This window comes from Schistocerca piceifrons, chromosome 3 (genome assembly GCF_021461385.2).
Source record: "Schistocerca piceifrons isolate TAMUIC-IGC-003096 chromosome 3, iqSchPice1.1, whole genome shotgun sequence".
Taxonomy (NCBI): Eukaryota; Metazoa; Arthropoda; class Insecta; order Orthoptera; family Acrididae; genus Schistocerca; species Schistocerca piceifrons.
Window position 1 is genome coordinate 371,114,721 of NC_060140.1, and position 1,153,433 is coordinate 372,268,153.

General features: G+C 40.4%; 8 protein-coding genes and 3 non-coding genes across 21 annotated transcripts; 6 read left to right on the forward strand and 5 right to left on the reverse strand.

The window, feature by feature from the left end:
* Positions 1-42,553: 42,553 nt before the first annotated feature.
* LOC124788313 (AP-5 complex subunit zeta-1-like) lies at positions 42,554-201,044 on the forward strand. 4 transcript variants are annotated; one of them, XM_047255549.1, is made up of 13 exons: positions 42,556-42,694; positions 42,792-42,986; positions 43,097-43,453; positions 63,139-63,398; positions 78,513-78,697; positions 104,391-104,565; positions 118,438-118,703; positions 149,057-149,253; positions 153,529-153,738; positions 174,953-175,123; positions 176,782-176,923; positions 191,246-191,400; positions 200,793-201,043. In XM_047255549.1, exons 2-13 carry the CDS (start codon positions 42,982-42,984, stop codon positions 200,878-200,880), a joined length of 2,211 nt encoding a protein of 736 aa, XP_047111505.1. In that variant the 5' UTR covers positions 42,556-42,694; positions 42,792-42,981; the 3' UTR covers positions 200,881-201,043. The 4 variants fall into 4 exon arrangements, with proteins under 4 accessions (XP_047111504.1, XP_047111507.1, XP_047111505.1 ...); XM_047255550.1 differs by having other exon boundaries at positions 42,586-42,694; positions 42,928-42,986; XM_047255548.1 differs by lacking the exon at positions 42,792-42,986 and having other exon boundaries at positions 42,554-42,694; positions 200,793-201,042.
* Trnas-cga lies at positions 102,547-102,621 on the reverse strand. The gene has a single exon. It is a non-coding gene; the product is annotated as a tRNA-Ser (tRNA).
* Positions 105,379-105,453, forward strand: Trnat-ugu. The gene has a single exon. It is a non-coding gene; the product is annotated as a tRNA-Thr (tRNA).
* On the reverse strand, positions 201,025-297,847 carry LOC124788315. Its single transcript, XM_047255552.1, has 4 exons — positions 297,759-297,847; positions 239,345-240,263; positions 213,778-214,078; positions 201,025-201,394 (listed from the first exon to the last, which is right to left on the reverse strand). Exons 1-4 carry the CDS (start codon positions 297,788-297,790, stop codon positions 201,150-201,152), a joined length of 1,497 nt encoding a protein of 498 aa, XP_047111508.1. The 5' UTR covers positions 297,791-297,847; the 3' UTR covers positions 201,025-201,149.
* Positions 297,848-404,537: 106,690 nt separating this feature from the next.
* Positions 404,538-634,842, forward strand: LOC124788665 (meiosis-specific with OB domain-containing protein). The gene is made up of 9 exons (XM_047255941.1): positions 404,538-404,658; positions 404,757-404,891; positions 405,023-405,095; positions 451,130-451,322; positions 513,787-513,940; positions 569,742-569,933; positions 613,116-613,281; positions 619,856-620,039; positions 634,654-634,842. Exons 1-9 carry the CDS (start codon positions 404,538-404,540, stop codon positions 634,840-634,842), a joined length of 1,407 nt encoding a protein of 468 aa, XP_047111897.1.
* Positions 634,843-643,161: 8,319 nt separating this feature from the next.
* LOC124789339 (cAMP-dependent protein kinase type I regulatory subunit) lies at positions 643,162-910,077 on the forward strand. 3 transcript variants are annotated; one of them, XM_047256658.1, is made up of 6 exons: positions 643,162-643,537; positions 863,319-863,474; positions 897,665-897,865; positions 901,176-901,395; positions 902,720-903,011; positions 909,621-910,077. In XM_047256658.1, the coding sequence occupies exons 1-6, from the start codon at positions 643,373-643,375 to the stop codon at positions 909,703-909,705; spliced, it is 1,119 nt and encodes a 372-aa protein (XP_047112614.1). In that variant the 5' UTR covers positions 643,162-643,372; the 3' UTR covers positions 909,706-910,077. The 3 variants fall into 3 exon arrangements, with proteins under 3 accessions (XP_047112614.1, XP_047112615.1, XP_047112616.1); XM_047256659.1 differs by lacking the exon at positions 643,162-643,537 and adding an exon at positions 659,375-659,426 and having other exon boundaries at positions 909,621-910,076; XM_047256660.1 differs by lacking the exon at positions 643,162-643,537 and adding an exon at positions 728,355-728,511.
* Trnat-ugu lies at positions 696,108-696,181 on the reverse strand. Its single transcript has one exon. It is a non-coding gene; the product is annotated as a tRNA-Thr (tRNA).
* Positions 697,995-700,546, reverse strand: LOC124789341. 2 transcript variants are annotated; one of them, XM_047256662.1, is made up of 3 exons: positions 700,245-700,546; positions 699,694-699,942; positions 697,995-699,606 (listed from the first exon to the last, which is right to left on the reverse strand). In XM_047256662.1, exons 1-3 carry the CDS (start codon positions 700,390-700,392, stop codon positions 699,269-699,271), a joined length of 735 nt encoding a protein of 244 aa, XP_047112618.1. In that variant the 5' UTR covers positions 700,393-700,546; the 3' UTR covers positions 697,995-699,268. The 2 variants fall into 2 exon arrangements, with proteins under 2 accessions (XP_047112618.1, XP_047112617.1); XM_047256661.1 differs by having other exon boundaries at positions 697,995-699,618; positions 700,245-700,538.
* A 57,334-nt stretch (positions 910,078-967,411) lies between the features above and the next one.
* LOC124789338 lies at positions 967,412-970,314 on the forward strand. The gene is made up of 3 exons (XM_047256657.1): positions 967,412-967,735; positions 968,427-968,626; positions 968,797-970,314. The coding sequence occupies exons 1-3, from the start codon at positions 967,710-967,712 to the stop codon at positions 970,146-970,148; spliced, it is 1,578 nt and encodes a 525-aa protein (XP_047112613.1). The 5' UTR covers positions 967,412-967,709; the 3' UTR covers positions 970,149-970,314.
* A 26,826-nt stretch (positions 970,315-997,140) lies between these two features.
* Positions 997,141-1,069,549, reverse strand: LOC124790146 (leukocyte receptor cluster member 8). Of its 5 annotated transcripts, XM_047257738.1 has the most exons (15): positions 1,069,386-1,069,549; positions 1,068,211-1,068,311; positions 1,061,921-1,061,978; positions 1,060,121-1,060,190; positions 1,043,650-1,043,853; positions 1,043,405-1,043,494; positions 1,043,038-1,043,293; positions 1,041,523-1,041,666; positions 1,041,044-1,041,358; positions 1,028,260-1,028,409; positions 1,017,165-1,017,459; positions 1,006,605-1,006,739; positions 1,005,287-1,005,485; positions 1,004,365-1,004,572; positions 997,141-998,951 (listed from the first exon to the last, which is right to left on the reverse strand). In XM_047257738.1, the coding sequence occupies exons 2-15, from the start codon at positions 1,068,294-1,068,296 to the stop codon at positions 998,789-998,791; spliced, it is 2,373 nt and encodes a 790-aa protein (XP_047113694.1). In that variant the 5' UTR covers positions 1,068,297-1,068,311; positions 1,069,386-1,069,549; the 3' UTR covers positions 997,141-998,788. The 5 variants fall into 5 exon arrangements, with proteins under 5 accessions (XP_047113694.1, XP_047113690.1, XP_047113692.1 ...); XM_047257734.1 differs by having other exon boundaries at positions 1,043,038-1,043,494; XM_047257736.1 differs by lacking the exon at positions 1,069,386-1,069,549 and adding an exon at positions 1,069,181-1,069,295 and having other exon boundaries at positions 1,043,038-1,043,494.
* A 49,302-nt stretch (positions 1,069,550-1,118,851) lies between these two features.
* On the forward strand, positions 1,118,852-1,150,171 carry LOC124788172 (brain protein I3). Its single transcript, XM_047255326.1, has 4 exons — positions 1,118,852-1,118,950; positions 1,119,063-1,119,207; positions 1,119,281-1,119,459; positions 1,148,311-1,150,171. Exons 2-4 carry the CDS (start codon positions 1,119,156-1,119,158, stop codon positions 1,148,440-1,148,442), a joined length of 363 nt encoding a protein of 120 aa, XP_047111282.1. The 5' UTR covers positions 1,118,852-1,118,950; positions 1,119,063-1,119,155; the 3' UTR covers positions 1,148,443-1,150,171.
* Positions 1,150,172-1,153,433: the final 3,262 nt, after the last annotated feature.

The following is a 1,153,433-nucleotide window of genomic DNA, read 5'->3' on the forward strand; positions in this document are numbered from 1 at the left end:
AAGAAAATTCGGATTCAATTACCTATGCAATACAAGACGTCTCTTGTTCCTGGAGCACTTAGGACTGCCATATGGTGTGTGATTCACGAAGATATGCAAATATTTTAACATGTTATTCTGCAAGTAAAACTAAAGAAAAAAGTTTATATAAACATAGGTCCGCAAATGTTTAGTTTCGAGTTACGGCTAATAAAAGATTTAGCCTGAAATGTAGCAACTTCGCTAATATGAAGCCATCGCAAAACTGTACGTGGTTAAAGTTAAGCAGGATTTCCATTTATTTTGTTGTTATTTATCTGGTGAATCTAATAAAACATGTCCCAGACGTGTATCTGCAGTAGTTTTCCAGAACATCCAGAGAAGCAAAGAAGTAATTTCGTAAAATTTTTAATTTATTAACTGCTTGCCCCATTTTTTTTTTTTTTTTTTTTAGTTTCAGACAATTGCACAAAGTTTTCAACGGAACTTGTAGAGATTTTAATTTTGGAAAAATGATGGTAATAATTAACGTTAACTGAAACTGTGTGAATGTGTCAGTTCATGTGGTTTTATTAATACCACAGCACACGTTAATTCATATTAGACCGGAAAAAACAAAGCTCATTCATACATTTAGGGACCTATGTTTAGATGAACTTTTTTCTTTAGTTTCACTTGCAGAATAACATGTTAAAATATTTAGATATCTTCGTGAATCACCCTGTATATTGGAGAAATTTGATTGTTTGGAAATAAGTAGAGTTTAATAAATCTTTGTTAAACAAGAACTGTAAAAACCCCAGCGCCCTTGGCTCTCCTACACACGTCTTTTCCATACTTCTTTATTGATAACAATAAGAAGCCACTACAATCGACGGTCGCATACACCGCGTCACCGCCCTGTCCGTCAGACAGCCGTGTCGTGTGCACAGGCTATCCATTTGGGCAAGTGTACGTTTCACTTCACACGTCGTTGCCTCAAACATATCTCAAAGTATGCAGTTCGGGTCTGTTCGAGAATATTTCTGTACACAAGCGAGTTTTCATGACTGCGAAGTAGCCTGTACAATTTGTTTAACATCCATTTCGATTGCCAATGATGGTGTTCTAATGTTAATGATAACCTGAACACAAAAAAGCATAAACATAATCCGAAATACGAGCCTAGTGGTTCAAACATCACTACATTCTTTGAAAAGGCTAAATCTGGCTCAGTAAAAAATCTGATTCGTGCAGCTGAAGGTACTTGCTTTAACACACAGTTTTTCCACCACATGTTATTCAAGTCTTTGGACTGACATTTCCCTAAATCGAGTAATGTTCGCAGATTCAAATGCGGCAAAAATGTAGCGTGCAACTGCATGAAACCTACAGCTATTGTGAAGAAAGTGTTGAAACCATGCATCAAAAAATGGTTCAAATGGCTCTAAGCACTATGGGACTTATCATCTGAGGTCATCTGTCCCTTAGACTTAGAACTACTTAAACCCAGCTATCCTAAGGATATCACACACGTCCATGACCGAGGCAGGATTCGAACCAATGCCAGGATGGTTCCTTTGAAGGGGCACGGCCGATTTCCTTCCCCATCCTTGCCTCACCCGAGCTTGCGCTCCGTCTCTAATGACCTCGTTGTCGACGGGACGTTAAACACTAATATCCTCCTCCTCCTCCTCCTCTTCGAACCTTAGACCGTAGCAGCAGCGCGGTTCCGGACTGAAGCGCCTAGAACCGCTCGGTCACATTGGACGGCAAGCCCGGCATCGATTGTCGAAATGAAAAGCGATCTAAAAGATATGCCATTAATAAATCTATCTATCACTACTAGTAATTACGAAAGCACTAAATTATTCCCCTCACATCAAAGCTACGTGAAATCGACAGCCACAAAATGAGATACCCGATATATTAACGGAGCTTATCCTAAACCAACTGCGGAAGCATTATCTTCTCTCAAAACATCGGGAACACAAACTGGCCGAGGGTTTAGAGGTGGAATAAGTTATGTTTTCTATAAGCTGAGAAGGAAACTTGATCCGAGTATCACTAGCATAGGATGTGGACAAAAATAAGGAAACACAAAAACACAACTCATTACAGTGCCTAATACGATGTAGGAAAACCGTTGGCATTCGAAACAGCTTTTAGCCGCCTCGGAATGAATAAATATAGGTCCTGCTTGGTTTTCAAGGGAATATTGTACCAATCTTCATACAAAGTACTGGCAAGGTCAGATAACGAGGATGGAGGTGGTTAGCGACCACACACCCTTTACTCGAAAATACACTACTGGCCATTAAAATTGCTGCACTATGAAGAAATGCAGATGATAAACGGGTGTTCATTGGACAAATATGTCATACTAGACCTAACATGTGATTACATTTTGTCGCTATTTGGGTGCATAGATCCTGAGAAATCAGTACCCAGAACAACCACCTCTGGCCGTAATAACGGCCTTGATACGCCTGGGCATTGACTCAAACAGAGCTTGGATGGCGTGTACAGGTACAGCTGCCCATGGAGCTTCAACACGATACCACATGTCAATAAGAGTAGTGTCTGGCGTATTGTGACGAGCCAGTTGCTCGGCCACCATTGACCAGACGTTTTCAGTTGGTGAGAGATCTGGAGAATGTGTTGGCCAGGTCAGCAGTCGAACATTTTCTGTATCCAGAAAGGCCCGTACAGGACCTGCAACATGCGGTCGTGCATTATCCTGCTGAAATGTAGGGTTTCGCAGGGATCGAATGAAGGGTAGAGCCACGGGTCGTAACACATCTGAAATGTAACGTCCACTGTTCAGAGTGCCGTCAATATGAACAAGAGGTGACCGAGACGTGTAACCAATGGCACCCCATGCCATCAGGCCCGGTGATACGCCAGTATGGCGATGACGAATACACGCTTCCAATATGCGTTCACCGCGATGTCGCCAAACACGGATGTGACCATCGTGATGCTGTAAACAGAACCTGGATTAATCCGAAAAACGACGTTTTGCCATTCGTGCACCCACGTTCGTCGTTGAGTACACCGTCGCAGGCGCTCCTGTCTGTGATGCAGCGTCAAGGGTAACCGCAGCCGTGGTCTCCGAGCTGATAGTCCTTGCTGCTGCAAACGTTGTCGAACTGTTCGTGCAGATGGTTGTTGTCTTGCAAACGTCCCCATCTGTTGACTCAGGGATCAAGACGTGGCTGCACGATCCGTTACAGCCATGGGGATAAGATGCCTGTCAAACCCGACTGCTAGAGATACGAGGGCGTTGGGATCCAGGACGGCGTTCCGTATTACCCTCCTGAACCCACCGATTCCATATTCTGCTAACAGTCATTGGATCTCGACCAACGCGAGCAGCAGTGTCGCGATACGATAAACCACAATCGCGATAGGCTACAATCCGACCTTTATCAAAGTCGGAAACGTGATGGTAGGCATTTCTCCTCCATACACGAGGCATCACAACAACGTTTCACCAGGCAACGCCGGTCAACTGCTGTTTGTGTAAGAGAAATCGGTTGGAAACTTTCCTCATGTCAGCACGTTGTAGGTGTCGCCACCGGCTCCAACCTTGTGTGAATGCTCTGAAAAGCTAATGATTTGCATATCACAGCATCTTCTTCCTGTCGGTTAAATTTCGCGTCTGTAGCACGTCATCTTCGTGGTGTAGCAATTTTAATGCCCAGCAGTGTATACACCAAGGCTCGGTAATAGTGAGATCTATTGACTGTGGCGGCCAGGTAACACGCAACAATCCATCCTCGTTCTCACAAAATTAGTCCCGGATGATGCGAGCTGTGTGAACAGGTGCGCTATCATCTTGGAGCACAGCATCAACTCTGGGGTACAAATATTATACCACGGGTTACGCCTGACAAGCCAAAATAGCCACATAATCTTTGGCAGTAAAGCGACCTTGCAGAGTACCCATGGTACCCATGGAATAAATAGCACGATGTGGCTGCCCAAATCATCACCGAACCCCGCCATGTTTCACTTTTGACAAGAAGGAGTCTGCACCGTAGACACGGAACGACGTATGCCAGACATGAACTCGACCTGATGTTTGAAACACTGTCAAACAATGCTCATCCGCCATCGTTGTTCCCGTGTTTTCCTTCGCAATAATCTTCAATAATCGTCTGTCACGATTACTCATCACAAGTGTTGCAAATTCCCGGTAATTTAAAAGCGAAGAAACATTCCCAAGGAATTAGCCCTAGAATTGCCAAACATCAACATTTACGACTCTTATGTTACCTATAACTGCCAACGTCAAAATAACCAACCTTTAGATAAACCGAGTTTATAATATTGATATGCCATCTAGTGAGTAACTGAAGTTACTAAAATACACAGGGAAGTTTGTTTATTCAATTTGTTAAATTTTCCATCGATTTTAGACGTATTTTATGCTTTAAAGTTTAAAATAAACTTGTGCGAATTTTGTAAACATTAGTCATTGAAAATGGCATTTCAGGGAAAAATTATGCGAATAAACCGGCCGAGATTTATGATTTACTTGAAAATACAAGTGATTTTATTGACACAGAACAGGGTAAAACATTAACTACCAATTCTAAAAGTGAAAGTGATAGCAATATTTCGGAAAAAAAAATTATAAATCATAATTCATCGCAGGAAATGAGAAGTCTTTGATTTCTGAAAGTGAAACACCTCTAATCATTCGTTTGGAAAAATTAAAAAATGTTACAGATAACGGCTGGTTGAGAATTACGCCTCCAGAGAAATATTTTGTAAGTTAAGATTTCGTTCAGAGAAATGTGGGTTTCAACTTGCCTAAAAATAGTAGGCCTAGGAATATTTTAAATTATTTTTTCCGCCAGACTCACGGTAAATGATGTTTTGCCTGGAATTTTCACGGAAATTAATGTACGGAATGATAAATCTGGGATTAAAATGTTTGAATTTACTTAGTTAACCTAGTTTTAAGGTTCATTAACTGTAAATAAGTGTTAAAACAATCAAAATCTATCTCTGCCTCGTGATGACTGGGTGTTGTGTGATGTCCTTAGGTTAGTTAGGTTTAAGTAGTTCTAAGTTCTAGGGGACTGATGACCATAGATGTTAAGTCCCATAGTGCTCAGAGCCATTTGAACCATTTTTTTGAATCAAAATCTAAAAATCTAAAAATTTTCATAAATTCCCAATTTTTGAGAATCTTCCCGGGCCAAAGGAATATTCCCGCCAATATTCCCATTTTATGAGTTCCCTCCCACTGGGAATATACCCAGCCCACATCATCACTCATCACACACTTTCGTCTGCGTTATGACTTACCGGATGCTTTTTTTTCAGATTTCCCTGTATGAGGTGTAAATTATCGGTACAGTGTCTCCTGAAACACCATACACTGCGGCTAGCTTGGTTACGGAAGAACGCACCATTTGACCACCAATAATTAGCCCACATTCGAATCCAATTAGCTGCGACACAGTGCACTCAGAACTATACAGATCTCCGTTCTGACCACTACTGACACTTGCAACGTGTTCAGGATATTGCAAATGCGCCTTTCGTTGCCAAATAGAAGAGCGCCAACTCCAGGCTCGGCTAGATCTGCATTTATGTTGAAGCATGAATTTCTCCGGGTGTTTCCACATTATTGTCTTTTTGTCCAACCTTTGTACATATTCGAACACTGCACGATTGCATTTCCTTTACACCTTCATTAAGCTTTCCATATTTAAAATAAGCTGCCATTGATGACGCCAAATAGAAATTCTGTCCAAGTCAAGGTTCAAGTCATCATCTGGTATCCTCGCCTCCCACAGTCACCGAACGGCGACAGTTTTCCTTAACTACAGCGTCGTCAACCAATAGATTGTTGCTCACCCAACCCATCAGATCGTTTACGTATGCAGAGAACATTAGCAATCCTATCACACTCCCCTGGGGCACAGATTCGTTTCTGATGAACATTCGTCGCCCAGCACAAAAAACTGGGTTTTGTTACTTAAAAAGCCATCGAGTCATTCATATGTTTGAGTGTCTATCTATTCTGTGTGCTCGGATGGTCTCTAACACTCTGCAATGTGGCACAATGCCAAAAGCTTTCCGGAAATTTAGGAATACAGAATCTGCCCTTCATTAATGGTCCATAAAATATCATGTGAGAAAAATGCATTCTGAGTTTCAAGTGATAGATGCTTTCTAAATCCGTGCAAATCTGTGGAAAAAATGTTATCTCTCTCAAGGAAATGTTTAATATTCGAACTCAGAGTATGCTCAAGAATTCTACAGCAAACCGACGTTGGCCTGTAATTTTACGAGTCGGTTCGTCTACCCTTCGTATACGCGGCAATTGCTCTTTTTTCTAGTCGTTTGGGTGTTTGCGCCCGGCAAGAGATTCACCATAAATGCAAGCTAAGTAAGGGGCCAGTAGCGACGAGTTTTCTTTGAAAATAAGTCCTGGCCAGACAGAAAACGGTCTGGCGGTGCGGTTCACGCTGCGACAGTTGGTAGTGTTTTTCAGCGGCGAGGGACGCCACGTAGGAAGCGACTGATAGCGGTAAGCGAAAAAATGACTTCTCCGAATTTCTTGCTTTAAAAAATACGGTATGTAAAAGAAGGAAAACCACGTCAATACTTGTAGTTAGTTTTTCGGATGAGACTCTTCTTTTAAAGCATTAAAAACCACTTCTTTCGGTTTTTTTGTGTTTTCTTCAACATAAATACGTCTCATTCGATTCTGAAAAAGCTAATTGGCACAAAAGTTGATATTTGTATATCTTACAGTTTCCACTTATGGCTTCATGGTGAGTATCTATTTTTTCGATGTTGTGGTCATAGTTACTGTGATACCTATTTTCCAAGTACTACGTAGTATAAATTTTGAAGGGTTTTTGGTGAAACGTGATCGCTGGCTACTTTACGTTTCGTTCTTTTAAGATGATATGTTGCTGCGAACTTAATTTAGCTAATGTATCGAAAGTGTTTTTAAAGTTGGAACGAAAGCCGTATCTCAGTACAGTATGGAGAAAAGACAAGTTGAAGTACAAGAGTTGCACAGAAAGTATTGCACCGTATTTTTTCTCTCAGCCGGAAACAATGCTACGAAGGCGAAACGCGTATGTAGCCTATTATTTGATGTCTCCAGAGCGAGCGCGCCAAGTTTCCGTCACTTCCGACAAAAAGTGTAGCTGCGGAGCAGCTTCAAAATGGCGTCTGTAGGTGATGTATGTTACAAGCAACGTGCCGTCATTGAATTTCTCACTGCAGAGAAAGAAACTGTCTGGAATTTTCCTGGCAGATTAGAACTGTGTGCCGGGCCGAGACTCCAACTCGGGATATTTGCCTTTCGCGGGCAAGTGCTCTACCACTGAGCTACCCAAGCACGACTCACGCCCCGTCCTCACAGCTCTACATCTGCCAGTACCTTTTAATCTGCCAGGAAGTTTCATATCAGCGCACACTCCGCTGCAGAGTGAAAACCTCATTCTGGAACTGTGGGGAATATTCACAGACGCTTGTGCAAAGTCTATGGAGCATCTGCTGTCGACAGAAGTACAGTTAGTTGCTGGGCACGGAGGGTGAGGTCATCAGAAAGAGATTCGACGGAGCTCCACGATTTGCAGCGATTTGGGAGACCGTCCACGGCTGTCACACCTGACTTGTCGTAGCGGGCTGAGGTCATTCGCGAGGACAGACGCATTACGACTCCAAAGTTGGCGCTGCATATGACAATCAGCAAAGGAAGTGTGGATGCAATTATCCGCATTCTTGGACATTCAAAAGTGTGTGCAAGATGGGTCCCGCAGTGTCTAACGATGGATCACAAATCGCACAGAAAAAAACATTTGTCTTAATTTTTTGGAGTGTTTTGAAGATGAGGGGAAGGCCACTCGTAGAAGACATTTTGAGGACGATGAGGGGGTGATTCACACAGTGAAGCACTGGCTCCGCCACCAGGACAAGGATTGGTACCGACAGGGCATACACGCCCTTGTTTCGCGCTGGACGAAAGCTGTAGAACGGGATGGAGATTACATGGAAAAGTAGGGTGTGTGGATAAACACCATTGTTTCGTGTGTGTAATTCTCATTATGTTCAATAAAGAACTGTTGAAGAAAAAAATGCGGTGCATTACTTTCTGGGCAACGCTCGTACTTGTGCACGCTGACGCCGAGCGCGCTGCCTGAGCGCGCCACCACCCAGTACCGTAGCCTGCAGCTCAGCTGTGAGCAGTTCGTGGAAATACACGCACATTTTCAAATTAGTGATCGCGAATTATTATTGTACTTACTGCTGGAAGAAAATGAGGAAAAAGACATTCTACTCCAACAGTTGCATAGTGGATAGTTGAAACATGCACTATCTTTAAGGCCCCTTGCACACTGGAGATTCGGTCGCGCGACTTGCCCGCTAGGCGGAGTCGCGTCCGTCCTTTAACACGCAGTTCGCATAAGGCCTTTCACACTGGCGATTTGGCCGCGCACCCGCTGTGCACCCGCCACGCCCCGCGACTGGCCGCCGCGATTCAGCCGCGTTTGACGCTTTCACACGCGGCGATCTGGCAGCGCAGCTGGGGAGGGAGTAAACAGCTGACGCCTCGTCTCGCTCGCCAGTGTGATTGTTGACTTGCGTGTTATTGTGCTATTTTTGCTACGGAAATGACTTTTGACGTGGAACTTTTCATCATTGAAGTAGAACGACACCCTATAATTTGGGATTCAGGAAATAAGGATTACAGCAATAAGATCGAAACACGTAATGCTTGAGAGATGTGTAGGAAATTTGTTCCTGACTTCGAAAATAGAACAGTATCGGAGAAAAACGAAAGTGGTATGTATTCTTCTGTTTATTTCTCATTAGAATACATCTTATATTTTTGGGAACATTTTGGGTAAACAGTACTTTTTTCCTCTTACAATTTTTATAAGAAACAGTGTAGAGCACAAACTTTGTTACAATTTTCATAAGCAGTAACAGCACCTGGAGACATCTGTAGCACCTGCTCTGCTCTACGCCAACTGTGGTATTGCCTGAAGATGATTCACCTATGGGTTCAAACTAGTTGCTAATAAATTCGAAAGTTTGCGCTCTAGACTCTTTTTTTATAAAATTAGAATAAATTTTATATCTTGCTCATTTGCCGAGTAAGAGCACCTTCACTGCTGACAAAATAATCAGCAAGTTTGTCTCGTACACTCGCGACATAGTGGCTTCTTACAGGCATGGTGCTCTGTACGTCGTCCAGCCCAATTATTTATAAAGTTTCATCCAGTTTGAACCCATCTCTTTTGCGAACATGCGCAACATGCTTCAATTATTACCGCACAGAAGTCCTCATTCGCATTTAAAGGGCGATGAGAAACTCGTCATTTGTTGGATAACGTCGCGCCCCCGATAACCTGTAATTATAAACCTTTCTTTTCTCTGTCAAATTTTTCAAACGTACGGACATTGCATGTTTTCTTCAAGTGCAAATGCTTCATCTCCAACGAAGCAGACTGGAAGAGGCTCACCCGAGTCAGTCACCAAAGGTCGAGGCTCTGGCAAATTTAAATTATTGTCTTTAATTCTTTTGTAAAGCTCACTGTTTTTGTAAATTTGTCGGTCCCCACTTTTGCCATATGAACCTACATCTACAAATGTAAAGTAATAATCAGCATCACAAACTGCTAGTAAGTGTTTGTAGTTATGGTATAAACAGCCACAGAGTTCAGGTTTAACAATTCTTACATGCTTTCCATAAATTGTACCAAGACAGTTCGCAAAATCAGCATACACTTTTAATTTTTCTGCTTATATTAATCCAACCTTCTTCTGATGCAGGTGGCATGCATATGCTTTGTAGATTATCCCATATCTCCTGACAAGTGTCTCACACGATTTTTGATATAGTTGAAATGCCACATTTGAAGGAATAATGTAGCTCTGTAAATGTACAGCCTGTAGCAAGGTACCTGAAATAAGAGTTTTGTTTTTTTGCAGCAACACAGTTACAGAAGATGTGGACGAACATTCATGACTGTCACACAAGAGAACTCAACAAGAGAAAAGCCTCAAAAAGTGGTTCTGCTGCAGAAACCCACAAAAAATATGTATTTTTCGATATGATTAATTTCCTATCACCTGTAACTGCCACTAAACCACCAGAGTTGGAAGAAGCTGATGCACATACTGATGAGACAAATAATTCTGATGTACAGGAAGGCGTTGCCTCCAATTCCTGTAAGAGACAAAAGATGACGAATGAGGAGAAATTATTTCAGGTACTTGCAGCAAACATCAAGAAAAAAACGCGTCAAAGGCCGAAGCAGATGACCCTGGTAAACATTTTCTACTATCATTATTAGATGATTTGAAATCTGTGCCACAACATTTGAAAATGGACGCTAAATTTGAAATAATGTCAGTTTTGAGGAAGTACAGCAGGTCTTACAGTTCACTAGACAACTAGAATTTTCAGTTCACTTCACAAATACCAATGCCTGTATATTCAAATTCACCAATAACTGTACCTGCATCTAATCCAAGCCCATGTACATTAAATCGTGATGCCACACTTTCACCTGTATCATCTGATTTGTCGGTGGTCACTGATTTATTCTCTGGGTAGCGAAATATCACAGTTTTGGCTTACTGTATTTTAATATTACACACTGGATCAAATTACTGTTAAACCTACTTTAAAAATAAAGGTATATGTAAAATAAGCATTTTATTTACCTTAAAGTAATAATTAGTCTTTCCTCTGGTGAAGTACTGTTCCTCATTTGCGTATTTTGCTTTGTGAGATTTGGCCCCAGCATAGCACATAATTCATCAAAAGATGTCACAGACATTCTGAAATAGTTCATGAATTTTGCAGGGTATTCTCTTAATTCGTAATAAATTGTGTAAATGTCCATGTTTCTCTCTAGTATTCAGTAGAGGATGAATCCAGTATTTTCTTGACGTCGGTGGCGTCTGTATTTCCTTTTCAACAACAGAGCGAAAAGCAACACTTCCTCATCGGAATCCATTTCGGAACTGGCTGGCACATCCACACACACAGCTCCCACCACAGAGCTGCTGCCGGGCGGTTGAGTCGCATGCCTGGCGATTCAGTCGCACGGTTCAGCCGCGCGATAGTCGCGCATTGCAGACATTGAATCGCGCGGCGGAATCGCGGCGACGAAATCGCCAGCGTGAAAGCAGCTTATGACAGGACTTGACAAAAATCTGGGAATACAAAAATTTCGGTTACGACACTTATTAGTCGTCGTTGATTAAACGAAGATAAAGTTCTGTGAGTTCTTCAGGTTAAACATATCCCAGTTTAACTATTACCTGGATCTGGTTAAAGAAGCTTTCGGGAAGAATTCATCAAATAACACCTGACGCGAAATTAGACGTGATACTATAACTAGAAACATAAAAATACTTTTCAAACTACAGTGGTTTATTTATCATTTATTCAATTGTAAGTGGTGTTTCTTTTCATATACCTGGCAAATATGAATCAAAGCAGAACAGCCACATTTTCACTTCAGGTAGAACACTCTACAGTTTTCAAGACAATAAAGCAAGTTTCCATTAAAATATGGCACGTTCTGCACAACTACATAACAAATAATCTGAACTTTGTCAATTCTTGCCAAGCTCAGCCTGTTGTAGACACAAAGCCATTCTCTCTCTAATAACTCATAACGCAGTTAACTGAAGAGCTAGCTATGTTGCATTTTCAGTAATGGATAGTTTCGTAGACTACTACAGTATTACATCTGAGTAAATGAATACCTTTAAAGGAAAGAGAAACATGCATCCAAGATTTGTGTGTGTGTGTGTATGTGTGTGTGTGTGTGTGTGTATCTAGACATAATTCTCCATATACATCTATACTCTGCAAACCGCTGTGAAGTGCGTGGCAGTGGATACGTCCTATTGTACCAGTTGTAAGGGCTTCTTCCCGTTCTGTTCACGTATGCAGCGCAGGAAAAAAAGACTGTTTAAATGCTTCTGTGTGTGCTGAAATTAGTTTCACTGTGTCAACACCATCCACATGGGAACGATACATAGAGGGGTGTAGTATATTCCTAGGGTCATCACTTGAAGCAAGTAGGCTTTCAAGGGCTAGTTTACGTGTATCTTCAAGAATCTGCCAGTTAAGTTCTTTCAATATCTCAGTGACTCTCTCCCGCAGGTCAGACAAACCTGTGACTTTTCGCTCTGTCCCCCTCTGTTCAGTATTCCCAGTTAGTCCTGTTTGGTATGGGACCCACACACTTGGGCAATACTCAGGATGGGTCAGATGAGTGACTTTTAAGAAGTCGCCTTTGTAGACCGATTCGCATTTCGCCGGTATTCTACTAATAAAACGAAGTCTGAAGCCTGCCCTGCCCTACCCATGACTGGGTCTATGTGACTGTTCTGTTTCATATCCCCACAAAGTATTGTGTTTCTACAACTTGGCTGGGCTGATTCCAACTATGAATCGTTAATGTTGCGGTGATGAGATACTCCATTTTTTTTTTTTTTTTTTGTGGTGGGTACAGTTTCATATTTCTGAATATTTACAGCATTTTACCAAAGTGTGCACCACAAAGAAATTTTAGGAATACCTCAGTGAATATTTACGCAGCTTCTTTCAAACAGTACTTCACAACAGAGAATTACATGATCTGCAAAAATCTGAGGCTTCTATTAATATTGTTCGTAAAGAACAGCAAAGGTCTCACCATGCTTTACACCAACATTTCTTCATGCGTTTTCATCCAAGATAGGTTGCTGCATCTTTGTTAACAAAGACTCCTCAATCTGGTCACAAATTTCACATGGTACCCCATACGCTCATACTTTTGATAATAAGCATAGATGTGGTACTCAGTCAAATGTTTCCGGAAATCGAGAAATACTTCATTTACCTGACTGCCTTTATTCATGTCTTTCAGTATGTCATGTGAGAAAAGTGTGAATTAGGTTTCACGTGATCAGTATTTGAGAAATCCTTGCTGGTTGGAATGGAGGAGATAATTCTCTCTGAGATACCTCTTTATGTTAGAACTCAGAATGTGTTTCAAGATACAACAAATTTACGTGAAGGATATAGGGAGGTAGTTTTGTGGATTACTTCTGCTACCCTTCTTGTATATGGATGTGGCTTACGCTTCCTTCCAGTTACTGCGCACAGTTTCTTGTTAGAGGGATCTACAACAGATTATAGTTAACAGGGGTGCTAATTCAGGCACAATATAAAATTTGATAGGGATTCCATCGGGCCCTGTGGCTTTGTTCAGTTTCAACGAGTAGGTAAACTGTTCACCGATTCAAAATGTCAAGCATACAATTGCTCGTAAGATAGTAGGTATTGCTTTAAACTGTGTTACAAAAGAAGAGTATGGAATAACATCTTCGGTTGTTAGAAACAAGTGCGAAAATAATTCGTTTTGACATCAGAGGCTAGACAATTAATTTTCGTCTCAATACGGCACATAATTGTCTTACATAAAGTTCGATTTTCTACGTGTTGCTCTCCATTTTGATCAAATAGGTGCTTACATACTTGCTGTAACATCTTTCATATACTTTAAGATGTAATATACACTCACTGATTTCCAGTACTAAACACTGTACTGAACTTCATTTTATGTAACTTACTGCTTGTGTGAAAATTAAATTTTTTCCAAAAATATTTACCATTTTGAAGTATATCCTGCCATGCTTCGGCCTTCTTCATAATGTTCTTATAATCCGCATCGCCTGTACCGTATATGAAGTTGAACTTCCTCACCTGTCCGATAAGTTGTGTTTGCATGATTTCTACTGAGTGCGCTGCACGCTTGCCGATACGGCAGATCTGCCTGCCGCCGCTGCTATGAGAACACGGGAAAAAATGTGATTGCAGGCGCTCACAGCTGCCATCCGCAGCGGCGAATCTGTATTTTGAGACAGACTAGCGCTCGTCGCGGCGGCAAGACCGCCCTGTGTGCGACCTACACGATGCGCCAACATGCGTTTCAATGACGCAGCCTGCCTGCCGTGGCTCAAGGTCGCAGACCGCGTTTTGTGACCCGGCCTTAAAACCGAATTGGGATTCCAGCTGGACATGGCGACTTGCTTGTTTTCACTGTCTGAGTTGCTTCTCAACGCTAGGAATTTAAAACTTTATTTTTCCTTTTCTGTCTCCTATCGCCACACCATACCGTTCGAATAATGACTGAAAATAAGCAATTATGCATGAGAGCAAAGTTTTCTAGGATTCTCGGCAATATCTTTCGCTAACGAATGATAGTGGGAGCTGTTGTGTGCTTTACCTGTTGCATTATTTTGATAGCAGGACTGTAGGCTGTGCTATGCGTTATTTCGACAGTTTAAAAGTTGATTTCGTGTCTGTACATCAGTGTACTGCATTATTTAGGAGTTTGCATGTCTGTAGTGCGTTATTTAGGAGTAGTTTAAAGGTATGTAGGCTGTATGGTCTGAGCCCAAGCACATTAGGGCGACTGTTTTGTAACATTGTGATAAATATACTATCTCAAATTGGTCCCTAAGTAAATTGTTCCAAAATAAATAAAGTACACTCCTACCTTATGCTTCCAGCAGCCCAGTGCAGGCTGAGTCATTTTTCCTTCCGGAGAGCCATCGTGGGTTACATCACAGGAGGGATGACAGCACCCTCTGGTGGCAGTACTGTGTGCCAGGTCAGGTGGACTCTAGATTTCGTGGTGGAGACACTGCCTCCAAAATAAAGACATGTCCTGCTCAGGCAGAGTCCTTTTCCCACCATTTTCCCCCAACCCAGACCGCCATCTTGGGCTACGTCAGGGAACAGACAACAGCACCCTCTGGTGGCGGTACTGTGTACTAGACCAGTTGGACTGCAGACCTCATGGTGAACACACTGTTTCCCACCATTTTACCCCCACCATCTTGGATTACATCACAAAAGGATGACAGCGCCCTCTGGTGGCAGTACTGTGCACTAGGTCAGTTGGACTCAGGACCCAATGGCGACCACACTGCATGGCGGTAGTGCTTCAAATCTTTTAAATAAAGACTGTTGCATGAATTCGAAAGTTGACGATTAGCAAGCATGTTTGCAGAGTCCTTTATGTAGATCATTATTTCGACGATTTAGGAGTTGTTTGGGTCTCTGGACATAAATTTATTTCATTATTTACAAGTAGTTTGCAGGTCTGTAGGGTGTGCAATGTATTATTTTGGCTGTTTACAATTAGCAAGCGCATCTGCAGAGCATTGTACATGGGTCATTTAGGAGAACTTTACAGGTCTGTAGGCTGTGTGGCGTGACCCCTAGCATGTCAGAGCGTGAGTTCAGTATCAGTGTAATAAATATACTATCTCTAAAAATCCATCCTAAATAAATTGTTCCAAAATAAATAAAGTACACTCCTTCCTCTCTCCAGCAGCCCAGTGCAGGCTGGGTTCTTTTCCCACCAATTCCTAGGATGAGGTGCCAGTCGGGTGACTTAGGTTAGTGGAGGTAGTCCAAGTGCCCTTTCTTTCCCGCCATTTTCTTAGGTTCTTAGGTTAGTAGAGATAACCCAATTGACCTATCTTCCATCCAAAATTCAAACTTCCCACCATTGGAGGTGTGGCACTTTCCCGCCATCTTGGATAATGGTACTTGTGTCATCAGCTGATGTCACGGCCGCCATCTTGGATGACGTCATCAGCTGACGTCAGTTGATGACGTCATCAGCTGACTTCAGTTGATGACATCATCAGCTGGTGTCATGGCCACCATCTTGGATAAAGGTACTTTGTGCTGATGTCCCCCTTGTCCCAATACTTTCGTATACCTGTCGGAAGAACGGACGTTCTGTTGCTATCCTACAATACAGGGTCAAAATTTAAACATTATACACTTTCTCCAGTCCATGTAAATCGAGGAAACCGGTTGGTTCTTTTGCATTAGGTGTGGTTTAGGGTGGAACTTAGTCGGATTATAAAATTACCATTTCTTCCTGGATGGTCCCTGAGAAAACCCGATAAACCATGATTTTTGGATATCAAAAGACGAATTGTGCAGATGGCCACTTCTGTAATTTCTACTAATGGCAGATCGTCGAAATTTTTAGCCCATGCATTTAAGATTATGGTCTTGTGAAACTTTTAAACTTCTTTCGATATCATTATCCGTTACCAACTTCTCGAGTTTCTGAGTTGCAACACTTACGCAGAACATCGCAAAAACCTGTTTTAAGCCTTGTTTGCACCATGGGCCACCATTACCACTCTTAAGAGATGTTGTCGAGGAACCTTACAACTTCCGTTACTGAGATCCAGGAGTTCAGAGTTACCGCATGTAAAATATGCTCGTAATATCTGGTGTAAATTTTGTTTTAACTCACGTACTGAACACGTATCAAGATTTCTAGGGTCATAGCAAGAGCTCGGAGGTCAGGAAATTATGTTTCAGTCAACATTGTGTCACCAATAGGACTTTATGACGCGCCGTCTCTATATAATGGGTGCCTCACGCCTACCCAACGTGCCCAATGTGGTATTGCAGTGAAAAAAAAATAGGTTGAAAAAGGTCTTAAGAACTTGAAAAGACTGCCAAAAATTATGTAAATCTGGAAAGATAGAAAATTCTGTAAAACATTTCTAGTAATGTTCTTACACGTATAATACAAATTATAAACCGGGAGTTTCCGGTGAATTGCAGTAGATGAGCACTGTAACCAAAAAATTATGTGAAGCAAATGATTTTGTGAAAACCTTATATTTCCATACTTATTTGTTCTTTATAGGTATTAAATTATGTAAATGTGTCGAAGTATATAAATATACAATCAAAACTTTACTGACCTCAATAATTTAGTTTATATAAGCAGCACACACTGCTGCAGCAGGGAATAGAAGGGAACCAGCGGGAAAATTCTTCTATCTGAGCACAAAAATGCGTATATGATCTTGCTTAATCTCTTCCATCCTGAGATAAAAAAAGATTCGCAGGAAATTTTTCTTTTCATATTTTCCAGCAAACTAATAAACAAGCATGATACAAACGCAAATGAAATATTTTTTTGCTGGTTCAGTAAGGCATAAATGGAGGTCCACACGTGTGGACCTCGAAGTCTCAGTTACCATAAAAATGTATTTGTCTTTGCTTCGTATTTTCTTTCGCCTTTCTTTAATAAAAACGGTATATTCAGCAATATATATAGTTTATCTGAAACAGTAACCTGTATATGCTAATGCACACAGAAAATATGTTTCTTAATCTTAACATTTTTGAAATACATGAATTCCTAAACAGGTTTTTTATGTTATAAAACAAATTCATAAATGGAAGAAAATAATAACCATACAATAATATCTGGCAAGTAATAATTTGCTGCTACCAGTAAATAAATCTTTACGCTTTATGATAAGTTTCAATACAATTATTTTTCACAATACATTCCACATTAGACACACATGTCTCTTATCTTGGAATTGTAGCTATGTATCTTATTTTTTGAGGCATTCTTTGCCTCTACAAATTTCGGTACTTTGTCAACATTTGTAAACCTAAGTTCTGAAATCGGTTTCAACACAGCTCTTTTTGGCTTTTTATTCACATTTTCGACATCACCTATAACTTCACTGTCAGAGGGTTTACTGTACAAGGACATCCTCTTCTCCTGGCTAGTGGCACGGTGTCTTACCGATATTTTTGTTTGCCAGTCAGTTTCATCAAGTTCAGCTGGACAATCTTCGACCAAAAAGGAGAATTCGTTAAGTTCTCAATCACGTAATTCCGCATTGCTGCCATCAAGTAAACTTCCAATTGCTCATCAGTTAATACTTTAGACAATGCTATAGAGCGCAGAAATAACTGTTATTCCAGTATTCCTGTATCATAGACCAAATTTAAATTAGCAAATATGCCTTATCACCTCAGGTCCACATACGACGTTCTTCAGAAAATGTTTAATTTCATAGTGACGAACAAAATTTATGCAAATATGAACTAATTCCAGTCTCTAGAAAGTTAGTGGACGTCAGGTAAAAAAAACACATATTCTCAATCTAATATTTAAGCACAATACTTATTTACATACCTTTTCGATTTGAAGAAGTAACTAATTTCTGCTTACAACCAGCTGTAAACTAGCACACAAATCTTTCTCTGCAAGGCGGTACAAAATGGTTCTAAAACTAAAAAGTAAAAGGTCCATACCCCTCGACCATCGGTCAATACGCAGAAAAATGGGCCTATTTTTCGAAAAAAAAAAATTATGAACGGAGATCCACATGTGTGGACCGAGGGTCCGAAGAGGCTATAAGACTCAGACAGAAAAGTGGGGAATCAGCTGCCTCAACCTTCATTCCATCTTTCTCACCAAAAATTTTGGCATGTGAACACATCTGCATTTTTTGTGCTGGAAGAGAGTAGCAGAGAGACAATGATGGTGGAAGAGAGAGGAGACATTGCCGATGGGAGAGAAAGAGAAAGGAGACAGTGATATTGGGGGAGAGAAAGTGGCAGTGAAAGAGAAAGCGAGATGGACAAAGGACACAGCAGTGAGAGCCAAAGAGGGAGGTGATCACCATGATCAGAGAGACAGTGGCAGTAAAAGAAAAAGAGAGATTGGTGGAGATAGTAGAAATGAGAACACAAGAGATATGGGATGGTGGGGATGAAAAAGAGAGACGAGTGGAGACCATACAGAGGCTTGGGTGTTTCAGCGCCTCCACTCCCCAGGTCGTCGAACTTTAACATGAAAAAATCTGCCCACTTACCCCATCCCCTTTACTCACAAGTTGAAGTTACCCAGTCTAGGGGTCAAACCCCTGAGCAAACCGTCCCCAAGGACACGTATAGGGAGGAGAGAATGGCGGTTGAAAAGTAAGACAACGGACTGTAAGAGAGAAAGTAGGAGACAGTGGCAATTGGAGAGAAAAATAATGGGTCAAGACAAAGTCAGGGAGACAGAGAGACTGTGAAAGTTCCAGAGAAGGAGACAATGGTAAGGAAGAGCCAGAGAAAGGGATGAAGACAGTGACAGTGGGAAAGGTGAACAGGAGAGAGAGAGACATATATAGACAGTGGCAGTGGGAGGAAGATGCTGAGTATGAAGGCTCCACCACAATTACCAGTCCACTAAATCAGCTGTGGCTGACCATTGTATAGAGACTGGCCACACTATGGTCTATGAAAAAACAAAAATACTCTGTCAATCCACCTACTTCTGGGACTGCATTACTAAAGAGGCCATCGAAATCCGACTACAGGACGATCTAATTAATAAAGACAGCGGCTTTCAACTTAGTCAGGCTTGGAACCCTGCTCTCACCCTGGAGAGAAAGATGCGGTCCCAGAGATCGAGGATCGCCCCCGACGGCGGCAGCAGGAAGACTGCAGACCCCAGTTCAGACCCAGGCGCCGCTTCCCCCACCACCTCCAGTAGCCGCCGCGCCGGCCGCACCGAAGACACCAGGAGAGGAACGGTGGAGGGGGTAACGGCTGGTGATATAGGGCACTAGTCAGGAACCACCTGAAGATGGCAACACGCACGTCAGCCGAAATATTGTGGAGAAATTACGACGCTACCCGGTCAGATACCCGAGAACTGTTCAAATTGTAAATACGGCGGGAAATTTGTAAGCCCGCACTCATTGTAAGTTACAATTCGGGCAGGGAGATACGTTCTCCGAACGATGCGTACATGTGGCAGCTGGAGCACCGGGACGTTAAATTATGCCCACCTGCCAACCTCAGCCACCGGCCCACCAGGGCGGAAGTGTCAGATTAGAAGGACTAAAAGTTTTAATTTCTTTACTAGTACTATGGAAAATGCGCTAGTGGTTAAGGTAAATAACTAATTACACATAAGGTATATAGTTTTATGTCGCCCCTTAGTGAACATCCAGGTGCGATACTGGCTGTAAATTCCACCATTTGTCGTCGGTGAACAGCGGTCACCACTGGATGCATGAACCAGGCTCTTGCTGCGGATGATTGAACGCTCATTGAGGAGAAGCTATTGCAAGGGCGCTTAATTAAAAAGGAAATTGACTAGTAATAATGAATAAATGCAGTAATTTTAGTAGCTGTGTGACCGGTTACGAGGTATCGTAACCAGTTGGCCCTGACTAGTATTAGCACGCAATCTGACTGCATAAAATAAAAATAAAGAATGACAAGGAACAATTAAAACTGATATGGGAACAATGGAAACACGGTTAGACTCACGAATAGGGACATGTTTTAAAAACATGAAACATGAATTGAAGAAAGAAATTAGAGAAGAAGTACAACCGATTTTGAATGCTCACAATAACAGATTAAGTTCAATAGAAATTAGACAAACGGAACAGGATAGAGAACAGGAAGAAAGAGATCGCGAGATAGTACAAAAATTTTCAGAGTTAAATTAACAACGTGCACACGATAAGGAAGAAATATTTGAAAGAATCGAGGAATCCGTACCAAATGACAGAATAAATAACCTAACACAACAATATCAACAGTTAACTACTAAATGTGTCAATACTGAAACCCGAGTCGCGACACTTACAGAAGACGTAAATAAACAGAAAGAACAAATAGGTGACTTATCGGAAAGAGCTGAGGAGATTTCAGATAAATTGACAAGTCTTAGTTTAAATGGGGACAGAGATCCAGATGATACAGCTCCATTGCCATATGCAGAAGCAAAAGAGTACCAGAATATAAATAAACATGTTGAAAATCAGGGAAAATTTAATGAACGCGTTAAAAGGGAATTTGAGGCTTTACGAAAGCAAGTGAAACTGAAAGCGAAATCGTAGGAAAAGACAGTAGAAGAAATATAGAATCACCGATAGCAGGGCGTTTTGAAGAAAATAATTTATTTCATTTACGAGATGCGACAAGAGAGCGCCAGGCGCGCGAACTTGACAATAATCGACATTCGGACTGGGACAGACGCGGTATGTCTTTGTCGCCACGAGGCGAAAACTTTGACTATAAACACTTTTTAACTGTTCGGAAATTTAAGATCTTTCGCAATTCTAATAATGACATACATCCATGTTCATGGTTAGATCAATTTACGTACGCACTTCCACCAAATTGGCCACTGAGTCACAAATTGGAATTTATGTGTGGATATTTAGAAAACGAACCGGCGACGTGCATGCTCGCACTTATTAGAGATTGTAATATTTTAAATGATTTTTATCATGCATTTCTATCGGCATATTGGTCCGAAAACACGCAGGACAGAGTCAAACATAGTCTTATTATTCAGCGTAATTTTAAACTGTCTGAGATCCGCACGCCGGCAGAATACTTTGAAGACATGATTCGAAAGAATCAATTTCTTTCCAACCCTTATAGCCCGACTGAATTAATTCGTATGTGTTTAACTAAGCTGCCACAATCGATAAGACACATTGCTTTAGCCGGAAGATGTAAAGACGACTTTTAAGACTTTGCTACAATAACTTGAGTATGACAACGACGACGGAACTTCTTGTAATTTTTTCAGTAACGGTAATCACAATAGATATTCAGAGAAAAGGTATGATGATCGGAACGGACGTTATAGCGGTAATTTTGAAAATGACAGACGAAACAGACAGGTTAATACACTCCTGGAAATTGAAATAAGAACACCGTGAATTCATTGTCCCAGGAAGGGGAAACTTTATTGACACATTCCTGGGGTCAGATACATCACATGATCACACTGACAGAACCACAGGCACATAGACACAGGCAACAGAGCATGCACAATGTCGGCACTAGTACAGTGTATATCCACCTTTCGCAGCAATGCAGGCTGCTATTCTCCCATGGAGACGATCGTAGAGATGCTGGATGTAGTCCTGTGGAACGGCTTGCCATGCCATTTCCACCTGGCGCCTCAGTTGGACCAGCGTTCGTGCTGGACGTGCAGACCGCGTGAGACGACGCTTCATCCAGTCCCAAACATGCTCAATGGGGGACAGATTCGGAGATCTTGCTGGCCAGGGTAGTTGACTTACATCTTCTAGAGCACGTTGGGTGGCACGGGATACATGCGGACGTGCATTGTCCTGTTGGAACAGCAAGTTCCCTTGCCGGTCTAGGAATGGTAGAACGATGGGTTCGATGACGGTTTGGATGTACCGTGCACTATTCAGCGTCCCCTCGACGATCACCAGTGGTGTACGGCCAGTGTAGGAGATCGCTCCCCACACCATGATGCCGGGTGTTGGCCCTGTGTGCCTCGGTCGTATGCAGTCCTGATTGTGGCGCTCACCTGCACGGCGCCAAACACGCAGACGACCATCATTGGCACCAAGGCAGAAGCGACTCTCATCGCTGAAGCCGACACGTCTCCATTCGTCCCTCCATTCACGCCTGTCGCGACACCACTGGAGGCGGGCTGCACGATGTTGGGGCGTGAGCGGAAGACGGCCTAACGGTGTGCGGGACCGTAGCCCAGCTTCATGGAGACGGTTGCGAATGGTCCTCGCCGATACCCCAGGAGCAACAGTGTCCCTAATTTGCTGGGAAGTGGCGGTGCGGTCCCCTACGGCACTGCGTAGGATCCTACGGTCTTGGCGTGCATCCGTGCGTCGCTGCGGTCCGGTCCCAGGTCGACGGGCACGTGCACCTTCCGCCGACCACTGGCGACAACATCGATGTACTGTGGAGACCTCACGCCCCACGTGTTGAGCATTTCGGCGGTACGTCCACCTGGCCTCCCGCATGCCCACTATACGCCCTCGCTCAAAGTCCGTCAACTGCACATACGGCTCACGTCCACGCTGTCGCGGCATGCTACCAGTGTTAAAGACTGCGATGGAGCTCCGTATGCCACGGCAAACTGGCTGACACTGACGGCGGCGGTGCACAAATGCTGCGCAGCTAGCGCCATTCGACGGCCAACACCGCGGTTCCTGGTGTGTCCGCTGTGCCGTGCGTGTGATCATTGCTTGTACAGCCCTCTCGCAGTGTCTGGAGCAAGTATGGTGGGTCTGACACACCGGTGTCAATGTGTTCTTTTTTCAATTTCCAGGAGTGTAGATACCAACCTTATGACAATAACAGACGTTCTAACAAAAATTACACAGACAGTTGTAATAACAGAAATTCTTACCGGAATGATCAATCATATGGAAACAGTAATTGGTATGATCAAGACCGAAATTATTCGTACTATAATAGAAATTCTTACTACAGAAATTACCAGGATGGTATACCTAACAATAATTTCGGAGGTGACAGTCGAAATTACACAAGACGTAGTCATGCAGATAGCCATGAAAATAGAAATTTTAATAACAGACACAACCAAGAATTTACATATAACAGACAGGAGGGACCTAATTGGCATCCTCCACGTGACAGAAATTCAGAGAGACATGTGCAAATCGTAGAAATTGATCCGCAAAGTGAGGCGAATAATCAAAGACGTGACGCAAATAATCGACAATGACTTGTAGCTTCGGCTTCTGGCAGCAATAGAGACGGTTCAGAAAGTAATGACACTACGACTTTACATACGCTTGGAAGACATGAGAGATATTTTGCTAGACGAAAAGGAAAATAATGTAGACGCATTTTTACATCCTGCTATTGAAGTATGTCTGAGTAAGAATAAGCTCACTGCGGTTTTAGATTCTGGGAGCCCATTGAATGTTATTAGTGAATCAGTTTTTCATATACGTGTAAGAACTATTGCTTGTCCTGTGTGACCTGTTTCTAAAACAATTCGAGGAGCTATTTCTGGAAAAAGTGTGAAAGTCAAACAACAGACCAACTTAAATTTCATTTGTCAAGGATATGAATTTCCTGCTAATTCTATTATTGTTCTATTACTCAGTACACAAATTATATTATGTATGGAGTTTCTTAACACATATAAAGCAATTTTAAACTTTAAGGAAGGAAGTGTGAACTTCACTGTTGCCGGAATGCCGAGATGTTTAAATTTATCGAGTGTGTAACGAAATCTGAATCAGATAGAAATTGTTTAAGGTTTCTTACTTCTGATGTTTTCGCTGAGTATTATGACGACAATGTGTTCATTCATGACAACGACAATTGATACAGAGACGCGATGGATGATATGATTAATAGTGAAGAATTACCAGAATGAGATTTTCACTCTGCAGTGGAGTGTGCGCTGATATGAAACTTCCTGGCCGATTAAAACGGTGTGCCGGGCCGAAACTCGAACTCGGGACCTTTGCCTTTCGCGAACAAGTGCTCTACCAACTGAGCTACCCAAGCACGACTCACGGCCCGTCCTCACAGCTTTACTTCTGTCAGTACCTCGTCTCCTACCTTCCTGCAAGGTTCGCAGGAGAGCTTCTGTAAAGTTTGGAAGGTAGGAGACGAGGTACTGGCAGAAGTAAAGCTGTGAGGACGGGGCGTGAGTCGTGCTTGGGTAGCTCAGTTGGTAGAGCACTTGTTCGCGAAAAGCAAAGGTTCCGAGTTCGAGTCTCGGCCCGGCACACCGTTTTAATCTGCCAGGAAGTTTCAGTGAAGAATTAATTAATGAAAAGGTTAACAAAACTGAAGTGACACATGACGTTTAATAAATTGATTTTGGTATACACATTTCAGCTATGCACACTTTGGTCCCAGAAAATGCTTTCATAAATTACGAGAAAATTGCTACTTCAGTAGTATGGAAAAACGTATTCGATTTGTTCTTGCTAAATGCAAATTATGTCAAAAGGCTAAGCCGCCAACTATTTCTCACAGAGCACCGTTGTTTCGTATCATTCCAGCGAGATTAAAGGGGATGGCTGCAGTCGATTTGTTCGGTCCAGTGGTTCATTCTACTAATGGTTTTGCGTACATTATGGTAGTGTAATTTTTCCTCTCCTACCTACGTAATTCTGTAGCTCTCAATTCGTTCGAGCAATCAATCATTCATGATAGGAAACACAGTCATAGCTCAGTCACTCAAAATGATTCTGAAATTTTACTTGTTAGAATGAAATCAGGCGATGATTCTTCTTCTCTGCAGGCTCATGCTTTGCGGCAGTCTGCTAATCTGTACAAATAAAATGCCTCGTAATTTTGGGAGCGTTGTATAATCAGTCGGGAAACCTCATATCAAGCGGATATTTGGCTTCGATGAAGTTTAACCTTCCGAAGAAGTAATGGAGCTCTTGGATTATTAAATGCAGGTTCGTATCCAGTCTTTCGGAAGTTCCCTTCTTATTAACAACTACGCAATATATCGATAAATATCATTAATTCTCAAATTTCCAATACACACCTTTTATTTGAAGGAGCAATCTATATACACTCCTGGAAATTGAAATAAGAACACCGTGAATTCATTGTCCCAGGAAGGGGAAACTTTATTGACACATTCCTGGGGTCAGATACATCACATGATCACACTGACAAAACCACAGGCACATAGACACAGGCAACAGAGCATGCACAATGTCGGTACTAGTACAGTGTATATCCACCTTTCGCAGCAATGCAGGCTGCTATTCTCCCATGGAGACGATCGTAGAGATGCTGGATGTAGTCCTGTGGAACGGCTTGCCATGCCATTTCCACCTGGCGCCTCAGTTGGACCAGCGTTCGTGCTGGACGTGCAGACCGCGTGAGACGACGCTTCATCCAGTCCCAAACATGCTCAATGGGGGACAGATCCGGAGATCTTGCTGGCCAGGGTAGTTGACTTACACCTTCTAGAGCACATTGGGTGGCACGGGATACATGCGGACGTGCATTGTCCTGTTGGAACAGCAAGTTCCCTTGCCGGTCTAGGAATGGTAGAACGATGGGTTCGATGACGGTTTGGATGTACCGTGCACTATTCAGTGTCCCCTCGACGATCACCAGTGGTGTACGGCCAGTGTAGGAGATCGCTCCCCACACCATGATGCCGGGTGTTGGCCCTGTGTGCCTCGGTCGTATGCAGTCCTGATTGTGGCGCTCACCTGCACGGCTCCAAACACGCATACGACCATCATTGGCACCAAGGCAGAAGCGACTCTCATCGCTGAAGACGACACGTCTCCATTCGTCCCTCCATTCACGCCTGTCGCGACACCACTGGAGGCGGGCTGCACGATGTTGGGGCGTGAGCGGAAGACGGCCTAACGGTTTGCGGGACCGTAGCCCAGCTTCATGGAGACGGTTGCGAATGGTCCTCGCCGATACCCCAGGAGCAACAGTGTCCCTAATTTGCTGGGAAGTGGCGGTGCGGTCCTCTACGGCACTGCGTAGGATCCTACGGTCTTGGCGTGCATCCGTGCGTCGCTGCGGTCCGGTCCCAGGTCGACAGGCACGTGCACCTTCCGCCGACCACTGGCGACAACATCGATGTGCTGTGGAGACCTCACGCCCCACGTGTTGAGCAATTCGGCGGTACGTCCACCTGGCCTCCCGCATGCCCACTATACGCCCTCGCTCAAAGTCCGTCAACTGCACATACGGTTCACGTCCACGCTGTCGCGGCATGCTACCAGTGTTAAAGACTGCGATGGAGCTCCATATGCCACGGCAAACTGGCTGACACTGACGGCGGCGGTGCACAAATGCTGCGCAGCTAGCGCCATTCGACGGCCAACACAGCGGTTCCTGGTGTGTCTGCTGTGCCGTGCGTGTGATCATTGCTTGTACAGCCCTCTCGCAGTGTCCGGAGCAAGTATGGTGGGTCTGACACACCGGTGTCAATGTGTTCTTTTTTCCATTTCCAGGAGTGTATATTTCCTTTTCAATCGTACAGTTTCGTCTCAGTTATCTTCTGTGATAAATCTCAATAATCAGATTGCAGTTCATCCAAACCAAGCTCAGGCTAATCGGCACGAAGACAATCTCAGAAGCTTTTTTTCCTCTTTTTTTTTCTAACAACCACCAGAGAGAGTACTACAAAGAATACTTATGCGCTCATGGCATAGCTATTGTATGAACTACTTTTCGCATGGATTCTGCGAGTATGAAGATAGAAAATTAGTAAACGTCATTCAAGGGTAGAGTTGTATCTGAATAGTTCATCGAATATAAAGAGATATTACAATTGCCCCTCGCAGCGAGCAAAGTTAATGATAATACACTTTGCGAGCTAACAGAAAAAATGTGTTGGGTTGTTTATTCAAAAGAGGAATATTTTAAATTAGTAGAATTTTACTATAGAGAGTATGGGTAACATGTTAAGACAATAAGCTACGAGAATACCTAAAGCAACAGCTCGTTCAGTATCTAAGGCTTTCATTAAACATTTTCTTAAAGAAGTGGGTCATGTTGGTATTTATCAGATAATGGATCACAGTTTGCTCTAAAATTTGCCTTCATACTCTACGGCGTCGTAAGATTAAACCAATTTTCATTTCACTTTTTCACCCTCAATCTAATGTGTCAGAGAGATGGATGAAGGAAATTAATAAATTGTGTCGTCTTTATTGTCATAATCACAGAACGTGGGATCAGTATCTTCATATTTTTCAAAACAGTCTGAACGAATTCCCTAATGATTCAACTTCTTTACTGCCTATATTGATATTAAAAAATAAAGCACCAACAAGTCGTATTTCTGAAATCGTTCCTTTTCCACCTACACGGAAACTGTGGCATTCTGAAATTGTCAACCTGGCTCTACAAAATATGGCATCTGTGGCTGCTAGAAGAGAGAAATCAGCTAAACGTCCTGGTCGTTTAAAAACTTTGTCAGTTGGTCAAAAGGTGTTAATTAAGTCTCATCGTTTGTCTTACAAAGGAAAAAGCTTGTGTCGCAAATTTTTTCTGCTTCATAACGGTCCATATAGGGTTCGCAAAATTATTCATGATAACACTGTTGAAGTAGAAACTCTTAAATCACTACAATTACTAAACTACAAATTACTACAATAATACTACTGTCTACTGTTTTTACTATCAAAAGAATTCCAAGGTATGATCCGAAGCAGCGATCGCCATGTGCATGGGGGCTTAATTAAAAAGGAAAGGGACTAGTATTAATGAATAAATGCCATAATTTTAGTAGCTGTGTGACTGGTTACGAAGTCTCATAACCAGTTGGCCCTGACTAGTATTAGCACGCAATCTGACTGCATAAAATAAAAATAAAGAATGACAAGGAATTTCCATTAACACAACTGATTAATTAAGTCCCCCGCAACTATAAAAGCTACGAAACAACAAAACACAAGTGTAACTGTTCTGTGTGTGGTAGTGTGACTCAACGTACATGTATCTGGCTTGGTTCTTTCTCAATACGACAAAATATTTTAGACACCATTTGCAATGAACTAATTGAAAAACTAGAAATACTATAATTGCACATACAAAACAGAATTACAAGTCTAATAAATGAACACAAGCCAGATGCTTTGTTGACTGTACCTATGAGCAAGAGGGATTGTCATTAAAGAAAACTGTAATACCTTTTTACCTCATTATATATTGACAAAAATATTCCATTACACCAGCATCATAAATCAAAAGCGAATGTCTTTTCTCAAATGTATTGTGACAACTGCAACTTCTTCCATCTATACATTACACCAACCGAACAGCGTCTACTCTGTCTCCCAACAGAACAACAACTGCCCTCAACATCCTCTGGACTACTACTGCACCAGTGGAGACGGCGGAATAATAATCTTTGCGCAATCTCTGGAGCTGTGACTCAATGTAGCCACCTTTCATATGCCCCTCCTCCACGGGATAGAATTTGGTGGTATATTTGCCAGCATTGGTGGTGAAAATACCACCAAATCTGTCCCAAAAAGCACAGACGAAAATAAAAGATGATATTAATAAGTAAATATCACATAACTAAATAAATTCTGGCTTTGCACTAGCCCTTCAATAACCCAATATATAAAAATACGGTAAGGAATACAAATGCTTGCATACATGTGATTTTATATAATAGTTTACGCAAGTATCGCTTCTCAGAGTAGTTAAACAGTTCAATCAATGGCACCAGCAATGACGAATAGGTACAGGTAAGAGTTTCATAACATTTCATAAACAGTAAATACACAATAAATCAGTTTACACATATATTCACATAAAATCTTTTCAATAGTTCAATAAACAAGTAGCACTCCTCAGAGTAGTTGACAGTTCCAACAGTAGCACCCAGCAATGGTCAACAGATGCAAATAGCAGTCCCATAACATTTCATAAGCAGCATTTGAACAGCTCCAACTGTGGCACCCAGCAATGGCGAGCAGGTGCAGGCAGGAATGAGTGACATCACATCAATAGTTGCAGTTCCAACAGTGGCACCCAGCAATGGCGAGCAGGTGCAGACAGCAACAAGTGACATCTCATCAGTGGTTGAGTAGCGACAGTGGCACCCAATAATGCTGAACAGGTGCAGACAGCAACAGTTACATCGTCTCAGTAGCAGCAGTTCAACAGTGGCACCCAGCAATGGCGAGCAGGTGCAGGCAGGAATGAGTGACATCACATCAGTAGTAGCAGTTCCAACAGTGGCACTGGCACCCAGCAATGGCGAGCAGGTGCAGACAGCAGTCCCATAAAATTCACCAGTAGTAATTAAACAGTTCCAACAGTGGCACCCATCAATGTTGAACAGGTGCACACAGCAACAAGTTACATCATCTCAGTAGCAGCAGTTCCAACAGTGGCACCCAGCAATGGCGAGAAGGTGCAGTCAGGAATGAGTGGCATCACATCAATAGTAGCAGTTCCAACAGTGGCACCCATCAATGTTGAGCAAGTGCAGGTCACAGTCCATAATATTCACCAGCAATAGTTAAACAGTTCATCAGATTTCATTAGCAGAAATTAAACAGTTCATCACATTTCGTCAGCAGAAATGAAACAGTTCATCACATTTCATCAGTAGAAATTAAACAGTTCATCACGTTTCATCAGAAGAAATTGAACAGTTCATCACATTTCATCAGCAGAAATTAAACAGTCCGTCACATTTCATCAACAGACATTGAACAGTTCATCACATATTGTCAGCAGAAATTAAACAGTCCATCACATTTCATCAGCAGAAATTAAACAGTCCATTACATTTCATCAGCAGAAATTAAACATTTCCAAGTGGCACTCAGCAATGATAATAGGTGTAAGCACAAACCACAGTTTGAATGCACACACAATTACTTTTACAAAATTATTATCAATGCTCTTACACAAAACATACAAATTATAATAAACATACAAATGATATCAGATAATTATCATATTAATTATTACAAATACACAAATATCAGTAAACCTATAATATTTATGGGTGTCAGTGCAAGCCACAAAAATAAGTAAAATAATATTTAGGAGGTAGGTTGGTACTAATTATTTGGGATTAGGAAAGGAAAACACTCTCACTCATCTTTCATCCACATACTAAGTATTATTGTGTAATTGAATAGTGTTAACTGTGTAAATGCAATTTTGTCAAAATTTGGTGTTTAACATGTGTATCAATTAGTAGTGGCAGCAGTGTTTGCCTAGCCACATCAAAATATACGGTTGCTGAACAGCTGTCAGTATGCCAACATACGCAAGTGCTTCTTTCCCAAAAATAAAAAGTATATACTGATTATTGATTTAATAATGTGTGTGTGTAGACAATCTTCCTTCCACTGGAATGTTCTAGTCTGCTATCTTTATCCTTCTTGTTCTATATAAACCAACAAAAAAAATGTGCTCCTCACTTACCATACCTCTTATCCACCAAAACTCCAATAATCATCAGCATCACACAATCTCAATACTTCAATAATACCGCTTCAATACGTTGATACATATAAACCTCATCACAAATATCATTTCACTTCCATATCAATTCTTTCCTCTAGTCAGTCTCCTCCAACAAGTACAGATAAACTCCTAGTGCAAACTTCAATTCATCATCCCATACAATCTGAAGACACCATGTCCACACACAACCTCTGTGTAATCCACCTGAGACAAATCTTCTACTCATTATGAATTATAAAATACATTTTGGTTACCTTGTCCATCATAAAATAAAAGAAATGCATACACAACTTCTAATGGCCTTCAGTTTGAATAAGTTTCAGTAAGTAGATGCGAGTATACAGTGTTAATGATCACATAAGAATTTTAATGAATAAATCGTAATATTTCACAGTGTGTACACCACTTCCAGAATCATGGCAAAACAGAAGCAAACATGTGGAGTATTTCTTTGTGTCAAGTGTCACTTGTTGTTTCAATTGCTCACGAAGAATGCAGTGTAATATATGTCAATGGTCTAAAGCTAGTGTTGGTATTTCATGTCGGCAACTTCCTTTCTGTAATAATGAATTTATACAGCCTCTATAAAACCTCCAGTTCATGTGACTTCAATGAAGTTTCTTGTACCCATGTAGTTTGTAGAATTATAGCAGTTCATATTCTTATTTTAAAATGTAAAGCACTGAGCATAAGCAAAACATGCAATAGCGAGTAAATGTACCAGTAGAGAACAGAATGTCAACAAGTGGATACAGCACAATCCCTACAACGAGGCTCTGCCAAGCGAACAATCTATAATTAATACCATAGCGTAACCTAAACTCTATGTTCGTACACAGTATATAAACATTTCTATATACTACATTAAAGAGTAGTTATGACAACAAAACAGTAATGTGTAAATATGCAATCCATACACAAAGCAGAAAAATATATATGTTACATAATAAATAAGTCATTTGCATCATATCAGCATAAGCAAATAAATGTTCATATGTAATCATGAAGGCGCAAGCAGATATATCGCAAAGTGTAACTTACATACAAAGCCATATCAGCACAACTAATCAGGTGACAAATATAATTTAAATAAATAGGAACAGCAGGCACATAATGAAATATATGACATCAGTGAAAAAGCATAACAGCCAAGCGATGCATAATATTCACAAGTAATAACCCTGTTCATTAATAAAACATTGTCAAAATCATCAAATGTACACAAGAATGTCGTTTAACAAGTAAATTAATAGAGCATAAAATTTAACACAAAGTATAAATCACGTAATCGCAAGCAGCAAAATACCTATAAAGTACATACCTAAGTAAAAATATGTTACCTGGAAAATAAACACAATGAATAGGTACCTTTTTTAGTTTATTACTTTCTTCCTCGAAATTACATTCTTCCCGAAATTTTCTCGATAGTAAGTCTTCCTTAATGTCGGACACGCAGAGAATTTACCTGTAGTTCTTAAAGATTTATACAACTGTATCCTGGAGAAACTGAACGTTAATAACATAAGTTATCAAGGCGCTGTATCTTTATACTGAATTTAACGGGACAAATTAGACTGTGTATTTGTCTACGGCTGTCAGTGCATTTGCACTGAGCGCTCGATCAGCTGTAGGTAAACGTGACGTAGGAAGTAATTGTTTGTCGTCAACGGCTCCCTTGTGCGGCGCACGGACTGACTGTCACTTTGTGTATGTACTGCTGCTGGGACACAGTGCGGTATCCCTGTGATCTCTGTGTGTTTACGTGTAACTGTTAATTTTCTCAAAACTATGTCATTCCACAAAAATTTTAATGTTCGATATATGATGTATTCCCTTAGAGTTTGTAAACACAAAAGCTTAAAGACAGTGAGAGAAAACATCAAAACAGTCCATGTTTAAAACCAAAGTACTATTTCAACTAAAACATTTACCTATAGCAAGTAACAGCAGACTTTCTTCTTCAGTTTGTGCTTCTGTAGATAACATGGTTCTCATTTTGACCCAAGTTTATGTTTGTATTTCGATGAATAACAATACAATACACACATGCTACTCACAGTGTATTGGTCTCCACATTATGGCAGACTGCCAAATCATTGTCTTCAAATTCATGGCATTGAATAGTCTGAACACTTTCAGTATTTATCATCAACACTAGTGTGTCAAACCTTCCACCTATTGAAGCAATCCTCATAACATCAATAATGCTGTCACAAGAGTAAGATGTTGAACACCCAAAATAAAGCATATGTCACAGTTATATTGTCTATAGCTGGCAAGAAACAACAAAATGACAAAATGAATGTGAAAATGGGTGAAAAAAAGGAGCGACTTGTCACATGTTAATTCACTGTCTCAAATCAGAACCCTGGATCCAAAAGACTTCATAAAGTTTTTTTCGCATGTTGCAACATACGATAAATTAGTAGTGTTGATATGATATAAGGAAGAGAAATCAGCTACATGAATGAGAGAGGCAATTGCAGCCAGTGAGAAATTAGGAGTAACTTAGAGATTTAGAACACAGGTATGTCATTAGAGTGTTTGAAATTTAGTGCTGTAGGCTAATATCAGGGAACACAAGAAACTAAATTGTTATGGGAACTTGTGAAGGAAGGATATTTTCAGATACTTAAAGAAAACCTGTTTTTTTACAATTTGTTATAATTTGTTGAGAGTGATATGCAGTTTACAGATGTCTTATTAGTCATTTTCTTACAGTTTGTGATTATTTGTTGAGACTGACATGCACGTTAGAGATATTGTCTTAGTCATGGCTTACGTATCAGGTACTTTCAGAAACAGAAACATTTTCACTTGCACATCCTCTAGCCCTGCACTGACCGCGTTACATATCCCTCTCCCCCTGACGTTATGTCACCAACTCTATTTGTTCATGGCCGCATTAACCAGTATCAATTAAAATTAAGAACTGGCTCTGTACATACTCTTGTTTTTTACTGAGCTCTTAATGTTAAGTGACATTTTGGATTCAGCAATGCATTGCTACATGCATGTTATTATAAAATACAACTGAAAACTACAAGCCACATGAATACATGGTTTGGTCTGTATATGTACTGCAGGCTGCAGTTTGACAATCACTGATTTAGAGAGTAGAACAGTGAACTGTCAACATTTAGCAAAAGCAACAAACGAATAGAAAACAGTGCACAATGTGACGACATGTAGCTGATTCATGAAGCTCTGTTAACGTCTGAATACCAAATATTGTCAAATCGTCAATATTCGATCTCAGATATTCAGTAGCCTACATATTGAAAATACTGGGAATATTTTGGGGGACATCAATAATGCTTGTCAGTATTATTTCTACAATTGACAGTATGTCAATACATACCTTCAGATGGTCAACATACATTGTTGGTTTGGCAATATTATTGAACATGTGAGAGCCCCATTAGGAACATAGTAATAGATTCCAATGTTCCTCATTAGTCTAAGCTCGTTGGTAACTAGGTACTTCTGCAAGTAACTTCTGTTACCACTTGCTGAAATTTTTACAGTAGAGCAAAAATTTGTATAAGTTTACTTCTGCAAGTTGTTTCTTCAGGAACTTATTACATGTACTTGCAGAAGTGTTTCCACTCGAGACATGTCATGAAATAGGCAAGTGGAGATCTACATTGTCATGTTTAAAAACCAGAGTAGCCACCACTGTTGTGGCATTATTATTATTTAAGAGAAATCTTGATAAAAACTGCCAAGTTAAGAAAAGTGATATGTTTGGACAAAGAAATGGTTACAGAGAAATGAATACTGGATTCTTCAGCTTCTTCCCAAGTCATGATCAAACAGGTAATGCATGAATGACTGAATGTCAGTATCCAACAGCTACAATAATTCAGTAAGCGACCACATTCATCATCACATCTAATGATGGCCAGTCTGTTGTTAGAGTGTAATAAAGATCTTAGATGCAAGTACATAAAGTCCTTAAACAAGAATTTTTTACAAATTCCATTTAAGATCTTATAAATATGTTGTGCTGGCCTCTGTATATATGCACACCCATACTTTTTTTTTAAACTCTGATACTACTTTGTTACGTATGTGTGTAATTTGTTTTTACAGGGTAAATGCTAAAACTTACAAATACCTGAAACATTGTGAGCATCTATTTTTAACATAAAAATGAAATAGTTTGTATCAATCCATGTATATTCTTATGTATCTAATATAATTACAGAAATTGATCAAAGGATGAAAAATAAACAAATGGCAATGTGATCACTTCCTGGAATATGCCAATTGGACACTGACAGCTGGCTGTTCACTTGCAGTTTATTTTGTCAGAGACGTACATATTAAAGCTATCAAGAAACAGTTCTGAATGAACTAAAATCTGGGGATTTTGCTCAGATTAAAATCATGCTGAGGGTGCCATATGGAACTTCCAAACAACTCTTATATACTGGAGAATCAAGTATTCGAAAGCAGGATACAAAATTGATATGAACCATATCACAAACTTATCACCTTTTAATTACTCTTCGATTTTTGCAAACAGTATTTATTACTTTTATTACACATGTAATACATTTACATGTTCGCTACCATTAAAAAATAGCTAAAATTCAAAGAAATCTGTGCTGACTTTCAATTTTCCCATCTGGTGAAACAAAGTAATCGGTAAATTCATTGCCCAAATTATATATTTTAGGGGTTCCAGTAATTCATTTGCCTTTTGAATCATTCTCCTTTTCGAAACTGACATTTTCATGATGGTTCTGAACACACAAAGCTTCTGCCAGTTTGAGAAGAACTTCCAGTCACTAGTAAGTTCAGATACTTAGAGCAAGACCCAAAACCTGTTTTCACCTGCGGAAGCTAATTGTGAAAGTTCACAAAACTTGTGGAACTCGACTTGCTGAGGAGTCTTCCCATGTCAAAGAATTTTCAGAAGTAGCTTGGTAGTGGACACATCGGTCGTCATGCATATAGCATCAATATAAATTCCAGCTGTCATGTGTACATGCCAACGAGCTTCTCGTTGGTACATGTCTTTATTTACATAAACATTAAGGGAGGTACTGCGGCTGTGCCCCTTTCAAAGATGTACTTTGGCTGAAGCACCTGGGTTAGGCCATATCGCATTTTGTCAAGTTCGTGTTCAATGTGTTTTACATTATAACACATTATAACTTATGACCTATAAATAAATGGTGTTACAAAACACTAGCACATCGAGGGACCCTCGAAAAAGGTACAATTTATTGATATTAAATGTCAGACAATGAGTTACCGGCGTTTAAAGCATTCAAAAAGCTTATGAGGCAGGATAAAGGCCGAATTTGTGCATTGTCGTTGTGGTGCAGTGGATGACGTTCACAGTAGTGGATGAAGAAATGGAATTGCGAATACGGTGATTCTGGTTTGCATCCTGCCATTGCCAAAAAATTTATCATTCTCCTTCACATTTTGGAGAGCTTCTGGAACTTCTCATCGTCAGTAATTTACAAATGAAGGATGAATGACGGAAATGCGAGTGGATATTCAAAACACATTGATTATATGGTAAAAACAAACTACCACTTGTTGCCAGAAAAAAAAAGACTGATGTATGAGAAAGAATCAAAAGCCTATAAGTTATAGAAGAAAATTTACAAGCTAGTTCCTTTAGGAGGCTTCCATTCCAAAGAAGAACGTCTTCAAACAAAGCACGTATGCATACAAAATATATTCTAGTACTGGCACAGTCATATTCCTACTGGTGTTTTTTTCTCATTGTTTCACTTACTTTCAAAAGCAAAGGAATAAGTATATTTTCCTGGCAGTAAATTGTAATTTTTCACAATAATTAGAACATATTTCACACAAGCAACACATTTATTTAGCACTGGAGGAACTTCTTAAGTACAGTCCATGTTCCACAGCGCTATGTAAATAACGAGTGTGAAGTTGGTAGGTTCTCCCTTTCAAAGAAACAAAAGACAGTAATACTTTCCAAATTTGCAAAGAATAATCAGTTGAACATACAAAGACCTTCTGCTCTTATTCGTCTGCTAGAATAGCTGCTGCACTCATGACGCCACCACAGTCTAAAGCTGGGTACAGGCACCCAACAAATGTGTCTCCACAGATAGTGGCATACTGCAGTTGCAATTAAGTTGCGTGTGTGACCTCAAAGTTTTTAGTGGTGCAACTTAAGAGACGCTACTACTGTCGTGCCACAAAAGGTTCAACTTGGTTGTACTTTGATACATCACTTCCCTTCCACCATTGCTCCCTGGTGGAAGTGTTTCAAAACACGAGCATTCTGTTGCAGTTATCATGGAGTAATTGCTGCTGTACTCCATTCGATGGTTTTCATTCTATTATTGGAAAAGTGTAAACAGTGGTCAGTTACACTAATGCAGCTTCTGGAACTACAAGAGCAGCAACCTGTGCAGCAGTATGCGTGTGTGTGTGGGGGGGGGGGGGGGGGGGGGGGGGGCAAGGGAGCAATATTTGTAAACCAAATCCTACAGTCTTAAAAGATTTTTTGATCAATAAATAGATAAACATAATATACATAACCAAGACAGTGAAACGATAATCTTCGTGATTTGTGAGACCATGCATTACACAAATTGTGGATTATTTACAGGAAATAGCTCCCGAGTGTGATGTGGCAGTTGTTAAACTAAAAAATGGGTTATCTGAAATGTCTATATTAGAGAATATAGTACGATTCTAAAACCTTGGAAGTGTGGCTTGTCTGAAGACGATATTTACAGGGCATCTGTTGGTTAGTTTGCCATTGCAGACAACATTCTCGTCTTCGAGTGTTATTTCTTTTAGAATTGTGTTTGTGGCCCCTGATTTATTCCTGCACGAAATCTATTTTCGGATCCACTTGGGGGTCGTCATGCTTGTATTTAATTCATGTCATAACTCTAGTGCCATAACCTCCCATATGATTTCAATTGACGCCATATTGAAAGCTGTGCAACTATGTAGAATTTGTGGCATCCCATGTGAACGCCAGCTCACGATGCAACTACACCAAGCCACAATCTATGGCGCCAGTTAGTTACTTGTGTGATCACGGATTAACAAATGTATTAGACTGTGGCGATACATTGACAACTGTGACATCTGTCCAACTTATGTCTAGGGGCAGCAAATCTTGGTGCCGATCGGGTAGCCAGCCGATCGGCTGGCCTCGAATCTGCAGCTCGTAGCTTTCTCTGGTGCCAGACAGTGAAGCCTTACACTAGTCTTCTGTGTACTGTTTGCATTTTTTCGATATTGTGCGTTTCTGGAAGCCGGATTCACACGCACATGTAATGTGGCACCGCAACTTGTGGCTTCCTCTGGTGGCATCGTGGGCTACCGTTCACACAGGACGCCATAAATTCTACATAGTTGCACAGTTTTTAATATGGCGTCAATTGAAATGATATGGGCGGGTATGAATGTTGTAGTGCAGGTTACTGCATTAGAGCAGTGACAAGAGTTGAATACAAGGAAGACAAGACCCAAATTTTGTATCCGAAACTAGATTAAGTGCAGGGATAAATTGGGGGCCACAAACACATTTGTAAAAATGACAACACTCGGAGACGAAAATGCTATCTGCTATGGAAAACTAACCAACAGCTAGCATGTAAATATCATCTGCACACACATCACTGTAGCAAGACTTTTGAATATTATTGCATTCGTTGATATAGGCATTTCGAATAACTAATTTTTAGTTTAACAGCTACCACATCATACTCTGGAGCTATGTCCTACATGTAATTCATAACTGTCTCTCAAATCACGAAGTTTATATAACTCGCTTTTTTGGTGTATATATAAGTTAGTTTATTTATGTATTCATTCAAAATAAGGTTGTGGAATACATCATTAGTCTCCACTCCCCCCCCCCCCCCCCACACACACACACACATACACACACTGTTGCTGCTGCTGCAGAAAATCAAACATAAGTTGCACCTCTTGTAGTTCCAGAAGCTGCGAAAGTGTACCTGCCGACCACTGTTTTCACTTTCTTCAGAAATAATATGAAAACACACTGATATTGTATGGAGTACAGCTTCAATTACTGCACGATAACTGCAACAGAACGCTCGTGTTTCGAAATACTGCCACACGGGAGCAGTGGTAGAAGGAAGGCGATGCATCAAAGTACAACAAGGGTAAAGTTTTTGTGGCATGACAAAAGTTGCGTTTTTTAAGTTGAACCACTAAAAGCTGGGAGTTCACACATGCAACTGCAGTATATCACTTGCTGTGGAGACACTTTTGTTGCATGTGTGGCTCTGCCTTTTTGTTAGTAGAGCTACCATCTGAAAAATGGAAAAATATAGTTGCAATTGATGTATGGTAAGATATGGCAGTAATAAAAGATTATATTGCAAAACTGTCCAAGACAGAGGCACGGAATCAAAATTTTCATAAAAATTAACATTACTTACCTATAGCTGTAACATTTTTCTTTACTGTAGGAGAGGAAAATTAGCTCAGAAGCTAAGGAATACAGCATTCTATTTAACCTGCAAGTCCATATAACAGGTTACAAAAAATGGTTCAAATGGCTCTGAGCACTATGGGACTTAACATCTACGGTCATCAGTCCCCTAGAACTTAGAACTACTTAAACCTAACTAACCTAAGGACATCACACAACACCCAGTCATCACGAGGTAGAGAAAATCCCTGACCCCGCCGGGAATCGAACCCGGGAACCCGGTATAACAGGTTACACTCCAAATTAATTTGCCTTGACTTTTGATCTTGAATATTGTAAACCTTGCTATCCCTGAAAATTACGGAAAGAACTGTGTTGCCACAATGTTCTTCTACTCTCATAGTAAATATTAGGCTTCTCATATGTGTAATTTATACCAAATAACGTCAAAATCGAAACTGATGAACTAAAAAATTTATTTATTTGATTTGTGTGACACATATTGAATCACTTGCTGTATTTGCAACTTAAATAGCCCATTTCTCAGGCACTGTTAAGTTTGCAACTCCAACCAAAGAAATCTACTATCACCTACTTTGTCATAAAAAATGTGCTTTGACAATTTGCTCTACTTTTTTAACTCACTGTCGCTAGCAATGACAATTTTAATTTGCTTTTTATTTATCATCAGAATCACTAATGACAGTCAAACAGCATGGGCAGTATTTAGTTTAAAATTAAAACAAGTGCAAAATTCCCAAGATTGGCGATATTTTACAGAAGCTCGAAATTTAGCGCGGACTTCAGTGCGAGATGCCTATAACAGTTTCCACAACGAAACTTTGTCTCGAAACATGGCAGAAAATCCAAAGCGATTTTGGTCGTATGTGAAGTATGTTGGCGGCAAGAAACAATCAATGCCTTCTCTGCGCGATAGCAATGGAGATATTATCGAAGACAGTGCTGCCAAAGCAGAGTTACTAAACACAACCTTCCGAAATGCCTTTACAAAAGGAGACGAAGTAAATATTTCAGAATTCGAATCGAGAACAGCTGCCAACATGAGTAACGTAGAAGTAAATATCCTGAGAGTAGTGAAGAACCTTAATCACTTAATAAAAGCAAGTCTTCTGGTCCAGACTGTATACCAATTAGGTTCCTCTCAGAGAATGCTGATGCATTAGCTCCATACTTAACAATCATATAAAACCGTTCGCTCGACGAAAGACCCGTACCCAAAGACTGGAAAGTTGCACAGGTCACGCCAATATTCAAGAAATGCAGTGGGAGTAATCCACTAAATTACAGTCCCATATCGTCAACGTCGATATGCAGCAGGATTTTAGAACATATATTGTGTTCGAACGTAATAAATTACCTCGAAGAAAACGGTCTATTGACACACAGTCAACATGGGTTTAGAAAACATCGTTCTTGTGAAACGCAACTAGCTCTTTATTCACTTGAAGTGTTGAGTGCTATTGACAAGGGATTTCAGGTCGATTCCGTATTTCTGAAATTCTGGAAGGCTTTTGACACTGTATTACACAAGCGGCTCGTAGTGAAATTGCGTGCTTATGGAATATCGTCTCAGTTATGTGACTGGATCTGTGATTTCCTGTCAGAGAGGTCACAGTCGTAGTAATTGACGGAAAGTCATCGAGTAAAACAGAAGTGATTTCTGGCGTTCCCCACGGTAGTGTTATAGGCCCTTTGATGTTCCTTATCTATAGAAACGATTTGGGAGACAATCTGAGCAGCCGTCTTCAGTTGTTTGCAGATGACGCTGTCGTTTATCGATTAATAAAGTCATTAGAAGATCAAAACAAACTGCAAAACGATTTAGAAGAAATATCGAAATGGTGTGAAAAGTGGCAGTTGACCTTAAATAACGAAAAGTGTGAGGTCATCCACATGAGTGCTAAAAAGAACGCGCTAAACTTCGGTTACACGATAAATCAGTCTAATCTAAAAGCCGTAAATTCAACTAAATATCTAGGAATTACAATTACGAACAATTTAAATTGGAAGGAACACATAGAAAATATTGTGGGGAAGGCTAACCGAAGACTGCATTTCATTGGCAGGACACTTAGAAAATGTAACAGACGTACTACGGAGACTACCTACACTACACTTGTCTGTCCTCTTTTAGAATACTGTTGCGCCGTGTGGGATCCTTAGGAGATAGGACCTACTGAGTACATCGAAAAAGTTCAAAGAAAGGCAGCATGTTTTGTATTATAGCGAAATATGGGAGAGAGTGTCACAGAAATGATACAGGATTTAGATGGACATCATTAAAAGAAAGGTGTTTTTCGTTGTGATGGAACCTTCTCATGAAATTCCACTCACCAACTTTCTCCTCTGAATGCGAAAATATTTTGTTGGCACCGACTTACATAAAGAGGAACGATCACAAAGATAAAATAAGGGAAATCAGAGCTCGTACGGAAAGATATAGATGTTCATTCTTTCCGCGCGCTATAGGAGATTGGAATAATAGAGAATTGTGAAGGTGGTTCGATGAACCCTCTGCCAGGCACTTAAATGTGATTGGCAGAGTATCCATGTAGATGTAGATGTAAACTCATACCATTTATATGACACTAAAGCAATCTTAATTATAAATAATCCTGAATTATTGTAACACACCTTGAACCTTACTAGCGATTTCTACATGCGAAAGATCTTTAGCAAGAAAATTTCCTAGGTTACTGCTACCGAGGCTATACACTATAAAACAGTTATCCAAATTTTCGAAATACCGAAGTTCGTACACTAACAAAGTACATAAACAATGGTATTGTTTATATATTGCTCTAATAATATTCATTAAGTAGCTCATGTCACAAACCCTGTCAAAACTATTTCGGATTCTCCACTTCAGTGCTATACATTAATAAATGCTTCCGCATCTCCTGGATTGTGAAACATAATTACAAGTCTTCGTGTTACAGGCAGATTCAGTAATGTTAAATAAAAATACAAATCTTCTCGTAAACTGCTGTAGTTGGATCCGAACTTTTCGAGAGAACTACGTAAAGTTGCTAGTTAAAAATCAAATTCGGCTCCAGGTTAATGAAGGAAAGCGTCCCTGACGTCTGTGCAGCCATTGCCGATAAACACGGGATATACAATGCATATACAAATGTATATGCATTGTCCTCTGCAGTCATTTAATATAACAAGTGCTGGAACACTCTTCCCGCGAAGAAATATCCATGGCTTGAGGAGAATTTACTTATGTTTTTATTTGTGAGATATATTTTCGAGGTTTTTTTTAGGAAATTCCTTCATTACCTTAAACTGTAGATCCTAAAAACTGAAAAGCCGCCCAGGCACTTCGACGCATTGCGATGTGGAGATTGTGACTACGCACATGAAATTAAAAAGTTCAGTAATCAACATACAGTTTTGAATTTCACATGGAAAGCTGCAGACCAGTAGGTGAGCCGATCGGCACGAAGGTTTGCTGTCCGCAGAGACAAGTCTGCTATCGATGCCTTCGAGAGCGTCAAAGTATAACTTTGACAGGAGCGCAGCAACAGTACCTGTCATTACGACATATGTAAATAAAGGCATGTGCCATGTGACAGCTGTGTTTGTTTATTGTTTTGAAGTTTTGCTACGCTTGGTAGTGTGGCAGGAGAAATGACTGACTGTAACCAACTAGTGTCTTATTACAGGTTGTAATTTTCTCCAGTAGAAATTAATTCTTTGTACCGTGTACGTGCGCGTAATTCAATAAACTATAATTATACAATGATGACATTCACTTTACAGAAAGAAACATCGAATTGATATTTACTCGTGGTGATGGCCAGATTGCTTCTTCTAAATGACATTGCCCTGTTTTACAGATTTATTTCTCTTTCTCTTGTAAATTAAACGAGTTCAGTTGATTTGTATTTCTTTGTAGTTGAAAAGCCATAAATGCGAACATATTTCCTCAGGAGCCAAATACTACAATCACATGATGTGTGTATTACTTTCCTTATTTACATTGTAGATAGTAATTTTTTCCAATTTTTTAATAATATAATAAATATCCATTATAACTACACAGGTACTTCTGTATTTATTTACAGGAAATTCCCCGGTCATCATGTAGAAGAATTGTGGAATAAATTAATGAAGAAAGGAGCCAAATCTGACCAATTACGAGATATTCTGTTGTTTTATATGTACAACTATTTGTATCCAACACCTCAGCAGAAGTATTTCGACTCATTATTACTGATATTTGCTAGTAAAGGAACGTCAAAGAAAACAAAAATTGTAGTCTTCCAAATAATAGAAGAGACATGTATGTTTCTGGAAAGCAGTATTGCAGAAACGGTGTGCTTTTCATCCAATTTTTCATCGATAATCGAGTTACTAAACTGCATACTTATCGGTGGTATGATACCACTTCTTGACGAAACCGCAGTAGAGAAATTACTAAGGTAAGGATAATATTTTTTTTTTTTTTAACCAATTTTAATGCCTCGCCAACTCACTAATTATAGCCTTGGTTGTGATAGACAACATTAAGAACTTCTTGGGTAATGTACTCTACTCTAGAGCACATTTTTCTTTGATCAGTATGAAACAGTTGAATTACCTTTTCTGTCTGTATATAGGTTCAATGTATTGAGGTACCTCAATAGTAGTCGCATTAAAATAACGAAAGGACGTGAATTTCTTGAGGATAGTAAACATGTATGCATTTAGGCCCTTGAGTAGCACTTGCTTGCACTGGGTATCTAGTCTCTGCATTTGATATGGACAAAGACATTTCAAGAGTTAAACAAAAAGAATAGCCCAATGTTGACAGCTGTCACCTGTTCAACACCAAAAGTTTTCACAGGCAAACAGTGTCCTGCCAAGTATCCAGAATCAGTTTTTCTTGCACTTTGTCTTTCATGACCACAACTAACCTGTTGCATCTGTGAACTGGCAGTCAACCTGTACTCCCCGTATCACCCAATCCTTTAAGCAACCACATCCTTCGCCAGAGCTTTGACTATAGGGAGTTTCCCTTTTAATACATTCTACATCTGCATCTATATTTCACAAGCCCCATATGGTGTGTAGTGGAGGGTACCTCTGACACCACTGTTGTTTTCCCTTGTGTAAATGGTGCATGGGAAGGACAACTGTCTGTTAACTTCCACATGAGCTCTTATTTCTATGATTTTCTGGTCATGGTCATGTACATGGGGAAAAAGTAATATGTTGCCCAACCCTCTGGGCATACACTCGTGATATTTCAACAGTAAGCCTCTCTGGGATACACAGTGCTGCTTTTTTTAGCAACTCCCCATGGAGTTTGTTGAGCATCTCCACAACTCTATCACACTGTATGAAACATGCTGATTTTTGTTGCATCTTCTCTCTCTGTTCTAACTAATCCCACTTGGTAAGGACCCCAGACTGACGAACAGTACTCAAGAATTGTCAAACAAGTGTTTTGTTAGCCACTTCCTTAAGATTCTTCCTGTTTTATCTCAACCTGACATCTGCATTTCCTGTAGTTATTTTTGTGTGTTCATTTCACTTTAGTTCACATCTTCTAGATATTTTAAAGTTGTTACAATTCCCAGTAAGTTTTCATCAATAGTGTGGATCTCACTACCGGGTCAATCCATACAAGTGGTCCAACACTGCAGAAAAATTTTGTATTTGCTGGGTGAATTCCCCACTGTTTAGTAGTCACAAATATATGTATATATATATTTTAAATCTATTGTTTATTATTTTGAAAAGGCGGCTATAATTGTTCCAGGCTGCATGCGTTTTTTCGTATTTGCAAGCATCTACATTTCTTCACAATTATTCGGTAGTGGATTGTCCTAAGCCTTTCAGATAAAATGCATTTAGTTCAACATACTCTGGGCTACAAATTAACATCATTATCACTTAGATGAATGTATTCCTTAATATATTTTTAATAGTTCAAAGTTATCAGTCACAAATTTAAAAAAAACTGAATTTTTGAGCAGTAGTTTTCCAAAGAAAGAAAGAGTATCAATGGTGAGCAGCTTACACCAAAAAAATTACACTATTTTAAAAAATGGTTTTTGTAAAATTTTTCCATTTTTTTGGCCTGCAATATCTTTGTTCGGGGACCAGATAAAAATCTGAAAATTTCACAGTTAATAGATCTGTATGATATCAAACTTAAGTATAAATTTCAACTTTGAGATTCAATTGGAAGTTATGGAAAAAAGATTACAAACACGAGTCAAAAATACGTTTTTTAACATCTGCGATATCTGGTGGGCTAATCAAATAAAGTATACCAATTGCATAATGTAATACAACACATTACACTAGGTAATGATTGTTTGTGGAAACAATGCTTTGGTAATTGTTTCAGCAGGCTAACAATTGCATCTGCAAGCCTATACAAGTCTGATTGTTGTCTTCCCCCTTACACCGACAATTGTTTACTCACACTTATTTAGCTAGAAGTTCTTGAAGTGTGCAGTTGAAAAATGGTGTCTCAGTGCTCTGTAGGTGTTATTATAAATGAAGCATGTCATAAAAGTGTGTATGGAGTGTATCCTAAAGACATTCCGTTAATCGAAGACTACAGTGAAGAAGAAAAAGTGTTGTGTAACTTACGAGTCGACCCAGAGGTCAAATCAACATGCAAGTACCCTGAAATGAAATACTTAAAAAATTTTCATCACTTTTTTGGTCAGTCTTGCATGGACCCTTTTGAGAAACAGAATAACATAAGGTTTGCGAGAAATAACATTTGATCATTATTCTAAAAATAAAGCCCTTTTGTCAATCTCGTACCAGGAAAATCATTGTGTCCAACATGTTGTCTAAGATATTTGCAATTTACAAGAGAAAGGATAGTGAAACCTCAGATACAGAATCTTGTGATTTATCAGCAACGATTAAAATAGTGGATACAGCTTGTGAAATCCTGGTTATATTGCCTGCTAGTAAAATTAGAAAACTAAGTCAAGATAAAAGACCAAGTGCCTTGAATACAAAATTGAGAAAGTGGCAGCTACAGTCAAAAATAATTTGGAACTTTCATTTCAAAATACAATTTGTACTAAAACAGATGGAAGTTCTAATACTTCACCAACCGAATACGATGATTGATAGAAAAACTAAAAACTAAATGCAGTACTTCAAACAAAGTGGATAAAATTAAGATTATCAATTTACTGCCGAATTCTTGGCATCGAGCAAAAGTTAGTGATGAATTTAATGTGTCAGAACGTCTTGTTAACTTAACAAGGCAATTAGGAAAAGGACAGGGAACTTTACCAGCATTACAAAAGAAAAGTGCATTTAATTTGCTAGATGAAAACACAATGGCAAAAAAGACTGTGTTTCCGTGAAAGAAAATGGCTCTAAGATTCAAAGACAAAAAAGGAGAATATCGTGTAATTTAAATGAACTATTCACTGAATTTAAAAAAGAAGATCCTGACATTAAAATTGGAAGTTCACAGTTTTGCAAGTTGAGACCAAGATGATGTATTGTTGCAGGGGCATCTGGCACCCGTAATGTTTGTGTTTGTTTGTATCAGAATGTAAAGTTGATGATAGATGGGGCCAATCTTTTTGAGTTGACTATAAAGACCTTTTGGAACTTATGGTATCCAACATTGACAGTTACAATTGTATGATCAAGGGAAAATGTGGAGATTGTCCAGGCAAACAAGCATTACTTGACATATTTGAAGAATCTGAAGATGATGATTTGATGCCTGACAATATAAAATACAAACAATGGGTGACTCAAGACAGAACTGAAATGGTAACAGTCATAAAATCACGAGAAGAGTTTTTTGAAGTGTTGGTGGCTAATCTTGAAAATCTTAAAATGCATCATTTTATTGCAAAAGGTCAAAGTAAATTTTTGAAAGACAACAAGCAAACCTTGGTGGCTGATGAATGCTTAGTTCTTGCTGACTTTTCGGAAAATTATTCCTTTGTTGTTCAAGATGAAGTACAAGGGCACCACTGGGTAAACAAACAGGCCACAGTTCATCCATTTGTATTCTATTATAAAGATGAAGATAAACTAATGAGCCGCAGCTTTTATGTCATAATTGACTACCTTGAACACAACACTACAGAGGTGCGCATTTTTCAACTAGAATTAACAAACTACATTAAACAGCACCACCCTTCCATAAAAAAAACTGATTTGCTTTTTGGATGGGTCAGCAAGTCTATATAAAAACAAAACAAAATTATTAACATCTTTCATAAAGAAGATTTTGGGTTTGATGTAGAATGATACTTTTTTGCTTCATGCCATGGGAAAAATGGTTGTGATTGTGATGGGGGTACAACAAAGCGAGCTGTCACAAAAGCAAACCTGCAGCAGACTGATGACAATCATACCATAACACCTCAAGAAATGTTTGAATTCTGTAAAAAACATATCAAAGGAATTACCTATGTTTTTGTACAATGTGAGGAAATACAAGAAGTCTATGACAGTGTCTTGAAGGAAAGGTACAACACTTAGAAGATTAAAGGCACTCGATCTTTTCAATGTTTTGTACCCCATTCGCACAACTTACTGAGGTGTAAGATCACACCAACTCCACCTGATACTGAGCTTCATCAGTGTGGAAAACTTTTACAACTGGTTCTTCAAAATAAAGACATAGTGGCTTGTGTTTACGATCAACAGTGGTGGATTGGCGAAGTTGACTGTCAAAACCAAGATGTAAGTGTTGTATTTTATCGCCCTCCAGAACCAAGGATATCTTTTTAAAAAATTCAGATGGATCAAGTTTGGATGCCACTTAAAAATATACTAAGGAAGCTGTCTCCCATGGAATTTACAACTGTGACTGGGCGAACTTATCTAACACCCAAACTGAGTGAACACATTTCTCAAATGTTCAATGATCGATGTACTGAAAACAAATAACAAGAGAACAATATGATGTAATTAGTAGGCTTCTTTTCAATTAAAAATGTAAGTAATCATAGATATGATTAAATTATATACTGTAACTGATATATTTTATTCCATTAGCCTAGATATCGCGGATGTTAAAAAATGACTTGTTTTTGTAATTTTTTTTCTGTAACTTCCAATTGAATCTCAAAGTTGATATTTATACTGAAGTTTAATATCATAAAGATCCAATAACTGTAAAATTTTCAGATTTTTATCTGGTCCCCCAATAAAGATATTGCAGGCCAAATAATGGAAAAATTTTAAAAAATCCATTTTTTAAAATAGTGTATGTTTTTAGTGTAAGCTGCTCACAATTGATACTCTATAAAAAGTAGCTATACTATACAGTGTAATAGCAGAATAAATATTAAAGCTGAGAAATTAATCTTTCTTTGGAAAACTACTGTTCAAAAATTGAGTTTTTTTAATATGTGGCTGATAAATTTGAACTATTAACAATATATTAAAGAATTCATTCAGCTAAGTGATAATGACGTTAATTTGTAGCCCAGAGTATGTTGAACTAAATGCATTTTATCTGAAAGGCTTAGGACAATCCACTACCGAATAATTGTGAAGAAATGTAGATACTTTCAAATACGAAAAAAATGCATGTGGTGTGGAACAAATATGGCCACCATTTCAAAAGAATAAACAATATTTTTGTTAAAAAATATTTTTGTGACTACTAAACATTGGGGAATTCACCCAGCAAATATAAAATTTTTCTGAGATGGTCAAGCAACCAATTATTTTTTTCTTGGACCACTTGGTATGGATTGACCCTGCCTTTATTTATGCACAATATGTTACATTTATTTACGTTAAAGGTCAACTGGCAGTCGTTGCACGAGTCATTAATCCTCCACAGGTCTTCCTTCATTTCACTACAGTCTTCTGGCATTACCACTTTCATGTAGACAACAGTGTTCTTTTCTAAAAGCCTCATTGAGCTTTTGACATTATCTGATAGAGCATTTATAAATATTAGAAACAGTAGTGGCCCCATAATATTGACTCAGGGCACTTCAGAAATTGCCTGTGCCTGTGATAATTTCATCTCATAAAGAATAAATAACTGAGTTTTCTCTCTTAGAATCTCCTGAAGCTAGTCACAAATCTGGTCCAATCTTGGTAAGCTCATATTTTGTGTACCAAATAACAATGCATACCGTATTGAATGCTTCACAGAAGTCAAGGCATTCGACCTGGGTGCCTTTGGGTATGGCACTCTGGGTTTCATGGTTGAACAGTGCGAGCTCTCTCTCTCTCTCTTTATGGAATCCATAATTTTTGTAGTGGAGATATTTGTTACACAGAAACACGATAATGTGTAAGTAAAAATGTATTTCATAATTCAAGGGATTGACATTCTGTACTATTGCAGTCTCCCAAGGTTAAGTAGTAGTGGTGGTGGTGGTGGTAGTAGTAGTAGTAGTTTATTCATCCAGAGACAGTATACATTGAATGTATTTTGTCAGAAAATACATGGCATAAAAAATACAAGGGTATACAGTACCCTACATACGACAAGTTGCATGGTATTCTACACTATTCTACATCATATCACAATCAGAATTGCATATAAAACTGTGATTAATTACAAAAATGTAAAGAATTATTTTATATGGAATACATAACTGATATTAACATAAAACTAAAAACTGAGCCATAACACTTTTGTTCAGCATATAAATCTAAATTGCTGCTCTCTCTACTCCCTTTTCTTTCGCTCTTGCCATCCCCAAACCCAGATCTTGCAGTTAAGAATTATTTAGCAATGTTCACTGAAAACCACTTGTTTTCCACCTCTCCTGATACCCAAAATAGCAGAACTCGTAAACCACTTTTGGTGCATCATTACATAATCTAGTTTCCTCGGCATTGTCTGATTTAATTTGAATGCATTCCAATACCCTTATTTTACTTTTGTTGTTGTTTGTTTTATAACCTCTTTTCAAGACTCTACCAATTCCACTCAACTTGTTTTCCAAGTACTTTCCTGTCTCTGACATAATTATACTTTCATTGGCAAGCCATGAAGTTTTATTTTCTTCTGTCTGAACTGTAATTCCCTTGTTGAATTTTTCCTTGGTTTCCTTCACAGCTTGCTCAGTGTACAGAAGAATAACACTGTGGTTAGGCTACAACTCACTCTCATCACTTCTCAACTACAACTTTCCTTTCATGCTTATTTAATCATTATTAGAGGCTTGATCACAGACACTAGGAAAAATATAGACACTAAAACAGTACTGGACCTTGTGCTTACTTGCAACCTAAAAATAAAGATAGATAAACCCACCAGAGTAACAGAGCCTAGTGAAACTACTATTGGTCACATAATAACAAATATTACCTCATTCTACTGTGACACACAGGTAATAAACTCCACATTAGCATAGACAGACATAGACATTAACATAGAGACTGATGGAAGTAATCAGAAGATATGGGAGCAAACCAGGCGGATTAACTCACAAACCTTGAGAAACAAAGGCATTATTCATTAAGATAGCTATAAGTAATGGAGAAAATAACTGAAAAGACTTATGGTCCTTATAAATGTAGAGAGAGGAAAAGTGACAAATTGAGCGGAGGACGCACACATTGAAATGTGCCAGAAGTTTGTAGATCCTCTAGAAATAGCAAACACCTTTAATTGATATTATGTAACTGTAGCACATGAATTGATAACATAAAATAAAACAGTTGAATTAAGTACAACACCAAGAATTCATTTATAAACCATACCATTGCATTCCTCACAGCAACTGATAGAAGTTTCAAACCTAATAAAGTAACGAAAAGTCGAACATTCATCTGGCTTAGATGGTGTTACAGTACATCTCATAAAGGAATGTAAAGAAAGTATATCAAAACCCTTAACACATGTGCTGAATGAATGCTGTAGTAGAGGAAGATATTATTTCCAGATTCACTAAAAGCGAGTGAGGTGAAACCAGTGTACAAACCGAGTGAGGTGGTGCAGTGGTTAGCACACTGGACTCGCATTTGCAAGGATGATGGTTCAATCCTGCGTCCGGCCATCCTGATTTAGGTTTTCCGTGATTTCCTTAAATCACTCCAGGCAAATGCCGGGATGGTTCCTTTGAAAGGGCACGGCCGATTTCCTTCCCCGTCCTTTCCTAGTCTGGTGGGACCGATGACCTCGCTGTTTGGTCTCTTCCCCCAAACAATCCAATCCAATCTACAAGGAAGGAAATAGGTGAATTAGAAAACTACGTGCCAATATCATGTATCTTCACCTTTGCAAAAATGTATGTAATGGTAATAAAGAATTGAATTGCACAACAGTAACAGCACATTCCGAGTTCACTTGATAGGCAGCAGAAGACCTGCAGGAACTTCATGGACCTGTCTAAAGCATTTGACAGTATGTTCCTGGAGGGAAATGCTATGATGTAATCAGATCATACATTATGATGGTGTGGAAAGTGCTTACAGCCTTCACATAAGTGATGTAAGTGGGGAGAGAGCGAAGTGAGGAATTTGGCAGATGATCCAAATCCCACCCTGCCACTTCCTGTCAGCACACAGGTTGCTACAAGTCTTGTGCAAATAGAGGTACTGTACGTTGTCTCTGCCTGACTGTCTATGAACCGTTTGACCAAGAGACTCTTGCTAACTCCTCTTTCATTGTCACGTCCTTGGCAATTGTAATACACACCATTTGCTTTGGGCTCTGCTACTTTCTGCCCATTGGGATGTGTTGTTGAGATTCTTGTTAACAAAAGATGAGTGACTGAGCATGGGACGTAGCATACCCTCAGCACTGCCACACTGTTGTTTCCTGCAATCGATCTTGAAGTTGATCCGCTTCCTGATCTGGATATAAATGTCAGTCAAAACAGAGTCCATAAGATTGTTGGTAATGACGGTGCTGAGCAAGGTTAACTGGATGTTGTACAGTTAGTTGGCTAGCAGGTGGATTATGTTACCAGCATAATACACCGCACTGCAAATGCATGCATGCCAAATTCTTGAGTACAACTTAAAAGACAGACTGGTCCCTGGTGGAAGAAAAGAGTGACACTCCACTCAGAGAGACAGATATAATGTGTTGGAAAGGGTCAAATGCAGACCATTAGTTGAAGACCTGAGAAAATGTGTTCTCGAGACCAAAAAGGAGACATTGCCCAGTCTATGGTGCAGCATTGGACTTGCATAACCACATCTGGCAGCCAAGATCCAGTCTTCCATCAGCATCAACTGATAGCTGAAAGGGGTTCTTTTCACTTTAGTTATGTTGATGATGACCTACACAACTGCCCTTTCTCAATTTAAGAACTAGAGTCAACATTGTAATGAGTGATACATTATCATGTTAGACCAGCATTCATTAGAGCATATTGCAGCACCTCAGCGAAAATACTGAAAAAATTCTGCTTGGTGTGTTTAATTTCATTTTTGGAACAGGACAATTCACTGACAGGTAGAAAGAAGGTGTCTCAATTCCTGACCTCAAATCTGGGAATAATCATGCATGTCTGAATAATTATTGTAGTGGTGTCCTCACTAGCTGTGTGGAAAAGACCTTGGAGTACATGATGTGAACCCCCATATCGTATGGATGGTAGAATCTGGACAGCTCTTTAGTCACTTTCTTGCTGGGCTCAGAATGTATCACTCTACCATTAATAACTTGACCCAGCTAGGGATACCTGTACAGCAGGCTTTCCTACACCTGCACACATAACATGAAGGCTTGTAATACTACTTGGGGGGACACAAATACTAAGTTAACTTTACATATGGGACTTTCAGGTACATCTCCCAAATTTGCTTTGGCCCTCCATTCCTCCAGATTATTTTAGACATAAAATAGGTGGTTTGCTATCAGATTTTCTTATGCAAGAGAATGTTGCGTGTCTACTTTCTTGCATTGTAGAATTGTATGCTTTCAGATTTCTTTCTGCCTTCTTTGCTCATTGCTTCTTCCCCCCTGCAGGTCTGGAGGTTAGAATAGGCCCGAGGTATTCCTGTCTGTCGTAAGAGGTGACTAAAAGGAGTCTCACACTTTTCGGCCCTATGAGTTCAGGTCCCATTCTATGGTTTGACGTGCCACTTTCAAAATTCTACAGAAGTGCAGGCCATATGGGGAAGGATGCCTTACGTGGTGCACATGTGCCCTTAGATTCGATCTCCTGAATCTCTTGTTATAGCTTTGCATCTCCACTTGCGACTCAACTATTTGGGTGAGGACACTTTCCAGGGTATGTCATCTTCTTCCGTTATCTCCTGTCATCTTTCTCCCCCATGACAGTACTGGATTTCTCTGCACCCAATATCCAGGATGGTAGCCAGTCCATTGTGGTGGCGCCGTAATGTACCCATTTGGTGGTAGCCCCCTGACAACACAGGGATCGCATTGCTGATGCCTGAGCTGTGAACTCCCCATGTATGCCAAGGAGTAGATGGCTGTCTTCAGGGGGCATCAGGACTCCTGGCGACGGCAATCATGCCAGTTGGCCTTTGCTGTGGCTGAGTGGCACTCGTGGGGGGAGAGCCCCTGATCGGAGTGGGTGACATCAGGGCAGATGACACACAATGAAGCAGACTAAGTCGTCTCTTGCTGGTGACTATGGCACCAGCAGTCTCTAAGAAGGGCAAGATAGAATACAATGCCGACAGGTATGACCGTAAATCATTTCCTTCCCTCGCTACACCATGGGAGGAACGTAGAGCTACAGAATGGAGAGAGCCCTATTCGCCTCGGGTTTTAGCCTGTAGCAGATCAGAACTGATGGCAACTCTTTTCTACCTATGAAGCCTCAGTTTTTCATTGAACACCATGCGGATAAGTTTAGAGAAGTGACAGACTATCCAAGATGCAAAACAGCACAGTCTTGATTCAGGCAGCATCCCCATACCAATCCCGAGTGTTACTCACCTGTGACAAGCTGGGTGATATTTCTGTTTCCGTCACTCCCCATAAAAGCCTCAACATGGTCCGGAGGATTATTTTCCATCGTGACCTCCTCTTGCAGTCTGGCGGCGATCTCCGCGCCAATTTAGACCGGCAAGGCGTTCATTCCATCTGGTACATTTACAGGGGACCCAAATACAACAGGGTTGCCACCATTGCCTTCAACTTGACCTTTGAGGGTGATTCATTGCCTGAAAAGGTCAAGGTGACGGTTTACCGCTGTGATGTTGAACCATATGTCCCTCCCCCTGTGTGGTGCTTTAAGTGCCGGAAGTTTGGGCACATGTCTTCCCGCTGCACTTCCAGTGCCATATGTCAAGACTGCGGACATTCTCTGCACCCAGATACTCCATGTGCGCCACCTCCCACTTGCATCAACTGTGGAGAGCACCACACCCCCTGCTCGCGAGACTGCCTAGTACTCCAAAAGGAGTGGAAAATCATGGAGTACAAGACCCTGGACCGGTTGACATAAACAGAGGCTAAACGTAAATTCAAAAGATTACACCCCATTTGGTTGACATTGACATACACTGCAGATACATCACTATCGCCATCCCAAGTGCCAGTTGTTCCTCACTCTGTGCCACGAACAGTGGGCCGTCCGGGCCACCAGAATACATCTGCCCCCTTGGTGGTAGGGTGCAAATCTTCCTCCGTTGCTCCCAAAACATCTACTTCAGGAGCAAGCGCCCCTCCCCCCAAATGCAGGGGACATCGGTCCCCTCCCCCCTGCCGAAGAAGCAACAGCCTACTCTGCTTTGCAGAAATCTTCCCAGCAAGCCCCTAAAGTGAAGTGAGAGAGCAAGCAAACTAAGAAGTAGTCTGCTAAGAAACAGGACCCTCTGGTGACCCCACCACCACCACTCCCTATCAGTTCTTCATCTGAGGATGCAGTGGAGATCTTAGCGTCCCCTGCAGACCTGGATCTCACTGATGCCTCATCCACCATAGAAATGGCTACAAATACTCAGTCAGAGGCAGCAGGTGACCCTCAGGCATAACATGCCTCCTTGTGCGCTTCATGCCTTCCCAGCATCATGATAACGTCATCCTCCAGTGGTATTGCGGATTTTTTTTCCCACCATATGGCTGAGCTATGGCAACTGTTAAGCTTTACACCTGCTTTCTGCATTACCCTCCAGAAAACCTGGTTCCCGGTAATTCGGACCCCTGCCCTTCATGGCTAGAAGGGATATTACAGGAACCATAGCAACTCTAATAGAGTGTCAGGTGGAGTTTGCGTCTATGTCCTGAACTCAGTATGCAGTGAATCTGTGCCCCTTCAAACCCTTCTTGAAGTTGTGGCTGCCAGGATAAGGACGACACAGGAAATAACTGTCTGCAACATATATCTTCTTCCAGATGGTGTAGTACCCCTGAACGTATTGGCTGCACTGATTGAACAACTTCCTAAACCTTTCCTACTTTTGGGAAATTTTAACACTCATAACCCCTTGTGGGGTGACACAGTTCTTACCGGCCAAGGCAGAGATGTCGAAAATTTACTTTCACAACCTGATCTCTGCCTCTTAAATATTGCGGCCACCACACATTTCAGTGTGGCGTATTGCACATATTCGGCCATTGATCTCTCGGTTTCCTGTCCTAGACTTCTCCAATCTATCCACTGGAGAGCACATGTCGACCTGTGTGGTAGTGACCACTTCCTCATTTTCCCGTCAATGCCCCGGCATCAGGCCCACGGACGCCTCTCCAAATTGGCTTTAAACAATGCAGACTGGGAAGCCTTCACCTCTGTTGTCACCGTTGAATCTCCCTACATGGTAACATCGATGTTGTGGTTGAGCAGGTAACTACAACTGTCGTTTCTGCAGCAGAAAATGCTATCCCTCGTTCTTTAGGGTGTCCCCGGTGGTCGCCAGAAGTCTCTGAGGCTTATCAAAAGGTGGGAACTGGAGTGTTGGGAGAGGTACATGTCGTCCATTGGGTGCCATACATCACCTTCCCCAGTCTGGGAAAAGATCATAAGAGTTTTTGGGTACCAGACCCCAACAGGTGTTCGCAGAGTTAACATAAATGGCGTGTTATCTACCGACGCAAACACAATTGCCGAACACTTCGCTGAGCACTATGCTCGCACCTCTGCATAGGAGAATTACTTCCCAGCCTTTCACACTCTCAGTATTCATTCTTACTGCTGTGCTTGGTGCCATCTTTTTTGATTTACGAAAAGCGTATGACACCACCTGGTGACATCATATCCTTGGCACATTATACAAGTGGGGTATCCGAGGCCCACTCCTGATTTTTATCCAGAATTTCCTGTCGCTTCATATATTCCGTGTCCAAGTTGGTGCCTCCCATAGTTCCCCCCATATCCAGGAGAATGGGGTCCCGCAGTGCTCTGTATTGAGTGTATCTCTATTTGTAGTAGCCATTAACAGTCTAGCAGCAGCTGTAGGGCTGTCTGTCTCACCCTCTCTGTATGCAGACGGCTTCTGCATTTCGTACTGCTCCATCAGTACTGATGTTGCTGAGTGGTGCTTACAGGAAGCCATCCACAAGGTGCAATCATGGGCTGTAGCCCACTGCTTTCAGTTTTTGGCTGCAAAGTCATGTGTTATGCACTTCTGCCAGTGTCGTACCATTCATCTGGAACCAGAACTTTACCTTACTGATGATCCCCTCACTGTAGTAGAGATGTATCAATTTTTAGAACTGGTTTTCTACGCCTGATTGACTTGGCTTCCTTACCTGCATCAGCTTAAGCGGAAGTGCAGCACCTCAGTGCCCTCCACTGCCTAAGCAACACCAACTGGAGTGCAGATCGCTCTACCCTGCTGCAGCTATACAGAGCTCTTGTTCAATCCCATCTTGACTGTGGGAGTCTGGTTTATGGTTCGGCGGCACCCTCAGCATTGCGTTTACTCGACCCAGTGTTTCACTGTGGTGTTCGACTACCAGTGGGAGCTTTTAGGACAAGTCCGGTGACCAGTGTCCTTGCAGAGCCTGGAGTCCCTCCATTGCAGGTCAGGCATGCACAACTGCTCGCCAGTTATGTTGCACACATACGTAGTTCTTCTGCACATCTGAATTACCGTCTCAGCGGTTCATCTCCTGCATGGGCGGCCCAGGTCAGCGCTTACAATTGCAGTTCGCGTCCGATCCCTTCTATCTGAACTGGAGTCCTTGCCTTCATCACCTATAATTGAGGTCCAATCGCTTACACCTCCATGCTGTACACCTTGGCCGCGGCTTTGTCTGGACCTTTCACATGGCCCTAAGGACTCAGTTCACCCTGCAGCTCTCCGCTGTCACTTCATCTCAATTCTTGACTTGTACCGAGGCCATGAAGTGGTTTACATCAACGACTCGTTGGCTGATGGTCACGTCGGCTTCGCGTATGTCCATGGAGGACATATTGAACAGCATTCCTTGCCCGATGCCTGCAGTGTTTTCACTGCAGAGCTGGTGGCTATATCTCGTGCTCTTGAGCACATCCGTTCATGCCCTGGGGAGTCATTTCTTCTGTGTACTGACTCCTTGAGCAGTCTACAAGCTATCAACCAGTGCTACCCTCTTTATCCTTTGGTTTCGATCATCCAGGAGTCCATCTACACCCTGTAACGGTCCAGTTGTTCAGCGGTATTTGTGTGGATCCCAGGACACATTGGAATCCCAGGCAATGAACTTCCTGACAGGCTGGACAAACAGGATACACGGGAACCGCTTGTGGAGATCAGCATTCCAATAACAGATCTATGTTTAATTTTACGTCACCAGGTTTTTTGGCTTTGGGTGATGGAATGGTATAGTCTCAGTATCCACAACAAACTGTGTGCTACTAAGGAGACTATGAATGTGTGGCAGTCCTCCATGCGGGCTTCTCACAGGGACTCTGTGGTTCCCTGCAGCTCTGCATTGGACACACTTAGGTGACCTACGCCTACCTTCTGCACCGTGAAGACCCGCCCCAGTGTCGATGTGGCGTCCAGTTGACAGTGCCCCATATTCTGGTGCAATGTCCCATTTTGACTGCCCTGCGACGAAATCTTTGGTTACTGGACTCGTTTCCATTAATTTTACCTGACAATGCCTTATTGACTGATTTAGTTTTACGTTTTATTCGTGAGGGTGAATTTTATCATTTGATCTAAATTTTAGCACATGTCCTTTGTCCCTCTGTGTCCTCCACCCTAGTGCTTTTAGGTTGGAGGTTTTAATGTGTCACAGAGGGCTGGCTTCACCTTTTTATTCTCATGGTCTGCCAGCCATTGTAATCTGTTTTGTCATTTTAATCTCTTCTACCTGTTTTTTGTGTTTCTGTGGTTTTGTTCTCCCCTTTTTTTCATTTAAGTGTTTGTTGCCCTTCTGTTGTTCTTGTCGTTTTTCCTTTCTCTCCATTTTGAGTTGTCAGTATTGCTTGTTTTATTCTCGCCCCTGTGGCATTGTTTTATTCGGAACAAGGGACCGATGACGTGGCAGTTTGGTCCCTTCCCCCCTCTTTTAAACCAACCACCAACCAACCTCATTGCTTCTTAAGCACACAGTTTAAAAAGAAGAAATTTTTATTCCTCTTTCCTTCATTTACAGCGCGATGTAGTCTGTGTTACCAGGCTTGCACAGGTAGGTGATGGAGTGTATTTCAGCATTTGGCTTCTCTATCTCTTCAGGTATTTCACACTGAATGTTTTTATTGTACCAACTAATAAATTTTCTTTTCTTTGAGCTTTTTAGCAAGTTTGAATGATGTGAAGACGTTGTCAGTCATCTGTTACTTCCTTCGTTTAGCAATGTCTCCATAAGCTGCGGAACAAAATAGTCTCAGAGTGATTGTTCCTCTCCATGTGTATCCTCTTTTCCGGGGTTTGGGGGAGTACTGCATACATACATTCTTGCTGCATTAGCAAAATTCCAAAATTTGAGATCAGGTTTGTAGGGTTTGCAGGGCATAAACTGGTCTTTTTTGGTGATACAGGGTGTCTCAAAAGAAAATTTATATTTGATGTGTCAAAATAAAATAGAGGTTGAAGTCTATCACAAAATCTTTATTTCTTATTGAAATATACAGTTTAGGAGTTTACTTCTTAAAAATAATGTTACTTAAATGCAATCCAGCATGCCTACAGCACTCATTTAAATGATAAACAGAATTTTGCGTGACAGCTTGGCACTGGGGTGGCTGCCACTTCATTATGGATGTTTTCTTTCATTTGCTCGAAAGAAGCTGGATTATTGACATAAACTACATATTTGACACATCCCCATGGGGGCTCATATCTGGACTGCAAGGGTGCCAATTTGTGTCACCTCTCCAAGATCATTTTGCGAGGGAAAATTTCATGAACACACAGTATAGGCACATTGGACCTGTGTGCTGTGGCTCATCTTGCTGATACCACGTTTTCTGGCTATAAAAAGTATGGCACAATTATTCCTCGAGCTGACATCGCAACCGTACAGTAACTTTTAGCAAATGACAGGGTTTCTCATGCTTCCCTTTAGGATTCTTTGCAATCCAGTAGTGGCAATTTTGCTTATTGATGTAAATGTTCAGGTCAAAATGAGCCTCATCAGAAAAAAGATTGAAGGGCAGTCAGCCACTCCATTAACGACCTACAGCCTGTGTTTGGTATCCTGAGGCTTTAATTCTTGCACCAACTGGATTTTGTAAGCGTGCAGTTTAAGGTATCTTTGTAGAATTGAGCACAGTGCTGATCTGTGCACATTTAAAGAACTTGCACGCTTATGAATGGAGAGGTTAGGATCATCACTAACTGACCAATTTCCACTCTCCACTGATTTGCCTGTTCTCAATGACCTCGGTTGCCTGCATTTTGATTTGGCCACTGTTGAACCAGTCTTCTCAATCGTTTTGATCCATTTCCAGATGAGAGGAACAGTTGGAACATCATTTACATTATGCAGTCCAGAATCACTGCAAAATTTCCTCCATGCTACAGTTGCCGAATCACCTTTTCTCTAAAATTCTGGTACACAGAACATGCGATCCACACCTGAGAAGCCCTCCCTGAATTCTCAGAGGTCAAGCAAGTGAGAAATGTATCCCTCACTCACCTCTGATTTGTTGCACACATGCAGAGGGTGCTTCAAATGTAAACTTTCTTTTGAGACACCCCGTACTTGCTCACTCTACCACTGATAATCTTGTGTCCCTCGAGTCTGCCATCCGAACAGCCTTTTCTAGACACCAAGAAGCAAGAGTGAATTTGTTGGCGGGCAGGCACTCAGCTCGGGTTGATTTTTCATCAAAATGGAGAAACCTGAGAAACTACTGAAAACTGTCCCTTGGTATAATATCCTTGATGAAAGTAAGCCCACAGGAATGTGACCAAATATCATTTGCAGATGTACCTTTTATACAGATGACACCCTGAGAAAAAGTGATGGCCATCAATTTTTCCAGTTCCTCAAGTGATACATTCCACTCAATGTTTTTTTAGCACTTTTTATCATTTGATTCGGTGTATTTCTTAATGAGATGTAGCATTGTTTCATCAAAAGTAAGATGGTAAGATGGACAGCAATGGTGACAGAATTGTCTAGACATTCACAAACGTAAACAGTAGGACCTCCTTCCTGCTGGAGAACTTCACAGCCGTCCTCCTTCTAGAAGATGAAAAATTGGCAGGTTCTGTCCCTAGCGACCATCTTTTTAGAGGCATTCAACTGGATTTGCTGTGATGGATGAGGTGAGGAGTAATGTAGATCAGCATCCGAATACCCCTCCACTAATCCTTCCTCATTCACAATATCTTCGTCTTCACTTATCTCTGGTACCAAATCGTCACCTTCATTATCTAAGTCATATTCTGATTCAGGTTCAGAGTACTCTAAGAGAAATAACATTTCTTCATCAGAAAGTCCACATTAATGAGCTGTGTTCAAAAATTTCTTTCAAGGACAAAGTATATTACCTGAATGTCACATTATAAACTGTGGCAGATTGGAATGTGCGTGTGTCAAGATGCAACAATTAACTCTACATGATTACTTATTTTTGGACTTCTTCTGTCCTAGGTATATTGAATGAAATTTCAAAGAAAATATAGGTATTTTGTAAAACCTAATATATCATCATGAAGAGAAGAAGAAAAGTAATGTGATGTCATGAACAAAGTAAAAAAAAAAAAGTTTATAATTTTGAACAAAACAAATGTGACTGGTCATTTTGACCCCTTCACAGCTCTAGTGGTAATACTGGTTTTCTAGCAATAAGGCCTGTTGGGATTTATGCAGAGATTGCCCTGGACCAGGAAAAGGAAGTATATTTTGTGGTTACCATGTCATGTTATAATACGGGAAAATGAGGAAGCTGATTAGCAGCTAAGGAAGCTTGTCATCCCTTTGTGAGCCATTTCATCACTTTTGAATGGGAAGGTCATAAGCCTTTGGAAAGAATAGTGACTAGAAGTGCGACCCCGATCCAGGTCTTTTACCCCCCGCTCCCCCGACCCACGGGATTGTACTCTTGCAGCAATAGAACCCATCAGTGTATGTAGCATTTCAATACTCTCTGTTTTAACTGTTTATATTCTGATGAGAGGTCAGCTGTTAATTTTAAGTGGGGACCTGCACGGGATGAATGCGGTAAGAATTTAAAAATTTTGTGAATTATCCCGATTCCAGCCAGAACTCTCACATTGGAGGTATTAGTGTGTTGCAAAATAGTTGGTTCATTCATTTTTAGTTGATTAATCAGCCAGCCATATATATTATCTGCAGTGGTATTTAAATATCGTCTTCATGAAGCTCTGTATTTTAATAATTATTTTAAATAATTTGTGTGTGTGTGTGTGTGTGTGTGTGTGTGTGTGTGTGTGTGTGTGTGAGAGAGAGAGAGAGAGAGAGAGAGAGAGAGAGAGAGAGAGAGAGCGCGCGCTTTAACAGTCACAGTGGTTTAGGTTTCATGTTGGCCTTTTATTATTATGTTGCTGAGTAAGATAGCTTGTGTAGTTAATCCTCATCAGAAATACTTAAGAAATAGAGGTCATAAGCTGTATGAAAGCACAAATTTGTGGTAGTGAGCATATCTGAGAAAATATGTACCTTCTGCATAAACAAGAGTTTGGAGAGACTAACTAGGAATACTATGGTGGCAATGTAATAAGAAACTTCCTCCTCAGATATCTTTCCATCATCTGGGAATCAGCCATTTAAAACATGAAAGACTGGTGACCTTCCCATTACTGTGAAACTTGAGCTTCTATGAGATGATGGGCACTCGACAACTAATGACACAGTTGGTTTAAAAAAACAGTGTGCATAAGATAATGAAAATCATTAATTCTGCAGGATAAAAGACAGGGGCCTTTATAATTATATTCAATTTGTTGGTTCATCCCAGCTTATAAAGGTTGGATTCATCCACCTTAAATTCTGTCATTTTCAATCCAATGAAGAGTCGTATAAATCAAAAGTATTGAGATACCACACTATGTGAAGAACAGACAGCATTTGTAAATTAAGTTTTGTGGTACCAGCACATAAGCAAGACAAAATAATCCTATGATGTAGATATTGCCTAGTTGTCCTGGGGAGGGACTGTTAATTTATGTTACAAGGGATGAAGGAACACAAATCATATGCCAAGACTAGAAAAACTTGCAAATTAATGCAGCCTACTACTTTTACCACATCTCTAGGTGCAGCCCTGGGGCAACCTACCCCAAAACGTTTACCTCAGATCAGGTTTCAGCATCTGATGGTGGACAGCACTGTCAAAAGGTTAAAATTCCTGTGATAATGGGTGTGGGTGGTGTACATTTCTTAGGTTAAAATGTAAATGAGATTTAGAGGCATCTAGTATCAAATATGAAAGAAAATTGATTGAATAAGGTTATCTTGATACACCAGAATATTAAATAATTAAAAACAAGTTTAAAAAATATATACTTGAGGACTGTGGTTGCCAAAAAGAACATATTTAGCTATTGAAGTTTATCAGACACTACTAGGAAGTATTCAGATCATTCAACATTAAAACTTGGGTAATTATGGCCTTACTTGCCTCACAGCAGAAAACAAATTGTAACCTGTGGAGATTTGAAATTCTGTTTATTAATAAAAATGCAAAGCATGCAGTTCATCTAAACCATGGTCACTTTACTTTGATATCTCTCTCTCTCTCTCTCTCTCTCTCTCTCTCTCTCTCTCTAATGAGATTCCTTTGTTTATTGTAGTTAATGCATATTTGTCTTCTTTTCCATTAATAATGCAGCATTTCACTAATAGCATATTTCTCCTTTCTGATTCAAACAGATTGCTAAAGGAAGAAAGTATAAATGACCAAGAACGAGGGAAGCTTGCATATTTCATTTGTCAAGCTGTGTCAAGTTATCCATCATTACTTTCGGTGAGCCAGGTTGCGAGCTTATGCCAAGATATAAACAAATGGCTTCAGATAGACCATTCAGCATCGGCTGTGTTACCCACACAATCAAATCTTCGGACACAGAACCTGAATGCTTTTGAGGTGGATGGGACACCTGCTGGAGGGCTGCAAACAATACTCACACTAGGTACTGGAAACAGGTGCTGCACCCCTTGTTATACATTTATTGTTTATCTTGTAAAAACAGAAAATTTTCTGCAGGTGATGGTTGAAGTAATCACTGTAGCAAATATATCACATTTGAGGAAGTGGAGAAAATGGTCAATATATTGCAGTGAAATGAAGCGGCTGGGGTGGATGAAATTAAGTCGGAACTCATCAAATACAGTGGAATGTCAGGTCTTAAATGGTTACACAGGATAATTGAAATGGCGTTGGAGTCGGGACAGATTCCATTAGACTGGACGAAAGCAGTAATCACACCAATCTTTAAACATGGAAACAGAAAAGATTGTAACAACTACAGAGGTATCTCTTTAATCAGCGTTGTGGGTAAAATCTTCTCAGGTATTGTTGAAAGAAAAGTGCGAGTATTAGTTGAGGACAAATTGGATGAAAATCAGTGTGGGTTTAGGCCTCTTAGAGGTTGTCAGGACCAGATCTTTAGCTTACGGCAAATAATGGAGAAGTGTTACGAGTGGAACGGGGAGTTGTATCTATGCTTTATAGATCTAGAAAAGGCATATGACCGGGTTCCTAGAAGGAAGTTATTGTCTGTTCTACGAGATTATGGAATAGGAGGCAAACTTTTGCAAGCAATTAAAGGTCTTTACATAGATAGTCAGGCAGCAGTTAGAGTTGACGGTAAATTGAGTTCATGGTTCAGAGTAGTTTCAGGGGTAAGACAAGGCTGCAACCTGTCTCCACTGTTGTTCATATTATTTATGGATCGTGTGTTGAAAACAATAAACTGGCTGGGTGAGATTAAGATATGTGAACACAAAATAAGCAGTCTCGCATTTGCAGATGACTTAGTTGTGATTGAAAGTTTGCAAAGTAATGTTTCAGAGATAGATCAGAAATGTAAGGACTATGGTATGAAGATTAACATCTCCAAAACGAAAGTAATGGCAGTGGGAAAGAGATATAAACGGACTGAGTGCCAAATAGGAGGAACAAAGTTAGAACAGGTGGACGGTTTCAAGTACTTAGGATGCATATTCTCACAGGATGGCAACATAGTGAAAGAACTGGAAGCGAGGTGTAGCAAAGCTAATGCAGTGAGCGCTCAGCTACGATATACTCTCTTCTGCAAGAAGGAAATCAGTACCAAGACTAAGTTATCTGTGTACCATTCAATCTTTCGACCAACTTTGTTGTATGGGAGCGAAAGCTGGGTGGATTCAGGTTACCTTATCAATTAGGTTGAGGTTACAGATATGAAAGTAGCTAGGATTATTGCAGGTACTAGTAGATGGGAACAATGACAGGAGGGTGTCCACAATGAGGAAATCAAAGAAAAACTGGGAATGAACTCTATAGATGTAGCAGTCAGGGCGAACAGGCTTAGATGGTGGGGTCATGTTACACGCATGGGAGAAGCAAGGTTACCCAAGAGACTCATGGGTTCAGCAGTAGAGGGTAGGAGGAGTCGGGGTAGACCAAGGAGAAGATACCTGGATTCGGTTAAGAATGATTTTGAAGTAATAGGCTTAACATCAGAAGAGGCATCAATGTTAGCACCGAATAGGGGATCATGGAGGAATTTTATAAGGGGGACTATGCTCCAGACTGAACGCTGAAAGGCATAATCAGTCTTAAATGATGATGATGATGATACCAGTATTGCTGGCCCTTGTTTTGATCACAACAAATGTAGATTCTTCCTAAACGTTGGTCAGGAGCCTGAAGATAGTGTAATAAAATGCAGAAACTGTTTGCCAAATAAAATAAGGTTGGAAATATTATGGCTGAAAAGTTTTAATTTGACATCCTCTATTGAACAGCCATGTCATGCAACCGTCTCTATAAAGATGGACATACAGAGAAAATTAATCATCTGAATCTCATCTCATGCCCCATGTGGATTCTTCTTAACTGGATTTGTAGCTGAATCCTGCCTGTTCCTCCCAATTTTTTTTCTGTATCACCCATTTCCTTCCTCTGCTCTTGCTCTAAAAAATGAATACTTACTTCACTTTTGTTCCTCTATTGGTTGTACTGATATCAGCTTCTATTGGAGAAAGTAACTGCAACCATATCTTCATAGAAATTTAACTATATGTGTTTGCTTAACAAGAGTCATATGTTTGTGGCAATGCATTATGTATGGTGGTGGGCCTAGAAGATGAGTAAATACACATGAAATGCATTTCTTCAGGTAAATAGTGTAATAGAATAAGTCAGCAGAAAAATTTATGATCATATTCTGCAAAATATATCAGAATAATAGTTAGCAGACTATAAAGTGTTAATGGCTTTGCTAAAGTGGTAACACCAGTTCCAGTCAGGTCACTGAAGTTAAGCACTGTCAGGTATGCCAGGCACTGTTGGTGCACTCAGCCCTTGAGCACTGTTGGCAAGCATGGTACTCTCAGCCCTTGTCAGGCCATTGAGGAAGTATCAGCTGCAGTCATGAAAGCTGACAACAGATGGAAGAGAGGTGTGCTGACCACATGCCCCTTCATGTCCATATCCAGTGTTGCCCATAAGCTAAAAATGGCGTGGTTCGTCAGCACCATTGGGCCTTCTGAGACCTGTTTGGTTGAAGAATTTGAGAGACTGCAAAGTAATGTGGAGAATCACGAACAATATAAACAGTGATGACTTTATACTTGTTTATTCATTCACACATCATATTCCATAAATCTAACCACGAAGGAGAGCCTCTAGAACTTAATAATGAGTCTAGTTATCCTCTTCAGTTCTGCTGGTAGAAAAATATATTGATCCATCTAATATTTCTGTTACATGTAATTGACGACACAGAGCAGTGAAACTTGTTACAGTAGGTAATGACGCCTTGCAAAAGGTGAGCAAAGTATTGGTGCATGTATCTTCATTGTTGCACGAGTTTTGTATGCAAATAAGTGTCACCAGTTCCGTGTGTCGTATACAATACATGGGAAGTGAAGGGGTTATACATTAGGAGACAGAAGCAGTGATTGCAGGCTAGATTACTTCTGTAATCTACACACTCAGGTAATTTTGAGTATTACTAAGAGATTACTTTTTATGTGTTGTTGTTCAAAATGTGGCATATTTTGGCAGAAAAATGGGTACTTTGAAAATAGCTGTTGTTTTCCCTGTTACACTCTGCAGCTGCATTTTTAATCTACAGTTTCATACTAAACATTTATGTGATTTTACTGATTTTAGGAGTGCTATCAGCCTCTTTATCGGAAAAGTTAAAAGCTGTTTCCTATGAAACTTAGTGTTAACAGGAATTTACATAGCTGAGTCCCAGTTTTCTGCAAATTGTAAGGGATGTGGTTACTCGTCTGTATATTTTTTAGTATCTAGTGATTTGCAGTTTATGACCATATGGCTTCTAATACTCTAGTGGTTTCAGTTCACTGAGACTGCAGATGTGTGTGCAAGTTACGTTTGCGTGAGTGTGTGTGTGTGCATGTGTATGTGTGTGTGTGTCTACTGCTGACAAAGGCCTTAATGGCCGAATGCTATAATTGTGTGAATCTTTTTGTTGTGCCTATCGTGACTGAGCATCTCTGCTCTATGGTGAGTAGCAACTTTCCTTCTCTGGTATTGTTACATTCCATCCTGGATTTTCCATTGTTTGATTTTTGCAAGGATTTCAGTTATTGGTGTGATATAATATTGTTCCTGTAGAGCAGAGAAAGACTTAAGTTGAAGCAAGGGACCTGAAGTAGACAACATTACCTCATAACTCTTTAAGATCCTTTGGAGAAAGAACCCTTGAGATGGATGGTCACATGATATTGTTTTTCCTCAGTTTTGTTCACTTGAGTAATGCATTGAAACTTGGTAGTTTGCTTCATGTTTTTTCCTGTCTCATCCTTCCAAAATCTCTTCATGAATTCAGTATGTTTTTTCTTCTGTTCTTGTGACCATTGCTTCTTCATGAATCTGCACTTTATTACATGTGTTCCAAGGACTGGGTGATTTATTGCTTTTTCTCTGGATGTTCATATTCTGTAAATCTTCTCTAGTTTCTTCTAATCAATTGATTTTAACCTCCTTTGAATTAATAATTATGAGGAGCTTTTGGTGAGTCTTTTGTTGTCTGTTATATAAATGTGGCCATAGAATTTCAGATGTTTCTTCCACAGGGTGTTAATGAACTTGTTCATTAGTGTGCAGAGGTCAGATGTTGTCTTCATTAAAATGCCATTTTCTTGTGTGAGGCCATATATTTTCCTAAGAATTTTCTGCTCCTTGTTTACAATTTCTGCAACTTTAGAATACTCTCCAGGAGCTTGGTCCCTGATGTATGTAGTGCTTCCATTAAAAGAACTGTCTTCTAATTTTAAGGAAGGAAAGAAGATTAGAAATTAATGTTCCATGTTGGGTAATGTTGAGATTACTTTTTTTGCTCTCATGGCCCTGTGGGATTCTGAATGCCTTTCAACATTTGGTGGCTCTATCTAAGATTGTACTGCTGTACAACCATATAACCATATGATCTTTCCAGGGTATTTTTAACATTGTACCACATTCCATCTGTAATTGAACTTTTCAGCTGTGTTCATTCAAATTTGCCCTGTAATGGTTTTTCTTGTCAGATATCTGGAGGCTTGCCTTTGATACTATATTTTGTTGTTTTTTCTAAGGCATATTTATTTTCTGATGTAGTCTTGTCAAAACAGTCTGTCTGACAGCAGAGTCATAGGCCTTCCTAAAGCCCACAAACGTGAGAATTGTGCTGGTACATTGGCAGGTCTGTACTATCATCTTCAGGGTCCATTCAGGTGATCTTTCTGTTTAGGAGGTCATTAGATGGAATTTTATATATCAGCAAATAAGATAAGGCTCAGTAATTGTTTGGGTTTGCCAAGTCACATTTCTTATGCTGTTGATGTGTCAGTGCACATTTCCAGCTCTGTGGAATTGTTCTGATTTCTCAGATCTCTTTTAAATGTTCTGTTTTAAATGTTTACCATTACTGTGCAGCTCTCTTTAGTGTTTTTCTCTAAGGTTCCACTTTCTCAGCCAATGGTTTTGCCGCAGTGGTAACACCGGTTCCTGTCAGATCACTAAAGTTAAGCACTGTCGAGCTGGGCTAGCACTTTGATGGGTGATCATCCGGTCTGCCAAGCACTGTTGGCAACTGGGGTGCACTCGTTTGAGGAAGATTTGTTCTATTCCAGTCTGTTTCTGTCATAAGCTCATTCTTCTTTGGGGATTATTTTGGAGTTTATTTTCATTGTTTCAGGAAAGACTCCTATCTTTTAGTACAGATTGTGCCCTACCACCTGTATTTGTGATTTCTTGGAGGTTGTTCTACTTTAACAGCTGATGTTTGTAGTGTGTTGCATTGGCTTGGTGAGTTTTTGGAGCTTGTTAACATATGTCCTGCAACAGAATATTGATATTCTTGAAAACTCTTGCTTTTAGATGTAGATCTCCTGTGCTGGAATTTTACTTTATCCAAATTAAGTAATGGTCTTTGTCAAAAACAACCTTTCTGCACTTTTGACATTTTAAGTTTCAGACATATTTTTTCTGGAGACTGCAACAATAGGGAATTCCACTAGCAAAGGATTTGATGTGACTTCTGTAATTTTCCCGGCGTATTTCTTCTTCCAGTAATTTTCGGGTTTGCAGTCGGATTCCATCAACATTCTGCCATCATGGCATGGGTGCATTTTCCGCCATGCACTATGCAGTGTCACTTTATGCATCGACGATGACAATAGACTTCAAAAGAAGGATTTTACAGGAATCTTAGAGACACTCAATTTTTATCCATCTTCCAGTGTGCTGGCTGTGAAGGCCTACTAGCAATTTGTTTCTTTTCTCTCTGCCCAGTTGCACATAACACTCACCCAATAAGATCTTGATGCAATGTTCTTGGATCTTGGCGGTTATCTCCTCTGAGAGATACCAGGAGGCTTCAATTTTCTAAGGATTTTTCTTGTTATCTTTATTTAAGGGCGCATGAGTGTTGATCACTGCCTATGCTTTGTTGCTTGTTCATTAATTACAGAGATTCTTTCTGTTGAAGAGTTAAAGTGAAGTACTGAATTTCTTATTGCAAGAACTCCCTCTGTACTGTTAAATGGTTGGTGTAAGCTTACATGTCCTGTAGTTTTCTAAATTAAAATTGATTTCGTCCTTGAAATGTATACCCTGTTACAATTTGGAATTTGTGCAAAATATTTGCAAACTGTTGCAGGGTGTATACACCTTCAACAACTGAGAAATCCAGGTGAAAACTGGGAATTTTTTCATCGTGGGAAAAACATGGGAATTTTTAGAATTCCAGGAATTTCCCAGAATTTCAAGAATTTCCTCCTGTGGGTCCGGGGGTAAGAATAGGCCCGAGGTATTCCTGCCTGTTGTAAGGGGGTGACTAAAAGGAGTTTCACACTTTTTGGCCTTTATGTGATGGTCCCTTGTAGGGTTTGACCTCCATTCCTCAAAATTTTCCTTAAGAGTGAGTCAGTTGAGAAAGGGTGCCTTACATGGTGCATTGTGTCCATCGTGCATTGAGATCTTTAGCCACTTTCTCGTTGTCACATTTCAGTCCCGCTCATTCTCCATCTCTTGTGTGAGGACACCTTCCTGGGTGCATTTTCCACCATGCACTATGCAGTGTCACTTTCTGTGTCAACGATGACCATAGACTTCTTTGCACCTGTTATCCAGCACAGTAGCCGGTCCTTTGTGGTGGGGCCACCATATACTCTGTTGGTTATAGCCCCCTGGTGCCTCCGCCATTAACTCCCCACTTATGACAAGGGGTAGATGCCCATCCCCCATGGGCATCAGAACTCTCAGCAATGGCCATCCTGCCAGGTGGCCTTTGCTGCAGCTGGGTGGCACCTGTGAGGAGGGCCCCTGGTCGGAGTGGGTGGCATCAGGGCGGATGACACGCGATGAAGCATAGTCCATCATCTCTTGCTGGTGTTGAAACACCAGCAGTCTCTAATTGTTTATGAGCTCAATTCAACTCACTGAAGTATGACCCCAAATCGTTCCCCTCCCTGGCCACACCATGGGAGGAATGTCAGGCTAAGGATGGCAGTGGATCTTATTCGCCATGGTACCCTGCATGTTTGAGAGCTGATGGGGAATCTTGCATGATGATGAAGCCTCAGTTTTTTGTTGAGCATTTAGAGGACAAGCTTGGGGAGGTGGAGGGTTTGTCCAAAATGAGATCTGGGTCAGTCTTGATCAAAACAGCATCCTCTGCCCAGTCACTGACGTTACTCACTTATGACAAGCTGGGGGATGTTTTTGCAATCATCATGCCCACTAAGGGCTTAAATATGGTCCAGGGTATCATATTTCACAGGGACCTTCTTTTGCAGTCTGACGATGAGCTGCAAGGGCGCTGATGACCTCGATGTTGAGCGCCCATAAGCCCCAAAACACACACACACACACACACACACACACACACACACACACACACGATAAGCTGCACGCCCATTTAGAGCGATGAGGTGTACATTTTGTCCAGCGTGTCCACTGGGGTCCAAGGGATAATCAGTTTGCCACCAGTGCCTTCATCTTGGCCTTCGAGGATGACACATTGCCCAAGAAGGTCAAGGTGATGGTCTACCGCTGTGATGTAAAGCCCTATATCCCTCCCTCGATGCGGTGCTTTAAGTGCTGGAAGTTCGGCCATATGTCTTCTCGCTGTACTTCCAGCATCACATGTCGAGATTGTGGATGCTTATCATATCCCAATACTCCATGTGCCCTGCCTCCCACCTGTGTCAGCTGCAACATTCTCCTTTCTCGCTAGACTGCAGGATTCACCAGAAAGAAAGGAAAATCATGGAGTACAAGACCCTGGACCGACTGACCTACACTGAGGCTAAGAGAAAATTTGAACGTCTGCATCCTGTATGTATGATATTGTCTTACGCCACTGCTACAACAGTTCTGTCACCTTCAGCTCTGCCAACCCTTGTCACTTCTCAGAGCCGGAATACTACACCTCCTCCCTTGATGGTGGAGGGCATTTACCTTCCTGTTGCGCCCGCACCACATACTTCAGGATCAACACTCCCCCTCCCCCCCCCCCCCCCCAACCATCAATGACATCCATCCCCACTTCTAAGCCAGAGAAGCCTTCTTTGGCTTCTCTTGCTAGGAAGGGGTCCCTTGAGTCACTCCCTTCCCAGGTTTCTGCTAGTGGAAAAGATGACACCCACCAGTGGCTGAAGAGCTCAAAAGCAGCTGGCCATAGGGCTTCATGCTCATCCTCAGTCCCAGAGACTGAGCCAGTGAAGTCCTCCCAGCCAGGGAAATCCAAGGAGCAGTGAGAGAAATCCAAAAAGAAGACCCCCAAGACCAAGGAAATTGTGATGGCACACACGCCATCACTACCTACAAGCTCTGCACCTGAGGATGGGGTGGAGATTCTGGCATCCGCTGAGGACCTAGATCTCACCAGACCCTCAGACACAATGGATGTAGACTGCTCAGGCAAAAAGTCGGTGGCAGCAGGTGATACTGAGGCGTAAACTGCCTCATTGAATGTTCCATGCCTTCCCAGCCTCACGATGGCATCATCCTCCAGTGGAATTGCAGCAATTTTTTCCGCTGCCTGGCTGTGCTACGGCACTGTTAAGCTTTACACCTGTTATCTGCATTGCTCTCCAGGAAACCTGGTTCCCGGCAATGCAGACCCATGCCCTCCATGGCTATCAGGGATATTGCAGGAACCGTAGCGACTATGATTGAGTGTCAGGTGGAGTTTGTGTTTATGTTGTAAACTCAGTATGTAGTGACACTGTGCCACTTTAAACCCCTCTTGAAGATGTGGCTGTCAGGATAAGGAAGACACATGAAATAACTGTCTGCAATGTATATATTTTTCCAGATGGTGCAGTGCCCCTGAATGTATTAGCTGCATTGATTGATCAACTCCCTAAACCTTTCCTACTTTTGGGAGATTTTAATGCTCATAACCCCTTGTGGGGTAGCACAGTTCTTACTGGCTGAGGCAGAGATGTCAAAACTTTACTGTCTCAGTTTTACCTCTGCCTCTTAAATACTGAGGCCGCCACACATTTCATTGTGGCTCATGATAGTTACTCGGCCATTGATATATCAATTTGCAGCCCAGGACTTCTCCCATCTATCCACTGGAGAGCACATGAAGACCTGTGCGGTAGTGACCACCTCCCCATCTTCCTGTCACTGCCCTGGCATCAGGCCCATGGATGCCTGCTCAGATGGGTTTTAAACTAGGTGGACTGGGAAACTACCACCTGTGCTGTCACTATTGAATATCCCGCACACGGTAACATTGATGTGTGGTTGAGCAGGTGGCTACAACAATTGTTTCTGCGGCACAAAATGCTATCCCTCACTCTTTAGGGTGCCCCCAGCATAAGGCAGTCCCTTGGTGGTCTCCAGAAGTTGCTGAATAAATTAAGGAGTGTCGGCGAGCTCCACAGCGGCAAAGGCAGCACACTTCCCTGGACTGGAGCACCTCATAGCCTTTCAACGGCTCCATGCCTGCATTCGCCAACTTATCAGATGACGGAAGCAGGAGTGTTGGGAGAGATACGTCTCAACCACTGGGTGCCATACCTCACCTTCCCAAGTCTGGGAAAAGGTCAAACATATTTTTGGGTACCAGACCCCAACAGGTGTTTCCGGTGTTGCCATAAGTGGTTTGTTATCTACCAATGCAAACACGATTGCCGAGCACTTTGCTCGAGTGTCTGCGTCAGAGAATTATCACCCCAGCCTTTCGCACTCTCAGACGGTGGCTGGAAGCAAAAGTCATCTCATTCACTGCACGCCACAGTGAGTCCTATAACGCCCTATTTACAGAGTGGTAACTCCTCAATGCCCTTGCGCATTGCCACAACACAGCTCCTGGGCCTGATTGGATCCAGAGCCAGATGATTAAACATCTCTCATCTGACTACAAGCGGCATATCCTCATCATCTTCAACCAGACCTGGTGTGATAGTGTCTTTCCATCGCAGTGGCGGGAGAGCACCATCATTCTGGTGCTCAAACCCAGTAGAAACCCACTTGATGTGTATAGCTATCAGCCCATCAGCCTCACCAACGTTCTTTGTAAGTTGCTGGAAGGTATGGTGTGTCGGCAGTTGGGATTGGTCCTGGAGTCATGTGGCCTACTGGCTCCATGTCAGGGCGGCTTCCACCAGGGTCACTCTACCACTGATAATCTTGTGTCCCTTGAGTCTGCCATCCAAACAGCCTTTTCCAGATGCCAACACCTGGTTGCTGTCTTTTTATGACTTACGTAAAGCTTACGACACGACCTGGGGACATCATATCCTTGTCACATTGTATGAGTGGGGTCTCTGGGACACGCTCCTGATTTTTATCCAAAACTTCCTGTCACTCCGTACTTTCCATGTCCAAATTAATGCCTCCCATTGTTCTACATCTACATAAATACTCCGCAATCCACCATACGGTGCGTGGTGGAGGGTACCTCGTACCACAACTAGCATCTTCTCTCCCTGTTCCACTCCCAAACAGAACGAGGGAAAAATGACTGCCTATATGCCTCTGTACGAGCCCTTATCTCTCTTATCTTATCCTTGTGGTCTTTCCGCGAAATGTAAGTTGGCGGCAGTAAAATTATACTGCTGTCGGCCTCAAATGCTGGTTCTCTAAATTTCCTCAGTAGTGATTCATGAAAAGAATGCCTCCTTTCCTCTAGAGACTCCCACCCGAGTTCCTGAAGCATTTCCGTAACACTCGTGTGATGATCAAACCTACCAGTAACAAATCTAGCAGCCCGCCTCTGAATTTCTTCTATGTCCTCCCTCAATCCGACCTGATAGGGATCCCAAATGCTCGAGCAGTACTCAAGAATAGGTCGCACCAGTGTTCTATAAGCGGTCTCCTTTACAGATGTGTCAAGCGCTACACTACTAATTGAGTATTCAAACATTACAGGATTCTTTTTCCTATTCATCTGCATTAATTTACATTTATCTATATTTAGAGTTAGCTGCGATTCTTTACACCAATCACAAATCCTGTCCAAGTCATCTTGTATCCTCCTGCAGTCACTCAACGACGACACCTTCCCGTACACCACAGTGTCATTAGCAAACAGCTGCACATTGCTATCCACCCTAACCAAAAGATCATTTATGTAGATAGAAAACAACAACAGACCTACCACACTTCTCCGAGGCACTCCAGATGATACCCTCACCTCCGATGAACACTCACCATCGAGGACAACATCCATCCATATCCAGGAGAATGGAGTCCCATAGGGCTCAGTCTTGAGCGTATCTCTATTTTTAGTGGCCATTAATGGCTTAGCAGCAGCTATAGGGCCATCCATCTCACCCTCTCTGTGTGCAGACGACTTCTGCCTTTCCTTCGTTTTTGTGGATTTTCCTTTCTTTCCGTTTTGTGTTATCTGTCTCGTCTGTTTTATTCTCACACTTGTCGCATTGTTTTATTAGGAACAAGGGACTGATGGCCTCGTAGTTTGGTCCCTTCTCTCCCCTTTTAAACCAACCATCCAACCAGGAATTTTTCATTGTTTTGGTTTTCAGTTAAATTTTTGTAATCTTTGGAGGTAAGAACTAATACACTAACAAAGAATCTTATTTTAGCCTGCTACTGCAGAACAAAACTGCACCAATAATGCACAAATGCGAGAATAACACCAAAATAAAACTTTAGTTGCAAAGAGAATGCATCATTTACAACAACATAACACAGTTCACACACAAGTGCCTGCCAACAGCAAAATGTGTCAAAGGCTTTGGCACAGTTGTTTAAATTAGGCTTGTTTGAACAATTGCCAGTGGGCTCTTGCACACATGCGAAGCAGAAGTCGCATATGAGCAGCACCTTCTCCCGCTTCTCGCTGCAAAGTGTGGCTGTTGCTGTATAAGTAGTAACCGCAAGCAGGCAGATGCTTCTGGGTAAAATTATTCTGGTGCGCCCAAACTCAGATTTGCACATGCACAGAGCAGTCAAGAGTTGCAGTGGGGGGTAGTCTCTACGTGACCCATGTTTACATTTTTGATTTTACTGTTCTGACTTCCTTTACAGCTCTCAAGTCAATTGAAAACAGAATGGATTTCTATCAAATGAATACATTCACGAAATTGCAGAAAAGTAAAATATGTTATTAATTTCTGTTTTCTGATTTTTTTTTTCTATGCATTATTGGCACACCAACATTATTCATCTTACACAACAATGAAGTTATTTTTGTTGGTTTGTGAAAGAAATTTGGCTTTTATTTACCCTTTCCACAGAGGAAGTCAACTGAAATGAAGTGTTTCATTCTAAACTATTGACTATTTTCGACTGTTCACTGAATTTTAATTACATGCTTTCATCTTCTTGTATGTATCACATTACGCCATAATAAAGAACCAACCATGAGATGAGATACAAAAATTTGGCTTCCCAAAAACCACACTGAAAAGCTTAAGCAGAATTTTACATATCTTCCTTCTGCCAAACACAATATTTTTCAATCATAAGATATGTTTCAACATTTGTCTGCTGCTCCTCTAGGCACAAAATTATTTCTTAATTTGTGTTGTTCACATCTTAAGTTTGCAGAATGCCATTCTTCAGTAAGTTATAGAGTGGCAGCACACCATGTTTTATCATTGTAACTGCCCACAAGGCTTTGTATTTTCTTCTGGAATATGATATAAACTGCCAGATGTACAGTTTCTTGGCTTCCCAAATAACTTTGTTAATTTTTTTATACAGTTTGAAAAAGTCATGAAAATTCTTATTCTTCTTAGTTCTGCTGTATACAAACAACGTCCCCCCCCCCCCCCCCTCCCAAAGAAATTTGTATTCCTTCTTACCAGGTTTTTGCAGTGTTGTGTGAATTTAAACTTGATTGGAAATGCTGCATAACAGTATTGCAGTGTACAAATAAAAAAAAGTCACCACATAGAAAAATATTAGAGTCCTTTGAGTTGTAGAATCTAGTTTTGAAATTAATCTTGTTATGTGTGAGAATGTGCAGTGAATTTCTCAAATCACAGAGCATTTGATTTTCATTTAAAACTTAACACTTTGAGGACCAACCACTTAGAAAAATTTGGGCCCAGAAGACCAGACATTTATGTAATTATTTAAAATTTTAGTACCACATTTGTGTTTGATATATCTTAAAGGGCAACACATGCAAAAAAAGAGTAATATTATATGTGAAAACATAGCTTTTCTTGTTGCCAAACTATATGTATATGTATATTAAACTAACATAATGTGGTTGCTCCCCCCCTCTCCCGCTCCCTCCCCTTACACTTTTGTAATACAAAAATATGCAGTGTACATGTTGCTGTGCATCAAAGATCTTTCCAAAATGTGTGTGTGGGTTTTTTTTTTCTCTGAGTTTCGTTTCTTAAAGTGCCGGGAAATTTTACACCGGTGTATAAAATGTGCGTCATTGAAAGGTCTGGTAAGTTTTAGAATTCCGAGGAAATGTATACTGTCATGTAACATGGAGAATATGTATTTTCACATGGAAAATGTGTATATTAATCTGGAAAAATGTATATTTTCACCCAGGAGAAAGTGTATTTTTAACTGTCAAATCCGAGGAAAATCCTGAACCCTTTTTTTTCCTTGTCTGCATATGCCCCCTGTGTTAAAGCTTGCCAGTTTTCAGTAGCTTGTTGATGTTAAGTGCCCCCCAATGTTCTTGTTCTATGGAAGAAAAGATTTTAAGAAGCTCTGATCCTTGTCCGCATGACATTCCTGGCCTGTCAGACTTTGATGATCTGGAGAAACCATACTGCATTTGCCCCAGAGTCAAGGATAGTTCTTGTGCAAGCATGCATTCCATCACACCAGTGGTGCAAGTTGAAAGTTTGTGCAAGGGCGATCATCTGGCATGATGACGTAATTAAAACTAGATTGCTGAAATCAAGCTGGCCAACTACTTTCTTACACTTCCTTTGTGCACCACCTGTTCTCCTTTTTATAGTCTTGGGCTTGACAACAGCTGCTGCTGAGGTACTCAATCTAAAGTGTAACTTCTAAAGACAGTGTAATAATACTCATACTATTATCATCGTTAACATGGGAATAATAAGAAAATTTTAATGGGTTAGCAAAGTAATGTTATGTTTGTCAAATACCAAATAAGCCAATCACTGTGAATGCACAAAATAGAAACAAAATGCAACAATACAGTTTTTGTAGCTGGAAATTACTTTGTGTGTATACCAGTTATCCATTTGAATGTACATTTTTTTGAGTTAGAGAATCCAAAATATATTGTGTGTTAATATATTAAAATGAAAAACATTTAGTGTAAATTACTATGAAATATTTTAAAAATATACTAAATATCAGAATATTAATTACAATTTTTGCTTAAATATTGAAAATGTACCAAAGAATTAAAACTCCAGGTAGGAATATGAACAGTGTAGGAAAATGCAGATTGCTACTTACCATAAAGAAGACTGCCAAGTTGCAGACAGGCACTATTAAAAGACAGTCACATATAGCTTTCGACCACAGCCTTTGTCAGCAAAACACACACACACACACACACACACACACACACACACACACACACACACACACACACACGAAGTATTCATTCTCTGATACAAATGCTTTTTGAACTATCATAAGAAAATGAACTGTACACAATAGAAGTAACATAAGTGTCAGAAATCCGGATCTGTAAAATGCATAGTAAAAACTGATGTAAGTCTGGACTAAGAAAACCGTGGCAAAATATTATCAGAAGAGACATTCTGTCAGATGTGCTCCTATGGATCCAGAGTTCATTATTTTATTTAATTAAGTGTGAGGTAATATAGGCTGGAAGGAGTAGTGTAAAATAAAAGTTGGGTTCAGCAATAAGGAATATTGGCTGTTATGACTGTTTTTAGTACAAGGCAAGAAAAAATGATAGAAGTAAATGAAATCAATAAAAAATTAACGATAAAAATAATTTTCATATTTCATAAATAAAGTATTTCTATCAAATTAAGAATATTTTTTACCAAATTTTTCTCAAGTTTTGAGTTTACACAGTTTTCTGGTTACATCTTTTTTTTTTTTTTTTTAATTTTAACTCACCTAAATAACTATTATACACAGTTATTGAAACTAAATTCATCATTTGTTTCAGATAACAGTGTGGACACAAATCGATCCATGAAGCTGTATGCATTTTCTCTGATAAGAGAACTGGCAGAATGCCACACATTGCTGCATCACCATTTGGCTGAAGCAGTTTTCACTCATTGTGATATACTATCAGAACAGTGCTTTCGAACTGCAGCTAAAGAACATGATGTCTTACTTCAGAAATCAGTGAGTGATTACATTATAATTACTGTTACATTATAATGTCTGTTACTATTAAGATGTGTTCAGTATTAAAATTTTATGCACCATATGGACTGACAGAATCTTGTGAAACAGACCAGGCCCATATTTTCATATATAATATGTTTCTTGTAAACAACTTTTTGGTTTCATATCAAACTGAAGCACTACCATACAGTCATCCGTCCTGAAGCCTTATATGCTTCAGAATGTTTAATACTCAATAGGAAGGGACTTACTTAAAAGCTTGAAATCCAGGAGAGAAAGATAATGAGGGAGATACTGGGGCCAGTCAAGGAAGGTGACAATTATAAAAGGCGACCCAACCGAGAGCTCTAAGAGTGCTGTGAAACAATCACAGATGTAGCTAGGAAAAAATTCTAGCATTTTATGGACAGTTTACAGGATGCATCGTGATAGATTGACCAACCAGCTCCTCTGTTACTGGCAAAAGAGGAAGACCAAGTCACTATAGTTGATGGAAGTGGAGAAAGATCTTCAGGAACTGGGAATAACAGAAGGAAACTTGAAGGATCGGACAATACTCATGAAGAAGCATAGACAAAAGAGGTTCCAGGATAGACTACCAAGAAAGAAGACTGGTGCCCTCTGGACACAGGAGAGGAAGGAACAACACAGCCAGAGGATGCATAACTACTGTGCAAATGTCAAAGCCCACTCCAAATGCAATAGTCGAGTGTCGTGGTCCTTAGTTGGCCTGTATGAAATAATAATAATAAGAAGAAGAAGAATACAAAAGTGTGAGGCTTATTTATAAAGTCAATGTATAGATGCTCCCCAGCAAGACAAATAAGTATAGTAGGAGAAGTTTCTGGACCTCATGATACATGCATTTCATATTTTAAATTTAAGAACATCACTTTAATGACAGTGGTATTGATCTCATTTTCAGCATGATCAAGAATAAGAAAAAAGAGAAAATTGTACTAACAAATCATTTGTTTCCGGATTCCTGTGAAAGACAGTGATGTAGGGAAAGACAATGATGTGGAAGTCAATCCTGTTCAAAATAAGGCTTATTTATTTAACTATTTTTAACGACTCTGTAACTCAGAATTTTATTCTAAATCAGTGGTAGTCAACCTGGTCCCTACTGCCCATTAGTGGGCATTCTAGCTTTCGCGGTAGGCAGTAGGTGTTTTAAAAAAATTTTTACATAAAGATGTTCCATCCCAACTATACTGACATTGACTTTTCTGGCTTTACTAAGCAGTAGAATGTCACATAATAGTCTTTCTCTAAAACTACAACAATAGTTTGGCAAGCAGACTGCTGTGTGTTATAGTATTGTGCCAAATACAATCATATAACAGTCCCACTGTTGTAACTATGTATGTGAGTGGCTCAAAGACTTCTTAAGTTGTAGAACCAAGTATGTTGTCATTGGCAGCGAGTGTTCATCGGGGACTAAGATACGATCAAGAGTGCCCCAGGAAAGTGTGATAGGACCATTATTATTCTGTGTATACATAAATGATCTGGCTGACAGGGTGGCCAGTAATCTGAGTTTGTTTGCTGGTGCTGTGGTGTACGGGATGGTGTCAAAGAGGAGTGACTGTGGGTTGATACAAAATGACTTGGACAAAATTTCTAGTTAGTGTGATGAATGGCAGCATAAACACAGAAAAATGTAAATTAATGCGGATGGGTAGGAAAAACAAACCTGCAATGTTTGTATACAGCATTAGTAGTGTCCTGCTTTACAGTCATGTTGGCTAAATATCTGGTCATAACATTGCAAAACTATGTGATATGGCAAATGTTTGAGGTTTGTGCGAGATAAGTGAATGACTGACTTTGGTTTATTGGCATATCTGTAAAGGGGGCGGCATACGAGACACTAGTGCAACAGATTCTTGAATATTGCTTGAGTGTTTCAGATCTGTACTAGGTCAGATTAAAGGGAGACACGAAAGCACTTCAGATGCAGGATTTTAGGTTTGTTACCATTAGGTTCAAATAACATGCTAGCGTTCAGAAACTTAAATAGAAATTTCTGGAGGGAAGACAACATTCTTTCAAGGAACATTATTGAGAAAATTCAGAGAACTGGCATTTGAGGCTGACTGCAGAATGACCCTACTGCCACCAACATACATTTTGAGCAAGGACCACAATGATAAGATACAAGAAAATAGGGATCATATCGAGGCATGTAGATAGTCATTTTTCCCTTGCTCTGTCTCCAAGTAGAACAAGATACGTAATAACTAATAGCAGTACAGGGTACCCATGCACCATATGGTGGCTTGCACAGTATGTATGTAGATGCAGCTAAAAAGTTATTTATTAGGGGAGTCCTCATGAATGTGAGCATCAAATTATTGGACATTAGTAGCAGTAAAAGGAGTCATTTCACAAAACATGGCATATGCAGAAAGAGGAGGCACAACCTGTGACCCCGGCAACAACATATCTGCCACTGTTTCCTGCATACAGTGATGCAGCAGAAGACTGGGACACTTGCAAAAGATGCCTGCAGCAACGTTTCGAGGCATTTGGGATAACAGACATAAACTTCTGCAAGGCCTTTTGTTTCTCATTTATTTAACCCTTGGATATCAGTTGTGTCAGTTTGCCCCTTATGAGGACCTTCAAGTGTTTCTTTATCAGAAGTGTGAGTTATTTTCTACCCATCACTGTAAACATACTCACATTATTGCTGCTCGTGTAGAGTTTAACTGCTGCCAGAAATGGTCAAAACAGTCTTACAGGACATGGGCAGCTGAACTATATGGTCTTAGCCATTATTGTCATTGGGTGACAAATGTTCATAAGGAATCCTGTGCTGATCAAATTGTTTGTACTGCAATTGCATGTTATGCTCCTGATGGAGAAGTTCGAGAGTGGGCTCTACAGTGTGAAAATCCTATGCTTACAGAAATATTGAACATAGCTCAATCATTTGAAGTTTAATAGGCTGCAGGTAGTCAGAAAGAAGCCTGATCCAAAGTTTCAGAAATCAGTTTCTCTCACCCATCCCAGCCTTCAGTCAGTTCGCTAGGGAATGTTGACACTATTGCAACAGCCCAGCAGACATCTGTATCATATAGATAATAAGTGTTCCCAAAAACAACAGTCCGCGTCACAAACGTGGCAGGCTGCTGCTCCACTGGCTTCATGCCCTTACTGCTTCATGTCCCAAGTGCCAGGCAACATGTAATAGGTGTCATAAGGAAGAACATGTTGCTTCTGTATGTAACCTCTTTCCAAACCTGCGTGAGGATGAAACAGACATGGCTGTGAACAGTGTGTCAGCAGTGATGACGTCTCAAAGCAAATTATGCATTGAAGTGTGTGTGTTAAACAAGTCATTGAAATGGTGCAGCAGCATTGGTGAATTCTCAAACTTACGTGCACTTGGGTTCTTCCCCTCTGACTCCAGTGTTACAGAGGGTGATGAGTTATAATAAACAACAGATTCCCATTGTTAGACAGTTTTCTGCATGTGTGACTTACAAAGCTGTGGTTCGCTCATTAACATTCCTGGTTGTGAACAATATGTACACTGAAAATCTGTTTGGTTTGGATGCTTTTAAACTGTTTCGATCCTCCATTGATGATGAAGTGCATGCGGTTTATAATCAAGTTCTGTATCAATAGTTAGATGCTCTCTGTGTGGAATTTTCCTGTCTATTTTTTCCAGGACTGGGTTGTGCAACAGAATTTCAGGCTGCTCATGTTACAATGAAAGTCTGCCAGCCCGCGTTTCCCCACCCCCCACCTGCCTCCATTTTTCCCTGGCCCACCTGATACTGGTAACTTTACGCAATCAAGTAAAAGCAAAATTAGATCGTCTTCAATCCTCTTCTTCCAGTGAGTAGTCAGCACCATTGGTGATAGGCAAAGTGCCTACCAGTAAATTATGCCTCAGAGGTGACTAAAAAATCTGTTAATCCACAGTCTCTCACTGATACCAGTCCTTTGCCACGCCCTGATGATCTGTTAACAAATCTTATGTGGAGGTGTGAGGGGGGGGGGGGGGGGGGTCATTATGGCATTATTTTTCAAAAATTCACCTAGTAGAGGCATATTCACAGCTACAGCTCAACAAGGAATCTAAACGCCTTCTACTTACAAGTACCCCATTTGTGCTTTATCAGTACTAGCATTTGCCTTAAGGTGTGGAAAGTGCACTGGCTATTTGTCAGTGCTCTTTAGAGCAACTCATTGTATGAGTTCCAGGCTGCATCAACTATTTAGATGGCATAGTAGTGTCTGTTGCCTCTATAGAGGAACACTTGCCGCACCTTCATGCTATGTTATCTGTTTTACAGTATGCTGGTTTAAAGTGCAGTTTGGACAAGACACAGTTTTTTCAACCATCCATTATTTATTTGGGTTTTGAAGTGCTGTATGCTGACATTAAACCATTGCACCAGCATATTGATGCTATTGCTGCATTGCCACGCCTCACATCCATCAAGAAATTACAGGAATTTTTAGGTCAGATTGTGTTGTACCAAAAATTCATACCAGATGCTGCTGCCGTGGCACAACCACTCCATGCATTATTGCATAAAGATGTTCCTTCTCACTGGTCTCTGGTTTATGGCTGGACATTCAAATTGGTGAAATCCCAGCTGCAGTCAACTCCTTGTTTGGTCACTTTTTACCCAGGCCAGCATCTTGTGTTAGTGACAGACCATTTCAGTTTGACCTTGGTGCCGTCCTTGCCCATAAGTATGCAGATGGTTCTGAATGCCCTATTGCATATTCCTCTAAATCCTTAAATTCAGCGCAACAGAATCTTTCTCGGATAGAGAAAGATGCTTTTGTGGTGGTTTATGCTCCAAAGAAATTTCATATTTTTCTGTAGGGTCGAAGTTTCACCTGATCACAGACAGCAAACCACTGGTGTCTCTCTTTAACTGTTCTGCATCCTTGCCGGACAGAGCCGCTCATCACTTACAGCAGTGCTCCCTTTTTCTGTCACAATACAATTATGAGATACATTTTTGTCCTGCAGCACAACATGCAATTGCATTTACCGATTGGTCCAGATCCAGAGTTTGATAAAGAGGAATTACTTTGTTTTCATTTAGACGTGGAAACTCAAAATGTTACGGGTGGTTGTCTTATCGCTAGCAGTAAAATTGCAGCTGCAGTAGGCGTGGGTCCTGTTTTAAGTCAGATTGTTTCTTTTGCGTAACACGGCTGGCCAGACAAACCTCTTGGTCATGCTTCTGATCTTTTAAGAAATTCTAAGTTTCCGTAAGTGGTGCATTATCTGTCTGCTTCTGCGGCAGCAGTTGCAGAAAATGGCCCCCAGTTTGTATCTGAGGAATTTGAAGAAAAGTGCTGTTTGCCATGTTGCAGCTCCTCCTTTCCAACCTCAATAAAACGGGAAAGCAGAATGACTAGTATAAACACTTAAGATGAAAAAATATGTTTCAGATGTGTCACATAAGTAGCTCTTGACTGGTTCCTCAGTTCTTATCAGTTCATCCCTGTTGGCGATAAAAGTCCAGTACAGTTGTTGCACTGTCACCATCCCCATAACCTACTGCATCAGCTTCGGCCGACACAAGGCCATCCACTGGCACTGTTGCCACATTGCTTCTGGCCTGGCACAGCTGTTTGGGCTCACTGGTTTGGCAGCCGGCAGAAATGAGCGCTGGTGGTAATCGGAAGTACCTGTGACCAATTCCTCTGCATCATCTGCACAGCTGAGGGAGGACGTTGCTACACATTGACTAGCTATGACCTGTTGTGGGCAGCTGTGCACTGGGTATGCCTCTACCGCCCCCACATCCTGCCCCTACCTGACCATCTCCTACTTTGTGGTCAGTGCCTTCGCTTCCCCCACCTCCGCTGCCAACATTTTCACAGCTGTCCCCTCTGTTTTGGGAGTCCCCTTTTAACTGTTGGTAGTTACAGTGGGATCCCAGCTCCCACCCTGTCACAGCTGATGCCACTGCCGCTACCAAATCCATCACGGCGTGCTGCCTGTTCCACCACCTTTGCTGCAAACTCCTTCCTGGGGTTGGACTCAGACATGGAAATGGAAGCTGTACCAGAATTGCATGTCCTACCATGTGGTCTACCACATTGTCCGCCCTCTCACTACTTCCAGCCATATTCTCCAGTGGTAGCACGTCACATGAATCAACAACCTATGTTGACCACAGAATAATTGGACGTGAGCACAGAGCTCACTTCTTTACTAAGGAAGAAGAGCGCTGTAACTACCAATTTCGCGTTAGCAAGCCACTTCATAGTTCGTGTGTGAAATTTGTGCTTGATTCAGCCATTGGAGGCCACCCAGCATGCTAATACGACAGCAGTTGCGTGTGCAACCTGCTGGTTGCAACCCCCTGGTGGAACTAATGAATATATAGGCCAGAGTGCAAGACTCTGCTGGCTTATTGTACCCAGCCTTACATGTGTGTATACTGTTCAAGCAATAAATTACAGTGTTCTTGGGGTAGAACAGTAAGGTTACCCAGTTTCTGAACTGGCTTGAAAGTGTCAAGTAGTTTTACAAATCTAATGGTAAAGAGTTCATGTTGTGTGATGATGTAAATTTTGTTAACATCTCATGTACAGCAAGTTGTGTTGCAAGTCTCTTACCAGTTTTCAGTACCCAAAACATAGTAAAGTGTCTAACGAGAATAACACATAATTCAAGCAACTTTATAGACGTATTATTTCTTGACCCAAATTATCTCACATTTATTAATGTCCCGAGCTGTCCAATGGACTCTACCACTAGCATATCCTGTTGTGGCTTAGTTTAAGCAAACAAAGAACAAGTAATCATCTGCTTTCATCTTCATAAAGCACATAAGAGACCTTGGCTGCTTGTACTTGTTTAAAAATGTACTTCGGTTTTAGTCCTGGTGAACATTAAACAGGGAAGATGTTGAGATGAAAACTTCACTATTCCTTAACTTTTCTTGTCATCAGTTCAGTATTACCTTCCCAGCAAAACAAGTCAAGCTACGACATTCAAGCAGTAAAAATCACACTAGCTGGATCACAAAAGGTAAAAAAGTATCATGTAAGACCAAAAGATCATTATGTGCAAAGCGTAATTTACAGATTACCCAAATTTCACAGTTGTTTCAGACTGTACTGGTAGGTCCATTGTAAAGTAATATTTAAGGTAAAACAACTAGCAAATAAAACATACATAAATGATTCAAATAGCAAATGTAAAACCATTGAGTATATTGTCAGAAATACTTTACAATTTGTTATCAAACAGAAAACATCAAAGTCTCTTTGAATGTAATGGCCAACAAAAGTAATACAACCCAAACATGTTTTTGTGATACATGTAATGATTTTTTTCCTTATATATACTAGCAGTCTTTCAGTTGGCTGCTCTCCACCAGGAAAGTCTAAGATCTGACAAATCATTTTTTCTAGAGCCTTCAACTTCGAAGGATGTTCTGATCTCTTAATTATTAGGCATATGAAGTATTCAGTTGTGCCTGGTATTGATGCTTCACTTTGCTATACAAAAAGACCATGAAGAAAAAATTAGAGATGTTCAAGCAATCATTCTTTCTACGACACATCTGCAGCTTGGACAGGAAAAAGTGGGAAATGACAGTGGCACAGAAAATACCCTTCAGCACACCCTGTGAGATGGTGTCTCGAGTATATATGTTGATAACGAAATAGCACCACCACTACGCGATACAATCAACTGCTCGCCGCCCCCCCCCCCCCTCCCCCTCCGTCCCCAGGAGACTCACAACTCTTTCATGAGTTCATGCTTGGCATACACACTGCCCATGCAGTACCCCTTACTTTTCTGTGCCGCATTTCTGTCCTCCTACTATTTCTTCTCCCCTCTCTTGGGGAACATGCCTTGTGCAAAATCTGGAAATCAAAACTTGTGAAAGTATCAGAAGACTTTGGTGCTTTTCGTTTTTGTCTTTCTCACCTTTCTTGTTCTGACTTCTCATGTCCTTCCTCCGTTTTGGCATTTGGGATCTCCCTTTTAGTCTTTCTTCCTCCCTGTGCATGCTTGAAGGCCAGCTTAAGCATTTGATGCATAAAGGGCAATTGGGCAATGCATTAACTCCCAGCACACAGGTCGACAGGTAGGGCTCGTGCATAACCTCTGTTAAGGACAGGCCCAGGAAGGGCGATGGACTGAGCTGTTAACTTCCCAGTTGCGACTGGTCCCTCTGTCTGGAGTTTGTAAGGTGTGACCTGAGGTGTAAAGAGGCATCTATGGTTGGTGTGCTTCCCCCTGTGGGGGTCCTAGAAGGAAGGAGCATGCCATAGATGTTGTCAATCATGAGGGATTCACTCATGATGAGTACATCAGCTTCATTGATGCAACCTCCGTCTCATAAAGAGAAATGGAATGAGGCCAAAGACATGATGAATCTTCCAGTTGCACCTCGCTACTTCAGGGTGTCACTAGCAGAAGGTGGTCGGAACATTTTTACAATGAACCCTTTCATCATTCAGAGAAGTGTGATTACAGTTGCAGGCCCACTAAAGTCCTGCACTCACTTATGAATTTGAGCTTTGCTTCTAGAGACAGACAGTCTTTCATGCCCATTGACTGCTTAAAGCTACACTTGTCCATGGATGCCGTGTTTGTGTACAGACTCGTCAAACACTGAATTCTTCATGTGGTGTCACGTACATTCAACTGCTTGATGGTATGATTGAGGAAGATATACATCATTATCTCTCTGATCAGGGCTTAATCACAGTCAATCAGGTTATAAAAAAGATCTGATCTAGTGGAGCTCCTGTTGAAGATCACGGTGGACCGTGAAGTCATCAACATCAGACCATACATACTGAACCCCGAGTGTTGTTACCAATATCACCATTATAACCATACTCACACGTCCTGTGAAAACGCAGCCAAATGTGTAATTTGTGGCAAGGCTGTTTATGAGGGAGACTGCGCATCTCCTCCTCCCTGCTGCATCAAATGTGCTGGCAGCCATGCTGCTTCATCCTGCGAATGCCCTTTGTACCCGTGATGAGTGAGCCATTCTGGAAGTCCGGGTGAAGGAAAAGGTACACCTCGATATTACTTGCACTGAGTGACGTGGCGCATTCAGGAGGATAATGGTTCAAACCCGCATCTGGCCATCCTGGTTTAGGTTTTCTGTTACTTCCCTAAATTGTTTCAGACAAATGCCAGAAAGGCTCATTTGAAAGGGCATGGCCAGTTTTCTTCCCCATCCTTCTCTAAACTGAGCTTATGCTCCATGTAATGACTTCATTGTCAGCGAGATGCTAAACACTAATCTCCTTACAAACTTGTCACAAAAAGTTAGCTAGCCAAAAGCCTTGTATACCACTATCTGGCAGCTACAGTACTGTTGTTATTGTGTCACGGTCCATGAAAGATATGGCCATGCAGGCCTGTGACCTCCAGTTTACCACTACGATTGTGAAATCATCTTTTGCTAAGAAACACACATTGGTGAAGTCATTTGTGACGACATCAGAACAATGGAAATTAAAAAGGAATCCTCCAGAGATGATTTTTTTGTGCATCTCAAGTCAGCAAGCATCTGGGTCCACATCTGACAAACGCAGAGGTACTAAGAAGTTGAACAAAGAAGAACGTTCTTTCCCTTCTCCAACTCAGAGAACCTCTAAAATAGTGACACCGTGCGACATCTCTGTCCAGCCAACCTCAATTCGCTGGTGTGAGTCACCAACCGATTCTCCACCCTGGGGTCAGCTGATTGACCCAGGGAAGTTACTGGTACCACTGAAGAAATAATGGAACTGTATCCTCGAGCCTGAGAACTCTGTAGTTACACACAGCCAAAATCAGGCACTCAGTAGTCACCAAAATAATTGGTCTTTATATAAGAAATATCTTGTATCATCATTGATCATGCATTCCATCACCTTGCGAGCACGGCTGCTGTTGTGATCAAAATACCCAGTTGTTTTATGACTCCAAGAAATAAAATTACACCCTCAAGACTGCTTTGACCTCTTACGTTTTGCTCCAGTACATTTTGACCTTCTTGCCGAGGAAGTAACTCCAGCTCATTTGGGACTACATCCGTAGCCAAACCATTTCATTGAACACCCAGCTATAAGCTGTTGCTATCCATCTTTCTCTCCCCACATTGGGAATTGAGACAAAATTCATCAACCGACCACGGCATAGCAGCCCGGATAATTATAATGGACATTTCTCTCCCCAATTATATATTTTCTCTTTGTACTATCTACATTACCCTGTCTTCTGATCTCACCAGGGAAGACATACTGCAGTTCACCCCTCAGCTCCTTCTACCCTTTGTGATACTTGGCTTCTTCAGTCCCCCACCATCCCATTTGGAGCTCTCTGACAGCCTGCCAAGAGGCTCTCTCCTGGCAGATATTCTCAACCATCTTACTCACATTTCTCTCAACACTGGTGAATGCACATTTCTTTCAGATTCCACACACACTTTCCCACACTTAGATCTCTCATTCTGTAATGCATAGCTTGCCCGCCAGCTAGGGTGGTCAGTCCTCTCAGACACATAGTTGAGTGGCCATTTGCCATATGTAATTCATCTGCTAACTCATCTCCCATCAGTGTGCAGCAGCAGCTGGCAGCTTTCTAAAGCTGACTGGAGACTCTGCTCTTCACTTGGACGAAGATTTCCCTAGCAGTAATGATCAGAATGCTATCCTTACCACCACAGAATCTTCCATCCCCTGAACCTCTTCCCTAAAGTGATGTGTCTCAGTCCCCTGGTGGACTGAGGAATGCTATGACACAGTTCATGCACAGAGATGTGCACTCCATATCTTTGAATGCCATCTAACTAAGGATAACTGTATTTGTTTTAAAGAGTTGCATGCAACGTGTCATCAGGTTATCAGAGAGAGCAAAAGAGCTAATTGGATCTCCTTTACAAATTCCTTTAACAATTTCACTCTCTCTCCTGTTGTTTAGGGTAACCTATGTTGATTTCTGGAAATAAGGTACATCTCCCGATTCCTGGCCTGACTGTAGTGAACAATGTCATTGTGGACTCTGTAGATATTTCCAACACCTTGGGTCGGTACTGAAGTTCCACCCATTACCATCCCACCTTCCTACATTGAAAAGGAGCTCAGGAGGCAGGAGAGATCTTTGCCCTCACAGAATTGCGAATGCCACAATCTCGTTTTTACTATGAGGGAGCTCAAACATGCTCTCACCTCATCACGATCCTCCACTCCAGGACCAGATGATATTCACATTCAGATCTTGCAGCACCTATCTCTTGGTGGCAAGCACTTTCTACATCATATGTATAATTGGATCTGGAGGGATGGCGCATTGTCCAGACATTGGCTTGAAGCCACTATAATAACCATACCCAAGCCTAGTAAGTAGAAACATCTTCCATCCAGCTACCACCAAATTAATCTCACCAGCCGTGCCCGCAAGGTGATGGAATGCATGATCAGTGATCTGTTGTTATGGTGATTTGAATCTCAGAATTTGCTAACAAATTCACATGTGGGTTTTGTACGCACTGCTCTGGAGTTGATCATCTCGTCACTCTCTCAGCCCACATTATGAACAATTTTCTGCAGAAATTCCAGACTGTAGCTATGTTTTTGATTTGGAGAAAGCTTACAATACCTGCTGGAGGATGGACATCCTCTATACAATGCACAATGCATACATGGAGCTTCCGAGGCCATCTGCCCCATTTTATTCAGGAGTTTTGAAAAGACTGGGTTTTCAAGGTGCTTATGTGTTTGGTACGGGGTGCCTAAGGACCCTACCCCGAACATAGCCCTATTTGCCACAGCAATTAACCCTATTATGATTGTCTCCCTCTGGGCTTCTCAGGCTCTATTTTCTTCAATGGCTTTGTGATCTATTGCATCTCTCACCAGATGTTTTTACCTGAGTGATGACTTAAGTGATGTTTCAATCATGTTTACGCTTGGAGCATTGACAGCGGATTCCACTTTTCCACTGGAAAAACTTTCTGTCTAAACTAATGGCAGCATAAGGAGTTTCTCCCACCCTCCTCACATCTCAGTCCTGCTGATCTTCCGCTTGTCAAAACTATAAAATTGTTGGGGCTCTCACTCAATAGGAAACTCTGTTGGTTGTCCCATGTATATTATGTGGCACACTGTACCTGATCTCTAAATATCTTACATGTTTTAAATGGAATTTCATGGGGACCACATTAGAAAATCCTTCTCTTCTTATACCAGCCCCTTGTCCTCTCAAAAATGGGCTATGGATGTCTCGTTTACTCATCTGCACAACCATCTATTTTATGCCGTCTCAACACAGTCCACCATTGGAGCATACTGTTGGCCCTGAAGCTTTCTACAGTAGCCAAGGTATGAGTCTCTTTGCAGACACTGCCGAACTAGTGCTGTCATGTGGGCATGATGTTCTCCTCAGTAGATACGCAAGACGTCTGTGGTCCCTGTCTAACCATCGTCCTACATGTCCTTTCCTGGTGATTCCCTGGACCACCAATACAGATAAGCGCAACTTCTTCGTTGCCTCCCAGAGTAGGCTTTCATGCACTACTTCAGAAGCTTAACATTACGTTACCTGCCAATTTACTGTAGGATGAGTGCCCTTCACTATCTTGGTTTCTTGCAGAGGTCCATGACTTAGTTCACTTCCTAAGGACACTACTCTAGATTTAACCTACCACTGTAAGTTTCTCAAATTTTGCAAGCAACTCGGGGACAGCACCTTTGACCACACTGATGGCTCTAAGACTGACCGTGGTGTTGGATGTTCCTTTGTCATTGGCAATGAAAATTTAGGTCCGAGCTTCTAGAACAGTGCTCAATTTTTACTGCAGAGCTTTACACCCTCTATCAGGCCAGCCAGTCCATCTGACAACACAAGCTTCTTCTCAAATGTGCATTACGTTCCAATTCACTTAGTGTCCTCCAGAGCCTCTTTGTACTATACACCATCACCCCTTAGTACAACGAATCAACAAATGCCTCCACTTGCTGGCTGATAATGGAGCCAGTGTGATGTTTGTGTGGGTCCCTGGTCACGTGGAAGTGTTGGGTAATGATGCTGCTGCCAAGGCTACAGTCCAGCTACCTAAGCCTTTTAACTATTCTATCTCTTCAGATGAGCCCTGCGTTGCTGCACATAGGAACATTGTGTCCCTCTGGTATGAACACTGGTCTTCTCTTTATGTGAACAAACACCAGGAAATTAAACACCTTCCAACTGTTTGGACAACTTCCTCTCACACCTCTCATCACGAGAAGGTACTTTTAGCTCAGCGATGTATTGGACATTGTTGTTTCAGTCACCATCATTTGTTAAATGGAGACCTCGCATCACTCTGTTCTTACTGGAACCTTCCATTGACAGTGAGCCATTTTCTGACACAACACCAATTTTATAACCATTTACATTTTAATATATTTTTGTTGTCTGAATTATCACGTAGTTTAGCAAGTACAGCATGAGCTGTAGAATGTTTTTTACTTTTTATTCACCATAGTAATAAGGTGAATCATTTTCAGCCATTTGAGTATCATTCCAAAAGCAGAAGTGATCTTTTTTTTGGCTATTCCTCTACCCCAGTTGATTAGGCTCTGAGTATTATCGACTTCAACATCATCCAGTAATTGACCGTTTTAAGTTACGACATGGATGCTTAAGACTTCAGCTGTTTTGCGCCCAAAGGCAACAACAACAACAACAACAACAACAACAACAACAACAACTGCTCCACAAGTATTGTTCCACCAGCCACTCAAAATCTCCAAGATATCTCCATTCCTTGGTGGTAAACAGTACAGCAATCTATTGGTATACAGCTGCCTGTAGTAAGGCAGGGGCCGGGCATGGCCCAGGGAACATATCCATGAACATGGTGGCTGAATATCCAGGGGCCTAGCCCTGCATATATTGATTTGATGCATAAGTTCATAGTGTTTTTCCATTAGTCTAATAAACAAAGCAGATACACATAACAGAGACTTTAGTCGTCCATGATATATTCTCTTTTACTATCAGCAACAGTCTACAAATACTGGGTTAACTATTTCACTTCTGCAACTATAGAAATCACATCTTTTGAGGCAAAGAACTCGTCAAGTCAAGTTTGGAGCACATTTTCCTCAAAGAGAGAGAGAGAGAGAGAGAGAGAGAGAGAGAGAGAGAGAGAGAGAGAGAGGAGGAGTTCCTTGAAGGCTGTTTGATAAAGAGTGGAAAAAATTGAAAATCTGAGAGCACAATATCAGGTGAATAAGGTGGTTGTGGAGTCACTTCCTAACTCATTGCTTATTTAGTGTTTTTTGTCAGTCTAGCAAAATGCGGGCAGGCGTTATTGTGGAACAATATTACTTCATGCAGTCTTCCTGGTCTCTGTTCTCGAATTGCGTCTGCAAGGTGTCTCAGTTGTTGACAGTAAATGTCATCAGTAATGGTTAGACCTTGAGAAAGCAGTTCATAGTGCACCACAACATTGCTGTTCACCAGGTGCATAACTTTATCTTTTGTGGATGTGCGCAGGGCTTTGTACGCTGAGTTGCTGCTACAGAAACGCTACAAACTTATGCACCAACCTAATACTCTACCCGTCATCACCAACTTTAGCATCTAACTTAACTAGAGAATGAAACAGAGTTTTCATTGAACACTTTTATTTTAACATGATAAAACATGAATGTAATTTAGTTTTTGTGGGTGTTTTATTAAGTTGCAAATTAATGAGGCAATGAGACAATCGGTACTACTTATGTCCAACAACCTTTTTTATATTTGCATCATTCTCAGTCAGTGCACATCATAAATTGTGCTCCAAATCTATTCAGTTCCTTGTTTTTATTGTTGCTAGCATAGTCAAACATCTACTTTCACACCTATAAATCTGGAATACCACATTTCTTTTCCATGTATTGTGTTTCGGTAGTGGGACAACAAGAATAACAACACTGTGTATGGAACTGTAGTAACTTTTAGTAGTTACTGTTGTATCACACTGTCAATTAGTTCATTTATTTGTATAATAGAGGGAAACATTCCACGCGGGAAAAATATATTTAAAAACAAAGATGATGTGACTTACCATACGAAAGCGCTGGCAGGTCGATAGAAACACAAACAGACACATACATACACACAAAGTTCAAGCTTTTGCAACAAACTGTTGCCTCATCAGGAAAGAGGGAAGGAAAGGGAAAGACGAAAGGAAGTGGGTTTTAAGGGAGAGGGTAAGGAGTCATTCCAATCCCAGAAGCGGAAAGACTTACCTTAGGGGGGAAAAAGGATGGGTATACACTCGCGCACACACACACATATCCATCCACACATATACAGACACAAGCAGACATATTTAAAGACAAAGAGTTTGGGCAGAGATGTCAGTCGAGGCGGAAGTGCAGAGGCAAAGATGATGTTGAATGACAGGTGAGGTATGAGTGGCGGCAACTTGAAATTAGCGGAGATTGAGGCCTGGTGGGTAACGGGAAGAGAGCATATATTGAAGAGCAAGTTCCCATCTCCGGAGTTCGGATAGGTTGGTGTTGGTGGGAAGTATCCAGATAACCCGGACGGTGTAACACTGTGCCAAGATATGCTGGCCATGCACCAAGGCGTGTTTAGCCACAGGGTGATCCTCATTACCAACAAACACTGTCTGCCTGTGTCCATTCATGCGAATGGACAGTTTGTTGCTGGTCATTCCCACATAGAATGCATCACAGTGTAGGCAGGTCAGTTGGTAAATCACGTGGGTGCCTTCACATGTGGCTCTGCCTTTGATCGTGTACACCTTCCGGATTACAGGACTGGAGTAGGTGGTGGTAGGAGGGTGCATGGGACAGGTTTTACACCGGGGGCGGTTACAAGGATAGGAGCCAGAGGGTAGGGAAGGTGGTTTGGGGATTTCATAGGGATGAACTAACAGGTTACAAAGGTTAGGTGGACGGCGGAAAGACACTCTTGGTGGAGTGGGGAGGATTTCATGAAGGATGGATCTCATTTCAGGGCAGGATTTGAGGAAGTCGTATCCCTGCTGGAGAGCCACATTCAGAGTCTGGTCCAGTCCCGGAAAGTATCCTGTCACAAGTGGGGCACTTTTGTGGTTCTTCTGTGGGGGATTCTGGGTTTGAGGGGATGAGGAAGTGGCTCTGGTTATTTGCTTCTGTACCAGGTCGGGAGGGTAGTTGCGGGATGTGAAAGCTGTTGTCAGGTTGTTGGTGTAATGCTTCAGGGATTCCGGACTGGAGCAGATTCGTTTGCCACGAAGACCTAGGCTGTAGGGAAGGGACCGTTTGATGTGGAATGGGTGGCAGCTGTCATAATGGAGGTACTGTTGCTTGTTGGTAGGTTTGATGTGGACGGACGTGTGAAGCTGGCCATTGGACAGGTGGAGGTCAACGTCAAGGAAAGTCCCATGGGATTTCGAGTAGGACCAGGTGAATCTGATGGAACCAAAGGAGCTGAGGTTGGAGAGGAAATTCTGGAGTTCTTCTTCACTGTGAGTCCAGATCACGAAGATGTCATCAATAAATCTGTACCAAACTTTGGGTTGGCAGGCTTGAGTAACCAAGAAGGCTTCCTCTAAGCGACCCATGAATAGGTTGGCGTACGAGGGGGCCATCCTGGTACCCATGGCTGTTCCCTTTAATTGTTGGTATGGCTGGCCTTCAAAAGTGAAGAAGTTGTGGGTCAGGATGAAGCTGGCTAAGGTGATGAGGAAAGAGGTTTTAGGTAGGGTGGTAGGTGATCGGCGTGAAAGGAAATGCTCCATCGCAGCGAGGCCCTGGACGTGGGGAATATTTGTGTATAAGGAAGTGGCATCAATGGTTACAAGGGTGGTTTCCAGGGGTAACACATTGGGTAAGGATTCCAGGCATTCGAGAAAGTGGTTGGTGTCTTTGATGAAGGATGGGAGACTGCATGTAATGGGTTGAAGGTGTTGATCTATGTAGGCAGAGATACGTTCTGTAGGGGCTTGGTAACCAGCTACAATGGGGCGGTCGGGATGATTGGGTTTGTGGATTTTAGGAAGAAGGTAGAAGGTAGGGGTGCGGGGTGTCGGTGGGGTCAGGAGGTTGATGGAGTCAGGTGATAGGTTTTGCAGGGGGCCTAAGGTTCTGAGGATTCCTTGAAGCTCCACCTGGACAGCGGGAATGGGGTTACCTTGGCAAACTTTGTATGTGGTGTTGTCTGAAAGCTGACGCAGTCCCTCAGCCACATACTCCCGACGATCAAGTACCACGGTCGTGGAATCCTTGTCCGCCGGAAGAATGACGATGGATCGGTCAGCCTTCAGATCACGGTTAGCCTGGGCTTCAGCAGTTGTGATGTTGGGAGTAGGAATAAGGTTTTTTAAGAAGGACTGAGATGCAAGGCTGGAAGTCTGAAATTCCTGGAAGGTTTGGAGAGGGTGATTTTGAGGAAGAGGTGGTGGGTCCCTCCAAAACCTCAAAATTCCAATCAACACAATCTGGAACCACAACACCATAATTCAGTAGGTAACCTTTCCTCCAAACCTCTCTCCCAATCCGAAACCTCTGTCCTATCCAAAGGCCTCACCGTCAGCCCCACTCCCAGATTCAACCAAACAGCCCTCGTCAAACATTTACTGTCCTACACTCGTACTCTCTGCTGGAAATATCACTTTGCCACGAAGAAAAATGATCCTAATCCTACTCCTAATGATCCAACTCCCCAAGACACCATCCAAATTGAACCCTGCCTGGAACAGTTCCGTCCTCCGTCGCAGCGGGACCCACCTCCTCTTCCTCAAAATCACCCTCTCCAAACCTTCCAGGAATTTCTGACTTCCAGCCTTGCATCTCAGTCCTTCTTGAAAAACCTTACTCCTACTCCCAACATCACAACTGCTGAAGCCCAGGCTATCCGTGATCTGAAGGCTGACCGATCCATCGTCATTCTTCCGGCGGACAAGGGTTCCACGACCATGGTACTTGATGGTCGGGAGTATGTGGCTGAGGGACTGCGTCAGCTTTCAGACAACACCACATACAAAGTTTGCCAAGGTAATCCCATTCCCGATGTCCAGGCGGAGCTTCAAGGAATCCTCAGAACCTTAGGCCCCCTGCAAAACCTTTCACCTGACTCCATCAACCTCCTGACCCCACCGACACCCCGCACCCCTACCTTCTACCTTCTTCCTAAAATCCACAAACCCAATCATCCCGGCCGCCCCATTGTAGCTGGTTACCAAGCCCCCACCGAACATATCTCTGCCTACGTAGATCAACACCTTCAATCCATTACATGCAGTCTCCCATCCTTCATCAAAGACACCAACCACTTTCTCGAACGCCTGGAATCCTTACACAATCTGTTACCCCTGGAAACCATCCTTGTAACCATTGATGCCACTTCCTTATACACAAATATTCCGCACGTCCAGGGTCTTGCTGCGATGGAGCATTTCCTTTCACGCCAATCACCTGCCACCCTACCTAAAACCTCTTTCCTCATCACCGTAGCCAGCTTCATCCTGACCCACAACTTCTTCACCTTTGAAGGCCAGACATACCAACAATTAAAGGGAACAGCCATGGGTACCAGGATGGCCCCCTTGTACGCCAACCTATTCATGGGTTGCTTAGAGGAAGCCTTCTTGGTTACCCAGGCCTGCCAACCCAAAGTTTGGTACAGATTTATTGATGAAATCTTCATGATCTGGACTCACAGTGAAGAACAACTCCAGAATTTCCTCTCCAACCTCAACTCCTTTGGTTCCATCAGATTCACCTGGTCCTACTCGAAATCCCATGCGACTTTCCTTGACGTTGACCTCCACCTGTCCAATGGCCAGCTTCACACGTCCGTCCACATCAAACCCACCAACAAGCAACAGTACCACCATTATGACAGCTGCCACCCATTCCACATCAAACGGTCCCTTCCCTACAGCCTAGGTCTTCGTGGCTAACGAATCTGCTCCAGTCCGGAATTCCTGAGCCATTACACCAACAACCTGACAACAGCTTTCGCATCCCGCAACTACCCTCCCGACATGGTACAGAAGCAAATAACCAGAGCCACTTCCTCATCCCCTCAAACCCAGAATAACCCACAGAAGAACCACAAAAGTGTCCCACTTGTGACAGGATACTTTCCGGGACTGGACCAGACTCTGAATGTGGCTCTCCAGCAGGGATCCGACTTCCTCATATCCTGCCCTGAAATGAGATCCATCCTTCATGAAATCCTCCCCACTCCACCAAGAGTGTCTTTCCGCCGTCCACCTAACCTTCGTAACCTCTTAGTTCATCCCTATGAAATCCCCAAACCACCTTCCCTACCCTCTGGCTCCTACCCTTGTAACCGCCCCCGGTGTAAAACCTGTCCCATGCACCCTCCAACCACCACCTACTCCAGTCCTGTAACCCGGAAGGTGTACACGATCAAAGGCAGAGCCACATATGAAAGCACCCACGTGATTTACCAACTGACCTGCCTACACTGTGATGCATTCTATGTGGGAATGACCAGCAACAAACTGTCCATTCGCATGAATGGACACAGGCAGACAGTGTTTGTTGGTAATGAGGATCACCCTGTGGCTAAACATGCCTTGGTGCACGGCCAGCACATCTTGGCACAGTGTTACACCGTCCGGGTTATCTGGATACTTCCCACCAACACCAACCTATCCGAACTCCAGAGATGGGAACTTGCTCTTCAATATATCCTCTCTTCCCGTTACCCACCAGGCCTCAATCTCCGCTAATTTCAAGTTGCTGCCACTCATACCTCACCTGTCATTCAACATCATCTTTGCCTCTGCACTTCTGCCTCGACTGACATCTCTGCCCAAACTCTTTGTCTTTAAATACGTCTGCTTGTGTCTGTATATGTGTGGATGGATATGTGTGTGTGTGCGAGTGTATACTCGTCCTTTTTCCCCCCTAAGGTAAGTCTTTCCGCTTCTGGGATTGGAATGACTCCTTACCCTCTCCCTTAAAACCCACATCCTTTCGTCTTTCCCTCTCCTTCCCTCTTTCCTGATAAGGCAACAGTTTGTTGCGAAAGCTTGAATTTTGTGTGTATGTATGTGTCTGTCTGTGTTTCTATCGACCTGCCAGCGCTTTCGTATGGTAAGTCACATCATATTTGTTTTTAAATATAGTTCGGTTATTTGTTTTGAAGTGAATAATGAAGCAGTTTATGGTCTATTGCCAGAACTATCTACAACATGGAGAAGATATTTTCATGAGATATTTAGTATTTGTTACATACATGTCTCACTTTGACCATAATCTGTGTATGGAGCAAAGCACAAAGGACATGTGTCATCAGTGGACTATGTGAGGAGCCTGTAATCTGCATCACATAGTGTCACAAATTAATGCTTTTAATTGAGAAAAAGTAGTTATTAATAAATTATATATTCAGTATTAGATTCTTACAAAATTGTAGCAGTAGCAGTGGTCTTTGAAAAGTAATTTAGTTTCATGATTGAAACCTCATCAAATCCTTTTTGTTTGTACCCCTCAAAAAATTTTATTTTTCCTGTCAAAGGATAATCACCCACAAGTTGGGAACCACTGATCTACATGGTATTATTTTTTACAGACACAAAAATTCATGTTGATTGTAAAGTCATTTAAGAAATTTGTTTGTTGTCTTCGTTAACCAGCAAAAATAATGTAAAATATTGTTCAACAAGAAACAAACCACAAATAGTGGTCCAAATGAAACAGAGTCACCAGAAAATAGCTCTTGCGGAAATTGTGACACACGTTATGATCACTGGCCACCATATTCAGTGATTCTTGCGGAAATTGTGACACACGTTATGATCACTGGCCACCATATTCAATGATTACCTCTTCACTATGGTAGCATTACAAAATTCATCAGATCACTTAAAAGTTGTAATTCTGCTGGCTGTGATGGTGTTTCCAGCAGCATATTAAAATCTTGTGCATACTTGTGGTCACAGAAATGCAGTCATTTATGCCATTATTTAGAAGTGTTACTGGTGTTTCTCTGTTTGATATATCTTAAAGACCACTACACTCAAAAAGGCTATTTCTTCATCTTTATTTTAGTTCTGTGACTGATTACAAAGCTTAGAATAATGATGACAGGAAGTACAATTACCTCATTGAAAAAAAATAAAAAATGTGATGAGTTTCATAACAAGTTTGCACCGTATTGGCTTTTGTATGGAAAAATATGGAGCATTCTAGCATGCAGAGAGATATGTTGCACTTAGGGCAATACCATCCTATTTCTTTCCTGATTGCATTTCCAACAGATAATTTCATCTTCTCTAAACAAATCTTGCAAACCTGTTTTGGATGCTGCTTCTTCTTTGTTGCACAAACTTGATCAGGAAACTGTCATCTTACAAGTCTATTGCTGATAGCTGCAATAGAAGCAATATCTTGAGCCAGTATTGTGCTTTTCTGGAAAACTCCTTCACTAATTTGGCACAAAAAGGTGGATAATGACAGCCTTTCTTTTCATTTGTATTTCTACTCACACAATGCATAACAAGAGCATTTGTTGCAGCCATTATAAGCACATGGAAGAATAGTTTATTCCACCCTTTCATTTGTGTCCTCTTGTATGGATAGTAAAGACATTATCTGATCACTTCTATTGACTCCTGTTTTTACATATTACTGTCAAGAATAGCATCTGCAATTTGTTTGGTCCTGACACCATCCTTTGTACAAACAGAAAAGTCAGAGGTTGTCAGTTTTTGAAAGGCATAGTATATCCTTAGTAGTGTCTTTCCCCTTCAAACAAAGCCATTGATTTCTCATCATTGACACGGATTCATGGCTTCTGAGTTTCTTTGAAACATTTCCTTTTGACAGTGCCTTCCTATTAGGAATGTATATTCCTACAGCCTTTGTCTTATTTTTTCATAGAAAAGCAAAAACTGTTGGTGATCTGTAACATGTGCTCATGTAAACAGCATGGTCTTCACCCATATAATCAGTAAGCAACCTCTGAAAGACTGGTATTACTGAAGTGTGTTATGATCCCTTACTAGTGTACACTTTGAATCCAAGAACATAATCAACCTCAGAGTCACAAACAACAATCATTTTTATTCCATACTCATCTGTTTGGTTCTTTGTGTAGACATCACCATCATTCATTCACAAAATCGACACATTCCTTCATCAGTGATGAGGATTTTGTATGAGTAAAACTACTTTTTAAACTCTTCTAATAAATGATAAAAAAAGGACTAATTTTTTGCATGGCATTATGCGGAAGATGATCTCTGGAAATGTAGGTAGAATTATCATTCAAATGTAAACTTGAAAGTATGGCCTTTAATTTATTCTGCTCATTACAGACCTTGGAAAAGGGGTCAAGATAAAACTATTGGTACGCCAGTAGTCTGTCATGATTTTGTCGCAAGACACATATAAATAATTATGATGAGAAATGAATACATTTCATGGAGCTTCATGCTTGCTCTCGAATGCCAAACACTGTATGTCTTTTGCTTGGATCCTCTCTTCAGTTTCTGATAAATCAACTTTGGGTACCTTTTTGTTCTGATGTAATATGTTTCACCATAGAGTGGGGAAAGAAAATTGAAGGCACATCTAGTGGAGTGGATTTTTCATGAATTGCTGCTGTTAATCCACTTGTTTCTGATATCTGTGGCACAGCAGGCTGTTACTCATTGAATGTCCAGCCTAATTCGATATGAGCTGACTTCTTTTTGGAAGATCAAAACCTGTTTCTTGACAGTGCAGAAAACTATGTTACAGAGGACGTACTTTTGTTGAGTAGATGTTGTCTTAACAGCAGCAGGTTCATCATCAAACTCCCCTGTAAAAAAAGACAAGTAAAACATGACTAAATTGTAATTACAGGAGCAGTATCTGTAGCAACAATACTAATGAGAAAAAATTGTAGCAGAATGTGACTGTTTGCACTCAGATATTTCTCCCTCCAATTCAGAATCATTCAGTTCTTTCTTCAGAGCTTCCAAAATGTCTTGGTCACTCAACTAACATGATATATTTGCAGCAGAATTACAGCAAATGGCACACACGAAACTCATGACAATAGAAGCGCACAGTGGTTCAGTCAATCACAACAGCAGTTCATATGTTCCCTAATGCTTCTTTCAAAGTAATTCCAGAAATTAACAAAAGAGTGCAGCACCTGTCACAGGACAGGTAGCAAGACATCCGTAGATTGTTTTGAAACCATTCCAGTTTTTGAGCAATCAGTCGCTTGTACATTGTAAAACATCACACCCTGAAATGTTCTCAGGCATAGTACTTTGAATGCGTTGTTGTGGCCAGAGTTGCACTCTGGCTTGGTTACCAAAGCATTAAACTATCTTTGTAATCAGTCAATGAGTAAAAGCGTAATTGCTGACTGACTTAAATATGCTGTTGGAGGACATCTGCAAAACTGGATATAAACAAATCTATTTCACTCCCAGACTTTTAAAAAGTTTTTGTAGGTAGCATGTAATATAATACTGACTTATTTATCCCAGCAGGAATTGTTAACTGCCTGTTGTTTGGCGATGGTGGGGGATTCTCCACGGACAAAGCAATGCAAGGCCTCACATATGAAGTCCTGCAGAGCTAAACAAGAAAAATTACCCATTGTCATATTTTGTGACTTTCCAAAAGCCCTTGATTTTGTGTGGATGATAAAATTCTACTTGTCAAACTAAAGTTCTATGGCTTTAATGAGATCCTCTTGAATGGATGAAATCTTACCTTCATAATAGAAAGCTGTGTGTGGTAGACTGTGTCTGATGCATGAAACTAACATTAGAATGTGGCAACATATCATGTGGCTTCGTACAGTAATCAGTATGAGGTCCCACTCTTGTTCTCAACCTATGTAAATGATGAAACTTCCTGGCAGATTAAAACTGTGTGCCCGACCGAGACTCGAACTCGGGACCTTTGCCTTTCGCGGGCAAGTGCTCTACCAACTGAGCTACCGAACCACGACTCACGCCCGGTACTCACAGCTTTACTTCTGCCAGTACCTCGTCTCCTACCTTCCAAACTTTACAGAAGCTCTCCTGCGAACCTTGCAGAACTAGCACTCCTGAAAGAAAGGATATTGCGGAGACATGGCTTAGCCACAGCCTGGGGTATGTTTCCAGAATGAGATTTTCACTCTGCAGCGGAGTGTGCGCTGATATGAAACTTCCTGGCAGATTAAAACTGTGTGCCCGACCGAGACTCGAACTCGGGACCTTTGCCTTTCGCGGGCAAGTGCTCTACCAACTGAGCTACCGAAGCACGACTCACGCCCGGTACTCACAGCTTTACTTCTGCCAGTACCTCGTCTCCTACCTTCCAAACTTTACAGAAGCTCTCCTGCGAACCTTGCAGAACTAGCACTCCTGAAAGAAAGGATATTGCGGAGACATGGCTTAGCCACAGCCTGGGGGATGTTTCCAGAATGAGATTTTCACTCTGCAGCGGAGTGTGCGCTGATGTAAATGATCTTCCAATACCTTTAAAGGATGGTTCAAGGACTATAATGTTTGTTAGTCCCAATTCAACTCAACCTTACCAGATGCAACTAGGGCAACAGACCAACAAGTGGTGTAAGGTAACAGTGTAAGTTAACTAACAAGTTCAGTTCAGCAAGTTATACTCTTAGAAGCACCTCTCATTGAGTTGACCTAAAGACAGGAATGTTGGCTTATTTTGCTATTTTTCAGTGCCTGTCGTCTTACAGAAGCAGTGCACCCAATCAAAATAAAGTGTTTGTCTAGCAGAAGCAAGCTGTAAAAATATTGTGTACAGTAAATAACCACACATCTTGCAGAGGTGTTTTAAAGGATCTTGAACTTTTTACAGTCATCTCTCAGTACATTTACTCCTTAATGGATTCTGTTGCTGACAAAAAAGATCAGTCTCAGCTGAATTGTAGTTTATGCAACCACAATACAAGGCACAGAAGTAATTTTAATGCAGACTTTGCCTCCTTGTCTAAGGTTCAGAGAAAATTATGTAGTCTGGTGCAAAGGTTTTGAATAAGCCCTCATCTAACACAAAGCAAGAAGTTGGGAATTGCTGCCACTGCAAAAGAAAATTCTAACTTACCTCATTACCCACTCTTCATATGATTTACCTGAATATTTAGTTTCAAGGATTGAAAACTTCTGTTAGCTACAAGGCAAGTAGCAGTGTTCATTGTAAAAATGCATGACAAGTCCTAGGCATAGCGTATTGTAACCAGGACATTGTTTTTGCAGATGTTGGTAATGATTTTGTTTGAAAATACCGATGTAGTTAAGTAAATATTAATCTGCCAATAGGAGATAAACAGGAGCTGCTTAATATGAGCAAAGAAGCAGCAGCTTTCTATCTAATATATTTGGTTAAATTTAGCATGAATACTGTTAAGTAGTGTAGTGAGAGTTTAATGTTTATATAGTGTGCAGATTAAGTTTGATTATTAGCTTGTTTTCCATTTGTGTACAGCTTGACTCTTATACATCCATGAAGGTTCTCCACCTTGATGTGATCTATGGAACACAATGACTGATCCTGGCTTTTTGTTGTGATTTTTGGCTTAATAACTAAGTATACACCATTTGTGCAACTGTTTCCTCTCTTGTGTTAGCTGATAGGAAATCTCTGGTTTTGAAAACTAGCATTTATGTCATCTTTTATTTATTCATATATCTCTTGCCACCTTGAAAGCACAATTTTTTCCAGTATTTCATTTCATTTGAGCTAACTACATTTTTTTCAGGTTCTTTGTGAAGTGCTGGATCTACTCAGTCAACTTGTCCACAGTGATAAACAGTGGGGTCCAAAAGCACTAGTAATTGTGAAAAGAATAAACAGTTATGTTACCGAAAGATTTAAAGGGCAACATTCTGATGTTTCCATCCTTATAAGAGCCCTGAGTTTCCTTTTAAATATAGGTATGTATACAAAGTAAAAAATACTTACTTGATAATATTATTGTAACTTACGCTATTAATGAACAATGATCATGACCAAGTTGACTTTAGGAAAATTAGAACTGATATAAGACTCTTTAATTTCCAGACAATTGAGCTCATTTCAGAACCTTCACAGTGACCAACTGTTGATATTGGCTGCAAAGGATTTATTTTTAAAATTTATTGTACTGGACCGTTATTGGACTGTGTAATCTTACCCTCCCACACATCACTATTAAAATTCTCTTAGTCTCTTCATACTTCGAGAGGTGTAAGATATACAAACGAAAAACTTTTCACATATCTTCATTATCTCGTTGTTGTTGTTGGCTCCACTTTTTGTGTCTAAGGGTACATTCTTGCAGCTGAAATTTCGATTTAACATTGTGGGTTCCTGATGACTAAATAACTGATGAAGATTTGCCTATATTTTTATTCAATTTTATTCTTTCTCACATTGTTAAATATCACAACATCTTTACATTTTCCACATTAAAAAGAAAAAAAAACTATAATTACATTATGAAGATGGTATCTGTTCTTTCAGACATGTCTGAAAGAACAGATACCATCTTCATATAGTTCAGGCTAACCAGCCATTGACCTTCTTCTTCTGTGCGGATGCACATGCATTGCTCGAACTCTTACGGAACTCGTTAAGATTGTCTGCCACAAGTAATGAGTGTAATGTGCAGGGGCACTACGAATGTGGTGTGCGCACATTAAGTTGGGAATGTGCGTCTTACGGGGACCGTGCAAGGGGTAAATACCTACAGTCGCACTACCCTCTGTGCCCTCAGTGGCTCAGATGGATAGAGCGTCTGCCATGTAAGCAGGAGGTCCTGGGTTCTAGTCCCAGTTGGGGCACACGTTTTCAACTGTCCCTGTAGATCTATATCAATGCCGTTGACAGCTTAGGATATTGATTTAATTATCATTTCAATAATTACATTGTTGTTGACAAACTTACATAAATGTCTTCTTCCATCAGAGGCATGCCCACTACTCCTAACATTCTGCCAAACTTACAATATTCTAAAGAGTTTACAAAGCAAAAGAGCTTACAAACTTTGTCGGCGAAAGACGAATCGTCACCAAGTTATGTCATTACTTTATAAACGAGTCCAGAAATAAATTTAATAATTATCGTTAGATTGTGCAATTAGTAATACAAATTTTAAGTATGCCAGAAAAATCACAATTTCAAATGTTTCTAAAACAAGAGCAATTTTAACTGTTAGTGCTTATCGATTGTAGCGCATTAATTTCTTTTTATACATTTTTTCCTGTAATATAATACATCATATACGGAATCATATGAAGTTCTTTTAGTTAAACACCAAGATACAAGAATTGATAGTATAAATGGTATCAGTTATTTCTTTTAAAAAAAGGTTATGTTAGAGGAGGGTGTCCCATTATAATATCCACCTTACAAAATTTGGAAACAGTATGTTTACAATATTTTGTGACAGACTATAAGGTTTGCCAAACAGTGTACAAACTAATGCCCAGGATAGAATATGGATGTATAGAAGTATCTAATACATAACATATTACAGAAAACATAAGAAAAATATCTACTGCAAAAATCATAATCTATACGTGTTTCAGGATATGGCATTCAAATTTTCAGATCTATGGAAAATACTGTCACAAGAAAATACTACAAAATCAAAGCTACACCATTACACCACTAAACTATAGATGTAAATACAGAGACAATGTAAATTACTAGAATAATAAATTGTAAGTTGACATCCATACAATCAAACCTTCAAAATTTTCAAAAGAGAAGAGAAAAATTTCAGGGCCTAAGTGTATGAAAAACTCACGACGACAGGTACAGACCAGAAAAATATACTCAATCAAGAAGTAGGAATCAGTCAGCCGCATAAACCAGAGTATTCAAGGTTATGTTGACTCATGAGAGAACAAAATAATGGAAAAATATTAGGGACTAAGCTTACGATGTGGGGATCGACCCACAAATCCAAACCACACCTGTTACAAAACAGCAAAAAATGTTTTGACACAACAAAATGAATAAAGTTCATAATCATATCAATAATTACAATTATGTGCAAAGAGCAACTGTAAGAAGCATCTAGCCTCACACACACACACACACACACACACACACACACACACACACACAGAGAGAGAGAGAGAGAGAGAGAGAGAGAGAGAGAGAGAGAGAGAGAGAGAGAGAACTGCGATGATCAGGGTACCCAAAACAGACCTAAGCACGAGTCTGTCCACAACTCAAGTTCCAGTCGGATACGATATTGCAATACTCAGGATACATTCAAATAAACTTAGTCATAAATAGCTTTGAATAATGACACAATCCAGTAGCTTGAGAACCAAAATCAGAGTATGAAAGCAGACATGCATACATCTTGCTTTATTATCTACGCTAGTGAATGTGTTCCACACCATTTGCTAACTGCCCATACAAAATAACCTACGTATATAAAAACCTAGAAAATTCACTTACAAATGATAAAAACAAAATGGACGCTAATTTTAAGTCACATAATGTATTGTATTTGAAAACACATGCATTTATGCTGTCTTTCACAGCCTTGGCTAACAATTCACAAATATCAGTCACAACACAGACCCAGTCAACAGATGCTCAAGTACGTTACCCAGCACCCACGATCTCCTTTAAGTTGACTGGTCCAACAGGATACAGCCATACAGCAGTGTGGGGAGTGGACCCGCCCACATCTTCCTGCTTCCTCCTTAGAGTTCTCGTCATGCGCTCCAGTGGATAGGTAACTTCCTGTCTAGCATTCACATCAAATCCTGAAGCATTGTTTTGTGTACTAAATGTGCTGTTCAGTACCTTCTTCAGATCACATGAGATATGTTCTTCCTAATAACTTTTCAAAGTCAGTTATATGGGATTTATGTCAGGTGCAACATTAATAAATGGAGTTAAATGCAATTTTTAAAAAAAGGACTATTAAAATAGATAGGGTCAGATACTATTCCTCATTGTTAGAGCACAAATTATAAACATTATCCCATTTCAAAATTGTAAAAGGATGTACTCATTTAGTCTCATACATGTATCAAATTCTAAAGTACATATCTATTAAAGCACGTATCTATATAGTGTATCATAGATTTTAACTCGGTCAGCAGATAAAACAGGACCTTAAAAATCACAACATCTTACATACTATATTCCATTCAAACAAAACACAGCTATCTAGTCTTCTGCATATACAGATAGATTTAAACTCAGTCAATGGATAAGATAGAGCTCTAGAAACTACATGATCTTGAACACTAAATTCATGACAATGGAAAAAGAATGAACAAACAAAAATCAGAAACTTACAGATCATGTTTATATGCTTTCAGTTCAGTGATATTGCACAATCCAAACAACTTCATATATTTTGGATACACAAGTCTGTATGCATTAGGATGTGGATTTTCATGAACCTCGAATGATCCAATATAAATATCAAAAAATGTCTTTATCTCCGATGTCAACATTTTAGATTTCTCTGTGGCTCTCACCAACACAAGATCCCCTACCTCAAACTTATAAATTCTGCCTTGACCATCCGGTCTGTGTGCTTTCTCCTATCCCCCTGGTTTTTCATCATATCCATAACACATTCCTCCCTCGCTTGTGGTGACAGAATTTTACAAGGTGGAAACTCAACATTTTCAAAAATCAGGTTAGCTGGTCTGCGATTAAACATGATTTGAAATGGTGAAAAACATGTTGAAGAATGTTGTAAGCTGTTCATAATATCCTTAAAATCACTGACTTAATCTTTCCAACTGGTATGATTCTCACTACAATATGTTCTAAACAGTCTTCCAGTCTCTCTCTTATATCTTTGTGCAGGGTTACTCAAAGGATGGGACACCGAGGTTAGAATATGCCTTATTTCTGTGTGATCAACAAAATCTTTCCAAGCTTGTGATCTAAACTGAGAACCATTATTAGTTAAAATTGTTTTAGGAATACCCACCTGATGAAAATACGTGTTTTCAAACCTAGAGTTGATTTGCTTACTGGTAACTTTCTTAAGAGGAAACAGCTTTATGAACTTCAAAAATATGTCAACCACCACAAAATCCACTCTTAGATTTAGGTAAGGGTCCATAAACATCAACAGACACAAGATCAAGGTTACTATTAGGCAGTATGTTTTGCATTTGGCCTCTACTTGTCTTCCTATGTTATAAAACAGATGTTTTCCTGAATCTTTTGTATGCATTTGGTTGATCCACAATGGCAAAAATTCTCATGTGTTTAAGTAATTAAAGTATCAATACACTGTTCCGGGTAAAGTAATTTCCAATCCTCTGAGTCAGTCTTATATGTCCTGAATAAAATACCCTTGTGTACGTTATAATACTGTTCTATTTTTTCTCCTCCTTTCTTACCCAACATGCTCATAACCAATTTCCAGTTTTGATCATGATTTTAATACCTCCAGACGTCTTTGAAAATTTTCAAAATCTCTTTTTCCTCTTTCACACCTCTGAAGTATGTAATTTTAAACTCTTTTTCAGCTTCTCCAAAGTTGTTAGATGATTCACTTCCTAAAGATAGCCTAGACAAAGCATCAGCAACTACATTATCTGTGTCCTTAATGTATCTGATTTCATAATAGAGCTGTTGTAAAAACAAGACCCAATGAGTAGTTCTGTTATGGTACAGCCTATACACCTGAAGATAACATAATGCTTTGTAATCAGCATAGATAATAACTTTGTGACCTAGTAAATAACATTTAAATTTGTTGAACACCCAATGTACAGCCAGAAGTTCTTGCTCAGTTACAGTGCACGTCTTTTCGTGTTTCTGCAACACTCTACTAGCAAATGCACGAGATGTATGTTTAATAACACCATCAACTTCAACCTCCTGAAATAAATGAGCACCCAATCCAATATCACTGCTGTCTGTCATAATACAAAAAGGAAGAGACAAACCTTGGTTGAACAATATGTGACTTTGACACAACTGCCCTTTGACCTCATCGAAAGCATCCTGACACTCCTGATTCCAGTCCCAAATGGTTCTTCTTCCAAAGTTCACACAAGCATGAAGCATTCAAAGCTTGGCTGCTACAAAATTTTCTGTAAAATCCAGTTAATTCAAAAAATGATTTAAGCTATTTTTTATTATGCAAGGAGGAGGAAAGTCAGCAGTGGCATCAAGTTTCTCTTTATCAGGTGCAATTCCTTTTTCAGATATGACATGTCTTAAAAATTTAACTTCTTCCACACCAAATTTGCACTTACCTATTTTCAAAGTCATGCCTCCTAATTCTAATTTTGAAAACACATCTTTTAAGAGATTCAAATGTTGTTCCCAAGTCTTTTCAGCGACCAGAATGTCATCAACATACACAATTAATTTTGAACTCACTTCACTTTCTAAGACAGAATCCAGAGCTCTTAGGAATTCAGTTACAGATACATTTAGCCCAAATGGCACGACACAATATTGAAAACACTTACCTCCATACAAAAATGCTGCATACTTTGTAGAATTAATTTCAAGTGGGATCAGGTGAAATCTGGAGATCAAGTCCAAACTAGTCATATATTTTACATGATCAGATTTGTGTAACAGCTCATCCCTGTTCTCAAGATGCTCATTCTCTCTGATAAGAAATTTATTAAGATGTCAAGAGTCCAAAACAATTCTCACTCCACCATTTCTCTTACTTACGACAACTAAAGGATTATTGTAAGCACTCCTACTCTCTTAATTACTACTCATGTTTCCATTTTCTGAATTTCTTTCTCTACATCTTTCGTTTTTGAAAATGGTATATTATATGGCTTGAGAAAGAAAGGTTGATAATATTTAAGGTAAAGTATGCACTGATAGCCTTTTGCATTTCCTGGTTTTTCGCTAAACATGTTTCTAAACTCCAATAACAAATTCCTAAGTTGTCCCTTTTGTAGGTCACTTCCCTTACTTTAGAATCTACTACATTTTCAAACTCTTGATCCTCAATCTCGTCAAAATCTGTATCATCATCAAACACCTTGTACTCACTGTGGTTCACAGTGTTTTGCAAATAGTTACAACTTTTCCCACAGTTTAAGATACAGAAATTAGTTTTCACATAAATATTACTTTTAGATTGCAAAATAAATAATTCTTTATCATTTTATCCAAAACAAGCCTCAACTTTCACTATCCAATCCATACTGAATATTATATTTTCTTCTGGACTGGGATCACTAAGCATCCATGTTCAAAGGTTTTGCCTTCTATACTAAGCATTAAAAGTACCTGAGATTTTACCAATTTGCTTTGCTTACCTGTAGCTCCTCTTATCTTTACACCTACAATGGACATTTCCACAAAATTCTTACTATGTTTAATCTTGTCTCTAAATTGTTCAGCTATACCACAAATTGGACTACCTGTATCAATCAAATGGTTCCCTTCCCATTGATCAATCTTAATCTTAATGTAAGGACATCCAAAATCTGAATTATCGTCTCTGTTATTAGACACCTCATGTAAGAAATCACTTTCAGTTTCATCAAATGCTACATCTAGACTGATTCTGCAAGGTTTTAACAACTTTACTGGTATCATACCATTACTTTGGTTACTCATGTTCTCAGGTAAAGATTGAACACACTGGATGGATTCCATGGCACAACTAACATCACTTATTACAGGAGGAACACAAAATATATTACTGTCAAAATTACATTTCCTACTTAGATCTTCTTTCACTTCATTCCACAAATTTGTATACAAATTCTGACCAACCGCAGCTAACTTACTCCAGAATGCACATTTATTTACGTTATTGTCAATTTGGTCCCAAACAAATTTCAAGAAGTTTTCACCTTTATTCTCTAAGCTTACAGATAACTCATCTTTACTGTTTGGATCATTACTCTGCATGACATTAATGAAAAACTGCTTTGACTTGTCTGGTATTCCATGACTTTCACTTACATCATTAAATACATCACTTACCTATGAAACTTCATTATTCTTAAACTCCACAAAACCTGATACCCATCATCATCATCATTATCATTATTATTATCATTCTTCCAAAATTGCTTCGTCAATAACATCATTAAGACCACAAGTTTCATCTCCATTAAAGTCACACACCTCACCTACATTCATTTGCAATAAGCTACCAGTCTCAGACTTACCACCCTCAGTCATTTCACAGCTCTCATTCTTATCTACATCAAAAATACCACCTAATTCAGATCCAATACAGTCATCACCTATTTTTCATACATCAATAACATTTTTTTTCTGAGCAAGAGAAGAAATCATTAGTAAACACTACATCCAAATTCTCATTACTCTCACATTCTGGTCTGTGATCAGCACCTACATCATTATAATTATACATAGTATTCCAAAACTTTTGGTCAAAACATAATTGAGAAATCTGATGTTCCTTCTGTTCAACTTCAGGCACCTGTGCCATGTTATTAATACTGTTATTATTGTCTAATTGGAAGTGTAAATTGAGGGTCCTGTACTTGTTGTGTTTCCGCACCCCAAAACTGTGGACCTTCATTGGGTGCCGTTTCCTGAATAGTTGCCTCTATGGTTGTTTCTTCTATTAAGTTGACCATGGTTATCCCCATTATTCCTATTCTGGTGATGTTCAAAATTTCTGTCTCTGTTACCATTTTGACCCTGATGGAAATTACCATGATCTCTGTTTCTATAGTTATTACTATTATGATCTCTATCATTTCGATTGTTATGGTACATGCTTCTTTCTATTGCCAACATATCATAAAAATTGTTCAAGGCAATCGTCAGGTCCATGTACTAAATCCCACTGCAACCTCTCTGGCAAACTCCTTTTTAGTGCATCAGTCAATGTCATTTCATCAAATGGTTTATCTAGATGAGATAATTTCTTAAGTTGATTCTTACAGAACTCTTTCAAGGTACTATTCCTATAATTTCGACAATTCATAAATTCACTTTTAATAACTTTTTTTGAAACTTTGATATGTTTCCCACTGACTTAAATTTAGATTTACCCACGACAGAGCTTTGCCTTCAAGACATGTTTTAACAAATTTAATTTTTTTGGTCGTCACCCATGCCTGACACAAAACTATCTCTACAGTGGTGTAGAAAATCCACTGGACGTAAATTGTCTGATGGAAAACTTCTTATTGGAATGTTGGACCACGCAATACCATTATTTGAATACAGACTGTTGTGAATGCAATTTTCCTGAACTATTGAAATTTTTGATGTAAAAGATTTACGTTAGTTAGCATATTGTTTTAAAATATTTTATCTGAACTGCTAAAGTTCTGTACCATTTTTTCCTCTAAGACCTTCTGTTGAACTCTGACATCATTAACATTCTTCTCCTGTTATGAAGATTGTGCAACTAACTCATTTTTCAAAACAATAAATTTAATTTCTAAGACATCAACTTTTTCGTTCACACTTTTTAATCCATCCAACAACCCATTGGTAGTTCCAAAACCTGATTACTAAGTTGGTCTATTGGGTATTGTACCCTGTCCATTTTACTATTGTTTTCAGACTGTTCTGTTTTCATTTCCTATAATTTTGCTAAAATCAACTGCAAAATATCAGTTTTAAATGTTTCTATGCTGACTATACTTTCACTTGGTTTAAACATGTCTTGGCTGGGTTCTACAGCTTTCACTTCATCACCCCTACCCTTGTCTCTATTCATTATCCTGGCAATCACACGAATCCACCATGAAAAACTAATTTCACAAATAGTTTGTACGTATCTTTTCTGATATCCTTCATCATAGTTGTAAAGTCCTCTTTCAATTCATCCGGTCCATCAATGTTGATATTATCTCATCACTGTTGATACGACTTTGTTGTGCAGCTCTTAGGTCTTTTTTTGTCAAGTGATTGAAGTTCATTTACATAAAAACTGCAAATACAAATAACTGTCCTTTCTTCTTTAGCAACAGAGAAAACTTCGTTATCAGTCAACAGATCCCAGCTGACACACACACTTGTAATCTTACCCTCCCACATATCACTATTAAAATTCTCTTAGTCTCTTCATTATTTTCAAAAGCTTCGAGAGGCATAAGATATGCAAATGAAAAACTCTTTACTTATCTTCATTATCTCACTGTTGTTGTTGTTGTTGTTGTTGAAGTTGTTGGCTCCACTTTTTGTGTCTAGGGCTACATTCTTGCAGCTGAAATTTTGATTTAATGTTGTGGGTTCCTGGTGACTAAATAACTGACGAAGATTTGCCTATATATTTCTTGAATTTTATTCTTTGTCACATTATTTAATATTACACTGTCTTTACATTTTCCACATTTAAAAAAACCAGTAATTACATTGTTGTTGACAAACTTAGAAAAGCCATCAGAGGCATGTCCATTACTCGCAACTTTCTGCCGAGCTCACAATATTCCAGAGAATTTACAAAGCAAAAGAGTTTACAAACTTGGTCAAAAAAAGAAGAATCATCACCAAGTTATATCATTATTATATACATGAGTCCAGAAATAAATTTAATAATTATCATTAGATTTTGCAATTAATACTATTAATTTTAAGTATGCCAGAAAAATCGTAATTTCAAATATTTCTAAAACAAGAATGATTTTAACTGTTAGTGTGTATCGATTGTAACACATTAATTTTTTTTGTACATTTTTGCCTGAAATATAATATGTCATATGCAGAATCATATGAAATTCTTAAAATAGTTAAACAACTGTGATAATGTTCACCTATACAAGAATCGATAGTATAAATGGTATCGGTTATTTCTATAAAAGAAAAACTAATGTCAGAGGAGGGTGTCTCATTACAACTGGCTGCTTACCTTCAGGTGCACAATGAAGATGGACATAAGGCCCGGTATTGGTCTGGCATAATAAATTTAAAAAAATAAAAGCTCTGCATCGATGTGACTTTTAGTGATATTGAAGTTCCTGAGATTCATGCGAGGTGCAGAACAGCGTGTGTGCAACAGGTTTATTTCATTTGGCAGATTTATTTCAGCTGGCAGTTCAAGGACTGTATTTTAATTATGTTCATGAAAATATCCTAACAGATATGGAGATTTTTACTTACTGTTTGAAAGTAATTAAATAAATGAATTTAAAAAATATTATATTTTAACTATGTTTTGTGCTTAGTTGAAAATGTTGGATGTGTTGTGTCAGTTATTATTTCATGCTGTAAAAACAAATGTGGACTTTAGTATCTGATAATTGCACTATAAAACAGACATACAGGGTGATCAGGGAGTGACTAGGCATAACTTCTGTCTTTTCAGAGTTATTTATTTGAAATTAATACAGTGTGTACACTGTTGATGGGAATAAAATTGCATATGTTGGAACTCCATTAAATTTCTACATAGGGACCTGTGGCATTGACCAATCTCCTCAAACTACCTGGAATGGAATCCACATCTTTCTGGAGGAACTTGTGTGGAATGTTGGTAAGAACTCTCCAAATCCGTGCTTCCAGTGTGCGAGGTTTCATCTAGTACGCTTCCTCTTTTGCCCCACCCTACAAAAAAAAGCTCACAGGATGTCAAGACTGGACTTCTTGCAGGCCACTCATGAGGTCCATGTACCCCCAGCCAATGTCCTGGAAACTTCTCATCTAACCAGTTCCGCATGACATTTGCAAAGTGAGGCAGTGCGCCATCTGACATGAAGATGATGTCATCGGCATTTTCTCATCCACATACTGTGGGTCAAACATAATTGTGAAGCATTTGAAGGTAGCTTTCCCCGTTCATTGTGTAATGCAGGAGATATGGGCTGATGACGTTTGTGGCCATTATTCCACACTGTATGGGCACTTTTGAATGAGAATGCATCTTCTCCACCATAACTCCAGGATCATGTGACACCAATTAATGACAGTTCTGCCAATTGACAAAACCTCCCACATGGAATATGGTCTTGTTGCTCCAGATGATGTTCTGAAACAATTGAACCCAATCTGCATGCCAACCCAACATCAACTCCCCTGCTCTATTCTGTGATCAGAGTCTTCTGGTGTCAGCTGCTGCACATAATGGGGTTTCCGTTCTCAAAAGTTTAATTCTTTATACAACACCTGATGCACAGCATGTCTTGTGTGTCTGTTCTCACAAACTGCCTGATGTGTTGATTTCCCCAGGCTGCAATTGAACTTGTTCTGCACAGTCGCCACATTCTCAGGACACTGAGACGTGGATGGACGGCCTGTTTTTGCTGTTCCTTTACCAAACCTGTACTCATTTAGCTTTGTGTGACAATTCTTTATTGTCTCCAGACAAATTTTGGCATTCCTTCCCTTCACCATACACCACCATCTCTGCACAAGAATGATTGAATTACATACCTCATAATGTGAAGCAGTCTGTGTGTATTATCTAACTGTAAGGCCATCAGTCATCTTTGCTGGTGTTGAGTGTCCCATCTCTTGCAGCCATTATTGGTATTACACAACATGAAAAATGACTATCCTGTTTAGTGTTTGGTATGTTTGCACTATTTCCAATATTATTCCTTCAGTATTGAAAACTTAACAGCCGTTTAATGATACCTGGTTACTGTTGTGACTTGGCAAGACAGCCAAGTCACCATGAGAGGAAGCCGAAAGGCACGCGTTAAGCTCACGCAGATTGGCGTGAGGTCTGGAACAGTTAAAGGAATTAATAGTAGCAAATAAAGTACATAGTTGATGTAATACTTAACTTTAATCCACAATTGTAGAACATCTCTCTTGACGGTACATGTTATAACCACAATATAAAATAATATCAAATGTTATGGCGCCTTGCTAGGTCGTAGCAAATGACGTAGCTGAAGGCTATGCTAACTATCGTCTCGACAAATGAGAGCGTAATTGTCAGTGATCCATCTCTGGCTAAGTCGGCTGTACAACTGGGGCGAGTGCTAGTAAGTCTCTCTAGACCTGCCGTGTGGTGGCGCTCGGTCTGCAGTCACTGACAGTGGTGACACGCGGGTCCGACGTATACTAATGGACCGCGGCCGATTTAAAGGCTACCACCTAGCAAGTGTGGTGTCTGGCGGTGACACCACAGTTACTTCCTGCCCGCCCTGTACAATCCTTCAGTTTCAGAATTCATTGAAAAGAAATGAGAGTGAAGAGTGTTTGTCTTTAGTTATTTGCTTGTATTAGCTTATAAAGTAATTATGCAGAATGTACTGATATTGATGATAGTTATTTTGCTTTTCAGAAGATGATTTAAGAAGATGCTGTCTTATGTTTTATTTGTTGATCAATAAAAATTCTTTAAACAGCCTTATTCTTACTATAACGAATGTTGTAATATTTTTTTTTAACAGAAATGTGCTTGTCACTGGCTTACTGAACGTTACGTTGCGCCGGCCGCTGGTGGCCGAGCGGTTCTGGCGCTACGGTCTGGAACCGCGCGACCGCTACGGTCACAGGTTCGAATCCTGCCTCGGGCATGGATGTGTGTGTTGTCCTTAGGTTAGTTAGGTTTGAGTAGTTCTAAGTTCTAGGGGACTTATGACCTCAGCAGTTGAGTCCCATAGTGCTCAGAGCCATTCTCGTTACGTTGCATTCAGGAGTTTGTTATGTTGTATACCCCCCACACACAACCAGTGTATTGGAAAGTGATGAGTACTCTACCCTGTAGTTTCAAGATTGCACACATTTTGCTACTGACTGAAATATTCATTTTCAAAAAAACACTTCAGCTTTGGCTATACCATTTCTGCATGATACTCTTTCTTTCAGGTGTGCTAGTGTAATAAGATTTTCAGGAGAATATACATTAGAGCATTGCCTGCAAACGGCAGAATCTAGGTCTGAGACCTGATTCAGCATATTGTTTTAATTCTTGCCAGAAAGTTTCATCTATGAGTTTGCTGTTCAGTTATCAAAACCCCTACGATATTCCACCCACATGAGGGCTGTATGTCAGGTAGTATTGGCAAAAGTGAAAGCAGTGAGAACAATCTGTGCACTGACTCACATACTAAGTGAGAGATTCTCACTTGGCTGCAGTAACCATTCAAAATGAGTGTTACATTTGAAAAGCTCGTCATTCGTGATATACTTCCTGTAATACAGTTTTTAGAAGTGAAATATCGCAACACCATTAATAATCATCACAAAATTTGTGCTGTATATGAACAAAAATGTGAAGAGTGAAGGTACTTTGCTTCAGTGGTGTCATTTAAGAGTGGAAGAATGAATGAATTAGCCACCTGTCTTATGTTTGTCAATGAACTGTTACTGAAATTGATGAATATTTCATGAAAATGTGTTTTATGAACTCAGCTGTCAGACTATCTTCTGCATTTTTCTTTTTCTCCCTCCCCCCCCCCCCCCCCTCCACCCATGAGATCATGTCTATACAATTAGGGTACAAGTTCTTTGTTCCAAAAGTACTTTCTGGGAATGACAAAAGTGAACATATGACTGATTCTCTGGACTTCTTTTTTATCAGAATGCAGAAGGAGGAGGCTTGTGCGACAGACTCATAAGTTCTGATGAGTTATAAGTTTTTGTACGTTAGTGTAGAGACTGGATAGCAGTTGATAGTGTAGGAGTCACAGCAAGTTGCCCAACAAACCAAATAAAAGCCAGAAAGTATCCTCTTCTTTTTTTGGGGGGGAAAAATGAATCTTGTTTGTGGATCTTAAGAAACGTGGATGGACAATTAATTCTGAAGTTTATTGTAAGACATCAAGAAAATAGAACAACTGTTTGAACTAAGTGACATAATCAGTACTTATATGATGGTTTCATACATTAACAGATGCTGTGTCATAAGAATACTGATCAGGTTCTGTCGTCTTTCCAACAAAATGCTTCTTTTTCAGGTGAGACAATGGGATATAACTCTTATCACATCAGTGAGCAACTGTTTGGAGATGCAGTGTATCACAGCTATTCTTCGGACATAGCTGCTATGGATATCATGCTTTTTATATTGAAGAACCAAAATAAATTAGCTACACTTGAACAAAATATGTTGAAAAAATACTTTCCTAATCTGCTTAAAATTATTGCTTCTCATCCTCATCTTGTCATAGAAGAGTTTTTAGAAATAATCCCCACATTTGTTGCACCTGCGACTGTTGTTGAGGTAAGTCAGAATTGCTATTTTCCAGTAATATGTGTTATTTTGAACTGTAGACTTCATATGTCACTTAAATTTAAATCCTAAATATGAACATGTAGAAAAAATCTAGCCCGAGTGACAGAGGAGAAGCACCTACCTGCTAATCTGGGGATCTGTACAGGTAGGAGAAGAACTGTTTGAAACATGAAAAGCCAAAGATCTTGTTCTTTAGCTTTTCTCTGTCACATATCACTTAATTACTGGTACCATTAAGACTTGTGCATTTCTCAGTTTGAATTTGCTGAATACTTTTATTGTCTGATTTTATACATTGGTACTTTTTGGCACAAACCCACTTGGAAGTTTCACAAATATGAAAATTTCGTAGAGGTGTGTTATCTGTGACAATTTAAAATACAAGACCTGAGAAAGAAAGAAACAAAACTTATAGCTCCACAACAGGCTTGCAGCAGCATCACATTGAGAATGGGGTGACTGTTTGAATCAAGGCCATGTACAATCTTTCATAAGAATAATGTCCACAGGTGTAATGCTTACTGGGTTCATTTCTCACTCTTTTCAAATGAAAATCAAGCAAAATAGATGCATCTTGTGACAAAAAATCTTAATACATACAATGCTGCACCCATAATTTGAACAGCACAGGGTGTCACAACACCAACATGCAGCTCCAAATGAGTACACTCTATAGACATTGTTCATCCATTTAGTTTTATTGCCAGCTGGGGAGCATGGCTGTAAAAGCTTTTGCAGTGGAGTCCTTGCATAAAAAGTTCTCAGTTTACTTGCCATGTCAAGTTCAGATAAAATCCCGAGCTTTTAATAATAGTGAAACTGGCAAGTCTCCCCCTCTTTATTTCCAGGAGAGAGCATCTGATAGGCTGAATTACATCATTGCAACAACACGGAATTAGCAATTACCAAGGTCGTGCCCTCTATGTCCATAGATTGTGTTTGCACTCTTTATCAAGCATTGCTTGCAGTGCTATCCCTGCAAGAAGTCTTCATCTATGCTTTTTCCTTGTCAAGCACACACTTCCTTACATTGCTAAGTGCATAGCTAGGCTCTGAGTTCAATTAGTTCATGCGTGAGCTAGTATTCTCGTTTGTTCAAACAAAACCCTGTATTTATTTCATAGGTTGTGCTCAGCTACCACTGATTTTTCTGAATTCTTGTGTTTAAGATGACACTGATGCCCAGTGTAATGAATGACAACAATCCCTATACACTGGTCCACGTACCTTTTGCCACCCTTGCAAGAAATATGATAAATGCCCAGCACTCTCAGTCCAAGATTATCTTTAATGGATCACAACATTTCTTGAATTTTCCTGTGTGGCTGGGAGACTTGTCCAAGCCCTTGCCTGTTTAGAACTCTACCTATCTTACTAGTTTTTGCAGGGCTTGATGAAAGACATACTTTGTGTTGGTTCTCTTGGCTTGTTTGACGGGCATCATGTCTTGGTTTCCTCAACAACAGTGGCCCCATATCAGGGACCGAACACGTCTACGTCTCCATCTGTATTCTGCAAATGACTATGAGGTGTATGGCAGAGGGTATGTCCCATTGTACCAGTTATCAGTGTTTCTTCCCATTCGTTCACATATGGAGCATGGGGAGATTGAGTGTATGAATGCCTCTGTGCATGCAGTAATTATTGTAATCTTATCCTCACAATCCCTATGTGAGCCATACATAGGTCATTGTAGTATAGTCCTAGAGTCATCATTTAAAACCAGTTCTTGAAAGTTTGTTAATAGGCTTTCTCATGATAGTTTACATCTGTCTTCAAGAGACTTCCAGTTCCTTCAGCATCTCTGTGACACACCTCAAGGATTGAATAAATCTGTGACCATGTGTGCTGTCCTTTGCTGTATGCAGTCAATAGTCCCTCTTAGTCCTATCTGGTGAGGGTCCCACACGCTTGAGCAATATTCTAAAACTGGTCACATGACTGATTTGTAAACACTCTCCAGAATGAAATTTTTACTCTGCAGTGGAGTGTGTGCTGACGTGAAACTGCCTGGCAGATTAAAACTGTGTGCCGGACCAAGAATTGAACTCAGGACCTATGCCTTTCGCAGGCAAATGTCTACCAACTGAGCTCCCCAAGCATGAATCACAATCTATCCTCCCAGTTTTACTTCTGCCAGTTCCTTGTCTCCTACTTTGCAAACTTCACATAAGCTCTCCTGCAAACCTAGCAGAACTAGCACTCCTGGAAGAAAGGATGTTGTGGAGACATGGCCTAGCTACAGCCTGGGTGGTATTTCCAGAAAGAAATTTTCACTTTGCAGCAGAGTGTGTTCTTATATGAAACTTCCTTGCAGATTAAAACTGTGTGCTGGACCGAGACTTGAACTTGGGACCTTTGCCTTTTGCGGGCACCTGCCTGCAAAAGGCAAAGGTCCCAAGTTCGACTCTCAGTCTGGCGCACAGTTTTAATCTGCCTAGAAGTTTCGTGTAACCAATCTCTTTTGTAGACTGATTGCACTTTCCCAGTATTCTACCAATAAACGGAAGTCTACCATTTGCTTTACCCATGGCTAAAACTGTGTGATCTTTCCATTCTTATCTCAACAAAGTGTTACACCCAGATATTTGTATGAGTTGGCCAATCCCAACAGTGACTCAGTGATATTATAGTCATAGGAACCTACATTTTTTCATTTTGTAAAGTGCAAAATTTTATGTAGCAGCAGCCCCTTATCAGCTAGAGTGCCCACACAACAGACAAGCAAATTGGGCTGCCAATCTCCCTTCAAGAACTCATATCAAAACATTGCCAGTGAATGTAAATATCAACAGACCTTCCACATAAACACATCACAACTTTGTGAAAAGCCATGTGACAGAGATCCACTAATTGGAACTAATATGACTAAGTGTAGCACTCCGCAGAATCGGAGTTATAAGCACCCCAGCAGTGTCAGACTGGCATTGTGTACTTACAGCTAGCACAGCACCAGCCATTAGTTACGCTGGCTGTAGCCCAGTAGACTCTTGCTGTAGTCTTCTGTAAAAATTTGTATCTTGTTGGGTGTAACGCCACTTTGGAATTGTGTAGCATAGCATTTTAGTTGTTATTATTTCGTTTCATTGTCTTGTAACTTTTATCTGTTTTTTTCCACCACAAGATTTATTGTGTTTCTTGTTATTCTTGAGTTTGGAAATTAGTGGACACCAAGAAGGCGTTTTAGTTAAATAAAATGTGTTCAAACTTGATCATTAGTTCTTTTCTGCCGACCACAGGACACTACTTTTACATTTCTGAACATTTAGAGCAAGTTGCTGACCTCTGCACCACTTTGAAATCTTTTCAAGATCTGACTGAATATTTATGCAGCTTTTTTCAGGCAGTACTTTGTCATAGATAACTGCATCATTTGCAAAAAAGTCTGAGGTTACTATTAATATTGTCTGCAAAGTCGTTAATATGCAACATGAACAGCAAGAGTCCAAACGCACTTCCCAGGGGCACACCTGAAGTCATTTCTACATCTGACGATGACTCTCCATCCAAGGTAACATGATTCGTCCTCCCCTACCAGAAAGGCCTCAACCCAGTCACAAATTTCACTTGATGCCCCCTTATGATCGTACTTTTGACAGCAGACATATTTGTGGCATTGAGTCAAATGCTTTTCAGAAATCGATAAATACTACTTCTACCTGACCACCTTGATCCCAAGCTTTCAGTATGTCATGTGACAAAAGTGCGAGTTGAGTTTCACATGGTCAGTATTTCAGGAATCCATGCTGGATGGCATTGAGAAGGTCATTCTGTTCAAGATATCTCATTATGTTTGAGCTCAGAATATGTTCTAAGATTCTGCAACAAATCATTGTCAAAGGTGCTGTACGGTAGACTTCTACTACCCTTCTTGTAGCCCGGTGTGCCCTGTGCTTTTTTCCAAGAACAGGCCATGGTTTTTTGTTCAAGGGATCTACAATAGATTATAGTCAGAAGAGGGGCTAACTGAACTACAGATTTGCTATAGAATCTGATATGGATTCGATTTTAATGATTTCAGCTGTTTCTCAACACCACTGGCATTGATACTTATTCATGATTTCAGTGGTACAAGTATTAAATTGGAACAGTTCTGTTGTGTTTTACTTCATAAAGCAACATTTGGAAATGGAGTTAAGCATTTCAGCTTTTGCTTTCAAATAAAGGAAAATCCAGGATAGAATGTAACAATATAATGAAAAGGATAGTTGCTACTCACCATATAGCAGAGATGCTGAGTCGCAGATATGCACAACAAAAAGAATGAAGTATTTGAATGTGTATGTATTTATTTCGGTGTGTGTCCCAGTCTTCTGTACAGACCTAAAAATCCATACTAGGTTAACTGGATTGTAGTTAACAAATGGATGTTTGGCATGATATTGTCCTGTGTGATCAGGGTTAGAGTGCTTGCCAGCTGCCTTGTTTTTTCAGGTCTGGTGATGAACTGTTTGATGTAATTAATCTGAACATTGCGAAGTTGAAATAGAAGCAAAGTATCCTGATATTGGTTTAGAAAAAAGATGAGAAACAGATATTCCCTTGCTTTGCTGTGTTGTATGCAAATGCCATGAGAGGCAGTATGGTATCCTAGCCTCACTGTTCTGCATCAGTGTATACAGAGTGTGTATCTGCAGGTAGTGAACAGTTTTCATCCAGTAGGTGATGTTGTGTTGTGAAATTACCTCTGACACCAGTCTTAATTGAAACACTTTTCCGTGATCAAAGACATACTCAGGGAGCTCCATGCTTCAAAATTATGTCTTCTACAATAAAACTGCCAAAATCCAGAACTTTTGTGGAAGTGTAGTCACTGAGGTAGTCAGTGCTCACTATTACCCACTTATTACCATTTTCTGTCTTGGGAGACCTCCTGAGGAGATCAGTTCCCTTCTGAGCAACTGCATTAGGAATTGGTAGCAGGTGTCCCGGGACTAATTGAAGCACATACATCCATCACTGGCTTACATAATGTCTGACAAATCAGTAGAGACCTGGCAAATGATACCTGCTTCTGGTTCTGTTAAGGGTCTTCACAAATCCCAGATTACCTGATACAAGATTTGTAAAAATACTTCAGTATGACTGGTATAGTGTAATTATCTATCTTTACTATCAGATGACTGATAAAAATGAAATGTAAATAATTGAGTTGTAAGTTGAAATTAAAATAACCTATTGAAAAACCCTCATAAAGATGCAAGTGTGTCAGAGGGACACTCAACTGTTACACTACACTAATACTTGGAGTGTCCATATGAAACAGAGAAAAATATATCCATAGTAGTACTTGACTAAGGTCAATGAAATCATAACAGGGGTAATTCATTTGTCCAATTCATCAACCAAGATGAGTAATTTATTGGTGTAATGTACATTACAGGGTGGCACATGTAGGTGTCAATTGTATATACACCTGTACTCTTTTACCTTAAAAGACTAAATGATGATTTTTCTCAGATAAATTTACTTTTAATAATGCATTGCAAACCACTAGGTGTAGTGCTTTATTTCAAGTACTTGACAGTGTCTTTGGATTATTGTGATCACTCTAGCAGAGTTTGTTACTATCGTGATCTGAAATTTAAGTAGTATTATACTGGCCATAAGTCCATTTATATAGTGTGTCATCTATTTGTCTGGATTCTTCTTTGAGAGCTTCTTTCATCTCTAACATATATGGTCTTCAGTAATGCTAGATCTTATTTTTGTTCAACTGTAGTCTTCAATAGCACAATGATAACTGAGATACCGAGATATCGTTAGTACTGTAATGTTCCTCCAACAGATTCTGTGAAAGGCAGTTGTTATCTTTGTGTTTGCATAAATTTTTGTATTGTTACTGTTGTGACATGACACCCCTGAAGCTTCAGTGCCCATCGAACCATTGTCATGCTGGATATGTTAGGCTTATCATCCTACATGGAGGAGGGTGGTGGTCGGTCACAAAGTGAATGGTCTGCTATATAAATAGGGTCAGAATTTACAAATTCTCGAAATAACTGCAAGAGACTCTTTCTCAGTTGTATAATAATTGCTAGTGGACTTGGAGATTAATCTGTAGGTGTAAGCAGTCACATTTCCATGCCTTCCTAGATTTGAACGAGAACTGCACAAGACCCACAACCACTAACATCAGTGCCCCAAGAAGTGGAAAACTTGTTATGGCTATTACGTTTTCTGGATCCAAGCATATTATGTTAACTAGATGCTTAAAGATTTTTATATTTTTGTTGGTGAAGAGGCATTTTAGGTCTTGGACACATTTCAGTACAATTGTCAAATGACCCAGAAGCTCTTCAAATGTCATTCAAGTGGAAAAGACACAGTTTACATGTAAATTGTTGATGCAGGTTGTTATTCATGGGTTCAGATGTACTTACTCTACTTTCTGTGTCTAGGCGAGAGCATTTAAATTCTCTTCTTCCAAAACTCTGCAGCTTTATTGGTCTTATCATTGCACAGAAATAGATCATCTGCTGTGCAATCAAACTCCATCTGTGGGCACATGAGCAAATGTTCAATCCTCTGTGTTACTTCACATTCACAGTAATCATCTTCTTGGACTAGTGGGTAGCGTTGCTTCCTCCGGATCATGGGGTCCTGGGTTCTGAAGTGGCACTTTGGGAGGAGTATATTTATTTATTTATTTATATTTTTCTCATTTGTTCGGAGCAAAAATTGTTAAACGATTTTTACTTGAAATCTATCATTCAAAGAAATTTAAATATACACTTTCATTTTTTTTACTACTGTGTTATTTAACTATTTTAGAAAATTATTTCAAAATTGGTTTTTCTTTTACGTAACTCGCAACTGAACAGTAAAATCATCAAACATAATGGACTGATTTACCTCCAAGAACATTACTTGAAAATGAAAATATTACAGTATTATAGTTAGCCTCATCGTATTTGTACTTTAAGAGCGTGGGCTCAAATATTGAAATTTATTGTGGACCCACACAACATTCAGAATACTCCGCTTACCGTCATATCCAGGCTATGGTAGTTGAATCCTGGCTCTCACGTAAGCTGAAAACTAAAATCTCGAAACTAATGTTGCTCTCTGCTGCAGCTCATTGCTATGAAAAAATGTTTGTTAAATGTTAAGGTGGGTGATCTTTGCATTTCCGCTATATAGGTCGACGAATAATGGCATCCGTTGAAATATCGGCCTCTAAAATTGTATAAATGAAAGTATAGTCTGTCTCAAAGACATTAGCCTTGTGTTTGTTTTGTGCTAAGGTTTTCATACTTTTAAAGAACACACACACACACACACACACACACACACACACACACACACACAGTTTTTCGTGCACCATATTGTCATCTTCCATGTCTTTTTACTATATAACGTTCAATATCTGCACTTCTAGGCCTACAATAAAAAGTTTAACTTTCACAGTTTCTCTTAGTTTAAGGTTAATTGTCTTGGCTAGCAAATTCAGCACTGACATTTTAAATTCCAGTCAGACTGTTTTTCAGTTCACTCAGGGTTATGCAGTTCTTTCCTTTATAAATTACAGTTCATAATTATGTTTCCATATATACAAAATGTCTCTGTCAGATTTTAGACAATACAATTGTATTTTTGTCCTATCTGTGGTGAGTCCCATGTCATGTCTGCACTTTTTGCCCACTTGTCTCCCAGAGCCAGACTCAACTTTACAGAAACTTTGACCATACTGTTATCTATGAATTTTTCATTTATTTTTGATGTCTTAAGACATTCACATATGCTCAAAGTGCAAGCTCGTATGTTTATGGTTGTGTAACCAAGTGCAAATCAATAATAGTAATTTAAAGAAAAAATCTTAGTATTTTCAGTCAAGATCACATTTTACAAGGGCCTATCTTTAGACAGGTAAGTTAAACGCGTAATTTCCTGCGAACACGACACATGAGGTGTCTTTGGTGTCAATGTGCCCTACTCTCATGTTTGCCTCCCATTTTTTTCAACATGTATGCTAAGGGCATAATATACAACATTTATATCTACATACTTGGTTACTAACAAGAAATAACACTTTTTCTAGACACTAACGGAAAATTCAAATTTAAATTCTTTCAGCATTCTGTGCTGTCATTTATGCTTAGATTAGATTAGATTAGATTTACTTTCATTCCAATTGATCCGTAATGAGGAGGTCCTCCAGGCTGTAGAACATGCCAGAAAAACAATACATGACAAATATTTACAACTCAAACAAATATTTACAACTCAAACAAATAAGCTAATGTACCATTCCACAGGTCCCTAGTGGAATGATCATCATTTTTTAATGAACACTATATGAAAGAATCATTTTACAAATACTAATGCACTGAATTTAAAATGAAAAAAAAGTTTTATTTATTTATTTATAAGGTAATTATATATAGAAGGAAGCATTCCACGTGGGAAAAATTATATATAAAAACAAAGATGAGGTGACTTACCGAACGAAAGCGCTGGCAGGTCGATAGACACACAAACATACACACAAAATTCAAGCTTTCGCAACAAACTGTTGCCTCATCAGGAAAGAGGGAAGGAGAGGGGAAGACGAAAGGAAGTGGGTTTTAAGGGAGAGGGTAAGGAGTCATTCCAATCCCGGGAGCGGAAAGACTTACCTTAGGGGGAAAAAAGGACAGGTATACACTCGCACACACGCACATATCCATCCACACATACAGGCACAAGCAGACATATTTAAAGTCTGCTTGTGTCTGTATGTGTGGATGGATATGTGCGTGTGTGCAAGTGCGAGTGTATACCTGCACAAGCAGACATATTTAAAGTCTGCTTGTGTCTGTATGTGTGGATGGATATGTGCGTGTGTGCAAGTGCGAGTGTATACCTGTCCTTTTTTCCCCCTAAGGTAAGTCTTTCCGCTCCCGGGATTGGAATGACTCCTTACCCTCTCCCTTAAAACCCACTTCCTTTCGTCTTCCCCTCTCCTTCCCTCTTTCCTGATGAGGCAACAGTTTGTTGCGAAAGCTTGAATTTTGTGTGTATGTTTGTGTTTGTTTGTGTGTCTATCGACCTGCCAGCGCTTTCGTTTGGTAAGTCACATCATCTTTGTTTTTTGATAAATTTTTCCCACGTGGATTGTTTCCCTCTATATATATATATATATATGTCCAGGTTCACCTGACTCCATCAACCTCCTGACCCCACCGACACCCCGCACCCCTACCTTCTACCTTCTTCCTAAAATCCACAAACCCAATCATCCCGGCCGCCCCATTGTAGCTGGTTACCAAGCCCCCACAGAACGTATCTCTGCCTACGTAGATCAACACCTTCAACCCATTACATGCAGTCTCCCATCCTTCATCAAAGACACCAACCTCTTCCTTGAACGCCTGGAATCCTTACCCAATGTATTACCCCTGGAAACCATCCATGTAACCATTGATGCCACTTCCTTATACACAAATATTCCGCACGTCCAGGGCCTCGCTGCGATGGAGCATTTCCTTTCACGCCGATCACCTGCCACCCTACCTAAAACCTCTTTCCTCATTACCTTAGCCAGCTTCATCCTGACCCACAACTTCTTCACTTTTGAAGGCCAGACATACCAACAATTAAAGGGAACAGCCATGGGTACCAGGATGGCCCCCTGGTATGCCAACCTATTCATGGGTCGCTTAGAGGAAGCCTTCTTGGTTACCCAGGTCTGCCAACCCAAAGTTTGGTACAGATTTATTGATGACATCTTCATGATCTGGACTCACAGTCAAGAAGAACTCCAGAATTTCCCCTCCAACCTCAACTCCTTTGGTTCCATCAGATTCACCTGGTCCTACTCCAAATCCCATGCCACTTTCCTTGACGTTGACCTCCACCTGTCCAATGGCCAAATTCACACGTCCATCCACATCAAACCCACCAACAAGCAACAGTACCTCCATTATGACAGCTGCCACCCATTCCACATCAAACGGTCCCTTCCCTACAGCCTAGGTCTTCGTGGCAAACGAATCTGCTCCAGTCCGGAATCCCTGAGTCATTACACCAACAACCTGACAACAGCTTTCGCATCCTACAACTACCATCCCGACCTGGTACAGAATCAAATAACCAGAGCCACTTCCTCATCCCCTCAAACCCAGAATCCCCCACAGAAGAACCACAAAAGTGCCCCACTTGTGACAGGATACTTTCCGGGACTGGACCAGACTCTGAATGTGGCTCTCCAGCAGGGATACGACTTCCTCAAATCCTGCCCTGAAATGAGATCCATCCTTCATGAAATCCTCCCCACTCCACCAAGAGTGTCTTTCCGCCGTCCACCTAACCTTCGCAACCTGTTAGTTCATCCCTATGAAATCCCAAACCACCTTCCCTACCCTCTGGCTCCTATCCTTGTAACCGCCCCTGGTGCAAAACCTGTCCCATGCACCCTCTCACCACCACCTACTCCAGTTCTGTAGGCCGGAAGGTGTACACGATCAAAGGCAGAGCCACGTGTGAAAGCACCCACGTGATTTACCAACTGACCTGCCTACACTGTGATGCATTCTATGTGGGAATGACCAGCAACAAACTGTCCATTTGCATGAATGGACACAGGCAGACAGTGTTTGTTGGTAATGAGGATCACCCTGTGGCTAAACATGCCTTGGTGCGCGGCCAGCACATCTTGGCACAGTGTTACACCGTCCGGGTTATCTGGATACTTCCCACCAACACCAACCTATCCGAACTGCGGAGATGGGAACTTGCCCTTCAGTATATCCTCTCTTCTCGTTATCCGCCAGGCCTCAATCTCTGCTAATTTCAAGTTGCCGCCACTCATACCTCACCTGTCTTTCAACAACTTCTTTGCCTCTACACTTCCGCCTCGACTGACATCTCTGCCCAAACTCTTTGTCTTTAAATATGTCTGCTTGTGTCTGTATGTGTGGATGGATATGTGTGTGTGTGCGAGCGTATACCTGTCCTTTTTTCCCCCTAAGGTATGTCTTTCCGCTCCCGGGATTGGAATGACTCCTTACCCTCTCCCTTAAAACCCACTTCCTTTCGTCTTTCCCTCTCCTTCCCTCTTTCCTGATGAGGCAACAGTTTGTTGCGAAAGCTTGAATTTTGTGTGTATGTTTGTGTGTCTATCGACCTGCCAGCGCTTTCGTTCGGTAAGTCACCTCATCTTTGTTTTTATATATAATTTTTCCCACGTGGAATGTTTCCCTCTATTTTTTTATATATATATATGCGCACAAACAAATCAATTGGTTGTACTGAGAAATTCATCAATGGAATAGAAGGAGTTGGCCGCCAATAAATCCTTTAGGCTTCTCTTAAACTGAATTTCATTGGTTGTTAAGCTTTTTATGGCTGCTGCCAAGTTATTGAAAATGTGTGTTCCTGAATAATGCACACCTTTTTGTGCAACACTAAGTGACTTTAAATCCTTGTGAAGATTATTCTTATTTCTAGTATTGATTCCATGAATTGAGCTGTTGGTTTGAAAAAGTGATATATTTTTAGTGAGAAATTTCATTAAAGAATAAATATATTGGGAAGCAGTACTTAGTATCCCTAGTTCCGTAAACAGGCTTTTGCAGGATGTTCTTGAGTTCACGCCACATATAACTCTTACTGCACGTTTTTGTGCCCGGAAAACTTTACCTTGGCTTGATGAATTACCCCAAAAAATAATCCCATATGACATTATGGAATGAAATTAAGCATAGTATTCCAGCTTTTTCATTTTTATATCCCCTATGTCTGACCCAATTCGCATTGCAAACAGAGATTTGTTAAGACACTTCAGCAGTTCTGTGGTGTGCTTTTCCCAGTTGAATTTATTATCAAGCTGTAATCCCAAGAATTTAATACTGTCCACTTCTTCTGTCTGCTTGTCATCATATGTTAGGCATATACTCGTGGGACACCCCTTACAAGTTCTGAACTGCATGTAGTGTGTTTTTTCAAAGTTTAGTGACAAAGAGTTGGCTAGGAACCAGTGATTAATGTCCACAAATATTTTATTAGCTGATCTTTCTAAGACTACACTTGATTTGCTATTTATTGCAATGTTTGTATCATCGGCAAACAAAACAAACTTGGCATCTGGTAATGTTACTGATGAAAGGTCTTTGATATACACAAGAAAAAGTAAGGGCCCTAAAATGGAACCCTGTGGGACCCCAAATGTAATTAGTTCCCAGTTGGATGATGCCTGATAGCTTGATACATGTCACTTTCCTAATAACACCCTTTGTTTGCTGCCAGAGATATAAGATTTGAACCATTTTGCAGCATTTCCTGTTACACTATAATACTCTAATTTGCTTAAAAGGATATTGTGACTTACACAGTCAAATGCGTTTGACAGATCACAAAATATACCAGTTGCCTGCAATTTTTTATCTAATGAATTAAGCACAGTTTCACTGTAAGTGTAGATAGCCTTCTTAATATCAGAACCCTTTAGAAATCCGAACTGTGACTTTGACAGTATGTTATTTGAGATAAGATTGTTATAAAGCCGATTGCACATTACTTTTTCTAAAAATTTTGAGAATGCAGGCAAAAGTGAAATTGGACAGAAATTTGATGCTATTTCTTTATCTCCCTTCTTAAACAGTGGCTTAACTTCAGCATATTTTAACCATTCAGGAAATATTCCACTGATAAATGACTGGTTACACAGATAGCTTAATATGTTACTTAACTCAGAATTAAATTCTTTAATTAGCTTTGTTGATATTTCATCATACCCACTAGATGTTTTTGATTTTAAAGATTTTATGATGGACATTATTTCTGCTGGGGTAGTGAGGGTCAAATTCATATTATGGAAGTTACTTGAAATATCTGGTCTGAGGTATTCCATAGCAGCATCTAAAGAACCTGACAACTCCATCTTTTCAGTAACAGTTATGAAATGTTTGTTAAAAAGTTCTGCAACACTATACACATCTGTCACCAATGTATCAGTTACTCTTAATGCCATTTGTCCCTCTTCATGTCTGGTTCTACCAGTCTCCTCCTTCACTATATCCCATATATTGTCTTTATTTTGTTATCTGATATGACTATCTTTTCCTTGAGTAAGTCTTTAGGATATTCACAAACTTATGGCACACATCATATTTTTCAAGATTTGAATTGATTTCAATAGCAGTAGTGCTCTGCACTTGGTACAGTTACTCACATAAACTAACTTTTAATGCATGGTTTTCTCTAAATACAAGTATTAAAATAATCTGTCTTCACATTAGAGAATATATCACAAACTGCCTCCATTTTGGGCATGGGATGGTGTAGTTAGCATGGCAAAATGTGCTACAAAGTACTACTTATGTGTTGTAGGTATATCCCTTGATAGTACCCAGCCTCTCCGAGAACATATTCTCTTATTGTATTAGCAACTGAGTTAGTTCCTTTTGTTGTGCAGATTCTGATTTATGAGTTCCCTCTTTTCTCCGGTGTTCTCATTTATAAATTCATTGTAATATTCTTTTGTTTATCATAGCATGCATCTGAATGCATAACCTGTAGGCTTTCATAATTTACTCGAAATCTTCGGCAGTATTTTCCATGGTTTGCTTGCGTGCTTGACATTGGCAATACAGTTTGCTTACCCTCGTTTACAAGACTTAGTTCTCTGCACAAGAGGTCACTTATCATGTCACTCTGGCACAGAAACTTTATTTCCAGGATGCAAGCAACCATCAACCCTTTGACTAGTAGGAACGAGCTTTTTATGGCTTCATTTCCTACTCTGAACTCAACTTGTACCTGGTGCCTTATCACTTGAGACTGTGCACTGGTTATGCTTGTCACTCAGCAATTTTTAACCAGTTAGACAGGTATACTGTTATTTCGACTTATGTGTTTATAAAGTTCTAGGGTCGGGGCGTTCGTCGATGCGCTTGTGTCCACTATCGTCTGGGTCAGAACACCATATATTTCTGCTTGTAATATGGCCTGCACAACATCTTTCTCAGTTTGTTGATGCTTCTGAGGTACGTTCATTAATTCTTCCTCAATGTTAACTCCATTATTGTACCTCAGCATTTTTAGATTTATGTGTGGAATGTGCCCTCACTACATCCTCTCACAGCCAGCAGCGGAGAGCAGATTGTGGCAGGTTTTAGTTTGACGCGTTGGTTATAGTGGGTTGACTGTTGTTGGTCACCTCCACTATCCTCACGTTATGATTTTGATTATTATTATGATTGTTGGGTCAGATGGTTTGCCTTCCCTGTCGCATAGTTTGATAAGCTGTATTATTTTGGCATTGTTGGTGGTTGCTATAACCAGCTGTCACATTCGGGAGGCTGGTTGGAATTCTGTATCCATTGTGGCACCATATTTGGTTGCCACTCCGCTGGTTGTTCCTTGTACTCATGCCCTTGGTTACGGTTACTCTGCCACTGCGGGTTACCGTGACCATTGTATTCATTGTTCATGCGCTCGTCGTGACGCCTTTTCCTACTTTGATTCATATACCTATTACCATTATTTCCCCAATTCGGTTGCCTCCATTCGTTATGTTCACCATTACCATGTTTGTATAATACTGTTGCAGTAGTTTTTCAGCTTTTTGCTGACTTCAACCTGCATGATTCAGTTTACCTTCACTTTTCATGTCTTCGATAAGCAAATCTCCATAAGCTGTTCAATGTCATATTCCAGTGCATTATAAAGTACTTTTTTATATCACTGGGTAATTTCATTTTAATTAGCCCTATATGTCCCAGTCAGACAATGGTTCATCCCAGTATCTTGTCTTATTAATATACTTTTCAAAATACTTGGGGAGGGTTCCCAGTCTTGGATTGAACATCTGAGAACTGTACAACTTTTTCCTTAGTCTTTCCTGTATACAAGTGGACCAGAACTTTTGTAAAAATGCGTACTCAAACTGCTGCACAGTATGGCATCTCTCGGATGCGTCCATTGCCCAGAGTGCCGTGTCACTTTGCATTAGTGATACAATGAATTGAATTCTTTGTCTTTCCGTCCATCCCCATGGAAAAATATTACGGAAACTTTTAATGGTATGCTTTTCACTGTTGAACAGTTGTAACTGCCTATGTTTAATAACATTATGCTCTTTATGGTACAGTGACTTACCACTGTCCATTCCCATCCTCATATCAGGTGGTGAACTGTAAGGTAATCCGCACTGTGAATTTCTGTTGTCAACCAGTGGTACATGCGCATTAGTGCTCTGTGCATTGTTTATGTTTTTGCTCATTTCCAACCGAGGAACCTGATTGGCTGCTGGCCCACAACTGTCAGCTTGCTTTCCCAGTTCGGTTAGTCTCCGAGTGACATCTCTTTGTCAAATGGCTAACTCTGCTGGTACACGTGACTCTAGCTGAACTGATTCCGTTTAATTGCGACAGCACCAGCGTCGGTTTTTGCACTCAGATCCACTGTCGCCTGTTCAGCAGCTGATTTTATGTTTACTTTGATCTTTGATGAGATTTCATGATCCTCTACAGATAGCCACTCATCATACTGTTTCAACCTGTAGTGCTTGGGCGTCTAGATATTTGTCTACATTCTGACGTGCCTAAAGCTCTACATTTTTGACACGACTTGTCAAGTTTTGAACTTTGTCTCTAACACTAGTGTGAACTATTTATAAATTTTACATCTCACTAGTTAAGTTTTGGACTAGATCTGGTATTTCTTTGCATTCACCATACATTTCCACAAATTCAGACTGTATGCTATTCAGTTTTTTCTCTAAAATTTGTTCTCTTTGTTCAAGTTTCCTATCGCACTCTTGTTCCCGCTCACTGAGCATTTAAAATAATCTTTGTTCTCTCTCCCACTCTATTTGATCGAGTCGTTGCAAACCTTCTGCGAAGGGGTCAGCAGTAGGTGAACACACGTTGAAATAACTCACTTGTAAACTTTAATGTACTATATTAATAACCACTAACCTTCATGGTAAAGTATACGTGCTTCCTATTACTAGAAACAAGCAAAGAGATAGGGAGAGAAGACAATCTAGGAGCATTCTTCTCCCTTATTAATTGCATAGATGTTATTACATTTAAGTAGTTTACTCCTTGATACTAAGATTAAATTTAATATTTACTATAAAACAGGATAATTTTACGCTGCCTATGTGGTCGGTGAAACACATAAGGTTCGTGTTTTTTTTTATGATACAATTGTCATTGGGGCGGCGCAGTTCGATTCTCAGCCAGGTTGAGGATTTTCTCCACCTGGGGACTGGGTGTTTGTTTGTCCTCATCGTTTCATCAACATTAATGAAAGTGGTGAGATTGGACTGAGTAAAGATTGGGAATTTGTACGGATGCTAATAACCACGCAGTTCGCACCCCACGTACCAAACATCATTATCATCATCACAGCTGTCGCCTTCATGTTCACATCGCATTTTGTGACTCTTGTTCTTAATCTATTCAGTGCTCTCCATGTACTATAGTGTAGTTGCTGCCCTTGTGTGATTTCCTCTTTGGGGTGCAGGTTTGTATATTGCAGAGAGTTCAACAATAAAGATAGGTGGAAAATCACAGCTCAGCTTTCTAGCAAATGGGTTGGAACTCTTTCGTGGTTATACGTTAAGTGCAATGGGGGTCAGTTTGTTGCTTTTTCCTCTTTGTTTCAGTGGCCAATTTGTTTCTGATATCTGCTATGGCCAGAAGTGGGTAAACTTTATGGACAAGTGTAGGCCTCAGGCATCAGGTGATATGATAATTAAATCGAAACCCTTAGCTGCTGACAGGAGTTGTTGAAATACATCAATGGGAGCAGCTGAAAATGTGTGCCCCGACCAGGACTCGAACCCGGAACACTACGAATGTAGGTTGTGGACAGTTGGGAATGTGGGTCTCACGGGAAGTGTGCATGGGATAACTCCCTGCAGTCACACTATCCTCTGTGCCCTTGCTGGCTCAGATGGATAGAGCGTCTGCCATGTAAGCAGGAGATCCCGGGTTTGAGTCCCAGTCAGGGCACACATTTTCAATCATCCCCATTGATGTATTTCAACAACTCCTGTCAGCAGCTAAGGGTTTAGATTAAATTAACATTTGATTCTAGAGAAGCTGCATGGTCATCAATGGTATCTGTTCTTTCGGGAACAAATACCATCTTCATCATGTGATAATCCTGACAGTCTCATTTAAAGCCACGTCTATTTGTTTGGTGTGGCTAGAATCCCTCCTCCATACTAGTTCCACATATTCTCTGGGTGCAAAACAGTCCCATTGCTGATGATCAAAGAACTTCAGGTTGTGCTCCCCATGTTGGACCAGTCACTATACATATAATATTGTTTCTTGCACATAATTTTTTTTCTTTTAGATAATTGCATTGGTTTTTAAATGTCAGTGTACATTCTAGGGTGACTCTCAAGTATTTTTGCTTGGTGCAGTGTTGTAGTCTAACCCCTCTCCATTCAATTTCCAACTGTCTTGAGACTTCTCTGTTACGCAGTTGGAATGAGCATACTTGCATTTTTTCTGGATTAGGTCACGGGTGATTTTCTTCGTAGTAGTTTCCCAAAGTATACAAAGCCATCTTCAATTTTCTTTCCACCTCTTCAAATGTTCTTCCCTGAGCAGTAATGGCAGTGTCATCTGTATAAATGAATCTCTCTCTCTCTTTCTGGCTGGTGTGGCTGATCATTTGTGTACATATTGTACAAAGCAAGGGAAAGAAAACTGCCTTGTGGTAATATAATTGTTGATTTCTGCATCTACTTTTCTTCCTTTTGAGGGTTATGTAGAATTTTCAATTCTGCAACATGCCTCTTAACATGTAAGTCAGTCAAATGTCCTTTATTATTCCATAGACATTTGTGAGGAGTTATTGGTGCTTTAGTGTATCATACGCAGCAGAAAGGTAAATAAAGATAACAGCAGTTATCAATTTCCTTTCAAAACCATCTTCAGTGTGTTGAGTCAGATTTAGTGTTTGACTAAAACATGCTTCCTCTGGTCTAAATCCAGCTTTTTCAGGGATAAGTTTTGTATCGATTTTGGTAGCTATTCTTGACAGAATCATCCTTTCATATAATTTATATGGCTGACAGGTTAAGGAAATAGGACGGAAATTTTCTGGCTCATTTGACTCTTTGCTTGGCTGTAGTAATGTTATTACTTGTGCTTTCGTCAACAGTGCGGGAATCTGAAATGTTTCCAAACATTTGTTCATCATCCTCAGTAGCCATTCATTAGTTTCTGGACCGTACTGCTCGATTTGTGAAGTTTGTATTTCATCAGGCTCTGCTGCTTTATTTTCTTTTAATGCTCACACTGCTCTTACCAGTTCTTCAAGTGAGAATGGGGGTTCTGCAGATTAGCACCCTCCTCCACTGTTTTGCTTGAGATTCAAACTAGTCACTTTCTGTCTGGTCTTACCATTTGGTAGCAGTTGATGAGCAATCTGGTTCAGAGTGACGTTTGTACTTAATTGTGGGCTTGTAAGATCATTGATAAGATTTTTTATCAGCTTCTGCACTCTTCGACTGTTCGGTTTCATGTCCAGATAAGATAGTAGTTTAGCCCATCTCTCCCTTCTTTGTTCAGCGATGTTTCAATGCAGTTTTACTCCCACTTCAGTTGTATTTGCTGAGAAATGGTCTGCATTCTACTTGCTATGATAGTTGCTCAAGAAGTGCTGAACTTGAGTCAAGGTTAGTTATAGGAATATGCCTCCTTGAGATTTATTTACAATTTTGACAAGTGTTTTGTAGTTTCTTGGGTCTGCTTCTATATTTTCAACATCAATATTCAGTTCTCTGAAAGCATTCTAAAGCATTCTTTTGGCTTTCTTGAAATTGAAACAGCATTTGAAGGATACGCTTTCTACTCAGTCAACTTGAGAAACTGTACAAGATATAGGCCAATGTTGCATCCTGGGGAAAGGTTGTTCTGTTGTTTTTGCAACATGATGAGCAATGTTCTCATTGATGAAGATGTTATCAGAATTATACCATTTGTGCCATCTGCCACTGTTAAATGATGGTCTTAGTTTAGGATCAAAAATATGTTTCAGTCCATCACTTTCTTCCCAGCTGCTTAGTTCTTCCCCATTTTTATGAGTTGAATTATATGCCCAGTCAACACTTTGACAGTTAAAATCCCCCAATACAATCTTGATGTTTTTGCCATGAAATTTATTTGAGTTACGGAAGGAAAAGCAGTATTAGGTGTTTTGTACACTGATGTAATAGTACACAACCGTAACTCAATTTTTACTAATATCTTGTTATGAGGGCATTCTAATACCATCTTCATGCCTTCAGTTCTTGGACTTGGTCATTTACTTCTTCATGTGTTTCTTGCAATGCTGAACTGTGCCATGAATGTTGTTTGCTGTTTTCTGATAGACTCCGTTCTCTTTTGACAGTCCTTCAATATTTAATGAAGTTGATACAATTTTTGGTCTCGAAGAGCTCTAATTAAATGTGTTTGCCATTTTTCTCAAGTGTTTTTCAGCAGCAGAAGGATTAGCCATTGACACTAGTTCAGTGTTTTCAGGGTATGTTCACTCTACAGCAATCGTTCATGGGGGCTCCTTCCATGCACCCCAGTTCAGATATGGTGAAGTGTTGCAGATACTAAATGGCATACCTCTGGACTCAGAGGTCACATTTTATGAAAGCAGCCTTTTTCTTGTCAGCCTCATCACCCTGTTTCTGCTAGCTTCCCATGTGCGTGTCCATAGTTCGGATAGTCCAAGATGTCATCAATATGTGGCAGTTTGCATACATCCTTTTTGGTAAGTTTGTTCAGCCACTGGAAATCAATGCAGGAATCCCATATGCTGTCTTCCTTTTTCAAGAGGATCACAGGAAAGAAACAAGAACTCTGTGATGGCCAAACGATGTCGTCTTCCAGCATCTGTTTCCCTTTCTTCTGAATGGTCCATCATTCAGCTGTAACTACTATGTATAAACACTGACTGACGAGAGAATGGGTCCTCGTGCCAATATGGTACTTTATATTGGGTTGTCTGATCTACCTTGTTTCTACTCAGGACATGGATGTATCCAAAAACTCACAGGCACTGAACAACATAGTTCATTCCTCTAGTGGGTAGTTGGTAGTGGAAGTGTAGCGTAATTTCCATCAGTGGCTCCAAACTGCCTTCCTGGAAAACTGCCCACATGCACATAACTTAAGAAATGAGTAGTGGCTGTCCATGGCAGTTGGTGAACCAGAACTCTGCTTGTTCATTTATAATGGTTATGATTATTGCTGGGCATATCAATTTCTTTTGTGCTAAAGTTTCTCAGCTGAAATCAATGTCTGTACAGCTGATTAGAACTTGTCTTGTTAATAACTGTGGGATAAGTGCACCTTAGATTGTTGTTATATGATCCTGTTGGTGTAGCTTTGTCAGTCTAGAGCTCCAATCTTTGAGCTTGTGATGCCTGATAGAAGTTTCATTTCTGGATGACATTATGCCCATCTTCTGGTAAAACAACAGACTCAAAGGGCTGTGTACTATCATTGATTATTATTTTCACAACACACAGATTTTTATCAGGTGGACATTTAGCGTTTGCAACCTTCAGCACAGTGGCCTCTGAGTCTCAGAACAGTCTTCTTCAACTAGTGACCATAAGTATTAAACATCTCAGAAGATGATTGGTTATCAATGACAGCATCAGTGTCATTTCCCAACATCTTGGCAACTGTCATCTGAAATATTTGTATCGATAGTGACCTAACCTTCATAGATGCTTGCCTCATTTATTTTTCGTGCAGGGTAAGGAACCAGACTCTCTGTCCAACTAGTTCAATGGTTAACACACTAGACTCACATTGGAAATGTCAACAGTTCAAATCCCCTCCAGGCGTCCAGAGTTACATGTTATCTGATTACCCTAATCGCTTAAGACAGATATGCCAAGATGGTTCCTTTGAAAGGGCACAGCCAATTCCCATCCCCATCCTTCCTTAATCCAAGCTTGTGCTCCATCTCTGATGACCTCATTGTTAACAGGATGTTAAACACTTATTTTCCTTTTTTTATGTAGAATCTCTGTGTGGTGAAGGGAAATGACTTCAATGCACATTAGAATGACCTTAACAGTGATAGTGTGAGGGCCTTATCCCATAGGTTGGCTGTAGTTGTCTACATTTGCCTGGCTTTGATAGAATTAGCCTGTTGTACAACATCTTACTGTGTAATAGTCTTGGAACACTCTTCTTCTTTCTGTACTGCAGTGTTCGATGTATCCTGGACACCTACAGTGGGAACAAATTGGCATGTTGTGCTCTGTTCCCTAAATGTCTGTTTTTGTGGTGAGAAGTTGGTTGTGTCTGTATTGTCAAGGACCTCGGATGTGCTGTGATGGTTGTGGTATAAATCTGGGGTATCCAACTTCATTATGCAAGGTTGCTTCATTACTTTGCCTTGTAGGGATATGTACTAATGATAGAACTAACCCCTTTTTCCTGATTTTATATTCAGAGATGCTGCTTTGACCCATTTTGGTTCAAGATTAAGATATCATAAACCCTCGTATTTCTTTTTGATATTTTCCATTTTAGCAATATGAGATCCCGGTGGTCTTAATGAATGTCACTGGTACGATACATGAAAGTTGTTGAATATCTTTTGACATACTATTGTCTGCTGCACTGTCTCAATGAGCTGGCACCACTTGATGATCTCCTCTGTTGTGGTAACACCCTTCAACAAAAGGTTCACTTTGTAGACATCCTCTGTGACATATTTTGTTAAGTGTTAAACATTGACAGCTTCCCTCATGTTCGTGTTCACTGTTTGCCGAGGCCAAAACATATAGAAATGACTTTGTCATCTTCCATGGTGTTGGGCTCTGTTTGTCAGTTGTACTTCAGCTATGTGAACATGCCTTTGGTTGTCATTAAATAATTTCTTAATTTCTACTCAAATTTGTGTCAGCAACTTGAACTTTCCTTGTTGACAAGCTGCTGCTAGTCTGTGGCATTCATATGCAGGTGTTGGACAGAAATATGGAAACACCAAAATCACAACAAATTACCATGCCTAATACAGTGTAGAAAACCGCTGGCATTCAAAACAGCTTCCATTCATCTTGGAATGGATAAAAACAGGTCCCGTATGGTTTTCAAGGGAATATTATACCAGTCTTCCTGCAAAATAGTGGCAACTTCAGGTAAAGATGATAAAGATGGATAGTATTCTTCTGTACAAAGTAGACCACAAAGGCTGAATAATATTGAGTGAGATCTAGTGACTTTGGTGACCAGGGGAACTGCAGTAATTCCTCCTCATGCTCGCAAAACCAGTCCTGGACAATGCAAGCAGTGTTAACAGGTGCCCTGTCTTCTTGAAACACGGCATCACCAGTGAACAACAAATATCATACCATGGGATGGACCTAGTCAGCCAATATGATCACATAATCCTTGGCAGAATTGTGACCTTGCAAAGTAGTCATGGGGCCCATGAAATACCATGAAACAGCTGCCCAAATCAACACCAAACTTCTGCCATGTTACACCCTTGGGACAAAAACTTGTCCTAAAGTTGAAAACAGTGCGAAACAAAGCTCACCTGACCAAATGACATTCTTTCATTGCTTCATACTCCATGTTTTATGACTTCAGCATCATGTTTTCCTGTCATGGGTATTTGCATCACTGATGTGTGCTTTTGGAACTCCAGTTTGCCCTGCAGTTCCCAGCTAATGGAGCTACCTTCATGTTGTTTTGTTGCTGACAGGGTTTGCGCAAATGCCGCATTCAATTCTGCAGTGACTTAGTGGATGAGGTTTTTTGCTTTCCCTGTATGTGTTACAGATCTTTGACATAGTGCCTCTTGAAACACCAAACTCTTTAGCTACCTAGGTTACAGAAGCACTCACCATACAATCTCCAATGTAATACACTCACAACAATACAGAACATAGTTCCGATCATGACTGATACTTGCAACATATTGAGGGCACTGTACATGTGCCATTCATGGTCAGATACTGACCACCACCTGCAGGCTGTGCTAGCATCTGCATTTATGTTCAAGCCTGTATTTCTCATAGTGTTTCCAAATTTTTATTCAACCCTGTACAAGTAGACATTGTCAAGATACACCACGTCATCCGACCAAATGTATTTAGTGGCACAATCAAATCTGTGTCACTGTTTCATCAGGTTCTAGCCAGCATCTCCAAAAAACACTACTGGATGCCTGCTATTTCTCTCACTCATTGATACTTTTGTATCCATGAGTACTTTGACAATGAGGGCCATAGGAAGTACTCAGGTTCCTGCCCTTTTAAGCAACAGTTTTTGTGTAATTTTATTGGAGTCACAGCTATGTAATTATCTGAGATACTCTGTCTCTTCACCAAACTATATCACATAACATCTAGGACCAAGTACTAGCTATGAGAGCATCATCATCAACAAGAACGAACAAAGTGAAAGTACATTTATTGAGCTTATAGAAAAAGGGCATATGTAGCTGAGCTGTCTGTCTCAGCAGAGTGTCATCTCATTCAAACATACATAGAAAATTCTTCCAGAGATTTTTAATGTTTCATGATAAATAATTGCATGAGATAGGAAACAAACTGGTGATGCACACATCACTGGCCATTGGCTCTAACCTAAACACCACTGCGGACGATGCACAGCATGCTGTAATATTCTAGAAAATCGTACTATGAATGCATATCACATACGCTAACCTACTCTGAAATCTCAACTGTTCTTTCCCCACTGTGTTGCAACACTCTTACCTAATCAGGCAAATCCTCTTCTGTGTGCCTCTAGCCACATCTGCTTCATTATTATTATTATTCCTGTTGTCAAGCGCCACTTGTGGTCCACACGTGTTTCTCTCTCTCTCTCTCTCTCTCTCTCTCTCTCTCTCTCTCTCTAATCAAAACACCTTCACTTCTCAGTCCCACTCCTCATCCATACTGTTACCAGTTAACCTAGCCTGCTTTTCTTTTTGTACACTCACCTGTTTCATTGTTACTTTCACCGTTGCATCTACACCTGTTTCCTCTGACTTGCAACACTTTGTTTCATCTTTCACATTCTGTTGCCATTTCTCTCCTTCTGTTTATGTGCATTAATCTCATGCCTTGTCAGTTTCCCTTTACAACTCTTCCTTTTCAATTTTTTTATATTCGTTTTTCTATCATATGTATCATTGTCAAGGGAAATGCACTTAAATTTCTTCCGTAATCTTGGTCAGAGTCTTCGCATATAAAATTAACAATAATATTATTATATATTCTTCGTATAGTGATTGTTGTGAATTTTGTCACTGTATCTGATCTGTCTCATTATAATAACTTGTTTAAATCATTGTTTTCGCTACAAAATTCTCCATGTTTGATTATGGTACTCTCATTTCCTCTGAGTGTATTTCTTTTCTTATTTTGAAGACTGTCCATGATCGAGAATGAAAGTGACCTGCTTGCACCCTTCCCTACCTTCCTTTTGTTTGTTCACCAGTGAAAATTAATGACAGTCCCAAAAGCTGAAAAAAGTCCATTGTCTTTTTAATTGGCATTTCTTTCCCTTAATACATATGTTTTGGAGGTGTCAGTTTGGGGTGTTTTATATAATTGTGTTATGGTATTTTACCTTTTCTATTATAATCTGCTGAAATCAATATAATGGAAGGAAACATTCCACGTGGGAAAAATTATATATAAATACAAAGATGAGGTGACTTACCGAACAAAAACGCTGGCAGGTCGATAGACACACAAACAAACACAAACATACACACAAAATTCAAGCTTTCACAACAAATTGTTGCCTCATCAGGAAAGAGGGAAGGAGAGGGGAAGACGAAAGGAAGTGGGTTTTAAAGGAGAGGGTAAGGAGTCATTCCAATCCCGGGAGCGGAAAGACTTACCTTAGGGGGAAAAAAGGACAGGTATACACTCGCACACACGCACATATCCATCCACACATACAGACACAAGCAGACATCTACGTATTATTGAGTATATATATAGGCGGGATAAAATAGTATAGCAGATTACGGTAAAAAGGAGAAGGTGAATTCAAAGTGAAACCAAAGTGAAACTACTGGCAAAAACAGAAAGAGGAAAATAAGACGACAGAAAAGATTTCGAAATGCAACAGTGACAATAACAAACGTAATTGTTGGATTCAAATTAATGATATCAATATAATGGAAGGAAACATTCCACGTGGGAAAAATTATATATAAATACAAAGATGAGGTGACTTACCGAACAAAAACGCTGGCAGGTCGATAGACACACAAACAAACACAAACATACAACGTATTATTGAGTATATATATAGGCGGGATAAAATAGTATAGCAGATTACGGTAAAAAGGAGAAGGTGAATTCAAAGTGAAACCAAAGTGAAACTACTGGCAAAAACAGAAAGAGGAAAATAAGACGACAGAAAAGATTTCGAAATGCAACAGTGACAATAACAAACGTAATTGTTGGATTCAAATTAATGATATCAATATAATGGAAGGAAACATTCCACGTGGGAAAAATTATATATAAATACAAAGATGAGGTGACTTACCGAACAAAAACGCTGGCAGGTCGATAGACACACAAACAAACACAAACATCTGCTTGTGTCTGTATGTGTGGATGGATATGTGCGTGTGTGCGAGTGTATACCTGTCCTTTTTTCCCCCTAAGGTAAGTCTTTCCGCTCCCGGGATTGGAATGACTCCTTACCCTCTCCTTTAAAACCCACTTCCTTTCGTCTTCCCCTCTCCTTCCCTCTTTCCTGATGAGGCAACAATTTGTTGCGAAAGCTTGAATTTTGTGTGTATGTTTGTGTTTGTTTGTGTGTCTATCGACCTGCCAGCGTTTTTGTTCGGTAAGTCACCTCATCTTTGTATTTATATATAATCTGCTGAAAGTATTATATATTTTCTATCTTTGTTCAGTATGGAAAGTAGAAGTATTGAGAAACATCAGCATCAAGAATATCACACTCATTTGTTGTTGGACACTATAGCATTGTTTTATTGCATACTCCTTCAGTACCCAGCATTGCCCAAGCATATATTCCATCTTCTATTAGTCCATCTCCTCGTAACCTAACCCAACCTAACCTAATTTCTGTCCATCTCCTCTTATGTTTCTCCATTTCCTGCTTCCTCCTTCTTTCCCCACGTTATCACCCCTTCTTTCTCCATGTTATCACCCCTTCTTTCTCCATGTTATCACCCCACATCAGTAAAAGGTAGGTGGTTTTACCCCCACAGTATTTCTTTCCAGATTATAACTAACGTATGTACCAAATTTGGTTGAAATTGTTCCAGAGTGTTAGGATGAGCTTTCTAACCATGGCATTGCTTGTGTACACACGTCAAATACATTTCACGTATATTTAAATATTTCACATGTATTTGTACACATATTTCACCTGTATCTCTAGTGAATTTCACCTGCAGTTTCATTTTCACATAGCACAATATTTATGGTGTTGTATCTTCTAAAATACATGTCATTCAATGATATATTTTTGTAGGTTCATTCACCAGCATATGTGGATACTGTCTGCAAATGTGCTGCGAATAGAGATAATAGCAAAGAAGTAACAAATTTAAATGTCATACATGTTGCAGCAGTTTTTCATGCATCTCAGTGTTTATGATGTCATATTTCCTGAACTGCGGTAAAACCCTGTTTCTACATTTTACATTTTCCCACTTTTTATGTTCACTTTTATTGGTCCCAACAGACGTCCTAATCTCTCAATTCACCGCTTGCTTTCCCGTCATTAGTGATTCCATGTCAGAACATTTCCTCTTTTGTAAGTTTTCTTTGACATTATCACAACCTGTAACAGTGATTTTCATAGTGATTTCCCCAAAAAGTGCATCATATTCCTCATCAGTCAGCCTTGGAACAAAGCAGAAAACACAGACTATGCACAAAGATATTGATCTTGGAACATAGCAGTAGTGCAGTAAACGAGATTTTCATTGTCATCATGCTGGGTCGTGGCTGCCTGTAGTACATGTTCGCAGTATTTGGAAGAGTGAGAAATTATGCTGAGTCACTGCCTTAATGATAATCACAGTCTGATGATAGTGACTCTAGAAGCAACCTTCCCTGTGTTCATTGCACAGCTTTAATTTAATTTAATTTCACAGTCATTTACACAGATAAACACTGTTTTTGAAGATGGCCGTGTACAATGGACTTTCATGGATTGTTGTTACTTCCATGTGAAGTACACTAATCTGTACTTGGCACATGCAGTCTTAGGTTGGTATGACCTGATGTCAGACATAAACATTCTTCCCCAGGACACTCTGTCAAATGATAACGATTTCTGCCTTCTTTCTCACGCTGGAAGTCCATGAACAAAGTGACCTCCTTGTCAGCAAGAAGCTATAGATTTTGTGCCCATTGTTATCTGTTTATAGAGGCTGCCATCTTTTGTGTTATTTAACTAATTGTGTATTAAAAGTTTTATTTGCTGTAACTTTATAATGATTATCAATAATAAATATATCTAAAAACAAAGATGATGAGACTTACCAAACAAAAGTGCTGGCAGGTCGATAGACACACAAACATACACACAAAATTCAAGCTTTCGCAACAAACTGTTGCCTCATCAGGAAAGAGGGAAGAAGAGGGAAAGACGAAAGGATGTGGGTTTTAAGGGAGAGGGTAAGGAGTCATTCCAATCCCGGGAGCGGAAAGACTTACCTTAGGGGGAAAAAAGGACAGGTATACACACACACACACACACACACACACACACACACACACACACACACACACACACATGAACACAGGCAGACATTTGTAAAGGCAAAGAGTTTGGGCAGAGATGTCAGTTGAGGCGGAAGTAAAGAGGCAAAGATGTTGTTGAAAGACAGGTGAGGTATGCTGGCCGGTGTGGCCATGCGGTTAAAGGCGCTTCAGTCTGGAACTGCGTGACCGCTACGGTCATAGGTTCGAATCCTGCCTCGGGCACGGATGTGTGTGATGTCTTTAGTTTAGTTAGGTTTAATTAGTTCTAAGTTCTAGGCGACTGATGACCTCAGAAATTAAGTCGCATAGTGCTCAGAGCCATTTGAACCATTTTGAACAGGTGAGGTATGAGCGGCGGCAACTTGAAATTAGCAGAGGTTGAGGCCTGGCAGATAACGAGAAGAGAGGATATACTGAAGGGCAAGTTCCCATCTCCGGAGTTCTGACAGGTTGGTGTTGGTGGGAAGCATCCAGATAATCCGGACAGTGTAAAACTGTGCCAAGACGTGCTGGCCGTGCACCAAGGCATGTTTAGCCACAGGGTGATCCTCATTACCAACAAACACTGTCTGGCTGTGTCCATTCATGCGAATGGACAGTTTGTTGCTGGTAGTTCCCACATAGAAAGCTTCACAGTGTAGGCAGGTCAGTTGGTAAATCACGTGGGTGCTTTCACACGTGGCTCTGCCTTTGATCGTGCACACCTTCCGGGTTACAGGACTGGAGTAGGTGGTGGTGGGAGAGTGCGTGGGACGGGTTTTACACGGGGGGCGGTTACAAAGGTAGGAGCCAGAGGGTAGGGAAGGTGGTTTGGGGATTTCATAGGGATGAACTAAGAGGTTACGAAGGTTAGGTGTACAGCGGAAAGACACTCTTGGTGGAGTGGGGAGGATAACCTGTCCCATGCACCCTCCCACCACCACCTACTCCAGTCCTGTAACCCGGAAGGTGTACACGATCAAAGGCAGAGCCACGTGTGAAAGCACCCACGTGATTTACCAACTGACCTGCCGACACTGTGAAGCTTTCTATGTGGGAACGACCAGCAACAAACTGTCCATTCGCATGAATGGACACAGCCAGACAATGTTTGTTGGTAATGAGAATCACCCTGTGGCTAAACATGCCTTGGTGCATGGCCAGCACATCTTGACACAGTGTTACACCGTCCGGGTTATCTGGATACTTCCCACTAACACCAACCTGTCAGAACTCCGGAGATGGGAACTTGCCCTTCAGTATATCCTCTCTTCTCGTTATCCGCCAGGCCTCAACCTCCGCTAATTTCAAGTTGCTGCCACTCATACCTCACCTGTCTTTCAACAACATCTTTGCCTCTTTACTTCCGCCTCAACTGACATCTCTGCCCAAACTCTTTGCCTTTACAAATGTCTGCTTGTGTCTGTGTATGTGCGGATGGATATGTGTGTGTGCGCGAGTGTATACCTGTCCTTTTTTCCCCCCTAAGGCAAGTCTTTCAGCTCCCGGGATTGGAATCACTCCTTACCCTCTCCCTTAAAACCCATATCCTTTAGTCTTTCCCTCTCCTTCCCTCTTTCCTGATGAAGCAACCGTTTGTTGCGAAAGCTTGAATTTTGTGTGTATGTTTGTGTTTGTTTGTGTGTCTATCGACCTGCCAGCGCTTTTGTTTGGTAAGTCTCATCATCTTTGTTTTTAGATATATTTTTCCCATGTGGAATGTTTCCCTCTATTATATTCTTATCAATAATAAATCTCAATTAGAACATGGATATCTTTTTAATGTGGTTTCATGAAACAGCACAGCTAATTACTGTAAGAAAGAAACAAAAACAATTAATTGTTTCAGATTTATTTAAATAGGCAAAATTTAAATTACTTTAATTTCATATTTTCAACAATATAAAGAGAATGACAGGAAAAGTAAGTTATTCATTTTCACTTGTCGTATTTCCTATGCTTTCCCATGTTTTACATTTTCCTGCATTTTACACTTTTTTGGATCAGTCAGCTGAAAAGTGTAAAAAAGGCATTTTACTGTACGTGTCATACAAAGATGTATTTTTACTGGTACATTCAGTGGTATATGTGAATACTGTCTGCAAAATGTGTCACAAATACAGGTACCAGTGAAGATGTATAAATTAAAACGTTGTGCCTCATGTGGCAGTTTTACTACATGAACTGCTAAAATGTAATAGACTTTCCTTTCCTTTCATTATTTTGTGGGGTGTTGTCAGTGAGGGAAAGTTTCTTAAAGTTTTGAAATTATGTGTAAACTTTGTTTCAAGACATTAAGTGCTCTCATTCTTTAATACTGGATGAATAAACTATGGATATTCATTCATCAGTGGTCTACATTGCTTGTTCACCCCCACCCCTTTGATAGGTAGGTGGTTCTTACCCTCACAGTGATTACCTCCAGACAGTAAGTGATATGTGTACCAAGTTTGGTTGAAATCCCTCCAGTGGTTTAGGAGTAGATGTGGACATTACATACACACACACACACACACACACACACACACACACACACGTTCATATGTACATCCACTTTTATACTATGTATTTATATAATTACCTCAGCTACTCATATTTGGTGCAGACAGTCTAAGCATTGCTTGTATTTCATGACACCTCTGGTTATTATGATACCTAACTGTTACAGCTTCTGCACAGCCTGTTGGATCTGCCAGTTCTTGCTGCAAGCTTGTTACTGCATCAGGTACCTGCTGTATTGCCCACAGAACAGAGCAGTAATAGTTGCTGGGCAAGTCTTGTGGTTGATGTACGATCTGCAGCTTTCCGATCTACCTTTAGTTATCTCTTAAGACAACAGAGCCAGAAAGGTCAACTCCCTGGAAGGTACATTTTCATTTAGCATATCCACTTTAGTTTATTGCAGTACAATACAATTTTACACATAACTTTTAATTTTTGGGCATGTTATGCATGGATTTATATTTTACATTTTTCTTGTTTGTCAAAGATGTGGTTAACGAGGAAACCACTGTGATGTAGAACGTAATTTAGAAACTCTTCTCCATAATTGTACAGAGTATTTCAGAACTGCCTAATCAATCTGCATTTTAAATCCATTCCTGTCATGCTCTCAAGGTGTCATACCATTTCTGTAATTTTTTTACACAAAAATATGTTGTTAAAATGGTTTAAATGCACCAGATGTATCAATGATGAAATGAAATGATATGATATGTTGGCCTTGCAATTCCTCCACCAAATCCATTCTCCCAGTCGTATGACTTCTACATAGTGGTTTTTAGAAATTGTGAATGGGACCATCAGTGACAGTAAAGTGGGATTCAGGCCTTGAGGCACACTCATATAGTCTAATGGTTAAGGCAAGTGCTCATGGTAACCAGGAAACCTAGCTTTGTGTCCAGGTCTGGCACAGATTGACAGTTGTCATGACATGTGTAAATGTTTTGTTAACATCTTTCCTTCCTAACACTAATCTTACTCGTGGTTTTGCCTTTCTATAAATTATTCAAAGATTCCATCCATGTTACGTGGTGAATAATCTGCAAACTTTCAGCTGAAACAATTTCTATCTTTCTCAAGAATGATTATTATGTACATTGCCTGACCAAAAGAAGTGAAGCACCCATAAGAAATTGTCTAATGCCAGTGTTACTTCGTACGTGTACACATTATCGGCAGGTGTGAAAATGATTTAGCGTCTCAGTTCTCCATGACAGGCAGAATGGCCATCAGAGCTACCAGGCCTGGTATGCTATATTAGAGGTGTGGGCAACATTAGATTTTGAAAAGAAAACAGAGATGCCCTGTACTCAGGTGAAACACTGTTATCAGCACCTGACAGAGTCTCAAAAGGGCTTCATTTTAGTTTCCATTTGGCCAGTGGGTTGAATCGTGCAATATCCAGATTTGTGGAGCATTCAGATGTAACAGTGACCTAATGTTGCATTGCAAGAAAACATGAGGGCAGGCATACTCGTCGTAAGCATTCCAGTTGACCCTGTGTGACCACCACAATGGAGAATCGCCATATTGTGCACCAAGAATAGCTCATCACATCTTTATCTCACATCCGAGAACAAGTATGAGAGTCCCTGCAACATTCTGTGTCATCCTACACCATTGGTTGTTGACTGAGAGCGGAATGGCTAGGGAATTACATTCCTATGTGTGGAGTGCCATTAAGACCACAACATAAACAGTTGCATTTGGGGTGGTTTTGTGACAGGGAAGCATGGGCTGCTGATGAATGGTGTCACACTTATGTTTAGCAATGAACCACAGTTCTGCATTACTATGGATTACAATTGCTGACGAGCGTGGTGGCAACCTGGGCAGAAGTCCCATTCTTCCAAAGTTTTGGAGATGCACAGTGGTGGTACTCTTAGTGTCATGATTAGGGACCTGTTGGGTATGTTTTCAGGTCCTGGTTGGTAGTGTTTGAGGAAATTCTGACATCACAATGGTACATCAAGGACATCCTACATCATCATGTGTTAGCTCTCACATGGCAGTGTTGTGGTACCATTTTTCAACAGAACAGTGCTTGTCCACATATGGCACATGTTTCTGTGAACTGTCTGCATGATGTTGGAGTATTCCTGTGACCTGCAAGGTTCCCAGATCTGTCCCATATAGAACATGTGTTCGACCAGTTTCAACATCAACTCATCCCATTGCCAGTATCCAGAATATCAATGACCATTTACAACAGTTGTGGGCCAGCTTGCCTCAGTTTTGTAATAACAGAAATAACTTGACATATTTTTTCAATCTATGAAGTTTCATTTTGTTTCCTCCTCCTTCACTTCTGGGTGCTTCAGTTTTTCTTGTCATGCAATATAATTTATCTGCTGCCCTTAATGTACATGTTGGGTTAGCTATTAGAAAGTCACTATTGGCTAACCTTTATAGTGTTTCTCTTTGCATTCACACTGTAGCATTTAGCTGCCTGCCCCCACCCCTTCCACCTTTTCATATATTGATGTGTTAAATGAATTTTAAACAAAGCTAAGTAGCACATGGCTAATTATCAGCAACCAGTAGAGATGCCCACATTCTTGGCCTGTGACTTGGCCGATGTTGTTACGTTAAGCAAATAAGTGTCATCAAAAATAGTCTATTAAGTCGCAGTGTTAAATACACCAGTATCGGTAAGATAATGAGGTTGTTGCTAGACCTGTCTCTGTAGTACAAGTGTCACTGGAAAGTCCATTTGCAATTTGTACAACAAAACCCCAGATGAAAAACCATACAAAATGTGCAAGATAATTATAAAATTACTTGTTTCCAAAATAAACATAAGGAGCACAGTGGCATTAAAGCACTTCTTTCCTATACAGTTTAATGCAGTTATAAATATGGATCATATTGTCCAAGAAGCAAAAGTTCAGATGCTGGTGAAGAAAGTCACTCATAAAAAATGTTGCAAGACATAACAAGAATAATAATGAGAACATTTTCAGAAATATTCAAAAATCAGTCTCCAGAGGAAAGCTCTGCAAAGACCGCCTATGTGCCGGTTGGTTATTATTAAACTGATAATGTTCCGAGTGCTACAGTGTGCCAAAAAACGAAGGGCAAAGTGATGATGTATCCTATCTTCGAGCTTCGTTGGTGCACATTCTGATTCTTGTAAGGGTACCTATGTAAAATGTGCCATAAAATATTTGAAACTGTTGATCAGGGGACAGACAATTCCCTTGGCATAGCTTGAGCAGTGGCTGCAGAGTTTGAGACGTGCTGCACAGTCAGCTACAGCTACAGAAAGTTTATCATCAGATGCCATGGGAATGGACTGCCTCCCTCTCTCTGCTGCACCACGTAATTCCACCTGTTTCTTCAAACTTCTTTATCATATTCTTTAGCTCGTTTATAGATGTGATGCCTCTTCGCAGCTGTTTCTGTCAGTGATATTCCCACAGTGTAGCACTGCTATTGCTGCCATTCTGATAAAACAGCTTTACTAGCTGTGCATGCTCTTTCTTCTCAATAGCCATCACATTTCATGCAAAAAACTTCAACCTTCTTAACCCCAGACACCAACAGTCCTTACAGAAGAAGTCAATATTCTTTGCCAAGTCACAAACAGCATGCTAATGTCAAAACAGGAAACATTTCACACTGTGACTGCTTACAGCATCATATTTTCACCTAGAGACGGAAAGTGGAACTGTTATTTTTTCAGTATACTCCACAAGCGCACCAATTAATGAACGTACCTACGATGTTTCAGCACCCTGTGATGTATACAGCCCACACTACATCACTAGGAACACCATCAGTTTAATTATAACTACTGTATGCTATGCATGAGATACACCATATTTATGTCATCCCTGTAACGCAGGGTGAATTCAATTGGAATTTCAGAGTTTGCTTTTGATTGTCCTATGAGTTGGAGCATGCATCATATGGCACACTTGTACCATTTGTTCAGTCAGCCAAAGTCTTTATATTTCATTGAAAGTGAATTTTAATTCTGAAATAGTTCGTTCATCCATAAATGTTCCTGTCAAATGATGTAGGTAGTGGTACTGGAAATGATGATGTATTGCTCAGTTTTTGGAATGCAGTTTGTACAATTACATACAGTCAGTTAATAAACAAAATGTGCACTTACAGAATATTGATGTGGTGATGAAGCTTGACTGAGGCAGAAATCTGTGTTTCATCCTCAGTGAAAGACCTAAAAAAATCAAATCACCATTGCACATACCTCAACAAAATATGATAAAACCCTTACGTAATGCTTCATTGTGGCAGATGCTGGTTTTCCTTGGAATGGTAATAGAAGATAAGTTTTCTGTCATGTTCATAATGTTAATATACTATGTTCTTGTTAATAAACAAATCACTCTCCTGACTGATGAGAGTTACATAAGATACACATAACAATACAGAGAATAAAGAGTTCTTACCTCTGATCATTTTTATTTACATCTTGTCTTTATGTTATGTTCAAATTAAGATTTTCACATGGCAGATAAGTAATAAAACTTTATATTTACCTTATTTTTCCATAATGTGATAAGTTAATTATAATGATTAGCCTGTAACATGCAGCATGTAGTCATCCATTATCAAATTAATTACATAATTCTGCCATTATGAAATAAAGTTTTATTTCTGTATCAAAAGGTTAGGTGCATACATCGATCTGCTTGGAGAACTGGCAACACAGTCTCTTGTTATAACCTGCAGTCAGATTGTGCCACTTCTGTTAGACAAGTTTTTCTCGGCCCTCGTGCTTCAAGGTGATGCTGATGCTGCAGCTGATGTTTTATGTGCTCTTCTTACCAGACTAACACTTCTATTCAAAGTTCCTGGATACACCGATTCAGTTCATAAGTAAGTTCAAAGTGCAGTCAGTGAAATATACCTTATAATGTTGTCATGCATTACACACACGAAAAACTTATTAAATTTAAGTATCTTGTAAAATTTCTGTTGTTCCATTATCTACTTTTGTGACACGATTCTACAGCGGTTTTTCTTTAGAGATACAGTTGAAGAATAATTTACCTACATATTAGCAGAATATCTGTAATGTATTTATATATTTTCCGTACAGTAACACAGGATTTGTTTTTTAATGTGGACGTATTTTACACTTTTCATCATATTTTTACCTTTACAAACAATAAAAAAGTTATGTATTTTGATTACTGGTACTTACATATACTATTGGTACAAATGAAAGTCTTTTACTCCTCTGAAGGGAATTCCTTAATACTAGAAAAACATTTATTGGTAAGAAACTCCTGCAGTTCCGTTTCAAAGCAGCTTCTGCTTGAGCTTTTTAAATTCTCTTTATATGTGTTGTAAAATCTGTTTCCCGTGTAATAGGGGCTGTTGTCTCCACATTCTGAGTTGTGTGTTTCCAGATGATAATCGCTTGTCTACAAGTGTTATAAATGTGTAAATCTTTATTTAGACTACTGTACTGCTTTTATTGTTAAATTATTTGAAGACTTGTTCCCAAGAGAGATACCTGTTTAATGTTACTCAAAGGAAGACAGTTGTATCACCCAGTTTCATTTCTATTCCATCATTGACACAACATCATGTTGCACACTGTCACGTTGTTGGTGTATGTGGGAGTCCATTAAGCTTAATCAGTTATATTTAATGCCAAGTAAGAAACCAGAGTAATTCAGGACCAGATTATTATTGCTGGGTGCACAGTTAATAACTGTTGTGTCATCTGCATGGTTAAGTACTTTGTTGTTGGGCACTATGGTATATCATTAACATCTGATATTAAGAATAGAGGCCACAGAACTGACCCTTAATGCACACTACACTTTGTTACAGCTCAACTGAACCTGCCACTCTGTATGTGACTTGTTCAATCTCATATCTGGCTTGTAGGTATGATTGTAACAGTCTTTTAGCTATTCCTCTGATACCACAAGTTTTCATTTTATCAAGCAGCAGGTCGTAAGATACTTTGTCAAATGCACACGATAGATCCAGGAAAAACATGCTGTCCTTTCCCTCTCATCTAATTTCATTAACATTGTATGCTCTGGATTGTATATGGCAGGTGATGCTGAGTAGCTTTTCCTAAAATCATTTTGCATTTCTTACAGCACTTGCTGTTTGAAAAGAAAGTTTTCTAAGATCAGTGCAATAATTTTTTTCTAATACTTTTACTTGAGATGAAAATAATGGGCCATTAGTTTTTGGCTTTGTTGTTACTATCTTTTTTAAGCAGTGTCTTGACTATTGTAAACTTTACTTCAGATTGAAACGCACCTTCACTTAAACTTTCATTGAACAGGTTAACCAGAGCAAAAATTTGTGTGTGTTTGCATCTTCTTAATATAATGGAGGAATTTTATCTCATCCAACAGAGACCTTATTCTGCTTTATTGTCTCTATTTCTGTTGTATATGTTTCATAAATATAAACTGATTTCTGTACCTATAATGGCCTGTTTCCAATAACTAAGAGGAGGAAAATGGAGTGATGTTGGCGGATAAATTATGGCCAATGAGAAATAATGCAGTCACTGACAGGAAGTATAAATACATTCTTATCAACAAAAAGCTGGGGCATTTGATGAGAGATGATTGGCTAACAGAGTGTGATTGCAAACAGCAAATACACAGAGCAAGGAAACTTAATTCCAATTAATTTATCCCCACTCAAAAACAAGAAACAGACATAATAAACAATCAGTAATAGGTGTATGTGTATGATGCAGTACAAAATCAAAGATTCTGTACTATGGCATAATGTGGAACTATTATTCCCTCACTCTACCGCATTTGGGCAACAATCTATAGAAATGTGCTTGATGTCTTGTAATTTTTAAACTTGAATCTGTAACAGACTCATACTTATGTTTACTCCCATTTACAAAAAGGAGCCATACAGAACTGACTGTATTCATAAATTATAAATATTCTACAACTCAAGCTACAAGGTACAGAAATTCTACTTCTGTAGAAGATAATGCTACAGTACTTTGTTTTTCTAGTGCCCATCTTACAATGTTACCAAATAATTTGGTATTATAACCAGAAGTTGATTTTATGATTGACCTATTGGCCCAATCACCATAAGCTACCACAGCTTCATCGTTGCTTTCATTTTTATAATGTACAGGTCTACTATAAATAAAATTATTCTTCATTTTTAAAGTTCTATATTTTCCAAAGTATTACATATACAAATTTGACTGATGCATGAATAGAAATGTGAACTCACCAGATTTGCAATTTACACTATACAGATATTGTATGATTGCTCCTCTGGCCACCACACAATGCCTGTCGAAGCTGTGATCAAGTTTATTCTATACTTTATATAGCAACATCCTACAGTGAGCACAGCAGTATTGATGTGTTCTTTGAACTATTCCAGTGTTCCTGGCAATGGGGGTATGTAAATATGGTCCTTAATGTACCAAAAGTAAAAAGTCACAATGTGTTAGATCAGGCAACCTGGGGCCAAGGAAGCAGTCACACCATCTTCGCCACCATGCCCAACCCAGCATTGGGGAAGTTCGCCATTTAGAGAGTGACAGACATCAATGCTCCAATGAGGGGTGTCTTGGTGGAAGATGAAATTCTCGGCATCAACAGTCAGTTGGGAAGACTGCCACAACTTCAACTCATCAAGGTAGGAGACATTTGTCACAGCCCTCCTGCAGAAGAAAAAAAATTCACCGCCACACCTTCATCTGTGACATTGCACAGAAAACATTAATTTTAAGTGAATATACCACAATTTCATATGTATTTTCAGAGGCCCTTACTCTCACATTGTGATGATTAACCTTTCCAGATAAATGGAAGGTAGCTTCATCACTGAGTATCAGTTTGGGGCGAAACTCTTTCCTTGCTTTGTCATCATTTTGTCAACGCACCTCATTCATAATACCAAGAGGTGTACACAATGCTAAGTTCGTGAGTTTGTAGTTATATTCATAAATCAGTCATATTTGTGTATGTTATACATTGAAAAATATAGAACTTTGAAAATGAATGAATCATCTATAGTAGCCCTGTAATCTATGATATAATGTGTCTTTTGTGCTAATAGTATTCTATTTAAACCTTTCCTATATGCTTCCTTTGAATCACTCTGATAATGACTGAAATAATTAATGGCAAAGTGTAAATCAAGTCATGCTTTAGTCACATAAAGCAAACATCCTACTAGTTCTCTACAATGCACTTTCTCATTCATTTTCATATTCTCAACTTCTTTGTAATTCAGTTACATGTGTGTGTTAGGCTTACATTCATTCATGCTGAAGCTCTGCATCACATTTTCTGACTCATAACTATCCCATTCTCCCTTTTATCTACTTTAACTATCAAAAACAGTCTCCTAAATCTTTCATTTTAAATCTACTTGTTAATGTTAATTTGAATTCTTCACTTTTTGTTCTGTCATTTCCCAAAATGTTGATGTCATCAATGTTCAGCAAAACTGTACAATCACCTATCAGCAATACTTTAAACAAAGCCTAGATCATTAACAAACTTGTCAAATGTGAAATTTTAAGATCTTGAGGCCTGCTTTAGACCATAAAATGCTTTGTTTAGCTTACCTGCACTACCTGGTTCTACATTCACTACTACCTGGAAATTATATAAATTTAATCTTCTACATTTTTTTTAAAGGAAAGCACTTTTTACATTTAGACAGTTTGTAACCAGTTTTTCGCAATTCAACTGCACATAATGTCCTCAGAATTGTCAGTCTTGCTACAGGAGCATATGTTTCATTATACTCGAACCCTTTTCTTTGAGAACAGTCATGAATGAGTAGCCTAGCTTTCTAATGACTACTGTTACTTAAATCATCATGTTTCAATTTAAAAACTCACTAAGTGTCAATAGCCCTCTTTTTTTCAGATAGGTCACAAATGTCCAGGTCTTAATTTCATTAACCTCTTCTACTACTGTGTGAAATCTGTGTCCTTTGTCTGTTCTGATGAAAATGTCACTGAAATTCTCAGGAACATTGTTGATCTAACACTGAATAGTCTTTCCTCCATGGCGGGCATTTTCTCTCTCTTTCCCAAGTCTATGGCCTTCAGGAGATTTAACTCCTTCAGTTATTTTTGGCTGACATGAAATCATCTCGGTAGTCGATTTTGTCTTCATCAATGATAATTACAACATTTCTGTCTCTTTTCAAGAGAAGCGGGTCTCATTATTACGATCAAAATTATTTTAATCATACTTGACATCCCTTCCAAGAATGATGCATCTCTTTTCTGGGCACCAAAGCAATATTGAACCATTAAGCATATCTTTATTCTGGCACCAAATTTTCTTGCAATCAGTTCTCCAAGAAGCTATAAGTATACCACACAACCAAACACTTCCAGTTTCTGCAGTTTCAGCATTTCACCATACCACATAAGGTGCTGGAACTTCCAGTCGATGGTGTTCTGGTTATCAGCTAAACAACAGTCAGTACTGCTTCTGGCTGAAACGATTTTCTGAATTTACTGTTCAAAAGCTTGCAGTGAGCTTGGTTTGTAATGTATTTATCATGTATTCCATTTTGTTGTGTGTATTCCTTAGTAAATTAATATTGAATTCCCTTTTCTTTAAAAAGAGCTATTCATTTCATTGGACAACTATTCACCTTCATCATCATAGTGAAATCTACTTATCCTCTAATTGAAATGAACTGTTGCCATTGCTTCATACTGTTTTAAATATTCTAGCATTGGAGCTTTATTATGTATCTTATAAACAGCTGTAAAATGAATATAATTTTCTATAAATGTAATGACATCTCTCTTTCTCATATAACATATGGGAATAGTAGGACACATGATGTCATTGTATACTAACTCCAGTGGCCATTTTGCTATATCCATTTCTGGCAATGTAGAAGTCTTGTCTGTTACCTTCCATACAGATTATTCTCCATTTTGGTGTCTATCTTCAGTATTCATTCTTTCTCTAATAGCTCTTGCCCATTTTGGTTGAGATTTTTAGCAGATCAGTCAGAAGTTTGTCTGCTACTATTAATCAAATTGAGAGCCAAAGTATCTCCCTCTCACTGAAACTTTGAATTTGATTGACAGTTTTATACAAATGCTGATTTCCAGAAAGGTCAACAGATTCATAACTGTAGCACTTAATGAAATGTTGAAAAGCCTTGTGGAAGATGGTATTATTATAGAAAATGACTTCAACATTTTTGATGACTCTGTGAATTACATAAAAAGTGTATTTTAGGTCAGTATCGAGATAGTCAGAATTGATCTTGGATTCATTGCAACAATCTGCTCACTGGACTGATGTTCAGGATTATAGTTTTTGCCTGTCTGCTTTCAATGAGAATTCACTAATCAGTGAGTTTGGACACATTAAGAACATAATAGAAAAGCATATCAAAGATAGGGTAATGATGGAAGTGCCTCTAGGAGAGAGACGGACTACAATATTTGGAAAATATAGAGAAAATTGTTAATTTTGCATTGTGTGTACCAGGTACAAGTGCTGCAGTAGAAAAGGGTTTTCAGTTTGATTAATATGTATTGGCATGATGAAAAAAGTCATGTTGTCATTACAGTGAAAACTCATTGCAACCACACTCTGCAAGTCCACGGAACATGGATATCATGGGTCAAAGTCAGACCGCGCCATATCACAAGGGTGCACACCTATAGGTGGTCTAAGCTTGATGGAACAGTAAAGAGCTTTCCTGAGTGCCTTTTGTCTTGCTATAGCCACCTTACTCTGCTGAGTGATGCCTGTAGCCATCACAAACTCACTGAACCCACAATGCCCAGTGGGGAGAGCGGAACGCCATTCTGACAATCCAAAGCATGGCCAGGTGTCAATCGTACAGACTTCGGCAGAGGGAGCTGCTGTGTCATTAGTGAGGTGGCCAGGATACCACAAATATAAAACACAAATAATGATGTGTTAATATCCAAGTGCACTAGATCATCAGCACAACATGATTTATGTTTTATATTTGTAGTATTTTATGTTTTACATGCTGATGCGCCTTTCTACCTTTTATTGTAAAATGAAGTGTCACCACTATCTGGACTGCAAGTTTGTGAAGACATGAACTTCTGTTAATATGTTACAAGACACAGTGATGACTACAAAGATCTGTTGAAACTGGTAACCAACAAAAAGATTTACAAGTGATCCTGGAAAACTTAATTATTTGACAAAAGAATTTAATTGAGTATATAAAAAGTCTACTCACCAAGCAGTGGCAGAACACAAACATAAAAGGAGATTGTAATTAGACAAGCTTTCGGAGCCAGTGGCTCCCTCCTCAGGCAGAAAGGTTGAAGGGGAAGGAAGAGGGTGAAATAAAAGGACTGGAGAAGTCTAGGAAAAGGGGTAGATTTTGGGAAAGTCACCCAGAAATGCAGGTCAGGGCAGACTTTCCACATGGGATAAGGAAAGACTGATTGTTGGAGACTGCATTCGACAAGATTTGAAAACCTGAGAGCTTAAAGGTGGAAGAGGGTAATATGTAGGACATAAGTTACTGCTGAAACATCATGCACGAGTGAATAAGAGTGAAGAGTTAAGTGCACTGTACATAACAGAGGTGGGAGGCGGGTGGTGAACAATAAATGGGTAAGACGATGAAAGATTTAGAAAACTAAAATGGAATGAAGGAATGTGTAGTTACTGTGAAAGAAATGCTGAGATGGGAGAAATTAACAGAAATTAAGGCCAGATGGCGGGGGGGGGGGGGGGGGCAGGGCAGAACCAAAGACATGTTGCACTGCTAGTTCCCATCTGCGGAGTTCTGAGAAACTAGTGTTTGAGGGAAGAATCCAGAAGGCGTATGTGGTGAAACAGGCACCGAGGTCACAATTGTCATGTTGTACAGCATGCTCTGCAACAGGATATTGCGTGTTGCCAGGTTACACCATCTGTCCATGCCCTTTCATCCTAATTTATAATTTGGTACTAGTCATGCTGATGTAAAAGGCCAAACAGTGTTTACATAACAGCTGATATATGACGTGTCATTTCATAGGTGGCTCTGCATTTGATAATATATGTGTTGCCAGTTACAGGACTGCTATAGGTGGTGGTAGGAGGATGCATAGGGCAAGTCTTGCAGCAGGAATGGCCACAAGGGTAGGAGCCATAGGTAAGGGAGATGGGTGCAGGAGCATAGAGCCTGACAAGGATTTTGCAGAGATTGGGAGGGCAACGAAAATCTATTCTGTGTGTGGTGGGCAAAATTTCAGACAGAATGGATCTCATTTCAGGGCATGATTTTAGGAAGTCATGGTCCTCTCAAAGTAGCTGATTATACATTCCAGATCAGGACAATACTGGGTCACCATTGGTATGCTCCGAAGTTGTTTTTTGGAGGAATCAGCAGTACCAGGATTGGACATGATGGCCCAGGAAATTTGCTTTTGAACTAGGTTGGTGGGGTAATTATTTGCAGTGTAGGCTGAGGTGAGAATGGTGGTGTATTGCTGGAAAGAGTCTGCATCCAAACAAATATGTTTGCCCCAGATACCAAGGCTGTGTGGTAGGGAATGTTTGATGTGGAACAGATGGCAACTGTCAAAATGTAAGTCATCATCATCAGTTATCTGCTATATTAGCAGGTCCTTTGCCTCTCCATTTTCTGCGATCCATTGCTTCCTTCTTAAGGGACTCCGGAAAGGCTCAAAATCATGAAAAGTTCAATTTTTACTTTTTTGCGTTTTCTGAATCAGCAGACTATTACCTTTTAATAGATATATAATTTATTCAATTCCGACGACTACAACTATTTTTAAATTTTTTTTGAAATGTGTTCTACATGGGCGTGAACCACTGTGGCGCTGTTAAACTGCTGTCAAATGGTGTTATTATTAACGTCCGTGTTCATCAGGTACATTTTAGTGATGTGAGATAAAGTATGTGTTGTGGCTAACCTGTGATGGTTCAATATATATCGCTGGTGTGATTGTCGATTGTTTCATGTTTATTTACTCTGTCGTTATCTCGAAAATATTCGTAATTAATTCTGTTTCTTGAGTCTCTGTTTTGTTGAAGTATAATAATGAGTAAAAGTAAAGTTATTAGAAATCCTCTGAAGGCTTTTAAGAAAAGGAGAAATGTTGGAAAGCCAAAGGTATGTGTTATTACTGTAAACAATAAAGACGATAACCAAGTGAGTGAACCTAACCTCTCAAGTACACCTGCCCATAGCAGTCAAAGTGGGAAAGAAAATACCTCACAGAAGAAGCTTGGTTCAATGAGTGAAAACTATGAATGTTTTATGGGCGAATCGGATGTGAACGAAATATTTGATATGTCGGTTCTCAAAGGAATTTTTTCAAACTGTGTAAGATGTATTCATTGTAGTGAAGTTGGTCTGGAACTCTCCATAATAAAGCACGTAGGACTTGCTAGTGAAATACAACTGAAATGTGATAAGTGTTCATACATGACCACCTTTTGGAGCAGTGTTGCAGTAACTGCAACTGAAGAAAATGGTAGCAAAATCTACGAACACAACAACGAGCGATGCTCGCTTTAGACAAGGAACGCCTTCTGGCTGCAGACAGGGCTGTAAAGAGTCTAGAAATACAAGCAAGAGTAAACAGGGGGAGGAACAAGAGGAAGCTGGAGGAGGAGTTTTCAGAGGATGAAGATAATCCATCCTATGGACCTGGAATGCACTAAAAAGTTAATCCAATCTTTGTCGCTCGATTCCCAAAACTTTTATTTTCTCATACTAATTACATGTTTTCTAAGGATCTTCCAAACATATTTGTTTCAAACTTTCAGTAAATGTTACACAGTACCTTCTGCATAATTTAACACAGCCCTTTTCCAAAAAACTGTATATTTTTGAATATATAAATAAAAAATTGCAAAAAATGTTGTGAATTTTCATTACAATTGAAAAAAAATCATCTTTAATAACTGAACTAAAATTTTGTAAAATCCCTGTGTTAAGTTGTAGCCCATATTCCAATAAATAATCTGTAAAAAGTTCAACTTTCTACCTCAAATACTTTGTGAGGAAAGATGTAATTTATAAGCGTTATTTTAACATTGCAAGTACAGGGCGTTCCGGAGCCCCTTAAGGCTGCTGCATGTTGTACCGTCCATCATGTCATCCAGTATCTGGAATCTCTTCCTTCCTCGCTTCCTTTTCCCTTCTAATGTAAGTACTTCACCGCAATACACCACCACTCTCACTTCAGCCTTCACTGGATTTTATTATCCTAACAGCCTAGTCCAAAAGCAGATTTCCCGGGCCGTCGCATCCAGTCCTGGTACTGCTGATCCCTTAAAAAAAAGAAACTTTGGAGTACACCAGTTGTCACTTTGACAAGGCCATGACTTCCTAAAACCATTCCATGAAATGAGATCCATTCTGTCTGAGATTTTGCCCACCAAACCTAGAATAGCATTTCATCGCCCTTCTAATCTCCGCAATATCCTTGTCAGATCCTATGCTCCTTCTGCGCCCATCTCCCTACCCTATGGCTCCCACCCCTGTGACCTTCCCCAGTGGAAGACTTGCCCTATGCACCCTCCTGCCACCACCTATACCATCCCTGTAACTTGAAAAACACATACTATCAAACGTAGAGCCACCTGTGAAATGACATTTCATATCCCAGCTGTTATGTAAACACTGTTCAGCCTTTTACATCAGCATGACTACCACCCAGTTATCAGGCAGGATGAATGGGCATAGGCAGAGGGTGTATACAGGCAAGATACAATATCCGGTTGCAGATCATGCTGTACAATGTGACAGTCATGACCTCGGCACCTGTTTCACCACATGCGCCATCTGGATTCTTCCCCCAGATACCAGTTTCTCGTAACTCCGCAGGTGGAACTAGCACTTCAACATTTCTTTGGTTCTCACCCCCCACCTGGCCTTATTTATGTTAATTCCTTCCATCTCAGCATTTATTCATAGTAACTACTCCTTTCTTCACTCCAGTTTTTTTATATCTTTCATTTTCTGACTTGTCTATTTTTCACCATCCCATTTCCTGCCTGTGTTACATATAATGCACTTAGCTTTTCACTCTATTGTTTTATTAGTAATCTTTGTGTCACATTTCACCTTGTCTTCCACCTTTAAGCTCCCAGGTTTTCAAATCTTGTCTGGTGCAGTCTCCAACAATCAGTCTTTCCTTCTCATTCCGTCCGATAAGTCTCCTTTACCCAGCATTCTGGGTGACTTTTCTAAGCTGTACCCCATTCCTAAAACCTCTACAGTCCTCTTCCTTCACCCCTCTTCCTTCCTTCCTTCCTTCAACTCTTCCACCAGAAGAAGGAGCCACTGACTCCAAAAGCTTGTGAAAGTTAAATCCTTTTGTGTCAGATGCAGATGCAGTCCACGATTGGGCTCCAGTGGCCCTGTGTGCGCGCGTGTGTGTGTGTGTGTGTGTGTGTGTGTGTGTGTGTGTGTGTGTGTGTGAGAGAGAGAGAGAGAGAGAGAGAGAGAGTTCTATAGTTCTATTTCAGAGGAAGTACCTTTTTTTTTATCTGAAAGCTTACATGTTTAGTAGTCTTTACATTGTGTCTGTTTGCTACTCGGCAAAACTTAAATGTAACAAGTTTTACATTAATGGAAAAAGCCTAACACAGCTTTGTTTTCTTATACAATGTTTTTTTAAAAAATTTGTAAAGTATTGATGTTGAACAATTACATTTGAAGTATGTAAACTGCTGCTAAAGTGCTTAATTATTTTAATTACTACTATTAGCAAAATCAGTGCTAAAGTTACATTATTTTATACAACTAACAATCTTATCTATGTTAATGATTATTACCTGGTGTACTACAGTTTCAGTGGTGAGTCTCAGCATTATGCAGTATTTTTCTAGAATTTTCATATCCTTAATTTTGCATACATTGTACAGTTACTGTATTGCATGAGTGAATTATTATCTTTTTGAATTAGAAATTGTTTTAACAGATTGTGAATGTGTATACATGAAATTCTATAGCTAACTTGTTATTTACAGCACATTCAGTTATTGCAAACAGTGTCAGATAATGAATAATAAATGTGAAAGAAGTAAACAGAAACATTAATATACAATAACATATTAAAAGATGCAATGTATCAAGTAATTCACTAAAGATTGTGTATCGTCTAGTCCTATACAAAGTTTAAGGCTGTTCTTGTGCATGAGATTCTGCAAGAACAGACATGCAACATAGAAGGAAAGATTTTTGTATGCTAGAATTGTCTAGACACTGGCTGAACTGGATCAAAAAAATGGTTCAAATGGCTCTGAGCACTATGGGACTCAACTGCTGAGGTCATTAGTCCCCTAGAACTTAGAACTAGTTAAACCTAACTAACCTAAGGACATCACACACATCCATGCCCGAGGCAGGATTCGAACCTGCGACCGTAGCGGTCTCGCGGTTCCAGACTGCAGCGGCAGAACCGCGCGGCCACTTCGGCCAGCGAACTGGACCAGCATGTGTCTCTGTAACAGGAATAACTAAGTTTTTAAAATAATTGAAAAGCCACGATCGCTTCAATCGTTTATTAGATGACCAGTTTCAGCACTCTGAAGGAGCCATCATCAGATCTGTGAAGGTATAACATAACAGGTTTGAGGGAGGGCTTACATGAGTTAACTATATACATTACAATTATTACAGAACCACATACCTGAAACGTCGATTAACATTTATAAAACCATATGGACATCATGGCATATGAGGAATACCATCTGAGAAAATCATTGTCACAACCAATAAAAAAATAATAAAAATCTGCTCTCGTGGTCGTTCTTTCCATAAAATATAAAACTGAAGTCACCAGATGAAACTACCACTGCTCGCCTAACACCGGTCGGCATCATCACTGCCCTATTCCGCACAGGCTTACCTGCTGTGATTCTAGCGGTTCACAACCGGCCACCAGATAGCGCTGTCCAAGCAGCGCATACACAGTTCTCAAACCTGTTATGTTATACCTTCACAGATTTGATGATGGCACCTTCTGAGTGCTGAAACCGGTCATCTAACAAACGACTGAAGCGATCGTGACTTTTCAATTATTTTAAAAACAGAGTGATCGCCCCATGACACACCATGTGTTCTCTGCTAACTGTAAGTGTTTACACTGTTCTCTCAAACATACCTAATGGTGTAATTAGTTTTTTTTTTTACATACACATTGAAAAAGAACTAAATTTAATTAGTCTTCGTCATATTCTCTCTCTCTCTCTCTCTCTCTCTCTCTCTCTCTCTCTCTCTCTCGTGTGACCAGTCTTTCACCTTCATCTCTTTTGCTTGAATTATTGCTTAAACATCACGTAAGAAGTGCCTTTTCTCCTACAAATCATACAATCAAACCGAGGGCATTAAAGATATAATACGCATAATAAAACCAAATATGTGGGTAGATAAGATACACACTTATTATTAATTGGAAATGTGTTCAAATTGGAATCATATATACATAAGTTAATACACAAATGTAAGTGCAGTGTGAACAGAATGAGCTTAGTGTCATTAGTAAGCAGTTTTTTTTTTTTAAATTCTTTTTCATTAGTACTGGTCTAATGTAATTTGATTACTTAAATCACAAGTTACAAATACATTTATGTCAGCTGTAGATACCATGTGTGTCAAAAGTTGACATTATATTAAAAAAGATTATATTATTCGAGAAAAGTAGCATATTACTGACAAGACATCAGAATGTCGAAATAAATTCATAATTAGTATAAAAATTACAAAGTGCTTTTGTACACAGATAACCCATCTGGATAGTCGTGCACATTAGCGCACCACTTGTGGGAGGTGCACTGGTCCTGGATCAAATCCATTCTGTGGATTAACAACAAGTGTCAGAGCCTGGATGTGGTTTTCAGGAGGTTTCCCACTTCTGAGGTTGGTGCCCATGTCCTGCCTCAATTACTCAATTCACAAAATTTTGAAAATGCTCACACACTTTCACTTGCAATAGCAGTTGACACAGAGATGGGGTACATGTAGTCTGTCCCAGAGAGGAAAGGGGGGGGGGGGGGGGGGGGTGAAAGGTAGGACAGCCAGCCACCCTCTATCATTAACATTACCAGGTCCAGGATAACATGCTGATGCTGTGAAAGACACTGGATAAGGCCCTGAAAAAGAAGACAACCTTCATACACGAATTATCTTATTGAAATAAACAACTGATTAGTATGTTCACTGGTAACAGAGGAATAAAAAAGATCATTATTTTCCTCACTTCTCTTTGTATTAGTTGAGTCCATTTCCTACTGTATAAATTTGTTCTCAGAAATATTCACATATCCATCATCGCACAGACAAGTTAGTCCTTCACCATACTAGTGAACTAAAGTGTTTTAGTGACATATTGAAACAAAGTCTCAAAATCTCTCAGTTTTTCATATGTACGTATTATACTGCGAAAATGAAATGTGCTTAGGCAAGGATGAATGAGCATAGACAGAGCCTATATACTGGCAACACACAATATACTGTTGGACAACAAGGTCTACAACATGAGTCATAACCTTGGTGCCCTTTTCACCGCACATGCAATCTGGATTCTTCCTTCTGAAGCTAGTTTCACAGGTGGGAACTGGCCTTACAACATGTGCTTGGTTCTCACCACCCACTTGGCATAAATTTAAGTTAATTTCTGTGGCATGAGCATTTCTTTTCAGTAACTATCTTTCATTTTTTTATTGTTTATTTTATGACCTGTCCATTTCTACCCACCCCTTCGCCTGTCTACAATGTATAATTCACTTGGATTTCTGCTTTTACAACTCATCTTCCATCTTTAAGTCCTCTGCTTTTCAAATCTCGTTGGTGAAGGTACCAACAATCAATGTTTCCTTCTCATCCCATCCAGTAAGTCTGCACTGATGTCGGTTCTGGATGACTTTTCCATAACTCTTCCCCATTTCCTAAGCCTCACTAGTCTTTTCCTTCAAACCTTCTGCCAAATGAAGGGAACTGCTGACTCTGAAAGTCCTTGTGTTTCCTCCTCTTTTTATGCCTTTTCTTGTACTGCCCCACTTGGTTAGCAGATTTTTTATTCGTCCACATTACTTTATCAAATATTGATTATTTTCATTGCTATATAAATGAAAGTTTGCCAGACTTGAACCTATCTACTAAGGCAAAGCTAGGTAAGGGCACCATAGCTTAGAGTGTTCCTACATTTCTCTGGAAATAAAATTTATTCTTTCCCAAGATTGACTTTTACTGGCTTTTTTACTTTCTTCTCTACAAATTCATGTTACTATTTTGCAACTGTGGTTTACTGAACTGGTGTTTTGGTAATACTAACACCTGTCAACACCTAACTTCTTTAGTACTGGAGTAATTGCATTTTCCTGTATCATAGGCCCTGCATACTATGTGGATCAGTTTTGTCGAGGTTGCTTCTCCTGAGGATCTAGGAATTTTGTCTGCTCTAGGTTTCTTGTTTATATTTGTCTGTCAGTGCTCTGTCAAATTCATATTGTCTTTTCATGTAGCTGCTTCTCTTTTTGTCCAAAGGTTTCTTTAATTTTCCTACAAGTGGCATCTACCTTTGCCATCAACATGCATTCTTCTGCAGCTTTGCATTTCTTCTTTAGCTATTCCTGCTTTGCGACTTTGTGCTTTCTGTCAATTTCATTTCTAGGTGTATTTATTCCCTTTTGCCTGCTTTGTTTTTATATTGTTCCCTTAAATATATAGTGTCAGTTCATTTTTCTTTGTCAAAAAGCCAATGAATCATGCATATCATAACACAGCAGTTTACATACCACAAAACAGATCTGCAATAATCGTTCTCTTGCAGCAGGATTGCACTCTTCCTCTTTGTCACTCAAGAACTTTTTAATTCAAAGTACAACAAATTTTCCAATTACTGGATCAGGAAGGACATAAATTTGTTAAAGGTTTTCATTTCAAGTTTTGTAGAACATCACGTGTGCATGTAAAATGGTTGACATTTATATATTGAGTACATTTCCAATGACAGTGGACATGTTGAAAATACGTCAAGAAGGTAAACAGTCTTGACATTGTTCAGACTAGAATCTGTCTGCATATAGAAATGGACCAAAGGGATAATTTTTTTTCCATTATCCCATTAACTTATCCCCATGTTGTCTTTTCATTTCTTCTTTCCATATAGTTCCCGATTTCTTATTTCTTTTGCATTGAAAGGCTTCTGAACTTAATATTTTATTCTTGAAAATATTTCTGTCTCTTATTTCTGATTATTTGATGATGTTTCTTTCTATACCTTTCCTTACTTCTGTAGTCCATGTTGTTGTCAATTTTTTCTTCCAGAAATACAGGAATATTTGTTGCGTCATGAAACTGTTGTAATTCGTTCGGCAGAGGTGTCAAAAAAAATCTTCTTTTTTTCTCTCTATTTTTGGAGATCTCCTCATCACTTCTCAGTTTCCAGCCATCTGTAGGTTTTATTGCACCCATTATTTTTCTAAATATCCATCTTTCAGGTACCTCTATTCTATTCAGCTTATAATTCATTGTTAGGAATTCATCCCCATATAAACATTTTGGCCATACCACTGTAGTATAGTGTTTTTGTTTTGTTTTTCTAGATGTGCATTTATTTTTGTAAATATTCTTTGTCAAACCATATGCTCTCTCCATATTGTTAACTCTTACATCTGCTGCAAAATTTTCTAGTCGATGCTGTTGTAAAGTTTCTCAAAGATATTTGAATTTACTTACTCGCTCTATTTTACCTATTTGTTTTTCCAAGAATTTTAGTGCATTTTTATGTTTGTCATGAATTTGACTTTTTCATCTGAAATTTTGAGACCAGTTCTATTTCTTACAGATTTATTTGAATAACAGTGTCTATCAGATTTTCTGACAGTATTGCAAAACTGTGTGCAAAAGCCAGGCAGCTTACCTTAAGGGGAGTTATAATGGAAAAAAAAAATTTTCACATTTTCAGATTTTTATCTCATTATAAAATTTACAATTTTCCAAATAAAATGATATCATTTATAAAGTCACGTGAGAAGTATTTTATTTTATTTTTTAAATATAATCTCACCGGTTGAAAATGTTAAAATTTTTACATGCATTACTTCAAGATCAAATAAAATCGGTAATTTTTTTATGTAGAAGGCGGGGGATTGCTGTGTTATAAAGGTTAAATTAGGTGTTTGTATTGGTAGCACTGTCAAAAACAGTATCGTATTGTTTCATCGTATAAACATGCATTGTATGTCAAAGTGCTAACATTTTTCCAAGGAAAAGTGACAAATAGATTGGTAAATCTCTCAAAAAGTAAAGTGTGACACCAAAAAGAAGTGTTTTTAAGAAATGTGGGTTTCATGGTAATAGATTTTCAAGTAAAGGGAAACATTGTGTTCCACCTGTGGCGTGTGTAGTTACAGACAGTGAAATACAGGCAAACTCATCAGCATCTAGAGAAACACCCATTAGTGCTTTGAAGATTAAAATAAAATGTTGTGATACGCAGTTTTCCCGTAACAAAAGTGATGTAAATGGTAGGTTAGGTTATATTCTGGTAGACTGACACATCCTGACAAGGATGTTAGGTGAATGTGTGTGTTGCAAAATATATGGAGGGCCAGTTAGTTTACATGAAGACAGTGAGGTATCAAATGGACTAGCCAGGAAGTCTACTAAGTGTAAAGATAATTATTTTGAAGTAAATGTTAGGTGGTTTTATGGATTGAGAGCTATTGGCAAAAGACACACTGCAGCAGAAACAATGTGTGCCGTGATGAATATGCCATGCCTACCTAGTAAAATTGACAAGTATGCAGGATTTATTGGAGCTGCTGTGGAATTTATGCATGTGAGTCAATGAAGGGCGCTGCAAATAAAGCTGTTGAAATAAATGATGGTAGGACTGACACACCAGTAGCTTTTGATGACATTTGGCAGAAGCGCAGCTACAGTTCTAAGAATTCTGTTGCTACCGCGACCAGAGTAGATACTGGAAAGGTAATAGATTTCCAGATTTTAACCAAACATTGTTATAAGTGTAAATCAGAGAATGAAGAAGGGCATATCTGTGACAGAATTATGAAGGAATAAGTGGGGGTATGGAGGCCTCTGCAGCTATTGAAATTTTTAGTCTATCTGTGAATGAACGGGGAGAGTATTACACTAAGTTATTAGGTGATGGAGACCCTAAAGCATATAATAGTGTAGTAGCCCCTAAGCCTCATGGTCTACATCTACATCTACATTTATACTCCGCAAGCCACCCAACGGTGTGTGGCGGAGGGCACTTTACGTGCCACTGTCATTACCTCCCTTTCCTGTTCCAGTCGCGTAAGGTTCGCGGGAAGAACGACTGTCTGAAAGCCTCCGTGCGCGCTCTAATCTCTCTAATTTTACATTCGTGATCTCCTCGGGAGGTATAAGTAGGAGGAAGCAATATATTCGATACCTCATCCAGAAACGCACCCTCTCGAAACCTGGCGAGCAAGCTACACCGCGATGCAGAGCGCCTCTCTTGCAGAGTCTGCCACTTGAGTTTGTTAAACATCTCCGTAACGCTATCACGGTTACCAAATAACCCTGTGATGAAACGCGCCGCTCTTCTTTGGATCTTCTCTATCTCCTCCGTCAACCCGATCTGGTACGGATCCCACACTGATGAGCAATACTCAAGTATAGGTCGAACGAGTGTTTTGTAAGCCACCTCCTTTGTTGATGGACTACATTTTCTAAGGACTCTCCCAATGAATCTCAACCTGGTACCCGCCTTACCAACAATTAAATTTATATGATCATTCCACTTCAAATCGTTCCGCACGCATACTCCCAGATATTTTACAGAAGTAACTGCTACCAGTGTTTGTTCCGCTATCATATAATCATACAATAAAGGGTCCTTCTTTCTATGTATTCGTAATACATTACATTTGTCTATGTTAAGGGTCAGTTGCCACTCCCTGCACCAAGTGCCTATCTGCTGCAGATCTTCCTGCATTTCGCTACAATTTTCTAATGCTGCAACTTCTCTGTATACTACAGCATCATCCGTGAAAAGCCGCATGGAACTTCCGACACTATCTACTAGGTCATTTACATATATTGTGAAAAGCAATGGTCCCATAACACTCCCCTGTGGCACGCCAGAGGTTACTTTAACGTCTGTAGACGTCTCTCCATTGATAACAACATGCTGTGTTCTATTTGCTAAAAACTTTTCAATCCAGCCACACAGCTGGTCTGATATTCCGTAGGCTCTTACTTTGTTTATCAGGTGACAGTGCGGAACTGTATCGAACGCCTTCTGGAAGTCAAGAAAAATAGCATCTACCTGGGAGCCTGTATCTAATATTTTCTTGGTCTCCTGAACAAATAAAGCGAGTTGGGTATCACACGATCGCTCTTTCCGGAATCCATGTTGATTCCTACATAGTAGATTCTGGGTTTCCAAAAACGACATGATACTCGAGCAAAAAACATGTTCTAAAATTCTACAACAGATCGACGTCAGAGACATAGGTCTATAGTTTTGCGCATCTGCTTGACGACCTTTCTTGAAGACTGGGACTACCTGTGCTCTTTTCCAATCATTTGGAACCTTCCGTTCCTCTAGAGACTTGCGGTACACGGCTGTTAGAAGGGGGGCAAGTTCTTTCGCGTACTCTGTGTAGAATCGAATTGGTATCCCGTCAGGTCCAGTGGACTTTCCTCTGTTGAGTGATTCCAGTTGCTTTTCTATTCCTTGGACACTTATTTCGATGTCAGCCATTTTTTCGTTTGTGCGAGGATTTAGAGAAGGAACTGCAGTGCGGTCTTCCTCTGTGAAACAGCTTTGGAAAAAGGCATTTAGTATTTCAGATTTACGCGTGTGATCCTCTGTTTCAATGCCATCATCATCCCGGAGTGTCTGGATATGCTGTTTCGAGCCACTTACTGATTTAACGTAAGACCAGAACTTCCGAGGATTTTCTGTACATAGAATTTTACTTTCGAATTCACTGAACGCTTCACGCATAGCCCTCCTTGCGCTAACTTTGACATCGTTTAGCTTCTGTTTGTCTGAGAGGTTTTGGCTGCGTTTAAACTTGGAGTGAAGCTCTCTTTGCTTTCGCAGTAGTTTCCTAACTTTGTTGTTGTACCACGGTGGGTTTTTCCCGTCCCTCACAGTTTTACTCGGCACATACCTGTCTAAAACGCATTTTACGATTGCCTTGAACTTTTTCCATAAACACTCAACATTGTCAGTGTCGGAACAGAAATTTTCGTTTTGATCTGTTAGGTAGTCTGAAATCTGCCTTCTATTACTCTTGCTAAACAGATAAACCTTCCTACCTTTTTTTATATTCCTATTAACTTCCATATTCAGGGATGCTGCAACGGCCTTATCATCACTGATTCCCTGTTCTGCACATACAGAGTCGAAAAGATTATCACATAACTGTCCAGAAGAGGATGGGCATCAAGTTGAGGAAGTTGAAAGAAAGTTTGAGGGACAGGAAATTTTATGATGGTAAAACCATAAGAGGCAGGCTGAAAGACAAAATGATTAATGAACTACAGCAGTATTAAGGGATGGCCATTACAACTAATACTGAGGATGTGTTGAAAATTAGGCAGCCAGTATGGGCTACGTTCTTCCACAGATTGTCAACTGATGAAGAACCAGTACACCACCTCTGACCTCCTGGACGTGATTCACAGTGCATCCCATCCCATCCCAACACCACTCACGGATATCATAAAACCTGTTTACAGAGAACTGGCAAATCCTGAATTACTGAAGAAGTGTACGCATGGTCAGACTCAAAATCCCAATGAATCAATCAATAATCTTATATGGACTCGCTTACCAAAAAATGTTTTTGTTGCAATGAAGACACTTAATGTGGAGGGTGAGTGATGCTATTATTGCTTTTAATTATGGCAACATTGGTAGGGTGAAAGTGCTATAGCATAAGGGAATTAATCCTGGAGCAAACTGCATCAGAGAACTTACGCTCTTTTGAAACTTTAGAAGCAGTTCCTGAAAATTTACGTTTTCTGTTGCATTTTCCCCTAAATCTCAGAAAACACTTCAAGTAGAGTATTCAAATTTTCAGGGAGTAATAATGTACATATCCTGAGTCTACTGAATAAAAAGAAGAGCATAATGTTATGTATAATTAAAATTAATTAGGATAACATATAAAAAAAGTACACAAAATTTTAAACGTGCAATTAAAAAATTGTATTTCTGAAAGCAGTGGCTGAAATGCAATTATTGTACTTCAGTAGAACATACAGTTTAATGTCCTGTAAAAGTTTCATGTCAATGGCTGCAGTGGTTCCTGAAGTACAGGGAAGCCAAGTCACTAAATTTAACATTGTCGGGATAGGACGTTCCAACTCTCCTTAATTCCATTTGTGTTCCTTCCTAGAACTTTTTGTTCAATATTGTGATTCTTTAGCTCCAAATTCCAGATCCTATAGTTTTTCTTGAATGCTGTTAAACAGTGAAGGGTGATAAACCATCCTCATGTCTAACAACAATTTAAATTTCAAATGGCTGAGACAGTTCTCCTATAAATTTTACTGTAGACATAGTCTTTGTTAGAGTTTCACAAATTATATTTGTTAATTTTGCTTTAACGCCAAATTCTCCAAGGATTTTATTTTAGTTTTAATATACTCTATGCTTAGGCAACCCACGACATACACGTGACATAAGCCATTGTTCATCTGCATAACGTTTCTGGCCTTCATGCATTTGATTCCAATTTGGACGTTCTCAAGGAGGCCAATCGTAATTCTGAAGGCAAGAAACATTACTATTACTCTGTTAATTTTATACACTAATTACACATAAAACATACCAAAAATATAAATATACATACCTTGTTTGGCATCAGGCTTCTTTGGATATAACACTTTATCCAATGTTTTTTCAACAATATGTTTGATCTTTAAACCATACTTTCCAACAAATGAATGCTAATTGCCTGTTTCTTTCCATTTAGAAGGTAGTTGTTTTGTAAAAGACATATTGTTACAGGAATACCATTTTAGTTTTTAACGATCTATCTGAATGAGACATTAAACTGCTCCATCCACATCCTTCCTCTCTCTCTTTTCAGATGTACTTTATTTTCAGGTGTTTATGGCATCAGGTCAAATACATCTTCAAGGAATTCCCAAAGCTTGTGTTACTGAAACATTCTGAGCTCAGTGATTACGTTTCTATTCTTAATAACAGAAGCATCTGCCCAGAAGTGTATACTCATCTTGTCTGGGCCATTGGAGAGTACACATCAGCAGAACAATGGTCAGTGCCATTATTTTATTCTTTTTCAATTTCTATATCAAGTGTGTATATGAAATAGTGATCAGCTTGAAATATGATCATATTTTCTTAGCCTGTCTTATTATGCTTATCATATGAATAGTTTAGACAAAAAGAGAATAGAAGCTTTCAAAATTTGGTGCTACATAAGGATGCTGAAGATTAGATGGGTAGATCACATAACTAATGAGGAGGTATTGAATAGAACTGGGGAGAAGAGAAATTTGTGGCACAGCTTGACTAGAAGAAGGGATCGGTTGGTAGGGCATATTCTGAGGCATCAAGGGCTCACCAATTTAGTATTGGAGGGCAGCGTGGAGGGTAAAAATCGTAGAGGGAGACCAAGAGATGAATACACTAAACAGATTCAGAAGGATGTAGGTTGTAGTAGGTACTGGGAGATGAAGAAGCTTGCACAGGATAGAGTAGCATGGAGAGCTGCATTAAACCAGTCTCTGGAATAAAGACCACAACAACAACAACAACAACAACAACATGAATATTCAGATTGTAATGTCGTACAATGCTCGTTGTTACCACAACATTTCTCCTATGACTATCACCCAGGTCACTTCTTAAGGAAACAGTAATTTTGAAATCAGATTCCATCACAGAGATGGATTTGGTAAACTTGAATTTCATTTACACAGATGCAACACAGCTCAAACATATTCAGCAATGGCTGCTACTTTGTGACGGTACTGTTTATTGAAAATTCTGGTGGGCAAGGGCTGAAGGAGATAATTATTTATCCAAAAGCTTCCAATTTCTGCCGACTGAAAACTAAGGCAAGAAAGTGTCAGTGGCCACATAGAAAAGGCTACCTTCCTTGGCCTGTCAGCAACCACATTCATTGCTCCTGAATATAGTAAATGAATAGGCTAAAGTTTACTAATGGTGTCCACGGGTCTTGTGTTGCATGCTGATGTTGGCAATTTGTTGATGTTTGTCGCACAGCCAATTGGGTGATAGTAAACAGTAGTCAGTAAAATATAATTGATTACATTTGTTTTCAGTAAAAATGGAAAATATGATAAATGTGCTAACAGACTAACCTGTAGCATAGCCAGAGGTCTAGGTTAGGTTGAAATGTGACAACTTGCTTGTGAGTTGGTGAAGACAACAGGTGTCAGCAAAAATATGATTTCCTGTACTACCATAATAGACTGGTGTGTCATGTAGTCTTTGACATATGTTCATCATTGCAATAATTGACCTGTGCATCTCGCTTCCAATTTTGCCAAAAATTCCAACAATGTGGTTACATTCTAACCTAGTAGAACAAAATACCAGCTAACTTTATTTACAAACCATAGGAAATTATGAATGAGAATGCTTATTGGTTATCAACAACAGACTCCTGATTCGTCATATTCAGTTCCTACCATTCATCATGCAAGTTTTACCAATGTCGGCATGAAAGTGCAATTTTATCGAGGATTACATTATGTACTGCAGGTAAGAAATTACAGTCAACAGGCTTGTTTAAAATCCAAGCATGCAAAGTGAGAAACTTTTTGAAAGGTACAATACTATTTCTCATACTGTTCAGTCAGTTATGCAAATATCGAAATTAATCTCTTTGTGTGACCATTTTTAGCTTCAGTATTGTTTTATATTGATTTCTTAATTTATTTCAGTGGTGACCTATGTAAACTTGATGTCATTCTAAAATACTACGAGACCCTGGAGTGTGTTCTGTACGAGATTCTAATGTCACTGAACTCAGAACCAAATATGGACTTGAAATTATTAAACATCACCTGTTCTTCACTTGCTAAGGTAATTCCAGTGTCATGGTGCAATGTTATCTTTAGTTATAAATGCTGCTGTTTGTAAAAACTACAAAAATAATTGAGGTAGGGAATGAAAGGGCAACTCTCTCATTACAAGTAGCATATAAAACTGCTTAAGAAATGTATAACACTGTCTTTAGATGCCTTTAATTATTCAGCGAATTTGTGGCTGTGTGCAGTGGTTTTTATGTCACTGTTAGATTATGGTTTGTCAAAACTATAACTCCTAGTAAATCACGTTCGCACTAGTCCATGGCAAAGAAATCTCCAAAAGGAGTCTCCTCACACCAATTGGTGATGTTTATGGCATTACTGTTTCAGTCTGATATATTTTAACAATGTCTTGTTTATTTTAAAAACCACACTTAGGAAGGGACAGAAAAAAATTATTTTACTTTACCATCAATTTGGTGTTATTTTCTGATTATTTATTTTTTAAGTTAGAAATTAAGAACAATCTTACCTCATTGTATTTCAGTATTACTCATATATTGAAAATAAATATAAATTTATCAGTTACATCGTCCTTATTAGCTATTACACATCAAATTTATTTACAATATTGGACTGCTCAATTAAAGAAAAAACAATTACACACTTTTAATAATTGTTATAAAGCCTAAAGTTCTATTCTGGGAGATTATGGTGGCAACCTGTCAACTGTTCACTGGACAATGAAAATAGCCACACAGTCTATATTGAAATGTGCCAGCTAAACTGCAATCAGTGCAACAGTAGCAAATTGCAGGTTGTGCAGTTTAGCTGCCTACAGGCATTTGACAGTATCCACATATCCTACTGCAAGTTGTGCCCCTTGAAAATATCTGCAGTGGTATGACCTACCATTCCAAGCACACATTGCAGACTCTTTGCCATGTCAACATCTTAAGTTCTTGGTTAACATCTTAGGCTGAGAGCACTGACTTGCATAGATCTGTAGCCAGGACAGCTGTCAGTCTGTGTGTTTGAATGTTTCCTGAAGTATCCGTGTCTTTACATTTTTCAAAATATTGCTGTTTCTGGACTAAAATTCCACTTCCCACAATAATAAAACCATCTTCGCCCTGCTTTTTAATTTGGAATATAGTTCATAAGAAGTAGGGTATTTTGAAGACTAATTATACACTCATATTCATTAAATCATTTACATGGTCTTTTACAAGTGTGGATGCCATTAGAATTCAGTTTACATCATCAGTAGAAAACTAATTAACATATTCAATTCCTGCTGCATTTTATCATAAATTCAAAACATTCTGCCACGTAAGTGACTGTGGAAAGCAGAAAGTACCAACATGTCAACACTGAAAGAGGAAATATCTCTTCCTCTCCTTTAAATGCTGCATATACAAACGCTTTCTCTTTCTAATGTTAGTTATTGTAGAGTTAAACTAAGAAATTTCCCTTGAAAAAACATTTGCATGACACAAGTGAAGCACCTAGAAGACATTGTAGGATGGATCACACAAGTAATTTTAAGCAATCTCCTTTGTAGACTGACTGCATTTCTCTAGTATTCTACTAATAAACCAAAGTCTGCTATCTGCTACACCCACCGAGTGTTACACACAACTATTTGTATGAGTTTAAAGATCCCCAATTGTAACTCACTGATGTTACAGTCATAACATACTTTTTTGAACATTTGAAGCAAGTTGGCCATCTTTGCACCACTTCAAAATCTTATCAAAATCTGACTGAATATTTATACAGCTTCTCTCAGACAGTACTTCATTAGAGATAACTGCATCATCTGCAAAAAGTCTGAGGTTCCTAGTAATATTGTCTGAAAGACAATTAATATATGAGGTGCGACAATAAAATAATGAGACTGATTTTCTTTGCAAGATGTGGCAACCCTGCAGGCTTGCGTAGGCACAATATCTTTTACCTTGGTCTATAAACTGTTTCTAGTCCAAGTGCACATCGATGCACAACTGCTCAGTTGTGAGTTGTGCTGTAGTAAGTTAACACGTGTTTGTGTCTCTTGTCACGGAAACGGAACCGCATAATGTTGCGCAACAGTATGCCATTTCTTTTTTGCGTTAAATTGGGTGAAAACGCAACAACTTATGGTAAGCTTCAGAAGGCTTTTGGAGAGGAGGTTATGTCAAAAGTTCAAGTTTTTCGTTGGCAAAAAATGTTTAGTGAGGCAGAACGAATGTTGAAGATGGAGACCACAGTGGACGACCATCAACCTCATGGATGGATGTCAACTTGGCCAGGGTGCATGAACTCTTACAATCTGATTGAAGATTATCCATGAAAATGATTCCAGAAGAACCGAACATAAATTGAGAAGTGGTTCGTCTAATAATAACTGGATTCTGGATCACGATAATGCGCCATCCCGTACTGCTCTGTCAGTACAGCAATTTTTAACCTCAAAACAAATTTCAGTACTACCACAGCCACCTTATCCACCAGATATCGCTCCGTGCGACTTTTTTTTTCTAAGAGTCAAAACGGTGGTCAAGGGACACCATTTTCAAACAACACAAGATGTGACGAGGGTCTTGGAGGATATTACAGAAGATGAGTTCCAGAAATGTTACCATCAATGGCAGTAGTGCTGGAAAAAGTGTGTGCAATCAGAAGGGAACTACTTTGAAGGAGACAACATTTAACTCGACTAAAACAGTAAGCAACATTTTTTTTTTTTTTTTCAGTCTCATTACTTTGTCGCATCTTGTACAACATGAATAGCATGGGACTCTCCAGCCAAGATAACTTTCTCCTTCCTTCCTACCAAGAAATCCTCAATCCAGGGTGGTCACCAAATTGAAGGTTTTTATTATTATTATTATTATTATTATTTTAACCTGGAAAACCTAAAAAAAATCATGCATTACTGGTACATGCTCAATAGTGCATTTTAAATGGAAACAGTATTTTGTTGTAATTAATATGCTTCTCTGAAAACCACAGAATTGTGAGTTATGAACAATATGATCAAAAACCAACAAATATATTTAGATGAAAACTACTTTCTCAAATGTTCACTTTCTGCCAACATTTTTGTTTTCTTATATTCTAACATCTTAATTTCAGACTGCATTCTTTTTCTGGCAGATACTTGTTCTTTTTGTTTTTCAGTTTCACTTATTGTTTCTTTTTATTGTCTTTATACAATGAACTTGTATTATTCAGAGACAGAATTAAACTTTTATAGATTTTGAAACTGTCAACACTGCCAACATCATAGATACGGCTTTGAGCAACAAGACTGTTTTCATTCTGATTCTCAATAATACATTCAGAATTTGTTGAAGAACCATATTTCGCAACAGCATTTCCATGTGAAACTATTAAAATGATTTTTTAAAAAATTTACAAAGTTATAACATTCTTTCTGTGACAGTTTAATGACATTCATCCAAATGAGTTTCACTTCTTTTGAACAGTCTCATTTCTTATGGAATGATCATTGCTACAAATTCATGTTTAACATGATCTGCTTTTACACCAGATAACCTTCACCAGAGATGAGAACTTCATGGCACAATGTCAACCTTCCTTCAGCCATTTCTTGATTTAATGCTACTGAAGGGTCCAAACATGAAATAGCATGTATAACTTTATATTTCAATGGTGTATCTTTCAAACAGCTTCTGTATCATGGCAATAACACCAGAATGAATTTTTCTTTACGCCTCAAGATGTCAGTTGGGTCCTTAACTTTCTTTAGGGCATCTTGTATAGTAAAATCCAATACAAAGCATTACAGAGTGGTCAGATTCTTCTTATCCTGCATTTCAGTCTTCATGAGGGATTTTTTACCAAATTGTCAGATCTGACAACTCGCTGCATTAAAGAGGTGGTAAGCGTGAACAATTCGTAGTACAAAAACGGAGCCATAGGTACATCACTTTGGAAATCAACCTTTGAATGCACGTGCAGTCACAGAAAAAAAATAATAAAGTCAATTTTAGACCTAAATATTTGTGTTTAACTGCTACAGATACTGTTTTAAAACTCACTGAATTAGAGGGAGTTGTATTTTGAACCGACTGAGAAACATTTCTCAGACATGGAAGCATTTTTAAAGCTCGTTCTGCCACATCTGCATTTTCGATCAATCTAGTGCATCTGGGGAGGCTATATAACCTGTATATTAACTTCTTTGTGTAGGCAAACCATGAAACAAATTATATAAGGCTCTTAAAAATTGTACAATTCCCCAGTTTGTTTGTGACGTGCCAGTTTTGGAAGCTCCATGAACTACATGGGGACTGCAGCTACAAGGGACATTTGGAAAGTCTGTGCCACTTGTTTGAGTTAAATATTCTTTTTATTTTTCGGCATAGTCTCCTTTTAGACTTATACACATACACTTCATCCAATGCTGTTCTAATTTGTTGATCCCTTCTGAATAACAGAAATTGTCCAAGTCTGAAAAATAGCTATTAGCTGCTGCAATCACCTCCTCGTTTCAATAAAATCTTTGTCCTGCCATCCATTTCTTCAAATTGGGGAACAAATAGTAGTCCGATGGAGCCAAGTCTGGAGAATAGGGGGGATGTGAAATGAGTTGGAATCCTATTTCCATTAATTTTGCGACCACAACTGCTGAGGTGTGTGCTGGTGCATTGTCGTGATGGAAAAGGACATTTTTGCGGTCCAATTGCTGGCATTTTTCTTGCAGCTCAGTTTTCATGCGGTCCGATAACGATGAATAATATACACATGTAATAGTTTTACCCTTTTCCAAATAGTCAGTGAGGATGATCCCGTGTGAATCCCAAATGACAGCCGCCATAACCTTTCCGGCCAAAGGAACGGTCTTCGCCTTTTTTGGTGCAGATTCTCCCTTGGTAACCAACTGTTTACCTCACAAAATTGTTCTTTGTCCATTTTTTGACAATCGCTCGACTTACTTGATTCACACGAATGCCAAACACAAAGAAATAGACCGATATGGCTGAAATTTGGTGTGCATTCTTTCCAAAGATGCTACTATCTAAACATGACCTCGATACACGTGGGTGGTGCCATCTCTCGGACTTTGCATGGACTTTTCAAACCTAACTCTAAGAGTTCCGTGTTTTCAGAAATTTTTTCTAGCTCATTATTCAAGTCCTTCCAAACTTTAAAATTCACGTTTCGTCCATCCAGTGACAATTACAAAATTTTTGGAAGATTCTGTAAACCAAAAGAACCTTCCACAGCATCTAGAAAATCACTGTCCCTTGTTCGTTGAATAAATGCAGTCAAAATATCAGGTTAAAACTTGTGACTTGTTTCAATCCCAAAATCAAACATATATCGATTTGAGGTTTTCGAGAAACAATGTTTAAACTCTTGTCAGATTCAAGAACAACATTGTTTAATCATATCCATAAGTTTACCATGAACATATGGAGCAATACCATAAACAATACTGTGTGCAATTTTTGTTCTGTGCAATTGCAATTTGACTATATGGAAATGATGATATGCAAGTAGTGGAATTCCATATTGACAAATGATTATAAATTGTACATAAGCACCCCAAAATTTCAGCTTTTGTGACATTTTCTGATAACAAAAATGACTTAACTGAGATGTTTTAGATGGCCAGTTTTTTTAAGCTGAAGGTGTCACACCTGGTTCTGTAGTACCAGTTGCCTGGGAAGAAATTCTTCATGTTGTAATTCCTGTAAAATTTTAGTAGTGTTTAACGTATCCTACTTGTTAAATTATGTTCTTTGTGTCAACATGGGGTGGAAAAATCTCAAAAAGAACTTCTCCATGATAAATGATATTATGATGTGCAGTTAAGAGTTTTAGAATAAGTCATATACTGACGCTATTTGACATGCATTTCTGCCAGTTATTTTCTGTAAAAACTGTGCAATACAGCAGAGATCATTCTGGCGGACTGAATGCAATCAACACGAATAATTCAGAGATCAAAAGAGAGAACAGATAAGCATAATTTTTAAAAAATGACTCCAATTACAATTTGCATGGCTGCAAAGAAGATGAAATTTAAAAAAAGGTGATGATAAAATAAATCACTGTACTCTTAAGGAAATTCTGTTATTTCGTAACCACACATGTTTACGGAGGATGACACACTCGAGCATAAAAGTTTTAGTGTGTATCATTTTTAAGGCAAAGATAATTGTAATCAACATCGGCTCAGAGTGTCAAGGAATACAGTTCAACAAAGACACCTATATTTCGATTGTTTATCTAAGATGACATTGTAATAACAACCAAATCTAATAAAAAAGAGGCTTACATTGTTAACTGCTTTGGGATTGAATTTTCATTGTGTCAGGTTCTTGGCATTGCATAAATATATTTATATGAAAAGACTTCCATTTGTTTTGTAGAGTTTTATGTTTTGTGCTGCCCAAAGCACTTTTCCCCATTTTCAAAATATTTATCGTTGTGTTGCACCAAGAACATAATGCATTCATTTGTAATTTGGTGTCGCACATAACCCATGGATAAATTGACTCATATGTACTCTGGTATCAAGTTATACTCTGTTTAGGCATGACTGCAAAACACTGCACTCCGAAAATGTTGTGAACTTGTTCAACAGCGCAGGCAGTTCACACTATCCGTCTCCATTACTGATGGTTTCCGTTGTGACCTTCCACCTCAGAAAGATGTAGATGGTATTAGTCTCAGAAGAGGTGGAACAATGGGTTCATTTAAGCAGCTGCCAGACAGCTACTTTCAAGCACTAAAAAACAGGTGTTAATGAGCATTAACAGCTACGATGACATAGAAACCTGTGTCTGGTCTTGCACTGCTTAAATGCTTCTCGTACCATTTCTGGTTAGATTCCCATGCATAGTGGTGGATAAACATCTGATATGCTTACCTTACTATTAACAATGAAGTGTAAATATGAAATAGCTGAATACATGAACTGAAATAGCATAAAAACGATTGAAAAATGCACCACAAACAAAACATGAGTCACATGAAGTGCATCCCACTAACTCTGTTATGTGCATGCACAAATCTGGCAGCTTGACAGTGCCAGAAAAATTTTTCCCGGTAAATTCTGGCTGCTAGCTCTCACTGCTTATACATCAAACAGCCATACTCCGAGCAGCCAGAAGCTGGAGAAGGTGCTGCTTATATGCAATTTCAGCTCTGTGCATTCGCGACACGCTGTCTGGTCACATTTACTGTTTACAAAAATTGCTGTTGAAGGAATAATTCAGAACTGAACAAAACCCACCTTCTGCTGAATTAGTATATTTTCAAGGTTATTTTGGCTGGCAATCTGCATGTTAAAAAATTGCTAACACGACTACTCAAAATTGTGCCTACAATTAACACTGCCAATGTAAAGTCAATTACAGGAACTACCTATCATTATTACTAGCAAAACATTAACTCCAGCTCATATGAAGTTTTAAATTCGAATTATCAAAATGCTCACAAGCGAGCGTTTCCTGGAAGAGATATTCCAGACTCATGAAGGGAAAAAGAGAAAAACCAACTTACCTATGATGAACAGATCTCATACTTGTGCAGTGTCTAAGATAGGTTTGTGTGTGTCATTTACTGAAATGTGAGCATTTAGTGTAGATAAATAATGACTTTCATTCAAGCTGCAATTTTGCATAAATGGACGTTCCAATAACATCATGTTTCTTGAACAGAGCCACATCAGGACAGAATTTATGTTGAGTCATATGGTTGAAGACATTGAGATAAAGACAGAAATATTCAGATAGTGTCAAAATATGTAGCATATTATTTGTACTCAATCATAAATTGAATTTAAAAAAGTTCTTGTATACAAAAATGAAGTTTCTCATGGAAATTCAGTCTTTTCCAGGTTTTTTCCCCTATTTTTTCTTTTCTTTTTTTACAAATTCAAGGCTGTCTTCCGGTTTTCAAGGTTAGGTGGCCACTCTGACTATCCAGTCATATATTTTGTCTGATACCCCATATGAATATGCTTTTGATAACTGTAGGTGTGGTACCGAGTCAATGGTTTTTGGAAACAGAGAAATACCGCATCTCACCTTCCAGGACATCACGTGAAAAAAAGTGCGAGTCGGGTTTCTCATTATCTTTGAACGCAGAATATATTCTAATATTCTACAACTAATCAATGTCAATGATACTGGACAATAGCTTTCTGGATCACTCCAGCTATCTTTCTTGTAAACAGATGTGACGCTGTTTTGTTCCAGCTATTGGACATGGTTTTCTGTTTGAAGCATATACAATAGATATAATTAATAGAGGATCTCGGTCAGCCACGAAGAGGGTCACTTACCATATTTTCCCGATTATAAGATGGGTATTTTTCTTGAAGCCACCATTCAAAAAATACGGGGTCACCTTATATTCACAGATTAAACTATTGTTGCTGAGATCCCCATTTTTACATTGTTTAATATATTAATATAGGGAGTTATCTTACATTTACAGATGAAGCTTTGGTTATTGAGGTTTCGTACAAATTTATTCAGAACAATCCCGAAGGATAGGACATATCAGACAATAGTTGCATCTGAATAGGCTCAAGATATCCTGATACACCAAAGTGCTCTATACGGTATCAGCCTTGCTCGAACAATCATGTGACATTTGACTCGTGGCACTAATGCAAGGGATACGTGAGAAACTATGAACTAGCCACTAAAACAGCTAACAATATAATGTTCTGCTTAAAAATTAACAAATTTGTGAAACACAGGAGGGCATAACATTAAATTCTGTCAACTTACTAACTATTATAGTGTTTGAACAGGTTTACAATAAAAGTTCTCAAGCAAGAATTAATACCGAGTACGTACACTTACGCTGCTTTTTAAATAAAGGTAACATTCAAAAGCCAAAATATTGTCTTTCAAAAACCATTACTTGATTCTGAACCTGAATCAATATTTTACTTGGTTATGACACTATTATGAAAAGGGTGTTGCTACTCACCATATAGTGGAGATGTTGCGTCGCAGATAGATGCAAGAAAAAGTCTGTCAAACAAGTAAGCTTTCAGTCAAAAAGGCCTCCTTCCAAATTAAATACCACACACACACACGGTCACTGGCCGGCCTCGACAGTCAGACACAGTGGCGGAGTGCACATGGGTGTGCGCGCATGGTCTAATTCAGAAGAAGGCTTTTTTAAATGTTTTTTATTCCTGTCTTTGATCACAATATCAATTCTTTTGATGATGACCTGTTTCAGTCAGTAATGACTGTCCTCAGATCTTTGCTACACCATGTCCTAAAGTGATAAGGCCGTATTTATATGTTTTGGCAATGCCATTACGGCCTATCTAAAGTGATAAGGCTGTAATGGCATCATCAAAACATATAAATACGGCCTTATCACTTTAGGACATGGTGTAGCAAAGATCTGAGGATGGTCATTACTGACTGAAACCGGTCATCGTCAAAAGAATTGATATTGTGATCAAAGACTGGAGTAAAAAACATTTGACAGTATTAGATCACTGTTCATACACGTGACTATGTCGCAGCTGGTGAAGGCTCTTTTTGGTCAAAAGCTTACTTGTTTGACAGCCGTTTTGTTATACCTATCTGTGACTCAACATCATATCTACATGGTGAGTAGCAGTCTAACTTTTTCATAATATTGTCATTATTCCATCCTGGATTTTCCATTACTTGGTTATGAGAAACTAATGATTACCATCTGGGTTGCAAATGAGAAATCCAATCACTGTACACATATTAAAATACCGGAGAAAATTATGAGCAGTTTTTAATCAGCTTTGAAACGAGAAGGAAAATTAATCCAGAAGAAATTTCTAACAAACAAAATAAATCACATTAAACTGACTGTAATTGTTGTTGCAAGAATAAATGACAGCAGAAATACTCTTTGTGAAGGTAGTACTAACAGTGTCACCAGATCATGGGAGGAGCAAAAATTTAGTAATTGGACTGAAAAGTGATTGTGAATCTTTTATTTATGTATTACTTGCTCTTTGTACATACGACCTGCACCCTAGAAGATATTGCTGGCCATGTATCACCGTTGCTCAAGCACAGCACTATGGGAAGTTGGAGGGTGCAACAATGACCCAGCTTGGTTGAGAACTATGGTGATTGCAGGGAGGGGAAGCAGACAGAAATGTCGTTGTGCAGCCAACCATGGGAACGTGTACTGCTAGCTTTGGCTTTTTATGAACATTTACCATGTTTAAACGGCAGTTACCTGAATCCATTTGCACTCGGAATTGAATTTATTTCAAAAGTAGATAAATAATCAATAATAGCAGACATGTCTGTAGGAGATGTTAAAAGTCTAGATGGTGGGCAGTGGTGTACTTAACATGCTTTGTCCAGCGGTGTTGTTGACACTCACCTTGAGGTATCATGGGAACAATTCGAGGTGTGTCAGCTGCTGGTTCTGCACAGGCAAAGTATAGAAGCAGCGAAGTACGTTGTGTTAAAAAAAAAAAAAAAAAAAAAAAAAAAAAAAAAAAAAAAAAACGCTGTTTTCTCAGTTCCCACAACCTCATAAATTGCAACGTATTCGGAAGAAACAGCCAGACATTTGTGACAGTTGAGTTATAAGTTACACATCTGTCCTGTTAAGATGATGGTGATTAAAAATAATGATATCACAGACAGCAGGCTAAGTAAACAAAAAAGGCAGTGGAGATAGAAATTAATGTAAACAATTGCTTTTTGTTTATTTTATTTCTCCTAGTATTATAAAAGTGTAGAGAATCAATAAATGGCATAAATTTACAATAGGTGCAAAGTTAATTTTTAGACAGATACCTCAATAAAAGTTTATGTAATTTTGGTTAGTCAGAATATGCTAAAAAATAAAGTCTTCTGAAAGAGCTGCTTCTGTGTTTTTTGGTGTGTGTGTGTGGGGGGGGGGGGGGGGGGGGGCAGGGGTGTTGGTCATCCTATACTTGGATAAATATGGTATTTTGTGTAGTGTATCACAATGACAAATCTTAACAAATCAAATAAACTTTCTGATGAGATGTTTGGGAAAAAAGAGTTATTTTGAAAGAATTTCAGAGCAACAAAAAGTGCTTTTGTTTAAGAAATGATAAAGAACTGGAGCAGTAAATGTCATTGAATATCAGATTTATCTATTATTTGTAACTGTTTTATTCACACATGACAATTGAATGTTTTTATTGGTGTGAAAGAATAAATATTTTAATTTGTTATTCATGAATAATAATTTTTAATCTCCATTTGTTATGTGAATAAACGTGGCCAAGTGCAGCGCATGCTACACCACAAATTCACAGTCAATGTGCAAGTGAGTGCATGCACTATCTGCTTAGCTGTGTGCAAGCACTCACTCACTTGTGCTATTAGGCCAGGAAGCATCGTTCATATTCAGTAACTTCCACCAATGTTTGCGAAATGTACTCTTGCTCTATGTCACACATTGGAGGCACATACTGTCATGGCTCTACACTAGAGAGAATTAGTATTGTTGATGTTCAGTATTGTTAAGAGGCCTAGTAGATTATATAAGGGATGTGAACAGCATCAGATGTTCAATGCTCAGTGTTCAGGTCACAGAGGTACTTGCGTGAGATAGTGTAAGCAATGACCAGCTTGTCTTAATTGTGCAACATCCAGATTTGTGGGGCATCCAGATGTGACAGTGGCCCAAGGTTGGATTGATGGGAACATGAGGGAAGGCATACTTGTCATCAAGGTTCTCACCACCACACAGGAAGGATCACCATATTGTGCACCAACCACATCATACGCTCCTTCACATCTGTGCCTGCCCTCCAAGAGCAAGTCTTGGACCCTTGCAACAGTCTTTGTCATTCTGCACTGTTGGTCAGAGGCCAACAGCACTCAAATGAGGGAGTTAACAATACCATGTGTAGGTTGCTGTTCACACCACAACACAAATGGCTGTGTGTGGAGTGGTGCCATGATCAGGAAGCACAGACTGCTGATTAACTGCACTGCATTGTTTCAGCAATGAATTGCACTTCTGCATGCCCTGAATGACAAATGTGAACAAGTATGGTGGCCAACCTAGCGAGAGGTCCCATTCTTCCAATGTTCTGAAGAGGTACAGCAGTATTAGTCCAAGCATCACAGTGTAGGGAACCTTTGTGTATGACTTCAGGTCATGACTGGTAGTAACTGACGGAACTCTAACAGCACAATGGTAAGTTACTGACATCCTGCAGCCTCATGAGCTACCTCACATGCATTGCAACGGGACAATGCTCTTCCCCACATGGCACGTCTCTATGAGCTGTTGCCAAGTTGTATTCCCATGGCCAGCAGGACCCCCAGATCTGTCTCTGATAGAGTATGTTGGACCAGCTCGGACATCAGCCCCATCCCAGTGCCAGTATTCAGGCAATCCAGGATCAGTTAAAACAGCTGAAGGCCAGTGTGCCTCAGGAAATGATACCACGGCTTTATGACACCATTGGGAGGGGGGGAGGGGGTTGTAATGTCATACTGATGTGTGGCTTCATTGCAGTAACAGCATATACCCTCCCTTTCTTCCTTCACTTCATGTTTTATGTCAGGCAGTGTTAAAAGACTTTACCATTTTCACACTGAGAGCATATTGTGTTGAGGACCTATACACTTGCAACAAAAAGTTTTTGCTCATTTCAAACTTCAACTTTGTTCAATAACAAAACAAAAACACAAGCTCTTTTGTCAGTACTTATATTGTTGCCATCTAGTTCCTCCACCACCTCAGCCTTTTAGTAATTTTGTATTACAGGAAAAGATTTTATTACAACAGTGGTAACAGTACTTTAATAAATATAAACTGCTAACTGAAAAATCATGCTGGTTATTGTAATCAGTCGCAGCATACCTTCAGTTAATTCATTTATCCACTGCTGAAAATCTTCGTTTTCTAGTTGGTCTAGCATTCCATTGACTTTCAGAAATGTTTATACAGTCCTACAAGCCAGATACTCAGCCGTTTTTCTTCTTCTTATCCACATTAAAGTTGCTGCTAATCAAAGATTTGAAGGTAATGTCCATGCACTTCTGTCACTATTAAATAAATTTTTCATTAGTCGGTATATGGTATAATCCGAGTTCACAATTTGATAGATATGGTGTTCATTGTGGTTTTACATAGGCAATCTATATCTACAACAAATATAGTCCTGTTCTAACTGTTTTATCTTCAGAAGTTTTTATTGATGAGCAAAGGCAATGAATATTATGCTCTCTATGACCATCAAGCTTGTGCTAATGTGGAGGTGGCACATGGAAATAAACAGTAACGAATACTGAAACATTTCAAATTATTGGAATTTAAATTGCTTTACATATTGGTTTGTTCAATAATAGTACTGTGCCAAAACATTATGTACAGGGACAATGATGGAGGTGGATAACAATCAAGCACCCTTCTCTCTAAAGTAGATGACAAAGACAATGATATTGAGATCTGGTGTGGCCAGGGGAGATACTAGCATTCCTTTTGCTCACAAAACTAGTTTACACTGACGGAGAATGTCCATCAGTTTACTATTATCAACAGTCAGGTGAAATTGTTGGCAAGAGTAGAATCCATTTATTTAAGATGCAAATCTGTCACCACCATAAAGTTCAGTAATTACCTCATTGGTCTTTGCATCACATTACCTGCCATGAGACCTGAGATCAGTTGTTTGCATGAGAAATGAAAGGTTGTATATAAACTTAAACCTTGATGAAAAAGTATTTATGACAAAGATTTATGACATTTTTACACGGAAACTTGAAAACACCATCTTTTGTGAAATTAATTTTTATTTGACTAGTTTTCTCCCTAAACTATTCTAGACCGTAAGATTGTGTTAAACTGTCGTACTGGCTGACTCATGCACTTTACATCAGTGACCAGCTAGTACCATTTACATTGTTGATTGTTTCAGAATTAAACATTATTTGTGTGTGTGTGTGTGTGTGTGTGTGTGTGTGTGTGTGTGTGTGTGTGTGTGTGTCAGTCATTGTATGTCATAAACATCATGAGAAATCTTCTGTAACACTGCACTAAGTCCTCCCTCCTTCTTTTTCTCCCAAAATGCTGAAAGTTCCAGTACTATCGAACATAGTAGGCACCTAAATCCTGAGGTATCCCTGAAATGAGGGATGTGTAACTGCTTGCCTTGAATATATGTACAGTCAGAGTTGCAACATTGCTATTGTTCTAAATATTTCCTGCATCATTTAGAATGTACATGATGGATAAAGAGACTCCAACATCTGTTGTTTACATTGAAGAAAAACATGCTGCTATTGTGGCACTTTTTTTTTAATAGCATAAAAATTTAGTTACCACAAACAGTAAACCATAAGCATCTTTCAAATTTGTAAATGAAATTAACAAAACCTCATTTCTGTTGCAGTTATCAAGTAGATCAGAAGATCTTATTCCTCGAGCTCTTCTGTCCCTGAGTAAGGTAAAGACAAACATTGCAGTGAGTTTGTTAAAAAGTAGTAGCGAGAAGCAGATAGTAATACAGCGTGTGGAAGAACTTACTTCTCTTCTAAATCAACCAAGGTCAGTCGTTTGAAACATTTTAACCATTTCTGGTACATCAAACTTATTTGGGAAAGGAGTAGCAAACCTACATCCTTAACATTAGTCTATTGTTTGTGTTATCTTAGTCATGTCATACATTTCAATGAGCACTGCAATAGTCACTTGTGCTGGATATGATGTGAATTGTCTGACACCTGATTCCTTTTTGAACTGGAAATTACTCTGCAACGGATGTTCACATACACCATTTACACTACTCACACCAGCTTTGCAATAAGGTTTTGACTTATTTTCTCCCAGTGCAGATGCTCATCATTGTTCCTTTAGTGTCCATTACAAATGTTATTTAGATGCCACTCTCTGGAGTGTAACATCAGTCATTAATTTCATAGGTGTTGGAAATTATTTTATACAATAAATGTCGTGTTTAGAGTTTAATCATTAATCAACAGCACAATAATTAAGAGAACTGGAGTGAGAAACCATCTCAGCATTTGTCTTGGGCAGTTTAAAAATAACAGGGAAAACCTTAAGCTGCATGGCTGCACAGGGATTTAAATTGTGTTCATTTTCAGTCTGCGAAGAGAAGAAGGGAAAAAAAGGTAATGTTACAGTTTAATACTAGGCTGACCAGATTTCAAAGTGAAAAATCTGGGACACTATTTTCTTCAGAAATAAAAAAAGAAACTGATACATACTTTATTATAATAGTATATACACATATTCTACCATGTGTAGTAGGTTTACTTTTGCTGTATTTGTGAGAAGAATGAATTGATTCTTGCAGTTCCTCGTCAGAAAGAAGATAATCATAAAATTCTGTACAGGATAGATTGCAATGAGTTTTCACAGTAATAACAGCATGACCTTTTTCATCATGCCAATACATATTAATCAAACTGAAAATACTTTCTGCTGCAGCACTTGTATCTGGTTGACACAATGCAAAGTTAATAATTTTCTCTATATTTTCCAAATATTGTAGTCCATCTCTCTCCTAAAGGCACTTCCATCATTACTCTATCTTTGATATGCTTTTCCATTATGTTCTTAATATGTCCAAACTCACTGATTAGTGAATTCTCATTGAAAGCGGACAGGCAAACACTATAATCCTGAACACCAGTCCAGTGAGCAGATTGTTGCAACGAATCCAAGATCATTCTGAATATCTCGATACTGACATAAAATACACTTCTTATGTAATTCAGAGAGTCATCAAAAATGTTGAAGTCTTTTTTTATAGTAATTCCATCTTCCACAACATTTTTCAACATTTCATTAAGGGGGTAGGACGTCAAATGCGCCGACTTGGAGTTTTGAATCTGTTGACCTTTCTGGAAATTAGCACTTGTATAAAACTGTCAGTCAAATTATAAGTTTCAGTGGGAGAGAGATATTTTGACTCTCAATTTGTTTAATGGTAGCAGACAAACTTCTGACTGGTCTGCTAAAAATCTCAACTATGTTGGAGAAGTGCTATTAGAGAAGAAATTAAAATTTGAGGGCAGCTGTCACGGGGCAAAAAATATGACTTAAGTCCTTCATAAATATCCAGGACTCTCTGAAAGGCAGAAAGAAGAGACAGCCAACTTGTTTTGCTGTTATTTAACAGGATCTTAGTATTCAACACCAATTTACTCACAGAATTCTTTTAAGGCACAAAAGTGTATATTTCAAAATATTTGTAAATTTTGAACAGAATCACCTCAGTATCAATCAGCTGACCATCTGCTGCTGATTGGACACTACTGTGCAAAAAGAAAGCACCACAGCTAAAACCAACAAATAATTTATTTAATTTTGCTTGAAATTTCTTTATTGCATTATTGATTGTGATGTGTCAGCCATTTCATTTGGAACATTTCTAATATCTAATATTCTGACTTTTATGTCGAAACTAGGAATGTTATATTGAACCCCTAATAGAACTTGATTTGATGCATCAGTCATTATAGAAATAGTTTTTGCTTTTTGTAATTCATTAGCTGTTGCTGTAGGAGTATGAGTGTGGGCAAACAAATTAACGACAATTGCTTCACTTTTAGTTCTAGCACAACAATAATAATTAGGCCTGTTGAACCGCTTCTGAATCAAAGTAATAGTACAGTACTTTGAGTCGATTGTGAGAGATGGCATTCCTGGACTGTTTCTGTATAAAAAAGATTTCATCTCTAGCTACTTGTAGATGACAATGATGCTGCCTTTGGAGGTGATTGTTTATGTCACTTCCTTTAAGAAACAGGATTTTTTTTTTAACATTTCATTAAATGAACACTCCTCTTGGGCATTTTTGCCAGGCATCACACTTTCCAAGTTTAATATTCACTTTCACTGTCTACTGCAGAACTGACCTTCTATCAACTTTCACTTCTAAGTAGGAACTGTTGCCTGTTGCTCCAAAAATTGGTAGACACGATTTTCTATCACTAAGTAAGTGAAATCTGCCAACAACAGCTCTCTCATTTGACAGCAGACTGTTAGGGCAAGCGTGCATACATGGCAAACAATGAACAGTGTGAACACATACACCACATTGCTCAAATTCTCCACAAAATTGACTTCCATATGGCTGTAGTTTCATTACGAGAAATGGTTGTGATGCTCCTTTGTGTACCACATGTGATTTCGAGTATACTTGGCTATTAAGTGGAAGTTTGGCAAGTTAGGAGCGGTGGTAGATTATACCTGTTTTTTTCTTTTCAACAAATCTGTTCCTCTTTCATTATGTTTAAGTCGATTTAAATCAAATGTGATGTACATTGTAAAAATATATATTTTTGTAACATGCTGCTTTTAAGATTTTTTTCAGAAATATTTAATTAATTGGAAAACTCATACTACTGCACGCATTTTGTTTTTCAATAAAAAACCAGGACAATTATGTGTCCTGAATGATTTTATCAGGAGACTGGGACATTTATGCAAAAACTGCGACTTCCCAGCAAAATTGGGATGTCTGCTCAGCCTATTTGACACTAGTTGAGTGTTGTATATTAATCGCTAAGTGCATTTTAAACTCACTTTTCCAATTTCTTGCCATACCATCAATATTCTACCCCCTCTTACTCTCACAAAGGGAAGGCCTCGGACACAGCCAACTGTAGGAGACTGCCTACACTACACTTGACTGTCCTCTTTTAGAATACTGCTGCACGGTGTGGGATACTTGCCGGATAGGACTGACACAAGTTCAAAGAAAGGCAGCACGTTTTGTATTATCGCGAAATATGGGAGAGTGTGTCGCAGAAATGATACAGGATTTGGGATGGACATCATTAAAAGTAAGGCGTTTTTCGTTGCAACGGAATTTTCTCATGAAATTCCAATCACCAACTTTCACCTCCAAATGTGAAAATATTTTGTTGGCACCGACTTACAGAGGGAGGAACGATCACCAAGATAAAATAAGGGAAATCAGAGCTCGTACGGAAAGCTATAGGTGTTCATTCTTTCCGCGCGCTATGCGAGATTGGAATAATAGAGAATTGTGAAGGTAGTTTGATGAACCCTCTTCCAGGCACTTAAATGTGATTTGCAGTGTATCCATGTAGATGTAAATATACTCAAACGATATATCACTTGCAATCTGCTTCTGGAGGCTCAGCAGAAATTGCACAACTGCGTGCAGCCAATAATGATTCACAGCATAATTCATGAGCTTTCCATCACCAATTTTTCAGGCAGTGTTATTGTGTGCGTGGTATACATCAAAAGTAACACTCAACAAATGAAATTTTTAAAAAACCAAGTCTGTTTTCTCTGAATACTGGAGAATATATAACAGAGTGAGTTAAAGAGACATTGTAAAGTGACCAGGATGAAATTTGTAATTCTTTACTAAGCCAAGAAATTTATTTGCTCACCTTGTTACTGTTTTGTATTGATTTACTTACTTTATTAACCCTGCTATCCCTACCAACTTCAAAACGGGGAAAAATGTGTGAATGTTCTTGGCAATTGAACACAGGTTCTCTGCTCACCATTCAAATGCTTCTGGAGCTACACCAGCAGTACTTTTGCATGTTAGTCTGCAAAACATTTGGGTCGACAGCTCTGTCAGATACTTTTCAGTGGAGTACACAAAAACCTCTTTTACCTGGAAATATTCTAATAAATGCGAAAACTCAACATAATACACAAACTTTTTATAGACACTAACACACTACTTCAGTAAATAGAGTTTAAGTTTTTCATTTCGAACTTGCATGATCATGTAGACATTTCACTAACATCAGTTCATCTCGAGTTATTTCCGGCTGATATTCTATGTGTACCATTAACATTTTCCAGCTGCGCCGTTGCCCCACATGAGGCATTATTTCCTCCCCTTAAATGCCACTTTAATTGTCCACTTCATCATCACAGTCATTCCACAACCAGGCATCCAAGTCACTATCATCTACATCTGAGCAACCAGGAAAGTTTGCTGACATTTCGAGGAATTCAGAAATTTTGACAACTTCACAAATTTAAGCTGTGTAATATATAATATACTAATATCTCTATGAAGAATATCAATACAGCAGTGGTTAATACAACAAAATGTCATGACAGTGTGCCACTTAAGTCTTTATACACACACACACACACACACACACACACACACACACACACACACACCAATGTTTCCCACGGTGTGGGATCCTTGCCAGATAGGACTGATGGAAAGTTAAGCAATAGTGCACTGGCCATATAAATGTGTATATTGGGGGGGTTGTGAAAAGTGAAAGACAGTGAACACAACTATGCATTTGTCAGCTACATTATTTACAGTAGTCAGTGGCCGAACTACAACCCCATATTTCAGCCAGTGCGCCAACACCAAGGACTGGAACAAAGAAATGAAAGGAGGCGGAACCACTACACGTCAGTTATCTGCTATGCAGATGATACAACCTTAATCAGCACAAATCGAGATTTCTCGAAGCTACACAGAAATCACAGGACACTCTCACCTTAACACTAAACTGGTTCCCACGTGGAATGTTTCCCTCTATTATATTCATATCACTAATTATAACCCAACAATTATGTTTGTTATTGTTACTGTTGCATTTCGAAATCTTTTCTGTCATCTTACTTTCTCTTTCTGTTTGTGTTTGTGCAAGTAGTTTCACTTCGTATTCACCTTCTCCTTTTCACCGTAATCTACCATACAATTTTATACTGCCTATATATACACTCAATAATGCGTAACTCACTTCCAAACCATAACCAAAAACATTTTTTCCGCTTTCAACACTACTGCTGCTATAAAATCCACCATTCCCAGTTCACAAACAGTTCCTTTCACCTATTAAACAACCATTTCGGCTAGTTCTAACAACTTTCGCTTTATTTCCATTTCCGTTTTTCCCACATCACTGATCATTTTTAGCCGCTTCCCACAGGTTTTAACATCATTATTTCTTCGTCAGACAATTGTTAGCCTCATTTTCATAATCTGCTACCACAAAACCACTCCTTTCAATACATTTACATGCAGTTTTTTCGAAATTTTCCCAAATTTCTCCACTCTTTAACGTGTTTTGGCGGCAACACAACCACCTAACCCTTGTGCACATTGTTGTTTACCAATCCAAGTTCACCACAGGATCAACATAGCTCAGCTTCAACCAACACTTTTTCGACTTTTTTCACACCAGATCTCCAGTTACTTTCTAGTTCACCTTTATCTCTCCCCATACATTTTTATTTTTATTTTCATTTTAGCCTCATGTTACACTTTCCACCTTCTAACACCACGTCACCCTTACAACATCCCCACAACGACCCCATTAAGTTTTATTTACATTCCCTCCGCAAACATGCCTTCACCCAGATTACGCTCCCATATTCTATTTTCTCAGGCTTGTCTGATAGTTGGCATTACCCCCAAAGGCCTCACACTTAAAGTTCCCATCTCTGGCTGTAACCCTTCTTTCCATCAGTCCCCATACCAGTTCCAAACTGAACAATCCATAGCCCTCACCCACCTAATCCTTGACCTACACATCAACTCAGCCAATGAAAACACCCGCCAACTCCTATCCTTAATAAAAGTCCTCAATCTTTCCTCTCCCATATCCACACCGGCTGTTCAGAGCATCCTGCTACAGGCCAACCGCAAATTAGAACAGCATGCCACCCTCCACCTCAAAAAACTATCCAATCTCCTGGTTTCCCACCTCCGGAAAGGCAACTCACTCACCCTCCACAACCTTTCCAGCAAACCTCAACCTCCTCTCATTGCACACAGACCCAGTCTCTCTCATCTACTCAATCTCCCACTTCCAGCTCCACTACCCCCAAAACCTCAAAATTCTAATCAACACAATCTGGAACCACAACACCCTAATGCAGTAGTTAACCTTTCCTCCAAACCTCTCTCCCAATCCGAAACCTCTGTCCTATCCAAAGGCCTCACCTTCAGCCCTACTCCCAGATTCAACCAAACAGCCCTCGTCAAAGATTTACTGTCCTACACTCGTTCTCTCTGCTGGAAATATCACTTTGCCACGAAGAAAAATGATCCAACTCCCCAAGACACTATCCAAATTGAACCCTGCCTGGAACAGTTCCGTCCTCCATCACAGCAGGACTCACCTCTTCCTCAAAATCACCCTTTCCAAACCTTCCAGGAATTTCTCACTTCCAGCCTTGCCTCTCAATCCTTCTTGAAAAACCTTAATCCTACTCTCAACATCACCACTGCTGAAGCCCTGGCTATCCGTGATCTGAAGGCTGACCGATCCATTGTCATTCTTCCAGCAGACAAGGGTTCCACGATCGTGGTACTTGATCGTCGGGAGTATGTGGCTGAGGGACTGCGTCAGCTTTCAGACAACACTACGTACAAAGTTTGCCAAGGTAATCCCATTCCTGATGTCCAGGCGGAGCTTCAAGGAATCCTCAGAACCTTAGGCCCCCTGCAAAACCTTTCACCTGATTCCATCAACCTCCTGACCCCACCGACACCCCGCACCCCTACCTTCTACCTACTTCCTAAAATTCACAAACCCAATCATCCCGGCCGCCTCTAACATTTTTAAATGTTCGGATAATAAGTTGCCGTCTCTTTGTCTAAGAATAGATGATGAATGCAGCTAGCCTCTATCTCTGTGTATTGTCTTGTCTGTATAGACGTGTATCTGTTGACTTTAAGATCCCTTCACCTTCGCACATAAATCTAAACAGTAAAGTAAGGCTCTCCCCGTTCTTGGCTGATCCGTGATAAGACAGGCGAAAAATTAGACTAATGGAGGATTATTAGTATTATCTCTATTTTCATTCACTCTCTCTCTTTCTCTCCTTTATCTATGTAAAGTTTTTAATATAATTTTTCATTACGTGAAATCAGCCAAATAGAATCTTTGGTGGAGTCCTTCTTCTTGGTAATCAGCGGCTGGTTTGCTGTAAGAGATCTTTAAATTTATTATTACTATTAAACACTGCAGTCAGTTGGGAGAATCAATTGTGTGGACAATTTGTTCCTTTTACGAAAGATTGCGAATTCCAGATGTGTACAAAGCCTTTTTGGACGATTTAACACAGACTCAGTGGTTGCAGGCTCTCTTCGACACAGCTGAAACTTCCCCACTAATTACAGGGCCAGCGTGATCATCAAATGATTCAGAAAAAAACTCATTCATTCATTCACTCCAGAACAAAAAAATCACAAACCTTATTTATGGAGGAAATCGTGTATTAAATCCATCTCCATTACATGTCCAGATCTCCGGTGATTCCACGCCTTAATTATTTTCCTTTTACAGTCTCTTTCTCTTCAAACAAACCGCTAGCAGCACAAATGTTAATTGGCTTGCTTTAGCGAGAAGAAAAGCGGAAATGTATCTCTCAGAAACACGTCAATCCCTCAACAGATACTCCAGAAGCTGTCCTAGTTACCACTCTAACAACCATGGAGAATGCATATATGCATCTTCAAAGAATAAACGCACTAGAAAATACTTTGGCGTCGTCGAGCTGTTGCCGCATATATTACGAGAAAATCAGATCAGATAACTTTTCCAAAGTGAATGAATGTGGATGTTTTGATTGAAAATGATTAATTGGTGCATGGTAGAGGGTATTTTCTGTGGGGACATTACACGCCCCATTGTAGTTGGTTACCAAGCCCCCACAGAACGTATCTCTGCCTTCAAAGATTAACACCTTCAACCGATTACTTGCAGTCTCCCACCCTTCATCAAAGACACCAACCACTTTCTCGAACGCCTGGAATCCTTACCCAATCTGTTACCCCCGGAAACCAACCTTATAACCATTGATGTCACTTCCTTATACACAAATATTCCGCACATCCAGGGCCTCGCTGTGATGGAGCACTTCCTTTCAAGCCAATCACCTGCCACCCTACCTAAAACCTCTTTCTTCATTACCTTAGCCAGCTTCATCGTGACTCACAACTTCTTCACTTTTGAAGGCCAGACATACCAACAATTAAAGGGAACAGCCATGGGTACCAGGATGGCCCCCTCATACGCCAACCTATTTATGGGTCGCTTAGAGGAAGCCTTCTTGGTTACCCAGGCCTCCCAACCCAAAGTTTGGTACAGATTTATTGATGACATCTTCATGATCTGGACTCACAGTGAAGAACTCCAGAATTTCCTTGACGTTGACCTCCACCTGTCCAATGGTCAGCTTCACACGTCCGTCCACATCAAACCCACCAACAAGCAACAGTACCTCCATTATGACAGCTGCCACCCATTCCACATCAAATGGTCCCTTCCCTACAGCCTAGGTCTTTGTGGCAAACGAATCTGCTCCAGTCCGGAATCCCTGAACCATTACACCAACAACCTGAAAACAGCTACCACATGTACACAAAACAGGTGGTGGCCACGAGGAATGACATCATTTTATATACTGTTACTTTCTTGGGGCCTGAGGTGTTTTCCACAGCAAAATGTGTGCTGTCCATTTGCCACAGGTCCACAGCTGCATACGGTGTACCTTAAAGTGGTATTTCAAATGCAAGTGGAGTGTCAGTGCTGTTACACGCTTCTATGCACTTCACATCAATGAGTTACAGATAAGTGGTTACCTATCCAGTCTCTATTGTTTCATAATAAAGAATGTGAGGTGTAACAGCCCGTAGACCACAATATTTTTACTTAAGATTTGTGTGTGTGTTTAGTTTAGCTTTCCGCCTGGAAAATTGCAATTCAACAGTGATCTATCTTTGTACTGCAGCTTACATTAATTTGCTTTTAAATTCTAATGAAACTGCTCATGCCACAAATCTGTAACTGAAAACTGAATTATACTACAGTATTTAACTGCTTGTACACTTATTTATAAAACTATGTTGTAGTGCTTTTTCTTTTATAATTTAAATAACCTTGTCTCCAGATATTCTTTACTGTTCAGCAAAATCTCATCTTAGAAACATGTTACAGCATTGCTCGTGCTGTGTTGTCAGCATCGCACGATGGTAGCCAAGCAATGAGTGCAGCTGTGCGAGTCCTGGCTCAATTCATGGAATAGTGATCTGCATATAGAGACTGATGGCTTCTTATTTTATATTTTACCTGTAGATGTCTGTGTTGTTTCATGTAGGATTAATAGCAGATTCCGTACTTTTGTTTTGTCTATATTCATTAAAATGATTTATTAAAATTAAAAGACAATTAATGGAATTATTGTATTAAATAAAGTTAATGTAAATATTTGTATGTTAATAAATTTTGTAGAATGATTTTAATTGATTATTTAGTGTTAATTACTGCTTAGCTAATTATCACGAGGCTACTGTTTCAAGGAATTATGAATATTGGAACAGGAAGTCTTGTAAAATCTGTCACTGCCCATACAACTTTCAGCATCATTTGAAAATTCTTTGTGTTGGGATCCATCGACAAAATCCGTGGTATCATTTCTGATAAAATCAGATCAAATACATCTATTTGAAATTGTAGCCTCTCTATTAACTGAAGATTTTCTTGAAGTTTCTGCCACTGTTTCTCATCTTTGTAAACCAAGTGTAGTTTTTTATTAAGACCTGCAACACCAAAATACACAACTGTAAGCTACAACAAATTACAAAAGAGCAAGTAACTTGGTGCCTGAAATATATAAATACACATTAGTTCTTTAAGTGAAATAAAGCCACTAATTCAAATACTATTTAGTCAGTGACTAGCAGTCTTTCAATAAGTAGATACATATTGAAACAAGTTTTCCTGGAAACACAGCGATTGGGAGAGAAACACCCGATATAAATCCAGCTACTTGTAGGCAGTATAGATAAAAAAATTACTGCAACTTGCTTTCAAGCAATGGACCACTCCAGACAGCAATATCAGTATTTCAACTAATTCTACATAATAATAAGCTGCTTTTGTGCAGGTTGCCTAGCCAGTCTGGTGTTTGAAATTTTTTATTTTATTTATCATTTTGCATTTTAATATTCTTCTGTAATGTGCAAATACAATTCATTGTGGCCTGCATGCCAAGTTGGACTGTCACTTCAGCAAAGGTTGTTTGTCCTGCAAACAGGCCTACTACACTTCATTGTAGGTAGCTAATTGGGAGCATGGGAAGTAAACCACATTTTAACTGCTGGACGTTCTCTAGCACCAGCTTTCAACTTTTTCAGACTTTGTCCCGACACTTAAATTGATGTTGTGACAGGCTAATGGCATCAACAAACCAACGTAGGTGTATCCCATATACGGAATATAGTGAGTTTACTATCTTTTAACCAACTCTTTCATTTTAAAAAAATCCGTTCAGGTGCCCATATCCTAGCTGACTTTACAAGGCCCCCTGTGCACCTATAATTTCACACCTTTATTTTCATCCGCACACACTGACATAAGAGAAAACAATGTAAACCTTACAGGATTTGTGAAAGGACCACACAGAATCCCACATGTATTCTGTAAAAATCTAGCACATCTTCAAGTACTGTTTTCTTCCAGATTTTGACCAACTGCTTTGCAAGAAGACGCATTATAAAACTGAAGATACAGTGTGCTTAAAATTAGTTGCAACTTTTGACACTTGGCTCACCAGAATGGATGTGACACCAATGGCAAGCCGGCTTTCCCACCACGCAGCCAACAGTTCTGTTGGAAAAGAACCCCTGTTGCCACGCAAAAGATGTGTGAATGTTCAGCAGTTCTCATGTGAAGTGGTATTTTTTGGTGTTGAAATGTTCTGCAATCAGGTGTATTGATTAAGTGTTTTATGTTGGCATTGCATTAATAAAAACAGTGCAGCCTGTCTTTACAAGAGATTCACAACAGAAGAGGTCTCCAAGAAAACATTCACCAGCTGCAAAGGTATTGAGCTTTGGAAGGGGAATTTCAATCTGTCCACAAGGTCATAAATTTGTGTTTTCTGTGCACAGTTATTTTGAAATTGAGTGCAATACTGGCAGTCCAATTTTAGATGTTGCAATAGTGGTGGACAGAACAGCTATTGCACTTAGCATTCATCGATCTATAGTACTAAGAGCTGGGAAGGAGAAGGAAATGATTAAGCAACATTAACTTGTTCTTTAGTAGAAACCCTGGGCAAAAAAAGAAGTTACGACAGGTGGGTAACCAAGATAGATGCATCTGTATGCCTATTATCAATGCAAGGAGTACCCCACTTTAAATAAACTGCTTTTCAACGTACAGAAACAGAGCTGTTCAAGGGGAATTGGTTATCACATCAAAACTGTCTTCAAGAGATTGGTTTATGGCAAAAGATGATTTCCTGTCAGACATTTATCATCGAGAGGAGTTACATACTGGTCTGGAGAGGTTGATATCTGTTTGCCATGAGGAGCGCATTCAAGACATTGTTTGACTTGTGATTAACACATGTGACATGTTGACAAAGGAGTGGACAGACTGCACAGCACAAGGAACAAAAACAGCACTGTGAGGCAGGGGTGGCAGGATAATCATCCTTCACACTGGATCTGCTTGCTGCTTCATTCAAAACTTTTTATTGCTGTTCCATTCCAGGCAGCAAAGCACCTATCATGAATAACTGAAAGCCAGAGTTTTCATGAAGTGGTTTTCGAATACTCTGCTGCAAAATAGTCCTCCAAATTCAACAACAGTAACAGAAAAGTGTCATACCTTCCTATTGTGATGAATAAAACTGTAACAGTGCAGTGGAGGTAAGTGTATATTTTACTTCGGGTACCATATAAAGTTGCATCTAGCATGAATAAGGTGGAGTTAATGGAACTTGTAGCACAGTACAAGCCAAAAACTTTATACTACCATGTGAACAAACTGGCTAATGGCATAGGGCAGTGTGTAACCAGGCTTCCTTCACATCATGCTCATTTAAATCCAATTGAGAATATATGGGTCTGGGTGAATGGCAATGTGGAACAAAACAACAAGAAGTTTACACTCAGTGTTGCGTTTCTGTTCATTGAAGGTGACAAATATTCCAATCCCTTTGAGACATAACATATTCTTCTAGAAATGAAAATGTATATAAGTAAAGTTATTGCTAACAGAATATCAGTGGAATACAAACAGTCTGTATGGATGGTGTAACTCTAAATACTTATCTTGAGATCTGCTTGTTGTCCTAGAGTTCTTGTTGTGAACTGGATTCACATTTCACGTTCAAACAGTGTGTAATGTGAAACAAGGAATAGGTATACCTTAATTCATCTCATTGCAATTTATTGCACACAGTGACACAGATGGTGCAACACAAAACCTCTAGTCAACAATGACTCCCAGTGAGCTGGCTCTCTCACTTATCCCTCTGAACAATGTTTCCTAATTGGTATTGTAAATTTTCAATATTACTGTTAAAAATAATTACATCCAATTGAACTGAATCACTTACATTATAGTTCTAAACACTCATCAGTTTTGTACATTCAATTCAGCCTTATTACAATGTTATTACAGGAATTCACGTCAAATATGTTAAAAAAAGAAAAGATGGTTTCCTAGTTTTCTTAATGACATGAAGATAAGAGTACAGTAAGTTCTTACCATATTTTTGACTTCCATACAATCGGATCCTTTATTTGGTAAGTGCAATAATTCTGTTTGGTAATTTGTTCATGCATTTCAGACAGCATTATTTCGTGAATTATTTTAGTTACTTTGGGAACTAAAGGCTTACATTACGTATATTTGTTTTATCGATTAACAGTAACAATTCAGATGTTATTTCAGCTATTTTGACCAACAGAAGAAAATTAAGTAATACATTTAGTATCATTCACAAGGTATGGATGACTGGTGTGAACACTGTATTTATCTTATAATTTTACCGTTAATTGGAATCTGGGTGATTACATGACCTAAATAAACTAAGAGTTGTTGCATCAACCAATGCAGTAAGCCTCCCAAACTGGTCTGTTATGTATCACCAGTGAGGTTGAAATGCTGGCAAAAGAAGCCATTGCAAATGTTTCCCATAGGAGTCATCTGTCATACCAAGAAGGTAATTCAGGAGTACTGCTGGAGGACAGACTGAAGAGACAGTCATTTCTGTTGGTTCAAGTGCCAGTTCTGGGTTTGAGGATAAGGATAGGGACTTTTCTTCATTTGGGGACCTCTACAGTCATGAGTAGGTATAAAAGATTCATAGATGTAACTGCTCTGTTCAGTACTGCCATTTCTTTACCGCCAAAGAATGTTTGCCTGGCGGCCGGCGAATGGCCATGACCAAACACAGGCATGGCGTTATCACCACTTGCTGGCACACTTCCCTCCACTTGCCCCATATGAAACTGTCAAAAGCCACAACTTATTTCAAATGCACTATAAAATCACATATTGTAAATGATGCACAAAGATGCTACCCATACACCCTGAGCAGTCATGGTCTCACATGGAAGTCACACTTTTGTGTGTCACCTCAAAAAGAGACAACACCCCCAACTACCACACATGAGCAACGATACTTTCATTAATGTGTACGACAATAATAATATTTATCCTTGGTTCTAACTATATTGGTACATATGTTAAGAATAACTGCTCAGACAATATCAGGATTTATCTGCTCACAAGTCCACTCGTGCTCTTCCCGCAATACGTGGTGGCAAGGTGAATTCTTAGCTTGACACTTATTATTCGACAGTTTCCTTTTGAGTCAATACGCAATGGACATTTTTCCCAGTGAGTAGATTCTGTAGTTGATGTAAGTTTCTGTTAGATAAGCAAATTACACTTTTAGTTTTGCCAGCATCTCTTTATTAGCATCAGAAGTTTTCCAGCTGTTTCTTTTATCTATGAATATGGTGGAAATCAGAGGGCCAAGTACAGTGAATATGACATGTACATTGCCAGAGAACCTTTGTGCATATATTTCGAGAATGCTGGTCTAACTCTACTATATTCTTTAGACAGAGCAAGCGGTATTGATCATTCATGTTCCCAAGTGGTTACATGCCATTTTTCAGTTTGGGCACTATGAGTGACAATGTGAGACACCATTAGTTAAGTATTGGCAGAACTTTCTTAGAGTGGGTATGTACTGAAAGTGCAGGCATGGAAGGAATGTGTGGGGCTGCTAAAATAGGGTTATAGAGTTGATGAGGTAGAATTAAGAAGTCAGAGTGCTAAAGAGCAGTTCAAGGCATGAACCCAGGGAATTACGAGGTGAACAGGCACTTAGGTTAAGAAACATAGAACAGTAAAGTGCTGATGTGGTAATTGGTGGTAACCCATGAACTCAAGTTTCTCTCTTACCCTTACTGTTCAACCTATATCTATCTGATCTACCTGACACTTCGTCCAGAAAATACTGCTATGCCGATGACCTGGCTCTAGCCGTAAAACACCAGGAAATGAAGACAACAGAAGAGATTCTAGCCAATGACCTGTCTGCATTAAATAATTACTTCAAAATCTGGAGACTCCAACCCAGTGTGAGTAAAATAGAAGTGTGTTGCTTCCATCTAAATAACCAGTTGGCGAACGTAAAACTGGAAGTAAGTTTCACAGGCAGAATTCTTCGTCATAATTGGAACCCAAAATATCTTGGTGTCATCCTGGATCGTACACTATGCTTCAAACACCACCTTCTTAACTTAGCTCCAAAGCTGAGGACTCTAAACAACATCCCCCATAAGCTATGCGGAACTACCTGGGGATCTTCAGCAACCACTCTGCGATCTTCAGCTCTGGGCTTGGTGTACTCAAGTGCTGAGTATTGTGCACCTGTTTGGATGAACAGTCATCATACAAGGCTTGTTGATACCCAGCTGAAAATGACAATGCGCATAATATCTGGCGCAATCAGATCTACTCCAGTTTATTGGCTTCCACTGTTAACCGGTATAATGCCTCCTGATCTACGCAGATGTACTGCCCTTATGAGAGAATTCCACAAGATCTCCAGGAATTCAAACCTATCCATGCATAGCGACCTGCCTCTTTTAAATCGCAAGAGACTGAAATCACGCCATCCAATTCTGTACGATGCTGCTGACATGGTTGCTAAGAATTTCAAACCTCTTTAAGAATGGAAAGGTCGGTGGGAAGCAGTGACAGATGTGCACCTGCATAACATCTTCTCAGGTGCTAAACTTCCAAGGATTCGACTTACCACGCAAGACCTGGTCTACTCTCAACAGAATCTGTACCGGCCATGGGCGATGCAGGGATGCTCTCTTTAAGTGGAAGAAGCTGCCTGATCCAGCTTGTGACTGCGGGGCTCCATAACAGACTGTTCACCACACTGTCAGTGAATGCAGGATTCGAGCCTATCACGGCGCCAAAGAGGACTTCCTGCTAGCAACTCCAGATGCAGTGCGCTGGATTGAAGGACTGGATATTCAGCTGTAAAGACAAACTTAAGTTTCTTGTGTGTCAATATGTACATATGTATAGGTAATTTAATTTCATGATATGTCTGTATTAGCCATACGCTAAATAATTACTGGAATAAATGTCCCACATAGTAACAATAATGATCTGAATCTTCTATGAAGTATTGAATGTTCTTAGCTTAATCCAAAACGTGGATGCTGAACATGTGATTAGTACTGTGTGTAGGCATTCAATAACAAGTGCCATGCTATTTGGAGTTTAAAATAAACTGACAAAAGAGAAAATTAACTTTCATGAGAATAATAAATGCAGACCATTATGTATGATGAACTTTTAGTTACAGGCTATGGTCAAGAGTATGGTTTTCAGAGTGAAACTAATGGAATTAATATTGCAGATAAAACTACCCACAATTCCAGTGCCAAAGTGAAGAAAGTAATTTTACAAAATGCAGGTCTTGATTTTTGTTTCTTTGCAATCCAGGCTCTCTTTGCGATTGTTTTTCATCGAGCAGAACCTGAAGTCTAGTGAAGTATTCACAATTTGATTTAACTATGCACCAATAACAATCCCTTTATCATATCAGAAAACACTAGTTTTAACATTTCCAACAAATGAAATCCAACTTCATCTTTTTTGGAGCAGTGTCATTATCTTTCACTGTTTTCACTGCTGCTTGATTTCTGGCACGGAGCAAATGATTCACAGCTGACCTGCATCACACATGGTTGATAAAAAAATCTGCGGGATTCTTTTTTAAAAATGGTCTAAACAAAGCGAGAAATTGGTTTTCATATTTGCCTTTTGTCAGTATTCAACAAATGTGCTGACCATATTACACAAAGCTTTCTCATTGTTGATCTTTCATATAAAATGCAATGTGTGAAGATACACTAATTGATGCATTCTTTGTATACCCAGCCGGGCACTGTCTGCAATACATGGCTGTCCCATATGACTGCCAGCAAGAACTTCCTGACCACCGCTGTGGATCACTGCACTGAGATTGTTCACATGGTTCTGCCACAATACTGTTTTCGATTCTAACTAAGACCATGTCTTGCATTGTAATATCGTTAATATCTGTTGACCCTGCTACAAATAAAATTTGACTGTCTTTTTGTTACAGAGTGCTACATCAGCCTAAATTTGCTGTGACAATCTCCTCACTGCTAAGGATTTTCCTTGCTTCTTACATATTGTGCATAGTGTTACAAAAGCTCAGTTGTCCTGGCCACTGGAATGAACGTTACTGTCTCAAAACTTCCACAGTCCTGCTAAATTTTTCTACTAATTGGTGAGCAGTTCTATTCAGCAAATAAGCAGTATGCTGCACAGCTACCTCACATATAATATTAGTTATTTCGCAGCTCTCTAATCACAGATAGTTCAAATATGAACTATGCTTGCTCTTAACATTTTCATATTGGTTGTAGTTTTGGGACATCCTTCATACGACTAACCACCACCAACATTGAAATGCTTTGTGTTAACAATCCAAGAAAAATAGTTTTAATGATGGAGCTGTATTCCGGGTTATCCATTCCAACAAAACACACAATTGTTTAAACAGCTGTTCTGAAGATGAAGTTCATACAAGAAACACAAAATTTAGTGAGTAAAGAATAGAAAATCCAGGGTGGAAATGTAACAATATCGTGAAAAGCATAGTTGCTATTCACCATATAGCGCAGATGCTGAGTCATAGACAGATAAAACAAAAAGACTGTTAGAAAGTGAGCTTTCACAGCCAACAAGGTCTTCTTCAGAAAAACACACACACACACACACACACACACACACACACACACACACACACAGGCTGGCTATGAGTCTGCATGGTTTGTGGAAATGAATTCCCTGAAGGGTGGTCAATTTTACTGAGTAACACTGAACAAGACAAAGGCTTCTCCAGGTGATGATGCAGGATCAGAGTCATGACATTGCTGAGAGAAGACTTGGTAAAATGGTCGACTCCATCTCATGTGAAGAGGGGTAATGTCTTCTGGATCGGTACCCCGATTTTTCCAAGGCCATTGCAAAAGTGGTCATGTGATGAAGATGTTAGAGTTTTCTTTTTCACATCAAAGTATGGTAAATGACCAAAGTGTTTGTTTTCTTGGACTGACTGTTCCTTATTGAAAACGGAGCACTTTGACAAGCGGGTTCATGTAGGTCCAGACTTCTGACACAAGTTTTAGTACGGACACAAGGTGTGATATGCTGGGTACATCCATAATTACCACAGGTGAATTCATTGAACATCAAGATGATGTACAAACCAAATGGAAGCAAACAAAGCATTGCACATATGATGGTACGTAAGGTCTGATCATGACCTCCACCTTTTCTGCATGTGTTGTCCCCTCCAACATTAGACTTCCGTGTCAACTCTGTTATCTTTGGCCCCTTCTGGATACAGCGGGCAAACTGTGCCTCTCACCTGGAGACCGGCATGCAGTTTTTTATTCAATTACCAAGATAATGCTCTGTGATTTGTGTAAACTTATGCGAGAAGTAAAAGACTCTGGATTGTCACCTGTAGAAGTACAGCTCAAGTCTGACAAGCATCTACTGTCCTGATCAGGAGGAACCACACTGTGTCATTTGCAATGCTATTCAAACTTGTATTCAATGTGTAACACCAAGAACTGAGGTTTGGTCATTAAATAGGTCTCTCTCTCTCTCTCTCTCTCTCTCTCTCTCTCTCTATCTATCTATCTATCTATCTCTCCATTCCAATAGAGACTAGCTACTGTGTTGAGTAGAGTTCTCTATACCAATGTCCTTGTCCTTTCTGCCACTGCATAGCAACTGGTGGAAACACTTGGGGGTTGTACTGCCAGGGCCTCACAACTACTAGCTTTAGTAAGTTTGAATCACTTTATGGCACACTGTCTGCTCTGGTGTCACCCAATCCAACTCAGCACATTCTGCCCAAGTGCCACTCAGCCACCTGGTATGGTGAGTGTTACCCTGAGTCCTAGTATTCCAGTGGGAATGGGCACCTACTCCTTAGCATGCTTAGACAGTTTACAGTGCAGAAACCGGAAGTGCAGTCCCCACACTGTCAGTGGTCACATGACAATGTCTCTATTATGCACTGGCTACTATGTTAGGTTTTGGGAGTGGGGAGCAGTTTACCTAGAAATGGCTGTCAGGATGGTCATGCCTGGGAAGATACACACGTACAATGTTTATTAGTTACATGTTCCATAGATCATTTGAATGATTCTTTTATTGATTGTATACACTAGTGTTTTTGATGTTGATGTTGTTTACTGGTCAGTAGTTTTTCAATAGAAATTCATCCATGGAACAGGAGTAGTAGTCCAGGAGAAATGATTTTAGGTTAGACTGAAAATCTGTTTTACTACCTGTCAGACATTTTGTGAGATTGGGCAAATAATCAAAGATTGTTGTTGCTTCGTACTGAACACCTTTCTGAACCACTGATAGGTTTAATAATGGCAAATAAAAGTAACTTTTTTAGATATGGACCTCACTGTTCTGTTCTCTACCTTTCCCTGCGCAATTCACACTTCAGTCAAATTTGGAAAGTATGGACATCAAACCTGGGAAGGGACCAAGTTGAGAATGGTAGGAATTAATTTAAGGGGCCACAAGAATAAGCCAAGCTAAAACCTACGTGAAAGCCAGGTTGTCATCAGGAAAGTGGAATAAACTATAGTGAGTGGGGGAATAAACTAGGGGCTAGCAACTGCAGTACAGAAAAGGTGGAGTACTTCAATGGCTCAGCACCCACACTCACCATGGCCATACCCATAAGAGTCATCATGAACCCCCTGGGGGTTGATCTAGTTGCCAACAGCTGGTTCCCAATATAAATTAATACCCATCTGTTACACTGAATCTTTATACTCAATCCTGCATGCAGCTTTAATTTCTGTCTCAGTAGAGTTCAGTTTCTTGCCTACTGTGACAAATACACCACCTCCCTTTCCCATTAACCTATCCTTTCAATGTACATTTAGGCTTGTCCCAAAAAATCTAAGGAAGGTCAGTTTTCTTTACCTAATATATGTGAGCCCCTTTGCTGTTCAGGAGTGCTTCAAAATCTAGAACTTTGTCACTAATGCTTCAGCAGTTAAATCACTAGATTTTTTATAGTTATATCTACTGGGGTCATTTCTTTGAAATTTACACTAATACTTTAAGGTTTCCTACAGATATTGTTATCTGAACTGGATGGAGAGTTGCTTAACACACAAACAGCCTCTTCTCAGCCTCGGATGTGTGATGCACTTCTGACCCATTAAGGAGGTTGCTACAGTTCTGAAACTGTATGGTGCAGCACAGCTTGTCACAAAAACCTCTTATTAAAGCCTTCCATTCCACGCAGAATAAGGAAAATGGAGTGGGGGTCACAATATGATTCAAGTGTGACCTTTGAGCCCAGACAACAAGAATTGTTCATTCTAACATGTGCTACAATCTGCAACTCATAACATCCTGTTTCCGCAATGGCTGCCAAAATAGCTTCTTTAACATGATAAACGAGGCATCCTGGCATATCTCACCCTTGCCGCTAATTTCCTATGTGGCATCATTATTCATTATACATCTGAACTGCTGACAATGAACAGACCCTTACCCTTCTGCACTTACTTCTCCTGGTGCATGACAAAGCAGGCCTCCCGACAAGTGAAACATGTCTCACTGACTCATTTTCAGTGGGACACAGAACTTTAAATTTGTTCGTTAGTTGGATGGGCATAATACTCTTATTTCTCCTGGCCTCTGCAACTAGACCTACCACTGACTTGCTACGCACAGTTTAATTCTTAAGTAATGATAGGCCCTGTATTTTCTGGAGAAGAGAGAATATGCATGGAAAAGGAGAGTACTTGAAGTACCTTCGATCTGTCTGGTATGTAAAACTTTTTATCTCACATACACAACCATTTGCAGCAGGTTCCAGTTGTTTGACAGCTGTCAGGGCGATTTCCACCCGCTTGCCAACAGCAGACCCAGTGACTGCATTTTAACTGGTGTAATGTTTTTCTCCATAGTAAACAAATGGCTTTAGAAGTGAATCAACAAGCTTAGTTTAGTTTCTGGGTAAGTTACACTACGAGGATAAAAAGCTCTCCTTACAAAGTTAAGCAATTAAGCACCAACAAAAAGATTTTGTGTTATAATAAGAGTAAAAGCCGAGACAAAATTTAACTTCTTGGAACTTAAGTCTCGAATTTTTTGTTTTGATGGGATTATGCTCACTAACAAACTGTAAAACAATGGAAATTTGCAATGAATGGATACATTATAAATTGCTATTGAAAGGGCAAACAAAACTGTGTACAATATGATAGTTACAATAAGTGCAGAACACAATATTACACCACAGCAGTCATCTGAAGTACATTTATGTCACAATCATCATCTTTTAAATATCTCCTCAGAACAAACTGGGCAACAACTGGGAAAAGAAGCAAAATCACACTAATTATGTAACTATCAACATTGCAATTAAGGATAAATTATTTTCCAAATCACAAAGTTACCGAAGTCAGTTGAACACACAACTGTAGCTCACAAATGTCAGTTTTCCACAAAATACATTATGTGCATGCACTCATAATATTCTAAAATTTCTCAAAAATACATTATTATTTACACAAAATACCTTAAAATTAGATGTAATAATTGAATGAGCATACTAACGATGAAATTTGTAAAATGCACAAATGTAGAGTAGCAGTGATGTTATGTTACAAACTAGTGTTCTAAAATACAGAATATATCATGACATTCACACAAGTTTTGATATTAGTGGAGAATAACGTATTAGTGTGTACATTAAATGTTAATATCTATAGATTTGAAGCTACTTCTTTGGCTTACATGTCTCATTTGTACAAAGGAAAAACTGTAAGTCACCTTGTGTATACAAATGTGCAAATTGCACAGACTTTGCACTTGGCTGATTTTCTGACACTTGTTATACTAGCTTGCTGAAGTGTCTGTCTATCCCATTATAACAATGAAAATCATGGAGTCCAAGAAAGCATATCGAAGTGGATGATAACTGTTATCTCAAACAGTTCTCTCTCTCTCTCCCTCCCTCCCTCCCTCACCCCCCCCCCCTTCTTCATCTTCTCCTTCTTCTTCTTCTTCTTCTTCTTCTTCTTCTTCTTCTTCAATAGTGAAACCAATAAAAATGTTTACTTATATAGTTTGTGATTTGAAGAAAATTAGGTGAATATGTTGGACTGGGCTGTGCAAAACTCTGAAAAGAACCCCACTGAACATCTGTATGTGGAACCAGAGCAATGTGTGTCAAGAAGAAATTCCATCTCCATTATACAAGAACACAGTAGAGTGTCTTCCCTGATAATCAAACTGTAGTATTGTAGTAATGAGAGGAAGTCCCAGAACACTATTAGTTATGAGACGACGTTTCAGGAATAAACAGAAATGTGTGTGTGGATGTTTTTGGCCACATACAGAAAATCTTTAAAATATGTGGACAATTATAAATAGCAAGACAAACATAATTTTCCATGAAATGACAAAACATGTAAGAAGTATTATAATTATAATGACATACATGATCTTAATATCTATACAATGAATGACAGGTAAAAAGATGTAGCTATCCTCATACCATCAAAAATAGCAGTCTTCCTCCAGTACCACAGTCCCATGTTCTGACATGGAGTGGTGTGTTTACTCCTTTGAGGTGTTGATCTTGATCTGCTCACAGTATGAACAATATTATCTTGATTTGACAGTCTTAAAAATTGTTTTTCCATTCTTTCATATATATTTCTCAACTCCAACTCTTCCTGTACGTCTGTTCTTGAAATACAACTATGCACATCAAATAGTTTATTCGAGAGACTCATAGTATCTGCAAACAAGCGTCCTAGAGGTTCTGAGAGGTTCTTGAGCCAGATTGTCTTATTCTGCAAAATTGATAAACAAAATTGTCAGAAGTTGTTCTGGCCAAATTAGCTACAAGTCAAGTATTCAAAATGAGACTTACACAGTACACTATTACACAAATAGTCTCCTCCTGTTATCCTTCTCCTCAACTGAATTAATTATTTTCATAACAGATGATGATTCAGCGCCGAAAAATATAACATGATAAAATAAACAACCCCAGAATGTGGTGTCTGCAGCTCATAAATATCTGAAGAATGTCATGTTTACTTCCAAGAGCTGCTGATAAAATTTCTTTACAAACCAGTTTTGCTCCACGAACCATCATTGGGTGTTCATAAAAGCATTTACATCGTATTAGGTGATAGACAACCATAGGTGCCAGATAATAAAATTCATGAATTTGTCACTGTTATCACATAGTAATATAGAATAAATCTATACAAATGATGATGTAGTTTATATTACTATGTGGCAACAGTGACGAATTCATGGATTTTATCATCTGATTCCAATGATTTTATTCTGCCTAATATGATGTTGAAAATGCTTTTATGAACCTGATTATGGTCTCTGGACTGAAACAAGATGTTAATTAAAGAAATTTTATCAGCAGCTCTTGGAGGCAATCATGATGTCTCCATATTCAGTAAGTTACTTAGGCTCATATTTTTCATACTAAAATGCAGTAATATACCATTTACAAATATTTTGATACTTTGTACCCTCAATTCTATAAACACTATTTTATTTCAGGTTGCAGCTGTGTCACTTTTTATCCTTTACCACAAACAGCATGCCTTCATTGCCAACTGTTTTACTTATGGTGGATGCTGAAATACTTTGGGAGCAAGTTGGTTGTGTCAAAAATCTATGCACAGCAGGTATGAATATCTCTTGTTGTTTCTCTTAACTGGCATATTTCTTTTCTTAAATCTCAGACATGCATTCAAACACACACAAATCTACTCACCTGCCCCCTCCCCCCCTTCCCTCCCACCCACTCGATGCCGATTAAGGATAATTGGTTACAGAATGCAGTGTGGCGTTTACACTATTGTTGAAAGAAGAAAGAATTAAACTAACCTAATACAGCTAACTAATGTAAATCCCCTTAAGTAAAATTTGATGCTGAGCTGAACATCTTCGTGCAAAAATACAGATTACTACAACAGCATCACACATACTCCCACTATGAGGCACTAAAAAAAAAAAAAAAGAAAGGTGTTAAATTTAATCCTGGGCACTGGCGCAAAATTTGGTAATCAAGGAACATTATCCCACAACTATCTGTCCTTCCAAGCCATATCTTGAAGGTGAAAATTTCTTCATGTCCTAATTACACCTGTTTGTTTCTGATAAGAGGTTCCTTGCAGAACTAACTTCTAGAAGGATTCAGTGTAACAAGTGCTGTCTGTCCAGTTCCCGAGACTCACAATATTTTCACTAGACCATTTTAGGATAAATTTCTGTGTAATATACAGCTGCCAGATACAGGTGCAACACTCAATCGAGAAACTAGAAACAGCAACTTCGATCGAACACAGTTTAACAATGATAAAATGTTTGGATTTTTCCATAAAAACGTAAGAAGCCTGTTAGACAAGGATTATGAGCTTCTCATATCAGGAAACTGAATAATGCAAAGTATTTCTACAGATATGCTATGCATAATAAATCATCACATGGAATAAATAAGAGACAGAACAGATGTACCAACATGGTCATAATTTATCATTTCATCACTGTAGGCATAAAATGAGAAACGGCTGTACACATATAAAGTGGACTAAAATACCAAGCTATACAGCTAAATGCAAGTATTGCATTAAAAAGCTGTTTGAAAGCCGTGGAATAGTGATACAAGGTGAGCAAAAGTAACTAGGTATTATGAAATGGTTACTAAGTTTTTAATATTGATGGAATAATATTGGTAATAGTGCAAACACACAGAACATTAAATATGATAGTCATTTTTCATGCCACATAGTACGGACAGTGGCCATGAGAGGTGGTACACTCAACAATATAAAGATGGTCGATCGCCTCACACTTAAAGAATGAGCTGTAATGAATCGCATTATTATTATTATTATTATTATTTCTCTCATTCTTTTCTTTTTATAAATATAAGATATATATAAAATAATACGTTATTTAGTACCAGCGATACTACCTGTTTGTCTCTATAAGTGGTAGCAGGAAGATGTATTACAAATTCCTCCGCGTCAATATTGTTCAAAAATGTGTATTCTAACTGGACATTAAAGAAGTGTTATTAGCTAGAGGAAGTTCATTTATAACCTCATCTGTTCATCATTTCACCCCACGTCGAGAATCCTGCACCAAGAGGATCAAAGCAGACAAGAATAATTTGCGCCAGCAGGTGGAAAAAAAGTACATAAACTTAAATGCTGAATATATGTATTGAATATTGAGAGTCTGTTGATACTAGTAAGTGTGTGTTTTCTTTCTGTACACTGTGTTTTCCAGCGTGCTGTCCACGTTTCTTGTGATCACGATATCCCGAAAGGGTAAGCTTCTGTTCTCTTCTATCTCCACGGTAAATTTGATATTTCGATGTATACCATTGAGGTGTTGATGGAACTCTAGCAGTTTGTCCCTCCCATGTGGCCAAACTACAAAAGTATCATCAACATACCTGCAAAAGGCTTTTGGTTTGTGTTTAGCTTTTTGAAGTGCTCCATGTATAGGTCGGCTATGCCTGGTGCTAGGGGGGAGCCCATAGCTACACCATCTGTCTGTTCGTAGAACTTCCCACCACACTTGAAATAGGTGGTGGTTAGCACATGGTGAAAGAGCTTGATGATATCCTCCTCAAAGTGTTCTTCAAGTAAAGCCAGGGAGTCTTCTATTGGTAATCGTCTGAATAAGGATGACATCAAAGCTGACTAGTAGGTATTCATTTTCCAGCCGGATACCCTGTAGTACCTTCACAAATCCAGCCGTGTTTCACATGGTGTGGACCGTAATCCACGAAGGGTTTTAGCATCTGTGATAAAAGCTTAGCAATACCATATGTCGGCGAGTTAATAGTGTTCAAAATAGGTCGTAATGGGATGCCTTCTTTGTGGACCTTCAGAAGGCCATAGGGATGTGGTGGTGCCGGTGCCCTCGGTTACAGCTTCCTGATGATATTCTTCTCTAGTCCCGAGTTGTTGAATATCTCAACGGTCTTGCGAGTTACTGTTGTGGTGGGGTCCTTCCCTAGTCATTTGAAGACAGGATCCTGCAAGAGGGAGTCGATTTTTTGCCAATAGTTTTCTGATTTAAGCAGCACTGTCGTGTTCCCTTGCCAACACCACTGTGTCCTGGTCCTCCCTGAGTGCCCATAGTGCCTTGTGTTCTGCCGCCGAAATTTTATGCAGTACAAATGGATTTTGGGACTCAGTAATCAAAGAGTCCATAGAAATGCGGTTACACGACAACCTAATCAACTGCAACAGTGGCTACCATCTCAGCACAGCCTGGGAGCCTGCTATCAGGAAAATCAGAGAAGACGTTCCGTTCCACCAAGGGCCATGGACGGAGCAGACAAAAACGGACGCCGGGACACGAACCCCGCATACGCGTCGCCCCCCCACCACCAGCCGCTCTACGTGTATCGGGCGAATCTGCGGGCGTGTGATTGGCCGGCACCGGGAAGCGGAGAGCGGTCCAGCAGAGATATCAGCCCACGACCAACGGTATCCCGACACTTCGCCTGAAGATGATAGAGACGCATTCTATCGAAACGTTGCTATGAGACGATGACACTACTCGGTTGACAACCCATGAAGACTTCATATAAGGTTAATTAATGAATATGCACATAAATCTAATTTAATTGAAAAGTACCAATATAAAGAAATTTTCATGTTTGAAAATCTTTTTTTCATAATTTTGTTAAACACTGTTCACAATGGAGTCAAAGGAAATGGCTACTGTTGAGAACTCATTACAAAACGCAGTATGCCAAGATGTCGGAAATCCGAGCTTGGCAACAGTTGAAAGTAACGCACCAACTCATGAACTGGCCGATGACCACCAAAACCACCATGCTGGCGGCCTACTATTAAAAATGATGACACTGGTAATATAACTAATCATGATATCACTTTTATGACGCTTGATGAGAATTTCTCAGGTCTCACCAGGAGAAATTTTTACACAGCAAAAATTCCTTCGATTATTTGCTCACAACATCTCTAACACAAGAACAGAAAGCAGTTCATAAAAGCAATGTAGCGACACACAATTTGACACAGCTCATGCAACTAACAACACAGCAGTTTACAAGACATCAGGAAAATATATGACAACAGTTTGCATAGCAAAATCAAGCTTTTAATGATTTCAAGAATAGTATTAGACAACAGTTCAGTGAGGTGAGCAAAACTATATGCACTGAATTATCCGGGAAATTCACAGAGCTCGATAAACAACTAAAATAAGAAATAATTACCGACATATCCCACAATATAAACACATTACCAGAAAAAGAAACGTCCATAGACTATAAACAGGAACAATTTGCAGGTGAGTTACAAAACCTTAGTGAAGCATATTCTTAAATTCAGGAGACACAATCTCTACTGGATGCATTGGTAAAAAAATGTGATGAACACAGTCAGCAAGCTGCAAGATGTATGCAAAAACCTACTTACGGAAATACACCAGTTGAGCCTAAGAGTAGATCAATTAAGCTTAGAGTCAGAACTTGCCAAACAAACAGAGAGGTAAGTTATGTGCAGATTTAAAGGAAATAACTGAAGAAGCTGAAGCCAAGATGCTGGATATGGCCAGCACCCTTGTCAGAGTGCAAAATTTATGCAGAAACTGTAGAAGAAGCTCTAAAAGAGAAAGAAAGCCATCTTCTAGCTAAAATAGATTCGGGTTTAAAGGAAGCAGAAGAAAGGTTACGAGGCAGCGCTGCTAAAACTACTGACATTCCAAAATAACATATGACAGAAAACAAACCTTTGCTTTTAGAGAAGTTAGATACCTTCACTGGTTACCCACAATATGGTGCTAGCCTGTCGAAGGAAAATAGCAAAGGTTGCAGAATGCAACAACACTTGCCGGCATTTGCACCTGTCGAGCAAGCGCAGTTGCCATCTGCTACCCCACAAGCGAACGTAAACACACCTGTCACTGACAGGGCGGCATGTTTGTCAACGTTACTTGCACATGAAGGATTACTTAGGCATCAACAATTTCCGATATTTACCTGGGAAGGGAAAATAACACATCCTGTAGTCTTTATTAGAGCATTTTGAAATGTTTCACATCATATCTGTACTGAAGCCCAGAAAATTAGATTTGTTGTTGGATACACATAAGGTGATGTTCTGCTATGGGCTATGGACATGGTGGAATGTTGCCTCTATTATGAACAGTTTGAGAGAGCCTTTCTGGATAAGTATTGGTCTGAGGCCGTACAAGAGAGGCTCAGACGTGACGTATTCAATCCAGCTCCATTCTCTAGCAAGTATGGAAGCTTAAGAGGCTATTTTGAAAAATATTTGAATAAAACCAGATACTGGACAAACCCAGTATCTCAAGTAGACGTGCTGAAAATTTTACAGAGCTGTCTTCCTTCCCACATTAGGGAAAAACTCATTACCATACTGGAACACGACACCGAATACTTTCTATCAGTACTGGACTCAATACACTAATATACAAAGAGACCAGTACAACCCAAGCCTGTTAATACACCGATACCACCACAGAGATTTATGGACCAACAAGGAAACAACGGACTCTTAGTACAACATGGATGACAACCTTACCCCGAACAGACCCATGGAAATGGTAACGATAATCACAATGGCGATGGAGAAAGCCATAAATTCAAAGGCGGATATAAAAGAAATAGGCAAAAATTTAGCAAAAACAACTACAATGGGTGAGTAGCATATGGCCATCCTGTACAATATGTACAGATACAAGATACCAGCAACAATCAGCTGATCGCTTCGCAAAATCAAAACAATAACAGACAACCGAATAAACCACAGACAGTGGAATTCGGCTATCAAAGTAACACACATATGCCAAATAACACGCAGAGGCAAAGAGAATTTGAGTTGAGAGCCTCTCAGGACACTAATTGTCATAATCAAACACCAACAGTCCACATAGTTGAAGTTACGCCTAACTCAGAGACCAATGCCACCACGACACCGGGAAACTTGAACCAGTCATGGCGGGCCCCCATTCTGTGCCCTTGGAGGGGAATGGGGGCACAAGCTTGATTTACACTTGCTTTATCAGATACAATCATGGTAGTGATGTGAGAGACGATCTGTATCAAGGTAATGAGGGTACACCGAAAAACTTGACAGAGGACAAGTTACAAACTGCTATTAAAGCCAAAATATTTGACCTTGATGTACCCATTGTGCTTGACACAGTTGCTATGACTAATTTGATGTCACAGTGATTCTTTCAAGAATTGAAGAAACATGGACGTATACCCACACTGCCAATGCAAAATTGCAAGGTACAAACTGCCGCTGGTCAGAAATTGAAAAGAGTCAAGATATAAGCCTTAATTCCCGTACAATTAGGAAACTTATCTGCATGATGCAATTTTTTAATAGTACAGAAATTAATAGTTGATTGTTTAATCAGTATGGATACATTTAGGACACACCAAGTACATATTGATATAGGAAAAGGCCAATGTCATTTCACTGCAAATAACCAATTATTTGTAATAGACCTAATCAGGGGAAGTACTAATAGATGTAAAACTGAAGTTACTCACGACTTTGAAGTTCAGTTGGTAAATCCCACAGTTATGTTTGTCAACACATACGATAACAAACAGTTGTCAGCAAAAGAAGTAAATGTCGACACAATAAGCACAACGGTAAGTCAATCCAAGTGCTTGTCTCAAGAACAGCAAGTGGGACTTGGAGAACTGATACTTGCTTATATACATGTATTTGAATAAAGACCAGGTATTATTGAGGTTTTAGTGTACAAAATGGAAGTGTATCCTCACGAAACCTTTTGTGCTACCTCATACCCTATACCATGGACGAAGAGGGAAGCAGTAAGGAAAGAGATTAACAGGATGCTTGAATGGGGCATAATACAAGCATCATTTTCCCCTTATTGTAGTCCTATCTTGGCCATGAGTAAGTCAGATGGCAAGGTGCACTTGGTCTTTGACACATGTAACATTAATAAGATTATTGTACCAGTCCAAACATGGCCAGGCAATTTAGAGGAACAGCTTATGAAATACTGTGATGCTAAATTTCTTACTATAGTTGACCTCCAGTCTTCATATTGGTAAATAAAACCACATGAAGAAAGTCGGAAGTATACCGCCTTCATATATGGGGCAGAAGCTTTGAATTTCAAGTATTACCATTTGGATTGAACATAAGTGCAGGTGTATTTCTCTCTGCACTTGATAGAGTGCTTGGGCCTGCTTTTGAGTAAGGTAAGGACCAGAGGTTGTACAGAGATTCAGGGAGAGCATAAGGGAGCAATTGACAGGAATGGGGGAAATAAATACAGTAGAAGAAGAATGGGTAGCTTTGAGGGATGAAGTAGTGAAGGCAGCAGAGGATCAAGTAGGTATAAAGACGAGGGCTAGTAGAAATCCTTGGGTAACAGAAGAAATATTGAATTTAATTGATGAAAGGAGAAAATATAAAAATGCAGTAAGTGAAACAGGCAAAAAGGAATACAAACGTCTCAAAAATGAGATCGACAGGAAGTACAAAATGGCTAAGCAGGAATGGCTAGAGGACAAATGTAAGGATGTAGAGGCCTATCTCACTAGGGGTAAGATAGATACCGCCTACAGGAAAATTAAAGAGACCTTTGGAGATAAGAGAACGACTTGTATGAATATCAAGAGTTCAGATGGAAACCCAGTTCTAAGCAAAGAAGGGAAAGCAGAAAGGTGGAAGGAGTATATAGAGGGTCTATACAAGGGCGATGTACTTGAGGACAATATTATGGAAATGGAAAAGGATGTAGATGAAGATGAAATTGGAGATACGATACTGCGTGAAGAGTTTGACAGAGCACTGAAAGACCTGAGTCGAAACAAGGCCCCCGGAGTAGACAATATTCCATTGGAACTACTGACGGCCGTGGGAGAGCCAGTCCTGACAAAACTCTACCATCTGGTGAGCAAGATGTATGAAACAGGCGAAATACCCTCAGACTTCAAGAAGAATATAATAATTCCAATCCCAAAGAAAGCAGGTGTTGACAGATGTGAAAATTACCGAACTATCAGCTTAATAAGTCACAGCTGCAAAATACTAACACGAATTCTTTACAGACGAATGGAAAAAGTAGTAGAAGCCAACCTCGGGGAAGATCAGTTTGGATTCTGTAGAAACACTGGAACACGGGAGGCAATACTGACCTTACGACTTATCTTAGAAGAAAGATTAAGGAAAGGCAAACCTACGTTTCTAGCATTTGTAGACTTAGAGAAAGCTTTTGACAATGTTGACTGGAATACTCTCTTTCAAATTCTAAAGGTGGCAGGGGTAAAATACAGGGAGCGAAAGGCTATTTACAATTTGTACAGAAACCAGATGGCAGTTATAAGAGTCGAAGGACATGAAAGGGAAGCAGTGGTTGGGAAGGGAGTAAGACAGGGTTGTAGCCTGTCCCCGATGTTGTTCAATCTGTATATTGAGCAAGCAGTAAAGGAAACAAAAGAAAAATTCGGAGTAGGTATTAAAATTCATGGAGAAGAAATAAAAACTTTGAGGTTCGCCGATGACATTGTAATTCTGTCAGAGACAGCAAAGGACTTGGAAGAGCAGTTGAATGGAATGGACAGTGTCTTGAAAGGAGGATATAAGATGAACATCAACAAAAGCAAAACAAGGATAATGGAATGTAGTCTAATTAAGTCGGGTGATGCTGAGGGAATTAGATTAGGAAATGAGGCACTTAAAGTAGTAAAGGAGTTTTGCTATTTGGGGAGCAAAATAACTGATGATGGTCGAAGTAGAGAGGATATAAAATGTAGGCTGGCAATGGCAAGGAAAGCGTTTCTGAAGAAGAGAAATTTGTTAACATCCAGTATTGATTTAAGTGTCAGGATGTCATTTTAGCATTGGAGGGCAGCGTGGAGGGTAAAAATCGTAGGGGGAGACCAAGAGATGAATACACTAAGCAGATTCAGAAGGATGTAGGTTGCAGTAGGTATTGGGAGATGAAAAAGCTTGCACAGGATAGAGTAGCATGGAGAGCTGCATCAAACCAGTCTCAGGACTGAAGACCACAACAACAACAAAGAGTATACGTGGACGACCTTTTACTTGTTACACCCACTTGGATAGAACATTTAAGATTAATTGAAAAAGTATTGAGCTGCTTTTCCGAATATGGAGTAAAAGAAAATCTCCAGAAAATTAATTTCGGACAAGGAAAGGTAAATTTTTAGGACACACAATCTCTTTGGAAGGCATACTGCCAGTACTAAAAAACTTGATGCCATTTGGAACTGCCGTGTTCCTCAGAACAAGAGATGATTAAAGGCATACTTAGGCTAGTGTCATTTTTTCAGGAAGTTCATCCCTAACCAACTAGTGAATAGTGATGCTTTACTCAATCTTCTCCAGAAAAACAGATTTCAGTTATGGGACAAGCAATGTCAAACCCATTTCGAAAACATCAAGCAAGCCTTATTAAATGGTAATATTTTATCTCAACCAGACATGAAGAAAGATTTTTGTTTATGCACCGACATGTCTTCCACGGTCTGAGTGCATGCCTTTTTCAAATGATAGAAGAGGAGGGAAATCTCATCCCTTCGCCAGTCGCATCTTATCCAAAGCTGAACGTTCATATTCAGTCATGGAGTAGGAGAGTTTCACTATAATTTGATCCTTCAAAAAGTTTTAATATTTCATTTGTGATAAACATACAAAAGTACACTGTGAACACAGTCAGATAAGAATTATAAGAAGCCAAGCATGACATGTGTTACAGGTCAGAACATGTTAAGTTATTCACAGACTCCCTCAGAAAGATAAACTGGGACTTTGTTTATGAATATGACACAGATCAATCAACTGTTGAAACTCTATTTAATAATTTCCTTAAGACATATACTGACTTATGGTACTCTTGCTCACCAATGAAAAGAACCAGTACTAAACCAAATAGAAAAGGTAAAAAGCTTAAATGGTACACTGATAATGTTGCTAGTATCCGGGATAAGATGCTTTCACTGTACAAAACACATAAAAACAATGGCAAAATTGGGCAGAACAAAATGATACTTACTATAAAGACTATCTGAAATGTAAGCCAACCTTAACATTGCCAAACAAGCTGCCTATAAAAGTTACGTAGAAGAGCCCCAAACAAATGCAAGATCGTTTGGGATATTATAAAACAAGAACATACTTCTTCCCAAACACAAGACATTCTACTTGAGCCGGAAGAGCTCAATAAATATTTTACAACTACAATAAACGAATTAAAATCAAAAATTAAACAGTCAGACATACCAGCAATTGATATACTTGCTGATCAGCTACCTAAAGGGCATGAATGTCACTGGAGCCCTGTCATACCCACAGATATAATAAATATTGTTAGAAAATTTTCAAACTCGAAAAGCATGGACTACTACTGGATATCTAACTACACAATAAAAAGAACAATATACCTCATTTACAATCCACATGTTTTTATTATGAATAAACGCCTAAAAGTTGGAATTTTCCCTGATCAGCTCAAAATTTCCAAAGTTCTACATATACAAAAAGGGGGAAAAACACCTCCCTGAAAATTACAGATCAGTGTCTAATGTATCAATCTTTTCCAAAATATTTTAAGCAATTTTCCACAAACAGCTAAGCAACTGTTTTGAAAGTATGACCTCCTCTGTAATACACAGCACAGTTTTCGACAAGGGAAAAAATACCACCTCTGCAGTCCTTGAAATAGTTAATCAGACATTAAATGCATTTGAAAATAAACAGCCTCACTTGAACTTTGTGATCTGAGAAAGGCATTTGATTGTATCACCTTTGACATCCTACTAGCCAAACTAAAGTATTATGGTATAAATAATACACAGTTGGAAATAGTCAACTCTTATGTAAATAACAGGAGAAAATTTTGTGTCAATTCAAAATAGACACTCTTCCATGAATAGTGTCGCATCTGGCATACCTCAGGGCTCTGTCCTTGGTCCTTTCTTCTTCATTGTTGCAATTAATGATTTGCCATCTTATGTTGGGACTGAGTGTGACGAAGCAAGCTGGGATAATTTTAATTCCCCTCTTGTTTTGCCATCTGCCTTCTTAAATTCGTTTTGTAACTTTTAACTATTTACCATTAGCATGCATGATTATAATCCGCACATTTTCAAAAAAGAGAAAGGTTGGCCCTCAGTTTTAAAGAATATAACACCAGATCTGATTTTGCTTAGTTTTATGAATGTAATTGATTTTCTAATTTATTTTGACTATTCCTAGTTAGTATCTCTTGTTATAGGCTAAAACCAGTAATTGTTTTGTAATTTAAAATCTGTTGTTGACATACAAATAAATATAATTTCTGTAATAATTGTAAACATTTGGAAGACAAAATGCTAGTAATCTTAAAGTATCTATTTGGCTCTCTATTCGAAAACATGTTAGCACAGCCACCCCTTAATTAATTCCAAAGTGATTAACAGTTTTGTCAAAAGTATTGTTTGTGTAATGATATTTGTTAATTTCATGATTTAAACAAATAATTCAGCCTAACTCTTGCAGTAGAAGAAACTGCTTAAAAGACGCAATTTTTCGATTTGTTCTGTTAATTTAATGAGTTAAGTTTTAATTATAATTTCTCTAAATTTAACTTCAAACAATGTGTAGTTTCAGTACCTATTATTGGGAAGTTATATAATAATTTTTTGTCATGAGTCAGTCAGTCCACAGCAGAGTTTCAGACAAGAAACCTGTGTTGGTTAGAACAACAATACTTCAAAGTAACTGTGGAATAAGTGTTAAATAATTAGGCCGTGTGTAAAAACAATGACAGTGTCTGCTCCAAACTTACCTGATGTTCACCTGCAAACTACTATTGAGGCTTATGGAAAGTTAAGCAATAGTGCACTGGCCATATAAATGTGTATATTGGGGGGTTGTGAAAAGTGAAAGTAAAAGACAGTGAACACAACTATGCATTTGTCAGCTACATTATTTACAGTAGTCAGTGGCCAAACTACGACCCCATATTTCAGCCAGTACGCCAACACCGAGGACTGGAACAAAGAAATGAAAGGAGGTGGAACCACTACACGTCAGTTATCTGCTATGCAGATGATACAACCTTAATCAGCACAAATCGAGATTTATCGAAGCTACACAGAAATCACAGGACACTCTCACCTTAACACTAAACTGGTTCTTGGCTAACAAACTTCTATGTTGACCAGAGAAAACTCAGCATCTGCAGTTGGGAATGGCTAAAAAGGTAGAACCAAAATCCGTATAACTGCTTGGGATACACATTGTTTCCAAACTTAACTGGCAACCCCATATCAACCATGTCTGCAAAAAGTTATCAATGGTGTCCTACCTCATCTGAAAACCGTCTGATCTAGTACGTAACAAATCTCAGAACATCTTACTTTGGACATTTTCAGTCTCATATATCTTATGGGCTGTTACTATGAGGCCACTCATGTCATGACAGTGATGTACTACTGGTGCAGAAAAAGGTGCCACAAATCATGTGCAAGGTTGTTCCTAGGGAACACTACCATCCCTTATTCATCAAAATGAAAATAATGACAGTGATACAGAAACAAAGAGAGTATTGACATTCCTAGACATAGGGTGACAAAAACAGGCAACTCTCACAAAGTGAACTGTTTGAAATTACTTAACAAATTACCACATAATGCACTCAATATAACTTTCAATAATTTTAAAAGTAAACTGCACAAATGGTTAATATAAAATTCATACTACAGTCTTACAGAATTCTTGGATACTTGTAACATAGAAATTGAGTTTTAAGTCTATGATTGCAATTCTGTGCAATTCATTAATGTGGCATAAATAATTTGTACTTGTACGGTAAACACTAACTAATATAGTAACTTCTTATGTATCTTGACATCATTATAAAGCCTATTTCACTACATGTGGTCAATGGCAAATAAAGAATCAGAATCTGAATCAGTCCCTATCATTTTTATTAACTTGTAAATTGCTACACCGACGGATAGACAGGTGGTGTATGTATCGTCAAGAATTCGATTTTGAAGTAGTATACATAAAAGGAAATCAAAACATAATAGCTGATGCTCTTTCTCAACTACCACAAGGCTTAGAGGAATTCAACGATCTGGTAGAGCAGCTATGTCATCATATGTAAACACATGGAGCAATTACAGGAGGAAGACACACACTGGAGTAAGGTAAGAGCAAAACTTGCACATAACGGTGATGAAAAATTAAAAAGATTTTTCACTATTTACAAAGGTGTTCTGTTCCACAGGAACCCTCCTGAACTAGAAACGGCGTGTTTGCCAGAGGAATATGTGGATGATTTTATCTTACATATGCACAATACTTGGGGCATTTTATAGCACTGCAAAATTTACTGATAAAATAGCTAAATATTGTTATTTCCCCAATCTTAGACGAAGAGAACTACAGGTGGTAACAAAGTGTATTGTTTGCCAGAAAGCAAAACATTCTAACATCTCCAAACAGATAGAACTTCATCCCATTGTGGCTAAGAAACCTCTAGAAATGGTATCATTAGATGTGACTGGACCCTATCCCAGAGGTAAAGAGGGAGTAAAATATATAGCAGTCCTGCATGATATTTTCATAAAATATGTAAAACTGTAGGCTGTACAAAAAGTTACAGCCAGTTCAATAATAAGATGAATTAAAGAGGATTATTTTGCACGAGTAGGAAAACCAGAAGTCATGTTAACAGATAATGCCTCACATTTTGTTGGACATAAATCGAAAGAGTTTGTAGATTCCAACCAAATCAAAGACATTTTAGTGTTCAAATTTCATCCCGAAGCATCCCCCCACAGAAAGGGTGTTTAAGGAATCCAACAGGTTTGTGAGGACCTATATAACTTGTAAACATACTAAGTGCACTGAATATGTCACGCCTTTCTTACAAGTTGTTAACAACCTTCCAAAAACATCAACTGGATTTACACCAAATGAGCTGATGTTCAATTGCAAGCAAGTAGATGAATGGGAAAAACCTTTGCCCAAGATACTGGTATCGTAATTATCGCTGGATGATAAAATATGACAAGCAGTAATCTACCTTGAAACCTGGGCTAAATGTAGGAAAGGAATTTACATTAGAAAGCTGAAATGTACAACACAGTTTTACATAAGACAAAAGGTATTACTTAGAACACATCCCAAATCCACAAAAATTGGAAAACTGAACTGTAAGTGGCAATTACTATACACCAGACCATACATAATTACTAAAATCTCCTACCCGGGAGCATACAGATCGGCACACACGAACACGGGTAAAGACAAGGGCCTTTACCCACACAAAGACTTGAGAACATTTATATACTGAAGAAGGGCTATATACCCTCTAAGTTGTACATATGTATAGCAATATTAGATTTAAGATGCTGGAAGATCATATTCCAAAATTTATGTTGTTAGTTAGTAAGGAAAATTTTTGTTTGTGTTGTTTTCCTTATATGTCAAACGTTTAAATGATAAGGTGAGTGGATGTAACAAGAAAGAATTTTACTTTTGTGTGTCTAGAGATGACGATACTTTAAACACAACACTTTGGCTTTCGCGTAGCCCAGTTGTAAATTATTAAAAAAACTTGTGAAATTCACGGTAGCGCACAATACAATACATAACTCACCGTGACATTAGTGGTAACAGAGTGATGCAGCACATGCGTATTGGGGAGCAAGCTAGTCAACAGTGCATAGTGGGAATGTCCGTGTTACTGATAAGTCGCATATATGTACAGTATTCAATAATCACTTTCTGAATACAGCAGGTGAACTAAATAGAAACCCAGTCCCAACAGGGAATCATACAGCGCTCTTAGAAAAAAGTGTTCCGAGACTGTTACCTGAAATGCTCCTCCATGATACTGACAAGAGGGAGATTGAGTTAATAATTAAATCACTAAAGACCAAGAACTCTCATGGATACGACGGGGTATCTAGCAGAATACTGAAGTATTGTTCTATGTATGTTAGCCCAGTACTTAGCCATACCTGTAACTTTTCCTTTAGGAGTGGTCAGTTTCCTGATCGATTAAAGTACTCGGTAGTGAAGCCACTTTATAAAAAGGGAGACATTGATAATGTTGACAATTTTAGACCTATTTCTATACCATCGGTGTTTGCTAAAGTTATCGAGAAGGTTGTATAGACAAGGTTACTGGAGCATTTAAATTCATATAATTTGCTGTCAAATGTACAGTTTGGTTTTAGAAATGGTTTAACAACTGAAAATGCTATATTCTCTTCTCTCTGTGAGGTTTTGGACGGATTAAATAAAAGGTTGCGAACGCTAGGTGTTTTCTTTGATTTAACGAAGGCTTTTGACTGTGTTGACCACAAATTATTACTGCAGAAGTTGGACCATTATGGAGTAAGGGGAGTAGCTTACAATTGGTTCGCCTCTTACTTTAAGTACAGAAAGCAGAAGGTAATTCTCCGCAATATTGAGAGTGGTAGTGATATTCAGTCCCAATGGGGCACTGTTAAGTGGGGCGTTCCCCAAGGGTCGGTGCTGGGGCCACTGCTGTTTCTTGTTTATATAAATGATATGCCTTCTAGTATTACAGGTGATCCAAAAATATTTCTGTTTGCTGATGACACCAGCTTGATAGTGAAGGATCTTGTGTGTAATATTGAAACAGTATCAAATAATGTAGTTCATGAAATAAGTTCATGGCTTGTGGAAAATAATTTGATGCTAAATCACAGTAAGACTCAGTTTTTACAGTTTCTAACTCACAATTCAACAAGAACCGATATTTTGATCAGACAGAATGGGCGTATTATAAGCAAGACGGAACAGTTCAAGTTCCTAGGCGTTCGGATAGATAGTAAGCTGTTGTGGAAAGCCCATGTCCAGGATCTTGTTCAGAAACTAAATGCTGCTTTGTTTACCATTAGAACAGTACCTGAAATAAGTGACACTTTCAACACGAAAAGTAGTCTACTTCGCATATTTTCATACGCTTATGTCGCATGGTATTATTTTTTGGGGTAATTCTTCTGATTCAGAAAGGGTATTTTTGGCTCAAAAACGGGCTGTTCGAGCTATATGTGGTGTAAGTTCGAGAACCTCTTGTCGACCCCTATTCAATAGTCTGGGAATTCTGACACTGCCCTCACAGTATATATTTTCTTTAATGTCGTTTGTTGTTAGCAATATTAGCCTATTCCCAAGAGTTAGCAGCTTTCACTCAGTTAATACTAGGCAGAAATCCAATCTGCATGTGGAATGCACTTCCTTGACTCTTGTGCAGAAAGGAGTGCAGTATTTTGCTGCATCCATTTTCAATAAGCTACAACAAGAACTCAAAAATCTTAGCAGCAGCCCAAACTCTTTTAAGTCGAAACTGAAGAGTTTCCTCATGGCTCACTCCTTCTATTCTGTCGAGGAGCTCCTGGAAGAGCTAAAAAATTAAGCAAATTCCAGTGTTACATTGTTGATTTTCTTTATTTAAACTTACGACTTGTCACCTGAATATGTTTGTTTATATTTCATTTTATCTGTTTCTAATATCATGTTATAATTTTATGTATTGACTCGTTCCATGACCATGGAGACTTCTCCTTAATTTGGTCCCACGGAACAATAAATAAACAAATAAAACCGCAAGCGCGTGCGCGCCAGATAGACACAGCTGAAAGTGTTGGAGCACCCAAAACAAACAAACCCTAAGAGCTACAGCCTGCAATAGCATTTTTAAAGCCTCTTGCATGAACAGGGACATAGAAAATTAATGGAGAGTCTATACTACAACTATGTCTCTCTACACAATAAAGACAGAGATAAGCTAAGGGATTATATACATGGAAAGGGATCCTAAACTATGAGATTTTTACTGAATTTATGCTACTATATACATTATATCTAAATACTTTAAAATTTAAGTATTGAAAGTACATGCACTAATTATAATTGAGAGACCAGAAAACTCTTGCTGCAGGTAAACAAGTGGCAAACTGAATAAGAGGTTGCATCACGCTTATGATACACTTTATCTTTCAGATTTATAAGGTAAGTAGAGCCGCACACATGACATTAAATGAGTTTGTGAAAGCACGACTGCACACTGAAGTAAATAATATATGGTTGAATATAAGAAAGAGGTATTAGTGACCATTGGGCCACTTTACACTTATCTATGAAAACTTAGTTTTATGTTAGTATTAAGTTTTTTCTTCCAGGGAACCTTGCATCGACACATCCTAAAGTGCAGAAAGATAAATGCCTGCTGAGTGTTAAGTACCATATAAACATAAGAAAGGACTGCAGCACAAGTAAATATAGTTGTAAGGTTATGTTACGTATGGATGTGATAATGTGAAAATATGTGTAGAAGAAAACAGTTGCAGTACATCACATGTCACGATGCTGAACTAAGATTGAACACTACCAAATAATTAAGGGGTCAAAACCAAACTAATGTGAACGTCGACCGACCGTGAAAGCATCAAACATCTGATGTACTTTGAAATATTTATACATGTTGTTACTCGTATAAACACTGTTTTATGCTCACTGTACATAACATATAGTATTCATGATACAACTCTGTATACCTCAGCATATGAAATTGCTCATCCTTTACACAATGAACATAACAAGTAAAGTATTCGATACGTTTGGTGTCGTCAGGTTCGCGTTGTGTTTATAAACAACAAACTAATTTGTTCTTGGGGACACAGTTGAGACCAGCAACGAGATGGAACTGAGCACATAAATGACTTTCCATGAAACTCCTTCAACCTTGTAGTGTGTAGAACCTTTCTGGAGGATGTTAGACAGGCGAGGCCATGCGTAGTTACTTGAGCTGCGCATAGAATCTATTGTAGCAACAATTGTTTACTTCTTTAATTCTTTGAAATTGATAAATGTGGTCTGACAAGAGGTCACTGTAAACTGAAATGAAAAGTATGTCAGTTTATGCCATAAAAGATAACAGAATCTATTATTGTATGAATGTTATGTAAAGAGTATAAAACCAAATGAGAGTAAAAAGTATACTCATATAATTGGAACTGAACAATGTAATGAAATTATAATTTAACAGAATGTACTAAAACAAAACAACAATCAGATTATAATGTATACAGGGTGGTCCACTGATGGTGACTGGGCCAAATATCTCACGAAATAAGCGTCAAACGAAAAAACTATAAAGAACGAAACTAGTCTAGCTTGAAGGGGGAAACCAGATGGCGCTATGGTTGGCCCGCTAGATGGCACTGCCATAGGTCAAGCGGATATCAACTGCGTTTTTTTAAATAGGAACCCTCATTTTTTATTACACATTCGAGTAGTACGTAAAGAAATATGAATGTTTTAGTTGGTCCACTTTTTTCACTTTATGATAGACGGCGCTGTAATAGTCATAAACATATGGCTCAAAATTTTACATGAACAGTTGGTAACAGGTAGGTTTTTTAAATTAAAATACACAACATTGGTAAGTTTGAACATTTTGTTTTGGTTGTTCCAATGTGATACATGTACCTTTGTGACCTTATCATTTCTGAGAATGCATGCTGTTACAGCGTGATTACCTGTAAATACCACATTAATGCAATAAATGCTCAAAATGATGTCCGTCAACCTCAATGCGTTTGGCAATACATGTAACGACATTCCTCTCAACAGCAAGTAGTTCGCCTTCCGTAATGTTCGCACATGAATTGACAATGCACTGACGCATGTTGTCAGGCATTGTCAGTGGATCACGATAGCAAATATCCTTCAACTTTCCTCACAGAAAGAAATTCAGGGACGTCAGATCCGGTGAACGTGCGGTGCTTCGATGACCAATCCACCTGTCATGAAATACGCTATTCAATACCGCTTCAACCGCTTGCGAGCTATGTGCAAGACATCCATCATGTTTGAAGTACATCGCCATTCTGTCATGCAGTGAAACATCTTGTAGTAACATCAGTAGAACATTACATAGTAAATCATAATACATTGCACCATTTAGATTGCCATAGATAAAATGAGGGCCAATTACCCTTCCTCCCATAATGCCGCTCCATTCATTAACCCGCCAAGGTCGCTGATGTTCCACTTGTCACAGCCATCATGGATTTTCCATTGCCAAATAGTGTACATTATGCCGGTTTACGTTACCGCTGTTGGTGAATGACGCTTCGTCGCTAAATAGAACGCGTGCAAAAAATCTGTCATCGTCCCATAATTTCTCTTCTGCCCAGTGGCAGAACTGTACACGACGTTCAAAGATGTCGCCATGCAATTCCTGGTGCGTAGAAATATGGTACGGGTGCAATCAATGTTAATGTAGCATTCTCAACACCGACGTTTTTGAGATTCCAGATTCTAGCGCAATTTGTCTGCTAATGATGCGCGGATTAGCTGCGGCAGCAGCTAAAACACCTACTTGGCCATCATCATTTGTTGCAGGTCTTGGTTGATGTTTCACATGTGGCTGAACACTTCCTGTTTCCTTAAATAACGTAACTATCTGGCGAACGGTCCGGACATTTGAATGATGTCGTCCAGGATACCGAGCAGCACACATAGCACACACCCGTTGGGCATTTTGATCACAATAGCCATACATCAACACGATATCGACCTTTTCCGCAGTTGGTAAACGGTCCATTTTAACATGGGTAATGTATCACGGGTCAAATACCGTCCGCACTGGCGGAATGTTACGTGATACCACGTACTCATACGTTTGTGACTATTACAGCGCCATCTATCACAAAGCGAAAAAAGCAGTCCAACTAAAACATTCATATTTCTTTATGTACTACACTAATATGTAATTAAAAAATGGGGTGTCCTATTTAAAAAAACGCAAACAGATCTGTTTGACCTATGGCAGCACCATCTAGCGGGGCAACCACAGCGCCATCTGGTTTCCCCCTTCAGGCTAGACGAGTTTCGTCCTTTGTAGTTTTTTCGTTTGATGCTTATTTCGTGAGATATTTGGCCCGGTCACTATCAATGGACCACCCAGTATAAGTAATGATAATGGCATGTCAGCAAATGAATAGAATAAGTTTATTTTTATAGTTGTATTTGTATTTTTTGTTATGAGTATATTATGATTTGAAAAGGACACTACAGAAATTTTGTGTAATGCAACAGTACGAAAGACGCTTAAAAAAAAGTGTGCGTGTGAGATATGTGGGTGTGCACGTGATAACTAAGCATGACAATACTTAGTGTAACATGAATTTTCTATGTTCGACAATGCCGTACAAGCAGTGAGGAACTTACTTTGTCGACAGAGGCCAGATGTATACCTGGTGTCGCCACTGAATAAGTGAGAGCGACAAGGTGAAATAAATTCCTCGGGCTGCTGATATGGAAACCAGTTTTCACCGTATCGAAGATTTCACAAAGGATCATGCCGCTGAGCAAGAGCTTCACGAATTTGTGCAGTGGAGGCTACTGTGAATGCACGACATGGAGACACTGACTTTGTATTAAACATGTGAAAGCGAGCTGGGACGGTAATGGACGTCGAGCTGCGCACACATGCTCCGCAAGCTTAACACTGGGCAGATACTGACTGACAATAATGAGACTACACAGTTACAGCAAGCACTTTGTTATGAAAGAAAACTTATGTATGTATGTATATATGTATGTATGTACGTGTAGGTATGTATGTATGTGTTAAGGAAAGCTGACATGTATGTATAAATTGATAACTATACAGGATAACTCCAATGGCTGAAAAATAAAGGCTATGCCCATACCGGCCAGAGCTATCAACCCATAGAAAAGTGAAAGAAGCCCAGACACTGTGCACCTCCATATGACGTCAGTGCACAATGCGGGCAGGGGGGGTAATTGTAATGCATCATCATCATCATCATCATCATCATCATCATTATTATTATTATTATTATTATTATTATTATTATTACTATTATTAATATTAATATTAATATTATTTATCTCGTTCTTTTCTTTTTATACATATAAGATATATGTAAAATAATAAGTTATTCTGTACCAGGGATACTACTGGGTCACAAACAAAACAAATAGAGATACGTTCTTCAATTGATTAATTTCTATATATTCACCTATATGTCTCTATAAGTGATAGCAGAAGTATTACAAATTCTCCTGCATTAATATTGTTCAAAAATGTGTATGCTAACCAGACATTAAAGAAGTGTTATAAAAGTTATTAGCGAGACAGTTCATTTATAACCGCATCTGTTCATCATTCCGCCCACACCGAGAATCCTGCATCAAGATCGAAGCAAACAAGAAGAATTTGTGTGAGAAGAGAGCAGGCGATCCAGAACCAGTATTGTCATATGAAGTTCCATGCACAATGGCGGTAACAAGAAAAAGAAGTACGTAAATTTAAATGTATTGTATATTGAAAGTCTGTTGATATTACTGCCAGTTAAAGTTCACTCAGGATGTGTGTACTTTCCAATTTCTTTCAATTATTCTTTCCAATTTTTTTACTCATTCAAGCAACAATTATTTAATCAGTTTCATTATATATTATATTTTATCCCCGCATCCCTATTCTTGCCACTAGTCAGAGCAAAGACTGCTCCACACTATGAGGTGTGGAATTCGTTCGTTCTGGAGTAGAGATGGTGGTGTACGGTGAATGCCACAGCTCGTCAGGAGACAATAAAGAATTTACCCATGAACTCAATGACCAAAGGTTCAGTATAGGATGTAGCATAAACAGGTTGGCCATTCACATCTTGGTGTCCTGAGAATGTGATGATTGTGCAATGTTCAGTTATAGCCTGGGGAAATCAACATGCCAGAGCAGCCCTTGAGAGTGGACTCACAAGGTGCGATGTGCATCAGATGTTGCATTAAGAATCAGACTTTTGAGAATTGAAACCCCATTATGTCCAGCAGCTGACACCAGAAGATTGTTATCACAGAATGGAGTATGGGGAGTTGATTTTGGACTGGCACAGAGATTGGCCTCAATTGTTTCACAACATTCTGTGGAGTGATGAGGCCATTTTCTGAATGTGGAGTGATGAGGCCATTTTCTATGTGGGAGGTTTCATGAATCGGGACAACTACCATTAATGAACAGGATCCTGGAGTTAAGGTAAAAAAGATCCATCCTCATCAAAAAGTGCCCGTGTGGTGTGGAATAACAGCTACAAATGTCATCGGCCCATATCTCCTACATGACGCAATGAATGGGGAACACTACCTTCAAATGCTTCAGGGTTATGTTTGACCCACAGTTCTGGATACCAAAGACATTATCTTCAAGCAAGACTTGCAATTTGCAAGTGATGTGCAGAACTAGTTGGATGAGAAGTTTCCAGGACATTGGCTGGGGGGATGTGGACCTCATGAGAGACCTGCAAGAAGCCCAGACCTGACATCCTGTGACCTTTTTTTATGGAGATGGCAGAAGAGGTGGCATACCAGATGAAACCTTGCCCACGGGATGAACTGGAAGCACAGATTCTGGAAGTTCTTACCAACATCCCACACAACTTCCTCAGGAAAGGTGTGGATTCCATTCCAGGTCGTTTGAGGACACTGGTCAACATCACAGGTGGCTACATCAAAATTTAATGGACTCTAAACATATGCAAACATATTCCCATAAAACTGAGTACATACTGTATTAATTTCAAATAAATAACTGTGCAAAGATAAAAGTTATACATAAGTTTCAATACACAGTTATTTCCCGCCCACCTTGTAGAACTGGAACTATACAGGACTAAAGCGCACGCCTGTAGCAGGAAATGGTTTCAACTTAATTAAGCAGTTACAGAAGGTACTAATAAAACTTACTAGAGATGGCTAGGAAGTCATACTGTGTGGAGATTTAAATACTGATTTCATCTCAGATGCTACTGACTGAGGAGACATAGTGTTGCTGGTGCCCAGCCTTTTTGTGTTCCCCATATGAACATTGCCAACAAGAACAGGACAGAGTAACAGTGACTGATTATTTATGTTTAAATTCACCTGTCTTTCCACAAACAAATGTGAGCCACATAGTACATAATTTGCTCGCCCATGGTGATCGAGTGACAGCAATATAACACCACCATCAATCTGGTATTTGCCAACTGCCTTTGCTTTTGAAATAGGAGTATCTTGATCCTATACAACTGATTCAATTAAGACATACTCTTAGTAAGGCATTTTATAAATAGCATCAGCTAGAGGTTTGCTCCAACTTCTACGAACGAGTAAAGAACAACCTTTTCCAAAACTTGTAACCATTGTCTGATAATTATTATGAGTAGATTCAATGGACAGGGATGATTACAAGTGGGTACACTGATTTTTCAAACTTGTGTCATACGAAATCCCTCGATGTATATACCTTCCCTAGTAGTGTAACTAACCTCTTACAGATTTTATTCAATGAAAATAATCAGTGTGTGAAAATATAACGTGGATCGATAACAAATCTAATCTCAAGGCAGCTGCAGATATGGAAATGCGCAATCTTTCTGAGACAGCAGCTCCTTTTTCAAGCAGAAGGGTTAAAGGGAAAGGAAGAGCCTGCCACCACTTGGTGAGTGAATTTTTTATCTATTACAGATTTTGTTATTTTGTTTAGTAGGCTCACGACAGTAGTGAAGAAGACCCTGGATTTGCCTAGACAGAGTCTCTTATACCTCAGCAATGTTGATACAGTTGGATAGATGTGTTGCATAGATGTTCCAGGAGCTTGTGCACAAACAAATGTCACATCAACCGTGCACTAATTCCTTTTATCCTTTGTGTACAGAAAATATACACTTTCACAAAAAAAGAGACATAGAATAAGGGAATTATCCAAATGGAATGCAAATTGGTATATGTGCTGTACATGTACAGACAAACAAATGATTACAGTTTTAGAAAAATTGGATTATTTATTCTGTCCAAGTTGTGAGTTAGATTATCAAAATCTAGAGATGGTTGGAGGGCCCTGCAAATAATGCTCCAAACATTCTCAGTTAGGGAGAAATCTGGCCACCTTGCTGGCCAAGGTAGGGCTTGGCAAGCACGGAGACAAGCAGTAAAAGCTCTCACCATGTGGAAGTGGGTATTATCTTGCCAAATTTAACCCCAGGCTGGCTTGCCATGAAGGGCAACAAAACGGGGTGTAGAATATTGTCAACTTACCACAGTGCTGTAAGTGTGCCACAGAAGACAACCGAACAGGTCCTGCTATGAAAAGAAATGGCACACCCCAGACCATCCTGACTGGTTGTCCGGCCATATGGCAGGAAACAGTCACATTAGTATCCCACTGCAGTCCACGGCGTCTCCAAAAACATCTTTAGCCTGCAATCTCATTGACTGGAGTAAAATCGCCTTTAGTGTTGAGTCCCACTTCAAACTGAGCCATTACGATGAGACTTGTCCAGAGACACCTGAGACAGCAGTGCCTCCATTTAGCCCTGCACACACTGCTAGACAACACTCTTCTCCCCCACCCATACCCTGCCATCCCTTCCCCTTCCCCAGCCCCTCCTCACGTAACGGTTGCACTCTGGTCTGAGCTGCCGGAGGCGACAGTTGTGTATTTGAAGTGTAATTGCTTGTGTGAATGATTCTGCACGCGCGTGTTGTAACAGTTTTTTTGTTATGTCTGTCAGCAGCTCAACGTGTCATCTTTATGGTGAGTGGCAATCCATCCTTTTCCTTACACTGTTGACAGTCCAACCTGGAGTCTCCATTATCAATTGCTAGTGTGGAAAACTATTTTGTGCTTCTAGTAAAATGCTGTATTATGCATCTTATTCAAAATAACTGAATTCTCAAAGCTACATGGCAAAGCTGCCACCACTGTACAGAATTTTAGTGGTCTCCTGAACCTGCAAAGTACCAAACAGCTTGCAGTATGGTGTATTAAATGCTGCATCTGCAATTCTTCAATCGCTACAACAACAACAAAACAAACAAACAAACAAACAAAACTATTTTTCCATTAATCTTGTCTTTTTAAAATTCTTAAACTATAATAATTGAATATAAATACTATTTCAAACACTAAAATGATATATTAAGTTGTTTTACATTACCATAAATGTATAAACTTACCAGCTCTGAAAACAATTTCAGAAATGCCGCTGAAGCAGCAGCATTCTGTGCAGCAGCTGGATGATCCCTCTTCTCTTCTATATTGTGCAAGAAACTATAATGTAACCCGAAGTTACGAACCAGTTCTGAGGAAGTGGAGCAAATGTTCAATTTCTCTACAGCTTCCTCTAAGGTCAAATGCATTGGTTTCACTTTGTTGTTTTCTAGTTTATCACCAACTGTGTTCAATTCTTTCAATTTCCCATTCTCTGTCTGTCTATTTCCATGTTTCTCATTTATATATTTTCTAGTCCTCTCACTTTTCACACCTGTCAAACTTTCACTGATCTTTTCCTTTACTTGAGAATTTCTGGCTGTTATATTAATACTATTTGCATTTTGCAATTGTTTTGAATATGTTGTCGGTTTTAATGTTGAATAATCACTCTGATAAGTTGTCCTTGGTACTAATGGATTTTGTCTGAATTTCACAAGCATTTTCTTTCTTAAAGGATCTTTTGATTCAGATGCTGATGGCGACAAATTTTCAGTCATTCCGTCTTTCTCTTGAATGCCTTTGTGCAATATGTTTGAATTCCCAGTTGATGAAGTAAATTCTTTTGACTGTGAGTGTATTGAAACACTTTTTTTACCTATTGTCTCCCCTTGCGTTGACTTGAGGCAAGCACTGCTTCTACCAACTACATTTTTTGTTTTGTTCTTAGTTTTCTTTGATGAATTACATGTTTCCTCGATTCTCTGGCCTTCTTTGATTCCATCATTCTTATTTGAGCACTCTGAATAAACGGCTGCATCCAATTTAATACTTTGAGGTGGATTCCAGTTGTGCAACAGCTGATTCACTTCTCCACAGCTATAGGAAAGTCTCTGCCTTGCATCAGAGGTCCATGTGACAGCTTCTTCTAGGAAATGTATTAACCTAGATATAGAAATATATTTTATTAGTACATGTCTTTATAGAGATTAACCAAAACCAAAAATATGGAAAATTTCATGAATTATTATTCTGACTTCCTCCTAATGCCAACTGAGAAGAACTATCTAATTCTTTTGATTTCCCATGTTATTGGCTCTGTACAGGTTCGGTTTCATTTATACAGCACAAATTGTACAGTTGATACTGGCCAAATCAAAGAAGATTTGCAATAATACATAGAATTAGCAAATAGTAAGCAAATTAAAATTAGGTACCTATTCTTAAAATTTAATTTTTAAGTAACTTTTTTTGTTGCATATCCAGAAATTCTTTTAGGCCCTACAGCATAGAAACATTGCATTTTGTTTAATTTTCAATACTGGATATGTAGCGATTTTTATTTCTTCTGGTATATTATTCTGTAGCATTACGTCAATGTTAATTACACTCCTCTGATAGGCTGTTGTTCTGTGATATTTTTTATGTATATTTGATTTCCCTCCAGTACAATAGTAGTGTACGTTTTTGTTCTGTAGAGGGTAGCTTGTTTTCAAGAGGTAGCCTCTAGTGAACAAGATAATTTCATAAACTAATAATAATCTTGGAACATTCAGAACACCAAGCTCAGTAAAATAATATTTACAGGGCTCCATCTTTTTAAAATCATAAATTATTCTTAGAGCTTTTTTTTTGCATTCTAAAAACCTTTATACTGTGAGTTGAATGTCCCAAGAAAATGATCCCATGTCAAAGCAGTGAGTGGAACTGCACATAATATGCCAGCAGTAATGTTGTTTTGCTTGTTGTTGACTTTAACATTCTTAGACCATAGCACATTGCACACAGATGAGAGTTTCCTAGACAAGTTATTTTATGTGGGCCTCACTTTAAATCTTGCTGAACCCACAGACCCCAAAATTTTGTGACACATTTTCTAGGCAACAGACATTTGACTAGATGGAGGAAATAAACTAAAGTTGACACACAGCTTTTTTAGTATTTATAATGAGTTTGTTTCTGACGAACCACTCAAAGTCTTTTCATAGAACTTTCTGCTATTGACTGCAAAGTTTCTGGGCTGGATTCAGTAAGCAATATGCTGGTGTCATAAGAAAATAGGATAGTTTTTCTTTGGACTCTTATACTCAACAAAGTCGTCCACATAAATATAGAAGAATAGTGGACCTAAGACTGAGCCCTGTGGTATGCCAAATTTTATTGGTAATTCGCTAGAAAGGAAGAACTTGTTTCCTGTTTTATTCGTAGTGTTGAATTCATAATGAAGCCTTTTGCCTATGCTTTTTATGTACAAAGACAACCAGCTATGTGCTACACCTATTACTCCTTGTCTTTCTAACTTTTCAAGCAGAATATCATGGTCCAGTACATTGAGGGCTTTTGACAGCTCTAGAAAAATACCTGCAGCTAATGTACATTGATCAACACATTCTAACGCTGTCTAAAAATTAAAAAATCACCGTCTGTATGGATTCAGACTTTCAAAAACCATTCTGATGTACAGTAAGAGGAGAGTATTTATTTATGAAACTTAAGTGCCTGTCATAAAAGAGGTTTTCTAGAATTTTTGAGATGGAACTTAACCTTGATACTGGTCAGTAGTTTGATATTTTATCATAAGAACCTTCTTTGGCAATGGTGAAACTTTTGCTACCAATATTTTGAGAATATCTGGAAAGACACCAGTTTGTACAGAGAGGTTGAAAATGTTTGCCAACTGTTTTGCTATGTGGTGAACGCATGCTTTTAATATGGAATCAGGTGCTTCATCAAGGCCGCTTCAAATTTTATTACTTAATATTTAATTTTACTTATAATTTCATCGGGATTTGTTTCATAAAAACACACACAGGCATCCAGAACCACTGATTTGCTAAAGTAGTTTGGGACTGATCCTTTACAGTTTACTTGAATGAGGTCTTCGGCTAGTGAAATGAAGTATTCATTGAATTTTGTCATGACTAATTTTAGGTCTGTGACTTTTGAGCACTCTGGTGTTAATGATACATTCTCTTTTTTTGGTATTGAGCTAGAAGTTTCTTTCTTCATAACACTCTACATGGATCTTATTGTTAGATATTCCACATAATTTTTCCTCTCTGACTACTTTACCATAGATTTTTAGGCTTAGAATAATCTTCAAATTCTTGGGTAACTCTATATTTTTTACAACAATACTGCAGAAATCTGTTTCTTTCACTGGAAATTTTTATGCCTTTAGTTACTCATTGCCTATTGTTGTTAGGTTTTACAGTTTGTACATCTTTTAGGAATGATGCATTAAAATAGTAAAGAAAGACATCCTGAAAACACATGAATATGCTATCAGCATTGTTCTGAATGGAGATGCTTTCCTAATTTTTCTTAGCCAGCAAGGCATTAAAAATTATATCATCATCTTGAGAAGAGTGTGATGCACTTGCCCCAGTGTTCCCAGTCTTCAAATACACACTGGAAACCATTTTTTCAGAGGTCCTTCAAAATCGCTTCCTCAGCCTTCACCACTGCTTCTGATGATTGATAATGCCTCCCACAAAGACATGTCTTCACGTTAGGGAATAGAAAAAAGTCATATGGGGCTAAATCCGGACTGTAGGGAGGGTGAGGGATGCACTTCACATTGATTTTTGCAAGATATTCAGCAACAACATTGATAATATGCAGCCAAGCATTATCGTGGTGCAGCATCCAGCCTGCTTCATGGAAATGTGGTCTTTTGCATCTGATATGGACTTGCGATGTTTTCAGGACATCCCTGTAGTACTGTCCAGTTACTGATGTATGTGCAGGTACAAGAAGCTAATAAACTTATCCACGGACATGTATGGATGGACATCAGGTGCATGTTGAGCTGTCGAGCTGCACAGCAAACAGATTTCTGCAGACACCTTATGAAGTTATGCCAGATGCGTTCGACCCGTCTGTCAGATACTCGGGGATGGCCCGGCGATTTTCCTTTACACAAACAACCTGTTTCTCGGAACTGCTCATGCCATCATCTAACATTCTGTGCTGTAGGGGGATCCACACCCTACCTAGTACGAAAGTCGTGGTGAACAATTATTACTGATCTGCGCTGTGCAAACGTAGTACACAAAATGCTTTCTGTTGCCCCAACACCATTTTTACCAGAACTGAAGAGAGCACACAATGCTGCTACCTAGTGGGAACCACGTGAAACTCTCGAGTTTGCTCTTTCTGACAGTACATTGTTCATGCACATATCTCAACTAACATAACAGTTATGATGTTTTGAAATTGGATGATTCTTTTTGTAGCCTGTTGCCTATAGTTTAATCATAGGTTGTGCTCATTTTAATTTTTAATATAATCAATCAACTTTTTTCCTATAAATTGGCATCTAATGATACAAAACACACCATTAAAACTAAACCAATACTACTTCCCATCACCATAACTTTTTCTACTATTACTGAGATATTGAAGACAAAAGTCTTGAGAAAACAGCATAGGATTAATGTGGCCAGTATGTCTATTATTATTTCTTTCTTTCCTCAGACGTTATGTCTGGTCAAAAATGGAAAGTGACGCGGACCTTGATCAAGCGTGACTTCCTTTTAACTGTACGGTATATGTTATATTGCATTTAGGAACTTTCGGGTAATTGAACATGTATCAATAATTACGGATTTCTGTAGTTGTATATATAAGTTTGGATGTAGCTGTATTGCATTGATGTACTGGTGGATATTGTGTGGTATGACTCCTGTAGTTGATAGTATAATTGGTATAATGTCAACTTTATCCTGATGCCACATGTCCTTGACTTCCTCAGCCAGTTGGATGTATTTTTCACTTTTTTCTCCCGTTTTCTTTTATATATTTGTTGTATTGGGTATGGATATTTTGATTAGTTGTGTTAATTTCTTCTTTTTATTGGTGAGTATGATGCCAGGTTTGTTATGCGGTGGTTTTTTATCTGTTATAATGGTTCTGTTCCAGTATAATTTGTATTCATCATTCTCCAGTACATTTTGTGGTTCATACTTGTATGTGGGAACGTGTTGTTTTATAAGTCTATGTTGTAAGGCAAGCTGTTGATGTATTATTTTTGCTACATTGTCATGTCTTCTGGGGTATTCTGTATTTGCTAGTATTGTACACCCGCTTGTGATGTGATCTACTGTTTCTATTTGTTGTTTGCGAAGTCTGCATTTATCTGTTGTGGTATTGGGTTCTTTAATAATATGCTTACTGTAATATCTGGTGTTTATTGTTTGATCCTGTATTGCAATCATGAATCCTTCCGTCTCACTGTATATATTGCCTTTTCTTAGCCATGTGTTGGATGCGTCTTGATCGATGTGTGGCTGTGTTAGATGATACGGGTGCTTGCCATGTAGTGTTTTCTTTTTCCAATTTACTTTCTTGGTATCTGTTGATGTTATGTGATCTAAAGGGTTGTAGAAGTGGTTATGAAATTGCAGTGGTGTAGCCGATGTATTTATACGAGTGATTGCTTTGTGTATTTTGCTAGTTTCTGATCGTTCTATAAAGAATTTTCTTAAATTGTCTACCTGTCCATAATGTAGGTTTTTTTATGTCGATAAATCCCCTTCCTCCTTCCTTTCTGCTTAATGTGAATCTTTCTGTTGCTGAATGTATGTGATGTATTCTATATTTGTGGCATTGTGATCGTGTAAGTGTATTGAGTGCTTCTAGGTCTGTGTTACTCCATTTCACTACTCCAAATGAGTAGGTCAATATTGGTATAGCATAAGTATTTATAGCTTTTGTCTTGTTTCTTGCTGTCAATTCTGTTTCCAGTATTTTTGTTAGTCTTTGTCTATATTTTTCTTTTAGTTCTTCTTTAATATTTGTATTATCTATTCCTATTTTTTGTCTGTACCCTAGATATTTATAGGCATCTGTTTTTTTTTTCCATCACTTCTATGCAGTCGCTGTGGTTATCCAATATGTAATCTTCTTGTTTAGTGTGTTTTCCCTTGACTATGCTATTTTTCTGACATTTGTCTGTTCCAAAAGCCATATTTATATCATTGCTGAATACTTCTGTTATCTTTAGTAATTGGTTGAGTTGTTGATTTGTTGCTGCCAGTAGTTTTAGATCATCCATGTATAGCAAATGTGTGATTTTGTGTGGGTATGTTCCAGTAATATTGTATCCATAATTTGTATTATTTGGCATGTTGGATAGTGGGTTCAGAGCAAGGCAGAACCAGAAAGGACTTAATGAGTCTCCTTGGTATATTCCACGCTTAATCTGTATTGGCTGTGATGTGATATTATTTGAATTTGTTTGGATATTAAGTGTGGTTTTCCAATTTTTCATTACTATGTTTAGGAACTGCATCAATTTAGGATCTACTTTGTATATTTCCAATATTTGTAGTAACCATGAGTGGGGTACACTATCAAAAGCTTTTTGGTAATCAATGTATGTATAGTGTAGCGACCTTTGTTTAGTTTTAGCTTGATATGTCACCTCTGCATCTATTATCAGTTGCTCTTTACATCCTCGTGCTCCTTTGCAACAGCCTTTTTGTTCTTCATTTATAATTTTGTTCTGTGTTGTATGTGTCATTAATTTCTGTGTAATAACTGAAGTGAATATTTTGTATATTGTTGGTAGGCATGTTATGGGGCGATATTTAGCTGGGTTTGCTGTGTCTGCTTGATCTTTAGGTTTCAGATAAGTTATTCCATGTGTAAGTGTATCAGGGAATGTGTATGGGTCTGCAATGTAACTGTTAAATAATTTAGTTAGATGTGAATGTGTTGAGGTGAATTTCTTTAGCCAGAAATTTGCTATTTTATTTTTTCCAGGGGCTTTCCAATTGCGAGTAGAATTAATTGCTTGGGTGACTTCATGTTGCAAAATTATCACTTCAGGCATTTGTGGTATCATCTTGTATGTATATGTTTCTGCTTGTATCCACCGTGCATGCCTGTTACGTTGTACCGGGTTTGACCATATGTTGCTCCAGAAGTGTTCCATGTCTGTTATGTTTGGTGGATTGTCTTTTTTAATGTGTGTAATCTATTGTCTGGTAAAATTTCTTTTGGTTTGTGTTGAATGTTTGGTTTTGTTTCCTTCTATTTTCACTTTTTTTGTATCTTCTAAGTCGTTTGGCCAATGCTTGTAATTTCTGCTTCTTTTCATCTAATTGCTCTATCACTTCTTGTTGTGAGATTTTACCTAACCTTTTTCGTTTTTTTTTCTGACATTTCATTTCTTATAAATTGTGTTAGCTGTCCGATGTCTTTTCTCAGTTTTTCTATTCTGATCTGTAGCCTGTGTTGCCATGCTGGTTTTGTGGGTTTCTTCTGTGTGTTGGTTGGTTCTGATCTCTGCCTAGTGTGTATATTTAGTGTAGTGAGTGCTCCTATATAAACCAGTAGTTGTAACTCTTCCATAGTTGTGTTTTCATTTATTTTGTTGTGTATGATTGTGTTGATAGTTGTTATTATTGTTTTGACTTGTGGGTTATTTGGCGGTCTATGCAAGAATGGTCTAATGTCTGTATTTGTGTCTTTGTATTCTATATATGTCAGCTGAAATTTTTCTTCTATATCTAACATGTGTGTCACTTCGTGTTCTATTTGTGCTTGTTCTGGTGGCTGCCTTAAGATTTTGTTTTGCTCTGATTGTTTAATTGATGCGAGTTGTTCTTTGTTTGTTTGCTCTGGGATGTTTGAGTCCATTACTGTATTTTCTTCTTCTTCCGATTGCACATTATTTTGTTCCAGTATTTGTTGTACTTCTTGTTTGATGTTTTCTAATTTTGACTGGGGCATCCTGTTATTTTTGATTATTACACGGATCTGATCAGCTAGTCGTTGTTCTGTTAAAAATTTTAATTCTGGGTATCTGGTAATAAATGTTGTGTATACTTGTGATCTGTATCCAGTTGTGTTGGTTCCTAGGTTTGTTGCTTGGTAATAACAGAACATGAGGTGTCGATTAACTTCATCTGACCATCTCATCCTCTGTCTTTGTTTTCCTTCTAGGGTGGTTGCAGGAAGCATATCCTGCAAAACACCTCTATTTGGATTTGAGTCATTTTACAGTTGGCTAGCAGTGTCGTTACCATTGTGGGGGGGCATAGGGTTCAAGCGTCGTCCCCGACCATGACGGCACTTGTCCGAGGCTTCTTTAGTTCTGTCCTGAACCAACTAATCACACTAAAAGGGGGGTTAGCCCTATTAGTGGTTTGTTCTTTTCGTCGCCTTTTACGACTGGCAGAACATACCGGAGGCCTATTCTTTTCCCGGGCCTCCACGGGAATTATTATTATGGTGATGCAATTAACGTCGACTTGCCAATATTTGTATTGCCATAAAGGTACAACTGCTTCTTGTGGGCCGAAAGGCCTTGTTACACCAGCGTACAACACGCCCCGCCCAGCCATTGTAATTGAGATGACACTCGCTCAGAGACCTGACAACCAACCGATTTGCCTGAAAAGAATCGAAATATTTTTCAATAAAACGAATCCTTGACCAATTGTTCACTAAGAAAGGGTCCGTGTAATCAATTATTATCATTATCATTATCTTCACTTTCTCAGACGTGAAGTCCGGTTAAAAATGGAGTGACGCGGACCTTGATCAAGCGTCACTTCCTTTTAACTGTACGGTATGTGTTATATTGCATTTAGGAACTTTCGGGTAATTGAACATGTATCAATAATTACGGATTTCTGTAGTTGTATATATATGTTTGGATGTAGCTGTATTGCATTGATGTACAGGTGGATGTTGTGTGGTATGACTCCTGTAGTTGATAGTGTAATTGGTATGATGTCAACTTTATCCTGATGCCACATGTCTTTGACTCCCTCAGCCAGTTGGATGTATTTTTCAATTTTTTCTCCTGTTTTCTTTTGTATATCTGTTGTATTGGGTATGGATATTTCGATTAGTTGTGTTAATTTCTTCTTTTTATTGGTGAGTATGATGTCAGGATTGTTATGTGGCGTTGTTTTATCTGTTATAATGGTTCTGTTCCAGTATAATTTGTATTCATCATTCTCCAGTATATTTTGTGGTGTATACTTGTATGTAGGAACGTGTTGTTTTAAAAGTTTATGTTGTAAGGCAAGCTGTTGATGTATTATTTTTGCGACATTGTCATGTCTTCTGGGGTATTCTGTATTTGCTAGTATTGTACACCCGCTTGTGATGTGATCTACTGTTTCTATTTGTTGTTTGCGAAGTCTGCATTTATCTGTTGTGGTATTGGGTTCTTTAATAATATGCTTACTGTAATATCTGGTGTTTATTGTTTGATCCTGTATTGCAATCATGAATCCTTCCGTCTCACTGTATATATTGCCTTTTCTTAGCCATGTGTTGGATGCGTCTTGATCGATGTGTGGCTGTGTTAGATGATACGGGTGCTTGCCATGTAGTGTTTTCTTTTTCCAATTTACTTTCTTGGTATCTGTTGATGTTATGTGATCTAAAGGGTTGTAGAAGTGGTTATGAAATTGCAGTGGTGTAGCCGATGTATTTATACGAGTGATTGCTTTGTGTATTTTGCTAGTTTCTGATCGTTCTATAAAGAATTTTCTTAAATTGTCTACCTGTCCATAATGTAGGTTTTTTATGTCGATAAATCCCCTTCCTCCTTCCTTTCTGCTTAATGTGAATCTTTCTGTTGCTGAATGTATGTGATGTATTCTATATTTGTGGCATTGTGATCGTGTAAGTGTATTGAGTGCTTCTAGGTCTGTGTTACTCCATTTCACTACTCCAAATGAGTAGGTCAATATTGGTATAGCATAAGTATTTATAGCTTTTGTCTTGTTTCTTGCTGTCAATTCTGTTTCCAGTATTTTTGTTAGTCTTTGTCTATATTTTTCTTTTAGTTCTTCTTTAATATTTGTATTATCTATTCCTATTTTTTGTCTGTACCCTAGATATTTATAGGCATCTGTTTTTTTTTCCATCACTTCTATGCAGTCGCTGTGGTTATCCAATATGTAATCTTCTTGTTTAGTGTGTTTTCCCTTGACTATGCTATTTTTCTGACATTTGTCTGTTCCAAAAGCCATATTTATATCATTGCTGAATACTTCTGTTATCTTTAGTAATTGGTTGAGTTGTTGATTTGTTGCTGCCAGTAGTTTTAGATCATCCATGTATAGCAAATGTGTGATTTTGTGTGGGTATGTTCCAGTAATATTGTATCCATAATTTGTATTATTTGGCATGTTGGATAGTGGGTTCAGAGCAAGGCAGAACCAGAAAGGACTTAATGAGTCACCTTGGTATATTCCACACTTAATCTGTATTGGCTGTGATGTGATATTATTTGAATTTGTTTGGATATTAAGTGTGGTTTTCCAATTTTTCATTACTATGTTTAGGAACTGCATCAATTTAGGATCTACTTTGTATATTTCCAATATTTGTAGTAACCATGAGTGGGGTACACTATCAAAAGCTTTTTGGTAATCAATGTATGCATAGTGTAGCGACCTTTGTTTAGTTTTAGCTTGATATGTCACCTCTGCATCTATTATCAGTTGCTCTTTACATCCTCGTGCTCCTTTGCAACAGCCTTTTTGTTCTTCATTTATAATTTTGTTCTGTGTTGTATGTGTCATTAATTTCTGTGTAATAACTGAAGTGAATATTTTGTATATTGTTGGTAGGCATGTTATGGGGCGATATTTAGCTGGGTTTGCTGTGTCTGCTTGATCTTTAGGTTTCAGATAAGTTATTCCATGCGTAAGTGTATCAGGGAATGTGTATGGGTCTGCAATGTAACTGTTAAATAATTTAGTTAGATGTGAATGTGTTGAGGTGAATTTCTTTAGCCAGAAATTTGCTATTTTATTTTTTCCAGGGGCTTTCCAATTGCGAGTAGAATTAATTGCTTGGGTGACTTCATGTTGCAAAATTATCACTTCAGGCATTTGTGGTATCATCTTGTATGTATATGTTTCTGCTTGTATCCACCGTGCATGCCTGTTACGTTGTACCGGGTTTGACCATATGTTGCTCCAGAAGTGTTCCATGTCTGTTATGTTTGGTGGATTGTCTTTTTTAATGTGTGTAATCTATTGTCTGGTAAAATTTCTTTTGGTTTGTGTTGAATGTTTGGTTTTGTTTCCTTCTATTTTCACTTTTTTTGTATCTTCTAAGTCGTTTGGCCAATGCTTGTAATTTCTGCTTCTTTTCATCTAATTGCTCTATCACTTCTTGTTGTGAGATTTTACCTAACCTTTTTCGTTTTTTTTTCTGACATTTCATTTCTTATAAATTGTGTTAGCTGTCCGATGTCTTTTCTCAGTTTTTCTATTCTGATCTGTAGCCTGTGTTGCCATGCTGGTTTTGTGGGTTTCTTCTGTGTGTTGGTTGGTTCTGATCTCTGCCTAGTGTGTATATTTAGTGTAGTGAGTGCTCCTATATAAACCAGTAGTTGTAACTCTTCCATAGTTGTGTTTTCATTTATTTTGTTGTGTATGATTGTGTTGATAGTTGTTATTATTGTTTTGACTTGTGGGTTATTTGGCGGTCTATGCAAGAATGGTCTAATGTCTGTATTTGTGTCTTTGTATTCTATATATGTCAGCTGAAATTTTTCTTCTATATCTAACATGTGTGTCACTTCGTGTTCTATTTGTGCTTGTTCTGGTGGCTGCCTTAAGATTTTGTTTTGCTCTGATTGTTTAATTGATGCGAGTTGTTCTTTGTTTGTTTGCTCTGGGATGTTTGAGTCCATTACTGTATTTTCTTCTTCTTCTGATTGCACATTATTTTGTTCCAGTATTTTATTATTATTATTATTATTATTATTATGGTGATGCACAGAAAGTGATCCCTCACTGTGAGGTAATGAAATTCCTTGAGGTTTAACAGATGGTGGGCTGATAGTATCCTTAAAGCCTTCAACTCAGCATGCAGCAGTCGTTCCAGCATTTTTAATTTCCAAAACTCGTTTTGTCTCCTGTCTATCATGTTAGTACTACAGGCTAACAACACACAGAACAATAGCCAGGAATCACTTTCACCCTGTTTCAATGACCACTTAGGTACATTTAAATAATGCTAATCTCAAAACAAATTGAATAGTTTTCCTTGGAATGGTTGTAGAAGCTGATTTCTCCAAGGCATCAATGAACTAGTCCTATGTCCAGTAAGCTGGCAAGGGAAGTTGATCATTTTGCCTTTACTTGTGCTAAATAACACTCCCAGTCAGCCACAACAAGTTATCTTTGTTTCACCCTTCTATTTGGAGCACAGGATCCAAATTTGCCATCACAGTGATCAGGATGAATAATGATCCAACCCCTAGGGGTATCTCAACCCTTCCCACACATATATTACACTAATAGATGGAGAACAGTTACAGATGTACACACCTTAGCTTCCTTGATAAAATGAAAATACCTTTGTGGGCAAAAGCTGTTTAACAGTACAAGGTTTTAGTCTTCTGTTAATGAAAAAACAGCCATATCATTTCAGTCTGTTGCCAGGCAGACTCATGCTGTACCATCAGAATTACAGTTGGCATATGGTTGATTGTGTTTGTGAGAAGACTTCATGCCACACATGAGTTAATATGAATAAATGTTATGGACAGCAGAATGACAGGACTGCAAATGAGGTACCTGGTACTTTCACACGTGAAGCTCGAGCAGGGATGTTCATAGCATGTGCAGTGCCATTTATTGCTGGTATGCCATAGTTTCAACCCTGTCTTCTAGAAATATGTTACATCAGGAGAATCTAATCTGGGGGTTAGGTTTTAACAATATCTCCACCGTCGCCAAAACTGACGGATGATTAATTTGTGTCACATGGGAGCATTTATCGTTAGTCAGATGTCACTGACCAAGCAGACTACTGGGAGATTTTAAAACGCATTGCTAAACCTGAAGATACGGGTGATTACACCTTGAATGTGGCATGGCTTTTGGAACAATGTGGCCTCATGTAGCACGATGTAAGCAAGCTAGACCTAACCTGTGTATGTCATCAGTGATATGAGCTACAATAGTGCCCATAACATGCTCTGAACTAGGCCAACTAGTTGCTGTAGGTTGCACCGTTTCCTACGAGATCAGCAAATACAAATTTTGGACAATCTGTAAAAATGGAAATTGTTATGGCTGGTGTTGAGAATAGGTTTCATAACTGTTGAGTTGTAGAGATAGTTAGCACCTTCTACAGCTCTGCTTTTCTAGTTAATACATAGCACTGACTCATAATGCACCTCCATCATTGCTTGTGGTGTGGGTGAATGCAGGCTATAATGGGAGTATTCGAAGACTGTTGACATGTCCAGCATGACAACTGGGACTTAGCTGCTACTCATGATGGGTGGAAAGGATAAGTAATTTGACCACTTTTAGCTGTGTTAACATATGAATAATAATCTGCCAAAGCCTGGCATTATTGTAATGAAATTTTGTGAATAAGACTTAATTACAGACCCACATTCCTTCTATAATAATAGATACATGATCTGTTTATAGTGAAATGCTCATATTGCAATTGATACATTTAATATATTAAGTATTACTAAACTGAGCTGGATAAGAACCATCACATTTAACCCTAGAGCAGGCGCACTCCTTAATGTTACAGAAGTATGATCATCATGTATGCTTTATCATTTATTGCAGTCATTTACATTACACCATATGGCAATTGCAAGTAACATTTAGAGTTATGCTTAACAATACTTCCATAAATGTTACAGATGCTAATTTGTTACATAGCAATAATTTACTTGCATTGGTTGCTGTTTTATATGCATGTCTTGAACTTTGTAACAATGCAGATACATGCTAACATCAGCTGGTAAATTTGGTATTGCGGCTCTTTCGATAAGATGTGGTTTCACAAGCTGAAAAAAAAAGGTTCTACAGAAAAACTAAATGTGGACATTTCTTGCTCTTTTCATTTTCTTGAAATAACACCTGCACGTCGATATCAGCCACGTTCAACAATGGTGTCGTATAGCCATTGTCCATCATCTTGTCATTCACATTACTCAATATTTATTGTACATTTGGTCAACAGAGTCAGCCCCCACCCTTTGTATAGGCCTAATTATAGTCTAGTGGTAAAGTTTCTTAGTGGCCTCATCTACTATCCCTTAATTGTGCATTGTAGAAATGAGTACAACAGATTTGCTACATTTAGGTAAATATGATACCATAGTAACATCTTTCTGGTATCCAAAAGCCTCCGAACCAAATTCTCAGGCAGTATTTCATTTAGAGCCAGCAGACAGCTAGTATACGAATTATCTGTAGTCATATTTCTATTTGTGCCTTTTATTGGCTTGGTAAGTCTACACACAACATCGAATGGTTTATTAGAAACACAAAACTGTCCTTCAGGCTGTTTGCCACAATACACTTCCAACAAACCAGTGACTTAGCATCATATAGAAAATACTATGATGCCATATTTAGCTCATTTGTTGGGAATATAATTATGAACCTGAAACAACCTCTGAAAGCTTCTAATACCTCTCTTGTTAATACTAAATAATTGTACTAAAAGATTGTAACTATTCGTGTAGTTTTTCACAAATGCATCCAGAAAGCTCCTAACAGCTGCTAACCTATCTGTTTCATATCTCACGTCCCCAGTTTCTTTATCATCAAATCTAATACAGCTGAGAAGAAAAAAAAACTCTTGTAATGCATGCAGGATCTCAAAACAATCATTCCTGTTCTCCCATTTGACCAAAGTTTCAGTACATTTCTGTGGTTTCCGATCAAATAAAGAATACCTAATATTGTACAAATTTCATTACAAACTGTCAACCCTGTCTCTAGAATAATTTTCTTCTTGCCTTTTTCTGTGAATGAATACATTTATAAAATGCACAATCTCATCTAGCATATCAATACTGATGATTTTACGGAATGATTCGATTTCCTCATAATACCTCGTGCTACCATATTCAATTTCAGAGTCACTGTCATGATCACTCAGTAATATTGTTTCATTTTCTCCATCAGAAAAAAAATGCTCGACATCTACCCCATCATCTGCTCCTGCAAGCACCTCTAAAAGAATCTACTCCAATTCCTCCTCCATCAAGTAGTTTTTCCCTACAATCAGAAACACAAACTTTTGTCAGCAGCTAATGAAGAATAATAATGGATGTTTCTGAAACAACCGCCTTTAAAGCACACCACTTTGTGTAAACATAGAAGAGATAATGTTGACAATTTGATATAGTATGTAAAGACCAGGCATGTGGTGAATACAGTTCACCACTGTTGCAGTTCCAGAAGTAACTTTATCATTGTCCTTGATCTGTTGATGCTGCAATCACTCTGACATAGTTAAACATAAGCTAAACAATGACTAGAAAGGAATCCACCATTAGATAGCTATAAAACTTAGCCTTTTACTGATAGAGGGTGAAAGGTGAGTCTGGTGTATAAAATAAACCAGCATGTCCTTCTCAGGATTAACACACCTGGTAGAACTCTTAAATTGTTAAAAAGGAGAGACAATTAAGGCATTGCCTTATACCAGAGATACATGCTGGCACCTGACATCGCAACCCACGAATAACTACACAATTTGATAAATCTTAATAATCAAATATCGTTAATGAAATTTTCACTCTGCAGCGGAGTGTGTGCTGATACGACACTTCCTGGCAGATTAAAACTGTGTGCCAGACCGACACTCAAACTCAGGACCTTTGCCTTTCACAGGCAAGTGCTTTACCAACTGAGCTACTCAACCTGACCTGTCCTCACAGGAAGGTAGGAGGCGAGGTACTGGCGTAATTAAGGGTGTGAGGACGGGTCATAAGTTACGCTTGGGTAGCTCAATTGGTAGAGCACTTGCCTGCCAAAGGCAAAGGTCCTGAGTTCAAGTCTCAGTCTGGCACACAGTTTTAATCTGCCAGGAAGTTTCAAATATCCTTAAGATTTGAAATTGAATAATATGTGTATGCGTTGGGCAGAAGGGGCGGATGGATGGGGGGCGGGGGGAGGGGGGGGGTGTAAAGAAGTTTCTCAATACTCCTAGGGTAAAGTTACCCTGAAGCTTCTGTCCTGTCCTTCCCAAAAAAATCTTAATTAGCACCACACCTGTGATTTTGTACATGTACTTCTAAATACATTTGCAGAGTTAACACTTGAAGATTAGGTTCACTGGTTGTCGTCACGTCCTTGTTATTGGGTGAAGGACTGGTGGAAACAATTTATAAGCCCTCTCATATTTCTGAGTTTCTTGATTTTGTGATGCTCAGTGATATCATTGTTCTATCGTTTTTAGTGCTGGGTCAGTCGTGGCAATGTCTGTAACATCCCATGGTGTGACACATCTGCATCTGCATCTATACACTGTCAACCACTGTGAGATTCATCTATATCTACATATCTACATCTACATAGATACTCTGTAAGCCACAGTACTGCATGTGGCGGACAGTACCCTTTACCACTACTTGTCATTTCCATTGCAGAGCATACATCCCATTGTTCCAGTTATTAGGGTTTCTACCTGTTCCATTCAAGTATGGAGAATGAGAAGGAGGATTGTTTGAATGCATGCAATAATTATTCTAATCTTATCCTCACGATCCCTCTGGGAACAATATGTAGGGGGTTGTAGTATATTCCTAGAGTATCCATCAGTATCTCTGAGTCACTCTCTCATGGATTAAACAAACCTGTGACCATTCGTGTTGTCCTCTTCGGTATACGTTCAATGTCCCCCATTAGGCCTGTCTGAGATGCATCCCACACACTTCAGCAGTATTCTAAACCACTCACATGAGTGATTTGTAAGCAATCTACTTTGTAGACTGATTGCACTTCCTCAGTATTCTACCAATAAACTGATGTCTACCTCCTGCTTTACCCACGACTGAAACTACATGATCATTCCATTTCATACCCCTACAAAGTGTTACACCCAGATATTTGTATGAGTTCGCTGATTCCAACAGTGATTCATTAATATTATAATCATAGGATATTACTTTTTTTGTGAAGCGCAAAATTTTACATTTCCAAACATTTAAAGCAAGTTGCCAATCTCTGCACCACTTTGACATCTTATCAAGATCTGACTGAATATTCACACAACTTCTTTCACATAGTACTTCATTATAGATAACTGCTTTATCCTCAAAAACCCTGATTTTACTATTAATATTGTCCGCAAGGTCATTAATATACAAAATGAACAGCAAGGATCCCAACACACTTCCCTGGGGAACATCTGAAGTTACTTCTACATCTGACGATGACTCTCCACCCAAGATAACATGATGGGTCCTCCCTACCAAAAAGTCCTCAATCCAGTCACAAATTTCACTTGATACCCCATATGACCATACTTTTGATTATTATCATAGATATGGTACAGAGTCAAATGATTTTTGGAAATCAAGAAATACAGCATCTACCTGATTGCCTTGATCCAAAGCTTAGTATGTCATGTGAGAAAAGCGCGAGTTGAGTTTCACGTGATCGATGTTTTCAAAATCCATGTTGGCTGGCATTTAGGTGGTCATCCTGATCAAGATACCTCATTATGTTTGAGCTCAGAATATGTTCTAAGATTCTACAACAAATAGATGTCAAGGATATTGGACAATAGCTTTGTGGATCACTTCTACCACCCTGTTTGCAGACAGGTGTGACCTGTGCCTTCAGTTTTTTGTTCGAGGGATTCCATTGGGCCCTGGATCTTTGTTCAATTTTAACAATTTCCGGTGTTTCTCAACTCCACTGACACAAATACTTTTCAGTGCTACATTTAAGCATTTCAGCTTTTCCTTTGCTACCCTCCATTTCAGTTCCTGTCTCATTCACTGGGGACTGGACATTAACTTTGGTACCATCAACAAGCAGCCTTTACATACGACCAAAATTTCTTTGGGTTGTGTGAAAGATCATTTGACAATATTCTGCTACAGTAGTAATTGAAGGCATCAGACACTGCTCTCGCCAGCCAAATGCATTTCATTCAGTATATCTCTATCTCTAGCCCTACATTTTGTTTTATACCTATTATGCAGTAATCTCAGTTTCTTCAGAAGTTTCTTTACAGTGACTGTATACTATGGAGGTTACCTCTCATTATGAACTGTTCTACCATGTACATATCTATCAAATGCATAGTCAACTATTCTTTTAAACTTGAGTCAGAGTTCCTCTAAATGTTCGTGCCCTGTGTTGATGGTGTTCCTCTTTGAGATATGACACCACTGATTTTTTATCTAGTTTACTGAACATATATGTCTTTCTGCTTGTTTTAGTTGTCCTTTGTACTTCGGTAATCATTGTTGCCTCAACTGCATCACTGTCACTGATACCAGTTTCGATGGTGACATCATCAAATAGGTCTGGCCCATTTGTTGCCATTAGATCCAATATATTTCCATCATGAGTGGGGTTTCCAACTATCTGTTCTACGTAGTCTTCAGAGAAGGTATTTAGTAGTTTCACAGGATGTCTTATGCCCACCACTAACAGAACTGCAATTTTCCCAATTACTTGTTGGATGATTAAAATTTCCACTGATGATTACAGTACGATTGGGAAACTGTATGTATAAATGAACTGAGGTTCTCTCTAAAATTTTCAGTTACACCAGGAGATGAGCCAATTATGATTTTATGCCCATCCCTGAGACTGAGTTTTGCCCAAACAATCTCACATGCAGTTTAAATTTCTATGTCAGTAGACTTGAGTTTCTTGTCTACTGTGACAAATACTCCACCCCCATTTCCCACTTATCTATTCTTTCAATATACACTTAAATTTTCCCCAAAAATCTCACTGCTATCAGTTTCAGATTTCAACCAGCTTTCTGTATCTGGTATTATGTGAGCTTCACTGCTTTTCATGAGCGCTACAAACTCTCACTTTGCTGCAAATGCTTCGGCAGTTTATCATTAGGTTTTTAATACTCTCACCTGTGGGAGGCATTTCTTTTGATATTACACTGACCTTCTGGGTTTCCTACAGCTATGTTGCTTCTTGAAACAAGAGAGAGAATTTCTGTGACTGAAAGTGAGTCAACTAGCAAACTGTGATCAGGAACAAAGTACGTAACACACCTCAAATGACACCAAATAATTCAGATGATTAGAGTAGTAATCATTGAGAGAAACTAATATAGAATGGCCACTGCCTGACAGTCTCTATCTTATCAAGGCTATAAACTTCCACCACTGTGCTTTAAAGTGTAATTTAGGTTCCTCTGATTGACTAGTATTTTAATTAAGGTAAGCTCTCTAAGAAAGCTTCATAAATCTACCCAATAAAGACGTGTATATACTCCATTAACAAGCGAAGAATCTATTATGAAACATTTCAAATATGAGCTAAAAGCATATACTCCTGACATCATCATCCACTCAACAAAAAAAATTCTGGCAGACTAGCATAAACCACTATGTAAAAAACTATGGGTAGCTTAAAATTATTGGGAAAGAAACATGTAAATGATCATCATCTTGCCCTTTTTTCACTGGAAAAATGTGCTATATTTATAAACAAGCTGATCCATTCCACACCTTAGTCACAGTTCACAATTATAATCACGGAACATGTAAATAAAATATGCTGAACTCTTCCAGCATTGTTTGGAAGTCGTCAGAGATATGTAGCTTCAACCATTTTGTCAACTACAGTACCTTTTTGCTAGCGCAGGTAAAAATTGACAACAGACTGGAAAATGGTTGGGTTTACTATGTAATGCTACACTATTTCTTAAAATGTTTATGTGCTCAGTTAAAAAACACACATACACAGCACTAAATACTAAACATAAAAATACATTATTCTGATGACAAGCTCTCATGTTTCCGGCAAGGTGGCATTGTTGAAATAATGCAACATTGATAACAGTCATACCTGTCACTTTCGGCAAAGTGTCAAGATACTGCCACCTATGTATACTCTGAGTGGACTGCAGATGAGGGACAGGCAAAGGTCGCAATCAAATCTCTTGATCCACCATGTGTCATCTACCATTAAGTGCACTAAAATGGTGTATGGTCACAGGTGCAGGTTATCTTTCTACTGCAGGGCCAGATCGATACCATTTTTCCACACAAGTGACTTATCATTTGGTGCCACCAAATCCCCTCATATACTCTCATCCACATTTGTTTTCGCTGCTAATTGTGATAAGTTCTGTATAGAAATCTCACAGCTGTTACAACTCTGGTGCCCCTCTCAGTTTGGCGTGCCAAGAGGTGGCTTGTGTCACTTCTGCCTTAAACCAGCCCTGATATAATAGCTTCCAGGGGCAAAAAAACATTTTCATTTCAACATTTCGTATAAATCCATGCATGACAGTGTACAGTACCCATATGTTCCAAAAAGCCGCATGCAAAAATGCAATTTTTCAGGTGCTCATAACTCCATTATTTTTGGGTATCTTATGTACCAAGTGTGGGGATGGCCACGTCTGTAATTTCTGTTCACAGCAAGTCGTCAAAATTTTTATCATGTGTTCCTAGCGTGATGTTCTCGGGGACCCTTGAAACTTTTTTCTGTATCATTATCTGCTACCAAGATCCAGAACTTCAAAGTTACCATACTTACGTATGTAAAATGTGTGTGTAATACCTGGTCTGAGGTGTAAATATAGCTTTAAGTGACATAGTGAACATATGGAAAGGGTTCTGGGGTCACCGCAAGGGTTGTACGGTCACCAAACTATGCTGTTAATCGCTATTTCTTTCACCAATAAAACTTTATGATGCACTGTCTTTGTATAATGAGCACTTTACAGCTATACATACTTTCTTAACCTGGAAATTACGCAATGGTGCCACCTGGAGGCATAAGTACAATACGAAATTCTTTGTACTGTACTTGCAAATCAGACACTGCATTTTTTGGTATACTGCATGTGTAGCCTAAAAATGTCGTGAATTTTTACGTAAAGTGAGACTATTTTATTGTTGCCATTATATTATGCATACTCATTTACTGTTTGTGTGTGTCAAAGTAAGTAAATATGTCTAAGTGTATAAATAAACTGTGAAAGCTTTACTAACCCACAAAATTCATTTTATATAAGCAGCGCACCCCGCTGTAGCGATGCAAGGGGTACCAAATTTGTTATAAGAGTCAGTAAATTACTCAATAGACAGTATTCTTCAGTACAGGTATTTCGTTCATTCCAAGCAAGTGTCGATTTGTGACATCATTGTCCAGACACGAGTTGACTGCAATATGAATCCGTTTTAGCAAACTAATCATTTCTCTCAGGCGATAAAATTTTATTGATTATGAAATATAAATTCTTGAAGTTTATTCAGAATCAGAAATGTTTAGTTAATAATTACATGCCATAATTTATTTGCATAATATAAAGGTGTTTTGAATTTTGTATGTATAAAACAAAGTGTGAATTTATGTGCAGCTTTTTACTCTGAGACGAGTTATCACTTAGAATGCTAAAAGCGCACGTGTACAGTTCGCTGACCTATGTGGTGAATTTTATTTTGTGATCTTGACCGAAATGGAGAGTAAATCCAGTTTCATTTAAACTTTACGTGAGATACACGCATCACGTTCTAACAAAAGAGTCATTTAGCGCATTAGGGAAAACTGAAACCTGCGCTCTCAATTTGAAATACGTTACACGCCATTGCGTAATTGAGCCATCCAGTAAATCGAGTACAATAGTTGCAAATGCATTTGGACTTATGCTCGAAGTTGGAAATTAATTTTGAGACAAGTGCTGATTTGGACAAAAAATTAACTGAAAGTTTATTCAAAATATCAAGGTCCAGTTTTAATTGAGACACTTATCGCGTTGATGATTACATTGCCTAGCAACACTGTAAAGCAGCTTAATTAGTTCATTAGAATGATTTGCGGCGTAGTAAGGCCCATTACACACACAAAATGTTACACGAAGTTTGCTGACCGCATGAGAGTAAGAGAGTTTTTCTTTCCATAAATGCCAATAAACCTGCAGTTTCAAAGGTTAATAATTTAACTGTTGTGTAACTTCATTGATTGTCCTACACCACTATGGAACTTCTTGTATCTTGTCTCTTTACAAGAGATCACAAGAAGCCGGGATAAACAAGAAGAAGAAAAAGACTAAAGAAATGGCATCGGTATACCGCTGCAACAGGGTAAAGAAGGGAACCAGCTGAAAAGTGACCATGTCAGTGCACAAAAAGATGAATATGCTCCTCTTGAGTAGCAGAGAGACAGTGATGGTGAAAGAGAGGGGGGACAGTGCCAGTGAGAGATAAAGAGAGAGAACAAAGTGATGGGCAGTGAGAGACAGTAGCAGTAAAAGAGAAAGAGAGATGGATGGAGATAGAAGTACGTCTAACAAAATGAGACGGTGGAAATGATAAAGAGAGATGAGTGAAGGCCATACACCCATACATAGGTTTGGGGATGGGGTCAGGAACTGCCGGCCGCCAAACTTTAACATGAAAAAAAAATTGTCCACTTTGCCCCAACTCCTATACCCACATGTTAAAGTTTCCTGCTTTAGGGGGGGAAACGTCGAGCAGACCATCCCCAAGGACATTTGTGGAGGGGAGACAATGGTGGTTGAAGAGAAAGACAGGAGACTGAGAAAAAGTGAAAGCGCGTCAATGGGAGGAAAAAAAGAATGAGGAAAAAAATTGCAATGGAACAGAGAAAGTGGCAAATAAGGAGACAGTGGTAAGGAAGATCAAGAGAAAGGGATGAAGACAGTGACATAGGAGAAAGCGCCAATGGGAAAGAAAGGAGAGGGTGAGTATGTTTTTTACAGCTGCGAGAGGGAGTTTGAGCATGAAGCATCCACTACAAAAAGAGACTGGATAAAAGGATATAGGATTATCTGCGTTAAATGAGTGTGAATATGTTCTCATGCCAAAACTTTTGGTGAGTGGGACGGAGTGAGGATTGAGGTAGCTGGTTCCCCACTCTTCCGTCACAGTCTTTTAAAGAGGAGCATAATTGTGTTTTTGTGCACAGACAGGAGCATTTTTCAGCTGCCAAATACTGACGAAATTTAAAATGCTATCCTAATCTACACATCACTATATATAGTATTATGTCATATGTCTAACACATCAGTCATGGTCACAGTTTGGTCATGGATATTCATGCAGACAGACAGCTTGTTAGTTGTCATGATTATATAGAAAAAGGCACAGTGGCTGCAACTGGTCACCCTCATTAATTGTTTCTTTACTCACAATTACTTCTCCTTTGAACGCATCACATACAATCAAAACCCATGGTACAGCAATGGGAATCTGCACAGTATCATTCTTTGCCAACCTTTTCATGGTTCATCTAAAAGAATCCTTCCTAACCACCCAGAATTCCAAACCCTCACCTGGGTCAGATTCACTAATGACATCTTCGTGATCTGGACATGACATTCTACCCACATTCTACCAGAACCTCAACACTTTCTTCCCAATTTCCTTCACCTGCTCCTCCTCAGCCCAACAAGCCATCACCCTCGATGTTGACCTCCACCTCAAGGATGGCTACTACAGTGCCTACCAACCACCACCAACACGTCCACTAAGACAGCTGCCACCTATTCCATACCTAAAAGTCCATTCTATACAGCCTAGCGACCCATGATTGTTGCACCTTTTGTGACAAGCAGTGCCTCTCCAAATATAACAAGGGTCTCACTGAGGCCTTCACAGACCGAAATTACTTTCCCAATCTTGTACACAAACAGATCTCCCATGCCTTATCCCTCTAGTCGCTTATCATCTCCCACATACCACTGTCTGACCACAAAGTAGCACTCCTCTCATGACTCAGTACCAACCAGGACTGGAGTAACTTAATCACATTCTCTGCCAAAGCGTTGACTACCTGTCACCACATTCCAAAATGAGGAAAATCCTGCACATCCGTCACACAGAGGTTTCCACTGCCCACTGAACCTGCATAACATCCTTATCCTCTCATACTTCACCACTGCTCCCAATCACATCCCTACAACAGACCTACATACAAAACCTGTTCCACACATTCTCCCACTACAGCCTATTCCAATCCTGTCACAGACATCCCCTACCTAACCAAAGGCAGCTGCCATGTGATCTACAAACCAAGCCACAACTCTAGTGTCACTTCGAATGTCAGCATGAGAACTACCAAGCTGTCTGTCTGCATGAGTAGCCACTGCCAAACAATGCAAAGAAACAGCCAGACTGCCCAATGGTGAACATGCTGCCCAATATAATGTGCTTCACTTTAATCACTACTTCACAGCCTGCACCATCCCGATTCTTCCTACCAACACCAGCTTTTCCGAGCTCCACAAGTGTGAACACAAGTGTGAACTCTACCTACAACACATCATTACTTTCTGTTAACCCCATGGCCCCAACCTTCACTAGTTCTTATCCTCTGCCCTTCTTTCCTGCTCCCACTTCAGCACCATACACACCACCTATCCCAACAGTGCTCATCCTAGTCTTTTCTCCTTCTGTATTTCTCACTTCTCCCCACCCAACAGAGCCTCCAAACACTGCACCTATCAGTCCCAGCCTATCCCCCTCACATCCATCCTGCACATTCGTACAGCCAACACAGCAGCTCTCTCCATCCCTACCCTACTATTCCTCCTGCTCTCTACCCCATGCATCCTCCTTATCCCCACCACTCACCCTAGCAGATCGCTGCTCACATCAGACGCAGCCACAGTCAAGCTGCAGTGCTCATAGATAGTTGCCATGAGTGTGCGAGTGGTTTCTGTTTCAGAAGGAGGACTTTATCCAAAAGCTTAATATTTTAGAAGTCTCCTTTACTGCACCTCTCTGTGATTCAATGCCTCCTCTATGTGGTGAGTAGAATCTATCCTTTCCACATTGTTATTCCACTCACGACTTTCTACTGTTTGATTTTGCCAAACAGTTTTCTTTCCTTCCCACAATCCAGCACTGTTTTCCTTCGTTACTTTTCTTTAACACATTACTTCACTCAGTGTCTGTCCCTTCCTTTCTCTTCTTTCCTGTGTTTTATTGTCATCTTCCATATCGCATATGTTCTGACTTCCAAATGACCCAGTCTCAACGGTCTCATCTGCACCCAACACATGGCCACACGACCACATGGACTACAAGTACAGCATCTTGCGTCCCACATTTTTTCCATCGATGTAGTTATTCCTGGAACTTCAAACAGATCACACTCCCTCCCTCTCCCTAGCATATTTTTTCTTTTTCCTGTACCTTCCTGTGACACATGTACTTTGTTGAACCCCATATCTAACATCAACTCTCTGTCCCTCCTCATCTCAGAATGCATATACTGGCCTCACATAATCCAGTTACACGTACTACCCCCTCTCCTCACATGTATTCACCTGCCGACCTGTATCCTACTATTATCATCTTTTTATTTAATTTTCTCTTTGATCTCATTTTGTTTTCACATCACTTTTACATCATTTTCATTTTCACTATAGGCCCTACCCCCTCAAATTTTACCTCTTTCCTTATACTTCATGTTTTGTCCTTTTTGAGATTTTTTTCCCACATTTTGTGTGTTTTTATTCTTCATTATGAATCCTTGCTCCTTCCATCTACTACAAAACAGAGGTTTCCCTATCCTTAGCCTACTACTGTTCCTATGTTGTTTTCTAGTACTTGGAGTCCTCCCAAATGGTCTGACCATCAATTTACCCATCCTTGGCTGCAACCCCTTCTTCCACAATGACCCCTATCTGTTCAGATTCTGTTAGTCTAAAGCCCTCTCAGCCCAGCTCTGTAAAACCATGTAAATAAGGCCCAAAGCTCCTTGCACTATGTACTCTCCATTCATGAAATTCTCCAGCTCTGCAGTCTCAAAATCCTGCACCCCATCTCTCAGCAAACTCTAGCCCTCCAGGAACTAGAGCAGTATGCACAACGTAACTCCAAAAAATTCTCTAACCTCTTCACCTTCTACTCCCAACTTGAACTACCACTGTGTACCACCTTTACAAGAGCCTCCCTCAAACCTCACTCCCATTCCACTTGTCACTGCCAAACCTTGCCTCGCAGATATACTACACTTACGACAGCCTCAGAAACTCACTCCAACCAGCATACAGAATCCACAATCCAGACTCCAAACGGAGTCATGAATCTAACCCCCAAACACTTCAATCCCACAGAAGTCTCAGTCCTTACCAAAAGCCTTACCTCTTACAACACTCCCAAATTCAATCACACTTGGTTTGGTCATGACCTTCTTCTCTTGGTCTCTATAGTGGAAACACTTATTTGCCACCAACCGTATCAATCAGACTTAATCCCAAACAAATATTGGACTCTGCCTGACTTAGTTCACTCCTCCATCCAACTGTGATCCAACCCATTGCCCCAAATTGTCCCCTGTTAACTTACAAGAACTTTGTAACTTCAAACCACACTTCATCATTCCCAAATCTCTCAAATGCAAAGTAGCCTTACACTCACAGACAGAATCATAATCCACCATCTGAAAACTGATCCTGACATTATAACCCAACTCGCCAGCAAAGGCTCCACCAACTCATGTTGTGATCCACGGGATTACTTGGAAGATTAACTCTGCCAGCTGTCACATACACCCACATTCAAACCCTGCCGCTTGTGATCCCATTCCTGAAACTCAGCAGGATCTCCACTCCCTCCTCAAATCCTTATGTCCGCCCCAGGACATCTCCCCTCAGTCAATCTCTCTCCTCACAATCACCACACCCCGCACTCCAACCTTATATGTGCTTCTTAATATCCATAAAGCCCATAAAGCCAAACCACCCAAGACATCCCATTGCGGCCAGTTACTGCGCCCCCAGAGAAAGAATCTCTGCTCTATTGAACTACCTTCCTGAACACCTGATTGACTCCAAACATACAATCCACAAATCCTTCCTGGTCACAATGACCAACTATATCCTCACCCACAATTACTTCTCCTTAGAAGGCATCGCCCACAAACAAATCCATGCTACGGCAAAGGGCATCCACATGGCATCTCCTTGCCAACCTATTTGTGGCCCACCTAGAGGAATCCTTCCCAGCCACCAACAATCCCAAACCTCTCACTTGGTTCACATTCACTGATGACATCTTTGAGAGCTGGACCAAGGGTGAGGACACCCAATCCTGCAGAAACTCTTCTCCCCCATTTGCTTCATCTTGTCCTACTTAACTCAACAAACAAGGTCCCCCAATGTTGACCTCCATGTCACAGATGGCTACATCACTATCTCAGCCCTCATGGTTGATGCTTTGGTGCTCACGTAAACTATAAAGTTTTGCTTTTCATTTAACATTCCGCCTAAATGCCTATTGTGTCTATTCCCTGAACAGTCTCTCATCCGATCCTAATCATATGATCTCCGGTGCTGTCCTATGACCTGCGGCATTTAATTTATTTTCTAAATGCAATTTATACACTATTTCCATTGTAATCTTCACCATGTCTTCTGTCTTCCAAATCTTTCAGTCACAATTTCAAATGGATGATGTGCATAAGAAACACAGCATGCTACTCCTGATATCTTTTTATCATGATCTTCATTATTTTTTAAATAAAAACCTATTTGTAACATGGTAGCTGATAAAAGTACAGGGTGGCGCACCGAAATGTGTTACCATTTTGTTTTTGAATATAAACTTTATTGTCAATACAATCTGAAAGGAACATATACTACAATGAATAGCCGTCCATGGAGATTTGTTCTAACTCAGCATATGCTCAATATGTCCACCATTTCTTTCCTAACTTCATTCAAATGAACACTTAAGTTAGTGATTACCCTACGGCACATGTATTCCGTAATTTCACTGCAAACTTGAATAAGTCTTCTGAGCTCCATTAAATTCCACAGCTTCTTGCTACTGCCTTGTCCTTCAACACGCAGTGGTTCATGCAAGATGGAGCAAGGCCACATGCTGCAAACACTGTGTTGGAGTTTTTACACGAGCATTTCGACATGCGGATCATTTCATTTCACTCAGGTTTCCATGTCGCTTCAATGACGGACAAAATTGGCCCCCCTCAATCCATGTGACTTTTTTCTTTGGAGGTACCTAGAGGAAAAAATTTTCCCGAAACGTCCACGTGATTTAATGGAGCTCAGAAGACATTCTTCAAGCTTGCAGTGAAATTACGGAAGACATGTGCCGTAGGGTAATCACTAACTTCAGTGCTCGTTTGAAGGAAGTTAGGAAATGAAATGGTGGACATATTGAGCAAGTGCTGAGTTAGAACAAATCTCCATGGACGGCTCTTCATTGGAGTATATGTTCCTTTCAGATTGTATTGACAATAAAGTTTAAATCCAAAAACAAAATGGTAACACATTTTGTGCGCCACCCTGTATTTGATTTGAAAATGAAAGTTCCACAGCTACATTTTGTTTTTATTTTGTCTATTATATTTCATTATTTGTGACTAGTTGAGGCTAACCATGACTAATGAAGATGACAGGTTCCAGTTCAAAAGCTTGTTTGTGTACATGCATGGCCACTTGAGAATGGGGTTGAAATCCTGAAATTAGTGGCAAAAAATGGTATAAAATTAATAAAATTAACTATAGCTGTTGAGCAAAAGAAATACTTCTGAAACCACTGTCATTCGTTGTGGCAAGAGCTCTATGCCTACATCCCAAAAAGGAGCCGGGTGAACATACTGTAGTTACTGCTTTTCGCATTACTTCACTTTGGCAAGTAGAGCTGGTCATTAAACTTTTGTATTAAGTAGTAGGGCACTGCATATCACGGAGCTGAGAAAACACAAAAGGCCACAGCGGGTTATTGAATGCTCCTGTGATGTCCACCATTATTCCCAGAGCACAAACATCTGCTGTACCTTTTACAATGATTAGTTAATGACATTTCCTGTTAATTTCTTTTTCTGTATTCCACACCGATTTTCACTGAGTCCCTTCAATTCTCTTGCCTCTACTAGACACTTTAAGGGCAACCTTTCTTGCATGTTTGCCTATTTGTTTATGAGGCATTGGATCAATAGGACTTCGGCAATGTGAGGTCCTTATCACCACCTTTCTAATGACAAACACGTGTCCAAACTTCCATGGACATGGGATTCTCCCTTGCATCACAGACTTGTTAAACAGACTTTTCAGTTAAGGAGCTATTTCGTCCTCCAGTAATTGATGCACTTCAGCCTTTATGCAAGCTATTTCTTCTCATAATAATCTCCAATTTTCATCCTCTTCATTCTCGATATCATCTAACTGCTACGCTTTCATCAGCTGACAAGTTAACTCTTCCCAATCTTCTATTAGATCATTATCTTCTCTTTTCAAATTTGACAAAAGCTTTGATGCTCCAATTTTGGCAATTAATTTAAAAGGCATGGCCCTGGGCCTCAGTGACAGTTAACTTGATACATAATTCATCCACCAATCATTACATGCCTAATTACTGTGTTTTTATGTGGGAGTCTCCATTGTATTTGTTTGCTGCTGACAGTTGACACTGCCTTGTCAGTTCCAAGTTTTACTGTTTTTCCGGACCTAACTGTTCTCTTACCAAGGCTTAGATGACCTTGTTCTTCTCACAAATTAAAGCCTTCACTTACAAGTAATCAGTCATCTTTTTGATACTGCCATGATGGATCTCTCACTTTTGTAAGCCTCTATCCTATTATGATCAACAACTGTATATCTTGTGTTAGCTCACTTACTGTTGACTCATTATCTACCCGCCACTCCAGTCTCAAAGGCTTCTCGAGGCAAATGTTACATTAATATTTGAACAAGCTCCTGCTATTTTCATATGTTGGTGGATTTTTAGACTGGTTTACAGTCAATAAATTGGATTATCCAACTATTCTAGTCCCTTGGCATCAGGGCAGTAATCATTCTGCAATAAGCAGGGCATCCAAGTGTCCATAGTTCAAAATGTTTTCTCCACATGGGCACCAGAATTTCAGTCTTCATGTGGTCTACATGTTCACTTACATCATCCTTACATTGAAATTAAGATTTGTTGTTGCCAGTTAAGTAGAAATGCAAATAACTTCCACACTGAGTATGCGTTTACTGCAAACCTGCTCCACCTGTTAAACACTAATTATCCCTGTATTGCACATGGGTGACAACCCTTGAGTAGTTTAACTTCTCAGAGATTTTGGAGAATCATGAAAGGAGTGATACTGGTCAATGTTATGGACATCTGTAGAACCACCTTTACTATAGAGAGGCCTAAAACAGAATATTTTGTCAGGGAAAATATCTGTGATGTCTAACTAAGAACATTACATATTATAAAGCCACTACTTTTTGGTGTAGAGGGAACACTGCTCCACAAAATAACATTGCTTGGGTCCCATGTAGGAAACACTTTGATTAGCAATCGGTCTGATGACTGTCGTGTTTGGTTGCTTGTACAGTGTATGTGTATATCATCAACAAAAGTGCTATACAGAGTACATGGATCAAGTGATTATTCATCATAATTGTATCCTATACCCTGTGGATTTACAATGGTGACTCCTGACGATCATGATCACATGCAAATTTCAACATTCAGGACTATTGTGCCACAGCAATGCTGTTGGCTTGCTCACATTATGGCGCAGTTTTCACTTATAGACAACATTTCTCATGCCACAGTGTCAGCCATTATGGATAACACCCCACACACAGCCCCTGCAATAAAAAGTGGCAGTGACTCTTTCCTGGACAGTGCTACTTTAATGTGCAATATTGCTGAACAATGGAAGATAACAAACAATGGACTTTACAAACTAGCACAGCACTCAGTTCCCTTTGCAGATCAGGCTACTCTTGCGCCACTGCAAACCAACCAGTCAGATTTGAGCTTCACTGCTTTTGAAGAGAAAACCCAACCACAGGTGAACATGATCGCTTCACAACTCACGAAGCCAGCTGCATCAAGGCCGCACATCATGTCATGCTGCATGTGAATAATTCATGCTCTGCTATTCTTCCACTACAAGCACCAGCCTGGCAATCTTCCGGCCAAAGGACAAACCTCAAACTACCGCCTTTCCAGCCAGATCAGCTTACTTTGTGGTTCGCCATCATGGAAAATATCGTCACACTGAGTGAAGTCTTCGATGCTGACTAAATTCATCACTTCATTAGTATGGGTGAACGTGTGGATACAATAAGTGATATCATCCTCATCCCTGCCTCTGTCTCCAACAGACACCAAATATAAGATAGCGAAAACCACTCTGCTCCGTTGCCTAACCCGTTCCCCAGAGGACCAAAGCCATCCCGTCATTTGCAATGAAGTTTTAAATGACAAGATCCCATAGCAACTATTCTGTCCCCTCCGCACACAGGTTGACACCCACATTATGCCCAACCACACATTATGGACTCTGTGGGTTGTGATACTCATGCAAGTGCAGCTGGCAGTGGTTGCTAGTGAACATGTACCCTTCAACGCATGCCTTAGGCTTGCCAATCGAATATGTTCAATCAACAACACTGACAGTACATCAATGATAATGACAACAATGGTAATGAGTATAACTTGCAACTTCAAAGGCAGTACAAGAGGCAGACCGCTAACTATGAGGCAAGGTGATCCCGTCTGACTTCCAGCAATGATGATATCACAGCATCCAGCTGGAGCAATGAACTTTGTGCAGCATCAACAAACCCCTACCCCTCTGCCTGGGCAAAACATGAACAGCTGTGTCATGTTGCATCCGCAACACGCCACCTATCGTGCAACTCACATCTTTTTGTTGGTATCGTGCAACGTATGTCGATTCCACCTGCAACTGCTATCCTCCATGTAATTTTCCAAACTACATGCATGGTTCAGCAGAGGCACACTGGACCGTGCAAGATTTTTAAATCACCTCACTCTTGTGTGGCCTAATGTACAGAAATACAGTAAACTTTGGGCTCACACTTGTATCCTGTGGCAAAAGAAAGAAGTCTCACATCATGTGCAACCTCCCATGGGCCATTTCCAATTCGCGAAAGGGTGCTTTTAACACAAAACATACTAACCTCATAAGCCCACTCTCTCGACGATTGAACGGCTCACACGATGGACTACATCTGCCTACAATGACAACGATGGAGCACATCTGCCCAGCCACCTCTATGATAAAAGAATTTTTTTTTATGCCAACACTTCAACAGCCAATCACACATGCACAGGCTCAGAGGTCAGGATATCACTCACTGCCACCCTCACCAGGTCAAACATCATTCCATGCATTTGTCCAATTCCATGTAGCAAATAATCCTACTATCACAGTCAATAATGGCTCACAAGCCTTCCAGCTCATAGTGTGTACACACGGACACCCCCCCCCCCCCCCCCAAAAAAAAAAAAAAACAAAGCAAGCAAGCCTCCCAGATTTTTTCCCCAGATAAAAATACTTTTTTCCTGGGTGAAAGTACATTTTTTCCATGTTAAGTGACAATATACTTTCCCTCAGAACTGTGAAACTTATCAATCCTTTGCACGCTAAAGATTTTAACTACCAGCTTACAACTTCTCAGCATTTTAAGAAACGAAACTCAGCAAAAAACAATGCATTTTGAATAGATCTTTGATGCGTGGCAACATGTACACTATATATTTTCATACTATGGAAGTATAAATATGAATTCTACCAAATACAGCATAGTAGCTTCCGAAGCTCTGGAATCCAGATTGCCCTGTGCGATGCTTGTCAGCCAATCATAGCTCACGTAACGTGATCTCACCAACCAATGACTGCAGATATTCCAAGCAAAGGGCACATGATGTCAGCCAACAGCAACATCAGTGTTAAGTAGCACAAACACACAAATAGGAAATGCCAATGGTTTAAATTAATATGTGCACAGTATAGTTACAGGAAAAGCCAAGCTTTCACATATAATACTGGTCTCTTTTATCATGTGTTACCCTTTAAGATATATCAAACACAAATGTACAAGAAAAATGTTAGATAATGGTATAAATGGCTGGTTTATGGGCCCCAAATTTTTATAAGTAGCTGGTTCTCAAAATGTTACGTTTTGAATGAGAGTTAAAATTCGTCACACATTTTCACACGTAACACAATTCATCTTGTGTAAAAGGAAATTTACTTTTAAAAACAAAGATGATGTGACTTACCATACGAAAGCGCTGGCAGGTCGATAGAAACACAAACAAACACATACATACACACAAAATTCTAGCTTTCGCAACCAATGGTTGCTTCGTCAGGAAAGAGGGAAGGAGAGGGAAAGACGAAAGGATGTGGGTTTTAAGGGTCGCACACACACACACATATCCATCCGCACATACGCACTGTGTATGTGCGGATGGATGTGTGTGTGTGTGTGTGTGTGTGTGTGTGTGTGTGTGTGTGTGTGTGTGTGCGCGCACGCGCGAGCGAGTGTATACCTGTCCTTTTTTCCCTCTAAGGTAAGTCTTTCCGCTCCCGGGATTGGAATGACTCCTTACCCTCTCCCTTACAACCCACATCCTTTCGTCTTTCCCTCTCCTTCCCTCTTTCCTGACGAAGCAATCATTGGTTGCGAAAGGTAGAATTTTGTGTGTATGTATGTGTTTGTTTGTGTTTCTATCGATCTGCCAGTGCTTTCGTACGGTAAGTCACATCATCTTTGTTTTTAAATATATTTTTCCTGCGTGGAATGTTTCCCTATTATATTCATATCAGGAAATTTACTTTGTATGAAATGCTTCTTAAACTACCATTCAGAACATTTTCCCGCAATATGTTCTGACATCACACTCATCGAAAGCAGCATGATGTTACGAATTATTGCGTAGTCTTCAGCTTAAAGCCTCTGACACATTTTGCTGTCGATAGATGCTTGTGTGTGCATTGTGTTTCATCATCATGAATGGCCCATTTTCTTTGCAACTTAAGTTTTATTTTGATATTATTCTCTCATTTATGTTTTACTGCTACAGTATTATTCTGCAGTAGTGAGCTAAAGTAAAATTCTTTCTTAGGATATCAGTTTTCATCAGTCAAAATTACAAAAACTTAAATGAAAACTAAAACAATGAAAAATTCCCAGAATTAAAAAATTTCCGGGTTTCTCCCAAACAACAATATTCACGTGTTTTTCCCAGATTTCCGGTTGCCCCGTGGTGTATACACCCCGCACACTAGGTCTTGGCTTCAGTGAGACATTTACCTGGACATTTAGCATCACAGATGCAGCAGAAACAATTGCCAGTGCAGACTTTCTCTGACACTTCCACTTGGTCCCAGACCTGACTAACAGTGTGCTAACACACACAGCCAGCTTTTGCTCTGCTGCAAGTGCTGTCGGACACCCCCTTTGGTGCCTCAACAACATGGCATGGCCTATTTTTCACGTCAGTCCCAGCCACATCAGATGGTCACTGGCTAATAAGGAGTACCTCCACACAATCAACCATTTCCTACCACCATCCATTGAGATTCCTACAGCAATGCTTCTAGATACCCCTACAGAGGTCAGTGCCGCACCGCCCAACTGCTCACCCACTGATGAGTCTTTGTGCACCCTCTCACCAGAACGATTCAGACAGTATGCCATTACGAACAGTGCAGTCCACAAGATCACCACCATCCTAGCTCCCCTTGTGCATCACAGACCACATCAACTACCGCCAGATCTACTGATGGTCACCAAAGCAGCAGTAAACAAGCGCTTACAAACATGGATAGTTCCTGGGCTTCTCCCATTAAATTGATCCCCAAAAAGAATAAATCTCCCACACTGCACGGTGATTGCAGAATCCTCAATACTTGTACATTTCGGACAGCTGCCTGGTACCAAACGTCTGGATTTCACCCTTTATTTAGTGAACACCTCAGTTTTCAGTGTCACTAACTGTAAGATGTTGGTTTGATTGAATTTATGTTCATGTCATACAAACTTGAATAATGCAGTACAAACGTGTCAACACTGAGATTGTTTATTCTTCAAATTCTCATTCTCACATGCCTATCTGAATAACATTTTAATATTCTCACTGGATGAGGAATCTCACAACAAGCATCTCAAACAAGTGTTCGACACCCTCTCTCACACAGGTGTCATAATCAGTGAAGACAAATGTCAAGCTTCGATTCAAAGAAGTCATCTTCCTTGGACATACTTCCAATGCATTGGGCATCTGCCAGACACCACAATGTATAGAGACTATCAAACAAATGGCCCCATCACAATGCAGGGTGTCCCAATCAAACCTCCCCGATTTCAAAGACCCAGGAGAGAAAAACCACAGTAGATACTACAATGAAAAATGCACCACATTGTAGAGAATCTCAAAGAATTTATATTCCCGCGTCAGAAGTGCCAAGTATCATTGCCATAGTGCAGCATGGTCGCATGAAGTGAAAGTGGCGACTCCACAGCAGTGTGCGCAAGCAGAAGTGTGGTTTGCAAAAACAAAATCACCAATTATTGTGCAAAGAAATAATCATCTTATATGTGAATGTGATCCACCTGATGTGAAAACAATTAAAGGATGGTATAGCAAGTTTCTGGAGACAGGAAGTGTTCTGAAACATTCTGGCAGTGCACGTTACGGAGTTTCAGAAGAGACAGTGGAGGACATCAGACAAATGTTTCTCAGAAGCCCACATAAGTCAATTCACCAAGCATCTAGGCAACTTGATGTATCTCGATCAACATTGCATCGTGTAGTTTACCAGCGTCTTTGTATGTATGCTTACAAAGTGCAAATTCTGCAACATCTGATGCCGAACAACAAACCACGCCAACAGCAATTTACCGTGGATATGCTGAAGCATACTGATGTGGATGCCAGCTTCCTGGAAAGATATTTCTTATCAGATGAGGCAACTTTTCATCTATCAGGAAGGGTCAATAGGCACAATGTTCAGCTTTGGGGTTTGCAAATTAGCACACTGTCACTGAACATGTTCGTGACAGCCCTAAACTAAACATCTGGTGCGGGCTAATGCATGACAGGATCATTGGACCGTTCTTCTTTGCGGAACAAACAGTAAATGGTTCAGTGTATCTGGACATGTTGGAGCAGTTTGTGTACCCTCAGATACAAGACTTGCAACCCAACATCATTTTTCAACAAGATAGAGTTCCATTGCATTGGCCAACGACTGTTCACAAGTTCCTGGATAGGAAATTTCCCAATCATTGGATCGGACGTGGAGAACCCATTGCTTGGCCACCACGTTCACCCGACATTCCACCGCTTGATTTCTTCATGTGGGGATTCGCGAAGGACTGCGTGTATGTGACCAAAGGGGACGATATTCCTACATTGCGACATCGTATCACTAATGCGATTGCAACAGTAACAGAGGAAATATTACAAAGAACTTCGCAAGAAATTGAATATAGACTCGATATTCTTCATGCTACAAGTGGTTCACATATAGAGGTGTATTGATAAATAAAAAAATTCTTTGAGATGCTCTACAACATGGTGCATTTTTCGTTGTCGTATCTACTGTGGTTTTTTCCTTTTTTCCTGGGTCTTTGAAATCGAGGTGGTTTGAGTGGGAGACCCTGTATTATCAAGAACTTCATCAGTTCTTAGGCATGATAAATTTCTACAGAAGATGCCTTCAAGAGGCAGCCTACCTGCAAGCACCACTACCACTAGCCCTCACTGACAAGAATACCACCAGCAATCAAAAATTCATGTGGATTAATGACAGGCACTCCACTTTTGAAAACATTAAGGAGTGTCTTGCTCAGGCCATCACCTAGGCACATGTAACCCAGCGGCAACTCACGCTACACTGTGATGTTTCACCAAATCGGATGGTTGAAACCTGCATCCAGCTATCCTGATTTAGGTTTTCCGTGATCTTCCTAAATCACCTCAGGCAAATGCCTGGATGGTTCCTTTGAAAGTGCATGGCTGACTTCCTTTCCTAATACAATAGGACCAATGACATTGCTGTTTGGTCCCCTGCCCCAAACGAAATAACTAACCAAAAAAAAAAATCAGACACGCCTCCTTATACCTCAATGATTCCACCATGTCACATTCAGCCAGCACCACAATTTAGCACATCCAGGCATTTTCCCAACCACTCGACTAGAGACAGATAGGTTTGTGTGGCCTAATGTACAGATATGCAGTAAACTTTGGGCTCACACTTGTACCCTGTGGCAAAAGAAAGAAGTCTCACATCATGTGCAACCTCCCACAGGCCATTTCCAATTCGCGAAAGGGTGCTTTTAACACAAAACATACTAACCTCGTAAGCCCACTTCCTCGGCAATTGAATGGATCACACAATGGGTCAAAGTAACATCACTACAAAGAGAATGACTTAATCTACTGCCAAAGCATTTACTGAAACATGGATCTCATGCTCTGGCTGCCCGATGCCCTTCACATCAGACCAGGGCAGGCATTTCAAATCTGCTCTCCCCCTCGAACTTAGCAACATGACAGACACTAAGGATTTACAACTACAGCATACCACTCTCAACGCAATGGTTTGGTCAAGCAGTAGCAACACACACAAAAAGCAGTCCCCATGAGCCATCAACTATGGACTGATGTTTCAGTAGGGTCTCCTGGGAGTCTGCGCAGCACAAAAACACATCATCAGAGCCTCACTGACCGAAATTCTATACCATGACACGCTCCCTTCCCCCATCTCCAGTAGACTTTCTGCTCCACAAATCACCACCTACAACCTCAGACCTACTGGACTCAGTCGCACATGTTGTGTCACAGCACACCTCCTTATACCATCACACCTTCCACACTTGTCACCTAAAGTCTTTGTTCCCATAACACTCAGACTGTGATTTCGTAATGTTAAGAGATGACAATGTACAACCTGCCTTACATCTCCCCCCCCCCCCCCCCCCCTACTCAGACCTCCACAAGGTGCTTCAAAGAGATGACCAAATATTCCACATCTTAATAAACGGAACAACCATGTCTGTCAACCGACTCAAACCTGTGTTGACACTTTAAAGTGCTCACCGGCAACAACACGAGCCAAGCACTCCACCTCCAACACCTGCCGACTCTCCCACTAGTGACACCGTAGCGTCAACCTTCGTATTACAACTGAACGTCCACAACTTCCTTCCCAATGACCTCCAAATCAAGCTCATAGACTGCAAACCTCTTATCGAAGTTCAGCACACCAACCATCCAACTGCAGACTGCTCCACCACATAGCACTTTTGCAACACCAAATTGGCACGACACATATACCGCAGCCCTCAAATCTTGAGTGTCCAGCAAATTTATCCTCACAATCAGTGTAGCAGGTTTATTTCCAACAAACCCCACACCATTGCCGGAGCCACTCTACCTCTCCCCCTGACGCCACCCCACAGTCGCGCTATGGCTGGCCCCACCACATACCAGACCGCCTCCACGATTACCACTTGGATGCCACCCAACGTGTGTCACTGCCAGATATCCTTGACACTGAAGATGACAATGCACCTGGGAGGCCTACCTGTCTCTGTGCAACCTCTCGACCTTGACACTTGGCCTAGCCTCCCTCGTCCTACTCTACACTGGGGACATTGCTCCAAAAAATAATATCGCTGGTGCTCGACATGAATCCCACACAGGAAATACAGAGACGAGCAGTCAGTCTGGTGACTGTCACATTATGTTGCTTGTACAGTGTATGTTTATATAGCCAAACAAGTCTTATATAGGGAGTATATGGATCCAGTGATTATTCATCATAATTGTCTCCTATGCTCTATAGATCTACAGTGTCTTATTTGAAATATCTTCAACCCCATATTAATAATTTTTTAGAACTGTGGCAATTTCTCCTTATTTTGGACGGAAATATGTGAGAAACTCATTTCTCTAAATTTCTTCTGCATTCCTTCTTTAGTGTACCACACTGCTTACTTCTGCATACATCTTGGTAGTAATTATTTATAAATAGCTGCTACACGTGAACTGCATTTATGAAGTTCCTGTTCCCTTTACCACACTGATTTGATTTTATTAAAGCGAAATAAAATCAGTATAGAGTATTGTCTGCCAATTTCTGGGCACACTGCTAGATCCTTTACAACTATTCTTAATGTGTTACAGTACTGTTCGTAACATGAAAGTACTTCTATACCCTTACTTGTTCCTGACTATCTTGTGCACATCCATTTTTCATTCTGAAGACATAAATAATGATCCAAGGTGTCTTTCCAGAATTTGCTTGGGTAAATTAGTCTCAAAAAAAAAAAAAAAACAGATTCATTAATAAGTATGGTGAATTTAAAGATGGCATTCAGCTCATAGTAAACTTCATTCTAGTCAACATTTTTTTAAGTTTTCTAGGTCATTTTCCATTATTCTGGCAAAATCACCACCAATATAGTTTTCTTTTGGGTGTATTTGGAGTGTACAAGCAGCTAAGTTATTTAATGTGACTGAATGCGACATGATCCATCGAGCCATTTGACACTGCATAGGCATGTGCGTGTTAGCCTTTGCTAATTGTATGAATAAGATATTTCTGAGAAGACTACTTTCTTGAGTTAGTCAAGTAGGAAAATTGATGAAAATATGAAACTGTAAATGGCTACAAGCACCTCTAGATCACTTTTTGTCAGATAACTTCAAAAATTTACTTTAAAATCATCACAGGTCAATAAACTCCTTTATCTAACAAACAGAACACAACAAATCAGAAGTTTTCATGCAAATTTCCTAACTACCCTGAGTGAAATGTATACTGCAAAAAAAAACAAGTTTTACAATGGGCAATATTAACCCACAAGCACATGCTTCTACATCCTGATCTATGAAAAGATTACTTTTACATTGTTGACTTTGTATTAATTTATTTATGATTGTAAGAACTCCTCGTCCATCCACATTAGAATGATATGATTATGTAGCTGCTATATAACCACCTAGTTTAAAATTATGAACCCTGTGGTTGTATTGTGCTCAGGCAGACAAATAACATCAGTTTCATTCCAACTTTTAAGATTCTCTAAAGAAACTATCAGTTATCCCCCTCTTCTTCCCTCGTACTGCGATTAAGCTGGTTGATTTCCTCTAACCCCTAATTTCATGTCATGATGTGTGTGTCACATCTTACTTGATGTTGTGTGTCTGATTCCTGATCGTGGCCTAAAAGAGCTGTTGCACCATATTCTAATAATTACAGATATAACAATGAAAAGTTCAGGATGGAATAACAACAACATTACAAAAAGGATAGACTACTACTCTCCTTATAGATGTGGTGATGAGTTGCAGACAGGTACAATGATAAAGCTGCTATACATATAAGCATTTGGCCAAAAGGCCTTCCTCTGAAATAGAAAACACAAGCATTCCCACAATCAACACACACACACACACACACACACACACACACACAAGCAACCGCTGCTGTAGCTGGTTACGACAGTGATTGCGTGCGTGTGTGTGTTTTCTATTTCAGAAGACAGCCTTTTGGCCAAAGTTTAAATGTATACCAGTCTTTTCATTGGGCCTGTCCATGACTCAGCAAATCTTCTACATGGTGAATAGCAATATTACTTGTCTTTATCCCTTATATTCTGGTGTAAACCATGAAAAATGTATAACCATCTTCCTACAGTGTTCACTGGAACAGCATCCACCTAACATCGTGCAGCCACCCAGATCTTTATTTGCCTGCTTTCCAGCACTTAAATCAAGGATGGCCATGCTACCACAGGACCTTATCAAAATCCCTACTTGCATGTTCAGTATCTGCTTCTATTTTCTCCAATTCACAACTAATACTGTACTTTACATTTTTAGCCAGGATGTTTCCATCTCCCAACTATCGGCACTTAATGGTACTTGCTAAAATTCTTAACATTTTTCTAACTATTGTTACCTGACTGATACAAGCAACAGGATTCACAAAACTTGTGACCTAGTATAATGATAGTAACTTTTCTTGTGAATGTTTGTGAAATTATGAGTCACTGTAATTATATTGTGCTCAGTCAGACAAATAACATCAATTTCTTTCCAACTTCATTTGCCCCAATATGAATCTTAGGTGTGGTGGCAGACTGCTCTGTACTGTAGCCCAAGGATTAGAATAGGGTGGGAAGTTGTGGTAACACAGTGACCTGTAGGATATTTCAGGGTCTAAATTCATTTTTGACAACCTTTGCTCCATTTTGAACATATGTCATCAAAAGCTTCCCTCAAGGGTGGATGAGCAAACTGAGGTTAGGGCACACTTTTATCCTAGGGGTGAGAAATCACCTACAAAGGTGGATAAACCAACATATATTGGTCAACAGCACAGAATGGTAAAGGCAATGACAAACTACTCCATTGAAGAGCTTACGAATATCCTGAGTATGCTGCAATCATGGAAGTCGACATTAATGAGGAATTAACTACTGATCATGGATCGCACAGCCCAACATCTGGCAGGAGAGGGAACAGGGCTTCTCAGGTCATTATCAAGCGAAACCATTTCAATGCAAAGTAAATTAAATGCATTAGTGATTTCCCATATAGGCAATAAGACAGCAGGAAATTTTGGGCTACAGGAAAACAAATGAAGGAGTTCAAAATTTGGTAGATTTCTGCAACCAAAATGATATGGTTATTATAAACACATCATTTGAAGTTCCTCTTAGAAGGACGTACACATAAGAGACAACAGAAAACAGACGGTCCAGTTAGATTATATACTAATGGAGCAAAGGTACAGGAATTGGATAAAATCATGCCACTGCTATACCGGTCCAGACATAAGTAGTGACCATACACTTGTGTTAGCCAAGTGCTAGATTTAAAAGAATCAAGTGGTTTCTCTTTCTATCTCTTTTTTTACAAAAAAGGAATGTATAAGACTGAAAGATGAAGCAACAAAGATGGCTTCCTAGGGAAGTATCATTTAAATAGCAATTGAGGTGATGAGCCAAAAGCAGTGGAATACAATCACGATGGAAATAATTGAACCAAAAATGAGCTTTTTAGAAAAAGAAACTGAAGTCCAGAAAACCCTGGACATTGGACGCATCAGATTCCCCCTACCTGCTTTGACCCATTATGTAATGGTGGTGTGATGTGTGATGTCACTTTGGTGGTGGTGTTTTTTAGTTGGTTCATGTTTGTAGATGTCAACTGCCACCACCCACTGGTTGTGGCTGTTAACATGTTGAGTTTAATGTGTGGTACTGTGTATGTTGAGTCCTGGTTATCACTGCAGTAAGTTGGGTTTATTTGAGTCTGTAATGTGGATTCTGAAGTGTTTGCTTTGTTTTCAGTGAGTTGTTATAGGTTTCTTTCTCCTTTGTTTACATATTTTGTGTTTTTGTTAGATGTGATTAGTTTGGTGTTTGTCATCTTTTTTATGTGGATGGGTGCAGGGGGTTGGGGCAACTTAGGTGATTTTGTCAGATGCTTTGATGGTATGTAACTTTTGTTTTAATCTACAGCAATTGTGATGTTTTGTCTGTTTTATATGTATGGTATTTCGGTTTTGTTTTAGTTGATCTAGTGAATATGGGTTGGTTGGTTTGTGGGATTAAAGGGACCAGACTGCAACAATCATTGGTCCCTTGTTCCAAAACTTAAAAACTACCACACAGAGTAAAAAAACGGATAACAGAGACAACAGACAACACAGGACAAGAAAAACTCAGACAAAGAACAGACATAACAAAATTAAAATCACACGGAGTGTGGCAGTGGTTGGCCGACCATAGAATAAAAAGGGAAAAGCCAACCACCGAGAACACATTAAAAACTCAGTTTAAAACCGTAGGCCAAAGGCCAGAATCAACACAAAACAATAAAATAAAACAAACACTCATATTAAATGATAAAAAAATCCTGTCCGAATAAAACTTAGAACTAAGCCAGCCATAGCAGGGTCATCAGTTAAAAGGGCAGAGAGTGTATCAGGCAGCGCAAATGTCCGCCTGACCACAGCTAAAAGGGGGCAGGCCAACAAAATGTCAGCCACTGTCAAAGCCGCCCCGCAGCGACACAGAGGAGGGTCCTCCCGACGCAGTAAGTAACCGTGTGTCAGCCGGGAGTTGCCAATGCGGAGCCGACAAAGGACGACTGAGTCCCTGCGGTTGGCTCGCATGGATGACTGCCACACAGTCGTTGTCTACTTAATGGCACGGAGTTTATTGGGCATCATCCGATCGCACCATTCAGCGTCCCAAAGCACAAATACTTTTCGGCGGAGGACTGCTCGCAAATCAGTCTCTGGGAGGCCAACATCCAGAGATGGTTGCCTGGTGGCCTCTTTCGCCAGGCGGTCAACATGTTCATTGCCTGGGATACCGACATGACCAGGGGTCCACACAAAGACCACAGAGCGGCCGCAACAGCAAGAGTATGCAAGGACTCCTGCATAGGCATCACCAGACGAGAACGAGGGAAATACTGGTCGAGAGCTCGTAAACCCCTCAGGGAATCGCTACAGATCACGAAGGACTCACCTGAGCAGGAGCGGATATACTCTAGGGCTCGAAAGATGGCGATCAGCTCAGCAGTGTAAACGCTGCAGCCAGCCGGCAAGGAACGTTGTTCGGAATGGTCCCCTGGAGTTAGCGCATAACCGACACTACCAGCAACCATCCAACCGTCAGTGTAAACAACGTCAGAGCCCTGATACGTGACCAGGATGAAATAAAACGGCGGAGGAAGGCCTCTGGAGGGACTGAGTCCTTCAGGCCCTGTGCCAAGTCGAGCCGAAGGCAAGGGCGAGGAACACACCATGGGGGTGTACGCAACGTGGCCCGAAAAGGAGGTGGAACAGTGAAAACCCTAAGCCCGGAGAGAAGCTCTTTGACGCGGACGGCGATCGTACAACCTGACCGGGGCCGACGTTCTGGCAGATGGACGACCGATCGCGGGAACAGGAGACGATAGTTTGGATGCCCGGGCAAGCTAAAAACATGGGCAGCATAAGCAGCCAGTAAATTTTGGCGCCTGAACCGCAATGGAGGGACACCTGCCTCCGCAAGTATGCTGTCCACTGGGCTGGTCCGGAAAGCACTAGTGGCAAGGCGTATTCCGCTGTGTAGGATTGGGTCCAGTACCCGCAGCGCAGATGGGGATGTTGAGCCATAAGCCAGGCTCCCATAATCCAGACGAGATTGGATTAACGCCTGGTAGAGCCGTAACAGGGTAGATTGGTCGGCACCCCAGCGGGTGTGGCTCAAGCATCTCAGAGCATTTAGATGCCGCCAACATGCCTGTTTAAACTGCCGAATATGAGGCAGCCATGTCAGCTGGGCATCGAAAACTACACCCAAAAACCTGTGGGTCTCCACCACAGCAAGGAGTTCGTGGGCAAGATAAAGCCGCGGCTCAGGATGGACTGTTCGGCGCCGGCAGAAATGCATAATGTGGGTCTTGGCAGCCGAAAACTGAAAACCATGCGCTACAGCCCAAGACTGAGCCTTGCGGATAGCGCACTGTAGCTGACGTTCAACAGCTGCAATGCCAGTAGAGCGGTAGAAAAGGCAGAAGTCGTCAGCATACAGGGAAGCGGAGACAGAATTTCCCACCGCCGCAGCGAGCCCATTTTTTGTGATTAAAAACAGGCAGACACTGAGGACAGATCCCTGTGGTACCCCGTTCTCCTGGACTCGGGAGGAACTATGGGAGGCCGCGACTTGCACGCTGAAGGTACGATACGACAGAAAATTTAGGATAAGATCGGCAGAGGGCCCCGAAGACCCCATCCATGAAGCGTAGAAAGTATGTGATGACGCCATGTCGTATCGTACGCCTTCCGCATGTCGATAAAGACAGCGACCAGGTGCTGACGGCGGGCAAAGGCAGTACGAATGGCCAACTCCAGACTCACCAGATTGTCAGTGGCGCAGCGGCCTTTACGGAACCCACCCTGAGACGGAGCCAGAAGGCCCCGAGACTCCAGTACCCAATTCAAGCGCCAGCTCACCATCTGTTCGAGAAGCTTGCAAAGAACGTTGGTGAGGCTAATGGGGCGGTAGCTGTCCACTTCCAAAGGGCTCTTGCCCGGTTTCAAAACGGGGATGACAATGCTTTCCTGCCACTGCGACGGAAACTCACCCTCGACCCAGAGACGGTTGTAAAGGTCGAGGAGGTGTCACTTGCAGTCCACTGAAAGGTGTTTCAGCATCTGACAGTGGATGCGATCTGGCCCAGGAGCGGTATCAGGGCAAGCGGCAAGGGCACTGTGAAATTCCCACTCACTGAATGGAGCATTGTAGGATTCAGAACAGTGGGTGCGAAAAGAAAGGCTACGACGTTCCATCCGCTCTTTAATGAAGCGGAAGGCCAGAGGGTAATTGGAAGAAGCGGAACTCAGAGCAAAATGCTCTGCCAAGCGGTTGGCAATTTCGTCTGAGTCTGTACAAACTGCTCCATTCAGTGAGAGCACAGGGACGCTGACAGGGGGTTTGATAGCCATAGAGGCGTCGGATCTTGGCCCAGACCTGCGATGGAGAGACATGGAGGCCAATGGTGGACACATACCGCTCCCAGCACTCCTGCTTGCTTTGGCGGATAACGCGGCGGGCCCGTGCGTGCAGACGTTTGAAGGTAATAAGGTGTTCAATGCAGGGATGTTGCTTGTGAAGCTGGAGCGCCCGCCGGCGATCTTTAATCGCTTCAGCGATCTCAGGCGACCACCAAGGCACAGTCCGCCGCCGAGGGGACCCAGAAGAACTGGGAATGGTGACCGATTGAACCACCGCATCAATGCCATCATTAGAGAGAGGCTCAATAGTGGCAATGGAGGAAAACAAGTCCCAGTCAGCCTCATTTGTTGCCCACCTGCAAGGGCGCCCAGAAGACTGACGCTGTGGCAGTGACAGAAAGATCGGAAAGTGGTCACTACCACACAGGTCGTCATGCACTCTCCACTGGACAGATGGTAAGAGGCTAGGGCTGCAGATCGAAAGGTCAATGGCAGAGTACGTGCCATGCGCCACACTGAAGTGTGTGAAGGAACCATCATTTAACAGCAAAAGATCGATCTGTGCCAATAAATGCTCAATGGTGGCGCCTCGACCTGTCACCACTGACCCACCCCACAGAGGGTTATGGGCGTTGAAGTCGCCCAGTAATAAGAAAGGTGGCGGCAATTGGGCTATCAGCGCAGCCAGGACATGCTGCGCGACATCACCATCCGGTGGAAGGTAAAGACTGCAGACGGTAACAGCCTGTGGCGTCCACACCCGAACAGCGACAGCCTCTAAAGCTGTTTGTAGAGGGATAGACTCGTCGTGAAGAGAGTTAAGGACATATATGCAGACACCACCAGACACCCTTTCATAAGCTGCCCGGTTCTTATAATAACCCCGATAGCCACGGAGGGCAGGGGTTTGCATTGCTGGAAACCAAGTTTCCTGAAGAGCAATGCAGAAGAAAGGGTGAAGGCTGATAAGCTGTCGGAGCTCAGCTAGATGGTGGAAGAAACCGCTGCAGTTCCACTGGAGGATGGAATTGTCCATGGCTGAGAAAGGCGTGACGGGACTGGGAAGGCAGATTACGCCTCTGGGTCACCTGCTGCCTCCGATGGAGCATCCGTGCAAGTGCTATCCATTGCGTCTGAGGGATCGGCGAGATCAAGGTCCTCAGCGGACGCAAGAATCTCCACCGCATTCTCAGACGCAGAGCTTGTAGGTAGCGGTGGAGTAGGTGCCACTGCAGGTGTCTTTGTCTTACGGGTCTTCAATGTCGTTTTCTCTTGCTGTTCCTTTGGTTGTCGTTGTTGAGAGGGCTTATTGGAGTCAGTCTCCGGGACCGAAGATGATCGCGAAGCTCGACCACCAGCGACCTGTGGCTTCTTCTGCCACTGGGTGATGTCTGCTGTGCCGCTGGTAGGAACCTGGGAAGGGAGTGACCCAAGGGATCCCTTCCGTGCAAGAGAAGCCGAAGAAGACTTACGCTTCTCCGGCTTAGAAGTGGGGACTGGTGTCCCCGGTGGTTTAGTGGGTGCTGCTCCCGAGGTAGATGGTGTGGGAGCAACAGCGAGAGAAGGGGCCCCCATCGTCAAGGGGGCAGGTGAGGTCATCTGACTCTGAGAGCTGACTGTTTGTGGTGCAGCTAAAGGAGCTGGAGCAGGAGTGACAGTTGAGGCATAAGATGCCATCATGCGCACGGAATGTAGCCGTTCAAATTTCCGCTTAGCCTCAGTGTAAGTCAGTCGGTCCAGGGTCTTATATTCCATGATTTTGCGTTCTTTCTGTAAGATCCTGCAGTCTGGCGAGCAAGGTGAATGAGGCTCTCCACAGTTGACACAGATGGGAGGCGGAGCACATGGAGTATCGGGATGAGATGGGCGTCCGCAATCTCGACACGTGAGGCTGGAAGTGCAGCGGGAAGACACGTGGCCGAACTTCCAGCACTTAAAGCACCGCATTGGGGGAGGGATATAGGGCTTGACGTCACAACGGTAGACCATCACCTTGACCTTCTCCGGTAATGTATCACCCTCAAAGGCCAAGATGAAGGCACCGTTAGCAACCTGATTGTCCCACGGACCCCAATGAACGCGCCAGACAAAATGAACACCTCTACGCTCTAAGTTGGCGCGCAGCTCGTCATCAGACCGCAAAAGTAGGTCCCTATGGAAAATAACACCCGGGACCATATTTAAACTCATATGTGGTGTGATGGTAACGTTAACATCCCCCAACTTGTCACAAGCAAGTAACCTGCATGAGTGGGCGGACGATGCCGTTTTTATCAAAACTGACCCAGAGCGCATTTTGGACAAGCCCTCCACCTCCCCAAACTTGTCCTCTAAATGCTCTACAAAGAACTGAGGCTTCACGGAGACAAAGGATTCCCCATCAGCTCTGGTACAGACGAGATATCGGGGCGAATACGTGTCACTGTCATTCATTGCCTTTTGTTCCTCCCATGGTGTGGCCAGGGATGGGAACGATTTGGGGTCATAAACGTTACCTTTAAAATGAGCCCTCGAACGCTTAGAGACTGCTGGTGGCTGGCCATCAGCAAGAGATGATGTGCCACGCTTCATTGCGTGTCATCCACCCTGATGCCACCTACTCCGACCAAGGGGCCTCCCCATGGGCGCCACCCAGCCACAGCAAGGGCCACCTGGCAGGATGGCCATTGCTGGGAGTCCTGATGCCCCAGGGAGATGGGCATCTACTCCGTAGCATACATGGGGAGTAAATGGCGCAGGCATCAGTAGAGCGATCCCTGTGTTGTCAGGGGGCTACAACCAACAGGGTACATGGCGGCCCGACCACAACGGATTGGCTACCGTGCTGGATCTTAGGTGCAAAAATGTATGAGGTCGTTGTCGCAGCGAAAAACAACACTACACAGTGCAGCGTGGAAATCACACCCATGGACGTATCCTCGCCCAAGAGATGGAAAACGAGCTGGACACCATTGCAACGATGAGAAAGCCGGCTAAAGGTCTCAATGCACGACAGATACAGTGCACCATGTAAGGCGCCCTTCACCAATTGGCTCGCTCTTTGGAACAATTTAGAAAGATGGAGGTCAAACCCGAGAAGGGACCATCACAGAAGGCCGAAACATTTGAGACTCCTTTTAGTCGCCTCTTACGACAGGCAGGAATACCGCGGGCCTATTCTAACCCCCGGACCCGCAGGGGGCAGTGAATATGGGAGTTTGAGTTTTCAAGTTGTTAGGGTTTCAGTGATGATGATTTGTGAGCTATGTAGGAGTTTTAAGTTTGTGGTTTTCCAGTAGGTATCAAGAGTTGCGTTTGAGCTATATAGTTCAAGGAAAATGTCTGATTCCACTGTTTGGAGTTGTAGGTGTTGGTCTTTTGGTATCGAGGGCTTCATGTGAGCTATGTAGATCAAGTGAAATGCCCGATTCTGCTTTTCACGTGTTTGTTTTTTGGTATCATGGGCTTTGTTTGAGCTACATAGGTAGAGTCAAGTGTATAATTCCTGTTGGTTTTGTGGCTGTAGCGTTATGTCTTAAGTTTAAAGTTAAGAATTTTTCTTTTTTTTTTTAAATAATATTCAGTTTGGGATGGTGTGATGTTTTGTACTGTTATATACTTAGCTTGTCCCCACCCTAAACCCCATATTTCCCATAGTTTCCCATTAGTTTCGTTTTATTGTTGGAGTGAGGCATTCTTGTGGCGTGACGACATCGTCTCCATTTTGTATACACTGGAAGCAGGCGTTTCCAACATATTGATGACATCGTAGGTCAAAGCAGATGGGTGGAATTGGACACTTCTCTAATGCTCAGAAGATACTAAACCCAATTCAGGGACAGAATATGCTCAGGAAGGAAAACACTGTAGATGACTACAAAAGAATTAAAAATGACATCACAACAAATGTGGAGAAGAAATATAGGTACGGACCAAAGGCATACCTAGAGACAAAGAAGAAGATCAGAACAACAGAAAACAGAAGCAAGTTTATAAGAAAATTAGAGCCCTTCAGTATAAACCTACAATTAAATCTGTACTAGTAAAACATAAAGAGGGAATATTACCAATAGACAATCTTGAGATATTCGTTCACCGGGAAGTGTATGCAATACAACTTTGTGATAAGGACACCAACAACTGAAGTAAGCTAAGTGATGGCATTAATGAGTTAAGAGAAATGCAACGTCCTCCAATCATGTGACATGAATTGTAGCATGCTAGTCAAAAACTCATGGAAGAAAAAGCAGCTAGTGTGGGTACATCCCTGCAGAATTGCTGAAAAATTTAGTTAACAACATGAAACATCAATTATTCAGAATAATAAATTACTGCTATGAAACATGAATCATGCCACAAGACACAACTAAAATGGGAAAGGCAGATGACGATAGAGGACCAATTTGCATTTAGAGAAACTGGAGAACAATGGAAGCAATTTTGGTCCAGCACATGCTATTGGACAGAAGGACGAATATGAATAGGAGAGCTTGTCTTACTTCAGTGACTTAGAAAACCTTTTCGCAATGTGAACTGTCAGCTAGTCTTCAGAACTACGAAAATATAGGACTTAACTGGAAGGAAAGAGGAATGATCAATTGTATCGGAGCCTAAAGCCAAATATAAACATCAGTAACATAGTGGATGAAGCCAATATTAGAAAAGGAGTTAGACAAGGATGTCCCCAATCTCCGTATTTCTTTAATGTGTTCAATGAGGAACATATTCAGATCATGAAGAAGAATGGAAAGGAAATAAAAGCCAATGGACTGTACCAGGTTTGCTGACGACGTATTAATAGCTGGAGACAAACTGAAATGAAAAGTCCTAGCAGGCATTCTTAGCTATGGAAATTTAAAGTGAACAAACAGAAAAATATGGAACAATTTCAAACCAATGTAGAAATTAGATAGGTCAGAACTGTTCAGGAGAAACAACTTTGTTCTCTTGGTAGTATAATCACAGAGGACAGTAGATGTTTAATGGAAGTGAAGGGAAGATTGCATTGGCAAAACAAGCTTTTATGACTAAAAAAACATTTTAACCAGCAAATGTATGCATACAGATCTCAGAAAATCCTCTGCAAAACCACCTGTTTGGAGAACAATGCAGGCTGGATGAAAATAAAAACAAACCTGGAAGTCTTAAGGGTAGTCAAAAACTAGATAAATGGAAAACAGAAAATGAAAATTTATTGGACATGTCACCAGACAACACTATCATTTTTGAAGTAAATGTGCTGGGACAGAAACATAAAAAACAGCCTAGAATGAAGTATTTGGGAGACATCAAGAAGATGTTAGAATGTGACAATTACACAAAAGTGTACCAAACAGCCAGTGACAGAAGAATGGGATTGCATCAAGGCAATTAGCATTTAGAATATATGAGGGTGTGTTGGAATGTAATGCCTCCTAAATTTTTTGTGGAAACTCTTAAATCCTTTTGAATGAAACAAATTTCATTTACATTCTATATCTTTATTCTTCGTGTCCATACATTTGCTTCTCTCTGCCATTAGAGTGCTCCGAACTGTAGCATGTAACATGGCGATGTGTAATGTAACTTTGGTGGTGCATGAGAAACAGCATGCTGTAGCTGAGTTTTGAATTCAAAGAGTCTGTCCACACAGAGCACCCTCTCAGCATGACAATGCCAAGACACACAAGCGCTGCAACACCTGCAAAAATCCGACACCTTGGGTTCATTGTCATCGATCGTCCTCCATACAGCCCCAATTGGTCCCATGTTATTTTCATCTGTCAATGCTCCTGGAAGGACCAGCAGGTGTCCATAGTGTGTGAAGTGATAGTACATAATTTTCATACTACATTATTGTTCAATAGAAACCAACTGAATGAGGCAGGGCAGCATTAAGATATTGATCTCATATCCTGGAGGACAGTTTGCTCTATCTGGTCATCCTGTTTGTCTTTGCAAGAGAATGTTTCTGCTGATAGTTTTGTTTCCTCTGTTTCAGATGCAGTGCAATACAAAACTGAGAAGGGATCTGGTGGTAGCCTAGTTGTTACTGATATAATACCAGCCGGTTTCCATGTGTTCGAGCATTACATTTTTCTGCAGTGCTGTGTATTGTGTTTGTGTGGTTTCATTTTTTCACATGTGTTTTATATCCAAGTTTCATGATTTAACTACATCACTGACTTACTTATTGTGCATGTTGCACTTTCCATCAGTGTTACGTAATGAATTCATGCATTTTCACTTTTTTGGTAGTGCTTTTATTTTCAAAACTTAATGTTCATTGCTTTACTTTGTTGTCCACATCGCAGTCACAAGCTCGATTCTGTATTTGTGATTCCCCTTCCAATCACCTACCAAGCAAGTTGGCTGTGCCAATTGTAAATACTGGATTCGTATTTGGGAGGACTAGGGTTTATTTCCTGTCCAGTCCTCCTGTCTTTAGTTTTCCATGGTTCCTCATGTTGTTAAGGTGAATGCTAGGGTGGTTACTTTGATTAGGCCATGGACGATTTCCCACCCTATCCTCACCTAATCCCGCCCTACTTCATTAACGTTTTATATATGTGTATACTATTTCTGTAATGTAAGACATGGCCAATACTGTTGTACTAAACAGTCTATGGACAAATAAATAATTAATAAATCCTGATTTAGATTTCCCACAGTCTTCTTAAATCATTTCAAACAAATGCTGGGATTGTTCCTTCAGCAAGATCATGTTGAAATATGTGCTCTATCCTCATAAAATATGAGGATGAGTCAACTGAAAACCTTAAATCTGTAATAAATCCAAATTTTGTGCCATTATCCTGTGAGTTGGTAAGCGTGCTACAAACAGTGTGCAGAAAGGCCTGTAGGTGGCAGCATAGTGCAGATGCACACATACCGTCACAGTATCAGTATAAAGATGGCCACCCCACTTGCAACTTGCACCAGGGAAGAACAGCGTTCTGTTATTCAGTTTTTGCATAGCGAAGGCGTGAAACCTATTTAAATTCATCGACGAATGAAGGTTCAGTACGGTGATGCATGTTTGTCACAGCAGCAAGTCTACGAATGGAGTAGGAAGGTCACAAATGGTGTGACTTCAGTGGAAGATGCTCCTCGTCCAGGTCAGGCACAACGAGTTGTGACTCCACAGAACATTGCAGGAGTTGAAGCCATAGTGAAGGAAAACTTCCAAGTGACACTGAATGACATTGCAGCATGTTTACAGATTAGTCATGGGTCAGCACACCACACTGTGCATGATGTGCTCCAGTTTCACAAGTGTCTGCAAGATGGGTGCCATGGTAGCTCACTCCTGAAATGAGAGAACAACATGTTGATGCTTGTGAAGAACTTCTTTACTGGGGACGAAACCTGAGTTCACTTCCACTAACCGGAAACAAAGAGAGCGAGCAAGGAATGGCACCACTCCTCATCACCAAAACCACAGAAGTTTCGAACAGAACCATCAGCAGGGAGGGTTATGCTGACACACTTTTGGGACAAAAAAGGCGTCATTTTGGAGCATTACATGTCTAGAGGGACCACTGTCACCAGTGCATCATACACAGATCTCCTAAAAAATCAGCTGCAACCTGCAATCAAATCAAAGTGACATGGATTGCTGTCAGCAGGTGTCCTTTTGCAACATGACAATGCAAGGCCCCACACCACCCGTACAACAGTTGCAACAATCACAGACCTGCATTTTGAGTGTCTTAGTCATCCACCATGCTCACCAGACCTAGCCCCAAGTGATTTCCATATGTTTGGACCACTCAAAAACACAATGGGAGGAACGAAGTTCCGTTCTGATGAGGTACGCCATGCAGTGCACGAGTGGTTGCACTGACTACCAAAAGAATTTTTTTCTAAAGGAATTCATGCATTTTGTTGATACAGCTTTGTACCACTTCCACACAATAAATAATATTTAAAAAAATATTTAAGGTTTTCATTTGACTCTCCCTCGTAGGTATATTTGAGTTATTCACTTCAACCTATTATCATGACAACTGCGAGAATGCCTGAATAAAGAACTAGGGTGAAGTGGGGTAAGTGTAACCACATTTTGGTGTAGTTCAACTTTGGCGCCAACTTGTTATTGAAGATTTGATTTTGAAATTTCTAAAGCTTAAAGTTTGACTTATTGATTTTTAAACACTATACACTGTTTCTGAAAAAAAAAATATATGGTCAAATAATTGTTTTTAAAATTTTGTGTTGTGAGGTTACACTTGCCCCATGGTTCGAGGCAAGTGTAACCCCGCATTGTTGTACCCATACAAAGCATTGTAAAAGAGACTTGGGGTAAGTGACCTGATTGCCCAATTTTCACTGAATTTGAGGATTTTTATAAATTATTAAAATATCTTAAATTTTGTTCAAGATATGAACTTTTTTGCACACGCCTTTTTGTGTATTATGAAATACACAGAAAATGTTAGCTAAATTAAAAAATAAGTGTTAGCCTAAACCATAAAACACTGAAACAGAATGCTTCATAGATGATTTATTTTTGTTTTAGGCCAGTAATTTAATAGTTTAAATTCTACAAAAGTAATATTTTTTCTTTAGTAGGCAACTTAACAAAAATAATAAAATATCCAGTATCAAGAGAAAAGAAAAATTCACTTTCTATTATCTTTCATGGTAATTGAATTACAGTTGTTGGCCATTTGTGTTTAATGCTAAACTGCCCTAATTCAACTTCTTATATTCACACTTAGGCCCTAACTTTTATTTAGTCACTGAATGTTGTATGAATCAAATATAACACCAAATGTCAGGTCTCCCCTGTGACCCAAAGTAGGCTCACGCAGCACTGAAATGACATCAGAGGATGGAACTTTCGTCTCATCTCTTCTATCAGGCCTGTAGAATGTGGTGCCATGCTGTCTTATTTTTGCATCTGAGGAAAATCACTTCTGGATCTCCTAAATCACAAATTTTGGTAACTTGGCCAATAAAATGAACTTTCTTACATTTTGTTGCAAAAGCTACCAGAACATAGTTTTATCTTTGGCTTCAAAAAAGTGTGCCGCCTCTTCTTCTTCTTCTTCTTCTTCACAGTTTATCATTTCTTTCCTGAGATCGTCCAGTGTTGTTATGGTCCCATTTTCTTCATCACTACTTATTAAAGATAGGCCTCCTTCAGTTTCACTTTCTTCACTAGTTGATTCACCTTCCAGTCTTTTTTTCTTGTTACCCACATGAGCAATCAGGGATTTTTTTTCCACAACATTCCAAGATGCCATTTCGGATAAAGTAACAGCACTCTGTTTGGAAGATTTACTTCTCATTACCAAGCCCTTTTTTATGTCGATAATGCTTTTTTGTTTTGCTTTCTCCTTATTATTCTTGTTTCCTTTAAAATCTTTTTCTTTATAGATGGCATCTTGAAAAGTGATAACTTCAGCTCCTGGTGCAATCATTTTCTTCTTTGTTTCACCAGTGGGACTACACTGTCGGACTGTTTCCAATAATAAGCTTTCAAATGACAAATCAGAAGTTCCAGAACATAATGAAACATTGGTTAGCTCAGGAATGGTTGAGAAAGAACTCTGTCTGATACTGGGAGAACTGCAGGGCTCAGTAAATGTAGGCCAATAAAATTCTGGAGGTTGTTCAGCTGGAAGCTTCCCAAAAATCTGAGTACTTTCTGTTAGAGACGTAGCTTCCACACAATCTATGGCTGCATTATCGTGAGCTGGCAATGGATTTGTTTCTGTCAAAGATTTGGTATGAGCTACATATCTTTTATATGCCTCCGGATCATATTTAGTTTTATCAATTATTTCTCTACTGTAAGGGAATATTCCTGCTTTTTGAAAACCACTTTTCAACGATTCAGGTGGTGTTTCATTCCATACAGCAGTGAGGAGACTGGAAAAGTCACATTTGTTAATTTTTACCACTTCATGATGTATCTGGTGACAAGTTAACTTTTGGTCCCAAGTAGATTTCACACTCTTAAAACACTGCTACATCCATTGGCTGCAGGATGTGACTTGAATGAGGGGGCAGCTTTATTATTGTAATATCATTTTCAATAGAACTTTTAATCACACGGTGATCAATGTGTGTAGTGTGGCCATCATAGATTAGAAGGATACGTCTACATGGACCACAAAATTTCAAAAAAGATCTTTCAAAATAATTTAAAAAGTGTGACTCCATCCATCCATTTAGTGAAGCAGCACAGAAGATTTCAGGAAAAGGAGATTGTGGTGGTGGTGGTGCTGCTGCCATCCAAGTGCCCCAGACATTCTTACCCCTGAACACTATTAAGGCAGGCAGCTTCTCCCTATCTGCATTACCACCAAGCAACACAGTGGTAGTTTCCTTAGCAGGTCCCACTGTGATTCTTGCAGAGGGAAAATTAGTTTTACCAACAACTTTTGTTTAATATTAAATATCTGCTTTGGTTTGTTTTCAACGCCGAAGTCTCCGAGTGTTTGTTTCAGAATATCAAAATACCCCTCAATGATGAAAGGATCAGAGCCAGCTTTTTTTCGTACATATTCAAGGGTCTGTGGCTTTTTTATAGACAGTTTATGCCTTTTCTTGAACCCCAGGAACCAGTCTGCTCCAGGTATACAATTCTTGAACAGGTTTGTATTTTATTTCTTCTTATGTACTTCCCAACCAATTCCAAAACTTCCTTCCTGCTTAGGCCCCACCCCCACTTTTCTAAAGTTGTCAGTCCATTTGCTAAATGCTGCTCTTTTTCATATGGGATTACTGTAAATCGTTCTTGAGAAACACTTAACACCACGAGACCTTTTATGTGTTTCTGAAGTGTTGAGTACGGTATTTGATATTTAGCACTAGTCTGATGTAATTGTACAAATTCCTCTCTCTGTATATCATCAATTGCACTGGAAAACTGTTCTTTTGTGTAGGAAGTAGCACGGTTAGTCTTCCTCTGGTAGTTCCTAACCATTTTGGCACTTTATGTTTCACAGATAAAACTTGGCCTACCACACTAAGTCACAAATCTGAAATATCACAACTTAACAATGGGATAGATAAGTTATGAAAGATTAGGTTTACTCATGTGTAAGCTAATTTTTCTAAGAGAAATACATTCTAACCTTGCTGATGAGCCCTCAGTAGTCCAACCTCTCAATACACCGGCACACGTGAAAAAACACAACACAGAAATGAATTATCATGCTCAACATTGTTGTCGATCAAACAATGCTTCACATACTGTACTGTAATTGAAATTGTGACATTCTTCACAGTTCTCTGTCATATTTTATAAAAGGAAACGTGGTTTAAAAATATAATAGACTTAAATAAAAACTAAAATATATCTCTCACAAACTCAGTAGACCTACACATCCAGGACACCAAGTATTCTGGTATCCATATGTACAGGAAGGCCAGTTGACTTGATCTAGTGTGATAGCAAAAACAAGGTTACGGCTTAAATAAATAAATCTGTTCCGGTAAGTTAGTTTGGGGCAAGTGTAACCGCCCCCCCTGGTTACACTTGCCGCACATGGGAAAAAGTTGGGGTAAGTGTCACCATGCCCGGCATATCAAGAGCTTTATCAGCAGAGTAAAGTGAATCTCATGTTTGAAATTATCATGCAAAAGTTAGTTTGTAACCAAAAAATTGTGCAGTTATCTTTAAAACTGCAAAAATGACAGACCACCAAATTCTGAGCATGTCACTCACTAAGAGTGAAAATGTAGACGTCAATTCAAGTCCAAAAATTAATTACCAATTTATGTAAGAGTTGACAACTTATGTTTAAATATAACAAAGAAAGGAGCAAATTAACATGTGTGATAAGTCAGAGGTAAAAACACAGCTCCTTTTAGGCACCATAAGCCGTGGCTACACTAACCCAACTTCACCCTAGATTAAATTCCCCACTTAAGTGTGTGTTTTATTAATTTTTCTCCAGTGCCATATTTGCAGTTCCTTATAAACAATCGGATCTTCATTAGTTTTGACTCTGCTACAAAAAAGCCAATCTGATGAAGCTTAACATTAATATCTGAAAAATAATATAAATTTTCAATTGCTTTTCATCAGCTGGACACAAGTATCGATGTGTTATTAACTTTACATATATCTGCCAGGTCAGAGTGTTTTTATTAAACTCAGTTCCACCATCACACAACAGTACCATCTGAAATTCCGTTTACTATTGTTACTCCTGTTTTTACTCTACGCAGTCATGAGACTTTTGTTTATTAGCTGTTAAATGTAACAATAATTATCAATGAGATTTTGAAATTAGTGCTTTGTCACAAGTATTTACGACAGCTGCGATCACTTAAATGTAACGAAATTCTCTTGTTACGATATAAGAGGTAGTTTCAAATGTTCACATTCATGTTACATCAAAGGGTTCATATTTCCATACGAATTGCGATTTTGGTGCTTACAAAGTCTGTACAAAGTAAATGATTCTTCCAGTCAATATTGTGAGATACATTCGTTACAAAGACTAACAAGATTGTGCTGAAAATGATTGTCACATCACAGGTAGTTGTTATTAACACAGTTTACATTTACTTGAAAGGCAGTAACATGAAATTCGTGCAGACAACTACAACAGCGTAAAAATGAAAATCGTACCAGAAGAAAAAACCTCTCGATAATTCAATTCAGGCTTCGGAGTTAACGAATTCGTATCGGGAGAACTGCACGATGTCTGTCTAGGATTCAATATGTTTCTCCAAAATTGGGGAGTCGAATCGACAAATCAAATTACTTTTGAAACAGGCATAGAACGACGAGCTGATTCAACACTAAAGAGTTCCACAAACGAGAGAGCTTTGTATTTTATATTCTGCTAATAAGACAAACCGAAATGCAAAACTGTTTCGTCCAATACTCATATCACAATTGGCTCAGTGTCACAAAACGTTTACATTTATTAGAAACTTCTTGAACTGTAGTATACATTCAAAATTTTGACCTCTCAGCTACGTACAGCGGCCGCTGATTATTTACGTTGTTACATCTGTGATATTTGGTAAGCAGCACAAACATAAAAGGCTTTTTTCGAAGTATTGAAACACTTCTTGCAGGACTGTAATAACGAAGTCAAAAACACACAATTAACCATGGACATTCCCTGAAATATACATCCCTCTGGTGGCGCTGGCTACAAAACTGAACACCACTTGCAACGACCTGTGCGAAAGGAATCAGAGACGGCGATTCCGCAGAAGCTTAATATAAACTATAGCTCCTACGTACGTTTTGAAAGTAACTTCGTGGAGACCTGCCATTCGTCTAAACTACATGTGACACAAAACTGAATCTTCCCGCGAAGAAATTAACTTCACTGTACAAAGATGTTTCACATTTGAATTCCAGAATTTTCCACAAGAATGTGTATTCAATATTAGCGCCAGCGAACAGGTCTTCCTTTTCTTTTTAGTCGATATACGCATCCCACATTTGCAGGACTTCATTCGAAGCACCATAAAAATTGACAGTTTAGAGAGCTAGAGGTGGTGTATTTGACGCAGTACAGGAAAAACTCGCAAATAACTGAGTCACAAATGCAAGTTACATGCCGAAACGATTACGATTGTTCTTCAGCCACTGACGTCAATGGAGGAGATTTTAATCATCCAACATCCGGCAGGAATAAGAAGGGTCAATGCACACGCCTCTGAAAGGCAAACACTTGGCGATTTGGATTGGCACATTTTTGTATCCTCTTTTGAAATGCTTGTTTTTTTAAAATGTTTTTAACCTGACCAAGTCCCCTACACTTTAAGTCAATTCACACTGGCCCTGCGTCACGTCACGTCACTGTCACGACAGGGTATTTTCACACTATCTGTCACGTCACGCCACATCAATTCGCTTAGCTGTTTACCGAATGGTAAAACTGATGTGCATTAATTCACCCTATCCACAAAAATAGGTGCAAAAACCGATCCAAATAATTACAGAGGAATTACACTACTCCCTGTAATCTGCAAAATTGTTTAAAAGTCCCTGTTCAACAGTCTAGAAGAACAAGCAGACCAGTTAATAGGGGAGTAACAGGCAGGGCTTCGCAAAGGTCGATCTTGCATCGAACAGATATGGAACTTTAAAAAAATTTTGCAAATAAGAAGATGTAGAAATACTGTGGTAACTTTTGTCGATTTTAAAAAGGCTTACGATTCAATAGATAGGCAAACATTATTCCACACTTTAGAGGAGTTCAGGATTGACAGGAAAACAAGGTCAGTTCTTCAATAGGCATTAACAGATACAACCTCCAAAGTTAAACTCATGGGAGAAACATCAGAAGCATTTCATACTCATACTGGTGTTCGTCAAGGATATGGAATGTCCCCCCTTCAATTTAACATGGTTCTGGAAAAAATTGTGAGTACATGGGAAAATGAAATTAAAGGAATTCAGCTTGGGATTAAAAAAGAGCAGAGAATCAGGGTGAAACGTCTGGCTTTCGCGGACGATCATGCCATTCTAACGAACAATAGAGAGGAAGCCACTCTTGCACTGGAAAAACTAGACGAAATCTCACAGAAAACTGGGCTACAAATCTCCTACGAGAAAACACAGTATATAGAAAACAAACCTGTAGATAATCTCCCCATTACTACCCAGTATGGGAAAGTGGCACAAGTTGCCCCCTTCAAATATCTGGGAGAGATAATCCAGCCATCAGGACTGAACCCAATAGCCAATAACGACAGAATCTCCAGATTACAAAAAGCGTATAAGATCACTTTGAATCACTATAATAAGAAATCTATTTCTGTCAATGCGAAACTAAGGCCTACAACACAGTAGTCCTACCATAAGCACTTTATGCTGCAGAAACTACAGTGATTCATGGTCATACGAAAATCAGAGAGATTGAAAAGCAGGAAAGAAAAATTCTGAGGAAAATAAATGGACCAGTGCTACAAGAAGGAATTTGGATGAAGAGGCCAACTAGAGAGATTTGCAAAGACACAGAATCAATACTAGACACCATTAGAAAGAGAAGGATGAAATTTTATGGACATTTCAGCAGGATGAGTAAAAGCAGGCTCACAAGGCAAATCTTTGAGATACACTCCTGGAAATTGAAATAAGAACACCGTGAATTCATTGTCCCAGGAAGGGGAAACTTTATTGACACATTCCTGGGGTCAGATACATCACATGATCACACTGACAGAACCACAGGCACATAGACACAGGCAACAGAGCATGCACAATGTCGGCACTAGTACAGTGTATATCCACCTTTCGCAGCAATGCAGGCTGCTATTCTCCCATGGAGACGATCGTAGAGATGCTGGATGTAGTCCTGTGGAACGGCTTGCCATGCCATTTCCACCTGGCGCCTCAGTTGGACCAGCGTTCGTGCTGGACGTGCAGACCGCGTGAGACGACGCTTCATCCAGTCCCAAACATGCTCAATGGGGGACAGATTCGGAGATCTTGCTGGCCAGGGTAGTTGACTTACATCTTCTAGAGCACGTTGGGTGGCACGGGATACATGGGGACGTGCATTGTCCTGTTGGAACAGCAAGTTCCCTTGCCGGTCTAGGAATGGTAGAACGATGGGTTCGATGACGGTTTGGATGTACCGTGCACTATTCAGTGTCCCCTCGACGATCACCAGTGGTGTACGGCCAGTGTAGGAGATCGCTCCCCACACCATGATGCCGGGTGTTGGCCCTGTGTGCCTCGGTCGTATGCAGTCCTGATTGTGGCGCTCACCTGCACGGCGCCAAACACGCATACGACCATCATTGGCACCAAGGCAGAAGCGACTCTCATCGCTGAAGACAACACGTCTCCATTCGTCCCTCCATTCACGCCTGTCGCGACACCACTGGAGGCGGGCTGCACGATGTTGGGGCGTGAGCGGAAGACGGCCTAACGGTGTGCGGGACCGTAGCCCAGCTTCATGGAGACGGTTGCGAATGGTCCTCGCCGATACCCCAGGAGCAACAGTGTCCCTAATTTGCTGGGAAGTGTCGGTGCGGTCCCCTACGGCACTGCGTAGAATCCTACGGTCTTGGCGTGCATCCGTGCGTCGCTGCGGTCCGGTCCCAGGTCGACGGGCACGTGCACCTTCCGCCGACCACTGGTGACAACATCGATGTACTGTGGAGACCTCACGCCCCACGTGTTGAGCAATTCGGCGGTACGTCCACCCGGCCTCCCGCATGCCCACTATACGCCCTCGCTCAATGTCCGTCAACTGCACATACGGTTCACGTCCACGCTGTCGCGCCATGCTACCAGTGTTAAAGACTGCGATGGAGCCCCGTATGCCACGGCAAACCGGCTGACACTGACGGCGGCGGTGCACAAATGCTGCGCAGCTAGCGCCATTCGACGGCCAACACCGCGGTTCCTGGTGTGTCCGCTGTGCCGTGCGTGTGATCATTGCTTGTACAGCCCTCTCGCAGTGTCCGGAGCAAGTATGGTGGGTCTGACACACCGGTGTCAATGTGTTCTTTTTTCCATTTCCAGGAGTGTAGTAAACAAAAGCAAAAACGACACAAAGTGGATCACTGAAACAGAACAAGACGTTAAAGAACTGGGGATCACACAAGACAACATAAACAATAGAGAACAGTTTAGAAACATCATAAAGAAACACACACTTAAACAAGAACACATGGAGAACAGAACGGGAAAAAGATGGTTGGCAGAACACAAGAGAGAACACAGTGAACATATGAAGAGAATCTGGGAAGAACGAAGAAAGAAGAAGATCTCATGACTACTCAAGTTCAATCGTTTAAAAGGGAATAATCGAAAATAATAATAATAAAACAACCATTAAAAGAAACAAAAGCACAAAATCCACTATTATAACATGAGTGTGCGGCGAAAATTGGTTACATTTCAACTATAGCAAACGACAACACGATCAAAACTTTCACCCAAGAAACCTTGACTTGACGTGACAGTCTGCTGACGGCCTGTATGAATGATGCCACTTGAAATGCATTGTGGAATGTTTTCAAATAATGTGACGTGACATGATATGATACCCAGTGTGAAATGGCCTTTAGCAGAAAAATTTATAAAATACGAACACATTTTGAAAATTGTTGTGCATTTACATGGGAAAGAAAACCAACTTTGAAAATAGAAAACCGGCTGCTACAGCGACAATCCCAGAATCAGTTTGTGGTGTTTAAATGAGCATATAAAGAGAAGCATACAAAGTGAATCCATAGCCATAATGTAAAGGAACACTACTAAAACTGGCTTAGCTGTTGGAAATTAATAAACGGCTTTAAGGATTGTAAGAAAAACCAACTACTGATCTTACCATACACTATAAAGAGAGTATCGCCAAATGCCAATATCAGATTGCAAACATTTTTAATGAGTACTAATAATAGTATACTAGTAACAGTAAGTAACGCAGCAAAATCGATCTCATGATGTGAATAATTCTCACAACACTCACTACTTATATGTATCGTTTATACCTCTTGTCACAGCGACAACACTCCCACACTGCTCCAGACGATCAATAAATATGTACCACCTGATGATGAATCGCTGGGCGGTTCGAAGCCGGTAATGAAATAACGCAAACTGAAAAACGAAATAAAAGTCGACTTGTTGCAGTAATTTCAGGAACACTTTATTCATCACAGTCGCATAATGGATAAAAGTTTTACTTTTCTTCTGTTCAAAAATTCATCAATGACCATTCCAACAATCTTTAGTGTAGATATAAGGCTATCCCACTCAAATGAAGCATACGTTGGCCCCATCTAACAGCAAAGAAATAAAATATTAGTTCACTAAAAAATATAAAAGCAGCAGGCATGATGGACTGTCTACTAACACATCAAAAAAGTGTACAGACAACATATATGATGCCATGGCAGCAGCAGTAAATGATGTAACTGCATGAGGTAGTTTCTCAGACAGTGTAAAGGTAGCACAAGTAAATCCAATTTGCAAGAGAGGTGTTAAATTTAAAACCGAAAATTACCACTTCATCTTAGCCTTACCTGCACTTTCTAAGGTAGTAGAGAAAGTTAGGCTAATGTCATTCCTGAGTCAACACAATCTGATATTTAAAAATCAGAATGGCTTTATGACAAACAGGTCACCCTCAGTAGCAACATCACAATTAATAATTGAAGTAATATTTGCCATAGAAAATAAAAAGCATGTTACTGGAGTGTTGGCTGTTTAGGTTCTTATGTTGCTAACGCCACGTAGCGCTCTGTACGAAGATCTCTGACTGTGCTATGTGCGGTCTGTGGGTAGTTGGCATTGTTGGAATATTCGATATTATAGTGTTGGGCAGTTGGATATAAACAGCGCGAAGTGATATGCAGTTGGAGGTGAGCCGACAGCAGTGGTGGATGTGGAGAGAGAGATGCCAAAGTTTTGAGAGGTTACTACAAGCGGACGATCTAGACATCTGCCCGACAGAAAATGGAACTTTGTAAGGATGGATGTCATGAATTGATAGATATATATATGATGACTTTTGAATACTATTAAGGTAAATACGTTGTTTGTTCTCTATCAAAATCTTTCATTTGCTAACTATGCAAATCAGTAGTTAGTGCCTTCAGTAGTTAGAATCTTACATTTAGCTGGCAGTATTGGCGCTCGCTGTATTGCAGTAGTTCGAGTAACGAAGATTTTTGTGAGGTAAGTGATACATGAAAGGTAAAGGTTATTGTTAGTCAGAGCCATTCTTTTGTAGGGATTATTGAAAGTCAGACTGTGTTGTGCTAAAAATATTGTGTGTCAGTTTAGTGGTGATCAGAATAAGTATAGAGAAAACTATTTGAGTACGTTGAGTTTTACTCAACTGTTTGAAAATGAAGTAACGTAGAAGTTTACCAGCACAGTCATTCATAATTTTTCTAAGAGTAAGTTTCATATGTCGACCCTTAGCCGAGGATACCTCATCTACATCTACATCTACATTTATACTCCGCAAGCCACCCAAAGATGTGTGACGGAGGGCATTTTACGTGCCACTGTCATTACCTCCCTTTCCTGTTCCAGTCGCGTAGGGTTCGCGGGAAGAACGACTGACTGAAAGCTTCCGTGCGCGCTCTAATCTCTCTAATATTACATTCGTGATCTCCTCGGGAGGTATAAGTAGGGGGAAGCAATATATTCGATACCTCATCCAGAAACGCACCCTCTCGAAACCTGGCGAGCAATCTACACCGCGATGCAGAGCGCCTCTCTTGCAGAGTCTGCCACTTGAGTTTATTAAACATCTCCGTAACGCTATTACGGTTACCAAATAACCCTGTGACGAAACGCGCCGCTCTTCTTTGGATCTTCTCTATCTCCTCCGTCAAACCGATCTGGTACGGATCCCACACTGATGAGCAATACTCAAGTATAGGTCGAACGAGAGTTTTGTAAGCCACCTCCTTTGTTGATGGACTACATTTTCTAAGCACTCTCCCAATGAATCTCAACCTGGTACCCGCCTTACCAACAATTAATTTTATATGATCATTCCACTTCAAATCGTTCCGCACGCATACTCCCAGATATTTTACAGAAGTAACTGCTACCAGTGTTTGTTCCGCTATCATATAATCATACAATAAAGGATCCTTCTTTCTATGTATTCACAATACATTACATTTGTCTATGTTAAGGGACAGTTGCCACTCCCTGCACCAAGTGCCTGTCCGCTGCAGATCTTCCTGCATTTCGCTACAATTTTCTAATGCTGCAACTTCTCTGTATACTACAGCATCATCCGCGAAAAGCCTCATGGAACTTCCGACACTATCTACTAAGTCATTTATATATATTGTGAAAAGCAATGGTCCCACAACACTCCCCTGTGGCACGCCAGAGGTTACTTTCACGTCTGTAGACGTCTCTCCATTGATAACAACATGCTGTGTTCTGTTTGCTAAAAACTCTTCAATCCAGCCACACAGCTGGTCTGATATTCCGTAGGCTCTTACTTTGTTTATCAGGCGACAGTACGGAACTGTATCGAACGCCTTCCGGAAGTCAAGAAAAATAGCATCTACCTGGGAGCCTGTATCTAATATTTTCTGGGTCTCATGAACAAATAAAGCGAGTTGGGTCTCACACGATCGGTGTTTCCGGAATCCATGTTGATTCCTACATAGTAGATTCTGGGTTTCCAAAAACGACATGATACTCGAGCAAAAAACATGTTCTAAAATTCTGCAACAGATCGACGTCAGAGATATAGGTCTATAGTTTTGCGCAACTGCTCGAAGACCCTTCTTGAAGACTGGGACTACCTGTGCTCTTTTCCAATTATTTGGAACCCTCCGTTCCACTAGAGACTTTCCTCTATTGAGTGATTCCAGTTGCTTTTCTATTCCTTGGACACTTATTTCGATGTCAGCCATTTTTTCGTTTGTGCGAGGATTTAGAGAAGGAACTGCAGTGCGGTCTTCCTCTGTGAAACAGCTTTGGAAAAAGGTGTTTAGTATTTCAGCTTTACGTGTGTCATCCTCTGTTTCAATGCCATCATCATCCCGGAGTGTCTGGATATGCTGTTTCGAGCCACTTACTGATTTAACGTAAGACCAGAACTTCCTAGGATTTTCTGTCAAGTCGGTACATAGAATTTTACTTTCGAATTCACTGAACGCTTCACGCATAGCCCTCCTTACGCTAACTTTGACATCGTTTAGCTTCTGTTTGTCTGAGAGGTTTTGGCTGCGTTTAAACTTGGAGTGAAGCTCTCTTTGCTTTCCTAACTTTGTTGTTGTACCACGGTGGGTTTTTCCCGTCCCTCACAGTTTTACTCGGCACGTACCTGTCTAAAACGCATTTTACGATTGCCTTGAACTTTTTCCATAAACACTCAACATTGTCAGTGTCGTAACAGAAATTTTCGTTTTGATCTGTTAGGTAGTCTGAAATCTACTAAACTCTTGCTAAACAGATAAACCTTCCTCCCTTTCTTTATATTCCTATTAACTTCCATATTCAGGGATGCTGCAACGGCCTTATGATCACTGATTCCCTGTTCTGCACTTAAAGAGTCGAAAAGTTCGGGTCTGTTTGTTATCAGTAGGTCCAAGATGTTATCTCCACGAGTCGGTTCTCTGTTTAATTGCTCGAGGTAATTTTCGGATAGTGCACTCAGTATAATGTCACTCGATGCTGTGTCCCTACCACCCATCCTAAACATCTGAGTGTCCCAGTCTATATCTGGTAAATTGAAATCTCCACCTAAGACTATAACATGCTGAGAAAATTTATGTGAAATGTATTCCAAATTTTCTCTCAGTTGTTCTGCCACTAATGCTGCTGAGTCGGGAGGTCGGTAAAAGGAGCCAATTATTAACCTAGCTTGGTTGTTGAGTGTAACCTCCACCCATAATAATTCACAGGAACTATCCACTTCTACTTCACACCTCACTGGAATCTTCCGATATTTTCTTGTAGTTTGAGTGATTAGTGTAGTTATTGTTTATTGCTAGCGCGTAATTGTAGAGAAAATTTCCATTGTAGTTGTAGTTTTTCATTATTGTACTGTAAAATAGTTGTGGCATGCATGTAGATCTGCACAAAGTATTTCGCAGGCGCGCTTGCAATTAATTAGATATTATTTTCAGTGCTATTTTAATGTGTTTTCTTATTTTGCTCTTCAAATTGTACTTTTCTGTGTTATCGTGAGAAATACGTTATAATTATGGCATGTTAAAAATGTAACACTACGCTCCTAAGTAAATTGAGAAATGATAGTGACGACAAGCATAGTTTATCAGCACCACTGTGTAATGTATCAACAGACATTCAAAGTAGTAATTTGGTAATTGTGCATAGGGAAATGGACCAGGCGGCATATAATGGCGTAGCTAGTGAAAAAATTAGTGAACAGGGAAGCATTGTCGATCGATCGGTTGGCAACAGATAGCCTCAGGAATCCGAAATGACAGGACAAAATTTTGCAAATACTGTAGATTCAGGTTTTGCGTCCTCACCTTTTTCTCAATTAAGTCAAGACAAATTTTCTGCTTTCCAAAATACGAATACTCCTGGTGCAAATACACTGCCTATAGGTACAAAGGAACAAGTCCCAGACACTAATAGATTGTTATTGCAGATAATGCAACAGCATCAGAAGTTAGACATAATGGAACAAAATCAAAAACAATCACATCAACAAATGGAACAAAGTCAGGAACGAACACAGCAACAGCTACAAAGGTTAGACACAATGGAACAAAATGTTCAAAAGTTAAACAACGCTTGAACAAACATGTGAAGATTTAATGGCTTGAGTTACTTACAATCGAATCGAAATGTCAAAAAGTCTGTAATGGCGTAAAAGACAAATTTGTGAGCATTTTCAACCTATTTCTTCGCAGCATGAAAATGCATTACAGATTCAAAAAGCAGCCATAAAAGAACTGCAAACCATTGTTCATGAAAATCACAACTTGCGGGCTAAAATTGACTCAGTTGCATCTACTGATTCGGTTACGCAACTTGCAAAAACTCAGGAAAACTTGAAGGACACAGTAGATACTCTGAAACTTGGCTCAGAAAGACACATGGAGAAAACCAGTTCGTTATCAGAGAAAGTAGTCGAACTTTCGCATCAGCGAAGGTAGATGATAATCTGAATGACACAAGACCGGTCGTCTTTAATGACACAAAAGAGTATGAACAAATTAGGAAATTCAAACAAAATCAGAATCAAATTAATACGCAACACAAAAGATAAATACGGGAAGTACAAGATCAGCTGGCACAAGTAATACAAGAATTACATATCGTCGCTAGGCAATGAAAACCTCGTAAATCAAATTGGTCAAATTTTACAGGAGAAACAAAAAACTAATTATAGAAATCACATGAGGACCTGATTAGTCAAATGTAGTGGTTTCTGCTACACAATATGGATCCGGTCATTGGTACATAAGACTTTATTATGCACTTGTAATTGTCTGCCGGTTTTTGGAGTTACGAGGTTTTCACAGTTATTTTTTTTTTTTTTTTTTTGGTGGTGATGGAGATAAGAGGCATGTAACGAGTGCACGGTTAAGAATTGAAATGAATTTGTTTTAAAAAAACGTAATTAAATTTTGCATTATTTGTGTATTATGAAACGTCTGTAACGATACATTGTTACTGATATAAAGTGAAATGAATAATTTCACTTTGATCAAAATATTGGAATCTGGATGTTAATAAATTACAGTGTTTAAAAAACATAGAAACAATGTTGTTAGCTTTAATTAACCTTTTCTTACAGTAAACATTTGTGCAGTTTATTAACATTTATTATTGCTACTATTGATGCTACACTGACAGTCATAGGTGGTTGTAAACAAGTTTAATTTCGGCTGCATTTCTTTATGCACGGACATGTTCTCTCATTACAAATGTGAGGCAGTGTGTCATAAAATGAATGCACATCCTTAGGAAGGACCAGGTTTAGTTGTTGCAAATGCGTAGACTTTTCTGCGCTGATTTTTAGTGGCGAACTTTAGAGAGGGGGCACTGTAAGTGAGCTGGGTATGTTTGACATCCTTCTTGGAAGTGGTTCCCATGTATCGCTGAATTTCAATTTACATTCCATTTTTCCGGAGGAATCGTACTTGAGGCACCGGATATCAGTCACTGTTGGATCCCCAATTTTGGATCCTGGCCGAATAGATGAATACAACGAGAGTTTATCATAGGACTTGAAAAACGTGTGGTCCAAATAATTGACAGCATAAGGTCTAGGACTTTGTCTTGCGGTAGCACAAACTTCTACAAAGCCAGCAGGAGTATAAATGTGTATGTTTTTTAACTTCCTTTCTATGGTGGAGTGCATAGAATCATACTCCATTTGAGTGTGACCTTTCTCCAGAAATTTTTGCACTATTGTAATGCGTTTCTGATTGACGAGATAAGCCAGTGCATTACTCATGACTGAGTTTCGATTCTGGTACGTGCATCCGTCGCTATAGAAAATAGCTCCTGAATCATTTTGGACGTACGTTTCTATAAAATGCACGAGTAGACTGGCAAATTCCGAAGCTGTTAGTCCACTTTCACTCTCGTGCCAAAGGTAACAATAACCATCGTTACTTTTTAAATCATAGATGGTAAAGTTGTGGACCTTCAGTTTGCTTTTATAATACAGTGCAGATGCTTTTAGTCTGTGAGAAAGGAGAAGTGCTTGAAGGTCCATTGTAAACACTCTAGCTGATCCTAATGTATCACTAATTTTCGCTTCCCTTGCCTCAGTTTTTCTGGCCATATGCAAAGAGTATTCATTGTCTGAGAGATTGCCTGTCTGGTGAGAATAACAAAGATCGCACTGGTCCTTTTTAGGCGAAAATAAGTTAAGATTATTTTCATCGAATACCTCGCAGAACTGTTTGTAAGCTGCTGGGATCTGTCCTCTTTTCTTGCAAAATTGTATATATTCCCTATGTAGTTCTGATTTACTCTGCCAGTTAGGTTCCAAGTAGAGGTTTGTGGAAGAACGACGGCAGTAATGCGATTCCAGTTTTGGGCAACTCTGCAAAAAAATCTGATGCTGATTGTCGTCCACCTGAAACTTTTGTTGGTCTCTCCTGCATTTGAGGCCCTTCTGCAAGCGTTCTTCCTGATGCACAAGATGCCCATGTTCTGTAACTCCATTCGCCTAAGCACAAAGTATTCAGAAACATAGTCTTGCAGACAGTTTTTCTCTGTCCTTCTATTACAAAATTGTAATATAGTGTGTTAGAACGGTGAGATTTATTAGATTCTGAATTATTTCTGCATCTTTTAACTGGAACGTAGTAGACATGGCTTCTAACTAAAAATTTTCTTTCACCCCAAGACATATCCTACCAGAAATGATTAAATATTAGCTGTCTCTGCTCTTCTGTAATATCCTTGCAATTCCTGTTCCGATTTAAGGAAGAATGTTTACAAGTACATGGTGGTTTCATTTCCCTCCTACTCCTGTTCATTGTTGGTCTCTTTTTGCCAAACTCATCTTTTTGCATTCCTAAATAATCCTGTCCCCTCATACGTTTTTCTTTCTGCAAACTTTGAAGTGATTGATTGCTTTTCCTTCTACAGCGCTGCTTAGTACTCTTTACTCCCACATCAACTTCGTCATCGCCGTCTTCCTTGCTCTTGTTACTGCTATGGTCATTTTTGTTTTTATCTGGATCGTACGCATCACTACTTCCACTTGAGATATCATCCTCGCTGCTGTGTTTCAAAAAGACTTTCAAACTCAGAAGTGGAGTTCGCCTCTGTATTGGCTTCTTTTTCCGCATTATCTGTAGTGTAAACCATAACGTCATCAATAACATTTAAATAATTTAATTACCTCAACTTCCAAACAAGGATCTTACTTCCAGTTACAACAATATAAACTACGGTTTACGTTCATTTTGTAGGTCTACCCTTTCTTTTGGTGCAGGACAAGGAGGAACCTGACTAGAATCTTCTTCCGGCGATTTTATACGATATGATCTGTTGTCGGCTTGTTTCACTAGGTGAAGAGTGAATTTACTCTTTTTACCCATAGCTGAAAACAAAGTAGTTACTGTAGAATGTATAGGATTCTGTTCAGTTCTAAAATTAGAACCTCCTATGCATCGAGCGCAGTCTGCTTTATGCACGATGAAAAACTCGTAAGTCAACATTGTATTTAACGAGGTCATTATTAATTCTGTATATTAAAATACAATACATAAATACCTAGAAACACTAACATGTACCTGTAGCAATAAAGCAGAGTTGGGTCTGTCAGTCAAAAAAGTTACTATCACGTCAAAAAACGTTTAAATCTCGGAGTATGTGTTCGCCCTGCACACTAACAATGGCGATTATCGGAGATAAGAGGTTTACAGCACAAACTACATATCGCTGGAGATGTGAGGTTTTCATTATTGCCGCTAGATGGCAACACCGTTCAACTCGAAGATGGAAGATTTCAACAGCCTATGTGGCATAATTTTCTACATTTGGTAATGCAGTTTCGTGGATTTCATTGTCAGATGGAGTTACGAGGTTTTCATTGCCTAGCGACGATATTTCAGAGGACACTCGCACTCCAATGTGGGAAGAGGGTCTTAGAAGAACGGAAAAGCTGCAAAATAATAACACAGGACGTTTCGGAAATTATGAAAGAAATTGGGAAGGCGCACCGAATTTTGAGATGGAACCGCCGACACGTTGTAACAATGACCGATATGCGACTCACCGTCATGATGACTTTGACTATAAGCTGTTCATTACTACACGTAAATTCAAAACATTTAAGAATTCCGACAACAACATTCATCCACAAGCATGGTTTCAGTAATTCTCTCATTGTTTTCCTCCAACTGGTAATTAGAGCACAGATTAGAATTTATACGTGGCTACTTAGAGAACGAACCAGCTGTAAGAATGCGATCGGTCATTCAGGATTGTCACAGTGAAGGAGAATTTTATCATGCCTTCCTCTCAGCATAGTGGTCTCAAGCTACTCAAGATCGCGTAAAACATAGCATCATAATGATGAAGCATTTTGAACAGTCTGAATTTTCGAGTCTAGTAAAATATTTGAAGAGATGTTGCACAAAAATCAAACCCATACAGCCCCTCAAAACTCATCCACATTTGCTTAATCAAATTGCCTGAACATTTTAGACATATTATTTTGGTGGGACGTTGCAAAGATGTCATTGAGGTTTTTCAGGGATTTTTACAAGAATTGGAAATTGACACTTACAATGGCGGGACGCAAAACAAGAAAAACAACAATTACAGGTCACATCCGTCACAATTCCGTGACGACAGAAATAATAACTGAACACAACAAGGCTGTTCATACAACGCAAATTGTGACCAAAACAGACACCAACCGTATGACAACCGTTGGCAGAGAATTACAGGGAACGATCACATCTCTGTGGTAATGTCTATGACAGAGGCAATCATAGAAACAGACAGTATGGTAACGAAAATAATTATTATCAAGGGAGACAGAATCACTTCAGATGCAATAGTCCACCATGCAGTTACGATTCAGGGAGAAATTCTCCACCACTTAACCAACAAGAAAGAAACTACAGAAACTACCGACATGACGACAGACGATATAATCATAGCGACAGGCCTGAATTTAAACAAAATTGGCGTGATTCATACAAGGCAGCCCTCTCGGCAAGGTGAATTTGTAGAAGTTAGATATCCAAACCCCAGTAACAACGAGTGACAACAAAGAGACAATAGACAATGACTCCCATCGCATGCAGCCACATGCGCCGGCCGGCCCTGAGAAAAATAACATAGAAGCTAACTTTAAGAAAAACTGCAGTATTCTTCACCAACATATACTACATGATAACTGCATTGAAGATGAAACTCTGCATACTAGGAAGAGTAAAAGTTTACACCACGTTTCACATGTTGCCATAAGGTTTCACTTCACGTTACTAGTACACTTTGTCACACTTAGAAACAGTTAATATGCAACAATGTTTTGAAGCTAACTATCCAGGCAAGAACCTATGGAACTCATTTAGACAGTAATTACGAATGCATTGTTACAGTGAACAGGTGACACAGTGTTATTGTGCATACATCTTGCTTGTTAGTCGTACGATTATGTAACGACTATAAGGCTTACATAATTAGAACACATACTGCTAATGAGACTTTAATGCCAGATTTTGATTTACTTGAAAAGACATTCTTTATTTAAAGCACTTTCTGAGAGATTGCAGATGACTTAGTAATTGGTTTGTTTATCAGCTATACTATTATATCATGACGCTACTAATGAGTGACACAATTTACATTGTTGCTTTTGTGCTGTATCTGTTTTATATCTGTACAGTTTTTCTGTATTCTTCTGGAAAGTAAAATATGTTTTAGTAGTAACTTTTTTGGTATAGCTGCAATGAGATAGATATTTTTCGTAACACAACAATACATTGCAGTACAGTACTTTCTTGGTCATGCTAATGTACGTAATAACTATGATATCTACACACACAGCATTTCACTTTTGTTTATGACAAAGTAAGTACATTGACTCCTGCAGAACTTTGCTTACAGAGGACGATAACTACGAGACTTGGCACATTTTTACCATTAACTAATGACAGAGATACAACAAGATGCACAATTTAGCGCTACAGGAAACGCATTTGAGTGATTAAATTTTTGTACTTGGAACATTTTTAGAAAGGTTGTTGAATTACAAAGAAGGTTTTCAGTGAGACATTTCATTCTGTTGCCATCATCTCTAACAACTCATGATATAATTACATTAATCCTCAGGGGGTACACGTTTACTTTGTGTTCTAAGCGAGTGGCAAGTGCTAGGAACTCTAGCTAATATGACATTTTCTTATACAACTTTACACATCGGTACCATATTTGTCTAACACAGAATCACACAACTGTCTGATTATTTAACAGAGAAAGAAACATTTTTTTTACTATGTTAGTGACAAATACTTACGTAATTAAACAGTTAAATTAATTCACACTTATGAAATTGTAGTTTGTCTGTACTTTGTGAACTGTTCACATTTTTTTGGAACCATTGTGATACTATGAGAGCCCTGAACGATGTATTTTGTATGGGATCATTATCTTTGAAGTATGTACGAGGTAGATTACTCTATTGAAGCGAACAGAGAGAATTTTTAAAGGTTTTGAGATTGCTGGAGGAAGCTATGACGATTCTGAGATGTGATTGATGTGCTATGATGATATTATTACGACGACTACGTGTATTATGCTATTGAGCTATGTTTATGATCAATATGATGATGCTATATGAGGAATTTGATTATGCTATGTATTTATTATGATGAAATATTGATGAAGTGTCGACGAATATGTACACTCCTGGAAATTGAAATAAGAACACCGTGAATTCATTGTCCCAGGAAGGGGAAACTTTATTGACACATTCCTGGGGTCAGATACATCACATGATCACACTGACAGAACCACAGGCACATAGACACAGGCAACAGAGCATGCACAATGTCGGCACTAGTACAGTGTATATCCACCTTTCGCAGCAATGCAGGCTGCTATTCTCCCATGGAGACGATCGTAGAGATGCTGGATGTAGTCCTGTGGAACGGCTTGCCATGCCATTTCCACCTGGCGCCTCAGTTGGACCAGCGTTCGTGCTGGACGTGCAGACCGCGTGAGACGACGCTTCATCCAGTCCCAAACATGCTCAATGGGGGACAGATCCGCAGATCTTGCTGGCCAGGGTAGTTGACTTACACCTTCTAGAGCACGTTGGGTGGCACGGGATACATGCGGACGTGCATTGTCCTGTTGGAACAGCAAGTTCCCTTGCCGGTCTAGGAATGGTAGAACGATGGGTTCGATGACGGTTTGGATGTACCGTGCACTATTCAGTGTCCCCTCGACGATCACCAGTGGTGTACGGCCAGTGTAGGAGATCGCTCCCCACACCATGATGCCGGGTGTTGGCCCTGTGTGCCTCGGTCGTATGCAGTCCTGATTGTGGCGCTCACCTGCACGGCGCCAAACACGCATACGACCATCATTGGCACCAAGGCAGAAGCGACTCTCATCGCTGAAGACGACACGTCTCCATTCGTCCCTCCATTCACGCCTGTCGCGACACCACTGGAGGCGGGCTGCACGATGTTGGGGCGTGAGCGGAAGACGGCCTAACGGTGTGCGGGACCGTAGCCCAGCTTCATGGAGACGGTTGCGAATGGTCCTCGCCGATACCCCAAGAGCAACAGTGTCCCTAATTTGCTGGGAAGTGGCGGTGGGGTCCCCTACGGCACTGCGTAGGATCCTACAGTCTTGGCGTGCATCCGTGCGTCGCTGCGGTCCGGTCCCAGGTCGACGGGCACGTGCACCTCCCGCCGACCACTGGCGACAACATCGATGTACTGTGGAGACCTCACGCCCCACGTGTTGAGCAATTCGGCGGTACGTCCACCCGGCCTCCCGCATGCCCACTATACGCCCTCGCTCAAAGTCCGTCAACTGCACATACGGTTCACGTCCACGCTGTCGCGGCATGCTACCAGTGTTAAAGACTGCGATGGAGCTCCGTATGCCACGGCAAACTGGCTGACACTGACGGCGGCGGTGCACAAATGCTGCGCAGCTAGCGCCATTCGACGGCCAACACCGCGGTTCCTGGTGTGTCCGCTGTGCCGTGCGTGTGATCATTGCTTGTACAGCCCTCTCGCAGTGTCCGGAGCAAGTATGGTGGGTCTGACACACCTGTGTCAATGTGTTCTTTTTTCCATTTCCAGGAGTGTATATGTGTAATAAGGTAAGGAATAATGAGTAGTGATTAGGGACTCAGATTTGTGAATAGGATGTTGGAAACCAAGAATCGTACTTTAAGAGTTATGAAATGTGTGTGCATATGTGAATGTGAGTACCACTATGCCAACAGAAATTTTGGACACTATTATATATGAGATTTTGTTTCTACACACTTCCAACGTAAATTTTCAACCTGTGAAATTGTTTATACGAGGCTTTCACTGTAGCAGAAATTGCTGTCGTATATATTTCGGTAAGGAAGGTAGGTGACCTTGACGTAATGCGCTGTAGGCGCCCAGCTGCACGACAGTCACCTGGAAAAAAGGTATTAGTGTGTGCCTTTCAGAGGTACAGGTGGAGAAAAAAGAGCCATTAACCTCAGTATTGACATTTCGTTGTAGAAAGCGTCGCAAATACGACATGCACATATTTGAATATATATTTTTACAGTTTGGAGCTCATATTTCTGATATTTACTGAAATTCCTAATGAAATGATGTCAGCTATACACCTGATTATGACTGTCTGTCTAGTTGAGAGATTTTTTTACTGCCTTAGGAGATGCCATATGGCTAGGGAATGATGTTTCATGCTTTGATTTATATGTATATTTGCTATTTTGTTTAATATCTAGTTTCTAGTTGCACTGCAAAATTGGTTAAAAGAAAATTTAATAGATGTACTAATATAAATTTTTTCTGTCTACAGATGCATTAAGTAATAATTTTATGATCTACTTTCTTAAAAAAAGGGAGCACACATAGACATTTCCCTTCACAGGAATTGCAGACATATTTTTTTTAAACGATTTGGTAACTTGCTTGGTAGAGTAAGTTATCGTGATGTATCACTCTAGTGTTAAGATGTGACATAGGTATTAGACATTTCCTATCTTTACTGTACTTCATCATGTTTAAGCATAATTTATTGCATTGGCTGCTGCTGTTTGTCAGGCATAGTCTTACTGAATTTTACTTTGTCTTACTCTGTTAAGCCAGTTTTACTACTGCTTTGTTTCTCTTGTTGCTGCACATTGCCTTATATTAGTTGTAATGTTGCATTTGCTTTGCTAATTTAGATATACTGCTGCTTACTTTGCCAATTTGCATTTTTTGTCATTGCTGTTTGTGTTAATTGTTTTGTGCTGCTGCAGTGCCTCGTTCTCTGGTATATATGTCTGAGCTCAATAGATTTAATTTAGCTTAGGAGGGGATAGGCTATATAAGAGAATGATTTGTGATGAATTTGAATAAGTACATTGAAAGCTATAAGAAAAAGGTTTGGCCGAACAAGTAGTGTACAATGAAGAATATTTAATTTGAAAGAGGATATGAACAAAAAAGTAGGGTTTAGGGACAACAGGTTTAGGTAGGATTTTCTTCGAAACAAATCATGAGGTAAGATAATGGAAAATAAATAATGAGGTAAGAAATATGTTAACATGTAAATACAGAAAGCATGCTTAGAAAGGATATTTTTGTGTGAACAAATGTTGAAGTAAGAGGAAACATCTGTGGAATGAAGTTTTGGGTTGGACTGCAGTACCAAATGTTATACTGAAAACAAACCTTGTCTTTCCTTTTGCGTTATTCCGCTACGTGTTTGTGTATCCTTGTATATTTGTGTTCTTCCTGTCTTTATGTGTTTGTCTGATAAGAGTTATGTTGTAGAATTTTTCTGATACTAAGCTACATTCACTATGATGAGAAATACTGTAATCCTCAAATACTTTGGAAAAATGTTTAGATATTATTTACTCTGTCATGTTTCCCTTTAATTGATCATATCTCAAATTAATGTTTGAATGTTCTCATTTATTTACTTATGTTATAATTCCTGTAACACTGATGTAAATGCCGATTTCTATTCTTCTGTAAGGCCTGTATTACTACTAATGTTATCTGTATTATTGTGTTCTTTAATAATGTATTTTGTGCCTTTGTAACTGTATTCTCATGGCAAAAATTTGTAGTTGTACAGACACCAGTTCTTGAAATTAAGTTTCATTCCACTGCACACGTTTCTGTTGGTCATAGTATATGCACAACATGTGAGAAGTTAAAAAAAGGGACTGTTAGTACTTGCAAGTGTGTTGCTGATAGAGCAAGAGACTGGTTAACAGCACTGCTGGTTCTAAGGACATTCCAAAACGTTTGTGAGTGCACAAGTGGTGGTTTATGGACTTGCTATATTATGTGCAGGACTCTTTGATGGTGATTGTGCAGCTGCACAGTCGCAACAGATGGCTGCTGGCCATCACTACAAGGACTACAGTGGGTCTGCACCTGTGGTGACCCACCAATACCATTATCTCTACAAGAAATACTGTGTGGCCAGCTCTGTGATGACCTACCTACCAATATTCTTCAAAACTTCGACTGACTCTGCTGTGGGTTTGCTCTGTTGCGGCCCATTATCTGTCTGAATGTCAAGAGTTAGCACTGTCTTTCTGTTGGGAGGACAATACTACTTCTTCAAGACTGTATGGAAATCCACTACTTCCATGTGCATTTTCTTTTACTGCTCAGACTTTCTGCTACTGTGATGAATGATCAGGACTGTCTTTATGGACTGTGAGAACAATTTTTGCTTTTGACCAACAGTGTAGCAGTAAGTGTGTGCATCTGATATCTTTGTTATTGTAATTACGAAAAATGTTTCAAATCGGTACTGTCCACTGCCCCAAACAATCTCTAAAAAATTTTGTGGGGAGCAGGGAGCGCTATGTAAGTAGGCTGTTTGCTATGTAAGTAGGCTGTTTAGGTTTTTATGTTGGTAACGCTACGTAGTGCTCTGTACGAAAATCACTGACAGTGCTGTGTGCAGTCTGTGGCTGGTTTGCATTGTTGGAATAGTTGCTATTGTAATGTTGGGCAGTTGGATGTGAACAGCACGTCGCGTTGTGCAGTTGGAGGTGAGCTGCCAGCAGTGGTGGATGTGGGGAGAGAGATGGCAGAATTTTGAGAGCGGACGATCTGGACGTGTTTCCACCAGAAAGAGTAAATTTGTAATATTGTATATCACGAACTGATGTATATATGATGAGTTTTGAATATTATTGAGGTAAATACATTGTTTGTTCCCTATCAAAATCTTTCATTTGCTAACTATGCCTATCAGTAATTAGTGCCTTCAGCAGTTAGAATCTTTTACTTAGCTGTCAGTATTGGTGCTCGCTGTATTGCAGTAGTTTGAGTAACGAAGATTTTTGTGAGGTAAGTGATTCATGAAAGGTATAGGTTATTGTTAGTCAGAGCCATTCTTTTGTAGGGATTATTGAAAGTCAGATTGTGTTGCACTAGTTATATTATGATCAGAATAAGTAAAGAGAAAACTGTTTGAGTACGTTGAGGTTTGCTCAGCTGTTTGAAAATCAAATAATGTAGAAGTTTACCACCACGGTCATTCATAATTTTACTAAGGGGAAGTTTCAGTGTTACCTGATCTAGAAAAAACTTTTGTTTGTGTCAACATCACAACATTGCTCGAGAAGCAGTGAAACCTGGGTATTAGAGGGACTGGCTATGAGTTAATAAAATCGTATATGAGCAACGGAAAACAATTTGGTTTTAAAACAAACAGTGGATCTTCTAAATCCAAAATTACTAATATCAGGTATGGAGTGCTTCACGGTTTCATTTTGGAACCCCTTCTTCTATTGATTTACGTTAATGTCATGTAGTGTTGTTGTCCCAATCCTAAAAAAAAAAATGTACACAGATGACACATTAGTCATGTGGAAACAAAAAGCTTATGATAGTTTCGTGGTGCAGTGCAACACTGTAACCAGTGATAAAGTCAAGTATTGCAACGAAAGCCGTCTAAATGTAAATTCTTCAAAGACTGTAATAATGGTATTTGACACCAGGAAACAAATAGAATTTGGTATGAAATTATCCACAGCAAATGACATTGTAACAAAGGAAAAGTAGACAAAATTCTTGGGAATCACAAACCTCAGATGCGAAATTCATAAACGATTCCTTAGCCTGTATGTTATCAAAGACCATATTTACCTTAAACAAGACTAGCAGATATTGTAACGGATACGTGTGACTACAAACTGCTTATCATTCATTGGTTCAAATGGCTCTGAGCAATATGGAACTTAACATCTGAGGTCATCAGTCCCCTAGAACTTAGAACTACTTAAACCTAACTAACCTAAGGACATCACACACATCCATGCCCAAGGCAGGATTCGTACCTGCAACCCTAGCAATCGTACAGTTCTGGACTGAAGGGCCTAGAACCACTTGTCCACCACGACTGGCTATCATTCATTATTCTCAACCAAGTTAAAATATGCGTTACAAATTGGGGTGCAACAACACATAGCAACTTAATCACATTGTTAACAGTATAGAGAAAAGTTATCAGAATTATTTGTGGCTCAAATCCAGAGATTCCTGTCAGAAATTGTTTCCAAAATTTGCTGTACTTAGTACTGTAGGTGTATATACACTAGAAGTAATATAGCTTTGTAAACATAAATCCAAAAATTTAACTGTGACCTACATTAGTATGATACAAGACAAAAATTCATAAAGCCATGTAAATAGCCACAGAACAGTTTTATATGATAAGCTGGGCTGATGCTAGCTAATGTCCTACTTACTATCAAACTAAAAGACGAGCTAAAAAGAATTTTAAATGGAAATTTCATTCCCTAGATGAGTTCTTTATCTTAATAAAAAGCGCTTTGTTTATGTGTGAGGTTCATAGTTATTAGTAATTCACAAGTGCTCTAATGACAATAAAAATATCTGTAACTCTGTCATTTGTGTGCTAAAAAATGTAAAATTCATTAAATCTAAAGATCTGTTGTTATATGCAAATCTTTATTTTGTAATTTGTAAACTGATGAATTCAAAGAAGTAAACTGTACAGTATATCGTGAAACTGTATTATTTCTACAGATTTTAACTGATTATTCAATAGTGAAAAAATATTATTGTTTATTATTATTAAGATCGATAGTTTGTATTTGAAAGCTAGTTTTCGTATTGATTTTTGAATACAAAAACAATATTTAAATATAGCTTAACTGTGTTATGATGTGAAAATGAATGCAAAACACTAATTTGAGTGCAACGAATTGATATTGTGGCGAATGGCAGATACCGACTGCGAGAATAGAACGTTCCATGCTACGAATACATCTCTGTGTCTTACTGAGCCAAAGATTTTGCTTTAGGGACTCTTTATGAAGAAAATGGAAAGACTGGACATGTGAGAGGAGGAGAGATTGTATTGTTGTGAGAACGCCATTATGGTATATAGTAAATGTGCAAATAGCTTCTTGCACAGAATAAAATCCAATAATAAACATCCATACTGAAATTAGTTAACTATCATGGTACAGATATTGCGAGACATAGATCGCTCAGAGGTGAAGTTTGGGATGAACCTGCATTTTCCACAGTCGAAATTTGTCGAATGATTTTCTCCGAATTAATAAACTTTAACTTACTAAATTGTTGGACCTATTATTCAGTCTCATCAAACAACATAGTGCACAGTTGTACCAATCCACCCACAAAGTGAGTAAAGGTTTTGAAGATTTCAGATAGAGCAGATAACGACGAGGAATTTCCACGAGATCGCCCCAGCGGAATAAATGTCTTGCTCTCTTGTGGTATTTTAAACGTATTATTTATATTTTCCAGGTTGTCAGGAGAGATAAGTCAAAAAGAAATAAGGAACTAAGATAAACCAACTAAAGCCAAAAACTAAACCAATAATAAAAATAAAAGCATACATAAAGAATATTTATTTATAATAATAAATAAATAAAGAATATTTTTAATTAACTAAACATCCAATAATAATATATTGAGTGTGAAGTGAATCATAAACTTTCCTCATGTAATATGTCAGTAATAAGTGAAGTGTTCTTTATTGTAATCTATATTGTTATCAAGGAAAAAAGATTTTTCAGATGCCAATCAAATACAATGTCCCAGGATGTGCAAGCAGTTATCACTGTGCAGAGTCGACAAGACAAAACTGATTTCCAGATCCAACAAATTCAGACACATACAGAGCAATTCTGAGGAAAGGCTGGATCAGTTCCAAGCTGTGGTCTATGTGAAGCATTTTTAAGGGGAAGAATTAATTTCATTGGTACTTTTAAAGTTCTGTAATGAAATTAATGGAGGTGCCCACGACCTTCACCAAATTTACTTGTAGTTTCGAGTCCAAGAATTTTCTCCATTCTATCACATTATTTACGTATACTGACGAAATCTGAGTCTGGAAAAGATCCAAACGAAAGAAAGCTGTAGCGAGAAGAAAATATTCATAAGAGAAACGACGAGTGGCTTGCAGAAAAAGGGATTAAGAGCTTCACTGAGGTGTGTGAAAAGTATGATGAAATGCAGGATGTGCCAAGATGTACCATACAGCAACAAACTTATTATTTTCTTAAATATATCAACTGAAAGTTAGTCAAATAAACCTGTACCTAAGTGATCACATAATTTATTCAGGTATCTCTGTTTCTAGTTTTTACTTGTTTTGTCTACTTACAAAAAACCATTGTGATAAAATAGAATTAAGCAAAGTATCTGGAAAACTTTACCATGGACAACGTTATCATACTGTAAAACTTTTAAAAGTGTTGCTTAAAAGGAAGTTGTGTCCACGTTCCACATTTTTCTCTAAGGTCACTAATTTTTGAACTTTCCTTTTTAGGTATTGCTTCCAGTGATACAGCTACTAGGATTGAATCTATCAAAACAGCTCGCCAAAAGTAAATGTTTGTCAGATGAGACGTCTCTTCGTGTATTATTATTTCTTTGAGGAAACTGATATTTAAATTTCTTTGAATTCAGCGACTATACCACAGTATTACAAGCCACTTGGTGCTTATTACATTTAATACATGGCATGATGAAGCCATTATGTTTAACATTGGAAGATTTGGAATAATTGTTTTTTAATATAATATCGCTGACTGGTGCTTATACACATGTTTTAATCATAGCACTGCTCTTGTCTATGTGCATACGAAACAGTCCACCATATATACGACTTTGCACAATATATTTGTATTTGTATTCCTTTTTCTTTATTGATCATGTAAATAGTGATTTAGTACAGTTTGCACTAATGATATACGACAAGTCAGGTTTGGAACAGTAAATTTACTTTATACACCCTAGAAATTTTTAACAACGATTCAATACGTGTTGTATGTGACACAATTATAAAGAAAGATCTTTGAAAACAATAAATGTGGGTACCAACATTGGATAAATTTCATTAATTTTATGGTGTTCCAAACATCAGGAACAGAACAGACAGTGGTCAAGTAATTACTACTTCAGTTTCACTTTAAACTTATCGAAATTTGTTATTTGTTTCAAATATGATGGCACATGGCTACACAGCATAATGCTAGTATGCTTTACTCCTCCTTTACAAGTATTTGCACTTCCTGTATTGATATGTAGGGTATACTTCTTCCTCGTTTCATAAGAGCGAAAAATTGTAGTTATGCTTGAAGATATTTTCTTCTTTTAAGGTGTTTCGTTTTGTGAATCTTGGTGTTTCACCAACATTCAAGGCAGACACAGTAGAAGTATATTAAGACTTTTAAATATTGGTCTATAATAGTATATGTATTTAACTTGTTTTATTGTCCTGACGATATTTTTCTGTAGTCTAAAACATTTGCTACTAACTATGGAGTTCCACCAAAAGATAATGGCATATATCAGATTTGATTGGATACTCCCATGGTCCAATGTGATCACTGATGTGCAGCTTGTATTTTGTGTCAAATCCTTACAACATGTGTGAATGTATTCAGCATTTTATTTTGATTGTTTAGGTGCATGTCCCATTTCACATTTTCCTGAATTTTATGTATAACTAAAAATTTTGTCTCTCTTACTCATGAGACAGATTTTCCACAAATACTGAAAAATGCTGTTGCAAGGTTGAGGATGTGTGCAATGTGGAAACTGACTGTCATGCTTTCTTTTTTCAGAATGTGTTTAAGCCTTTTAGTTTTGAACCACTGACTTAAATTTTGTATTAGAACCCCAATTGTTTCTTGTAGGTTGTCGTCCTTGCACGATCTATTTAGGATATTTGTATCATTCACTAAGTGATTCAGATAAAGAATGAAAAGAATGGACTCTGGAATTGGCTCTTGATGGACTCCACATCTGAAATTTTGTGCACTACTATGACAATTAAAAGTTTTGTCTGTTTTTTCACATTTGCATTTTATTTAAGTTACTTGTTGATGATCATAGAGGCAAGAATGAGTATCCAAATTTGGTGGTCCTCGAATTCCATAATTTTTAATTTCTGCAACAAAATACAATGGTCAGTTACGTCAAAAGCCTCAATAAGGTCAAGAAATACGCCACTGAGACGTTGATTATTAACTACTGCAGTTAGTATTTCATTTGCCAGCTCTGAATCGATATTGTGAATCATTTATTATCATTTCTTTATTTAGGAAGCCTGCTAGCCTCTCAATGAATAGTCATCCAAGAATTTTGACAAAGCCTAAAAAAAACCGATAAGAGACCTACAGTTTGCAACTTCATATTTGTCCCCTTTCTTGTACAGTGCTGCTACTTTTGTAGTTTTCATTTTTCTTTTTGAAATATTCTGCTTATGGATGATGAACTGTAAATATCTGTTAGTGGCTCTTCAATAAATACTATGTTTGCTTTGATGATAATATCGGGTAATTCATCAGCACCCACTGAATATTTAATGTGTAATGTACTTGCAATCATAGACAATTCCTCAGGTATTGTAGGAGACATGAATAGAGTCCTTTTAAAGATTTTGAATCTGGTTGTAGTCTACTGCTATCTGGTTGTATATTGTGACATTTGGCAATCAGGTGTTCTCCTACTTTGGAAAGGTAATGTAGAAGTCACTCACCACTACTGTCAGGACAGCTATTGAAATGTAATTTCCGTATGTTACTATGTTTTAATGACATTGTATCCATTTCTTTTTTGGTATACTTCCAGTATGCTCTGGTTCTGTTCCTTGACTTTTCTATTTGTTTGTCATTTTCTGTCAGATTTGCTTTTGACAGCACTTGTCTGATTATTCTTTTACAGTGCTTACAATAGTTAATAAAAACAGGATTTGTGGTTTGCTTTGAGTGTTCATATAATCTCCTTTCCTTTTGGCATGATATTTTCATTTTTACTTTTATAAACTTGTTTCATTTATGTACACAATTTATTATTGATATCTGTTTTGAGAAAGCAATTTTAAAAACATTTTTTTGCTTGACTATAAATTCATCAAAATTGTCATGTGTATTGTTTCCACTGTATCCGCCAGTCCAAGACTTTTCTTCTCAAGAGGGAAAAAAAGTAAATTACATTTTCATTACAGAACTTCCTGATGTTTGTTCTGCTTTTTGTGGTTTTATGTCCCTTGGAATAGGTATTTTCAAAATTTAGACATACTGATCTCTAAAACAAATGTTTACAGCTTGTGTTTTGCTGACATATTTTTCTCTATTTATAAAAACCTGGTCAATGGTTGTTATATAACTACCAGTTACAGGAGCAGGAATACTTACAGCTGGTTTTAAATTAAAGCACATCAGGAAATCTATGGCATGATTCTTAAATTTATTGAATTTGGATTAATCAAAACTGAAATTTACATATCTGAAACGATTTTTCTTGATGGTTCAAAATAGTTCAAATGACTCTGAGCACTACGGGACTTAACATCTGAGGTCATCAGTCCCCTAGAACTTAGAATTACTTAAACCTAACTAACCTAAGGACATCACACACATCCATGCGTGAGGCAGGATTCGAACCTGTGACCATAGCGGTCGCGCGGTTCCAGAATCAAGCACCTAGAGCTGCTCGGCCACATCAGCTGACCTTTTGATCGTGATGAAATTTTCTAGTGGTCATTCCATACAAATACAAAAATCATTTTACCACCATCTGGTGATGTAAACAAACAGAAGTTCACAGTGTTTTGATTAGACAGTTCTACTGTTAAGTATTATATCGATCTTCCTGTGGCTCAGCTGTCAAAATTGGTCATGTTACTGAATTTTGTAATTTCTTGAATGTTAATCTATATTGTTGACGCCATGCATTAGTATTTATCTACAAAAAGGGCCTCATAATTAATGCTGAGGTAACTATGACACTTCTAATAAGCTTTTATTCGACCAGTGCTCAGTAATACATGAAACATAAATATGAGACACATTGTCTGATAAGATTTCTGTTTCAGTCATCTTGCTGGAGGGAGATCAAACATTCTGGATAACAGTTTAAAATTCAAAGTAGGAAACACATTGTTTCTTGTGTAATGCCACAGTCTGAGTTTTAACGAGAAAGTAATAAGAAGTTGTAAGATAGCCACGAGAAGGACTGCATTAGTCACCATGGGCTGGATGCCACCTGTGTGGTGACATGTAGGGCAGTGTACACAAACAGGCAAGCATGGTGTATTATGAAGGCAGCAGTCTCTGCTATGAATGATGAGACTAGCTGAAACAAATGGTCTGGAGAGAGATACAAATCCTGCTGTATTTTGAGGCAGGTCAGATTAATTATTGATTCGTCATCATGTTCTCTGTACTGCCACTGAGTTCTGCAACTCCACCTCAATTTCGGCGCTGTGCTGAGCTGTGGAAGAACATAGAATCGCTAGCAGCAGCCATGGGTTTGAATCCAGGGGGCACCTGCCACTGGCAGGGCTGACATACTGGTGGGATTTAGCAGCCCAGTGCTGCTAGCCTGCTGCTATTGCCTGCTATAGTCAGTACTGAGTTCCCAGGGTCAGTGTGTAAAGCTCAGAGCAGAGCAGGCTCCACATCTTGCCACAGTGAATACACATAGGCCAGAGGAGTCTTTCATAAGGGGTCACTACCAACACCGAGAGAAGCAGTGCAACACCGACTTCATGACTGTGGCCTAGTAGACTGCCGGCTGTCCACAGGCATTGCATCAGAACAGCAGGTTGCCAATACAGCATTCCATGCAAACGTTGCCGCCTGTCTGTCACTGCCAGCCAGGATCAACAAGGGGAGCCATGTTTGCCTCACTAAGCCACAAAGCAATAAATATGTAGTGAAGTTAATAACAGTCAACAGCCATTGTACTGGGCACACGACCCCATGACTCACCACCTGGATGCTTCAATTGCTCCATTACTTAACTCTTCTTTTTATCTAATGCTGTTAGTGTAAAAAAATCTTCCTTTTTTCCAAAGGAGGTTGATGTCTTCTTATCAGCTGGTTCCCTACATTCTGGACCCTTTCTTTGCTGTGTTGAGGTGCTTCCAATAGTTGGTCGACATTTGTTACATTTCAGCCATTTGTTCTTCACTGCCTTTCAGATTGTTTTTATTTTGGTGAGACACCAATGTCTACAGACAAATTTATTGGTTTAAACATAAAAGCACTCCATTTGTACAGTTACTAATTGTAATTAATGAAGGAAACCTATTGCATACTTGCTCCTTCTATTTTTTGTTCAGCTGAAAACCGATATATGTAAATTTATCACTGTATAGACTTCCAATTTCAAAGTTAATAGATACTCTGCTTGTGTTGCACAATTTTCAACAGTTCACTATTTGCACTAAATGATGTTAATTCACGCCAATTTTTAATTGATGTAGTCTTTGTCAAATCATTTATGAAGTTGGTGTAAAACTACATTTGCGTTATTAATGAGATGAAGAACATTTTCTTAAACATTGTCAATATTTTTAAAAATATTATTATGTGAGTCGATGTGGATAATCGACCCAAGAAGCAACTGTAATGTGTTATCTTCAGTTAAATTTTATCTGTGGATCTACTCTCAGTGTTGATCTGTCATATCTCGTTCACAAACGTGTATTTGTTTAGTTAGACACTAAATGAAATTTTATACACTTCAGCATTGTGTATGTTATTATATGTGGTGTATACCCATGCTGGTGCAGGCTTATACCCATAATTGGGGATCCTGATAACATAGAAGCAGTTATAAGTATGGACAGCTAACTATGGCACATTGGCAGTAGAGGACACTTGTAGCCAGTAACTGCTATTTTTGATGCCGTAACATATTGATATTCTACTCTTTACATCTTGCTGGTTTTTGGAACCAAGTGCATCTTTCCTCTGAGAGAGCGTTGTCTTGATGTATAATGACAGCTATGCCATAGTGCTGGTGGTCTGCAGAAGAATCGATGTTGAACTCCCACTCAGAGTGATCACATGCAGCTACGTTGAGCATAAGCACCACGAAGAATTTGGTAGAAAGTGGGATTGATAGGTGATAGTGTTAAGTCGATTTGTAGAAGAAAAATAATTCAGTAATTCAGCTACTTTGTGGAAAGCTATGAGTGATTAATCATGAGATCTATGGCTGATACTGTGTCACATTTCAGAATCAGTAGTTGCCCTGGAGCAATATGTTGATAGTAGAGTGTAACTGAAAAGGCAATGGTTTCTTCAGTGTCAATGTGAAACAAACATAACTGTTAAATAAGATTGGATGAGCATAGTCATTTTTAGGAAAGTGTGTTATGTGCAAAAGGGACAATAACAGGAAGTAATTTGAGTTGTACTGTTATTATTTCAAAGGGACACTTGTTCATCCTATAACTGAGTACGTTTTATATTTGAAAAGTAAGAGAGACACTTGTTTGTGTTAGGCCCATGGTCAGGTTTCTTTCATAGCAAAGCATGTTCTCCATGTAAAGGTCCCATATGTGACTCCAGTGACCAAAAAATTGATCCAAAATAAACAGGAAAAGGCATTTAATGATGAGAGAGGAGCTTTACTAGTTGTGCACCATCCACGATGAAATTCAAGAATTTAGCCTTGAAATGCAAGTTAGGACCTCTCGCCTCCTGCATGCAGAAAGTGAACAAAGTCCAGTGCAAAGAACTGAACACTAAAACAGTCCAAAGCCCTACATCATTTCAATGAACAGAAACAATAATGCCGACTAAACATTATCGTGCTTTTGATGTTTCTGCAATGCCGCAAGGTAATTTTAAGCCACATTTTAAAACGTTGATTGCTCCAGTGATATCTTCTGCACTGCGACCACTCTAAAAGCAATGAACATTCCATTTGTCAGCTCAAGCAATTCTTCCATGCTACACTTGCACTTATGGGCTCTGCCTTTTATCCCTGACCAATTAAAAATTTTGTTCAGCGTCATAGAAAACACTTATGTGCACCAGCAAGTACCCCATGATCATGAACAATTTACTCTATCAGTCAGCAATTTAAACCCTGAGGTGTCTGCATTGGTGTCAATCATTATTATGCATCGACTGTGTCATCAAGCTTACCGTGCTTTAAAACTGATTGGCCATAAACAGTTGTAAGAGATAGTTGACGTGAAACCGAGTTATTGCATGTAAAAGGTGGTAATGATGTGCTTTATTCAAATTGGTCGATAGTTCCATGATAAACTGAGAAATAGCAGCTCTGTCTCTAATTTTAGATTCTTGCTAATGGCAGTTTTGTCAGGATGTGTTCATGTAAAAAGCGGTAAATGCGAAAAACATCGCTACCAGTAGCAGTAATGTATGTGTTGTTTGTTCCAGAAAAATACTTTCCCATGACGATTTCTACAAATCTGAGAATGATGTTGATAACTATGACTCAGATAAAGGTCCTGAATACTTTCCTGAATGCAGATTTGTATACAAAGTATTTGTTAATCAGGGCAATTAAAACATTTATTTAAGCAAGTAAACAATGTTGAGTGGTCTCCTTTACCATAGCTTATGTGTCTTTATGTGACAGGGTGATGGTAGAAATGTTAAGAACCATCTTAATACTGGTTAGACGCTGTAGTAAGGCCTTACTAAAATTAATTTTATACTTTGCAGAATCATAGATTAGTTTTTGTTATACTTTATTACTGCAAAAAATTGTTATTGTAAATCTTTGTATCAAAAGTTGAAGCAATTAGGACCTTATAATTTTTGGGAGAACCTTACAGTTTTTAGGAGGATTCACAATAATGTTACTTTAATTCGTCCAGCAAGCAAATGGTGATAAGGCAACGCTTACCCACGTTAAGTACACTCATTCGGCAAGTAAGCAGTTGTAAGTACTAATTGACGAATTTTTGAGAATAAAATTTTGGGTAGAAGTACAAATTTCAAAATATCTCGTTACTGTGAATACTTTTGGAAGCAATGACTTACCCAACTAAAAAAGTCATATTGGACATACTTGAAATACATCATCTATGAGATTTCATTGAAACATTAATGTGCAATTTCTTGAAACAATGACTTTGTCCCTTACCACTGCTTACAGAAGAGGTATTCAATTAATTGTTCACACCACTAGTAGCTAAATCAAATGCTCACACATGTTCTTTATCAAGAACTAGGCGACAATACGTTTAGAAATTTTAGTGGCATCTAGGATGTATAATACACACAATTATGGTTTTGGACGATTTATTGTTACATATGTCGAAACGGCAAGTACTGTCACACTTGATAGAGCGTGAAGATCAAACTATAAAGAAGTTGCTAAAAGTTGTTGGCAGAGTATATGCAACACAGGAGTCACCAGCAGTATTGGGACACGGCCGGCGCCATTCCAAAATACCGTCACCAACCCCCACCCCCCTCCCCCCACCAACGTATACGCGCTAGACATTTCAGTATTGGGACACGGCCGGCGCCATTCCAAAATACCGAATGTATCCGGTACGTGTTGCCTCTCTAGTCGTTATTACCGTAGCGGTTTGTGACATAGAGAGAGTCCATTCCAAAACATCGTTAGTAGACAGCAACAAGGTCGCACGCAGTGTATCCGGCAAGTGTTGACTCTCTAGTCGTTATTACTGGCGCGGGGTTGTGACATAGAGAGAGATGGCGGTGGTGGAAATGGCTGTATCCAATACGATCCCTTAATTGAGTCACATGTTCGACTTCTACCAATAGGATTCAACTATCCTATGACCTCATTGTAGGACATATATAGGTTAAGTTCCGGGACCTCAGTCTTGGTCACTCAGTCAGCGAGAGACTAAGAAGAACAATCATGAAGCACCAGTCGACCTCCAGTGCAGTCACTCAGAACAGGATCAAACGGAAAAATAAGTATCATATTTCACATTATTCTATCTCGTTCATTATCCTTATTATTCAATGTTTTCACTTATTCGCTAATATCTAATCATTCATCTTCTTTTTTCAACAGAGTCAAACGCAACCATGCTTAGCTCCGCAGACGCGTCCGAACCTGCATCATCATTAGCTTCGTTAACCATCTCATCCGGACCTACACCAGCGACAGCCGACTCATTTGATCCAGTAGCGACAGCGTGTGATCCTGTAGCTCACATGTTGGAGCAGGACAACGAGTTGCTGCTCTCCGTCCCACTCAGCAACTTGTGTGATGAAGAAGCTCGATCTGCTCACCACACAACGAATTCAACCACTGGTGGTGTTAAAGATCAACTAAATGGTGGTCAGTACTGGATGCCTACATATAAATCATCACAATCGAACACTCCCGTGATAGTGCAATCACCGAGTTTAGATACTGTAAATAAGAAGAATACTTCTAGTGCGGCTACGCTATTCACCACGACATATAATTTAACCTCCAGTGGTTCCAAACGTGTGAACATTGCTATAGATCTGGGATCCAAGCTATAATGGAGATTGAAAATATTTCCAAAAGTGTTAAAGTCCCGATTTCCGAGTTCGACTGGGCAGGGATCTGTAATGCAGAGCGCTACATCAATCAACAAATGACCACCGAATATGACCCAACTCATCCCCCACCAGAAATTCGTCTTGCCGATGTCACACTTTCCATTACTACTGTATATGATGACTGCGCCTTATGCATTAAATCAGGTGTCGACAGCGTCTATCTAAGGCATCCATCAGTTATCAAATTATTCAACCTAGACTCCTCTATACGGTTAGCTCTCGAGAGACTGAATCGTTGGGTTCCTAGCATAGAGGCAGCATATAGTGATGTTAAAAACTCTCTACGTGTTAATAATATACATATTGACGATTTTGAGCAGCATCTTCGTTCGCATATGGCCATTAAAACTACAGACATCCAATTGAAAAGCGTGTGTCAAAAACCAGAGTACTCAGAGTCACCTATCGGATTGCGTGAGATACGTGCAGAATTTATTGCCAACCAAAGAGAATTATTTGGTATATATTGTACAGGTTCTAAGAAGAAACGTGCAGATTATGATAACACCTCAGAAATAGTACATCCAATGTATGATTTTTAAATAAATAATTTATATTTAATCTTATCTCCTGTTTCTCTTTTATTTCAGACCACCACTCCTATTATAATCAAATTGATCCAATAATTTTTTAATTCTACTCAAATTATGACCATCTTACTCTTCATACATGTGTTCCTCGTGTAGGCAGTATAGCTCAATCGGTTAATTGATCGAACTATACTGGCTACACACAAATATTATTATTATCCTCTCAGTTATATTTTCTATATATGTCAAGTACTTGTTTGTACATGGCTCATTTACTATCATGGCTGGCTGGGTGAGCACCCTCACCACAAGGACTTTGTTGTCGGTGACTGGTCATGTGAAGATTCAAGTGAAGAGCAGAAGAAGAACAAGAAAAACGGAATTCTCCTTCCCGATAATATAAGAGCAATTATTGTAGGCCCATCCAACTGCGGCAAGACTAATGTCCTCATGACTCTGCTAACTCATGTGCAAGGTGTCCGATTTGAACATGTCTGTCTATTCTCAAAAACACTCTTTCAACCCAAGTATCAGCTATTGCATGAGATATTTCGAGGTGTAGATGGCGTTACATACACAACATTCAGTGAAAGCTCTGATATCCCCCCACCTGAAGAAACAAAACCAAACACAGTATTCATATTTGACGATGTTGCAGTAGAAAACCAAGACCAAATTCGCAAATATTTCTCTTTCGGTCGCCATATGGGTGCTGATGTATTTTATCTAAGTCAAACATATTCCAGAATCCCCAAACAACTTGTTAGGGATAACGCAAATCTCATTATAGCCTTCAAGCAAGACAATCTTAATTTAAGACACATTTACCAAGCACATGTGGGGACGGATATGTCGTTCAATGATTTCTTAAAGATATGTGCAGACTGTTGGAACCATTCACAGTATGGGTTTCTCGTTATTGATAAAACAAGAAAACTGTATGAGGGTAGATACAGACGAAACTTTCAAGAATTTTTGCATATATAACAAGGTAATAGACGTTAACACATCAGTCTACGTCATACCATGGACAAATTCGCGCGTATGTCCACCTCTCAACCTGAGATGATTGGTGTACACAGACAGAACATTCGCTTGTACATGGATGCGAAAATTCAAGCTATGGCTCTTAAAGTTGCAAGTATGCGCAGGGAACTAGAGACCTATTACCAAACCCTTCTGAGAATGGTGAATCAGTTAAATGAGCTAGTTAATCAAGTCAGTAAGAAAGTAACCGACTTAACTGAAAAGGTCGATCATATTCAGAGAAAAATAGATGTAGACCTGATTGTTGTCGATAAGGGTGATCGTGATCATACTAAGAAGCTGAAGAAAATGAATGCATATATAAAGCCTCATGTCGCAGAGACGTCTGATTAGTATACGTTGAGATGTCGACAACCAAACAGAAAGTCATTCAAGCCCGTAAAGCAGTCCGAGAGAAATTACGGTTGCTTAGGTTAGGGTATATTGATCGTCAGCAAACACTAAGAGAGACCTTTAAGCCCGTTACTGAGTCTCTCCGACAGCTCTCACCAAAAACAAAAACGACCCAAAACGACAGTCAAGCCATTGATGAATTCATTGTTAGTCACGCACCAGGCCAGATAGATAGAACATTCGGCGTTAGCCCAGGAAGACCATACATGTTGGGCACGCATCCCATAACTGTAACAGAAGACAAAATACAAATAGCTGATAGACAGTTTGACCGAACACCAGGCTTAATGAATCTTATTTTCCTAAGACCAACTAAAAAACCTATAAATTATTCAGTTAGTGATAAGGACACGTACCGTCAAATACTACACATGACTGGTGTACACAAGATCACCAAAAGCCTAACCAACAGGGAGTATAAAACCATTATAAAACCAATACTTGAAGACCAAAACAACAACAACGGTGCCAGCAGCGGAGATGGTATTGACATTGGTCTTAAGGCAGTGAACAATCGAGTCCCTCAGTATATATATATTATGACGACCCCAACGAACTAATAGATCGACTACATCTGCTCATGGCATCAGCTGCTGCAGGTAATACAGCTCATTCGAATGAAGTTATCTCCATAATCTCTGAGCTTCGAGAGAGAGGTATCATCAAATAAGTATGGAGACCGTAGTTCGAGAACTACACAAACCAGCACGCAAAACATACCCGCGCAGGCATGTCATAATTAAAGGGATAGATGACTTGTGGCAAGCTGATCTTGTAGATATGCGACAATATTCACATGAGAATAATGGCTTCAAATACATTTTAATTGTTATTGATACATACTCCAAATTTGCATGGGCAGTACCAGTCAAGACAAAAACCGGACCAAATGTCGCTGATGCTTTTGAACGCTTGCTACAGATAGGAACCAATCGATGCCCTGACAATCTCCAAACCGATCATGGTGGTGAGTTCTACAATAGGTACTTCAAGACAGTGATGCAGCGGTATGGAATACATCACTACTCGACATTCACTCACCTGAAGGCAAGTATCGTAGAGCGCTTGAACAGAACAATAAAAGGTAGAATGTGGATGCGGTTTAACCTTCGTGGCTCATACAAATGGACAGATATCCTCCCAGAAATAATTGTTCAATATAATAGAACCAAACATAGCACAATACAAATGCGGCCAATTGATGTTCGTGATAACACACTCATGGATACGGTATACTTTCACATTAAGATACTGGATCACCGCAAACAGAAATTTAATGTAGGTGATTTGGTGCGTATCTCAAAACACAAGACCGCATTTGAGAAATCATACCTACCGAACTGGTCAACTGAGATATTTACAGTTTCAAATGTGAAGCGAACGAATCCTAGAACTTATTTATTGAAAGACAGTAAAGGTGAAGAAATTGCAGGCTCCTTCTACACTGAGGAGATGCAGAAGAGCTCACAACCAGATCTTTTTCTCGTGGAGAGAGTCATAAGACGACTTGGAAATAAAGCCTTAGTCAAATGGCTTGGTTTTCCTGCTACACAAAACAGTTGGATTGATGCCAGGGATTTGCTATATAATGAACATTCATCGTCCACAACCACCACAGTAGCCTGACATGCGCGATCGAGGGCACATTAGAGTAGGCGGTGGTGTTCTGGACAAACTACCTTTGGAATTACACATCCCGGGGTATAACTACTGCGGACCTGGGACAAAGCTTCAGAAACGCTTGGCGCGAGGTGATAAGGGAGTGAATCTGCTTGACGAAGCGTGCATGGAACACGACATTGCATACGAGGCAAATAAAGATCTACCAAGTCGTCACATTGCAGATAGGATTTTAGCTGATAAAGCTAAGGCGATACGGAAAAGAAAAGATATTGGTATAGGTCAACGCATCGCAGCATACACAGTTGATAAAACCATGCGCGGAAAAATCAAGTTAGGATTAGGAGTGATGAATTTCAAGCGCGTTATGAACGCTGCACGTCGCGCACTAAACATGAAGAACAAGAAGGGTTCTTTGAAGAAATGTATCCTGACAGCCATGTATGCAGCTAAAAACGCAATGAAGGACAAAGAATCACCAACGAGAAGATCCGTTAAAGCACCTCGCATTCTACCGATACCCAAGACATCCGGAGGTTTTATTCCTTTTCTCATCCCAGCCCTCTCCGCGCTCTCAGCGGTAGGTTCGCTCACCGGTGGGGCTGCAGCTATCGCTCGAACAGTCAAGAATGCGCAAAACTCGCAAAACCAGTTAGAAGAGGCGAGAAGACATAACCGCATGATGGAAGCAGCAGTCATTGGAAAAGGTCTATACTTGAAACCGTACAAGAAGGGTCTTGGTCTATTCATAAATAAAAAAAAAAAGCCCAATAGCGGTCCTACCAGATCGACCACTCACAAATACAGACCTTCTTAAGTTTGTTAGACATAAATTCAAGATACCAAGATTCCGTGGTGTGTTTATGAGGGATACATTACCTAAGACTATGTGGAAAACTGGTGAATGCGGTATTGTGAATTTAGATGTTGTCGGAGGTCCTGGCACCCACTGGGTGGCGTACGTTATGAAAGACGCTGGGGTAGTCTACTATTTCGACTCCTTTGGTGACCTGCAACCACCCGAAGAATTACAGCAATACTTCACTCACAGAAGACATGTGCTATACAATTATCAACGGTATCTGGACTTTAATACATACCTCTGCGGACATCTTTGCATCATCTTTCTCTTGACGTTCACAAAGAAGAAGAATAAGAACAAGAACTAACGTATATAAGCAGGATGTTTAAACCTTCATTCATCAGTTGACGTTCAGATGCAATGTCGTACACTTTGACGTTGAAAGGACGGTCATCTGTATTGCGTGCAAATTACTTCCCACCAATTGATTTGAGTGCAGGTCAATGGAGTGTTGCATTGATTGGACTGGAGACGTACAACAGCATCCCGAATATCACCAACACTAACAATAAATTGCATCTCGATATTAATGGTGAAAAAGATATTCTTGAAATAGAATCTGGTGCATACGATATTGACGATTTAAACGAACTCTTAAAACAGTCTGGAAAAGGCATTGAACTACGTGCAAACATCAATACACTTAAATCTGAAGTAAGGACTCTAAATGCAACGATTGACTTTAGCCAGAAACATTCAATAGGACCCCTGCTTGGATTCACAAAAGGGCAGATTTTGAAGAAAGATCCAACTAAATTTTACAAGTCCAATCAGTCTGTGGATATACTCCCAGTCAGCACAATACGTGTCGAGTGTAACATTGCTACGAATTCCTATCTCAACGATACTCTCATTCACACTATTTACGGATTCTTCCCCTCAGTTGCAGCGGGGTATAAGATTGTTGAGACACCTGCCAATGCAATATACCTTCCAGTGACTGCTCAGACATTGGGCTATTTGGAGCTGCGTATTGTGGATCAGAATAATAAACTTGTCGACTTTCGCGGTGAGGAAATCATTATACGATTACATCTAAAACAAGATGGGCTTGCGGTATAAAACAAGTGCACGCAATACACAGCGCGCCACTTCGCTACTGAATAGCAAACTGATAACACCTGTGAACTACGAATTTCTTAAATCAGTTGGTCTCAAACCCTGCAATGACGTCATCACTCAATATAACCAATCCAGTAGAGTATGATGACAGAATTATACGTCAAGAATACTTCTCTCATAAATCTTACGCTTCAACCACGTTTAACAAGAATGATGAAATCAGGATTGTCATACAACACCAGGACACACTCACTCTTCCGTGCAAGAGTTTCATATATCTCGAAGGGTCATTCAAGAAAACTGATGGCACCGATACAGTGGGGTCCAAGCTGACACGCAACGCATTGGCATTCCTCTTCCAAGAGATTCGCTATGAACTGAATGGTTCTGAGATTGATCGTACACGCAATGTTGGTCTAACATCGACCCTTAAAACATACGTCTCGGCATCACCAGCAGATCTGCACAGTTTAGAAAATGCTGGATGGTTCATAGACGATGCGGAGGGTAGAACACCCCAGGAGTACAAGCGATTTACTGCATGCATACCTCTAAAAATACTTATGGGATATTTTGAGGATATGTGACAGATTATTATGAACGCTAAACAGGAACTTATTCTCGTGCGGAGTGCGACAGACAATAACTCGTACATTCAAGGAGCTCAAGAAGAGAATAGGATCACAATCAACAAATTAATATGGAAAATGCCTCACATCAGTGTATCCGACGAGGAACGATTGAAGCTTTTGAAAGTGTTGAATTCAGGTACATTTCTGTCACTGACCTTCCGCTCATGGGAGATCTTTGAGTATCCAGTGTTACCGACCGCGAGCAGACAAACATGGGCTATTAAGACCTCCAGTCATATCGAGACACCCAGATTCATTATACTTGCGTTTCAGACTGATAGAAGAGCAAATACATCAAACGATTCCACCGTGTTCGATAACTGCAAGTTAACTAACGCCAAAGTCTACCTCAATTCAGAATTCTACCCATATGACAATCTACATCTGCAATGGAATGAAAATGTATACAGCCTCGCGTATGACATGTATGCAAGGTTTCGTCCTTCTTACTATGAAATTGCTGAAGGAGAGGGAGGGGGGTGTCTACTGAGTCCTCGTAAGTTCAAAGAGCTTTCACCTATCATTGTAATAGACTGCTCTAAACAGAATGAGATAATTAAGTCTGGACCTATAGACGTTCGAATTGAATTTGAATCATCGACAAATTTCCCAGAACACACCGCTGCATATGCATTAGTCCTACATGACAGAATAATCAATTACTCACCGCTCACAGGTGTTGTGCAACGAGCTGTATAAATGAAAATATGCTGTCCTATGCATTGATCATTTGACGATGGCAACTCAGCCTGTGAAGATCATTGCAGATGTTCAAGGATTCCATGATGGAGAGCGAAGACAGTTCGTATTTAAACAAGTTGCTTTTGTGGCCTACACACAAGACGCAGGAATAATTGAAACCTTCTCCGCAAATATTCGATCACCAAGACCGTTCACGCAAGTGAAATCTTGTAAAACACGGACCAGTGCATTGTGGTTAACTAATTTTTATCATGGAATTCACTGGGATGATCCCGGCATACCCTATAAAGATGTGGTGATCGCACTTAAATTATTCGATCACAAGGACACCATCGTTTACGTGAAGGGAAAGGACAAAACCTCCTGGATGCGTCAAATATTTAAATTTGCATCTATTCAAGACCTTGAATGGTACGGTTGTCCATCCATCCATCGACTGAAGAACGATTACCAAAAAAATGCATTTGTATCTGCATATGAGAATGTAAAATTACTTTTCACTTTTATTAGAAATAAATAATAATTTATAAGATTGAGTGTTTTTTTCTTTCTATGACATCCAACGTCCCTAGTATTGTAAGTTTATCCTTTTTATATTGTATATGAAGGGAACTGTCCGAGAGAGACACATACCCCGGCCTTTGACGTGGAATGAGCCTACTGTCATAGTTAGGTGCGGATGCCGATCTCGCGGTCTCCGTCGAAATCGACAGACACGCGCAGCCGCTGACGCTTGGTAGGGGGTTGCACCAGTTGCCGACCTCGCGGCCGCTGTGGAAAGCGATGCGTCAGATTACGCTCTCTAAAGTATCTGTTGACGTAGAACTGTAAGAGATAGCGATGCATTGGGCTGTGTGTGTTCGTGACAACTAGCAGAAGTCCTGCACTTGTGATTAAAAGCAGGAAACCTTATAACTTTATGCATTGCGATGTGGCTGTATGTACGTATTCTGCATACACACATAAATAAATTTATAATATTTTTAATAAAAAGAATAATCATTATTAGGGTATCAAATAATAACAACATTTTTTTTTGAAGGAAATAACTGAGTTTATTATTGAAATCAGAATTTAACATTTTTCACATTATATATAAATATGAGTTTACAGATATAAGATTGGTTTTTAACCAAAAATCTGAAATTCCACATCTTTTTAGACAATTTTTTAACAATTTTAGATAATTAAGAAATATATAAGCATTCTCTTCAGATAAATTATATATAATTTTAAAGCTAATGCAGAGGTACTACCCTATCTTACAAAGTATCTAATATCGCTAATGAAGTTCCACCAGAAAAACAAAGCACTTTTAATTAATACCAAACCTATTTGTTTCAAGTCAATGACTCTAAACATTTTCGAAAAGAACAACAACAAATTGAATATATATTTTTTTCCAAGTAAGTCGATTTAAAGATTTTCAACTACAAGAACAAGGTGAACATATATATTTTTCTTTAAAGAGGACGTCTAGAAACATTTTCCGCTAGAACAAGCAATTGAACACATAGAAAGAATTTAATTAGTGGAACTCATACACTTAAAAACTAGTTCTGACTGGATGGCTAGCGGTAGGTGAAACTTACAAACTAAAATCTAAGCTCTATAATGACTAGAAGTGATGGATATATTAAGTGAGAAAATTTTATTATTTTTTTTTTGTTCATACAGAAGTTAATTGGCTAAATTTATAGCCTTTTCATAAATATATTAATAATGGTCAGCAATATGTAGATATAAAGACTACTTTATTTATTATGATTTTCTTTGAAAAAATAATGATTATATTTACATACACACACACACTTAACACAAGTTCGTGCTCATTCGCACACTCAGACATGCATGGAAGCACGCAAACTGATACACGCAACAAAACACTCCCATCAACTATTTACACTATGATAAAAGAGCCATACTATTTCCACACATAGCTCACATTCATAACATTCACATGCTCATTCCCTCTCTATCACTCAACCAGAGTCCCCCACCCCTACTTTCGTTTCAAGTAAATAGTGTGAGTATGGGAGGGTTCCCACCCCATCCTCACAAATGACTCTTTTATCGTCATGAGGAGACAGTCCGACTTTAGACTGCAGCACAGTGTACACCTCGTGAGCTCGTGATCGAATACTAGTTTGTTGAACCATGTGTGGATGAGCGCCTTCAACGCTACGACCGTACAGGCACTGCAAATAGTCCTCGACCGTAAGCGCACGAGACGCGATCCGTCTAACACCCTTTGCCCGCCTCAGAGTGTTCCCGTCTACTGTGCGATATGCATACATTTTCGATCTCAGTCCCATAAACTCTACAATTGGTAAACCATTCGACTCGTCTTTCATGAGACCGATAACCTTCTTGTTCTGTGGAACAATACCATAAGGATTATTGATCTCATAAGAAGAGGTGTCAAATTCTTTACCATTGCACCTAATTACTTCATATGGATCGCAGTTCTTGATCCAGTAGATAAAGCTGTCTGTATCCATATAAAGTAATTTTGGATCTATGAAATGAGGTTTCGCAAACTCATAGTGGAATCGGTACATGTAGAATTTGGAGATATCGAGTATACACATCCCCAAATAGATGGGTTTCATAAACTCTACAGCAGTCTTCGACATCTCCACAGCAACAAAGTTTTCATTGAAGATGGTGGCACGCTTAAAATTTGGCCTGGCTATACATTTTCTCACGCCGTAACGCCCTTCCCATGCGGTTCTAATAACAATATCGCGTTCATTTCTTACATTTTGCATAGTTTTCCCGAAAATGGAATTATTCATTAATTTATAAAAGTCTTTTTCAAAATCATTACTCGCGACCGCCCTCTTTTCGGTGTTTAGTTCAATATACTCCTTCAACCAGGGGGATTGCTTGAAGGAGATTGCCCGGGTGATTTTAATGAGCTCCATTCCTAATCTGAGACACTGCTGGAGGTTACAATAATGAATAATATACCTCTGCTTATCCCCAACAGTGGCCATCAGTTTAGGGATGGTGCTTCCTCGTGGAATTTGTTGCTCTGGACATAACGGCAAGTCGCTTGTCTCTCCATGCAAATTATTAGGGTACGCGATGTCTGCCTCAAGCACATACCCTACATCAGAATCGGCCGCAAGACCCATTATCTGTCCACCTAATCCCTTCAGTTCGTCTTCAGGCACCCATTGGAACCCGGCAACCGGCAGCGGTTGCTTCATAGCATGCCCATATAAATTGTTAACATCTAAGTACAAAATGTAACTAGAATCAAGGGATGCGTTGTACTCGACACCCATCCGCGGATTATTTGCCTTGGCGTGTCTGTGAACACATTGACAAAGTCCGCCGCGGATCCCTCGCTCAAAAAATAGAAGCATTGAAGCATCAGTCAAAAGTTCAATGTTGCAATCCGTTTTTTTGAGCATAGCGTCCCAGGACAACCCAGGTGCCGTGTAATAAAAGGCAGGGTCCAGAGAGTACGTGGTCATACATACACTCCGGAACGTTTCGAAAACATCTGCAAGCAAACGAACGTCCGTGTCCATGTATAACCTTGCATATTCTCCCAAATTGGGGATGTTGAATTCCTGCCATACATTAACGGCATGCTCATAATCTGTGTTAGTTATGGTATCGCCAGTGAGAGTACTGGTAAAAGAAGTTATGTCGGGAAGCCTGGTTTCATTTAGTTTTGCCATACTATCAAGATACTCGTACGGGAAAACTCCTTTCCTCGTCGCAAGTTGAAACTTTTCCTCATCGGTAAATGCAGATCGAGTGATATGCATATCATTCCGAGGTAAAGTCTCAACAAGTTTCTGGAGCGAAGTTTGCATAAATCGTAGAGAGTCAAGGAAGCGGAGCGTAATTTTCGGCGTCATTCGTTTTGAAAAAGAAATGTACTTTTCAACACTTTCAGGCAGGATATTGACCTGATCCTTCTTCATACCGAACTTAGCCAAGTGCTCAACGAGAAAATGAGCGTCATACCCGCTCAGATTATGAAAAAAGACGGGTATGTGTGTAGGTAACTGATACTTCAAGTTGCATGCTTTGTGGGCTGCACCGCGGAACTTACCCGTAAGATGACAATGGTCTCTACGAGGAGTCTCCGCTTTTCTATCTAAGGCCAGCCCGCAAATATGACAATTAACAGCCTTTTCATACAAGTCATCATTTTCCTTTGATTTGGTCATGGGAATATTGATGCTGTAGAGCTTGTGAATTTGCCATGAAAGTTTTTCAAGCTCAGTGAGAAGCCAAACCGCCGGATCGTCCCCTACATAAGACTGATAGCTATTAAGTTTACAATCATATGCGCATACAACTTGGAACGCAGCCGCATAAGGTACGTGTTTTTGTGTGAAGGTTGTGTGTGAGGCTAAGGGATTCCCTTCACAACGAGTAATAGGAGCCAGCAAGCATTCAAAATCGGCGTACACAACAAAAGGACAACGCTGCTGGTGGTGAGCATTTTTAAATTTAATGAATTTATTTTCCTCAGTGGGCATAACAACACGTACCGGGTCCTTGCATGCACAATCTAATAGATGTGTCGCTAATAACTCTTGAGATGAAAAATAATTCAAACACCTTATACAAATATGTCGTTTATGATCATTTTTACTTAACTGGGAGGAAATGAGTCGGGACATGTCTTTGATCCAGACGTAGTGATAATTATCACGTTCGGAGAAGAGCAGCATGTTGACATGCAACTCTCGTTCACCTGCAAATTTTGAGAAATGGAGGGGGCCTACTACTGTATGCTTGTTCTGCTCATCTGACTTGCTTTTCTTCTCCAGGCCATAAACGTGGACCGATATTGCGGTATTCTGAGCCTCAAACTTAGGTATGTCCTGGATTCTTAAAGGGAACTCTATTCCGTCAAAGTTATACAGTCTCTTAATATCTTTGACTTTGTAACTGCTGGGACGCTCGGGATGATGTTTGTAATTGTAATTTCTCTCGCAAGCCAGGACTGACCATGCAAAACACGCATTATCATAGTTATTTTGAACATTAATGCACGCCTGCTTTTTCTCAATATCTATAGGGAGTTTAATATAACTAGACCCTCCATTCATTGGATCATAGACATGTATATGGATGTCGAGGTGTGGTATACTGCTGAGCGCTTTAGCGGATCCACGTACTTCCATCTCGGAAAATCGGGCCATAATAGCGCTCAAGGTGGATTCTCTATACCACTCAGCAATCGATGTGCTCCGAGAAATAACGCCATTGTCACCCCATATATAATGCAGAGTAGCCGTCTCCGCGCCACCTTGATGTTTAGGGGGGTGACTCAGTTCACAGCATAACACAGCACTGCATTTAAAGGCTTTAAATTCCGGATCTTCTAAGAGTTTGAGGAGCTCGGTCTCCAAGACGGGGAGGCACGCCTCCAAAAACCTTACAGGATCGCGATACCTCCCGCCTGGATTCTCAATTCTGGTGAAAGAGATTCGCCCCTCAAACGCTCTAGCAACTGCTGAGTATTCTAAGGGAGTCATTACGCCGTTATTCTGATCGACTTCGTTATCGATAGGACGGGTGAGAGAACTACCGCTAGCCATAAGGAAATTACTATTATTACTGTTGCTACAGCTAGGAGTCCACCCGATAGATGAATGGGTTGGTGATGGGTGATCGTAATCATCATCATCATTTGCGGGGAGAGGTATACGTCTCGTAACGCGTACCTTGCGTGGGCGGCGGCGGTGAGCTGCTGCTTCTAGAGGAGGAGGGGGTGACAGCCGGTTTGAAGGGCCAGGCTGTGGCGATGGCGGACGGGCTGCGCAGCCAAACGGTTGCGACAGCGCTGGGGGAGGAGCTGGTGCGTGTTCTGCATCCGCTTCCCGCGAAGCCCTTATAGGGGCTACGCAAGGCGCGGCGTGTCTTTGCGGTTCGGTGCGCCCGAGTCCCGCCCCCGCAACCACCGCTCTAGGAACACGGCCTACGCCGTGTGATATACCTGTAAGATAAATAAGGAAAAAAATTAATTTAGTGATTTATATTTAAAAGAGCGATACATAATAACAATAAGAGTAGATAATGGTGGTTATGTGAAGGGATGTTAATGTTCAAAATTATTCACCTTCTCCGCTCTGACTCCATGGTTTGAGCAACTCATTGCCAAAATCAAGTAGATCCTCAAACCACTCAGGTAGGTTGATCTCCTCCTCAAACGGGTCAGGCAGGTTGGTCTCCTCCTCCTCTAAAGACTGAGTGTCCTGTGTGGCGGGCGCCGTTTGAACGCTACCGCCGCCTCCTTGAACGTTTTGGGTGGTTGAACCGAATTCTGAATTAGGCGCATCTACAAAGAAAAGACCGGCTTATGAGGACTAAATGTATACAATCAGGAAACGGGTATATATTAGATGAAATTATTTAAGTTTAAGAAGTGTGATTGTATTATAAATGTACTTACATTCGAGCTGCGCTTGAGCTCTTTCCATCTCGATCTGGTTGTCTAGATTAACCAAGATTTGCTGGAAGAAATCTAGAAAGATGGAGAAGACTGAATATAATATCGCATATGGAAAGGGAAGTGTGCTTTCAGTTAAGTGATAGAGAAATAAGCGGACCAGCAAATTTAAAAAAAGGAACGAAATGAAATATTTACAAAGAGCACTGCACAACGAATATAACAGACACACAACACGTGGAAGCTCTATCTTTATAGCGGATACGGTAAATTAATTATAACACATACAACATGTGGAAAGTCATTCTTTACATTGAGATGTCCAAAACGGTTATAAGACTTAACACATGCACAAACATAGAATTTGTTAAAAGACTTAGTAAACTTTACAGAGAGAGATCGAAAACGGGTATAACATATGTTACATACAACACATGGATGAACAATATTTATAGAGAGCAATACAAAACAAATGTAACAGTTAAAATAAAAGATTCATACACCTAAGTTAGAGGTAAAAAAGGCGTGGATAAACAATTTTTATAGAGAGAGATTCAAAAGGTAAAAAACGTAAGCAGGAACACACACAGACCAAGTGGAGGAGCGATCTTTATAGAGAGCATTATAAAGATATGTAGCACTCATACACAGAGTTAAAGGGTGTAGATATCAGAATTCTGAAAATGTACTTACCAGGGAATGGAACTTCGTCCACATGAGCACGTTTGCTGCTGCTGCTGCTGTCACTGACGGTTCGTGATCGTTTCATTTTTACACGTTTAATTACGAAGACGTGACAAGTATTGGATGAATGAAGTATACGAGCAGTGTGAGAGTGAGGTAGGTCGGGCATTGATTTATATAGGTCCTGCCTAGCGCGTGTATGTAAGCGCGGGGTTGCGACATAGAGAGATGGCGCTAACTCTCTCTCTCTATGTCACAACCCCGCGCCGGTAATAACGACTAGAGAGTCAACACTTGCCGGATACACTGCGTGCGACCTTGTTGCTGTCTACTAACGATGTTTTGGAATGGACTCTCTCTATGTCACAAACCGCTACGGTAATAACGACTAGAGAGGCAACACGTACCGGATACATTCGGTATTTTGGAATGGCGCCGGCCGTGTCCCAATACTGAAATGTCTAGCGCGTATACGTTGGTGGGGGGAGGGGGGTGGGGGTTGGTGACGGTATTTTGGAATGGCGCCGGCCGTGTCCCAATACTACCAGCAACAACTGAACAGTTGCCATGATGTCATCGGCAGACGACAACCCAGCCACCTCCTTCTGATGGACGCAAAACTTGTCTGAACTGATGACACTGGGCTGCGCCACCGTCATCCCTCGTTATCTGCTGAACGTTTCATAAGAGCTATGGAGTTTTCACACCACAGTTGAGATGCTGGCCAGCCAGGTTCAGGTGCAGCAGCAGCGAGGATGTGGTAAATTGCTGTGATCCTGACGCACTACAATGCTGTAGCCACTTACAAACTACCTGGGGACGATTTGATTACTGTTTGCTGCTGTCATAGGCGTTTCAGTCGATAAGCATAGAAATGCACAAGACAATGGCCTACCAAAAAGATGATCTTAACCTGGGTTAGGCAAGACACATAACAAGCTAAACAAAAAGCGCCACAAGTCACAGATACAAAAGAAACAACAGGCGGAAAGTCGTCACACAGCAATAAACAAACAGGACCCAGCTGGTTGGTATGTCCATGAGAGGAACAAAGCGTCTGCACACCCTCCAGAAACATTACTGCTGCCAGCATATCCGCTGTATCACAACTTATGTACAATCACTCACATGGACATGCCCTTTCTAATTGCCAGCAGCTTGGATGTCAGTAAGCTCCCAGTCCAACGGTCAACTGACAATAAGCCAGAGGGACATTCACATGTGAACATTTGTAGCCGCTGATGGCGCCAAACCTACGTTACGTGGCTGTTTCCTTGCTCATTACGCATTAGCGGCGGATCTGAGGAGAGCACGACTACAGAGCACAATCGACAGCAGCACAGTAACTGGTAACCTGAAGGCACTCTTCTTATAGCACTGTACAGAGAATGGACAACGCCAGTGCTTAAGACAATTCACGGTAGACATTGGTTAAGAACAAAAACAAACAAAACATTGTCACCTCAGCTGAGATATTAAAAACAAGTACAGAGAAAGATTGGTGAAGTGAATTCCCTCACCAATTTATGGTTATCAGTACACAACGGCAACATCAAACACAACACTGTGCATCTCATAGCACACCTGGGCAAAGTTTTGCAATGTACCCACAGAGTTTCCCCAGAGCGCCTATAAGAAACAAGAGTCATATTGGAAGAAATTCTCTAAGCTAGGATAATCCCTCGTTCTGCAGCCCATAATCTTCACTATTGCATATTGTTCACAAGAATATAGTTCTCGGCGCCGCTGTGGTGGTTAGTATGCTTTAAACGCCATTACAGTCCCAGGCAGGTAATCTTTACCAGCGTTCAGGATTTTACATAAACCTTAGCTGGCTCAAAAGTTTTCAACGTCATGTTGTTGTTGTTGTTGTTGTGGTCTTCAGTCCTGAGACTGGTTTGATGCAGCTCAACATGCTACTCTATCCTGTGCAAGCTTCTTCATCTCCCAGTACCTACTGCAACCTACATCCTTCTGAATCTGCTTAGTGTATTGATCTCTTGGTCTACCTCTACGATTTTTACCCTCCACGCTGCCCTCCAATGCTAAATTTGTGATCAAATGATGCCTCAAAACATGTCCTACCAACCGAACCCTTCTTCTAGTCAAGTTGTGCCACAAACTTCTTTTCTCCCCAATCCTATTCAATACCTCCTCATTAGTTATGTGATCTACCCACCTTATCTTCAGCATTCTTCTGTAGCACCACATTTCGAAAGCTTCTATTCTCTTCTTGTCCAAACTGGTTATCGTCCATGTTTCACTTCCATACATGGCTACACTCCATACAAATACTTTCAGAAACGACTTCCTGACACTTAAATCTATACTCGATGTTAACAAATTTCTCTTCTTCAGAAACGCTTTCCTTGCCATTGCCAGTCTACATTTTATATCCTCTCTACTTCGACCATCATCAGTTATTTTACTCCCTAAATAGCAAAACTCCTTTACTCCCTTAAGTGTCTCATTTCCTAATCTAATCCCCTCAGCATCACCCGATTTAATTTGACTACATTCCATTATCCTCGTTTTGCTTTTGTTGATGTTTATCTTATATCCTCCTTTCAAGACACTGTCCAATCCGTTCAACTGCTCTTCCAAGTCCTTTGCTGTCTCTGACAGAATTACAATGTCATCGGCGAACCTCAAAGCTTTTACTACTTCTCCATGAATTTTAATACCTACTCCGAATTTTTCTTTTGTTTCCTTTACTGCTTGCTCAATATACAGATTGAATAACATCGGGGAGAGGCTACAACCCTGTCTCACTCCCTTCCCAGCCACTGCTTCCCTTTCATGCCCCTCGACTCTTATAACTGCCCTCTGGTTTCTGTACAAATTGTAAATAGCCTTTCGCTCCTTGTACTTTACCCCTGCCACCTTTAGAATTTGAAAGAGAGTATTCCAGTTAACGTTGTCAAAAGCTTTCTCTAAGTCTACAAATGCTAGAAACGTAGGTTTGCCTTTTCTTAATCTTTCTTCTAAGATAAGTCGTAAGGTTAGTATTGTCTCACGTGTTCCAACATTTCTACGGAATCCAAACTGATCTTCCCCGAGGTCCGCTTCTACCAGTTTTTCCATTCGTCTGTAAAGAATTCGCGTTAGTATTTTGCAGCTGTGACTTATTAAACTGATAGTTCGGTAATTTTCACATCTGTCAACACCTGCTTTCTTTGGGATTGGAATTATTACATTCTTCTTGAAGTCTGTGGGTATTTCGCCTGTCTCATACATCTTGCTCACCAGATGGTAGAGTTTTGTCATGACTGGCTCTTCCAAGGCCATCAGTAGTTCTAATGGAATGTTGTCTACTCCCGGGGCCTTGTTTCGACTCAGGTCTTTCAGTGCTCTGTCAAACTCTTCACGCAGTATCTTATCTCCCATTTCATCTTCATCTACATCCTCTTCCATTTCCATAATATTGTCATCAAGTACATCGCCCTTGTATAAACCCTCTATATACTCCTTCCACCTTTCTGCCTTCCCTTCTTTGCTTAGAACTGGGTTGCCGTCTGAGCTCTTGATATTCATACAAGTGGTTCTCTTCTCTCGAAAGGTCAACGTCATAGACTGCCCAAAGTGTACAACTAAATACTTGTGTCACCTTGTGACAGCTTGAAGACGACTGCAATTACGCCTTTAGGCCACTCTGTATTTATATTTATGCCATTTGATGTCAGAAAAGATATACATCCATGGCAACAATTTGTAGTTGCGGCATTAAACGAGCTCCTGTTTTGCTCTGCGTATGTTGATGACATCCTAGTGTTCTCAGCAAGCGTCCAGCTACACTAAAATGTGCAGAAAGTGTGTCAGCAGTTGCATAGTGTGGTGAGCGTACTGTAAGACCTTCGGTACACACACCATCAGATTATTTGACTTGTCGCTCTAACGAAGTAGGCGAGTGTCAGCAATATGTCTCGTGGTCTTATCGTGGCGTTTTTATCTGCTGCCGATAGGTCAGACGATAGAAATGCCACTTGCACGCTTAGAGTAGCAGATTGACGATGACCAACTTTAAACAGAACTTGATTAATTTTCACACACATTTATTAAAATAATAAAAAGCGTAGACATTACATAACTTGATTCTGGATGCTGTTTATAATTGACAATCTGAAGTTCCTTTGGTCTCGGTAATCTTATTCTCACATATCTCTGATACTTGACAAAGTGTCTATTCATTTATCTTCATGGCTATGTACAGGAATATGGTAATCTTATTAGGCGCAGACTGAAACTTGACTATACACTGGTACAGGCAAATTCAGACTGGTACAGACTGGTGCAGACAAATGCAAACTCGTACAGACTAATGCAGACTGACTAATCGGAGGTCCGTACACTTGTTATAATACCTCGCGCGTTCAGGTATCACTGCACGAGTGTGATGTGCGAGGAGAAAAGGTTCTACGTTAGCAGCAATCTCATTGGCTGCGTTACACATTAATACGCGGATCGGCGGAAGCAGAATTTGGTCCGCCTCTAAGTCAGCGCCATCTCGTAATGCGGAGATGGACGAGCGCTGCGCCTGCACTGTTGTGCTTAGCCGGGCACGCTCTAGTGGGAAAGTTGTGTATGCACTGACTACGTGGAACTATGTACACAACACATAGCCAGTGCATAGTACTGTTTCAAGGGAAGTGCGTCTTTAACGAAACAGAAATGAACTTCCAAGGATGTACATTTTTAGCAGTGGCCGCAGACTACCAAGAACACATACTGAGATGAACAGCAATAAATAAAAGAAAAAAAGGTGGAAAGCATCCATTACTAAACAAGATACCAGCTCTACAATTCCTTTGAAGTTGACGAACTATCAGTAGTTCTAACAGTCGTGGGAATGGTCAAGTTTGATAACTGCCATGTCGTAACAATGGCAGCTATACAAACAACACTCACAGATGCACCAACAGTACATGACACCACAGGTGGGTCATACCTCAAGTGGACCCAGGAGACGCAGAAAGCTTTCTGCAATCTTCAAATGAGCCTAAATAGTGCGGTGCTAGTCGCTCAACCAGTACGTGTGCTCCTGGCAACAGTTATACATGCTAGTCAAAAAGCGATGGGTAGAGTCCTACACCAACAAATCGACTGACACTGGCAGCTATTAATCTTTTTTTGAAATAGTTGCAACCAGCACAGCAGCAGTGGACCGCATATGAGAAAGAACTGCTTGTAATTTATGAAGCACTTAAATATTTCCACATAGAAATTGAAGTTCACCCTTTGGTAATTTACACTGACCACAAACCGTTTGTCTCTGCTTTCCAGCACACCAGTGACAAGTGAGCGCTCCAAACACATAGAGTTTGTCAGCCAGTTTACGATTGATGTGTGCTACATGCAAGAATCAGAAAATACTGTGCAAGTCTGTTGTTTGGTAAATACGATGGACTATAAAGAATCCTCCACGACTAAGACCTTAGATCCACAACTATAACATTTATTGGCTCAAATGGTTCAAATGGCTCTGAACACTATGGGACTTAACATCTGAGGTCATCAGTCCCCTAGACTTAGAACTACTTTAACCTAACGACATCACACACAGCCATACCCGAGGCGAGATTCGAACCTGCGACCATAGCAGTCGCGCAGTTCCAGACTGAAGCACCTAGAACCTCTCGACCATACCGGCCGGCCATTTATTGGCTTCGATAGTGTACACACTCTGTCACACTGAGAAGCAAATGTGATTGTCAAATTACTGACCGACCATTTAGTGTGAGCAGTGATTGAAGAGGATGCTCGTCACGTATTGAGTGCCAGCAGTCCAAAGGGGGATGACACGGACATACCAACATCAGGCAGTTATAAGGCTCTCCAGTGAGATTCGCCCAAGTTCACATCAATCAATAGCTACAGATAACTTTTCACAGCGGTAGACACATGTATTCGATTGGCAGAAGTTACAATCATTGCGGACGTATTCCCTGAGTAATAGGAAAGATCTTTGTTGCTACCTGGATAGCACCATTCAGCTGCCCCATCCACATCATTATAGATTAGAGCTGAATCTGTTTTGTTTCAAGAACTGTCGAAAATGTATGGCTTCTAGTGTCATCGTATGGAACGTTAGCATCCTTCCAGCAATGAGATGGTAGAAAGGTATCATTGGCTCTTAAAAACAGCTCGCATGTGCCACAGCAAAAAACGGATGGATGTCCTTCTGTTAGTCCATTTAGGTATTTTCCCAGAGTTCAAGCAAGACATTGGAGCATCATTAGCAGAAATAGTTAGGGGGAGCTGTTACACATTGTGGAAGGCCATCTCATATCTGTACCATTGCCATTTCTATCATAGCTGCCACATTTCGGGCAACAACTCTGAGACCACAGAGCCAAGATCCAACCTCTACCTGCTTTGTGCCACAGCAAACACGCCACTATCATTCACTAAATTTTCGATGACTGTACTCACATCATGCTCCTCACAGATCTTATCGGATCGCCGCTCCAGCCTCCATACACTGGCCCCTTTCTGGTCTAGTGACGAGATCACACCGTGGAGCTACTGTAAAATGGAAAAATCGATAAAGGTGTCTTTCATGCAAGTCAAGCAAGCATGGGTCCTATCTTCATCCTTACTAGACACCACGCCGACACTGGAAGCCTCACCATGCATCGAGACACCAGGGCAGACCTCATCTGTGGTTATCACTCCCATTCAGTAGCCGGCAGCCATATTGTCGCTACAATCAGAAGCTACCCTGATGCTATGGCCACATTTCGTACAAGAGCTGACTGGTAAATAAAGTTTAAATTTCCTTACATTTCAGGTGTTCCGCACTATAGGTGGGAGTTGGGAACTGAGTAGGATTCATTGCTCCGGCAATCGATTGTAGAGTGTGTTACCTTAGTACAAAATTCATCTCTGAAGCTACTCTCAGTGTCTATAATTATGTCCTATGCTGCTTACAAACATGTATGTGTTTTGTTAGAAATAAATGTATTTTTGCACCGTTCGGTGCTGTGTGTGTTACTTCAGTATCGATTGACCAAACCGTTAATATAACTGTATCATTCATAATCAAGCCCTCTGCTACTTGTCAGTTCTTTTAAAAACTTTGTGGAGAGGAGCATTTAGCTTAATAAAATTTTGAATGTAATAGTTTGCTGCGAGCTTTTTTCTACAAAGTGTCTACAGCACTTGCCCTGACTCTCAATCACCATTTAAGTTAACAGATTCTGTACTGTATTTGTTGTCTTGTAAATTGGTTTCACATGATTTGACGCTTTACATTCTGGAACACTATCTCTAACCAAAGTTTCCTGCGCTGTTTCGTTTTCGCTGCTTGACATGAAACACTGTCTTTGACTGCACTTACGTGTTGTGTTGTATTTTCCTAACTAATATAGAACATTTTCTTTGTCTTTAGTACACTTATATGTTCTGTGACCATTTTTTCTGAATGGCTTTGGCACTGGAGGCCTGTTAATTGTCACGATTTATACAGTTATTTAGTTTTTGCTCTAACTCACTGACTCCATTGGTGTAGCGTCTCTATTCTTTTGCAACACTTAAATTATCTTGTCTTTTGATACTGAGTCTGTTACAAGATTTTGATTGCCTTGTGTCATCAGAATACAGTTCTTCATTCTCTTTCTCATATACGTACCCTCAAAGTTACTTAATTTAACAGCACATGATTAGTAGAGATGGTCTTTATTGTCACCATTTTTCAGACGTTTCACACATAATAAACAAGAATTTATATCAGTTTTCTGAGCTGTGAATACAATATGATTTTATTCTGTGCTATATTTATTTTACTCTGCACAATATTGTTGTGAGGGTTCACATTTCATGTTGTGTGCAAATGCAGGAGGAGTCCAAACGCACCTGGAAGCTTTGTTGGCCACGGTCAACAGGCTCCAGAGTGCCTGGGGCAGCATCTGCTGTACTGGATGTGCAGGGGGGGGGGGGGGGATGTCACAGCTGTCTGTCACTGAGCTGACCTCAGGAGCAACTGAGCCAGCCAGCCCACTCTAACATCTATGTGGGTGGTGGACCGCGTCGAGCTCTCGAACCTCAACGCAAAGGCTGCGTGGGGGACATAGGCTCCTGTCAAATCCCATACCCTTTGCTAATACATTCAGTGTGCTATCTGATGCTGGGGAGGGGTGGGGGGGGGGGGAGGCTGAGCCACATGAAAATGCACCTTCTCCAGGATAGTGGCCACTCCTTCAGCAAGATCCGAACAGGCAGGTGGGGATAGAGGTTTGTTGGTTATTGGGAGCTCAAATGTTAGGCAGGTTATGGAGCATAGCGGCTAGGGTGGGGAAGAAGTCCAATGTTCACTCGGTGTTCTTGCCAGAGTGCCTTGTCTGGGATGTGGAAGAGACTCTTCCAGTGGCTATTGAGCATGCGGGGTGCAGCCAGCTGCAGATTGTTGCACATGTTGGCACCAACAATGCCAGTCGTCGGGGTTCCAAGGAAATCCTTGGGTCCTTTCGACACCTGGTTAAATTGACGAAGGCAGCCTCCATCCCTCTATGAGTGGAAGCCAAGCTGACGATTTGCAGCATCGTACCCAGGGTGGACTGGGGTCCTCTCGTTTGGAGTCGAGTGGAGCATCTAAACCAGAGGCTACGTCGACTCTGTGGCGAAAATATTTGTAGATTCCTAGACCTATGCTATGGGGTGGAAGGTTGTAGGACGCCTCTCAATAGGTCAGGGGTGCACTACACACAGGTAGCACAGTACTTGTGGTGTGTACATGGTTTTTTTTTATATTAGGTTCCTCCAATGGGAAACAAAAAGTTGGCCTGAAAAATTACCAGTTCATGACACTGATGTGAGTGTGCCAACCGTAAAAATTGTCAGTTCACCTAAACAGGTCTTCCAAAGGATTTAAATATGCTAAATCTCATGTTAGTAAATTGTCGAAGTGTCTGCAGGAAGATCCCCAAGTTACTCTCTGAAATAAACGGTAGTAATGTCAATATTGTACTAGGTACCAAAAGCTAGTTGAAACCAGACACAAACAGCAGTGAAATTTTGAACTCGGATTGGACAATGTTTAGGAAGGATAGGACTGATGCTATGGGAGGTGGTGTGTTCATTGCAGTTAAAAGCTGTTTAAACGCAGTTGAGATCATTACTGGGTCAGACTGTGAAATAGTCTGGATAAAGCTGTCAGTCAGACAAGGAGTGACCATTGTATTAGAATGTTTTTATAGACCAACAGCATCCGCAACAAATGTCGCAGAACGTTTCAGAGAAAGTCTTGAGTGTATGGGTAATAAATATCCTAATTATCCATTAGTTATAGGTGGAGACTTTAATCTGGCATCCATTGACTAGGAAAATTACACGTTTATCACAGGAGGCAGAAGCAAAGTCTTGTGTGAAGCTATTCTAGGAGCACTCTCAACGTACAACCTTGAGCAATGGGCTAGAAAACCAACTCGAGTTAGGAACATATTAGATACCTTGGCGACAAACAGACCTGATGTTTTTGAGGAAGTTAATCTAGAAGACGGTATTAGCGACCATAATGTCGTTGTGGCTTCTATATCAGTGGAAGTTGCAGAAAAAAAAAATATTAAAAGTGTCATTAATGAATATCTTCATAGTCAGCACCAAGCATTCATTGCAGGACTCAAAGATATTTAGCATCTTTGGCCGGAATTTAAAGGTATTGTCCACCACCTGCTAGAGAAATATGTGCCTAGCAAAAATATAGAGGAGGGTAAGAATCCTCCTTGCCTCAACAAACATATTAGGAAGTTGCCGAGGAAGCAGAGAATTTTTCACAGTCGTTTTAAACATAGTCACTGCTCGCATGACAAACAGAAATTAGGTAAAATGAAAGCAGCTGTCAAAAGGTCAATGAGAGCTTCTTTTAACGAATTTGAAAGCATTATTTTATCTGCAGATTCTAAAAATTACCCCAAAAAATTATAGTCGTACGTAAAATCTATGAACGCTACAAATAATTCAATACCTTTTCTTGCTGACAGTGTGGGTAATGTAACAGATGATGATAAACAGAAAGCTGAAATTCGAAACCTTACTTTCAAAAACTCGTTTACAGTAGAGGACTGCAGCACCATACCCCCTTTCAATTGTCGAACAAACCCAAGGATGACTGACATAGTGTTTAGTATATCTGGGATTGTAAAACAGTTAAGATCCTTAGACGCCAGGAAGGCATCTGGCCCAGACGGTATCCCTGTAAGATTTTATGTTGACTGTGCTACAAATATATCACCATTCTTATCCATCATCTATCAGAGATCATTGGAACAGTGGAAAGTTCCACGGGACTGGAAGAAAGCCCAGGTCATAGCAATCTACAAAAAGGATAGAAAATCGGATGCACATAATTACATGCCAATTTCACGGACATTGACTTGTTGTATAATCATGGAACATATTTTGTGTTCAGACATAACGACCTTTCTAGATTCTGAGAAGCTCATCTGCAGAAACCAGCACGGTTTTAGGAGACAGCGGTCATGCGAGACACAGCTGGCCCTCTTTGTGCATGATATACAACAGGCTCTAGATACCGGCTCCCAGGTTGACGCCATATTCCTCGACTTTCGAAAGGCGTTCGACTCAGCTCCGCACTGTCGCTTGCTCCAAAAAGTGAGCACTTACGGTCTATCCAATGACATATGCAGTTGGAGAGAAAGTTTCCTAACTGACAGAGAGCAGTAAGTCATCCTCAATGGGGAGACTTCAACAGAAACAAGCGCAACTTCAGATGCGCCCCAGGGCAGCGTAATAGATCCGCTGCTTTTTACGATTTACATAAACGATCTGGTTGATGATATTGAGAGCGGCATTAGACTGTTTTCCGATGATGCTGTAGTCTACAGGAAAGTAGTATCAACAGAAAGTTGTGAACAAATCAATGAGGGCTTGCAGAAAATAAATGAGTGGTGTAATGACTGACAGTTCTCTATCAATACTAGTAAGTGTAACCTACTGCGTATAAGAAAGCGAAACCCCATTAATGTATGACTACAAAATAAATGCCCAGTCTTTGGAAGCGGTAACATCCATCAAGTATCTGGATGTGACTATTCAAAATGATCTCAAATGGAATACGCAGATTACACAAGTAACAGGTGAGGCGAACTCTAGATTGCGGTTTATTGGTAGAATCCTGAAGTGATGCAGTCCTTCAACAAAGGGAGTTGCTTATAATACTTTAGTTCATCCAGTCTTCGAGTATTGTTCGTCTATATGGGACCCTTACAAGTTGTGTCTGATTCAAGAGTTTGAGAAGGCCCAAAGAAGAGCGGCAAGATTCGATTTAGCCATAGCGAGAGCGTTACAAATCTCATAGAAAGTTTGAAGTGGGACACACTTGCAGTTAGACGAAGGGCTAAACGAAAGGGGTTGCTCACTAAATTCCAAAATCCGATCTTCGTCGACAATATAGAGCATATATTTTTACCACCAACTTTCATATCACCCAATGATCACCATTCAAAGATAAGGGAAATTAGAGCTCGTACTGAAGCGTGCTGACAGTCGTTTCTCCCTCACGCGATCCGCGAGTGGAATAGATGGAGGGGGTGGGGGGGGAATATGACTTTGGCACAAATAGTGCCCTCCGCCACACACTGCTTGGTAACTAGCGGAGTGTATGTGTAGATGTAGATGATTTTCAATATCTGTTAAAATTCCAAAATTCCATTTGTAGCATTTTAAATAAGGAGATATCAATGATTTGTTGTAGGATAAACTGCTGAGAAATGGGTCAACAGGAAAAGGATCTTTTAATCATACATCCACTAAAACTCATCAAATAATATTTATAAGGTAATACCTAGAGCCTGTTTAATTTATTCCATGTGATTTTTAAGTACCAAGCACTGTTAAAATAGGTTATATAATGAAAAATGCTTCATCCATTTACGTTAGTCTTCATATATAATGCACACTTTTCCGCTGTCCAGTTATTGTAAAAACTAAACTATGTCTCACTCTCTCTCTCTCTCTTGTGGTGAAAACTCAACTGAAAAAATACTTAAATTGTCATGGAACACTTACAATGTATATAAGGCTAAGAATGTGCAAAAGCTCGACTGTAAAATGAGCAAGCATAACGAATACAGGTTAACTTCTGATGTTAACAGATGACGACATTTGCAACATCGATGTCACTCTTCTTGAGAATCCTTGACCTTGATATCCTGTTCCATTTTGTTGACAGCCTTTCTGAATGCTACCATTTCATGCTCATATTCACACTCATTCGTCAACTATTGCCCATATAAATAATATGGGTTTCGACAAACACATTAATTTAACAAGTAAATACAGTTAGATACATACAAAAGTGTCTAGTGTGCATAATTTACATCTCAATATTCAATATTAATAGCCAGGTAGAGCGATCAATGGAATAAAAATACATGACACAATGTGCTACATGTACTACCACACTAGTCTGTATGAAACGAAAAATGGTTCACAGTACATTTATTTAGCACAATGGTGTTAATGTCTACTTTTGTAACTGTATTACAACTTTTTTTGACCCTTTCCATTTCAGATGTTTCTCAAATGCCATGAGGTAACTTATTATATAGTTTTAATCCCTGCTATTTGATACTGTTTTGAGTTCTCACTTCGTGTTTGTTTTTTTTTTTATTTTTTTCTAGGTGCAGACATTCACTGGTTCTTCTGTTGTGTTTGCATATAGTTGAAATAATGGAATAGTGACATATATTTTTCTGGATACGCATTAAAGTTTGGAAAATGTATTCAGAGAGGTCAGTAAAGATCCCTGCCTCTTTAAATAACTCTAGGTCTACTTGTTCTTTATCATCATTATTTTTAGAGCCCTCTTTTGTAATTTGAAAATTTTTCCTTAGTACCCTCTGTTTAAAATGTATTGTGGAACGTTCTGCATTTTCTGTCCCATTACATTAGGAGTGACTTGACTTTTAGTCTTTATTTTATTGTTTGCTTAGTTTTCATGACTCTTGGGGAAAGTTTCATGCAGCACTGGATATTTTCCCTTGATTGTTCTTCCGCAAAAGGTGTCATATATTAAAGTGAAAGTTACTTAGGTTCTACAAAACATGGAAAAATAAAACGCCTACACTGTCCATGAATAAGAACACAGGTTGATTAAACATATTTCATTAACATTCTTATAACATTCAAAGGATCTGCTCTATTGGAGAAGAAGATATGGGTTTTTAGAACCTTGTTCGCTACTAAGAAACAAAACACAATCTACAAGGTAAAAAGGCTGTATGTACTGTATTCTAAATGTTGTTTGATATGTTCGTATTTACATATTTTCTCTAGAAAATAAAAGCCCATGTTCTGAAATATTTGGATGACACTTTTCCCATTATTTCCGTTTTACGCAGAATACCACACAAACTTTATCAAGAATACCCTTTCTGATGTTTGCATCCACAATTAATAAACTTTGTTATTGCTAGTGCCTTAATTATGATACTATATTCTGACTTTTTATCTCGTGGATGGTATCCCATACCTCACTTTCGCCATTCAATGTGGAGGTAAGGAAAGTGAAGTTGTGTCAATATTCTGCCTAGTGTGAACTCACCACTGTTTGATGGTGACATCGCCTGTTGATATGTGTATTGACTTTCAGTGTGAATTGGCCTGTATAGTTCTGTAAGTGGTACGCGTGACAAGACATACTGGCTGACATAACTGAATGCCATATCTGGAAACTACCCAGTACAGATAGTTCAGAAGCTCACTCATAATGCAAATGCATTAGACCACAAGATTTAGTTGTTCAGTAAGCTAGATAAAGAGACAGTCAAATCATACCAGAAAGAGGAACTAAAATGATTTACTTCTGGGTAGGTGCAGATGGAGGGACTGTAGGTGTAGCTTAAAACATCGGTTGACCATGAAATGTATAGAAACGTACCTGATAGAATAGCTTATGATGAAGTAGAAATGTACCTGATAGAACAATTTATGATGGAATGGACTCTCCTTGTTATACAGTCTGTGTATCAAGAGGAATCTGCAGTACCAACTGTGAGCTTTGTCCTGACGACTACAACCACTCTGCTGTTTGATTAGTGTTGATCTCATACGTGTGATGTTTTTGTAAAATGTGTCGTAATCTCGTTCTTAACGTAAATATGTTTTATAAATCCATTTTAGTATCACGGTTTTAGTAGCATTATTCAGTTTTTTTACTGTGGTAATATTTCTGTAAAATTGACGCAATGTGCACAGCCATGTCGAACAATATTGAATTGGCAACAAGCTGGTAAAATAATAGGAATGGCTGCTATTATTTCACTTTTTAATGCACGCTTGGAATTGCATTTGAATCAGTAATTGTAAAAACAACATTAGTCCAAAAAAGTAAATTTTTCAGGAGAAGCAAAAAACTGTATACAGGCTAAATAATGGACAGTAGGATAAATCCATTAATTTTAATATTGACTGTGTATGTTAGGTAAGCTTTAACAATAAAACAAAATACTTTAAATGTAATAACTTTACATGAACGATTTTTTTTAATTGTACGGACTTATGTTGTTATTGCAGGATGAACATTTTGGGCTGACATTTTAACAGCAACATTTGTTTATGTTATCAAAAATTACTTTATTGTGTAAATGTAATACACAATATTACTTGTACATTGTCTAATATTGTTTTACAGAGAAATTGAAAAATATTGTTAATGTATGCACACACTGTAAGGAAAGACTAAAGATATGACGATGTAAATCATGACATTAGGAATTAGATTTCTTATTTCACCTAACAGGACAATGACGGATTAACACTACACTGTACAGGTTATTTTACACAAAAAATTTATTATAACTCTTCTTCAGGAGTGTCCACAGAAGGTCACTCAGTCAATTCCAAATAAAAGGCTTTGTGGTCATGAGGAATGTATTGCATTAATTGCCCCACATCTTTCAATTTTTTGACATTGATTGCAACTTTGTTATTATATGCAATTTCTGCAGGCAACTTTGGTTTTGTCTGTAATGAATGTCACAATGAAAAGCGGTGTTTTACAAGCCCATCAATATGATAGTAACAGTCAACTTTACCTGGAAATATTTCACTGTGATGGAAGCTCATAAATGAGGACACTGTGAATTTCACTTTACTGCTTTTGTCCACATTCGTCCCATAACTGTCATCAGACAAACAGCATCGCTTATAAAATTTGGGCCACCATTTTTTGTAACCCAAAATCTCTTCTGTGGTAACAAACTTTACATTAATATTTTGTTTTTTGGATGATGTCACCATACATTGAACATACTCATAAAAATAATATAGTCTGTCTTTTCTTCTTATCACCCGCTTTATGGAAGCAAATGTACGATCACATGGTAAAAATGAATGGCCACGCACAGGAAAATGCTGGAATACATCTTTGAATCTACCAGAACTGACAAGGCAGTTCATTACCCTAACCACTGTGTTGTTCTTATTTTGCACAGGGCACCCATCTGAGAACAAGTTTAATTCAGTAACACTATAAGAGATCTCTGTGTTGATGTAATCAACCACAAACTAGAATACTTCGTTAGTTCCTTTGTGGGCAGTACCTTCGTGGTGCAGATATACCCTGGATTTGTTGCTTTTTAGGTCTGTAATGCAGAATGCATTAACGTTAATTTCCTGTAAATAAAAAGCTTCCTGTACTGGGAGCTTAGACAACTGCAGATTTTGCATATAATCGAAACACAGTGCTACCACATGCTCATTTTCTGCACACTTCTCCTTAACAGCATCTATCTTTAAATAGAATTTTTTGCTTCTTCCTTTATGTACCATGAGTTCCGCTATTAAACAGCACAATTCTAGCACATTGGATCACCAATCACAGCTATCAATTATAAATTTTCACCAATCACCAGAAATTTTATCTCCACCAAGTTGTATCTCAGTCCTAGGTAACTGCATTGATGAATTAAAGTCACCCAACCCAGTTGACATAATCTGCCTCTCTGAACACCGTGTGACCACTGGTATAGGAACTAGGCCTAAGCACAATGAAAAACTCAGACAGGAGAGTACTGCAAATGTTAGAATAAGGAAAGGTTCTCAGAAAAGTATAATTAAAAATAATGTAAGTATATTTCATCAAAATATTGGGAGTTTAAAGAATAAAGTAGATGAGCTTCTGGTTTGTTTAGAAGATTTAGAAGCTGAGAATGAAATAGATGTACTATGCCTGTCTGAGCATCACATTGTTACTGATATGGGTAAGGTAAATGTAGGTGGATATAAGCTCTCTGCACATGTAATGAGAGAAAATATGGAGAAAGGAGGAGTTGCCATATATGTCAAAAGTTATCATTGTGCAAAAAGTATAGCAACAAAAAAGTTTTGTGTAGAGAAACATATTGAAGCATGTGCCTGTGAGCTTAAATTAAATAAAGGCACATTTATAATTGTAACTGTATATAGTTCCCCATCAGGAAATTTTCATCTATTTCTGAAAAATTTGGACTCCTTGTTGTGCTATCTGTCAGACAGGGAGAAGCAAATTATTATTTGTGGGGACTTCAATGTAGATTCTCTGAAAGAGGGTAATAGGAAAAATGACCTTGAAGTATTACTCGGTTCTTTCAATTTGACACCCGTTATTGATTTTCCTACTTGGGTGGTAAAGGATAGCAGCTCACTGATAGATAACTTCTTTGTAGACCAAGATAAGTTTAACCAGATAAATGCTCAGCCTGTTGAGAATGGTCTTTCTGATCATGGTGCACAGCTAGTTACAATATATGACATAGCTCCATTCAGCAATACTAAACAGTCCTCCAAAGTAGTACGTTCAGTCAATGATTTAACAATTGCAAATTTCAGGGAAAGCCTACAGCAGATAGACTGGGATGAGGTGTACCATGAACCTGATGCCAATTTAAAATATAATTTATTTCATGACATTTTTGTAAATGCATTTGAAAACTGCTTCCCCAAGAAAATAGTTAAATATACTCATAAGAAACCTTGTAACAAACCATGGCTTACTAAGGGTATAAAAATATCTTGTAACCGGAAAAGGGAAATGTATCTGACAGCAAGAAAGAGTAGTGACCCAGAAACTATCAAAAATTATAAAAACTACTGTGTTATATTAAGAAAAGTTATTAAAAAATCCAGGAGTATGTGTATCATATCTGAAATCAGCAACTCTGATAATAAAATTAAAACAATTTGGAATATTATTAAAAGAGAAACAGGTCAACCAAGAGCAGAGGAAGACAGTATTACCATCAAATTGAATGAAAACTTTACAAACAAAAAGTCAGAGTTGAAAATATTTTTAATAATCATTTTCTAAATGTTGTGGATATAGTAGGATCCAGGTGTTCATTAGAAGATGCTAGGCTGTTAATGGAAGAGGCCATACCTATGCAATTTGATACAATTGAAATCTCACCCACTTCTCCCTCTGAAATTAGGAAAATAATAAACTTGCTTAAAAGCAAAAACTCACATGGAATTGATGGCATTTCCAGCAAAATACTAAAAGCTTGTTCTCAACAGATAAGTAAGATTCTCAGCCACCTGTGTAATAGCTCTCTGGAACAGGGCATTTTCCCTGATAAACTGAAATATGCTATTGTTATACCTTTGCATAAAAAGGGGGATAGATCTGATGTCAACAATTACCATCCAATCTCCCTTCTAACAGCTTTATCCAAAATTTTTGAGAAAGTAATGTATTCAAGAGTAGCTTCACATATCTGTAAAAATGAAGTACTAACAAAATGTCAGTTTGGTTTCCAGAAAGGTTTTTCAACAGAAAATGCCATATATGCTTTCACCAGTCAAATTTTGAATGATCTGAATAACCGAACACCACCCATTGGGATTTTTTGTGATCTCTCAAAGGCTTTTGATTGTGTAAATCATGAACTTCTGCTAGACAAGCTCAAGTATTGTGGCATGAGTGGGACAGTGCACAAATGGTTTAATTCGTACCTAACTGGAAGAGTGCAGAAACTTGAAATAAGTAGTTCTCGTAACATGCAAAGATCAGCACATTCCTCAAATTGGGGAACTATCAAGAATGGGGTTCCACAAGGGTCAGTCTTGGGTCCTTTGTTGTTCTTATTATATATTAATGACTTGCCATTCTATATTCATGAAGAGGCGAAGTTAGTTCTCTTTGCTGATGATACAAGTATAGTAATCACTCCTGACAAACAAGAATTAACTGATGAAATTGTCAATACTGTCTTTCAGAAAATTACTAAGTGGTTCCTTGTCAACGGACTCTCACTGAATTTTGATAAGACACAGTACATACAGTTCCGTACAGTGAATGGTATGACGCCATTAATAAATATAGACCTTAATCAGAAGCATATAGCTAAGGTAGAATATTCCAAATTTTTAGGTGTGTCCATTGATGAGAGATTAAATTGGAAGAAACACATTGATGATCTGCTGAAACGTTTGAGTTCAGCTACTTATGCAATAAGGGTCATTGGAAATTTTGGTGATAAACATCTTAGTAAATTAGCTTACTACGCCTATTTTCACTCATTGCTTTCATATGGCATCATATTTTGGGGTAATTCATCACTGAGGAATAAAGTATTTATTGCACAAAAGCGTGTAATCAGAATAATAGCTGGAGTCTACCCAAGATCATCCTGCAGACATTTATTTAAGGATCTAGGGATATTCACAGTAGCTTCTCAGTATATATATTCTCTTATGAAATTTGTTACTAACAACCAAACCCAATTCAAAAGTAATAGCAGTGTGCATAACTACAATACTAGGAGAAAGGATGATCTTCACTATTCAAGATTAAATCTAACTTTGGCACAGAAAGGGGTGAATTATACTGGCACTAAAGTCTTTGGTCACTTACCAAATAGTGTCAAAAGTCTGACAGATAACCAACAAGTATTTAAGAAGAAATTAAAAGAATTTCTGAATGACAACTCCTTCTACTCCATAGAGGAATTTTTAGATATAAATTAAGGAAAAAAAAGAAAAAAAATATTTAAAAAAAATAAAAAAAAAATTAAAAAAAAATAAAGTTGTTATATTAACTTAAGTATGTTGTTAAATTAACCTAATTATGTCATGTATTGGAAAATTTGACTCGTTCCACATCATTACGAAATATCGTATTCATGATCCATGGAACTAGTATTAATGTAATCTAATCTAATCTGATCTACAGCCACACGCTTTGCAGTATTGTTCAATGATGGACTCTTAATCCTCACTGAAAGTGACTCTTAAGAGCAGCAAGTATCGATTTACGGGCGCCTAAAGCATAAGTTAAAACGCTCATTGAAAACCCTTAAATGAATTCCATATGACACTCTGGTATGAGGATATAACTTCATGAAGAGTTCGTACATACTTTTTACAGATAATTCAGGATTTAAGTAATACATTTCTCTGCTTGAATAATGTGAGATTTTCGTAGGGAATGTTTTAATATGCTCCTCCATTATCGATAGGACTTCCTATGGTGTTGCATTGGTTGAAGCAGTACATCCTCTACTGTCACATGGGTGAACATTATTTTTCACACAGTTACAAATTCGTCGCACACGTTCATTTTTAATGCCAAAAAGGCTACAAAATGCCTTTTTGCACACTTCGACACGCCCAGCATCTCCAGCTACCACGTGATATCGATAATTTAGTGCTCTTGGCTTAGGCTGTCCATCACTTTTCCGGGGTCTTCTGCATACCACGTCTTCTTTTTCGATCAGCCCTGCAAGGTAACCATCTTGTGTGATCTTACTCTCAAAATCATGAAATTTAGTGAATATATCTATCTGTTCATGTTCAGAGATCCTTTTGAAACACAGTTTCTTACATCTGAAACATATTAATACACGAATACCAATGTCAGTAAATGTAAAAGAGTTGCAAAAAAATTATTTACGTAAAATCTATTATTTTTTACTGATAGAGTAAATTATCCATATGATATTTACGTACCATAAAACTTAGAACAGATGGGAACCTCTAAGAAGTAAAAAATACACAGACAAGAGATTAATTCACATAGCCTTTGAAATTACCCACACTCAGGTCCCATTTTTACAGCATTAATTTCTCTTCCACCGTGATTCACGTAACCAATTCCCTTTGTTCTGGCAGCTTTTATGACATTTCTTTTATGTAGGTCCGGTTGCGCACCTCTCTTCTTCGACATTGTGCATAGATAATACAAAGAAACGTGTTCTATAACCAAAACTAAACGACAATGTACACGCAGCTGCTACAAAAATGCACACAGGTAACAAGATCACAGGCGGCAGATGTGCTGCCATCTGGCATGCATTCTATTCACTACATGAAACAAGATCCGAGTATGTTCGTTTGGTGCTGCCATCTGACATTTCTTCCAATAATAACATAAGTCCTGGACTCATGTTGTTACTGCAAAGAACACGAAAAACTTTAAGCTTGTAAAAGCATTAATATGTGCAGGACAAGTGTGGTTTTTGCATAGATGCTGCGTCTAAGTATCCTGAAGGCTTCTCTGCATATATCTAATTTTTGCCATAAAGTGGACATGTGTTGTTTTTGCAATTACCGATTCATTTCTTTATGCTAATTCTCCAGGAGCTGTGGTGCTCAACATTATCATCAGAGGGCCCAAAGTAACAGGCAGCCTCAGCATAGTGTCACATGTATAGTCAATCGCCCCCTAGATGCTGCTCATGTGGTGAACTACCTTATGCTTCTGCTACAAGACATTCAAATAGGTCTGCCAATTGTTACATCTTCCACCAAAGAGAATGCTGGAACCCGGAATTACTTTATGCATCTACCAAACAGGGCACAATTGTGCATTAATCCACTGAGTGTGGGATTTAAGCAACCACATGTCAACACTCGGTCGACTCGTCGAGAATTCAAGGCACCTACAGTTATTCAGATGCCTTGAGTTCTAGACAAGTTGCTATCAGCTGCATGTAGTTACACAACAGCTATCGTCCAGCAGTTGCCAGCAAGTTACCTACAGTTGCTGACAAGTTCCAGGTGTTGGACAGTTAACGCCAAGTGTCGAAAATTAGCTGAAATGATAGTCAAACGTTTACCTATTGAGAAACTGAATTTCTGTACTCCAATACTGCAGTCCAAACTGAACTTCAATTAGATTAGTTAGTCATCATTTATTGTGCTGCCTTAAATTAGGTTCAGAACTTTAGACCATTGTTACATGTTATCAACAAAGCCTGAGCTGAGTATTTTTTGATGCATATTATTTTTATAGATTGTTGTACTTGTTTCTCATGTGAGGTCCTAGCAATTTGGTCAGTGGCATGGATCCAGGCAGGCTAGGTCCAAGCATCCCCCCCCCCCTCCACCCCACCCAAGAACAATAGAAGCATTTTGTTCAGCAGGTGTAAAATCCCATTTTAAAATATGGAAAATATTAGTTGTAATGAATATGAGATTAAATGTTAACTGTTCAAAACTTGGAATCATTATTAAATTGCAAAGTTTTGCATGGACAAGAAGTGGCTGATAGTAAGTTGAGTGTTGGCTCCCTATTTGTTATCAGTGTATGTCAGTACACTTTGTGACTACTTCTACATCATCTTATGTTTATGACTGCTGCCAATTTCAACGATCTAACAGCTGTAGCAAACTCGTTTTGTGTGTCAGCTGAAAAATAAGTAGTGTAATACACTCCTGGAAATTGAAATAAGAACACCGTGAATTCATTGTCCCAGGAAGGGGAAACTTCATTGACACATTCCTGGGGTCAGATACATCACATGATCACACTGACAGAACCACAGGCACATAGACACAGGCAACAGAGCATGCACAATGTCGGCACTAGTACAGTGTATATCCACCTTTCGCAGCAATGCAGGCTGCTATTCTCCCATGGAGACGATCGTAGAGATGCTGGATGTAGTCCTGTGGAACGGCTTGCCATGCCATTTCCACCTGGCGCCTCAGTTGGACCAGCGTTCGTGCTGGACGTGCAGACCGCGTGAGACGACGCTTCATCCAGTCCCAAACATGCTCAATGGGGGACAGATCCGGAGATCTTGCTGGCCAGGGTAGTTGACTTACACCTTCTAGAGCACGTTGGGTGGCACGGGATACATGCGGACGTGCATTGTCCTGTTGGAACAGCAAGTTCCCTTGCCGGTCTAGGAATGGTAGAACGATGGATTGGATGACGGTTTGGATGTACCGTGCACTATTCAGTGTCCCCTCGACGATCACCAGTGGTGTACGGCCAGTGTAGGAGATCGCTCCCCACACCATGATGCTGGGTGTTGGCCCTGTGTGCCTCGGTCGTATGCAGTCCTGATTGTGGCGCTCACCTGCACGGCGCCAAACACGCATACGACCATCATTGGCACCAAGGCAGAAGCGACTCTCATCGCTGAAGACGACACGTCTCCATTCGTCCCTCCATTCACGCCTGTCGCGACACTACTGGAGGCGGGCTGCACGATGTTGGGGCGTGAGCGGAAGACGGCCTAACGGTGTGCGGGACCGTAGCCCAGCTTCATGGAGACGGTTGCGAATGGTCCTCGCCGAGACCCCAAGAGCAACAGTGTCCCTAATTTGCTGGGAAGTGGCGGTGCGGTTCCCTACGGCACTGTGTAGGATCCTACGGTCTTGGCGTGCATCCGTGCGTCGCTGCGGTCCGGTCCCAGGTCGACGGGCACGTGCACCTTCCGCCGACCACTGGCGACAACATCGATGTACTGTGGAGACCTCACGCCCCACGTGTTGAGCAATTCGGCGGTACGTCCACCCGGCCTCCCGCATGGCCACTATACGCCCTCGCTCAAAGTCCGTCAACTGCACATACGGTTCACGTCCACGCTGTCGCGGCATGCTACCAGTGTTAAAGACTGCGATGGAGCTCCGTATGCCACGGCAAACTGGCTGACACTGACGGCGGCGGTGCACAAATGCTGCGCAGCTAGCGCCATTCGACGGCCAACACCGCGGTTCCTGGTGTGTCCGCTGTGCCGTGCGTATGATCATTGCTTGTACAGCCCTCTCGCAGTGTCCGGAGCAAGTATGGTGGGTCTGACACACCGGTGTCAATGTGTTCTTTTTTCCATTTCCAGGAGTGTAAGTGTGTTTGAACATGAATGACTCTATGGTAAGCCTCCACATAAGCTTGTTACTTCCATGTGTGATTTATACCATAGGTGACGATTATTAGCATGCATGCAAGCTTAAAGTTGCATCAGTTTCAAGAAGACAGACAACACCTCCCCCCCCCCCCCTTCCCCCTACATTCTTCCTGAACGTAGTGACAAAGTTCTGCTTCCTGCTTTCTCAGCAACGTACAGTCTCCTGAGGTCAAAGCTTAACTTTACACTGACGACTTACTCCGGCTTCTGTCAATATCTATAGAGTGGAACTATTAGGTCTGAGATCATTAAACATGAAGTAAAATAAAAATACTGGTTACAAAAAAACTTGAAGGCTTTTAATGTGTCATACTGTAGAGTGTATCTAAGTTTCACTTGTATTTATGTAAATACACCTAATAGAACTAATGAAACAACAAATACACAAATTCAAGCTCTTTCAAAATGCATAATTACCCGTGACTGTGTGCTAGTGCCACTACTGTAACCAGTCACTGAGTTTGAGAGCGTTTGCGTGAGGGTTTAACGACGAATAGAATCTGTGGAAGTTTTAAAACGTTTTGTCATACTGGTAGAAAGAAGGGAGTTGCAGTACTTAACATCACATTGATTTTGTTGCTTGTTCGGGTCACCTAAAGTGATATTTCAGGCTAAGTTTCTTTACTTATATTTCAGAAGAGGGAAGTGTTATTAACTAATTGTGCTAATTTAATTGTCCTTACCTTACATGAAAATAAATGCAGTTTTTGAATCATTCATTCAATATTTTTGGGTGTTGCCATTTAAGTAGAGCATAAATAGCATGCTGGAACACCATTAATAATTTGTCTGTAGTGACCTTTAAATGCATAAAAAATAAGGATAATACTGAAAAAAGACCTGTTGGAGGAAGAAACACTTTAAGAGTGCCTTCACAAAATAGCTTTGTGCTTGAAAGAAGCCACAGAAGTAGCCGAAGACTTTACAGGAGAATGGGAGATTCTGCAGTCTGATGCCAAAAAAAAGAGAAGAAAATCTCTGAAGGTTCCAGACCTTCATATGTCATGGAAATACATCAATAATGCAACGAAGACATGTATCCAAATATCAATAGCCTTCTGAAGACAATCACCTCACTTTGTGTAACTACAACATCAGAGACATCATCGCCAATTTAAAGAGATTTAAGACATACCTACGAAATTCAACAGGCTAGCCAAGCTTTAATGTTTATTCTGTCATATGAAGTCATGTAGCAAATATTAGATTATCATTTATTAGTCTTTACAAGATCTAAAAATAAATAAAGTATGCTGTTAAACTATGTGATCAAAAGTATACAGACACCTGGTTGAAAATGACTTACAAGTTCGTGGCGCCCTCCATCGGTAATGCTGGAATTCAATATGGTGTTGGCCCACCCTTAGCCTTTATGACAGCTTCCACTCTCGCATGCATACGTTCAGTCATGTGCTGGAAGGGTTCTTGGGGAATGGCAGCCCATTCTTCACGGAATGCTGCACTGAGGAGAGGTATTGATGTCAGTCAGTGAGGCCTGGCTCGAAGTCGGCGTTGCAAAACATTCCAAAGATGTTCTATAGGATTCAGGTCAGGACTCTGTGCAGGCCAGTCCATTACAGAGATGTTATTGTCGTGTATCCATGCCGCCACAGGCCGTGTATTATTAACAGGTGCTCGATCGTGTTGAAAGATGCAATCGCCATCCCCGAATTGCTCTTCAACGGTGGGATGAAAGAAGGTGCTTAAAACATCGATATAGGCTTGTGTTGTGACAGTGCCAGGCAAAACAACGAAGGGTGCCACCCACTCTACGAAAAACACGACCGCACCATAACACTATCGCCTCCGAATTTTATTGTTGACACTACACGTGCTGGCAGATGACGTTCACTGGGCATTCGCCATACCCACACCCCACCATCGGATCTCCACATTGTGAACCAAGATTCGTCACTCCACATAACGTTTTTCCACTGTTCAATCATCCAATGTTCATGCTCCTTACACCAAGTGAGGCGTCGTTTGGCATTTATCAGCGTGATTTGTGGCTTATGAGCAACTGCTCGACCATGGAATCCAAGTTTCCTAAAAAAAATGTTCAAATGTGTGTGAAATATTGTGGGACTTAACTGCTAAGGTCAGCAGTCACTAAGCTTACACACTACTTAACCTAAATTATCCTAAAGACAAACACACACACCCATGCCCGAGGGAGGACTCGAACCTATGCTGGGACCAGCTGCACAGTCCATGACTGCAGCGCCCAAGACCGCTCGGCTAATCCCGCGCGGCACGTTTTCTCACCTCCCGGCTAACTGTCATAGTACTTGCAGTAGATCCTGATGCAGTTTGGAATTCCTGTGTAATGGTCTGGATAGATGTCTGCCTATTACACATTACGACCCTCTTCAACAGTCGGTGGTCTCTGTCAGTCAACAGACGTGGCCAGCCTGTACACTTTTGTGCTGTACATGTCCCTTCCAGTTTCCACTTCACTATCAAATCGGAAACAGTGGTCCTAGGGATGCTTAGGAGTGTGGGAATCTCTCCTACATACGTATGACACAAGTGACACCCAATCACCTGACCACTTTCGAAGTCTGTGATTTCTGCGGAACACCCCATTCTGCTATCTCACGATGTCTAATGACTACTGAGGTCACTGATATGGAGTACATGGCAGTAGGTGACAGCACAGTGCACCTAATATGAAAAATGTATTTTTTTGGGGGTGTCCGGATACTTTTGATCACATAGTGTATATCAATTGAATTAAGTTGGCAATTGCACTTGATAGTTTCAGGTAAGATTAAATGGATTGCCCTCTTGTCCGTTAAAATAAAAAAATGTCGTGTGACTAGGGCCTCCTGTCAGGTAAACCATTCGCCTGGTGCAAGTCTTTCGATTTGACGCTACTTCGGCGACTTGCGCGTCGATGGGGATGAAATGATGATGGTTAGGACAACACAACACCCAGTCCCTGAGTGGAGAAAATCTCTGGCCCATCCGGGAATCGAATCCGGGCCCTTAGGATTGGCATTCTGTCGTCCTGAACACTCAGCTACTGGGGCAGACTCTTGTCCGTTAATCGTCCAGTATCTATTAGACCATTGGAGATTAATCGTCCAGTATCTATTAGACCATTGGAGGTGATAGGCAACCTCAGTAAGAGAATGAAGAAACTGTATATGTCAGTATCAAGAAGATGCACGTTATTTCATCATACCTTTGTTTTACTTTTAATTATTTCAAGATATAATTATTTATTTATTCATCTTTAGAACAATATTCAAAGTCCAGTCACATTAACGTGACCACAGTCTATGTTCGACATCATCGTGCAATTAATGCTCACAGACGGTGGGTGGCAGGACTGGCAGTGACGAGAATGTAATGTGTGTCCAGAGAATGTGGAAAATGATGTAGCCATTGTTATAACGCAGAAACGGAGCGATTTATTTCGTGTCCAAATTGGCATGGTCACTGGCTCCCGGGCCAAAAGCAGAAACATCTCTGAAACTCATAAGTTTGTAAACTGTTCGTGTGGCACCATGGTTAAAGTATCTCATGTATGGCAAAATGACGCTATCCAAAACCAATGCCCTCATAAATGTGGAGCACCATGGGCCATAGATGACAAGGATGAATGACAGCTGCAGAGATGTGTAGTGGCGAATAGATGTGCAATTGTTGAGCAACTGACTGACCAGATGAACCAAGGGCTACCAACAGTGTCTCCTCAATGACTGTTCAGAAGACTTTGCTGTATGGGCCTCCAGAACAGGCACCTGGTTTATGCACCCATGCTGACTACCGTTCATCGGGGATGAAACTGTAATTTGCAGGTCTATACAGCTACTGGACGCCCACTGAGTGGCTACAGGTGGCCTTTCCAGATAGGCAGCCTTTTCAGATGAATCACGTTTAGTGCTCCATTTGACAGAAAGCAAACACCCTGCAACAATCGTCAGAATCTTCCAGGCAGGAGGATTGAGTGTTGTGCTATTGGAAATATTTTCGTAGCATACCCTGGGTGATCTCATGTTAACCCTAACACAAGTATGCATTTATCCTTAGGGACCATTCCTACGAGCAGTTTGGTTTCACCCAGCATGATGGGTATACCAGTAGGACAATGCACCATGGCATACAGTTTGCAGTGTAAGTGCATGTTTTGCAGAGCACCAGGATGAGTTTACCATTCTCGCCTGGCCACCAAACTCCCTGGATTTATAGAAAAGCTCTGTTTTGCCATCATCTGTATATATATTAAATTTATTATTGACCAGTTTCGGTTATTGGTTGGTTGGTTGATTTGGGGAGGGAAACCAAACAGCAAGGTCATCAGTCCCATTAGATTAGTGAAGGATCAAGAAGGACGGCGGCTGTGCCATTTTGAAGGAACCATCCATGCATTTACCTGTAGCGATTTAGGGAAATCACAGAAAATCTAAATCAGGATGGCCAGACTCAGGTTTGAAGTGTTGTCCTCTCGGATGTGAGTCCAGTGTGCTAACCACTGCTCCACCTCTCTCGGTTTTGGTTAGTTCAACCATCATTAACTTGATGATGGCTGAAACAAAATGTCAAGAATAAATGTTATATATGCAGCTGATGGCAAATAAAACTGCTTTTCTATAAATGTCTCAAAGCTGTAGCCAGTTAATTGGACAAATTTTTAATCCCTAGATTTAAACCTAATTGAGAATCTGTGGGACCACCTAGACTGGGCTGTTCGAGTCATGGATACTCAACTGAGAATCCTAGAGCAGCTGACCACGACACTGCAATCAGCATGTCTCCACATCCCTGTCGATATCTACCAGAACCTCACTGACTCTCTTCCTCCATGTCTCGCAACTGTCTGCACTCCAAAAGTGGTTATTCAAGGTTTTTACAGGTGCTCACATTAATGTGACTGGGCAGTATACTTGGTATGAATGTCATCAATACTTTGCACAAAGCACAATGCACAAAACTTTTCAGAATCACTAATCCTCAGGCTGACTAATGACTTGTTCCCTTATTCAGAAAAGGGCTACGTTTATGTAGTGCTTTCTTTCCAGATCAACTATTCTGAGAAGGAAAGCATTTAGATTACTGCTTAACGTACAGTTTATAGACGCCAGACACTCGTGATTTACACTGAGGTGATGAAAGTCATGGCATACCTCCTAATATCGTGTCGAACCTCCTCACACGGGGTAGCACAGTGGTTAGCACAAAGGACTTACATCTGGAAGGACAATGTTTCAAACCCGCATCTGGGCATCCTGATTTAGGTTTTACATAGCTTCCCTAAATCGCTCCAGGCAAATGCAGGGATGGTTCCTTCGAAAGGGCGTGGCCGCTTTCCTTCCCCATCCTTCCCTAATCCGAGCTTGTGCTCCGTCACTAATGACCTCACTGTCGACGAGATGACCACCCCCCTCGGCACTCCTTTTGCCCAGCATACTACATCAGATCGATGGTGACATGGACTCAACAAATCGTCGGAAGTCCCCTGCAGAACTTTTGAGCCATGTTACCTCTGCAGCCATCCATAATTGCGAAAGTGTCGTCGGAGAAGAATTTTTGTGCACAAACAATCTCAGTTTTCCTCGTGAAATCTGTACCTCCCTTATGACCACACATAGTCTCATCCTTGTCATTTTCTTTTGAAACACTGGCCACAGTAATGTTACGTTCCAATGGCATAACATTTCCGATTATTGTTTATATGTGCGTATAATGTCCGCAAAAATTATGGTGTATCGACACCCACACCTCCTGGGTATTATTTTGAACAGCCCAGTGGCAAACCCCTCCTGCTACGTCGTCGTTATCACGTATTTGACGAGCAATAAAAGATGTCTTTACAATTAAAAAGCCCTCGCGTCTTTTATTTATGTTGTGTACGTTCTTGCACGATAGCCAACGTTCGCCAAACCAGGAAGAAATGATACCCCAACCAAATCACAGACCTCTGGTAATTTTCTTGAAATTCCATCACGTTCTGACATCACTATTCTATAATTAGAAGGCTGTTTAGTCCCCCATCCGTCACTAATTAGGGAGAGAGCTATCACAACGAGCAAAATAGCACAGTAACTTACGGGAGGGAATTCACAACCATGCAGAGCATATGCAGACTGCACAAAGAAATTGAGAAGAGTAGCACCTACAATTCATCGGTACCAAATGACAGTCTATAAATACCTCCTGCACAAGTCCTTATCTCCTTCATCGTATTCATGTGATTACCTTGCTAAAAATAAGACAGTGTATTGGTGTCAGTCTCCGTTGACAGCACAGTCTCTCTGTCTCTCTCTCTCTCTCTCTTCTCGTTGTTTTTGTAACATCCAATGGAGTAAAACTACAAACTAGAAAACTTCACTAACATCACTTGGCAGAGAACACATTAAGATTTTACCACATCTCTCTCCTCTGATGTATCGGGAATATATACAATCTGCATGTTGACATCTACCATGTGTGTGATCCCATTAAATATGTGTGTTGATCCATTGGAGCAAGCGGCGAGTGATCGAAGTCGCTTCCACAGACCTGCATAAGGCTTGGTCGCCTGTACTGGAGGAAGACCATATCCCAGAGACAATCACAATAGAGGGTTCTTGTGTAGCTGTTTCATAAGCAGTTTAGTACATTGTCCTTTGCTGTAACACATTCGAAGCAGTGTATGACTATGGCTGTGTACACAGCAATATGTTTTGTTTTTCTACCATGACTCTGAGGTCTACGTCAGGTACTAAATCAACATTAACGCGTTTTGATCCCTTGACTCTCACAGAAAGCTGAACATCACGTGGTGTAAACTCAACTGCTCCCACAATACACTGAATGTTTGAAATAAAATTCAGAGGCAGTGTCTCTTACAGATAAAAATGTGATAGACATCTCAATATATGGAAACTAGAAGAGTTTGCGGCATTGAGACAAAGAGTATTGATTCCTCATATTGGTGGTGATATTGCACTCAGGTAAGTGATCGCTGTTTGAGTGTCCTAGGCAGTAGTCATCCTGACCTCCAAATGTTTGGTAACTGCGTCTTTCATTTTTATGACTTAGAGTGCATAACAACATGTGGAACGAGGGTGGTATTCTGCAGGACTTAAACCCACAGAGTACAGATAGTATGCACCACCAATGGAGGGTCCGCAGCTCGTGGTCGTGCGGTAGCGTCCTCGCTTCCCGCGCCCTGGTTCCCGGGTTCGATTCCCGGTGGGGTCAGGGATTTTCTCTGCCTCGTGATGACTGGGTGTTGTGTGATGTCCTTAGGTTAGTTAGGTTTAAGTAGTTCTTAGTTCTAGGGGACTGATGACCATAGATGTTAAGTCCCATAGTGCTCAGAGCCATTTGAACCAGTGGAGGAATGGAAGAAGGCGAGAACGTAAGTACCCTCATCCCACAATATTGTTTGTCGTATTTTCACCAATATTTCATATTTTCTATCAAATTTCGTTACTTCCAGATTTTCTTGATTTCAACGCATTTTACTCAATTATTCGAGGCCCAAACCACAACTCATAACGAATTGTCACGTCAACAGAACTTCTCATTGCGTCGATCTCGTATTGCTATCAGCCAATGACATTACAGCACAATTCCCAATTTCTGTATCGCTGCTAAGCCACCCCACCTTTACTTTGCGTGGGTCATATACCTGTACACATATTGCGAACCCTATTATGCTGCTTACATCACATACCAGAAATACTGCTTTGTAGTGTAGGAAATAGCCATCAGCAGAGAGGACGTATAAAAACACTTCATAAATTTGGGAAAACTATAATACGATTTGTCATCTCCCCCTGTGTGGATGGGAGTCACAAAGTATTCTCACATTCGAAGGATAAAGTTAGAATTCAAGGATCTAGCAGTCTGCCCCCTATTTCGAAACGAGCTACCCCTTCGTTGAACAAATCGGCTAAGGACCCTGTGCAAAACTCTAGATGCATCTCGCAACTTTTCCTCTGTCTTTAACCAACCCACCCTGAAACATTGTCTCCGATTTAATTTGGAACTGACGAGACGTAGGAGGGTACTATATCCGCTATATCTGACGCGTTGTGAAAGAATAGAACGAGCTGAGTTCCACATAAACAGTACACTTAGATATTCTGCTTTCACAAAGAGTATAAAACATGTTCCACACTTGTAGTGACCAATGGTAGTGATACAGAAAGGTATTCTCATTCCAATACTGTAAATGCCATTCTGGCAAGACTCTTCCATATCACCCTTATTCACGTCATCCATCCAATTACACATGATCTGTCTAGATGCTTGCATGCTGAGGAATTTCGTACTCCTTATTCGTGTACAGTAGATATGAGCCTGATACATGTGAGAGTACTGTGTACATATAACAGACGATATAATAGACGATTAAGAAGAAGAAGAAACATATGGTTAATGCACATTGGAGCTCCAGATGCAAGCTGGTGAGAGTGTGGATACGCCGTAATTTTTTCGGACGCTATGCACTCATATTAAAGTTAATTGGAAAAGTTATGTTGCTGGAACATAACGTTACTGTGGTCAGTGTTCCGACAGAAAATGACGAGGCATGTGACTATATCTGAACATAATGGAAGTATGGATTTGATGTGGAAAACTGTGATTTCAGTGCATCGATAGCCATAAGAGGTATGAAAGATTTTACATGGAAAATTATTATAAGGAGGATACAGTTTTACGTGGGAAACTGATATTTCCAGAGCCACACTCGTCAGGAGGAGGTATTTCCGATACTTTGCTCATTGTCAAATGTCGCCTGGTTGGTGCCACAGTCGTAATATTTAATTGTAATTAAACTGATAAATATGTGGCTGGTTTCCTAGGAAGACGTGCTTGTTGTGTGCAGTATGTGGCAGAGGTAGCCGATAACTAGAATCAATGGACATTTCTGACTTAAGGCACGAGCCGCCACTGAGACTCCAAACTAACTGGGAAGCAGTTAACTGACTATATCGCCCTCTAGGAGGCTGAATAACTAATACTCAGTATGTGTTGGGCAACCTTCTTGATCATGTGTGGAGGAGGTTATGGGAGGACTGGGGGGTTTCTCAGAAGGACAGATTATCCCCAGAGAGTTATAAACCAACAATCATGGGGTCATAATTCCATTAGTATGATAATAGGTTTGCCCCAGAAGATATGCTTGCCCCTTCTTGTGTGCAAAATGCACTAACAAAATGTGCTCATAATGGTTTTACCCTACTACTCACATCAACATGTGTTGGCACAGGGTGAGGTAGCATTCATAGTAGGATATTAAAAACACACCATCAGGCAGTAACTGTAATTTATTTATTACCTCTTATGTCAATTAATAGTCTAAGGTATGCCATTTACTAATGTGTAAGTCATTGTTATTTACAGGGATTACCTTTTGAATATGACTCCTGTCAAATGATGTCCCCTCTGTATGACACATACATCTAGGTGGTGTTGGAAGCTTTCTGTAACTCGACATAACATATTCCCTGGGACATTACCGATGGCAGTTCTGATACAACCCTTCAGCTCAGGACTGGAAGCGCAACACGTTTGGAACACTTCTTGCTTCAGGTGACCCCAAACGAAAAAATCTGCACATGAAAGGTCAGCTGAGCGAGGCGGCCAGGAAATGTCACCAAAACGGAAATTACTCTACTGGGAAATGTCTGTCCCAAGAAATCCATGCAAATTCTGGCTGTATGCGAGTCTGCTCCGTCTTGTTGAAACCATAATTGTTCCACATCCACATCGACCATACCTAATTGGGGAAGAAAGAAGTCATGCAGCATCTTTAGGTAGCGTTCACTGGTGACAGTTTCAGTCACACCTCTGTCGTCCTGAAAGAAGTAAGGGCCAATAATCCCAAAGAAAGCAACTCCACACCACACTGTGACACCAGAACTATGCATGGGTTTGATGTGCTGGTTTACATCACTCCAATAACACATATTCTGTTTATTCACTGAACCACATAACTCGAAATGAGCTTCATATGACATCAGGATGGTGTGCAACATTTGTGGATCTTTTTGGGCTACGCAGTAGTGCAGCACGAACATGTTCCACGGCTTCTTGTGTCTGCACAGTTCTTTCACTTCTTCTTGGTTTGCCATTGCAAAATGAACCTGTTGTTCGAAATGCATGTATCTCACAATGGTCTGTCCATCTGGAACTTTCCCATGATGTCCCAAGTTGAAATGTTGCCGAAATAGACGCTGGGTTATTATTGAATCGTTATTATTGAAATAACTTTCAACAGCAAAGACATCATGCTGTGCACTCCAACGCTGCGTATCACTGTTACACTCGAAATGGCAGCTCAGTAGTGCATGAGCTGGCACGCATTCCTGCAGTACGTCATTGTAGTACTCAAGTCAAATTACGCTATGAACGCTGCCACAACCTGTATTTTTCTGCTACAGTGCTTTCATCTCCAGTCATTTGTATCTGTGACGGTTTAATTCCGCTTCATCACAAAACTGTTTGAACATCACCCCCCCCCCCCCCGAATGACTCTGGCGTGTCCTCCATGTGTCGCTGCAGAAGTGTACACCACAGTACTGAGGGTACTGAGGGGGCACTCTGAGACTCATTCTGGGGGCATGGCTCTCCAATCGTCATCTTCCCAGTGAAGTGACGAGCAAGAAAATGTCATCTGTCTTCCACCGGCAGCCATAGTTTAAGCATGCATTGTGCCGGTGAATTGGACTACCAACAAGATCTGCCACTGGCATATTACCTTGAGTTGATTTTGATTCAGTGTGGCTTGTATGAAATGGAACTCAAGTACATTGTGTTTTTGCTCACTAGGGACTTGTTGAAAACAGAAGTCCTATGAACTTCACTACTCACAATTTCTAGGTGACTGTGTTCTTTAATTGTATAAATGTTTTTCTGTTCATTACTGATGTTATGACAGTTCCACATTAACTTTCATTGTCATCTGAATGGCAGTAGTTGTTTTTTTCTAAGCCTATCTGTGATAACTAGTGGCCGTACTTATTCCTAATGTTCTGAGAATTGAGTGTTTCGAGTGGCCCTATATTGTCTATACTGTGTTTGTCAAAATCTCTGATGATAACTGTTTCTGGATGGTTTTGTTTTTGGAAGGATGTGACTGGATTTGAAATAATAATGCACGTTAGGTAAATGTTTCAAAAAAGACAAATGTAGATGCTGCCCTAGATCTAAGATTTTAGGATATTTTAATTGTGGTACTGGCAGCTGGGTATTGTGAGAGTTCAGTTTGATAGATTTCTGTGTAAGAACTCTGTTCTATACTTTCTTTTAATGATCGTGTTTGTATAAGTAATTCTGTTCTGTACTTTCTTTTAATGATCATGTTTTGAGGTCACCATAAGCAGTGTATTGTATTGTGTGGTTAACTGTGAGGGGGAAGGTCGAGTAGAGACGAGGGATATCTCATGATTTTAATCTGTCAGTTAAAATTTAATGTGATTAATAAAAATGTTTTCTTAATGCTGTTGCACCCCTCTGAACTCAGAAGCACCAATCCTCACTATCATCTTGGTATCAGAATTTTAATAAATGCAGCCTGTGTTCCTGTTTAACACTGAAACACTATATGAAAATATAGCTGCTGATATTTTTTCAATACTGGCACTAATGTGAATGAACATCTTGTATTTGACAAGAACTGAACTCCCCCAGAAGAAACAATTATCTATACCCCCAAATTCGGTTTTAGACGTATTGGGATTTGAGATCATGGTAAGGGTGCAAGTAGGTCAGTTGCCTATATCCGACAGAACTGTTCAGATGATGGTTGCTTACTGCTACCTTTATGGTAGGCATTAATTTATTGAGACATACGGCAGTTTGTAAAGCTATTTTGTGTCATATATTCATTGGTTTTGAGAGAAATCGCAATTTTGTTCTAATGTGTATCAGAAACAAAACGCCCTCTCTATGCTATCGGGACGAATTACAGTCTACAGTGGTATGTACATCTATGCACCTTGCATCTATTTACTCTGCAACTGTGCTTGTGCCACATGCAAGTAGAGGCACACATGTAGGTGCATGCTTCTTTCTCAACAAGTGCACATAACTTACTCCATTCACACCGAGAGAGAAGTCTTCACACTATTCCAGTGATCATCATGTCCAGTTTGCTAGCGGCAGCTGCGCTCTGAGGCTGGTATTATTTTGACACAACGACGAATTAGTAGAAATAAGCACAAATGCTTTGTTAATGAATACGTTTTAGCATTGTAATGCATGCATGTTTGTTGTGGAGGAGATAAATATGGCATTCAGTATGGTGGAAAAAACTTTACATCTATATCTACAGTAATACTCCGCAAATCACTGTGAAGTGCACGGCAGAGGGTATGTTCCATTGTACCAGTTATTAGGGTGTTTTCCTGCTCCATCTACATATGGAGTACGACAAGAATGATTGTTAAAATGCATCTGTGCATGCTACAATTACTCAATCCTGCCCTCGTGATCCCTATGCGAGTTATACATAGGGGGTTTTAGTCAATTGCTAGAGTCACCATTTAAGACTGTTTCTTGAAACTTTGTAAGTAGGCTTTGTTGGGATAGTTTACATCTGCCTTCAATTATCTGCCAATTCAGTTCCTTCAGCTTCTCTGTTACACTCTCCCACTGGTCAAACAAACCTATGGCCATTTGCACTATGTTTCTCTGTATACATTCAATATGCCTGTTAGTCCTATTTGTTACAGGTCCCACACACACTTGAACAATATTCTAGAATGGGTCCCATGAGTGGTTAGTAAGCAGTCTCCTTTGTAGGAGTATTCTACCAATAAACCAAAGTCTAACATCTGCTTTACCCATGAGTAAGCCAATGTGATTACTCCATTTCATAACCCTCCAAAGTGTTATGCCCAGGTATTTGTATGAGTTGGCCATTTCGAACTGTGGCCCATTGACATTACAGTCAGAACACACTGTTTATTTTTTCGTTTTGTGAAGTGCACAATTTCTGAGCATTTAAGGCTAGTTTCGAATGTTTGCACCACTTTGAAATCTTATCAAGATCTGACTGAATTTTTCTGCAGTTTCTTACAGGCAATACTTCATTGTGCATAACTGCACTATCTGTAAAAAGCCATGGGTTACTATTCATATTGTCCACAAGGTCATTAATATACAACATGAACAGCAAGGGTCCCAACACACTTCCCTGTGGCACACCCAAAGTTATTTCTACATCTGTTGATGAATCTATATCAAAGATAAGATGCTATATTCTAACTACCAAAAAGTTTTCAGTCCAGTCACAAATTTCACTTGATGCCCCATACAGTAGTACTTTTAATAACAAGCACAGACAAGGTACTCAGTTAAACTTTTTTCGGAAATTAGGAAACACTAAATCGATCTGACTGTCTTGATTCAAAGTTTTCAGTATCTGATGTGAGAGACATGCAAGTTGGGTTTCACATGACCGATGTTTTCTGTTCGAGGTACCCTATTATTTTCGAGCTCAGAATATGTTTTAATTTTCTGTAACAAATCGATGTCAGGGATATTGGACGGATGTCTTTTGGATAATTTCTACTATCGATTGTTAATGGGTGTGACCTCTACGTTCTTCCGACTGTTGGGCACATTTATTTGTTAGAGGAATCTGCTATAGACTCTAGTTAAAAGAGTTGCTAACTCAGTGGCACATTCATTGTGGAATCATATAGGAATTCCAGTTCTATTGCACTCTGGGGAGTCTTTCAATATTAAAGATTTCAGCTCCTTTGTATCGCAACTGACACTAATTTCTAATTCACTCATCTTTTCAGTGCTACAAGAATTATACTGGGACAACATTCCTGGGCTTATCCTTTGTAAGAGAACATTCGAAAACAGAGTTAAGCATTCCTGCTTTTCCTTTGCCATCTTCAGTTTCAGTTCATGCCTCAGCTGCTTTTGACTGGATTTTACCTTTGGTGTCACTAACAGCCTTTACATATAAACTATACTTTTTTTGGGTTTTGTGGAAAATTATTTCACAATATTCTGCTATCATAGTCATTGAAGGATTCGCACATTGCCCTTTTCGAAATAAGTGGTTCAAATGACTCTGAGCACTATGGGACTTAATTTCTGAGGTCATCAGTCCCCTAGAAATTAGAAATACTTAAACCTAACTAACCTAAGGACATCACACACATCCATGCCCGAGGCAGCGCCTAGAACCACTCAGCCACCTCAGCTGGCTACTCTTTTCACAGCCATAAACTTTTATTATGCATCTCTCTGTCTATAGCCTTACCAGTATGCTTTGTTTTACACCTCTTATGCAGTAATTTCTATTTCTTTGGAAGTTTCTTTGTAACGACTTTATACTAGGGTGGGACCCTCTCATCATGAACTGTTCGACTGGGTGCGCATCTGTTAAGTGTATGCTCAACTATTCGCCGAAACTTGAGCCTTACTTCCCCTACACGCTACTATCCTGTGTTAAAATTTTCAAGTTCATCATTGAGGTGTGAGGCTCTTGCTATTGTTTAATCTAATTTATTGAATATATATATCGTCCTACTCGCTTCAGTTCGGCCACAACTACCTCGCGCTCACTGACATCAGTTTCGATGTGAACATCCTCAAGGAGGTCAGGTCTATTTGTTGACATTAGATCTTATATATTTCCATCATGATAGGGGTTCTGAACTTTCTGTTCTAAGTAGTTTTCATATGAGGCTTTTAGTAATGTTTTACAGGATGTCTTGCCATGCCCACCTATAACAAAACTGCAATATTCCCAATTGATTGTTGGACGGTTAAAGTCTGCATCGAACAAGTGAATCTAGCATAATAGTTCATCTCGTTGGGCCATTAACAGCAAAAGAGAAAACGAAATACAGGGATGCTAATCAATAGCGACAAGATTGGCTGTGACTCTTAGGGATCTTGGTACTGGGGACAATAACCATAGTATGATATTCTAGTAAAAATATCTAGAATATCGATATCCAACATAATTTCAGAAGTTTGCATGCTCTGGTGAAATAGCTGGAAAGCTATATTCAGGTATATTGATAGCCATTTAATGTTCCTTTCGATGTAAAACGAAACTCCCATTTAATCCTTAGTGAACAGAGCCCCAGGCTATGTGATTATGTGTTAATTTCAGAATATGTGTATGTTTGGTGAGAGGTGTGGGAAGGGTCTTATTTTGTTTGCAGCATTTAAGTAGAGTTTTCGGTTAGGTTGTTTTGTTTATCTTCAGCCTCTAGAGAAGAGCTGTTGTTTGTCATACAAGATTTTGATGTGAGGTGGAATTTCTCACACTGTTTGGGTGAGAAATATATGTATTTGCAGAACCCACACAACAGTGGTAGCAGATATTTCGTGATCACTCGTATTCTTCAACATGTATTCATCTGAAATAAGAAAGAAGCCTTTATATTTTGTTCAGGTATGCATTTGTTGTTTCAAAGTTGTTGTAAGTTTTGAGGTCCTTTAGACCACCATTTCGTTTTATTGTCTTTATAATCCACGGAATTAACCAGACAGTATAAGTAAATTGACGATAATATTCATCAGATTTTATGTTTCTCGCTAGACCACTCAGCCAAAGAGTTAATGAAAAAGCAAATTTGAATGTATGTGAAAAACTAAGTCTTTTAACAGTGAGACATAGTAAAACAAAGTACCAAATGAAGAAAACCATGAACAGATGCATGACTGTTGCACATGTCAGCCCAGCTGGGAGGGGGAGACTCCTGAACCTGTGCATGGAGGCCTGTGCACTGGAGAACAAGTATGAGCTCTGTGCACTCACTTTAAACTTGCCAGCACGTCCAACAACGTCATTTTTGAACTCGCCATCTGTATGCTCAGAGACTCGATTCATAAGTTTTGACAGTGGTACATTTAGCTGAAAGTTCATCAAATGAGTTGGTTGTCGAGAATCGACCCACACAGAAAGGAGAGCGACTACATGAATCTGCAGATACAACTACAGACTTGCAGCATTGCTGCCACATATGAAACACTTGAGCATGATGATTATCGTACACCAATACAATGATTGATTGGTCAGCAGTGATTGTTGCTCTTTTTATACAAACATTTATGTAGATGTATATATTACAAGTATGTATCTGTGTATGTGTTTGTGTGTGTGTGTGTGTGTGTGTGTGTGTGTGTGTGGGTGGGCGTGTCTGTGTGTGTTTATATGTATGTATCTCTGTATATGTATAAAACTTTTTCGAAGGTTTCTGTAAATTAATTTTCAGATGATGTTTGGCAAATTACAGTTACATATAAACACCTTTGAGGGGTTACCAAATCTGTGACGACAGTACATATAAACATTACATGAAGATGAAGTGCATGCTATAAATAGTGATTAATTATTAAAGTAAATTTGAAACACTCTTCGAAAAGGTTACAGAAATGAGTAATAAACTATACAACTTGCTGTTAGCCTTAAACACAGTGACCAAAAGAATGCAGAAATAGCATGTTTTTTGACCATAGAGCCATAAAAGTGATGTTGCTCTGTGTCCAGTTTTCGTTTGAAACAGCACATTTGGTAATACGTTTTCTCATGGTGGAGGAGGGATAAACAAGAATACAACCACGTTATTTGCATTGAATAGGATTTGTGTGTTTTCCATCTGAAGTGTGGTTTATGCCATAGAATTTATTCCATTGCCCCTCCTCTCTTAGAACACATTTGCAATTGTGTATACCACATCTCTTAATTTTCGTCTTACACCCTCTACAGTATCACAAAACACACTTTTGTTAAATGCATTTAACATCAACAATTTGTCATTTCCCCTTCTCAGTGCTACTTTGCATCAGTAAGATTGTATATTCAACTTATGTACTAAGTCACGACTAGTCTTACACTCCTGCATGAGCCGTTAGGTATGAAGCAACAGTGCCACAGTTTTCAGACTCGTCATTCTCGCAGAACTACAGCCGAAGGTAGGAGTGCATGAGTTTGCACCAGTGTATGTGTCTCCTTGCCCCTTTGTGCAAAGGCCACATGCAACTAAGTGAATGCAGTAAGTTGCACAGATGTGAATGCTGGGGTAGTGACAATCCACATGGTGATGCTGTTTATTCCTCCTCTCCCATACTCCTTGGAAGGTGTGTTAAGTTAAATTGCAGTTAATATTGTATAATATATTATTTGTCAATATATAAGTATATTTTCCTCTACGATAAATATTGGTATTGTTTATTGTGTTCGTCACTAAGCTGTAGCGCTATTTTTAAGATACATATGCCATTTTCTATTCGATAAATAGCTAAAGTTCTTCTTGCGATAAACATTTCGATTTGCTACTGATAAATAACTCTGTTTCAGTTGTTTATAGTAATATTTTTTCATCATGTTGATATCACTATATGTGACCTTAATCAAAGCCATCTTTCACCAATATGGGGGAAAATTTGTTGAGCTGTACTCTTCATTATATCTCATTGTATATTTTTGATGGTCAGAACTGATTTTTTAGTTGAGGATGTATCTAGTACACAGTGAAACATTTGTATTGCAGTACGTAATGAAACAGTGTGTACTCATGGATGATGAGAAATTCAAGTCTGCAAAAATGTATAAAGTTGCAGAATGTGCTGGAGAAAGTTGTCTTAAGGCAGTAATACCAACAAAAGTAACTTCTGGGCTTAGACACAGTGGAATTTATTCACTTAATGTCAACATCCCTGATGAGTCAGATTTATATTTCTCTGCAGTTTCTCACCACGCTGTAAATTATGATGATGTGCCTACTCAAGTATAACCCATCCTAACACTTTGGTAGATAACAGGCAAAATGTTGAGGTAGCTAGTTGAAGTCAGTGCACTAATAACAGCATCACCAGCGAGTACTATATCTCGCTAAAAGAGTTTCATGGTGTCACAAAAGCTCCACTAAGAAAAACAACTGGACCAACAAAAAGGAGAAGCATCATATTGACTTCAACACCTGAGAAAGTGTCTACTGAAGAAAAAACTTCAACTTAAAGAATAAAATTAGAAGAGAAGAACAACAAGAAGTTGTTGCATTATATGTTTTTGAGGTTGATGTAGTATATTGCCTTTTATGTTTCTGTTCCACATGGGTGCATACAAGATAAACTAAAGACCAGTGCGAGAAGAGCTGCGGAATGGTGTAGACCCTTTTACATAAGTCTGATTCTGCTTGCCACCAGCCATACGACTTGAGCATAACTTTAGCTTCCCCCTACCTGCACGGGATTATCAAGACAGCACTGTTCATATTCCATCTCGCTACATTGTAACAGAAAAGTACACAACGTTCTGGGGGGGGGGGGGGGGCGCAGAAAGTGTTTATTGATTTCATCCACCCAATCGTCCATTGTTTTCTGAACAGTTGGTGATTGACCGATGTGCTCGATCACTGAGTGGTGTACAGCAGCCTCTGGGAATAGTGCTTGAGCACATCTAATGCACAACTCACTTGGTTGTGAGAGCACAGACTGTGACTATCAAGAAATATTGGTAATTGGCTGTATATCCTTTGACCACAAGTAAATGTATCAGTGTGTGGACACGTTTTCTGTAAATTAGTCACCATGTCCTGCATCCTGAACACAGCATGTGGACACAGCTATGAAAACGGCCCACTGTATCACTAACTTGTTTGCAGCGATCCTACACATTCCTGCTTTGTATAGTTCTTGTTCATCTGTGTAGCATATGATACCATCTTCATATCTGTACCAGTATATTAGTTTATATTTTTTGTTTCTAGTACTTCTTCAAACATTCTGTTTCAAATGTGGTTTATTACTATATTTACTAGTATGTACAAGAATGAGCTCGGCAATGGCAGGGCTTCCTTTTTTAAGTAGAATGCATCATTAAATTGAACGTAGTTTTACCAGGTGATCACCTTTATGATATGTATAACTTCTTCTGTAATGGTTTTTGGAATTTCTGGATGTCCTGTCAGTTGTACCCTTATTGTTTTCACTGTACCACCAAGTGAAGTGTATGTGCCTTTCACACCAAAAGAAATTAGTTTGGGCATTAAGGGATGTATGTATATTTTATTTTTTGAATTAATTCTAAGGAGTGTTTTTATACTTTTTAATCTCTAGTTTGAAATGTTCAGTTACGTATTTTTTGTGAAAATTTTGAAATGTGATATGAGGGAGCACTCTTGAAGTTAATAACAGGCCTCATAGGAATTTCATCTTTATCTACACACCTGGAAATTGAAATAAGAACACCGTGAATTCATTGTCCCAGGAAGGGGAAACTTTATTGACACATTCCTGGGGTCAGATACATCACATGATCACACTGACAGAACCACAGGCACATAGACACAGGCAACAGAGTATGCACAATGTCGGCACTAGTACAGTGTATATCCACCTTTCGCAGCAATGCAGGCTGCTATTCTCCCATGGAGACGATCGTAGAGATGCTGGATGTAGTCCTGTGGAACGGCTTGCCATGCCATTTCCACCTGGCGCCTCAGTTGGACCAGCGTTCGTGCTGAACGTGCAGACCGCGTGAGACGACGCTTCATCCAGTCCCAAACATGCTCAATGGGGGACAGATCCGGAGATCTTGCTGGCCAGGGTAGTTGACTTACACCTTCTAGGGCACGTTGGGTGGCACGGGATACATGCGGACGTGCATTGTCCTGTTGGAACAGCATGTTCCCTTGCCGGTCTAGGAATGGTAGAACGATGGGTTCGATGACGGTTTGGATGTACCGTGCACTATTCAGTGTCCCCTCGACGATCACCAATGGTGTACGGCCAGTGTAGAAGATCGCTCCCCACACCATGATGCCGGGTGTTGGCCCTGTGTGCCTCGGTCGTATGCAGTCCTGATTGTGGCGCTCACCTGCACGGCGCCAAACACGCATACGACCATCATTGGCACCAAGGCAGAAGCGACTCTCATCGCTGAAGACGACACGTCTCCATTCGTCCCTCCATTCACGCCTGTCGCGACACCACTGGAGGCGGGCTGCACGATGTTGGGGCGTGAGCGGAAGACGGCCTAACGGTGTGCGGGACCGTAGCCCAGCTTCATGGAGACGGTTGCGAATGGTCCTCGCCGATACCCCAGGAGCAACAGTGTCCCTAATTTGCTGGGAAGTGGCGGTGCGGTCCCCTACGGCACTGCGTAGGATCCTACGGTCTTGGCGTGCATCCGTACGTCGCTGCGGTCCGGCCCCAGGGCGACGGGCACGTGCACCTTCCGCCGACCACTGGCGACAACATCGATGTACTGTGGAGACCTCACGCCCCACGTATTGAGCAATTCGGCGGTACGTCCACCAGGCCTCCCGCATGGCCACTATACGCCCTCGCTCAAAGTCCGTCAACTGCACATACGGTTCACGTCCACGCTGTCGCGGCATGCTACCAGTGTTAAAGACTGCGATGGAGCTCCGTATGCCACGGCAAACTGGCTGACACTGACGGCGGTGGTGCACAAATGCTGCGCAGCTAGCGCCATTCGACGGCCAACACCGCGGTTCCTGGTGTGTCCGCTGTGCCGTGCGTGTGATCATTGCTTGTACAGCCCTCTTGCAGTGTCCGGAGCAAGTATGGTGGGTCTGACACACCGGTGTCAATGTGTTCTTTTTTCCATTTCCAGGAGTGTATTTCGTGTTGGACTCTGAGCACTCCATTCTTTGTATGAAATTTTGTTTCTGTTTTTTTTCTGTAAGTATGGTTTTGATATCTTTTAGTGTTTCCCAGTTTTTCTGAAATCTATTAGTTGGATCAGATTTTAGTTCTTCAGCAGGTATTAGACCTACTGTCACGGAATTTGTTTATGGTCGTCACCTCCGATTCATGAGATCTTTTAGTAAAAACAAATTTGTCCTCTTTGTTTGCCATATTTTCTCCTATGACAAGTAAATGTTAATGCCATGTGGCTAGGTAGACTGTTCACCTGGTGCAAGTCTTTCGAGTTGTCATCACTTCGGCGACTTGCATGTCGATGGGGATGAAATGATGATGATAAGAACAACACAACACCCAGTCACCGAATGGAGAAAATCTCCGACCCAGCCAGGAATCGAAACCAGGCCCAGGGCATATGACATTCCATCGCGCTAACCACTCAGCTACCAGGGACGGACGCCTTAAAAATATTGTATAGCTAACTTTTGACGTTTGTTGGCGTCTAGACACACATACACAAATGTTTTTATCCATACATATCTTGATATATATTCTCATGTCACTCTATGTATGGACATGGTCAGGTCGTCATCACAGATAGTCTACAGAGGCCCTACCCTTACCTGCAGGCAAAGACCACACTTAGAAGATATTCAAATCCAATGGTTCAAATGGCTCTGAGCACTATGGGACTTAACATCTAAGGTCATCAGCCGCTTAGAACTACTTATACCTAACTAACCTAAGAACATCACACACATCCATGTCTGAGGCAGGATTCGAACCTGCGTCGTAGCGGTCGCGCGGTTCCAGACTGAAGCACCAAGAACCGTTCGGCCACACTGGCTGGCTAGAAGATACTGCTAAATGCTAAATCCTCTATGGTGTGTTTGGAACATGTTAATCCTTCCTACTTGCTACATGGGGACGCAACAGAGGACTACCACTCTATCACTCGCCCAACACCTACACTAGACAATGTGCAAGAAACCACTATTCCACCTTCACCTGAGCTTTCGCCACAGTTCGATGCTTCACCAGTGTTGCCAGAACCATATCCAGCTCGTACCAGAGCTGGTAGAGTGGTACAATACAAATAGCCCTTTATCCAGAGTGTCACTTGTAACACCGAAAATGTAGTTAAATACCCTGTGCACCATTAAAAACCTTTCGCCATTTAATTTCCGTTGATAATTTGTACTGTTTTTCTGATTCTGAATCTGTAAGCTTAATTACAGAAATTATATTGAATTTGTAATCGAAGTAATAGTGTACTTATTTCTGACTGTATATAGCTGATTGTACTTATGATCAAAATACTGTAAATTGGTGGGTAATAGCCGATGGAACTTTATTTACCTCCAACGAACTGGTGTTATGTTTCTGAGGTAACGAAGGCCTTACTCATTGTAAAATTTCACTAAGCATATGCAATCACGGTCAGTTACATCGCAATCCAGTAGGCCAGTTAGGGATGGGGAGGTTACACACTCTACAGGGTAAAAAGGACGGGGATGGGGGGGGGGGGGGGAGAAGGGAGGAAGCTGGCTGTGCGGTGATATGATTAATTGACGATCATCCATGTGGGTGCTGATTTTGTATCGCTCTCTGTTTTGTATGTGAAATAATAAGTCCAAAATTTCCTACATCAGTTTCTGTTTTCATCATAGATAGTGTTCCCACATGTTTAAAATCTTATTTATACTTGCTGTTTGCTGCCAAATGACGTTTGATAGTGTCTGATGGCGTATTTGATTTTTATTGATTTACTTGACAGCAGCTTGTTGATTAAGATTGTCAAAAAACTCACTTCTGTTTTTTATTCATAAATAATAATAAGTAATCGAAAATTGTTTTCAGTTAGATTATATAGCACTTAATAAATTGTTGATGGAATAAATAAACGTTATATCACTTGCATTAATGTTGGTTCTTTTCTGATGAAAATATCATTTATTCATAAATCATAACACATACCTGCAGTTTTTTTAGTATTAATGTAGAGTAAGCTCATAAGTCCAATCTATGGTTGTATTTTTGGCTTGAAGTTATCACAAAATCTTAAGTTACTTTTATTTAGTATACTCACATGTCCTTGCTCACTGATTCTACTAAAGCGCTCACATATGCAGCGACATTGTTTGCATTCTCTTATTAATTGTATTCCATTCGTAACAATATAAGCTTCAATTTCACTGAATGATCTAATGAAATTTTTCTTCAGTCAATATCGCAGTCGAACTGAAATTAATGCTTTTTCTTCTTTATCATCTGCCTTTTTTCTCTTTGTCATCAAATCCAACTTCTTCACAGTAGATACGTATTTTATTACACAGTCACCACATGACACGGTTCCTTTCGGCAAAAAATCGAAAACTAGTCTTGATGTAAATTCACCTTCGTTATATTTCCCCTTAACTATTCCTCTCCACTTTTTGAATACGTTTTAATTACATTGTTACAGCTATGAACATTTATTGCATTAAAATGTAGGTCTTCATATATATTCTTTCAAGCGATCGACCAGTACATCGAAAAATGATACACAGTCAAAAGAAAAGTCTGAATGTATTAATTCTTGCTAACAGTCATGGTCATCACTGTGCTAAAACTACGAACAATTATTAAAATCCGAAACACTAAGCCACTTCTTATATAAAACCTAATGCTCAGTTAAAGGACATTGTTTGTACAATAGATGGTGTGTAGGTACATGATGACAGACTCCCCAGAATATCGTAAAGTTAAAATTTATTAAAACCAAAAAGTGAAATACCGATCGACACTGATTGTTGGCAAAGATGTTAGCTATGTATGCTCACAAATGGAAAAACATCCATTCAATTTTTTGTACATGATTTTGTTTCTCACTCTCTTGTATGTAGAAGTTCTGTTAAGAATCATTGTTCAGAATATGATGGGCTATGAGTGTTTTGTATCATACATGTTTCGATATAAGAAAAAATTTTATAGCAGTATTAAGTATTTTTTATTCAAGAGAAGTGAAACCAAGTAAGGAGGATTTTCTTATGTATGACCTGACTGAGGTACTTGAAATCAGCTCCTGCAACTACAATTGAAATGTAAGAGAAGAAGTCCGATAGCCTAAAATTCGTACAAGCACAGAACATTTCTAATAATTCAATTGTACGTTATCGTCTTTTAAATGTTTTCATACGCATATATATTTAATTTTTTTTAACAACACAACTGTCCACCTGTGTGCCAGGACTTCAGGGCACTGGTTGTGAGTAGGTTTTGTTAGCTATTGTTATAGTAAGAAATTTGTAAGTCATTGTCATTAGTCATAACAAACTAATTGTCTGTATTTTTTGTTTGCATGAATCACAGTGGGGATCATGTAAAGCAGAAAGGCAGAAACTGAGGAAAAAACTTTGGAAAGGAATAAGAATTGGACGCAGGTTACACAAAATTTTCCATAGTAAGCTGTTTTGTTCCGCACAGCAAAGGTAGGACGGCTACACAAGTTCTTTGCATGGTTATACTTGGTAGATAGAAACCTGTTTCTCATTATTCCCTTCCTTGACTCTTATTTGCGAAAACTTTACAGTAAATTTTCAGTGTGATACATACTGTCAGTAGAACATAAAGAATTGCAATACAATCGTTTGCGTACCTTAAAAGATGGAAAACAGGCTTTGAGATCGCGCAAATTACAATCAGCATATGAAATTTTAACGTTTTTGTGAAATTTTTATTTTTGCGTACTCATACAACATGGCAGAAAAATATATGTCCATTGTTGATAGCAATAGCGAAAACGCAGTCTGCCATGATGTCGTAGAATTGTGCGATCAAGCAATTACAGTTCAGGCTCCATGTTTCCCTGTTGCAGAAGGTTCAAGTAGATCAGAGATGAGTGTCACAGGTGTGACAAATGATAGCGACGCTCCACAGCAAAATTAACTTGATGACACAATGTTTACAAGTGATAAGACAATGTCAGGCATCTCCCAAATTGATATACTGCTCATGAAAGAAACATCGGAGAGTGATCCTAATATGAATCTTGACAACACGTTACAAACACCACCTGTCCACAACACAGCCACTAGCTTGGAAAGTACAGTTGACAGTAAGAACAGTAGTACAACTGAAGCACTGCTATGGCAGTTATTATCTAACACAAACGTGAAATTTGACAATATGAACACCAATCCCAGAGATATGAAACACAATATGAACACCAATCTCACTGATTCGAAACATAATATGAACACCAATTTCAGTGATATGAAACAGGATATAAAAACCAAGATTGATAATTTGGCACACAGTCTGAACACCGTCACGTAAGATCTAAATACAATGAAACAAGAACAAAAACAAGTATTCAAGGATTTATAAGACACTGTCTCATAGAAATTCAATGACTTAACCAAAAATTTTCGAACTGAAATCGACGAAAATCTGAATATGGAAAAACAAGTAAAGCATGAAGTACTTTCTGAAGTTAGTAGTAGCATTACAGAGTTAAAACAGAAGATAATTTCTTTTCACGACCATCATGATCGAGTAGAACTACAGATAAGAAAAATCACAGACGCAAACACAAAAATTGAAGCGACACAAAACCAGTTGTGTTACACAGTAAAAAAGCTAACCACTGTCGTTAACAAATTAAATAAAGACTATGAAAGTGTACCTCTGGCTGCAGAAGACCTTACGTTAAGAACAGCAACATTAGATGTTGAATGGCATGTGCTAAGAAGGGGAGAGAGAAGATCAATGAAAATCTCAGTGATATCATTAGTCAAGTTGAAGCAGGTACGTTAGATAAGGGTAATAGTATTGCAGTAGAAGTAGAATCTTTTTTTCGTAAATTCATACCACAGAAACTGATAAACAGTGATGCATTGCTCAATTTGTTACGAAAAAGTAGCCTTGGTTATATAATTATAAGTGTCAGGCGGACCTTAATAACATTAAGTAGGCATTAGTGAATGCAAACAATCTTAGCCACCCTGATATGTCCAAGGATTTTTGTCTATGCGCAGATGCCACATCTCAGGGGCTGGGGGCATGCTTGTTCCAGATGCAAGAAGAAGAATGTAAAGAAGTACCCAAGATCATAAGTTTTGCTAGTCGCACATTATCAGAAGCAGAAAGAGCTTACTTTGTGTCAGAACTGGAAAGTTTGGCTGTAATATGGGTACTTAAAAAGTTTGAATATTTTTTGTGGTGCAAGAATACCAAAGTTTACTGTGACCGTAATTCACTGTCCTTTCTTTTAACATGTGAACTATTGCACTGTAGATTAGCTGGGTGCTTTCTATATTTACAAGAATTTAATTTCGAGATAATTTATAATAAAGGAAGTAAGAATGTTATTGCAGATGCCTTGTCCAGGTTACCACAAGGGTTAGAGCAGTTTGGTGAATTAACAGAGCTAGATGCAGAACTCAGAACGTTGTTAATGCAGGGTACAACACAACAGTCTGATTACTGTACGTTTTGTAAGCAAATGAAAATTATACAACACCAAGATCGCAGATGGAGTAAAGTCATGCAAAGCCTTAAGCAGGATGAAGGTGGAAACGTAAGGAAATGGTACCAGGAGTACAAACTCCTTTGCTTTCATAGGAAACATGAAAAATCTGATCAATGGTGTGTGTGTGTGTGTATTCCTGAAGATTGTGTCGACGAATTGATGAGATGCACACATGAAGTATGGGACATTATGGAGTAGGCAAATGTACTAAAAAAATTGCAACACTCTGTTATTTTCCGAATCTGAGAAGGCAAGTCCTACAGGTATTAACAAAATGAGCAATGTGTTAAAAGTCAAAATGGTCGATGTGTCAAAATATACCGAGCTACACACAATACTCACAAAAATCCTCTAGATATAGTATCCTTGGATATAGATGATCCATATCCAATACGTAAAGTAGTAATAAGATGCATAATAGCACTATATGATATTTTCTACCAGCACTATACGATATTTTCTCGAAACATATCAAAATGTATACCTTTAAAAACGCAACAGCCACAGATATCAGAAAAAGAATTGAGGGAGACTGTTTGAGAAGAGCAGGTAAACCAAAGGTACTACTAACTGATAATGTTTCATATTTCGTTGGGTAAAAGTGGAAACAATTTAAGACCTCACAGGGCATAAAGCACATTTTACAAAGCTTTTTTCATCCAGAAGCAAGTCCGGTAGAACGAGTCTTTAAAGAATTTAACTGGTTTATTAGGACATACACCCCTCACAAACACAGCCATTGGGTAGAATATGTATCTCCTTTCATGCAATTTGTCAATAACCTTCCACATTCTTCAACAGGTTTCACACCTAACAAATTGGTGTTTAGGCAAAACAAACGAATGAATGAGAGTAGCCCATACCAAAGGTACCCACCACGGAAATGATACTACAACACAGAATCAAACAAGCCATGGTTACACCAGAAAACAGGGCTGAGTATAGAAAGAAAATTTATAATAAGAAACTGAAATGCGTTACACAGTTTTTTAAGGTCAACGAGTCCTCCTACAGACACACCCTAAAACGACAAAATTTGGCAAAATGAATAAGAAGTGGCAATTACTCTATTCAAGACTAATTGTAATTTCCAAAATACCATACCCTGGGACATACAGATTAGTCTATGAGAAAACGGGGAGAGACAAGGGTCTCCACCATCACAAAGATATAAAAGCTTTTATAGAATGATGATGCTAGGTAGCATTCTTTTCTTTCTGTCACAAGATAATTATACATAATGTACTTAAGTCTAAGTCTAATTTTTATTCTGGAGTGTATTTTAAGATGAATTTATGTGTATAGGCATAAATATTTCTTTTGATTTGTACACATAGGCATAAAATTGACAGTAGTGAGAAGTAATACGAAGTTTCATGTGAAGCAAAAGGGTAAACAAAATTAGCTTTTGGCTCAGCTGTCCACACTCAACAGTACGCGCTGACGTCAGTAGTAGGAGAGGATGCATTGACCTGTGCGCATGAGCGACAGACTGGCAGAAGGTGCAACAAAATAGGATTGCAATATGCACAAGTACCTAACTTAAATACAAAATAAACAGAAATACTAAGCAATTACGTCTACTGCCTAAAAACTAAGGAACCTATTGATATATGTACACAGGGATTTAATTAAATACTAAGCTATATACGACATATTTACAAGCAAAAGGAAGCATTTTGAAAAAGACGAATAAAGACGTGTAAGCTAAGGACAAACGACAAGATACCATAAGAAATGTCAATCAATTTTCTTTGCAAAGTAAATGATCATAAAGGGTAACAGAATAAACGAATATCTATGAATTTAAACTAAGTATGGAAATATCTGCGGATGTATGCAATGACCAAACGTTTCAGTGGTCACCGAGCTACATAATGAAATTGGTTTCAAGTTAGTCTTAAGTTTTTTTTCTTTCAGCGACAAGTGCAATGTCACGGTACAGAAGAAGGGAATTACGTTGAGAGTAGCAGGTACCAAATGAAGAAACAGGCCGCACCTCGAGTAAACAATTTAGTTATAAGGATATTTATACAAAGTCCATAAGGCAAATGAAAAATGAAATATGCATCGTCAAAGTGTCTCTCTGTGACAATTATCAGTACCTATTCGCTGCAGAGTACACATAAACATTTAAACATGAGATTTTGCAAAAACCAATCAATTTTTATCGTCTCACAAGAAAACTTGAATAATGACATTTCCAGGTATTCGAGAAGGATAAGTCTACGATGGTTAAAACATCATATTTCAGACTTAGCTACACGTGAACTGCAGTAAATAGCATTAGCACACGAAGAAACAACATGATACTACGTGACTGATTAGTCAGTACCCATTATTTCCATGAAATAAAAGGGCCGGCCGAAGTGGCCGTGCGGTTAAAGGCGCTGCAGTCTGGAACCGCAAGACCGCTACGGTCGCAGGTTCGAATCCTGCCTCGGGCATGGATATTTGTGATGTCCTTAGGTTAGTTAGGTTTAACTAGTTCTAAGTTCTAGGGGACTAATGACCTCAGCAGTTGAGTCCCATAGTGCTCAGAGCCAAATAAAAGGTCCGTGTCAACTAGCCCATGTCCATATAAGTAACATTTCCTCATAAATGCTTTAACCAGTAGATGAGTATTTCCTTTCTCCCATCCCAAACAAAGGAGGTGGCGCCAAGCATAGTTAGGGTAGCAATGTGTAATGTTTTAGTCCTATTTCCAATGTTTTTCTCCCTCCTCTACCAATGGAAGAAATGAGCTCCCATAAGTGATAATAGCCTGTCTATAAAATGAAGCATAAATGTATGATATACTTGTATTGCATCATGATAATGTGTATATAATTAATTTGTATATGTGATCTGAATGGAGAGAAGTTGGAGCTAACAAACAAACTGTAGTAACAGAAACCAGTTAATGAAAATTTTATGACGTTTTAAAACTTAAGACATTTATGTTCATAGTATAAGCGAAGGATGGAATGTCAGCCATAGATTTAAGCTATCATGTTGTGCATATTTTGTAACTCAATACTTGTACATATTTTCTTTGGAAACCAAACTCCATATGAAGAAATGAACTTTAAAGGCAAGCAATTTATATTATGTTTTGTATGGCTATATGTGTCTTTCAACAAGTGGATGGTCAAGTGGGGTGACATGAACATGTGTGTGCAACGAAATAATTTCTGAGTGTCATGGCTCACAATGCCTGACACATTAACAAGTGAACTATAGTTTCGAGCCGGTACTTACTTCATCAAAGTATGCTGCTGGTCTGGGTTCTCTCTGCTGAAAATGCGAGTCGACGAGTATTAATGACGCCTGGGCCGTAAAAATGGAGATCTTCTGCCACAGCATAGGATTTTGAACAATAAGCACATACCCTTTGCACCCAGAATGAATACAGACACCACAGCAATTCTTCAATATGTAACACTCGGGTGAAAGTGTGACACTCAATGTGAAATCAACTCTAAGAACATGAGTGCAATCACGTGCAATGGTAGCAGCTGACATGTTGAACATTAGCGATTAGCTCTTTGCCACCAAATCTGCCAGTGTGCAAGCACGTAATCCGGCAGCAAGACTGAAGCAAACTTAACATTATTGTCAGCATGCTAAATTCAAATAGGTAATGGACTATCATATTATGTATATAATTTTTTTATTTCCTGTAAAATCCAAACATACATAGGATAAGCTGACATATCCATTCCATTAAATAAAAGAGAAGCCAACAAATAACCGGCATCGACCCCTATCGCCAAATGTAAACATAAACAAGCAAAAAACATTGTATGTCTCCATACCATGTCAACATACAGTGTGGGTGCAATTGTGTAGGTACATGATGAAAGACTACCAGAATATTGTAAAGTTAAAATTTATTAAAAACAAAAAATTAAACATTGATCGACCATAAGTATTGGGAAAGATGTTAATTATGAATGCGTGGAAAGGTGCAGGCAAATGAAAAATCATTCATTCAATTTTTTGTACATGACTTTGTTTCTCACTCTCTTGTTTGTAGAAGCTGTGTTAAGAAGTGCCGTTCGGAATATGACAGGCTACGAGTGTTTTGTATCATAAATGTTTTGAAATAAGAAAAAAAAATTAATACGAGTATTAAGTATTTTTTATTCAAGTGAAGTGAAACCAAGTAAGGAGGATTTTCTTATTTATGACACATACTGGTGTACCTGAAGTGCATGCATGAGAAGAAATCCAATAGCCTAAAATTCGTACAGGCACAGAATGTTCCTAATAACGAAATTGTATATTATCTTCTTTAAATGTTTTTTGTATGCATATGTACTTAATTTTAATTATTTATTTTTTTAACAACGCAAAGGGGAGACCAAAGAATATACGAAAAAATACAGTGCCATGATTCTAGGTGGAGGAAATGACATCACAAAGAAATTTGAGGATTTCGAATGCATTCTAACTTATTCTCTTCAAAAAAACAGTTCATACAAAAGTAATCTAGTGCACAATTCCACAAAGACATAATGTGTAAAAATTGAACAACAGAATCTATGCTGCAAACAAAATCTCAATGAGCACTGTGAAAAATTACGAGCATGTAACAGTAACGAACGTCAATTCATTTCTCAGCATAAGCTATTATACAAAGCATGGACATGACTTACAAAAGGAAGGCAAAGAGAAATTATGTTCATATTTGCGACTAGCAGTAGAGACCACTCTGCAAATACCAGCTCTAGCAAACATACAATGTGAAGACATTTCAGCAAATATGGAAGAGAAAAAACAAGAAAAATTCAAAGCAAAAATGGATTTATCCTACTCAACACTGATGAAAGAGAAACGAAGTGCCACAGGAAAGAGCCATATGACACATTATCGCTCAAAGATGATGTGGCAAAACAAAACTATCGGAGACCAAACCTAGATGTGAAACCAGCAACAGCATATAGCCCAAAAATAGCAGCTCAACGAAGTTCCACATCTGAAGACGTTCAATACACAAAAACAAGAAATGTGCAGCTACTGTCTGGATCATCATCATTGAAAGCAGTGACAAGATCTTACACATGACAATGCATACTTTCAGCCTGCAACTGGGATTTTCTGTGGGCAGAAACAGCAACAGCTCCCAGCTAGCAGCCCATCAAAATACAACAGGTGCAGAAAATAAACACCATAAACATACATTAGAGGAGAACTTTGTGAGTGGTGACTCAAAACATCATCTACAGTCTAAAGCACATAACAATCCCTGTCCCAACGGAAAACAGACACCAATACCTCGTAAAATATTACACTATAATGAGCAGTCAGTGTTGAGTAAATTGTTAGAAACAGATCCATTCCTGAAAGCTCATTTACAATTAGATGTTCTCTGTAGCACTGCTCATTGGCTAACAAAAGATATAATTGAAAAAACTCCAGTTGGAGAACATAATTTAGCGAATTACTCATGTCAAAATTAAAGTAAGGGAGGTGGTACAGCTATCTATGTTAACAAGAATGCGAACTGCAAATGCCTCATCAAGCAAGCTAATATGGTAATAAAAAAATACTTTGAAGTTTCTTTGTCTTGACAGACTCTGATGTCATGTATAGATCTCCCATGGGAAATATTCAGACTTTCAGTCACTTCCTTGAAGCACACAAAATAAACTGTATGCAGTCAATAAAATTTTGCTAATATATGCAGATTTTATCATCGACTTCCTTAAACCTGGAAAAAGCAAAGATGAATTGTCAGATATTACTATTCAATTCCACTTATCCCTAACTGTTGGAACCCCAACCAGGATCACTGAAAAACCTAAATCGGCTCTTGACCAGATCTTTATCAACATAGATAGACAATACTACTCAACTGAAATCATTAACACAAGTTACAGTGACCATGTAGCCCAGACACTTACAGTGATTTTAAACTGCAAAAACAATGTCCTATAAAAACTACAGTGCAGTTTAATGAAGGAAACATAAGGCTTCCTCATTATCTTCTAAGGACTGAGAGGTGGTCAGAGGAATATGGAAAATATTATATGTTAATAGTGTGTCTAGTTCCTCTCACAAAATTTTTCAACACTGTTTCAATATTGAATTTCCATTAAAGTCGATGAGAACTGGAAACAAATGCGCAAATTAAAAGGTAACAAAAGGGATAAAAATCTCTAACCAAAAAAAGCGCGAACTGCAAGACTTTATGAAACACCATAATGTGGATTATAAGTTTAAAACATACTATAAGTCTTACTGTACTGTCTACAAAAAAGTAATTCAGCAAGCAAAAAAAATATTTTATGATAAATTAATAACAGAATCTAAAAATAAAATGAAAGACATTTGGAAAGATGTGGAAAATGAAACTAACACAAGCACCATACTATAAACAAAACTCTGAAACTGAATCTAAATGATGAGTTGACATCAGAACCAGAAAAAAATCATAAATGCTTTTAATGACTATTTCACTACAACAGCTGTAAATCTGAGAAAGAAGAACTGCATAGAGCCAGTACTCAATACCCAACTGATGAAGCAATCATCAAAGCAATAATGTTTCTCCAAAAAGTCTAAAACACTGAAGCGCTCACAGCTATAAAAAAAATAAAAAAATAAATACTTCACTGGCAGTAACAACATACTAGATTTTATTGTAGGGAATTGTGGGGAATACATTGTAGAATCGTTAACTAGTACAACTAACGCATTCTTTAGTAATGGACTTTTCCCTGGCCTTCTAAAGGGTGCTAAAGCTACCTCACTCTACAAAAAGGGATCAGAAAATAATATAGCTAATTACAGGCCAACAGCACAACTCAGCACATTTTTCAAAGGTATTTGAGAAATTGCTTAACACCAGATTAGAAAGTTTTATTAACAGATACTCTTTAAAATTGGAGCATCAGTATGGATTTAGAAAAGCTAAAACAACAACCACAGAAGTGTATGAATATCTCAATATAAACATAAATCACTAACAATAAAGAAATTACTGGTATTTTTTAGATTTGTAGCAAGTTTTTGGCGATTTTCACCTCACCATACTCCTTAGAAAGTTAGCTAATAAAGGTATAAGAGGTGCCTCAAACCAATGGTTACAATCGTATCTGTCAAACAGAGTGCAAAAAGTTGAAATGAAATTTGGAAAAAAGAATGCTAATGTTCAGCAGTCTACTGTGCACTCTACTAAAAAAATGCCTGTTGGATATGGAGTACCACAAGGCTCAATCTTGGGACCCATGCTGTTTCTGTTATATATTGATGACATAAACAAGAAGCTTACTTCAGGGTGCATTACACTATTTGCAGATGACACAAGTGTTTTGGTAACAGGCACAGACAAAGCTGACCATGATCAGAAGATTAAACCATTCATGTCATTACTGAGAGAATTGTTCAACGAGAACAATCTCATCATAAATGTACTAAAAACAAGCTATGTTAGTTTCAGATATCATCTCAAAAACGAGAAGTCTCTGGTTTGCTAAACAACCAAGAGCTCTCCAGCGCGAGCTCTATTGAGTTTCTTGGTATATGGCTCGAAGAAAATCTTAAATGAAACACATGTCCATTATATTTCAAATAAATTGTCAACTTTGTGTTATATTCTAAGGGTACTCAGCAAATCAGTCACAAAATTTGTCTTTACACAAGTATATTATTCTTACTTTCACTCCATACTACAGTTTGGGATCATATTCTAGGGGAACTCACCCTGCAGCAGAGATATTTTTAAAATGCAAAATAAGGCAACATGTATAATATGCAATTTGAGATTTAATGAATCATGTAGGCAACATATCAAGAAACTTGGCATTATGCCAATGCCATCTTCTTACATCTGGAGTAGTATATCATTTGTTAAAACCTATCTATTAAGCAAAGATGGTCCATTAATACTAAATGAACACATTCATAACTATGAAAGAAGGCAGCAGTCTGACCTTTCAGTCCAGAACAACTTGTTACCAAAAAAGTGTCATGCATGCTGGGATATGGATGCATAATAACCCAATAGTGGAAATTGAAAACCAGAAATCACAAGAATTTTCACATATAAATTTAAAAAAAATTCTTTTGGAACAAAACTTTTACATTGTAAATGATTTTTTTCAAGAAAGTAATAAATGTTAACAAATTTCTTAATAATTCTAAAAAATAGACAGTCAGGTGGCTTAGATGAAGTACCAATGTGTGTAATCAAACAATGCATATGGATTATACAAGGCCCCTTAACAAATATAATAAATGAATCCTTCACATCAGGGATATATCCAGAGTAGTTAAAACAGGCAAGAGTTATACCTTCGTTTAAACCAAGCAAGGTGGCGCAGTGGTTAGCACACTGGACTCGCATTCGGTAGGACAACGGTTCAATACCGTGTCTGATCGTCCTGATTTAGGTTTTCCGTGATTTCCCTAAATCGCTCCAGGCAAATGCTGGAATGGTTCCTTTGAAAGGGCACGGCCGACTTCCTTTCCCGTCCTTCCTTAATCTGATGAGACCGATGACCTCGCTGTTTGGTCTCTTCCCCCAAAACAATCCAATCCAATCCTTAGTTTAAGAAAGGTAATGCAGAAGACAGTCCATTTCCCTGTTGTCAGGACTCTCAGAAATTATAGAAGCAATTATGAAAGACAGAGTAATGAGTTACTGAATAAATACAATCTTTTAAGCAAATCACAGTTTGCTTTCTGAAGTGGCAAAAATACAGAGTCAACCATAGTAGAATTCAAAAAGTTGTACTTGATGCTCATGGTAAAGATCTTTCTAAGGCGTTTGATTCAAGTGACCACAAGATTCTATTAAATGAATTAGAAGTATTAGGAATAAGAGGTATAGCTAATGACTGGTTTCGATCATATCTAGCAGATTGGGTACAAAGAGTAGAGATAACACATACTTCAAATAGATCTAAGCATTTAGTAAAACATTTATCACAACTAATATACATTAATATAGGGGTGACTGATAATGAGGTACGAGTGCTCAGTGTGACATTACATTATTTAATAAGTTATGTGTAAAAAAGTATTGTATACCAGGAGTAAATCTAATGATTGTCTCTAACTAGAAGTCTGTAAATATATGTGTAAACGAATTAGCTTATTTTAAATTGATCTAAACTTATAAATACTTTGACATGTCCTATGTCCTTGTAAAAAGAGATCTTTGGATGAATAAAGCTACTACTACTACTACTTAGACCTGACTGTGGTGTATGCTTCCTTCAAGTATGAAGAAGTGAAAGTACAATATAATGGCTATTACCTTCTTGTAATATAGGACAAAACTTTCAAGAAACAATTAAAATTGTAACAATATAGTTGTAAAAATTACTTGTAAAAATATATGCTGACCTGTCTAATACCATATGTGCAAATTGTACGATATTATTATTATTTGCATCAAAACAATACAATAAAACACAATGGGTAACACTATTAACACTAAAATGATATGCAGATATTTTTTATAATTATTGTTAGATTATATCTTCAATGGTGAAGCTTAGCATTGCCTACTCTGAGGCAGTTAGCGCGGGTTTTGAAGATCCATATCGTACTTGTTGTGTCGTATAGCGTCTCCTAGCGAACTGCAACCACTGCACGCTGCCCAAAGAACACCGAAAACAAAACAAAAATGATACAGCACAAAAAATATTTGTACTAACATATCATATGCATATCATATACGAGACGCAAGTGTGTACTTGTGTACTGCTGAAGGCATACCCTCTAACACAACATGAATTAACATTACATTTACTCATTTATAGACGATAAGTGCACAGTAACCTTGCGTCTATGACTTGGGAAAATCCCGAATTGAATTCCGCAAGTTATATTCTTACACAGTATGAATATTTGCTTTTTAAACTCCAAGGGATATGCTGAAACGGAATTACTTAGTGAAATTCTACGAATTTACGTCGAAGATCTTCGTTACCGTTATTGAAAATTTTGAAACGGTTATGCCAGTTATCAGTTGCATTCTTTCGTATGTTAGGCTACCGTTCGTTATTACTCAAAACATCCTATCGATAACCGTATTAGTCGTTATTGGAAGCGAGAGATCAACGTAGTGCTAAGGTGGCGTAAGCGCTAAATTCAAACTGATGTTCGAAAATAAAATATTTGTAAGGCATTATCGACGGTAGATAAATAGAGTTGTAACTTCGTTGCCAAATTACTCGCAACGGAGTTTAAAAGAAAACGAACCAGAAATATCAAGAACTGTTTTTAGCTGTGGTAAATTGAATATGATACCATCATTTATATTTGTAGCTACTTTCATTTCTTAAAAAACTATATTTACAATTGTTTTGGACCTTCATTGTCAGTTTAAGGCAAGACTCATGCTCGTTTTTCAGTTTTTGTGTGAGATACCTGTAATATGCTGGTACTTGATCAGAAAAATACATAATTTTTGTTGCATAATTATCAGTTTGTATGCAGATAGTTTGCTTGAGTTGCACTGATTCATCCATTTAGAACTCGTTATTCGTTTGACAAAGTAAATGGTCTAACATATAGGCCACTGTAGACGCCAAATTACCATCACGATGACGCTGATCAGTAGTTTAAGGAGGGTGTGAAATCAAGTTTACAGATATTGATATTACATCCTTTAGTAATAGTAATTTATATGCATTGAAAACTTTGTGATGTACAAATAATTGCCAGTCACTGACAATAACTAATTTAAATGATGACTGTTACAGAAACTCCTTTTTATTTACTGTACAGTACGCCTTTACTCGTAATTTTTAAGTTAGCAATAGTGTGGAGTGAATGATGTCTTTTATCTATCTGACTTACTGCAGTGTAACACCAACACCAAATAATGAAAAGATCGCTTATTGCTTTTAAACAGTTATAAGATGGCATCAGGTGCTGGCATTAAAAGATTACCAATTGAAGCCTTAGGACCCGGGACAAGTAATTACTTTGTAGTTGGAATAATAATAGCGAAGCAGAATCCAAGAAAAATACAAAGTCGAGGTAGCCTGTTCATTTTCAGAATATTTATCTGTTGTCATCACTTGTAGTGAAATGGCATGATTAATGTAGTACCTTTTTTGTTTACTTAAATCATACAGTCGGTTCTTCAGAAGAAAGAGGCGTGTGCAGTTTCACAATAAGAGATTCACCATACGATTTTATAAATGTTAACTGTTGGGGGTCATTACATTTCATTGAGACAGAAATGGAGAACTACAACATTGGTGATGTTGGTATGTGATCACTAAGTACTTAACAATTTGTAATTATCCGCTTATTTATGAAAATATTTGTGTAACATACCATAGTTCAACCATTGTGTGTTTTTGTTACTTAACTAGCACCTTTGACTTATTTTCCATAGTTGAAATCAGCAATGCCAGGGTTACACACCGTAAGCCAGATCAAGATGAGAAATTTAGTCCTACTGTGACAAGGTATGATAATTACCAATCATTTTAGTCATTGTTTTCTTAAATTATGTCTAGTTAACTTCAGGCTTAAATAACTGCTCCTACAGATACTCAGTTTTTATTGTGTTACCACAGTAATATAGAATCTGATTCAAAGCATTTGCTTGTCTAATTTGTATATGTGAACCAAACATTGCCAGAGGCTGAGACTGGAGGAATTATTATTTTGTAAATGCAGGTGTTTCCTCAGGTACTGACTACCTCAGAAACTAAAATATGAAAGGGAGATGATGGCTAAATAACTTAGAAAGCAAGATTGAAATGGTATAATTCATGAGGCTGAATTGAGATCTCTTTAAAATGTCTACTTGACATGCAGTTCCACACTTCCTGGAAGATTTGCTAAGGATAGCTTATAATTTCACCTAATTTCAGCATGAGGGAATGGCAGTGCAATTTTGCACATTCGTAGGAACACCTGAAATATACTGTTTGGGTAGTGATGGATTAAACTGTGAAGAACTTAGTTTCCTATACTCTGAGTTTCGCATACTCAAAGTATAGGTCAAGTATTTCATGGAGCTGGTTTTCCATTTGTTACATATGCAAAAGTTGTATACCAGTCTGATTTATTTATGTGTTTATTCATTCATTCAGGGATCATCTCACAGTCCTCAAACAAGAAAAATTCCAATGTATTATATAACCATTCACAATGATATGTTACAATAACAGAAAAGACAACCTTTTATCAAAGTACCATGTACAGACTAACCTTACTTAAAATTACTTAAAATCTACCCAATCCTTGTACTGGTCGTGCCTTCGTACAACTCATACCACACTTCTCAAGCTGACTACCAGAATAACAGGTCCTTTTCGACCAATACAGCAGGTTACTGTTCGTGCCTTATTTCCACCAAACCAAATCAACTTAGCTTCACAACACAGGTCTACAAGGTTCTAGAATAAGATCCTTCATTGGGTAAAACTGAAATCAGTGCCCTCGTTTTCAATGACCAAAAGTTTCAGAAGTTCCAAAAGCGACATACCATCATTCTACACAAGACAGCTACCATTGCGTGCTGTCTTCTTCCTCCGAACTAGCAAAAGTGTGAGCATGTGCCTGCCTTCACACACACATACTCCCCTCCTCCCAGCAGCCACACCAAAGCCACCCACTCGCTAGTTGTTATGCTTCCAACCCTTCTGCATGTAGAGAGCCACTTCTCCTTGCCCGCTTGCGCCCCCTCTCTCTCGCTGGCACCTCATGCTTCATCCATACTATCAAAAACATGCTATGAAGACAAACCTGTCAACTGATCCCAGCAGAAATCTCGAACCATCTAACTTTGTTCAACAAGAAGATTTTTCACGCTTTCCACTACTGTGTCATATCCAACATTCATAACAGGAAAACAATATTATGATACTTCGTTCTCCTGTTACACTAAAAGCTGTTCTTTTTAACGCCTGCACATGTTTCATCGTAATACTGAACATGTTTCATCATAATACAGTGTCATCATAATACAATAGTAATAAACAATTCAAAGATATACATACATAGAATATATAAGGATGTTTTTATAAAGATATTACAGGGGCCAGTTGTGGGTACTGCTGAAGGTATCATACTGGTATCTGCCTGAAATGGTTTAAGAAACCCACAGAAAAACTAAACAGGATGGTTGAACAGAGCAAACTACAGCCTCTTGAATATGAGGTCAGTGTTTTGACACCTGCACTACCTCATTTAGTAGGTCCTTATTGTACAATATGGTTTAGATTATAAACAATTTGTCCAAAATAACTTATAATGTATAAAAAAAATTAAAAAGATAGTTCCACTGTCTGATACCATCTCCCCACACCATCACTGCACACATTATACGCATCCGCTGGTGGCTCCAGGACCACAAATATGTGCTATACCCCATGCAGTCCCTTCATTTCATTCATAAATTTGACTAAAAGTCCATAAACATCCTATTATACCCCAAGCAAATCGCCACATCCTTCCTTCAGACCATCTAGGAAACTAGTAAGCCAACATCCCCTTTATGAATGAAATGCTGATTGCAGGAGAATAAGACATTAGTATCATGCACTACATATCATTAGCACATCATTTTCTTATAAAAGTAGTATATTTTGATTCTGCATTCTAATACAGAGGGTGTTGTAGTTGTCCTATTTTGTTATTAACCAGAATCTGAGTCCTGTAAGTAATCTTTAATTGTGTAGTATGCATTGTTTATGAAGTATGTTTTAGGTGCCTTTTTAAATAGATGTATTTTCATTTTGTCATATTCTTGGGCTGTTCATTAAACAATTTTACTTCCTGATAGAAAATGCCTTTTTGAGTTTGTTGTTTATTTTTCCTTGATAAATACAAGTCTGAATTGGCTCTTGTCCCAGGACTACGAACATGTGATTCCCCTTCCAATCATGTACCGAGCGAGATGGCTACACTGGTCTTAATGTGCTGGACTTGCATTCAGGAGAACCAGCGTTTATTCCCTATATGGCCATCCTGACTTGGGTTTTCTATGGTTTCCCCAAGTTTCTAAGGTGAATGCTGGGATGGTTCCTTTGATTAGGCTGTGGCTGACTTCCTGCCCTGTGCCTATTCTCATCTAATTCTATCCTACTTTGTTAACATATATAGTGAATCATTTAAAACGTGCTCTGCAATTACTGCGGGAATGGAAAGTGCTATTCATGCACAGTTTTTCCACAGTGGGTTGGTAGTCAGGAACCTGTATTGTTAGCCAATCAGCAGATTGTAATAATATTTAGAAAGTGTTTTTTTTTATGTAAACATACACTTTTTAAATTGAACAATTCCTGTGTCCTTGGAGCAATGCCTGTTGGCATTAACAGACTCAAAGTAGTGTAAATTAGAATGTCAGTGGTGTTTGTTGCAGGATTCTATGTGAGTTGTTTATGAGATATTGTATTTTGAAAAGTTCCCATACTGACACCTGTTCAATACCTGTGATAGCACACTAAAGAGCAACACCAGTGGATACACTATTAAAGTGAACTGTGACCAGTAATAAGACAATTGACCATCACAAGTTGTGTTCAAACAACACATGCTTCCAGTATGGTATGGAACGCTGCTGCACATTTACTAGCATTTCAGTGGAAATGTCCAAGCATTTTGCAGTAATACATCATTGTATATCATTGGACGTAGTTGGTATGTCCTTGTGGGTAGAATCTTTTAGCTTTCCCTACAGAAAGTCTACAGGCATCAGTCTGGGGAACAGGTCAGCCAAAGTACAGATTCTCTATGTCCATCCCAACATTTTGGAAACAATTCATGAAGACATGCTGTAGTACTTTGTGCATTATGGACTGGAAAGCCATCATGTAGGTACCACAAGCTTCTCCTAGTCTGCAGAGGAACGTTTTCTAGCATCCTTGAAAGATCATCTGTTAGGGAGGCTGTGAAACTTGTGCACATTCAGTGTTCTGTCTATGAAAAATGGGCCAATGAGCTGATGGTTTGCTATCCCAGACCACTAATTTGAACTCCATGGGCACTGATGTTCCATCCAAAAAAGCCAATAGACCAATAGTGCATGTTTTGGTGGTTTACCTGGCCATGTTTGGTAAATGTGGCTTCATCACTAAACAATATATATGATACATCTGGAATATCCTGTCTTAATACTCATGTACAGAAGTTAACACAATTCTTGTAATCATTTCCATGCAGCTCTTGATGGAGAGAGATGTGATAGCGATGGAACCTATGTGGATGGAGAATGCGTAGGACACTTGCGTGACTCACACCACTTCCTCATGCACTTGCATGGAGCTAACATGCAGATCAACTGCAACAGCAACTAGAACATTAATTTCCCACTCTTCTGTCACATCTGTTTCCTTATGCTACATTGGCTAGGTGTTACACTTCAATTTTCACATAATTGGTTGAAGAGGTTGATAAATAATTGTCAAGATGGTTGACATCTCTTGAGATATATGCCACATGTACCGTACAAGAACAAACTGCAGTCTTCCTACACTCTCCACACACAATGAGCATGTCAGCTTTGTTAAATCCCATCATCCACTCATGACCTACTGCTTCGACAGTCACACAGTAACTGACTAGCAATTCGCATTGTACTTAAGAAATGTACAACCACACTGTAAGCAAACATAACAACATTGTACCTAGCTACTTCGTAAGTTAAATGGCACAAACAAGTGTTGCTATGGAAACTTTTTACAATACGCTATCTCATAAATGACTTGCACTGGAATCCTGCAGCAAACACCACTGACATTCTAATTTACCCAACTTTTAGGTTGTTAATGACAGTAGGCATTGTTCCATTTAAAAATGTTTATGTTTGCACAAAAAAAATACACTTTCGAAGTATTATTTCAATTAAGATTAAGGACTAACACTGCGAGCCTCTGACTACCAACTCATTCTATGAAAACTGGATACAATAGCACTTTCCATTTCCACAATATTTGCAGTGCAACTTTTAGGTGATTCATCCCGTATATATAATTTCTACAGTGTATCTTGCATGTCTGATATTGTTGTGCTAAATGGCCTGTGGATAAATAAATAATAAACGGTCTACAGAGCTGTTTGTGAAATACTGATATGCACAACAGATTGGTACATATGCTGACTTGGTACAGTAAGGATACAAATTTTTAAAATAGTTCTTTACAATGAACCCCAATCACTACTTTCAGTTATTCTTATGGTGCAGTTCTAAAAGTTGAAAATTATGTCCATGATTTGAGCCTCTGCTCTCCAGAAAAGAATTATTTAGTTAAAAATTGAGTGGTAAAAGGAATCATGCATCACCACAAGACATTGGCTGTTACAAATTTGATGGTAGGACTTGAAGAGCATAATGTGCTGATGACATTCTTTTTGCCAGTGTCTTTGTGTGTTCATTCCATATTAACTGACAATCAATATTCATACCAAAAACCTTTTTATTCATTCCAAAAATGTTTTGTAACACAATCTAAGTTTTATTGTCTGTGCTTAATATGACTGAGTTGTTCTTCCTTTTTTACTGAAATGTATGCTATTTAGTTTATTTAGGTTCTTTGTTAATTTATTACATACTGTCCAGTTGGAAAAATCCTGGACAGTTTCATTTACTTTCTCTATTAGGAGTTATCAGTGAGTGTGATGTTGCTGTAATCGGTGCTGATAACTTTTTCTCCATGTCTTATGCTGTGTGTAAAGTCATTTATATACATTAAGTACAGAGTTGCGCCATTCTACCCCAGAAAAACCATTTTTCCAACAATTGTTTTATTAAGATGGTTGACATCTCTTGAGATATATGCCACATGTACCGTACAAGAACAAACTGCAGTCTTCCTACACTCTCCACACACAATGAGCATGTCAGCTTTGTTAAATCCCATCATCCACTCATGACCTACTGCTTCGACAGTCACACAGTAACTGACTAGCAATTCACATTGTACTTACGAAATGCACAACCACACTGTAAGCAAACATAACAACATTGTACCTAGCTACTTCGTAAGTTAAATGGCACAAACAAGTGTTGCTATGGAAACTTTTTACAATACGCTATCTCATAAATGACTTGCACTGGAATCCTGCAACAAACACCACTGACATTCTAATTTACCCAACTTTTAGGTTGTTAATGACAGTAGGCATTGTTCCATTTAAAAATGTTTATGTTTGCACAAAAAAATACACTTTCGAAGTATTATTTCAATTAAGATTAAGGACTAACACTGCGAGCCTCTGACTACCAACTCATTCTATGAAAACTGGATACAATAGCACTTTACATTTCCACAATATTTGCAGTGCAACTTTTAGGTGATTCATCCCGTATATATAATTTCTACAGTGTATCTTGCATGTCTGATATTGTTGTGCTAAATGGCCTGTGGATAAATAAATAATAAACGGTCTACAGAGCTGTTTGTGAAATACTGATATGCACAACAGATTGGTACATATGCTGACTTGGTACAGTAAGGATACAAATTTTTAAAATAGTTCTTTACAATGAACCCCAATCACTACTTTCAGTTATTCTTATGGTGCAGTTCTAAAAGTTGAAAATTATGTCCATGATTTGAGCCTCTGCTCTCCAGAAAAGAATTATTTAGTTAAAAATTGAGTGGTAAAAGGAATCATGCATCACCACAAGACATTGGCTGTTACAAATTTGATGGTAGGACTTGAAGAGCATAATGTGCTGATGACATTCTTTTTGCCAGTGTCTTTGTGTGTTCATTCCATATTAACTGACAATCAATATTCATACCAAAAACCTTTTTATTCATTCCAAAAATGTTTTGTAACACAATCTAAGTTTTATTGTCTGTGCTTAATATGACTGAGTTGTTCTTCCTTTTTTACTGAAATGTATGCTATTTAGTTTATTTAGGTTCTTTGTTAATTTATTACATACTGTCCAGTTGGAAAAATCCTGGACAGTTTCATTTACTTTCTCTATTAGGAGTTATCAGTGAGTGTGATGTTGCTGTAATCGGTGCTGATAACTTTTTCTCCATGTCTTATGCTGTGTGTAAAGTCATTTATATACATTAAGTACAGAGTTGCGCCATTCTACCCCAGAAAAACCATTTTTCCAACAATTGTTTTATTAAAAATTTATCATGAGCATACATGTGAATGTGTTTGACTCTGTTTTCCAGCTAAGACTGGAACCATTCACTTGCTATTCCTCTTACCCCTATTGCTTCTAGTTTTGTTTGGCAGAGTTGTATAGTCAACAGGGTTGAAAGCGTTGGACAAGACACAGTACTTCTGAGTTAACCGAAGAAAACCATTTCAAACATATGTACAACACTGAAAGAAAATTTCATGCTTCCCCCACATCACTTAGCACTCTCCCAACAGACACAAATGTACATGGGAATTTGAAGTCTACAATAAACTCAAGGGTAGAGATGTACTGAGCATGGAGATGAGTTCACTGAAGCAAAAACTACAGGATCTCCTGGTGGAAAAATGCTGTTACTCGAAGCTGAGGAATTCATGAGTGATGAGATGATCGTTTTAACAATGTGAGAATTTGATATCATAATGTTATGTATAATATTGTACCTATGAAATAAGGCCTGGAAAATTTAGATACTATGTATTGGTTGTTGTTGTTGTGGTCTTCAGTCCTGAGACTGGTTTGATGCAGTTCTCCATGCTACTCTATCCTGTGCAAGCTTCTTCATCTCCCAGTACCTACTGCAGCCTACATCCTTCTGAATCTGCATAGTGTATTCATCTCTTGGTCTCCCTCTATGATTTTTACCCTCCACACTGCCCTCCAGTACTAAATTGGTGATCCCTTGATGCCTCAGAACATGTCCTACCAACTGATCCCTTCTTCTAGTCAAGTTGTGCCACAAACTCCTCTTCTCCCCAATCCTATTTAATACCTCCTCATTAGTTATGTGATCTACCCATCTGATCTTCAGCATTCTTCTGTAGCACCACATTTCAATAGCTTCTATTCTCTTCTTGTCTAAACTATTTATCGTCCATATTTCACTTCCATACAAGGCTACACTCCATAAAATACTTCCAGAAAAGACTTCCTTTCTCTTAAATCTATACTCGATGTTAACAAATTTCTCTTCTTCAGAAACGCTTTCCTTGCCATTGCCAGTCTACATTTTATATCCTCTCTACTTCGACCATCATCAGTTATTTTGCTCCCCAAATAGCAAAACTCCTTCACTACTTTAAGTGTCTCATTTCCTAATCTAATTCCCTCAGCATCACCTGACTTAATTCGACTACATTACATTATCCTCGTTTTGCTTTTGTTGATGTTCATCTTATGCCCTCCTTTCAAGACACTGTCCATTCCGTTCAACTGCTCTTCCAATTCCTTTGCTGTCTCTGACAGAATTACAATGTCATCGGCAAATCTCAAAGTTTTTATTTCTTTTCCATGGATTTTAATACCTACTCCGAACTTTTCTTTTGTTTCCTTTACTGCTTGCTCAATATACAGATTGAATAACATCGGGGAGAGGCTACAACCCTGTCTCACTCCCTTCCCAACCACTGCTTCCCTTTCATGTCCCTCGACTCTTATAACTGCCATCTGGTTTCTGTACAAATTGTAAATAGCCTTTCGCTCCCTGTATTTTACCCCTGCCACCTTCAGAATTTGAAAGAGAGTATTCCTGTCAACATTGTCAAAAGCTTTATCTTAGTCTACAAATGCTAGAAACGTAGGTTTGCCTTTCCTTAATCTATTTCCTAAGATAAGTCATAGGGTCAGTATTGCCTCACGTGTTCCAACAATCCTACAGAATCCAAACTGACCTTCCCCGAGGTCAGCTTCTACCAGTTTTTCCATTCGTCTGTACAGAATTTGCATTAGTATTTTGCAGCTGTGACTTATTAAACTGATAGTTCGGTAATTTTCACATCTGTCAACACCTGCTTTCTTTGGGATTGGAATCATTATATTCTTCTTGAAGTCTGAAGGAATTTCGCCTGTCTCATACATCTTGCTCACCAGATGGTAGAGTTTTGTCAGGACTGGCTCTCCCAAGGCTGTCAGTAGTTCTAATGGAATGTTATCTACTCCCGGGGTCTTGTTTCGACTTAGGTCTTTCAGTGCTCAGTCAAACTTTTCACGCAGTATCATATCTCCCATTTTATCTTCATCTACCCCCTCTTCCATTTCCATAATATTGTCCTCAAGAACATCGCCCCTGTATAGACCCTCTATATACTCCTTCCACCTTTCTGCTTTCCATCTTTGCTTAGAACTGGGTTTCCATCTGAGCTTTTGATATTCATGCAAGTGGTTCTCTTTTCTCCAAAGGTCTCTTTAATTTTCCTGTAAGCAGTATCTATCTTACCTCTCGTGAGATAAGCCTCCTTACATTTGTCGTTTAGCCATCCCTGCTTAGCCATTTTGCACTTCCTGTCGATTTCATTTTTGAGACATTTGTAATCCTTTTTGCCTGCTTCACTTACTGCATTTTTGTATTTTCTCCTTTCATCAATTAAATTCAGTATCTCTTCTGTTATCCAAGGATTTCTACTAGCCCTCGTCTTTTTACCAACTTGATCCTCTGCTGCCTTCACTATTTCATTCCTCAGAGCTACCCATTCTTCTTCTACTGTATTTCTTTCCCCCATTCCTGTCAATTGTTCCCTTATGCTCTCCCTGAAACTCTGTACAACCTCTGGTTCTTTCAGTTTATCCAGATCCCATCTCCTTAAATTCCCACCTTTTTGCAGTTTCTTCAGTTTTAATCTACAGTTCATAACCAATAGATTGTGGTCAGAGTCCACATCTGCCCCTGGAAATGTCTTACAATTTAAAATCTGGTTCCTAAATCTCTGTCTTACCATTATATAATCTATCTGAAACCTTCTAGTACCGCCAGGGTTCTTCCATGTATACAACCTTCTTTCATGATTCTTGAACCAAGCTATGATTAAGTTATGCTCTGTGCAAAATTCTACCAGGCGGCTTCCTCTTGCATTTCTTAGCCCCAATCCATATTCACCTACTGCGTTTTATGTATTGGTATATTACGAGAAAAACAATTTAATAATATTATTGTGTTAAACATAAAGATGTGCTGGTAAAATTAGTGTTAGAAAATTGTGTAACTGTGTACACCAAAAGCAAAGAAGTGATATCTCTCTTGTACAATACGATCAGATGATCTGTAAAATGTATGTCATGAGACGAATAAAATACAGATACAAAGACTAAGAATATGCCTGTAACATAGGCATTTTTGTTAAGAACATCAACCACCAATTTTGTGAACTGTGTAATGGCCACTATTATGCTTCTACTTCAGAAACAAACCTTTATTTAATATTTTTTCAGTTGACTCATTAATCTATCTTTCATTATTAATGTAATCATTTTTAGAATACTGACAGTGCTGAGCCTATACTCTTTGCATTACCTTTCTTTAATAAGGTAACAGTTGGTGCATGCCTAGAGAACTAAGAAAAAAATACATGAAGTAAAGGACTCATTTATTACGTTTGTTAATGGGTTTGTACACTGCCTATGCACTCCTTCAGAGCAGAGACTGGAACATTATTTGTTCCTGCTGACTTCTTTATCTTTTTAAATTCTGTATTGTCTTATTGCCTTCAAGCTCATGGTCATTTACAAAACTTGCCACTTCCTGAGGATTTTCTGTTTGGTCTTCCATTTGCATGTTATTATACTTGTTTCCAGTTTCATGTTTTTTTTTTTTTTATTTTCTGCATTATGCATTATTTTGTCATAAACAGTTGATCCCTGATTTGATTTGCCAGTGCCCTAGAAAAAATACGTATTGTGTGTTCCGAGACACTCCTTTTATGGGCCTGTAGTTTTGTGCATTTTACCAGACATATCCTTAGCTTTATTATCTAACAGTAATCATCAGAAAGGCCAAGCTCCTATATAAATACTTTACAATTTTCCCTGTCAATGTTTGTCAATACATGGTCTAAGACTGACAATGAACTTTTTGATAGCCTAGTATCAGTTTTTATAATTTGTGCCAAGCCATATATTTTCACATATTTAGAAAGTTATTACTAAATTCATTTGAGGGCTGAGCTTGTACTTCAGTTAATTAGTTGAAGAAAGTACATAGTACCACTAGGTGAGTGGTACAAGCACAGAATGATTAACTTTTTCGTGGATTTCTAGCTTTGTTAATTCAACAGCTGCCAATTCCAAACCTGTATCTACACTATTTGTGTCTGGACTGTTAACCCTGGAGTTTGGTCCCTTTACTCCCCAACCTAGCCATCACTAATTGTGATCAGATCTTCACTAGCTTTAAAATGTGAGCCATTTGTGACATACATACATAATCCCCCATCCTTTAAGGTACCAGTAGCCCTACAGTAGCAACTTGCACGTACTTGTGATGATAGCACTATATGTTGTACTTCAGTTTCTCTAGAGCTGTGCTCTATAAGGCGTACCACTGTGCTCTTCAAAGACTTCAATTCAACTTCAAACTGGTGTACTTAATTTTTAATAAAATCCTTGTTTGATGAAGAATATAATTCTGAGCAAATTTTGGTTGTGTTTGTCCTTATGATTTCCTTCCCTCTCTGATAATCCTGTAACTGGTGAGTGTGTACTCTGGTATGGTGCAGTCTATCTTCTGTGTACGCAGCGAAGAAATCTCTAAACAGATTGAAACACTTTTAAGGGAAGGGAAACTGTTCTCATGATTAGTCCTAAAAAAGGTGTAGTCCTACACACAAAAGGGTCTGGTCCTTCACACTATGACAGGTATTTGGCCATCTGGCCCCATACCAACCTGCTATACTCACTAATTAGCTCCATTAACCTCTCCATCTCAGTCCTTTTGAGGTGCTGACCGTAGACCCACCTACTGATAGTCCCCACCAGCACCAGTGCAATGTGTACTGAGTCAGCAACCATCTATACCATTCCAGCTCTCCATTAACTCACCATAGGGCATTGCCAAGATGAGGCTGATAACACTGTCAGAACAGCTGAGCTAGGCACACTTTGGTGCTACCAGTACGGGGAACTGTCTTGCTCAGGTCACCACCTATGTTGCACACTCCATTGCTGTCCAAGCTTTTCCCTTCCCCCCACCCTCAACTAACATTATCTGATCATCTTCCATGGATTTTTTACACAAACACCCTAAACCTCAATCACATGATTCAGCCCAGCACTGGGCTTGAAAACATTGGTGACCTGATACTCTTCCTCTGATTTCTCTTGTAACTGAGAGCCTACAATTCTACCATGACTGCTGCCTAGCAGCAGTAGCGTCATCTCCTTAAAATTAGTGGTATTCATAGCTTTCCTAATCGTGGGCAGAGTCTGTTGCACATTTCCCACTCTTACACCATCGTGAGGCTCCTCTCCCGACAATATGATGAAATTATTGGTGTGTATGTGAGACAGTGGATAATGTTTACTGTATAATGTGTCATCTAGCAAATAGCTACCAGACAGTTATGTGAATTAACTGTGCAAGCTACTGAAGGAAGTGAAAGAGGTAAGGTTGTTTGTTGAGCAGTAGGTATTCCATGATCAGTAAGCACTACAGGTCCATGATAAAAGTCTCTAAATACAAATTGTATGGTCTTTCACTTTATTGGAAGTTACCATTCTGAAAAGCCAATTTAAAAATTTTGTATAGTAGGGAACAGATAAACAGTAGTGCATTGACTTTGCCCCAGATCTGTTGCATTAGTAATATAACATATTTTGATCGTCATTCATTCATTCACTCACACATTGTGAAATAGAAGTGTCAGGTATGTGGTACGAGTTGAGTTACACATTGACAACTGTAAATTATATGTATGTAAATTATTTCAACTCATAGTATTGTCATTATGAATTGCTGAGTTCATTGTAAATTCACTGTTGTTATTTACCAGTAGTATATGTTTTGAAAATACATGTAAGAATCCTTAGGTACCTGAAGAGGCTTCTTCAAGAGTTTTGGTTACCAACTTTACATGATATTGCTGTTACACACTTGTGTAGGATAAATACTTTTTTTACTTTAGTTGCAATATTCCAGAAGATTATGGCACAGGATAGAACTGAGTGTAAGTGTAAAAGTATGCAACTGATCCTGTCTGCAGGTCAACATAGAGAGGGAGAGAGGTTTCCGAGTGTAAAACAGACAGAACTGAGCATTTTGCTTGTCTTATTCATTTATTATCCATCTGGATACCCAGAAATTCACACAGGAAACCTCATCCAGTAAAAGCCAATTGATATCTACTTCTGAGGCCTGTAAGTTGTTTTTATTTGTTTGGAATTGGTCAATATGAGTTCTTGCAAGATTAGGGTTAGCTTAAGCACTTGCCTATCAACCAATTCAAAGCCTAGTCATTATTCTCCTGGCAGTGTCTGGTATGAATGTGTTTGGGATCTTTATTGATATATGTGTGTCATCTGTTTCTTTAATTGTGAGATTCCTGCCACCCTTGTTAAATCCTTGTTTTACCCACCTCATCGCTGTTAAGACTCACTGTGGGTGATGCACTCTGTAGTAACTGATGATTCCCAGGCTGAACTTAAGAATGCTTTACTCATGGCATATGTTCACAGTAAAGTTTGGTACAGATTGCAACTAAAAGATTGTTTGTGAGCATTGAGAATAACAGAAACAAAGTTCACTGTCGTAATACCAGTTCTGAGGGAAACCTCATCCTGAGTGGCTGTAGAGCGGCTTCCAGGAGGGCGTGTGGTGTGGACTGCTGCAGAGCAGTGCGGAGGTGGTGTGGTGTAGAGTAGAGCATCCAGGCTGGTCTCAGCCTGGGCTGTGGGCTATGAGTGTAGCTGGCTCCTGGCCCGGGACTGAATAAGCAGTTGAGTGCTGCCACTGCAGGTTGTGCTTCGCCTTAAGTATCTGGCAGGTGGAACTATGTTCATGACTATGTGACATACTTGTTCCCTTGATAACAGTGCTGTCAGCTTTCTGATGGGTGCACTTTTTGGAAGTGTGGGTGATGTCCCCTGGTGGAACCTGTAACAAACAGTGAGTGAACCAACTGTTTGTACACAGTATTGCGTCCACAGTGCATGATACCCTGGTAGTATTTGTAAATAGTCTCTGGCCTTTGGGCGAAGGGTAAGCAACCCACAGAGTGAAGACATTGTGCTGGAAGCAAGGCAGTCAGCATATGGCCCATATACTACAGTCCTAATTTACTGAATGATTCATAGGTTTATTTTTAATTCTAAATTCTAGTTGTAGAATTTCAAAGAGAATATATGTGTAATTCATAGGGAAGCCGTTATAGACTATGAGCTCATGATGTTAGATCACTGAACATCCTGTAAGCTTGTCAGTTGGGTTCATATTAACTCCGTGCATGAGCCCAGAGATGCTGTGTTGCAGAAAGGCACAACAAAAAGACTGTCAGAAGTTAGCATTTGCCCAACAATGCCTTTGTCAAAAATAGACAACATACGCACATGCACACACACACACACACACACGCAAATGCAACTCTCTCTCTCTCTCTCTCTCTCACACACACACACACACACACACACACACACACACACACACACACACACACACACACACACAGTCCAGGCAGCAGGAGCCACACTGTGAGCAGCGGGGCATTATGGGGAAGACAACTGGCTGGGGGTAAGGAGGAGGCTGGGGCAGGGAGAGGGAGGGATAGTAGGATAGGGGTGGGGGGTGAAAGAGTGGGGCAGCAAGGTGCAGTCAGGAGGTTAGACAATGAGGGAGATGGGGGGGGGGAGGGGGTTTGCAGAAAAGGGGAGACTCTGCCCATGATTAGGAAGTCAATGAATACCACTAATTTTAAGGAGATGACAGTACTGCTGCTAGGCGGCAGTATTGGTAGAAGTGTAGGCTCTCAGTTACAAGAGAAATTGCAGGAAGAGTATCAGGACACCAACATTTTCAAGCCCAATGCTCGGCTGAATCATGTGATTCAGATTTAGAGTGTTTGTGTAAGAAATCCATGGAAGATGATCAGATAGTGTTAGTTGGGGGTGGAGGAAAGGGAACAGCTTGGACAGCGATGGACTGTGCAACATAGTTGGTGACATGAGCAAGACAGTTCCCCTTAGTGGTAGCACCAAAGAGTGCCTAGCTGAGTTGTTCTGACAGTGTTATCAGCCTCATCTTGGCAGTGCTGTATGATGAGTCATTGCAGAGCTGGAAGGGGTATAGATGGTTGCTGACTGAGCACACATTGCAGTGGTGCTGGTGGGGACTACTAGTAGATGGGATTACAGTATTATCTGTTTGTTATCAAAATAAACAGTTTATTAAAAATGAAGTACAGCAGCTTGAATTGAATTACAGTCTTTGAGCAGCACTGTGGTGTGCCTTATATAGTATAGCTGTAGAGACATTGAAGTACAAAGCATGTGCAAGTTGCTACTGTAAAACTATTGGTACCTTAACGTTTGGTGGATTGCATGTTTATGTCACAAATGGCACACATTATAAAGCTAGTGAAGATATGATCACAGTTAGTAAAAAGACTGAGTGTGTTGGTGAAATTGAGAGCTGTGTAGTGCTGGAATGGAAACAGGGAAGAAGCTACAGGGGTAAGAACAATGACTAATGAAGGTTGAGGCCACAAAGGTTATGGGAATGTAGGCTGTATTGCAGAGAGAGTTCCCACCTGCATAATTCAGAAATGCTGGTGTTGGTGGGAACACCTATTCCTCCCTCCCCCCCCCCCCCCCCCCCATCAACCTCTCCCCTCCCCTCGCCCTGGCCTCCTCCTTACTACCATCCGGTTGCCTCTGCCCTCATGCCCTGCTGCTTGCAGTCTGACTCCAGCTTCCAGAGACGGTGGTTGTGTTGTCTGTTTTTGACAAAGGCCTTGTTGGCCGAAAGCTAACTTTCTGACAGTCTTTTTGTTGTGCCATTCTGCGGCTCAGCATCACCACTATATGGTGAGTAGCAACTACCCTTTTCATTATATTGTTACATCCCATCCTGGATTTTTGATTGTTTGAATTTTGCCTGATGCCTTTTCTTCCATCCTAAACCAGAGCTGTTTTCCTTTGTTACCATTTTCTAATGCATTGCTACTCAGTGCCTGTCCTCTCTCTTCTTTCCTGTGTTACTCTTATCACCATACAAAACGCATTGCACATTCTAGTTATGAACCACACTGTGTCAACTATCTCAGCCGTGCACAATAAGCAGCTACAATACCAAACTGATTGTTTGTGCATCATCTTATGTCCCATGTTAGACCCACCGATATCATTAATCCTATAGCTTCATATTGATCATTCTCCCTGTGTCATCCTCCCATATTTCAGCGTATTATTTCCCGCACCTTTCCTGTGACACATGAACTTATATCTCATCCTAACAACACCTCCCCACCCCCCCAGTCATTCCTCTCTCTATTCCAGTTCACCTGTACTAATTTCATCTAATCTAGTCACTTCTGCAGTCTCCCTTTTGACACTTATCCACCCAAAGACCTGCAACCCATGTTACAAATGTGTTTATTTGTCATTTGATCTCATTGTGACTTCACGCCAACTTCAGTCTGTTTTCACATTTCACTACCGGCCTACTCCCTCAGATTTCATCATGCTTCCCGCTATTTCACCCGTTTCTTCCTTTTTGTATTTTTTCCCACTTATCTGAGTCCATTTTTACAAATCTTTTTGGACATAAGTCTACATTATTTACATATTTTTATTCATTTTTTCACCATCATGGGTGGTAGCCAGAGCCCAGTCCCACATACTGTTCCTGCTTTGTTGCTTGGGTTATGGAATCCCCGCAAATGGCCTCACTCATCAAATTACCCATCTCTAACTGGCACCCTTCCTTCCACAATGACCTCCATCTGTTCAGATTCCACCAATTCTTAGCTCTCACCAACAAAGTCCCACAAAACCATATCAACCAGTTACAAACCTCCTTGCAGTACCTTCCCTCCAGCTGTAAAATTTTCTTCTTATGCAATCCCAAATTCTTAGATCCCATAACACACTTTGAAACTCTTGCCCTCCAGGAACTAAAGCAATATGCATAATTTCACCTCAAAAAATTGTCCAATCTGCTCACTTCGTACTCTTGCCTTGGACTATCACTGTCCACAACCTCTATAATAACCTCCACTTCCCCCCCCCCCCCCCCCCCCCCTCTACATCCCCTCATAGCTGACAACCTCTGTCTCATGGACCTACTACACTTACCCTACCCTCCAAAACTCCCTCCCACCATCACATAGAACCCAGAAGCTAAACAGACCCAAAACACAGTCATGAATCTTGCCTTCAAAAGTCTTAGCCCCGCAGAAATATCAGTCCTTTCCAAAGGCCTCACCTTTTGCCCCATCCACAAATTCAATCATGTAGGACTTGTTAAAGGCCTTCTCTTCTTCTCTCAGTACCTGCAGTGGAAACACTTCTTCGCCACCTACCCTACCAATCAGACTCAAGCAGAGACCAACATTGGAACCTGCTTGCCTCTGTTCACTCCTCCATCCAAACATGATTCAGCCCCACTGCCCCCAAACCACCCCCTGTTAACTTTTCAGAATTTCTTAACCTCTAACCTTGCCTTGCCACCATTCCCCAACTCCCTCAACATGCAAACTAATCTTACATCTGCAGAACTGTCTGCAATCCACCACCTAAAAACTGATCCCAATCCAGTAACCCTACCTGCTGACAAAGCCTCCACCACTGTTGTTTTGAACCACAAGGATTATCTGGCAGAACGATTCCACCAGCTGCCTGTTTCATCCCTCTACAAACACTGCCACAGTTACCTCATTCCAGAAATGCAGCAGGATCTCTAGTCACCGGCCGGTGTGGCCGGGCGGTTCTAGGCGCTACAGTCTGGAACTGCACGACCACTATGGTCGCAGGTTCGAATCCTGCCTCAGGCATGGATGTGTGTGATGTCCTTAGTTTAGTTAGGTTTAAGTAGTTCTAAGTTCTAGGGGCCTGATGACCTCAGCAGTTAAGTCCCATAGTGCTCAGAGCCATTTGAACCATTTGATCTCTAGTCTCTCCTCAAATCCTTAGGCCCATCCCAGAATCTCTACCCAGAGCGAATCTCTATCCTCACCGCTACCATTCCTTGCACTCCTACCTTCTATATACTTCCTAAAGTCCATAGACCCAACCACACGGGATGCCCCATTGTGGCCTGTTACTATGCCCCCACTGAGGGAATCTCTGCTTTCATAGACCAACACCTTCCGGCTATTACCTGCAACCATCCTCATATATAAAGGATACCAACCATCTCCTCCATTGACTCTCCACAGTTCCTGTTCCCTTACCACATGGTGCCCTGTAGTCACTATTGATGCCAGCTCCCTCTACACTAACATCCCTAATGCCCATGGCTTTACTACCATTGAACACTACCTGCCCCAATGCCCAACGGACTCCAGACCAACCACCTCCTTCCAAGTCGCCATGACCAACTATATCCTCATTCACAATTAGTTCTTCTTTGAAGGCATTATCTACAAACAAATCCGAAGTATAGCTATAGGCATCCATATGGCACCATTCTACGCCAACTTATTCATGGGTCATCTAGTGTTATCCTTCCTAAACACCCAGAATCCCAAACCCCTCACCTGGTTCAGATATAGTTGATGACATCTTCATGATCTGGATCGAGGGTGAGGACACCTATCCACATTCCTCCAGAACCTCAACACCTCCCCCATTCACTTCACCTGGTCCTACTCAACCCATCAAGTCACCTACCTCAATGTTGACCTCCACCTCAAAGGTGGCTATATCAGTACCTCAGTCCATATCAAACCTACCAACCACCAACAATACTTGCACTTTGACAGCTGCAGCTTGTTCCATACCAAGAAGTCCCTTCCATACAGCCTAGCCACCCGTGGCCATGACATCTGTAGTGATGAGCAGTCCCTTTCGAAGGTCTCACTGAGGTCTTTACAGATCGTAATTACCCTCCCAACCTTGTACAAAAACAGATTTCTCATGCCTTATCTTTCCACTCACCCAACACCACCCAAAGCCCCACCATCTGGCCACAGAGGAGCATTTCCCTTGTGACTCAGTACCACGCAGAACTGGATCAATTGAATTACATACACCGCCAGGGTTTCGACCACCTCTCATCATGCCCTGAAATGTGAAATGTCCTACCCACTATCTTTCCCACTTCCACCACAGTGGTATTCCACCACCCACGAAACCTAGACAATATCCATGTTCATCTCTACACAACCTCTGCTCTCAAGCCTTGTCTCATGGCTCATACCCCTGTAGTAGACCTAGATGCAAGACATGTCCCATACATCCATCACCACCTACTCCAGTCCTGTTACAAATATCACCTATCCCATCAAAGGCAGGGCTACCTGTGAAACCAGTTATGTGATTTACAAGGTAAGCTGCAACCAGTGTGCTGCATTCTACATGGGCAAGACAACCTAGAAGCTTTCTATCCACATGAATGGCCACCGACAAACTGCGGTCAAGAAACAACTGGACCACCTTGTTGCTGAGCACACTGCCCAACATTACATCCTTCATCCTTCATTTCAATGTCTGCTTCACAGCCTGTATCATCTGAAGCCTTCCCACCAACACCAGCTTTCATGAACTGCACAGGTGGGAACTTTCACTGCAATACATCCTACATTCCTTTAACCCTCCTGCCTTCAACCTTCACCAGTCATTGTCTTTACTCCTCTAGCCCATTCCCTGTTCCCATTCCAGCACTACACAGCCCTCTATTCCACCAACACACCCAGTCTTTTTACTTTCTCCTTTTCTGCTAATCCCCCTCTTTCCCATGCACTCTGTCTAACTTCCAGACTGCACCTAGCTCCCTATCCTCTCTCCACCTCATCCCTGCATGCTCCCCAACAACACTTTACTATCCCCCACCCCTACCCTGCTATTCCTCCTCCTCCTTGCCCCAGTCCCCCCTTACCCTACCCAGTTTCCTCTCCCATAATGCCCTGTAGCTTTCAGTCTGGATCTAGCTGCCAGAGACAGTGGTCATGAGTGTGTGAGTTGCATCGGTGTGTGTGTGAGTTGTGTCTATTTCTGGCAGAGGCCTTGCTGCCCAAAAGCTAACTTTCTGACTGTCTTTTTATTGTGCCTTTCTGCGACTCAGCAACTATCCTTTTCATTATATTGTTAGATTCCATCCTGAATTTTCCATTTTTGATTTAGCCTTTTCTTTTTCTCTTTTCTGAAGGGATTGTGGCATGATTAATTGCTGCTGCTACCCAGTCTTCCTTCCAACATGCTAATCAAAATATCTGAAAAAACTGGTTCATGGACAGTTTGTTGGCTGGTTTTATAGCAGACTGTGTGTGCTGAACGGGCACTATTTTCTTTTAAGAAACAAAATTTAGAATGTATTAATAAAAGAATACTGTTCATTGGCTTTTTCTTGTGACCTATCTGGGGCATTACACAGTGTCAACTATTATATTCTTTTAAGGAAAGTGTAATTTTATAAATTAAATGAGGCCAATAGTTATGTAAATTAAAACCTACAAAAATAATAGAAATCAAAAGACGTATCCCAACAACACAGCTAAAAGAGCACCTGTAATGCCGAACTAGAGAACCATCAATGGTGGAGTACTACTGGACTGTGTGCCTTGTCTCCTGTTGTTCCTCCTGTTTATCAACGATCTTCTATTTGTACTTTGAGGCTCATTTTACTCTCTTTGCTGATGGAATGAACATTATGGTTAATGAAACTGCCAACAACAATCTTAAAAAAACCGTAGATACCACCCTTGGAGAAATTCTTAATTTGTTCAACTCAAATGAAATGTCACTAAATGCAGAAAGCTCAGTGTGTTCATTTACAATGATCAAGACTTAATGTGCATGGCATCATTTTGCTGCACTGGTAATGATTAATTAAAAGTTACTTATTGTGTTTGTTGTATATTCATAGTCTATGCTAAACTTAGTAATTTATATCCTACAGTAAGTAAGGAGTAAGTGTTGTTTCTCTGTGATTACTTACATCACCTATGCTGTTGGGTTTTTTCTGTTCCTAATAATCTTAAGTCATTTGAATGTAGTCTTTATCTGCAAAAAAAGCCTAAATCAGCCCAATTTGCTGTTTGTGCTATTTCCTCTCTTTGAGATTTTGTGCAGCAAAACCTCATACTACAACTACCTTCGCGTATTTTCATCACATAGCTTTATGTTCTCAGGGAACCAGTTTCAGGCAAGAAAGTATTTTTAGCACCAAAAAGAGAAAAATAGAATAGTGACAATGGTTCATCTCAGTAATTCTAGAGGAACCTCCTTAGTGTGTTGTAAATTCTGACAAACATCAGAATACATTTGCTCACTAATTTGTTTTACTGGCAGTAGTCAGGTTTTATACAAATGAAACAGCTCATATCACAACCACAATACAAGGACAGTGACCTACATGAACTTGAAAACCTCATCACAAAGGAAAAAAGAATGTATTACACCACCACAAATGTGCTCAGTTATCTCCATATTCAGATTAAATTTGCTGTCAGTGAAACACAAGAATTGAAACAGCAACTTGAGTATTACCTAACAAAAAATGATGTTGTTGTGGCGTAACAAGCTAGTTACGCCACACTGAGAAGGGAGCCGAAAGGCACGCGTACACACACGCCGACTGGCGTCAAGTCTGGAACAGGATACGTTATGACTGCTATAAAGAAAATACGTAGCTTTGGAATATACTTAACTTTTAATCACTCCTTGTGATACATCTCTCTTGACTATACAAATGAGACTCGTAAGATACATGCACTGTTACAATTGGCGTCTTGCTAGGTCGTAGCCATGGACTTAGCAGAAGGCTATTCTAACTGTCTCTCGGCAAATGAGAGGAAGGCTTCGTCCGTATTGTCGCTTGCAATGTCGTTTGTACAACTGGGGCGAGTGCTCGTCCGTATCTCGAGACCTGCCTTGTGGTGGCGCTCGGTCTGCGATCACACAGTGGCGACACACGGGTCCGACGTGTACTAAATGGACCGCGGCCGATTTAAGCTACCACCTAGCAAGTGTGGTGTCTGGCGGTGACACCACAGATGTTATGAAGTCTGAATAGTTGGGTGGCAGTGTGTTTTTGATTGCTGCATAATACTATTTGAGACATATAATGACAATAATAAATAAACAGTGTTCCAATGTTTGTTCAAGTGCTTCTTCAGGTATATCTTGCAAAGTTTTTGAAGGCTTATTGAATATTAATAATTTGTGCCCCAAGAGTTTACAACTGTTAACTGATTTTGACAGTCTGTGATATGGTGTATAAATGCATCTGTGGCTTCTTGTGTTGTAATGATGCACATTTTCTGTATGTATTGCTTCTGGTGACTTCTTCTTTGTATATATTAAAACATAGTATATACACCATCATTCAAAAAGTTCTAAGACTGATTTTATTCCTGGCTCAGAAGGAACTACAGCACAGTACTTATGGTCCCAGACTGAACTAACAACAGATGTGCATTTGACTAGTCAGTTGGAAGGAGGCAGTGTGAAGTTAGTGCTATAACCTATACAGTCAGTGCGCATAATAGCATGGCCTTACAATGGCACAGATGGCGCAGAAACTGCTGTGCCATATGTAAACAGCCATAATAAGCAGGTGCACCAGGCCCTCGGCCACTCTAAGCAGGTGCGCCAGGCCCTCGGCCACTCTGATGCTTTCATGACTTTGGAACACTTCACTGTTAGATTGTGCCTTAATGCAATATCTAATTTGTATGTTGCTACTTATTACCACGCCATTCAGTGTGACTGTATTTTCCCTTTTGTGGAACAAATTAAAAGTTGGTTGGTAGGAATTGTAATATTGTGTTTGTGCAATTTAATAATATTTTTGGTAGCAAGTGCAGTATTCAACTCAGTGTGTTTCATTTTGCAGTTCACTATGGCCAATATGTCGATGGAAGAAATTCTTCGATCACTTGTTGACCAGCAGAGAGCTCTCACCAACCAGCAGCAGGGTCTCTCTGTGGCATTAAACAATTTGGCAGCTTCTTTGATGTGCCAGAGTTGACTGTCGTTGACACAATGCCTGCTGATTCCTCCATATGGTGATACTGCGGAAGATTGGGACGCATACAAAAAACGTCTTCGGCAACATTTCCAAGCTTTTGGTATCACCAACGCCAACCTGTGTGAGGCTTTCTTTCTAGCATGGATTTCTCCTTGTACTTATCACCTTTTATGTCAACTTGCTCCTCTGCAGGAACCTGCCTCTTTTAATGAAATGTGTCAGTTGCTCTCTAGTTATCATTGCAAATGTACTCATGTTATTACTGCTCATGTTGAGTGCTACTGCTGTCAAAGGTGGCCACAACAGTCGTACAGAATTAGGGCAGTGAAACTTAATGGACTCAGCCGTCATTGCCAGTTTGTTACTGAAGCTCACTAGGACTCGGATACTGATTTGATGGTTTGTGATGCTATAATCCACTTGAACCATGCTTTACAGTGTGAAAATCTCTCTGACAGAGGTTTGAACATTTCCCAGTCTTTTGAAGTATCTAGGAAAATCAGATAGAAGCTTGATTTGAAGTAGCTGCCATTGTTTCGCTACCTCAGCTGCTGTCTGTTCGCTCTTAGGGGGAAGATGACATTGCGACCTTGCAATCGCGGTCTCCACATTGAATGGGACAGCACTATGCTAAACAGTAATGGCAGTCAGCGTCACAACAGCAGCCAAGTGCTCTTCTCCCATCGTACCCTTATTGCTTGTGGAAAAAATGCAAGTAGACATGAGTGCAGCAGTGACTTTATTAAATTCTCAAGCCTATGTGGATCTTCATTACTGGTGTTGCCCCCTGCCTTTTTGTCAGTTGTGAGATACAACGAACAATAAATACCCATATTGGGACAGTTTTCAACTCCCGTACTATATAGATAAAGCAGTTGTTCAAACTATGACCTTTCTAGTGATAGATGATGCCATCTCTGAAAATTTGTTTGAATTAGATGCATTCAAAATATTTGAATTCTCTGTTTCTGATAAAGTACATCTGGTATTTGATCAAGTTCCGTACTAACAACTGGACTGCACGGAATTTTCCTCATTTTTTTCTACAGTTTAGAGCATGTTATCAATTTCAAGGCTAACATCACAATGAAACTGATGGCGTGCTCCAATCCTAATTGCCTTACAGAAGCCAGTCAAAGCAGAACTCTATCAACTTGCATCCTTGGGTGTTATTTTCCAGAAATTTTTGGAGCAACTCTTGACCTCCATGCCAGGGTGCATTAACTACCTGGATTGTATTGTGGTCTCCAGTTCCTCAACAGATGAACACTTGCTGAATCTCCAGCCTTGTTCATGGTGCTGCAGGCTGCCGGATTAAAATGTATTTTGGACAAATCACAATATTTTCAGCCGTCTATTGTCTGTTTTGATTTTGAAGTTTTGCATGCTAGTGTGAAGCCTTTATGCCAGAATGTAAATGCAATTACAGCTTTGCCGCATCATACCAAGGTCATGGAGTTACAGGCCATTCCTGGAAAGATTGAGTACTACCATAAATTTCTTCCTGATGCCGCCATGGTGGCTCAGTCCCTTCGTGCTCTCTTATGTAAAAGTGATTCTTTTCACTGGTACCCCACCTGCAAGTGTGCTTTTACACTATTGATGTCCAAATTGCACTTGGCATCTTGCTTGGTTACCTTCCAAAGAGGCGAACATCTCTTTTTGGCCACAGAGATCCCCCAGAATGGCCTTGGGGCCGTTCTTGCACACAAATACGCTGACAGTTCCAGTCGCCCTGTTGCATATGCTTCCAGAGCTCTAAATGAGGTGCAACAGCGGTACTCGCAGATAGAAAAAGAAGTTCCTGCTATTATGTATTCACTCAAAAATTTCATGTTTTCCTCTTCGGTTCTAAATTTCATTTGGCTAGTGATCATAAACCTCTAGTTTCTCTTTTCCATCCTTTGGCACCTCTTCCGGACAAAGCAGCCCATGATCTGCAAGGCTGGGTTCTGTTTTTGTCATGCTATAACTATGAGATTTACTTCCACATCACAGGAGAACATCCTAATGCAAATGATCTTCTCCGTTGTTGATCAGCCTTGACCTGCCATTTTATCATGATGAACTGTTTTGCTTCCATTTAGACATCGAAGCCCAAAACATTGTGGATAGTTTTCCCATTTTCAGTTCTTGAATTTTGGCAGCTGTCTTGGCCAATCCTGTCTTACACTTGGTTGTTCAATTTGTCTGCCATGGCTGGCTGGATAAACCACCTGGCTGAGTGTCAGATCCCCTGCCAGGTGGCTCTCCACCACCACCTCTCATTTATTGATGGTGTGGTACTTTCAGCAACTGAAGAGTTGGCGCACAGGATTGTGATCGCATCTGTGTCGCAGCAGTACGTCATGTGTCTTCTCCAACTGGACCATTGGGATGTTTCTCGCATGAAGTTGCTGGCCTGCTGCCATGTGTTTTGGCTGGTTATTGACAATGAGATCACATGTGTTGTGTCAGCCTGCCCACAATGCTCCACATATCAGGCGGCACCACGGGACACTCTTTGCCTGTGGCCTGCCCCCCCCCCCCCCAATCCCCCACCTCCCCCATCCCCGACCCTATCCCTGAGAGCGTTTCATGCTGATTTTGTGGGTCCCTTCCTTAACTCTCTTTGGATTTTGTAGTTGACGCTTTCTCAAAATTTTCTTATGTGGTCCATTGCCCTTTCACATCATTGGCAGCTATGATCTTGGCTCTCACAAAGATGCTTTCCTTGGAAGGAATACCATCTATACTTGTGAAGGACAATGGCCCACAGTAAATGTCTCAGGATTTTGAGGATTTTTGAACTAAGAGGGGCATTTGACATCTGTGGGCCTCTCCATTGCATCTTCAGTTATTTGGTGAGGCAGAGTGGGTGGTTCATACTTTCAAAACTCAGATGAAAAAATACATCACACAATCTTGTCCTGAAGAATCCCTCAATAGATCATTGAGCTTCTTTAGGTTCACTCCCAATGGTGACTGTATCCTGCTGAAGCTGCTTCATAGCTGATACCCCAGTACACTACTTCATCTGCTCTGGCCACCCACTAGTGCTTGCCTTGCAGTTGTTCTGTCTGGGCCTGGAGGTATGGCCAGCACTGTAAGTGGATAATGATGGTTGTCCATGGCTGTTGAGGCTGCCACCTCTGCGTCGTGCATACCTCCAATGGCTTGGTGTCCTGCCACTATGACAAGCTCCACCTCCAAGTGACCAACCACACGCCAGAGACCTCGCCGCCATTGTGGCTGCCTCTGCCATCTGCACCAGCGCCCACGGCAAGGCCAATGTCCCCTTCAGCTCCTGCACTATCTGTATTCTGGGTGCTGCCACTGCCATGTGGAGTAGTTAGATCTGGACCACCTGTTGATGCCATTGCCTCCTTTGTCTTCTCTGCTGCCTCTGTGGCCAAGTGCCTGCCCGGAGGTGGACATGGATATAGTGCTTCCATTGTGCTCCTCTGCAATCTCTTGTGGGGAAGTGCATGCTGTGCCTGTCCACGTCTGTGCCTTTTGTGATCGTATTCTCCTGTGATGGCACAGCTCCAGCTCCAGCAGTTGTCTCATTCTGATGAAGACATGGTCATCTTGCTGGTGAACAGTTTTGCCCAAGGGGGAAGGAGTGTTGTAACCCTATGCAGTGAGTATGGGTAACTGAACAGCATGTTCCTCTATGGCTGGCCAAAGAGGTCACCTCACAGCGGCACAGACATGACAGCAAGTGCGGTGCTATGTGCAGACAGCTGTATGCAAGCCAGCGTGCCGGGCCCTCGGCTGCTCTAATGTTTTCTGACTTTGGAACACTTCACTGTTAGGCTATGCCTTAATGTTAAACTCCGAGTCATGTGTTGGTACATATGACCATGTCATTCAGTGTGTCTGTATTTTCCCTAATGTGGAATGAATTAAAAGTTGGTTGGTTGAAATTCTAATATTGTGTTTGTGCAATGTTACAATAATTAGTTAGTTAGTTTCATATTCCAGGGATAACTGAAACATTTTCAGTTTTTTTTTTTTTTTGTTTTTTTTTTTTCAAATTTTACTCTGCTGTTTGTCAGACATTTTATATCAGTGGGTAAGATATCAAAAAATTTACTTGCAGTGTTATGTGCCCTTTTCTGCTAAAGACAACCTTAATGTGGAGTAATAAATGTCATTTTCCTTCAGGTACTGTAATTATGTACATCATCATTACTTTTGAACTGCAGTGGATTATTTGCAACAAACTTCATGAGGGAACAAATAGGCCGTGGTGCAACAGTCAGAATGCCAAACTCCTTAAACAGATGTCTACAAAATGATCATGGGTGAACACCATATATTACTCATATAGCATGTTTTGAAAAATGAAGACTTTCATTCTTAAAAATGAGTTAACCCAGAAAATTAGTCCATATTATACTGAATGAAAATATGTCAACTTACTGAAATGTCTCTCCCCTGGTTTGCAATGATTCTAGGTGAAAATGTGGCTGAACTAAGCTGTTTTACCGAATCCAGAAATGTGCTTTTACCACTTTAAATTCTCATCACTATGGACTGCTAAGAATGTTCAAGGTCCCACCCTATTTATTATTTCCTCACCATGTATTATGCTTATCATCAGTGTAGTTGTCCTAGATGGTCAGAACTGAATATGTTGTATCTTTTTGAAACAGAGGGTGAGACTTTTTACAGAAAACCAGTCAATGATATGTTTAAGAACATTGTTTACCAATTCTGCTCATTGTATATGAAATTGAAGGTCGTTTACATATATGGGGAACAATAGCGGACCTAAGGTTGAGCCTTAGGGAGTACCATATGTGATTTCTCCCCAGTCCTCAAACTACATTGGTTGTATTACTAACTACAGCTTTCTGCTTTACTTTGGTTAGACCTGACATTATCCATTGGTTTGCTATACTATAAAGCACTTAAAACTTCAGTTTATCTAGGGGAATATTGTGATTCACACAGTTAAATGGCTTAGATAGGTCACAGAAAATACCAACCAGCACTATTTTGTTATTTAATGTTTGTAAAATTTGGTGAACATGTAAATGGCATTTTCAGAAGAGCAGCTCTTCTGAAATCCAAACTATGATTTGCTGAAGATATTATTGTTGTTCAGGTGAGATACTATTCTAGAATAAATCATCATCTTGAAAATTTTGGAAAATGATATCAGTAGTGAAACAGGTCACTGCTTATTTACATATCTTGTATCAATTTTTTAAAGAGGGATTGTGTTTGTGATACATTTAGCCTACATATTTCAGTTAAGACATGGCTTATTAGATGGAAACAAATCTATTGGAAACACCACCAAAACCAGATGAGCTTTTATTTTTCAGAGACTAGATAATTTTCTTAAATTCAGAAGGAGGAGTTGGTGATAGAATTTTACTACTATGTGCAAGAAATGATTATTAAATATATTTACTACCTGTGGCTCATCATTTATAGCCCTTCCATTCAGTTAAGTAGCAATGTTAGCCTATTCTGTGGCTCGTTTTCCTGTCTCTTGTTTCACTACATTCCATTTAGCCATAAGTCTATTGTTAAAACTACTGACATTATGTGCATATTCCTTGATTTTGAAAATTTTTTGTAGTGTGCAACTACTTCAGGATCTCTACTTGTTCTTGCCAACAAGTACAGTTCCCTTTTCCTTTAATAAGATACTTTAATCCCTCTTGTGAGCCATAATTTTTACATGGTTGTTTAATGCAGGGGTTACCAAATTGTATTCTGCAGAGCACTGGTGTCCTGTGGGAAGTGAATAAGTGCATCTCGAAAAACTGTCAATAACACGGTGTTTCTACTTTCCATATTTTGATGATACTAATTATTTAAAAAAAATTGTTATGATCTCTTCGTTATTTATTGTGGTTTAAAATTGAAGTAATCACAGGCTAAAACAAGATTTTCTTATTTTTTAAATTTTATAACCCTTGAAAATAAACAAGGGGTTCCATTGGAGTACTAGGATCCTCAAACTGGTCTGTCAGACGAAAAGTTTGGGAGTTCCTGGTTTACTGCCCTTTCTGATTACCTTATGTGAAAAGCTTTTTTCAGATAAAATGAATTTACCATGGAACAGATTACATTTTATGTCAGGATTTGGTTGAACATTATAAATTTAATCTCAGGTCATCTCATGTAAAATGTTCTTACAAGTATTTGTGCTGGTGTCATTAATTATTCTAACTGATTTCCACTCAGGAGTGTCCATAGTGTATAGCACTATCTTATTTATCCTATGTAACTGTGCAATATGGACAGAAAGAACATTTGTTACTGGGTGGACAGTCATTTTATTGCTTTGAGCTTCACCAAAACAACATTATCAGTTAGGCTCCTACTGTCCTTATCCACCCATATTGAGAAGTTAATCACTGAGATCAAATTTTAGGATTGAAATAAACGTTCCAGATCAGTTTTCCTATCAGAATCCTTTAGAAAATCTGCATTGAAGTCACTAGAGACTTTTAACAGCTTGACGCTGTTTGACAGATAGTTCAGAATTTCCCAGTAGGAATCTGTATACTGTTACAATTAAAAGTGGACTACTTTTCAGTATTAATTCCACACGCACATACTTCTGTATGCTGATCATTACAAAATGCACTTTTCTGGATACCTGGCAGTAGTGTGTCAACATTGTAGTGTCACAAACCACAATGTAACAACTTCTCTAAATCAAGTGTTCAAGACATTCTCCAAAAAGCTTTGAAGAAAAGAAAAGCGTGTGCAAAGTTTGTTCCGCACATCTTGAGTCCTGAACAATAATGACAATGCATAGATGCTTGCTGTGACTTGACTGAACTGCAGGACTAGGGGAATTCTTTGGGGGAGGAGGGGGGGGGGGGGTTGGGAGAAAAAAATTATTACAGGTGACAAGGTTTGGCGTTATCAATATGAACCTACCACAAAATGACAAAGTGCAGAAATTCGCATGAAGGGTCAATGCTTTGATGACATAACCAAGACTGGAGCCATTGTGTTGTGTGAGTTGAACAGCATCCCAATGAAGGACTTTACTGACAGTTTCACATGGCTGTATGAACATAATGTGCATTGTACTCAAGTGGGGCAGACTTTGTTGAATGCCTGAAACATTAAAACCACCATCTTAATTTTCCTCTATTTTTTTATTAATCCAATCTTGAAACTTTCTGGACTGACATGACGTATTTGTACACACACACAGACTCCACACCGCACAGATATGACTTGATACAATCATCATGTGTAAAGCAGGAAATTATTAAGGCCAACAGAGAATTTCTTAAAATATTTAAAGCAAGTGGAAACATGAACTGTGCAGAGATGCAATTCCTGCAAAGGACATGCTTCACAAAGCATCATATGCATTTAAACAGCTCTAATAAGAAGTTACTGAGCTCTAAAATAAATCAAATGGATGGAATTATGTGCAAAAATAGACATTTGTTTGTTATTGTATCAACACAAAAAGGAGTTGCCAGCACATTAGTAATAATAATACAACCAGTAATAGTAGTAGTAGCAGAAGTATGAGTACCACCAACACTAGCAGCATCAAAAGTACCACCATCACCAGCTACAACAGCAGCAACAGCAGCAACCACGGCAGCATGCCACAGATAACAGTAACAACATTAAAAAGAATAGCAGTAGCATTTCCAACAACAGTCTGTACAGATGCATCAGAAAAGGAAACAGCCACACATGCACCATGATCGGGCAGTAAGAATTCAGAAAAGAATTCCTCCTTCTTATCTGAAGGATTTTAAAATGAAGACATGAAGAAAAAGAAGTCACCAAGATAAGTAAATGTCTATCAGTACTCCACCAAAATATCCAGTGTGCAAAAACGTGTAACAACTGCAAGTCGAACTGCAATCTAAAGACAGTTAAGTTATCTGTATCACAGAGGAGTGGTGCAAAAATAAGAAATTGTACACATAAATCTAACCTTATACTCAATGGAAGCTGAAGGGTTACATATTTATGTTAAGAATGGTCTTACATGTCCAGCTCTGTAGCAGAGTGATCCACATGACAGATCCTCATTCAGTGGACCTAGTTTTAATTCCCAGTACTGCCAGGGATTTTTCCTTTGTGGGAGGACTGGACTGTTGTCCACTCAGACTTGTGATGCCAATTGAGGAGGTACCTGATTGAGAGATGGCTTCAAGTTTGAAAATTGACAATGACAGGGAGTGCGGGTTGTTGACCCCATGCCTCCCCATACTGCATCTGATAATGAATCACTGAGGATGGCAATGCAGTTGATTGACTATCGCATGGCTGCCAGGGCCTAGTTGCGGGGTTTCCTTTTTTATGGTCTTATATTTAAAGTATGAAATGATAGAGAAACATTTTGAAGTGGCAGCAAGAGAGAGAGAGAGAGGGAGAGAGAGAGAGAGAGAGAGAGAGAGAGAGAGAGAGAGAGAGAGAGAGAGAGAGAGAGACCACTGTAGATATGTCAGAATAATTAGTTATATCAATCTAGAGATATTATTTGCAAAACTTATGAAGAACTTAGAACAAGCATCAACTCTGAAAGGTAATATCCTCTCTTGTAGGAGACTTAAAATGTTAACACAACTAAACTAGATGATACTAGTAACATATTTCTAGACATTCTATGTAGTTAGGCAAGCACTAAGTAATCAGTTGTGCAACAAGAATAACCACACACTCAACATCTTCTATTAATCAAGTAGATAGAGAAAATGGTGTCATAATTGTTAAAAATGTCAAACAATCTATGTCAAATTATAAAAGTAAAAGCTTCTGTTGAAAAACCACACAAACTGCATGAATATAAAATATCTTACTCTAAACTGGTTTTGCAAAAATTCTCTTACTGTTAGGATGTGCTGGATTGGAAGAAGCCTATGTATAAACAAATGTCAAAAGGGAGTTCTCCAATTTCATGACATTACTTATGCTAAAATTTGAAGAAGCATCCCCCAGAATTAATGTCTACTGAAATGTCCACCAAAAAGTTTACTAAAGGAATTAGATACCTGCACAAACTTGTTCCTATCTCAGCTTTATTAAAAACAAATACAGTGATCCAGCAGTATTGCACAATTACCAAAACTGCAAAAAATCTTTAGAAAGGCACTCTATACTGCAAAAATTCAGCTAATAATGGACTGATACATTCTGAAAATAATAAAAGTAAAGCTACCTGTATTGTATCTGCTAGTGAAGTTAGCAATGGTACCTTAGTTCAAGTAGCCTTCTCATGTTCTTTGCTATGTTGTTATTATCTGTGTTATAGTTGTTGGTGTGTGTGGAAGCATGTAGATAGCGAAATAAAGTGTACACTTTTCATATCTGTGTATTACTGAGCAATCCAATATAAAACCAGGCAACTGACAACGAGAATGTAGTGTGCACAGAAGTGTTATGGCATTGGTATGTGTTCCACTGTGCCAGACCAAGTCTCAGTGTATAAAAGTAGCATCATTAAACAAGTAGATGATGGCTCTGTTCTAGAGTTAGTTGTGGATAGAAAGAAAATTCCTTTTGAGTTGGTTACAGGTGCACATGCCACATGTATGACATATAAGGAATGGTGCAAATATTTCCTGTAAGATATGTTGTGCAAAATCAGTACAAAAATTATCCAGTAAGCTTACACTCATGTAAAGGGCTTTGAACATCTGGTTAATATTGTTGCTGAAGTTGACAAAGTAAGCTATTCTTTGCCATTACATGTTGTAGTCATTGGCTAGCACCACTGTACTGATGAGAAACTGTCTTAGATCCATTCCACTTAACTGGGACAATCTCGCCGCCCAGAAATAGAGTCATTGAAAAAACTTGTGAAGGGATATCCTGAGGTCTTCATAAAAGGCCAAGAATCTTCAATGGTGCCACAGGTATCCTAGTGCTAAAACAAGGGGTTCAGCCAGTTACCCTAGGTACCAGGTCAATTCCTCTGGCTCACCAATTTCTTGTAGAAAATGGAACATGGAATATAGTGTTGAGGAAAAAATCCTTGTCAAGTTGTCAGATGAGAAATTACCCAGAGTTAGACATGCAACACCTATTGTGCCTATCATTCAGTTGGCTAAAGGGCAAATGCCTAAAGTGAGAATTTGTGGGGATTTTAAGCTAACTGTTATTAATCCTAACCTTGTCATTTCTTAATATCCTTTACCAAAGACAGAAGAAATTTATGAAGAGAGAAAGTCACCTATACAGGTCCATTGATCGTGACTGAGCCAAATATCTCACGAAATAAGCGTCAAACGAAAAAACTACAAAGAATGAAACTTATCTAGCTCGAAGGGGGAAAGCAGATGGTGCTATGGTTGGCCCTCTAGATGGTGCTGCCATAGGTCAAATGGATATCAACTGTGTTTTTTTTAAATAGAAACCCCCATTTTTTATTACATATTCGTGTAGTACATAAAGAAATATGAATGTTTTAGATGGTCCACTTTTTTTGCTTTGTGACAGATTGCGCTGTAATAGTCACAAACATATGGCTCACAATTTTAGACGAACAGTTGGTAACAGGTAGGTTTTTTAAATGAAAGTACAGAACGTAATGTTTGATGTGCAACACAACACACCCTCCTGCATGTTGAGAAGTGCATTGAGATGGGTGGGGGTTTTTTGAACACCACTTGTAGGATGGATCAGTTGTCTGTTCCACCACTATTCTGTTCACCACAGCACCTACACAGCATTTCGGTTAGTAATATTCACACTTGTCTTCATAATCATTCACAGATATGTATAGTCTTTGACCCGCTACATTTCTGTAACAATCAAAAGTCAGATGCATGTTCATTGGACTTCCTTGGTTTCACATGTAGAATCAACTCACAAATTATGTGACACTCCTCGTGAATCACCCTGTAGACAATTCATGTATAGGTTTTGATGAGTGAGTTTGCAAGCCTCAAAATATGTGACATACATCACCATATCTTTTGATTGCATTGACTTAAAAGCTTAAATTATGTGTCCTGCTAAGTGTCAGTACTCTTTACTATTTGACATAAATTTCAATTTGAAACCTCTGCCCATTCCTGAGAAAAAGGGGTCTTTACAAAAGACCATATATTTTGATTGCATTGTCTTGAAGCTTAAGTTTTTACACTGCCAAGGGACCATAGACTTTAGTATCTGACATAAATCTCAATTTGATAACTCTATCTGTTCCTGAGGAAAAAGGGTACTGAAAGACAGATGAGCAAAAAAGTGTGATCTAATTCCAAATTAATGTTTTTTTTGTATTTTTGCTTTATTTGTACTGTGAAACATTGCTTATTACCAAGTTTTATGATTCTAGTTCAATTGGAAGCACCTATAATTTTTGATGAGTGAGTTTGCAAGTATCAACATATATGGCATACACTGAGGTGACATAGGTCATGGGACAGTGATATGCACTTATGCAGGTGGTGATGGCATCATGTACACAAGGTATAAAAGAGCAGTGCACTGGCAGAGTTGTCTTGCGTGCTCAGGCATTCATGTGAAAATTTTCCATCGTGAATATGGCTGTATGAAGGTGAATTACCAGACTTTGAACACAGAGTGATAGTTGAAGCCAGACACATGGGAGATTCCATATTGAAAGTCATTTGGGAGTTACATTTTCTAAAATTTCCAGTGTCAAGAGTGTATCGAGAACACCAGATTTTAGGCATTACCATGGACAATACAGTGGCCAACTGATTTGAGAGCAGCGACATTTCTATGTATTTGTCAGAGCTAATAGACAAGCAGCACTGCTTGGTGGAAAGGGGGGAGGGGGGAAGAAGACGACAACAACAAGGAAAGTCACTGCCCTAACGCGTACTATGTTCTGCCTGGATTCTGAGCTAAAGTCCATATCCGTCATCAGATATGAAAATTTGTGTAAGTTCAGTGGTCACCACTGAAAATTGTTCCAAGCCCAAGCAGGACCCACCCCAGAAGTGCAACATTGATGGCGGAGAGCAGCGGACGGGGAAGCAGCAGCAGTGGTGACAACTTAGGAGGTGAACATCAGTCTTCAGTGAATTTATGAACTGCCAGTTGCAGTCAGAGTATGGTCTTAAGACCTGGCTGTGTGGATACCTAAAGATTTCTTATTCGCTTGTTCCCTTGTCGGTGGATGCATAACATAGTCCGATTGGAGTGCGCCACTGGCTGTTGCTGTGTTGATTGCTGGCTCAGTGTGGCCACTAGTATCACCCTCTGCCCGCTAGCTGACTTCTAGTTGCAGACCAATGATCAGCTGCTGGCAGTGCAGAGTTGCGGGAGTTAAAATGCAGTGGCTCACAGATGGTCAGTTGTCAACGCTTTACAGAACATGTGCCACAGCAATCTGTATCTAGGGGACATCACTTTACTGTGATAGTGTATCATAAATCACTCATCTATAATTTCAGTTCCGAAGTTTCACTGTCTTCCATTTGTGACAGGAGAATTTTTATCTGAAACTGATGAAACTAGTAATACTGATTGTTTATCAAGATTGTCATTACTTGGATGATTTGAAACTGATGATAGTGCTGTACATGTAAATTTCCTCATGTTTGATGGTGGCTCTGTTACAGTTAAAGAAATTACCTAAGAGACTGTCAAAGATAAAATACTGTCTGTTATGTTGAAATGTGTCAAAATGGCCAATGGCCAGACAAGGTGCCAGATATTCTTAGAGTATTCAAATCATTGCAATGAGTACTCTATTGATCATAACTGTATTGTTAGAAGGGGGAGAATTGTAATCCCAAATAGTCTAAGACCTCAGATTTCGTAAGAAATATTCTTGGACCTTATGGCAGTCACTAAAACAAAGTCTGTACCTTGAAGCTTTGTATGGGGGCCAGGATTGAATAAAGAAATAGAAACAAATCACAGCCGCCTGCAACAAGTGTTCAAGAGTCAGTAGGGCTCCAGCCAAGGCCCCTCACTACCCACAGGAACTGCCAAGAGAGTCATGGGAGCGAATTCATATTGATTTCACAAAGTTTTCTAAGACCACATATCTAATCATATTGGATGACCCCAGAAAGTGGCCAGAAGTACCATAATCAGAATGTCCTCTACCAATGCTTTTGCTCTAGTGATGCATTAATACTTTTGTTTGTTCAGTTTGGTCTTACTAAAGTGACAGTCAGACAGTGAGCCCAAATTAGTTAGTAAAGCAATTTTGAGGGAAAACTTAACGTTTGTGCCTTACAATCCCAATTTGAATGGCCAAGCTCATTGAGATGTCTAAAGTTTTAACCATGGACTGAAAGCTAGTATGTTTGATGAAACATCGAACCATGATAAATTAAACAATGGAAAATTCAGGATGGAATATAACAATATTATGAAAAGGATAGTTGCCATCCACCACGTAGCAGAGATGCTGAATTCCAGATAGGCACAACAAAAAGACTATTACAAAATAAGCTTTTAGCCAATAAGGCCTTTGTCAAAAATAGACAACATACACGCATGTACAAATTCATGCAAATGCAACTCACACACACATGCCACAGTCTCTGGCAGCTGGAGCCAGACTGCGAGCAGCGGGCTTATGGGGGAGGCAACTCAGTGGGGGTAAGGAGGAGGCTGGGGCAGGGAGGGGGAGGAATAGCAGGGCAGGGGTGGGGGACAGAAAAGTACTGCTGGGAAGCATGCAGAGACAAGATGGAGAGAGGGTAGTGCAGCTGGGTGCAATCGGGAGAGCGTGGGAGTAGCGGAAAAGGAGAGAAGTAAAAAGAATGAGTGCTTTGAGGGAATAGAGGGCTGTGTAGTGCTGGAATGGAACAGTAAAGTGACTAGATGGTTGAGGACAATGACTAACAAAGGTTGAAGCCAGGAGGGTTACAGGAATGTAGGATATTTTGCCGAGAGAGTTCCCATCTGCGCAGTTCAGAAAATCTGGTGTTGGTGGTAAGGATCCATGTGGCACAGGCTGTGAAGCAGTCACTGAAGTGAAGAATGTTGTGTTGAATTGCATGTTCAGCAACAGGGTAGTCCAGTTGTTTCTTGGCCACAGTTTGTTGATGGCTTTTCATGTGGACAGACAGCTTGTTGGTTGTCATGCCCACGCAGAGTGCAGCACAGTGGTTGCAGCTCAACTTGTAGATCACATGACTGGTTTCACAGGTAGCCCTGCCTTTGATGGGATAGGTGGTGGTGTGAGGATGTATGGGATAGGTCTTGCATCTAGGTCTATTACAGAGATATGAGCAAGGGGTTGGGAGCAGGGGTTGTGTAGTGATGGGCAAGGATATTGCGTGGATTCGATGGACAGAGGAAACCACTGTGTGTGTGTGTGTGTGTGTGTGTGTGTGTGTGTGTGTGTATGTGTGTGTGGGTGTGTGTGGGTGGGTGGGTGGGTGGGTGGGAGGGTGGGTGGGTGGGTGTGTGGGGGGTGGGTGGGGGCAGGGGGTGGGGGTAAGGATAGTGGGCAGGACAGTTCTCATTTCAGGAAACACTGTGCAGTGGTTGAAACCCTGGCGAGAATGTAATTCGGATGCTGCAGTCCTGGGTGGTACTGAGTTACAAGGGAAATACTCCTCTGCGGCCCAACAGTGGGACTTTGGGAGGTGGTAGGTGACTGGAAACATAAGGCATGGGAGATTTGTTTTTGTACTAGGTTGGGAGGGTAATTACGGTCTGTAAAGACCTCAACGAGACACTCAGTATATTTTGGAAGGGGCCGCTCTTCACTGCAGACACAACAGCCACAGGTTGCTAGGCTGTATGAAAGGGTCTTCTTGGTATGGAGCGGGTGGTAGCTGTCTTCTCTCCTTCACCAAGAAGAAGTGGATTACTAAATGAATTAGGATACCTGCCGACCTCTGTACTAGCACCAGTCCAGCATATCATTTATGTGTTCATTTTATGAGTTTCTAAATAGAAGCAAGTTACTCATTTAGATTTGTCTTTATGTTTGTGTGGTTTAATTGTAAATTTCTTGCTTGTTTGTGCAGTGCAGTTTTCCACGACCTTCAGTATGTACATGGACAGGAATGCTGCATTTGGATTCAAGCTGAGTTGGCGACCATTTGTGGTGCTGGCCTCAGTCACACATCTTGAAGCTGTAGCCAGAGGGATCACTATGGGGTGCCAGACTTATCCCGTGCATCCCTCAATTGGTCCACTACTGTGGTCAGCCAGGTTATTGCCTGCATTAACACTGACCCCGCATCTGTGACTGAGTGAAGTAATCACTTCAAGATGTGAGAGACAGTGAAAGACTCTCCAGAGGATGGATCAACAGGCCTGCTGGTTTGTCTAACAATCAGGTTTCAGATGCTATATATGGCTAATAAAGATCCTGAGCCAGATGCAGTTGCTTGGCCTGTTACAGAGAAATCCTCTTAGCCTTCAAGATCTGGGCATTCATAGAGGGTGGCGTTACTGGTATTTGGGAGCTCCAGTGTTAGGTACGCAATGGGGCACCATAGGGATATGGCCGCTGAGGAGTGAACTAGTCCAGTGTGCACTCTGTGTGTATGCCATGGGGTTGGGGGAAGTCATCTCAGACATGCAACGGGTCCTTCTGGATTCCATGAGGAGCACAGAGTAGAGCCAACTGCTGATAGTGGCTGATGTCCATACTAATGATGTTTGTCACTTTGGGTTGGAAAAGATTCCCTCTGGTGTCCTGCAGCTGTCTGATGTAGTAAGACAGCCAGCCCTGCTTGTAAGATGAATCGCAGCTCACTACCTGTATTATCATTGACCAGACTGACTGTGGACAGAGCTCAGTGGAGCATCTGAATCAGAGACTCAAACAGTTTGATGACTGTAAGTTGCAGATTCCTTGACTTGTGCCATAGGATGGCCAGGTATTGGTTTCCACACACACAGGAGATGGCTACGTCGATAATGAGTGATGTGGGAAATACGTTTGGGTGGCTTTTTTTTAGGGCAGATGCTTGCTGAAGATTAAAAAGAGGGATTCAGTCTCAAAGGGTTTGGTTAATACACAGGGCAAGGGTACACCTAGGAAACATTGGTATTATAGTTGTAAATTGTTGTAGCTGTGTTGGAAAAAAATCAGAGATCCAAATTCTTATAGAAAGCACTGATGCAGAAATCATTATACATACTGAAAGCTGGAGATAAGTTAAGCCAAAGCTTTTACCAAGGACTTGATGGTGTTCAGAAACAGTAGATTAAATTCAGTTGATGGTGGCATGTTCCTTGTTGTTAAAAGTAGTTTATCTTGTAGTGAAATTGAAGTAGACAGCTGTTGTGAATTGGGTATGAGTGGAGATTATCCTTGACAACTGTAAGAAATTAATAATTGGTTCTTTTTACTGACCTTCTGACACAGATGATGTAGCTGCTGAAAGCTTCAAGGAAAATTTGTGTCATCTCAAACAGGTGCCCAACTCATACAATATTAGTTGGGCGATGACATCAATCTGCCTTCAATATTTTGGTGAAAATACATGTTTAAAGTCAGTGGTAGGCATTAAACCTCATTCAGAATTGTACTAAATACAAAATTAATTTGAGCAGTTAGTTCAGAAGACCATTCAACCTATAAATACCTGTGATAAAATAGTTGACCTCTTAGCGACAAATAATCTTGAGAAAATAGGAAGAATCATGATGGAACAGGGTTTAGTGACCACAAGATCATTGTGGTGAGACTGAATATTGCAACATCCAGATCCACCAAAAGTAAATTAAAAAAATATATTCAAAACAGCAGGTAAAAATTCACTTGATGCCTTACTAAGAGACAGTCTCCACTCCTTCAAAACTAACTACATAATTGTAGACCAGATGTAGTGTAGTATTGATAGAAGTTGAGACATTTGTACCAACACAAGTCACTACCCTGTTGGAGAAGCAACGAAGAAACCATGCCAGATTTAAAAGAATGCAAAATCTCCAAGACTGGCAGTGCTTTACAGAATCTTGAAAGTTAGTGCAGCTCTCAATGCAATATGCTTTTAATAGTCTTCAGAACAAAACTGTCTCAAAATCTGGCAGAAAATCCAAAGAGATGCTGGTCATATGTAAAGTACACCAGAGGCAAGACACAATCAATATGTTCACCTCATGATAGCAATGGTAATGTTACCAACGACAGTGCCGAAAAGTGGTTAATAAATACAGTTTCCCAAAATTCCTCCACCAAAGACAATGAAGTAAGTTTAAGGCAATTTTGTCATATGATGACATGGTTGGAGACCGTGGCTATGAAATGTCACATAAGCCACATCCCAATGCAAATCTATAACGCAACCATCTGTGTGGCATGCTTATAATTATGTATTATTTAGATTTTAGGACAATTAATCAATAAAAAATGCACCATCTTCTAATGAAAGTTGTCTGACAATGAATGGTAATGATTCGAAACCGGTAATGGTACCTTTTGAATAAAGGAGCTTAAGATGAAGCAAGTGTTTCAGAATTTGAATCAAGGACAATTACCAATATGAATAACTTAAAGTAATAACCCTCTGTGTTCAAAGCACTTTAGTCACTTAACCCTTTGCTCTCCATAATGCAGACACAGGGTGTCTCCATGCACTGTTATTTAAATTGCCGCCACCCAGGCAGCGGGCGTGCCACAGAAAGTCACGTGAGTCTCTTTGTGGAAACAATGAAGCCACTGACCAACAATTAGGGTATATATTAAAACAAAATGTGCACTTCCATTCAAATACATTTACATAGGTATTACAATACAAAACTTTTCATTGTGTGATATTTTTTGGAACTCTTCAGGATGGACTGTTTTCATTGCCATTTCATCTGTATTGTTTACCAATAAATCACTGTCATCATCAAAATCATTGTTACTTTTGTATTCACTAAGACTTTCTTCTAAAAGCTCTACAATCTGTTCCTTGGAAAGGACTGTGTATGAAGAACTAGTCATTTCACGTCTATTAACTTGAACTTAATAATTACAACTTTTCTCTCGACACAACTGCTATAGCTAGACACTGAGATAACGCAGGCTTCCCAAGATGTCAGTACCATGCAGCACTGATGCCTTCTATAGTCAGATTCGAGAATGGAGCATGCGAGACAAGAAAAAATTGTCAGCGAGGCTTTACATTGAAGTGGAAAACAAATTTCACAATGTCAAGCACTACTCGTCACTCGAGCAGAAAGAGTTAATAAGGGCAAGTCTTCTGGTCCAGATGTCATACCAGTTAGGTTCTTTTCAGAGTATTTTGGTGTAATAGCTCCATACTTAGCAGCCGTATACAACCACTTGCTTGGCGAAAGTTCTGTACCTAAGGATTGGAAAGTTGTACTGGTTGCACCAATAAACAAGAAAGGAACTAGAAGTAATCTGCTCAATTACAGGTCCCTGTCAGTGATGTTGATTTTTGGAACATTTTCTGTGTTTGTATATTATGAATTACCCCAACAAAAATTATCTATTGACACGTCAGCATGGATTCAGAAAACGTAGTTCTTGTGAAACAAAACTAGCTCTTTATTCACAAGAAGCAATAAGTGCTATCGACAGTATGTCTCAAATTGAGTTCTTATTTCTGTGTTCCCAGAAGGCTTTTGACACCGTTCCTCACAAGTGGCTTCTAACCAAATTGTGTGCCTGTGAAGGATTGTCTCAACTGTGCAACTTGATTTGTGATATCCTGTCAGAAAAGTCACAATTCATAGTAATTAATGGAAAGCCACCAAGTAAAATAGAAGTGATATCTGCTGTTCTACTCTATATAACCAATTTAGGAAACAATCTGTGCAGTCCTCTTTGATTTTTTGCAGATGATGTTGTCATTACCATTTTGGAAAGCTATCAGGAGATCAAAACGAATTTGCAAAATGATTTAGACAAGATATCCATATGGCAGAAAAAGTGGCAATTAACTCTATACAAAAAAGTCTGTGATCACCCATATATCTACCTGTCAGGCAGCAATATCAAGGCTGATGTTATTTGTTTCACAGAGCACTGGTGCAAAAATCAAAATATGTCATTCTTCAGCTTTTGAAATTACACAATTGGTAACTGTTTCTGCAAATCTAATAGCAGGATGGTGTCAGGGGTAGGGGCTGTCTAATACTTGTTAAGGAGGCCACAGTAATCTGCACATGCAACAAAATTGACCACGTAAATATCAAGAAACATTTGGAACATTGTGCTGTAGTTATCATGCAGCCTATTGTAATAATAGTCTGTATTTTCCATTATTCTGTTACCACCATATCGCAGTTTCTAAACAGGCTTGAAAGTGTCATATATTTTCACAAATGCAAAGGTAATAAAACCATATTTTGTGGGATTTTAATGTAAATTTTAGTGACATTTCATGTACAGTGAGTGATGTCATTAATTTCATAGTAACTTTCAATATATAAAATGTACTAAAGAATCCAAAGTACTGAAGAATCCAGCTAGAATAACATGTAATTCAAGCAGTTGTATGGATGGCATATTTCTGGACCCAGAATATCTCCCATTTATTAATGTCCTGACTGATCTAATGGACTCTCGGAACATCAGGGTATCTTGTTATGGCTTAGTTTAGGACAAATAATCAGCTACTTTCATCTACAGAAGACATATCAGAAATTCTAACAATATCAGCACATTTAAAAATCTACTTCAATCTCAGTCTTGGGATGTTATTTACAAGGAAGATAATCTAGATAAGAAAACTTCACAATTCCTTGACATAGTGGGTCATAATTTCAATGTGCCCTTTCAAGTAAAACAAATCAAAATACAACATGTAGCCAGGAAAACTCATAATAGGTGGATCAAAAAGGGTATAAGAATGTCATGTAAGACAAAGAGGTCACACTTTGTGCAATGTATGAAAACAGATGATCCAAATTTCCACAGTTATTTCAAATTGCCCAAGAAGGTACTCTGTAAATTGATATCTAAAGCAAAACAAGTAGCAAATAAAGCCTACATAAACAGGTCTATCAAAAAATGTAAAGCCATGTGGGATACTGCCAGAAAAATTTACAAAGTGATGTCAAACAGAAAACAACAGAATCTCTTCAGTATAATGACCAACAAATAACAGACACCAAACACACTTGTGATGAATTCAGTAAACACTTTTCTGGAATTGCTAGGTATCTTTCAGTTTGTCACTCTCCACCAACATCTTTCCCTCCAAAGTGTAATAATATCTGGAACTCTGGAGGAGGTTCTCACAGTTCTTAGGAGCATGAAAAACTCCATCACATAGCCTTGATGGTTTACCTAGCTGTGTAATAAAACAGGTTGCTGATGAAAACTGCTCAATGGGTACAAGCATTTTCCCTCAACCACTGAAAACTTCCAAGATAGATCCATTATACAAGAAAGGGGAAAAGCAGATGTGTCCAAAATAATGGAAAAAATTGTATATACTTGAGTAATGACCTTTCTTGATAATAACTCCATCCTAATAGCACAACAGTTTGACCTTCATAAAAATAAATCCACCCATGAGGCTCCCTTTTCATTTACTGATCAGATAATACTGCATTTAATGAAAAACACTATGCATTTGGACTTTTCATTGATCTGGCAAAGACATTTGATCTGATCAGTCACACACTGCTCCTATGTGAACTAGATGCTTACAGTATAAGAGGAGTCTCCAATGAATGGTTTCAGTCATATCTGTCAGACATAGCGAAGTTGGTTAAATAATAGCAATTCTCAGGTTGACTTTGTACTTTAAAATAGAGATTGCTGCTTAGAAAGTATTGTAATGTGAATGTATGTATATACTGTCCTTTAAAAGGGATGTGTATTTAGAAATCTATGTAAAAAAAGGTTTATGCTCCTTCAGCTGTGTATTGCTATAAGTTGTATTCCATATCATGAGGATGATTTTATGGATAAATAAATAAGGCATATGTTAAATTTTGGTTACATGATAAATCATACAAATTCAAAGGCTGTCTGCACAACTAAATACCTAGGGATCACATAGATAATGTAGGGGAAGATGAACCAAAAACTGTGTTTCATTGGTAGAATACTTAGAGGGTGCAACTAATCTAAATACGCTTCTTACACTACTCTTCTCTGTCCTCTTCTGGAGTACTGATGCACAGTGTGGGTCCTTACCAGATAGGTGTGACAGATGAGATCGAAAAAGTTCAAAGAAAGGCAGTTCATTTTGTATTGTTGTGAAATAGGCAAGAGGGTGTCATGGGTATGATATGTGAGTTGGGATGACGAACAAGTCATTTTTAATTGACACAATATCACCACTCTTCTCCTCTGAACGCAAAAGTATTTTGTTATGTCCACCTATGAAGGGAAAAATGATCGTAATGATAAAATAAGAGAAATTAGAGCTCCCACAGAGGGATTTATGTTCATTTTTCTGTGTGAATTGCAGTAACCACGTAGATGTACATTCAGTGGTATGCTTCTTACAGTAGAGGATGAAGTATGAAATGTTACAAGGCAAGAAAAAGCAAAAACTCAACAGGCCTAAATGATATCCCTGTGTGTGTGTTTGTGTTTGTCAAAAGAATACATAAACAGCCTCAAAGCCACATTAACAGAAAACCTTAATGAATCTTTCACAACTGGTTGCTTCCATAACTGTCTGAAGCATGCAAAAATATTCTGACTGTTTCTTGGAAGTTCATACTCCAGATCATAGGCTACATAAAAAAGACATAAAAAAATTAATACAAACTGCAACCATAGCACAGGGTCAGGTCACTGACTTCATCAGCACAAGAAAAAAGTAGGAGAAACAAAGCAGTGCATTATATCAATGTGTAAAAGAATATAATAAATTTAGACAGGAAATTGAAGAAATAAATAACATCCACTCTTTCAGAAAAAACTCATAAAGTGTACTTGCAAGAACACTGGCACTATACCACAAGTGAGCATTTTATTAAAAATATATGGAACTATGTAGATCACATAGGTATTGAGATGGCTATTTATATCTGCTTATAAATACTTCAATACTTATATAAAAAGTGTTGTATATATATTGACAATATCTATATATTGTACAATGTCTAAAGATGGCTAAATAAATAAGAAAAATAAAAGTTTATTACCATAATGATTTTTTTGTTCACAAAACAAAGGTTTATAGTGGGCTGTATGTAAAGAACCAGTAATTACAATAGTGGCTCTCTTCTGCAGTATTAAGGTGTCATGCACACAAATAGGGCTGCTCCACAAAATAGTAGCATATGATATACTTCAGAAAAATGAAACCTAGGATGTTGTAATACATATTTCAAGCAGTACATAAGTTGCCATAACACATAAATTATTTTAAACAGATTAATACTAATATATTCTACACGTCGACTCCGAGACAATTTACAATCTAAATATACCCCCAAAAACTTAGTGTAAATTGGGTCATCTAAGGGAAGCTTGTGTTTTAGAGTAAAAACCATCTACTGAATTTTGTTTCCACTCAGCAAGAATCCACTAAACCAATAAGATGCTTGAGTGCTTATCCTTTCAACACACTTACCAAGGCTACTGAGGTCATTACTACTATGAAGGCAAGTTGTGTTGTCTGGATCTAGTACTGTAGGCTACAAGAGCTAATAAATGATGGCAGGTCATTAATCTAGCAGTAACCTGTAAGAACTGTCAACCATCTATAAATCACCAGTATAATATATCTAAAAACAAAGATGCTGTAACTTACCAAACGAAAGCGTTGGTATGTTGATAGGAGACAATAAAAAACACACAAACCCACACACAAATTTCGAGCTTTTGCAACCTAAGGTTGCTTCATCAGGAAAGAGGGAAAGACGAAAGGATGTGGGTTTTAAGGGAGAGGGTAAGGAGTCATCCCAATCCCGGGAGTGGAACGACTTACCTTAGGTCTTTCCACTCCAGGGATTGGGATGACTCTTTACCCTCTCCCTTAAAACCCACATCCTTTCGTCTTTCCCTCTTCTTCCCTCTTTCCTGATGAAGCAACCTTAGGTTACGAAAGCTCGAAATTTGTGTGTGGGTTTGTGTGTTTTTTATTGTCTCCTATCAACATACCAACGCTTTCGTTTGGTAAGTTACAGCATCTTTGTTTTTAGATATATTTTTCCCACGTGGAATGTTTCCCTCTATTATATTCTTACCAGTATAATAGTTACACATTTTAGAACATCCAGATTTTTTAAAAAAAAATATTCATTACCCTGCTTCATCTGATCATGTTGTATTCATTATATTTTAAATCGATATTGTGATAATAATCTTTGCAAGATTATTTGGCAGTACTATTATGACTGAACAGTTTGGTGCTAGTGTGCTTTGGTTGTAGCTCAATATGGTACAAAAACTTATAATCTTTATGTAATCTTTAAAGCATCTATCACTTACCATTGAATTATCAAAATGCATTGTTTATCTCATATTATGTAAAATTTTTAGTTTTTCTTAAATATCTATTAATTTGTTGGTTTGCTTAGGTTTTTTTCACCTTAGACAGTAATAATTTTGTTATAAGTCTTTACTTACATGCCCTAAATCTTAGTTAATTAGTTTCTGATGAGATACAGGGGATTAATAATTAATAAATTACCAGCAGTTCAAGTATTGATTGCAAATTTTATTGCACTTGCAGTCCATGTCAGCTGACAGTTTCTGAAAACCAAAATTCCTTGAAGTTATATGGAGGAGATGACTGCAGTGCATTTGAGCCCCTGCTGAATCTTACAACAAAGCCCCCAACAGATTTCTATACTCTTGCTGACATACACAGCAATGGGTCCAGCATGCGGGGAGAGTCAGTGAACCTACTTGCTGTTGTTCGTGATGTAAGTTATAACTTGCTTCTAAAGTTTTTCAGTTAAATATATTCAATTATTGATTTTGCTCCAATTACCTTTAGTAAAATGTTTGCATAGTCATCAGTTTCTAACACGAATAGAAATTGAGAGAGAAAATATCTGTCAAGTGATATATGTCAGAAACGGTAGACAATGAATCGTAAAGACAGGCTCTTGAGAGATGAATGAGATGTAAACTAGTAAAGACTGCAGTCATTTGAAATTCTCTGTCAGTTGTGTAAACTATCATATGAAAGAGAGTGGAAATTATATAGACAATGTATGAATGTGAAGACAGCAGAAGAGTTAATGTATAGACAGCAAGGAAATAAATCGTGGTACAAGGTCCAAGGCAGTACAGTAACCATGTAAATTATAGTACTAGAAGTAATAGTTGTAAAGCCATTTTAGACTAACTAAATAATGAAAGGGACAGGGGACCAGGGAGTAAACAACAAGCAACATGGGGGAATTAGAAGGCAGAAGAAAAAGGAAGACAAGAATTATTATATCTGTTTGCACCACTCAACTTTACCTAAGCTCTTTGATTGTAGCCCAGGATGAGCATAAGTAGATACATGACACAGGAAGCCTGAAATAGTGGAATTATGATAGGATAAATCACAAACAGGTTCAAGAACATTCCAGGACAATCCAAACCATAACACAAGTTAAATACCGGCTTAACACAAACCTACTGAAAAGAAGGCCAGGCAGGAAGATAGTCAGTAGCATAGATCAGAATTCTGTCTCACCATGAAGATAGGCATAGTATTCAACAGTAAACACAGCAGTTATTGCTAATGAAACTTGTCATGCAATGACTGCAGTCACATGCTAGTGGTGCACTAGTTGGTCAACTGAGTGCAGTCAACTCTTCCATCTTGCAATCCACCAAGTATACTAAATCACTCCCACCAGTAACTGATCCATAAGTACAATAATGGCTGGAATAAAATCTGAACCAGTGATAGGAGCAATAGCTGAAGTGTCTGCAAAGGCTCCTTCGTGGAGCTTGTAAGGGTGTGCCAAATTTGACTTTACTTAGTATCATCAAAGGTGATGTTCAAGGCTGGTATGAGTCCACTGCAGAAAATACCAGAGAGCTGGATGTGTCAGTAAGAGCTGTCCATGTCCATTAGAGCCCATAATTGTTTATGTTATCACTCCTCATGGATGGGAGGCCTGTGCAAAAAAAGTGGTGACAGATAGTTGGGTCATTAGTGGCTATAGAAATTGTTCTGTGTAGTAGTTGGAAAAGGGATTGCATGCCAAGGACATTGTTTGTAGTCATCAAGTTCTGATAGTTGCAGCCCTGGGCTATTATGTTGGCATATGGAGGTCTTTGACTGTGGTGGAGAACGTCTGATGTCCTTGGTAGGTGATGACTGTTTCTGGTATCCATTCTGACATGAATCCAAATGTCCATACCTGGACCTATAATCCAGCATGGAAAAGCTGTCACTTGGCTTGTGGTACTGGATGCTGCAGGTGCAGGAGATACTGCATTAAGTGGTGAAAACAGCTGTGTAAGATATGGACTGGTCTACATTATCAGTAGTCAGTATAATTTGCGAGGAAGCTTGTCTAAGTGTTTTAAGTGCCTTTTTAATTTGTGGCTTGAAGGTCCTCCCTTATCTCTAAAGCCTGGATTTGTGTTCTGGTGAAACTGACTGATTATGAGGTGCTGAATGCTGTTCCCACTGATGGGAGGTAAACTGAAAATCTTTATCAGAAATGTTCATAGTTGGTGCACCATTAATACAACAATTGCCATTGCCTTGATGTCTGCCAGCATTGTGATGGATGGCATGCCGGCCAGATGTGGAACATTGAATAAAGCATCCGCATCAGGAGTCCAAGGGCCAGTGTAACTCATATATATGGGCTCCCAAGAGTGCTGTTGGATTGGCCAAAGCAAGTAGTAGTGGGATGACAAAGACCAGTTTTCTACACAGACTGTACATTCACAGACTGTCATGTTGATCTACGTATTGGTGCTGGGCCAGTTAACATGACCCTGGACTATACACTGTGCTGTAACATGCCTCAACACAACAGATGAAGAAGCTACAGAAATAGCAAGCAGAGGGCCTCCAGAAAGTCCACCGTATAGTCAATTTATTACATGACCTGCAGGAAGATGCTGTGCATCACTTTGGGACAGTGGAAAAGTGTGTCAGATCTGTATTATGAAGAACAGGCATCCATGGGCAGCTGAACTGGCCATGCTGTTTCACTGGATATGAGGATCCACCTACGGGCTGGGTTCTTGATAGTGATAGCAGCCACATCTCTTGATGTGACTGTAGAATCATCCTGTGACTGCTGTAAATGTTGCTTTAGCTGGAAGCAGAGTGCATCTTTCACATTAAATTCAACAACTCCCCTCATTAGGAGGGACAATAAGGTACAGCAGAAAGATAAGAAGCTACTTATATGTAGCGTACAACATGCACTGAAGTTCTTGCTTGAGGCAGAATGTATTACAGAGGAAATACGGAAATCATTCTCAGACAGAGGGAAGGAAAACTGAAGAGAATTGATGCAATACACTAAGACAAAATGGATAAAATTGTTTTGATTAAAGATGAGGAAATAATTGAAAGTGACAAAGCAAATAAAGTTAGAGACTTTATGACCTATTCTTACAGGAAGAGGTGTCTACCTGCGCACATGAAGACAGCCTCAAAGAGCATCTACCACAAACAGACAAAAAGAAGAAAGCATGATACCATTCTCTGCTATGTGAAATTTACGGCCATGGTGGCTACAAAACTGCACCTCAGTTGGATGTGGGAAATGATCTAACAGAAAATTATGTGACAGCTGAGTTCTGACAGTCAGTTTATGGAACAAATGTTACAATAGGATGTTAGTAAGTTGGAAAATTTGAAATTATTTGTGAGTGGGCATACAAGTGCTTTATTAAGGCGTGTGAACTTAAAGAATAAGTTTCCTCGCCAAAGTTGCAACACTGAGCTTTAAAAGATGCTAACCAGTTTATTTCAGACAAATTCCATTTCTTAGCCTCTTTTCAGGGGAGAAATGTTGTAAAGAATTTGACAGTGAACAGTTACCAGGGTAGAGGAGAGAACCATAGAAGGAGAAAGGACTATGCAGTGGGAACAGGGAAGAGCATAGAGGCAGGTGGAGGGCAGAGATCAGCAAAAGTTGAAGCCAGGGTGGGTTACAGGAATGAAGAATAGAATAGAATATTTTTATTAGCCTTTCAGTATTTTTCATACAATTGGCTTCATCAAAATTTACAGAAGGATAAGTTACAGAAAAAGTTCCCACCTGTGCAGTTCAGAAAAGCTGGTGTTGGTGGGAAGAAACAAGGTGGGGGTTCTTGTTGCGGAATGAATGGCAGCTGTTAAAATGGAGGTATTGATGTTGGTTAGTAGGTTTGATATGGGCGGAGGTACTCGTGGAGCGATTCTTGAGGTGGAGGATGACATTGAGGAAGATGTCTTCTTGGGTTGAGGAGAACTGAGTAAGCAAATGGAGGAGAAGGTGTGAGGTTCTGGAGGTATTTAGATAGGGCGTTCTCAGTTTTGGTCCACAGCTTGAAGATGTTATCATTGAATGTGAACCAGGTGAAGGGTTTTGGATTCTGGGTAGCTAGAAAGGTTTCCTGTAGATGGCCCATGAAAAGGTTGGTGTAGGATGGTGCCATGTGGGTGCCCATGGCTATACTGTGATTTTGTTTGTAGGTAATGCTTTCATATGAGATGTACTTGTGGTTGAGGATGTAGTTGGTCATGAACTGCTGCACTGCCTAATTGCCAAGAATGCCATACAACACATTGTGCTTAATTTTAACAATTACTTCATAGCCTGTGCCCTCTGGGTTCTCCCCGCCAACACTAGCTTTTTTAAATTTTGCAGTTAGGAACTCTACCTGCAATGTATCCTTTGTTTCCATAATCATCTTGGCCTCAACCTTCATTAGTTCCTGTCTTCCAGTTGTCCCTATGCTCTTCATTGCTCCCACTCCAGCCTCACACACGCTTTATGCCACTCAGTGCAACTGCCTAGTCCTTTCTCCTCCACTGCTCCCTCCCCCCTTTGCCCTCCCCATCCCCTCCACCCTCAACACAGCCAACTGATGATGCATCTAGCAGCCCACATCTCTACCGACTCCCCCTCAAAACCTACTCTGTAATTCCTTCCCCTTCTTATTTCTTTTATGCTAACCACTATCCACGACAGCCATGATCACTGCTCACTGCAGTAGGGCCCAGCACTCTGTGTGAGTTATGCTTGTATGGATGTGTTTGTGTATTTTTCCAAACATTAAGAAGATATTGTAGTCTATTTAGGTGCCTGCATCTAAATAAATATTCCAGAATGAACTGTTTTTTAGTGAATGGCGGACGGTACCACATTCCACTACTAGTCATTGGCTTTCCTGTTCCACTCGCAAATGGAGAGAGGGAAAAATAACTGTCTATATTCATGCTTATGAGCCCTGATTTTTCTTATCTTGCCTTCTTCGTCCTTATGCAAAATGTTTGTTGACAGCAGAGGAATTGTTCTGTGATCAGCTGCAAAAACCTGTTCCCTAAATTTTCTCAATAGTGTTTCATTCTTTCCAGGGATTCCCATTTGAGTTCGCAAAGTATGTCTCTAACACTTGTGTATTGATTTAGTCTAACAGCACATTACTGAACTGTTTCAATGTCTTCCTTCAATCCAGTGGTTGCTAATACGGGAATAATTACCGCCTAAGGGGTAGAATGAAATTTTGTAAGGGATAAAAATAAAGGGGTTCAACTGTGTTTCAATCATAAAACTAAATCATTTTTAAGAGTTCATTACTATTGTCACTATTTTGCAAGAGTATAATACTGATTATGTAATTTTTTTCAAATACTAATGTTAACACATTACCCAAAATGGTTGAGGTTACTGCTTGTAAAATGAATGTATGAATGTCTCTGTCACACAGTCCACACACTGCACACATGCTTTGTACTTTATACCTTGCATCTACGACAGCAAAGTTGAGACATATAATCATATATACTAATATATCTCCTGAAAAGGCCTCCGAGTTGTAGGTAGTTACCTCAATAGACCAGAAGTTGCTTCATTATTCACTTTGCAACAGTAAATGAACCAACTTACAGCACAACACAGCAGTAACTATGTAATGAGTACTGCACTGCTGCACAGCCTATTATTACAGTGATGTACCTATTCAGTTGCCTTCTGAATAGTATCAGCAGAATAAAAACAGTAATACCTTTAAGCACACAGTCAGAGAAATACCGCAGAAAAGTCCATTTTACTATGTAAATGAATTTACTGATTATTGCAAGGAAAACCCAAAAATATGGTAAGAAGTAACAATCATTCAATTCAAAAAACAATACAATATGAATGTATGTACGTAACTTTAAATGTAGGGGAAATAGTTATATACTGTGAAAAAGAACTGAATGCACTGTACAGTATCATAAATGTATTATACTGTAATTTGTGCTATAAATATGATAAGCTGTAGAAAGCTGTTGTTGTAATGGGTGTCCGGGAAGTAGGGACAAATCTGAATTCTGGGGATTATGTCATACGATGGTTGTCAGCCATGACTTTTTCTTGTTTGTTATCTGAAATCCTCTCCCATTAGTAGCCTGACAGCTTTTGTGTGTTGAGCATTGTTGTATGATGTTTATTTCCGTCATGAAGCAGATGACAACTGAGCAACGTATCCAAGTGGTAAAAATGTATTACAAAAACAGTGAAAGTTCCTTGGCAACCATCCATGAATTGCGTGTGACACTTGGACGTAATGCTATTCCATCCGAATCATCAGTTCAGTAGTTGATCCGGAAGTTTGAGACCACGGTTTCTGTTTCAAACATTAAAAAAAAGCACGACGACTGCATTCCTTTCGAACACAAGAAAACATGGCTGTCGTGTGACAATGTGACTGTAAGTCCCAGACTATTGGTATGCCAATAAGCTCAACAATTGAATTTATCACCAAGTTCACTGCATGAAATGCTTTCTAAAGATCTGAAAATGCGTATATACAAGATTCAACTTACGTCAGAACTGATGTCTGCAGCTCATGGAAAGACACATCAACTTGCGCACTGGATCTTGGCTTGACAAACGGAGAATGAGAACTTCACAAAAAGAATAATTTTCTCAGTTGAGGTGCACTTCCACCTCAGTGGGCACATCAGTAAGCAAAACTGCAGAATTTGGGGTAATGAAAATCTGTGAGTGACTGTGGAAGATAAAATGCATCCACAATGCATGGCTGTGGGGTTGGGCTCTGGGCGGGAGGAGGGATCGGTCCGTATTTTTTTGGAAATTATGAGGGAGCTGTGAATGATGACCATCACCAAACCATGCTTTCTGATTGGTTTTTACCTCTTGTTGAAGAAAATGATGATTTTTTAGTTTCAACAAGATGGTGAGACATGTCATACATCCCTTGAAATGATTGCTCTGCTGATTGAAAAGTTTCTCAAAAAATTATCTCCTTGATTGGCAACCACAAATGGCCTACCAATCATGCGATTATACACCTCACAACTCTTTTTGTGGGTATTTGTGAAATCAAAAGTGTATGTCAACAAACCACAAACAATGCACCAATTGAAGGATATTATAAGGGTTATTAATGGTATCCCACCAGATGTTTGTGAACGTGTCATCTAGAACTTCAACGAATGCATTGGTCATTGCCACTCGGCCTTGGATGGTCAAGTGGAGAATATAATTTTTCATACATAAATGGGAGAACTTACTTAATGTGTTTATTTAAAAAATAAATTACATTTTCAATAAATTTAGCACTTAAATATTTGTCCCTACTTCCCAGACACTCTCTATAACCAAAATGTCAAGGCCTATATGTAATTATACAACACATATCAACTGAAATGCACCAAACGGCTAAACAAATAAATAAATAAATATTATTGTTATTGGTGACAGTGGCAGACACAAAACATTGGCAACTTTAAGTCTTCCTGTTTCTGCAATATCAGAAGTAGGGAATCCTGCAAAAAAGTGATTTATAAACAATATGATGCACACATTAGTTGATTTTGAACTGGGAGAAAGGTGTGGGTGAAGCAAGTGTAGCTAGGAAAAGGAGTGGTACAGAGTAAACACATTTTTAATGAGCATCTGTCCTCAATGCAGATAGTCAGCTTTCTTTTGTGAGAAGCAGCTGCAGGAAGTACTCATGATTCACTGGGAATTACATCATCAGTATGTAAAAAGAAGGTTGTTAGGAAGAAGCAGTACCAATTTTCTCATTAATTTATGGTATAGTAAAATGCTTACAAAAACTAAATATTATTTATCTTTTGTCATTTTAAAAATATAAGTATTCTAAGAAAATTCTTTTCATTCCAAAGTTTAGCTAGGCGCAAAGCGGAGGGGCAGAGGGAAATGATAACTAACATATGATTGCACTCGGACTAATGGTGGGAAGCACTGCTTTAATCCATCCTGCTGGGAATCCCAAATACTTGAGCAGCACTCATGAATGGATTGCAACAAGTGTTCTATACATGATATCCTCTGTAAATGACCTACATTTCCCTAAAACTCTTCCAATAAACCAAAGTTGACCATTCACTTTCGCTACTGCTGTCTTTATCTTCTTGTTCCATTTTATATCACTTTTGCAATGTCATGTCTAGGTATTTAATCAATGTCACTTTATCACACAGCACACTACTAATAGCTTAATCAAACATAATGGGGTTATTTTTCCTACTCAACTGCATTGACTTATGTTTCTCTGTATTCAGAGCAAGCTGTCATTCATCACAGAAAATAGAAATTCTGTCTGACTAATCCTGTACCCTTCTACAGCCAGTTGAAGACAGTGGTTTCCTGTATACAGTTGCAGATTGCTGCTCACCCTGTCTGCCAGATCATTTAGGCATATAGAGAATGAGAGCAGTGTTATCTCACTTCTTGGGGCACTTCTGACAGTATTCTTTGAAGTGTATCATGCGTTTGTAATGGTCAATTTGTGTACATCTTATGTTAGTAGCATATTATAAACTTTACCTTTTGGATCTTGGAAGCAGTTGCAGAAGTTCTGTGGCCCAGGTATCTTGACTTCATACTCCTTTTCCTCCATTGCAATGCCTTTGTCAGTCTGGAAAGTTACTTAAGATACTAGCTATTGCTGAATGATTTTGTACTCTTCTTGTTTGAGGTGGTTTCTTATGTATGTCTGGAAACATGTTGGATCAGATTTCAGTTTTGTGATATTGTTATAGGAGATGAAATCTTAGTTTTTTTTATATATATTGTTCTTTGTTGATAAGTACTGTGCTGTTCCCTTTATCAGCCCTTGTGACTAGGATGTTGTTAGATTGTAGTTTTTCTTTTAATTTCTTAGTGGTGTTGTTTTCTGTTTGAAGTTTACTGTTTTGCTCTATTTTTGACATGGACACTATGTTGTTTATTTCTTTCTTCACTAGTTCTTGTGTTAGCCCGATATTTATAGTGTTATTTTCTTGTTTCTCTTCCTCTGTCAGGATGCTTTCTGTTTCTACTAACAGATTTTTTTCTATTCGGGTGGAATTTGTGCTGGTGGGTGTGTTATACTTCGTGGTACTTTTCTACCTGGTTATTTTTATTTGTGAGGGGTTTTTTTTTTTTTTTTTTTTTTTTTTTTTTTTTTTTTTTTTTTTTTTTTTTTTTTTGGGGGGGGGGGGGGGGGGACATTGCAGTGTTCTTGCTGTCATGTGTTCAATTTTTTTGTATTATGTTGATCACACTGTTGGGTTCTTAATAAATGCTAATAACTCAAGATGTACATCATATAACATTCTATTAAGCATGAATTTCTTGGTATAAAGTGAGTTCATTTCATTCTTTAACCAAGTCATTTTTGCAAAAGATTTCATTCTTTGTGCCACCAAAGAGTTGTTTCTGACATTTACATTAATGTATCTCAGAATTACATTATTTATTTTGCAAGTCTTATTGAATCTAATGTGTTGGATGATCTTATGGAGTTTGAGATGGTTTTTCTTGAAACTGTTGTATAACTTAATGGGAAATGCTGATATGGCTGTATTATCGCCATTTTTTTCTCTTTTCTGTCATTCCTTAGTTGCTTTATAATTCATGGAGCTATGTTTCATCTATCCAACTAAATGAAAAGCAGTTTGTTTGTTTCCATAAGCATTTCACTTCTTCTATTTTTGAAGCATCTTCAGTGGCCCGTTATACACGTTTCTTTTATTTGTAGAATAACAGTATTACATAGTAGTTACAATATGTTACTATGTTACATTTTGTTGTGTTCTTCTCTTATTTTTCAGATTAGAATCAACCTTTGTAGCACAAATTTCATGAGGTGAAATTATTTTCGTTGTTACTTGCGATTTCAAATTCTGTTAGCCCATTTGTGTGGACCTGGAGATGTGTTCATTAGTCCCCATGCTCCAGATGGCCAATTTCTGGGGGGGGGGGGGGGGGTATTCTTTAACCCACATTTGGTACAACACATCACTTCTTCTATCACTTGCACTTTTCATTTTGTGATCAACATATGTGTGTTTACAGTGAGTGGTGTTCGCTGTGTATTTGTCTTTCGTCTTGTTGATGTTGTGCGTGTGGTTTAATATTTTTCCTTTGTTTGTTTGTGCATATGTGTGTGTGTGTGTGTGTGTGTGTGTGTGTGTGTGTGTGTGTGTGTGTGTGAGTGTGTGCGTATTTTGTTATGTATAATGATATCAAGTGTTGTTCTTTGTGAGAGCATGTGTGATTCTTTAAAATGGATATTGTGTGTGTGTGTGTGTGTGTGTGTGTGTGTGTGTGTGTGTGTGTGTGTGTGTGTGTGTGAGAGAGAGAGAGAGAGAGAGAGAGAGAGAGAGAGCAGAAGATTCATTAATTATTTATTCTGGTTGTATTTCAGATGTTTGTTTGTTATTGTTTTAATGGCTAAGATGATCAGAGAATTATTGCTTATGTGGATTTAGTCATTAGGTACTGTATTTTTTGTTGCAAGGGCTCTTTGTATATGAAAGTTTTCTTGTAATGTCAGAAACTTTTTGTTGTGATAGTTCACTCTAATAATTGTCATGTCTTGTTCCATGTTGGATGGTTCATGTCCATGTTTTATCAGGTGTTCGGCAAAGGTAGAATGGCTATTTTCATACTTCCAGCTTCTTATGTGTTCTTTATATGTTGTTATGCAGTTCCTACCTGTCATCCTCAAATATACTGATTCACATTCTTGTCACTCTAACTGGTATTTAACTGCCCCTCGGTATTTATCAGGTTTGTCTGCTGTCTATAAATGTGAGTGGAGTGTTTCACCTGTGCCTTATGTAGACAATAGAGCTCAGGCACACATGTCCTCATTATTTCACTTAGCAGAATATTGAACTTCAAGGAACTGGACTATCCAGCTAAATTCTTCTGCCTTACTATCTTGAAGTAAGCCTTAGAATAACAATAGCACCCTACCATCATGAGACTGTCGAACACACTGCTTAATGCAGAAAAATACTTCCAATATAATCCCAAACTGACATGGTAATAATGTCCCCTTATTTCCTTTTGCTCCCATTGTGATACAGGTCCCCCTTCGAAAGGGTCCACCTGACAACTTTATATTGAGGTGCATTATCTTGTACATGATGGGAGTATCTTTCTACCCTTCGACCACTTTTCTGTTCTCAAAGTAGCTTACTTCCCTTTATAGCTGGAGATTATTTTTGTATTGCGTAGCTTACTTATCTACTGTGGCCCACATGCCTTCCTCTTTCCTGAGCCCACGTTAGAGACTTATGCTGTACCCCGTCCTGTCCTAAGGTGCATAACTAGATGTTAGCTTGTAACTTACTTTCAAGGGTGGACATATATTCTCTTGCCCCTCTCCCCAGTGAACATGATGATGCTTGCATGTAGCACTTGTAACCACAGTAGAATAGGTATTGTTTAACATACTATTTATTATTTTATTTTGTTGTAGGGACTGACTATTATTACATAGGTCTTATACTTTTCTCACATCTGTTTTACTGAAGGGTCGCAATTTAAAAGGGTTCACACTTCATTTAAATTATTCTCACTACTCATTAGTTTGTTACATTCATTATTTCCCCTCAGTGAAACTGTAAAAGAACATGTTATTATTATACTTACTTACTTACTCACTCACTGGTCATACCGGACTCGAGAGTCCATTACCGCAGCAACGTATTATTATTATACAGTGATCAAAATGTGCAATTATCTCTGAATAGATGTTATCCAAAGGCCTCCATTTATACTTACTGTCATTAAAATTTAAAGAACCTAGAACCAATTGCATCCTTTTGTTCTGTGCAATTTTTAAAAAAAATTATTCTAAGGTAGGCTAAGGAAAAAACACTAAAATTAAATGAAACAGGTTCTCCTAGTCATTTAATTTAGTTGCACTGTTATCCTGGAGCACGACTCCTGCCCCAGAATGTCCTATGTTTCCTGACTGTTGATTGGAAAAGAGTTATCTGTAGATACCTGGATCTCTGTTGCTTAAATCACAAGAACTAATTATTTTGGAGCAATTATTTGTTTGGTTAAGGCCCTAGCAATGATCCACTATGCACCTTAGAGAATTTAGTTTCTTTTATCTGTTGATACCTTGGTGGGTAATGAATTTCTTCATTACTTTTGCCGTGAGAGCTTTCACTGGGTGTATAATCTCCAAGTTCCTTGTTAAATCTACCTAATCCATCAATAAATGTTAATAAATCGCTAACTGTGGACCATCCCTGTACCAAATTTCTTTCATGTTATTCTATGTATTTGTTATTACTCCCCCATATATTATTGTAATACTTGGGATTGAGGAGTTCTAGTGTTGGTTTCTCCTGAGCACTTGGAAACCAGGCTCCTACTGCTGTCTCGTACACACCTGGTAAGGACAAATTACATATTTAGCTTCTTCTTAAATTCCGTGTGTGTTTTTGTTTCTGTATTTAAGAGATTTATTCCCACATTTTGTAACTAAGTGTAATTTGAGGCAGTCAGTAAGACAATAGTTAATCATGTTTGTTTTGAAGAGCCAGGGACCATTTGTTTTGAGCCTAGTAAGGATCAAGCAGTTGGCTACTGCTACATGGTACACACCTGGAAAAAGCAAGTTACATATTTAGCTTCTTATGTGTTTTCTTAGGAACATATTTCTTAAATTTTGTGTGTGTTTCTTCTGTATTTAAGTGGTTTACTCGTCTGGTAGACGCCTGGAAGGAGCAAGTCATGTATTTAGTTCCTTCTGTGTCTCTTGGTGGTATATTTCTTAAATTTCTTGCTTGTTATTTCTCTATTTAAGTGGTTTATTCTCTCATTTTTGTAGTTGTAGAGTGTTGTCATGTAGTCCGATAGTGCACTTATCTTTTCTACCGAACAGTCAGCTACACAGCTCAAAGGCATCAGCCACCTTTGGCGACATGTCACGAGATTAGCAGGTTGCATATCTAGGTTTCTGTCTGTGCATTTTTAGTCAACTCTTAAGTTAGTAATACTGGGATGGGTAGGATGTGTTCATGCTGTGTGCAAACGCAGGTGGAGCTGACCGCAGTTCATGAATAGCTGAATGTGCTTTTGGCTACAGTCAATAATCTTCCGGCTGCTGCCTCAGGATGTAGCTGTGGCTGGGAATCTGGCATGTTGCGTGAGACACTTCAGGCATTGCTTGTTTTGCCCACAGCCTCTGCTGCCGAGGCATCTCCCAATTTACCTGATACAGCTGATCCGCCCTCACAAGAAGATAAGTAGCAGGTGGTAACGCATTTTTGTTACTCGAGGCAAACAGCCAGTGTGGAGGCTGGCCATTTGGCCTTGCCCTTCACCCTGTGAGTGGACAAGTGGCCACTCCTTCAACAGGGTCCTAGGAGGCAAATGGGGAGATGGGTTTACTAGTTATGGGGAGCTCCAGTGTTAGGCGTGTTAAGAAGCTCCTTCAGCAGATAGCATTCAGGGCTGGAAAGAAAGCCAATGTGCACTCAGTATGTCTGCGTGGGAGGGGGAGGAGGGGGGGGGGGGGGGGGCTTGCCTGTAGCTATCAAGCTATCAAGGGTCCAGGGTGCAGTAGTCTGCAAGTTGTGGCTCATGTCGGCATCAACAATGCCTGTTGCTTGGATTCTGAGGCCATCCTCAGTTCAGACAGATGGCTGGCAGAGTTGTTGAAGGCTACTGGCCTCGTGCATGGGGTGCAAGCGGAGCTCACAATTTGCTGCATTTTTCCCAGATTCGATTCATTTCCGTTGGTTTGGAACCATGTAGATAGTCTCAATCAAAGGCTTTGTTATCTCTGTGACGGTCTTGGCTGCAAGTTTCTGTACTTGGGTTATTATCTGGGGAACTGTAGGACTCCCCTTGTATAGATCAGGGGTACACAACATAAAGGAAGCAGCTACTCAGGTAGCAGAGTATTTGTGGAGTGCACACAATGTTTTTTTACTTTAGGTGTTAGGTTGAAATTCTCCGACGAACACTTGCCAGATGACTCGCAGATAGTGAAATTAGGGTATGCTCAAAGGAGACACATTTTGACTGTCAAAATTTTATCTGTAAATTGTCAAAGTATTCATAACAAAGTTCCAGAATTTACTGCCCTCCAGAAAACTTTTTGGACTAAAATTATTCTCAGGACTGAGAGCTGGTTGAAACCCAAAGCAGGAAGCTCTGAAATATTGAGTAATTCGTGGAATGTGTATTGAAAAGACAGATTAGATACTGTAGGAGGAGGTGTGGTCATTGCAATTGACAAAAATATTGTCTCTACTGATGTCGAATTTGAGTGTGACAGTGAAGTTATCTAATCATGTATAGCAGGTCTAGGTGAAATCATTTTAATTGTTGGATGCTTTTACCAGCCATCCAATTCTGCTGTAATGGTTTTAGAGTCATTAACAGAAATTCTATGGTCAGTAGTGAGAAAATACCCAGATCATACAACATTAGTTGGAGGTGGCTTTAACCTACCAAGTACAGACTGGGTCATCTATGGATATGGATTCATTGCAGGGAGCACAGACAGACAGTCTTCTGAAGTTCTCTTTAACACATTTTCTGCAAACTGTCTTGAGCAGCTAGTTCAATGGCCCATATGCAGTGGAAATATTTTAGACCTTGTAGCTAAAAACAAGCCTGACCTAACCGATGATGTTCGTATAGAGTCAAGGGTTAATGACCATAATATTATCATGGCAACTTTGGTTACGAATGTTAATAAGCCACTCAAGAAAGCTAGGAGAATATTTCTGCTAGAAAGTGTAGATACACAGTTGTTAGCATCCCACGCAGACAATGAGCTGACATTATTTAGTTCCAGTGCAATGGACATAGATGAATTATAGGCAAAGTTTAACCAGACTGTAAATCACACTCTGGAGACGTATGTGCTGAGTAAGGGGATTAAGGACAGAAAAGCTCTCAGCTCAAGAGAACACACAAATGATGACAAATGGAAGTTAATAGAAATTTGTGTGTCTATAAAAATATCAATGTATAAAGCTTACAACTACTACCACTGTCATACCTTAGGAACACATCTTGTCAAGAATTCGAGGAAATTCTGGTTGCACACAAAACTGCTAAGTGGGTCTAAGGCTTCTATCCAGTAATTTGTTGACTAATCTGGTGTTGCAATAGAAGATAGCAAAGGTAAAGCTGAAGCTGAAGTTTTAAATTTTGTATTTAAGAAATCATTCACGCAGGAGAATCATACAAACAGACCATTGTTTGACCATCACACGTACTCCCATACAGAGGACATAGTAATGAGCATTGCTGGTGTAGAGAAAGAACTGAAAGAGTTCAAATTAAATAAGTTGTCAGGTCCTGATGGAATCCCAATTTGGTTTTACGAAGAATACTCCACAGCAGTGGCCCCTTACTTAGCTTGCATTTACTGCAAATCTCTCACCCAGCACAAACTCCCAAGCTACTTGAAAGAAGCTGTGTATAAGAACAGCAAAAAAATGGACCTACAGAATTATAGACCGGTATCTTTTGAATATATTCTCACCTCAAATACAATACAGGGTTATTACAAATGATTGAAGCGATTTCACAGCTCTACAATAACTTTATTATTTGAGATATTTTCACAATGCTTTGCACACACATACAAAAACTCAAAAAGTTTTTTTAGGCATTCACAAATGTTCGATATGTGCCCCTTTAGTGATTCGGCAGACATCAAGCCAATAATCAAGTTCCTCCCACAGTCGGTGCAGCATGTCCCCATCAATGAGTTTGAAAGCATCGTTGATGCGAGCTCACAGTTCTGGCATGTTTCTTGGTAGAGGAGGTTTAAACACTGAATCTTTCACATAACCCCACAGAAAGAAATCGGATGGGGTTAAGTCGGGAGAGCGTGGAGGCCATGACATGAATTGCTGGTCATGATCTCCACCACGACCGATCCATCGGTTTTCCAATCTCCTGTTTATGAAATGCCGAACATCATGATGGAAGTGCGGTGGAGCACCATCCTGTTGAAAGATGAAGTCGGCGCTGTCGGTCTCCAGTTGTGGCATGAGCCAATTTTCGAGCATGTCCAGATACACATGTCCTGTAACGTTTTTTTCGCAGAAGAAAAAGGGGCCGTAAACTTTAAACCATGAGATTGCACAAAACACGTTAACTTTTGGTGAATTGTGAATTTGCTGCACGAATGCGTGAGGATTCTCTACTGCCCAGATTCGCACATTGTGTCTGTTCACTTCACCATTAAGAAAAAATGTTGCTTCATCACTGAAAACAAGTTTTGCACTGAACGCATCCTCTTCCATGAGCTGTTGCAACCACGCCGAAAATTCAAAGCGTTTGACTTTGTCATTGGGTGTCAGGGCTTGTAGCAATTATAAACAGTAAGGCTTCTGCTTTAGCCTTTTCCATAAGATTTTCCAAACCATCGGCTGTGGTACGTTTAGCTCCCTGCTTGCTTTATTCATCGACTTCCGCGGGCTACGCGTGAAACTTGCCCACACACGTTCAACCGTTTCTTCGCTCACTGCAGGCCGACCCGTTGATTTCCCCTTACAGAGGCATCCAGAAGCTTTAAACTGCGCATACCATCGCCGAATGGATTTAGCAGTTGGTGGATCTTTGTTGAACTTTGTCCTGAAGTGTCGTTGCACTGTTATGACTGACTGATGTGAGTACATTTCAAGCACGACATACGCTTTCTCGGCTCCTGTCATCATTTTGTCTCACTGCGCTCTCGAGCGCTTTGGTGGCAGAAACCTGAAGTGCGGCTTCAGCCGAACAAAACTTTATGGGTTTTTCTACGTATCTGTAGTGTGTCGTGACCATATGTCAATGAATGGAGCTACAGTGAATTTATGAAATCACTTCAATCATTTGTAATAGCCCTGTACATTTCCTTGAAAGGGAAAAGCTTCTGTCCACAAATCAGCATGAGATCATGCGAACTATGGATGAAGGGCAACAGGCAGATCCCATATTTTCCATAGAGCATTTGACATAGTGCCACACTGCCAATTGTTAACAAAGGCACAGGCATACAGAATAGGTTCCTGTGTTCTTGTTGAGTTACTGTAGAAGGATACAAAATGACATACAAAAAATTTCTAGCTGGTGTGACAAATGGCAGCTAGCTCTAAATGTAGAAACATGTAAGTTATTAGAGACTTATGCAAAAAAACAAACCCATAATGTTCGAATACAGTATTAGTAGTGTGCTGTTTGACACTGTCATGCTGATTAAATATCTAGGCGTGATGTTGCGAAGCTGTATGAAATGAAGTGAGCATGTAAGGACTGTAGTAGTGAAGGACAATGGTTGATTTATGTTTATTGGGAGAACTTTAGGAAAGGAGACCACATATAAAACACTAGTGCGACCCATTGTTGAGTACTGTTGGAGAATTTGGGATCTGCCCCAGTTCAGATTACAGGAAGACATCAAAGCGATTCAGAGGCAGGGTGCTAGATTTGTTACTGGTAAGCTCAAACAACAAGCAAGTATAATGGAGATGCTTCAGCAGCTCAAATGCAAATCACTGGAGGGCAGTTGATGTTCTTTTTGATGAGCAATATTGAGAAAATATAGAGAACCAACATGTGGCTGACTGCAGAGTGAGTCTACTGCTGCCAATGTACATTTTGCATAATGGCCATGAAGATCAGAATAGAGATAATAGGGCTCATATGGAGGCATAGAGACAATTACTTTTCCCCCACCCTATTTGTAAGTGGAAAGGAAAAGGAAACGACAATAGTTGGAGTCCCAAATGATGGAGGTTTAGTTTAGACTTGTACTGCTCACATACGTGTGTCCATACTGTAAGTGTCGCTTGGAACCAGCAGCAATTCAATCCCCATCCGTTTCTTGACCTGCATGAACTGCCATCATTCGTAGCTCAGACTGTAATAGTGATACATGGTACTCTCTACACCACACCATGGCATTCTCCTACAGCCAATGAACGTTCAGTAGTGTTCTGAGTGCTCTGCTGTGAATGTCACACTTGATACAAGCATTAAATGAGATTGTAGTGAATTACTTAGAGAATTTCTATTCCATTTGTTGCGAGTTGTCATAGCTGATGACATTTGTAAGCAACAAATTCTGCACAAACAAGTGACAGACATAATGTGCAGAATACATACTCATACCAAGTGCAAAGCACGTGTGTGCACGTACTGTAAGTGTCACTTGGAACCGGCAACAATTCAGTCCCTGTCCATTTCATAACCTGCATGAATTGCCATCATTCGTGGATCGGACTGTAATAGTGATACGGGGCACTCTCTGCCATGCACCACACCATAGCTTGCGGAGTATGTATGTAGTTGTAGTGGAATACTTTGTTTTAATTTTTCTTGGAAATATCCCAAGAAGTAAACTGCTCAGAGTGTGCCCACTCAGGAACCCTACCTTCTAAATAAATGAGTTGAAAAATCTGTCTAAAAATCATCCCACCATTTAGAGAGCAACCTACAGAATACCCTTTGAAACTAAGTGAGTGGCACCTCCCCATCTGGTTTAAAATTTGGGATTCGTTTGGATAAATTTGTCCCATTACCTATTTGTAATTCTTTGAGCAGTTCTGGTGACAATACATTACCGGTGCTAGATTTCTTTTTGTTTACTCTTTGGTCATCATTTCAAGTTCTTCCCAAATTTTTGAAAATTCCCCTTAATGCTTGTCCAAATCTCCTTCACAATGGGCTGTAGTGACAATCAAATCTACTTTCTCTTGTACCTTTTGATCAACTGTCTCATTCACTTTCTCCTCCAAGTTAGTAAAAACAGATCCTGTGATGTCCATTAACTCTAAATCCTTATTTTGTTCTAACATTTCCAGTTTCCCACATGTGTCTGAGATTTATTGAAGAATTGTTTCAAACTCCCATTTGTTAACCTCTTTCAATTGTTTATTTCCCCATTAATTTCTCAAAATTGTTTGTTAACTTTGTTTCTCACCAGGTTGCATTATTTCGTTGCTTCTAATTACAACTCCTCATTTAATCTAATTATTGTTGTTTGTTAGTTAGGAATCAAAGTATGAATTCCTTTTTTGTCTTCTCTCAATTCCTTTGTATGTTTTTCTAATTTCTCATTTGTTGCAGATAATTCTATTCTAATATCTACTACATTTGAATCAAGTTTGGTAGACAATTTTATTCTAAGATTTACTATGTTTGTATTAAATCCTTCAATTGTCTTTTTGAATTTATTAATCACCTTCTCCATAAACACTTTTAGTACCTCTTCTACAGATTGTGACATACTTTGGGTGACTACTGGCATACACCAACCAATAACAAATCTACTGCCAAACCTTCACTGTAGCCAACTGTCTCCTGGACAACTGCACTCCCAATTATCCCACCCATTCACCAAAACACTGCAATTAGACAAAAAAATCAGTTTGAGTCAAAAACAGACAAAAGTCCATGACGATCTTGTCACATACCACTGACTACAAAACACCAATGCAACATGGTGAGTGAACTGCTATGGTGTTGTTGCTGCTGCAGCTGTTGTTTAGTGAACAGCCGACCTGACCATAACCAGCTACTGTACATTGAGGTGGAACCACTGGTATGGAAGCACTAATATTCTTAACCACAGACTAAATACTCTTTTTTGATTCTTGGCTATTGTCATGGGAATTAATCTTTACTCTTCAACCACTTGACTTCTCATGAATTTTCCATTTTAACTGCAACACTAATAATTACTCTAGCGCCAAGCAAGTGGAGTTGTTGAGCAGTTGCTATGGACAACAATTGCAAATTCTGGAGAAAAATTTTCTTCATAAAGCAATAATTTCCTTACAATTTTGTCTTCTTCTCAATCAAAAGTTATTACTTGCTGACATAGACACATCCAATCGTCCTCATTCAGATGCCAGATATGCGATGTACGATGCATTTGTAATGGTCTGTTTGCCTGTGTCTTACAGTTTCCGTATGTTATAAACTTTACCTTCTGGTACTTGGAGCCAGTAGCAGAAGTACAATGGCCCAGCTATTTTGGCTTCAGACTACTTTTCCTCTGTTGCAATGACTGTATCAGTCTGGAAAGTTACTTAAGATACCAGCTATGATGAATGATTTTGAACTCTTCCTCTTTGCTTTATGTGTATTCACTTTCAATTACAAACAAGAACATTGCATTTTTACATTTGCTTACACTCCACATTATATAAAATTGGCCTTGTACAACGTGTTTGTATATTATGGCTGTCAACCAATGACCAGTTTATCTTTTTAGAGAGATCAACAACCAAGTCTCTCACTCCTTGGGGGTTCCTTGGAGTGGAGTATATCTCCTAGGTGGGACATAAGCAACATGGAATAATTGCTCACTGAAGCAAGTACTGCAATATTGCCACCCTGTTTTGCAGGTATGCTGCATCCGCTCCATTATACAGTACATGTACAAATAAAGCAAAATTTCCATTCACAGAAGGTGTGTCGCAATTGCCTTATAGACTTAAAAAAGGAAGTTCCTTTTTAAAAGTTGTGGACATCATTCATTAGATTGAAAGAATAAGGTATAACACATCACTTTAAGCCAGAGTGATCTGTTACACCTCAACTTATCTCTAATGAACACTCACCATTGAGAACAATGTACTGGGTTACATTACGTAAGAAGTCTTTGAGTCACTCAGATACCGTGGAGTCTACTCCATATGCTCAGACTTTGTTAACAGTCTGCAGTGGCGGACCATGCCAAATGCTAGCCAGAAATCTAGGAATATGGAATCAGCCTGTTAACCTTAATCCACAGTTCACAGGATACCATGTGAGAAAACAGCATGCTGAGTTTCAAACAAGCTATGCTTTCTAAATCTACACTGAAGCTTTTTTGTCTCAAAGAAAATATATTATATTCAGATTTAAAATATGTTCAAGAATTCTGCAGCATACTGGTGTTAAGGAAATGGGTCTGTCATTTTGCAGAGCTTTTCTTTTACTCCTGTTATATACAGGAGTCATCTGCACTTTCTTAAAATCACTTAGGACTTTGCCTTATGTGAAAGATTCACGAAAAATGCAAGGTAAGTAAGGAGCTGATGCCATAGAATAATCTTTGTGAAACTGAAATGGGATTCTGCCCAGACTTGGGAAGTTATTCATGTTCAACTCTTTCAGTTGCTCCTCAGTGCAAGGAGCACCTATTTCTGTGCCCTCCACATGGGAGTCTGTGTGGCAGTCAAACAGTGGTATGTCCGTAAATTCCTCCCACATGAATGATTTTCTAAACATGGAAGTTGTGACTTCACTTTTCATTTTGCTGTCTTCTGTTGCCACAGCGGACTGGTCGAGAAGTGACTGGATAGATGCCTTTGACCAGCTTATTGATTTTATATAGAACCATAATTTTCTTGCTACGATATGATGATGGAAGTTGTTGTTTCATGCATCAGTCTTTTTATAGACTCATGAATTTCTGCTAACTGTCTGCCACTCAGTGCCTATTTTTTGTTGTGAGTAGCAGTCTGTTATAATTCATACTGTTCTTACCCCATCCCAGATTTACAACTTGTTACTTAGAACAATGCACAATATGTGCTATGTCATTTTAAACCTTTTAATAGTTATGACTAGAATGAAATGAGTAGTTTTCATATGCCACATTAACTAAATGTGTACACATCATGTATTTCTATATAAATAAATTTGACCTAATTCTGGTGTTTACCCAGTAGTCTCCATGACTTCTTTTTTATTAACTTACAGCCCAGTTTTTTGTTTCCTTCATTATTCAATCACAATCTTTCTCACTCTTACTTGCATTTACTGAAACAATACAGTAACAAGTTTGATTCCATGTGGAAATATAGTGCTGTAACTACCAAATTTGTGTGTGTGTGTCCCTTCATAGTTCGAACATGAAGTCTGTGTTTTATTCGGCTACTTGAGGCCACATGCCCTGCTAGTATGACAGCAGTTGTGTACACAGCCTGCCAGCCCCTTGTTAGAATTAATGACTATACAGGCCAGAGTGCAAGGCTCCACTGGCCACTTGTGTGTTGTCTGTTGTATGTGGTTATGCTTTTTCATGTAATAAAGTTACAGTGTTCTTGGATTATAACACTTTGGCAGTGAGTACTGCATTCAACTCTGCTTGTTCTTCTTCAGTCATTGGTCCTTTGAGTTTAATTTCCATGGAGGCAGTGCTTAAATCTCTTATTGAGCAACAGTAGGTGCTGATAGTTGCTATTTCCAGTGTAACTACTACATTGACACAACATGCAGCATCACCAACAACATATCCCCTGTTGTTCCCTGCATATGACGATGCAGCCAAAGACTGGGACACTTACGAAGAATACCTGTGACAACATTTCCAGGAATCTGGGTAAAAGTCATAAACTTGTGCAAGGCTCTTTTCTTTGTGGATTTCACCTCATGAGTACTAGTTGTTGTGTCAGCTCGCTCTTTTACAATAACCTTCAAGTATTTCTTTTGATCAGATGTGCAAGGTACTTGCTACCTATCAGTGTAAATGTGCTCAAGTTATTGCTGCCTGTATGAAGTTTTATCATTGTAAGAAGCAACCAAAACAGACACACAGGGCATGGGCAGCAGAACTTCATGGACTTAGTCGGTGTCGTAATTTTGTGACAAGTATTCATAACAAATCCTATGAAAATCAAACTGTTCAAGATGCAATCATATGTCTTGCTCCTAATAGGGAAGTTCCAAAGTGAGCTTTACAGTGTTAAAAATCCTACACCTAAGAAGTATTAAACATAGCTCAGTCATTTGAAGTTTCATGGCTGCAGGTAGTCAGATAGAAGCCCATTCTGAAGTTTCACAAATCAGTTTCTCTCACCCCTCCCAGCCTTCAGTCAGTTCACTAGGAAACCGAGAATCTATTGCAGCAGACCAACAGACATCTCAGTGTCATATAGGTAACCATTATTCATTACAACAGTTCGTGTCACAACAGCAACAGCTTCATGCTCCACTGCCTTAATGCCCATACTGTTTTGCACTGCCTTAAGTCAGGTGATGCTGAGGGAATTAGATTAGGAAATGAGACACTTAAAGTAGTAAAGGAGTTTTGCTATTTGGGGAGCAAAATAACTGATGATGGTCAAAGTAGAGAGGATATAAAATGTAGACTGGCAATGGCAAGGAAAGCGTGTCTGAAGAAGAGAAATTTGTTAACATCGAGTATTGATTTAAGTGTCAGGAAGTCGTTTCTGAAAGTATTTGTATGGAGTGTAGCCATGTATGGAAGTGAAACATGGAGAATAAATAGTTTGGACAAGAAGAGAATAGAAGGTTTCGAAATGTGGTGCTACAGAAGAATGCTGAAGATTAGATGGGTAGATCACATAACTAATGAGGAAGTACTGAATAGAATTGGAGAGAAGAGGAGTTTGTGGCACAACTTGACTAGAAGAAGGGATCGGTTGGTAGGACATGTTCTGAGGCATCAAGGGATCACCAATTTAGTACTGGAGGGCAGTGTGGAGGGTAAAAATCGTAGAGGGAGACCAAGAGATGAATACACTAAGCAGGTTCAGAAGGATGTAGGCTGCAGTAGGTACTGTGAGATGAAGAAGCTTGCACAGGATAGAGTAGCATGGAGAGCTGCATCAAACCAGTCTCAGGACTGAAGACCATAACAACAACAACAATGCCCATACTGTTTTGTTCAACATGAATGGACCGCGTGCCCTGAGTGCTGGGCAATGTGTAATAGGTGCCATAAAAAGGGACACATCACTTCTGTGTGTGACTTTCTTCTGAACCTGAGTGAGGTTGAAACAAACATGGATGTGAACTGTGTGTCAGTAATGACAGTGTCCCCAAGCAAGTTATACATTGAAGTGTGGGTGTTTAATAAACCATTGAAAAGCATGTGGTCATTGATGCAGCAGCAATGCTAGTGAATTCTCAACCTTATGTAAGTTTGGGGTCACCTCTTCTGGCTCCAGTGTCACGGAGAGGCTGATAAGTTATAAAAAAACAACAGATTCCCATTCTTGGACAGTTTTCTGCACCTGTGACTTACAAGGCTGTGGTTTGTTCATTAAAATTCCTAGTTATGGACAATGCTTACACTGACAATCTGTGTGGTTTGGACGATTTTAAACTTTTTGGATTCTCCATCAATGACAAAGTGCATTTGGCTTCTGATCAAGTCCCATATAAACAATTAGATGCTCTCTCTGCTGAATTTAACTTGTTATTTTCTCCAGGACTGGGTTGTGCAACAGAATTTTAGGCCCATATTACAATGAAAGAGTCTGCCCGCCCCGTTTTTTCTGTGCCTGCCCAGTACCAGTAACTTTACAGGATGAAGTAAAAGCAGAATCAGATTGTCTTCAATCCCTTGATGTTATTCGATCTATTCCTTCCAGTGAATGATCAGCACCACTGGTGCTAATAAAAAAAAAGCTACAGGTAAATTATGGCTCTAAGGTGACTTTAAAAAAGTGAAGTAATACACAGTCCGTCATTGAAACCTATCCTTTACCGCACTCTGACGAGTTGTTAGCAAAATTATCAGGGGTCCATTATTTTTCAAAGATGAGTATTTGCTGCTGCCACTAGATGATGAATCTAAACACCTTCTAGTTATCAATACACTAGTTGGGCCTTATCAATACCAGCGTTTGCCTTTTGGTGTAGCACACCACCTATTTTTCAATGCTTTTTAGAGCAACTTAGTCCAACAGATCCAGGCTACATCAACTATTTAGATGACATAGCAGTGTCTGGTGCCTTTACAGAGGAATATCTGCAACACCTTCGTGCTGTTTTCTGTTTTACATTCTGCAAGGGTTAAAGTGCAATTTGGACAAGACACAGTTTCTTTGACCATATATTAGTTATTTGGGTTTTAAAGTGTCATGCACTGGCATCAAACCATTGCACCAGCATATTGATGCTGTTGCTATGTTGCCACATCCCAAGTCCATCAAAGAATTTTTAAGCAAAATTGCGTACTACCACATATTCATACCAGATGCTGCTACTGTGGCACAACCACTCCAGGCATTATTATGTAAAGATTTCCTTTCCAATGGTCTGCAGTTTGTGGCTGGGCATTCAAGTTGTTGAAATCTAAGCTGCAGTTGTCCCCTTGTTCGGTCACTTTTCAGCCATGCCAGCACCTTGTGTTAGCCATGGACGCATCTCAGTTTGGCTTGGCACCTCCCTTGCTCATAACTATGGGGACAGATCAGAACGCCCTATTGCGTATGCCTCTAAAACCTTAAATTCAGCATGGCAGCATTATTCTCAGATAGAGAAAGAAGCTTCAGCAATTGTGTTTGCTCTAAAAAAATTCTATGTTTCTCTACAAGGATCTAAGTATCACCTGATATCACCTGATCATAGACCATAAACCACTGGTGTTTTTTACACCCTTCGGTGTCCTCCCAGACAAAGTCGCACATCACTTACATCAGTGGGCTCCTTTCCTGTCACAATACAATTATGAGACAAATTTTCAACCTGTGAGACAATGTGCAAATGCTGACACCTTATCGCTTATCGCGTTTGCCAGTTAGTCTGGATCCAGAGTTTGAGGAAGAGGAATTGCTTTGTTTTCATTTAGATGTGGAAGCTAAAAATGTTATAGATGGTTTTCCTATTACCAGCATTACATTTGCAGTTGCAGTACCCATGGATCCTGTTTTTTAATTTCTTTTGTGCAGCATGACTGGCTAGACAACTACAAAATAGTCTTTCTATTTGGGACAGTGTTATGCTGTTAGCTAAAGAGGACACCACTCCCCTTGTTGTAGTCCCATCTCCCATTTGGTCTGATGTTGTGCATTTACTATATGTGGCCTACTGGGTGTGTCATGTACAAAAGTGTTACACTGCAGATATGTTTTTTGGCCTGGCATTTATGGGGAAATAGTGTGAGCTGTTGCAGTCTACCCACAGTGTACCAACTATCAGATGGCCCCCTTGTGCAACTTTGTTGCCAAGGCCAGCTCCACAGCGGGAAATGATTTCACATAGATTTTGCATGACCGTTTTTGTATTTCTATTGGCTTGTTGTAATTGATGCACATTCTAAGTCTCCGTATGTGGTGCATTGTCTGTCTACTTCTGTGGTGACAACAACTTCATCTCTGGCACAAGTTTTGCAATAGAAGGCCTTCCATGTATGTTGGTTGCGGACAATGGCCCCCAGTTCATATCTGAAGAATTTGAAGATTTTTGTATAAAAAGTAGTGTTCACAGTGTCACATCTCCTCCTTTCCTCCTCCACCGCCCTCATATTCTCTGGCTGAGTCGCCTGTCTCCCACATCATGGCCGGTGCCCTAACCCTCCCCCTGCTGTTGCTGATGCCTTTACAACTGTATCCTCAGCTGTGTGTGACCCCTTCAGCTGTCAGAAGTCACAGCAGGACCACAGCTCCTGCACTGTCACAGCCGATGCCTCCGCCACTGCTGCCTCCATCGCAGCTGGCACTGCCTGTTCAGCTGCCCTCGCTGCCGCCTCCTTCACCAGGATTGGACTCACAAGGGGACCATCAGAAGTGTAAATAACGAATTTTGATGGGTCTTGGTTATGGTGCAGAGGGACATGCCCAGAGTATGAGGCTATCCACTTTTTGTAGCGACGGGCCTTGGTTTTCAAGAAAATTGATTTTGAAGTTCACTGCACACTGTAATATGCACAACAATAGCCATGTTACATCCAAGTGAGTGTAGCGCAGCAGTTTATGTCTACAGCTACCATGCTGTTCAGGTCCTTTCTGTGTTGTTGCTTTTCTTAAATCAGAACAGTCCGACATTTTTCCATTTTATTTTACAGAATATCAACAAACAGTGTACATTGTGTGAAATTATTAAGAAATATTCAATTTTGCTGTAGTAATTTAATTTTCACATCATTATTACAAAATCTTACTATTGCCTGCATTGCTTGCTATGCCACAACAGAAATCCAGATGATATTTGTCATGAAAGCAACCAAAACACAATGCTTTACAGCACCAAGCACATTTCATAAAAGCTACTGTCTTGCAGGCACACGGAGTTTTTAAGAGTGATAACAGAAAACATTGTTCATTTACATTCAAAAAAGTTTGTCTTTCATCTGTTAACTTTTATGTGGATGATACATATTTGATCATATTCGGAAAAGCAGGTGCCCTGAATTGATGCAAAATTAAAGAGTGTAGTTTTATGGAATTGTCCCTGTACGTGATTGCTCTGTTGGTCTTCAACAAATCAGGAGCATTCTGAATTTTCTTTGTGAAAATTTTAACCTGTCAATAAAAATATACATCATGAGGCTGGCAAAGCGGAGTATGCTTTGGTGGGATAACTTTTATGGTGAAGTTGCGTGCTGTCCTCTTATCCATGAGGACATGATTGTATACCATCAGATGAGTCTGCCCTCTCCATGTATCAATGATATAAAGAAACTTTTCCTGTCTCACGTACAGAAGAATTACAGATTTTAAAAAGTCTTTGCACACCAGTTTCGTGAACTTCCCTGATTTCGTGCAGGACACAATTACGTTTTTGAATTTGAGGGTTAATTCATCCACTATTTTCTGAAATTAGGGCCAAATTTTCCTGATGGTTCCTGCGTACATAAGAAAAACATATGGAATCACTTTTCCTGATGCATCTACAGTGTACTGTGCCCTGTACAAATGACTTACCTTGCTTAAATCTTTTCTCTGCATGAGAATGAATCTTGCTCCTTTCTCTGAGAGGGATGTATTGCATGTTGGTTGATATTGACAACCTCTTTCATTGGTGTAGTTGAGGTTAAAATTACCAATAAGTATTTTTGTTTGTGTGCAGAATTCTTCCGCAGCTACTAAATACTTCTTCCTTCATGGCACATTCTTTGGAACTGATGAACTTCATAACTTTCCTTTGCCTGATTTTATGCTTTAATTTAAATTGTTCAACCCAAGCCGAGCTGTACACAAAATTAAAGTTATCCAATAAAAGTGGAACAGCAGCATTCATCGCCCATTGCTGTAAAGTTCTGGTTGTTTCCTGCTCATGAAAGTATATTATTTCCACAAGCCAGTCTCTTTCTTACAATGTATTTGACATATATTTTGATATGATTTACCTGTGCCAAATTCTGTCTCGCTTCGGCGAACCATTCATCCATCTCACAGTCGATAGTGTTCCATTTATCACAAGTTCCATCTATCACAATGACCTTCCACCTCGTTTCACATCGTCTTTCCCTCGATATAGCATTGATTTATGTTTTAATTGAGAGACGCCATGGGGCTGCAAACTCTTTAGGCTCCATTTTGGATGAGCTACTGCAAGAGCGACTGCTCGTTCTTTGTAGGATAGAGGCACATAATCTGCTGGTTCAAGTGCGAATTCATCGGCGACAAAATCGCCATCTCCCTCTACTCCTGTATACTGCAAAGTAAATAGTTTTATATTATGTCGATTTGTCTGCAAGAAAGCGAACATCCACATCGTCTTATTTGTTGTTTATTAATTCATCACCATCGATGATCCATCTCTTGGCCAACGGGTCTTGTATTGCAATACATATCTCATTGCCAATTGCAACTGAATTAGCAGAGATTGTGCTGGGCAGTGTATTTGTTAGAAGATTGAAATCATGAAGAAACTTTTCAGTGTATTTGATGACATTAGTGATTTCGCCTCTCGATTGTTCATTCAACTCCTTTACCACTGATATATCTTCTTCTGCTGCACTTCTGTACACACATTTGGGTCGTCCATTTCATTGTATTCGTTGAACATGCACGGCACTAACAACGCATTGTGAGTAATGGATGTTGAAGACTAGCAATTTAGGAGCTAGGTCACCACCATTTTTTTTACCATGGCGAAACATGTTCACAATACACAAAGGACTCTCCATGCAAACACTGTGTATTATGAGATTATATCACCATAGCCAAATAAAAGGCGGTGACCAGAGCAATACACTGTCTCAATACACAGAGTTCACATGGGATGTCCATGCGGACAGTCCACTGTCTGTTTGACCGAGCCTACACAATTTAAACTTCTTAATAATTTCACACAATTTACACCATTGATATTCTGTGAAATAAAGTTGAAAAATGTTGGACTATTCAAAATCAATTTTCTTGAAAACCAAGGTTCGTCACTAAAAAAGCGGATAGCCTCATACTCAGGGCATGTCCCTTTACAACATGTCCAAGTTCAATCAAAATCCGTTATTTACACCTCTGATGGTCCCCTTGGCAGACATGGTAATGGAAGCCACACCAGCTTCACCTGTCGTACCATAGGGTCTCTCACAGGGGACAAATGCCATGCCTGTTCCTGCTTGCACCACTTCCAACCCTACAGACTGGTGGCAATGGGTTTCATGGCTCAACAACCATCATCAATGACAGAAGAAATGTACGTGAGCACATTGCTCACTTCTTCGCAAAGGAAGAGGAATGATGTAACTACCAATTTTATGTGTGTGCCGCTTCATAGCTTGCGTGTGAAGTTTGTGCTTGATTCAGCCACTAGAGACCACCTCACCTGCTAGTATGACAGCAGTTTTATGCGAAGCCTGCTGGCTGTACCTCCTGTTAGAACTAATAACTGTATAGGCTGAAGCGTTTTGTGTCTACTTTGTGTCTCATGTGTTTATGCTTTTCCATGTAATAAAGTTACAGCGTTCTTGGATTAGAACATACAGAGCCTAGCAGGTTCTTGGACCAGGGTTATAACTCTGTCTGGGAAGAGAGCACTAGAAGTGTTGTAGGAGCCCTAAATCTTGTAGTTTTAAGCATAAAGGAAATGATTGTGAAAAGGGTCAGCACAGTGTGACATAAGTTAGGAAATCATTTAATAAAGTTTCTGGACTGATAGTAAACCCCAGGGAAGGAAGAAAAGAAAAACAGACTGGCGGAAGTACTCCTATATGGACTATTTCGTTTTTAATATTAGCAAAATTTTCTCTCCATATGCTTTTTATTTTATTTTATTGTTTATTTGTTAAAACTTATGGATGGAAACTTGAAGAAACTACGTACAAGCATACAAAATTATAAAATGATAGGATTGATGCATAGGAAACAAAGCAATAAGAAATACTATGATTGCTTCAGGAACTTGTAGAGGCTAGTTACATATTCACAAAGATCATGAGGCACGCAGCTGTATTTCAAAACTCAGGTGTCAGGATTCTGTTAATATGTCCCTTTCTATCTTAAAGTCGCTCATTACTTAACAGTTGATTAAAACATACTCAATACATCTTACAAAACATGTATTCTTCGTTGAAGTGACTGCTTCAGTGGATCAGTTAAATACTTAACAAGGGTTACATCCCACGGCCCACTCAGTTGTTTGTGATTCCGGGAGTTGTGCAATGCATGTTTGAATATTCTCAAATATATTATCAAAGGAATGGTATCTAGAAGATGGTTATCCATATGGCTATTGCTTTTCAAGAAACATTTCTCTCACTATATTGTGGCATTGCAAGTAGGAATTTCATCCACTTTTTCTACACAGCCAGATAATGTTTCATACTATGGTTCACATATAATTTTATTATATACCTCAACCCTTATTTATAGGGATTCAGTCTCTTTTCTCTTAATTCCTATTTTGTCTTTAGTTCTAACATAGTCAATAAATTCTCTTCTGTATCTGTATCATCATAAATTTCTATTCTCAAGTTTTCATTATTATGAGGGCATGCTGAAAAGTAGTGCCTCTGAATTTATATGCAAACTCTTATTACAGATTTTTAAATAAAATAAACATTATTAACATTTGTAGTCTTACCCTCCCACACATCACCTGTAGTTTTTCAGTCTCTTCAAAAAGACTAATTGCTTTGTTTCAAACAATTTGAGGGGAGTTAGATTTATAAATAATTTTGTTACTGATCTTCATTTTCTCTTTGCTGGCTGCAGTTTGTCATGTCTAGGGGTAGATTCTTCAGGTTGAAATTTTTTAACTCTATGGGTTCCATTGGACATGATAACTGATGAAGTAATTTCTGTTTCGAGGAGATTTTTCTTATTTTATCCCATTCTTCTACATAACACTGACTTTACAATCTCCACTTTGGAACACAAATTCACATTATTATTGCCAAACATAAAAACACGACCAATTCCATCAGAGGCATGCCCACTATTCTCAACTCTTTCTGCGGTACTAACAATATTACAAAGAGTTTACAAAACAAAAGTGTTTACAAACTTTCGTGACAAAAGAAGGATCGTCACCAAGTTATATCATTATTCTATCCAGAAATAAATTTAATAATTAGCATCTGATTGCATAAATAATAATACGAATTTTAAGTGTGCTAGATAATTCGTAATTTCAAATTTTTCTAAAAGAAGAGTAATTTTAACCATGCATACAAAGTTAGCATATATTGACTGAAACAAATTAATTTCTTTTTATACAATTTTGATTAAAATATAATATATTGTATACAAAATCATATGAAATTCATTTAGTTAAACAGCTGAGATAATGTTCACCCATACAAGATTCAAAAATATTCCTGGTATCGACAGTTTCTGTAAAACAAAGGTAATGTTAGAGGAGGGTGTCCCATTACAATATCCCCCTCGCAAAATTTGGAAACAGTGTTTTTACAATATTTTGTGATGGCCTATAAGGTTTGCCAAACGGTGTACAAAATGATGCCAAAAGTTAGAATACAGATGATTGAAGTATCTGATACATAACATATTCCAGAAAACATAAGAAAAACATCTACTATACAAGTCATAATCTACACATATATCAGGATACGGCATTCAGATCTTTAGGTCTGTGGAACATACTGTCAAAAGACAAATAATACAAAGTCAAAACTACAACATTACAACACTGAACTATAGAAATAAATACAGAAACAATTTAAAAATGGTGTACTCAACGATGAACCTGGGTGCACGAATGGCAAAACATCATTTTTTCGGATGAATCCAGGTTCTGTTTACAGCGTCATGATGGTCGCATCATCCATGTTTGGCGACATCGCAGTGAACGCACATAGGAAGCGTGTATTCGTCATCGCCATACTGGCGTATCACCCGGCGTGACGGTATGGGGTGCCATTGGTTACACGTCTCGGCCACCTCTTGTTCGCATTGACGGCACTTTGTACAGTGGACGCTACATTTCAGATGTGTTACGACCCATGGCTCCACCCTTCATTTGATCCCTGCGAAACCCTACATTTCAGCAGGATAATGCACGACAGCATGTTGCAGATCATTTCTGGATACAGAAAATGTTTGACTGCTGCCCTGGCCAACACATTCTCCAGATCTCTCACCAATTGAAAACTTCTGGTCAATGGTGGCCGAGCAAGTGGCTTGTCACAATACACCAGTCACTACTCTTGATGAACTGTGGTATCGTGTTGAAGCTGCATGGGCAGCTGTACCCATACACATCATCTGAGCTCTGTTTGACTCAATGCCCAGGAGTGTGAAGGCCGTAATTATGGCCAGAGGTGGTTGTTCTGGGTACTGATTTCTCAGGGTCTATGCACCCAAATTGCGTGAAAATGTAATCACATGTCAGTTCTAGTATAATATATTTGTCCAATGAATACCCATTTATCACCTGCATTTCTTCTTGGTGTAGCAACTTATAAAATGAGTAGACACACAAACTTTCCTTTTTGTCAGTTAACAATGTATTTGACTTTCATGCACAACATAATTCACATTTCAACATACATTTGCAACTTTCTGTAAGTACTTCATACCGTCGAACATTAGAAACAAAATGAGTTATTGTTAAAAGAATGTTGGCTTGACTACCATGACTTTCTCAAAATGAATTGGAAAATACGTCTTGCCCCTACCAAGGCTGAGTCAAGAGTCTGCAAGAGTACTTTTTCAACGGTTCTTGTTTCACATAACAATAGTCAATGACACCATAAGCACAGAGTGGCATAAAACTCCATGGTTCTTCCTTACACATGCACTAAAACCTCCATGGATTGTCCGACTGGTACTTGTCAGTGCCATTTGACCGCCACGTCTACTTTCTTCCCATGACTGATTTTAAATCTGCACACACAAACATGTGACACACAGTAGGTAGGATTCTACCATCCCACACTCTTATCTAGAATATTGTGTGTTTGAGGTGGTAGAAGGCTGAGTGGTTCTAGAATTTACACAGAAATTCTCGAATCACTACATATCCCCCCATCCTCATATCAAACACGCGATATTTTATACATAATCATTATGCAAATAATATCAGTCATAATAACATCTCATATCTTAACAGTATGCATTTTTTACATAGCTTTATATACATATCTCTCCTTTCCATGACAATTCTCTGTCCTCTCTGGAACAAGCTTTCGCTTTTGTTTCTCTATTCTTTTCTTATTTCACTTTGTGATTAAGACATGAGCATTTACTCATGGTTTTCGTGAGCTTTGCTAATATTTAGGAATTGTGAGGACGCTTTTTCTTTCTTTTTTTTATTTCCTTTTTCAATTGAAAACTTCAGGTGTTTTGACACATGAGTAATCTATTTTCTATTCTTACCTTTTTGTACTACCTTTTTCCTAGTATGTACTATTTTCATTAGTTCTAGCTTGGACAAAGCCTACATGAAATGAAAGTGTTCTTTTGACACTCATTTACTTCCATGAAACATAATAATGCTAGTTTTTATAGAATTTACACTTTCCAAAATAATTCCTATAAAATTTGTGACTTTTGTCAGCATACTGTTCACTTCTCCTAGGGTCAGCACCTATTCCTTGCTTGGGGTTGACCTAATGAGGGCACTTCCTCTTTCCATTCTGGTAGGTATGCCCCTTACAAAACATCTCAGTTTTGTAGGCCACAGATCATCCTATCTCCACGTAAGTATGTCTACCTTTTATACTTTGTGAATGCCAGGTACGCCCCCCATATCCTTTCTGAGCAGGCCTCATGGTTCATTACCCAAATATACATTTCTATGTATACCTTAATTAAGTATCTTCTGGTAAGGATATAAATCTATTTTAAACTTCTCATTCATTCTTTAATATATCATTCACTCCCTGCAGTTCTCCTCTACTTATCAACTTTTATACTTACAATAGTTATTATGTCTATATATACTACTTACGTCCCACTATCCTTCAATTCATCAGAGTTTTTATTGCACTGACGTTGCTCACACCTTTTTCTTATTTATCCATTACACATTACTATTTTATAGTTGTTCATTATGTATGGGCACCTCTCCTTAAGTATATTCAAAGTAGAACCGTCATAACTCCTCAGATATGTGCGCATAATTCCCTATGTACACACCTTTTCCCCTACAACACCTGGTGGTTCTCACATCATGACAGTCTTTGTCTTATATAATTTAAGGTTTGCGTAGAAGAGTATATTTGTGTATAAGTGGATGTGTGTTCATGTAGTCTGATTCTTCGGCCTTCTTATCTAAAGACAAGATGCAGGTTATTAGTAACCACGAAAATAAGGAAGGACTTCACCGAGAGAAGTTTATGAATATGGAAAGAAGGAAAAGATAGGCAGGTTCTCAAGATGAGAAGTAAAAAAGGAAAAAATAGATGTGGTTGCTAGGATCAAAGAAGAGAAAGAAGATAGCATCAAAGACAGGAAACGCTTCGCACCCCTCTTCCCCTGGATCCCTACCTCTCAGGTACTAGAGTGAGACGCAGGAGGAGGTTTGGTGTTAAATCATCACCTACAGAATGGACTTGTCCCTCCTTCACCTTCGAGGTCCCTCAAGGAAATCCTAGCGACCCTATGGAAACAGCAAATGATGAAGCATCAGGCACACTTGTTTTTGAGGGTTGTTTGAAAGGTTTTATCTGTTCTTGTAAATCAAGCTTTTAGTTACAATACCCTCTCCTTTCAAAATTTGTACAAACCCTCCCATCTATATCACACGTCATAAAAGGTATAAAATACTTTATACAAAATAGAAAAGCCATACAATTTGGTATAACAATTGTTCAGTTAGTCACATCATATTACATTTTCCACAAATATAATGCTCTTTTCAATTTATTTCATCTAGAAATCACTCTCCCCCCACCCCCACCCCCTCTTGAGTTGTTCTGTATTTTATGGTTATAATCAGTTTTGTTTTTAAGCAATAAGATTATAGGATAGTTTCACAGTTTAAAGAAATTCGGTGCAGGAAACTATTTGGAGAAAACACCAAAAACAACTCAGGATCTGATGGTTGTTACTCCGCCCATTAATTCAGAATGTTAACAACCCTGGGAGATATAAAACTTTACATCCTCTACATTGTATTCCCCCCCTCCCCTCATTGTGTTAAATTCCAATCGAAATATTTCCTTATAGTAGCCCAAGTATTATTATAATATTTTTGGTCCCATAGATCAAATACTAACTTTTCTTGAGTACTGGCAGACCAGTACTTCTCTTTAAATTTCTTTTCAAAGTCTCCCCTAAAGGAAAAATTCTCAATATTTACTGTTCCCCATTGTGAGGCTTCCCCTAGAAGGCACCCCACAGCAAATTGAATCTTCTTGGAGTCTTCTCAATTTTTTTGCAAAGCTTGGTTAAATCTTTTTAAGAAATCGTTCGGATGAACATCTTCGTCCAGCTTAAATTTAGGGAATTGTCTAGATAACCCTGAATTAGCTCCCCATTGCAAATCAGTCACCACTTCTCTAGTTAATACAACATTAGGTGAAGTTACCCTTTTTTCTACTTTGTCTTGGACAAGCTTAATTTCTCTCCACAGGTCATCCATACCCTTCCTGGTATCACTAAGTTCAGAAGAAGGAATAGGCGATACGTTTCCAGATGTTAATCGCTCAGTAACCTTTCAATCTATAATCTCTCCAAATCATTCCTCCAAACTAACTACATTTATAATATCAGAGTTAGCTATTTTCTCTTGGAAATTTCTTTTGACATTATCTACCCGTGCATTGATACCTGTAATTTATGGCTGAATGACTGGCATTAATTCATTCTGCTTATCTACACACTCTTTTATAGTATTCAGCCCCTACCTTACATCATTATACTTAATATTGTACATGTTTTGAAAAGATCCTAACTTTTCGTTTTGAAAAGATCCTAACTTTTCAATAAGTTGGAGTTCTACATTATTACATTTGTTCTCAACGTTAAGTTCTAACCTTTTCGATAAATCTTGAAAAGTGTCATTCTGTTCCTGACTAAGGTCAGTAAACATGTGATTTATATGAGCAGTCAAAGAATTTGTCAATTCGTTCTTTAAATCTACTTTTAAATTCTTATAGTGTTGAACTCAGTCTTGAAACCATCCATATCTTTGCATAGATTACTAAATTCTTTGCTTTGATAGTCGACTTTGGCATTTAACAAACCTAAGTTTGTCATTTGAATATTTAGAGTTTCACTCTGAGAATTTAATTGAGAATTTACTAAGCCTAGTTCCTTACTTAGAGTTGCACTCTGAGCATTTAAAGCTTCACTCTGGGTATTTAATTGAGAACTTAATGAGTTTAACTTAAGACTCTGAGCTTTGAGTAAATTTATCAACACAGCCCCGTCAGGCGCTTCTTTGCTAATTTTCATGGCCATAGCTGGGTCTTGAGTTTCCCCAAACTGTTGTTTATTTTCCATACTTTTATATGCCTCAGCTCTTGTAAGCATTTAAAACTAACTTTAAATATGATAATTACACAGTAAAACTTCGCTCAACAGTATCTTGTACCACTTCATACTGAAGTAATCAAGTTTTGTTTTACACTTACCAGATGTAGAATTCTCATAGCGTAGGTGAGAGGATGCGGAGGCAGGTCAGCACCGGTGAACAGCAGCTGGCGCCGCCGGCGTCGGATGTAGTTCGGTTTCCATGTCTATGCCCCTGCGATGTGTGTGAGATCTGTTTACTCCCCGCACTGCTGGACGTTCTTGGTTGAAGTGTTCTATGCATACTACTTCTTAGACAAATATGTCGAAGTCTTCTTTACTATTTTTATCGTTGTAAGTTTTTCATTTTTCCACAGTGTTTCCCTTCAAATTTTTCTTCATTTGATACTTAAACATATTCCAATGTTTTGGAGTGATTTCCTTGTCTTATTGTGTTTGGTTGCTATGGCAACACACAACAGCTTCTTTCCTCGTTTTGACTCAAAATCCCTATTTTCTCAGTCCTGTCATGGTCGCCTCTTCTTTACAGGATAGTCGGCTGCTGAAAAATCTCTTGACTTCTTCTCCGTTGAATAGAGCTAGGTACAGGAACTTTTAAGCCTCTTTCTACTTATAAAATGAGTAGACATACAAACTTCCCTTTTTGTCAGTTAATGATGTATTTGACTTTCATGCACAACATTTTTTTTTTTTGGGGGGGGGGGGGGGAGGAGGGGGGGAGGAGGGGCGCAAAACTGCTATGGTCATTAGCGCCTGGTCTGTGACTTAGGAAAAGGTAAAAATACGAAACTGAAACCAGAAACCAGCAGCAATGGGATCGAAACTCAAAAAAGTGGGGACACTAAAAACAGAAGGAAAGCTTAAAAAATCACTATAGAAGAGAGGTTGTTTGTCCCCAAAAAGAGCTTCAAATGACTGACATCATCTCACTGGCACTAATAAACTCGAGAACGCGATTGGCTGAGCGCGTGTCATCTGCTAAAATGAAGATATATCAGGCGACAGCTGTAGACGGGCGTGTAATGGAGGAAAATAGAAGTAAAAGGTGTCTCACCGTCTACAGTTGAGAGCAGTGAGGCAAGAGTGGGGGAGGATCGCCACTTAAAAGATGTCGATGGCTAAAAAGACAGTGCCCTATCCGGAGTCTAGTTAAAATTACCTCCTCCCGACGACGAGTTCGAGAGGAAGGGGTCCAACTACAGGGATGAGTTTTCACGTGCTGCAATTTATTATTGGAAAGTGTCGACCAATGTGTGTGCCATAAAAGAGCAACACGACGACATAAAACGCTCCGTAGATCGGCAAAGGGAGTCATGCGAATAGCAGGCTGAAGAAGAGAGACTGCAGCCTTAGCCGCTATGTCGGCTGCCTCATTTCCACAGATACCAACATGTCCTGGGATCCAGAGGAACGCCACAGAGACGCCCCCCAAGTGGAGCAAGTGGAGGCAGTCCTGAATCCGGTGGACCAGAGGGTGGACAGGGTAGAGAGCTTGAACACTGAGGAGAGAGTTGAGCGAATCTGAGCAGATAACATACTGTATCCACTGATGGCAACGGATGTATTGGACAGCCTGTAGAACAGCGTAAATCTCCGCAGTAAAAACTGAACACTGGTCGGGAAGCCGAAATAAATTTTGGGGTTTCACCAACAATATAGGCACTCCCAACACCAAACGATGTTTTTGAGCCATCAGTGTAAATAAATGTGGCATCCTTCATTTGTGTGCATAGAGCAGCAAATCCCCGACAATAAACAAGAGAAAGGGTACCATCCTTGGGAAACTGACAAATGTCACTGAGTAGGCAGGGCCGGGGCCGGGGCCGGAGCCAAGGTGGTGCTGTACCCCAAGTTGTCAAGAAAGTCATAGAAAAGTGGAAGGAAAGAGAATGTAGCAGTTGATGGAAGCGGACTCCCGGTGGTAGTAGAGAGGAAGGGCGGCCTGCATACCCTAAATCCAAGGAGGCGTCGAAAAAAATGTCATGGGCCGGATTAGCTGGCATGGAAGGCAGATGGCTAGCATAACGACTCAAAAGGACAGCTCGCCGATTGGACAGCGGAGGTTCAGCAGTCTCGGCATAAATGCTTTCCAAAGGGCTGGTGTAAAAAGTTCCAGACACTAAACATAATCCACGGTGGTGGACAGAGTCGAGACGCCGAAGAATAGACGGTCGAGCAGAGGAGTAAACTATGCTTCCATAGTCCAATTTCGAGCGCACTAAGGCGCGATAGACGCAGAGAAAGACCTCTCAGTCCGCTCCCCAGGAGGTACCATTCAGGACACGGAGGATGTTGAGGGATCGCAGACAGCGAGCTGAAAGATACGAAATGTGGGAGGACTAGCACAGTTTTCTGTCAAACATAAGACCCAAGAATTTAGCGACATCCGCGAATGGAAGATTGACAGGCCCTAGATGTAAGGAAGGCAGAAGAAACTCCGTATGATGCCAAAAATGAACACCAATGGTCGTACTAGGAGAAAAGCAGAAGCCAGTTTCGATGCTCCAAGAGTGGAGGCGATCGAGACATCCTTGAAGACGTCGTTCAAGAAGGCTGGTCCGTTGAGAGCTGTAGTAGATCGCAAGATCGTCCACAAAGAGGGATCCCAAGACATCAGGAAGGAGACAATCCTTGATTGGATTTATGGCAATGGCGAACAGTACAACACTTAGCACGGAGCCCTGGGGTACCCCGTTTTCTTGGGAGAAAGTACGGGAGAAAGTAGTGTTCCCCCGCACTTTAAATGTGCGCTCTGCCATAAATTCATGACGAAAAAGGGGCAGACGACCTCGAAAGCCCCAAGAGAACAGTGTGCGGAGGATGCCTGTCCTCCAACAGGTATCGTATGCTCTCTCCAGATCAAAAAATATTGCTACTGTTTGGCGTTTCCTGAGAAAATTATTCATGATGTATGTGGAGAGAGCAACAAGATGGTCAACTGCAGAATGATGCTTTCGGAAACCGCATTGGGCAGACTTCGGGACTCCAGCCACCAGGCTAAACGTCAATTCACCATACGCTCCAAAACCTTACATACACTACTCGTGAGAGAAATGGGGTGATAGCTAGAGGGGAGATGTTTGTCCTTTCCAGGTTTCGGAACAGGAATGACGATAGCCTCCCGCCATCTTCTGGGAAAAGTACTGTTGGTCCAAATTCGATTATAAAGGTAAAGGAGGTAATACAGACTATGGTATGATAAATGCAGCAACATTTGGATGTGGATACCATCCAGTCCTGGGGTGGAAGAGCGTGAAGAAGATAGTGTGTGTGTGTTGGAGTTCCCATGGAGAAAACAGTATTATATCTTTTGCGATTTTGAGAGGAGAAAGCAAGAGGTTGCACTTCCGCTGCACGTTTCTTCAGGAGAAAAGCTGGCGGGTAATTTGAAGAGCTCGAAATCTCAGCAAGGTGTTGACCCAATGTGTTAGAAATTGCGACGGGGTCCACTAATGTATCAAGCGCGACAGTGAGCCCAGAGAACAGGGAGAAACTAGACGCGCCAGATAACCGTCGAATCCGACTCCAAACTTCCGAGGAGGGAGTGAAGGTATTAAATGAGCTAGTAAAGAAGTCCCAGCTTGCCTTCTTGCTATCACGGATGACGCGACGGCATCGCGCATGGAACTGCTTATAGCGGATACAGTTGGCCAAAGTAGGATGGTGCCGGAAAACGCGAAGAGCACATCGCCGCTCACGTATTGCGTCAAGGCATGCCTCGTTCCACCAAGGAACTGGGGGGCACCGGGGCAAATCGGAGGTGCGAGGTATTGAACATTCCCCAGCTGTAAGAATAACTTCTGTAATATGAGTGACCTCATCATCGACGCTAGGAAAGTGACGGTCATCGAATGTCGCTAGAGATGAAAAAAGTGTCCAATCAGCTTGGGCAAACTTCCAGCGTCTTGGGCGCATATATGGCAGTTTTGACTGCAATCTAAGGACACATGGAAAGTGCTCAGTCGAGTGTGTATCAGCAAGAGCAAACCATTCGAAGCGTCGAGCTAGCAGAACAGTACCGACCGAAAGGTCCAAATGAGAGAAAGTTGTCATGGAGGCAGACAAAAATGTAGGGTCCCCAGTGTTGAGGCAAACAAGATCCGCTTGGTGGAAGACGTCTATCAATAGAGAGCCGCGCGGACAAGGACATGGAGATCCCCAAAGTGGTGGGCATTGAAGTCCCCAACCAGCAAAAAGGGGGGCCGAAGCTGACTAAGAAGATGAAGGAGATCAGCTCTTGCCATTGGTGTGGACGATGGAATGTATACAGTACAAAGAGAGAAGGTGTATCCAGAAAGGGAAAGACGGACAGCAACAGCTTGGAAGGAACTGTTTAAGGGGATTGTGTGATAATGGAGAGTATCATGGAGAAGATTGGGGTTGGTTGGGTTATTTGAGGAAGGAGACCAGACAGCAAGGTCATCGGTCTCATTGGATTAGGCAAAGAAGGGGAAGGAAGTTGGCCGTGCCCTTTTGAAGGAACCATCCCGACATTTGCCTGGAGTGATTTAGGGAAATCACGGAAAACCTAAATCAGGATGTCCGGACGCGGGATTGAACCGTCGTCCTCCCGAATGTGAGTCCAGTGTCTAACCACCATGGAGAAGAATCAAGAGTCCTCCATGTGCTGGAGTGCCTTCAACAGAGGGGAGATCAAATCGGACTGACTGAAAATGGGGAAAACAAAGCGATCGTGGGGATGCAGCTTTGTTTCCTGAAGACAGAAGATGACCGGCGAGTAGGATGGTAAGAGGATCAAGAATTCATCACGACTGGCTCAAATGCCACGGATATTCCAATGGATAATGGACTTAGGGTGGACAGAAAAGGGAAGAATGTGACCAAGGTTGCCCTCAACTCAACTGCTCAGAGCCGGTGACCGACAGTGTGGAATGGCATTCAGCTGAAGGCAGAAGATCCTGATCCATAGGTTGTTCGGGAGCAGCTCCTGCCATCACCGATCGGCCAGTTGATCGGGACACAGAAGACGGCCGGGGGCAGTTATCATCAGGTGGTGCTGTAGATGAGACACACCATGGAGGAGAAGGAGAGGAACTGGGTTTCTTATTAGCCTTCTTGGAAACAAGGACGTTGAGATGAAGGAGGAATCGATGGTTGTGAAGTCGGGGTACGTAAAAAATCTTCATGAGTAGGCTCTTTTTTGGAAGTCTGGGTATCTGATTTTGGGGCTTGGGATTTAGCAGAACCCGATGAAGGGGGTGAGCCATAGAGTGAGGAGGTGAGAGTGGGGAGGTTGAACAGGCGATCTTTGCGCTGGCCGATCTGACGACCTAGGCACTAAAGGTGAGATCACAAGTCTGCGTGGCTGCCTCCTTAGTTGGCCGAGGAGCGGCAAGGACAGTGCTGTATTTACCTGCGTGAGGCACAGTGGGCTTTTGACTGGCGAATAACTTTCGAGCAGCAAAGGTCGACACCTTTTCCTTCACTCTGATTTCCTGAATGAGCCATTCGTCTTTAAAAATGGGGCAATCTCTAAAGGAAGCAGTGTGGTCACCCATACAGTTGATGCAACGAGGGGATGGAGGTGGACAAGCACCCTCATGGGCATCCTTGCCACAAGTAACACATTTGGCCAGAATGGAACATGACTGGCTGGTATGATTGAACTGCTGACACCGATAGCACCATTAGGGTTTGGGATGTAAGGGCAAATGGAAATTATCTCATAGCCCGCTTTTATGTTCGACGGAAGTTCTTGTCAACCCTTTTCATGACTCGATGAACAGCCGTTACGCCCTGGTCAGACAGGTAGTTTTGAATTTCCTCGTTGAACAATCTGTTGAAGGAACGTGTGTAAACGACCCCATGTGATGAATTTAAAGTGCGGTGTGCTTCCACCTGGACAGGAAAGGTGTGTAGCAGTGAAGTACGCAGCAATTTTTGTGCCTGGAGTGCACTGACTGTTTCTAACAACTAGGTGCCATTTCGTAATCGGGAACAAGACTTTACAGGACCTGCAATTGCGTCAACACCTTTCTGAATAATGAAAGGGTTGACTGTGGAGATGTCTTGACCTTTATCCGACCGAGAAACAACAAGGAACTGTGGCAACGATGGAAGAATTGGCCGTGGCTGAGACTCATTTAACTTTCACTTGTTAGCAGACATAGTAGATGATGAGGAAACCATTGCAGAAGTAGCCCCCATTATTACCGGCGTCTCCGGTGGCGCGCTCCTTCCTTGTGGAGGCCCTATCTGAGGGCACTCCTGCCTTAGGTGATTGTTTACACCTCAGGTCACACCTCCCGAGAAACGGAAAGAGGGACCAATCGGTACTTTTGGAAGGTATCAGCTCGGGTAATCACCCCTCCCTGGGCCTGGCCATTACCAGGGGGTACGTAAGTGTCCTACCTGTCTACTCGGGGCGCGGAATTACGCATTACCCCGTCACCGGCTACGCGTGGCAATGCGTGGGTCGGCCTTCAGACACGCACAGGGAGGAAAAAAAGGGAAAGGGAGGAACAAAGAAAAGGAAAGGAAATGAAAGAAGAGAGGTCTCAAACGCTGCAGCGGAGAAAATGGTAAAGACAAGAGGTAAGGAGAAGATAAGGACAAAGGAAGGACAAAGACTTGCCAGCAGAGAAGGCGAAGAAGAGAGACTGTTTTACAGTTTTGAGCGTCCGTCTCCAGATGTAGGCACTAAACACACTCCCAGAGGAGGAGAAAGGGAAGGGAAGAGGCGGGGGGGGGGATGATGGGCATTGGGAAGGATGTGGAAAAGGAAGGTATGCAGCCTGGAAAGGAAGGAGGGCCACACTAACTTGGGGTCCCATGCTTGCTACGCACGTATCCACAAAAGAGTTGTGGACACCCTGGGGGCCATGCACAACATAATTCACACATTCAACATAAATTTGCAATTTTCTGTAAGTACATCATACCGTCGAACATTAGAAACAAAATGAGTTACATAAAAGAAAGTTGGCTTGATTACCATGACTTTCTTAAAATGAATCAGAAAATACGTCTTGCCTCTACCAAGGCTGAGTCAAGAGTCTACAAGAGTACTTTTTCAACTCTTCTTGTTTCACCTAACAATAGTCAATAAGCACAGAGTGGCATAAAAACTCCATGGTTCTTCCTTACACACACACTGAAATGTCTATATGGATTGCCTGACAGGTACTTGTCGGTGCCGTTCGACCGCCGCGTCTACTTTCTTCCCATGACTGATTTTAAACCTGCACACACAAACATGTGATGCACAGTAGGTAGGAGTCTACCATCCCACACTCATATCTAGAATATCGTGTGTTTGAGATGGTAGAAGACTGAGTGGTTCTAGAATTTACACAGAAATTCTCGAATCACTACAGCGATGACCAGGGGTACCCAAAAGAGAGTTAAGCATGAGTCTGTCCACAACTCGAGATCCATTCAGTTACAATATTGCAAAACTCAGGATAAATACAGGTAAACAGAGACATAGTTATCTTTGAATGATGACATAATCAAGTAGCTTGCGGACCAAAATCGGTGTATGAAAGCAGATGTGTATACACCTTGTTATATTGTCTATACTAGTAAACGTCTTCCACACTATTTGCTAATTGTCCATACAGCTAACCTACATACATGAAGACCTAGAAGATTCATATACAAATGATAAAAGTAATACATACTGATTTAAGGGTACATAATGTATTGGAAAATCAATCTCCCTACTTGAAAAAACACACATTTATGTGAAATAACACTGTCTGTTGCAATCTTGGCTAACAACTCACAAATATCAGTTACAACACTGATGTAGTAGACAGATGCTTGAGTACATTACCCAGCATCTATGATCTCTTGTAAGTTGACTGGTCCAGCAGGGTACAGCCATACAGCAGTCTGGGGAATTGATCCATCCACATCTCTCAGTTTCCTCCCTAGAGTTCTCATCACACGCTTCACCGATAGATAACTTCCTGTCTAGGATTCACATCAAATTCTGAAACATTGTTTTGTGTACTAAATACGTTGTTCAATACCTTCTTCACATCACACAATATATGCTCTCCATATTCATTTTTCAAAGTCAATTATATAAGATTTATGTCAGGTGTGATTTAAAAGTATTCACATATGAAACATTAATAAACAGAGTTAAATGCAGTGAAAAAGAAAAATGAACTAAAAAGCTGATACACACAGATATAGATAATATCCCTAATTATTACATTACAAATTATGAACTTTGTCCCATTTCAAAATTGTAAAAGGATCTACTCATTTAGTCTCATGGCATATATGAGTCAAATTCTAAAGCAAAAATTTATTAGAAAACATAATTATGTAATGTATCATAGATTTTAACTTAGTTAATAGATAAGACAGGACTTTAAAAATCATATCATCTTACATACTAAATTCATGACAATGGAAAAAGAACAAACAAACAAAAATTAAATACTCGTGGATCATGTCTATATGCTGTCAGTTCAGTGATATTGCATAATCCAAAAAAACTTCTTAGATTTAGGATACACAATATTGTATGCATTAGGATATGGATTTTCAAGGATTTCGAATGGTCCAATATAAATATCGAAAAATTTCTTTCTCTCAGTTGTCAACACTTTAGATTTCTCTTTGGCTTTCACCAACACAAGATCTCCCACTTCAAACTTAGAGAATCTGACTTTACCATCATGTCTCTGCTTTCTCCTATCCCCCTCTTTTTTCGTCGTCTCCATAACACATTCTTCCCTCTCTCGTGGTGACAGAATTTTACATGGTGGAAACTCAACATTTTCAGAAATAAGGTTAGCTGGTCTGCAATTAAACATGATTTCAAATGGTGAAAAACCTATTGAAGAATGTTGTAAGCTGTTCATAAGATCTCAAAATAACTGATATAATCCATCCAACTGGTATGATTCTTACTACAATACATACTAAACAATCTTCCAGTCTCTCTCATATTTCTTTCTGCAGGGTTAGTTGAAGGTTAAAAATGCCTTATTTTTTCATGGTCAACAAAATCTTTCCAAGCTTGTGATGTAAACTGATAACCATTATCAGATAAAATTGTTTTAGGAATACCCATCTGATAAAAAATATGTGTTTTCAAACTTAGAGATAATTTGCTCACTGGTAGCTTTCTTAAGAGGAAACAGCTTTATAAACTTCAAAAATACATCAGCCACCACAAAAAAAGAACAAAATCTATTCTTAGACTTAGGTAAAGGTCCATAAATGTCCACGGACACAAGATCAAGGCTACTATTAGGCAGTATGTTTTGCATTTGGTCTCTACTTGTTTGGTTATGTACTTTCACTCTTTGACATCTGTCACAGCTGACGATCTTCTTCTTGACTCTCCTTCCTATGTTATAAAAATAGATGTTTTCCTGAATCTTTCGTGTGCTTTTGGTTGATCCATAATGACCAAACCTCTCATGTGTACAAATAATTAAAGTATCAATACACTGTTCCAGTCAACATAGTTCCAATCCTCTGATTCAGTCTTATATCTCCTGAATAAAATACCCTTGTGTACCTTATAATACCATTCTGTCTTTTCTCCTCCTGTCTTACCCAACATGCTCTTAACCAATTTTGATCATGATTTTGATACCCTGCTGATGTCTTTGCAAATTTTCAAAATATCTTTTTCCTCTTTCACACCTCTGAAGTACATAATTTTAAACTCTTTCACTCCTTCTCCAAAGCTGTTAGATGATTCACTCCCTAAAGGTAGCCTAGACAAAGCATCAGCACTACATTGTCTGTGCCCTTAATGAATCTGATTCCATAATTGAGCTGCTCTAAAAACATGGCCCAATGAGTAATTCTGTTATGGTACAGCTTACACACCTGAGTATAATATGCTTTGTGATTAGTACATATGATGATTTTGTGACCTAGTCAACAATTTTTAAGTTTTTTGAACGCCCAATGTATAGCCAAAAGTTCTTTCTCAGTTACAGTGTATGTCTTTTCACATTTCTGCAATACGCTATTAGCAAATGCAAGAGATCTATGTTTAGTAGCACCATCAGCTTCAACCTCCTGAAATAAATGAGCACCCATACCAACATCACTACTGTCATAATACAAAAAGGAAGAGACAAATGTGGTCTGAACAATATCTGACTTTGACACAATTGCCCTTTGATTTGGAGATCCCACTTGAAATTAATTCTAGAAAGTATACAGCATTTTTGTGTGGAGGTGCCATTCTTCCAAAATTACTTCATCAACAGCATCATTAACAACACAAGTCTCATCTCCATCAACACCTTAATTCATATGCAGTAAGCTACCAGTCTAAGACTTATTAACCTCAGTTATTTCGCAGCTCTCATTCATATCTATCTCAAAAATACCACCTAACTCAGATCCAGTACAGTCATCACCTGCTTTACATACGTCTATAACACTGCCCTCTGACCAAGAGAAGAAATTTAGTGCACACTACATCAGAATTCTCATTACTCTCATATTCTGGTTTGTGATTAGCACCTACATCACTATAATTAAACATAGTATCCCAAAACTTTTGATCAAAACATAATGAGAAATCTGATGTTCCTTCTGTTCAACTTCAGATAGCTGTGCCACATTATTAACACTGTTATTACAGTCTAATTGCAAGTGTAAATTGGACGTCCTATACTAGTTGTGTTTCCACGACCCAAAACTGTGGATCTTCATTGCGGCGGATTGCCATTTCCCGAGTAGTAACTTTTGTGATTGTTTCTCCTATTAAATTGCCCATGATTATCCCCATTCCTGTTCTACTGATGTTCAAAGTTTCAGTCTGTATTATCATTTTAACACAGATAGAAATTACCATTATCTCTGTTTCTGTAGTTACTAACGTTGTGATCTTTATCATTGCAATTGTTATGGTACGTTCTTCTTTCTACTGCCCTATCCAGCCTGTCAACATATTGTAAAAATTGTTCAAAACAATCCCACTGCAACCTTTCTGGAAATATCCTTTTTAGTGAGCCAATCAATGTCATTTCGTCAAATGGTTTGTCAAGGTGTGTTAATTTCTTAAGCTGATTCTTACAAAACTCTTTCAGAATACCGTCTCTATTCATATAATTAGGGCCATTCAAAAATTTACTTTTAACTCTCCCCTGTTCAGCTTCTGACCAAAATTTATTTAAAAAACTTTGGAACTTTGATATATTTCCCATTGACATAAATTTAGACACCCAAGACAGAGCATCACCTACACGACATCTTTTAACAAATTTAATTTTTTGACTGTCACTCATGCCTGACACAAAACTATCTCTACAGTAGTGCATAAAATCCACTAGGTGTAAATTATCTGATGGAAAACTGTTGATTGGAGTGTTGGACCACGCAATACAATTGTTTGAATACACATGTTTGTGAATACAATTTTCCTGAACTGCTGAAATTTTTTTATCTAAGTTTGCATACTGTTTACAACATGAAATTGTTTTTAATCTAAACTAGTAAAGTTCTGTTCCATTTTTTTCCGCAACAGTCTTCTGTTCAACTCTGACGTAATTAACATTCTTCGTCTGTCTTGCAAATGTACTTACTAGCTCATTTTCCTAAACAATAAATTTATTTTCTAAGACATCAGGTTTTTCATTCACACTTTTTAATCCCTCTGACAACCCATTTTTTAGCTCCGAAACCTGATTACAAGTTGGTCTATTTGGTATTGTACCCTGTCCATTTTCCCATTGTTTTCAGTTTTCAGGTCATTTATGTGAAGTAAATTTTTCTGTTAACTGATCATTCACTGCACTAAATATTGTTATCAGTCTTCATTTCCTCTAATTTTACCAAAATCAACAGCAAAATATCAGTTTTAACTGTTTCTTTGCTCACTACACTTTTACTTGGTTCACACATGTCCTGGGTGGGTCCTACAGCTTTCACTTCATCACCACTACCCTCGTCTCTATTCATTTTCCTAGCAGTCACATGAGTCCACAAAAAAAAAAGTTAATTAATTTCACAAATAGTTTGTGTTTTTCTTTTTGATGTCCCTCGTTGTAGTTGTAAAGTCCTCTTTCAATTCATCTGGTGCGTCACTGTTGATAGTATCTCGCCACTGTTGATACGACTTTGTTGGGCAGTTCTCGGGTCTTCCTTCTTCACGTGATCAGGACTTCATTTATATATAAACTGCAAATGACACAAATCACTGTCCTTTCTTCTTCTGCAACAGACAAAACTTCGTTATCAGTCAACTGAACCTGGATGACGCCCACAATTGTAATCTTACCCTCCTACACATCACCTGTAGCTTTCAGTAAAAAGATTAATTGCTTTGTTTCAAATGCTTCAAGAGGAGTAAGATGTAAAAATTTTTTTGTTACTTATCTTCATTTTCTCATTGTTGGCTGCAATTCATCATGTCTAGGGGTAGATTCTTCAGGCTGAAATTTTTTAGCTCTGTGGATTCCAGATGACATGATAACTGATGAAGTAATTTCTGTTTCTAAGACTTTTTTTATTTTATCCCATTCTTCTATACCACAGTGACTTTACAGTGTCCACTTTAGAACACAAATTCACATTGTTATTGCCAAACATAAAAACACGACCGATCCCATCAGAGGCACGCCCACTACTCTCAACTCATCTTGTGGTACTAACAGTATTCCAAGAGTTTACAAAACAAAAGTGTTTACAAACTTTCTTGACAAAAGAAGGAGCGTTACCAAGTTATATTATCATTCTATAAATGAGTCCAGAAATAAATTTAATAATTAGCATCAGATTGCATAAATAATAATAGGGATTTTAAGTGTACTAGATATTTCATTATTTCAAATATTTCTAAAAGAAGAGCAATTTTAACCTTGCATACAGAATCAGTACATATTGAATGAAACAAATTAATTTCTTTTTATACAGTTTAGCCTAAAATATAATATATCGTATACAAAATCACATGAAATTCATTTAGTTAAGCAGCTGACATAATGTTCACCTATACAAAGTTCACAAATATTTCTGGTATCGACTGTTTCTATAAAGCAAAGGTAATGTTAGAGGAGGGTGTCCCATTACATGTTCTACACCTTTATTCTTTATGTGTACATATTTGCAAGTCTCTGCTGCTAGAGAGCTCCAAATTGTAGCATGTAACATGGTAGTCTATAATGTAACTACATCGCTGCATGAAAATCAGCATGCTGCAATAAAGTTTTGATTTTGAAGAATTCATCTACCCATGGAGCACCCTCATCTTTAGCATGACAGTGCCAGACCACAAATGAGTGCTGCAACATATGCAGTAATCTGATACCTTAGGTTCACTATCATCAGTCATCCTTCATACAGTCCCAACTTGGCCCCATCAATTTTCACCTTTTTCCAAAATTTAAAGAGCACCTTCAAGGGCTTCACTTTGATAGTGATGAAGTGGTGCAAGCAGAGGTGAGGTTATGGCTCTGTCGACAAAGTCAAACATTCTATGGTGACAGTGTCAACAAAATGGTCTCTCATTGCGAGAAATGTTTTCATTGCCAGGGTTACTATGTTAATAAATAAATATGTAGACATAAAGAATAAAAATGTAGAATGTTAATAATGTTTGTTTTATTTAAAAAGCTTTAAGGGTTGTGGTATCACAAGGCTTAGGCCTGTCCCACCCCTCATTAAATCGACCAAGACTTATACAAATAATTGTAAGAACAGTTATTATTATTATGTTCTTTAAGTTTGTTTTTGGGTTTTCAGAAATACTGTGGGAAGAAAGTTTATTAATGTTGCAGATTACGTGGAAGACGTTGCCCAACGATCACCACGAAAGTTTGACGTAGCGGCAAGTGGGCAAGGAATAAAACGAATGCTGCAAACTACCGCAAGCCATGGAAGAGCCTGAGCCGCAAGCATCGAACTTCCTAGGTTGTTGTTGGACAACGTCAAAGGAAGAGATATTCTGCTTTCTCTTTGTAAACCGATCGATCGAGTTTTGAAAGGTTCATGTAAAACGTATAGGTGGGTGACACATTAGGTGGGACCCGATGCCTGTAATACTTCCACAGTTATTACAAAGTTGTTAAATGACAAAACCAATAGTTCATCATTTATATAGATAAAAGGTAGTAAAGATATAGGAAAGGAAGAGTTGCAACATCAGAACAAAAAGTGATACATCGCTCAGCAACGAAGAAGGACATAAACAGCAGGCATTACGTGGTGAAAACAAATCAACTGATAAAATAGTAAGTCTGTAATTAAGCATAAAGCCACCTAACACTGCAGGGTTTTTATAAAAAAAAAAACAGAAGCAATACTTTTCACCATGCCCTTGGATAAAAAATGTCTAGAAAAGTTTGCTTCTAATTTAATTAAGTTTCTGTTATTCATTTTAGGTCTCTTTGTAGCTGATCCTTTTTCATTCTCGAGTTAGGTGTTATCTCATATGTTAAGGTCTAATCAGTGCTTTCCACATGACAAAATAAGATGTTTCTTTATTTAACTTCTTGTTACAGTTTTTTAGTTCCTCAATTTTATTTTACATCTCCTTTTAAGTTCTTTATTTCCATTGTTTAAATTTTCAAACAGTCATACTACTTTGACCTCCATTTATGCTTAACAGTTTTTATACTTTTATTTACTGAGCCAAGTTCATTATTGTTAGCATTATTACTGTTAGCGTGATAAGTTCCTAATCCAGCTATTCTGTTCTCCACAATGTAATAATGTAGTTTATCCACACATTACTTAAATTATCATATACCAACAATGATTACAGTGTATCAAACAATGTTTTCTTGTGATACCATTTTGAAAATGAATCATTGTATTTTTTAATCTGGTGTGACATGAATAGTAGAAGTCTAAGGTGTCATCTTGTCCCCTTCTTTTGCATCTTAAAAGCATGTTAAAAACATCCTAATTGTTGACTTTGCCAGTTCTTCCCAGAAGTCCATAGCATTAGGGCATTCCTTTTATACAGTTCTGCCATAAACTATTAAACTCATAGTCTAATTATCTGTCCAGAAGTTTCCTGACACTCTGTTTATTATTCCTCTTTCTCTATTGATTTGCTTCATATAGACCATGTGACGGCAATGGTCAGAGAAGGCATAAGTAGCTATTTCCAAATTAATTGCATTTGTTTTTAATGATACCTGATACACAATTTCTAACCAGTGTGATACCTTCATAATGTAGATGTAAGTCGATACTGAAGCATTTGTTGGTTTCCATGTGTCATGGAAATGAAGGCTTTCATTGAGTGTATTCAGTTCTGTTGAAGTTTGCATGTTGGTCAGTAACATTTAATACATAGTTGAAATCACCACCTAAAGTATTTTTTTGTGGGTTCTTACACAGTAGTTTAGCTCTCTATACCCACAAGGACCATATATATTCAGTATAAGTGTCAAAAGAAGTCCGACCATTTCATGGTCTGAATCCGCCTGTTCTAACTCAGAAAATGAAATTCCTTCTCTCACTAAAATATCTGACCTTCCTCTACATAAACTTCTTGTAGATGAGCTTGTTGCAAGTGAAGCAATAAGGAAAATCATCAAGGAATCATATTTCAAATTTCCTTTTTAGTTTGTTTACCTTTATTGTTGTAAAGTTATAGATTGGCTACATTAAATTGTAGTGTATTTTGTGATAAAAAATATTAAAAACCTCCCAATGAGTATAGAAGTTCATCTGCCCTTGATCTGTATTCATGAATGCCGCTTATCTCATATCCTCATATTCCTGTGTGTGCAGAACTTCGATCGATATACCTAGTTTATCTTTGTTTTCAACCTTATGTTTATTTTAGGTGACACTCAGAATCTCAGTAGTCTTCCTCACTGTTTTTCCTTGTTCTTGTGATGAAGCTCCACATTTTAATCTGTATCTTTCTCTGCAAATGACTGGTGAGGCTAGCCATTTTACTTGTATCACATTGATGTTTTCTTTGTTGCTAGCCACAGAGAACTTCTCCATTTCACAGTCCTCGGACTGAATTACATCCTCATCTCTGTTCGCTCCAATTTCACTGTAACTTATTTGCCTGTCAATAATTTGTTCCTCACTTGTGGTTTCCATCATTTCCTTCTCCTTTTCCATACTTACTGATGTGCTACTTGTTTCATGATCAAGGGTATATGCCATTTCCATTTCATGAAATCCTTTGTGAACTGCTGTAGTTTATTCTATTCTGCAAACTTTCTTTTTTATTTCTGTCTATTCATTTGCATTTCCTTGATTCTGTTGCCCCGTACTAAGAGTATGCATGTTAATTATTGGTATAGCTGTCTCAGATAGCTTGCTATTTTACTTCATTTGTTTATACAGCATTATTTGTTTCTTCTACTCTCTCTACTTGATTTGTCAGTGGCAAAGTGCCTCCAGGAAACCGAGAATGGATGGGATGGAATCCATTTAGACCATGGAAATTTCTAAGTTCCCTTTAATCCAACCTTCACCTTTCAATGACATTGGGAGACACCAAGAATGACACGTTGTTCAGATTCCACATTAAACTGTAGGTCCCTTCACATGGGTATAACTTGGGTATGTTAGGTAGTCAAACATAGTTCTACCAGTATAGATACTCACCTAACTGACATTATTAATACTTCTTTCAGGGTAGGGGTGTTCCCATCAAAACTAAAACTCTCCATAATAAAAGGATAGTACAGCTGACATAAATAATTATAGACCAGTGTCATTATTGTCAGGCTTCTCTAAAGTAATTGAAAGAGTAATGTATGAAAGCCTAGCTGACTTCGTGAATAAAAATAAAATACTAACTAATGCCCAAGATGGGTTTAGAAAGAACAGATCCACAGGAATGGCAGTCTTCCAATTCATGAAAATGGTTATAAATGCCTTGGACAAGAATGGATTAAGCTGTGGAATATTCTTAGATTTATCTAAAGCATTTGATTTAATCAGCCATGACTTATTGCTTATGAAACTAGAATGTTATGGGGTCCAGGGACTTGCCTTCAAATGGTTCAAGTCTTATCTCTCTGATAGACAACAGAAAGTACAAATATGTCATGAAGGCAAACAATATCTTTCAGATTTCAAAAAAAACTAGCTATGGAGTGCCCCAGGGTTCCATGTTAGGCCCTTTGTTGTTCTTGGTGTACATAAACGATTTGCCAAACCATCTGACAGTTGCAGAAACGGTGATGTTCGCTGATGACGCTAGTATTTTTATAAAAGGATACACTGAGGATGATCTACAGCAGAGTGTCTCTAGGACGATAAATGAGACAGGAAAATGGTTCAGTGATAATGCTTTGATCATAAATAAGGATAAAATGGTATTGATGAATTTCAGTAATATTAAAAGTAAAGTAGGAAGAATAGTAAAAGCTGAGTTAGGGAACTATGTTATTGCACAAGCTCCATACACAAAATTCCTCAGTATATGGGTGGATGAGCACTTCAGATGGGAAAAGCATCTAGAAGTTTTAAGTAAAAAACTAAGTAAATGCTGCTACATGCTAAGAATGCTTCGGGAATGCTGCAACACTGAATCATTGCTATGTGCCTATTATGCTTACATGAACAGTTTGCTTCGATATGGTGTGATCTTCTGGGGAAATACAGCAATGGCAAAACAAGCTTTCAAACTTGAAAAAAGGGCTATTAGAATAATGAAAGGGGTTCCCTGCAGAGTGTCATGCAGGGAAATATTTAAAGAATTTAAAATAATTACTCTTCCTAGCTTATACATCTATGAATGTGTATGCTTTCTGAAAACTCACCAGGAATTTTCAACATTAAATAATCAGGTTCATAACCATGAAACAAGGAACAGGGATGATTTTCACAGACACACCCACAAAGGAGCACTCTACCCAAAAAGTGTAAACTATCAGCCCAAAATACTTTTTAGTGCATTGCCTTCTTCAGTAATGAAAATTAAAGAATTCCATAAATTCAAGGTACATCTTAAACAAATTATACTAACACATAGTTTTTATAGCATTGAAGAATATCTTAATTTGGAAAAATAATATTATTTATATATACTGATATAAAATATTTGTATTTATTATCCAAGTTTTTGAAACAAATTAAAGATAAGAAACTATATTGTAACTGACTACATCCATACAATGTATATTGTTAACGGATGAATAAAGAGATTGAATTGAATTGAATATGCAAGTCACCAAAGTCGCATCCAGTTGAAAGACTTGCACTCAGCCCCTGACACACATACAGTTATTGTTATTATTATTATTATTATTATTATTATTGTCATTCATTTGATTGTTTTTAATATATTGCAATGCACTGATTTCATTTCGATTTGACAAAATAGTTGGGTACCTGCTTATCCACTAATATTACATGTCACTAGGAAGTTGTATAGACCTATGATCCCAATAATCCCTTAAACACTCCAACAAAATTGAAAACAGAACAAGTGTAACTGTGATTTGCATATGTTATATATGCTCGATAGCCACAAATAAGCAAATACGATGTGATATGCTTCTGCAAATTCACTCTAGCTAGTTTATTATACATACATTTATATGACTATATATCTGCCTAACCTCGTAGACAGTGCCCTAAATCTTCAGACTGTCTCATATTTCATCAGGTGGAACTTGAAAAGGCAGATCATAAATTCTGACAGGTCATAAAGCTAAACTGACTTAAGTAATTGCAACAGTGCTTACCAAACCATAATCGTGTTTAAATATACAATCACCATCAGTATTTTGTTCTATTTGTGGTGCTGATGAGGTCGACACCATCATCGATATGCATTTGTCTTTGGACTCTGAGCATCGTCTTTGGACTCTGAGCATTGTCTTTGAGCTGTTCTGCCATGTTCAGTTCTTTGTGAGCCTTGCATGTGTTTAGGTGAATAATTGAACTACTAGTAAATGGGTGTTGTTTGGTGTAACCAACCCGAACTTCTCCCTCACTGGTGACCCCGAGTTGTAACGTCTTCCGTTTTCGCCGTTTTACTGTGTCCGCAACCTCCGCGTCGGTTATTTTCACGTTTATTACATCGACACAGCATTCTAACAATGACTTCAGCCCAGCGCCTAACGCCGGATTTTGTGATCGACATGCATCGTGTTGCGGGCGATGTACACCTGCCAGGACTGCAACACGATGCCTCTCACTCGATGATTCCGCTGATTTTGCGGGACATTTTCGAGCCTGCAACGATAAGTGAGGTTAGGAGTGCGCATGACTCCGGCTATCAAACACCTTTGTTCCTGCCACATGTGCCCTCCCTCATCGCCTGTGCAGTTACCTCTTACGTATCTCCATGCAGTGTGGGACCAATGCCGATTTCTGCAAATGCTTCGTCGGACAACCTACTACCGCCACGACGACGATTTGCCACACCGAGATCCATGCAGTACCATGCGGATACCTGCCATGTGGCCGGAACTGCTTCGTCCACAGGTCAACCTCCTCAGCATCCGATCACGCCCACACCTGCCTCTGTTCAGCATCAGCACATGCCTTCCTACTTCGATACCTCGTCCTGCAACAGGAACAATTACTTGTTATCTGTGCCTGACCCCACCTCCGTCCCACTGCTATGCCTCAGTGTTTTGTGCCACGACATTCACCTTATCCGCACACTGTTTTGAGTGCACCCCGTCCCATGTTCGACATCATTTCCCACACTGTGCTTTTGGACAGCCCGCACCTCCGCAGCCTCCCCGCAACACAGGTGGCCCCGGCTCTGGTCATACGTCGAGCTTTCCGGGGACTAACATGCGTTCTCAAACTTTGAAATTTTTCTCACCTGTCGCCCCCGTGCTGGCTCCAGTCGAGCTTCCGCTACTGTTCTTGGCACATCTTGGTGCCTCATCCACGTTGGTCTTCCGCGACATGTCAATCCGAACACACCCACAACGTGTTGAGCTTCCACAACCGCAATCGACACATTACGGTGTCTCACCCACGTCGGCCTTCCACGTCGCGACGGATCGTGCTCAACCACAACGTGTCACCTTCATGGTACTACCCGAACAGCCATTGTTGCCACATCCCCTGGATGCACACTCTCCTGGAATACTATAGCAACAACAGTTCAATTCAGGCAGTGCCACGACGAACTCATCTCAACCTGTTCTTCCGAACATTCTACAACACTTACCGACGCTGCCGCTGTTTAATCTCGACAGAGCTACAACCAGGTTCAAAATTGTGGACGAAGTGTTGGACCATTACAAACTCGATGAGTCAACCAGGTTTCTGTGCCTCATCACGCACCTGCACGACCAGGAGGACTTGAGTGCTGACCTGGTCAATGCCCCGGACTCATCTACCCGGTACACTCTAGCCAAAAAGACAGTTCTACGTCGGCTTGCACACTCAACTGAGGCAGCAATACGGCAAGTGCTCCACGTCAAGCAACTAGGCAATGACAAACCTTCCCAGTGTTGGCGACGGCTACGTGCCCCGCTCCCTGGTCAGCGCGGATCTACTCTCTGACACAGCTCTTCTCGCCATCTGGTCAGATAAACTATCGCCTCACATCCGCTTTGCTCTGGCTCAAAGGTCTCCCGAACCTGTTGAGCAAAGAATGACAATTGCTGACAAGCTACATGATGCATCACTACTCTATTTCACCAGCCACTGCCTACCTGACAAGTCTCAGGTTCAGGCTCATCATCCTGCGGTTGGGGCCGTACTGTGCCGACCGTTCCGCTCGCTCCGGGAAGCAGTAAACGTGCAACTGGGACATCACCGGCTCCGCCCACGGTCACACCCCCTCCTGCAACCGAACCTGATGCGGCCTCCGAACCTCGGCCACCACCACTGGCAAAGAACGTTCCGCAGGAAATGCAACCGCACTACCCGTACTGTTATTTCCACACACGGTTTGGTGAGGCGGCACGGAACTGCAGACCACCCTACTACTTCCCAAATGCCAGTCACAGGTAGGTCCAGGTGCCGCCTCCTGTGCACAACATGACAGGCACCCCCCAGTGCTCCATTCTATCCGGGAATGACAGGTAATTGCGGACGACTTTACATTAAAGACATTTCGTTGGGATACCTTTTCCTAGTGGACACAGGGGCCGATGTTTCGCTACTGCCTACGTCCTTAGCGTCGTTGAACATCCGCCCTCATCATACTTCACTGCAAGCCGTGAATTCAACTAAACTACAATGCTCGGGTTCAACCTCCCATGTCATCTCACTCTCCACAAACTGCAAACTCGAGTGGACTTTTTTAGTGTGCAAAATTGACGAACCTATACTAGGCATTGGCTTCTTGCGACACCACAGACTTTCACTGGACTCACTTCCCCTGTGCTCTGTCGAGCAAACCCCCCCATGACACATCGGCCTGGGCTCATCTCATCCGTACATGCTCGTCTCTGTCGATGACATTACAAGAAACCACGCACAAGTGCCTTGTCGAGCTTGAACACGTCGCTCGCCTACGCAAGGTAAACTTTGAGCTCTCCCTCCGGCTCCATGAAACACAGCTCCATCTCTCCGATGCAGTAAAGGAATGACAGACACTACAGCAAGGTCAGTAAGTGTGACAAATCTGCTTGCAGTCCCAGCAATCAAGCATCCATGTGTTTACCTCCCGCTACCCCTCGCAAATGTGCTATCATGTCTGCCATACCATGTACTGACAGTTCCGCATGGCCACACCCTCCTAACATGGCAGCTTTGGACACTCGGCCGGACACAAGTACGCATGTGTGACGAGCGTCAAGTGTTCCCGAACTGACGGCCCCTACCCCGCCCCTCGCGGCCAGCACCTCAAACTACACAACTTTGGCTCCTGCGCGCCGCAGTGCGACCACCACTGACAACACAAACAGTGCACTCATGCCAAGCATTTCGCCCGCGACCGTGCTGCCGCAGGCTGTGCCCTCGGACAATGGACTCACTAACATCTCACAAGCTCTACCGAGCTCATCCGACCATGGTGCCACTGCTTCAGGCTGGTGGCCATCTGGGATACTTTGCCACCTCGGCTCCTGTCGGATCCGCCGAGTGGCTCCAAACACCACGACCACGGCCTGCCTGTCCCGCCCGCCATACATTGTAAATAAACCACCTCCAGCGCCACCGGCAACATTTCTGTCATCACCAACGGCACGGTTCACAAGCTTCGCCTCATGCCAGGTCCCCCGATCTCCAGTAAACCACGACGACTTTGTCCCGAGCACCTCTCCGCCCTTAAAAATCAGATTTCTGAACTACTAAGCTCTGGCGTCATTGAACCCTCTGCCAATAGCTGGTCTACGCCCATACATATGACACCCAAGAAAGACGGGTCCTGGCACATGTACGGAGACTATCATCAACTAAACGCACGAACAACTATGGACGCCTACCCCATACCCAACATGGCCGACTTTACCAGTTCCCTCGCAGGTATGACCACGTTCTCTGTCATTGATTGCAAACGGGCCTACCATCAGATCCCCATGGCACCTGAAGACATCGAGAAGACAGCAATCACCACCTCGATCGGGTTATTTCAGTTTCAATTCATGCCCTTCGGTCTGAAAAACGCAACCCAGACCTGCCAACACTTCATCAACGAAGTGCTATTCGACCTAAAATTCTGCTTTGCATATCTTGATATCTTGATGACATTCTTGTGTTCAGTTCCTCCGTAGAGGAAAACATTTGAAATGTGCAAACTGTTATGAACACTCTCACGGCAGCAGGCATCAAGACCAACCAGGACAAATTGCAGCTACATCAACCGGCTGTCACTTTTCTTGGTTTTCGGGTCTCTGCCGATGGCATTTCACCGCCCCCTGAGAAAGTACAAGCAATACTAAACCTACCCAGACCCTAATCATTCAAAGAGCTCCGGCGCTTTCTGGGCACGGTTAATTATTATCGTTGACATCTACCTCGGGCTGCGGAGATTCAGGCTCCACTGATGGATGCCTTGGCAGGCCAACATGTCTGGATCTCGGCCCGTTCCATCGACCCCTGCTATGACTGACTCTTTCACTGCCCTCAAAACTCTTCTTGCCGAGGCCTGCACCATCGGGCATCCTCATCTCAATGTACAGCTTTTCATGACCACAGACGCGAGGGATACTGCCATTAGCGCTGTCCTTAGCCAGACAAACGATGGCCAAACTTCGCCTCTGCAGTTCTTCTTGCGCAAGTTCACCAATGCACAATGGAAATATTCCGCATTTGACAGGGAGTTGCTCATGGTGTACAAAGCGATCAAGCATTTTAAGACTGACGTTGAGGGATGTCCTTTCTATGTGTTAACGGACCACAAATCCCTGGCTGCAGCCATTACAAACCCACCAGCTGACCCGTCTCCTCGCCGCTTCAGATACATGGACTTCATATCTCAGTTCACCACCGATGTCAGACACATAAAGGGTGCTGACAATATAGTTGCTGATTTCCTTTCTCGAGGCGACGCCGTCCATTCGCTGTTAGACCTCTCTGATCTGCCTAACCTCCAACGAGCCGACGAGGAAACACAAAACCTGATTTCAGACTCTACTTCTTCACTACACTTCGTCCACAACACCTTCCCTGGCATTTCTGGTGAGATCTGGTGCGACGACAGTACGGGCGCGTTATGCCCCCTCATCCCAACCACGCTCCTTCGAGCTGTCTTCAACGCATTGCATAATTTAGCCCGCCCCGGTGTTCGTGCGTCCGCCCACCTCGTAGCGGAGTGCTTTGTGTGGAGAAATGTCAACAAGGACTGCCAGCAATGGGCATGCTCTTGCGTCGCATGCCAATGCTGCAAAGTACACAAGCACACTTCGACCCCCCTTGGCTCCTTTTCGATCCCTCCTGGGCGTTTCCAGCATATTCATATTGACTTTGTCGGCCCCTCTAACGGCTTTCATTATGTTCTCTCATCTATCGACCGAACAACTCGCTGGGTCGAGGTTGTCCCCCTCCCCAGTATTACGGCAGAAACTGTTGTTTGAGCTTTTGTCGAGTCATGGATATCGCGTTTCGGATGTCCAGCTATCATCACGCCTGGCCAGGGCAGACAATTTGAGTTGGCCCTGTTCAACGGGATTTGTAACATTTGTGGCATCCGGCACATCCATACCACAGCATATCATATGCAAAGTAACGGGCTAGTCAAGTGCTGGCATCGCACTCTGAAGGCGGCTCATCAATGCCACAACTCTCTATGGACAGAGGCCCTTCCCCTTGTGCTACTCGGCATTCGTACGATCCATAAGGAAGACCTCAAAGGCACGATAGCTGAGTTCGTATATGTCCAGAACATTGTTCTACCTGGCGAACATGTGAGCCCTTCCGCTTCTCTCCCTCAGTCTGACTTACCCTTCTTCGCTGACCGTGTGAGACGCCACTTCATTAACCTCCATATCCCTCTGCCCGCGAGCCATTCCCGCCCTAAGGTTCACGTCCAGAAATCTCTGGACAATTGCGAGTACGTCATGCTCCGAGATGACACTGTCCGTTCTCCCCTCCAACCTCCATATATCAGCCCATACCGAGTTCTCCGGCACTCAGCCAACACCTATGACATCCAGATGAAAGATTCAGCTGTTACAGTCTCTATCAACAGACTTAAGCCTGCTCATGTCAAGCCTTCTTCTACCCCCCCTTCAGGCCACGACCACGCCACTCACTGTTGTGGCTCACAACGCTCCGACCACTCCCTCCACGTCGGACTAACACACTCGATCGAGTGACTTCCAGTTCCAATTGTCGAGCTCTCCTCCGACCTCACCCTCTACTCCGGTCTCAAGCACTCTGTCGAGTGCCCACATGCTCCCCACGTCGAGCTTACCTACGATCACGCCCTTGCCGCCGGGCCTTTCGCTGGTCCCTTTGACCTCTCCACCGTGGCCTGCCTCGCCCTGTCGAGGTTTCTCAAGGGCTTCCCCCCCATCTTGAACGTGCCCTCGCTCAAGGTGTTTATGCCTGTCCCCCTGGAAATAATCCACAGAATTTAATAATACTGCACGATTATACACTGTTCATGTCGCTTTGTTCCACCTGCAAACCGCCGGCCTACCTGTCGCTGCACGACCAGCATGACACCTGGTTCACTTCAACGACTTCCAGGTTCGGTGGCTGAACCTTCCTTCACGACATCTACCCACACAGCTCCCTCAGCTCCCTGACGACGCTGTCCAGCTGACCGTGGTCCAGCTCCTGCGGACCACTCCTGCCGACATCTTAGTCACTCCCCTCCCTCCGGCCTCTCAAGAGTACTCCGTACTGCGGGGGGGGGGGGGGGGATATGCGTTCATCTTTGGATTCTGAACATCGTCTTTGGACTCTGAGCATTGTCTTTGGGCTGTTCCGCCATGTTCAGTTCTTTGTGAGCCTTGCATGTGTTTAGATGAATAAACGAACAACTGCTAAATGGGTATTGTTTGTGTAACCAACCCGAACTTCTCCCTCATATTCTTTCATAAACATAGTCATATTCTTTCAGAAACATAGTCATATTCTTTCATAAACTTGTGTCAGTTCTGTTTTCTGTTATATGTTTATGTGTTCCATGTGTCGATCTGCCATAGGTGAGTGATTGTCTTTCCTTAGTTTTATTACTTACCCACTGATAAAAAATTGTGGCAGATAGCAAAGTAAAATTTGAAAACAAATTGAGAAAGTTTCACTTCACATCTCCATCTGTTCCATAGAAGAATCTCTATTACTCTATCACGTAAACAGTGGTGGATAGCAATTACCAACTCATATCTCTATATTTTTTTTCTCCTTGTAATAAAAAAAAACTTAGAAATGTTGAAAATGTAACCATATGTACAAATTAATTTGCGATGTGAATGTAAAATGGGTCATTCCTTATCATTATGATGTATCAAGCAAAATGATCCGTGGAACATGTAAATAACTGATTAAACTTTAATTTTGATGTTTCTGACAAACCTGCCTTTTGGTAACATTGTCCACTTGAACACCTAAAAACTCCTCGTCAACCAGTTATACTTCAGCCACCAGCCAGTTCCTAAAGGAGAACCGAGATGGACATACACTATTCCTCTCAAAGATAAACTTCATCTTTATTATATGTGAAAAGAACATTTTCACTGCACTTAGAATTATGAAGCTACACAACAAGGGTAAGTGACAAGTGTGCACACTGTAAACATAACTGATCCTTCACAATGGTCACAGTGTGTGACTGCACACCAAGAACGGACTCTGAAACCACTGAGCCATTGAGAGACATTTTATGTATACATGTTCTAATAAACTGTAACAGGTAGATATTGGTAATTTTACCAGGTTCTCTTACAATATAGTTTCTAATTAAAGTTGTGGTAACTAATAGAAAAGGGTACTTTACATAATGAAACAAGTTACTGTAGTGTAACATCTTAAGATTATACTGTGAGTTTGTTTCCTATAATGTATACAACTATCAAAACCATGTTTTTTCACTATAAATTTTTAATTTACAGATTGGTCCTATCAGAACAATAAAAACAAAGGATGGAAGAAGCATTATATGCCGGGATATAACAATAATGGATCAAACCAGTTCTGGACTGCCAGTGCAATTATGGAATGCTGCAACTGCACATCGTGCAGACTCTTGGGAGCCTCGCAACACAGGTAGGTGCCTGTTCTTCTGTGTTGAGAACTTGTTTTAATATATCAGGTGTGGGTTGTAAATAACAATACATGTGGAGTCAAATGACACCTATTATTATTTAGACTTACATTACATTATGGGATAGAAATATTTGTTTCCAAAAATTATCAGTCCAAATTACATTAATTTTAATTTTATTGGTGGTTGCTGGTTTTAATTATCTACAAACATCATCAGGCCAGTTTTAAAATTCATAACACAAAACGAGTCAAAACTATAACAGCAGCCAGGCCCTCAAACCGGAATTTTTAGTATTTTTAATATTATGTCACTGTTCACCATCTACTCTGCTTTACAAGAGCTGAAGCCTCATATAATTTCGTGAATCTTCCTCTACTGTTTTTCATCAATTCCTTTACATCTGAAAGTACTTTCACTTGACTTTCAGTCATAATCAAGAATAAAGAATATACACATGACCAAAAGTTTTAAATATCAGACTTGACTACATTGTCTTCTTGTGGTACACACATTGAGGTTTGTACAATACCTTATTCACAAAAGAAACAGAAATCCTTCTGAAAACAAGGATGATTTTGGTTAGGTACAAAAAATTGTTACAAAACAAAGCAGGGGCTGTCTCCTAAGTGTACATCTTGTGACAAAAACAGTGAAAATCTTTATCTCTTGGTGATGATTAGTAGTCTTTAGTAGTATGTCCTCCCCACATGCGGATGAGTGCTTCCACTCTGTGAGACATGCTCTGAATGAGACCATCAAGTTTATTTTGGGTTGTGACGTCCCACTCCTCAATGGCAGCTTCAGTGAGCTCCTGAAAATAGACAGGATACTGAGCCATAGCCATTTTCGACAGGTCCCATTCATGCTCAATTGCATTCATGTCTGGGGCTGTGCTGGCCAATGCATTTGGTTGATGTTGTATCTTTGAAGATACCGAGACACTGCTACAGGTATGGTGTAGTCTTGCATTATCGTCGACTAGGATAAAATTGTCACCAACTTTACATCTATACGGCCTTAATATCATTTGTAGAACCTCTTGGAGGTATCGGCATCCAGTCAAATTGCAGTAGATGGGAATTAGAGGGGTCCACCATCTCATTGTTATTGCTGCCATGAACATTACAATTCCACCTGCAAACGAATGGACTTCCTGAATGTATCTGTGTTACTGGTGTCGTCTAGCACTTCCCCAAATCCTGACACATCTAGTGTCTGGTAACAAACCAAACCAGGTCTTGTCAATGAAGATGACATTACTCCATTCTGCAATGGTCCAATATTGATGTGCAAGAGCCCAGGTCTTTCAATTGCTTCAGTTCCATTGGTGCAGTTCAAAACTTCTCATTGGTCTTCTGGAATGGAGACCATCTTGATGCAATCTTCTATGCACTGTTTGGTTGGAGATATGAATCCCTGTTGCCCAAGAAAAGTCATTTCCAATATTTTTGCCATTTGAAGTTGGGCATCAGCGAGCCGACAATCGGAGGAAACGATCCTGCACTGGTGTTGTCATATAAGGGCGACCACTATCGTTCACATTTCCCATCTCCTTGCACTCTTTCCACACCTTAGACACAGCACTTTGAGTGACATGTAACCGATTGGCAAAATCTTGCTGTATATGGCCTGCTGAAAGTAAAGCCACAAAACTTGACTCTATCAAAGTGTTGTGCACCTCTATGTGGCGTATTATTGCAGTACTGAACACAAACTGAATGGAATTTTTGTTGATACTGGACTGCTCATGGTGTGCCGCTGCAGCAGCGGTATTTTTAAATGACTGGGAAATGGCCACTTAGCATGCCAGTAGTAAACACATGTCCAGTATATGGGCTCTAACTGGATAAAGCATGAAGTGACTAGGTCAATGAGACTTCTGCTACGGTAAACTATATTTTACAATAGTATTTCAAACTTTTGTTGAGAGTGTATTAAGAAAGCATTTTGAGACTAAAAATTTTGATTGTATCTAGTATAATCCCAAACATTTTGGGAGGGGGGATGGACCCCCATCTCCCCCCCCCCCCCCCCCTACCACCACCCCCACCACCCCTTGCAAGCCTGACAGCCGTTTACGTCCTAAATGCAACATGGAATCATAATTCCTCCCACACACCAGGTGACAAAGTCACAGAAAATGAGTCAGGGGACAAGTTTCAGGGCTGTTCTGCAGCATTTCTGTCAACTTCTGCCACTGTCACAATACGGAAGTCACAAGTCTCAAATTCCTCATTGAACCTGTGACAATGTTATGAAACTTATTGTAGTCTGAACGTTTTTCGAGTCAGTTTCTACTTTCCTGCCATAGAGACAACATTGAAAATAATTGAAGATTTTCAAGTCTTACCATATCCTTGGGATGTGAAATCCCATGACTACAAAAACAGAAGAAGAAGCAGCATTTGGCAAAAAATTAAGAAATGTTGTCACATAACATAGGAAAAAAAAAAAAAACACACAGTTGAAAATCACAATTCAGGTGAGAACACAATAAGTTGTGAGAGTCAAAAAGAAAAGTGGTTCTTCTCCAAAAAAGTCGGACTGACTTAGTTACCGTCCATTACAGCTTGTACTACAAGGCATGGAATCCAGGGGAAGCTGGCATACAATACATACTGAGATGAAGGTGATGAATATAGACAGACTTCCAGTGAAGTTGGTACGTTTCATTTTATTTCACAGTTTCTGCATTACGGTACACTGACTTTTAGTTGCACTGTAATGAGATATATTAATTATACAGTGTGATTTTTTTTCGTGGTGCACAAATTCTAGGGATTGACCGATGAGAGGATACAGAACAAAAAGGTCCAATCAACTTATGTCTGGAAATGCATAGTTTCCATGCTAGGGACCATTTATTCAATCATAGTTTGTTACAACGACTGCGGTCTAATACACGCTGTACCATGCAGCTACAGTTACAGTATGCGTAGTTTCCTCTTAGACAGTGGTACTGTTCCTCATACATTATGCTGTAGTAATTGATAATGTTGTGTCCGATTCACTTGTCTTGCTGACTCATCTTGTAATGGATGTGATACAGCATTGTACACAATGGTTCCGTAATTGAATCGAGAGGTTGCTGACATGGTGTTTACTTACGGAAAGGCAAACGGCAATGGGTTGCAGGCAGCAAGGTTGTATCAGGAGACTTATCCCCATCGACAGCACCCACAGCATTCAATGTTCGCAACAGTGTTTCGCCATTTGTTTGACACAGGGTCATTTCAGAAAGCAGTTAAATCATGAAGGACATATCCGAAATGTCCGGACATCAGACTTGGAGGAAAACATGATTAACTCTGTACAGTGGCGGATTCACATATAGGCCTACTAGATATGCGCCTAGAGGTGGCACCTTAAGGGGAGCGGAATTTTTTGCTCTGTACTCATTTTAACCTTTTACGTTTTAAAATAACTGCACTTACAAGTGACAAAATTTTTTAATATTGTTAAACAATTTGCTAGTTTAAGTAAGCCTTAAGAACAAAGTTCGACAATACAAGCTTGAAAATATACATAGTTTACTTGGTGACTGAATGGAAATTTAACATTGGGTTTCTGTCTGGTATCATCTTCATGATTGTTCAAAATATTCTGAAATAAGCTGCCAGGACAGCAATCTATAATACAATAAATAAATGTAAATGTAGTGTGACTGGGGCCTCCTGTCAGGTGGACCATTCACTGGGTGCAAGTCTTTTAATTTGATGCCACTTGGGCGACTTGCGTGTCAATGGGGATGAAATGATGATTATTAGGACAACACGACTCACAGTAATTAATGTGAAAGCTCTGTGATCTTCAGTATCTGAGCTTTGATTTAATGGCACCCGTTTAACAATACATGTTGATACTGGGGGTGTTTTACATTTTTAAACACATGTTTATACAAAAAGAACATAAGCAGAATAGCTAATAATGTGTGAAATACGTTTCACAACAGTTTAAAAATTTTATTTATTTATTTAGTAACTTTTTTTGGTGAAAAAAGAAGAAGAAACCAACTTTTGTCTCTTTCATTTATTGTGCTGCAGCCTGTATGATATCAAAGTTCCCACTCTGTGCAATCGAATAGTACGTGGCATTGAAAATTTTATATTAAACTTCTTAAATCAGCTTTTTTTTCTTCGAGGATAGGTTATTTTTATTCTATATTGGAACAAAAGGTGCATTTGCATGTAAACATAACAGCAGTGTTCACACAAATGACAACACACCACATCAACTGCCAATAAAATTACTTAAACCTTGCAGTCTGTCTTCTCTGCCCACAGAAACCGCTAAAATGTTATAAGAATAAGTGGGATAAGAATCAATCCAGCATACTTCACTGCAAGAAATTTACTGCAAAAATTATTTGCTTTTTAAATTAGAAAGATAGTGTCAAGAATATTCAGAACATAGGCCCTATCTGTGTCCCAGCTAAAGTTCTGGTGACACAGGAAACAGAAACCAAAAAAGGGACTGTCCAATTTTCTTTACGATACGAATTCCAGCCAGCAGGTGTGCTTATAGTGTTCACTGATAACAGAGAAACAGGCGACAATGCAATTGAATTATTCTGCATTGTCATTCTTTCACAGCACAGTTACGTCAAGTAATCCGAGTTGGTCAGTTTATCACTCCGTGTATAAAGGAAAAATCTTTCTGCTCGTGTGCCGTGTTTAAAGTAAAAAGCTTTGTGTTCATGTATGATGTAGTACAATTGGAACTGGATACAGTCTTTCTTTCCTTTTACAAATTTTTTTCTTTTGTTTTGATTGTTGGTTGACTATTTTGTAGGTGCCTTAACATGAATAACAGTGAAAAAAGCAAACGTGCAAAATTAAGTGGGGCGGCATTTCTGAAATTATTGAAGGAAAGGCGAGAACGAGAAGCCAATGTTCTAAAAATGCTTGGCTGGTTCGACTTCGAGTTCAAGGAGTATGTATGGTATTTCTCGCACTGCAGTTGTTGTAAAAGAAGTAAATACAGGTGAAACAAAAATTAAAAATGAAGGAAAGGAAATTGTTTCTGATTTTGAGTGTCACGAATAAATAAGTGTAGAGTCAGATATTACAAAAAGATTTAGCCTCGTTAGTGATGATCCTGTAGAATGGTGTGTCAATGAATCAACAGTCAACATTCTCTTACAACGTGGCATTAATCAAGATTGAACGGTGATTTTTCTAATTCAAGAAGACCAATAGGTGATAAAACCAGATATTTGAACAAAAATATATTTTACCGTAAACTTTTAAGTGGTGAATCAACTTTGTGTGGTTTTTTAGTAGTACTCCTGTAGCACCGGTGCTGTGGTTTGTGCACCACGTGAATTATTCGGAGGTTAGGCCGCGATTGCTACTAATGGTATTGTAGATTGTAAAAATATTTCTAATAATTTATCTCATCATGAGAATTCACTTGCACACAAAAATTCTTAGTTATCACTCTTAACAAGAAAAAAGTCACTTGGAACAATAAATAACCTTTTCGAGTCATAATGTTCTGGCACAGTGTGTTGAAACGGGTTATTAAGTAGCCTAGTGAAGAAGCTGACAAGTCATGGACTTCCCCCACATGGACACGTTGAAAGATTCCAATCATTACATAATGGTAAATTTATGATATATCTTGAACTTTTCTCGCAGAGCACAGTGAACGATATGGACATCCAGGGCAGGGACATACAAGTTATATTTCTTCAACAATCTGTGATGAAATAATAGAGCTTATTTCTGAACGAATAAAAAGAATTATCATAAGTGAAATAAATCAGGCCAAATATTTCTCTATAGTAGTAGATTCTACTGTGGACATTTCACATATTGATCAATTATCTTTCGTATTAAGATATGTGAACAAAAATGGTGAACCTGTTGAATGTTTCCTTCTGTTTTTATGAAACCTGGGACACAAGTCCGAAAACTTAGCTGAGACCATACTAAAAGTCCTGTCTGCAGATTCCATTGATATTACTGATCCTAGAGACCAGTTATATGACAACGCAAGCAATATGTCAGGAACCTACACTGGTTTGCAGACACGCATTAAAGAACAAAAGCTGAAATCGTATTATGTGCCTTGTGCAGCACATTTAGTCTGCACTAGTGCTGCAAGCTGTTGTCAGGAAGATGTTCATTTTTCAATGTAGTGTAAAATCTTCTCTAACAGGGTCTTTTGGACGGCCGAGTAAAATGTTATTGCGTCCATTTCCTGTTAGGATGGGATGCTTGGGTGGTAGTTCCGGGTAGTGCAAAATGTGGAACACGGAAAACTTAGTTTTACCATTTATTAATAAAGGCAGTGCGACAATACATTATGCGCGTCTGGCAATCCGTCATCACTGTGTCAAGAGCGATACATGTTCGCAACTGGTCGGTCTCAGACTGACTGCTCTTCGTAGCTGGTGGCTGTGTACCCGCCATGGCGCGCAACTTAAGATTGCATTTCCCGTTAGCACTCCGCGTGATAAGCGCACAGCACGGCGACTCTGGCGCTGTCCACTATGGCGGTACAATTCTGTTGTGACAGTGCCATGAGATTTAGAAGTGCCACTACGTCAGTACGTGAACACGGCAATAGAGGCGCTCCGCAGCTCGGCTAAGCGCGGGAGTGTCACCTAGCTATGAACGGCGCCGGCCGCATGTCACGGCACGGCAGTCGAGTGACAGATACGGAGTTGGTAGCATGTAACCCACTATTCTTACTACGTTTGTATATCCACGCAATTTATTAGTGATTAAAGGTTATGCCACTTTTTGGCGACGAGGTATTTTTTTTCCTGCGTTGTGGAATTGTGTGTTCGTGTCTGGGCAGACATGGAACAGCTTCTGCAAGCGCTCTTTGAACAACAAACACAGCTGACAGCTGCTATTCAGGCATTGTCAACGTCGCTTACTCATCGTCTGTCTTCCTCTTCTCCGCCTCCGTTCCCTCCTTACGACGAGGCCGCTGAAGACTGGGAGGATTATGAGAAGTGTTTGCGGCAACATTTCTTGGCTTTCAGCGTTGTCGACGCTCCTATGTGTAAGTCGTTATTTCTCTCTTGGATTTCCCCATGGATCTATCAGCTGCTATCTCAGTTAGCCCCTCTGCGGGAACCTGCCTCTCTGTCCTTCCAAGAAATGTGTGACTTATTGTCTAACTATTACCGAAAAAACACCCACGTCATTGCTGCCCGCGTGGCGTTCTACTGGTGTCGTAAACAGCCCCATCAATCTTACCGGGCTTGGGCGGCGGAACTACACGGTCTGAGTAGGAAATGTCAGTTTGTCACGGACACTCATCATGAGTCTTATGCTGATTCAATGGTTAGGGACGCTATTCTATGGCTTGCTCCTGATAAAGAGGTTCGGCAAGGTGCGCTACAACTGCCAAACCCGTCGTTGTCGGAAGTTCTAAGCATCGCTCAATCTTTTGAAATGTCTCACGCTGCTGGTGCGCAAGTAGACGCGTGGTGTGATGTAGGCGCTGTACAGACCACTTTCGACACGGACAATTTGCCTGTTTCACAGGGGAATGACGATGTGGCGGCGGTTCACTCGCGTCAACAACGTCGCGTTGGGCCGCCATGCTCGCAGTGAAAACAGCACGCACAGAAGCAGGTTCGTTCCGCACTTCCTTCTTGTCCACGTTGTTTCGTACAGCAAGACAGGGCCGCGTGTCCAAAACGTTGGGCCACGTGTAATTCATGTAGGAAAAAAGGCCACATTGCTTCTGTGTGTCAGTCTCCTAAAGTGCCTGTCGAAGAGGACGAGGCATTGGACATGGATGTTAACTGTGTGCTTTCTCAAACAAATAAGTTGTTTGTTACTGTTCGTGTTCTGGATAAAGACATTCGCATGCAAGTGGACACTGGCTCTGCAGTAATTCTCATTAATTCTCGCACGTATTTGGAGTTGGGCTCCCCTCTCTTGTCTCCAGTTACGCGAAATCTGAGAACTTATAATAAGCAGACAATTCCTATCGTTGGCCAGTTTGATGCTTCCACTGCCTACAAGTCTGTTGTTAGGCCCCTCACGTTTTATGTGGTGTATCATGTGGGCACTGAAAACCTGTTCGGTTATGATGCTTTCCAGTTGTTCGGGTTCTCCATTAATGATGATGTGCACCTCATATCTGAGGATATTCCGTATCAACAGTTGGATGGATTGTGTTCTGAATTCTCGTCTCGTCCTACAGCTCGCCCTAAGTTTTTCCGGGCACGCCCTATTCCGATGGCATTGCGTGCACCTGTCAAGCCTGAGATAGACAGGTTAACAGCTTCAGGGATTCTCCTTTCTGTTACCTCCAGCGAATGGGCATCGCCAATCGTGGTGGTTTCTAAACCAAACGGGGGTCTGCGATTGTGTGGTGATTTTAAAGCCACTGTCAACGCTCAGAGCCTCATTGACACTTATCCTCTTCTCCGCCCTAAGGAGTTATTCACCAAGCTCGCTGGGGGCCAGTTCTTTTCCAAACTTGACTTATCGGAGGCGTACCATCAGTTGCCGTTGGATGCGTCTTCCAAGGAATTTCTCGTCATCAACACTCCTTGTGGGTTGTATCAGTACCAGCGGTTACCATTTGGCGTCGCTAGCGTGCCGGCCATTTTTCAGCGGTTTTTGGAACAGCTCACGGCTTCCGTTCCTGGCTGCATCAACTACCTGGATGACATTGTTGTCACGGGGGCCTCCACTGAGGAGCACCTTCGCAATTTGCGTTCACTGTTTCGGGTTCTGCATTCAGCTGGGTTGAAGTGCAATCTGGACAAGTCACAGTTCTTCCAACCCTCCATTGTGTATCTTGGTTTCCACTTGTCCCGTGAGGGTATACGTCCTCTACGTCAGCACGTTGCAGCCATTACCGCTCTACCCCGGCCGTCTACGGTCATAGAACTTCAGGCGTTTCTAGGCAAGGTTGCTTATTATCACAAATTCATTCCATCCCCGGCGACGGTAGCTCATCCTCCGCATCAGCTGTTACGCAGAAACGTTCCTTTCTGTTGGTCCGACGAGTGTGAGCAGGCTTTTGTCCGCCTGAAGGCTCATTTGCAGTCGGCGCCTTGTCTTGCCACATTCCGTCTGGGTCAGCACTTGGTTCTGGCGACTGATGCGTCACAGTATGGCCTCGGGGCTGTTCTCGGCCATCGGTATGAGGATGGGTCGGAACGACCCATCGCCTATGCTTCCAAGACCCTCAACGATGCCCAATAGTGTTACTCTCAAATCGAAAAGGAGGCACTCGCTATCATTTATGCTCTAAAAAAGTTCAGCGTTTTTTTGTATGGTTCTAAGTTTCACCTCATCACCGACCGCAAGCCGCTGGTATCTCTGTTCAGCCCCTCGGCGTCGCTTCTGGATAAGGCAGCTCACCGCCTTCAATGTTGGGCCTTATACTTGTCTCGTTTTCACTATGAGATTCACTATCGCCCCACGGCCTAGCATGCCAATGCTGACGCGTTGTCGCGTTTGCCGATGGGCCCCAACCCGGTTTTCGATCGAGATGAACTACGCTGTTTCTACATTGATGAGGAAGAATGTCGTGCGGTCAAGGGTTTTCCACTTACAGGTTCGCAGGTCGTGTCGGCTACTGCGTGGGACCCAGTCCTGCATCAGGTGATCGGTTTTGTTCAACGGGGTTGGCCGGACAGGACCAAGGGCCGGGCATCGGATCCCCTTCGCAACTACCATGCCTTCGCCTTCGTCTGTCTGTTTGTGAGGGTGTTGTTCTTCTGGTCACGGATGGCGCATCTCCACGGGTCATGGTGCCAGCCTCTCTTCGCAAAGATGTTCTCAAATTATTGCATGAAGGCCATTGGGGGATTTCTCTGACTAAGTCCCTGGCCCGCAGGCACGTTTATTGGCCCGGTATTGATTCGGACATCGCCCACATGGTTGCTGCGTGTGGTCAGTGTGCTCAACAACTGGCTGCACCCCGTACAATGCCCTCTCCATGGCCTGATCCGGCGCAGCCATGGGAACGGGTGCACGCTGACTTTGCCGGCCCCTTCCTCGGCACTTACTGGCTACTGTTGATTGACGCCTTCTTGAAGTTTCCGTTTGTTGTTCGATGTCTGTCGCCCACCACTGCGGTGACGACACTGGCTTTGTCCAAAATCTTTGCGCTAGAAGGTCTTCCATCCACGATTGTCACGGACAATGGCCCTCAGTTCTCTTCGCAGGCCTTCCGTGATTTTTGTACTGGACAAGGGATTCATCACGTTACAGCACCGCCCTTCCATCCGCAATCGAATGGGGAGGTCAAGCGCCTTGTCCGCACTTTTAAAAGCCAGATGAAAAAGTTCCTTAGTGATTTTTCCACCGATGACGCTCTGTTGCAATTTCTGAGTTCTTATCGCTTCACGCCTCTGGGTGATCGCAGCCCTGCTGAACTCTTGCATGGCCACCAACCGTGCACTCTACTGCACCTGCTTCACCCTTTCAGGCCTTGTACTGTGTCCCCTAGTGCGGGAAAATACTCGGTGGGCGCCAACATGTGGGCACGGGGGTATGGATCTCGCCCTAAATGGATTCCAGGTGTGGTCAAGGCTCTTCGCGGCCGCCGGCTTTGTGAAATACGTACGGACGACGGCACGGTTGTTCGCCATTACGACCAGATGCGCCCACGAGTGGTGGCCACGCCAGTGCCACCGCCCCTTCTTTTGCCTCCACCAGCCCGAGAAGCCAGTCCTGTCGCTGCTGCCGATCTCCCGTGCGTGTTGCTGCAGCTGACGTCGCTACCGCTTCCGAGTACGCCGAAACCGGCCCCAGTCGCGGCGCCACCTTCTCCGGGACCCATCTCGCTGGAGCACACCCCCAGGTCCACGACACCTATGGATGCTGCTCCAGAGTTTTCACCCATCATCTCGTCCAGGAGGCACGTTCCACGAATCACAAAGAACACAACACTGACAATCAAATATGGATTAGCATTATTGGAAGATTCAATAGACTTAATTTTAGTTTCTACTTCTAATAAATTTGACTCATTATTAGTATTTATAACACTTTCGTGGATATCCGCAATTAAATTGTCATCCTCGGGTAAGCTGGACAGAGAATGATTTGCATAGGTCAGTAAGTAGGATTCATTGTAATAAACAGGTAACATCTTTGTTAAAGGGAATTTTGCATCTGCATGAAAGGTTGTTAGTAATACAGAGGACATTTCAAACAGATCACATGATAAATCACAGTGCATAACATTCAGAATTAATCCACTACCAGTTAATTTGAAAGTGAAAGGTAGTTCATGTGTGTCAAACGTTTTACAGGTAAATGTGATTTCGAGAGTTGAGTTAAACAAATATATTATACCTTCAGAATATCTTTTAAGGAATGGTTGATGAAGATGCATTAAAATCCTAGGGCAATCACCGCGAGGCGGATTGTTCATAAACAAATCTTTCTCACAACTGTACACTCTAGTATCTAAGAATACTGTCATCTCTGGGCAAATTCGCTTGTGGCTACGTTTGCACTTACGAACATCATGTTCATTCAGGGATACAAAATATCTTCTATCTTTACATAATCCTTTAGCTGATACATTGCGTGAATACCTACTTGGCTCCATTTCACAGGGTAATTATGAATTTTATACATTTCAAAATTATGCTTGGATCTGGCAATCGGTATAGAAACAATTACAGTTAATTGATCTTCAATCATTAAAGAATATATGGTAGTTAATCTCTAATAAGCATATAAATTGTAGGAATTGACAAGGTAAATCACTGTAGATGATGTATCTAGCTTACGTTCAATCAACAACAACATTTGTAAAAATTGGTCTGGATGCAATAAAACACTATTCAAGCAATCATTTGAACTACTTTCTAAGGCTATTCTTAAATTGAGAGCATCAAATTTAGCATTTGATAAACTGTCAGTAATTCTTAACAGTAGGGTGTTTAAATCTAAATGTGCACTCACAGCTTGAAGAATTGCATATAATTCACGGATGGTTGCATTCATTTCACCACAAATTGTGTTAAAATGTGTAATGAACTCTTTCACAATTTGTTCAATAAACAATGTGTGGTTAGTAACGGTCTTTTGCATATTTCTTAACACAATTTTTTCCTTAGAAAGGTTAATTGAATTTGTGTTAGACTGCTGATCTAGAGCTAGTATTTTATCCTTAATGTCCAATAGATCTTGGCTAGTTAAGGTACCAAATACAGTACGAAGAACTCTGCCTCCAAAATCAAACCAGGCACCTTTGCGCCTAATCAAGCTCTTATGTGGCAAAAGTTTTAAGTAACAGTTAATCTCTTGCTCATAGCTAGCGAAAGTGGATTCTACTTGCATTTCTGCAGTAATCCAGTGGTTATACCAAGAGGTTCCAGTTTCCAAGACTGTATCATTATTATTAATTGAACAGATCAAATCAGTTTGTTTTTTAACAGAATCAAATTGTTGGTGAATCTCAGACAAATTATATTTAAGCACAACTGTAGCACTGTGTGTTGAGACTGCCATGTCTGATTGTGGTTCAAACAACACACCTACATTCTGTGATACTACGTCTACATCATTAATGGAACACACTAACATAACAAAGAATGGAATTACAGTAAACGTGATTAATAGGTTCTACACACTAGAATTAAACAATGAATATGAAAAAATATGCGTCTTCGGCGACCTGTGGAACAGATGTTATTTACACTTGAGCACCTTGCGCAATAGCTGCAATTTTACGTTGCACAGCACATTCACATATGCACTCGGCTAAACGCAACACACCTTGCATTCACTCACACTACACACGCTTACGGAGGTTGTAAGTGTGCCTTGGGCTGGACCGCTGGGTTGGTGGCGGCAACGCCTTGGGCTCGAAGTCTGGACTGTTAACTCACGGTGCTCGGCTCCTGGATTTTGGAGCAGCTGGTCTGTCCCTCGGTCAGTCCTCATCATCGTCCTGTGTAGCTATAGGGAATCTACCCAGGTAGGGCTTTACACGGTTGACATGGACGACAACCGAATGAAAAGGCTGTTGGAGCTTTAGGGTGACAGGCGACACCACCTCCAATATCGAGTATGGTCCCTTCCAAAACTTCTTAAACTTTTTGACTTGTGACTTCTTTAGCACTACGTTGTTCACGTAGACAAAGTCTCCCACTCGATACCGTGGCACAAATGCTTGGCAATCATGTTGCTTGGCTTGCTGAGGGAAGGACTGATGATTCCGCTGCTTCACTCCCCTCCATACGTCCTTTAGTTTGCGAGCTAACTCCCTTACGTGTTCATTCCTGATTCCAGCTGTCGATCGTGCAAAGTCCAAGGGTGAAGGAATCTTCTGTCCATATACAATTTCATAGGGACTGAGGCCCATGGATGAGTGCATTTTAGCGTTGTAGGCATTTACAGCATATGGAAAACAGATGTCCCAATTATCGTTTTTGCTGCTTACATAGTGGCTAAGCATTTTAATGGTGTTTCTGTGTACTATCTCGACGCGACCATTGCCTTCAGGGTGTGCTGGTGTGGTTCTCAACTGCGTTATTTGCATCAGCTTACATGTTTGTTTAAGTAAATCACTCATAAAATTCGTCCCTTGGTCACTGATAATGCTTAATGGAGATCCAAACTTTAGAATCCATTCCTTCACAAAAACTTTAGCTACAGTTTCATCACTTTGATCAGGTATTGGTACCATCATAAGACATCTGGAGAAATGATATAATATCGTCAATATGTACTTGTTTCCACCCTTAGTCTTCGGCAGGGGACCGACGTCGTCTAACCCAATTCTTTCAAAAGGTTCACTAGTCTCCGGCATTTCTTGTAATGGTGCCTTGGTTCTTCCCAAATTATTCTGTCTGTTGTAGGTATCACATTGTGAAACAAGCTCAAATACGTCAGCCTTATGACTTGGCCACCAATATTTGTCAGCTACTTTGATATTTGTTGCCTTTTTACCACAGTGTCCTGATAGTAAGGAATCATGTTGTTCAGTTAGGATTTGCTCTCTCATGCTTCCTGAAATAACTAGGCGATTCCCTTTGTTAGTAAATTTGTACAGCAATCCATCTACTTCAACAAACTGTTGATCATTTTTCCATATTTCGCATTGTGGATCTTCTTCTTGGGCTGCTTTTAATTCCTCCTCACGGCTTATGGTGACACAAACATGAACCTTAAGACTCATCACATCAGCATTCACATGTTGTTTCCCAGGACGATGGATAACTGTGAATTGGTAAGCGCTCAGTTCTAATACCCATCTTGTTAGTCTCGAACTGGAATCCTATAAGCTCAACAGCCATTTAAGTGCGGCATGGTCTGTGATTACAGTGAATTCTCTTCCTGTTAAGAAACATCTGTTTTGTTTGATACCAAAGACCAGAGCACAAAGTTCCTTTTCAGTGGTAGTGTAGTTACATTCCGCCTTATTTAATTGCCGAATAGCAAATGATACTGGATGTTCTTGACCATCAAATTTTTGGGACAAAATAGCACCAACTGCAAAATTTGAAGCATATGTGGAGAGGATGAAGGGCTTACTGAAATCTGGATAGGCCAAAACTGGAGCTGTGGTTAGAGCAGTTTTCAGTTTTTCCATTGCATTTTTGCATTCTGTTGACCAATTGAATGTGGCTCCTTTTTTAAGTAACTGTGTCATTGGCCTTGCAATATCTGCATAATGGGTTATGAAGTGATGATAGAAATCCAATAAACCCAAAAATGATTGTAGTTCTTTGACTGTTTGTGGTTCAGGAAAAGTTTTGACAGCTTCAATTAATTTTGGATCAGAACACACCTTCACTGGTTACAACATGTTCAAGGTACTTCACTTCACTTTGTGTGAAGTGACATTTATCTATTGATAAGGACTAGTCCACACTTCTGATACACTCAAATACTGCTTGAAGTCTCTCAGTGTGTTGCCTCATGTTTATTATCACATCGTCAAGGTATACAAGAGCTTGTGTTGGGGTGAGCCCACGTAAAGCAGAATCCATTAGGCGTAGGAAGGTAGCTGGTACGTTAAGTAGCCCAAAGGGCATACGGAGGTATTTGTACACTCCTGTTGCAGTTACAAATGAAGATTTTGCTTGACCATCTGGATGCACTGTTAATTGGTGATATCTGCTAGTTAGATCACAGACTGAGAATATGTGACATCTGCCCAAATAGTCCAGGGTTTCTACCAAGTTTGGCAATGGGTAAATGTCTGGTGTGGTGATGGCATTTAAAGCTCGGTAATTAACGCAAAATCGGAACTGTGGTTCTCCTGAAACAGATTTCTTCTTTACTAGGACCTCTAGTTGTTCCTTGACCATATCTTCAACAAATTCTCTTTGACTGAATGGAATTCGGTAAGGCTTCTGCGTGACTGGTGCTGCATTTCCAGTGTGTATGCGATGCTGAACTAAGTGAGTAACAGGTAAATTTGAATGTTCTCTGAAAAGATCTGAATACTCTAACAAAACAGGTGCTAAAATCTTCTGATCATCAGCTGACAAATGTTAAATCTTCTTCCAAATTTTGCTCTTTAATTTGATTTCATTTTCAGCTCCTTGTTTCAATGTTTCAATACCACTACAAGAATCTGTTTCCGTGACTGCTACATCTGCTGCTTCGTTTGGAATCGGTATTACATCATCTTTGCTTATGCTCGACGCTTCAGCAACCTTCGTTCCTCGTGGCAAAACGACATCTGTATTACTCATATTCGTTATTGTTATTGGGACTCTCGCCACGTTCGGCCTCACCATTGTAGCTATGCCTATACTTCGGGCAACATAACAATGCATTGTGTCCAAAAATTCACAATTTTCTGACCGTTCAGTCAACAACAGAGCTCCTTTTCTGATCAGTGGTGACTTTACTTCAACATGGATTGACTTTCCTGTTCCCTGGGGAATTTGCTGTGGGTGAGTTATTTGTGCTTCGACTTGGAGGGTTCCAACTGATGCGTCGATCGGGGTGATTGGTCCCTCGACGCCAGAATTTTGGCTCCTTTGAGTGCGACATGAAGAATGATTTTCCAGGTTGTAATTGTTACGATCTAGTCTGATCCTTCCTTCTGCGACAAATATCTCTTACTACTTACTACTACTTACTACTTACAACATGTACAGCATTTCTTGCTGACTACTTTGCTTCTCCTGCTGGAAGAAGTGCCATTGATGATTCAAAGTGTTATGTGGTGGTACACCATGGTGCTCCAGCCCACTTTGCTGTTAATATCCAGACACATCTCAGCCATGTCTTCTCTGGTCGTTGGATTAGACGAGGGTGTCCAGTTGCATGGCCTGCTTGTTCACCGGATCTCAACTCTGCAATATCTGGTTACGGGGCCTTCTTAAAAGCGTCATGTGGCAGAGCCGATTCCAGATGTGGAGAACTGGAGCAGTGTATTCATGCTGCATCTGACACTGTTCGGATGCAGCCTGGCTGATGTAAACATGTGAGACACCACATGCACGCATGCGTTGAGGCACATGGAAACCATTTTCAGCACTTACTGTTACTGTGGCTGCATAGTACAGCTCATATTAGACCTCAGTCTCTGTGACAGTATATGATTGAATAAATGGCCTCTTAGCATGGAAACCATGCATTTTCGGACATAAGATCATTAGATCTTTTTGTTCCATATCCTCTCATCGCTCAATCCCTAGAGTTAGTACATATATGTATACATATGTAAGTATTATTTCTAATTCCAACTAAAAACTGTATTTATACATACACAATAAATTAAATTAACTCATCCACATATTAACACCACATGTTATAATAGATAATTTTGTACCATCATTGTTGTTGTTGATATGATCTTTGCTCCTTGACCCCAATTACAAGCTGTTTCTTATAACATATGCTGAATTCTGTATTGAGGTGACTCCAGAGGTATGGATGTGTGACTTTGTATAAGGACTGTTGTCAATACAGTGTATTGGGACTGTCATTATACAATGTCTCACTGCTTTATTGCTAGGTGTGTGTGAGACTTAACAACCTTAGTACAGGCATGAAGTAACAAGTCCACATAGTCGGCGTACAAAGCCACTGTTTTATTACCAAGTGGTATACATCAGTAACTGCTGATTAGCTAGCTAAGCCTAGGAGTTAAAAAGGGAAAGCTTTGCCCTGTGTTATCTATACATAAAATGTTTAAATATTTTGGCAGTTAACCTTAAAGATTTTAATACTCTTACCCGTGGGAGGCATTTCTTTGGATCTTATACTAATACTTCATGGTCTCTCACAGCTATTGCTGTCTGGTATGGATGTGGAGTCGCCTAATCTAGCAATCAAGAAACCCCATTTGTGTGCCCCACATACAGTCAGCTATCTGGGTAGCATTCTCTAATATGTAGTGCACATCCGACTAATTTATGGGGTCTCTACAGTTCTCAGCCCTTTGATGGAAGTTGAGGAAGTCACAGAAACTTTGAAGTCTCTGGTTTAAGACTTCCTCTTGATTCAGAACCAGAGGACCATTGCCAGTTTTGGGACAGTTTCACAGATAATGAGCTTTGCTGAAACTCTGTGTGTTCGTCCCCATCATTTTCTGCCATTTCTCTAAGAGTACTATTATTCATTGCACATTTGACCATCCAACAATTAATAGATCCCCACCCTTTTGTCTTTGTGCCCCACTGACTAGGGCACAGCACATTTTCCAACAAGTAGAGTCAGTCTCATTGCCTCAGTTTCATTTTCAGTGGACGGCAGGAGCTCAAAAGTGTTGGTTCTGAGTAAGTGTAACACCGTGAGTTCCCCCCTGATTCCTGTCTTCCCTATACCTATACCTATACCTATACCTATACCTATACCTTATAGCTACCACTGACCCACCACTTACGGTGAAGTGGATGAGTAGTGGTAGATCCCTTACATCCTACAGTGGAGAAAACATCCACAGGAGACTATAGTACTTGTGGTATCTGTGATATCTCCCAACAAACCCTTTCAAAGCAGCTTCCATTGGCTTGACAGTAGTCAGGAAGATTTCCAGCCGCTTATGAACATCAACTAGCTCATTGCGTGCCCGAGAACAGCATATCTGTGGGTTGCATTGTGGCTGATAAAAAAAGTAAACAAATAATGTGAAGCTTGCTGGTTGTCTTTTAATTTATGGGTCTTCTGGCAGATATCAACCACCAAAAAAGCAACTTTGAGTTTCGACTTGCATACTTTCTTGTATGCTCTTTGACATCTTTGTTTTTCTATGGTTTTTCTCTCACGTTCGTACATTGTGTTGTGTTCTACAGTTCTGTACTAAAAGTGGTTCTTCAGTATGTATTGAGTTGCTGATTTCTGTTCTTTCATCATACAGCAAAGGGACAGAATTTACCACATTGGTGACCCTGGACTTGTTTTTGCTTCTTCGCACTTTATTCTGGTGACTGTGTTTTGTGTGCACGTTACGAACTGCAAGCCATTTGCTGTACGACCACTGCACTCCATGTTCTCTCATCACATTTCAAATCTAGATTGTGAACTCAGTTGTACTACATACTTCACACCACTCTCAAATTGGAACAGGAACAAATCCTTCCTCACATGACACAAGTGAATTCTCTAACCTATCCGAGTTCACAGTGACACAAACCAAGTGTGTTGTCTTTGATGTTTACACAAGGTCACACCAATCTCAGCTCTCCACAAGTTTCGCAGACTGGTGAGCACTTGTGTTTCAGATCTGATATTATCGATCAATGGTATAATGTGCTACATACGTTGCCGCCATCAACACTTAGTGGCCAACAAACTGTGAACTACTTCACTCAACATGTCACTCAAGGTAGCGTACATTTTCCGATTCTGCATGTAACGCATTTTCTGCTATCACCTTTCACAGCCACAGATGGATCACCTGTGATGGCCTACCGTACCTCCCCGTCTCCCACATCATGAAATCTTGGGCAACACATCGTATTGTGTTCTCACTATGCACAAAAGCACACCGCTGCTGCATGACAATCACTGCTGACCCAGTCACATTGATATCAACCGCACTCTTGTGTCTACTGCATTGTGTACCATGTGTGGTCACCATCTCGCTCCTCCCTCCCACACCGCCACCCCCACCCTGGCCCTCGCATCCCACTCATAGTGCCTCATCACTCTCAACATCTCAGGGTCCTCTGATTCAACTTTCACCTACACAGCATGTTCTGAAAGTTAGGGTTCGTAAACGCCTCCCCCCCCCCCCCCCCTGTTGATAGGCAATCCCTGGACCTGCTTTGCCTTGGTCAATGAATGACTTCTTTGACCTCCAAAGCATCATGGAGATGACTCATGCTTTATGTAGTTTTCCACCCACCTACTCACTCAAGAAATCTGTAGCCACAGCCACAATAATTGAGCATTTGTCCACCCTCCACCTGAAGTTATTCATCACATCATACATGAACAAAGTTTGGAATCACTGACTCCATCCCAATTCTGGAGCCTGTATAGGTACATGTTGAAAGACCCCCAGGATATCTTAAAGTTAAAATTTATTAAAAACAAAAAAATGAAACACTGATTGACCATAAGTGTTGGCAAAGACATTAATTATGAATGCGTGGTAGGGTGCAGACAAATGAAAAAAATCATCATTCATTTTTCTGTGTACATGATTTTGTTTCTGACTCTCTTGTATGTAGAAGTTTCTGTTAAGATGTGCGGTTCAGAGTATGACGGGGTACAAGTGTTTTGTATCATATATGTTGCAAAATAAGAGAAGATTTGATATCGGCATTAAATATTTTTTATTGAAGTGAAGTGGACCCAAGTAAGGAGGATTTTCTTATTTTTGACATGCACTGGTGTACTTGAAGTCTGCTGCTTGCATCTACAATTGAAATGTAAGAGAGGAAGTCCGATCGGCTAAACATCATACAAGCACAAATATATATATGTATATATTATTTTCTTCTGGCGGACAAGGGTTCCACGACCGTGGTACTTGATCGTCGGGAGTATGTGGCTGAGGGACTGCGTCAGCTTTCAGACAACACCACATACAAAGTTTGCCAAGGTAATCCCATTCCTGATGTCCAGGCGGAGCTTCAAGGAATCCTCAGAACCTTAGGCCCCCTACAAAACCTTTCACCTGACTCCATCAACCTCCTGACCCCACCGACACCCCGCACCCCTACCTTCTACCTTCTTCCTAAAATTCACAAACCCAATCATCCCGGCCGCCCCATTGTAGCTGGTTACCAAGCCCCCACAGAACGTATCTCTGCCTACGTAGATCAACACCTTCAACCCATTACGTGCAGTCTCCCATCCTTCATCAAAGACACCAACCACTTTCTCGAACGCCTGGAATCCTTACCCAATCCGTTACCCCCAGAAACCATCCTTGTAACCATTGATGCCACTTCCTTATACACAAATATCCCGCACGTCCAGGGCCTCGCTGCGATGGAGCACTTCCTTTCACGCCGATCACCTGCCACCCTACCTAAAACCTCTTTCCTCATTACCTTAGCCAGCTTCATCCTGACCCACAACTTCTTCACTTTTGAAGGCCAGACATACCAACAATTAAAGGGAACAGCCATGGGTACCAGGATGGCCCCTTCGTATGCCAACCTATTCATGGGTCGCTTAGAGGAAGCCTTCTTGGTTACCCAGGCCTGCCAAACCAAAGTTTGGTACAGATTTATTGATGACATCTTCATGATCTGGACTCACAGTGAAGAAGAACTCCAGAATTTCCTCTCCAACCTCAACTCCTTTGGTTCCATCAGATTCACCTGGTCCTACTCCAAATCCCATGCCACTTTCCTTGACGTTGACCTCCACCTGTCCAATGGCCAACTTCACACGTCCGTCCACATCAAACCCACCAACAAGCAACAGTACCTCCATTACGACAGCTGCCACCCATTCCACATCAAACGGTCCCTTCCCTACAGCCTAGGTCTTCGTGGCAAACGAATCTGCTCCAGTCCGGAATCCCTGAAGCATTACACCAACAACCTGACAACAGCTTTCACATCCCGCAACTACCCTCCCGACCTGGTACAGAAGCAAATAACCAGAGCCACTTCCTCATCCTCTCAAACCCAGAACCTCCCACAGAAGAACCACAAAAGTGCCCCACTTGTGACAGGATACTTTCCGAGACTGGATCAGATTCTGAATGTGGCTCTCCAGCAGGGATACGACTTCCTCAAATCCTGCCCTGAAATGAGATCCATCCTTCATGAAATCCTCCCCACTCCACCAAGAGTGTCTTTCCGCCATCCACCGAACCTTTGTAACCTCTTAGTTCATCCCTATGAAATCCCCAAACCACCTTCCCTACCCTCTGGCTCCTACCCTTGTAACCGCCCCCGGTGTAAAACCTGTCCCATGCACCCTCCAACCACCACCTACTCCAGTCCTGTAACCCGGAAGGTGTACACGATCAAAGGCAGAGCCACGTGTGAAAGCACCCACGTGATCTACCAACTGACCTGCCTACACTGTGACGCATTCTATGTGGGAATGACCAGCAACAAACTGTCCATTCACATGAATGGATACAGGCAGACAGTGTTTGTTGGTAATGAGGATCACCCTGTGGCTAAACATGCCTTGGTGCACGGCCAGCACATCTTGGCACAGTGTTACACCGTCCGGGTTATCTGGATACTTCCCACTAACACCAACCTATCCGAACTCCGGAGATGGGAACTTGCTCTTCAATATATCCTCTCTTCCCGTTATCCACCAGGCCTCAATCTCCGCTAATTTCAAGTTGCCGCCACTCGTACCTCACCTGTCATTCAACAACATCTTTGCCTCTGCACTTCTGCCTCGACTGACATCTCTGCCCAAACTCTTTGTCTTTAAATAAGTCTGCTTGTGTCTGTATATGTGTGGATGGATATGTGTGTGTGTGCGAGTGTGTACCTGTCCTTTTTTCCCCCCTAAGGTAAGTCTTTCCGCTCCCGGGATTGGAATGACTCCTTACCCTCTCCCTTAAAACCCACGTCATTTCATCTTTCCCTCTCCTTCCCTCTTTCCTGATGAGGCAACAGTTTGTTGCGAAAGCTTGAATTTTGTGTGTATGTTTGTGTTTGTTTGTGTGTCTGTCGACCTGCCAGCACTTTCATTTGGTAAGTCACATCATCTTTGTTTTTTATATATATATATATATATATATATATATATATATATATATATATATATATATATATATATATATATATATATATATATATATATATATATATATATATATATCACATACAGGAACTGGTTGATAAGGAATTTTTGCCTAAAATTACATTATGGACTTTGTGTCTCATTAAGCTCCCATATGAACTGCAACTCATGTTTCAGATTCTTTGGAAACCAAGTCCTGCCTCGCAGATCAGGCCTGCAGCATTCTCTGACACAGTTACCTTCCTGGCAACCCTGACGGTCATTCAGATAAGAGGACAGTACTACTGTCGAGCTCATCCCTGCCCCCACCAATTCACCCAGTTGGCAGAGGCTGCACGAGAACATACACAGTATTTCAAGAGGACACACTGCCACCTAGTGGCAACCTCCACATACTACTTGCACTGGACCCCGACCATTCCCTATCACTGCCAAAGGATCTTCCAATCACACAACAAACTCCACATGGAGCACAGTAGATGTAGTGCAAGTGGCATAGAGTACCCCCCACGCTGTGCACCACCTCTGTTGGTTCCACACTAGATTCAGCAATGCCACCTGGAACTGCCAACCTCCATGTGTATTTCCAAACTTTGCTCATGGACCGGTTTAGGTGCCCTGGTCTGCACTGCTCCCATATTGTGCCTTATGAAACAATCATCGGTGAACACCACCTCTACTTCAGATAGTCATGTCTATGTGGTGGACCATACTTTGGTCTTAGGGTTTCTAGTTGATGCAGGCATGGAGGCCACCATCATACCTTGTGTTAGCCCCCGCTCACACTTCTCTAACCTTAAGTGCCACAAACAACTCTAGTATCAATGTCCTCGGAGTAGCAAATCTTCAGGTGCACCTCACTCTTGATCTAAATTTTCACTGTACCTCCCACATCACAGATGTCAATGAACATGTGTTTGGCATAGACTTTCTTATATATCCAATTATAAGACTCCTTTATACCGGGTTAGTTCAGGTCTTCTCATTTATTACCGACAAAGGACCTGTTCTTTAGCTCTCTCTCTGATCGCTCCACATTAACGGTTCAGCTCATTGCGTCATTGGACAAGCTTATGCTCAAGTGCTCCGCTTCTATCACCCTAAGAGTTCACAATGCTGTGCTCTGCCAGCTGATTGATGCAGCTTTCATGCAACTGGTGCAAGCTCATCAGACCCTATGTCAGCTCACCACTGTGAACTCATCGTGCTCTGATGACACCCTGACAGCAAAGCCCATGCTCACACTGGCACCACCTTATCCACAGGACTGTAAGGTAGTGACACTTTGCTCACCAGTGATTCCTCCTGGTGCACCCACATGTCACAGACCTACAGTTACGATTCTCTCGCAAGTTCAAACAATATGCGCATAGGTGTGATTGCTAATGGTACTTGTCCAGGGTTGACAGAAGTTCTGTAAATTAGGGGATTTCAAATGTATCAGGGAAATTTGGAAAAAAATGCTGGAAAAATCTCGTTTTTATCTCAGAGGATGAAGTGGTTTGTTTATTGAGATGTCATGCATCATCGATGACTGGACACAGCTGAGTACGTGCGCCACTTCCCTACGCCCCCATTCCTAGTGCCTCTCCCCTTCCTACCACTCCCTTCAGCTTGCAGTCAATGCCAACACCACTTCTTGCTGCTAGCCTAGCAGCTGCCGACAAGAGGCAAGGAGACGTGAGGAGTGGTTTGTTTGGATCTGATTCTCAAGGACTGTAGGTGCAGTGGCCAGAGACAGTTGTCTTGCGTGCATGAGTTGTGTCTGAATGTAAGAATGCTCTTATTTTCTGACAAAGGCTGTGATCGAAAATTTAGTTGTAATAGTGTGATTGTCTTTTCTTTGTGCCTGTCTGTGGCTCATCAATCATCATATAATGAGATGCCACCTATCCTCATTACTGTTGATTCTCAGAGTATACACATAACTTATCTGTTGCATGGATTGATCACCCACCATGGTCTCATGTCATCAATATACTGTCTGCAATTCATGAACCGTTGACCACACGAATCGATTGAACGGATCAGAGTTACCAATCTGAAGCCCATCATTTCCCACTAATGTGCAGGCCCAGCCCATCAGATCTGGTCTTGCCAATCTGCCCATAGGTCAGGTCTGTTTGTATGTGGCATAATGCAGCAGATTTTCGTGGCTCATCCATGGACTCCGGGCTGTGGTGCTTCTCTACAGGCCAGCGACCATGGGCAATGGATTTTAGGAACTGCAAATGCCTCGCCACATTTACATTGTACAGTGTGGCATTTTATAGACATTTGATTTATTCTAGTCCATTTTGGCGCTTCAAAAGTAGTTTATATGTTAGAAAGTATGAATGATAAGAAGAAGAAAATTATGGCAGTCACTGGCAGTTTGTACGCTACATACTCATATATTTCTCGAAAGAAAACACACACAATACCTGTAAAATAATAGACATAACACAAAGGGTAATAACTGACAATAATGAACATAGTAGAACCAACATTTTATTGGCGGTCATGTATAGTGTTGGTTTACAAAACTCTTCCCCACCTTATACACTTCTTTCAAGAGGACTAATTTTTTCTGAGGTAATTTCTGAAATCAGTGAAGGTATTTTAAATCTGTCTTACAACTCCAAGAAAATGCGTATTTTTGTTACCAAATGTGTTTCATTTTATTGAAATAAAATAACATCAGTTATTATCTTACTGAAACACATGTCCCATTTGGCTTGCTTTCTCCATCTAAAAACAGATTGTTACAAATGATGGTGACATTTGTACTTAAGATTTTTGCTTGCATCTGTAAACGCCATCCGCTTCCAATTCCTTTTTAGATATTTCCTCATTTGGCACTATTGTTTCTTGCAGTGTAGCTGCTAAGACGAACTTAAAATAGCTTCAGTTATTATAAAGCGGCTATGTGCTATATGGTCGCACAAGTGAAGAATTTTTTTCTGAAACTCTATTTCAAATTTTGTAGCTTAGTTTTTATAACAACTCTGTGGTCTACAGTTGGAATATTGTCTAGAAATTTATCAGCCATCTCTTTGTACCACCCTATTTTTTGCATTCTTGTTTGTGTAATGTTCATTTGTCAATTCTCACAAACAAGGTATTTCATGGTACAATTATATGTTTTTTGAAATGCTCATTGGTCCAGCCCATTCTTTATATTCGTAGCAACTAAAACTTGCTGTCTCTTGAAAACCATTCACTCAGAAGTTGCAAATTTTGAGTAACACCTACATTTCTTTTGTTTCCTTGTTAAAATTTACTTCCATGGCAAATGAAAGCAGATTTGCACAATGTAACCTCACTAACATCCTGAAACAGTGGTTTATTAAACAAGGAAATGTGGTAAATTCAGGTCAAAAGATTATGAAAAACCACATTTTCAGTATCAAAACAAACATGTAATATTTTAAATTATCTTGTGCAAAGCCACATTTCAGCAGCTATCGAAGACTTAAAAAAATGACATCATTCAAATACCTAAGTCTACAGTTACCCATATAACATGGTAGAAAAATTCCACATGCTTATCATGTAGGCAAATACTCAAATATTATCATGCGGCCATTTGCTAAAATCTTGTTTCTATAACTCGGACCTGCATTCTGCAGGTATAGTCTCAAGGTCAGGTGTCCACAAACACACAGGTAGGGGCTGTAGGTATCAAAGAATCCTCCGGAAATGTTTGTGGCTCGTCAGGGAAATCCGTTTTTTGTGTGGCATCCTGCCTTCAAAGGCGCAACAGCTTTTGATTGTTGCAGGACTTTGTCAACAAACAACTTTCTGTCCTCTGTCAAGTGGCATCTCTTGCAGTGTTCTAGTAGTATCTCATGGTGAAAACAAGCAAGGTGAAATTCAGTGCTGAATGGCTGGAGGTTTGATTGCGTCAAGACGCACAAGTCATCAGAATTCCAGGAGTATCGTACAGTATGCAGCGAGTCTTTTGCTCACAGCAGCATGAGGAAGATGGACATAATTAGCCACGTGGAAGGAGCTAAGCACTCCAAAGCAGTCACAGCAGTCAAGAAGACAGTGGACATTCATCTTTTTCATCAGTCCTCAGTAAGTGAAGTGCTACAACTGTTAAGTGATGGCTTCACAACATCTTACTGACCTTAATTAGATTTTATTTTCAATGGCTGCTTTTTTTTCTTCCTGCCTTTTGGTGATGCATTAGGCCATTAAAAAGGTATTCCAATAATGCTTTAAAACAAAAGTAAGGAGAACAGGAATGTTGGGCAAGCTGGGAAACCTTGCCAACAGAGTGGCACTCAAAAGTGACTGACAGACTTTGGCATTTTCGGGATACCCTTGTGCAGGTTGATGTAACCTATCCTTTTCTGTCAAGTTTTGGCATTCATCTTGGAAACGTGCCACTGGTTTTTCAGTGAAGAGGGAGGACTGTTAACGTATGCCTCATCACCACTGCTTTCCTGATGTTTCTGTTCTTCTTGCTTCCTCTTTAGACAAAGGGGTTGATTTCATTAATCTCTTAGTCATTGCATGTGCATCCTGAAACTGGACATACCCATCTATTGATAAGCATTATTCTTCTGCTGATAGTACATACTCTCCTGATGTAGGCGGGAGACTCCCAATTTACAGCTTTTTCTTGTGCCTTCCAATTATTCTATTATTTCTCCAGATTTTTAGCTAATGATCACCAAAGCTAAGATGGCTGTTTTGAAAACCAATCATTTTGGTTTTTGGGAAATTGTGAAAGGTCCTTTTTTTCTTAGTAGCCTTTTTAATCACTCTTCTTCTCAAGGCGTGACATTTTATCATTGTACTTTTTCCTCTTTCCTGTGCATTTTTATTGCTCAGCTTTGTGTTCTGTTTGGACTTGCATTTGTGTGTTGTAACTATGCCAGCACTGCCAAGTTACTGGTTTTCCCACTAAATCTGTTGGTTTTGAGTACTAATCTAGTGACGAGTAGGAATTAGAATGATTTTAAACAAATTAGGGAAGTTTTACAGTAAAATTACTATTAAAGATCACTTGATCCATTCAACATACAGAAAATAGCACTATTTAAATTATTAACATCCACTAGCTCTTGAATTTATATCACTTAACGTGGTATTCTGTCTTCTTTCCTGTATTGTACACATTTTAGTATTAATAAATCTGCAGCTGCATGCATTGTGCATACCTATAGTGCCAGCATTAATGTGGCATTTTTTACATCACTGGTTATTGATTCAGCACTAAAATGAGTAAAGTATAGGCACAGTATGCCCAGGAATGTCATGCTGAATGGCTACACAATAGTAAATTTACAGATTGGTTAGAAAGAATTTTTGGTAGTGACACAAGAATATCTTGCAAATTTTGTCATAGTACTGTGTTAGCACCTTATACCAACATGTGAGCCATAGTGGTACAAAAGACACACAAGACAGCCACAACACTGTAAAAAAAAAAAAATAAATAAAAAAAATTAACTTTCAAAACTGTGAAAGAATCTTTAGAAGTGAATCAAGCTGAGGATTCCCTTGCATTTTTGCCATTGTGCGATCATATCATGTGGTCACTTAAGTGAGTTGTACTTGAGTGAAGTCAATGATGTAGCCAGGAAACTTCAAATACATAGAATGAAGTGTAGTGCAGTCATAAAAAATGTACTAAGGCCCTTTTTTTTTGTGGAAAATGGGCGGCACGATGTCAGTGACAGCATGTATAACATTATAATTGATGAATCAACAGACATTAGCGTGACTAGGAATAACAGCAATATATTACAGTGCAGCAACCAATGCAATCATTTCAACATTTTTGAAATCAACCAACCCCAAACATTTACATTATGTTTTCTCAGAACAATACTGCAACAGTTTCCATGCTTTATTGTGTCAAGGAGAGATTCAGTGTTTGCATTTTGTAATCTTTATCTATATGACTAGCCTGCAATTCACACTTAAGTGCCCGTCAGAGGATTCATTGTACCATTTTCAGATTATTTCTTTGCCATTCTGCCTTGAATAGCAGGCAGGAAAAAGACCAAATTTTTTTTTCCGTTCACCCTCTGATTTATTTTGTTATGATGAAATTTTCTCCATATGTAGGCGGAGGTCAACAAAATATTTCCACATTCTGATGAGAAAGTTGGTGATGGAAATTTCATAAATAATTCTCATCGCAACAAAAGAAGGCCTTTGTTTTAATGATTGCCACCCCCAACTCACGTATCATTTACATGACATTCTCTCTGCTCTATCGCAATAATACAAAACGAGCTGCCCTTCTTTGGACTTTTTCAATGTTCTCTGTGCACAATCTTTGGTTCACCTTTCCCACACATTATCTACATGATCTTTCCAATTAAAGTTTTTCATAATTGTAATTCCTTGGTATTTAGTTGATTTGGCAGCCTTGAGATTCGTGCAATTTATCTTCTAACTGAAATTCGACGGCTTTTTTTAGTACTCATGTTCTAACAGCTTTGGACGACAATTTAAGTGCAAAGTAAATATATTAACTTCCACTTCTTTTACGAGATGACTTACTTGACATGGTCAGGCGACTATCCTTGCTGGTTAGTCTGCTGCTGCAAACTCTCTTTCACTTCTTCTCCGAAATATGCTGCTAGGTACAGGAATCTCTTAAGATTCTTTCTACTTATAAAAATAAGTAGACATACAAAGTTTCATTTGCTTCAACTAACGACGTATATTTGAACTTCAGACGTTTTACAAATTCCCCTCTTCACATAAATATATACTATTTAGTAAGTCTCTCATGTCTCCAAACATCAGAAACAAAATAATTTACATATAAGAGAAAGTTGGCTTAACACCATACCCATTCTCAACATGAATCTTAATACACATCTTCCCTTCAAAAAGGCTAAGACAAGAGTTTTCCTCAAGAGTATTTTCTCAATTGTTCCCGTTATTATAACAATGGCCACTGACACAATTAACACAGAATAACATAAAGGCTCCATGGTTATTCTGTACACTTTCACTAAAACTTCCATGGATTTGACCGACAAGTACTTGTCATTGCCATTCGACCGCTATGTCTACATTCTTCTCGCGACTGAATTTCAAACCTGCATACACAAACATGTGAGGTGCAGTAGGTAGGATTCTATCATCCCACACTCACTTCTAAAATATCGTGTGTTCGAGATGACAGAAGGCTGAGTGGTTCTAGAATTTACGCAGAAATTCTCGAAACACTACATATCCCCCCCCCGCCCCCTCAGATCGGACATGCGATATTTTATACACAATCATTACGTAAACAATATCACTCATAACAACATTTCATACCATAACAATATGCATTTCTTACACATGTTTATACATACATCCTTCACTTCAACAACAATCTTTTTTTTTCATCTAGAACAATCTTTAGCTGAGCACTTCTTTATTCTGTTCTTACTTTACTTTGATATCCAGACATGAGCATTTATTCGGGGTTCAGCCAGCTTCCCTTGTCCCTAGTATGTTGGAATTGTAAGGACTCTTTCCTTATTTTCAGTTGTAAACTTCAGGTGTTCATGACACATGAGTAATCTACTTTCCGTTGTCCTTTTTAAGTATATACTATTTTTTGTAGTTTGGAGGAACTCTGGGCAAAATGAAAGTGTTCTTTTTGACACTTGTAAACTTACATGAAATGTAACAGAGCTAGTTCTGCAGAGAATTCAAAATTTCCAGAATAATCCCTATAAAATTTGTGACTTACTTGTTGACCTTATGAGAGCTTTTCCTCTAGGTACACCCCTTTGTAAAACATTCCTATTTCTTAGGCCACAGGTCATCCTATCTCCATGTAGGTATGCCTGCCCTATACAGGGTGGTCTGTTGATAGTGACCAGGCCAAATATCTCACGAAATAAGCATCAAATGAAAAAACTACAAAGAACGAAACTCATCTAGCTTGAAGGGGGAAACCATGGCGCTATGGTTAGCCCGCTAGATGGTGCTGCCATAGGTCAAACGGATATCAACTGCATTTTTTATCTGGATACTTCCCACTAACACCAACCTGTCAGAACTCCGGAGATGGGAACTTGCCCTTCAGTATATCCTCTCTTCCCGTTACCCACCAGGCCTCAACCTCCACTAATTTCAAGTTGCCACCACTCATACCTCACCTGTCATTCAACAACATCTTTGCCTCTGTACTTCCGCCTCGACTGAAATCTCTGCCCAAACTCTTTGCCTTTACAAATGTCTGCTTGTGTCTGTGTATGTGCGGATGGATATATGTATGTATGCGAGTGTATACCTGTCCTTCTTTCCCCCTAAGGTAAGTCTTTCCGCTCCCGGGATTGGAATGACTCCTTACCCTCTCCCTTAAAACCCACCGTTGGTTGCGAAAGCTTGAATTTTGTGTGTATGTTTGTGTGTCTATCAACCTGCCAGCGCTTTCGTTTGGTAAGTCACATCATCTTTGTTATTTTTCCCACGTGGAATGTTTCCCTCTATATATATATATATATATATATATATATGTGTGTGTGTGTGTGTGTGTGTGTGTGTGTGTGTGTGTGTGTGTGTGCATATTCTTTCCCCTAAAATACCTGGCGATTCTCACATCGTGACAGGCCTTTTAGTCTGTAATTTCAATGTTTGTGTCTAAATATATTTTTGTGTATATGCAGATGTGTGTTCGTGTAGTCTGATTCTTCAGCCTTCTTATCTCAAGATAAGATGTAGGTTATTAGAAACCATGGAAACAAGGAAGGACTTCAGCGATAGAAGTTTGTGAATATGGAAAGAGGGAAAAAATAGATATGTCCTCAAATGAGAAGTAAGAAAGCAAAATATAGATGTGGTTGCTAGGATCGAAGAAGAGAAAGAAGATAGCCCCAAAGACAGGTAACCTTTCCCACCCTGCTTCCCCAGGATCCCTACCCCTCAGGCACTTCAGTGAGACGCCAGAGGAGGTTTGGTGTTAAATTATCTCCTACAGAACGGACATTCCCACCTCCAGCCTTGAGGTCCCCGAAGGAAATAGCAAACCTATGGAAACGGCAAAGGCACTTTTGTTTGTGAGGGTTATCTGAAAGGTTTGATGTGTATTTTGTGTTAGCCATGATTTATTTGCTCTTGTAAACCATGCTTTTATTTACAATACCCACCCCTTTCAAAACCTATACAAATCCTCCCATTTACATCTCATCTCATAAAAGGTATAAAATACTCTATACAAAATAGAAAATTTATACATTATGGTATCACAGTTGTTTAATTATTCACCTCATATTATATTGTCTGTAAATATAATACTCTATTCATTTTATTTTATTTGATATCACTTTCTTTCTTATTCTGTGATTTTCCTAAGTTTTCTTCATCTTGTAGTCATATCCAGTTTTCTAAGCACTATGATTATAGGATAGTTTAAGATGTTAGGAATAGATGACAGAATAGTTTAATATTTTAAAAGAATTCGGTGCAGGAAAACTATTTTGGAAGAAACATCGAAAACAACTCGGGATCCGACAATCGTCACTCCGCCTGTTAACTCAGGATGTGAACGTCCCTGGGGGAATATATAACTCTGCTTGGGTCCCATGGATCTGATATTAACTTTTCTTGAGCACTGGCAGAACAGTATTTCTCTTTAAATACAGTTATAGGCATGGAGAAACATACAAGAAAAACTCTAGAAAAGATAATTAAAATGTGTAAACAGTGACGAAACGGCGAACATTATCGTTGTCCTGTTCATGAAACATCACATGAAGGAGGGAAAGAATGCAGTGAGTTTATAATCAGCTCATGAAATATGATAAGATTCACAGCTAGAATGTGGTTTTGCATGACAGAAGCACACATACCATTTGCAAACAAATGTCCAACTGATGGGAGAAGTGTACATGGCTACATGGCATGCAAGGCATGGAAGAAGATACATGCTTGTGTGATGCCTACAAACTTTAATGGTGCTTCTCTCTAGGAGGATGATGGAGAGGGGATTCTCAGCGGCATAACGCACATCTTGGCATAAGGGGGCAGAGCGGAGAGGTAGACGCAAGAATGGAGGGAGGGCTAGAGGAGTGAGGTGAGAGTAGCACTTTCAGCACTCGGCACAACACATGTGTGACTGTTAAAGCGATATTGAAGAAAACATTTTTTGAAGCATAGCTGGTGGTGTGCACCAGCAGTATAATGGTAAGTATGTGAAAAAACAGAGGAAGACAGTGCTGTCCAACAGACGGACAAACACCAGCAATAATCCGCACATAGTTATGCCAAATTCGTAGATGCAAGTTTCTTAAGTTTTGTAGGACAAAACCAAATGCAAGGCAGCACAATAAACAATGTTTAAGAAGGCTCAGTTCAGAATGTTGGTACAATACTTGATTTAATTTCCAAACGGAAATAGGATGACAGAGTGCATCTCTATGTTGAATTTCAGCAAGCATAAAATGTAGAAAATGCTGGCCAGTCATTTTAGGAATTTGTTGTCTGCATAAAAACTGCAACAGAGTTGTCTCAAGACAACAAAAACTTCGATAAGTAAGGGTCGGAGTGTGGCAGAGTACTGCAGGAGTTAATATACTGAGTAAAACAAATAGGTAAGAAAAAAGTAAATGTTAATTTCACTGGACACAGGACAGGAAAGTTTTATAAAGAGAGACTGAAGGGAAAGGGTAGTTCAGTGGATATCATAAATAAATTTCCAATTATTTTTAACTCATAGTGACACCTTGAAAGAAAACAGAACCGACAATGAAGTTAGCTCATCTGCAATGCAGTGGAACAGTGAAACATTGGTTAAAAAAGTTAGATGAAAACTTGAAGCATCACAAACTATTGAACAAAAAAACAGAATAGACATCACAAAGAGGGGCTGTACATTCTAGGTTTGACAACAAAATGAAACATTCAATGAAGCAGACTTGTAATAAGTAGCATTGTGGAAAAACTTTAGGAAGGTAAACATGATGCATCCTTTTTTGAAAGACAAAATGAAAACCTTGTCAATAAAAGAGATGTACAAGTGAAATATAGTATGACATCAAAATTCTACAACAAAGCTGAATAATGCAAATAGATAATTCATCACATGACAAAGACCTATACAGCAGATGAGAGAGGGTACCTTTAAACACCTCAAAATCTTCAGAAATATTTAAACTCTCCACAAAATATAAACAAATAATAACTTGAGTCATCTTTCTCACAAAACTATTAATGTGTGCTTACAACCGCTTAATATTTATAATCCACATAACACTCTCAGTACATTGTCACTCAAAACCTATGGAATAAATCTTACAAATCATATGAAAATTGTCTTAATTACAGCAGACAAGAGAAAAAGGGGAAAGAAGTGGTAGCATGTGGGGAGTGCGGCTAGCTTATCGCAAGGTGACAGCTGTGCCAGTTCACATGTTTGCACCATGCAGTCTCTGCTTATAGTAAGCGTTCACTGGTAATGTAGCCTACAAAATGTATGACTCCAAAAACATTGCCTCAGCTGGAAACACACTGCTTGGTAAAATGAATCATGGTTAAAAGTTCTGCTTTGACTTCTGGGGATGACAGCATAAAATAGATCTTTTAACATCAGTCAGTCATCTCTCATACAGTTAACAATATAATTAGCATTCACTGTGCCCTCCACAGCTTCCACAACAAAAGAATGGAAACAACATCACTTAAAACAATTGACACAGAAACTCAAGCCTGCACATAATTACCTTCAACTACATTAACCACAGAACTTCTTGCCTGCTCACAAATAACCTAAATAAAACAACTTTATACATATCTTCATACCAACAAAACTTCACTGCCCTCTGGGGGATAACAGCCAGAAGTCATCATATCCTCTTTTATCAAATTACAGGGGTGCAACTGATAAATTCTCTTTCATCACTATAACTCTTCCTATGGTACATCACTTAATACTCTTAGAGTCTTGCATGGAGTTACCAGTTAAGCAACTACCAGTTAAAAAAAAAAGGTACGGACGGAAGAAGAATAAAAGGTCAGGAACGAGAATGTAGAGATATGAGAAAGAGAAGGCATAAACAGTTCATTCCGCAATCCGGTATGCCACACAGCATCCCATTGATTTCAACAACACAAGTGCTAATTATGTAATTATGACTGTGTACACGCTTGGTGCCTCAGATCGCCTAGTACCAGTAGTAAACTATGGACAATACCAGGATCATAAGAAACCAATGGTTTGTCACTTTTCTTAGAACGCTTAGATGCTGATTTCGCACCTGTGCCTGGTCTTGCAATAAAAACAAACTTCCATCATGGTACAAGAATTTAGAGTACCAACGATTACGGAAACCCAGCAGACTTGTTATGGAGGCACAGGGGGGTTCACAGAGCCCTTAAAGTGCTCACTTCCATGGAGTAAGGAGTAGGAACCTACTTTCATCAGAGGGCACGGAAATAATGCTTATAGGAAAGATGAAAGAAAATGGAATGGATCATGACAAGAAAAAGAAATGAAAGAAAATGTCACAAACAGCTGGGAGACTCTGTGATTGGTAAACACACTATGCAAGCTGCACATCCTTGGAGATTAATCAAAAACTCTCAAAGATATATCTTAAAAATTTTGCTTCGCAACATACAGAATGCGGCAGCAACAATGGGGCAATGGCTGAGGGCCTACGCATGCAGTACCTGTGTAGCAGCAACATGGACAGCATGGGTGCTGAACAACAGCAAAAGTATGTGCCCTGAGCGATCATGCCAGGACCCTAACACAGATTGCAACGGGAGCTGTCTGGTGGCAAATGTGGGGCGGTACGGTGGCAGGGACCGCATAGCTAGTCAGCAGCAACATGACATCTCGGCCTGCCACACTGCACTCAGTGAACAAGTGGTGTCAGTGGATGACACAGCTGGTACACGGCATCAGCGGCAGGGAAGCTGTGCCAACAGTGAGTTGTGAGCCCATGCTCTCAGTGAACCACGGGAGCAGTACGAACACAATGTGCATTTTTCTGTTGTGCTTTGGTGCCTGGCTCAGAGTTAGTGGACAGTGACTGAGAAGCTGGGTTGGCTGGGATCATCAAATGGGGCTGCTGCATATGCAGCATGCATGTGCTCTGTGAAGCACAGCTCAGTGTACTCAGTGCTCACAATTTGGTGTGATGCGCTGCGACAGGCAGGCAGTAAACTTTGCCCCTGACTCTGGGATGCGTGAAGACAGTGTCTGGTGCAGTACCATGGCCGACACACTGTATTACTCAGGCTTGGCTCACATTGGTATAACAGTGCCAAATACTGACCGACCACACAACATCAAACATTAACCAAAAGTAAACAGTTGCCTTATGGACCGAATGGCAGGAAAGAATCGCATTTTTGACACCAATGTACAGGAGGTTGAGTGGTCAAAATTTGTGAGTGGGCATACAGGATTGCCATTAAACGACAGAAAAGAAAATTAGGTAAAATAAAATGAATAAATTTCTGTGTGGTATAGAAGGGGCACACCTAGGATCGGAAGTTACCAGGCTGAGGCCAGTCCAGGAGGGTGAACAACTAAACAAGTGAGCAGCGGACGAGGAGGCAGTGACCTGTATCCCATGTTTGCTATTGGCTAAAACACATAACATGAATTCACTAGCAATTTCAGCAGAGGGCTCAAGGTGTCTCTTGTCAGCAGCTTCAACTGAACTGAACTGCCACAGTTCTGAAAGGGAGGCACAAAGGCACAGCAGAAGTTGCTCTGGAAAAAAAAACTTGTAAAGATTTGATTGGGGCCATTGAAATAAAATTTTTTAAACCAATTCCCTAAAATATTCCTTGGCTGGCTCCCACTCTTTACAGCTGTACGATCTGAGCTCAGAAAAGCAAAAGTGGCTGCCAAAGATATTTTAACTTTCAGGACTGAGTGCAGGGACTTTCTGATCAAAATGTGCAGAAACGTCCTTCTAAAGTCGTCATTGAAGTTCAGCATTTGCAGATATATAAGCTTTTGTGATCCAGTTGTGAGAAATAGCAGCCCAAGAAATAGCAAGACTAGAATCTCGAAGGCCTTGCAGAAATTCCCGTCACAGAATTGGATAAGGACTAAGGACTATGAAAAAGTTGAGAAAGAATTCGTGCAACTTCTTGGTAAGGAGGTATTTTTGGATCTCAGTGCAAACTACAGGAGGACTGAGATGAGAATCGATCACTTTTGGAGAGACTTATTGGATGATGAATCCACCTGTCAGCATTTGTATAGCTTTCTTTGAAAGGTTCTCATTCTGAGCTATGGTCAGATCTATGTAGAGCAAGATTTTTCCATTTAAAAAAAGTGTATGATGGTCAACCAAGAAACTGAGTCATCGGTAGCCATATGTCAAGTATATGATGGCCTGAAATCAGCTGGCAGTGTCTTCAAGACTGATGTTAACAAGAGAATGATTCTGGACTATTGCAGTGCTCGAGATCAGTATGGTGAGGCTTTAAACCAGAAGCAATGCGCAGAGGATGAAGAAGCTGAGAGAGCTAGACAGAAGAGGCCCATCACCCACCAACTTAAAGAACTTGAGGCCAAAAAGTCATGGATACTGGCCAAAAGGGCCACTGTACTGAGTGCAATTGATAAAGAGATCATTTGTCTCACAAAGGAGTTTTGACTGGTTTTCACTGATTGTTTTGAATTGTTTGTTTGACAAGATATAGAGTATTATTATTTGGCAGAGAAAAGTCACTAAATGTACCCCAGTGCTGTTCTTATTTTTTAAACTTCAGTGTTAATTTATACAACATTTTCTGTCATGTTTGTCTGGTCTGACGCATTATCTTGCCTGGAAAGTTCATAAATCCTATACGGTAGGATGAAAGTGTCACCAAAGTATGAAACCTAATCAAAAAGATGACTGAAAAGATCCCTGTTTACATTTTCATTTTTAGTTTGCCAGGCTTGTCATGATGTGAATACATGTTTTGTATACTCTAGTTTGTGTCCATTTTTCCAAACCCCCTTGTAATATTTAGTGCCAGAACCTTGAGCAAAGTGGACAGCCCATAACATGCTAATTTGGGGAAATAATGACCAGGCAGTTTATGTGGCCAGATGTAGACTGCACACAAAGAAAGGAAAATTCATAAAGAAATTAATTACAAAATGTGTGACACAAATTGATGCCAAAAAGTATTTCAAGCCATGTATTTTAAAATATTTGCTACTCCATTTCCATCAGTTGTGAAGGAGGCTCTCAACTATTTTTTGGATGAATCTGTTACTTCACAGCCTTTTCAGACACATCTCGTTACCAACATCAGGGCTTCAGTCTGTCAGTGCCTATATCAACCTTCCAAATTCAGTTAGAGATCTGTGCAAGAGTGAGGGTTTGTGTCCTAACCCAGCAGACACTACTAATCTGTCAGGAGGGTGTGTGACAATTCATAATCCCCTGTGGAAAGAATGACGTATTCTGAAGAGTAGTTTTTGATGTCATCACCGCTTCAGTTTTTGCCCTCAGCCTATCATTTGAAAAATGACTTATTTGGTTTGAGGCAGAACTTAAAAATGAGATAGTAGTAAATCAGTACTGTTAACGCACAGGTGAATTGTCGTTTCCACCAACGTATTACAAGGTTGTGTACCATAATTATGATTTGAATTGTTGTTAAAAATTCCTATTTTCTTCCTTAACAACTTTTCAGATAAATTGTGTTTGACATTAGGCAAGTAAACATTCAGTATTTGCTGAAAGGTAACTTCAAGTACAAATTTTAAATTTCCTATGCCTGTATCTAATAAAGTATGTGATAACCGTTGTATACAAAGGCTGAAGAAATGTACTGTTATTATTTTTGTGTGAATATCTTGTCATGCTACTTTAGCACTTAGATAAAGTTGTTCCATTTGCTTAGTCCTCCAATACCAGATGGTAGTTATTGGGGCTGCTGGTAATCATTGCGACTGCAGCTGAATATAATGCCTGAATCCTTTGACTGCTCATTTTGTACATGCAGTGTGTTTTCTCACGGCTTAAAATTTTTTTAAATTTTACATGAAAGAACTGAAAGTGTCACTTGATTTGCTGAAAATTACTGAATTTTTGCATATTTTAAAACTTAGTAAAAAGGCAAAATTTCTGTTTATTTTTCGTTTAATCATAAGATTGTCAGCACTTTAGATATAAAAGCAGTTTTTTCACCAACTTCAAATTTGTTATTGATTTTAACCTGATGAATAGTTTTCTGGTCATATTAAATTCTTGCACTGTGATTCAAAGAGTTTGTATAATGATTTGATGATGCCACAAGGTTTGATTCTATGGAAAATATGTTCTATCTTTAAAAGCATTGGCAGAAGCTATCACATAGTCTTAACATAAACACCTTAAAATTGAAGTATTCAATGTAATGTAAGAGATTTTGGAGTGATAAATTGTAATTAATATTTTGTTCTGCCATAAAAGTTTCTTTTAAATTATGATTTCATAATATGTCACTGTCATATCTATTAGATGAAAAACAGTTTTAGCCAAGTAAAATTTTCTGTACACACCCTAATTCTGTGCTTTGATAAATTTGTGTTTTAAGGATACATCATACACATACAGATGTGTGTCAATATTTGTTCTGCATTTGAAGAGGACTGATTTTTTGTAGCATTTTTACCTGAGTGTTTTAAAATGTAATGTTCATTATGTATGTATTTAAAAATTGAATAAAGCAACTAAAAAAGTAAGCTAACAGTAACAGAAGGAAAGTTCTTCAATAAAATGTTTTTTGTCTCAGGTTTTTCTGATTTAGTGTCAGCAATTAAGAGTTGCTGTTAATTCAAATTTAGAGTTAGCTCGTTAATAAAAGCAGAAACTCTTCATCTAAAAATGGCTTTTGTTTACAAGTTACCTGTTTATTTACCCTTCAGATGATAAATCCTATAAAGGAGACAACTTGCTGTTCATTCAAAACTAGAGGGTTAATAATCCACTTAGAAATTATAGAACTCCTTTACATTTTTTGTCTACTTACATCTTTAATTACCTTTCAGATCTCAAAATTTATGCTAAAACTTGTCTGGAAATCAAGGAAATATAAGGGAATTTCACTTGGGGAAACTTATAGAAACCCTGTTGTCACAGAATCAACACTACAAAGGGATGACTTGTGCGATATAAGGCTTGCCACCTCAATTCCAAAAAATTGTGCCACACTAAAACACCTGTCGGTGAGCTAATTGATACAGGCAATATACAACCTACAGATAGAAATTGATCTCCTCCCATGCATCTTGTCCAGGAAAAAGATGGTTCACTTTGTCTGTGCTGTGGTCACAAAGTTCTGAACTCTCACTCTATTATAGACAATTATCCAATCCCATATATTCAGGACTAGGCTCAACTGCTCATTGGTGCGTGAGTGTTCAGTGTACTTGATTGCTGTAAAGCTTGTTACCAAATTCCCATGTTCAAGCACAACATTCCCAAGACTGCTTTACTCAATTGTTTTGGACTCTTGAGTACTGCTTCATGCCATTAGGCCTCAAAAATGTGACTCAGCGTGGCAGCAGTTTAGTGACTCTTTATTGTTCAACCTACTGTTCGCGTTTGCCTATTTGGATGGCATCCTGATATTTTCCTTGACCCATTAGGAGCACGAACAATATCTGGCTCAAGTCCAGGCTACACTACATAACAATGGTGTTGAAATCAAGTACAAGAAGTTACAACTAACTCATGACAATGTAATGTTCCTAAGCTATACTGTGTTGACTGAGGGCATCTGACAGACATCCAACAGCATTGAGTTTATCCATAACCTCCTTTTGCCCATGGACTACTGTGAATTTCCAAGATTCCTGGACATTATAAATATCTATTGTTGCCATCTGCTTTACACTGCCTCCTCCCAGGCACCATGTGCCAACACATTGATTATAGAAAACGCCTTGGGCATAAGGAAAGTTCTATGGACTGACGACATGATTCAAATGTTCTAGGCCCTCAAGCCTCCTTGTGCACACTGGCACACCCTGTACCTGATGCCTGCATCTCTGTCATTGCTGATGTGAGCGATACTTCTGTAGTCGCAGTTTTGTAACAGCACATGAACAATACCACTGAGCCTCTCAGATTTTCCTCAACAAACTTTTGTCTGCCCATTGCAAGAGGTCTACATTCGGTTGCAAACTTTTCACAGTCAGTGAGGCAGTGAGATCCTTCTGTGATGACATCAAGGAGCATGAGTTCACCATCTTTACCAATCACCTTCCACTTGCAGACACCATCTGCAATCCTGGTAAAGATGTTCCTCCCTGACATCTGCAGCAAATGGGCCTATTCAGCAAGTATTCTACAGATGTACACTATATACATGGCTCTGACAATGTTATTGTTGACTACCTGTCCAGTGAACATCATCATGTCCCCTTTAAGATGGATGAGTTGATCCACCTGCAGACTAATGGCATCAAGCTTGTAGATATGTTAAATGATACAAAATGCACACTGAGTCTCAAGCTGCATCTGCTGTTGGGCTCAGCCACTCCCATTGTCTGTGACACCTCGACAGGTACTCTTCAACCTGTTCTACCTCCCCCTCTCTGAGAAGTGGTGTTCAAATTGCTGTACGATCGCAGTCACCCAAGCATCAATGCCACTATGAAACTGATTACTGAATGATTTGTCTGGCAACGAATTAAGAACAATTGTCGTGACTGAATGTGGGTAGATACATACTGTCAATCAACAACCAAGCCGTGAAGTGGGTCAAAGCCATCCCTCTATTTAAAGTTACAGCTGATTTGGTAGCCCATGCAGTCATTAACTCCTGGACTCCTCACTTCAGTTGGCCTTTATCTCTAACCACTGACCAGGGCTACCAATTTGAATCATTGCTATTCACCAGACTAAGCGAGCTGTAGGGTGTTGACAAGTTCAAAATCACCACCTTCAGAGCAATGGCCTCATGGAGTATTGACACTGCACCATTAAGGAGGCACTTATGTGCCATGGCAGTTCCTGGTCAGAGGCACTATCATATATCTTCTTGGAACACATGCCGCTCACAAAGAGGACTTACAAGCGTCTCTTCCTGGCATCCACTATGGCAAACCGCACAGCCCACCTGCTGAGTTTGTGGAACACTCTCGCCTCCAGAATGATGGTGAGCTTCACACCCTAGTTGATAGAGTACATGAACATATTTCACACATCAGTACTCCTCCACCAAAACTCCATTCAGTACCACGAGTGTTCATTCGCAACAATCTCACTCTCGGCGATTGTGTTATGCTCCATGAAGACTCAGTCTGAGAATCTCTCCAGCCCCCATATTCAGGCTCTCACAGGGTCCACAACCATGGACAGAGCACATTGGACACACAACTAAATGGCAACAGCCATACAGTCTTGATGAATAGGTTAAAGTCAGCCTGTTCATTAACAGATGACCTACAGCTGTCTGTTCCCACAGATTCACAAGCCATAGTTGACGCCACTCCATGAGGCAAAGTGCATGAAATGTGTGATGATTTTGCCCCTCAGCATGACATTCTCCCTCTCAACTCCTTCACTCCTGTGTGATACAGTGTTTACCATCGACCGCTCTGATATCTACCTGGATGATCTCGCCATCAAGATTGGAGACAGCAATGTCTTTGTTTTCTCTGTCCTTCCGCTTACACAAAACAATGCTTCAGCCTCTCACATATAGCTATTGAACTCCTTCAAGCTTCTACTGCAGACACTGAACAGGATCTCATAGCACTCAAAATCTTGGGCGAGAGCATTCTCTCTATTGACAACCCTCTCCATGCACAGCTCATGGACCTACCTTCAGGTGACAAATGTCCCCACTCCTGCATGGGATAGAACCTTCAATCACCTACATGACTTCAAGATTTTGTCGTGGACAACATCTCCACCCCACCTTCCCCGTGCTCCGCACAACTCAGGGGGAGGCTCTGTGGCAACTATTGACCACAGAAACAACATCTCTGAGTGTTGACTTGCAGACTCTTTGTTCTTTTTGCCATCTTTTTTCCTGTGGTTTTTCTCTCATGTTTGTACTTTGTGTGTGTGTGTTCTAAAGTTACTTAATAAAAGTGGTTCTTCAGCATATATTGAGTTGGTGATTTCTATTCCTTCATCATAGAACAGAGGGACAGAATTGACCACAGTCTGATATGCTATAAGTATTACAAGTTCCCTTTAAGAACTGAAGCAATTAATACTCAAAGAGAGATATCTGTTAAGACAAAAGAAAAACTTGAGATAGAATCTGGCTATTCCCTGAAACATTTTTGAGGTTATGATCACTAACGAACTTGAAAATAGCATTAATTTGTGTTAAATAAAGACGATTTATATTCCTATTTAAAGAGAAAATATATGCAAGATGAAATGTTAGTTGAAATACAGGCCCCTACACTACAGTAACTGTAAATCATAAACGCTGATTTACTACGAAATATGTTGTGCTAAACGCTCATAACATAAATAAATTCTCAAAAATAAATATTTATTCATGCAAATATGCACTGAAATATGCAGAAAACAATTCTTCTTCTTCTTTTTATGATGCTGTTACTGCTAAAATTGTGTAAAGCTCAAATACTCACAGGCGTGTGATTGATCAGTTGGTTGGTTTGTGGGATGGGACCAAACAGCAAGGTCATTGGTCCCATCGGATTTGGGAAGGATGGGGAAGGAAGTCTTCCATGTCATTTCAAAGGAACCATCCTGGCATTTGTGTGAAGCGATTTAGGGAAATCACGGGAATCCTAAATCAGGACAGCTGGACTCGAGTTTCAACCATCATTCTCCTGAATGCAAGTCCAGTGTGCTAACCACTGTGCCACCTCGCTCGGTCACAAGTGTCTGAGCATTCTTAGAAATGCACCTAATTTTCCATCTGAATGTACTGTGAAATAGCCAATAATTGTTTTTTAACAGGTGTACTGCTGCCAAAAATTTCATAAAGTTTCTGATTACTATTGATGATAGTACTATGAATCTATTACAGCATTTGCAAATATTGTAAAATACACAATACAAAATGATGGAGACAAGGATACTGGTACCATAGACTGATGTTACATTTCCCATGACTCAAAGACAACAAAATGGTCTAAAAATGATGCAGTTGGAGACTGCTAAAATAGCTTTTACAGACCAGTGTCACATTTCCTGAGATCTTACTACAACATACCATACCAAAAATGACACGTTTTGGAGAGATATTTAATGCAGTGTATCATTGGAATTGAATATTTTTGTACACAAGTATAAATACGAAAATCACTAAATACATCATGTTAGCTTCACAAACATTAAAATTAGCAACCATAACTTTGGTCACTTGTCCTTTGCTGTGATTGGCTGACAGCATCTCATGCCCTGTGCTGTAATGATGTAGTTGGATGACAAAAGCATACAGAATAGCTGCCATGTTGTAGCCACAGGTAAATCTATTGGGTTGTATGGTCATGGTGTGTGAAACTCTGCCATGCTGATTTCAGTGTTTGTGAAATGAACATATTTGGTGGATTTTGTATTTATACTTGTGTATTGCAAAAATATGCAATATGTTGCATCAAAGATCTCTTCGAAATGCATCATATCTGATATAGTTTGTTGTGCTGAAGTGTTGGGACGTGTGTCATAAGTCTATAAAATCTTTAATCATACGAATCTTTACACAATCAAAGGTTGTATGGAAATAACATGAAAAGCAAAATATTGGAATCTACAATTTCAGATTTGATATATCTGGCCCATGTGATCTCAAACAAAGGAATATTTTAAACTTGGCTCATGTGTATAAAAAAGCCTGTGAAATGCCCCAATTTGTTACATCTTCTGCACTGCAAAAAATGAACACTGCGGTGTCAGCTTATCTCAGTCTAAATAAAAAAAATAGTGAAGCACAAACAAAACACATTGCCTGCTGGCGTAAGCTAACAGTGCACTTATTTCTTTCTTTATTTTTTTGTCCAGTTAATCATGATTTAGTAACTTGTTAGTATATATAACACATGTGATATAGAGCAAGTCAGAAATAATATATGTAATTCATTATTGTAACAGATAAATAAGTCCACAAGTTAAGTGTTGTTATTGTAAATATGCAGAAGAATGTAATATAACGGAATAATATATTTGACCATGTTCAATCAGTTACATTTATTTACTACAGTGCTCCAAAAATTCAGAAACACTGTAGGAGTTGTCCAACTAAGCTTTTTAATTTCACTTTCACTATATTTAATGTCAGTATGCATCTCAAGTTAGAAGACACATGGTTGTGTGACACAACTCTGCTAGATATATTCCTATGTTATCTAGAAGCTGATATGAAGATGCTTCTAAACCAGTCCTGCAAGAGTATTCTTAACAATGAAATTGACACGGTGAGGGAAGGTTGTTGTAGTTGTGGTCGTCAGTTTGTAGACTGGTTTGATGCAACTTTCCCCACTACTGTATCATGTGCAAGCCTCTTCTTCTCTGAATAACTTATGCAACCAAAGTTCATTTGAAACTGCTTACTGTAATCATTTCGTGGCCTTCATCTACAATTCCCACCCTCCACCCACTCCCCTCCATTACCAAATTGACAATTTCTTCATGACTCATGATGGGTGTATCAAAACATTCCTCCTTTTAGTCAAGTTGTGCCATAAATTGCTTTTTTTTATCAGTTCAGTTGAGTACATCCTCATTAGTTACTCCATCTGCCTATCTGATATTCAGCGTTCCTCTGTAGCACCACATTTTGAAAGTTTCTATTCTCATCTTGTCTGTAATGGTTATCATCCTCATAATCCAGACTAATATCTTCTGTGGGGACTTAGTAACACTCAAATTTATATTATATGTTAATACAAAACCTTTTTCAGAAATTCTTTTCAAGATATAGCCAGTCTACACTACATGATTTTGCTACTGAAATACCAGTACTCATCTGCAACTTATAGTTTATTATTTTCTAATCTAATTTCCTCAGCATCACCTGACTTAATATAACTAGATTCCAGTACTCTTGTTTCATTTTTGTTTATGTTCATTTTATAATCTCTTTTCAAGGTACTATCCATTCCATTCAACTGCTCTTCGAAGTCCTTTACCATCTCTGACAGAATTACAATGTGAACTTCCTGAACTTTGATTCCGTCCAGAAATTTCTCCTTTAGTTTCCTTTACTGCTTACTCAGTGTTCAGATTTAATAACATTGGAGATAGACAACAATTCTATCTCATGCTCTTTTCAACTACTGCTCCTCTTGCCATCGCTTGCTTTCCCAAAGATCTCAGTAATTCTGTGGGAATGTCATATACTCTAGGGTCGTTGATCTGACTTTGCTCTTTCAATGCGCTGACAAATTCTTCCTGCAGTACCACATCTCTCATCTCATCTTGATTTACTTCCTCTTCCCTTGCCTTCCAGTTCATTACCTTTGTATAGCTCTTCCATATATTCCATCCCTCTTTCAGTTTTTCCTTCTTTGCTTGGTACTGGCTTGCCATCTGATATTCATACAGCTGCGTCTCTTGGCTCCAAAGGTCTCTTTAATTTTCCTACGGGTGGTGTCTGTCTTTCTCATAATAATGCATGCTTCTACAGCCTTGCATTGTCCCTTAGCCATTCCTGCTTAGCCATTTTGCATTTTCTGACAATCTCATTTGCAGCATTTTATATTTTCTCTTTTCATGAGTTAAGTTCAGTATCTATGTGTCTACAGTAAGGACCATTCTGGCAGAATCAAAATAATTTAGGAGTAAAGTAAATCACTCACAGAACAGCAGAGGTGAATAGCAGAGGCACTGATTTGTCGACAGGCACACGCAAAGAAGAATTAAAACTTTGCTAACTTTTGTTTCCAGAATTTGTCGGCATGTACTGGAAACTATTCTGTCAAGTTTCATGGAGTAAGAACACATTATGTCTGTGCCTGTCTATTACTCAATGACTCTGGCATTCAATGCAGGGTCTTCCTAACTCCTAAATTAAATTCAATATATCTTGTACTATTTCTACTTGGTTTTGTTATTCTACATGTCTGATTCTCTGCCGTCATTATTTTTTTCATCTCTGAAAGCTACCTATTCGTCTTTTATTTTTTTCCCCCACTTCAGCCAATCATTACCTTTTGGTCCTACTAAAAATCTCAAAAACCTCTGGTTCCTTTAATTTGTACATGTCCCATCTCCTTAATTTTGCATCTTTTTTCAATTTCTTCAGTTTAATCTGCAGTTCATAATGGTACATTTCATATCTGCCCCTGAAAATGCCCTACAGTTTAAAATCTGCTTTTGATACCTGTATATTACTATTATATAACCTATTTGAAACCTTCCAGTGTCTCTAAGTCTCTTCAATTCATATCAATAGTCCTATTTTCTAATTCATTATCAGACCTACTCCTGCTGTGCCCCTGTTTGATTTTGTGTTTATAACCCTGTACTGGCCTCACCAGAAGTCTTGTTCTTTTTGCCACTCCACTTCCTAATTGCTACTTTATCTAAATTCAACACATCAATTTCCCTTTTTAAATTCTCTAATGTACCTGTCTGGTTAAGGGAACTAACATTCCATGCCACTCTGACCCGCAGAATGCTAGTTTCATTTTTCCTTGTGACGACTTCCTCCTGAGTAGCCCTTCCTAGAGACCCAGTTTGGGAACTATGTTACCCCTGGAATATTTTACCTAGGAGGCTTCCATTATCACATTAGACGACAGTAGATCTGCATGCGCTCAGAAAAAATAACAACCGTACTTTCCCCTTGCGTTTAGCCATTCACAGTACCAGAATAGCGAGGTCATGTTGGTTGATGTTACAAGGCCCAGTCAGCTGATCATCCAGACCGTTCTTCCAGAAACAGCTGTACAGGCTGCTGCCCTTCTTCAGGACATATTGATTTGTCTGGCCTCTCAGTTGCGGTTGCAACTGTCATATTGCTATCTGTGTTATTGAAGCTTGCAAGCTACCCCAATTTCGCAGGGTCCTTGGTTCATGGAGGGAAGATATTAATTAAGAAACAGGACACATTGGCAGCCATACAAAATTCTCACTTTGTGTAATACACCTTGAGCTGTTTGAGGCTTTCCCAACAAAATATCTGCTATCGTAGTTCATGGGTGTTTCATCAGATAGGGTTGAGTGAACTACACATTGTTTTTATGAGGCAGCTATGTATAATCTTCTGGTGCTATTGACACATTGCGTTGTGCTCACCAATTTACACACTGCTTTGCTAGAAAAGCAAAGGCATCAAGGGGCAGAGCTATAATGTAAATGAAGACAAATCCTATGGAACAGGGGTGACCAATAGTTTTGGCTCCTGAGCCAATTTGTGGAAGCATAAGTCAGCAGACAGTTGCCTCTTTTAAAATGACTGCATGCATTAGTTAACTTCTCATTTCAGAAAATATATAAATTGTTACATAAAAATTCTGACAGTCTTGGCAAGCTGCACAAAACCATTAGGAGGACCGCCGGTGGCCGAGTATTTGCCCACACCTGCTATAAGATAACAACTGCCAGAGACCCTGATGAACAAATAGATTGCTGTCTTGGTGTGTACAATGCTGGGGAAGGCAGCTACTGAACAAAAAGGTTGCTGTCTTGGTGTGTGCAATGCAGGGGAAGCGGCTACAAACTGTGGACCCCGCGTACTTGTGCTAGCAAGGTATTGGCACTAACCTTAACCGTCCTGCCATTGATTCCCCATCTATGTTGACTATTTGCAATCATATGCCTGCAATCAGTGATTCCTTAATGCCACCAATGCTGGTTCCCATGCTTTATTGAGTTTGTGTTAATTAAGTCATTACTTACATGTATTGACCACCTCATTAATGATGGAATCTCACTATGTGGTGGGGGACTGATGACCTTCACTGTTTAATCTCCCTTAAACATCCCAACAACCACCACCACCATCACTATGTGGAAGCCATATTCATGTCAAGACATTATTCAGCAACAGCAAATTTTTCTGGCCAATGCAGTCTGGTGTTTTGTTTATGTTCATCACATCTGTCTGTAACTATGCGACACTTTTGGACAAAGTAAGATTTCCCACACTAAAATGGGGTTTTGTACATTTATGGTCTCCTTAGACTGAGGTTTATCTTTCATGTAACCCAGTGTTGTTTACACTTGCACTGGAGAGTGGAAGACAAACTTTATTCAGTGTTTCTTGAATAGCCTGCCAATCTTGAAGGACATGCCACCACCATAAAGTAGATGAACAATCGTCATAGAGTTCTCCATTTCTTCTGGTTGCTTGTGAAGTTTGATGCATGTTGGTTGAAATGTATTGTGAATCTGCTTTTCAGGTTCTACTTACATATTGCTGTTGTGCTCACCAACTTATGACCTGGCTCACTAGGAAAGCACAGACACAAAGTGGTGGGGCTACAGCATCATCGAAGATGATGTGCAATATTCAGAATCCCTGCCAGAGAAACATCCTCTAAGATTCATCTATATTGACGTTTTAGACTCGCCTCTTAGTGCCTGAGCTTTTCTAGTGAGCCAGCACGTTATTGGTGAACACAACTAAAGTCCACTAGTGGCACCTGAAGTTGATGACAAGCTGCCTCGTGGAAATATTGTGCCATTCACTCAATGCTATCCAACATAACCCTGTAAACCATTCAAGCAGATATTATGCCAGGAAAACCTCAAAAAACACAAGTCATTCCTCTACAGGGAGGAGATGGCCAACAAAATATAACAGTTTTATAAACTCAATAACCTGAGAAATAACTTGTTAGACTCTCTCGCATTTCATTAAGATTTTGTGATGAGCAAACTACACTGATTTTTGTGAAGTTTACACTTTATATAAACTCTGCAGCTGCTAAGAGGCTTAAACAGTGAGCTAGCAGGGCACTAGTGAGAAAAAGAATTTGTTATCCAAGGTGAGAATTAGACAGAGCCTCCAGAATCTATCTTTCACTTCATCTGAATACCTTGTCATGTCTGTCAGTGGATTTCTGGGAATGGGTGGACAGTACTACATGGTCTCTTTCGGACTGAACACTGCAGCAGGTCATGACATGTCAAACTTTCATGTTCCATTGCCTTGCTCACCGATTATTGCAAGAAGATAAATTATGCAGATGGGCTGTATTTAATTTCACAGGTAAATCACTGAGTTACAGTGTGATATCAGTGTTGGAAAAGGACCCATTTTACACCCATTCCAGGGACTTCACCCATCAAGATTTTATCAGTGCCACTGAGCAAGCTGTCTTAAAACTTCTTAGTGAGACTGCCAAAGAAATAAGGTGAGGGACTTGCAGGACCATAACTAGGATGCCTGCACCCATAAAGAACATCACCACTGCAGAAAGAAAAGCACTCCATTCGTTAAGAGAAGACACAGAGATATTAATTTTACCTGCTGACAAGGGAAACACTACTGTTCTTCTGCCTGAAACGTTTTGATAATATGACAGATTTACTGCTGGATTCAGCATACTGTCAACCCAGAAAGATCCAATGGATGCAGTACAACAGAAGACAACCACTTTCCTTACTTCCAGCCAGTTTATTGACCACATGAAAAATAGTTTAAGAGTACAAGTGCCAATTTCACTTTGATTGGGCTGCCAAAGGTACACAAAGAAGGAGTTCCAATTCTCCACGTTATGAGTGTTATAGGAGCCCCAACAAACTACCTTGCAAAACATCTGGCATCTCTTTTGAGCCTTTTGGTAGGGAAATGTGAACACCATATTTGAAATTCAGAAGATTTTATATGGTTACTTAAGAACCTGCATCTCAAACTGACCAATGTATTAGACAGTTTCGATTTGGTGTCTTGTTCATACAAATGTGTCGGGTGAACTCACAATTACCCATCTGTATTTTTAAGCTACTATCCTGGGAACCAATACCACTTGCAGGTTGCCTATTTGATGGCTTCCAAGGGCAACAAAAATTTGATTTTCAATATTTTGTGTAATTATTGACTAAATTTAAAATGCTGTCTATGTACACATGGAGAGGTATAATCTTACGTTCAGGGTTTAACTGAATGAGATAAGTATTACATTTAGAAACTGTTCATTTGTCTTTAGGCAGTGTAACTGATGACATGCAAAGACCCAGACTTATTCATCCAGTATTTGAGAATGAGAGAGCACTTAGCCACTTCCAACATAATTACAGACCTTTACAAAACTTTTTCTTGCTGACACGTCTCATAAAAAAGTATTAAAGGAAAAAAGTTTCTTGCTCACGATACGTTTGCCATTCGTGCAATTAAACTTCAGCTTCAGATATGAAGTTTTAATTTATTATTTATTTACTACCAAGTCTATTAGCAACACAGTTTCCAGACAGTATCCACATATATTACTGAATGTACCTGCAAAATTATATCATTGTATGACACATAGCTCAGGAGATATGACTTCAGTAAACTTTTAGAAGCATGAAAATCTATCTTTTGCTTAAAATGTTGTGCAGTAAAACTTCAGTATCAGGTATGACATTTTAATTTTTTACTTCCTAACTATTAACTCTATTCACACCATACTTTGCAGATATTATATAAATATATCACTGAATTTATATGCAAAATTTTATCACTGTACACCGCATATTTCAGGAGATATGACATCTCAAATATTGAGATGCATGAAAAACTTACTTTTGCTTAAAATTGAGCATGAATTACACAGACTATAGTCATGCTGTTTTGCATAATGAGAGAGCACTGAGCAACTTCCAAGAAACTTTAAGCATAATTTCAAACCTTTTCTAAACTTTTCCTCATTTCCATGCTTAACACCAAATACTCATTTGTTAAGTAATCAGATTGTTACAGCACAGAATAGCAAGGGCTAGAAATTAGGAAATTTCATTAAAACTTACTCTCACTGCCACACAGCAAACTTACGTCATGGCAGAGATAGAGGCAGAAACAAGCCAGAATGTTGCAAGACGGTCATGTCATAGACACATTACGACTCTGTCATGTGATGATACACATTCAGCAGAAAAGAGGCAGAAAACCAAAGGAAGTGAAACAAGCATATTCATTAGCTCATAAGTCGTGTTGCAAGAAACTCTATCTCTTTCACAAGAGCACATAGCAAGACACTGACACAACAGTTAACAGCCAGTTAAGTGAATATACCAGAATAAGGAGGAAACATACAATCATTAAAAACGGAGCCTTGCGTCATAGCCTCAGGCTAGTTCCCTTTAAATACCCCAGCTCTCCAGTCCTGAGTTGATAACTGGGATTGATGGCATTCACAGTAATGGCACTCGATTCCATGATTACGATACTGTAGTGAATCTGTCCTAGATGTTACAGCACAATCTATGAACTATCCAAAGATGTACTCTAGGTGATGGCCTTCACTGATGAACTTCATGCTTACCATCTACTGTTGGAGGAACTGACTGTTGTCGGACAACACCATGTTGAAGGATACTACCAGCACTGAACTGCAACATGGAATCCAGCAGCAGGGCCTCTTAGAGTCCCTATTCTTGTTCAACACTCAGGCAACTCCAGGTGCTGAAACCTATGAGACATAGGGAGGAGATCAACCAATCACCTGACAAAAGACACCAGGTACATCACAGATGAGTCATAAAGGGCCATTGTAGAATTTGAAGTGGGACTGAGGACTCTCCAGCAGCCAGCACGAGACCAATTCACACTGGGCGATGGCCACACTTTCTTGCTGGCATCTTGCTGCAGTGCCAGGGTCTCTTAACTTTGCATGGGCATGCAATCGGGGAGCTGACTGGACAGATGTCAGCTAGAATCCAACACCCAGCTGAATGAGCAACAGCCGAGGCTAGTGTGGAAGAATGAGGACTTGTAAACATTCAGAGTATCTGATTGAACTCTAATAATGTGCTACTAGCATCATCGATGCTTTGCAGGTACCCAACAACTATCCTCACTTTGCACAGAGGTGTCTCCGATTGGCCCTCTGTAAGATGTTTGAGGATATTTTATACATGGGAGTTCAATTCTTTAAAGAATTTAGACTTTAGTGGTAGGAGCTAAAATGGAAGAGGAGACCTTGCGTCTTCTTAAACATGTGTCCACCTTGACTTACTTTTTATTTAACAACCAATATTTTGAGCAAATTGACAGACTGATAGTATTGCTATGGGTTGCCCTCTATCTCACATAGTACGTAAACTCTTTTATAGAAGATTTCAAGGATGAAGCACTGGAGTTGACAGTTGTGAAATCTAAATGTTTTTGGAAATATGTTGATGATATCTTTGTGGTACATCCACATGGGACAACAATACTTCCTTCATTTTTAGAACAGCTTAGCTTCCTCCATCCAAGCATTTGCTTCGCCATGGAAGCGCACAAAAATGAAGACCTCTTGTTTCTGGGGGTTTGGTTTGCAGAAAGGTAGATGGCTCCTTGGTTCACAGTGTGTTTTGCAAACCTGCAGATACTGACTGTATCTATGAGCTGTCATCACCTATCCCAATGCAGTGATGCACTGTGGACTCTCTTTCATAAGGCTAGATCCATTTCAGATCCAGAGAGTTTATCAGCACAGCTTAGCCATCTCTGCTCTGTTGTACTCCGATAAACAGATTCGTAATGTGTTTTGACCAAAATGCACTAAATCTCAAGAGGAACCAGAAGAAATGGAGAACTCTATGAGAATGTCTTTCAAGTTCAGTAGGCTATTCAAGAAGCATTGAATAAAGTGTGTCTTCCACCCTCCACTGTAAGTGCAAACAATGTGGCATATATGAAATCCCAAGACAGTGTGGGAAATCTTACATTATCCAGACATGTCACATTGTTGAAAACACCAGATTGGGTTGGCCAGAACAATTTGCTCTTGCTGAACATTATCTTGACACAGGTACAGCACAGACTATCAAGAGATCAAAATTCTCTCATCTGCCTCCACATATTAGGACTCTATAATTAAAGTGGCAGTTAAAATACATATAACTAATGGCTTAATTAACAGAGACCTGATTTCAACTCATCAAAGCATGGGAACTGGCACTGGTGGCACTATAGCATTGTTGGCCATGTACAAACGGTTGCAACAACTCAACGTATAGCAGAATAGAAGCCAGGATGCTTAAGCTGTACACTAACACCTTGGCAGCATGCATATAAGAAGCCCATGGCTTGCAGTTGCTTTTCCATGTGCCATGCACGTGGATGCCGCAGCCCTTTCTCTGGCAGGGAGCTCTGGATGTTAATGTCCACTACGATTAATTGCAATGACATTGTAGCTCCACCTCTTGGTGTCTGCACTTTTCTAGTGAACCTGGGCATAAAATGCTGAGCACAATAGCAATACATCAGTAAGCACCTGGAGATAATCAGCATCTGTCTTGTGGAAATATTGTGCAGTTTACAAGACACTATCTGATGTAATGCCTGTGAAGCATTCAGCATAATACAGCTTGTTAAAAAATTCTTTACATGGTAAAAATTATATATAAAAACAAAGATGAGGTGACTTACCGAACAAAAGCGCTGGCAGGTCGATAGACACACAAACAAACACAAACACACACACAAAATTCAAGCTTTCGCAACAAACTGTTGCCTCATCAGGAAAGAGGTAAGGAGAGGGGAAGACGAAAGGAAGTGGGTTTTAAAGGAGAGGGTAAGGAGTCATTCCAATCCCGGGAGCGGAAAGACTTACCTTAGGGGGAAAAAAGGACAGGTATACACTCGCACACACGCACATATCCATCCACACATACAGACACAAGCAGACATAGTCTGCTTGTGTCTGTATGTGTGGATGGATATGTGCGTGTGTGCGAGTGTATACCTGTCCTTTTTTCCCCCTAAGGTAAGTCTTTCCGCTCCCGGGATTGGAATGACTCCTTACCCTCTCCTTTAAAACCCACTTCCTTTCGTCTTCCCCTCTCCTTACCTCTTTCCTGATGAGGCAACAGTTTGTTGCGAAAGCTTGAATTTTGTGTGTGTGTTTGTGTTTGTTTGTGTGTCTATCGACCTGCCAGCGCTTTTGTTCGGTAAGTCACCTCATCTTTGTTTTTATATATAATTTTTCCCACGTGGAATGTTTCCTTCCATTATATTGATATCTTTACATGGTAAATATGAGTGCAGAGTTCTTCAGTTTATGATACTTCGCTTCTCTTATTATTTGCCATAAATAACAGTACTCAGAAAATGTATTGACATGAAGGTGTGAACACTCAATAATTCTTTGAGAGGACAATACAATATGTTCAGTTAGCAAAATTATTATTTTTTAATTAGACATCATGTGTGTGGGTGGAATCATATCTCCTCACCATAAAACAGAGGGTAGAGGCTGAATAACAGTAGCGAAGATAAATTCAGAATCGGGGAACATCAAATAAAGCTTTCTTACATGGCTTGGTACATTTTCTACTGTTAGCAGAGTTTTTCTGCACAAATGAGCTACCTGAATCATTAAAATGTGTGTCATAAATTTTAATATTCGCTAATGATACTAATAATTAAGTAGAATGTTCAAATCACTTGCAGCCCACTCAACAATAGAATATATTTTTATTGGTCCTCAGCAAGAACTTTTACTCTCAGCCTTAAAATTGTGTCTTACACAGTTTCAAATCATTAGCAATGATTTACAAGGCTAAGAAATAGATGTTAGTTACTACTAACTAGTTATTACTAACTAGATGAAACTTAGTGGAAGCATTGAGCAGCAAACAGGCACACTGAAAGAAGATGCTTAGATATTATAAGCTATCACCCAGAGCTTTTCTTCAGATGGAGAAACACACACACACATCCACTGTCACCTCTGAGCATTTAAGGTCCTATTGCGGTTAGCAGCTATCTATGGTGGAGCAGATAGTGAGGGTACGGAAGAGACGTTTGGCAGGGGGAGAGAAGGATAGCAGGGTAATGGTGCGGGAAGATGCTGTAGTGCTGCCTGTGGTAGTGTGCAGAGGCATGTCAGGGACACTATAACAATATACAATGGTGGGCTGGTAGGTGCAGCATCAGCTGGCTGTGGCTTGGGTTGGGGTTCAGGCTGTGGGGGGACGGGCAGGGAAGAGTTGCTGTGTCACCTGGAGACAAGAATGGTCACGTGTGTATAGTTAATTTTTTCTTCATCTCATAGATTTTGTCTAAAGGCTGAATAATATCCAACAGTCTACTTTTAAATATATCTGTCTGCTACTCAATGTTTCTGCATGTGGTGAGTAGAAATCCATCCAATTCCTGTTGCTTTTGTTACTCCTTTCTGGTTTTCCATTATATGTAAAGTCTGTTGGAATTTACATGCACAAAAGCTTAAAGCTAACCACCATCATATCCCTAAATAATTTCAGGAAAATACTAGGAGTGATTTCTTTGGCAACCCAATGTCTGATTTTTTATGCCGTTCAAACCACTCTATGCTGTGTTTAATGGGGTATTAAACTCAAACTTTTAATTCTTCTCCCTTTTAAAACACGTTTTATCACCATGTATAGCTGTAAACTAAAAGAATAAGGTATTCATTGAGTCTTATAATTAAACTCAAACTTCTAATTCTTCTTCCTTTTAAAACATGTTTTACACCATATATTGCTGTAATCTAAGAGAATAAGGTAAGTATTCACTGAGTCTTATAATTGTTGAGCTTTTTGCATATGATTATCACTGTGTTGGATGACAGCAACATCTACCAGTGCTTGCATCCATTTTTAAAGATTATTCTGATTCTTCAGTATAATGGTTTTGCTTCGATTTCTTACTTGTAATGTATTTTTAATTGCCATAAAAATATATGCTACATATGTTTCATAAATTCATGAACTGTTCACAGTGTTGTTTTTAGTAGACATGAGAGTTGAATGGAATGCTTTTAAACGTGGAATGGTAGCTAGTGATGGACTGCGCACTATAATAACAGAGAATCCTGATACTTCTGAAGCAATGATGCTTCGAGCATTTGCTAGAACAGCCCCTGTTAAACCTAGTGCAATTCTGGAGCAGCTTGCTAGCACAATACCAGATCGTATGTATTCAAAATCTTCAGTTCTCTATTTCCTTCTAACTTTATTCTCTCTAATATATTGAGTAGTAAATATCTATGAAGCAAATCATTTTAATGTTCTGTGTATGACTTCTATAAGAATGTGTAAGGCGTGTTATGGTTTTTTAAGTAATTTTACTTGATGATCATGTGGAAAGCTACCTTCTCTTACCCATTTTTTATTATAATCGTATAAACTGACCTAAAAAACAACTTAAGTATGGTATCTTTAAAAGCTGAAATTTTCTTAGCTTAAAAACTCAGCAGATCACAATATTCAGAAAAAACAGCAGTTATTTTGAATATCCTTAACTTCTAATTGAGATATTTTAGGTTTGGCTTAACTGTAACTATTGTGAATAGCATCTAGAAATACACTGCCATGGTCACATTTATTATATTTTCCACTGATCATGTTGGAGGGCTATATCTCCATAATCAGGTGGAGTTATGTAAATTATTAAGGCATGGATGTATTAAATGTATGACTTTTGGTTAAATTGTTATGCCTTCTTTAGTGGACACGTGTCTCAGGTTACCAAAAAGACATGTCCTATAAATTGAAACAAATCCACCTGACTTTGGAGGTATAGCCCTCCAAAATGATCAGTGGGAAGTATAATATGATAAATGTGATGAATTGTCACAATCTATATGTCCAGTTGATGTTTCAACTGATACTATTAAATGTTGATATCTAAAAAATTTCAACATTATATTGCTTTATTTCAGACTACCAGCTCTTAAATCTATACTGTTTTCTTCTGTATTCTTACAGAATAAAGTTTTCTGTCCCACATATACCCATACTCTTTGATTAAACAGCTAATGTCATGTTGCAAAATGGTACCACAAAACTGGTTACATCAGCTATCACAATATGTGTCATAAAAGTAGAAAGAAATATTGAAAAGTAGAGGGTTGTTATAAATAAACTTTTGCTACTTGAGAGGAACTCCATGAAAGATGAGTGACCCTATGAAAATGGAACTTTGTGGAAACATTTGTAAGAACATGCAGAAGATAAGTAATGAATTAAGTGTGGAAAGAAACGCATTTTAGTGTCCACATGAGAGGATTCAAATCTGGTGATCTTAGTGGGTGCACAGTTTAGGATGATTGAACAATGATTCAGATTTCTTCAGATGTGTTATGGAGTAAGCAATTGACCTCACAACCAGTGTGAGGTAGAGCTCCATTGTGCATCAAAACAGTTGAGTCCAAAGCACCTCTCTGCTTAGAGCAGGTATCACATGTTGGTGAAGCAGATCACTGTAATATGTACCATACACACTGCATTTTCTTGGTACTTGAGGCCTGAGTTCCTCAAATAAGAATGGATCAATCATGAACTTTTCCTTGGAGCCCCACAACACAGTGATGTGTTCACTTTGCAGGAACTTCATGAACTTTCATTGGTGGTGACAGTCCTCAAATGCAACTGCTGTGAGTGTTCACTGCCCAGTGAAAGTAAAGTGTGCTTTATCACTCTACAAAATGTTACAAGGCCATATGTCATCAACTTAAGCCCTTGCAAGAAATGTAAGAGCAAAGTCTATTTGAAAGTTTGCATCATGTGGCAAAACGAATGAGTAACAAGAAATTTTTATGGATACCATTTCGAAATTGTTCACAGCACTTTCAAATGGTGGGCATTGGAATGTTCAGCTGTTGTGACACAGCTCAAGCTGCTTGAAGATTGTGCATTGCAAACAGCTTCTCAGCCATGGCAACAGTAACTTCTTCAACAATTTGTGGTGCAACTGGCTGTTGGCGCCTCCCAGGAGTAAACCAAATCATTGGCCAGCCATTCCAAATTGCATAATCACCAAGATCACTGGATTTTAACCCCCTCATGTGGATATTACAATATGTTTCTTTCAATGGTTTATTCATTTTTTCTTTTCGTATGTCCGTACAAATGTTTTCACAATGTTTTACTGTCGTACGATCACTCGTTTTTCATGGAGGCACTCTCAAGTAGCAAAAGTTTCATTATAACCGACCTGTATTCTAAAGATGCAGGTTTTGAAATCAAATGTTTCTGTTTATTGATCCACAGAAAGAGGAGGAAGTAAAGATATATTGAGATGACTATGTACTACACCAAAGTATGAGTTAGTAATACTCTCCAGTTAGGAAAGGTACTAAAAGAACAGATTATTTTAGAAACAAAACAATAACAAGTGAAGCTGATAGCTAAGTTCCTTCAAGGTTTATTGTGTATTGCTGGAGAGAAGGTAGAACTGGTGTAGATAACTGATTTGGACAAAAAGTGTGTGGAAACTAACTGGAGAGAGTAAGCAGGGGAAAAAGGATTGTTCAGTCTCGGTCATTGTAAATTAATTTATTCACCACACTACATGTTACATAAAGCTGGCTTCCATCATGAGGTGTAGGAGGCTAAATAATTAATCTATGTGCAATGGCAGAGGTTGACATTCCTTTTATTCCTGCTTATTCTCAACTTGCCACCTTTTCGGGATGGGTAAGTTTTGAGTGGGGTGAGTTGGAAATTTATGATGCTGTAGAGCAAGTTAGAGAGAGAGAGAGAGAGAGACAGAGAGACAGAGAGAGAGAGAGAGAGAGAGAAACAGGTGGCTGTGTGGAAGATTGTTGAAGCCCAATGTGTCCTTGAGAGTAGATATCCATAGGTGAAATTCTTAAGTGTAGGCGGTGATAGAAAGCAACCACTCTTGATATTCCTGTTGGTACATTCTTCATTACGAGCCTACGCATTGTGATTATTGTTGTTGTTATTGAAATCTTTTATCTCAAGTCTGCCTTAATGCAGCTCTTCACATTAGTCCTTCCATTGCAAGTGTCTTCATTTCCACATGATTAATGCAACCTGCTTCTTTCTGAACTTCTTTACCATAGTCAGTTCTTGGTCCCTCTCTACAAATTTTACCTTACACATTTCATCGAGTACCAGTTTAACTACTTTTTGATGCCTCAGGATGTACCTATCAGCTTATCCCATCTTTTAGTCAAATTATGGCAGGAAGCCATCTACCTCAAACTCAATTCAGAATAAATCAAACAAAGGAAAATCCAGGATGGAATAATGACAATATCACGAAAAGGATAGTTGCTACTCACCGTATAGCAGAAATGCTGAGTACACAGATAGGCACAACAAAAAGATTGTCAAACAAAGCTTTCTGCCAAACAGGCCTTCATCAGAATTAGAGCACACACACACATATGTGTGCATGAGTTGTGTTTGCATGAGTGTGTATATGTATGATGTCTAATTCTGATGAAGACCTATTTGCTTAAAAACTTCGTTTCACAGTCTTTTTGTTGTGCCTATCTGCGACAGATCATCTTCGACATATTATGAGCAGCAACTATTCTTTTCATAATACTGTTGGTTCATTATATTTTTATTAGTTATCCAACCTATCTAACTTCTGCATTCTTCTGTAACTCTACATTTCAAAAGCTTCTACGGACCGATGGCCTTTGTAATCTGGTCCCTTTAGCCACCGCAAACCAACCAACCAACCAACCAAAAGTTTCTATTTTTATCTTGTCCATGTTACTTATCATCAATGTAACAGTTTCATATGAGACTGCATTCCATATAAATACTGTCAGAAAATACTTTGCAATATTTAAATTTGTCAATTTCAGCATCTATACTTTGGAAAGCACCTAAAATACAATGTGATTTGTAAACCTAAAATTGTAACAATAGTTTGGTACAGTCTACTCATCAGATAGGTTTTTTAGTGTGTTTTTAAGGTTATTATTAAAGTTTTCACTTTTTTTACATATTATTCCAGAAAACTTGAAGAGACCATAAAGTCAGGTTGAAGTCATATTTTTGTTTGTTTTGATGCAATAAACTTATAGAATCCCATTTAATTGCTCTTTTTTTTCAGAAATTAAGTAGAGCATATCCCTTCAGTGTTAAGTTCATATTTCTAGAAAGTAGCACGAATCTTGTTTGATTCAGAAACTTTACTCTAACAGTTTGTTTCTCTACTGTTTCTGTACACTGAATATACATTAAAAATTACATTTTAATGTGAATAAGTTAATTAACAGATACGACAGTTAAGTGAGTGCTGAGTTGCTGTTTTAAGCAGAAATATTTAACCTTTTATGTTATGTTATATACTAACCTGTAGGTATAATTTTTGTGACTCACAAATAACAAAAATTCATATAGTGTAAAGTGTGGTGAGGGATTAAAAAAAAATTGAACTAGCAAGGTTGAAGGCGGATAAAAACAGTGAGAGCTGGGTGAAGGTAATAAGCAACGGGCAGAAAGGGAAAAGCTCTTCAACTTGTTCATCTACATCTGAGGTTGCAGTATCAAATAAATCTGACTTGTTACTGGACATAGGAGGGGAAGAGCCTCATCCAGCTGTTGGTCACAGTAGAGTGCAGTAGACCTCTAGCAAAGAAACTTAAGTGTAGGACAGTACAAAAAGATAGTGGGAAGAAAAGACTCTTGCTGTTTGGTAGTATCCATGGGAGGGGCATGGGCCAGATGGTACAGTATAAATTAGGAACAGGGTACCAGGTCACAAGTATTGTGCAGCGAAGTGCTAGCCTTATCTAGGTGACAGAGAATGTAAGGAATTTGTGCAAAAATTTCGGCAACGAGGATCAGATTATCATAGTATGTGAAGCAGGTAACCGCCTGGCTAAAGGCAGAAATTACAGCATTAGGGGTAACCTGAATGAAATTGGAGTAGCAGCTACACTTACATTGAGCAGGCTCCTACTGACTGAAATGAAATCGCAAATGAGTGCAGTGCCCTTGCTACAGTTCGGAGATGGAGATATACTAGTCACAGCCTACACCTGAATAAGAGAGAGAAAGGTAGGATGGCTGAGCTACTTGCTGAAAATGTACAGGAGGTGACAATCACACAAAGCAAGATTCCCTTGGTTAATGGCGTCAGGTTAGAATCCAGATTCAGGCACCTTGTTAGCAAGGAAGTTAAAGTAACATAAGGACCCTACAAATTACTCAAGAATGCACAGAAATATAAGGTTGGCACATTCGTCAGAATAATAGACAACTGAGTAATAAGGCAGAAGAGCTTCTTGCCTGGAAAATTTAGACAGCTCAGAAAAAATATAAATCCTGAGCCCCTTTGATCACCACATAACCACAGGGTTAAATAAGTCACATATAAAAATGTCTACTCTAGCAGCTTACTCATGTAGAATTAATGTGGGAAAAGGAGAAGTTGTTACATGTACTAAGACAGAACACAAGTTCAAAAACCCTGAGACAAGTAGATAGAAGTGTGTTATTGTGAATTAATAACGGAAACAGTTCACTTGTAATTGCAAGTTAAATAGATCCTCAATGGGAAATTTCGAACTATTCATGGGGAATTTGGATTCCTTACTATGCTGTCCGTCAGACAGCAGCAAGCAGGTAATAAGTTAATAGTCTGTGGCGATTTCAGTGCAGATTTTTATATAGAATTCTGATAGGAAAAATTATCTGGAAACCTTATTTGTTTCCTCAGTAATTAACTTTCCAACATGAGTGGATAAAGATAATAGAACTCTGATTGACAATATTTTGTTTGGTGACATTCAAACCAAAAAAATAACTGTACACCCAGTAATAAATGTCCTTTCTGATCATGGTGCACAGTTAGGATAAATAAGATAGTGCCCTACAGTATTAGTATTCCTCAGTGGGAATCAGTTAGAACAAATGTATTGATTTACAACCTCTTTTATATCTTTTTCATTGTGTAAATGTTTGGCAGAACATTGTATTCTTCACATTTACACACCTCTTTTATATCTTTTTCATTATGTAAATGTTTGTCAGAACATTTTATTCTCCACAGTTACACAGCAAATGAACACAGCTTCAGTGCTTCACATATTGTTATACTTGTCTTTACATGTAATGAACAGTTTACTATTTATCCAGTACCTTTATTTAAATGTTGATTGCAAAGTGCTATTAAAAAGCTGTGCTAATTTAAAAGAGGTCAGTCACACATGTTAGTGGACACCACAACTGAAAAGTGCATCAGAAGAAGCTTCAGTCAAACAGGCATAAATAAGTGTTTAAGCAATTTTAGCAACAATCTGTTGTCATTTAACATAAATACAATTGCGTAAGAACACTGGCTTATTTATTAATGAACAAACCTTTATTTATAAGTATTGTGAGTATGCTGAGTGTAAGCAAATGTTTATGATATTTCTTTATTTAAATATTGTTATAACGTATTAATTTAGTCTTGGAAATGTGTTGAATCAAATCATGTCTGTAGAGCTAGAGAATGATTTATTATTGGTGGGGATGGCCTTCAGCCGATGAGAGTCTCACAGTGGTGGAACACTGCTGGTGTCAAGTGGAGACTGGGACTTTTTGAGTGAAGACCTCAAGGGAATGATTCTGGGCACATTTTCTCAAATGTTGGAAGAGGCAGAGATGCCTATGGTAACGTGCGTGATTCGGTCATATAGGTGCCTGATTCTGGGTGGTGTAGGCCACTACAATACCTAAACTTATGACGGGATTCTGTATTTTGAGAGGTCTGATTGTGCATCCCAGAATAGGACTCCAAACTTTTTCTGCTTGCATTACAGAGCTGAGAATAGACAGACTATGAGTTCCCACTCTTTGCATTATATGTGTTAATTTTTGAATCATCATGAGGAGCTCTGATATGTTTTGAGTCTCTGTCATCTTCATCAACTGAAGACATTAAAACAAAACCCTTTTATGAAATTATTCATTTATCTTTTATTTTATATTTCTGTGTAATTTATTAATTCACAGCACTAGCCAGTGCATTAACTATCTGACTGCAGGATCACAGTCACAGGCTACTATTCGGAGCAAATTAGCTGCAGGACATGAAAGCAGGCATGCATGGCTCAACCCCATGACTATTTCGAGCTATTCTTTTTAAACACAGCCGTGCATAGCCCCGGTGCCTAAAGTATATGTAATCACAGGTAAAGACACAACTGGTTTGGTTATATGGACTGATGTTTGTAAGGGCAACTGCTCAGCAGTACAATTTTGGTAAACATTTTTGGAATACAGTGATCAATTGATTATTATATTTTGACTAAAGTTAGTCAAAATATTATTATATTTTGACTGAAGTTCAGTCTTGATCACACCATTTATGTTTCAATGACATAGGTAACCGGTTTCGGTTACGTAAAAATAACCGAAACCGGTTACCTATGTCATTGAAACATAAATGGTGTGATCAAGACTGAACTTTAGTCAAAATATAATACTCAGCTGTAACTGTCAGGTACAGTCGCACATGGGATGAAATTTGTAATGAACCATATGCTGATATATAATTTAATCTATTCCATGTTAAATTCATATCACTATTTGAAAATATCTTTCCACATAAGCTAATCAGAAAGAAAATTAAAAACCCATGTAATAGCCTCCGGATCACTAAAGGGATTAAAATATCTTGTGAAAGGATAGGGGAAATACAGTTGTTCGCAAGAACAACTCAAAATTACCAAGAAAATTTGTTTTTACCATTAGCATTTGTACCATTTGTCATTGTAATTTTCATCTCATTTTTTCCATACATAGCTTACATCAAACATACATAAGAAGGGCCATAAATGAACCCTACAAAAATTTTCACAATCAGATCATGGTGAAAGATATATCAGAAAATTCTAGGAAGTTCTGGATGTATGTAAAGTCAATGAACAGGTCCAAACCATCCATTCAATATCTGATGGACCTGTCTGGTGTTGAAACTGAAGACAGCATACAGAAATACGAAATATTAAACTTCCTATTCATGCATGAGAATATCACCATACCGATGAGAGATGTCAATATTAGCAACCTGGAATTAGAAAACACTTAGACAAATAAAAGTGAACAAGGCATCAGGCCCCAACATAATTTGAATTACATTTTACATTGAACATGCTGTGGAATTAGCAACGTCCCTAGCAAGTATGTATTGAAAATCTCTTGCAGAATAGATAACCTTGTGTGACTGGAGAAGAGCACATGTCACTCCTGTTTGCAAAAAGAGTGAGAGATTTGATACAACAAATTACCACCCATTATCTCTGACTTTCATCTGTTCCAGGAGTCTACAGCATATTTTAAGGCCCAACATTCCTGGAGGAAAACAAACTTCTCTCAAAGAATCAACATGGATTTAGGAAAAACCACTCATGTGAAACACAGCTTGATTTATTCATGTACATTGTTTAGCAAATGAAAGATAAGATTAACAGATAGCTTCCATCTTCCAGGATATCCAAAAAGTGTTTGATCACGTCATAGACAATCGTACAGAATATCCTTGCAAATATGTGACCGGCTTGAATATTTGACTTGTGGAACTGACATTAGGTGGTGCTGAAAGTAAGTGTAATAAAACGTCTAAGGTTCTCAGTATACATTAACAATTTATCAGATAGGATCAGCAGCAGTACAAGGTTATTTGCTGATGATGATGCAGTCTAAAGTAAAGTACCTTCATTGGAAGATCATAAGGAAATGCAAGAAGGCTTGGGAAAAAGTTCCTCTTTGTGTAATGAATAGTATCTCTCTTTAAATGGGAATAAATCGAAGACAATGTCTATAACAAAAAGAAAGTCCCTTATGGTGTCCAGTAACAAGATTAGTGGTGAACATATTGAGTATGTCACATTGTATAAGTAATTAGAGATAATATGAAGAAACTTGTATAATAAGTAATTAGAGGTAATATGAAGAAACTGTACGTAATGGTACACTCATGTAAATTCAGTATTAGGGAAGGGTAATGGAAGACTTTAAGTTTATTTTACAGGTTCTGTGAAAGTGCACTGCATCTGTCGGAGAACTTGTTTGCATGATGCTAGTGCAACAGATTCTAGAGCATTGCTCCAATATTAGGAATCCTTATCAAGTAGTCATGACAACAGACATCAAACGGATGCAGAGGCATACTGCTAGGTTCGTAACACAGTGGTATAGCCTATAAGAAAGAATAACAAAAATGTTAAGGGAATTTAAATGGGAATCTTTGGGAGAAAGATGCCATAGTTCTTGTGAAAGCTTGTTGGGTGAACTTAGACAATCTGTGGTTGAAGAATGTGACCATTATGCTGACACCATCATATATCCCATGTAGGAACCATGTGAATAAGGTAAGAGAGATTAGGACCTGTACACAGGCATACAGTGTGTCACTTTTCCTTCACTCAGTACGTGAACTGATAGGACAGAAAACTGATGAAAGTGGTATGATGTTCCTTGTGCCATGCACAGTACAGTGTTTTGTGCGAAATATATTTGTTGACTCAGACAAAGCAGAAACTTATAGTGTATCTGAATAGTACAACATTTAATGAAAACTTCGATTCTGATCATAACAAAGAATGCGATACTACAACATGAAGCTTATGTGAAGTATCATACATACATATATATATAATAATATATATTGCATAGTTTGCAATGAAAAAAGTGGGAGTTTCTAGTGAATAATAATCCGAAGATAACTACATAAACATAAAAATATGAGAGATCTCGAGCAAGAAACTGAAGTCGTTAGCACTCAGAACATTTCATTAGGAGTCCCGTACAACTATTAGCAAATTCTAACGACCACTGCAGATGGAGTAACATCTTGCAGCTACATGTACACCTAGCAACGAAGTCCAGAACAGCAGTCGTATGACAAGTTTCAGGGCACTCCATGACATTTTTTTGTGTATTCCACAACTGTCACGACACAAAAGTCACAAATCTCAGGTTCCTCATCAAAATGGAGAACATACAATAACATTGCGTGTCTTGTTGTAGTCAGTACTTCTTTTGAGTCAGTTGCTAATTGCCTGCCATGGAGACAGTATCAAAATTAATTAAAATTTTTGGGCCCTTCTGAGAATTTGGGAGGTGACATCCACAAGACTACAAAAATAAAAAAGCCAAGTGAGGGATCTATGGAGCATTTTGTCAGAAAAAATGAGTCATGTGGAGATAGAAGAATAATACACAATTTAAAATCACAATTCAGGAGAGAACACAAGAAGTTGTGATAGGCAGAAAAAGTGGTTATTCTTCGATAAAGCCAAACTGGTTTGGTTACCACCAATGCATGAGTCCTGGGGAAGACATGGTAGAGACTGCAATGTAGGAGATGAAGATGGACAGATTCTCAGTGAAGTAAAGTATATTTTACTTTATTTCACAGTTCATACACTATGGTACACTCACTTCTACCTGTACTATAATGAGAAATATTAATTCAGAAATTATTAAATATTGGCCGGCCAGAGTGGCCGAGCGGTTCTAGGTGCTACAGTCTCTAACTGCGCGACCACTATGGTCGCAGTTTCGAATCCTGCCTCGGACATGGATGTGTGTGATGTCCTTAAGTTAGTTAGGTTTAAGTAGTTCTAAGTTCTAGGAGACTGATGACCTCAGAAGTTAAGTCCCATAGTGCTCAGAGCCATTTGAGCCAATTATCAACTATTAATGCAGAAGTTTCTAAATAGATTGAAAACCTATTAATGAATGGTGTTGTACACTGTGCAGCTCGTACAGTATCAGCATGCATAATTAAACTCGTCTACTGCAAACAGTCTTTGCAGTCATAACACAATCTTTTCAAAATGCCTACCAATAGCAGTTGGGAGTTGGCACAAAGAAACAATTAAATTTGCCATCAAATTGTGTAGTGTCTCAAAGGAAGTGGTTTCAGATGCCACAGACATCACCAATCGTAGGTCATCCAGTGTGGTGCGATGGTTCCAGTAGACACTGTCTTTCAATGTGCCGCACAAAATGTAGTCATAAGGAGTCAGACCAGGTGAATGTGAAGGCCAGTCCATCACTGCACCTGTAATTTTCATAATTCAACGAAATAACACTATTCCTGAAGTATTCATCAAGAAAGCAAAACACCTGTTCAACATGAGTGGGCCTAGCTCTATCTTGTCCAAACCACTCTGTGCCTGGCTGATCCTCCAACACTAGCTTAGTGACAACAAAATGTTTCAAAATTTCTATGTAATGTTCACTAGTGATCGTTTCTCAAATGAAAAAAGGGCCAACAATGTCTCTGCTGCATAATGCAGACCAAACAATAACTTACAGAGAAAACTGTACTCCCCCTTCACACAAATAGGGATTTTTGGAACCTTAAAATCATCTGTGTTTCCTTTTCACAACTCCATTCAGGTGGAAGAGTTTTTCATCTGCAAACCGGATGCAGCCAACATCAAAACCATCATTATCAATCTTTGTGAGAATCTGTTACACAAAGTCAGCCCTCAGTCGCACAGCTCGTACAGGTGTGGCCTGGTGACTTTGGATTTTGAATGGAAACATGTAGAGGCTCTGTCTCCAGTATTTTCAGGATATATGGATATAAGGATAAGAACTTATGTAAAAGACCTTGTATACGAGATGCTAGCTCAACAAATTCTAGAGTATTGCTCCAATATTTGGAATCCTTATCAAGCAGACATTGCAACAGACATCAAATGGATGCAGAGGCTTACTGCTAGGATCATAACACAGTAGTATAGCCTATATGAAAGAATAACAAAAGTGTTTAGGGAATTTAAATGGGAATCTTTGGGAGAAGGTGCCATAGTTCTTGTTGGGTAAACTTAGACAATCCGTGGTTGAAGAAGACTATGTGACCATTATGCTGACACCATCATATATTCCACGTAGGAACCATGAGAATAAGGTAAGAGATCTTAGGGTCTGTATACAGACATGTAGTATGTCACTTTTCCTTCACTCAGCATGTGAACTGATAAGACAGGAAACTGAAAATAGTAATATGATGTGTTTTGCAGAAAATATATTTGTAGACATAGACAAAGCAGAAATTTATAATGTAGCAGAATAGTGCTACATTTACTGAAACTTCGATTCTGATCATAACGAAGAATGCGATATTACAATGTGAAGCTTATACATAAATGCAAGAGCTTGAATTGTAGCATTATTGGAGTCCTCTGTCAAAGAAAATAAGTCAGCTTAAGATTTGTCTGCGATGTGCAATAACCACTCACAGAGGGCTAGTGGCTGCACTAGCAGTGGAGGGTATATAAAGCGTGTTGGGGAACACAGATAATAGTGCAGTTGTTTTCGTAATGCAGAAACAAAGCAGTTTATCTCATGTGTACAAGGGCAAAGTCACTGACTTTCAGGCCAAGACTGGGAGCATTTTTACAAGGCTAAGTTTGTAAAATGTTGACATGCCAGCGTGGTGAAAGTATACTGTGCTTGGAAATATGTCACAATCTGAAACAGTTGCTGAGGTAACTGTGGTGCAGATGAACCATGGAGAGTACCGACATTGTCTCTTAATGACTGTTCAGTGAATGATGCTGCATGGGGGCGTCCATAGCAGGCACATGGTTCTTTCACCCATGCTGACTGCTGTTCATTAGAAACCAAGGCTGTAATTTGCATGCCAGCACCTTAACTGTCAGGTGAGTGGCAACAGGTGGCCTTTTCTAATGCCAGATGGCCATTGGTGTGCACGGTATGAAACATCTAAAAGCAAAGACCCTGCAACAATCTTTGGAAGGTTCCAAACCAGAGGAGGGAGCATTAATGCATGGGAAATGTTTCTGTGGCGTTCCTTGGGTGATCTCATCATTCTGGAAGGCACTGTGGATCAGCACGAGTATACATCTATCCTTGGGGACCATATCCACCCATACGTACCAGTTTGTTTTCCCTCGGCATGATGGAATCTGCCAGCAGGAAAATGCAATATGTCAAATAGCTCACAATGTAAGTGCATGGTTGAAAGGGCACTCATCTGGCTACAAAACTCCCTGGATTTAAACCCAATCGAGAATCTGTGGGACCACCTTGATCGAGCTGTTCATCACATGGATCCTCAACCAAGAAACCTATTGCAACTGGCCGTGGTACTGGAGTCAACGTGGCTCCACATCCCTGGCAGTATCTTCCAGAACCTCACTGAATCTCTTCCTGCACATCTCACAGCGGTCCTCAGTGCAAAAGTTGGTTATTCAAGCTTCTGATATGCGGTCACATTAATGTGACTGGACAGAGTAAAAATATGTCAAAAATAGTGTAAACAATAGTCCAATTTATCATTCATGTAATTCACATGTAGAAAAGTGACACTAATTATGAAGCAGCCATCTGTAAAGACACAGGATTTATGTTCGGAACTGAAACAAAAGTGTATATGTAAACCAATTAACAATTAAAATTAAGACACTCTTATGGATATACACACTCATATAATTTTGATATGAATTATAATTTTTCTACATAATATCTGTATAGAAGCATGGCAGTGAATTGTAAAGCCAAATTCCATAAACAGTTTTGTAAAAGCATTGAAATCTTAACTGTGAATTCCAATAAGTTTGATTGAAACAATGTATAATGTAACTTTGCAATTCTTGGTATCTATTTAAGAAGCAACAAGAGTAGTTACATCAGTCCTACATCAGGTTCTAGGCGCATAACACACGTCAGATGCAATAAATATATTTTAAATGTATTTTGACTGTTTCAACTACATTTTTTATTTGATTAATTCAACAAAAAACACATGATATGTTTCAGGGAGACTGGTCCCAGATGTTATTTCAGGTGGAGGATATGCAACAAATCTGAGTTACATACCTCAGTCAACATCTTCGATCATCAACAAGTTAGGTATTTGAATTGTAGCCCTGAAACTGAGTTGATTTGTGGATGCAAGCTATTGTTTTGATTGAGTATTGTTTGGGGTCCACAAATTTTCTTCGCTGATACATTAATGTTTCTCGAAATTGCAGCGTGTGGAGAGAATGACCTGGATGAACTCAAACTCAGAGGATGTGTTGAATATTGTACTACCAACAAGTGATTAAGATTGAATAGTTGTAGCATGCAAATAGGCCCTCCAAAGTCCACTCTTGTGTGACTAGAAATGTTGGTGTTATGCCAAGGTCAATGGCCAGATTTTTAAAAAAAGTGTAAATTTGTATGAAAGTACCAATATGCATCATTGATATCAAAGGGTGAAATTCCAGCTATCGAGGGATTTAAAATGGAGCAGAATGATTGCTCTCCGGGAGATAGATGACGTTGTTATGCCATGGTATTTTGGCTAATTCATTGTATGCTAACATACAAGGATTGGATAAAAAGTAGTGGTAACACTGCCATAACATGAAAGATGTGCATCATGTGGCATGCGCACTGTCTGTAGCTGATAGCAGATGGTTAGTTGAGTTGGCTGTGTTTGAGTCAGTTACAGTGTGTACGGTCTGAAAGTGCAAGAGGCCAGCCCAAGCACCCTACCAGTATGTTTAGGAAACATTAACAACATGCATGGATCAAGATTGAAGTGACACACAGGAAGAGCATGTAAAAATGTTTTCAGGGACTGTGTGAGGAATATCGTGATGCAGCATTGCCATATCGTATGGTGGTGAGGACCTTGCCGTTGGTGGGGAGGCTTGCGTGCCTCAGCGATACAAATAGCCATACCGTAGGTGCAACCACAACAGAGGGGTATCTGTTGAGAGGCCAGACAAACGTGTGGTTCCTGATGAGGGGCAGCAGCCTTTTCAGTAGTTGCAGGGGAAACAGTCTGAATGATTGACTGATCTGGCCTTGTAACACTAACCAAAACGGCCTTGCTGTGCTGGTACTGCAAATGGCTGAAAGCAAGGGGAAACTACAGCCATAATTTTTTTTCCTCCGTGCGAGGACTACTCAGGAGGACGTTGTTATCAGGAGAAAGAAAACGCGTTCTACAGATCAGAGTGTGGAATGTCAGATCCCTTGATTGGGCAGGTAGGTTAGAAAATTTAAAAAGGGAAGCGGATAGGTTAAAGTTAGATATAGTGAAAATTAGTGAAGTTCGGTGGCAGGAGGAACAAGACTTCTGGTCAGGTGAATACAGGGTTATAAATACAAAATCAAATAGGGGTAATGCAGGAGTAGGTTTAATAATGAATAGGAAAATAGGAATGCGAGTAAGCTACTACAAATAGTGCAGTGAATGCATTATTCTGGCCAAGATAGATACGAAGCCCACACCTACCACAATAGTACAAGTTTATATGCCAACTAGCTCCGCAGATGACAAAGAGATTGATGAAATGTATGATGAGATAAAAGAAATTATTCAGATAGTGAAGGGAGACGAAAATTTAATAGTCATGGGTGGCTGGAACTTGACAGTAGGAAAAGGAAGAGAAGGAAACATAGTAGGTGAATAGGGAATGGGAGTAAGGAATGAAAGAGGAAGCCGCCTGGTAGAATTTTGCACAGAGCCAACACTTGGTTCAAGAATCATAAAAGAAGGTTGTATACATGGAAGAAGCCTGGAGATACTGGAAGGTATCAGATAGATTATATAATGGTAAGACAGAGATTCAGGAACCAGGTTTTAAATTGTAAGTCATTTCCAGGGGCAGGTGTGGACTCTGACCACAATCTATTGGTTGTGAACTGTAGATTAAAAGTGAAGAAATTGCAAAAAGGTGGGAATTGAGGAGATGGGACCTGGTTAAACTGACTAAACCAGAGGTTGTAGAGACCTTCAGGGAGAGCATTAGGGAACGATTGACAAGAATGGGGGAAAGAAATACAGTAGAAGAAGAATGGGTAGCTTTGAGAGATGAAATAGTGACGGTGGAAGAGGATCAAGTAGGTAAAAAGACGAGGGCTAATAGAAATCCTTGGATAACAGAAGAGATATTGAATTTAATGGATGAAAGGAGAAAAAAGAAAAATGCAGTAAATGAAGCTGGCAAAAAGGAGTACAAACGTCTCGGAAAGGAGATCAACAGGAAGTGCAAAATGGCTAAGCAGGGATGGCTAGAGGACAAATGTAAGGATGTAGAGGCACATATCACTAAGGGTAAGATAGATACTACCTACAGGAAAATTAAAGAGACCTCTGGAGAAAAGAGAACGACTTGCATGAATATCAAGAGCACAGATGGAAACCCAGTACTAAGGAAAGAAGGGAAAGCAGAAAGGTGGAAGGAGTATATAGAGGGTGTATAAAAGGGTGATGTTCTTGAGGACAATATTATAGAAATAGAAGAGAATGTAGATGAAGATGAAATGGGAGATATGATACTGCATGAAGAGTTTGACAGAGCACTGAAAGATCTAAGTTGAAACAAGGCCCAAGGAGTAGACAACATCCCATTAGAACTAATGACAGCCTTGGGAGATCCAGGCCTAACAAAACTCTACCATTTAGTGAGCAAGATGTATGAGACAGGCGAAATACCCTCAGACTTCAAGAAGAATATAATAATTCCAATCCCAAAGAAAGCAGGCATTGACACATGTGAAAATTACTGAACTATCAGTTTAATAAGCCATGGCTGCAAAATACTAACACGAATTCTTTACAGACGAATGGAAAAACTGGTAGAAGCTGACCTCGGGGAAGATCAGTTTGGATTCCGCAGAAATGTTGGAACACGTGAGGCAATACTGACCCTACGACTTATCTTAGAAAATAGATTAAGGAAAGTCAATCCTACGTTTCTAGGATTTGTAGACTTAGAGAAAGCTTTTGACAATGTTGAGTGGAATACTCTCTTTCAAATTCTGAAGGTGGCAGGGGTAAAATACAGGGAGCGAAAGGCTATTTACAATTTGTACAGAAACCGGATGGCAGTTACAAGAGTCAAGGAGCATTAAAGGGAAGCAGTGGTTGGGAAGGGAGTGAGACAGGGTTGTAGCCTATCCCCGATGTCATTCAATCTGTATATTGAGCAAGCATTAAAGGAAACAAAAGAAAAATACGGAGTAGGTATTAAAATCCATGGAGAAGAAATAAAAACTTTGAGGTTCGCCGATGACATTGTAATTCTGTCAGAGACAACAAAGGACCTGGAAGAGCAGTTGAACGGAATGGACAATGTCTTGAAAGGAGGATATAGGATGAACATCAACAAAAGGAAAATGAGGGTAATGGAATGTAGTCGAATTAAATCGGGTGATGCTGCCGGAATTAGATTAGGAAATGAGACACTTAAAGTAGTAAATGAGTTTTGCTGTTTGTGGAGAAAAATAACTGATGATGGTCAAAGCAGAAAGGATATAAAATGTAGACTGGCAATGGCAAGGAAAGCGTTTCTGAAGAAGAGAAATTTGTTAACATCGAGTTTAGATTTAAATGTCAGGAAGTCGTTTCTGAAAGTATTTGTATGGAGCATAGCCATGTATGGAAGTGAAACGTGGACGATAAATAGTTTAGACACAAAGAGAATAGAAGCTTTCGAAATGTGGTGCTACAGAAGAATGCTGAAGACTAGATGGGTAGATCACATAACTAAAGAGGAGGTATTGAATAGAATTGGAGAGAAGAGAAATTTGCGGCACAACTTGACTAGAAGAAGGGATCGGTTGGTGGGACACATTCTGAGGCATCAAGGGATCACCAGTTTAGTATTGGAGGGCAGTGTGGAGGGTAAAAATCATAGAGGGAGACCGAGGGATGACTACACCAAACAGATTCAGAAGGATGTAGGTTGCAGTAGGTACTGGGAGATGAAGAAGCTTGCACAGGATAGAGTAGCATGGAGAAATGCATCAAACCAGTCTCTGGACTGAAGACCACAACAACAACATAGTGGTGGTGAGATGGGTGAAAAGTGTTTTGGTATGGCAGGGATGTCTTTCAAGTCCAGCCCCATACAAGAAGACTCCCGATGCACAACTTGACAATTGAGCCACTTGCCTCTCTGCTAGATGTCAGTCCCGATGGACTGTGCATGAGCTAGCTGCAGAGGTAGGCGTGTGTCATTAGTGCTTCACATTTTACATGATATTCTAGGTTTTCACAAATTTTCAACGTGTTGGGTACTGCACACAATAACTGACGTGCAACTGGGGTCTTGATATGCACTTGCAGAGGAAGTGCTCAATTGCTACCACAGGAAGAGTGAAGTCATCCTTGGAAGGATCATCAGTATGGATGAAACCTGGGCAGGGTCATAGACACCATGATTACAGCAGCAATCCTATGAATGGAAATGTCCTTTTTCTCTTCGCCCAAATGTGGGCAGTGAACCAGTTGGTACCATGATATCCATCAGACAAATGGCAGTCCTTGTGAGACATTGATAGTGATGGACATGCTGACGCTGTACGGCGCCTTCGATCTCTGTGGTGGAAGTGATTGAGATGAAATGAAATGTCGTGTGGCTAGGGCCTCCTGTCAGGTAGATCGGCCACCTGGTGCAAGTTGACGCCACTTCAGCTTGAAGAATGATTACATTGAGGTCATGTTGATACATAACAGCTCATAATATGATTTTGAAGGTAATTTGCATTGCATGATTAACTGTTACATCATTAGGTAGCATCCATATAAGCAATTTCGCATTTTGAGCTCTGTAACATAATTTTCAACAACTTCACATCAAAGTACAAAGTACATCCTTCCATTGGTAGGAACATGTAACATTGATGCATTTAATTACAAGTAGCACTGTTCGTTTGCAACAAATTGGATAACAAAAAAGCACCAAATACACTGCATTTTATAATGTTGGAAACCTGTAACAGCTCCGTTTGTCACACTGTCAACTTGCTACACCATTGTTTAATGTGAATGCACCTAATTACTTCATAATTATTGTAATTCACAATACAAAACTAAATTGAGAATGTAAATGACATGTTTTTTAGGTTGCTGTATTATATGTTGAAATTCTGTCTACACTAAAAAATAATGTGCTCACATTTGAAGCAGGAAACATGGTAGGAATACGTGGGATAATATAATTTCAGTGCATTTAACAAAAATATAATCAGCATTGTTTCTTTGAATCATTTCACTTATTTTTCCATAAAAGTGACAGATGTGTATGTCACCTTGTATCCTATTTAATTAATGTTAATTGCAAGTACTCGATGATAACATTTTATGTAATTTTTAACAACTTCTGAGATTGTAATTAATAAAATTACTGCATTTAACAATGTCCTGATTGTCAGCATATAAGACCCACGAGAAATCACACAAGGGAGGGGAGGAGGGGGGTGTGGGGGTGCAATGTGAGATTTTGAGCTGATCTGTGTGATGTAACATCAAGAAACAAACAATATTCAGAGTTCTAAATCTACATACACCTGGTTCACTTTTTGAATTTACACATTCTTAGAGAACTGTGGTGTTCTCTGGTCAGTCATCACTTAATAAATTTATGGGAATAATCAACTACAGCAGAGCAACAAAAAGAAGTTAAGTTCATGCCAACATTTTCTTTTAACAATCTGATTTACACCCGTTGAACTTCAAGAACTTTTATTTCAGCTGCCTTCTTCAAGATTAATATTACTAAAGACTTTTACTTTGATTTATTCATTTTTCGACAATTATTATCCACAGCAAGGTGGTCACATCACAATATGGTATGAGGAACTGGGATCGTGATTTAATTGGGGTCAAAGTGCTAAAGTCGAATTGTGATTTCAGATGTATCATTCTAACGTTATGCTTAAAAGATGATTTTATTTGGGAAGCAAAATTTTGAGCTGGACGCTGAAACATTCTTGAACTAAAAAAATTATGAAGAAAAGGAAACTGAACTGTGGAATTGTGAGTACCAGTAGCTACAATCAGTTTGGACATCACAACAACTAACATACACCATCTACAATTATTTAATTTTTTTTGTACAGCTGTGGCAACGCTTGCGTGCACAGGTCTGTACCGAGATCCTGCCGAACTTAGCACTCTGGGCATTGTGGTTGGTGAAGCTGCCGCAAGAACTACAGTTACATTTGCTTCCACATACCGCAGCATCACTCGAGGATAAACTACGGATGGCGGACCAGGCATACGCCATTATTCGACACAGCCACCTTCCCCCGCGCAGCACAGTGCCTATCACTGCTGAAGTTGGTAATCCTGTGGGTATACTTCCACCGTCGGGCGGTAGGGGCCGGGCACATGCGTATCGCGGACAGCACACGGAACAGCAGCCATCTAGCGGCCAAGACCGGAAACCGCCAGCGGGTCGGCAACAGCCTCTCCCCACCCCAACCGGGCTAGCGCCTGCCCGCCCCGCCTTCGCCCCGCCTGACGCTTCGGCTGGTGGGATGAGTACAGCTGACTCACGCATATGCTGGTTTCACACCACTTTCAGGGACGCCGCTCGCAACTGCCGTCCGCCCTGCGCATTCCCAAACGCCACAGTAGGCGCCACGGCCCGCGGATACATGCAGGGGCGCCCACAGACATTGCATTCTGTCAGATCCCCCACCTCACGAGGACATCTGTACGCCTTGGATGTAGGTTCGCACTGGTATTTTCTTGTCAATACCGGAGCAGATGTTAGTGTCATACCTCCCACATTTTCTGTGAGGGACACGACAGCAACCAAACTGTCCCTTCAAGCAGCAAATAAGTCGACACTTCGCGTCAAGGGTTTGGCCAAGTTACCTATTGAACTCATACCTGGTAAACAGTTCACTTGGTCCTTCTACGTGGCTGATGTCGAAGATCCAGTATTAGGCATTGACTTCCTTTCCCACTTCGGACTGTCTCCAGATCTTCAGTCAGCTGCATTATTGCACCACGCCTCGTCCACGCACATTGCATGTTCAGTCGCCTCTTCGGCCCCCCCTCCTCCTCAGCTGCCCAACGACCTGGACACCGCTCCCATCAAGTGCTCTTCATTGGCGGACAACCTCACAACTTCCACTGCCCATCTCCAGCCCGAACGCCCTGCAGTCGACGATCTCCATGCTCACAATGCCGAACGGAACCGTGTCAGATCGTCGGCTACGCAAGCCCTCACCGAGGCATGATGCCTCGTACAACGCCTGTCAATGCCACCACCATCGGACACTGGAGATGCACCTCGTGGAACTTTGTTGCCACCGAAGCAGACAGCTTCCCTGGCACATCAGGTTAGTGACTCTTGTGTGCTACCGATTCCCGTTCACGACGGCCCCCGAATGAGTTCACCAACCAAGCTGAATGCTATCATGAATGGCATGACACACAAAATTGTCATGACAGATGGGCCTCCAGTGCGCCATAAAGTGCGCCGACTGCCACCACATAAACTACACCTTGCTAAAGCCGCAGTGGAGGAACTTCTACGGGCAGGTATTGTTCGCCCATCGGACAGTAACTGGTCCTCCCCCATACATTTAGTCCCCAAAAAGGACGGCATTGTGCGCCTCTGCGGCAACTATCGTCACCTCAACGCGCTGACGGTATTAGACAATTACCCGATACCTCACATACAAGACTTTGTGCAAGTACTTAGCAGAGCACGCATATTCAGTGTCTTGGACTGCCGCAAGGCATATTTACAGATACCAATGGAACAGAGTGACATATCAAAGACAGCAGTGATCACATCTTTTGGCCTGTACGAATTTTGTTACATGCCTTATGGTCTCAAAAACGCGGCCCAAACTTGGCAGCGTTTTATAGACTCACTTCTTTTTAACTACACATATTGCTACACATACCTCGATGACATACTAATTTTCTTCCCCTCTGACAGGGAACATGAACGCCACCTGGCCACAATACAGGACTTATTGACACATAACGGAGTCGAGATCAACAATGACAAGTCACAACTCCGCTGCACCGCTGTCACTTTTCTGGGGTACACCGTCTCCTCGGATGGTATATGCCCCCCACAGGAGCGGGTTGACTGCATTCGTGAGCTACCCCTCCCAGTGTCGTTTCGCGAATTATGCCGGTTTTTAGGAACTGTCAATTTCTACCATCGTAACCTGCCGATGGCGGCAGCAATTCAAGCCCCTTTGACTGATGCATTGGCCGAGAAACAAACATCAGGCAGTCGCTGAGTACCGTGGTCTGACAACATGGTGAGAGCTTTTGAAGACCTTAAATCAGCGTTAGCACGTGGTGTCACTCTCGCCCACCCTTTGCCAGATGCCTGCATCTTGATTACAGTGGACGCAAGTGATTTTGCAATCGGTGCAGTCCTTCAACAGCATGTCAATGACACGACTCAACCACTCTGGTTTTTTTTTCCAAAAAATTATCTACAGCTCAATGTAAATGGTCAGCATTCGACAGAGAATTGCTTGCAGTTTATGAAGCTGTATAATATTTCTGCACAGACAATGAAGGAAGGAATACAACAATTTTCACGGACCACCGCCCCCTCGCGGAGGCTATCAGTAACACCGCTACTGACCTTCCCCCACGTACATTCTGGCAAATGGACTTAATTTGCCAATACACAACAGACATCCGTTACATTCGAGGGTCAGAAAATGTGGTGGCTGACTACCTATCACGTATCACTGTAATTTCATCCCCCATTAATTTCAATGAATTGGACCATTTACAGGACAGTGACACCATTCAGATCGTTTCGTGCAACCTACCGGGCTCGGCCAAGCCACTGTGGTGTGATACATCCATGGGCACTGCTCGCCTATTGTTCCCCCTGCGCTGCGTCGCCAAGTGTTCACTATGTTACATAACCTGGCACATCCTGGTGCTAAGGCTACTACGCGCCTGGTTACAGAATGCTTTGTGTGGCCAGGTGTGAAGAGGGATTGTCGTACTTCGGCTCGTGCATGTTTACAGTGCCAGTGCAGCAAAGTCAGCAGGCACACACAACCCAGTCTAGGAAAATTCGACATCCTGAAAGGCCGCTTCCGTCATGTACATGTGAATCTCGTAGGACCATTACCCGTGTCTGATGGTTTCAGGTATATCCTATCCGTCACTGATCGTGTTACATGTTGGGTGGAGGCAATCCCCCTACAGGACATAACAGCAGATTCCGTAGCATGCGCATTTGTATCCTCCTGGATAGCTTGATTTGACTGTCCTACATCCATCACCACCGACCAGGGAAGACAGTTTGAATCCCTGCTGTTTAACAAACTCTGCGTCCTCTGTGGGGTGGATAGATTCCGCACTACGGCTTACCACCCCCAGAGCAATGGACTGGTCAAGCGGTGGCACAGGACACTGAAAGCAGCACTCATGTGCCACGGTGGTGAGTGGTGTGATGCCCTTCCCTGGGTTATGCTAGGAATACGCATGGCTTACAAGACAGACCTCCAGGCTTCACTCGCAGAGCTCCTGTATGGCGAGACCCTAGTCCTCCCCCGCAGAGTTCGTCAACGCCGAAGCAATGACCGACCTATCCGATTTCCCCATGCTAGTTGAATGGGTCCGGACACACATAGCCGCAATCCACATGCCTCCTCCATGACCACATACCCGTCCTCGGGTGTTCAGGCATGCGGCACTGGACTCTTGTGAGTTCGTTATGTTACGGGATGACACAGTCAAACCAGATTTACAGCCACCTTACTCTGGCCCGCATCGAGTAGTGTCTCGCACGGACAATACTATGGACATTCTCATCAGTGGTCGCCGGGAGACAGTTTCCCTCCAACGCGTGAAACCAGCCTGGACGATCGAAGAATCTGTAGCCCCCCCATCCAGTTTTCATATGAATGTGATCAGGGAAGTTGTAACGGACTTAACGCTATGTTAGTTGCTTACGCTACCGAATGTGAAATTAATGTGTTACAAAGTGTGTTGTATGAACTGCAAAGTACTAAAAAAACAATAAAAGTCCTAAAAGCAAACTTCGTGGATGTGAATTGAATGGAGTATCATCACTTAACACAAACTCCGAAATCTACAGCACATCTATTCTTCCTAAAACGAGTGTAAATTTTAAAAAATACGAACTAAAAGCAACTAAAAAGATCACTGTACAAAACAGATACAATGCTCTGGAAATATGTGACGAAATAAAATCTTGTGGCGAGAGAGTGGAAGAAGCAAGTGTCGTGAGAACTGAAAGTAAACAAGCCTCCGAAAAGTTCATTACACGTACCATACAAGCAAAAACCTTGAGCAAAAACTTAACAACTCAGCCCATAATATGCTCAAAACGTTAAAATCTGTTAATAATATAATACAAAGAGACTGTGAAAAGAAAGAAGATCGTATAATAGACTGCAAAACTTCGGAAGACTTGAGCACAACAAATAATGCTTTTACTGTGTATATACTTGCCGACAGTCTCGGAAAAAGACTGGCAGAAACCCTATATAACTCAGGATGCAGTGTTACTAGCGTAATAAAATCTGATGCTCCACTGAAAGAGATTGTCAATAACTGCGAAAATCTGAGTATCAAGATAAAGAAAAATGATTGTGTTCTAATCCTAGGGGGGGGAGTAGACGTCCGCTGCAATGATGTATTATCAGCAAGACGAGCGCTAAGAGAGACGCTTGAAAAGCTGAAAAATGTACATGTGATGGTAACCAGCATTCCATATGATTTTTTTAAGAAATCTCGTGTTAACAAAGAAATAAAAAAAAAACTAACAGACTGCTCCACAAAATAACAAAGTGCTACCCAAATTCAACATTTGTCCAGCTAGATTTCAGAAAACAACATTTCATAAACAGTGGAGATCTCCTAAATAGAGCAGGACAACTGTATGTCTGTGCTCAAATTATGAAAATGACAAATAATCTCAATGATCAACACAAACTGCGTGGTATCCTCACCATAGCAATAACTGAGCAAATGGAAATTTGCAAGGAAATGTCTAAGATGAGAGAGATACCTAACACACTGGTACCAGTATCTGAAGGAGTGGTAGAATATGGGGTACCAGCAGAAATGTCAGGAACATCCAGCAGAGCTGAAGAGGAAACAATTTCTTCAGATGAGAAAGCCCACAAACCTAGTGTAAACTCATGTGCACCTGAAACCTCCAAGGAGGAAGCTGTCAGCACATTCGACACACTTCATGCCTCATGCTCACGTGTAACTAGGACTGCAACCGCACCAACAACCAAGAATCATTCTACTAGATCCAGAAACTCATCAGCTGCTCTGCTGACATCTCAAAGGAAGAGCCTCAGGATAAGAAGAGCTGCTGTGCGTAGTGACTATTTTTTATGGGATCTTCGCAATTCAAAGAAGAAGAAAAGGCAGAATCTTTACAGTGTCAGCAACAAGAAAGTACAAATGTAAATAGTGCAGCAAATCCACTACATGAAACTTTAACAGTTGTATACCAAAATGTGCAGGGACTAGAAAGCAAATTAGCTGAAATAGAAGTTCTATTAACTGACTATCTAAAAGACATTAACATACTATGCATAAGTGAGCACTGGGTAAAAGAAATGCAAGCGTCTAGCATAATTATTCCAAATTTTGAAATGATTAGCAAATTTTGTAGAATCAACCATAAAGGGGGTGGGATATGTATTTATGTTAGGACAGGGGTAGAATCAAAAGAAATTAAATGTAAACTAAAATGCATAGAAAAAAATTTTGAATATAGTATATGTGAGCTAACCAAATTAAAAATTACTATTGTGTGTTTGTACCAATCACCATTGGGCAACATTGCCATTTTTATGGAAAACCTTGAGGGACTACTGAATGAACTTAAACATAATGTAATTGTTCTTGGTGATTTTAATGTTAACTTTAAGAATGATTGCAGTAAACAACAGCAACTGTGCAATATGTTTTTGTGTCATAATATGATGGCAATTGTAAATGAGGCTACCAGATGCGGAAACATGTCTGAAACTATAATAGATCAAGTATTTATAAACAAGGGCAAGTGTGAATATAACACTGAGGTAATTGACACTGGTTTCTCGGATCACAAGGGAATCATATCTTACAAGCACCCTGTTATCAATAACAATTACAAGGAAAGGAGATTTATAAATGATGACAGCATAAGAATTTTTAATTACATTCTGGAAAATAACAACTGGGGTAGTGAATCAAGTGGTGATGTCAACACAAAGTTTGACTCATTCCTTGAAAGCTACAAACACTGCTTCGATGTTGCCTTTCCTATAAAAAGAGTCAAAACTAAACATAAAACCAAAACATGGGTTACACAGGGGATTAGAAAGTCATCAGACACTCTCAGAAAGTTAAATAAATCAGCCAGGAAGACTGTAGCACTGAAAGCACATGTGAAATGTTATAGAAGCCTGTACAATAAAGTAATAATTGCAGCTAAGAATTTTGATAATGATTCATATATTGAGAAAGGTAACAACAAAATGAAATCAACTTGGGAGGTAATAAATAAAAATATAGGTAGACACAAAAGAGAAGATGCTTTGTCATTAAAAGTGGGGGTAAAACTGTTAAGGACCCACTTCACATTGCCAACATATTTAACAAACATTTCACAAATATAGCCATAAATTTAATTAAAACTAAATGCAATTCCAATAGCAAGGTAAAAATCCCCATGAATGACATGACAATGTTCCTTTATCCAGTAACTGAATCAGAGGTACTAAATGCTATAAATAAGTTAAAAAATAAAATGTCATGTGGGTGTGATGGGATTCCTGACAAAGTCATTAAGCAAAGTGCAAGAAACACAGCATCACATCTCACTGAAATTGTAAATGAATCTTTTAAGACAGGAGTGTTTCCATCAAAACTTAAAATGTCAACTATAAAGCCACTTTACAAGAACAGTGATAAATATGATGTTAGTAACTTTAGGCCTTTATCAATGTTATCAGGTTTCTCAAAAATAATAGAAAGGATAATGTATCATAGACTATACAAATTTCTTATTAAGAATAGAATATTGGTTAATGCACAAAATGGTTTCCATAAAAATAAATCAACTGAAACAGCTATCTTCAATTTTTTGCAACTTGTTCTGAATTCCATAAATAGGAAGGAATTAAATTGTGGATTGTTTTAGACTTATCAAAGGCCTTTGATGTCATCAACCATAAGTTACTGCTTAAGAAGTTATATGCCTATGGGATACGTGGAGTTGCCCACAAATGGTTTGAATCATATCTGTCGGACAGGTATCAGAAGGTGGAGACAACCATGCAGATAGGACATATTCATCAAGATTCGAGAGAGTTTTGTACGGAGTACCCCAGGGATCTGTATTAGGGCCATTACTGTTTTTAATATTTATCAATGACCTACCAAGTCAACTATCTGAAGCAGAGGCAGTACTGTTTGCTGAAGATACAAGTTTGTTTGTTGAAGCAAATAGTGAAGCTGACTTACAGGAAAAAGTCACATTAGCAACAGACGAAGCAGACAGATGGTTTAATGAAAACAGACTCATTGTGAATGCCAAAAAAACAACGTGGATCAACTTCAGACATATTACAAATAAAATAAAAACTAACCTTACAGTAGAACTGGGTAAGTGTAAGATTGAGCAAGCATCATACACTAAATTCTTGGGAGTATGGTTTGATGAACACTTAAGATGGGAAAAGCATGTAATATCATTGAACAAAAAATTAAGTCGAACATGTTATATACTTAGAATGCTTAAAAGTTCATGTAATATTAAAACAGTGTTATGTGTTTATTTCTCATTCATGCACTGTTTATTAAGATACGGTGTACAGTTTTGGGGGAGCAACAGTCTAACAAAACATTCATTTAGCCTACAAAAGAAGGCAGTCAGAATAATAAAAGGTATAGGATATAGAGACTCTTGTAGGCATGGTTTCAAAGAATTAAAAATCATGACACTGCCATCCTTATACGTATATGAAAGCATATATTTCTTAAAAGAACACGAGGAATTTTCTACATTAAACAGAGAATTTCACAACTACGAAACAAGGAACAGGAATGATTTCCACAGAGAAATTCATAAAACAGCTATGTATCACAAAAGTGTACTATACCAAACCAAAATCCTCTACAGTGCTCTCCCCAAAGAACTAAAAATTATACCAAAACTGCACATATTTAAAAGAGAATTAAAAAACATGTTATTGAGCAATAGTTTTTACAGTATTGAAGAGTTTATGAATCATTGACAATAAAACCACAGTTAATATTTCCCTGACATAATAAATATGTGTAGTTGCTCACATTTAAATACTTGCTGCTTCTATAAAAGTGTGAAACAGTGTTTTTAATGTAAGAATGGAAATAATCTTTGATGTGAGAATCACTAGCCTTTTTTTTATGTTCATTGACCAGTCCTATGTCATTTTGATGATGTACTACAAGGACACTAATAAATTGAATTGATTTGAATTGAATATTAAGAAAAAATGAAGATAATTTTACATGAATGAAAATACTTTGTAAGTCTACTTTGTACCAGAACTATGTAAAGCACAAAAGGAAATATATAAATTAACTGGTCACAAATATATATGAAGGATTACAAATGTTAAATGTCCATATTTACAGTATATACAATTACATATTTTGTTCAGAGATAAATTCAGAAGATGACCGTTTTCACTTGGCTTGACGTTTATACACATACTCAGGAACATCCCTTATTACAGTACAGCAGTAATTCGTTAAAATACGAGTAGCAGAGCTCCACTTTTCGGCATACCTCTTCCCAAATGTGGCAATATCTTGATGAAATTGCTCCCCATGTTCATCACTTTCTGTACCACAATCTTTGTGGAAGAAGTCAAGATGACTATGTAAGAAATGCATATCAATGACATGTTGCAACCACGTTTTTCATAAGATGGCAACATGTTATATGCAATCTCCTTGTAATTTATTGATCATTTGTTCCCTAAGAACTGGAAACAGACTGTCTTAAAACATCCCCGATCAGTGCATGCTTCTCATCACATTGTATGATTTCATCAATAGTATCATCTTCAAAAGGCTCTCGAATCTGTGGGCCTACAAAGATGCCCTCCTTTACTTTAGCATCTCTTAAGTAAGGGAATTTTTGCCTTAAGTACTTAAACGCATTGCCATCTTTGTTCATTCCCTTAACAAAGTTTTTCATGAGACCTAACTTGATGTGCAAGGTAGGAGCAGAATCTTTTTAGAGTTTACTAGAGGTTCACTCTAAATGTTCTTCATATCTGGTTGAAGAGAGTTTCTGGTGGGCCATTCATGTTTACTGTAGTGAGATGCACAAGCTTGGCTATCCCATTCACAGAGAAAGCAGCAATATTTAGTATACCCTAACAGCATACCTAATAGCAGTGCAACCACTTTCAAGTCACCACAAATCTGCCATTGAGAGTCATTATACTTGATGGCTGCTAGTAAAATATTCCTGTTTTGGTATGACTCTTTCATATGCACACTATGCCCAACTGGAATAGAAGGAAGCTATTACCAATATGTAAAAGCACTGCTTTTAAGCTCAACTTTGACGGATCAATAAAGAGTCTTCACTTATCATGGTTGTAATTAATTCTGAGAGCCTTCATTAGGCCATTTATGTCTACTCATGCCACAAGACTATATTGCATGTTAAAAGAAGGAGTTTATTGTTGCTCTTCTGCAGTAGAATGAAACACATACATTGCTTTCCAGAAAATTGCACTGCTGCTATCTTGATGCTAAAATCTCAGCCTTAGCTTTAGAGAACTCCAAATCTCTAATGAGATCACTTAACTCATTTTGAGACAATTTTTGTGGATCATCAGTTGATGATATATTTGGAAGGAACTCTGGATCTTCTGATGTACACAGTTCAGGACATTAGAATCCCCGTCAGAAGTAATCTCGTACTCTGTCGGTGATTCAGGTATTGGCAATCCTTCCCCATGTAGAACTGGATGTATGGCAGATGGAATGTTAGGACAGATCACTGTCCGCTTCTTCTTCTTCTTAGATATTCGCTTCTTGATAGGAGGAACCATACGAAAGTAGCCGTCACTGACATGGTTAGTTGGCTCACGCCAGATCATGGGCACTGCAAAGGGCATTAAACGCCCTTTTCCTTGCATCCAGTTCCTGAGGTTGGTGGCACAAATGTTACTGGTCACATGTGGAGCACAGGGTTTATCCTGATCACCTATTTTGCATTCAAAATAACAACTGTAAGCTTTTTTAATCAAGGGCGTTATTTACTGTTTTTGTGAAGCAAATGTCACTTCTCCACACACATAGCAAAATATGTCAGCACTGTTAACACAAACCCGTGACATTTTTGTTCATTTCACTAGCACTCAACTTGAACAACTGGTAGTTAATCTGGAAACAAATGTGTAAAAATTATTACATGCATTAATAAAGCCGCTGAAGCTGAAGAGGAGGGAGACAAAAAGATCACTAAAATTGGTATCAAAATGTTTACATCCAAAATATTGCACACAAGGAAGACCGGGGACAATAATATAATCCATTGTTACTAAAGTGCACGTCATTTATGATGGCGGCCGAGTTTAGGTTCGTTCTGCGCATCTGATGTCACAAAACACAGTCAGCCAATGAACAGAGAACGACGTTGCCAGAGCTCGACTGCAGTGCAGAGCACGGATGAGTGTCTTCAGTTTTAGAAACGTTCAGTCATAAAGAAAGTAATTGAACAAAAGCAATGTCTTGATAGCAGACTTTCTTTTATAGAAAGTTTGGAAAAAACATTCTTTATACCAATTGCTTCATATTCTATTAATTAATTAAACCAAACAAGCAATAAGTCTCCTAATTCAGGCGATAGCAAGGAAAGGTGTTTGTATCATTTTCACTAACTGCTTTTTCGCAATAAAGAACAGCGGTAATTGTTTATTTCCTGTTGTACTTCGATAAAACGTGAGTAATTCATAATCATACCAACAGTGTTTGTCGGTATTTTGCGTAATCTTTTAAAGTCCTCCAGGAAATATATCGAACGACGAGATGTGTTAGCGTAATCGTTAAAGTGTATGGCTGCTAAGTGAAAGGTTCTGAGTTCAAACTTTGATCGGTGCTTAATATTTTCTTTATTTAAAAACAATATCGAAGTGTCTTACTTCATGAATTTTATTCGTTTGAATGTAACTTTTTGAAATTTCTAGTGGCAATTAAAATCGACCATACGGAAAGTGTACACTATGGACTTTTACCTCTGCAAACTCTTCAAAATTTCGTGCAATGGTTTACTACATCTAATGCTGCACAATAATTGCGTTGAACATCGAAACATAATTCATTTATGGGGGGAAGGTATCAGTCAAGAAGATGTGTAAAAATCAAATTTTTGGGCCAAATAGTTTTTGTGAAATCGAATGATAAAGTGTGTCAAAGCTGTTGAAACACCATGTGTCTGCACAGGCGAGCATGCAATGATGACAAAATCGCGCACATCGCGAAAAGCAGGGAGCGTGTCTCTGTAGCAGCAAAAGGGTTAATGCGGCCGTGGTGGCTTTACTTCATAAACAGCATGCTCCCCCCTAAACATAAGTTTGCGAACTATACTATGGCGCTGCTTCTCTTGGCGCGTACAACTGGCAATGCAGCAATCTCCCACGTCTGGGCGGCCATGCGCGAACCACCAAGATAAAAGAATTGAACTATAGTTATTATGACTCTGACAAACCATATTGATTTTAAACTTAACTTAAGACTTTGTATATAATTATCTCACCATAATAAAACTGTGTAAAATGAAAACTAGAGCTAATTTTGAATTGTCTTTGTGATATTCATGATCAGCACATTAGAACTGATAGGAACTGGCTATTTTCATTCGATTTACATTTTCATTGTTGCCTCACACATATGTGTGGATGGATATGTGTGTGTGTGTGTGTGTGTGTGTGTGTGTGTCTGTGTGTGTGTGTGCGAGTGTATACCCGTCCTTTTTCCCCCTCAGGTAAGTCTTTCCGCTCCCAGGATTGGAATGACTCCTTACCCTCTCCCTTAAAACCCACATACCCACATCCTTTCGTCCTTCCCTTTCCTTGACTCTTTCCTGATGAAGCAACCTTGGGTTGTATATATATATATATATATATATATATATATATATATATATATATATATAAAAAAATAGAGGGAAACATTCCACGCGGGAAAAATATATTTAAAAACAAAGATGATGTGACTTACCATACGAAAGCGCTGGCAGGTCGATAGAAACACAAACAAACACATACATACACACAAAATTCAAGCTTTCGCTATTTGAAATATGTCTGCTTGTGTCTGTGTATGTGTGGATGGATATGTGTGTGTGTGTGCCCGTCCTTTTTTCCCCAAAGGTAAGTCTTTCCGCTCCCGGGATTGGAATGACTCCTTACCCTCTCCCTTAAAACCCACTGCCTTTTGTCTTTCCCTCTCCTTCCCTCTTTCCTGATGAGGCAACAGTTTGTTGCGAAAGCTTGAATTTTGTGTGTATGTATGTGTCTGTTTGTGTTTCTATCGACCTGCCAGCGCTTTCGTATGGTAAGTCACATCATCTTTGTTTTTTTTAATATATATATATATATATATATATATATATATATATATATATATATATATATATATATATATATATATATAAGCTATCGCAACCCAAGGTATATATATATATATATATATATATATATATATATATATATATATATATATATATATATATATATATATATATATATATATATATAGGGAACCATTCCACATGGGTGGGGAGTCGTTCCGGTCCCGGGAGCGGGGGGACTTGCCTTGGGGGGGGAGGAAGGGACGGGTGTGCGCTCGCGCACGCGCATGCGCACGTGTCCATCCGCACATACACAGAAAATGTCTGCTTGTGTCTGTGTATGTGCGGATGGATATGTGTGTGTGTGCGAGTGTATACCTGTCCTTTTTTCCCCCTAAGGCAAGTCTTTCCGCTCCCGGGACTGGAATGACTCCTTACCCTCTCCCTTAAAACCCATGTCCTTTCGTCTTTCCCTCTCCTTCCCTCTTTCCTGATGAGGCAAGCATTGGTTGCGAAAGCTAGAATTTTGTGTGTATGTTTGTGTGTCTATCGATGTGCCAGCACTTTTGTTTGGTAACTCACATCACATATATATATAGACACACACAGGGTGTTTCAAAAATGACCGGTATATTTGAAACGGCAATAAAAACTAAACGAGCAGCGATAGAAATACACCGTTTGTTGCAATATGCTTGGGACAACAGTACATTTGCAGGCGGACAAACTTTCAAAATTACAGTAGTTACAATTTTCAACAACAGATGGTGCTGCAAGTGATGTGAAAGATACAGAAGACAACGCAGTCTGTGGGTGCGCCATTCTGTACGTCGTCTTTCTGCTGTAAGCGTGTGCTGTTCACAACGTGCAAGTGTGCTGTAGACAACATGGTTTATTCCTTAGAACAGAGGATTTTTCTGCTGTTGGAATTCCACCGCCTAGAACACAGTGTTGTTGCAACAAGACGAAGTTTTCAACGAAAGTTTAATGGAATCAAAGGACCAAAAAGCGATACAATAAAGGATCTGTTTGAAAAATTTCAACGGACTGGGAACGTGACGGATGAACGTGCTGGAAAGGTAGGGCAACCACATACGGCAACCACAGAGGGCAACGCGCAGCTAGTGCAGCAGGTGATCCAACAGCGGCCTCGGGTTTCCGTTTGCCATGTTGCAGCTGCGGTCCAAATGACGCCAACGTCCACGTATCGTCTCATGCGCCAGAGTTTACACCTCTATCCATACAAAATTCAAATGCGGCAACCCCTCAGTGCTGCTACCATTGCTGCACGAGAGACATTCGCTAACGATATAGTGCACAGGATTGATGACGGCGATATGCATGTGGGCAGCATTTGGTTTACTGACGAAGCTTATTTTTACCTGGACGGCTTCGTCAATAAACAGAACTGGCGCATATGGGGAACCGAAAAGCCCCATGTTGCAGTCCCATCGTCCCTGCATCCTCAAAAAGTACTGGTCTGGGCCGCCATTTCTTCCAAAGGAATCATTGGCCCATTTTTCAGATCCGAAACGATTACTGCATCACGCTATCTGGACATTCTTCGTGAATTTGTGGCAGTACAAACTGCCTTAGACGACACTGCGAACACCTCGTGGTTTATGCAAGATGGTGCCCGGCCTCTACGCATGGCCGACATCTTTAATTTCCTGAATGAATATTTCGATGATTGTGTGATTGCTTTGGGCTATCCGAAACATACAGGAGGTGGCGTGGATTGGCCTCCCTATTCGCCAGACATGAACCCCTGTGACTTCTTTCTGTGGGGACACTTGAAAGATCAGGTGTACCGCCAGAATCCAGACACAATTGAACAGCTGAAGCAGCACATCTCATCTGCATGTGAAGCCATTCCACCAGACACGTTGTCAAAGGTTTCAGTTAATTTCATTCAGAGACTACGCCATATTATTGCTACGCATGGTGGATATGTGGAAAATATTGTACTGTAGAGTTTCCCAGACCGCAGCGCCATCTGTTGTTGAAAATTATATATATATATATATATATATATATATATATATATATATATATATATATATATATATATATATATATATATATATATATATATATATTCCCACATGAAAAATGTATGAAAGCACTGAATTGCACATTGCCCACATTTGTAGATTATTTTCCGTGTTAATGAAAATATTTTCTAGTTTCTTCTCTTTGAAATCCTCAAATGAATTGATTACTGCATGGCATCGAATAATTAGTTAACTGCATTTTGTCTTGCTTCCATCCTGCCAACATGCACAAGAACGCTCACAGACAGTCAATTTTGAGGTGCAAAGAAGATTTCCAATACCTTGCTATTCCAATGAAATAAGCTTTAGTTGAAAATTATTAATATTAAGTATTTTATTCCTCACATACTGTATCCTGCATGAGCAAAACTAATATCACCAGCTTTGATATCCCTACATTGTTATTATAAGACACCACACTTACCTGTCTCCTTCCACACCGGAAAGGTTACAAAATGAGGAATTCTGGTTTAATGTAATTTCTGGACTTTAATACATATAGCCTAAAAGTTGAAGTTCAAAAGTATCAGGAGATAACGCAGCATACATCCAAAAACGTGGGCACCTTCCATCTGAGAGCCTGTATAAGACAAGCACATCAAGCATTTTGCTACACAACTGCCTCTAGCACAGCTAAGAACTGGCAACATTGCCGAAAATATTTGGCAATCCTGCGGGAGTGCACATACTTCCACCTTTGTCACTAAGTAGATCTACTAAATTCACTTGACATCCACCTTCCACCTCAATGACTTATGCTGTATAATCTTCGTGTAAGATGATACTTTGAGGAAGATAATTTCATTTTTGGATTCCAGGTTTTCTGTACTTTGCGTAAGAAACAAATGTTTTTGTTTATTGGCACATTGTCAGGGCAAGGACCAATCTTGCGATATGATAGGGCTGCTGCTAGCAACGTGTTTTGTTAGCTCAGTGGTTCTGTATATTGTGTTATGATGTGACGGCAATGTGTGTTGCAAGTTCTGGTAGCAGTGGGTAGCAAAGCACTGAAAGTTCTTTTTACTTCATGGAGCTGAAAATTGCTAGAAGAAATTCTTTAATGAAATCTAAAGAAAACCTTTACACATTGAGTCTTCTCGCATTCTTGACTCATCAAGCTGTTTTAATGACCTTAGGTATCTGACGATCATCAAGCTGCGGTATTATACAAATGTCCCTGAAGAGAACTGAATCACCTGTTAACAATACAAATTTGAAGTTTGACCATCACGTAGAATCTGCATGTCAGGAGAATAGGTATGAAGGGAACATACTGATTAACAAACTTATCTGTGCTTGATTTCTGTAACAGCAATTACGCACTCCACACAGATATTTGCTGACGCTTCCCCTAAGAGTAGCTTTGAATATGGATAGTTCTGTTGGTTTAAATTTAATTGCATACCTCAAAAATCACTTTCTATTAGCATTAAGTTCTCCATGAATCCATACATGGTCCTCAAAACGTGCAGTGTGCCTCCTTGCTGTATATCATGCACTGAAAAGTATTCACACAGTTTATTACATGCATTTACCATATGGAATTAAACAACAACAATGAAACTCACTGCACCACCAATAATTATTGTGGCTTGACATTAACACATGAATTTCTGACGAAATAATTGAGTGAAGAACCACCTATAAAAGGAAGAGAAGTGTTTAATACTATTAAACAACATAGTGAAGTATTTTAATCCAATCACAAACTATAGAGACAGTTTTGTGCCGTATTAGTGTAATAGAAACGTCATCGTTTTAAAAACAGTCATATGCCTTCTTTGCTGTTGAGCATGAAATGCCGGCCGGTGTGGCCGTGCGGTTCTAAGCGCGTCAGTTTGGAACCGCGTGACCGCTACGGTCGCAGGTTCGAATCCTGCCTCGGGCATGGATGTGTGTGATGTCCTTAGGTTAGTTAGGTTTAAGTAGTTCTAAGTTCTAGGGGACTGATGACCTCAGTAGTTAAGTCCCATAGTGCTCAGAGCCATTTGAGCATGAAATGCAAATTGTGGATATTGTAGGAGCGCCGCTCCACAGCATTAAAGCATTTTATACCACCCAAAGCAATTAGCAGTAGCAGGGGCCTTCAACAAGGGAGCACAGCATCAACATGGCAGCCACTGCTGGGAACTAGTAAATGGGCCCGGATACTGTTGCATGTGTGGTGTTCAGAGACAGACAGTCTGCCAACAATCAGTGAAATTCATTTCACTCATGACTTCAACATTCAGATGAAAGGTGCTATCATGAGATTTCACTTTCGGACGTGATGTGTTTTATCGTTAGACCAAGGCCACAGGTGGAACAAACTCACCTGAACTGGTAGCAATACTTCCTTCAGGAAGTGCCGTGGTGTATAGTGTTGCCAGATAGTGCAGATTGTTGGACTTAGAATATTTATCAGTGTGGCCAGGTTATTTGTCCCAACGCGCGTTTGGCACAGATTTAGGCTCTGCGGCAGCCAGGCAGGTTTTATGTCAAGGAGTGTTCATATTTATTTACTGTTTTGACAATTATTTTCCAAAATTTTAACCACAGTTTGTCTACATGCCCAAGCCCAGAGCAAAAGGTTTTGAGTTCTTCCTTCAGAGATGACACTACTACTGCCGCTTTATTTACTTTATTGAAATGGAAATCTTTTTGCTTGTTTTAGTTCATCTTCTTAACTTGCTAATCATTGTTGCTACAACTTCCTAATGACCACTGATGCCAGTTGCAAGGTGAACATCCCCCAATAGTCAGATGTATTTGTTGCCATTAAATCTAATATATATTCATCATTGGTAAGCTTTCAAACTATCTGCTCTAAGCAATTTTCAGTGGAATGATTTAGTTAATTTCACAGGAAGTCTTATCACAACAACACTCCACATTCATCTTAATTGGTTGTTCGATGATAAAGTCTCTTAAAATAATCAGAGAATGATTAGTAAATAAATAATACATACTATTGAGTTATATCTTGGGGGAGAGACTGGTGGTCAGTAGAATTGGCCAAGTTATAAATTATGCCCACAACTGATACTGCGTCCTGCCCAAACAATCTCATATGCAGATTCAATTTCTTCTCAGAGGATCTGAATTTTTTTTTATCTGCTGTGACAAATACATTACTTCCATTCCCAATAGCCTATCCTTCCAATAGTTTGATATAATGCAAACCTCTCACTTCTGTCAATTTCAGGTTTTAGTCAGCTTTCTGTATCTTGCATTATGTGGAGCTTCCACTGCTATTTAGGAGCACATCAAACTATGGAATTTTATTGTAAATGCTGCAGCAGTTGATCATTAGGATTAAAATAGTATTATCTGTGAGGGGCATTTCTTTGTGTCTTTATGCTAATACTCTGGAGTGTTCTTCAGCTATTGTTATCTGAACTGAATGCAGAGTTACGTTAGGTAACACTTTTGTGTGCTCATCACACACAGTCAGCCAACTGAGTAAGAACCTCTGATATTTAGTTCACACCTGACCCATTTCGAGGGACTCTAAAGTACCCAAACCCATGGCACAGGTCAAGAAAGTCACAGCCTAGCTTGTCACAGAACCTTTTATGTCTTGCGCACGCCTTCCACTCAACTCAGAATGAGGGGGCATGATCAGTTTTGTTGATGATGCTGCAGACTGTGGGCTTCATTGAAATTCTGTAAGCAAAGCTAGTCATCTTTGCCAGTCACAGTACGATCTCGGAGCTCAGATGACAGGCAACATTTGTCCCAACATACACCACAATCCTCTGGGGTGTTGCACCCCTGCTCTCTCAGTGGTTGTCAGAACAGCTACTTCACTATGTTTAATGTGGCCCACAGACACTGAAAGCACAACACAAGATTATTCCTTTTATACCTTGCTGTCATTCCCATAAGGGGTACCACTATTAGCTGTATGTTTCAATTTCCAACAATTAACAGATTCTTACTTTTTTGCATTTGCTTCCTCATGACTCAGGATGCAGCAGGCTGCCCTACAGCTGAAGTGTGTTTCATTGGTTTGGTTACCATTTCCATTGGAGACAGCACCTCAGACCTATTAGTAATGGGGATGAGTGTAGTACCTGGAGCTCTCCTTTGTCCCTGTCTACCTGTACTGGACCCTCCTATCATTGACTCACCATTCACTGTTTACTTGTTGGGCAGAGGTACATCCTTTGCTCCATGGAATGAAGGCAATATACACAAGAGAGGATGGTGCTTGGAGAAGAGATAGGTCATCTAATCTGTGAAATGGAGACAGTATCCACAGGAGAGAATAGTGCTTGACATACCTTTGGTATGTGACTCTTGGTAGTTAAACTAGTACATCTACTTACAGCAGTGTCTAATCACATGACAGCAATCTAGGCAGTTTCCAGCTGTGTAGAGTAAGTAACTCTTTCCACGCCTGAGAATAGCATTCATAGTGAGGCTGCATTCTGTCTAGTGCAGTGTGACATTGAACAGTAAACAATTAGGGTCTAACTTGAAAATTAAGCTCATAGATTCCACAAACACAATATTATGCCATGGCTGTCAACTGTGTTTGAGCTGTGTTTACATAATGATTGCAAGATACTGGATTCTTCCTTAGAGCAAACTGGTCACGGAGTCACAAAATGTGGAATATATTGCACTAATGGTGTAAATACCTACTGTGATTGCAGGAAAATTATTTTCCAAGAAAGATACTGCTGTCAAAATAAACAGAATACACAACTGTAGCTCACAAGCCTCAATTTACTTTGAAATATGTTGTATACAGAATTCCTGAACTACCAAAGATCCTCAAAAATATATCTTTAATTATGTAGATATGCACTGAAATTAAGAGGAACAATTGTATAAATGAGGACACTATTGCAAAAATTTGGAGACTAACGTGGTCCTACTCACACACAAAGGGGGAAAAAACCAGGATGTTGGCTTACACACATAAATAAATATACAAAATGCACAGATTTTGTTCTTGGATGATTTTGTGACAACTTCTACACTAGAATGCCAAAGATGAATCCTGCTATATTGAAGGAGAATCTCTGGTTGAAATGGTCAGAAATAATAGCTGGAAACATCAGTGACAATAAAAGTTTATGTTAGTATTGGGGGCTTGCCTCATGATTATGATAACAATCATTGGCTTCAGGGTGCTCAGTAAACACTACCAGCACCGTTACTAGACTTGGACCCATCTGTATACACTACAAATGCATCGTGATACTGAGACAGAAATTCCATTGCTATTGTATTAGTTTCTTCCTGATTTTGAAAAGTTAAATTTGTTCTGGCATCGACCTGCAGAGTAGATGTTTCATGTGGTCTTTTGTAGTGCAGGAAAAACTTTTCCACACCTAGTGCCTTAATGCCTGTATCTCCATGTATTCAGTGGATACAGGTTGTGGTTGTTTATTTATCCAATATCTTCTTCATTCACAATAGAATGTTAATTACCAGATTTTTTGTCAAGGGGCTCATATTTGACAAAATAAAGTCATGAGAGAAATTTCTTGCAGGAGGAGTATTCATTGCAGCTTTAATGGTGGGTCATTCTCTTCAACCAGTAATACGTTGGTTACAAATGCCCGTGTAACTATACGCAAGGCTTTGTACTGCATAACGTCAAGTCTTTGGAGCATGTTGTCTGATGCTGGTCCACAGCACAGGTGTCAAAGAGTGTCCTATGGACCAGTATAAATTCATTGCTGTCTGCCAATCAGAGCCCAACCATACTATAGTTGTTGCTCCAATGAGACTGCAGGCTTTTTGACATCTGGTAATGATGTGTTGGATATGAGGAGCCCATCTTAATTTATCATCAATAATCATCCAAAGAGAGTGAGTTGTTTTCCCCACAACTGGACAAATATGTTGTCACAGTTGCATTGTTTGGGTAAGTGGAATCCTACAGCGAGTAAAGACCATAAGCTAGGCTTGCTGTCAGATATTTTGAAGCCATTTTCTGTACACTACTCATACAGATGTATGAGATGAGCCTGCATTTTCAGATGACAGGACTGAAGAGTACTGTCTTCAGAATATACACATAAGATGTCTGCATATTGTAATATTTGGATGTCACTGGCAAAGAGGTCATGAAGGTCTGCAATGTAGAGAGTAAATAATAAGGGAGTCAAGACTGATCCCAGTGGGAGTCCTCTGCTAGTTTCTCCGGGTTCTAGTGTAGTTCCATATTGCAACTTAATTTTTTCTCATTTCTCAGGAAACTTACAATGTTACACATGGTGGTTTTGGAATCTGGAGTTTCTTCAGCTTTTTTCCCCTAAAATTGACAAGGTAACATTATCCTATGCTATAGTCAAGTCTATGAGTGCAACTATCGTATAATTATTCCAAGAGAAATTTAGGTGTGTCAACAGCTAACCATAAAAGGATTTCAGTCATCCCTTTTCCTTGTTGTTTTTAAGTAATATTTTCTTTTTTTCACTCCACCATTCTAACTGCTGTTTAATAATCCTTTCCATTATCTTCACCAAACACAGTAGAAGGTGACAGGCTGATACAACTCCAGTTTATCACATATTTTACCCGAGTTTTGGATGGGGGCAGCATGACAAGTTTTCAACGAGTCAAATTTTGATCTTTTGTGCCCCTACACTATTGTAAATTTTAAGCATCAGGAGTTTAACTTTGCATGGGGTTAGTCGTAGCATTTTCCCTTGGGAGAGTGCAGTGGTTTACGTACTCTTTTCTCTGTTTTTGATACATAACTCATAAATAAGACAACTAAGAGTTTCCTCTAATCTAAAAACAACCATGTACCCTCATAATGTACTCTGCTACCAAAGTAGTTTCTTTTTGTGTGTAGTAAACTCTTGACACATTGAAGGAAGCCCCATAATTCTTTTCTTGAAAATGGAGGCCAAGAAACCTCCGACCTGTGTGCAAGGTAAGCTATCTTTCTCAATTCAGTCAGGTGATCAAAGTAACGAAGGATGGCCTCAGTCCAGCCAGTGAGTGACATTCATGCTGATATGAGATACAAGTTTCAACAAGTTGCACCTGCTGTGTTCAACAACTCATTTAAATCTCGGAAGAGGCCTCCTGGCAAACATATTGATGGCTTTTGGGTTTTTTTCATGACTTGCCTGGTATTTTCCTAGGGGAATCAACATTCAATTAATGCTGTAGCACAGAAACCCAGCACACACAATCTTTGCATTTGTCTTGACTGTGCAGCAAAATTAGCCATTGGTGCAAAAAACTAGGCATCCCATGCTAGGCTCAGATGCAGTATTACAATGGATAATACCATATATTGGCCGTTAAGGCATAAGAAAACAGCTGTGTGGCCAGTATACACATCTGTCTTGAGCCCAGTTGTTTGTGAACTCAGCACTGTTCACCATTCACCATTGGACAAGGACAGACTGGCCAAACCATATACATTGGAAGGTGATGCAGTATCAGCATTTCCAAAGGTAAGTGAGGTACCACAGCTACAGTACTGAAATGTGGTCTATTAGGAATGAAAACCAGTGAATTACAATGAATCCTGGTGTCTTTTATGTAGCGGTAATGGCAATAAACTACATAGTATAAGCAGTGGCAGTAACACCACTATAGTGCACACACACACCTCTCAAATGTCATTAGCGGTCCTCTTTTCTCTTTTTGAAGATGTGTCTGTTCTGCCAGAGCTGTATCTTCATTTTAACAGAGCAGTTTTTGGGAGTGGGAATCCTTCTGTGCTCTCTTGATGGATGGGGTGTTGATAACTACCAGTGATACGTCCAATCTGCTAAGAGTTTATGCGCTAGTAGAATTTCAATATTTTATTTCATTTCTAAAGTTGGTAGGGAACAAGAGGCCAATTTAGACAAATTCCCAGTTATCTGGAAAAGTTTAATGTAACTTAAGTATGGAAGGCACTGCAGAGTTACCAGTAATCTATTTAACAGCTTTTTCATGTGAACGGATATCGGTCTCATGGTCAAGCAGTTTACATTGATTTCTTTTTATAGAGACTTGTACCATCCATGCAGTCCATGATGTTAAACCAAGATCTCTGCTCTCCAAGACACTATGTCCTGCCAACTGTGCTGTATTGCCCAGGATTTACAATATTGTAGGATGGTAGAATTGAAAAGTAAGCAGCTCATGAACCCTAGGTGTTCCAGGCCTATAGCCAGCTATATGTCAAATTCTATGGGATGCTTACCATTCAGGGTGACTAAGGTCCACATACAGGCTTGAGATGAAAATTCTCCTTCCCTGCTCCCTCTAAAACAAAGAGACATGGCAGAGAGACAGTCAGAAAATATAGCCTGATACATAGCGTTAACCTGTCAGAGATGTTTGAGGCAACATTCTATTTGTAATTACTCACCTATTCACATGACTTTAAAACTGGAGTTGAAAACAAGAGTTATTTTTTCCTTTTCTACTTCTTCCATACTTTTCATACCAACCAAATGTGTGTTGCTGTACTGTAACATACCATTCCCCCTCCCACTTCTCATCTGTTCTCAAGATGCCAGTTATCCTAACTATAATTTACTTTTCACATCACACCATCCACAGAACTTAACTAGATTGCTTTCTATTCATTTTTGTCTGCATGTAGCCAGAACCATTGTCTTCCATTTGACACTTCTGAATTCATTTGTATTCACTGATGTGCATCTCTGACACAAATACATAACAAGTGTGCCCCTAAATACATACTTTTTCATTATTTTTTATGTGCATCATCTTTGTAATAAAGATCTTAAACATTTTAAAAGAGCTGCTCTTATAGTACATTTTTTCCTCTGGTGTAATTGTCACTGAATGTACCTTACAGCATAAATTAATGTTACAATTAGTGTTCAAGGCTACATTGAGACATAAGTAATTTATAGGATAAACACATAATTAGGCCTCATACTTATCAGAACTATACTATTACTTGAAAGAAATTAGTCATTTATTGTGACTGTAATGCACTAGCTTCAAAAATTATAGCAAGCACAATAAATTTTTGCTCTAGCTGGCAGCATCAGGCAAGTAATGACAGTGCAGCAAGTCTTCGATCGTACCTCAGTTAACTATGCAGAAGCGGCCAATACAGAAGATAAACAGTTCACTGCTTTAATTTATTGTCTTGTGACTCATCTTGATCTGGATGGCACCTCACGCATTACTGCCACGAGATGGTAAGATTTGTGCAGAAGCATTGGTAGCATGTCAATCCTTATACAACGTACTGATATGCATTATTTGTGTTATCCACTTTACATGTTCAATATAATACAAAATATTTGAAGGACAAACAAAAGAAGTTCAACATGGCAGAATATAAAATATTAAAGTATATATGTTATAGTGTAATGCACTGTCTGCATGTGCTGAGGGTTTTTTAGTATCAGCTGTGATCTATTTGTCTCTTTACTTGGGTGCTACATATTGTGTAGTGTGTATCATAGTGGGTAATGTATATATACATGCATGCATAAATTAGTGACTTATTGTATAGGAGACTTGTCAATCAATGTAAGTAAAGTAAATGAGATACATACAAAGTGTCAAGAAATACTACATTAAATTTAGTTTACAACCATCATTACAAGTTTACCACACTGTGATAATTTTCCGTTTTAATTTATTATAAATTTTCTTTAATCTATGAGATGATAAAGTAAAATTTTCTGTTTTTTAGTATAACACATATGTTGAAAATGAATTACTTGAAATAACTATGAATTGTTGTTATAAATATAAATACTTTATGAATATAAATAAATGGAATAGATAAAATATTTAGATCCCTAAATAGTGGACAATATGATCCCTAGGCTTTATATTACACACATTTTGAATTATAGTTTTCTGTAATCATCTTTTTTGTGCCACTTTTTTTTATTTATCTACAAATTCCATAGATCCTGTTATGCATATGATGCTAGGATGTAGAACGACTTGAGTAATATATGTTCACAGACGGTATCAATTAGTTTACAAGAGCAGAACTAGACAGAAATTACATAAGACTTGCTAAAATAATAATGAACTAAAATAAAGTCGTAGGAATAATACATTATGCAAAGTTTATCACATTGCAAAAGCCTATTTGTCACAGTAAGTATACGGTTACAAATAGGAACAAAAAGAACATAAACAAACAACAGTAAATATAAATACATACAAAGACTACTTTTCTCTGTTAAAGTATTCATCAAGTGAGTAAAACATTTTCTCGATTAAATATGTCTTTAGATTGTTTTTGAATGATGCACTGTTACTACGTAGACTTTTTATGTAGCTTGGTAAAAAGTCAAATATTTTGACACTGGAGTAATGCACTCCTTTCTGTACCCGAGTTAAACTTTTTAGTTCAAAGTGGAGGTCAGCCTTCTTTCTTGTATTGGGATAATGGAAGCTTTCATTGGTTTCATAGTGGGCAGGATTGTCAACCAAGAAACTCATTAGGGAAAAAATATACTGGCAGGTTGTGAAAAGTATTCCAAGTTTTTTAAAGAGCGTACAGCAGGAGGTTCTCGGGGGTACGCTGCACATTATACGGACTACTATTTTCTGCATGAGGAAGATTTTTTTTAGATGAGGGTGAATTGCCCCAGAAGATGATGCCATAACACATAATGGAGTGGAAGTATGCAAAGTATGTGGACTTCGTGACATTTATGTCTCCAAATTGTGAGATTGTCCTAATGGCAAAAATTGCTGAGGACAGCCTTTTTCCAGTCTCGAGGACATGGTGGTCCCAGTTGAGCCTACTGTCTATGTGGAGGCCTAAGAATTTGGTGCAGTGTACCCTTTCTATCTGATTATTGTTATTTAAAACAGTAATCTCCAGGGGGAGTTTGTGGTCAAGACTGAAATGGATATAATTTGTTTTGCTCAGGTTTACTGTGAGTGAGTTCACTTGGAACCAGGTTAATAGTACTGTAAGTAATTTGTTGGCATCAACCTCTATATCAGTGAGCTGTTTGTTACTAATCAAAATGCTGGTGTCGTCAGCAAACATGGTGAACTTGCATGTATTGCGTGAAAAAGGTAGGTCATTTACGTATATCAGAAACAGCAACGGACCAAGGATGGATCCCTGGGGTAACTCCATGGAGTACAGTGCTCCAGTCTGACTCTACTACCTCTCCCTCTTTATTGCTCCCATTGAGAATTACCTTCTGCTTCCTGTTTTGGAGGTAGGATTTTAGCCAGCTTCCCAGTGCCCCAGTGATCCCATAGTGGCGTGGTTTGTTGAGGAGTATTTTGTGGTCCACACAGTCGAAGGCTTTGGACAGATCACAGTATATTCCAACTGCCTTCATTTTATTATTTAGGGATTCCAGTATATCATTTGTGAAAGAAAATATGGCCTCAGTTGTGGACATACTTTTCCGGAAACCGAACTGTCTATCACTTATGATGCCAAAGTTTTCTAGGTGCCTTACAATTCTGGAGTGCAGTAGTTTCTCAAGGACTTTAGCAAAAGTGGACAGGAGGGAGATTGGACGATAGTTTGAGACTTGCGTTGTGTCTCCCTTTTTGTGGAGAGGCTTCACTATAGCAAGTTTCATGCCCTCTGAGAAAACACCCTGGTACATACAGGCATTAAATATATGGGCTAATACTTTGCTTAATTGATCAGAGCAGGTTTTTAACAGCTTACTGGAGATATTATCTACACCAGATGATCCCTTACATTTTAATGAGGCAATGGTTTTTTTAATCTCATATCTGGTTATGGGGGATGTCCTTATCTCGCTCACTGGAACGGGAAAACTGTGCTTCAGTAGATCCATGGCACTTTCTAAGGATCCATTGCAACCTATTTGCTCTGCAGCACTTATGAAGTAGTCATTGAATGCATTCGCAATAGTCTCTTGGTTGTTTACAGTATTGTCATCAATGTTTAGTACAATGTCTACTGGTTTACTGGTACTGTTTGTACCAGTCTCGCTCCTTATTATGTCCCAGATTGCTTTAATTTTATTACTGGATTGGTTGATTTTGGATCTAAAATATATGCTTTTTGAAAGTTTGATTACCTTACTCAAACTTTTACAATACTTTTTATAATGATTTATTTGACTGGGGTTTCCTGATTCTTTTGCCGTTATGTACAAAATTCTTTTTTGCTTGCAAGATGTCCTAATCTCATTTGTTATCCATGGTTTTTTTGTGTTTTCTTTTGGTACATTCCCATAAACCTTTTTTGGGAAGGAGGTTTCAAATATTGATGCAATTTCTTTACTAAACAGGTTATACTTGGAATTTACATCTGTTTCGGAATATATGTGACTCCAATTTACATTATGGAGGCATGATTTGAATGTTTTGATTGTTAGTACATTTATGGGCCTGAATACCTTCCACGTTGGCTCAGTTTTATTCTGACAAACATTTATATTTTTTATGGTAAGTCTTTGACCATCATGGTCAGAAAGACCATTTATTATTTTACTAACGCTGATACTGCCCAATTTCTCTTGGTCTACAAAAATGTTGTCAATTAGTGTGCTTGAATATGAAGTTACTCTGGTGGGAAAATTGACCACTGGCAGAAGGTTGTAGGTGTACATCAGATTTTCTAGGTCTGTCTTCCCACTACTATGTATAAGAAAGTTGATGTTGAAATCTCCAAGTAGTACAACATCTCTTTTATAGTTGAATAAGTGCAGTAAAAGCAAATCAAGCTGCATTCCCCTAAAAGATTATTCCATATCTTACAATAGAGTCAAAGAAGCTGTGATAAACAATTTTTCTAGAGTCCATGTCACATTCATAGGATGGTGGTATCACTGCAAAAGCAGGATTGTTTAACATGGTTGCCAAGTAGCATATGTGAAATGGCCCTGATACCTTTTCTACTATAAATATCCCTGTGAATTTTACAAAATCTGCTTCCCTAAGTTCTTGTTTTTTTTAGCAGTTTAGAAGCTATTAGATTTTGATTATTTAGTTTTGAATGGTATTACTTGGGTTTTTGACTTGTTTTATTTCAGTCCACTGAGATCACACAAATGTTCTAAGCTATTTAGAGTATCAACAACTCTTTTGGAAATTTTTCCTGTGGTTTCAGTTTCAGTTTGCAGAGATATCTTGTCTGCAAATAAAACTGAGTAGGATGTTACATTAAGAGTTAACTCATTTACACCAAATAAGAATAGGACTGGGCCTAAAGCAGAATTTGTGGGATTACCTGTGAAATAATGTTCCAGTCTGAGAATCAGTGTTCTATGCCTGATGTTACAACTGCTGTTTTCTTTCTCTGTAAATACAATTTGAATTATTTCAAAACACTACCATTAATCCTGCATCTTTCTAGTTTATGGAGCACAGGTTTACACAATCAAAAACCTTCACAAGGTCACAAAACATTCCTGTTATCTTTTGAGACTTGTCAGGAGATAAGGAAACTTTCTCAACAAGAAGTTTTGTCTTTATGGAAGGCAACCTAATTTAATGTGAATGATATTAGATTTTGCTATGAAAGTTTATATCTGTGTTCCAAGATTGCATGAAGACTGGCTGGTTAGTAGTTTCTGACAGCTTTACTATTACATACTTTACAGCATCTGAGAGGCATTCTTCTTCAAATGACTGATTGATTATTATGGTTAGGGGTCCTGATTTATACTGGAAACTGTTTTAGTTAGTGATGTACAGAATCCTCATTTGGGATGGCATTATGTGGGGCCGACATGTGCCGCTGGTTGTTATGGAAGGCACCATAATGGCTGTATGATACATGAATGCCATCCTCTGACAGATAGTGCAGCATATTGGCGAGGCATTCGTCTTCATGGACGACAATTCATGCCCCCATCATGCACGTCTTGTGGATGCCTTCCTTCAGGATAACAACATCGCTCGATTAGAGTGGCCAGCATGTTCTCCAGACAGGAACCCTATCAAACATGCCTGGGATACATTTAAAAGGGCTGTTTATGGATGACGTGACCCACCAACCATTCTGAAGGATCTACATCGAATTGCCATTGAGGAGTGGGACAATCTGGGCCACCATCTCTGAAGGTCTCACTGTATGGTGATACAACATGCAATGTGTGGTTTTCATGAGCAATAAAAAGGCGGAAATGATGTTGATCACTATTTCAATTTTCTGTACAGGTTCTGGAACTCTTGGAAACCGAGGTGATACAAAACTTTTTTTGATATGTGTATATTACAAATATGATTATTAAGCAGAGCAGCACCTCAGTCACGGTTACAGTACTGGGAGATAGCAACTAACATAAAACATCATCTCTCTCTCACACACACACACACACACACACACACACACACATACTTATGCGTGCATGCAAACAACGATCGGTAGGAATGTGGGGAAGACAGCAATTGTGCAGTCGAGACCTGTGATACATGGGTACCAGAACCAGTGAGCTGCAGTGCATGATGAAGATGACAGGGAAGTGTATTGGGAGAGAGTGGTAGGTCAGAGGAAGAAGAAGCTGTTAAGTTGAGGGGAGGGGGACAGTGAATTAGCCGATCCTGAGGACAGGGTGGTCATGAGAGGAAGAACTTGTTAAAATAATAAGTCCTATCTCCATAGATCATGTGATGATTTCCACAGTATTTGAGCAAGCATTCAAAAATTGTTAAATTCAATATTTACAAACTATTCATTAACTGATGAGAAGTGCTATCAGGTCTGACTGGAAATGTAAAACTGGGTAACATAGAGAAATTATGCTATAATTGCCTGAAATGATAGTGGAAACTAAGTTCAATTTCATTCCCTTCATTTCTGAAACTGAGTGTTGGGAAGGGACTTGGTAGCAAATTCAGGAATAAACAAGTGACGATATAGAACAAAATTTTTCTGCATAGACTTTTCTTCCTTTAGTAGTTATAGCTAGACCTAGCAAATTTCACTTATTAGGCACCCTGTTGACACATATAGTGCAGCTAACTTTCTACAGCTCTTCTCAGTTGAGGAACATTATATGTCGCTTCAGGCCAGGCTGTGGTTTTTGAAGATTTCACACTGCAACACAAAGTAATTAGTTTTATGAACAGTTGGAGACGTTATACAATTTTTCATTGGCATAAAAATATGCTGAGCACAGGGGATGAACTTTCTTCCTTTCTGTTTTTTCTTCATTTTTATTCCATTGTTACAATTAAATGAGGAAACAATCCTGGCTAGGTAAAAACGAGGAGGATTATCAAATGCCGTAAGCCAAGTTAACAGGAATCTATCATAATCACTGCCTTTTAACATCCAAAGGAAACCAGAGTAATAATATTAGTCTCATATGACAAACTTTTATTGCAGATGCATATGTGTTGCTCTTATAAACTGAACCAAGAATAAAAACTGTGTTCAGCATTTAACTTGTTTTATATTGGTGCTTTTAAAACTTTTTTTGAATAGCAATCACTAATTACAGCAACAGTACCAGTAAAGATTCCCATGCCTACAGTGAAAACAGTAATAACAATAATAATATCATCTATGCACTATTTATTGTCACCCATCTGTGCAGTTTGCCTTACTGCATATAAACTGTTTTAAATAGTATTAAAGTTTTGCAAACCAAAGGAAATTCTTCTTCATTTTTATTTTTCCTGGTAATGGCCATATGTTTTATGTCAGACAAGTATGTTCATTTTTTGGACATATGAAATTCTTTCTGTCAAGTGTGCCAAACACTTCAGCACATTCAAATGCCTAATAATATTATAATTTGTGGTACTTCATCACAAAAGTGACTATATTAATTATGAAATTTAATGTAGTTCAAGATGCCAGCTGCCAATTGATGGGATCTGTATAAATCTGGAGTGTCCTGTGGGATCAGGAGCTGAAATTGCTGCTCCAGACACTGTATTTGATATAAGAATGAGACTTACGGATCACACTGGATCACTGGAAAACTGTCGTTTAACAGGCACCGCTGCTGAAAGAGTCCTCAATTGCACAGTAAGGATAACTATTCAAACTGGTTTCTGTTTCTGATAATAGTTTGTTTTTGTAAGTTTATGGAAAATACATTTGTCTGAGTTACATAGAAAATTAATTGTGTTTATTATTGTGGAAATCATTTTAAACCTTATTATGTAAATATTTTAGAATTAAAGGAGAACACTCACCGAAATATGCCCTCACATGGTGCCAATGGGACTGACGGTTCCAATGATATTTTGCGGCAGGTGGACTAGATGTGGTGGAGGTAGTGTTGGGTGGAGTGGGTAGAGGGAGAGGGAGGTGGTAGGCAGGAAGCGAAATGGGGCGGAGTGGCTAGCGGCTCAGATGGAAGCAGCCAGTTTGGTGGCTTGGAAAGCAGGATGGAGTGATGGCAGGTATAGGGGCTGCCATGACTGTAGCGGCCATGGGAAGTGGCACATGCTAAAGGCAACTTGGGTATGTGAACTGGTAGGGAGTGACAGGATGGAGGAAGGGGAGACCATTGGGAGAAGGTTGTGGGGACAGTGGGTTACTTGATTACAGGAGGGAGGATGTGGTTTAAGGATAACTCTCCTCTGCAGGATGACTCAGTTTGTGAAGCAGCCATTGAAATTGAGCATGTTATCTCAGCTGCATGTTGTGCCTCCAGGTGGTCAACTTTATTCTTCAAAACAGATTGGCAGTAGCCATTCATTCTAGTGGGCAGCTGGTTGGCAATCATACCAACATAACAGGTTGCACAGTGTTGGTATATGACATGGCTGCTTTCATGGGAGGTCCAGCCTTTGATGGTACATGATAACCCTCTGACAGGGCTGGAGAAGGAGGTGCTGGGTGGGTGGATAAGGCAGGTCTTGCATCTTTGTTTGCCACAGGAATCGACTAGGGTATTGTGTAGGTTGGATGGGTGGTGGAACCCCACTCTAGGAGGGGTGGGAAGGGTCTTGGGTATGATGTCCCTTATTTCAGGGCAGTGTGAGAGATAATCAAAGGCCGGAAGAAGGACATGGTTCAGTTGTTCTACTCCAGGGCAACAATAGGTGATGAGCAGAGTGGTACTTTGTAGTTTAGCTGACTCTTGGGGGTGGTGGGAGGGGGTGGAAGGGGTTGAGGATATGGCACAGGAAATCTTTTTGTGGATTATATTTTGGTGTGTGTGTGTGTGGGGGGGGGGGGGGGGGGGGGGGGTACTGCATGTCTGTGAAGCCCTTTTTGAGGCTTTCAGCATACTGGGCAAGGGAGTTCTCATCACTGCAGATACATTGTCCATGGGTGGCTGGGCTGTATAGGAGGGGATTTTTTGGTGTGGAAGTGATGGAGACTGCCGAAATGCAGGTACTGTTGGTGTTCATTGGTTCATTGGGTTTAATATAGACAGAGGTGTGGATGGAGTCATCTGCAATGTGGAGGTCAACATCCAGGAAGGTACTCTGTAAACTGAAGATAGTGGGGGGAGGGGGGGGGGGATGAAAGCAACTAATGATATTAACTGCATCGAGACTTTATGTGGAATCAGTGGTGACAAGTGAAAATGTTTGCTGGACTCGGACTCGAACTTGGGGTGCGCTAACATGGTGTTACATTAACCACTGCACCACCAAGACACAAAAGTTTTGCACAAATGCACAGACTGTCTTGGCATGCTCCCTGGCCAACCCACACTCCCAACTTGGCACCACGTATCTGCAGTTGAACAATGATGTGCATCCTCACTGAAGATTCAATTATATGAATGTGCAAAATCCACAACTATGACACATATCCTGTAAATTGAAGATACTTTATGCAGAATCGGTGGCGATGAGTGAAAATGTGTTCTGTACTGTGACTCGAGCCTGGGATCTCCTGTTTACTAGGCAGCTGCATTAACCACTGCGCCACCCGAATGCAGCGTTTATCACAAATGCACAAACAATTTTGGCGTGCTTCCTGGTCAACCCATACTCCCACCTAGTGCCGCCTGTCAGCACTTCCTTCCATGTCCTTCATGGTTGTTAATTTTAGATTCCCACCAGAGGTCAAACATTGATGTGCATGTGCACTGAAGATTGTGGATTCATTGCACACTGAGGCGAATCTGTTGTTTCAGACATGTGGATAAGGTGTCTTGGCCCTGAGCCCAGATCATGAAGATACCATCAATGCCTGAACCAGTGTAGGAAATTGTCTAGATGTCCCATAAACAGTTAAGCATAGGAGGATGCTATACAGGTGCCAAAGGCTGTGTTGCAGATTTGTTTGTAAACCTTCATTTCAAAAGAAAAATAGTTGTTGGTCAGGATATAATTGAAAAGGTGTATAAGGAATGAGGTGGTTGGTTTGGAGTCTGAAGGATGTTGGGTGAGGATGAGTTCGATGGTGGCAAGGCCGTGGGCATGATGGTGTTGGCGTAAAAGGTGGTGGCATCAACAGCAACAAGTAGGGATCCACGAGGTAAACGGATGGGGACAGCGGAAAGTCAGTGAAGGAAGTGGTTACTATCTTTGGAGTAGGAGCCTATATAAAGGGCAGTTGGTTTGAGGTATTGGTCAACAAGACTAGAAATTCTTTCAGTGGGAGCACAACAGGCAGCTACAATGGGACGTCCAAGATTGCTGGGTTTGTGGATTTTGGCGAGTATGTAGAAGGTGGATGTGCTGGTTGTTGTTGGGGTGAGGAGGGAGATGGACTCAGCTGAGAGGTTCTGGGAAGGGCCTACTAATTCCATGTAGCAGGTGAAGTCTGAATTGAATTGAATGAAATTTTAATTTTATTTAGCTATTACAGCAATTGACAAAGTCAAGTTACATATATACAAGTTATACAGCATATATACAAGAAGATCAATATGTCACTATTGGTTTTCCATAAAATACAATATTTAAAATCAAATAATATGAAAACATTACATCATAAATTACTCAGTTAAAGAAATTATGCTGTACTCTCCAAACCGGTACCTCGATGACATTTTACAGTCATAAAATTCCTGAAGTGAGTAGCAAGGATTTGCAACTAGCCAACTGAATAATTTGTATTAAATAAATCAAATGGAGCTTCTACCTATTGTAGTGGCAGTTTGTTAAACATATTCATACCTACCACTTCGTAGCTGTTCAGTGACTTGGATAATCTGTAGTAATGTATGTCAAGATGGCTACTATTTCTGGTTCCATGCGAGTGTACATCTCTTCTATGCTGGTATTCTGATAAGTTGCTCTTTATATGCAGTAGGGCAATGTAAATATACAAGTTTATAACAGTTAATATTTTTAAGTTGATAAACAGTGGTTTGCAGTGGGCCAGTTCATCTCTGTTTGTGATAATTCGAATTACTTTCTTCTGAAGTACCAAAATGTCCTGAAGGTGTGAGCTATTGCCCCATATTAAAACCCCATAAGATATAATGCTTTGGAAAAAAAAGCAAAGTAGGCTGATCTTACATAGGCCACAGGTACATGGTTTTTTAAATTCCTTAACAAATACACCACTCTAGACAGCCTTGCACTAACGTATTTAATGTGTGGCTCCCAAGTCAATCTACTGTCTGTAACAATACCTAAGAACTTAACACTATCCAGGAAGTCTGCTACTGGCAGATCTCTTAAACTAAATACAATTTTTTGAGTTTTACTCTCATTAAGCAGGAACCCATTAGCTTGAAACCAGACTGATGCTTGTGATATTGTGTCATTTGCCACAGTTTGGAGCATATCCATGTCTGAGCTGATACTGAAAAAAGTGGTATCATCTGTATAGAGGATGGAGTGAGTATTTATGTAAGATGGTAGATCGTTTGTCATTAGGATAAATATAAGAGGTCCTAATACTGAGCCTTGTGGCACACTGCACTTAACTTCAGCTAGTTGTGACCTCTGTTTACCAATACAAACAATTTGTTTATGGTTGCTGAGGAAAGATTCGAAGATGTTGTCAACTTCACTGTTTGTGATTCCATAATAAACTAGTTTGTTGAGGAATGAAATATGCTCCACACAATTGAAGGCTTTTATAAGATCACAAAAGGTAACCTGAGCAAATTTTTTTCCTTCATAAGCATTAAGCACTTTTTTAATCAGGGAGTCAATGGCATGGACTGTGGATTTGCCCTTCCTAAAGACAAATTGTACTGCAGTAATAATGTTATTACATGTCAGATAATCACACAACTGGGAGTTGATGATAGATTCAAAAACTTTAGATAAAATAGGTGTCAGAGATATTGGGTGATAGCTAGATGGGCAATTTTTGTCTCCTTTCTTGTAAATGGGCACTACCCTGGATAATTTTAATACATCTGGGAATACTCCTTCAGTTAGACATCTGTTTATACATTTAGTAAAAGGATATACTATGTTCCCAATTATCTTTTTTAACATATTACAAGAAATACCATACATATCTTCACTATCAGAGGGCCTAAAATTATTTACAATAGTTAAAACAACATCTGGTGTGACCTCTGTTAAAAGGAATCTGTCTTTCAAGGTGTAGTCTACATTATGATATTTAATGAGTTCAGCTACAGTTTCTTGCTGTCTCCCAATGCTTTCCCTAATTTGGTTAACAGATTTTATACAGTAGTTATTAAATTCATCTGCTGAAATTTCTACCTCAGCTTTCTACTTGCATTTGGCCACTGAATTTATTATAGTCCATGTTTTTTTGCATTTATTTTTTGATGACTCAATGCTGACTAGGTTATGTTGTTTTTTTGGCCTCATTTAAAGCATACTTATATTCCTTTTGTGCTCTTGAGTACCTTTGTTTAGCCATATCAGTTTTCTGAAGTCTGTAAGAATCTCTATACAACAAGCACCTCCTTTTCATATTGGCTAGTTGAGCGGTATACCATGGATTCTTTTTCCTATGTCTATTACTGTTACTTTGATGGTTAACTTTACATTTGTATTGAGGGCAGTTGGTCTCGAATATATTTAACAAAGAATGAAAAAAATCTATCGAACAATGTATTGGCAGAGCCCTGGGCATTATTGTTAAACATATGTGACCAGTCATAATTACAAAGTGAGACCATGCAATTAGACAATTTTTCTTGGTCTTGTGATGACTATTTTAGGCTCTTTAAACTCCTTATAGTCCATATTAGGCCTATCTGTACCTATTTTTGCCCAATTGTTATTGTGTATACTACCAAAATTATAGCAATTTCTTTTCATGCATGTTTGTTCACTGCAGGCCTCTGCTTTAGGTTCCAGGTGACACCAGATAATTTTACTTCTAACATGTCTGTCAATTTGTGTGAATGTTTCCTTGCTGGCTACTAATAGTAAATTTGCAATTAGTGCAGTAATGTCAATACCAGTTTCCTGTTTTGTAGCAATGTCAGTGTTTTGTTCTATTAAGGTATTTTCATGAATAACTGTGAGTTTAACTTTGGCACTAATATTTTCTCCCGGGTTTTTCACAGAAAGGGTTGTTGAAGCTACAGCAGTTTTTATAGTATTTTCAAACCTCTCCATTCTAGATTCAGTATCTTCTAATCATGAGTTTAACTAATCATAATTTCTTTTCATTTCAGTTTTGCTTAGTTGACAGTTGAGCACTATTGGTGGACAAATTACCACTATTTGTTTGCATGTTATTCTGCAGTTCTCCTAACTTTCCTAAGATTGTTCTTAAAATCTCCCACTGGTCAAGTTTCTTATCCATTGGTTTGTAACTTTCACTTTCAAAATTATCTTGACTGCCCCTCTACTACACAATTTTTATGTCAATTTTGTCACTCATTGTAACTTTGTGGGTTAGCACTTACCTCCAAAATATTGTAATATTCAGTATGTATCAGTACTTAGCTTGATTTCTATTCTATTGCCTGGTATAATGACCCTTCAAAATCTTTTCATTTATCTTCATCTAACGAATACTCGTACATCTTTGGGCTTCTGTGGTTATGCTGTGTTGTGAAATTTCTGCTCTTTGAATTAATGGTGATTTCTCTTCTTGACATTGTTAACATTTGTTATAAAATATTAATTTGTGGTTCTTTTATTTAATCTGCAAGTAAAACATGATTAGATTCCAACAATGATTATTCTAGCCACCCCTATGCTGAGCGCCACATATGACAATTCTGTACTGAATATGTCAGTAGTGATTTTACATCTCAATTACCTGGCAAAATACTGCAAAGCACTTTGTTGCTCAGATAAACAGTCAGCTCATAAATCATCTTCACTTATCTTTTCAGTAGGCTGGCCATTGTTTTATTCATTTTATTACATTCATAGTAAATTTGTGGGTTCTTTAAATAACTTGCATGGGCTCAAGTATTGTTTTATAATTTTGCACTTTTATTAAGTTATTTTCTTTAACCACATCATCCATGTAAATTTCATTGTGTGTGATTGCAAGTGTGATTATGTGTTTCTGGAATTTACATACAATTTTTATGTTAGTGGCTGTTTTTCTAGATGCATTACTTATGTACAGCTTTTTGAAGTTAATGACAGTTGAAAATAAATTAAATATTTGTAACAAATTTTGTAAGCAAGTTCTTATGTTATTTTGCTATCAGTTATAACATATAAAGTATAGAATTTATGACTGATGATTTAGAAGTAACTATAATTGTGCATCGTGATTAATAATACACAATTTGATAGTTTTTTTGGTGACTTTGAGAAAATCACTTTTCAGGTAGTTTCTTTATGTTTTTGAAATTACTGATATTTGACTGAAAATAAGAATTACAGAAACGTTTGCATTTAGAAATTAAACATGTTGATTAGAATTTACTTTAATTGTTTGTATAATTTAAAAGTGAAACAGAGGTCAAATCTGGCTGGAAATCTGATGGTATCGTACACTGCAGTAAGGAGAAAGAGGGTTCCACTAGAGCTTCTTTTGAAGGAGAGATCCTTCAGCAGTTGCACACTACAAAAACTACTCAAAATTATTAAGAAAAACTATTAAAATCAAGGGACATGTATATAATGTAAGAAATCAGTAATTCCAACAACAGCCCAAAGTCTATATGGAATGCAGTAAAATGAGATATAGGATAGTCATCCACAGAACAGGATAACATCACAGTCTTTACTGAATGGAAGGCCTATTAGTAATGAATTACAGATATCAAGTATATTTATCAATCATTTCTTAAATATAATGGAATGTAGAGGGGCAAATAGGTTAAGAGAAAAATCAAAGCAGTATGTTAAAAAAGCAGCTCTCATAAAATTCTATCATATAAATGTTTCGGCAATTTCTCCTCCTGAAATTAAGAAGTTTACGTATTCTCTCAAAAATAAAAGCTCATCTAGTTTTAATGGTGTTTCCAAGATTTGTTCCTGTATAATAAGCCCTGTCTTATCTGAAATATGTAATGCATCACCAACTCAATATATTTTTGCCTTTGCCATTGTCAAACTCATCTTTAAGGAATGTGATGGGAGAGATGGCAATAACTACTGACATGTTACACTGCTGACACCATTTTCCCAAATTTCTGAGAAGGTGATGTATTCTAGAATGATATCTCACTAGAGGAACAACAGTATTCTCAGCAAATCACAGTTGGGATTTCGGAAGAGTTGCTCTACCTAGAATGCCATTTACATGTTCATAACAAAATAGCGCTGGTTGGTATTTTCTGTAACCTGTGTAAATCACAATATTCTCCTAGATAAACTGAAGTTTTATAGTACTGATGGTATAGCCAACCAATGTATACTGTTTTGTCTAACCAAAACAATGCAGAAAGTTTCATTAGTTATCCAGGGACATTATCCAAACTGGGGTGAAATCAAGTACAGGGTTCACCAAGACGCAATCTTAGGTTTGCTATTGTTTCAATAAATAAATAAATGATCTTCTGTCTAATATACAACAGGCAGATTTAGTTCTTTTTGCAGATGACACTAGTGTTGTTATCAGTCCAAGCATACATACAGCAAGAGAGGAAATGGCAAACAGAGGTCTTAACAGAATCATTGACTGATTTTCTGTGAATGATCTCACCATAAATTTTAAGAAGATGCAACATATTCAGTTCTGTACATATTTGGGTACTACACCAATGACAAGTAAAACACATGGCAAGGAAATAATAAATATGGCAGAACCTTCAAAATTCTGAGGTGTCCATATTGATGAGGATTTAAACCAGAAAAAGCACATTTTTCAAACTGTTTGAACAGTTTAGTTCAGTCACATTTGCACTTAGAATCATTGTGAATCTTGGGTGGGGGGAGAAAACAGTAAGTTGGTGTATTTTGCATAAATAATGCACCGCAGTTCAAAAGGGACAGTGATGAACACACCTGCAATACAAGAAAAAATGATGTGCTATACACCATATTAAGGTTGTCTTTGCACATAAAGGGGTGCACAATGCTGTGAATAAAATTTTTGATAACTTACCCAGCAATGTAAAATGTCTGACAGATAGCAAAGTAAAATTTGAAAACAAACTAAAAAAAGTTTCTCCTTCACAACTCCTTCTATTCCCTAGAAGAATTTCTATTACTATAATGTGTAAAATGTGATGGATAGGAATTACTAACTCACATCTCTTGATTTAATTTAAAAATTTATAAATCTTCAGCATGTAGCTATATTTACTAATTAATTTGCAGTGTAGATGTAAAAGGACTCATTCCACATTATTATGATTTATTGCACAAATGATTCATGGAACATGAAATTAACTAACTAAATTGCATTCTTGTAACATATCTTGATGAGGGTACATTTATTTTATTTTATTATTATTATTATTATTTATTTATTTATTTTCCAACATAGTGGAGACCATAATTTTTTTCCAGACTTCACCATCTCAACTTCAACAAGATTGGGATGAATGATCTTTCCAATTTTATATGATCCATGACAATAGTGACTGTCTTTACTTCTATGTTGATTCCAGAAGATCTAATATGCATTTTAATTAAGACCCAGTCACCTACTTCATATGCAATCAGGTTCACAATTGGGTCATGCACGTTTTCTTTCTTTTGCCTTCTTTTTCACTGTCTCTGATGCTATTCTGAGTTGTTATTCTTGTATTAGTTCATCCCTCATAAAAAATACTGACTTTTTTTTCACCAAAAAGTACAGTGCCAGCTGAGTTATTACACAAACTATTGATGACTCTTTCAAAGTTGCTTAACTTCTCAATCCAGTTCTTATGCTTTTTCCACAGTGAGCATGGAACAGACTTCCCAACTGATTCATGTTGTTCTGATGGATTTGATAAATTTGATGATAGCCTATAAGAAGATATCAAAATGTGCCAAATTTCTAGTTCCTGTATAAAATTTCTGAAGATTTGAGTGAAATTACAGACCATTATCTGACAAAATGTACTCTGATCTTATTTATGAAGTATTCGGCTTTGGTTTTTAATCATAATTTTGCTATCAGATTTTCTTAATGGATGGGGTGCCATGCAGATTTCAAAAAGACATTCAAAATAATCAATTCGCATGAAGATTTCTTTAGATTGTAGCAATGGGCCATTAAGATCAATTGCTGAAATTTGTCCAAGCTTTTTGGTATAGTTGTTGTTGTTGTGGTCTTCAGTTCAGAGACTGGTTTGATGCAGCTCTCCATGCTACTCTATCCTGTGCAAGCTTCTTCATCTCCCAGTACCTACAGCAACCTACATCCTTTTGAATCTGCTTAGTGTATTCATCTCTTGGTCTCCCTCCAATACTAAATTGGTGATCCCTTGATGCCTCAGAAGGTGACCAACCAATCGATCCCTTCTTCTAGTCAAGTTGTGCCACAAATTTCTCTTCTCCCCAATTCTATTCAATACCTCCTCATTAGTTATGTGATCTATCCATCTAATCTTCAGCATTCTTCTGTAGCACCACATTTCAAAAGCTTCTATTCTCTTCTTGTCCAAACTATTTATTTCACTTCCATACATGGCTACACTCCATACAAATACTTTCAGAAACGGCTTCCTGACACTTAAATCTATACTCGATGTTAACAAATTTCTCTTTTTCAGAAACACTTTCCTTGCCATTTTATATCCTCTCAGCTTCGACCATCATCAGTTATTTTGCTCCCCAAATAGCAAAACTCCTTTACTACTTTAAGTGTCTCATTTCCTAATCTAATTGCCTCAGCATCACCCGACTTCATTCGACTACATTCCATTATCCTCGTTTTGCTTTTGTCGATGTTCATATTATATCGTCCTTTCAAGGCACTGTCGATTCCGTTCAACTGCTCTTCCAGGTCCTTTGCTGTCTCTGACAGAATTACAATGTCATCAGAAAACCTCAAAGGTTTTATTTCTTCTCCATGGATTTTAATTCCTACTCAGAATTTTTCTTTTGTTTCTTTTACTATTTGCTCAATATACAGATTGAATGACATTGGGGAGAGGCTACAACGCTGTCTCACTCCCTTCCCAACCACTGCTTCCCTTTCATGCCCCTCGACTCTTATAACTGCCATCTGGTTTCTGTACAAATTGTAAATAGCCTTTCGCTCCCTGTATTTTGCCCCTGCTACCTTCAGAATTTGAAAGAGAGTATTCCAGTCAACATTGTCAAAAGCTTCCTCTAAGGCTACAAATGCTAGAAACGTAGGTTTGCCTTTCCTTAATCTATCTTCTAAGATAAGTTGTAGGGTTGGTATTGCCTCACGTGTCAACATTTCTACGGAATGAACACTGATATTCCCCGAGGTCAGCTTCTACCAGTTTTTCCATTCGCGTTATTATTTTGCACCCCTGACTTATTGAACTGATGGTTCAGTAATTTTCACATCTGTCAACACCTGCTTTCTTTGGTATTGGAATTATTATATTCTTCTTGATGTCTGAGAGTATTTTGCCTGTCTCATACATCTTGCTCACCAGATGGTGGAGTTTTGTCAGGGCTGGCTCTCCCAAGGCTGTCAGTTGTTCTAATGGAATGTTGTCTACTCCCAGGGCCTTGTTTCAACTTAGGTCTTTCAGTGCTCTGTCAAACTCCTCACACAGTATCATATCACCCATTTCATCTTCATCCTCTTCCATTTCCATAATATTGTCCTCAAGTACATCGCCCTTGTATAGACCCTCTTTATACTCCTTCTAACTTGCTGCTTTCCCTTCTTTGCTTAGAACTGGGTTTTCATCTGAGCTCTTGATATTCATACAAGTGGTTCTTTTTTCTCCAAAGGTCTCTTTAATTTTCCTGTAGGTAGTATCTATCTTACCCCTAGTGAGATATGCCTCTACATCGTTACATTTGTTCTCTAGCCATCCCTGCTTAGCCATTTTGCACTTCCTGTCGATCTCATTTTTGAGACATTTGTGTTCCTTTTTGCCTGATTCATTTGCTGCATTTTTATATTTTCTCCTTTCAGCAATTAAGTTCAATATCTCTTCTGTTATCCAAGGATTTCTACTAGCCCTCGTCTTTTTATCTACTTGATCCTCTGCTGCCTTCACTATTTCATCCCTCAAAGCTACCCATTCTTCTTCTATTGAATTTCTTTCCCCCATTCCTGTCAATCATCCCCTAACGCTCTTCCTGAAACTCTTTACAACCTCTGGTTCTGTCAATTTATCCAGGTCCCATCTCCTTAAATTCCCACCTTTTTGCAGTTTCTTCAGTTTTAATCTACAGTTCATAACCAGTAAACTGTGGTCAGAGTCCACATCTGCCCCTGGAAATGTCTTACAGTTTAAAACCTGCTTCCTAAACCTCTGTCTTACCATTATATAATCTATCTGAAACCTTCCAGTATCTCCAGCCCTCTTCTATGTATACAACCTTCTTTCATAATTTGGTATAGTACTGTGCATAAAACCCATATTTCACAAGAATTTAATATATTTCTTTCTTTCCAGGCCATGTTGTCAAAAACTACACTTCCTTGAAACTTCATCCATTTGTGTGGTCTGAAGTAAGCATAATTAATGTACACATATGTTATGAGTTCATCTACACTGTTTCTGGGTACAAATAGCCTCTAATTACTGAGTAAGTTCTTCTATATGACATGGCATCATGCACTAAATAATATTGATGTAAGCAGGACCAGTTTAAGGCAAAGCAACACAACCTACCACGTGGGGTGCCGAGCTTAGATGGGCACCAAAGGTACCACAACTATGAGACTTCTGTACAGGATGTATCACAATTAGCCCTTGAGCACACATGCCATTTTTTATAAGACAATTAGGCACATGGCATACTTTTACACACGTACAGAATAAATGTCTTTATGTGACCAAAATAAGCATGTATGAGCAAAACCACAGTGTAAGCTCACTCCAATTAAACAATGATAAAATAAACTTACAGTATATGTTCTAAAGCACTCTTCAACTAAACAGTAACAAAATAAACTTTCATTGTCTCATTCTGTTGGTGGTACAAGTGTTACCCCACAGTGATGACCCACTCAAAGCATTACACAGCACAGGTGCATCAGATCCCTGCCAATTGTTTATTTGATTATTAATCATCTTGTAGATGACTGCCTCATTGTGAGATTGTACTGCTAGCTCTTAATCTGTGTCATTTTCTTGCATAGATCATAAATTTTTTCTGACCAAGTCCACCCCTGCTCACTTGGATGTATAAAACCACAATGTATCACTGTGCTAGATGAAACAATAAAGAAAGAATAGGTATGGGCTGACAATTATAAAACAACAATGAAAAAATAAAAGACAATGTTATTTGTGGTTGGCACACTTCATACATAGGTGTGCCCACTCAAGGGTTAATAGCAGCCATTTTGGGCCACCAAGCAGATAGGGGAACCAAGGACACCCAAGTCACAAATAGTTACAAAAATAAACATGAATGAAGGTGTGCAAGGAAGAAATGTGAGAAGGGGTGAGGGCACCAAGTGAGTCACTTGTGTGGAAAAATGTTCTTAAACTGGCCCTAGATGTATGTTGTCTTGGTAGACTCCCATATTTTTCTTTGGCCTCTTTATGAATTTCATCTGTCTCCTGTTCTTGTCTGACACTGCACAGAAATTTTTGTATAAAACATTTACCTTTTACAACTCTCATAAAATGAATTCTCAAAATCAAACAATGAAGACTCCTGGTAGGAACAGGAACAGCCTGAACCACTTCCTTCACCAGGGCTTTGATTATCTATTGTCATGCCCATAAATGAAGGTCATCCTACCCAAGACACTTTCCACCTCTCCTGAAGTGGTGTCCTGTTGCCCACCCAACCTACACACCATCATAGTCCATCCCTATGCCACTCCAAATCCCAACCCCTTGTCACAAGGATCATATCCTTGTGGAAGTCCCAGGTGCAAGACCTGCCCCACACACCCAGCATTTCATATTACAGGCCCGTCACAGGTTTGTCCTACACCATCAGGGGCTGGGCCATCTCTGAAAGCAGCTATGTCGTTTACCAGTTTTGCTGCAAACATTGCATCTTTTTATATTGCTGTGACTGTCTACCAGGATGGATGGCCACCACCAAACTATAGCCATGGGCAAAGTAGACCACCCTGTGGCACAACATGCAGCTGAGCATAACATGCTTGATTTAAACAACTTCTTCACCACTCAAAGCCATCTAGACCCTTCCCTCCACCAACAGCATTTCTGAACTGTGCAGATTGGAGTTTTCCTTACAACACATTATCCCCTTCCATAATTATCCCAGCCTCAACCAATGGTAACATACTGTCCCCACACCCTCCACCCAACAGTTTCTACCTCCTCCTGTGCTGTCATCTCCTCCCCATTCTCATCTTGCACCTTCTTTGTTTGCCACCCTCTGCCAACACACCTGCCCATCTTTCCCAACTCCTCTCTCTTTTTTCACTCCTTTTATTCCCCACCTCACTGCCCCACAACTTCCTGACTTTATGCCTGTTGGCATTCTAGTCACTGCGCACTCCACCAGACAGCATTCCCCTCTCTCTCTCTCTGTCTCTCTCCACCTGTACCCTACTATCTCTTCCCCTTCCCTGCCCCCCCCCCCCCCCCCCCCCAGATATTACTGCTTGTGTCCCATGCAATATTCGCATTCCAGCCTGAGATGCAGGAGATGATAATCATTTGTGCATGAGGTATGCTTACTTTCTTGTATGAATGGTGTGAGTGTGTCCCTTTTGCTGATGAAGGCTGTGGCCAAAAGCTATATGTAAGAGTCTTTTAATTGTACCTGTCTGCAACTTAAAGTGTCTTCTTTACAGAAAATGAATTCTCACATTTTTCCATGTGGGATGAGTGATATTAATGTAATCACTCTCCTTTGAGTCTTGCAAGTTCCAGGACAATGTTTTATCATCTTGCCATATGTCATGAGGTACCAACGGAATAGTTCACCAAAGCTTCTTAGCCACTATGACTGATGAACTCTGTCATACAATTGAAGGCACAATGGAATGAGGTACTCATATGTATCATCTTAGCTCTGTCCCACTCAGCACCTACCAGTGCTGCAATTTTCATGACTGTACATAATATAATGTGTCCTTACTTATCCGGCAAGCCTTTTTTCACTAAAGAGGAAGATACTGTGCATAAATGAATACATAATAGGAAATAAACATTATGATAAATGTTGACTTCAAAAGTAAATAGAATATTGATGTTTACACAGTCTTCAGTTTTACATCCTCTCTTTTGTGTAGTATTACATTATTAGCCTTTTCTATTTTTTTTTTCTCTTTATTTCTATTCAAGGTTAATGAATTTCTGGCCATGAAAGATGATTCAAGAACAGCACTAAAGTGGTGCTTACTTATGGAACGCTGTGCAGCAAGAATTATGGTGTTGCGGCCATCCTCAGAGCAACGACGCCCTCTTGTTTCTGTATTGGCATGTTCAGTTGCAAATCCTGTAGAAGTTGCAGCACATATTCCAATTTTTTAGTCATTCTATAAAGTTTTATGATATAAAATTTAATACTATGCCATGCTGTCTGTTGCTGTCAATGTGTTGTACCAAATAAGATTAAATGTGAATTCTTATTTTTTTTAGCTTTAAGTAGGTTTCACTTAATGAATTATTGGCAATTATTGTCATTGAACTTTAATTTTCTGTAAAGAAATTGTATATATGTATTGCTCAAATGTCAATGAAATGAGTTTTTAGTTGACACATAAGCATGTTCACATGCAAACATCATGGGTTATGCATTCACATTACTATATAAGTAATAAGTCTTGAAAACAAAGTGAAGATCCATCATTACTGACGACCATAGAGTACTTAGAGAATGAAGTATCAAATGATAACTCAGACTAATATAAGAAACACTGTTTAGACAGAATTACGACTCAGTGGAATGGAAATGGTTGCTCAGCATCCCAGCTCATTTATGGCCAGCCATACTGAAGTATTTTCATAATGCACCATAAGATCATTTGACATTTGTGAAGGCCCTTGATAGAAACAGAAGTAGGTATCATTGGCCAGATCTCTGGAAATCTGTAAGACTTTACGCTGGCCACTATAGGGAATGACAACAGCAGCATGTGCTTCAATTACTTGTGGACATCTTGCACTAATTTCTCCTCCATTTGTTTCATTTCAGTGGACTGTAATTAAATTCTTGTTTAACTAGATGGTCAGCTGCCTACCTTACCTGCTATACTGTTACCAAAGCTGTACTGAAGGCTGGAACTCTCAAAATTGCCAGATTTCTTGTTGAGAGCCTGATTTTGAAGCATGGAACACAAAATTATGCTCTGACTGTGAAAAGGTGTTTGAGTCAGTACCGGTGTTAGAAGAAATTTGACAGTGCAGCATTGCTCACAGGATGACAATTTCCTACCACACATAGAAACATGGCTTCTTTAAACATTGTAATAAGATTTTGGCAGATATTTATGTTGGTATGATACAGTGAAACTTCAATTTTATGTTCTGCAATTTTATGTTTTCCACGATTCTACACCATACATTTGTAGCCCCTGTGAAAAGTCCATAAGATCAATGCTAAAAATTGCCTGATTTTAATTTCTTCCTAGTAAAGTTTACGTCAATTCTAAGTTCTTACTCAGTGTCTCACTTGACTTCATCCTGTTTTCATACTCTTGGCCTTTGATGTGACTGAACAACTTATAAGTGGCACAAAAGGCAGATGGTTCGCACCACAGGTAGTGACAGAGTTAAGAGAATATTGTAGGCCATTGTGGAGAGGGGAGACGTGAGAGACGAAATGCTGATGTAGTCCACGATCAGTGTTGCCAGCACAACTTGCAACATTTAGCTCCACCACATACTTGTAATAGAACTACTGCTAGGTTGCATTGGTAATGGAAAAACAAGACAGTTGTTGCAAAGTGTTCAGGACTGAACCAATACGTGACAAAGAGGCCCAGCCACCACCTTTTCTTGTTCCACTTATAACTCAGTCTCATCTTTCTCCATGTATTTCTGATGTCCTGTATTCAGCAACAATATCAACCTTTTAAATTCAAACACTGAGTCTCAATGAATGTGCTCGATCAGAATCAAGGAAATGTTGCTTCTGGCTTTTTTTTTTTTTTTTTGTCATCAGTCTACTGACTGGTTTGATGCGGCCCGCCACGAATTCCTTTCCTGTGCTAACCTCTTCATCTCAGAGTAGCACTTGCAACCTACATCCTCAATTATTTGCTTGACGTATTCCAATCTCTGTCTTCCTCTACAGTTTTTGCCCTCTACAGCTCCCTCTAGTACCATGGAAGCCATTTCCTCATGTCTTAGCAGATGTCCTATCACCCTGTCCCTTCTCCTTATCAGTGTTTTCCACATATTCCTTTCCTCTCCGATTCTGCGTAGAACCTCCTCATTCCTTACCTTATCAGTCCACTTAATTTTCAACATTCGTCTATAGCACCGCATCTCAAATGCTTCGATTCTCTTCTGTTCCGGTTTTCCCACAGTTCATGTTTCACTACCATACAATGCTGTACTCCAGACGTACATTCTCAGAAATTTCTGCCTCAAATTAAGGCCGGTAGTTGATATTAGTAGACTTCTCTTGGCCAGAAATGCCTTTTTTGCCATAGCGAGTCTGCTTTTGATGTCCTCCTTGCTCAGTCCGTCATTGGTTATTTTACTGCCTAGGTAGCAGAATTCCTTAACTTCATTGACTTCGTGACCATCAATCCTGATGTTAAATTTCTCGATGTTCTCATTTCTACTACTTCTCATTACCTTCGTCTTTCTCCGATTTACTCACAAACCATACTGTGTACTCATTAGACTGTTCATTCCATTCAGCAGATCATTTAATTCTTCTTCACTTTCACTCAGGATAGCAATGTCATCAGCGAATCGTATCATTGATATCCTTTCACCTTGTATTTTAATTCCACTCCTGAACCTTTCTTTTATTTCCATCATTGCTTCCTCAATGTACAGATTGAAGAGTAGGGGTGAAAGGCTACAGCCTTGTCTTACACCCTTCTTAATAAGAGCACTTCGTACTTGATCGTCCACTCTTATTATTCCCTCTTGGTTGTTGTACGTATTGTATATGACCCGTCTCTCCCTATAGCTTACCCCTACTTTTTTCAGAATCTCGAACAGCTTGCACCATTTTATATTGTCGAACGCTTTTTCCAGGTCAACAAATCCTATGAAAGTGTCTTGATTTTTCTTTAGCCTTGCTTCCATTATTAGCCGTAACGTCAGAATTGCCTCTCCCTTCCCTTTGCTTTTCTTAAAGCCAAACTGATCTTCACCTAGTGCATTCTCAATTTTCTTTTCCATTCTTCTGTATATTATTCTTGTAAGCAGCTTCGATGCATGAGCTGTTAAGCTGATTGTGCGATAATTCTCGCACTTGTCAGCTCTTGCCGTCTTCGGAATTGTGTGGATGATGCTTTTCCGAAAGTTAGATGGTATATCGCCAGACTCATATATTCTACACACCAATGTGAATAGTCGTTTTGTTGCCACTTCCCCAAATGATTTTAGAAATTCTGATGGAATGTTATCTATCCCTTCTGCCTTATTTGACCGTAAGTCCTCCAAAGCTCTTTTAAATTCCGATTCTAAATCGACTCCTGTTTCTTCTTCTATCACATCAGACAAATCTTCACCCTCATAGAGGCTTTCAATGTATTCTTTCCACCTATCTGCTCTCTCCTCTGCATTTAACAGTGGAATTCCCGTTGCACTCTTAATGTTACCACCGTTGGTTTTAATGTTACCAAAGGTTGTTTTGACTTTCCTGTATGCTGAGTCTGTCCTTCCGACAATCATATCTTTTTCGATGTCTTCACATTTTTCCTGCAGCCATTTCATCTTAGCTTCCCTGCACTTCCTATTTATTTCATTCCTCAGCGACTTGTATTTCTGTATTCCTGATTTTCCCGGAACATGTTTGTACTTCCTCGTTTCATCAATCAACTGAAGTATTTCTTCTGTTACCCATGGTTTCTTCGCAGCTACCTTCTTTGTACCTATGTTTTCCTTCCCAACTTCTGTGATGGCCCTTTTTAGAGATGTCCATTCCTCTTCAACTGTACTGCCTACTGCGCTATTCCTTATTGCTGTATCTATAGTGTTAGAGAACTTCAAATGTATCTCGTCATTCCTTAGTACTTCCATATCCCACTTCTTTGCGTATTGATTCTTCCTGACTAATGTCTTGAACTTCAGCCTACTCTTCATCACTACTATATTGTGATCTGAGTCTATATCTGCTCCTGGGTACGCCTTACAATCCAGTATCTGATTTCGGAATCTCTGTCTGACCATGATGTAATCTAATTGAAATCTTCCCGTATCTCCCGGCCTTTTCCAAGTATACCTCCTCCTCTTGTGATTCTTGAACAGGGTATTCGCTATTACTAGCTGAAACTTGTTACAGAACTCAATTAGTCTTTCTCCTCTTTCATTCCTTGTCCCAAGCCCATATTCTCCTGTAACCTTTTCTTCTACTCCTTCCCCTACAACTGCATTCCAGTCGCCCATGACTTAGATTTTCGTCCCCCTTTACATACTGCATTACCCTTTCAATATCCTCATACACTTTCTCTATCTGTTCATCTTCAGCTTGCGACGTCGGCATGTATACCTGAACTATCGTTGTCGGTGTTGGTCTGCTGTCGATTCTGATTAGAACAACCCAGTCACTGAACTGTTCACAGTAACACACCCTCTGCCCTACCTTCCTATTCATAACGAATCCTACACCTGTTATACCATTTTCTGCTGCTGTTGATATTACCCGATACTCATCTGACTAGAAATCCTTGTCTTCCTTCCACTTCACTTCACTGACCCCTACTATATCTAGATTGAGCCTTTGCATTTTCCTTTTCAGATTTTCTAGTTTCCCTACCACGTTCAAGCTTCTGACATTCCATGCCCCGACTCGTAGAACATTATCCTTTCGTTGATTATTCAATCTTTTTCTCATGGTAACCTCCCCCTTGGCAGTCCCCTCCCGGAGATCCGAATGGGGGACTATTCCGTAATCTTTTGCCAATGGAGAGATCATCATGACACTTCTTCAATTACAGGCCACATGTCCTGTGGATACACGTTACGTGTCTTCAATGCAGTGGTTTCCATTGCCTTCTGCATCCTCATGTCATTGATCATTGCTGATTCTTCCACCTTTAGGGGCAATTTCCCACCCCTAGGACAAGAGAGTGCCCTGAACCTCTTATCCGCTCCTCCGCCCTCTTTGACAAGTCCGTTGGCAGAATGAGGCTGACTTCTTATGCCGGAAGTCTTCGGCCGCCAATGCTGATTATTTATCAAAATTTAGGCAGTGGCGGGGATCGAACCCAGGACCGAAGACGTTTTGATTATGAATCAAAGACGCTACCCCTAGACCACGGGTAGTGAACTCTTATTGCCTGGTAACTTGTTAAGTCACCCAATAGCCAGCACAGCCATCACACCACACTAATACATGTAAAATGAGCTCACCTACTGGATGTGTGGAGAGGGGGAATGGCCCTTCAATGACAGGAGAGCAGGTAGGGGTGAAAGCACTTTGTGATGTGCTGAAAATATACTTTTCATGCAGATGATGTGCTATGACCGAGATGACATAAGGAAGTAGAACAAGGGATTTCTAACAACATATTGTAAAGACTTTTGTGTTCAAATCTGACACAATACAGTGCAACAACTCCATACACTGCTCATGTACATACTTTGCATCACACACACCACACACTGTAGATCGTAAAGACTGGCAGCAGTGATAAGAGGACATGAAGCAAAATTGTACCACCTGAGCTTTCTTTCAAATTTACATTTTACACAGTTCATAGAAATTCACTGAGCCAACTTCTAATAAGCTTTTAATGCCAACTGGGAAAGTAAACTCATTTTTTCATGTCTCTGTTTCTCTCATTGAGCCTAAAATAACACTTTTAAAGCTGGTGACCATAAGACATGCGGCATAAGAAAAGTATTAAACAGTAACAGCAATGGTGACAAAATTTATCATTACGCAGATGTTCACATTTATGCTTATGGTTTAACCACATACCATTGGCAGTGATGACTTTGATTTAATTCAATATGTTCGTAATTTTTTTTTTTTTTTTTTTTTGGGGTGAGCAAAAAGGATAATCTCACATAACGTGTTTTGAATGTATAGATTGTGGTCGTAGCATGTTGGAAAATAGCTTAATTACCTTGTACCCAGACACCGATTCCAATTTTTTGATGAGTTTTTACTTGCTGTTACACACCTGCGACTTTTTAAGAACTGATGAAATTCTTTGCCACAAATTATTCTTTAAGCACTGTTTTGTACATTCAGTTTCCCTCAATTAGACAGATGTTATACAAAGTATTGGAGGGGATTGCAACTTTTAAACAAAAATGCCAATTGTGTGTGTTTTCGCTTGTATTTTGAGGGGGTTTTAACATTTTCCTCAATTTTGCATTTTTTAAATCTGGACTGCACGAAAACAAAAAATAGGGGTTTCACTGTATTGCCTGTTGTGACATTTACACATCACATAGCTAGCAAGACACTACAGGTCTCACACTGTTTTCCTCGATCCCCAGTCAAGAAACTGAAACAACACTGAATACTTTGTTTCCATTTCAGCTTGATGATGCTGAAAGAGATTATACCAAACAGCTCATCATTCAGATGGAAGAAGCAAAGCATTACCATTCAAGAAATAATATTTGCTGGTGATCTTTATGGAAGTAACTCCATTTGAACACTGCAGTGATCATGAGGATACGACAATGTGATCAGAATTCAAAGAGCCGCCATTGCTGTCAAATAAACGACCACTGGCTAGATCCAGATCTAGGTCTGTCCCGTCAAACCAGCAGTTTAGCATTTTCAAAGGAGGGGGTGTAATGCAAAGTACTGAACATTATGCACTGTTGTGTAGAGGTTGCAGTAATTGCTGGCTTGTGATGTGTGGGTTACTGCCTACTTTATTTATCAATTAAGATTTTTAACTTCTGGAAGCTCCTGGAACTTAGTTACTAGACTATTCTTTGTATAAACATGAACACTCTGCTGGGGCAGAGGAATGCCTTCATGGGTGAGAGTATTAAAATTTCAATGATTAACTGCTGAAGCATTTTCAAAGAAGTTACAGCATTTGAAGTACTCCTAAAAACCAGAGGATCTCACATAACTGAAAACTGGTTAAAACTTGCAACTGATAACATTGAGGTCTTTGGTGAAAATTTTTTTTGTATCAAATGAATGGACTGTTGGGAAATGAAGCTGTTGTGTTTCAGTAGACAAGAAACTCAAATCCAACAAGATGAAAATTGCATGCAAGAGTGTTTGAGCAAGTAAGGCTTCTGTAAAGATAGGCATATCCTATTATATTGGTTGTCTTTTATTTTTTTTGTTCAAGTTACAATAAAGCAAATGCCAGGATGGTTCCTTAACCTAGGCCATGGCCAAACACCTGTCCTATTCCCATAGGCTACCAATCCTATCGTCTAAACGCATTTTATGCATGTTGTGTGATATTTTAGCCTCTTGATTGGCACTGTCTTACCTTTGCAAACAAAAAAACAAAAAATACATTTTGATATGGTCCTTGATAAATAAAGGTAAATAAATAAAATATGGTGCAAGTCAGTCAAGGTGCCAGTGGGGGAGAGTACGAGCTGTAACTCTTACAAGCTACAAGAAACTAGCATACAGTGGGGTGAGGTAGATAAGGCTTAACTGCGAAGCTGCCTTTAATTCTTTGAATGAGCTGTTGCACAAAATGGATCCCACAGGGAATTCTGTCTGGAATGTGAAAAGAAGTAAAACATGTACATTCCACACAATCAAATGGTTTTTCAGTGCTAATTCTAATGACAAACTAAAATTTAAAGCATTTCTGAACAGTTACGTGGCAATGAAATGTACATGGTTCTCCAACAGAAAGCTCTTTCCTTCAGTCTTAAACTCCACCGCATTTTTAAATGACATTTAATACGCTCTGGTAGGGCGCTGAATAGATTTATACACATGCAATTGACTTCTTTCTGTACTGTCAGCCCCTTCAGTTAGATCCTACTCAGAAAAAGGTAATCAATGGGAGACGTTTAAAACCTCTCCGCTTTTCTCCACATCTCCCACTCCTTGCCACTACGTTACACAGAATGACAATGAATAGTGATACTGATTAATGTATACACCCATCCAGTCTCGAATTCCTTATATGTTTTCTTGCACGAATATCGAGCCATATTTCGACAGTTTTTTGTACACTAGTTAATTGTTGAAGTAGGAACGTCAAACAAATCACAATATCGATAAGTTACGTTGGTCTGGAGGACGCAAGTGGCACCATAATGAAACATAAATGCCTTCGGAATTGTTGGGAGTGCCGAAAATTTCCCAGACACTTTAAATTTCGAGTGTTACCACTACGTTCTGCCCTGGTACGGAGTTCGTTCTAAAACAAAGCGCTTAATAAATTAGTTGGAATTACACAATGGAATAAATGCGTACGACAATAATACCCGAAATGCGCAACGTTTTTCTATATTAAGCCTTTTTTAAGCCAGACGTTGAACGGCGTTCTTTCTAATCTTCCTCTCTCTTGTCCTCAGGCCCATGTGGTTTTCTTTAATTGATTGGCTGACAAAACAAGCAATTGCTTGCACAACACCTCTAGTGCAAGTGAGAATTGATGAAAATACAAGTTTGTCCTGTATCTGTGAAATTTCGAGCATTTTATTTACACTTCCACTGTCAGTGCTGTTCTAGCATTTATCGCTATTCTTTCGTTTCTACTATCTCTGTGTTAAATCCGTAGTTACATCGGTTGTCAATTGTTTTCTGCTAGGGGAAAGTGTGTGATGTATTTTCTCTGCCTATGTTTGTGTTGAAGTGATTAAGAGCGATTGGATTGTCGCTGAGCAATCGTGTAATAAGTTTTGAACTTATTAGTGCAAGTGTGTATTAGAATACCCCTTAATACCGTCCGTAATACATATAAAGTACCTTCGCGCAAAGATGGCTGCAAACTTGGATGAAGAACAGAGTTTGCGTGAATGTGAGGCTTACGTTCAGAAGCACAACATTCAGCAAGTCCTAAAAGATTGCATTGTACAGCTTTGCGTTTCAAGACCGGAAAACCCTATATCGTTTTTGAGGGAATATTTCCAAAAACTAGAAAGGGTAAGTGGTGTCCACAGCTTTATTTATTTGTATGTTTTACTTGCTACAGCAGTTTCAAAAAGCTGGGCTTAAATTTATTGTTAAGTAGGCCTTCTGAGGAACTTTGCCCACACATATTCTCGTTCTGACTTTGGAAGACAATGAGGTCCAAAAGCACTCAATGTTATAGGTAGTTTTAAATTTCAAAAGTGGTTTGTTTGCACCAGAAATTTGTCATAATTCTTAATAAGTGTCTTACTTCCAAAAATAACGAGTCCTTTGGGCTTATTGTTAACAAGACTTAAAATCGTAGTGACAAGAACAAGTAGGCCTATTGCTTCACTTTTTGCACGTAATTTGCCTGTAGTTGGGGAGTAGTCTCTCTGTAATATTTTTGATTAGTTCGTTTTTGCTTGTAGTCATTTAGAATTGTTCTTCAGCATTACTGAAATTGTGAAAGGCTTATTACTTATTTGCTTCAAGTTTGGTAGTATGCTATTTGGCATAGAATAGCAGTCAGTCGTGAACAGACAGGTGGCTATAAGAATAGGCAGATAAAAAAAAATTATTATTGAAATTTATGATTGTGGTAGTGAATGCCTGCTGTTTATATCTGATTGGAAAAACTCTCCTCATTTGATAAGAATTATCTAAACGTGATGGTCCCATTGCTTGCAGTTTTTAAAAAGGAAGCATGACAACACTACAGTTTCAAAAAACTGCCAATCAAAAACTAAATCTAATGCCAGGTGATTGCCGATATTAATATACAGCTTTCTATTAATTTTAAAATATGGCTTATATCTTGCTTGTGTCCACATGCCTTTTAAGGTTCCTGTGATATTATTAACTGTGATTGATTAGTGTGAAACATTTACTCATTTCCTTATAACTGCACAGCCTTGCTTGAACTAGAATTCCTAAACATCATGAGATAAAGAGGAATGTTTGATAAGAGTTGTCAGTTTTGACCAGTGACATAGGGAACATGCTATAAATGCTGTAAACAACATGGTGACTGTAATGCAATGTTACTGATGATTTTTTTCAAACACATTAAGGTACAGATCAGTCTGACAACATAAAGTTTTTTGCCAACTCACACCCATACTTTTACCTTCCAACCTGACATAGCCTATACTTTGGGCTAAGCCACAGGTCAGTGTGTCAGCACAACCATTTTTATTTATTTATTTGCTTTAAAATTCACTGGCTTCACCAACTAACAACAAAACTGTAAATATATACACCAAAAGTTGATGTGACAGAAGCCATTAACATTATGTCACTGGCCAAAGCTGATGATTCATATCAAACCTTCTTCTTGACCCACCCTCAGGCTACTCTCCAGATCAGTCTGTCATCACAACTAAGGGGCACTCTAGTCTAGAACAGTTCGTCTATCGATCAGTCATGCTACTCCTTAGGTAAGTAGTACACCCTGCGCCATGTACTTCACCGGTAACAGAAACCGGTTTTCTGCTCAAGGAATTATGGGGATAGGAGTGGAGACATTCAACTTGCAGATTTCTTGTAGAATCTGACAGGGACTCCACCATGTGCAAGGGCCTGTTGATTGTTAGTGCATTCAGATTTTTCTCGAGGTACCAGTACTATTTACAAATACAAATGCTTTGTTCACATGTTGGCAGTTTACATACAATAAATGTCATCCAACAAAATAATTAGGTAAATATCAATAAAGACAAGAAAATAATACAGTGTATAATTAGGTAAATGACAATAAATAATTAGATAATTGATTACGTAGGGTTAATGCCCTGCATACTTAGATGAATGACAAAGACAGTAAGGACAAAAAGTACAAGACATTAAAAAAAATAGATAGGGTATGTGGCAGGACTCATGGATATACAATAAAGTCTACTGTTTATTTATTCTGTTGTTTGTTTATAGTTCATTCACATGAGAATTGTAGGCTATTGATCACACACGCCTGGAATTCCTGATGACAGCAAAATTCAGTACTTTTCAACCATTTTGCAATGCTAATTTTAAATTTATTTATTGACATTGTCTATGCACTTTCAGTTAATTTGTTGAAGTAGGCAAGACCAATAAGTTTGTGGTTTTTGTGTGTATTTGTCAGCCTAGCTTAGTGTGTGTAAACTGTACAGGTATTCACCAGGAGCTTAAATGTAACTGTGGAATGCCTAATGTATATTATAAAAAGAGACTTTACTCCATTCACAATCTAATGTAGTCCTTAGACTATACCACAGATCAGTCTGTTACCACAAAGTTTTTTTTTTGTTGCAAAAATGGCTTTTTATTATGGCACATTCATTGTTTTGTCAACTCACAGCCAATCTATCACCTTCCAACCTAACCTGGATCGTGAGCTGTACGCAGTCTGGTCTGTCACCCCGGTGCCATCAAAAACCAATCTTGTAGAGGTATAGTAGACTTATACACAGTACAATCCAAAACATTGTTCTCCTCAGTGGATCACCCTCTCACTAGATCTATGTTGGTCTGGTAAACTCAAGAGATCTGCGCTGTGTGGTCAAAACCACCCACACCCCCAAAAACATATGTTTTTCATATTAGGAGCATTGTGCTGCCAACTGCTGCCAGTACTCCATATGAGCGACCTCAGTAGTCATTAGACATCATGAGAGAACAGAATTGGGCACTCCGTGGAACCCACCGACTTGAACGTGATCAGGTGATTGTCACTTATGTCATATGTCTGTAAACAAGATTTCCACAGCCCTAAACATCCCTAGGTCCACTGTTTCCGATGTGATAGTGAAGTGGAAACGTGAAGGGACATGTACAGCACAAAAGCGTACAGGCCGACATCCTCTGTTGACTGACAGAGACCGCCAACAGTTGAAGGGGGTCATAATGTGTAATAGACACACATCTATCCAGACCATCACACAGGAATTCCAAACTGCATCAGGATCCACTGCAGGTACTACGATAGTTAGGTGGGAGGTGAGAAAACTTAGATTTCATGGTTGAGCAGCTGCTCATAAGCCACACATCATGCTGGTAAATGCCAAACGACACCTCAATTGGTGTAACGAGGGTAAACATTGGATGATTCAACAGTGGAAAAACGTTGTGTGGAGTGAAGAATTACGGTACACAATGTGGCGATCCGATGGCAGGGTGTAGGTATGGTGAATGCCCGGTGAACGTCATCTGCCAACGTGTGTAATGCCAACAGTAAAATTCGGAGGCGGTCGTGTTATGGTGTGATCGTGTTTTTCATGGAGGGGGCTTGCACCCCTTGTTGTTTTGCATGGCACTATCACAACACAGGCCTACATTGATGTTTCAAGCACCTTCTTGCTTCCCAGTGTTAAAGAGCAATTTGGGGATGGTGACTGCATATTTGAATACGATCGAGGCACGGCCTGTGGTGGGACACGACAATAACATCCCTGTAATGGACTGGCCTGCTCAGAGTCCTGACCTGAATTGTATAGAACACCTTTGGGATGTTTTGGAATGCTGACTTTGTGCCAAGCCTCACCAACCGACATCGATACCTCTCCTCAGTGCAGCACTCCATGAAGAGTGGGCTGCCATTCCCCAAGAAACCTTCCAGCACCTGACTGTCTGTGAGAGTGGAAGCTGTCATCAAGTCTAAGGGTGGGCCAACACCATATTGAATTCCAGCATTATTGATGGAGGGCGCCACGAACTTGTAAGTCATTTTCAGACAGGTGTCCGGGTACTTTTGATCACATAGTATAAATTAGAACTGAGTAAAACACAAAACTTTGATTTGAAACTGAAACATACAAATAAGAGCATCCCAGATTCATATGTAACATATGATGACAACCTTCTGATAATACATTGACAGCTAGCATTGTTCACTAAACCTTCACTGTTACAATTTGGCACAGAGGGTACAGCAATATTGAAGGATCACTGCGTCGTTCTCGTCTTGTGCCATCATTCAGTGTAATCAAATGCCCTGCACTCTGTTGGAGTAAGCCGATTGGAGAAACATAATGCTTGTATTAGTGAAGTTTTGTGTATAAAGGGGTGTGACTTGCTGTCATGGTGTGGACTTATGACTCTAGAAGCAGTGAAGGAAGAGGAAGGATTAGAATGTAAGATTTTCATTGAACTTATCCATATTTAGGACATTCACATATTAGCTCCTATATATAAATGTCTCTAGTCTGTCTGCCAGATGATATTGACCACATCTGATTAGAAGTAATTTTTCTATAACATTATACACAGTCATCTAAGGATGAATAAATAATATTATTAGGTTGTTATTTTTGATTGTCAGTGCTGAGTGGCATATCTTTAATGCACCAGTCTCCCAGATAGTGCCTATAGTGTCTACTTTTTCCGGTTCAGAGTTCCTTTTCTACATTAATTAGTAGCTTCACTATTTTCAGGAGGCGGAGTGTCACATTTTGTAGTCCTTCCAGTAAAATATAGTTTCTTCAGTTACGTTAGTGCTGTTGTAGCAGTTGTGGTCTTTGTTCAGAAGACTGGTTTGATGCAGCTTACAAGGCTACCCTCTCCTGTGTAAGTCACTCCATCACATGTAACCTGTGCAACATACATTGTACATTTACATCTATGCTCTGCAAACCACTGTGAAGTGCACAGCAGAGGGTACATCCCATTCTACCATTTATTAGGGTTTCTTCCTGTTCCATTCATGTATGGAGCACAGAAAGAACGAATGTTTGAATGCCCCTGTGTTTGCTGTAGTTATTCTACTTGTATCCTCATTATCCCCATGTGAGCTGTAATATATTCCTAGAGTGATTATTTAAAGCTCGTTCTTGAAACTTTGTTACTAGACTTTCTCAGAATAGTTGACATCTATCTTTAAGATTCTGCCAGTTCAGTATCTCTGTAACACTTTCCCATGGATCAAACAAACCTGTGATCATTTTTGTGCTGACCTTCTCTGTATACTTTTAGTATCCTCTGTTCTATTTGGTACAGGTACCACAAACTTGATTAATAATCTAGAACTGGTCGCACACGTATTTGGAAGCAATCTCCTTTTTAGACTGCCTGCACTTCCCCAGTATTCTACCAATAAACTGAAGTTTACCACATGCTTTATCCACGACTGGGCAGTCATTTCATATCCCTACAAAGTGTTACACCCAGGTATTTCTATGAGTTGGCTGATTCCAACATTGACTCATTAACCCTTTAGCTGCTGTGGATGTGCTAACACACGCGCCTTTGTACCTGTCCCTGTGTGCTCTGAACGTGTTTATGCGCGCCACCAGTCCTTCTACCTGGTAGTCTGAATGTGTCTACTGAATGTGTCTACGCGTAAACGCGTTAACACGACTAGAGCAGTTAAGAGTTGATATGTATGTTATAGTCACAGGATACTATGGTGTTTTTTTGGTGAAGTGCACAATTTTATGTTTTTGAACATTTAATGCAAGTTGCCAATCTTTGCACCACTGTGACATCTTATCAAGAGCTAACTGAATATTTATGCAGCTTGTTTCAGACAATAGTTCTTTATAGATAAATGCATCATCTGCAAGAAGTCTGATGTCAGTATTAATACTGTCTGCAAGGTCATTAATATACAACATGAACAGTAAGTGTCCCAACACCCTTCCCTGTGGCACACCCAAAGTTACTTCTACATTTGACGGATGACTCTCAATCCAAGGTAACATGCTGTGTCTTCCCTATCAGAAAGTCTTCAGTCCAGTCACAAATTTCATTTGATACCCCATGTGATCATACTTTTGTCTGTATGTGTGGTACTGAGTAAAATGCATTTCAGAAATGAAAAAATACTGCATCTGCCTGACTCCATTGATCCATACCTTTCAGTATGTGATGTGAGAAAAATGATAGTTATGTTTCACATGATCAATAATTTCGGAATCCATGCTGCTGGTTGGCATGGAGGAGGTTGTGCTGTTAAAGATACCCCATTACGTCTGAGCTCAGAATGTGTTCTATGATTCTACAACAAATCAACATCAAGGGTACTGGATAGCAGGTTTCTGGATCACTTCCATTACCCTTCTTGTAGACAGGTGTGACCTGTGCTTGCAACTACTGGGCATGGGGTTTTTTTTTTTTTCCTCCCACAGACCTACAACAGATTATGGTTAGAAGAGGGACTAACTCAGCTGGAAATTCAGTATAAAATCTGATAGGGATTCTATTGGGCTCTGGAACTTCGTTCAATTTTAACAATTTCAGCCGTTCCTCGACACCACTGACACTAATACTTCCTTTCGCCCATCTTTTCCATGGTACAAGGATTATGTTAGGGCAATTCTCCTGTGTTTTCTGTTCTAAAGGAATATTTGAAAACAGAGTTAAGCATTTCAGCTTTTGCTCAGTTTCACTTTCTGTCTGATTTGCTAGGGACTGGACACTAACTTTGGTGCTATTAACAGCATTTACATACAACGAGAATTTCTTTAGGTTTTGTGAAAGATCATTTGACAGTATTCTGCTATGGTAGTTATTGCAAGCATCATGCAGTACTCTCTTCATTCATTCAGCATCTCTATCTATAGCCCTATGTTTTGTTTTACAGCTATTATTCATGTGAACCTGCTTACTGTGGTCAAGTTGTGGTTTCATTCTACAATTTTACCCCCCCCCCCCCCCCCCCAAAAAAAAAAAAAAAAAACCAAACCACACACACACCTCCATTACCAACTTGACAATTTTTTCTTGATACCTCAGGATATGTGCTGTAAACTGATGTCACCATTTTAACTCAGTTCATCTGCATTGGTTGTCTGCTGTGTCCATCTAATATTAAATAAGCATTCTTATGTAGAGCCAACTGTTTAACATCCACATTTCACTTCTGTAAAAGTCTACATGTCAGACAAATACCTCCAGAAAAGACCTCCTAGCACTTAGATTTATATTCTGAGTTAACAAATTGCTCGTTTTCAGAAAGCTTTTTCTTCACATTGTAAGCCTGCATTTTATATCCTCTTTTGTAAGTAATTTCACTGCCCACTTTTAGCATATAATTTCCTAATCTGATTCCCTCATAATCACCCAATTTAATGTGACTGCAATCCATTACCTTTCTTTTACTCTTATTGACATTCATCTTATAACCTCGTTTCAAGACACTATAATTTCCATTCAAATGATCTTCCAAATCCCTTGTAATCTCTGAGAATCTTCAATGTATGTTTGTTTAATTGTTTTTCCCTGCCTATTAAGGAACTGAATGGCATTTGGGATGAGGATTTTTCATATGACATACAAACTGAAAGGTGGAAAAATGGACTGGCTTTCATAACCAGCAAATCATTTCATACAACACCTAATCAGATGTCATCAACCATTATGAACTACTATAACAACTATCCTTCATCAAAATATCTTATTTTTAAAACTACGTATAAAATTCTTTGATAAATGCGACATTACTGTAAAACTCCAAAACACTGAGAGATGGCTGAATAACTTAGAGGCTAAAAGTCACAAAAAATAAATAAAATCAAAGATTAGTTCAGAGAAGGGGAATGGAAAACAAAATGAAAGTAATTATACAGATTTTATGTCACTGTTTCAAATAAGTGGAATCATTGGCCGTGGTTTGATTCTCAGCTGGGTTGGGGATTTTCCCTGCCCGGGGACTGGGTACTTGTGTTGTCTTCATCATCATCATTCGTGCCAGTGGCTAGACTGGATTGTCTAAAAAGAGGACTGTGTGAGAATTGGGACTTTGTACAGGCGCTGATGACTGCACATTTGAGCACCTGGCAAACCAATCATCATCAAATAAGTGGAATAAAAATTGCCAATAACTGATATAACCACACTTACGAATTAAAAGAAGTGGAAGAAGCAACAGACTCAAGCAGAAAGTCAGTATAAAAAAAGTGGAGATATACAGTAGTCAACATTCATTAGTCCAAGTGTCTAATGTGCTAGGCTGTAATTGATGAGTGAATAAGGAATAAGGAAGACATGTCAACTAGCTTAACAAAAGAGAAATTTTAATCAGTGAAAGGAGCATGCGTGGAATCAACCATGGATGTAAATTTAAAGAGGTGGTTTCCGCAACTGAAGATTTGCAACACAATACTGCATCTTAGAAAAATGGTAGTTGTGGTAAAATTAGAAAAGAATCTGTGACTGACCTTGTAAATGTATAATTTAAAGACTTTAAAACTAATAAATGCATTATAAGTGAATTGACAAACCTTTAGACAAACATATTATGAAAGATTACAAAAAATCCTCCCAAAGAAAGTTAGAGCTTACTGGCCCATAGATGAAGAGTTTATGTAATCTGGCCATGGAAAGTGTTTAAAAAAGGAACAACATATGAAAAAAATAAAATTGTAAGTTTTGGGTGTGGCAGATATGAGGATATTGACAGAGGTGAGAAATAAATTAAAAACAATATTGAAGTATTGAGACTTGCTAAGAAGTTGTTCTAAAAGAGAAATTACAGTAATTAAATCAGTATTAACTTTATCAAATTATCATGTAAATAATTTACTTACATTGATATGAGACAAATGTGTGGTTCCTCATCCACTCTTTTCAGTTAATTTCATGAGAACCCCTTTAGAGAAGAGACGACTTGACTCAAGATCTTAAATTATGGTAGTGAAATTGTTGTAAATAATTTTATTATTGCATTCATGCACGCACGTGCTATACTCACTTACGACATCATGGAGTATTTTTAAATGATGACTGTGAATTATGTTGGAGATGTTGGACTGTATCTTAAAATCTTTGTACCAGCTAATCTTTGTGTGTACCAAGTACAAATTAAATGGAATATTTTCTGAGCTGTTCACTATTATTTATCAATGAGGTTCTTTTTGGTAATAAGCCAGAAAATTTCGTGTGTGTGTGTGTGTGTGTGTGTGTGTGTGTGTGTGTGTGTGTGTGTGTGTGTAAGGAACTCAGAACAAGAATATTGACGTTGAAGTAAACTCGTACTACTTACGTTGGCAGGAGATATCTTGTGTCTCTTATAACCGTCAAGTTTTCTTCCACCTTTTTAGGTAGATACATAGTGAGGAGTAGGATGCAGTTAGAGTTTTGTTAAGCGCTGGTGTAGTGCCAGGTCCCAGTAACTTACTGTTTCGTTTACTCATCAGAGTCAAAAAATGCTCGGTAAGAAGTGGGAATTTTATACAGCGTTTTGCCACCTCACAGTTTACAGATGTGCGTCAGTTAACATAACGCAAGCAGTGAAGTGAACATCCTGTTGTGAAATTGGCCTCTCTGTCCCGAGTTCCGGTAATGGGCGAGTTTGTAATGTCGTTACCGAAACTAAAATTCGATGACGCGGGGTTAACTAGGTTAGTGTGCTCACTGCTACAGCTCGCCAGGGCGGGAAAATCAGTTCGCTGAGGTCGTCAGTTTCTGTTGTTGCCTGACACATCATTGCAGTATTGCTCCCTCTCTCTGTTCACTTAGTAGCAATCAAGTTCAATTATATTCACATGTTCCGGAAAAGTTAAGTTTGCGAGCGTGACAAATTCCGCTCGCCGGTATGACGACGAGTGATCTGGCACATTGAGCAGCTTCGTGTCCAGTCACAAGATATTTAGAGTGGCAGTTGGTCAGCCCATTGTACGTTTTGTCTTTAGTGGAATTAAACTTCAACATAGGACTGAAGAACATACTGTAGCATGTTTCGAAAGCAGAGCAGAAAATCAGTATACGAAAGTAATGTATAATGAACACACGGAAATGAAAATAATACTAGTAGAAACAGTTCACCAATTTTTGTGTTTGAGGCAGTAGAAGACGACGACTGGATGGACAGTAAGTAAATGAAATGAACTGCAGAGTGAGAACAGCTTATACTATTAGTAAACCAAATAGAATTTTCAGAACGAAGCTCCATTGCGTCTGAAACGAAAAGCTTACAATCCGTTTTGCCATACGGTAGTGAAACAACTTTCAGTGTGAAGACCATTCAAAAACTGGGAGTTGCTCGGCGAGCAATAGGGAGATGCTTGTTGAGAGGTAGCAGTCCGCAAGGATTATCCATGTTCATTATTTTGGCGTCAAAACCAATTTTAGTGAGGAATGCCTTAAAGAGAACGGGAAACAGTGTAGGTAATAATCACATATAGGCGTTAGAAATATGTGTCTGACTATAGTACTCGGCGAAAAGAACTCTGACAAGTGACTGGCAGCGTAAATGTAACAAGGCTCGATGCGAGGAGCTTTGTGCTGGCGAAGAGCATCGAGGCTGCTTAAACTTACCCTTGCTTTTAGGTCCTTAAATTTCGCAGGCAGTATTTCTCATTTGAGTTAAATTGCATACCTGGAGAAAATTTTCCATTCGGTATATATATACGTCTGTTTTACATACCGGGTGATCAAAAAGGCGGTATAAATTTGAAAACTTAATAAACTACGGAATAATGTGGATAGAGAGGCAAAAATTGACACACATGCTTGGAATGACATGGGGTTTTATTAGAACAAAAAAAAAGTGTTGCTAGACGCGTGAAAGATCTCTTATGCGCGTCGTTTGGTGATGATCGTGTGCTCAGCCGCCACTTTCGTCATGCTTGGCCTCCCAGGTCCCCAGACCTCAGTCCGTGCGATTGTTGTCTTTAGGGTTACCTGAAGACGCAAGTGTATCGTGATCGACCGACATCTCTAGGGATGCTGAAAGATAACATCTGACGCCAATGCCTCACCATACCTCCAGTGCTGCTCCCAACATTATTCCTCGCCTACAGCTATTGTTGAGGAATGATGGTGGACATACTGAGCATTTCCTGTAAAGAACATATTTGTTTTGTCTTACTTTGTTATGCTAATTATTGCTATTCTGATCAAATGAAGCACCATCTGTCGGACATTTTTGAACTTTTGTATTTTTTTTGGTCATTCGAAGCATGTGTGTCAATTTGTACCTCTCTATCTACATTATTCCGTGGTTTATTCAGTTTTCAAACTTATACTGGGTTTTTGATCACACACATATATATATATATATATATATATATATATATATATATATATATATTAACGGCTTAAAAAAGATATAACATTGTGTTTGCAAGTCAACATTCTTGTAAGAAGCAGAAGACAATGACAGAAGTAAGGCTACCCGAATTGACCAACGTTCGTTTCCAAATAATAGTTAACACCATAGGTTTGTCACCGTATGCTTGTGGAAACCAGCGCTCCACTTAGCTGCTCGAGTCGTTCGGAAGGTAGAGCAAAAATCTGCAGTTCAAATTCATTCTTATTGCCGTTTTGCCGTTACTTTTCAGAAGACTGCCTTTCCTTCTATGATTATTAAGGTTGTGTTCAATATTAAGCTAGAAGGGAAGCCATCTATAAAATGATTATATGTGTTACTCAGTGGCAGTGCGCAAGTCTTTCAATTGGACGCCACTTAAGCGACTTTGCGTGTTCCTCATCTACCCCCGTTACTCAACCTAGGAAAGGGGACCTACAGTTTAACGTGGAATCCGAACCACATCTCTTTCCTGTCGACTGCGGACATGGTTGGGAAGTGAAGGCTGTATTAAAAGCAGATTAAACATTTCTATGGCTTCACCGAGATTCGATCCCGCGACCTCTCTGTTTCCAGGTACGTGCTTTACCACTAGACCAGCGGATCCGATGTTTAGAAAATAATGTCGTGAATATAGATAAGGTGTTGACGTGGCTTTACTAGTTTAGTGCTGCATGAAATGCCGGTTCTAGATCAGCAGCACCAAGCTGTGACCACCCAGTCAATTGCCATAATTCAAAAAGGCGATTCGGGGTTGTAGTGCGCGGATGTGCAGCTCCAAGTTGACTTATTGTAGAAAGTTTAATCACAAGGGTTATTGTTGAGTACGTAGCGGCATGTAAGGAAATTTAACATGTCGCTAGTGAAAACACTTTATGCAGCAGTACTTCTCAAGAAAACTTTCTTGATCAGAAACTGCAAAAGTTTTGGTTACAAGAAAGAACTTCGACAAATTTTGTCAACAGCGCAAGAGGTAATGCTTCCAGCTCATGTTTCGTGGCCGCATATTATTTTATCATCATTTGGCCTCAGTGAGCAGTGTGGATAACATTCCAAATTCCGCTCACCCGAAAAACGAGATTCTTACCGTCAGCGAAAGGTCCCCGCGAAGGAAAATTTGTTATTCTTACGATAAATCAAATCACATTTGCTAAGATTCACCGAGGTTAAATTCTTTTTCTCGGTGTAAACGAGTGGTGTAGTTGAAGTCGAGACGAACAAATTGCTATAGGATACTTGTAGTCCATACAGCCGTGAAACAGCCTTAAATTGGGCTACGGAAGTACACCGCATGCGCATCGCGACGGATTTAGGAGAAAATCGTTCGTGAAAAATATATTTAAAAAAACTTTGTTCTTGCACTAGAAAAATGTACAATTGATTGCCCTGTGAGGATAACGAAAGAAAGGACCTTTGTAAACGTCGTACAAAAACTAATTACGTTTAAAATTCGGTCTATATTAATTCGTAACAAGCACAGTGGTTTCGTTGTAAGAATACTAGGGAAAAAATATTGTTGATTTTATGTTGTTAAAATTCACAGTATTTCCAGCAAAAATTTACACAAACATTTTTCTGCATTTTGTAAGTGCAAGAACAAGAGGTTTTCAGTAAATGGGCACAGGCTGCAGGAAATGGTCGTCGAGAGGGTAAGGAGAAAAAAAAGTCATGACATTGGCCGGAAACGCGTTATAAGATAGTACTTTCACTTGAATGTGGTGAAGATAAAAGTGTGTCGGCGATTGAAAACATCTATGAGAACACACAACTCAATAGGAATATTTCGTCCATGAGGGTGGCGCGCTCGCACATCTAAAGGGGGCGGGGGGTGAAGCGGATGCGCATGTGGTTGTGTGTGTATGTATCTAGGCCGTGAAAAATATTATGACGCAAAGCCAGACGAAAGCATAGGTGTTACATGCTTAACGTAACTGAGTATTGTAATCGAAGAAATCGATACGAAGAGCGCATGCGCACAATTTCACCGAACCATCTGTCACAGTAGTCTGCGTATCGTTTTGTCAATAGCTGACCCCCTTCATTCTGTGCGGTATGACTTGCGCCTTTGGTACTGCGATTTTTAATCTCTTACATTATTAACAGCGTTGTGTTTGGTCTACTAGGGTGTTCTCTCCAATGGAAAAAATACTCAAAAATCACAGTTGTGGGGGCATTATTAGGATTCTGGCTCATTGTACTCAAGAATTCGAGTTGTTACTTTAAGTATCTACTCTGCCGGGTTTCTGTCAGACATTTAATTTTTCTGTTTGTTTATTCTTAGGTTCCAATAATTTTCTTTTTTACATGGAGGAGTTACTGTATTCCTTAGGCTTATTTGTTCCCTCATTCTTCACAAAAGTTAGGTATACCTACTTGACGTCGTTATTTGCGCGGGAACCTGTCGCGCTTTTTTATTGCAGGAAAAACAAAAAATTAATATTTTCGGCTACTCAGTTTTCGAATGTCAGTAACTATCATTGATCTCCGTTAAGCAAGATTACATCAGTCCATTTAATTAGGCAGCGTTTTTGTGTAGTGGAGTGGGGAGAAGACTGAGGGATTTCGCTTTTGGGAACACTCTTAATCGATGTTTTTGTGTAGTGGAGTGGGGAGGAGACTGAGGGATTTCGCTTTTGGGAACACTCTTAATCGATGCCTTCATTCTAGTTCAAGAATTGTTCAACAAAGGCCACGCATGATTCATTTCCATATCTGGCAGCATATGTTTGACCCCACATTACATCGCAAAGAGAAGCATCGGTGTGAGTTGCCTCATTAATATGTAGAACTTTGATAAAGGCAGCATGTTTCGTGCAGTGATTATGAGAAATGTGACTCCCCAGAGAAGTTTAGTAGACGTGAACTGCGGACATGGAAAGCTGCCAACATATGATGGTTTGTAAACAGGGGGATCAAACAATGGCTCTGAGAACTGTGGGACTTAACTTCTGAGGCCATCAGTCCCCTAGAACTTAGAACTACTTAAACTTAACTAACCTAAAGGCATCACACAGATCCATGCCCGAGGCAGGATTCGAACCTGGGACCGTAGCGGTCGCGCGGTCCCAGACTGAAGCGCCTAGAACCGCTCGGCCACTCCGGCCGGCAAACATGGGGATCAAAGTGGTATTAAAAATACAAGCACCTTTTTCGACTTAACTGTGTGTAAACACAAAATAATGAAGAGAAACGGAATCCATTCCTGATCTTCGCATAATACACTGTATTGTGGATTTTCCTATTTCTCCTTGTTTCATGTGCTGAACAAGTACAGAAAAGCGCACAGTCCTTATCTCGATTGCTTGACTGTCAACAACGCTGTGAAGGAAAATATTAGTAGCGTTACATGAAAAAAGAAGCGTCTCTTTTCGAGACTACTCGTGTCATTTTTGTTTAGACCCTGTATGGCCCTTAGTTAATCTCCGAAGACAAATTAATGCCCAGTTACTATGTGAAGATCGTAGTAAACAAGTAAAAATCACGATACAGATGATTCCATTCAGACATGTACATTACCTTCGTAACCAAGAATTTTTCCTGACCAAAGGAGTGCTCTAACTCAGTATTGTCTGTTTTCTTGTGCCAGATGGGATATAGAACATGAAATATAAATTTGTCAATTCGTAGTACTCCCCTTCAAGGTGACATTCCAAAATGCACCCTTGCCCTCTCGAGCGCAGGATTTATATGGCCGCATTATATCTTGTGAAATGGTGTGCTACTCTTCTAACGGGAAGTAAATATCTTGTTTTCTGAATAAGTCGTCGAATTCACTACGTTTTGTCACAGAACATTCCACTGCCGTGGGGCTCACAGATGCAAGGAAACTTATTTGCTATCGCAGAATCAGTTCTGTGCATCAGACTGTCACCATTCCGCAACGTTGTTAACGTGCTCTGCGGTGAATTGCGGTTAATGTAAGTGATTGTTGCACATTGTTCAATAGTCATGCCGGTTGTGCGAAACAGCGGATGCACTCACGCATCATTTTGTTAGTAACACAAAAAGCAGATAGAAAGGCAGATGTTGCCAAGAAGCTCTTGAGTGCGTTGCAGTATCGTTATTCGGTTAATGAAAATAAAGTCTCATGGGATTCCAGCGCTGCAGCCATTAACCACGATAATCCTCCTCGGATTGTATTTATTGTTACCGTATTTCAATTAGATTGCTGTTATGTCTGCGTAGCTGCCACCATTAGCATCTGTCAGGATTTAAGTCGCTTCTCTTTGTCTGCGAAACATGAGACAAGTCAACGGACTTCAAGCCTTAGACTATCAGATGGCTTGTTCCAACTTCCCATTTCATACTGGTGGGTCAGAGCAAAATCCTTGTCCAGTTCCCAGTGTCTTCCTGTGTGCGAAACTATGCAAATCAGTTTGAGTGGAACTGTATAAATAAGTTTTTGTACATGTATTCCTCGTCTACTAGCGGCTTTTCAAGTGATCGGTAATTTTTCCTCAAAGTAATGATAAATCAATAGCATCACATAGTATTTAGAAGTTCGGCGTAAATTCTAAGTTGCTGTAATGTATCATGTTAGTTATAAAAACTTGTATCATAATGTAGGCGCGTTTCATATGAAGCTAAACGCGTCGATGCGCCGAATGTTGCAAGAACAGTTCGATCGCCCGAGGATTCGTGACGCTGCGTGAAAATAGGCGGACGGGAGCATTTGCTTAAATATTTCAGCGGCGCAGGGCATATGGCGTGATCAGGTACTCTTGCGATGGTTAATCAATGTTTGACAATGGCATAGTTAGTCCTAAAAGCCTTTGTTTTGTTAGTCAAGTTACGTAAACTGGTGTGAGTATGGGGATGTTGGCAGTACTGGCACGGGGCCCCTTATCTCTCGTTAGCGCAGTCAGTCGTACAGCAATGGGCAACAGACTGGGCGCCGTCCTCAAGATATTTAGGAGGCGGGTAAGTTTCACTGCTGCCAACTAGTACCGTCTTCTCCGTCCATGAAGCTTCAGTGTGGCTACACCCACGTGTTAGAAAAAGAGGAAATGGTTAAAGCGCCTTTTCGAGGTCCAGTTAGCCTTTTTCTTTGACAATGAATGGAATGTTTCTTTAACGTCAGGCGGTTATTCATCGCCTACCAAATTGCGGGAATCAAAAATAGTCCAGGCAACTTTGAAGTGAACGGTGGTGTTCGAAAAGGATTGATTCATATTTGTAGTGAAATGCGATACACATGCAGTATGTACTGGTACGCTAATTTCACGTTAAACAATCTTTGTGATGTGACAGTAATAGTGATATTTCTGCGTATAGTGAGGATTTTTCTTTCATCTTCAGTGCAATACACGGCACACCAGTGCACTAAAAGTCAGTCAGTACAAGTACTGCATTTTTAATGTGTGTAGTGGGATAATGTGCGAGAGAATGTCAGAAATTTTTCACATTATTTGCAGTGTTGTGAAATTTATTGTAATCTTATTGTTTTTGTATATGAATGTCATAACAGTTCCATCGCCGGCCGGTGTGGCCGAGTGGTTCTAGGCGCTTCAGTCTGGAACTGCGCGACCGCTACGGTAGCAGGTTCGAATCCTGCCTCGGGCATGAATGTGTGTGATGTCCTTAGGTTAGTTTTAAGTAGTTGTAAGTTCTAGGGGGACTGATGACCTCAGATGTTAAGTCCCATAGTGCTCAGCGCCATTTGAACAGTTCCATCGTGTTGCCCCGAGCGTATTGCTTCACTGTTTGCCGACTACGCCAAGCGGGAATCGTAACAGATGCGGCGTCTGTGTTTACAGAACAGCTGCCGCTAAGCTGCGGCACTGCTGTGCTGGACTAGGTATTCCTCTCCTGATTCCTCAGATCTGTAATTCTGATACAAGCGCATCTGCTGTTTATTGCAGGAGCACTCAACGATTTTCATTAACAGTTTTCCAAAATGTCTCCTCTTCCACGTTTGTGAATCTCTGTTGTTTTGATCTAGTGTTTTTAACTTTTCTCCTATATCAGACATAATTTTCGCCGTCTAACTACACGAATGCATCAAAAACAGATTATTTTGTGATTTATTATAAAATTCTGTCGGTGTGTGTGGGTCTGTCTGTGTAGAAGTTGTTGTTGTTGTACTGGTGGTTGGAGGAGGAGGAGGAGGAGGAGGAGGAGGAGGAGGAGGGGGAGAAAGATAGGGCAAGGGGCTGAGAAAGACGCTGAAGCTTCCATTCGAGCCACCAACGCCATTGGTCAATATTCTACGATTTGCAGAGACTTTATGACCAGTTATGGTTACTAGTACCGGTTACAGTTTTGTTGTATAATTGTAGTAATTTCACTATTCGTACTTTTTCTGAATCTTCAACTCGCAACTTCAAAACTTGACTATATCTGTCAGAATCATGTTTTGAAATAACAGATGTAGTCTAGTAGTGCCAAAGGAGCAATTCATAACGCACAAATGAAGGGGTCAGCTATTGACAAAACGATACGCAGACTACTGTGTATCCATTGCACAAAAAAAGAAACCTTATCAAGACAATAGAAGACTCTTACTCTTTAATTCGCTAACCGTTCATATGAGGTTCATTCTCCAAATTCATTGTCGCTATGCTTCTCCCAGGAAGTGAAACTGGAAGAGTAAGTGAAAAATATGAACAGCACCTAGAAGCTACAAAAATGTTGACATGGAGAGAAGTTACCGGATCTAGCTGGACTCAGAGAAAAAGCAAACCTGGACGGACTGAAAGAAATAAAGGAAGAGAATAAGCTCCTAAAGGAAATAAAAAGTGGAGAGCTATAATTTCTGGGCTTTACACCGAAGCCAATAGATTGACAAGATCTTTCTGAAGGCAAAATAGTGGGTAAAAGTATCAGAGACAGGCTCAGACGAAGGTCTTCGAAAACTAATGAGGATACTGTAATACCAAAAGCAACAAGTAATGAAAAGTAATGTGGGTGACCAAAGAAAGTGTTTGCGTCAGAGCTTAGCCCTTGAAGTATGAGAGCATATTAACGGTGTGGTTTCCTTTGATTTCGTCAGTGACGCAGTGGTTAAGGTACTGGACTCGCATTCGGTGTAGCTACTTCAAACGAACAAGATTTAGAGTTTTTCTTGGGTACCGTAATACAAACAAGCGGAAGTCTGAAGGGTTCCTTTACCAGGGTCATTGCGTTTGAACTAGTGATTACTCTCTGTAATTACGGTGGCGTTTGTGGGACGTAAAACTTTAATATTTCTTGCTTTTTCCATTGTTTGTGTCTTTCAGTATTTTGCAGAAAGACAAATCACATTTCTACATGGTCCTGTGTTAGCTTTAAAAATTCTCAGTTTAATTTGTGGTGGCTTAGAAGATTACGAATTCTTGAACTACGGCATAAAACATGAGATACTTTCAATAAAATAAGTATTTTTAAATCTGTATTCTTTCCGTTATCGAGTGTAGATTAGAAACATACAGAACTTCCGTAGTACTGACGTCCCCGGACGTCTTCAGTTGACTATTCTTGTTTCCCTTTGCAGGCTTTTCTGGCGTAAAACCGATTTCCGATTTTAGCTCCCTGTGACGTCACGCACAGGCACTAATGAATTGAGTTTGGTCCCCAGTTGCTGCCCCGAGCTGAAATTTCGTTGCTACAGTCTCCCATGCTGTCTGCGACGTGGAAACACGATACAGGAGCTGCCACCACGCCCTCCCGTCTCGCCTTACTCGCTTTCTGGAGAATGTGACAAATGCATAGTTGCTGTTCGTCGTTTTCTCGCGGAACTGTGTTACGTGTCCAGTATGTTACAATTTTCCTCGCTGTCAACTATGTTCCACTGCCACTGTGTCCCTGTTTTACACTACCATTGTGTCCTTCGCTCTTTCTATATCACAACCGCTGCCTACTACTTCCAATTTTTGTCACCTTTTCATCTCTTTCCCATTCAAAATTTACTAACTATAGTTACTGTGCATGAGTGAAATACAGTTTATGGGTGATTAAAAACACAAATTAATGCCTTCAGATGTGGTTATTTCAAAACATATTGTAAAAAGAAACCGAGGAAAAATTCCTAATAAAATGTGAAAGACATGATGGCAACGATTATGATAATTACATAACATGCTTGTGACGGATAACTTAAAAGATATGCATGCAGTGGAAGTCCGTATGGAACATTATTCCTGGCTGGAATTGTTGGAAACAATACACTTAAAAAAAAATGAAGGTACTTTGTTAGTGATAAACCAAGCTATGTCGTTCTACTGGATCTTCACCTCAACCCTCAGATTTATGTTCTTTCTTGGTTAGGTATGGAATCAACTGCCCTTAGATAATTGTTTTAAAATGTGCGTAAAACGTAAAGCAAAGCATTTATTCCATCGCACCTAGTGCCCTGAAATTGCTATAGTCCAGAGTTGTGCTTGCCGTTTTCGGAATGATAAATTTCTCACTAGAGCACAATTTATCTAGAAGGTTCAGAGAAATGTGAACTATTTTTTAAAATACAGCACTTGTTTAAATTATCAGTCCTGTTGTCTCACCATATATACTGTTCCATGCAAGATAATCATCATCCACTTCCACGATAGACTCCTGTTTTAATGACGCAACTATTTTCTTCGCCAAATCCTGTCGTGTCTGAGCGTAAGTATTCACTTAAAGACGTCAACGTCTGTAAAAAAAAAAAAAAAAAAAAAAAAAAAAAAAAAAAAAAAGTTGTTTAATAAAGTTTCGTGTATATTGGATGAGCTGCTTCTTTCTTTTCTTTCTGAGCAGCATTTTCAAATCATGTGTTAGGTCTGTGTTATTTATGACTCTTTATTTCACGGTTATTATTGTAATCAAGCCACCTCTCGTGTGTTCTGATCAGTTCATTTTTTATTTATGTTTATTAATTTCATTACTTGTTGCTTTTGGTATTACAGTATCCTCATTAGTTCTTCGAAGAACTTCGTCTGAGCCTATCTCTGATACTTTTACCCACTATTTTGCCTTCAGAAATGTCTTGTCAATCTATTAGCTTCGGCGTAAAGCCCAGAAATTTTAGCTCTCCACTTTTTATTTCCTTGAGGAGCTTATTCTCTTCCTTTATTTCTTTCAGTCCGTCCAGGTTTGCTTTTCCTCTGAATCAAACTGGTTCCGGTAACTTCTCTCCATGTCAACATTTTTGTAGCTTCTAGGTGTTGTTCATCTTTGCAGTCATAAATCACAGAAGGGCCGCTTGCGAACACTAGAGACTGAAGTTTCATATACAGAATGACTATTATTCTGCGTTTGTGTGTGTGTGTGTGTGTGTGTGTGTGTGTGTGTGTGTGTACACCGTGCATGGTGACCTCATAGGTACCAAACCCAGTTTACGGAGGAAAGTTTTAGCCATGATTCGTCAGCACACAGACTGTTCCCAGTCATCAACTGTGTAATAACCATGCTTGTGGCGTGCTGCGACTCGTTTTCGTTGATGAACCCACATTAGGCATGGGTGACGTTGTGGGTGTCTGCTGCAATAGCCACTACGTGCGCGTGTGCTGCGCATCGTGATCAGGGATATGTTTTCAAGCTGACCATTGTTCAGTTAGGCGGTTACCAGAGCTGTTTGTCAACACACCAGATGCATAACCTTACACTGCCCCCCCTCCCTCCTCTCCCGCTACCATATAAATATTTCACTGTCCACTCCTCCTCCGATAGTTGGTCTTTTTCCGGGATTTATACCAATATCTATAGATATCATTTAAGACGATTTCAATCATCACGCAGCTGCAGAAGTTTTCGAGGTCAATATACCGGCGCTATGGCTTCCCTCCGTGATTTTTTAAAATCTTACGTTTATTAAGTCATTTTCTTGCCACTACGCGCTACGAGCTCGCAGGATGTTGCCGCACTACCGAGCTTTACGTACAAGGCGTGTTGATCTTCTATTGCAGGAATAGTCACCCTTTTTCACCCACCGCCCAATTTTGTTCCTCCTTTAGTAGTAAAATTTTGTAACCGCCCAACAGTTCCACAGTATCGGTGAGTTATAAAGTGGAGAAGTAACTTTATAAAGTTTATAAAGTTAGCCGTATGTCAACCAGTTGTTTCTGGGAAAACCGTCCTCCACTGTCAACAAACGAAAAAGAACAAACATCCAGTAAATTTGTATATGAAAAACTATTATTTCTTGTTTATAATTAAAGGATTGAAAAGTTCTGCTCGCAGTCATTCTAAGTAATTCTAACGGCAAGTAGGTGCTTGTTACCATATACCGCGTTTAGTTTTATCACAAGCCGCAAATTTTATGACAAGTTTTAGCTCCGCTCTCTTGCTCGATCACAGTTTAAAACTACTCATCTACATACACAACTACGGGGATAATCGGTACGCGTGCGACAGCATGCGCCATCTAATATGTTCCAAAACGCCGCGCATAAAAACGGAATTCTTCAGGAGCTTATACCTCGAGTTCTGTCGGTGATACAAAGGCGAGTAAAGTGTTTTGAATAGCCCTTGTGCTAGGACCATTTGTATACCCAGCAGAAGTATCGTTCTAAGGTCACTATCCTACAATAAAGGCTCAGACACGAATGTTACACTCTTCATCCTACTTAGGCAAATAGAGCAAATAGTTTGGTTCGTTTTGCATTTAATGTGATGTACGGTGGGCCTTAAGGGCTTGTAGAGGCACCATTAGTTCGTGGGTCGTTCCTTAGAAAGACCCCACAAAAAGTATTTTACCATTTTTTTGTACCAAAGACGAGCCGCAGATTCCAGAACGGCTATACACGGCAAAGGCTGAAATTTGTACAATATATTCCTAAGCTCCTCATCTCGAACAGATTTGAAAATTTTGTTATCCTTGTCCGTTTCCGAGATGGAGAGGTTAATGATACCCTACTTACGCAGTTAAATTCCGGTTGTGATTGGAAAACGTAGTTTATAAATTGACATAGCGCGGAGAAATATTCTGCAAACTGTCCCCATTATCATCAGAATTTTGTTGTGCTGCAGCAAATGCAATATTTTTTTTGCACGTATACTCTAGCCTGAGGTGTAAAATTAATTTTGTATTGTATCAATTTCACGTAAACTACCAAATTTTTACTGACCCATAAAGTTCTTTTCATATGAGTAGGATTCCCTGTTGCGGCAGGGAAAAGAAGGGACCAGCGGAAAAATGTGCTCTATCCGAGCAGAAAAAGCAAATATTCTCATGTTTAAAGGACTCACTGATAAGTTGCACCAGCTGCCTCATTCTACCTTGCTCAGCATCTTTAAAAATATTCCCAAAATTTTGACATGCGAACATATTCGCCCTTTTTCATTCTGAGAGTGAAGGAAAGAAGGGCAGTGGGAAAGAGACGAAAAGGTAATAAAAATTGGAAGATGGTAGGCAGCGGTTGTGGTATAGAAAGAGCAGAGGAGACAATGGTAGTGTGAAAGAGGGACACAGTGGCAGTGGAACTTAGTTGACAGCGACAGAACAGTGCTAGGAAAAGAATGAAGGAAACATTCCCAGTGGAAGAGGAATGGAGAGACGGAGAAAGTGGAAGTGGGCGAGAGCCAGTCATAGTGAGAGCCAGAGTATAGGACAGTGACAACGAGAAAGAGGAGACAGTGAGGAGAGTGAGCAGCAGTGGGAAGGAGTGATATAGGAGCAGTTAAGAGAGAACAAGAGGGAGAGGCAGAGGAGCTGTGCGCCTTGCGGCTAACTGCCGTACTGCTGTGCTTGCCCGCACACGCAAGTATAGTCTCCCTGGCTACGTCCCCGTGTGCACAATTTTGAGGCATGCGCGACTTCGCACCGGCGCTTGCGCCTCCTTGCTTTTTCGTGCATCAGCTGCATGCGCCTCGTGTGCACGGAAAGTCACACTAGTGTAAACGCACGTTTAGGGACACAGAGAGATAATGCCAATGAGTTGGGCTGAATGAGTGAGTGCACACGCCCACTCCCACTTACCCATACAAAGGTGGACTAGTAGGTGTGAGCGAGTTAGTCCGGCGATCTTAAGGGAGTGAGAGGTGAGTTCCATGTTCAAAAAAGTGCGGATGTGTTTGCATGCCAAAATTTTTAAAGGTGCTGTGGAAGGTTTCTGAGGCAGCAGGTACCCTTCCTTTCAGCCAATTCTATTAAACGGGAGAATATCCGCCTTTATGATGGTCTGATAGGAGCATTTTGCACTGGTGACTTATTTATTCGTGACTTTGCATTACTGTGGCATAGAACGTGTAAAACACGCAGTCATAAAAATATTAGTTCTCGTCGTCGACGGGGCGTCAGATCTTAATCTTCCTTCTTTCGTTTTGGGCACATGGCATCTTCTTCTAGGCTGTCTGTAATATTTCACAAGTTTGCAATATTCCGCGAGAGTTATCCATGGAACGTGAAAATGTCAAACGGCAATAAATTAATGGTATGTGGAAGGACCCAAACTTCTGAATTTTGTAAGGCTACGAGCGCACCTAGGATTATTATTATTCTTTCCTTTCTCAGACGTTATGTCTGGTCAAAAAATGGAAAGTGACGCGGACCTTGATCAAGCGTGACTTCCATTTAACTGTACGCTATATGTTACATTGCATTTAGGAACTTTCGGGTAATTGAACATGTATCAATAATTACAGATTTCTGTAGTTGTATATATACGTTTGGATGTAGCTGTATTGCGTTGATGTACTGGTGGATATTGTGTGGTATGACTCCTGTAGCTGATAGTATAATTGGTATAATGTCAACTTTATCTTGATGCCATATGTCCTTGACTTCCTCAGCCAGTTGGATGTATTTTTCAATTTGTTCTCTGTTTTCTTCTGTTGGGTATCAATATTTCGATTAGTTGTGTTAATTTCTTCTTTTTATTGGTGAGTATGAAGTCAGGTTTGTTATGTGGTGGTGTTTTATCTGTTATAATGGTTCTGTTCCAGTATAATTTGTATTCATCATTCTCCAGTACATTTTGTGGTTCATACTTGTATGTGGGAACGTGTTGTTTTATAAGTTTATGTTGTAAGGCAAGCTGTTGTTGTATTATTTTTGCTACATTGTCATGTCTTCTGGGGTATTCTGTATTTGCTAGTATTGTACATCCACTTGTGATGTGATCTACTGTTTCTATTTGTTGTTTGCAAAGTCTGCGTTTATCTGTTGTGGTATTAGGATCTTTAATAATATGCTTGCTGTAATATCTGGTGTTTATTGTTTGATCCTGTATTGCAATCATGAATCCTTCCGTCTCACTGTATATATTGCCTTTTCTAGGCATGTGTTGGATGCGTCTTGATCATGTGTGGCTGTGTTAGATGATACGGGTGCTTGCCATGTAGTCTTTTCTTTTTCCAGTTTACTTTCTTCGTATCTGTTGATGTTATCTGATCTAAAGGGTTGTAGAAGTGGTTATGAATTATTATTATTATTATTATTATTATTATTATTATTTATATTGCTGCTCGATGCTTGCAACGTTAATAATGCACGTTTACATGAAAAAGTATTCTGACTTTATTTTTCCTAGCACGTTTGTTGGTCCATGTTATGTTAGGTTTGTAAATGTAAAGCAAAGGAACTGACAGATTGAAACTTGATCTGGTGAGCTTGATGAGGTGAGCATTTGATAAGTACACCAATGGTCTGGATTCGAATCTTAGTCCGGTACGCGTTTGTAATCTGCATTCATTGCAGCGTACAGTCCTTCCAATATTAGTAAGATATGCTTGAATGAAGACGATAACGTACTTGCTTTAGTAACTACATAAATGAGATATGGCCCGTCTCGCTTTGAGTGCCTTGAAATAATAACCCACGGACGTGCGAGGTTAATACCCTACAGAAGAAGAAGAATGTTGGTTTAATCTACATCTACATCTATACTCCGCGAGCCACCTTACGGTGTGTGGCGGAGGGTACTTATTGTACCACTATCTGATCCCCCCTTCCCTGTTCCATTCACGAATTGTGCGTGGGAAGAACGACTGCTTGTAAGTCTCCGTATTTGCTCTAATTTCTCGGATCTTTTCGTTGTGATCATTACGCGAGATATATGTGGGCGGTAGTAATATGCTGCCCATCTCTTCCCGGAATGTGCTCTCTCGTAATTTCGATAATAAACCTCTCCGTATTGCGTAACGCCTTTCTTGAAGTGTCCGCCACTGGAGCTTGTTCAGCATCTCCGTAACGCTCTCGCGCTGACTAAATGTCCCCATGACGAATCGCGCTGCTTTTCGCTGGATCATGTCTATCTCTTCTATTAATCCAACCTGGTAAGGGTCCCATACTGATGAGCAATACTCAAGAATCGGACGAACAAGCGTTTTGTAAGCTACTTCTTTCGTCGATGAGTCACATTTTCTTAGAATTCTTCCTATGAATCTCAACCTGGCGCCTGCTTTTCCCACTATTTGTTTTATGTGATCATTCCACTTCAGATCGCTCCGGATAGTAACTCCTAAGTATTTTACGGTCGTTACCGCTTCCAATGATTTACCACCTATGGCATAATCGTACTGGAATGGATTTCTGCCCCTATGTATGCGCATTATATTACATTTATCTACGTTTAGGGAAAGCTGCCAGCTGTCGCACCATGCATTAATCCTCTGCAGGTCCTCCTGGAGTACGTACGAGTCTTCTGATGTTGCTACTTTCTTGTAGACAACCGTGTCATCTGCAAATAGCCTCACGGAGCTACCGATGTTGTCAACTAAGTCATTTATGTATATTGTAAACAATAAAGGTCCTATCACGCTTCCCTGCGGTACTCCCGAAATTACCTCTACATCTGCAGATTTTGAACCGTTAAGAATGACATGTTGTGTTCTTTCTTCTAGGAAATCCTGAATCCAATCACAAACCTGGTCCGATATTCCGTAAGCTCGTATTTTTTTCACTAAACGTAAGTGCGGAACCGTATCAAATGCCTTCCTGAAGTCCAGGAATACGGCATCAATCTGCTCGCCAGTGTCTACGGCACTGTGAATTTCTTGGGCAAATAGGGCGAGCTGAGTTTCACATGATCTCTGTTTGCGGAATCCATGTTGGTTATGATGCAGGAGATTTGTATTATCTAAGAACATCATAATACGAGAACACAAAACATGTTCCATTATTCTACAACAGATTGACGTAAGCGAAATAGGCCTATAATTATTCGCATCTGATTTATGACCCTTCTTGAAAATGGGAACGACCTGCGCTTTCTTCCAGTCGCTAGGTACTTTACGTTCTTCCAGCGATCTACGATAAATTGCTGATAGAAAGGGGGCAAGTTCTTTAGCATAATCACTGTAGAATCTTAAGGGTATCTCGTCTGGTCCGGATGCTTTTCCGCTACTAAGTGATAGCAGTTGTTTTTCAATTCCGATATCGTTTATTTCAATATTTTCCATTTTGGCGTCCGTGCGACGGCTGAAGTCAGGGACCGTGTTACGATTTTCCGCAGTGAAACAGTTTCGGAACACTGAATTCAGTATTTCTGCCTTTCTTCAGTCGTCCTCTGTTTCGGTGCCATCGTGGTCAACGAGTGACTGAATAGGGGATTTAGATCCGCTTACCGATTTTACATATGACCAAAACTTTTTAGGGTTCTTGTTTAGATTGTTTGCCAATGTTTTATGTTCGAATTCGTTGAAGGCTTCTCTCATTGCTCTCTTTACGCTCTTTTTCGTTTCGTTCAGCTTTTTCTTATCAGCTATGATTCGACTACTCTTAAACCTATGATGAAGCTTTCTTTGTTTCCGTAGTACCTTTCGTACATGATTGTTATACCACGGTGGATCTTTCCCCTCGCTTTGGACCTTAGTCGGTACGAACTTATCTAAGGCGTACTGGACGATGTTTCTGAATTTTTTCCATTTTTGTTCCACATCCTCTTCCTCAGAAATGAACGTTTGATGGTGGTCACTCAGATATTCTGCGATTTGTGCCCTATCACTCTTGTTAAGCAAATATATTTTCCTTCCTTTCTTGGCATTTCTTATTACACTTGTAGTCATTAATGAGATTAATCTAGCCTAAAACAGAAGGTTTTTTTACAAGCTTAAGCATCGTTGTTTTTGCCATTACCCCGTAACTAACGTCTTCCGCTTTGTGCAAAAGGGAACCATTACTATTAGAGTCTGCAAGAGAAGATCCCCTACAGTTGCAGTGGGGATGACGCGGCTGCTGCTTTGCATGTTTTGTATCAACTGGTCACGTAACACGATTTTGTGTAAGTCTTTATGGCAACGCGTTGTTGTCGCATTAAGACTTCTGTTGTTTCTGCCTGCAGCCACTTGCGCTTCGTAGTTTAAAGCTGGCACCAGTGCTGCCAGCTGTCGGGTATCCTGTCACCGGCTTTACTATAGCAGAATTAAAATACGTCGTAGCGTTGATTCTGATTCATGCTGGGACCACTGCGGCTAAAGGAGAGATTGCGAGTGCGAACATATGGCAGAGTCGGGTTCCCGCAACTGATATTCACGACCACACGAGCGTCTGCCCGCTGCAGCCACACCAAGAGTAGTGACAACTTGTGTTATTCCTGCGTACTAGGAATGTCGTTTTGGAATTCTGTGATTCGATAAAGCCGAAGGTTTTCCATGCCATGAACAACCAGCAAAACTCTGTGTCTTTTGCGTACCCTTTATAGCCCAGAGCTTGCTACATCGTTGTTCGTAAAAAGGTTTTTATAAATTTCTTTACATGACGGTTACGATACATAGGGCGTAAAAGAACTACGTTCACAAAATTTGAGTGTTTTTAGAGGAGATAAACACTATTTTTATGTGATAAAAATGTCACAGGTGCTCCGGTTCCTCGCTGAGAGGTCCATGAGGCTTTTTTGATGCTAGCGATATGCAGAAGGGACGGTGTTAAAACTGCCGTGTGATGGAAATTGTTTTAGAGATAGTGGTCAAAATATATTTATTTTCATTAATACACAACTGGCACCTGTGTGCTAGCGTCTCACACACTCAGAACAACTACTTGTTGTACGAATAATGGCTGCAGCGTAAGCCAAACAGGCAACCAACTCCTCTAGAGTACACAGAAAGCTTCACCTCCCTCCCACAGAAAGAAATCCATAGTGTGTGATCGCGAGAAGGGCCAGGGAACTGCCTCAATACTTCCAATTCCCCCCCCCCCCCCCCACCCAGTGTAGGGGTTTGGTGGGGGGGGGGGGGAGACGAAGCGTTTGGTGAACCAGCCATCGATACACTCAGCAGCAGAACTGTTTGCCCACTTGTCGGAAGCTGCAGTCATTTTTCGTAGAATACTTTTTTTTTTGTCAATCACTAGCATGGAGATGCCAGTTATGCATTAATGTAAACGGATGACATTTTGAGCAACAATCTGTAACAGTATTTGTCGTATCGCCGTAGGGGGCACACGACTCTTTCGTGAATACGTGCGTGGTGAGTACGGGGGCCCCAAGCTATTGCAGCATGTACATCCTTTCTTGCGTTGCAAGCACTCATCTCAGATTATCCTTCCTTCTCTTTCTTTCTCATGATACAGCCTTTGATGCTGACTCCGCTACCTCTAGTGTCTGCTTTCCTTTCTCGGCATTTTCGTTCATTTACAATAGCTTTCGTCTGAAGAAAGTTTTGATACCCTCTGAATTTGACCTACATTCTGAATTTTTTTTCATGGGGTGTGGAACGACTGGAGAAGAACGTCTTAAATAGCGCCTTCTGCATGCAGTATTAAAGGTCATCTGCTCACAATACATGCGCTTAAAAGCAAACGCGCCCGACGTGATGGCGTCGTTATGAAACTTTTGGTGCAGCATTCTGACACCACAGGACTCTCACTACTGATGCCTGATCTGCTGACTCTTCACGCAAGCCAAGCAATTGATGCCCGCCATCCTAGGGCATCAGGAACCCTGTCAACGGACGTTGTGCCAGATGACTTTTGTTTCGACTGGGTGACCCCGTAGGGTGGACCCTTACCGGAGTAGGGGGTATCAGCGTGGACTTTTCGCACACAAACATATCAAATTCAATAAACCAGCCGTTATGATCCCTCCGTCTCATCAGATAAGTACAGAAATCTCAATGAGAATAGTTATAATGCTACTTCTTTCCCCATCCTGGCAACCCCATGAGTCGGATGGAGGTACTTCTACTGCTAAAAAACAATTATTTAGCGTGGACCACAGTGAAGATAAATTTGGAGGAGTTGAGTGATTGGAAAAATGCGCCATGTACTATTACAAATTAAAGCCTCCTCTCCTGTACAATCAATAGCTCTTCAGGCATGTGAGTGTCTGGGTGACATACCAGTGACCTTTGCCCCACATGGTCCAAGGAGTCGTCTTCCACAAAAACCTTACACTCAAGATGGATGAGAAGCAACGGTCTAATTCTGAATGACGAGGCGTACATTTTGTCCGGCATATGCTAGAAGGTACTGAGGATGAAGGAACAGACACAGGAGCATTCGTTTTAGTCTTTGAAGGGAATGTTTTCTCAGAAAAGGTAAGTCATGGTGTACATCTGTGACTTGAAACTTTACGTCCCACCAACCATGAGGTGTTTCCAATGCTTACGTTTTAGTAATCTGCCATCCTGCTGCGTGGCGGACCTAAAATACGGAAGCTGTGGACGATCACTGCATGAACGTAGTTCTTGTGAACAACCGCCTTTGTATGTCAATTGTATGGAACACCATCTTCCTCTTTCACCAATTCGCACTGTCTTTAAGAAAGAAAATACAAGAATGTAAGTCAACTGACTGTCACATATCGAGGCGTGAGAGAAATATGAACACGTACATCCTTGGTCAGTAACGATGCGAAGTCACCGCCATCACATCCCCTCCCCCCCCCCCCCCCCCCTACTGCGGTACCGTCTGTGGGAATCACTTCCCACACCTAACTGGAAAAGCAGATACTTCCTCCTGCGTCTACCGGTTATAGGGCTGCTTCTTGGGGCTCCTCTCCCAAAAATCCGCAGACTAGAAACCTGATGTCAACTAGTGGCTGACGGAGCTGCGCATATTTCATATCCTCGTGCTCATTGCGGATAGGCCCTCGCAAGAAACTCGGCCAGCAGAGGCTTTTAAGTAGGAGGGGGAAAGAGTAGAGGAGGAGGAAGAGGAGAACTGGGACAGGGCTACTTTGGTGACCCTGGAGATGCCATAGATTATCCCCCCCCCCCCCACTCCCACACACACACTTATCAGATTCTGCACCAGTGATCATCGATGTAGTTCCATCCCCAATGGTGACAGGCTGTAATCCTGGGGTGTGACCGGTCCTACTGGCCCCCTCCACGCCTTTCCGGGATATGATTATTCAGTGTGTAACCTCCCTCTTCCTAATCGACCTACTGGATTGCAATATAATTGATCGTAATGGCGTATGCCTAGTGAAATTTTACAGTGAGTAAAGCTATCGTTACCGAAGAAAAGTAATACCGGTTAATGGGAGGAAAGTGTACAACAGACGCTTCTGAAGGAAAAATCAATTCGAAACACAGATAATTTTGAAATGAGTGGACGGACGTTAGTGCAATCGCTCACGAACCACACAGGCGGGGAAAAGTGGTACCACGTAATATTTAATACAAAGGAAATACTGATAATAGAAAAAATACTTATTAGACACGAGGGCAGTGAATCTCCAGAATCTTAAGAAAGGTAATGGCGAAGAAAATTAAGCAGATAATCAATGGCGTGGCAACAGAAGCTTGTCACGCTTTTCTATAACATAACAGTTCACGAAAAAAAATGAATCAGAAAGCACTGAGTTTGCAGTTATTTCTACTAAAATACTAAATTTCGAAAGTAAAGTTAAATGAAGTTACTGGTAATATAAATGAATGGCGTTAACTAAAATTTTGTTGTGTAAAAAATGACTTTCAGTAACCTCAGTGTAATGTGTTGCTAAATTTAGAAAAAGGCAAGCAATTTACTTTTAAAATAAGTTGCTCATTTGCTTAAAGTACATTCACTTCAAACTTTAAATAACCTTATTTTACTTTTGTCTGCGGCTCGTGGTCTCGCGGTAGTGTTCTCGCTTCCCGAGCACGGGGTCCCGGGTTCGATTCCCGGCGGGGTCATGGATTTTTCCTGCCTCGAGATGACTGGGTGTTGTTGTGTCGTCATCATCATCATCATCATCATCATCATCATTCATCCCCATTACGGTCGGAGGAAGGCAATGGCACACCACCTCCACAAGGACCTTGCCTAGTAAGGCGGCGCTGGTCTCGCGCGTCGCTCCCCTACGCTCTGTAAAGAAGTATGGGACTCAACATCATCATTTTACTTTTAATATAACAACGATAAAATATGTACCAAGCCAGCAGAAGTCACTCGCTAAGCTAAATACAGAAAAAAATTGAATTGCTCAGTCTTAACTTGTGTTGTATCTTTAGTTATTAGTTTTGCCAGTGAAATTTTACGTTACTTCAAGTGAATGAAAATTGCAAATTAGTCGAGCCTCTGTTGTGCAATTCAAAAATTAACAGTTACTGGGGCAGAAAATTTATACTGAAACCGGTCATTACCAATCAAACAAGACTGGCAATGAATAGTTAATCAATTTTTTCATATTTTTACGACACTCGGTGATTGCATGGAAAGTAAAGGGACCCTGCTTGATAATAATGCCCGAGGAAAATGACAACACAGGTGCCTTACAAGTTTTAACTGTTTTAACTGTTGCAGGTTATTATTGAGGTTAGTCATACGTTGTCAAAGAGATGCCGCTGGGTAATGCCTCCACAATATTATATTGTGTCACTTAACTGTCCTACTATGATGTAGGTGTGCGGATTTTTTTTGAAACCCTGCTCATCTTGTAATCGAGGCTTATACCGCTATTTGGGTATTATAAACAGTCAGTGCTACAGGGTGACAACTGAGTTTAAGAAAACTGAGATTCGTCCGTTTTCAAAAGCTATAAGGATAAAAGTATATTATGTAGACACAGGCAACAGATAGCTACTTTCTATTTCTATTGTAAACTATGAATGGATTGTTAAGTTTTAATTTTCTCCTTTTATGATGTCTCAAGTTCGTTGTGGCGCCCCCTATCCTTAATCTTTTAAAGCTAAATAGTAACATGTGCATATTTCTCTTTGCAATGCTATACCAAGTCGTATGCCATGTGTTTTTATTCGGTTGTGTCGGGATTGATATTAAAATAATGCTGATGGCTTTAACCCATTTTCCGTAATAAACAGTATTTAAAAGCATTGGAATTCTTACAAATAATTATTACTACCTTTTTTACAAAATGTTTACTAAAAAGCAAAGTATTTTAGCAGTTATTCAGAACTAAAATGCCAATATCGGTTTTGACAGGTCGGCTTTCCCATCCCTACTAGACGGACCGACTTCCATGCTTAGTGCTTCGAAGAGCCAACTAACACCTGTATGCCTCTCCTGTTACCTTCGCCCCCCTGCCTGACAGACTGCATCGACGAGGTTATGCAGTACTTTTCCGACGCGGTCACGTGCGCCGCTGGAACTACTGTTCCCCTTTTCCCAGGTCCCCTCCGTCGCCGGCTATTCAGGCTCGTCTCGGGTGGCATCCTTCACAGGCCACCCTCCTCACTTTTAAGCGATGCTGCACTAATGTTCGTTATCTACGAGTAATTAAGCGTAGTAAGAAGGAATGCTGGGAATGCTGCATCTCCTCCTCGCGAACGTATGCCTCTTCTTACCAGGTTTGGTCCAAGCTCCGTAGGCTTTGAGGGACGCCAGAGATCAAGAACTGTTCAGGTTCTTGTCCTTCAGGGTAGTCTTCGTGCCAACGTGTCGTTTCTTGCAGAGCACCTTGAGACTCACTTTGACAGCATTGGTGTCCTCTTTTTATCCGGCTACCTTTCTGCTGCAAAAATGAAAAGTTGAAGACGGCCGCCGGCCACGGTGGCCGAGCCGTTCTAGGCGCTTCAGTCAGGAACCGCGCAACTGCTACGGTCGGAGGTTCGAATCCTGCCTCGGGCATGGATGTGTGTGATGTCCTTTGGTTAGTTAGGTTTAAGTAGTTCTAGGGGACTGAAGACATAAGATGTTAAGTCCCATAGTGCTCAGAGCCTCTTTTTTTTAATAAAAAAAAAAAAAGAAGAAGACGGCCTCCTATGTTTCGCTCCCCACAAAGCCAAATTATATAATGGACCTTTCACTGACTGGGAACTGCTCTGGGCCCCTGACTTGTCCCATGATATGACTCCAGGTTCTAATTCAGTACATAATCAAATGATCCATTCTCTGGATGTTACTCAGAGGCTACGTCTTCTCAGGGTCTTCAGGTGTATGTAGCTCGAAGGTTTCTTCCCATCGGTAGTACCGGACGAGAAAAATCTTGACCCATCCTCGTCGGCATTATAACGGTCCTAGCAAGCCTAGATTTATTTCTGGGAGAGGTCGAACAGATACAACACACACATATTAGATCACTGTGCTATTATTTGAACAATACAAAATACTTAAGATGAAAACAGCCCGTGTCCACATGGAAGACAATGTGTATTTGTTACTTTTGCTGAATATTATGACTGTTATCACCTGATACAATGCAAAATGATAGTCTCATCTCAGGCGCAGTTGACACTAAACTTTGATTCACAGTTGTGGCTAATAGTTCTGTTAACTGGCAGCCGGATCTGATGAGCTACAATGCCACCATCGTAGGCGACGATTACTGAGAGGGCTTCATCGGCGCAGCGCTCCGACGTTGGCAGCGTATGGAAACACTCTAGGGCATGTCTAAGCCGTGTCCTTCGTTCGTTGCTGCGTCGGGTAGCGACTTTCCTTGCTTGTGATTCGGTGGTGAGGTACCAACTTTGACACGAGTCCTCGTTCTTCGGACGACACCACACCTTCGCAACAGCGTGATTGTATCGTTGTCCCAATGCTGAAGCCAGGCAATAACTTAAGTCTCTCGACAGCTGTTGATCACTTAGCCCCGTCAACGTCCTATGGGCACTGTTTGAAACAATGGGCGCCAGCAAATTACTCTCGGTTGATGAATCTTAGGATCGCTGTATCAGGGTGGCTTCGGGAAGGAATTATCCACAACCTTCCATCTATTCAGTTTGGAAACAGCAATTCAACACGCCTTTCCTAAACGCCAACCCAGCAGTCTTGTTTTGACCTACATAAGGCATAAGGCATGTTACTTACCCTCCGTCGGGTTTCGAGGTTCCCTGCCTGTTTTTATTCGTGGGTTCTCATCCCACCATTTGTGGGTTAGAACTGGTACTGCACTCAGCTCTCCGCGGGCCTAAGAGAACTGCGTCCCAGGGGGCTCCGTATTAAGTGTCAAACTTTTCCTCGTCGTCACCGCTGGGCTAGTGAGCTCTGTCGGATCGGTGGTCACCCCTGCACTGTTTGTCGACATCGACTGCATTTGGTACAGCTCTCATTCAGTAGCCTTGGCTGAACGCCACCTCCAAGGTGGCGTCTGACGGCCCTCAACACTTTTACCATGATTTCCAATTATCTCCTGCGAAAGCGCGCGTCATGCATTTCTGTCGTTGTACCACAGGCTATCGTGCCCCAAAACCGCTTGGATACGCAGTGCCTGGACTCCGTGTCACAGTCTCGTTTTCTGGGCCTCATTTTTTATTCAAATCTGACTTGTGTGCCCCATATGCGTCAACTAAAGACTCGTTACAAGTAGAAGCTTAACCCTCTCTGCTTTCTTACCCACACCTCTTGGAGTGAGGATCGTGACACTCTTCTGTATTTACCAAGTCCTTGGTATCGTCCCGACTGTACTTGCTTCCCAGGTTTATGGCTTGGTGGCACCTTCAACTTTTAAATTGTTAGGCGCAGTCCATCATCGTGAAGTGCGACTGGCCACTGGTGCCTTCCAGACCAGTCCCTAGACAGTCTCCTAGCCGAAGTGGGGATATTCCCCCTTGAGTTCTGATGGTACCAGTTTTTGGTCCCTTATGGGCCATTCCATGCCAAGTGGCCTAATTTCGGAAAAATTCCCGCATGGCCATCACTGGTTTTGCTGAAGTTTTGTGTGACCATTCGCACATGGTCCCAATGAGCATTGGTAGAGTTTTACTTCCGCCAATTATATACTCGCAGAGAGATTGTCATTTGTTTGACCCCATAGCGCAGCTGTCATCAGTGCAGCCGTGAGTTTTCGGCAGCTTTGAGACATATCATCCCTATCAATATTTTTTGGAAAGAAACAAACTAGGCCATCTTGTACAACTTTTTGCGCTCTCTTAATCGAAATAAAAATAAAGATTACCTGAGCGATTTGCATATGGATAACTTGAAGCACAGTCGGCCGAAAAATAGACATTCGAAAAAAATGTTAAGTTTAGCTTTTTATATCTCCGGAAGTAGTTGCGGGTTACAGCTGAAACTTTGCACGTAGCTGCTGTTCCACACCTATCGGGCGTGGCCCCTGTGGCAAAGGTAAAGCTGGTTTTCGCTCTTTAAAAGGAACCGGCAGTGATCAAGCCACAATGCGCATTACGAACACACTTATACAATTTTTCATGCTTACACTAATGTCCCACATTAACTGCAAACTATGCTAACACAGAGTACGCTAGACATTTAAACTAAAATTAAACAAGCACATCAATAGCATTACACAATAAAAAACATACTAATAATTCTCTATAACATGAATCCATTGCAAAGAAATATGGGGTTGACTGCTGTGAACTTCACCAAAATTTACACACTGTGACAGTGGTGTAAAACATTGCAGAACCAAATATAGTTGTAGATGGTTCAGAGCATGGTTTTTCTAATTAAAATGGTTTAAAATAGTTTGCAGAAGACTCTTTTTTTTTTTTGTAGGAGTGGGCAACAAAGGCAGTTTTGGCATTGTTAGAAAAGTCAGGTTTGCTCTCAATTTGGAAATCACTGAAAAGCAGAAGCCGAATGAAATTTTATATTCCAAGACCTTGTATTGGTAAGTTATTACGTGGAAGATCCAGGCGTATCCTATAATTACTTCCGGAGATATAAATACCTTAACTTCACATTTTTTCGAGTGTATTTTTCAGACGATTTTGCTTCAAATTATCCCTGTGCAAATCGCTCAGGAAATAGTATTTTTAATATTTTGCTTAAGAGAGCGAAAAAAGTTGTACATGTTGACCTAGTTCTGTTTGTTTCAAGAAAATGTTACCGGAGATATATCTCGCAAAGTTGCCGAAAATTCACCGGTTGCACTGATAGCTGCGCTATGAGGTCGAATAAATGAGTATATCTCCGGAAGTACTGAATTAATGATCGTGAAACTTTACCAGTGTTCATTGGGAACAAGTGAGAATGCTCATACAAAATCTCGTCAAAATTGTGATGGCCATGCGGGAACCTCTGGATCACTTGGCATGGAATGACCTCTGTGCAATCGCCAGTCGACAATTTCCTGATCATCCAACATATCCCATTGTTTTAACATGTTTGGGTATTGACCCCGTGACATCCGCCCTGAGGTCGAAATATCAGTTGGAATGCGCCTTACAGCCCCCCTACCAGGACCTCCACCTCTCCTTCCTACAATCTACTCCCTGTGTTTCCTCGCGCACTCCTCCTTTGGTTGTACTCATATCACGAATTAGAACTGATCCATTTCACGATCCTAAAATCTCAGTCGCTCCCAACGACCCTCCAACGCCTGTTACGTTTAGTTCATGAGTTTCAGGGTACTACTATCTTTCAGACTGACAGCTCTAAAACCGTGGATAAAACGGAATATACATCTCCTGCTGGTCAGCAACAAAATTCGTTGCGGATGCAAATAAGACATCTGCTGACAGTGGAACGACATTGATGTGCTACTCCCCCCTCTAAGAAATTCAGGATTGTCAAGGAGACTACTGTTGCATGGCGCCCTTCCTTCCGTTCTTCACCATGCTAAGCCGCAGTATTATCTTGTGTAACGGGGCACCACACCATTGTAAAATTGTGCAGCCATACAGACAGTAGATCATATCCTGATACAATGCCCCCTCCTTCAGGCTCTTTGGCGGACAATTCATGGACGGTTTAACGCGTTCTCCGCTTACTCCGAGAAAGTTGTTTTTATTGGGATGTAGAAGGTTTTAAGCTATCTTCGGTGTGGCTGGAGCGCCTTCCGCTGCAAGCAGTTATCAGCTCACTCTTATCCTTCTTTACTAAGTTTTAATTGGTTTTGGATACTGTTTGCGCCCTTTTCTGCCATTCTCTAGTTTCCTTGTTGAATGCAGCCGTGGTGAGTTCCACCTGCTGCCTTACCTGTTTCTCATCTTGTTTTTATTATATAGGGTGATTCACGAAGATATGCAAATATTTTAATATGTTATGCTAAAGGAAAAACTTTACATAAACAACTTCCCTAATACGAAGCCATCGCAAGCTGTACGAGGTTAAAGTAAAGCATGATTTCCATTTATTTTGTTGTTATTGGTTTGGTGAATCTAATAAAACATGTCCCAGACGTGCATCTGCAGTAATTTTTCAGAACATCCAGAGAATCAAAGATTATTAGACAAATGAATTTGTTTACTTTCCATTAAGAATGTATAAACGTTTGTCATTTTTGGCAACCGTTATTGAGTTGTTTCCTAACCTTGAAACGGGTTAGTTTTCTGTATTGTTCAGTGAAAGAATGTAATAACTACAGTATGTACATTGTACAACTTCCTTAACACTGAGCTTTGTTTTTTCGGTTTAACGTGAATACACGTGTACTATGGTATTAAAAAAAACAGATTATCTGACACATTCATACAGTTTCAGTTAACGTTATTACCATTATATATGTGAGGTGAAGATAGTGAAGAATTCTATTGTTGTGCACATATACGCTTTCACAAAAATGCCCTGCACCTGCAGTAATAAACCGTATAACTTTTGATACATTTATGCAGATTTTGCATGCGGTTCAAGAAGGCGACCATTGACTAAACAAGCACATGCCTTGTACTTTGGGTCTCGAGTTGGAGACCAAGATAATTTATGGGCCCTATAGATGAGTTGTAGCTTTTCGGCTACAATGAATGCTTGGATGCAGGGTAAAAGTGTCTCCACGAAGTTTGGTGTGCGTTCTATTTGGCGTGAACCCACAAATGTTGCGTCGGAGTGTTATTAACGTTCGATACCGAGACGACCCATCTGTCATTCGCCCTGTGACTGATGGCATTTCCTGTTCCCCCAGATGTACTACCATCAAGCAGTGTTAGCGATAGTGCTGAACCGACACATACAACCGTTTAAAAGGTGCAATCATCCGCCATGACACTGACCCTACATTTACATCAACATCGATGTCTTGAGAACATAATCACACATTGAGAACTCAGTGATCTGGTTAGGCATTTAGATCTTCCAAAACGTAAAGCCGAGCTCTTGGCCTTACGACAGCAGCAGTGGAATCTCCTCGCTGACACACCAAACAACCTCTAGTGGATCTGAACAGAATTGTTCTCCCACCGTTGGGATTCATGACAGCATTTAATAAGGCTGTGCACAGAAATGAAGCAGCTTTTCAGTATTTGTGTAAGAAGTTTCCACGACTCAGCACAGATCATTACAAAGGGAATTGGCCTACAGATACACCAACTGTTTGGGACACACTTGTTCACTCCAACCCCCTCATCAGCTGCGTGCGTGGCGTTGTTTTCGTAACGTGACAGCATTGTTCTTGGGGAACAGGAGAGCCGATAATTACATGACAACATTGCTCTTGGGGAACAGGAGAGCCGATAATTACAGGGACCTCATTCATGCTATAAGGTCATTGCTGCAACATGACTCAGAAGATGCACTTCCTCTACTGCCACTTCAATGTGTTCCCAGAGAACTATAGAGCATTCAGTGATGACGGTGAACGATTGTACCTTGACATTCCTCTCGTGGAACAGCGGTGCATAGGACGTTGACTACTGTTCGTTGGCTGATTTCTATTGGCTGCTGCAAAGAGATACTCCAGGCACCACTCACAAGAGGAAGGTAAAGAAACGGCTCGAATAAACTAGCTAAGTTCAGTTAATGTACACTGAAGCGCCAGAGATACTGGTATAGGCATGCGTATTCAAATGCAGGGATATGTAAGCCGGCAGAATACCGCGCTGCGGTCAGCAATGCCTATATAAGACAATAAGTGTCTGGCGCAGTTGTTCGATCGGTTACTGCCGCTACAGTGGCAGTTTATCAAGATTTCAGTGAGGATGAACATGGCGTTACAGTCGGCGCACGAGCGATGGGACACAGCATCTCCGAGGTAGCGATGAAGTGGGGATTTTCCCGTACGACCATTTCACGAGTGTACCGTGAATATCAGGAGTCCGGTAAACATCAAATCTCCGACATCACTGCGGCCGGAAAAATATCCTGCAAGAACGGGACCAACGACAACTGAAGAGAATCGTGTAACGTGACAGAAGTGCAACCCTTCCGCAAATTGCTACAGATTTCAATGCTGGGTCATCAACAAGTGTCAGCGTGAACCATTCAACGAAACATCATCGATATGGGCTATCGGTGCCGAAGGCCCACTCGTGTACCCTTGATGACTGCAAGACACAAAGCTTTACGCCTCGCCTGAGCCTGCCAACACCGACGTTGGCTGTTGATGACGGGAAACATGTTGCCTGGTCGGACGAGTCTCATTTCAAATTGTGTCGAGCGGATGGACTTTTTACGGGTATGGAGACAACCTTATGAATCCATGGATCAGCAGGGTACTGTTCAAGCTGGTGGAGGCTCTAATGGTGTGGGGTGTGTGCTGTTGGAGTGATATGGGACCCTGATACGTCTAGATACGACTCTTAACAGGTGAGACGCACGTAAGCATTCTGTCTGATCACCTGCATACATTCATGTCCATTGTGCATTCCGGCGGACTTAGGTAATTCCAGCAGGACAGTACGTCACCCCACAGGTTCAGGATTGCTACAGAGTGGCTCCAGGAACACTCTTCCGACTTTAAATACTTTCGCTGGCACCAAACTCCCTAGACATTAACGTTATTGAGCTTATCTGGGATGCCTTGCAACGTGCTGTTCAGAAGAGATCTCCAGCCCCTCATACTCTTACGGATTTATGGACAGCCCTGTAAGATTCGTGGTGTCAATTCCCTCCAGCACTACTTCAGACATCAGTCGAGTCCATACCACGTCGTGCTGCGGCACCTCTGCGTCCTCGCTGGGGCCCTACACGGTATTAGGCAGGTGTACCAGTTTCTTTGGCTCTTCAGTGTATATATCATATTGATTACGGTAGGAACCTTTGTGAAACTTGAAATCCCAACTTATTTGTAACCCTGACGCATGACAATTTTGTGATATTCGCCTTCATTGCATCGGAATCTATGAAGACCCTTACTTTGGTATCTTAAAAAAATCCACTGTGATCCACTGTAATTAAATAAAATTTGGCGAATCCTGGAAGAGCTAACCCATTAGATGACGATGTAAATGTTAAGGAAAAGCCAAGCCGGCCTGAGTAGCCGAGCGGTTCTAGGCTCTACAGTCTGGAACCGCGCTGCTGCTACGGTCGCAGGTTCGAATCCTGCCTCGGGCATGGATGTGTGTGATGTCCTTAGATTAGGTAGGTTTAAAAAATGGTTCAAATGGCTCTGAGCACTATGGGACTCAACATCTTAGGTCATAAGTCCCCTAGAACTTAGAACTACTTAAACCTAACTAACCTAAGAACATCACACACACCCATGCCCGAGGCAGGATTCGAACCTGCGACCGTAGCAGTCCCACGGTTCCGGACTGCAGCGCCAGAACCGCTAGACCACCGCGGCCGGCTAGGTAGGTTTAAGTAGTTCTAAGTTCTAGGGGACTGATGACCTCAGAAGTTAAGTCCCATAGTGCTCAGAGCCATTTAAACCATTTGAAAAGCAAAGAAGATTGCAGCTCATTATTCCTTAGAAGAAAACTGGCTACTTGACTTAATTCTCCAGAAAAGTAAATAGTATTTGCCATCTTATGTTGTCTTGATATTTATTATCTTTCATAATTTCTATCAAGTTAACTCTCCGTTGAACGAGCGTTAATTGTTAATACACATACCCCATTTTTGCCTTTACCCATATAAATTTCGTGAACATTGACTTTTTAAACAAATCACTGATGTTTGTCAGTAACGCTGTAAATCTTAGTCTCGTTTCGCGTTCCGTGAAATTGGCTATCAGAGTTTTTGGTACCAAATGAAAGTGAAACGAACTGGTGCGGCGCGCATGCGGGGGCGGGCGGCGCTTCTTTCGGCAGAGGGGGCAGCAGCGGCAGTGGCGGCGGCGTATTGAGCCCTGCCGGGCAGGCAGCGATCGTGTCGCTTGCCGGGTCAAGGCCGCAGGGATGATGCTCCAGCTGGTAAGTCGCGCGTCGCGCAAGCCGGCCGACTGCGCCGCTTTTCGTACAGTTGCAGGCACGCCCTGTAGCATTACCAGCCCACGCCCTCTAATGCTGCCATTACTGCACTGCTCTCATCTTGAATGAAAAACGCGCAGTATTGCAACGCTAACGTGGCATATCAGCATTTTTGTTGGCCAGGTAGGATTATCAAGGCTTCCATAAGTGACGTAATGCCAAAGTGATCATACGTTACGTGGTGACCCTGCCACAATTTTGCTTTTTTTATTCTGGATGGTATATTCAGGCCCATAGAAAGTCAACAGTGATTAGTTGTTTGTGTTTCATTGGCCCTATCATATTGCCCCTTCTTGAACACCAATTTAGATCCACAAATTAGCCTTAAATAAATCCCCCACCTCATTATATATACTGTCTACTGTATTACCTTGTTTTCCATCTACTCATAATAATCAGGCAATTGTTTGTTTATTTGTCTGTGTCAGAAATTCTGCATTTGCAGTATTTATTAAGGTATAATTAATTATAACATCAGGTAACACATGGAGCACACAGTTCAGACTAATGCTGCAACTGTAAACTGTAGCCCTGCACATTTCACTACTTGGTTTCAAAAATCGAGTATTTCTTCTCCTCACTCATACTTGTATAAAGATGAATGATACATAAAACCTCATTGCTTCTTGTCAAGAATGATAACTAGGAGTAATATTGCAATATATATTGAGTTGAAACAAGACTGGAAATGGGACTAATAGCTTGGAATAGTGTGTTTTAAAGCAGGTGTTAATAATAGTAATACTAAACAACAATAATAATAATAATAATAATAATCTTTATAATTTCACATACAATGTTGCATAATGTGAGAGCTACTGAAAACTAAGACACAATATTTATAGTTTTTGTCTCCACTTGCCATAAATTTCCTGTTTGTCCTTGTTGTTGCAATCGCCAACCACCAGCATTCCTGAGCAGTGTGAGAGTTTTGAATCTTACAGTTGAAACAGTTATTGGTATATCAGGCAAACAGTATTGTACCCATGTTGACAGCAGAGGTGCTTCTTTTTTAAAAAAAGAAAGATTTATTCCAGATAAACATTTGCAACATCTTGTAACTGTGTGCTGCAATGGTATTTGTCCCAAATTCCTGTCTCTTTCAAGGAATGTGCTACCAGTTGTGCTCTCCATGCAAGCCTCACAGACTAACCCATAGTTTTAAACTGTCGCTTACACTGAGGTGACAAAATTCATGGGATACATCTTAATATCATTATGCTCCTCCTTTTGCCCAACGTAGTGCAGCAACTCAATGTGGCACAGACTCAAAAAGTTGCTGGAACTCTCCTGCAGAAATATTGAGCCGTGCTGCCTTCATAGTTATCCATAATTGCAAAAGTGTTGTCTGTGCAAGATTGTGTGAATGAAGTGACCTCCCAGTTGTGTCCCATAAATGTTCATTGGTATTCATGTCAGGCGATCTTGGTGGCTGAATCATTCACTCAAATTGTCCAGAATGTTCTTCAAACTAATTAGGAACAATTGTGGCCCCTTAATATGACGTCATTGTTTGGAACACGAGGTCCGTGAATGGCTGCAAATGGTCTCCAAGTAGCCGAACATAACCATTTCCAGTCAATAATTGGTTCAGTTAGACAAGAGGACCCATTCCATTCTATGTAAACACAGCTCACACCATTATGGAGCCACCATCAGCTTGCACAGTGCCTTGTTGACAACTTAGGTCCATGACATTGTGGGGTCACACCACACTCGAACCCCACCATCAGCTTTTACCAACTGCAATTGGAACTCATCTGACCAGGCCACAGTTTTCCAGTTGTCTAGGGTCCAACTGATATGGTCATGAGCCCAGGAAAGGTGCTACAGGCTATATCGTGCTTTTAGCAAAGACACTCGCTTTGGTCATCTGCTGCCACAGCCCATTAATGCTAAAATTCACAGACAGTCCTAATAGATATGTTCCCCTTACGTCTCACATTGATTTCTGTGGTTATTTCACACACTTTTTCTTGACTTTCAGCACTCACAGCTCTAAGCAAATGGCAATGTTCCCGGTCATTAAGTGAAGGCCGTTGCCCCAATAGTGAGAGGTAATACCTGAAATTTGGTATTCTTGATCTACTCTTGATGCTCTGGATCTTAAAATATTGAATTCCCTAACAATTTCCATAATGGACTGCCCCACGCATCCAGCTCCAACTACCATTTAGCGTTCAAAGTCTGTTAATTTCTGCCCTGTGGCCATAATCATGTTGGAAACTTTTTCACGTGAATCACATGAGTACAAATGACCGCTCCACCAGTGCACTGCTCTTTTGTACCATGTGTATGCAATACTACCACCATCTGTATATATGCATATCACTACCCCATGACTTCTGTCACCTAATTGTATTTCCCTTGTGTGACAACATGTGCACTTTTAAAGAGTAGAAAATGTTGGTACTTCATATAGTTTCTAGTGACAATCCTTTTTTATCGTGCAACCTGCTGGCACTCTCAACTAGTAGTACAATGCTTCTGTGCCAATTTCTTCTTCATTGACATCTTTAGGAGTCATCATTGCAAGGCTTTCAGATGGCTGGTCTTCTGGGTAAATGGTTTGAGTTTCTTTCTAGCTGAGGAGCATTGGTGCTGTTTCGGCTGTAGGACACATTGTATAGTGCAGTGGTAATGTACTCATCAGCTATTTCTCATCTAAGAATGATTAATATGTTTAATTTGCTAATTCCAATATAATTTTAGCTTTATTGATCAGCATTATCACCTAAAAACTGATTTAATATTTCCAAGGATTTATGCTACTTACTGAAGCACTCATTTACAACTAAAAAAAATAACTTTGTGATTTATTTATTTATTTAGCATACGGAGTGTACCCATTTTACGCTTCTTACAAATGATTAAACGAAGATATGCATAAAAACACAATAAAATATGCTATATGAGAAGTATATAACATACAGGTAATGGGCAATACAATTAAATACAAACACAGATTATGTATAAAGTCTTTTGCAGTGTCTTGCCATCAGAAAATCACTGAACTTGCCATTGTATGCTCTTCTGTCTCACTCTTGGACAATGTGGCAGATGGTCTGTCTGGTGCCTCTGCAGTCACAGTTGGGAGTTGGTGTTTTTCCTCATTTGTAAAGAGTATCTGCACATATTCCTTGATTTGCGCGTATTCTGTTAGGGGTGACCATATTTTACGTGGTGATTGACAGGCTGCAGTGACAAGTGGCCAGTATTGCCAAAGTGCAGCCAGCCACACTTGAAAAAACCCAATGTATCTGCTATAAAACAGGCAACACAGTGAGCATGTGGCACTTGAGGAATAGCTACAGTCGGCTGGTAGCTGGCCCCTGCCATATGACGTGGTGAAATCTAAAAACATGTAATTATTTCAACCAAAATATACTAATACTTGTTTGTTTTCAGGCCTAAATACATCTTTGATCTTCTTAGAAATGGTTTAATGGGCACTCTAGTTTCACTTATTTGCCATATGCAGTTTGTTGTCAACTTTATAAGAAAGATGGCTGATAATGTAAAGGTTTTCATTGCCAGATTGCGTGGCAAACCCCATATTAGTTATGGAGGTTGTTAAACAGCAGTTATGTGCATAATATTAACCAGAGAAAACATAGTGAATTACTGCACCTCTCTATAGGAATCTCATCAATTTCATTATGTTCCATACTTATATGCAACATGATTGTAAAGTTCCAAAATTAAATAACGTGGTCCACCATTCAGAGTTGGAGAATTTACAACAGTCACGACACATGCTTTTGTGTAATATATGGTAGCAGTAAACATATTGTGAGGCTCAGTATGTAAGTACTAGAGCTATTTTCAGAAGGGCCACTTCCTTTGGAACTGAAAACGGGGGGGGGGGGGGGGGGGGGGGGGATACTGAAAGTTTGGAAAGCTGTTGTTCCTGAGCCAATAAGAAAATAAGATCCTGTAACTTACCACCCTGAGAACTTCTTTGAAGAACATACAAATAACATAACTGAAGATCAGAAAGCAACGCCCATGGCACAATATCTTTTCGCACTTGCTGCAAAATATCATTACAGAAAATTTTCCTTTTATTTTAACAAAGGATACATAGCAAGTAAAGGCACTGGAAACATGATCATGTGTCAGTGAACTGCTTGTTTGCATGTCAGATAATTAGTGAATTGTGAATTTCCCTAGGAATGGATTCACTGTGTTACCAATAACTCCAAATGTACTAAAAAAAATGTATAAAAAAAATTGGAGTTTCTTCAGTCAAGGTGCAAACATTTGCCTTAAAATATTACACACCACTTTGGATGTAATTCACAAAATTTTAAGCATTTTAGTTAAGGCTGATTTTTGATTTTATAAGGCAAAAAGCATTTCTTTCAAATTCCTCTACGGCACTTATATTATTTACGAATGTTTTATGTGACTAGTCAAATTGAAAAACAATTTTTCAAAGTTTTTGTTCAAAAACTTCCATAGCATTCTGCCTTAGGTTTCCTGAAAGCTCCTTCACACCTTATTTATGTGTCAAATATTGCTTTCCCGTTTCATACTTCCTTCCAGCTTTTTTGATTCTTCTTTAAATACAACAGTCTTCCCAAGATCACTAATTGTTGCAGTTGTCTTAGTAAGTAAGCTACTCTTTTGTTCTCCCATGGCCATTTTTATCTCGTGAACCAAGTTGTTGAAATTTCAGTGGTGATATCGTAACAGCTGATAAAGCTGTCTTCAGATCTTGAAAAATATTGATCTCACCAGCTTCATCTGGTTGAGGACAATGATGTCTATGGATTTCTATTTTGCATTCAGTGTTAGATAAAGGTCACCTCCAGACTTCTCATGCATTATAGACTTCTGCTGTAAACAATTGTGTTGTTTATCACAAGCCCATCATTAGCTACTTACATGAACTATTTAATGTTGGTGTTGTGATCTTCAGTCAAAAGACCTGGTTCAGCGCTATTCCCCATGTCAGAATATCCCGTTTAAGCTTCTTCATTTCTGAATAACTACTGCAACCTACACCCTTCTGAATCTGCATACTGTTTTCACTCTTTGGCCTCCGTCTACAATTTTTCCCCTTCACCCTTCCCTCCAATAATAAATTTGTGATCCCATGATGTCTCAGAATGTTATATCAACTGATTCCTTCTTTTAGTCAAGCTATGCCACATATTTCTTGCCTCCTCAATTCTATTCAGTAACATCTCATTGGTTACATTATCTACCCATCTAATTTTCAGCATTCTTCTCTAGTACCATATTTCAAAAGCTTGTATTCTCATCTTGACTGAGCTGTTTATCACCCACATTCATTCCACACAAGGCTACACTTCAGCTGCTTCCAGAAAATACTTCCTGGTACTTAAATCTTTATTTGATTTGAACAAATTGCTAGTCTTCAGAAATGATTTTCTTGCGATTGCCAGTCTACATTTTGTATCTTCTCTACTTCAGCCATCATCACTTATTTTGCTGCCCGAATATCAGAACTCATCTACTACTTCTAGTGTCTTGATTTCTAATTGAACTCCTCAGCATCGTCTGGTTTAGTTACACATTTCATTACCATTGTTTTGCTTCTGTTGATTTTCATGTTAGATCCTTTTTCACAGCACTGTCCATTCTGTTCAAGTGCTCTTCCAAGTCCTTTGCTGCCCCAGACAGAATTACAATATCAGTAGCAAACCTCAGAAGTTTTAATCTTCTCCCTGTAATTTAATTCCTTCTCCAAATTTTTCTTTGGTTTTCATTACTGTTTGCTCAATGTATAGATTGAATAACACCAGCAATGGCTTACAATCCTGTCTCATTTCCTTCTTAACTACTGCTCCCCTTCCATGCCCCTCGACTCTTACAACTGCTGTCTGTATTTTACCCTGCTACCTTTAGCACTTCATAGGCTGTATTCCAATTGATATTATCAAAAGCTTACGCCAAATCTACAAAAGGTATAAACTTAGGTTTCCTTTTCCTTTACCTGTTGTCTAATCGTCTAAGATAAGTTGTAGGATCAGTATTGCCTTGTGTGTTCCTACATTTCTCTGGAATCCAAAATGGCCTTTCCCAAGCTCAGCTTCTGCCAGTTTTTCCATTCTCCTGTAAAGAATTTGTAGTTTACAACGATGATTTAAAATGGTAGGTCAGTAATGTTCACTTGTGTCAGCACCCTGCTTTATTTGGAATTGGAAATATTAAATTCTTCTTGAAGTCTGAGGATATTTTGGCTGTGTCTTAAATCTTGCACACCACTTGGAATAGTTTTGTAATAGCTGGCTCTCCCAAGGGTATCAGTAGTTTTGAAGGAATATCATCGACTCCAGGGGCCTTAATTTGACTTAGGTCTTTAAGTGCTCTGTCAAATTCTTCTCACTTTCCCTTCTTTGCTTTGTACTGGTTTTACCTCTGAGCCCTTGATATTCATACAGTTTCTTTTGTTTTCTCCAAACATATCTTTCATTTTCCCCATAAATAATATCTATCCTTTCCCAAGTTATATATGTTACTATATCTTTACATTTGTCCTCTATCCATTCCTGATTAGATATTTTGAACTTCCTGTCAGTCTCATTTTTAGACATTCGTTTTTCCTTTCACATGATTCATTTTTATATTTTCTCCGTTCATCAGTTAAATTCAATATTCCTGTGATAATCTAAACATTTCCATTAGGCCTCGTATTTTTACCTATTTGATCCAATGCTGCTTTCACTATTCATCTCTCAAGGCTATCAATGCATCTTCTACTCTATTCCTTTCTCCTGTTTCATTCAGTTGTTGCCTAATCTCCCTCTGGTTCTTTCAACTTATGCAGAGGCCATCTCCTTAATTTCTTACCTTTTTGCAGTTTCTTTAGTTTTAATCTACAGTTCATAACCAATAAATTATGTTCAGAATGCACATCTACCCCTGCAAATACCTTTCAGTTTAAAATCCAGTTCCAAAATCTCCCTCTTACCATTATAAATAATCAATCTGGAATCTTGTGTCACAAGGTGTCTTTCACGTGTGCAACCTTCTTTAATGACTCTGAAACCAAGTGTTAGCAATGATTAAATAATGCTCTGTCCAAAATTTACCAGGCAGTGTCCTCTCTCATCTCCCCCCCCCCCCCCCCCAGTCCATATTTACCTATTACTTTTCCTTCTGTTCTGCTTCCCATTACTGAATTCCAGTCCTCCATCACTGTTAAATTTTCCTTTCCTTTAACTGTATGAACAATTTCTTTCATCTCATCATACATTTCTTCCATCTCTTCATCACCTGCAGAGCTTGTTTTCATTTGAACTTGTACTGTAGTGATGTGTGTATCATGGCTGTGATAATGTGTTAACTATTTTGTTCATAGTAGCTTACCTGCATTTATGATACAATAGAGTTGAGAAAAATAAATGCTGTAGTATCCCCTTGCTTTCATCTGTCTGCATTACCAGCACAGCTGGACAATATTAGCTTATGTCACAAAGCTAGAGCAGTCAGTCATCTACACCATTTCCCCCTGCAACTACTAACAAGGGTACTACCTCTCTTCAGGAACCACACATTTGTTTGACATCTCAACAGATGTTCGTTCATTTTGGTTGCACCTACAGTATAGCTATCTGTATTGTTGAGGCATGCTAGCCACTCAGCAACAGCCTATGGCTTTGTAATATGTGGGAGGGACAATATTTGTAATATATAAATGAAATAACTGGTACCAGTAGATGTGTAAAGAAATTAACGTAGCTTATCAGTTGTAGTCGTATAAGTTAATTGTTGATTAATATTGTTTGTAAAAAAAAATTATATACACGCAATATCCATACAAACCAGTTTATGTGTCTTAATTTCCTGAACAGCCGAAACAAAAATATCCCTTCTGTCTAGTGTGCCATTGTTTTCCTTCACTGTGACAGCTGAAAATCGAGTGAGCTGCAGAGCAACTGCAACATATCTGCTTCGCTAATCGATAGCAGAAATGTAGTGTATGTTTTCTAATGTTACCTACCCATCTTCAGTGAATCTAGCAATGAACTTTGTTGGGACATCTATCATCCATCCTTTATCTGCTACATAGTTTCTGCTACTTTTAATTTTTGTAAGTCGTAATTAAAATGTTCCACTCCGATCTGTTCTCTGGATCCATTTGTATACTTTCTTATATTTCCAGCAGTTCTCAACCTGCATCTCTCTTCACTGAGCAACCTTGCGTTTTTAACAGTTTTCACAATAAAAGTTCATACCTACTACCACAAGTCAAAACTTATAATGGTTGTAAACTTCTGTTTCAGACATATTGGAAACTTAGTATTGAAAACTGTTTATAAAAAAACTACTATTGGCCATTATGTACACTGTGTTTCGACTCAGTATCCTTTATATGGTAGTCCATAAATGTGCTGAGAGTTCATTGTTAATTTGTGCAATGTTCTTTTCTGTGGATTTCTTGCACATTATTTTCTGTATGTCCTGGAATTAAAACAAATAGGTGTTATGGCTCTGCATTGCACTAATTCATTTAACAACTCATTCCATTGATGGCCCTGTCAGACTCCACATGGAAAAAATAGTTAAGTGTAAATACTTCGGTGAAAAGAAGCTTATAGGTTGTCTTCACAAGTTACCTAATTTGGCATCATCCAATTGAAAACTTCAGAATTTCTGTTTTGAGAACTGGATAGAGGCTCCAATTTATCGTGCTCCACTGCTAATGTATCTTACTCCTTCGTCTTTAGCACTCAGGATACTGATCGCAGAACACTTGAATTCCAAGTTAACAATGTAATTATTAATTATTTTTGAAGCTAACAATATAGGAAAAGACAGATTGCTACTTATTGTAAAGACGACACCTTAAGTTGCAGATGGGCACAATTAAAATAAACTTATACAAAGCTTTCAGCCACAGCCTTCATCAGCAAAAGAGAAACACACACCAGTCATACACATAAGCAAGCACACATGAGCACTAACTCCGGCAGCTCAGGCCAGAAACAAATCATCGTGGATGAGAGGAAAGAAATAGAAATAAAGTATTATTAATGGTTACCTTCACTTAACCACGAAAAGTTCATCTTTTGTATCTATGAAAACTTCCGAATTTTTGTTTACTTCAAATAATGTTAACATGTTTATAGCTGCACTGCCTTATTCAAATGGTACACTTCAATGTGTGTGATTGTATTGCTTAAATAAGTAAAGGTCATATTATAGTCATTTCCATACCAGATGAAATAAAATAAAATAAAGTGGTGATGCTTAATATAATATTTACATTTTTAGATAGACAATACATGATTCAGACATTAGAAAAATTGGCGTTTTACAGTAGGCCTAGTCCATCTCTTGTAATGCCTTTCTACATTTCTTCTCCACTGCATTTATAACTGAGAGCCTTTACCAGGAGTCTTTCTCTATTCATGTTCCTTCCATTTCCTGCAGTTTCCTTTTATTTTTTCATTTATGTTGTATATCTCGAAATCATTTTTATATCCCCATTTCCTTTTATATGAGCTGAGCTGTCTTGTACACCATTCCACTCTTTTTAGAAACCCCATTTCTTGAATGTGAATTCTATTTTCTTGTTGTCTACTGTTGATAAACATATAATTGATGCGTCTGAGTGTTCTTACAAAGCTATATTATCTTTTTATGATTAGTGAACACAAGGAAAGTGCGGTTATAGTAGCCCATTGTGGAGAAGTGACAGGGAGTGTGGTATGGAGAGGGGAGATAGAATAGGGATAAGGTGTGATGTAACATGATGGATGAGAGCAAGATACAGCATAAATAAATAAATAATCATATCTTTTCCATCACTTCCTCCCTCTCCTTCAGTCTGCCACTACTTTGATTTATTGAATGTCTTTGGATGTAAATCAAATCACCATTGCCAGTTATAAAAAGAATGCAAAATTGATTTGCTGATAAAATCTGTCTTATAATTAGACTGTTAGTGGCAAACATCTTCGTTGCTTGCTAATAAATCAGTATATAAGACGATGATGAGGAGGAGGAGCATGCGTGTTTCATATAGTCCAGCAATAAATAAATAAAAGTAAATTCTATTGGGTATTTGAGGTGTACGTGCAAATGAAGGTAACTGTTAATAATGTTTACATTTGTTTTGTTCATTCATACAAGATTTTTTTGCATAAAACTACGCCATTCATTTATGATTAAGTGATAAACTGATGCAGATGTAATGCTGAAAAACATAACTTCCCCTGAAAGTTGAGTTGCAACTCCCAAATGCATTGGTTTAAAACAGGAAAATAAAATACTGTGACTGAACACTGTATATTACAAACAAAAACAGTCTTAATCTAAAGGTTAATTGCTATTTAAATTATTGCTGTGGTCTGATTCATGTGAGCGGAGAGGGGATTAGTAAGTAACAACAATGAGATGGTCTTGTACCTCCTATCCTTGTCATGCTTAATATCTAATGATCTTAATATACTGTTTCCTGGAATTTTATTATAATGGCTTCTACATTACGTGATTATCTCTGTTCACATGTCTGCACCAACTGATGTCATTCAGAGTATCGTTGGGTCAGGTAAAATGTTGTTACTGCTGTTTGCTTTCATGTGATACGTGAGTAGGTGTGAGATTTATGAGGCATAGGTAGAGAATTTGCACAAATTAAGGACCAGTTAAGCATGATAGAAGACAGTAGTCAAATAATAATATGTTGACTGCTGCGCATGCATATCAATTGATGTTTCATATCAGGCCAGGCTATGGCATCTGGCATGAGGCTCTACTGTGGCCGCTGGCAGTCATCGTGTTAAATATTTCTACACTTATTTCTGGTGATAAATTCTTTATAATAACTGCTCACAAAACTAAGACAATAGTGGAGTTGACCAGTATTTTTATTTATTTGAAGTAAATATCTCTTGTTTCTTGTAGAGGAAACATATGGGAATCTGAAATTCAAAACCAGAGAAGAAAATTTATTTGAGGCAGATGGGGGAAGTGGAGTTTCTCTAATTTTGGATCATGAGGCTGACACATTGTGTATCAGTGAAAACGTAAATTGGATTGTGTATCATTACAATAGTTATTGTATAAAAAATGCTATTTGCCTGCCTGTCGCGCGCGCACCCCCCCCCCCCCCCCCCCTCTCTCTCTCTCTCTCTCTCTCTCTCTCTCTCTCTCTCTCTCTCTCACACACACACACACACACACACACACACAACAAATTATTTCCCCTTTCTAAACATGATTAAACAGTTGTCAAATTGTGTTTCCACTATATTAACGTATTTGAAAGGAAGTACATCAATATTAATAACTTCATATCATGCAATTACAATGAAATCCAGACCATTAGCTGCTCACAGGCTTTGATAAATATAAATGGGGACAGTTGGAAATGTGTGCCCCGACTGGGACTCGAACCCAGAATCTCCTGCTTACATGGCAGATGCTCTATCCGGCTGAGCCACCGAGGACACAGAGGATAGTGCAACTGCAGGGACCTATCTCTGGCACGTACCCTGTGAGACCCACATTTCTAACTTACTGTCCACACTCCACATATGTAGTGCTCCATGTCCAAAAGAACAGATACCATCTTCATGTAGGTAGGCTTACTGACCAATGATCATCTTCAGTGCAGATGCACTCACATTGCTCAAACTCTTAAGGGAATCGGTACATTGACTACCACAACTAATGAGTATAGTGGGCAGGAGCACTACAAATGTAGTGTGTGGACAGTAAGTTGGAAATGTGGGTCTCACGGGGAGTGTGCCAGAGATAAGTCCCTGCAGTCGCACGATCCTCTTTGTCCTTGGTGGCTCAGTCAGAGGAGATCCCGGGTTCGAGTCTTGGTCGGAGAGCACATTTTCAACTGTCCCCGTTGATATTTATTAACACCTGTAAGCAGCTAATGGTCTGGATTTCACTGTAATTTCATTCTTAGAGAGCTGCAAGAGCTCCATTCCTGTCATATTTTGAACAAGTGGCGCTCTGCAGCTTGCAAATATTGGAAATATTTGGATGTCTTGCCAATGACAATTACGTAATGACTTTTTATCTGTACTGCACTCAGAAACTTCTTTGCATGTTTCTGCACAAGTGGTGAACTGCAAGAAAATTTTACAACAAAGAAAGCAGAACAATGCAGCACCCACCTCACACATTGAAAACATGAATAAATGGCATAAGACCTGAACAGCACATTTGAAAAAGAGGAATCATTTCCTGAAACATGACATGTACATAATATCCAAAAGAAATAAGCTGGTCAAAAAAATCTTTTGCATATGCCAAGTAACCAATCTATAAGATTCTGCTGATGAGTGGTACGCACCCAATACCAGCCTGGCAATAAATAAATTATCGCAACTGTGTTGCTTATATATATTTTCAATTTCAGTTCAGTACATTTTGTGTGCTGGTCACAGTTCACTACGGATATTTTCAATATCTCACGATGTACCTTCCACTGACCTAACAGTGAAATTGATATGACATTTCATGTATTTTTAATGTTTGGTATTGTTTTCTGGCATTCTTTCCAAAGTACTTTATGAGCAATTGCAAAATTAACTAAACATGGACAAGGCTTTTGCACCTGTAAATGATAAAAAACTGAATGACTTATTACAACAAATGCTTAGCACTGGCATTTATAAGAAGTTTCACATACATGTGAAGAGCTGTTAAATAATATGAAAGAAATATCTAGTAGGAATTCATGGTGTCAGATATTTCTACAGATGGCTGACTTGATTTTTCAAGTGCAGAGGTTCTTGTTAGAGACTCAATAAAGTTCAGGTTTCACTGGAGCCAGAAAAACTTAGAGATTAGTATACACAGAAAATGTAGGTAATGCAACAGTTTTAATTCCATAGTATTTATTTACACAAATTTTATATACAAACAAAATAAATTCATCTGTGCTGAGGTATTATACTTTTGTTGATTCTAGTTGATGAATACTGAAAGATCATCACTGTGAAAGAGCATTAGGTTACCCTGTGCAAGTGTTATAAAAAGGAACACTTTTTTTCAACAACAGTATTTTCAGTCTGAATTGAGTAATAAAGCACACCTCATACCATGTTTAATATAAAACGTCTATATACATATATGCTTACAAAATGTAACAACAAGGAATGTATACACAAAAATAGGCAACAGTTAAAGAATACTGCAGTTATAATCTTAGGATCTGTTTCATGTTACAACTTGTTGAATTGCTGTTCATAATTTAGAAAAATATAAACCCAGTTGTTATTTATATTTGCTTTTAAAAAAAAAAAACACATATTTTTACATTTTATCGTGACTATTCGGTACACAGAAGGTGCGGATAAAACACCTTCAGTCACATTTTTCTCGTGTTTTATTATCAAATTACACAGTGTTTCATGTTCATCCTGACCTCAAAAGGTTAAAAAGGTTCTTCCATGTTTTTTTTAATAAAGTTTTTGACCGGTTTTTTTCCCCACTGTTTCCACACTCGGTCCACGAAATACAAGCTTTCTCATAACAGGAAAATGCATTTCACCTCACTCAAGACCAAATGTAGATGATGTGTTAGACAGTTTGCACCTGACGATGGACCCACAGAGTCAGAAATGCATAATGTAGTTTAATAATAATACATAACGAAAAAATTGTGACTGTAGACATTTTTATTAAGACTTTCTGTGAATTTTTGTTTTGTATATGGACTACTACTGAATGAGAAATTGTCATTACTTTAGAATTTACTTAGATTCCCCAAGTAAATGGCTGCAGGTGACAAAATACAAATTATTGACATAACTCGACTGACTTCAGTCTGTGCATATCAGGCAGTTTATAACCACACATTAAAAGCAACAAACTGCAATTTCTACAAGTCATAATAAACAGAAATTAAGTCTTATGTCTTAGTTCATAAAATACTGAATGTTTAAAATCCTTACATACAAAAATAAATAAATAAATAAAATTTGGCAGATATATCACTGATGCAAATGATTGAGACAGTTTGAGATGGTTTCAGTTCTTGATGTATAAAACATTGGCAAGCCTTTTTATTTTAATCTGATGCTACAAAACTTGTTACACCTAACTATTTTATGAGAAACATGATTGTCCTACATAATTGAGCACTGTTAATGCCATGCATCTGATGCTGTTTAATAGCTTGTAGGTTTTCATTTTTAAAGACTGCAGCATCAATGTAAATTTAATAGAGAGCAGTGCATTCCTGTCATGTAACAAAACCAATGAGGCTGCATGCAATCAGGGACATCTAATAAAATCTTTATCAACACATTTCTTTATATGGTGAGAAACATACAGCATTAAAAATCTACTCATACTATAGTTTTACATACCTAATATTGCACAACAACCTGAGACCATAAGTATTTGTACATTCCTTGCAAATTGTGAGCTTTTGAGGAAAATATTGACAGATAATAAAATATCAAACTCATTGTTTTCCTCTTGTAGAATATCAAAATATTTCCAAAAATATAAGTTGTTCTTTGAAAAGTGAAAAAAATATGTTGGTGTCTGGTTCAGGCACAGAATATTTAAATCGCTGTGTTAATGTACTCTGGCTTCCACAGCTGATTCATAAAAAAATTATCCACTAGGGCAATATCATGCTCTCTGTCCTTGAGTATTGTCACATCAACTTCTGTCGTGTTACGTGGGATAGTCATATCTACAGGTTCGTCAGCAGACTGCAAAGGCAGCTTATTTGTAGTAAAGACATCATGGGGATGCCTTTTGTGTTGCACATGGGGATTTGCTTTTGTGCCCATAACTTCCACAATCAGCTTCTCACGCTGTAGTCTAACTCGTTTCTCAGTGATGACAAATATATTCATAAACGCTTTTTGGCAGACTTCTATTAATCTCGCACCAGCTGGACTTGTTCCTGTAACCCAACAGACTTTGGTGGATACAGGTTTAAAAACAAAGTTTAAGATTTATTATTTGTGTGAGTACTTACCAGGCCCAATATGCATATCGCTCTTCGAAAGTAAAGGAACCCGATATTTGCAGCTTACTCTGCGTTTTGCTCTCTTCAATGGTTTATTGTCAGGTGATCGCTTTTGTACAGCCCGTGCTTTAATGTGAGCTCGTAGAAATTCGTTCTGTCTAATTTGGTCTCCAAGTTTGTAAAACTCCGAAAACAGTTTCATTCGGTCTTCAGTCGATATTTTTTCATTGCAGCGCTGAGGGCAGCTGCAAAGCACATCTGTAAAATGTTAAAAGCAAGCACACGTATTGCAGATACGCCAAAATGAGACTTATTTGCTAAAGAATGAAAAATGTTGTATTGTCACGACCTACAGAGAATTGGTAAAATCATGAATTGCGCAAGGTCAACCGTAAATGTCAAATATGTAATCATGTTAAAATCTATTTTAACATCAACTCGTGTGCATTAAAAAGTTAAGCATAATATATTATGGTGAAGAATATAAAACTCGCAAATAAAACAGAATTAAATTGAGACTGAATATTCCATTCACGGCATTGTGTCAAATAAATAATTACCTGGCTGGATTTTAGCTGGCACGAGTCGACCAGATCGGGATATATATTCTTTACCGAAGTCACGTAGTTTCTTTTGTAGTTCGCGATCTTCTTCTGCAGTTAATTTAGATTCAGCACTGTTTTCCGCAAACATTCCGCCCGTCGCCATCTTTACATTTCCGCTATGACTGTGGGGGAAATGTCCAAAACAATGTCAGCGATATAGAAGTGTGAGCTATCTGACGGGCAATGCGAAAACTTGGAAAGCATCATACGCGATATGGGTAACGGCGTTGGAAGTAGTCTACGAAGTCGCTCAAAGATAGCGCTAGCGGTTCCCACCAACCGAGGAGGTTATTCTAACGCGTCCTTCACACAGTAGGTGGCTCTGGGTTTGCTGCGGTGCAGCAGGCAACTGTTGCTACTGGTCATTGTGATCAGTGGAAGCTTATTATTAAATGCATCTTGATTCTACAAACCTTTGGACGATACAGATTTTGTCGTTGTCTTTCTTGTAATGTATTTTGTGAAGGAAAGATACTTTTTTGCCCCTATGAGCAGAATTTTAAACGATAGAACAGAAATGCTGCGATAAAAGAAGGCGTATCGATACTACAAGTGCACATTTGTTCAGCTCGCGAGTGATAGAGGGAGGATGCTAAGTTCACCGGACTTGGATACGATGTGACGTCTTTATGACGTATACACGCTACATCGAAAACGATAGAAACCGTATATCGACTGTTCGACTTTTGTGAACTTTCGAGAGATTGTGACAGGGTAGCGCTGTGCTCTGCGCCATTCGTTTAAATGTGTTTTGCGTTCCTTGCGTTTAAATCGTGTATTGCACTGTGTTTGTGTCCTGTGCGTTGTTTTTCGTTTGCTTGTCTCTAATTATGTGTTCAGCATTCGAGAGACTACTGAGAGAAAAGCTTACCACCATGGAATGCTTTGACACTGCATTCAATCATTTCATACGTCAATCAGTACTAGACACTAACCTTTGGTTAAGATTACATTGAGAAATCCACTTCCCCTCGTATTTCATCCCCGGTCGACGATTTTTCTTCAACAATGCCTCATATTTTTCTTTTTAAGTTCGAAATTCAATCATTCTACACATCAGTCATTACTGGACACTAAGGTACCGGTCTCTGCGGTCCGAGTGTAAAATTACGTGGAATTATAGTCGATAAAACACTATCTTGGGATGGACATATAAATTACTTACCTAACAAACTTGCACGAGTTCTCTTTCAGCTATATAAATTAAGAAAAAAAAGTCAGCAAGAGTATGCTGCTACAATCTAATATGTACTGACAAGACCAATTGTATGAAACCATGCTAAAATATTGATAATAAACAAATATTATTTTCGGCGTAAGCATTCAATACAACAATCACACAATCTAATCTAGTCGGGACATAAGAAGACTTCACTTTTTTACGTGGTGTTTTCAAGGCCACGGTCAGGAATATTTCTATTAATATCCAGCTCTTTTATTTTGGCGAAAGACATATACGCCGGCCGAAGTGGCCGTGCGGTTAAAGGCGCTGTAGTCTGGAACCGCAAGACCCCTACGGTCGCAGGTTCGAATCCTGCCTCGGGCATGGATGTTTGTGATGTCTTTAGGTTAGTTAGGTTTAATTAGTTCTAAGTTCTAGGGGACTAATGACCTCAGCAGTTGAGTCCCATAGTGCTCAGAGCCATTTGAACCATTTTTGAAAGACATATACGCTGCCACACTGAGCTGTTTTCAGAATCGCACGTGTCAAAACAAACCACTAGCTGACGACAGTTTAGAATCTCGAACGTTCGTAAAAGTCGATAGGTGCGTTAATCGTCTAAAGCGTGTATACGTCATAATGACGTCACATCATATCCAGGTTGGGTGAACTCAGCATCCTCCGTGATAGAGATGTACCAGTACGTCTGTTATCAGTGATGGTTACAAAGAAAAAAAAACACCTAAATTAATAAAATCTTCTGCATTGCCCATCAGTGGAACGCTGTATTTTAGTACGATTTAACAGCACGCATTACGCAATATAGTATTAGCAGACGTAACAGTTAAATGATGCCATACTTAGGACCCTCTTACGAATTATGTCGTTTTCATAGAACACCTGTTGTTTATAATCAGCCACTAGATATTATAATGCACATTCATTGCGCCCTTCGTTGACTGTAAAATGTTTCGTTGAGAGAAGTTTCTTTTTCTTGTGTGCCCATGAAAGGAATCGAGAATTACAAATTTGTTCTTACCTTACCTTTTGATTACGCTAAAATGAGAGGGATCGTATTTTCCTTCAGCAAGAGAATGAAGAGAGACGTTTTAACGACAGCCCTGCATTGTGATAACTGTGATCCCGTTGTAATGTTTGTAGCGCTAGTCTTGTGGGTGATTTTCAGCTTCCTGTCATAACTATAGTAATCGTGAGATCTTTTATTACTGGTCTATCTTTCGTTAAATGTTCCAGGTGGGTGTGTTCCGCAACACTACAGACTTCCTTTAAAAAAATCTGAATATGTAGACTAATAAGCCTTACCAGCTTAGAACTTTTAAGTCGGGTCGTCGTCATTGCACATTCCGGAACAAATGGTCGAGGTCAAAATTCAATAGCTCTTGAAGTAGCTGTAAAATTTCATTTTTTTAATTGGTAAAAAGTTGTCTCCCAGAATTTTTTTCTTAATTCACCCAGTGCTACAAAGATCAATTCAGTGCATCAAAATCACCAATTCCTTTGTTTAAGAAACTTTTGTTCAAGTTTTAATGATGCACATATTTTTCGGAAATCCACGTTTGAAAAATACAGAAACGGCGACAACTTACATTCAATATATATGAGTTTGTTTCATGTTTCGGAAATGTAAACGGTTTTAACATTGTGAAATTAATCTTTTCTTTTCAATAAAGGGGTCTTCCCAGTAGAAGCAGTAAGTTTCCTGATTGAACAAAACTGTATTCTTTCGTTCTCCTTTTTCCAGAACGTGGTTTCGCAAGGGAGCTTTGGCATAGTATGTATTTACATTTACTCGAATGCAACGCTCCAAGAATATAGAATTTGACCGTCGTACTTTCTCCTTTTTTTTCTCGATTGTTTCGTGTCGAGATAGTAATAAATTTACTTTCGAGAGCTACGTTGCAGATGTAGAAAACAAGAAAAGTAGGATTTCAGGTAAAATGCTAAAATCTGTGAAAATGAGAAAACAAGCGCATAATGGCTCACGTGTTCCAATCAAGAGAATGCCCGCTTATTAGTGGACGGTTTTCATATCTAGGCAAAGGGAAACAGCTAGCTCGTGGGGCGCCATTAGACGTAAACATCAGAAGGAAACAATTGAAGCAATCAATTGCGATGGATGTGCTGTAGAAGAAGGCTGTACTAGACACTATGGATTGCTTAAGTTCCCCAGTCGAATGTGGCTATCGTAGTTCATACACTCCTGGAAATGGAAAAAAAGAACACATTGACGCCGGTGTGTCAGACCCACCATACTTGCTCCGGACACTGCGAGAGGGCTGTACAAGCAATGATCACACGCACGGCACAGCGGACACACCAGGAACCGCGGTGTTGGCCGTCGAATGGCGTTAGCTGCGCAGCATTTGTGCACCGCCGCGTGAATGGAGGGACGAATGGAGACGTGTCGTCTTCAGCGATGAGAGTCGCTTCTGCCTTGGTGCCAATGATGGTCGTATGCGTGTTTGGCGCCGTGCAGGTGAGCGCCACAATCAGGACTGCATACGACCGAGGCACACAGGGCCAACACCCGGCATCATGGTGTGGGGAGCGATCTCCTACACTGGCCGTACACCACTGGTGATCGTCGAGGGGACACTGAATAGTGCACGGTACATCCAAACCGTCATCGAACCCATCGTTCTACCATTCCTAGACCGGCAAGGGAACTTGCTGTTCCAACAGGACAATGCACGTCCGCATGTATCCCGTGCCACCCAACGTGCTCTAGAAGGTGTAAGTCAACTACCCTGGCCAGCAAGATCTCCGGATCTGTCCCCCATTGAGCATGTTTGGGACTGGATGAAGCGTCGTCTCACGCGGTCTGCACGTCCAGCACGAACGCTGGTCCAACTGAGGCGCCAGGTGGAAATGGCATGGCAAGCCGTTCCACAGGACTACATCCAGCATCTCTACGATCGTCTCCATGGGAGAATAGCAGCCTGCATTGCTGCGAAAGGTGGATATACACTGTACTAGTGCCGACATTGTGCATGCTCTGTTGCCTGTGTCTATGTGCCTGTGGTTCTGTCAGTGTGATCATGTGATGTATCTGACCCCAGGAATGTGTCAATAAAGTTTCCCCTTCCTGGGACAATGAATTCACGGTGTTCTTATTTCAATTTCCAGGGGTGTAGTATGTCTTGGCTGCCGCCAAAAGTTTAAGAAGTTTCGTGCTGATGGTGACTGTCATTCTCGCAAGATATCTTAAGATTTACTCTTCGCCTGCAGAGGTAGGTTTGTTTTTCATTCATGAGACGTCGAAATTTTCCACTATTTCCTTCGCGGCGTCTTAAGTTTAAAAAAAAAAAAACTGAGGGATCTGAGTCGGTAGGTTATTAATTCATTTTGTGTTATTTTAACAGATAGCATGTTGTCGAAGAAACTATTCTGTTGCGCTAGAATTGCAACTTCCTGCAGCGTCTTATCACGTCAGGGAATTGAGAATTACACGGGATAGCCTGTGTACGACGCGTAACGTAATGCAAGATCACCTATACTGAATTAAGATGATTCTTTCAACACTGGTTCAAATGGCTCTGAGCACTATGGGACTTTACATCTGAGGTCATCAGTCTCAACACTGGTAATGCTTTAGAAAGTTCTACGAAGAACATGTCATATTTAGTGACACTAGAGTTCATTGGTCAACGGATTTTAACGTTTGATACATACTGAAATGGATTACGGTATCACGTATTTATTTTACGGTGGAGGAATCTTTTTGACGCCGGTAATATTCTAGCCAGTGAAATGCTCACGTCACTTGACTGCACAGCTTAATTTTCCCTACCCACAACCTTTGTATTTTACGTTACTTGACAAACTGCACTTTGCGGCGCCAGGTAAATGTGGAGTCTCTTAATATTTTGTTGTTAGTTTTGCCACCTCTGATGATGATGGTTGGAATATTACACTTTCGTAATTTTTATTGCTGTAATATCTCTCTCTCTCTTTTCCTGTTCATACTAGATCTGAACCTGATCTGCAGCGCAACCAGAAGTCGGTAATAAAGTAAATGGTCCAGACGGTATTTGTTTATTTATTAGTTCTGTAGTTCTGAAATAGTCGTGACGCGAGATAGAAGGCTTAAAATAATATATTTCTTGACTCCTAATTTAGCGCTGTAGTACATTAGCAAGTTGCCTTTGTAGAGCAGGCTAATCTCAAACGAATGTACCTCGGGAACACGTTCTTGTAGCACTGTTAGATGCCAAAGACTGACATTGGGTTGCATTCCATCTCTTCACGTTTAAATATTTTTCTTATAAAGTCATGGACAGCATTTTGCTAAAAAGATGAATTTGTTCATCTTAATTTAACATCAAGTAATAATAAAACTACATTTTTACAGAGCATTCAGTATACTGAGAAATTCGTAACACCCATCAGTACTGCTCGACTATTGTTTTCTTAAATTTGTTTTTCAGCATTAAAAGGATCGTCATTTAATCTGAACCTTTGAGAAATCGCCCTAACCTTTAAGCCTGCCGAATGAAATGGTGCTTGAATTGCATTGGTTATATTCTGACATGCGTATTCAGAGCTTACCTTGAAACTTTTGAGGTTATTGCTTATGTGTCAGAAGTAGAGGAGGAAAAACGATATTAGATCACATGCATCATGGAATTGATTCTATGACACGCAGCTACCGTATTATGTTAAGGTCCTTCTTCAGATAAAGTTTTAATTACTTAACGAAAATGTATCGTCCCCATAAGAACGTACGCAATATAAGCATAACTTTAGAACTGATACGTACAGACTTTGAATACAAATTGGAAGGCGGGAGAACAAACTTTCAGTGCGTCACATCAAATAACATGCGATCAGAGATACCGGACGTCGGCTTAGATCCGTGTTGTAATGATGTGGCGTCATAAAGCGCAAACAGAATACTGACATTTATATTCCTTTTATATAATTATTGGAAGGTAATAAGGTGAGAGAAAGCTGTCAACTACGCGTAGCGTGCTCAGACAGTTACCCATCCAAGGACCGGTGCTCTACACCTACAGCAGTACACTGCGAGCCACCCGAAGGTGTGTGGCGGAGTGTATTTCTGGTACCACTGTCTGATTTTCCCCTCCCACTTTCCCTGTTCCATTCGCGAATGCCACGTGGAAAGAATGAATGTCGTTAAACCTCTACTATTTTTTAGTTCTGATTTCTCGAATTTGTTTGACTCTTCCCAAAAAGTACTCTAGAAATTTCAATAATAAACCACTCCGTGATGCGTAACGCTGTCGTGCCGACGAAACGACCCTGTCACGAAACCCAGTTTTATATGGATCTTCTCTCTCTGTTCTATAAAAGCTGTGTGGTAAGGGTCTCAGATTGATGAAGAGTACTAAAAAAATAATAAAACTGGCTCTGAGCACTGTGGGACTTAACTTCTGAGGTCTTCAGTCACTTAGAACTACTTAAACCTAACTAACCTAAGGACATCACACACATCCATGCCCTAGGCAGCATTCGAACCTGCGACCATAGCGGTCACGCGGTTCCAGACTGTAGCGCCTAGAACCGCTCGGCCACTTCGGCCGACGTACAGTACTAGAGGATCGGTCATATAAGTGCCTTGTAAGCCACTTATTTAGTGGATGAATAATTACATTTCCTTAAGATTCTTCCTATGAATGCCACTCCACCAAATGCTTTTACTACTATTTATTTTATGTGGCCATTCCCCTTGAGGTTGCTCGGAATCGGTACACTCCATTTTGCTGTGATTAAGGTTGCCATCAATTTGTCATTAGTGGTGCAGTTGTACAGTAGTGGATTTCGTATCCTATGTATACGTAATACCTGATGATCAGTGGCCTGGCGGGAACAGGTGCATTCAACGACGCAAGGCCGTTGGCTTTTGGAAATTTCTGTTACGTTGGAATATTACAGTTTCATTGTGAATTGGCAAAGGCAATGAATGTGATGTTAAGAGGACAACCATAATTATTGTTAAGTGACGTATTTTGCGTATATAGGATATCTGAGTGTTTTCTGTCCGCCATTTCTGTGTCATGACACAAAGCAGACGGGTAGTATCAGTAGTCAACGTATACCGAGCGACGGAATCATGTATATTCGTTCGCGATCCTCATATTCATTGTTTTATAAAATTTGCAAGTTGGTCTCGTTTCTTTACTTGACTCACTGAACGGTTTTCTCTCATGCAGTTATGTGCACAATAAATACGTTTATAAGAAAGCATTAACCGTATAGTAAGTTGCGAATTAAAAAGTACAAATTATTTTAAATCCAACCAATTAGAGAATATCCGTAGGTAAATGCAAACACATGTATTGTATATCTTGTTTTTAGACTATCACTTCAGTGCGTCGTGGGCTGCGTATACTGTGAATGTTTCTGACACTTCAAAGTATCACTTTCATAGAATCTTCAGAGCAGCTGTCTCTCTGATATTTAAAATACTATGGCATCTTCTCAAAGACAACAAAAGCAGATAAGAGGTACATACTTCATTTTCTACCATAGCCATAGTTTCAGCCCCGTATCTCACAACCTCTCAATATAAATGATTCATCCTGTAGCTTTATGTACTTCACTAACGATCAGAAATAAGTGAAATACTCCCGATTACGATTACTTACAGAGTAGCTATGTTGTATTCACTTTTTTGGCCGTCGCCTTGGAATTATTTTATTGCCCAAGTAAAGTTCTCACCCTCTTGCCCTTGTACCCAGCTGAATCTGTTTCGTGAGGACGTTATAGAGGAAAGAGATACGATCTACTTGTAACCGTGTGGATGTAATGAGCAGATGAAGCGAGGTGCGTGCTCCTTGGTGCGAGCGAGCACTGTTGCTTGAAGTAATGCGTTGCTACGCCAGAGCGCTCAGCGACGCGACAGTATGTCGGCGTGTGCAGAATCGTTGTTTCCCGTCCTTCGATTTGCACTGTAATGGTCTGTTCAGGTAGTTTGTGATTTGTAAGTGTGCTCCGTGTGACGCCACTTTCTTTGTTCTGTGAAGCCCGCTAACTGTTTGCTATATTCAGTGGAAGCACAACTCCACTTGATATACGTTCCATGCAGCCTTCACATTGTTCGTAAGTAATGATTCAAAATATGTAAGCAAATACAGATAACATAGTAGCTGATAAGAGTTCATAACATATCGTGACCACTGACAAAAAATACAATTCTTCTGATCAATACAGAAGTTTGTTAGTACAAGGATGGTTTGATAAGTCTGGTACATTTCCAAGAAAGAATGGAACATTTTTGTTGTACGAATTGGTCAGTGTATTGATGAAGACTGAAAATAGAGCAAACATAGTTTCGTGAAATTTGAAGGGTTGGTCTGCCCTATTTACCAAACAGATTTGGATGAAGTTCACACGGACCCTGCACAATCATTGAAGGCCATTTCCTTTGGATTAATTAATTTAAACGTGGTCGGACAAGTACCAAAAAGAAGCGCGCCCCGTCCTTCCAACTGAGGTCACCACAAAGGAAACCATTGACAGAATCGATGATACGGCAACGCAAGACCGGCGAACAAAAATTCGTGATATTGCTGAGACTGTAGGCATCTCAACTGAGCGATTGCATAATAATCTTGCTCGGTGAATGGGCTAGGAAGAAGCCGAGTGAGAGGTGGACGCTGCGATTGCTCACGTGGACCAAAAGCGCAACGAGCACAACATGGCAGCAAAACGTCTGACGATGTTTAATCGCAATCCGCAAGACTTTTGTGCCGATTTATGACAGTTGATGAAACCTGGATCTGTTATCTATTATTTTATCTATTGTACACTAATGGATAAAATAATAGAACAACGCTCCCAAAGAGGATTAATATAATAATGCTATCCAATATAATAATATTACCACCCAGCATCTATACACTCACTTATCCACGAAGCCCTCCACAGAGTATTGAAACGAAAACACAAAATCATCTGTCACCAAAGCTTTCAACCACTCGCTAACAGCAATTCAAATCACTCCCCACCCACCCACAAAAAACCTCTTCAGCTCTCTCTCTCTCACACACACACACACACACACACACACACACACACACATCTATATATATATATATATATATATATATATATATATATATATATATATATATATATATATATATAGAAGTTAGTCCTGAACATATACTTCGTTAGGTTGGCAACAAGCATGTAAACAGCCCAAAGAGGAGGAAACACATAATGGAGTTGCAATATTTACGTTTTGAAAAGCAGTGTGCAGCGAAATAGTTATATCGAGTGGCAAAAGAACAATAGTGCACCACAAAAAGAAATAGAAACACGGGGAACAGTGTGAAGGAGGTCAGAACGCAAAGTTGTGCTGATATATCACTAATAAAGTGGCAGTGTGACCTCCAGACCAGATGAGAGGAAACGAAGATCAGCAAATCGTAAGTAATTACTTTTTTACATAAATGGCGACGTGACCAGCTAAGTATTCCAAAACCAACAAAACTGTATCGGTATAGATCCCACTGATGATGCCTTAGAACAAGAAAAAGGCGAAACGTGTCTGGGATAAATAAAGTGGCAGTAGGAAAACGCGGTTTTGTTAACAAAATATTTCTATGTTTGCTGCGGAGGATGCCCACGCAAAGAAACTTGCTAATTTTCGTTTTAGCGGTTCTGTTACACTTCCTTGGCGCACTCCAAAGGTTACTTCGCCTCTGGAAAACACACTCTTTCCTACATAGTAATAATTCTACCCACGAAAAATTTGAGACAGTTCTATGTTTGGTTGGATGGCCGTCTTTCGCTTTAGTTGTTGTACTTTCTATTCAATTATAGTTTTTCGTCTTAAGCGTACTGCAGTCTACGAATTTTTTACACCAGACACGTTTCGCCTTTACATACAAAACATCATCAGTGGTTGCTGGTGTTTATTGTTCCTGCTGACAAGTACCGAAGTCGACAGGAATTTCTCTTGTTAGAGGAGATTGAAGTCGAAGAAAATTTGATTGCACTTTTCCCCGTCGTAGGTGTTAGACCTTTTCGAAACTGCATATTCGATCGCGATGTTTGCGATTTTGCGTCATACTTTTGTAAAATACCGCAGGAGTTGTCATAAAGATTTTACTGTGGTTGAAATTTTTTTGCTTTCAACCTTTACTAACAGGAAAAACCTGTCGATTTCTAAACATGTAGAAAGAACAATAAACAGCAACGCATCGGGATGTATTTTGTAAATAAAAGCGAAACGTGTCTGGCATTAAACTTTGTAATTGCAGAACGCTAAAGACGGAAAAAAATAATAGTTTAACGTCAAAATATCCACGGGTGTGCTGCCGGTCTATAGTGTCCAACGGGCACAATATTTCGGCGATCATACATGTCGCCATCATCAGGTGAACTGACGGACTGCCCGTTGGACACTATAGACCGGCAGCACACCCGTGGATATTTTGACTATCAAATACGCCGGGAGAAACTCAAGAATCACAATAGTTTAACGTATTTAAGAAACTAGGCCAGGGTACTGTGTCTTTACCATTCGACTGTAAGAATATCTAGGAAAACGGAATTCATCCGCTCATCTGATTCTACTGTTCGAAAGATATTGTGTCCGAAAATAAGCCATGTTTCATGAGAGCACTGTTTTCTGAGCCCCTGCTGATTCTTTGAAATAAGCTTAATTTCCTAGAGAACCGAGGTACACTTGGTTTATGACTATTTGTGTGTTGGTTGTTCATGGCTATTTGTGTGTACAGCTATTCGAGCGAGCAAGTTGCATTGCACACTTTGAAAGGGATGAAGCGTAGGGTTATAGTTAAATGGTACTTCGTACATGAAGACAAATGTGGGAAGTAGAATAATTGCTGTCCAGATTCGAAACTGCATCCAGGCTTCCTTTCTGAATGCTGGTTGAAAATGCTTTACTCCATGCTATCTTTCATAATACACGAGATCTCAAAGACACGATGTCCTTACTGTGGAACAGTGGTGCGATCGCTGTTTCTGACTAAGGATGATTAATGAGAAAAGATATTCATCGTTGTCGTGTTGCGTGGATGATACACAGCGTAAAGCCATGTTTCGGAAAACGAAGACTTAATTGTGAAAGGCAGTGAAGGGGGAAGTGACCCAAGGTATGATGCGGTTAGTTAAACGTCCATTACCCGTACCTGCAAGACTTAAACTATAATCAAAGACACTTCCTTGTCCTGAAGTCTACGTTGCGGTCTAAGTTTTAGTCAGTTAGGAATGTGTCACAGTGACCGATTTGGCGGGTTCATTGAGTGCTTGGAGTTATTACTTACCGAAATAAAAAATAATAATATTAGCTTTAACAAGCAGTTGATAGCGAGGTCATTAGCGACGAATAAAGAAGTGCAGAACTATTTCGTAGGCAGTACGAATGAAACAGACAAAACACAATTTTCAGGCTTCTGAGGACGCAGTACCAGACATTTATTTTTCCCTCTAAGAGGGCGTACGAAACTTGTTCTTGATGACCGATACTGCAGTTAGCGAATAGAAACAAACGGTAACGTATAGAAGTTGCAAATCCAAGTAGCAGGAAACCTGCAGCTATATTGCTAATATTAAGAGTAAGTCCTCGCATTTGACCCAAATTGTGTGCAACCGAGTCACTCGGAAATGTGTGAAAGAAGCATGCGAAAGAAAAGTAGTAATTAAATTGCAAGTACACCGCGATGTAAAGTCATATGACAAGGAAGTTTCTATAGCGGGCTATCACAGTTAAGGAAAAGTAATTATCTTCAGGAAAGATAAACACTGTTTATAAAACTTGCTATTGGGCATTGAATATATAGGTGCTACAATTCTTATCACAGAGATATGGAGGGAAAACTGAATCTTCGGGAAGCCCTTATCAGCGTCCGCGAAGTATTGTGAAATTCGTTTTATTTAAGAGTGAGGGCGTCATCTATTCAACATCGTTAGGCTGACCTCTGCAAGCTTTAGCGTCATTTTCTATGGATTGATAAAGCAACCGTAGAATGGAATAAAATTAACGTCACTCTAGTTCGTCTAGCCTCGTAAACGCATTATACCTACGGGATTCAATAGAAGTGAAATAACTAGTACAATTTATAAGGACAGCAGTTGCCAATCAAGGATGAAGTAAATCTATTATGCATATTTTAATCAACTGACATCCTACGACCGGGAATAGTTCAAATAAATATGTGAACTGGAGTTTCTGGTTCTCTGACTGAGGACCTCTGCAACCGAAATAACTAAGCTAATAGTTGTTTGCATGAATAGACTACTTATTCTTATCGCAAATATTGGAAAAGCTAAATTGGTTGTTGTTACTGTTGACATCCAGAAGATTGTTTCATTTGATTGCACGTCTTCGTGAACATATGCCGGACAATACACCAGATGTCACATAGCGAAGAAAGCTCGGAGCTCGCTCGAAAAAGCTAAAGTCTGGAGCCACGGTTAATTTCCTTCAACCGTCCCAACCTCTAATTTTTGCAGTGAGGCCAAACGTAATGTGGAAAATCTGACATTTCATCACCACATAAAGACGAGGAAAGAGTTTTTGTAAAGTGATTACGTGTTAAGGGAGAAGACTCGTTTGTTTCTAATATTTGCAACCTTTTACCGGTTTTGCAGCTGAATGGTGATGGAACATTATACGTTTTGTTAGCGGCATTACAGAACACCAGTAAATAAAAGTAGAACGATATAACGCTTGTTAAATCATACATTTATATAGTGTCACATAAAACAGCTGAGAAAGGAGCAAAATATTAAGTCATCTTTAGATATCATTAAGATTCAGAGCCATTAACTATTGTTTATAGTAATTCATATGAAACAACGCTGTATTGCTAAACCTTATCCACTTAGCTTAACGCCTTTTGCGAAAAATTTTCTTTTCAAATATTGACAAATGCTATGTCACTACTCAGGGATAATTAAATTGTTCAGTTTTTAAAAGTACTTGCTTCACTGTGTCGTTACATAAATACAGAGCCGGTGCATGATTTTCTGCATGAACTGACCTCTCGATTATGTCTCATAAATGTTCGATGGGATTCATGTCGGGTGATCTGTGTGGCCAAATCATTCGCTCGAATTGCCCAGAATGTTTTTCAAACCGGTGTGATGCATTGTCAACCATAAAAATTCCATAGTTGTTTGGGAAGATGAAGTCCATGAATGGCTGCAAAAGGTCTCCAGGTAGCCGAACATAAATATTTTCAGTCAATGATCGGCTCAGTTGGATCAGAGGACCTATTGAATTCCATGTAGACGTAACCGAAACCAATGTGGAGCCAACACCAGCTTGCTCAGTGCCTTGTTCACAGTTTGGCTCACAGGCTTCGTGGGGACTGCGACGCACTCGAACCCTACCATTAGCTCATATCAACTGACATCTGGACTCATTCGAGCAGGCCGCGGTTTTCAGTCGTCTAGGATCCACCCGATATGGTCACGAGCCCAGGAGAGGCGCTGCACTCGATGTCGTGCCGTTAGCGAAGGCACTCGCATCGGCCGTCTGCTGCCACTGCCCATTAACGCGAAATTTCGCCACACTGCCCCAACGGATGTGATCGTCGTACTACTACATTCATTTCTGGAGTTATTTCACACGCTGTTGCTTGTATGTTAGCACAACTCTACGCATAGTCGCTGCACCCGGTCGCTAAGTGAAGGCTGTCGGCCACTGCTTTGTCCGTGGTGAGAGGTAATGCCTGAAATTTGGTATGCGTCCACAGTCAGGTCACATGGATCACCTAAATACAAATGACTGCTCCTCCAAAGCATTGCCCTTTTAAACTTCGTCTACGCGATACTACCGCCCTTTGTATATGTGCATATAGTTAAAACTCCAGGCCTCCTGAAATATTATAACGAGCACACTTTAGGTATCAGCTGACACTTTCGAATCCCGAGACTGCTTTTCGTTCTTAGCTACCATACAAATGATGGACGTAAAAACTAAGAGGGGTTACGTGGTAAGCTGGAAGTAAAAACATTTCTGCTGTGAATATGAACATGTAGTGGATAATCTTATTGACTTAAAGTAGTCGCTTATGTGAATTCACAGAGCAATGCTGAGTCGATCTAATACGCTTTTCTTGAGGTAGCTTCAGTTATGGAAGATTTCAAGAATTTCACTTACACATAATTTTGGAGAACGTAAAAAATTTACTTCTAGAACAAACGTTTAATTTGCGAGAGTAGTGTTTAGTCCAATTTACTTATAAATAAGGTCCACGCTTAGTGAAAAAAAAGTGTTTGTGGTCGTTCTGCTGTTTTCTCTGTCTCGCTAGTCGTAGGAGGGATTATTGTGATGATTACCCCCCAGAATAGGGTTAGCAACATTGTGAAGGCTCTGCAGTTGCCTGGTAGTTTCATAACAAGGCTTAGCTAGGGAACTTCCGTCACATAGAGCTTGTCGTGAACTGTTGGCGACACGTTAAGTCTAATGATGTACATGCAGTACGGGCACCACATCAACACTTACGAGCGTTGCCGTTAGCGAAACTATCTTGCTTGGTCATGTTTTTGTCGCTCGTCCAACTGAATCGATTCAAGTTGAACATGATGCAGACATTCGCAGCACGGCGTAGCGTCTACACCGCGGTTCGCGTCGCAAGAAGTCTGCTCTACCTGTACGCACTGTGCAGACATTGACGTGCTTCGCCTGGGAAAGCACTGATGCCCGGAATTTCTTGCTGCGTCGTGGTAGCGGTTTTAAATATAGAGCGTCCGGTGCCTTAATATAGTCCCCGCCGCAGCGCGAACACAGTCAATTCCGAATACCCGAAGTTCATAACTGCTTCTTTCGAGAAACACGCTTTCAGTGGGCAGCGGTAAATTGTTCCGGTAGCGCAATGTCCTATGTTTAATTTATCATGTTATAGTCTTTATTGGTTCTTCTGAGGTAACGAAAACGAACCATTTCTCTAGAAGTAGATTCGGGGTGAGCAATGTAAATTGACCTCGGCAGTAACCACTTCGTTTTCAGCATACCGGATTTTTCACTACTCACCCATGTCTGCCATCCCATCAAATTTCGACAGAAAAGTGGAAGTGTAAATTCATCACTCCGGTAATTGGCACGTAACGCAAGTTCCTAGGCATACAATGCTTTGCTGTAAGTCTTGGAGCAACAACCGAAAATAATTCTCGGTGTCGTCGTGTGTCCGAGGGTGTAAAAGAAGAAACCTCGGATAACATGGCAACGCCGGATTCACTGTTGTTTCGCTCATCAGCCCTGTGGTTTGTTCGATGCAGTCCTCCAGCCTTGTGATATGTCAGCTATCTTCCTCATTTCAGCTGCATCTTTATCGTCAACGATCTGCCTCGTGTGCTCATATCTCGACCTCCCCTTGCGGTTCTTTCCTTCCACCTCACTTCATTTACAGTATTCAGCAATAGATGCACACCCATTCCATCTCTTCTATTTTTGTACTAAAAATATTTTTTCCTCGCCACATCGTTGCATAACTCTTCATTCCTTACGTGATCAGCCCATCTTTTCTCGTCTCCTCTAGCAACCCATTGCAAAGGCATATAATTGTTCCAGTTATACTTTGGCCATTGTCCACCTTTCGCACTCATACAGAGATGTCTTCCAAACATAGCTTTCCATTAATATTTTTCTAATCTCATGATTTATATTTTCGGGTGTTAATATCCGTTTGCATCTGTAGAAGATCCTTTTGAGTAGTGCATTCCTCGGTACTATATGTGTCTTGCTTCTCCCTTCTTTTTTTGTTCTTCTTTAGAGACAGCACAATTCAACCACATTTTGTAGTCTAAGATCAAAATTCAACATTAATCCACCGAGCATGTTCACTCGCTGCGTTTGCTATTACATTGATTATTCATTAAGGTCCCTACTCAATTTCTGTTCACTTTTGGCGATCACTGCAATGTCATCAGATCATCACCACGTACATTTTCTTTCCGTGACAGGCAGTTCTTACATCTAGATAGAGCCTAGTGCTGTACTACTCTCGTTGCTTGTTTGGTTTGGAAATGGTCAGAGGCAACACCCTATACCTTTCCTGTGTGGGCTGTGGTACATTCTGTCACTGTTGATTAGTACAGGAAGTCTAGCACAATTAGTTAATACCACGCTGCCAACTAAGTATATCTTTAAGAAGACAATATCTTAGACACACGGAAAAATTAGGCTTCTAGTAGACCAGCACTTACGATAAACGCCCGTTACCACACTCACCAAACAATTAAATATAGAAATAGCGTGACTCGTAGCAAAATAAGTGGTCAAGGCCATAGAGGTTTCCACTTTACCATCTCTCATTTTGTACAAATTTGGGGCGCAAAAAAAAAACCAAAGGAAGATAAGTATGTTTTAATACTTCGTTAGCCTCGTAAGTAAAGAGTGCCAAAATGCTAGTGTATTTCAGAAATTTTGGACATGTTTTATGTGTTGCAATTCAGTAAATAAATGTAGTAAAGTGTCAGAATAACAGAACTGTGCCTTTAGTGCAGGCATACTGTGTGAAATATGTCGTTAGGTGCACTATTTTTGCCCCAATTGGTACTCTGCAATAAATTTTGCCGTGCAACGAAATTTCTCCCGAATGAAATATATTGATATCTTAAAGTAATTGGTTTGTGACACTAGTTCGTAGTAGCTTGTTTATGAAACATGTAGATTTTATTACTTTTTTTACTTTTTTAATGCGTGACGGTGAAGTTGACGGATTTTTGAGCTCGTCTATTCCAGTAGGTTCACCTGACCCATACTTCTCTTTAGCTACTATTTGAAGTAGCATTTGTTCCTGTACATTATATCAAATTTTTCACTATTGTTTATGGCAATAAATAACAAGTATTTCTGTGACATGCTGGCTCGTTATTTTTTCCTCAAAATGAACTGGAAGAAATTGATTTTCGATTGTTCAGGCAACTTTTGTAGCCGAAAAAAGCCTTTCTTCCTAGAATAACACAATGGATTTTTGTCTGAATTTTCATAGCCGAACGAAGAGTGGGAAATCGACAAATAGTCTAGTTTTTAAAATAAGACTTGATTGCGCGAAAGTAATCAGGATAATAAAGAATCAAACTTGACGATAAAAATTGAAGGAAAAACGACAAAGTGTTTTAATAAAACAGATTAGAGACATTTGACACATCTTTGAATGACGCTCGTAATGACGTACAGCAAATCAGGTGCCAATGGGAATATAAAGTTCAGTGTTTAACTAAAATTTCTAGTAATACTGGAGGACATTTGTATGTTGACGTACTATTGCTGTACATGAATTTGAGCATCATTTAAAGGCGCGTCAAATGTTTCTCAAATCTATTTTACTTCTTACCTTAAGACAAATAATTTCACAAAATTTTTGACTGAATTTTTTCCCAAAATTTATTTTCAAGTTACGCTCACAGAATGTGTACCAAAATATCTGAATGGACTATGGTTTAACATTGCAGCCAGGAAAGTATGCTGCATTCATGTGGTACAACAGCTGGTGGATTGGTAATCTTCGAAAAATTGTTATATGATTCCAAAACGTTAAAAAATTGCAGAGTAACCAGTAGGTTTTAAGTTTTCCTCCTATACAAGATTATTTACCTTCACTTACTTAAACTTTCTAATAAATTGTGTGATCTTAGAACATGACATTCCGAAGTAGTGATTTGCTTCAGAAGCTTCATTCCATAATAATGTACCGTCTGAAGAAGAAAAAAAAAAAACAATCGTCGGATTTTGCAGAGGACAAAAGATATTGTTTCAAATGACAGTTGCCGCAAGTACGGATCAGACGTCCTTTTGAGGTATAGAGGATCAAAAAATTACCTGTACTATTAAGTGTACTTCGTCCTCATCTATTTAAAATACCGTGAAACCAAAAATGACAAATCTTGCCGGTTTTATAAACCTTCTAGTCGAAGAGCACAAGCCACTTCGGCTTGGGAAAAATTTTTTCACTACATAATTTATGGAAGACTGTTCTTCTTGGACAAAATGGTGAACAAAATAACGTTAAACTCACACTTTTATGAACATATCGAAATATTGGATGCGATGTGGCGTCATAAGAGCAAAAAATTAATGTAAAAAGTTAGACAAAATATGTTTAATTTTCAGAGTAACCTTTTTTACTTGTCTATCATATAACAATTAAAAATATTACCTAGCAAATGTAGATAAAACTCACAATTATATGAGACATGTTTTTCTGGGAAATATATTGTGTATTTTCTGATCGGACCTTTTGACAGATTCTAACTTTGCGTTTAATTATTGCTTTGGCTATCACACTCAAAATGCTGATAAGCGCTACCGCTTCGCTGTCGCAAGTTGCAGCCCTCTGCCGCTGGAGGGCTCAGAATTGTGGCATGCAAATGGCGATATGTAACGCAACAATGTCCAAGTACTGCGAGACCGTTAGAAAACCGAAGACACGCATTCGAAGATTTCGCCCACACGTGGAGCAGCCCGGGGCACACTGTTATCAATCATTCTCCTTACCGTCCCGATCCGATTTTCATCACTTTCCAACTCTAATCGCCTTCGAGGACTCACTTTAATAGTGATGAAGCAGCACAAACAGAGGTTTTTTTTTATGTCATGTGGCGAGGGCCTCCCGTCGGGTAGACCGCTCGCCTGGTGCAAGTCTTTCGATTTGACGCCACTTCGGCGACTTGCGCGTCGATGGGGATGAAATGATGATTATGACAACGCACTACCCAGTCCCTAAGCGGAGAAAATCTCCGACCCAGCCAGGAATCGAACCCGGGCCCTTAGGATTGACAGTCTGTCGCGCTGACCACTCAGCTACCGGGGGTGGACACAAACAATGATTTGGTTCAGTCAACGAAGTCAAACATTTTAGTGACCGTATAAACAAACTGGTATCTCGGGAGAAATTTGTACGGCGTCAGGATGACTGCAGTGACAAATGCGTAGACATGAAGAATAAATGTGAAGAATATTAATAGAATTTGTTTTATTTGAAAAGCTTTCCGAGTTTTCACATAAATTCGGAGGCATTACTTTTCAGCACGCTGTCGTAGATATCGGCGAAGGTAAAAAAGGCGCATTTTGCCAGAAAAAAGGGAATAATAGTTCCTCAAAACGCTTATTCAGCAGACGGTTATAAACATTTGGCGAGTGTACGTTCGTGAGCAATTAAGGGACACACAGCTACATACTAGCGTGTAGCTCCCCTTTCGCACTGTTGCGAAGAGAAAACATCCAGTGAAGTGCATAGTTCCTAATTGTTCTGAAAATCAAGTAAAGAGCATAAACTTTCCGCGCAGTTCTGTAAGGGTGAAGTTGAAGGAACTTGTATACAGAAAACCGAAAATGGAAAGAAGGGAAAATGCGTGAAGCATTCGTGCCTAAGGTACCACTAAGCCATTCTCCGCAGTGGACGGAAAAGTCACAATATTGCAATATTGCTACGAGGCAATATCTTGCACCATACTTGACTGACCTACTGAATGTGAAGAGATGGAGGGGTCACATTCTGATGTCGACAGATTATTTGTATATCCGACGCATCAGCCCTGTTAAATTGCTTGCGAAAAGTAGCTGTACAGTTCGCATTACAGAAAGTTCCTCCACAAAACATTCACGTTTTACAAAATGAGTTACTTTCTGAACTATTTAGAGGGATAAATACAACGGTGCATTTTTAAGGACATCAACGATGTTTTGGTTTTCTCTCTCTCTCTCTCTCTCTCTCTCTCTCTCTCTCTCTCTCTCTCTGGTGTTTCGTATAGTCGATTTCACAAAATTCCGTAGATTTCGTGTGGGGAAAAAAATTTTCATAAATTTTCGATGCAACAAACATTATGAAGATAAGGTCGAAGTTGAAAATGAGAAGCAGTGGATCCGTTAAGAGAAAGAGGATTCCAATATTAAACGTTGCGCCAGGCTGGAAATCGATGGACTTACGGGGACTGGCAGGCAGCCGTAGGCCCAGTTATCATACCGAACTGATGCTGCGCTGCGCCAATGGCAGAATTGCTAAATTTACCTCTCCCCCTTTCTCCGTCCACTACGTTCTAAAATTTTCTTTCTTACAATTCTTCCCTCTTCGGAAAACTACCTTCTTCCAAATTTTATAGCTTTGCACCTAGGTTTAAAAATGTATCACTGGAGTAAAATACTACTTTGATGAACAGTAGGTATTAAATACGAATAAAAGTATCACAACGCTGAATAAATTATGGATTATACTTCTTGTGAAAAAAGTAAAAAAATCTTTTTTGGCCGTGCTGTGCTTGCACCCATGGCGGGAACCAATCGCGCCACCTCCTCGTACGACCCTGCGTAGGCGACGTGTCCGTATTACTCAAACAAGAAATAAAATCTTTTTTATTGATAGTGGCTCTTTTTACCAAGATGGTAGAGAAATAGAATGGGACTTTTTTGCACTGAATATTGGAAAAGCACAATTCATACACAATAAGCTAATCTTGTCGATAGTGAATTTAGTTTTAACACCTGTCCATGTTTTCGGTGTTTCGAAATTTTTTTAAATGCCCGCGAATAGGTCGTAACATCAAGAGAACCAAATTGGGGAATAGTTTACATAATGCCGTATGGTGTGACAACTCAGCATGACGTCGACTATGGAAAATGATTGAACCGCGTTGTTTACATCGCGGGCCACAATTAACTGGTATTTGTTTGATGCGTTTGCACGCTAGCGGATCCGGAAAATACTGTGTGTTCCTATCTAACAAACGAGGTCCACCAAACATTTTTTAAATTCTGCAGAATAGCAGTGAGACGAGATTATCATATTCCTTAATCTAAGATTTTTATATTTTCTTCTACGTGGATACACTTCCGGTTTCCGTAAGTGCATGCGAAGTACATACATTCAAGCTTATTCTCTCCTACGTATATGCTACAAATAAATCTGTGGAGGAAGTTCAGTGGCTCTAGTTCATGAATAGAGAATCCATACTTACATATGAAAACATTTATACCCTACACATAGCCTTGATAAAAGTCATTGCACGTGGACTACGCCATACTAAAACATATGGTCGCGAATGCGTGCACTGAAATACCGTGGTTAATCGTCTGTACACCCATACTCCACGGAAACAAGTAATTGACTCATTGCATTATCTGATTGTGTCGCTGCCTCGGCATTCAATTCATTGTCTGTGTGTGTCATTGTGTAGTTTGGATAACTGAAAACTGACCCTGTTAGTCTACATTGCTCATTTATAACTAGACCGGTCCAACAATTTTGGACGTTCGCACAAAGTTTTGTGGCCGTGGGCATGGGGACCAGCCGTTTCTAACTGCAGTAAATTTATCCGTGTTGCTAACGGCGGAACTGAAGTTCGGAGTCTTCAACGATAGTAGCTTGTAACTTACACTGAAAATAGTATTGAGCCCAGTGAACCTAATTTTTATTAGCGTATAGACAGATCAATAAATTTTTAGTGTGCTCTTTCTCAATTCCAGTAAGATATGTTAGTTTATTATTGTTGTCCGCTACGGAATATAGTGCAAAATAAGTTTCCAGGTCATCCGTATAGAGAAACACACACTATAAGTTTCTCGCTAGAGTCTGGGTGGCTTTCTGCAAAAGTAAGAGTTGTCAACTCGTATTGCTGAGTAGTCGAGCCGTGCACGGTGGTTGTACGATGGACGTCCGCTGCCACGCACCGTGCGAATCGAAATCCATAAGCACCATAGTTTTCCTGAGATATTATCACCATTCTTCATTGCTTGCAAACAGATTTTAAGTATAAAAAATGTCGAGCTATTAACGGAGCCGCCCGCAGCTGCATGCGTAATGTTGTAGTTTTGTAATTGCGGAATTCGTGGTTCGATTCTCGCTAGACTAAACGTTTTTATTTTTTAAGTTTTATGTTTATCATCACATGGAAATGTTAATTACAAATATTTATTGATGATTGTCTACAAAATTAACGTATTTTAAATATTAATTGCATGAAAATGAGAAATATCATTTACACACATCAAAAAAGTTTTGCATCACCACGCTTCCCAGAACTCTTGAAAATAGACGTTGACTGTGTATATTGTATCACACACACAGACCTTTTGACTGTTCAGAGATGTCACTTAACCCTTCCATAGATTGTAAACAACCATGCATGAGCAGCACCTATTAGACCTAGGGGGTCTGACAGCCGATCAGTTCCAGTTCTTCCACCAGGCAGGAGGTATATGGCCCGTGTTGTCTCTAGTGCAACCAGGCCTAGACGATCAATACCGCGGTTCGATCGCGTCCGCATTGTTACTTTGTGCCGGGAAAGGCTCTCAACTAGGGAAGTGTCCAGGCGTCTCGGAGTGAATCAAAGCGATGTTGTTCGGACATTGAGGAGATAGAGAGAGAGACAGAAACTGTCGATGATATGCCTCGCTCAGGCCACCCAAGGGCTACTACTGCAGTGGATGACCGCTACCTACGGTTTATGGCTCGGAAGAACCCTGACAGCAACGCCACCATGTTGAATAATGCTTTTCGTGCAACCACAGGACGTCATGTTATGACTTAAACTGTGCACAATACACTGCATGATGCGCAACTTACTCCCTACGTCCACGGCGAGGTCCATCTTTGCAACCACGACACCATGCAGCAAGGCACAGGTGGGCTCAACAACATGCCAAATGGACCGCTCAGGATTGGCATCACGTTCTCTTCATCAATGAGTGTCGCATATGCCATCAACCAGACAACCGTCGGACACGTGTTTGGAGGCAACCGGGTTGGGCTGAATGCCTTTGACACACCGTTCAGCTATTGTGGCAAGGTGGAGGTTCCCTGCTGTTTTGTAATGGCGTTATGTGGGGCCGACGTACGCCGCTGGTGGTCTTGGAAGGCGTCGTAATGGCTGTACAATACGTGAATGCCATCCTCTGACCGATAGTGCAACCATATCGGCAGTATGTTGACGAGGCATTCGTCTTCATGGATAACGGCATCGCTCTACTAGAGTGGCCAGTATGTTCTCCAGACATGAACCCTATGGAACATGACTGGATAGATTGAAAAGTGCTGTTTATAGATGACGTGACCCACCAACCACTCTGAGGGATATACGCCGAATCGGCCCTGAGGAGTGGGCGAATCTGGATCAAGAGTGCCTTGATGAACTTGTGGATAGTATGCCACGACAAATACATGCATGCATCAATGCAAGAGGACGTGCTACCGGGTATTAGAGGTACTGCTGTGTACAGCAATCTGGACCACCACCTCTGAAAGTCTCGCTGTATGGTGGTACAAGAAGCAATGTGTGGTCATCATGAGCAGTAAAAAGGGCAGAAATGATGTTTAAGTTGCTCTCTCTTTCAATTTTCTGTACAGGTTCCGGAACTTTCGGAACCAAGGTGATGCAAAACTTTTTTTGATGTGTGTAATTCATTTAAAAATGTCGGTATTACTTCCTTATATCACGATTATATTATTTAAAAATAAATAATTTTCTTTATTATCCATTCGATGTTTGGCATTTTTGTACCAAATTTCAATTTACGAGGGTCGTCCACAAAGTAAGTTCCGTTTGTATTTCCATCCACTGCAGAGCTACGATCGCAGGTCCGAGCTGCGCGGCAGTTACTCTGACTCAAGGAGAAGACATGAACGCCATTTTCAGATCGCTGCTGCCGACGTGTTCTTTGTAGTGCTTCTTTATAATGTCAGCCGTATTTGAAAATGCCGCCGCGTGTGAAATCAGATCTGTGATTCGTTTTCTAAATGCAAAGAAAGTTAAACCAAATGAAATTCATCGGCAAATCGGCGAGGTTTACGGTCAAAATGCTATGAGAGATTCAGTGGTTAGAAGATGGGGCAGATCAAGTGCACGATGAAGAACAAAGTGGACCCCCGTCTGTGGTTACTGATGAACTGGTTCACCGAATTAAAGAGAAGATTAAGCACAACCCTAAGTTTACACTTACTGCCCTTGCTATGGAAGTTCCGCAAATCTCACGATCACTGAAACTTTCTGGCAGATTAAAACTGTGTGCCGGACCGAGACTCGAACTCTGCACCTTTGCCTTTCGCGGGCAAGTGCTCTTCCAACTGAGCTACCCAAGCACGACTCACGCCCCGTCCTCACAGCTTTACTTCCGCCAGTACCTCGTCTCCTATCTTCCAAACTTTACAGAAGCTCTCCTGCGAAACTTGCAGGACTAGCACTCCTGAAAGAAAGGATATTGCGGAGACATGGCTTAGCCACAGTCTGCTCACGATCACTAATTCATGAAATTGTTACTGAAAAACTGAAATTTCGGAAACTTTGCTCATGTTGGGTACCCAAAATTCTTACTGAACAACACAAAAAATAACGGATGGGCAGTGCACTTCAGTTTATGACACGCTACAGTGAAGAAGGCGATGGTTTTCTTTCTGGGATAGTCACGGGGGATGAAACTTGGGTATCGTACGACTCCCCTGAAACAAAAAGGCAATCAATGGAATGGAGGCACACCTCATCTGCAACAAAGGTTAAGCCTAAGCAAATCTTGACGCCTCGGAAAATCATGTGCACCGTTTTTTGGGACAGAAAAGGCATTTTGCTGATTGGTTTCTTACCACGAGGCCAAACAATCAATGCACATGGTTACTGCGAGACCATCAAGAAATTGCGACGCGCAATACAGAACAAGCACCGAAGGTTATTGTCAAATGTGGTGGGTTTTTTTTTTTTTTTTTTTTTTTTTTTTTTTTTTTTTTTTTTTTTTCACGATAATGCCCGATCTCACGCGGCGAATGTGACCAAACAACTCTTACGGGAATTTCACTGGGACGCGTTTAATCATCCTCCGTAGAGCCCGGACCTCGCTCCTAGCGACTTTCATCTCTTCTTACACCTAAAATCTGTCCTTGGTGGTCAACCCTTCAGCTGAAAGAACATGTTACCACATGGTTGAATACACAGGCGGCAACCTTCTATGAAGAAGGCATACAAAAACTTGTGCCACGCTATGACAAGTGCATACAAAATTTCAGAAGCTATGTAAAAAAAAGTAGTTTAACTGTTGTCGATTTTTGTACAATAAACATTTTTTCTGTGTCTGTATACGTTTGTTTTAGATAACCAAACGGAACTTACTTTGTGGGCATACCTCGTATTTTGAAAATTCACATTTTGATGCGATTAGTAATTAAAATAAGTATTTTCAATAGAAAATGCCTATATACAGTAATACAATATTTTTAGTTGATATTTCAATGACTGTATAAGGGGTAATCAAAAAGTTTCCGTTCGAAGGCCGTACAGTCCAGCATCGTTATGCAAAACCACCGTGAGGATAGAGGCACACCAGACTGAAGATACCCGTTTGTGCTGCTGGGTGAAGCAGCCCCTAACTGCCTGCTGCACATCCTCGTCCGACAGGAATCGTCGACTCTTCAAGACCTTTTCTAAGGTACCGAAGGCGTGATACTCGCATGGGAAAGGGTCAGGAATATAGGACGGGTGCTAGAGTTGGTGTAACTTCTGCCGTCCAGATCAGCCGGCGTCTTGGGTCGAATCGCGACCAGCACGGAACTTAGTGCAACATCCCACAGCGATGGTTTTCGATAAACGTGGTGCCCCATACACATTCTTCATTGTGGGATGGATGTCTACTAGTGTTTGTCCTTCGGCAGCCGAGAAAAGAATAACAGCTCGTTGCTCCTGCTTGAGCCCATTTGGTACTAACGAAACCGAAGTTTACGTTTCCATATTTACCGCACGCACGTCGGTAAGACATGAATACCACACTAATAACCTTGGCTACATGTCTGTGCTTATACACCCGCATCGGAGTCGCGCTGCGTTGTAAATACGCTGCGTCAACGCCTTCAAACGTAAACTTTTTGATCGCATCTGATACACCAGATGTAGAAGTATGAAGTCGGTATTTCCCTATGGATGGTGCTAGCCGTCAGTGCAGGGCCCGTGAGACCGAGTCTACAGCGCCATCTGCTTACTGTAAAGGCTGACGACGAATGTCAAGACACAGTAACCAAAGTTGCATACATCGGTATCTGTTTTAAACCCGTAAACATATCTAGTTTTGCGCTTACGAACTACGATTTGCGGACAGCATTGGTTTTCTGTTATCATTTGAAGAAAACACCTGCATAATTGCATCGAATGCTTGTCGAAGCTTTTGGAGAACTAGCTGCTGGGAAAACGCAGTGTTTCGAGTGGTTCAAAAAATTCAAAAGTGGTGATTTTGACGTGAGAAACGACGAGCGCGGGAAACCACCGCAAAAGTTAGAAGACAACGAATTGCATGAATTGCAATTGATGTATGAATTATTGTATGAAGATGATAACCAAACTCAACAGGAATACGCGGAACAATTGAAGGTGACGCAAAAAGCCGTTTCTTTTCGGTTGAAAGCTATGGGAAAGGCCCAGGAAGTGGACAATGAGTTCCGCATGAACTGAATGAAAGGCAGCAAGCAAATCAAAAGACCACTTGTGAAATGCTGCTCGGCAGATACAAAAGAAAAGCGTTTCTCCATCAAATAGTGGCAGGTGATGAAAAATGGATATATTTTGAAAATCCTAAGCGTGGTTCAAATGGCTCTGAGCACTATGGGACTTAACATCTGATGGGACTTAACATCTGAGGTCGTCAGTCCCCTAGAACTACTTAAACCTAACTAACCTAAGGACATCACACACATCCATGCCGGAGGAAGGATTCGAACCTGCGACCGTAGCAGTCGTGCGGTTGCGGACTGAAGCGCCTAGAACCGCTTGGCCACCGCGGCCGGCCTAAGCGTGGTAAAGCATGGATGAATCTAGGCAAAACATCGACATCCACTGCAAGACCAAATCGCTTTGGAAAGAAGACAGTGCTCTGTGTTTTTGGTGGGATCAGAAGGCCGTAATCTATTTCGAGCTGCTAAAACCAGGTGAAACTGTTAACACCGATCGCTACCAACAGCAAATGATTGATTGAAATCGAGCATTACGTGAAAAGATTATGAAGAAGCCAACACAGTCATATTACTCCATGATAACGCCCCACCACACAAAGCCAAAAGGGTGAGGGAAACGATCGAAGCGTTCAGTTGGGAAATATTAGGGCATGCGGTTTGTTCTTCAGACTTGGCTCCGTCCGATTATCATCGCTGTGCAATGCTTCAATTCGTATGAAAATGTGCGATAGTGGTTCGCAGACTGGTTCGCTGCCGGAGAAGTGGGAGACATGTATAAATAGCAGTGGAGATTATTTTGAATAAAATTTTGTTTATCGGTTTCAAACAACAGACGTGTAATTATTGCAACCAAATTCCGGTTTTATACTTCTGCGCCTGGTAACAGAAATGAAATTTAAAAAAAGAAAAAAAAAGCTTAGCCAGAATAGAATCAGCGACCTCACAGCCGTCCAATCGGCGTTGTTAAATAGCGAGAATTTTTTTATACTTAACAGCGCTCGAAGCTTCAGATTTTTGAAGTAGATTCTCATCCAGTGTTTTTGAGGATTGGAACGTACTCTTCAGGAAACTGATGCCCTGTCACTGACGTTAATATTCTTAAGTATAAACAAAGCCGGCCGGAGTGGCCGTGCGGTTCTAGGCGCTACAGTCTGGAACCGCGTGACCGCTACGGTCGCAGGTTCGAATCCTGCCTCGGGCATGGATGTGTGTGATGTCCTTAGGTTAGTTCGGTTTAAGTCGTTCCAAGTTCTAGGGGACTGGTGACCATAGCAGTTAAGTCCCATAGTGCTCAGAGCCATTTGAACCATTTTTTTTTATAAACAAAGCCGAAGTAGGGCCAGTCCATAAGATCTCCTTGTGAAACAAATCTAGGCGTTTGCTGGCAGTTCTGTTAAATTCAAGTGGAGGTGTCATTTCACTCGACTGTTCCGTAAGTCACTTCAGCGATTCGTTTGGTTCGCGTGGAACAAGAAGACATCAGCCAGTGATGTTTTTTGTCGTATCGTTCACGGAAGAGGCTGCGAGAAAAAGACTGGTGTGTTTATACTGGTTGGCGCCTTCGTCTGCGTCCGGCGGCGGTCGGCGCGTGTCGGGGGGTGCGCGCCGCGACGCCAAGCAGTCGCCGTCCCGCCGTCGTCCGCGCAGCACGACAGAGATGCCCAACAGCCGCGACCAGGTCAGCCGCCACACGTGCAGCCGCAGCGCCCGCGCGCTCGCCCGCTCACACCGGCTCGCGACAGCGTGTGAATCTTACCCCTAGCATAGCCAAACACTCGGTGCGCTGGCCTGCCCCACTGTATGGAAACTATGTTTCACGCTAGGGTAGATTGGATACCCGTTGCGTTTAATATTAAGGTGGAGAACTCGAGTCGAACTGACAAGTGCGGATGAATGCCTTGGTTCTTGCTGCTTCACTTAGGATATCGGTCACAACTCGAATTTCGGTGTTGCTCAGAGATGGGAACATTTGTTGTGTTTTGTCATTAGTGGACTTGATAATTTCAGAGTTCAACGATGATATTGTATTAATATGACGTAATCCTTTAAATCGTGTAACTAGTTTCTCGTCATATTAGGCACGTAATCGGACGATAGGTGAAGTTTCTGTGACGTTTATGTTTAATGAAATTTGTTTAGTGTTTTTTTAACAGCTTGTCTACTACATTGAGAATCTGTCCCACTTTACCTAGTAAAACGGTTTCGCCAGTAATAATTTCGTGCAAGTGCCAGCCATTCCTTTCCTGAAACAGTTTCGTTCGATCGGTGGTAAGTTGCGATTAATTTTGATTATGTTCTGAGCTAGCGTTTTTTTGTGCAAAGTACCAACCAGTAAGCGCCACTATGCAGTGATAATACAGTTTTGAGATTAACACAGTACTAGAAGATACTCCGATAGCAGGTAATACTCTACGCTTTCCTGATTTGTGTTTAATTGTCCATATGACTTGTGTTCAGGTCAATCTGTAGTGTTACATTAACTGAAGAGTGCTCTGAAATGGGTCATAATGGTTTACAGTGATCAAATGAATTCATCATTAATCAGCTACAAGAACTGCACGCTGTTCATTTAGCTGTACAGAGTTGTAGCCGTTGGTCCTTTCGGAATCGTGTGCGTTATATGATTCTCTATCACTACTGATAACATCGGCTTCGGTAAGTGTGTCACATGTAACTCCCGATGAGCCTTGATGATGATGATAATGATGACGATGATGATTATGATGACAATGATGATCATGAACGATGATTTCAATTCGACGTCTGGAGAAACATTAAGTAAGCAACTTCTTTAATAAGAAACATACTGAAAACACAGCTACGGGCAGCTGTCGGGTATAGTCGTCTGTAGGTGATTGAACACCAAACATTATGATCGTACCGCAAAATAAAATTATGTTTTGTAAAAATTGTGAAATTGCTGTGTTATTTGCAACATGTGCAGCTGCCAGCTCTGGTTGGCACGGAATGCCGGGTCGCCCGTGAGAGGACTCCTTAATAATGTCGAGAAATCGCGACGTTGCCCGGTGCGTGCCTGGACAGTTTCTCCTTCCCGGCAAGGCCGGCGCGCGTCTGCACACAGGACTAGCATTTCAATACCCTCCAGATGACCTGCTCCACGCGCTGTTCGTCACATCCGTGGAAACGCGTTTTCGTCGTAGCAGTGCACAGAGCAGTATGGTCATATACTCGATGTTTGTGATAGCGCTCCCGATATGCCATGTGGGCTGCATTTCGCGTAAACGCAAGAGTAGCGGAAGCGTATTAGTTTGGGTCGCGTACACTTCTCTTGAACGTTATCTTACAGAGTGGGTTAAGGCGCTGAATTCTCTTTACTGTGGGGGAGTGAAGTAATCACGCTGCTCTGCAAAACTTAAGGACGCGATGGGTGAAATAACATACTAACTACTCCGTGGAAAAGGTTGGAAGTGCGGGAGCATGTTGCCAGAAGTCTCGCAGTCGTTCGCAAAAAGCTGGACGTCATGTGGCGTGAGGTTAGCGTTTTATAGTGTCAGATGGGGTTGGCTCCGTAACACGAGGCACTTGCAGGAACGGGAAAAGACAGTGTGTGTGTGTGTGTGTCAATGAGCTAGCAGTTACGGTGCGCTGTAGCGGCGTGCCCCATTACAACACGGCCAGGAGACGATATTTGGGTGATAGCACACGGGGAAGAATCATCTTGAAACTGGAAGAAGGGTGAAGTGTGACGTGTGTAGCCAAGGAGTTAGGTGTTCCTCAAAGCATTGTTTCCCGTCTATGGGGAGCGTTCCGAACCACAGCCACTGCTGCAGAGAGGTGGTGATGGACCGCTGTCAAATTACAGCAGCATATGACCGCTACATTGTGCGACAGTCAAGAAGGGGTATTCAGGTACAGCAGCGGGTGCAGTTGCAACCACGTTTAACTAGACTGCAAGGCACGCAATCACTCGGTCCTCAGTGGCATGTCGACTGCATGGGGATGCTGTCCTTGCCCGACGAGCAGTACGTTGTGTTCCGTTGACACCCGCGCCGTTAACGATGGTGCCAAGAATGGGACTGCACCAACGTCGAGTGAGGTCACATGCTCTTCTCTAGCGCATCCAGAAAGGGTATCGAGCCGGCCGCTGTGGCCTAGCGGTTCTAGGCGCCTCAGTCCGGAACCGCGCTGCTGCAACGGTCGCAGGTTCGAATCCTGCCTCGGGCATGGATGTGTGTGATGTCCTTACGTTAGTTAGGTTTAAGTAATTCTAATTTTAGGGGACTGGTGACCTCAGATGTTAAGTCCCTTGGTGCTTAGAGCCATTTGAACTATTTTTTAAGGGTGTCGAACATGATCATTCTGGTGGTTCAGGTGTTAGGTGTGGGGAGGCATAACGTTGCATGGGCGTACTGACTTCTAAATCTCCGAATATAGTACAATCGCAAGTCAACGTTATTGTGACATGTAGTCCTCTTGTCTTTTCAGGCGTGCGTGCGGCCCTGGCTTCATTTTTACGGGTGACAGTGCGCGAGCGCATCGAACTGCGCGTGTGGGGGAGCTCTTGGAACAATAGGATATTCGGTGAATGGACTGACTTGCCCTTTCCCCCGACTTACATCCCATACATCCCACATAGCGACGCGTTTGGGAGACTTATTGCAGCACGTCCCCATGCACTAGTGACCTTCCAGCAATTGTCAACAGGAAGGATGAATAGAACGCATTACCACAAGAACTCCTCACCAACCTTTGGGCCAGCACATGAGCGCGTTTCAGAGCATCGTTCGTCGTCCATGGTAATCCTACACCCTATGCTTTTTGTGATGCTTAGGTGACCACCATAAATCGCGATGACTTCAGCGTAACTATTGGTTGCAACAGAATGTCATTTCTGTTCATCTGCTTGCGTATGTCTTTTAGTTCATCTGCATGCGTATTTCTTTTAGTTCAAATGGCTCTGAGCACTATGAGACTTAACATCTGAGGTCATCAGTCCCATAGAACTACTTAAACCTAGCTAATCTAAGGACATCACACGCATCCATGTGCGAGGCAGGATACGGTCGCGCGGTTCCAGACTGAAGCGCCTAGAACCGCTCGGCCACACGGACCGGCTTTCTTTTAGTTACCTTCCGTATTATACTGTAGCTGTTCGTTCTATGTATGATCTAGGTGTCATCGAGCTATGTACTTGACAGTGATACATAATCCGAAAGCTACTTTCGTCCTTAAGTTTTGCTCACCAGTATAGTTTCCAATTATCATCGAGGGTACAGGAATTTCAGTTTGTATGACAGACCGAGATGAAATCAGTAGAATGTTGCGGGATGTTTCCTTCATCGATTCTTCATCGCTCTTGTGACCGATGACACTGCTCTACCACAATAAATATCGAACTCTACGGGTTCTTTGACCCCTCATGTCCACCGCCAAATAGCCGTATATTAGAATTAACCACGTTGAGAGCTTTCGTTCATCATTATAGAAGTAACAATACTTTCGCATTCCTGTGTGAAGTCTTCCACATGCCACTTACATCGCGTGTTTCTTGAGTACATTGCGGAAGTAGGTCCTGAGGAGCGTCAGTTGGGAAAGTCTTAAGAGCCTTATGGTTTTGATGCATAATTTCTGGCTAAGTAATATTACGAACGTGTGCACAGCGTGCGTGACTGCGAGCAACCTGTCGCCCGGTTCCATCACGCGAGGTTTTAGGGAGGATGCCGCTTCATTCCCTGGGCGCGAACGGAGGAGAGTGTGCGTATATTGAGCGAAGGGGCAGTGGCAGATGAAGCCCCGGAATAGCTACTTCAATTATTCTAGTGCTCTTTTAGTACCCTGGCTAGGTGTGTTAGTAGTGGGGTTTGGTAGCAACTTCCCTGTGAGTCATTATTGGTTGAGATATAAATCAGCATTGGCCTTCATTGGCTTTTCTTTGCGACTCTGTAGCAATGTGTAGCGGAAAACAGGTATATACCCGGTTTTTAAGAACTAAATACGTTTCAGTTCACCAGTATCCAGCGTTCTGCTGGAGTAATCACTATAAACCACTCTCAGCGTAGTGAAGGAATCACCAACGTAAAAGTTAGTTTTGAACATCCTGTTAAAATATCCATCAGTCGTAGATATATTACCTTTCAAATCGAAGGAGTTTCTGTACTTGCTGTGCTAATTAAAATTGCTCTGCAGTAGTGATAACATTTCTACGTTGCCATGTTCAACTCATTTTTACGAGAGCATAGTGTGTGACGTATATGAAGGTAACCATCCATAGTGAATGTACCGTATATCGATTATACGATATGTTGGTGTGTTATTTGTCATAAGGTAGTCACCGTAACACTGGAATACACACTGATGCCGTACCCGCCGCGGAGATCTTTTTCATGGCCATTTGTTGCTAATGATCGACTTCATTCACATTGTCTGGTATCACACAGTTTACGTTAAAAATTTGCAAATAATAACCACACCATTAAAATACTTATTTTGCTATATATATACGCACGCAGCCATTTGTAAATGTGGGCTAGAGCGCATTGTAATGTGCGGAGCGATGTTAGAAGTGTTGATTGGCGTTTATTACTAGAAATGATCCCAGGGATCACCCGAGGATCGAATCCCGAGCCCTACGATTTGTTGTCAAACAGATACCAATGTGCAGCCATGTAGTCGCAGTTTGTTCATATAATTAGGTTACTACACATCACTATTCGCAGACAAGTAGCTGTTTTCACTAGCACAACTCTCCAACCTTTTTTTAAAAAAAAAAAATAGCTGGCGCGGAATGGCTACTGCTACAGTTCCTTGCAACTTTTGATGACTCGATAGCGTATCGCATCGTCAATTGCCGGTAGGCTGCCTGACCTGTTAGAGGCTGGTGTAAGCGGGGTAATATTTGTCGCGCGTTAAAACGTTTTTGAGGCGGTCGACGAGCGGATTTACGCTTTACGGGCGCCATTAATAGCTTGTACCTCGCAACGCGAGAGTAGGCGGGCCCATGCATTCTCTTTAAGCGCCAGTCGTGCCTTCTTTCCCGCATCGCGTGTGCTGCTCTCATCGGTTTCTGTCGCCTCGCGTATTTACAGCGTTGCTGCGGCCCGCCGTTCCTTGGGCAATAACAGTTTACAGCATACCTCCATTAGACATTGCAACTTAGGACAGCGAAGGGTGAGGGGGACATGTTTCCTCATTTTATGTTCGCTATCGACGTCGTGTCGTTCAATATCTTGCATTCGTGAGTGTTCGAACTTTATTATACTTCGTAAGCTAGGGTGACCTGCAATTAATTCCTGCATCCAACTGCTATTTGAAATGGTTCTTGACTTACGTAGCAATTTGAATTTATCCAAGCGTATTTCTTGATGCAGTAATCTTGTTCGTTGGTGGCTACCACATTCATTCCATTTATTGGAAAGTGGAGTGCCTTTCCGTCTATGTTTTTTTTGCCATGTCGCTTGTGATTTAGGGAAGCCACAAGAGTGCTAAGTCGGAAGCCTGTTCTCCGGGTAGTGGCTGTTGGCAAGCAGTCGGCAGCGACGAATTTTTATTTATAATCTGTTTGGCAGACGTCCGTGCCTGAAACTCGTTATGAAATGTTGCTGGAAGTGGGTGAACGTTATTGATGACCTGCATGCCTGAACTTACATATACACAGTAGTGGACATTAGTATAAAGGCAGGGTTCCTACGAAAGTTGTAGTCGAATTTATTATGAAAGTAGTAGATACCTGTAAGACATAAAAAATCACACCAGAATTACGTAGTTTCTTATATAACACGAATAATAAAATGTGTTTGCATTTCCTGGATGGAAGTTGGTATACAGGCACGCACTGTCTTGGTATTGCACTTATAGTGCAATAGTCCAACCTCCTGTCTTCCTAATTACATCAGTTGATTTTGTTGGGGTTTGTAGTTCTTGTAGTAAAATTATCGCCCATTCTTCTCGTATCACCCTTTTCAGCTCACATACGGCCACGAATTGCCTTCCGTATGATAAACACTCCTCGCAAGTATTCTCCAGAGGTTTTCCGCGGTATTCAGATACGGACTATGTGCAGGCCAAGTCAAGAAATTAATACCTTTATCTTCTAACCACTTTTTGGTTGTAGCAGAAAATGCACAGATGCACAATGTTGTTAAAACATTAGACTTTAGTGACCCAGATCCTCATACATTCTAATATAGTCTGTCTAGCATTTCAGTGCACATGTTAAGAGTTCATTCTAGTGTTCAGGCAAGCAATTTCCTTAGCGCAGAAGGCTGTCCAAGTTATAACGCTTCCACCATAAAAAATTCTGCTCATTCTTACTTGCTGCTTTGTTCTTCTATCATGCCAATAATATTGAAATCCCATCTAAATTAAACTTCATCTCATCGCTGAAGATCACATTTATCCTATTCTGAAGTACATGACATACGTCTGTCATGTGACAAAATGTAGTACTCATCGTGCGGTTATTGGCGATTGTAAATTAACAAGAAGTTGAGAAGAATAATCGTTTGTGGCCTTTACTTTGTACAAAAATAAACCGTTTCTATGCCTCAGATAATTTTCTACTTTGCCCGTATTTTCCGTTCTTTCCATACCGTGCGCCCAATCCGACAAAATTATCAATCCCTGTACCTGAAAGGGTCAACTTCCTGCCGATTTGATAATTAGCGTGTCGTGATGCACCGATTTTTACTTATGTATCACGTGCTGTCCTCGTGGCATTGTCACAGTTGTTTTTAATGTACACAACAAGTAGTCACAAATGATGCCGTGTTTGCTATATGCAGTAAAGGCTTGTACCCACACACTAACACGGCACAGAGCCGACTGCCTTTATACCGAGCTCCACACTCTACCACCTGAATCGTTGATGTCTTATTATATACTGTACTACTGAAATCACGAGCGATACTATTGCATATACACTGTGCGTAACTATTCCAAACAACATTGTTAATTTTATACGGATCTCCACGACTGTAGTTTCCGTTTAATGTATTTTTTTTTTTGCACACAATGATTATTACCCCTCGTATAACAGTTCATGTGTAGTACGTTTGGTAAAAACTTTCTATTTATTCGTAAACGAAGAACAGTTACTACATCTTTTCGATTCTTTCAGAGATACTAGCAAGGTATATTTTATATCTTTCACTAACTAAGGAAAAAAATACTATGGATAAGAAACCAAGATTGAAAAAAATGGTTCAAATGGCTCTAAGCACTATGGGACTTAGCATCTGAGGTCATCAGTCCCCTAGACTTAGGTTACTTAGGTTTAAGTAATTCTAAGGCCATCACACACATCTATGCCCGAGGCAGGATTCGAACCTTCGACCGTAGCAGCAGCGCGGTACCGGACTGAAGCGCCTAGAACCGCTCGTCCATAGCGGCCGGCAAAATCGCTTCCCCATATGCCGATACATTTCTTAGCACTTAATTTGCATTACTTTCAGTTCTCAAGTGAAGAGACCGAGCACGGTTGCGCAGTGTTAGCACACTGCTGTTTAAACTGCCTTCCGGCAGTCCAGCTTCAAGTTTTACTTGGTTCCCCGAAATCGATAAAGCAAATGTCTGAATGATTCATTAGAAAAGGGCACGACCAATTTCCTCTCTCCACATTACTCCTTTTCCGAGCTTGTGCTCCATCTACATCTACATCTACATTTATACTCCGCAAGCCACCCAACGGTGTGTGGCGGAGGGCACTTTACGTGCCACTGTCATTACATCCCTTTCCTGTTCCAGTCGCGTATGGTTCGCGGGAAGAACGACTGTCTGAAAGCCTTCGTGCGCGCTCTAATCTCTCTAATTTTACATTCGTGATCTCCTCGGGAGGTATAAGTAGGGGGAAGCAATATATTTGATACCTCATCCAGAAACGCACCCTCTCGAAACCTGGCGAGCAAGCTACACCGCGATGCAGAGCGCCTCTCTTGCAGAGTCTGCCACTTGAGTTTATTAGACATCTCCGTAACGCTATCACGGTTACCAAATAACCCTGTGACGAAACGCGCCGCTCTTCTTTGGATCTTCTCTATCTCCGTCAGACCGATCTGGTACGGATCCCACACTGATGAGCAATACTCAAGTATAGGTCGAACGAGTGTTTTGTAAGCCACCTCCTTTGTTGATGGACTACATTTTCTAAGCACTCTCCCAATGAATCTCAACCTGGTACCCGCCTTACCAACAATTAATTTTATATGATCATTCCACTTCAAATCGTTCCGCACGCATACTCCCAGATATTTTACAGAAGTAACTGCTACCAGTGTTTGTTCCGCTATCATATAATCATACAATAAAGGATCCTTCTTTCTATGTATTCGCAATACATTACATTTGTCTATGTTAAGGGTCAGTTGCCACTCCCTGCACCAAGTGCCTATCCGCTGCAGATCTTCCTGCATTTCGCTACAATTTTCTAATGCTGCAACTTCTCTGTATACTACAGCATCATCCGCGAAAAGCCGCATGGAACTTCCGACACTATCTACTAGGTCACTGAGGATTGAGGACCTCGTCGTCCACGGGACGTTAACCCCGAATCCTCCTTCCTTTTCCAGTGTCTTGGCTTACTAACTGAATATTATGCGTTGCGCTCGCAACAAGACCTCTTTAATGTTCGCACGTACAGTGTTTCAGGGCACTTACTATGCGAACTGTACAAGCGCCCAACGTTGTACCTCTTTGTGCACTTGCATATCTATCCCCACCTTGAGGTTCGCGAGTGAGAAAAAGTAAGTATGATGCTATTATTAAGCTATAAACTGCGTAATTATTAAAGTTTCTTGGGTCTTAGGTGTTGCTGTTCATTCTAGCTGAAAAAGCAGAGACTTAGTTTGGGGTCTTGACGGCGCCAATTAATCCAGTCACAGATATTGTAATATTACAGCAGCAGTTCTTCGTAGTTCGCACAGCACAATTATGTACTCAAACAGTTTGCCAGGTATCTCGAAAAACAGTACGACAGACCGTGCTGACGGACAATCACAATTTCGTATTTGCGGGAGATACTTGTGAAATATCATTCCATATTTAGACCACTTTTAAACCCGCCGATTGCTCCATTGTAGCAAATTTCTGCATATTTTGCAGTTTCGAGTCTCAGTAACAGAATACCATAGAAAGCTCCTACTATATTCATTTTGATAGTTCACTAATAAAGGGACTGCCGTAGCTACCGCTTTACGCGAAGTGGGTCCAAACCCAAGTGCCAAGCACACAGCGTTAACCGTTTGAATTTTGTGAAATAGAGCACAAAACAAGAAAACTTGTTTACAGTTTAGGATTGTTGTTTCTTGAAGGACATTATTTCCGCTGCAGAACCTTTTTCAAGTGGGCACGACTGTATAAAAACCATGAAAGCAAGTCATATGACATGTTGCTGTTTAGTTGCGACGTATTTCGCATTCCACTAATTTTCTGTCTCGCTTTTTGTACATGTAGGAAATCAACATCAGAGTGTTTGTGACACCCACCAGATTTTGCATCCTTCGTGATTTATCTAGGTAAAACTGTCATCAACCCGAAGGTTTGTTTGAACACCGCTGTACTTTAGTAAACATGGTTCGATTCCAGGTGGTACACCACTGCTGTCTGCTTGTGACCTTTGAACTGACCTACCTAGCCAGTTATAGAGGGCCTAGAATTTGACGTGGACTCCGAACCGAGGTGTAACTTGACATGTTTTCACGTTAACAGCTATTGCCAGAGGTACATTTTGCCAAATTACAGATAAAAATTCCCAGTTCGAAAGCCAGAGCTTCTGAATTCGCAGCCACAGTATTCTTCTCTCGTTAGCCGTATGCATTATGTCAGTTTCCATGGATGTCGTTCGGGAGTTGCCCGCCTTAGCGTATCTAGCAACAAGCCACTGTCCCTCATTATCATACAGATAATTTCCATCACACTGCTGTTGCATTTGCCTTTTTCCTGATTAAATTTCAGTTTATTTTAGAGGTGTTTGCACGAATGCAATACCGTTAGAACTTGCTGCTGTATACCCTATATCAGATAGTTTTAGCATATTGTTTATATTCGTCATAAAGCATGCTCAGACAATTTACAGTGTCGTCGATCTTTATTTTCTCATCAGTTCTGAAAGAGTTCATCCAATAAATAAATTGAATTTCTTGTTGGGTTAAGTTCTCTCTGAAAATGTCTCCACTTGCATATGACTTGTATTAAACCAAAACCGATATTCCCAGTTTGCTCAGGAAAGTGTCAGCTAGTAGCAGTGTTTCAACAGTGACGTAACCAATGTCATTTGCCATATCAGCTTCTGTGCTGCCAGAATTTTGGGTAACATGGATAATATTTAGTACCACTTTAGTCCGTGGTTCGAGGGTTTTGACCCGTCCACACTACTGTGCAGTACAGCTTTTTAGAGGTTCTTCTCGCCGTCGGTGAAGTATTTATTTTCTCTCTCCCCTCCTCCCCCCTCACTCTTCCTCCCCCCCCCCCCCCTCCCTCCCTCCCCCCCCCCCCCACCCACACACACACACACACACACACACACACACAGTCACGCGAGGGTAGGTAAAGTTCAGTTTGTGTCTGCTAATGCAGACAATCTTCAGAATTATTGGTGAGAGAGAGCAAAGTAAGACGTTGACCTGAGGGAAATATTTGTAGACCACCGTTTAGTTCCAGAATTTGTTTTATTGAGATAATCAGTACTTGTCACTCAGAATTCTGAAAGACGACATGATACACTGTTCGTGAGGTGTAGATTTCTGTAATGTGACGTAAGGCTACAGTAAATTGGACGAAAGAAATCTGTCAATCAAAACGGACACATTTTACTGCTGTCACATTCGCCCCAGCGAGCTCAGTAATGGGGTTATATTTATCCACACTGGTTTGCAAAACTTAAGAACGAAAGTAAATTTCCCTTTGCATGTCACTGCCAAGTAAACTTGGACCGTACAAGGAAAACGGCTGCAGTATAGTACAGAAGGTAATTGAAAGACATGCCCAATGATAAAACAGAAATTACTCTTTTACGAGTGAAAGGAAAAAGCATTAAAATCATCCAAGCATATGCCCAACAGGTGGGGTGTACAAAAAAGGAGGAGGAGGAATTTGAAGATGACATGCAAAAGCAGCTAAATGGAGGTAATCAGATTGTAATAGGGGACCTCAATGCGCATGTTGGCACAGACAGGAAAGGATTCGAGGAGATAATGGGACCAGAGGGCTGGGGGAACCGAAATAGAGAAGGAAAATTGTTGCTGGAATTCTGCAAGAGGAATGGGCTGGCGATCGCAAATTCCTGGTACAAGAAGAGAAGTAGCCACAATATAATTTGGTACAGTGGAGACTGGTCCCAAACTTCAGTAGTAGACTATGTACTAGTGGATAGGCAGATGATGAGCAGCCTCACAGATGTTAAGGTCATTCCATCTGAGGCCTTAGACAGTGACCATCGGCTGTTGGTAGCCACCTTGAGAGAGAAAAAAGATAGGAGGGCAACAGACATACAGGAGAAAAGGTTGAAGACATGGATGCTGAAAGAGGATGAACGGAGGACCCAGTACCAGACACTGATCAGGAAGAAGCTGCCAAAGGAAGATCAGAGAACAGTGGAAGAAGAATGGGGAGATTTTAAGAGGGCTCTAGTTGAGGCAGCTGAGAATGTGTGCGGAAGAACTAGCACAAAGAGGAGAAGTAAGGAAACCCCATGGTGGAGCAACATATGTAAAGAGGCAGTACTTCGAAAGAACAAAGCCTTCAGAGAATGGTTCCAGACCCGAACAGAGGAAGCTAGGGTAAAATATAAGGAAAGCAAGAAAGCGGCACAGACCATAGTAAGGGCGGAGAAGAAGAAGTGGATGGAAAAATGGACAAGAATGTTAGAAGAGGACAGTGAAGGGAACAAAAAAGTACTTTACACCATGGTAAGAAATAAGAGGAACGACAGAAGCGAGTGCCTGAGGATCATGGATAATAATGGAAGAGTTGTGGAGGAAATGCATGAGCTCAAAAAGATTTGGAAGGAGTACTTTGAAGATCTGTTGAATGCCGCCAAGCGGGTAACTAACAGCGATGGAGAGCCTAAGGCAGCAGACGATTATAATAGTGGGGAAATTGATGATCTAACTTGGAATGAAGTGGAAGAAGCCATAAAGAGGATGAAAGGGGGCAAAGCACCAGGTTGGGACGAAGTAACAGTGGATATGATACGAGCAGCAGGAGAAGTAGGAACTCAGTGGCTATACAGAGTGCTGAGGGTGGTGTGGAAGGAGAACAGAATTCCTGAGGATTGGAAGAAAGGAATTATAGTCCCGATCTTCAAGAAAGGAGATAAAAGGAGATGCGAGAACTAAAGAGGAGTCACCCTGCTATGCCACTGTGGAAAAATCTATGAAAAGATCCTGGAGAAGAGAATAAGAAGCAGTATTGAAAGTAGACTGCAAGAGGAGCAGTATGGTTTCAGACCGGGAAGATCAACAGCGGACCTCATATTTGCGGTAAGGCAACTGCAGGAAAGGCACTATGAGTACGGGAAGGACTTAATCATGGCCTTTTTAGATATTGAGAAGGCGTATGACAGTATCTGTAGGGACAAGCTCTGGGATGTGCTGAACGCAAAAGGGAAAGATGAAGAGATAACACGAAAAGTCAGAAAAATGTATGAGGGAAGTGAGAGTTGTGTGAAAGTGGGGAGGGAACGTACTGCATGGTTCAAGCTGGAAAATGGGCTGCGACAGGGAAGTGCACTTTTGCCTTTATTGTTTATTATTGTTATGGATGAAATCCTACAGCAAGTATCAGATGCAATTGGAGGTCATAAAATGAAAGCAGTGCTTTTTGCCGATGACCTGATGTTATGGGGAAATTGCGAGAAGGAGGTGCAAGAGCAGTTAGATGTATGGGAGGCAACGGCAGCACAATATGGAATGCATTTCTCTGTAAAGAAAAGTGAAATAATTGTCACAACAAGGAAGAAGAATAGGCCAAATGTGGATATAACTTGTGGAGGGGAAAAACTACAAGTGGTAGAGAACTTCAAGTACCTGGGAAGCATGATTGAAAGTAAGGGGGGAAACGCAATGGAAATAAATGAAAGGTGCAGAAAAGCAGGACAGTTCTACAAATGCATTAGGGGGCTTATTTGGAGCAAGGAGGTGCCACAGAAATCCAAGGGAATTATATACCGAACCTACTTTGTCCCCATATTGGCATACGGAAGTGAGACATGGGTAATGCACAAAAGCGACAAAAGTAGAATACAAGCTAGTGAAATGAAGTTCCAGGGGAGCAGGTTGAGTGTAACAAGACGAGACAGATTGCGAAATGTGTATGTGAGGGAAAGACTAAAGGAGGAACCAGTACAGGACAGGATAGAAAAATCAAGACTGCCGTGGTATGGACACATGAAGAGAATGGATGAGGGAAGAATTCCAAAGAGGATGTTTGATCTGCAACTGGAGGGTAAGAGGCCCAGAGGAAGACCAAGAGATAGATGGGTGAAGGGAGTGAAGGAATGTGTGACGAGAAAAGGAGAGAACTGGACGAAGGTGGAAGAGGGGGAATGGTGGAAAGACAGAACACGATGGAGAGGCTTGCGTTCCCGACAGACCCAGCCAGTGGCTGGAAACTGTCCAAGATGATGATAATGACTCTTTTATCCAAAGATATTAATTACAATGAAGTCGTCGGGATTTATTATGGTCCCCAGGACAATACAGATGGCAGGACATGATTCTAAATAGGGTGTGTGATCATCACGTACGCCAGTTCTTGCTCTGCAACGTGCTTCTATGCTAGTCGCAAGGTTGTTAATGATGAGTTCTTGTGGTAGGGCTTTCCATCCATCCACCAGCGAGGTTGACAGCTGCTGGATGGTCGTTGGTGCATGCGTGTGTGTGCTGCAGTACACATCCCCAATGGATCCCACACGTCGTCGTCATCAAGGATTCTCTGGAAAAAAATGTTTTGACAGTGACGAGAGAGTAGCGTCGTCTGCAGTCATCGGAATTTAAGCCTTCTCAATGCTCTCGTTCATGTTGTAGTTTTTATTTTGTGATTTTGCGGCTTCTTAATCTTCATTTTATTGCTAATTTTTGTCTTTGTGATACATACAAAGGTTTCAGGAGGTTTGTATTTGTTTCCTGCTATTATTCCCTCACAGAAGACCTGTTATCCAAAAGCTTGTACGTTACTTGGACTGAGGAATAGCCTACACAGAGCACAAATAAGAACTTACGTTTAATGAATATTGCTCAAGTAGGGAAAAGTCTGCTCTATTGAGCAAGGAAAATGTTCAGTTTCTCTGACGTTTGGTAGACGTTAAAAGCAAGAGGCAAAGGATATAATAAATAGGCGCTGTTTGCTGCCTTCTGAATGTTTTCTGTGTCTTATGTATAGATTTTCTCGGACAAAGAAATGTTTTATTCTTTCAGTCCCCAGCGATATGTAGAATTAACCACACGATCATTGTCAAGAACACGCGTTATGACTTTTTCTTTGGCCATTACTAGTTCGTAATGCTGATGCTATATTCTGACTTTTTGGTAGATGTATTGCCCTTCTTTAGCTAGCTTTCGCCCGGAGGTACTTCGCTGCTCGACGTTACTTATAAGGGGAGGGTCTGACACTTGGGCCACCGATTTGGATCAAGTTTTTCACGGATGTTCTATGTTGAAAATTTCGGCGTTTTGCTAGACACTAACTATTGAAAAAAATCGATGTCGGAGTTGATGAAAGTTCATATTTTTAGTGCTCTATATCTAAAGACCGTCTAAGAGCAAATTATTTTTAGTAAGACAGTAAGTTAATAATTTTAAGAGTTATTAGCGTTTTTCGTTTTCATACTGTAGCTTGGGTACCCCTCATAATATGCATGTAAAAGAATAACGTTGGTGGACGAGCGGCCAAGTCCTTATACTACCAAACTCCTGGTCCGTGTTCGTTTCTTGGTCGTGACATTTTTTCTTTCGATTTTTGTTTCGGTGTTTCTGATAATATTCTGATAATCGAAATACTTTCCCTTGCCTTTATTTAAAGTAAAACATCCGGATGTGTGCTTAAGAATGAAATAAGTATGTATAATGTATTGACACTTACTTTCATCGTGATAAATAGAACAAAAATACATCTAAAGTATATTAATGCGTAATCCTAACTGATCGTCAATTCGTGAGCATACTCACAATCAGCGGTGGTGAAAACGTTTCATAGAAACAGGCAAAAACACAGACATTTCTCGCACTGCGTGCAACACACAAACGAAGTCACGCAGCATTCGCTTATTTTCCGGCAATTGTTCATGGAAAACGTATCAGATTCACTTTGCTAAAAACAGATGTGTCATATTATAACAATTTGGATGTGTTCCAAGCGTATAAAGGCATATCTTGGTAGACAGGCGCGGACAATTGCTTATCCACTGTGAAGTCGCATGATTTTGAAGTCGTGTACGATGAAATTCTTTACCTGTCCATAAAAGTAAACGTCATACGGTTCACATAGATAAGCTACGTTTGGTGGTACCACTTTCAAGGTGCAGTTCGGTTGAGCATCACCGTCTAAGAAAGCCCTGCCGTAGCACGCCATGTACCTCCATGAAAGTAGCTATCAATACTTCATGTATACTCGAGTATTAATCACACCTCTCGATGTTTTACTTCAAAAAAAGGGAAACCACGAGCAAGAATCGAACACAGAACATCAGTTTGGCCGTCGAATGCCTTGACCACTCGACCGCCGAAGTAACTCTGCTAGACATGTAAAGTGGCAGGACACAAGCTAAAGCATGGAAAACAAAAACGTTAATAACTCGAACATTATAAAAACTCATAAAATATAATAAAAATGATTGTTTTTAGACGATCTTTCGATGTAAAGCATTGAAAATATGATTTGTCGTCAACTTTGACTCCGATTCTTTCAGGAACTATAGTTCAATTCTTTTATCTTGGCGGTTCGCGCATGCCCGCCCAGACGCGGGAGATTGCTGCGTTGCCAGAAGCAGCGCCATAGTATAGTTCGCAAACTTACGTTTAGGGGGGAGCGCGCAGTTTATGAAGTAAAACCACCACAGCCGCATTAACCCTTTCGCTGCTACAGAGACGTGCTCCCGCATTACGCTCTGTGCACGATTTTGTCACCACTGCACTGCTCGCCTGTGCTGACACACGGTGTTCCGACTGCTTTGACAGACTTATCATTCGATTTCACAAAAACTATTTGGCCCAAAAATTTGATTTTTACACATCTTCTTGACTGATACCTTCCCCCCATAATGACTTAATTATGTTTCGATGTTCAACGCAGTTATTGTGCAGCATTAAATGTAGTAAACCATTGCACAAAATTTTGAAGAGTTTGTAGAGGTAAATGTCCATAGCGTATACTTCCCGTATGGTCGATTTCAGTTGCCACTAGAAATTTGAAAAAATTACATTCAAACGAATAAAATTCATGAAGTAAAACACTTCGATATTGTTTTGAAAAAAATAAAATATTAAGCACAGAGCAAGGTTAGAATTCGGAACCTTTCGCTTAGCAGCCAAACACTTTAACCATTACCCTAACGCAGCTCATCATTCAATATTGTTCCTGGTGGACTTTAAACTAGGACGCAAAATACCGACAAACACTATTGGTAGGACTATTAATTACTCACGTTTCGTCGAAGTACAATAGGAAATAAACAATTACCGCTGTTCTTTATTGCGAAAAAGCGGTTCGTGAGAATGATATCCGGGTTCCCGGGTTCGATTTCCGGCTGGGTCAGGGATTTTCTCTGCCTCGTGATGACTGGGTGTTGTGTGATGTCCTTAGGTTGGTTAGGTTTAAGTAGTTCTAAGTTCTAGAGGACTGATGACCATAGATTTTAAGTCCCATAGTGCTCAGAGCCATTTGAACCATTGAAGAATGATACAAACACCTTTCCTTGCTATCGCCTGATTAGGAGGCTTATTGCTTGTTTGGTTTAATTAATTAATAGAATATGAAGCTTTTTTTCCAAACTTTCTATAAAAGAAATTCTGCTATCAAGACATTGCTTTCGTTCAGTTACTTTATTTATGACTGAACGTTTCTAAAACTGAAGACAATCGTCCGTGATCTGTACTGCAGTCGAGCTCTGGCAACATCGTTCTCTGTTCATTGGCTGACTGCGTTTTATGACGTCAGATGCGCAGAAAGAACCTAAACTCGGCCGCCGTCATAAACGACGCGCATTTTAGGAAGTACCCAACAAAAACCCGAAACACGTGTATCTTTGTTTTAAATGCAGAACGTCCTTGAAAAACTTCATGAAAATCGTCGACCCACATGTCAGGTCCACCCCTTGTTAATATTGAACGTAAAAAGTCCAGTATAAACCCACTACCATTTAACGGTTACGTTCCATTGGCGTCCAATGTGAATCAGCCTTTAAGCAATACGTACCAACAAAACAAAAATAAATTTTCATATCGTCGCCATCCCCGTGCCGGACCGAAATCTTTGCACCGTCGTTTTACTGTGCGGTGTTCCTTTGATACGACACATGCCAAGGTAAAAACTGGACAACTGATATGCGCAGTGCTGTGCCGTGTACGGTACACGGAATGGTGGAGTGGGGTTTTGGCCGCCGGCAGCCGGGGTTAGTCGTCAGCGGCGCGAACAATGGCGGGCGGGCTTTTTGTGCTGAGCCGCCGCCGCCACCGCCGCCCCCTCGGGCGCGTCGCGCAGCTCGTGCCACCGGCGACGCGCACATTCTCATCTCAAGTTCCACCCGCTCTGACCTAGTTCCCGGCGCTGCACTCATCTGTCGCCCGCTTCCCCGAACACATTCCCTGCTCCACCACAACCAGCCTACTACTCTTCGACCTTTGTTTCTTTTTTCCTTCCTTTCTGTTGATTACGGCTGTTGCAAGTACACACATGGAGTACCGCTTCGTCGGTAGGATGCAGTACGTTTCGATATTTGCAATTGTTTTCGCAATCCGTCGCGATCTGGCCGAGTTGGTAGTTTTCGAAGAGTTTCGGTGCCTCTTTCGTTTGTTCTTACCATGTTCATGCTTGTTCATAGAACTCTGAGAACGCAACACAAGGTAATGTCTGCATTTGTCATGTTATTTTTTTGTATATTGTGAATACTACTTTATCATTACTTCATGGAGCAATGACAGACGTTACGGCTCAAGAAAAGTTTTTGCACGGTCCTTACAAATTGCACAGTCTCCTTCTTCTTCCTCCTCCTCCTCCTCCTTTTCTTTTCTTCTTTTTCTTCTTCTTCTTCTTCTTCTTCTTCTTCTTCTTCTTCCCCCAGGCTCTGCCTCTCCCTCTCTCCACTTATTTCTTTTTTTTTTTTTTTTAAGAAAAAGCTGAAACCTCTTGCTCAGTAGCCTTCTGACCACGGGGAATAGTTAAGTACAGTTGTCGTTCTAGTCTTCAGTCCGACCGAGCGAGGTGGCGCAGTGGTTAGCACACTGGACTCGCATTCGAGAGGACTACGGTTAAGTCCCGCGTCCGGCCATCCTGATTTAGGTTTTCCGTGATTTCCCTAAATCACTTCCTTCCCCATCCTTCCCTAAATCGATGAGACCGATGTCCTCGCTGTTTGGTCTCTTCCCCCAGACAACCCAACCCTAGTCTTCAGTCCGAAGACTTGTTTAATGCGACTGTCCATGTTTCTGAAGCCTATGCGAGCCTCTTCGTCTCCGAATAATTACTGCAACCTACTACTTTCTGAATCTGCCTACTGTATTCATCTCTTGGTCTCTCTCTACGATTTCTGCCCCCCACACTTCCCTCCAATATTGCATTGGTGTTCCCGTGATGCCTCAGAATGTGTCTTATCAACTGATCTCTTCTTTTGGTCAAGTTGGTGCCACAAATATCTTGTCTTCCCAATTCTGTCCAGTACCACGTCATTAGTTACCTGATCTACCAATTTAATGATGATCATACTTCTGCAGCCACACATTTCGAAAGCTTCTATTCTCTTTTTGTCTAAACTGTTTATCGTCCATGTTTCACTTCCATATATGGTTACACCCCAGAAAATACTTCCTACAAGTTAAATCTGTATTCGATGTTAACGAATTTCTCTACTTCAGAAATCCGTTTTTTACCATTGTCAGTCTACGTTTTACATCCTCTCTACTTCGGCCATCATTTGCTATTTTGCTGTCCAAATAGCAAAACTCACTACTTTGTCTCGTTTCCAAATCTGATTCCCAAAGCCTCAACCTGATTTAATTCGACCATGATCCATTATCCTTGGTTTCCTTTCGATATTGTTTTCAATCGTATATCATCTTTCCAAGACAGCGTCAATACCGATTAGCTGCTCTTCCAGGCCCTTTGCTGTCTCTGACAGAATTCCAATGTCATCGGCAAACCTCAATTTTTTTTTTTTTTCTCCAGGAACTTTAATGCCTTCTCCAAATTTTTCTTAGGTTTCCTTGACAGGTTGAACAACGTCTGGGATAGGCTACACCCTGTCTCATTCCTTATTCAACCCCTGCTCGGGAACCTCCCCATCGCACCCCCTCAGATTTAGTTATAAGTTGGCACAATGGATAGGCCTTGAAAAACAGAACACAGATCAATCGAGAAAGCAGGAAGTTGGGTGGAACTATGAAAAAAATAAGCAAAATACACAAACTGAGTAGTCCATGCGCAAGATAGGCAACATCAAGGTTAGTATAAGCTCAGGAGCGCCGTGGTCCCATGGTTAGTGTGAGCAGCTGCGGAACGAGAGGTCCTCGGTTCAAGTCTTCCCTCGAGTGAAAAGTTTAATTTTTTTTTTATTTTCGCAAAGTTATGATCTGTACGTTCGTTCATTGACGTCTCTGTTCACTGTAATAAGTTTAGTGTCTGTGTTTTGTGACCGCACCGCAAAACTCTGCGATTAGTAAACGAAAGGACGTGCCTCTCCAATGGGAACGGAAAAAATTTGATCGCAAGGTCATAGGTCAACCGATTCCTCCACAGGAAAACACGTCTGATATATTCTATACGACACTGGTGACGGCATGTGCGTCACATGACAGGAATATGTTGTCGACCCACCTAACTTGTACACTTGGCGAGTAAGAAAAACATTCTTCTACCTTGCCCGATTTAGGTTTTCTTGTGGATATGATAATCACTCCCAAAAAAGTGATGAAAACATAAGAGTTTGTCACATAAACTGCAACAAATGAATGCAGCAGTTTCACAGTCGCACAGTTTTCCCTGTGTTCTGGCAAAACATATGTTTCTAACGTTTTCAAATTTTTCCGTGCGTAGACCGTCAAATCCTGCATATGCCCAAGCAAATCTGAACATGTCCTGGAATTTTGGAGAGCGAAGTTGATTATGTGAGAGTGCCTGAACTTTGATAATTGTCTGAAAATAAAAAGTCAAACTTTTCACTCGAAGGTAGACTTGAACCAAGGACCTCTCGTTCTGCAGCTGCTCACACTAACCACGGGACCACGGGGCTCCTGAGCTCACACTGTCCTTGATGTTGCCTATCTTTCACATGGACTACTCAGTTTGTTTATTTTTGCTTATTTTTTTCATAGTTCCACACAACTTCTTCCTGTTTTCTCGATTGATCTGTGCTCAGTTTTTCAAGGCCTATCCACTGTGCCAACTTATAACTAAATCTGAGGGGGGTGCGATGGGGAGGTTCAATTGTTAGAAACGCAGGAATGTGGAGACCAGTGTATTTATCACTATTGTTTTCATCATATTCAGCGAAACTTCTGCGGTGTACTCGAAACAGCGTTGACACCATGTGGGCGGGGATTGTCCTGCAAGAGAATGATGCCGTCCGTTTTGACTTGATGTCCTGCTTCAATTTTTACAAGGTTCCCACGTACCGCTGTGCGTTAATGGTGACGCCGTGTTCCAGAAAGTCAATGAGCAGCGGGCCGTGCAGTTAAAGTGAAAGGTCGTCACGACGTTCCCGGAGATGGCGTACCTGTTTCTGCTACGCTGCAGAAGTTCCGGTGGGAAGGCGTTGCACATCCTCCATACAGTTCCGACTCTCCACATGCGATTTCCATATTTTTGGAGCCCTGAAGAAATACGTTCGTGGCTGTTGATTTACAGTGTTACGTGCACGACTGGTGGTACAATCGTGGTTCCGTAAGCAGCTCCAAACATTTTTCCATGAGGGCATTGGCCGTCATGTCTCACAGCGAGATAAATATATTAAAGGTTGTGGCGATTACTTTCTAAATAATAAAACAGTTTACTTACTTTTTTTCACATGTCTCCATTTCATTTGACTGCCTATCCACTTCACCAGTAAGTCTGCAACATACGCGACAATAGGAAGCTCACCAAACATTTGATCGGATATTAGACATAAAATGCAAAATCGAAGAAATACATTAACCCGTTAAGAAACACTGGAAAATATATATACCAGTGGACTTACTATGTTTGACCTAACTATGTATACGACTGGACTTAACTATGTATAATTCTTTTGCTCCTGATTCATTGGTATGAATATTTGCCATACCATACATCGTGGTAGACTTTAAAATACATAATAAAATGAGCATGTTTATTCATTGCTAACTTCAACTTAAAGTAGAAAATTTGCAAAATATATACTTGGCATGAAAAGCAATCCAATTTTTCAATATGAACAAAGTTTTCATTTCTGTATAAGCCTTAAATTTGTGTATGCATTGGCTTATATTTCCGTTCTTCTCCTTAAAGATATTTAAATAGTCTCTTTATGTATAGGTGGACAACAGCTGTATATTTTTAAGGCAATTCATTTTCCTGCGTACACTGTTGTTTTATTTTGAAATAAACACTTTGTTTCATAATTTAGCGATTACAGTGATTCACAGAAGTATTCGGCCACCAGTGTCATTTTTATTTTTACTTCATTATATACAGGCATCACGTATTGCAGGAGTAGTCTCGGCACAAAATTGTATAGAGGTCTATGTAATAAGCAACAGGACAGCATTTTCTTATTTGCGAACTTAACTCTAACAACATAAACAATAGTACATAAAGAAACATTCTCACTATCACAGTCACAAGCTTGTACGTTCTAGTACCTTGTATGGAGTCGTTTTTGCTGAATCACTTGTTCCAAGCGTTTAGGCATGCTGCGAACGAGCTTTCGCGTATAATCTGGACTTATTTGTCGCCATTCTTCCAGTATTCGTTCCTTTAAAGCTTGTTTTGATGTCACTGGCGATTGTCGTACTTTTCGCTTCAATTCACTCCAAAGGTTTTCTATTGGGTTCAAGTCTGGACTCTGAGGAGGAATATCCAAAAACCTTAGGGCAATTATATAGCGTCCATAGTCTCACAATATCCGCTTTATGCGTCGGATCGTTGTCGTGATACAATTTGAACGTCCTCGACAGCCCGAAACTTGTAGCACTTGGCGGTAAGTTCTATTTTAGGATGTTAAGATACTTCTGCTTGTCAATTGTACCTTCAATGAATGCTAATTCACCTACCCTAAATGACGACATGGAACCCCAAATCGTGACACCTCCACCACCGTGTTTAATTATGGGTTGCAGGTGCTTCGATTGAAATTCTTCACGTGGTTTTCTCCAAGTCATAGGTCTTCCGTTTGAGGAGAACATCTGCATTTGACATTCATCGATAAAAATTACTTCGCCCCACCGACTGACACTTTTATTTACGTACTGCTTCGCGAAGTCCAGTCGTTCCTTCCTATTCCTCTAATTTATCATAGGCTTCTTCCTGCTTACTCGACAATTATACACCTCTCTTCTGATAATTCGTCGGACTGTTTCAGGGCGCACGTCCTTCCCATATTCCTGTTGCACTGCGGCAGCAATTTTCGTTGCCGACAACCATGGATTTGTTTTAATTTTTCTTATTACTCCGGTTTTCTCTCTTTTACTCCGCCTCTTTGGTCGCTCTGTTTTTGGTTTATCGTCAATTTTATCTTCTCTGTTGAATCTTCGTGTAATGTCACCTACAGTACTCTTACTCATTTGTAACAATGCGGCAATCTGTCTTTCGTAACGCCCTTTAGCGTTATGGAAAATAACAAGTCTCTTTGCAAATGACGTATTGTTTCGTTTCCGCCCCATCGTGCTGTGCACCATGCGTGTTGACAACACGGAAACGCAGCTCGGATTGAGCCTGCTCGGTCTACAGCTAGCTCCACCGCCGCCTATACGACATGTGACCGAATAATAAAGTGACTGCATGTTGTGGTGTCTTATAATGCAAATATACATTGCACGTAGTTAAATGTACAGCGACCTGCTCGTGGTACATTGTCAGCCAATATTCACACTATAGAATGGACTGGCAGTTGCTTCTCGTGGGCCTCAAATGTTCGAAGAGAACTTCACATTTTAAGAACAATGAGGGTGGTCGAATACATTTTTGATGTACTGTAGGTAATCCCCCCCCCCCTGCTGATCATTATCAGGCTACACAGTAAATACTAAATTCATATACGGGGTGGCGCACGGAAAACAGGCCCCGAGTAGCAGACTACTCATTGTCGCCCGCTAATTGTCATCTATTGTATAGAGTCTGTGGGGCCTATGTTTTGTGTTGTAATAATTAGATAATATAGAAATACTGAGATATTTATCTATTTGTTGTTGTAGCTGCTGATGGCAGGCAACAATTCCTGTGTGATTGGCGAGCGCTCTGTAGTCGGGGCCAGTGTGGATTTCGCACAACCAGAGTGGATATGACACAACTGTCTCAGACGTGAAATCTGTATGGAAATGGAAGAAAATGGAACACTTGTGCGGGTTTTGTCACTGCCAACATACAACACTTAAAAATCCTTATCCAGAAGTACGCAATGCTGAGATGCGCTCAGAGATGTCTGTTCCAAGTTGCGTGTGGTCATCGACTTGTTTCTTCTTACACATCACCTCTGGTCGTCAGTTGATTTTGTGACGTTGTTGCCGAGGGAAGCGTCTGAACTAATAAACAAGGAGTGTCATCTATTATCGTGGTTGCTACAAATTTCGTAATCTCTCATCAACATTGTACTTCATAAAGCTTTTGATGTACCAGAAGTGTCAGCGTACTTTGAGCGCCGTCGGTTCAGATAGTACAACGTCCGAATAGGTAGCATAGAAGTCAGGAAACAACCTGCGTGAAGGGAAGATAAAACGTTCATCGGAGTTTATTATTTCCCGCAACACACATATATCATTGCAACTTGTCAATATTTAAACATTCGTATTCTTTCGCAAATTAAAAAAATGTTCAAACAGCGAGCTAATAACTGAAAGATGTGAAATCAAGTAATTAATTGTGCTCTTTAGAATTCGTCACAATTTTTTGTCACACCAGTCGGAAACGCGGCTAGACGTAAGTCGCTTGCAATCACTCAGACAGCATGTTTTGCTTTTCTTCTATTTTTATGTTATTTATGAAACCTCTTACTGGTGAAGCCATTCGTGTAGACAACTCTGAAAAAAATTCTGCTGTAGTATCTCTTGAGAGATGTATTTGAAAGCTCGTCGCCAGGACAACTCAGTGGCAGACCTTCAAAAACCGGCGAAACCGGTCGTAAATTTCAATCCTTTGCTGTTTGTCTTGTTAAATTTCCAGTTTGTGACCGCTGTTAATCAATCTGTTCGCAGAAATTTCTCTTCCATGGCAGTTTCTGTACAAAATTGGAGAATACATGCAGTCGAATCCCGGTCGGAGTGCTATAGTCGACCAAGTATCGGGCCACTTCACGGGGAAAAATCACTTTATAACTTGTAATATACAAACTGTGGATAGCGAAGGTGTCGTTCTGATCAGCAGGCACCGAAAGAAAACATTTTGAAGAGTCTCTTGTGTAAGATGTCTTATGTGACTGGATGCGCATTAGCGTTGCATTTGTCTTTTACCTTCGTGCCTGAGCTGCTACGGACGTTTTCTGCAGCATCGACAAGGTTTTCGGACTTACCCAATCTCCTTTGGCCTGGCGATCCATCTCAGTAAATTTCAAAGACCCAATTGGATTTATTGCTGTTTCACAGGTACTTCTCGTACTGTGGTTCTGGGCACATTTAACTCCCATTAAATTTCTCTGAATTAACGTCCAGAAACGGTGGCGCCTTAATCATATCTCGCTGCAAATCACTCATTTCTCTCTGTTGTTTCCAAAACCTTTGATGTTGCTGAGCTATGTATGTAATTACGTACCGTAGGATGCCAAGACTGATATCATTTCAGTTCGAAACTTGTGGATACATGGTGCGTGGCGCTGGTAAACTGTAGCTGCACCGCACTACTTCTCAAGGCTTTGGGAGGTGCAACTGTTTCTTTCTGGGAAATCTAGTCCAAACCTCTGCTTATACGTGTGGCTCATTGGCTCATGAATTGCAACAATGTATGTAATCCAATCACACATTTCTGCGATTGACTTTACAGAATCTTTGATAAATCGTAATTTTTCTGTGACTGTCCTAAAGGCGTGGTCCATAGACAGTCTTGTATGTGTATTGAAATAATTGAAAGCGTAAGCTCTCTGAAGAGGTTTTCTTGGGGAACCGACATTTATGATACAATTAGCTACTTTCTCCTTTCTGTGTCATTTGCACGCAGTTGTCACCGAAATGATGTCGGGATCCAAGATTGCGGGGGTGACTCATTACATATAGTGCGGTATAATTGTGTGTATAGTAGTGTGTCGTGTATTGTTTGCCTAACAGACATAGAATAAGGCTGCTCCGTAGAGTAACTCTGCTGGATCTGCAGGAAACTGAAATCTTTTAGGTGTGTAATCTGGGTTGTCGCCAGTTAGCTTTGGAAAATACTGTGGGGTTAGCAAGTAGATGGCTGTGCGCCAAAGGCGGTGCGCTAGCTCGCCAACTGGTTGATTTCGTGTTTACTTCAAATACTTCTGCCATGTATGCAGTTTCTTCCCAACCTTCACGGGAAGTTCCCACCCAACTTGCCTTTTTGAACAATTACTGTATTGCATAAGCACGTTAAAATCAGCACATCGGAGGATTGATATGCCTGCGGTGTTTCTAGTGAAGTGTGGCGCAGCGTAAACACCGGTATGATTTTATACACAACTTTGATACTTCCGTCTAGCATCAGACCTTTGTCCGTATCGTTATTAGTAGTCGGATTTGCTTCTTACGTCCGCCAGCCTTGCTGAGTGGTGCTTTCTTTCATAACTTGTGAAGCACACTAGTTATTATAATAATTTTTAGCCACAATTAAAAAATGTTGTACACTACCATATCACTTCAGTGCAGATATATATCGTAAGATCCGAATTGAAAGTCTCAGCATTAAACACTTTTATAATTTAAACTTTATCCTTTAAGTTTCTTGACAACTACAGGGATGAAGGAAAACGGTAAATGTGTCAATTTGAGGTAAGGAACCCTAGCCCGGAAACGACATAAGCTAAAATAGTTATGTTACCTTTGACACTGGGATACGCGTATCGCTACTGTTGTAGTTAATATTATAGGGTAGACACCTTTCAGTGGTGGTAGTATGTGCCAAAACAAGAAAAAAGTCTAGTAAACATGAATTCTAAAATACCTACCTTTGGAGCTATGAGCACTTATTAATCTTCGCTATTGCGAAACACCTCTCTTCTACTGAACAGGACTCCGTAGCTCGTAAGGTATGCATTTCAGAGCCCATATTTACTACGCACCTTACTTATTTGGTCCATACCTCTGTTACTTACCGTACAGTCTTACCATCACCACCACCACCACCAATGGTACATTTATTCCACTGTCAGAGGTATCACAACGATTTTCACTTTTAACTTTCGACTCGTTTATTTCCGGACAATGATCCCTTTCCTCAGATTGATACATTTACCCTTCTCTGTCATTACTGCATATTTGTATCATCACGGAATCAGCGCATATAATCACATGTAGGCAAGTTTTCCTAACCACAAGTCAATGATTCACCGAGATAAAGGCATGCCATACAGCCTTTTCCATGGTGCTACGTGTATATTTCAGCCAATGTGAATTATGTACATAAGAAATCTTATGTCACTCACGTGCGTATGTACGAACAGCAACATAACTACTCAGAGAAAGGGACAAATGCATCAGCTACAAACGCAGTTTGAACTGTGCGAGGAAAAAATATTAATTTCGACACAAGATTCCAACATTAATTGAATAGTATTCTTCTGGAATTAATATTGGCGAAAACTGAAATGAACGGTCTTTTTTTGAAATCCTTTTTGGGGTACTAAAAAGTGTACAACCGCAAACTGTAAAATGTTCGAAGTACACTAATACAAAATTTCAGTGTTAAGAGTGTTAATATTCATGTACGATGTTTGACATTAATGAGGTGGCATCCTTGCTTTGACCTATGATTACCATCATGGGACGCCAGTGAGTCATGATGTAGTAGTAACATGTTTATTAATCTGCGGTAGGCTATATATTGCTGTAATTATTAATACTTTTCCTGTTTTGCTTCCGAGTACATCGCGATCACATCTCGCTATCTCAGAATCCTTAAATCATTAAATCCTGAAATTATCGTTCCTTTATTTGGCTAAGACGGGGAGAGAAAGTTTCTACTTCTTTTCAATGCTCCGAGACTAGAAATGATTTTTTTAAATGATTATTGTTACAGAAGATAATATTAATCAAAAAGAGGAAGAAACGTCCTAGAAACATATGCCGGGAAGCATACTCGAGATAATATATGGGCCATTTTACTTCGTTCAATACTCAGTCGTGTAGGCTGTCTTTCTGTTGACATTCAGTACTCGTTTCGTAATGGTTTTGTACGCAGCTCGTGGTCTAGTGGCTAGCGTTGCTACCTCTGGATCACGAGGTCCCGGTTTCAATTCCCGGCCGGGTTGGAGATTTTATCTGCCCAGAGACTGGGTGTCTGTGTTGTCCTCCTCGTCTCATCACCATCATTCGTGACCGTGGCTAGATTGGATTGTGAAAAAAACTGGACTGTGAAACAATTGGGACTTGGTCCGGGCGCTGATCACCGCGCAGTTGAGCGCTCCACAAACCAATCATCCTCATCTTATTGGTTTTGTTAATCCGTTACTGTATCTACTGTATATCATCTGTAGCGCATGCATTTTATCTATATCACTATAGCGTGTGCACGCTGTAGGGCCATAAGACCACGATGTTAAATGCTCTTTCAGTGTGTTCTAGAATGGAGTGCTTAAGATCCACAGTCACAGCTTGCATTTTGTTTACGAATGAAGAGGAAATAACACAGAATGGGACAATTAGCAGAATAACGTGTGGGTAGATGCTAGTCCTCGAACTGTCGCGGAAACAAGGCATCTGATACGCTTTAGTACCAATGTATGGGCAAGAATTTCGGGTGACAGATCAGAAGGGCAAACTAACAGGTGCTTTATATGACTGATTTCTGTGCGACAAATTACCTGCGTTGTTGGAGAACGCTACCCTTGCAGAAATACAACGTACATGGTTTATACAGCGGAGCACTACCCCATTTTATACCCCCTTGTACGACAAAATCGAAAAAAAAGGTTGATGAGGGACTGATTGGTCCAGTAGCATAGTCTCCCCGTTCACTGACCTTATTCCGTTAGATTCCTGACTGGGAGGGGGGGGGGGGGGGCGGGGTGAGGGAGGGGATTTGCAGCATTGGTATATTTCACACCTGTCAATAACATCCAAAGTTATAAATAAAAGGGCGTGTGCCCCGTGGAGATGAGCAAGTCAGAGATCAGTTAGGTGTGTTCGCACGAGTTGTGACTGAGGAGATGGACTGAAAGATACGTAAGAATGTGTGGTAACCACGTTGAACACCTCTTTCTAGCGTCGACAGACAGATGTCTACAATAGGACGGAATTGTCCATATCTAAGAATCTTCTGTTTCTGGAAGTATGTTTATAGGGCCTTTTTTCCTGGTTTTGATCTTTACTTTTTCCTGGAGAATGTGGGACACTGGTTTTAAATCACTGTTTACTCGAAAATTGTCATAACATACCTTCGAACCCGGCTCTCTGGTCTTAGTGCAGCAATCCGAAGCGATGTTCTTCGTTTCTAACGGAGAGAAGTTACGTTATACTGTTTGCCTGACTGATCAACTCAGTGCAAAGTAGTTGTGTGCATTGAAATTATAGCTCACGACACTATCGGTTTAAATCGCCTGTTCCTTCTCATTGCGCTTGTATACGTACATATACGTACATGTGTAGCCTTGAAGCTTACATTTACTTTCCCTGAAGCTGCGTAACCAGTAAGTTATTGCTTTAGTAACAGCCCGATCATACTGTTAGCTGCAGTGTTGCTTCTTATTGGGTATCAGAAATTGAGGCTGCTGTTGCTACACGTTGCGTTGTAGCACGGAGGTGGCGGAAAGTGATTTATGTCGGTCGAGAAAGTGCAGAAACATGTTCAGGGACAGAAAGACAGACGTCCCGTAAGGCGACATTTATTCTAAAGCAAGCAGGTTGACACGCTGCGGAGGAAATGTAAATACGTTCGAGTTGCCTTCCGATACACACCAAGGATATTTATTTTGCCGTCCAGTTGAGACGTAATGAAACTAAATATGGTTGTTTTCATCCGAAATTTTGTAGCATAAGTTTTCAGTTAATACTCTAATTATACGTTATTAAACCGAGATTGCTAAAGCACACTAGTTACAAACTCTTAGACCGTGGGGACATCCTATTGGAACCAGATGGCTGAAGTGTCATCGTCAGTATGCGGTCGGGAAGGAGCAGTAAGGCGGTAGCACAATTGCTGACAACCAGACGCTGCACTAATGTCATGAGTTACACTGTAAACGTCTCCGACGTGTTTTGTAGAACGAGGCTAAAACATGCGGTCGGGCCATTGCCCCTTCGCTTCATACTGTATCGTTATAATGCACCGGCCCCTGGTGTGTACATGACGAGCTGCGGAAGACTTAACGCCCTTTGTCACAGTTACGCACACTAAACTGATACTACCTGTACAATATACAGGGTGTTACAAAAAGGTACCTCCAAACTTGCAGGAAACATTCCTCACACACAAATAAAGAAAAGATGTTATGTGGACATGTGTCCGGAAACGCTTCATTTCCATGTTAGAGCTCATTTTAGTTTCGTCAGTATGTACTGCACTTCCTCGATTCACCGCCAGTTGGCCCAATTGAAGGAAGGTAATGTTGATTTAGGCGCTTGTGTTGACATGCGACTCATTGCTCTACAGTACTAGCATCAAGCACATCAGTACCTAGCATCAACAGGTTAGTGTTCATCACGAACGTGATTTTGCAGTCAGTGCAATGTTTACAAATGCGGAGTTGGCAGATGCCCATTGGATGTATGGATTAGCACGGGGCAATAGCCGTGGCGCGGTACGTTTGTATCGAGACAGATTTACAGAACGAAGGTGTCCCGACAGGAAGACGTTCGAAGCAATTGATAGGCGTCTTAGGGAGCACGGAACATTCCAGCCTATCACTCGCGACTGGGGAAGACCTAGAACGACGAGGACACCTGCAGTGGATGAGGCAATTCTTCGTGCAGTTGACGTTAACCCTAATGTCAGCGTCAGAGAAGTTGCTGCTGTGCAAGGTAACGTTGACCACGTCACTGTATGGAGAGTGCTACGGGAGAACCAGTTGTTTCCGTACCATGTACAGCGTGTGCAGGCACTATCAGCAGCTGATTGGCCTCCACGGGTACACTTCTGCGAATGGTTCATCCAACAATGTGTCAATCCTCGTTTCAGTGCAAATGTTCTCATTACAGATGAGGCTTCATTCCAACGTGATCAAATTGTAAATTTTCACAATCAACATGTGTGGGCTCACCAGAATCCGTACGCAATTGTGCAATCACGTCATCAACACAGATTTTCTGTGAACGTTTGGGCAGGCATTGTTGGTGATGTCTTGATTGGGCCCCATGTTCTTCCACCTACGCTCAATGGAGCACGTTATCATGATTTCATGCGGGATATTCTACCTGTACTGCTAGAACATGTGCCTTTACAAGTACGATACAACATGTGGTTCATGCACGATAGAGCTCATGCACATTTCAGTCGAAGTGTTCGTACGCTTCTCAACAACAGATTCAGTGACCGATGGATTGGTAGAGGCGGACCAATTCCATAGCCTCCACGCTCTCCTGACCTCAACCCTCTTGACTTTCATTTATGGGGGCATTTGAAAGCTCTTGTCTACGCAACCCCGGTACCAAATGTAGAGACTCTTCGTGCTCGTACTGTGGACGGCTGTGATACAATACGCCATCCTCAAGGGCTGCATCAGCGATTCCATGCGACGGAGGGTGGATGCATGTATCCTCGCTAACGGAGGACATTTTGAACATTTCCTGTAACAAAGTGTTTGAAGTCATGCTGGTACGTTCTGTTGCTGTGTGTTTCCATTCCATGATTAATGTGATGTGAAGAGAAGTAATAAAATGAGCTATAACATGGAAAGTAAGCGTTTCCGGACACATGTCCACCTAACATATTTTCTTTCTTTGTGTGTGAGGAATGTTTCCTGAAAGTTTGGCCGTACCTTTTTGTAACACTCTGTATTGTAAATTTGCTACCTCTATGTAGTCTGAAGGCATAAGGGAAAGCCTGCTGACGATGTCAACTAATTCGAAGCGTGTTTCGATAAAAGAAAACATCGAAGGAAGCGGACTCTGTTAAATAATTTTCAAATAGCGCATAAACAGAGTTAATAAGTCTGAAAATTATAAACGGTTGCACTGTACTCAACCTGCGGACGTAGCGTCACGTCGAAATGGTTGCACTAGACCATAAGTCCTATTATGAAATAAAAAAGCGATCGCTACGACACAAGATGTGCACCGTCCAATCACATGTGACAACCGCATTTGATGTCAACGTACAATAACCACCCACAGAGGGCAGGTGGCAGCACTAGCATTGGAAAGTACGTAATGTGTGACACGGTTGGGTGGGGGAGACCTAGGAAAATAGTGCAGTCATTATTGTAATGCGGACTGGAGCAGTTTATCCGATGTCCAAAAGGGCATGATCATTGGCAATCGGGCCAAGGATGGAAACATTTCCGAAACGGCTAAGTTTGTAAACTGTTGGCGTGTCGCCGTGGTTAGAGCATATTGTGCATATCAAAATGGCGCTATCCAAAACCGGGGCCGAGGCAACTGTGGTGCACCACAGGCCACAGATGACAGGGGTGAACGGCGGATGCGGCGATTTGAACAGGCGAATAGACGTGTAACTGTTGAGCAGCTGACCGCGCAGATGAACCAAGGGGCTACCGGCATTGTCTCCTTAATGACCGTTCACCGAACGTTGCTGCGTATGGCGCGTGGCTCGTGCACCCATGCGGACAGCTGTGCTCTTGCGACGAAGACTGGAATTTGCACACCAGCAGCGCAACTGGACGTCCACAGAGTGGCGACAGATGGCATTTTCAGATGAATCAGGTTTTATGTTCCATTGGACAGATGGCTGTTGCCGTGTATGATGGCGTGAAACGTCTGAAAGCTAAACACCCTGCAACAATCGTCGGAAGCGTGCAGACTGGAGCAGGGAGCGTTATGGTCTGCTGAATGTTTTCGCGGCATTCCCTTGGTGATCCCGTCGTTCTGGATGGCACAGTGGAGCAACCCAAGTATGCATCCATCCTGGGAACAATGTCCACCCCTACATGCAGTTCGTTTTTCCTCGACAAGATGGCGTCTACCAGCAGGACAGTGCAACGTGTCACACAGCTTGCAGTGTACAGGCGTGGTTCGAAGACCGCCAGGATGAGTAGTTTACCGTACTCCGCTAGCCACCAACCACCCCCCCACCCCCCTCCTGGATTTAAACCAGTCGAGAATCTGTAGGACCACCTCGACCGGGCTGTTCGCACCATGGATCCTCATCCTTCAAACCTAGCCCAGCTAGCCATGGCACTGGAGTCGGGATGGCTCCAATTCCCTATCGGTACCTTCCAGAACCTCGTTGACTCTCTTCCTGCTCGTCCGTTCACCAAAAAGGTGGTTTCTCAGATTCTTGCCAGGTGGTCACATGTGACTGGACCGTACAGCTCAACGTGTTACTACGTAGGACCAACTTTTCTGTGAGTGACCTTGTTGTTGTTGTTGTTGTTGTTGTGGTCTTCAGTCCTGAGACTGGTTTGATGCAGCTCTCCATACTACTCTATCCTGTGCAAGCTTCTTCATCTCCCAGTACCTACTGCAGCCTACATCCTTCTGAATCTGCTTAGTGTATTCATCTCTTGGTCTCCCTCTACGATTTTTACCCCCCATGCTGCCCTACAATACTAAATTGGTGATCCCTCGATGCCTCAGAACATGTCCTACCAACCGGTCCCTTCTTCTCGTCGCGTTGTGCCACAAGCTCCTCTTCTCCCCAATCCTATTCAGTACCTCCTCATTAGTTATGTGATCTACCCATCTAATCTTCAGCATTCTTCTGTAGCACCACATTTCGAAAGCTTCTATTCTCTTCTTGTCCAAACTAGTTATCGTCCATGTTTCACTTCCATACATGGCTACACTCCATACAAATACTTTCAGAAACGACTTCCTGACACTTAAATCTATACTGGATGTTAACAAATTTCTCTTCTTCAGAAACGCTTTCCTTGCCATTGCCAGTCTACATTTTATATCCTGACCTTATTGTAGGCATTTTGTGCTTGTAAGCTTAGTTGTCATGAAGCATTCCTGCATATATCGCAAATGATAGGCCTCTTAATAGTTAAGTATAACTGAATCATTGAATATGAATGCCTTAGTTTATCTGTTTAAAATTATACTTAGTGGACTTTATTATATTGGTAATTCGTAATTAAATTTTTAAACTAGTTGTTCGGTTATCTTTCACTTAATGTTACTGCGCGTGTCTGCTCTCAGTACCGAATGTGCATAGCGCACGCTGCCAGTAAGTCGTGTGTATACTTCATTAAATCTCTAACAGTACTTACGAACACCACCAGAATTTCTTACGTTGTATAGGGTCATTTTCTGAGTATTCTGGTATGAGAAACCGCGGTCTCCTGTAGCTCATTAGCGAGAAATCATGTAATTATGATTTATCCTAATTTGTTACTCCAGATTACCTCTGTTTCTGTCAATACGTCCACACCTGTGAAACAGCCCATAATATGCAATCACCAAAACGTACAAGAAAGTCATATAACAACATGTACAATTTCATCACAGTGTGTTGAAGCAGTTCCTTTAGTATACGGTAAAGTACGTAACACTGTTCCTATACATTTTATTCAAAGTGACCACCGTGATCACGGCACTATGTACAGCTACTCTTCATGTACAACAAACACTGCCGACAAAACAAACCCAGATTAGAACCGAGCCGTACTGAATTCATACTTGAGGGGCCCAAGAGAAAAGTGGGCATTGCGCTTGTCAACCGGAAGTACCGTGAGTGACTGGTGCACGTTTCCAAACGAGACACACAACCACCCATACCGTCGACATTTGCAACGTTGTGCTGATATTTTCAGTGCAATCCAAATATAAAGATCAAAGAGCGTAACGAAACCCAAATGCCCTATAACGAGCCATCTGAGATCACGGATGGCGAACACCAAAACTCTCAGAAAAAATTACTGAACAATCTCAGAAATTTTAGCGGCGAAGTTCGGGTTGACCTTGTATACTGGGGTTCAAAAAAAATTGTTCAAATGGCTCTGAGCACTATGGGACTTAACTTCTGAGGTCATCAGTCCCCTAAAAATTTAGAAATACCTAAACCTAACTAACCTAAGGACATCACGCACATCCATGCCCGAGACAGGAGTCGAACCTGCGACCGTAGTGGTCGCGCGGTTCCAGACTGTAGCGCCTAGAACCGCTCGGCCACCACGGCCGGCTTACTGGGGTTCCATTTATCTTGAACACACGAAATAACTTTTGTCCAGAAACAAAATTTAAAAAAAAATGCATCAAACAAACTTCATATTCCAGGGTGCAATTAACCAACATGATCGCCTTTCTTGCAGTTGCGTTACGAAAATATGAGCAGTTGTACGTCACTTTTGATAAGTGACTTCCTCTTCTCAAGACATATTCAAAAACGCATGACCGTATACCATTCATGTAAACCTCACGTTATTAAAACCGTAACACAGAGTTGATTTTGAGTGCTCTGTACTGGCGCACGGCGCATGTAGTCCGAGTAACTCATCCACTTACTTCTAGGGGTGTTCAACACCTAACACAACGCCAGCCGATGTGGCCGAGCGGTTCTAGGCGCGTCAGTATGGAACCGCGCGACCGCTACGGTCGCAGGTTCGAATCCTGCCACGGGCACGGATGTGTGTGATGTCCTTAGGTTAGTTAGGTTTAAGTAGTTTTAAGTTCTAGGGGACTGATGACCTCAGATGTCAAGTCCCATAGTGCTCAGAGCCATTTTTGAACCTAACGTAACACATTTGTTTTCTCGGCCAATTTATGTTGAAAAAAAAGCGTAATTTGTTGTGGAACATTCCCGCTTCGGTCCCTATAGTTTAATGAGTTAAGATAGGCGGCGGCGCTATACGTAGTCTTCAAAGTGACGTTTGTAAAGGAGGTGCGTTCCAAGCAGAAATCTATTATTTAGCAATAAACCAGAGCATTGCAGATGTTCACAGGCATATGCGTAAGGTCTGCTGAGACATAGTAGTGGACGAATATACGATGATTCGTTGGGCGAGGCATCTGTCATCAGCGCAAGCAGCTCGCATAAACATGTCCGATCGCCCGCGTGCCGACCGGCCGCACACAGCTGTGTTTCAAACAGTGCAGGAATGTACGACCACACTCATTCGAAGTGCTCGGCGGATCCCAAACAAACACCACCTGTTCAAGTGGACGTCTCTGTTGTTAGTGGTGACAGACTCGTCAACCATTTGGGGTTCTCAAAGGTTTGTGCCCGCTGGGTTCTTAGTTGCCTAACGAAGATTTCCATATGTTTGGCCCAATGAAGGATGCACTCCGCGGGAAGCAGTACGTGGATGATTGGGGCGTTACTGATGCAGCGAGACGTTGCCTCCGATGTCGACTAGCAGAGTGGTACCGCGCGGACCCACAGACGCTCCCAATATGGTGGTGTAAGGTAGTCGCATTGAACAGACATTATGTTGAAAAATAGGGTTTCGTAGAAAAAAGTGTCGCGTTACTTATTGAACGTCCCTTGTAAGAGTTGATTGTAATCAAACGAAATCACAAGGAAAATCCACACCAGTCATTCAGTCAGTCGTCTTCAGTTGGTTTGTTTGAGTATAAGGTAGGCCTACGCCAACGAAGAAAAGTTAGAAGTGATACTCATTATTAAACTGAATTTTGTAGTTAGGTGAGTACTTGATACGTATTTGAACAGTTGTTGACGAGAAGTGAATTACCGAATAAAATATGTAGGATGTTACTTAAAGACATATTGCTGTTCATTTTTCGTAACGAACAAAGTTACTCGAAAGGCAAAAGCTGGTCAACGTCACATGGTAGCTGAACGTTGTTTGCTTGTTACATTTTTTTGTGAAATTTATATAAAAAATGAGTGTAGCCATGTATGGAAGTGAAACATGGACGATAAATAGTTTGGACAAGAAGAGAATAGAAGCTTTCGAAATGTGGTGCTACAGAAGAATGCTGAAGATTAAATGGGTAGATCACAAACTAATGAGGAGGTATTGAGTAGAATTGGGGAGAAGAGTAGTTTGTGGCAGAACTTGACTAGAAGAAGGGGTCGGTTGGTAGGACATGTTCTGAGGCATCAAGGTATCACCAATTTAGTATTGGAGGGAAGCGTGGAGGGTAAAAATCGTAGAGGGATACCAAGAGATGAATACACTAAGCAGATTCAGAAGAATGTATGTTGCAGTAGGTTGTTGGAGATAAAGAAGCTTGCACAGGATAGAATAGCACGGAGAGCTGCAGCAAAACCAGTCTCAGGTCTGAAGACCACCACAACAACAACAATATCAAAAATTTAGGATACACCGTTAAATAAAATTGGAAATGGCTGGTTCAAAATTTGCGCTGCCTTCCTCTTCCATTTACGTCTGACGCGGCTCTCGAAATGCGCAGTCATCTGCGCACAATTTTACGAGAGTATCTGAAATTTTAGGAAAAATATCCCCTTTAACGGGATAGCCGCGTTACCTGCAGTTGGGAGTGTGTAGAGTGCAGAGGGACGGCTCGGCGGCGACCTTCCCCCGTCGCAGCTGGGCGACTCTCAGTCGCCACTTCTCTTGTGCAGCCAAGGCCCCGGCCTTCCGAGCAGACCTAAAGAAGCTGGCTAATTAAATAATGTTCCCTACATGGCGGCCTGCTCGCTGCGACCCACTTATCTGTGTCATTGCAAGTATCTTGTCCAGATGCACGCGGACATTTGTTTTCTCTCGTGCTTGCATGTGTTGCAACGCCATGTCTTCTCGCGATGCGAAATCTCTTTGCTGCAATCAGCGAACGGGCGCGCCGAGGCACTCCGTGCGTAGATGATCATCATGGTGGCGGTGGTGCTGAAAATTCGCGTCTATTGTCGCTTTGGCGATTTTGTTATAAGTCTTTTTTTCTGAAACGCTGAATGTCGTGTCACGAGGTCAGAAAAATCTTGATAACGAACGGAATTATTCATAGTGTAACATTAAGGTGTGAAATTTTCATAATAGAGCATCAGCCTTGGTGCTTTGTTATCCTTCAAAGTAAGCAAACCCTGGTGCTACTTGCTTACATAATAATGTAGCTTTTAGTTCAAAATGTTCAAATGTTTGTGAATTTCTAGGGTACCACACTGCTGAGGTCATCGGTCCCTAGACTTACACACTAATTTATCTTATGCTAAGAACACACACACACACACACACACACACACACACACACACACACACACACACACACACACACACCGGAGGGAGGACTCGAACCTTGGGTGGGAGGGACCGCGCAACCCGTGGCATGGCACCTCTAACCGCACGGCCAGATTTTAGTGCTTCTTCGTATGCTACTATACTAGAATCGTCCAGACTTGGGAAACCACTTTCCCCAGAGGCTGCGTTTGTGCTACAGCGAACAATTACTTCTGGATGCCAAACCAGACATGTGAGGAGAATTCGAAGGGGTCGATGGAAGGAAGTGTTAACCCTCGATTTCATTTCGGAGGGATTGTCGTATCAAGATACGTTGTGTTTTCGTATGAACGACATGCCGGTTACTAGTACCTCTATATACTCCACTAGAAAACGCTGTCATTACATTTGTCTTAATCAGTTTATGTTCCTGTGTTTGAATTTAACCACACTTATGATAGACAATAACGTAAAATATGCGCTTGTGGATTAGCGTTTCTTCCGGCGACCGCATCAATTGTTCAGCTACATTTCCCGTTAAGAAGTCGCAATGCATTTTGTACCGAAGCATTTTCAAGACTGAATAGAATTTAATTCTACTTCTTACCTGAGTTTGTGAACATTGAAACGGACGAAGTTGCTGAGAAGGGGTAGCAGCGTGTCCTCAGGTTATTGTGTCTGTACACACAGAGGGGAGGACAAAAATATGGGAACACCAAAATCACAACGCATTTCCATACCGAATGCGATGTACGAAAACTGTTAGCGTTCAAAACAGCTTCCTGTCGTCTCGGAGCGGATAAAAGCAGATCCTGTTTGGTTTTGAAGAAAATCTCAATCAGTTCTTCCTGCAAAATACTCGGAAATTGAGGTAACAATGATGGAGATGGGTGGCGATCACGTTCCCAGTGTAGACGACAAAGACTCAATTAATATTGAAGCCTGTGGTGGTGAGGTGAGTGGACACAATTCATCTTCGTGCTCACAAAACCAGCCAGGGACGACGCAAGTTGTGTGAACAGCGGCCCTGTCGCCCTGGAACACAGCGTCACCATTGGGGAACAAATATTATACCGCGAGAGGGGCCTGATCAGCCAAAGTGGTCACATCGTCCTTGGCAGTATTCGACCTTACAGAGTAGCCATGAGAGCCACGCAGAACCACGATATGGCTCCCCAAAATCATCACCGAACACCCGCCAGGTTTTATTCTTGAGACGTAAACTCGAATAGTACTTCGAAACAGTGTGAAACAAGACACATCTGACCAAATTACTTTCTTCCATTGCTCCATATTTTATAGCTTCGACATCACATTTTCCTGTTATGGGTATTTGCATCACTGATGTGTGGTTTGGAATTTCAGCTCGCCCTGCAATTCCCTGCTTCTGTAGCTTCCTTCGTGCTGTTATGTTGCTGGCAGGGTTCGCGAGTGCAACTTTCAGTTCCGCAGTGACTTTTGCAGCTGTCGTTACCTTATTTTTCGCCACAATTCTCTTCAGTGGCCATCTGTCACGATCATTTCCATCCGCGTTGTGAGTTAGTGGATGTTTTTTTTTCGTTTTCCCTGTATGCGTTGTAAATATTAGATGCGGTGCCTCTTGAAAAGCTATAAACATTTTTCCCATGGTTACCGAAGTCAACAATTTTCCCACGTTCGCATTCATTTAACTCCGACAGAATGCATTCACAGTCACACAGAACACTGTTGTGACCATAACTGACACTTGCAACGTATTGAGGACATTGCACATGTGCAACTCGTGGTCAAATTCGACAGCTCAAACTTCAGGCTTGGCTAACATCTGCATTTATGTTCAAGTTTACATTTCTCGCGGTGTTTCCATATTTTTGTCCAAGCACCACAGGGCAACCGGTAATATAAACCAAGGGCATATTTCGAAAAGGACTTAAACAAAAATTTTGGCCAATAACATTTTAATTGTCTTAGGGTCGGCAGAGGACTTGGAAGGACATTTGAAAGAAGTGGGCCGTGGTTGAAAAAGATGGTGTAAAATGAAAGCAGCGAAAGTAAAACCAAGGTAATGGAATATAGTCAAATTAAATCAGGTGACACTGAGAGAATTAGATCAGGAAATCAGACAATAAAAGTAGCAGAAAAGCTGTGCTGTTTGGGCAGCAAAGAAACTGATGATAGGGGCCCGCAGGGAGGATGTAAAATGCAGATTGGCAATAGCAAAGGCAAAATTTTCTGAAACAAACGTATTATCATCCAGTACAAATTTAAGTCTTCGGAAGTATTTTTGTCTGAAAATAATTGCTGTACTGTAGCGTTGTAAGGAAGTGAAATGTTGACCATAACAGTATGGTTCCAAGAAGATTAGCAGCTTCTTAAATATGAATCTTCCTGGCAGATAAAAATTGTGCGCCGAACCGAGACTCAAACTCTGGACCTTTGCCTTTCGCGGGCAAGTGTGTGTGTGTGTGTGTGTGTGTGTGTGTGTGTGTGTGTGTGTGTGTGTAGGGGGTGGGGGGGAATTAAAAATCCTGTAGGCCAAGACTTGAATACAGTAAGCGTTTTCGAACTAATATAAAGTGCAGTAGAAAGATGAGAGTAGCGTGGAGAACTGTTAGATGCAAAACCAATTTTCCGTTTGAAGACACGAACAACCACCCTTGAAAACGCGCCGCTGCAGTCAGGTCTTATTCATAACACCACATTTTTATATTTGTCACTTGTTACACCACTAAGGAAATGTTCCGTGTTCATCTCTCTAGTACTAGCTGAGCTAGCAAACGGCAACAAAGTGGTTTAAAGTAAGACGCCTTACTGAGCAAGCAGTGTACGCATAGAGTGCAGGCTTGTGATTTAATCGAATGAAATTGGCAGTTAGTAGGTAGCAAGAAACATAGTGTTGTACGAAACAGATTGGCAATGATACAGTCGATATGGTAATTGTCAATTAAAATGGACAAAAAGTTCTTAGAAATACTGCAGTTTATTAATTTGGAAGCTATGTTTCGGTTGTATTCTATGGCTGTCGCTAATTCCGATCAGTTTTGCATGCTCTGTATTTATTCACATGTAAGCCTACTTGCTTTGTTCCACATTTTGTATGGAGGCATTAGCTTACGTAGCTAGTTTCTTCTGTCTCCTCTGGCATAATATACATTGGCGGAAACTCGTTTCGTTAGATACATAATGGAGTTGATTTGAATTTTCTTAACGTTCATTGTAGTAACTTTGCAGTGCATCTACCTTCTTACTGTAAGCCGCTGTGCCTGTATCAGTCAGACGGTTCTCTACAACGCAGCACCCCTCCCAAGGCTGCAGAAAAAAGTATGTCTTTATTGAACGTCGGGCTTCACGCAACTTTCGTGACCAATTCGAGATTCTACACTGTGACATCCACAAAGTAGAGAAGTGCCGCCACGACAGCATGCAGGCTCGCACGCTAGCCCTGTTGCATAAGTATTACATACTGCGAAGCCACAGAAAGACTTCCAACAAACATACTTCATTTATTTATATTGTACCATTTATGACAAAATACAATAGAAATGTGCAAGCATAAAATGAATAAGGAAAAGTCAGATGCAAAAAAGAGAAAATGAAAATTATATGAGGAAAATAGTGTGGAAAAAAATTAAATAAACCTTTAAAATATTCATAAGTTGATGTCTGGCTGGCTATTTCCATTTGCCTTGATACACTCGAATGGAATACTCTCTGGCAACATGGTTGATACTTTGTCGCGCCTTTCCGCACTAATATGGAGATGGCTGCATTTTCTGTAACAAATTCGTATTCTGTTCAATCCAACGCCAATCCTTGCACGGTAGTTCAGATCCTGCCGAAAATTTTTTCCTGTAAATGCGCCTTATATTATTTGGCGCAGGAGTAGACAAGGACGAGAGAGCCGATTTGTAGACTGTGGTCCGTGGCTCCCCAGATGGAACAGCACACTTGCTGTATAATGGTATTTCGATTTTTTCCAGCGCCACTTGTCAGATGTTTCTTGAAGTAAAGTGTGCCGTCTAGGATAATTCAGTCTTGGTGATTGCAGTGGCAGATTTGGAAATGTCTCCTGGAGTTCCTAGTCATCCGACCTGTTAAAGTGGAAATAAGAGACGTCAGTTTTTCATACATGGGACAATCAACGCCATTAAAGGAATACTCGTTTAAAACTGTTAAATCTTTGGCTAAGGACAATACTCACGCTGTTCAATTTTCTTCTTATTGGTCGTAAAGTTACAATAGAACTGGAGAAACGGATGGGCCTGTTGACACACTGCATACTATCCAAAAATCCCCGTTACTGCTCCGGGATGCATAGAGCTTTTTTCTGGTGGGATGGTTGATGTTTCTCTTTGTGTTATTCGCACTAATGCTAACCGAAACTTCCGTAAAAGCTGTGCAAGAATATCTTCTTGTTTTCACGACAGGGTTGCACAGAACATGGCAGGACGTTCGTCAGCCGAAATGTCAGAAGAAGAGAATAATGACTTAGAACTTCTCTCCCGGGGCTTCTGTAAGTCTCGATGTATCCCATTTGCTGCCTTCATTATAATGATTTTATTCTTCGGCATTGAGTTTCCCACATCTTGGTCCCTGTTCTGCGCTCATAGGCAGCACACCGCGCTCGGGGACCATAGCATAGCTACGACATCTGAAGATGGGCTTATAACAGTCCGAAACCAGTCGAATGAAAATAAAGAAATTTACAAATGAAGTATTTTCAACCTCTGCCTGTGTGTTTTGTTGCCAGTGAGCTGTTACTGAAGGCGTCCTTGGTTAGTCGGTGGTGTTTTCAGAATCTGGTTGCTTAGTGTAATTTATCTTAGGTGGAGAACATTTACTCCGGAAGATATTAAATTTTGTTGTTTCGAAGAGATTAAAAGCTATCATGTGGCTTAGTTGTACTGTACTTCGTGTTCGGTCCGTGGGAATCCACAAAGGAATTTCCAAAATTATAAGTGGGGTACGAGCTGATATTATTTACCTCGCCGCCCCTTGCGTCTTAGCATTTTAATGAATGCCGCGACTAGTTATTTTGATCTGTATCCGTCTTTGACACCGTTCGAAAACTTCAGCATGACAGTCTCTACGCTTTCAGGTTGGTTTCAGTAAAGCTGTGATGTCGGAACATTAGTAGGTACATATTGAGTGCCTTTGGCGTCGTCGCCCTTTTTTAAAACAAAGCTTAAAATTTTTGTGTGTAGTGTTCAGCTCCACACCTGCAGTCCGGTGCGGATTTCAGCCTCAAAAATAATAAGGAAGCGACGATGGAATTGGCAAGTAATATTACTGCACAAAGTGTTCTTATGCGGCAGCCGCACCTATAAAATTCCATTTTGAAAAAATTAAGAAAACCGCAGGACAGTTGCTTAATCCACAATATTTTATTGGGTACACGACCCGTTTCGGAACACACGTTCCATCACCTGTTGTAAACTGCCATAGTAATAATATTATGTTACACGCGAAAGGGAGAGGCATCAGGTCTGCAATATCAGATAAGGAACTCTCTCTAAAATTACAAAATTAAAACAAATTAAAAGAGAGAGTCAAGGCGTTAATTACAAATAAAATCTAAGGTCATCATCACCGCAATGTTGTCAAGGAAACCAAAGGTTCCGTGTCAAAAAGAAGTGACGTAGAACAATCCAAAAAAAGCAGACATCACGACCGGACACTAAAAGTTACCAAAATTGTGAAACATGTAAAAAACAATAAAAATGTGGTGGTGGGGGGGGGGGGGGAGGAACCACATAATTACGTGGAATTACTTACAAAATACCATAACAGCCGTTCTCTCGTGCTGCGAGGCCGCGAACGCCAACAGGAAAACTACGTAACTGTAAATACTATCCGTGAGTACTGTAGCCGCACACGACACATGCGCAGGCGCGGTACGAAACAGTCAGGAGATTGGTGAATTCTTTAAAGAGGAAAAGCGGAAAGTAACAGCAGAAAGGAGACGGAACCATCACAACATTTAACACTATGCCGTCCGGCGACACCACAGTGGTGTCTTGTACGTTGTATCGCGCAGTGGCCGGCAACAGTACTTCAGTGACTTGCATTCTGTTGGTGTTTCGTTTAGGTAACAATAAGTTACACACGTGAACAAGTTTTTTTTTTTTTTTTTTAGAAGTACTTGTGCCCTTTCATCATGGCAGACGAAATAGAGGATACGATTATTTACGATGAATACGCGGACGTCTTGTCTGACGTTCCGGACGACTTGGCCGATTGGGAAGAAGACACTGGATATAAAAAAAAAGGGAGTGAAGCAGAATTGTCGGAAGATAGTGAAATACGTCCAAGAAGAATTTAGCGAACGCTACGGTTGCCAAGTGATTCGGTTGAATCAGACGAAGAAGACAGTGCACAGTGGTCATACTTTGAGTTACCGAGGACCAATAATAAATTTGAAGGATCTCCGGATGCAAACATATTTCCCACAAATACACAGAGCGTCGAGGATATCGTAGAATTATATATTGGAAACGATCTATCGGAATATATTAGCAACGAAACCAACAAGTACTACAGCGAAAATTGCAATAGAAGCACGCTGGATAAAAAAATGCCAAATTTGTCGGCGTTACGGGACCAGAACTTAGAAAATGGTTTGGGCTTGTTATCCTTACGGGAATTGTAGAAAAAGCAAGGATCAACGATTATTGGTCAACGAATCCGTTGATAGACACACCGATATTTCGCAAAACGATGTCCCGCACCGATTCAGACAAATGTTATCATTTTTACATTTTTCCGACAGCAACAATGAACCGGATAACGCCGAACGGCTTTTCAAAGTGCAATTCGTAATAGATTATGTTTCCAAAAAGTTTAAAGAAACTTTTAATCTACGCCAAAATACTCCAGATGATGAAGGAATGACACCGTGGCGTGGACGGTTAAATTTCAAACTTTACAGTACGTCGAAAATTACGAAATATGGCATACTCATTCGGATGCTGTGTGATTAGAGTCCGGGTACATGTCCTCATTCAAGATATATTCCGGAGCTAGACAGCCTTTAGCAAAGACAGTGATGGAACTATTGACACCTTCTTATGGGAAGTGGCATCACCTCTACAATTTCATGAAAGTAGGGGAACAGGGTTGTGAACTTATGAGAAATAACGATGAGATGAGTAAAACTTAACAATTTATAATCTCCCGATAATGTCAAGAACGGCCAGCGACAAGCCACGTAATCCGAATTAGCACTGCCGGCGCCAAGCGAATCAGTTTGTACGAGACGTGCGGACGGCAAAGTGTTAAGAGAGAAGACCTGTAAATTTAAAAACACAAGAAAAAATATATTACATGGACACCTTAATCTGACTGGATAATGTCGTAATTAAGTAAAATATTTTTATTATATAGGTCTGTTCGTTCATTAATTGTATCGAGAGGATGGGAATGAAGACCTCTAAAAATTACCAATTTCTTCCAGAACAGTCTCTGGTATGGAATCTTGTAACTGCGTTGAAGTAACGCTTCTGAGGCGTAGTTCTAGTAGGACGAGAAACCTGAAACTGGTCGTGTTTAAATCCACGATTCATCATACAAAATGTTAAACATTGTGTTATATGAATGAATATTAAATATTTGTACTACCATATATCTGCAGTAGAACTTTATTGAGGGATAACTTTTGTTCTGGGGGTGTAACGGAGTGGAAAAGCGTAGGTGGGAGGTTAGAAGTGTGAGGCAAGGTAGAGCATCGGATTGTGCTGATGCACTCTATTTAACTCCTTCACAGGTCTGCAAAATGTCGAACGAGCAGGCAATTCCGCATGGGCTCTACCTCATTACCTCACAAAAAGCAGCTATATTGACCCATCCGCAAGTCGCGTTATGAGTCACTGACGACGTAGTGTCCAGATCTGTCTGGGGGTGCTTATTTTCCACAAAATGCGTTAACATTACTTTGAATACAGGCACGAATTACTATTAATACCAACGCAACAAACGCATATGGATAAAATCCATTTAAATCGCTGCGAACTGCTCTATACTGTAAAAGGAGAAACTGATTCTTAGTCATCATGTACGGTAGCTGTAAGGTTCTTCCGGGAAAGGCAACTTCCACGACCACGAGTGCTTCTCGCTTTAAAATTTACAAACTGGCTGTACCTCTCCATCATTTCCTGTCCAGTCCTGTAGTGTGGGTAGACAAAATAATCACTCATCTCGTGTTGATATACGGAGCTATAGTCAGTGTATTAAGTTTTTTTGTCGTTGTTAAAGGAGCCGTCACGAAAAAAGCTCAACAGCTGGTGCTATCAACTGTCTGCCACACTGAAGAGCCTGCCCCCCCAAGTGCAACATGTTGTCAGTATGTATCCGACAACTTCGATTTATTTGTCTCCGCAATCAGTGGCTGGGATACTTTTCGCAGCTTGAGGGTATCAAATGCATCTCCCCGCCTCAGCTCTTCCAACATCAGAAGAGCCCCAGCGACTTATTAAATTGGCCCAACTATAAAACAAGTAGGTTAGCGAAGTGTTGTGGAGCTTCAGGTATTTCAGCACAAGTCACGCAATGTATTACAGCGGATTACTGTTCCAGATTTGTACGTAATCCGTCCGATTACATGGAACATATTGACACCGTGTAAGATGTGTGGTAAGTGGCTCCACTGCCTGCAGCCCGTTCCACAGGTGCCAGCAATTCATGAATAGAAGAGAATAGACTCCGCCAGGAACACAGTTAATGGTGATACAAGTGCAGTAACTTTCTGGCCATTCATTAATCCACCACCAAGTGACTACAACACGGTTACATGGCTTTACAATACCCTGTCAACGATATACAGCTGCAAGCTGCCACATTCACCAATCGAATCTCTCTTCCGTCAACACTACATAGGTCACACTTAAGCACTTCTCAGCCATTGTTTATAGGAACATATTTTGTATAGAAGGTCACTTACGTGCAGATAAGCACTCATTCAAGAAAATGAAAGTAACTGCTCCGTATAAGCAAGAACTCACTGGCGTTATTTTGTCTACTTATATTAGAGAGCTGGACAGGAAATGCTGGGGAGGTATAGTTGGTCTGTATATTTGCAGGCGAGCAGCTGTCGTTAGGAATTTGCCTTTCTCGGAAGAACACTAAAACTACCGCGAAGTATGACAAAGAATTAATTTTCCTGTAGTATTGTAGAACAGTGTGCAGCTATTTACGTAGATTCTGGCCATGTGTGTCCGCCTCCACAGCTGGGCGCGGTTGACGGCCACGGTGAGTACACGGGTTCGATTCCCGGTGCTGCCAGGGATATTTCCCTAATGGAGGGACAGGAATAGGGTGCGCTCAGCCTCGTGAGGCTTACTGAGGAACTACTTGAGTAGCCGTTCCACGGCCAAGAAACCCATCAGAGATCGGGAGAGCGGTGTGGTAACCATGTAACTCCCGATTCAGCATCCAGTGACGCATTTGGCAGAACATGACACGTCGGCCGTTCAGGTCCGATTGGCCCTTGTAGGGCCATAACGTGACTCTTCATAGCGTCTTTACGTAACCTATATCTATGTGTTTCTTGCGATGGTATTATTAGTAATTCGTATCTGTATTCCAATTAGTGTTAACGCACTGTGGAAAATAAAAACCCCTGGGCATATCTGCATACTGCTCCGCCAGTGATTCTTAAGACGAGTTCCGGAAGGGTTGATATAACATTGCGAAATACTCGGTAGTTGATTTTTGTGACGAAGTGCGGTAAAGTGAATGCGGAATTATCTGCTCGCTATTTATTTTGCAGACCTATGAAGGAGGGGAGTGCATAAGCACAATCTGGCGTCCTACCTTCCCTCGCACCTCCAACCTCCACCCCCACCTTTGCACGCAGTTGCACCCCAGAACACAATTACCTCTTGATAAGGTTCTACTGCTCTTAGATGTGGTACAGATATTTAATATTCGTACGTAACCCAAGTTATTGACCAAAGTACATCGCTTTCATACCATTAAAACACTATTTTAATGATCTACAACATTTACATCCCTTGCAACGCGGAAAGAATTACTCCTAGAGAAAAAATGAATAGGACTTCTTTGTAGGAAATGTAATACGGATTAATGTTGTGCTTGGAACATCTTAAAGAAAAACCAAAATAGTGGTCTTTAAACTCTCCCCCACGCCACCTAAACGTTCACACCCCACCGGTCAGGATTTTTGAATTTTTGGTACGTATGTCGTTCATGACTTCCCCCTTCCACTACACAGAGTTCGCAACTTCATAAATCATTTTCCCCCTGCCGAGAAGTTTTCGTTTTCATTGACTGGGCTATTTGTTAGACATTCTAGCTCATAGAAGTGTAGCTGGTGCGGTGCTTAATGCTTCGTTGGTTGTCTAAAACGTTAGTAGTTAACCACAATGAGAGATCGCCAACACCTTTATCTTCCTTTGTCATTTCTAGTAGTCTTTTCTGTAATAACATTCTTATGCCACAACGATAGATGCAAAAGGATAAAAGACTGCGACACGATTTACAAAAAAAAAGCACCAACATCCGTGTGCAGTCACTTGGGGATATTACGTAAAGCTTAAAAGTCCAATATGTCATGGAAAACGTTCTTGGTTATAGCTCAACATGTGGTTTTCCATAATTTCCCTACATTGTTCCAGGCAAATGCCAGGATGGTTCCTTTGAAAATGGCACTTCCGATTTCCTTCCTCATCCTTCCGTAATCCGAGCTTGTGCTTCGTCGCTAGTGGCCCGCTGTCGACTGGATGCCAAAAGAAAAGAGGAAAAAGAAGAGACTTCGAAGTAACTGAGAGATATACTTCTAGAGAACTGCCTGCTGCGCCCGTGCCTAATTAGAGATATGGAGGACAGTCGGACACTTTCTAGTAGTCCAGGACAATGTCAGGTTCTTCACTGGCTACGAAGATCGCCACTTTGAGATCTCTACTGCAGTGTCATAAACGGAGCTGTGAACGTGTATCCGCGGGTCTTGCGGCTGGTCTCCTCTATATGTAGTTAAATGTTGTTATTGCATGACGTTAAGAAATATGCCTGTATTAAATTAGATTACATCGCCCGAATCTGGTTTTTTGGCATCAGTATTGTGTTTCTGTGTCGTTTTTCAATGCTGACTACTTTTCTCTGGCAATCTTGTCTGTGGACGAGACGTGGCTACATAACATAGTTTGGAATGAGAAACCGCATCTGTTTGTAATCTTGTCAAGTATTCAAAAACTAGATAGCGTTTTTATCCGCAGGAATCTTTGAGTACGTATACTTTTCCTTGCCCTGAGAAAACGTAGCAAGATCTACTTACTAGTAGCTCACACCCAAGCCCAATACCACCGTACTATGAATCACATGGTGATTAAGAGGGTAGGACAGACATATCTAACAAGAATGCGTCAGGTGTAGCTGAGGCGCGAAGCCTTTCTGCGTACATCTGTTTCTATATCTCTACTCTGCAAAACAGTGAAAAGTTACTTCGAGATTTTTCCCTTTCCGTTCATGTATGGAACGCAGGAAGTAGCTCTGTCATGGGCTGCAACCGGTTTGCCTCCTAAATTCCATGTTCTCTGAAGCTCCGGCTTGCTTTCTTTTCAGTCAGCTTTGGTTTCTGCTGACCGAACAGCGCTAACTCCTGTAGTAGCACGCAAAATATGAGGGCAAGATGACAGTTCTTGGGTAGACATGTAGACTGCTTTTGACATCAATTTAAAAAATATATATACGTTGTTTCTGCATGTTGCGCAGTAACGTAAGTGAGGTGTCAGCTAGATCTCTAAAGAAGTATTGTTTATGTGACTTCTTAAAGTAGTATTATATTGTATATTACCTTAAAGCGGGTAAAATGAAATTCCGCGCCTTCGTGTCATTATTAGTTTGTTCTGAACGTTTTGTCGGCAACGAAAATGCATCCAAAATTAGCGAGATTCAGAAATGGTCGGCAAAATCAGCTGGCCCTATGCCTTTTGAATACGATTCACGTGAATGACGCCACAAAACCAGAAACACAGACGAAAACGCGCGGAAGATGCACGAGATCGCATTGGGTGATTGCAATTTCATGTGCGTGACATGAGTGATGCCATTTGAATTTCAGAGGATGCGCTATTGAGAATTGGTGCTACGTCTGTGAATGTTGGTTGACACCAAATCCCTTTTTGGAGGGTAAAAAAGTTACTGGATGTAATTTTAGAAGACCTCTGGATCAACTAGACGAAATGTGGAAGAGGGCATGTTGTAAAGATGCTTAGACAGTGGAAAAAAGGATGTAAAGTACCAATTGTTGGAACGTCCATCCCATTCCCAAAATTATTATTCTCCAGCTTTTACATTGGCACATATAAAAATTACTGGAAAACGACATTGAGCCCATTAAAGAAACTATGACGTAGATGATTATTTTTCAGACCACCTGGATTCGCACTTTTAGATGCGATGTCGAATCTAACTGATTGCGACGAAGGATTAGTGAACTTGTTTTCGGCTTTTTATCGTCACCAGTGGATAATGTGTGTTTGCTTGCCTCTACTTTTTCATTCTACTTTTTACATGAAATAAAGTTGTCGAATTCTGTATTGTCACTTCGGAATCTCAAATTAGTACCACTGCCCAGTGGCGAAGATCACGAAAGGTGCTGCTTGGGGGGCCTCGCGTAGGCGTTGGTCCTAATTTTCTCTGCTCGATAACTTCCAAGGAAGGGTTTTCCACAAATGGTTTCCTATTTTCAGTTTCTTTCTCAAGGCACGCTCTGCAATTTGTTTTGTTAAGATGCCTTTTAAAACACACGGTAAGCCAATACATAAACAGATAGGAATCTTCAGTTAGGGCTACAGCATGTGACCCTTTCGGTAGCCATTGGGCTGTCATTCCAAGACTTCAGTATTTTATACTCACTGCCCTGAGATTTTTCAGTCACTTAACATGACTCTCACGTCGAGAATGCTTTTTATCATGGTATGTGAAAAATGCGAACATAAATAGTGTGGATTTTATCTAATGTGAAAAATTCCACTTGTAACTCGCCGAGTCTCCACATTATCACGTAGATTATATATATATGGAAGCGAGCAAACCAATGGATTAGCCCAGGGTACAGGTAACATTTTTTTTTTTTTTTTTTTAGGCGGTGTCTGTAAACTCCAGGACCGCACTAGAGAACGCTGCATTGAATGTAGTCGTGGTGTAACAACAAACAAACTCTTTATTTTGTCAGGAAAATGGTGAATATACTGTACGAAAGAAAATTTTTTTATACCGAAAGCCAACTTTGTCAAAGAATGCCTCGTTACCTAGAAGACCATCTATCGATATTGAGGATTGCTGGATTAAATTTCTATCATGTCATCTCGCCAACAATCAAAGTAAGTAGGGTAATACGCAAGTCGGCACGAATAGATAACACTGTCTCCGCAGATGACTAGGGATACCATAACGCTATCTTCACCACCATTGCGAGCTTCGCAATTAGTGCATGGGCACTACTTCTGCGTGTGGTGTGGGGAAACTGCAACGTGCGCAGAGAAGTGTGTTCCTTGGACTAACAGGAGCTTTGTGTACCACACCAGTTGATTCGCAAATATGTAGTCAGTCTAGAAAAGAAACCTGAGATAAGTCATGTATGTAGCTGCCTCGTACTGAGAAAAAGGGTGGTCCGTAAAGAGACATAAGAATAATTAGTTGGAGTCTTGGAGACAAAATCCAGCTATTTTACTGGGGAGTGGGGCTTGGCAGTTGGTAAGATGTCACACCCATTTTCCGAAGTGTGTTTGTGTAGTGGCTAATAAAAGTAATGACCGTAGAGAGAAGCAAAACGTGTATGCTAAACAAAAGGCTAAAATGTGACTCAATGACCACTTCAAAAACATGTTTCCTAAACAGGAAGCAATTTAGCTCAGTGGCCATTTCAAATGGTTTTTGTATTCATTGCTGTCACTAAACACATACAGGGGTTAGCATAAGTTCACAGTTCCGTAAATTCATCTAAATACAATAGTAGTGAAATCGTAACATGAATTAATGTAATAAAGATCAAATAGATGTCAGAGAACGAGATGGCAAGGAATAGTGGAGCAGTAGTGACAGACTGACAAAGGAAACTTTTTTTACGCTACTTGTTTATTCTTAATTCTCGGATAGTGACAGCACAGAACAACTACTGAACTTTCTGGAGAAAGCTTAAATGGCTATTGCAGATTTCGTATTCATTATAAAGAAGAAATCGTGAGTAACTTGAATCATACAGTACCAAAAGTTAGAGCTGGATTTCAGGCTCCTCTAATGGGGTCACCAGTGAATAACGAGACAGTATAATCCGCACCCGATTACAATATTGTTACCTGTCTCATTCTGCTACACAGAATGATCAACTCCTTCGGCACTAGTAGAGATTTTCTGTTCCTCCCCAGCCCCACACGATGAGGGAGCCGCCCCCCCCCCCCCCCCCCCCCCACTTTGAGGACAGCTGCTGTTGAGGGCATCCCTATCCCTCTTAACAGAATTTTGCGCACGTGAAGTACACCAAATGGCATCATGTTAGGGTTTCTCTTCCTCTTCCATGCTATCCCTTATGAATGAATAGATATGTTGATGATTAGATTGGAGAAGTGAAGGGAGTCACACTGGTGGAGGCATTTAAGTAACTAGGGGACTCAAAAGATAACAGAATGGTGAGCTACTTTTAAATTAGAAACGTGCAAAGCGTGAGAGCGCTCTTGCTAGAGGTGCTAGTTGAACATAATTCTTTTAGTGAGAACAATAGACGTTTATCCTGTCGTATCTCTACACTTGAGATAGAAGAAAATTAGTTCGTCCTATGTATTAATTATTTTTTATATTACGTTAACATCTGAGATAGACAACAGCATTAAAGACGCTGATTATTTACCTTTATCAGTGTTCCCCAAGGCACACGAAATTTTCGTAATTCATTGGTATGATTCAGATCATACAACTAATATGTATCCAAAGTGAAGAGGTTGTTGTTGGAGAGTTAATAAGTGATTGAAACGTATCGTCATTACAAAACCAGTAGTTTAATGGCTTAGCTCTTCTTCTGATACCAATCTTGGTTATCTCATCGTCACAGTCACAGCACCGTAATGTCGTTAGGAGTTACATAGTTCTGTCGTATTTGCGCTGTGTATTGGTCCTGAAGAACTCTGCCTTTCAGCTTTATACTATTTTCAAACTGAAAGTTCTCTCTGCTGCAGAATTTTTAACGACATCTCAGCTCTGAGAGATAACGATGAGGAACAAAAATCTGATGTTGTAGCACGTTGAGGGAACTATGAAATTGGAATTTTCTGGTGTTTTTTGTTTAACGGGATTTTTTAATGAATAAGGAATTTTCTGTTGAAGATGGATTTCTTTTTCTAGTATATAGTTCATCAATTAATCGTTTTCTATAGATATAATGTTTGTGTCTCCTTACCCTCGCCACACATTCTGGCAGCGTAAGAACTGTTGACGAGTAGACACCCTGTATTTAATAACATTTTGTGTATTTCTGCTATAGCAGAAATTTGCCTATAGCTGATTGAAGACACTGCAACTGCGGATTTACTTAGAAACCAATTGCAGCTATTGACGGCTTTGGCTGTATGTCGTGAATATCTGTTGAAGAAGCTGATAAGAGTTCACATTTTCTTTGTAAAAGACATTAAAAAGCGTGGACATAAACGCAAAATAGTTTCTCTTGTACAGATCTTATTTTGATGGTTGTTTTGTCGTATTAAAGTTTGAAGAAAAAAAAAGCTTAGTCCATATTGAGAGTACAGCGCTCACTGAGAATAATACTATATTATGCGCCTTGCTTGTAACGATGTGTAAAATAATTAACGGTGATTAAGTAAACTTCTAATAAATTTAAAAACATATTACTTACTTGAAGTGTGTCTGCTGATGCTATTGATTGTAACATAAATACAAGGAGTACAGAAAGAGGGCATTCTATTGTGGTTACCGTTTTGAGTGAATGCTGTAACACTTGACAGTAACTGAAAAGTGGAAGTGGAAAACGTTCCAAGTGCCTTTTTTCCTTCAAAAACGCATTTTCAGTGCTGTTGTGCTCTCGTTACTCTGGTCCCTAACTCGCTCTAAGTGTCAAATAATAGAGAAGATTTTCAAACATTTACTACTACAAGGTGCATCGGCTTTATACCAAGCAGTGGTTCCCGCAGGAGTTCCAAATGCCATCCCAATTCATACAACTGACTTCTGTTTTAAAGATTCTGAAACATTGTTCTCAACACGGGCGTATAAGAGCTCCAAATGCTGTATGATCAAAATGCCTCATACTCATCCATCTCGGATAGCTATACAAATTCTTAGTCCGAAATAGAAGAACTGAAAAATGACGATTTATTCAAAAGAGGAACGATCATGGCAGTTGTATGCCATGCTATATTTCATCTGAAAGATTGGTCATGTCTGTCATTTACAAAACAGGAAGACCTGCTGACGATGTTGCCATTTCTTCCTCAACGACACACGTAGTTTGCTGTAAAACTTTCCATCATCTGATCCCAAGAATGGAGTTGTATAAGAAACAGAAGTCAGTACTAAGAGATCTTTTCATGAATTTGTTTTATGTATCGTCTTGTAAAAAAGTGAAAGAAATGAGAAATGGGTTTCTACTACTAAAAATAGTTCTGCTGTATAACTGCACTTGTATTATCACGAATAAGACGTAGTGCCTCTGTCTGTGACAGTAGTAACAACAAATTTTCTAATTTGCCACTATTTTTGCTGCAGTGAAGTGGCCAGCATAATTCTGTGGTGTCAGAGTAGCGTGTCAGTTTTTGGATGGAAATAGGCTACGTACAAAAGGAGAACATTTTCGATTTTCTTGACGAGTGTGAGATTTGGCACTTTGAACATTTTTCGCATCCACTCTTAATTTGATGACGCAAACATGGATGCCACTTTTCGGTGTAAATTTGTTGCATTAGCATTATGCTGATGATTTGGCACATGCTGAGCTTAGTTGTAACCTTTCCATGTTTTTAAACTGTTTCCATACGTAAATACATGTTTTCGTTCCCATTAAAACTACTACACAGCTTCTTTTAGCGCCTATATTTCCTGTAACATAACACACTTAAAGGATTTTCTGTCATTAGTTGTTGCTTTGCTGCCTTAAGATTCATGCTTCATTACATTACGAACACGAAATGTTATATTTCGTCTAGATAGCTATAAATCATATGTAGTTGATGTTCCTTGTAGTACTCAAATTTTTTACAATGACATCTCTTCGAGAAAGAGGCTTATAAAATATGAGTTCAAACACAGAAAAGAAGGGGTATTGGTGCCAAAACGGAAAGCAGGTTGACTGAACTAGTGTAACTGAATGATAAGTTGTGGCTGGTTACGCCCCTAGCGTTGTGACGGCGTTGGCAAACTAATCTTCTAAGTGCTCCGCGTTTGTTCTCGCGTCGATCGGTAAACCTGAAACATCCCCGCCATCTGCAAATCAGATCCCATGAGACCAAACGCGAACGTCATCATTGGACCGTCTGGACTGAATTAACTCCGTGCTCTCTGATGTTAAGCTTTTCTTAACGCACTGATACCTCACACCGTTAATAACGTGTCACCATTTAAAAGTGGCTACCCCAAATACTTCGTAAACGACACAAAGTTCGCGACATTTTATAGCACGCAAAACCATTGTATCGCAAATACTTTCTTCTTTATCCGTCACGATATTGAGACAACTTTCTTTTTTTCAGTAAAAGGTACTTTTTAACAGTCCTTGTTCAGCGATATAACGATTGTAAGTGTTAGTAGAGAAACGTTTCGGAAAAGTTGTCGTAAATTGTGATGCGACGTCAAATCCTGCTGCTACTGCCCTGTTTGTACTCAATTTTCAAGTAAAGATATAATGGTGCGCTTCATTTGAAGGGGTTAGAAGAAATTATTCCAATTAAAAAAACTGATCTGCTTCGTAATCTCACCGTAGGAAAAAGTTGCTGTAGTTGAACACACACCGCTTTGCGTGCCACCACTTGATGGACCCTCGTGTCGATTATCTTGAACAATGTGTATATTACTTATGAACAATAACATTATAGAAACCTACTCAGTTGGGCTGTGTTTGCTATGTCGCCACAACGAATGGAATAGTTCGGGGTTTCACATGCCTTTGATGTCGTCAGACAAACCCGCTGGCCATCAGCACAATGAGCTAGAAGTGCTGTAGCTTTTCACATGATCGCGGACAGATCGTCGGTACCCGGGCGTTTCGGGCACTCCATGTACGAGGACCTATAAACGCTTTTACTCACGTGCCACCTCGTCGTGGGTGTATTCGATTAGGCAATTAGCTGTCATGGGCAAAAACGTGTTGATGGTATGGGCCGTCATAGATTATCGGGGACTGTAAAAGCAGTTAAGTAGATTATAATAATAATAATAATAATAATGAAGGCCTCCCGTCGGGATAATAATAATAATAATAATAACGAAGGCCTCCCGTCGGGTAGACCGCTCGCCTGGTGCAAGTCTTTCGATTTGACGCCACTTCGGCGACTTGCGCGTCGACCGGGCTCTGGTGGCCGAGGGGTTCTGGCGTTACAGTCTGGAACCGCGCGACCGCTACGGTCGCAGGTTCGAATCCTGCCTCGGGCATGGATGTGTGTGTTGTCCTTAGGTTAGTTAGGTTTAAGTAGTTCTAAGTTCTAGGGGGCTTATGACGTCAGCAGTTGAGTCCCATAGTGCTCAGAGCCATTTGAACCATTTGAACTTGCGCGTCGAAGTTAAGTTATTTAGTTAAGTAGATTATTCAAAAGAAGTGATAGCCATTCCATCTAGCTCCACCTTTCTATGGGGTACAGGAGGCCATTATCGTACAAATGTTCCTCTGCTGACTGCAAGTCACAGGACAAAAAAGTATAGTCGTTCGAAAACCCTCGTCGGTTGCTCCAGACACAGAAATATATCGCGTGAAGTGATGAGTGGCGGCACAAGTTTCCACACGCCATTGACAGGGTACGAGAATGTCGAAAACTGCTCGTAGCGATACATCCCACTTACCAGTAGGGCGCCATTCATGCAGTCACTTGTGGCCTTTTCATGTTGTTGCGCAAAGTATAGGATGAAATTGACTCTTGAGGAGTCTGTCGGCAAAGGAAATGAGAAACTCCTGCCCCATGGTGCGTATCCTTATATTCGCTTACTTTGTTCCGCAAGCGTCATGTATCTTTAGCAAGACAGTGCGCCAGCACATCGCTCTCGAAGTGTCATCTGACTGGGTGCTTGGGTGGCGTTCAGGCCATGTGACTTACTCATTGGGACGCCATCGAATGAAATGGCGTGCCTTGCACACTGCTGCGACCATGGTCCAAACATCGAGAAGCCGCGTAATCGGTATTATATTTAACCGAACATTTTACCCTAAAAGCTGGACAACGTATTTAACATTTAAACAGTGAGCTGGGTATTTTCAGTTGTGCATTAATCAGTTACAGTCTTTTCTTTTTTTCTTTTTGCAAAATCAGCCTCAAACGTGCTTCAACAAAAAAAGGAAAAGAGCCTTATAATAAGACAGTTATGAAAGCAACTAGGTACTCGGCTTTCTTAATTTCTCTGTCTTCTTCCTAAGATAATTTTGTGCCAGAGCAAACGAAAAGTTCCTCATTAAAGTTTTGCCGTCTGCAAGCATTTTATCCTACACTGAACAGGTCCGCAGTGGGTTCTAGGTCACTTGCTCCTTTCTTCTGCGTTCTTCTGAACTGAAACATTTATGTACTGGGACCGCCCATTGACTCTTGGAACATCGATCCACTTTTCCCGTATCCGCGTCGCTGTTTTGTGAGCCAATAGAGGTCAATTCGTAACGCCGCGTGAACGACTTGAGCGCGTGATGCGGGAACTGGGCCGAGGACTTCCTGGCTGCCGAAGCCAGTATCATGCGTCACACGCGCTGTCTTAGCCTCTACGTCACAGCGTCCACTTATTTCCACTACTGCCTGAACGATTCTGTCGCTATCAGACACTAGTCACGCAGGATGAACACACGTAAGACGTCTTTCATGATAACAAACCGTCGTTGGACTGTAATCGGGCTACATTTGCGAGGGGGTGTTCAATAAGTAATGCATCACTCTTTTTATAGACAAGTTTCAGCTGGAAAAAAATCCGGAATTTTTTGTGGGACATCGTTAAATATTTCCACTTCAGCCCTTATAGTTTCTTCAAGTTCCGATTGGTGACAGCGTAATAGGTAGCCTTCAAAATGGCGTCTGGAACGGAGATGCGTTCCGAGCAGTTTCTTTTGGCAGAAAACCAGGGCATCACTGATATTCATAGGCTTTTGCTGAAGCGTTACGGAGACCTGACAGGAAACAAAAGCACGGTGAATCGGTGGGCGAGGCGTCTGTCATAGTCGCAACAAGGTCGGCAGACCTGTCGTGTCTCCCGCGTGCCCGCCGGCCGCACACAGCTGTGACTCCCGCATATTGGAACTTGTGTACTATCTCATCCGAGGTGATCGACGGATCACGATTAAACACCCCGCTGCTCAACTGCACGTCTGTTAGTAGTGTTGCCACACTCGTTCACCAGTCGGGGTACTACAAGGCGTGCGCTTTCTGGGTTCCTCGCCACCTAACAGAAGACCGTAAATAGCAACAACGATAGACCATGTGTGAGGAATTGCTTGTGCTTTGCGAGGCTGGTCGTGACAACTTTTTGTCGAACATCGGCACAGGCGGTGAAACATGGGTTCATCACTTCGAACCGGAAACAAAACTGCAATCTACAGGGTGGCGCACGAAATGCATTACCATTTGGTTTTTGAATATAAACTTTGTCAATACAATCTGAAAGTAACATATACTACAATGAAGAGCCGTCCATGGAGATTTGTTCTAACTCAGCACATGCTCAATATGTCCACCATTTCGTTTCCTAACTTCCTTCAAACGAACACTGAAAATAGTAATTACCCTACGGCACATGTCTTCCGTAATTTCACTGCAAGCTTGAAGAATAAGTCTTCTGAGCTCCATTAAATTTCACAGCTTCTTGCTACTGCCTTGCCCTTCAACACACAGTGGTTCATGCAAGATGGAGCTAGGCCACATACTGCAAACACTGTGATGGAGTTTTTACACGAGCATTTCGACATGCGGATCATTTCACTCAGGTTTCCAGGTCACTCAATGACGGAGAAAATTGGCCCCCCAATAGTCCAGACCTCAATCCATGTGACTTTTTTCTTTAGGGGTACCTAAAGGAAAAAATTTTCCCGAAACGTCAACGTGATTTAATGGAGCTCAGAAGACTTATTTTTCAAGCTTGCAGTGAAATTACGGAAGACATGTGCCGTAGGGTAATCACTAACTTCAGTGTTCGTTTGAAGGAAGTTAGGAAACGAAATGGTGAACATATTGAGCATGTGCTGAGTTTGAACAAATCTCCATGGACGGCTCTTCATTGTAGTATATGTTCCTTTCAGATTGTATGAACAATAAAGTTTATATTCAAAAACAAAATGGTAACACATTTCGTGCGCCACCCTGTATGAAGTGGTGCCACACCGTCTCTCCTCCAAAGGAAAAGTTCAAACACGCACTCCCAACCAGTAAAGTCATGGCGACAGTCTTCTGGGACTTCTCCATGACAACGCGAGGCTTCGCACAAGTCTGCACACCCTAGAGGAGCTCACAGAATGCATTGGAATTTTCTTCTTCATCCACCCTACTGCTGGATCTCGCACTTTGCAAGTCTTTGACCAATGAAGATCCACTCAGCGGGAGACGTTACGTCGATGATGAGTGGTGTGGTTATTGATGCAGCGAGATGTTGGCTCCCTCGTCGACAAGTAGTGGTACCTTTCGGGCATACAGCGTTGCCAGTAACGTGGCATAAGGCTATCGCAATGAACGGAGATTTTGTTGAAAAATAGGGTTTTGTAGCCAAAAGAATGGGGAATATTATGATGTAGTGGAATCCTGAATAAAACCAATATGCTCCAGAAAAAAGTGTTACATTACTTAGTGAACACCCCTCATCCCTTAACGCAGCGTACCAGCTGGTGCTGCAGAATATGCTTTATACTACGTCTAAAAGAGCTTGCATCGAGCTGAACTAAACATGCACAACCGATAGTTTGTGAAACTTAGAATGTGTTCTACTTGTATATCTCGTCTACTTTCTGTTTATTAATAGTAATCCATATTAAATACCTGAGTTTACACTATGACATAAGAGATCAAAGATTACAGTTTCGATCTGACAGTGGAGAACTGTTTACGTTAAAAATATGTTTATTTTTCTATGTAGTCAGTGTTTTGATTACCACATTTTGTCAAAGCTTTATTTAGATAATAGATACCGTCCCTGAAATTCGGTTCTGGAAGTTTTACAAACTATTCGTCTTCAGCTACCAGTACTTCTACATTTGACTCAAAATATGTTCTCGCTACAAATTTCTCCAGATGGAATGCGAGTCAAGTCAAAGGATGTACGATTCAACGATAAGCCCTTCAGATTTCCCATTACCAGAGCACCTTTATGTGTAGCTGCTTGCGCTGGTGCAATACGATTTTATCCTTTCATTTTTAGTCGGGTCTCTCTTATGTAATTTATCATCCAGTTTCTCTAGAAAACTTTCGTACTAATCGCCAGTTAATTATTGTTTCACCATTTCCAAGGTAATCGGTGATAACAATCCAATTTGCTTCCTAGATATCACATTAGTTCACGGGCACATTCAACAAAAACCGAACTCACATTACAAAAAGCATTATGATGGTTTAATTCCTCACATAAAATGCACCTTGATGTTTCTTCTGGTATGCTTATGGTATCAGATGTTTCATATTCTTGTAATCGTCGCATCAAGTATAGTACTATGCATTTTCACTCTCATTATTCACAGGGGGCTGATGACCTCAGAAGTTAAGTCCCATAGTGCTCAGGCCATTCTTCACGTGAATCTCACTCGAGAGAAGTAAACTACGCTTGAATTCAGCCACGTATTTTTTCTCGTCGTGTAGACAATCACTAACTTTGCACAATATATGATCGGTCACTGGAACCTCTTCCAAAGGATGTAATTTTATGATGACACGGTAGTCTAATTTAATATTTTTACACACACACGAAAAAGCGCGCGCGCCCTTTACTATGATTTTTCAGAGTGCAGATGTAGATTAGAATTGAATGTGTGACGAAAATGGAAGCAGAGAGTGACGTAGGCAGCCAGAAGGGTTTTTAAATCTATTGGAGAAGCCGCGCACGGCTGCGAGGTCTGCCTACGGCTTCCCTAGTAGTCTCGCGGCTGGCACCCAATTCAGCACACGGCTCGTCGACTCGTACATACACACAAGCACGACTAAAGCCTTTAACGCGCCCCGTCTGACATCGCTGTCGTTAGCGTACTGAGCGAAGTGAGAGTAATGCCAAGCATTCACATTTCCCAGACGTTTTCGTTATTGAGCGTCGGATGTCACAGGGGCTTTCTCTCTCTCTTTAACCTCTATACAGAGCAGTATTCATTCATCCCGGGAGAGTTTGCTGTTTGTGTAGCAGAGATATACACGATTAACATACTTCACGTTTCTAGCGCGTCAAAAGTTCGAAATACAGTACATTTTGTGTAATTAAGGATGGCATATTCTTTTTAACGTGCTCTCGGCAGTAAAATGTAAATACACAGAGATTCTCATTAACATTCGTTCATTGCATCTGTTGTAGAAGTGTTACAGTTATATTTGAATGCAGACAAAATCAATCTTCAAAATTACATGCAAGGAACCTAGAGCCGTTCACTGATTGCCGGTAAAGTCAGCACTTTGTTAAGCAACCAAAAAAGCACAACAGAAATAAGGAAAGAAATTTAAAGAATACAATAGGAATGAGGAGATCAGAGAGTGTTTCGAAGTGGCAAAGATATTCCCTGGTTGACCAGAAGGCACCTGCCAACCAACGAGAACAAAGAACGCAAGTAACAAAAGAGCTTTAATTGCCTGTTAAGTTTAGCGTTATTAGGGAACATATGCAAGCTACTGTGTCCCTTGTATCGCAGGCCTATTGCTATGACGAAGGCCGTGATAGAATAAGATTTAGTCTCTGAAAAAGGTACAGTCAGTATGACAAATGTATCAGAGATATGCAGTTGTGAGGCATTTTCAGGATTCAGTGAACTAGAAACCGATAAAGAACACACATCATATCAAAATAATCCGCCTCATCAGGTCACAATCACCCGAAATGTGCATTGTGGGAATACCATAATCAAATAGTTTGTGAATTGCGTATAGCTAAGATAGAGATTTTCTGCATCTTTTGACCAACCATCATTGTTGCTGTTTCATCGGCATAATGTTTTAGGGACATCAGTTAGACTCTAGATCCTACGAACTAGTTTCAGTAATCTTTCAGTGACTTGAAATGTTTTCGGGAGAAAGAGAGATGTGTGTGGGTAAAGCGATGAGGCGGCGGTCTCTGTAATAACTGTCAAATTAAATTATAGGTCGTTTCACGTGTCTGTTATACTTAAAAGTTTTAATAAGGACCCTGGAGTAGTGGCTTGAAAGAGCAGCGTGAGTGACATTTTGTAATTCGAATTCACTTTCAGAAACCTTTCCTTTAGTACGATGCAGTATCAGAACAAACTAGATGACTGTTGAAAAGTAGTCAAACATTCTCCTTCATCTGTTGAGTTCCTAGCGAAATTAATTTGACTACAGGATTCGAAGATTGCCCAGGTCTCTCACTGTATCGGATTCCAACAATAGAAAGCACAGGATTTCGAGATCGAGTGCTGGGACTCATTCCTTCGTTATATTCCAAACCACGGACTGAGAATGAGTTAGCTTCTGAATGTCAGAGCACGAATCACAAATCTGCGGTTGCACCTCAAGTTGTTAATAATCCCGTGGTATGTAATAATATGGCTTACATCTCTGAGAACAACGTGTGTTTTTCGTAGCCACGTCATTCGTAAATTCCAGCCATACTAATATCCCTCGCGTCAGAGGTCAGTTATGGATGGGAAAAATCGACCGGTTGAAACTGATAGCGGTAAAAGAAATATCAATCAGCCATAGCAGCAGTGCTAAAAGTTTTCGTTTTTAAATCAGTTTTTTTACAAATAGTAATTTTTATTCGTAAAATAGTTAACAGTAAATGGTAAAAGGACAAAGACGACAGAAACGACCACCAAACACATTGCATAAGAATAGGTAAAGTATTGCTGAGATGATGATGCCTCTGTTGGGTGTGTCTGGGCTTGAGGTACGAATGTACGTGCAGTGTACAAGACTTAAGACTTGCCCCTACCTGATCTATACGTCAATTGCTCGCTATCGTCACCAGACGTCAATTATATTGCAGAATGGCACCAATGCTAGATCAGAAATATTTTTACGAAGTGACACAGCAATAAAATACTTCTTTTGCTTTAAAAGATTAAAGATTTGTCTACCAATTCTGTGAAATAATAAGAGGCAGAAATTATGGTAACAGTGATAAATTAAAAACTTAACAATTCATACGTGGTATACAGTAAAATTAGAAAGTAACTGATATCTTGCCTTTGTGTACATAATATGGTTCAAAATGGTTCAAATGGCTCTGAGCACTATGGGACTCAACTTCTGAGGTCATTAGTCCCCTAGAACTTAGAACTACTTAAACCTAACTAACCTAAGGACATCACACACATCCATGCCCGAGGCAGGATTCGAACCTGCGACCGTAGCGGTCTCGCGGTTCCAAACTGCAGCGCCCAGAACCGCCATAATATGCCTTTATCTGCTTGTAGCCCCTGAAAACGGATAAATAAATACGATAGAGTCCTTCAACCTCAGTTTTCACCCTTTAGCACTGACGATTCGAAATCCACAAACAGTGCTATCAATCCCAATGACATGATTTTTTTAGCAGAGTTTCAAAACATTTGAATCAATAGAATACTGACGATTTTTTGCCTATTCAACCAATTATCGCTTTTCCAGAAAATCAGCGAACGATGGAGGGAGTAAGTTTTCTTTCGTTTGCCTACTTAATGTAATATTTTTATTTCTGTGTGTCTTAAAACTGAGAGAATCGAAATATTTCAATCTTTGTTCGATTTCTACTTTTTTTTTTTTTACAGGAAATGATAGAAATAAAAGGCAGAAAGTCAATTATTTCAGAAGCGGTTTCTTTGAGCGGTTTTAAATCAGGTTAAACTGGTGTGAAAAAAAAGACGATATACCCGAAAACGGGTTGTTTCAGGGATAACCGCCACCCAAGTGACAGCAGCTTGTAGGCAGGCTAGTTGGCGCCGACGCTGCAGCCCAACAATTGCCCATTCACCATGAGACGGCTGAAGTTTGCTGAAGTAACTTCACCAGTCGTGTTTAGCATGAGCACAGGGCACTGTCTTTCTGCCGTTCACCTCTCGTCCCTCCGATCAGGGGCGGCTGCTGTGTAAGCGCACAATAGCATGTGAACACCCAAACTTTCGACACCTTGCAGATTTGTTGGTTATTTTCCTCTCGTTGCTGTTAAATGTAACATAGATGCTGCAATCTGAAAGATATGGCATTTAAGTCTACCGCGCTACTGCTCCTCTAGACTCCGTTAAACTTGCATCAGGGTCGTGAGAGCAGCTCCAGCTGTGCACGTTTTAAGGTTCGCGTGACATAATTGCCTTACGGGCCAGATAGATACGGATTTGATAAACAAAGTGCACGGTTCGCGATGTACACAGTTGCCCTTGCCACTCAACTATAAGTTGACGTCAGTGCAACCAGGCGGTAGCGCACTGCGGCAGACGTTTATCCCATTCGCTCGGCATAAATCCTGCTAGATGATAGAACACTTCTTGCTAATTCACTCACTATAAACTGTAGTGCAATTAGATCGGACATTAGTATATGTTAAAATTGTATTGGCAGTAAACCTATTTTGTGGCTTTTTTAATGAGTTGTAGTATATTAAGTTATGAATTTAATCATACGGTAATCCATTTGGGGCGCTGACGGGGGTACTCCCCACCACACCCTCCTCAGATTTAGTGGTAAGATGGCCCAGTGGATAGCCGTCAGAAACTGAACATAAATCAAGCATGAAAACAGGAAGAAGATGGTGTATTGAACTGAGGAAAAAAAAGCAAAATAGAAACAGTGAACCTCCAACCTTGACAAGTGCAACACAGCAAGTCAGGCCAACGACTGCGTCGTGGATAAGTGGTCATGGTGTTAGACTGCCATGTGGACCAGCTGGGTTCAAAACTTCCTCGTGCTATTTATTTATTTTTCACAGCATTACGAACTGTCCGTCTAGTTATTGAAGTGTTTGTTCTCTTTCTGTAGTCTTGACAGTTGTCATACCTGGCATTGGTTATAGAAGTCATGTGGTCGCACGTAAATGTGATGAATAGTGAGCGCAGGCGAGATACCATATAGACGTCTCTCACAGAAATGAAAACATCAGATAAACGGATGTGAACTATGCTGCAACAAAGGAATTCAAGAGTCAAAGCTTCCAAAACGGAATGCAATTTCAAAAACAGCCGGAGGGAAAACTGTGTGATTGTGAAACTGTTGCGTTCATTTGTTGCAGCTTATGTGACAAACTATTAAGTTTTCATCATGCCTTGGGAGTGATAAAATTCACGTTCATACGAACACCTAAACCAGGCAAGGAGGCATATCTCACTCACTTACCAGGCGTACAAATTCGGTGCGTCGATAAGAGATTCCTATCATATGACACACGTACTAATGCCGTGTATGACACATCAGACGTGTTTCCATCTACATACATCCTCCGCAATCCACCATACGGTGCGTGGCGGAGGGTACCTCGTACCACATCTAGCATCTTCTCTCCCTGTTCCACTCCCAAACACAACGAGGGAAAAATGACTGCCTATATGCCTCTGTACGAGCCCTAATCTCTCTTATCTTTGTGGTCTTTCCGCGAAATATAAGTTGGCGGCAGTAAAATTGTACTGCAGTCAGCCTCAAATGCTGGTTCTCTAAATTTCCTCAGTAGCGATTCACGAAAAAAACGCCTCCTTTCCTCCAGAGACTCCCACTCGAGTTCCTGAAGCATTTCCGTAACACTCGCGTTATGATCAAACCTACCAGTAACAAATCTAGCAGCCCGCCTCTGAATTGCTTCTATGTCCTCCCTCAATCCGACCTGATGGGGATCCCAAACGCTCGAGCAGTACTCAAAAATAGGTTGTATTAGTGTTTTATAAGCGGTCTCCTTTACAGATGAACCACATCATCCCAAAATTCTACCAATGAACCGGAGAACACTATCCACCTTCCCCACAACTGTCATTACAAGCCTGTCCCACTTCATATCGCTCTGCAGTGTTACGCCCAAATATTTAATCGACGTGACTGTGTCAAGCGCTACACTACTAATGGAGTATTCAAACATTACGGAATTCTTTTTCCTATTCATCTGCATTTATTTCTCTCTCTCTCTCTCTCTCTCTCTCTCTCTCTCTCTCTCTCTCTCTCTCTATTCGTTTAGTCGGTTCCGACTCTTCGTGACCCCATGAACCAAATAACGCCACTTTTTCCTGTCTTGCACTTTCTCCCGTAGACCTTCCAGGTTGGAACACATTGCTTCTGTGATGCCATCGATCCATCTCATCCTCTGACGTCCTCTTCTTCTAGTTCCTTCAATCTTCCCCAGCATTAATGTTTTTTCCAGCGAGGCATGCCTTCGCATTGTGTGTCCAAAGTAGGTCAGCTTTTGTTTTAAGATTAGACCTTCCAGGGAGAAATCTGGTTTAATTTGCTCCAATATTGATCTGTTGGTTCTCTTTGCAGTCCATGGAACTCTAAGAAGTTTCCTCCAACACCACAATTCGAAGGAGTCAATTCTTCGCCGTTCAGCCTTTCTAATGGTCCAGGTCTCACATCCATATATCACAACTGGAAAGACCATAGCCCTCACAATACGGATCTTTGTTGCTAGTGTTATATCTCTGGACCTTATAACCTTGTCAAGGTTTGACATCGCCTGTCTACCGAGCAACAGGCGTCTCCGGATTTCATGGCTGCAGTCACCATCAGCAGAGATCTGGGAACCGAGATAACTGAATGTGGTCACTACCTCCATGGTTTCTCCTGCTATATCCCACGAATTGGTAGGTGTAGTTGCCATAACTTTCGTTTTCTTCACATTCAGCATAAGACCAGCCTTTTCACTTTCGTCTTTCACCTTCAGTAAGAGTGTTCTCAATTCTTCTTCACTTTCTGCCAACAGGATCGTATCATCCGCGTACCTGAGGTTGTTTACATTTATTCCAGCTATTTTAATTCCTGTTTCTCCTTCATCTAGCCTCGCATTCCTCATGACATGTTCTGCATACAGATTGAATAAGTACGGTGACAGTATGCAGCCTTGCCGGACCCCTTTCTGAATCTTTATCCATTTCGTTGTTCCATACATAGTTCTCACCGTGGCTTCTTGGTCAAGGTATAAACTCCGTATCAGATGAATGAGGTGATCTGGTACACCCATGTTTTTCAGTACGTTCCATAATTTGTTGTGATCGACGCAGTCAAAGGCTTTGGCGTAGTCAATAAAGCAGAGGTACACATCTTTATGGAATTCTCTCGCTTTTTCCATAATCCACCGGATGTTAGCAATTTGATCTCTAGTTCCTCTTCCTTTCCTGAATCCAGCTTGTTCTTCTGTTCTAGATATTGGCGGAGTCTATTTTGTAAGATTTTCAACATAACTTCGCTAGCATGTGAAATGAGTGCGATTGTTCGGTAATCTGAGCATTCTTTAGAACTTTTCTTCTTTGGAATGGGGATGAATACTGATCTTTTCCAGTCTTCTGGCCACTGCTGCGTGATCCATATTTTTTGACTTATTGAGTGCAGTACTTTCACTGCATCCTTTCCAGTGACTTTAAACAATTCTGCTGGTATTTCATCATGTCCACTAGTTTTGTTATCAGCCATATTTTCAAGGTCCCACTGCATTTCGCTCTCCAAAATCGCATTAATTTACATTTATCTATATTTAGAGTTAGCTGCCATTCTTTATCCCAATCACAAATCCTGTCCAAGTCATCTTGAATCCTCCTACAGTCACTCAAGTACGACACCTTCCCGTACACCACAGCTTCATCAGCAAACAGCCGCACATTGCTATCCACCCTATCCAAAAGATCATTTATGTAGATAGAAAACAACAGCGGACCTACCACACTTCCCTGGGGCACTCCAGATGATACCCTCATCTCCGATGAACACTCACCATCGAGGACAACGTACTGTGTTGCAGGTGGAGGATTCGATTAACTTGTCGCCTTGTCAGCAAACTGTTGCGGTTCCCAATCGAAAGCCACGTCCTTTCAGCTGCTAATCAACGTTGATTGTGCGATTGTAGCATTTATTCATGCTTCTAAAAATCTGTTGATTTTATGGTGAGTCAGGTTTATCTGTGCTGTATAGGCCCACATTTTATATGTGAAAATTCACAAAAAACTATATCACTGGGTTCTCTGATCTTCACTTAAATGCGGGATCGACGGCGGTGTGCTTAGGCTTTTATGGATCTCAGCTCCTCATTTGTATTCTTGTCAAGTAACCGTGTTGGTAGACATTATTACTATGGTTTAATCATTTCCACAAAAGGCACTTTGTGTTTGGAGTTTGTTATTTACTGGGCGGGAAGCGGCTTCCGTGTGCAGTGTAAACATGAACTGTGCACAATCTATTTTAAATGCTAACAACATTCAAATGGCTCTGAGCACTATGGGACTTAATTTCTGAGGTCATCAGTCCCCTAGAACTTAGAACTACTTGAACCTAACTAACCTAAGGACATCACACACATCCATGCCCGAGGCAGGATTCGAACCTGCGACCGTGAGGACGGGTCGTGAGTCGTCTTGGGGAACTCAGTCGGTAGAGCACTTGCCTGCGAAAAGCAAAAGTCCCGAATTCGAGTCTCGGGTCGCCACGCAACTTTAATCTGCCAGGAAGTTTTATATCAGTGCACACTCCGCTGCAGAGTGAAAATCTCACTGTGGGAACAGAAAAGTAAATTACCAGGAAAGCCGCAAAGGAACTAGGGCTTCCGAGAACCCATCTTTTGATTAAGGAATGAAATATGCATGACTACAACGAACATGTAACAAGGAAGCGTATTTCAGTTCGCACATGTTGTTCTGCGGGTGCAGCGTAAGGATATCTGATTTTCAGCCCGGAAGTAATTTCGTGAACTAATACATCTGTTAGGGATCTTGTACACCTGTCCGAAAAATGGGAAAGCACGAAAACTCCCACTTACACAAAAATGCGAAGTGAAGACTTGCGAAAGATTACACATTCGTTATTGCGCTGAACTTACTCAATTATGCACGAAACAACAAAATTCCATAAACAAATTTTTGTTTTGTTAGGTAAGTGATATTATTATTATTATTATTATTATTATATTATTATTACTGTTGGCAGTGGCTGAAATTGTATAAACTTGTTGATAAGCATAACTGTTATACAGCAGATGCTATTAATTTCACACTCTCCGATCTTTCAGAATCTAAAAGTTTGTGAACTCGCGGAATGTATATTCACGAGCCGCCATTGCCCCTGACACCAGCATTTTTTACTGTATCGCAACGCTGGTAGTTGCTGTGCTTGTACTCACTTGGACCATGCCTAGTAAAGCACTGTGCGAAACAGCGAATCTTCAGGGTAATGAATGCTGTACACATATTTGAAACAAACCACCTTTTTTCCTTTGCCTTGGAAGGTATCCGTAGTTGGAAGTGAATTTTTGTAAATAACACGGGTGATGACACCTGTACAACCTGTGTCAATGTATTTTGGCTGCCATAGTAGTAAGCACTGTTGTTGCTTGAAAAAATTGAAAGCTACATTGTCTTTGCAAGCTTACACGTTCGAGGCGAATTGTACCCGAAAAACATTTCTCGATACAAGACATCGCTGAATAAGGGTAATTTACGGCTACTCCTGGGCAGTATAGCTTCTTTCTTTTTCACGAATTGCGTCAAGGGTGGTAAGGCGTCTGTGAGTGCACCGGCGCAGTTGCAGGCTGTAGCAACTGGAATACTCACTCTTGGACAACGTCTTCCCAAGACTCCAGCGGGCAGCTAATGGAAGCTGCGGCCGGCGGTGAGTCACGGACCCGCTTCGCCATGAATGGCGGTTGCTGTCCTCGCCATTGTCTCCGCCTGTCGCCAGAGCCAGCGAGGATGAGAGCCAGCTCTCGCGCACTAACGTCGCTTTCCTCGTCAGTTCGAGACTAGGCTTTGTTTTCCAAAAGTGCTTCTGTTCAGCAAGTCCGTCAGGTGTTCATAAATTACGGACATTCACAGCTACCATTTACGTTTATTGGAATGGTTCGTACTGAACAACAGACAGCTTGTCTCATTATGAAAATTAATTCCGACTTCACAGTGAAGCTGTCAGCTGGGGTCCACGATAATGCCACGCGAGAGGAGCTGTGGTATGACTCGTCATAAAAATTCATACAAATTTAAATTTCTCATTATTTGACTAAATCCATTTAGACAAGTTTTTCAAAGATCCCTAGGATTCGCACCGCCAATTTCATGCCCTGACCTTGTCTTATCGTAGTGTGGCTCTAAACTAGGCACACCACTGTCGCAGACCACACAGCGTTTGGAAAACAATACCAACTGTATGTTGATAGCTAGAAACCAGCAGAGTGCGAACGCTAAGACTAAAAGTAACTTTAAACCGAATAGAACTGATGAACGAAGGCCAAAATATTCTTACACAACATACAATCTTGCTGAATTACAATCAGAGCCCAGGAAGTGAAGTATAGTGCACTGTAGGGGAAATTCCAAGCGCTGGAGGGGAAGTGCCGTTCCATACTGAAGCCTACACTCACATTTTTGGTAAAGATTAAGCGGAGCCCCTTCACGTCCACACTTGCGTGGTGACAATTCAAAAAGATTTGTAGTCTCTTCTTTAGTTAGTGTGTAAAAAGAATTCTGCTAGAAATGTCGCAATTTATTTTCGCCTTGTTTGTTAGCCATTTGTAGCTTTCGAGAGTCACGAGTGGGGAATGTTTAATAAATCCTACATATTTCTCTTGTTGCCATGTTAAAATTTGCTTCTTTTGCCAACTCATTGGAGTTAACACTCTCACCTTACTAACACATTGTGCAAACGCAGTTGAGAGAGAATTCGGAAACAGTGGTTTATTAAGTGAGGAAAAGTGAGGTCAGAATTTTATGAAAAAGCGTCGGTACAAAATAAACGTGTAATGACTTCACTTACATTGTTCCAAAACCCATAGCATTTCGCATTTCACCAGCTACCAGTGGCTCTTAAAAATTGCATCCTTTTGTCGGAAAAGTCTTTAGTTAGTGGAATAACGTGGTAAGTAATGAAGTGTTGCATAGTAACCATATAAAAAAATTCCCTCCTCTTTGCCAAAATCTCATTTCGATATCTCAAACTGTTTATGAAATATGAGGAATGTTGTGGATATTTCATTCTGGCATTATCGTTGGAGTGGTGCGATCGCAAATGAGTGCGCCATGTCAGATCACTTTTCTTGAGATTCGTGATAAATAGAGAACTCCAAACAAATCTAAAGAACAATATGTTAGCTAAATTTCATACACAGCAACATGTTATGTAATATGCACCAGATGCGAAATCATAGTGACTCCTACTTTTCATTGCAAACTTTATCGAATTTAGCGCAGTGTCTTACTTCCACGTAAATATCACAATAACTATGACCATTAAAGAAATGATAGTCATATTGAAGAATCTATCACAAAGGAAATCTCACTTTACAAGTTTTCACTATACCAAAACCAGCAGAAGTATCTTTCATATTAAACGGTTTTTAAAAAAAAAAAACCTTCGATCTTAGTTGAAGCACAGTTTCAGATAATTTTGCAGGGGCTAATTTGTAAATATTCAGTCAGTATTTTTATAGTATTATATCAAATGGTTCAAATGGCTCTGAACACTATGAGACTTAACATCTGACGTCACCAGTCCCCTAGAACTTAGAACTACTTAAACCTAACTAACGTAAGGACATCACACACATCCATGCCCGAGGCAGTATTCGAACCTGCTACCGTAGCGGTCGCGTGGTTCCAGACTGAAGCGCCTAGAACCGCTCGGCCACACCGGCCGGCAGTATTATATCACTTCTCTCATCCTTTACATCAGAATACACGAGACAGTTTGAAGTAAAACTTACCACAGATCATCTGTGTCGCTAAACTCCTTTAGTAATTTAATCGATCAGTTTTTAAGCTTCCCGTCCAGTCAGTAGCGCACGGCTGTGCGGAATGAAGACAAGTTGTTATCAAATTCCTCCTACCACATCCATCAGAAGCACCAACACGGTCGACGAAATTTGAGTTTAAGTTCCATCTGCACTGAAACCAATACTCCACATTGCATGCAGGAAAATGTATATCGTTGTGTTCTCCAATCCTAGTTTCCAGAGTACTTCATTGGCTCTTGAATGAGGCCGGTGTCGATGATATTCCCTATTTTCAAGAATTCACGAACTTCCGTGATCACTAAGTCATCCCTTTTTATCACACATTCAGACTCCTCTCTCACCTGTCTTTACCGTACGGTTTAACGCACATGTTGCGGATTCGGCGTCTTATACAGTCCAGGTGCACAGTATTCACCCAACCGGCTGCAAAGAGGAAGAGACAGCAAAAGCGTTGTCCATATTTCTTCTTGAATGTGAGACTTTTTCAAACAAGCTGTGCCTTAAGTCTCGGAGTCTGTCTGGCAAGTCCACATGTTGTTGAACGTCACACTGCTCTGTAAATCTACCACGCCTACAGTAAAATGCCAAGCAAGCAGGTCACGTTGCCGTAGGTAAGGCATCTTTTGTGAACATTGATTTTGGAACTAGCCCGCAACGCTTCATCCTCTTAACAATTTCCTGCCGTACAACATGTTTAATTGGGACTCTCAAATGAGCGCCAGTTGAGCATCATAGCCTTGCGCGTCGTTCCGATCGCCATCTGACGTATACTAAATGTAAGTAAAGCTGTCATCAATCCGAAGGTTACTTTGAACACCACAGTGCTTCTCTAGGCAGGGTCTTGTTGGAAGAGTTGAACTGACTTAGCCAACAATTTACAGGGGGACGGACAGTTTACCGTGGACTCCAAACCATGGTACAGCTCGACATCTTTTACTTCAAAAAACATTGCCAAAGGCGATTAGCGAAAAAATGCGTCAAATGACATCCTTGCGATGTTAATTTATTTTCATTGAACTCATTAGTCGTAAGTCGTTCTAAGCCCCATTATTTTTGTACCGTAGTAGCTCAGTTTTGTTACACTTATCGTGTAAAAATGTTTCCGGACAAAGCAGTGATATTCTCCAACAGCGGAAGAATTTGGTAGAAGAAGAAAAGGAAAAAAGAAAAAAAGTAGGTTACGGTTTGGCGACGCGATCATTATTGACAGAGGGCAAGGACATGGTAGGAAGTCAGCCATGCCGTTTTCAAAGGAACCATCCAGGTATTCACGCTTAATCTATCTGTTGAAACCAGAGGAAATCAAACTTTGATGACCGGAGGGGGATTTCAACCTCGCACCTTGCAAATGAGTCAAATGCTTTACCACTGTCACATGTCACTTGATTTTTCATCTGTTTGATTGCATTAACGGCACTTACACTGTCCAGTCCAGATGTTTGTTTATATCATTCCAACGATATGGCTTATGTGAGTCTCAGGGTAGTTTCACTTTTATTTCAAGACTGGAAGAGACAGACTGCTCGTACTTAAGATTTACAAGTGAATGCGTCAGGTTCTCTGCTAAATTTGGATGCACTTGTGAAGACGGGAAAGGCACATCTGCAAGAGCACTGATAGCGGAAAAAGATGGGTGAATGCCCGTTGCTTAAGGGTTTCTATCTCCATGCATGATAATTGCTGAAGAACAGACTACTTGTATTGGTAGGGTACCAGTTAGCCTCACTTATTCCTGCTTGAGTCTGCGGAACTGTAGGACACGGAGTTCATTCTGTGAAGCTAGAGAACGGAATATAAATTACTTTCTTCCTCTGACAGGCACTGCTGTACTGCTAATGGTGAGATACATAATCGGCAGTGCTGTAGCAACGTATACATGACCCAAATCCGTCATGAAACATGCCTGTCGAAAGGAATTTTGCTGCAGAGAAAATGTGGGCGCCGCCTTGCCGCGAATGCCAGTCAGTGCCTACATGGTTGCAGTAACCGGCACGACGCACTTCCCGAGCTTCGTGTCCACATTCAGAGAGGGACTCGGGGCAAAGATATTCGTGTCATGTGTCGTTACATTCATGTGCACACTAAAAAATCACAGCATCTAGATATTCTGCGCTTTCGCATTCCTGCCTCCGAATTCGCCCTTGGCACAGAAATTGTATCTTTCTTGGGGTTTGCAGCTCCTGCGCAACTACTGATTTATTGTGTTTTGAAAGTTCATTCACTTGTACTATGGTAAAGTATACTAAGGAAATTTGTTATAGTGCTCGAAAATCGCGGCACCGAACTCTGCGAGTGGACCGAGGGGAACTTGCTATGCTAACCAACCACTGTGTTACCCTGGTCATTTGGACGCATTTGATCGAGTCAGGTCTCTTCGTCGTTTTTGTCACGTTTGCAAATAGCCTATACTTTTCGGTCAAGTAGCACCACATTTCCCCTCAAGACGCAGAGCGCATTCAGTTTCAGATTTTCCACCAACCCGAAATCACCATAAAACGCACCAAGGTACTTCGTATGGCAGCGTTTTGGAAGTGCTCACACGCGCCCGTAGCATTACTTTTTAACACCTTTTTCTCTTTCCGTATTGCATGACTTTCAGCATAACTCTAGGTCGCAGATCTTTTCTCGCATTTCGACAGCTAACTTTCATACAGACACGAAACAACAGTGCAACTATGGAAATAACCAGCACTAACATCCATCTTTAAGGAACTTATTACGAATTCGATGTTCCCGAGCATTATAATTAAAATGTCAGTGTTGAATATTGAGTTGATACACATTAACTAATTTGACAAATACGATGAACAGTCTTAGTATCTGCCTCCTCAAGTACTTGACAAGTTAGATCTTGATTAATTGTTTAAGAGTACCATGTTCAACCCAGTATTCGTAGCACATGTCGTGATTAATGTAGATAGTTTCGTCCGCGATAATAGGCGAGATGGATTTTTGTAGAACTTTCAAGGCTAACCCACCGCAGGCTTTTCGGCCCTGTGACAAGCTCGGGCATACACTAATTACCTTATCACATGTAGCAAACTCAGCAGGATTCAAGGAGTCGTTTCCCATTGGGGCTTAACGCTGTAAACAGGGTAAGAACAGCGTGCTACTTTACAGCGACGTGGAGCACATTCTGTTCGTCACATTCAGAGAAGACCTGAGGATAATAGGATTGACACTGGAACTTTCATCCTAGCCTCTGATGGAATTGTTTTACCTGAGCAATTTAAGGTCGTGGTTCATAGGCGTCATGTCAAATCCTGTTGTCTTTCCTGTATGAGATATTTTGGATATGAGAGTTTTGGACACACATCCTCCCTCTGTAATAATGAAGCTACTTGCAGGACGTATGGAAGGACACTACATGAGGGCAGTCCTTGTGAACAACCCCCTCCATGTGTGAACTGTCCAGACAGCCATCACCTTTTCGCCGACTTGTTGTTTTCAAAGAAAATCCAGTATCATAAAATTATTTGACCTCCTGGCTTATCAAAACGCTATGAAAAAGTTTGAATCCCTACGCCTAATCGATATAACGTCAAACTTTGCAAACGTTATGTTAAAGACCACACCTAGCGCAATAAAACGGTCTCAAACAGCAAATCCTGGCCATAGCCACATGTCAAAGCCTGTTTTTTAATTGGGGAGGCGACGTCCGCTCCATCCACCACCAAACCCACAGCATTGGTGCTAACCACCCCATCGGTGCAGCCTGAAATGCCTCGTCCTCCTCTGGTATCACCAAGGAAAGAGGACACCTGCTAAGGCGCCTCTCAGGACGGAACATACATGAAGTCTACCACCAATCAGTGGCTGAAAGTCACAGGCGGGCCACTTCTGTTCCAGAACTCAAGACTGGAGAATCAACCCCCACAGCGACAAGAAGGAAAAATCCAAAGTTAAACCGAATCCTGAAAGTTTCGGGGTACACTTCGTCGAAGTGCCCACATGCAGTAACTATCACCGTAATTTCCTGATCCGGAAGCGCCTGGCAGAGCGAAACTACTTCCCTTTTCATACACAAGAAGTTGAATCATACGGTGTTCTGTTTAGTGAATGAGAGCTCCCCAGCGCTTTGGCAATGTATCGAGACACTGTCCCTAAACCCGGTAGAATCAAGAATCAAATACTTAAACACCTTAGCCATGACAGCACAAAACACATACTCTGTTTTTTTCAGTCATATTTCGCGGGGAGTTTCTCTCCCAATGGGAGAAGTATATTATTATTTCTATCCTGAAACCGGGAAAAAATCTTCAAATTTTGGCTAATTATCGACCAGTATCTCTAATGAATGGGCTGTGCAATTTATTTGAAAGAATGACAATTTTGAGACCGTGTCTGTGCACACAATACAAGTTGATTCGTGAAAAGAAGAAAACCGCAACCAACCACTGTTAATAATGCTGTTTATTTACACATACAGCTCCGTACCGATTTCAAACCAATTTAAGTTTTCACAGTTTCCACGAACGGCACTTGTCACATTTTTTGCGGTGACGCGGTATAATTCTTGGTCTAAAAATACCATCTCAATTTTTTGGGCCCAAATAAATTGTGTACAAATGGAGATACATTGTTTTTCATTCTCCTGACAAATGTCATATTTTGGCACTTAAAACGTTTTCCATTTCCACTTTTCATCTATCGCAATTTCAAAGTGTCTTTACGACACTCCGGTCCACACTAGACCAACTTACACGTCTCGAATTCTCAGCGCAGCGCCAGCTCATGTTCTCTGAACACCAGAAGGTGAACGATACCACCTGACGCCTTCACCTCCTGCATGAGTGGTGCTTCGGGGCCTTATAACCGATTTTTTCCAGAATTTCCTTTCCATTCATTAGGATATCAACGCCAGTTATATCCGGTTTAATCCACTGATATGGGGGTATCATGTAAAACCCCGAGGCCAAGGGACTAGTTATGTTCAGCGTCACCGCCCCCACTCCCCTTCCCCCGGGAATCACAGCAGTTGACCAAGGTCACCCCTTCCCCTCTCGTCCTAGACCAGTAAGTTTCCAACACCCCTGCCCGTCCTAACTCTATAACTGGAGTACTTGAGTGGATGAGCTCATTTTTGAGCTGTGCTCCCCTAGGAACTGATCAGTATGTGGCTGTTTGTTAATAACAGATTAATGTTGTTGTAATTTCGTTAGGTCACATGACTCGAGGTCAAGGGTGTTGGTATTTGTTAATAACAAATTAAATTTAATATTATGCTGTTGTCATTCGAGGCACCAGCAGAGACCACACACGCTGATATGCAAGTATTCTCGTTTTTCGTATTTTCTATATTTTCTCCAGTTTCGCTTATTTTTTATATTTTTACGTCTTTTTCAAAGTTTTTCCATATATTCCACAAATTTACATATTGTCTCTGTCTGTCCATTATGGCCACAGGACACCGGCTGGTACGTACTTCTCAGTTCAATAAACTTTACCAACAGCCGTATACTTTAGGTTATTTTATTTCGAACACGACCAGTATCGATAATATGAATTGCAGAAACTGGTTGCGTTCGAAATAAAATAAAATAACCTAAGTATACGGCTGTTGGTAAAGTTTATTGAATTGAGAAAAATGTACATATTTTCCACAAATTTACAGTTTTCCGTTATTTTCCACAATTTAGTCATTTTTATGTACTTTTTCACATTATTGCTATTTTACATATTTTAATCCAACGTAACGTTATGTGGTGTCATTATGTTCTCCGCGGAATGGCGGTGAATAAATGTAGGGTGACATATGACGCCAAACACAGAGTACTTAGAAATTTAAAAAAAAGCGTTATACAGATGAAGTAATTGGTATAGAGGGGTTGAGAGATACAAGATACGAGAGAAAGATATGGAAAGACGTTGCGTTCTAGAGAGACATGGTAACAGTACGAAATTCTCAGGCTCCTACTAGATCTGTGTGCGTAAGGCAATGATGATGTTATTTTACTCTCAATCTGGTGTTCTGTCCCAATACATCGCATCGCTAGTCGCGTGTATTTGGAATGATTCCTAAACCGAATAGCGATACACACGGATCGCAATTTGACGTTGCAATCGGTGAAATCAAGAGAAGTTTGCTGATAATTATGAATCACAACATGGATAGCATACATTTTATGTATATAACTTAGATTAGTAGCTAATGCTACAGCTCAGCGTTTGTCTGATTTTTTAACACTAGGAGGACCGCAAACAGGCTACTACCTACAAGGACCGATAGGGTCAAATTGGCCCCATGTTTATTTTTGTTTATTTGATCAGATTGTTATAGGTCATTACCTGTATGAATGTAACACACATATATAGCTTTTGTTGATTTTTATTAATAAAATAAATACATCACACACACACACACACACACACACACACACACTCACTCCACCGTAGTTCACTGCTGTTTACTGCTGCATTTGTCGCACCACACTCGTCTTCTCTTTTCACATTTGCCACATACTGCTTTCTCACAACCTGAACAATAGTAGCAGTATGGTTTCCTTTACATGACGTACGAATTTTACACTTCTCTCTCTTAGTCGCCCTCTGTGGTTAGTCTTTAGTGTCTGCACGATTCTGGCCTGGCTCTTTATTTCTTGGTGATACATACTGCGCTCGAAGCTCTTCACACAAATCAAAAATATACTTCCGCCACTTCCATATACAGCACCCAGATATTTATGGCAGCCAAATCAAGGATGTTGTAAAATACATGATTTGGCCAACGTCTTGTACCGACTTTTCTGGAGTACATCCTTGTCATTTGATAGACAACGTCGACCCCAAATTTTGTTCCATTGTAGAATTGCACTGTTTCAGGAGCCTTCTTCTGACTATCGGACAGGGATACATGAGAGTGAAGTGAACTCAGTGACAATACATTCTTACATGTTTTCTCTTGATAAACTGTTAGTGTTGTTCCATTATCGTTTTTATACACAATAGTCGAATGGAGTGGTTGTTTTCTGGTCTTTGCATCAGGAGGCACCTTCCTTCGATTACGGTTCAAAGTACCTACTAAAGTTGTGGATGCTGCCCTCAGACGGTTTGCAAGGCTTAGCGAAGTAAAGTAACTGTCAGTAGTGACATTTAAACTTTTGCCTAAGTATGGCCCCATAAGCCTAAGGACAACATTTTTACCTACGCCTTGGTCAGTTGGTCGAAGGGGATCAGCACCAGTGCATGGGAATCCATTCAGTATGTACACTCCTGGAAATTGAAATAAGAACACCGTGAATTCATTGTCCCAGGAAGGGGAAACTTTATTGACACATTCCTGGGGTCAGATACATCACATGATCACACTGACAGAACCACAGGCACATAGACACAGGCAACAGAGCATGCACAGTGTCGGCACTAGTACAGTGTATATCCACCTTTCGCAGCAATGCAGGCTGCTATTCTCCCATGGAGACGATCGTAGAGATGCTGGACGTAGTCCTGTGGAACGGCTTGCCATGCCATTTCCACCTGGCGCCTCAGTTGGACCAGCGTTCGTGCTGGACGTGCAGACCGCGTGAGACGACGCTTCCTCCAGTCCCAAACATGCTCAATGGGGGATAGATCCGGAGATCTTGCTGGCCAGGGTAGTTGACTTACACCTTCTAGAGCACGTTGGGTGGCACGGGATACATGCGGATGTGCATTGTCCTGTTGGAACAGCAAGTTCCCTTGCCGGTCTAGGAATGGTAGAACGATGGGTTCGATGACGGTTTGGATGTACCGTGCACTATTCAGTGTCCCCTCGACGATCACCAGTGATGTACGGCCAGTGTAGGAGATCGCTCCCCACACCATGATGCCGGGTGTTGGCCCTGTGTGCCTCGGTCGTATGCAGTCCTGATTGTGGCGCTCACCTGCACGGCGCCAAACACGCATACGATCATCATTGGCACCAAGGCAGAAGCGACTCTCATCGCTGAAGACGACACGTCTCCATTCGTCCCTCCATTGACGCCTGTCGCGACACCACTGGAGGCGCGCTGCACGATGTTGGGGCGTGAGCGGAAGACGGCCTAACGGTGTGCGGGACCGTAGCCCAGCTTCACGGAGACGGTTGCGAATGGTCCTCGCCGATACCCCAGGAGCAACAGTGTCCCTAATTTGCTGGGAAGTGGCGGTGCGGTCCCCTACGGCACTGCGTAGGATCCTACGGTCTTGGCGTGCATCCGTGCGTCGCTGCGGTCCGGTCCCAGGTCGACGGGCACGTGCACCTTCCGCCGACCACTGGCGACAACATCGATGTACTGTGGAGACCTCACGCCCCACGTGTTGAGCAATTCGGCGGTACGTCCACCCGGCCTCCCGCATGCCCACTATACGCCCTCGCTCAAAGTCCGTCAACTGCACATACGGTTCACGTCCACGCTGTCGCGGCATGCTACCAGTGTTAAAGACTGCGATGGAGCTCCGTATGCCACGGCAAACTGGCTGACACTGACGGCGGCGGTGCACAAATGCTGCGCAGCTAGCGCCATTCGACGGCCAACACCGCGGTTCCTGGTGTGTCTGCTGTGCCGTGCGTGTGATCATTGCTTGTACAGCCCTCTCGCAGTGTCCGGAGCAAGTATGGTGGGTCTGACACACCGGTGTCAATGTGTTCTTTTTTCCATTTCCAGGAGTGTATTTACTAGAAATACCTACAAGTAACCAGAATTTTATGCCAAACTTATCTGGCTTGCTTGCAATATATTGTGTGAATGGGCATCTTGTTTTAGACGGCAAAAGTTGTTCATCAGCTGTAGGATAAGGTTCTGCTTTGTAGCATGACGCACTGTTTTCTATGAAAGCATTCCAAGTATCTGAGACAAGAGCAAATTTGTCAGCCTTGAAGCGTTCAGATCTAGTGGACTTGATGTCAAACCTCATATACTTCATTATTTCGATAACTCTGTTTCGTCCCATAGTTTGTCTGAAACACGGAGGACCCCGTACTGTTGACCATAGGCTTTTGAGAGGAAAATTCTTTGCCCCATACACTCCTTTTGCATACATTATGGCGACAAAAGCATCCAGTTCTTCAAAGTGTGCTGTCCAGGAATCGTCTTGTGTTCGACGACGAGCCTCAGCTTCAGTACAGTGCTTGGTGTCGTGCATCATGGAAGCACTGGAAGTTAACCGCCAAGCACCAAGAAGTTTCCCAGTTTGAATTTTCCTTTTAGCCTCGGGAAGTTATTCTAGTTGTTAACGTGCGTTTTCTCGTATTTATTACGTAAGAATATGCCAGGTTACGTAATTTGCTTGCCAGCCTGAGACCCATCTTAGGTTGCATTAATATATGGGTATATAATTATTTTAAAACATAAGTTCCCTAAACAACGTACCTAGAAGATGAGGAAATCATCACATGCAAGGATTACGGGCATTTTTCAAACGAGTTGTTGCGTTTACCACTTGAGAAGAGAAAGTAAGATTCAGTAATACTCTATCCACAGACTTCTACCCTCGCAGCATCAGACCCTGAGCTTGACTCAGATATTACCCGATTTGTGCTTTGCCTATAATGACATTGCCATCGTAGGGACGTTGTCGGAGCTCTAACGATATACGAGAACCAGGAGAGAGGAGTATAAGTGGTAAAATCTTAATGTCCAATGCTTGACATCTGATGTTATTTTATTGAGTACATGCAGGAATGTATTTCTTACTAAATAATATATTTTGTTTAACGCAGGATATCGACATATTTTTGTTAATAAGATTGTATGGGTAAATCCAGCAGCTCACAGACATGCTCAGCGACAGACATGAGCCGTGTAGTAAGAACGATAATTTTAGAACATTTTTAAGGTCGCCCTCATACAGCGTTCGGTGACAGATTCGGGGAGCACGCATCCGTCTCTACTTCAGTGCGTGGACCCCTTTATCAGGCGGTCGTCTTAAGGGGCAGGGTGAGTACCCTAGCTAATGCTGATTTACGCTTCACTCTGACGAATGGGTGTAAATACGCTTGACGTGCCAGGCAGTTGTAGCTGAGGCGGGGAGCGCAGTTAAGCGGCTGCTGGGGCCGGCACCGGCACTCAGTAAGTGTCATGTATTGTATTTGTCGTAAAGTGCGTTAATTATTAACCCAAGTATTTACGTACATCTTCTTATAAAAGCGTAAGATAATAGAAGAACGTAAATAGCTACAGATGTTTGTGTATGGAGTTGGTTCAAGTGGCTCTGAGCACTAGGGGACTTAGCATCTGAGGAGGTAACATCTGAGGTGGTCATCAGTCCCCTAGAACTGATAACTACTTCAACCTAACTAACCTAAGGACATCACACACATCCATGACCGACGCAGGATTCGAACCTGCGACTTGGCATATTAGGGGGGCTGTTCAATAGAGAATGATCATAATTTTGTTATGGTCATAATTTCTCGCGCTAAAATTTAGTCTTATGATATTCTGTTAGCATGATGTGGAACAAACACGCCGTAGTATTTTCATTGTTGGGACTCCTGGTTCCCGTGTGTGAGAGGCAGGCAAGGTCAGAACAATATGTGGCTTTGAAATCCTGATTTCGTCTCAACAAATGTTCAGCTGAGGCCTACGCAATGTTACGGGAGGCCTATGGAGAGTCTGTTCTTCCCTACAGCACAGCTCTAAGGTGGTTTAAAACGTTTAAAGAGGAGAGACAATTTCAAAGAAAGGTGAACCCAGTGCTCCAGTTACTGCTCTTACGGAAGAAAACATCAACGCTGCTGCTGTTATTGTGAGAGAGGATCGACGAATTACCTTAGATCACTTTCTGAAATACTGAACGTAGAATTGGGTGCCACCCATACGTTGGTGCCAAAAATTACACATGACACCTGTTTGTGCGCTATGGGTTCCAAGACTGTTGATTCCTGAACAAAAGGACATTCGTGTGCAGGTCTGCATGCAGTTAAAGTTGATGTTAGAGGAAGATCCGGGGTTTCTTCCAAATGTAATCATTGCTGATGAAACTTGGCTACATCATTTTGATCCTGAGAGCAAATAACAAAGCTCAGTGTGGAAATCTCCTTCATCACCAACCCCCAAAAAAGCAAAAATGGTTGCTTCTGCTGGGAAAGTTATGGTCATCTCATTCTTTCATATTCATGGAATGGTTTAGCAGCACACACATCAGTAACTGGACAGTGCTACAGGGATGTCATGAAAACATTGCGAGTCCATATCAGGCGCAAAAGACGACATTTCCGTGAAGCAGGCTGGATGCTGCACCACGATAATGCGCGGCCGCATATTGCCAATGTTGTTGCTGAATACCTTGCAAAAATCAACGTGAAGTGCATCCCCCACCCTCCCTATAGTCCGTATTTAGCACCATGTTACTTTTTTCTATTCGCTAACATGAAGAAACGCCTTCGTGGGAGGCATTATCAGTCATCAGAATCAGTGGTGAAGGCTGCGGAGGCGATTTTGTAGGACCTCTCAATAAATGGTTTCCAGCATATATTTGAAGACTGGCAGAAGCCTTGGGACAAGTGTATCGCATTCATAGGAGACTACTTTGAGAAGGACCATCAAAATTATGTACGTTCTCAAAAAAATTATGATCATTCTTTATTGAACAGCCCTCGTAGTATTGCTGTGATAATGTAGACTTGGAACTTAGCAAGTGGGTATTTGTTGTTAGATAATGCATTACACAATTTATTAAAGTCTTGGATGTGGTTGGCGTCATGCTTTGTAGTGCATACAGAAAACGTCGTGACATCCTCAAACTCTAGTGCCCCCCCTTTTTTTAAACACGTACTAAGACGTCACACAGCAATAATAATAATAATAATAATAATGATATGGATGTGATGTAGCGAGACATTGTTTGAATATCATATTGTGGCGGATCAATTGTAATAAAGTGTCTTTTTGTGATTTTGTCTCGGAGTACTGACCCCTGCTGCCGATGGTAAAGAGAAGAAGAAAGATACCATTCACGCATAGACTCTAGAATAACGTAATGGATGGGGGGCGGGGGTGTGTGGAGGGGGGGAGAACTTTTTTCTCATTGGTCCAGAGAGAAAAGCGGGCGGGAATACTTGCCGATTAGATTGTTAGCAACGCTTATCTGCAGAGTCGGCCACATATTTCCGGTATTGACCACGTAGACGTTGGCAAATTACACTATGTGGTCAAAAGTATCCGGACACCTTGTTGAAAATGACTTAAAAGTTCGTGGCGCCCTCCATCGGTAATGCTGGAATTCATAGCCTTCATGACAGCTACACTCTCGCAGGCATACCTTCAATCAGGTGCTGGAAGGTTTCTTGGGGAATGGCAGCCCATTCTTCACGGAGTGCTGCACTGAGGAGAGGCATCAGTATCGTACGTGTGGCCGGTCACGAAGTCAGAGTTCCAAAACATCCCAGAGGTGTTCTATACAATTCAGGTCAGGACTCTGTGAAGTCCTGTCCATTACAGGGATTTTATTGTCGTGTAACCACTCCGCCATAGGCCGTGCATTATGAACAGATGCTCGTCCGTGTTGAAAAAAATGGTTCAAATGGCTCTGAGCACTATGGGACTTAACATCTGTGGTCATCAGTCCCCTAGAACTTAGAACTACTTAAGCCTAACGAACCTAAGGACATCACACACATCCATGCCCGAGGCAGGATTCGAACCTGCGACCGTAGCAGTCGCGCGGTTCCGGACTGCGCGCCTAGAACCGCTAGACCACCGCGGCCGGCCCGTGTTGAAAGATGCAATCGCCATCTCCTAATTGCTCTTCAACAGTGGGAAGCAAGAAGGTGCTTAAAACATCAAGGTAGGCCTGCGCTGTGATAGTGCCACGCAAAACCACAAGGGGTGCAAGCTCTCTCCATGAAAAACAGGACCACATTATAACACCACCGCCTCAGAATTTTACTGTTGGCACTGCACACGGTGGCAGATGACGTTCACCAGGCGTTCGCCATATCTACACCCTGCCATCGGATCGCCACATTGTGTACCGTGATTCGTCACTCCACACAACGTTTTTCCACTGTTTAATTGTCCAGTGTTTACGCCCCTTACACCAAGTGAGGTTTGGCATTAACCAGCGTGATGTGTGGCTTACGAGCAGCCGCTCAACCATGAAATCCAAGTTTTCTCACCTCCCGCCTAACTGTCATAATACTTGTAGTGAATCCTGATGCAGTTTGGAATTCCTGTATGATGGTTTGGATAGATGTCTGCCTATTACACATCACGGCCCTCTTCAGCTGCCTGCGGTCTCTGTCAGTCAACAGACGAGGTCGGTCTGCACGCTTTTGTGCTGTACGTGTCCCCTCACTTTTCCAGTTCATTATCGCATCGGAAACAGTGGGCCTAGGGAAGTTTAGGAGTATGGATATCTCGCATACAGACGTATGACGCACGTGACAGCCAATCACTTGACCACGTACGAAGTCCGTGAGTTCCGCGGAGCGCCCCATTCTGCTCTCTCACGGTTTCTAATGACTACTGAGGTCGCTAATATGGAGTACATGGCAGTAGGTGGCAGCACAATGCACCTAATATGAAAAAGTATGTTTTTGGGGGTGTCCGGATACTTATGATCACATAGTATAAACTGGTTTGCTGTGGCATGATGACCCCTCCTAGAATGTTTGATGTAGCAAGCCTTTTGTGCTAGCCACGGGTTCGGAAAGTACACAATTTTTTTTTAATTAATACAAGTTTCTGTACCATTCTTTGGGAGATGGTCAGGCGCAGTTTGAGCTGCTGAGGTGGAGCTCTCTCGTTGTCTGCCAAGAGTTCGGTGGCGGGCACGGCCGCTCGTAGAGTTGCATTTCGTGCAGGCATTCTACCGTATGTGTTCGACCCGCATTATCCAGCGAATGCAGAGGTGCGAATTTCTCATAATCTGCTTGTTTTTTGTAGCAGTGTGCTAATTGTTACACGTGCCGTATATGTGCACGTGTTTGGTTGACAGTCTTGGAAATCGTTAAATCGCACAATTTTCCTATTACGTCACACACTGGTGTCATACATGTGGAAAGACCTCCATCTGCACCTTCTTGTATTTGTACATAGTGTTCCCTGTTAACCTCAGTCCTAAGATTCGGATGGACCTCATCCACGGCCTTAAAAAAGTACTGATTCCACCTGTCTCTGACTTTATTCCGTTAGGTTCGCCATAACCACGCCAACTGGACACGCCTCTGCGGAGATTGAAGGGAAGTCAACGGCAGGGTTGGTTATGCTTCTGAACACACGTGCGGGCACGAGGAGTAGTGCCTTCAGTGTGTACACTGAAATGTTGGTCACAATATCATGAGTTCTAAACTTCATAAAAATTCTTGCCAGAAAGGACTTCCTAGTTTATAGCGACTCCATGAGCTGCCTACAAGGCGTATCTCAGTGGTGTCCCAGAAACTTTCGCTGACATCCTAGACTTATTGGTTGACTTCCAGAGCTCCGGAAGCACTGTAACATTCATCTAAACACCGAACGACGGGGGTAATCCGGGAAATCAACTCGCTAACAAATTAGCTAAACAAGTAACCGCAGAAAACAAACTTGAATTCGGAGTACTGGGCAAAGACGTAAGACTGCAACCGCGACGTCAAAATTTGAAAACGGGGGATAGATATTGAGAGGCTACCACAGGCGTTAACTAGTTAAAGGCAATCGAAGGGACCACCAAGGCTCTGGGAAAGAAGCCGTCGAACTATAATCGACGATTTCCTTTTATTTCATGAACACTCCTCTCTCCCAGTATAGCTGCGGTATTCATCTTCACGTTTGCCCATATTCTCGCAGTGTGTGCTCTGCTGGGTGATACGGGGCGAGCCATAATCATGTCTTATTTCTGTACCGCAAAAACTACGGGATAGCAACTAACAGTCATTGGCTTCCCGAGGGAAATCGGATTTTTTTCAATAAAATTTAATGCTTCCCAACGTTTGGTGTCGATGGTGGATGTGGAAGGAGTAAATCTCGCTGCTGCGTTTCCCGTGTGTGAGATCAACCTATTTTCTCCCTCTCATCCCATTTTAGTCGCACTATGATGATACTTGTTGGTGTATCCTGCGATGACCGGCTACAGTTTTAGCTGCCTGGGTTTTGTCTCGCTTTTAGCCATTTGGTTTAAGTTACACCACGGCGACAAAATAACAGGCTCCAGAGCTGACAGTTATCCGTTTCTCGTTTTACGTAAGTTTCCATTGTAACAAGGGACCTTGTAACTAAGACGTTTAGTTCCTTTAAACCCGTAGTAATCATCAATATCGACGGTGAAAGGCAGGTGTCTTGTTCTCATATATTAGATCTGGCTTCATCAGTCATTTTTGAAAGACCATACCATTCCCACTACTACTACTACTACTACTACTACAACTACTACTACTACTACTACTACAACAACAACAACTCATCGTACCATAACCATCCTGACACCTCTTCACAACACCGTCTCGGCGACAGTGTGACACTGGCCAATTATTGTCATATACTGTGCAAATTTCAAACTTAAGGCCAGTTTTTGGGGTGCCAGACAGATTTTTCAGTCTATTTTCCACATGTTACGCGCCGGGAGAAGTTAGTCAGCTCCGATAAAACCTCTTGAACTACCATAAGCGATAACAAGCACTCCAAACTTTTTCCTTTACTGAAATACACAAGCCAGTAAGTAGTTGGTAGCCTCGTCTCTGACAGATAATGAGTGGACAAATAGCTAATAATAAAAATTGAAGCTCCGTCCTAGAAATGCGAAATGTTACAGGTCACATTGTGGAAAGATTCACACACCCTTCATCCCCTCCACCCGCCTCTTCATCTTCTCTCGTTAGTCAAGTGTTCCTCGTTAATTATTCGGCGCGGGCCCCTCCGTGAACACTCCCTCGTCGGATACGCTACATCACGCGGTTTACTCTGCCACGAGCGGACGTCTAGCAGGCCCAGAATAGGAGCCACTGGAATAGCTTGAAGCCAGCAGGCGTTAGTTAGCATTTGCCAGCATACATATTTCGGCTGTGTATCTTTGGTCTGTTCCACCGATGTGCAGCTGTCTCGGAGTTCTAAACGTGTCTTTGAACCTATTTCAACTTTTACATAAATTTGACACAGAGCCTTCCTGAATAGTAAAAAATATGGAGAAGCGTAGTACCAGTTTGAATGCATCCCATTCAATTTTACATTCTTTCACGAGGTTAAAGAAGTATTGTTACTGTAGTAGAACGGCTACAGGAATTCCAACTGAAATTGTCTTTTGAACGTAAATCTGTCTTTCGGAAGATATGTGGACTGCAGGCTAACCCACCTATGGTGGCCTTAAGACATACAGTGGTTTTCATAAATCTCTAGACTGGATTAAAACATGTCAGTTAAAATTAAACTTCAAATAACATTCGAATGTATGTGAAGTTTATTCCTTCTCTTGTTGTTGTTGTGGTCTTCAGTCCTGAGACTGGTTTGATGCAGCTCTCCATGCTGCTCTACCCTGTGCAAGCTTCTTCATCTCCCAGTACCTACTGCAGCCTACATCCTTCTGAATCTGCTTAGTCTATTCATCTCTTGGTCTCCCTCTTCGATTTTTACCCTCCACGCTGCCGTCCGATACTAAATTGGCTATCCCTCGATGTCTCAGAACATGTCCTACCAACCGATCCCTTCTTCTAGTCAAGTTGTGCCACAAGCTCCTCTTCTCCCCAACTCTATTCAATACCTCCTCATTAGTTATGTGATTTACCCATCTAATCTTCAGCATTCTTCTCTTAAACGAAACATTTCGGGTGTTTGTGCTTAGAGAGTCGTGAATTTTGCTCAAGATACATTTCTTCTACAAGGGCGATTGTGCCTGTTGCTCATTACTACTCTAAAAATCTAGGAAAGTACATGTAGTAACTGACATGATATTTAGTTAAGAGGATTTTAAAAAGTCTTTTCTGTAGTTCTGATATTCTAGTAATTGAAGGTAAATCCCTGTCAATAGCGGTCTCATTCGCATGCTTTCGTCAAGTCCAATTTGATGTGTTTCAAAATTGAATGTTAGTGAGATCGATTTGTTCTGTTAAAGATTCGTATCTAACCCGAACGTTTTCTTTGAGGTGCCAGTTGGACACAGTGACTCTGTTTTGTACTATGAATGAAAAAAATCCTTGGTCATGGAGGGTATATACATGCTGTAGGCACTTGCAAACCTTGGTAACCACAGCGTAAGGTGGGGCTTTCTGAAGCATGGGGCATCTGGATAGAAATAAGAAAAATATTTTAACTAAACAAACACTATTTTTCGCCTTGTTTCACAAATTTTGTTATTAATGTTACTGTATAAGCCCGTTTTCAAGAAATGTGTTTGAAAATGGGCTTATAACCCGAAACTCGGGTCGTGCAGTAACATTAATAATAAAATTTGTGGAACAAGACAAAAAACAGTGTTTGTTAATTTACAATGTTTCACCCAGAACCCACATTTGACTCAATTAAAAAATATTTTACTGCGTAGCCTGTGTGCGCATTTCGGACGTCGTTATGTTGCAGAAACTTAGACAAGTCGTTCACAGGGTCCAGAACAGTTTTCCAAATATATTTAACACAGGCAGCAATCATCCAGAAAGAAGTAGAAGAGGTAAGACAATACTGCGTACAAAAACCCACCGTACAACATTAAGTCTGAAATAAGACCTAGTGTTGGAATACATGAATGCTAGTTATAAATCAGTTGTATAGGTACCATCAGATCGGGTAACCGAACAACTAGCGACGTCTGTTGCAAATTTGAGCAACTGCGTAAATTTTAGAAATAATAAGGCAATGGGGCTGTGAATCAGTCTCCGTGGGGTTTTCTGAATCGGAATATAACATGTATAATTTTTTCTTTATTGAAGTATTCACGGAGCCTAATTATTATAGCTTACAACAATAACTTAATTATATTCTAATTTAGACTATAGTAATTAGCAGGAGATACCAATTTAGTAATTATGAATTTTTTATTTTCCTCTTATTCTTTCAATTGGTAAGAGCATGCCATTCATGTTTACAATGGTCAGAAGAATCAATGACAAGCGCTACAACCTGTGTTTCACAAGGACGTATAAGCATGCGCACTACAGCTGGGCTTTATAATGTGTCATTTACGACGCTGTATAGACGGGTTCAAGAAACTTGTTTTCTTCGAGGAACGGAACAGTATCAAATGCATCAAGTGATCATTCAGAGAAGAAGAAAAATCGGCCGTGCAACTGTGTTATCAGCAGAACAAGGAAAGGATTTGGTCGAAAGATTGAAAAGATTATCAGACCGTGATTTTGGACATACTTCACTCAGCATTAGAAGAGCAGTGTACCAGTACACAAAAAAATGGCATTGTGGTTCCATGGGGAGAAGATCCGAAAGTGGCTGTTAACGATTGGTTCCTTTCTTTCATGAAGCGACATACAGAAGATAATTCATTAAGGAAGTCTGAGGCACTTTCTAAAGCTCGAGCCATGGGATTAAATGAGAGAGCAGTTTAAAGAATTTACAATGTTTTGAAATCAGTCTCACATTTGCAAAATGAACCACAGAACATATGTAATGTGGATGAAAACGGGTTTCCCATGAACAATAGGCCTTAAAAACGTTGTGGGGGAAAACTGATTATGGAAATTTCTAGGACACTACAACCAGACTGAAAAAAGATTGTAATAAATAACAACAGTTGCTGATCTCGATCGGGGACATCCAATGACACTACAATCGAACCCCTGCCCCATCCCCAGGGGTGGGAGGGAGTCAACTATGAAATTTTCATTAGGAACTTTTTATTGCGGATTCGGATTCTTCGGAAGTATGGAACAGTTTTATTGTTGCGTGATGCTTGGCACAGTAATCGACACAAACCAAAACTGCTTACAAGCTGTTGAAAAGCGAATGCGGAATGTTCGGCGTGTCAGCCACTGTGTGCGATACATTTTGTATCATTTAAATAACCGTCTGTGATGCACAGACGGTGTACATGCGTCGGAATCCGTGGTCAGACTCGTTATAGGTGCACGGATGTAGTTCCATTGTGTCGAGCGTGACTGCCGTACCGCGAACGACGGACAAGGAAATGGCGGTGTGAAGCGGTTGCGGTTCATTTTACTGCAAACATTCGAATCGCAAACATCGTCTCCTACGTGCGCAAGGATGTTGACAATTGCAGAGTGTGTAGATATCATTGCTTCGTAGTTTGCGCTAAATAGGCATGTAGGAGAATCTCGTCGACGGTATGCGAACCTGAACTTGAGAGGAATGTTACCTCTGCAACGACATTTCGCAGTTTATCCAACTGTTTACTGCAACTGGATGTGTTCCAATCCACACGAACAATCCGACCACGGCCTGCGACGAACGGAAATGCCGCAGTGAATGTTTCAGCTGTAACTGCTGCTTATCCTCACATTAGTTCACGCCAAATCGCACGAGGTGCAGGAATTCCGCGACGAAGTGTTTGCGCATGCTGCTTGAACACAAATACCACCCTTATTACCTGTCGTTGCATCGAGCCCTACATGGGGGCGAATTTGCAAGTCACTTGGACTTTTGCAATTGGATATAGCAACAGCTAGCAGCCAATGATGACTTACATTCACAAGTGCTTTTCTCTGATGAAGCAACGTTTACTAATCGTGGTCACGTGATTCGATATAATATGCATTATTGGGCAGTGGAGAATCCCCACTGGTTAAGGGGGCATTGTATGTCCTTTGCCGCCAATGTTAAATTATCGAATTTTGTTACCCATTAACTTGCAAACTTTTGAAGACACCAACTTACAATTTTCCATAATTATTGAATGCACTTTTCTCGATACACTGGACTAGAATTATTACTATATTTGTATTTTGGGGCATGGTATCTTTCTTCCAAACACTCAATTTTTTGACAGAATTTTGTAAACAAATGAACATAAAAACAAAACAACTTAGGATATTTTAATTATTCTACCTCCATATGTGTTGAATCTCACACATGGCATGCTATGAAAATTTCATGTCCCTTCCATCGGTACATTTTTAGAAAACGGGTCATTTATTGCAAAAAAAAAAATGTAGTTCAGAGAGGTTTAAAACTTTCTGTATTACAAATTCTTATACAGACTTACATTTCTGCGTCTTTTATGCACTAGAATTGCCCTGGCCCATAGTCTGTGTCCTCTTCAGTGTGAAAACAGCCCAGTGCTTACCACCTCCTTTTCTTTCTTGCTTCTTTTGTCATTTGCTGAGCAGTTAACTCTGTGTCACATACACGAAGCTCATTCAGTTCCCGCAGTCCTTTAGCTGTGTTCTGTCCAAATCTTACCCCTAACTTCTCCAGGACCTGAAGTCTTTCATAGTTCCCACCATTAAAAGTTATTACAGCATGAGACACTACTAACTTTAGAGTCATAAAGCCAACAAATACATTTTTAGACACACGGCGCCACACAACATTATTGAAGGACTCATTCACATTCTGGGTCTTCCCATGTAAATACTTCTTTAGTAGCTCAGTATTTGCCAAATCTCTGTAAATAGGTTTGATTGCCACAATATCATTACTTTTACCACTGTTACCTGTTTCTAAAGTTACTTTCCTTTTCGATGCACTAGTGGTCGTGGTCACTTCAGAAACATTATCGTGGCTTCCTTCACTGCTAGCACACTTGTTTGCAAGAACTTAAGAAGAAAATTCAGGTCTCACGTATGTTATCCGCAAATTTGCGTTTCTTGAAGTTACTTTTACGCTTAGCTATTCACGTATAAAAAGCAGTAGAAGTTAGATTACTACAAAAATAGCCGATAATCACTCTACTTTCAACGAAAAGTAGTATCAGAAACAAAGGATTGATTTGTTTATTCGCAATGCCAACTTCCGAGACGTAGGAGTAGTCACAAAGCAAAGCAATACACAGCCTTCTTGACTCTGCAGTTCCCAAGACATGACTGCTCAACTGTGCCAGTATACGCGTAACCGCGAAATTTGACAGTCACACGTCAACATTCAAAATATTATTTGAAGATCTCAAAATTGTCTGGATTTTACTGAACATTTCTGTATATAATACATTAAAATCAAAGTACATTACGGAGTAGAAATCAGAAAATGTCAAATTTCAACGAATTTCACGTACAATGCCCCCTAAAAGCAAGTCGAGCTTCAACGCTCCTGCACTCTCAAAGATCCGTGCGATCTGTTAGGTACCCGGATGTTGTTGTTGTTGTTGTTGTTGTTGTGGTTGTTGTGGTCTTCAGTCCTGAGTTTGGTTTGATGCAGCTCTCCATGCTACCGTATCCTGTGCAAGCTTCATCATCTCCCAGTACTTACTGCAACCTACATCCTTCTGAATCTGCTTAGTGTATTGATCTCTTGGTCTCCCTCTACGATTTTTACCCTCCACGCTGCCCTCCGATGCTAAATTTGTGATCCCTTGATGCTTCAGAACATGTCGTACCAACCGGTCCCTTCTTCTTGTCAAGTTGTGCCACAAACTCCTCCACAATTCTATGCAATACCGCCTCATTAGTTATGTGATCTACCCATCTAATCTTCAGCATTCTTCTGTAGCACCACATTTCGAAAGCTTCTATTCTCTTCTTGTCCAAACTATTTATCGTCCATGTTTCACCTCCGTACATGGCTACACTCCATACAAATAATTTCAGAAACGTTTTCCTTGCCATTGCCAGTCTACATTTTATATCCTCTCTACTTCGACCATCATCAGTTATTTTGCTCCCCAAATAGCAAAACTCCTTTACTACTTTAAGTGTCTCATTTCCTTATCTAATCCCCTCAGCGTCACCCGACTTAATTAGACTACATTCCATGATCCTCGTTTTGCTTTTGTTGATGTTCATCTTATATCCTCCTTTCAAGACACTGTCCATTCCGTTCAAGTGCTCTTCAAATTCCTTTGCTGTCTGACAGAATTACAATGTCATCGGCCATTCTCAACGTTTTTATTTCTTCTCCATGGACTTTAATGCCTACTCCGAACTTTATTTTTGTTTCCTTTACTGCTTGCTCAATATACAGATTGAATAACATCGGGGACAGGCTACAACCCTGTCTCACTCCCTTCCCAACCACTGCTTCCCTTTCATGCCCCTCAATTCTTATAACTGCCATCTGATTTCTGTACAAACTGTAAATAGCCTTTCGCTCCCTGTATTTTACCCCTGCCACATTTAGAATTTGAAAGAGAGTATTCCAGTCAACATTGTCAAAAGCTTTCTCTAAGACAATTATATTCCTCTTGAAGTCTGGGGGTATTTCGCCTGTATCATACATCTTGCTCACCGGATAATAGGCTCATATTTCATATACGGTAATGTGGAGGATCGAATGTATGGAGACTTTTTAGATAATGTTTTGCCAGTACTACTGGGCGACGACCCACTTCAAACAAGAATGGATATGTGGTTTCAACTCGATGGCTGTACAGCCCATTATTCATGGATATTTCAGGTTCTGAATCGACACTATTCTGGTCAATGAATTGGAGGTGGTGGTCCTCGAGAGTGGAATGCGCGGTCGCCCGATTTGACGCCTCCCGATTTTTTCCTGTGGGGAACGCTAAAAGAAAAATGCTACATGGACGAACCAACAACCCCTGCAAATTTGCGACAGCGAATTATCACAGAATATTGTAATTCTGTCAGAGAGAGCAAAGGACTTACAAGAGCAGTTGAACGGAATGGACAGTGTCTTGTTAGGAGGATATAAGATGAACATCAACAAAAACAAAATGAGGATAATGGAATGTAGTCGAATTAAGTCTGGTGATGCTGTGGGAATTAGATTAGGAAATGAGAGACTTAAAGTAGTAAAGGAGTTTTGCTATTTGGGGAGCAAAATAACTGATGATGGTCGAAGTAGAGAGGATATAAAATGTAGACTGGCAATGGCAAGGAAAGCGTTTCTGAAGAAGAGAAATTGGATAACATCGAGTATAGATTTAAGTGTCAGGAAGTCGTTACCGAAAGTATTTGTATGGAGTGTAGCCATGTATGGAAGTGAAACATGGACGATAAATAGTTTAGACAAGAAGAGAATAGAAGCTTTCGAAATGTGGTGCTACAGAAGAATGCTGAAGATTAGATTGGTAGATCACATGAGTAATGAGGAGGTATTGAATAGAATTGGGGAGAAGAGGAGTTTGTGGCACAACGCGACGAGAAGAAGGGACCGGTTGGTAGGACATGTTCTGAGGCATCATGGGATCACCAATTTAGTACTGGAGGGCAGCGTGGAGGGTAAAAATCGTAGAGGGAGACCAAGAGATGAATACACCTAGCAGATTCAGAAGGATGTAGGCTGCAGTAGGTACTGGGAGATGAAGCAGTTTGCACAGGATAGAGGAGCATGGAGAGCTGCTTCAAACCAGTCTCAGGACTGAAGACAACAATAACAAGAGAGACTTACAGACGTAAGACTGTCTTTCAGAAATAATTTTGCAGTGGGTATTGCAGCAAACGAGCACCGTTTCGAACATTTGCTTCAGTAAAACATGAAGATTTGAGAGAGGCAAGGGGGCGCACCTCGATGAGAACAAAACACTACTACGTCTGCGTCGTTGTTCCTGGGTAATGCTAAATATAGTTGTTACTGCATTGATAAACAAAGCAATGTCCTGTTCCAATCGTTTTCCGCGTCAGCCCCATATGTGTAAATAATTACACTAATAATGTACGTGGAGAATCACGTCGGTTTGCTATAAAATACCAGTGTCGCACTACAGAATGTAAGAATAACGCCCTTCCATCCTCCTGGGATCCAAATCTGTTCGGTAATTTCCTGAGACACTATCATGTTTCAACGGATTGTAACCCATTTTGATTTGTTTCTATTTCAGCGCCATCTATCACGCAACGATAAAACTGTTCCATATAAAAGTTACGTATTTTTCGCGGAGACTCTGAATCCGCAATAAAAACTGGGGATTCCTATAAAGATTTCAATGTTTGCCCCCCTTCCGACCCTTGGGGGGGGGGGGGGGGTCGAGTGTAGTGTCATTGGATGTCCCCGTTCGAGATGAACAACTGTTATTACAAACCTTTATGTAGTCTGATGTGTAAGTTCCCATACACTTCCCAAAACAGTCTTAAACACACCACCCTGTATAATTGTAGATAACAGTTGCCTACACAACCATGCTGTGTTTTGTTTCCTTCTTCGTTGTCATTTTACAGAAGACCAGAACGTTGTATTTATGGCTTATCAGCTTACGATTAGAATACTATTACTACCCGCGGGGAGGGGGGGGGGGGGTTGGGCTAGGAGAGGTTGAAATTTAGTCTTCATAAAAAGCGGTTTTAACCCCTTTTCTGAAGATTTTAAAAGTTTGAATATATCAGTTTTGAGTCAGCCGCAGCAAACGTTCTATCGTACCAGGTCTCAAAACCTGGCGGTTCTGATGTTTTTAGTCAGAGGTACCAGCACAGGGTAGCGGTGCGTACCGTCAAAAATCAAGCACTCCTCTTACCCATTGACAGATGTCTCTCTCATACCCTGTATACCAATGATCCCAATTCATTTACGCTTTTATTTTAAGCGACTTCAATTCCCAAACAAGATTTCTTTTGGTGTAGCAATAAACGAGGCTGAAGCTGAGAGAGAAGGGAGAAGAGGAGATGTAGAGGCGTGGGAGAAAGGGGGGAATGGACAGAGACCGTGGGGGGTGGGGAGGTGATGGAAAGGGGGGGGGTTATTTAGGATGTATATCCAATTCTTGCACACATTTAGCAGTAGCGAACTATTTCTGATTTCGGTAGTAAGAATGTAATTACCAACCGACCGGCAATTCGTTGTCTTTTTCATGTCAGCCAAGTCTGCATGTTCCTGGGCAGAGTCTCTCTGATCAAGGTTCTACAAGTAGATCGTTTGAGAATCGTAGCCTGTTTTCTTCTTACCTACCTTTCATTTAGTCCATGTTCTTCGTGTCATTGTGGTAGTCCACTTTACGTTCGTTTGCTCTTTATTTGTGAACAAAAAGTAACGCATTACAATACGCTCACTCTAAAGATGGCTGTCTACGAGGTAGCTAATGGAAGGTACAGTTTCGAAAGAATCCTATGGTAGTTATCAGTATTGACTTTTCCTTGTCTCTGCTAACTTCTGCTACCGGATAACACTGTATTTAATGCATCTACACTACGAATTGAGAAGCGACACGCTGAGTTCACGATCGATGAGATATTATGAGTAATTGCGTATCGATTCATTGCATTTATAGACACATTAGATGCGTTAAATACAGTGGTCTAGGCGCTTCAGTCTGGATCCGCGCGATCGCTACGGTCGCAGGTTCGAATCCTGCCTCGGGCATGGATGTGTTTGCTGTCCTTAGGTTAGTTAGGTTTAAGTAGTTCTAAGTTCTAGGGGACTGATGACCTCATATGTTAAGTCCCATAGTGCTCAGGGCCATTTGAACCATTTTCAAATACAGTGTTGTCTGCTAACTAGCATTGATAGTGAGTGGAAAGGGACCAACGTCATTCGATCTCTTATCTATTCGGCTTCTCCCATCAAGTTGTCTCCTTGGAGTACCCATGTAGTATATCTGATGTGGACGTCTTTGCAGCGTTGTCATAAATGCTACGCTCTAAGTATTTGTGAATCCAGGGCACCTGTGAGGCAGAAGGAATGGAAAGAAATACCGTTGGAAAGGTTAAATAATTTCCATTAGGCCAATTTCTTTGCTGCTAATGTACGTGGAGCAGACCCAGATTAAATTTTACGTCTCCTTATATACGACGAACTGTGATCGTGGGGGTGAACACCGGTCACGAGCGTGCTGGACGTAGTTTGATAGCATTGGTGGGAGGCGACGCGTCCAGCGGCAGTAATTACCGCGGCGTGTTGCGGGGTCAGAGTGAGCGTCAGCTGTGCGGCGTAGCGTCGCAAGGAGCGCCGTGCCCCACTCCGCCCCTTCACCCTCCCGTATCGATCAACGAGCGCCTTTTGTGCTGTGCACCGAGGGACAAAGAGCGGTCTCTCTCGGCACCTGCGCAGCTGAAATATCCTGTCCCGCCAGTTTCTGAACCTGTTTGCTCTCGCTTTTGTGCTTGCTTTCGCACCATGTCCCCTTGGCAGCTCCCGTTACCAACATACGCGACACAAGGCAGTTTACCACAAGATCTTTAACGATTATTTCCCCAGTTGGAGGTTGCTTTCGCACTCGTTCTGATCTAAAACTCTTTCTCATTCTCATTCAGAGGAATTCTGGCACATCACGTCACAGTGTTCCGAAGGAAATTTGTTGACCAGGGCAAAACTGTCATTATCCCTAGTACCGGGTAGTTCAGCAGAGAATGTGGATTAATGGATGAAAATAACAAGAAACCTAATCAACTAACGGCGTATAACATAATAACCCTACAGAAATTCCACAACGATGCTACATTTACATCTACCTCTGCATAGCTACTCTGGCACAGGATTCATCGAACCACTTTCACACTGTTATTCCACTCTCGAATAGCGCGGGAAAAAGAAAAACACCTATATCTTTCCGCGCGAACTCTTATTTCCCTTGTTTTATTATGATGATGTTTCTCCCTATGTAAGTCGGCGTCAACAGAATATTTTCGCATTCGGAGAAGTGAGTTGGTGATTGGAATTTCGTGAGAAGATCCCACCGCAACGAAAAAGCCTTTGTTTTAATCATTTCCACTCCAAATCCTGCATCATGCCCGTGACACTCTGTTTCTCGGTAATACTTAACGTGCTACCTTTCTTTGAACTTTCTCGGTGTACTCTGTTAATTCTATCTGCTAAGATTCCCACACCAAGCAGCAGTACTCCAAAAGAGGACGGATAAGCCTAGTGTAGGCAGCTTGTTTGGTATATCTGTTGCATCTTCTAAGTGTTCCGCCAGTAAAACGCATTCTTTGGTTCGCCTGCGGTAAATTACTCCCGTGTAGCGCAAAAATAAGGCGTGCACAGTCGTCACAAGAACAAGAAATCGCCCGATGGTCGCATGCTGATGAGTTTCAACATGAAAATAACTCTCACTGTTTATTTACGAGATTAAACTCTGCCGCAAGAAAAATAAACATAGAAAATGTGGGATGGCAACAGCGAATGATGTGCTGCACCACGACAAGGGTATAAAACAACAAAATTGCACGGTAACGAAATCAGATAAGATGTTGATTTTGTGCTAGTTTCGAAGCATAATTCAAGTACTTGTCTTCAACACGAGCTTGCCAAGTTTTACATTGAGCGACGTTGTTATGGTAATCTGAGAGGGAGCAGTGTTATTTCTAAGCGAGGTCACACGCTCAATAACACGACTGTAGACTTTCACTACCTCAACACTTCTTAATGACGTCAAGCCAGACGTTGTAAACGAATCTTACCTAAAGAAAATGAATGAAGATACAGGTTAATTGTTATAAAAGTAAAAAGCAGCACACCGCCACTGTTAATCATGCTATTTATTAAAAATAGATAGCGCCATTACTGGTTGCGGAGCGAAATGTTCACCTCGATGCTGCTGTTCAAGTTTATTTGTATTCGTTTATTTTTTATTTAAACTATTAGTCGATTTTTTTTGGCTGTGATGATAGTTTCTTGTGGGAGGTGGTACGCTATACCCCCAAAAATCTGTTGCCGCAGCCAGAAACGGACACCTTATTGTTTGAAGCAAAATTTAAACGAAAGATAAACTTGAAGAGCTGTCGGTCATAAACCGCTAATAGCGCTATTTGTTTTTAAGAAGTAGCATTATTGACAGTAGTTGGTTGCTACTTTTTATTGTAAATAAGAATTAACATTTATCTATAAACAGTTTGTGAATCTCCGACAAAATGCCTTAAGCTGTTTCCACCCATGTCTTAAGTCATCTACCCAAGTCCCATTCGTCTTCGTCTCGATCGTTTGTGATATCTTCGAAAATGGCGGACGGCGACACCCTTGGTCATCTATTATCCATTCGTCCGGGTGTGTTCCCCACCCATCTCTATTTCATGTTAATTGCAGTCACTTTAGTTTGTATTTCTTGCTGCCTGCCTTAGTAAATCCGAACATGTCTCCACATTGCTTGCTGAGCGACCCTTAATATTTGATCAGTTTTTACATAAAATTCCATTCCTTAGAATTAGAAGTCTAAACTGTTCACTCGCTGGTTATAAAGTTACCTTTCTTTTCACACACATAGAAGTCTATCGAAAGCATTTCAGCCCATTTTTAGTAGTGTTTCTTTTCATTTCGTTGTCTTCACCTGTCTTAAATATAAAAAAATTGAGTCTAATCGTCGTTGTTAATTTGTTTCCTTTTCACTATGTATATGAAACATTATTTTAATCTCGTCATAATAGATCTTCAAGCCTACTTCCAAACTTGATGTATCAAATTATTCCTTTCGTGGTTGAAATTTATATGCTCTAGAGGCAATCAGTACATTGGCAACAGCAAAACAAAAGGTGATTCACGTGTGTGTTTCTTATCTTTTCATTTTCTCAGTTTAAAGATATGAGAGCATCCTCTAGGAATGTTGAAAATAGTTTTGGTGATATGGGAGCGCTTTGTCTCACTACCTTTCGGTCCTAAATTTCTCACGATCCTTACGTATTGTATTTATTCTCAGGCAAACTAACACAGCCGGCCGTGGTGGCCGTGCGGTTCTAGGCGCTACTGTCTGGAACCGCAGGACCGCTACGGTCGCAGGTTCGAATCCTGTCTCGGGCGTGGATGTGTGTGATGTCCTTAGATTAGTTAGATTTAAGTAGTTCTAAGTTCTAGGGGACTGATGACCTCAGAAGTTAAGTCCCATAGTGCTCAGAGCCATTTTGAAACTAACACAGGTGGGATCAATAAATTGTCTCTCAGTGCCCGTAACGAAAGATTTTTTTTTGAAAATAAGTCGAAGCTTTCTTAAGATCTTTGACACCTATATGTATATTAGAGCAACGCGATTTACTTGCACGTGTGTTTCATTTCGAGTTCCTGAAGATCAAACCGTAGAAAGGCTTCGAAATCGACTACAAATAAACAACAAATATAGCTGAGTTGAAAATTAGTAAGAAAACCGCCCCTGTGTTCTAAAACATGAGAAATACACTGATAAGGCAAAACCTTATTACCACTTGCTTAATAGCTTGTTTGTCCGTCTTTAAAATGATATACATCACTAATTCTGCGTATCAGGGATCAGTTTGTTGGTAGGTTTGTTGGCGGTATGTGGCTTTAGATGCTTACGCATAGATTATGTAATTCACGTAAATTACGGGCTGCTGATTAGCGGAAGCGGTGACCGCACACGATGGCGACACACACAGGTTCCATAGGATTTACATCAGGAGAATTTGGTTGCCGAGATATCAACGTGAGTTCACTATAATGCTCCTCAAACCACTGTAGCACGGTTCTGGCTCCGAGACATAGACAATTATACTGCTGAAAGATGACATCGCCGTCGGGGAAGATAGCAATCGTAAAGGGATGCAGGTGGTTTGCAAGTGTAAGCGTCTCTTGGATTACTACCACAGATCCCAGACAAGCGCAGGAAAATGTCTCCCGTATCATAATACTGCTCCCACCAACCTACGCCCGTGGCGCGCTGCACGTTTCGAGTCGCCGTTCACCTGGATGATTGCGTTTGTGGAGAGGACCATCGACCTAGTGTAGCAAAAATGTGATTCATCTGAAGAGCTGACACGTTTCCATTGATTGACGGTCGAATCCCGATGGTCCCGTGCCCACTGCAATCGTAATGGACGATGTCGTCGGGTCAACATGTGAACACACAGGGGTGGTCTGCTGCAGAGATTCATGTTCAACAACATGCGATGAACAACGTGCTCCAAAACACTTAAACGTGCACCAGCATTGTGCTCTTTCGACAGAGATGCCACAGATCACCATCTATCCAATTTACAGAGCAGACAAGCCTCGAAACCCCACGTTCTGTGAAGAGTCTTGGACGTCCAACCATTTAGCGCCTAGTGGTAGTTTCACTGCCCTCCTACCTCTTTCGGTAGATGGTCACGACAATAGCACGTGAACATTCGACAAGCTTCGCCGTTTTCGAGATACTCGTTCACCGGCTCCGCGTAATAATAATCTGCCCTTTGTCAAAGTTGCGTATCTCAGTGGCTTTTCCCATTTGCGGCCCAATCTTGGCTAGGTTGATCCCGCGACCGTGGCTGTTCCATATACATACTTTTCTTACAGCGTCACGTGCCCGCAACGCCACCAGGCGGCATCCAACGTAACGGTGGGCAGTGGCCTAATGGTTCGGCTTATCAGTGTAAAAGTTTGGTCGGTTTAGGTCCGAAGAATGTTGAGACTAACGAATTGGGCCGCCTTTTCCTGTCCGTTCGTCACGGAATCTGTGATTTAGAAGCAGATGGCCTTTTAACTGTGAAGTGTGGAGTTCCATCGCGGTAGATTTGCGTGTTCTATTGCGTTGATAGAGGCTTCTTCTAGCAAATCAGTTAGTGTATTCTCTGAGAAAGCATTATAAGTTTGTGCATTCAGCACATGAGACACTACAGGTCTACTGGTCCAAACAGTGACAAAAAAATCTTCGTCATTAATGTGCTGCCAAAAACCGCGTGAGGATTCTTGTTAATCCCATACGTTCTGATTGTTAAAAGACACAATTTGATGATACTGAAACGACGCCACATCCCTGTACAGCGCAGTTTAACCCTTTTAGGAAAATCAATTGCTGAATCTGCCTTCACACGCTGTAAATAATAATACGGGTACAGGAATAAGACGGTGAAGTAAGTCGCATGACTACACTATCTTTTGTGAAACGGAGCACAAAACACTAGCGATGAATCTAAGAATTTTGACGTGACCAAGAGGGAGTTTTGAACTTTTTACGTAAGACAGTGTTGACAGATGTGAAAATTACCGATCTATCAGTTTAATAAGTCACGGCTGCAAAACACGAACACGAATTCTTTACAGACGAATGAAAAAACTGGTAGAAGCCGACATCGGGGAAGATCAGTTTGGATTCCGTAGAAATGTTGGAACATGTGAGACAATACTGACCATACGACTTATCTTAGAAGAAAGATTAAGGAAAGGCAAACCTACGTTTCTAGCATTTGTAGACTTAGAGAAAGCTTTTGACAATGTTGACTGGAATACTCTCTTTCAAATTCTAAATGTGGCAGGGGTAAAATACAGGGAGCGAAAGGCTATTTACAGTTTGTACAGAAATCAGATGGCAGTTATAAGAATTGAGGGGCATGAAAGGGAAGCAGTGGTTGGGAAGGGAGTGAGACAGGGTTGTAGCCTGTCCCCGATGTTATTCAATCTGTATATTGAGCAAGCAGTAAAGGAAACAAAAATAAAGTTCGGAGTAGGCATTAAAGTCCATGGAGAAGAAATAAAAACGTTGAGAATGGCCGATGACATTGTAATTCTGTCAGACAGCAAAGGAATTTGAAGAGCACTTGAACGGAATGGACAGTGTCTTGAAAGGAGGATATAAGATGAACATCAACAAAAGCAAAACGAGGATCATGGAATGTAGACTAATTAAGTCGGGTGACGCTGAGGGGATTAGATAAGGAAATGAGACACTTAAAGTAGTAAAGGAGTTTTGCTATTTGGGGAGCAAAATAACTGATGATGGTCAAAGTAGAGAGGATATAAAATGCAGACTGGCAATGGGAAGGAAAGCATTTCTGAAGAAGAAAAATTTGAAAACATCGAGTATAGGTTTAAATGTCAGGAAGTCGTTTCTGAAAGTATTTGCGTGGAGTGTAGCCATGTATGGAAGTGAAACATGGACGATAAATAGTTTAGACAAGAAGAGAATAGAAGCTTTCAAAATGTGGTGCTACAGAAGAATGCTGAAGATTAGATGGATAGATCACAAAACTAATGAGGTGTTGAAGAGGATTGGGGAGAAGAGAAGTTCGTGGCACAACTTGATTAGAAGAAGGGATCAGTTGGTAGGACATGTTCTGAGGCATCAAGGGATCACCAATTTAGTATTGGAGGGCAGCGTGGAGGGTAAAAATCGTAGAGGGAGACCAAGAGATGAATACACCAAGCAGATTCAGAAGGATGTAGGTTGCAGTAGGTACTGGCAGATAAAGAAGCTTGCACAGGATAGATTAGCATGGACAGCTGCATCAAACCAGTCTCAGGACTGAAGACCACAACAACAACAATAACAACAACAACACGTAAGACAGTGTTAATTGTGGTATTCTTCCTTGTTCTATGTTCGTAGGTTTCGCGTGATGTATATACTTCGAAAAGTTGTAGAAATACGTGGAAATAAAATGTTCCCGTGCCTATGTTCATGTAACATTTTCTTCTTCTTGTGTCGAGAATGTTTCCTGTTAACACCTAGCGTAATATCGTTGACGACTGCAAATGGTCCTTTGTGCTACATCCTCCTTTATAGATGGCTGGTTCGTTTGCTGGTTTATAACATTAATGCGAAACATATTTTAATGTTGTATCAAGTTAGATAAAAATGATCTCTCGGTATGAGTCCTCCAACTAGATGTCGTGACCACACCTTAATATCATCGATCACTACGCGATGGCAACAGGGGGTGTCTAATATTACACTGTTTCATAGCGTTTGCTAGATATTTGGCAAACAAACATGCTGAGTGAATGGGTTCTTCATGATCTCACAGAAGGCCTTTAAATGACACTCTTGCTTCTTCCTCGAGCCGTAGTCATTCAGTATTTTCCCGGAGGCAGAATGAATAGTAAGAATTACCTACCATTTCTGGCGTAAATTGCTCGCGTATTGAGATTCGTAGTTTGGACTAAACAACAGTACTAATTTACGACTGTGCGAAGCATTACACGGCAACCGAAATAAAAACACAAAACTTACACAGATTCTTCTGACTTCGCAACATACCCACATCTATCGCTACCCAAGTACTATGATGTTTGAAAATTAAGAACTTTTCTGATAACGGATAATTTCACCTTCTAAATCAATCGCCACTAACTGATTTATCCTCTGCAGAACGTGGAAGTGATAAGGAAATGACTTAAATGTACAAATAATTCGCTAGAAGTTTTCTCTCTCTGTTTTCTAATAATAGGTTATGTCCAAGGACTTGGTGCTGTTTTTGCATCCGTAGCAGACACTAATTCTTTGGTAAATAAATATTACTGGTTTAAAGTGAAACTAGGAAAAAAAAGAAAGAGCAATTAAATTACGGCAGCATTACTAGAGTATGCATCATAGCTGAACGAGGAATGTAGTAAAGGAACAAAAGACAGATAGAGGATGTCTTCACACCATTCGCAACCCATCATAAGGTTCATGACATTTGAGGCTAGGTTTAGACGTTACTTTCAGTATCGTCATTACCTGTTGTTGTTGTTGTTGTTGTGGTCTTCAGTCCTGAGACTGGTTTGATGCAGCTCTCCATGCTACTCTATCCTGTGCAAGCTTTTTCATCTCCCCGTACCTACTGCAACCTACATCCTTCTGAATCTGCTTAGTGTATTCATCTCTTGGTCTCCCTCTACGATTTTTACCCTCCACGCTTCCCTCCAATACTAAATTGGTGATCCCTTGATGCCTCAGAACATGTCCTACCAACCGATCCCTTCTTCTGGTCAAGTTGTGCCACAAACTTCTCTTCTCCCCAATCCTATTCAATACTTCCTCATTAGTTATGTGATCTACCCATCTAATCTTCAGCATTCTTCTGTAGCACCACATTTCGAAAGCTTCTATTCTCTTCTTGTCCAAACTATTTATCGTCCATGTTTCACTTCCATACATGGCTACACTCCATACGAATACTTTCAGAAATGACTTCCTGACACTTAAATCAATACTGGATGTTAACAAATTTCTCTTCTTCAGAAACGCTTTCCTTGCCATTGCCAGCCTACCGTCATTACCTATGCAGTCTTAAACTGAGAGTCGGAAGACACTTTACAGACATAACTCTGTCAACTTCATTTTTTTTTTTAAATCTTCGTTAGAACTACTTTACTTGTAACTTGTATACGTTACACTCCACGTCCACAAATACCGTACTGTTTGTGGCGACATGCCGTTGGAATACGCAGCAAACAGTTGTAATATATTGAGACAGGTTCATATGGCTCAGTAACTCCACTGGCGTCCCAACCAGAATTCCTTGATCTACATCATTCTAATTTATTGCCTTCTGTAAATGAATAACCATTTACTTCTCTAGCGTATATTTATTTTTATTTCCTTTTTACATTTATAGCAAGTGAACGCTCATTTTGAGGTCTTTGAAAAAAAGTTATCTTAAAATGACACCTTGATACTTAGCTGTTTCTTTACATAATTTATTACATGTGCGCGGAAGGTTTTCCTGTCTAGTAGTATAAATCCGAAACCGAGGGACAGCTCAGATTTCACAAACTGAAATGCTTAAGGTACTTGTCGGCCTGTTTTCCCAGTTACATTTATGTTTAGTAATTATTTGTTCGTAGGTGAATTGCGAACTATAAAGACAGAAGTCACATTTCGGACAAACGACAAACCACAGTCGGCCGACCCTCGTAAATCTTAGTAGACCGAAGTGAAGTGGTTTGTCCAACTGAAATACCGGTTCCATCCTCTTTTTATCCCTGAGCGGTTAAATAATCTCTCCGTAGCTCTATATCCCTACATCTCTCTTCTGCGCTTTCTCCTGAGCTTATTAGTTACCACGCATGGAGTTTTGATTCGATGGATGTCACAAATTTCAGCAGAACACCTTAAGCAGTTGTTTCAAAAACCGGGTTTTTAGATAAACGGTTCGTTTTATACTAAGTGCTGCGAAAGCCAGCACTTAAATGACCACAACCCATCGCAAAACTGTTTACCGCGTCACAGCCCATCGCAAAACTGTTTACCGCGTGATGGCTTTCGGGAATGTGACGCCTCAAGGAAAATATGTAGTGTGTTTTAAAAGATATGGTACGAATTTAATTAAGATATTCGCCCTATATTTGGCTCTTGTGACAAACTATCTCACAAAATTTTGATGTCATTCAATCCATTTCAGCATGTGCGCCCCTGCTGGCATGTGCGACGTCCAGCCTGTACTCAAGCCTTATCCACACGTGGCGCAACATAATTGCATCAACAGTGGCAATGGCAGCAACAATTTGCTTCTTTAAATCATTGATGTGGATGACAGGCATTTGGTAGAACATATCCCCATAGAAAGAAGTCCATAGATGTAATGTAGGCGGCCTGGGAGTCCAGGGAATTGGACCACTGCTGCCAATCCCGCGATGCAGAAACATCTGGTCTGAACACATCCCGCAGACTTCGTCCAGTGTGGCGGTGCACAATCTTGTGGAAAACGGTCGTCTTGGCGGTCAGCAAGTTTTGGTAACGCAAACAGCTCCCGCACATCAAGGTAATTGAACCTGCGCGTCCGATTCGGTCTAATTAAACCATCCCACATATGGGTCCTTTTTTTTGAACCGTCGAGAAAGTGATGCTTCACGTACGACAAACTGGAACACACACAAACAAAACTTTGTGAGTTAAGTGCGTTACATAAGCCAAGCATGGTGTGAGTATCTTAATTAGTGTGGGTACTATAACACATTGGATTTATAGTGTACCTTTTGAGAGACTCCGTACATAAGCGGAGCAGAGACGAATGGAGAATCACCGAAGTGGCATTACGGACCGCAAATGGAAAAATCCACTTACTAGCGACATCGACAAAGGGCAGGGTGTTATGTCTTATGGGTCGACGTCGAGGAACGAGCTATCTCGGAAACGATAAAGCTGATCGATTGTACGCATGCCACAATCGTAACCATTTGTGGAAAGTGGTTGTAAGGCGGCGAAATCATGAGAGTAGGCAATGTGTTGGGACGTCCACGCGCCATCACAGAACATGGTCAGAGGCTTGCCCACTCGATGAAGCTAGGTAGGGGACAATCTGTGGCACATCTCATGACAAAGTGCAAAAAGTAATCCCTTGGTACTGCAGAGAATCGAACCCCCATGTATACGTCTAGCGTCGGTTCACTTCACATATGACTTAATGTTCTAAAAATTTGACGTTAAGCGTGTAAGAAAGAGTGAACTCAGAAAAGGTTCGAAAATTTTATTTAAAGCTTGTGGGAAGTCGTAGGTGCTCTCATTACGAAACGCTGGATGACTATAGTCTAGGTAATTGTCCTTTTTGATCAAAATTTAGTTTTTCACGCAACTCGACGTTTATGAACTTCTGAACTGTGTGTCATACAATGATATAATTTTGCAGGTACCTTCAGTGGTGTATATACAGGGTGTTTCCGTAAGAGGTGCAAAAAATGTAACAGAACATAGAGAATACTCCACTGAACAATTTGAGGTAGAAAACCTGGAGCCGAAGAAGCCACCTTAAGGAGATTTGGAAGTAAAGTTTTCTACCGTTATGTCTAGCGTTACTGTTTTCCAGGTTATTTACAACTAACGTGCGTACAAGTTTACACGTACTGTGCTATTTATTTACATGTACATTCTTTATTGCCTGCATGGAAGCGAGGAGGATGAGCCTTATTACTAGGAAGTCGTGATGCAGGTGTTTTTTTACATTTCCATAAGGTGGGTCTTACGTATCATATTGACATTGTCCCATGACAGAATTTGCTGTGAATCAACAGTATGACGGTGCACCACCTCACTTCAGTGTGGATGTCCGTGACCATCTCAGTGCTGTATTTCCTGCGCACTGGATTGGAAGGGGAGATCCTATTCCATTGCCTACGAGGTCACCTGACCTGAATCGCCTTCATTATTTGCATTGGGGATATCTAAAGTCACTTGTTTATGAGACCCCAGTGGATATGGAGAGGGAATTAGTTGCCAGAATTGTACCTACCTGTTATGTGATTCGAAACACATGTTCGCCGATGTCATGCTTGCATTGAGGTTGATGGCCGTCAGTTTCAGCGCATTTTGTAAGATACAGTACAAATGGTACGTTCATTGTGTCAGTGATGTTATTTGCGATTTAAATAAAAAAGTAGGCAGTAATGTGATTTTACTCCTATTATCTCCATAAGCTGACTTTCCGACCCCAGGTTCCCTACCTCAAGATGTTCAGTGGAGCATCCTCTGTGTCCTGTTAAATTTTTGCACGCTCTTACGGAAACACCCTGTAGATAATATATGCAAAGTGTGTTCCGAATGGACTTAGTAGTAACTAAGTAAGAAATTAAAACGTTATGCCTGATGCTGAACTTTTTGCTGCGAGAACAGCGAAAACACAGTAAGTGTGTACAGGGTGTTACAAAAAGGTACGGCCAGACTTTCAGGAAACATTCCTCACACACAAAGAAAGAAAATATGTTATGTGGACATGTGTCCGGAACACGCTTACTTTCCATGTTAGAGCTCATTTTATTACTTCTCTTCAAATCACATTAATCATGGAATGGAAACACACAGAACAGAACGTACCAGCGTGACTTCAAACATTTCGTTACAGAAAATGTTCAAAATGTCCTCCGTTAGCGAGGATACATGCATCCACCCTCCGTCGCATGGAATCCCTGATGCGCTGATGCAGCCCGGGAGAATGGCGTATTGTATCACAGCCGTCCACTATACGAGCGCGAAGAGTCTCTACATTTGGTACCGGGGTTGCGTAGACAAGAGCTTTCAAATGCCCCCATATATGAAAGTCAAGAGGGTTGAGATCAGGAGAGCGCGGATGCCATAGAATTGGTCCGTCTCTACCAATCCATCGGTCACCGAATCTGTTGAGAAGCGTACGAACACTCCGACAGAAATGTGCAGGAGCTCCATCGTGCATGAACCACATGTTGTGTCGTACTTGTAAAGGCACATGTTCTAGCAGCACAGGTAGAGTATCCCGTATGAAATCACGATAACGTGCTCCATTGAGCGTAGGTGGAAGAACATGGGGCCCAACCAAGACATCACCAACAATGTCTGCCCAAACGTTCACAGAAAATCTGTGTTGATGACGTGATTCCACCAAAGTCAACATTACCTTCCGTCAATTGGGCCAACTGGCGGTGAATCGAGGAAGTACAGTACATACTGACGAAACTAAAATGAGCTCTAACATCGAAATTAAGCGTTTCCGGACACATGTCCACATAACATCTTTTCTTTGTGTGTGAGGAATGTTTCCTAAAAGTGTGGCCGTACCTTACTGTAACACTGTGGGACTGTCGGCGAGAAAAAGTTTCGTTTGAAATTGTGTTTAAAGTTCGTTCGAAGTCGCCAACACCGGATGGGTACAGTCGGGGTAATTTAAGCTTAGTGAGTTACGCGACTTTGAGGTATACACAGTTTCTGACTGTTACATTTGTCTTATTGTGTTAAACCTTCAACGGAATTACATAGATCTTAATGAGTAGGTCGCCGGCCGGAGTCGCCGTGCGGTTCTAGGCGCTACAGTCTGGAGCCGAGCGACCGCTCCGGTCGCAGGTTCGAATCCTGCCTTGGGCATTGATTTGTGTGATGTCCTTAGATTAGTTAGGTTTAATTAGTTCTAAGTTCTAGGCGACTGATGACCTCAGAAGTTTAGTCGCATAGTGCTCAGAGCCATTTGAACCACCCAATGAGTAGGTCATGTCAGCATATTTAAATTTTTGAATTCGGTCAGTGTTTATATGAAGTATTGAAAATCAAATATTTATTGCCTCTGGAAGCCGTTAGATAGGCAACGTGTTACTGGGACCGCGGACCGTAAATATGGTTTGTCGGTTAGTGATGTACCGTAAGCACAAGTGTTTTGGAGCACACCGTTCAAAGCACGCTGTTAAACGCGGGAGATCGCAGCAGACGACCGCTACGTGTTCTCATGTTGACCAACGATATTGTCAGTTAAGATTGCATTGGGTACAGGATCATAGAGTTTGGACCTCGGATCAGTGGCAACGTGTCTTCTGGTCGGATGGACTCAAAGTTCTTGTTACACTAGATCGATGATGTTGTCCATATATATGCCGTCATCCAGGCGAACCGCTGCTTAAAACATGCACCGCGCTATAGACACAGGTCGATAAAGGCAGTATTATGCTATAGAGGACATTCACCAGGGCTTCCATTAGACCTGTGGGAGTAATCGAAGGCACCAGGACAGCTGCGGAAGACAATTGCGGAACTCCTTTATCCCTTCGTGACTGTGGCGGCATCTTTCAGCAGGATAACTGTCAATGTGACAAAGCAAAACTTTGGTGGTCTGAGGAACTTGATTTGAAATCACGTTGATGTCTTGGTCACGAAACTCGCCTTATCTGAAATCGATAGATCATGGGCGGCAGCTCCGCGCCAAAAAAAATTGCCGGTCCTTAATTTACGGGAACTAGGTGACCTGTGCCTAGACATTTTGTGTCACATACCTGCGGAATCCTCCCAACCCATGTGAAGCAGAATAGCTGATGTGCTGGGTCCCAAAGGTAGAATAACAATCTGTCAGGCAAGTTGTCATGGTTTCTACTCATCAGTAATCGAAATACTCATATCAGCGGCTTTGGCAAATGGAACCGCTGTGTTGTCAGAGGCATTTGTGGAAATCGCCCTCAGAAGGAAAAAAATCTGGTATTTCGACATTTGCTGCAGGTGACTTGGAAGTATTTTCAGTTTGCGAAGTAATAATTGTTTTCGCAAAATTGTGGATTCGGGTTATAATGTCCTTACACTTCCTCCGACCTTCGTTTCCATGATACTTTTCCCGTGTTACAACCTTTCCGCTACCCTATTAAGATCCCGCATTAGTAAAATATCTTAGAGAAATTTAGATTTTTTGGTATTGATGTCACCCCAGAGCTCATCACGAATGGTTACGTTAAGTCATTTGTTTACATACTGCAAATTCTATACTTATGAATCAGTCCCAAAACGCTGTATCCCTTCTATGTCTGAACGACTCGTTTATTCTAAAAAGATAAATTAGAAAAAGTAAAACCGGTACTCTGTGGGGTCAGAGCGTTGAATGTTAGATCCCTTAATCGGTTAAGAATGTTAGAGAACTGAGAAAGGTTGAAGTTAATTGGAAATTACTAAAGAACGATGGCAGAAAGGACAGGACTTCTGGTCAGGTGAGTACAGGACACGAAGCCCGCAACCGCCACAGCAGTAAAAGTTTATATGCCAACTTGCCCGATGGATTATGAGGTAAAGGAAGTTATTCAGGTAGTTAACGCATATGAATTTCAGCCCTCCGTCACAATTAAATTTTTGATAGTGGGAAAAGGAGGAGAAAGAAAAATAGGAGAACGTATGCCAACTTGCCCGATGGATTATGAGGTAAAGGAAGTTATTCAGGTAGTTAACGCATATGAATTTCAGCCCTCCGTCACAATTAAATTTTTGATAGTGGGAAAAGGAGGAGAAAGAAAAATAGGAGAACGTAGACTGAAGGAAAGGAATGAAAGAGGAACCCTTCTGGTAGAATTTTGCTCATAGCATAATTGAATCATTGCGTGGACAACGAAATTCCATTTTGCCGACGATATATCCCGACAATCCCGGAAATGTTGTCAGCCACATTTTCGGCAAAATTGGCGGCCATTGTTCCCCGACAACGTTAACAGTAATAGATTTACTCGCAGTAATTCTTAGACGGGCGTGTTAGCGGCAGATTTCTGGGGCAGAAATATTTAGACGGGCGCACTACAGCCTCGAAATGGACGAAAGCTACGTAATGAATATGCATTTCGCAAAGAAAAAAGTTAGCAAGGAAAAAATAAATACAGTGTTCTTCTTTATGTAAGCGAACTGCTTCACGAAGTATAACCCGTAAACTGATACTTCAAACAAAAGTTTCCAGAAGTCTATAACACGATTTTGAATATATTGTTTAAAAGCTGTTCTTCCTAGAGTTGTTTAGAGTATATGAAATAGTAGTATATACCAGTTACAACTAGACTAGCGATCACCCTTCAATTTTTGGCTACTGATGATTGATATTAAACTTTCATTTAGCTCTTTAAATGTGTGTGTTTCTCATCGATGTGTCTCAGTGTCAGAAGTTTGCAACGCTTTGGTGGAAGAACTTTGGAATTTAATAAACTAGTTCTAAATAACAGTTTAGTGTTTATGTTAATGTTTCTGTGGCTCGCCAGTGCAGTGATAGAACCATGAATTTCATGAATGTGATGCGTCTACGGTCAGAGTTATCGGACGTGAAAGGTCATCTACACAAACACCAGTTCATAAATTTCACAAATATGACACAGTACATCTACAACCATAATTATTGGACGTGAACGTTAATGTGCAAAATACATAATAAAAAAAGACTGATCCAAATTGCTGACGATCACGGAGGGAAACAGTAAGAACTTAGGTATAATACAATAATAACTCACATCTGAAAGTCATCAACTACGACTGTAGCGGCCAAAATATCCTTTTTCAGACTTCGACATTTTCGGCCAAAAAAGTTTTCCTTTTCAAAAATCAGTGAATTCTAGAAACTTTTTTGATCACTCAGGTATGCCTCCATTATGAATAATCTGAGTTTGTCATTACTGAGTGAAGCTTCAGCCGTTTGAAAATAAAACCACCAACATTTCGGACTTTTTTCCCCAGTTATTTCGGACTAATATTTATATTAATATCGATTGAGTGCCAAAACTTTCCTATTGGATCAAATTTTCTTATAGAAAAGTTACAGCAGAAAACAGTAGTTTTCACGCTTTTCGAAAACGACTCGTTTCGTCCCCATAAAACTTGCAGCATTTGAGAACTGGCTAATTTGAAGTAGCTTTTTATAGAAGAAAGCTATAGAGCATACATTTGTTTTCAGAAAGACACAGAAATTGACAAAAAAAACTTAGCTCATAAGGAAATATAGCCATTACTCTGTATAAGTAAATCACCTGGTTAACGACAAGCATCAACTTTTTGCTTTCAATCACTGAATTTTTCCGATGTTCGTTTCTTTATTTTTATTACTGCTACAGAATATTTAGCCTATACGTTATCGATATAAGTTGTGAAAACTATGAAATGTACATAATACTAGTGTATTACAAAGGACAAAATATTTGTATACAAGGCCCATCATTGAAAAGAAGTTCCTTAGGTTTATTTTTCTGTTAGGAATAAATAAACTTAATTTAACCAACAATAAACTGAATTACCTGTGATTATATAAAACTGCGTTAAAATAATACAATAAAACGAAGTATCTTACGAGCGAAAGAGTGTTCAGATATGTGCAATTTGTATTTCTTAATTTTACAGTGTTACTTCTTTACACCCTTGGAGAATGAGGATTCGCATAACATTAAATCTTATTCTTCCATTTTTTCCATGTTCATATCTTCGGTGGGATCTCTTCTTCCTTCTTCCAAAATGTCATTACCTACATTACCGTGATCGAGGTCAGTATTAGGGATTTCATTTCGAACATTGGGGCAGGTTTGGCCTTGACATAATTTGCATATGGTGTTACACGCAATACATGTAATGCTGTTGTTCCTCCAGGAACTGGCAAGAGGCCGAAAATTGAAGCATTGCAGCCTTATTGCAGTGGATCTATCTCTCCCAAGCTTGAACCTGCAAATACTTTCTCAAAGAACGCTATCGAGCATTTGCTTCTGTAGGAGGCAAAGAGATGAGATTGACTGATGTCCTTGAATACATTTTTCAAAGATTTCATAGCGAAGGACATTTAATGACTTCTTTTCCCCTTTGCAGTACAAAGCTCCCATGGACTTCTGTCCAGCTCATCATCCTCATCAGCAGCAGAACTGGAATTGCTGAATATCTATGCTGCTTTCTTTAGGTTGTTCTTCGTCGCCAATGTCTTCAGGAGTTTGTTTTCCTTTGCCAAAAAACGACGAAGTGTTATCGCAACCACTGAAGGCATGTAAGAACAGGATGTTGTCTTTCAATATTTGTGACGACTTGAAGTTTAGGGGCTATAGACTAAGTCGTCTTGTCTCCGTTTGTCTAAATTAAGTAGAAAAATGTTTGATGGATAATGGAGCTGAAGCTGTCTGCATCACAAGGACGGTGTCCTTCCCCAACGACGACAACACAGAATCCTGAGTAACGTCAACAGAAGTAGCTACAATTACATTTTCGGCGCCCTCGGCAGCTTGCTTAATATTTATTGTAATATTGAAGTGCCCACCCTCAAGTTGTGCTCTCAGTGAAGAAATGAGGCGCTGTATCTTTTGTTCGTTCGACAGAAACAAATCATTTACTGTGGTTACTGACACTGATGCAGTAGAGGTGACGGCTTGGGCAGTTCTTTCGGTGGCTCTGCGCACCCGCTCAGCTAATTCTGTGTTCCTATCATTTGTTCAAGTGTGGTATACATCAAATACAATTGTGATCTTTCTGCCATATTAACGCTTGATGTAATCTACATACTTTGTAATGGTGGAAGAAAATAGTTCTTTTGCCTCCCAAGTCAATCCTGTGCAACGGAAATGCTGCATCTACAACGCACTATCTTTTCGAAGTCGTTTGGATATTTGAAGACATCGAACTACTTGTAAAACACAGCTTTTTTGTGTTTTCCGCATATCTACTCAGGCAGAGAATGAATGTGCTGAAAACTAAACTAACGTTAGTGAACGCTGGAAGAAACCATGTATCTGAAAGTAGAAAGCCGATGTTGATCATTAAACATGTGATTTACATACTATTGAATGAAGGCGATATTTACTTACTATCTAGGTTTTTGTCACTTTCTATGACTTTTTTAAAATACAATTTGATGCTCTACAAAATTTCTCCTATAAAATTTCTCCTATAAAATTTTGCGTCAAAATAGGCCAATTCTCAGGCGGTGCACGCTTTATAGCGAGGAAACGAGTGTTTTTCGAAAAGTGATAAAAAAGGCCATTTTCTGGCGCAGATTTTCTATATGAAAATTTGATCAAATAGCATAGTTTTGGTACTCAATCTAAGCAGAATTTAATGGTCTACATTTTTTGTAACCTTGGCTTTTTCGTTTAAACACTTAGTTGTGAGGAATTTGGAGAGAAAAAATTAGAGGTTTTCTTTTCATCACGGCTGAAGACCCCATCAGAAACCAGGACAAACTCAGATTATTCATATCAGAGGCCTACTTGAGTGATTAAAACAGTTTCCAGAATTCACCAATTTTTGGTAGGCAACCCCCTTTTGTGAAGGTAATTTTACTGTCCTATCTGTATATACAGGGTGTTTCAAAAAGGACTTTACAAATTCAAAAATTCATATAAATTTATTGAAAGAAGATACAGGGCTGGGTTTAGTGTTGTTTTGTAGGGAAACACATCAAGTTTTTTATCTTAAACTAAAGATTTTGTATGTGACCTCTGTTGGTTATCCTGCTCACGTACCGTCGGAAGTCAATTTCTTCCCAAACTCGCTCTTGCATTGCTGGTGTAACTTGCTCAGTGGCGGCGTAAATTCGTGTCCTAAGTTCGGGTAGAGAAGCCGGTACAGGAGGTACAAACACTATATCCATGATGAATCCCCATTAAAAAAAAAAAAAATCGAGTGTGGTCAGGTCTGGGGAAAGTTGGGGCCACGCTATTGGCGCATCATGGCCAATCCATTGACCTGGAAAGCGGTCACTTAGAAAATCCCGGATGTCAGCCAGGTAGTGGAGTGGTGCACCATCTTGCATGAAGTAAACATTTCGTTGTTCGTCATCCTTATCGATCTTCTATGTGTCTTTCTTTCCTTCCTTGGGCCTTGTCCCGCGCCAACGTGGGTCAGCCTTATTATTACGGAATTGGCAGTGTTAGTTGCTGAGGGTGGCCGGATGTCCATTCTGCCGCCACCCAGAGCCCCCCGTGACACAAGTAGTATACCCCAGCTGTCTGCGTCTAGTGTAAGCCATGAAATAGTTGGAAAATGTTCAAAAGTTTGTGATTCGTGTAACTGAGGCGGAACGTGGAGACCAGCCCGGTGTTCACCTAGCGGGATGTGGAAAGCCGCCTAAAAAGCACATCCAGGCTGGCCGGCTTACCGGCCCTCGTCGGTAAAAAAAGGGGCCGTACATTTTGTTCTTGCGCAATGCACATAAAATGTTCAGTTTAGGGGTATCACGAACATGTTGCAATGTTTGATGTGGATTTCACTGCTCCAAATCATAGAGTTGTGTGTTAACCTTGCCACTTAAGTGAAAGTCGACTTTTTAGAAAAGATGATTTTGTCCAAGAAATAAATGTTCATCCTCTTGTAATCGATTTAACATATCCGCACAGAAGTTCTAGGGAGCAATGTTATCTGTGTCTTTTATTGCTTGTACGATAGTCAATCTGTGCGTTTTCAAATGCAAAAGATTCTCACTCGCTCAGCAACGTCGTCGGACGTGCTCCATGTCTTAACCGAACACCCTGTTTCTACAAAACATTTATGCCACTCGTAAGTTGTAGGCCTACTAGGAGGATCTTTAGCGTACTTGGTACAGAAATTGCGCTGAGCTGCTGTCGCCGACTTCGGTTCTTCAAACCAAAACAGCTCGCACGCTCTGGTCCAGTGAAGGTTCAAATGGCTCTGAGCACTATGGGACTTAACGTCTGAGGTTATCAGTCCCCTAGAACTTAGAACTACTTAAACCTAACTAACCTAAAGACACACACATCCATGCCCAAGGCAGGATTCGAACCTGCGACCGTAGCAGTCGCGCGGTTCCGGACTGAAGCGCCTAGAACCGCTTGGCCACCGCGGCCGGCTCCAGTCAAGGCAGCCAGCTTTAACGCAGCTGCCACTAGCGCTCCATGTGGTGCGATTCGGCCCTAACGAACTACGCGAGACAAAACTTGCTGTTTTTTCCTACAAACTGACACTACAGTCATCTCTGTAGGTACTATGAATTAATTTATATGAATTTTCCAAATAGTAAAGTCCTTTTTGAAACACTCTGTATTACTTTTTATTACTCCGGTCGTACTTACGGAATGTATGGTTGTCTCATTCGCTCACTGCTGAGTTCCTGTAGATAACAAACAACTAATCTAGGACAGCATCTTTCGAACTGAAGTGACATGATATTGTTTCAATGCTCAGATTCTATAATTCTACACTGCAGTGCTGATGGCATAAGAGAAAGAGGAAAGGTGAGTGTGTGAGGGAAGCAATCATAAACAAGATCAGATGTAATATTGCACGGCCTTACGAAATATTCTCTACCGATGGTTGCGGCAATACGGTGGCAACTTCCTACAACGGGTTTCTCCATCAGGAATACTGCCCAGCCACAACGCATTACTGCCATGTCTTACAACCATATAGCATCAAAGTTGACGGCAACGCTATTGTAGCCACATATTGCCATATAGTATTGCCCTTCTGAATGCACACCACCTTAACACTTTAAGAGGGTTGTGTAAGCTACGTGGAAACGACATGGAGACAGGAAAGTTTAAGATGGCTCACTTAATGGTAAAACAGATTTCGAAACCAGATTTTAAAGTGTAACATATTTTCAGGAGCTGATGTGGACTGTAACTATAATTTGTTTATGAACTGTAAGTTAAAACCTAAAGGAAATTAAAGACATGGGACTTGTTTAAGTTGAAAGAATCAGAGGTTATCGAGAGTTTCAGAGGGAGTGTCAAGCAACGTTGGAATGTGACAGGGGAGAGGAATACAATAAAAGACGAATACATGGCTTTGATAGATGAAATAGTGAAGGCAGCGGAGGATCAAATAGCTAAAAAGTCAGGGCCTAGTAGAAATGCCGGGATAACACGAGAGGTACTGAATTGAACGCAGGCGAAAGGCACTGCAGACGTCTAAGAAAATGAGACTTGAAAGTACAAAACGGCTAAGCAGAAATGGCTAGAGGACAAATGCAAGGGTATAGAAGCATGTGTCACTCGAGGAAAGAAAAGTGCTGTCTGTAGGAAGAGTGAAAAACTTTGGGAGGAAAGAGAAGCAACTGTATGAATACAAAGAGCTGAGATGGCAATCTATTAAATATTATAGAAGGGAAGAGGGCGTACATGAAGACAAGATGGGAAATATGACACTATGAGAATAATTTGACAGAGCGCTGAATGATCGAAGAGGAAACAAGGCCCCTGGCGTAAACGATATTCCCTCAGAATTAATGAGATCCTTGGAGAGCAGCCATGTAAAAATTATTCCACATAGTGTGCAAAACGTTTGAGACAGGCGAAATACCGTTAGACTTCAAGAATATTGTAATAATTCCAATCACAAAAAGCAGAAGCTGCCAAATGTGAATATTACCGAACTATCAGTTTAATAAGTCATTCCGCTTTACAGAAGAATGAAAAAACTGGTAGAAGCCAATGTCGCGAAGATCACTATCGGTTCCAATGAAATGTAGGAACACGCGGGACTATATTGACCGTACGACTTACCTTAGAAGATAGATCGAAAAAGGGTAACTTACGTTTATAGCATCTGTAACTTAGAGAAACTTTCTGTAATGGTGACCGGAATTCTGTCTTTGAAATTCTGAAGGTAGCACTGATAAAATATAGAGAGCTAAACGTTATTCTATTTGCTTTTACTAAACTTTTAGAGAAACGAAAGTGCAATTATGACTCGAAGGGCACGAAAGGAAGGAAGGAGTTGAGAAAGGAATGCGACACGGTTGTATCCTATACCCGATGTGGTTCGACCTGTACATTGAGCGAGCGGTAAAGGAAAGCAAACAAAAATTGGGAGAATAAATTAATATACAGAGAGAAGAAATAGGAACTGACATTGTAATTCTGTCAGAGACAGGAAAGGACGCGGAAGAGCAGTTGAACGAAATGGATTGTGTCTTGAAAAGAGTTTCTAAGATGGGCATGAACAAAAGTTAAATAAGGGCAGTTGAATTAAATTAGGCGATGCTGAGAGAATTAGATTAGGAAATCAGACACATGATTTTTGTTATTTTGGCAGCAAAATAACTGATCATGGCCGAAGTAGAGAGGACATAAAATGCAGACTGGCTATAGCAAGGAAAGTACTTCTGAAAAAGAGGAATTTGTTAACATCGAACGTAAATTTAAATGTTGAAGTCTTTTGCGAAGGTTTTTTCTGGAGTTGCCATGTGTGGAGTGAAACATGGACAGTGTTGACAAGAAGAGAACTGAAGCTTTTAAAATGTGGTGTTACAGAAGAATGCAAAAGAATAGGTGGATGAATCGCGCAGCTAATGAAGTACTTTGTAGAATTACGGAGAAGATATTTGTGGCATAACTTTACTAAAAGAGGGGGTCGGTTGATTAGACACATTTTGAGCCATCGAAGGATCACAAATTTGCTATTGGAGGGAAGCGTGAGAGTAAAAATGGCAAGATGAAAGACTGTAGCAGGGCCGAAAGAATGTGGATTGCTGTACTCGTAGTTGCTGGGAGATGAAGTGGCTTCCAAAGAGCTGACTGGCGTGAAGAGCTGCCACAAACAAATATTTGGGTTGATGACGACGACGACGGCAACAAAAGATATGAAGTGTCTTGTGCTGATTCAGTGCGACTCAAGTCATTCTCGTTGCTGTGTACATTATGAAATATTGTAGCCAGTATTTGTCCCCTACTATATTTGACGAAAAGAGAGCTGTATCGTAAATACGGATGATGAAGGAGCTACACGGGAAATAACGAAGACAGTGTAATTCCCACGCAATGACGGCTATCGCAATTTCTCAGGAGTCTAGTGCACGATGGTCTATTTTGTGACATGAACAGTTTCTTAGCGGAGGCTAGATTCATAGATTAATGCTAGCGGTTGCTGTTTTATGGGGGCACGCTCGTAGAAGAACACGGACGGAGCGTTTCGTTTTTTTTAGGCCCGGCATGATTTAGACATCGTGTTCGCCGCGGCTGATCACATATCTGGCGGCATGAATAACGGGCGCCGCGACGTGCGACACGACTGCCCCCTCGCCGCCATTTATCTCCCTGCGTCTTTTCGCAATGGCGCGGCGCTGCGCTCAGATATCCGTGGCCGTTCCGTGCCTCGGTAGCGCATGACACTCTCCAGCAAGGCGAGGCGTGCAGCTTTCCACTTTCCTTCTCTTACCGTATCAGTTTTAAGCAAACTCGGAAGTCAGAAGATTGTTAGCTCCTCTGGGGAAACTTGAAAAGGTCGGAAAGGCTAAGCATTTTCACAATATTGTTCGAAAAATCTTAGACATATCAATAAAAATTAAGGCGTAGACAGTTTTCCGTTTTGACAACATGTATCCTGGCACTGATAGTAAGGCCAGGTGACTAAATATTGGCACTCCCTTAAAAAGAGCACACTGCTTGCTTAGGAGCACAGTAGATGGTGCAGAAGGGGTGGCAGGTAGTCATTTTAGTCCCTCCTCTGCAGGCATCAGTCGTGCGTGCGTTTGTGCGTGTTCGCTCGCTTTAAAATTGCCGGTGTATCGCCGCAGACGGTTAAAGATATTTTCAAAGAATGGTGTGTCATTCGAGCCTTGTAGCACGGCGAACATTGTGAAAGAAGCTGCATGTAATGGACGCTTGAGTGCCTATAAAAAGCCTATTGCTCACAGCTGACTTCAAATCTAGAACGTCATCAGTGAGCCAAAAAACACAGAAACTGGAAAGTAGGTAACTACAGGCGTGTAGTCTGGTCCGACGAGTCGCGATTTTGCCTCTTTTTGAAATGTGCAAGACGTAGAGTGTGTCGACCGCCCAACGAGACGTGTAACCTGCGACGTGTCGAGTTGTTGCGCTGGCCGGAGGTGATGCTTTGTTGTTTTGTGGGTGTTTTTCGTGACTTGACTTGGGCCTACACATTCGTATTACCGTGACGTGAGCCAATATGTTTATTTCAACATCCCCGACGGACAAGTCTTTCTTCTGCATGTTCGTGATGACTGAGCTTGTGCACACTCATGTTCTCCGAGCTGTTTGCGGGGCTACACGGATTCCTGGTTTGACGTACACCCAGGCACCCTACCTCATCTCGACAAGCCCACCAAATCAACCGATCTGAATCCCATACAAAATGTCTGGGATTGTTGGAAGTAGCAGGTGAAACGCGTCAATGAACTTCACTGCTGTTAGTTAGATCTGCGGTACTCGTCGTCAGTACAGAGCCTCAGCTGGATGTAGCGTACCTGCAGAAACTTATGGACTGTCTTCCTTGCCGAATTGAGGGAATTAGCTAGGTTACAGGCGGTATTACACGTTATTAGCACGATCTCTCTTGGTGGTAGTAAAGTTTTTGCCCGGTGTAAATCAATAACGCTATGCTGCTTATTACCTGGATGTAAACATAAAAATTGCACTTCTCGAAAGTGTCCAGTATCATTGGTATTACAGTGCTAGAGAGTTGAAAAGAAACACATCTTTATATGAGGAAGAGTAAGTTCCAAAAACTGTTGAATGTGGCTCCGGGCAGTACTCCCAAACGTGTCAAAGGCGTTTGACAGCGTGTGGTAAATTTACTATGTTGGGGGTATCGGTATCGCACGGTGCTCAAATCCTACCTGAGCGAGCGAAGTTTTCACGTCCGTGCTGATGACTGCAACTCTACAACGCGACAGATAGGGCGCGAGTGCCGCATGAGTCCCTACTTGGCACCCTAGTATACAACCTGGACACCTCTGATATGCCTAAAACGCCAAGAGTCGAGCTGGCACTTTACGCAGAGGACACTGCATCCTTCGCGCTTGGTATTAACGCGCAACTAACGAGGCTTCGTCTTTGGCAATCATGAGATATACTACGATCATGGGCCACCAAGTCCAGAGCTCAAGATGAATGTGGCTAAGGGTCAGGCCCTTATAACAACAAGAAAAAAGCTGCCAGAAGATTTACTTCCGGTCCGAATTACAGGAAGCCGCATCTCAGCGTCGCGGACCGGGAAATATCTCTGCGTCATACTCGACAGACGCCTGACATTGGGCACCGCACGCCTGTGAGGTGAAGGGTAAAGCGTCGGGTAGATTACGAAAAGCGTCAGGTAAATTAATGAAGGCTTTACCCCCTCTTCAACCTGATGTCGACGCTTCCCACACAATGTGGGGTCACACACTACTTGGCACTAATGAAGCCAGTAATAGAATATGTCGCTGTGGCATGGGGCAACGCTGCCAACATCCACTTCAGAAAACTACAGGAAGTGCGGTACAGAGCACACCAACTTCCTCTGCGTCTTTCGAGTCGCTATCCAACACGTGACCCTCCACGAGGTATCAGGAATCCCAATGCTCATGGATCACTTTAAACAGACTGCTTGCTGATTCGATGCATCGGCGCAGAAGTCTGAGAGCAGTTTTATCCCCAGTATGGCTAACCAAATTCACTAGAGACCAACCACACTGTGGACGGATCTGCTGCGCGTTTAATTGCACGGTATGAGAAAATTGAGTAGTAACTGACTGGCAGAAGATATAACAAACACATCCGAGAAGGACAAATAACCAGAAAACAGAGCAGTAAGTAGGCAACGAATTCAGGGGGCCTTTTTTTCCAGTGTAGAGCAAAGCTACAAGAAAATTTCTTCATCTGTATTATGCCAGTGAAGTTGATTCAAACTGATGTAGGTTGCAGTAGTTATGCAGAAATAATGAGACTTGCGGAGGATAGACTAGCGTGGTGAGCTTGCATCAAACCAATCTTCAGGCTGAAGTCCATTTTGATAGCACTGATCGGATTTGAGAACTTCAAATGTCCAGACACCTGTTCCGGGAAGTCATTCGGAAGCCACTTAGTGTTTGTCCAATAAACCACCTTTTGTCACATCGTCTGATAAATTGTAACTGGATTATTTTTTTCCACTACTTGCTTGATATCCAAAATAAGTTGGAGGAGTCTGAATCATACTGGACGACTGCGAGAAAACAGAAGATTCCTGGAAGAGAGAAATTTTATGGCGATAGCTGCTGTTTCACGGAAAATAGCACAACCTACATTATGTGTGTCAGGGGCTTCTGATCCTTGAGTAAAAATTTCATAGATGCTTTTCTGCTTTTTAAGATTTGTGATTCTCACTTGTGTATGTGTTAGGTAGCTGCTGTTAGTATAATGAGCGTTCAGTACATTTATTATTGCTATTCTGCCATATGCTTCACAAACAAATGAGCCTATGGGACCATTCCATTCCATTTCATATCTCCACAAATCGTTACACACACAGAGATTTCGGTTGTTTGATTCCAGTTGGGACTTGTTGTAGTCATAGGAATGTAAGTTTTTTCGTTTTACGTAGTACACAATTTTAGATTTCTGAATATATAAAGCAAGTTCTCAATCTTTGCACTAAGCTCTGCCTAGATATTAGTAGAATTTTCCAGTGCTTAAATTGTAAGAAAAGAGGTTCTGGTACTGTGACCTGCGTGGTGTTTTTGAAATTTAGACGTCTTAAAACATTAATTTAATGCTTTTGTGAGAACATTAAACGTACGAATACAACGGTTTTGCTTCAGCCACAGCAAAAGTTATCATGCCACATCTCAAAATCTGCGATTCTACTTTCACTTTCCACCAGAGGTACTGGTACGGGGAGTGTGTAGCGTCACAAATCGACCACAGATTTTTTTTTTCAGTTACTTCTTAATTATGGGTGACTGCATCGTCTGCAAAAGTTTCGAAGTTACTATTGTCAGCTAGGCGGTTAATATCCATTGTCCAGTCACATTAATGTGACCACCTGTCAAAAGCCTGAACAACCATGTTTGTAATGCAGAGCGCTGCGAGACGTTCAGAAAGAGACAGTGAGGTTTTGGAAGGCCGACAGGGATGTGGAGCCATCCTTAACTCCAGTGCCGTGGCTAGCTGCGCAGTTTTTCTCGGATGAGAATCCAGGCGCCAACACTTCGGTCGAGGTGGTCCCACAAGTTCTGGATTGGGTTTAAATGCGGAGAATTTTTGGGCTCGGGAAGTATGGTAAACTCATGCTGGTACTCTTCGAACCACGCATATACGCTGCGAGAAGTGTGACGCATTGCATTGTCCTGTTGGTAGATTCCATCGTGCCGAGGAACAACAAACTGCATGTAGGGGTGGTGCTCAAGAACAGAGGCATGTTTGTATTGATCCATTACGCCTTCCAGAATTACGAGATCACCCGGAGCACATTCCCCAGGCCGTAACGTACCATCCTCCGACCTCGACCCTTCCAACGAATAGTACAGGGTGTTTGCTTTCAGTCCGACGGAGCATAAGACGTGATTCATCTAAAAAGGTCAGCTGTCGCCACTGTGTGGAAGTCCAGTAGCGATATTGGTGTGCAAATTCCATCCTTCGTTAATATGAACACCAGTCAGAATGGGCGCATGAACCAGGCGCCTGCTGAGGAGACCCATACGCAGCAACGGTCGTTGAGGAGAAACTGTTGGTAGCCCCTTGATTCATCTGGGCGATCAGTTACTCAAAAATTGCACGTCTCTTTGCCCGTGCACAGTTTCACAGCCGTTGTTCACCTCTGACGTCTACGGCCGTTGGAACATCCACAGTTGCCTCAGCGCTGGTTTTGTATAGCGCTATTTTGCCAAGCACGACTTACTTTAACCATGGCGGCATACGAGCAGTGTGCAAACTTAGTCGTTTCGGAAATGCTTCCACATTTGGCCCGAAAGCCAGTATCTTGCCCCTTTGGGCCTCAGAAGGCTCGCTCCGTTACATCAACTGCACAGTTTTCCGCATCCCCCGATGTGCTTTATATATCCTCCACTGCTATTGCTGCCACCTGCTTTCTGTGAGGGATTACTGCACGTTGGCGTCGAACATAGGCAGTGGTCACATTAATCTGACTAGACCTTGTGTAACGTGAACAGCGAGGGTTCCACCACACTTTTTTGTGGTACCCAAAGTTCGTTTAGCATCTGTCGATGACTTTCCATCCAAGATAACGTGCTAGATACTCCCTACCAAAAAATTTTCAGTCTAGTCACAAACTTCTTTGATACTCCGTATGATCTTGTATTCGTTAATAACCACTGGTACGGTAATGAGTTCAATAAATATTTGATTTCCCTTTCCATGGCTTTGGGGAATAAATTGTACGATAAAACTTAAATTAAAAATTTTAGAAAAAGTCAACACAAAAACCTTCAAAAGAAAAAAAAAATATTTATTGTTCTTTATAATTTAACGTAAGTAATAATATTTTTATCCAGGCGGCGTCGCGTCTGGGGCCCCGCAAGGAAAATAAAAAAAAATTAAAAAAACGTGGTAACAGCAACTATCCCTCGTAGAATGGCGTATTTCCATTATTGCTAGGTATAAGCCTCTTCTGTTTGGCGTCATCTCTTCGTCATGCACGTCCCGCATCTGCACCTCAGAACAGCTAGTGAAGTTATAATTACTTATTACGTATAATATGAAAACGAATCCGCCTTTAATTAGCCTAACATTGTTAAAGAATAGTTACATATTTATTTTACATCAAATTTTTACATGATTAGGTACGATCTTAGTTTCATGCATTAATCTAGCTTACTTGGTTCATGTCCTCTAGTGGTATGACGACGGAGTAGTAAGCAACTCACGCTTCATTAAACCGCGAGCGCGAGGCGCGCCGTGCGCAGTATGCGTCATGCGGCCACGGGGCGTGACCAAGTGTGACGGACCGAACAGGCAGTCGTCGTTGACTGTTGCCTACATTGCGAATTTTTCGGCGGAAATTGTTTTGGCAGGGTTGTTTTGATATTTGCGTACGTTGCCTAGGTTGTTGTTGTTGTTGTTGTTGTTGTTGTTTTCGGTCCTGAGACTGGTTTGATGCAGCTCTCCATGCTGCTCTATCCTGTGCAAACTACTTCATATCCCAGTGCCTACTGCAACCTACTTCCTTCTGAATCTGCTTAGTGTATTCATCTCTTGGTCTCCCTCTACGATTTTTACCCTCCACGCTGCCCTCCAATACTAAGCTGACTTATATTTAAATTTCGTACTTTATCTTTTTTTAGATGTATTGTTTTTATTTATTTACTCTGCGGTACCCCGACTCAAGGCTTGCATTAAAATATTACTACTTACATTAAACTTAAAGGGGCAATACATTTTTTATTTTTCGAGGTTTTTTGTGTCGGGTGTTTTTTAAATTTTTAATTTGTCTTATTTCATGCTTTTTAGACTTTATATTTCGCTAGTAGACGCGGTACAATCGACACACTATCTTCACATTCACAAAAAATACTTTCCGAGTCGAAATACGAAATTGCGATGCGAGATCTTTTTCACTTTCGTGATTTACGCGTTTAATTTTTAATTTCATTTATTGTTTTACTATATATTTAGCTAATTTAGGTAACATAAGAAATGAGCAGTAGCCATAATTCTGAATTAAGTCGGAAGAAAGCAGGCTGCATTCCACTGTCTTGCGATAGGCTGCCTAAACTATTAAGGCAAAATCATGTGATTTAGTACTGAATTGTAGACCTCAAAAAGAACTACAAGAAAGTGTCGGAGGGCGTATATTTATCTTTTACAGTTGAGTCACAATCACCCTTTTTCTGCTTTATAGGTGCTGGAACGGGCAACTTTTAAAATCCGGATATCATCGTTGTTGGTCAACCGTAAAAGATAAACGTGTGTTCTTTCGATCTTTCATTTAGATCATCTTGAGCTCTACAATCTGGTACTACGTAACTTGATATAGTTGTTACGTATTGCCGGCCGACGTGGCCGTCCGGTAAAAGGCGCTGCAGTCTGGAACCGCAAGACCGCTACGGTCGCAGGTTCGAATCCTGCCTCGGGCATGGATGTTTGTGATGTCCTTAGGTTAGTTAGGTTTAACTAGTTCTAAGTTCTAGGGGACTAATGACCTCAGCAGTTGAGTCCCATAGTGCTCAGAGCCATTTTGTTACGTATTAAGTAGCGTGTCAAGAGAGTGCGCCGACGGAAAACATTTTCACTAATATAGCTGGTGAAATTCAAATGTCCGAACAGACTTCCATGGAACAGAGCTAAGAACCGATTTTTATATATATATAATCTGTGTGTGTGTGTGTGTGTGTGTGTGTGTGTGTGTGTGTGTGTGTGTGTGTGTGTGTGTTTTAACATCGGAGCTACAATGGTTCAAATGGCTCTGAGCACTATGGGACTTAACTTGTGAGGTCATCAGTCCCCTAGAACTTAGAACTAGTTAAACCTAACTAACCTAAGGACATCACACACATCCATGCCCGAGGCAGGATTCGAACCTGCGACCGTAGCGGTCGTGCGGCTCCAGACTGTAGCGCCTAGAACCGCTCGGCCACCCCTGCCGGCGGAGCTTCAATGCCACAGACATACATACGTTAAATTTAAACAACCCACTGTTTGCGTCGTTGGTTAAAAATCAGGAATTCGGTTTCATACCGATGTTCCCGCAAACTATTGGCGTGGAGGAGGTCATTCTGTTAGAGATATCTCATTAGTTGTCACGTTTGATTTTAGTATGTCTTCTACGATTCTACAACGACTGAATTTAGATGAAGTTTCAAATATTGCTTCTTGGTTTTATTTTCGTTTGAGGTATGTGTGGTATTTTATGCTTAAGAAAGGAGCTGACTCAGTTGCAAACTTCTATAAAATCTGATACGAATTGCACGCAGCTCCTTGGGCCTTACTCAGTTTTACCAGTTTCTGTTGTTTCTTCAACGCAACTTTGTTTTTGACTGTATGAAGTAATTTTTTTGTGTGATGCTTCATGAAATTGAATTGTTACCATAAACTTGTTACCGCTGATTTGACTAACTTATCGTTCTGAGAGAAACTTAAAGTGAAGTTAGCTTTTCGCATACAGCATTCACATTCCGTAACAAAGAACACGTCTGTGGAACAGCCTCACATGCCAGAAGCAGTACAACCACCTAGACACGTGTCAGAGGAAATGAAAATGTCAGCCGGTCGGGTTGGCCGAGCTGTTCTAGGCGCTACAGTCTGGAACCGCGCCACCGCTACGGTCGCAGGTTCGAATCCTGCCTCGGGCATGGATGTGTGTGATGTCCTTAGGTTAGTTAGGTTTATGTAGTTCTAAGTTCTAGAGGACTAATGACCTCAGAAGTTAAGTCCCATAGTGCTCAGAGCCATTTGAACCATTTTTTTTGTTACAGAGATTTGGGTTGTTTGATTCCAATTGGTACTTGTTGTAGTCATAGGAATATATGTTTCTGTCATTTCACGTAAGAAGCTAACTACATATACCAGGTTGCCATTCTTACCTTTGGACAATGGCATTTGAATGGTGGTAGGCTACTTGAAGCGTCCTGTATATACACACATCAAAATAGTTTTGCATCACCTCGGTTCCGAGAGTTCCGGAACCTGTACATAAAATCGAAATAGAGATCAACATAAACATCATGTCCGCCCATTTTATTGCTCATGAATACCACACACTGTATGTTGTACCACTATACAGCGAGACCTTCAGAGGTGGTGGTCCAGATCGTTGTACACACCGGTGCCTATAACACCCAGTAGCACGTTCTCTTCAAATGGCTCAAATGGCTCTGAGCACTAAGGCACTTAACATCTGAGGTCATCGATCCCCTAGAACTTAGAACTACTTAAACCTAACTAACCTAAGGATATCACACACATCCATGCCCGAGGCAGGATTCGAAGCGCGGTTCCGGACTGCAGCGCCTAGAACCGATCGGCCACCGCCGCCGGCACACGTTCTCTTACATTCATGCATGCCTGTATTCGTCGTGGCGTATTATCCACAAGTTCGTCAAGGCACTTTGGTCCAGATTGTCCCACTTCCCAATGGCGATTCGGCGTACATCCCTCAGAGTGGTTGGTGGGTCACGTCGTCCATAAACAGCCCTTTTCACTCTATCCCAGGCATGTTCGACAGGATTCATGTCTTGAGAACATGCTGGCCACTCTAGCCGAGCGATATCATTCACAAGATGTGCATGATGGGGGCGCGAATTGTCGTCCATGAGGACGAATGCATCGCCAATATGCTGCCGATATGGTTGCACTGTCGGTCGGAGGATGACATTAACGTGTCGTACAGCCGTTACGGCGCCTTCCATGACCACCAGCGGCGTACGTCGGCCCCATCATCATGCCACCCCAAAGCAGCAGGGAAAGTCCACCTTGCTGCACTCGCTGGACAGTGTGTCTAAGGAGTTCAGCCTGACCGGGTTGCCTCCAAACAAGTCTCCGACTATTGTCTGGTTGAAGGCATTTGCGACACTCATCGATGAAGTGAACGTGATGCCAATCCTGATCGGTCCATTCAGCATGTTGTTGGCCCATCTGTACCGCGCTGCATGGTGTCGTGGTTGCAAAGATGGACCTCACCATGGACGTCGGGAGTGAAGTTGCGCATCATGCAGCCTATTGCGCACAATTTGAGTCGTAACATGACGTCCTGTGGCTGCACGAAAAACATTATTCAAAATGTTGGCGTTGCTGTCAGGGTTCCTCTGATCCATAATGAGTGGGTAGCGGTCATCCACTGCAGTAGTAGCCGTTGGGCGTCCTGAGCGAGGCATGTCATCAACAGTTCCTGTCTCTGAATCTCCTCCACGTCCGAACAACATCGCTTTGATCCACTCCGAAACGCCTGGACACTTCCCTTGTTGAGAGCCCTACCTGGCACAAAGTAACGATGCGGACGCGATCGAACTGCAGTATTGACTGTCTAAGCATGGTTGAACTACAGACAACACGAGCCGTGTACCTCCTTCCTGATTGAATGACTGGAACTGATCGGTTGTTGGACTCTCTTCGTCCAATAGGCGCTGCTCACGCATGGTCTGTACCAATTCTTTCTTTCTCGCAGTCAGTTTACATTAGAAAATCGTTTTCCCATATATGTTGCATCTTCTTATACGTAATTTTAAACGAGAATTGTATATTATTAGCGCAAATAAAGTTGATAACTCGGCGCGGTGTCTAATGAGAGCGACCGTATGTGTGGAAATGCCTTTACGGCCTTCCCACCGGCCACCGCGCCGAGTGTTTTGCTTAGTCGCTGGCAGTCGATTTGAACAGAAAACCTATGTATTAGGAAATTTGTTTTTAAGCTAAATTGGATTATGATTATTCATTCGAAATCGTCGGAAAGTTAATAATGTTGCTCGTTTCTAGATTATAACTACAAGAAGCGATGCCGCTGAAGCTAACATCTTCACAGTTTCTTGAAGTCTAGAACTCGCTCTCACGCCGTGTGTACGAGTGATCCTAAGCGATTTATATTCGTTTTAAGCAACTAAGTTCCCAAATAAGGTTTCTCTTGCAATATATTCAGATACGTTGAAATTGATTTAGGAGGAGTGGTTTTCGCATTGTCAGTCCTATGTTGCCCTCTCATGAACTGGTAGTTCGGAAAACCAGTTCATACCCTTATCACATAATATCTGAAAAAAAAGTTTTCTATTTTGAAGTTTTGTAGACTTAGAGAAAGCTTTTGACAATGTTGACTGGAATACTCTCTTTCAAATTCTAAAGGTGGCAGGGGTAAAATACAGGGAGCGAAAGGCTATTTACAATTTGTACAGAAACCAGATGGCAGTTATAAGAATTGAGGGGCATGAAAGGGAAGCAGTGGTTGGGAAGGGAGTGAGGCAGGGTTGTAGCCTCTCCCCGATGTTGTTCAATCTGTATATTGAGCAAGCAGTAAAGGAAACAAAAGAAAAATTCGGAGTAGGTATTAAAATTCAGGGAGAAGAAATAAAAACTTTGAGGTTCGCCGATGACATTGTAATTCTGTCAGAGACAGCAAAGGACTTGGAAGAGCAGTTGAATGGAATGGACAGTGTCTTGAAAGGAGGATATAAGATGAACATCAACAAAAGCAAAACAAGGATAATGGAATGTAGTGTAATTAAGTCGGGTGATGCTGAGGGAATTAGATTAGGAAATGAGGCACTTAAAGTAGTAAAGGAGTTTTGCTATTTGGGGAGCAAAATAACTGATGATGGTCGAAGTAGAGAGGATATAAAATGTAGGCTGGCAATGGCAAGGAAAGCGTTTCTGAAGAAGAGAAATTTGTTAACATCCAGTATTGATTTAAGTGTCAGGAAGTCATTTCTGAAAGTATTCGTATGGAGTGTAGCCATGTATGGAAGTGAAACATGGACGATAAATAGTTTGGACAAGAAGAGAATAGAAGCTTTCGAAATGTGGTGCTACAGAAGAATGCTGAAGATTAGATGGGTAGATCACATAACTAATGAGGAAGTATTGAATAGGATTGGGGAGAAGAGAAGTTTGTGACACAACTTGACCAGAAGAAGGGATCGGTTGGTAGGACATGTTCTGAGGCATCAAGGGATCACCAATTTAGTATTGGAGGGAAGCGTGGAGGGTAAAAATCGTAGAGGGAGACCAAGAGATGAATACACTAAGCAGATTCAGAAGGATGTAGGCTGCAGTAGGTACTGAGAGATGAAAAAGCTTGCACAGGATAGAGTAGCATGGAGAGCTGCATCAAACCAGTCTCAGGACTGAAGACCACAACAACAATAATTCAAAAAACTGTAAAAACGAAAACAAAGGAGGGGTATTTCACAAAAAGCGAACATTATTCTCCGTTCTCCACTTCATATTTGTTTGTCTACACCCTACGAACACCCGTAACCTCAAAACTCATGCAGCTAGTGTCGCCAAAGTTGAACATGCCGAAAGTGTGTAGATTCATCATCGAGTTGCGCAAACGCGTGGCGCGCATGCGCAGTGGCTGGTGGCGCAGTTGCCTGCAACGTAGTGTCGTCGTGTAAACTAGACTTGACGTGTTCGACCGTTTGTTTCAAGTGTGTTCTTTATTCCGTACTTGTCGTAGGACTGATTTAGTACTACACTGACGGAAAAAAATCATAACACCAAAACGTAATAATATACAGCGATGAAATTTCAGGACTACATTTGTCAAAATAACATACCTAGGTGATGAACACTGCAAGGTCGCAGGTTAATGTAAGGGCGAGATAAGGCATTGCAAATATGAAATGCTGGTATTTTAATAACCGGTGTAACCGTCAGAATATTGAATGCAAGCTTGTTGGAGACAGATCTGATGATGGAGCGGCCCAAGGCAACATGTCGATACTCTATACAGCATGTTGGGTTACAACAGCAGTCTGAGGACGAGCGTTATGTTGCTGGAAAACACCTGCTGGGACGCTGTTCATGAATGCCAGCCCAACAGGTCGAGTCATCAGTATGACGTACAAATTTGCAGTCAGGGTGCGTGGGATAACCATGAGAACGCTTCTGCTGTCATACGAAATCGCACCGCAGACGGTAACTCCAGGTAGGTGTAGGTCCATGCAGACAAGTTGGTTGCAGGCCCTCAACTGGCCCGCTCCTAACCAACACGCGGCCATCACTGGCACCGGTGATGAACCAGTGTTCATTAGAAAATACAACAGACCTCCACTATGCCCTCCAGTGAGCTCTCGCTTGACACCACTTAAGTTTCAAATGGCGGTGGTTTGAGGTCAGTGGAATGCACGCTACAGGGCGAATGCCTCGGAGCTGTCCTTGAGTTTTGCTATCTGGGGAGCAAAATAACTGATGATGGTCGAAGTAGAGAAGATATAAAATGTAGACTGGCAATGGCAAGGAAAGCGTTTCTGAAGAAGAGAAATTTGTTAACATCGAGTATAGATTTAAGTGTCAGGAAGTCTTTTATAAAAGTATTTGTATGGAGTGTAGCCATGCATGGAAGTGAAACATGGACGACAACTAGTTTGGACAAGAAGAGAATAGAAGCTTTCGAAATGTGGTGCTACAGAAGAATGCTGAAGATTAAATGGGTAGATCACATAACTAATGAGGAGGTACTGAATAGGATTGGGGAGAAGAGGAGCTTGTGGCACAACTTGACTAGAAGAAGGGATCGGTTGGTAGGACATGTTCTGAGGCATCAAGGGATCACCAATTTAGTATTGGAGGGAAGCGTGGAGGGTAAAAATCGTAGAGGGAGACCAAGAGATGAATACACTAAGCAGATTCAGAAGGATGTAGGTTGCAGTAGGTACGGAGAGATGATGAAGCTTGCACAGGATAGAGTAGCATGGAGGGCTGCATCAAACCAGTCTCAGGACTGAAGACCACAACAACAACAACAACAACAACATTATTTCTGCTAAGTCTTTCTGCAGTGTCGCAGAAGGAACTTCTAGTTTCTTATAGCCCCATTACACGACCTCGTTCAGACTCCGTGAGATATTGACAATGGCGTCTTTATCGGTTTATAGGCATTCTTGACTAACATCGCCGGCCGTTGTGGCCGAGCGGTTCTAGGCGCTTCAGTCCGGAACCGCGCTGCTGCTACGGTCGCAGGTTCGAATCCTGCCTCTGGCATGGATGTGTGTGACGTCCTTAGGCTAGTTAGGCTCAAGTAGTTGTAAGTCTATGGGACTGATGACCTCAGATGTTAAGTCACATAGCGCTTAGAGCCATGTGAACCATTTTTGACTAACATCAACTCACCACGTCTAATCTGAAAGGTGACTAACCCTCACGACCATTACAGCGTGTATTTAAACCTAACTTGATTTGTATCATCATATTGGCGCTACTAGCGTCACTCTTATGCGACAGGCGTGAAATTTTTATTGACATCACTATCCAGGTGTAGAAATGCGCCTACCGACTTTCGTTGATGTCGCAAGTCTCCTCCTCGGTGTTGTGATTTTTTTTTTGCGTCAGTGTACACGGAATGAGATTTAAGTTGGTTACACGTTGAGGTGTGCTATTATTGTTGGTGTAAGACAGTAGCCAGCGCACACGCCTCTCGCCTCGCGCTGCCGGCTGCAGCTCTCGTAGGACGCACTCCGCTGTAGTGCGTGGCGTGGAGGGCGGCGCTCGGCTCATTAGCGGCCGGGGTCAAGGGCCACGCTGCTGACGCCGCGCCCGCCGCGTGCAACACCGCCTCATCCTGGCCTCCCTTGCTTGCAGGAGCAGGCCCACGATGCGAAGCAGCAGGCAGCGTCTCCCGAGGACACCGACGACCTGTCCCCCCTGCCGTCGGCCGCCCAGCAGCCGGCCAGGCGCAGGGGAGGCATATCGGCAGAGCCGGTCACGGAGGAGGATGCCACCAGCTATGTCAAGAAGGTGAGTACTATAAAAACTAAAATGGTCAAATAATTACCATTTAGATTTAAGCATTCGTCACATCTTTAACGAATCGGCAAAATTCGTCTGCCTAAGATGCCCCGTGACAGCACTTGCAGTTCTTCGTCTTACAAGGAGAGGACCCCACGGGTGCTATCGAATGTTTGAAAGAATCTATACGGTGGTGTAGGTTAGGGTCTCAGATATCTCACCCAGCAGCCACTCGCACTGGTGGGCCCTCGTTTGCGGTGAATGACTACAGAACTCTAATCTACATCACCTTATAGATCACCTTTTCATGTGCATGATGAGGTGGAAATCACTTGGAGCCCAGTGTGTGTTTCTGGGCGAATGTATAAGAACCTCGGATTTGAACTGAAGTCACACTTCTGTGTTTGCCGGGCAGTGCATGCCCGAGAATTGTCCGTTGTTTGCCGGGCAGTGTTTGCCCGAGAACTGTCCACGACACCGGTAGTCAAGCGACCGCGTCGCTTGTTTTGATAGCCCCGTTTCGGGTTTCTGTATTTTACACAATGCCCCGTCAGAAGCGTGTGTCGTTCCCAGTCTGTAACACACACAAACAAGGTTTCTTTAGCGTCACCAAAGGTCGTTAGTCATAAGCTAAGGCTGGTATAGCTTGCGGGCTTTTTTGGTTGGGGTGGGGGAGGGGAGGAGACGTTAGGCGGTATGATCGCACATCAGTAACTGTTTGTTTTGTCTCCACGTTAGCATAGGAGATCCTTGACTTTTCACCGGTCCCGATCGTGGGCAACACCAAAAATAAAAGTCAGTAGTTCGGATCCAACTTGTGGTTACTTGTTTATTTAACCCTTTGAGTACCAGTGGTTTCTGCCTGAAACCACCATTTTTTTTTTTTTTTAAGTATTGGTGTGACTGGCATGAAACCACCGATGATATTGCAAGAGAGAGGCCCCTAGTGGTACATGAACGTATTTCTACGAATTTAGTGCATTGTAGTACTCACTTAACAGCGTTCAAAGCAACAGTCGGCGCAGAGATTGCACAACCGAGTGTAGAAGACTGTCACCTTTTTTAAAAAAATTGTGGTCATATTGTGGTGACTAGTATCGCTGAAAATAAGTATATCTAAAGTGGTTGTAACGAAAATTTGTTTTTCTATTACTGCCTGTTATGGGTGCTGTCGAAATGAAATCACTGGAGCAGTAGATACTTTTGATATAAATTTACGAAATTTTAGACCAATTTTTGGCTGTCATTTAGGACTGTAATTTGTTTTAGCGATTTAAGGATTACGAGTTTATGGGAGTTTCGAGATGTGGGATTGTGTCTACGAGAAATACGAAATTGCTTTCCAATACATCCCATGAAATTAAGGGTGATTAATGCTATGTTCCAGTTGTTACAAACGGAAACCACAACTTGAAAACAATAGATTTATTTACTTTTTGCAAATTCTTTTTATATTCATTGCTTACTATGATATATGGATTTTGTGAAAATTATAAAATTACATTTTTTGCATTATCAACGGGTTAATCATTGTTTCATTGAAAACGTTTCGCCAAGTCTGCAGGCAGTTGCCTGAGTGTTGAATAACCGAAAAGCGCAAGTTTTCACAGTTTTTTTTCGCAAACTTCCTGTACCAGTTCGATGCTGTCTACAGGCAGCCAGCCAATTCTGTCGTCGTCGTCATCATCATCATCATCATCATCATCATCATCATCATCATCTGGAACATATGTTCGTTCTTGCCCTCGTCAAGAGACGAGAACATTGAGGATCACAACCTGCACCCATCACAGTCAGACCATACAAAGATACATTTCGTGATGAATGTCATCAGCATTGAGGTTTTTTTCCGCCTACTGAAAGTAGTATTTCATAACTGATTTTACATTTGGTGGGATTTTCAGTTGCAACATTCTGTTCGCACAGCCACATTAGGCAAACGAGAAGCAGTGTGGCTTTCTCGCTGTCGCAGCTGTAAGCACACTCCGTTCCCTCCAGTACTTCCCATGCAACGTGAAAACAGCGGTTACTTTCTAGATAGATCTCGTAAAATATCAAGCGCTACTCTGTAGTGTGTGCGGTAGCTTTCCATTGGCTGGGAGGGAGTACTGTTGTTGCACCAGTCTCTTTCATTCTTCCTCTGCCAACCTTTCTGTATTGTGGCTTTAAATCATTGACTCGATATTAAGTAGTTCAGGGTCCTCAGGCAGTAATTATTCACATTTAACTTTCCTAACCATGTTCTGTCCCTATATCGCAAGAAATTTGCATTAGTATGTCACCAATCAGGCAACACGTCCTCTTTGTGTGCAGGAATTCCTCTCAAGTAACAACAGTAGCAAATTATCACTCACTTGTTGCGGAAAAAGACAGTTGAAGAGTTACATTAAATATAACTACCCGTGCATTGTTCAAAAACCCCAAATCTAGAACTGTGCACGACAAAAACGAAGCTGGAACGCACTAAGTCCAGAGTCTCGTGGAAGTAGTTTGTCCAAAATCACACGCGATTCTGCCAAATCTAAACTGTGGAGCTGACGTGAGTGAATATCGATAAACTGCATCTAATGAGTGACTTCCAAACCGCTCGACCGTGACGGACCGTGGGGCGGTCCGTTTCAATGCTAGCCACGATGACGTAATTCACCGTATGCCTACTCCCTCGCTTGACATCAAATGGAATTCCTTTCTGTTTTCAGTAACCCGCAGTCAGGTCGTTGTATAGTGGATATATTAAGACGTGTTATTCTTTCTTCTGACGTATTAAAAATTATTAAATATTCTTCAAGTGGCTTTTTTCTCTTTATACACTAAGGTGACAAAAGTCAACACGATAGCGATATGCACGTATACAGATGGCTGTAGTATCCCTTACACAAGATATAAAAGGGCAGTGCATTGGCAGAGCTGTCATTTGTATTTAGGTGATTCACGTGAAAAGGCATCCGACGTGACTTATGGCCACACGACGGGAATTAACAGACAACGCGGAATGGTAGTGGAGCTAGATGCATGGGAAATTCCATTTCGAGAATCGTTAGGGAACTCAGTATTCTAAGACCAACAGTGCCAAGAGTCTGCCGAGAATACCAAATTTCAGGCATTACCTCTCACCACGGACAACATGTAGCCGACGGCCTTCACGTAACGACCGAGAGCAGCAGCTTTTACGTAGTGTTGTCATTGCTAACAGACAAGCAACATTGCGTGAAATAACGGCAGAGATCAATGTGGGACGTACGACGAACTTATCGGTTACGACTGTGCGGCGAAATTTGCGTTAATGGGCTATGGCAGCAGATGACCGACGCAAGTGCCTTTGGTAATAGCACGTCATCGCCTGCAACGCCTCTGCTGGGCTCGTGACCATATCGGTTGGACCATAGACGACTGGAAGACCATGACTTTATCAGAGCAGTCCCGATTTCAATTGGTAAGAGCTGATGTTACAGTTCGCGTGTGGCGGAGGCGCAACGAAGCCATGGATCCGGGTTGTCAACGATGCAGTGTACAATAGAGTGGGTCGTTCGCGAACTAACGGGTCCAAAGGAACGGTTCACAAAAGACGAACGGAACGAGCGAGGAACGAATTCTAAGGAACGGTCTTTCATAGTTCACTTCGGGAGCGGCTTTCTACTTATAGTTCCCGGGAACGGGAAACGGTCGGTCTCGTTCCCGCAACGGGGCTTCGCTTCGCACGCCCATTCTAGATCTGTTTCAAACCTTTTTTTTGAACTCTGAACTTCTGGTTCTTTTCGTGTTCTATTCAGCGATCACGACTGGTAATTAAAATGTATTTTATAATTACGGAAACTACATAAAAATTACGTGGTATGTAATACATACATCTATTCAGGTAACAAAACGGCGTATCAGCTTACTTCACTATTTCGATAAACAGCAGAAGTAATACTTGTAAAAAGGCAAGATTTTTTGTTATTACACATGCAAAGGACGTCAGCACGGCACACACCAGTGGCCATTTTCCTTCTTTTTTTGATTCAAGGTAAAAGAGCATGTTCATTCTTATGGAAGCCAGACCGACTTACAATAGAATGAAGCCCGCGCTTCGTAATCGATTGTATGGTACCGCATTTTGATAACTCCTACAATATTATTTCAGTGGTACTGGGTGGCACACGAAAAATCGGCTCCGAGTACTAAGACTGCTCATTGTCGCTTACCAATCATCGTCTGTTGTTTCGAAGTTGTTTGCATTAGCTTATTTGTTATTTCTTCTCTGCCTAATTATTACATGTTTATCTATTCTGCTCGTAGCGGTCAACAAATTGTGCGTAATTGGCGAGCAGTCTGTACTCGGGGCTGGTTTTTCGTGCACCATCTTATATTATTTCATTGCGATCAGCCACACAACGCTAAAGTTGTCTGAACGAGATGTGATTTTCGTGATTCTGCATAACAAGTGTGTGAGAATTCTGTTATGAACAAAACCTCTGTTCTCTAGGGGGGAGGCAAGTGCCCCTCTTGGCGCCTTCCATCTTCAGTCACCTATGCTACTAATTTTCAGTTTTTCATAAGAACCTTATACCAAGCACAGTGAACGGTAAACGAGTTAAAAAAAAAAAAAAAGAGCTATCACCAGTGAACTAGTACCCAAGGATGAACGACTTTGCCCATCTCTAATGTGCAAGCATCTGGTAGCTCCATAATGGTGTGGGCTGTGTTATCATGAATAAACAGGGTCCACTGGTCCAACTTAACCGATCATTGACTGGAAATGTTATGTTTGGCTACGTGCAGACTATTACAGCCATTCGTGGACTTCATCTTCCCATACAACGATGCAACTTTTATGGATGACAGTGCGCCAAATCACCGGGCCGTGGTTGTTCAGATCGGTTTGGTGAGCATTCTTGACAATTAGAGACAATGATTCGACCACACAGATCGCCCGCCATAAATCCCATCGAATATTTATGGGACATAATCGAGTGGCCAGTTCGTGCAGAAAATCATTCACCGGCCACACATTGGCACATATGGACAGCTGTAGAGGCAGCATGACTCAATATCTCTGCAGGAGACTTCCAGCGTCTTGATGAGTTCATGCCACGTCGAGTTGCTGTACTAGGCCCAACAAAAGTAGGTACGACACGACATTGGGAGGTATCCCATGCCTTTTTTCACCTCAGTGCAAATGACCATGTTAATCGGTGGGACTGCACCTCATACGAAAATTTCTTCGTAATTAGTTCATATCTTTCTTAATGTGAATTGTATTCCAATTTCTTTTTATATACAGAAGGATCGTTTAGTTTATCTAGTCGAGAAGAACTGCCTTCAAAATTTCATACAAATCGTAGCCGTCGTGCAAGAATTGTTTCTTTTGCTGTTTCTTTATTTATAAAGAACGCAAGTTTTTCTTCGTTCAAAAACATTGACACACATCAACGCTTAACAACGATAATAAACGTGTTACATTGTGGCAAGAGCCTTTTCATCTACCTGGTAACACAGAAATATTTAAAAGTCTTTCAAGTTATTTAGTAAAACTACGCCCAGTACAAAATCTTTATACTCTCCCTTATTTAGTAACTTACACTCTATCATATTATAGCACAACTGTCTTAGCCGGACAGCAACTAATTGTTTTGTTTGTAAGTCCGTAAGCTGATTTTTCTGTGTTTACTCTGGGAATATTAATTTCATCGGCAATAACTGACTATCGAGCAAAGAAGTGTCAGGGACCAATACGTTTTTTACTCAATGACATTCAGGATTTTGCGGGAGTCGAAGGGCAGCTTCATTGTCCATTCATACGCAGGGTTTCGAATCCTTTAGCTGGCAAAGTTTAGTTAAAAGTCTCTTGAGCCAAACAATTTCTCATGGTGCTTTACTAGCCGCTACAGCCTCTGTAGTAAAGATTGCAGCTGAAGGTTATCGCTGATTATCCAAGTGGCAGATGCACCGAAGTACGGGCAAAGAACACCTGGGGCAGATTGGCCAGATCTCCTCCACGATCGGTATCACTATAACGCTCAAGAAGGCCTTTGCTTTCACCGCTTTTGTAAATAAGGCCATAGTCATATTTGCCTCTCAGATAGCGAAAGATTCTTTCACCCTTATTACGTCACGCTTTGTCCGATTTTCAAGACTTCTAGATAAAACTTCACAGCATATGTTACGTCTAGTCATGCCCCACATTTCAGGTACATCGAGTATCCAACTGCTTGCCTATAGGGATATTCGGTGTTGGTAGGGTTCTCTTCCATGCTGTCGTCGCTTGCAATTGGAGCTATAACAGCTCTACAATCACTCAAGCCAAAGTGCACCAAAACCTTCTTGGTGTAGTGAGTCTGACTTTAGTGGACCCATCTTCCTTTTTAACACTTTCCAATCCTGAGAAACGTGATGCCGGGTTTGATTTTATTTTGAATTCTCTTTCAAGATCTTCAATAAATTCTTCAATTTCACTATCATTGTTTGCCTCAATCAATCCGTCATCAACGTATCTTGTGAGAATCTTTGTCTCATAAAGAGGCTTCGTTCTCTTAAATCCTGATTCCATGAAGTTAGTAGTCAATCTCCCATTCCAGCAACGGGGTACCTGTTTCATGCCGTATAAGCTTTTCATTGATAGATAAACTTTCCTAGAATCATCATTATAACCTTCAAGTTACCGTAATTAAAAGCAGTAATCACTTCTATTTGTGCAACGTTCGTCTTCTCCTTGACTGCAGCGGTGAATAATGTTCGAATAGTACATCTTTGCCGCGAGGCTGAAAGTTCGTTCATGACATACCCATTCCTTTTGAAAAAATCTTTCGATAACCAGTCTTTGCTGTGAATCTGTTAACCGAGCCATCAGCATTTGTCTTAAGTTTGCAGATCCACTTAAATGAAATTGACCTTTTACCAGAAAGTAAATCTTCCAAAGTCCAAATTGAATTTTTTTGATGTGCCGTCATTTCTTCATCCATTTCTGCTTTGCAGTCGTGTCGTTGACTCTATTTCATTGCGTCTCAATAAGATTCTGATTCCTCAGAGGTCATTAATTGCATTAGGAAGTCTTGAAATCTTTTTGGACGTTTTAGCGTTAAAACTTTTATGCAGTTGTGGGCTAATCCTTTTATCGTCAGACTGTTCTCTTTCTCTCCAGTTCCATCTTGTAAATCACTATACGGTAACTGTAGAGCTAATATTCACTTGAAAAACTAAATTTCGCTTTACTCTTGACTTTTGAGGCTTCCAATGAAGGAGATAAATATCGTCAGAAACTACAGAACTTTCCTTTTGCATAATTTTTGTCTTCAAAAGTAAGATCCAGTAATCTCATTAGCTGACGATTTTCTTCACACAAGATGTGGCAACGATCATCATGGTCATAACCAATCAGAATCTCTTTTACTGCTTTTCGATCCATATTCATTCTTAATTTTTTTGGAATGTAAACATCGTATTTGGACTCTTTATATGTAGGTACTTCACGCCAGTCTTCTTTCGATGCCATATTCATTTGGAGACGTTCCTAGAATACTGTAAGCTCCAGTTCGATTTAGGATGGATGCTGCAGAATTTACCGTTTCAGCCCAAAACGACAGAGTCATGTTTTCCGTGAGCCCTGGCTGTTCAACAAGAATATGATTTTCTCTTTCACTGCATCCGTTTTGCTGCGGAGTTTGCGGATTAGTGGAACGTTGGACTATGCCTTTTTTTCTGTACCATCTCCCTTGTCTGTTTATTGTTGAACTCTCCTGCATTATCGCGTATCTGGTTTTTAGTTGTATTTCCAGCAGTCTTTGTTTCGGTGATAAATTGCCTTGGTTTATTAGGGACTTCTGATTTTTCCCTGACTAAGTAAAGATCGAGACTTGGATTTTTGAAGAGGCCCGCAGACATCCGTATGAATCAGTTCTCCCGGTTCAGAAGCTCTCTTCGGAATGCCAAATGGAAGTCAATGTACTTCACCAGATATACAGCCTTCACAGAGCTCAATGTGCGATCCCAAGTTTATGCATCGGATCTTGGAGATTAACGTCTTGAAATATCGCTTGTTTTTATGTCCAGATCTTTCGTGTTACAAATATAGTAAGTTTTCTCGACTGATTTCATTTACTTCAGCAGGAATTGGTGGTTAAACGCCTTTCATCCTTAATTTAAATAGTCCTCCATAACAATCTCAATTGCAAACTATGCCGCTAAGACAGAAAAGAGATTCTTTTTAATTTTTGGTACATACCAAACAGACCTAAAAGTGATTTTGTGCCACTTTCATCTACTGCTGCTCCCCTTTCTGGAGCGTCCTTGCCAACAGCTTCAACAGTGCCACTGTCTGCTGATGTAAACGTGTGTGTTGTAGAAAATGGTTCAGATGTCTTGAAGAAATTGTCAGTATTTGTGATACATGTTGCACCATTATCTACAAATCAACTACCAGTATAACACTCAGATAACATAAGAACAGACATTTCAGCGAAGAGAACAGTGTTTGTATTTGGAGTTTCAGAAGCTTCAGGCACATCACTTTTCTGAGGCTTTTGTGGTCGATCATCCACAATACACTTTCGGCATTTCTCCATCACATGATTCGGCGCCTTACAATAATGACACAGTTTTCTTTTTTCACTGTGGTTGAGGCTTTTTCAGTGAGTTACTTAAATGTGCCATTTGAGATTCAGAATCTCCTCCTTTACGCGACAAAGCTTTCTCATTTTCTAAAAGTTGAGTTTCAAGTTATCAGCAATCCTATCACGTTTTGACATAAGCATCAAACTTGATTTGAATGAAAAAATACACATTTGGTAGTGTACCTAAACTTTTGAGTTACTACATCATCAATACAAAGTTTTACAAATCCAAAAAGTAGTAAAGATAAAAAAAATAGCATCAGGAACACTGTCAAATAATTTATGCAATTGTGCCCTTACTTCCCGAAATGTATTCAGACACGTTATTTTCTGCATTTTTCCTCTTGTCATATTCATTGTCAGTATAGTTAAACCATTGCTGTCAGTCGAAAGATAATTATTTAATGCGTTCTTATAAGTCTCTCCCTTTATTGAGATGTAGCATCTTGCTCAGGTTCTACAGGTTTGACTAACCTACCTTCAGTAAAGTCGAGCGCTGCAGGGATACCACGTAGAAGACACTTTGTTTGTATTTCCATGTATTCCAGTTTAAATGTCCTTCCAGTAAACTAATGCTTACCACTTTTGTCGAAACCATAGTCGAAATTCGCGAACTGACTCCAAAAGTTACTCCGATGTATGTACACTAATTTCAAAATTAACACTTGATTTATATACACTCCTGGAAATTGAAATAAGAACACCGTGAATTCATTGTCCCAGGAAGGGGAAACTTTATTGACACATTCCTGGGGTCAGATACATCACATGATCACACTGACAGAACCACAGGCACATAGACACAGGCAACAGAGCATGCACAATGTCGGCACTAGTACAGTGTATATCCACCTTTCGCAGCAATGCAGGCTGCTATTCTCCCATGGAGACGATCGTAGAGATGCTGGATGAAGTCCTGTGGAACGGCTTGCCATGCCATTTCCACCTGGCGCCTCAGTTGGACCAGCGTTCGTGCTGGACGTGCAGACCTCGTGAGACGACGCTTCATCCAGTCCCAAACATGCTCAATGGGGGACAGATCCGGAGATCTTGCTGGCCAGGGTAGTTGACTTACACCTTCTAGAGCACGTTGGGTGGCACGGGATACATGCGGACGTGCATTGTCCTGTTGGAACAGCAAGTTCCCTTGCCGGTCTAGGAATGGTAGAACGATGGGTTCGATGACGGTTTGGATGTACCGTGCACTATTCAGTGTCCCCTCGACGATCACCAGTGGTGTACGGCCAGTGTAGGAGATCGCTCCCCACACCTTGATGCCGGGTGTTGGCCCTGTGTGCCTCGGTCGTATGCAGTCCTGATTGTGGCGCTCACCTGCACGGCGCCAAACACGCATACGACCATCATTGGCACCAAGGCAGAAGCGATTCTCATCGCTGAAGACGACACGTCTCCATTCGTCCCTCCATTCACGCCTGTCGCGGCACCACTGGAGGCGGGCTGCACGATGTTGGGGCGTGAGCGGAAGACGGCCTAACGGTGTGCGGGACCGTAGCCCAGCTTCATGGAGACGGTTGCGAATGGTCCTCGCCGATACCCCAGGAGCAACAGTGTCCCTAATTTGCTGGGAAGTGGCGGTGCGGTCCCCTACGGCACTGCGTAGGATCCTACGGTCTTGGCGTGCATCCGTGCGTCGCTGCGGTCCGGTCCCAGGTCGACGGGCACGTGCACCTTCCGCCGACCACTGGCGACAACATCGATGTACTGTGGAGACCTCACGCCCCACGTGTTGAGCAATTCGGCGGTACGTCCACCCGGCCTCCCGCATGCCCACTATACGCCCTCGCTCAAAGTCCGTCAACTGCACATACGGTTCACGTCCACGCTGTCGCGGCATGCTACCAGTGTTAAAGACTGCGATGGAGCTCCGTATGCCACGGCAAACTGGCTGACACTGACGGCGGCGGTGCACAAATGCTGCGCAGCTAGCGCCATTCGACGGCCAACACCGCGGTTCCTGGTGTGTCCGCTGTGCCGTGCGTGTGATCATTGCTTGTACAGCCCTCTCGCAGTGTCCGGAGCAAGTATGGTGGGTCTGACACACCGGTGTCAATGTGTTCTTTTTTCCATGTCCAGGAGTGTATGTAACTAATCATTTGCGTTTCTCCAATTCACATAAAATTAAGCAGTAGCACACCTGGACCCATAGCCTGTTTGATTAGACGCAAGTGCTTCATCGTTCAAAAACATTGGTTTATTAAACGCCTGCGCATTAACGTTTAAGGACACTAAACTTCTTCTATTGTGACAAAGAGCTTGAAACCATGTCTCGCGTGTTTATTTGCTGCCATAGCCCATGAACGCCAAATTTCGTCACAGTGTCCCATGTCTGGTAAGACCAGAGATTTTTAAAAGTCATTCAAGTTATTAAATAAACTGTTCACAACACAAAAACTCAAATGCGCTGAGGTGACAGAAGTCATGGGACACCTAATACGGTGTCGTACCTCCTTTTTGCCCGGCTTAGTGCAGCAACTCGAGGTGGCATGGACTCAACAAGTCGTTGGAAGTCTCCTGCTGAAAGACTGAGCTATGCTGCCTCTGTAGCCGTCCATAACAGTGAAAGTGTTGCCCACACATGATTTTCTGCATGAACTTAACTCTCGATTGTGTCTCACAAATGCCAATGGGATTCATGTCGTGCGATCTGGATGGCCAAATCATTCGCTCGATTTGTCCAGAATGTTCTTCAAACCAGTTGCGAGCAATTGTGACCCGGTGACATGACGCTTCGTCATGGATAAAAATTCCATCGTTTCTAGGAAAGATGTTCATGAATGGCTGCAAATAGTCTCCAAATACGCAGACATTACCTTTTTCAGTCACTGATAGGTTCAGTTGGACCAGACGACCCAATGCATTCCATGTAAACACTGCTCACCCCATTATGGAGCCACCACCAGATTGAACAGTGGTTTGCTGACGAGTTGGGTCCATGGTTTCGTAGGGTCTGCGCCGCACCTGAACCGTACCATCAGCACTTACCGACTCAAATCGGACTCATCTGACAAGGTCGTGGTTTTCCAGGCTCCTAGGGTCCAAACAATATGGCCACGAGCCCAGGAAAGGCGCTGCAAGCAATGTCGTGCTGTTTACAAAGGCACTCGCGTGTTTATTTGCTGCCATAGCCCATGAACGCCAAATTTCGGCACAGTGTCCCAACAGATACGTTCGTCGTACGTCCCAAATTGATTGGTGTGGTTATTTCATGCAGTGTTGCTTGTCTGTTAGTACTGACAACTACGCAAACGTCGCTGCTCTCGGTCTTTACGTGAAGTTCGTCGTCCGCTGCATTGTCTGTGGTGAGAGGTGAAGGTCATCGGCCACTTCGTTGTCCATGGTGAGAGGTAATGCCTGAAATTTGATATTCTAGGCCCACTTTTGACACTGTGGATCTCGGAATATTTAATTCCCTAACAATTTCCGAAATGGAATGTCCCATCCTTCTAGCTCAAACTACCATTCCGCGTTCAAATTCGGCTGATTCCCGTAGTGCGGCCATAATCATGTCGGAAGCCTTTTCACATCAATCACCAGAGTACAAATGACAGTCGGCCGCTGTGGCCGAGCGGTTCTAGGCCCTTCAGTCCAGAATCGCGCTGCTGCTGTGGTCGCAGGTTCGAATCCTGCCACGGGCATGGATGTGTATCTTGTCTCTATGTTAGTTAGGTTTAAGTAGTTCCAAGTCTAGGGGACTGATGACCTCATATGTTAAGTCCCATAGTGCTTAGAGCCAATACAAATGACAACTCTGCCAACGCACTGCCCTCTTATACTTTGTGTACGCGATACTACTGCATTTGTATTGTGCATATTTGACTGTTACCTCAGTGTTTTTCTTAATGAAAAATGAATGTCAATTTCTTCTTATATACAGCAGGATTGTTTAGTCGGCCTTGTCGCGAAGCAACTGCCTTTAAAATTTCACGTAAATCGTCGCCGTCGTGCAAGAACTGCTTTTCCCGTTTCACCAAAAACAATGATACATCACGTCGTGCCCACCTGCGGGCCCAGGGCTTAGAATAGGCCCGAGGTATTCCTGCCTGTCGTAAAGAGATGGCTAAAAGGAGTCTCACACCTTTCAGGCTTTATGTGACGGTCCCCTGTAGGGTTTGACCCCCATTTTTCAAAATTCTTCCAAAGAGCGAGCCAGTTGGGGAAGGACGCCTCACATGGTGCATCGTGTCCAACGTGCATTGAGATCGTTAGCCCACTTTCTCGTCGTGGCATTGCAGTTCCGCTCATCCTCCATCTATTGAGCGAGGACACCTTCCTGGCTGCGTTTTCCTCCACCCACTACGCAGTGTCTTTTTCTGCGCCGACAAGGACCATGGAATTCTTTGCACCTCATATCCAGCACGGTAGCCAGTCCATTGTGGTGGGGTCGCCATGTACCCTGTTGGTTGTAGCCTCCTGACTACACAGGGATCGCTTGCTGATGCCTGTGCTGTTAACGCCCCTCGTATGCCAAAGAGTATGCCCATCACCCTGGGGCATCAGGGCTCCCGGCAATGGCCATACTGCCAGGTGGCCTTTGCTGCGGCTGGGTGGCGCCCGTGGGGAGGGCCCCTGGTCGTAGCGGGTGGCATCAGGGCAGATGACGCGCGATGAAGCGTACCACGTCATCACTTGCTGGTGATAAAACACCAGCAGTCTCTAAGCGTTCCAAGTCTCATTATAATGCAAGGAAGTATGATCCTAAATCGTTCCCGTCCTGACCACTCCATGGGAGGAACTTCAGTCCAAGGATGCAGCGAACCTTATTTGTCCCAGTACCTCATATGTGCGAGAGCTGATGGGGAATCCTTTGTTTCGATGAAGCCTCAGTTTTTTGCAGAGTGTTTAGAGAATAAGTTTGGGGAAGTGGAGGGCTTGTCCAAAATGAAGTGGAGGGTTTGTCCAAAATGCAGTCAGTGTTAGTCTTGATGAAAACGGCAACCTCTGCCCAGTCACCGGCATTACTCGCTTGTGGCTAGCTGGGGGATGTTTCCGTTACCATCACGCCTCATAAGAGCTTAAATATGGTCCACGGTATTATATCCCACGAGGACCTTGTTTTGCAGTCCTGACGACGAGCTGCACGCCAACATAGAGCGACAAGGAGTTCATTTCGTCCGGCGCGTCCATTAGGGTCTGAGGGATAACCATGTTGCCACTGGTGCCTTCATCTTAGCCTTCGAGGGTGACACATTACGCGAGGAGGTCAAGGTGATGGTCTACTGCTGTAATGTCAAGCCATATATCGTCCCCCCAATGCGGTGCTTTAAGTGCTGGAAGTTCGGCCATATGTCTTCTCACTGTACTTCCAGCATCACATGTCGAGATTGTTGACGTCCATCCTATCCCAATACTTCATGTGCCCCATCTTCATCTGTGTCAACTGCGGAGAGCATTATTCCCCTTCCTCACCAGACTGCAGGATATTACAGCCAGAAAGGAAAATCGTGGTATATAAGACCCTATACTGACAGACTTACAATGAGGCCAAGAGGAAATTTGAGCGCTTACATCCTGTGGTTATGACCACCGCTTATGCCACCACTACAAGAACCATCGGGGACATCATTCCCCACTTCTAAGCCAGAGAAGTGTAAGTCTTCTTCGGCTGCTCTCGCTAGGAAGGGATCCTTTGGGTCATTCCCTTCGCAGGTTTCTGCTAGTGGGGAAGATGACACCCACCAGCGGCTGAAGTGCCCAAAAGCAGCTGGTCCTAGGGCTTCACAATCATCCTCAGTCCCGGAGTCTGCTTCAGTGAAGCCCTCTGTCAGAGAAACCCAGGGATCACCGAGAGAAATCCAGAAAGAAGACCCCAAAGACCAAGGGAATTGCGGTGGCACCCACACCACCGCTGCCTACAAGCTCTGCGTCTGAGGATAAGGTGAAGAGTCTGGCGTCTGCTGAGGACCTAAATCTTGCCAAACTTTCAGACACAGTCGATATAGGTTGTTCAGGAAATAAGTCGGTGGCAGCTGGTAGACTTCCTCATTGAGTGTTTCATGCCTTCCCAGTCTCACGATCACGTCATCCTCCAGTAGAATTGCGTCGGTTTTTTCCACCACCTGGCTGTGCTACAGCAACTGTTAAGCTTTACACCTGCTGTCTGCATTGCCCTCCAGGAAACCTGGTTCCCAGCAATGCAGACCCCTGCCCTTCGCGGCTACAGGGGATATTACAAGAACTGTAGCGAACATAATATAATGTCAGGTAGAGTTTGCATTTACTTCCTGAACTCGGTATGTAGTGAACCTGTGCCCCCTTCAAACTCCTCTTGAAGCTGTGGCTGTAAGGATACGGACAATGCAGGAAAGTTCGGCAATATACATCTCCCTCCAGATTGTGCGGTACCCCTGAACGTATTGGCTACACTGATTGATCAACTCCCTGAACCTTTCCTGCTTTTGGGAGATTTTAACGCCCATAACCCCTTGTGGGATAGCACCATGGTTACTGGCCGTGGCAGATATACCGAAAATTTACTGGGGCTGCCACACATTTCAGTGTGGCTCATGACACATATTCGGCCATTGAGCTATCGGTTTGCAGTCCCGGCCTTCTCCCATCCATCCAGTGGAGAGCACGTGACGACCTGTGTGGTAGTGACCACGTCCCCATCTTCCTGTCACTGCCCTGGCATCAGGCCCACGAACGCCTGCCCGGATGGGCTTTAAAGAAGGCGGACTGGGAAACTTTCACCTCTGCTGTCACTGTTAGATCTCCCCCACATTAACATCGATGATATGATTGATCAGGTCACTACAACGATAATTTCTGCGGCGGAAAACGCGATCTGTCGTTCTCTAGGGTGCCCCCGGCGAAAGACAGTCCCTTGGTGGTCGCCGGAAGTGGCTGAGGCAGTTAAACAGCGTCGGCGAGCTCTACAGCGGCATAAGCGGCACCCTTCTCTAGAGCACCTAATACCCTTTAAGCGGCTCCATGCCCGCGTTTGCCAGCTTATAAAACAACGGAAACAGGACTGTTGGGAGAGGTACGTGTCGACCATTGGGTGCCATACGTCACCTTCCCAAGTCTAGACGAAGATCAGACATATTTTTGGGTACCAGACCCCAACAGGTGTCCCTGGCGTTAACATCAATGGTGTGCTCTCTACCGACGCAAACCCGATTGCTGAACACTTTTCTGAGCACTATGCTCAAGCCTCTGTGTCGAAGAACTAGCCCCCAGCCTTTCGCACCCACAAACGGCGTATGGAAAGGAAAGTCCTTTCGTTCACTACACGCCACAGTGAACCCTATAACGGCCCATTTAAAGAGTGGGAGCTCTTCAGTGCCCTTGCACATTGCCCCGACACAGCTCCTGGGTCGGATTTGATCCACAGTCAGATGATTAAACATCTCTCGTCTGACTACAAGCGATATCTCCTCGTCATCTTCAACGGGATCTGGTGCGATGGCGTCTTTCCATCGCAATGGCGGGAGAGCACCATCATTTCGATACTAAAACCCGGTAAAAATCCGCTTGATGTGGATAGCTGTCGGCCCATCAGCCTCAACAACGTTCTCTGTAAGCTGCTGGAACGTATGGTGTGTCGGTGGTTGGGTTGGGTCCTGGAGCCGCGTAGCCTACAGGCTCCATGTCAGGGAGGCTTCCGCCAGGGTCGCTCTACCACTGATAATCTTGTGTCCCTGGAGTCTGCCATCCGAACAGCCTTTTCCAGATGCCAACACCTGTTTGCCATCTTTTTTGACTTACGTAAAGCATACGACACAACCTGGCGAAATCATATCCTTGCCACTTTGTATGAGTGGGGTCTCAGGGGCCCACTCCCTATTTTTATCCAAAACTTCCTGTCGCTTTGTACTTTCCGTGTCCAAGTTAGTGCCTCCCATAGTTACCTCCATATTCAGGAGGATGGCGTTCCACAGGGTTCCATATTGAGTGTATTTCTATTTTTAGTGCCCCCCCCCCCCCCCCCCCCCCCATGAACCATGGACCATGCCGTTTGTGGGGAGGCTTGCCGTACCATAGGTGCAACCACAACGGAGGGGTATCTGTTGAGAGGCCAGACAAATGTGTGGTTCCTGAAGAGGGGCAGCAGCCTTTTCAGTAGTTGCAGGGGCAACAGTCTGGATGATTGACTGATCTGGCCTTGTAACACTAACCAAAATGGCCTTGCTGTTCTGGTACTGTGAATGGCTGAAAGCAAGGGGACACTACAGCCGTAATTTTTCCCGAGGGCATGCAGCTTTACTGTATGATTAAATGATGATGGCGTCCTCTTGGGTACAATATTCCGGAGGTAAAATAGTCCCCCATTCAGATCTCCGGGTGGGGACTACTCAAGAGGACGTTGTTATCAGGAGAAAGAAAACTGGCGTTCTATGGATTGGAGCATGGAATGTCAGATCCCTTAATCGGGCAGGTAGGTTAGAAAATTTAAAAAGGGAAATGGATAGGTTAAAGTTAGATATAGTGGGAATTAGTGAAGTTCGGTGGCAGGAGGAACAAGACTTTTGGTCAGGCGAATACAGGGTTATAAATACAAAATCTAATAGGGGTAATGCAGGAGTAGGTTTAATAATGAATAAAAAAAATAGGCGTGCAGTTAAGCTACTACAAACAGCATAGTGAACGCATTATTGTGGCCAAGATAGACACGTAGCCCACGCCTACTACAATAGTACAAGTTTATATGCCAACTTGCTCTGCAGATGATGAAGAGATTGATGAAATGTATGATGAGATAAAAGAAATTATTCAGATAGTGAAGGGAGACGAAAATTTAATAGTCATGGGTGACTGGAATTCGACAGTAGGAAAAGGGAGAGAAGGAAACGTAGTAGGTGACTATGGATTGGGGGTAAGAAATGAAAGAGGAAGCTGCCTGGTAGAATTTTGCACAGAGCACAACTTAATCATAGCTAACACTTGGTTCAAGAATCCTAAAAGAAGGTTGTATACATGGAAGAAGCCTGGAGACACTGACAGGTTTCAGATAGATTACATAATGGTAAGACAGAGATTTTGGAACCAGATGTGGACTCTATTGGTTATGAACTGCAGATTAAAATTGAAGAAACTGCAAAAAGGTGGGAATTTAAGGAGATGGGACCTGGATAAACTGACTAAACCAGAGGTTGTACAGTGTTTCAGGGAGAGCATAAGGGAACAATTGACAGCAGTGGGGGAAAGAAGTACAGTAGAAGAAGAATGGGTAGCTCTGAGGGATGAAGTAGTGAAGGCAGCAGAGGATCAAGTAGGTAAAAAGACGAGGGCTAGTAGAAATCCTTGGGTAACAGAAGAAATATTGAATTTAATTGATCAAAGGAGAAAATATAAAAATGCAGTAAATGAAGCAGGCAAAAAGGAATACAAACGTCTCAAAAATGAGATCGACAGGAAGTACAAAACGGCTAAGCAGGGGACAAATGTAAGGATGTAGAGGCTTATCTCACTAGGAGTAAGATAGATACTGCCTACAGGAAAATTAAAGAGACCTTTGGAGAAAAGAGAACCACTTGTATGAATAACAAGAGCTCAGATGGAAACCCAGTTCTAACCAAAGAAGGGAAAGCAGAAAGATGGAAGGAGTATATAGAGGGTCTATACAAGGGCGTTGTACTTGAGGACAATATTATAGAAATGGAAGAGAATGTAGATGAAGATGAAATGGGAGATACGATACTGCATGAAGAGTTTGACATAGCACTGAAAAACCTGAGCCGAAACAAGGCCCCGGCAGTAGACAACATCCCATTAGAACTACTGACGGCCTTGGGAGAGGCAGTCCTGACAAAACTCTACCATCTAGTGAGGAAGATGTATGAGACAGGCGAAGTACCCTCAGACTTCAAGAAGAATATAATAATCCCAATCCTAAAGAAAGCAGGTGTTGACATGTGAAAATTACCAAACTATCAGTTTAATACATCACAGCTGCAAAATACTAGCACGAATTCTTTACAGAGGAATGGAAAAACTGGTAGAAGCCGACATTGGGGAAGATCAGTTTGGATTCCGTAGAAATGTTGGAACACGTGATGCAATACTGACCTTACGGATTATCTTAGAAGAAAGATTAAGGAAAGGCAAACCTACGTTTCTAGCATTTGTGGACTTAGAGAAAGCATTTGACAATGTTGACTGAAATGCTCTCTTTCAAATTCTAAAGGTGGCAGGGGTAAAATACAGGGAGCGAAAGGCTGTTTACAATTTGTACAGAAACCAGATGGCAGTTATAAGAGTCGAGGGACATCAAAGGGAAGCAGGGTTGTAGCCTCTCCCCAATGTTATTCAATCTGTATATTGAGCAAGCAGTAAAGGAAACAAAAGAAAAATTTGGAGTAGGTATTAAAATCCATGGAGAAGAAATAAAAACTGGAGGTTCGCCGATGACATTGTAATTCTGTCAGAGACAGCAAAGGACTTGGAAGAGCAATTGGACAGAATGGGCATTGTCTTGAAAGGATGATATAAGATGAATATCAACAAAAGCAAAACAAGGATAATGGAATGTAGTCGAATTAAGTCGGGTGATGCTGAGGGAATTAGATTAGGAAATGAGACACTTAAAGTAGTAAAGGAGTTTTGCTATTTGGGGAGCAAAATAACTGATGATGGTCGAAGTAGAGAAGATGTAAAATGTAGACTCGCAATGGCAAGGAAAGCATTTCTGAAGAAGAGATATTTGTTAACATTGAGTATAGATTTAAGTGTCAGGAAGTCGTTTCTGAAAGTATTCGTATGGAGTGTAGCCATGTATGGAAGTGAAACATGAACGATAAAAAGTTTGGACAGGAAGAGAATAGAAGCTTTCAAAATGTAGTGGTACAGAAGAATGCTGAAGATTAGATGGGTAGATCACATAACTAATGAGGAGGTATTGAATAGAATTGGGGTGAAGAGGAGCTTGTGGCACAACTTGACTAGAAGAAGGGATCGGTTGGTAGGACATGTTCTGAGGCATCAAGGAATCATCAATTTAGTATTGGAGGGCAGCGTGAAGGGTAAAAATCGTAGAGGGAGACCAAGAGGTGAATACACTAAGCAGATTCAGAAGGATGTAGGTTGCAGTAGGTACTGGGAGATGAATAAACTTGCGCAGGATAGGGTAGCATGGAGAGCTGCCTCAAACCAGTCTCAGGACTGAAGACCACAACAACAACATCAAAGGCCTAGCTGCAGCTGTATGGCTGTTGGTCTCCGCTTAACTGTATACGGATGGCTTCCGCAGTTCGCATTGCTCCACCAGTACTGGTGGTGCAGAGCGTGGCGCCTATGGGGAGCCATTCACAACGCGCAGTCATGGGCTCTAGACCACGGCTTCCAGTTTTCAGCTGCTAAGTCATGTGTCGTGCACTTCTGTCGGCATCGTACCGTTCATCCGGAACCTGAATTTTATCTTAATGACGATCCACTCACTGTATTGGAGATGCATCAATTCTTATGAATGGTTATCGACGCCCGATTGCACCTCAATACTCTCCGCTGCCTGAGCAACACCAACTAGAGTGCAGATCGCTCTACGCTGCTGCAGCTCTATGGAGCCCGTGTTCAATCCCGCCTTGACTATGGGAGTCTGGTTGACGGTTCGGCGGGACCGTTAGCGTTGCGTTTCCTGTGCATCACTGGCGTTCACCTATCGACAGGAGCTTTTAGAACGAGTCTCGTGACCAGTACCCTGGTGGAGACCGGAGTCCCTCCATTGCGGATCCGACTTGCACAACTGCTCGCCAGTTATGTTGCATACATTAGTAGTTCTCCTGAGCATCCGAATAACCGTGTCTTTTCCCACCCATGCAGTTCATCTCCTGCGTCAGCGGCTCAGGTCAGTCCTTCTCTCCGAACTGAAGTCATTCCCTTTACCACCTCTACTTGAGGTCCATTCACGTACATTTCGCCCGATGCTTCGTCTGGACCTTTTGCATGGCCCTAAGGACTCCGTTAACCCCGCCGCTCTCTGCTGTCACTTCCTCTCGATTCTTGACTTGTTCCGTGGCTCTGAAGTTGTTTAAACCGACGGCTCGATGGCTGATGGTAATGTTGGCTTCGCCTATGTCCACAGAGGCCATATTGAACAGCATTCCTTGCCCACTGGCTGCAATGTATTCTCTGCAGAGCTTGTGGCCATATCTGGTGCACTTCAGTACATCCGTTCCTGTTTAGGTGAGTCGCTTCTTCTCTGTCCTGACTCCTTGAGCAGCTTACAAGCTATCGACCAGTGATACCCTCGCCATCTTTTGGTAGCGAACACCCAGGAGTTGATCTCTGCCGTGGAATGGTCCAGTCGTTCAGTGGTGTTCGTGTGGACCCCACGACACGTTAGGAATCCTAGGCAATGAACTTACTGACAGGCTGACCAAAGAGGCTATGCGAAAATCGCTCCTGGAGATGGGCATCTCTGAAACTGACCTGCGTACTGTCTTACGCCGCAAGGTTTTTCGGCTTTGGGAGGCGGGGTGGCATAACAGTACACACAACAAACTGCGTGCCATTAAGGAGACTGCTATTCATGAAGGTGGGTTTTATCATTTGATCTGAGTTTTAGTGCATGTCTTTTGTCCCTCTGTGTCCTCCATAGGTCTTTTAGGGTGGAGGTTTTAATGTGTTTCAGAGTGGCTGGCTTTTCCTTTTTTTATTCTTATGGGCAGGCAGCCATGGTAATCTTTCTTGTTTTTAAGCTTTTTAAGCACCTCTCCCTGTTCCTTGCGTCTCTCTGTGGTTTTCTTGTCATGTTTTGTCCATTGTTGTGTTTGTTGTTCTTCTGTCGTTCTTCTGATTCTTCCTTTCTCCTGTTATTGTGTCGAATGTCGTCTTTATTTTCTTCTTTCCCTAGGGTAATTGTTCTACTGGGCACAAGGGACCGATGACGTCGCAGCTTGCCGTACACGTACCGACCCCTCAGGGTCGATGTCAGTTAAAACAGCATATCCAGACACTACGGGATGATGATGGCATTGAAACAGAGGATGACACGCGTAAAGCTGAAATACTAAACACCTTTTTCCAAAGCTGTTTCACAGAGGAAGACCGCACTGCAGTTCCTTCTCTAAATCCTCGCACAAACGAAAAAATGGCTGACATCGAAATAAGTGTCCAAGGAATAGAAAAGCAACTGGAATCACTCAATAGAGGAAAGTCCACTGGACCTGACGGGATACCAATTCGATTCTACACAGAGTACGCGAAAGAACTTGCCCCCCTTCTAACAGCCGTGTACCGCAAGTCTCTAGAGGAACGGAGGGTTCCAAATGATTGGAAAAGAGCACAGATAGTCCCAGTCTTCAAGAAGGGTCGTCGAGCAGATGCGCAAAACTATAGACCTATATCTCTTACGTCGATCTCTTGTAGAATTTTAGAACATGTTTTTTGCTCGCGTATCATGTCATTTCTGGAAACCCAGAATCTACTATGTAGGAATCAACATGGATTCCGGAAACAGCGATCGTGTGAGACCCAACTCGCCTTATTTGTTCATGAGACCCAGAAAATATTAGATACAGGCTCCCAGGTAGATGCTATTTTTCTTGACTTCCGGAAGGCGTTCGATACAGTTCCGCACTGTCGCCTGATAAACAAAGTAAGAGCCTACGGAATATCAGACCAGCTGTGTGGCTGGATTGAAGAGTTTTTAGCAAACAGAACACAGCATGTTGTTATCAATGGAGAGACGTCTACAGACGTTAAAGTAACCTCTGGCGTGCCACAGGGGAGTGTTATGGGACCATTGCTTTTCACAATATATATAAATGACTTAGTAGATAGTGTCGGAAGTTCCATGCGGCTTTTCGCGGATGATGCTGTAGTATACAGAGAAGTTGCTGCATTAGAAAATTGTAGCGAAATACAGGAAGATCTGCAGCGGATAGGCACTTGGTGCAGGGAGTGGCAACTGACCCTTAACATAGACAAATGTAATATATTGCGAATACATAGAAAGAAGGATCCTTTATTGTATGATTATATGATAGCGGAACAAACACTGGTAGCAGTTACTTCTGTAAAATATCTGGGAGTATGCGTACGGAACGATTTGAAGTGGAATGATCATATAAAACTAATTGTTGGTAAGGCGGGTACCAGGTTGAGATTCATTGGGAGAGTGCTTAGAATATGTAGTCCATCAACAAAGGAGGTGGCTTACAAAACACTCGTTCGACCTATACTTGAGTGTTGCTCATCAGTGTGGGATCCGTACCAGGTCGGGTTGACGGAGGAGATAGAGAAGATCCAAAGAAGAGCGGCGCGTTTCGTCACTGGGTTATTTGGTAACCGTGATAGCGTTACGGAGATGTTTAATAAACTCAAGTGGCAGACTCTGCAAGAGAGGCGCTCTGCATCGCGGTGTAGCTTGCTCGCCAGGTTTCGAGAGGGTGCGTTTCTGGATGAGGTATCGAATATATTGCTTCCCCCTACTTATACTTCCCGAGGAGATCACGAATGTAAAATTAGAGAGATTAGAGCGCGCACGGAGGCTTTCAGACAGTCGTTCTTCCCGCGAACCATACGCGACTGGAACAGGAAAGGGAGGTAATGACAGTGGCACGTAAAGTGCCCTCCGCCACACACCGTTGGGTGGCTTGCGGAGTATCAATGTAGATGTAGATGTAGATGTAGAATTATCCTTCCTTGCAATTCTTACAGATTAAGTACCAGTGGAGGCATCTACATACACACCCGCAAGCCACCGTAGGTGCATGGCCGACGGTACATTGTACCACTCGTCTCCCTTCCTTTCCCACTCGCAAATAGAGCGAGGCAGAAACGACTGTCTATATATCTCTGTAAAAACCCTAATTTCTTTTATGTTCGTAGTACCTACGAGAAATACACGTTGGTGGCAGTAGGATGGTTCTGTAGTCAGCTTTAAATGCTGGTTCACCATAACACTTGTTTGTTGATCGAACCTTCCGGTAACGAATCTAATGGCCCGTTTCTGAATTGCTTCGATGTCTTCCGTTAATTAGACCTGGTGGGCATCCCAATACTCGAGCATACTGCTGTTCTGTATGCGGTTTACTTAACAGATGAACCAAACTTTTATGAAACTTTCCCAATGAACCGAAGTCAACCATTCGGCTTCCCCACTACAATCCTTACATGCTCGTTCCATTTCATATCGCTTTGCAACCAACATTACGCGTAGATATTTAATCGACCTGACTGTGTCATGTAGCACACTACTAATGCCGTATTCGAACGTCACAGGATTGTTTTTCCTAAACATCTGCATTAACTTGCATTTTTATACATTTAGGGCTGGGTCCCACTCATCACACCATCTAGAAATTCTGTCCAGGTTGCCTTGTAACCTCCTATAGTCTCTTAATGACTACACCTTCCCGCACACCACAGCATCATCAGGAAACAGTCGCAGATTTCTACTCTCTCTGTCTATGAGGTCATTTATGTATATAGAAAGTAACAGCGTCCCTCTCATACTTACGTGGGACTCTCACGATGATATCCTTGTCTCTTATGAACACATGCCTTCGAGGACAACTTAACGGATCCACTAACCTATGGGGGAACCTACCCCGTATGCTTGCACCTTCGGTAACAGTCTGCACTGGGACATTGTGTCGAACATTTTCCGGAAATATAGCAATATGGTATCAGTCTGTTGCCCTTCGTCCATAGTTGGAAGAATATCATGTGAAAAAAGGGCGAACTGAGTTACACACGAGCGATGCATTGTAAAGCCGTGCTGGTTTGTGGGCAGGACCTTTTCCGTCTCAAGGAACTTTATTACATTCAGAGAGAGTATATAATCAAGAAGTCTATAGCAAACTGATGTTAACATTATTGGTCTGTGCTTTAGCAGGTCGGTTCTTTTATGCTTCTTATACACAGATGTCTTCTGCTCTTTTTTCGAATGGCGTAGGACTGAGCTGGGCGAGAGGTTCTCAATAAATGCAAGCTAAGTAAGGCAACGAAGCCGTAGGATATTCTTCGTAAAACCGAACGGGCATTCCATCCGGCTCTGTTGGCTTTGTTTTCAACTCTTTCAGTTGCTCCGCTACGCCAGGGGTGCCTATTACTATATCATCCATGTGGGAGTCTGTTCCACGGGTCAGACGATGGTTTGTTTATAAAATCCTCCCGCGTGAATCATACCTTAAATGCAAAATTTAAAACTTCACCTTACCTTTTACTGTCTCCCCTTGCCACATAAGATTGGTCAGCGAGTGACTGGATAAAAGCCTTTGTTCCACTTAGAGATTTAGACATGGCAGCAGATAAAACTCCACAAGAAGAAATCGCATGGAGTTCAGACAGGTGACTGTGAGGGGCCAGTGAAGAACCAGAGAGTCATGAGGGGCACGTCCAATCCATCGCTGAGGCAGTTCGTCATTCGGGTAATGGGTAATGGGAAACACCTTACAATTCGTAGCTTCTAATAGTTGTAATTTTTTTGATGATTCAAATGATTACTGAGTGTTGCTATTGTTATTCATAAGGTCTCTGAGCTGCAGCTGCCATCCCCAGAAAGTTTTTTGTGCGAAAACCCCTCTTCTGTAATAGCTGCTGCAAATTATTTCTGAAGTCAGAACGGAGCTCATTGCCCCGAGCAGTCAGCATATGTAGTAACCGCAGCCGGTATGGTTTTACAGGCAGACATATGCGAAGAATGACCCAGACAGTTGACTGCGGTAGCTGCAGTTCTCTGCTTGCACGGATCGTCAGTTTCTTTGGGCTCCTGAGAAATGATTCCTGCATAAAGACCACCTTCTCTGCCAGTGATCCCGGCCCGCCTGTCCTCTTTGAAAAACAGAAGTAGCCAGTCTCACGGAATATAGTCTACCGCCCATAGATCGTTTTTTCTGTTGAAGATTTTACGTCATACTTGTCGTCACTGAGCCGTCACAATTGACTCAAATTTGGCAAATTAAGGAAAACAAAACGCACGGCATCGCTCCGATAACCCATTCTACTGACGCGCCTGTTTGCTTGTAGTGCGCCCTGCAACTACACCACGCAGCATTTTACAAATTGAAATATGCAGAAATACTCTGATCACTGATTTGTGTCATTTCTCTGTGTGTCTTTAGTTTCCGCATGGTTGTCTTCAGAAACCACAGATGTACTTACGGATAACCCTGTATTGTTATTAGTATTAAAGTAATAAGATTGCTCTTTTTCTTCACAGCAAAATCCTGTTTGCAGAGTATGATTGAAATGCACTGTGTTGTGGCACATCAATCACTTCGTCCCTTACGGTACCTTCATGTGCTGCTTTAAGGAATGTCTGTGCTAATTTTACGTACACTTTCTTTTTATAAACAAATAGTATACAATAGACAAATTCATTATTTTTGCTTAGATACAGTGAATAATAGGCAATTATGCAACTAGATTCTTATTCTACATTACATTAAATTTAACCTATTGTTCATGTCCCTACTGCACGTGTTAGAGAAATTATGGCTTTTTAAATTTATGCGATTGTTTGTTTTCATTGATATATGACTCTTGAACAAATAAAGCTATTACACTGAAGCGCCAAAGAATCTGGTACTGGCATGTGTATTCAAATACAGGCCGGCCTAGGTGGCCGAGCGGTTCTAGGCGCTACAGTCTGGAACCGCGCGACCGCTACCGTCGCAGGTTCGAATCCTGCCTCGGGCATGGATGTGTGTGATGTCCTTAGGTTTAAGTAGTTCTAAGTTCTAGGGGACTGATGACCTCAGAAGTTAAGTCCCGTAATGCTCAGAGCCATTTGAACAATTTGAACCATTCAAATACAGGGATATGTAAGCAGGCAGAATACGGCACTGCGGTTGGCAACGCTATATAAAACATGTGTCTGGCACAGTTGTTAGATCAGTTACTTCTGCTGCAGTGGCAGGTTATCAAGATTTAAGTGTGGTTGAACGTGGTGTTATAGTCGACGAACAATGGGACACTACGTCTCTGAGATAGCGATGAAGTGGGGATTTTCCCGTACGACCATTTCACGAGTGTACGGTGAATATCAGGTATCCGGTAAAACATCAAATCTCCGGCATCGCTGCGGCCGGAAAAAGATCCTGCAAGAACGGGACCAACGACAACTGAAGAGAATCGTTCAGCGTGACGGAAGTGCGACCCTTCCGCAGATTGCTGCAGATTTCAGTGCTGGGCCATCAACAAGTGTCAGGGTGCGAACCATTCAACAAAACATATAATCGATATAGGCTTTCGGAGCCAAAGACACACTCGTGTACCCTTAATGACTGCACGACACAAAGCTTTATGCCTCGCCTGGGCCTGTCAACACCGACATTGGACTGTTGATGACTGGGAAACATGTTGTCTGGTTGGACAAGTCCCGTTTCAAATTGTATCGAGCGGATGGACGTGAATGGGTATGGAGACAACCTCATGAACCCTGCTTATCAGCAGGGGACTGTTCAAGCTGGTGGAGGCTCTGTAATGGTGTGGGGCTGTTGGAGTGATATGGGACCCCTGATATGTCTAGATACGACTCTGACAGGCGACACGTGTGAAAGCATCTTGTCTGATCACCTGCATCAATTCATGTCCATTGTGCATTCTGACAGACTTGGGCAATTCCAGCAGGACAATACGACACCCAACAGGTCCAGAATTGCTACATAATGACTCCAGGAACACTCTTCTGAGTTTAAATACTTCCGCTGGCCACCAAATTCCCCAGGCATGAACATTATTGAGCATATCTGGGTGCCTTGCAACGAGCTGTTCAAGAAGAGGTTTCCACCCCCTCGTATTCTTACAGATTTATGGACAGTCCTGCAGGATTCATGGTGTCAGTTCTCTCCAGCACTACTTCAGACATTTTTCGAGTCCATGCCACTTCGTGTTGCGGCACTTCTGCGTGCTTACGAGGGCCCTACACGGTATTAGGCAGGTGTATTGGTTTCTTTGGCTGTGCAGTGTATCAGTGTGATGTCTTTGCATCTTCGAGACCATTTCATTGAAATATCGCACTACTCTGTACTCCTTAGGTCGATACATGATCGCTGTGTGAACGATGATTTTCCATTTTTGCGGTTGCTCACTACGCCTGGGTACATGTTAGGCGTGCAGACGATGGCTGCGCTGCCCATTTCTGCTTGCTGTTGACCACTTTCTGTACCTGGACCAGCTACTCTGGTCCCCAACAGTAGACGTGAATGGCCCCTGTCGTCTGCAATCTCTTGTTTCGGTAACCACCTCACTTCTGTTGTGTGTGCTCACTGTCAATAGTACTGTCGTGCCTCTCTCGATTCTGTGGCCGCACTTGCACCTGCTTTCATGCAAATAGCCTCGAGGGATGTCATGTTACAAGCTATCACGTTTTTGCGGTATATTTTTATTCTGTTGCATAAAATAGTGCAGGTTGTGATGTCCACAAATCTGCTAGAATGTTCCCTCTAAAACTTTTACTTAAAATGATTAACAATTTGCAACAGTGCCATCATTATTTTTGTTTCATACAACATAAAAAAGAAGTCGCACTACTCGATAATACATACTGCCATCAGTGACCGTATTCTGATTGCAGAATTTGTTTCTTTTCGCATTTATTGCAGAACTTCATCCTATTGCTCCATCGTCAAATACCATTTTTAGCATTTTGTTCTGTGTGTACTAGCCCTGGCTAGTTACTCTTACTTGTGGGTCGTTCTGTGTTAAATGGAATCTCTAGACCATCTCCAATTTGAATGAACTTCCCACAGGTGTTCCCTATAGCTTCAAACTAAGCTGTGCAAAATTTTAATTCAGGATAAAAAGGGTCGAGGTTCTAGGAGCCTTTCACTGGCGGGACTGCAAAATGTAATGTGAGCTCTATGACAATTTTGGCCAAATTGAAGAGATCTTGGCCGGTCGGAGTGGCTGAGCGGCTCTAGGCGCTACAGTCTGGAACCGCGCGACCGCTACGGTCGCAGGTTCGAATCCTGCCTCGGGCATGGATGTGTGTGATGTCCTTAGGTTAGTTAGGTTTAAGTAGTTCTAATTTTAGGGGACTGATGACCTTAGAAGTTAAGTCCCATAGTACTCAGAGCCATTTGAACCATTTTTATTCTTGAAATTATTAATGTGTAAACACACAACTTTGTGTGTGCTTTGAATTCACAATGCTAGGTATTATCACCTCCAGTTTTATTTTTGGTTAATTAGAAAGACCAGGTTTTCTTGTACTAGGAGAGGTAAGATTGAAAAACAACGACCCTGAACATATTACTGCCAGAACTTCACTGATTATTGTTAATCAACAACTGAAGGGTTTCAGTTATTTTTAGATGCTGTAATCTCTATTTGTAAAAGGAAATGCCTTGACTGACTCATCATCGCCCAGCCCAAACCGCTAAGCTTACAAACTTTAAATTTGGAGAGGGTGTTAGTCTTATATTGAAGGCGTCATGTAAAAAGGATTTTTCGAAATTCCACCCTGGGTGAAATAGGGGATGAAAGATTTTATGAGGCTATTACATTCTGAAAGCATTTTTTTTTAAGTTAAATCCATGACAATTTGTTTTAGGTGGACTAAACCAAAGTAAGCTACACGGTGTCCAAAATTAAAGCAACAAACGGAAATTTTGCAAAGTTGCGTTTATTTTGCCACAAAACAGTATATACGGGTGATAGTAAAGTAGAAACAATGCAAAAAATACAGAACGTAAACAACTGCAACGTGCATAACAATAGACAAAAATGTTATTCCTTTTTTCCAACTTAACGGATTTGCACACACATTCTGACAACTGATTAATGTGCTCAGTATCGGGTGTGACCACCTCTTGCGGCAATACAGGCATGACATCGATGAGGTGTGCTGTGAATGGTGTCATCAATTTCATGTTAAGGCAGTAACGCCCGTTCCTCCAGCAGAGCTGCTCACAAGTCTTGGACAGTGGTTGGTGGAAGCTGACACGTGGTGCACCTCGTCTCCATGTGCTTCCCAGACATGCTCTATGGGATTCAAATTGAGAGATCGAGCAGGTCACGCCATGGGTGCAGTATCTTCCGTTTCCAATAAAACATCAACCACCCGTGCTCTAAGAGGTCGACCATTATCGTCCATCAGTACGAAGTTTGGGCTCACAGCACCTCGCAAAAACCCCATATGATGTACAAAGATCTCGTCACGATGCCTGACAGCAGCTAAACCTTGCCGATACACCCGTACAATTTCGTGAAGAGGTGTTCGTGTGGTTGACATAATCCCTGCCCACACCACCTGAATATCGGTCTCTTTCCACAGTGTTTGGGTACCGAAATAGAGTTCCACGTTCCCCCCAGTTGCGAATCCATCGAGAAATCATTCTCCAGACCAGATCGGAACTAATTTGTCAAAAGAACATTGGCTCACTGTTGGACTGTCCAGGTGACATGTTGACGACTCCACTCTAATCTTCCCCTTCTGTGAAGACACCTCAGAGGTACACATACAGCAGGTCTCTGACAATAAAGGCCACTCTGCCGAATCCTTCTGCCGTTTGCCTCGATACATGTTCAGTGGATGCTGCGGAGTCAGATGCCAGTTGCTGCGCAGTACCATCGTGCCGTGACGGTCCTGTCTGATGTCACAAATGGTCGGCCCTGCCCTGGTCGTTGGGATACAGTTTCGGTCTCTATAAAACTGTTGCCACATCTGAGAAACAACAGAGCGATTCACATTAAGCCATGGTGCCACATCAGTTTGCGACTGTCCTGCTTCCGTTCTTTCTATGGCCCTCCACCGCAGCGAGTCTGGTAGGCCTCTTCTCTGTGCCATACTGCACGGTATCTGTATCTGACTGTGTGTACAGCAATTGTGAATGAGGGAGTACCCGGCAAACACTACCTCGTTTGAAAGGTGCCCTGACATCATCGTTGGCGTGATTGTCTATTGACGGAATGCCACCTTTCATGCAGAATACGATCGTATGAACTTCTGTTGACAGTTTGTATGATTATATCGTGAATTAGATACTGGACGGGGAAATAGCGGTTTGTTGCTTTAATTTTTGGACACCAGTGTATGTAACAGTGACCATGACAAATCGATGTTCATAAAAGGATGTTTGTTGTGATTACGCCACAAACTAATCAGTACTGATGACAAAATAGGCACCAAATTTAAAGACGATTCCATGTACAGGTATATCTGTTGGAGATGAGAGAATTCAGTACCGGGTAATAACTACAGCCCACTTACCTGAAATTAAATAAACCCGTTGCACCACTTTAATTATGTGAAGACTGGCAGCCATGTAAAGGGTCAATAACTCTTTTACAGTGTGTAGGTTTACACTTTGGCAGAGGGCGTAACAACATAAAAATTCGATTAAAAAAAAGAAAAAAAATATATCTGTGCAGACCAAATAGTTTGCGCGAGCGAAACGGCGGGTGCTAAGCTACATTTGTATATTTAGTGATACTCTTACTTTTAGATATCTAACTAAAAAGACATTACATCAGTGGAAATAATTTGAAAAGGAGAGCATGCTAGCACACATTTGCAGACTAGTTTTCAGACAACTGTGTAATCTGCATTGCTTTTTATGTGGATCCAGTTTAGTTTTCGCGAATGACTAGATGGCGCGAAAGAGAAATTTCAAGTGAATGCAGCTAATGTGACATTGATCTCCTTCCCATATAAACAAATGATGCAATATTATCTGTTGTTCTGATTTCATCAATGATTGTCAGCAAAAACGTTATTATTGTTTTAAAATTTGTCACTTGCTAATGTTATAACAACGGCAACTCAATGAACATATAAAGGCAAGTGTTGTGAAAAAAATTAAATTCTCGGGTTAGGGTTATGGTCATAGGTGCCCCCCGGTTTAGAGTACAGAGGTTTTATTCATTACAGAATTCTCATAGACCATGAACAACAATAAATTCTCTGGTATATAATAAATTTTGTATCTCAACAATAAAATATATAGGTCTTTTGGCATGATATGTCACGTGACAGAGCAGCTCATTTATATAAAAAATGACAATTTAGAGTCTGCCCCCTCCCCTACATAATTTTCTATGGATATTCATGGTTGTGGTTGCATGAATTCTTTTTTTTATCTTGTATGTCTATTTACGATTTTCATAAAACCTATTTCAACATCAGCATCTTGGATCATTGTATTCAACTTTTGTTGCTGGTAATCAATTACCTTCAGAAAAGATAGTGTATAATTATTTTGTGGTGATGAACCAAAGTCTGTTTCTGTTCCAAATAAAAAAGCAGTACTGTGCACAAAATACTATAATGCCCTAAACCACGGTTTACTATGCACTATAGCTGGTATGAATTGATCCCATTCTGTGCCGAACTAGTAAGTACATGTGTAGTGCCAGCACAGCAGTGCGCCTTCGTCCCCTGGTACCACCACTCCACCCACAGCGGCCAAGTGCTGGGCGGAGCTTACTTTCACTGCTCTCTACATCCGCCCCCTCCCCCGCGTACCACCTCCAGCGCCACTACCTCTCCGAGAATTCTTTCAGGGAGTTGAGATCAAACTGTAGTTGAATATGTGTACATTTAATTTTGCGAGAAGATTAAGCAATGAGGAAGATGCATTCCAACAATTTTATCAAAGCTCAGACTCAGTTTTATGAATCAGTTGGTGGAGTGAAATGCCCAAAATATTCTACCAAGGAAATACAACAGGTGATGGAACTTGGATATATTGATGCAAGCCAAGAAGGACCAAAACCGAGAAGTGCTGCGTTGACGATATCCTTCCAGGAAGATGATAGCTTAAAATTGTAAAGAATGTAGCAACATAATTTATTTATCTTGTTGCAAATCGATTTCGACTGGTATCAGTCATCATCGGTGCATTCTTCTAACCGATACATGCCATAAGTAGAAGTACTGTCCTTGGCAGATTCTATCATAATTATTCTTTGTAATTTTATATTCCATGGTCGCTGCACAGAAAGGGAACCTTATGGAGCCCAAAATTCAAAAGATGATAGCTTGTTTCTTTAGTTACGCTGGACATGTTGAGGCTGTTGCTTCAGAGGATTTGTTTCCCGACAGTCATCGATCAAATCATAAAAAAACTGGTAATGTCACATCATTCTTCACCTTGACAATGCCAGCTGTCACACAGCATGTCAACATTGTTTATGTGAGGAAAAAGGACATTGAATAAACATCACATTGACTGAATTAATCAGGAATTTCACGTAACTGCTTTTTTAATCAGGCTGTACCATTGCTGCTTCATGGGCCTATGGCAACTGATTACCCATGAACTTGCTTGCGGGCAGGTGCAATTAATGTAGGTTACCCACTAAGCAATTGTTCAGCACGCGGCCACTTGGCCGTACACTAATGGTGACTCTCCCAGATAGCCCCGGCACCAGTGGGTGAGCATTCTGACTGGAACATCCTGCTCTTAGATCTTTGTTGCAACCTGATCATTACGGCAGCCCACATTGGCCAATGGATGTCGGGAAAGAAGGATGTGTTATTGTCCCAAATTGTTGAAGTAGTACAGTGATAAGAGCTATCGTGTATCCCTGCATATCCAACGATCAAGTGTACTATGCTTTTCTTCGTTTGCAATTATACCTGAGAAATTAATTACTTTATGTCCAGGCACATGGATGCCAATTTGCAGACCAGGTGTTGTTTAGTTTTTTTAGACAACTTTAAAACGGTGGATACTTGAATACAGATGAGGCTCTGATGTACCTTTCACAGTTATTCATCCGATTCTAATTAAGTTTCCTCAAATAATTCAAAGATCACAAAGCAATCTTCTAGCAAAAGTTGTGCTTGATAGTTAGCTCCATGAACAGAACAGTGATAAAAATATTTTTAGTTTCCTTTAACAAAATGTACTAATTTGACACAAGGAATTTCAAGCTGTTTTTATCCCAAGTTCTCCAGAACAAATAAAAACGTTTTTGTGAAAAAAATTTTGAAAATTGGTTGTGTTCATATTTAACAGTATGTGGAAGTGTGCACTAATTTGGGACTTCTACATATTAATAACTTCTATAATACTTACAAATAGCTACTGCACACATGATAAGTAACTTCTCTAGTAAAGGGCACTCAATATACTTTGTTAAAAATCACTGCAGTCACAAAAATGATTGAAAAGTAGTTGCAGTTGATTTTTCACTAACTTGGATAGCATAAAAATGGAGAAGGATAGTCTTGGAAATTTAACATTATGTTGAGCACAAAAATTTCCACATCTAGTCCACATATCTCCCTTGCATAGCCATTAATTTCAAATTTAAGCCATATTAAGTTTGTCCAGAGCTGTAGTGGGTCTTGCAAGATTGACTGTTATCACTTTTGACTCCGTTCCAGTGATTACAAGAATTCCTCTCACCGTATGAAGTGAATTAGTCTTAAGTGTAGACAGTAAGAAAGGTTGTCAACTGTTACATGAAATGTCTCCAGTTGTCACATTAACCATAAAATTCTGAGGCTGCAAATTGAGTGGCTACTGCCTATAAGTTCTAATTTGATGTTCGGAGCTGGCTCTCCTGGTGGTATATATTAGAATGAATTGAATATACTGTGTTACTCCTTTCATCTCATCTATCATTTCAAATTTGGTTTTAGTTGTTAAAGTGTGTGCAGAAGTGAGATTGAGAAATGACTATGTTCAACTTGAAGCTCATTCCATGTTAAAATGATACAGTAAATAAATTTTGTCCTTTTGTTTCTGACAGGTAGTACCAAAAGACTACAAGACAATGGCCGCACTATCAAAGGCCATAGCAAAGAATGTTCTGTTTTCACATCTAGATGAAAATGAACGTTCGGACATATTTGATGCTATGTTCCCAGTGAATGCCTTGCCTGGAGAAACAATAATCCAACAGGGCGATGAAGGAGACAATTTCTACGTAATTGACCAAGGTGAAGTAGAGGTAAGTACTTCCTCTACCGTTTTCATTCTTTAAATGCAGCTTGGCCAAGATTTGCACTCCCTTTGCAAATGCATCAATGCTCCAGCTTTCCCCATCATTGCACTATTCAAAGAGGTGCGCAAGTAAGGACTGCAGTTGGGATCGCAGCAAGCTGGAAACAGTGAAGGGAGTTTTCAGAACACAAAGGGATGACTTCTAGGAAAGGAATATTACAATTTTACTTTCAGTGTTCTGCCTTTACCAGTAGAATAAACTTTTATCTCGATTGAGGAAGTTTGTTAGATAATTATGATATTAGAAGCAGAACTATACCTGTTATGTGCAGGGTGGCAAGAAAGTCCCTTTACACTTGAACTGAATGTGTGTAATAGTGTAAGATATTTAAGATTTGAACCTCCAGTGCCGATAATTGTTTGTACACTTCAAGTGAATTGCAATGCGATTGTTACATAACTACCACATGACTGCACAAGGAGGAAAATAAAGTCTGTATTTTGACTGATTCATTGTTTGCCTTTCTGTGTTTGCAAAACAACAATGGCAGATAGCAGTGACTTCATTTGGAGTAGTACTCCATAGTAAGTGTGCAGGTCAGTGAACAGAAGTAGAACAATGAAAATTTAGCACAGATGATCAAAAGGTTCAGTGAACAGTTCGGCAATGAGCAACCAAATTATTGGTCTTTAATCCATCTACATCTACATCCTCACTCTACAAACTACTGTGAAGGGCATGCCCCAGCGTACCGGTTTTTAGCTTTTTCTTTTTTTCTATTTTGTTCAGATATGGAGCACGGGAAGAATGATGTTTAAATGCTTCACATGCGAAGAGAGAGCATTTCACCTTGGAAGTGTTTTGGATGGCCCCCTGCCCCTCTTGTCATCCATCAGCTTGAAAGGAAATGTGTGCAGAAGTTAGTGCATCAACAGTTGGTTCACCCTTCCAGCCGACCAGAAAGCATGTTGCCGAATTTTGAATTAAAAGGAACACAATGCAACTCTACGTGAAACTGGACCTAGGCCTGCAAACATTGTGGCCAGTGGCCACCGTTCTACTAATGGCTGATGACTTAAACCAATGGAGGCACATCAGGCTATGCAGGGATAAAGGTGGTGCACATATGGACATTTTGGATAAATAACAGTAAGAGTTATTAAAGTTACAAGGAAATAATTGCATGTGTAAAGGAACTTCCTGGTCACGCTGTATTAGACAAAGCATAGTAACATACAGACATTCGGCCCAAACATGCATTGTTCATAAATTTGTACACATTTTTATTTTACTAGATATGAGAAAAACGGGACATAGGTTGTGAAATGGGCAAACACCCAGAGTTTTGCAGGTTTAAGACAGAACAAGGGTGGAACTAGGTAAATTTCATTAAAAAAAAGTGCACATGTGTTGATACAAACTTTTAAATTTGTATAAGAGCTAGCCTGCACAGTCAGACATTGCTCTTTAGGAAATATTTTTGAAAGAAATGAGAAAATAAGTCGTTGGACCTACACTGGTACTACACTGTAGGTCCATCAGCTCGAACTCAGATTAATGTGAAACACCATTAGCCAAACATGAGGCCAGTTTAAGTCAGTCAGGCATGTTGTATAATTTTGGAACATCTTTGAAAACTTTTTATTAAGTGATTCAAGTGTTGAAACATAGCCAGTCATGTATTTTTTACAACTGACTGCTCCAGGAAATATTGTCATGAATGCGAATTTGATTTTTACATTAAATTTCTGTTCAAAATCACCAATATTTTCCTCCAAATATGTAATAAAATGTTTGTCTCTTTGCATAGAGAGACTTACGGAAGCAAAATAATTGTTGTCAACCATAAGAGTGAGTTCAACATCCCACTGAGGATCACCGAGATACTTGTCCACTTTCCAAGGAATGTTGTAAGAAGACAAGTGCTTTACATCACCTTCGTGTTATTTCTGGTATTGTAATGGTGTTGAAAACAGTATCTTTTCCAACACATAATAGTGTGGTGGCATATTAAGCTCTCTTCTTGGTTGTCGAGGGATACAAAAGAGAGAAGCATTTCCCACTCAATATTGAATGATCATGCCTCTGCACTTAATGCTCTTCAGAGAATTGCATAGTTTTTTGTACTTAATGCAGAACCTTAATACTGTGTAAGACAGCTTGTAAAGTGAGCAAATATGTGGATATGTGGCAAGTAGAGAAGACTATTTTGGAGGCTGAGAAGGTGATTTTACTGCTCTAGCTGTTTTTGGCTAATATTTTCCTTTTCCTCCTCAACACTCCATCCAACACTTCACTGCATTTTGAGCATTAGGCAAGAGTATTGCTAGAGTATATCATCCTGACAGAGTTCCTATCAATACATAACCAAATACTTTAACCACAGTTGGAGACAAGTGTGAGACAGCACTTGTTCCTCTTTATATTCTAAAAAAAGGGAAATATTACTCTTTGTGACTTACACCATCAGATACCTTCTTCACACTAAGAGACAAATGCAAGACAATGCTTTTTCCTCTCTATATTCTGATGCACAGCATGTGTCAACCATTACTCATTGGTACTAGAATAGACTTTATATTGTTCATTCTTCTTTAACAGGCAGAAAACTCAAGATAATAATTTTGCCAGGTTCTTATCTCGCACTCAGTTGTCCTCCAAAAAAACAGTCTCAGCATCATATTGCAGCAGCATTGAAGTCTCACTCTATAGTGACTTTGATGTTCGGCAAGGGCATTGCTCCTTATGACTACTAACTGTGACCACTTTCTGCCAACCACTCCCGATTGTATTCCTAACTTCCAACTGTTGACTGCCTTTGATCCTCTGCCCCAGTCGCTTATGTACTGATTTTTCGTGGATACTTGTGAGCATTTCTCCCATACAGTTTTTTTCCCATGACTCGCCCGGAGTCCTTCAGATGGACCTCTATGCCTCCAGAACCTTTTAGAAAGTGTTCAAACAATATAGCCGTTTGCCAGATCTGTTAATCACCTTGGCGCATGTGGGTGTTGTCCTCACTAGTCATTACGAGATCACTGTTTCCACGTCAGGCTGTCAAAAAGACTTACTTCATACAGAGCATGCGGCCCAATTCCGGATTCCCATCTGACACCACATTTTGTGTGTTGTCTTAATATTACTCACAATAAAATTTTTCTCCTTCCCCCTCAGCCATTCCATTTCTTACATTCATAAATCTTAATAGCCACGATAGTGCACCTACAGTGCTGTTTTGGCCATGCTTGCTTTAAACCTTCTGTAAATACAGTGTCAGAAGTGATATAATAATAATAATTATTATTATTATTTCCAGGTATTTGTAAACTCCGAACTGGTGACAACTATTGGTGATGGTGGAAGCTTTGGTGAGTTGGCCCTTATTTACGGCACACCAAGGGCTGCCACAGTGAGAGCTAAAACAGATGTTAAGCTGTGGGGAATTGACAGAGATTCTTACAGGAGAATTTTAATGGGCTCCACAATTCGTAAGCGAAAGATGTACGAAGAATTCCTTTCTCGAGTTTCAATTTTGGGTATGTGCACATTTCATCTACATGTTGTTTTCCTGTACAATTCATGACTTTAATAACTTCAGAATATTATGTTATGGATTTAAACTAGACCTATGCATGAGCTTTTATTTCAATTTAGGTTTTAAATCTGTAATCACTCTGCACCTTACATCAAACAATGTATTGATATGTATGTCTGTCAGTGTGTTTTATTGCGATGTCTTAACCATCACAAAATCTCTTTCAATAATAATAGTAGTAGTAGTAGTAGTAGTAGTAGTAGTAGTAAAACTTTATTATAATTTAACTGAATCTTCATCTCAACAAATGTTTTGAATTCATGTTTAATTGTTGTAGTTCCTCTGTACAGTGCTTTGCAATTTTGTTTTTGCTACATCAGTAATTTTGATTGTGGCACCAGAGCAAGTCCTAATATATCAACTCTCACTTAGTGGATCAATTCAAAGCTTCAAATTGGCACTGTTGCCAATATTAAATGATCATCATCTTGAAATAATAACCTTGAAAACATTCACTTTGTTTCTTTCCGATGCCTTGCCACTTATGACAGCCAGGTTAAATTGTGTATATATTATATGGGTGCAGCCTCTATTGGAAATAATTTTTCTGTGGTTTTCCAGAACATATATAACATTTTCATACTATCTTTGCACTTTTAGAGTGTACGTCTTCTTACTTTTTCCCATAATCAACACACTTGTGTATAAATTTTATGGGTCTTTGTATTAAGAGTAATGTTGAAGTGTCATAGTGTATTCCACCTTTTCCCATAGCCAATTTATCATTGCCTCACAAACTTAGTCGTATTGTGCAAAAGTCAGCATTGAGATATTCCTTTAGTTTTTGAAAGAAAGAAATTTTACTTGATGTGAAAGCTGGGTTGTGAGATATGTTGCCTTACAAACAGTTTCTGCTAATCATTTCGTGAACAAGATTCCATGTCACATACGGGGGATTGTTAAAATTGATCGATAACTAGATGTTTGCCAGCTTGGCTGTTTCCTTCAGTCTTCATGATAATTTAATCAGTAACTATGGACATTATTCACTGAAGTGCCAAAGAAACTGATTCAGGGATGCGCATTCAAATATGGGGATATGTAAGCAGGCAGAATACGGCGCTGCGTTTGGTAATGCCTATATAAGACAATAAGTTTCGGCACCATTGTTAGATCAGTCACTGCTGTTACAATGGCAGATTGTCAAAAATTTTACAATTTTACACTTTTTATCTGAAGGCTATTGATGGCCCATGTGTGTAAAAATATAACTGAATTCAAGATCGTGATAAAAGGCTAAAATGAAAATTTTGAAAACTTTTCAGAAAGTCTTGACAAATGGGAACGATTGACAGTTGCTGATGCACTCGAGCCAGTATCATTTGAAGATGGTGAAACAATCGTGAGGCAGGGAGAACCAGGCGATGACTTCTACATCATAGTTGATGGCACAGCTTTGGTGCTGCAGTATAGAGCAGAGGGGGATGAACCTGTGGAAGTGGGCCGTCTAGGCCCTTCAGACTACTTTGGAGAGATTGCATTGCTTTTGGACCGGCCACGAGCTGCCACTGTTGTAGCAAAGGGTCCCTTGAAATGTGTCAAGCTAGACCGTGCCAGGTATGTTGAAACATTATCACTGTAAGTACTCGTAGCATATATTGGATTGAGTACCATTTCCTTTCATGTTGGTCATAAATACATCATGCACACAGATATTGTGCCACAGAGATGGTCAAGTGACATGTATTTTGTTGTTGAAATAATTACTTAGTGTTTGTGAAAATCTCCTCATCTCACTGTCCCCCTCCCCGTCCCGTATAACAATAATGTTACATTTTCTTTGTGATATTTTTGCTGCAGTAATGTGATCACTCTTTTTTTTATGACAGTGTTCCTCCATTTTTTTGTGTGGAGTATAGTGTTCACCAGTTCATAACTGAAAAAGAGGAAGCTATATTCTAAAGTGGTAGTACTGCTGGCTCCCTGTTCTGTCTGTCCAAACACTGAATACTTTTAGGCTCCTATCTTCATAGTTCACAAATTTATATTTGTTTCACATTCAGTAAATGTGTTGACAGTTTCAGTACTAATAATTTTCAAGGTTGTTATTTGTAAGAGTAGTTATAAAGGCACCATTCACTTCAGAACTGAAGTGTCGAGCAATTGACTGGCACACAAACAGAACTGAAGTGGTGCTGAATTTTGAGTCAAAGTTTTCCTTTAGGGGTAACAAAAACATACATAAACAAGAAACCTACATTTGCCAAACCTACTGCATCCCTCCAGTGCTGCAATGAAATTGAGTTGCAGTCTCAGTGACAGAACAGCATAGTCGGACTGAAAAAACACACACACACACACACACACACACACACACACACACACACACACACACACACAGGGATGCTATATTTACTGTGACCCTATGTCACAGTTAAATCTACAAGCATAGTTTCTGTGATTTTCTTTTCTTTGTAGTCATATTGAAAATATGACAGACATAATTATTTCAGTTTGAAACTAGCTTTATTGGTACAGTAGACTCTCCTATCCAGCTTAATGTGGCAGAAGGTCAAACCAGGTAACAAAAAGCCAGATTGGCCGGAGGTAAATAAATTCTCTCTTCAGACCCCAGCTGTACCATTCAAGACACACTTCTTTTTGTACCAAAACCCAATTTTATTGACATTTTCTGACTTTTAACATAGACATGTTAGTTATAAGTGTGTGTTATGTATGCATGCATCCTTCAAAAATCATTACAGGAAACGCAAAGGATCTGCACTGTAAAGTTTGAATGTATGATTACACATGCAAAAGGCCGGGCCTAACAAAAAGCATGACACTTACAGGTTTGAGGTCTTAAAAATATCTTTGATATATGATTATTTCCCTCCTTCAGCTTTCTTCGGGCTGCAGTATCAGTCCACTTATGCAAACAGAAGATTTCAGCTGATGTTGCTTCCTCCTGTTAACTTACTTATTGCAGTGCTGCATCAGTCACCTTGAACCTTTCCGAATGTAGAGTTAGATTCCTTCTGCCTCCTCTTCTGTTACTTCCTCCTGCATCACCATTTTAACAATATGATTGTCAGTTAGTTTAATCAACTTCATTATTTGCCATCCATTTTCTGCGACAGCCTCTGCACTGACATCATCACAGCCCAGTACATCATGGAGGACTACTATTATGATATTAATTATGTAGCCTGGATAGCACAGAGGCCAAATAGTAATGAGCCAAATAGTTCAGAGTCTACTGTATCAGAAAAGAGGTTATTACTTCAGATATTTGATTTGGAATCAGATTTTTTTAAAAAAAAAATGGGTTTAGACGTATGGAATACCTGTTCTTTCATTTGAATTTAGTTGTATTATCAGACTGCAGTTTCTACTCTTACTAATCTGTATGCAGGACATGAGTGCTAGACTCCTTTTAATGACAATGAAGCAGAAGGTATTTTTCCAAATTCACTTACTTTTCAACTAGAAACAGACACATTTCAGCAACATGATGGTTCCATTTCATGTACTCTATGGAAGGTCTTTGTTATAAGGCAGAAATTGCTCCTGAGAACTTACTAACGTTTACTGTAATTTGTAATATAAATGTAATAAAGTCCCTTATCAACTGAGATGTTCTTAAATTTCTTGCTTGTTTTTGTGTGCTTGTATAGTTTAATTCTCAAACTAGTTGTGTTTTTGTACTTCAGAGGGCAGTCTCACAGATTTAGTATCTTTATAGACTACATACACACACTGTATAGTACGTTTGTTACTTGCTTTGAAAGCCCTGTAAGCATTGGTCACAGCAGTCAGCCACCAGGCTCCATCAGTGACTCAAGAGAACAGTAATAAGTCACATATTTAGCTTTTTCTGTTTGTTTCCATAATTTAATTCTTAAATTGGTGGTAGTAGGATAGATAGGGCGTGTACATGCTGTTTGTGGACACAGGAGCAGCTGGTCACAGTTTGCAGCAGCTGAAAAGTATTATAGTCATGGTCATGCCTCGGTGTGTAGCAGTGGCAGAGCATCTTGTGTGTCCCATGGGACACCTCAGATATTGCTTGTTTTGCCCACAGGCTCTGCTGCCGAGGCACCTCACAGCATGTCTGTTGCAGGGGAATCAGTGTTAACTGCAGGATGAGTGACAGATTGTAACAGATTCGTGTCACTTGAGGTGGGCAACTGTTTGGCCTTGCCCATTAACCCTTTGAGTGAGCAGGTGGCAGCTTCCTCAGCAGGGTCCAAGCAGGCACATTGGGAGGGGGGGGGGGATTTATTAGTTATTGTGAGTTCCAATGTTAGGCAAATTATGGAGCCCTGTAGGAAGTGGTGTCGAGGACTGGAAAGAAAGTCGCTGTGGACTAAACATGTGTGCAATTGGGGGAGGGGGGGGGGGGGGGGGGGGGGGAGAGAACCTCATCGGAGATGGGGAGAAGGCCCTGCCTGCATCTATCGAGCCCATGCAGGGGCAGTCATTTGCAAGTTTTGGCTCACATCAGAACCAGTGACACCTGTCACTTTTGTTCTCAAGCGAGCCTCAGTTTGTACATTCGGATGGCAAAAGTGTTAAAGACTGAGTTCCTTTGGTGTGAGCTGAGTGGAGAGTCTTGCCCAAAGGCTCCATTGATTCTGTGGTGGCCAGGCTGCAGATCTCTGGATCTTTGTTGTGGAGTGGTGACCTATAGGACTCCCTTTATAGTCGGGGGTGTACTATGCAAAGCAGTACTTCTGGTGTCCACTGATGAATGCTAGCCAATCAATAAGTTCAGAGAGCAAAGTCGGACGATGTAGAAAGTAAAGGCACTTTAACAGTTAAAATATTAACAATAAACTGTTGGAAGTATTTCTAACAAAGTTCCTGAAATTACTGCTCTTCAGGAAAGTTGTTGTCTACAAATTATTCTCGGAACCGAGACCTGGCCGAAACTTGAAGTAGAAAGCTCTGAAATATTTAGCAAGGCGTGGAATTTTCATCAAAAGGGCAGATCGCCACCATTAGGGGGCGAGTGTTCATTGCTGTTTACAAAAATATTGTATCTATCAAGGTCTAAATTGAATCCGACTGAAGTTATCGGGATTTGAATAGTAGGCCTAGGTGAACTAAAGTTGATTATCGGATATTTCTACTGTCCAAACTATTCCACAGTAACAGTTACAGAACTGTTCAAAGAAATTTTACTGTCAATAGTGCAGAAATATTCATATCGTGGAATATTTGTTGGAGGCAACTTTAACCTACCAAGTATAGACTGGGACATCTATGGAGTTTTGCAGGTGATATGGACAGACAGTTTTGTGAAGCACTTTTGAACAAGCTTTCCGAAAATGGTCATGAACAGCTAGTTAGACCTTCTACTGCAAACAGACCTGACCTTATCGACAGTGTCAGTCTAGAGACAGGGATTAGTGATCAAGATGTCATCATAGTGGTAAAAGTTGCTAAAGTTAATGAATCTGTCAAGTAGTGTAGGAGAGTATGTATGCTACAAAGGACATACAAACAGTCGTTGGCATCCCACTTCGATAGGGAATGGACAACATTTAGTTCCAATGTGACAGACATAGAGGAATTATGGGCAGAGTTTAAATTTATTGTAAATTGCTCCATGGATAAGTATGTGCTGAGTGGATGGTTTAAGGACAGAAAAGACCCACTATGGTATAATAATAAAATTGGGAAAATGGCGAGGAAGCAGAGATTGTTGCACTCTCAGTTAAAAGGGAACACACTAATATTGCCAGACAAAAGTTGAAATTCATGTGTCTGTAAGAAGATCAGTGCATGAAGCATCCAACTTACACTGTCATATCTTGGCAAAAGATCTTGTCAAGAAAGTTCTGGTCTTATGTAAAGTCACTAAGAATTCTATCCAGTCACTAGTGCACCAGTTTGGTGTGGTAATAGAAGACAGCAAAAGGAAAGCTAAGGTCTTAGCATTTGTGTTTAAGAACTCATTCATGCAGGAGGATTGTATTGACATACCTTCAGTTGACTGTTGTACAGATTCCCGAATGGAGGACATAGTGATAAGCTTCTCTGACCTAGAGAAGCAACTGAAAGAATTCCAAACAAAATAAGTCGCCAGGTCTGGATGGAATCCCAGTTCAGTTTTGCAAAGAAAACTTGACGGCACTGTCCCCTGACTTAGCTTGCATTTATTTTGAATCTGTCACCTAGCGCAAAGTCCTAAGTGACTGGAAAAGGCACAGGTGACTGCTGTATATAAGAAGCATAAAAGAACTAACTTTCTATATTGCAGAGGAATATCCGTAACTTCAGTTTGCTGCAGAACTCGTGAACATACTGTCAGTTCGAATAAAATAAAGTTCCTTGAGATGGAAAAGCTGCTGCCCTCAAATCAGCACAGATTTAGTAAGCGTTAATTGTTTGAAACTCAGTTTGCCTTTTTTTCCACATGACATATTGTGAACTATGGGTCAAGGGCAACAGGCAGATTCCATATTCCTAGATTTCTGGAAAGCGTTAGACACAGTGGCCCACTTCAAACTGATAATGAAGTTATGAGCATACAGAACAGGTTCCCAGATGTGTGAGTGTCTCGAAGATGTCTCAAGTAACAGGACACAGTACATTGTGCTGAATGGCAAAGATTCATCAGAGGCAAGGGTATCATCAGGAGTGGGCCAGAGAAGTGTGATAGGACCACTATTATTCTTTATATGCATAAATGATCTGACAGACAGGATGAGCAGCAATCTGGCTATTTGCTGATGATGCTGTGGTGTTTGGGAAGCTGTCATCATTGTGTGACTGTAGGAGGATACAAAATGGCAAAATTTCTGATTGGTGTGACGTCTGGCAGCTAGCTCTAAATATAGAAAAATGTAAGTTACTGCAGATGAGTAGAAAAACAATTCCTTGCTGTTCAATACAGCGTTAGAAGTGTGCTGCTTGACACAGTCGCGTTCTTTTAATTTCTGGTCCTAACATTGCACGGCTACATGAAAAGGAATGAGCATGTAACGATGATGGTACTAGAGAAGGTCAGTGGTCAACTTCTGTTTATTGGGAGAATTTTAGGGAAGTGTAGTTCATCTATAAACAAGAAAATGTATAGAAAACAGTGTGACCCATTCTTGAATTCTGCATAAATGTGTGGGATACCCAACAGGTGAGATTAAAGGAAGACGTAGAAGCAATTCAGAAGCATGACGCTAGATTTATTACTGGTAGGTTTGATCAGTGCACAAGTATTTCAGAGATGCTTAGCAAACTCGGATGGGAATCCCTGGAGGGAAGATAATGTTCTTTTCACAAGCCACTATTCAGAAATTTGAGAACCGACATATGGGAGTGACTACCGAACAGTTCTATTGCCACCAACATACATTTTGTGCAAGGATCATGAAGATAAGAGTAAAGAAATCAGGGCTCGTATGGAGGCATAAGACAGCTGTTTTTCCCTCGCTCCTGTTGCGAGTAGAACAGGAAAGGAAATTGCTAGTAGGGACACAAGCTGCACTCTGACATGCATCATACAATAGCTTGTGGAGTATGTATCTAGATGATCACTTTAGTATTATACTAGACATGGTCTTATGCCATTTAACACTTCTGATTGTGAACTATTATACCCAGGGAGGTAAAAAGAACTGATACGCAGTTAAAGTTTCACATATATAGGGCATTGCTTCACATGAGTGATTGGTACGGCACAAATTTATGATTATCAGTGACCATATTCTCAATGACCCAACTATTTGTAACATGTTAATGAAAGTGAGTAAATGACTAAACAAAAATTGGTCTTCTTGCATTCCACAGTTATGTTTTAATATTTAGGGTAAAGAATCTTTGAATAGTAATAAGAGTGAGCAAGAGAAGAGCAGCTGGTGCAGACCAGAGAGAGACATAATTTAAAATTATGATTTTAGAGTTTCTGAATGTTAATGCACCAGAGGAAGCCAGCACAAAAGAATGTGTATTGACATGTTGAATGTTGTTGCATACTAACTCTCCTTTCCCCACACATGTAACCAGCATGACAGCTTTACTGGTTCAAGAAAAGATTATGAAAGAACGTTTTACTTTGTTTTGTATTGACTAATTCCTGTCATTTACTTTTTCTCAAGCATTTCGCGTCTTAACTAGCTGTAGGGAAACTACATTTCACATGAAGATTACAGTACTAATTTCAGCTAAGGTAAAAGTTTTTCTTTCCTTTCTTGTCATTAATATTCTCATGTGTTGTTTCAGATTTGAAAGAGTACTGGGACCATGTGCAGATATTTTGAAGAGAAATATTACACAGTACAACAGCTTTGTGTCCTTATCTGTTTAATGGTGCTGCAGTTGGAATCGTAGGTTTAATAGCTTGACATTCACTGGCAGTGTTAATGTGCCTGATATAATGTCTCAAACAAATAATTACTTACGGTTTGCTAATTACAAGTTCGTAAAAAGAAGCTCAAACTTTTTAATGTAGGCGAATATATACTGCATGTGAAACTCTGATGAATGTTTTTCCCCTATTTTCCATACTTCATGCAAAAAAGCTGCTTAATTTTTACTTACACAACCATTTCAAACAAATACAGACTAGTGCAACTGAATGTGCATTTGTTTTTTTGTTTTTCTCTGAAGATGGAAAAAATATTTATGTACATTAAAAGAAACTTTTGTTATAAGATAACTGGGGAAGAGGTTGTTGAATGCAGCTTTTTTTTTTTTCTTTTTTTTTTTTTTTTTTTTTGAGGATAAGGAATTTTAATCATATAAAATATTACAAATTAAAAATATCATATTTATTGACAAAGTTATAAAAGCACTATGTATGTACATTTTCAAGAAATAAAGTTTTCAGCCATTGAATGAATGATAATTATTACATTCTAGTAGTCTTGTAACATCTTAATATGTAATTCTGGATTGAGCTTGGATGTTTCTTTCCATGATCATACCTGTAAAATAGCAATTTTATACCGTTCTAAGTTTTGTCTATGTGTTAGTCACGTGCATAACTTAGTGAAGTTGAATTTCTATCAGTGGACAATAAGTAGCTCATACAGTCTTCATTCCTATATAAAATCAGTAAGTCATATTAGAGCAGTCAGAATCAGTTCTAGTTCACTTACAATTTTTGCTGCACTCATACCTTACCTTGTCTCCAGCAAGGTCGCTAGCAACATTAACATTAAGTGTTAGGGAAATCCATGAAAACCTAAATCTGGATGACTAGACTGAGATTTGCTACCACTGGGCCATCTTGCTCGATGTACCTGCAATGACTAAAGATGCACAGACATAAACGTTTATGCTCCACACATTCCAAGCCACATGTTCATAATCCAATACCGTGACTTCATTGCTCTGTGAACTTTGTTACTCACAGCAACTGGAAAAAGCTATACACGCTTTTCATTTGCATTTCATGTATCACAAAGTCACATGCTTGCAATTGTGAAATGAATACTGAAAACATGCAATGAAAAACTCCCATTTATTTTTATCCCAACTGCAAAAATAAAATTCCTTCTTGCAATAATTAAAGGATTAGAAGCAGTTAGAAATTTCCTAAATAGCATTTCAGCGATGGTGAAGATGCTATTAAAATACAGTCCACCATACATCAATACATCACCAATTTTTGGCACTGATATTTACGGAAATGTTGCATTATGCGTGATTTACATGCAAAGTGTTGGAAGAAAGAGAAATTTTTCGAAATGTCAGCTACCTGGAAACACCGAAGATTCCTTGCGTATGTGGGAAAATTGCATTCATTGAGTATAATAGATGCTGTTTTAATTAATGTTTTCTATGTCTCTATGAAAAATATCATCCCGCAACTTAAATTAAAATGTCGAAAGCACATCCAATGATTAATCCCCTCACAGTCTGGTATTTTGTCAATCACCATTGTATTAAATAAAGTTAATTGCACCCTTATTTATTTATGTTCGACTTAGACTTTTAAGCCTGTCCCTTGTCCTTAGAACCTGTGTCTGCAGATTGGAGCATCGAAGTGCAAAGCAGTTCGTGGTACCTTACCCAACTGCACATATATAGGATTTCAGAAATCACAACAGGCATACAGTTTCAGGTAAATTTCATGTGTTTGGTTTTAATTGTTGATAAATATAATATCTATTGTGATAATAAAAGTTAACAAACAACCGACATTGGAAATTCAATAAAAGTTCATGTAAATACACGTGTCTTTTCATGATATTACCTTTCAAAAGTAATATGTTTGACTTAATACGATTAGTGTTAGGGGAAAAAAGAAAAAAAGGAAAGAAAAATAGCGAGACTCGATTCTGTGATCCACCCACTACAGAGCTCGAACACTAACAACACGACCGCCACTAGCTCGTGCTGAGGGCCACAACGCACCAATACACCAATGACAAGTAAAACCTCTATCGCCATTTTCTCAAGATTGCCTAAGTAGTATGCCTTACTTGCACATCATTTCGTCCTAATGGACTACTGTACAAGCACAAAGTTTTGAAGAATATCTGTGATCTGAACTTTGTGGCTGTAAGATGTGATAGAAGACCCAGTGTTACTGTACATAATTGTACAAGACAAAGCTTTCAAATTGTCAATTCATATGATAATATCATGTTTCAGAAACAGTGCTTACACAAACACGTTATATTGAATCCTACAGAAGTTCCACGACTAACCAAAAGCCTTACCTTCAGCCCTACAATCCAGTTCAATCATAGTCATCAAAGACACACTCCCTCCTGATGCCTCCACTGTAAACACTTTTGCTAATAATCCAACCAAATCTAATTTAATCCTAAGATTTTGCATTGCCTCTACCAGTTCATACTATCATCCAACCATAACACCCATCCCCCTCTCCCCAGTTATCTTTCAGGAATTTAATATCTCCAACATGGCCTCACCAGTCTATCCCATGTCACTTCTTAGAAACGCAAACCTCAGTCTGATGGGTATTAGTGTCTTTAAAGGCTAATAGTAATTTACCACAATAATATAGAGCTTACTCAGAAGATTAACTGGAAAAGGTGTTTTATGCAATCACTTTTAATTGTATTCAGATGTAAATGTGATCAAAGAACCTTGTGTTGCTTCAAATTATTTTGATGCACAAGCATAGGAATTTTTGTATTTGTTGTGAAAGCAATAAATAAATGTTCAGAAACACATCATTGTTGCAATTCAAACATTATTTTACAAGAACCTTTAACTGATTTTCTTACAATTATCCTTTGAAGCTGATTTCGCCATTAAGCAGCAGTCGGCACATAGCTGTCATTTTGGTAAATTATAGATACTAGTAAAAGGCCATCGAAAATAAACAAAGACATGTTCACAAGGAATTGAACTTTCAAACAATGGAAACTCCCAAGTTGAAATATGAACAGTATAAGGAAAGATAGATAGCTACTTCCTGTAAAGATGACATATTAAACTGCAGACAGGCACAATGAAAAGGTGGTTATATATTAACTTCTGGCCAAAGCCTTCATCAGAAAAGAAAAACACTCACACGCCACGCACAAATGATCACCATCTCTGATGGAATGCCATTAATCTCTGACATAGCAAGATATATTAATTTGTTACACACTGGATCTCACTTTCTGTTTGGATACCAGTCCAAACTGCTGGAGATGGCAGTCATGTGTGCATGTGGGGGATGTGTTTGCTTTGTGTGTGAGGGGGGGGGGGGGGGGGGCATGCGTGCGAGCGCTTTCCCTTTTGTGATGAAGGGTTTGGCTGAAAGTTAACGTGTAAGTGTTTTTTGATGTGCCTGTCTGTAACCTCACGAACTATATCTTCACCATTTTCTGTCAGTAAGGCCATTCAATGGTTTGAGCTCGACTTTAAGCATTGCTTCTGTAGTTTCGTGTTTTGCTTTTCAAAATTATTGATGCATGAAGTAGTCTCCTTATTACCTTTTGTTTCATGACTGTCTTCATGTAATGATATAGGTTCATTTATATTTTTTTTTATTTAGAAGCAATTGGTCCACAGTCCTATACTAATGATACAGAGTTAGTATGGCTTTCAGCTATTTAACTATGTAGAGAAGCAACTGGTTTGGTGATGTGCTGATTATGCACCATCATGTACACATTTGCGTTTCTACAAGTTGGACCTTGTAATCTATATTTCTTATTGTTTCTGTGTAATAAAAATGATTTGTTGCATTTTACTTCATATTATCATGGTCACCACCACCAAGCTTTTCTGCTCTCCAGTGACCACCTTGCACCTTCTAATGGTACCCTGTCTTGGCCTGTAATTGAAATATTGTTAAATAACTGATGAAACAAAAGTCAGATACAATTCTGTCAGAATTTTCCAGGCACAGAATTGATTAAAGTTAATTGCAGGACGAGGAATCTAGAACAGTTTTTGCTAACGCTGTTTGTCGTAGAGTGCCAACAGTGACAACAATTTTACTCATCTTTCTGTTAGAGCCCATAGTTGCTGTTGTATCTTGTTGCCCTAAAAAACAATCGGGATATGATCTTGCTGAGAGGTTTCATGGCAACTGTAAGTGGTTAATGACAGTATGTTGATCGTCATCTTGCAGTCAGCATTGCGGTGTAATTTCTTCATTCGATAAATTTATCAATAATGTCAATTAACAGAGTTCAAGTTACTCTGCTATAAATTCTTCACATAAAAAAGGACACTTTTTTTTCACCTAATGAAACATTCACAATAGACTGGTGAGCCAAAACATGACCCACCTGATTAATAACTTGTATGTCTGTCTTCGGAACAAAGTGCAACATTAATTCTGCTTATCAGGGATCTGATAGTTTGTTGGAAGGTTTGTGGAGGTATGTGCCATTAGATGTCTATGCACAGATCATGTAATTCGCGTAAATAACAGGGCACTGATTTACATACATGGTGATGGCACCCGATAGCAACACAAATGGGTTCCACAGGACTTACATCAGGTGAATTTCGTTGCCAAGACATCAACATGAGTTCACTATAATGCTCCTCAAATTCCTGTAGCATGGTTGTGCTTCAAACCATTGTAGCATGGTTCTGGTTCTTAGGCATGGACAGCGATAACTCTGAAAAATGATGTCGACAGGAAAGACATCAAGCATGAAGGGGTGCATGTGGTTCGCAGCTGTCAGTGTGTCTTTGATTACTATCACAGTTCCCATGCAAGTGCAGGAGAATGTCTCCTTTTGCATAATACTGCTCCCAACAGCCTGCATCTGTGGGGCGCTGCCCATTTTGAGCCACCATTCACCTTGATGACAGTGTTTTTTGGAGATGAACATCATCCTAGTGTAGCAAGAATACGATTCACCCAAAGAGCTGACACATTTACGTTGATTGACGGCCAAAGTCTGATCATCCTGTGCCCGATGCAATCATAATTGGTGATATCGTTGGATCAGTATGTGAACACGTAGGGGCGATCCGCTGTGGAGCTCTGTGTTCAACAATGTATGATGTATGGTGTGCTCCAAAACACTTGTGCGTGCTCTAGCATTGTGCTCTTTCAGCAGAGATGCCACAGATCACCATCTATCCTACTTTATAGAGCAGACAAATTTCCAAACACCATGTTCTGTGAATAGTTGTGGTTGTACAACCATTTAATGCTTAGTGGTAGTTTCACTGTCCTACCTCTTTCGGTAAATGCTAACTATAGTAAAATGTGAACATTCGACCAGCTTCACCATTTTAGAGATACTCCTTCACCGGCTCTGCATAATAATAATCTGCCCTTTGTCAAAGTAGCTTATCTCAAGGAATTTCCCAATCTCCAGTCTGTATGTTGGTTAGAGTGATCCCCAGTCTGTGTCTGCACCATTTATATACCTTTACTGTGTCACATGCCCACAATGGTACATTAGAATTGAGTTACATTTCAGCTTCTATCCATCGCATCTCACAACCAAGTGCCTCTACTACTCACTGCAGTGTAAATATAACCCAGAGATTCACTTATATTGACAGTTCACAGAGTATGATTCAGTAGAGTCTTAATCATAGGTCATTTTTATTTACAGAAGTATAGTCTCATTATAACCTGACTCTAAAAGAAATCAGAAAACAACTAATAATAGAGCCTTCTTTGGTCTGGTAGGAGTTTTTAGTACGAGGTAACATTAAAATTCTGATTATCAATGTTTTTTAATATGCTCCTACTGTGGTCACTGTGATGAACAATTTGCTTCGGAGCTTACATGTTTGCTCTTTGGGGAATACTTCTTAAATAAATTTTCTATTTTATCTAGTTTGAAATTTTCATTAATATTTTGCATCAAGTATGGCTTTTGTGTGTAGTGTGGAAATTTATTTTTTTTTTTTTTTTTTTTTTTTTTTTTTAATTTTAATTGCATTTAGAGATTTCTATAAATTAAGATTTTTGTTTAACTGCTAAAGTGTGATACATTTTGCTGCCAAACTTTGTGCATTTCACCAATACGTAATGAATTCTTGGTCGTATCCAGATCAAAATGCAGAATTTGTATTTAGAGTACCAAATATATAATTACTTTGAGTAACGATGACTGGAAAAGATTCAGACTTTTCTGAATGATTTCATGATGCCTTCATCTGCCATTCTCTTTACTTGGTGTAAGACTGTACATTTGCAGCATTAGGCTATTTTCAAGTAGCTAAGATGGAAGCATTACAAATTTGATGCTTTACTGTGTCTCATGAATTTAAAATAGCAACAAGTCATACCCCAAGATATAGCATGAGGATTGTAATTTACTTTATGGTTGATTCTTTAATAGTATATTTTGAAATGTATGATTGCATGCAATTGTCTTAAAATAAATTGGTAATAGTTTTTTCACTATTTTAGGAGCATGTTACTTTTGAGCAGTTGTTGCAAAGCTCTATATATGAATTTCGGTGTGTTTAATGTAATTATATTTGGAATGTTATAATTATTTTAAAGAAATTTGTTACTTACACTATATATGTCTTTTGTTCTCAATTGTATTTAATTATAATTCACTGTTGGTGTAAATGTGACTGAATGTCATTTTCTTCAAATAAATTCTAAATCTTTGTTTCATTACTTTGAGAGCACATCATTTTCGTACAGTTGTTACAAAGATCTTGTGTACAGGGTGACACAGAATAACTGGAATGTTTGAAATGAGTAGTGGCAGCAATGGGGAGGTGGCAGCACTGTGGGTTCATGACAATTAGTGAGTAAACAATCCATCATTTCAGTAATCGTGGATCAGCGGAACAGACAACAGTGTGTGTTAGCCATGATAATGTTTTATAAAAGCCGGCCAGAGAGGCCGAGCGGTTCTAGGCGCTACAGTCTGGAACCGAGCGACCGCTATGGTAGCAGGTTCGAATCCTGCCTCGGGCATGGATGTGTTTGATGTCCTTATGTTAGTTAGGTGTAAGTAGTTCTAAGTTCTAGGGGACAGATGATCTCAGAAGTTAAGTCCCATAGTGCTCAGAGCCATTTTTTGTTTTATAAAAACAATGATAGTTTGGTAGTGGCGCAGAGGGAGTTACAACATTTTTATAATTTAGGATGTCATGATGCTGTTCTTTCGAAATACGCGATAAAATGTTGGATTAATAACTTTGAAGAAACTGGATCTGCCCTCAAGAAGAAACCAACAGGACGACTAAGAAGTGTGCATTGTCCAGCAAACGTCGATGATGTACGCAAATCTGTCTTACGGAGTCCACAGCATTCAGTTCATAAGTGAGCAGTAGTGGTTGGAATGTCCTGGGAGAGTGTCCGCAGAATTCTTCATCTTAATTTAAAATTTCATCCGTACAAACTACAGATTGTACAACAATTGAAGGACAATGGTTACCAGCTACATTTAGGAATCTGTCGACAAATGATAACACTAATAAACAATGACGATGAATTTCTAAACAAGTTGTGGGTGTCACGTGAGGCACATTTTCATCACGCAGGTTATGTGAATAAACAGAACTATGGTTACTGGGCAAACACAAATCCTAATGAAATTCATGACCGCCCTTTACATGCTAGTAAAGTGATAGTATGGTGTAGTGTTTAATCACGTCGATTATCGGACTGTATTTTTAACAAATGAACAGGGGAAAAACAACAACTGTCAATGCCGATCGTTACATGGACGTGTTACAAACTTTCATTACACCTGCCTTGAACAATTTTCCAAACATTAAAGAAGCCTGGTTTCAACAGAATGGAGTGACATCACACATTGCACAGCAATCAATGGCATATGTGCGAGAATTGTTTGGCAACTGAGTGATCTCACGATTCGGTAACATTCCCTGGCCCCCACCAGGTTTATCCGTTTGTGATTTTTAGGACGTAAGTTTTAAAAAATGATAAATGCCAGCAGTGTTTCGTAAATGGCAAATTTGTAAGATTTCAATTACTATGAATGCAATTTCTTTCCTTCATCACTTCTAGTTTTATTGGATTGTGGAAATGTTCCCATTTTTCTGTGTCACCCTGTATAAAATCAATCACAGTACTCTAACGTACTGAAAACCGTGAAAATCGTGTCAGACCTTCCATGACCTGCGTGACCTTTCACATTACATTCATATTTATTAATGAGTATAACGATAGTTCTATATTCTGTGGTTCTATAATGCATCATCATAGAACTGTTAGAAAAGGATCTCAAAATTTTCAATTTTGCAGGTGAATGGGCTAATTCGCTTATTGTCATGTGTTCTTTATATCTTGGGATATAACTTGTTCCTACATTAAATTCATAAGTGGTATTAATGTATCCAGTGTACCAATGCTTCTGTTTTAGATACCTGATAGTCATACATCACATAAAGAGAATGACAGCTGAAGGATTCATGAAATCATTCAAGAAATTCATAGCATCTGCAGACCGTCTTGGAATGAATATTGTAAATTCAGACTTATTTTTGATTTATCCAAATAATATCATTAACAGTGGATTTTTCTTCCTTTTGCATTTGAGTCTCTGGAAGTTGAAACCTGTGGATTTCAATTTCATTTGTAAGATTCTTAGAAGGGACAGGAGTGAAGTACTTGAATATGAATGAATTCATATTCAAAAGTAGAGCACAATTCATATTCATATTCATATTCAAAAGTAGAGAACAATCTACATGTTTGTGGTGCGCATTGTTAAGAGTGATGAGAACCCTTCATTTCAGATACAGGACAAAATTTATGGGGAGACACAACATACGGTGTTCCATATTTCTAAAAGGGCATATTGAACATCGAATTAAAAGACAGTGAGTCTTATGAATAAAACTGAAGCTCAAGCTTGAAAGGTAGAAGCAGAAGTCAGAGCATTTACTTGCAAGCAAAAGGAAATAATGAAGCTTTTGCTTCAGATTGTATGAATAACCTTTACCTTTTACTTCTACACAAGAGTAAAAGCTTCTAGCGATCAGCTTTGTCTGTTTTGTCAGCAACCTTTGTTGAGTAAGCATGGAAATCTAATTTTTCTGTTTTGTTGGCTGGAAGACTTCCTTTTGCGTTATTTGTTGTGAGTGAGTACAGGTGATTAGTCGATTGAAGATGTCCTTATCGGATTAAGATGAAAGCTCGGTATTTACAGAAAGTACAGCGGTATTTTTAGCCACAGCTTTAGAAACATCTGAATTATTACAAAAATCACAACTTCTTGAAGTAAAAGGAGAGATGAATTAACTTCGAAAGTTATACACTTATTTGAAGCCAATTTCATCACACAAATTGCCAGAAAACTTGCTAAAGGAATTTTGTAACACGAAAACCAGGTTTAAAAGGAAGATGGCGTGATTTCCAAGAGTGCTTGTAAGCAATATATATCGAATGTGCCACTGTCACGGAGTAAGATACTGATTTTGTTTACACTGATGACACACAGTCTGCAACAAAGAATCTTGCTTCCAGCAACAGCATTGACATGGAATGAGTCGTAAAGAATATTTATTTTGAGTAGTCTCTTAGAGCTGACCGAAACAGGTACAGTTTCCAGTAGTATTAGTCTCACAAGGCGTGATTTGATTCCTAGGTTGAGTACTGTTGAAAACTCTTTAGACTTCTGTTGGGAGTACCATCTGCTGCCAAATCACGGCACTAGAAATTACATGGATTGCTGTGGGGAGAACTACATCAAACTTTGTTCAAAAAGTAGCGATCGTGAGTTCCTATTACAATTGCATTGTAGCAAATGACAGAAAAGAAGTGTAAGGAAAAACATACAGTTTCATAATTGTAAACTGACAATACAGCAGATCATCTTGGTATCCTGCTGGTTTAAAGATTACATATTGGAAAACACTGTGTCAGAAACTGGACTGTTGATTGATACTGTTTGCAACTATTACGGTGTTGAGAAGTGTGTTATGTAAGTGTGATTAATGACAGTGGTCCAATAGGTGGTGTCAATAAGATTGTGGAAATACATGAGTTGCGTATAACAACTCGAAAATACAGGAAAGAATGACTTCAAGAACAGAACTGAACAGATTTGGATATTTGAAGGCATAGAAAGAGACTCAAGAAAATATTTCATTGTGAAAGTGTATTCCAGGACAAAACAAACTTTCTAGTGCCTATTACAAGGGGAACTCCCCATCGGACACCCCCTCCCCTCTTGTCAGATTTATTGGTAAGATGACCCAATGGATAGCCCGTCAACAACTGAATACAGATCAAGCTTGAAAACAGGAAGAAGGTGTACCGATCTGTGAAAAAAGAAGCAAAATAGAAACTGTGAACAGTCCAGGTTTAAGATGGCAACATCAAGTGAATTTAAACAGCCAATTCGTTCTGGTTATGCGGTCACGGTGTTTGATTGTGAATGGGGAGATCTGTTTTCAAGTATCCCTTGTACTCAAATTTATTTTCTCACAAAATTGTGAACTGCTCATCCGGTCATTGATGTCTGTGTTGGCTGTATTCAAATTTCTGTCTGTCATGGTGTAATGTCCATTTGCAACACTGAGGTGTAAGAAAGGTACCTCCAGGCATTACAAACCTCCTTTTTGTTCTACACAAGTACCAAATGTTGACTCTGCATTCCGTTTTGGAAGTTTTGCTCTTGAGTTCCTTTGCTATAATATAGCTCACACCCATTTATCTGTTGTTTTTCATTTCTGTGACAGGTCTGTGTGGCATCTCGCCTCCTCTCACTATTCATCACATTTACTTGCGATGGTTATATATTCTTGTCACATTATATATATTCTATATCCAATGTATACTATTACAATTGCAGAGACTACAGAAGGAGAACAGACATATCAATGACTGGACATACAGTTTGTAATTTGGGGGTGCGGCGATACTGGAGCACAAGGGGATTTGAACATGGATCTCCTCCTCCATAGTCCAACACCGTTACCACTTAACTATGACACCATGGCTCTTTGGATGCCATTGATGTTGAGCATCTTGAACTTGGACCGTTCACTGTTTCTATTTTGCTTCTTTATTCTCAATTCAGTACGCCTTCTTCCAGTTTTCATGCTTCATCTGTGTTCAGTTTTAGATGAGCTATCCACTGGGCCAATGTATCACTAAATCTGGGGGAGATGCGATGGGGAGTCTCCCTTGTTAAAAAGATTCATTTTGCCGCACCAAAGTCGTTAAAGATGAACAGAAATTGTACGACTCTTTGAAGGAAGAGGGGTTTCACCACAAGTTTGTAAACCATTGTGTCGAACTCAAGTCTTCGGATGATCCGTCTGTGCAGACAAATAACATCGAGTGATTATGGAAGCCCATGAAATCTTCCATCAAAAGAGGACGATGACCGGGATACCGAGAGAAACTGCATACTCTTCAATACATTTACTTCCGCAATTTGGGCTTACGTGGTATAAAACTTCCCTGTGAGACTTTGCCAATTTTCTTAAGAGATATTGCTATAGTGTCGTTTCTTGGCTATGGAAAAAAAGGACTTCTATCGGTAGTATACACATAGCGTGGAATTGTCCAGCACGAAGATATCAATGACTAGTAAGATAAGTGAAATTCATTTAATGTAGTCAATGGACAATTTTCATGTATTGTTTTTGTCTTTGCCAATGCTATAACAGACATCCGCTAATCTTTTGTCGTAGTAGTACCAATCACAGTAAACAAAATCAGTATCTTGCTCAGCGACCGCCACGCGTTCGATATACATCACTTGCAAGTGTTCTGGGTACATACCGAAAATGGATAGTAACAGAATAGCAAATAAACCAACTACTTTAAATGTTTTAAAGAAAAATCTTACAGCCTTTACAAGGACATCTACATCTACATCCATACTCCGCAAGCCACCTGACGGTGCGTGGTGGAGGGTACCTTGAGTACCTCTATCGGTTCTCCCTTCTATTCCAGTCTCGTATTGTTCGTGGAAAGAAGCATTGTCGGTATGCCTCTGTGTGGGCTCTAATCTCTCTGATTTTATCCTCATGGTCTCTTCACGAGATATAAGTAGGAGGGAGCAATATACTGCTTGACTCCTTGGTAAAGATATGTTCTTGAAACTTCAACAAAAGCCCGTACCGAGCTACTGAGTGTCTCTCCTGCAGAGTCTTCCACTGGAGTTTATCTCTAATCACTGTAACACTTTCGCGATTACTAAATGATCCTGTAATGAAGAGCACTGCTCTCCGTTGGATCTTCTTTATCTCTTCTATCAACCCTATATGGTACGGATCTCACTCTGCTGAGCAGTATTCAAGCAGTGGGCGAACAAGCGTACTGTAACCTACTTCCTTTGTTTTCGGATTGCATTTCCTTAGGATTCTTCCAATGAATCTCAGTCTGGCATCTGCTTTACCGACGATCAACTTTATATGATCGCAAACCCACAATGAACCAGACCCAGGTAAGTTAAAACATGAACTGAACTGCCTGTATCGTTAATATTTAATTTGATGCAGGTTAAACAAATTTCACACATTCTGCAATGTTAAAATAAGTGTTTTATAGTTTTTCCCCAAAACCATTATTTTGTGGACCAGTGACTCTGGGCAGTTCACGAAATTATGGGCTAAGATTTTTAGTTTTTCTCCATTTTACACCATCATGACCATTATTATTGTTATTATTATTATTATTATTATTACTATTTCTGTTGTTTGTTATTATTACTATTTCTATTCTTTGTTATTATTACTAGTTCTATTATTTATGCTTTATGCTTTAGTTCAGAAATATTGAAGTATAATGTATTTTGAAGGCACCCACAGCTGCTTATATTTATAGGCTATTCTGTGCTATTTAAAATGTTTCGTTCGTTGATAGAGATTCCTATTTGATTCCTGATTATGGTAATTATATGTGCTTATTCTGATAGGTAAGAACCATGTCTATTATTCAGTATCCATAAGTGCCATTGCCAAAGTTAACTTAGGCCGCCAATATTTGTAACCCTTCGTGAAGGAATGTACATGCTATTATATTTATAAAATACATCTTCATAAAAATGCGAACAAGTGTTAAATTCTATCGCTGTACATATTTTTGTCATACATTTATGTTTATAGGAACAGACGCCTCGTCTAGAGCAACTTCATACAATATGCTGCCACCCTTCAAGAAAGCAAAATGTTTGTCAGAAACAGATGAGACAAAGGTGCTAAGCACCACAAAATTACACTGGCTGGTGCTACTGGAACAATTAAAATTGACAAGAATGCAGATAGAAAAAGAAGCTACAATAATTGAACTTCACACATTGACTGGAGTGTGATCGCTGTCAGCCACAGCAGAGCCTCACACTTAATGCCATGTGGCTGCCAGTGAAATATACATCATTAAGCACGTGACAGTGAACATGTTAATTCAAAGATGAAAAACAAAAATTATGTGCAAGAGGAGAAAAATGAAAATAGTTGTAATATACAGAGGGGTCCAGAAAAATTATACATTCTTTGATAGTCAGTAGTAGGGGAACAAAAAGACATACCGTTGCAATTCTTGCATGGGGAACGTAATTTTGTGTGTTTAAAGTGATCTCCGTTAGTAGCCAAACTATGTCGATGCTGCTGAACAGCTGACTGAACTGCGGCTGTCACTGTTGCCGGGTGACAGGCACACAGAACGCCTCAGTGATTTCTTGTAGCTTGTTCAGTGTAGCTGACTTCTGCTGATAAACTTCATTTTTCAAGTAGTGTAAAATCTGTAGGCCGTGGTGGAAACTCAACAGCTCCTCTTCGACGTATCCATCATCCACGTAGATTTTAATCCAAGTAGGCTCTGACATCTCTGTGGTAGTAAGGTAGAGCGCTATCTTGTAGGTAAAATCTTTCATTTCCAAACGCCTCTTGTACGGCAGGTGAAATTGATGTTTGCAGGACACACCTCACCAGTTACGATACCTTTAAAGAAGAATGGGTCAACAAAACCCGTAATGATAGAGCATACTACACATTAACATCCAATAGATGAACATGCTCGTCCACGTGAACGTGAGGGTTTTCAGACAACCAATACAAGCAGTGATGCTGGTTTACAGTACTGTTCAGTTGTGAATTGTGCATCTTCAGACCAGATAACCGTACTTGCAAACCGTTCATCCTCGCAAAACATACCTCCAAACCACTCACAGTACTCCATCCTCCAATCTGGGTCGTCTTCGTTCATAGCGTGCTGTGGTCTTGGCATGTATACGTTCCACTTTGCTGCCTTCAGAATTCCTCATACGCTTGATGGGTTTACCCTTTCACGTGCACCCTGCAGATTTCTGAAGTGACCTTGTAAAACTTTGCAACCCAGCAGCGCTGGAAACTGGACTTGATGTTTTTGCTCGGCCTGGCCTTTTCTTATCACTACCTCAGAGTAATACTGCAGCAACATAAAACGAAAGAATAACGCCAAAATAAAACTTAAGTTGCAAAGAAAATGTGTCATTTGCGACAGCGAAACACAGCACATACTCAGGCGTCTGCTGACACCAAAATGGATCAAAGCTATTAGGACCACTACTAGGCAATTTTTCGTAACAACAAACTGCTTTGAATGAGCGTACCGTCACAACTGTTTACATTTCTAACAGGTTGCGGGACAGCATTGCGAATGGTGCTTTGTGGAGTGTTACTTTCAAAGAAAATTTCCTTTTTCGCAAGATGAATTATGTTACGTGTGAGAATGTCCGATGAATTTGTTAAATCATGGAGCGTTTGACTGCCGGCCCGTGTGGCCGAGCGGTTCTAGGCGCTTCAGTCTGGAACCACGCGACCGCTACGGTCGCAGGTTCGAATCCTGCCTCGGGCATGGATGTGTTTGATGTCCCTAGGTTAGTTAGGTTTAAGTAGTTCTAAGTTCTAGGGGACTCATGATCTCAGATGTTAAGTCCCATAGTGCTCAGAGCCGTTTGAACCATTTGAACTCTCATTCAAAACTTAAACACTTTGAGGACCAACCACATAGACAAAATTTTGGAGCCAAAAAACAAGCCATCTATACCATTATTTAAAATTTTACTGGCACATTTGTGTTTACACGTCGGTGGTTTTTTTTCTGGGTTTCGTTTCGTAAAAAGTACTACGCCAGTGTATAACACCATTACCATTCAAAGGCTTGATAAGTTTTACATCTCCCATGGAATTTATATTGTCACTTAGTGCGGAAAAAATGTATTATTAACGAGGAAATAGCGAATTTTTTTGTCTTATTCGCAAGTACATCTCGAGATCAAGTAGTTACCCTGCACATCCCACAGAAGACATGTTAAGGATACTGCAAATACAAAATTAGTTTCGAAAATAAGACAAAGGCTAGACAATACATAAGACAAAATTCAAAGTACTGTCAATAGGCGAAAATGAAAGTACAAAAAATTATCACAGTTTTTGGATTTGTTAGTGCCTTCCTAAGGGAGGTGTAAGGTACTAACAAATCACAGTTTTTGGATTTGCTAGTGCCTTCCTAAGGGAGGTGTAAGGCACTAACAAATCCAAAAGCTGTGATAATTTTTTGTACTTTCATTTTCGCCTATTGACAGTACTTTGAATTTTGTCTTATGTATTGTCTAGCCTTTGTCTTATTTTCGAAACTAATTTTGTATTTGCAGTATCCTTAACATGTCTTCTGTGGGATGTGCAGGGTAACTACTTGAACTCGGGATGTACATGCAAATAAGACAAAACGGAAATAAAATTAAAATTATTTGAACGTCCGCTAAAACGCTCCATTCGAATCGTGTGATGTCTGTGACATCACTGGCTGCCTCACCGCTCCTGTCATAATACTAATTCACAGTGATGTGTTGTATTGGAATTTGCCTTTCGGAAAATGGGTTGCAAATGGTGTATAGTGCCGTACTGTACAAATGCATGTATAAAAACTCCTGGAAAGTTGTTATTTAGTATTCCAGAGAGTGAGAAGATGCGTAAAATGTCGTTGCACTGTACTGACAAATTGCCATCACGTGGACGTACATGTTCACTAACTTAATTAAAACTATGTTGCACTGTGAAGTAAACATTAATTTATGTCCTAGATATGCTCTTCCACCGTTACAACGAAGGATAGTGTCATTAAACGAAATTAAACACCTAGCGAAAATTGTAGTTTTACCGAACTACACGTCAATTATTCGGGAGTTCAGTTGTTAGAACGGTAAACCGTCGCATTTTATAAGCCGTTGTCCATAGATCGCTAGTTCCAATATAACCCAAAAGACCATTTTAACTTATTTATAAAAGGACTCGACAGTGCTCTCATATGAAAACCAAATCAGTCACAAAATGTCACCGCACCGATCAGAAACAGAATACTATTGTATTTTCCTTGCTGTTTACAAGCGCTTACGTTTGCAATCGTTGTTCCCCGTCGTCGTGTCCAAAAAGACATTTTCTAGTTAATGTGTCCATGCACTTTCTGCTTTATTAGAAACAACGCTTTTTTTATCTTCGTACTCTACTTATTGTTAAAACTAATGCAGTTTCATCATATTACATAAAGTAAACCTGCTTCAGACGGTAACGTTAGTTTACATTCACAAACATCACAGCCTTTACGTTTGTGTCACGTGAATGTTGTACACCCTTTATATATCTCCATGTAACCTCATCGTTCTACACCTCGTTGTACTGTGGACGCGTGGTTATATCTTCACTACTAGCAATGCTTTCCATACAAGTGAATTATTTATTCGCAAAGTAAATGCATTTATCCTGTGTTGTCTGTTTCTCCGTCTAAGACTAATGTGAAGCTATGTATAATACATCCTGCAATCGAAACAACTGCTGAAACCAGTTCTTGTTACCGCTATTTTCGTATTTCGTTTTAAACTTTAAAACGTATCACCCTATCAGGAATGAAACGTGTGACATTTTACGCCTCAGTCGAATGCGCTGTCAGTTGCGCTACGGAACACCTGACAAAAATAATGTGTCTGCTGCGTGTGGAAGTGAGCACTGAGTTTTACCAAGAATAATTTGTGCTTTGGGTAGTAGTTCCTGACTGATAGTCGACAATCTAATTATAAAATATGGACACATTTGCAAAAGCTCTACAATTCCTTGTTTTGAGCGAGTTTAATGACGTTAAAAGGAGCAGGAAGTTAATGTCCGTTGTTACACATATCGTCGCTCTAAGCGGGTGGAGCATAAACGCATCAATTTTCGCAAGGCTTCTACTATCAGCGTTCACATAATTTCTTTCTATTATTGCTTAAAAGTTGAAATTGCGTTTTCGACCACTTAATAGCCAAATTGTATGCAGTAAAAGTAAGTAAAAACGCCGTAACTTCGGCTAACGGTGCTATAAACCAAGTATAGTTAGAATAAAGGTAGCTATAGATTACTGTAGCCCAGAAAAAAAAGGAATATAGACATTAACCCTCCATTTCTCAGACTGAAATACACTACTGCAATTCCTAATATCTTTGTAACGCTAATGTCGTTTGACTCGTCAACAAGTACGCTATACCCTCCATTCCCTATGTCTTCTAACAATGTCTCAAAATGGGAATCCAGCACAAACTTCATTAATGCACTACATTTTGTTCTGCGCCGCTGAATATTTGCTGCCGTTGGACTGTCACTGAACTTGATTTGCAGAGTTCACCAAGATCGTCAGTACTTAATACCAGTTGAAGACATACAGCAAAAAGTGTGAGAGAAGCTTCAGCGGTTGTTAATTTTTTAGAGTCCGTGTTTTAATGCAACAAACTGGTGCAAACTTCTTGATGTACTAAATGCACTGGATGATACTGTATGTTTTTTAGTTTCAGCAAGCTGAATAAAGTCGCTGCGTTTTGCGTTAAGGAATGCTTTGCAAAATTTGCACTCAACTTTGTCTTTATCACTCGACATCACTAAAAGCCAATCAGTAAATGAAGGGTCAGCAAGCCATGCCTTACGAAAATGCTGCTGGTATTTTGGTAGCATTTTACACAAATACTAATTCCTCTGTGTATAATAAAACATTAACAGTTAACCAGACTAAAGGCTGCGTCGCGTTGGAAGACGGCCCAGTTTTCAGCAGTTCTGCGTATCCCCCTCAACTAGCCACTGGCAGCATATAATATTCATTCTCTTTCCGAGCGACTAGCAGCGGGTTAGTTAGACAGCGAGAATCTCACTCCTCCATGCTGCACTGTTGCCGTACTTTGTGACAACCGAATTATTCATTCAACTGTCAGGTTTTTTTGTATTTTTTTTTTCCTTGTAGCAGTATAGGTGTGAATGTGTATCTGTAATTAAGGGGATACGGAATCACCTATCCCCGCAATGTTAATATATGCCTACTATAGGGAACATTTTCTCACAAACTACTGGAGACAGAGAGGTAAAAATTTTACTGTATGTGCATTCATATGTTACAACAATACTGAAACAACAGTTTATTGTCAAAGTATTTTCTTACAGAGATATTGTACATTTATTTTTAAGTAAATTTTTTCCATCGCTTTTTACTAGACTATCACCCCTAAGTCTTTTGTAAATCAAGTAATTAAAAAATCGTTGTTTCAGTATGTAATAGGGACCTATGTCACTACGTCATAAAAATTTCAGACTTCTAGGTTGACCAGTACCTGAGATAATGTTCCTAGATGAAGTAAAAAGTAAACTTACGGGAAACGGAGAAAGAAGATTAAAACATTCCTGATCCGTAGCTAATACCCCCTTCACAGTCTTCATAATCATCTTCAAGTCTTCTTTTGGCACCCCTCTGCACCTGTCTTGCTTTTTTCATTAATGTCTTGATTATATTATCAGCATGCCTTAGTCTGCGCTGATCTAAAAAGAACATAGCACGTACCGTACGGGAACCAACACACATACCCAACTTTTGAAGGACCTGGCATTTAGTTATATTTCCAAGATTGAAGGTTGCCACAGCATCATACACACCAAAATGTAGTGTATTAATTCCGACAAACACTGTTTTTGGGAGACGATGCCATATCACACTATTCAAGCACTCGTTGGGGTTCTGCGTTTTTCCGTGAAGACATTTCATCAGAAGACTTCTGTCAGCCAGATCTCTGAAAATGGGCTTTATTTCTGCCATGATGGCTGATGGTAGACTGTGGTGGTGAATGTATTTCTCTCCTGTTGTTAGTCCCCTATTGTATTTACACCAGCTGTTTTCACCTTTGGGGCACAAACCATGTTGTGGATGCTCATCCGTGGATGCGGTGTGGAAATATAAAGCCCATATAGCTCTCCTCATTTCTTCAAGATTGCCTGTATTTTGCCTGATTGCAAGGCCATAGCAGTTCTGAATGTGGTCTATTATGGAATCAGTCAATCTTCCTCTGCCATCCAAGGTTTTCCCATCATCTAGTTTTTTCCCTTTCATAACTGATTTTAACCTTCTCAGCCTGGCACCCATTCTCTTCTGCACATGTCCTATACATTCAAGTTTGCTTATATTTACACTGTTCCCATATGGTTTGCTTTCCAAAACTTCTTTGAATGCTTTAGAGTCACCATCTCCCAGATATTTGACATAGCGAACATTATACCACTGTGAAGAGCGATGAAAAATTTTCTTCACCCCAGCAACCTCCATGCCACCACTACTACCATAATAATTAGCAATACAGTCATCACTGTGTTCATTTTTCAGCCTGCCTGTGCACCTACAGTATTTAGACATTATTGCAACATCAATAACCTTGCCAGTATCAACACTAGTTGCTGTTACAACACCATTGTTGGAGGTGTGGCCCCTTTTCTGCCACGTGCCATCAAACGCCACTGTGAGGTCACGACTGCCGTCATTTTCTTCCACTGCTTCTTCCACAGCAACCTGCATTGACTTCTGTGCTACATCTTCAACTGCAGATCCTAGTACATAATTGTAAGCTTCAAACTTTGAAGGTGCACTTGGAAGATTTAGAACACCACATAGCATATCACCAGCTGCTTTGCCCTTACCAATTGCTCGCAATCCATAAACTAACCTAATATTTACACTAGAAAGTTCAGTTTTCTTGTATCCATTATTTACAGTTACTGAAACCGAACTTGGAAACTTACAGCTGTATTTACAAACACTGCATATTAAATTAAACTGGGCAGCCAGGCCAACATGGGATTCTACTTTCAGAGAAACGTTTCCATGACATTTTTTGCAGCACAAACTGTTTTCAAGAGCTTCACACAATATATTCGTATCAATGAGTTCAAAAACTTCATTCCCTCTATCAAGTAAATTATATTTCTCTTCCAAATCTCTTAGTTTTTTATGAGAAGCACTGTTTTCATTTGGTGTAAGTTCGTTCGGCAAATCAGTAATAAGTGGATTCACATTTTCCAACAGTGATGATGATGAACTGCTTTGCTTTGCTAATGAATCATTATTTCTTTTCTTTTGCCAGTTCACACGCTTTTTAAATACTTTTGCTTTAGCTCTAGGCATTTTCACTGCGAAAAATGAAGCACTAAATACGAAATAACTCAACAACAACTACTTTCTTATATCACACTGTTTACAAAACAGTCCCGCCACAAAGTCAAAGAGTAACTTGAGGAAACCAGAGAGAAACATTTTCGGGCAACTAGTGTATAAATAGTCGCTGGAAACCGGGATATTTGAATTCATGTCACTTTAAAGGTACTGCCAAAAAGTTCATGGTCAGCCACGAGAGACGTGTATAACTAAAGCGCAATACCCGATCTCACAAATATATAAAAATAAAATAGTTATAATTGTAGTAGAGCTATGTATGATACGTCATTTTAAAGAGGAAACATGGCAGAATATAATACGCCAATAAAAAAAAATTCGATTTTTTAACCCAAAATCCGATTCCGTATCCCCTTAAGTGCGATTAAAAAAAAGCCTGGTGACGGCAATAAATGTGAAGTGCTTCACAAGCAGGCAAGGGGGATTATTTACTGCATTTATAACTTTTTGAAACGTGATTTTGAAAGCAGGTCTCCTACTGTTGACAGTATAAACCAGACTACTGCCGATCTCCTGCATTTCCTTAATTTATATAAGTCACGTGACGAAGTACAAACTTGACTTCCTTGCACGTAAATAGGGTCACACAGTTTTGCATTTACCTTTGCGTCATTATTAGTTTAGCCCTATTGAATTAATTTGGGCAAAAGCTGAGACTGTGTGGGAGAAAAAAAAATTCATTCTAGATAACATTCACTGAACCGCTTGTGCGTGAGGCAATAGGCAACATCCCACCTGTAGCGTGGGCACAGTCTGTACGGCATGCTTAAAAGCTTCAGAAAGAATAAATTGACAGGAAAGTGATGATAGATATAAGCCTTGAACCTATCATCGTAAATTTACAATCAGATTGTTGAGAAGCAAATTCAAATAGAAGTGACAGTGGCATTGCGATGTAGACTTGGAACAAAGTAATAATATTTCTTAGTTTTAAAGACTCGTTGTTTAAGAAATGTGTTAACACATCTGTTGCTTACATAATAATAATAATAATAATTAGAACTTCCTAGCCTTTTTTTTATTAGATCTTTCTATCCTTGGAATTATGCCAGACTATAACGTTCAACATATTGTCCAAGGAGAATTTAAGCTTTTCCCAACATTTTGTAAGCTCTAATAACATGCGAGAATGCAGCTGGATAAATTCATCAAAAGTCCGATATTTCCACGTGTAAATCCCTGTCATTTTCAAGGCATGAACTGGATAAGGCACAAAAATGACAGTAACTGTTACTTATCGAGATATCGGTAGTTTTCGATGTTATGGTCATCATTCCCTGGAGTTATTTGCAGATGATGGTTAATTGTTTGCTTTTTGAGTGGATTATAAATGCGGTCTCTGACTCTAATGTCGAACGAGTTAGCTTGCACTCATAATGCCCATTAACAGTTAAAATATGACAACTTACTGACCATTTTTATGATAGTCTTTTCATTACCACTAATTCTTTTTTACGCACAGTGATTACACTTAACTAAAGTCAAATACATCAACACACACACACCTTATACACATTTTTAAAAGTCTTATTGAGTAGAAGCAATTGTCAAGCAAATGTAGTGATTTCAGTTTGTGCTTGAAGTTAATTTTGTTGTGTGTTAAATTTTTGTTATAATACAGTCCAAATCGCAATAAATGATAATTATTGCAAGCAGTTTCAATGATCTTGTCGTTAGACACTTGTCATTTTGAGAAAAATTGTACTTCACGTCTTCACAAAGCAGTGTCAGCTGTTCTCGCCTCCCGACTTCACGTAGAGTAAATTTGTGGAGCAGTGGACGCAATGTCGTCAAGAGGTGAATTAATATTTCTCTCATGACGACCGATTGAAATTGGTTTTGATATTTACCATTCCCCTCACAGATTTGAACGTATAGTATGTTGTCCGCAGCAGTGCAGTTCGGCAACGTGGCCTTTGTTAGCCCACTCATCCCTTCACTGCTCCGCTTCTATGATGCTGCTCTCATCTTTTACTTTCCCCTCTTTGGGGAAGTGTGTGGTGGAGTTTGTAGCCTTTCGGCTTTTACTCCCCTGTGTACGTGTGTGTATGATTTTTTCTGTACTTTTTTGGTGTCTGTGATGTGTGATGACTGTTCTGTATGTGTCTGGTATTTGCCTGCCTGAGGTTGGCGAGATGTTTGGTGTTATATGGGAAGGAACAGCATTTGGGATTTGGTATTAGGACTTTCTCTTCGACTTAATCGTCGAAGATCGTCATAGGGCGCTTGTGCTTGTCGCGGGACATGTCGTACCGACCTATGGAGTGGATGAGGGCGTTTCCTGACCTGGAAGAACCCTCATAGAAGGCCCTTGCCAGATCTTGGAAACGTTCTCTCAGGAGTGGGATTTCGGCTGCAGCGTGCAGTCATCTGTGGGGAATCCAAGAGGTAAATGCAGTGCCCTCCTGAGGGCGCGGTTCTGCAGCCTCTGGAGTTTGTCCAGGTGCTGCTTTGCCGCGTATCACCAGACAGGGCACGCATATTCCATTACTGGCCGGATCAGGGTCTGGTACACATTTACTGCTACTGGGCAGGGAAGGGAGCTGGTTGAATTCAGGATAGGGTATAGGATGGACATTCTGGCGCAGACCTTCCAGTGGACCTCGTCTATGTGGGGTTTCCACGTAAGACGAGAGTCCAAGGTTACGACAAGGTACTTGGCGGTTCTGCGCCAGGGGAGATGGGTTCCATTTAGGTGAAGGTGGAGGGGGGGGGGGGGGGGGGTTGAGGAGGTTCGCGCCTTCCGAGCCTGCGGGTAATCAGCATCGCCTGCGTCTTTTCAGAGTTGATGGTGATGCGCCAGCGACGGACCCAGGTTTGTGTGTCGTCTAAAACCCTTTGTAGCCTACGAATGACCAGGTCCTTGTTCGCATTTCTCGTGGAGAAGGCTGTGTCATCAGCGTACTGTGCAGTGTACACCAGGGGGGCCGTTGGAGTGTCCGCAGTGTACAGACTGTACAAAACAGGTCCCAGGACCGATCCCTATGGCACCCCAGCACGAATACGCCTTTTGGTGGAGGTGACAGTTTCTACTTTGACAGAGAAAGTTCTATTCGTGAGATAGCTTTTGATCAGCTGAACTATGCTCCCGGGAAACCCTTGTGTGTACAACTTGTAGAGTAGCCCTCTATGCCATACTGAATCAAAGGCTTTGGCTACATCTAGTAGCACTGTCTCGCAGTAGCCTCTGTGGTTGAAGCCCTCTGTGGCTGCCTCAACCATGCTCATGACCTGTTGTGGGGCAGAGTGGTTCTGCCGGAACCCGAATTGGAAATCGGGTAGAATTTGCTCTCTGGTAATATGTTCTTGTATGGGTCTTAGCAGGAGGCGCTCATAGATCTTGCTGAGAGTTGGCAAGAGGCTAATCGGCCTGTAGTGCTGCGGGAATAGAGGGTCATTTCCCGGTTTGTGAATCGCGACCACTTCCGCATGTTTCCAGCAAGCTGGGAACTCGCGGGAACGAGTAATCTCGTTGAGGACGTTCGCGAGGTGTGTGATCGCTGTGGGTCGGAGATTTTTGACCAACTGGTTAGTGACACTGTCGTGCCCTGGCGCCTTTTTTGTAGGGAGGGACCTGATTACTCTGGCCACGTCCTCGGGGGCAAAAAGTATGGGTTCGTCTTCTGGGTCCTCCTCAGCATTGAGGAAGACAGCCAGTTGACGACTGACTACCTCTTCATGCTCTTCATCCTGGGGTTCTGCCTCTTGAAACTGCTTCTCGAAGGAGTCGGCGAGGGCGTTGGCCTTCCCAGCATGGCTGTAGACCAGTCCCCGCTCGCCGTACAGTGGCGGCATCGTAGCGCGTCTTTTTGTGAACTGTTTGGTTGCTTGCCATAGTGTATTATCGTATACTTTGAGAGTTGTGAGGCGGTTTTGCCATTGCTAGTTTCTGTGCTCATTGAGCGCTGTCTTCAGTTCTCTCTGTAGACGATTGAGCAGCCTCCTGGTGGCCTGATTTCTGGTGATCTTCCACTCTTTTGCCACTCTGTTCTTATGTCGAATTTGAGCTAGCAAGTGTTCCGGGAGCTGTATTTGCGGCGGTGGTCCATCCCTTTGTGGAGGGGTGGCCTCTTCCGCTGCCTACAAGATGGTGCCTGTTAAGTCTTGTAGCGCTTGTTCTACTGTTTCGGCAGTAGGTGGCGGAGCGCGAGCGATATCAGAGGCGACAGTTTCTCGGTATCGCTCCCAGTCTGTACGTTTGTAAGACGTCTGGTACTGTGGGAGTGCTACCCATTCTCCCACATCGACCTCTAGAATCACTGGGTTGTGGTCGGAGGACATTCTGTTGATTGTCCTTGCGGCCGCAAACCCTGCGATCCTCCTAGTGAGAGCTATGTCTAACACATCGGGCCTGCTTCCGTTTTTCGGAAAATGTGTGGGCTCGACTGGACCCCATGTTTCGAAGTGGTGGGTACGCGCTAGTTGTTGCAGTTTGGCGCCTGCTCTGGAAGTTACTCTAGAATTCCAATCAGGGTGTTTGGCATTGAAGTCTCCCCCTATTACGAGTTTGCCTTCAATTTGCCCTAGAGCAGCTATGTCTCCCTCATCTATCTGGTCATGTGGGGGTCGGTAGACTGCAACAATTGTTAGGGGTCTGGTGGCAGTGGTTACTTCCACCGCCACTGCTTCGATTTTATTGGTAGCTGGTAAGGTTACCTGGTGGTGGGGGATCCCTCTTTTTATGTATATGGCCACTCCTCCGCCTTGGGTTGGCCTGTCTTTGCAATAGCTAACATAGTTGGGGACTGTCGCTTTTATTCTCAGTTTTAGGTGGGTTTCCCCCATCGTGCATATGTCCATGGAGAACTCCTTCATGAGTTCTCTGAACTCGACCTCTTGATTAACAATAAAGACACACATTGTCAGGCCTTGGATGTTCGGTCATCTATTCATGATAGGATTCTGAAACTACTGAGGAAGTCACAGAGGGGAGCGACTGCTGGACTGCTGCCTGAAGGGCAATGAGGATCTGTGTGTTGTACCTCTGGGCTTCCGTGAATTCCTTCACCATTTCCATGACGAGGTTCATGGTCTGCACCATAATGCCCAACACCTGATCCGAGGGTGTGGGCTGTGTGTGGGGTTCCCTAGAGCTTTCTCTGTCATGGTGGACCTGGTCGTTGTTGCTGTGTGTTTCCCGGCGTTGTACTTGTAATGGTGTCTGGTGTTGTGGTGATGGGGCTACGTTTCCATGGCTTCTCGAAGGAGAAACCACTTATGCGTAAGTTGCCCTTGGTGTGTCTGGCCTTGGTTTTACCCAGGCCTTGTCTGTGTGTGTTGTCGTGTTTTGTTTACTTGCGTGCCTGGATGGGATCGTGGTGTTTTGTTTGCGTGTGTGGGGGGCGGCCTTTGCGCCCTTTGCCTGCTGTGTTTGTCGTTTATGGACCTCACAACCTTGGTAACCCGCTGTGTGGTTTTTGCCACACAGCGCACACCTTATTTGTGGGTCCGTGTGTTTTATTGTGCATGTCCTTGTGTCATGGGCCTCGGCGCATTTTCTGCACTTTACTGCCATGCTTCTATGTGTGGACGCTTCGTCTTATGTGACACGAACTTAGTTCACAGTCACAGTGCATACAGCACAAAGCAGAATGCATGGCGTCGTACTGTGCTTCCTTACTGGAAACTACAATGATGTCCAAAATTAAAACAACAAACCGCTATTTTCCTATCCTGTGTCTAATTCACGATATAATCGTACAGACTGTTAACAGATGTCCATACGATCGTGTTCTGCACGGAAGACGGAATTTCGCTCAGCCGGAAAACCACACCAACGATGACGTCACGGCACCTATCAATCTTAGTAATGTTGTCTGGTAGTCCCACATCCACAGTCGGCGTGTAAGGCCACAGATGGTGCAGTATGGGACAGAGCAGACGCCTACCAGGCTCTCAGCAGTGGAGGGCCATAGGAAGAATGGAAGGAGGACAGTCGCAAACTCATGTGGCCCGATAGCTTAATGTGAATTGATCTCCATTGTTTATCGGACGTGGCGACAGTTCATAGAAACCAAACAATATCCCAAAGACAAGGGCAGGGCCGACCAAGTGTTACTTCAGAAAGAGAGAACCGTTATTTGGTTGCAAGGGCACGATGGTACCGCCTTAACATTGCGCGGCAACTGGCACCAAACCTCGCACCATACACTGGATGTGTTGTATTGAGGCAAATGGTGTAGAGAATGCTTCGACAGAGTGGCGTTTATTGGCAGAGACCTGCTGCATATGTGCCCCTGACGCGTCTTCACAGAAGGAACATCTAAAATGGAGTCGTCAACATTCCATCTGGACAGTCGAACAGTGGGCGAATGTTGTTTTCACAGATGAGTCCTGATTTGGTTTGGAAAGTGATTCTCGATGGATTCGTATCTGAAGGGAATGCGGAACACGATTTCGAGAGTCGAACATTGTGGAAGCAGACTGATATCTAGGAGGATAATTAATGATGTGGGTAGGGATCATGTTGGCCACTTGAACACCACTTTATGAAATTGTACAGTTGAATTGGAAAGGTTTAACTGCTGTCTAGGGACCTCATGTACAGTCGTTGCAAGGTGCTGTGAATGCAGACTTCATGGACAATAATGCTCGACCTCAAAGCACGAGCGGTTGATTTTTTTCTTGGAAATGGAGGATACAGCAGGCATGGTGTGGCCTGCTCTCTCTCCAGATTTGAATCTCAAAGAGCATGCCTGGGATGCACTAGAGAGACAGGTTGCATCACGCCAGCATCCACCTACTACTCTTTCCCCAGGGGGCACCCTGCTCTTTGTTCGGTTTGTGCTTGGCTATCACAGAGCCCCAGCCTTTGCAGCATCTTTCCCCTTCCATGCTGAATGTCTATCCTCTTGCTGCTCTCTTTCACTTCCCTTGGGAAATATGTCTGGCCTGTTTTTAGTAATGTATTCTGCATTTTCGGTAGTCAGTATAAGAATACTCTCCACTGTTTTTTGTTCCTTTTTTATTTTTTTCGTTCACCTTCTCCTATCCTTCCCCCGCTTTGGCGTTTGAGGTTCCTATTTTTCTTCTTCCTCCCTGTGCGCTCCTGAAGGCCGACCCAGGCATCTGATGCGTAACAGGTGACTGGGTAGTGCATAATTCCCAGCCCTGGGTCGACAGGTATGGTTCGCATGTAGCCGCTGGTACAAGCCAGCCCCAGGGAGGGGTGATTGTCTGAGCTCCTACCTTTCCAAATTGCCAATTGGCCCCTCTGTTTGGTCTTAGGGAGGTGTGACTTGAGGTGTTGACAATCAGTTATGGCGGGTGCACCCCCTTCTGGAGGGGGGCCCCCAGTTGGAAGAAGTGCACCTTTGGAGGTGCTGGCAATCATGGGGGATTTTCTTGCAATGAGCCAATCATCTTCACAGTCAATAGATACGAAACCTAATGGAATGAGGCTAACGATTCAAAGACCCACCCAGCTGCACCATGGTTCCATGTGATTTCATGTATTGAAGACAGCCAATCCTTCACTATAGTAAATCTGTTTATCGTTCAGAAAGGTGTTGATGCAGTTGTTGAAATCCTGCTCTCGTTTATACAATGGCACTTTGCTTTTGGAGACTACTTCTGACTCTCAAGCACAGCACCTGCTTGCAGCTTCGCTTCTCCATGACTATCTTGTTCATGTCGAGGCCCATCAAACACTGAATTCTTCCTATGGTGTTATATTGTATTTACACAAGGCTGCTCGATGGTCTGACTGAGGCAGAAATCCAAACGTACCTCTCTGATCAGGGTGCCATTGTAGTCCATCAGGTGATGTAAAAAGTAGATACCTCCTTAGTGCCCACATACACACACTGTTTTTTTCACTTTTGTTAGGGTGGTTCTTCTGCCAAAGATCAAAGCAGGTTATGAAGTCCAAACCCATGCACTGCTATCAGTGTCATTGTTATGACCACACTCAAGATTCGTGTCGACACACAGCGAAATGTGTAACCTGTGGTAGGGATGCTCACAAGGGTGATTGTCCGCGTCCTTCTCCCCGCTGCATCAACTGCAATGGCCACCAAGCCGCCGCCTCCCACGATTTTCACATGTATCTCGATGGGGGGGCTGTCCTGGAGATCCACGTGAAGAAAAAAGTGTCTTGCACGTTTGCTCGCAAGTTTTTGGCTAGTCGTAAAACCTACACTCTATCACCTGGCACATATAGTACTGTTCTTGCTACATCTCGCTCCACAAAGGACATGGCCATGCAGACATGCGCCCTCAAATTTAACACCGCTGTTGTGAAATTGTCCAGCGTCATGGTAGCGTCCCCATCTCCTCCTCCAGCTGTGCAACATGCCACCAAACTTTCGCCTCATGGGCCGAAGTCAACAGCTCCACAACCAGCAGGCTGGAAAGGACAGAAGGAATACTCCCATAAAGACTTCCTGTGTCCCTCCAGCTAACCAACATCTGAATCTTCCTCTGATAACCGGAAAGGCTCCAAGAAGTCAAACAAAGGCAAACAGTCTTATCCTTCGCCGACTCAGCGATCATCTTTGATGGTGTCGCCATGAGATAGATACCTCACCCGGGCGACCTCTATATCGCCGGTGCACACGACCGACCATTTTTTTGCACTGGACTCTGCAGTCCTTTGTCCATTCGAAACTAGACTACGGGCATTTTGTTTGTGTGTCTGCACATCTGTCTCTCTTATGCCGTCTCAATATTATCCACCATTGTGGCAACCGTTAGGGAGTGGCGCCTGGTTGAGAGTCTGTATACAGAAGCTCCTGAACTACTGCTGTCATATCGCTGTAACTTTCCGCTCAGCAGATATGCATACCATTTGTCTGCCATGCATAGCCACCAGTCCTGTGCCTTCTTCTTCGATGACTCCTTTGATCGCCAGTATGAGGCAAGTCCCTCTTCTCTGTTACCTCCTGGAATTCGCTTTCAGCTCTTGCTCCGCCAGCTTAACTTCCTGCTACCTGCAACTTTGCCGGTGGGTGTAAACCCGTCACCACCTTGGATTTGTGTGGCGGCTGGTGCTCACCTTGGGCTTCACTCGCTTCCTAAGGACATACTCCAGCTTCGCTCTATAACCTTGCATGGAACTTAGCAATAATACCTTTGTGTACACTGATGGCTCTCGGACTGACCATGGAGTCTGGTTTGCCTTCGTCATTGGCACCGACGTTTTTCAGTATCGGCTTTTGTAACACTACTCAGTATTTACAGCAGAGCTCTTCACCCTGTATCAGGCAACGCCATCTGGTAACACAGGCTTTTCAATTGTAACATCTGCTCCGACTCTCCCAGTGCCCTTCAAAGCCTCTGTGTGCTGTACACCCTCCATCACTTAGTGTAGTGGGTCCAGGAGAGCTGTCACCAGCTCACTCTTGATAAAGACACTGATGTTTATGTGGGTTCTTGGTCACATTGATCTGATAGGAGACAAGGCATCTGACGCTGCTGCCAAGGCTGCAGTCCGCGTACCGCAGCCATTAGTTCTTACATTCCCTCCGATGATCTTGGTGTTGCCGTCTGTCAGCAAGTGGTGTCATTTTGGCATCACCACTGGTCCTCGCTTGATGGGAACAATCTCAGGGTTATTAAGCCCCTCCCAGCGGCTTGGACGACCTCCTTCTCGGTTCTCTCGCCGTGAGGTCATTTTACCTAGGTTGCATATCGGGCACTGTCTTTTTAACCATCGCCATTTGTTAAGTTTTTTTGTGTATAAGAGATGGAACCCCTCCACGCCCACAGCGGCATGATGGCCAACACAAAAGGTCTACTGCCATCTCTTAGTTTTCACGGAAGTGAGGTCTCGCAGGATGTAGGTACTGCAATGTTTGCGTAGTCTAAAGTTGAACGAAGGGCAGCGGTTTGAAGGGCAGAGGGGATAAAAGCGCCAAGGGGAAAAAAAACCTCTGCGATAGATTTGTTAAGTGGTACTCCCCCACAACTTTGTACTCGTTGGGCTCAACCTGTGACGGTCCGCCATTTCCTGACGGAATGCCCTTCTTTTAACAACTTAACGTTCTCGTTTGTGTTTGCCGTCTGAGTTATCGGCCGGTTTAGCAAACGAAGCGCGGGCTGTCGACCGCGTTGTACTTTTTATTTGTCTTAGCAAGCCGGCCGCGGTGGGCGAGTGGTTCTAGGCGCTACAGTCTGGAACCGCGCGACCGCTACGGTCGCAGGTTCGAATCCTGCCTCAGGCATGGATGTGTGTGATGTCCTTAGGTTAGTTAGGTTTAAGTAGTTCTAAGTTCTAGGGGACTGATGATCTCAGATGTTAAGTCCCATAGAGCTCAGAGCCATTTGAACCATTTTAACTGTCTTCTCTCCCGTCGATTGGGACTGACGTGTAGTCGTTTGTAGTTATTCTTAGTCTTCGTGTTCTATAGTTCTAACCTCGGCCATGTGACCCTAGTTGTTTTTGCTCCCAAAAAAGAAAAAAAACTATTGTCTAAGACTTGCGAGCAGCTCCGCAGGAAGAATGGCTCTTATTGCCTCAACATGACAATGATGACTGTATTCACAGTATGTTCCGACTCTGTCAGGCCTGAATTGCTGCCGGAAGTGGTCATACCCCATGGCAAGCACATTAACCACTTGTTGGAATGTGTGTGTGTGCATTTCGTCTACTGTTACGTGTGGTGAAGTTGTTTTCGTTCTGTATTCATTACATTGTTTCTTCTTTGGTATTGCCTTTTTATACTATTTTGTGGCAAAATAAACGCAACTTTGCAAAATTTCCATTTGTTTCTTTAATTTTGGACATAAGTGTATATTGGCATGGCCGTATGGGAGTATTATGTGGACACTTTCATGTGCCGGTTTTGGACGTGTGTGTTTGGGTGTGTGTGGGGAGGGGTTCATAAATGGTTGCGTAAGGTAGCGGTAGAGATCGGGTCTGAACTAACACGTTTACGCCAATGCCATTCTCAGTGAACAATTAAGTTGTCAGCGTTACCGAATGCCTTGTGTACAACGCTTTGTTTCGAGTTGTGCGTTATTCGTCGTTTTCTTTTATTATTTTTAAACGAGTGAAGAAACAAATCCTGGTCCGTCAGGTTAGTCGAATACGACTCTCTCTACGTTAGAAGGGATCGGCGACCCATGTGACCATTATGTCAGTCCTGTTTTTTCGCAGGAGTACAGAATACTGGTGTAGGCTGCCAGCCCTGCGGTAGAGGCGGGCCGGCATCTGGTGGCCGAGCGGTTCTAGGCGCTTCAATCTGGAACCGCGCGACCGCTACGGTCGCAGGTTCGAATCCTGCCTCGGGCATGGATGTGTGTGATGTCCTTAGGTTCGTTAGGTTTAAGTGGTTCTAAGTTCTAGTGGATTGATGACCTCAGATGTTAAGTCCCATAGTGCTCAGAGCCACTAGAACCATTTTTGATAGAGGCGGAGCTTGTTTCCCACACCGCTCCTCTCGCGTTGCGGAGTCAAAGGTTTTCGTTTGTTTACACACGCGACCGACTGCCAGGATATAGTTTCTGCATAGTACCACCCAAGCCACTACCACATATGAATGTGATTGAACTTGCAAGACATCGCTTCTCGAGTGCTACCAAAACAACCGTGGGGTGCCTGAGTTGCATAGTCATGTGCCAGCAATGGAGTTTTCCTATTTTCTTCAGGGATTAAAATAGCATATAAAAGGCAGAAAAAGTTAAAATTCCCGCCAAGTGGGAAAAATAATTTTTTGCCGCTAACACGAACATTAAAAAAGCTGGATTTAGCGTGAAAAAAGCTAAATTGGCAACACTGGGAGGAGGGGTAAATTGTATGGCCACTGCGGGGTTGGACGATTTGTCTTCCAATGATCACAACCTATTGGGGTACTGATCAGCAGCTCTGACATAAATTTCCAACGGAAACAACGTGGATTCGAGAAAGCCCTCTATAGATATGGTCATCTTCAGATACGGTGTGTATTTGCAGCAAGAAAGATAAATTTAAAATTACGGATGTTGTGTAACAGAGCAATGAATAGATAAAAAATGACATTCAAAACATTTTTTTGTGATCATGCATCATATTTCATTTACATATAAGTACAATTAGTGTTGCGATCCGTAGATTTTCTCGGCATCTTATATATTTATGCTCTTCACGGGTATGCTGCCGGACGATCATATCCGGCAGCATACCTGTGAAGAGTATAAATACGATTAGTGTTATTAATACTTTGCAATCCCGTCCATTGCCGGAATGCGAAAATTTCTGTAGACTGCCGATCCTGATCAGTGACGAGGTGGGAAATCTCCCGAAACTGAAGAATTACCTATGTTAAGGGACTCGGTGTTCATTGTTTTTTGAGGGACATGCAGTTTATAAAACAGTCGTGTTTTGTCTGAAGTCAGGCTGCTGGAGGGTAAAGAAACGAAAGACATGGCTTCACTTTTCATACGGACGACGAAATTTCGCGTCGTTGGAGTAAGATTTTGTCGACAATGGCAGTAACGATTCCGGGGATTCGGATGATGATTGTGACTTTAAGCAAGGAGAAATGATCAAACTTCAAGTGAGCATTTTTTTTATTTTGCAAAACGTTAGTTGAAACGTTACGTTCATTCTTGATGTTTCTACATTTTCTGAACCATGGAACACTTTATTTACTTTAGGTTAACTGGAAAGGCTACAAGAAGACAGTACATACCAGTGCATTGAAGTGCAGTGAATGCAAAATAGCCATGTCCAAGAAATCTTGTTTTCAAAGCATATCACAGAAAAAATTGTGCTACGTGAAATGGTTCAAATGGCTCTGAGCACTATGGGACTTCACTTCTGAGGTCATCAGTCCCCTAGAACATAGAAATACTTAAACCTAACTAACCTAAGGACAGCACACACATCCATGCCCGAGGCATGATTCGAACCTGCTACCGTAGCGGTCACGCGGTTACACACTATAGCGCCTAGAACCGCTCGGCCACTCTGGCCGGCTACTACCTGAAAGAAATGTGTAATAATTTATATATGTAGTTCAGAAGAAGTAGTTTTCGGCTTTCATACAAGGTTAATTTCACAGTTAAATGTTTGCTACAGTTCTTAACAAAAAGATATTGAAAAAAAAGAAAAACATAAAAATGGCCGGTATTCTACGAAACGGCAGGGTTCACGTGGCCTACAGTCAAAATTTTAATGCCGCGCGGGGTAGCCGTGAGGACTTGGGCGCCATGCCACGGTTCGCGCGGCTCCCCCCGTCGGAGGTTCGATTCCTTCCTGGTGTGAGTGTGTGTGTGTGTGTGTGTGTGTGTGTATGTGTGTGTGTGTGTGTGTGTGTGTCCATAGGGACCGATGACCTTAGCAGTTTGGTCCCATACGAACTTACCACAAATTTCCAATTTTCAAAATTTTAATCAATAAATCGTCTGTTCACACAGACAACAGAAGAAGAGTTTGTCAGGCGATCGTCCGCAGCTTGTGGTAGTGCGGTAGCGTTCTCGCTTCCCGCGCCCGGGTTCCCGGGTTCGATTCCCGGCGGGGTCAGGGATTGTCTCTGCCTCGTGATGACTGGGTGTTGTGTGATGTCCTTAGGTTAGTTAGGTTTAAGTAGTTCTAAGTTCTAGTGGACTGATGACCATAGATGTTAAGTCCCATAGTGCTCAGAGCCATTTGAACCATTTTTGTCATTGGATTAGTGTCGCAACTTTCGGGCCGCTCAAGTAGCAGCAATCTAAAGCAGAGAACAGTTGATACGGAGTGTTCCGAATGCTGTTGACATTTAACAATCAGTGCTTGGTGACCGGCAAACAATTTATCGCGCGCTTACTATAGCTAATATACTGGGGGCTCATAATATATTAATTTATGTAGGATATCAATTAATAATGAGACCGCGCATGTGCGGCACGAGATACCGAATTGGCTCTCATGAGGAAAAAAATTAAAGACCACTACTTTAGACCCATGAATGGGAGGGCGAGGGCAACCTTTTATATGGAGGAGTTACAGCACTTTGAGCGCCCTACTCAAACAGGAATCATACTGACTAATGAAAAAGACAACACGCATCCTCTTGCTTTTGTTGAGGTGTATAGAAAATAGGAAAATGTTGTCTTGGTACTTTGAAGGGAGATCTCGGTAAAGAACAACCTATTACAATTCCGAAAAACTAATGCAATACTAAACACTAACAGGGAGTGTGCAAACACAGTCCCAGTATGGATCAACATTGCAAGTGCTGTCCCAGACATACTGTAATTAACAGCTTATTATCCCTCTCCTTCATCGTCAAACAGTTGTTGAATGTCAGTCACTTTGTTATTCTGATCCAAGTATACATCAAATTGTAGAGACTAGAAAGTAAGTCTAGTTTGACCAGCTGATTTAATACATAAATTGTCACGATGCTGCCACCGTCCATAACAGAGCCTCCTTCATTCCTGGCACTGTGCGCCCACTTGCTTGATGGTGAAATATCACTATGCTTGCGGCAGTGTGTTAATTAACTGTTGTTTGTCATCTCTCAATGCCAGACACATCGTTCAACAGCGGGACTTACAAATCGCGTTCCATGCAGGCCTTCGAGGCTACTTGCTATGTTCCCCACATTCCCATGTTCCTCAGTAACCTGCCTCCCACCACATGATACATATTTTAGGTGCTAACGTCGTTATCAGGAGAAAGAATACTGGCGTTCTACGGATCGGAGCGTGGAATGTCAGATCCCTTAACCGGGCAGGTAGGTTAGAAAATTTAAAAAGGGAAATGGATAGGTTAAAGTTAGATATAGTGGGAATTAGTGAAGTTCGGTGGCAGGAGGAATAAGACTTTTGGTCAGGTGAAACAGGGTTATAAATACAAAATCAAATAGGGGTAATGCAGGAATAGGTTTAATAATGAATAAAAAAATAGGAGTATGGGTAAGCTACTACAAACAGCATAGTGAACGCATTATTGTGGCCAAGATAGACAAGAAGTCCACGTCTACTACAGTAGTACAAGTATATATGCCAACTAGCTCTGCAGAATTCGAAGAAATTGATCAAATGTATGAGGAGATAAAAGAAATTATTCAGGTAGTGAAGGGAGACGAAAATTTAATAGTCATGGGTGACTGGAATTCGAGATTAGGAAAAGGGAGAGAAGGAAACATAGTAGGTGCATATGGATAGGGGCTCAGAAATGAAAGAGGAAGCCGCCTGGTAGAATTTTGCGCAGAGCATAACTTAATCATAGCTAACACTTGGTTCAAGAATCATGAAAGAAGGTTGTATACATGGAAGAACCCTGGAGATACTAAAGGGCATCAGATAGATTATATAATGGTAAGACAGAGATTTAGGAACCAAGTTTTAAATTGTAAGACATTTCCGGGGGCAGATGTGGATTCTGACCACAATCTATTCGTTATGACCTGTAGATAAAAACTGAAGAAACTGCAAAAAGGTGGGAATTTAAGGAGATGGGACCTGGATAAACTGACTAAACCAGAGGTTGTACAGAGTTTCAGGGAGAGCATAAGGGAACAATTGACAGGAATGGAGGAAAGAAATACAGTAGAAGAAGAATGGGTAGCTCTGAGGGATGAAGTAGTGAAGGTAGCAGAGGATCAAGTAGGTAAAAAGACGAGGGCTAGAGGAAATCCTTGGGTAACAGAACAAATATTGAATTTAATTGGTGAAAGAAGAAAATATAAAAATGCAGTAAATGAAGCAGGCAAAACAGAATACAAACATCTCAAAAATGATATCGACAGGAAGTGCAAAATGGCTAAGCATCCATGGCTAGAGGGCAAATGTAAGGATGTAGAGGCTTATCTCACTAGGGATAAGATAGATACTGCCTACAGGAAAATTAAAGAGACCTTTGGAGAAAGGAGAATCACTTGCATGAATATCAAGAGCTCAGATGGAAACCCAGTTCTAAGCAAAGAAGGGAAAGCAGAAAGATGGAAGGAGTATATAGAGGATCTATACAAGGGCGATATACTTGAGGACAATATTATGGAAATGGAAGAGGATGTAGATGAAGATGAAATGGGAGATATGATACTGCGTGAAGAGTTTGACAGAGCACTGAAAGACCTGAGTCGAAACAAGGCCCCGGGAGTAGACAACATTCCATTAGAACTAACGACAGCCTTGGGGGAGCCATTCCTGATAAAACTCTACCATCTGGTGAGCAAGATGTATGAGACAGGCGAAATACCCTCAGACGTCAAGAAGAATATAATAATTCCAATCCCAAAGAAAGCAGGTGTTGTCAGATGTGAAAATTACCGAACTATCAGTTTAATAAGCCACAGCTGCAAAATACTAACATGAATTCTTTACAGACGAATGGGAAAACTGATAGAAGCCGACCTCGGGGAAGATCAGTTTGGATTCTGTAGAAATGTTGGAACACGTGATGCAATACTGACCCTACGACTTATCTTAGAAGAAAGATTAAGGAAAGGCAAACCTACGTTTCTAGCATTTGTAGACTTAGAGAAAGCTTTTGACAATGTTGATTGGAATACTCTCTTTCAAATTCTAAAGGTGGCAGGGGTAAAATACAGGGAGCGACAGGCTTTTTACAATTTGTACAGAAACCAGATGGCAGTTATAAGAGTCGAGGGGTATGAAAGGGAATCAGTGGTTGGGAAGGGAGTGAGACAGGGTTGTAGCGTATCCCCGATGTTATTCAATCTGTATATTGAGCAAGCAATAAAGGAAACAAAAATAAATTTCGGAGTAGGTATTAAAATCCATGGAGAAGAAATAAAAACTTTTGAGGTTCGCCAATGACATTGTAATTCGGTCAGAGACAGCAAAGGACTTGGAAGAGTAGCTGAACGAAATGGACAGTGTCTTGAAAGGAAGATATAAGACGAACATCAACAAAAGCAAAACGAGGATAATGGAATGTAGTCGAATTAAGCCGGGTGATGCTGAGGGAAATAGATTAGGAAATGAGACACTTAAAGTAGTAAAGGAGTTTTGCTATTTGGGGAGCAAAATAACTTATGATTGTCGAAGTAGAGAGGATATAAAATGTAGACTGGCACTGGCAAGGAAAGCGTTTCTGAAGAAGAGAAATTTGTTAACATCGAGTATAGATTTAAGTGTTAGGAAGTCATTTCTGAAAGTATTTGTATGGAGTGTAGCCATGTATGGAGGTGAAACATGGACGATAAATAGTTTGGACAAGAAGAGAATAGAAGGTTTCGAAATGTGGTGCTACAGAAGAATGCTGAGGATTAGATGTGTAGATCACATAACTAATGAGGAGGTGCTGAATAGAATTGGGGAGAAGAGGAGCTTGTGGCATAACTTGACTAGAAGAAGGGATCGGTTGGTAGGACATGTTCTGAGACATTGAGGGATCACCAATTTGGTATTGGAGGGCAGCGTGGAGGGTAAAAATCATAGAGGGAGACCAAGAGATGAATGCACTTAGCAGATTCAGAAGGATGTAGGTTGCAGTAGGTAATGGGAGATGAAGAAGCTTGCACAGGATAGAGTAGCATGGAGAGCTGCATCAAACCAGTCTCAGGACTGAAGACCACAACAACAACAACTTCCTCATTAGTTATGTGATCAACCCATCTAGTCTTCAGCATTCTTTGTAGCACCACATTGCCAGTCTACATTTTATGTCCTCTCAACTTGCCATCGTTTGTCATTTTGCTGTCCAAATAGAAAAACTCATATTTTACTTTAAGTGACTCGTTTGCTGACCTGATTCCCTTAGCGTCACCTTGTATAAATCGACTACCTTCCATTATGCTTGTTCCGCTTTTCCTGATGATCATCTTATGTCCTTCTTTCATGACACTGTCCATTCCGTTCAACTGCTCATCCAAGTCCTTAGCTGTCTCTGAAAGGATTACAATGTCATTGGCAAACCTCAAAGTTTTTATTTCTTAATTTTAATTCCTATTTCATATTTTTCTTTTGTTTCCTTTATCGCTTTTCAGTGTACATATTGAATAACAATGGGGGTAGGCTACAACTCTATCTCACTCCATTTTCAACCACTGCCTCCCTTTCATGTCCCTTCAGTCTTATAACCACAATCTGGCATCTGTACAAGTTGTAAGTACCTTTCGCTCCCCGTGTTTTGCCCCTATTACCTTCAGAATTTCAAAGAGAGTACGCCAGTCAACACTGTCAAAAGCTTTCGCTATGTCTATAAATTTGCCCTTCCTTAACCTATATTCTAAGATAAGTCGTAAAGTCAGTATTTCCCTGCATGTTTCTACATTTCACCGGAATCCAAACTGATCTTCTCTTAGGTTGGCTTCTACCACTTGTTCTATTCTTCTGTTAACAATTTGTATTAGTATTTGGTAAGCATGACCTATTAAAGTGATAAGCTCGGTAACTTTCATACCTGTCAGCAATTCTTTGGAATTGGAATTACAACATTCTTATTGAAGTCTGAGGGTATTTCGCCTGTTGATATGTCTTGCACACCAGATGGAAGAGTTTTGTCATGGCTGGTACTCCCAAAGCTATCAGTAGTTCTGACGGAATATCATCTATCCCTAGGGACTTGTTTCGACTTAGATCTCTCAGAACATTCTCAAATTCTTCTCGCAGTATAATATCTCCCATTTCATCTTCATCTACGTCTATTTCCCTTTCTATAAAATTGCTTTCAAGTTCATCTCATTAGTACAAACATGCTATACAGGGTGGCCGGAAATTACCGTTACAAACTTCTAGGACATGTAGAGGGTAGTGAGTACATAACATTTTGAATAGGAACTCATGTCCGGAAACGTATCTTTTCCGTTCTACGACAGTTTCAATGCAAATGATTATCTCACCCACACCCCCACGTGAGGAATGTACGTAGGCGTGACCCAGTACAATTGTTGCAATCCATTTGAAAAGAATACTGACTCGTTCCGTTATTACTTACGCATTTGCATTACAACTTACACCTTATGGTTTACATCAGTCAACAACAACAAGAACCCAGCATCTATGGCACCAGCTGCAACGTACCGATGCATTACAACAGCGGCTCGATGTGGCGACCACCAACGTTGTTACGCACATTGTACCTCCGAAGCATGTTCTGGTACACTCTCTCCGTGCCACCTGGTGCCTCTTCAGTGTCTTGTGCAGCGGCCAGAACTCGTGCCAGCAGATCTTCATCTCTCTCTACAGATGTCTCATAAATTATGATCTTCATACGACCCCACAAGATGTAATCCATAGGGGTTAAATCCGACGATCGTGGCGGCCACCCGGTTGGAGCACCAGGGCCTATCCATCTGTCACCATACCGTCTGTTGAGATGTCTCTGGACAGCCAGTGAAAAGTGAGGTGGTGCTCCATCATTCTGAAGCCACATTTCCTGAAGGACATTCAATGGCACAGCTTCCAAGAACGGGTCCATTACGTGTCGTAGGAAGACTAAGTATGCGGGACCCGTGAGCTTGGATGGAAGGAGCTATGGTCCAATCACTTGACCGTCCAGAATACCCGCCCACACGTTAATTCCAAACCTGTCTTGAAATCCCTGAACATGCGTGGCATGAGGGTTTTCGTCCGCCCAGACACGGCTATTTCGAGCATTCAGAACAAAAAAAAAAAAAAAAAAAAAAAAATGGCTCTGAGCACTATGGGACTTAACATCTATGGTCATCAGTCCCCTAGAACTTAGAACTACTTAAACCTAACTAACCTAAGGACATCACACAACACAACACCCAGTCATCATGAGGCAGAGAAAATCCCTGACCCCGCCGGGAATCGAACCCGGGAACCCGGGCATTCAGAACACAATCTCTTGTGAACCTACATTCATCTGTGAAGAGAACTCGACGTGGAAACAGGGGCGCGTCGATGCAACGGTGCAGGAACCATGAGCAGAAGGCGACATATTGTGGAAAGTCTGCTGGGCCCATAGCTTGTACCCTCTGTAAGTGGTACGGATGTAATTGTTGCTCATGCAGGACGACCAAGGCGGTACTGTGACAAACAGCCATTGCACGCGCAACTGTTCGCGAACTCGACGGGCTATCTTCAGTGTGACGCAGTACACCTCCTTCAAATTCGGAGTGCGGGGTCGCCGTGGAGCACCACAGCCCTGCCTCCTTACGGTGAAGGTACCCGTTTCTCGTAGCCGTTGTGAAACTTGAACTTGGGCAAACAGTTTGTGCGATGGAGTGTGACGGTGTGGAAAACGTTCGTGATACAGCCGACTAGCAGCTCTTCCGTTACCGCTTCGCCATACACAAGGAGCATGTCTGTGTACTCCGCAAACGTGTACTGTACCATGTTTCCCCTATCGGTGATTCACAGGTATTGACATCTGGGGATCGTTTGACGTAGGACACGTCATTGTGTCTACCCTGTTGCATACCAGGACAGGGAACTCTGACACGTTTCTCTTGCCCTAAGCTCCTAAGCTCTAGGCGCGCAGTCCGGAACCGTGCGACTGCTACGGTCGCAGGTTCGAATCCTGCCTCGGGCATGGATGTGTGTGATGTCCTTAGGTTAGTTAGGTTTAAGTAGTTCTAAGTTCTAGGGGACTGATGACCACAGCAGTTGAGTCCCATAGTGCTCAGAGCCATTTCTTGCCCTAAGCAGACCTTGACGAGGTACACATCTGTATTGAAACTGCCCTAGAACGGAAACTATACGATACCAGACATGGGTTCCTATTCAAAATGTTATGTACTCACTACCCTCTACATCTCCTAGAATTTTGTAACGGGAATTTCCAACCACCCTGTATACTATTTCGACCTTTCAGCTTTCCCTTCCTTGCTTAGGGCTGGTTCACCATTTGAGCTCTTGATATTCATACGGCTGCTTCTCTGTTCCTCATAGGTCTCTTTAATTTTCCTGTAGGCAGTATATATCTTTCCCCTCGTGAAACGTGCTTCTAAATCCTTACATTTGTCTTCTGGCCATTCCTGCTTAGCAATTTTGTGCTTCCTGTCAGTCTCATTTTCTGACGGTCTGTATTCCCTTTTCGCTTGTTTCATTTGCTGCATTTTTAAATTTTCTCCTTTCATCAGTTACATTCAATATCTCTCGTGTTATCCAAGGATTTCTTCTAGGCCTTGTGTTTTTACCTATTTGAACCTCTACTGCCCTCTCCATTTCTTCTCTTAGAGCTACGCATTGGTCTTCTGCTGTTTACACTTATCAAAAATAATGGCTTATGGAAGTTTTTGTATCCACTGTAAAAACTCATTAGCTAAAGAACGGCAAAAAGAAGAAAACGTTTCTGCCCCTCCCTGACAATGTACTAACTCATCCATCATGCGATATCTTAAACAAATAGGACAATTTCGTAAAAGTGATGTTTCTTCCACTTAACATAACGTTCTTATTACAGCTCATGGATCAAGGCGTTTTTGAGACTTTCAAATGGTATTACAGAAAAGAATCGTTACGCAAGTTATTGTTCGAAAGAGAAAAGGAGGGAGACCAAAGTCTATTAAGAAATCGTAAAAATATTGCTTTAAAAAATGGCCAGAGCAGCATCGGATAGTGTAAATGAATCAGATTTTGGATATGGAAGAAAGTTCTCTAAGTCTAATGGAAAATGATGAAAGAATGATATTTCCGAAATGCTCAATATGCTAAAAGAACACGGTTACCAAGAATGAGAAGATTTTCAAGAATGGATCAGCATCTACAATGCCGATCCAGGGCACCAAATCATGGAGGATAGCGAATTATAAAGCTCGTCACTGATAAAGCTGACACTGCCAGCATCTCATGAACTAGTGGTCCATAAAATGAAAACATACCAGCTGCTCCTGCAGCATTTAAGTGTTTAGATACTGCCTTGAGATAGTTTGAAGCCCATGATGAAAGCAATCAGTATCAGACATTTATCCGAAGAAAAAAGAGCGTGACTTAGCTGCTCATAAGCGCGTAGGCTTTATTAGACAGATCAAAATTAATAACTTTTTAAACATTAATTCTATACATGTGAACTGTATATGCAAAGGCGTATGTATTACATTTTTTTCTTTACTAGGCTGTGCTGCTAATCCCCTAATGTACTCGCCTTGGTAGTAATAAGAGAGATTCATGTTATATGTATTTTTATTGATAAATATAAGTGTGCAGCTAGATAACCGATACGAGGGCTATGCCGAAAGTTTTTAGCAGCCCGTAAACCGTAAGGCGGAGGACAATGGGGTTGTTTTCATTCGAAAGAGGATGTTTTTCGACCTTGGGACGTGCGCGCACAGCCCCTGGCTAGCGGTGATCCTCCCACAGCGCGGTAAGAAAGCACAAGCAGTGCTGAGTCAGAGACGGTGCAGGATGGAGCTGTCGCGCCGCCACTTTCGCGCCATGATTTTTTACGATTACAAAAAGGGTGTAAGTGCCGAAGAGTGCCATTTTTCTTTGCTGCGTGTTTTTGGTGAAGCTTCCCCTTCTAGGGCCACAGTTGGAAATTGGTTTCGCGAGTTTTCGAGGGGTCGGCAGTTAATTGAAGATGAACCTCGTCCTGGTCGGCCAGCAACAGCTGTGACTCCTGAAAACATTGCTGCTGTGAGGAAAATGATAAAAGAAGATGGACATCTTACATTTTGCGGCATTGAAGGGGCCCTAAATATTCGATCAACAGCAGCACAGACCATTGTTTATAGTCACATAGGCCTTACTAAGAGATGTGCCCGTTGGGTGCCACATTCCCTGACAGAAAGCCAAAAGGAGACCAGAGTGGACTGGTGTCGTTTCATGCTCGAAAAATTCAATGGAGGGAAGTCCCACGACACCTACAATATTGTCACAGCTAATGAAACGTGGGTCTACGATTACGACCCTGAAACGAAGAGACAGTCTTCTGTGTGGTGCTTTTCAGGGGAGGAACCACCCACAAAAGTTCGACGAAGTCAGAGCTCTGGAGAAAAGATGGTGGCAACTTTTTTCACAAAGATCGGGCATCTCACCTCTGTGACCTTGAACACATGTCGTACAGTCAAAGCTGAATGGTACGTGAACGATTGTCTTCCAAAAGTCATCGCCACATGGAAGTCCCAGCATCCAGAGTCCAAGAGTGGGCACCTTCTGCTGCATCACGACAGTGCATCTGCGCACAGGGCTGCCAGAACGATGGACTTTCTGGAGAAGGAGAAAGTGCGAGTGTTACCCCATCTCCCCTATTCACCTGACCTGGCTGCCTGTGACTTCTTTCTGTTCCCTAAGACTAAGGAAAAAGTCGAGGGCAGCAGTTTTCGTCAGATGAAGAGGCCATTCCAGCGTACGAGAGTGCACTAAGTGAAAACCCAAAAGAAGCTTGGACTGACGCATTTTCTAAGTGGTTACAGAAGATGGAAAAATGTATACATGCTAATGGAGAGTATTTTGAAAAGTTGTAAACGTTTTTTTTTTGCATATAACTTTTTTTTCACACATTCTGCTAAAAATTTTCGGCATAGCCCTCGTATAAACCGGTTTTCTGAACACCCTTATTAGTTTGGATAATCGACAATCCTCCCCCCATGAACCATGGACCTTGCCATTGGTGGGGAGGCTTGCATGCCTCAACGATACAGATAGCCGTACCATAAGTGCAACCACAACGGAGGGGTATCTGTTGAGAGGCCAGACAAACGTGTGGTTCCTGAAGAGGGGCAGCAGTCTTTTCAGTAGTTGCAGGGGCAACAGTGTGGATGATTGACTGATCTGGCATTGTAACATTAGCCAAAACAGCCTTGCTGTTGTGGTACTGTGAACGGCTAAAAGCAAGGGGAAACTACAGCCGTAATTTTTCCCGAGGGCATGTAGCTTTACTGTATGGTTAGATGATGATGGCATCCTCTTGGGTAAAATATTCCGGAGGTAAAATAGTACTCCATTTGGATCTCTGGGCGGGGACTACTCAAGAGGACATTGTTATCAGGAGAAAGAAAACTGGCATTCTATGGATCGGAGCATGGAATGTCAGATCCCTTAATCGGGCAGGTAGGTTAGAAAATTTAAAAAGGGAAATGGATAGGTTAAAGTTAGATATAGTGGGAATTAGTGAAGTTCGGTGGCAGGAGGAACAAGACTTCCGGTCAGGTGAATAAAGGGTTATAAATACAAAATCAAATAGGGGTAATGCAGGAGTAGGTTTAATAATGAATAGGAAAATAGGAATGCGGGTAAGCTACTACAAACAGCATAGTGAACGTATTATAGTGGCCAAGATAGACACGAAGCCCATGCCTACCACTGTAGTACAAGTTTATATGCCAACTAGCTCTGCAGATGACGAAGAAATTGAAGAAATGTATGATGAGATAAAAGAAATTATTCAGGTAGTGAAGGGAGACGAAAATTTAATATTCATGGGTGACTGGAATTCGAGAGTAGGAAAAGGGAGAGAAGAAAACACAGTAGGTGAATATGGATTGGGGCTAAGAAATGAAAGAGGAAGCCGTCTGGTAGAATTTTGCACAGAGCATAACTTAATCATGGCTAACACTTGGTTCGAGAATCATAAAAGAAGAATCCTGGAGATACTAAAAGGTATCAGATAGATTATATAATGGTAAGACAGAGATTTAGGAACCAGGTTTTAAATTGTAGGACATTTCTAGGGGCAGATGTGGACTCTGACCACAATCTATTGGTTATGAACTGTAGATTAAAACTGAAGAAATTGCAAAAAGATGCGAATTTAAGGAGATGTGACCTGGATAAACTGACTAAACCAGAGGTTGTACAGAGTTTCAGAGAGAGCATAAAGGAACAATTGACAGGAATGGGGGAAAGAAATACAGTAGAAGACGAATGGGTAGCTCTGAGGGATGAAGTAGTGAATGCAGCAGAGGATCAAGTAGCTAAAAAGACGAGGGCTAGTAGAAATCCTTGGGTAATAGAACAAATATTGAATTTAATCGATGAAAGGAGAAAATATAAAAATGCAGTAAATGAAGCAGGCAAAAAGGAATACAAACGTCTCAAAAATGAGATCGACAGGAAGTGCAAGATGGCTAAGCAGGCATGGCCAGAGGACAAATGTAAGGATGTGGAGGCTTATCTCACTAGGGGTAAGATAGATACTGCCTACAGGAAAATTAAAGAGACCTCTGGAGAAAAGAGAGCCACTTGTATGAATATCAAGAGCTCAGATGGAAACACAGTTCTAAGCAAAGAGGGGAAAGCAGAAAGGTGGAAGGAGTATATAGAGGATCTATACAAGGGCGATATACTTGAGGACAATATTATGGAAATGGAAGAGGATGTAGATGAAGATGAAATGGGAGGTTCAATACTGCATGAAGAGTTTGACAGAGCACTGAAAGACCTGAGTTGAAACAACGCCCCGTGAGTAGACAACATTCCATTAGAACTACTGACAGCCTTGGGGGAGCCATTCCTGACAAAACTCTACCATCTGGTGAGCAAGATGTGTGAGACAGGCGAAATACCCTCAGACTTCAAGAAGAATATAATAATTCCAATCCCAAAGAAAGCAGGTGTTGACAGATTTGAAAATTACCGAACTATCAGTTTAATAAGTCACAGCTGCAAAATACTAACACGAATTATTCACAGACGTATGGGAAAACTGGTAGAAGCCGACCTCGGGGAAGATCAGTTTGGATTCCGTAGAAATTTTGGAACACGTGAGGCAATACTGACCCTACGACTTATCTTAGAAGAAAGATTAAGGAAAGGCAAACCTACGTTTCTAGCATTTGTAGACTTAGAGAAAGCTTTTGACAATGTTGATTGGAATACTCTCTGCCAAATTCTAAAGGTGGCAGGGGTAAAATACAGGGAGCGAAAGGCTATTTACAATTTGTACAGAAATCAGATGGCAGTTATAAGAGTCGTGGGGCATAAAAGGAAAGCAGTGGTTGGGAAGGGAGTGAGGCAGGGTTGTAGCCTCTCCCCGATGTTATTCAATCTGTATATTGAGCAAGCAGTAAAGGACACAAAAGAAATATTTGGAGCGGGTATTAAAATCCATGGAGAAGAAATAAAAACTTTGAGCCGATGACATTGTAATTCTGTCAGCATCAGCAAAGGACTTGGAAGAGCAGTTGAATGGAATGGACAGTGTCTTGAAAGGAGGTTATAAGATGAACATCAACAAAAGCAAAACGAGGATAATGGAATGTAGTCGAATTAAGTCAGGTGATGCTGAGGGAAATAGATTAGGAAATGAGACACTTAAAGTAGTAAAGGAGTTTTGCTATTTGGGGAGCAAAATAACTGATGATGGTCGAAGTAGAGAGGATATAAAATGTAGACTGGCAATGGCAAGGAAAGTGTTTCTGAAGAAGAGAAATTTGTTAACATCGAGTATAGATTTAAGTGTCAGGAAGTCGTTTCTGAAAAAAGTATTTGTATGGAGTGCAACCATGTATGGAAGTGAAACATGGACAATAAATAGTTTGGACAAGAAGAGAATAGAAGCTTTCGAAATGTGGTGCTACAGAAGAATGTTGAAGATTAGGTGGGTAGATCATGTAACTAATGAGGAGGTATTGAATAGGATTGGGGAGAAGAGAAATTTGTGGCACAACGTGACTAGAAGAAGGGATCAGTTGGTAGGACATGTCTTGAGGCATCAAGGGATGACAAATTTAGCATTGGAGGGCAGTGTGGAGGGTGAAAATCGTAGAGGGAGATGAAGAGATGAATGCCCTAAGCAGATTCAGAAGGATGTAGGTTGCAGTAGGTACTGGGAGATGAAGGAAGGAGCTTGCACAGGATAGATTAGCATGGAGAGCTGCATCAAACCAGTCTCAGGACTGAATACCACAACGAAAAAGTCGACAATGCCGAATCAATTCATCAAGGAGACAAATCATGAAGATACAGCTGCGGAAATGAATTTAACACCCGACTGAATTGGGGTTAGTAAGTACCTCCAGAATTTCAGAAGTTAACTGCACAAAAACAAAAACACACAGAGGAGTAGTTGGAGCCCACCACTAGGGAGCAGATGAGTCACAACATGTAGACAAATCATCTGTTCCATATCGTCACATCAAATTAGTTCTCACCTGCAAATAGGCAACACAACAAACATAGTACCAAAACAGGCCGCTGTTGTGCCTTGTAGAGTGACTTCAGTGAATTGCAAGCATAAATTAATGTTAGCCATATAACGAGTGGTGTCCATAAGAATACACCAGTACTGTGAGATAAAACTTGGGAGATATGCTAATGTGGCATTTTTCTGTCTTGTAGTCGTCTTCAGAAACCCCGGAGTACTTGTGAATAACCATGTATTTACTACAATAAAATCATTCCGCTGGGATATGTCACAAAAAAAATCAATTAAGGAGAGTCTCGTTGCAACTGTAGCATCTTGGGGGGATTTGCTGACCCCGGATACACACATTGTGTGTTCCACTTAGGTAAAATGTCAATTCATCACTGAAGATGACATGACACGATCCACAAAATGTTCATTATACAGCAACATTTCGTTTGCTAAGTTGGCATGTAAACCACAGTCAATACGCTGCAAGCATTAAGGTTGTAGTTGTGTCTCCTTAAGTCTCCATACAGACATCACTGCTAAATCATGACCCGCCTTCCGTACTGAATTCGTGGGGCTACACGTTAAAGACTCACTCATTCAACACGTCCTTCAGTCACGCTTCGCAATTCCGTATTCTTCCCTTTGCACACAGGTATACAAACAAAACTGTCTGCGTTGCTCTTTCATTTCATGTATTACTTATAATTGTAATCTGAATGTAACAAATGTTTCAAAGCCTTAAAACTCATATATTCATTTTGAAACACCCCGTACACTTCATTTCTCTTCCACTTTATTGTTATGTCTCTCTTTCATCCTTGGTCCGCTTAAGAATTAATTGTTTTTGACTACCTACTCCAACTCCTCACTCACACGCGCACGCGTGCACCTGTGTGCACATCTCCTAATATAAAATGTCCAATAAAAGCCTGATGTATGAGAGCAAATGACCTGATGAGGTAGCAGCTATCATACACAGAGTTGGAAAATATAACAATTGATGTGACACTATTACCAGAAAATCCATGTTACGTGACACTGCCAGGATGGACAGGGGAAAATTATGAAGGGAGCCAAAGATTAGATTAGATTAGATTTACTTTCATTCCAATTGATCTGTAGTGAGGTGGTCCTCCAGGATGTGGAACATGTCAGAAAAACAACAATACATGACAAATATTTACAACTAAAACAAATAAGCTAATGTACCATTCCACAGGTCCCAAGTGGAATAATCGTCATTTTTTAATGAACACTAAGAGTCATTTTACAAATACTAATGCACTGAATTTAAAATAAAAAAGTTTTTTATTTATTTATAAGGTAATAAACATGTAATACAACTACTGTAATACTTATTTACAATGAACACATTACTGCACTGAAATGGTGCAGAAGTTAGATTACACACACACACACACACACACACACACACACACACACACACACACACACAAATTTTCAATGAACACACTACTGCACTGAAATTGTGCAGAAGTTATGTTGTACTTATATACAAATCAGTTGGTTTTACTAAGAAATTCATCAATGGAGTAGAAGGAGTTGGCCACCAAAAAATCCTTTAGGCTTCTCTTAAACTGAATTTCATTGGTTGTTAAGCTTTTTATTGCTGCTGGCAAGTTATTGAAAATGTGTGTTCCTGAATAATGCACACCTTTTTGTACAAGACTAAGTGCCTTTAAATCCTTGTGAAGATTATTCTTATTTCTAGTATTGATTCCATGAATTGCGCTGTTGGTTTGAAAAAGTGATATATTTTTAATGACAAATTTCATTAAGGAATAAATATATTGGGAAGCAGTAGTTAGTATCCCTAGTTCCCTAAACAGGCTTCTGCAGGATGTTCTTGAGTTCACACCACATATAACTCTTACTGCACGTTTTTGTGCACGGAAAACTTTACCTTGGCTTGATGAATTACCCCAAAAAATAATCCCATATGACATTATGGAATGAAAGTAAGCATAGTATGCCAGCTTTTTCATTTTTATATCCCCTATGTCTGACAAAATTCGAATTGCAAACAGAGATTTGTTAAGATGCTTCAGCAGTTCTGTAGTGTGCTCCTCCCAGTTGAATTTATCATCAAGCTGTAATCCCAAGAATTTAACACTGTCCAATTCTTCTATCTTCTTGTCATCGTATGTTAGATATATACTCTTGGGACACCCCTTACAAGTTCTGAACTGCATGTAGTGTGTTTTTTCAAAGTTTAGTGACAAAGAATTGGCTAGGCACCAGTGATTAATGTCCACAAATATTTTATTGGCTGATCTTTCTAAGACTACACTTGATTTGCTATTTATTGCAATGTTTGTATCATCGGCAAACAAAACAAACTTGGCATCTGGTAAGGTTACTGATGAAAGGTCATTGATATACACAAGAAAAAGTAAGGGCCCCAAAATGGAACCTTGTGGGACCCCACATGTAATTAGTTCCCAGTTGGATGATGCCTGATAGACATGTATCAAGCTCTTTCCTAATAACACCCTTTGTTTCCTGCCAGAGATATAAGATTTGAACCATTTTGCAGCATTTCCTGTTACACTATTATATTCTAGTTTACTTAAAAGGATATTGTGATTTACACAGTCAAATGCCTTTGACAGATCACAAAATATACCAGTTACCTGCAATTTTTTGTCTAATGAATTAAGCACATTTTCACTATAAGTGTAGATAGCCTTCTCAATATCAGAACCTTTTAGGAATCCAAACTGTGACTTTGACAGTATGTTATTTGAGATAAGATAGTTATAAAGATGACTGTACATTACTTTTTCGAAAATTTTTGAGAATGCTGGCAACAGTGAAATTGGACAGAAATTTGATGCTATTTCTTTATCTCCCTTCTTAAAGAGTGGCTTAACTTCAGCATATTTCAGCCATTCAGGAAATATTCCACTCATAAACGACTGGTTACACAGATAGCTTAATGTGTTACTTAGCTCAGAATCACAGTCTTTAATTAACTTTGTTGATATTTCATCATACCCACTAGATGTTTTTGATTTTAAAGATTTTATGATGGACGTTATTTCTGTTGGGGTAGTGAGGGTCAAATTCATATTATGGAAGTTGCTTGAAATGTCTGGTCTAAGGAAATCCATAGCAGCATCTACCAAACCTGACAACCCCATCTTTTCAGTAACAGTTATAAAATGTTTGTTAAAAAGTTCTGCAACACTATACACATCTGTCACCAATGTATCATTTACTCTTAATGCTATTTGTTCCTCTTCATGTCTGGTTCTACCGGTCTCCTCCTTCACTATATCCCATATTGTCTTTATTTTGTTATCTGATATGACTCTCTGTTCCTTGTAATAAATTTGCTTTGACATCCGTATTACAGTCTTTAATATTTTGCAGTATTTCTTATAATGTGCTATAGCATCAACATTGGAAATGTTTCGGATTGACAGATACAGTTTTCTTTTTGTTTTACAAGATACCCCTATTCCTCGAGTAATCCATGGCTTCTTTGTAGACTTTGCTCTAACTGACAATTGTATCAACACAGTGAAAAATGATTGTTACATTGGTAGAAACATACAATCGTAAATATTTACAATTCACAAGAATAAAAATATGAAAAGAGCAATTCAGTGGCTCCAGAAAAGACTCTGAAAAGTCTATGTTACAGTTTATGTTGCTTACAGGACTACATTCCCTTAACACTGTGTCAAGTTTGTACAGTTTAAAGGCTATATCTGGGTCCATATGGTCGTGTGATGTTGCGAGTGGTTGGCTTTACATTGTGGCCTTTTTAACACCTACAGTTTCATCCTGCAGATATAGTTAGTTTGCATTCATCGATGGCACAAAAATACACTTTGTATCACGAATATTTAACTTTTGAGAAGAGATCTTTGCAGTTTACTTCAGTACATTGGCCGCTGGGACTGATTTGCTCGAAACACTATGTTGGGATTTAATTGATCAGGAAATGAATTACTTATTTACCTCTGAAGAATTACTACATAGTTCAGACTAGTCTATAGCACGTGGAGCAGAGAAACCACAATCAACTGCAGCTTACTCACCAGGTGGGTGTAGGTGATAACATCGGCTTGCACGGTAGCCATATTTCATAGTCTTTAAGCCTTATTTTGTCATGTGTATACAGCCTCTCACTGATATAGTGGGTTGGTGCATAATTCGTAACGTTTTTCCACAAGTTTGAACACAAGAGGTAAACTTTCGTCATTAATAATACACATATCAAAAAAAAAAAAAAAAAAAAAAGTTTTGCATCACCTCGGTTCCGAGAGTTCCAGGACCTCTACAGAAAATTGGAACAGATATCAACATAAGCATTATTTCCGCCCCTCTTATCGCTCATGAAAACCACACATTGTATGTCGTACCACCATACAGCGAGACCTGCAGAGGTGGTGGTTCAGATTGCTGTACACCCCGGTACCTCTAATACACAGTAGCATGTCCTCTTGCATTGATAAATGCCTATATTCATCGTGGCATACTATCCACAAGTTCATCAAGGCACTGTTGGTCCAGATTGTTCCACTCATCAACGGCGATTCGGTATAGATCCCACAGAGTGGTTGGTGGGTCACGTCATCCATAAACAGCCCTTTTCAATCTATTCCAGGCATGTTCGATAGGGTTCATGTCTGGAGAACATGCTGGCCACTCTAGTCGAGCGATGTCGTTATCCTGAAGGAAGTCATTCACAAGGCGTGCATGATGAGGGCGCGAATTGTCGTCCATGAAGACGAATGCCTCGCCAATATGCTGCCGATATGGTTGCACTATCGGTCAGAGGATGGCATTCACGTATCGTATAGCCGTTACGGTGCCTTCCCTGACCACCAGCGGCGTACGTCGGCCCCACATAATGCCACACCAAAACAACAGGAATCCTCCAACTTGATGCACTCGCTGGACAGTGTGTCTAAGGCGTTCAGCCTGACTGAGTTGCCTCCAAACACGTCTCTGACAATTGTCTGGTTGAAGGCATATGCGACACTCATTGGTGAAGAGAATGTGATGCAAATCCTGAGTGGTCCATTCGGCATGTTGTTGGGCCCATCTGTACGGCGCTGCATGGTGTCGTGGTTGCAAAGATGGACTTCGCCACGGACGTCAGGAGTGAAGTTGCGCATCACGCAGCCTATGGCGCACAATTTGAGTCGTAACACGTCGTCCTGTGGCTGCACGAAAAGCATTATTCAAGATGGTGGCGTTGCTGTCAGCGTTCCTCCGAGCCATAATCTGTAAGTAGCGGGCATCCACTGCAGTAGTTCCCCTTGGGCGGCCTGAGCGAGACATGTCATCAACAGTTCCTAACTTAGAAGTAAATATCCTCGGAGTAGTGAAGCAACTTAAATCACTTAATAAAAGCAAGTTCTCTGGTCCAGACTACACCAATTAGGTTCCTTTCGTAGTATGCTGATGCATTAGCTCCATACTTAACAATCATATACAACCGTTCGCTCGACGAAAGATCCGTACCCAGAGACTGGAAAGGTGCACAGGTCACACCAATATTCAAGAAAGGTAGTAGGAGTAATCCACTAAATAACAGGCCCATATTGTTAACGTCGATATGCAACAGGATTTTAGAACATTTATTGTGTTCAAACATTATGAATTACCTCGAAGAAAACGGTCTATTGACACACAGCCAACATGGGTTTAGAAAACATCGTTCGTGTGAAACATAACTAACTCTTTATTCACATGAAGTGTTGAGTGCTATTGACAAGGGATTTCAGATCTATTCCGTATTTCTGGATTTCCAGAAGGCTTTTGACACTGTACCACACAAGCGGCTCGTAGTGAAATTGCGTGGTTATGGAATATCGTCTTAGTTATGTGACTGGATTTGTGATTTTCTGTCAGAGAGGTCACAGTTCGTAGTAATTCACGGAAAGTCACCGAGTAAACCAGAAGTGATTTCTGGCATTCCCGAAGGTAGTGTTATAGGCCCTTTGCTGTTCCCTATCTATACAAACGATTTTGGAGACAATCTGAGCAGCCGTCTTCAGTTGTTTGCGGATGACGCTGTCGTTTATCGACTAATAAAGTCATCAGAAGATCAAAACAAACTGCAAAACGATTTAGAAAAAATATCTGAATGGTGCGAAAAGTGGCAGTTGACCCTAAATAACGAAAAGTGTGAGGTCATCCACATCAGTGCTAAAAGGAACTCGTTAAACTTTGGTTACACGATAAATCAGTCTAATATAAAAGCCGTAAATTCAATTAAATACCTAGGTATTACAATTACTAACAACTTAAATAGGAAGGAACACATAGAAAATGTTGTGGGGAAGGGTAACCAAAGACTGCGTTTTATTGGCAGGACACTTAGAAAATGTAACAGACCTACTAAGGAGACTGCCCACACTACACTTGCCCATCCTCTTTTAGAATACTGCTGCGCGATGTGGGATCCTTACCAGATTCGACTGACGGAGTACATCGAAAAAGAAAGGCAGTACGTTTTTTATTATAGCGAAACATGGGAGAGAGTGTCACAGAAATGATACAGGATTTAGGCTGGAAATCATTAAAAGAAGGGCGTTTTTTGTTGCGACGGAATCTTCTCTCGAAATTCCAATCACCAAGTTTCTCCTCCGAATGCGAAAATATTTTGTTGACACCGACCTACATAGGGAAGAACGATCTCCACGATAAAATAAGGGAAATCAGAGCTCGTACGGAAAGATATAGGTGTTAATTCTTTCCACGCACTATACGTGATTGGAATAATAGAGAATTGTGAAGGTGGTTCGGTGGACCCTCTGCCAGGCACTTGAATGTGATTGCAGAGTATCCATGTAGATGTAGATGTAGTTCCTGTCTCTCTGAATCTCCTCCACATCCGAACAACATCACTTTGGTTCACTCCGGGATGCCTGGGCGCTTCCCTTGTTGAGAGCCCTTCCTGGCACAAAGTAACAATGTGGACGTGAGCGAACCGCTGTATTGACCGTCTAGGCATGGTTTAACTACAGACAACACGAGCCATGCATCTCCTTCCTGGTGGAATGACTGGAACTGATCGGCTGTTGAACCCCTCTGTCTAATAGGCACGCTCATTCATGGTTGTTTACATCTTTGGGCGGGTTTAGTGACATCTCTGAACAGTCAAAGGGACTGCGTCAGTGATACAATATCCACAGTTAATGTCTATCTTCAGGAGTTATGGGAACCGGAGTGATGCAAAACTTTTTTGATGTGTGTATGTTCTCCTTCTCTATTTACAACAGTCTGTCAACCCTGCGGTAACTTTTCGATTCCTCGACAGTAGAAATCATGTGGTTTTGAGGCGAAGAACTCGCCGAGCTATGTTTGGAGCGCATTTTTGTCTGGAAAAGAGCTCCTTGAAAGTTGTTCGATAGAGAGCGGAAAAAGTGAAAATCTGGGGCACAAGATCAGGTGAATCAGGTGAATAAGGTTATGTTAGCATAAAGACACCATATCTCGTCACCAATGGTTGGTGTTATTCACGAGCCAACTGATGACGAGCCTGCAGAGATGCGCATATGGCCACCCACTGATTGTTGTGAGCCTGTGGTACCCAACTGTGTGCAAATGTAGCACAGTGATCACAGTTTATCACATCTGCCAGTTGTCGAGTGCACTGATGTGTTTAAACGATATTCATCAATCCCCAAATGTCTTCCTGAACATGAAGAGTCACTAATGTCAAAATGAGCCTCCTTCAAATGAGAAAACGTTTTTCTTGCCGTGCTCTGTCCCCATATACGGCGCAAAGTTTCTAGCTGCCTCCGCTTCTGTCACCCCTCTATTGATTTCAAACATAAGATGTGTCGGAAATGTTCCTATTTCTCGCTTGGTACTTCATTTTGTAGTGTCCACAGCTCCACTCACTATCTCCAAAAATTAATCTATGGCAACCAGAATACCAACGCGCAAAACAAAAACGCTAAATACTTATGCACCAACCTAATAATAGCAATAGCCACACAATATGGTTTCATGTGGCACAACATCTTGTGCACAAGTGAGCTCCAGTGTGCACAAAAATGATTTGCCTTTTGGCGAGGTCATGTCCTCGTTGTTCAGATATGAAAGTTTTGTGTTTAAAGTATCAGTACATGGAGGAAAATTAATCCATTTGTGAACAAACTCCAATTTGAAAGGAGAAGAGTACAAGAAACCTATTTTTTATAATGACTCCCAAATAATCTCCAGAAATGTTACACAGTTTATCACTAGAACACTGTACAACTTTACCTGACTTCGGAAGCAAGATTTCAGCACTTTATAACCTAGAAACTGAAAAAAGACAGATACTGCAGCAGTGCGCATTGGTACATGTTGAGGAACATCCCAAGATTCACAGAAATACAACAGACATGTCGTATGATTGGGTAAGCTTTTTCTCCCATGAAAATGATAAAACTACAGAAATATCTTAACTCTCTGATAGAACACTGAAGAGCGTTTGAGTCTTGCAACAACTTGAGTCCAGCACCAAATATTTCGTCATTTCAATGAAACGTCATGTTCCACAGTAAAAATAAAAGGAATTTTTACTTTGATTTAATTTTTACGTTAAACACATACTGCTAGGTCTGATGATGTTGGCATCTGCTTTAAAAAAAATACGATTTTTTTTTCAGAGTTCTTGATAGATATGCTATAGTTCGATAGTTCTCTGTACAAAATTTGAACAGTTCTGCCGAATTCAGGAAAAAATAAAGAAAACCCTAAAGATTTCTCTGTGCAGATAATAATTTATGAGACAATTGCAATAATGGGGGACACATTTTCATTAAAAAATCTTACAACAATTCTGGATAGCATCCAAATAGTTCTACCGAAAATGGTCAGTTAAACCCTTGTGTGTATTGTGTATGTATTGAACCGGGTACCTAGAAACGACGGAGGGGCTTCCCCCCTCAGTGGGTCACAATCCCTCAACAGTCCACCCACCTCACCGCCACCCCACACCGAACACAGGGGTATTGTGCGGTTCGATCCCGAGTGGCACATTTTATTAATTATTCAAAAAGCAACCTTTCAGCATGGATTGTTGTCTAACTCACAAATAATGTGAAATACGTTAATTCCTGTAGTATGAAGTCAACTTCACTTACTAGTTCCTTATTTCACCTGATCTATCTGCGTTACCGGCATCTGTAGTACTCTGGAGAAGCAAGAAATTTAAACACAGCAAACTGAATGCTGTAACACTGTCTTCAAAGAAGAAGAGGCGGTAAATAACTTCAAGGCTCGAAAAACTATCATCTAATAATCCAATATTATATGTTACACATTTTTCGTGTCTACAAAAACTCATAAGCCTGACTGTCTGGAGTATCCGTTGCTGTGCGCAGATTTGCTCAGAGACACGCTCCCGGGCGAACTCACTATTGTTGCGGCTCTTGTGCGGCGCCAGCAAATTTCCATCGTAATTATTATTCCTCAAATTATCGATCAATCAGTAAAAGAGGAACCGGGTAATAAAAAAATAGTCATTGTGATGTTAGCTGTTACAGCCTATGGGGGAAAGTTATCCCCTTAATGTTATTCTGAAGAAAAACACCATGCCCACAGAAAACTATCCTATGCGCTTACTGAATCACTTCCCAAAGATGGATGACAACGCAACTGATGGTTGCCTGCTGTTTGTAATTGCAGGCCTGGGGCACTGCTTGCTAAGAGAGCCATGCTAGTTTTGGGTGCTTTGAAGAGACATCTAACAGCTGAAGTAAAAGATAACTTTTTGCACTTACGACGCATATCGTAATACCTGGAGGAATGACTTCAAAATTACAGGTACTAGGTGTGGACGTACACAAACCGTTCACGGACAACCTCCGAAAAATGAATTAGAGATTGGCTCCTGGTAGAGAACCACGTCCTTACAACATATGATCAGATGAAGCCCCCAGTTCCCCTTTTGTTCACCTGAATTCTTCCTTCACAGTCCTCAATATCATGAGTTCATCATCAAGGGGATCAAGAAATGCTGCATGTCAAATGTGCAGAATGGTAGTGAGGATGACATACTGTGGGAAGAGAGTGATGAAGAGTAAACAAGACAAAATATGTTGTCAATGTGTTGTATCAGTCATCTTGATGTTGAAGCTCTTTTGTCTGTGTTTGCTTTAACAATAACATATGTTTTGAGTAGGGTCCGCCTTTAGCAAAACACAATTTTGTTTTTTGTCCCAGACATGTTTCACTGCATTTGCAGCATCATCAGTTTGTTTTTTATTATTATAGCTGTTAAACATAAGGGATGTTCTTCACTGTTTAAATATATATAAATGAAGGGGCGAGAATGATATAGCCCAAAGCCACACTTTTCTCAAAGTACGTTTTTTGTGTTAGTTTAACTTCTACTCAACAGAGGAAGCTGCTGCGTAAATATTTTAACTTCCCCTCACTAGATGGTAGAGCAGTTCACACTTTTTGTTCTCATACTGTGAGGAAGCAGCCTTTTTCGTGTCTGAAACAACCCAAAGCCACAGTACAATGGCACTTCCAAAGAAGAGGCTACTTCCATGCATAAGCGAAAAAGAAGATTCAGATACAGAAATGGCTAGTTCTGAAGACGATTTTTCGTCCAGTGGCAGCAGTTATTGTCCCTCTGATGAATTTTCATCTGAAAATAACATGGTAAGTCTAAAATACTTACTTTTTTAAACATTTAAAATATTGAGGCTTAGGTCTGTATCAAAGTGAAATATTATTGCGTAATTATAGCTGTTATATACTCGCTAATTAAAATATGTACATGTGAATCATGAACAAATTTTACTTCTCCTATTAATTACTGCATTATTGGTAATAATTGAAATATTATAAGGCTATTTGTATATATTAACGTTTGGTATATGTGTTAAAGTGGCTTTAGTCTTTCTCATTCTGAATACTTTATTTGGCTTAGGATCCTGATGAATGTGAAAGGTCTCCTTTAGTATCACCTGCTAAAGAACCTAAAGGCAGAAAAAACAGGAGAAATATGAGCAATCGGAAAAGTGATAAATGCAAACGTCGTAGAAATTTTTGCAGAAAGTACATATCTGATAAAACAGGACAAATTGATGGTGCTAAAATTCTTGGTCCTGGATGTAAATGTTAAAAGGAAAGGGTTGGAGCAAAACTCATGAATGTGTAGAGCAGATATTCAACTCTTCTTGGGATATGGGTGATTTCAATTGCCAAAATAATTACCTTCTGAGAAATATTAAGATGCAACAAGTGCAAAGAAGATATCTATGATTAATGATAATTCGAAATTGATTTTTATATCATTTACTTTTTATAAATAAAATATTATTTTGATTAATAAATTTCAATTTTTGAGGTACCCAAAGAAAAGGAAAAGCACAATTTCACGGCGGATGGTCACTTTTTCGTACCAGGTTAAGGTTAATGGCTGTAATATTTTGGTATGCAGAGAAGCATTTTTCAGTGTGCATGGGCTTCAGAACAATCAAGGACGTCTTAAGAACTTACAAAAATACTTGCGTGAGGGACGCTCCACTTCTCCAAAAGACAGAAGAGGTATTTAATGATTAAACCAATGTCGCTTCCAAGAAAAACCATATTTTGTTCTGTTGTGCTTATTTATCCAGTGTTTTTCTTTACATATCATATTCAGACACAAATTCACTAAATTTGTCTGACCTGGGCATTTACCTTTAAAATCACTTTTTCTCTTTCTTTGCTTCCAGGAAAAAAAGGGAACCCATCAAGGAAAATTTCACAAGAAGCAGTTCAGACAGTTCACAATTTCATAAATAATATACCTAAGTATGCCAGTCACTACAGCCGCTCACAGAAGCCCAATAAAGTGTACTTCGACCATGACATGTCCATTTCTTCATTATATCAAGAACATTATTTGAAATATTGTGAACAAAAAAATGCACCACAAGTAAAAGTTTCGAAATGTCGAGATATATTTAACCAAGATTTTAATATTGGTTTTAAATTGCCTCGTTCAGACACATATCATGTATGTGACGAATTTCAAATTCAAATAAAAAATGACCAGTTGACCAACTCTGAAGATATTATTAGAAGATTAAAAATTGAAAGGGACCTACTTCATGCCAAAGCATCTGCTGGACAAAATATGATTACACAGCTTTCCAAATTAGCTAAGGAAAATCCTGAGGAATATCTTACAATATCCTTTGATCTACAACAAACCTTTCCAACACCAAGGCTTACATCTGAGCCTGCATTCTATAAGAGGAAGTTGTGGACGTACAATTTTGGTATTCATGATTGCGTGTCTAAAAAGGGACATGTGATCGTGTGGAGTGAAGATGAAGCAAAATGTGGATCTGATGAGATAGGAAGCTGTCTGATAAAATTCTTAGAAATACAAAAGTCTCAGGCAAACATTCTTCACATTATTAGTGATAATTACAGAGGCCAAGGCCAAAATTGGGCAACTGTTGCACTAGAGAGATCACTAGTGCGTACAGGAAAATTTAAAGCCATTGAACATTGGTTTCCACAAGTTGGACACACTCGACCGCCCTGTGGCCGAGATTTCGGTCGAATTGAGAAGCACGTTAAGAACAGAAACCCCACTGTATACACCACTCATGATTGGGTTACAGTCATTAAAGAATTGTGCAAGAATAATCCAATTACAGTCGTTAAAATGAAGCAAGCAGACTTTATAGATCTGACACCTCTGGAGAAAAATATTGCAAAAAAGGACAAACATGACGATGGATCTCAGTTCCGATTTTCTGAAGCGACAGCTTTTCGTTTTGATGAAGGAATGCCATCACATTTAAAAGTGAAGTATCAGTACACTGAATATGAAGAATTCAGAACTGTAAATATCACTAAAAAAGGACGAGCACATCAGAAGAATAATCCGTTCCAGCTCTCATGGAAATACTTAAAGCCCATTCCAATTTGTGACAAAAAACTCAAAGATGTCATGTCATTAATGCCATACATACCAGATGTTTTGAAGGGATACTTCAACAGTCTGAGTGAATCAAAGGAACAAAGTGATGAAAATGAAACAGATGTGATAGATATTGGCTATATCGTGTGAAACACTGTAGTGACTATCATTGTAAGTTATGTTGTATATTGATGTACAAATTTTTGTAAACTTTGTGTAAAGTTAGTATGAGACAGGCCAAAGCTCAATGTTGTGTCACCCAGGGATAAAATACTTTTTTATTAACAATGTTTAACTTTGTTCACAATATAACTATGCAAACATGTATATTAACACATTAGAGAAATAAACTAGTTTTGCCAAAAAAACCGAAAAGTTGAAATATGATTTATGGATTTATTCGAAGTATTAAAACGTTCCCCTGAAAAATTTACATTTTGTGGTTTTGGATTATGTCATTCTCACCCCTTCAAATATTAGTTTCTAAATCGCAATTGCAGCAATTATCAAAACACAATTTTGTTTTTTGTCCCAGACATGGTTTACTGCAGTTGCAGCATCATCAGTTTCTTTTCTATTATTATGGCTGTTAAACACTAGGAATGTTCTTTACTGTATAAATACATATAAATATTAGTTTCAGAATCGTAATTACAGGTTTTTGAAGAGCACATACCTTCTTACCACATGGTGTGGTTTTCCTGCTGTAAAGAAAAACAGTCACTGTAAAAATGTAATACAGCAGGAAAACCACACTAATATTTATATTTATTCAAACAGTAAAGAACATTCCTTATGTTTAACAGCTATAATAACAAAAAACACTGATGATGCTGCAACTGCAGTGAAACATTACTGGGACAAAAAACAAAATTTTGTTTTGCTAAAGGCGGACACCACTCAAAACATATATTAGTGTTGTATCAAATTTTACAATAAATGTTTGCTACATACTTACTACTTACATGTAGGTGCAAATAAATTTTTGGTAATTTTTCTCCTCTCAGTGTGCGGCTTACTTTTGTCAACCATCTTTTTTTTATTTCTTCCTAAAATTTAGTGGTGCAGATTATATTCGGGCTAATACGGTGTTTACAACAATGTTACATGACATTGACGACTCTGTCAATCGCACAATTTACAATGTTAGTTTAGGAACTAGGTATAGAGATTAGACATCTTCATTTACAGGCTACTGTGAAGAATCCATCATAAGAAATTTGTTACATCACATTGTTTAAACATTGTGTTCTTTTATAAGAAACAACCAGTTCATTCCTAGAGGAATCTTTATGTATTTTTGTTTGTTGGTTCTGAATCACTATTCAGTGTAGTGACTGTTTTAATTTTTAATTCAGGCGATTGAGGCAACAGAACGGGGGACTGGAACCACATATGATATTTCAGTTTTTGTAAAGTCACGCACGGGATGTGGTTATCCACCACCTGATATAAACACAAAAAATTCTTAAAGAATTCAGTAATCCGGTTGAGAGCTTTGAGTTCTGAAGCTGCATTGGACCATGCTTGGACATACATAGCGGAAAGTTTCACTTCTCACACTGTATGACAGTTCAGTACACATTTAACTTACACATCGCAAATTGTAAAAGTAAAGCATTAACGTTGGTTTGACAGATGACAATTTATTTCCCGTTATTTCACACTAGTAGAGACCAGATAAATATATATAATTTTTGTAAATGAACTGACAACCAAGACATTGTACTTTCTATCACTACGAGCTTCTCTTGAAAGTGATTCACGACTGATGTTGCCTGTGCTGGGATGTAACTGGTTCCATCATTCTTATTTCTTTCTAGTCCTCGTGGTCACTCGCCTGCCACTCAGCTGATGTGATGCTTTCTGAGCAAACATGCAGCCCAGGAAATCTAAGAAAACTACTTAACTACATTATATAATCAATGAATTTATCATGCAGATATAATATTTTTGCATACTTCATATTTTTCATGAAATTTATCTACAATCCATACAACACACAAATAAAGAAAGAAAAGTCAACGAGTAAAACTGATGGTTCCCAAAAAGTAACAATCAACAGTGAATGAATGAGTTCGCCAGTCTCTATAAACAGCAATGCAAAATTGTGATATTAGCTTTTTTTGTGGAATTCTACAGAACTACTCAAATTTTGTACAGAGGCCTCTAGAATTATAGCATATGTAGGTTCTTTAAATGGCCTACACATAAAAATAAATATTTGTAATAATTCTTATTCGTGCCGTCCCAGTGCGGCAAAGATATCTGAGTAAGATAACAGAAAATTAAAGGTTATATTAGTACTGGAACAACATTCGAACTACCCTAAATTACCGTTATCCAAGATAGCAACGATGACGTCATCCAAGATGGCGGCTGTGACGTCAATCAAGATGGTGCATTTTGGCGGGAAGTTTGAATTTTGGCGGAAAAGTGCCACGCCCCCCTCCCTCTAGAAAAATGGCGCGAAGTTCAAATTCCAGTAGGATAATGCACCACACCCCTGTTATCTCTACTAAGCAAAGAAAATGCCGGGAAGATAGCTCACTTGGCTTACCTCCACTAACCTAAGTCACCCGACCGCCACTTCCTCCTAAGAACTGGCGCCAAGTTTGTTTGAATTTTGGTAGTAAACAGAGCTCACTTGGGGTTTGGCTACCAATCTAAGAAAGTTGTGGCCAAAAAGGACACTTGTACTAAGCTCAGCTACCCGACCGCCGCCTCCTCCTAGGAACTGGCGCCATGTTTGCATTCTGCCAGTAAAGAAAGGTCACCTGGGCTTTCGCAACCAACCTAAGAAAATTGTTGCAAACGAAGCTCACCTCCACTAACCTGTCACCCAACCACCATTCGCTACCAGCCTAAGACAATTGTTGCAAACGAAGCTCACCTGCACTAACCTAAGTCACCCAATGGCCACCTCTTCCTAGAGGTTTGTGGTAAAAGGACCCAGCCTGCACTAGGCTGATGGAGAAATGAAGGAGTGTACTTTATTAATTTTGGAGCAATTTATTTAGGGGTGGAGTATATTTATCACAGAACACACGCTCTGACATGCTCCACAGCATACGGACCTGCAAACTACTCCCACATAACTCTTGTATAAGGCTCTACACACATGCTTGCTAATTGTAAACAGTCCAAAATAACGCTATTTTGTACTGATATTAGGTATTGGTTGCGAGTCTGTGAGCTGTGCAACATGACCCCACAAATATCAGGGTGCGTGTTTTGTATCAGTGTGATAGATATACTCCATCCCTAAATAAGTTGTTTGAAAATAAATAGAGTGCAATCCTTCCTTACTCTCCCCAGCAGCCCAGAGCAGGCTGAGTCATTTTCAAGCCGTTTTCCCCCCACCATCTTGGATTAGGTCACAGGAGGGAAGAAAGCATCATCTGGTGACAGTGCTGTGTACTAGGACAGTTGGACTCTAAATCTCATGGTGGAGAGACTGTCTGCAAAATGAAGACTTATGTCCAGAGTCGTTTGCCCACCATTTACCCCTACCATCTTGGATTACGTCATGAAACGGACGATAGCGTCCTCTGCTGGTGGCACTGAGTGCTAGACCTCGTGGAGAACACCCTGTTTGACGCTATTATTGATAACTGTATTTGCGTCATCACCTGACGTCACGGTAGCGCTCTCGGGTGGCTACAATATGAACTAAGCCAGTTGGGCTCTGGAGCCCATGGTGAACACACTGGGTGACGCCATCTTAGATTATGGTACTTGCATCATCACCTGACGTCACTACAGCGTTCTCTAGTGGCATCGATATGAACTAAGCCAGTTGGGCTCTGGACTCAGTGGCGAATACACTGGGTGGTGATGCTGCCTCTAATTTTTAAATAAAGACTGGTGTATGATTTCGACAGTTGACGATTAGCATGTTTGCATGGTCTTTCAGATGGATTATGATTTTGACAATTTAAGAATTTGTTTGGCTCTCTAGACATAAATGTATTGCATTATTTACGAGTCGCTTGCATGTCTAAACACTGTGCAGTGCATTATTTTTGATTGTTTACAATTAGCAAGCGTGTGTGTAGAGCCTTATACAAGAGTTATGTAGGAGTAGTTTGCAGGTTCGTATGCTGTGGAGCATGTCAGTGTGTGTGTTCTGTGATAAATATACTCCACCCCTAAGTAAATTCCTCCAAAATAAATCAAGTACACTCCTTCCTCTCTCCATCAGCCTAGTGCAGGCCGAGTCCTTTTACCACAAACCCCTAGGAAGAGGTGACAGTTGGGTGACTTAGGTTAGTGGAGGTGAGTTTTGTATGCAACAGTTTTCTTAGGTTGGTAGTGAATTGCAGCTGGGTGACTTAGGTTAGTGGAGGTGAGCTTCGTTTGCAACAATTTTCGTAGGTTGGTAGCGAAAGGCCAAGTGACCTTTCTTTACCGACAGAATTCAAACTTGGCGCCAGTTCCTAGGAGGAGGTGGCGGTCGGGTGGCTGAGGTTAGTACAAGAGTCCTTTTTTGCCACAATTTTCTTAGGTTGGTAGCCTAACCCCAAGTGAGCTTTGTTTATTACCAAAATTCAAACTTGGTGCCAGTTCTTAGGAGGAAGTGGCGGTCGGGTGACTTAGGTTAGTGGAGGTAGGCCAAGTGAGCTATCTTCCCGGAATTTTCTTTGCTTAGTAGAGATAACTGAGGTGTGGTGCATTATCCCACTGGACTTTGAACTTTTTTTCTGGGGGGGGGGGGGGGGGGGAGGGGGCGTGGCGGCGTGGCACTTTCCTGCCTAAATCCACCATCTTGACTGACGTCACAGTCGCCATCTGGGATGATGTCATCGCCGCCATCTTGGATAACGGTACTTTGGGGTGGTACAAACGTTGTTCCAATACTTATATTTTCAACTAATTTATGTACCTCAATTAGTTTTTTTTTCCACCGATCTTGGGGTCTGTCAGTCTTTTCAGCTGGGGCGATGAAGACATATGTAATTGGGCTCTCCCAGTATGATGTTAATTATAAGCTATAATATGCGGAAGCTGCAAGTTTTCATTCTCGTATCTAGTTATGTTCTATTCTCCACCTCCAGATGCGACGAGGACGTATAGCCGCCGCAGCCACGACAGCATTGTTGTACATCGTTGGGAAGACAAGGTAAATATTAAGCCGTACACCAAAATTCAAAGGAACGAACATTGGCTTAAAGTTCCAGAACTGCCATAATGTTTCCTGAACTGCCACAACGTTTCTGCCATACCAGCGTGTTTCTGGGCATATAAATTCTGGTGCGACTGATACCTGGCGGCCTATACTAGGACATCGCCATCGGGAGAGATTTAGCATGTTTGCAGTAATTTAATATAATTATGTAATTTTGTAAATTTTCTGTTATACTAATTGTTCTTCCTCTGTTTCATGAATGGATACTATATTATCGCAAAGAGGATGGACATCAGATGATGTGCAAAAGATTAAACCTAATCAATTGGAGAATTTGTCCCGGAGGGAGCGAGAAAGCCAACGAAAATGTAGGGAAACAATGAAAATGTAGGAAAATTCACAATACATTGCGTGCATTACTGCGCTTTAATAGCGTCTCTCCCAACAGTGATCGTAGTCGCTTTCCTAAGACATTTCCCAAATTGAAGCATTCTTGTAAAATACTTAGACATTTGGACAGAAAATTAATTTTAGGGAGAGAAATGTGAGCATACAATTGATTTATGTCGATAATTAATTATTAAATCATTCTTTGTCTGTCACATTTACGCCTCATGCAAACATGATTGTACAGGATGCATTGCACACACCGAAAACCCCGAACATGATGTTAATATTACAACAGTTATTTAAACATAGCTTCAGTGATTTTAAGAACGAGTTTAAGGAAGAGCAAAAACAAACGCTCAAACAAAGTATTGATCAAAAATTTAATGAGTTTTCAAAACAACAAAACGAAAAATTTAATTTGCTTAATGAGCAAAATCTAACACTTAGCGAAGCATCGATGAAATTAATGATTTTACAAAACAACAGACAGATACACAAATGAAATTACTTGCAAAGCAAAAGCAAATTCTTCTAAGATTTCAAAACCGACATAACGCAACTGTTTAATGACTTAGCAAAAGAATTGCTTGCTGATCTTTGAAATGAATTACCGGATAAACTTGTAAGTATGGGGAAAGACACAAAAAACACAATTGCTCACTGATCTGTCAAAGAAATAAATAATTTAAGCCAGAAAGTGTCATCAGTTGGCGAGACAAAAGAACAGTTCACGGAGAAAGTGAAGGAGGTATCTGAGACTCAGACAAGGAGCTGTCACAATTGTGTCACAATATAAATACACTCACAGGTACCGTTGACGGGTTGCAAACAGCGCACAAAGGTCTACCTGACCCGTTGCAGGACCTGTCATTGCAACTAGGTAGCATAAGTTTAAATACTCAGTTCACAGAAAGGAACACGAAAGGATAGACATTAAAGAAATAAAGAACAGAGTCGAGGCAGGTATGCTAGACCGAGGCAGTACCCTGGCGCAGAAGGCAGGCCAGGAACACAAGGGTTATGTAGATGTGATGAAGGTACAGAAGGCAAAACTAAGGGCTGAAACACATCAGAGGTTGAATGCAGTGGAGGAAAAAACGCGGACTAACATCGTCATTAACACTAAAAAGGACAGGAAACATAAACTATTAGGTGTCAATAGACAGGACAGACAATCTGAACATCTATCCGCACTTGAATCCTATCCTGTCAGGTGAAATAGATTGCAACTATAATACACAGCGGGCGGTACTGACTTCTGTCCCTTTCGCACAGAGGTACTAGAAATAGAATCCGATACATGAAAACAATGTCACGCCAGCAGCGGACAACGTTGCATGCCTTTCTACCTTTCTCGCAGATGAAGGCAGTTTCCGAGATTTTCTTCCGAAAGTAAGGGAACAAACCCAGTCGTGTTCCTAAGAGTCTTCAGGAACGTCTTGCCAAGGAACTGGGCCGAAGCGCAAAAAAATACGCTTCGTGGTAAATTATAGAGTTATGTGTTGCTGTGGGCCACTGACATGGCGGAAAATGTTACACAAACGAACAGTTTGTAAGGGCTTTCCTAGACAAGTTCTGGTCCATTACAGTACAAGAGAGATTGACACAAGAAGTGTTTAACCTGGCATCGTTCTGCAGTAAACATGGAGGGCTCAGGAGATACTTCGAGAAGCATCAAAATAAAACTCGCTACTGAACAAACCAAATATCACATGTAGGTGACCTAAACGTTTTGAAAAGCTGACTATCAGCTAACATATGTGAGAAATTAATCACCACTCCTGAGCAGTGATGGATACAGAAAAACCTCAAGGAAGGGGCACTAAAGATATCTTGAGCTACCTTTACTTTAACCGTAATAAAAAATAATCAAGTCACATGTGAAGTTTAAAAAAGTTTTATTGAAAACTGATTATACACGTATACAAGACAATGCCATCTTATGATATAAAACAGTTACAATTTTGGATCGCTTCCTTAAATGATGAATTCTATGCGCCTATTCTTCCTGGCAAATTAATTAATCACATCATCTACAGTACAATCAATGTCAGGGTGAGTGTTCAACAGAGCTAAGCCATTAAGTGGATCCTCCTCCATTGTCGACCTCAGCCTCAGCCTCAGCAGGCCGCTAAGTTGAAAAACTTCTTTCTACTATAGCAATATTTGCAGATATTTTGTACAGCTTGTGCAATGTAGGAGTCAGATCTAGGACAAACAGACAACGCTTGCATTACAGAATCATGATCATTAAGGGTGTTTATGCTCGTTTGCTTGTATTGAAGAATCTCTCCTATTACTCTCTTTTTAATCACAAAGAGTGAGTCTTCTTCAAAGAACGGGGGCAGCGGAGGTGGCAAACACAAACTAACGAAAAACACGGTGGGAATGGCAATAACATCTAACACGGTTGGCACCCATATCCCCCTTGCAGCAATACCAACAGGAACCTATCTGGTAACGGAAAGGGACAAAAATTTTAGTGAGGATATAAAAATAGCCACGGGCAGAATTCAAATCCGCCAGGATATAATGGCCAGACTGGTTACAGTCAGCAAGCGTACAATGCACCTCTGACTGGGGGCAATGACCTGAATGGCAACTGGCAAGGGCAGAACGCAACAGAGCGACAGAACAATCTGCTGCCGCCTGACTATAATCAGTACAATCTAAATTACGTTTTGAATAGGCGCCAGTGACAACGACAGTTTGAATCGAGAGCAGCACAAGATACTAACTGGCTAAACCAGACGGATAATATGCACATAGCTGAGATACCCCTAAAGAAGTGATCAGTGCTCAGGGAAATACGGAAAACTAACGGGACTCGATAGGCCCCTGTTTGATGACCAATAACCGGGTGGAGGCATGGAACTAGTTAAAAGCTATTTTCTGATATGCATCTGTGGTGACCTGTGTCAGATGTAGATGAAAATGAAGACATAGTACAGGCACTAACCAATGCACAAAAACTTGGTTTAAGGATAGTCATAGTACTGGACACTGGAGCTAGCGCAAATATAATTTCACAGGGTTTGTTTGACACTTATAAAAACAAGGACACATACTGACACTTCCAGTCCAAAAATGTAAAATACAAACAGCTGTAGGGGGTAAGTCTAAAGGCATAAAACTGCAGACATGGATTCCTATTTAAATTGATAGCTTGTGTTTACAATGCATTTTCCTTATGGCTGAAAGGCTAATAGTAAAATGCTTTATGGGCACAGACACCTTTAGGAAGTTGTTGTTGTTGTGGTCTTCAGTCCTGAGACTGGTTTGATGCAGCTCTCCATGCTAATCTATCCTGTGCAAGCTCCTTCATCTCCCAGTACCTACTGCAACCTACATCCTTCTGAATCTGCTTAGTGTATTCATCTCTTGGTCTCCCTCTACGATTTTTACCCTCCACACTGCCCTCCAATGCTAAATTTGTGATCCCTTGATGCCTCAGGACATGTCCTACCAACCGATCCCTTCTTCTAGTCAAGTTGTGCCACAAACTTCTCTTCTCCCCAATCCTATTCAATACCTCCTCATTAGTTACGTGATCTACCCACCTAATCTTCAACATTCTTCTGTAGCACCACATTTCAAAAGCTTCTATTCTCTTCTTGTCCAAACTATTTATTGTCCATGTTTCACTTCCATACATGGCTACACTCCATACAAATACTTTCAGAAACGACTTCCTGACACTTAAATCTACACTCCTGGAAATTGAAATAAGAACACCGTGAATTCATTGTCCCAGGAAGGGGAAACTTTATTGACACATTCCTGGGGTCAGATACATCACATGATCACACTGACAGAACCACAGGCACATAGACACAGGCAACAGAGCTTGAGCAATGTCGGCACTAGTACAGTGTATATCCACCTTTCGCAGCAATGTAGGCTGTTATTCTCCCATGGAGACGATCGTAGAGATGCTGGATGTAGTCCTGTGGAACGGCTTGCCATGCCATTTCCACCTGGCGCCTCAGCTGGACCAGCGTTCGTGCTGGACGTGCAGACCGCATGAGACGACGTTTCATCCAGTCCCAAACATGCTCAATGGGGGACAGATCCGGAGATCTTGCTGGCCAGGGTAGTTGACTTACACCTTCTAGAGCACGTTGGGTGGCACGGGATACATGCGGACGTGCATTGTCCTGTTGGAACAGCAAGTTCCCTTGCCGGTCTAGGAATGGTAGAACGATGGGTTCGATGACGGTTTGGATGTACCGTGCACTATTCAGTGTCCCCTCGACGATCACCAGTGGTGTACGGCCAGTGTAGGAGATCGCTCCCCACACCATGATGCCGGGTGTTGGCCCTGTGTGCCTCGGTCGTATGCAGTCCTGATTGTGGCGCTCACCTGCATGGCGCCAAACATTGGCACCAAGGCAGAAGCGACTCTCATCGCTGAAGACGACACGTCTCCATTCGTCCCTCCATTCACGCCTGTCGCGACACCACTGGAGGCGGGCTGCACGATGTTGGGGCGTGAGCGGAAGACGGCCTAACGGTGTGCGGGACCGTAGCCCAGCTTCATGGAGACGGTTGCGAATGGTCCTCGCCGATACCCCAGGAGCAACAGTGTCCCTAATTTGCTGGGAAGTGGCGGTGCGGTCCCCTACGGCACTGCGTAGGATCCTACGGTCTTGGCGTGCATCCGTGCGTCGCTGCGGTCCGGTCCCAGGTCGACGGGCACGTGCACCTTCTGCCGACCACTGGCGACAACATCGATGTACTGTGGAGACCTCACGCCCCACGTGTTGAGCAATTCGGCGGTACGTCCACCCGACCTCCCGCATGCCGACTATACGCCCTCGCTCAAAGTCTGTCAACTGCACATACGGTTCACGTCCACGCTGTCGCAGCATGCTACCAGTGTTAAAGACTGCGATGGAGCTCCGTATGCCACGGCAAACTGGCTGACACTGACGGCGGCGGTGCACAAATGTTGCGCAGCTAGCGCCATTCGACGGCCAACACCGCGGTTCCTGGTGTGTCCGCTGTGCCGTGCGTGTGATCATTGCTTGTACAGCCCTCTCGCAGTGTCCGGAGCAAGTATGGTGGGTCTGACACACCGGTGTCAATGTGTTCTTTTTTTCATTTCCAGGAGTGTATATTCGATCTTAACAAATTTCTCTTCTTCAGAAACGCTTTCCTTGCCATTGCCAGTATACATTTTATATCCCCTCTACTTCGACCATCATCAGTTATTTTGCTCCCCAAATAGCGAAACTCCTTTACTACTGTAAGTGTCTCATTTCCTAATCTAATTCGCTTAGTATCACCTGACTTAATTCGACTACATTCCATTATCCTCGTTTTGCTTTTGTTGATGTTCATCTTATATCCTCCTTTCAAGACACTGTCCATTCCGTTCAACTACTCTTCCTAGTCCTTTGCTGTCTCTGACAGAATTACAATGTCGTCGGCGAACCTCAAAGTTCTTATTTCTTCTCCCTGGATTTTAATACCTACTCAAAATTTTTCTTTTCTTTCCTTTACTGCTTGCTCAATATACAGATTGAATAACATCGGGGAGAGGCTACAACCCTGTCTCACTCCCTTCCCAACCACTGCTTCCCTTTCATGCCCCTCGACTCTTATAACTGCCATCTGGTTTCTGTACAAATTGTAAAAAGCCTTTCGCTCCCTGTATTTTACCCCTGCCACCTTTAGAATTTGAAAGAGAGTATTCCAGTCAACTTTGTCAAAAGCTTTCTCTAAGTCTACAAATACTAGAAACATAGGTTTACCTTTTCTTAATCTTCCTTCTAAGATAAGCCGTAAGGTCAGTATTGCCTCACGTGTTCCAACATTTCTACGGAATCCAAACTGATCTTCCCCAATGTCGGCTTCTACCAGTTTTTCCATTCGTCTGTAATTAATCCACGTTAGTATTTTGCAGCTGTGACTTATTAAACTGATAGTTCGGTAATTTTCGAATCTGTCAACACCTGCTTTCTTTGGTATTAGAATTATTATATTCTTCTTGAAGTCTGAGGGTATTTCGCCTGTCTCATATATCTTGCTCACCAGATGGTAGTTTTTTGTCAGGACTGGCTCTCCCAAGGCCGTCAGTAGTTCTAATGGGATGTTGTCTACTCCCGGGGCCTTGTTTCGACTAGGGTCTTTCAGTGCTCTGTCAAACTCTTCACGCAGTATCGTATCTCCCATTTCATCTTCATCTACATCCTCTTCCACTTCCATAATATTGTCCTCAAGTACATCGCCCTTGTATAGACCTTCTATATGCTCCTTCCACCTTTCTGCTTTCCCCTCTTTGTTTAGAACTGGGTTTCCATCTGAGCTCTTGATATTCATACAAGTGGCTTTCTTTTCTCCAAAGGTCTCTTTAATTTTCCTGTAGGCTGTGTCTATCTTACCCCTAGTGAGATAAGCCTCTACATCCTTACATTTGTCCTCTAGCCATCCCTGCTTAGCCGTTTTGCACTTCCTGTTGATCTCATTTTTGAGACGTTTGTATTCCTTTTTGCCTGCTTCATTTACTGCATTTTTATATTTTCTCCTTTGATCAATTAAATTCAATATTTCTTCTGTTACCCAAGGATTTCTACTAGCCCTCGTCTTTTTACCTACTTGATCGTCTGCTGCCTTCACTGCTTCATCCCTCAGAGCTACCCATTCTTCTTCTACTGTATTTCCTTCGCCCATTCCTGTCAATTGTTCCCTTACGCTCTCCCTGAAACTCTCTACAACCTCTGGTTGTTTCAGTTTATCCAGGTCCCATCTCCTTAAATTCGCATCTTTTTGCAATTTCTTCAGTTTTAATCTACAGTTCATAACCAATAGATTGTGGTCAGAGTCCACATCTGCCCCTGGAAATGTCTTACCATTTAAAACCTGGTTCCTAAATCTCTGTCTTACCATTATATAATCTATCTGATACCTTTTAGTATCTCCAGGATTCTTCCATGTATACAACCTTCTTTCATGATTCTTGAACCAAGTGTTAGCTATGATTAAGTTGTGCTCTGTGCAAAATTCTACCAGACGGGTTCCTCTTTCATTTCTTAGCCCCAATCCATATTCACCTACTGTGTTTCCTTCTCTCCCTTTTCCTACTCTCGAATTCCAGTCACCCATGAATATTAAATTTTCGTCTCCCTTCACTACCTGAATAATTTCTTTTATCTCATCATATATTTCTTCAATTTCTTCGTCATCTGCAGAGCTAGTTGGCATATAAACTTGTACTACTGTAGTAGGCGTGGGCTTCGTGTCTATCTTGCCACAATAATGCGTTCACTATGCCGTTTGTAGTAGCTACCCGCACTCCTATATTTTTATTCATTATTAAACCTACTCCTGCATTACCCCTACTTGATTTTGTATTTATAACCCTGTATTCACCTGACCAGAAGTCTTGTTCCTCCTGCCACCGAACTTCACTAAATCCCACTATATCTAACTTTAACCTATCCATTTCCCTTTTTAAATTTTCAAACCTACCTGCCCGATTAAGGGATCTGACATTCCACACTCCGATCCGTAGAATGCCAGTTTTCTTTCTCCTGATAACGACGTCCTCTTGAGTAGTCCCCGCCCGGAGATCCGAATGGGGGACTATTTTACCTCCGGAATATTTTACCCAAGAGGATGCCATCATCATTTAACCATACAGTAAAGCTGCGTGCCCTCGGGAAAAATGATGGCTGCAGTTTCCCCTTGCTTTCAGCCATTCGCAGTACCACAACAGCAAGGCAGTTTTGGTTAGTGTTACAAAGCCAGATCAGTCAATCACCCAGACTGTTGCCCCTGCAACTACTGAAAAGGCTGCTGCCCCTCTTCAGGAACCACATGTTTGTCTGGCCTCTCAACAGATACCCCTCCATTGTGGTTGCACCTACGGTACGGCTATCTGTATCGTTGAGGCACGCAAGCCAATCTATAATTGGTAAGGATATAATTCATTTTAGATACTCTATATGTTAACAGTATATCATCTTCAACAGTAGATGGTAATTCTAATTTTAAAGCATCTAATGCATTTTCCAGTTGACCACATACTGCTACTTTGGCCAAATTATATAGCGTCTCCATTATTCAGAAATGTACTTACAAATGTGGTGTTGCTGCTGCTGCTCGTAGATGTCGACGTTATCGGTTCAGAGGACATGATGTGCTGTGCTCCAAATCACCCTCCTTATATACCAAAATTCGGGTACAGCCGGTTAAAACAAATCCTGTTATCAACACGTGTCGGGCAACCTTTTGCTGGCGCGGGTGCTTGCTCAGATAATTGTCCTAAAAGGACAAATTATCTCGGCGGGACAGTGACGCCGCCATCGCGACCTTGGGACCCCGGGGGGGCCCATTTTTTTTATCAGTTGCTGACCCTCGAATCATGAAAAGACGCAGTCATGTTTTCGATTCACCAACGGCAAGGTCCATGGTTCATGGGGGGCTTTAGGAAGTACCAAGCACAAATTGACAGTGGTAAGGGGAGGTGTCATTTCGTTGTGAACGACCAACAATATTCCGTAGACCTAGTCAAGTCAAATGCCAGAGAAAGCAAACCAAAACACATTGCTGACGTTCGAATACAATTCTTCTACCCTGCCGTCATGTTTGTAAACACACAGGTAATTGAGCAATCACAGGAAGAGGCAATATGCCCTACGATCGAGCACACTAAGGTGAGTGAGTGAGCATGTCTTACGGAAAAATAAATGGAAGAACTGCTTGAGCTTTTAATATGTTATGCTCATGATTTTGAACAATGCCCTGGCATAATCAAAGGATACAGATACAAAATGGAGGAGTGCTCACATGAAAAGTTCTGCTTTTCGTCTTATCTCATTCCATGGGCCAAGGAGGAGGCTGCGAGGAACAAGACCAATAGAATGGTATACTGGGAAACAATACAACCTTAACTCCATACTGTAGCCCCATTTTTTTGTAAACCAGACGATAAGTGTCCATTGCGCTTGTTAGGATGTGCCTTACAACCTGAAAGAACAATTTTTAAAATTCCATGACATTAAGTACCTCACCACAATAGATTTCGAAGCCTCATATTTATTTCTGCTTCAGATCAAGTATTAGGACTTCGTTAAGCGGAGTCACTGTGTATGTTGTTGATTTACTGATTGCTACCCCCAAGTGGTCAGAACACTTACGGCCCTTGGCTCAAGTCTTGTATAGGTTTTCAAAATTCTGAATCACAGCCAACCTAAATCAAGTCACATTTCGGTAAGGAAAGGGGTAAATTCCTTCGACACATAATACACCTCAAAGCATACTTCCAGACCCTAAATAGCTCGATACGATCAGAATCTGCCCTGTGCCTCAAAATAAGAAACAATTGAAGGGATATCTTCGATTAGCATCTTCCTACAGAACATTTATACCCCAACGGCTTTTAAATAGTGATGCTCTATTGAATATTCTATGGAAGAACCATCCCCTGGCTATGGATCAAGCAATGCCAAACTCATTTTCACAACATCAAAGGATAACAGGGCTCCTCAGGACTCATCCAAAATGGACAAAGTTTAGTAAGTTGAATCCTAAGTGGCAACTGCTGTACACAGGACCATCTGTTATATCAAAAATCCCTCACCCAGAAGCCTATAAATTAGTATACTTAAACAATGGCAAGGAAAAAGGGCTCTGCCTACACAAAGATTTACGTGAATTTGTGCACTAAACAGAATTTGAAACTGGTTAAGCTTACGACTGACGCTTGGTATTAAGGAAAGATTTCATTTTGTCTATTTCATATGTGTTGCTTTATTAGGATGTAAGTTTTAGTTATGTAAGATTTTCATTGTATGTTTACGAACCAGAGAAGATAAGAAAATATTACCCTCGCCGAGTGCGAGAAATTATTTAATTTGGTACTGTAAACAAACACATAGTACATGTGCGATTGAAACAAAGCGCTTGGTAGTGCCGGAATGGAGTGAGGACAGAACAGCGGATTCGCAGTATCTAGCTTTTAAAGTTGAAAATCTCTACGGCACACAGCACAGCGTAAGCTGATGGATCGCCACCAGAAGACGATTCGTAGCTTAGCTAAGAAATGCCAGGCAACCTACACTTAGAGAAAACTTCAGGAGTTGACCACTAAGGAAATAAAACGTCTACGCTACTGGACTAAGCTAAGAAACATAAATACAGACGATGAAGTACACACTATCTATGGTAACTAGCTATGCTCATGTACAAATTATTTACATTTATGCAATACATACATTTACACGCTACATGAAAGGGGATATCTACATGAGGGGTGAAGAAATATAAATTTAGTCTTGAATATACTATGAGAGATAGGATTGTGGTCCTCCTACAGCGACACTTTTCTTTCCACGTGAAGAAAGGTAAATCAAAACACAAGCGCAGTACAACTCATAAAAAAATTGATAAAGAATGAACTGCAAACTAATAGAAATTGAATAGGCCTATATGTATATAGAAAGCGCGATGCATTTGTAGCCAGCAGGCAACTATTATACACTTAGTTTTAAGCTAGTATTCAAGTGTCTTTCCAGCGAATGATGCAGTCTCATCCTGGCTAAAACAAGGAACACAATAGTTAGGTGTTTGGTACCAAATCATAAAGGCCGAACCGTGTGTGTGTGTGTGTGTGTGTGTGTGTGTGAAAAACCTACAGCACGCCAGATGTATAAAAAAATTGTTTTACACTTGTTCATTGGCACAATTCTCGTACACACATACTCATGCACAACAGAATACACAAGAATATCATGTAGCAAAAGGGAGTACAAGTCACCGACATTGAAGTACAACGTTTTCAGTCGATGATCACACTTCTAAAACACAATATTGTACTGTCAGAATGTATCAGTAGATAGTAAACCCAAAGTAGACAGTCATGAAATATGCTCAATAGTTCTCCCTCGATGAACGTAGGATTACAGAGATACAATAAAAATGAATGATTCATCCTGCCCATAACATTGTCTTGTAGTCCAGTAGATACATCCTAGTAAACTTGTCAGTGGTGTAACTAAGTGTAGTTATGTAGGCTTATCACGATTTCACGTTACGAAGCTTTACTTCTTCAGCATCTGTAACGATGGATACTCACATCAGGTAGAGAGTGTGAAAACTCAAAACTTATGAGCATCGTGTGATAATATTGAATGCAAATATTTTGTCAACACTAGAAAATCAGATTGAAAAATGACAACCTGTGTGATGTTAGAGTAAGATGAGGCTAAGTTTGTTAATAAATGAACATTCGAAAGGGTAACGCCCGATAGCAAAATATGATAAAAATTATCATGTAAAAACCAAAAAAATCTTACGTGACATAAAATCACAAGAAATGTGTGTAACATTAACTGCCTTGTATGTCTAATTTCTATACAGTGTTTATGTAAATTTTTGTACAATACCTATTGAAGAAAGGTAAATTCCATATGAAAATGTATACGTACGGAATGTCAATATCTTTTAAAACGTAAATACTTAGCATATCGTAACAATCATGAACTGTAAAAACCTTAACACAAGGTAAATTGATTATGTTTTCCGGAAATGCTACGAACTTTTTGTGAAGCTTTGAACCCTGTAATTCTGTGTGTGTTCCCATAAAAAACGTGTACCAGTGCTGGGGAGTAACGAACATTTATATCCTGGGTAGGCTCAGGTATCGGCAAGTCATTCTATCACAGAGAGGGTATGGAAACGAATAAAGGCATTGGAGAACTTACTTTGAAACCATTCTATTGTCTTCAGAATGCTGATAGCATGAGGCTGGTTCAACCACTGAAACTCATGGATTACGACAGAAACAAATGCCACGGCTCTTAGCGATCAACCACCTCGCCACAGTATTGATATTCATTATGCACAAGCCTCAGCACACCATATTGCAGCAACGAGATGAACACTTTTATTGACTTTGGGGTAAACAAGTGAAATTGTAGCACACAGCTCAACTTAACTGCATCCTTAACTCTACACCCACCAAACATGGGCAAAAATTGCACATACATTTTACCTTTATTGAGAAATGACAACAAATATCTTTGTGTTTATGGGCCTTTTTCTTTTTGTCTTTCATCTTATAAAGTACTATAGTGTACATTTCCGTGGTTAACATTTCAGAAATTGCAAATAAAAAATATAAATTTTATGCATAATGTCACATTTTGCCCTTTTTTGGTACTATATGCGACCATTACTTTATTGTCTTCTCTCAAAATCACCAAACACAGACAAAAATTGCCCGTACAGTTTCTTTTATTAAATTTCATTTGACAACCTTGAATGTGGATTTTACAGTGCCTTGTTGTGAGTACAGTTGTCGAGTTTCATTGTCATTATTGAGTACTAACCATTATTACTACCAATTTGTCACAGAAGAGCAAACGCGTTTCTTGTAATAGGATGTCAAAAATTTTAAAAATCCATTTTTCGAAAATTTGGTCATCCTGTTGCGCACATATTTTGAAGAGTTTGATAAATAAAACACACATGTTCGAGGAAATATGACATGTTATTTGGTCGTAAGTGTGCCGAAGTGCAGTGCCACGCCTCTTTACACAGCATTCTTCTATCGCACGTCACTGTATTTTGCTCTGTGGAATTCAAACGTGTATATTTAATAATGGAAGCCATTATACCTATATTAATGACAGTGGAAATTACAATGTCTTGTGGTGCCTCTCCTGCTCCTAGTCTGGCACTTTAACATCCCACCCCCCTGTAACACCCTCACAATTGGTACTGGGTGGGATTATTTGTGTCCAGGACAATATGAACTCTTCACAAAATTTGCAATCCTTATTGCCCATTAGCTAATAACTTTCACTTTTGTGTGACATAAAATTAAACATAGGACACATCAAAGCACTTCAGAGACAAACAAGACTGTACACATTCCTTCAATACTTACGTCCCAGCATTTTTTTTCTTCTCTAATCTTGCTACAGCTTTACACAGCATGCTTTCCTTTCTGTGAAAGAATCTATAAATAAGCGAGATTCTTTTGGCACAAATGGTCATTTTATCTACCACATTTACATAAATAATACGACATAATATAATTCACACCGTACCAATATCAAATGCCTATTAGGCCTACTTCAAGGAAAAAGTTTTATGATAGGAAATAGTTTCACATTTCATCCATATGCCCCGGTTTCTCAAACATGAGATCGAAAAGTAGTAGTACGAAATTTTTGCACAAATTCTGAATTGTCATATTCTTGCACATAATTTGTGTGATGTCCCCATTTTTTTCTCCTACCTTGTTCTAACAATCTTGTCATCACTAATTCTGTAAATATTACTACCACTGTTAAAATGTATTCTCCGGTTAACTTCGCTAACCATGCCAGAATCACTGGTTCAGTCAACCCGCGTTTATTCTCCCGTTAGGCATTAGTGTGACAATAGAGCTTAAGCGGCTGCTAGCAAGGCCCTTAGTAGTACAGTGATCTGGCAAAAATTTTTTGTCAAAATTTCTGAGAAGATAATATGTAATCTTCCTTACCTATTATTCCTGTTAGTCGTTTCTTTTCACTCTGGTAGTCCGACACTATGAATTTCGTTAATAATAACAATACTTATCATTCGCACATCCAATCAGTCACAGAAACAAACAGCGATTGGTATTCACCCATTCTCATATAGCCCCGCCCCTTTTGTCAGCGTGAAAGCTTTTTTGTTTCTCGATGCTACGGGGATTCCCCCAGCAGACACAGCACATACACTATGAACGTATTCAAAAGTCGACTTATGATTTGTTCAGGTATCAACCTAGAATGTGTTCGAAAACCAACAGCGTGCATTTCAAAATCATATGAACAACTGATAGACCACTGTGCGCTGGATGCTAGGTGCTTTGTGATACGAGGTTTTTTCCTTCAAGAATAAGAATTTGGCGCCCCCTTACATTGGTGCCCGGGGCAGAAACCCCGGTTTGGATCGCCATAGATCCGGGCCTATATAGCTGCAGTAAACTTATACACACTGTTCAAGATGAATATGCCTAAGTGAAACAAACGTTGTAGTCCTCAGTCTAGTGGCTAGTTTGATGCAGCTCTCCATTTTACCCTATCCTGTGCTAGCCTCATCATCTCCGAGTAACTACTGCAACCTACATACTTCTGAATCTGCTTATGTATTCATCTCTTCGTCTCCCTCTACGATTTTTACCCTCCAATGCAAAATTTGTAATCCATCGATGCTTCAGAACATGTCCTACCAACCAATCCCTTCTTCTAGTCATGTTTTGTCACAAATTCCTCTTCTCCCCAATTCTATTCAGTACCTCCTCATTAGTTACATGATCTACCCATCTAATCTTCAGCATTCTTCTGTACCACCATGTTTCGAAAGCTTCTATTCTCTTCTTGTCTGAACTATTTATCATGGATGTTTCATTTCCATACATACACTTTGTGATCAAAAGTTTCCGGACACCACCAAAAACATACGTTTTTCATATTAGGTGCATTGTGATGCCACCTACTGCCAGGTACTCCATATCAGCGACCTCAGTAGTCAGACATCGTGGGAGAGCAGAATGGGGCACTCCATGGAACTCACTGACTTTGAATGTGCTCAGGAGATTGGGTGTCACATGTCTGTATGCGAGATTTCCACATTTATAAACTTCCCTAGGTCCACTGTTTCTGATGCAATAGTGAAATGGAAATGAGAAGGGACAAGTACAGCACAAAAACGTACAAGCCGATGTCGTCTATTGACTGACGGAGACCGCCAACAGTTGAAGGTTGTAATGTGTAATAGATCTATCTACACCATCACACAGGGATTCCAAACAGCATCAGGATCCACTGCAAGTACTATGACAGTTAGATGGGGAGGTGAGAAAACTTGGATATGCTCATAAGCCACATCATGTTGGTAAATGCCAAACGACAACTAGCTTGGTGTAAGGAGCGTAAAAATCGGATGACTGAACAGTGGAAAAACGTTGTGTGGAGTGACGAATCACGGTACACAACGTGATGATCCAATGGCAGTGTTTGGGTATGGCGAATGCCCGGAGAACGTCATCTGCCAAGGTGTCTAGTGCCAGCAGTAAAATTCGGAGGCGGTGGTGTTATGGTGTGGTCGCAATTTTCGTGGAGGGGGGCTTGCAACCCTTGTGTATTTGCATGGCAATATCACATTACAGACCTACATTGATGTTTTAAGCACCTTATTGCTTCCCACTGTTGAAGAGCAATTAGGGGATGGCGATTGCATCTTTCAGCACGAATGAGTGTCTGTTCATAATGCACGGCCTGTGGCGGAGTGGTTACACGACAATAACATTCATTCATGTAATGAACTGGCCTTCACAGAACCCTATAGAACACCTTTGGGATGTTTGGGAGTGCCAACTTCGTGCCGGGCCTCACCGACTAACATTGATACCTCTCCTCAGTGTAGCACTCCATGAAGAATGGACTGCCATGCCCGAAGAAACCTTCCAGCACCTGACTGAACGTATGCCTGCGAGAGAGCTGTCATCAAGGCTAAGAGTGGGCCAATACCATATTGAATTCCAGCACTACCGATGGAGGGCGCTACGAACTTTTAAGTCATGTTCAGCCAGATACTTTTGATCACATAGTGTAGCTACACTCCATACAAATACTTTCAGATAGGACTTCCTGACAATTCTGTACCTGTTGTTAGCAAATTTCTCTTCTTCAGAAACGCTTTCCTTTCCATAGCCAGTCTACATTTTACATCCTCTTTATTTCAACCGTCATCAGTTATTTTGATTCCCAGATAGCAAAACTCATCTACTACTGTGTGTCTCATTTCCTAATCTAATTCTGTCAGCAACACCCGATTTAATTTGACTATATTCCATTATCGTTGTTTTGCTTTTGTTGATGTTCATCTTATGTGTTCCTTTGAAGACACTATCAACTCCATAAAACTGCTCTTCCACGTCCTTTGCTGCTTCTGACAGAATTAGGTCAGCAGCAAACCTCAACGTTTTTATTTCTTCTCTCTGGACTTTCATTCCTACTCCAAATTTTTCTTTCGTTTCCTTTACTGCTTGCTCAATACACAGATTGAATAACATCAGGGATAGGCTACAGCCCTGTCTCACTCCCTTCTCAACCACTGCTTCCCTTTCATATCCCCTCGACTCGTATGACTGCCATCTGGTTTCTGTACAAATTGTAAATAGCCTTTCGCTCCTTGTATTTTACCCCTGCCACCTTCAGAATTTGAGAGAATATTCCTGTCAATATTGTCAGAAGATTTCTCCAAGTCTACAAATGCTAGAAATGTAGGTTTGCCTATCCTTAATAAACCTATCTTCTGGGATAAGTCGTATGGTCAGTATTGCCTCGCGTGTTCCAACATTTCTACAGAATCCAAACAGATCTACCCAGAGGCCAGCTTCTACAAGTTTTTCCATTTGTCTGTCGAGAGTTCATGTCAGTATTTTGCAGCCATGACTTATTAAATTGATAGTTCGGTAATTTTCACATCTGTCAACACCTGCTTTCTTTGGAATAGGAATTATTACATTCTTCATGAAGTCTGAGGGTATTTTGCATGTCTCGCACATCTTGCTCACCAGATGGTAGAACTTTGTCATAGCTGGCTCACCAAATGCTATCAGTAGTTCTGATGTAATGTTGTAAACTCCTGGGGCCTGCTTTTGACTTAGGTCTTTCAGTGCTCTGTCAAACTCTTCATGCAGTATCATATCTACCATTTCATCTTCATCTATGTCCTTCCAATTTCATAATATTGCCCTCACGTAAATCGTGCCTGTTCTCGTCAATCATTCTAAAACCTCTGGTTCTTTCAGTCTACCCAGGTCCCATCTTAAATTCCTACCTTTTTCTGTTTCTTCAGTTTTAATCTACAGATGCTCCATATGCTCAAAGAATGCAAGTAACCAGAGAGACAGACAACATCATAAAAACTAAGTTACATGTGAAAGCTTTAGTCTTCATCTGTTTAAGAGTTATTCAGAATCAATCATATTTTGTGCAGGAAGTAAATGTCATCTGTAAGTAACAGTATTCTTGGCAAGTGAAGAGCATGTTTAGAATGTTTTCAATCTACCATGACCCATATTTGTGCAAGTGTTTTTATTTCTGTTTCTGAAACTTTCCGTCAAGGTGAAAACTGAATACTGAGGTGTTATATTAAAGGGTGCTTAGAAACTGGACAGCCTGTTTATTCAAGTACAGACTTTATGTTCCTAGTTTATACAGACTTCTGTTGCCCACGAGTTGACCATTGTTGCTTGTTATATTCACCGTGTGTGTCCAAAAAATTACATTTTTAGTTATGTTGTTTATTTGCTGTTAAACTGATTTCAAATTGCGAACACAATTACTTAAAATAAATACATATTACAGCTTACTGCCATTGGTAGGTGCTCTATGTAAGCTAATACTGTGGTGCTCCTAGAGTTAACAAAATCAAGTGCATGTGCAGTATATGTCAGGTGCGATGCACACGCTGATCAACACCGCAACAGCAGCGGTTAGATTCCAAAAATCAATCTGCAGACTGAATTCAAATGCGCCTGCTGAGGCAACCTTTAAAAAAATTTTTTTTTTGTACGTAGTAGGAGTAGTATTTACCAAAGTGACACTGAAGTTGATAACTGAAAATCTAATCCTGTCATGAGCTGTAAGAAATGAGCTGCTTGCGACATTCTTGCAGCTTATGAACAGTAAGCAATAAACACCAGGAGGAGAATTTCACCTCTCGGAAAGTGCTTTTCTGGTACTGAAGCTTGAGAGCAGCGTATTTACGCTTTGTCCAGTTGCAAAAGTATAATAAATGAGATAGTGGCTACATACTCCTTTTACTGGAAAAACATGCATTCAACAGCTTGTCAGCAATTCTTGCAGACAGATAACCATCAGAAGAATTATCACAAAATTCGAATGATTTATGTAGATGTTATTGAAGTCCACATCTCACTGAACAGCTAGTTCTGGAAGAAATTAGTGCTGTGGGTACTGCAAGCAAATCAAAAGAGAGAGATGATAGAACATTTAGTTGCAACTACATTGGAGCAGTATAAAATAGAAAGACAGCCTGGATATAGACTTATTGTGTGAGAGATCCACGGAACACACACAAAAAGAACAGTCGTTATCGTAAAAGAGAATCAAATACACTGATTGGGGAAAAAAAAAAAAAAAAAAAAAAAAATCTCAACACCGAGGAGTTGTGCACGATAAACGAAAGTTAGTAGACATGTTTCTACACCGAAAGATGACTTCCCTTTAGCTCGATCTAGTTTTGATGTCTCACAGATTGACCGTGACCTACAACTGCTTGCAATCGCTAACCGATAGGCCACTGCCTACCGAAATCATTACAGAGCAGGAACAGGCAAACAGAGTCAATGCTACTGCACCCGCAGCCCCCTTAATCCCCTACGCTGTCATACCGTACATGTCTGCAACAATTAAACTATGCAAGCTTTTAGTTGCATGTCCATTGTTTCAGTTTAGCTTTCTATTTATTAAACATGTTTACAACGTGTAGTGTGTAATGTGTTGTGTGCCATGCTAACTGAAATAAGAAACATTTTGTAGATAGCAGACCATCCTGGAACATTTACATAGGACGGAATTTTTCTATATTGTTGATTTTGCAAAGGGGAGGGGGGGGGAGGGAGGGAGGGAGGGAGGGGTGGAGGGGAGAGAGAGAGAGAGAGAGAGAGAGAGAGAGAGAGAGAGAGAGAGAGAGAGAGGGGGGGGGGGGTTTCAAATAGACCAGCATTTCATTTCAAGACAAGTATTCATATTGCAGGAAGGCTGAAGAAAGGACCATAACAACAACTTCTGACAGCAGCAAGTTGTAGTAGCGGGGATTTGTCCAAAGGTAACAAAGAAAGTTGGTTAACATGCGCCTTTACCTCCAGAACCAGTGGTAACTCATTAGGGTACGTGGTTTGAAGCTGTGTTGTTTTACCATGAACATTTCGAGGCCGGAGGGGTAGTAAATGACTTTGATAGTGCAGAGGCATTGGAAGTTTGCCTGTGCAAGGAAGCTTTCAATGATTCTGGTATTAAAAAAAAAACCATTGCTGTGATTAGCACTCATATTTCCCGTATACCTTTAAGTATTAAAAAGCTTGAAACTAAAGGTTTTGCGTTGAATGAATCTATTCAGTTAATGAATAAAATTATTCCAGTAAACTATTCATTGCCACAGGTATTCCCAAGAAAACTTAAAAGTTGGAAAACATCTTAAACAGTAACCCGGGCCTTGAACCCTTGTAGCCTACTGTTCAGTTTTATTAACAGGACGGGTGAACCTTTACCAGACACAGTAAGTGCCAACATTTCACCCAAATTCAAATATTGCCCAGTTACCTCAGATAATGTAGAATGGTCCTCTTCTGCTTATAAAAATGTTTTGAGTGATTGGGGACACAATCTTACTACTGAACATTTGGAACAGTACTTGGTCATTTATGTTTACAATAATAGAAAAATAAATTTTAAATGGTGCTTTGGTCCAGTAGTATTAATTAAAAGTAAATGCTGTTCAAAAACATTCATTATTGTATGTTTTATTTTTAAAAAAATCAAATATTATGGAGTTTTTGAGTGCGCCCCTCTGCGTGCGATATATCTTGAAGTTAGTATTCAGAAAATGATATGAGCGTTTTAATTGTACTGATTTTCAGCGTGGCCAGCGCTTGTCGTCGTAATTGATATGCACAGGTTCGACTTTGAGATATAATGCACACAGTAACTATATATATATTTTTTAAATTATTTGATCTTGCAAATTTTGACACTTTTCATGCATTTTTCCTGCATATTTTAAGTTTTTTTATGATGCATATAAAGGTAAATAATTTTGTCACCTTTGAGATTGGACATAGTAAATCGATGTTTGGGAAGAATGTCTTTAAAGACACAGATGATACCATTATGAACAGCTCACTGAGTTTGAATGAGGTCATGTAATAGGGCTACGAGAAGCTGCATGTTTCTTCCGCAACATTACTGCCGGCAGTGGTCATAGGTAATAAGTAGACCGGGCTCTGGATGCCACGTGGCACTACCAAAAGAGTAGACAGTCGTGTTTGGCATATGGCTGTGGCACATCGTACTGTGTCTGCTGCAGCAATTCGAACTGCAGTTGGCACCACAGTGACACAATGATCTGTTACAAATCTGATACTTCAAGGACAGATCCAAGCCACTCGCCATGTAGTGTGCATTCCACTTACCCCCGACCACCACAGTTTGCGACTCCAGTAGTGTCGAGCGAGAGTTCATTAGAGGTTGGAGTGGAGGTTTGTTGTGTTTTCCGATGAAATGCAATTCTGCCTTGTTGCCACTGATGGCAGTGTGTTGGTTAGGAGGTGATGTGAGCACCTGCAACCAACCTGTCTGCGGCCTATACATACTGGACTTACACCTGGGGTTATGGTTTGGGGTGCAATTGTGTGTGACAGCTAGAGCACTTGTGATTATCCTGCACACTGAAAATGTGTACTTCAGTTTCGTGATTCAACCTAGCACTAACAGCGTTCACGGCGGTGTTTTCCAACTGTAAACCACTTGCCCATGTAACACAACGTGCTCTACTCAGTGTTTCCATGTTGCCTTGGCATGATTGATCACCAGAAATGTCTCCAATTGAGTGTGTATGCAATGTCATCGGATGACAGAGCGTCATCGACAACCAACATTAACCCTGTACTGACTGAGCAAGCGCTAAAGGCATGGAACTCCATCTCACCAACTGATATCCAGCACCTGTACGACACAATGGATCCACATTTGCAATGGCTTATCTTATGCTTACATTAATGTGTGATCTTGCACTTTATCACTTAAATATCTTACCTAGACAAATGCATCTGCTGCTAAGAGGATTGTCAAATCCATTCCAGCTGTATAACCTGGCACACAAGAATAACTATAATTGGTTTCTTTACCATGCTTGCAGTTGAAACCAGTGCTGCTATGGAAATTATAGTACTGCTGCACAAAATGGAACTGCAAGTAGGTTAACTCAAACAGCACAGAACTACAAAAGTGTTACATATTTACCACACACACACACACACACACACACACACACACACACACACCAACAACAACACACTCATACTTTAGAAAAATAAAGAAAACTAAGAAAGGTAAATAATTTTGTAATTTTGTGTATTCAGCAAACTCTACATAGAAAAAAACTTTTTACACAAATGACTTCTTTGGAAGTCACTTTTAACAGCTTTCAAAACATTAACTTACGCATCTGGGACAAAAAATTTAACAATTCAACATTTTAATAAATTGTTTCTATCTTTCATATTTTATTGCAATTCTGAAAAAAAAAAATAAATGACACCACTGGTACAAAAATACTCTGTTTTTACCAAATGTTTCGAGATTTAAGTGTTTCTACAATGACCTACCTCAGGACCATGAACTGTGAAATCCAGAGTTATGGCTCTGGTTACATACTAATAAAATTAGTCATTTAATCAAATTATTCTTACAACAAAACACATTTACTGGTGAGAAAAATAGGAACACTTAAAGAGAGTTCATTGCACCTAAATAAGTTAGGAAATTAAATAGGCTTTCAGAATTTAAAATTTTAGAAAAGTTAAAAAATATTTGATACAATGAAAGTAATTAATGCAGTAGAAAACCATTTATTACACAAAATATAACAAAAGTTGCATAGTAAAACATTTTATTAAATAAAAGCCAACATAAAAAAAATTGGGATGATGCTCACCGAAAACTGTCCGGCTTTTTTAGCCACAATAATGCAGTCCTGTACACACCGCTTTTATTAATAATAGCGTGCACGCTATATAAATATTGTTCATCAATGTCACTTCCTCTCTAATCACAGGCATACGGATATTCACATTTATACACTGGGACCGAATTTACACACGCACAATCAGTCTCAAAGTCAAAGTGTCTATGTACACAAACTCACCATAACGCATAACAAAAACTGTCAATGCACTGGAATGCAAAATATATAATACACAAAAATTACATAAAACTCAGAATTTGTACTTTTATCTCCAGCTTCCACATCTTCGGGATGTGTTGACTCGGTGTGCTGTTTTCCACGATGAATTTCTGCCTCCAGCGACGAGTTCATGGAACCTGCAGTACCCTCCTGGAATATCTACATTTAACCTGAACAAGAGACCACCTAGAGGGAGGTTCCAGTAACAAAAGGAGTATGCCAGAACTGTTACAATACCGAAGACTGATTAGCGTATCAACAGAGTTGCATAACAATCAATTTGTCGAGGTAATAAAGGCTCTACTGAAGAGGGAATAAAACAACGATGTTTCATGTAAGGATGGATACCCTATTGAGTCATTACAGCAGTATGTGACAAAACTGCAGGCATCTTCTTATTCTGAAGCTCAGAGATAGTAATTCGTTGCTGGCTCTTGCAGAAAATAGCCCCTCTCAAAGTGAATCTTTTATGCTATGTCATCTCACTTTCATTAAGTCTTCCAAGTAGCTGAAGAAAACTCCTCTTCTGAAGCAGAATTCCAATGCAGCAAATACTTCCCACTGGTATACAGAGGTTTAAAGCATCATCTAGCTCTTCAGGAAGCATTGTTCAATAGCCACATCATCAAAGTGCGAATTTCCTTTGTTGCACGATCTCCTCCACATTGTTCTCTATCAACATTTAAGTTTGATGTTACTCCCACTCCAGACAATAGGTTTTTACTGCTTCAATGGCAAGTGAGGTGGCTAGTAGCAGTTTTCCTCTTTCCAATATAACAACAATATGATATCTTGCTTATAGATGGCCGGTAGCGATTATTCTCTTCCCAGGATTATCACAATGAGATAGTCAGTTATATTTTCGAAGTAAGATGTAGCCTCCCAAGAAATCTGTATGTTCCACATCTTCATCAGGAGCAGCATTTCAAAACTTCCATGTTTCTCTTTGGACCTCGTCAATCTGTAAGGCAAAATTAATTTTATCTCTGAGCTCTTTTCATTTTCCCCAGATTGATGATCTTGATGAAGTCTTCTGTCACATCTGCCATAATCAAGACTGCAATTTACACTAAGTCAGAAATACCTCCAGGACAGACAAAATAAGACAAAACTATACCAGCCATGCAGTTATTTCACATCACTAATCTCCTGTGATGTGGAAAAAGAAAGAAATATGTAATGGCAACTTAAGATTGATGTATGAAAGAAAACACTGCTTGAAGACCAACTGGAACCTCCCACTGAGAATACAAAAAGTTACCATAAATGATTCCATTGGAAATAATGACCAATGGCCTCAGATATTGGAGATGATGGTAGAACTTGTTTTACAATCAATCTTGGTCCTTTGGGCATCGTCAAATTTAAGGCCAAATGGAGTGAGGAACTCTAAACATTTCTCATCGGATTCAAAAGCTAGTTCCTGAGTCACCAAACTCACTGGCAAAAATGGACGATAGCTAAGGCAATAAACAAGAACATGCATATTAGATCAGGAAAAGAACGACGAAAGCTGCAACAGAGAAGAAACATTAATAACAAAAAATATTGGCACAAAAAATGCTTTTTTTTACCACCTGAAAGGTCCAGCAGAAAAAAAATCACTACAAATGCCCATAGATTAGTGACAGCATAATAACAGCAAAAACATGTGAGTTAACGTATGCTGAATTTTTCTCCCGTATGGTCAGTATTCATATTTAGTTACTCCACAGGACAAAAGATCAGTGGCAATCCTGTATCTGAATTACCTTTACACACAATGATGGTAACTATTAATTTTATGATATTTCTTCCTCTAACAAGGGAACTTCACTGCCGTTTGTATAAAAGGTGCCACAAACTAAACTTTCCACACACTAGTGTCCTTTCTTCCAATCAAGCTTCATGATTTGCCACCACATTTCTTTAAACAATAGAAAATCCAATATGGAATTTAAAATACCAGAGAAGTAAAGCTGCTGCTCACCATATAGCGGAGATGCTGAGTCGCGATAGGCACAACAAAAAGATTCACACAATTAAAGCTTTTGGCCATTAAGGCCTGTCCCATACATCCTCCTACTACCCCCTACTCCAATCTGGTTACTAACGTCCCATCAAAGGCAGGGCTATCTGTGAAACCAGTCATGTGATTTACAAGCTAAGCTGCAACCTCTGTGCTGCATTCTATGTAGGCATGACAACCAACAAGCTGTCTGTCCGCATGAACGGCCACCGACAAACTGTTGCCAAGAAACAAGTGGACCACTCTGTAGTTGAACACGCCGCCAAACATGATATCCCTCATCTTATTGACTGCTTCACAGCCTGTGCCATATGGATCCTTCCCACCAACACCAGGTTTTCTGAATTGTGCAGGTGGGAACTTTCCCTTAAATACATCCTACGTTCCCATAACCCTCCTGGCCTCAACCTTTGTTAGTCACTGTCCTCACACATCCAGCCCCCTCCCAGTTCCCATTACAGCACTACATAGCCATCATTTCACCGCCACACCCACTCTTTTAATTTCTTCTATTTCTCTCCTTTCCACTACTTACCCCCCCCCCCCCCCCCCACCTGCCCGCCGTCTAAACTGCAACACTTGACTGTCCGCCACTCCCACCATACTATCCCACCCCCCTCCCCACCCCAGCCACCACCTTACCCCCACCCAGTTGACACTCCCATCATGCAATGGTGCTGCTGTTCGTAGTGTGGTCTCACCTCTCTAAGACTGCAGACGTACGTGTGTGTGTGTGTGTGTGTGTGTGTGTGTGTGTGTGTGTGTGTGTGTGTGTCTCTACTGCTGACAAAGGCCTTAATGGCTGAAAGCTTTACTTGTGTGAATCTTTTTGTTGTGCCTATCGTGACTCAGCATCTCCACTATGTGGTGAGTAGCAACTTTCCTTTTCTGGTATTGTTACACCACATTTCTTTATTTTCTTTATTGTTTTTACGTCATTTGCTCATTTATTACTGTTTATTTTCCATGAATAGTGAAAAATTATCAGTTTTTAAGAAGCCCATCATATTGTTTTGATTTTTCTTAGCTTCCATTTTGTATTTGTTGTATTAAGCTTCCAGTACCAAGGGGGGGGGGGGGGGGATGAGAGCTTTATGTCCACTTTTGTAAATATTGTAATTTTGTCATGTACTTTGTATTTCAAATTTAAAAAAAAAATATTTATTGATTTCAATGAAACCCTCTACAAGGCTCTTTAATTGTTTTAATTTTTCCAGTTACACTTAATCCAAAAATTGGCATTTTACGACTGTCATATTCAATATTTTCTGGTTCCGAATCCTACTTACACATCAGGATTTCTCTACAATGCACAGTTTAACCTCACTTTTAAGGGGGGATAGGACGTCAAACGGGCCGACTTGGAGCAGGAGAGGCATCTCAGGACATTTTAATTTCCAGTGTCTATACTTTTACAAATAAATTCATAAAACTTTGTCAGCATCACCAGGAAGGATTCAGGATTCACACTCATTGCAGTGGAAGTTCGAAAACATAGCAAAATAAATTTTTTTTACGTGCGAAATTTCATCATTTTTTCACTTACTAATGGCTGCATTTGTTGCTATAGGTACACTTGTCTTCATAAGTTAGAGATTCTTCGATGAATTTTGCACAGCATACATACCATACTCACAGGTGTATGAAACTCTAGAATTTATTTAATTTATGAAAAAACGAATGAACTATTACATTTTAAACTTCATGTTTAGAAAAAACAAATTTTATAGTTAATTACCTCAATTTTTACCACAGTTTTTAATAGATTTGGAAAATTCTAGAATTTCATACACCTTTAGGTACGGTTTGTATGCTGTGCAAAATTCATCAAAGAATCTCTCTTACTTATGAAGAAATGTGTACCTATAGCAACAAATGGTGCCATTAGTAAGTGAAAAAAAAATGATGAAATTTCACACTTAAAAAAAATTACTTCGTTGTGTTTTAGATCTTCCACTGCTATGAGTGTAAATTCTGAATCCTTCCTGGTCATGCTGACAATGTTTTATGAATTGATTTGTAAAAATATAGACAGTGAAAATTGAAATGTCCTGTGGTGCCTCTCCTACTCCAAGTCGACCCGTTTGACGTCCTACCCCCCTTAAGTGGAATTAACATCCTCCCTCCCCTCATAATTTTTATCGCTCCCACCAAATTTTCTATATCCACAATAATGATTCAAACCTGTTTTTGCATTAAAATATTCAAAATTTTCCCGATATTTATGCTTTATGAAAATGTTCGGGTCAGAAAACTGATGTATTCGACATAAAATGACACTTGCACGGCATTGGCCTTCAAATAGTGTGTATGAAAGTACATCTGTTAATTTCCTGACACCACAGTGCTTTATTCAGCATATCAGAAATGGTGAAAATGTGGTACAACTTGTGCTGTCTCCTGCCACCCTGGAACTGTACTCTGCAAGTGACTGATAGGAGTAATTACGTTCATTAGAATAATCTCGCATTTTGTTGCTTGGACACTGGTAGCACTGGTTGACACATTCGCTGTCTCTGCATTGCTCAAATGGTTCTGGTCTAAATACAGCAATACTGCACCAGTGACCTATCCTTTCATTCTTAACACATTTCGAGAATTTATTTTCAGTGTGAACTGCAAATATTTATGTTAAGTATTTTTTGTGATGTTTCACAAACAATGTTATTTAGGGTTTGTGTGTAGTGGAGGAGGCACATCTACCTTATAGCCTTTCAAAAAACTACAGTGCAAAATAGACAGAACAACACACATGGGACGGAACAACACACATGCAAACATTACACAAAAATACTGAAATACTTACGTGAATATTTGCAATTAACAATAAGAATAAATTCTTGAAATGTGTCGTGTTAAGCATGAAAAAATACTGAACTGGTTCAGGGTTTCATTATCTACATAATGAATGACACATTTGCAGACTTTCCACAAATACTGATTATGATGAATCAACTGAATCCAACAATTTTCATTCCCAGATAGTTACTACTACCAATTATGTCCGCTGTTAAACATAACAGAAATTTCAGTTAACGTATGAGATAATAAACAAGTTCCTGACACTTACATTGATGTCCATTATGTACATATATCTCACACCAACTACGAAAATCTAAGAGGGGACATTATCCATTAACTTTTATAGCTTTAGAAGTTATTGCAACATTTCATACAATTTCCTTAAAGTAACTTGTGAAGTATAAAAGAGGAGTTCCACTGTATGCTGTTAACAAAAGTCAATAACATTCAAAGAAATCTGCAATATTTTATAGTTTTTTTTGCGGTGGCCATAAAGCACTCCTTGTTGACAGTACACATTACTGAAAATGTATTGGTACTGCTAAGACATCACTACAAAATATTTTTAGGCTCTGGACTCTAATAAAATCTTTGAAAAGTACATTATTAACATAAGTGCAGAACAATTTATTGTGTGTGTGTGTGTGTGTGTGTGTGTGTGTGTGTGTGTGTGTGTGTGTGTGTGCATACCACCCCCCGCCACAATATATATTATAGAAAAGGCACTGATATTGCTATGGTTATATTTATGTTTATCCTGGGCATGGGATTTGAACTGGCAAAAAAATGCAGTATTTGACCTTAAAGTGTTAAAGATTTCCAATCTCTGTATAGCAGAGATGTTGAAAGTGGAAGCATTATGATGTATCCTCATTACACTTTTGGTAAAGAGTGAATATGATGGAAAGAGACGAGAACAATGAGGAAGCAAATCAGAAGAAAGAAAGAAAGAAATGAATCAATGTATTCCAATGTTTCGCTCTCAGTTTTCACCTATTAATTGTTTGCAGCTTACAATTAGTAGCCAAATATGAATTTCTGTTTTTTTTTTACCACGGTTCGAAATTAGGTTTTCCTCAAATTTTCCTTACAATTACAAAACAATTTTGCACTTCCGTATGCCCACGTGTACGTGTTTTATTCTGAAGCCTTTATGCCCAATCAACCCATGACAAATGAATAATCACGGGCAATGTGATACTAAACCAAACTTTTACAGCTGCAATACCTTCAAAAACCTAATTAACATGAAAGTTAAATAAAACACGGAATGATTCTGAACCCATTAGATCACGGACACTAGCCATAGAAAAATTCACAAACAGAAGATAGTTTGTATTTAACAACACATTACACCATTTTAAACCTATGTCGCAGATGTGAGGAATACTCAAGTTTCACAAAATAACAGCTGCCAACTTTTCAGTATGTGGTGAGCAAAATAGCTGGTGGCAAAGAAGAGAGAATATAAAAAAAGCAGACTGGTAACAGCATGAAAAGCATACCTGGGAGAGAGAGAAAAAAAAAAGGATCTGTTACCATCGGATATAAATGTAAGTTTTGTGAGATTTTTTCTGTTGTTATTTGTATGAAGTACAAACTTGTACAGAAGTGAAATGTGGATGATAAAACACCACTGATGACAAGAAACTAAGAGAAGTTATTGGAATAAGGTTGTATATAAAACTGCTGAAGACTGGAAGGGTAGATCAAGTACCTAATGAGACTGTACTAAGTAGAATAGAGGAAAAGAAAACAGCAGTTGATAAGAAATATCGTGAGGCATCAAGGAACTGTCAATTTAGTAAGACAGAGGAGTGTGTTTATGGGGGAACTTTAACACCATAGACAGAGACGATCAAATGCAGGATGCAGGAGTTGCACAGAGAAGAGATGGTTTGCACTTGCACAGGATAGACCAGCATAGTGAATTGTGTCAAACAAGTTTTCAGACTGAAACAACAACAACCTGATTTGTGTGTGCTTCGTTAAGGAGAGTCTATTTAAATTTACAGAAGTGTATACTAGAAGGTTAAACATAACGGCTATATTTTAATACATACCTCTTCACCATGCTTTTCAACGCAGATTTCCTCTCTCTATCTGCAAACCAATCCATCAAGTACGCTGTCATCATTGGTGCTTCTCTGTACAGTTGAAATAACTTATGATAATTTCCAAGCCACCATGCTGAACGTACGGCCAATGCAAATGAAACACACTCTTCTTTTTCATCAATTGGTGTCAGTGATGCTAAAATTGTTGTGAGATCTGTAAATTAATATCAATCAATAACACAGGTACACAAAAGACTGACATCCATTACTTATACAAATAACTGGCTGCAGTTTACGTGACTCAACATTAAGTCAACTAATGGCCCATAACAGTAGAAACGTGAATGTATTCTGTAGTATGAGCTACAATTTGTAGTATGAGCTACAATTTAACAGTATCATACGGAATCCAAACATCGTGGGGCTAAGTGCAAACAATACTGAATTGCAGTTGGAAAATACAATGCACACTAACATATGGGAATAAATTTTTGGGCCTTGATACCCAATATTTTTCTGATTTTTTACTATTTTGGCAATACCCTTACAGCTCAACACTATAAATTCCAACAACTTCAGACCATTCAAAGAGGTCATTTTAAAAAGATCCAACACTTAAAGAATTAGAAAATTCTTCAGAAAGTTCTTATTTCAAAGTATTTGCATTCAAAAGGCAACCACACCACTGATGTTTTGTGCGACTGCATTTCACTTACAAACTTGGGAGCATTATGTAAGAACACAATTCAGTATTTAAGTTTAATAATTTGCTCCAAAACTTCTGCCTGATCTTAGGTAGTTAATATTTGCATCAAAAAAGAGATTTTCTCAAAAACATTTATCAACTACCTGCAACTACTGCTACTCAACACAGCCTTTTAATTGTTTTCTTTTTCTCATAAATGTAATGTGATATTAGAATACTTACCGAGAGTGTTCTTTGTGTAAATGTAATACAGAATACGATAAGCAGTGAACTCTAGCTTGTTCTGGCCACCTATTTCTGAGTACAACATTTTCAGCTGTGTTTGACACTGATTGAATTCTTCATGATCCCCCTTCTCCAAAGCAATTCGTGCATGTGTCTCATAAACTTGTACTGTAAATTCATCTCTTATTCCTTGAACCTATAATAAAGAACACATTGTACTCGTTCAATTTTTCTGAAGCAGCACCTGAACTCGCAACATAACCAATAGAAGCATTATAAGGACCGATATGATTAAACAAATGGCAAGTCAGTTTTTTAACTCTTAACATTACAACATTTTTTTCTACTCAAAACCGCTCACAAATGACCTGGTGTTCCCACAAGTTTATTTCAATGATCAGACAGTAAGTGAAAACAAGTGAGAGATTTGGGCAAAAACACAGGAGGGTAAACTAAAACTAATGAGTTAATTTAAAAACACATCAGTTGCTTTATTCTGATCTTGGGAATATCTCGATGTTTACAGTAATTACATTAGAAAAATCCTTATCTCTCTGATGTATTTCTATCCAGTACTGATTTTGCCTCCTGAAGATAATTTGTGGCCAACCAGTAGATCTCTAAATAATATAACACTTCACTCTGTTGACATTAACAGAATAACATTAGCCTTTTTTTTAAATAATGTTTTCAGTGCCTATTTATTTGCTGGCAGGATGGGTGGGGAGATAATACCTTAGAAGACACTTCACTTCAAGGCTCTCACAGGAATATAAAAGTATTTATTTTTAATGGCTTTTTTTTGTAATATTCAGTTCCAAGCTAACTGTGTTAAATACAGAAAATCAATACAAAAAATAACAATTTTTTCCCAGACTTTGCATTGTTACATAAGAGTTCTTAATGACCTTTTATATTCCAGTCCTAAGGTCTTCAATAACCTGTCTGCATGCAAGGGACACAGCATCACATTCAAGAATAATCCTGACAGTGGATTTGAAGAAGTAAAAGAGAGACTGGCAGATGAACTAAGTTAGGTCAGGATATCAGTGTGGATGGCTGAACTTGCAGACCACTGTCCAAAAAAGGCCAAGACCTAAATGCATGTCTCACTCGTACACACAGATTTAGGTGTTTGATTTTCTAGTGCACAGACACTATAAAATAAATATAATTTAAACATTTTTTCATATTGATCAATTACTTTACAGAAGCATCATGTTACTGTACTTTAAGTGATATAAGTTAATCATGATTTACTCTCAAAAGACTACAAATAGGTGCAAAGTTCGCTTTCAAATATGAACACACGTACCGTGAGGTCCTGTCTGATAGATTTCATTTGATCACAAGCGTATCTGTAGTCTTGCTTGTTAATCCAGCGGTCTTTCACCATTTGCAACGATTGTTTCAGAACTTCAACAGGACGGATGGCAGATGCATGAGGTGCCTGTAAATGTATAATGCTTATGCAAAGCATGAATTGCCAAGAAAAATTATTTTGTAACAATTTCTATGGTCACATTATTAGTAGCTACTTATGAAATTGAGAATTTTTCCCAACTCCAACACAACACAGCAATTTTTACACTGTAGAAACAAGACAGCAATATGAGGCTAACCTAAAGTAATCATTGCATTCTCCTATTCTTTCCCACTATGGATAATTTTCAGAGTTGCCATGAGCTTCCCCAAGTGAAATTCCATGATATTTCCCTGAGTGCCAGACAAGGTTTTCCTTGACAAATTTTGAGATCTCAAGGGTAATAAAGACCTAATTTGACAAAAAATGTAAGGACTTTTGTATATCCAAACATGTGAGCAAAATTCTTAAGTATTAACATCAACATCTTTTGTAGTGAATTATTGTTAGATGGAGAAAGCAAGCCAAATGGTATATATGTTTCATTAAGACCACTGATGTTATTTTATTTCAATAAAGCAAAACACATCTGGTGACAAAAAATACGCATTTTGTTGGAATCTCAAGACAGATTTAAAATACCTTAACTGATTTCAGAAATAACCTCAGAAAAAACTAGACCTCTTGAAATAAATGTATAATGTGGGGAAGAGTTATGTAAACCAACACTGTAGGTGACTGCCGATAAAATGTTGGTTCTGCTATGTTCGTTATTGTCAGTTATTACCCAATGTGTTATGTCTATTATTCTACAGGTATTTAAAAACAAAGATGATGTGACTTACCAAACGAAAGCGCTGGCATGTCGATAGACACACAAACACAAATATACACACAAAATTCTAGCTTTCGCAACCAACGGTTGCTCCGTCAGGAAAGAGGGAAGGAGAGGGAAAGACGAAAGGATGTGGGTTTTAAAGGAGAGGGTAAGGAGTCGTTCCAATCCCAGGAGCGAAAAGACTTACCTTAAGGGGAAAAAAGGACGGGTATACACCCGCGCGCGTGCACACACACACACACACACACACACACACACACACACACACACACACACACACACACACACACATCCATCCACACATATACAGACACAAGAAGACATATTAAAAGGCAAAGAGTTTGGGCAGAGATGTCAGTCGAGGCGGAAGTTCAGAGGCCTCTGCACTTCCGCCTCGACTGACATCTCTGCCCGAACTCTTTGCCTTTTAATATGTCTGCTTGTGTCTGTATATGTGAGGATGGATATGTGAGTGTGTGCGCGCGCGAGCGCTGCGCGCGAGCGCGAGTGTGTACCCGTCCTTTTTTCCCCCTAAGGTAAGTCTTTCCACTCCCGGGATTGGAATGACTCCTTACCCTCTCCTTTAAAACCCACATCTTTTCGTCTTTCCCTCTCCTTCCCTCTTTCCTGACGAAGCAACCGTTGGTTGTGAAAGCTAGAATTTTGTGTGTGTATTTGTGTTTGTTTGTGTGTCTATCGACGTGCCAGCGCTTTCGTTTGGTAAGTCACATCGTCTTTGTTTTTAGATATATTTTCCCCACGTGGAATGTTTCCCTCTATTATATTCTACAGGTATTGTATGATTTTTCTTTAAAGAAATACATGAGTACTTAACGTACAAACTGCCAGTGACTGCCACAATTTTCTTCTTGTTATCGTCTACTTTCTAATATATAAACTACTTGCCAAGTGCCAAAATGTACTAGAATAAATAAAATGTCTATAAACCGCTGCACTGTACAATGTACTTGGGGTGAGACAGTCTTAATTCCTAACGTCAATTGTCCGTGGCCTCTGGCCTGCCGAGGAGCACAACAGTCTTGGGACAATGGATAAACCAGCCATGAAAATCTACCAAATTACATCACACACAGACAGACCTGGTCTGGGGGCAGATCGGTGAGACTAGTCCCGACAGGCAGGGCTAACACATTAATGGGAAACTATGGGCTTCAGATCGGCAGGCTCGATACCCGCAGAAACGGCCTGCGGTTTTGGCCCACCATGGAATTTAACTTGTGTGGCCAGCTATTCATGTGTGAGACAGACACCATGTTCATGAAATGAGACTATGGTGCTCACCCATGCAACAGATAACTTGTGCAAATACTCTGAGAATCAATATTAATGAGGACAAGTAGCAACTCACTGTAAAGATAATCACCGAGCCACAGACATGTACATAGAAAAGACACTCTCACAACTAAATTTTAGGCCACAGCTTTAGTCAAAAAACGAGCGCACACACATTCATACAATCACTCAGACACAACTCATGCACACGTGACTGCCATGGTTAGTTGGTTGGGGTTGAAGGAACCAAACAGCAAGGTCACCAGTCCCTTGTTTCAAATGTGGTCCATTCAGACAGACTGACATCTCAGAAAAGGCAAAACGATAAAAGGTAAAATGCTGAAAAACGTAAAAATGTAGTTGTGTTGTCAATGGTAAAATAAAATGAGGGAAGTCAGCACATCAGCAACCCCAAGGCTATGCTAGAGGCAGGAAATATCCCACCTCTGATGCAGTACAGGCAAGACCAACTGCCATTCAAAAGCGTTCAACAGCTAGAATGTAGAAGTGCATACTGTAAAAGGAGACTAACCAATTCTAAAAAAAACATATAAAAACAGAGTAAAAGGGAAGGGAAAGGGATCTTGGCTAGGGAGGGGAGTCTGGAATCTCCAAACACAGCTTACAGTGCGAGACACCCCAACCCTCACTGCCCTGCCCCTACTCCAGGGTGAGATTAAAAACCTTAAAACTGAGAATAAAAACCACTTTCCGGAGGAAACTGAGAACCAGTTCGACCATCCGGGAATCGTCAGCCAACATTAAATGTAAAGTGCGGGGTAGTCTGTACTTAATATGCAGAGCCAAAAGAAAGGGGCATTCCACCAAAATGTGGTCTACTGACTGGAAGGCTCCACAACCACAAAGTGGGGGGGTGGCTCATTACACAAAAGAAAACCAAGGGTCAGCCTGGTATGGCCAATGCGGAGATGACACAGGGTGGCTGAGTCCTTTCAGAAGAGGCGGAAGAAAGAACGCCACAGAGCAGGTGTCACCTTAATTGCACGAAGTTTATTAGACAGGGAGGTAGCCTCTCAAGAGTCGACCCATCATGATTGTGGGAAGTGGGATTTGATGTGAAGCTGTAAATCCACTGCAGGAGGGGTTACAGAGAACAGGTGGGGTGGGGGTGTAAGCGACTGCTCCCCCAGCCAAACAATCAGCAAGCTCATTACTGGGATATCCACATGGCCAGGGACCCAAAGGAAGTCAATGGAACAAGCAGTATGGTGAAGATCAGTGAGACAGTCATGGGTGGCAGAGACCAAGGGATGGCGGGAAAATACTGGTCAATAGCCTGAAGGCCACTCATTGAGTCTGTACATAGCAAAACACGGTGGAGTTGGGACTGTTTAATAAAGGTAAGGGCCTGGCAAATTGCCATCAATTCCGCAGTAAACTCCCCAGATGTAGGTGGCAGGAGATGATTTTCGTGCCAACAAAGGAAGTGAAGGCATATCCCACACGAGCAGCAGATTTAGAGCTATCTGCGCATAAAACAACAGCACCCCAAAACTCCCATAAAATTCGGAGGAAAACGCAACGGAACACAATCGGGGGAACGGAATCTTTAGAACCTTGGTGGAGATTTTCCGAATCCAGGACCGAGGAACTAAACAAGGGGGAGGGGGTGTTGGTGAGGGAACGTGGGAGACAGGACAAAGAAGGAGGCTGAAAACCACGGCGAAGAGACGCAAGGCGGAGACCAACTGGTAAACCCGCCTGAGGGCGTGAATCAGGTGGGCGATGTCCTTGGTCTGGGAACAGGATAGAATAGGAAGGATGAGTGGGAGAGGAACAGACAGGATTGCATAAGAAACCAGAAGCTGGGACTGCCGAACAGAAAGGGGGGGGGGGGGGGGATCCCAGCATCAAGCAGGAGACTATCAACAGGGCTTGTAGGGAAGGCACCAGTGGCCAAACAGATACCACAATGGTGGACCGGATCCAGGAGGCGCAGTGTGGAAGGAGCAACCAAACCATAAACTTGACAACCGTAGTCCAAGCGAGAAAAGCACTAAAGCCTGATAAAGGCGGAGAAGAATGGAGCGGTCCACACCCCAAGAGGTGTGGGAAAGGAAGCGAAGGACATTGAGTTTGCGGAAACATCCTACCTTCAGAAGTCTGATATGAGGCAGCCAAGCGAGTGTTGTCGAAAAGAAAACCTAGGAAACGGAACTGTGGAACCACAGGTAATCATTGTGCATCGAGATAGAACACCGGATCAGGGTGGACCGTAGTATACGGTGACAGAAGTGTACCACCCGTGATTTTAAAGGAGAGAATTGAAATCCGTGAGAGATGTTCCATGCAGAGGCATGCCGTATAGCTCCCTGGAGTTGCCGCTCTGCAGAGTCTATCGAAGAGGAACCAACCCAAATGCAGAAATCGTCTACATACAGAGCAGGGGTGACCAAAGGACCAACAGACGCCACAAGTCCATCTATAGCAATGAGGAAAAGTACACTCAATACAGAACCCTGTGGGATGCCATTCTCCTGGGTCTGTGGAGAGCTAAAAACAGTACCAACCTGAACACTGAAGGACCGATGGAACATGAACTGGTGGATAAAAATCGGGAGTGGGCCCCGGAGACCCCACTCATGAAGGGTAAGTAAGATGTGATGGTGCCAAGCCGTGTCACAGGCCTTGCGAAGATCGGAAAATACTGCAACCAAATGGCGGCGCTGGGAAAAAGCCTGACGAACTGCGGACACCACGCGAAGTAAATGATCGATCAGAGACCGTCCCTCTCGGAAGCCACACTGGTTAGGGGTCAATACCTCCCGAGATTCGAGGACGCAATTGAGTCGACGGGCTACAATCCGTTCAAGTAACTTGCAAACAATGTTTGTCAGACTAATTGGCCAATAGCTTTCGACAAACATGGGGTTCTAAACAGGCTTAAGGACAGGAACCACGATGCTATCCCTCCATTGAGAAGAGAAGTCACCCTGGAGCCAAATACGGTTAAACACCTGGAGAAGATGTTGCCCTTGTGGAGCACTGAGATGTTGAAGCAGTTGGTTATGAAAGAATTCTGGGCCAGGGACTGTATTATGAGAAGAAGAAAGTGTGGAAAAAAGTTCCCATTCAGTAAAAGGTTCGTTGTAAGATTCTGACTGACAAGGGGTGAAACATAAGGCGGAAGCTTCGGCCCAATGTTTCTGGTGAAGGAAAGCGGCCAGATAGGAGGCTGATGCTGTTGCAAAATGGGTCACAAGATGTTCCGCAAGAATCAACAGGTCCATACAAAGGCCATTTGGGAGGTGAAGGCCCGGGAGGGTAGACTACTGATGGCAACCTTGGAGAGAGCAAACTGTAGCCCATACCCCTGAACCGAGGGAAGAAACAAAGCGTTCCCAACACATCCGTTTGCTCTGTTTGATTAAGCAACGGTCTTAGCGCGAAGGTGTTTAAAGGGAATAAGGTTGGCAATCGATGGGTGCCTCTTAAGGTGTTGAAAAGCTTGATGGCGATCACGGATGGCAATGGCCGTACTTCACACAAGGGACTTGCCGGCGGCGAAATGTTCCAGATGAGCGCGGGATAGCAAGGCTAGCAGCGCGAACAATCGCGTCAGACACGTCACGTAGGACGTCATCAATACAGCCCAACAAAGAGGGAGAAAAAAAAAATGACCTGTTCAGTATATAGACACCAATTGTCGCGTTGGAAAGACCAAAGAGGTAACCTGCCCATCGAGGAGCGGGAAATGGTCAATAACACAAAGGTTGTCATGTGGTGACCAGTGTAATGAAGGGAGGAAGAAGAAAGAGAAAGATCAATGGCAGAAAAGGTACCATGACCGGCACTGAAATGAGTAGGGGAGCCATCATTAAGAAGGCACAAGTCGTAATCTGCAAGAAACTGGTCTATGAGAAGACCCCGAATAGATGGAAATGCACTGCTCCACAGGGGATGATGAGGATTAAAATCCCCGAGGAGGAGGAAGGGAGGAGGAAATTGCTGAAGAAGGGCAATGAAGGCTGCAGGTGTAAGAGTCCTGTCAGGAGGGAGATAAAGATTTCAAACCGTGACCTCAGAGTCCAGGTGGACCCTAACAGCAATCATTTCCAATGTAGTTTGAAATGGAATCCACGTGCTAGCAACGTCTGTACGGACCAACATACAAACGCCACCAGAGGTCCGCAGGAGGGCGACCCGATTTCGACAGAAAACACGGAACCCACGGAGGGTCGGTGAGTGATGATCAGTAAAATGAGATTCCTGTAGAACCACACAAGCTGCAGAGTAAAATGAAATAAGGGATTTCAACTCTGGAAGGTGACGGTAATATCCATTACAATTTCATTGGATAACCACAGAATGATGATTCAAATGGGGGGTGAATAGGCTGAAGCCAGTCATGCCGCCAGGTCACAACCCGTCACCAACAAGGAAGGGGCGACATCCATGAACAACAGGTCAGAATCAGGTTGTGAAGGTGGATGGTGGCTCCTTGTCCTGTTACTTATGTTTCTTCTTCTCTTCTGTTTGAGATCGAGGAGGGCTGTGTGGCAAAAAGGAGCCAGCTGCAGCAAGATCTGGAACAGAAAGAGATTGGGCAACCTGGGGCCCACAGACCTTGGTTCTCGTGGTCGTTGTGTGGCAGCAGACCTTTGGCCTGGAAGGTGCTGGGAAGGGGGATCCCGGGAGGGGTGCCCTTGACCGGCAGATGCCGAAGGAGTGGGACACTTCTCCGGCTGGGGATGGGGAGTGGCGCCCAAAGGGGGGGGGGGTGAGGGAGATGCAGTGGAGGGGGGTAGGAGAGTGATTCGGCACTGGGGTAAGGAAGGAGGAGAAAGCGGTGAGGATGTAACTAAAGCATAGCTAGACGTCATGGACACAGGATGAAGACGTGAATACTTCTTACGAGCCTCAGTCTAGGTTAAACGATCAAGGGACTTACACTCCTGTATCTTCTTTTCCTTCTTATACTCTGGGCAATCCGGTGAATGTGGAGGATGATTGCCATAACAATTAGCACATCACAGGAGAGGGAACACAGGAATGGATCTGGGAAATGTGTTATTTTCTACCGGAGTTGTCGATACCAAATCTAATGAGGGAAGTTGTAAAGGTTTTCTTATATTTTTGTCTGAATATTTTTTTGTGAATTGTAATTTGCCTTATTTTATGCTAATTTGCTTATATGTTTGAGAGTGACAGCATATTGATTAATATTAGTAGATGTGACGAAGAATATCAAAGAGACTGGTTACAAGTGGAAGCTTGTGTGTTGTGTAAAATGTCTGACGCTGGAGTCTTCTTTGACTGTAGTCGGTCGGCAGTGAACTCTAGGTGTGTGTGACAGTGGAACAATGTGCAGGTCGCCGTTATAATAATTTGCTAGTGAATAGGAAAAATGAATTATGTTACTAATTTTTTTAATATAAACATCAAGAAGGAACCACACTCGAAGAAATGGTATTTGAAGCATCAAAAATGAGGCAAACGCATTGAACCAGGTCATTTCTGCAGCCGACGAAACAGCATTGTGGAATCATACTTTCACTAGACAACTGAAGCCAACACAGTAAAGTCAAATATCATCTTATAAACATTTCACGGAAAAGTGAGTACTGTCACGAAATATGCTAAATTCAAGTATATAAAAATAGTGAGCATATTTCACCCCCCCCCCCCCCTCATGGAGTGGACATCCACAGTCACCACAGAGAGGGGCCTGCCAACAGTGGAAAGACATGTCCAAAATGCAAACACCTAAAACATCTCATAGGTGGTGGGATGTACGGCTTCACATCACATAATCTTGACCACCTCAGGGAGGGTATCCCCTTCAAAGGCCAGGATAATGTGATTGTCCTTCGGACCCTTCTGAACATGCCGAACAAAGTGAACACCCTGCCGCCCGAGATTGTCCCGAAGTTCCTCGTCAGTTTGAAGGATGAGGTCCCTGTGAAAATTTACACCTTGAACTAAATTCAAAGACTGCTGGGGGGTAATGGACACAGGAATTGTGCCAAGGTGGTTACAGAGACATGAAGGGCTGCAGACTGGGTACCTGAAGCAGTTTCGATCAACAACGAACCCGACCACATCTTTGTCAGAGAGTTCACTTTGCCAAACTTGTCTTCAATTTGTTCCACAAAAAATAAAGGTTTGGTATTGGTCAAGTATCCCCATCAGTCCTGGTGCAAATCAGAGAGCAGGGGAAAGGTTTCGCCCCTAGCCGATGAGCCTGACCCTCCTCCCAGGGCGATAGCCATGGAACCATAGAAGGGAAGGCCGAAGGGGCAGAAGAAGCAGCACTAAAAGAATCATTTCCATGCAAAGAGACGACCATAGAACAATGGCCAGAGTTCTGGACCCATATGTGTTTCAGTTGCATAGCGTCCGCCCTGATACCATCCACTCCGATCAGGGGCTCCCCCCATGGGTGCCACCCAGCCACAGCAACGGCTGTCTAGCACGGTGGCCATTGCCTGGAGTTCTGATGCTCCAGGACGACAAGCAACCACTACTAGGCTTACATGAGGAGGTCACAGCTCAGGTATCAGAAGTGTGATCCCTGTGTTTTCAGGGGGCTCAACCAAAAGGGTACATAGCGACCCCAACCCACAGGCTGGCTATGTACCCTAGCATCAGACGACAATGTGAAGGAAAAGGAGAAAGGAACTGGGAAGGCACACGCCGAAGACACTAGGTGAGGTGCTCTTCCCCAAATGGCTCACACTACAGAATAGAAATTTAGTAATGGAGGTCAAACCCCAGAGGGGGACCAGAGAATGCCAAAAGGATGAGGTAATTATGCAACAAAACCAAATTGCAAAGCCAACATAACCAGGAGGATAGCGGGGCCAACATAAACAAGGACAGGAAAGGAGGGGAAGGGCAAGGAAATGCAGCCGGGAATGAAGGAAGGCTGCAATAGCTTGGGGCCCAGTGCTCGCCACGCACGTACTCACGGAAGGACCGTGAGCCCCCTGGGGGGATGACTGCCATGTCTACTTTCACTGAGAATCAGATCGAAACAAACCACTCCTCAAGCTTCCCTGCCTCTCATCAGCAGCTGCTAGACTAGCAGCAAGTAGTGGTGGCAGCACTGACTGCAACCTGAGGGGAGAGGTGTGAAGGAGAGAAGCAGTAAGAATGAGAGAGTAGGGAAGCGGCGCACGTACTCAGCTGCACCTAGCCAGCGACGAAGTGTGACATCTCAGTCAACAGTTTCATGCTACTGAAAAAAACCGAGATTTTTCCGAGTTTTTTCAAATTTCCCTGACACATTTGAAATTCCCTGATTTCCAGAACTTGTGGCAACCCTGATTTTATACAACAGAATGGAACATCACATTTAAGCTGGAGCTAACTACATTCATACATGAAATGATTTATTTAAGAACAAAACTGATTTGAAAATTGGAAACTCCCTTTAAAACAACTACAAAGCAATATTAGCATCAAAGGACACACACACACACACACACACACACACACACACACACACACACAGCGAATTTTATTTAGATTTTGCCACATGGTAAAGTAACTCATTTGTTCAAATTACCATGCACAATAGTTATAATTTCATAATGATTGTATAGCAAATGTTACTTATTATTTGGGACGAGAATGAGTTTTGGCTGCACTGATACTTGAAGAAGCACATGTTGAAGCTGTTGACAAAGTTTGGGACACACAGTGGTGAGTGTATGATCTTTATACGAAAAGAATGAAGTCTGAAAATGCAAACCACAGTAGACAGCAAAACCCCATATGTCAGTTCTGAAGCCATGAAGACAGTGGCAGATCTCAAATTTACAAGTATGTACCAAAACAATTTATTTTACACAAGGCAGGTTTAATCAATAAATTAGTAAGTCATACAACATAATTCCAGATGAGTGGGGAGGTCAACTGCCATTTTAATCTATCAAGAAGACAGAAATTATGTTTCCAAGCAACATAAACACTCTAAAAAGGTCAATGATCTCAAGTTACTCCGATTAACAGAATGTCATACAGCTAAAAGGTACAAACACTTTCTAAAGCTATGTTTCCAGTTTGCATGCTTCATTCAAAGGAAGGCATCTTTTGCTTCTGTCACAAACTGATGTGAAGAGACCTCTTTAATAAAAGATGCCTAGTCTTGTGAAGCTGCAGCAGTTGTGAAAACACTACAATTAAACATCTCGCTCAATAATAAATGTTCTTGTGAAATGCAAAATACATTGTTTATCACCACCATACTTTCTGTACATTACTTTACAAATTATAAACAACTTTGCTGTTGCAACACCCCGTTTGACATTTCTGTGCCATGTAATTATGTGAACAGCAGCACATTGTTTAAATAAACATCCACAATTCTTCACTAAATACTTCACAGACAAAATCTTTGAAGACATGGCACTTACTGAGGTGAGACGAAGGTAAGGTTTTTCAATATCCTGGCATGTCCCCACAATTCTACAGGAGCTCAAGTCTGGGTCACCAGTTGAATCAACAAAATAAAGATTATTTTGTATTGTTGTTGTTATAAGGCTGAGAGGTTTCTTCTTCCGTTGAGGAGTATCCGTTGGTGAAGCAGCTTCAGATTCCTTAAAATTAGAGCTGAAACGAGCTGCCCGTTGTTGCAGTCTTTCCGAACTACCAAAATCCTCGTTACCATTGAACTGAGAACCAAACTCAGAGTAGAAATGGCTTTTTGACCTGAAGACAGAAGCATAATATATCAGTCGAACATGGTTGAGTTTATATAAAAACATAAAACTTATATTACAGAAATATAAACAATGTGTGCTAATGACAGTTATGCAATACATTTTAGACAGAAGAAAGAGCACTCACTTTCAACACACCTAAACAAAAGGAACAGCAGCACTGCCGAGACCTTTGTGTGTGTGTGTGTGTGTGTGTGTGTGTGTTACAATCTTGTCATATCATCATAACAGACGAGGCACTAGCAGTGACATGCACTTTTACAACATACCAAGGACCCTGCCCTGGAGTGAGGATTTTTCGTGGATTTCCCAGTAAACACACTTTCTGGTGAACGTACATTTTTTCCTGTCTTAAGTGACAATATTCTTTCCCTTGGAGCTGTAAAACTTGTCAGTCCTTCGAATGGTAGTGTCTTTATACACCGGCTTATAACTCCCCGATACTTTAGGAAACAAAACCTTGTATACTGCATATTTTCGTATTAAAGTATAAATATGAATTCCACCAAATACAACTTGGTTGCTCCCGAAGCACTGAAATCTGAATTGCAACATGCATTTATCAGCCAATCAAAGCTCATGGCACTTTATCTTGCCATTAAGTAGCACGAACACACAAATAGGAAAAGTTAAGACACATGCACACAGTACAGCTACAAGAAAAGCTAGCCTTTAACACATAATGTTGGTCTTTTTTAGCGTGTGTTACCCTTTTGAGGTAAGTCAAATACAAATGTGCCATAGAAACTTTAAATAATGGCGCAAGTGGCTGGTCTTATAGGTTCAAAATTTTTCTATGTGGCTGATTCTTAAAGTGTTAAGTTTTGAATGAGGATCACACTATCCATGATATAACAGGGTGTATACGTGGACAAGGAAAAAAGATTCCCGGATTTTTCCCAGAATTCCCAGTTAAAAGTACACTTCCTCTCGGGTGAAAATACACTTTTTCCGTGCTAAGTGAGAGTATATTTTTCCTCGGAACTACAAAAGTTATCAGTCTCTTGAATGGTTACGGTTTTATACACCGCCGTAGAATTTCCCAGCACTTTAGCAAGAGAAACTCAGGTAGCAAAACACGTTTTGGGAAGTTTCTGACATGCAACGACATGTACACTGTGTTTTCGTATTACGAAAGTATAAATTCCACCAAACACCACATGGTACTTTCCGAAGCATTGAAATCGAGATTGTGATGCGCTTTTGTAAGCCAGTCATAGCTCACATCATGTTATCTCGTCAGCCGATAACAGCTGACATTCACAACATAGGACATGTGATGTAGTCAGCCAATAGCAACATCACTGTTAAGTAGCGCAAACAAACATATAGGGAAAGTTAATGGTTTAAATTAATATACATAGTGTTGCCACAAGAAAAGAAAAGCTTTCACACGTGTTACACTTTAAGATACATCACACAAATGTGACAATAAAATTTTTAATAACATAAAAGTCATATCTTCTGGGCTCTAAATTATTCTATATCATCGTAGTCAAAGAGCTGATTTTTAAATGAGAGTCAAACGCTCTGTGATTTAAGAAATTCATTGTACATTCTCACATTTACTTTGAAAGTAACGGTTTTCAAACCACCATTCGCAAAATTTTCCTGCGACCTGTTAGAAATAGGTTCGTTTCAGCAGTTGCCAGAGAGCGCCAGATAACAAGTGTAACTGCGCTTGCGCAGCTACGCAGGAAGCCCGTGGAACGTGTAAAACATTAAAAGACCTTACATAATGCCATAAACGAAATGAGACATTAGAGGATACTCCAAGAGCACGGGAATTTCGTGTACCATACTAAAATGCATAATTCAGCTGAAAGCGCACATTCATATGTCCAGATTCGGATGTAAATTTTCTTGGAGTACGAGTACTGTATTATCTCATGTTTGGTTCTTTATTATAGCATAATGCCATAGGTGCTAGAAGATGAAGACGTGCACTTGAAACGCAGCGAACAGAGGAAACTAGCCAACAGTGTGGAATTTAACACACTGTTTCAAATAAATTGACTGGCTCAGTGGGAAAGATTAATTAAAGCCAAAATTTTTTTTTGCAAAGTTAAAAATAATTTTTGTTCTGCAAGGCGATTAGGCTAATGATTGGCTGTCAGAAAGGGGACACAAAATCTGAAACTAATAACATCTTTTAGCCTTCCATAATTACGTAAACGTATTTTAATTGACTTGATAGCTCCTGGCCACAGAAATCCGTTTTGTTTTCATTTGATGTGAGAGCATTAAACGAAAAGGAAACGGCAAACTCACTAAATGTAAACACGGGTCACGTGAGACTACCCACCTCCCGATTACAACTTAATACTGCTCTGTGGATCAGCTCCGGATCTACGATATTTCCGAACCGGGGCAATAATAGATAGTGGCGCCCCTCCTCCCTCAAGCCCTCAAGGTAGGGCGCCAAAAATTTTAAAAATCGACTTTTCAAAAATATTTTGTAGTGCACATCTTTCTGAAGAGTCTGATACGTAAAACATATGCGTTTGAGGAAATTTTTGGTCTTAAATATGCCAAAGTGCAGTGCCATGCCTCTTCACATACAGCATTCTTCTATTGCACGTCACTGTATTTCGCTCTGTGGAATTCGAAACATGTAAGATTTTGTAATGGGTGCCAAACTGTATTCAGGACAGTGGAAATTAAAATGTCCTGTTGTGCTTCTCCTGCTCTCAGCTGGCCAGTTTGACAACCTGCCTCTGCTGAAAAAAAAACTCTCAATAAATACTGGATGGGATTATTTGTAACCGGGAGAACAGGAACTCTTCACAAAATTTGCACTCTTTATTGGCTGTTAGCTAATACCTTGATGTTTTGTGTGACATAAAATTAAATATAGGATACATAAAACCAGTAAAGACAATAGACGAGCAAGACAGTACTCACTTCTTCAATCTTTAAGCCCTAGCATTGCTTTTCTCACTAACCTTAGTACAGCTTTACATGGCGTGCTTTCCTTTTGGGAAAGGATCCATTAGCTCATCAAAGTTTGTTAAAGGTTTTGCTACATCGTCTAATACTGAAAAAACTATTAATACCTATGAATAGTACCCAAGACTAGTGTGCTTTCTCGATCTGATTATGTGTATTTTGTCACTGTCTGCTAGATAACACGAAATAGGTCTGCCTAATATTGCAGTAATTGTAACACACACTGCCACTATTTTGGCACAAATGGTCATTTTTATAACACGACAGAATATAATCACGAAGTACCAATATCAAATGCCTATTAGGCCTACTAAAAGAAAAAAGTTTCATGTTAGGAAATAGTCTCACATTTCATTCATACGCTCTAGCTTCTGAAGCACGAGATCGGAAAGCAGTAGTACAAATTTTTTATATAAATTTGGGAATAGTCATATTCTTACATAATTTGTGTGATGTCCCCATTGCTTCTCCTTCCTCGTTCTAACAAACAATCTAGTCATCACTAATTCTGTAACTATTCCTGCCAGGGTTAAAACTTATTCTCCCTGCCACAATCACCGGTTTAGTGATCCCGAGTTTATTCTCCGGTTAGGCATTATTATGTGTTCGTACAACGTGTTTTCCGTGTTACTCCCAGAGTAGAACTTTAGTGACTGCTAGCCGGGGACTGTACAACTGGCCCTTACCAGTGTAGCGTTCTGGCAAAAATTTTCTGCCAAAATTTCAATTTCTTGGTTATACCGAGAAGATAATACGTAATCTTTCTTACCTGTTATTCAACAGGGAAGCATTTCAAAATCATATGAATAATCGATAGACCGATGTGTGCTGGATACCAGGTGCTTTGTGAAACAAGGTCTTTCCCCCCCTCTCCCCTCCCCCAACAGAAGAAATTGCCACCCAGGGCAGACATCCCTGGAAGCCCCCCGACCCCTATATCCAGGCCCGGTGCACATGCATGAATCTTGACAGCTTAGCGTGCCAGTAAAATTTTTTCTGGGTAGCATCTGGCTGTTTGCCGCTATTGCTTGTACACCTAACTGCCACACTTCTGCAGCTAGAAGCAGGAGAAGGAACTACTCATACGCAACTCAACTGCTCAAACGAATCTAATGCAAACAGTTGTGACATCACACTCATTGGAAGTAATTTGTTGTTATGAAGCATTGCGTTGTCTTCCTAAAGCCGTTGACACCTTTTGCTGTTGGCAGACGCTTGTGTGAGCACTTTGTTTCGTTGCTGTATATGGCGCATTTCATTTCATTGGCAACTTAGTTTAATTATCCCCCCCCCCCCCCCCCCCTCTCTTTCATGTTCTATTGCTGCAGTATTATTCTGAAGTAGCGAGATACAGTAATATCCTTTGTTAGAGTATTGGTTCTTACCAGTCAATGTTACAAAAAATTAACTGAAAACTAAAAGAATGAAAAATTCCCGGAATTCTAAAAAATTCCCAGTTTTCCCCGGATGAAAAAAATTCCCGGGTTTTTGCCGGATCTCCCGGGTCATATACACCCTGTATAAGAAATTCATTGCACATTCTCACACATAACGTAATTCATCTTGCGTAAACAAAAATTTACTTTCAGTGTAATGCTTCTCAATCCACCACTCTCAATATTTTCCCACGACCTAACAAGGGCGCCACAGCGATCAGCCGAATGCGATGTCACCTGTAATTAGTCATTCACCTTGACCTCATTTGTCTTATAATTTAACTCCAAGCATTTACACAATTTACTCAATGTGTATATAGAAATGCTGTCAACAGCAGAACTATTGATTACGGTAACTCTTGTTATAAACTATATGAGGTAGAGTTAGTTTATATGAAATGACAAGGGAATGAGTATAACTGTACAACAGATTTGCCCTGCACACAAATTATAACACTGCAGCAGGTACATTTGTTACTCTGTTTAGAATTTAAAAACTGTAAAATGCATATATTTATTTCATAAATAACTCATAATCTTAAGAAGGAGCTCACTGCATGACGACTGATCTTATCAGCAATTGTAGTTCTATAGCACAAGCTTCAAAATGGTAATCACTGTGAAATCTGAAAGTGTATTTTGTATTATTTCTTAATATAAATGGCACCTCCAGCTTCCACTTCTCAGAGCAGTTTGTGGTCCCTGGACAACTTTACATTTTAATGTAAATTTCTTACTCAATGTGGACAAAGTGAGATGAAACAAAACTGCATAGTCATGCTTAATAAAGAAATGAATCACAGTCATATTGCATAATGCAAGTTGCAAGCAATCCATCTGATTGCCTGGGATTTCCAAGCTGACCAGAGATCAGCAACTGATCATTTCAAGCTGCCCCCACAAGTGCAATCTACAAAGCAATTGGATGCCCAAGTGACTAATCGCTGCGATCTGGCGCTAATGTGTGAGGCCCTTTAGAAACAAACAGTTGTGATGTCATGCTCATCAAAAGCAGTTTATTGTTATGAACCACTGCATAGTCTTCATCCTGAAGCCTTTGAAACATTTTGCTGTTGGCTGACAGCAAAATGTGCACTGTGTTTTGTTGTTGTACATGGCACATTTCTTTGCAATTGAAGTTTCATTCTGGTGTTATTCTGTCGTTTACGTCTTATTGCTGCAATTATGAGTATCACTTCTTCCCAGACAAAAGGACAAAAATTTAACTGAAATCCAAAACAATGAGTAATTCCTGAAATTCTAAAAAAATTGCAGGTTTTTCCCAGCTATCCCGGGGGCATATACACCCTGCCGAGCACTACACCTGTCCCCTGCATCCATGTCACTTACTTTGTATTCTTTTAGGGAGCCCTTCTTATTTGTAAGGTCTGTTAAAACTATCCAATTCATAAATCACAAAGACAACCACATGACAAGAAAAGAAACAGAAGGGTACATATAGCTTTTCTCACTAAGCTTCCAATGCAACTGAAAAGGAAATTTTACAATTCATATTACCAATCTGACGTATGGTAGTGAATTACATACTTGCGTGGAAATTATTCAAAAATAAAGTCTTGCCAGAGCGCAATGGAGAAACAAATGTTGGAAATTACAATGAGTGACAGGAAAACAACCTGATGAAGTGTAAATGGAAATACTATGTAAACAAACTGTATACATGAACTAAAAAACTACTGACGTTCAATGAGATGAATGAACATTGCGAACTACATACAAAGTAAGAAATTAAGAAGCATTATTACGAAGCCAAACAATTTAGCATTACAATTTCTTAAGATCCAGAAATCCTTGCTCAGTTACACCTATACCAATTAATAAAAACTGATCTCTACTGATATTTTACATTAACAGATCGAAACACCACCATCTAACAACTGTCACATTAAAGTGGCCTAACAATAATTTTAACTTTCTGTAGAAGTTACAGAACAACAACACAACTACCAAAGATTCATCTGGGAAATTAATGTGATCCCACATTCTTTAGGATGACAAGTTGGGAAAATATATATTCTTTTTAATCTGAAAATTACAGTAATAAATTTAGGGTACTATATTAAATAGTAAAACCAAATGCAAACATAAAATATCACAAGTAGATTTCATTCAAATGCAACCAACTTTGGATCCAAAATGAACCACTTTTACATTTGTGATGGTTGGGAAACCTCACAGACTTTGTTAGTGGGCATCTCTGGAAACCATTTATTCTTGACAGTGCACATTAACAAATCAAATATTTTTGTAGAGCACATGGACATTCACATGGAATGGACTTTTGAACTGGCAAGAGGAAAAAGTGCTAACCATCAATTTTGGGAGGATGAAACTTATCAGATAGTCTGGTGTTTTCAAATGCACCACATACTTAACAAGTAGCTCCATATGCATAACTAGGAAGTGTTGTCTACAATATAATGACATCATTATAAGATACACTGTTCAGTGGAGATGTTGAGTCGCAAATGGGCACAACAAAAAGACTGTCAAAAAGTAACCTTCTGGCCAAAAAGGCCTTCATCCAAATTAGACAACATGTGCGATCCCCCCCCCCCCCCCCCACACACACACACAAACGGAACTCACACACACATGACCACAGACTGAACCAGCCTGCTCTCCGCACCCAGACTCTGTGGTCGTGTGTGCAAGTTGTGTTTGCTTGAGGATGTATGTGTGTACATTGTCTAATTCGGATGAAGGCATTTTTGGCCAAAAGCTTACTTGTTTGACAGTCTTTTTGTTGTGCCTATTTGCGATTCAACACGCTATACGGTGAGTAGCAATCTATCTTTTACATAATATTGTCATTATTTCACTGTGGGTTTTCACTGTTTGATTTTGTCTACAATATAAATTGTTTTGCTTTGTTGTATATGTGTTCTTGTCTTTGGTTTTACTCCAATATAAGTTATAACACGCAATATATTAAAACACACTCTTCAGGATTAGCAATTATCCCGCTGATCCCTTTATTTGAAACAGTACCGTATTACTCGAATCTAAGCCGCACTTTTTTTCCGGTTTTTGTAATCCAAAAAACCGCCTGGGGCTTAGAATCGAGTGCAAAGCAAGTGGAAGTTCTGAAAAATGTTGGTGCGTGCCGCCACAACTAACTTCTGCCATCGAATATATGTAGCACCACACAGGCATGCTTTGTAGGCACAAAGATAAATACTGGCGCCAAAACCTCTGCGTCAGTAAATAAATTTAAAAATAAAGGTGGAAGACGAGCTTTTTTCTCCGCCCCCGAGTTTCGACCACTGCATTTTCATACATTATCCGACGAAGTAAATACAAATTCCGTATTGTTCCTCTTTGAATGTAGCAGCATTTCAATGTATTACGAAAATCCGACTGGCAATACTGTTTGGGATGTTTGTCAATATGGCCAACTCTACGTTCTGAATTTTTTCCTACCTGCGAGAAGAGGTAGTTGCTAATCGGAACTTCTATGAATTGTGAATCACATGTTTCGTGTTTGCTGCTATTTCATTTAAATCCTGCCTGCCTAATAAACTACGAAACTAGAGTGAGACAACAGCAAATGTGGAAGGATATACATATAATGTCATGTTTATATTGGTATTATTCTTATGCCTAATAGTGATACAGTCAGAAATGAATTGACTAGATTTTTAAATCTAAGACGACTAATTTCTGGGCAGAACGTAATGTACTAAAGAGGCGTCTGCAAAGATTTTCAAACGGAGAAAATTTTTCGCTAAACTCTCGTTCAGAACATCATCTATCATTCGCAGTCTATTATTTGGTTCTTGTTGATCATTATCAAAGAAAGCAGCAGTGGAAGTAACAACAAATAGCAGTCTCTTGTCATTGTTTCGCTAATGAGACAATTCCTCTCTCTTTTTTTTTAAATTGTAAGTGGCGGTAGCGTGCACAAAAGCAAGCAAGCCATGCCATGAGCGGCGACAGGCCGTAAACACTCATTATCAGAATGCGACAAACAATGCATGACACGGTAATGCATTTTCAGCTTAGAGTGACGTAAACACCTATAGCAAAGAGAACGGCACTTATCAGATCAAAGAAAAATAATCAATCAATTCAAACCAGACGAAGCACGTGAAAAAGGAAGGGTACCCGTATAAATATGGACGGAGCGCCTGACGCATAGCAATGGCTACCTGGTAAAGCTTAATTGCTAAGCTTATGACTCGAACCAAACTACTGTAGCTGTATCGTCATTCATTCAACCTAAATTGTGTCTCATATTACAATGGACCGACTTTGTTTCGATTTGGAGGTGCGACCTAAAACTTTTCTCTCCCCTTGAATTTCGAGTCTCAAATTTCAGGTGCGGCTTAGATTCAGGAAAATTTTTTTCCTTGATTTCGAGTCTCATTTTTCAGGTGCGGTTTAGATTCGAGTAAATACGGTAATACATGATAGCTGTTACAGGGGTGTGCAGGCAGTATCATACATTGTTGCCACTAACAGATTACAAGAAAGTACACCCATCGTGGCAAGGAGCAGTATTAGGTACAGTGAAGGTACTAAGGAACTTTAGTATGATGTAAGCAAATATGACATGTAATAAGACTAGAGGTGACAGCGGCAGTTTTCAAAGCATATGCATTTTTCTAGGGAGAGCTATAAGGATAAATAATGGTCAAATGTGGCATTCACACCAGTTATCAGGGTACACCTTGGCTCGGTATTGCCAGTTATAAGGGTACACCTTGGCTGGAGCATAAAGTGTGGGACAGACTGACCACACACTGGCACCATTACTAAGAGTTCTCTCTCATTCTCTGCGCACGATTCTCACAGCTGCATTCTTATATGCACGTCACTTCAATACCATTAATTTTTGCCACTAATGGATTATAAGAAACTACACTCATACGTATTTAACTGCAGCCGCTTTTTTCTTAGAAGATTGAACAATAAACATCACGGCCTCTGCTACAATATAAAAATATTTAAATTTTAATAACAAAAACACAAATTCAAAGACAGAACCAGACAATATCTCTTTGGTGCAACACAAATCATCATATTCCTACATGCTGTGTTCACAATTAATTGCTTTGCACATTATGTTTAAAATGTACACATGTTTAAAATGTTATGACTACTCTTCCGAAGATAGAGCATCCCCCGTCGCATTGCAGGTGCACGACTCAGTATTTAAGCAGAGCACAGACATATGGGGAATCAAACTAGTGATGACAGTGTCTGCAAATGGAGAAAGCCATTGGAATCATTGATTCTGCCAAAGGTTGTTACAGCCTGCCACATGGGAGCAAGCTCCTGGAAATGGCAAAACTTGTCACCTGTTCACAGGCCGTTATCGCGAGTATCCATGGGAAGGGGTTGGCAGGGTGTGAAACCACATAGGATACTAGGTGTTTGGCTTCTAGGTCTCTTAACACATCTCTGATATTACTCTTCTCAGTGAAGCACAATATGTGATGCTCTGGCAGATCTAACAGAGTACTATGCTGGTGCAGGCAAAAGTGTTCTTGAGCACATCATTCAGTCCAACTTGTCAAACACAGGGCTTTACCAAAAACGTACAAAGGACTTCTCGGGTCCATGCCATGCACATAGCTACAGATGTGTTCCCTGCATTCTGTGCTGAGAGATGACATTCTGGCCGATATGATGTATTTATCATCCAATTTTTTAAAAACTATTGCCTGAAAAAATCTGATTTTTGCACATCTTACCATCTGGTATCTTCACTTGATAAAGAACTGAATTTCTTTTCATTATCTGTCATACATACAGCACCACATCAAATTAAGAAAAACACTGCATGCAATTTTAAAGAGTTTGCAGAGGTAGAAACACTAAGCGTAACCTGTGTGTATGGTCAATTTTAGCTCTTACACTGCAGGAAATGAAATGCACGTAAGATATTGAGATTTCATTTAAAATTGTGAGCAGAACGATATCTCATTTTCTTCTCAAGTTATTGGGTTTTATACCCGATTAATGGTAGCGCATGATGTACCCATTGAATTCCTTGTGTTTCACAAATCGTGGTCATAGCAATTGTCATATCTCAAACGATACAGGGTATTGAAATGAGGTTTTATGCAAATGATAGGCATGTGTGTTGTATGATAAATACTCGACACATCTTAATTCACTGAGATACAGAAGTAATTCGTCTGAAGCACTGAGAAGTCAGCAGTGCAGGACACACACAAACATCTATAGTACTGTAAGAAAACCCAAGCAGCGCACATATACACATCCACAGCATTTGGAGAATGGTGTGGTTGGACGTTATACACGTCCGCAGCAGCGAGAGAGTTAAGAAAGCTGTCACAATCTTTTGACTCATTAGTGCAAATACAGTATCAGTAATATAAATGAAGCAAATGCATTAGTAAACTTAGACTTACAGTTTATTATTTTGTTTAGCTTTTCCTATTTTTCCTTTATTTAAGTTTCTGTTCTTCATATTCAACCTATCAGCAATACGAGCAGTTGCACGAACTTTGGATGTAACCTTCAGTGACTTGAAGTTGTCATCACTACTTGAGGAGCTCCCACTAAAACAATAACAATAAAAAACATGATATAGAGTATAACAAATTTAAACTACCATTAACCTACTGGATAGCCTTCAGTCTAACTTTTACATTACGAAGTGGGGGACATATACAAAATAGAGGCTTTTTCGCCATCAATGTGGATTCTAAAATTTGGCGATGATAAATCCATTCACTCAAATCACAACACCCTGAACTACAGTTTCATCAGAATTCTGCCTTTCAGTAACATTGGAACATTTTTATCCTCCAGTATGCCAGAATTTCTTCTCTGGGAGAAGTTTATACCAGCATAATTTGTCCCTCTTCCTTTTCCATCACTCACAGCAAGAAAGTTGAATGCTTATTCATCTCTGAGCTTAACTTTCTTTAATTTTACCATAATATGTACAAACTACTGTACAAAAGAAGAAGAAGCATTTTCTTATTAAGGCACAATGTCTCAATTCACATTTATAATGGTACTATGATGGCCAAATCTCAATTTTAAGGCACAATGTCTCAATTCACATTTATAATGGTACTATGATGGCCAAATCTCAATTTCAAACAATCATATTTTGTTACGTTTGGAAACAATGATAAAGCCTCATTATTCTTCCAATTAATCACACCTTAGTTCATGTATTGTATCTTAATTCACTTGCAACAACACCCATAAATATGAATAATTAAGCTAACATATGAATGGTGGTAACACGCAAATTTTTCCCCGGCGGGCATGCAGCTCTACTGTATGGTTAAATGATGACTGCATCTTCCTGGAGGTAAAATAGTCCCACATTCAGATCTCTCGGCGAGGACTACTCAGGAGGTCGACTTTATCAGGAAAAACAAAACTGGCGTTCTATGGAACGAAGTATGGAATTTCAGATACCGTAATCCGGCAGGTACATCAGAAAACTTCAAAAGGGATATGGATAGGTTAAAATTAGATATAGTGGGAGTTAGTGAAGTTCAGTGGCAGGAGGAACAGGACTTCTGATCAGGTGAACATAGGGTTATACATACAACATCAAATAGAGGTAATGCAGGACTAGGTTTAATAGTGAATTTAAAAAATGGAATGTGGATAAGCTACAACGAACAGCATACTGAACACAATGAGATTTTCACTCTACAGAGGAGTGTGTGTGCAGTTATGAAACTTCCTGGCAGATTAAGACTGTGTGCCAAACCGAGACTCTAACTTGGGACCTTTGCGTTTCGCGGGCAAGTGCTCTACCAACTGAGCTACCCAAGCACGACTCACGCCCCATCCTGACAGCTTTACTTCTGCCAATACCTCGTCTCCTACCTTCCAAACTTTACAGAAGCACACTCCGCTGTAGAGTGAAAATCTCATTCTGGAAACATCCTTCAGGCTGTGGCTAAGCCATGTCTCCGCAATATCCTTTCTTTCAGGAGTGCTAGTTCCGCAAGGTTCGCAGGAGAGCTTCTGTAAAGTTTGGAAGGTAGGAGATGAGGTACAGGCAGAAGTAAAGCTGCGAGGACAGGGCGTGAGTCGTGCTTGGGTAGCTCAGCTGGTAGAGCACTTGCCTGCGAAAGGCAAAGGTCCCGAGTTCGAGTCTCGGTCCGGCACACAGTTTTAATCTGCTAGGAAGTTTCAGCATAGTGAACACTTTATTGTAACAAAGAAGACACGAAGTCCACATCCACAACACAGTAGTACGAGTTTATGTGGCAACGAGCTCCACAGATGAAGAGAGAGAAATGAAAATTTAATAGTCATGGGGGACTGGAATTTGGTAGTAGGTAAAGGAGGAGAAGGAATAGAAGCAGTAGGTGAATATGGATAGGGGGAGGAGGGGGGTGGGGACGGGAATGAAAGAGGAAGCTGCCTGGTAATATTTTGCTTACACTTGATTTAAGAATCATGAAAGAAGGTTGTATATAAGGAAGAGACCTGGAGACACCAGAAGGTTTCCGATTGAAAATATAATGGTAACCAGGTTCTAAATTGTAAGACATTTCTAGGGACAGATGTGGGCTCTGACTGCAATTTGTGTGTTATGAACTGTAAATGCAAACTGAAGGAACTGCAAAAAGGTAGGAATTTAAGGAGGTGGGGACTGGATAAACAAAGAACTAGAGATTATAGCGTGTTCCAGAGGGAGCATTAGAGAAGGACTGACAAGAAGTGGGGAAGGGAATACAGAAGAAGAATGGGTAGCTTTGAGAGATGAAATAGTGAAGGAAGCAGAGGATCAAATAGGTAAAAGCATGAGGGCTACCAGTAGTAGAAATCCTTGGGTAACACAAGAGATACTGAATTTAACTGATGAAAGGAGAAAATATAAAAATGCAGCAAATGAAGCAGGCAAAACGGGGATAAAAACTTCTAAAAAATGAGATTGACAGGAAGTGCAAAATGGCTGAGAAAGAATGGCTAGAGGACAAATGTAAGGATGTAGAAGCATATATCACTAGGGGTAAGATAGACACAGCCTACAGGAAAATTAGAGACCTTTGGGGAAAAGAGAATCAATCACCTCTACGAATACCAAAAGCTCACATGGAAAACGAGTCCTAAGCAGTGAAGGAAAAGCAGAAAGGTGGAAGGAGTATATAAATGGTCTATACAGGGAGATATACTTTATGACAATATTATGGAAATGGAAGAGAATGAGGATGAAGGTGACAGGAGATATACGGCATGAAGAATTTGACAGAGCACTGAAAGACCTAAGTTGAAACAAGGCCTCGAGAGTAGACAACCTTCCATTCGAACTACTGATAGCCTTGGGAGGGCCAGCCATGACAAAACTCTTCTATCTGGTGAGCGAGATGTATGAAACAGGCGAAATATCATCAAACTTCAATAAGAATGTAGCAATTCCAATTCCAAAGAAAGTCTGTGCTGACAGGTGTGAAAATTACTGAACTATCAGTTAATATGTGACCGTTACAAAACACCAACATGAGTTCGTTACAGAAGAAGAATGGAAAAACTGGTGGAAGCAGACCTCACAGAAGATCAGTTTGGATTCTGGAGAAATGGAGGAATATGCGAGGCAATACTGACTTCAAGACTTATCTTGGAAGATAGGTTAACAAAAAGCATATCTACATTTATAGTATTTGTAGACTTAGAGAAAGCTTTTGATAATATTGACTGGAATACTCTCTTTCAAATTCTGAAGGTGGCAGGGGTAAAATACAGGTAACAAAAGGCTATTTACAATTTGTACAGAGACCAGATGGCATTTATACGAGTTGAGGGAACATGAAAGGGAAGCAGTAGTTGAGAAGAGATGTGAGAAAGGGTTGTAGCAAATCCTGGATGTTATTCAATCTACACATTGAGCAATCAGTAAAGGAAACAAATTAAAAATTTGGAGCAGGAATTAAAGTCCATGGAAAAGAAATAAAAACTTTAAGGTTTGCTGATTACATTGTAATTCTGTCAGAGACAGCAAGGGACTGAGAAGAGCATTTGAAAGAAATGGACAGTATCTTGAAAGGAGGATATAAGATGAACAACAACAACAATCACAACAACAGCAAGCCAAGAACAATGGGATGTAGTCGAATTAAATCAGGTGATATTGAGGGAATTAGATTAGGAAATGAGACACAAAGTAGCAGATGAGTTTTGCTATTTGGGCAGCAAAATATCTGATGAAGGTTGAAGTAGGAAGGATATAAATTGTAGACTGGCAAATGGCAGGAAAAGCATTTCTGAAGAAGAGAAATTTGTTAATCAAGAATGATTTAAGTGTCAGGAAGTCTCCTGAAAGTACTGTATGGAGTGTAGCCATGTATGGAAGTGAAAACATGGACGATAAACAGTTTAGACAAGAAGAGAATAGAAGCTTCTGAAATGTGGTGCTACAGATGATTGCTGAAGATTAGATGGACGCATCACGTAATTAATGAGGTGGTGCTGACTAAAAATGGGGAGAAAAGAAATTTGTCACACAACTTGATTATACCTGGGCCGCTGAAACGTGTCACTTCAAGGTCACTCCCCAAGCGCCATAGAGTTGGTAGTATAACTAACAAACAAGTGAGGAACGGGAGGCGCCGCGCCTACTGAACCAATAACAGCACTGAACAAAAGCCAGTTCTGACGCCGACACTACCACGTTGCCGCCTTCCGTGTAAACATTATATGTCTAGACTACAGTTTTTGTTTGTTAAACAATGCCACCGATATTATGTCATTCACCAAGCAACAATCCGTTGTTGTACTGTGGAGTGCCATTAAATAGTCAGGCTTTGGAATTACTATGGAGGATGTGTGAGTTTTATGAGCAAGAAAAAGAATTTGTTTCTGTTCATGGGCATGCATCGATTCCTGCTGATAAAGTTTTAGAGTGTACCTCGAAAACTCTATGACTAAGTGAAAGAACAGTTATAAGGAAAGGGGTGATACTTCAAGACTTACAAGACAGTGAAGTAAACAATGTGGAAGAAAGCCCCTGTGGAAGAAACAGTGTGTTTTTAAATACTCCAGGCAAGAAAAAGAAGTAGCCTCATCCTATTACAGATATTGATGCTTTCCAATCCGGGGCAATTCGTCGGCACGTATGTGGATACTATAAAAGGAAAGAACACCCCACAATAGCGAAGTTGCTAATTTCTTTAAAAGAAATTGAACTTTTCTCAGAGGGGGAAACGTCACTTAAGATGATATTAAAAAGTATGGGCTTCTGTTTTAAAAAGTTGGATAGATGAGAACTGTTACTAGAAAAAGCTCATGTCGTTGCAGCTCGTACCATTTTCTTACACAAAATTGTAGGAAAGGACATACACTCAGTCATATGTTAGACGAAGCCTGGGTCAACGCAGGAGAATCAGTTGAGAAATGCTCGACAGATGATACTCCGAATAGCAGTGGTCATCAGTCAACAGGAAGAGGATCATTATTAATTGTGGCCCATGCAGGATCTTCAAACAGCTTTGTGTCTGAAAGACTTCTACGAGGGTTGTTTTTTAAGTAAGGGCCGTTGGCGCGTATAGTCCCGTAGTTCGTGCGGATGCCGCAACAGCCACCGCACCACTTGCCGGCATCCTTCCCGTTCACACTGATGCAAGTTGCAGCTCTGTAGCTGACGTGTACGCATCGCTGTGCTACTTTATAACATTTAAGATTATTGAATCGCCCGCCGCGTGTGAGATACGGTCAGTGATACGTTTTTTGACGGCGAGAAGCCTATCAGCTGCAGAAATTCATCGTTAGTTAACAGAAGTTTATGGCTTGAATGCAATGAGCGAAGGTAAAGTGCGTCAATGGGTTAGAGAGTTTAAAAATGGCCGTCAAAACACCCATGACGAAGAACTCTCAGGCCGGCCCTCTGTGATCACTGATGATTTGGTGGCTGCAGTCGAAACAAAGATTCGTGAGGACAGAAGATTCACAATTTCCCTCTTTCTTTGGAATTTCCACAAGTTTCAAGATCGGTTTTGTACAAAATTGTGTCTGAAAACCTAAACTTTAAGAAACTGTGTTCTCGCTGGGTACCCAGACTCCTCACAGAGGACCACAAAGGGAAGAGATTTGCCACTTCATTGGACTTTTTGATTCGTTACGAGGAAGAAGGGGATGACATGTTGAGTCAAATTGCCACTGGAGATGAAACATGGGTATCCCAAATCACTCCCGAAAGCAAGCGACAATCGATGGAATGGCGACACACAACCTCACCCGTCAAGGTCAAAGCCAAACAGATGCTGTCAAAGCGCAAGATTATGGCAACTGTGTTCTGGGACCGGCGCGGTGTTTTTCTAGTGGACTTTATGCCACGAGGAACGACAATCAACTCAGATGCCTACTGTGCAACTCTAAAGAAGCTCCGCAGAGCAATTCAAAACAAAAGGTGCGGCATGCTGACAAAAGGAGTTTTGCTCCTGCACGATAACGCTACGCCCCACACCTCTCAAAAGACTCGGGATTTGATTGATTCTTTTGGCTGGGAAGTTTTGGACCATGCACCATACAGCTCCGACCTTGCTCCTAGCGATTTTCACCTTTTCCGATACCTGAAACACCATCTTGGCGGGCAGCGCTTCAATGACGACGATGAACTGAAAGCGGCCGTGAGCTCTTGGCTGTCGGAGCAGGCGGCCGAATTCTTTGAAGAGGGAATTAAAAACTTAGTTGTACGGTACAACAAGTGCTTAAATAAACAAGGCAACTATGTAGAAAAATAGGTAAAAGTGTGTAGAATCAGAAAATAAAAGTTTTTTTACAAAAGTATTTGTATCTGTTTTAAAAAATAAAAACGGCCCTTACTTAAAAAACAACCCTTGTAGTTTTTTGTTCAAGGGGGGGAAAAAACGGTGACTATCATGAGGATATGGACCTCCCAGGGTTTCTACAGTGGTTTAAAAATTTGTTGCTCCAGTTTAGTGTTACGGCAGTTTTTGTGATGGACAATGCACCGTACCACTCCACGATTTTAGATAAACCACTGGTGACCGTAAAGAAACTATGGTGCAGTGGTTGCAGGCGAGAGACATTGCTGCGGACATGAGCATGACAAAACTGCTGTTATACTCACTTGTGAAACAAAATAAGCCTGTGACGCCTAAATACATTGTAGATGAAATTGCAAGCGAACAGGGTCACTTGGTAACTAGGCTAACGCCTTATCACTGTTATTTTAAACCAATTGAATTGGTTTGGAGTGAAGTCAAGATGTACATTACAAGTTACAAGACTTTTACTATAACAGATGTGGAAAGACTGCTACGTGAAGGTCTTGCTACTGTAGACACTACCTCATGAAGGAAAAAAGTAGACCATGTTGCTAAGCTGATAAGAGAAGCACAGACACCAACCTATCAGAACATGAAAACTAACAGCTAACGATTTCTCTTAATGATGATGATGAAGACAAAGGTTTTGGCTCGAATTCCGATGACATGGAAGGAGAAATGGATGGAATTGCGTCATTGACATCGTAAATTGGTGAGTGTACATGTATACAGAACTAATTCTTTTTCTCTCTGCTATCTGGTAGGCTATGCATGTTTTGCTTTATTCCTTTCTATGAATGGGGATAGCGTGTTATTTGGTATGCTTAGATTTACATTATATTATTTACATGCAGCTATTACTGTAACAATATGGAACAACTTTTCATAGATATTGTCATTAACTTCAGGTGTTTTTATTTCCCGATTTAATACACTATCAAACACTTAGTCTATGTCGTCGTCCTCTCCACTGTTAGAAAAACGTACTTTGTTGCACTTACGTATAAACATTAATTGTAGCTTAAATTTACAAAACGTATTTCGGAGTTGTGGGAGTGTGCAGTGGTAGCTATTGCAACCTCATAATAGCAGTGTAGCCAACCACACGCGAGCTGTCAAGTGACATGTTTCACCGGTCCGGGTATAGAAGAAGTGATTGGTTGGTAGGACACATTCTGAGGCATCAAGGGATTGCAAATTTAGTACTGGAGGGAAGTGTAGTGGAAGGGAGGGGGGGGGGTGGGGGGGGGGGGGGGGGGGGGGGGGGAGAGAGGAGTAGAAATCACAGAGGGAGACCAAGAGATGAATACACTAAGCAGATTCGGAAGGATGTAGGTTTCAGTAGTTACTCTGAGATGAAGAGGCTTGGACAGGATATGGTAGCATGGAGAGCTGCATCAGACCAGTCTTTGGAGTGAAAACAACACAACAACAACAACAACATGAAAAACACAACAACAACAACAACATGAAAACCACAACTCAAACTTGTAAATCTTAGAGCCACATCACCCCAACAACAACTTTTTTTGTTAAATTGTAAATTTATCTGTAATTAATAATCAAAACGAGCTGGATTTTTGATGGTTTGCAAATAACAAATCACTTTACAACTTCAATTTGCAATTGTGGGAAAATCTACCCCTCACTGACCACAATGTTAGAACTGATAACCGCAAGACTTTACCCCCTATTGAATCACCTTCCATTTAAGTACTTATTTAATCAAAGATCTGACTAGAATTCACATTCAAAACACAGATCATTTTCTCCATGAATTGAGTGGATTCTCTCATACGAATAATTATGTTGGAGGAAACTAACTAGACTTCACTAAACCAGGAAAAAAATTAAAATATCTCTCTCTCAAATGTCTGCTTGTGTCTGTATATGTGCAGATGGATGTGTGTGTGCGTGCGAGTGTATACCTGTCCTTTTTTCCCCCCTAAGGTAAGTCTTTCCGCTCCCGGGATTGGAATGACTCCTTACCCCTCTCCCTTAAAATCCACATCCTTTCGTCTTTCCCTCTCCTTCCCTCTTTCCTGATGAAGCAACCATTGGTTGCGAAAAGCCTGAATTGTGTGTTTGTGTTTGTTTGTGTGTATCACCATACCAACGCTTTCATTTGGTAAGTTACATCATCTTTGTTTTTAGATATATTTTTCCCACGTGGAATGTTTCCCTCACATAGGGAAACATTCCACGTGGTCATTCGCATGAATGGACACAGGCAGACAGTGTTTGTTAGTAATGAGGATCACCCTGTGGCTAAACATGCCTTGGTGCACGGCCAGCACATCTTGACACAGTGTTACACCGTCCGGGTTATCTGGATACTTCCCACTGACACCAACCTATCAGAACTCCGGAGATCCTCTCTTCCTGTGACCCACCAGGCCTCAACCTCCGCCCCGCCTGTCATTCAACAGCATCTTTGCCTCTGTACTTCCGTCTCGAGTGACATCTCTGCCCAAACTCTTTGCCTTTACGCATGTCTGCTTGTGTCTGTATATGTGTGTGTGTGTGTGTGTGTGTGTGTGTGTGTGTGTGTGTGCCCCCCCCCCCCCTCCCCAGGTAAGTCTTTCCACTCCCGGGATTGGAATGACTTCTTACCCTCTCCCTTAAAACCCACAACCGTGGGTTGCGAAAGCTTGGAATTTGTGTGTGTGTTTGTTATTGTCTCTATCAACATACCCACGCTTTCATTCAGTAAGTTACAGCGTCTTTGTTTTTTTAAATAATCAAAAGCCTCCATAGCAATCAGCAGCACTAAACATAAAAAAAGCAAATACAATATACTCATCATAGATCCTGTACGTATGGAACTCATTAAGCAGTGGCATACACACATACAACTTAAAAGAAGTATATTGACAGTCATTTCGTTACTAAGTATGTAGCAGTCAAATACATAAAAAAAATCCTTACAAGGCTCAGGGTGGACACTGAAAATGCTGAAATATTATTTGCAAAGCAAGTAACTTCAATTACGACACTTCACTTTCTTACTTATAACTACAAGTTGTTTGTGATACAAATAACTATTATACCAGACAACACAGTTGGCCAACTGGAGTATAATTTCAGTTCGCAACTTCGGCAGAATGATACAATCAAGTCGCAACTTCGGCAGAATGATACAATCAAGTAACTATTTGTAGTTTGAATATGGCCCTGAGCTAAAGAAACAGTCCACACGTTTTGGCATTACAACAGAACATAAGAACACTAGCTTATCGCCCACTGCTTCACTTGCACAGACAGTTTGATCGGCAAGTTCTTTTTTGTTTTCTTTAATCCAGTTCTTATGTTGTTCACAAACTGCAACACGTTCTAAACTTTTCATGCTAATTAAGGCAATGGTCTTTTCCAAATGTAATTCTGACTAAAAAGAGATTATGGTAGCTGGAGTCCTAGGTTTTGTTAATCATTGCTTTTGTGTTTTTTAGATGACATTTCCGTAGAATCCTTCATCCCTTAACACATATTTCTTTAGATCTAACCGAGAAGTGAAATACCAATTGTCACAGATTTAAATTTAAAAATTTTCTGACATAAGGAAAAACTAAAAAAAAAAAATTCTACCCCCCTACAGGGTTGAATTTTCAAAAACACTGAAACATGCATTTTTTATTTGTAACTGAGGAGTAAAAATCAACTATCATAGATATAGCTTTAAAAACACTTTAGTAGTTCTTTAGTATAGTGATTTATTTTCAAAAATCTTTCACCCATTATTTCACCTCCATAGGATTCAAATTTGTTGAAGTGCTGAATCATGTATTTCTTTATTCTGACCGAGAAACCAAATACCAATTTCCGTAGTTAGTTTCCCAGTTGCCTCAATAGTGACATACTTCTCAAAAAATCTTTCATCCCCTTAGGGGTGGAATTTCAAAAAATCCTTTCTTAAGCGATGCCTACAGTATGTGATCAACACTCTTTGCAAATTTCAAGTTTCTATTCTTTGTGGTTTAGGATGGGTAGTGACTAGCTAGTGAGTGAGTCAGTCAATTGGGGCATTGGCTTTTATATACGGAGTGAACATTAATAAAACTGATAAACTATAGGAAAGGATTCCTCACTGGAAATGGAGGAAAAAAAAGTCCTACTATGAAGATGCGTCTGGAAACGCATCGTTGCAACGGTAGATGGTACTGACAAATGAAAGTTCCTCTGACTATGTGCCTCGTGTTTCTAGTGTGTTGCTTGCTGTGTGATTGAAACGTGTACTGTAAGCAGTGGAATGGTCTGGTATTTATGGTCAGAAACAAACTGAAATGGTGTTTATGTACAGTAAACATACGAAAATGGTTGAGTGATACATGGCTATACCAAAACAAGTACCCTCACAGACACAAACTACATAAGACATTTCATGTCCTTTTTAGATGTTTGTGTGATCACGGTTTCTTTCAAACAGACGAACATGAGGAAGGCAGTGGGTTATGCGTACACCAGATCTGGAGGCCAGGACTATACAGGATACTGAGTTAAACCCTCATAAAAGCTCCAGGCAAGTGACCCTGCGACATGGTGTAATCCAAACAACGATTATGTGTATCCTGCATGACAACCACTACTATCCCTATCACCTGCAACGAGTGGAAAGAGTATTAGCAGTGGATTTCCCTTTATGGGAAAGATTTTGTCGATGGTTTTTGCACCATATCATCACACTTATGGGATTATTGTCATCAGTCCCCTTTACCAATAAAGCAACCTTTACCACAATTGGCATAATCAATCTGCACAATTATCATCTATGGGGTGGGCTGCAGAAAACAATCAGGCAATGGGTAAGGCATCTCATCAGCATTGGTTCAGCATCAATGTGTAGGCAAGGATTCTTGGCGACCACGTACTTGGACAGATTATCATTCCTCAAGGATGCCCTGTAGCAAGGCCAGCTAGATCACCGAGCTTACATCCCCTGGATTTTTACCTCTTGGAGCATCTGAGAAGTGCTGTGTATGCTGAACCAGGTCCTAATGAGCAGACCCTTCATGAGCATGTTCATGTCGGACAGAGGCTGGAACATGCAAAACAGTGCGGCAATCCCTAATGCAACATGGTCAATGTGTGCACAGCATTCCATAGAGGCCACTTTAAACATCTGTTGTGACATGAATACAGTGCAGCTCTGTACTGTGTTTCGAGGCAATCTGTTGCCATTGCATGCACGCTGTCCATTTCCAGGCACGTGTGAATATAGGCCGTTCTTCTTCCATTTACAGCCATGGATTCATGCCTGGAGTTTTTCTGTTTTATTAATGTTCGCCCTTTATAGAGTGTACCATGAAAGGGAATGTCACATATGGGTAATTTCTTAACCACTTGGGTGCAGGAACACTTTATAGTTAATTAAAATTCATGAAAAATTTTGTCTTTCTCAGATTCAAATAAGTAAACTCAGTCATACCATTTTGTGTACATTAATAACATTTCAATTGAATAGCAGGTCTTCAACCCCTAAAATGTATGTGATCTCTCTTGAGTTTTACATTGACTTCTGTGCAATTTATATGCTAGAGAACAGTAGAAATTTATGCAAATTTTGCAGAAACAACTAAAAGCACAAAATTTACCTTTTTTAGCTATGTGACACAAAATATTACATTTCCTCAACCCCTGTGTTAAATATAAGAGCAGCAGTTAACTAATATTGGTGACTGGCAGTTACAGAATGTCGAAACTGCATCTTTATTCATTCTTATGGCTGAAGTCCATGTGTAATAATAAAATGACCATTTACCAGAAAGAACTGATACTACGTATGGGACTTCAGACAAAAATAACGTATTTCCAACAAATGATTCTCCATTAACACTTTCATCCAATCACAACACTTTTCCAATACTTTTGCAAAATAAGTTATACAAAAAGGACACTACCTCTGCTAACATGTGAATCAACATCATTCCTGCTGTTTGCCAACTGCAGTCCAGGACACACAAAGCATACTAATGCCAATGTCGTCACATATGACACATGGAAGAATTTAAACAATGCCACACAAAGAGTACAATAGCTCCTTAACAAATCACATACAATGGCTTCTCCAACTCTTAACCAATTATCACCTTTTAACCAACCTAGATCGGTGGATACACTACAGATCACCCTATCGAAGTGTCAATTAACCCGCACACACTCAAAAATGTCATTTGCATAAGTGAACAAAAATGAATCAACGGAAGACCAGAGTAGGTAAGTTGGCAGCCAATTTGTGTGGACTACATATGTATGCCCTAAATCTTACAAAACGGTCATTGAAAACCCAACACACTGTCATGATATAAGTGGTAACCTCAGAGAGGTCAATGGTTAGCATAATTACTTCATTTAACACTGTACCACTGTAATTAAGCCACCAACTTCCCTGCTCATCTTCAGCAATATTAAATTTAGCAAATAGATTCAAACTGACCTCCTCCTCCTCCGCCTCGCTGGGCTCTTGCTTCGAGAACTGTCTCTTGATCGTGACCTGTTCCTGCGGCTTTTCCCTGAGGGTGAGTGGGACTTCGACCTAGAACGAGACCTGGACCTCGAGTGGGATCTCGACCGAGATCGTGAGCGGCGTTGGTTTCTGTAGCATCGAGCCCCCAACCTTGAACCGAGCGCTGCTGACAGATTCGGTTTCTTACCCCGACCAATTGGAGTCATTTTAACAGTTGGTGTCACATTGGAATCTGGTGTTGTAGGAAAAGTCTTCTTGAGCTCTACATTTCTCTCAGTATGGATGCTAGGAAAGTCAAAAATTTATGTTGAACATTAGTATGCAAGCAACATTTTGTACTCGGGGAACTTTGAGAGTACCACATTTTAAGTATGTTTAACAATACACCATAAATGCAATCAACTGCATAATGGAAAATACTACATATTGCTAATATGTGCCACCTTTACCTTGGTAATGGCTCAACATCCCAGTTCTTCGTCCATAAAGTCCCTTCACTAGCAGCTCTTGTAATTTTACCTTTCAAGATTATCTCAACTCTATCTTTGTCTACTGTTTCAATGCACTGATCATAACATCGATTTATATAGTTCCTGAAATGTAAAAGCTAAATTATTATATTCTCCAGCTGAATGCAACATACATTACAGGGCAGTTTTGAAGGTAGTCTATTTTTAACATTATTGAAAATATGGCATTGGTATGAACGTTAACAGAGGTAGCCAATAGTGGCATATACCCTGCAATAAAAATCAGTTATACAGAGTCATGTTAAGTTGTCTGATTTTGAAATGTTGCCATTTGCGTGTGATGATATGTTCCTTCCAACCACCATTTTTAAAATGCCTCTTTTGCCTGGCAAGACGTATTACCTTTCTGCAAAATTCTATTCACACACACACACACACACACACACACACACACACACACCAATGGTCATTTTCTAATCATTTTCTTCGTACTGGAACGAAATCAGAGTCCTTTTTGAGTCATGCTCAGCCTCCATTCTCGTCACGTATTACTGCCACCGTATTTTTTTTTTAGCTTCCAACTATAATTTCTTTGATAATTCATACTTGTTGCTATCCTGACATCTAGAATGCTCGTTCCAGATGTTCTAACCCCTCCCCTCCCCCTTCCAGTTGTCCAGCAGCAACATTTCTGCTCTGTAGCACCAATTGTTTCTGCAACTGCTCTGTGTATATATAGTTATTTACCAATATCTCTTTCACTTATGTAAGAATTTTGATACTTTTGTCCACTGTTTAAATTACTTTGTTATTTCCGTGCTTTTTTGTCTTTAAACGAAACTCCCAAAGTACCTCCATTTCTTATACCCTGTTCAAATTCTTATATCTTAGCTATTTTCTCTTCCCACTTTTAACCCATGTTTAATGACATTTATAACCTCATCTAATTCAGAATACTCTTTCAACTAGTTCAATATCTACCTTTATGAACTTCTTGTATATTAGTAGGACACAATGACAGAGCACATTCCTGTTTCAAATCTGTGGGAAATGTATATGGCATAACTATGGAATTGAAACTGCCAAGGAATATAGTGCAGATCAGGAATGTGTTACATTTCACTCCCTCTACATTAACAAATCTTAGACCAAACAATTATTTTCATGCAAATTACTTTTAAATCTCTTACAGTTCAGTCATGAATTAAGATCCTCAGTCATATGGAAGAACCTGAGACATATTTAAACAGTTAATTTTTAATACTTCTGAATAGATGAACCATGTCATAAAATGTGTTGTGGAAGAAATTTTAACATAATTATACATGAATTGGAAAAATAAATCACACGCACAAGAGTTTTATAAATGCTGCAGTAACTAATTACGATTTCTGTAAATATGCTATCAGAAATTGACACAAATGGTTTCAAGGGATAGACAAACAATTACATAATAATTTGTGTTTTAGCAGTTAAATTTAAAAGAATACTCACTTTAGAGATTCCGGCCATTCACCTGTTATGACAGACTGAGCAGTTCGTGCGAGTGCTTCCATATACTGGTGTGTCTCTGCGTGGTTTACAGCAGCAGATGCCCGCTCCTGTAGTGTTTTAGAAACAGAAAAGGGTTTTCCAGAATCTTCTTCTGCAGCCACATTTGTTACCTCGGCCTCTTCTGATGACTTTTCACGCATTGCTGACGGGGGCGCCGGTTCAGGAGGCAAAGGAGGAAACAGCGGTGTATTGTCGCCTGGAGGAAGAGGGGGAGGATGTATCATTAGGCCACCTGGTGAACTGGGCATAAAGTTTTCACTGAGAGAATTGTTAAGGTTTTGTGCATTCTTCTTATTTTTATTCTTACGCTTCTTCTTGCTTGCTCCACTGTTATTGAACGGCTTGAAACCAATCCCGGGCTTTTTATTTGGAAGACTAAATTTTATGGGACCATATGCTGCAAAGAAAAATTCTTATCACCCTGTAATTCATGTGACAAGACAGAATAACATGCTCAAATACTAACAAAATTACAAATTGTGAGGTGAAGTACTTATTTACTTCAGTAGTAATTGTAAAAATTAGCTTCAATACAACTGAATGGCTACATACTCGTGTTTCCTGGTTGATTGTAGAACTGAGGTGATCTGGATGTGACAGCTGAGGCTGGTGGTGTTGGCAAAAGATAGTTCTGGTTAGCAGGTGGAGGAGGACCAGGAGGAAGTGGTGGCATTTCATTCCGCTGGCCACAAATATTTTCATCTGGTGACGCCTGACCACCTGGTGTACCACCTTCATTCTCCTCTTGCCGAAAATCTAACAAATTCAATTATTAAGTGTTAAAGTTACATGAGCACATGCCTTAACTGTAATCACACACTTTATTTTGTAAGTCATTATCCCTTTTTCTCAACATATATTAATGTACAAGTATGGATGACATATCATTAGAAAGGTTTTTTAACAGGCCTCTGACGTTGCACTAGAAGTTACTATGTGTGGCAAATTTTAACATGGAAGAGACTTAACTATCGTACCTATATTTTACAAAGCTAACTTACAAATAAACGAAAAAAAGATTCCCTTTTCACATTATGTTATTACAAATTTATTTGTTTTAAAGTACTTATTAACTGGATAATTTGTTTACTGACAAACATATTACTCATTGCCACCCTGAGTCGCAATTTACTCATTGCCACTATGGTCCAATGTGCTTAAGTAAAGTACGAAATGCTACTAGATTCTCAAAATACAGTTAGAGGTTACTGTGGTCTTAGTGATGTACCAGGTAAAAACGGAACATTACATTCTACTTTATATGTTTCACATTTATTTACTTCTTTGTATTTTATATTTAGATTTGTCATTAAACTTCTCTTTGACAACAGGGAAATGTAAATATAAGGTCAAAAGTTAGTAACTACAAGCAACTGATGACAGTCAAATAGTGTCGTGCGGCAAATTACGTTTGCTTTACTTCTTTTATTTTATGTTTGTATTTGCTCATTAATTATCAACTTTAATCTACAATGGGATGGTGTAAATACTACTATCATAAACAATAAATAACAAGCTTACAATGCCAAGGAGAAGGACATTACAAGCTGTCAGAGGGTTAAAGGGGCAGCTACAACTCAAACACCTGGTCAGAGAAAAAGGTGACATTCCCACAACTACCCTTATCCCAAAAACTACACTTATTCCAAATAATGTCATTATATAAAACTATGAAAGTATGAAACTTCACAATTCCCCTAGTGGGGAAAAATATGAAGGTACTTTTAAGTTCACTGAATCTGTCACTGTTAAGGGTAAAACGCAGTTACAAAATAAACCACCACCACGAAATAATGATTCGGATAGTTGTTTAGTCACCAAAAAAAAAAAAAAAGCCACACAAATGCCTCCATAAAAAAAGGGCCATTAATGTGTAAATACGAATCTGGGCCACCACTATCTTGTTAGAAATGTGAACATATAGTTCTCACATATTGCGTATCTGCTGATAACGTGTTGAAAGGCGCGGAGCAAGTAAAATACAATGTTTACTGTGTTAAAAAAAGAGGGGAAAAAAGACTTGTGCTTAACATCTAAGAGTTTGTATAAAAATAAAATATATCTGTAAGGTAGGATGACATAGCAACATATCAAATGTGTATAGTGGTTTTTTTTTACTTTGTGTCTATGTATGTGGGTTGTTACATTCACATAAAGTTACAATAAAATTAAGACAAAAATCACAGCAGGTTATGGGCCCAGAGCAATAAGAAAATAGAAAAGCTAAAAAATAGAAGGCATGAATAAGGAAGAAAAACAGTTAAAGATGTTTCAAGAAAACTAAGAATTTCGTGATATACAAGTGCTTAAAGACAATAGGACATTCAATCTATGGGATGTTGAAATTAGAATATTATTTAATACGCAAGACCCGTGTGATATTGTGGATGGGACTGAAACACTGGAAAACTGCAAAACTTTAGAAAAACAGAAAAAATGGCAGAAAATGTACAGCAAGGCAAAACATTTTATAATGAGAACAATTGATAAAAAGGTAAAGCCACATGTACTGTGTTGTGAAACTTCCAAGGCAATGTATGATAAACTTAAAGCGATTTATAAAAGAGATGCGTCTCAAAGAACTCAGCAGTTGCTTCAAGAATTTTATAGTTTCAAGTATGATAAAACCAGAGACATAGCTAGTAATATAAGGGCACTACAGAATATAGTATTTGAACTGAATCGTCTCCAGTCAGAAAAGATGACAGATATTATGATCATATGCAAGATACCAAGGGGCAACAGTCTGGTTGATTGACTGATCTGCCCTTGTAACAATAACCAAAACAGACTTGCAGTGCTGGTACTGTAAATGGCTGAAAGCAAGGGGAAACTACAGCCGTAATTTTTCCCGGGGGCATGCAGTTTTACTGTATTGTTAAATGATGGTGGCGTCCTCTTGGCTAAAAATATTCCTGTTGTGACTCGCCTATCTTTCAAAGTGCCGCCGCGCAGTTACGCGCGTCCTCTACATGCGGCGCTGTCTGTCAGCCATGCAGCAGCAGCGCCACCTAAGCGGCCAGCCAGCCACCGGCCGCTAGACTTTGACTCAGTTATGATTTGACTGTTAAAGTGTACACACGTCTTACTCTGTTTACTTGATCTGTGCCATTCATGTATTGCGTCTTCCTTGAAATATATTTGTTCAGCTTGAAGTTGTAACAATTGGCAAAGAGGTAGTGATTTTTCATTTCCATCGTTGACCCACATGTTTCCATAGCTACTTTAGAGCAACTATTGCAAGGTCTCATAGAACAGCAAATGCTTCTCACAAATGCGATTCGTGATTTCGTCGCGGCATAAAATGCGAGGCATCTCTCGTCGTTGTCTCTACCTACTTTTCCTCCTTACGACAACACGGCGGAAGACTGGTCTGATTACGAAAAACGTCTTCGACAGCACTTCTTGGCATTTCACATCGCGGGCGAACAAACATGTAAGTCTCTCTTCCTTTCATGGATTTCACCTCAAATGTATCGGTTGTTGTCGCAATTGGCTCCTTTGAAAGATCCTGCGTATTTGTCCTTTGCTGAAATGTGCTCACTTCTGTCCGTCTATTTTCAAAAGCAAACGCATGTGGTAGCCTCTCGTGTTGCTTTTTATCGTTGTCAAAAACAACTTAATCAATCCTATCGCGCTTGGGCTGCTGAACTTCACGGCCTCAGTAGAAAGTGTCAATTTATTACTGAAGTTCACAAAGTATCCTATGCCGATTCCATGGTACGGGATGCTATTATCCGTTCGGTGCCCGACAAAGAAGTTAGGCAACGTGCCCTTCAGTTGGCAAATCCGACTCTAGATGAAGTCCTATCCATCGCTCAGTCTTTTGAAATTTCTTGCGCCGCTGGAGCACAAATAGAGGCATGGGGCGACGTCGGGAAATACCTCTGTGCGATGTTGACGAAGTGTGCGGCGTATCCCTGCCGGCCAACGTGGCCGCAGTACGCTCCCAAGCACAGCCTCGGCCTAGCTGTAAACAAACCTCTAAGAAACTGCAGCAAAACCCACGTCAACTTCCTTCATGTCCGCGGTGTTTTACGAAACATTCACAAGAAGATTATCCACAACGTTGGGTCGTGCGTCACAAATGCAAAAAAAGAAGGGTCATGTGTCATCCGTTTGCAAATCCGACCGCATACATGATGTTCATGAACGTGACACTGATTCTGATTCTGTGTTGTCTGTCAATTGTACTTCTTCCCTTTCAGGGAAGTTATTCCTCACTGTCCAAATACTTAGTCGAGATGTTCGCATGCAGGTGGATACTGGTTTTGCTGCCACTATCATCAATTCTCAGACGTATCTTCAGTTGGGTTCTCCAATCCTGTCACCTGTCACTGGGCAATTACGGACTTACAATAAACAGAAGATTTCTCTCTTGCGACAATTTGATGCTGAGGTATCTTACAAATCTGTCGTTCGCACTGTTCCCATATTTGTGGTCGACCATAGTAATGCGGAGAATCTTTTTGGTTTTGATACCTTTCGCGTTTTTGGGTTCTCCATAGATGACTCTGTCAATATCGCCTCTGATGCTATTCCTTATGCTCAATTGGATTCTTTGTCGACGACATTTTCGTCCCCGTTTTCTCCTGGGTTAGGCCGTGCAAACGACTTTGAAGTTCATATCATGCTTAAACCCACTGCTCGGCTTAAGTTTTTTCGGACTCGGCCCATTCCTGTGGCCCTTCGTGATCAGGTCAAACGGGAGCTGGATCATCTCACTGCTTCAGGGGTCTTGCTTCCTGTCACTTCCAGCGAATGGTCCTCTCCTGTCGTCGTCGTTACGAAGCCAAATGGTGATATTCGTCTCTGTGGCGATTTCAAAGCCCCTGTAAATGCTCAATGCCTTATTGACATTTACTCTATGCCTCGACCTGAAGAATTGTTCACTAAACTTGCTGGAGGCCAGTATTTTTCTAAACTTGACCTGTCAGAAGCTTATCATCAACTTCCTCTCGACACTGCTTCCCGGCAGTTTCTGGTCCTTAACACACCTTTCGGCCTCTATCAATACCAATGATTGCCATTCGGGGTTGCCAGCGCCCCTGCTCTCTTTCAGCGATTCTTCGAACAATTATTGCTCACTATCCCTGGGTGTATAAATTACCAGGACGACATTGTTGTCACTGGCTCCACCACTGACGAACATCTTCAAAATCTCCGCATACTTTTTCATGTCTTACAGACTGCCGGTGTTAAGTGTAATCTTCAGAAATCAAAATTTTTTCAGGCATCTATCATGTACGTTGGGATGGTATTCGTCCACTTCAGCAAACTGTCGCTGCGATCGATGCCCTTCCTCGCCCTACATCTGTTAAGGAACTGCAGGCCTTCTTGGGGAAAATAGCATACAATCAAGTTTTTACCGTCTGCTGCTTCGGTGGCTCAGCCTTTGCATAGCCTGTTGCATAAAAACGTGCCTTTTCACTGGTCCGCGTCATGCAATGCGGCTTTCCAGAAATTGAAGACTATGTTGAAACAGGCCCATGCCTGGCTACGTATCGACCTGGCCAACATCTTGTTCTTGCCACGGACGCCTCTCAATACGGGGTCGGTGCAGTCCTTGCGCACAGTTTTTCTGGCGGTTCTGAACAACCCATTGCTTATGCCTCCAAAATGCTCACGGATGCCCAACAAAAGTATTCTCAAATTGAAAAAGAAGCTTTGGCCATTATTTATGCTCTTCGTAAGTTTAGTGTATTTCTCTATGGATCCAAATTTCATCTTGTTACGGATCACAAACCACTCGTTTCCTTGTTTCATCCAATAACGTCACTTCCAAACAAGGCTGCACACCGCCTCCAGCGTTGGGCTCTTTACTGTCTCATTTTAATTATGAGATTCATTTCTGACCAACGGCTCAACATGTGAATGCTGATGCACTGCCTCGCCTTCCCATGGGTCCTGATCTGGCATTCGATAGGGACGAACTTTTGTGTTTCCACCTGGATGTTACCAAGCAGCAGGTTGTGGACGGGTTCCCCATCACTAGGGACCAGCTGGCGGCTGCTACGGGTTCTGACCCTACCCTCTCCAGGGTTTTATGCTGTATTCAGAAGGGTTGGCCAGATCGGCTGTCCGCTAAGACTTCTGATCCCTTGCGGAACTACTACGCTTTGCATTACCGCCTCACGGCTAGGGATGGTGTTATCCTCCTTTCCACCGAAAATGCTTCGCCGCGTGTTGTGGTACATGCGTCTTTGCGTGCTTCGGTCTTGCGCCTCCTTCACCAATGGCACTAGGGTGTCTCTCGCACAAAATCTCTGGTGCGCTGTCATGTGTACTGGCCCGGCATCGATTCTGAAATCGCACACATGGTTGCTGCCTGCAGCCCATGTGTGTCACAGGCCGCCGCCCCGAACTCATCTTTGTCACCGTGGCCTTCGCCTGAGAAGCCCTGGGAGCGTATTCATGCTGACTTCGCGGGACCTTTTTATAGGTACTAATTGGCTTCTCGTTATTGATGCCTACTGTAACTTTCCTTTCATTGTCCGCTGCATGTCGCCTACCACCGCAGCAACCACCAATGCTCTAGCTCGCATTTTCTCTTTGGAAGGCCTTCCCTCTACTCTTGTTACTGATAATGGTCCGCAATTTGTCTCTTCGGATTTTTGTGCCTGTCACGGCGTCACGCATGTCACGGCCCCTCTGTTCCATCCACAGTCAAACGGTGAGGCTGAACGACTGGTCCGCACATTTAAGGCTCAGATGAGGAAGCTCCTGCCTTCTTCTGCTGATGACGCGTTTCTCCAATTTCTGGCTTCTTACCGTTTCACCCCCATGGGCGACCACAGCTCGGCTGAGCTCTTACATGGCCGAAAGCCCCGCACGCTACTTCATCTTCTGCGGCCTTCCACCTCAAGGCCGCGGGTGCCTTCGCTTGGCCAATTCACCGCCAACGACCTTGTATGGGTACAGGGATATGGAGGGCGGCCAAAATGGAGTCCTGGCTGCACCTTACGACACCGTGGCCAACGCCTGTGTGAAATCCAGACAGACACAGGTGTTGCAGTGCGTCATTCGGACCAGCTTCGACCTTGTGTGCCGGCAACGCCTGTTCCAGATGCCGCTACACCACCTTCGGCTCTACGTGACGCTTGGGATACTGGAATCTCTCATTACTCACAACGCAGTCCTCTCGCTGTCATATCGGTGCCAGCACAAGAACTGACACCACCAGGAGACGTGCCCATGCAGGAACCAGAAGACCATCATCTGCCAGAGCAACTCTACTCGCCTCCTCCTCCTACGGACGAGGACACATCGCCCATGTCTCCTGTTTTAACAACCGGACTTGCCGCAACGGGCAGATTGGTGCACATGGCCCCAGCAGATTCGACCCCCACGTCTCCTGTCATCTCGACCCGTTATCATCAGGGACACTTCTGTCTGTATGGGAAGCCTCCTCCTCGAGACTTTATGGCCAGTCAAACACCACCTATGGACGTTAGCAATCTACAGGACACCTCCATCAAGACCTGCACAAAAAATTCAAAGGGGGGAAAAGTGTTGTGACTCGCTGATCTTTCAAAGTGCCGCCGCACAGTTACGCGCGTCCTCTACATGCGACGCTGTCTGCCAGCCATACAGCAGCAGCGCCACCTAAGCGGCCAGCCAGCCAGCAGCCGCTAGACTTGGACTCAGTTATGATATGACTGTTAAAGTGTACACACGTCTTACTCTTTACTTGATCTGTGACATTGATGTATTGCGTCTTCCTTGAAATATATTTGTTCAACTTGAAGTTATAACAATTCCAGAGGTAAAATAGTCCCCCAATCGGATCTCCCGGCGGGTACTACTCTGAAGGATGTTGTTATCAGGAGAAAGAAAACTGGCGTTTTACGGGTCAGAGCGTGGAATGTCAGATACCTTAATCAGGCAGGTACGTTAGAAAATTTAAAAAGGGAAATGGATAGGTTAAAGTTAGATATAGTGAGAATTAGTGAAGTTCAGTGGCAGGAGGAACAAGACTTCTGGTCAGGTGAATACAGGGTTATAAACACAAAATCAAATAGGGGTAATGCTGGAGTAGGTTTAATAATGAATAAAAAAATAGGAATGCGAGTAAGCTACTAAAAACGGCATACTGAATGCATTACTGTGGCCAATATTGATACGAAGCCCATGCCTACCACAGTAGTACAAGTTTATATGCCGACTAGCTCCGCAGATGACGAAGAGATTGATGAAATTTATGATGAGATAAAAGAAATTATTCAGACAGTGAAGGGAGACGAAAATTTAATAGTCATGGGTGACTGGAATTCGATAGTAGGAAATGGAAACGTAGTAGGTGAATATGGAATTGGGGGGGGGGGGGGGGGGGGGGGGTAAGGAATGAAAGAGCCTGGTAGAATTTTGTACAGAACATAACTTAATCATAGCTAACACTTGGTTCAAGAATCATAAAAGAAGGGTGCATACATGGAAGAAGCCTGCACATACTGACAGGTATCAGATAGATTATATAATGGTAAGATAGAGATTTAGGAACCAGATTTTAAATTGTAAGACACTTCCAGGGGCAGATGTGGACTCTGACCACAATCTATTGGTTATGAACTGTAGATTAAAACTGAAGAAATTGCAAAAAGGTGGGAATTCAAGGAGATGGGACCTGGATAAATTGACTAGACCAGAGGTTGTACAGAGTTTCAGGGAGAGCATAAGGGAACAATTAACAGGAATGGGTAGCTCTGAGGGATGAAGTAGTGAAGGCAGCAGAGGATCAAGTAGGTAAAAAGACAAGGGCTAATAGAAATCCTTGGGTAACAGTAGAGATACTGAATTTAATTGATGAAAGGAGAAAATACGAAAATGCAGTAAATGCACTGAAAGACCTAAGTCGAAACAAGGCCCCGGGAGTAGACAACATTCCATTAGAACTACTGATAGCCCTGACTAAACTCTACCATTTGGTGAGAAACATGTATGAGACAGGCGAAATTCCCTCAGACTTCAAGAAGAATATAATAATTCCAATCCCAAAGAAAGCAGGAGTTGACAGATGTGAAAATTACTGAACAATCAGTTTAATAAGCCACAGCTGCAAAATACTAACATGAATTCTTTACAGACGAATGGGAAAACTGATAGAAGCCGACCTCGGGGAAGATCAGTTTGGATTCCGTAGAAATGTTGGAACACAATACTGACCCTACAACTTATCTTAGAGAATAGATTAAGGAAAGGCAAACCTACGTTTCTAGCATTTGTAGACTTAGAGAAAGCTTTTGACAATGTTGACTGGAATACTCTCTTTCAAATAATGAAGGTTGCACGGGTAAAATAAATGGAGCAAAAGGTTATTTACAATTTGTACAGAAACCAGATCGCAGTTATAAGGGTCGAGGGGCATGAAAGGGAAGCAGTGGTTGGGAAGGGAGTGAGACAAGGTTGTAGCCTATTCCCAATGTTATTCAATCTGTATATTGAGCAAGCAGTAAAGGAAACAAAAGAAAAATTCGGAGTAGGAATTAAAATCCATGGAGAAGAAATAAAAACGTTGGGGTTAGTCGATGACATTGTAATTCTGTCAGAGACAACAAAGGACCTGGAAGAGCTGTTGAACGGAATGGACAATGTCTTGAAAGAAGGATATAAGATGAACATCAACAAAAGCAAAACGAGGATAATGGAATGTAGTCGAATTAAATCGGGTGATGCTGCCAGAATTAGATTAGGAAGTGAGACACTTAAGGCAGTAAAGGCGTTCTTCTATTTGGGGAGAAAAATAACTGATGATGGTCAAAGTAGAGAGGATATAAAATGTAGACTGGCAATGGCAAGGAAAGCGTTTCTGAAGAAGAGAAATTTGTTAACATTGAGTATAGATTTAAGAGTTGGGAAGTCGTTTCTGAAAGTATTTGTATGGAGTGTAGCCATGTATGGAAGTGAAACATGGACGACAAATAGTTCAGACAAAAAGAGAATCGAAGCTTTCGAAATGTGGTGCTACAGAAGAATGCTGAAGATTAGATGGGTAAATCACATAACTAATGAGGAGGTATTGAATAGAATTGGGTAGAAGAGAAATTTGTGGCACAACTTGACAAGAAGAAGGGACCGGTTGGTAGGACATATTCTGAGGCATCAAGGGATCACCAATTTAGTATTGGAGGGCAGCGCGGAGGGCAAAAATCGTAGAGGGAGACCAAGAGATGAATACACTAAGCAGATTCAGAAGGATGTAGGCTGCAGTACGTACTGGGAGATTAAGCAGCTTGCACAGGATAGAGTAGAATGGAGAGCTGCATCAAACCAGTCTCTGGACTGAAGACCACAACAACAACCCAAGATATTGTCTATTTTGCCAGAAGAATACAAACACTTTTCTCCAGCACGGGATTCGTCACACAGTGGTGAGAAGACTATGGAAAATCTAATTGCAAAGCTTATAAGAGAAGAGGAACGACTGAAAAACAATAATCAAGAAGAGAGTACTGCCTTTGATGTTGGGTTTAACAAAAATAAACGATATAATTTGTAAGAATTGTGGTGGTCGTGGACATTTTGCAAGAGAATGCAAGAAGTCTAAGAAGACAGAACACTGTTCTACATGCAAGAGGAATAATCACAAAGAAGAAGAGTGTTCTTTAAAAATAAAATTCAAGAACCAAAATTGAGATCTTTCAAGTCCTGTCCTCATTGCAAAAAGACTATCCACAAAGAAGAAGATTGTTATTTTAAGAACAAAGACAGCGAAAGAAAATCATTTTGCACTTTTGAAGGGATGAAAGAAGATCTAGTCACTCAAGGAAACAAGAAACAAGACATTGATGAAGAAAAGAAGATGGAAGATACTGCACATATTGCATATGAATGTAACACAGGAAAGATTTCACAAGATGTCAATGAAAAGAAGATATGGTCATGATTGTTGATGGCGCATGTACAGGACATTTGTGTAATGAAGTGGACCAGTTAACAAATGTGAGACATTATGACAGTATTGTAAAAGTTGCCAAACAAGGTGGACCAATGAAAATAGTTGCAACAGGAAACTTTGTAAGAGATAACTGTGTTCTAAAAGATGTTATGTATGTTCCTGAACTGAGCAGAAATCTGATGTCTGTAAATGTAATCACTAAAAAATATTGTACAGATGTATTTTCTAAACATTCTGTTCAAATCTATGAAGGTGAAATACACTCCTGGAAATTGAAATAAGAACACCGTGAATTCATTGTCCCAGGAAGGGGAAACTTGATTGACACATTCCTGGGGTCAGATTCATCACATGATCACACTGACAGAACCACAGGCACATAGACACAGGCAACAGAGCATGCACAATGTCGGCACTAGTACAGTGTATATCCACCTTTCGCAGCAATGCAGGCTGCTATTCTCCCATGGAGACGATCGTAGAGATGCTGGATGTAGTCCTGTGGAACGACTTGCCATGCCATTTCCACCTGGCGCCTCAGTTGGACCAGCGTTCGTGCTGGACGTGCAGACCGCATGAGACGACGCTTCACCCAGTCCCAAACATGCTCAATGGGGGACAGATCCGAAGATCTTGCTGGCCAGGGTAGTTGACTTACACCTTCTAGAGCACGTTGGGTGGCACGGGATACATGCGGACGTGCATTGTCCTGTTGGAACAGCAAGTTCCCTTGCCGGTCTAGGAATGGTAGAACGATGGGTTCGATGACGGTTCGGATGTACCGTGCACTATTCAGTGTCCCCTCGACGATTACCAGTGGTGTACGGCCAGTGTAGGAGATCGCTCCCCACACCATGATGCCGGGTGTTGGCCCTGTGTGCCTCGGTCGTAGGCAGTCCTGATTGTGGCGCTCACCTGCACGGCGCCAAACACGCATACGACCATCATTGGCACCAAGGCAGAAGCGACTCTCATCGCTGAAGACGACACGTCTCCATTCGTCCCTCCATTCACGCCTGTCGCGACACCACTGGAGGCGGGCTGCACGATGTTGGGGCGTGAGCGGAAGACGGCCTAACGGTGTGCGGGACCGTAGCCCAGCTTCATGGAGACGGTTGCGAATGGTCCTCGCCGATACCCCAGGAGCAACAGTGTCCCTAATTTGCTGGGAAGTGGCGGTGCGGTCCCCTACGGCACTGCGTAGGATCCTACGGTCTTGGCGTGCATCCGTGCGTCGCTGCGGTCCGGTCCCAGGTCGACGGGCACGTGCACCTTCCGCCGACCACTGGCGACAACATCGATGTACTGTGGAGACCTCACCCCCCACGTGTTGAGCAATTCGGCGGTACGTCCACCCGGCCTCCCGCATGCCCACTATACGCCCTCGCTCAAAGTCCGTCAACTGCACATACGGTTCACATCCACGCTGTCGCTGCATGCTACCAGTGTTTAAGACTGCGATGGAGCTCCGTATGCCACGGCAAATTGGCTGACACTGATGGCGGCGGTGCACAAATGCTGCGCAGCTAGCGCCATTCGACGGCCAACACCGCGGTTCCTCGTGTGTCCGCTGTGCCGTGCGTGTGATCATTGCTTGTACAGCCCTCTCGCAGTGTCCGGAGCAAGTATGGTGGGTCTGACACACCAGTGTCAATGTGTTCTTTTTTCCATTTCCAGGCGTGTACTTGTTTTGAAAGGACAAAAAACAAATGGGCTGTATGAAGTGAACATTAAATCAGGAATGCAGTCACTACTGACACAACAAGAAAAACAAGAATGGCATAAGAAACTACGTCATCCAGGCATAAGCTATACTTCAAAGATCAAGAGAATGTGTGAAAGAGTTCGTAATACAACACTGGCCATTAAAATTGCTACACCACGAAGATGATGTGGTACTGACGCGAAATTTAACCGATAGGAAGAAGATGCTGTGATATGCAAATGATTAGCTATTCAGAGCATTCACACAAGGTTGACGCCGGTGGTGACACCTACAACGTGCTGACATGAAGAAAGTTTCCAACCGATTTCTCATACACAAACAGCAGTTGACTGGCGTTGCCTGGTGAAACGTTGTTGTGATGCCTCGTGTAAGGAAGACAAATGTGTACCAACACATTTCCGACTTTGATAAAGGTCGGATTGTAGCCTATCGCGATTGCAGTTTATCGTATCGCGACATTGCTGCTCGTGTTGGTCGAGATCCAATGATTGTTAGCACAATATGGAATCGGAGGGTTCAGGAGGGTAATACGGAACGCCGTGCTGGATCCCAACGGCCTTGTATCACTAGCAGTCGAGATGACAGGCACCTTATCCGCATGGCTAACGGATCGTGCAGCCACGTCTCGATCCCCGAGTCAACAGATGTAGACGTTTTCAAGACAACAACCATCTGCAAGAACAGTTTGACAACATTTGCAGGAGCATGGACAATATCAGCTAGGAGTCCATGGCTGTGGTTACCCTCGACACTGCATCACCGACAAGAGCACCTGCAATGGTGTACTCAACAACGAACCTGGGTGCACGAATGGGCAAAATGTCATTTTTTTGGATGAATCCAGGTTCTGTTTACAGCATCATGATGGTTGCATCGGTGTTTGGCGACATCACAGTTAACACACATTGGAAGAGTGTATTCGTCATCGCCATACTGGCGTATCACCCGTCGTGATGGTATGGGGTGCCATTGGTTACATGTCTTGGCCACCTCTTGTTTGCATTGACGGCACTTTGCAACAATGGACGTTACATTTCAGATATGTTACGACCCGTGGCTCTACGCTTCATTTGATCCCTGCGAAACCCTACATTTCAGCAGAATAATGGATGACCGCATGTTGCAAGTCCTGTACACGCCTTTCTGGATACATAAAATGTTCGACTGCTGCCCTGGCCAGCACATTCTTCAGATCTCTCACCAATTGAAAACGTGTGGTCAATGGTGGCCGAACAACTGGCACGTCACAATACGCTAGTCACTACTCTTGATGAACTGTGGTGTCGTGTTGAAGCTGCAAGGGCAGCTGTACCTGTACACGCCATCCAAGCTCTGTTTGACTGAATGCCCAGGCGTATCAAGAACATTATTATGGCCAGAGGTGGTTGTTCTGGGTACTGATTTCTCAGGATCTATGCACCCAAATTGTGTGAAAATGTAATCACATGTCAGTTCTAGTATAATAAACTTGTCCAATGAATACCCGTTTATAATCTGCATTTCTTCTTGGTGTAGCAACTTTAATGGCCAATAGTGTAGTTTATGCTCAGCGGAACAATAGTGTGAAGCTTGTGTGAGAGCTAAATTAACAAGAAAACCATTTTCTACTGTGAGAGAAAGAGCAACAAGGCCTCTTGAAATCGTACATACTGATATCTGTGGAGAGAGAGAACCCTAACATTCAATGGATATAGGTACTACATGACAGTGTTAGATGATTTCACTCATTTCTGTGTAACTTACTTGTTAAGGTCTAAGTCAGAGGCTGAAAGATTCATAAGAAAATGTGTGTTAGAAAGTGAAAATAAGTTCAATACGAAAGTGTCAAAAATAAGATGTGATAAAGGTGGTGAATACACCAGATGTGAGTTTAAGAATTGGTGTGAAGGAAAAGGAATTGTGCTAGACTATAGTATTCTTTATAGCCCTCAGCTCAATGGGAAAGCAGAGAGACTAAATCTGACAATAATGAACAAGGCAAGAGCTATGGTATTCGATAGCAAACTGAAGAAAGAGCTATGGGGAGAGGCAGTGGTCACAGCTACATAATCAATAGAAGCCCAACTATCAAAGTGCCATAGCTGCAGAGAAGTGGTTTGGGAAAAGGAGATCTGTCAAGACTTCAAATTTTTCGATCAAGAGTTTTGCCAAAAATTTAGCCTATTTGAAGAAACTAGATGTATGAAGTAAAATGGCTACAGACTGTTTGATGCAGAATGAAGAAATACTGTTGTGTCAAGAGATGTTGAATTTGAGCAGAAAGTGACAAAAGAAACTCTACAGACAAATCTTGTTAGTGGTGTACTATCAAATGATACTAGCAATCAAAAAATGAAACAGAAGACCATGAAAATCAAGGAGAAGAAAGTCAAGAAGTAATAACATGCAATGAAGACACAAGAAATTACAAGCTTAGGAAAAGAACTAGTTTGAAAAAACCTGTAAAATATAATGATTACGAAACAGCTTTACTTACATATGAATTATGTATGAGTGGTCCAGACAAAGAAAATTGGTTAAAAGCAATTGAAGAAGAAAAGAGATCTCTTCAACAGAATGAAACATGGAAGTTGGTTAGTGCAGAGGAAGCAGAAGGGAAAGAAATCGTAAGAAGCAAATGGATCTTTATAGTCAAAGATGATGAACAATATAAGGCCAGATTAGTTTATCAGTGGTTGTCAACATGAGAAGGATATAGATTTTAAGGAATTATTCAGCCCAGTACTATATATATCTTCATTGGACTGTCGTTTGCACTGGCAGCAGGGTAAAATTTCCATATAAGAGTGTTTGATGTCAAAATAGCATTTCTCTATGGGAAACTGGATGAAGAATTTTTTTTGAAGATACCTGAAGGATACAAAGAAGCTGGAAAAATCTTTGTTTTGAAGAAAGCTCTGTATGGGCTTAAACAAGCCCCATCCAGATGGAATAAAACTTTGACAGATTTCCTAAAATCAGAAGGACTAATTCAATTGAAATCAGACCAGTGCATATTTAAAGATTCAACTGAAGAAATGTACATGGCTATACATGTTGATGATGGAATCATAATAGGAAAAGACTTGGGGAAAATTGAAAATATACTAAAGAAACTTAAAAAGAAATTTGAGTTTGTTGTGGTAGAAAATCCAGATATGTATTTAAGGGTACAAATAATGAAGACAGGGGATGGAATATTTTTACACCAAGAACAGTATGCAGAGAAAGTACTAGAAAAATTCAAAATGACTGACTGTAGGGCCATGAAGACTCCATTGGTTCCAGAGGGAAACACAAATGAAGAAAATTAAGAAAACGAACACATTGAATTTGCATGTCGTGAAGCCATAAAAAGCCTTCTTTATTTGTCATGTAAAACCAGACCAGATCTTGGATTTACAGTAAATTATCAGAGCCGCTTCACAGAAGACCCCAAGAAAAGGGATTACAAAAATGTAAAAAGAACTCTTAGTTATCTACAAGGTTCCAAGAATTATGGTCTCTTCTATAAGAAAAAAGAAAGTGAAGAAGATGACAATATTCACCTAAATGTTTGTGATGCCGATTATGCGGAAGATTTAAGAGACAGAAAAAGTACAACTGCATACATAATTCTTTATAATGGTGCTCCCATTAGTTGGTGTTCGGAAGCAAAGTGTGACAGCTACTTCATCAACTGAAGCAGAATACATTTCAGCAGCAGAATGCACCAAAGAAATAAAACACATCAATACCCTAATAGAAGAGTTAACCAGAAGAAAAGTAAAATCATTCTTCATGTAGACAATCAAAGTGCTATCCAAATGATCAAATCAGGACAGTTGGTTAGATGACGCAATCATATAGATGTAAAATATGTTAGCGAACAATACAGAGAAGGTTCGTTCGAGATAAAATATACGGAAGAACAATTAGCACACATACTGACCAAAGCTCTACAAAGATCAAAGTTTGAGAAATTTAGAAATATTGTTATGAAACAATTACCATGACTCTGGTAACTAAATCTGTGAAGCTTGTGATTTAGAGCCATTAAAAACAGACATTGTATTTTAAGGGGGGATGTTGAAAGGTGCGGAGCAAGTGAAATACAATGTTTATTGTGTGTGCTTAAAAAATGCTGAACATCTGAGAGTTTATATAAAAATAAAATATATCTGTAAGGTAGGATGACATAGCAACATATCAAGCGTGTACAGTGTTTGTTTTTTTTTTTTTTTTTTTTTTTTTTTTTTTTGTGGTGTGTTGTTACATTCACATAAAGTTACAATAAAATTAAGATAAAAATCACAGCATAATGTACACTATTTCACATTCAGTACAATTTACAAGTGGAAACACTATACACACACACAATTCCAGCATATCCTGTAGATCACTAAGACACAGATTCTAAAATAAATGCAAAAATGTTAGCATACCTTGATGTGTGCTAGGTGGAATTTGATGATGTGCATTCTGATCGAACACACTGTGGCTATATCCCATATTCTGCAAAGAACCACAGATCCTAATTAAATTAGTTAAAACATATACAAAAGCTAAAGAGCACAAAAATAATGCACCAAAGCTGTTAACTGAAAAAATATTTATTTATTAAGTCACAATTCTAAACTTGTAGTATCATTCTTTGACCTTTTAAAGTTCCATCACACAGCTAAGTACCTGCTCTAGCCTAAAAACCACACAGCTTCATCAAATTTCTAAATCAACTGGGGAACACGAACATCAAAACTAGACATCTGATGTACATCGGAATGATAGCCAATGTAGTAAGTATTTTACATTGATTAAACATGAAAGCGGTAGCCAGAAAACATCAGCACCATAGCCTGATTGAAACTACTTGACAGCTGGACGTTCACACATCCTAGGTGGTTTCCTATAATCAGAGCATACAATGTCAGACCCGAACTGTCTGCTGTTGTCAAACTGTCACAATTGGTCAGTTCACTTCCAGTTCTTGGTCAGCATTCTTTCTTGATGTATTTGGATCCCAATTCATGGTACTGGCACTTTCATTTTATATTCCATCATATGCGTTAACCACACCACAAACATCACTCACATAATGGTGCAAAATACGCTTGTTTCATACGCAGCATTAACTAAACACTACTGGATACTTCCGTACAAGACACGATTCAACATCACATACACAATTATCGCAATCACAGAGATTGGTTTACATTAGAGAAGCTCCACATGATACAGCGTGAAACCGATTTCTTGAAGGCTGCAATTCATTACTGCAACTGGGTGAGCACAGTCAAAAATATAACATCACTCAGTGATGAATTTTAACACAATGGTTAGCATATAAACCTCATCGAAACGGTCTGATGATCATTTTTATTCAATTAACTGCATCCTCCTGTTGCACTTCAATCACTAGTCACTTGAAATCAGCTATCGACAGAGCACCTTGGTTTCAACACTGCTCCACATCATTACACATTAACTGCATTTGTGAAGTAACACTGTGTGTGTGTGTGTGTGTGTGTGTGTGTGTGACAGAGAGAGAGAGAGAGAGCGATCTACAACCAAGTGGTAGCCAGCAGCCAATGTGGTAACACTGTAGCAGCAAGTGACAGACGTAAACTATGAAGTAATTTTAAACAGACCATAGATGATCAAACAATGCCAACTAAAAAAAAAAAAAAAAAAAAAAAAAAAAAAAAAAAAAAAAAAAAAAAAAAGAACCCATATTTTGAGAACTCCATAATGCATTAACACAAGATGAGAGGGAAGAAAGAAGTTTACTACTGATTTAATAACACCTGTAATGAAGATGGACACAGGGAAAATAAATTTTAACTTTGTGTGACCAGCTTTACACTAGTCATTCATTCAATACAATTATCACTTCACTCTTGAGTGATGAACATGAATAGAAGTTTCCTTATTATTGCAACACAAATGACTTTTCAATCACGAAGATTAATCTCTTCCAAGTACATAAGGCTCGTCACGAAGTACCAAATTAAAACTTAACGGAACATTAATAAATGGTGTCATGGGTTCAATTTCATATATTTTGTCCAAACATTTTTTCTGGTCAGTATTTCAATGGAAATTTCAGATACAGCAATCTGTGTATATCCAGAGCTTTAAGGTTAGAACACATTTTTATTGCTGAATAACACTAATGTTTCCTAACACAATACATCACACTAATCATCACCTCAATACGAAATTACATGAAATTGGCATCTACTTACCGAATTGTAGTAAAAATATGGTCCAGGATGTCCATAACCTGGATGTCCATACGCTTGACTGAAAAATAAATACATCATTTAATGATACAACATAACTGTTATAGAATTGGTAGGAAGTTGTTATTCAGAAAGAGTCATGCAAATTACAAGACCAATCTGAGTGCAACCTACTGATGCTTACAGATTTTAATCCTATACACTAGTACTTTAAACACAATTAAACAATGTTGCCTCTTCCCCAAATTCTGACCCCTGAACAATGTTTCAGATGGTGAATGTTAACATATGTTGAGTGCACTCAACCTTAACTTCAGTAGTACACTTTGCACCACTTACTTTCAAATTAGGAAATTCCAAGTCAATGGGACTTAAATCACAACAAAATTTGTTTCAGAGAACTTTAAATTAAAAACAAAAAGACTCAATTTAAGAATAGTGCAAGTGCCAACCAAGACATCATTTCTCTTCAGCAAACACATTTGGTAAGGCACTAGTTTGTGCAGCTAATGCAAGGATTGTTTTTTGCAACCAAACAAGAGTTAAGCAAACCATGTTTACTGTATATTATTGTCACCTATACAAAGGTTTCAACATTGTTATTTGATCTCCACCATTTGCTGGAATAAACTGCACAGCTTGAGATTTGAGGTTAGGTATTAACACCAAGATAAGCCTACCTTCATCTGCACTAGAAGTAAATAGTACAACATTATAAATGAAATCAAGTGCTTTGTACCAATACATTCCTTTTTCTTTTTCCCAGTACAGACTTTCTTCATTCTAAATTTCTCAAAATGATGATGAGGTCTAATGAAATCTGTAACATGTACAGAGACCTTCAGCACACAAATATAGGCCTAACAAACACCCTGCAACATAAACAGAGATCTTCAGTACACTAATACATGCCTCACCAATGCCCTGCTACCAGAGATTTTGTTGAAACTAAGTCAAATGCTTTTTCAAAATCTACCCATCACACAAAGGTGATAATCCATATTTGTTGCATTCTATAATTTTTGTCATGACTTGCAAATTCTCTTACTGTTACATCCACTTTGAAAGCGAGCTTGTTCCTATTTGTGATCAAAATCTGATGTTTTTCATTGTGATTGGTTATAAGTTTAGTAACTGCCTCTTAGATTGTGGAGAAAAAGGTCAATATATTTATGTGGTGCTTGTCTTTTTCCTTGGAACTACGAGGGCTATCCACAAAGTACATTACGTTTTGGAATCAAAAATAAATAAAGTATTGGAAAATTTTTTTATTATATGCAGATGAAAGCCACACTTAAATACTACTTTTCTTCATAGTTGCCATTTAAATTAAGGCAATTATCGTAGCGATGGACGAGTTTGGAAATTCCTTCGTCATAAAGTTCGGCCGCCTGCGCCTTCAACTACGTGGTTACATCTTCTTGAATATGTGCGTTGTCATCAAAACGCTGCATAGCCAACCACTTCTTCATTGCTGGGAATAAGTGGAAGTCGCTCGGTGCCAGGTCGGGACTGTACGGCGGATGAGGAGACAACTCCCACTTAAAAGATTCAAGAACTTCACGGGTGTTGTCGTGAATCAGCAAGATCTTTGAGCCCAACATTCCCCTGCGCTTGTTTTGCATTGCTCTTCTGAGGTTGGGCAGAGTTTGGCAATACCTTTGAGAGTTTATTGTAGTGCTCTTTCCAGGAAATCCACAAAAATCACACCTTTTCTGTCCCAAAAGAGGCAACCACGTGGTTGAAGGCGCAGGCGGACGAATTTTACGACGAAGGAATTTCCAAGCTCGCCCATCGCTACGATAAGTGCCTTAATTTAAATGGCAACTATGTAGAAAAGTAGTATTTAAGTGTGGCTTTCATCTGCATATAATAAAAAAATTTCCAATACTTTATTTATTTTTAATTCCAAAACGCAATGTACTTTGTGGATAGCCCTCGTATTAAAGCAATTTTTACCTATTACGGATGTGGAAAATGGCAGCTGGTGAATGAAGGTTTTCAGAAATAACTGCACCCTGTTGCCTTTTGTGGTTGTTCAATTATCAATAAGGTAAAGGTTGTCAGTGAGAGCAATAAAAACTTAAAAACCATTAACAGGACAGATTTTCATAAAATTTCTCCCCAAGCATTGAGAAATGCACTCTGCAAGGAGAGATCTGGTAACTTTGTGCACAATATTTGTGATGTGATTAAGGCTTTCTATGTCCATGATGTTAGCAATGACCAATTCGGAATCTAATATAGGGCTACATATCTCTTATTGTTATACCACTTGGAACAGATGATACCATAATTGTCTTTTATACTTGAACCCACACCTGGCAGGAGGAATAAACTGAATTGTGCTGTTGGGTTTTCTGGGTACAGTGTGTATTAGGTAGTAGGTAGTATTCTTTTGGCTTTTTTCATATTTAGCTTCTGTTTATGAATGCAGCCGTAAGTACACTGTAGCTTGGTTGAAGTTCGATGTCTCATCATTAATGTTGGCGTATAGAGTAATTGTGGACCTCATCCGACATCTTTTTATTCAGTGTGGGTACCATCATGGGGTTGGATACTAGTTAATACAATAAATAAGCCTTTACTATTGTTATATAATGTTCCTGTGAAATATTTCGATCATTTGTAAGCTTTGTGCTAATTAAATTTCTTATAGACAAATGGCCACAGGGCTAACGCGTGTAACAGATGTAAACTAATTTATTTTATATAGGGTGGAGCGAAATTCACGCACTCTGGCTTTGCAGCACGACTCTTCACATGCCAGTGATAAAAAAAGTCTCTCTCAAAATTTTGTCCGGAGAGTACATCCAGCAGAAAAAGGATGTTAAAGAGTGGCAATCTGGCAACACTGTAACCAAATGTACGATAACTACCTCTGTCAGTACATATTTGTAGTACTGTACAGTTGGCGCAGTGGATAGAGTTTTGGGTTCGCACGCAGAAGATCGATGGTTCGAACCTGGGTTGAGGCACGTTTTTATTTGGTAAATGTAGTCCATGTGGTATCTTAATCATCAACAGTGATTGTAGCGGGTCCTCCAGAAAACATTTGCACTTACATACTAGAGTCATAGGCATGGAAGATTGGTCAGCTTTGAAAGCAGCCCTTTCCATGTCATGGGCGTAAATTTATTCACACCACTTCATCTACTAGATGCGAAACCGGTTTTCTTTGTACTCTCTTCTGATGATCCCACAGACTAGTACCAACTATTATTCTTGCTTTGTTCACGTCCATTACATTTTGTTATAGCGTTACTTTCCCTGTAGGACTAACAATGTGCTTTGCTGCTAATGTCCAAACTTGGTTACTATTTGTATGTGTTATCACCATGGTCCCACTAATTATGCCTTTCAACATCGAGTCTGGTAACCACACGCTGTTTAGTTTGTATCTCAAGGCATTATTTTATTATAGTTCTATCTATGTGATTATGGAAACATCACGTCTATTACCATTAGGGGAACTGTGTAATTTGAAACTGAAAATTTCACGGTTTCACAATTAGTGGTGTCGGGTTGACTCATGCAGAACAATATCTGTCAGAGGGGCAATGCGCATTATGTGGGACGGCATGCAGGACTGATGCTGTGTTTATACTGTATGTGCTGTGCACCAGACAGAGACTAGTTGCAAATGGAGTAACGAACCTGTGACAGACTCAAATACAAATGCGTACATGTATCAAATTTTCTCATTGTAAACCTCTAAACCAGTGTGGTAGACATATACACAAACGATGAATATGTGGACACGCTTCTGGTCCTTGGTGCATCTGATAACGGGGCTGGTGTTGCCACTCGTGAATATGCTGTTAGATATCTTCATCAAAGCCATCTAGATTAAAATGTTTTGTTATCTGGAGCTGCACCTAAGGGAGTCAGGTTCTCTCCTTCCACCATCACGTGACAGATGACGTCCATAGACGTGCCATACTCCAGCTACTGAGGAAGCTATTCTGGAGGTCATACACCAAGAACCTCAGCGAACGACATGTAGCATAGCAAGGCAGCTGCGTGTCTTGCAACGTACCATCATTAACGTGCTGCACAAGCATGGACTGTACCCGTATCATTATGCTTTCACACAACACTTGCGTCCTGCAGATCGCCATCTACGGTTGCAATTCTGCGAATGGTCCCAACAACAACAGGAAGCCAACGATGACTTAGTGAACATCGTAATATGGTCAGATGAAGCAGCATTCACTTGTGAGTGTCTCTTCGATATGCACAATGCCCACCATTGGTGAGAGATTAGCCTGCACATCACTCACACCCGTGGATATCAAGTTCACTTTGGTATCAACGCCTGGGCTGAAATATTGGATGACAGGTGTTTGGGTCCCTACATGTTGCCCGACTGCACAAAGGTATCCTGCATTCCTCTCAAACTATCTGCCTGATGCGCTGGAAGATGTTCCACTACATGTTCGGCAGAGGATATGGATCCAACATGATGGTGCACCTCCACACTCTGGGATTAATGTGCAACAGTATTTAGACTGAAAATTTCCAGGGAAATGGCTTGGACGTGGAGATCCAGTTGTAGGCCACTATGTTCACCTGACCTAAATCCCCTGGATTTCTTCCTATGGGGACACCTGAAGGAGCACATGCACTCCACCCTGCCAATGAATGTGGAAGAATTGGTAGCATGTGTTCATGCTGCTCTTGTTACTGTGGACACAGCTTTGCTGCGAAGGATCCAGAGCTCTCCGTTGAGGAGAAAAATGTTTGGATGTACAGGAAGGCTGCTTTGAGCATGTTATTCTGAGGACAACATATTCTGGTGTGAAGGTCATGTGGTCATTAATATGGACATTATTATTGTCACTGGTTGCTAATGTGCGAAATCTAAGAGATCATACTACATGTAGTATAAATGACAAGTAGATGATGTGTTATTGTACTGTGCTATTATCTGTAGCATCTGGAAATTGATATTTTTTTCATAGTTATTCTATCTTATGACAGGTCATTTGTTTCAATTATCAATTTCTTGTGTGTCCAACCACACATTTGTTATGCTCAGCATTAAAAAAATTTATAAATTTAGGATACATGTGACCTACGAAGTGGTGTTTAATATGAAATGTCAGAATGAAATTAGCAAATTAAAAAAATAAATAAAAAAAAAAATTTGCCCCTCTAATGTAACATCAAACCCCCGACTTCCTGTTTAGTAACCCAAAACCCTATCCACTTGCACCAACAGTACAGCACAACTAATATGTGCTGACAGAGGTAGTTACCAAACATGTGGTTACGGTGCTGCCTGATTGCCACTCTTTAATGTCCTTTTTCTGCCAGATGTACTCGCCGGACGAAATTTCATGAGACAATTTTTTTATTGCTGGCGTGTGAGCAGTCGCGCTGTGAAGCCTGAGTGCGTGAATTTTGCTTCAGCCTGTATACAAAAATAAAACTAACTTGTCATTAGCGGTTAGCCAATCTGTATTTGTTGTTATAATTTTCTGTAAATTAAAAAGTAAGTAACAACTACTAAACAGCAGGTCCACCAGCAAGTTCAAATTTTAAATATGACACGCCCAACAAATTAATACTATGAAATGCCCTGACAAGAGTGAAGAAATACAACAAAATCTCAAACCAACAGTGAATATGATTATGGTTTTAATTTTGGCGACAACATATTGCCCATTTTCTCCCTTCTCACTGGTTACATAAAAGTATCATCCTAGTGGCTACATGATGACATTACCAACCTACAAATACTAAACAAACTATACCATGACTGCCACTGGCCTTACCTAGACTTTAGTCAAACACTTATTATGTATGTGACTTTTTCAAATAAAGACATGGTTGGAGACAGTGGCTGTTACATGAAATAAATTGTTGATGGTGTGCAGCAACCAGCTGTGGCTGGTTGTTGTACATAAAAAATATAACTCATTATGTACTTGTCTCAGGCTATTACTGAATGTGTACCGCTTCTACTAAATCCTCTGACTAAAAGCAGTGACTACATCCCAATAATTGTAATTTCGGCAGTCCCACACAACTTTTTGGCTGTTCACATTCACTACTGGACAGCATGGCATGGTGCTTTTTGTGGACAGAATAACTATATACAATGAAACTAGAGTCCCAGTCTCCAATTTTAACCAGATTTTAATTCAGATCAAATATTTTCACCATATACCAATAACTTCTAAACACAACATTAACAGTTAGCAATTCTTAGAGCTGTGCTTCCCCGGCATACACGCTGTTCCACAATTTTGTGGACCAATTCTTAGAGCTATATGGAACACACTTACCCAGCATATGGATTGTACATTCCATACTGTGGAGGATACTGCCAAGGATTAATAGACATTTGTGCTGTCTGTGTCTTTTCTGCCATAATGTATGTTCTTACCTACAAAAGAGCCCACACAACACATTAAAATATTGAAATATATTGTTAAATATGATTACTAACTGCAGTATGTATGCAGAACAAAGATGTTCACAATAATATCTTAAAAATATTTATATTATAATTTTGCTTCAGTGACTCAAACAAAACCCATCTCAATTTTGGAATGATACTGCAGAATTCCACATACACTAAAATTTCTTTGATTATTGAGGATCAAATTACGAGTTTTCACATTCCCATCTTCAGTTTATCAGCGCAGATGAGGATCTGCACTGATTGTTATAATGAATAATCCTGGCACTCTGCTCTCCAGTAATAACTTAATTCATGTATGCCTAACACTTCTACGGGAGGACAGTGAGCTGAACCTCGTTGCTTCAGAAAGTTTTATGTAGGCCTATTTACTGCCTAAAATTTTGTAACAACCGTTAGAGATACCTGCGTTCATTAACAGTCAAGGACTAGTATCCAAAGCGGTTACAATAACAATTCAAATACAAAACATTTTATGCCCAACAAGGATAGCACTAACTAGTATCCATCAACAGCGGGCAATCTGTCACAAATTAAAAGCAGTGATATTACCGCACGAATAACATAATCACCAATCTGCTACAGCATTATACAGAAGCATAAATTATTAGTTGTAGTGACTTCATAACTTCACTTCATCCAACTTCATTGCCTGTACTTTCATTATTCTCCTCGGTAACTTACTCAGAAAGACTTGAATTGAATCAAATAACACGTAAAATGACCCTATTACAGAAATGCTTCACTTTATTTTCCAGAATTTTTAATCTATTAATAACACAAGGTGATTCACTGTACTGAGAACTCAAAGCTCACAAGATTAAACTACTAACGGCGGAAGCTGACTGGTAAGAAAAACTTGTGCAAATGTACACAAATATAACAACTGCAGGACCCGTGGCACAGGTCACAAGGTCTAGGTAGTTCAAAAGCAAAAAGGAGGAAAAATGAATGACTTCATGAAAAATCAGTCAACAGCCGCCATTTTGCGCATCTACGACTATCTTACGATTCGCATTTATACAACGTAGAACTTACAGAAGCAGACTAGCTTCTACAACAGTCCAAGCAAATAGAATAACAAGTGAATTTTACACAACATAAATAGTTGAAGATAACATAAATTTCATAAGGGTAACAACGTCACGTAGTCCTCCAACATCAGAGGGTATACGCATCACAGGACTTCGTTCCATAGAGCTTCGTTTCCACGATCCAACTTCCAAAGATGTGTTTCCGTGCACTCTAAAGGCCTGTCCACACGCAACGATCTGTCTGCGCAAATGTCTGCGCACATCACATCTGCGCAGACAGATCGTTGCGTGTTGACAGAAGATTTGCACCAACCTGAGGTGTGTGCAAAACTGGAAGTTGGAGTTGGAGGTTTGAGGGAAACCTCTCAAATCTGTGGGTTCAAACGACATCTGCGCAGACAAGTTGGAGCGTGTGGACAGGAGATCGCCGCAAATCTGGCGCGAAAATGCTGTTTGTTCAGTCTAGTGTTTGTATTTGTGCGCACAGGACATTAAAATGGCTGATACTCGTCAGTGTCCTCGAGAGTTTGTAAGTGAATTCATTGAAATATATAGAAACCACCCATGTTTGTGGAAGATTAAAGTAAAGAATACAGTGACTGAGACAAAAAGACAGCAGCATACAATGCTCTAATTGAAAAATTGCGGGTATTATTTCACTCAACTCTTGTTTCGATATTGCAGTTGAAAATTCCAAATCCTTGTAGCTCCTTCCTGTTGCTAGGAATCTTAATGTTACCGCCAGCCGTTCATGAGGAGAAATTGCCCTTCTCTATACAAGTACTTTTTCTCATAAAATGAGGGGTTACAAGCTTTAAGAGATAATTATAAGTTTCAACATCCATCCGCAAATAATTTCGCCAGTCGTTAGGTTCGACCTGCAACTATCGCAGTAAATTTACGTGAGAAAACTGCTTTCGCTTTTGCAGCCACTGTCTATACCATTTTGACCGCTTTCTCTGTTACCTGCTTTTGATCTGAATGCTTTTTGCAACACAAGTTGCGAACACAGACCACAACAGAACTTCCTCCATTTCTATATTTCAAAATAATTGAATTAAATTTTGACGTTTACGGGGAGCGTAGTCGCTTGCTACTGATTTCTTTTCTACGCCGACAGATGGCGGGCGAGTAGTAGATTGGGGTTTGTGTCGTGTGAACACACCACATTTGCAGCGATCTTTTGCATGTACAGACATCTGCGCCGATGTCTGCGCAGACAGATCGTTGCGTGTGGACCGGGCTTAACGATTGTAGCTATTCAACTTCGGTTGACAGAAAACGTTGAACGAAATTCGTCTATACTGGTAGACAGAACACAAATTAAGACGGCACTAGACATGTGGCTATGGCGATTAAAGGACAGTTACCACTGACCATCACGTTACGTCCCTTGAAAACATTGCACAATGCATTTCAAGTGGCGGCATCCACATTGGCCGTCATGTCACGGCACAGTCAAGGTTTCTCGGGAATAAAGTTTTGACGGCTGATAATCATCGTCCGTTATTGATCATTTGACCCCAAGCTCATTGCCTTCAGATGTGCCTTCAGCTGTGCGCACATCGTCCATCCTTCGTTTCATCGTGCTCTTCGTGGTTCACGATGTTGATGGTGCGAATGGAGCATTCTACTGCCTGTCGAATCTCTGGAATAGTTCTGAAGCGAATGTCACGAAGTGGTTCCTTCATCTTTGGAATCAAATCAAAGTCACAAGGACTTAAGTCCGGGGAGAATGGTGGATGGTACAGTACTTTCCAGTCCCAGTCCCATCGAGCAGCCACAGCTTCCGCTGTATGCGCCCACGCATTGTCGTGCAAAATGATGGGTGGGTTATGTAGAAAGTGTCACCGCTTCTTTCGCGAAGCTGGTCGCAGGTGATGCTCCAAAAACGATCAGTTATATTGTGTATTGAGATTCTGCTGTGGAAGAACGTAATGCATTAGGATAACACCATCACAGTCGTACACGAGAATCGCCATAAGTTTAGACCGCTCCATTCGCACCATCAACAGAACAGGCTCTGCTAATGGTATACTACACCTTCCACATCGCTGGCAACGGGTTCTACACAACGCTGGTGACTACTTTGGAGGACAGTAACAGGAGCAAACATGTAACTCTTTTCTATCGGTTGTGAATAAATAATTGCCACTATTTAAGTTCCAATCCTCGTATTTTCTAAGATTTTCCTAACAATTATTATTACTTGTAAAATATATAGACATGGTAGTGGAAATATATGAAGCTTCTTAAATAAGGACTCGCATGAGTTTCTTGAGGCAGCATTTTCTATGGCTCTTACAATCCTCTTTTGGCATATAACACAACTTTTGCTAGCAGGTGCCCAGCAGTAAGGTGCGTCTAACTTTTGGAGTTCAATTATTAATGAATCCGTGAAAATACGGTTGTCTGACAATGAGTCTCTTATTAATTGTGACGGCGGTTACGAATTAAATTCGGCATGGAATTCAGTTGTCGAAAAACTTCGTGTCCTCCGTGGCCAGCATAGGTCTGTGATGGAACCGCAAGAAGACAATCGAACTGATATCGATGCGGCGAGTTTTCACCACGGAGTGCGCGCGACGCAGCAGAACCGAACGCGATCAAGTAGCGCACGCGCAACGACAAGTGAATCCATCACGCATGTGCCGGAGGGACCTTAAATACCAGAACTCAGGGAGTTTTCGTCAGTTTCACCTGAAGATGACCAGATGACTCTGCGCCGAAATATTGTGGCAGGAAGTTGCAAACATCCGGCAGTTTGCCCGAAATTTTGTGGAACAATATGTAGGCAAGGAAAGTTATAAATCTCATTCTTGAAGACCAAATTAAATCAGTCTAAAGCAAATGTTTAAGTATCTCATTACTTAAGTGTAAATGCTTGAAACAAATACCGAATTAAAACTCGAAATTTTTAATAGGTTGTGTTCATCAAATTTACATATAGGCAGTTGGTAAGGTCAGTGATACACAGTGACTGACAGTCGTCCAAGCAATTGGCCAGTGCGGCTGTGACACAGCTGGGATGGCAATACATGAGTCAAATCGGAGGAGAGTTATAGTGCTCTTACACATTGAACTTTATGTTGGGCGTTGATGGTAGATCGTTGTGGTCAAGAGCTAGCTGGTTCACCAGCCCTGGGTGTGGGTGAGCAATGACTCATATCTGATGGCCTGTCAGACACCTGGAGGCTCCACAGAAACATTATTAACAAAATAAATCTTTATTGTTAAAAAAGGTATAGTTACCTAGTTTCTGATACTGCCTGCAGCTGTGGAGCAAGGGTGGCAGGCACTAAGCCAGGAATGCACGGACACCAGCATACAGCATGCCCTCTCTGCCCATAGTGGCTATGGAGATAGTAGTGTCAGTTTCTGGTGACGTTATGCGGCCTGTGGTCTTGCTGTACAGACATTGTCGACTGCTCTGGCCGCAGCTGCTTGCAGCTACAGAAAGTGAATGACCTGTGCATGCCTGGTTTTATCATAACCCACATGCAGGAGAGGCACCAACAGCTCTGCACAAAGTGCATGCAGTCCTCTGGGGTCACTCTATAGCCATCCTAGAGCAGCAGATAACATCAAAGTCTGTCCACAGGAAAGGAAGGCAGCTGGCAACAGTTCAACATCACCATGATGCTAGTTCACGATCTGCTCCCTGGACCCACTGCTTAGGCCACCAAGACTTCTGCTGGACGATGGTGACCACAACTCCCTGTAAATCTTGACTCAGAACGCAGCACTGCACCTCACAGTGACTATGTCCCCCAGGCCAGACTTGGTCCACAAAGACTGCAGATGGCTAGATGAGCAGGAGACGGACTGTCATAGATCCAATCTCCGGACTGGATGGCTGTGAACTGAGCAGATCCCTCCATTGGAACATGAGTAATACTTTTACAGGACGCTTCATGTGTTCTTCTACTGTGAGGTGGCAATAATATCACTTGGCCTGCTTTGTTTGTCCAGTCACCTCCTCTGATCACCCTGCTTGCAAAAACGGTCTCATCTTTGCCTTTCAGGAGTGGTGGCAGGCATATTTTGTGGAGTCACTGAACTGAATAGCTGCTCTTGCATTCGATTTATGCCTTCTTACTCCACTCTGCGTAGTCATCACAATAACAACATCCATCTCTCCTTATGATGTCATTCTACTACAGTCACACTCTGGACACCCAGTGGTGTGTAGCAATTAACTCTCCCTTGCACTCATATTACATGCAACATAAGTTGTCTTTCTTTATAGACATTCCAACTGGCTGTTACATATTGATATGCTTTGCTCACCTGTTGTGTTGCGAAGCGACTGACCATGAGCTGTGTAGCCTCTTGATAACTTCCTCCAGCCACTGCAAATGCGCTTCTATGTCATTCAAAAATATAATAATGTCATCAAGATAAACCATATACTGCTTTTGTTCCACCCCTCTGAGCACTTCACCTAGTAGAATTTGAGGGGTAGCTGGGATGTTTTTGAGAGCAAATGTCTTCTGATGGCACTAATAATGGCCCCAAGAAAGAGTAAAAGTGGTCTTAAGCCAGTCTTCTGGAACTACTTTCAAATGGTGACAGTCGATTTTCAAATACATTGGCGAGAAATATTTATAGTGACCCAAGTTGTCCAAAGTCTTTGTTGGTGTAGGATATGCATCTGTGATATTCGTCTAATTCAAGTAACAGTAATCACAGCAAAATGTACATTTTTTGTGCCATTTACTAATTTCTTTGGGGCAACTGTAACGCTTGCGCCTCACGATTAATTGTAAATCGTAAACCTTCACTGCCGAACAGTGTCACAATTAATAAAATGTTCTGGACTATTATGTTATGGTCGAATGGATTTCACTCCAAAATTCAACATTTCGTCCCATCTGTGGAGGACATTTTCAACGGAGATCGTAGCTTCTTTGAATGTTCAGTTATCACCATGGCTCGCTACTGACTATAGCAAAATTCTGCTTCTGAGTGCTGGGGCACAGTGGTGTGGCGTCACCTGTTTTGAATGCACAAGTGAAATTGGCTGTTGTCAACTGCCATCATCTGCTGTTCGTATCACCCTCTGATGGAAGACTGGTACACGTCTTCTTCAGCACTGGACTCCAGATATCATTCAGTTGCACACCCTCCTCCTTCCTGTTGAAATTCCTGTGGATTTTTCTATAATCTCTGTCGCCTCTCTGTATAATTTCTCGTGGTATCTACTTGTGACTGACAGTACTAATTCGAGTCCTATCTAAATGAACGTGGTGGTTTCCTGGCTGCAAAAAAAAAGTTCCACAACAGCTGATCTCTTAATCTCCCATCTTCTGCAGTTGCCCTTGTGTTGTTCTAATCGGTTTTTGAGCGCTCCTGTAGTACCCAGGGACACCTCCCCACTACTATACTGAATCCTATAAATTCCTGCTTTTTCCGGTGGCTGGCGAGCGTCGTTGGCTGGTTTTAAGTTACCTTGTATCTTCTGGGTGGGTTTGTATGTTGATGCTCGCCAACTGCTGGGAAAAGCAGAAATTTATAGTATTCAGTGTAGTTGTGGATACTACAAAACAACTGACAAAAAACGCCTAGAAGAGCACAATGGCAACTGCAGAAGGGGGAAGACTGACAGATCAGACAATGCGGAATATGCTTTGTAGCCAGGAGACCGCTACAGTCATTTTTATAGGACTCAAGCACCGTCAGCTACAAGTGGATACCATTAAAGGTTGTACATAGAGGCCATAAAGCACCACAGGAATTTCAATAGGAAACTGAATGACATCTGGATTCTGGTGCTGAAGAAGATGTGTACCAGTCGTCCACCATGAGGTGATAGTAACAGTGGACGACGGTAGTCGACAATGGAAAATAGTAACATGGCAATCGACAGTGGCCAATTGCGCTAATGCATTCAAAACATGTGATATCACGCCACTGTGCAGAAGCATGCAGAAGCAGAATTTTGCTGTAATCAGTAGCGAGCCTGTGTGTGAATCGGAAATTCAAAGAAGCTATCATCCCCCTTGAAAATCTCCTCTGCAGATGTGAACGAAAGTTGGGTTTTGAGGTGAAATCCAACTGAGCAGGGCATAATAGCCCAGAACATTTTATTAATTGTGACATTGTCCAACTGTGAAAGTTTACATTTTACAATTAGCCGCCTCTATGGGGAGATGTCAAGAAATGTGTGTTGCCTGGAAAATGTCCAGAAGAAGAGAGTGCAGCTTTTGTGTTCCCTCACATTTCTGTTTTGTTGCAGAGCGGTCAGTATTATTTTGTAGGTTTTGAAGATTAAGCAGCTATGCAACTCGTCCAAGGTGCAGCAGATTTTTAGGACGGAAGATGCTTTACTATGAGAGCGGATTTCAAGAGACCAATCAGGACCTGCCAAAAGCAGACTGTAGGGTCATCTCTCTCCATATTACTGTAAGCAATAAATTGTGTAGTACTGATTGGGATAGAACTGGCAGACTATTACACGATACTATTAGGAAGCATATGTTGACAGTGTCTAATAGACGGAAGAAGAAATTTGATAATTTTCAACTTAATCAGACGATCCAGCATTTAGACGCTTCCCACACAGTTATTGATTTGTCCGGACGTTTGTTACCTGGCGATGAGGGATCTGTGCTTGCCAACGGTGGAAATTTTGACATTGACCCACGACTTCTGCTAACGGAAGAAATAATAGTCAGTGTATAAACAGGCATTCATAGTGTGGACACGGTTGTAACTGGAGAAATCCGTGTATGAGAAGCTGTAAGAACATTGTCTTGCGCAAAGCCTCCAAAGAGTAATTTTACTGTGGGTGAGAGGAATAGCATAAAACGTCTGAATGAGGACGATAGCTTTATTATCCTTCACGATGGCAAGGGAAATGCAAGGGTTGTTCTGAATTGACCGACTAGGATAGTTAGATTAACGACTTATTAGATCCGCGAACATACAGGAGCAAAAAGCCCACTGACAAAGTTCTTTGAACTGTTACATGTCTGGTAAAGAAATACTGTATTGAATAGAGCATTCAGAAAAGTCTGTTCAATTCAGTTGCACTACCGCCAAGACTTTATGGACTTCTGAAGGTGCACGAAGAATATGTTCCTCTAAGGCCCATAGAGAGTGTTACTGATTTGCCCAACTATTCGATTGTCAAGTTCTTGAGAACATTGTTATGATCTATGTTGGCTGATAGGATTCGTATATCAAGAATCTGGCAAATTTTATCAATAAATTAAATATCATAGAGGTGCAGCCGGAGGACATATTAGTTAGTTTTGATGTAATATCGCTATTCACTATGGTTCTGGTCAATGAAATGTTGTTGCAACAGCTGAATAGGACTTTTCCCTCTTGACGTTGCAGAACTATTTAAATATTGCTTCACAACCACATATTTCAAATGGAATGATGAGTTCTATGAACAGATGAATGGTGTCTCTTTAGGCAGCCCTTTAACCCCACTTACAGCGAACTTCTTTATGGAAAAATTCGGGAAGCAGGTATTGGAAGCTGGGAACAAGAGACTGAAAATCTGATTCTGGTATGTGGATGGTACATCTTTCTTGTGGCGGCGTGGCAGGGAGGAACTGGATCATTTTCACAAGCATCTCAACAGAATCCGACCGAAGATTCAGTTTACCATGGAAGAGCAAGCAGGCGGAAGATTGAATTTTTTTGATGTGCTAGTTTTCAAGAAAGAAGGTGGTAGCTTGGGCTACATGGTTTAGCAAAAACGTACGCACACAGGCTGTTACCTACACTGGAATTAGAACGACCATCCACAACAAAAGCGAGGCATCATAAAACGTTGGTGGCTAGAGCAATGAAAATCTGTGGATCAGAGCTGTTTGATGCAGAATTAAACATCTCACCAATGCATTACTGCTCAAGAATGGTTATTCGTTCACTGAAGTGAACAGGACGTTAAGACCACAGCATAGAAAACATAGCAATGCTCAAGCGCCAGTGAAATCGAACGTTTTCCTGCCTATCATTAAGGACGTTACTAACTGCATAGGAATAATCTTGAAAAACTGAACATCACTGTAATATACAAACCCACATAGAAGATACAAGATCTCCTAAAATCGGCCAAGGATGCTCGCCAACTGCTGGAAAAAGCTGGAATTTATAGGATTCAGTGTAGTTGTGGGGAGGTGTACGTGGGTATTACAAAAAGAACGGTCAAAAAACGACTAGAAGAGCACATGGCCAATTGACAGATCATCTGTTGCAGAACATGCTTTGTAGTGAGGAGACCACCACATTCATTTTGATAGGACTCAAATACCGTCAGCCACAAATGGATATCACGAAAGGTTATACATGGAGGCCATAGAGATTGTAAAGCACTCAAGGTATGTCAATAGGATGGAGGAGCGTGAATGACATCTTGATTCTGGTGCTGAAGAATACGTGTACCAGTCTTCCACCATGGGGTGATAGCAACAGTGGACGATGGTAGTCGACAATGGCCAATTGCACTCATGCGTTCAAAGCGTGTGACATCAAGCCACCATGTGGAAGCACACAGAAGCGGAATTTGGCTCTATTCAGTAGCGAGCCAGGGTGTGAAACAGACATTCAAAAGCTACGATCCCTCTTGAAAATGTCCTCCACAGGTGGGGATAAAACGTTGGGTTTTAAGGTGAAATCCACTCTATCACAGCATAATAGCCTGGAATATTTTATTAATTTTCCCAATGGACAGTCACTACGCTCAATGAAATTCACCAACAGCTGGTCAATAAAGTCTTCCATTGCTGGTTAACTGTGCTTCAAGATTCTGCACAATTTTCTGTACACTGGAGTATTACTACCAGTTGGTATCCTATTCTGTATCACTGCTGTTTCAGGTAATGGCCCATCAGGGTCAAACAGACCTGCAGATCACAACAGCAAAGCTTCTACAGCAGATTCACCTTTTCTCATTAAATATTTCACTCTCATCCAAGGCAGATATATCAACGGTTTGGTTGTGATAAAAGCCCCATCTGACGTATCGAAATAACCCTCATTCAGGACGTCTAATCTTGCAGTTAGTCATCCCCTCGGCAGACTCAACTCATTCATACAAAAATCATCTATACTGATAGGAACCCAGTTATTTCCATCTACTTCTCTCACACATACTACACTTCTTCACACAAAGCAGTGTGATGTACACGACTCATGACTGCATTCTAATGGTTCTGCAGTGTGCAACATTTCACTCAAGAGCTCAAAACCTAGATATACCCAGATTACCTTTCTATACCTCTCGGTAATTTTTTAAGCAAATTAATCTCCAGTGTATGCATCTGCAGTTTATTTAATAGTACCTTCAGGACTGTTGAATATGATGGCGATGCAATGCTAACAGTGGTCATTCCCAGCTGAAACTAAGGTTCCACTGAGCTCAAAAGTATAATACGAAAGGTCAATTTCTGAATGTTGTTTATTCAGAAAATCAAGTCACAATTCTTGCAGTATCCCTCCCTGACATGTGGCGGATTCTTGAAAGTTCCTTGTTCCAATATTCTAATTGAGCGATGCCAATCCTATTAACATCACATCATAGCCACATGTTCCACATAACCTATATTGCGGAGCCCTCTGTCTCTTCCTACTTAGAAGGCCCAGACTGGCTACCAACACATGAGTTTAGCATTCTGTTCTGTTAACTATGTCCTCCAAGCAATGCCTTTTGCAGTATTCTGATTTCCTGGGAGCGCTGTCTGGCAGTTGAGGAATTCCCACTGGCTTTTAACAAAAGCTTGTTTTGATGCTGTCCAGTCTGCTTTTTACTGTGATGATCATGTGCCCGATGGTCATTACCCCACATTCAAAACGATAGTGTTGTCAACATTGCTTCTCGATGTGACTTGTGTGTCCACATTCGTAACATTGTGCCTCAGAAGAAAAAAATTTCTCATTTAACCCCTCCCTGTCTAGCAATGTCGACTTCTTTCAGTTGTGTGGTCACCATAATAGCAGAAGCTATGTCCACTGGTATTCCTCTTAAAAACATATCTAAAGCAATGTTCTCAGCTTCTTGCAAAATGACTTTATCTGTCTCCACATTCTGTGTTGATTCAAACGTACTTGTATTGACTTTCCAAATTATATCCGAAAATGCTTCTACAGATCCGTTATGTTTTTGTGACAGACCGTTAAAATGCTCACTGAAAGAACCTGTACTGTTTTGTTTGCGCTCCCTCTGACGAAGCCCTTTCTCAAACCGCTCAAATGTTTGTGCCTTACTCAGTCCCTCATGGTACATTATGTACGATTTGTCTTCACCGACTAAATGTAGCTTGGATATATTCAAGTGTGTTTCATCTGACCAATTGCCTGAGTTTTTGGCAGCCTTCAGATAACTAATAAACACTGACACATCTTCTGTTGATTTACCAGCAAGAGGAACCACTAGGTTAGATGTCACAGAATCTATCAAAGGAATGGGTACAGAAAATCACAATATAGACTCTACTGGACCAGTTTGTCTATGCCCATCAACTGTTTGCTGATGGTCTACTTGTCAGCGCAAGGCATCGTCACGTTTCTGTAATTCAGTTACTTGATTTTGCAGGACTTCATTCACCTGCTGTGTAGTCGCTGCTTGTGTTTCCAGGCTTTCTGTAATCTCTATCCAACAATACAATAGCAAAAATTACACACTAACATACACAACTAAGTAAATCCTTGCTCCACATCATGGCCTGACGAGATTCAGAGGACTGATGTGCTTCGAGGCCAACTGATCTGCATGTGCTACATATAACTGACACTAAATGCATATATGACCATTTGTGTCCAGCCAAGTTACAGTGGTAGTAGGACAACAGGGACATTGCCCCAAGTAGGTCACACCAGACAAGGATGTCGTCTCAAATACAATATGGCGGCCGTGACGCAAGTACGTGACATCGCAGTAGTGGAGCAACAAGGATGTCACCACAAAGCAGGTCACCCCAGGGGCGGTGTCTCCCCAGTGTACTGTTATCCAAGATGGCGGCCGTGAGGGACGTACATGACATCACGTGACATCAGCTGATGACGCGACTGATGTCAGCTGATGATGCGAGTACCATTATCCAAAAATGGCGGGAAGATAGGTCAGTTGGGCTACCTCCACTAACCTAAGTCACCTCACCATACGAACTCATGAGAAGTTTGAATTTTTTGTGGGAAAATAGGTCAATTTAGCTAACTAAGAAAATGGTGGGAAAGAAAGGGCAGTTGGACTACTTCCACTAACCTAAGTCACGTAGTCCTAGGAACTGGCCAGAAGTTTGAATTTTGTTGGAGGGGATAGATCAATTGGGATACCTAAGAAAAATGGCATGAAAGAAAGGGCAGTTGGCCTACCTCCACTAACCTAACCCATCTCATCCTAGCAACTGGACATAAGTATTTATTTAAAAAATTACAAGCAGTACCACCATCAATTTTGTTAGCCATCCTCTTGGAAAATTTTGCTGACCAGAGTTGATATGGTGTCGCCCCCACTAGAGACTGCTCATTTAATTCGATTATAGTTTCTATAAATTTGTTTAAATTTCTTTAAATGTCTATAAATTTGTTTAAATTTCTCTAAATTTGTTATCTACCGACAGCATTAGTGTTGTGTTACCACTACAAGAGGCTGAGATATCGATAGCTGTATTACATGCACTGGACATAAGTCTTTATTTAAACAGTTACAAACAGAACCACCATCAAGTGTGCTCACCATCCTCCTCGCATTTCCAATTTTTTTGCTCTAAGAGCTTACATTCATTTCCAATATAGTTTATTATCTACATCATTAACTTTGTGTTACTGACACAAGAGGCTGCGCTTCGCAATATGTCACATTGTCGCGCTCTCGTACTACGAAACACACTCGATTAGCCTACTCTCACACCCATTGACATCAGCCGGGCACAAACATTTTCACTTTCTATCGCCTGCCTGCGTCCGGCACCCACTGAAGTATGCCGGACACACAAACATTCTCACTTTCTCTAAGAAAACTCAGGTCCGCCTGGGCCAGTCTTACGTGAGGCCGAAGTCCCACAAAGCTTTACATAGCTAAGAAAAGGGGTTCTCTACACTTTCAACTACCTAGTTTCAAGTACTTTTCAAGGTGAACCAACCACGTTTCCTACATACATCGAGGGATGTGTGTCACCTAGTTTATTACACTGATATAAAACACTCTTAACAATACCTTCCAGCTACTGATCCTAGTCTCTGGAATAATAGATTAAAATTGTTTGTTTGATTGATTTACGCAAAAATGCGTCGAACTCCATCCATCTGAAGCTCCATCGCTCATGAAAATCACCCTTTTCTAGTTCTTCTTCTTCTTAATTGTTTGCTATTAGATCACAACACTTTCAAATCTGTTACTGTGCATCTACAACGAGTGCTAACCTCCTCGACATGGACACATCTCGAGAAATCTTGTACACTTGGATGGGCTAGGACTCAGCGAACTCCATCCATTCACGAGTCGTGAAATATAGCTGACTACTTCTGTTCGGTTGCAGATGAAATAGGTACCAGTGCCGCAGGGCGTGTTGGTCGATGACAGTATGATGGAGGTCTTTCAGTCACTAATTTTAGCATAAGACTGTGCACATGCTCTGTAACTCCCATCAGCATAGACATAGATCGTAAATTAAGCAATATGCTGTAGGTGTTAGAAATATGTAGAGCGCCGTCTAATATACTTTAATGATATATGTGTTGGAGAATTAACAATGAATGGACGTACTGCACAGTCATCTATCCAGATTCTCAAAGTGGAGAAGGGGTGGTTTAGTTATGATACTGAAACTGGTAAACATGCTCTCACATCACTGGTTGGATTCGAAATTAATTTAGAATTGGTAAAATTGTTCATATAATCAATTGTAATGCTTATTATTTCAGTAGAGCGGTGGTGTCTTTTCCGTCCACTTCTACGTTTTTGGTTACCACATAATGATTGACTGACAATGCTTGTTCGAGTTGGGGAAACAGTTTTGTTGAGGGGCGACAGCTTCTGGGGGGATGCTAGCACCGAAACAGTGATTGTCTACATGATTTCAATATGAGGAATCAGTCGAAATCGCATGCATAGCAATCAGATTCGGACTGCAGTTTGGAAACCCACACGAACACGGTAAAACTATTTCAATTTCGTTATCTTGTAAGTGAATTTTATTTAAAAATCATCCAGTGTGTGTTATAGTAACAGTAGTAAAAAATTTATTTACACCATGTGAAATCTAGTGGTGTCCCAAATGACCTATCTTACCTCCAGAATTCAAACTTCCCGCAAAGGGAGGCTTGGCAGGGAGGCTTGGCACTCTCCCATAGTCTTGGGTAGCGTCACTGCACGAGGTCTAGTTTTCTACGAGAGGCTGTGTTAATGTCAGATTAGAACTTGACACAGACCTCGAAGTCGTGATGGGGAAAAATAAATAAAATGTTTCGAAGTGTATAAAGTGTGTTAGAGGAGAAAAATTAATGTTTCAAACAACAAGACTGGGTCACAGGGTGCGTCTCTTGCGACTTACAGTACAGTCATTGGGATACGATCATTGTCCTATGGTACAGGTGGTGAAACTTTAAACTGAGGAGTGCAGTTGATCAAAACGTGTATATTTAAAAGGATGGTTGCATGTGCTCGATGACTGCATGCATGCAGTATTTAGTTTTCGATATATGGTAAGAGAGAGATGCAGTGAAAATCTTATCCAGTTGTCTATTGGATGAAGTTAGTGGAGCTTTTATAGTTGGTGATATTTCTTTGTTGGATGGTACAGAATAATGAAGATAGATGTGAATGGACGCGGATCTGTAGTACTTGTATGTAGTTTGGGAGGGCGCTCCGCAGTACAGTAGAAAAAATCGTTGTCCTTCTAGCAGTTTCGATTTCTGTCGAATGATTAAAACACTGTCCTGTCACAGTAACGCAGCTTAACCTGTTTCTACATGGGCTGCAGAAGGAGGCAGATATATTTTCCCCTAACTCCTACTCATCTGCGATTTAAATTGGAACGATCAGGTTCGTAAAGCTGGAGAAATGGCTGCAGTTGCATGGGGGCTAACTACACTATTGGCCATTAAAATTGCTACACCACGAAGACGTGCTACAGACGCGAAATTTAACCGACAGGAAGAAGATGCTGTGATATGCAAATGATTAGCTTTTCAGAGCATTCACACAAGGTTGGCGCCGGTGGCGACACCTACAACGTGCTGACATGAGGATAGTTTCCAACCGATTTCTCATACACAAACAGCAGTTGACCGGCGTTGCGTGGTGAAACGTTGTTGTGATGTCTCGTGTAAGGAGAAGAAATGCGTACCATCTCTTTCCGACTTTGATAAAGGTCAGATTGTAGCCTATTGCGATTGCGGTTTATCGTATCGCGACATTGCTGCTCACGTTGGTCGAGATCCAATGACAGTTCGACGACGTTTGCAGCAGCATGGACTATCAGCTTGGAGACCATGGCTGCGGTTACCCTTGACGCTGCATCACCGACAATAGCGCCTGCGATGGTGTGCTCAACGACGATCCTGGGTGCACGAATGGCAAAACGTCATTTTTTCGGATGAATCCAGGTTCTCTTTATGGTATCATGATGGTCGCATGCGTGTTTGGTAAGATCGCGGTGAACACACATTGGAAGCGTGTATTCGTCATCGCCATACTGGCGTATCACCCGGCGTGATGGTATGGGGTGCCATTGGTTACACGTCTCGGTCACCTCTTGTTCGCATTGACGGCACTTTGAACAGTGGATGTTACATTTCAGATGTGTTACGACACATGGCTCTACCCTTCATTCGATCCCTGCGAAACCCTACATTTCAGTAGGATAATGCATGGCCACATGTGGCAGGTCGGGCCTTTCTGGATACAGAAAATGTTCGACTGCTGCCCTGGCCAGCACATTCTCCGGATCTCTCACCAATTGAAAACGTCTGGTCAACAGTGGCCGAGCAGCTGGCTCATCACAATACGCCAGTCACTACTCTTGATTAACTGTGGTGTTGTGTTGAAGCTGCATGGGCGGCTGTACCTGTACACGCCATCCAAGCTGTGTTTGACTCAATGCCCAGGCGTATCAAGGCCGTTATTACGGCCAGAGGTTGTTGTTCTTTGTACTGATTTCTCAGGATCTATGCACCCAAATTACGTGTAAATGTAATCACTTGTCAGTTGTAGTATAATATATTTGTCCAATGAATACCCGTTTATCATCTGCATTTCTTCTTGGTGTAGCAATTTTAATGGCCAGTAGTGTGTTACACTTGTTACTTGTGTCGTTGGAGTTTTAAACATCATTCCAGTTTCCAGGGGAAAGGAAAATATTTCAGAATTTCGTTACGGAAATTTCTCAACTCAGACGAGTTTTAAATCACCTGTTATACTTATTGTAAGAGTGTGAGTGGCGATCAGTAAGCCCATGCATAGAACTTGCGTATTATTGGCATAGTTATGTGTAGTTATCCAATTCTCATCAAGGATGATGCAAGTTGCTGTTTTTTTAGTTGGTTCAATATACTTTGTCGAATGTAATGTGCTATACAACCAGAAGGGATGTTTCAAATTTGCATCTTTGAAGTTCCACCATATCTGGACTGTGAATAAAGTCTGATTCAGACTATATGTGGATGGAACAGAGTGGAATATCAGGCAACATCAATGCCAGATGGTTGGATGTTCACACTAGAAGGAACATCAAATGACATCAGTTCGCTTGGACCAGTGCAGAACAGTGAAGGTAGTTTGAGTATGGTCCAGGTTTACAAAATGAGTTTTAGCACTTTGTTTTCTTGGAACAGCCTTTTTTGTGTTTAAATTAGACCTGGCAAAGAATGGCTCTGTTCACATGGTGTCATCACAGATATGCCACAGCTTCTAATGCACTTGTTTATTAGCAGTCAAGAGAGGCAATGTGCCTTCTACTGCTTCCTCAAATCATAGGATCTTGTACCTTGACAGCATTGGTTGCTCTCAGCGCTGTTCCAGGAATAACTAACCAGGCAGTAAAATGGAGTCATAACACACATGCTCCAAGTTAACCCCTGGTTATTGCTTGGTTAGCTGTCCCTGGATTCATAAGATAAATTTTAGCACCAAGAGCATGGCTGTGAATATGAACGAAATTATATGCACGCTTATTTCAGCAGCAAGTATTTGAAAAGAAAATTTTGCGGCATTTATTGTACGAAATTTCTATGTGGCCGGCTACTTTATGTACACTACAAATATGCACCAATTTTGACAACATAAAATTATTTCTTCAGTTCAGCATCTTTCATTCTGAAGACATCACACTCGTGCTATTTATAAATATACGTAGCAACACTGTTATGGAGACACTATGCAATGTCATATACTCTGATCAAATGGACTTGCCCTTCCCACGTCACCGGGATGTGCACAATCGAGGGGAACAAAGTCACTTGTGAGCGAGCGGTTTAACGTGACGGTGTTACTATGTTTTCGAAACAGGAACAATGGAGTTGGATCAAGATTGAATGACAGTCAGTGCACAGTATTAGTATTCGTTTTTGGAGCATCACCTGCTACCAGCTTTACGAAAGAAGCAGCGACACTTTCTGCACAACCCATCCGTCAATTTGCACAACAATGCGCGGGCGCATACAGTGCAAGCTGTGGTTGTTCTGTTCGGTGGATGGGACTGAGAATTACTGTACCATCCACCTTACTCCCCGGACTTAATTCCTTCTGACTTTGATTTGATTCCGAAGATTAAGGAACCACTTCGTGGCATTCACTTCAGAAATGTTCCAGAGATTCGACAGGCAGTAGACCGCTCCATTCGCATCATCAACGGAACAGGCTCTGCTAACGGTATACTGCGCCTTCCACCTCACTGGCAACTGGTTCTACACAAGACTGGTGATTACTTTGAATGACAGTAACAGGTGCAAACATGTAACTCTTTTTTATCAGTCGTGAATAAATAGTTGCCACTATTTAAGTTCCAAACCTCATATATTTTAATATTTTTCAGCCTGATATATAAAATTTTTTGGTGCTTTTCAGGAAATATAATACTTGGCATTTGTCTTTCTGAAGTTTTTATTTGCATAACCAATAAATCTCAAGCTATGCTTATTTTGGTTCTACATGCAAGTCCACTAATCTATAAAACACATCAGACCTTTTACGTGACACATTTCCAATGCTTATACAAATTCTATTGGTATCTTGTTTTCACAATTCCTTAATTATTCAGCACTTTATTAGGTGGCGAAGTGCCAGGTAGGGAGAATCTTGCAGGTCGGTTCTCTTACCATAAATTTAGGCCTTGGACATTTTTCTGTCTTCATATGCATGAGCATGAAAACAACAACTGAAACTGCACCAGTTATTTTGACATGTATCTAGCAGATCACGTCCCTTGGGTAGATTGACCACTGCAAACTGTTACTCAAACATTTTTTTTTCATAGTAAGAATTTGTGTCTTTTTGTATATAGCTTGTATATATCTTATTTTCATTTATTTGTGATGCTATTTTGTCTTTACTCACCATGTAATATATTATTTTTTAAGAAGTTATGCTGCACTTTGCTATTATTTCACAGCCTATGCAAGATAGTATTACTACCGAAATTTATGCTTTTATCTCATGAATTATTATTACATTTTTGTTAGGTTAGTCACTGTTTGTGTTTTATAATGTCGCCATGATTCATTTATGACCGGTCTTGTGCTCTATTTCGCTATATATCTCTTGTACTTGATGGTGTCACTAGTTCACTTTCTTTCACGTAAGTAAATTTAAGAAATCTATCTACCCAGTAACTCATGTCCATCGCATATACTCATCCATTTCGTATATTTTGCAGAATCAATGTACCGAAGTCTCATTATATCCAAACGATCCATTATGCTCATAAATAGAAGCACATGCAAATGTGTGCAGGAAATGCATTACATAGAAAGTATGACATAAACAGCTTATATGGAATGCTAAACACCATTGACATTTCTCACACTGTTTCCTGGCAGGCCTTTATAAACAAATTTCCTGTTAGTGTACTAGGTAAACTAGGCAGATTGTCTATAACGATTTAGGATTAAGGATATTTTTTCTCTGGATTTTGTGTTAGGTATAGAAATATTATTAGAATATTTAAAGAGTGTTCATGCCATGAGCTGCACCAGTTTTTTTTAATAATGATGGAATGTTGATGTTCAATGAGTGTTCACACCCTGAGCTGCAATCCAATACTGAGGTTAATATTGATATAGTGATGATTTTTCTATAATAACATTCTATGACATTAATAAGTATTATGTGTATGTTGCGTCCTTTCTAGGAAAATCTGTTCTACCTTATGCCACATTGTTGGAGGTGTTTTTGGGAGACTGTCACAGAAACTTTGCACCTAAAAAAATTTTCACTATTCCTTAAGAGATTGTGTTAGCATGCATGACTGCTTTTTTCCAGGTTATAATCACATTTCCAGTTTCCACTATTTCTGCAGTTCACTGTCATCTCATGATTTACTATGGTGTGTTACAGTTACCTAGTCAGTAAGCTATATTGCACTTAGTATTCCTGTTTTTATGCTTGCATGTACTATAATGACATTTTTTCTTTGCTTTGGCTGTAGCTGTTCTTGACTCAAGATGAACGATGACTGACTGTTAGTCATTGTCTTTACAGATGAAGTGCACTGTCGTTATCCATCATTCCCATATTCTTCCCTGTAGATATGCACATTGTTAGAGATGTAGATTAGTTAACAGATTGAAATTTATGAAGCCCCGAGGATGCTATACAGCCTATCAATATTGTGTCTTTACTCATACAGTGCCATACTTTGGTTTTATGATGCTATCTGTCTAATATGTAGTCATACAGGCGACATAGAGCCATACTTAAATATATTTATGCACTTTGTTCTTGTAAAAGCCGTATTGGGTTATATATTCTCATTATGAATTATGTATAGGTCTCTGAGCGCCATATAACTTTATAGGTAAATGATATTTTATGATACTTTCTCAGATTTGATATTTATCTCATGTAGAACTAGGCCACTTTCAGTGACAAAGATGATTTGTGTAACATTTTTAGCTATTAAGGTCAGCATTTATTTCATGTACTAGGCCACTTTGAGCCACAAAGAAGATTTCTGTCACATTTTAGCTATTAAGGTGGCTTTTATTTCATGTAAAACTAGACCACATTGAGCCTCTGATTGGTATTTTCTATTCAGTTGTTTTAAATATTAAGATTGGCATGTATTCCCAATACAAGGCCAGCCAGAGCCATTCAGTTCTTCATTTTACTGTTAGGTTTTCTTAAGTAATTATATCTCAATATAAAATATACAAGACCATTCTCTGTCATGTTAGGTTATTCTGTTCTAATTGGCAGCCTGATTTTTATTGATTTTGTTTTATTCAGAGTTCACTTTCAATTTTGCCTATCCACTCTGATTAAAGCATTGTTGCTTCATCCAGTCATTGGGATACTGATCTTTTTCTGATCAGAACGATTACTCGATGTTGACACAGGTAGAAATGGTCCTTTGCTACTTTTTTAAACCTTCCACTATCTGGTCTTTTACCTCTAATCATGGCATTGGAGCAATTTATTACTGGTATTTATACTTTAACATAAGTGACTATTCACATGTCTTTGAATCTCAGAAGACTCTCCAGTGTCAAGAACAGTGATGATGCAGATCATCACATTAGTGACATTATGATAATCGCCATTGATGGTTGTTGATAATTTGTTGCCGAGTACCTATTGTAGCTCTGCACACGACTGAGGAAAATAATATGGAGTTCAGATGTCTTGGTACACTGAATGCAATGCACACTGGTCACTACTAAGTTCTTGAACCTCCACAAAACAAAACAAAAGGACTTTGTGATGCAGTCACTTCAACAAGCTCATAGGTTTCAGCAATGACTCTCCCTTTCCCTTGCCCAATCCTATACCATTATCTTGATGATTGGGATTGTACATTGATTTTGCTTTACATGATTTTTTTGCCAGCAACCTAGTTTATGAGACAATTTACCCATATCATAATAAGATCATGATTCATAATAGTGCACATGAGTACTATCAAGTCTTTCAAGTTTAATGATGTTATACAGTTAGTTTTTTCTGTACAATCATGACATGTTACTTTATAATGGTACTTAGGTCTACACTGAAATGATTTTATACTACTCAAGATTTCTACTTATCAGGAATGAGATAAATTTACGACACATTTGTTGTACAAAGTACTTCCAAACGTGTGCCAAATTTGTTAAACCCCACTGTGAGGTTGTGAAAGAAGTCTACTGGGGTACACTTGCACATGGCACCTGAATATGATAATAAGATTAATGTAAACCAAAATGGAACTATGATTTTATAAACAATGAATGTCTTTGATAGTCTTTATAATGTGGATCGCACACTGTGCACGACCACGGAGCCAAAGATACTGCTTCTGGTCTGAGACTAAGTGTGGGAGTGAGAAAGCACTGGGGATGCTGTTGTAGGTAGCGATCTGTGAGCAAAATACGAAGATGCAGGGAGTTTTTGTGGTGTGCTCTGTGAAGCCACCAAATGTTAGATTAATGTAGGAATTACGAGAACATGGAAGCTGAAGTCTTCACGCAAGCAATGTAAAGATGTTAAATAATAATGATTTTCATTTTTCCAGTGTGTTTGTATAGATGAGTTGAACAGAAAGTACATAAATTGACTGATAGAAAGGCTATTTATACATCTCACTTTTGTAATGTTTCTGAGATTTGTAAAGAGAGCTGTATGTAATTTGATGATTTGCATTTATGTTGCTTTAGTACAAATATCATTGTTCATGAATCAATTAGTAAATATGATGTATTTCTCTGACTAATGTAACTTCAATTGTCAGATGTTTTTGAGAAGATAAACTTAACTTGCAATATAATTGTGCTAAAAAACAAATCAATGTTAGTAATTCACCACAATCAGTACTGTCTCCCTGTCCAGGTCATATGTTTTTCAAACAAGTTGGATTTTTCTTAAATGTTCCATTTATCAGCTAAAAGAATTTCATGGACATTCCAAAGTATTGCAATAAGCATTGCACACCGCTGAGCCTGTAGCTAGCATATTTATATTTTTTATGAAAGACCAGAATATATCGCATTCTACCATTGCTGCTTTAAAGGTAAGACAATTCAGTTTATTTGATATGTGCACAGGGACCAAGTTTATCAGTTTTGACGGGGCCAGAGGATTCAGTGCCTAAGGGCTGAATGTATTTTGCAGTGACTATATTTCTTTATTGGTATTGGGAGTTGCATTGCCCAATCAGTTCATGTAAAGTTTTTGCTAACAATAACACAGACTAAGCACACCACTTGCACTTACAACACACTACACATTAACTCGAGTTTAGTATCCATTCCACAGCTCAGACCTTCATCCACTATAATCAAAAGCTAAATATTTAGTGAACGTTACTAGTCTGAGCTTTTGCTTACACCCATTGTCATGAAGATTAAGTTGGACTACAAAGGATCACTGCAGCGCCTAAAACTGTGGTCGACTGCCATCTTCACTGTGATCTTGTTGTCCCAGACAATCCCAACAAGGCAGTCTTCAAGGGTTTCCCAAAGTGCACAGGCCCTGACCTCTAGAAAGCCCTGAGGGACATAATATTTGGTTTGCATACAGTAATGCATCTTAAATCCACTCAGACACAGAGAGAATCACCTTCACTCCTGGTGATCACCAACAACAACCAGGAGAACAAGAAGCCCTGTGTGGTGAAGAGAGTGGATGACATCTGGATCATCAATTAAAGTCTATGGGAAAACATAGATTCACTCATATATTCCACTGCCAAGAGGTGGGACATGTGACATACCACTGTTCAGGGCGAATATTAATAAAACCGACAAACTGCAGGGTCGGATTCCTGACTGGAAATGGAGGAAAAAAGGTTCTATGAACTTGTGTCCAGAAATACATCGATACCACAGTAGATGATGCTGATGAATGAAAGTCCTTCTGACCATATGCTGTGTGTTCCTTGTGTGCTGCAGACTCTGTGATTGGCGCAGTATACTCTAAGCAATGAAATGGTCTGGTATTCATGTCGGGAACAAGCCGAGATCGTATTAGTCTATGGCCAAGCAGATGGAAACGGGCGAGAGTCAGCACGGCTTTACTAGAACAAGTATCCTCACAGACACTAATCGTATCACAATATTTCAAGCCCTTTTTTAGCGTTGGTGTCATCATTGGTTCTTTCAGACACATGAACGTGCAAGGAGGCGGTGGACTGTGAGTACGCCAGACATGAAGGACTGGGTTCTACAGGATATGTCTCTCGATCGTTTCCATCTGCTTGACTGTACACAAACACCATTTTGGCATGTTCTCGACACGAATACCGGACCATTCTGCTGCTTGCAGTACACTGCATCAATCACACATCTTTCAATACACTAGGAACGCTCGACTCGTGGTCAGGGGAAGTTTCTCTCGTCAGTGCCACCCACTGTGGCAACGATGCATTCCTGGACACATATTCATAGGACTTTATTCCTCCATTTCCAATCAGGGATCCATCCCTGCAGTTTGTCGATTTTATTACAGTTAATCCTGTATATTCCTCAAGGCATGCATGAAGTGTATGGGAGAAAATGTGAGTGCATGATACCCACTACCCAAGATACACCCTCGCAAGTGCAAGAACTGTGGTGGTTGGCACGTCACCCCCAGGGAAGGATTCTACTGCCTCTATTAATGAATTAATAATTTTAAGAATAATAATTACAACGGAAATTTGTTGGCGCCGAACAAGAGGCTCAACAATAGTGAGTGTACTCGGGAGCACATATTTCCGCTAATTTACACTCAGCAACACACAGTCCAGACAGTCAGGCTTATGAATTTTCGTATACACGAAAAATCTGTAACATATAATATGGCATTATTAGTTGAGAGTTCTTTGAGCCTTGAAGTTCCTCCTCTTCTTTGAAGACAATGTTATGGCGTCTTACAGATACCACTAACGCAGATGGATAGAACAGGTGAAATAAGGAACTATTAAGTGAACCTGAGTTCATGTTATGGGAATCAACGTATTTCAGAAAATTAGTGAACTGTGTAGAAATCCACGTCCTGTCTCTGTATTGGACGTGAAAAGGCAGACAATACAAGACTGATGTAACGTCCGATAGGAGTTTTTACAAACATAAGAAAATTAATGTTCATTTTTCTCGCTAAGCCCACAGGCTTCATTGCTTTGGGAATACTGCATTTTAATTTTTGCTATAAACTACTTAGGGGAACGAACGGATAAAAATAGACAGAAAAAAACATAAAACATTTAGCCATGTTGGTAAACCAGCATAAGTTCGACAACAGCTGTCCCCCTACTGTATACTGGTGTGGACCAGTCGCTGGACGACAGTATACAGTATCGGTGTCCTTTCTACGTGCAATCACAACACATTAAAATTTATTTTCAGCCATAACTTATGTTGTATCTTTGGCCTGATCAGGGTTTAAAATACCTTTATTGATGGCCAAATTTATTTTAATATATTCCCTACACATGCCAGCTCACTCTTTTTTTGCAGTTTTATTTACATATATTGAAAGTTTAATTTTCCAAGTCCATGTCACAAGAAAGGGCTTGTTCCAGTTAGAGTCCTCAGTTCCATTATTAAGGAGTAACCACTACATGCCTCTTGCAGAGCTAAGCTCATACACGTTAAGCAATGTTTGTAGCATGCTCGCCTTGTAAGTCCGTTGGTGCAACATGGCTACGCAGTAGAGTTTGTTGTTGTAGTTTTTAGATAATGAATTCGTGACGCCAAAATGTCCATAGAGGTGCCCGGCAGGGTAGTATGTATTGGCGAGTGCACGAGAGTGAGTTTCCAGTGCAGCAATGGAAAGGCCCGTCATTTCTGACCTGTGGTGTTGGAGCCACGTTGTGTGTCACATATTTTAGTGTCCAAGGCCAGCCTGTACATTTAGCATCGAATCGAGATCTTACCAGATTTCACGTAAGTCCATAAATGGTTTCACCTTACATGATCCCTTGCAGCAGAGTCCAGCAACCCTCGTCACTACAAACAAACCGAAAACCTTTGGTTGAATGTATGCAGTACAATCACATCAATACATGTAAATGTAGCCTTTTTACAGCACATGCCAAGCGTTTGATAACTGAATAATTCCTTCTGGCCTCTGTTTTGTCAAGACATATATTGTTTCACATAACATATACAAAATAAGCATTAAAGTTCAATCATTTGATTTAATTTTAGCTGATTTGAACCTATATTTATGTGTTGCTGACATGCTGGGTACATGTAGGGTACAATTTATACATATTCACATCTAGATTCACTATAAAATTTATAACCTGTACAGAAAAAACATTTCAGAACCACTGTATGTCATTTAAGACTTTTCTTTCGCTCTTAGTATGTATATGACAACATCTTATATGATTTTAAATACACAGTGCTTGATATTTTCTTTGATCATTCAAAGGCTGTTTGTCTGTTTTAGATTTGCCATGAGCAAGTACCTCTCTTAATCTTTGAGTTCATGCAATAGTATTACCTTACATAGAATAATATTTAAAATCGTTTCTTTCAATTTCCAGGCTGAAAGGACAATATACATATAAAAAGTTTGATGATATGTGTAAACCACTGTCCTCATTTTTCGTCTGACTTACATGTCTGTAAATCTGGATTGCTAAGAAAAGAGAAGAAGTATTAATTACATGTTAACCAACACAAGCAGATAGTTATGCTTAGCAACACCTTTCCCAAGTCTCCTAGGAATTCGTCTACTGAACTGCAAGGAATGGTAACAGGGAGCAGCAAGAAGCATTCCTTTCCATCTGCTGCTGAAGTCCATCGTCTACACACCATAGAATAATTGGGTAATCCATTTGTGGACACTTCTTTGCATTTTTGTGGAACTAGGTACTTAACGTTTTTGTGAACTAATAGCACAATTATGTCAGTTTAATGCATATAATTTATCAGTATTTCTAGTTTGAGAGTACCTGTAGTGACCATAATTCAGTGTACCTAACTTATTTCTTCAGGATACCACTCTTGTGTATGTAATACATAATATGTCACTATGAAGACTGTGCCGAGAAAATGTTATAGAAGGAAGTTCAGATAACTCGTGAGCCGCTGTAAATGAATCATGAATACTCATATTTGGTGCCCATACCAATAGCTTGCGCTTTTTAATATGAGGTCTGACCCCTTTTTTCCTTGGTCGTACTAGAAATGAACTTCATTTAACAACACTCTACATACTGTAATCTCTTCAAATATACACACACTCATTCACAGTGTCACATTCATAACATATTTGCATACATGTGGTGTGACCTGTATTCTTTAGCACCAGCCAACTAAATTCTCCTTCCTGCTATTAGCAGGACATGTCCTTGCATCATTACCTGGAAAAGAAATTTAATAATAACTTATAAACTAAGAATGTAGTCGCTCTATGGCAAACTGACATATTTTTCTCCTCATGCACACACGTTTTACTTCAAGCATGTTGAATTGTAAATTCGGCAACTCCTTTCTAATTTTCAAAACCCAACCTTCTTTCATAAGAGTGCAAATATTCAGATTATGTCCAATCTTTCAACTTACCTTTTTCAGTCCTTCCATATTGATACTGCGATTACACCTGCAATTAATAAGTGCTGTTGTAGATGGGCACAACATCAGTATCTTTCATACTTTGCCCAGAATGTGACGATACTCCTACTATTATTCTTTCTTTCGTTGTACATAGATACTTTTCTTACAGTGTTTCATTCATTGTGTATATAATTACCATACAAATTTGTATATACTGTAAATAGTGGTGTATGTGTAGATATGTTTCTGTAACTAATCATTGTTTCCTGCCCTATAAATGTTCTTTTGTTTTAAACTTCCTTATTGTATTAGTTTTATCCATTTAATTTAGACACCTTCATTTTAACAGTAATTAACTTATATTAAGACCTTCAGGATATAGGTTATTTGGCAGCTAGATGCCAAGACTGCGTTGCATCTGGAGTGCTAAGTGACATGTTGGATTGACCTGTTTCTCCGCATGTGCTGAGATTGCTGACCTGTGTGTTAGCTCCTACTGCACCTGTGCATCCTCACCCTCTCGTAATGCTGTTTCGCTGTATACATCTCAAGTGCATTACCACATTGTATGTGATAAATGTACATATTGAATAATGAATAGACACCACTGTAACTGTGTTTGACTTTCAGGCTTTATTTAGCTTGACATTAAAAAGAATCTTAAATTACAATAACTTTCTTTGCTTCCTTTTAAAAACATATAAATAAATAAAACGAAAATTTCCTCTTTAAACCAAACAAACTATTATTATGTACATATTATATTCAGATATTTCAGTTGTTCATATACAATACTTCAAATGAGGTTTGACTTTTGTCCAATTCTTTCAGTGTACAAATTCTCTTAGATTCTTGTGTGGATAAAGTGCCTTGTCCTCAACACTGTTAGATTAGGCTAATGTATATGCCACTGGATGTGGGATTTAAGTAACTATAAATGGCACAGTGTACAAGAGCTGTCATTTACAGTTGAACTTCCTGAATTTCGTAGATTTAGGGTGCATCTGTAGTAATACCTCTTGTCCCACTCTGAAATTGTACAGTGCATCCTAAGCTTCTGTCGTGCGACTTTTTCCTCTGTTCGCCGTTGTCCTCCAGATTAATCAAAGCCTGGAGCACTTTTTCTTCAAGTGACATCTCTCACCTGGGCTCTCTGTGCACTCGTTTTTCCCACTTGTCAACTTTTCTCATTTTAAACTCCAGTTCAGTGGGTGAAAAATCAGTTGAAGTGTGTAGGAAGTTGTTAATGATTTGTTGAAATGGTGAGACTAGGTCAACCCATTGTGTGTGATTGTGGGGTGTGTATGTGCATATACACCTCTTAAATTCTTTGAATTTCATTTCTCCCTTGGAATAAACTTAGGGTGAAATCTGGATACTAATATATGTTTTATCTTTTTTTTGTTAGTAAATTCCTTCTCTCTATTGCCTACATAGAATGGTGCTTTGTCCGTTAACATCACCTGTAGCTTCCTTAATCTCAGGAGATAACCTTTTGTAATTCTCCTAATAACGGAACCTACAGTCACAGATTGCACTACATACAGCTTAACATATTTTATGAAATCATCATACAAGGCAATAACATATTTGACACTTCTCTTCTGTTGTGGATAGGGTCTGACAGCATGTAAGGGCACTAATTCTAAAGGTTTTGTGGGCAGTGTAAGATGCAGTTAAGTCAATTTGGACTTTTTTGAGTGCTTCGTCTTTTAGCAGTTTCGAATTACTTGGAGAACTCTTCTCCGCAGTTGGAAAAACAGTAGCATGCATCTATCATGTTGGTGTATTTGGAGACCCCATGCTGAGAATGCAACTGTAACTGGAGATATTACTTTGTACTACAGTTATTAATAAAGTGTGATCCTTGACCTCTGTAACCGCTAGATGTACAGTCGTGGACAAAACGAGCGAGACCTCTTGCCTTTTCGTTATGCTGATCCGCACAGCTACAAAGTCTGCTACACAGTATGACAGGCAAGGCGACGAAGTGCTACCAACATACTATGCACAGGCGTGAAATTGACGAACTATCCAAACTTTATCAGATTGTTTTCAATCATATGTAAAACTATACGAGTGTTGGAACTTAAAGAGTGGCAACTATTTATTCACAACCGATACAAAAGAGTTACATGTTTGCACTTGTTACTTTCCTTCAATGTAGTCACCAGCACTGTGTGGAACCCGTTGCCATTACTCGCTAATAACAGTATTTTGTTATTTCGATAAACATCCCGAATGATTGTCACATAAGCGATGACATAAAGGTAGAAAATTCATGTTTTAGAGTCCAGAAAGCTCTATGCAACAGAAACTGCAGATCATTTTGCCATTTTCATTTCGAAATTGCCGGCTTATGCATGTCTGGGGTAATAACAGAGGGCTGTTTGCCTGGGTTGTCCACTAGTGTAGTGAAAGGTGTTTGCTACTGCAAGGGAGGTCTGGTTTGTTTTCGGTTATAACTTCGATGGAGACAGATAGACTATCAGTAAAGCAATTTTAAGAAATTCTCGCGCCCCCAATACGTTTTATTGCTACATTTATTCTGTACTGGCGCCCTGTGGATGTCAATATGAAACTCTTATAGAATTTCATACTTGTTACTGGCTTCCTTTTTCCGCCTCTGCCAATAACTGAATTGACCTACGTGTATGTATCTTCGCGCATTGCTAAATTTGCACACTTTCATGGTAGGCCAGCAGCGGTAATCCACTATGACTGGTCTGACACAAACCATTTCGCGGCCGAATGGGTATAATATTTTGTTAATTCTTAACGATCTGGGGTACTTAGTCTTACTAGAACAGTTGCGTTAAATCGATAAGCTGAAATTCATTTTTATTAGTACAGTTCATACTAATTAGCGTTTCTTCTATCATTTATATCTTATATTTACGTGTTCTGTTTAACACACTAATCAGCGTTAATACAGTCTTACACACGATTGAAAACAGTCTGACAAAGTTCGGATAGATCGTCAATTTCACGCCTGTGCAAAGTGTGTTGGTAGAACTTCGTCGCCTTGCCTGTTATGCTGTGTAGTAGACTTTAAAACTGTGCGGATCAGCATAACGAAAAGGCGAGGGGTCTCGCTCATTTTGTCCATGACTGTACATCGCGAAACGGGGGTCAAGGATGCAAGGATAAGTTTTTCGGTTTATTATGTAAAAAAATTATTAAATAAATTCCTCATTAGGTCAGTGAGGCCTTTACACATGTCCTGCATTTAGATGCATTAGCGTCTTGTGTACACACCGCATCTTGAGCCATCATATTTGAAACAAGTTCTCTTGACATGGAGAAATTGAAATTTAATGATTCCACACTAGTCTTTCACTGACATCATGCGAGAAAATGCTTCACGATGAGACTTGGGAATAAGTCTCGTCTACCGTAAGTGGGGGTAGCGTTATGAGACAAGACATTATTGTCATCAGCATAAATTGAATTTGTAAAATATTTCTGGCTGTTGGCGATGTGATCGACATTTTAAGTGTCATTATTATTAGTTGCCGCAGCCATTGCTGCGACATTTCGTATACCTATATTATTTACATTAGTCGGCACAAACTTTTTAACTGGTCCCATTTTGTAAACCGTTTTCAAAGTTATAAATACGAAATAAAATTGAATTTTAACTGTGAAACTGATTGCGAGAATTTTCCTGATCTGTACATGATGTATTCTATACCAATATTGCAGCTTATTGTTGCCATTTCCAATTTTTCTATCCACATTACAAAACAATCATAATGCAAAGTTCTGTTGGTTTTTTTTTTAATCTTCAAATTTGAAACTGGATGGGCTAAGGTATTACTACTACTTTTGATCGAGGCATTACCAAGCGCAATTACTCTTAGCAATATTCCAATCATGAAAGAAAGTACATAAAAAATTGGGCATATTTTACAATGTTACACAACATGTTTTACATGAGTTAATTATTGTATATGTCTAATCTATGTGGCACTGTCCAGGGAAAGGTCGCCAGTCCTACTGATTAATTAATATCTTTAAGAATAATGATTGAAATGGAAATTGCTGGCGCTGCATAAAAGGCGCAACAATAGTGTGTTCGCTCGGAAGCATGTGTCTTTGCTAATTGACACACAGTGATGCACACTCCAAACAGTCAGGCTTACGATTTTTTGTAAACATGAAAAATATATAACGTAAAATATTGGATTATTAGATGGTAGTCCTTCGAGCCTTGAAGTTATTTACCTCCTCTTCTTCCTTGAAGACACTGTTACAGCGTCTAGCATGCTGTGCATAAATGTATTGTTTGTTCAAAGTTTATATGTTCTGGTAACATAGATAAACAGAAAGGTGAAATAAGGAACCAGTAAGTGAACTTAACTTCATACTATGAGAAGTAATGTATTTCACATAATTAGTGAACTAAACAAAAATCCACATCCTCTCTCTACCATGGATGGGAAGAGACAGACAATACAAGATCAATGGAACATTCGAGAAGAGTTTTTACAAACATAAGAAAACTAGTGTTCTTCATATTTTCTCGCTAGGTCCACAGGCTTGACTGCTGAGCAGGCAAATCAGCATACGTTCCAGTACACGCCCTGCTGAAAACATCGTCACAGTGACCGGTGTCACTGGTGTGCTTGCTACCAATGACATCCACACTGATGCCCTGCCATGCCGCACCATCCACCATGGCCAATGAAGACTTGGCCACGATTGTCGCCTCACTATCCACAGTGATTGAACAGTTCTTACACCTTGCAAAGACACTGCAGAGTGTTTTCAAGGCAGTGATATCGGCTGCCCAAGCAGCACAGCCATCTACTCAAGTGGCGCAATAAGATCTCTCCTGACGCAATCCATGTTGGAGTCCTGATGTCAGTCCAGCCATGGCTTTTTTCACTGTCAGCACCGCTGCCGGCTGCAGGCTACACAAAGAAACCCAAAGTTGAAAAGAAGGAGACCAACAAAAATTTTCTATTGTGGGATCTGAAGGTGCAGCACAATGTGCCATTGCTCTACAACTACTAAGGGGTTTAAAGAAGCTCTGAAGAACTTAACGTATCTCAGCAAAAACTACTGTTTACAGATGAGGCTGAAGAATGTCATCAGCATAACGTTAGCCCATTAAGGTTCCACATACCACAATTAGAGAGGAACACCTGCCACAGGCTATGGCCTCCCAGAGCATTACACCAACTGCTTCAATATAAAAATACATATAAACTGTCGTTCAGTTTTTCTTTGTAAAGAAAATATGTTCTTCATTTCATAAGAAGGATGGCGAAAAATTAACTTTCAACTTTGTACAAGATTATTGCCATCAAATTATACTGACATGTGTCAATGCTAATATTGTTACTATGAGACAACCGCAAAAACTTACTGCATCATTACAATTTCATTATAGTTATTACAACAGTATCAACTCATGCCTGATTGAACCAGAGTTCCGCAACAGTTGCCGGCAGAATCATGTCGCTATTGCTAGCTGTCACTTTAGTTGTAGCAGTGTGTGGTTCAGCATCTCTGGCCACAGCAATGTAGGCTCCCCCATCAGCATATTGTGTCACCATTGACCTCAACAACAAAAAATTCACGCAATAAACAATTGCAATAATATAAAAATTAAGTACATAAATGTAAAGCAATAGCCTTTACATGCATTAAATTTAATTACACCTCTTTCTCACCTACATTCGGTTAGGCAATAAGAAGGGCAGTGTAACAGCTTCTGGTATTCTGTTACACTACACAGTACATGTAAAAATTTTCTACTGTTATTAAAAAGATTGTCGTCAATATAGTAAAATGATTTAGTGTCATTAAACTGTAATAAAACTGATTTAGTCCACTGCAACTGGCAAAATGGAGGACAAGCTAAGTTCATATATGCTCAAATGTGTGTGAAATCTTATGAGACTTAACTGCTAAGGTCATCAGTCCCTAAGCTGACCACTACTTAACCTAAATTATCCTAAGGACAACCACACACACCCATGCCCGAGGGAGGACTCGAATCTCTGCCGGGACCAGCCGCACAGTCCATGACTGCAGCACTTCAGACCACTCGGCTAATCCCGCGCAGTGACGAGCTAAGTGTTAAAGGCCATTTTGCACAAGCTGTCATGTCACGGTACCATGACATTAGTGTGTATTTACGAGGTGCATTCAAGTTCTAAGGCCTCCGATTTTTTTTCTAACTAACTACTCACCCGAAATCGATGAAACTGGCGTTACTTCTCGACGTAATCGCTCTGCATTCGTACACATTTCTCACAACGCTGACGCCATGATTCCATGGCAGCGGCGAAGGTTTCTTTAGGAGTCTGTTTTGACCACTGGAAAATCGCTGAGGCAATAGCAGCACGGCTGGTGAATGTGCGGCCATGGAGAGTGTCTTTCATTGTTGGAAAAAGCCAAAAGTCACTAGGAGCCAGGTCAGGTGAGTAGGGAGCATGAGGAATCACTTCAAAGTTGTTATCACGAAGAAACTGTTGCGTAACGTTAGCTCGATGTGCGGGTGCATCGTCTTGGTGAAACAGCACACGCGCAGCCCTTTCCGGGCGTTTTTGTTGTAGTGCAGGAAGGAATTTGTTCTTCAAAACATTTTCGTAGGATGCACCTGTTACCATAGTACCCTTTGGAACGCAATGGGTAAGGATTACGCCCTCGCTGTCCCAGAACATGGACACCATCATTTTTTCAGCACTGGCGGTTACCCGAAATTTTTTTGGTGGTGGTGAATCTGTGTGCTTCCATTGAGCTGACTGGCGCTTTGTTTCTGGATTGAAAAATGGCATCCACGTCTCATCCATTGTCACAACCGACGAAAAGAAAGTCCCATTCATGCTGTCGTTGCGCGTCAACATTGCTTGGCAACATGCCACGCAGGCAGCCATATGGTCGTCCGTCAGCATTCGTGGCACCCACCTGGATGACACTTTTCGCATTTTCAGGTCGTCATGCAGGATTGTGTGCACAGAACCCACAGAAATGCCAACTCTGGAGGCGACCTGTTCAACAATCGTTCGGCGATCCCCCAAAACAATTCTCTCCACTTTCTCGATCATGTCGTCAGACCGGCTTTTGTGATTCCGAGGTTGTTTCGGTTTGTTGTCACACAATGTTCTGCCTTCATTAAACTGTCGCACCCACGAACGCACTTTCGACACATCCATAACTCCATCACCACATGTCTCCTTCAACTGTCGATGAATTTCAATTGGTTTCACACCACGCAAATTCAGAAAACGAATGATTGCACGCTGTTCAAGTGAGGAAAACGTCGCCATTTTAAGTATTTAAAACAGTTCTCATTCTCGCCACTGGCGGTAAAATTCCATCTGCCGTACGGTGCTACCATCTCTGGGACGTATTGACAATGAACGCGGCCTCATTTTAAAACAATGCGCATGTTTCTATCTCTTTCCAGTCTGGAGAAAAAAAATCGGAGGCCTTAGAACTTGAATGCACCTCGTACAATGTCCATCACATCACATCATTTGAGTTCACTTAGCGCAGTACTGAATGGATAAAGTGAGGTTAGAAGTTACTATCTGTGATACAAAGAGTCAGAGTGTAGCACTGGAATGAGCAACTAACAACGATAAAGTTTATTAAGGGCCAAAGCAAACTTCATCATGTACCAGCATATTCTTGATCAGTCTTGTGTGGTAAAGTGCTGGGAGGTGGAACAACATTTCAAAACATCGACGTTTATTTCCTAGCGAAAATATACACATAGAAGAGCATCAAACAGTATTCATATGGGAATAAACTGAAATTGTTTACCTTATACATCATCTTTCATAACTAATAATTTTGTAGTGACGACGAGTGGCAACCATGGCAGATATCAGATGATCAGCTGATCATTTGGCAGACGTCAACAGGGTTCATGCACTGGCCACCAGGAGCTCTGCAAAACGCCTTCTCCTTAGTGCGTCGTCGAGTTCTGTGAGGCCAGTTCACATTGTACATCTCGTCACATTATGTCATGTTCCATCAAAACATTCTGCAGTGCAATTTAAATGGCGGCATCCACACTGGCCGTTCCATCCCATCATGTCACATCATGGCACCCACGAGGTTTCACAGGAACTAAGTTTTGATGGCTGACGTCATCTGCCCATTGTTTATCGTGTGAACCTCAGGCTCATTTCCTCGCAATACATGGCCATGCTCAGATCTTTATGTGGTCTTTGTGGTTCATATCAGTTGAATGTTGTTCGTAATTCATTATAAATTGTTAAAATTTGCAATAAATGATGAAATATTAATTGAAGCAGTGAGGCAGAAGTCTGAATTTTACGACATGAGTATACTAAATTACTTCCCCTCTACTACATTTACAAAGTGGATTTTTATACATACCTGTATTTAATATTTTACAATGTATTGGGTAGTAATATGGCTATGACATAAATTGAAAAAAGTTGTGCCGGTAGAATGTGATTAATAAGTGGAATTTATTTGTATGTTGTCAGGCATTTGTAATGTATCAGAAAGCAATGGACTGAAACCTTCAGGCACAGCAACAGTGGCAAAATGCTGTTTTTTTTGGGAAATATACATCAATATTGCATTAAACTTGTTTGTTTAAATATGTGCTAGGGGCAGACTTATTTATTGTTTAAGTAGCTGTCTGGATTGTGTGTGAAACAGTTCTGAAGGGAAAGGCGTTAAGGGAGACATGACTATTACATAAAAATTTGCACTGGACTGGCAATTAAACTTAACCTAAAACAGAGCAATTTTTCATGGAATGCGATGACAGCTTGTAATACTGTGTTCCTTTTAGTAATTCTGGGAGCAATTTGACGTAACAAATGAAAAAAACTGGTGCTTCAACTTTCTACTACATAAAATGCAGATTCCTCTTCCTTGAGCTCCTTGTATAGTGTGTAAAATTTCCCTTCTGTTCCATGTAACGACACTTTTCGGATCCACACTCTTTTTTGTGTTGTTTTGCACTTCTGTCTTCCTTCACAAATGTGCAAGCTACATGTGCAAGCTGCAAACCATCTGCCATTTGATTCCAATGAATGTCATTTTCGTACAAATGAGGACTACAGCATCCACATAAAACCAGTTGAAAATCATCTTGCGAAGATTGCAAGTCCGGCGAAAAAATGGTTGAGGACAGCCATGCGACTTGAGATCAGGTGACTTGAATTGGCTTAAAGCGCCGTGCCGTGACGAACATTGTGGATACACCTTGACGTGGCAGTGCTGTGATGTGCCAGTGCCATGACAGACTGTGTGAGTTGGCCGAAACTGTCGCCGAGTTTTGCTTTGCTTGTATATTTGTTCACTTGGTTACCGAGAAAGAAGACTCGATTGTATACGCTTTTGTGTTGGTGAGCGCATCATTCTTTCTGGTTATCATATGAAATAAAGTGTTACTACAAGCCACACATTTGTTTGCCTCTAATCCTCACTGTGACTAGAACACAATATCGACTTTGCAAGCCTAGCAACCCGACGTAATCACAGCTAGAGAAAATAAACCAGCAACACAGAAGTATTCTGGCAGACCTCCGAGACTCAGAAATTAGTGAAATGACAGAAATTTTAAACGTTGTTATTGGGTCAAGTCCAGCAACCGTGCATTAATTTAATTACAGAATGTAAGTATAGCCACACTGGCTGCAGGTGGCTATACATACATTCTGTAATTAAATGAAATGACAGACACAGCAGCAATATCAATAATTGTAGTGTGACTACCCCTGTTTTGGTCACACAACCCAGGATTATAGTTCAAGCACATGGAGAAATCTTCCTCTGCTCCAGAGTGACCACCAATTTCACTAAATTGCGCTGAACGTTGGTCAGCTGGACTACCGCTATGCAGCCAAGGTTCAAGACACTATAACTTCACCTCCAGATATGGACTTGTATGCAAGCTAAAGGCTGAACGAATTTGAAGTGTGTTTGCTTTGTAGTAGGAACGAGTGCAGCAGGTTCCCACACAGGAGAACGTCAGTGACAGCAAACCATCCCAGAACCTCCATCATTTAAGAAGTAAGGTTGGCATGTGTACGGTGCCTGTTGCATTACTGCGCACACTGTGGAGCAGCCATCTGCCAGCACAGCTGAAGGCCATTATAACATTACAAAAAGACACGCCACTCATGGCCGTACCTGATCTGGCGGACCGGATTCAGTACGCGATCGTTCTGACCTCCTGCATTGGAACTACGACGCCATGTACTAGCGCCTTGGTGGTAACATGAGCGGGTTATGACAGTCTCATGACAACGTTGACGCGCTGAGTAAGAAAATGGCCGAATTGCTCTCCGACCGGAACGCAACAGAACGGTTCTGCAAAAGAACGAGAAGTCGTTCCTTAGCTAACTCCCCCGTAGCCAGTGATTCAGTCTGGACATACCTGTGTTGGTATAACAAGAAGCATGGAGACCAGGCACACAAGTGTATCTCGCCGTGTACCTACGTCAGCGAGGGGAAAACGACATGCAGAAGCAATTTCTCCAGATAGTCAGCACCTTTTCACCATAGACCACAAGACAGGACACAAGTTTTTGATGGACAAGTGTTATGACATAAATATTTTGCTGTGGACCCAGTTACAAAAATTCCGACCAGCCACCTAGTTTTTTCTTTCCATGGCTAACAATTTGCCCATCACAACATGTGAAATGGAGTACACCAAGTTGGATCTGGGACCACGATATGCCTTGGCGTGGAATTTCACTCTGGCGATTGTAACCGAACCTGTAATTGGAGCCGATTTTTTAGCGCATTATCGTCTGCTGCCAGACGACACAAATGCTCGCCTAATAGATAATGTTACTGGATTATCTGCCAATGGATTCCGTCGTAGCAATGCAATACACTACGCCAAATTGGTCCAATGGAAGGTCGATGGGTATGCCGAACTTCTAGGACAGTTTCCTTGTATCACGAGGCCTCCTGGGATCTCACACAAGGTGTGTCACAACACTGTACATTATATCAACACTACTCCAGGTCTATCGACTTCATGCAGGCCTAGACGTCTCGCCCCTGATGTTACCAAGGCGTAATTTGATACCATGTTGAAAGAAGACAGCATTCACCAATCTAGCGGAACTTGGTCTTCACCCCTAAATTTAGTACCAAAATAGAGAGGTGCATGTCAGCCATGTAGTGATTACCTTGCCCTGAATGCTAAGACAATACCAGATCGCTACGCTTTTCCTCTATTGAGAGATTATAGTTACGTATTGTGAGAAAAAAGTGTTACGCATACTAGATTGTGCAAAGGCATACACACAGATTCCTGTAGCTGAAAGAGATATTGTGGAAACGGCTATTTCAACGGCGTTTGGCCTATTTGGAAACCTGTTTGCGACGTTTGGATTGAGCAGACATGGTAAAGATTTATAGATTCGGTTTTACAAGGCTTGCAGTATTGCTTCGAATATCTTAACGACATACTCATTTTTTTTAGCAAACCCGGAGCAACACAAACAGCGCCTGATTGAGGTATTTATGTGTCTTGACAAATACAGAGTATTTTTGGCCAGGCAGAAATTGTCTTTTTAGGCCACCTCGTAGCATCAGCCGGATCACAGCCGTTACCAGAGAAAGTCGAAGCTATTTTGAGTATCTCATGGCCAGAAAATGCTAAAGAACTGCAAAGATCCCTTGGAGGTCTTAGCTTTCATCGACGTTATCTACATCAGGCTGCTGAACTCTAAGGCAAAAGGTCGGTGCAGTGGACAGAGTAAATGAAAAACGTGTCTGCAGCAGCTAAGAAAAGAATAGCACATGCAGCCCTTCTTGCACATCTGGCTTTTAAAACCATATCTCGTAGTAGATGCTAGTCTAAAGGCAATTGGTACTGCATTGCAAAAGTATGTGGACGAGGCCTGGCAGTGTCTCACATTCTTTTCACTAAAGCTCTCTCAGGCTCAGCAACAATGGAGTGCATATGATAGCGAATTGTTGGTGGTTTGTGAGTTAATTAAATATTCTTGTACACACTTGGAAGCGAGAGATTTCATCATTTATACATGCCGTAAGCCCATACCCTAACCCTTTCGGCAAAATAGCCACAAAGACAATGTTGTTTTTGGGGTCTTCAGTCCAGAGACTGGTTTGATGCAGCTCTCCACGCTACTCTGCCTCAGAACGTGTCCTACCCAACGATCCCTTCTTCTAGTCAAGTTGTGCCACAAATTCCTCTTCTCCCCAATTCCATTCAGTACCTCGTCGTTAGTTGCGTGATACACCCATCTAATCTTCAGCATTCTTCTGTAGGACCACATTTCGAAAGCTTCTATTCTCTTCTTGTCTACACTGCTTATCGTCCACGTTTCGCTTCCATACATGGCTACCCTCTATACAAATTCTTGCAGAAAAGACTTGCTAACACTTAAATCTACACTCCATGTTAACAAATTTCTCTTCCTCAGAAACGCCTTCTTTGCCATTGCCAGTCTACATTTTATATCCTCTCCACTTCGACCATCATCAGTTATTTTGCTCCTGAAATAGCAAAACTCATCTACTACTTTATGTGTCTCATTTTCTAATCTAATTCCCTCAGCATCACGTGATTTTATTCGACTACATTCCATTATCCTCGTTTTTCTTTTGTTGATGTTCATCTTATATCTTCCTTTCAAGACACTGTTCATTCCATTTAACTGCTCTTTCAGGTCCTTTGCTGTCTCTGACAGAATTACGATGTCACTTGCAAACCTCAAAGTTTTTATTTCTTCTACTTGGATTTTAATTCCCACTTCAGATTTTTCTTTTGTTTCCTTTGCTGCTTGCTCAGTATACAGATTGAATAACTTCAGGGATAGGCTACAACCCTGTCTCACTACATTCTCAATCACTGCCTTCCTTTCATGCCCCTCGACTCTTATAAATCCCATTTGGTATCTGTACAAATTATAGATAGCCTTTGGCTCCCTGTGTTTTACCGCTGCCACCTTAAGAATTTAAAAGAGAGTATTCCAGCCAACATCATCAAAAGCTTTCTTTAAGTCAACAAATGCTACAAATTTAGGTTTGCCTTTCCTTACTCTATCTTCCACGATAAGCCGTAGCGTTAGTATTGCCTTACATGTTCGAACATTTCTATGGAATCCAAACTGATCTTCCCTTAGGTCAGCTTCTACCAGTTTTTCCATTCATCTGTAAAGAATTCGCATTAGTATTTTGGAGCTGTGACTTATTGAACTGATAGTTCGGTAATTTTTACACCTGTCAATACATGCTTTCTTTGGGATTGGAATTATTATACTCTTCTTGAAGTCTGAGGGGATTTCACCTGTCTCATACATCTTGCTCACCAGATGGTAGAGTTTTGTCGTAGTTGGCTCTCCCAAGGCTTTCAGTAGTTCTAAAAGAATGTTGTCTACTCTGGGGCCTTTCAGTGACCAGTTCATTTCCCTTTTATGTTCTAAACTATCTGCCTGATTAAGGGATCTGACATTCCATGCTCTAATCCATAGAATACCAGTTTTCTTTCTCCTGAAAACAAAGTCCTCCTGAGTTGTTCCTGCCTGGAGATCCGGGTGGGGGACTATTTTAACTCTGGAACATCTTACCCAAGAGGAGCCATCATCATTTAACCATTCTGCAACGCTGAGTGCGTTCGGGAAAAAATGAATCGGTAGTTGAAAGAAGGGAATAAACACCGAAAATAATGAATCGCGATTTTGCCGAATTCGAGTCATGAAAGGGTACACGCAACTATAGAATACAAGAAAGGAACGAAAACCAACCCATCAAGCCTTGAAAACAAGGTCTGAATATTCCGTAAGTTGGAAGAGAAAACAAAGATTGGATTTATTTCTGTCTTCCCCACTACTGCCACGCATGGCCAATAAATGGCAGCAGGGCATGGAACAAGTTAGTTCTTGCTCAGTCTGCTGGATGTCTTTTGAACTAGTTAGTTTGCAAACAGTTGGTTAATGTGATTACGTGTTCGTGTAGAGCTTTTGCTAATCACTAATTTCTTTGTACTACAACATACTTATATAATGTCATCGATTTCCGGCAGTGATTCTAAAGTGGTTTCATCGTTCAGAAACACGCGGAAAAAAGGAGTTCGCAATGTTCACTGCTATAAACGTGAAGCACAGAAGAGGCAACGTCTTCTTGGTCAACAATATGTGAGTACCTCCACAGGTAACACTATTCCTGCAAAATCAAACACCAACATTTCGTGTTCTTGCAAGTTGAAATGTACAGACAACTTCCCGCCTGAAGAGAAGAAATATTTTCTAGGTAATTTATATGATGGACAAAACAAAAATGAACAAGATACATTCCTAATGTGTCTGATAATACGACGTGATCCAAAACGCCGCCGTTCAATGAATGAAAACACTAAGAAACGAGACAACGTTTTCGATTTCTTTGTTCTGAACAGTGCCAACAAAAGAATTAAAGTTTGTAGAAGTGCATTCTCCGTTTTATATGCCATAAAAAATAAAGCGCTTTTCCGTTTGACTATTATGATTGCTTCTGGAAAATCTGCAATTGATATGCGTGGTAAACACATGAACAGGGGTAATGTGTTACCTCCACAAATACTAGGTGCTATTGATTATCATGTAAATGAGTTTCCAATACACCATTCTCGTTACTGCAGTAAGGAAATTAAAGATCTAAGTGCTGAGCTTGACATAAAAACTTTGCACCGCCTTTTTCGTGAGAAATATCCACATTACCCATTTAGCACCAAATACTTTCTTTATCGGAAATATTATAATGAGAAGCATGGATATAGCTTTGGGAGGCTCCAAATTGACGTCTGTAGCACATGTGAGGGATTGGAAACAAAGATCAAATCACCAGTTCTCAACAACACCGCAAAACGTGTCGCAGTCGCTGAAAAAACGGTCCATTTACGTCGAGCCAAGAAATTTTACTCCAAATAAAAAGAAGTGTTGCAGTTGTGCAATGAAAAAGAAGAAGTAGGGTGTCTCGTCTCTGACTACATGCAAAATCTTCCACTGCCGAAAATTCTGGTGTAAGAGATGTTCTATCTAAGAAAGCTTTGGTTGTGCATTTTCTGTATCCATGATGTGAAAACAGGATCAGCAAACATCTACACATATCCAGAAGGTGTGGCTAAAAGAGCCCGTGATGAGTTATGTAGTCTAATTTGGTTGAAGATTCAGGACATGAGTCGAACTGTTAAAGACCTTCACATTTTTAGCGATGCTTGCGGTGGACAAAACTGAAATAATACTGTCATCAGGTTTCTTCTTGCCTTGGTATCACTTGGCCGTTTTGCTACAATTCACCAATATTTTCCTATTCGTGGACATTCGTTCCTGTAGTGTGATAGGATCTTTGGTACCACCAAGTGTAAGATTAGGAACATGGACAGAATACATACTCCAGACGAGTACTGTGAGTTGATACAAACAGCTAGAGAATCTGGATATTCTGTGAGAAAGGTGACCTCAGAACAAATCGTGAACTATAAGGATTGGTGGCCAAAGTTCTTCAAGAAATCAACGAAAAGTACTGACAAACATTCAAATTTTTGTATTTCTAAATACTGACACCTTCAATATCCAACTGATTTGAAGGGTTCTGTAATAGCCTCCGAATTCACTGATGGCATCGTTCAGACAAGAATTGTCCTTCAAAAACCAAAGTTATTGGATGAAATAACACTTCCTACAGAGACTGCATACACAGGAAAAATACCTATAAATGAGGAAAAAATGCAAGATGTAGATAAGATAATCACCTACATACCAACAGAAAATAAAGACTTCTACGAGGACTTAATGACCTGGCCTACCACCTCAAATCCAGCTGATTATGATGATGAGTGATTTTTGTGTCCAAGTTTCTTTCTCTAAAACTTTCTGCGCATTCTTGGGGTCAAATAATTGATCCCCTTTTAAACTTTTCAGCCATATACATTTTTACAATTTTTAATAAATTTTAAAGGCATTATTGACTTATTTCTTTATTTTTGGTCACATTTTCAATCAGTTGGAAGAAGGAAACAAATCTATCAACTTTTTTTAATTTTATGAGTCAACGCACAATACCTGGAAATTGTCCAAACACTGAATGGATGTAAATGTTGTTCTGTATATGCAATAAAAAATAATTTCTGGTTCAATGAAAAATGCATAAGTTATACAGTTTTCTTGAATTTCCCAACAAACAGGTTTATGGAGTTATTTCCTTCATCCAACTGCGGATTCAATTATGGCAGTAGTTTCCCCTTGATTTCAGCCATTCGCAGTACCAGCACAGCAAAGCCATTTTGGTTAATGTTATAAGACCAGATCAGTCAGTCATCCAGACTGTTGCCCCTGCAACTACTGAAAAGGCTGCTGCTTCCCTCCAGGAACCACACATTTGCCTGGCCTCTCAACAGATATCCTTCTGTTGTAGTTGCACCTACGATATGCCTATCTGCATTGCTGGGGCACGCAGGCCTCCTCACCAATGGTCCATGGTTCCTGAGACAATACAACCAACTAAATCCATAGCGCAATTCAACACTCATGTAAGACATAGGCTACATCAGGAGTTGATAAGGTAGTGGAAGACTGCTTGTCACAGGTGAGCATTATGTGAAGACAGTTGACTTTATGAAGCTGACCTAGGTGCAAGATTCTAACCAGGAACTTCAGGATTTTGTAGAAGATACCACATCTGGTCTTTGACGTAAGCCAGACGATGTTCCAGCCTCGAGCACGAAGTTGTACTATGAGCTGTACAAAGGGAAAACGTGTCCATCCATTTCTTCGACACTATGCAACCAAGTCTTTGAAAGTTTACATAACTTCCTCCAGCCTGGCTTGAAAGCTACAGTTAGACTAATAGCTAGCTATTTTGTGTGGAATGGGATACAAAAGAAATGTCGAACTTGTAGTGCACATGTGTACAATACGAGCACAGCAAGAAAGCTCGCAATGTTTATGCACCAGTAAGCAATTTTCCAGGTCTCAGCAAGATTTGTGCACATTCATATTGATGTCATAGGTCCACTGTCTCCTTCAGAAGAATGAAGTTACCTACTGATGGTGATAGACCATTTCTTGTACTGGCCAGAAGCCTTGCCGGTGGATAATATTTCTAGTGAGACGCTAGCCACTAAATTTGTGTCATACTGGATCTCTCGTTTCAGTTGTCTGCTCCACACAACAAAGGACAAAGGACGGCAGTTCAAATCCGATCTATTTTCCCAACAGAGTAAATTTTGCAGAGCAGTGCACCACACAACAACAAGTTACCATCCTGCTAGTAATGGATTGGTCGAACGTTGGCACCAGTTGCTTAAAGCCACACTAATGTGCCATGAATCAAAATGGACAATCCACCATACCATTGATTTTGCTCAGCCTACACACAACATGTGCAAACCAAAGCTGGACACCTCACCAGCAGGCCTAGTACTACAGCTTCCTGGTGAGTCTGTCGGTCCAAGCGTGTTTTCGATGGACAATGCTAATAAACCAGAATTTAAGGCCCATCTCAGAGAAAGGATGACACAAATCTGGTCATGGCAAGCACCACGCCATAGTGCTCTGCAGCCCTTCGTACATCAAGAATTAAAGTACTATAAGCATGTAATCTTGGAAAGAGATGATATCAACCGGCCACTGACACCACCTTATACTGGTCCCCATCATATCATTAACAAAAGTGATAAACATTTGAAATGGCAAGGTGGACTCTCTCAAGGTGGACTCTGTCAAGGTTGACTCTGTCTTGATTGACAGAGTGAACTCAGTGTTCATCATACAAGTACCTTCACACCCCCATCTCCCACACAACCAGACAAAAACTCCACCTTTCACCAAGCAACCTCCACTCGAATCTTCGCCAACTCTGACTCAACATCAAACACATTCTGGACGAAATGTACACTTCCCAGCATGATTCATGGACAGCTCTCTGGGCATCAATCGAGGATGACACTCCACTTTCCTGAAGGAAGCTATGTAGCAACAACGAGCGACAGCCATAGCAGACATCAGATGATCAGCTGATTATTTGGCAGATGTAAACACACACTGGCAGCCAGGACCGATATGAGAAGCCTTCTCCTTGCTGCAAACGCCGAGTTCTGTGATTTTAATATTATTGGTGTTTTATGATATCCTTGTTTATTTGTTCACTTGATTACCCAACAAAAAGACTTCATTGCATATGCTTTTGTGTTACTGAGGCATCATTTTTCTGATTAGCATGTTGAACATGAAGATATGATGCTTAACAAAATAAAGAGTTACTCCAAGCCACATTCATTTGCTTCTAATTCTCATTGTGACTATAACGCAGTATCGAGTTCATAAGTCTAGCAAGCCACAGATTTGTTACAATGTCATAAACAACTGCATTTTTCTCTTTCATTAAAACTCACTTTTTCCCTTAAAATGTTATTTAATGAAAAGTTCTTCAACAGCTTATGTTCCTATTTATCTAGGGTGATTATTTGCACTGTGTACAAACGCTAGAGATTGATCAATGAGAGAATATGGAACAAAAAAGGTCTAATGAACTTAAGTCCAGAAATGCACGGCTTCCATGCTAGAGACCATTTATTCAATCATACATTGTTACAGAGACTGCAGTCTAACATGTACAAGGTGGAATCCAAAATTTTCTGGACTGGCGCTGTCATCTGGAAAGTAGCAGTAGTAGATCTTTGCACCACTAGGTGGCGAGAGCTGCATATCTGATGAGTCAGTGTGCTGAGTGGCATTCAACAGGAAGGACGTGCTGCTTGCCCACAGTGATATCCACAATACTCTGTGTTTGGTGTGTAGCGATTTTACGGTGGATCCGCGAACAGAACAGCGTGTGTGTATCCAATTCTGTGCGAATCTCGGGAAAAGTGCTACAGAGACCCTTGCAATGATTCAACAAGTGTTTGGGGGGCAGAGCATGAACCGTACGCATGTGTTTGAGTGGCATGTTCGGTCCAGGGCCTGCTCTACAGACGTTGAAGATGATGTTCACACGGGAAGGCCACACAACACTAGACATTGTTGCCAAACTTCAACAATTGGTTCGTGCGGACCTACGTCAAACCATTCAAGAACTTGCGGATGAAGTGGGTATTGGTTATGGGACATGTCAACGAATGTTGACTGATGAACTGGGCATGCATCGTGTCGCCGCAAAATTTTTGCCAATGATCTTGACTGCCAATCAGAAGGCACAGCGTTTTGAAGTGTGCGTGGACCTTCGTCAGACTGCAGCTGATGATCCAATCTTCTTGTCATGGGTTATCACCAGCGGCGAGAGCTGGATTTACGGTTATGACCCAGAGACAAAGCAACAATCGTCCCAGTGGAAGAGCCCGGGCTTTCCAAGACCCAAAAAAGGGAGACAGGCGAAGAGCAAAGTGAAGAGCATGATCATCATTTTCTTTGACACCACGGGAATTGTGCACAATGAATACGTCCCACCCAACCAAACAGTGAATTCCGCATACTACTGTGACGTTTTGCGACGTCTCCATGAAAACATGCGGCGACGACAGCCTGAACTTTGGTGTCAAGGGAACTGGCTGCTGCATCACAACAATGCACCCTGTCACACGTCCTTGCTCACCAGGACCTTTTTGACAAAAAACAACATGGCGGTTGAACCCCACCCACCGTACTCGCCAGATTTGGTACCCTGCTACTTTGCGCTATTCCCAAAACTGAAACTCAAGTTGAAAGGCCGTCGGTTCGACACTCTAGAGAGAATTCAAGAAGCATTGCTGGTGGTGATAAACACCCTCAAAGAACAGGACTTCCAGAAAACGTTTGACCAGTGGCAGAAGTTCTGGGTCTGGTGTGTACCTGTAGATGGGAACTACTTTGAGGGTGATGGTGACCATTAGTCCAAAGGTAAGGTTTTCAACAAATGGCAGCGACAGTCCCGAAAGTTTTGGATAGTGCCTTGTACAGTACCATGCAGCCATAGTTATGGTATGTATTTAAAATGGTTTGCACGTGCCTCAACACATGTTTGTACACGCCATAGCATGCTCTGTCTATCACATTGAACTGGCCAGGCTGCATCTGAACAGTGTGAAAGGCAGCATGAATATGCCATTCAAGTGTCTCCACATCTGGAATGGCCTCTACATACATGATACATTTGAGATGGCACCATAACCAGAAATCGCATGGGTTGAGATCTGGTGAATGAGCAGGCAATGCAACTGGACCCCCTAGTCCAATCTGTTGAGCAGGGAAGACAGGATTGAGATGCATCCAGATTTTAATGGCAAAGTGGGCTGGAGCACCATCATGTAGCAGCCACGTAGCCCTTTGAATCATCAATGGCACTTCTTCCAGCAGTAGAGGCAAATCTCTCACAAAAAACCCTGACAATTCTGGCCTGTTAGGCGACGTGGAAGGAAGACTGGTACCAATATACGGTCGCCAATTACCCTGACCCACTCATTCTGGCTGCACTAATGCTGATGATTTGTTGCCACCATACCATGGGGTTCTGCATACTCTCCCACAGATGACTTTTATGAAAGGTGAAGGAAGATAACACATTGCATAAAAAGGTGGCCTCATCTGTGAATAGGATGGATGACACAAATCCCAGAACCGTATTTGCCTGGTGAAGAAACGAGTGACAAAACAGCTCCTGATGTGGAAAGTGTATCGCTAGTAGGCCCTGCACACACTGTAAGTGGTAAGGGTAGTAACAATTGTCATGGAGAATGTTCCATACGGTCGTTACCCTGTACTAGCAGCCCAACTGCTTGGTACTGACACGGCACTCGCCTTCCACAGTGTTAATCACATTTTCCTCCAAGTCTGGTGTCCGAACATTTTGGGTATGTCCATCATGATTTCCTGCTTTCAGAAACGATCCTGTCTCAGACAAACGGCGAAATGCTGTTGCAAACATTGAAAGCTGTGGTTGTTGTTGGTGGGGATAGGTCTGTTGATAGAACCTTGCCGCCTGCCGCTCATTGCTGTTTGCCTTTCCATAGGTAAACACCATGCCGGCAAGCTCTCGATTCAAATATGGAACCATTGTGTACAACACTGTCTCATATTCACTACAAGGTGAGTCAGCAAGAGAAGTGAATTGGACACAACATAACCAATTACTATGGCAGGAGAGGACACTAAGGCATGATGTATGAGGAACAGTACCGTCCTCTAGGAGGAAACCATGCATACTGTAACTGTGACATTATGGTACAGCATGTATTAGACTGCATCTCTTAACAAAGTATGACTGAATAAGTGGTCTCTACCATGGAGATCATGCATTTCTGAACATAAGCTCATTAGACCTTTTTGTTTTGTATCCTCTCATCAATCAGTCACTAGAGTTTGTACACAGTGGAAAAAAACACTCTATAGAGTGTGGGCATTAGCTCTACTCTGTTCCTGTGAAAGCTAAATAATTTTTCACTGTCAGATACCTGACCTCTTTCGTGGAAGAACACTCAATGGAACAAATATTCAAGTCGTTATGAAACACTTGCGATTTGCTACGAAAACAAAGCACAATAATAAAGTGAAGATTAAGAAAACACAAAAGACCAAATCTGCTACTATAAAATGAGTCAGTGCGGCGAAAATAAGTTAACTTCCGATGTTAGCAGGTGACGATGCAGTCAAGACTTTCTTCCTGAGAAACCTTGACGTGGGGTGGCGTGACATGACCTGACAGCAGTGTGAATGCCAACATGTGAAATGCATTGTGTAATGTTTTGATGTCACGTGATGAGATTAGATTAGATTCAGTTTTCGTTCCATAGACCCAAAATATGAGATGATTCTCGTGGCTGTGGAACATGCCAGAAAGTATAACATAAAACATTTGTATATAATACTTACTACCCTGATCATTTGTCAGGAGATTGTCAAACTACGTGAATACAATACCGTAAACCTGAACAGCTAATATTTACAGAATTAATACGCTGTCAGACTGAAACATTATTACGCACTATTAATAAATGTTTCATACACAAAATACCTGATCTTGACTGTTGTGACAAAGTGCTGTCAAAACTGAAATCTAAAAGACATTTTTACTTAAGCTGGCCTAACGGTCTCTGTTAAGATATTCACCTATATAGTAGAAGGAGATGACTATCAAAAAGTTCTCCAAACTCTGTTTAAACTGTGCTTTATCTGAAATCAAGTTCTTAATGGTTGCTGGAAATTTATTGAATATGTGTGTTCCTGAATATCGGACCCCTTTTTGGATCAAGGTAAGTGATTTTAGGTCTTTATTAGATTGTTTTTATTCCTAGTACTGATACTACGTATTGAGCTATTGGTTGGGAATAGAGATATATTACTTGCAACAAATTTCATTAAGGAATAAATATACTGAGAAGCAGTGGTTAAAATACAAAGCATCTTGAACAGGTTTCTACATGATGTTCCTGAATTTACACCACAAATGATTCTTGCTACCCACTTTTGCACATTAGAAATTTTTGCTCGGTTTGGTGAGTTATCCCAGAATATGATCCCGTATGACATAATAGAATGAAAGTAAAGGAAATATGCAATTTTTTTATATCTCCTACATTTGACATTATGTAGAAAGGTTTTAAACAACTAAGCTCCTGTCTGATATGTTTGAAAATGGAGTAAACTGGTCTCATCATATAACCTTCACAAAAGACTCAATTCATCGATTTTTGCCTTACATATTGTCTGTGAGAGTGGGAATGTAACTCGATGATATCACGATACTGTGGATACGCCCACTCTGTAATAAAACATATAATCATATTTTGGGGAAACCAGTCACTAAGAAAGAAAACATTTTTCGTCCAAAACTTTTAGTAAGAATAATGAGTGCCGTAGACTGTAGATGTACTTGCAGGAACCTTTCCCAGAAACCAAAAATGCTTACTACTGTTTCCCAGTATAAATAAGGTGTTGAGAAATTAGTGTTACAAACTTCTATGATTCGTAGAGGGGAATGAGCACGTAATATTTTGAATGGGGACCCATGTCCGGAAACGTACGGTTCCGTTCTACGAAGTTTCAGTTCAGATGTTTAACTCACGTACTCCTGCTGCTTGAGGAACTGAATTAAGCGTGACTATCATGTAACCATTCGAAAGGAAACATAGCGAAACATCCGTTTATCACGTAAGTACATTTGTTTGTATTATCACCTAGATATTAAGTGTTTACGTTATTAAAAAAAAACAGCGTACTTTACTTACGGAACGGCACTGATGCCTTATAACAGAGGCTCGATGTGGTGACCACCAATGCTGGTACATCCACTGTACCTACGAAGCATGTTCTAGTTCACACTCTCCATCCCACCTGGCGTCCTTTCAGTTTCTAGTTCAGGGGTCAGGTCTCGTTCCTGCAGATCTTAGTTTGTTTCATCAGGAGTCTCGTAAATTAAACTTTGCGTACATGAGGTGACCGTCTGATGTAGTAAACGTCATCCTATCTACCCTATAACATACCAAAACAAGCAACTTTGGGACTTTTCTCTTTCCCTCAGCAGACGTGGACGCGTTAACACCTGACTTGAAGCCGTCGTAGAATGGAAACGGTGCACTTCCGGACATGGTATTCTATTTAAAATATTATGTACTCTTCTCTATATAAGTCTTAGAAACTTGTAATGGGAATTTCTGAACACGCTGGATTTTCGCTTATGTGTTTCATAAGTAAAAATACTGAGTTGTACAACAGAAAAAAATGAATCAAACGAAGGAAGAAGCACGATTTTCCCACTGATTATAAAAAAATCTGACGATTGTGCAAAAGTGTGTGCATTTATACTGGCACCAATTTTTACAATGCTCTGCCTCCAGAAATTAAAAGTAATTTTGATAATATGTCCGCGTTTGTAGAGCCTCTGAGGTAATATCTACTGTCAAGGTTGTTTTACAGTTAGAAAGAATTTCTTAGTCACAACGAAAAATCCTCCTACAATTGTAAAAATTGTGTGTGATGTAATAGTTGCGACGAGGTAAATGTCAAATGCATGCTACATATAGCAAATGCATCTCTGACACCCGTTCATGTGACAGTTGTATAAGTGTGTTTGATTTCGTAGTTGACGTATTCAATTTTTTGTTTAGGAAAAAAAAAGAAAGATATCGACTGTGGAAATTGTCAGCAGAAAACAAATAGCCGTTGCAGCTTTTGTAAAAATTTGCCCGTGATTGCAAACAATGTCAGTGCCGAGAGAATATGATAAGCCACCCCCGTACTCACCTACTCCTGGTATGTTAACGTGTTGACGTAATGTGATTTGATTTTATGTTTTGTCTGTCTGTTTGACCCAGCGGTATTTCAGGTTACATGCCAGAAAATGCTGCTACAATTCAGCCGCCGCCGCCACCACCTCCGGGATATCAACCGTATATTAATCAAGCTGCCCCCATTCAGGGTAACTATGTACCAACCTACGGAGCAACTACCATCACAGTGCAGCCACAGGAAATAATAATTGTAGGAGCATGCCCTGCATGCAGGGTAAGTAGTGTTTTTAATAGAACTTATGAACGTGGCCCATTTTTCAGATGATTATTATTTTTGAACGACTGAACGTAACGTAACCAGAAGTAAATAATTACTAAAAATGAAATAAGAAAATCATTACTGACCGATGCTTTGTTCACCGTAGTACGTCAGCCACCCAAATACATAGAAAAACATGTAGTTTGTTACTGCTCATATGTTTCGAATCAACAGGCACTGTATGTCATTGGAGTAATGTCGGTATCACACTGAAAACCTGTCTAGAGAAATTAGATATGCTACTGCTCTTAGATATTTCCAAAGACGACAAAGTACCCATTGATGTCAGAGTACTGTGACACAGGGTGCCTCTGAAGTAAATGGAGTATATATTTATGGGGCAAAGTGATTGTTGATGTGGTGTGGTTATCTACAGTTAGGACTTACTGCTTTGGATTACCTGTAACCGACCTTTGGTTCTAGTGAACAATGTAAGCCATTGGGATACTCTCTGAAGTTTGATCATGTACATTACAAAGATACAGCTGGGGATGTTTTTATTTGTTTATTTCAGTTGTGATTAGATCATGGTTTTTACTAATTTTCTATAGGTGTAGCAGAGGTGGGAATCCATTTAGGGAAACAAGTTTTTGGTTTGTTGAGGTGACAAATTGACCTTTAATGTAGTCTGAGGTGGAATGGGAGCAATTAAGTTGTGAGTTTGCATAGTCAATAAACGTGTCATGACAGTTTCTTCTTCTTCTTCTTCTTCTTCTTCTTCTTCTTAATACACACTGGGCATCTGCAGTTATTGAACAACCCACTTTTTCCACTGTGGTCTCACATTTTCCTCTATTTTGATGTATTAGAAAAGATTAAGAACATCATTACAAATCTAAACCCCCTGTTCTCATGGGGGTCTTGTTGAAGTGTCAGCTTTTATTTTCCTAATGTTTGTGTTTTTGAAGTCTTCCATTTGTTGTGTGTCTGCCATGATACTGTCAGAGTTATATAGATGTGGTACTGAATTCTTAACTAATCCCCAACGAAACAAAAGTGCTGTTATTTGAGTGTCTGTATTGGTCAGACACCACTGCTGTGTTTTATGTTTTAGTCCAATCACGCCTACTATGTGGTTCTTTCTGCATGAAGTCACTTGGAACTACTGTACTGAAACAACTCGTGTAACTGTTTTTTCTCCAGCTTGCCTATGTTAAGTCTCCACCAGAGTTGAACTAATGTTTCTTCTCTGTAACATGTGATGTAATAATGCACAGAAAGTTCTGGTTGAAAATTACAAATTATTTAGGAATAAAGGAGACAACTCACTGATAGGCAGAAGCACTGCATCGTTGATAGGCACACAAACGAAAGGTACGGAGATGGACTGGCTTTTGGAATGCACTTCATTTTTCTAGCTGAAGGAAAAATGCATGTGCACACCTACACGCATGCAGGGGCCACCGCCCCCTCGCCAAAACACACAAAATGCACTATCTTTTTCTAGCATGCACGCATGTGATGTCTCTCTCACACACACACACACACACACACACACACACACACACACACACACACACACACACACACACAAACGTAACTTGCACACGTCTGCAGTCTCAGAGAACTGAAAGAATACTGCGAGCAGCAGCCCCAGTGCATGGTGGGAGTGTCGACTGGCTGGGTTGGGGAGGGGGAGGGATAGTATGGTGGGAGTGGCGGACAATGAAGTGTTGCAGTTTAGACAGAGGGCAGGAGAGAAGGTGCGGAGGGGAGGGGGGGTAAGTAAGGAAAGGAGAGAAATAAAAAGAAATTAAAAGACTGGGTCTGGCAGTGAAATGATGGCTGTGTAGTGCTGGAATGGGAACAGGGAGGGGGTCTGGATGGATAAGGACAGTGACTAGCAGTGAGTAGCAACTTGCCTTGTCAGGTATTGAAAACTAATGTTGGTGATATATACACCACCTCTATCATGGACACAAGTCGTTCCATTTAATTTCACAAGAATTGCGTTGTTTCATAACATTTTTTTGATAAGGTGCTATCATTGATCAGTTGCATTGGTGCTGCCATTTTCTTTTGTGTGATGGAGTGAGATATTAGTTTTCGTTTTCTGGGCACTGTGCAAGCACAACACATTATGTACTTTTGGAGGTACTACTGTGCCATATTGCAAACTTGAATAAATAGTCGAGTTCTTAGTGTAAAGACTGCCTTCCAAATTCTTTATCTGTATCAATGAAATGAATCTCTATCATTTATTTATGAAAGTAGCCATTTTCTTGGAGCAAATAAAACGTTATCTGAATCTGGTAACACTGTTTCAGACTAAAAGTGTATGTTACAATCTGAAAGATAGGGAAGGGGCGGGTATAGATAGGTAAAGACAAATCTTCTTCTTTTCATGTTTCCTTGTGCCTTTGCCTCGCATCAGTGGTAGCGTCAGCATGGTTGATTTCAGGGGCAGCTGGGTGCCCTTCCTGTCACTACCCCATTCCCCCTCCCCCACTTCCGCCAGGACTGAATGTGTGTACCCAAACTGTCTGTTGCAGTGTTACTGATGTGAAAGTGGATGTTCCCCTAGAGTGGGATATGGGAGACTGCCAAAATAACCACATCCAAGCTGGCCAATATGCCGTTCCTTGTTGGCAATCTGTAGGTGGATTTGATGCAGGAAACAGCACTTCAACATGTACAGTAATTCCGGCAAGTTCAACAGGCAAAGGCAGATAAATAGAGGTCCTGTTTGTCTCAGGGGGGTACATCCTCACTGACAGACTACCCTTCCCCCATAATGTAGTAGAATAAAATTCCATTACGTTAACACACACGCACGCTCTCTCTCTCTCTCTCTCTCTCTCTCTCTCTCTCTCTCTCTCTCTCTCTCTCCGTGTGTGTGTGTGTGTGTGTGTGTGTGTGTGTGTGTGAGAGAGAGAGAGAGAGAGAGAGAGATATGAATGGCATCAAAAATTACGATAGACTGAGGAAGATAACTGTTTTTCAATGCCTTATGCTCCATCTCACATGTTCCCTTATTGTTCCTGTGTGATATGCACATCATTTAATGTAATAGTATTAACCCACATACAACTACAGAGCTCTGCCAGTGTGTTCTTAACCTTGGGCCTCAAATTGGTGTTTGCAATTTCAGAACTACTGATAAGGGAAGATAGCAAGCATATTTCTGTGTAGTAATACCCTTCCATTCAGTATAACCATGAAGTAGAACAGTCCCGGAAACAAAACAACCAGAATGAATATGCGGCTAGGCAAACTGTTAATCACGAGGATATGTTGAAAATCCCACAAATTTTCAGTTTTATAGTTCTAATTGAGCATCTGAAATCCTCTGATTAGTGAAGAAGACAGCATGTTCCTTGGTTGATATAAGCAATGTTTTAGGTGACGAAAATTTGGAGGAGAGTCTGAAAACTAGTCCAGACAGTGTTGGAGCAGCTCTCCACTATCACATTAATCTGTCTTATTGAGAGGGGTGCAACCTCTGTTTCATATGAGTTCTATTGCGTCAGAGATAATGAAGAATCTTGTTGCTCTGAACTTACCCAGTGTAATACCACTTGGTTTTCTCAAGTGAAAATTGTTGGGTGAAATAAAATTTTCCCAGGGTGAAGGTTTTCCGAAGGAAGGGAAGGTGATTAAGGATTTTGTAGCTTGTAGTGATATCTGTCGAGACCAAACAACAAGCTAGAGGTGAGAAAGAAATTAGTCTGTGCTCTTCTGAAAAGGGACCTCAACCCCAGTTCATTGTGAACTGCTGCACCACCTCATTTTGTGGAGTGTTTGTGACAAAGTGTGAGGTGACACTCATTAAAATATGTGAAACAATAACGGTTGTGTAGGTGAAGAATTGTACTGAATGCAATTGGAATTAATTTGAAGAATGGAATAAAAGTAGAATAAATGTTATTGTACTTCAAATCATTTTTTAGTAAATTTTAATTTTAGTAGACCAAACCAGAGGGATGTGTTGATGGTCCATCCCTAGTTTTGCAGTGGAATGATGTTAGTACTTTGTAATTATAAAAGTAATAATCTATTAACATCTTTATTTAAAAAAAATAATCGAAATGTTTGACTAAACAGGGTAGGAAAATGGTTTAGCCATTGGATTTATATTCAGGATGAATGGGGTTTAAAATCTTCTGGACTTCCAATTTAATTTTTTGGCCATTACCATAAACTCTGAAGATCCTGCATCTCTTTCCAAATTATGTAAATATTCTTAAAGATACTTTCATATTTCTGACACCATAGTTTCAGACAGAACAGTAATGAATTGACGTGAATAAAATTTAATAGAACAAGCAGCTTAGGGTCTATGCAAAATGTGTCTTTTTGCCAGATGGCATCACAGCACAGAGGTGATTTAGAAGTATAAGAGATTTAGTACTGATGTACGGCACTTAATGGAGAGTTCCAAATAGGAGTTAGTGAGGTGATGCCTTGGTTAACCGTCTGGAACCTGTGTAAATTCTAGTTGCAGTGGAGCCCACATGCCAAGAAATTGGCTGCATCAAGAAATATTTGTTTTTCTCCACTTATAATGCAATATTTTGTTAATATTTGGTTGTAGGGAAGTATATCAATTTTTGAAGAGCAGTATAATGTAGACAAACATTATATAATGAATACAAAAATAATACATTACCGTAAGGTTTGAGCTGCAAGAAAAAAACACATCAAGAAAGTACCTCGTAAAGAAATAAATGAGGTAATGCATATATCTCGATCAATCAAAATAAAATTTGAAAAGAATATCATTAAAATACATGAAAACTAGAATTGAGACTCTTAAAATTAATAATTTGGTAACCAGAGAAAAGTTTCTCATTGAGCTCGAATGTGAATTTTTTTGGAAATTACAGTACAGCTGTCTTAGTTTGTTGTTTTCTTTTAAAAAAACACAAAACTGAAAGACAGTATTATCCATCGTGGATTTCCAGTTGTTTGAAAACTGAAAGACATCATGATGTAGAATATATCCCAGTGTTCATTCTCTTCCCAGTCTTCAGTTTCATCACCACCTAGCCCCTTTCCGCAAATCACTGTGCTGTGTGTTTTACAAACTTTGCATGAGAATTTCTCACTGGCAAGGGTTGTTCTGTTATTTTTATGGAACCCACATAAGTAAGAAATTCCCCTGAGAACAGCTGAGATGATATTAGGTGGGATGATTGAGGGTTTTTTTGTACTTAGAAAGGGAAAAGAGTGTATCCTTCAGAAGCCTCCAGTTCATTGATCAGTTTCTGAAGTCTGGCTCCTCCAACATTTGAGCAAGTTCACTGAGATAAAGTCTTCTTCTGTAGTTATTTTATCTAGCAACATTGGCTCTATAAATTTTGTATGACTTAATTCCAGCCGTATCAAGTTGCCCGAAAGAAACTGCCATATGCCACTTGTTTTCTTAGTGTGGAACACATACGATCTATCAAGTCAGCACCACCTTTTGCGTATCTTAATGAAGTACTGTTAGAGATGTCGCCAAGTCAAGGTCAATTTCAGCGGTATCGTGTCAAGTTGATAAGAGAATTACATCTTTTTTCCCCTTTTAGTTACTTAACTCACCATACTTTAAACCAAATAATTATGACCCTGCTTATGGGAAGGATCGTTTATAAATTCTGGAGAAATCTCTTTTTCATTTCTTATAAGTGTTCCTACGAATTTGGTTCTGCTTTCAAACAAATATTTTGCTTGAAGAATGCTTGAGTAATAATTGTTCATTGCCAGGTCACATTTAGACATTTTTATTGGTTCAATCAATCATGTGACAGTGTCAAGGAGCTTATTCAGATGAACAAAATACTGGCCCTCAGACTGTTTTCCACAATATATTTCAGTGGTGTGAGTATAAAATGTCTTAATGTCCACAACTGAATAAATTTTGATGCAGTATTCTGCAGGCTTTCGGGGCATAAATTAGGGAAAACCACACCTGCCACAAAAGGCAACTAGCATCTCATTTATCGTCGTAAGTTCACCCAAACTGCAACTGTTTTGGCAGTTTTCGACGAGCTGAGAGTGGACGGCATGAACATGAGCTAATTTCTCAATTTGCTGCCTTGCATCTCTGGTTGTTACATCATCAAAATGAAGGCATCCTAATAGTAGCAAATATCTACTGAAACTGATTTGCTCTGAGCATTATCAGTCCCATCCTATTGATTTTCCACAGTTTCTCCACTTTAGCATGGTGTGACTCTCTACAGGCAATCATAAATGGAGTCCCAATAGGTGTCATGATTTCTTCACAGTTTGTCAACATGAAGTCACTGTCACATCCATCGACTGTCTGTTCCTCCCACTGCAGGCATTTGTTTTGTCAATTTTTTACTGTGGAAATATTTGTGCATTTCACAAGTTCTTTGACCTTTTAGAGATACATAATTTATAGAAATACAGCCATAGGGGTTTTGGCATCTGTGGCAATTCCATTTGGTTCAGGTAAAATCTTAATGATGTTTGTCGCTCTTATCTACGCCCCCCCCCCCCCCCCCTCTCCCCATGAACCATGGACCTTGGTGGGGAGGCTTGCGTGCCTCAGCAATAGAGATAGCCGTACCGTAGGTGCAACCGCAACGGATGGGTATCTGTTGAGAGGCCAGACAAACATGTGGTTCCTGAAGAGGGGCAGCAGCCTTTTCAGTAGTTGTAGGGGCAACAGTCTGGATGATAAACTGATCTGGCCTTGTAACACAAACCAAAACAGCCTTGCTGTGCTGGTACTGCGAACGGTTGAAAGAAAGGGGAAACTACAGCCGTAATTTTTCCCGAGGGCATGGAGCTTTACTGTATGGTTAAATGATGATGGCGTCCTCTTGGGTAAAATATTCCGGAGATGAAATAGTCTCCCATTCGGATCTCCAGGCGGGGACTACTCAAGAGGACGTTGTTATCAGGAGAAAGAAAACTGGCGTTCTACGGATCGGAGCGTGGAATGTCAGATCCCTTAATCGGGCAGGTAGGTTAGAAAATTTAAAAAGGGAAATGGATAGGTTAAAGTTAGATATAGTGGGAATTAGTGAAGTTTGGTGGCAGGAGGAACAAGACTTTTGGCCAGGTGAATACAGGGTTATAAACACAAAATCAGATAGGGGTAATGCAGGAGTTGGTTTAATAATGAATAAAAAAATAGGAGTGCGGGTAAGCTACTAAAAACAGCATAGTGAACGCATTATTGTGGCCAAGATAGACACGAAGCCCACGCCTACTACAGTAGTACAAGTTTATATGCCAACTAGCTCTGCTGATGCAAAGAAATTAAAGAAATGTGTGATGAAATAAAAGAAATTATTCAGATAGTGAAGGCAGACGAAAATTTAATAGTCATGGGTGACTGGAATTAGAGAGTAGGAAAAGGCAGAGAAGGAAATGTAGTAGGTGACTATGGATTGGGGGTAAGAAATGAAAGAGGAAGCCGCCTGGTAGAATTTTGCACAGAACATAACTTAATCATAGCTAACACTTGGTTCAAGAATCATGAAAGAAGGTTGTATACATGGAAGAAGCCTGCAGATACTGACAGGTTTCAGATAGATTATATAATCGTAAGATAGAGATTTAGGAACCAGATTTTAAATTGTAAGACACTTCCAGGGGCAGATGTGGACTCTGACCACAATCTATTGGTTAAGAACTGTAGATTAAAACTGAAGAAACTGCAAAAAGGTGGGAATTTAAGGAAGTGGGACCTGGATAAACTGACAAAACCAGAGGTTGTACAGAGTTTCAGGGAGAGCAAAAGGGAACAATTGACAGGAAGGGGGAAAGAAATACAGAAGAAGAAGAATGGGTAGCTTTGAGGGATGAAGTAGTGAAGGCAGCAGAGGATCAAGTAGGTAAAAAGACGAGGGCTAGTGGAAATCCTTGGGTAACAGAAGAAATATTGAATTTAATTGATGAAAGGAGAAAATATAAAAATACAGTAAATGAAGCAGGCAAAAAGGAATACAAACGTCTCAAAAAATTAGATCGACAGGAAGTGCAAAATGGCCAAGCAGACATGGCTAGAGGACAAATGTAAGGATGTAGAGGCTGATCTCACTGGAGGTAAGATAGATACTGCCTACAGGAAAATTAAAGAGACCTTTGGGAAAAGAGAACCACTTGTATGGATATCAAGAGCTCAGATGGAAACCCGGTTCTAAGCAAGGAAGGGAAAGCAGAAAGGTGGAAGGAGTATATAGAGGGTCTATACAAGGGCGATGTACTTGAGGACAATATTATGGAAATGGAAGAAGATGTAGATGAAGATGAAATGGGAGATATGATTCTGCATGAAGAGATTGACAGAGCACTGAAGACCTGAGTCGAAACAAGGCCCTGGGAGTAGACAACACTCCATTAGAACTACTGACAGCCTTGGGAGAGCCAGGCCTGACAAATCTCTACCATCTGGTGAGCAAGATGTGTGAGACAGTTGAAATCCCCTCAGACTTCAAGAAGAATGTAATAATTCCAATCCCAAAGAAATCAGGTGTTGATAGATGTGAAAATTACCAAACCATCAGTTTAACAAGTCACTGCTGCAAAATACTAATGCGAATTCTTTACAGATGAATGAAAAAACTAGTAGAAGCCGACCTCGGGGAAGATCAGTTTGAATTCCATAAAAATATTGGAACACGTGAGGCAATACTGACCCTACGACTTATCTTAGGAGCTAGATTAAGGAAAGGCAAACCTACGTTTCTAGCATTTGTAGACTTAGAAAAAGCTTTTGACAATGTTGACTGGAATACTCTCTTTCAAATTCTGAAGGTAGCAGGGGTAAAATACAGGGAGCGAAAGGCTATTTACAATTTGTACAGAAACCAGATGGCAGTTATAAGAGTCAAGGGGTATGAAAGGGAAGCAGTGGTTGGGAAGGGAGTGAGACAGGGTTGTAGCCTCTCCCCGATGTTATTCAATCTGTATATTGAGCAAGCAGTAAAGGAAACAAAAGAAAAATTCGGAGTAGGAATTAAAATGCATGGAGAAGAAATAAAAAATTTGAGGTTCGCCGATGACATTGTAATTCTGTCAGAGACAGCAAAGGACTTGGAAGAGCAGTTGAACGGAATGGATAGTGACTTGAAGGGAGGATATAAGATGAACATGAACAAAAGCAAAACGAGGATAATGGAATGTAGTCGAATTAAGTCGGGTGATGCTGAGGGAATTAGATTAGGAAATGAGACACTTAAAGTAGTAAAGGAGTTTTGCTATTTGGGGAGCAAAATAACTGATGATGGTCGAAGTAGAGAGGATATGAAATGTAGACTGGCAATGGCAAGGAAAGCGTTTCTGAAGAAGAGAAATTTGTTAACATTGAGTATGGATTTAAGTGTCAGGAAGTCGTTTCTGAAACATGAACGATAAATAGTTCAGACAAAAGGAGAATCGAAGCTTTCGAAATGTGGTGCTACAGAAGAATGCTGAAGATTAGATGGGTAGATCACATGACTAATGAGGAGGTATTGAATAGAATTGGGGAGAAGAGGAGTTTGTGGCACAACTTGACTAGAAGAAGGGATCGGTTGGTAGGACATGTTCTGAGGCATCAAGGGATCACCAATTTAGTATTGGAGGGCAGCGTGGAGGGTAAAAATCGTAGAGGGAGACCAAGAGATGAATACAGTAAGCAGATTCAGAAGGATGTAGGTTGCAGTAGGTGCTGGGAGATGAAGGAGCTTGCACAGGATAGAGTAGCATGGAGAGCTGCATCAAACCAGTCTCAGAACTGAAGACGACAACAACAACAACAACATCTACATCTACATGAATACTCTGCAAATCACATTTAACTGCCTGGCAGAGGGTTCATCGAACCACCTTCACGATTCTCTATTATTCCAATCTCGTATAGCGCATGAAAAGAATGAACGCCTATATCTTTCCGTACGAGCTCTGATTTCCCTTATTTTATTGTGGTAATCGTGCCTCCCTATGTAGGCTGGTGTCAACAAAATATTTTTGCATTCGGAGGAGAAAGTTGGTGATTGGAATTTCGTGAGAAGATTCTGTCGCAATGAGAAACGCCTTTCTTTTAATGATGTCCAGCCCAAATCCTGTATCATTTCTGTGACACTCTCTCCCATATTTTGTGATAATACAAAACGTCCTGCCTTTCTTTAAACTTTTTTGATATACTCCATCAGTCCTATCTGGTAAGGATCCCACACCGTGCAGCAGTATTCTAAAAGAGGATGGGCAAGTGTAGTGTAGGCATTCTCCTTAGTAGGTCTCTTAAATTTTCTAAGTGTCCTGCCAATAAAACACAGTCTTTGGTTAGCCTTCCCCACAACATTTTCTATTTGTTCCTTCCAATGTAAGTTGTTCATAATTGTAATACCTAGGTATTTAGTTCAAGTTGCAGCTTTTAGATTATGCTGATTTATTGTGTAACCAAAGTTTAATGAGTTCCTTTTAGCACTTATGTGGATGACCTCACGGTCTTCTGATGACTTTATTAGTCAATAAATGACAGCGTCATCTGCAAACAACTGAATATGGCTGCTCAGATTGTCTCCCAAATTGTTTATATAGATAAGGAACAGCAAAGGGCCTATAACACTACCTTGGGAACACCAGAAATCACTTCTGTTTTACTCGATGACTTTCTGTCAGTTACTATGAACTGTGACCTCTCTGACAGGAAGTCACAAATCCAGTCACATAACTGAGACGGTATTCAATAAACATGCAATTTCACTATGAGCCACTTGTGTGGTAAAGTGTCAAAAGCCTTCCGGAGATCCAGAAATATGGAATAGATCTGAAATCCCTTGTCAATAGCACTCGACACTTCGTGTGAATAAAGAGCTAGTTGTGTTTCACAGGAATGATGTTTTCTAAACCCATGTTGACTGTGTCTCAATAGACCATTTTCTTTGAGGTAATTCATAATGTTTGAACACAATATATGTTCCAAAATCCTGCTGCATATTTTTTTTGTGAAATTCTGGTTAGGTATTTCGAATCACTTATCCATAAGGTTTCCTTGCTTCTGTCAAAATAAAAATGCAATTGAGCAACATCTTCACCTTCAAGTGGCATTTTTTCTACTGATCCATTCTCTTCTTCCTTTTTGTAGCTATTGGTTAGAATCTGTGCAAGTATCATATTGCTCTATATCCTCATGTTCGTAATCAATGTCACTTCATTCTCAACGTACCCTTCCTCCTCGTCTTCATATAATTCACATAAACATTGACATATCTCCTCCTTGGTGTGAAGTCCATGATCCTTAAAACAGAGGCAGGAATCCTTCAAAGCCGAGGATAAACTGTGGTTTTCAGGTAATAATTTTCAGTCAGTTATCTTACCCATTCCAACACCACCATAGTGGCTATCCCTGTACATGAAACAAAAACAACTAGCAGGATGGTGAATAAAAGAATAAATACTGACATTCTTGAAAAAACTACGCATTTGTATATCTTCGTTTACTCCAACCATGTTAAAAACCCAAAATAAAATTAGAACACCAAGAAAAATAGATGGCTCTTACATGACAGCCTCCACATCCAGGTTTCAGAAAAATTAGGTACCTCGTGGCAGCTATCTGCTCACTCGTCTGCTTCTTTTGTCTTTCACACTCAACCAGCATGGGACACCACTGCATTAAAGACACATAACACGTATCCACAGTACATGTTGCTTGTAATTGAAAAAATGCTTGAAAAATGTGAAGAAATAGGAAAAGAAATGATTGAAGAAAAGCCATCAGGTGTACATCAAACAATGGAAAGTCCAGGATGGAATGTAAAAATATAACGAAAAGGAAAGTTGCTTCTCACCATATAGCGGAGATGCTGTGATTGTTGGAAGGATGGACTCAGCATATAGGAATGTCAAATAACCTTCAATGAAATTAAAAACAAGGGTGGTAACATTAAGAGGGCAATGGGAATCCCACTGTTAAATGCAGAAGAGAGAGCGGATAGGTGAAAGAGTACATTAAAGGCCTCTGTAAGGGAGAAGATTTGTCTGATGTGATAGAAGAAGAAACAGGAGTCGTTTTAGAAGAGATAGTGGGTCCAGTATTGGAATCAGAATTTAAAGGAGCTTTGGAAAACTTAAGATCAAAGAAGGCAGAAGGGATAGATAACATTCCATCGGAATGTGTAGAATCATTGTGGGAAGTGGCAACAAAATGACTATTCACATTGATGTGGAGAATGCATGAGTCAGGTGACATACCTTCTGACTTTTGAAAAAATAACAGCCACACAATTCCAAAGACTGCAAGAGCTGACACGAGTGAGAATTATCACACAGTCAGCTTAACAGCTCATGCATCCTAGCTGCTGATAAGAATAATATACAGAAGAATGGAAAAGAAAATGGAGGATATGTGAGATGATGATTAGTTTGGCTGTAGGAAATGTAAGGCACCAGAGAGGCAATTCTGATATTGTGATTGATAATGGAAGCAAGACTAAAGAAACATCATGGAAGCAAGACTAAAGAAACATCAAGACACATTCATAGGATTTGTCAACCTGGAAAAAGCATTTGACTATGTAAAATGGTGCAAGAGGTTCAAAATTCTGAGAAAAGTAGGGGTAAGCTATAGGGGGAGATGGGTAATATACAATATGTACAAGAGCCCAGAGTGAATAATAAGAGTGGATGACCAGGTACGAAGTGCTCAGATTAAAAAGTGTGAAGACGGTTGTAGTCTTTCACCCCTGCTATTCAGTCTGTACATCAAAGAAGCAATGACGGAAATAAAAGATAGGTTCAGGAGTGGAATTAAAGCTCAGGGTGAAAGGGTATCAATGATATGATTCACTGATCACATTTCTATCCTGAGTGAAAGGGAAGAAGAATTACATGATCTGCTGAATGGACTGAACAATTTAATGAGTACAGAATATGGATTAAGAGTAAATCGAAGGAAGACAAAAGTAATGAGAAGTAGCAGAAATGAGAACAGCAAGAAACTTAACATCAGGATTTATGGTTGTGAAGTAGATGAAGTTAAGAAATTCTACTACCTAGGCAGCAAAATAACCAATGATGGACAGAGCAAGGAGGACATAAAAATCAGACTGGCACTAGCAAAAAGGGCATTCCTGGCCAAGGGAAGTCAACTAGTATCAAACATAGGCCTTAATTTGAGGAAGAAATTTCTGAGAATGTACGTTTGGAGCACAGCATTGTACGGTAGTGAAACACGGAGTGTAGGAAAACCGGAACAGAGGAGAACCAAAGGGTTTGAGATGTGGTGTTACAGACAAATGTTGAAAACTAGGTGGACTGATGAGGTAATGAATGAGGAGGTTCCATCAGTATCAGAGAGGAAAGGAATATGTGGAAAACACTGACAAGGAGAAGTGACAGGATGATAGGACATCTGTTAATACATCAGAGAATGACTTCTGTGTTACTAGAGGAGGTGTAGAGGGCAAAAACTGTAGAGGAAGACAGAGATTGGAATACATCCAGCAAATGATTGAGGACGTAAGTTGCAAGCGCTACTCTGAGATGAAGAGGTTAGCACAGGAAAGGAATTTGTGGCAGGCTGCATCATACCAGTCAGAAGACTGAAGACTCAAAAAATAAAAAAAATGCTAAAGAGATTAATTTCAGAAGTAACTAACTTTATAAGAGTTTTGCTGCAAATGTGGGTTCCAAAGGATTGAAGTAATGGACTTGCACTTGGGATGGGGTTTAAGTCCCAATCTTCATTTAGATTTTGTGTGATATATACCTCAGGAGAAAGCTTGGGTACTAGTGTGGACAGGAAGATGAGTTAATGTTTTATCTGCCAGAGAAGAAAGTAAAGAGAATTTCCTTCTGTGATTGTGATCAAAATAAAGATCCAATTATCTCACACCAAAGTGCCACCATTAAGCTGTGTGACAGTTTCGGCACTTACTGCAGTATAAGTGAAGTAATTTTATGTGACTGATTAATAATCAACCTTCTTGTTTGTAAGAGATTCATAATTTCAGACAGTTCTGCTACAAAATTCTTCCTTTGAGTAATTGTACGATATCTATCTGCAATATTTCGTCATAACATCGTACTAAATGTTGCCTGAAATCTAAGTGACATCCCACTGCCCCCCCTCCCCCCCTTTGTCCAGTCTCCGTAACTAATTCCTGCGCCCTCCATGAAAAAGGAACATCTCATTCTACAGGCTACGAATATTAATATCTAATATGTATTTCTATATTTCTGTTTGCTGTAATGAATGTTGCATCCCCTGAAAATGAGTACTTGCTGCCCCCTGTTTCTTTGTGAACCCTCTCTTCCTTTGTGAAATATTTTTGTTTAGAATTGGTTCCTCTTTGTTGGTCATTAATTGCTAAGCATTCTGCTCTTGACCATATCAGATTGTTTTCTGTTTGTGTTTTCTGAATACAATCTTCAAAGTTCATAAGTGATGGGATTTTTTTTTTCCTGACATGGCTTGTATTTGGACCATTCTGTGGCAGCAGAAGTGTGCATTTGGGGAGGGGTCAGTATGTATACTTATTCTAGAAAATAAGTGAAATATATAAATGGAAGTTAGACATACATAACTGACCAGAAAAGCATTCTGTCCCTTCTTCCTTCGCCCCTCCCCCACTCCATCTATGAAAATCTCTCTTGTGTTTGTGTGAAACGTCGCCTTTCTTTATTTCTTCTTTTTTATTTCTTTCCATTCTCAAATTTCCACTGTCACAATCTTCTGGAATTTTTCTTGATAAATTTTCCCCTTTCTACATTTTGTGGTTAACAGGTAATGGAAGGGATGAAGGAACAACTCATAATGTAGTTGAGACACTGAGTGGAGGTCTCCTCTGCTTTATTTGGTGGGTGACCGTTTGCATCAGATCTTTGTGTGTGCTTTCCAGTCTTAGCATTCATTTTGTCTTGACTACTTACCATATTACCTTGCATCAGATCTTTATGTGGACTTTCCAGTCTCAGTAATCGTGTCATCTTGACTGCTTAGCTCATTACCTTATCTTTCATACACAAAACTAAGCCTTTGTGTAGCTCATTGTTGTTCTGCAAAGTAAAAAACTCTCAGTTCATCTGTTATAAAATTAACAATTCATTACCATCTCATTTGAGATTTTGATTACACCCAGTTTGTCATTTCTTTTTGTTCTTCATGATCTCTGGTTTTTCAGCTTTTGTAATAGTTTTAACAGTTGTTTTCTATTCCTTAGTGTTTATTTCTGGTCTATTGGGTACTTTATGTGTAATTGTCCTCATTATCCTCATGTGGAAATTAGTGAATGTACAATATATGTACAAGGTCTTTTTGCTGTGGAGAGGTAAGACATGTTAATATTTTCCCACTGTTTCTACAAGGTAAAAAATAAATGTTGTTGCTACTGATTGACTGACCATGCTTCACATAGAGTACCCAATTGTTACTTGTGGGTGCCAGTGAAGTTTCCTTTATGAGGATCACCCTTTTAAGGAAGTTTATTTACTTATAGCAGCAGTGAGCTTCCTTGGAAAAAATACTTTTTTACGGACACTTAACATTTGGTGTAAGCTGTTCTTACATCTGGTTCCCAATTAACATTCCTCCATTTGTACCCTGAGGTTTGTAACTAATTTTAACGTAGCCTTCAGCTCTCAATGATGTGAGGAGTAATCAGAATGCTAGTTTGTTTCATTTTGCAGTATCACATAGACATACAGTAACCATAACCGCTTGGGTTAAAGTATTAATGTAGGTAGATTAATTGAGATTTGTATTTCCAAGAGATGTTTAGACACCTCAAGTCAAGTTTTGCCAAGATAATAGTGTGAATGATTCAAGTTGAAGCAAACAAAGACATATAAACAATGAAAGCACACAAGCAGTTTTTCAGTCTGTCTGTGCTGAATATATAAATGAGAGAATAGTCCACATTGACCTGGCTGACTGCATTGTGCTAGAACTGCTGCTCATCTGGAGTGAGGGGTTATATTGAGTGGAGTGGTAGATGAGGTGGGAGAGTAGGCGAATAATAGGAGGGAATGTCGGGGAAAGGTGGATTGCAGATGGGCAGGAGACATAGCAGCTGCTTGCGATGGGTATGTAGCACTGATGAGCTCATTCTAGCCCCGGGGAGGAGGACTTGTGCACAGTGGCAAGGAGTACTTGATTGAGAGAAGGAGGTACAACAGAGGACAAGATAGACTGTCAAGAACAGTGTGTCAGTGCAAGACAAGTGAAGTCAAATCATGTGGAAGGGTTGGAGGTGAGTGTGGAGCTGGGGCTAGCGAAGGCTGAGGCAAGGAGGACTATTGGATTACATGATGTTTTGGAAGAACATCTTCTATCTACATATTTAGGAAAAGATAGTGGTGTTGGGAAGGATCCGGATAGCATGAGTTGTAAAGCAGCCATTGAAATTGAGCATGTTGTGCCCAGCACATATTCTGCCAGTTGTCATCCCTGCTTCTGCCCACAGTTTGGCAGTTGTCATTCATTCGAGTGAATATTTGGTTGTTGGTCATGTCCACACAAAATGCTGTGCAGAAATCACAGCAGATCTGGTGAACGACGTGACTGCTTTCACAAGTGGTTGGGCATCGGATAGGATAAACTTGACATAGAACTGGAGTAAGATGTGCTGAGTTGGTGGGTGGATGTATTGAACTGGTCTTACACCTGGGTCTTCGACAGGAGTATGTCCCGTGTGGCAAGGGATTGGGAGTAGGTGAGGCATAAGGATGGACTAGGATGTTCTATAGATTAGGTTGGCAGTGGAATACCACATTTGAAGGGGATGGGAATGACTATTGGTAGGATGTTGTTTATTCCTGGACACAGATATAAGCACAATTCAAAGCCCTGGCAAAGAATATGGTCCAGTTCTACCAGTCTGTGTTGATTTTGAGTATAAGAGTTTTTTTCCAGTTGATTTCTAGGGATGGTCAGAGGATTTAGAGGCACATGTGGATGTGGCACAGGAAATCTCCTGCAGACTGTCTCTTAGTGCATAGTAAGATATTCTGCATGGTGGGTAATGAGTTGTGTATCACTAATAAGGGGGCTGTCCAGAGGTGGCCAGGCTATATGGGAATGATTTTTGCTGTTTAAGGGATGCCAGCTATCAAAATGCAGATAATGTTGATCATTAGTGCGTTTGATACAGACAGAGGTTTGGATGGTGCCATTGGATAGCTGGAGGTCGATGTACAGGAAAGTGGCAGGCTGGGCTGAAGTAGACCAGTCAAAGCATGTGGTAGAGAATGCATTGAGGTTGTGCAGGAATCAAGAGAGGGTGTTTGGCTCTGGGTCCAGGTCATGAAGAACCTAGTCATTGTTTAAAGTCATTAGGAATGTTAGCCGAAGACTTCCAGCATAAGAAATCATCCTCATTCTGCCAACAGCCTTATTGAAGAAGACAAAGGAGGGAACAGAGGTTCAGGGCTGTCTCGCACTTGAGGTAGGTAACTGCCTGTAAAAGGTGGACGAATTAGCAATTATCAATAGCATGAGGATGCAGAAGGAAAAGGAAACCCCTGTATTAAAGATATATCAGGTGTAGCTACAAGACGTGTGGCCTATAACTGGGAAAGCATCATAATGATCTCTCCATTGGTAAAATATTCCAGATTAATATTCCATTATGATCTCCATGAGAGAACTGCCAAGCAGGTTAGCTGACTGAGGAAATGATGGAATAACCAACAAGAATGTAACATTCTAATACTCAGGGTGTGGAAGGTCAGAAGTTGGAATGTGGTAGGGAAGCTAGAAATCTGATAAGGGAACTACAAGGCTCAATCTTGAGATAGTGAGGGTCAGTGAAGTGAAATGGAAAGGAGACAAAGATTTCTGTTCAGAAGAATATAGGGTAATATCAGCAGTAGCACAAAATGATGTAACGGGAGTAGGATTCGTTATGAATAAGAAAGTAGGGCAGAGTGTGAGGTATTGTGAATAGTTCAGAAATAGGATTGTTCTCATAAGAATCAACAGCGAACCAATGCTGACAATAATAGTTCGGGTATGCATGCTGAAGATGAAGAAATAAGGAAAATATACGGATACTGAATGGGCGATTTAGTACGTAATTTATAATGAAAATCTAATAGTCATGGGTATTGGAACACAGTTGTAGGGGAAAGAAAGGAAGAAAGGATTATGAGAGAATGTGGGCTTGGTTGTAGTAATGAGAGAGGAGAGAGACTAATTGATTACTGCAATAAATTTTGAAATTAAAATTAAGAATGACAAGAGGAAGTGAGATACTTGTAAAAGACTTGGAGACAGAGAAATGATACAGCTGGATTACATTATAGTCAGACAAAGATACTGAAATCAGGTATTGAATTGTAAGATGTACTCAGGAGCAGATATAGACTCAGACCACAATTTAGTAAGGAAGAGTAGACTGAAGTTTCAGAGAATTGTTCAGAGAAAAATCAGTGTGGAAGGAAGTGGGATACTGAAGTACAGATTAAGGATGTGATGCTTTCGCAGTTAGCTAAAGATGGGGTGCTACAATAAGGAATACCAGAGTAGACAGTTTAGTCGAACAAGATTGGATATCTGTAAAACGGGCAATCATAGACGTTGGAAACACAGACATAGGTACTAGGAAGGTAACTACAAAGAAACCTTGGACAACTAAAGAAATACTTCAATTGATTGACGAAAGAAGGAAGTACAAGAATATTCAGGGAAACACAGGAATACAGCAATATAAACCAGTTACAAATGAAGACAACAGAAAGTGCAGGTCCGTGCAGTGTAGCTGTGCGGTCTAATGTGTCTTGTCACGGTTCATGCGGCTACCCCCGTCGGAGGTTTGAGTCCTCCCTCGGGCATGGGTGTGTGTGTTGTCCTTAGCGTTAAGTTAGTTTAATTAGTGTGTAAGCCTAGGGACCGATGACCTCAGCAGTTTGGTCCAATAGTCCTTACCACAAATTACCAGAAAGTGCAGGAAAGCCAAGGCAAAATGGCTGCAGAGAAAATGTGAAGAAATAAAAAGCAAAATGATTGCTGGAAGGACTGACTCAGCACAGAGAAAAATAAAAATGACTTTTGGTGAAATTAAAAGCAAGAACAACTACTTTAAGAATGCAGTGGGAATTCCACTGTTGAATGCAGAGGAGAAAGGGATAAGTGGGAAGAGTACTTTGTGAAGGGGAGGAATTGTCTGATGACATGATAGAAGAAGAAATAGGAGTTCTTATGGAAGTGATGGGGAATCTAGTGTTAGTCTGAATTTAAAAGAGCTTTGGAAGACTTGGCATTAAATAAGGCTGAAGGACTGGATTATATTCCATCAGAATTTCTAATATCATTGGGGAAATGGAACCAAATGACCATTTCAAGTAGCTGTGTAGAATCTGTGAGACTGGCAACATTCCATCGCTGAAGATAGTGAGAGGTGATAAGTTCGAGAACTATCACACAACCAGCTTAACAGCCCGTCCATCCGAGTTGCTGACAAGAATAACATACAGAGGAATGGCAAAAAAATTGAGGATCTGTTAGATGATTGCAAGTTTGGCTGTGGGAAAGGTAAAGGCACCAGAGGACTCCTGACATTGCTCTTGATAATGGAAGCAAGACTGAAGAAAAATCAAGGAACATTCATAGGATTTGCAAACGTGGAAAAAGCACTTCAGAGTGTAGAATAGAGCAAGATGTTCGAAATTCTGAGAAAAATGGGAGTAAGCTGTATGGAAAGACAGGTGATGTACAATATGTGCAAGAACCAAGAGGGGGAAAAATAAGATTGGAAGACCAAGAATGAAATGATCAGATTAAAAAGGGTGTAAAATGGGATGCAGTCTTTTGCCCCAACTGTTCGATGGAAATAAAAGTTTGTGGGAATTCTGTTGGGTTGTAGCCCAAGGAAACACACTCATTTCTGTATAACTCAGTATATTTCGTACAGACATCCACAATACAAGAAGTCATACGTCGAACTGCCCTGGCAAGATGGCGTTGGCCGTTAGGATATAGTCAAAGAAGTTGCGATGGCAGATATATCTCATTCGTACTTGTCGACACCATACAGCCGCCACCCTCCTGTCCCCGCAGTGTGGAGCATGGTTTGAGTGTAGTGAAAGGGGGGTGTGTTCGGTGGTGAGGGCAATGGCAGTGATGTGATGGGGATGTCCATCTCCAGAGGTTGTTGCGGCAGGGACCACGCTGGGAGGTCGATGTGGAACTCCCGTAGGTGGTGTGGGTGGCGGGCAAGGTGTCAGCCTGCGCATGTGGATGGAGTGGTGTGGGAAGGGACTGTGTCCCTCATGTGATTGGCTGGCAGCATTCGAACCCTCCCTAGGGGGGTTACCATAGCACAGAGGAGTGTGTAGTCGACCCCGCACGGGATCGGGCGATCGTCTGATGAGCTGGGTTCTGGTCGGGTGGGGCGAGTTGTCTTGCAGCAGGATGAAGATGTGGTTGTCATCGATGAGGATGGTGACATCCTCCACATGTTCGGGCGGGATGTCGGTTTGCAGAACCACTAGAGGGGGTAGGGGGGAGGAAGTAGACAGAGGCCGAGAACCCGAGGAATGGCATTGATGGTGACGTAGATGCATGTGGTGGTGAGGGTTGCGGTGACCGCTCTGAGGGGTCATAGCTTTAGTGTGAGTCCTCAGTGCTGGGAGGTTGTAAAACATCGTCGGGCATGAAAGACGCTGGGTCGAGGTGTGCCGGTTTCACACGGTGGAGAGAAACAGTGAGGGGCAAACCTTAAACCCGTATGTCCATCGTGTTAGTGGTGCGGTTTATGACCTCGTATGGGCCTTAATATGGTGGGGCAAGTTGAGACCGGATGGTATCGTCGCAGAGAAAAACGAACTTGCATGAAAGGAGATAGAAGGGCGCGTAGGAGTGGGGAAGGAGGGAGAGTATGGCTAGAGAGGGGGGCAGGTCAGTGAAATGTTTGCAAAATGTGTTTGGATCTGGCTTACGAAGTTTGGGATTGTTCTCCCCAGGGAGGACAGGATTTTCACCATAGATGAGCTCACTTGTGGTGCCCTCGATATCTGGTTTGCGTGATGACCGTAGGCTGTGGAGTACCCACTGGATGGCCCAGTCCAAAGACTGTCATGACACCGCAGTGCTGTCTTGAAAGTACGATGCCACCATTCTACCAGTCCATTTGCTTGGTGATTGTAGGCAGTTGTGCGACATTTGTTGATACCACACAGCTGGCAGAGTTGGGCGAAGAGTGCTGATTCAAACTGCCGACCCTGGTTGGTGGTAACAGTGGCGGGGCAGTTGAAGTGGAAAATCCAGGAAAAAAACAAAAGCCTTAGCTACAGTTACAGCGGTTATGTTGGTGAGAGGTACGGCATCTACAGGTCCAGGTGTTCATGGCGAAAGCGGCCAGATGGAATGTCGAATTTGCAGAGAGGTGGAACAATGTGCCTGGTGAGTTTGTTGCACTGGCAGGTGATGCAGTTCTGGCCCCAGGTCTGATAATCATGCTTCATGTCTCACCACATGAATCGTTCGGACACGAGGCATGTCGGTGCCTTAATTCTGGGGTGTGCTAGAGAATATAGTGTGTCAAACACTGAATGGCAGAGGGGGGTGAGGATAAGGGGTCGGAGGCTGCTGGTGGAGGAGTCGCACCAGATTTCGTCTTGGACGCCAGCGAATTTTGCTTTGGTGAAAGATAGCGAAGTGGAGGTGCTGTTGAGAAGTCGCTGTGTATCCTTGTCCTGGTTCTGCAGGGACACGAGGTCAGAAAGGTCGACGATTGTTGAGATGGTGCTAAGGCAGGAAAGGAAATCTGCAATGATGTTGTCAGTGCCTTTGATATGGCGGACGTCGGTAGAGGACTGAGAGATGAAATCGAAATGCCAAAACCGTTGGGGGTTAGGGTCAAGAGGGGGTTTGATTATGGCATCTGCTACTGGTCTGTGGTCGGTCGGGATGTAGAAAGGTCGGCCATCAACGTCGGGGTGGAAGTGTTTCACTGCCGCATAAACTGCTAAAAGTTTGCGGTCGAAGGCTGAGAGCTTTTTTTTGGGTGCGTGAAAGTTTCTTAGAAAAGAACTGATGTGGCATGACCACGTTGTCGTGGCATTGTTGTAGGACTGTGCCTAATTAAGTCACTGGCATCTGTGGTGACGAAGAGTTCAGCATCTGAGGTTGGATAAGCGAGGGTGATGTCTCATGTGAGAGTCAACCAGGGCCTGGAAGGCTGTGCGAATTGGTTCCCTCCACGGAAAGGGCACGTCCTTGAAGTTTGCTTGCTGGCAAGGGTGTTAGTGAGGGCAGCCTGGGTCTTGGCTGCATCAGGCAAATGACGATGGTAGTAGTTTGTTGTTCCCAGGAACCGATGGAGCTCTTTGTTTGTGTTAGGGAGTAGCATGGATAAGATTGATTGCACCTTCGATTCAGGGGGGGTGTATACTCAGGGGGGGTGTATACCGGCAGCTGACACTGTGTACCCCAAGAATTGGACAGATTGTTGGTGCAGTTGCAGTTTGTCAGTGTTGATCTCGACTCTGTTTGATGAGTGTGTGTCCTTTACTATCATGATGTGGCGTTCATGATCTTGTGCAAATTTGCTGAAGATCAGGATATCTTCAAGGTATATGAAACAGAAGTCAAACTGGAGCAAGGGAGAATCAATAAAGCATTGTCACACCTGGACAGCCTTTTTTAACCCAAATGGCATGAAATGGTACTTGTACAACCCAACGGGGGTGATAATCGCTGTTTTCAGAATGTCTTGGGGTGCGACTGGGATTTGGTGATAAGCACATTTGCAATCCAGTATGCTGAAAATTGTAGTACCTGCGAGGAGGTAAGTGAAGTCGGAAATGTTCAGTATAGGATAAACACCCATCACAGTTCTAGTGTTCAAGCATCTGTAATCGCAACACATATGAAATGAGCTGTCTTGTTTAGAGGTTAGGTGTACGGATGATGACCAGTTACTATCGGAGGGCTGTAAAATTCCTGCCTCAAGAAGTTCCTGTATTATCTGGCAAGCCGAGCATAACGTGGGTGGGTTAAGGCAGCGAACCTATGTGGGCTCTCAGACGTGATGATGCAATGAACAGTTCCGTTCGTTTTGGTGGAAACCAAATGTTCGATGACTGCATCCACGTGGGGTGTAGTATTGGTTGATTTATTAGAGTCACATGGCTTGGAAGCCGAGCTTGAGGTGGGCGCAAGAGGTGCGTGTAGAGGCTGTCTATTGTCCGTAGTGCACGAGAGAGGCGCGCGCAGCAGTGGTGGTGCTGCCGGCGCGCTTGGAGCTATGGAGCAAACTGTGCGAGGTGGGGGGAATTTTTATCAGTGGGTGGGTGCTCACGTGTGGTGGTGGGGGGTCGTGGTCAGCACCCGGATGGCTGGATTCTCATGAGGCGCACGAGTGTCAGTTAGTGAAGCAGGTGTGAGACGTCGACAGTGGTTGGGAAGGAGGGGGTAACACTGTGTGGTTGAGACTGGAGTCACACGAGATAAGTGTGGTGTTGCTAACCTGTGTGCTGTTGTCGGCGGAGCTGTCTCGTGTGTTGGACGAAGGCTCCGGTGTTGGTGCTGTCAAGTGGTGTGAACTGATGTGGGTGGCGATTGTGGCAAGCTTGTTTTCAGCCCATGCAATGCGGTTCTGTATATGTGGCTCTCGCATCACTCATATGATGTGGATGCTGGACCGGCGCAGTTGATGCAGGTGGTACTGCATAGGGTGCGAGCAAGCAGTCTGTCGGAGTGGAAGTCTGACACAGAAGGCATGGCCAGTACCGTATGAAAAGCGAGCGAGCGGGTGAACGGCTGCAGCTGAACCCCCCCCAAAGTTGACTTGCGGTGGCGACGGCAGGAGGGGGGGAGTTGGTAGAGTGGATGTGTACAGAGCAGTAAAATGTTCCCATTGGGCTGTCGACATGACAAGCTGGGGCATGTTCGGAGGGGTGGATATCACAGTATCACTACACGGCTCATTGTTCATACCAGGTGGGGGCTTGTAAAGTGCACTGAGGGGCCAAACAGCCACTAGGGATGGAAACTGGCCTGGAAATGTTCGTGATATATGCTGAGCATTGTCCACTTTGTAAACCGATGAAGCAGTAAAACACTCGGGCATTGCAAGGGCACGATCAGTACATGTGGTCTGTCCCAATGAAGGAGAGTTTGCAGATGGCACTGTTGTAACTGTCGCCCAGATGGCCAACATCTGATACATAGTTTGTGCACGAAATGCAGAATCCATGTCAGTACGATGAAATGCAGGGGCTTTGCTCTTCTCGTTATCGTTTTCGAAATGCGTGTGTCAGTGGACACGCGCTTGAGAGGGAAAGTCTGAGTCTGCAGTTACATGCTGCACTGTCGAGTGGCGAAAGTGTTGACGCGACAAAACTGTAGGAAATGTTCGTACAATCCAGGTGGTGGTGAAGTGACGAAATGTCCAGTTATAGGTGCAGAAGCTTTGATATTCGTGTGCTGCGCTGCAGGATACATGGCTGTGTGGAACGAACAAAGGCATAAACAAAGCGGCATGGTAGATGAGAAAATACTTGCACTATGAGGAAATGACATGTGAATTCTTACTCGGTGTCACCACTGTGGGAATTCTGGTGGGTTGTAGCCCAAGGAAACACACTAATTTCTGTATAAATTGGTGTATTTCATACAGGCATCCACAGTACAGCAAGTCATACATCGAACTGCCCTGGCAAGATGGCGTGGGCCGTGAGGATACTGAGTCAAAGAAGTTGCGATGGCGGAGATAAGGCATTCATACTTGTCGACCCCACAAGTTCAAGAGTAGGATTAAAATTCATGGTGAAAGGCATCAGTGATAAGATTGACTGACGAAATTCCTATTCTCAGTGAAGATGAAGAATTATGGGGTCTGTTTAATGGAATAATGAGTACAGAATTTGAACTGAGAGTAAACTAACGAAAGACAAAAGCAGTGAGAAGTAGCAGAAAGGAGACTAGTCAGAAACATCAAAATTGGTGATCGCAAAGTTAAGGAGTTCTGCTATGTTGGAAGCAAAATAATCTATGATGGACGAAGCAAAGATGACACAAAAGCAGTTAAAAAGAGCATTCACGGCCAAGAGAAGTCTACAGGTATCAAATATATGCCTGAATTTGGGGAAGAAATTTCAGGGAATGTGTGTTTGGAGCACAGCATTGTGTGGAAGCGAATCATGGACTATGGGAAAACTGGAACAGAAGAGAATTGAAGTATTTGAGATATGATCCTACAGAAGAATTTTTTAAATTAGTTGGACTGGAAGATAGGGAATGAGGAGGTTTTCTGTAGATCAACAAAGAAAGGAACATACGGAAAACACTAACGACGAAAAGGGACAGGATGATGGGACACATGTAAAGGCACCAGGTAATAACTACCACAGTACTAAGGGGAGCTGTACAACGCAGAACTTGTAGAGGAAGACAGAGATTGAAATAGATACAAAATAATTGAGAATTCAGGTTGCAAGTGCTACTCTGAATTGAAGAGACTGGCACAGGACAGGAATTTGTGGCAGTCCACATCAAACTTATTTTACAGGTCTCTTGATCACATTATTATTATTATTTTTACAATTACTGGTTTCGGTTTGACTTTCTATAAAAGTCCTGGTGCTACAAAGATAAAATGTTTACATGATTAACAGCCATGTATACCAGCCACACACACCATAAAATATTCTAATGTAGTATCAACATCAAACTAAACATGTTGGTACATAGTAAGTGCTGGTGATGATCAGAATGCGTCTGGTATTTATGCAGGGAAAGTAATGCCAGCAGAGGGCACTATAGCTAGGCTACATGATTAACCAGTATCACAAATGTAATGATTAAAATGTGATATGCGTAGTCATTAATGAAAATGACTTCACATGGGAAAACTAGCACCTGACAATGAAACATGTACTGACGTACTCCGTGTGGAGTTGGATCCATACTTAAAATCCACATAAAAAGTGCAAATATTAGTAATGTGAAGCTTATAGCCTGACAAGGTAAAACATACAGTTGTATAAAAGCCAGTATAAAAAAGCACAAGATTAAAAACACCTATAAAATAAAATCTTCCAGCCTGACAGATCAATTACCAAAAACGTAATTGTGAGGCAATTACTGAAGTAGTGACTATTCATTAAAAATTAAAAAATTGATAGTCGATAATACATCTGGAATGTGGTCTCAGTGGCAGCACGTCGTGGCTTCTCTGTATGACATTCTTGTTATTTTGATGTATTCAGAAATCTACTGGTTTGAGCACCATTGAGCACTTCAACCGACTGGCGTGCAGTCGTGTGCGCCAGCCGCTGGTAACAAGGAAACTGGGCCTTCCTTCACAAGTTCCACCGCAGGAAAAACAAGAACATCATACAAAGAAGCTACGACATGCCGCCATTGAGACCATACTCCAGATGTATTATCGACTATCAATTTTTTTAATTTTTAATGAATAGTCACTGCTTCATTAATTGCCTCACAATTACGTTTATGGTAATAGATCTGTCAGGCTGGAAGATTTTATTTTATAGGTGTTTTTGAGCTTGTGCCTTTTTATACTGGTTTTTATACAACTGTATGTTTTACCTTGTCATGCCAGAAGCTTCACATTATTAATATTTGCACTTTTTCTGTGGATTTTAAGTATGGATCCAATTCCATGAGGAGTATGCCAGTACATGTTTATTGTCAGATGCGCATTTTACCACGTGAAGTAATTCTCATTGATGACTATGCATACCACATCTTAACCTTTACAGTTACTGGTTAATCATGTAGTCTAGCTATAGTGCTCTCTGCTGGCATCAGTTTCCTTGAATAAATACCAGATGCATTCTGATCACCACCCGCACTTACTATGTACCTACATGTTTAGTTTGATGTTGATACTACATCAGAATATTTTATGGTGTGTGTGGCTGGTGTACATGGCTGTTAATCATGTAAACATTTTATCTTCTTAGCACCAGGACTTCTATAGATTTAGCACCAGTAAACTTAGTTGGTTACACACAGTTTTTGTTTTTGTAACAGATCTGATGATGGCAGTAGCTGAAAGCAGTCATAGTGAAATGTAAAAAAATAATAACAATTGTGTGATCAAGACGGACCTGAAAAATAAAGTGCCAAAAATATGATCACGAACTCATTTTCAGACTATATGTCTTCAATTAATATGTCCACATCAAACCAGTCAGAAGACAGTTGACTCAAAAAAAATTACCTCAAAGGAAATGTAGTTATATATGTGTGGATATAAATATATAGGTACATAAAGAATTAGCTGGTGGAGTCAAAAGGATGTTCAGAAGAGATACCAGTAAGGCCAAGGGCATGGGTATGTTGGTATACAAGGAAGTGGTGTTGATAATGGCAAGTAGGCTTACTGGTGGTAATGTGGTGTGGGGGATAGTCAAGAGACAGTGAGGGAAGTGATTTATGTCTTTGATTTGGGAGTTTATGTTGTGGCAGTTTTAGATGTTGGTCAACAGGACCCAAGATTAAGTGGAAACAAAATAACCAGCTTCAGTGCGTTGTCTGGAACTAATAGGTTTATGGATTTTAGGAAGCACTCAGAAGGTGATAGTGCAAGGAGTAATTGGGTGTGTATGTATGTATGTATGTATGGGGGGGTGGGGGGGGGGGGAGAGAGAGAGAGAGAGAGAGAGAGAGAGAGAGAGAGAGAGAGAGAGTGTGTGTGTGTGTGTGTGTGTGTGTGTGTGTGTGTGTGTGTGTGTGTGTGTGAGATTGATTAAGCCCTTCCCAAAATCTCTCCCCAGAGCTAATCACCCTCTTCACCCAATTGCCTTTGCACACTTACCTTTCACATGGTTCCCAAATTCCATAAACCTAACAATCCTGATGACCCATTACATCTAATTGCTGTGTTCTCACTAAAGGAAATCTCTCTGACCAGTTATCCACAGCCTAGCTTACTATATCAAACATACAAACCTCTTCCTTCCAACTCCCAACCATCCCCACCCATTACCACTTAAATCCCCATTTCCCACTTTTAATGGCCACTTCTTATACACCAGTATCCTCCACACCCATGCCCTTACATTTATTGAACACTACCTCCCCAAAGTTCTTCAGACTCCAAATCCACCTCCACATACCTTACACACCTAATTAACTATGTCGTCATATATTTCTCCTTTGAGGATAAGATATACAAACAATTTCTGCCGTGGCTATGCGCTCTCACATAGCATCCTCTTATACCAACCTGCGTATGGACCACCTAGAGGAAATATACCTAGCCACCCAAGATCCCAAGCCCTTCATCTGGTTCAGGTTCAGTGACAATTATTTTCATGATCTGGACACAGTGCGAAGACAATCTATGCTCATTCCTCCACAACCTCAACACCTTCTCTCCCATCTGCTTCATGTGGTTATTCTCAGGCCAGCATTACACCTCTCCAGGGACTCTGTCAAAACCTTAATCCAAATCAACCTCACTGATCAACAACAATTTCTTCATTTTATGACTGTCATTACTTCCTCACTAAAGTCTTCCAAACAATCTGGGTAATCATGGGCAATGCATATGCAGTGACGAGAAATCCCTTGTCCATTATACCAAAGATGCCTTCACACACAGACGTTACCTCAAAATCTAGGCCAGACAGTTTTCCTGTACCATTTCCACAAACACCCTAAATCTCTGACCACCCACAGGAGCTAGCTGCAGAGTAGCACACCCTTCATCTCACTATGTTATCATTCTGAATTAGAACAACTGAATCATATCTTTCGTCAGAGTTTTGACTAATCATCATGATAACCAGAAATTAGGAATATGTGCTCGAGCTCTTATTGTAGGGGACAAAAAATTCAACCAGTGTTTTATAATGTATGATGGAGATCTTTGTTTGTGCCATAATGTTACATTATAATTTGAGGAGTCTGTCTAAATACTTTTCTGTTTTATCTTTCAGATTGGTGTACTTGAAGATGACTACACATGCCTCGGAATATTCTGTGCCATTTTCTTCTTTCCACTAGGCATACTTTGCTGTTTGGCTTTGAAGAACAGACGATGTTCAAATTGTGGAGCATATTTTGGTTGAGAATCATTGTTGTTTCTGGGAAAGCATTCTAGTTATGTGGATCTTTTACATATGTAACAGAAGAGCAATATTGACGTTAAAGAAAGTGTTATTAATTTTCATAGATGATTTTTTTATGTATGTTACAATATCCACACTTGTGAATTGCAAGTTGCCTTGTAGTGCAGTGTATCTACATACTAATTTCTTTAAGAAGTAAGTGTACTGTGAGATGAATTCTCATTTGTGTAATAAAATGTGACATATTTTTATAGCTCGAGTTACAAAGTAAAGCATACCTTTATATTTTTGTGGGCCACTTGTTGTTTAGACATTTTGGAGTTGTTGCATAAATATGCTTAAGAGAGTCTAAAATTCCATGACAGTGAAGAGTCAGTTTTCACTGCTACATTATTGAAATACCATTATAATAGCAGAAAGGTGGCATTTTTGTATGTCCTGTTATTAAATTGTGTAATGATTTTAAAGCATTATGTCATCATTATTCACAGCTGTATGGAATGAGGAGGATTGCTGATTTTAATGCAGTGGCGTGTCATTCCTCAGAATACATGTAGAATGTACTTAATGTTATTTTAAAGTATGTTAATTAAAATCTCTTAACTATTACCAGAAGTGTAATGAAGAAATATCTTGAAATATTAGCAACCAAAGAATTTCTATTAAACAAATTATATTTAAAAATAATAAGTGCCTTTTTTAGTAACTGCATTGACATTTCATGGTTGCTTATTGGGGAGTGGGGCATAATTTCTTCCCACTATCTGATAAATTTAATTAACCAATATTATAAGTAATTGTTAAAACTGTTTTGGCTACAAACTGCCATTGCAGAAGAATAATTTGAGCTGCACATAGTAAAATTTCTAAATGTATAAGGCCACTTAATATCAATACCAGTTGCATCTTGGACTGTACATTTCAACTCTTTCTCATACAGAGACAAAATGTCTTGTAAAAGAATGTAGAACAACAAAAAGGAGGTTGTCAGAAAGAACACAACAGGGAAGAAATAAAATTTATTGTTCTGACAGCAACCACCAGATAAATGGACTGTTTGTAAGTGGCTGATTAAGGAGCTTCAGATTGTGCACAGCACCATTGAGACTTCCTTTAAAATAACCACAGATAAGGTATTATAAAAAAGAAATTGAAATAGTTAAGGGAGTGTGTAAATTGATTGTCATACTCGTGTATTATAATGAATAAAAAGTGTTACATTTGGGTGGTGGTGGTGGTGGTGGTGGTGGTGGTAGTAGTGGTAACCTTAAGCAGGCTAATCTTTAAATAAGTTCAATGAAACGGATATACACATTGAAAGCTGATTTTCAAGTTTGGTTTCCTTTTCTATACTGTGCAGACTGAAGCAGAACTTCTAAAACAAATGAATTATTTATAGAAGCTGTATATTGTGTTCTGTGCTCCTAATTGCTTCTAAAAATTTCACTTACATATATCACTGTAATGTACTGGTGAAGCTGATGATTATAATAGTAACAGAAGCACCTAAAATCATGAATACAATATGTTTGACTCGACAACACTGCTTGTACATACAAGTTACCGAAGTGCAAGAAATTTGGTAGCAATGCGCTTGTGGCTGTGTTTCATATTCATGTAAGCTAAGCATGTGAGGCAACTAGAAAGATATTTGGGGAAGTGTATCAAAAACTTATACGATGATTGTGCACGTGGACAGCAATACTTCAGTAAAAAGCCATGGAAGAAACATTTGTTTACATTTGTGACCATATGACAATCTCCAAACCTACAGTTCCCACAAAAAATCATTTAGTGTAAGTGATCATGTAAGGTAGTAATATAGTTTGATTCTCTCTCTCTCTCTGTCACTGTCTTTCCCTGTAACAACTCAGGTGTTGTACATAGTAGATGCTTTGTGCCGCTTTTTCTTGCCCCACTGCAACAGTGGTAAATCTTGTTCCTTTTTATGCAGACTTGACCTTGGAGAATAGATAAAAGACACATGGTGCTAGGTTGGGCATTCAGTGTGGGTGGTCTAACACTGAGATGTATTACATTAGAAACCTCTTAACAGATAATGTGGTGTTGGTCAGTGCGTCGTCTTGCTGCAGGACACAAGATTTATTCTTCCACAATTCAGGCCTTTCTTTCTGATTTCCTCGCAGAGTTGAGCGTGAGCCTCAAGGTAGTAAAGTTGACTAATAGTTTAACCTTCAGGAGCCTAGTGAAGATACATAATTCCATGAATATTGAAAAAAAAACCAGTCATCATCACTTTGAACCTTGATTTGCTCAGTTGAGCTTTATTTTCTTTCGGTGAAGTTGTGCCATTTCCAGTGCTTGGATTGGCACTTAGTTTCTGGATCATAAGTGAAAAACCCAAGATTCGTCACATATCACTCTTTCCAAGAAATTAGGATCAATTTCAGTGGTATTCAAAGTGCCAGTCATACTGATTAATTAATAATTTTAAGAATAATAATTATGATGTAAATTTGCAGGTGCTGCACAAGAGACACGGCAATAGTGAGATTGCTTGTAAGCATGTGTCTCGGATAATTTACACACAGGAACCCATGCTCTGTAACATATGTTACACTATTAGATGATATCTCTTGCAGCCTTGATGTTATTTACCTCCTCCTCCTCCTCCTCTTTTTTGAAGACAATGTTATGGTATCCAGCTTGCTCTGCTCAAATTTCTTGCTTCTCCAAAAGTATTACAGGTACCAGTTACATAGATAGATCAGGTGAAATAAAGAACTAGTAAGTGACATTGGCTTATTACTATAAGAATTAATATATTCCACATTATTAGTGAACTAAACAGAAATTCACGTACTCTATCATGGATGGAAAAGGACAAACACTACAAGACGGATGAAACATCGGAGAGGAGTTTTTACAAAACATAAGAAAATTAATGTTCCTCACTGTTTCTCGCTATTGCTGTGGGCATAGTGCATTTTAATCTTTGCTGTTAACTGCTTAGGCGAATTAATGGATAAAAATACAGAGAAAAATAAAACCTATACCCCTATAGGTAAACCAGCATTAAGTCCCAATACAGGTGCCCCCTACTGTACACTGGTGTGATCCACCATTACTGGACAACAGTATGCAGTAGCGGTATTCTTTCTACATACAGCCACAACATATTAAAATTTATTTTCAGTCATAACTTATATTGTATCTTTGGCCTGACCAGGGTTTAAAATACCTTTATTGATGGCCAAACTCATTTTAATACATACACTAGACAGGCCAGCCTTCTTATTTTACAGTTTCATTTACATATTCTGAAAGTTAATTTTCCAAACACATGCCACGACAAATAGCATGTTTAAAGTTGGAGTTCGCAGCTCCATTATTGCGGAGTAACCACCACATGCCTTTTCCAGGGATACGCTCGCACACGTTAAGCAATGTTCATTAGACACGCATCTCGTACATCCATTGGTGCAACAAGGCTAGGCGGTACAATTGGTTTTCACAGGTTTTCGTTAACAATGAATTTCATGTCTTCAAAATGTTCTTAGAACTGCTCCATAGGATGGTGTGTATAGATGAGTATGTGACTGGTAGTTTCCAATGCTGCAACAGAAAGGCCAGTCATTTCTGATCTGTGGTAATGGAACCACATCGTGTGTTGCTCATTTCAGTGTCCAAGGCTGGCCTGTACGTTAAGCATCACATCAAGATATCACCAAATTTCAGGTAAGTCCACAAACATTATCGCCTTATATGGTCCCTTGTAGCAAAGTCTACCGTCTCTTGCCACTACAAACAAACCAAAAATGTTTCTCTCATTGTAAGCACCCAAACCTTCACTCACAATAACACACGTAAATGTAACCTTTTTACAGCATACGCCAAGTGTTTGATAATTGAATAGTTCCTCTACAGCGTTACTGTTCAATATCATACGGTTCAACCTAGACATTTACAAGCCTATATGTGCATGTTGCTACATGTCGGGTACATACAGAGTACAATTTACACACATTCACATCTAGATTCACTATAACATTTATAACTTGTGCAGAAAACAACATTTCAGTACCACTGTAAGTCCTTTAAGATTTTAATTTTGCTCTTACGACACACATGACATGTTATGACATTTTAAATACACAATACGTCACATTTTCTTTGGCCATTAAAAGGCTGTTTGTCTCTCTTAGAATTGTCATAAGCAGCTAACTCTCTCAATCTTTGAGTTCAAGGAATAGTATTACCATACTTAGAATAATGATTAAAATTGTTTTTCAGTTTACAGGTTGATAGGACAATATACATATAGACAGTATGATATGCATAAACCACTGTCCTCACATTTCGTCTGACTCATGCGTCTGTAAATCCAGATTGCTAAGAAAAGAAAAGAAATCTTCATTACACATTAACCAACACAAGCAGGCATAGCTATGCTTAGCCCCACCTCTGTCGGTTTACTAGGAAAGTATTTACTGATCCACAAGGAATGATGACAGGGAGTGGCAAGAAGCATTTTTCTTTGTCTGATGCTTAAATCCATCACCTACAAACCATAGAATACTTGAGTAAATTCTGTGTGCACCCTTCTTTTTATCTTTGTGAATCTAGTTACTTAGCGTGTGGTGAACTACTAGCAGATATCTGACAGTACAATGTCATATAAGTTATCAGTATTACTTGTTTGAGAGTACCTGTAGTGACTGTAATTCAGTGTACGTAACATATCAATATCTTCAGGATACCACTCTTGCGTATATAGTATACTTAAAGATGCCACTATGAAGGTTGTGGTGAGAAAATATTGTAGGACAACATTCAGATAAATCAGGAGCTCATCTAAATGCATCAGTCAGTCAGTAGCTTCACTGAACAACATTCTGAATACTGTAATCTCTTCACACACACACACACACACACACACACACACACACACACACACACACACACACAAAAGTTTTGCATCACCTTGGTTCCGGAACCTGTAAAAAAAAATTGGAATAGAGATCAACACA

Coding starts and splice junctions, on each gene's coding strand:
- LOC124788172 (XM_047255326.1), top strand. CDS start 1,119,156: ATGTCAGTGCCGAGAGAATATGATAAGCCACCCCCGTACTCACCTACT. Junction 1,119,208..1,119,280: donor CCCGTACTCACCTACTCCTG/GTATGTTAACGT, acceptor GCGGTATTTCAG/GTTACATGCCAGAAAATGCT. Junction 1,119,460..1,148,310: donor GAGCATGCCCTGCATGCAGG/GTAAGTAGTGTT, acceptor TTTATCTTTCAG/ATTGGTGTACTTGAAGATGA.
- LOC124788315 (XM_047255552.1), bottom strand. CDS start 297,790: ATGGCAGGTCTCCACGAAGTTACTTTCAAAAC. Junction 240,264..297,758: donor CACGAAGTTACTTTCAAAAC/GTACGTAGGAGC, acceptor TTCTATATCTAG/GTTAATACATTTCCTAGAAG. Junction 201,395..213,777: donor GAAGACTGCTATTTTTGATG/GTATGAGGATAG, acceptor TTGGTGTTGCAG/GTCTTAATAAAAAACTACAC.
- LOC124789339 (XM_047256658.1), top strand. CDS start 643,373: ATGGCTGCAAACTTGGATGAAGAACAGAGTTTGCGTGAATGTGAGGCT. Junction 897,866..901,175: donor TTGACCAAGGTGAAGTAGAG/GTAAGTACTTCC, acceptor TATTATTTCCAG/GTATTTGTAAACTCCGAACT. Junction 901,396..902,719: donor TTCTCGAGTTTCAATTTTGG/GTATGTGCACAT, acceptor AAAACTTTTCAG/AAAGTCTTGACAAATGGGAA.
- LOC124789338 (XM_047256657.1), top strand. CDS start 967,710: ATGAATTTTCATCTGAAAATAACATG. Junction 967,736..968,426: donor TTTCATCTGAAAATAACATG/GTAAGTCTAAAA, acceptor TCAATTTTTGAG/GTACCCAAAGAAAAGGAAAA. Junction 968,627..968,796: donor TTCTCCAAAAGACAGAAGAG/GTATTTAATGAT, acceptor CTTTGCTTCCAG/GAAAAAAAGGGAACCCATCA.
- LOC124790146 (XM_047257734.1), bottom strand. CDS start 1,068,296: ATGGCAGAAAAGACACAGACAGCACAAATGTCTATTAATCCTTGGCAG. Junction 1,028,410..1,041,043: donor GCGAGGCGGAGGAGGAGGAG/GTCAGTTTGAAT, acceptor TTATTGTTTTAG/TGGGAGCTCCTCAAGTAGTG. Junction 1,005,486..1,006,604: donor CTATCAGACAGGACCTCACG/GTACGTGTGTTC, acceptor TCTTTATTATAG/GTTCAAGGAATAAGAGATGA.
- LOC124788665 (XM_047255941.1), top strand. CDS start 404,538: ATGGCATCAGGTGCTGGCATTAAAAGATTACCAATTGAAGCCTTAGGA. Junction 405,096..451,129: donor TTTAGTCCTACTGTGACAAG/GTATGATAATTA, acceptor TTGCACTTGCAG/TCCATGTCAGCTGACAGTTT. Junction 620,040..634,653: donor AAAGAGTCCTCAATTGCACA/GTAAGGATAACT, acceptor TTTCTATTCAAG/GTTAATGAATTTCTGGCCAT.
- LOC124789341 (XM_047256661.1), bottom strand. CDS start 700,392: ATGGCGACGGGCGGAATGTTTGCGGAAAACAGTGCTGAATCTAAATTA. Junction 699,943..700,244: donor GCCAGCTAAAATCCAGCCAG/GTAATTATTTAT, acceptor AACATTTTACAG/ATGTGCTTTGCAGCTGCCCT. Junction 699,619..699,693: donor CGATATGCATATTGGGCCTG/GTAAGTACTCAC, acceptor GTTGGGTTACAG/GAACAAGTCCAGCTGGTGCG.
- LOC124788313 (XM_047255548.1), top strand. CDS start 42,660: ATGACTGACTGTAACCAACTAGTGTCTTATTACAG. Junction 43,454..63,138: donor GCAGTAGAGAAATTACTAAG/GTAAGGATAATA, acceptor TGATTCAAACAG/ATTGCTAAAGGAAGAAAGTA. Junction 104,566..118,437: donor GAGTTTCCTTTTAAATATAG/GTATGTATACAA, acceptor CTTCTTTTTCAG/GTGAGACAATGGGATATAAC.